Source organism: Mustela lutreola, chromosome 11, assembly GCF_030435805.1.
Source record: "Mustela lutreola isolate mMusLut2 chromosome 11, mMusLut2.pri, whole genome shotgun sequence".
In the NCBI taxonomy this organism is placed as follows: Eukaryota; Metazoa; Chordata; class Mammalia; order Carnivora; family Mustelidae; genus Mustela; species Mustela lutreola.
In genome coordinates, this window is record NC_081300.1 from 56,529,334 (window position 1) to 57,593,110 (window position 1,063,777).

Sequence of the window (1,063,777 nt, forward strand, 5' to 3'; positions counted from 1 at the left end):
CCCTAGTTGAGCCTCCAGATGAGAACACAGCCCAGCGGACAACCTGGCCTGCACCCTTGTGAGACCTAAGCAGAGGAGGACCCAGTTAGGCTGAGCATGGATTCCTGACCCAAGGAAACTGAACTAACAAATGGGTGTTGTTTAAAGCTTGACAGTTTGTGGTAATCTGTTAGCAGCGATACATGACAAATGTAGTCCCATTTCTTTTCTGAACACATCTCCTCCTACTGTCCTTATCATCCACTCTGCTTGAGCTACATGGGCCTCCTTGTTGTGTCTGAGATGAGCCAGGCACATGCCCATCAGAAGGCCTTTGCATTTGCTGTGTCCCTCAGCTTGAGATGTTCTTTCCGAGGATATACGCATGGCTTTTTGCCCTCACTTACTTCTTGTTTTCACATAAAAAGCATCTTCTCAGTAGGCCTTCTCTAGCCAGCTTATCTAAAAATTCATGGTTTTCCCTCGTTTTATAACCTCCTTCTCTGCCTTTTTTTTTCTCCCTGGAATTTATCATCCTATAACTTACAACATATTTTAATTATCTATCCTACTTACTGTCTTTTCTCTCTCACTAGAATGATAGCTCCGTGAAGAATGGGATTTGTGTGGATTTGCTCTATTTACTTATTTATAAAAAATATTCTATTTATTTATTTGACAGACAGAGATAACAAGTAGACAGAGAGGCAAGCAGAGAGAGAGGAAGGGAAGCAGGCTCCCCACTGAGCAGAGAGCCCTATTCGAGGCTCGATCCCAGGATCCTGAGATCATGACCTGAGTCTAAGGCAGAGGCTTAAGCCACTGAGCCACCCAGGTGCCCCAGATTTGCTCTATTTATTCAGGAGCAAATCCAGTCTGCCTGCCACACTGAATCACTCTGCAGCAGGTACACATTGAGAACATATCCTGGGTTTAGCCAGGATGAGGGGTCAGAGGGGCAGGAGGGCTGTGTGTTTTCTGGGGAATGGTTACACCATGAGATCAAGTCTAGGAGAGAAGTGGGGACCTTCAGGAAGTGGTGTGTGATTTGAGGTCTCATTAAAATCCGGGAACTCCTGGCCTGGGCTTACTAGATATTCAAGAAACTTGGAAGTGATATTTGGAGAGGAAATCTTTGAAATTGAGATGCCAGGAATGTGTACCATCTGGGGTGTGGCTTTCTGAGTGGGTGGCTGAGATGAAATGGGATAAGATTAGTGGTTGCAAAAGATTGAGAAACTGAGAGACCAGAGTGTTGGATGGACCACTGATTAAATTCTGAGGTCTCCAAGAATGGTGGTAGGGTGGCAAGTGGAGTGACTCAAGTATTCAAGTCACTGAAGAAGAGAGGAACATACCAGAGACACGGCAATTCACAGCTGTGATCTAGGATAGTTATTAGAGGGGAAAAATCACCTTCACCTGAAAGCTGAGGAAAACAGGAGTCCTGTGGTGGTGGCCAGGTTTTTGTTAGATGGGAATTACAGAGCTATCACCCTCGAGCCAAGTCTGGACGGCCCTGGATTTTGTAAATAAAGTTTTATTGGAACACTTTGTTTCCGTATTTTCTATGGCTGCTTTTGCACTCTAATGGCAAAGTTAAGTAGCTGCAACAGAGACTATTTGGCCCCCAAGCCTAAAATAGCTACTATGTGGTTCAACACAGGAAATGTTTAAGGACCTGAGTTAGAGCAAGAAGGGGAGTAGAATGTTAGGGCAAGAGGTTGAATACACCGGGACTTTGTGGGTGATGGACTATGAATTTTGAAGGGAACTTTTGGAATGATTTGGTAGGAGAGAAAAGGACGAAAAATGAGGGCACCCAAGGGCAACCTGGCCAACGATGGTGAGCGTGAGGCTTGGACTTCTAATGGTGACTAAGGCAGCCAGGGAGGGGAGAGGCATGATGAGCTGGACCCTTAGGTCACACCCGGCTGGGGGAGCTCCTTATGCAAGGAGGTGCTACAGCACCTACAAGAGCCTACAGCAACTGAAGACCTTGGAAATCTGACTTGTCCTTGACCAGTGCACGAGAACATGCAGCAGTGAACATCTCTGGGGTCTGGGCTGGCTTGCATCTGTTCTGGAGTAAACTTGCAGAGGACAGGGACTGCCTAAATCCTGAATGTGTTCCTGGAATACAGAGGAAGGGGCAGAAGGAGGGAGAGAGGGGGAGCAAGGCAGACAGACAAACCAAGAACCCATGTAAATAAAAGTTAAAATGACAACTCTGGGTTACGTATAGAAGTTCTAGAAATTCATAAACCAAATAAAATGTTAGCAAGCTTTTCATATTAAAAAGTCTCATTATGACCTTAGACAAAGTGAGAAATCTTATGACCATCAGGGCTCAGGCCTCTTCCAGGACCTAAAAATCCATGGCGCGGTGACAGTTAAATACATTCGGTATCTTATTCTCCTTTAATGCATTCTCCTTCTAATCAACTACCTGTACCCTAAACGGTGATGAGGGCACTCCTTTAAAATTTACCCAGACTCTTAACAGTGTCAAAACTCTTGCAAGATAAGTGAGTAACACATGGCCACAGGCTAGCCCTAGCAGAGCCACTCTCCTGCTGTTAACTACAACTTCTACCTGTCTCAGCCACAGGCAACCTTTCCCGCCCACCATCAGGATAATGAAGGGGAAGGCATCACTTCTGCTGTCTCAGCCCCACGGTGCTAAAAAGATCCACACTCTGCTGCTTCCAGTCCTCTTCTCCAGCTTCCCAGGAGGATACACAGTTTTGTTACACCCCCAGAGAAACTTAACCCAAATTCCCAGTAGGTAAGCATCAATTCTAGAACACTCCACCCGTTAATGACTGCATTTTAATACATTGCCTTTTCAAAGGAGTAGAAGAGCCCCCTCCCTTCCCTTGTCATCTGGGAGCTGCCTGCTGGATTCGCCTCCTATTAAATATATCTCAGCTCTGCTGTCTTTAGCAATGGTCTCTCCCATATAAACTTGCTCAGAGCAAATGGCCACTCCAACAGGAAAAATAAAAAACAAGATTCTGAAGAGATTTGAGAGCCATTTTCAGCAGAGTTGATCTGGTTTCGTCATAGATTTTCTGCAGGGAAGAAACATAATTTGAGGCTGGAGAGTGAAGTCACTCCGAGAGCCAGAAGTTCTGAGAGCCAAAAATGACATCTGAAAATTGTATTTATAAATGTACCCAGAGGCTATCAAATGATGGGCACCCATAGGAACAGTGCCCTAGGCGTCTGCCTGTGCCTCAGGCTGCTTGTGTTGATTGGCCAAAAATAGCAACAGCAAGTTTTCACCTAGGCTTCGACCCTCATTCCCCCCAGCTACAAATGTAAACTCCCAGCCTAAGGATCAAAGTCATTCCCTTACAGAGAACGTCTTCCATCCCCTTGATGGGCAAGTCTGAATTTTGTAGCAGGTGTGCAGTCTGTTCTCTCCGGAGCCAATGAGTTTCTGTTATCATTCTTAGAGCTGTTGTCTCACGTGTTATATTTATTTTTCTTCCTGTCTGTGTGCTTTCTCTATCTTTCCTGCCCATTTCTACGTGTTCCTCTGGGCTTTGGAAAGCGGGGGGAGGAGGAATTCATTTTAATATGAAAGCTCGTGGGAAGACCTGGCAGAGTGGGCAATTTTCTAGGGAAAGGAAACAGGATGATCTAAGGAAAGGAAACAGGATAATCTAAGTCACTTGGTATGTTCCAAGTCCGAGGAGCAGTTTATTGTGGCTAAACAAAGGATACATCCAACCTTGGGTCAGACTGTGAACCTTTATCCTAGAGGCAGTGGGCAGCCATGGAAGATTCCTTACCATTGACATAATTAGGTTGATGGTGTAGAATCATCTTTGTATTACAGAGGTCTGTAATAGTTATCTATGGTCGTGTAACAACTCATTCCAAAATTTAGACTTCATATAATAAAGATTTATTATCTTATCATTTCTGTGGGTGAGGAATCCAGCGTGACTTACCTGAATGTCTCTCTTCAAAGTCTGTCCCAAGGCTGCAGTCCAGGTGTCAGTCCATAGTGAGGAAAGGAAGGAAATGGCGGTCTTCTGGGGACTCAACTAGGGGAGGATCCAATTCCAAAGTAACTCAAGTGGTTCTGGGCTCAGGACTCATTTCTTCATTGGCTATTGCTTGGAGGTCAAACTTGGTTCCTTGACACTTCTATCTGGGTTTTTTTCTGTGGGATGCCTACGTTCTGCTGGCTTCTCCATGGAGCAGCTCATCATCTGGCAACTGGCTCCATCAGCATGAACAACTGAGAGAGCAGATAAAGCCTTTTTATCAACTAATCTCAGAAGGGACGTCGTATTATGTTCTGTTCGTTAGTAGGGAGTCATTAGGTCCAGCCCCTCCGCAAAGGGAAGAGATTATACAGGACATGACTACCAAGAAGTAGAAATCACTAGAACTCATCAAAAATAGGAGGGGATCGAGAGACAATATAATCTAGAATCCAAGGAAGAAGAGGATTTCAAAGAGTGACAAGTCATAGCATGGAGGTGTCAGTGCCCTCCCGCCAAAAGTCGCCATGTAGTTGAACTAGTTGGGTGTATTACTTGTTGTAGGAGGGAAGGCACGCATCATGGGAACCATGGTAAAATGGTAAAATGGTGTTAGAAGATAAGACGGGAACTGGGCTTTAAATGACTGACTGGGGAGAGTGTAAGGAAGCAGGGGCTCAGGCTCACTGTGAACTGGATTCTGTCGGAGAGCAGGGATGGTTCTGTGATTGGCTATCTCAGTAAATCTTATCTACAGGGCAGGAGAGCTAGAAGGAGGACAAAGTTGTAAATGGTCAAGAAGAAGCAGTCACTTGTTTGGGCTGAGAGAGAGGGTGTTTCATAGTTTGTGGTGGCACAGCGACCTTGCTATTATCTGTTTTTAAAACAAAATTATGAAGTGGCCTTGTTTTGGCTCATTTTACCATGGTCTAAGGGTAGCCTTGTCTGAGGTTACTGTTCTGGGAGGCTGTTTATGTCTTATAGGAGAATAACATGACTCAGCCACGAGTGACCAGTCAGCTTCAGAAAGTCAGGGGAAGACAAGTAGAGGATAAGAACATGGTTCAGGAACCAGACTACCCGGATGTAAGTCTAGACTTCACCCTGTGACTTGGGCCCATTGACAAACCTCCTTGTACTTTTGTTTTGCCACCTTAGAATAGAAACTATAATAGTATCGTTCTCATTGGCTGGTTATGAAGATTGAGGAGCTAATGTGTAAAGTATGTGTAAAGTATTTAGAACAAAACTAGCACGTGAGAACTATGTGTATGAGGATTATCGCCTAGGATCCCTTGAAGGGACGATTTTGTTAAGAGTAGTTGAAGGCAGAAGCCAGACTAAGATGACCAGAGATAAATGGCAATTGATGAAGTAAAGTCAGCCTGTGCTGAACCACCCCTCAAGAGGGATAGTGACCGAAGATCTGGAAATCATGCAGAAAGAGGAAGGGAATTGGTTTATCCAAGATCGGTGCCTCTTGAAGACTGTTAGAAATGAAAAGTCTCACTCCCTCCAGGGGATTCTTTTTTTTCCATAGTTTTGTTGAAGTGTAACTGACATACAGTAAATAACACCTGTTTAAAATACGCAATTTGGTTAGTTTTGACATACGCATGCACCATAAAACCATCACCACGGTTAATAATGAACATCTTAATAACCCTTTGGTAATCCCTCCCCTCTGCCCCCACCCATATTGTCCCCAGGTGGTTCTGAGGCTGATGTGTGAGAACCACAGGGGATGTGAAACAAATTCTGTCACTAGAAGGACCTAGAGCCATGACTCACAAAACAGTAATAAAGATGAGATCCTAACAGTGAAGAAAGGAAGGAAATGGGAGATAAGTGAGAAGATCAGCATCTAGAAAAGGCTGGGGAGGCCTGCTGGCCCCAGTGCTGAGAACGGGATGTTTGCTGAGCAGCACTTTCACAAGGCCGCTGATGCAGGGAGCAGTGAGGACATTCAAGGAACTTTCCAAAGGCTACCACTCATGCACTTTTGCTCAGTAAGTGCTTCAAGTCCAGCTCTCTGATCATGGCACACCCCTGCACAAAACCCATGTGGGGTGCCTGGGTGGCTCAGTACATTAATCCCCACCTCTTGGGTCCAGCGGGGGTCATAATCTCAGGATTGTGAGACTAAGCCCCTCATTGGGCTCCACGAGAGATGTGAAGACTGTTTTCTTAGATGCTCTCTTTCTCTCTCTCTAAAACAAACAAACAAACAAACAAATAAAAAAACAAAACACACACACACATCCTAAAACAAACAAACAAACAAAAAACCATTCAATAGATTCCCTTTTCTACAAGGTGCAGTAAAAACAAACAGACAAATGAACAAACAGCAACAAAACCTCAGCCTGACTTTCAAGACTTGATACAGCGGCTGCCTGCCTTCCAACACCATCTTTCCCTCTTTCTGCTCCAGTCTGCTCAGATCTTGTCCCGTGGGTTTGCTTCCTGTTCTGCACTATGTTTCCTCCTTTGCTGCCTTCAGAGAGTGGGTCCCCCTCCTCTGAGTGTCCACCACCCCACCGTTTAAACACCACTTGGGCCTGAAGCTCTCTCTGTCAGCACGCCTGGGATGACTCTCTCTTTGCTCTAAATCTTTAGAAGATGTGCGTGTTGAAAGTGGCAAATCCCTAAAGGCAAGGATTGTGTGCACCTGCCGTTATACCCCAACTCCCAGAACTCTGCCTCGGACATACTTCCTGAATGTTTGCTGACGAATGAATGGATGAACCAATGAATTTGTCCGAAACTATTTGTCTTTCATTTATATGACGGGGGCAGTCCCTCAGCGTTTTTCAACCTTAGCACTTTTGACATTTTAAGTCAGATAATTCCCTGTGGTGGGGGCTGTCCTGGAAGTTGTTGGACGTTTTAGCAGCTTCTCTGGTCTCTACCCATCCGATGCCAGTAGTGCCGCCTTCCCAGCGGGAGGACCAGAAATGTTTTCAGACATCGCCCCCTGCGGCTGGAGGGGGAAAGAGGGCATAACCCCGGTTGAGACCCTTGAACATTCACTTTCCAGGTTTTCCTGTAAAATATTTATCACAAAAAGGATAGTGGCAATGATCTAATTCAGGCCAAGGATAGAAGGAAAGTGTTTAACATTTGGAACCCTTCCTAAGTCCCAGGAAACCTCCTAAACTTTTCTAAGTGACTTTCTCCCCATTTGCCCTCTACCTCCTCCTTCCCCACTACCTGGTGCTTTTTGGTTTGTTTTTTGTTTTTTTTAAGATTTTTGTTTATTTGACACAGAGAGAGAGATCACAAGTAGGCAGACAGGCAGACAGAGAGAAAGGGGGAAGCAGGCTCCCTGCTGAGCAGAGAGCCCAATGTGGGGCTCCATCCCAGGACCCCAGAATCATGACCTGAGCCGAAGGCAGTGACTTTCACCCACTGAGCCACCCAGGCACCTCAACCCACTACCTGGTGTTTTATTTGCATAGATAGCCCATCAATTCCCGCTAACAGCAAAGGAAAACAGAACCAGAGTAGTGAAGTTTTAAGAACAGAAAGTCTTCAAGTAAGTTGGTATTTTGAAATAGGGTGCCCCTTAGTTTCCCCAAACTGAGCTGTGCAGGTACGTCTCACTTTATCTCCTCCTAATGCCTACTGGGTATGATCTATAACCATCTGTTCTCAGGAACCGAAGACAGTAAATCACTTCCCCACATTTGTTATGAGATAAAACGTTTCCCATCTCGACTTCATGTGGACAAGTTCTGAAAGTGACAAAGTCAGAAAACACTGATTCATGCTCCGTCTCTCGGAGCTAATCTAGATCTTTCTAGTCTTAAGTATTTCCCACTCCGTCTCATAGATCCGGTCTTAGTTTTAATACAGTCATTTTCTTCCTTATTATAATGGGATATATGGTGTTCATTTTGCAAGTCTAATTCAATGAACTATTTGCTCAATGGGGTATTAACATGGAGGAACAGTCTGTTACCCTGAGTCTCTGTCTGATTGCTCCGAGTCTGTGCATCCCTCCCACCAGGACCACCCGCTGTCCCCACTGTTTTGCTCTCCCCAGCTGCAGGCAGGTTGCTTCCTTTCTCCTTAGCAGCCTCTTCTTCTTCCCACTTCTCCCTTTTCTTCTTTATTCTCAATCTACTTCACGCTGACATTCTCCTTTGATCCTTTCATGCTTTATAGACCCTTTGTCTCTGCTCTCAGACTCAGCTTCTGCCTGCGTTATGTGCTTCAATTTCAAATCACCAGGAACATAAGCTGCCTATCACTGTTTTCCTCCTTTAGTCACAAAAGTGAGGAAAAAAGAAAAAGGAGCTCATCTTTCTGCCTGAGCGAAGCCTTATTCATGCGGTGAGTCGGTGGGTCTGTTGCTCAACACCAGCTGGAGCGAACCCTGGACACGATCATCTTAATGAGGGAACTTCTGATGCAAATGAAAAGCATATGCTTGCGGGAAAATAGCCTGGAAAAATATGGTAAGATACCCATCAGGAGGAAAATCAAACATAATAATGATATTCTCATTCTGTTGATATCATAACAATACTCAGCTGTCCACAGAATACTAGAATTTGTCCTTGATGCGATGACTCTGGAGTTTCGTATTAGTTTTGAGTGTGTCTCGCACAAATGGGAAATATCTTTGATTGTGGTCATTAGCGAGCAGTGAGAGATTCAGCGAGCTGAAGTCAGAACAGCTCTTCAGCAGGATGACCCCTAGAAGTCGGCCCCTTTGTGAAGGCTTCTGCCATGCTGGGCAGGTCACTGTGTCCATATCCATCTGTTTGTTTCTGTGATTGCTATGAGGAATATCCAGAGCTATAGAAGGTGTAAACTATCCAAAATGGTGAAATGAACATAACCAAAAATGCGAGTATATGTATAGTAGCAGCTTAACAAGAGTTACAGACTGGTTTGGAGAGCAACGATCCACTCTTCATTTCTGGAGAAGCCTTACACTCTCTCCCACTGGCCCTGTTTTCCTTTGAACTCTTTTTTTTTTTTTTTTTTAAGATTTTTATTTATTTATTTGACAAGCAGAGATCACAAGTACACAGAGAAGCAGGCAGGGTGGGGGAAGCAGGCTCACTGCTGAGCAGAGCCCAATGTGGGGCTTGATCCCAGGACCCTGAGATCATGACCTGAACCCAAGGCAGAGGCTTAACCTACTGAGTCACCCAGGCGTCCCATCCTTTGGACTCTTTTATCGACTTGTCACTGTCCCCAATTACATATGCAGCCTGCAGATCTTAGAAGGAAAGATATTTCGGGTTCTTACTTCCAACTATAAAAAATGTCTTTTTGAAACAAAAAAACACTTATTTATCTCTTCTAATCCCAAGGAAAGTTCAGAGGCTGACAGACAAGCAAGCTTAGAAAGGCAAATGTGCTTTGCCTAAGAGGGAAAGGTGTTGGCAACTTTTGCAAATACAGAAATGTGGAGGCAACGTATCAGAGAACCGGAAGTATAACGTGGAGAATTTATCACTTCCCCCCAAGTAGATCTTCACAACATGGCCTTGGTATGTCATTTGATAGGAATTCCCTGAATAGCAAGTATATCCACTTTCATATTATAGTCCAAAATTTATTTTCCAAAACCAAATAAAATAATCTTTAATATCCATGCCATTGCCTTTCAATAAAAATGAAGATATTTTTTCTTATGCATTTATTAATCAGAACATTTAAAAACTTGGCTGACGGGTGCCTGGGTGGCTCAGTGGGTTAAGCTGCTGCTTTCAGCTCAGGTCATGATCTCAGGGTCCTGGGATCGAGTCCCACATCGGGCTCTCTGCTCAGCAGGGAGCCTGCTTCCCTCTCTCTCTCTCTCTGCCTGCCTCTCCATCTACTTGTGATTTCTCTCTGTCAAATAAATAAATAAAATCTTTAAAAAAAAATAAAAATAAAAATAAATAAAAACTTGGCTTATTTTTTAATTGTAATTTTATTACATAATATAAAAGGAGTATCAGTAAAAATATCTCATTTTTATTATGACACTGACATTTCTCTTCATGAAGAGCAGCAAGATAATGCCAATACTATTTTAGCCTTTCTCCCTTATGAACTCGATGAATTCATAAAGATAAATGTCATAAACAGAGATTAGCAATCATGCAGTATATATTACAAAAGATTGTATTTTAGAAAATATTGTAAAATTTCAGACGATTTTTTTTGTTTTTAATTTTAGCTTTCAGCTGATGGAATATTTTTTCTCTTCTCTCATGAGTTTTCTTCTTCTTTTTTATTCTCTGAATCTCACTTGTTTTCTGAGTCTATATCTCTTCCAACTGTACATAAATCTATTTTCTATGTTTTTCCCCATTCTCAATTATAATGGACCCTTGAATTGTAACCCTGAATAAGATTCAACAGTCCATACTCTCAAGAAGTCTTCATGATATTCTGAAGTAAAAACATGGCAAATAATCAAATCTGGAAGTGAGAAAAGGAATACTCAAAACAGTCCTGTTTGAGCTCTTGTAGACTTCGATGTGTTTGGTAGGAGTCCAAAGAAACCCTCAAAACAGAACACCACTAATTCAGAGCTCTGACTTGATCGTGTAATAAAGGGACCCCACATTTATGCAGAAAGTAGGAGGACTAGAGCATGACCTGCATGACCAAGACTTGAAACCACTAAGCCAGAGTGCAGGAAAATTGTATCAGCAGCTTGAATATACCAAAATATAAATTTTATTTATTTATTTTTAAGATTTTATTTATTTATTTGACCGAGAGAGAGAGAGATAGCAAGAGAGGGAACACAAGCAGGAGGAGTGAGAGAGGGAGAAGCAGGCTTCCCGCTGAGCAGGGAGCCCGATGCAGGGCTCAATCCCAGAACCGTAGTATCATGATCTGAGTCAAAGGCAGATGTTTAACGACAGAGCCACTCAGATGCCCCACAAAGTATAAACTTCAGATGTTGATGGGAATGAAGGAGTATTGTGGAAGAAATCTGATAGTAGTAGGATGAGCGAAAGGTGCTTATGAAATGTTATTATGATTCACTAAGATTCTTGAGAATTTGCCATTATGAATAAATATCCAACCAGCTTGCTTTTCATAGGACCCCAGGGCAACATTGAGTCATTATTTATTTAGAAATACCCCCAGGAGCTGGGTAAAATATAAAGGCTTAGGGCTAGTGAAGGTTCTGGACGACAGGAAAAAAAAAGATGGCATTAAATGATCTCTCCTCATCATCTGTTAAAGTGTTCTTGATTCTACCTGGTATAAAGAAGGAAGCTGAACCCTAATTATATCACAAGAAAATAGGGTATGATCAAAGAAGTCTTTCTAAGGCAGTTAGTAATTATGAAACCCTCAAATAAGAGTTGGGTAGAGGAGGCTTCCAAGATCCTTTCCATCTTTTGTGAGGAAACAGGGGTAAAGGGAAGGATAACTATCATTTATTAAATTCTTACCATGAAAAGACAACTATTAAAACCTCTGCAAATGGTCCTAAGGGCAAAGAGCAAATAAAGAAAGCATTGATTCAAGAAAATCTATGAAGTTTTGCTGAGAAAGATGAAAGTCTGTGGTATTTGAGCCAAGACAGTTCCCCCTTCCTGTCCCTGCTGCAGCCAAGAGGGCAGGCCTCTGTCTCCCCATGGATCCCTGTAAGAGGGCTTTCTTCCCAAGAGGACAGACACAGTATTACACGTGCACGTGCACACACAGACACACACACACTGTCTGCTGCACTGAGGCTAAGCCCTAGGCAAGTGTGATTGAGAGGTGTGGACTCCCATCCTCTGAAGAGCTTTGACTCATGAGATGGAGGCTCTACCTTGGGCATAGCTCGTGGAGCATTCTGGAGCCCTGGGAGCTCTTGCCTCCCCTGTGGTTCCATGAGAGGAGAAACAAGCCAAGAGAAGCGCAGGCTGCTGCCTCTCCACACAACTCTCCCGCCACCTAACACTCAGCTATTGGAGCAGCAGAATCAGAGAGAAGGTTGCCATTATCCCCACTTCAAGTGCCAGACTCCTGTTTTAGAGATTTTTGCATAGGGGAAAAAGAGGCTCTAAAACCCCAGCTCTTAGTCTCTTCCTAAATATATCGATTTCATTTGCAACACAGATGGATATATTTAAACCTAACATGATCTCAAGAACAATGGAGGTTGTGATGAAAGGCAATTGAAAAGAGATTCATGCACTGGGACATTGTGAAAGCACTACAGAGGTAAACCATCAATAATTACTAGAGTTTAACAACTGAGTGTGATCAGAGAAATAGGGAAATAAGGCCTTATCAATGTCACTGCCATTCCAGCATCATTTTATAAATTAAGATGTATATGGTAAACCCTAGTGCAACTACCAAAACAAGTCAAGAAATAGAGTGACAAATTAAAGTGCTGCACTACAAAATATTGATTTATTATAAAAGGAAGCAGCAGAAGAGGGCTAGAGGAAGAAAAATACATAAGGCATAAATATCAAAAAGAAAAATGGCAGACATCAATCCAATTATATCAACAATAATGTTAAATGTGACTGGCTTAAAGAATTCAATCAAAAGGCAGAAATTGTCAGACTCAATTTTAAAAAGTAATATCAAACTACAGGCTATCTGTAAGACATACACATTAGACTTCAAGATACAAATAGATTGAAGTGAAGGGATAGAAAAAGATATATCATGTGAACAGCAATCGTAAGAAAGATGGGTCACTATACTGAATGCAAACAAAATTTGCTTTAAAATAAAAATATGTTGCTAGAGATAAACATGGACATTTTATAATGATATATATGAATTGACAAGATATATAAATTGCATGCATACAGGCACCTAAAACAGAAACTCAAAATACATGAACCAATAAGTGACATAACTAAAAGAAGAAACAGATAATTCAACAATAGCTGGAGGCTTTAATATCTCACTTTCAATGACAGATAGGAAATTAGGCACAAGATCAACAAGGAAATAGAAGGCCTGAACAACTATAAACTAACTAGACCTAATAGACTTCTATAGAAAATCCCACCCAATAACAGCACATTCTTCTCAAGTGGAGCATGAGACATTCTCCAGGATAAACTATATGCTAGTCCATAAAAAAGACATTGTAACCTTTTGGGAAAGAAGATTCAATAGTCCACAGTCTCAGGTAGTCTTCATAATATTCTGAAGAAAAATAAGGCAAATTAAAGGGCAAATAATACATAGTATGTAAACATAATAAAATACAAAGTATGCTCTCCAACCACAGTGAAATGGCGTTAGAAAGTAATAGCAGGAGGGACGCCCGGGTGGCTCAGTGGGTTAAAGCCTCTGTCTTCAGCTCAGGTCATGATCCCAGTATCCTGGGATCAAGCCCTGCATCAGGCTCTCTGTTCAGCCGGGAGCCTGCTTCCTCCTCTCTCTCTGCCTGCCTCTCTGCCTCCTTGTGATTTCTGTCTGTCAAATAAATAAATAAATCTTTAAAAAATAATAATAGCAGGAAAATATTTAGGAAACTTACAAATATTTGGAAATTAAACAACACATTTCTAAATAACAAGGGGCTCAAAGAAGAAATCACAAGGAAAATCAGAAAACACTTTGAGATTAATGTAAATGAAACTGATGGAATGCAGCTATAGCACAACTTAGAGGGAACTCTGTAGTTGCAAATACATATTGTAAGAAAGAAAAAAGATTTCAAATCAGTAACTTTATCCTTACAGCTTAAGACACAGGGGGAAAAAAAGCAAACAAATCATAAAGCAAACAGGAAATAATAGAGATTAAAATAGAAATCAACAAAATGGAGGATAGAAAAATAACAGGGAAAATCAATAAAAGCAAAAAGCTGGTTCTTTGAAAAGATTAAAAAAGTTAACATACCTTTAAGTAGATTAACCTAGAAAACAAAAAGGAAGCAGTCAAATTATTAGAATCAGAAATAAAAGAGAGGACATTATTATTGATCTTACAGAATTGTTTTAATGGCTCATAAAGTAATAATATGGACAATTTTACAGCAACAAATTAGACAAATTAAGTAGATTGGCAAATTCTTTGAAAGATAAAAAATAACTAAAACTGACTATAAAAAATACACTATCTGAATAAACTATAACAAGTAAAGGGATTGAACTGATAATTCAAAAACTATCCACAAAGAAAAGCTCACACCTAGCAGCAGCCTCACTGCTGAATTCTACCAAACACTTCAAGAATTAATACCAATTTCACACAAATTCTTCCAAAAAATGGAAGAAAAGGGAATACATCTCAATTCATTTTATGAGGCCAGTATTACCTTGATACCAAAACCAAACTAAGCAAACACAGGAAAACAAAAGACCAATATCTCTTATGAATATGGATGCAAAAATCATCAACAAAATACTAGCAAAATGAATACAGTAGCATATAGGAAGAAGAATTATACACCATGACTAATTGGGATTTAAACCAAGGATGTGAGATTGGTTCAACATCTGAAAATCAATTAACATGATACATCATATCAATAGAATTTTTTAAAATCACATAATTATCTCAATAATTGCCAAAAACATTTGACAAAAATTCATCAACATTTCATAATAAAAACACTTGATAAACTAGGAATAGAAGGGAACTTTCTCAACACGATAAAGACCACATATGAAAAACCCACAGATAACATCGTACTTAATGGTAAATTAAGTATGGTAAATGGTAAAGAGACTGGATATTTTCTCTGCTATCAGGAACAAATGTCTGCTCTTATCTCTTCTATTCAACATTGTTCTTGAAGTTCTCACAGGGGCAGTTGGGCAAGAGAAAGAAAAAAAGGCATCTAGATCAGAAAGGAAGATGTACACTATCTTTATTTGCAGTTGACATAATCTTGTATACAAAAATATCCTAAGGCATACACTAAAACAAAACAACCCAGTGAACTACTTCTATAAGGTTTAGGATTCAAGATCAATGTACAAACATCAGTTGTATTTCTATACACTTGAACAATCTGAAATGAAATGTGGAAAACAATTCCAATTATAACAGCATTATAAAAATTAGAATATTTAGAATAAATTTAACAGAAGAGGAATGAAAGTTATACTCCAAAAACTATAAAATGTTGTTTAAAGAAATGAAAGATGTAAATACTTAGAAAATATCCTGTATTCATGACTTGGAAGACAGTATTGTTCAGATGGCAATACTCCTCAAACTGATCTATAGATTCGATGCAAATTAAATCAGAATCCCAGCTGCCTTCTTAGTAGAAATTGACAAGCCGATTTTAAAATTGATATGGAATTGCAAGGAACCTAGAATAGCAAAAACTATCTTGAAAAAAGAAAAACAAAGTAGACTCACACTTCCCAGTTCAAAATGTTACTACAAGGTAACATTAATCAAGCTGGTGTAGAACTAATACAACAGTAGACATAGAGATTAATGGAGTAAAAATGAGAATCTAGAAATAAACCCATACATCTATTGTCAACCAATTTTTAAGAAGGGTGCTAAGATCAACCAGTGGAGCTAAAAACTGTCTTTTTAACCAATGGCCCTGGGGAAACTGGGTACTCACATGGAAAAGAATGAAATTGGACCTTTACATCACACCATATACAAGAATTAATTCAAAATGGATCAAAGGCCTAAATGTAAGGTCTAGAAAACTCTAACAAGAAAACATAGGGACAAATCTTAATGACTTTGGATTTGGTAGGTGATTCTTAGATATGATTCAAAAGCGTGAGTAACAAAAGAGAAAATAAATCAATTGGAGGGCTTCATCAAATGTAAAAGTTTTGTGCTTCAAAGACTATTATCAAGAAAGTGAAAATAAAGCCACAGAATGGAAGAAAATATTACAAACTATATATCTGATAAAGGACTTACATCTAGAATATATAAAGAATCCTTATAGTTTAATAACAAAAAAGACAAATAACCAAATTTAAAAATGGGTGACATATCTATCTGAACAGACATTTCTTCAAGGAAGAATGACCAAATAGCACATAGAAAGATATTTGATATCATAATCATCAGGGAAATGCAAATCAAGTGTACGTGCAATGAGAAATAATTCACCTTGAACCCACTGAGATGACTGGAATCAAAAGTCATATAATGAGTAGTTACAAGGATGTGAAGAAACTGGAGCTGTAGGAGAGGAAGCTCTAGGTTCTTTTGGCTGGCTTATTAATTAAATCAACATAGAACAGATTAAGAGGAGGAAAACAAATTTAATTTCATAAGTATGGAAGCCTCACAGAGATAGGAGAGGTTCTCAGACAGTCAGGCAATTAAGGTTTACAGGCCATCCTGAGCTAAGGAGAAGAGGAAAGAAGACCGGAGCTTCAAAAGGAAGGAAGACAATTCACAGGAAGATGGAAAGAGTGAATGTTTTGGTGAGCAAATGTTTGATATGTGGTGCAGAGACAATGGAACACAGAAAAGAATTTGAACAAACAGGCCCTATGGAGCTCCCTCCAGCTTTCATACCTAGCCTGTACTCTTTGCAGCTATCTCTGGTGGTAACTCTCCTCCTGAACCAAGCCCTCTATCTAAATTTTCTTAAGCAGTTAAAGGGGAGGTTAAACATTCTTCCTGAGCTTTTTGGGCCTTGGTTGTCTTCTGCTCAAAATAATCCATATGCCGAAGTGCCACATTCTGGGAGACTTGTTCCAAAACCCCTTAAGAACCTTTGTACATTGGGGCACCTGGGTGGCTCAGTGGGTTAAGCCTCTGCCTTCAACTCAGGTCATGATCTCAGGGTCCTGGGATGGAGCCCTGCATCTGTCTCTCTGCTCAGCAGGGAGCCTGCTTCCTCCTCTCTCCCTGCCTGCCTCTCTGCCTACTTGTGATTTCTCTCTCTTTTTGTGTCAAATAAATAAATAAGTTCTTTTAAAAAAAAGAACCTTTGTACATTGCCCATGAGCGTATGAAATGGTGCAACCTTTTTTTGAAAAGAGTTAGGCAGTTTTTTTTTTTTTCAACCATTAAATGTAGAGTTAGCATACAACCTAGCAATCCCTCTCCTCAGATGTATCTATTCAAGAGAAATGGAAACGTAGGTCTGCATAAAGTTTTTACACAGTTGCTTATAGTAGTGTTCCTTGTGGTAGCTAAGAGGTGAAACAACCCAACGTTTGAATGGATATGTGGAGCATGGCTAATTGAAATGTGGTATATCCATACAATGAAATCCTCTTTGGCCTGGAAAAAGATTAGGGTACTGATACATGCTGTAACTTAGATGAATTTGATTAAATTATGTTAAGTGAAAGAACACACAGTCACAAAAAGACCACATATCATGATTCCATTCATAAAAAATGTCCAGAGCAGGAAAATCTGTAGGTACAGGAAGGAGATTAGGGATTTTTTAGGACTGGGGGATTAAGGGTAAGAGAATAAAGAGTTGATAAGAAAAGCGCCAGGATTTTCTTTCTCAGGTGCTGAAAATGTTCTAAAATGGACATGTTAATGGTTGCCTGTATCTGTGAATACATGAAAAGCACTGACTTATATGCTTTAATGAGAGAATTGTATGCATTGTGAATTATATCCCCATAAAGCTGTTAAAAAAAGAAAACTACCACAAGCCTAACAGAGCACTAGCCATTTCTACATACCAATGTCTCATTTTTAGGTTCCCTTTTTTAAGGTGAGGAAACTGAGGCTTCAAATGTTTAAGTAGCTATGTCAAGGTTACCCTGTGAGGAAGTGGAAAAGACAACTAGAGCAGGAAATCTGATTCCCAGTTCACTGTTGGAATTGAGAGTTACTGGATTTGATTATGCAGCAAACTGACTGCTTTTCCACGTATGATACCATTTAACTCTTGAGACACCTGCTGTAAATATCACTTTCCTCACTTTAGAAGTAAGGACACTGTTATGCTCAGAAACTGTAAGCTGGCAAGATTTCAAGGTCATTCTTTTTACTGAAGGTGGGATTCCTATTCCACCTCATCAGAGCGAAAGGTCACCTGCCTCCACAAAGGTCAGCAGAAAGTTTCTAAGATCTAAGGATACCGACCCTCCGAGCATAATGCTTATATTAAATAAAAACTTTTAACTACCTGCAAAAGAAAGAATAGACCCAAGCCTAGAAAAAAATACATCTTCAGGTGAAACAATGTCATCAGCAATTATTAATGAGTTGTGGTCTCAGCTTGGTAGGCCATAGAAATGCAGAGACCAACCCCCTAAAAGCCAATTTTCAAATTACTAATTTGATTCTACTAGTCATGTGTTTTAAGCCTGCTTTCTGTCACCACTTATTTATTTAGCTGAATGACATATCGGCTTCAAAAGTCCACTAATGGTGAAATAACCTTTTTCAGAAGGGGAATTGTACAAAATGCATCAGTGCTTTTAAAGAAAACAAAATGCTTAATAAGAAGATTTGCCTTCAGAGATTTTTGAAATTCAGGCCTACAGAGGCAATGCACATCTGCTGGCAGGACCTACCAGGTCAGCTCCCTTGCAGCTTTCTAGAGTTTTCCAAAGAAGGGCTGGAAGAACAAGAAGCAGAGCCCAAGGCTGGGAGAATAAGGGGGTGATGGGCAGCAGGAAGCCATTTCTGAGATAGGAGGATAGGGGGATAGGCTGGGCGGGAGGGGGGGGCGTGGGGGGGTGGGGTGGAGCTTGCTCAGCTGCTTATGCTCCCTCCCTCCTCCCCAGCCTGAGAAAGGAACAAAGAGCCAGACAGAAACTCATCCTCCAAGAAGAGAACAGAATCAGCATTGAAGAGCAGAGAAGCTGCAAATTCCACTTGGTTTTTCTTAAAGTAGGTTTTGGGCAAGAGTTCTTATTCTCCCAGGGTAATGTTCCAGGTATAAAAGCATCGGTTTCTGTTTAAAGATAAAATAGCCTCTGTTTCTACACAAGTGTGTGGGAACTATATTTAAGGGCCACCAGTCAGAAAAAATCTTTTTGTGACACCATAGGTGGCCTGCAAGAGTGGATTTCAAGGGAGCAGCTTTCCTTGTATGCAAAATATATATTTTTTACATCATTGCCTCAGCAAAGCCCCTATTCTTTTTAAGATTCTTGGAATGCCAAATGCAATAGGATCTTCTGAGATGAGGGGAGAAAAATCTCAGGAGAGCTGATTAAGTACCTGTGCAAGGGTTGTTGAGACTTAGGGTCCTTGGGCAATTTTCCAGGGAAGTCAGTCCTCCAACTGCTGCTTGTCAGATCTCCAACCTTAGACTGTTAGTGCATTCTAACTTAGGCAGGTGTAAAAAATCTTTAAGACCCCAAAAGCTTTCAGAAAAAAATGTACAGTCAGTTAAAGTTAGCCAAAACCCAAACACCTAGGTTATCTGTTCTTAGCATGTTGGTAACAGAAGGAATCAGAGGTTTTGTTTTGTTTTGTTTTGTTTTTTGTTTTTTTTTAATATGAAGATTTTATTTATTTATTTGACAGAGAGATCCAAGTAGGCAGAGAGGCAGGCAGAGAGAGAGGAAAGCAGGCTCCCCACTGAGCAGAGAGCCCGATGCGGGGCTCGATCCCAGGAAGCCGAGATCACAACCTGAGCCAAAGGCAGAGGCTTAACCCACTGAGCCACCCAGGCACCCCTTGTTTTTGTTTTTAAACAAAGAGACATTGCTTCTTGCAGTGCAAATGCCTGCTTCATTAGAGCCCATATAAAGTACCCTACCCCAGCATGTCTTTTGTTGACTTCAGCTTTAGCCGCAATTTTGAATAACTTTGAGAGAGAAGATGTGCGAAAGAGTGTTTCAGGAGTCCGTTACTCTTGGTGGGAAAGGAAGGCCTGCAAATAGAGAAGAAGAGTCCGCTCAGCCCCTTCCCTCCCTCTCCCAGCTCTGTCTCCGTTTTCTGCAAATGCTTTACCATAGCTTATCTAGACAGCGATTGACACAGGCCACTGATTCACTTTGGGTTAAAAAAGTGATCTCTGGAGGATAACAATCTCTTTAGTCTGCGACTGTAGAATTGTTACTCTCTCTTTCTGCAATACCAAAAAAAAAAAAAAAATCAACTTAGAAACAAACATGTATATAAAAGTTGTTAGCAATAAACTTCTAAGGCCGTCAGGTTTTTTTAATAGTATGAAATGGATGAATATGACTTGATGATAACATGATATAATTTGCAGCTAATTGCCATTGCCCTCCAAACATATCCTAGTTTTGACTCTGATTTCCTTTTTTTGGTTGGACAGTACTTATTGTGAAAGTGAGATCAGATTACTAGGTTTCCTCTCCACATTTCCTGACATTCTTTGGCCTTACGGACCTGTGGAGGGATTCCGTCAGATTAAGGCTCTTGGCCTCTCCCACATTCTCCTCCATGGGAAGTCTTGTCACACCTCCCTGGGCAGCTTGAAGGAAGAATGCTCAGTCCAGACCCTTCTGCACACCTTTCAGGGACTGCCTGTCCACAGAGCAAGCTAACCTGCAGCCTCATTTCCTAGGTGGCCTTGTGGCGGAAGCCAAGTGCATGGGAGGAAAGTGTGCTTGGCAGGTGGTTGAGTGAGCTTAATACTGGAGTTATTGAGAGTTAAGAAGCCTATTGTAGGCACACATCTAAATTTCATCCTCCGATTGAGGCTTTATTTGTGATAATACTGATTGTTTAAAATCCTCCTTCTGCCGTAGTCAAATCCATAGAGACAAAATGTAGAATGGAGATTGCTAAGGCTTATGCCCATGGGAGAATATGAAGTTATTGTCTAATGGATGTGTGGTCTCAGGTTTGCAGAATGAAAATGGATTCTAAAGATGGATGATTGTGACAGCTACAACAAAATGAATGCACTTAAGTATGGCCGGTGAACTGTACACTTAACAATGGTTAATATGGTAAATTTTCTGTTGTTTTGTATTGTGCTATGTATTTTATGTGATATTACATATTTGAACACAATAAAAAAATAGAAAATATAATTTCCTCCTAGTTCCTTTGCCTATGTTCCCCGGGGCTGGACAGCTTCTGTTGATCATACATTGAAATGTAAGTTTCAGTGACTTAAAGGAGCCAGAAGCTATAAATGTTACAAAGGAGAATTCATCACATGGTCTTTTATTTTATGAGGGGGCTTCTCTCCACTTTCTCACCCACTCTCCCTGCTCAGGCAAGCTCTCACTCACCTTTAGAAGCAGCCTGCCTAGGGGAGGCTGCTGTAGAAAGAAGTCTGCAGATGCCTGCAGGAGAGGTTTGGGGTTTTCCAGATTTTCCTTGAACTGGGTGGGTTACTTAAATTCTGAAATGAAGTATCAGGAAGCCAACTTTGTTGGCCCTTATGTTACATTCTTCAATCTAGCTTTTTCCTAATTTGTTCATCCACCAAATATTCATTGACTACTTATGTGTTCCAAGCATTCTTCTGAGAACTTGGGACAGAGTAATGAGCTGCTATTTTTATCTCTATCTGTGCAATTCCTGGATCTTCATTGGGGAAGGAAAACCAAATTGCAGAAGGAAAGGAAAACGTGTTATGTAGTGAACCCCTTAAGCCTCTACAATTAGCTTCTTTTAATGTATAATTTACTAATATTTGTTTATTCACTATATATTGAGTTCCTATTATAATCCAGTCACTAAGATGAACAACAGTCTTTGTGAAGCTCCAAGTCTGACAAAAAAAAAAAAAAAAAAGAAACACCGGCGAGTACATTCAATACATTATAATTGATAGATTTTGTGGTATGAACAGAAGCAGGACTGCAATTAACATATTCTTATTTTAATTAGCTCAGTATGGAATACATATCAAATTCTCAGTATACCCTTAACTGAAAGCAGTAATCCCCACCACTTCCTTTTTAAAATTCTGGCAAACACCAGAAATATGGAAATTTAGAAAGGAAGGCTGAAGGGTAACAATGACAACAAAAAACTCAAAAAGCTTAATCTAAAATTAGGACAGAGTCAGATATTATCATGCTTGGAGGTTAGCACTAACAGGAATCAACATAAAATGGATAAGATTAGCCATCTGCAGGAATCATGGCAGGAAATAAGCCACCTAAGAGATGATTCACAAACATATTGCTAGCTATTCGAGGGTGCTTTCTATATCTCACTAGGGGTCTAGCATGCTCTCCCAAAAGGGAAGTTATCAATTTAAAATGTAACTAGTAGAAGATTAGTAGTAATTTAAGAAATTGCAAACTGTCATAAGGAAATGACAGAGGTTTTGGATGACAGATAAAAAGTATAGAAAATGAGTGGTATATTTGTCACAATCTCCAGAGAAGGAAAGTTGCTGATTCTAAAAACTATTAGGGTATATCTTAGAAATATTCCTAGGACCAAGAAGAGCAATCCGTCCTGTTTGATAGTTGGATAGCTCTTAATTACAGCTAAGTCTGTTCTTTATTCTATGTTCACTCATCAACCTGCTGATCCAGCTGATGGCCAAGCATCAAGTCCCATCCGAGTGGTCCAGTAGTCATGCATAAATGGGCGTTAATGGTCATCCTCTTAGACATAATTCCCAAGGTAAATTAATGAATGGATGTGCTCATTGTCAAACCATTTAGTGAGTCAGATTAAGGGGCTCGATCCTCTAGAATCTGTTCATCTTAGATCGCTAGTAAAATTGATGTACATTCTACATGTGTGGCTCTTATTCAGATTCAGTTATTTCAAGCAACAGAGCATAAACAACTAGTTTGTCTGCCTGTTTGTCATTCTTTTCCTAGTCCTTTCAACTTCATTCATTTTCTACCCATTCAGGCCCCGGATATTAAAAGCTTTCTTCGAATTCTCTTATCTACATCATAGTCTAACACTAATCACAGCCAATTAATTTTCCTTCTTATTCTTCCTTCTAAAGTCTAGGCCTTGAGGACATCATAATTATGTGGTGACAAAGTATTTCCAAGTACGAATTGAGGTGATGACCTCCACCTAAGTCACTCATTTGCTCCCTAAGAGGCCCCCCTCCAGATGAGAGTTAGGAGATATCCATTGCCGCTATGGACGGACTGTAGAACCAGAAAAGGTAGAAAGTCTTGATTCTTGAGTTTAAAACCCTGGAGGTGATACGGAAAGATCCAGATCCATAAGTGTGACCTTCCTACCTAGACTAATAAAAGAATAAAAGAATCTTCAAGCTGAAAAAGAGGGCAACAATGGAAGAAGCTGCCAGAGAAAAAGAAATAAATATGTGTGTGAGATATGTGTCCTGCCTTCTGTCCCTTCATGATAAGGCCTAAGAGAAGACATCACTGATCTTCTTATTTAAGTTTGGGGACCCATAAATAGAAAGTTGTTCTGATGGAATAGGATTGGAAGATAGCAAACTGTATAACTGGGAGACAAACTCCCCTCCCCCTCCTTTCATGCTGCCATCATCGCAAAGAACCCGCAAGGTGGCTCACATTCGAATACTAGCTAAAGATAATCTACCTAGTGTCACAGGCTGGAGTGGTGTGGATGGCAACTGAAATTGCCACAGCCCCCCAGTTCTGGAGACTGGGGTCACTGGTAAGAGGGACCTGCAAATATCCTCACCGTCAGAATAAGGGAACTTCTCATAAGGAGGATTCTGTGTGGACAGTCTCTTCTCCCAATGACTGTCCCACACCCACATAAAGGACAAGAGGAATGACCTCCTGGCTTCACCGTGGTGTGGAGAAAGTAAAATGAGTATCTCCCATGTCTACCTTTGCACTGCTTTCACCATGTCCTAAAATAAAGGAGTTAAAAACCCTGGAAAAAAAAAAAAAAACACATACACACACACACAGAATAGACATTATTCTGCCTAGAAATGACTGGAGTAAATTTTCTCCAGCAAGTAAAATGGAGGCTTAGCTCCAGAATTAAAATGAATTATAGAAAATGAAGACAGTTATGGGTCTTGTTTGTGTTGTTGCACACTTGACTAGGACCTTTAGAATTTGTACCTGCTACTTTCATATTACTAAAATATCTTTTTAATAAGCTCCCTGCATCCATCTTACACACCACTGTCAAATTAATCTTCCTAAATGCCTACTTTAACAGTACATGTGATGGCTTCCTGTTGCTTTCAGGATGAAGTCCAAGCTCTTCATCCCTGAGGCATTGTGAAAGGTCCCACACCATCTGCTCCCCAACTACTTTTGAACATTTTGCCTCCTGCTGTTTTCAATAGGGATCCTCTGTTTCCAGAAAGCCATCCCTCTAACTTCCAGCCCCGATGCTTTGTTCATCATCTTCTCTTACCACCTTTACCACTTCTGAAGTGTTCTTCCTGCTTCTTTCTTTTATAGATATCTCAACTTATCTCATCATTTGCTTAAAAAATTGTTTTTAAAGTCCATCCTTGCAGTCTTCTCAGCACACCTATCCATTTGCATTCTACTATGTCAGTGATGAGTTGTCAGGGGAAACGAGAGAAAGGGCAGATTATCTCAAGGTGAGGAAGGTTTCCTAGAAAGGGTGCACAAAGTTGGGCCATAAAGGCAGGTAAGATTTAGATATACAGAGAAGGCAAAGATAGGGGAAAAGGAGTCTACAAAGAAGAGATAAAATTATAAGCAAGGAAATTATCCATACATTTGGAGATTATTGAAAGGTTGAGGCAAGCACAAGCTGAATTTTATTTTCTTAACTTCTAAAATATTTCCAGTCTATTCTACTTACTATTGTATGTAACTTATTATCTCTGTCTATACCATGTCATCTCTCTATAGCTACAATATTCTATAAGTCATCTATCAACCTACATACTGGAATAGTTCATGTACATGACTTGTCTCCAAGTAGAAGAACACTTCCTGGCATGGGTGGGATGTCTTAAAAATCACAGGTAGTCCCTCTGACTGTGACATTTATAAAGTCACCTTTACTAATGACAATATGTGAAAAGTTAAGGAGACTTAGATTCTGGATCTGTGCACTGACCTCTCTGTAGTATTAATTGCCATTTATTTCCATTTAGAATTTCTAAGAAATGAAATAGTTAATGTGACAGATGTACAGATGCCTGGTTAACAATGATGATTACACAATCTGATATAATAAAGCAACTAGAGAGAAGATAGTAGACATGGAAGAGAGAATAAGATGATCCAACATAAGAATAACTGGTTTTCTAGACACAGAGAACTACAAACAAAACAAAATAAGATGGTGCAAACATATAGAGAAAAGTTTTTTTTTTTTTTTGTTTTTTTTTTTCTAAATGGATTATACAATGGAGCCTCTGATACACAATACCACTGCTGAAGGAGTCAGTTCTTCCAGGAGGAATGTTGAGCTCCTAACATTACAAATTGAAGAACTGAAACTTTTTTTTCCCACAGAAAAACATAAATACTGTTAAATTATTTAAGGAGTCATTCAAGTAACTTTTGAGTTGAATGGGCTTTTGTGGGCTGATTTAGGTGCCAAGTCAATGTTTTTAGAATTGTTTCTATGTGGAAATGTGTTCTGAGTGTCAAAGCCCTAATTTAGAAATAAACTTATAGAACATAAATCACTTTTTCATTTGGAAGCTATCTATATTTCTTTTGTAATGGCTTCAAAGACTAGCAGAAAATTATACTCAGGACAGGTGTCTAGTAAATACCTGTTGGAAAAAGAATGAATGTATGCAGGTGCTTAATTCTGAATTCACTGGGTGAGAATAGTAATAGTTTGTGTGCTGGATGGGGAATGTTCACATTCTTCAAGTGATAATTATGAGAAATCACAAGTACCTGCCACACACTAAAAATTATAATAAATCTTATTTATTATATGAGGGCAGAGATAGTGGTTCCAGCATGTAATTGTCTCCTCTTGGAAGCCACAGATGGGACAAAACTGTGACGTGGATCCACAGAGTGAAAGGAAAGATTCAAAGGACTTTGGAAGTAAAATGGCTCTCAGAATCCACAACTCTTTTAGAAAAGTTTATAACAATTTCCACTCTTAAGCCATATTTGATTCATTTATTCATTCATTTGTATTCATTTATGTATGTTTTTTCATTTATTTATTCAGCCAATGTATTAGTTTTCTACCACTGCAGTAACCAACACTTCAAATTTAGCAGTTTAATACAACACAAATGTATTATCTTACAATTACTTAGGTTAGAAGTACAGATGAAAATCGAAGTATCCCCTGGCTGGGATCTCATGTAGAGACTCAGAAAAGAATCACTTGTAAACCCACTCAGGCAGATTTCAGTTCCTTAGGTTCTCATTTTCTTCCTTGTTGCCAGCTGGAAACTTCCCTTAGTTCCTAGATGTCCCTCTCTCATTCTTGGATGTGGGCTTCTACATATAAGGGCCAATAGCAAGGCACTAATCCTTCTCATACTTGGAATCTCTCCAACTTCCTGTTACCAGGATAATTTGGGACAGGGCCTACTCCCATCTTAAAGTTCACAATCTTCCTTATTTCACTCAATCTCCTTGCCATGAAATGTAACACATTCACATCTAGGGATTTAGGTGTGAACATCTTTAGGGGGCCATTCTGCTTACTACAACAAACAATAGTTATTGTTGTTATGGGCCTTTTTTATTTATAATGAATTTTATCTCAATAAATGGGGGAGGAGGGCTGATCGATAATCTTGTTAACCTTCCAGGAAGTGGTCTCTTAGTCTCTTAGTCACATGCTTCATGAACAACCTCACAGTTTAGCCTTTAAAAAATTCCTTTTCAACCCTTAACTATGTTAGTGGTTTTCCACTGGCTATTTAAAAAATTATCAGTGTTTTTTTTAACTTAAAGAATCATGAACAGCACAGAAATTGCACACAAGTATATAACACAGATACAACTTGTGTAACTAATGTATTGCTAAATCTTCTACCATGTAGGGAAGTAGGGATTCTCATACATCTTTGTTGAGGTAAATTCCTAGGGTTTGATCTGGCAACATACAGAAAAGCCCCAAAATATGCATATTTTTTAGCATGTAAATTGCCATTCTAGGAATGTCTTTTAAAGAAATAACAATGAAAATGGATACAGCTTTTACTATAAAGATGTTCAAGAGAACATAATATGATAGCAAATAATTAATACAATCTAAATATAGAACAACTAGAAACTGGCAGTAAATTATACTTCCTCTATACAATGAAATAATGTTTTATGATAGAACTAGACAAGTTTGGAGACTTGACCTCATAGGAGACCTGTGTCTCCAAATCAGTCAAACCTCAGGAAAGCTAGATAGGGTCCAGATTTTTCCTTGCCCAATAAATACAGGACAGAAAAGACATCTGCATGTTGAATCTGGACCAAGTTCTAGTATCAACCAGGGAGTATAATTTTCCCCATCCCTGGTGTGACTTAGCTGTGGTGAAAGACTTCAAACCACAAGAGGTTTCCAAAACTCCAGAACAACACAGGCAACCTGCCCAAGGTTCTTGAGGTAGATCCAGACCTGGAAAGACTGTGTGGTCATGATTCTTACATGGACCAATAGGAGAAGCTGGCAGGTAGGAATGTAAATCCATGTAAGCTCCCTGGAAAATTTAGATGCAACTCGATGGCAGGGAAAAATCATAAATTGACTACAGCTAGTTTCTGCTACCAGTAGACTTAGAAATAAAAATTAAGATGAATTATGGAAAATCAAATTACATTTCTTGCATATCTGAGATATACACACAACATACAGATAAAGACTGGAAGTCCAATACTCTGTAACAGTGATGGTAGCTGTCACTCGAGGTGTTCCATCATGCATGATCTTGACTTTATTGCTTGAAATTATAATTTCCATTTGTTAAGATAATGGAGTATGTACAAATCTCAAGTGTGGAAGAAATAATATAATTCTTTATTTTCTCTTACAGTCTAATATAAGCACCAGCCCTATCTAGCAGTAACTCTTCCTCAATTACTCTGGAGCACTGCCCATGTTTAATTAAGCTTCTGGGCCTTAGGCCATATTAAGGTGTGTGGGTGTGTGTGTATGTTTAGAACCCCCCCCCATCATCATGTAGTTATCTATCTGTCCACTCTCATTCCCACTGTGTCATCCATTGTCACTCATCCTACAGTTCCTTTGACTTATAGTTCTTCCTAGGATTTCTTTATAATCCTTTTATTTTGTAAGGACAGTAATGACGTCCCCTATTTCATTACTGATTTTAGTAGTTTAAGTCTTCCAAGTTTTTCTTTCTATCTTTCTTTCTTTTGCCAGTCTTGATGAAGGTTTTCAATTCTGTTGATCTTTTCAAAAAACAAACTTTTGATTTGTTTATTTTCATGATTATTCTTCTACCTTCTATTTCATTCATTTCTATGCAAACCTTTATTATTTTCTTTCTTGTACTTGTTTTGGGTGTGTTTTTCTTCTTCTTTTTCTGGTTTCTTAAGGTGGAAGCTTAGGTCATTGATTTGAAATCTTTCTTTTGTTTTCTTTTTTAATTTTTTAAGTATGTATTTATTTAAGTAATCTCTACACTCAACGTGGGCTCAAACTTGTGACCCCAAGATCAAGAGTCATATACTTCACCTACTAAGTCATCCAGGAGCCCCTCTTTTGTTTTTAAATATAGGCATTTACAGCTATAAATTTCCTTTTAGGCATTGTTTTAACTGTATGCCATAACTTAAAAAAAATCAAGCCGGTTTTAATACTAAGTCAATTTCAATAAAATACAGAAACTTGCTTCAATATATCTATATTCCTTTTCCTCTCCTTTGTGCTATAATTGGCATATAAATTATGTCTTAATGCATTATGAGTCCATCATTATAGATTTATAAATGTTGTTTATGCAGTCCTTTTTTTAATCAGATAGAAGCAAAGAGTTACAAAAATACACTAATTTTATATTTTATATTTACCTATGCAATCACATTTACTGATGCTCTTTGTTTCTTCATGTGGATTCAAGTAACTGTCAAGTGCCTTTTCACATCAGCCTGAATGACTTCCTTTATTATTTCTGGCAGGGTAGGAATTCATCTGTTAGGAACAAATTTTCAGTTCTTGTTTGCCTTAGGATGTCTTATTTTTTCCTTCATTTTTGAAGTGTAGCGTTGCTGGATATAAGACTACATTGACAGTCTTTTTCTATTAGCACATGAATACATTTTCCAACTGCTTTCTGGTTTCTATAGTTTCTGATGAGAAGGCAGCTGTTAATCTCATTGAGGATCCTTTGGACATCATGATTTATTATTACCTTGCTCTTTTCAAGGTTCCTTTGTTTTTGTCTTTCAACAATTTGACCATGTGACTATGTTTGGATCTCCTTGATTTGATCAAGTCTGAATTTGTTGAGCTTTATTGATGCGAAGCTTAGCTTTTTAATTTTTTTAAATCAAATTTTAGAAGTTTTCAGCCATTATTTCTTCAAATATTCTTTCTACCGCTTCACTCTCTTCTCTTTCTGAGATTCTTATTTTGCACTTTGAGTGCAAAGTACTCATTTCTTGCTATATCATAGGTCTCTGAAGCTCTATTCATCTTTCTTCATTCTTTTTCCTTTCTATTCCCCAGACTGTACAATCTCAATAGAAATATCCTCAGGTTTACTGATTCTTTCTTCTTTCTGCTCAAAATTTTTGTAGAAACCCTCTAATGACTTTCTAATGTTATCTGTTGTGTTTTTAAACTCCAAAGTTTCTATTTGGCTCTCTTGATAATTTCTTTTATTGATATTCTCTATGTATTGAGATATGGTTTTTGTTGTTGGTTTATTTTGTTTTGGTGTTTTGTGTGTGTGTGTTCTTTTAGATGTTGTTTCTTTAGTTCTTTGAACATACTTACTTTAGCTGATTTAATGTCTTTGTCTAGTAAGGCCAACATCTAGGCTGTCTCAGGGGCAGACCTGCTGACTGCTTGGTTTCCTGTGTATGACCACACCTTTCTATTTCTTTGCCTGCTTTTTATATATATATTTTTTAAATATAAAATATATATAATATATAAATATATAAGAACATATGTTATTTATTATAATGCATATCATATATTAAACACATGTATGTTTATATAAACATACATATGTTTACACATATATTTATATTATATAAATATGTAAATAAGTATAAATATATAATGTATAATATATAAATGTATACACATACATCAACATATATAATATATATTATATTAAACATGTGTATTTATATATTATATTTTATATTTATATATATAAAACAAGTGAAGAAATAGGAAGGTGTGGTCATACACAGGAAAATATGCATATATACATATATATATTTTTTAACAAATACACACACACACACATATATATGTATATATATATATATATTTTTTTTTTTTAAACCTGGACATTTTATGTAATATAATGTGGTAACTCTGGAAATAAACTACTTCCCTACACCCACCAGAATTTATTGCTGTTACAGAGTATTTGTTGTTGTTCTCACCATTGCTGTTTTTGCTGTTTGTTTGTTTAATGACTTCCCTTGACTAATTCTTTCTTCCCTGTGGAGTGCAGCCACTGAAATTTGCTCAGTGAGGTTAGTGCTCAGGTGATGCTGGTCAGAAACTTGGGAAAGTTGGCTTAAACCTATGTTTGGTTTGAACAGACACATTTCCACCCATTCACGAGAAGCTCTGTGTGTGTGTATAGGGATCACTTTCACCACTCAGACAGTTTAAAAGTCTGCTTTACCCTTCTTCTGTTTGTGCAGGCCTCCAGGCCATAAGTTAGAAACTGCCGTTCTCTGAGATCTTTCCTGGACATACACCCTGTCCTGTCCATGTGTGTGTGGTCTTCAACATGCCAAAGGTATGGTTCAAAGCTCCTTGGACATCCCTTTCCCCAGATCTTCCCTTTAACTCTTTTTTTGACCACCTCTTGTATGGTCCAGTTGTGAAGCATCACAGCCTCAAGTAGAGGTGATATTAAACAATTACTAATGTTTATTTTTGAAAATTGCTTTTGGGGTTCTGTGTAAGATCATATGATGACAGCACCCTATGAATGGAGCTCTTCCAGGAGGCAGAGGGACAAGTCAAACAGTGACAAAGCTGTGGGCGTGGGACATCATGAGGGGCTTCAAACCCAGTCTGACTCCTCTGGGGTGTATAGGGCAACTAATTTTCAAGGTCCTACAGAGTTGGAGAAATGGAAAAACAAAACAGTTCAGTTTTTATATTTATAGTCTATTTATTCACTGTCTCTCTCTCTCTCTCTCTCATACACACACACACACATACACACATTGTTTATATACCCAATATTGACAGGAGAAAAACACCAAGATATACAGTGATTTAAGTGTCTCTAACCATTTGTTAAGGCCTGCCTCAATTGCCCTGTTTTGGTTTTCTCATCAGCTCTGTCTTCCCTCCACTAATTTAAATTCTCCTTCCTTTTGTTCAGTAGTGTTTGGTCATGACCCTGTTGTATTACTTTTCATCCTGGATTACTCTTACTTGTATGTGTCTTCCTCATATTTACACATATTGTAGGACCAAAAAAGAAAGGATCAAATGGACACAATCACCTCCAAAAAGTAATAACATTTAGTAATAAGGTAAGAGGAAACCCCCTTGATTTTATTTTTTTTTAAGATAATTTTTTAAAGTTTCAAAAAGATACGGTCCTGTCTCTATGAAGAAACCATATGGTAAAAAAGACCACTCAGTAGTAGAGAGTTGGTTATAACCACTCCGGGAAATGAGGCCCAAATGTAGCTATGCCTGCTATGTAAAAAATTATTCAGAGCCATTTGGACAAGAAAAGATAAGGAGAGAAGGTAAAGAAGCATGGACAGAGAAAAACTTGAAGTATGAGTAAATAGATCTAAGAGGTGGTAGATTTATGGTCCCTCCTGTTACCTGTGCCTGGAATGGGCCTTGACAATGTACTTCCTAAAGGACACATTTTTCTATAGCCAAGGGCACCCACATGGGTTCTAGACTCAGCTCCTGCAAAGAAACCAAGGCCAGTCTAGGGCCAGTCTTATATAATTCTGAACCTATTTCAGTAACAAAGAATAGAACCTAAAAATACAAAAGATGACTTAATATGGAAGTGTGTCTTTTATAGACATGGTAGATGTGGAATCCAAGTTTAGTCTCTTTTGATATTTAAACTGAATAGAAGTTTCTCTTTGGAACCATGCCACACTTGGAGGTTTTTCTCCATGCTGTGTTGAACTTCTATTTCACATTAGAGGTCTACTGGTTTGCAGCCCTGATCAAGTAGAAAGGAATAGATTCTGAATTAGGGAATAAAGATTATAAGAACAATGTAAAAACATAGCCATAGTGGGTTAAAAATTCCATGCCATTCTCTTCAAACCTAAGTCTTTTAGTTTTGATTAAAAAGATCACAGAGAATGAATTACTTAGATCCCTTCCAAAGGGGCTTGCTAGCTTAGAGGCCACACTGATAAAACCAGGAAGATTAACTACTCTCCATTTCTGATATGTAGCCCAGACTCCCTTTGGGTGAATGATGGAGTCTGGCTTTGGTAACAGAGATCGCTGATTAAATTTTTCAGGTGGGAACAAGTAAGAAGAAGCAAGAATATAGTACATGATGTATCTAATTGTGATCTTTCTTTATGCATGTAACTCTATGAAAATAATGGCATAAATATGTATATTCATTTATACTAATTTCTGGGTATAAAAATAGGATAAACATGGGAAAACATTAAAAAATGTTCACATGAAGGCAGAATGAATTTTATAATCATCAAACTTTGCTCAATACATTTAATATAAATTTATTTTACTCATGATGGCTAAATGGAAAATAAACACTGCAGTCAGTCTGAGTTTCTATCTATGCCCAGAACCTTTTCATTTCTGCTCACCCATTACACATTAGATGGAATGTGTTCACTGGAAACGGGCTTAATGATGGGAATTGCTTTGTTAAATCTTGAGTTCCTGTATATTACAATCATTCACAGTGCTTTACACACTTTTTATCCTAAGGTAGTTTTGCCCTTCCTTTTTCCTTTGAATCATATTTTTATTATCCAACCTTAGAGATAAAAATACTTATAAATATTCTACCCTCTCATACTCAGGTTTACTTTTGAATTCCAGATACTTTGGGCTATAGTTGGAATGTCCCTATGTCCATGGTATTAATTCTTCACCATTCAAAGAGCTCTTTCTTCTCAGTCTCATTTGGGCTCTTAGCAGTAAAGTCAGACTCTTAGAAGAACCAAATGAAAATGTAAATCAGTATTCTTTTAATTAACATCATTCTTGCTTCTCATTGATGTAAGCCTTCCATCTGGAAACTGGAAGACAATAGTTTTTGGTGAGGACCGGAACTGAGTTAAAAGGATGGCTTATTGGCCAAACAATGAAAAAATCAGATGACTGGGAAAATGGGTATAAATTTCTAAAGTAGTGTCTGCCCATCCCACCCCCAAATAAATGCAAATAGTTGGGAAGTAGGGGACAATTGAGTTCACTATATGAATATAAACTTCAGTATAGTGTTTTCTGTTATTGGATATATTTCTAGCTTTAACTTATAAAACTAACACTGTGATGCACATTTATGGTTGTTTCTTTTAAAAGTCCTTTCTTTTTAAAAAATATTAACAAACTTACAGGCATACCTCAGGGATACTGATGGATCAGTTCTGAGCCAGAACAAAAAATAAATATTGCAATAAAGAGAGTCAAATGCATAGTTTGGTTTCCAGCACATATAAAAGTTATGCTCACACTGAGTTGGAATCTATTATGTGTACAATAGTATTATGTCTAAAAAACAATGCATATTTCTTAATTTAAAAGTACTTTATTGCTGGGAGCACCTGGGTGGCTCAGTCAGTCAAGGTCTGCCTTTGGCTTAGCTCACCATCCCCCATGGTCCTGGGATTAAGCCCCACATCAGGCTCCCTTCTCAGAGGGGAGCCTACTTCTCCCACCCCTCCTTGCTGCTCCCCCTGGTTGTGCTCTCTCTCTCTGACAAATAAATAAAAAATTGAAAAATACATACTTTATTGCTAAAAATGCAAACCCCATCATCTGAGCTTTCAAGGAGTCATAGATAATAATCACAGATCACTATAAGAGATGTAATAATGATGACAAAGCTTGAAATATTGTGAGAATTTCCAAAATGTAACACAAACACAAAGTGAGCAAATGCTGTGGAAAAAAATGACGCAAGCAGATTTGCTTACACAAGCCTTCAATTTGTAAATACCACAGTATCTGCAAAGCACAATAAGGCAAAGCACAATAAAATGAGGTACGCCAATCTTTCACATTGTGAATATGTTTGTTAAATATGAAAATTTGGGGCACTATGCTTGGGAAAAAAGAAAAAATTAAAAATTGCTCAAGACAATTGTCATATGGTTTCTCTTATTTGTGGAACATAAGGAATAGCATGGAGGACATTAGGAGAAGGAAGGGAAAATGAAGGGGGTGGAGTCGAAGCTGGAGATGAACCATGAGAGACTATGGACTCTGGGAAACAAACTGAGGGTTTTAGAGGGGAGGTGGTGTGAGGGATGGATGAGCCTGGTGGTGGGTATTAAGGAGGGCACATTTCCCATGGAGCACTGGGTGTTATATGTAAACAATGAATCGTGGAACACTGCATCAAAAACTAATGACGTACTGTATGGTGACTAACATAACACAATAAGAAAAGGAAAAAAATAAAAATTGCTCATAATCTCACCATTTATAAAACTTGGGGCTCTGGCATACTTATTTCCAGAATGCTTGGTATTCTCAGTTGAAACTTTATAACACTCAACAGGATGTAAATTATAAATATAAGGTGGATAAAATATCTCATTAAATAGTAAGCTTCCATTATTTGAACTTTAGGAAACATTTAAATTATATCTATAAAAGTCATCTCTTGGTTTTTCACCTCTATGTCTCCCTAACTCCCTCAAGCCCAGTAAAATTAGTCATTTTAGATGTGGTTTATATTTGGAATGACAACTACTCTGAATATAAACAGCTATTCATTAGATAACAATGGCTGGCAATCAAAGGTTTAGGAGGGCCTTGCAACCGATTTCTAAAATTTCCTGGGCAAATATGGTGTCATGTGTCCAACCTGGCCACAGTTTCCCCACATGGCCTGAGGGAACTCAGAGCTCACTAGGGGAGCACACATGGTATTGCTCACTAGGGGAGACAGGGGCTTGCAGGCATAGGAACTCAGAGGCTAATCTACACCCTAGAGAGAACCTCTCCTCCATAGGGATCAAACAATGCCAGCTTTCCTCCCCCCTCCAGCAAAATTACACAAAGGGAAATTATGCCCAACTTACCCACAAGAGTTTTTGAGAGTAAATAATGAAAAGGCTAAGGGAAAATTAATAGATTCAATTAATTTAAACCTTCAAAATGAAATCTGACTGTTTCAAAAGAAAGGCAAATGAGCCATTTCAAGTTCAGGAGGCTGTGATACTCCATCCCAACAAAGAAATGTTGTTAGCATTGGAAACAGTTGGGGCATAAATAAGCAGGCATAGCTCTGCATGGTTCAGCACTGAAACTGATCCTTCAAATTTTACAAAGTTTCAAAAACATGGAAATATGGTAAAATGTCTAAATGTGCACTTGACATCAGGCTCTCCTGTGAGTCAATGCACTAAGCTAATGGAAACTAGAGGTAGATCATTTAAAGCTTAAATGAGTCATTGGGAGAGTTTTAGCTTGGGTAGGGAAGGACAAATTATAGGAATAATGACCCACACTGTGCTTGTTGGGTTACAGATTTATCATGGAACCCTATTAGCATCTTACTTTATGCTGTGCCCCCTGTTAGCTGCTTTCACACATATTTTTTACATAATCCTCAAAATAAATCCTGTAAAATTATGTATTCTCATTTTATATATAAAGAAACTGGTGTTAGGAAAGTATAAGTCATTTAGCCAAGGTCATAGAGCTAATAAGAGGCCAAGCCATCTTTGAATGGTCTTCATAGACCTGTCGGTTTTCATCTAAGAAAAGGTGTGGAACGTATTATAGACTTCACATCACAAACTCTGGCACAAGCTTTTACGCTAGCAAACATCGTTATAAACGTTTTTAGACATAACTGGAGGGGATATTAGAAAGTAAACAAATCTATTATCATGGTACAGTTTTATTTGGAGTGATTTATGGCATCTTAATGTACATCTCTTCCAAAACAAGATACGTTGGAGCTGGAAAAGGTCCAGTGATGGGCAGTAAAAACAAATCTGCTCTTAGGAAGGGATGTCTGTTCAATTCAGCGTATCTCTCATCACATGCCGCTTAACAACATCATCACAACAACAAAGCAAATTCAAGTGCACTAATGTTATAATAGTCGTGAATCTAAATTAATAATTTGCACTTCCCTCTGTCTTCTCCTTTCGAACATAAAATGGGTATCTGCTGTTTTTGTGGTGTCCTCTCCCCAACCATTGTCTATTTGCAGATACGCTTTTCCTTCCAGCAATGCCCCTCTCCAGCACTCGGAGTCGATTCATCTCCCATAAGGTGTTGCCCAGGCTCCAGGAAGAAGAGGAGCGACCCAGGCAGACTCGTCCGCTTTCAGTGATTGGTTCAGAGTTTGTCATGTGACTCAGGATGGCCAAATCAGAGCGGACTCGTTGGATTAGATTCCCAGGCTGTTGTAACCAGGTCTCTCAAACCTGGTAAAAACGACAGAAAACGCGCTCGCTCTCAGTTCTTCTGAACTCCGCTTCATGAGGCCAAAATCAAGGTGTCAGCAGGGCCATGCTCCTTTGGGAGGCTCTAGGGGAGAAACTGCTCCTTGCCTCTCCTGGCTTCTGATGTCTGCCAGTGTTCCTGGACTTCTGGCGGCATCAACCCCATGCTCCCTCTGTCATCACCTCACTTTTCCTTTCGTGTGTGTGTGTGTGTGTGTGTGTGTGTGTGTGTGTGTAGGGGGTCTCCCTCTACATTCTTATAAGGATACTTAGGATGGCTTTTAAGGTCCACCTGAAAAATCCAGGATAATGACCGCATATCAAGATTTGTAACACAATCATATCTGCAAAGACTCTTTTTTGTTTTTGGTGGTGGTGGATGTTGTTGTTGTTATAAAATAGTATTTCCCGGTTTGGGGAATTGGGCCCTTAAATCTTTAGATGGCCATTATTCAGCCTGCTAGACCTGGGCAGAATTAATGAGACAAAACATTATCGTTTGTATTCTGGACTTGGGCTTTGAGTATGTGGCCTGCAGACATCTTGCCGTCAAGGGAATCCCTGCCTGAGAATGACCCGCAGGAGAAAGCAGAGCCGAACACAGAGAGAGGGAGGGCCTAATGACATCCTTTCAGGATTCTCTCAGGCCCTAAGCTAGGCCAGCTTCTGGACTACAAGTTATTTAAACCTATAAATTCCTTTTTTCCTTGAGCCAGATTTTTCTCTTCTTTGCCAAGAGAGGAACTAGCATAAATTACATCTCACTATTAGAGTATATCTTCTGGAAAAGTACCTCACATTAGGGCCATTTCATAATCATAAGGGCTTGAAAATTTTCCTATTTAAACCCAATATTTGGGAATATACGTGTGTGCCTTTTACAAACACTGACTCAGAGTGGAAGATAGGATCCAGGTGTTCCTTATCCCTGTTGGGCTTTTTTTTTTTTTGCTTTTTCCATTGTCCAGAAACACTTCTTATTCTCTCCTTTCACGCTGTTTTTCTTTCCGCATCACCTGACTCCCACTCTATTTCTTTTCCTTTCTCACTTCAAAGGTTTCCTAATTGAAATGTGCCGAAGCAATTGAAATGTGGTACCTCGGTGAATTACTGTCAGACACCGTAACCTTTGGACCAGCTAGAATCTTGTCGTGAGAGGAGACAGCGTATGTTGGTGAAAGTTTTGAAAAAAAAAAAAAAAAAAAAGAATCGCAAGCAATTTCACCTTGGTCAAGTTCTATATGAAGAGAAAATAATTTTTTAAAAGTTAAGTTGGCAAATAGGCCAGTAGCTATTGACAATTAAACTTATCTCTTTTGTATTTATTCTTTCCATTGACAATTAACACTTTGGTTATCAAATTTTCTGAGCATATAAAGTAAAATATAATTTGCAGATAGAGAGATTTGGGATAATGTGAAACAGTGTAGCTTTCAAGATTTCATTTTTAGAAGGTGGCTTTTAAAAAGGCTCTCACAAGGGCGCCTGGGTGGCTCAGTGGATTAAGTCTCTGCCTTCCGCTCAGGTCATGATCTCAGGGTCCTGGGATAGATCCCCTATCAGGCTCTCTGCTCAGCAGGGAGCCTGCTTCCCCCTCTTTCTCTGCCTGCTTCTCTGCCTACTTGTGATCTCTCTCTCTGTTAAATAAATAAATAAAATCTTTTTAAAAAAAAGTGTCTCATAGTGTTTCTATTAACAAGATTGGAGGGCTGAGCAGGTAGACATTTGACAGGTGTGTGACCAGGTGAAAATTAGATTAATGGACTAATAATCAATGTTCATCCAGACGAAGGTCCTTAGGAGATTTGACAAAAGTTCTCTTTCATTTGATGTGTTTATTAATAACTTCAATCAAACCAGAATGGTGTGTTTATTAAATGCAAGTATAACATGAGCGGGGAGAGACAAAGATTATACACTGAGTGACAGAATCCAAAATGAAACTGACAAATTAGATCTCGAACTAAATCTAATGAAACCAATATGAAGTGGCCTCTCTGTTTTAGATTAATATTCAGCTTTACAAATCGAAGATGAGTGTACGATGGATTTACAGCCCTTTGTTAAGGAAAAACAAACAACCAAACAAAAAACCCCACAAACAAGTTTTGGTTAACTTCTTGATTAACATAACCCCAAAATTTGAAAAAAATGTTACCAAAACAGTTAACTGAATCATGTTTCTTTGGTAGATCAAGAGTCCATACCTGAGGGAATGACAATGGCTGTCGCCATCTGCATAGCAGTCACTGTGGGTGCAGTGACAGCCATGGAACTGTTTGGTCCAAAAAACAGCGACTGGTGATGAATGGCACAAAACCATGCCATCTGGGGTAGTACTGAAAGAACAGGGACGCTTAGTGAGAAAAATGATAATTCCTAAATCTTAAAATGTGCTTTCAAAACTTTTAACCATATAGAGTTCTCGGTCCCATTCTCAGAAATCTGGATTCCGTAGCTAGGCAGGAGGCTACACAGATCTTTTCGCAAACCTCCCCAGGTGATGATCAGACCCATTCATTCTTAAAATTCAGATTGTATGACTTCTACAGCATCTTCCAGCTTATCGTACGTTCCTAAGAATTTTTGCTTCCTGAACCGTACATGTATCTGAAAACATTCCTTAAAATGGATCCCGCCTCTGATAGACACAATGTGTTTGCTGGTTGCTGAGTTAAATTCCAGGGGACAGTCCCTGCTTCTCACACCCTGCCCAGCCCCCAACCTCCCCTCCCTTCCAGAGCTTGAGCAAATACCACACCCAGCCTGCAGCCTCCCAGAGGGAAAATACAGGGTAGGGCCTGAGAATCTGTCATTTCTGCAAAGCTTCAGTGATACACAGAAAGATACATTCAGTGAGACCTTTCATTTGCTAAAGAATATTGTCTTTTATAAATGGCTAAGTCTTGTTTCAGGGACTGCTTAGGTACAAATAAAGGCTAAAAGGTTAACCAACACCACTTGGTTAATCAGTTACAATTCTACCCCTCCAGAGGTAGCAGGGGTCCAGTGACCCTCCACACATCTGCCTGTGTCATGGGAGGGTCTGGGGATCAGACCCATCATTTGCGTCCCCTTAATCAGTCCTCAGGAGTTCATGTGTGTCAACCCCATTACTGCTAATGTGAGTTCTGTGCACTCAGCTAGGGAAGAGATCCTTGATAATTGTGGGACTCTGGGTTTGAAAAGCAAAGTCACATTTAATGTTTCAGACTTTTGTGAAGCCTTCCTGGCAGCCTTATTAATTTGCTCTTATTTTGGTAATCACTGTTCTCTCGTCTGAGTGGTTATTTTTAAAATGGGAAAGGAACCTAAATTAGTATTTTACATTTTAAGACATACATTTGCATCCGTCATAAACTTTAATTTATACTTTGGCCAAATAATTTTAACAGTTGCTATAAAATCAGTTATTTAATAATAGTTTTTACTACCATATTGAATGCAGCAGGAGACAAGCTTAATAGCCTCGTGTCCACAACAAATTTCCAGCTATTATTCGTACGTCCCACATGCCTTTCACAACTCCATGGACTAGTCAAGTTCCCACTGATTGCATTATTTGAATCTTGCTAAAAACTAGTTTGCCATGTGCACACAGTAGTTTTTTAGTGAATACATCTGTTTTTTCCAACCTCAATTTCTTTTGCTTTCTCAGATTTACATCATTATAAAAACTACTGTTATTTTCAATAGAATAATTTTCCATAATCATATATGTGCCCCTTAATAGAACATCTGCAATTCAATTCTAAAGCACAAAAAGGAAGATGTGTGTAAATGACATTTAACATTTATATTTGTATTAGCAAACATAAGAGGAGATTTCAAGGGTGTTAAAAAAACACATTTTAGACACATGCCAAGACAGTTAAGTAAGAAAATTTAAATCGGGCAATTTGAGGGAAAATAAAAGTAAAATAAAAAAGTATAAAAGTAGAACACTAACTTGATCTGTTTTTGGCAGCTTGCTTTTTTTTTTTTTTTAAGATTTTATTTATTTATTTGATAGAGAGATCATAAGTAGGCAGGCAGAGAGAGAGGGAAGCTGGCTCCCCGCTGGGCAGAGAACCCAATGCGGGGCTCGATGCTGGGCTTGATCCCTGGACCCTGGGATCCTGACCTGAGCTGAAGGCAGAGGCTTAACCCACTGAGCCACCCAGGTGCCCCGGCAGATTGCTTTTTAAATTTATGTTCATTTGCTGAAAAGCATGGGTACAGATTTAATTGACTTATCCAAGTTTGAGATAACTTTGTCTGAATTTAAGTAACTCTAAAATTACTAAATCCAATTAAGTGAAAATATCAACTTAACTAATTCATCTTCGTATCTTCGAGAATGCATAAAACCCAGCGCAGTGCTTGACATGTGGAAATGGAGTACAATATGTAAGTGAATAAATTTAAGAACTTGTCAAAAAATTATGAAGACTTTTTGAACTTGATTGTTGGTTAGCTGACATTAATTCTTTTTCTTTTTTCAGGGATACATGACCTTTCATCGTTTATTAATTCAATAGGTATTCATTGAACAATCATTATAGGTCTTTGGGATACATCAGAGATTTACTGTTTTTCCTAGAATATTTAATTAATTAATTAATTAATAGTGAAGTATAGTTGACACACAGAGCCACACTAGCTTCAAGTAGACAACACAGTGGCCTAAAACTCCACGTGTCATGCCATGCCCACAAGGGTCACCCCCATTCCCCACCAGTTTACTATATTCCCTGTGCTGCTCTTTTCATCTCCAGGACTTATTTATTTGATTACTGGAAGTTTGTACCTCCTAATCTCCTTTACCTATTTTACCCATTCTCCCATCCCCCTTCCCTCTGACAATCACAATTTCATTCTCTTTATTTATGAGATGGCCTCCATTTGTTTTTTAGATTCCATATATAAGTGAAATCATGTGGTATGTGTCCTCTGTCTGACTTATTTCACTAAGCGTAATATCCTCTAGGCTCATCATGTTGTTGCAAATGGCAAAAATTTCATTCTTTTTTATGGCCGAGTAATATTCCATTGGATATCTATGTATGCGTATATGTCACATCTTCTTTATCCACTCATCTGTCAGAGGACACTTGTGTTGCTTTCACATCTTTGCTGTTGTAAATAATGATGCAGTAAACATAGGGGTGCATATCTCTTTAAATTAGTGTTTTCATTTTCTTTGGGAAAATACCAGTAATGGAATTATATGATATTCCTGTATTTAATTTTTTGAGGAACTTCCATGCTGTTTTCTATAGCAGCTGTACCAAACTTTATTCTCACCAACAGTGCATGAGCATTCCTTTTTCTCCACATCCTCTCCAACACTTGTTATTTCTTGTTTTTTCAATTCTAGCTATTCTAACAGGTATAAGGTGATATCTCATTATGGTTTTGATTTGCATTTCCCTGATGACTAGTGATGTTGAGCATCTTTTCATGTGTCTGTTGACCATCTGTATGTCTTCTTTGGAAAAAATGTCTATTCAAGCCCTCTACCCATTTTTAATCAGACTAGTTGTAGTTTTTTGTTGTTTAGTTGGATGTTTTGGATATTTTGGATATTAATCCCTTATCAGATACATCATTTGCAAATATCTTTTCCCATTCAGTAGGTTGCCTTTTTATTTTGTTTATGGTTTCTTCTGCTGTGCTTTTTTTTTATTTTGGTGTGGTCTTATGAGTTTAGTTTTGCTTTGTTTCCCTTGCCTAAAGAGATATACTGGAAACATGTTGCTAAGGGCAATGTCAAGTAGGTATTAATTCTTGACAAATAAAATTATTTGCAGTCTTTGAAAATTTGCAATGCCTCAAAATAGTGTGTGGAAACAAATGAAGACCAACCAAAGAAAACAAAGGGTATTTACTAAGATCTTGCTACAGCAAGAGTGTCAGGTGCCATCACCTGCGTTTGCCTAAGACTCAAGGCAGGTAAAGGAACAGGAAAGCTTTAGGGTGGAAAATAAAGATGGCCTCAGGTTTGCTCTGCTTGGACCATCATGGCATGGGGCAGCTGGAAGTGGATTAACTAGAAAAGAGACATCCTTAGTGATTGAGTAAGGGTAAGAATTTGGCTTTCATTCGTTGGTCCTAGTTGGAAGTAGGGACAAAAATTAGAGTAGTTGTCAGTTATTAATCAAGTACTGGCCATTTGGGGTCAATTGTTACAAGTGGTAATGGTCTGATTTTCTACAAGTTTGACTTATATATAGCGGGTTGGCTCTCTGGGCTGGGTACTGTAGGCAATGGGTTGGTTTCCTGGAATTGTTGCTGCAGATTGTGGGTCAGAGTTTTGTTTTTAGTCTTTGGTCTAGCTGTTACCTATTTGTAAATTCAGTGTCTCAAATGCTCAGAAATGAGGTAAATTGTATAATCCAAGGAGCAAAGAACAAATTAGGGTTGAGAAACTATAATGTTGTCCCCTGTAACAAAAATGTAGCTTGGCAATTAAGTTGACCTTTTGAGAAATTTATTTTATTATATTTAATTTATATCTATTACAGTTATAGAGGCACAGAATCTGTCATGATGAACCCATTATGACAACACACACACATATATTCACACACACACACACACACACACACACACACTTCCTGTTCTTAGGGGCAATCTCTTTTGACTCTTGATAATTTCTTTTGATATATAAGTTCATATATCCAAATATCATGTTTATGTACTGCTAATTTAAGACTTTGCTATTGGTTGCCCACCTTGGAGCATAAAGATTCAGCTCTCTCTCCTTATCACCCCTCACTACAATCACCCCCTTGCTCCTTTACAGTAGAACAGCCACACTTCTGTGCTCCCATCCTCTGAATACACTTACATCCTCATTTTGGTCAGGTAAGTACTTGTTAACATTATAACAACCAAATGCCATTCACAGCTGAGACATGTTGTATCCTATGATCATATTTCTTCTTGTTCCTAAGTTTTTGTAATTAATAATAGACTTGCTTCTTGCTGGCTTAATTTTCCAACTATCTAATTTCTATCACCAATGTATTCCAAACTCTACCTACAAATATAGAACCTCCTCTCAGTATGTTTAGACATTTTAAAGTAGTAAGTTCATCTCCTGGAGATTATCTCTTGTGGACCTGCTGACTCAGTCCAGTCTTCCTCGGTCTTTGGCACAGCGGTCACCCTGACTTCTCCCTACACTATAATTCTGAAAATTCTGTCTTTCCTGTGTTGAATACCTTGTATCTCAAGTTCTATGCCTATTTATTTATTTATTTATTTATTTATGGGGTGGGCAGATGAGCAGAGAGAATCTTAAGCAGGCTCCACCCCCAGCATGAAGCCCCACATGCAGCTTGTTGTGGGGCTAGATCTCACAACCCTGAGATCATGACTTGTGTAGAAAATCAAGAGTCTGACGCTTAAAAGGACTGAGCCATCCACGCACCCCATTTTATGCCCTTTTACATCCTGGTTCGCTGTCAGTAGCTTTCTTGGAAGGAGTTAATTGTTCTGAAACTGCATATTTGAACATATTTTAATTTCACCCTCACACTTTATTGTACGATGGCTGAGAATACAATTCCAGAAGGGAAATAATTGCCCTTCAGAATTTTGAAGGCTTTGTTCTATTGTTTTCCAGCCTTCTGAGTGCTACTGAGAAGTTGATGTCATTCCCTTTCACAATCGTTTCCTGAAGCCATTTTTTTCCTTTCTGGAAGCTTGTGGAATCTTTTCTTTGTCTCACTGTTCTGAAATTGCACAATCATGTGCCTTGGGCTGGGTCTATTTCCCTCAGTTATGCTGGGCACTCAAAGGGCTCTTTCAATCTGGAGAGCCATGCCCTTCATTTCTAGGAAATTTTCTTGGTTTATTTCCCAATTATTTCTTTCCCACTGTTTTCTCTTGTCTTTCCCTTTGGAACTTCATTTTCTGGATGATAAATATTTTGGGCCTAATTTGATTTTCTCATTCTTTTCTTTCCTATATTTCATCTCCCTGTCTTTTTGTTGTTTTTCAATAGGAATTAAATTCATTCTACTTTAGTAAGTAAATTAATTAACTTTATGTTCCATACTTCCAACTGAATTTTTAATTTCTGCTATTATATTTTTAATTTCTAGATATTCATTTTTGTCTTCTGAACAGTCCTTTTCTATAACATCCTGTTCTTATCTTAAAGAGGTTCTATTTCATTGCACAAAGGATGTTATTAATTTTTTTTTAACTTTTCATATCTCTAACCAATAACTGTTTTTTTTTTTCTTCTGTTTATTACTTATATGATGTTTCATATTAGATGTTTTCCTCAGCTTTCTGGTTGTCTGCTCATATCTAAAACTGGGGCATTGAAGTCCTACCTGATGCTTCTGGGAAGGGGTTCTTAACACTGGTACATGTGCTGTGGTTCCTGGGATGCCCTCCACTGGCCCCTGCTCCATAACAGGGCCTTGCTAATCAGGTTGTCACTGGACAAAAGTGTTTGAGACTTAATTTACTACATGGCTTTACCCAACCTCGGTGACTTGTAAAACTGACAGTGAAATAAGCCATTTAAATCCTGCAAAAAAAAAAAAAAAAAAAAAAGAAAGAAAGAAAAGAAAGAAAGAAAAGTGGGGCATTATTTTATTGTTGTAACTATACCTCAGTAGATCTCTAGACAGACAAAAGAAAAAAGGGGGGTTTATGAAGCTGACAGGAAGTTCTAAGAATGTGGGTGAACCTTGTCATATTTATTTAGCTACTTGTATGGTTTCAGTGCAGGAACCTCAATGGCAGAATCTATGTCTTTTCTCTTGGTCTAGTCAGAGTCCTCAAAGAAGAATCTTGCCATCTTTTATCTGGAGAGTAAAATCCTGGTTGTGAATGTTCTGGAAGCTGAGTGGGAAAAAGGGCTTTCAACATTCATTCCTTATACTATCACTTAAACTCCTTCTTCAACATGGTAATTCCCACCCTAAGTTGAACCTGATGTCCGGAAGCAGTACAGACACTGTTTGTCATGACTTGGCCATGGCATTAACCTCTAGCCTTTAGCCAGAGCAGATCAGAGGCAGTCAGCTAGCCATGTGAAGAAAGGATGACTTGATTAGGGGGCTGTTAATTACATTTAAACAAACTTAACCAATCCTTCTGTTTGTAGCCACGTAGACCACACTTCCTGAAACTTTTGGGTCTTTAGCGGTATAGATCAGGGAGCTTCTCACGTTTCTCAAATGCCAGTTAGGATTAGTTTTCCCTTGTCTTGCTGGATAAGTTGCCAGTCTTCTTCCTGCTTTTCCATTTTCAAAATTTAGTTGCTGTTGCATTATCTCTCATTTACTGTCTTTGTGGCTTCATTCCTTTTTTTTTTTGTTTCTTTATTATCAATATCGTTTTTGGGGGCTTTCAGGAAGAGGCAAAAATAAAAGTGTGGGTTTGATATAACATCTTTAACCCAAAGCACTGATTAGTCTGTTGGCCTTTCTGCTCTCAGTATCTTTTCCTGTAAAAAGGAAATGAGATATAAGCTCATGATGCTATTTATAAGACACAATAATTTTCTTTCTTTTTTCACATAGGTGGAGGGGGGAGATACAATAAAACTCATCTGTAGATCACTTTACAGTATATAAAGTGTTTCACATAAATTTCATTTCATCCTCCTGATACTTTCATAAGTCAATTTGGACAGATATTGTTGGTTCTTTTACCTGAATGGAAACCTAGGATAGTGGGGGGTGGGGGGCGGGACATGCACAGAGGTCCCCCTGGCAGCAAGGGGTGGAAATAGGCCCACAGCTTCTGTGTGCCATGTGGCCTCATGGAGTTATTTGAATGAACAAAGGACAAGGAGACAAAAGAGCACTAGAGTTGATTCTGGAAACAGAAAATGTCTACACAATTTGACAAAAATGAGGGTATTTGACAGGAATAGAAGATCCTGGCTTCTGTCAATCCAACAGTTAAAAACAATTCCAAGTAAATCTATGGTTAGAGAAACAAAATGAAACCTAGAAATTTAACTGAGATTTTAAGACATCAAATTAGATTTCCTGGTAAGGATGCAGATGACATAAGCCATTATTTAAGCACAAAGCCTTATTTTGTAAGGTTAAATACTGATTTTCTTATCTTAGTTGTCCTCTGGGAATCTTATTACCTTCGTGACCATTCCTCTCTATTAAAGGAGCAGTGAAACCTGATGTGAACAGACAGTATCTACTATGATCGCTCTTTTCTGCTGAAGAAAAAATACAGGTAACTTTGGGACATATCATCCTTTGTTTCTTTCTAAATCTGTCATTTTTTTTTTAATCTTCAGCACCAAATTCAATCAATTAACAAAGACCTAGGGAGTACCCAAAAGAAGATGAAAAAAAGGAAAAACACAATTCCTGCCCTGAAGGAGTCATCATCTTTTGAGGAAATGAAACATCACATCGTAGCTATACTGTAAGTGAGCCCGAGCTCTCAAACCCCATGAAAATACAAGATAAGCACATCCTGTCAAAATTTGTCATTCAAAACCATTCATTCATTCATTCATTCATCAAAATTGAGGTACATTGCTGTGTGCCCACTGAATGATTGTGGCTGACTCACTTAGATTAGCGCCATGGTAAATGTGAGATTTTTATGAGAGGTATGCCATCTTCTCAGACTATTCTCTGAAATTGGGCCATTGACCCCAGCATTCTTGGGGACCTCTGTCTTGATGTCTGACCCCTTCTCTTTACTTTCAGGTCCTTTTTAATTCTAGCGTTTCGCTGTGGCAGGAAGGGATGGCTCTCCACCTCCTGTTCTTTTTGACATGAATTTCCACAGTATATCCTCCTCTTTCCTGAAGTGATACCATTCTGTCCTCTTAGTAGGGGTCATAGTACTGTAGCAAGGAGAAAGCCCTGCTTGTTGGCAATATAAAAAATATCATCCATTTAACCTTGCTGATTGAATGAAGCATTTTGAAGGAAATAAACAAAGTGCTCCATAAAAGGATAAGAGGAGAGGCCTGTATTTACTGGGGTGGTTAGAGATTGCTTTCCATAGGAAAGGCATTAACGGCAACCTGAAGGCTAAGATAAAACCAACCGTGTAAAAAGTATGGTTCCTAGCAGAAAGAACCATAAAATAATTCCAAAGGAATAATATAAGTCATGTCCTTGAAGTTGGTAACTAGGACAGACATGTAGGTAGGATATGAGCTGGGTCTTTTGGGTGGAATTAGAGGTCAGTCTTCTTTCTTTTTTTCTGCCTTTCCTCTTTCTTTCTGCCTGGAATGCAGAGGGCAACACTTATGTTTTGCAAGGCTGAGAATGAACAGTATGATGGCAGGAACCGGGGTCCTCAGTGACACAGTGGTACAGCTGTCCTACCCGAGTTCCCTACCCTTACGTGAGAAACTAGATTATGGTGACTTATTTTATTAACATTTTCTTAGCAGTTGATTTAAATTCATAGTTAATCCTCTTAAGAACTTAAAAGAGTGAGCACCATTGTTACTCCATTTTGAGATGAGCAAACTGAGCCAGAGAAAGTTGAATAATTTACCCAAGGTACTCAGTGAGTGCAGAAGTTGAAATTTGAACTTGGGCAGTGTGCTACTCATTCCTTTAGCCTCATACCTTCAGCCATTATTCTATATGACAGTGTTGGTTGGGTTTTCTATTATCCACCAATGGCTGTAATCTTAACTTTACATCCTTTAAGAGTAGGTAACACTTAGATTGAAGCTTCTGGATCATCATATAAACAAAGATTGGTGCAGGGTGTGGCCAAAAAATGGCAAGTTAGACAATCTGATGAGGAATTTATGGTCAGAAAAAAAAGACAAGGATGCAGATGGAAATGTGGCAGAGTGGTCAGGAAAAGGAACTCCTGAAATTAGAATATTTGCCCATAAATTGCATCTCTTCCAGTTAGTAGCTTGGTAACCATTGCCTAATTTTATTCTTATCTTTATAAGATCTAAGTCACTCTACTTTAGTCCTCAGTTACCCCATCTCTAAAATAGGCATGATGAACATATCTGTCTTTCAGAGCTTTAATGCCCTAGGAGAAGGCTTTGTTCATAGTAAGCCTTCAGTAAATGTTAGCCCCTCAAATCATACTGAAATAAGTCTGAATGTTTTCCTCTAAGGCTTGTCTCAACTTGACAGTAATGACTGTCTAGAAATCTTCAATTCAAAATGCAACATTTGGAAATTTTAAAATATCTAAGATGAAGAGAAAAGTAAAGATGATCTTTTCTTTGATGTTAGCAGTGAAATGTTTTTTTTTTTTTTCATATTCTACGGGAAACTCAGCCTTATTACAGATCACAGGACCTAGGACTCCATTGTTGCAATAATTTAATCTGAGGTAGGACTGTCACTGTTGGCATAACATTTCTTAATAGTATTAGTCAAGCAGAGCTTTAAGGAACATACCTATTGACTTCAAAGGATTTGTTGTAAAGAAAGTGAAATAAAAAGGAAATAAGGATCCATGGGAACAGGATAGAGTCATGATTTCCACCTCAAGTTTTGGAAAATCTCACTAACCTCCAGACTGTGTTCTGAGAAAAACAGTTATCTTATACAAAGGCACAAGAACTAATATAAAGCATTAGTTCAAAGCCTCTGGGGAGATGAGAGGGACAGGAAGACAGTCACTCTCTCCTTTAATGAATCTCCATGTGGAAAGTAGCTGCTGCGTGGTGGGCTGAAGCCTGTGTCTTTGAACTGACCATGGTTCAGGCGGCAAAGTGTCATTTCACACTCTCCTCTCCAAGGGAGCTAGCGGACCTGTGATGCTTCCCAGCTCCAAAAAGAGATCGCGGAAAACGTTTTCTTCTAGGACTTCTCGGTGAATTAAACAGAAGAAGTAGAGTGACTGGATAGTGATTGCTGGAGGACTCTGATGAAATTCTCCTAAATCGGGTTGTTTCTTTGTCTTTTTCCATATCCAGGGAACCAGCCTGAAAACAACCCTTGCTTTGCATGTGGGAGGGTGCTTACGGAGACTAATGCTGACCCGGGCTGCTGGTGATGTAGAGAGAGCCCAGCTTCCAGACAGGAAAGAGCCTACCGCTGGCTCTCCTATCCAGGAGCGGGGTGGGGGGTGGAAAGTGGCAGGGAGCAGGGCTGACAAACTATTCTGGTCAGAAGGGTGTTTCTGTTTCGGTGTGGGCAGTTTCCCCTCCTGCAGGATGCAGCAATGGAAGGAAAGGGCACCGCCTGACCTGTTTCCCCAAAGGGCCCCTCAGTATAGTGTCCTGCAGACACAGAGCAGGGAAGTCATCTTAAGAGGTATCACTCCCTGTGCAGTGTACAAAAAACCCCACGGAGGCGACAGACATCAGACCGTTCCAGAGATTCTCCAGCAGGTCACTTCCTATTTCTACTATTCTGGGGACTCCAATTTGGACATCGCTGGAAAAATGACATCTTCTAGTATATTGAGATCACCGGATAAGATCCATCTTGCTATGGACCTCATGACTAAGTGGGGAATTTTTTCGAGAAAATCAACCTACTTACCTATTTTATCTAAAATAGTGGAAAGGTAAAAGAAGTTCCAAACAGAAACAGATTTAAAAAAAAAAAATGACCTATTTGCAAATTGTGACCTTTCAGCCCCACATGGTAAATGGCCTAGAAGAGCTACATAATAAAAGTTCATTAAGTTCATTCATGGAGGGGCTTGTTTGTAAAAAACATTCATGCATGGGGACATCCATTCTCTTACAATGCAATGGGGTAGACAAGACAGAGCTACTCTTCTCATTTTGCAGAGGAGCAAACCGGAAGAGCCTACCACAATAAACCATGTAGTTTTATTGCATATAATCTGCTGTGGGATCTGGCAGCTGATATAGTCATAGTTATGCCCCCAAAGAAGAGCCTGGTGAGAAGGGACAGGAATATCTGTTGAAGGTCTTCCCATCTAACTGGGATCTGGGCCCAGTTAGATATTTCTATCCCATGCCTCCCTACAGAACCCCAGCATAGAACCCTGCGCATCTAGACTCTCTTTAGTATTTGATTTTGAAATCAGTGGTTAATAATAAGAACTTACATGTCACTAATAAGGCAGCAGGAACTGTATTAAATGCTTTCCATTATTATCTCATTTAATTCTCATAACTCTGTGAAATGGTCACAATTATTACCTTCATTTTACTGATAAGGAAGCTGAGACACAGGAAGGTTAAATGACTTGCTCAATGTCACACAGACTAATAGTGTGAGGTTTAAGGTTTTTAAAAAGAATATGCAAATGCATTGCCCTAGTATCAACATTTCAGGAGATTAATTTATATTCCCAGGGTATAGTGGGCAAAGCAAAGAACTAAAACCTATTACTTCTCCCCTTTTAATTAGGCCATGAGAAGGAATTCCTGGGGCATCTAAAAATTTATCCTAGTGATTTAAGCCTTTATACAAAAGTGGCTTTGAAGTGTGCTTGGATGAGCTTTGCCTTTTGTCAGTGACAGGTTCTGACCTTAGGTAGGATATAAACACTTACAGAAAAGAGCACTTGCCCCTATTCATTCTTCTTCTGCTCAGGTGAGAACAGGGCTTCACTGGTGAAAGTTTGAAAAACCGGGTTCCTTCTGACCTCTGTGGAAAACTAATGATGTGTTCCTCATTTTCCTCTCATTCTCTGGTTTCAGGTATGGTAGTCTCCCCCAACCCTTTACCTTCCAGGAATGGGAATACCTTTCAAGGCCCCCATGCATGGCTGAAACCACAGATGGTACTGAATCCTATGTGTACTATGTTTTTTTCTATATATACATACCTTTCTTAAAAATGTAATTTATAAATTGGGCCCAGGAAGAGATTAACAATAATAGCGTAGAACAATTACAACAATATCTTTTATAGAAGTTACGTGAATGTGGTCTCTCCCTCTCTGTGTCTCAAAATATCTTATTGTATTGTGCTCACCCTCCTTGTGATGTTGGGAGACCAGAAAGTGCTATGTGATGAAATACACATTCCAAAGTAACTGAGCCTGTGAAGTGCTGGAAGAAAAGTTGCTCCCCTCATGACCAGGTAGGGTAGACTACAATGGTGAGTGTGTGTGTGTAGGGCAGGGCACTGAATATCATTGTGTGCAGTTTCTCCCCACTGCCCCCTGACTCAACGCTCCCAGGCAGTAAAGACAAATGAGAGCAGGGGAGCAGAGATCCTGATGTGATGTTCGCTTAAAGCCTTGCTTAACCAGAGATCAGTGCCATCAATAATCCGGTTTGTTCAGTGTCTGCCAGTTCAGACAGAGCTTTCTCATGTGATACCATTTCCACTAGCCAGGAAATAGAAATTAACTAATTTAAATCACACCATTGGGACTCCATCAAGTTGGCCTCCGAAGTCTGAGCTATCTTTCTCGGTCTTTGGCTCGCTCTCCTTCCCCTTCTTTCCCTCTGTTCATCCTTCCTCCCTCCCTTCTTTCATCCATGCATCCACTCTCTTTCCTTCTTTTCATTCTTCCCTTTTCTCTAGGACAAGCTACCCTTCATCAATGAAAGAGAATACAGTACATGATTGTGGAAACCTATACAAGCTTGCTTATTTACATTTCTTATCTCAAAATACACTTTCAGAATATAAATACACTTCTAAAAAAAATGGGAATTAATCATTGCAAAAGGCCTAGAAATGAGAATGTGGGTAGCAGAAACAAGGACAATCTTTTCTTTTCCCTTTCTGCTGGGTCATGATGGCTCCAATTAAGTGACCTTGGAAATATTTAAATGATTCTGCCTATGCTTTTTGGTGGGCGTGATACTTTGTATGGATTAGGAACTTTGTGCATGAGGTTAACCTTCAAATTCAACATAACATTTCAGATAGGTAGGGATGGGTTATGGTCAGATCAGTTTTCTTCTTCTTCTTCTTTTTTTTTTTTTAATTTACATTTTGACTCTAGTGCAGTTTGGACAAGTTTCATGAACAGAGTAATTGCTACCAAAGACATCATCATTGCATAAGGACAGTTGGCACTTCTGCCTACAGACCCAGCAAAGTGGGCTCCCACCCTGGGTGTGTACCTCCCAGGACCCTGGGCATCACAACCTATACAAATGAATTTATTAAGGGACACAAGGTCACCTCTGTCACTAGGGCTCTGGTGCTCAGTGATGAGAGAGCTTAAAACATGACCCTAAATATCCGATCTCAAAACCAATTCTGTTCAGGCCCCAGAGAAACTTCACAAATTTTGTCTCATGGCCTTGAAACAGCACTGTGGTTTTCCCTGTACCCTGGCAAAGCAGATGGACACTCCTAAGCATGTGGGTGATTTGGTGGCAGAGACATTTAGTTAAAAGAAAAGTCAAATTAATTAAAAATCAAGTTCTTCCTTTCAGATAGCAAGAATATTAAACAGTCTTAAATAATGAGAAGTTTTTCCTTTTTTCCCAGTAGTGCCAACAATCAATTTTCTTGCTTCTCTTTGTGTTCTAATTCATGATTCTAAAAAGAGTCACGCATTAGTATAGTGTTTGCATGTAGTGGAATATGGTGATTGAAGAGTATGTTGTAAAATTAAATAATATTATTCTTCAAATATAACATGTGAAACATGATACTGATTGCATCAACCCAGGGTCGATGTTGAGTGCTAGAATTGCTAATAGGTTTCCACTTTAGTAAAAAATTAATAAGGTATAATTGAATTTTCAAAAGTTAAGTAAAAACTTAAAGCTTTTTATGAATAGTTTTTATTTATTTCAGTGTTGGTTTTCAAAACCATAATCTGTAGTTTACATTTATATTTTAATAAATTGGAACCATTTGGGAGAAAATAACTTCCAACAATTACAGGGTGGTAATTTTACTTTTCTGATTAAAAAATTTTAATTGAAATTTTTGATGAAAATATATATTCAGATTTTGTGTAATCTAAATCCAGTAATCTTTTAGCATTGCCATCGAATAAAACTTTCTGTCATAATGGAAATGTTCCATATCGGTGCCATTGAATACAGCAACCACGAGTCATATGTAGGCTCCTGAGCACCTGTTTGTACCACTGAGGAATAAAACTGAAACGTGACTGGATTCTCCATACATAATAGCATAGTGTCAGATCATTGCTGACAGTAGAACACAAATCATGGGACAATCTTGATTCTAGCAACATATTAGAGATTTTACTAAAATAAAGGGCAAAATCAATTTTATAAAATAAATATATAATAATGTATGAATCATCTAGGCTTTGATTACTTCTCCATATAGCCAAACTATCAATAGAAGACCTAGATGTGCACAACGATATATTCAGATGTCTGATAATTTTGCTGACTTTTGTCATATAAAAACCATACATTTTTCTTATCTTTCAATATTGTTAAATTTGTCAGAGTAGGAAAATACAACACATACATAATAATATGCTAACTTGATTAATAACTTTGAGATATTGACATATGATGTGTCTCCATTTGTATACTATTGCCCCAAGCCCACCAATATTAGGGGCTGCTTTGAAAGCCCTGTGACCAGCCATTCTGTAAATGTCACTGCTGTTGGAGAGCCATGAGTATCCTGTGGTTTGACTAAAATAAAAAATCTTTTCTGCTGAAAAACGAAGTGATAGCAAATGTCCCACTGGGAGGATTCCTACAGCGTCCCTTCCTTAGGGAAAGTCTAATCCATTCATTTTCAATAGGAGCCTTCTATTTGGGCTCAGAGTTGCTTTGGCCAGTTACCTATCCATAAGAGGGAGTAAATAAACAGTTATCAAGAAATGGAAAGGTAAGGAACCCTTGGTAAAACCTGCCACTGCTTGCAATGTGGATTGCAGGGTAGAGGGGAGAGGCTTAACATTGTAACGTTTAGAAAACAGAGATAAGGCATTGACCCTCCAGCTAAGCTTTAAGTAACTGGAAGAAGGGACAGGGTATCTCCAGGTTACCAGGGTAGCAGTAGTTGGAATCTCTGCAGGGCTTTCTCTCCTCGGTGCAGAGAAAAGCTACAAGTGTAGCTGCCTCCCAAACCGCCACCAAGCCACCTTACACATTCCTTGGCTGTGAGCAATCCACTTTAAGGCTGTTGCACACTTTCTTCCTGAGGCTCCCCAGGGGGGTGAGTCCCAGTTGCCTGGGGGGGGGGCTGCTCATTGATACACATATATTGGCTTATTTTATTTCCCCCCCTTTGTCTCACTTCCCAATTCCTCTTGTACTGCTTCCTGGGATATTTCCCTTATAGATATCACTTGCACATATATCCTCACCTCCAGATCTGTTTCTGGGGGAGCCCAGCCCAAGACAACCTCAGCAAGCCGGGTAGTGCCTGGTATGGCCTTAATAGATATTTGCTGAACGACTTAATGTAGTTTGCAAAGGAAATCCTACACTAATATTAACTTCACCCAATGTAAAAAAGTTACTCAGAAGAAAAGCAACTAGATTGACTTTTACCTCCTTATCCGGATGCTCCATGCATCTGCTAGCATAAAAGTTCCATTGGCCTTCAACAAAGGCAAAGTTAGGTTCCATCACAGTGCGCACATGCCTTTAATAAATGCAAAGCCCAGGATGCAGATTGGACCATCTCACTTGCTGATCCTTTGAGGTATGCGGCTCCCTTCCTTCTTCCATAGGTCAACTGTTCATTTTGGGCTTAAAGATAAGGCTCAACAAGTACATATTTGTGAGACGTAGTAGGAGGATGTAAAATCATTAGGAAATAAATGATTAATATGGAGCCTTCTAAAGAGCACTTCTCCTAAGGATCCAGTAAGTGGAATTCCTGAAGGGGAGTTTGGGGTTGGGACACCAAATGCAAAAGTCCTCTAGCCCCTAAATTTGCCCTTAGAGGTTCTTGTCAGTTGGTTCCGGGGTTCTTTGGAAGCCACGTGGAGGTCAGCGTGGGATCAATGTACTTTGCGGGCCTTTAGAAGCCCTCAGTGGAAGCAGTGCAGGAGAGCTCTGGAGTACACCTACATCGTGGGTTTGCCTTTTGGCCCGTGGCTTTGCCCGTGCTGGAACACTGTGTTATTTTCGTTAGTTACTTCTGTTTCCAATTCCACCTCTTCCCAAGCCCCTCTATGGCGTTTACTTAGCTAGGAGTGGCGTCTCCAGCTGTTTGGGGCTGGCTCAGTGTGCTTACTCTCAGGGAGATAGAAGAATCACTTTTTTTTTTTCTTTTTGTAATTTGATAAAGCGAATCTCCTTACTGAAGCACCAGAAGCTTTTAAATTAATAAAATAGTCATCCCAAGCACAAAATGGTAAATTAAATATTTCAAGACGTGGTTTGATTCATTACCCACGCCTCCTCCGCCTCCTCCGCCTCCTCCTCTCCGGTTCCCTAACACTTGGCACCTCGGACAAAAATCACCGCTTAAGTCCAAAGCCTCGTTTCGGCGTGATCACCGCCTTCGGGGCATTGCCCGCGGCTCGCTCCGGCCCACGCGGGACAGCCTGGCGACTGCGGGGCCCCCCGGGGACGGGCGCGTCTGTGCCTAGGGACCAGCCGGGCAGGCTGCAGGGTCGCGGCGCTCGCGGGCGCCCGCTCCGTCCCCGGCGCCTGCCAACTTCGCTGCGTCCGCGGCCCCTCGGAGCCTCCCCGATCTGCCCGCTCGCCTTCTCCGCGGCGGCCGGGGAGTGCTGGCCCTGCGACGCGGGGGCGCAACCGGCCCTGCTCGGCGACAGCGCGGTCCTGCGCCGGGGACCGAGCTGCTTGGCCGCGCCCCCGGGGCCCGCAGGCCGCGAGTCCCGCCCGCCGCTCGCACAAACTCCTAGCGGCTCGTGACCCGGGACAAACTTCTGGCTGAGGCGCAGCCCTCACACCGTCACCCTCCCGGAAGCCAGGCACGGAGCAGGAGACGCGGCTGGGAAAGGGAGGGAGGGAGAGAGAGGGTGGATACGGTGTCGCTGCTCCTCTCCGCGAGGGTGACGCCGCACGGGCGGCGGCGGTGGCGGCTGCCCCCAGTCGAGCTCCCTCCCCGAGGCGGCCGCGGCCAGCGAACGCCGGGGCGCGGGCCGGCGGGGCTGGGCGCTCACGCCCTCTAGCGGGCCGCGGCGGCGCCGGGCGGCCGTGACGTGGGCGCTCCCTTCTGCCGGCCTGCGGGGCACCGCCAGTCAGTCGGGGAGCAAGAGCCCCGCGCAGAGCCGGCGCGGGCTCGGCCATCGGCGCACCGCCGCCCCCGGGGCTGGGCTCGCGGCTGGCGGCGGAGAGGCTGCGGGCAGGACGCGCGCGCCCACCGCCACGGCCACGGCCACGGCCGGCGCCGGCGGCTCGGGTCCCGAGCAGGGGAAGGAGAGCGGCGGCGGGTGCAGGCGCCGGAACGGAGGGCGGATTTTGGCTCCGCGGGCGCGCCCTCCGCTCCCTCTCACAGCCGCGCCAGACGCCGAGTGGGGCAGGCGGCAGGGAAGGAGGACCCAGGACCCTCTCCCCGGGCCCCTGGAGCTGCCGGAGTTCGGACTTCTGCAACTGTTGACACTTTGGGTCTCCGGTTCTGTTTTTGGCTGTTTACCTTTCTCTTCTGGCTGCCTGGAAACCCAAGCTCCCGTCCGCCTTCTGCCCTCGCGCGCCCACCCAGCGCTGCCAGGGAGCGGCCCGGCGCGCACTCGGCACCATGAGGAGTCTTGGGACGTGCTTGGCGACTTTGGCCGGACTTTTGCTAACTGCGGCAGGGGAGACGTTTTCAGGTAGGTGGGACCGTTTGTGCCGCCGCCGGGGACGCGAGAGCCGGAGCGAGGGCCCGGGACGCCGGCAGCTCCCGGGCCTGGAGAGCCCGAGGCGGGCAGCGGTCCGGGGCGGTGGGGCGGCGGGCCCCGCGCAGCTGCTGTCCGTTAGCCGGCGCTGGGCGAGGGGCCGGCGGGGAGGGCGGGCACCGGCGACTTGGGCGGCCTGAGCGGGCGAGCCGCGAGCACTAGATCCGAAGCCGGGACTGTAGTCTCGCCCCCGCCCCTCCGCGGCCTGGGCTCGTGCTTGGGGAGGACCGCTGCCACTCCGAGTCCCCGGCCGGCTCCTAGAGGAACAGCAGAAAACTTTGCTTGAAGTTCGGCGCCGCAGCCCCGGGCCGCCGAGCGTGGGCGCTGCGCGATCCTTATGACCCGGAGCAGCCGCCAGGCCGGGTCGCGGGTGCCCGGGTGCGCCCGCGGCGATCGTCTAGACTCGGCAGCAGCTCCAGTGGTGGCGTTCGCCCGGCGCCCTGCCCTTCCTGCCGCCGCCCCCAGGCCCTCGGGGCCGGTGACCCCGGCTTTTTCAGATAGTCGCGCCACAGCTCGGAAGAGCCTAGGCGGGCGTTCCTCGTCGGTCCCAGCGGGAGGACCCGGCAGCCTGGGAGGGAGCGTCCAGGCTCCCAGGCCCCGGGCCAAAGCGGCCTTGCACTCTCCGGGCCCCACCTACCCGCCCTCGGTCCCCCGCGGAGTGCAGCGGTCAGTGGCAACTTGTTAACCCAGCCTCGCCGTCCCGGGTCCCAGGTGGGAAGGAGAGGGACTGTGCGTGCTAGTGTGAGCATGTGTATGTGTGTGGGTGCGCGCGCGTGTGTCTGCTAGCGGGCGCGGGGGCGTGCGGAGCCTGGAGGAGCCCCTCGCCGAGAGGACCTGTAAACCCCAGGGGTGGTGGTCTGGCGTGGGGCCCAGTGCCGCACCGTGTTACAGGGGTTACCTCTAGATTGTCAACGTGGATGTACGGCGGAGGCGTGCACATTTGTACAATTTCTTACATATATTAGTTTCATTAAGGTCCACGTATAACGGTGGTCCTGGGCTGCTTGTTTTAGTATGGAAAAGCCCACACTATTTGGCCATAAACTTGGGTTGCAAAATAGGTTTCTGTGCTTATTAGGGAGGATTGAGTAAGTTGGGCCTTTTAAATATTTATTTATTTATTTAGACGAAGGGGCTTTTCACTGTCAAATGCATATTCAAAACATTGGAGACATTTGGCTGTCTGGTGTTTGGAAACCTACATTTTTACTTTCTTCGAGTCCTCTATACACAGAGCCACAGATGCCTGTGTCCTGCGTGTTGCTGAGCTGCAGGACTCTTGACCACAGTTGGCCGCAAAGATGAAAATGATATTGGGGTTGGCAGTTTGCTCTGTACTGTGAAATGCAAACCGTCAACTTCAATAAAGAAGTACCTTTTCCCTAAGTTTAATATTTCCTTAACTGTCTGGTAATGGCATGTGCTCCAGAGGATTTAAAACAGGTACACTGCTGTCCGATATAAAATTGATGCAGATTTTGGCCTTCATTCTTTCTTAGGAGCAGATTATGTAGTCAACTCACCAGTTTTAGAGACTTGTAACTCATTAGTGTTCGAAGCCAAGTTCGGGCCTTGGTGATGGTTTTCTCTTTATTAACATTCATAACCCCCTGCCTGGGATTTGTTTAAAGTTAAGCCTATCAAGTGGGGTTTGGATGGATTTTTAAGTTGTGTGCAAGGGGATGGAAACAAATATTTATGTAGCTTATTTAAAGCACCAGTTCTTTGTCATTAAAAAGGATTTCAGCATTAGGTAGTACTGACCTGTGTCCTTGGGGACGCTGATGTAAACTGTCAAACCCAAAGAGACTTTTACTAAAATTTAGCCATATTCTTTTCTTTTGGAGGAAATATATCATCCTATTTGTTTGTTATTATTCCATTAACTGGGGTGTGCTTTCCGAGTTATCCTGGTATGTTAGTGGGCAAAGGCGGAATGAAGCACGGTATCTGAGAGATTGTGTTGAAATGTTGAAATTGTAAATATTTGAAGTTGACAAATTTTGTTTGTGCAACAGTCAGATATGTTGATGGGCATTATGTTTTTTTTCTCTCCACTTTACATTTTAGATAGTATAGGTGTGGGGCTCCTACTGCTTTGGAAAAGTCAGTTTCTTTGTGTATGCTGGGAAAGTTTTGATTTCTTATTTCTTAGAAGTTTGACACATTTCTTTTTAGGATTCTTCTGGAAATGGAAATAATTGGCTACTTTTCACCTGACACACCTGATGTGATAATCAGTTTAGGGATAGAGGAGATGGATTGTAAGCCCCTTGAAGGCAAAGTCAGTATTTTTTTTTTTTCCCCCTTCTTGGTTCCCCGCAGAACACTTAGCATAGAGTCTTAGATCTAATAGGCAAGCACAGTTGGTTGAATAAAATGCTGATGTGAATGCCGATTATTTGCCAACATTCACATTGTACCTGAATTAAACTGACACGGAAGGGAGGGGGAGAGGGATGATTGTAGGAAGTTAGACTTGGCTGGCATTTCCCCGACTTTGAAATGAACATTTTTCACAAGGGGTTCTCCTTAGGCCACCCAAAGGCCTAAATTATGAGATTTTATGTGATCGGTGCTTTTTTTTGTGTGTGTGCGACTGTGATTTATATACACGGGACTTTCCTCTTCCCCTTATGCAGTGCTCTCAATCTCCTGTCCTCTTTGGGAAGGGTTTGGGATTTATATTGTTATTAATTAATCATTTCTGGAGATGGACTATAGGGAGTTTGGATTTCAGAGATCAGAAATAGAGTGCTAAACTTACTGGAAGAAAGAAAGAATTCAGTTTGTGGTTTACTTGGACTTTATTTATTATAAACATTTCATTTTAAAAATGGTTCTCTGTCTTTGCAATTTCTAATTTGTTAATATTCTGGGAATTTTTAAAGCCAGTATTCTTATTGGAGGCTCACTTTCTGCCTTCTAGGCTTTTAATGGTCATTAAAATTAACTTTTGTTAAAAAGGAATGGAGGCGGACTCAAGGAAGTTAAATCATTTTACTTTTGTTTGAATTTCTCTTGTTCATGGTGAGAAGCCAAATAGCTGGCAAGTCATTCCTTTTTGACCCAATTTCTTAAAAGCCGAGTTGTAATATATATTATAGGACAAAGTGCTTAGTTTTACATTGTAATAGATGTGTTTTCTCTTAAGCAAACTTTGATTTGCAGAGATAGAAATACAAACAGGTTTGGCCCTTTGTTTCTTCCACAGTATTTGGAATAAATAAAATCTTAACATAACCTTGTGAATTTGGGACTCTTCTGGAAAAAAATTTATTTAAAAAATACGTTAAAGATATTTGTGGAAAGCAGGCAATATTGGAATAAAGTTTATAGTTTAGCTAGCAGTACTGTACTAGTATTTAATTTCTAAATTTTGGAAATTCTATGAGGGTTATGTCATATGTAAATGTTAGGGGAAGGTGGGTAAAGCTTGAAATCTATATATTTTTTGTAACTTTTCTGTTATGTCTAGGTTACTTAAAAATACAAAATATTAAAGTACCCTTTACAAAAAGTGGGAATAGATTTATTTAGCAGTATGATTTTTCTTTTCCAAGTAAGTATAGTCATGAAATTTTACATTTTTATGGTGCTTTAACTAGATTGATAATTCATATGATGAAAATGCTTCAAATTTAAATCAGTGAGCATGAAAGAAATATGCCAAGAAATTACTATAACATTTTTAGTGTTATGTGTATGTAGGGAAGTTTTTATTGCTTGAGCATAAGAAATTGTTCTGATCTGGAAAGTTACAGGTTTTAGTCTCTCATGTTTCCAAAGGGTTATTATGCAGCTTTTTGGAAGTGAAGTTACTTACATATCATGACATACGGGTAAGTGTGTATATAACTTGAGTAATTCTAAGAGAACTTTCCTTTAATAAGTAATCTGATCTATGCCTTCAGATTAAATAAACCATGTATGAAAGAAGCATAGCCTTAAGTTTTGGACAAATTGGTTTTAGAATTTAAGTTTTCTGTGTTGATTATATAGAAGTTGATGGCTTTATTTGATTTTTCCATGATAGTTCTGTAGCAACTATAGTACATTGTAGAAACTGACAAGTTTTATGTGTCTCTTTGGTAGAGGGACTGTTTTGAATTCCTTTCAGTTTTTGTTTCAGGATTTATTAAGTTTTCTAGAATGAGCATGTATCAATTAAATATCATAAGACAGTTTTCAGCTAGGGGTCAGGCATGTTAATAAGTAGTTACGTATTGTTTTGTTTTCTTTTTTTTTTTTTTTTTTGGCAGTATAACATTTTTCTTAAGGGTGGTGGCGACCACACAATGCTCTTCAGTTTCATTCTGAGATTCTTCTCTTCAAAAACCAACTTTCCCATAAACTTTCTTAAGTTTTATATCTCAGTTATTATTTTTATGACTGTAACACATTAAAAAGTCTGTTTTGTAAGTGAGAAAAGGCTTAATGACTAATGTGTTTCAGACTCACTAGTGAAACACTTAAAAAGATGCAAAATCATATAAACCTTCCATCCTAAGAGGATGCAGCTTCTCGGGTTCCTAAAATCCTGCTAAAATCCTGCTGTGGTTGCCAGTTTCGTCATCAGGAAGCCCGAGCTTACTCTGTAGCTCTGAAAAACTCAGCAGAGAAAAATAAGGAGGGCTGGGGTTGGGTGGGAAGCAGGAAAGCTTTAGTCACCAACCTTGGGAATCTCTAGTACCCCCATCATGGTATGGAAGTGTGTGAGATGAATCAAAGAAAAAAGGCATGAGAAGAAAAGGGTTTTATGCTCAGGCATCAGTGATGTGAGTTCGGAGGTCCTAGCAGATGAGGGTCGCTGCACTTACACTCTCTTTGCTCTTAAGGATGGAACTATGGAAGGGAAAGGGGAGATAACGAGAAGAGACACATGTACACGTAGTTGGTGCTGACATCTCGCTCCTTAGTGGCTTTAGGTGGCTTTGGGGAGGGCCTGGGGTTATTGAGCCCCTATTGATGGCAAGCTGTGTTCACACCTGTGCTTCTTAAAATTTAGCATGCCCAAGGATCCCCTGGAGTGGCCGTTCCTGGTGTTGATTTCTGGGGAGGAGCCCTGGTGATTCTGGAGTGGAAAGTTTACGGAGGGTCTCACAGCATCCCCAGGGAACCTTGGTTTGTGGCCAGGTTTGAGAAATGAGGATCTAAAAAACCAGTTCTGAAAGTGTCTTTGGACCAGCGGCATGAGCATCACTTGCCCCTGCCTCCCACCTACTGAATCTCAAACTGGAGGAAGGGAGAGGGGGAACGGACCGCTGTCTGTGGGTGCTGTCTGTCTCAAGGGCATTCTGATGCTCACAGGAGCTATTTTTCCGAAAGAACTGGGATCTTCATCAGGTGTGATCAGCCTCCCTTAATAAGAGTTGAAAGAGAACCAGGGGTAAAAATAGACTTTACATTTGTGCACTTATTAGTCTCCTGATGAACACAGCCAAAATTATGAAGAGGCTGCTATGACTGTGTTACAGCTCAGCCTGTTAGGTGAAACCGCCAGTGTGACATTTCAAATAATAGTCTTATCTGGGGAAGATATTGGATCCAGCCAGTTGTAAAACTTAAATAGAAAAAGTTTCCTATAATTTTACTTACCACAACATAAAGTTTTAATTAAATTTTGCAGTAATGATTAGCATTTGGAAATTTCTCTGGGTGGATATTGTGTCTAGAAGATACTTGTTTTGTTGTAATAAGTGCATAGCCCAGTGTGCCTACAAAATAGTGCCTTTAGTTCAAGTAAACACTTATAGAATACTGTTTGTAAAGCCCTTTTATAGGGGAGCATTGGGGTGGTAGTGGGCAAAGTTAAGAATGATACAGTTACAATACTCTGTGTATTGATTAAAAGTTTCAAAATCCACTGCCATAGAAACAAAGACTTTGTTAGGAGAGAAGTGGAAATTAATGTACAAGAAATTTGAAATTTTATTGTGGAAATGTGAAACTGTGCCTTTGGAAATGAACTCAACTTCCCGATGGAAAATAAAAGGTTTTCTTTATACCTCGCTTAGGCGTACTGCTGATGCATATCCTAAAATAGAGCCTTGTATTTCTGTTATTCACAAAAGACAGCCATTGCCATCTCTGTCATGTCACACCCCAGGTAAATAAAAGCAATCATGAGGTTATTGAACAGATTGATCTGGGAAAAATTGTCATCACACTTTCAGAGAATCAAGTCATAGAGTAATTCCCACAGAGGCAGGCTGGCCTGCTTCCTGCTGCCATCCGAAGCTGATCACTAGGGGTAGCTGCACCCTTAAACCCACCTGCCTAAGCCAGGAGAGGCACAGCCTTACCTGCCGAAGGCTTCCAGCGCTCATTTCTTTAGAGCAGAAGGAAGGCATACTGTTCAGTGCACCTTCAGTCACTTCCCCATGCCTCTGACTCTTCTCTGTAAAGTTAAACTCTTGAGTGGAAGTGGTAGTTCCCCTAGTCATCATTGTAGGTGGTTGTAGTTCAGCACTGACCCAAAAGCAACTTTATATCTACCCATGATAATCTTTCTCGTTTCCTTCTTCTTTTTTGCTGTGTCTGTTGCTGCCGTTCTATATATAGCAGTGGAGCTAGAAGTAGTATATATCTGCCAAGTAAGTAAGAGTTCATGTTGACCTCTGGGCCCTTCCCGATCAGGCCTTTTGGCAAGAGGCCAGAGAAGGCAGTGGGATGAAGAGCCACAGGCAGGTGTGTGACGTCGGTAGGAAGCGGCTGGTGTACTGTGCTTACCTCTGCAAGAGATTCCTCTTGTGGCGTTGTCAATTTCGGGATACTGTTCAGGAGGAAGTCATTACAATTAGCAGTGGAAATCTGATGCCGTTAATTTTCCTGCTTAAAACACAGAAGATGAACACGTCATTAAAAACTTTGCATCTGAAACCCCGGTGCTCAAAGCAAGGGGAGGGAGGGAGACCTGATGGTAGGCAGTGTCACTCCGTTTATATCTGGGGTTGATGGGGAAGGCTGGGACATGGAATGCCAGAACAGTGGCTGCAGCATGGGAGGGAGAGGATGGGTAAGAGCAGACTTGTCAGGCACTTGTCAAAACAGATGTGTTTTTGGAATCTTCCTTGGAGGAAAAGGCCACCGTTTAACAGATTGATTTATTTCAGAATACAACAGCCTAAGCAGAAGCGAAGCATTTACTTTTTATGGGCTGCAAAGCATAAAAGCTTGTAGAGCATGGGTTTGTTTTCAGATGGGTGAATATTCATTTTGATCTCGTTCCTATTCAATATGCAGAACGCAGATTTATTGCATACAAGGAGAAGAATGTGTTTTAGTTTGCATTACCCCGGAAGTCAGGGGCCCCACTGCCTCTCCCGGCTTCCTGCTGTGCAATCCAGGGCAGGTTCACAGGTAGACTTCTGGCAGCAGGAGGCAGGGAATTGGATCACACCCTGTTTGCAGTCTGTGTTTGATGGTCCTGTTTGATCTCTCTTCTCAGTTGCAGTATTTTGAGCAACTGTAAATCATATCCCAACCACATGCTTGAAATGACTCATTGTATATTCTCTAGATATAAAAGTATAAAGTGGCCTAAAACAGTCCATTTGCAATAAATACCTGATGGGGCATCTGGGTAGCTTAAGCACCAAACACTTGATTTCGGCTCAGGTCATAATCTCAGGGTTGGGAGATCAAGCCCCACTTTGGGCTCTGTTCTAGGTGCAGAACCTGCTTAATGCAGAGAAAGAGAAGCCCTCCTGCCTGTTGGTGGGAATGCCAGCTGGTGCAGCTACTCTGGAAAACAGTATAGAGGTTCCTCACAATGTTAAAAATAGAGCCAGCTATCGCACTACTAGGCATTTATTCAAAGGAGACAAACATAGTGATTTGAAGGGTCACATGCACCCCAATGCTAAAGATGAGGTTATATATATATAAAATGGAATATTACTCAACCATCAAAAGAATGGAATCTCGCCATTTGTCATGATATTGATGGGACTAGAGGGTATTATGCTCTGTGAAATAAGTCAGAGAAAGACAAATACCACATGATCTTACTCATATTTGGAATTTGAGAAACAAAGCTGATGAACATAGAGGAAGGGAAAGAAAAAATAAGATAAAAACAGAGAAAGAGACAAGCCATAAGAGACTCTTCACTATAAGGGATAAACGGGGTTGTGGGAGGGGAAGGAATTGGTGGGATGGATAGGGGTAACTGGGTGATGGGAAGTAAGGAGGGCTTGGGATGTGATGAGCACCGGGTGTTATATGCAACTGATGAAATTCTACCTCTGAAACTAATAACACACTGCATGTTAGCTAACTTGAATTTAAATAATACTAATAAAAAGAATTGAAACTGTTTTGACATTGAAATAAATGACTTCATAAAGGAGAGAGAGAAAAAGATTCTCTCCCTCTCTTCTTCCCTCACCCTCCTCCCTTTCTAAAAAAAGAAAATAAATAAATACTGATGATATATAAAATAAAAATCAAATTACTGAGCAATGTATAGCGTGTCTTAATTACTTAATAATATATTTGTTGAATGAATACAGAAGTCAAGTTCCCTTAGGGAGGAAAAATATCAAAGTACTTCTGCTTACTGCTTTTTTCTTTTTTTTCTATCTATCAAGTTTGACTTCTTAAAGCATTTAGAATAATGTTAATAATAGGCCCAGGCTGGAGTTTTTGTGCTTGGTACCCTTTGCAATTTATAGGCATGTAGATATTCAGCTGCTAAATTTCAAGGAAAAGGCATTACTTTTTGTTACTTAAACATATAAAAGTAAGCCTGTGATTTTGTCATGTGTAATAGAAACATACTAATCAGTTAACGTTATAAAGCAAAATTTTGCTAAAAATGGAATTTATTATGTGGTAGGTTTATCATGACTCTAGGGGGATTTGCTTTTAGTCACTGGTAAAGTAAGAGAACTATGGCATCACCAGTAAGAAGGTTCCATAACAAAGAGTAATATATATTATCCCTGCTGGGTTAATTTCTGATTCAGAATGAAATTAGTTATCCCTACACAGAGCTCATGCTCTCCCATGAACATCTGGCTCATCTTCAGTTCCTTTTTCATTCAGTGTGGTACATGGTCACGTGACGATTCTTCATGAAAAGCGGTCACTCTAACAACAGCCTCATAAACTGTGTTCTCTGCTTCTTTGACTCTCAAAATCTAGACCACTGAACAGGGTGTGGAATCTCCCCAGTTATCCATGGGCGTTGTGTCCTGTGCGTAAGTGATGGGGCTTCTTGTCTGATATCTTTTATCAGTTAACTGTTCATCCCATTGGCTTCTTAGGGAGCCCCTCCCTCTTCTTTCAGGGCTGCTAGGTGGGCTGGGAGCCACTGTGCAGGCTTATCCAGAATCCTGTGTTGCTGACCCTTGGAAGGTTTGGTGGCAGTGGGTGTTGCCCAGTCACAGAAGGAATTGGACAGCTGGAGGATGTTAAGGCTCTGACGTCAACTCCAGGTTCCCTGGGGTTTCGAAAGAAGAGCAGAGCCCCCCCCCCCCCAGGGGGCAGATCAAGCGCTGCTGATTTTGCAACAAAGCTTCTGAATAGCCTCTTGGCCTTGGGTATGTTACTTACTTTTTCTGAGTTTTGTTTTCTAGTAAAGTACCTTGTAAGATTATTGTAAAGGCTAACCGATGCCCTGATGTTAGGAGACCTCTTGGGGTGACAGGGTTGTGTCTGTTCAGCATGAAGAAGAGAGGGGATTGGCCAGTCCTGCAGCCAGTGTGAACCCACTGTTGTTGTAAGTCAGGAAGAGTTGATATTGACAGTTTCATATGGTTCAAGCTAATAGACCCCCTTTCTGGGTCCAGGACATTGATACCTGTGGTGTCTGGAAGCTGTAGGAGGGACATTTGTGCTGATGTGGTTGTACACATATATATGTTATAGATACATGGCCAATATTATGCTTTAAAAGAGAAAAAATAATTGAAAATAACAAAATGATCCCCTAAGAATTGATACCATGCAAAGCCTGTAGTAGTCAGTAGCATGGAAGGTGGTGTGTTCATACGTGCCTTAAAGTCAGTCTTGTGAGCCTCTAGTCCTCACAGTCTTGGTCCCACAGACATGCCAAGTCAGAATCTCTGGGAGGGGCCACTGAATCCACTGAAGCTGGTCAGGAAACATCCAGATAATCATGATGTTTGTAAACTTTGAAAGACTTTTCGTTAAAAAAAGTCGCCGTGGCTCTGAGACCATGCCCTTTGGAGAACTTATCACATCTTCTCTGATTAGTGTTAAGAAAGCATCCAAAGATCAGCATGTGTATTTTTAGACCAAATTATTAACTGACCAAAGAGTATTTCTTTTATGAAGCAGAGGCTTTCTAGTGTCAGAAGACAGTGAATTATGAAACAAGGCATTTTATTGCAACTTTGCTGTTCTGTACCCATCTTTTAACTTGGTGACCTCTAGTAAATTTGCTATTTGTCTGGAATTTTTAGGACATAATAAAAGAATAAAGACATTTCAGGGTAATCAGAACACGATGACTTTAGATCTTCAAATTTGCAGCTCTGAGCTGCATTTGGGGATGACTCACTCATAGAAGAAGATGAGACAAGATGGCATGGGGAGTGATATTTCCCAGTACGTATTCCTTTATCTCCTGTTCATCGAAACATGGAAACTGTAGAATAATTGATCTTCGGGGCCCCATAAGGGGCCCAGAAGCTTGGCATTTTGATTGTAGTAGTTCCTAAAAGAGTCACAAACCTCAAAATGGGCATATCCGTCTGTTAAGGCACTTGAAATTTCCACCAGCTCATCATTTTGACCAAGGAAGAAAGGTGCTTGTTGAAATGTCATGTCTGGGAGAGGTGGCTCATTAAGTCATCTTAATATGACATCCTCAACTAGCTGTCACCTTGATAAGTTGACATATCCTTAGATGTCAGATTTCTTACTCGTAAAAATGAAGACATTGGATTCAGGGATCTACAAGGTCTCTCCAATCGCTTGAAGAGTATGAGGCTTGTCATCTTAGTTCATATTAATTTGTGAGGTAGCGTGGTGTTGAGAGGGTGAGACCTGGATCAATGGGTTATTTTTTGATGGGGGAGGATGGGAGAAATGTCTAGAACATTGGGTCCAATCCAAGAGAGTGCATGACAGAGCATGAAGTTGCTTGTTAAAAGGAAGTTGAAGGGGGAGGACTGAGCAATTTTAAGATGCTTCCCACATTTGCCGTAGGCTGCCTCTGCACAAACGAAGCCCTTTTCCTCCATACCTGAGAATGTATCTGCCATTCGCAGGGGCCGCCAACGGCTATGTGGCAACTAGTTTGAAGGCTGTGATTTTCTACCTCAATTGTGGCCACAGAGCTAGGCCTTATTTCAGGGGATTGGAATCGATAGTTATAAGTAATAGCCATGCACTGAGCACTAATTATGTGTGAGGTACCATGCTGAGAGGATATGATATTTTCAAACCCATGGCCGCACAGTAGCTGATAAAATTTGACTATGAAAATTGACGGAAGCTTTGGGAGGAGAGTCTGGCTCCATTTCTAACAAAGCCAGGTCATCTGAGCGAGGGAGATGGGCACCATGTGTCTTCCCTCCCCATACACACAGGTGCAGAGCTACTTTTTCCTGATTTATGCTTTGATTTGATGCCATCCGTCTGTATTGAGGTGTGCTCAATGCAGAAGCATTTCAGATGGAGTGCTGTGTCTGTTAGAAGGACGTTGAGTGGTGTTTCAGTACATGATCTAGAATCTTTATAATGGTCGCCTGGGGAGATTTCCTTCTGGATCTTAAGTTCCAGGAACTGTGGACTAGTTTTTTCCATTGGAAATAATGAATTATATAACCCATCAAGTTTTCTTCTTCATGTTGGCTGTTAGAAAGCCAGATTCAAAAGCGTGTTCTGTCATAGTGAGAGCTTTTTTGAATGGAAAACCTCAGTCAAGGCTGGCCTTCATCAGAGTCTTTGTTGGCTCTGGGAACAGAGAAGGTGGTGGGAGGCACAGCTGGTCCCAGGGGCTCAACATGGCCATTGGGATTTGGAATCTTCTTCTCTAAGCATCTTTCCTCTTTATGTGGTATCTTTAAGGGGTCATAGGCTGAAGCCTCCAGCTCCAAGCCCAGTGGGAAGAGAGATCCTGTGCCCCAAAGGGACACACCCCTTCTGCTAGTGAGCTCGCTTGGACAGGTCATATCACCTGCTTCCCCTTTAACCTTCTGCTCTGCATGACCCGCCCATGAGACCAGGCATGTGGCCTGCTTATATGGACCATATGGAACAAGAGTGAGGAAATGGAGCTTTCACCATGAAAGAAACAGGTTCTGTGACCAGTTGAAGAGAGTGGTGTGACAGAAAAGAAATGAGTTCCGATCTTAACATCTGAGTCAGTGTTCCAAGTGCAACTTGTGTGTGTGTGCTTTTCTTTTACTTCCCCGTGACACCACAGAACACAAAGGTCACTAAAAGTGAAGAACACAGGAGTGGGAAGATGGTATGGAGGTTATGATAGGCTACTTTAATACTTCGCCAGCTTGTTTTTTTTTAAACATTGGGATATTGTCATTAAGTAAAATTTTACGTAGGTGAAAAAGCATAAAAAAAAATCTTTGGATTAAACAAGATTTCATGTGGGAAGATTAAACAAGATTTTATCTGGGAATATTAAATCTCCAAGTTTGAAAACAAGGGGTGATGGTTAGCTTTTGCTGTATAACAAAGCTCCCCAAAACTTGGTGGCTTAAAACTGTTTTCCATTTTTCTGTTTTAGGAAAAAGAAGGGGGGATGTGTCTGCTGATCTAAACTGGGATTGGCGTACTTTATGTGTATGTTTTTACTTAGCTGATCTTGGATGGGCTCTTGATATTTTGGGGTTGGTTGGCTCTAGGCTACTGTAGGAGAGCCTTGGTTGGGACAGCTGCTCTCTCCTCTGTGTACTCATTTCTTCTCCAGCAGGCAGTGTTTCCAAAGACTGCGGAGGGTGCTAAGGGAAGGGTTATGCTTGGGAAGGGCACCTTGTCACTTTCACCTTGTTCTTTTGGTCAAAGCCAGTCCACAGGGCCACCCTAGAACAAGGGTAGGGAAATAGACCTCACCCCTTGGTGGGGTTAAGACCACAGTATAAATAGTATGGATACAAGGACAGATGGAGAATTAGACCTGACATAGGGTCTGCCAGGCCCCAAGTGCCTGTGTTTTGAGATGCCTCTGCTTTGGAGAACATAGTTGGGAAATCATTGGCACCATGAGAAAAGGAAATTTAAGACCGAAAGCCCTGTATTCAAGGGTCCACCCTGATGTTGTCATCTGAAAGGGAGGCTGTTTAACCTCAATGAGCTCAGTTCCTGATCTGTAATTAGGGGCATTCAGTGGCACTCTGATTCATAAGGTTTGCCTCAGATCAAATATGATATGATGTATTAAAAGAAACTTTTACACAATGTTGTACTTCTGGGTGTATTCTGAAGGTGATTGTAACCTGATTAAGCCTGGGCTCTCATCCTGGCTGTGTCATTATCAGTCGTGAAAGTCACATTGCCACAGGGAGCCAGTTTCCTGATCTGTGAAGAGGGGATGATGTCTGCCTCCTTGGTCATCCTACGGAGAACATAGTTCCTGGGCTGTAGGAGCTACTGTCATTGTTCTTAGAGCCCCATGACAGCAGATAACCTTGAGTCATTGCCTTGTGTGTTTCCTTTCTGTCTGGACACCCCAGAAGGTGTGGTTTTCCCAGCCCCGGGTTTTCTTCCATTTGTAATCTAGCTCGTAAACTTGCTGCTGTTTCCTCTGGCTTCCCAAAGGCAGGGGCAAAGGAAATATAAACTACCTACCTATGGGTCCTTTATGTGGGATTTGCTACCAAAGCAATCCTCTAAGGTAAAAAATGGTAGCACTGTCAATTTATGGTTTATGGGACTGAGGCCCCAAGACATTTTTTTTTTTTAAGATTTTATTTACTTATTTGAGAGAGAGCGTGAGAGGGGAGAAGGTCAGAGGGAGAAGCAGACTTCCCGTGAAGCTGGGAGCCCCATGTGGCTCTCGATCCCAGGACTCCAGGATCATGACCTGAACCGAAGGCAGTTGCTTAACCAACTGCGCTACCCAGCTGCTCCTCCCTGCCACAAGACATTTTAAAGTGTTGTACAAAGAGTAGGTAGAGCACTTGGTGGACCCCGAAGTGCTCCATTCCTCCAGTGCCTTTTAAGGCCAAAGCCTGGGCTCTTCTTCCCACCTTTGGGGCTCAAAGTACATGCCATTGTTTCCAAGTGTGCTTAATTGATTTGGTACAATTTCTCATTTTGAAGGTAAAAACAATAGTAAAGTTGGTTTAGCCCGCAGTGCTATTTAGCTATTGCCGTTTTACAGCTCTCTGAAATAGTAAATTAGAAAGAAAAGTACTTAGCTTCTAAGGAACTTGAATGAAATTATTTGATTAGAGACATGATCCATATCTTTTCACCAGCAGAGGAGGGCAGAATGTTATCTTCTCTGGGGTTTCAGATCCTCTGAATTATGTTTTTATAATTTCTTGTGTTTAAAATCTGGTATTTGGTTGTGGGGAGAAGTGTAAAATCCTTTGTAAATCTCTTACCCGTATGTGTTGGTGGTCTCTGGGGCAAAGTGCCACTAAGGTCAGCAACACTTTATTTTTAGACCTTTCCATTCTGGTGGAGGTGGGCTGGCCTTTGGAGATGATGTTAACTACCTCTGTAGAACAAATTGCGTTTTCTTTGGGGGTTGGACAAAGACAAAGGAAGCAAGTAAATCCATATCTGAAGGATATAAAGCAATCTAGTGAGTTGAGTCTTATCTTATTTCACCATGGGAAAGAACTGTTTGGTTTATAATAGTTTACAATAATGATGTGCTTTGCTTTAATCAGTTTTTTTTTTTTTTTTTTACAACATTGTTAGGGACAATTATACCAAAATAAAGTAGAATAAGTAAATATTAACAGAATATTAGCATCTTTCACAGTATTTTAAAAAAAATATGGAATTAGTTTTTTTTTTTTTTTTTTGCCAGTATCATTTAAGATCATTGTCAACAGATACATATTTATTTTATTTTACTCTTCGTTTGAGAAGATCTTTGAGCAGCTGGAGATAAAATAAGGTGATTCGTTCATTGTTAAGGATGAGGGAGAGCCCTGGAATGGACTTTGGGGCTCTAATGTTTGCTTCTGCTCTCCTGTGGCCTGTGATTTGGGCCAGGTCTCTTCATTGGTGAAGAGTCAGGTGGCAGAAGAATACAATGGATATTAAAATAACTACTTAAAGGGCCTAAAAAGATTGCAAGGACCAGATGAAAAAATTAAAAGAAAAAAACCCTGCTTTCTCTTCCATGAAGTCCCGGCCAGAGGGAGCTGCCTTTTCCAAGGCACACCCTCCACTGGCTTGGCTTCTCAGAGCTCCAGCTGGAGTTGGGAAGTTCTGCAGAAAGGACCTGTATTCTCCCTCCTGCAGGGCCTGCTTTTAGTGAAAATGAAAATGCTACCCGCACCAGGTGAATTCTTCTCTGTCTCTTTATACACAGGAAATTGCTATCAAGTTGGCATTCTTTTTCCCCCCCTCTTGGGATGCTTTCTGATATGCATAGTGTTTCTTCCGTGCTGGACCCAAGGTTATTCTTTCATGCTTCAGTTCTAGAGATTAAAATCGTGCACAGAGGTGAGACATCCTCAATAATTGGAGGAATAGTCAAGAGGTGTTTGCAGGGCATATTTGTTTCCAAAGCATAAATAATATATAAATCATTGCCGAGGTCTGAGGGTGAAATGAGGAATCCCCCAGCTGAGGCGAAGGGCTGCGGCTTCTGTGGCAGAGGACTTGCAGGCGAACTCTGTGGTGAGGCCTTGGGGGGCAGGGTGTGCTGGGTACTGAAGAGATGAGGGTTGGCTCACAGGGAGCACACACAGATAAGCGGATGGCGGGTCTGGCAAGGGAGCTTGCCGCTGAGTTTGCAGGAAGGCAGATCTTCCAGGGAGGGCGCTCCACTTGTTGGCTCACAGGATGTGGGGTTGCAGCTTGCCAGTGGAAACAAGGCACTGATGAGGTCTGCAGGCACTCGTCAGGTTACTGCTCAAAGGGAAGGGAGAGGAGAGACCTTACAAAGGATTTTGAGGTTTTTTTTTTTTTCCCTCTTGAAATGGGATAATGCCTAACCAAGTGAGTTTTTTTTTAATTGAAATATAATAGAAGTACAATATTTCATTAGTTTCAGGTATATAGTGTGTAGTGTACTGCTACTGCTACTGTATTCAAGGATAAGTTTGTATAGGATGGGAATTTGGCAGAAGTTGGAAAAGTGTGGGGTGTTAGAGAAGGTTCAGGAATCAAAAATGTGGCTTCTCTTTTGTTCCCATCCCTGATATCATGGTCCTAGGCTTTCTCTTCTTCTTCTTTCCTTTGTTCCCATCCTCCATCTTCATCTCCTATAGTAGTTGGGTTTTAAAAGACAGTGGTGAATTAAATAGGTGTCCCTATCCCACTGGACTGTCAACATTCTTACTGTATTGGAACTATCAGAGACAGGTCCTTGGCATCCCGTTTCTCCTCTGAAGGGTAGGAGATCGGTGGATAGAACAGCCACTATTGATAGAAATAGAAATGGTAAGTGGAAGTGTAACCACTACCATGTCTGTGTCAGGCACTGGTTGGTGCTTTATGTACTTTGTTTCTAATCAGCACAGAAGTACTTAGGAGTAGAAGTATTATAATAGAACAAAGGGACAAGTAAAGCTTATTGAATATTTAAAATCTATGTAATTTTTAAATATGTATTACCTGATTTAATATCGATAACCACCTAAGTTACCCTAACCACTTTACAAGCCAGGAAATAAGCTCAGACAAGCTGTGTGGGCAAAGCTAAGGTTTTAACGTGACCAGCCTGAACCTGAAGCCACTAAGCCACTCCACCTGCCAGTTCTTTGTATCAGACACAGATGCACTCTACACACACCAATGAGCTTGACATGCTTTTGTTTCAAGACCCAGGATAGGTGCCTGGATACCCCACCTGTGAAGGGCATTGGGCCCCTGCATAACACGATGAATGAACAGAGGAGGATGCCAGCTCTTGGGACACTTAGGCTGGTCTTTTTATTTTGGAGGACGTCTCAAATCAGAGTCAACAGATGGGTTTACTCAATCTGGAGACTATGTTTTAACATAACCAACAAAACTGTGAGAGTCTGGTACAAAATAAGGAATAGATACTACTTCATGCGATCTTGCTCTAGAGAAATGGTTTTCTGGAGCGAGCGGCCAATGCTAGTTCGTTCTAAGATCTTTCAGCCATGGACAGATAGTCTTCTAATCTTCTGACTTAGCTTGTGTATCCAGTCAAATAATTTTTAAAAATTGGACACTTCCTTGAGCATTGATAAGTTCACATCTGAAATGTTGTATCATAAATATATACAATTTGGAAGGAGGGAGTTTATGCTCTACAGTGAATATTGACATTTTAGGATAAAACTTGCAAGACTCTCTTAAAGGCATCCTTCAGAAACAACATCCAATACCAAAGAGATTTGATTCTCTCCATTGTCCATTTAAAAATACATGAACAAGCTTATATTTAATTGAGAGAAATTTTACATGCTTAATTTTTCTTCTTGAACTGCTGTTTACATTTTATTTCCCCATAGAATCTTATCCTATTACAACATGTTTAAGCTTGAGAGTCTTTCAGTGATTACTTACCAAACTTCTCTGCAACAAAATTGTATATAAATTGAGATTTTAATTCTATCTTTAACTTTATGGGACTGTAAAGCAGTAAGTGCTAAATTTTATCTAGTTGAATTATCACTCAAATTATTTGTATACAATGGAATCATGATTAAAATTTATGGGACTTGTATTTCAGATATCAGATGGGCTTTAAAAAAATTAGTTCATGTATCTGCCAATAGACCTTAGGATGTTACTTATTGCTCAGTAGGGTTAAATCCAAATTCTATTTCCATTTTTCATTTTTACAAATCTGTGTTGAGAAATTTGTTCATATAAAATAGGTAGACGGGACTAGAGAATTTTTGTCATACCAGTGCCACTTTGAATTCTTTTCAAGTTACATGCCAAGATTTATATTGAGTTCTAGCATTAGAAATTATTTGTAATGACCAGTCTGATAGTTTTATTCTTGGAAATGCTCAAAGCCCAAAATTGGAAACTGACCAGTCTTAGCCTTTGCTGTCCAGTCATGCACCTTCTCAATTGCTGGGAGGTAATCCAAGCAGATCACGTAAACCAAGATTCTTCAATGCCTGTTAAGTTAATTATACCTGTTACTTTTAACTTGAAGGCACCTTGTTTAACCCAGAAATACAGAAATATCCAGAAATTGTTGTGAAAACAAAAATATTGATTTTAATATACTTCAGCCAATGCATGTTTTAAATATATATCTACATACATTTATATACTTTGCATACATCTATGTGTGTGTGTATAAATAGATAAATATACATCTATAAACATTTTTGTCAAACCTTAGAAATGAAGATTTAGGCTAATCACTGAATGAAAAAAATTATTGTATGATTTGCTAAGCATAGCAGTCTTCATCAAACCTGTCAGTCTCATCAGCTTTACTTTCTATGAGAAAACGTCTAAGTTAGTTTTTAATTTCAAATAAGTGTTAATTTGCATTTTGAGGAAATAATTTAAAAAATAATGAAAAGAAATGATATACCAGATTATTAAAAGCTGGTTAGTCAAGTTTAAGATGATGCAGATGTAATGGAATTATTTATATTTTATATTAAGTATAAGTTTTATAAATCATGGCAAATTTATTCTGTTTCTCATTAATTTATAGGAATGTCATATAATGGGCACCTAAAATTCTGAGGTACTATAAACTGAGGGTTATAATGAAAAAGCAGCTGTTTCTCTGGTAAATATGTAAAAGTATATATTGAATTCTGGTGTTTGACTTCTGGGAATAGTTAAACGGGAATCATGGACATACTTTCAGAAATAATTATATCAGTTTCTAAAGATTGCAGAATCCAACTTTTCCTGTGTCTGTAACAAAAGAGAAGCATATGCCACTCAAAAGAAACTGGCAGCAGCAGATTGACAGAGCACATTTTTATTAACATGAGGGAGAAAATATTAAATATTTTACAAGATGAGGGCTGACTTTCATTGGACAAATTACTTCATAAATGAATGATTGATAAAGTGGATTTTAATGCTATCACTGTAAAAGGCACACTGAATCTAAACTAAATCTCAAGTATTTTTATTTGTGAATTTTTCCTGTATAATTTGAAAGTTTTGGAAGGCACTGCAATTCTGTTCGAAAGAATCAATGTCAGGAACATACACACTTCCAACTGTTTGAAGGTTCTTTTATTCCCAGCTGATGTCATGTTGTTGAGTGTGAATCTATATGCTAAAAAAGAATTATTACATTTAGGTACGTTTAAAGGTAATGTTTTTGCATTTAATATTTACCGATGTCACCCTTTTGATAATTTCACTAATTCTTCAGCTGTGAAAGGAGTTCTTTACGGTCAAGGGAAGGAAGATGTGTGGTTGTTAACTCGTGTAATACATCTGATTTTATAACATTCCGCAAGGACTAAAAGATTCTATCTCTAGTACATTGTTTTACCCTTAAATGAAATACGGATATGACAGGGAAAGACACGAAACCCCACAGTAAGTGTCTGGTGTATGATTAATCATTAAAGAATGCTTCCTTGAGAGCAGTAGCTCACATTGTGTCTTTGATGCCATGGTTGTTTTTACACAAGAGAGGCGCACCATCGTTTTGTAGGGTGTGAGGTCTCTTGAGAAAGGGCAGACGGGAAAGGCAAAGCTCTCTGAAGCTAGGATGGAACTCAGTGCCCTTTCCTCCGTAGGTGCTGTGCATCCTTTAATTTTCCTGTGGCTGCAGAGGTCTCCTACTTTGTGGCTCTGTTGGGACTTCTACACCAACCAGGGAATTGATGGGGCAGGTCCCTATGGCTAGGGGTCTGTAGCCTTTTTCTTTCCAGATAGGGACCTCATTTAAAAAAAAAAAAATTAATTATTTTAGAGCAGTTTCAGGTTCCCAGCAAAATCATTAAGAGGAAGGTACCAGAGATTTCCCGTGTGTCCCAGCCCCCACACAGGCATAGTCTCCCTCATTATCAACATCCCCCACCATTTGGAACACTTGTCACAATCGATGAACCTGTCCTGACACGTCGTTGTCCACTCAAAATCCAGAGTGTACATTAGAGTTCCCTCTTAGTGTTGTACATTCTGCGGGTTTGGACAAACGTACGGTGACATCTGTCCACCATTATAGTGTCATGTGGAGTGTTTTCACGGCCAGAAAAAAGTCCTCTCTGCTCGGCCCCCAACATGAAAAGGCAGAAACCAAGCCAGTGACCTCTGGTGTATAACTCAATTCTGGTCATGGCTTTGTCTGTGACTTTGACAGATATTTTGTGCCTGTCTGCCTCAACTACCCCTTCTGAAATCGAAAGAGATCATGATGACTGAAAAATAACTGAGATGTTAGGACTTCGATTTTTGAATCATTAATGATCATTTGGAAACCAAATAATGGAATATACCCATTTGACCTGAAAGAATCTTGCAAAAGAAAAAAAAAAATCATTTCCCATTCTGTAACTAAATCTTCCAGAGAATTGGCCCTTTCCAGTTGAATACTCACCTTGTCTTCAGGAAGCGGACAACAAGAAGCACAGAGAGCAGCAGAGATGTTTCAAAAGGCTGGTGTGTCTCTGAGGCACTTTATAATCTGAGGTTTCCCCGTCCACTCAGTGTGGTCTTTCTCATGGTTCCTTAAATGGGAAGAGGGTGGCAATGATCTTATTCCATGGATCTTGAAGCACAGTTTCAGTGGTCGTTCAGGCCTCTGAGAAAGCCAGAGCTCAGGTTGCCTGTGAGCTCTAAAGCCAGGCAGCCAATATTTTTCAGTGCACTACTTAGGAAAATGATGAAGCAAGTTATCCCTTTATTAATATTCAGTCAAAATTCTCCTTTAAATTTCTTTCAGACCACACAACCCCAGCATCTTGTAAGCATTTTAGCAATTTTCATATATAAGGACATTTATAATGTGATTTGAGTGGAAATGTACAAGATGGTGAGATGGTAGGTTATCTGTGGTCGACCCATTGGCCTGGCATGGTTTCCAGAGTGAGGGATCCTCTGACGTAGAGTGTGCACACCTAGAGTGTGGAAAGATGGTGCATTGGGAATCAAAAAAGGATGGGGCTTGGGGCGCCTGGGTGGCTTAGTTGGTTAAGCGTCTGCCTTCATCTTGGGTCATGATCCCAGGGTCCTGGGATTGAGCCCCGCATCAGGATCCCCACTCTGCAGAGAGCCTGCCTCGCCTTCTCCCTCTGCCTGCTGCTCTGCCTATTTGTGCTCTTTCTCTCTCAAATAAATAAATAAATAAAAATCTTAAAAGGACAAGGCTTTATTAAAATATGATAAATCTATTCTAAGGGAAAAAATGTGGACATGGACAGAAAATCCCCTGCGAGCATATTCACAAAGGCATTTTCTACAGTAGTGAAAAATGGGAAACACTTGAATATCCAACGATAGGGAGTGGGTTAAGTCACAGTATTTTCAGGTAAATAGAATGCTATCCAGCCACCAGGAATCATGACAAAGAATATTTAAGGATGTCAGGTGATCACGATATTGTACTATGGGACCAAAACAGGTGATGATGAAATCATGTGTATAGGAGAATGACATTTTTAGTTAATGATTTTAAAATTTTATTAAAAAACTCACAGAAATATATAAAATACACGCCAAAATATTAATAGTAATTATTTTTGAATAGTGGATTTATTGTTATTTTTGCTTTAGCATTTCTGCATTTGCCAGATTTCCTTCTATGTGTTCACATATCCATCAGATGATGAAAGTGACTTGAAATACTTATTATGTAAGAGTCGAATCCATGAGTATTTAACTGAATAAAAAACTGTGACAATTTTGTGAGTATGAACTGACACAGTGCTGATCACCCCCACTTCTAGAAACCAGACAGGAGAAGAGGCAAATTCTCAGATGGCACGATTTATGTCTATTTTTCTTGGCCCTGAAAGGTATGAAGCACAAAACATGGAAATGTAGATGTGAAAACACATGCACCACAGTGTGATTTTTTTAAAAAAACAGATTGTACCCTTAGCCAATTGTCTTCTAATCCTCATTTGGCTGGCTTTTCCTCTGGAATTGTTTCTTTGCTAGAGTGTTAATGGATTGGTTAATTTGTGAGCAACACTCCTAATTGTATTAAATCTCTACAACCTTATTAAGCATTTGTGCAGAATTAGATCAGAGAGCTTAGGGAAGCAGCGTGCCAGTGGTTGGAGGGAGAAAGGGGGAGAGGGATGGCAGAAGGAAGCGAGCAAGTGTGTCTCTGCTCTAATTGAGCACCCCCCTAAAAAATAAGACAACACATATTGAAAACCCCACAGCTAAACGTTCAGAAGTATTCAAAAGCATATAAAACAGCTTTCTGGCTGTATGTTTCAGCATCAATAATGACACACACACACACAGAGACAGACAGACAGACACAGAGAAGAAGAGCCAACTTGTTTTTATTTAGATCTGTTAGGATTTACTTCATTTGGAGGAAAAGAAATGAGCAGAAATTAACAAGGATCTCAGGTGAGCTAGATTTTAATTCTGGTGGCCTGTGTTTATATTTACACACCAAGCTACAGGTACTTGTGCTTAGGGAAACAATGTCAGAAAATATAATTGGATCACGTCTATTTTGCAACCTAAAGCTAACAGACTGAAATATACAGATTTTTAAAAGCCATGCCTGGCAGCTGCTTTCTTCTGCAAGGAGTGGGGACTGGGAGAGTGGAAGAGAAGGCATTGACATTGACCTCTGGGAGCTCTGTGCATCCTAGTGCTTATACATATCTACCGGTGTGTTCCATTCCCCCAAAAGTTGACATTTTCTTACTCAACTTTTATTGCAACCATAATGGAACTGAAAGTAAAGAATTTCAGCAGCCTGTGGTTTGATTTAAAGTTACTGATTCCTTATATTGTGTGTTTTAGCACCTTCAAAGTAAGAAATACTACTGATCCACCATTAAGGATAAAAAACCACTCAAGCCTCGAAGCAGTCAGAATCTTTACTTTCTTAATAGTTCCACTCCACCTCGCTAAGAATGTTTTATCTTGTGTTCATTGTTGTTTTAGATCGTACGGTTCCATGGGTTTTTAGTGTCACCTGGAAAATAGAAACATAAAAGCTATGATTAGTTTCTGAAGTTTTATGTAATCCTGTTGGTGCAAGCAGCATGGGCTTGAAGGGTAAGTCAGGTAGAACAATAAGGAAAGAGATGAATAGGTGATATTGCCTTCTCTACTCTCGGGGAAGCGCCACCTTGTTATCCATCCCACATGCCACATCAGGAAGTCTATAGAGATGTCCCAAGAGTGTCAACCAATGCTTTCCCCTCTTCCAGGTAGACCTGCTGTTTCTGCTGCCTCGAAGGCTGTATGGTAGGGGGGCCTGCCCCTTATTGCCACAGGTATAGACCAGTCTAGTGGCCTGGCTTCTCTCCATCTCCAGCTACGGTGTCCCACTTGTTCTGGATGTTTCCTGTTTCCGGGCTGCCCACCTGAGGTGGGGTGCCCCACACCCAGTTCCTGGGTCACAGTGGCTTGCCCTGGATCATCCACATTGGTGGCTGTTCTTTGTTTAGTGGCCTTTGGTCTGGGGCTGTTGGCGAATTGGCCTGACCTTTATAAGGCAACAGGGTCCCGGAATGGGGGCATTTATAGACAGGAGTACGTGTCAGAAAGAAAGGGTTTAATTCATAAGTATGAAGATGGTATGATGTTTGTGTGTGTGAATGTGTGCATGGGGGCATGCCAGGAAAAGGGAATTGAATTGAGAAGATAAAATTGTCCTTGGCTTTGGAGCCTTCCATTCAGGCTTAAGAGAGCGCTCTGAGGTGGTTTTCCATATTTGTGAGGGGTTGGTGGAGGGAGGAATATGGCTTCCATTATAACCTGGGCTTGAACATTTTCTAGACAGATGTGGCAAGTTCCTTCTGTTTCTTTCAGATTTTCTCGTCTCCTTGTAATGATGTAAACACATTTCACATAATTTTTCAGTCAGTTGACTATATAGGGTGCTTCCTGGAATAAAATCTGTGGCAAAGAAAGTGCAAACTGACTGCCTAGTTAATAATTGCTGGTGTGGAGTGTTCTGTTACTTTGCTTTTTTCCCCCTTAATTGGTTGAGTATTAATAAACTCATGGTTTGTTTCAAGGGCACAGCTAGTTTTTAATGGTCTTACAGAAATTTCAGGAAGAAAGCTAAAGAATTAACATAATAAATAATTATTGCTTCCAGAGTTTTTTGTTGTTAAGATAATAAAATGTTAAAAAGCAAGCCACTTGAGCAGAAAGTAATTGCCCTGACAAGCACCACACAGGCAGCATTCACAATGAAGCAGCCCTTCCCTCAATGTCAGCCAGATTTGCGTCCCACGTAAACGTTTCCTCACATTATGGAAATTTACTTTTCCTATCAACAGCGGAGAATGAAACTCCAGGCTTCTAATTAATCTTGGCTGACGTTTGATTTCATACCCAAGTTAAAGGCAAGGGGCGGTGGGTCTCCCCCACCCCCACCACCGTGTACATGACCACAGGCAAATCTCTCCATTAATGTCACATTGCATCTGTGTGTCTCATTGTCGCTGCCACATGTCAGTCATTAATGCATTAGCAATCACTTAAGTCCACTTTCTGCCCACTCGTTCCCTGCTGGAGGAAACAGCATTGCAGGAATTTTACTCTGCAAGCCTTTAACCTTGAACCTCTGTACTAATGACATAAAGAGCTTACTCAGATATAGGGCTTTATGCATTGTAAGTTGCTTGAGTCTCTTCTACCAGTGGTGACTTTTAACCGCTTGGTGAGGAAGGCCATAATGCAAGTCGCAGATCTTGGACACCAAGATTCAGAAAGCCTGTGTCGCTTATCTGGGGATAGGTGGTCAGTGGCTGGTGGTACTGGGATCTGAACCCAGAACTTCTTCAGTCAGGCTTACTCATTTTTTTCCTTGTTCAGTTGCTCCTTGAGGGTAGAATTAGGTCTTAACTTTGTCTCCCTGTAACATCTCTCCTACCTCTTCCTCAGTTTACTTCCTGGGGATGTTAGGGAAGCAACAGATACGTTAGATTGGGAAAAGAAAAAAAAAATCAAATGTATAGAAGAAATCATAAAATCAGTTAAATTTATTTGAGGCGAGGCACAAAAGGATAAGAGAAGTAGCAACGGAAGAATGAAACTGTACACCATTAGATGCTGGTATTAAGCTGCAGAGCAATCCCAGGGAGAGGGAAATAGTATTCCTCTTCTCTGCAACTTGGTTTCCACCAAAGGTTCTCGGTCAGCAGGCTGAGTGACGTCATGGGAGATGTTCTGCTCAGGAACAGCTTTGGTGTCATTGTAGCAGCAAAATGTATGTACGCTTTCCTTTTCGCAACTTGACCTCCAAATTGCAGGCATACCTTGAAAACAACTCAGGGAAGACAACTAACTCTATGGGAGCAAAGATGATGTTAGAGCGGATTTGATTCAAGGACCGAAATCAGCGTACATACCTCGCATAGTGAAAAAATGGCTTGTTTCTCCAACTGTCGTCCTTGAAGCCCATTTTGCCGCCCTGAATTTGGCAGTCAAGGGCACAGCAGTACTGTTGCGGTGCCTTGGAGTTCTAGGGTCTTTCCACTGTCTGAATGGCTTCTCCAAGGACGTCAGCCAGGCTGGATGTGTGGGTAGGAGCCAGGGTTCTCTTTAGGCACAGACAGAACTTGGTTGTGATCCCAGAGCACCCCATGGATGATGGTGGCAGAGATCGGTTTTGCCTGGAGGTGTTTGGAGCAGGTGGTACCTCGGCAGTCACCATGGCTGTTAGGAAAACCTCAGGAAGATGCCCACCAACTATCGAAATCGAAGCAATATCAGTGTCTTCCTGATGTGCCTCAGAGGAGGAAGTGGCTGCCAAGGGTCCCTTTAGGAGTGAAACAGATTGACCTGAGTATGGAATAGATTTTTTATTGGCTACTTAAGTGTTGGGGAATGTCTATCAAGCAGTGATTTCTGTTGTGGTCTAGTTAATGTCCATCTGTTTTTGTGGGAGGGGGGACAGTAATTAAGGGAAGGAACATCAGCTCATGATAGAGTCATCTTAGGAGAAGGCAGCCTTGCAACACCCCCCCTTCCTCGGGGGGATGTCAAATACATTTTATACATTCTCAGGTGTTTAAGTTAGTGGAAGAAAGTGGTGGGAGAGAGACTTCAATAACAATGTTGCTCCATCCGGGGTTTTAATATGTTTGCTGTCAGGAACAGATGGAGATCTTCCCCTGGGTTACGTAATGACTACTTCTGGCCCTGTATTTAGGTTTTTGTCCTGTTGTTTGTTTGTTTTAAGATTTTATTTATTTATTTGACAGAGAGAGATCACAAGTAGGCAGAGAGGCAGGCAGAGAGAGAGGAGGAAGCAGGCTCCCCGCTGAGCAGAGAGCCCGATGCGGGACTCGATCCCAGGACCCTGAGATCATGACCTGAGCCGAAGGCAGCGGCTTAACCCACTGAGCCACCCAGGCGCCCCGAATCTGGGATTCTTAATGCCTGTGCCCCATCTGGCCTGGAACAAGAGAGGAGTGTGCTTCTTTGATGAAACTAATCTAACTCCTGAGAAAACTTGAGACCTAATTATCCTTAGGTTTTTTTTTTTTTTTTTTTTTTTTTTTTTTTTTTTTTTTTTTTAAAGATTTTATTTATTTATTTGACAGAGAGAAATCACAAGTACACTGAGAGGCAGGCAGAGAGAGAGAGAAGGAAGCAGGCTCCCTGCTGAGCAGAGAGCCCGATGCGGGACTCGATCCCAGGACCCTGAGATCATGACCTGAGCCGAAGGCAGCGGCTTAACCCACTGAGCCACCCAGGCGCCCTATCCTTAGGTTTTAATGAGCAATCTCTTAGTCTTTTCACACCCAGAACTCTGTTACTTTTACTTACCCATCTTTTTAGTCTGAGTGCTAATACTGGGCTAGGTGGTGGGGATCAAGGGGAGAGCAAACAGGCCTGGTCTTGTCCTCATGGGCTTGCACTTCAGTGGAGGGGGCGAACAAGTACAGGTCAAATGACATAGAAAGATGATTGCTACAGAGAAAGTCTCTTGGTAAACTGAGAACTTATATAATAGGGAAGGGTTGAGCTAATCAGGGAAGGCTTCCTTGAAGAAGTGATTTTTGGAGTGATCATTCTTGTTGCCATAATGAGGATGTATCAGAGAAAACATCACAGAAGAATTTTCCCCAGTTGTCTGTCTGATAGAGACTAGGAGAATAAATACTCCTGTGTTAAGATGTCAAAATCAATTTTTTACTTTTAAAGGATTAAAGATATTGAAATGGAGACCCAAAAGTGAACAAAGCAAATTAAGATGTAATAAATTAATTTTTGAGTTACTTTTTAAAAGTATTGTATTTTCTTTCTAGATTTCCAGTTATTGAATATTTTTTCACTAAATATTTAACCCCAAGTTGGGACTAAATGAATAAACTTCATACTTAAGGTGGGTGAACTTGTTTAAAAAAAAAAAGAAAGAAAGAAAGAAAAAGAAAAAACTGCTAAATGTTGCTCACTTAAAATCCCATTTGCCAGTTTTATTTATTTTTTTAAAGATTTTTTTTTTTGAATTTATTTATTTGATAGACAGAGATCACAAGTAGGCAGAGAGAGAATAGGGAAGCAGGCTCCCTGCTGAGCAGAGAGCCTGATGCAGGGCTCGATCCTGAGCCACCCAGGTGCCCCCATTTGCCAGTTTCAATAAATCACCCAAGTTCTCTTTAGTGGTAACCGCTAGATTGTGTTTTTTTTTTTTTTCTATCCATATGCTTTTTTGAAGGTGTTATATCCTCTCCCCAATTAAGTAGGAGGGTGCTCCTTAATCATTCCAGTGAAGATTTTTGCCATGCAGGTTGTTTACTTTATAATTAAATTAATTGTTTTTAATTAAACATGATCACTCTGTGGCTCTGATGCCTAGAATAGTGTGTGGTACCTCTAAGCTATTCATTTCTTCAAAAAATGAATAAGTATCATAAGTTAAAGCATTGTGTAGCTTACCTGTTACCTTAAAATGTCTTTAGTGGAAACTAAAGATGTAGATGTAGGTAACTTTTAAGTGAATATGGACATATATTTTGAATTCACATCTTCTAGTAATAGTCTAGTAGAAACATTTCTTTACAGTTAGCTTAGTTCTTTACTTTTTATATATTGTGTAGTTTCTTTTCCCTTAAACTCTTTTTTGTTAAAAATGTTTTTTTTTTTTTCATACAGCAAGTTTGGAAAACAGGAAAAATATAAAGAAGAAAAGAGTTTATAATGCTGCCCTTCATTATTACTATATTTCAATATATTTTCTGTTTGTGCAATTCATGTGTGTGTTTTAAAAAATTAAAGTCATATGTATATAATTCTTTTTCTTTAAATAAATTAGTCTTAAATTGTAGCCTTAACTTAACCTTAAAAGATCTTAAACTGTACTTTTCTATATCTTTAAAACGGAAGAATACATCTGATAGCATATTTCCTTGGCTGCATAATGCTACTGGCTATAGAAGAACATGCTTGTCATGCATCTTTTTGTGAGCTGGATATTGTTTCCAAGCGATGGCTGTTACACAAAATGCTGAATTGTGCTGTGATTAACAGTTTTCTATACACATCAACTTTTTGCAGATGCCTTATTATTTACATAGAATAATCACCATATATGTTTCCATGGATTTCTGACAAACTGCCCTCCAGAAAGGTTGAATCCATCCCTATTCACACCCCCAAAACACACCAGTAGTATTTCAGTCTTTGCTAAATTGTTTGATAAAAGACAGAGTTCCTTGGAAATGTATTGAAAAAAAATGAAAAAGGATTGGCCCTTTGTATTTATTGATTGACTTGTCCTTTGCTTTTTTTCTATGGGAGTCATCATCTTACTTATTGTTTTGTTAAAATTCTTTGTAGGAATATCATTTACCTTTCTCTACAAAGTAGAGTTAACCCTTGAACAGTACAGTTTTGAGCTATGCAGGGCTATTTACATGCGGAGTTTTTCAGTGAATACAGTTCAGTACTGTAAATGAATTTTCTATTCCTTATGATTTTCTTATTAACATTTTCTTTTCTCTAACCCATTTTCTTGTAAGAATATGGTAGAGAACACATATAACACACAATATCTGTTAATCGAATCTTTATGTTATCAGTAAGGCTTCTGGTCAAGTAGGCTATTAGTAGTAAAATTTTTGGGAAGTCAAAAGTTATACATGATTTTTGAATAGTGTGTGTGGGTGGTCAGTGTCAGTACCCCAACTCCTGTGTTATTAAAGGGCCAACTGCATCTTCCCCTATTTTTTTCATTTATCTCTTAATTCCCCCAATTTTTCTTAACATAGAGAAATTCAGCTGTGTGCATGTGCGGTTAAGCGGGGATGGAGAACTGCTTTGTGGTCAGCGGTATAGGCCTTGGGTCACTGATGGAGAGGTGCCAGGTGGGCTGGCAGAAAGCAGTCTTTTCCTTTCTTGGCCATTTGCTCTGTCTCAGATATGGATGTTAATAATTTCTTCATCTATCCTCTGAATGTTGCAATTGGAGGTAATTTTTGTCACAAATGGGCAGACTGTTGACTTACTCTAGTTTAGTAGTAGCCTTTTTCTTTTTTTTTTGGTGGGAAAAGGCAAGTAGAATGAAATTAGACACAGAGAACTAGCCACTGTCATAACCCAGAGGGCAGCTGAGGTTTCTTAGAAAGTTATTTTTTTGTGTTCAAGTTTCTGGGCTCCTCTCCTAATCTGTTCTCCGCTCGATGGCTGCACTGGTCAGGCAGGAAGTGGAGGACAGTCAGAGTGGGTATGTCCTGTGGACCAAGATGATGCACAATTCAAGTTTCTAGTATTAGCCTGTATTACAGATTTTCTGTAAAATGCTACTTTAGATGTATGTGAGCACTAGATTTTCTGCAGAGATTTCAGAGACCACACTATTTGAAAAAGAATGAACATTTACAAAGAATAAAAATGTGACAGTAGGGGAAAGATTCTTCCCTAAAACCATCAAGATATGGGCCGTTTCGGATTATGTGTCAGAACATTTGTAAAGAACACACATTAGTATTAGCGAACACTGAAATGTTCAAATCTGTAACAACATAGTGCATTTCCCAAAATGGGATGTTTTGCATTTTCAAAAATGGCCTTTCTAGAAAGCGCCCTTTTGAAATTAATGAGGAGTTTTAGATACAACATTAGATTCTTCAATAAAACAAAGGCTGGTATTTTAAGAAATTCTGCTTACATAAAACTAAAATAAAATGAAAACCTTTTGAAGTTAATCAGAATACATATTTTCTGGCATTTCTTGTATCTGAGCCCAGAATTACCCAGAAAAACCTTTGGTTTCTCAAGACTCAATATGTTTACTAACAACAGCTACGTAGTATCTTCTAGTAAACAGTGTGGTCCACAATTATGATCCTATGTTTAACGAACTGAAATCTCAGTTAAGTGCTTGTGGTTCTATTTGAACTTACACATATTCTCATAGGAATGTACATGAAGCATAGCTTGGAGGCTAAGATAAATTAATGTGGTACTTATTAAATTCTGTCTACTGAACATGAATACATGTGTTTATGGATCATCTACTATTGCTCAAGTTAGTGCTTAGTTCTCTGGGGTGAGGCAGGAGAAATTAGGTACTCAGAATTTTCTAGAATTAAGTAACATTATCTTTTAAGCAGATACAAAATAGTGCTAATCTTGTGTCCTTTTATAACAGGGCTGCCAAACTTTGTTGAGCTTTGTTGTGTTGATGGCATTGTTGATGTCAGCACTTTCTTGGGAGAAGTGTTTTTTGCTTATTCAACTTTTGCCTCATGTTAGGTTTTTTCTGCTAAACATTGCTGTTATCTTAGTGTTTGCTTTTTGTTGAATGGATCTTTGGCCTGAGAGTCCCAATTCTGAATCTTTTGTTTTTTGTTTTGTTTTAAAGCAACATAGAAGAGTAAGCAAGCAACTGTGTGTCTCTTGGTCCAGTAGCCTATTTACTATGATTTATACCCACTTACTTAGCAATAAAGTCTCATTCCTAAAGGATATAAACTTTGTATTCCTTGTAGGAACTCTTGAATTGTTGGAACTCTGTGAATGTTAAGGTGTTGTCAAGTTTCAGACCAAATAAAAATACCCTGTCTCATTATTTCGCCATTCCAAAACCCAGTGGCCTTCAGTGGCTTGAGTAGTTCAGTCAAATGTTGAGAATTTCTTGGCCACAGTGTATTTTGGAGGAGTTTAACTCAGTTATTGTTGAGGGAGGTCATTCTTCAGCCACTACTAAGCTTTATAAGTACATTTTTATTAAGAGCTGTTAAAGAAAAAGGAACTTTAATGTCTTGATTAGAAAATAAGATGTACTCATTATGCTTTGTTTTGAGATATGGCTAAAGTACATATTTTTAATTGCCACAGGGCAGTATTCAAACTTGAAATAAAAAATGGCTCTACTCTTAGATTGGATTTGTAATTAAGAGCTGAACTGCTATATTGAGAGCATAGATTGTACTAGGAGAATTCATGTAAGCCTACTTAGTCTCAAATGATTCTGCAATTTGTACAATTGCAAGTTTAATAAGTACTCTGTAGAAATTCCACTGTCTAGTCAGGGCCCTCCCATCTTTTGCCTGGACCATTGCTACAATGTTCCCATTTGCCACAGCTGAGTTTCTCCACCCCTAGGGTTCACAATGTCATCTGGTGGGGGGTGGGGTTGCTAAGGCACCAGGGAGGGCTGGGCCACGCTGAACAGTTTGGATTCAGGAGCTTGGAACGGGACCTAGGAAAATCTAGAATTTTAAAAAAAGCATCTCAGGTGCTCGTAAAGCCCCCCTCAGCGAAAGCAAAGGCCTTTTTGTGGTGCAAGGCTGATTTTGTCTCCTTTCCCATCACACTTGGTGCATGTCGTGGGGCACTCCGAAAGATGGCTGAGCTGGTCCCGAGGCGCGCTTGGCATTTACCTGCCAGCCTGTCCTCTCGCCCATGTTCTGGTGTGGGGTCCACCCCACCTCCCTCCTGGTGATCTCTTCATCTTCCAAAGTCTAATTTCATGTCACTACTTCTCTGTACTATACTTTTTGCCCATAGCACACCCTACTTTGGTGTGATGTCAGTTGTCCTCTTATCTGTGTTCACAGTATGCTTTAGCCAAGTCCCCTGTCCTCCTTCACAATTGTCACAGTGGCTAGAAGCAAGACTCTGGAGCTTGAGCACCTGGGTTTAAAACCCGGCTCTTCCATCTCGCTGTGTGATGAAGGGTAAGTTACTTAACCTCTCTGGCCCTCAGATTCCTCAAGTGCAAAGGGGGAGAATAGTGGCCACCTCACTGTCTGTGGCAAGGATGGAATGAAATAATAAATATGTAGGACTCAGGGCATGGACTGTTAAGTGAGAAGCCTGCAGCGAAGGTCAGACATTGTCTTCATGATTTCCTCTAATATTATCATTATCATCCTATAGAGGCTCCCCTGAGTCCAGACACCTGGAGGGCAGGAATCTTATCTTCCCTTCCATTTCCAGCAGCTAACACATCACTCCCTCTGACTACCCTGCAAATGTTGATGGCATTGAATTGAATTGACTTTGCTTGCAAATACACTTTCTGCCTTCTGATGTTGCCAGTTCTCAGCCTTTTGTGGCTACAGAACATTCATGACCCCTCGGATCCTCCCTGCAGGACAATTCCTTCCCTTGTTCCTAAAGCAGTGTTCATGCCAGGCCCTGCCCTGCCTCTGGGTCCTCACAAGCCACAGGGAGGAGCACCTTTGGCAGGGGGGGCTGGCTCAGCACACTGCGAGCACCCAGGATGCTCCTCCTGATCTCCTGACAGGTGCTGGCAGCTTCCACGAGCTGCACTTGACCCTCTGGGGCCTCCTGGTGCTGCCTAGGAGGAAACTGCTTCTTCATCTGCAATGAGTGCTTCTTGCCTGGGAACAAGCTCAGCCCAGAAACCAGAGCCTGCCTGCACATCTGGGAGCAGTAGCCATGGTCCCCAGGAGGAGAGTCCTTAAAGACTATGTTGGCATCGACAGAGCCTCCGCTCCTGAGTTACATGGTTCTGCCCTACAAGGGAACAGGTGTCACATCCCTACCTCTTAGAAGAGAATAAACTGGCTGAAGTGTCCAGATGCCCGTTTTCCAAAAATACACAGTTTCTAAATACTTTCCCAGGTCTCAGGACCACATTTCAATCAGCTTTTCCTCCCGCGGAGCATTTTCTGCAAGAGGTAGACTCCTAACTCTGGAAATTTCTCTTCCCCTTTTTATTTCTTGCTTGACAAAGCGCTGCCTTTTCTCGGGTGTGTTAGCTTCCTGAGACTGCTGTAACAAATTCCCACAGATCTGGTGATTTGAAGCAACAAAAACTTATTCTCTCAGTTCCGGAGGCCAGAGGTCTGAATTCAAGGTGGCTACCTGAATTCGGCAGGGTCACACTCCTTCCAGAAGTCCTGGGGGACAGGCCATTCCTCCCCTTTCCCTGGTGCTAGGGCCATCCCTGGCTTGCAGCCACATCACTCCACTCCCTACCTCCCCTTCACCTGGCCTTCTCCTCCTGTTTCTTTTCCTTGGCAAGTCTCTTTTAAGGACCCTTGTTACTGGATTTGGGGTCCACCCTGAATACTCCAGGATTATGTTCTTATCTCAGGATCCTTAATTGTATCTGAAAAGACCCCCCCCCCTTTTTTTTTTCAAGTAAGGTAGTATTTATGAGTTCCAGGCATTATGACTTGCTATCTTCAGGTGGCTGTTACTCAACCCACTGCATACAGGTAAACATTTACATGATCACATGTTGCTGCATTGTACCGATTTCATAAGCTATTTGTGCTGGTTAATTTTAAGGCAGTCTGGTTGCTGCCCAGAATTTTTCATATTTGAGGGAGAGAGAATAATGACAATTACAGAAACAGCCTAGTTTTTGAGCCCTTGCTGTGTGCTAAGTACCATGATATGTGCAGCTCACACCGCCCTCCCTGTTTTCCTGATGAGGTGACTGTTGCATGGGACATTTCAGGAACTTGCTAAGGTCTGCTTATCTCCTTGGTGGCCGAAGCAGCAGGGCACTCCTGGTGGCCACCTTCAGTGTCTGTGCTTGGAAAGACTGTCAGAGCTGCAGAGGGGTGGCTGCCAGTCAGGGTTAGGATCAGCACTAATATAGTGGTAAGACCAGGGGCATGTTACTTCATGTCTGTAAACTTGATTTTCAGTCTTGCTCAGGAAAAGGACTTTATTTTTTATTTATTTAAGATTTTATTTATCTATTTGACAGAAGAGCAAGCATAAGCAAGGGGAGCAGCAGAGGGAGAGGGAGAAGCAGGCAGGGAGCCTGATGCGGGCCTCGATCCCAGGACCCTGAAATCATGACCTGAGCTGAAGGTAGACACTTAACTGAGTGAGCCACACAGGCGCCTCTAGTAAAAGGATTTTTTAAAGAGGGTATTAGTAAGGAGGGAAAAACCGAAAGAAAGCCAATGAGAAGCTCTGGAGAAAGGCTTTGTTGGGTTAGATGTTTGGGTTATCTGGGAAATATCTACACAAAGCACTGTATAAACTGTTAAGCCCTGTATGAAAATGTTAACTGATATTGTTACTAAGTTAACCCCATATCTCCTTGTACTATGACTTTGATACCTTAAAATAAACTTGATGGAATAAAAAAAAATGCTTGTTAATGCTTCAGTGAGTTTAAATATGTCAATATTTGACATGAGAAGATGATAAGTCATGAAAATTTTAAATAATAATAAATAATAAATATTAAATAAATATATATTAAATAAATAAAAATATTTGGAATGATTTTTATAATCTTTGTTAAGAATTAGCCTTTAACTTTATGATTAAAGAAATAATTGGAGTTTTTTTGACTGTGGAATTTATTTTGTTGTGGTCCACTGCAAAACTCCAGAAATACGTTCTTGCACCTCCACCTGTAGGAGAGAATCTTTTTTTTTTTTTTAAGATTTAATTTATTTATTTAACAGAAAGAGAGCACGCACGCACGCGCACATGCACAAGCAGGGGGAGCAGCAGAGGGAGAGGGGGAGGAAGAAGCGGGCTCTCCCTTGAGCAGGAAGCACAATGCAGAACTCGATCCCAGGACCCTGGGATTTTAAACCAAGCCAAGGCACACACTCAGCCTGCTAAGCCACTCAGGCACCCCTAGGAGAATCATTTGCATCTTTCTGGACATGTCTGATTTGGATGTTAAACTAACCTTTGCCTCAGGTTCCTGCCTGTTAAAAGCCACCAGGCCTCAGCCTGTCTGGCATTGGCGTTTGCTCCTAACCTTGCTGGGGGTCTGGGAGATCAATGTGTATTTGGGCGCCGTCTGCAAGGAGAGTGTGGTGGGCAGGTCCCGAGCCGGGCAGAGCCTCCTGTCTCCCTCTCCCTCTGTGCTTGGTTGTAGGGTGGTCTGTTTGAGGCCTGCTCATTCTCTCTGTTCCTCCAGCCCTGTGTCTTTCTCCGGCCCGTTGGTAGCTTTGGCTTTAAAATGGACAAACCTCCTGCTCGTCTGGTTCAGAATTAGTGATTTTTATCCTTGAAGGGATCTTGCTGTGAAACACACAGTAGCCTGTTGAGTCTCTGCTAAGCCCGTGGGCTCACAATGGAGCATTGATCCCCGGGGCTGAGTGGCACTCGGACTCGCACAGCTCAGCGGGAGCTTTGTCAGAAAGCACTCCCCAGTGGGTGTTTGGATCGGACACGTTGGCTTTTGTTTATAGCTAAAGCAGGGGCTTGCTTCCCCTTCATCTCCATTCTCTATAATGCAGTGGTTAGCTGCCTTATAGACTTCGGATGCTGACGTCATCATTTATGAAATCATCACATTCCATCAGGGGTGTGAGTTCTTTCCTCCTCTAAGAAGTGATTTTTGGTTGATATATTGATCTGTGTCATTACTGTGCATTGACCCTGATCCATTTATTCTCTTTTTTGAGATTACTAAAATTGCTTCTCTCTTGGCGAGACCGAAAAATGATCCAGGTTGCAAATGAGTTGTTCCAATTCTTTTCGTGCCGAGCGAGTCTCCGTGCTAAATTTGGGACCTCAGGAGACAGATTTAGGATCCAGAGAGTTAAAAGTGAGACATGGTGGCTGCCTGGCCACAGGCCAGATGCTGGGAGGTAAGGCAGAAGGTTCCTGGAGGGGTTTGGATGCAGCCGCTGCTCTGTTAAACTGAAACGGAATAGGGCAGAACAAAACAAAACAACCTCATCTGATTCAAGTGGAATCTGTGCTAGAATCTAGAAAAACAAGATTCTCTGGTGTGGGAAATCCTGCCGAGTACCTGGCTTTAGTGGGTGACACCTGGAAATACTCATTCCAATTCAGATTAGTCTGAAGTAGGCTCCTTAGGGGCGACGGGGGTGGGGGGTAGGGGGGAGGATTTGCAGTGCTGTTTGTTTCAGGAACATGAAGTATTGATGTGATACCCTGGTGTAGGAATATTGAAGGAGTGTGTGCACTCAGGGGGAAGAAATAAAAGGACTTTAAACTTTTATTTTGACATCTCCGTTCTGTGAAATACATGGTGTAGAAGTAACGTAAATGAAGATAGAAGCGGGGGAAGGTTTGGTGCCAAAAAGACTCCAAGGTGTCCCATTCACCTGGTGCCCCGTGCATTTCCATGGGACTGTCAGAGCAAGCTCAGAGAGCAGGCCCGGTTTCCTGCAGCTGGAGTTGGAAGAATGCGATTTCTTCCAATGTAGTTTTGGTTGGAATGATAAAAATGGCCCTAATGTTCTCATACTTCGCAGTGGTATTACTCAATAATACACATTACACAGGAACGTTCAGTTTTCAGTTTTCAATTTACATTCTATTAAAGCTTTCCTAGGCCCTGAGGATAGAGTTTTGCCTTTTTTCTTTCGGGGCTGACACTTTGGTACAATTGGGAATACTGAGAAGAACTTCCAGTGCAACACATAGGAATTTTTAATATGATCAGCTAAGTCATTTTTACTCACTCGTCTATTAAGAGGTATTATATAGCCAAAAGGTTTGTGCTTCTGTGAAATTTCATTGAGAATGTCTCAAAAATTAGCTATATTCATCACCTTGTTTTATTTTTTAGAAATCAGCAAAAATGTCACCCATCCCACCCTCCCCAAGTACCTTTTTCTGGTAGTATGCTTCACAGCAAAAAGTTTTAGGAAAGAGAACATGTTCTCGTTCATAGCACATCAACATTCTTTTCTCCAGCAGAATTACAAGGGAGGCAAGGTGAAAATCAGCTTGTCTTTTCAAGACTTTGGATCAAGCCGAATCTTGGCGGTTATTTTAAGGATTGGTTCCCTGGTTACTTTGTGGCGTTGAACTGTGTGGACCACGTTGAGGCTGATGACGCCCATCTCATTCTGATGTTACCTCTTCCGACGGCTTCAGTTTTGCCTAGGTTGTGGTGTATGGGCATTCGTGTATCAACTTGGAGGTCTGTGGCAGTGATTTGGGGAGGAGTCTGCTGTGTTGCCAGCCCAGCCCACCCTCTCCAGCTCTCCAAAGACTACCTGGGCACAGAGAGATGATGTGGGGTTAGTCGGGGTGTTGGGGTGTCTGGTTCTCCTTCTAGGATAAGCCTATGAAGAACAGAATAGATAGAAAGAGGCTATGATTTGGAACCAGAGAAGTGTTTCTGGGGATGAGCAAGGAAGGCCTGGGAAATAAAGGAAGGCAGAAAGTGCTTCTAGAACTGCCCGCCTCCCCCCAGTCATTCCCTTCACCTGTCCTCTTGATGGAGCAAGGCAGAAGGGGGGAGGGGCCCTTAGCTCCTTCCATGTCTGCAGGGTGGCTTCCTTGCCACCTGCTACATACCCTCGCTACCTACCTACCCTTGTTGCTGCATAGCTACCTGCTCTCTCTCTAGACCAAAGACTGAGGATGTCATGGCCTGCTTTGGGTGTTTTGGAGAAGACCCTTCTGGCCCATGGCATTGAGGATAGAGAATTCAGTGCTTGCCATTCCTAGTTTCCTGCAGGTAGGTGATTTAGGGTGCTTTTTGAGTCCAGAAAGAAGAGGCACTCTCACCACAGCTGCTTCAGGATCCATCGTCCTCCTTCTCGGAAGGACACAGATCAGCCTCAGGCTCTGAGCTTGCTTTGGTGGCCACTAGATGTGGGGGAGGTATCGTGAATATTGCTCTTCATTCTACACCTCCCCCAGGTCACATGTGGAGATGAAGTGCTTCATGTCCTGGGGTCTGCTTCCAAAGCCAGGAGAGAGGGTAAACATTTTTCATTTTTTTCCCCCATGGCTGGTTTGAATTGTTGAGTTCATCCAAGGGTTATGCTTCTTCTGTATCCTGGATGCACACAGTACCTCCTACTACGTGTTAGCGGAACGTGCTGGTGTTTCACAGGACTGACTTGCAGAAATGAGCAAGGTAGCTCTACTTACCTGGCTTGTTTTTATTGGTTTAGAGCAAGAACTGGCTATTTGGGTTCTCCTGTCTTTATCATTCTAATTCCTAAGAAGCTCCCTTGTTAGTCTCAGATTCTGGATTCCCTCCAAAGCAGATTTTTTTCTGACCTTGGCCTTGGTGTATCTACATAACTCTCTTTCCCACCTTTGGATTGAAGCTGCTCTCCTGAAGGTCCCTTTACCTGCTAGCTTCTCTGGTGGTTCTCTGAATTCTACTTCCAATCTGTCACTGACCTCCCTTTCTGCTGCTTGCAGACCCTCAGTTGCCTAACCTTGGGGGTGCCTAACCTTGGGTGTTCCTAACTGCCATCTGGAATATTCCACTTGGACTGGACCACTGGCCTGTGGCAGGTGGAGGAGGAGCTGGGTGTGTGCCAGCCCTTGGTGTAATGTTGTACAGGTGCTACCTCATTAAATGTTCACACTAGCTCCTAAGGAGAGCTGCTGCCATTCCCACCATTGTAGTGAGGCAGAAACTGAGATTCAGAGCTGTAAGAAATGAGGATATCTTACACACATTTCCTACAGAAATTCTCACCGCAGCAGCTGATGCTTCCTTTGCTCATGGCACATGGAAGAGCCTAGAGATGAATTGTGGTGTGTTCTGGGGTGCTAGGCCGTCTCCTCGGGTGCCTTTCCCGCCTGACAGAGGTGGCCTGTCTTGGCATTTAGACCACAGCTTACACTCCCCCTCCAGATTGCTGGATCCCCAAATTATTGTGTGATGACAGGCAAATTACTTAACCTCTCTGTGCCTCACAGTTAGAGATACTGGGGGGGGGGGGCGGTGCACATAGGTGGCTCAGTTGGTTAAGCATCTGACTTTTGATTTTGGCTTTAGGTCCTGATCTCGGGATTGTGAGATGAACCCCGTGTCATGCTTTGTGCCAGGCACAAATATTCCTTCAACAGTGTCCCCCCTCCTGCCCTGGTAGAGGATAGGGCTGTGGGGCCTTCTCTAGGAGAGCCTCTAGGCTGCGAAGTTTCAAGTTGCTGACTGCCTGCTGAATGCTAAGATGTCACTTTCCTAAAATAAGAATCCTGGATGCCATAGGTAAGCTGCCCATTCCTCTCCCTGCAGTCCTCAGAGAGCTGGTCATCCTCTCTACATATAGCAAAGTCCTGTAGATGCCCTACAGTGCCCCCCTACCACCCACGCCAACCACAAACAGGATTTTCTACTGCCCACCGTGTCTGATATTTAATCCTGAACCACTTGAGTAGGGAGAGTGGGTGCAGCTCAGTCGTTGGCTTATCGCCCTTGTTAGCTTACCAGCTGCCCATGTCCTGGCCTTTTAGGGATCTTGGACCCTCTTGCTCTGCAGGATCTCTCTCCCACCTGTTCCAGTAATGAATGAAACCATCAAGCCTTCCATTCCCTAGAGAAGAGGATCCCAAGGCCAGAGCTCCTGAGAAAGGCATCACATCCACTGATATTTGCTTCAAAGGAATGAACATCCCCTTTGCTTCTGAGTAGGCTTTTTTAGAGATGGCCAGATAGAAGGACCATAACACTGAGACGAAATGGCAGTGAGCAGGCAGGCATGGTCTGGAGAATGGAAGAGTAGTTTTTCCTGATTCAAGTTCTATTTCAGGCTGGCGTGCTTCTGCACACTCCTGACATCACACCCATCTCCATACAGCTTGTTCAGGGTAAGAAAGGTTTCTACTAATTTTTTACATTCCATTTTAATGAAAAATTTCAGGGTTCTTGGTAAAAGAGACTCTTGTCGATCTGTGAGATTACATTAAGAAACCGCTCTATTGGTTATCTGATATTTTCCCCCATTGAAACTCCACACTGATCTGTGGAATTAATGTCTGTGATCTTCTGAGGTCTCTAAAAGGAAAATGGGAAGGAGCTGGCTCTTTTGTCATCCCTGATTAGGTGACTGAAGTTGGTGTGTGGTCTTTGGAGTTCCAATTTCCTTTGAATTTTCCATTTAATGGCCTAAGCCTTGGGAACAAAGCCCCAAATCTTCCCATGTAGGGCTGCTTCTAGTTTTTTTGGCCCATTCTTGAGCCATGAAGATTTGGAGATGAGTTGAGCTGCCTTTAGCTGTCTTGCAAGAGGTGAAAAACTGTAGTAGAATTGTATGCCCTGAAACAGCTTTGAGAACTTTGAGATGAACTCTCTTGGGAGACTGGGGTAGGGGTGTGGGAGCTGGGGGCAGTCTGATTAAAGAGTAGCCTCTCCCAGTTAGAACAGATGTAAGAAGCAAAGAGCAACTCCTGCAACATCTGGAAAACTCTGTAGTGCTTCCTAGACCCCATGTACCCCAGGAAGTCAGCAATGTGGGCGGATGTCAAGGTTAGCAGTCTGGGGTGTCCTTTGTCATTCCTGTTCTCTCCCCCAGGGTATGTTTATGCTATTATTAAATGATTACACATACTTGTTCGTTCCCTCTTAGTGTATATTTTCTGGCCAATGTCATTTAAAGCTAAAAATAATTCCGTAGTCCTTAGAGTTCTTGAGATTTTTCTGAACTGGTCTTTCTTCCGCGGTTTTGGTCTTCTGGAATTGTAGTGAATGTTGACCTCCCACTCTTTTTCCCCTTGTTCCGTAATGATGGGAGATTCTTGATGATGAATCAAATTCTCCACTCACTAGGAAGCCACAGCCTGTGCGGGGACCAGTGCACAGGTAGGTCCTGGGAGAAGCGTGGGCTTGGAGACAGGCCTCGGTGTTCTGCTCTGACTGCTGCTATTGGCTGCCTATTTACTTTGGGCTACTGTATCCGCTTGCACAGACTCAAATTCCTTCCCTTGGAAATGACATTGTGGGATAGCGGTGCAGTCCGAGAAACTGCCCCTCCCCTTCCAATAGCAGGGAAAGTCTTATCTTCAAATGGTTTTCTATGGAACCTCAGTTTAGAAAAGGTATATATGTGAAGCTGAGAGCCGTTCCGTTTCTCCTTCCCTCAGTTCCTAGTGTGGTTCCCCAGCTTCCCCTCCAGTTGAGGAAAAAAACCCCAAATCTTTGATCTTTTGGAATTAGAAGACCTCCTCCAAGCCCCCGGGGGATTTCTGGGATTTCTGATTATTTCCCAATTGTGGCTGTTAATCTTAAGTTAGGGAGAATATTTCCTCAGAAGTAAAAAGGTATGGGGCACCTGGGTGGCACTGTGGGTTAAGCCTCTACCTTCGGCTCAGGTCATGATCCCAGGATCCTCTGCTCAGCAGGGAGCCTGCTTCCTCCAATCTCTCTCTGCCTGCCTCTCTGCCTACTTGTGATCTCTATCAAATAAATAAATAAAATCTTTTTAAAAAAGTAAAAAGGTAGTTCCAGTGCATTTCTAATGGTTTAGGGGAAACTGGTCTTGCCAGACAGTGAGAATTTTACTAATGATGATGGCTAAACAAAGATACTTCCCATATTACTGGTGGGGGAATGATGACGACTTTATTTCCCTGAGGATGCCCCATATAAGTGACTCACACTTCTTTGTTAGTATTGGGGAGTGGGAGACATTTTAATGAAAGTGATAATTACAACATCAACAGGGACACCCGTCAGACAGACATAGGTGTATGTGAAAGACCCAGGATAAATTCTGGTGGGCAGTTGGAAAACTTGATAAGGTAAATGGTCATTTTAGGAAATGTATCACAAAGACTCCTCAATTGAAAAATTTCTTATACTAACCTTGAAATGCAGGCAAACTGATAAAAGCAATTTGTTTGACTGAAATTAGTAGGTTTTCTACAGTTGTCCTGAATGGAGTTCTCAAGTTTGTGTTCCTGTGATAATTCTCAGTTGGTGAAAAGTTGACATGATTTGTAAACTTTATCTTGATGCTTTAAAAGTGTATTTTATCAGTTGTGAAGTGTTTTCCTAGTTTTAAATCAGTATTTCTTAAACCAGGGTTCTCTAGCACCCTTTAGAAGTACATTTCTTTGGGTCTCTGATATCTTCAGAAGATTTTTGAACCTTATTGAAATTTGAGAAACACGGACTTTGAGGGACATCACAGATCGCATGGATTTCTCTCTTACCTATTTGGAATAACATCTTTCTTTCTTTCTTTGTCTCTTTTCTTCAGAAGGGAACGAATGTGCCTTGTGTGTGTGTGTGCGTGCGTGCATGTGTGCCAGAATGGCCTTCTGTATGCCACAGTTTACTTTTTGCTCTCTGTTCTGAAGAAATGTATATAGCTTTACAGTTGAAGAGCTGGTCACATTACAGGTCCCTCTTAGGACACACGATCCTTAGTGCTGCTTGGAAAATCTTCACTGACTCCCTTTTCACTGCATCAGATCATTTATGTCTGGGTTCCGGGCTTTGCATAGACTGATTTCATCTTTCTGGTCCATTGCACCTTCCACTCTGTCCCAGCTTCTCTTAACCATGCTTGTCAGGCCTGTCCCGCAAAATCACCTTGATTCTATCTGCCTTGGAATCTTGGGTCATATTAAACCCCTCATTTAAAGTGTCACTTCCGTCCATCCAAGTCCAACCATTCCTTGATGTTTGCACCAACTCGTGGCTCTGCGGTGAATGGGAGTGAGGCTAGGATGGAATTGTATGTTCACGCCAGGTCATGTCATGCAGAATCGGACATAGGAGGCAGAGACACTCCCGCCACCCTTCTGGTGCCCTCACTCATTTCCATTGTCCCTTTCCCTGTGACCTCAGGGGTGCTCTACTCTTTCTGTGTGGCATGGATAAGGCTGGGTCACCTCAACCAAGCCTGATGAAATAATATGCAACTAGTTAATTGGGGTAACAAAGTAGAATTTACTCAGCTTCAACTGCTAAGTTCCCCTTAAGTGTGTTTGCCTCTGCAGCTACATTCACCCCTCCCCCCGCTGCCAGGTCTCCCCTCAAAGAGAACAGGACCTAGAGAGCCACAGCCATTGCCTTCCCACCTGGCTAAGGAAGATAGCATACTCCCTGAGATGTTACCGTTTCGCTAGTGGTTGCCGCTATAATATTTCTCCTCCTTAGGGGAGCCGTCACCCCAAGTGCATAAGAAAATAGCTTTGCTTATGGCCTCAAATGAAATTTGGGGTTCTCAAACTTGGATCTATAATATAATCTAAATCTGTCTAGTGAATCTGTAGAGTGGATATCTATATAAAAATCTATAAATTAAACGATTAAATCTATACATGTTGGGTCTATAGGTAATCTCTAAGAAAAGCTTGTAATTTAAGGGTTAAACAGTTTAACCCTCAATTATAGATTGTCCTACTTAACTTTTGTTTCATTCAGTAGGCACTCAGTCAGTAAGGCTCATAGCTGCTGCTGACCTCACCTCCTTGTCTTTTTTCCAAGAAGCCAAAACTCCCCTGAGAGCTGGGACTGTATCGCCCATGCAGTTATTGATCAGGAAATAAATGCCTGGTTGCTTTCAGTGCAACAAAGAGGTGACCCGATTTGATTAATCTCCTGGGATAGCAGATTACTGTTGTCAGCCCCAGCAGGGCTAACCCATAATTTTTTCACTCAAACCAGGTAGATAAATTGTAGTGTTGCTTAGGTAGAAAAGGCCCCGTTGAGTGAAAATCAGAATTTTCCCTGGTAGCACTGATAGCTTTATTTGGACTGCTGGTTGGCTGTTGGAAAAAAGAGAAGGCAGCACACACCTGCTTTCGTGGGAGTCTGCTGGATCTGACTTGCCGAGGGGGGCGGGGAGCGTGGATGGAGCACAGCAAAGAACCTCCACCCTCCCTAGAGAAGCTAAGGGTAAGAAGCAGAACCAGACCACATGTGTCCAGTAGATCCAAATCAAACCTACTAATAGTGCAAACGATCGAAGGGTTAGCGTGGAAATTTACTTAAACCGCCAACTCAGCATAAAACAGCACAAACACGAGGCAAACAGGCGTTGCCATAGTAATAAAGTACACACAGGGTAATGAGCCTGTGGGATATGCAAGGCGAGAGTTGGAACACATCTGGAACGCCGGGTTCAGAAGCAGAAAAAGATGCTAGAAGTTTGATTCTGTGTGATCAAAGATCATTTCAAAGCTCAGGAACTGAAGGAATATTAAAGAACCCAGAATGTTCGTGCTGAGGTGATTAGGGCTTCTTGTAAGCTTAGAAGTGGGGAGCGGATGATAAGTGATCCTAAAAAGAGCAAAATAGCTTGTTGTTACTCTGAAGGGTTGTCTTTCTCTTTAGAGAAAATTGGATCACTTATAGGCAATTGAGGCAGTTAATAATCTGAATTTTATCAGACCCAGCCAGATCATCTGGATGAATTTTTCTTGCCTTTCCTGCCTCATGTGGAAGCCTCGTTCAGTGTACCTCCCATTTTTCATTTAGAAATTGTCATCTGCTGTTGACAAACAGATAATCAGCTTGACACGGGATCAATACTGCCTCAGTCGTGTTTATCCCATAACGTGGCTTCTGCACGCATTGGCTGAAAGGATGGTTCTTCACTCCAGGGAACACATAAATAAACTCATTCTAACGACTATTTTTAGAAGTTTATTCAAATTTTTAGGAGGGATGAGCAGTTTTTCACTGTTTCCTACTTCAAGCTGGGATGAGTTGAGGCTTTCACTCTGACCCTACATGTCTGCACACAGTATTATAATAAAATCCAACAAATGGCTTGTTTCTCCATTTTAAAATTTCAGGTTGATGTTCCAAGAGGTTAACATTGAGAATTTTAAGGAAGGTTATCTTCGGAATCCCTTGTTGCTTAACTCTGATAATTTTTCCATTTGGGGAACTGGTTTGATTTTGCTTAAAAAAAAAAAAAACCACCCTCCTCATTTAAATACACTTAATTATAATTTCATTGTAATGATAGAGATAAGGTGGGGAAAATCACCCATGCTCTTATCACTAAATAGGAGTGCAGTAATGGTGAGTTATTTCCATTCTGGTTTTTTTTTTTTTTTTTTTTCCTTTTTTTAGGAGCACAGTTTGTTTCCCATACTCTGTTCTTCCTTTTTATTTGTTGTTTGTGTGCCTATTCGACACTCAGGGAGAGGATGTCCAGTGCACAGAGGTGACCCTGCCCTACAAATTATCTGTGACTTTTCCCTTTACGAATAGAGAGGAGTGACTGGCTTGGTGTGGAGGGTCAGGAGCTGGTACGGGGGAGACAGGCCAGCCCTTCCTCCAATGTCCAATGGTGGGGGTGCCAACAATGTGGGACCACTGGGTACAGGTGGCCCTTCCCAAGGAATCGCCACCGCATGAAGGATGATTTGAAGGAAGGCATTTCGTGGGGCGGTGCTGTTCAGAAATTTGTTTGCATCAAATGATGTTGACTTGTAAACTTTTCACTGTAGGCTAAAACATTACCTGTGTATTGATATTTCCCATACGTGTTTTCTGTGAAAACCTTGGAGCTGCAAAACCTAATTGGCACAGCCAGGCCTCACCATCAAACCAAGCTGGCCGAATCCGACTCAACTCTCTTCAGAAAAGATCTGACCTTGTTTTTCTCGTCATAATACCTCTGTCAGCCTTTTCATGTTTGCATTCTGATTTTGAAATAAAAAGGAAGATGTGGGTGCCTGGGTGGCTCAGTTGGTTAAATGTCTTTGGCTCAGGTCATGATCCTAGGGTCCTGGGATCGAGTCCTGCATCAGGCTCCCTGCTGAGTGGGGAGTCTGCTCCTCCCTTTTCCCCCTGGATCTTGCCCCTGCTTGTGCTCTCTCTCTCATGTGTGCACATGTGCTCTCTCAAATAAATAAATAAAACCTTAAAGAAAGAAAAGGAAGGTGTTTCTGCCCTCTCCAGCTGTCTCTGAAGTTCTCTTTCCTTTGCACTCCAGTGACATCCCACAGAAGGCATAGGGGGCAGTGAGGAAACAGGCACCACTCACTGTGAGAGAAGGGCACACAAGAGTCTATATTGGGTAGGGGTTGGGATGCAGTGAGAGAAGGTGTGAATAGAATGGTGGGAAGGGGTTTGGGAAGGTGCAGACCATGGATAGATGTGAACTAGGAAGGGCGCACATGTAATAGATTCCCTTGTCTAGGTCAGAGTATTTTCCAGAAAGGCTTTGACTATTCCCCATACCTTAAGACAGGGGGACCTCCCTTTGAAGGATCTCTGATAAACTCTCCACATGCTGCTTATTTAAGGAGCAGGCAGTAGTTTGAGACGACCTGATCTTTTTAGAGACAGCCTTTATTCTTAATGCCTCCCCTCTTTATTTCAATGAGCGTTATAAAAATGCAATTCGTTGAAGACCCGCCATTAAATGTATCAGAAGAGTCTCGGTCGTTTTAAGAATTAGATTACTTCTCTCTGAACAGACATTTCTGCAAAGAAGACATCCAGATGGCCAACAGACACATGAAAAAGTGCTCCATATCACTCGGCATCAGGGAAATACAAATCAAAACCACAATGCGATATCACCTCACACCAGTCAGAATGGCTAAAATCAACAAGTCAGGAAATGACAGATGCTGGCGAGGATGCGGAGAAAGGGGAACCCTCCTACACTGTTGGTGGGAATGCAAGCTGGTGCAACCTCTCTGGAAAACAGCATGGAGGTTCCTCAAAATGTTGAAAATAGAACTGCCCTATGACCCAGCAATTGCACTATTGGGTATTTATCCTAAAGATACAAACGTAGTGATCCAAAGGGGCACGTGTACCCGAATGTTTATAGCAGCAATGTCCACAATAGCCAAACTATGGAAAGAACCTAGATGTCCATCAACAGATGAATGGATCAAGAAGATGTGGTATATATACACAATGGAATACTATGCAACCATCAAAAGAAATGAAATCTTGCCATTTGCGACAACATGGATGGAACTAGAGCGTATCATGCTTAGCAAAATAAGTCAAGCAGAGAAAGACAACTATCATATGATCTCCCTGATATGAGGAAGTGGTGATGCAACATGGGGGCTTAAGTGGGTACGAGAAGAATAAATGAAAGAAGATGGGATTGGGAGGGAGACAAACCATAAGTGACTCTTAATCTCACAAAACAAACTGAGGGTTGCTGGGGGGAGGGGTTTTGGGAGAAGGGGGTGGGATTATGGACATTGGGGAGGGTATGTTTTTTGGTGAGTGCTGTGAAATGTGTAAACCTGGTGATTCACAGACCTGTACCCCTGGGGATAAAAATATATGTTTATAAAAAATAAAAAATTATAAAAAAAAAAAGAATTAGATTACTTAAAGCACTGAGTAAAATCTACCACCACCATCAAAATTGAGAGGGGACATGAGAAGCCTCAGCGTTTTCAAGATAGGCATTTTATTTACTTTTTAAAAAAGATTTATTTGTTTATTGAAGAGAGAGCAAGAGCACATGCATATGAGTGGGGGTGGGGCGGGGTGCAGAGAGAGAAGCAGATTCCCCGCTGGGCATGGAGCCCCACATGGCTTCATCCCAGGAGCCTCAGATCATGACCTGAGTAGAAAGCAAGAGTCCAACACTTAACTGACTGAGCCACCCAGGTGCCTCTCAAGGCAGGCATTTTAAAGAGGGAATCTGATCTGTGTGGCTTGAGAAGGGAGGGGTTCCCTGGGGAAAGGTGATAAAGGGACAGGTCTATGCCCACCGGGGCAGGGCCTTTTCTTGTAGTGCATCCCATGAATGGAATGGGCTTGTTTCTCTTATATGTTATGTGGGGATATGGTAATAGGTTTTACAGGAGAAAAGAGTTGATTGTGGTTGTGAAAGATGTGTTTGATTCGGGGGCTAACCCGGTTTCTTTATAGAAGTCCTGGGCGCCCATGGTGCATCTGAGCCTCCAAGATGGCGTGATGGCTTACAGAATGTCCTCATCAGGCTCCCCACGCGGCCCTTGATGGGCTGGTGCCCCGTGAGACCCACTCTGGTATGTGCTGGCACGACGGAGTAACAGGTGCCTGCCACCAGCTGCCCGGCTGGGTGGCCCTAGTGTTGTGTGCATCGAGGCGGCGAGCCTTGGGGCCCTTTCTCAAAGTCAGATGTGTGCTTGGATGACACAGAGAGACAAAGGAAGAAAGACTTTATGTAACAGAATGAAGCTGAATTTTGGGCCAGGGCCCAAACTGTGTCAGTATTTACATCTTGCCATCTCAGTGAAATGAGCCTTGGCTGAAGCAGAGCCTCCTGTGTTTGACCCGAGGAGCCGTCTCTAACATCTGAGGGGATAGGGAAGAGCGCCAAAGGCCTCTTCTGCCACCTTGTCTAGAGCAGTGAGAGGATGAAGGAGCGATGCCTGTTCTCTCTTCCTTCGAGGAATCCTTCCCTGCCTTCCTATAAGGGACTTCATGACCCTCCCCTTGGATTCCTGTGCGGGGATGTGGCCTCTGTTCCAGGCACGCATACTAACGACCTCCTGCACATACTATGCATCCAAGGCCTGACCCAAGGTAATTGCCCCAATGCCTTGGGGATTATTTGCTGATGTCTTTTGGTTACTGAGACTGTAGCTGAGTTCAGCTGAAGAACCATCTTTGGTTCTGGCTCTTAGAAAGGCCCTGTGTTGCTCTGCAGAGCTTTAGGTCCCCTCCCCAGGTACCAGCCAGGGCAGCGGGTGGGTGGCATTGCTCTTCTGCCTGGGGCCCCCCTTTCCTCTTTATTCCTTTCCCTAGGGCTGGCCTCCTAGAGACACTCCGGAGCCAGCAGCCAGTTTGTGCTTGGAGGAAACATGGTTTCCTCCCGCTTTCCCTCCCGCCCGCCTTCCTAGGACAGCAGAGCTGCTGGTGGCTTCTGGGGAGATATTTACGGGAGGCCCAAGGAGACCCGCCCGTTCTCACCACTTACATGGCCAAGTTGTTCCCGGTGTCTCTTGTTGGTCTGGCCTGTTTTCCTGGCTGGTGCCCAAGACGCAGATTTCTTAGTGTTTCCACATGTGAGTGGCTGGGCTGTACTGGGTTGTTTGACTCTGTTCTCACCATCAGCACCTCCTTGATCAAAAGAAGTGGCAGAGAGGGAGGCTCTGTATTCACAAAAAGCAGAGGGGAACTTAAAATGATGTATTTAAGTAGATGATTTAGAAATAGTTCGCAGCTGAATGGGGCCTCTTTCCAGTACGAGACAAGGAGAACTCTACACTGCGTCATGTGTGGCTTGTTTGAAAAGCACCCGGCCATGTCGGTGGGTGTGTGGAGGTCGTGACTCCAAGCACAGATCTTCGAAGGGGTATGTTACAGTTTTAAGGGGAGTTTGGGAAAGGAAACGTGGTGAACTTGAAATGGTGGGACAAATCTTTTTATTTGTAGGTTGAAAAAATTAAAACCTTTTTCTACTTTCAAGTCCGTGCTCAAATGTCACCTCTTCCCTGAAGGCTCCCTGAATTCTTCCTAACTAGAATTAATATTGCCATGCTTGATGATTTCCCAGTGCCCAAAACATATGACCATTATATATGGCAGAACTTACCTCTTTTGTTTAAATGACTTTCTCCTCTGTTTATCTGCAAACTCTTCGAAGGCATAGCTTCCCCTTTTCCCTTCTTTTTCCCTGGAGGAAAATTATACACTCAACAAAGATTTATTGAATGGAATCAAAATATATCAGATAGTATTTCTTTTTCTGTTTTTAGGAAAAATGTAGTTTTCCTGAGTAAACTTAGAAGTGACTTGCTTAAATTAAAGATGATAAGCTTTAATTAAAAAAAAATGAATTTTAAAGAGGGTTTGCATCAAGCCTGAACACTGGGAACAGATATAAATATATATTTTTATTTCACTGTAAGCCTTTCTTGAGAAGACAATAATCGTTAACCACATGAGTTAGTGTGGTGGAATGTCTGGGAAGTGGGAGGTTCAGGAATGCTGCATCGTTGAATAAATTGTGAACATTTCTGGTTTCAATTTGGTTTACCTACTCTTGGTCTGCAAGATCTGGAACGCTGCCCTGGACTTTTGGTTCTGTGTGAATTGGCTCTGAGGAGGAGGAATGCTAGAAGTAGCTGCTGGAATTATGAGCTTCGGGGACTGGGATCTTGAGAAGTCAGAGGACTGGAATCCGTGTTCTGAGATGCTGCCTTGAATCTGACTTGTTGCTGCCAGCCTGGAAATATTCTTCCACTGCTAATGAAAATGTTTTATTTTTACTTGCAACTTGCTAATAATGTAGCCAAAAATTCTGAAACACAACAAAACCCTCCCCCCAAGAAACCCACAGAAGCTTTCTGGAAGTGATTACTTAATAGTGCACATTTCATAGACAGTTGAGTAAAACACTGCGATAAAGAAAATGTTGTCTTTCCTTCCCTGAGGAAAGAGAGGCAGGCTAACAAGCTTAAATATAGAAGGAGATTGCCGTCAAGTATGTTTTCATGCCTCTGTGTTTCCCTTCCTTCTTCTCATTACTGCCACTTCTCTTGTCCTGATTTACGACTGTTTTTTCTACTTGAATAATACATTTTGGAGATATCTTTCTCCCCTCACTTTCACTCTGATTTAACACATTTTAGAACTTCTGTTTAACGTATTAATAAAATGAGCGTTAGTAGGAGTTGTAAATCCAGAATATAACAGCTGGATTGAGAGAACAGATTGGCTGGGTATTGTACCTGGAGCACTGGTGTTGCTTTTGCTTTTGGTTATACTTCTCAGGGCCTCCTTCCTGAGAACAAGTCCTTTTTGCTGGCACTTCTCAAGTGCACTCTACCCACAGTCAGACCTTCACCCTTTCTCTTCTGCCAGGCAGAGGAGAGTCAACAGGATAGGACTGGCTAGCCGGGAGAAAGCATGTTTCCTAGCAGAAAGGTCCGTTCTCAGACACAAGGATAATATCACTTAAATAATGACCATCACAGTTCTTTAACTTCAAAAGCTCACTTACCTTCTCAGTTCAGTTTGGCCTAAGGTCCAAATTAGTTTGCCAAATTAAAATAGATTAAGGGGAGAATAGTCCCCAAATGTAGTAAATTAGTAGGAAAAAACAGATGTGGATTAAAAGTGTATCTTGAGTAATGAACTGGCCTTATCAATTAGAAAGTCTTTGCAGTTAGGATATGATTGGGAAAATCTCCGATTTTTCCTAGGGTGTTTCTGAAACTTCTGGTCAGGAATAATAAGCACTCCATATTTTCATTGCCCATAATAACAAAACTAGAAGGTGCTTTTCTGTAGTAAAATATTATCCTGTTAGAAGCAAATCCAATATAAAAGACTGTAAAAGGAAAAGAAAGTTATGATGTGTATTTGATTGTTGACCTACAGAACACCTGAAAGTAAAAACGACAAAAGCAGTTGTTCGAACCTTATTCGAAAATGCTCTTTTCAAAATGGTATATATGGACTTGTAAAGGATGTCCTCTAACTGTTCGTTGGCCAACAGGCTGTGTCCTAATGCAAGCCACCTTTAAAATACCAGTGAGGAATAGAGGATGTCTGTTTGGAGAAAATAGTGTCCCAGTGGCATAAGAGGTTCAAAGGCTCTGTAGGGAGCTTTGCATAGGAGAAGCTACGATTGAAACAGACAGTGGGTCATTCCTGTTTTTGAAGCCCAGATCCCAGGAGGTACCAACTGTTTTTTACCCCACAACAGAAGTAACATAGTAGCCTTTCCTCTAGGTCACTGACAAAAGAAATTGATTTTGTGGAGAGCAGTACCAAGTAGTAGAGAAGTAGTTGGAGAAGTAGTTAGAGGAGAGCTTGGTCAGTGGGTGTGTAAAGACTGGTTGTCCCCAAAAGTAGGAATACAGCTTGGGATATTCCTCACCGGTGGTTCACTTGATAATCTTGCCGCAGGGTTTTCCGCGAAGGAACTATTCTCTCGATGATTTTTTGCACATGTATGTTGGTGGGTCACGGTCGTGATGGGGGAAGGATTGTTGCTCTATGTACTGGTTTTCCAAATGATCCTTTACTGGAGTAGATGGTCTGCCTAACCCCGGTTGGGTATGAGAAGCTTTACAAGCTTATAAAGTACCCAGGGCTAAAACCAAAACAAAACCACCTGAAAGAAAAGAACCCTGCAAGTGGATACTCCATATCGACTATCTCTCAAAACCAAACGACAACGTTGTCAGTTCAACAACATCTCTCTCCATTCTTCTTTTCAGAGTTTCATGTAACCTTTGGTTTGCATTCAGATGAGATGTTTGTTGTTAGCTAAAACAAACCAGCCCCAAACTGTTATTTCAAGGCCCGTCCAAAAACAAAACAACCCAAAAAAACCCAAACCAAAAACTCGTGAAAAGCGTCACTGTGATTGCACATCACCCTTGTGACATTTAAGATGTATGTTACGCAAAATACAGTAGCTGGCTAACCAGCTCCATAGCCCTTGTTAAGCTTTTTCCATTCTGCAAGGCAATAGCTCTGCAATACAGAAGTGATTGCATTAAATCCTTGGCTGGCAATTTTGTGTGGGATTGGGTATTGAAATGCAGCAAAGCAAATAATGAAGGCATATGTTTACCTATAATTCTTTTTACCTTGGGAGAAGGATTAAATAGGAGCAGTTTGGTTGTTGTCAAATTCTTAATGGTTGCTTTCAAGCATGAAACAGTCCCTGGGCTCTCGGAGGATTTACTTAGCAGTTTGAATAGAGAGGTCTTTACTGCTAATGGAACTGAGATGGCAGGCTTAAGCAATGGGGTGCTTTATCGCGTCTTTAACCACTTGAGAAGACGTAACATCAAATAGCTGAAACCGTCCTGGTCTCCACTGGTGTTTAGGAAGTTGTGCAAAATTGGTGAATAAATAATTCAGGGCTGTATGAATGTCTGGATGCCAAAAGTGTTGAGAGTATCTAAAAGCTTGATTCACGGAAGGTTTCGTTCTGGGAGCAACTCTGGAGTGCCAACTTGAGCTTGGCCCCAGGGAACGTTTACAGACGATGACATTTTCTAAGAAAGAAGGAATTTTCACTTGGGATTGACTGAGCTTTGTAAAGCAACATTTCACGGGGGACTCCAATCCCGGAAAAGTGTTATTCATAAAAAAGGAATATTTTATTTTCAGTACAGATGGCTGGCAGTGACTGACTGTGTTTGTATGCGTGTGTGTGTGTGTGTTTAAAATACAAGAGAGTGGTGATGACTTGGAGTCTTGAGTAACTGTTTAAGCTCTGTACTATTTAATGATTCGCTTTCAAAAAGCACTTGTGCAAGAGATGGGGAGATGCAGTTACAGTTTTTCTAATGGTAGCTAGTTGAAGCCTCTGCTTCTCACTCTGGCCATTCTATTCTAGCCAGAGATCATGGTGGAGATGTTTCTGTTTCCCGAGTGTGTTCTTTATTGGGCAGGTGGAAAGCAGCTGTTGGGGACCTACTGGAAACGTGGGTGTTCACAAATATTCTGACTCTCCGTCTTGGCGTAAATGGCTCTTCTTTTTGTCCATTTGACCATATGTGTCTGTATGACCTTGGCTAATTCAGTGTCAAGTTCTGCACAGAAGCACTAGCAGCCAGTGTGCATGTCAGCTGACCTTGTGCCCCTATCATGGCAGCTTACCGTATTTTGGCTCCAGGGTGAGTACAACTTGGAAAGAGCCCCCAGCTGACCTGCAGTGGGTATGGAATATGCACAAGAAGGGACATATTCCCCGGTATTTTGTGACTACTGTATAACTCGGCCTACTCTGACTCACATAAACCGCAAGGTGCTGGATTCTTCCTGAACAAGAGGAGTGTGCTCAAGAGGCCCATTGGTATTTCATGACCTTAGGCTGAGTAAAGCAAGTCCTGTGCTGACATGGGGAGTGGTAAGTGAAGGACACATTGACTTTGGTTCCTGAACAAGAACAGCTTCATGGGGGGGTTGGCCTTTCTCTTCAGCTTCTTTTTCCCCAGTCCTAGTTCGCCTCCAACATTTTCTCCTCTTCCTTCTATCAGCTGGAGGAGAAGATTCCCCAGGGAACAATCATGGAACTGTGCCTGAGTTTTGTCAGTCTTTGTGAGGTACCGTCAGGTGGAAACTTCTGGGCACAATACAGCCAAGACAGGCCTGGATGACATGTCCCCTGAGCACCCCACTGTGTGTGGCAAGGCCCCAGATATATAGGGTGGTTACAGAGAGGCAAGCCTAAGATGGGTTCGCAGCCCTCCTGCCAGTGTGGGAGGTGGTTGGTGAGCTGGGGCAGGAGAGAGAGCATGCCCCCACCTCAGCTTTGAGTAGGAGGGGCATGTGCTAGGTCAGGCCCTGAGGGAAAGCTGGAGGATGAATTTAATCTGAGTGAATCAAGAGGTAAATTCCTAAGGAGGCCTGTTTTTTGTGTGTGTGTGTGTGTGTGTGTGTGTTGAGGGAGAGAGAAGGAACAAAAAAAAGGGGTTGTTGAAACAAGCCAAAGTTCGGCCACATTCTCCTCTGAACCCATAATCCCTCCAAGATATTTTTTCCAGGCATAAAAGGAAAAAGCATTTTCTAAAAATTTCCATTTCTGATTTTTCTGTGATTCTGGGCAGTCACTTGTATAAAATTTTTTATTATACCTTTTAAACTTTTTTAATTTTTTATTTTTTTATACCTTTTTTATTTTTAAATCCTCAGTATGCTAAGTTTGCTTATTTTAATGCTATTTGAATTTCTGGGAATTAATATTTTTCTGTTTTTCTTTTTGATGTAAAGTGATATCTTATTGGGATGTTACTTTACAAGTTAGTGCCTTTAAAATGGTTTTGCTTTTAGTGTAAATCTTTTTTTTTTTTTTTGAAAAATGTGTATTTATTTTGTCAAAAATCACTTTATATTTTTAACCCTTTTTCAGGCTGTAGGAATCTTGTATCGTCATTGTAGGAAAAATTAGAAAATTCCACAAAGTATCAAAAAGAAAACCAAATGTAATCTAATTACCCAAAGAAACACTATTAACAATTTGTTGTATTTTTTCCAGCTTTCCCTATGTGTGTATGTGTTTCTGTCTGTGTATCTGTCTGCATTGTACATGTCTACTCCTGTGCAAATAGTGAGTACCTTATAGATGCAGTCTTTATAGCTTACCTTTTTCAGAGATCAAGATCATTATTTCTCCATGCTGAGAAATCATTTCGGAAAATACGATTTTTAATACCTGCATATGGTTTTAATACTGTTCCACAACTTACATATTCTTACCTTGGGAGGTAGCAGAGGTTCTAGGATCATCAAGATGCACTTATTCTGGGGGCGCCTGGGTGGCTCAGCTGGTTGAGCGACTGCCTTCCCCTCAGGTCATGATCCCGGACTTCCAGGATCAAGTCCCGCATTGGGCTCCTGGCTCCTTGGGGAGTCTGCTTCTCCCTCTGACCTTCTCCTCTCTCATGCTCTCTCTCACTCATTCTCCCTCAAATAAATAAATAAAATCTTAAAAAAAAAAAAAAAAAAAAAAAAGATGCACTTATTCTGTCCCCATCAGTCACTGATGAAGTTGCAGGGAGGCCACTAATGTTAGTATGTGATGTTGGCAGTAACAGGCCTGGGTTTGAAACCCACATTCACAGTGTGTGGCTGAGGGACGCCCCCTGCCTCCCAGCTTCATTTTTCTTTCTTCCTTCTTCTCTCCTCCTCCCCTCCCTTCCCCTCTCCTTTCTTTTCTTTCCTTTTCTCTCCCTTCCCCTTCCCCTCCCTCCCCCTTTCCATTCCTCTCTTTCCTTCCCCTTCTCCTTTCTCTTTCCCTTCAGTTCCTTTCTGTAAAATAGAGCAAAGACTTCCTCCTGTGAGGACTGAAGGAGCTAACGTTGGTGAGATTGCCTAATGCAAAGGCTCCCCTGATTTTGCGTGTCTTCCACTGACTACATTCACCAGGCAAAAGAAAGACTGTGTATAGACCGACGAAGCTTAATTCTTATCGGGACTGTATTCTAGATTTGTTTTTTAAAATGGGTTATTTTCTGATACTGTCCAGTCAGGTGATACGACATAGGAAATGCTAGGCCTTCTGTGAGCAAGCACTCCTCTTTGGTAAATCTCTCTGTCCCTGCCCTCATTTAAAATTCTTGGATGTGGGCAAGGTCCCTATAGGCCTGATATACAGACTTAAGGCGGAGAGAAAATTTTCCATCTCACAGTCTTGTACAAGGGGACCTAAAAACTGCTATCAGAGTTTTTTTCAGTGAGATCAGCTGTCAGCCTATGGGTGGATAGCCATAAGAACCTGTTGGGTAGAATTTGCTCAGTGGAGGGGAGGCAACATGGAGACAACTTCTACTAGCATTACCCTCCCCCTGACCCGATACCTGTAAAGAAGCTGGTGGCTTCCTGAATATAAGAGCCTGCTCCTCCTGAAGCTGTAATGTGTACAACACCAAGGCTCTCGCTCAGGGTCTCAGCCTGACTTGGATTTCTCTAGCTTTCATACTGGGGTTATAGTTGTGAAGCTTTCACCATGCTCTTATACTCGATCTGATTACATCTCCCACTGGGGTTCATTACAGTTGGCTGCCCCTTACTCGGGCACCATAGGCCTCCTACCTCGATGCAAGTGGCTTAGTGTCCTCCCTGTCTACAGAGGGGATTCCTGTTCTTTTTTTTTTTTTTTTTTTTTTTTTAAATTTATTTGACAGACAGAGATCACAGGTAGGCAGGAGGCAGGCCGAGAGAGAAAGAGGAAGGGAAGCAGGCTCCCTGCCGAGCAGAGAGCCCAATGAGGGGCTCCATCCCAGGACCCTAGAATCATGACCTGAGCCGAAGGCAGAGGCTTTAACCCACTGAGCCACCCAGGCACCCTGGGAATTCCTGTTCTGTAGGAATTCTGGTCTTCTCCTATTCTGGAGGTTCCAAGATGATGCAAAATAGAACAGTGGAATTATGATTTCTTCCAGAAGCCCTTGTCTCCCTCCCATGTTATTTATACTCACCTCCTGACCCCACTGATTTGCATAGCCCGTCACTCTGTCTTCACTTGGGGCTGGGATGTTTTCTCTTTTCAGTTTTTGAACATCAAACATCAGGTCCTTTTGGGCCTCACATGTTGTCCTTTCCCTCATCAGGGTCACAGCTCCATCCCTGGAGGACCTGATTAAGTCAAGAAGCTGAGCGGGGAAGTAGTTTACATTTCACTAATGTGGGTTGTATGTCCTGTCCTGGACCATCCTGTCCTTGACCTCCTAAGCCTTGGAAGGGAGACTCTGTCTGCTCAGAGCACTGGCCAGACAGATTGCACACCCATCTGTTGGGTGATGGTCTTTGTCCTACTGGACTCTGGGCTTCAAGTTACCATGGAAGGGAACCTTCAGAATAGAGATGACCAAGGGACCTGTGGTGATGTCCAGTTCATTTCAGCAAGTACCGAGGAAGCACCTGCTCCCTGCCCAGCCCCATGCTAGATCCCAAGGTAATATGAAGGTGAGGCCTCTGGGGCACCGGGAAGGTGTTCCAGGGGCAACGGAGGCCAGGGCCTTGGGCCATGCTTACCTTAAATGTCATCTTAGATATTTCAGGTGGGAAGTTATTGTGGTAGGGAGCACCACCGAACTTAAACCCAGCTATTTTCCTCTGGAAGGACCAACAAGGAAACCAACAGTCGAGGCTGGTTAGGAAGCAGGTTGCTTGCAAACATGCTTGAACAGAGTTCCGTTTGTTCCTAATGAGAGGCCCTGTGGAAATGGAAATCCTAGTGTGGGTAGCTCTTTTGAAAACAAACAAAGAAAAAAAAAACAGCTTATTTTTTCTAAAAGATTTTGGAGAATTTTCAAATGGCCATGAGATAAATATACTTAGTATATATTTCCATAGTAAGAGAAGAAATACGTATGTCAGGGTCTGTGTTCTACGAGCCACTCTTGGATTTCTATATACTAGATTAGGTTTTTTTAAAGTGTCTGAGACATTCACCATTTTTCACTTTAATATTAAAATATTAAAAAAATTCAGAAACAAAAAAGGTTAAGTAGTTTAGTGATTTGACTTAATGTTAGTTTGACCGATTTGATACATTTCTGCTACTCCCTAGTATACTCTTGTTGCATGGTAGATATACAATCTTTGAAACGAGATTGGAAAAAGATAATATAGTTTTCTGAAAACTGCAAACAAGGTGCAAAAGCCTGATTCTAAATCACACATTTATTATTCTATTTAAACAAATGAAATACTTAAATCTCTGTATGGATAGGTCAAAATCATTAATTGACATTTTAAGGTCACTTAAGACTATACTTTGAAAGGAAAGCTAAATTAGAATTCCTTTCTGTCTTCTTCTTCTTCTTTTTTTAACCTATCTTCAAAATTAAATACTTTCTTATTTTAAATTCTGCTTTGGCCCATCACTGTTCTCAGCAAATAATGGAATGCCCGCTCTGGGACTGTGTATTCCAGATGAGTGACAATGGGGTGAGGCATATGGGAGCTAAAATCAGCGGGGCTTGATGATAGATTATATAACACGGGTGAGGGAAAGGGGAGAATTGAGGTTGGGGGGAGATGCCATTTACTCACCGAAGGGACACCGGAAGAGACCAGGGCTGTGGAAATGTTTTGGATGCATGGACGTTAAGGTGTGGAGATGGCCACCCTGAAATGGCTACTGGACGTGCAGAAGGGGAGGCCAGGCCTCTGAAGCCAGGGAGTGGATGAAATGTCTAGAGAGCAAGAAGAGTGTTAGAAGAAGATGGACCCATGAGACACCTGGTGGAGGAAGAGGGAACATAGGAAGCCCAGATAAGAGAGGGTGTTCCAAGATGGCGAGGCGGTCCACAGGAGGGAAGACAGGGCTTGAGAAGAATAGCATTGTGGTGCCCAGCCTGGAGCCGTCAGGGACTTCGTCAAGTGCCCAGTGTGTTCCAGAGGCTGCAGTTGGCTGCAGGGACGAGGGACCCACAGTGAGGGCAGATGACTCTTCTGAGTCATCTCAGAACCCCAGAGACGGGGTTACGAAGAGCACCAGAGAAATAGGACAGTTGCTCAAAGAAAATGGGGAAGGGAGTTTTGAAACATGAAAAAAAGAAAAAAAGGAACGGATTTGTGGCTTGTTTGCTGATTTATTTTACGATTGCGTGTGAGGAGAAAAGAAAAAAAAAATTGGAGTGAGGCTTTTAAAGTTTCATCTTTGTTATTTTAAAAACGTTTTCTATTGTGAACACTGGAGAAATCCTTGAGAGGATGATGGATTTCCATGGTCAGTCTCTTACACAAGTGAGCTCTTGTGAAGGGACTTGTTTGAGGGTGGAGGCTTTGTTTTTCTCTCCTTGAGATAAGATAAAAACATCATTCCTGCCACATTTTGCCTTATCTAGGAAGGGGAGGATGGTTCCAGATGAATGCTGCAGCACAGGATCCCCGAGCCTGTGGTTCTGTGCCAGGGGGCCTGAGGTCAGACCGCTTGACATGTGGTGTGAGGGTGGGAACCCACTTCCAGGACCTGATTTTCCTCTTTAATTGAGTATCACATTAAATTTCGGAGCCCCAGGGACCGCCATTCAGAACCTTTTCCCTCACAGTGATTTGCTTTTCTGGTCTACAAGTCCATGTCCCATTTCATTTAAAACAAATGTAAGTCTTTAATTAAGAAGGTTTTAAAGTCATGAGATTACAAAGTAATCTTGAATCCAATCCTCTGGAATTTTAACCAAATCACCCAATATCTTTAAGCTCAGAGTCCTTTCAGCTTTAAATTGAAACTGAATCCCGCTGAGAAAATATAAGGCAGGCTCATCAAAACCTGTGCTAATTTCCCTTCTTTGTTTTTAGCCTTCCTTTTTAAAAATAATCAATAAACTTGATTTTCTACAGCAATGATTCTCAACATTAGTAACTGTGATAAGATATATTTCTTTCCATTAACTTGGTTGTAATAGCACATTTGTATTCAGATGGACAGGGAGTTAACTAACACAAGGCTGACTTGTAAATTTCACGATACACACAGGGGGATACACTGGGGTCCTTCTGACGATTATCGAGCCCAGTTTGGGAGTTAGGTAATGGTATAGCAACATGGAGCTGTTTCTTGGATAGATGGGTGATTTCCCTGACACCTTTCCCTTCTCCCATCTAGACTTTCCCTGGTGATTTTTCTAGTGCCCCATATCCATCGAGGTGAGGGAGTAATCATAGCTATGGGTCTTAATGAATCCCCCCCCCCCAGTTTTATTAAGGTATAATTGAAAAACATTGTGTGTATTTAAAGCATACACATAGATATATTTGACATATATATATATATATATATATATATATATATATATAAATGATTACCATAGTCAAGCTAATTATAATATATCTATCACCTCACATAGTTACCACTTATTTTTTTGGGTGGTGAGAACATCTGAGATCTCAACAAATTTCAAGGGTACAATACAATATTATGACCTATAGTCATCACGCTGTGTGTTAGATGTCTGTAACTTACTCATCTTGCATAACTGAAATTTTGTATCCTTTGACCAGTACCTCTCCGTTTGTTCAACGTACCAACCCAACCCCCCAACTCCGGCTTCTGGCAACCACTGTTCTCCTCTCTGCCTCTGTGAATTTGACTTTTTTAGATTCCATGTATTGGTGAGATCATGCAGTCTTTTGTCTTTTCGTGCCTGGCTTATTTCACTTAGCATAATGTCCTCCAGGTTCTGGATGTTAATGCAATTTGATTGTCAATATATCCGGTACTGATTGTCCTCACTCCAGTTAAACAAAATCACAAGGGACATACATATAAAAATCCAAATGTCAAATGCTAATCTCTTAGTTTACAACGAGAATGTGATACAGTATTCTGTGAATGGCACATTGGACCCAGATCTAAAGGGAAGCCAAGTTAGAAGGTTGGTTGTATATGGAGTGGGAGCACTGATATCAATGGCCAGGTGCCATCCAGCTGTTCTGACTAGTGTATCCATTCCCACTGTAGTGACACAGCAATGGCAGGACCCAGACCGCAGTGTTTTCTGAATCAATGGCTCTTCCATTTTTCTAGCAGTGCTCTACTAGACCTCTTATATACCAAGGCACAAAGTGATAGCCTCATTTTATAGAAGAGCAAAGTGAAGCTCAGAGAAGTTGTGTGATTGTCTTAAAAGTTGCACTGATGGGGCCCCTGGGTGGCTCAGTGGGTTAAAGCCTTTACCTTTGCCTCAGGTCATGATCTCAGGTTCCTGGGATCAAACCCCGCATTGGGCTCTCTGCTCCTTGGAAAGCCTCCTCCCCTCCCCCGCACCGCCTGCCTCTCTGCCTATTTGTGATCTCTGTCAAATAAATAAATAAAATTTAAAAAATTAAATTAAATTTTTAAAAAAAGTTGCACTGATAATAATGGTCCTAATTACAGCTAGAGCTCATGTGTTATTCTAGTAGCTGTGTTTCCACTCACTGTGCTCTATACTGTTAACATTTGGGTGGCCCGTAGGTCTTCAGTGGCATAAATCATCTCTAAGAAACTTAAGTGTGTCAGCACTTGATGGCCTTTCCAGGAGAAGAGCATCTGGTTCACTTTGCTGAGGCGTTTCTAAGCCGCGGTGGCTACATCTGTTCTAATTAGGGACGTGCAAAATCTAGCCACCAACTGTGTCTGAAGTCTGGATAGGGTGAATACAGCAGATAACTGAACTAAGGCAAATTATTTGGATTTAAGGATGGTGTCAGAGAAGGGATGGTAGAGATGAAATGATGAAAGAGAGTTTTCATGGTCTCTCCCCAAAGCTATGTGCTGTTTCCTGTTGGAATTAGCATGACTGATGAGTACAGTGCTAGGAAAAGCTGTGAAAATATCTAAAAAATATCAACGATTGCCTTGGTGCCCTAAATAGTCTTATGTCAGCAATTAGCATTAACAGTCTTTCATTAATCCATCAGATTTCTGATGCCGCACGTCCTAAAGCAGGAGATAATAGAGAATCCGCAGGATTAGCCACCGAGGCATCGCACTCTCGTGTGTCATTACAGCAGTGGTGTTGAAACAGCCCTTGGAGACAGAAAAACGGTGGGGCAGTAATTCTCTGAAAGCAGCCGCTGTTCCTCTTCATTCAATTCAGAGTGCTAGATAACATGGCGCTGTACTGAGCAGGAGGCTCCGTCATGAACTCTTATCCTCTACGGAGGTAAGTGGGCTCTTTAGTTGTTGTCTTCATGAGACATTGTGGTAAAAACAAGATATTCCAAGTGCTTCCTGGAAGGAGGAATATTGGTGCTGAATTCAAAGGGGTTCCGGTGGTGCAACTATTGTTTGCTCCAACAGGCTGTCCGTCATTTATTCCACAAACGTGTTCTATTTCGGCAGCATTCTCCAAGTTCTTGTTCTTCCTCTGTTCCTCTTCGGTGGCTTGTATAGGAGAATCGCTCAGCAGATAGCCCCCATATTTTATGGTTTCTTTGAGTCCCCAGATGCCTTCCCCTCCTGTGTTCCTGGTATGCTGCTTTACCTTCTACCTGACTTTCCCTTTCTTGTCAACTCTCCAACCTTCCCTTTGCTCTGTTCAATTTCTGGTTTCGTCACTCATTTGTTCCTGCGTCGCAGCCTCTGTCAAAGCTGAGTAGAGTGTGTGGGTATTGGAGTTTGACAGATCTGACCTGCTCTCTGCCACACTCTGGAGCTCTTGATTCTCCCATCTCTCTTTCCACAGGGTTGTCCTGCTTCTTTCCGATCTCAGTAAATGACAACCCCTTTTGTCTGGTTCCCACGTGAAGTAACTTGGAATCATCTTTCCTTCCTTTGTTTCCCTCATACCTTCCTTAGGCCTGTCAGCAAACCTAGTTGACTCTACCTTCAGAATATTCCTAACCACATCCCCTGCCAGCAGGTGGGTCTTCTTGGTATGATTCTTCTCTTGGATTATTTTGTTAGCAAATGACCTTCCTCTTTTCTGTGTTGTCCCATGATGGTCTACTCAGATACTTTCAAAATATGAATCTGGTCATGAACCTTCAATGACTTACTGTTTCACTTGGCAAAATACAGAATCCTTGTCAAGGCCCCACAGTGCTATATGACCTTCTCCCAATACTCTTCTGATTTCGTTTCTACTCTTTAGCCCTTAGTCCCTTCTCTGTCACAGGTTCCTACTCTACCTTGCACACGTTCACACACTTCAACCTTGGAACCTGTTCTTGCGGTTCCTGCCTGGAATACACATTGTCCATGTCCCTTATGGCTTCCTCCAATTTCTTCTGGTCAAATTCCAACCCATATTAAGATACCAACCCTTAAAATCAGCATATTGTGTTTTTATTCACTTACAATTTTTTAGATGTTTGACTTCTATGAGAATGTCTGTGCCATAAGGAACAGGATTTTATCCCCATTTTGTTTGCTCCTACATCTGTCTCCATTGTCCCCCTTTCCCTTTCCCCCCTCTCCAGTTCGAGAAATGCAGACCCATAAAATAAAGTTCCAGCTCCTTACCATGGCCTTCAGACTTCTCCAGAGGGCCTGGTTCCCTACTGAATTCAGGCCATTACTGTTGCGAAATTCACAGGAATCCTCGCCATACCTAAGTGTTTACCTGCTCCTGGGTTTGCCTTGTTTGCCTTTGCTTTGATGGAGGGAAGTAGATACAGGAAAGCTCTCTCCTCATTCTTACTTGTGAAAGGCCCATCCCTTATCTTTAATGCCCAACTCTATTGTCAGCCACAGAAAAATGTCTTCTATTCCTCCTGCTAAAATTGTATCTTTCCCTCCTCTGAATTTTGATACCCCTTACATAGCGTCCATCACGTTGGGCCTTGCCTAAGCTGTTCATTATCCTTGAAAACTCCTTGATGAAGGATTTATTTTCATTTCTTTTTGGTTGTTGTCTTCTTATCACCTTATATGTTGTGTTTACCCAGCTTACTTACTGAAACAGCTCTAAGTTCATATTTCAAATGATCTCAATTAGTGTGGGAATTATATGAATTATTTACTTGAACAAGAAATAACATGCATATAATAAATTAGAATGTGTTATTCTCATATTAAATGCCTCTAAGATAATAAACAATGAATTATTAATGTACCACATAGGCGTATGTCTTATTCCATTTTTTATTTTTTTAAAAAAGTGTATATATAAAGCTAAATTGCTCTTAATAGGATCCTAATTGGGTGTTTTTAGGATTTCAGGGAAAATGAGTATTTTTACTTAAAGGAAAATCACTAATTAAAAAGAAAAAAAAGAACTTTTATATTTGCATTGAGTCCTTTACAATTTTGCTGTGTATTTGAAATGTATGCTCCAAGAATATTGAAGTGAATATTCCATACATGTTAGGGTTTTAAATATTTTTACAAATTATAGAAACAAATAAAATGGACTTTCTGTTTATTTTAAAAATCAACATTTTTAAAATATATGTTCCAATATTTAAAGTTATTCTGATTTTAATGGCGAAGACAATTTTATAGTTCTGGGCTCAAATCTCACTTTCTTCCTGTCTGTCCTCCCACCAGATTAAATAGTACTTCATGATTTAATACACTGATATTTTGTATAAAGTGCTTAGCACAGTACTCTATGCTTAATTCATAGTAAACACTCAATAAGTGTTGGCTTTTATTATTCATAAAGAATAAGGGGAACCCTCTTACACTGTTGGTGGGAATGCAAGTTGGTGTAGCCACTTTGGAGAACAGTGTGGAGATTCCTTAAGAAATTAAAAATAGAACTTCCCTATGATCCTGCAATTGCACTACTGGGTATTTATCCCAAAGATACAAATGTAGTGAAAAGAAGGGTCATCTATACCCCAATGTTTATAGCAGCAATGGCCACGGTCGCCAAAGTGTGGAAAGAACCAAGATGTCCTTCAATGGACAAATGGATAAGGAAGATGTGGTCCATATACACTATGGAGTATTATGTCTCCATCAGAAAGGACGAACACCCAACTTTTGTAGCAACATGGACAGGACTGGAAGAGATTATGCTGAGTGAAATAAGTCAAGCAGAGAGAGTCAATTATCATATGGTTTCACTTATTTGTGGAGCATAACAAATAACATGGAGGACATGGGGAGATGGAGAGGAGAAGGGAGTTGAGGGAAATTGGAAGGGGAGGTGAACCATGAGAGACTATGGACTCTGAAAAACAATCTGAGGGTTTTCAAGGGGCGGGGGTGGGAGGTTGGGGGGCCAGGTGGTGGGTATTAAGGAGGGCACGTATTGCATGGAGCACTGGGTGTGGTGCATAAACAATGAATTCTGTTACGCTGAAAAGGAATAAAAAAAAAAAAAAAGATGTGACCTTCCCTTTTTGGACTCCTTCTTGACTTGTCATTTATCATATATTGCCTTATGTCATACTTATTTTTATATGTCTTTTCTTGCTAACTGTATTTTAAGATTGTAGAGCATTTTGTATATTGTAAGGATTGATCAATTATTTATCCACTGAATAAATAATGAACTTGTGAACATTCTTTTAAAAATTTAAGTAGCTTTGATTATTTGATGTTCCATAACGCTGGGCCCAAACATGGCGGAAACGCTTGAGCACAGACAAGTTAATCCCTAAATGATCCCAGAAAAGCCACTGGAGACGGGAGGAGCCCCTGGGGACTAACCAGAAGTCACATTTGCCTGTCTACAGCTTCCTCGCTGAGGCAGTTCTACTAAATTAACAGGGGGATATATTACATTGTTCAGAGACCTCTAAGGCACCGTAAAACCCACAGAATGCCCACTTCAACTAAATTTGATAGAGTTACCCATTTGGTTAAGATTAGTTACTCCGTATATTTATGGTTAATGACTCATTTGGCTTCCATTTGTTAGAGGCACGTAGCAAAGGCAAAGCAGAGAATGTTGGAGAGCGCGCACAGCGGACAGCTTCTATTTTCTGACTGTGTAGTCACACAAGAAAGAGAGCCTTTCAGACGCTTTTGCCTGGGTGCCTCACGTTTAGAAGGAGAGCAATTGTTCTTGACGAGCTGGGACCTTGCTTATAACAGGTTCTTCTTTGTATGCCCTTGAACGTCTGCAGGACTCGGAATATAGTAGCCTTTCAAGGAGCACTCAGATGGCTGGGTGACAGACCGGAGACATGGGTAGTCCAGGTGGAGAAGGTAGCTCCCTTTTTGGAGGTGGTTCAATTTTTAGCCTCATTTGGTTCTCCCAATACTCTGTGTTTTGCTGGAAGGTTAAAATCATTTTCAGATCAATGAATGGAATTGATCATGACGTCATCATTCTGTGATACCATTTACTTTCAGGTACAACCAGTCTTCCCTGTCATGATTATATTCATTTTATTTATCCCCTCAACGATGCAAAAACACTGTGTATCTCAGAGTTGGAAGTCACTGTGCTGGGTAGTAGTGGGGCTGACATACAAATGAGAGGCGTGTATTTTCTCCAGGTGCTCACAGCCTCAGAAGAGACGAGAGGGGCTCATACCAGTGTCCAGGTGGGACCAGAGGTCTGCTACCTGCTGAGGGCCTTGGGAGGAAGGAGGCACTATGTGTAGGTGGAGATATCCGAAGGACTTCATAGAAGTTGCATCGTGAACAAAGCTTTGAAGGAAACTTTGGATGTAAAAAGGTGGACGAGGTGGGAGATGGATGGTAAAGGTGTTGCACTGAGAGACAGCAGCAGGCATAGTGCTTAGGAACCATGTGGTCATATCAGTGAAGTGATGGGAATTCAGGGTTTAATCTGGTTGTATGTACGGAAGCAAAATGATGTGCTTTGTCAAATTTAAGATAAATCTGGGCCCTGGCTGGCTCAGTCGGTAAAACATGTGACTCTTGATCTCAGGGTTTTGAGTTCGAGCCCCGTGTTGGGTGCAGAGATTACTTAAATAAAAATAAAAATAAAAATAAACCTTAAGATAAATTTGATTTCCCCCCTTTTATTCTCCTTTTGGTACAGGACCTATTTCAGAATCCAGTTTTGTTTAATTTTGTTTTATACTTTTACTATTTTATTTCTTAGAAGTGTTGGGATTCTCAGTAATCAAAATAAAAAAAGGAAGCATCATCTCATGTTGTGCTGCCCTTTAACATTATAGGGGACAGTGTCCCTGGGAGAGGTAAGGAAGGGGAAGTTTACTCCAGTGTGAGTACACACCACCTCACTGTCCCTGGCACTGAGGCCACTGTGTACATCTGCTCACCCATTCAACAACTTTTTTTTAGGCACCTGCTGCATGCCATGCTGTCCAGTGCTTGAATGCCCTGTGATATGTTTTATATTCTTTTTCTTTCTTCTACTCCATTAAAATTTCTTTGGGGAGTATAATAGGCTCTTAATAATCATCAAATAAGTGTATATTAGGAAATCGCAAATGGGAATTAGGGCATTAATGAGCAAAAGGGACTTGTTGAAAATGCCATTATGGTTTTGGACTTGGGAGTCAAATATCAAGCGCTGTGTTTCATAGAGCTTCGCTAGAAGGGAATATTTCCACTACACTTGAAACTTTTCTGTGCTTTGCATTAATGGGACACATGATTCCATAAGTGAACCAGATCGGTGTTCAAAAGGGTAATTTTGTATTTTGACCAACCTCACCATCAAGTGGGGTTTTGGTAGTAATTTAAGCATGAAGGACTTTTCCTTTTCCTTCTTCCTGTCCCTTTTCTTCTCTCTTTTTTCCCTTCCCTTCCCTTTTTTCTTTTTTCTCTTTTCTCATTTCTTTTCCTTTCGCTTTCCCTTTCCCCTTCCTTTTCCCCTTTCCCTTCCCTTCCCTCCTCCCTTCCTTCCTCACTCTCTCTCTCCCTTTACTAGGAGAACAGGTATTTACACTGCTTTACACATCTGCTAATGCTGAACGCCTTTATCCATTCAGCTCTGATTTGAAGATAAGCAAAAAACCAAGGCAGCAAACAGAAAACTAAATATTATTAGTTAAAACCTCACAGGACATGTGTTCTCTCTGTCCCACCTCAGACACCCCGTTAATCACATTTGCCGCAGAGACCCAGCAAAGCCAGGTTAGTGGAGCGAGATCTAAAGTAGAATGTCTCATGAAGAGCATTCTATCTATAAGTGGAAACTCTTGGAAGACAGAAGTTGCAAATTAATAATTGTGACTTCATGCAGTTTATATAGTTGTTTTGCTTTAAAATTTATGCTTAATATTTTGATCGAGGGCCCAAGATATCGGGAAAGGAGAAAGACAGCTTTTGAGTACAGTTACAGTTTCCAAGTCTGTTTTAAAGAGGACTATCAGTGTTCCTGCCTGCCCTGTGTTGTGTATAAACTTCTCAGTAGCTTATAATTTCCTCATCTTTGGTCCAGTGGTAGGGTTTGCAAGAATCTGCCTTTTGTGTCTATTCCAGTCTTTTTAATCATTTTAAGTTCACTTCTATTGGTTGAGAATGTTATGTAGACTGTCCTTGGAAGCAAAATCATAAAGTGGTACATTACAGTATTAAGTTATTTACATTAGAATTGTACTTTTCATCCATTTGTTATTTGAGTGTTATTAGGTTGATACTTAATTTTGGATTTAGTAACAGATATGCTTGTGTCTGCCAAGTATTAATTTTTTTCTCTTGATTCAGCAATAATTTGTATAGTCCAAAATGCATAGGTATTTCTCATAGTCTTTTAGAAAATGTTTTTCTTTAGATTTAATCACTTGGTACAAGACAGATTTCATTAATAACACTTATTAATTTAATTGAGTATTAAATTTTTCCATAGGCAATGATCATTATAAACTTCTCACAGCAGAAAACTTATCTTCTTAAGTAAACTTAATCAGATTTGTTTCTCTGAAAACTGTAGTATTTTACCTTGTAATACATTTTCTTGGTTTCCAGGCAATCTGTATGATCTAGGTATCTCATTTCCACTTTTAAAGCATTTTTTTTTTTTTCTGATCTACTTTCACTATTCTAAATGCTTCTAGTTCTTACATATGTTGAGCAAGCAAATATCGGCCTTATGTTGTGGAACATCAATCTCTTGCTGCTTCCATTGACTCATTTCCTGTGAACAAATAGAATGTCTTTATGTTAGTTTTCTTTCCTGGTTAGAATGTATCAATGCTTGCTAATTTAGGCCAAGAATGCAGCCAGCCACACCTTAAAGGGTGGATTAGGGCAACAGCCTTGTCACTGTGCTTTGTTTTACTTGTAACTATGTACAAGTTCCTAAGTCATTCACAGGAAATGAACAGTCTTTTCCAGGTATGAATAGTGGCGGTAGAGGTGGTCTGCAGTGAGAGGTGAATGATAGAACAGAATAATTGGCAGGGACAGATATTGCCCTAAGAAAGGAGAAGGATACTTAAAATGACTTTCCTCTATCTTAGAAGGTCAAGAGAAATGTTATATACTTTATTATATTGACAACTCGCATTTGGAATCTCTCTTATGCATTAGTACTGACAGGCAGTTTGAAAACCAGAAATTGCTGCTGAAAGCTTTTTTCCCACTGTCCAGTTAAAGGAATTAATTAATTACAAATATATACCATTCCAAAGTATGGGATGATTACATAATTTGAAACAAATAATTATATGAAAGGACTTCAGAGGTTATTTTATTGGGAGGAATTTTGGGACAGTGAGAAAAACTGAGGTTCAAGGAAGCTTAATTTCACTGATTTTTGCGTGTTAAAATGCTTTCAATCACAAGGACAGAATCCCCAGTTGAAACTAGTTTAAGCAAATTAAACAAAAAAAAAAAAAAAGAAAGAAAAAGAAAAAAGAAAAAAAAGAAAGGAAACAAGGTATTGATTTATGCAATTGCGAAGTCTAGGAGTAGGTTTGGAGCCTCAGCAGTGTACCTAGGACACTTGCCTCCAACTTGTGACATGGAATTTCTGTCCGGGTTCACTCCATTCTCTCCTGCAGTGATGAAAAAACATGACAAGCTAGTACACAACTGTGTACTTTCTTTGTGTCTCCTACACCAGGTTCCCGAGGCAATTATGCATTTTATTAAGAGTAATGATGGAGCTTATTCCAGATTAGCCGTCCCAGTAAAAAAGGAGCACAGTTTTCTCCTGTGTACTCTGATTGTATTTAAAATAGCAGGAAACCACTAGGTTTTCCTGCTTTGGCTCACGTGCAGCTCTCCCAGCCCGTTGCTGTGGTCAGGGGTCAGGTATCATAATTTTAGATCATGACCCTATTCCTGAGGATGTGATGGGGGAGGGACACATGGTGGCAGCTCCCGTAGAACCACAGGAAGGGGAGAAGCATGTCTCAGGAGAAGGAAGCAAATCACCTAGAATTGCTGGTGGAGTCTTGGCCTTTGGACTTCAAAGCTAGAGTCATTTCCATCAAAAGCTCAATACATTGTTGGATGGCTGGATGGATTAGAAGGACCCCTAAGTCTTCGTTGAGAAGATTGCATATTTAATTCTCCCTTTAGGGTGCCCAGAAATGTGGGTTCCAAAGCCTTGACTCAAAGCCAGTGAAAGCTTACAGCTACAGTCTTTTGGAGGTTAGGGTGTTTATAGAATAAATTCACTGTCAGTGATGTGATAAACATAGGCCAGAATAAAGCATGAATCTGCTAAAACAACTAGAGGGGTGTGTGTGTGTGTGTTTTAATGTGGTAGAAATAACTTCTGAGAGCATGTAAACTGTGATCAGTTCAATATGAAGTTTTCCTTTCACCTCTCTGTCCTTATCCCGTAGTAAACCTGACTATGGGCCTGTGTGGGGCTGCTGGGCCTGGCTCCTTCCTGCAATACCTCCTCACCTGTTCCGGCCAACACGTGGCGAGCCTTCCTTCTCCAGGGCCCTGTTGTCATCCTCTAGACCACTTTCTGTCCATTTCAGTAGATGCTCCCCGTTCCCTTGCCAGATTTTAAGTGCCTTGAGAGCAGGGATCATCTTGAGTTTTTCTGTTTTTCCAAGTACAATGCTGAGTATGAAGTAGGAGGGTTTTTTTTTTTTTTTTTTTTTAAGATTTTATTTATTTGACAGAGAGAGAAGGATCACAAGGAGGCAGAGAGAGAGTAAGGGAAGGAGGGTCCCTGCTGAGCAGAGAGCCTGATGCAGGGCTGGATCCCAGGACCCTGGGATTATGACCTGAGCCAAAAGTAGAGGCATTAACCCTCCGAGCCACCCAGGTACCCCGAAATAGGACGTTCTTGAATATTTCTTGCATATTTGCTTTGATATGCTGTTGGAAGCATCTTTTACATTCAAGGGCCTAGGCAAGGCTCACTTGTATTTAACTAGTTCTTCATTTCCTTAGTCGTATAAAAGTAACCTATGGAGAAGTATGAATTACAAGGGGAAAAGGTTGCCTGAAGTGTAACAGATGGATAAGTTTCATATCAGCGAGGAGATTTAATTTGTCTTTTTATATTAAGTACTAAAGAAGTATGTGCTTATTATGGGTATATGTTTAAGTTTTACATTTGATTTTTCCTAATTACTCTTGATGAGTTATTATAAACGTGATCATAAATATTCCATAATATCAGGACAGAAAGGAAGAGACATGAAAATGCTTAGTTAATTCAAAACTGCATCATATATCAAGATATGATTGCTGTCACATCAATAACAGACTGTTTCTCTCACTCAATAAGATGTACATATCTTCCAGATATTAATAACAGAAATGGATATACTGTAATCATACCCCCTATGTAGAGGGAAAGCATGAATCCTAAGAAGAGGGTAATTACCCAAAGCTGTATTTCCGTATTAGATGGATAACTGTAATCACTACTCTTTCTTACGGGATCTGATATGATACTGAGAACATAATGATTAATCAAAGGTAATTGTAAAATGGAAGACTTTTATTTATAGGCTGCAATTAGGATCTGAGAATAGGGCAGTAAAAAAATAGGTGAACATTTTACTGAATACTCAGTCTGGGTCCAGTACTGTGCTTTACCTACAGTCTCACTCCTCTCCCCTTCCGTCCATCGAGTGAGTACTAGTGCAGATAACACTCCACTTACAGATGAGGAAACTGAGCCTTTGATAGGTCAGTGAATGAGCTAAGGTGGTTGTAGGTCTGACTCCATGCCCTTGCGTATCAGGGGATGTGGGGGGCACCTGCTTGGAACCCTATTGGCTTAAGATGCACGTGGAAGGGCAGACATCTGACGTTCTCATGGCTGCCTCCATGGCAGGCAGTGCCTCAAATAACTTAGAGTCTAAAAGCAAGAAGCTCTATGAGACTTATTGACTTGTGGCTCTGTGAAGAGAAGAAAATTGAACATTTGTTTCTGAGAAAAATTGTACCCAAGTAGAGAGTGCCTTTAAATTGTATCAACTTTCGCAAAGTGTTTTAGGCAAGAAGAGTTACCAGTTTGTTTTTTTTTTTTTCCCTGAGAAATGCTCCACAGTGATCTACCCTGGGAGGAATGGAATATACATTAACCTCCTTCCAGAGAACTATTTGTTCTCTTTTAGAGACAAGAGCAGGTCTTAAAAGTTGGGCAGACTTCACATCTAATTATTCTACTGTTGTTACAATTCCCTATCCTAATCCTAAACCCCTTGGAGCTTTTATTACATTGGTTGGTGGCATTAGCCTGTCAACAGCTGGATGAGACAGAAGTTAGAAAATGGACTTTTCGAGGTCAGGAAGCTAGGCAACCAGAAGAACCAATTTGTCAACTTAAATCATCTTGGGAATGGAAAAAATTATTCCACGGTGTGGGAAGTAAAAGACAGCAGTGAGCTTCTGGTTTTTTTTTTTTTTTTTTTTTTTTTCTTTTTCCAGTTTGTACTTCTTCTTTCGTACGGCATCGTTTCTGGATAACAGAATGTTTAATTGTTCGTTTTGTTTGTGAGAAGCTTTGGTATGTGGTCATTTGACGGGTTTATGTGAACATTTATTGTGAAAACTGTGGGTTAATTTTATCCTCCTGGCTTAATTACCTCTGTCCTCCTCCACCTGACAATATTTGAAAGAAAAGGGGCTTGAGACTTCAGGAATAGCCTCCCATTCCGTATTTTATCGCTTAAAAACAAAACGAAACAAAACAAACCTTCCATCTTTGCATTGTTTATCTTCTGATTATGAGGTATTAATATGTTTTCCATATTTGGGTTCCTAGCATATGGGGAATGAACTTTACTTGCTGGTTTGATAAAACTTTTTTTTTTTTTTTAAGATTTTATTTACTCACTTGACAAAGATCACAAGCAGGCAGAGAGGCAGGCAGAGAGAGAGGAAGGGAAGCAGGCTGCCTGCTGAGCAGAGAGCCCAGTGCAGGGCTCGATCCGATCCCAGAACCCTGAGATCAAAACCTGGGTGGAAGGGAGAGGCTTAACCCATTGAGCCACTCAGGCACCCCATGGTTTGATAAAACTTATCTTTTGCAATATTTAGGAATATATTTAGTATAGTATTCTATAAAATGTAAATATACTCTTTTCTTAAAATAGATATTCTTTATGCGAGAGCAAAGACAGATTCCTTTATGAAACCATGAGACAGGGGTGTTCATGACTGAGAAAACATGTGTGCCTTCATGGTTTATTGGCTGGATTTTCCCTCTCAATTACTTGTGCTTTGTTTTTCCTTAGTAGAATACTTTGCAAAATGAAACTTTTATCGACATGGCATGAAATAAAAGCTGTGATTGGAAAACCTGTTTCTTAACAAGATTCAAACTATGATTCTTTATTTTTAGTGTGAATCCATGTTTTTCAGGTTATTTCAATGAACTGTGAAATCCAAATTACTGTTTCTTTAAATAGTAAAGCAAATATGCAATTTAAAATAATCAGGCTTTTTTTTTTTTTCCACAGCCCAAAGAAAAGTTTTATATTTTTACTCAGATTATCTCTTTCTTTCTTCCATTGCATTTATATATATATAAACACAGTTCATGAATGGATAATTTATGGACTAATTTCAAAATATCATTGCTATTAAAAATTTAATATTGATGAAATCAAGTTTAAAAAAGTTAAAAGGCAAGAAAACTTGTAATAATCCTAAATATGCAGCACATATTTAAACATAAATAGTTGTATAAGAATTTAACAGATTTCCTGTACACTAGTATAACTTATAATAAGAATATTTTTGTCTTAAATGTTGCATATTAAGTGAAATGTTATAAATAGAATATTTTATGACACTTTGGGGGTTTTTACTTTCTAAAGATGCTCTGAGATTAATTCTTTTACAAAGTAAAGTGTGACTTAAAAAATAAATATCCTGTTACTTGTGTTTATAAATTTTGATAGTTGTGTGTTAGATTATCCTTTCTTAGAGGGATGTACACTTGTATTTATTTTATTTTCAAATTGGAAAATCTTTATTTACTGTGGGAGCATTTAAAGTAACACAGTTGACCAACTAATACTCTCTCTTTCTTCAGTAAAACATCCTAACTAATGCCACCCCAGGCTATGCACAATAGCATTGTCTGCCTAGAAGAGTCACGTCCTCAACCCTGTTTACGCCAACTGTGTTTGCATTTAATTTGTTTGCAAAATGACCCTATCAAGAAAATTGGTGAAACTGAGTCAGGGATGGAGAGAGAGTTGTCCTACAAAAATTTAAATGAATTTCCTGGAAACACTAAAGGCACTGCTTTAGAAAAAGAAAAAAATAATATAATTGCACTAAGGCAAGCAAGTTAGCTGAAAAGAATTAGAATAAGACTGGAGGAAAGTCAAATCGGAAATGGGAGAAAAAAAAACGTACCTGATTGGCGTTGATGCAAGACAGGGGAATGGGAACTCTGATCAGTAGACCTACACTCAGAAAAGATGGGCCATATGTGAGATGAGAAAATTACACATTTCTATTATTCCAGTTCAAAATAGATAGTTTATTATTTTTAGATTCTCATTTGAAACTGCTTTCCAATTCACAGAAAGAATTGATCATTTCTTTGGGTTGAACAAAAGGCCTTCTATTCTAATGATTGTTATTAAATATTCAGTATATATTTGCTTCCTTTCAGTTAATATGTCTCCATAAAACTTTGGTCAACTTTATTTATTTATTTATTTATTTAGGTCAGCTCTTTTAAGCAGGTGTTTATCTCCTGTCCTATGAAAGTGGTTGAACACCCTGGGGATAAAAATATATGTTTATAAAAAATAAAAATTTAAAAAAAAAAAAAAAAAAAAAAAAAGAAAGTGGTTGAACAGAAAAAGAATTTGTTTCTCCCTAAAACTCTTCAAATAGTTTTGTATGATTCAACTTGGGAGTAGTTTTACAGAAGTACATTTTTAAGTGAAATCCAGCAAGTATTTAATTAAAATGAAAGTCCTTAATTTAATTATATAAAATCAATGTTAAATCATCAACCTCGTTGGCCACCATTTATTAGGGAGTGGTTCAGTACCCCGTGCACTTGCCTGCCTATGATTTAATCCTGCCTCAATTCTAATGGTGTGACCATGTCCAAAATTCAAGGAAAATCCTTAATGTTTAGAAATGAAGTTGACTCATGACCTATTTTATCAAAATGGTTAAGCTTTGGTTTTCTTTTGGTTGAGTCACAATTAATCATTAAAAATTCAAAGACATTTTGAGAAGGCTTATGAAGTAAAACTTAAAGCCGCATTACTGGTAGAATGCTAACACGTGTCCTGGTTATTGTAAAGCCTTAAAAACACAAATACTAATACCAACCATGTAGTCTCAAAGGCAGTAAATGTGTGAGCTTTCTTCTTTGCCCCTGTGGAATCCTGTTCATTTTGGCTGTCAAACCAATAATAATAATACAATATACCACATAGATAAAGACCAGCCTATAGTGCTGTTCTCTTCTGGATTTATAACACCTACGGAAATTAAAAGAAAAAGTCCATTTAGTAAGTGACATTGTAAGAGAATAAAAGCTGCCCAGATAAGCAGGAGGCTGGCAGTGTCTCTTTTATGAAATTTGCTAAGATTCAGAGTCTGGCCTTTGGTCTTTGAAGAAGCAGAAGCCAGGTTTTGTCAATTCATCAGGATTGAGTTGCTCCCAAACTAGAGTCATGTTTGTATTTTATTATTATAGTGTGAAAATCAGACCCACTTGAAAGAACTGGGCACCCACAGCCTTTAGCCAGGACAGCCTTTCTTTGTGGGCAAACTCTGTGGGGAACCCGTGAAATCACACTGGTCTTGATGGACCTGGAAGCAGGGAACGGAATGTACCAGAAGGCTTGGGTTTCTTCTGTAAACATACTCCCAGGTTTTAAGCTGGGGTGGTGTTAATAGGAATGGTGATGCATTCTTCTCCCTTCCCCGATCCTGCACCTACGGATAAGCTGTGTAGGCCCGAGTCCTCTCCTCATGGAGCTTGCTGTCTGTGTGCGAGGCATCTTGAGTACATCCAGGACTGTGAGAGCAGGGGAAGGGGGATTAAACCAAGTCTGTGGTCCTTGAGGGCCTGAGAGGGCTGACTCATGTAGAATGCGGGGCAAAGAGCACAGTAGGGAGAAACCCTGTTTACAGGCCATGAGATGCCCAGGGAGGGAGCTCCGAGGAAGGGGGAGGAGGCCAGCACTGAGAGTGACTTGGGTTGAGGAAAAGGGAGCCAGGAGGCTGCAGAGAGGCAGCCAGCGTCCACTGTCCACCTGGGCATCCCTGGGCCCAACCTTATTACCGCCTGGATACCCCCACTCTCTCCGTAGCTGTCCATCTTCCCAAGTGAGGGCTGCCACCTTCTTTCTGCTGTCACCTTTATTGGAGGGGATCCAAATTGGCGGTGTTGATGACCACAGTTGTTAGTGACATGGTCTTTTTTATTTATTTTTTTAAGATTTTATTTATTTGAGAGAGAGACACAGAGACAGAGCATGAGCAGGGGGTGGGATGGAGGGGAAGAGGGGGAGGGAGAGGCAGACTCCCCACTAAGCAAGAAGCCCAATGAGGCCTCAGTCCCAGGGTCCTGGGATTATGACCTGAGCTTAAGGCAGCTGCTTGACAGTTTGAGCCACCCAGGCGTCCCTACATGGTCTTTGATTTTTCACAGGAGAGCTTCCCTTGCATAGAACTTGACTGTGAGTTAGTGGGAGTCTGAAGCAGGAGGCAGGTCTCAGCATCTCTGTCAGGGTACTGACAAGTGTCTCCCTGTTCTGACAGGAGAGATGGCAATGTCGCTTCTTTACTCTTCAGCCTTCCTACAGGATCCTTGTTTTTTATTTCTTTTTTTTAAATTTAATTTTTTTTTTCATCATGATAAATACACTCTTTAATCCCTGTCCTTCTATTTCTCCCAAACCCCACACATCTCTCTTCTGGTACCTATGAGTTTGTTCTCCATGGTTAACAGTCTGCTTTCTGGTTTGCCTCCCCTCCACCTTTTTTTTTCTTTATGTTCATCCATTTTGTTTCTTAAATTCTACATCTGAGTAAAATCGTATGGTATGTGTCTTTCTCTGAGTTGTTTTACTTCGCATTATACTCTCTAGCTCCATCCATGTGGTTGCAAATGGGAAGATTTCATTATTTTTAATGGCTGAAAATGTTCCATTTTATATATATATATATATGAATAAATTTAAATATTAAATATTAAACAGACATTTAATATAATTTAATAATAATTTATATTAATAATTTAATATAAATATTAATGGAGTATATACCATTATACACACACATGCATGCACACACACATACACACCATATCTTGCTTATCCATTCATCACTTGATGGACACTTGGGCTGCTTCCACAATTTGGCTATTGTAAACAAGGCTGCAATATAGATAAGGATGCCTATCTTCCTTTGAATTAATGTTTTTTTTTTTTTTTTAATTTTTTTGGGTAGATACCCAGTAGTGTGATTACTGGATTGTAGGGTAGTTCCATCTTTAATTTCTTGAGGAAGCCTCTTAGAGCCTGTCTCTTAATAGATTGGAATCTGACAAGTGGTGATTAAGAACACACACTTCTTTGGGACACCTGGGTGGCTTAGTGGGTTAACGCCTCTGCCTTCGGCTCAGGTCATGATCTCAGGGTCCTGGGATTGAGCCCCACGTCGGGGTCTCTGCTCAGCAGGAACCTGCTTCCCCCTCCCTCTCTGCCTGCCTCTCTGCCTACTTGTGATCTCTCTCTCTGTCAAATAAATAAAATCTTAAAAACAACAACAACAACAACAACAAAAGAACACACAATTCTTTGACTTCAGAGATTGGTGGAGCTGGTCTTAGAGAATAGATTAGATGTTCTTAAACTTTAGAGTGTCCAGAATTACCAGGAAGACTTATTAAAACAGAAATTCCTGGGCCCATCCCCAAGGTTAGGGTGGGACTCAATAATGTTCATTTCTAACAAGTCCAGATGTGATGCTGGTAGTCGTGAACCACATTTACAGAACCATTGGTATATATAGCTATGGCAAAATGTTTTGTAAGCTAAGTTTCTATGATATTCTTGGAATACAAGGTGGATTTCAATCTCCTTAAATTAGCCCTATAATTTCTTTTATAAATAAAAGGATAAAAAATGTTTAAAACATACAATTTATTGTGTCTGAAGCCAGTAATTGTTTTGCTTGATGATTTATGTATTTATTTTAGAGAGAGAGAAAGTGAAAGACAGAGATGAGTGTGGGGTGGGGAGGGGCAGAGGGAGAGGGAGAGAGAATCCTAAGCAGACTCTGTGCGGTGTGGTGCCCAACATGGGGCTCGGAGCAGGGCTCAGATTGGGGACCATATGATCACAACCTGAGCCCAAACCTGATGCTTAACCAACTGCACAACCCAGGTGTATCTTGCTTGATGAAGTTTTTAATGAAAAAACTTCTTGATTGTGTATTCTGTCCCTCACTGAATGAGCATACACATTGCAAATTTTCCCAAACTGTCATTTATTGTGTTTTTTGGCAAGGAGACTTAAAACTTAATAGGAAAGCTTAGATACCTTAGTGTAAAAATATTGAATTCTTGGATTAAAGATCCTTAACAGTTTATCTGAAATGGGCAATGATATTTTTCTTTACCCTTGTCTGTGACCCATATGCTCTTATTACTAGAAAGAAGCTCTTTGTGTACTGTATCTCAGTGACATAGAGATCCATGATCCAGACCGGACTGAAACACCTTGCATCATCCTGTTTGTTCATTCAACACTTGAAGTGGAAAAAGTTGAAGGAACTTTATAAAAAGCACATGAATCTTTTCAGTAAATGGTGCTAGAACAATGGGACACCCACATGCCAAAAAATGAATCTAGGCACTTCCATTATACTTTTCATAATAACTAAGTCACAGTGGGTCATAGACCTAAATGTAAAATGCAAAAATATATGAAACTCCTAGAATATACCATAGGGGAAAATTTAGGTGACCTGAGATTTGGGAATACCTTTTTAGATAACAATAACAAAAAGCATGATCCATGAAGTGAAAAATTGATAAGTTGGTCTTTGTTAAAGTTAAATACTTACGTTCTGCAAAATAGCATTCTTAAGAGAATAGAAGACAAGCCATAGGCTAGGGGAAAATATTTGCAAAACATATATCTGATAAAGGACTAGTATCCACAGTATATGAAGAACTGTAAAAACTCAACCATAAGAAAACAGTGCAGTGAAAAAGTGGGAAAAGATCTGAATTGACACCATGCAAGATGCAAAGATGGAAAATAAGTATATGAAAAACTCCATGTGCAAAATAATTACATAATTAGGGAATTGCAAATTCAAACACCAGAGATACCACCACACACCTATCAGAATGACTCAGATACAAGATGCTGACAACGTCAAGGCTGTCAAGGTCAAGGTCGTAGAGCAGCAGGAACTCTCATCCACTGCTGGCAGGATTGTAAAATGGTACAACCACTATGGAAGACAGTCTAGCAGTTTTTTACCAAGCTAAAGAGTTATATCAAATGACTAACAGTTATACTGCAAGATATGAGTTGAAAACTTATGTCCATACCAAACTTGAACAACACAGTTCATGGCAACTTTATTCATGATTGCCTAAAATTGCAAGCAACCAAGATATTCTTCAATAGATGGATTACAAAAACCCATTATAATTGATACAATACTATTCAGCAATAAATGCACTTTACTTAAATGCATATTATTAATTGCATTAGAGACTGCTAATTAATTGCATCTAGAGACTGCTCTAGAATCTACATTCTATTTGATTCCAATTATTTGACATTCTGGAAAAAGCAAACTGATAGAGGCAGTAAAAAGGTCAATATTACCTTACATCCATTAAGACAAATACTATCCAAAAAAATAAAATAAAATAGAAAGTGTTGGTGAGGATGTGAAGAAACTGGAGCTCATGTGCACTGTTGGTATAAATATAAAATGGTGTGACTACTATGGTAAACAGTATGGTGGTTCCTCAAAAAGTTAAAAATAGAATTACCATATGATACAGCAATTCGACTTCTGGGTATATACCTAAAAGAGTTGATTTGGGTCTTGAAAAGGTATTTGTACACTATTATTCATAGCAGCATTGTTCATAATACCTAAAATGATAGAAGCAACCCAAGTGACCATTCACAGATGAATGGATAAATGAAAATGGTATATTCATTTAGTGGAATGTTATTCAGTTTTAAAGAAGGAAGGAAATTCTAACACATTGTGCAACATGGATAAACCTTGAAAACATTATACTAAGTGAAATAAGGCAGACATAAAAAGACAAATACTGTATAATTCCACTTATGAGAGACCTGGATTAGTCAGATTTATCGAGACAAAAAGCAGGTTAGCTCTTGCCAGGGGCTGAGGGGAAGAGGGAAGGAGTGGATGTTATTACTTAATGGGTGTAGAGTTTTAGTTTTGTAAGGTGAAACGAATTCAGATAGGTTGCACAAGAAGGTAAATGTACTTGACACTACTGAACTATCCACTTAAAATGGATATCCACTTATAGTTTCATATTATGCATATTTGATCATAATTTAAACAAAGAGAAAAAAAAGATCAGTGGTTGCTAGGGGTTGGGGATGGGGGTAGTAGGAACTAGTGGAAAAACAGGGGATTTTTAGGGCATAAAACTGCCCTAATGGTGGATGTGTGACATTGCACATTTGACAAAACCCACAGAACTGTATAACACAAAGTGAACTCTGATGTCAACTATGCACTTAGTTAATACTAATGTATCAGTATCAGTTCATCAGCTGTAACAGATGTGCCATACCAGTGTGAGATGTTAGTAAGGGGGAAAGTCAGGGTGGAGGAAGGGAGAGGAAACAGGCACTTTCTGTACTTTCTGCTCAATCTGTAATCAAACCTGCTCTAAAAAATAAAGTATATTAATCTATTAATTATTTATAATATAAATTAATCTATTAATTAAGATAATCACATAAGCTTAAAGAACAAAATATTATAATTGGGCTAGTTTTTGAAATAATGCACGTACTGGAAGTAATCTAAGTAAAACTAACTACCTGAGATCATTGAATCTTTTGTATTTAATATAGTATTAAATATACTTTCTCCATGTTTCCCTTTCCTGCCTGACCCGTCACCACATTATAGAATTCTGTGGAAAGAGAACAAAGTCCATGCTTGTGAGCAGAAGTGCTACAGAGAAATAGAGACTGATGAAAAGACACTAACACACATGAAGAACTTTTTGGAGGGGATTTGTTCTTTTCTGGGGCCATCTGGTGATCTGCCTGCTTTTTCACCGATGATGGGTGCTTTTCTCTTCCCTGTTCTCTGAGAGAACGAGGGAGAATTTTTGCTGTTTCCTTCTTCAGGGAGGGGATTTACTTGGGCAGGTGGTTTTCCCTTCTTTCCAACAGTAACACTTGTTTTCTGGAGGAAAGTCCTTGGCCTGTGGGAGCAACAACTTTATCTTGGGAAGCATCTTGTGGTCTTGCCCCAGCAGTGACTCTGCTGTAGAGCATGTGGACTGGGATAACACCATTGTCCTTCCATTTGCATTTGGAATCTTTCTGCCTCTTCCTGGACCCATGTGCTTAGTCGTGGGGTGACCCTTGTTGCCAAAAGTTGGATTTTTAACCTTTTTTTTTAACCACCCTTTTCTTTGTAAATTTTGTTCATTTTTGAAACAACTAAGTTTTATGGGTTATTTCTGCAGCTTTCAATTTCCACTCCCATGTTTAATATAAAGCGTGTAACGGGTTTTGTTGCTGTTGTTTTAAAACCAAGAGTTGACTAGGTATTTCATGTCTTAATTCATAAAATTAGGATTCTTAATCAAACGAAAGATGGAGAGAAGACAGTTGTGCCCTTGACCCTGTATAGTTTGATTAGAAGTCGCCCCAAATTGTCATTCTTCCCCTCTGATGGGAGCATTTCCCAAAGCGTCGGCGGAGTTTGAAGGCCAAGGTCCTCGTGTGCTGCTATTTCTGGATCTCCTATTGACAGCAGCCAGATTCCGGTGAAGCCCCTAACCTGACAGTTCAGGGCAGGCCTGTGATTGCTGTAGGCAGTCGGAGAAGGCAGGCCTCCCCCTCCTCCTGACTTAGGACATGCATTCCTCCTGAGGTCGCTTGTCCTTTCTGATGATGGATTGAGGGAGACAGGCAGCACATGGGCAGACAAACACCCTGCCCGGGCATGTGGTGCCATTTAACAGTTTCTTCCTGCTCTTGACATTTTCATTTCCCTCCTTCACCCCGCTCATCACTAACTGTTTGCATCTTCTTTTCTTTACACAGCAGTAATGCAGAATGACAGAACACACATACGAGCTCCACTACTCATTTCATAGGCTATATTCTAGTCAAATTACACAGTGGGTTCTTCACGAGCCGAGCCATGAAAGGGGCATTACGATTTTAATTGGATGCTGGCCTGGCGCAGGGCATCATTCAAGGACCGAAATGTTCATGAAGCCGTCCTGCTCAAAAGGCAGCCGAGAAACAAAAAGGCTTTCGTGATGTTTTTGCTCATGCCAGCTTGCTAAACCCAGCAAGCGTCTTTCCCAGGAGAGAACAATGAGGATTTTTAGTGGTATTCCTTTGGGAAGAGGACTCTGGTGGCTGCTGTTGATTCTTGAATGTTCTTCTGGGCTGTGGGCCGACTCAAATGTAGCGACCCCGAATTTGCCTCTTTATCGCCAGAACAATTCCTAGGAGGCTTGAGTGTCTACTTAAAACTTTTAAGACCTTCTAAAAAAAGGTAGCTTTCCTTCATGAATGTATCTGCCTAAAAAGTACATAAGCTTAGTGCAGAGGATCGTAGAAATGCTCAGTGATGTATGCAGACATTTTTCGGGGATTTCTGCTTCAGACTTGGATGGACTCAATGGACCTCTCTGCTTCTGTTTCCAACACCAGTTGTCTTAGAATTGCACACTTACTCTGTTTTGAGAGCTTGCTTTCTCCATCTTGTAAAGACTTTACAAATGGAGGATGGGAGGTGGGACCTGAAGTCTGAGGTGACTAACAGAGAAGGTACATGACATAGTGTCTTATCCATTATAGGTCCTCAGTTCTTTATTTGGTTGACTTAGTGAATAGCTGAGGGTATGATAATGTGCTCTTTGTCTCAGCTGAAGTTTTCCTGGTAAAGAGATGGAAGAGTGAATTTTCCCAGAGGCTGTATCTTCTTTCTCTTTTGGCTCCCTGGCTTTGGTTTCCAGCATGCTTTTGTGTTGATACCCTCTCTGGATTCATCTGTTTCCCTTCTCATTCTCTGTGCTTCAGTCACCCTGATGACATGTCTAGTCTTTAATACTCTAATCCTGTTTCTCCCTCAGGGCCTTTACACCTCCTGTCTTTCTGCTAGGAACTTTGCCTCTAGTTCTTCAGAGGGGCAGGGTTTCTATATGCAAATCTCCATTCAAATGACAGTTGGTTGCTAATAGGATCTTATTTGGGGACCTTATTTACAAGTATACATACACACACTCCATATTCCCCTCCTTTTTTTTCCCCCCCTACAGGCACTTTTCCATCTTGCGCAGTAAATATTTTCTTTATTTTGTTTGTCTCTTAGTAGAATGTGAGTCTATGAATTCAGGAATCTCTTTGCGTTTCCACTTCTCTGAGCTCACTTCTGAATTCTCAGTGTCTAGAACCATGCCTGGCACTTAGGAAATTAATATTTATTGACTAAGTGGATATGTGGTGGCCATCTCTGACCACCCTATCTATAGCGTCCTCTCCTTACCTTACATTTTCTACCTACAATATGAAGTTGTCTTGTTCCTTGATTTATTTCCTTTACCATCTTCTCCCTCCCTTTCTCTAAGTGAAGAGAAAGTTCGAAGTGGGGAAGATCCTTGCTTACCTTACTTAGCTGACATTCCAGAACCTACAGTAGTACTTGGCAGATAGTAGATGCTCACTAAATAACAGTTGGGGCATTGATTGGCTCTTCTTCCTGCTCTTCATCTTCCTTGTACAGTGCTGTCATACTCGTTCTTCACAGGGCAGCCTCACTGAATAATCTCTCTTTCACATTTGTGATGCATGTATTTTCTTTGGCCTTGGGGTACTCTGTGGACAATGGGAACTCAGGTGTGGCCAGGTTAGAAGAGAAGCCTGGCACCAAAGAATATGACTGGGTCTTTGCAGACTGGCTTATTCTCATGGAGAAGCCTTAGATTATCCCAGAAAGTCAATGATTTTGTTTCTTTTGTCTCATTTTAAAGTGGTCTGTCAGTTTTCCTCATTTGGGTGGGGTCTTCAGAGACTGTAACTTGAGGAGTTCTTCTCCAGCCAGCCTTCTCGAGGGTGCCGGTGGACCCTGGAAGGTGCTGCACTTGCTCACAAGAAGTCAGACTATAAAGTACCCATAGAAGGGAGGCTTTTCAGGAGTAGCTCAGGAACCTTTGTAGAGATGGCCAGGGAGAGGCAGAACTCTTAAAGATTTATTTATTTATTTGGGTGGTGGGGAGAGAATGTGAATGGGAGGGGCAGAACAAGAGGGAGGGAGAATCTCAAGCAGATTCCCTGCTGAGCACAAAGCCCAGTGCAAGCTCAGTGTCACAACCCTGAGATCACAACCTGAGCCAAAACCAAGAATTGGCATCCCCTAAATCCTTAAGCACAACATTAGATCATCCCCAAATACCTGGAGACCTAAATTCACCAGGTACACACTCAAGAAGAGCCTGGGCTCTCTCTTCCCCTCAAGGGGAGCCCTCTGGCTTTCCTGACACCACCACAGGGTCACTTCCTACTGGACCCAAGTCAGCTTAGTGGTGGGTTGAGTCACTGGGGCAACAGGAGAAATCTGTACAGGAGAATGGGATGGTCTTTGCACAGGGCAGAGGAGGAGGCAAAGGGAAAGATGTCTTCAAGAAACCGTGGATGCATATGCAGCAGAATTTAAATTTTTTAAAAAGCTGTTTTTCTTTTCACGAGAAATGAAAAGATGCAGGACCGATGTGGCCTTTGGAAGCTCTCATTACAGATGTGTTTCAGTTTCTGAATTCCTCCAAGAGAAAAGAAGACCCGAGATTGGCAGTTGGTTCTGTCTCTTGCATCAGCTGCATCTGTGGGCCATTCATGACGCTCGTGTGGGATTCTTGCCAGTGAGTTTGCTGCTCTAAAGATCTTGGCCCGGACTGAGTTCTCAGTAGGGAAAGGTTGGGAAGAGTCCTTGGAAAGGCAGCGACAACGGATGTGCCAAGAAGAGAGAAATCGATCTCTTGCCAACATCCACACTAGTAAATGGAAACATAATCTATACTTGGTTTGAAGAATGTGATTCACCCACCCATTCATAAGAATGAAGTCACGTGTAGAAGTGATCTGGTGGTCCAGAAAGATCCAGTAATCCTGTGGAAAGGTGAGGCTATTCCTGCTATAGACACATAGCATCTGCTGCCTGGAAAACCTCTTACACTGCCATCATCGGGTACTCCCAGTAGACTCCTGCTGTATACCTTCTTTGTTCTCGTTGGGTAAATGCTGAGCGATATCTTAGGATGAGGGACAATGTGGTATGGAAAGGACTTGAGTCACGATCATTACTGTCATTGGATGGTCTTATTTTTAAGTGACAACATATGCCAGGTATGTTCACATATATACTCTTTGCCAGGTGTGTTCACATATATACTCTTAATAAAAGATTAATGATAAAAACCATGTCTCATTTATGCTTTCACCATCTTTAATGACCGGGAATACTCCTTCGCATTTCATAGATGTTTTGTCCATGTTTGAAAAATAAATGCATGCTGCTGTCTGCTCCTCCCTGCACAACAGTGTGTGGTCCAGGGCCTTGACATTGTATTCTGAGGGGTGAGCCAACAGTCAGCATGGGGCAAGGCGGTCCAGTCTGCATGGTGCTAACTTGGTGCCCTCTGCACAGAGCCAGCAGGTCACTAATGGCTGCGAGGAAAGACCATAGCCTGCCCCAGCACCCTGCCCATCCGCAGGCACATACCCCACATTTTCCAACTATCTTCCCTTCAGTATTTAAGCTAGTAAAAATTTTCTGTACTGGTCACCTGCTTATTTGTAACCCCATCTGAAGATAGAGTTTCATCAGAATGGGACTTCAGTTCATTGAGCAAGTATTTATTGGGTCACTGCTATGTGTGGGGCACTGTTCTAGGTACTGGGGATACAGCTGTGATGAAAACCCCCTCAACATCATGCCTTCACAGTGTGTGTGTGTCTGTGTGTGTGTGCGCGCGTGTGCACACACGCGTGGCAGAGCAGGAGTCAGGAGGCAGACAGCCAGGGAAGTGTTCTCCCTATCTTTTGCTGCACAACTGGCTGCCCTTAGACTCAGTGACTAAAAAGCATAGCAACCATTTCTCTTGCTCAGGAATCAGCAGTTTGGGTGGGGATGCTTGGGGGAGGCTCATCTTGGCTTCAGAGGACATCTGCTGGGGCACTTCTTGCCAAGGCCGCAGGAGGCCCATGGGCAGTGGAAACCAGAGTCCCTTTTTGGAAGGGCAGTGAAAAAAGGCTATTCAAATACTAAAATACAGAACATTTTTTCCCCTTATTTTTGGGGACTCTTTCTGAACATGCCATGGTGTTTTTAATTTGCTTTGTAATGATGAGTTCCCTTGGACTTGGGGATACGTACTGAATGGGGCAAACCCCCTCATCCGCACCCAGGGGCCCTGCCTTGCCACTCAGCACATGCCGCCCACCAGCTTCCAGCTTCATGTCCCAGCCAGGGCTGGGGGGATGTCAAGGCAGGCTTTTTCTCTTCCCTTGGGTCCACCACCCCAACTTCTAGCACACTGGTGGTCCTCAAGGGAGTAGAGCCTCCGTGAAGCACCTGTTCAGTATCTGAAATGGGGGGAGAGGAGGGCCTGCCCACATCAATTCACTTGCCTTACGAACCGTGACTGCTGGCTCAGGGTGGGGATGGCTCTTGCCACGCTGTACCTTGAAACATCCCAGGCTGTCCTCCCTGTGTTTACTACACCCAGGATCCTGCCTGGAGCAGAGGAGGCAGCAGTCATTGAGGGAGCATTGAGGGAGGGTGAGCAGGGGGGCCACTGGCTAGGGAAGCAGATAGCTGAGAATCTGCCCCACAGATGAAGGACCATAAGGAAGTGAAGCCTCCGAATCCCCAACTCATGCTTCATTGTCCCATCAGGCTTCACATGCAGAAAACACATTTGAGAGGAAGATTGTTAGGAAGTTCAGGGCTGGCCACAGAGCATCACATCCCATGTGTGAGCCCTTGTGAGTCCAGGTTCCCATCTGACGGCCCTGGAGTCATGTCCACAGCCAAATGCTGGAGGAAGCGCTTTCAGGTGTCCCACTCTAGTGGTAGACAAGTTGGTGCTGGCTCTCAGCTGCACTGGGTTGATTTTCCTCCAGATAAGCCTCTTCATGTGGCTTGGCCTTCCTTGCAGCACGGTGGCTGGATTCCAAGAACAAGTGTCCCAAGAGAGTCAGCCGGAAGCTACATTGCATTTTATGGTCTCGTTTTGGAAATCACATAGAGCCACTGTCACCACACTGGGTGAGTGGAGGCGATCGCAGAGGCCCACCCAGGTTCAAGGGGAGAGCATACACTCTCCCATGTCTTGAGAGGGGATGACAAGGTTCTAGAGGAACATGTGGGTCTGGATGTACTGTCAGAGCTCTATTTTTAGAAGCCGATCTGCCACAGTGAGATGGGATTTGAGATGGGGAGAAGTGCTGTGGGGGAAAAAAATAGTAAGGCAGAGAAAGGCAGAAAAGGAGCATTGACAGGGGTAGGTGGTTTGTACCATTAAATAGTGTGGTCAGGTAATGTCACCCTGACCTTTGAAGAAAGTTCGAGATGGGGCCATGGAGCTATCTGGGGAAAGAAAGTTCTAGGCAGAAGAGAGAGCCTGTCTGGAGAGAATTATGAAAGCATTAGGCAGAATCAAAGTGAAGGTGGAGGAGAGTAGCAGGAGGGGCATTCAGAAAGGAATAGGGACAAATCATTTCAAGTCTTGTAGGACACTGTAAGGTTTTTCCTGGCACATGGGAAGCCATTGAAGATTTTTGAGCCATGGTGTCATATGGTCTATTTTTTAAAAGAATAACTCTGGCTGTTTATAGAGTAGATTGTACAGGGGCAAAGGTGGAAGCCGAGTGACCTGTTAGGAAGCTATTGAAATATTCAATGTAAGAATTGACAGTTGCTTGGAACAGCTGCTAACGATGGAGGTTAATAAGGAGTGATCAGTCTTTGGATATATTTTTAAGGGTAGAACCAGTAGAATTTGGTAACAGATTGGATTTCAGTTAGGCATAGACAAGGTCAAGAGTGACCCCTTTGTCTTTGGCCCGAGCAGGTGGATTGATGGTGTTGCCATTAACCTAGGTGTGGAAGACTGTGGGAGGAACAGGTTTGGGAGATGGGGTGTGATGGGGAAAATCAAGAGTTTGGCTTGGGCATTTTCAATTTGAGATGTCAAACAGGTATTTAGTGGAGTCACTGAGCATGCAGTTAGGCCTGTAGGCTGGTGCCTGTGGGAGAAGTCTAGGTTAGAGATAAAAACAAGACTTCATAGTTCCATCAAGAAGGCAGGAAGAGAGTCAATGTATTTCCTGGGAGGAGCCCCCTCATTCATGTAGCTACTTTGACATTGAAGGTGAGTATTCTTTTTACCTTTAGACTGATAAGTAAGTGCTGTTATCACATTTCCTCATCCTGTATGTTTGGATAGAAAAGACTTTCATTCAGCCAACTGGTTTTCTTATTTTATTTTATTTTCAGTGTTCCAAAATTCATTGTTTATGCATCACACCCAGTGCTCCATGCAATATGTGCCCTCCTTAATACCCACCACCAGGCTCACCCAAACCCCCACCCCCTTCCCCTCCAAAACCCTCAGTTTGTTTGGTGTTCCCATGTGTGTATGTATATGCATTAAATTCTAGGAATCTCAACCAATGAACTTTCCTTTGAGATACTGGACATTTATGGTTTTTTATCGCTTATCCAGGTTTTTAAGATGTTCAGATTTTCATGCAAGTAGGCGTTTGTTTGCATTTTTTTTTTTTTTTTACTAACTTTCATATTTGATCAGACATACTATGTAGAACTCAGCTCCAGCCTTAATAATGTTTCAAAGATGGGAGACCAAATTATCCCTCCTGCTGTCTTCCAGCAATCTGCTTCTTTTTGAAGGTATTATAATTTAAAAGAAGATTTAAATTAGGATCTTCGAAGCCTTTCCTTGGTTGTATGTGCTTAGCCTACCTATGCTTGAATCAGGGTTTTACAGAGCGGATGTATTTAACTTTTGTTAATATTTTGTGAACATATGTACCAAATATTCTATTAGATTTAAGCAATGAGATTGGTTGTTTTATGGAAACAGGGTGTGACAGACCATAAGACATTTCAAACATATATCATTAAAATACATTTCATTAAAATGTCTTGAAACCTTAAAAGGCAAAACTATTAATGAAGGTTTTGGTTAAAAAAAACCACACATTTATTTCTGGATTCAGCATTCCCTTTCTCTCTTTTCCACCCTTTGCCCTTTAGTCCTCTATCTTCCCTTTCTTCCCCCTGATTTCTCTTTTCTCTTCCCTTTCTTGACCTGTTCCCTTCCCTTCCCAGAACAAAGAGCTGGGTTGTTGTTTGCAAGGGGAAAATTGTAAAGTAGATGGAAAGGAAAGCCCAGGTTAGGCCAATACTCCTGCTCCTGTCTGTATCATGCCTGCCTTCCCTGTCCCTACTGAGCAGGGGTGAGTTACCAGGGTGTTTTTGCTGGGACTGACGTCAGGGTGGCCTTGGGCTTTGGCCGGTAATTCTATTTTAGCTTAATTAAGGGAAAAGCTCCAGCGCCCACATAATCTTCACAGCACTTTGTCCCAGCCTGCACTCTTCCAGATATCTCGGGGTTATGGGCTTTAGATGAGACCCCTGGTGAATAAGCCTAAGCCTTCTTGTTTTTATTTATCCTTCTCAACCAATTTTTCCCCCACTCTTCCAATATAAACAGTCTGCATAGAGGCTTCCTAAAGGCAGGTAAGCCCTATTGCATTTGGGGATTCGAAGGCGACTGTAGACTTTTTGAGGGACTGCGTGTTGGGCGAGGTAGGTGAGAAGGTACTCAGAGCAAGTCAAAAGCCAGGGACTAATTATTTTATTTTAGGCGTGGCCTGAGAGGCTGCTAGGGAAGGAGAGCCTGCGGTGCCCGGCCACAGTTCAGGTGCACACTAATTGTTTTGCATCGAAGCTCATTTTTAGTAAATAATACCAGGGGCCAACTCTATTAATATGCTCAGCCGAGAGGGACTGAGAAGCAGTTACTTCACTGATAATGATGCTGAGCAGTTTCAGGTGTTAGAATTTCATTAAGACTAGGTGTTGTCTCTCACCATACCATTTACATTTTGTGTCGAGTATTTCAAATTAATCATGAGCATAATTAATAGTTGTCATAATTAGATTACCATTTTGTGATGATCCGCAATGTAACAGAAGATGAAGAAGAAAAATGAGCAGGACAACTTGGCGTTCAAGACTTATCTAAACAGGTCATCTCTGAGGATTAATGCACTGAGGCTTCATTCCACGGTGGCTGGTTCTAACAGCTAACAATGGAGACCGTTTTGATGGGAAGTGGAGCTCTCGGGGGGCCACCAAGGCTAGAACATTTCAGGAGGACATTATTGTAATGCTGGCTCTCGTGGAAGTATAGGTTACTTTTGATAACCGCAGAGAAACCAGGAAGGAAATCTATGGTTTTTATATTCCTAAAAAGCTTCATTGAGTTAAGGACTAGTATGCATAATCTAACAAAAAAAAAAGTCTTGTATTTTAGAACTTTAATGAATTCTTGAACATATTTCATACAGAAGATTTTTAAAAAGCTTTTTGAATAGCTCTTATTAACCTAAAGAGACACTTAGTTAACTATCCATAGCCTAAAAGGAGAAGGACATTTGCATGGAAGTCACTTTTAAGCCATGCTTTACCCTAGAATGATTTCAAATGATTGTATAATGAGGGCAAAAAATTACAGGGCTACATATAAACTGCATGCTACTTAATAAATTATTCATGTTAGCCCAAAGGTATAATTATTCAGTGAAATGAGAACTAAGAAAATTAGTTCTGTATTAATGTTTATTTATACAGATAATTTTTTTTTCCTTTACGTGGTCACATTTTCTTGCTAGAGGTAATCTAAAGGCAATCCACATAAAATGTTAAATCAGGTTGAAATTCCCAGGGTCAACTGAGTTCCTCTGTTTCTATTTCTGTTGATAGAATTTGTTTGCTTCTAGAGAAAAAATTTCTTTCAAAAAAAAAAAAAAAAGTCCAACTCTCTTTAAAGCACTCCTTTTTGGGAGCACCTGGTTGGCTCAGTGGGTTAAAGTTTCTGCCTTCGGCTCAGGTCATGATCTCAGGGTCCTAGATTTGAGCCCCACATTGGGCTCTCTGCTCAGCAGGGAGTCTGCCTCCTCCCCTCTCTCTGCCTGCCTCTCAGCCTACTTGTGATCTCTGTCTGTCAAATAAAAAAAATAAAATTAAAAAAAAAAATCTTAAAAAAAAAAAGGAAAGGAGCGGGGGTGCCTGAGCATCTGACTTTTGGTTTCGGCCCAGATCATGTCTTGGGATGTGAGATCGAGCCCCATGTGGGGTTCTGTGCCCATTTCAGAGTCTGCTTGAAATTCTCTCTCCCTCTGCCCTTCTCTGCTCCCGTTCTCATGCTCTCTCTCAAATGAATAAATAAAATGTTAAAAAAAAAAAATAGAAGGACAGGAATAGCAAGGAATTTCACCAAAAGCATGCCTGCAGACAAGCCCACCTGCTCCTGAGTGAAGGGTCAGAACAATACTATTTTGAGTCCTGGCCAAGATGGCTTTCTCTCATGTCTCCCACTTTATCACCCATAGCCTCTCTTCCCACAGCCCAGATCATAAACCATGATTTTTTGTCTTAATTCTTACTTAGCTTCCAGTTGCACCAGTATTTAACACATTTTTGTTGCATTGTCTTCTGCTTCTACCCTTGACTCCTATAGTATCCAGAACAGCAGATAGAAAGATTAGTTCTGAGAACACTGGGAACAAATCATTCTTCTGCTTAAACCCTTTCAGCAGATTGTCATCTCAGAATGAAAACTGAAGTCTTCTCCATGGCCTCTGAAGCCTGCTGAGTGTGGCCCTGTTACCTCTGTTCCCTGTCACTCAGCCTCCCCTCTCCCAGCTGACTGCTGCCCTACTGTCCTTCTTTCTACACGTGCACCATGTCAGCCCTGCTCCCCACATAGCTGCCTCCAGCCCCCTCCTCACATGCCTGCTCTGCTCACTTATGCTGAGAGGTCTTTGTATAAAACCCACTTTCTCAACTACTCCATATAACTATAATACCCTCAGCCCTAGGCTTTCATTGCCTTTGCCTGCACTGTGTCTTTTCTGCTTATTATTCACTACCTTCTAGAACTCTACATAATTCACCTATTATATTCTTTGTTTATTATGTGCCTACTTGCTTGAACAGATGATCACCATCTCTTTTGTTCAATGGTATGTGCTGAATGCCTTAGAACAAAGCCTGGCACATAGTAGGAGCTCAGTAAGTATTTGTTAAATGTGTGAATGTATGTATATCATGAAACTCTTCCATGAACATGGTCCATCTGCTGCCCCCGGGGTGTATTATAGAGCACCCAATTACCATGTTGTGAATGCTCCGCAGCCAACAGGACTTTCCAGCTGTAGAAATATACCGAAGCCAGGGCAGGAAGGTATGAAGCAATGAAAACAGTGGGGAGCTCGAGTGGGCTCAGAGGTAGAAGTTAGCACAGTGACATGACCCATTTCCGTACCCCTTGGTGGTAACCAGTCCCATAGGGAGAAGGCCTCTGTTTGGTGGCAGTGACCTATAATGAGAACTACTTGTGTAGTTTGGGTGTTGCATGGATGGCCTGATTTGTACCGATGTCCCCCTTGCGTTCAACCTGAGAGAATTTTATGAACTCCCCCAGGGCTCTGCCGTTTACATATGTGTTTGGATCCCAGCATTTCTAGAGCAGTGGGGATAGCTTACCTGATCTGTGAAGTCTATGCTTGTTTCCGGGACACTGGGTTACTGTTTGCTTGGAAACTTTCGTAGCAGGAAGCAGTGAAGCGAAGGACATTTTTGGAAGAGTTAAATGTCAGAGATGAGGCTAAAGGCAAGGAGCTGAATCTTTTGTTTCAGTAACCTTTCTGTTCAGTAACATTTCTGATGGGCGGCTGTAGGATTCCCTCTCCCTCAACAGGCACAGGAGAGTTAGGGAGACAATGCATGTTATTTTATAGTTTCATTTAATCTAGTGAAGGGTTTGAATTGCCTTATAGACTATTTCAACAGTAGTGAACAAAGCCACACTGTTTATGAAATACAGTGTGAACCATAATTATAATGTAACATTTTCTTGGAACCACATTTAGGAAACTAAAAAGTTTAATGTATTTTAATTATATATTTTGTATATTTTATTTAACCCGAATATCCAGAATATTATCATTTGAACCTGTCATCAATAAAAAGTTGATTAATGAGATATTTTACTTTTTTAAACTAAGCTTTCAAAATTTAATGTGTATTTTATTCTTTCATCTCAACTTGAACTAGACATCTTTCAATACTCAATAGCCATATATGACTGGGGTTATTATATTGGACAGTGCAGCTAGAAAGAGTTTAGGATAAGATAAAAACACTGTGTATAGATTCTCCCTTACTCTCCCACTTTCTCTCTTAAAAAAGTTTGCTTTGATGTAAAGTATATTTTCAGTCTGTAAATTATGTTGCAGCATGCTTGATATTATGAAGTCAGACTGTGGAACACAAAGAAAATGTATATTGCTCTATAGCCGATCATGAACATAGTTAATAGCAATTGTATTTCACCTTAACTGGTGAGTGAAGTAGCAAAGATATATCGACTAGAAGCAGAGGAAGTAACTGGAGTCTATAAAAACATTGATGCGGCAGTCTGATACGTGTTTCTGATTTGGTGCCTGAGACTTTGTAGCGGTCTGGCCAAAGAATGTGCTCATTTGTATATTGTAATAGCATTATCATTTCAAAACTGAGATGAAGTTTTATATGGAGTAGTTATATCTTGGACCTCTTCCAAGGAATCTTAGCTGTTAAAGACCCCAAATGAATTCTGAAGATTGTATTCTAAGGATGCTTTCTGGTATGACAGGCAACTTGGCTGACTATGAAAGATGAGTGGAAGTTGTAACACATGCTGAGAATCCTACAGCATTGTCTTGATAAAGACAAAGAAGAAGGTAGGTCTTCTATCAGGAATAAGTACATTACATATTTGCTCTCCATCTTCTGAGCAAAAACAGAAGTGATGGCCTTTAGATTTAAAACGACAAAAAAATTGTTGCGTAAAGATGTTAAAATGAAATAGAAAATTTTTAATGTTGGGAAGAATCCCCGGGTCTTAGCTCTCTTTTTTATCGGGTCTTCTAGTTCATTCCCTCTCTAATCCCTTTGTGCACCCCCCACCCCCATGTACTGTTTGCTCCTCCCCACCTAAAGATTTGGAGAGACAGATAATTATATACACACCAGCTAAATGTCTGGTAAAATCCCTGGGCAAACCCGAGTTGACTTGTGTGGAACTGAATTTAAAAACACTTGATGGAATATTGCTCCAGTCTTTGAACACTTGTCAGGTCGTATTTCCTGCTTTGCCTCCATTAGCAGGAGATGTGCTTTGGTCCTGAGAGATGCTTTTCCCAGACACCTCCTACCCCTAACCCGCTGCTTCCTTCTGATTGCATAACTTGCTTCCAAGGGCTCATTGTCTGTCAGCTCTTCATTTTGTCATGCTTAATTAGAAAAAATATATGTAATAGCCTATCTGTATTTTTTATACCTAGACAACTGTCTTTTTATGAAGTATATGTTTACATTATGAAATAGATGTTTCATTTTTGTATGAATGGAATAGATAGTAATACAGAATACATAATAATTATTATTTCTAAGATATTCTACCAAAAGAAAGTAATGAATTGAGAGAAAATCAGTGATCATGTCTAAGTCAGTGTTACATAGCTGGCCATTATACTTGATCATGGTTTTACATTTAGGGTTGTGCTAGCTGAGTGGAAGAGAAAACTGGGTTTTTTAAAGCCCATAAAATTGCTTTAGTTTAATTCTGTCTTGGTTTAAAAAATAAATAAATTAAAAACTTACAACGTACATGGCAATGATCTTAGAATTTTATACTGGCCCATACACCAAAGTACACAAGTGGTGGAGATGTTTAAAGCTTTATTTGTACCTGGCAGGGTGAAGAAACGAAGGTGGCCATCTGTAATCATCACTGTTAACTTTTAGATGTAATTTCTCAGGGAAGAACCTACCCTTCTTAAAGCACTCAGCCTGAATTTATTCAGGATTAAGTTTAAATGAAAGTTAATCCCTGACATTGGTAAGGATTATAATTTTCCAGGCATGTCTTTCAAGAACCCATTTTTTAAAATGATGTACATGCTTAACAAGTGTTGGAATCCATGGTCACTGAAGTGGGGAGCCTTTTCTCATCAAGTTTGTTAATAAGTAGAAAGCAATATATATATTTAAGACTTGTGCGTAACGTAATAGTAAAATACAGTGAAAATAATTTGTCTTTTAGAAATAAGTTCAGTCTTTGGAAATATTCAAAATAGAAAATTGAAGGCTAAGTAATTTTTCCATAATTTAATCAACTTAGTAAGACTTTTGGGATAGTATTTGGTTGGCTTTACCAAAAAAATGTATCGGCTTTAGTTTGAAATGTTTAAAAATTAAACAAAAACTTAGTTAAAGATGGTGGAGAAAAAGCTTTTTATTCCATTTTCTGCCTGAAGCTCCCAAAAGGAACAAAGAGAATAAAAATCAAAGAAGAAAATGCTGTCTTCTGTTAAGAAGCCATAACCTCAGGTCACAAACTGTAAGGAGTATCTGCTAAATATAGTAAAATTTGGACCAAAGATGAGAAGATGCTATGAGCTTACACAATCCCAAAATTTAGGGCAGGATGCAGATTTCTCAAGTAGTCAGCCCTGTAGAAATAAATGGCATCACTAAGGTGATAAAATAGGAGATGTGGGACTCTTTCTGTAGCAGCTCTGTTGAACCGATAGAGAAGAATCCTTGGGTACAGTTGGGCAGGTTGTGCACTAAACAACCCTAGGGACTCCATTATCATCGAAGACTAGGTGAATGGAGTCCCCTGGACTGAGTGCCCAACGAGAGTGCTTATGTTGGCCACCATGGTGACCATGTGCCATCTTAATGTGTAGTATCTTAAATATGGGGGACTGCTCAAAGTAAAGTTAGGAGAGGGGTCAGATAGTGGTGGTCATGAGATCACCACACAAACAGGCTGTGACATGAGGAGCTTCCCTCTAAGGACTCTGTGCTTAAGCTGAGAGAGTCACACTGAAAAGCCAAGTATGAAGTACTCCCAGGGTACAAAGACTTAGTTAGCAGTAGTGAAGAGAATACTGGAATTTTCTTTCTGTATTTGAAGCTTGCGGCTCTCCTCTCTTACCATTTGGCATGTGGCTGGTTGTCTCCATCCCAGCATGGATACCATGCCTTGGGAGAGAGAGAGCAAACTCATAGAAGAAAGGACCACAGATGAAAGGTGCCTGTATCAGAAGGCAAAATATCTCGCAAACAGAAATTCCGACTCCTAGTTCTTCATGGACTCCAAGGAAGAAGAATAACTGGGTTTTCTACAAAATAAGCAAACAAACAGTTTAAAGAAACGATAACATTTAATGAAAAGAAAGAAGAAAGAAACTGAGCTGATCCATTCTGGTGAAGAAATGAGAGAGAAAAATAAAACCATATTAAAGATGAAAGTCACATTAGAAGCCACAAAAAATAATAAGCACAAGTGAAAACAAAGGATATACCAGTCAGACTCGAGAGCCTCCTACCAAAAAAAAAAAAAAAAAAAAAAAAAAAAGGTAAAAAAGCTGCAGATGACGCATTGAAGGAGGAAGGATTATCTGTCACATAGTTGCTTATTTTTTGAAAGTAAGAGTAAGATATGGGAAAAAATATTCAGAGGCATAATAGGAGATGATGTTACTGGTAAAGATTATATGTGGAAGTCGTCGGAAGGGCACACTGTTTACTAGGGAAGAGAAAACTAGGAAACATGAGTAAGAAGCAATGTACTGCTGAGCGGTCAAGGACGCTCAGGGAAGCAGGACTAGGGCATAGGGTCGTAGGGCCTCTCACGGCTGTGGGAGCACAGGAGGGCAGAGGCTGGCATAAGCTGAGTAGAGGAATGAGTTGAGGTGAGGAGGTGGAGAAGAACATAGACAAATCTTGTAAGAAATTTCATCATGAAGGGAAAGAAGCCTTGTGGATATACCTACAAAGGGACTTGGGATTGAGAAAGGGCGTGTTTTTAAGATGGGAGAGACTTGCAAATATTTAAAACATTCTTAGAAGACAGAGGAAAGTGGTTCTCAGCTTTGTCTGAACACTGGTGGCACCTGGAATCTTTAAAAAAAAAATACTTTTTTGTTGTTGTTGTTAGTTTAAACATGATGTTGAGGGCGCCTGGGTGGCTCAATGGGTTAAGCCTCTGCCTCTGGCTCAGGTCATGATCTCAGGGTCCTGGGATCGAGTCCCGCATCAGGCTCTCTGCTCAACAGGGAGTCTGCTTCCCACCCCCCCACCCCTCCCCCCACCTGGCTCTCTGCCTACTTGTGATCTCTGTCAAATAAATAAATAAAATCTTAAAAAAAAATTAAAAAAACAAAAAACAAACAAACAAAAGCCCCGTGATGTTGATGTTGGGTCCTACCCACAGAGGTTCCCCTGTGATTGGTATTGGGCATGACAGGTGCTGGGATTTTTAAAAGCTGCCCCAGGTGATTCTAAGGAGTAGCTGAATTTGAAAACCGTTTTTAAGAAAGTTGAAACAGAAAAAAACAAAACAAAACCAAAACACACAAAAAACCAGAAAGTTGAAATGGAGTCCCAAGAAGATGGGAGGTATGTTGATCCTAAGCTTGGTGGATAATCCCCAAAGAATAGGATTTCCACTTCCATTGTGGAAGTGGTGGGAGGCAGATGGGAGCTAAAGGGATTTCCACTCTGGCTTCAGTTTTCTCTGTGAAGGGGCAGAAGGTGGGGAAATGTGCTGGGAGGAAGATGGGAAGGTATGGAGCAGAGGAGCAAATGCGTAGCCGTTTTATGGAGAATGAGAATGAGAGAGAGGAACCCAAAGGCTGGGCAAGCAGAGTTGATAGGCTGAATGAAGTTCAAGGTCATAGTTTCTGTACGGGCAGATCTTTCTCTCTCTTAGGTATAGATAAGGCACAACACAGATGAGGGAGAGGTAAGTTTTCCAGCAAAGAGAAGAGAAGTTAGTTACTGTGAGGCTCTCTAATTTTGTACTGGTGGAAGTAAATAAATATAAAAACAACACATTAGATTAAATTCTGTCAAAATCTCCTTTGGTTGGCTTTCATTCTGTCTCTGTGAATAGCATAGAAATGAAGCCACATACGATCCTTTTTGCTCCATTAAATGGAAGGAAATGACTTTTCATTCTAGAAGTTCAAAAACACAAGTGGGAAGTGCTCAAAGCCCTAACTCTTTCCCCCTGAGTGACGTTCACATTTTAGAACTAGCATGTGGTTTGCAGTCAAGGGTGCATTGGCACCATGGTGATAAGTGTTGAAACAGTGTGCACACTAAGGCTGCATCTAGAAATACACTTTGAGTCAACTTGGCAGAAGGCATAAACTAAATCTGTTTCAATAAAACAATCCTGCTTTGTAAATACCACACATAGAAAGTTATTCTTCTTGTTAGGTTCTGCTGGCGGGGTCCTGGGAGTAGAGAGCTTTGTTTTAGCTTCAGGCCTCCATTCTTGCAGTGTTCTAAAACACGATTTCAGTTGTGCAGATAGTTTGCATTTTAAATCGTCTCCCATAACTTGCCAGAAGCTGTCCTTGATGCTGGGGACATTGTGACATTTTAAAGGAAGACTGAAAAGGCCTGGATGTGTAAGCGCCGTCATCCACAGGGTACCCTGACAGAAGGCCAGGGCCAATGTTCAGGAAGAGCCCATGCAGAGCCTGTAGGGGAGGAGGAAAACAAACACGTGCGTGAAAATTAAATCCAGCACAGTCGAAAACATCCCTGGAAGTTTACTGATGTCACAACTTCTTTTCATTCCAGTGGTGAGGACAGAATGAACATTGACTGCTTGGATATGTTTTCAGAACAACTTCCTGATGCTCTTATCACTTGGTGAAGAATATGGATATTGTTTACCCCACGGCTGACCCTTCTCCACACACCGACTTTTGCAGATAACCAACATGACACAGAACTCGGCGGCTGATGGAAAAGACATTTTGTTTACTCTTACATTCACTACATTTTTTTAATTGTAAAATTAAATGTGGCATTCTGCTAGGCATCAAGGGATGAAGACATAATTCAGACATGGCTCTTGTTCCTGGGGAAGTGTAGTCGAAGTTTCTAGAAGCCCAGGGAGGCAAAGACATTTTCTTTGGCTTACTTTTTCATTCTTGACTGTTAGAAAACAGAAATCATTTATTGTTGTGATTGTTGGAAAAATTCTTTTGTTTCCTGACTATCTTCTTTAGTGACAGGTTAGTAGATAGATAACTTCTTATTCACCTCGGAGCCCTGACGTTAAGAAAAGTTGGGTGCCCGCTCATCAGTTCCATCTGTGGGGGTGTAGTCTTCCCTGTGTCCAGTGTTTTGGTGAACTTGAACTTCATATCTCATCCTTGTGCTTTGGCCTGATTTATACTGTATCTGGTTTGCAAAGGTCAGCTGTAAATGGTTGATATGTAGCTGAAATCAGCATTACTGACTTTTATATCTAAGGTATCATCCTCTCATCCCTCACAAAAATTTTACGTCTCAAAATAGTTGGTTGATGTCCCATCTGGGCAAGTTTTCTATTAGCTGGAGAGTGATTCTAACTCAGTGTTTGTATGAAGAATTAGAATGTTAAGAGCCGCCCCCCCCGCAAAAAATCTAAAGATTTACTATACAATTCTTACTGACAAGTGTTTTATTGATGTGAATGTGGCTGATTATTTAAGAACTAGAACAATAACAGCAAGATGATTTTTGTTAGCTCCTGAGAATATGAAAATATTTTTTAAAAAGTACTTTCTTAGCTCTTTGATGGGCACTTATGAGTCTTTGAACTGATACTATTTTTTATTTTGTGTTTTGCATATTTTGACTCTGAATTCACTGATAAGCTGTTCTAGCGACAGTTGTAGAAATTATTCGGGAATTTATTTTGGAATTTAAGGAGTAACATTTTCTCTTTACTTAAAAAGCTGACACTTTGTAGAAAGACGACATTTAATACCCTACTTATCCCAAATACCGTCCCCTTTTCCAAAGGTTTTTCTCTTTCCAATTTGATAAACCAGTTGTGTAAAAACTGCCTGTTTATAGAATTGCCCCGAGGCAGCCAATGACTACATATTTCTTACAGTTTGTGAAATCCCACCAGATTCTTCCCCAAAGACAAGCTTTTGGAATTGTTTGGAAGTTAATAAGTACATTGTGTAAGGGACCGACTTTACTTTTCCAGCAATAACATTGGATGCTTGCAACCCAAAGTGACAAGTGGTTACTGGCTTAACAGCTGTGTGTTTTAGCAGATAGAGCAAAACAGTAAGTTTTAATATCTACATGTAGGGATAGAATCCACCAGAACGTACCACTCTTATCTTGAGCAAGAGAACCAGATGGACCACAGTTGAAAGGGAGTTGACGAGTGGCACCTTCCTTAGAAGGCCTTTCTCTCTCTGGTTGATTAATATTTCACTGCCCCCCCTTAAACACTCATTCCATTAAGACAGAGGCGGCTCTGTTTCTGATCACCATGTGGCAGAGTTCCTGGCACAGGCTACTTGGCTCAGGTCTTGGAGTAAAATCCAAAGTCCTCCCCTGGGTGAGCAGACCCCCTGCCCACCTCACGCTCATTCTGGAGGACCATGCCCTTTTTTCGGAGCCTTTTGCTGCCATTTCTCCTGCCTGAAATGCTCTGTTCCCCTTCCCTTAGATTTCTGCTCCAATGCTACCTTTTTGGCAGACAGCCTCTCCTTTGCTCCCCTGCCTGCCACTTGCTTGTGGAGAAGTCAATAAACTGATATCTCCTAAAAAAAAATAATAATAATAATGCTACCTTTTCAGAGAGGACAGCCCCACCTTCCATATAAAATCAAACAGTTCCCACTCCCTTCAGCCCACATTCTCTTGCCCTAACCTGACTCATTTTTCTCTGGGGGTTGTCCTTTAATGAGTTACACATCTATTTATTTACTCTTTGTTCACCCCAAGCAGTGTGACCTCCAAAAGACAGAGTCTGCTTGTACTTGGTTTCCCTTGAAGGAGTGAATGAAGGAAGCGAGGTGTTCAGTGTTTGGGGGATGAACAAGTGACTGCAGAGAGGTGATTCCTGTGGCATCCAAGTGAGGAAGCCCTCCAAACATGGTCCCTTAGGAAGTAGGTGGTGATTATACTAGATGAAGGCAGACATCCTAAAAAGGGGATATCTTGTGGCAAAGGGGTGGTTAGCCCATCATGGCTCAATGGTCACAGGTAGGGTGACTATAAGTCTCTTTTTTCTTAGGATAGTCTTGACATACACCTATTTTTCCAGCTTAATATTCACTAGCAGCCTTTTTTACCCTTACAAGTTTCCCTGGTTGGATTATAAGATACTCAGATGCTCCTGAGTTACCCTGGTTCCACTATGATATATTTTTTAATTTTTTATTTTTTTATAAACATATATTTTTATCCCCAGGGGTACAGGTCTGTGAATCCACTATGATTTTTTGACTCTATGATGGTGTAAAAGCGATTCACATTCAGTAAAAATTATACTTCGAATTTGGAATTTTGATATTTTCCCAGGCTAGAAGTATGTAGTAAAATATTTTCATGATGTAGGGCTGTGGCAGGGAGCCTCAGCTCCTAGTCAGCCATGCTGTCATGAGGACAAACAATGGATATTCCTACAACTCTTCTGTACACATACATCCATCGTGTCCCTCCCTTTAAGTAGAGCATTCAGTCAATTACATGAGATATTCAACTCCTCATTATAAGATAGATTTTGCGTCTGATGATTTCACCCGACCACAGGTTAATGTGGGTCTTCTGAGCCCATTTCAGGTAGGTGAGGCTGACCTATGATGTTTAGTAGGTTAGGTATATTACATGCACTTTTTAAAAAATTTAAATTCAATTAGCCAATGTAGGGTACATCATTAGTTTTGATATAATGTTCAGTGATGTGCTCATGTGATGAGCAGTGGTTGTGTGTCTTACAGGCACTTTTGACTGATGCTATTTTCATCTTAAGATGGGTTTATTGCGATGTTAGTACATCATAGGTCAAGGAGGATCTGTATGGTCATCCTACATAAGAGATTTGATTGTACCGAGGGATGCTGTTCTATGGATGGATGAGAACTCAAAGTGGGAAGCAGTCAGAGAAGCAACTTTGGGGACACAAGTATATTTCATCCTTGACTGAACAGGGCCTCAGGGGAGTGAGGTCTTTCTTTAAGGAACTACTGAGGATGTGCCGTTCGGACCAGCAAGCACTGTCCCGTCGTCTGTCAGGTCCTACAGAAGTAGACTCAGCAGTGACTCAAGAACAATAGTGATTTTAGTTGATGCTAGCTGTCCACATGGTCAATGCAAACCAACCTCTCTCCCCTGCAACTGCCACACACCCCCTCCATCCTGCAAGCCCCCACTCTGGCCAGCTTCAGTTTTGGGGGTTTGGGGCAATTTGGTGGTAGTAACCTGCTGATGGGAAGCTTGTACCATTACATTTAGAAATGAACAGGGTATGACTAGGAGTACATCCTGAATGTGGGGAATGGTTGGTATAAGGCAGCTGTTTATGAAGAAGATCACATGGGCTATACTTGTATAGGTAGCAGGTTATATTTAGCTAAAATATTATGTTTACGTATGTTCACATATGTAGTAAATGTAGTTTATCAATCTAAAGTGTATCCTATACTTTTCAGTTCTCATTTTTATTACAAAATCATTTAGGCTTGCTATTATAAGAGTTAAATCTTCTTTCTTTTTGGAACCCAGTTTTTTTGAGGTTTTCAGTGCAAACACTTTGGCTTACATCTTTCTGCATGTTTTCTATGCTTAGGCATAGGTATATAAATATGTAAAACATACAGATAAAGAACACCTCTCTGTTTTATTTTACAGATATGGCATAATGTCATACCCAACACTTACCAAAGTCTTTTTCACTTAGCATTTCAAAACATCTTGGCTAGTTAATACATATCGATCTCCTCCATTCTTTTTAATTGCAGCTTAATATTCTATGTATGGACAGAGCATCGATTTAGTCATATCCATGTGATGTGCTTTCAAGCTATTTAATTTTGTACTATTACAAATACTTTTTAAACAAAAGATACTTGCCTATATCTACCCTTAAATGCTGATGCTTTTGGGGCGCCTGGGTGGCTCAGTGGGTTAAGCCGCTGCCTTCGGCTCAGGTCATGATCTCAGGGTCCTGGGATCGAGTCCCGCATCGGGCTCTCTGCTCAGCAGGGAGCCTGCTTCCTTCTCTCTCTCTCTCTGCCTGCCTCTCAGTGTACTTGTAATTTCTCTCTGTCAAATAAATAAATAAAATCTTTAAAAAAATTAAAAAAAAAAATGCTGATGCTTTTATTTCTGTGGAATAGACTCCTGAGAGGAGGATTGCTGAGTCAAGAGGGTATGTGCATGTTCAGTTTAACTGCCATCACTAGAGACTTTCCCCAAAGGATGTATAATCTATCCTCCTTGTAGCAATAGGGGGCATTCCTGTTTCCTCACACTTTTGCCAGCACTGGATGCTTAAATCTTTTTATTTTTTCTAATCCTTCAGGTAAACAATGAAATTATCTTTATTTTTGCCCTTCATTTTTGAGCTTATATTTTATCACATGGTCAAGTATTTTATTGTAGTCTGTAACTGCAAGATATTTAGCACTTACAAAAATTGCTGATAATCATTAAATAAAATTTAGACAACTAGGAAGATACACTGTTCAAATTTTTAAAACATCGAATATATCTTCCTATGCCATATTAGGTGACTTATTTAACATACAAGGACTTTTTTTTTATTTACCTATTTCCACATTTGATTCTAAGTATGGCTGATAAGGAACTTTCAGATCAGAGTTTATAATTTGTATTTTTTTTTATTTTTTCTGAGGTCTATTTATAAAATTTTAGCATCCAAAGTTTTATAGTGAATTATGTCCATCTCTAATAGACTTTGTGAGCCTAAAATATATGGAAGGGTCAAAGAACATAACAGAAACTTCACAAAAGAAGATACACAGATGGCAAATAAGCATATGAAAAGAGGTTCAACATCATATGTCATCAGGAAAGTGAAAATGAAAACAACAATGAGATACCACTATATATGTATTAGAATGGTCAAAATCCAGAACAAAACACTAACAGCACCAAATGCTGGTGAAGATGTGGGTAATAACAGGAACTCTCCTTTATTGCTGATGGGAAAGCAAAACAGTATTTTGGAAGATGATTTGGCAGTTTCTTATAAAACTAAACATATTCTTATCATACCACCGAGCAGTCACAGTCCTTATTAAAGCTTAGGTCCACAGAAAAACCTGTAGTTGGATGTTTATAGCAGCTTTATTCATAATTGCCAAAACGTAGAAGTAACCAAGATGATCTTCAGTAAGTGAATGGGTGAATAAACTGTTGTACATCCAGAAAATGGAGTATTATTCAGCACTGAAAAGAAAAGAATGATCAAGCCAAGAAGATGTGGAGGAAACTTAAATGCATATTACTGAAAGAAGCCAACCTGAAAGAAACCAGTACTATATCGTGTCAACTATATGCCATTCTGCTTAAGGCAAAACTGTGGAGACTGTAAGGGGATCATAGTGGTTTCCAGTGTTGAGTGGTGGAGGGAGAGATGAGTAGGCAGAGCACAGAAGATTTTTGGGTCCATGAAGCTATTCTTTATGATATTACAATGATGGATACATGTTATTATACTTCGCCCAAACCCATAGAATTTATAACACCAAGGGTGAATTGTAATGTCAGTTATGGACTTTGGGTGATTGGGATGTGTCATTGTCAGTTCATCCTAGGGAAAATGTGTACCACTCTGGCAGGGGATGTTGATAATGGGAAAGTGATGTATAATAGTGGAGGTCAGGAAATATATGGGAAGTTTCTGTACCTTGCCCTCTAATTTGGTATAAGCCTAAAATTGCCCCCCCAAATAAAATCTTTTAGGGTGTCTTGGTGGCTCAGTCTTAAGGTTAAGCATCCGACTTTTGTTTTTAGCTCAGGTCATGATCTCAGGGTCTTAAGATCAAGCCCCGAGTTGGGCTCTGTACTGAGGTGGAGCCTGGTTTAGATTCTCCCTCTCCCTTTGCCTGCCCCCCACTCCTATGCTCTTTCTCTCTCTCTAAATAAATATTAAAAAGTTTAAAAATATAAAAAAGTAAAATATTTTATAAAGTAATATGGGAGGCTGTGACCTATTAATTTGTCATGTAATTTTAAGTTAGTAGTTAACCTTGGTCATAGGCTTTTTTAACCCATTATTGAAGTTTAGTGGAAGTTATGAATTCTAGATATTTCAAGTACAAAGGAATCAAATGTTATGGAGAGGGGCAAGTGAATGAGTGGTGGTTCACTTTGGCCATGTGTGATTCTGTGCCATGCTGCAATGGCATTTCTATCCCTTAAACCAAAGGCAACTGCATGAATAGCAGCTTGCTTACAGCAGCGTGCTATATTCAAGGTGGCAGGTTTCTGTCTCCAAGGGCCTTGGTGTATTGTGAGAACTTCATTGATTGACACTTGAATTGTTGCAGCACAACATAAAAATATATTGTTGTCTGGTAGTGATGAAGGGAATTGTGTTATGGCACCTCATGCTTGTGAGGGATGACATTTTCGAGGAGATGTATGGAAAATATTCCCACCTGTTTGAACTGTTGTATACTTCCTCTGTCCAATTGCACATAGACAAGGGACTAATATATTGGGAAATGCTCCTGTACTGTTTTACCAGGGAAACAAGGCATTTTTTTTTTTTTTTTACTTGTACAGAGAAAACTGAAGAAGTACCTATCGTTTTACAACTTAACAATGTAAGTATGCCTCAAAAATAATGAAATATATCCTTCTTGTTGGCCCTTACAACTTGCCCTAGCTGTGACCTCACCTAACTGTGTGCCATGCACATTGCCACTCTTCCTTCCTATACTGTCTCAGAATAGCCACTCTTGATTCAATGTCTGCCCTGGATGGCAGGTTCAACATTTGGCTCAATCCCTAGAGAACCTGCCCAGCCCCTAGGAAGTAACCATTTTCCCTATTCTCTAATGGCTGCAGACATACTTGAATCTTGGAATCCAACATGGAATGGTTGATGGAGTCAAGGGGAAATGTGTGTGAAGTGAATGCTCAGAAGAAGGAGGATGCTGCACTTTAGAAACCTTGAACTTCCTTAAGGTTAATACGCAAGGAAAGCAGTAATTTTTCTTGAGGGGCTTTTCCCCCCTTTTGAAATATAGTTATTTTGTGAATCTCAGACTTGGCTGAATAATGATGGATAAATTTAATGAGTCCTTCTCATCAATACTACTATGTATTATTTCATTTAATCCTCAGATAGCTATGAGAAGGTATTCCTATTATCCTTTTGGTTGAGATTGAGAATCAGTGGTGTTTAAAGTATCTTACTAGGAGGGCAGTCCACGATGGCATCACTGTGAGACTCTGAACTCACCTTACCTCCTGGACACAGAATCTGCTCCAACATATACAGCAGTTCCTTCCTAAAAAGAAACAAGGACTAATTGAACAGCTTTTGCACAACAGAGAGACCAAATACAGAAGGCTAGGAGAGATGGAGAAATGATAATGATGGGTACCCCACTCCTGACACTGCAACCTTGGTAGGGAGGGTTATCACTGAAGGGCTCAGTGAAGATTTGACTACCCTGGGGCATAGAGAAGAACCAGTGGTACAAAGGGAAACTAGAATATAAATGAAGGAAATCTGTTAACTAACCCCACAGTGTTTCCCAGACGAGAGGGTAACTGTTGGCACTCTCTCTAATGTCAAAGGCTGTGGTGAGTCCCACTTTTTATGCTCTCCTCCACCTTGGGAGATGGGAGAAGGATCCAGGTATTCTAGCTGTCCTTGTAGGGCTATCCCAGTGTACCCAAGGCCTTTGGCCTGCATTTGCTCCAGTTCCAGCTACCCCAAGGCAGCCTTGGATGGCAGATTCTGGGACTCCACACTCCATGACTTGCATCCAATACAGCTCCAGTTGGACCTGAAACCACCAGTCACATTCAGTCTACACAGGCAATGCTCTTACATAAGGCTACACTTTTGAGACCTGGAGAGGTAACTGTCCTTGCTCATTTGCAGAAACCAACACAGAAAGTCAAACAAAATGAGGAGACAGGGAAGTATATTCCAAATGAAAGAACAAGATAAAACCCCAGGAAAAAAGCCCCTAATGAAATGGAGATGAGGAATTTACCTGATGAAAGAGTTCAAAGCAATGGTTATAGAGAAGCTAACCAAACTTGGGAGAAAAATGGAAAAACATAGTGAGAACTTAAATGAAGAGTTAGAAAATATAAGACAGAGCCAATAAGAGAAGAATACGATAACTGAAATAAAAAATACACTAGAAGGAATCAACAGTAGATTAGATGATAGCAAAGAATGGATCAGCAACTTGGAAGACAGAATAATAGAAGTCACCCAGTCTGAACTGTAAAAATAAAAAAAAAAAAAGAAAGAACTTAAAAAATGAGGATAGTTTAAGTGACCTCTAAAACAACATCAAGTGTATTAACATTCTCATGAATGAGATCCCAGAAAGAGAAGAGAGAAAGGGGACAGAAAACTTCCCTAAGTTGGGGAAAAATCACAGAGAATTCCAAACAAGATAAACCCAAAGAAATCCATACCAAGACATATTAGAATTAAAATAATAAGTTAAAGAGAAAAAACCTTAAATGAAGCAAGAGAAAAGAGTCATATATGTGGGAAACATCATAAGATTATCAGCTGATTTTCAGCAGAAACTTAGCAGGCCAGAAGACAGTGGCAGGATGCTTAAATTACTGAGAGGGAAAAACATACAACCAAGAATACTCCACCCAGCAAGATTATCATTCAGATTTGAAGGGGAGATAAATAGTTAAGACAAGCAGAAACTAAAGAAATTCCTCACCACTAGATTAGCCTTACAAAAAATTGCTACATTGTCATCTTTATGCAGAAAGCCAAAGGCCATAACTAGGAATAAGAAAGCATATGAAAGAAAAAAATCTCACTGTTAAAGGCAAATATATAGTATGGCAGGGGTTAGCCACTTAAAAGGCTAGTATGAAGGTTAAAAGACAAAAATAGTGAAATCAAATATAACTTAACTAAAAGTTGGTTAGGGATTTACATGATAAAAGATGTAATATATGACATCAAAAACAAAATGTGGAAGGGGGTTAAAAATGTAATGCTTTTAGAATACATTTGAACTTAAGCAGCCATCAGCTTAGAATAGACTTCTCTCTCTCTCTCCCCCCCACCCCATATATAAATATAGGTTGATATATAGGAGCTTTATGGTAACCACAAGCCAAGATTCTACAATAGATACACAACCACTTTATACCATAAACAGATAAAAAATGGATAGAGACTTGAATGTAAAACCTAAAACCATAAAACTAGCAGAGAACTTAGGTAATGAGCTCTTTATCATCAGGGTTGTTTTTGTTGTTGTTGTTGTTGTTGTTGTTTCAGAGCTAGAGAGAGAGCATTAGTAGGGTGAGGAGGGGGAGAGGAAGAGAATCTTAAGCAGGCACCATGCCTAGTGTGGAGCCCAGTGCTTGATCTTACGACCCTGAGATCATGACCTGAACTGAAATCAAGAATTGGGCACTTAACCGACTAAGCTACCCAGGTGTCCCTATTTTTTTTTTTTAACCCCCTTTGGACTGGTCTCCTCAGACATGGGCAACAAAAGCTAAAATAAACAAGTGAAATTATTTCAAACTAAAAAGCTTTTGCACAGTGAAGGAAACTACCAACAAAACAAAAAAGGCAACCTACTGAATAAGAGATCTTTTTAAGGGTTAATACCTAAAATATATCAAGAACCTACACTACTTAATATTTTAAAAAAAAAAAAGCCTAAATAACCCAATTAAAGCATGGGCACAGGACTCAGGTTTTTCCAAAGAAGACATACAGATGGTGTTGGAGGGGTGGAGTTTGGCATAATAGGTGGAAGGGACTGAGTGGTATAAACTTCGAGTTATAAAATAAATAAATCATAAGTATGTAGTACAGGATAGGGAATATAGTCAATAACCTGTAATAATTTTGTATAGTGACAGATGGCAACCAGACTTATCATGGGGACCATTTCGTAAGGTCTAAAAATATCAAATCACTATGATGTACACCTAAAACTAATAGGATATTGTCTATCAATTATACTTTGATTAAAATAATAAAGTAGCTTGCCAAGGTTAATTATAGCTAGAAAGTAGATGGTCTGTCTGCCTAAAAAGTCCACATTTTATAGGACTTTGCTCTTCATGAGCAAATTTGTAATTACTGCTTAATGGGCAAGTAGAGCCTTTTGGCATATACCATCAAGTTTCCTCCTTTTAATTTTGTTTTCAGCATCAGATTGATGCATACTTTTCTGTTCAGTACTCTTCCAACCTACTGTGTTTGGAAATTAAAATAGTGTTACGTTTCTAAAAAGAATCCTTATGCACATCCAAGAAGAACTCCCAAATGCATTATTGGTTTACCTACTAAATATTGCTAATTTGTGCTGCCTTCCAGATGACCCACAACCACTCCACTAGCCACGTTACCTGCTTGATTATTGGTTACTTTGCTCTTAATAACAACTCTGAAGTTTTTATATTCACTTAACAGTAATTTTACATTTTTATTTATGTGCTAAAAATGTGATCCTCTCATACCTAAGACTATAGATGAGTATATTGTGGTTTAATTGGGAATATGTAGGGATGGGGGTCCCTGGGAAAGAAGACCCCAGAAGCCTCGTCTAGTTGTTTGTCATGCAGTGGTAATGGCTATTGAGGAGAGTGTGTAAATATAATAGAACAAAACATTCATCAGAACTGATAATTATAATCGTGCCTGATGCCTAGTAAGTGCTATTTAAGTGCTTTGTGACTGTTAATTTATTTCACCTTTACCATCTTACGGGTGGTGCTGTGACCTCCATTTTCCAGAAGAGGAAGCATTTGAAATTATATATCATTCTCAAGACCACTCGACTAGGAAGGGCTGGGATTCTAGTGTAGTCGGTCAGATTCTTGAGTTCCAGTTCATAACATACAGGCTAGATTTTAGCCTTATCCTGGTTCACATGTATTTAAATATTTTGGCTGGAGAGTATCTCAGATAGAGCTATCTCAGGGGAATATCTAAGAATGTGCATGAAACATCTTGATAGAGGAAGTAGCAATAAATACATACTAACAAGCAATTTTATTTACAGTTTTTTGGCTGTGGGGTCAATGTTATCCATATTATAAGTTTTCTTTAAAAACAAAAATGAAGAAGAAAAGCCTATAACATCTTAAATTTTACTCATTTCTGTTCCCTGACTTTATTAGGCTATATCTGATTTATTCCAGCTTTCTCAGGATATGGGACAGTTGTTACAGGATTGGTGCAGTGTCTTCTTGGCTTGCATTTGAAAGTTGAAAGTATTTAAAAAGCTCTATTTGTTAGGTGCCAAAAAACCCAAAATTGAAAAAGACCCATTGTGGTATAATTGTAAGGTTGATGAAATTTATGACCTCTTCAAGTTACTTTTAAAATGCAGTTTAAAAATGACACATGATTTACTTATAAGAAATCACGAGTGGTTTTTTTTTTCCCCCCCAGAAATAATTTCCTGCAGAGGCTTGGGGATAATCGTTTAGGAGTTTTTTTTTTTAATTGGCTCTGGGAAGTCATCCTTTCCTTCAGTTAAGGGATGGAGAGTGTGAGTTTCATTGGCCAGAGCGCCCTGGGCCTGAAGCCTATACTTCGGGTTTCTTTAGTGTCCTTATGGTTTAGTGTCCTGCAGTAATTTTTGGGTAAATGTAATTTGGGATAAATTTAACAGTGAAAACCCAGTTTGGAGAACCCTTTTTTCTTGTTTGCTCTCACGTGCTAGTGGGTAACTTTGAGCTTCACTATATCCTACTATCTATGGGGGCTTAGTTTTTTTTTTTTTTTTCTGTGAAATGAGGATGTGCTGTCTCCTGCTAGGACTTATTTGCACATCAAATGAAGAATGCTTATAACATCCAGGCCCTGAGATGTCACTCATGCATTATGGTTGTCCTGTCCCTTCCTTCTGCTAGTGGATCTCAATGGGCATGGGTGGTTGGCAAAGGAACTCGGAGAATAAGTGCCCACAGACACTTTCTTTTCTGTGGGAAGACACCTAGAAGCTCTGGTATGAGAAGTAAATTTAGCTGACCAAGAGTTTCTTTCAGGATATATATTTATATTTATATTTATTTATTTTAAGAGAGTGAGCGAGCACATGAGTGGGGGAGGGATGGAGGGAGAAGGAGAAGTCATGCAGACTCTCAGACTCCCTGCAGAGTGTGGAGCCTGATGCAGGGCTGAATCTCACAATTCTGGTATCATGCCCTCAGCCGAAGTCAAGGTTGGAAACTCAACCAACAGAGCCTCTCAGGTTCCCATAAACCAGCCCTCCCCTTTTTTCTGAGATAGAGAGAGAGAGAGCAGGGGCAGGCGAGAGGGCTAGAGGGAGCCAGAGAGGGAGAATCTTAGCCCCACGGGGCTCCATCTCATGACCCTGGGATCATGACCTGAGATCAAAGTCAAGAGTCAGACACCTAAATGACTCAGCCCACAGGTGCCCCAAGAGCTTCCTTATCAAGGGACATACTTCCTTTCCATTGTTGGTTGACACATTGCCACAGATGTAGCAGATTAAGACAACATGGACTGAGTAGCTCCCAGTTCTGTGAATCAGAAGACTGGGCTGGCTTTGTATGCTCAGGGGGTACCACAAGGCCAAGATCAAGGTGTCCCCTGGCTGAGTGCTTATCTGGACGCTCTGGGGAAGAATCCACATCCATGTCTATTGCCAGTGGCTCTGGTCTGAGGACCAGACCTTTTCTTGCTGGTGTTCATCAGGAGGTGGTTCTCAGCTTGTCTAGAACTATTTACATCCTTTTCATGACCCCTCCATATTCAGGGCCAGCAAGGGTTCATGTAGTCCCATCTTTCTGGCTTCTCTACCAGCCTGAGACAGTGCCCCACTTCTGAGAACTTAAAAGATTTGATCAGCCCTGAAGGTTAGAATGTCTCCCTCTTAAGGTCTGCCATCTAATAGCATGGCTTAATCATGTTATTGTAGTCATAGTATGCACATGATGATAGGCATAATGAAGAAATCACAGCAATGATATGCCATCCTGTACATCAGTTCTAGAAGGTGTGGTCTCTAGGGGTGGGTGTGGGTACATTTTTAGAAATCCACCCACCATAAAGATATCTCAGAATGGCTCTAAGCACTCCGAGCTCTGACTGAACTCTGCTGTAATAGACACAAACCTGTGTGGCCCAGGAAACATCTTATTTTCAGTTGGGATGGCTAATTTCATTTGAATTTAAAAGGTTGGGGGCAGAATTTTCAGCTCAAGTATTATCATTATATCTTGAAGCCTCAAAGGGTGTGAGAGATTCCTAAGATGACAGCGAACATATTAAAAGAGGAGAGAGTATTGTTCTTCGCAAACTGTTTCTATCCAGACTTCTAATGTCTTATACGTGAGACAGAGATGTATTATAGGTCAGTTCCTTGCTCATTTTATTGTGGGAATGAGTCTGTGCTACTGGGTCACCTGCAGTTTCTACAAATTTAATTGAGATTATAGGTCATAAGTTAGAAAGTCCATTATATAAATGGGCGAATGTAACATTACCATGTTGATCCAGTTACCACATCTTAGGGTGACACAGCAACAGCCAAACTCTTTAGAAGCAGGTCTCCTAAGGCTATTGATTTTTTTGAGTTTACCTCCTAAGGCCTCCTCAGGGCCACCAGGCAAGGTCAGGCAATAATTTGTCTCTTAGAGGAACATCTGATGGCTAAAACCGAGTCAGTGTCCATTACTTTTTTATCCTAGAGATAATCTCACAAAAGGGCACCTGTATCAGTTAGAATTCTTTGGTTGCAAGCAGTAAAATTGGACCACAGTTAACTTAAAGCAGAAAGGGAATTTATCAGAAGAGTATCAGGAAGCTCACAGAATCCAGTAGCAGGCCAGAAAACTGGACTCAGGATAGTGACTGTCAGGAGTGATCCAGGGGAGTTTGAGGGAGCAAGATTGATTACCCAACTATTGTCTTTTCCGGGCGTGCTGCAGGCAACAGAATGGTATCCTTTTTTTTCTGTAGGCACCACACAATCAAGACTGAAAGCCCTGAAGATGGAGGGCTACACAACTTGAAGGAACACAGGGTGTGGTTACCAGGCAGGAAGGGAGTAGATGCTGGGGAAGACACTAAGACAAAAAGCCGACCCTCTCTCTGAAATCTTTTTGCTTAAAATGCCTTCTCAAAAACTCATCTAAAAAAAAATGTATTGTGTGGTGATTAAAAATAAACACTTCTGCCTTAAACAAGATAGTCTTTTATTGCTACACAATTGCTGTCTTAAATCATAGAAACCCAAAAGCCCCCCAAAGCTAATGTTAAATTAGAATATTTCAGGCGTATATTCCCTTATTTGCATAATATCAATGAAATCCTTTGACTAGGTGGATAAGAAGGGGCCTTTTAGCATATGACAAGGAAAACCTGTGGCAAAAAAAAAAAAAAAAGAAAAAGAAAGAAAGAAAGAAAAAATGTCTGCAAGCAAATAACACAGGAGCAAAAAGCATTGTTTGTTGTCCTGGAGTCATGTTAACTGATTATTTATTTGTAAAATGAATACAAACTACAAAAATAATCCCCATTCTATTAGTTGCCTGATAATAGCTTTTAAAATGAACATTTGTGTCTAACATAAAAAACCCTCTGTATCTGACAATTCATGGGTAAGTGATCATTTTGTAATAGCATTGTATCAAAAGCTGCTTTTCTTTATAAACCCTTATATTTGATCCCTCCAACCAACCAACAAGCTACATGCTTCCCAGGGAATTAATTTAAGATTGAAGATAAAAAAAGAGGCCAAAGTTAATGACATCAAAGAGAAAGCTCCTGAAAGAAGTAATAGTTTCAAAAAGATTTTGACTCTTTTTTAAAACAAATATAAGTTGCTGTTGAAGGAATTGGTATAAAAATAAGGCTGTTGCTTCTGATTTATTTGAAATGGTTTTGTTTTAGTTTGTAACCTCAGCTGATCTCATGTTTTAAAGTAAAATTTTAATGTGTGCCTTGGGAGTGCACAAAACTGACCAATTTCACTATTAGATTGCAAAAACTGTTTTAAATATTGATAATGTAATTTTGACAAGAGCAAATCATTACTTTTGATAACATGGAATTTTTTATATTTGAAGGATGAGATTTCTAAATAGATAAATAGGCAAAAGGGGGTTCATTGTGAGTTAGAGAAAATCTGAGATTTAACTGTACTCTATCAAGGAGATACAATAATGGCATAAAACCACCAATGGAAAAAGAAAACCACTTTTTGTAAATGTTCTCCATTTTCAATGAAAACCTTTCCATGTAATGACTTATACCTATAGTGTAATTGAAGCAACACATTATTTACACATTTAATCTTATTTTGATTTACTCTAATTTATCTGATATCAGCAGCCTGTTAGATGATAATTTAAAAATCCGCTGCTACCGTAATTGCTTTAGGAAACCTTCCTAATGATAATTTTATTCCCTAGAATAATTTAACTTTCCATTTAAAATGCACATCTAAGCACGATAAAGTATGTATTGGCAACAGAAGATGTTTATGTTCATGTAGAATGATAATTTCCTTAATGGACAGCAAGCAATACTGTGCTTCATATTTTATGGTAATGGAGATGGACTGAAATTACATTTGACTACATATACCTTCTATGTTTGTATGGAGCGTGAACAAGGTGAGGCGCCTGGGTGGCTCAGTCAGTTAAGTGTCTGCCTTCGGCTCAGGTCCTGGGATGGAGCCCTGCATCAGGCTCCCTGCTTAGGGGGGAGCCAGCTTCTCCTTCTCCTTCTGCCCCTCCCCCTGGCTTGTGGTCTCTCTCTCTCTCAAATAAATAAATAAAATCTTTAAAAAAAAAAAAAGACAAACAAAAAAACCAAGGAGGTATGAGTTTAAAACATTAAAAATAAATTCCCCAGAAGTGTGTTTGTGGGAGCAAACTAGGGTTATAATATCATGTTTTGTGAGCCCTCACATACACTCCAGTCAAACCTCCTTCCTCAGCGCAATAGCTCTTTTGAAGATGGCAGGATTGGTTCTTTCTCAGAAGCCATGATGCCATGTTTCCAGATCTGTGTCCCACACCTGAAAGACATCACCCTCTCCTGTCCTGCTCCAGCAGGGAGCTTTATTCCATGGGGAGGAAATGCTAGAGAAATCTTTGAATGCACCCTCGCTAAAAGAATGGATATGGCATGATGGAGAATCTCCAAAGGGAGGATGTCTAGAAATACAGAGATAGTCCTTCCAGAAAAGCTTTGGAAATGCTGTTCTCCTGAGCTTCTGATGCTGCAGAGTATCTTCCGTCAATCATTAAAGGACTGAAGCTTCTAGCTCAATTCCTGTAAGTGCTGAGTATAGGGTATAAGTGTTAGGGAAAAAGAAGTCCCAGATGATGGCATTCAGGAGAATCCCAAGGTTCGTGTGTGATGAGGTGTAAGAGTTGCAGAGGAAGGTGGAAGGGACTTTATGTCTAAGGTACCCACTGAAGCAGGTGCCTCGAGAAGTCAGGAATTCCTGAGAGCCATCCAGGCACCCCCAAGCCATAAGGATTTGCTGTCGGGTGATCACAGTTGCCCTTTATGCATGTTCTCCTGCACTTTTGAGGGAGCACCAGGGCAGGCAACAGTCATTAGAGGGTGTAGCTCACAAGAACTTTGACTTTCATAGATGAATTCAGCTGGTGCCAAACCAGAGCCCTCCAGGAATTAAAATGCCAGATCTCTCATTCCTAAAGCCTTTGAGCCTCCTTTTGGAGCCCCCTGTTGATGGACCCCAACCAGAAGCAGAGCCCATGTAGATTGGCTTCCGGGGGCACGGGAGAAGGTTGGAGAAGGTGGGAGTGGATTTGGTAGCTAGTGGAGAATATTGAGCCCAGACTTTATTGGAAAGTGGGAAGTGCACAGATTTACATACCATTCTGTGTTATGATGAATAGTTTAAGGCATGATGAATTATACATGAAGTTTACAGATAATATTTAGCTTATAAAACCTTAATCTTCTGTCTCATTTTTCTGCGCATGGCTAGGTAATCGGAGGGATTCATCACCCAGTGTTTTTCCTGACACTCCAAAGCACTTTTGGAGGTGTGAGGATACTGAACACCCCAGAATCAAGACAGAGCGCTAGAAGTCCATCGGCATGCTCTTCTGTAGGAAGAGAAGTGGTTACTTACCGAACCGTGGAGACACAGAACCATGATAACTTTTCATCATCCCTTTTTGGCATTATAATTTTAAGATATACAGTTGCTAGAAGCTGTGCCATAGGAGGCCTTAAAATGAAAAGGAATCTTGAAAATAAACTAGGACCTTAACATGGAGCTTTGAATGGAGAACTGGGGACATTGAGATGGAGAAAGAGTGTGGTTAATGGGCCTGTCTACTTCATATATTGTTCATATACAGAGTTTTTGTAGCCTCCGGTATTCAGAGCACACTGCTAACTCAGAATTTTTGTCTATTACTCAGTAGAGTATTGTGGATTACTTCAAATTTCAGAGATGCTGCAGAGAACAATATTTATTTTGAGAAACAAGATGTGAAATATGCACAGCACAAGGGAAAAATATTTTAAGAAAATTACTTAACTATTATTAAAAAAAACTCAGGACATGGTAGAATGGTATTAAAGTTCTAAAAGAACATTTTCTTTATTTGTAATAACTCCTGAATAATAAAATTTTATATGTGTCTTTTAAGTGTGCAATAATAAAAATATCACCCTTAGAATATGTTACAAAGGTAAGGAAGCTAGTGAGAAATCACATAGGAAAGTGTTGTATTTTGTGTGGAATGAACCCAACAAATACTGATATCAAGCAGGGATGATAAATACAGTTATTATTTTAGGAATAAAGAAGACTGTTGGAGCAGAATAAACCCCTATATGTCACCTTTATCCTAAAAAGAAAATGTTGTAAAATACACTTTTAATTTAACTCACATATAATTTGTGTGCTAAATCTGACATTGGAGCTAAGTAGAAAAATTTTATTTTTTTATTATTATTATTTTTTCATTTTAAAGCAGAAAGTATATACTGTTTAACCTCTTAAATTTTAGTAATCAGAAGATGAAGTTATTGTTGCATTGCATTAATTTTTGTTAACTGTGGGTAAAGGTTAGTGGAGTGTGTCTAGCATCTGAGATTTCTTGTTCCTCTTCCTTTGCTGAAAAGGGATATAACTATATTAAAGTACATGAACTTGTGCCATACATTTGGATAAGTTGGTAAATAATTGTTTAAAAACCTGCATGCGTGTGTGCGTGTGTGTGTGTGTGTTACCAAGGTGAGACAAGTAATGGGTTCCTTGGAGGATTTTTTTTTTTACTTCCATCATAAGTCAAAGCAAGTGCAGTAACAGTAGTGATAGTAATTGTACTTTCACTACTTTCTTTACAAATCCACTTGTATCAGAATTTTTTTGATAACTCTAAACACATAGACATTGAAGGGTCATGTATTACCTTGATCTCTTTTTACTTCCCTCGGGAAGTCCATGAATGGAGATCGCATATTAAATGCAGTAAGGGTCATGATCATCTAATTCATATAGTACAGATGGTGAATGGGGGGAAGTTTCTGGAGAAAAATATAAAACAGTGAAACTCTTTTAAATTTTTCATGCTGGTTTTTTTTTTTTTAAATATAACTGACATGCACTATCCTGTTAGTTTTCAGGTATACATCAGAGTGATTTGATATTTTTATGCATTATGAAGTGATCCCCACAATAAGTCTAGTTACCATCTATCACCGTACAAAGTCATTATAATATTACTGACTATATTTCCCCATGCTGTACATTACATCCCTGTGACTTATTTATTTGGTGACTGAAAGTTTGTACTTCCTTATCCCCTTTACCTATTTTGCCCAGTACTAAGCTCCTACCCACTCTGGTAACCAACAGTTTGTGTCCTTTATCTATGAGTCCATTTCTATTTAGTTTAATTTGTTTTTGTTTTGTTTTTTAGATTGTGCATATAAGGGAAATCATAGCATACCTGTTTTTTTCTGACTTATTTCACTTAGCATAATATCCTAAGTCCATTCTAGAGGCCAAAGGGCAGTATTTCATTTTTTATGACTGAATAATATTCCACTGTATGTATATGTATAGACATACATATATCTCTTCAAACTGATGTTTTTATGTTCTTCAGATAAATACCCTGAGATCATGACCTGAGAGGAAGGCAGAGGCTTAACCCACTAAGCCACCCAGGTGCCCCTGTCTTTGTGGTTTTGATTAGCATTTCCCTGAGGACGAATGATGCTGAGCATCTTTTCAGGTGCCTGTAGGCCACCTGTATGTCTTTTTTGGAAAAATGTCTGTTTGAGTCTTCTGCTCATTTTTAAATCAAGTTGCTAGTTTCTTTGGTTATTTAGTTGTATAAGTTTTTCATATGCTTTGATATTAACCCCTTATCAGATGCATGATTTGCAGATATCTTCTTCCATTCATTAGATTGTCTTTTTGTCTCATTGATAGTTTCCATCACTGTACACAAGCTGGTGAGTTTGATGTAATCCCATTTGTTGCCCTTGCCAGAGAAAACTGGTCTAAAAATATTGCTAAGATTGATGTCAAAGAATTTACTGCTTGTGTTCTCTTCTAGTTTTATGGTTTCAGGTCTTATATTCAAACCTTTAACCATTTTGAATTTATATTTATATATATATCGTATACGATAGTGGTCCAGTTCTTTTGCATATAACTGTTGAGTTTTCCTGGCATCACCCCATCTTCCCATCGTATATTCTTACCTCTTTTGTCATAGATTAATTGGCCATATATATGTGGGTTCTCCATTCTCTTCTATTAAGCTATGAACAGAGAACCCAGAAATACTGGTATCTGGGTTCTGTGTTTTCTCTTCTATTGATCTATGTTTCTGTTTTTGTGTCATTGCCATACTGTTTTGATGATTCTAACTTTATAGTGTAAATTGAAATCAGGGAGCATGATACCTTTGCTTTGTTCTTCTTTTTCCAAGATTGCTTTGGTTATTTGGGGACTTTTGTGATCCCATACAAATCTTGGTATTCTTTGGTTTAGTTGTGAGAAATATACCATTGGTATTTGGATAGGGGATCCCATTAAATATATGGATTGCTTTGGGGAGTATGAACATTTTAACTGTATTAATTATTTCTCTCTATGAGCATGAACTATTTTTCCACTTATTTGTGTTGTCTTCAGCTTTCAGGAATATTATATAGTTTTCAGAGTACAGATCTTTCACTTCCTTTGTCAAATTTATTCCCAGGTATTTTGTTTCTTTTGATGCAATTATAAATGGGATTTTAAAAATTTCTCTATCTGATAGCTCATTATTAGTGTGTGGAAACACAACCAATTGCTCTATGTTAATGTTGTATCCTGTGACTTTACTGAATTTGTTTATTAGTTTTAATAGTTTTTTTGATAGAGTCTTTAGGATTTCCTATATGTAATAGCATAACGCCTGCGAATAGTGACATTTTATTTCTTCCTTTCCCATTTGGGTGTCTCTTACTATTTTCTTGGTTAACTGCTGTAGCTAGGTCTTACAGTACAATATTGAGTAAAAATGGTGAGAGTGTGTATCCTTGTCTTATTCCTGGTCTTAGAGCAAAAGCTTTCAGCATTTACCATGGAGCATGATGTTCACTGTCATGCTGTCATCTCCTTTAAGCATAAAACACTACTTGATAATTCTCAGATAGTGTGAACAAAACATAAAGATCATAGAAACCCTCCTAATGATAGGTAAGTAATTAATGTGGGGTAGATTTTCACCTAACTAGGTTTACTTGAGTCAGGCTTAAATGAGCCCATGTGTTATTAATTTAACCTCTATGTGTGTGTATGTCTCTGTATGTATGGTAAGCTTTTGGGAGAACTGATTATTGAGAAATAATAGATTTTAAAAAGAGACTGTCAAATTGAAAGAAAATTGATATAATTTTTAAAGGGAGAAAAGAGAAATTATTTCTCCCATTCATTCCACTGACGGACCTGGCATTACCGAATTTGGTGGGATTCGGAAAGTACTTCCATTTGGCCGTCTCTGCTATTGTTGATCAGACACTGACCAGTTTCCATTTTTTATTCTTACTGCAGTTTTATTTGAATAATTCATAAGCACAAGTTATAAAATGGTACAACCCTCAAATGACACAATCAAAGCTTTAAGTTAAGAATATGCTGAGGTATTTTGCAACCGAAACCACAAGTTAATAGTATCCCAAGATTTTTTTAAAAGTTTACTTGCTAATACATGAGTGTACCTTTAATGTTGAATTTTTATTCTATTTTTAGATTTAAAATACAAATTTTCAAAATTATAAATGCTATATACTTTAAGCTGATTTTAAGTCCTTGAAGTTAATTTTAAATCTGTTATACTTTGATATAAATTTAATAATCATATAATAACCGATATATTAACAATACAAGAGGCTTGATCTGAAACACCAAACTTTTAGTGTTTGAAACTGAAATTAGTTTCTCAGCCTAGTTCACATTCAACACTAACTAAACAGGTATTTCTTCAGTGCTTATAATCGGCAGGCCATTTTGGTAGGTACTGTGAGGAATAGTGCATTAGACTGATATTCTGTTCTTATGAAGCTTGCTTCCTGGCATGTGAGATGGATTATGTATTAAGCGTTTGTAATTTAAAGTAATAGATTCCAGAAAAGAGGTAAAGATGCATTCACTCAGGGTGCCTGGGTGGCTCAGTGGGTGAAGTGTCTGCCTTTGGCTCAGGTCATGATCCCAGGGTCCTGAGATGGAGCCCTGCTTTGAGATTGCTGCTCAGCTTCTCCCTGTCCTTCTGCCTGCCGTTCCTCTTGCTTATGCTGTCTCTCTGTCAAGTAGATAAAATCTTAAAAAAGAAAAAAGTTATGTTCACTCACTGAACACAGCTAATGAGAATTTATTAGGTATAAGCACTGTCTTAGACATAGAGTAATCACACAAGAGGCTCTGGGTATTGAGAAAATGGGAGAAAATGAGGAAGGGTCCCTGGAGACAAAGCTGGGTGACCCGAGGTCAACTCATCCCTTGGGGACTGTGTAAAGGTGTGGGTGTGGGAAAGGTGCCAAATTCCAGGGTGCATGGACTAGAGTAGCCAGCTCGGGGGCAAGATAGCAGGGGTGGGAGGCACACACAGGAAAAGGGAGTTGTTCGCTATGCTTGGGTATGGAATGCCTAACGAAGCCTGGAGAGGTATTCAGGAAGGTCGCTTTGGGTCATGTTTTGGATGAAAGCAGAAGGAAATGTTAATGTAAAGAATTTAGACTTTAAAGGCAATGAGGAGCCATTGGAAGCTTTTGAGCAGTGACTTGATCTGAGTACTGAAAACAGATTGGACCAAGGAATAGATGCGTTGAAGTTAAATACGAAGGAGCTGAATAGCACCTGTACCTGAGCTCTAGGCAGTGTGACCCTTGAGCATGAAAGATTGGACTCCTGGGGCTGGAAAGAGGTCTCCTGCTCTGCCACATTGAATGCCTGTGCCCACCGATGCTGCGCCATCCACATGCCCATGGCCCTTGGACCTGTAGGAGCAACTTTCTCCCACCCTGCCTATCCCTGTCTTTGAGGCAGCTTGCAGATTTTTTTCCCCACCCGAGAAAACAACTAGTCTCCGTATACATAGGAAATATTCTGCAAACACTTATAAACTCCAGATCCTCCCTATTCTGGTTCTCCTTCTGACTTCCTACACCCTTCTCCATTGACTTGATCTTAGATCTGAAAATGACTGGGAAGATCTCATCATTTTGTGCATTATTTCTCCGGGCAGGTCTTCCGAAGTTATTTGTATACCCCTTGGAACCTTGTGATTTCCTGGCTCATAAACACATCTCACCCAGCTGTGTGTGTACCTCATCCTGTGCTTTGGGACTACAAGCCACTGTGGGTTGTTTCCTTATAGCGGCAGGAGCAGAGGGGACAGCAGCCCTGTTGGGTACTATTCCTACATGAGGGAGTTCAGGGAGCAGGACACACGTGAACTTGAAATTTAACCATGGTTAAAGTTCCTGAAAACTTTACAGACAGATGTCAGAAATGAAGCAATCAGCTACACCTGCTGCCTGAATCTACTTTCCTTGTTGGTTGACATCCCTGGCTTTACTCTTATTTATTATACTCATTAAAGTTGTAATTAGTAGTAAGTACCTTTTAATTTTTTAAAAATAATTTTTCTTAGTTCATATCTGTGCTTTCTACTCAGTGTTTTTACTGAATAATGTACTTTCTTAACAAGGGCTTATTTACCTTGAAGGTGATGAATCATTATCCTTTATCACTGCACCACAAAGAGCCCAATTAAATAATTGTCAAATGGCTCTATTTACATTATCTTTCACATTTGGGTACCTGAGGTGTATATAGTGTAGGAAGAGATGATTGTACTGACATTCAGTTTGTCAGTCCTGTATCAGCAGAAATCAGAGAAGGAGCCATGTGCCACAGTGGGTATAATCAAGATCTTTTATTAATAGCTAGAGAAATTAATGTCATTCAGTAGCAAAGCCTGAACTGTGACAGATGAACTCTATGTGACAGAAGCTATTGGGGGCCGACGTCTTGGCTACTATTCCTATCTGGAAAAGCACCGGCAAGGAGACATTGTTTCACAGTGGCCTTCAGGTCACAGGTAGCTCCCAGTGTGCAGCAGAAGCCTGCATTTCTATAGTTTATTTGTTAGCTGTTTGGAATGGGTTTTGTAGAAAAATCGTGTTCGTGGCAAAAACCTACCATGGTTAGGTTCTGAGGGTAGCTCCAAAGCTCATATTTAATCACTGTGTTTTCTTCCATTGTTCTGCCTTCTATATCATTTATATTATTACATTTAGTGTCTCCTATATTATTTATATTATTACATTTAGTGTCTTATATTACACCTGCTTTTGTTGGGTGAAGCGTTCTCTATGAGCAGGGAAGGTTTGTCTCAGAAAGCCCTCAGGCCTATTCCGGATACACGATTCATGATTTTTTTTTTTTTTTAAGTGAATGAGAGTATGACATTTTGTTAGTTCTAGTTAACCACATATATAAATGTTTTCAAGAGACAAATCTGTTTGGAATTCCAAGTCTGGAAGTCACAATACTCCTGGAATAGGTAAATGGAATAGGTAAATTGAAGTATTTTAAAATTATGGCTGTTGACTTCATTAATTCTGACTGCCTTGATAACCTCTTCAGGAGAAGCCTAATATTTCTTCAGCTGCACGGTGATGGGAAATGAAGGGTTAGTACTGGGGTTTGGGACAGGCTTTCTTCAACTCTAATTCTTTTCTAATCCAATGGGAAATTAAATTATGATTATATGTTGAGTTCTTTGTTTTCTGGAATTTTAATGGAAAGGGAATAATGCTATTTATAATAGATTTCAAAAGCCTCATCCTATGACCCAGAAAGATATTTACCTTTTTTCACTTCGGGATGGAAATTTCTTAGATGCCAGATCTGAACTTAGTAGTTTGAAAAAGATAACTGTTGAGTATAAATGTTCTGATTGTACATTTTTGTATTTTTAAGATATTTACTTCAGCCAATTTCCATATAGGAGAAAATATGAAAATCAGAGTACTTTTATATTTATTTATTTATTTAGGGAAGATTTTGTTTATTCACTTAGAGAGAGAAAGAGAGAGCATGCAGGAGTGGGGGGAAGGCAGAAAGCGAGAGAGGGAGAGAGAGAATCCCTAGTAGACTCTGCACTGAGCAGGGGGCCTCACAGTGGACTCAGTGCCACAACCCTGAGATCATGACTTGAGCCAAAATCAAGAATCAGACGCTTAACCAACTGAGCCACCCATTTTCTCTTAGTGTGTTTGTTTTTTTGTTTGTTTGTTTTTGAAATATTGGAAGCAAAATTTTTAAAATTTTTGTAGTGAACATATGGGAACAATATTTTTTGAACAGTGCTTTAAATAAGAATTTGTATTGGGTTATGTGTTTATATTTTGAAATTTAAATCTCTGTTAGACTGGATCTCTTTCTAACTACAAGCCCCTTGAGAAGACACTGTGCCTTAGTTTTCTTTTTTTCCAAAGTGACTTTCACAGAGCTGGGCACATAGTAACTCTTGATGTTTATAGAATTAATGAATGATGAAGAAATGACTTAGGCATGTTAAAGTCCACATTACATATTATTTTGCCTTCTCTCTCTGGGAAACTGTACCTCATGTAGTTCCAACCTTATATCAGAATGATCAAGCCTAAGAAGTATTAAATAGCTTTAAAAAGTTACAGTGTAGATCTAGCAGAATGTTTTAATGGGAGCAGAAAATGTATTTCCATAACGGCATTACTAAGGACCACCAACATTTTCATTTTGAAACATTACATGTAAACAGTTGGGTAATTAGAAACTTCTAAATGATTGGGAAGCCAACGGCTATTATCCTTGGGTTTCATGGATGAGTGTCACTCGTAAAGTCCCATCTTTCTCTATTTGCGCTGGATAAAACCATATTAACTTTGGTTTTCTAATCATGCCAGGAGCCTGCTATCCCTGTGTCCACCAAAAGACATGGATTACCTGATGATTGGAGAGAAATGCCGTGATCCCCTAGAAATGACATTATTGTACAGTATACCTGCAGGAAAGATTTTGGTGGGTGGAGGCATATTTCTCCTTCCCCAATTAACTTTTCAGCAAGAAATCACGAAAGAACAGAGGAATAGGAAGAAGAAAGATTTCCTGGAATTAGTTTGCTTATATTTTGGAAGTAGTTTTTCTGGAGCATTGAGTTCACAGTAGTATCTTATCCAATACGCATTGCCCAGAAAGCATGTAAACACCGTAGGCACTCGCTCGGAAGATGACTGTGTTGGCAGGCGGACCTGGGCTACAGGCTAGCTTGCCTTGACATTGCTCCTTTTATTCTGATGGGAGGGAAACTAGTGACTTACAAGAATGTGTTTTTAGAAACATTTAAATAGCTCTTAAATGTTTTTTCAACACAATTGTTTCTACTTCCTACCCATCCTATGAAGCTAGGAGCTTTCTCTTCCACTTCGACATGTGCCTTAGCTGTTGGGAGTAACTTGTCCACAATCCCACACCATATGTGACAGAACTAGAATTGGTAGCAAGGCAGCCCGATCCCAAAGACTAACCTTCCTTTTATTTTGTAATGCTTTCCTATTCTAGAGACATTAAAAGGCTGATGAACAGAAAGAAACAGAAACACATGCTACATTGGTCTAGAATTTAACTTAATCCACTCCTTCTGCCAAAAAATTGTATTGACTCTCTATCATGTGTGATGCTATGTGGAAAATCTGAAGATCAATCCCCTATAGGCTCATGGTTCAAGGAGAGAGAAAGATATCATAGATGCCATCTAGAACACCAATAAAAAACTCTAATTCAAAGTGGAAAATAGGTGAGTCTTAAAGGTGTAAGGAGAGAGTAATTGCAACTAAGGAGAATCCAGGAAGTTTTGCTGAGGAGGTGGAATTTGCACTGGGTTCTGGAAGGCTAGGTGAGCTATTGCAGATTCAGACTAGGGCTGTGAGGGGTGGGAGGTGGGACATGAATAGTCAAGTATGAATAATAATAATAATAGTAATAATAAGTCAAGTATGAATAAGTATAGGGAAAGGAGAGATGGGACTGGTATTTTCAAAAACGTGAAGTATAATTTGAAGTGTAGTGAGTCATAGAGATTTGGTGATGCCAAGTCTCCGAAAGCTGTAGGACATCAAGTTCCTGTTCAGAGGCAGTGGAGTATCACAGAAAACCTTGGGACTGAGTTGTTTTAAGCATGGCTGTTCTCTGCTGTACCAGTCTAGCGATCATGAGTAGCACACGTGATCACAGAAGCCTAGTAATCTGCTTCTGGGGGGATCTGATCTTCTTCGGGCTTGTAATCACTCTTGTCCATTTCACTTTCCCTTTCTGTTGTCAGCTTCCCTTAAATTTGAGGACTCACCAGCCCCAGAACGTAGGAAGGGTGTGCATTCGAGACTTAATAAATTCCATGTGTCGCATGTTTCTGTAGTCGTTTTCCATTCTGTGAAATGTGGTGAGACATTACTGATGGTGGTTAATGACAGGTCTTCCTCATAAAAAAGAATGCTTTGGGAAACACTTTGATCTTGATCAGGTGTGGATTGTTAACAGCAGCAGGCAGGGGAAACTCCCTTCCACCGTGGTATTAAGTATAAAGGAAAGGAACAGGATATAAGCACATCTTCATGAAATGTTACACGAACATGTAAGTTTCAGAGGTCAGAATGTATATGTTTGAGAGAGTATTTTAAAAATTGAGGTCAAAAGACAGCTTAAAGAAAAAAAAGAAACAGACACAAAACTTTATTGAAGGCTTCCTGAGAGGGACCCTGGGCTGAGTTTTTCCTAAGCATCATCTCATTGAATTCTGACTCTAGCCCTGAGCTGGAAGGGTTATCATTAACCCCCAAGAAAAACGTAAGCTTCAAGAGTTTGGCCAACTTGGCCAGTGTGCTGGAAGTGCTAATGTGGCAGGGCAGGGGCTTAAACCCACGTCAGCCTTACTCCAGAGGCTGCTGTTTCCAGCTAATCTCCCCTATAGATGAGGTGTCAGCGCTCATCATGGCAGTGAGATCCCCCAGGTCCTTCAAGGTATTCTTGCTACAAAACGGTCACTTTTCAATGTCAGGTTTTGAGAATACTTTGTCCCTTTCAGTTGTTGGCCTTGTTAGCGTGAGTGCCGTGACGCATGTGGCATGGGTCCTGACAGGCTGCCATGCAGCTTTCTGCGCTGGGGCACAAGGCGCCTGTCAGTGGCCCTTAATGCATGGAGGGGACGGGCACGGGTTGATGGGCAGGTATGCTGCCTTGCCATCACCTCTGAGGGTTCTGAGTGCGTTCAGCCCTACAAGCTATGCAATAGGTTTACAGCAATTTACTGGATATTTCTGCGTATCATGATGCAATTTTAAGAGTTAAAAATGTCCCTGTCTAGGGACGCCTGGGTGGCTCAGTTGGTTAAGCAGCTGCCTTCGGCTCGGGTCATGATCCCAGCATCCTGGGATCGAGTCCCACATCGGGCTCCTTGCTCGGCAGGGAGCCTGCTTCTGCCTCTGCCTCTGCCTGCCATTCTGTCTGCCTGTGCTCGCTCTCTCTCCCTCTCTCTTTCTGATAAATAAATAAAATCTTAAAAAAAAAAAAAAAGTCCCTGTCTGTTTTTGACCTAGAGTTATTTTCTACTCAGCTGGCATTCCTTGCTTGGATTTCATCTACTTCACAGGGCTTTTCTATAGACTTAGCTGCCCCAGCTCTGACTGTCGGCTTCTGGAGAGTGGTGTTCACGGCTGTGCTGCTTTTATTAGTTAGTTCAGGCATCGTGGCTCACAATTTGGGGCCAGCATGCCATCCCGGTGCAGTTTTCTGATCATACCTTCAGTGAAGCTAATGGATTTTGACAGGAATATTGACATCGCTCTCATGACAGTTGGAGGATAAGTAGATAAAAATGTTGCTTAAACTCTTTAATGTAAAATTAGTTCTTTATAAAAGTTCCCGTCTCGGTGCCTCAGTGACACTGACAGCCTCATTAACACTTTTCAATATTCTAATGTCAGCCGTCATTTAGTATCGGCTTAATCATTTTAATGGTTAATGTTGGCTTTTCGGCATGATCATTTAAATATCCCCAAAGATTGGGTTTATTATTCCTCACCAAGTAGGTTCATTTTAAAGTCAAGAAAATCACATTACTTGTAACATCAGACATACCTTTCCAGGGACTTTTCTTTAAATCAAGTCATTATAACTTATTGTTCTGACACTGAGTTATAGATCTATTTTGACTTATTTTATTTCTTCATAGGATCACAAAAAGACTTTTTAATTTTTTTTGAAAATTAAGCCTTTAGAAAATGAAAATAATCTCAGGTTTTTTTTTTTTTTTTTCGATTCTAACAATACTCTCTTTAAATGTCGAACACATACATCTCAATTTAAATTTTCCTCGAAACAGGCTTTCAGAGTAGCTTTTCAGGTACAATAGCCTATTTTACCTGTACCACAGATCATCATTTAAATCGGGTTTATCACTTTCCTGGCATATTTTGAAATACTCATACAAAGGAATGCGTAAATGTTTCATAAGCTACAGACGTACAAATGTACTGTGTAAGAATCAATGAAAACTTCTAACGCCATGTGTGTTTTTTATATTGCCTGTTCACCCTGGTCACCCTATTGCTGGGTCTTTGTTTTTGCACATTTCTAGGCGGAGGCTGTTCATGGGGCTGTCTTTCCTGTGCGGGCTTTATATTTGCAGATGATCCATAGAAACACAAACAAGGAATTGTCACAGCAGTATTTCACTAACTACTAAAGCTGAATGATGGCAGGCGTAATTACTGAGACTAACATCTGGAGCGGTTTATTAAAGGGAAACCTGCCAAGATTGTTAGCATATACCATACAGCGTTATCCATATGTGCTGTTTCATCACTATTGAATGTCGGGGTGTGTTCAGATGAAGGGAACTGAATAAAATCCAGCAAAGGATCGCAACTAACATATTATCTTTCAAGCTGATTTCAGTTTATCTTGATGGAGCTGTTTGCCAGAGATTTTTAAGATCCTGAACATCACTCATCTGGAGAGATTTCTAAACATACAGGTGCCTGGTTACTTGGTTTTGCCAGAATTAAAATGTCCCTCTTCATTAAACTTCTGCTTCTTGTTTTAGAAATGTTCTCCAAATTAAAAAATGAACAAAACGTTATCATCTACAAATAAACAAAATGAGCGGATATCGAGCTATTTAGCAGATATCTACATATTTAGTCTTACTGGAAGCTTGGGACACACACTTAAGAAGGAGTTTAATAGGGATTATAGGGATTTTTTAGTCATGACACTGACTTGCTGTTGACTCTTGTCATTATTGGACAGCTCTGTAGTGGAACACAGGGTGTTAAGTCTGGTCCTTCTCAAACTATAAAAAGCTCAGTTCTTAGGAATACTGTAGTTTTAATAACTTGGCAACAGTTTATTGAAATAGTAATAGAGAGAGGCTACCCTGGTCAGGCATGGTAACGTTCTTGTTAGGCACTAGTAGAGGATACTATGCCCATCTTACATTCTGTACACGGGAACCGAGGGAGAAGACACAGATCTTCAAAAACTGTTTGTTGGGAGAAAAAAAATTATGCCCCAGAAAATGCTCTCCGTTTCCCCTCCATTCTAGTCACTGTCAGGTGCCAAAGACTGAGAAAAAAGCGAGTAAGAACATCGCCATCCTTTGGCTCCGTTGTAATCGGGGTGACCGGTTGTGTTAATAAGTAATATCTGCAAAGGGTTCACGAGTGGTACGTGGAGGTACGTGCACGTGCAGAGGGAACACTGTGGAAGAGAGGACTGGTTTCATGTGCTCATCGGACCAACTCAGTTTACCACAACATCTCATCACGTCCCCTTGAAAAGAACCACTGCAGAAGTGCTCCCACCACACACCCGCCGTCTGTCCTTCCCTCATCCTGTGCAGATACTCCCTTTATCAGTGCAGCGTCTGCCCTGAATACAAGGTCCTCTTCCCCTTCTTCACCTACTCCTGTCTCTCTTCTCTAGCACCCAAGGGCTTTTGCTTCAGGGAAGCCCCCTTCCTAGCTGGGCCTTTGAAGTCAGCTCTAACTGGTCTTTTGCTCTCAGTCTCCCTTTGCTCCACGCCATCTGCCATCTTGCTCTCATTCATGCAGTGTTCACGTCTCCCCTCCCATAAAAGCTAGACTTCTTGGGAAGACCCCCCTGGCCTTCTGCCATTCTTCCCACATTCTCACAGCAGGCTGTGACGTTCACTCTTCCCTGGCTTTCCCTCTGCCTTTTATTCCACCCAAAGGGCTCGCGTCCTCCCCCACTTTGTCTAGTGAATTCCTTGTCAGCCTTCAAAATGAAGGTCAAGCCTTCACATTTTTGTTTCTAAGGGATGAAGCTTCTTCCTTCAGAATCTAGTGCCCCTTCCATACCCCAGGGATGCACCTATCCCATCGCATTTCAACTTTTCTATCTCCTGCGTATTCTGTGAGCTCCTCGAGGGTAAGGATTTGTCTTATTCAGCTGTGCATTCCCAGGGGCTCACACACTGTAGGTGTACAACCCGTGTTTGTGGAGTAAATGCCTGACTGAGGTGCTAATTGAACTTGCCCTTGAAGGAGTAACATTTTTCAATGATGAGTACTGACTAATACGCATTCGCCATTAGACAACCTTCTGCAGACCTCTCACTTTTAAAACTGTGTTTTAGCAGAATAGATGTCCTGCAAGTATATTGAAAAGTAAGCTATGGATGAAGCCTGCAGAGGGAGTTGGTATGTTTGCCACTGTTGGGTTTCTGAGACATTATACATCTATGTCTTAAATGCCTGCCACTGAAAATAATCAGCTATACCGCAGTGTTGGTTTGAAACTTTTTACCCATTTCTTGGATATTTGGCTTATTTGATTTTCAGACATTCCTATTTTCCTAATTGCTATTTTGTAGCTTTGGAATGCACCAAACACCAGTGCCTTAGTGGCTCCTGTGTGCACGTGCACACACATATGTGCACACACATACACACCATACATATGTACGAAAGAATTTATAGTCAGTAAAAGCATCTATAAGCGTTATTATGTTTCTGAATTGCTAACTCTCTAGCAGTAGGAGGTTGCTAAGATCCTCTGATCCCACATGTCACTATGAAGACAGATGTACACCTTTGATAAATATACACAATATAACAGGCATAAGTTAGGGCTCACAGCCTGTGGTAATGGGGACATCTGCAGTTGTTATGGGCATTTTCCATACACAATACTGGACATCTTTTTCTGCATTTCTTTCTTTCAGCTGCTTTCTTTCCCCTTTCCCCTGTTCTTGCCTTTGCTCCTCTCTGCCAGTGGACCCCCTGCATATTGTTTATTGGTTCCTGGTGAGCTGATGGTTGAGAAGACTCTGGGTAAGCAGACAAGTCAGACCAGAAGTGATGCTGTGACACAATCTAACTTGCAGAAGGACTTTGGGAGGCTCCTTTATTGACCAACGATGGACTTATCGATCAATAGCTGTGGAATGTAGGAATGTGTCCAGAGCACTGACTCAGACCGTGTCTACCACTGACTTTTTGCTCTTAAATTAGGTTGGTGGAAGAGAGTTTGTTTGCATTGTTTGGATTACTAGTGAACTGAACAACAGCTATGCTCTTTATTGTTCATTTGTATTCCTTCTTTTTAATATTTTTTGCCCATTTTTCTGGGTGGATGCTTTGGTTTTAGTAACTTAAAGAGCATTAGGATTCCCAACAAAGAACTACTTACTTGGTGTATCCCTTGTAGCTGTAAGTAGTTAGTTCCATGAAATGGCTGGAGCAAGGTGTTGGCTCGGATGGTTGAGACTAAGACAGGGATTTTGGCTTTTCTGAACATCCTTCTTATTGATCCTTAGAAGTCAACTGTGGAGCTGAGGTAGAAAATGTCTCTATATTCTGTTTTTCCTGTTTCTTCTGAATATGAATGGTGTGAGTCCACCCTTATTCCTATATGACCCTGGAGGTGATGTTATATTTACATGGTGGGTTTTTTTTGTTGTTGTTTATTTGTTTTTGTTTTTGTTTTTTTCTGCAATAGCTTTCCAGAGATGTACCTTCTGGCTCAAATCACACATTGTCCTAATCCCAGGAATTTCCTGTTTTACCTAGTTCAGTGCAGTAAACATTTTCTCATTCATACAAAAGTGTTATCCAGCATCATGATAAAAGGAAGGTTATGTATAACATGAGTAAAATTTTCTTAGATGATTGTAACTTATTACATACAAAATTTTGCATTTTAACTATTTTATGGGAAGATTGCCTAAAATTTAATATCAGTATCCGACTACTAATACCTTAGTTCCATCATTATTTTCTGATGGATATATATACGTAGAAGTGGAATTAATGAGTCATGGAGTATGCATAAGCTTAGCTTCAGTAGACACAATGAAATAGTTTTTCAAGGTGACTGTCAATTTACAGTCCTTCAACAGTTTAAGAGTGTTTTGGTTTTTCCACATGCTCACCAACACTTGGTCTGTCATTTTCATTTTATATATTCTGTTGACTGTCTGGTACTGTAACATTATGGTAGTGGTTTGCAGTTTTTTGAGGAGTAGGGAACCATTTTATCTATTATTAACCATTTTAATATCTTTGTGTGAAGGGTCTATTCAAGTTTTCTGCCCATATTTCCTTTGGTTATCCTATCTTCTAAATACTCATTTATAGTAGTTTTTCTAAATTTTGGACTTAAGTGCTTTGTTGGATATAATTAATGAAAATATATTTTTCCACTTGTTCTGTTTCATTCTTACTCTCTTAATGATGTCTTTTGATAAATAGAAACTCTTGATTTTCATAGAGTCTAATTATGTATAGTTTCTTTAATAGCTAACATTTTCCGTGGCCCATTAAGAATTTTTTGCTTATATCAAGGTCACTAAGATATTTTTCTATTCTCCTGCAAATATGTTACTGTGTTTCACATTTATATTTGCAATCCTTATGGAATTGATTTTTGTGAATTGTGTGAGGTAAGGTCAGTCTTCTTTTCTTCCATATCCAATTGACCCAGCACTGTTTATTGAAAAGACAGTCCTTTCCCCCATTGCACTGAGGTGTCATTGTTGTGATAAATCAGTATATTTTCTGCCTTCATTGTGGAACTCACAGAATTTTGTTCACATTTACAAGTTTATTTCTGAAAATATAGATTAGGATGTGCCATTAGAGGATGAAGATGTGGAAGGTCCCTTATCTTTCTTTGCTAATATGAAAAAAATGGGTAAAAAATATTTTACAAAAATAAATATTTAACTGAGATTGAAGATAAGGAAAGAAAATCTGTAGTTGCCAAAAATGAAGTAAGGACTCTTGATGGTGAGAGGAATTGAATTCACATGGCTGATAAAGATAAGTGGACCAGATAAACCCTTTATGTGCTGGAGTTTTAATGCTTTGTAGAACCAAGTAAGTATATGAGCAAGAATTAGGCTTCCTGCAAACCCAACAGCCAGGACAGAGTGATTCAGTTGGTAAAATTCTGCCTGCTGGCTAAACAATGAAGCATGGAGGTTGAAGTCCCAGATGGTAGATGGAAACAAGACCAGTTATGGGGTGTTAGAGATCCTAGACTGTGCAATGGACGCATTTGGAACTGAATTCTTTTTCTAGTCACTCTGGGGAAGGCCTGGATTAAGAAACCATCATAAAATCTGACCAGGTACTCTTTTATCACATTAGGCTGAGGTAAAGGCAACCATAGAATCATTCCGAAGGAATGCTTCTTGGGAAGCTAGAAGAAGATAATGTATAGTAAAGATGGGAAAAATTTACAAAGCCCTTCAGGTAGAAAGAGAAAATATTAAGGGCATTCAAAGAGAATGGACAGATTATTGACCAAAAGAAAATAAAAAGAATGACCACAGACCTTTCATCAATAATAATAGATTACAGAAGATAATGGAATTTAAAGTACTAAGAGAAAATGTGTTAACCTAGAATTTTATACCCAACTAAATTATCACTCAAGCTTAAGGATGAAATTAATATATTTTTGACTTGAATAGAAATAAAAAGTAATTTTTAAGAGAAAACTATAAATAGGGAATGAATGCAAGTAAATAATGAACCTTACTATAATCCCAGAGATAAAAATTAAAATAGTAATTATTACATAGTCCATCAAATTGAAATAGAGGACAATCATGTTGACAAGGCTCTAGGGTCATATAACTGTCTCACATATAGCTGATAAGTTTATATTGCTTGCTGCATTTTTAGAGAATAAGACAGCAAAGGACTTAAAATTGTACAAGGTCTTTGAACCTGCAAGTTTACGTCAGGAATATATTCTAAGTTATTTATTTATTTATTTATTTATAAAGATTTTATATGTTCATTTGAGACAGAGAGAGAGAATGAGAACACAAGTGGGGAGGAGGGTCAGATGGAGAGGGAGAAGAAAAAGCCCCAGGACTCATGGAGACTGATGCTGTGCTTGATCCCAGGACCCTGACAATATGACCTGAGCTGAAGGCAGATGCTGAACCAACTGAGCCACCCAGGTGCCCCCTAAAGAAGTAATTTAAATTATATTTATTTAGGTATACAATTTTCATCCCAGTGGTTTTAAGAGCTCAATGTTCAAAATCAATATCCAACATGGGTTGATTATTAAATCTATAATTATAGAATAATACACAATTACTAGAAACAACATTTCAGGAATATATCAACTGATATAAAACATACATTAAATAAAAAACTATACTAAATGAAAAAATATAATATGTGAATAGTGTGATCTCTTTTTATAAATGCAAATAATTTGTACCTAAAATATTTGAAAATATCTCAGTATCTCAATATCTATATTTATTTCTTTATGTCTCAATGTTTTAATAGTGGTTGTACTTGGGCTATTCGTATTGTGTGATTTTAAAATAGTCTTCATTAGTCTCAGTTTTATTAGTTTTTCAAAAAGATAGAGTATGAGTTTTTAGAAAGAACAGAAAAAAGAAACTTTACATTGGAGGAAACAAAAAATATTGTGAACATTGTAATATAGTACTTAACATACACAGCTGCTTGAGGTACTGGTGACAGTCAGAATCCAGTCAACTGTGTCTGGTTCATAGTTTTTCTTGACTATAAGGATTAAGGTGAAGTTTTTTTCTGCATTTTAAATCCCAGTAAATAATTTTAACTTTTTAAATTAAGGTTTCTTTGAAAACTCAAAGGATAAAGGGACAATATATTGATTATTCAATATATAGAATATATAAATGTTATTTATCTTACTTGGTTTAATAGTTCTTTATCATTCCCTACTCCTGCAATTCTTTATATCTATATCTATATATAGTCTAGATATTATATATCTATATATCTATATCTCTATATCCTATATAGAGATATCCTAAATAGAGATATAGATATATAGATATATAATATCTATATATAATATCTAGACTATATATATAGTCTAGATATTCAAGGGACATTGTTGCTTTGGGCCCAGATAATCTGAGAATGACATATAGTGATCATCTATTATAGGCATGAGGAAGTGAGAGACGTGAAGAATGAAGCAATAATGAGGGTTTGTGTGTGCCAAATTTTTTTTTTTTTCATTGAGATTTAAAGAAAGCTTAAGAGAGGTGTCTGTTTCAAATAGAAGATAACTTTAAAAGGATTGGAAGCCAAGATGCTGATATGGAGGGAACAGACTGTCCCAGTGGAACACAATGCAAACTACACCCTTATTCTTGCCAAAAGAAAAGTTGTTTCCACCTATGTAAAAGAGATTATCCTGAAAATAGATACTGCACATATTGAAAGTTTTGAGAGTAGTGGGGATGAGTTATGATTTAAAACAGAAAAAAATTATAGGAAGCAACTATGAATTATTAGCCTACCAGCCTTGAAATTTTCCCTAGGAAATACTTTTTTGACGTTAGCCATGTAAAAAAATCTTTAAGATTTGGGAGTGGGGGCAGAAGGATTACAAAAAATTTATCTTTACAGCAGTATTTTTTAGATCATTGATATTTGGTGGCTTTTGGTGCCTGAATTCCTTTTGGAGATAATTGTGGAATTAGTTTTAAAAACCTTATTAGAGGCAAATAGAAAGCATTATTAATTACTTAAGGCACTATTATTTTAACTTTGTATTATACAATTTAAAATCATAAAGGAAAGAAAAAATATTTTATTAGTCACCTGCAGGCCCTTTTTAAATGACGGGGATCTTTTCCTCTGGGGCTTTAAGCAAAATATAAATTGACCTCCAGTGCTGACTACCTAAAAATATGCCGTGTAATTCTCTACAAGATGTGTCCCACATTCACTTGTTTGTGGTGGTTTAGAAAGGAAAACAGAAAAAGTAGAATTCACACTTGATTGGGAGCCCCAAAAGTAGTCTGGTTCTACCAATAACTGGATATATGGCTTAGAAAATCACTTAACCTCCTTGGGTTCACTTTTTTCTCTATTATGTGAAAGGGTTGAGTGTATTCGTAGGTGATCCTCAGAGTCCTTGCTACTATAGTATTCTGTTTGTGTGTTCAACACAATGATCCCCAAAGTTGATACCCTATATATTGACTTTTCCCAGCATTCTAGCAAGAATTACTTTAGAGCTAGAATATTGCAGAATATGCTATTTAAAAGTGTTTTCGATTATTTATACCCAACTGCTTTATTCAGGTTTTGAGTTGGCTTTCAGAAAGCATACAGAAAGGTTTTTAAAGAAAGTGAGTATCTGGACTGTAGAAATATAAATTAAACAGAGGTTTAAGAATATATATTTTTGGTAGTACATCTGACTTTTACAATATCATATTGAAAGCCTTAATTGTAACCAAATAATGTTTTCTGGTCTGTGTTTAACTATATGTAAAACTCAGTGGACAATTCATAAAGAGTATAATTGACAGCTAGTAAAACCCTTGCAAAAATGAATCAGCTTTTAACTCATATTAAATTATCCTTTTCTAAAAGACTGAAAACTATAATCAAGTTCTTTCTGTGTAATTTGCTATAGATTACTACTTTAAGAAAATAACATCCTTTGTTAAAAAAGGCTTTTCTATTATTGGCTTATGGTGTCCCCTACTCCCACTGAATTAAAGCTTTCAACCTGCTGTTAGATGCCCTGAGCTTTTCACCTGAACATTTTTACAATGAGAACATAATGAATGTTGAAACTGGTATAGATTATTTAAAATAAGCTTAGATTAGCTCTCTATTGCTGCTCTTGACCTCCAGAGAGAAAAAAAGAAACAAGTCTCTTAGTACAGAGGTGGAATTGTTATTAAGTGCTTTAAAGCTTAAATTGTAGGGATGAAGTGTGTAGCTTCCCACTGTTACTTTTTCTTTATTTCTTGGTTCCACTTGTTAGATGAGCAAGTATGAATACTCTGACAATTATGTGATCATTATATATTACAAAATTAGAAAACAATATAATCATTGATATGTTATATGGAAGAAGTAGGAACTAAAAATTGCTCATTTATGCATTTATCAAAAATAATATTAAACTTTATGGGTGAATATTCCACAGATAAGAGTGTTGAAAATGCAGCAAAGGTTTCTGCCTTCATAAAGATTTTGGGATTATGAGCAAGATTTTTATTATGATCCTCATTTTAAATGCTGAGGGCCTTTGAAAAAAATTCAGCACCCATTCTTGACTTTAAAAAAATACTCAAAAACAAACAAACAAACAAAAAACAGCCCACCACTCAATAAAATACAAATTGGTAAACCATTCTGTAACATTAGCTAAAATATTTAAATTGCAGAAATAAGGTCAGTGTCTTAATTAATGTTGAAATATGAGAATCATTCCAACTGGCCCCCAATAAGACAAGGATAACAACATCTTCATCTCTGTTTAACTTTATATTGGAGGGGTTAGTCAATGAAAGCAGACAGGAAAGATAATTAGAGGCATAAGAATTGGATGGCAGGGAGTGGGGACTATTTCTTTGGAGGTGATTCCTGGAAAGTCCCAAAAGGATCAATGAGGAAACTAACACAAACAATAATGAATTCAGTAAGGTACCAGAATATAATAATAGCTTACAACAGTCAAACATTAACTAGCCAGAAGATAAAATGGTAGAGAAAATCCTATTTATGACGGCAATGACAATAACAACAAGAAAATAAAATACTTGGAAGTAGAACTAAGTGTACATATGCAAAATCTATATGAGAAAATTCCAAACCATTCCTGGGTCATCATAACCTGTTCTTGGATTGGATAGGCTCAACATGATAAAGATGCCATTTATCTTTAGGTTAAGAAATTGAATGCAACCAGTAAAAGTGGTGGATTTTTACTCCAAGCTTGACAATTTAATTCTCATGTTCATATAGAAAATAAACATGCAAGAATATCTAGAAGAACCTGAAAGAAGAGTCAGGGGGAGTTTACATTTTCTGATATTCACAGAGCGTCAGTAATTAAAAAGTGTGATGCCAACAGATAAGTTGGCCACGGGGAGGAAAATCTAGAAGTAGACCCAAGGACATACAGAAATTCAGTAGGATAATAGGGGAATTCTCAAATCCATGGGAAAAAATAGACTTTAACAAAATAATAGTTTTTATTTATTTTGTTTTATTTTAAATAGTGGTAATATACACATAAAATTTACCATCTTAACCATTTTTATGTATGCAAGTCAGTAGTGTAAAGTACACTCACATTGTGCAACCAGTATCTAGAACTCTTTTCATCTTGCAAAGCTGAAACTCTGTACCCATTAAGCAACATCTCTTCATCCCCCTAACTCCAGCCCCTAGCAACCACCAGTTTTCTTTGTGTCTCTATGAATTTGACTACGCTATGTACCTTATGTTAGTGGAATCATTCAGTATTTGTCTTTTTGTGACTGGCTTACTTCACTTAGCACAATGGCCTCAGGGTTCATCCATGTGGTAGTATGTATCAGAATTTCCTGCCTTTTCGAGGCTGACTAGTATTCCATTGTATATATAGACCACATTTTGTTTATGTATCTATCTATGGACATATGGGTTGCTTCCACCCTTTGGCTATTGTGAATAATGTTGCAATGAACATGGGTGAAAAAAATTTCTTTGAGACCCTGAGTTCAATTTTGTGGGGGAGGAGGGTTATACATTTTACACTCACAACAATAGTGGATCAAAGTTGTGGTTTCTTTACCTTGTCACCAGTAGTTATTACTATTTTTTTTTCAGTAGTAGCCATCCTAATTGGCATGAAATGGTAGCTTATTGTGGTTTTCAGTTTTCTAATGATGAGAGATGTTGAACATCCTTTCCGGTCCTTATTGACCATTTGTATATTTTTTTTGAAGAAATGACTATCTAAGTCATTTCATTTATCCCTCTCTTCTTTTTTGTTATTGAGTTGTATATATTCTTCAAACATTCTGTATACTAACCTGTATGGATCCTTTCCCATTTGGTAGGTTGCTTTTTCATTCTGTTGCTTGTGCCTTGATGCACAGAAGTTTTAAATTTTGAAGTAGTCTAGTTTGTTTTTTTCTTTTGTTGCCTGTGGAAATCATTGCCAAATGCGATGTCATGAAACTTTTCTACAAGGTTTTCTTTTAGGATTTTTATAGTTTAATTCTTATGTTTAGGTCTTTGTTCTATTTTGAGTGAATTTTTGTAGATGGTGTAAGGTAAGTGTCCAACTTCATTCTCTTTTGCATGGGGAAATACAGTTTTCCCAATATTATTATTATTATTTAGATTTTATTTATTTATTTGACAGAGAAATAGGGCATAAGTAGGCATAAGTAGGCAGAACAGCAGACAGAGGGAGGAGAAGCAGGCTCCTCACTTTGGGAGTTTGATCCCAAGACCCTGGGATCATGATCTGAGCTGAAGGCAGCTGCTTAACCCACTGAGCCACCCAGGTGCCCCTTTCCCCAGTATTATTTGTTAAAAGGACTGTCCTTTCTCCATGAATGGTCTTGTCACCTTTTTCAAAAAATCAATTGATAACATATATGAAAGTTTATTTCTAGACTGTCTATTCTATTCCATTGTTCTATAGAACCTTATTTTCTGAGTTGTTTAGCTTTATAGAAAAAAATGTGAAAAAAGTACAGAAGGTGCCATGTATCTTCTTTGGCCCTAGTTTCCCCTATTTTTAACATTCTCATATTAGTGCAGTTGCAACATTTGTTGCAGTTGATGAGCCAATATTGATAGATTACTATTAAATTAAGTCCATAGGTTGCATTAAGATTCACTCTTTGGGTTGTATATTCTATAGGTTTTATAAGTTTTGACAAATGCATAATGACATATGTCCTTCGTAATAGTATCAAATAGAATAATACTGGGCCCTAAAAATCTCCTATACTGTACCTATTTATCCCTCTCTTCCCTACTTCCCCCTGGCAACCCCTCATTTTTGTCATCTCCATAGTTTTTCCTTTTATAGAAGGTCATATAGCTGGAATATCATATATAGCCTTTTCAGATTGGCTTATTTCATTTAGCAGTATGCTGTTCAAGTTCCTCCATGTCTTCTGGTGGTTTGAGCCTTTCTTTCTATTGGAAAAGATAGATTTTTAATATAGATTTAATATAGATTTTTTAATAAGTGGACAGCTGGATAATCATCTAGAAACTATAGGATTCATATTGCACACCATACAGAAGAATAAACTTCAAATGGGTCAGGGATCTAATTGTAGGAAAACTTTTTAAAAGGGAAAAAAAAAGAGGAAAATCAAGGGGAAAAAATGAAGCCAGACAAATACTAAAATAAAACATGAGTGAATGCATTTATAAACTGCATATAAGGAAAGCCTTTCTATGACTCAGAAGCCAGATGGAGTAAAAGAAAAGATTGATGAATTTGTAACAACATTAAAAAAATTAAAGAAAAAATTTGCATGACAAAAACCACTATAAGCAAAATCAAAAGAGAAATGACACACTGGGAAAAAATACTTGCAATACCAGAAATAAAGGAATAGGCTCATAATATTAAAGAAGTCTTAAAAATCAAAGAAAAGACCATAACTCAGGAGATAAATGGATAAAAGACCTGAACAGACAGCTCATGTAAATGGTTATGGAAATGGCTTAGGCCTATGTGAATATGTTTGAGTTCACTCAAAATAAGAGAAATGCAAATTAAAGCAGCACTTATACCGAGATACCATTTCTCATCCAATAGATTGGCAAAAATTAAAATCTTGAAAAATTTTATCAGGTGAGCTGAGGCAAAACAGGCCCTCACTTATACAGCTGGTGTGAGTACAAGATGGCACCCATCCGGTGGAGAGAGATTTGGTAAAGTCAAAGAGAATCACCTTCCTGGCTCTGTCCTTGTCCTTTCCTTCCTGTCCATGGATGTTTCAATGTAATATGGGATTTCCATCCCCAGAACCTTGGAAGTTTCCTCTGCCTACCAGCATGGTAGGCTGGAAATGTCTGCGAATTACTATTCTGTGGGCATAGCTGTCAGCCAGTGAGTCCTGCGCATGGATTGATGTGATTTCTCAGGTGAGATAATCTTGAAGCCTGTTCTTTGCACCATTTCCCAGAGTTTCCCTTCATGATTAAGCACCTGTCTTGTGTAGGGCACTAGGCGCAACAGAACGCCCTTTCTTGCCTGCATTTGTGTCCCTGTCAGGAGGTCTGCTTCTGAAGAACCCAGTGTAAGACTGTGTGACAGGCAGCTACCCTGGGACCCAGCAATCCCAGGCCCTAGAGTTTATCCTGAAAATGCATCTCCCTAAAGTGAAGCAACATACACTCAAGATTACTCACTGTGGCATTATTTGCATTAGCAAATTAAATGCCTGACCCTGGAAGTCCCGCTGAATGAACCATAGTATGTGTATGAAACGGATATTCTGGAGCTATTAGAAATAAAGCGGAAGGTCTCTCTGGACAGCTGGCATATAGAGGAGGGAAAAGTAAAAGGAAAAGCGTATGTGGATTATGCTACCTTCTATGCAAGAAGGACAGGAGAGTAAGAAAGTATACCTGTATTTTCTTACTTTAATAGAAAGAAATGCAGCTAGAATAAACCATAAACTATTAACCATGATTCCTTGGAGAGGTACGTGGAAAGATCAGGATGGGGTAGGATTTCTCTTAGTTCATCTTCTGCTGCTGGCCAAGATGGAAAAACAGGGACTGGATTTACCCTTCTACTGAATTCATCACCCCCATCAAAAAACAAAACAAAACAAAATAAAACCTAACAAATATAAGACAAAAATACAAACAAAAAGATAAAATGGAACAATGTTTCTTCAGACATGGACATGAGGCAAGGAAGGACAGTGATCCATGCGAGGGGCCAAACAAAGGAGTCAAGCCCTCTAATGGCCTCTGCTCACTTACGGGAACAACTTCTAGACCATATAGTACAGGGAAGGGAGCCTGACGATATCCCTGAGTGGAGGAGACAGAGATAGGAGTCTGCAGATGCCAAGATGGCTGTTGTTCATAGCACAGAGCACTAAATGGGGAGGAGCCATCCAGAGGGGGTACCTGGAAGATGATAGTTTGTGCCCCTCCACTGGGCAACAGCTCAGGGCATGCAAGTGAAGAAACTTGTCCAGTCTGGGAAAGGAAGGAGTGGTAGGAACAGTGCTTGTTTCCATCAACCAGACAGAGAAACCTTCTGGACTCAGACGTGGGGAATCATTAACCCCAGACTAAGCCCCAATTTAGACCCACCTACCAAGTCATTAATGCAAGACCTGAAAGTTTCATACTGTGTCCAAGGAACTTAACTGTGTCCTAGAACAAAGTACAGAAGGATTATAGGAATGCTTATGTAATTTTTGTTTTTGAATGATGTAATGTTCTAAATACTTAAATCTAAAGTTAAATTAAAAGGAGTGATAAACGTGAACCAGAAACATAAGATCAGAGAGTTGAGCTTGATGATGACATAAACACACACACATACACAAAGGAACATTTGAATTATTAAATTCAAATTATTATTAAATGTTGGGCTCCATACACTATAAATTCTCTAGAGGAAAAAACATCCAACTGCAAAGAGATCTTGAACCGCCCCCCTTCATTAGTATTGATGTAGGCATTCTGAATTAAATTTGTATATTGTTGGATAGAATGAATGAGTAAATGTACTGAGAACCAGAGTTCTCAATGTAGAATGGGGAGATAGAAATATGAAATGTGTAGATGCTGGTATTTTAGAACACTATTTTGAGGCTATATTGAATCAGTGCATATATAAAAATGGACAAATATTTTGGGTTGTCTCATGCAATGTCAGCAGAAGCTCCCTTACATATACTTCCAGGGACTGAAATTGTCCTATTTATTTCGGATAGTTCATAAATATTCTTATTGATTTTTATTGACTTTCTATTTATTTTCATGAAACTTATTGCAATTTTTCTTCTGTGTTCCTTAGTAATGACATCTTTTAAAAAATATATGGTATAAACTCCTGGAGTTTACAAAAAATGTGACCCTCCAGGGTCAGGTATTGGGCAGTGTACATAGCTGTTACTCAGTACATATCCATTGAATGGAAAGTAGTAATTCTTCTACTTTTTCATCCCATCATTATTGTATATACTACTGTGATGTTTATAACGTCTCGTTGGTTGTTGTTGTTAATCAACTATTATGTTAGGAGTTACAGATAAAGTGACAATCATGATGGTTTCTATTGTTGGAAGAATGTGGCTTTAACTACTTTTTGTACTTACAGTTTTAAAATTTAAAAAAATGGAAACAACATTGACCCAGTAGCACCCACCTTAAATTAGACCAAGCCTACAGGAAGTCTGGCCTTTTGCATGTGGTGACTTATTGTAAGAGGAAGATAGATTGGGCTGGTCCTCATCACACCTGTACCTTCTGGTGCATTACATTATCCTGCCATATGGTTTTCTATAAGGATGTTTATTTGATCTTGACTGTAAAGACTTTTCAGAATCTGGCTGTGAACTTTAAAAATTTTTTTAACTCCATATGGATACACAGGATTTATACAATTCCCCATGGTCAGAGCACATACACTGAGGTCAAATTAACAGTAAGACTGAAAGCACCTTATTGTTTAATGCAAAGACAGATTAGCAAAGATTAAGAAAGAGTATGAAATGTTTGTTGGCTGTTCCCGGTACATATGTATATTTGAAATAAACTTTCAAATTTGTATTTGAAATAAAATTTCAAATTTCAAACCATCATAGGGTGATGGGACTATGGCTCTTATTTTTAAACTACTATTGTCAGTAGTGTTATTGAAGAGTAAATGTTGAATTAAAATGTTCAGGTTCTTATTCATTACATACATGGTAGTGTTTTAGAGTTGCATTTCACTCTAAGTTTTTAACAGATCCAGATGATTTTTCTCAGTTGTAGGCATTCCATCCATGGGAGCTAGTTTGGAAGCTTATTCTGCTTCTCCCTGAACTTGCTGTCTTTAGCAGTGAGAGAACCCATTCTGATTATTAGCCACCTCTAAATGATGGACTGTTATACTTCATTCTGTCTCCAAGTTTAACTTTCTCATTCTTCTGAATATCGATGTTTAGTTCTGCTTTTTGAAATGATACAGTGTCATTTTCCTTAAAAAAAAAAAAACAAAACCTTTACTGCTGTATCATTCACACACCATACAATTTGCTGATTTAAAATATACAATTCAGTGGTTTTTGTGTAAACAAATTTGTAAAGCCATCACTACAATCTAATTTTAGAGCATTTTCATCACTCCTTAAAGAAATATTATACACGTTAGCAGTGAAACTCCATTTCCACCCATCAACCCCTGCTCTAGGCAAGTACTAATGTACTTGGTGTCTCTGCTGATTTGCTTATTCTGGGCCTTTTATATAAATGGAATCAAATAAGACAGGGTCTTTTGTGACTGGATTCTTTCACCTAGTATAATGTTTTCTAGTTTCATCCATATTGTGGTGTATATTAGCATTTTATTCTTTTTTTATGGCTTAATAATCCATTGTGTGGTTATACCACATTTTATGTATTAATTCGTCAGTCAGTAGACTTCTGGATTCTCATTTTTTGGCTATTCATGAATAATATTGCTATGAATATTGGTATATAAGATTTTGTATGTATGTATGTCTTCATTTCTCTTAGTTCCTTTATCTAGGAGTAGAATTTCTTGGTTGTATGGTGATTCCATGTTTATGTTTTAGAAAAGTGGCCAGGCTTTTCTAAAGAAATTGTACTACTCTCATTCCCAGTTGTAATATGGGAATCCATTTTCTCCACATATTCTCCAGTGCTTATTAATGTCCATCTTTCTGATTTTTGCCATCCCAGTGGGTGAGAAGTACTCACAAACATTTGAGTTGTATTTCCCTAATGACTGACTATGTTGAGTACCTTTTCATGTAACTTGTCGGCCATTTGTATATCTTCTTTTGAAAATTGTATCTTCAGGTCCTTTGCCCATTTTTACTTAGGTTATTTATTTCTTACTGAGTTGTAAGAGTTCTTTATATATTCTGGATATCAGTCTCTTCTTATTAGGCGATTTGAAAATACTTTCTCTCATTTTGTTGGCTGTTGAGAGTATCATTTTTTTTTTCCTAAACTTTTTAGCCCTCATAGCTCTTCAGATATTTAAAGATTACTAATATGTGACTTGCACAGTGCTGATCTCTAGAAGGTTTTTGGCAGAGGTTTATGAGTAAGTTAATTATATAGCTTCACTGGCCTTCTTCACCTACTAACCACACTAAATGTTCTTCATTCCTCAGTTGAGTGTCAAATCCTGCCATCTCTGACAAAGCATGGGGACAGCCATTCTCTGGAAGTTGGGTCATTGGCACTTGTTCCTTACTGAAGAGTGTGATGCTCCAAACTGGATTTCTGCTACGTCATCACTAGTGTGGGTGCATTGGAACCATGACTTCCTTCGAAATTTGACACCACTTTTGTTTTTTGTTTTTAAAGATTTTATTTATTCATTTGACAGACAGAGATCACACATAGGCAGAGAGGCAGGCAGAGAGGAAGGGAAGCAGGCTCCCCGCTGAGCAGAGAACCCAATGCGGGGCTCCATCCCAGGACCCTGGGATCATGACCCGAGCCGAGGGCAGAGGCTTTATCCCACCCAGCCTCCCAGGTGTCCCTTGACACCGCTTTTGTATTCATGTTTTCTATTTTCTACCTTTTAATGCAGCTCTTATTTTTTTTTTTTTTTTGCAAGTAAATGAGGTGTAATAGTTACCTTGAAATAACAGATCTATGCAATGCAAATCTATGTCTTTAAGTTTAAGAAGGATTAGTATATGAGTAAAGAAGACAGGGCATCAGCTTTGATTAAAGCTCATATGACAAGACCTGGGTTTTTCAGTTAGCCTGTTAGCTATAAACTATTTGTAGGATCAAGGTTTACTCTGGTTTCATTTTGTTTTGTTGTTGTTGGGGGTTTCTTGATGGTTTTATTCATTCATTCATTCACTTATTTATTTAAAATTCAAGTTAGTTAACATATAATGTATTATTATTTTCAGGAGTAGAATTTAGTGGTTAATCGGTTGCATATAACACCCAGTGCTTCTTCCATCAAGTGTCCTTAATGCCCATCACCCAGTTACCCATCCCCCCACCACTTCCCCTCCATCAGCCCTCAATTTGTTCCCGAGAGTCAAGAGTCTCTTATGGCTTACCTCTCTCTCTGTTTTATTTTATTTTTCCTTCTCTTCCCTGATGTTTGTCAGTTTTGTTTCTTAAATTCCACATATAGGTGAAATTATATGATATCTTGATGGTTTTATTTTTAATGGAGAGCTTAGTATCAGTAAGAGCTGTCAAAAGATGAAATGAGTGATTTGAAAAGTGCTGAGTTCCCTGTTATTAAGAATATGTAAGCAGAGACCAGGTGAACACTGGTCAGAGAGATGATAGAAGGGATTCTAGAATGGAAGGGACTATGGGCTGAGTAACTTTTAAGACCAGCTTCTTTCTCCTCTAATTGTATTACATGCCAAAGATATTTATGAGAAAACCCAATTCATTTTGAGTTTGTGTGAATTCTGAGATTATACTTCCAACTTATTTTTTCACTAGATACTTTTAACCTCAAAAGATTGCTTTTATTTTTTTTTCCTAAATTTTTTTTGGCTTGTAAGGAAAATATGCTGTCTTTAGTATTAATCCTTAATGAATTTACATGTATACTCAGATAAATTTTGCTTAGTTGGGTATTCTTACTTTTTTTGTCAAGTTTCACAGCTGTATTTAGTATAGTCTTTTGAGAGACAGCCAAGGAGCTGGTTTTTTTGTAGCAATCCAATAGCATGTCAAATTTGAATTTATGTTGGAAAGCTGTTTTGCAGACATAGAAGTCCAAATAAACAGCCAAATTACCATTTCTCCCCAATTTGGATGTGGGAAAGTGAGTATATGTTTGGCTTTTATTTCTAGAATAACTTGAGAATGGATAAATAGGTTTTCCTGCGTGCTGTTAAACATTTGCAATTTTGCAGCAAACCCAAATGTGAGAAATTTAACCCCAAAGAATTACGCTAAGTGGTTGAAACATATCTATTACTTAAGATCATCTACTGTGTGCCAAGTGTTTTACAAATGTTGTCTTTTACAAATGTACTCCCTGCAGTAGCACTGTAGCTGTTATAATCATTTCTACATTCTGGGCACTACAATCAAAGGCATCAGAGTTTAGGGTAATTTGGTCCATGTCACAGAATCAGGAAGCGTGAGTAACAAATTAGGGTTTAGAACCCTAATCTTGTCTCCAGTCACAGGTCTTTTGTTTTAAGACTTCTCTAAGTTCTTCCAGTTTCACTTCTTCGGTAACATAATATGAGACGATCCTTCACATTCACATATTTTGATATTTAAAAATACTACTTCTAAATCATATAACAGTATTTCAGTGGGTCTAGTTATCCTGTTGTGGTTGTTGTTGTTTTTTAAATGACTATTTAACATCTAAAATAGCATATCTCTCTTTTAGTTGATGGAAACAGGAACATTTATTTCTGCCCTGGACTGCTTCTGAATCCCACCTCAATTTAAATGTATATTTGTAGGTAAATAACCAAAGGATCATGAAGAAACTAGCTATTAGTTGCTTTTGGAAATCAGTGTTCCTTCAGCTTTCTGTGTGGGGTATTCTTGAATGAAATGTCTTAAACTCTGTTGTACCTCAGAGAAATGGAGAAACATATGGATTAACTTTATTCCCAGAGGACTTTGCAAGATGCCTGCATTGTACCTGGTTCTAAGAAGTAGATGATCATCCCAAAATGAATTACAGAATCAGGCTTGAGTCTGGGCCATGGGTGCAGTATTATCTGTTTCCCCATTTCCCCCTTATTCTTTAATTCTTTAATTTACTGTGCTATATGCAGAATTTCTATTGCACTTAAAAAGAGTATCTGGGGGCGCCTGGGTGGCTCAGTGGTTTAAGCCACTGCCTTCGGCTCAGGTCATGATCTCAGGGTACTGGGATCAGGTCCCGCATCGGGCTCTCTGCTCGGCAGAGAGCCTGCTTCCCTCTCTCTCTCTCTCTCTGCCTGCCTCTCCATCTACTTGTGATTTCTCTCTGTCAAATAAATAAATAAAATCTTAAAAAAAAAAAAAAGAAAGAGTGTCTGTTTTGTAGTAAGGCTGAAAGAAAAGCAAACAGTAAAAACACTCAAAAGAATATGGTCAAGGTGGAGTTCCTGCCAGAAGGAAGAAGTACCAAGCATTGAAGTAAAGCAATTAAAAATGATCTTGGGACTCTCAGTTTTACTTTCCTTGCTGTTTGTTCTAAAACTGTTTATTCTAAGTGTTTTTTTTTTTCTTTTCTTGTCCCAAAGCACACATTTGATTTTATTATTTAAATTATTATCCCAATTAGCTTCTTTGGTTTATGTGAGTTTTTTTTGTTTGTTTGTTTGTTTTAGATACCTCTAACTTTATAGGTATTTAAAAGCTTTAGAATCATGTAAATCATATAGAATCATGTAAAGCTAACCTAATTTTAAATCCCAGTCTCTTTTTTATCTTAGTGATAAAATAATGAATTAACATCAAGCTTTGGACCTTGAAGTTATCTCTTATGTACTTAATGAAAAATAGATTCTTGGGCACGGGGGCGGAGGTGCCGGCAGGAAGCTTAGTCGGTTAAATGCCTGGCTCTTGATTTCAGCTCAGGTGATGATCTCAGCGTCCTGAGATTGAGCCCAGTGTCAGGCTCCCACCCTTAATGTGCAGTGTGCTTGAGATTCTCTCCCTTTGCCTCTGCCCCTCCTCCCACTCGTGTGCATTCTCTCTCTCTCTCAAAATAAATAAAACCTTTAAAAAAATAAATATTCTAAACCTACTGTAATGCTTATATGAAATACCTTTCATGTGTCAGTACCTTTCAATTTTTGTGAAAAAAAATTTCTGCTTTGACCCTAATCTTTATTATGCCTGGAAACTCACTATAACATTGGGTTATAGTTGTGTGGATATGAGGGCCCCATTAACATAAATACTTGGCTCTTATATAATAAGATCTGTTTTGTAAGGACTGAGAAAGTGCACTCAATATTATGCTGAATCACATAACTTTAAAGAATATTTCCAGGTTATTGAGAATATGTCACCACGGGATGACTGATGATAGAAATTAACCATGTCATGTTCACTTTTCCTCTTTTGAGCATTTAGAACCTATTTATTTAGAAATTTTCTACATAAATTATTTTCTTTAGCTTTTTGAGTCTTTAAAACTGCCAGTCATTTCTATGTTAGTTCCTACCTTACCTCCCCACATTATAAATTCTTGTTTTTATGGCAGAGAAGTATGTGTCTTCCCTTAAACCAGATAAATTAGAGACATGAATGTGCTTCATACTTATAAACTAAGTAAACACCTGTATTGTAACTGGAAGTCTACATGATTATGTTTAGCAGTTTATATAGTTTAGATAGTTTAGCAGTTCTCTATCACTCTTCATTCAAATTTAGGCAGGTAATTAAAAGTCATTTATTTATCTGCTATTGTTGTATTACTCAGTGAATTTAAAGTACAAAATTTCTCTAGCAGTATCTCATAGTAAATTCTTTCTGTTAAGGCAAATGATTGTGGAGCTAGAAACATCCTCACCGCCGCCCCCCGCCCCCGATTGGGGGCGGGGCTAGGGTTGCTTGGAAAGCCTATTTTAGAAGTCCAAAATCCTGCAGATCTCTTGAGACCGTTTCACTCCACTGACATCTTGATTGCACTTCGCATCACACAAAAATACTGTGAGACTTTTTCTGTAAGGGTTCTGACCTTCCTCCTTTATCATAATCGTGGAGTGTCACATTGGTTTGATGGAGACAGATGCAGAACAGTCGTTGATTGGAAGCTTTTGATGAAGACAGGGAGTTCAAACACAGGCGCTGTGTGGAGATTCAGCTGTGAACATCACTCATCTATCATAATTGAACAAATGGAAAAGATCAAGACAGCCTGCCATCCATCATATCCATTTAACTGTACTCCAGAGTGGATTACATTGTATTTAACAACTTCTATTGTACAGGATTTGCACACTCTAAAAGGGACTAATGGTTCTTCATCATGCTTTTGCTGTCTATCAGTGTGAGATTTTGAAATGTGTTCCCCGGCACTCAATGTCTAGTAAATTCTTTTCAAAGTCTTCATGGCCCTCAACTTCCCCCAACATTCTGTTTTTCACAGAGTATCAATTTAGTAGAAATAGCAATGGGAACGCATTCTTAGGATATAAGGGTATAAAAATAATCACTTATTCTTAAATAGCTATGTTCTGAAATGAAATAAGCTTGGTTGGTATAGCAAGTATTAATTTGGAGTCCATAAAGAAACATTAAGAGGTATTATTTTAGGTCCACAGAGCCCTAGAATTTACAGAGCACCTAAAGATCTCTTCCAGTGCCTTTAGTCCAGAGTTAGGAAGACTGGGAGGTGAATGAATGTCTTAGGCTTTTCAAAATCATCTGCAGTAGTGCTGGGATAAAAATGCAGGTTTTCTGACTTCTTGGGATAGCCTTTCTTTTCATCCCCACCATATGTCTTCATTTATCAATTCTACATGGATTCTGTGAGCCTCAAGTCTTATCTGTATCTTGGGGGATTTAAGGGTGAGGGGAAGGATGTTCATGGTGAGAAGTAATGTGACTCTAAAAGCTTGATACCATCAATGTTGAGGTAAAGAGGAAATATGTGGGGACAAGAAAAGGAATGGAGAAAACTCCTCGTTCTTGCTTCTCTCCAGCATATTTGATAACACTTGTGATCTGATAAAAAAATCTATGAATTTTGCTTATAGAGTTGCTGTGTGTAGCCATCTTGGATAATGGCAGAGGCAAAGACCAAATACTTAAGTTTTCCTTCTAAAGAGCAAGAAAATCCAACCATTTTATATAACATCTCGATGGAAATTATTGGTGTAACGCATTACATTTTAGTTAGGATTAGATCCAACACAAGGTCATGGAAAACACAAAATAAGCATGTTGTAAACAAGTGAAATTTTATTATATTTTTTAAGTGAAAGGAATGCAGAATTAAGTAAACTGTGACTGGTATGGCAGCCTCCTTCTTTCTTGTTCCCTTTAGGAGCCTGATGTGGCAAGTCAGGGCTCAAGATGACTGCTTAAGCTCCAGCCATCACATCACATACTAATTTTAGCTAGCATGAAGTATAGGGAATGAAGAAGAGATGCAAGGAGTGGGGAAGGGCCAGTATGAGATAGTTTATAAGTTGATTTCTGGGAGTGGCCGCATAATACTTCCACTTACATTTTCATTGGCCAGAACTCTTATAAGAATACATCTTGCTATGAAGAACACTGGAGAATTTGGACCGATTTTGGAAAATCCTGCGTTGCAAAAAGTCCAGCTACATCAGGATTTTATTATTTCATTTTCTTTTGATACATTACAATATTTTTGAATTTGGAGGTGTAGTCTGCCAGTTTTTAGTGACTAAGTTTGCCACTGGTGCCCAGTGGTACCTTTAAAGGTTCTCCAATTCAACATTCTGTCTGTAAAGTCCATTTTGGGTGATAGTGCATTTTTTTTTTTCTTTCTTTCTTTCATGAGCTTAAAGAATGAAAAGAACCTTGTAAATGCTTTAGAACCTTCTACCAAAGGCCATTTTGGGGGAACCCCTGTATGTATTTTTCAGTTGTTTTTTATTGTATCTTACTTGAAGTGAATAATACAGTTCAATGAAAAGTCAGACCCTGGGAAGGATTTCTAGGTCCGTGTACTCCCACCGGTAACCTTCCATCACTAATAGACCTATATGCACATGAGATAAAGAGCTATCCATAATAGGAAGGGTCTCTTTGAAGCTTTGATTTGTTGGCTTCTTTTCTCCCCAAGTAGACCCTTGGTTCTTCTTTGTCTAGATTCATGCTCCCTTTTCCCAGTGCCTTTTCTGGCCTCCCCCATAGGTTTAACTTTGCTACATCCTTGAGAGAGGAGGTTTAGTGCAGCAGTAGGGGACATTGTTTCTTTAATCTGCCTAATCTTCAGAAGCTCTTGGGGAACATATTCACAGGATGTACTCTTGGGTCCCATATCTGAACCACTGAATCAGAATCTCTGGGTATAAAGCTTGTGGGTTAGTTTCAAAAGGTTTTCCAGGGCTCCTTAGGCAGCCAGCTTCCTGCTGTGTTTGGGGACCTTTGCACTACAATAAAGGCATCAGACATAAACCTCCCTCTCTCCCAGAAGAAAAATGGCATCCACACTAAATATTGATACCTATGAAAGGCTCCAGCCTTATGCCTCACACCTATACGCAAAGCCAAATGAAGCGAAGTCCAGCTAACGGGCTCAGAGGATAAATGATTGGTGTTAATATCAGGTGCCACGAACAAGGACTGAGTAGGTGTCCCATATCTGTATGGGTCACGGGTGGCATGGTTTGGGGACAGGGTTTGGAGAGGTGCTGATAGGAAAAGAGGAAACAAGGCAGTACATTGTTTCTGTTCAAAAATAAATGCAGAAATGCACCGTACTTACCCACTCCCTGTAATATTTCAGCTTTAAATTAAGTTTTGGGTTATCTATTAAATCTGGACTATGTTTACATAATTGTGATTTTATGTATACTTAAGAGTTTGATTTTATAGTTAAGTTTCTCGTTGTGTTCTACTAAGAATATCATGTAATTCTATGAACAGGTAAAATTGGGAAGGGGGGCAAGGGCACACAGACCTGGGTTCTGGTAGAGTTGATATTTGAAATTTATCAGAGTTGTAGTTTTTTCCTTAAGTGAAACAGACTACAGATTCGTTGTATATGTTCATTGGAAAAGGGGAGAAAATGGGATGGAATTCTACTACTGCTTAAAAAAAAGCCATCCTGGTACCAGGATTCTAAGGAGGTATTTTGATATTGCGCAAGTTCAGTTAAAAATAGTCTGTGATTATCCCACTGGCATACTGGGGGGAAAAAAAACCTTAATTCTCTGAAGACCGGTGGTTGCACACTCATTAGGACAAAGATTACCTGTCTTCCTCTGGGTATTTATTTTTGTTTCAGCTTGAGCTTCTGACTTGGCTTCCATGCCACTTTATAGCACAGACACCTAACGTTCCATGGCAGGAGCTAAAGCCCTGATGACTTCTCAGGCAAGGGACAAGTAACATTAGCAAGTGAAGTAGATCAGGTGTAAGAGGGGACACCACTGCTCAGCTCCAGGTGGGTATATGTGCTCAGTTTTTCCAGATCTTCTGAGTTTTCTTAAAAGTCCCAAATCTGGCCTTTGTCACTGAAATTTCCTGATCTCTCTGTGCTGTCGAGTAATTCAAATAAAATAAAATAAAGAGCATTGGGCATTCAGCACTTTGTGAGCAACATGAAACCTGACTGTGGCCTTGAGGTCAGCTGTTTGCTTTTTTTCTGTCTTATGGTAGAAGGTTTAATTTGATCCCACAGATTAGGTAAGACGCCAGACCACATATTCAACCAGGATGCAGCTGGCTCTTTTTTTTTTTTTTTCCCTATTTATTCATTAGAGAGGGAGAGAGAGAGTGCACAAGCAGGGGAGGGGCAGAGAGAGAGGGAGAAGCAGGCTTCCCACTGAGCAGGGAGCCCAATATAGGGTTTGATCCCAGGATCCTGGGATTATGACCCAAGCCAAAGACAGACCCTTAACCAAGTGAGCCATCCAGGATCTGCCCCTAGGAGGCAACTGGCTTCTGAAGTGTTACACTATCTGTGGATTTGTTGCTAAGTAGTTGCAACCTGGTGCTGGTGCTCCTGGGGAGCTTTATGTGTGATTGACACTGGGGTCCTGTACCAGCCCCTTGTCTTCCAACCTGTCCTAGATAGATTCTCTGCCCAGACTCCATCCAGTGTACCCTTTAGGCCACTGTAGACTCTGACCTTGATGGGGACTTGTCTTTCCCAGTGGGATGGTGATGAGACACACTTAAAAGTAGATATCTGGTGCCTCATAGGCCCTTTGCTTCCCAACCCTAGGTAATGGTTATTGGGTGCCCATTGGCATGCCCCAGTGTTGCCCTATGTGGTCAGTTGTGGGTGCTGTGGCTTCCCCAGTGACCTTGCCTATTAAGTATTTGTAGTTCTCAAACATGCTTTCCTAATATATTTTGCCTCTTATTTAGAATCATCTTTTTCCTTGGACACATAATTCTATTTTTCATTCCTCATAATTGTTGATGCTTTTCTCTTAATGGGTAGACCATTTTCCTTTTGCTCCCACACTCTTTAACCTTATGATGCAGTGGGGCATGCACACTTTTGCTTATAAGGCTTCCTTTACTTAGAATGTTTGTCTTGCTTCCACCACCTGTGCTGCCGTGGTCAGTTCTACTCTGATTTTCTACAATTGTACATAATGCCTTCTTCCTCAAATTTTTGAAGGAAGAGGGTCCATCTGAATGTCACCGAGAATTTACTGCTTCATATTTCCTGTCCTGTATTGACACTTAGGAAGAAAGTCTTCGGTGTCTCCTAAATTCTAAAGCTGCACTGGCCAATATGTTAGCTATAATCTTTGACTATTCAAATTTAAATGAATAAAAATTAAATAAAATTAAAAATTCACTTCCTCAGGGATATCAGGAACACTTCAAGTGCTCCCTGGCCGCATGTGGCTGGTGGATCCAGTATTGGACAGTTTTGGACATTTCTTTCACCAGAGAAGGTTCTAGAAATTCAGGACCACTCTCCAGTCTTTGAGGGCTTTCACTGGTTTCCTCCACCCCACCTTCAGCTCCAAGCATGCAGTATCCTGTCTGTGGCCACCCCCCTTCTTACTGGGATTGCAGAGGAAGCGGTGTGGGGTTGAGGCAAGAGCGTAGACTGGTGATTAAGTACCTGGCTTCATGAACTGGAGTGAGATGTGAACCTCTCTTAGCCTCCCGTCCTTCAACAGTAAATAGGAATAATCATAATACATAGAATGCATTGTGTTGTTTTGAATACAAGATGAGAGATTTAGTGAAAAGTTCTTTGCATAGCTGTGGCCATGGAGCAGGTGTTCAGTGAACTTTATTGCACACAGTAGGTGCTCAGTGGGCATTACCCCTGAGAGTGCATAGCTCTCCATTTTGGCTGCACTCACACTGCAGTGAGGAGCTAGGCAGCCCCGGGATGGCATCAGCTTTACTGAAAATGGGGAGAGCCTTTTCCACCTGCTGGCATACCTGCCTTACTCCAAAGCAAATGCTTGTCATGGCCACAGAGCTAGGTCTCCCAGACCAGAGCATTTTAAAACATGGACAGCAAGAAATTAATTTGGTTGTGTGCAATTTCCTTGGTGCTTCTTAATAAAACGTGATTTTTATCAGTCACTAATATTTTCAGTTAATGAAAACATAGAGGAGTGGCCCTGCGTTTCCCCTGTGACTTCTGTGAAGTGCTGAAGGTGGTCATTTTTGACAAAACTGTTATAACTCTTAATAAGTGGCTTGACCTTTAAGGCTGGGAAATGAAATCTTAAGGGGTTTTCATCTCAATAAGGTGCCTGTGCCTCTGATGAGATTGGTTTCATCTTTCAGGGCTCTATTTTGAAGAAACCATGAATTCCTTTAGTATAAACTAAGCCGTATCCCTGGCTTTGCCTGAACAGATGCAGGAGAAATCAGCCTTTCGGTCCTGTAATTACTTTCATCAGTTCTCAAAGGCAATAGTCAAATTACAGATGGGGTGGGGGGGGGGCGTTGTAGGGGGGTAGTTTTCCTGCAGGGAAGTTCTGTTTACTGGAATGGCTGTGCACCCATTTGTCAAGAGCTATTGTTATTCTGATTTGCCACCTTCTATTCCTCAGGGTTCTAGAAAAAATCATGACATCTTTCAGAGCCTGATTACTTAGGTCATTAACACATTATTCCCCACTGTCCTTTGCTAGAGTTTGAAGGAAGGCAAGATAGGGGTGTGTGGGAAGCCATGGAGAGATACCTTCAAATAGCTAAAACTAAAGGTGACCAAGTTGGAAGTTTCTGGAAAAAGGTGATATGTGACAGCACAGTGCGAATCCTACAGACAGTTTTCATCTTCCCATTTTTAAGGCACGATATTCTTTTAAGTTCCAGAATTTAAGTTGCAGTGAGTGAAAAATATGTTGGCCATTTCTAGCAACTTCAAAAAATAATCTAAGGGGCACCTGGGTGGCTCAGTGGGTTGGGCCTCTGCCTTCGGCTCGGGACATGATCTCAGGGTCCTGGGATCGAGCCCCACATCGGGCTCTCTGCTCCACGGGGGGCCTGCTTCCTCTCTCTCTCTCTCTGCCTACTTGTGATCTCTCTGTCAAATAAATAAATAAAATCTGTCTTTAAAAAAATTAAAAAAAATAATCTAACACAGTATTGTGGATAAATGGATGCAAAAATGGGCTTTTAATTCCTTTTTTTATATGGTGCATAGGGTCCTGGGATTTTCCACTGATCATGTGAAATAGCTGAGTGCCTGGATTTTTCCTATCCAGTAATGTGTCTTTCCACTCATCATTCCTTTGTAGCCGAGGCACAAGGGCACCTGGCTCGGGTTCCAAACACCAGGTTCAGCTACTTGATTCTGGCAAAATCCAAAGGCAGAGAAACCGTAGTGGTGGAACAAGAGAGGAATTTATTTCAGTGAGGCCAACACCTGAAAGATGTCTCAAAAACTATCTCCAAAGTGCTGAAAATACTTTCCAGGTTTACATAAGAAAAATGTGGGACAAAGGTGGGTGGGTATATGCAAGTGGGCAGTGAAGGTCAAATCAGTCATTGTCTTGGGGTCAGTTACATGGGGGTCTGTTGGCTCAGGGCAGTCCTTATTGCATGAGGGGTTAGTTTGGGTTCCCATCAGGGGATGTTTGTCTACAGGATCTTTTGCCTGAGTTAAGAGATGATCTAGAAAGAACTTAGTTAGAAAGTACAGACTGAGGTCCTAATGGAGGTAGTCAATGTCTTCTTTCACATCCATTCATCCAGCTGTCTGCTCATCATTTCTATTTAAGATATTATACTGAGGGGCGGGGGACACCTGGGTGGTTTAGTCGGTTAAGCATCTGCCTTTGGCTCAGGTCATGATCCCAGGGTCCTGGGATTGAGCCCCGCTTAGCATTGGGCTCCCTGCTCAATGGGGAGTCTGCTTTTCCCTCTCCCACTCCCCGTGCTTGTGCTCTCTCACTCTCTGTCAAATAAATAAATAAAATCTTTAAAAAAATATTATATTAGGAAATTATGTGGATTAAAAAGGTGTATATTTGAGAAACTGAGTTTGATATTTTTAAAGAACTACTTTGGAAAACAGACTCAAATACAGAGAACAAACAGATGGTTTCCCGAGAGGAGGGCTCAGGGGGATGGGTGAAATAGGGGATGGAGATTAAGAGTGCACTTACCATGATGAGCACTGAGTAATGTATAGAATTGTTGAATCATGATATTGCACATCTGAAACTAATATAACATTGTATGTTAATTATACTTGAATTAAAAAGCTATTAAAACAAAGAACTGCTTTGGTTTGAAAGAGACTCTGGGATTCTGAGTAGCAGATCAGAGTTCAGGCACTGAACAAGACTCTTGAGGCATACTTGAATTTTGTAAGATGAGAGAGTGTGAGACAGCCAGAGGTGAATTACATATGGAAAACCCAAATTTATAAAATTGTTAATGGTTTCTGCTGAAAGGAGGAATTGAACCTGGAAATTAGAAGTTAAGTTGCATAGATTTATGTATTTGCTATTTTATTTGCTTATTACCCAGGTTCCAGTCACAGTGCTGTAGGTACTTTTTCTGATATAATTCTGATAACAACACGGTTAAACCAGTGATCATATTCCCATTTGAATGATGAGAAAAGAGAGGCAAAAATGTCACTTAACGGAAACATTCAAATCTAGGTTGGAATGATCACAGTCTGGAACTTAATTCTCAAGTTGTTCAGAGTAGAAGGGAAAAGGGTCCAAATATCCAATTCAGTTTTACCACCTTTTGTCACTTAACTTTTCCTTGCCTAATTTTTAACACCTACAACAATGGGAATTGTAATACCTGTCTTATCAGACATAATGCACTATTGTGAGGATGTCATGAAATAATGCATGTAAAAAATTGTTAGGTGCAGTGCTTTGTGCTATGTAAATGAAAGTTAATGTTCTTTTTAAATAAACTTTTTAAAGTTTTATTTATTTATTTGAGAGAGAGAGCACGAGGAGGGGAAAGTCAGAGGGAGAAGCAGACTTCCCAATGAGTGGGGAGCCCGATGTGGGATTAGATCCTAGGACTCCAGGATCATGACCTGAGCCGAAGGCAGTCATTTAACAAACTGAGCCAACCCAGGCACCTGAAAATTAATATTCTTATACTTACCTCTATTGCATTTTTTAAAAGATTTATTTATTTATTTATTTGAGAGAGAGAGAGATTGAGAGAAAGAGAGTGTGTGTGTGCATGAGTGGTAGAGGGGCAGAGGGAGAGAGAAGAAAATCTCAAGCTGACTCCTCACTGAACCCAGAGCCCATTTAGGGCTCGATCCCACAACCCTGAGATCATGACCTGAACTGAAACTGAGAGTCCAACGCTTAACCTGCTGAGCCACCTAGTCAGCCCTCCACTGCATTTTTAAATAGAATCTTTGATAACAGTTTAAGAAATTCTTCTGTCTTAACTAATGTCAGTGACTTGTCAGTTTGTTCCTAAGTGTTTAATGTATGAGTACTGTGAGTAATGGAGTGGTAGAAATAGAGACAATTATGTGAAGCATTTAGAATAATATTATGTTCATAAAATAAAAAGAGAAAGGCTGGCTAAAACCCAGTATTTTAACTAACCAGACCAAAAGAACTGCCTCATGTTAGAGATAGACATAGGATTAATATGATAGATAGATATAGGATTAGGTGTGCAGCTGGCTAATATCAGTGAATTTTCCCTTAAATATTTTGAACATAAAATAAAAAGGGGAAATTTATATGTGGTATAAACTATTATATGCATCTTGCTTTATAAACTGGTTTATATAGAAACCTATGTTCTTTTAAATTGTAGATTAAGAATATCCATAGAAGCTATCAAAATTAATAATACTTTTGTTTACATAAAAGCAGGAATACATTATTCAGTAGCTCTTATTCCTGGCTTAGTGTGTTCTTATCTGAGAGGCTTCTGAGTATTCTGAAATAACTGTAAAATTCATCAAACAAATGGCAATGATTACCATGAAATCAGGCTTCTGACTTAGATTTTTCTGCAATTAGGAGGAAAGTATCATACTTGGATTTATGTTATTTAGATTGACTGGGGAAATCCTTTTTAAAGCCTAAACCAGACTATATATTTTCCAAGAATTATTCAGTAGGGATTCTTTAAAAGGTTTTGTGAAAAATAAGTAAAATCAGGTTTGAAAAATTGGACCACATTTCTCTGCAGATTTGGGGGCTCCAAAAGGCCACTGTGTGGAGGATACTAGATGCTGTTGCAAAAGAATAATTAGTGTATTTGTTTTCCTGTAGGTCATAAAGACATAGTAGCTACTCAGAATGAATCTTGAGTGCTAAGATTTTTGTCCTAGGCATTTAAAGGTGGCAGGAAACTGAATTTGCAGGTGAAAAAAAAAAATAAACGCCTCAATTAGTCTGTAAAGCGGCATGTCTTTATGATGAATAGAGGGGGAGTGAGGTGAAGTAATTATCAACTGTATTTTAGAAAGTCTTCAGTAAAAGTGAAATCCTGCAATCTGTTCTTTATTTTTTGACCTGTCCCACCAGTCCTTTTACACAGCTCTATTTCCCCACCCCCCATAGAACATAGCATCTATAGATTTGGTTTATTTGTGATGTTTATGTTTCTATTTTGTTTCATCTGTTTAGATACATCCCAAAGATCTAGAACAGTGCCTGGTATGTAGTATGCAATAAATATTTTTTGAATGAATAAATGAACCAATAGCCAGGATCTTTATCTTCATAGTCTTCAGTTTGTCTAAAAAATGAGAACTATATTGGACATCCCACCCCCATTTTCCCAGAGAAACTATGAGGATAACTGGCATCATAGATAAGATCTTCTTTTCAACTGAAATGTGATTGTATCTCAAAATGTTGTTTGTTTGAAGTTCGAATTTATTTTGCTATAGGGAAAAACAAAACCCAGTATATTTAGATTCTGAACTCCAGTAGAAAGACTATCAGAAGGGTGAGATTTTGAAGTCAGGTATTAAAGTCAGAATATGCCTGGAAACCCCACATGCCATTTTCTAAGTTTCTCTATCACTTAGGTTGTATTAAGGATCAAATCAGAGAAAGTACAGTAAGTAGTTTTTAAAAGACTCAGCTTTAAAGTTCTACTGAACTGGCTCAAATCCAGATTTAGTCTTTGATAGTTGATAATCCTGGGAAATTTATCAAAACTCTTTAAACATTCATCTTCTCTGTTATAAAATGTCAATAATGAGTAGTATGTCCTATCATTGTTTTAACAACAGGGATAAAAGTTTATCAGCCCCTAATAGGGGCCCTTTTGCTAGGAACAATTAGAGAACTGGACTAAGTATATGCAGCTATCTTTTTGGAGTTATCAAAGTTCTCTTAAAGAGTATGATCCAGGAGGCCCTGATCTGTGAGTCCTGCATTTGGCACCACTTTTGTCCTCAAGACAGTATCACAGCCTCTCAGCCTGTGCTTTGGTAGCTGACAAGAGATATTAAGGAGCATAGCTTTCAAGAGACTCACAGGGCTAGGGCTAGGGCAACTAGATAGAAACTTAGGGCCTGCTAAGAAGAAGATAAATACCCCAGGCTTTGGGACCTCAAAGGCTATACCCTAGGTATTTGGGTGAGTAGGAAGTAGATCAGTTCAAATCATCTCAATTTCTGATTAGATTAAGGTGGTCTGGAATTGTTACCACCTCAAATCTATCTGCCTGTCAGAAGCCTGTCAGAAATAACCACGCTTATGAAGAGATGGCAAATCTATGACCAAAAACCAAGAGAAAATACAGACAGTAGAAACAGATCTACAGGGCATCTCAAAATAGGAGTTGAGATGGTTGTGCTTTAAAATAACTATGATTTAATATGTTAGAAGAATGAAAAGACAAGCTTGAGAATTTTGACATCAGTTAATATGAAATACCAAAGTTGAAAAGTACAATAGGCTAAGATTAAAAACTGAATAGGTGATTAAACATAAGAAGGGAAAATAGTAAAAAGCCAGAATAAAATATCCAAGTTGAAGAAAAGAGAGACAAAAGAAAAAATACTAAGAGACATATGTACATGGTGGATACATACAACTTAAATGACAGCAGGGGCCCAGAAAAAACAGAGAGAGGATTTGAACAGAAGCAATGTCTGAAGAGATGATCCTGGAGAATCTCCAAAATTGGTAAAAGACAATTGGCAAAGATTTGGGAAAATTTTGAACCTCAACAAGGTAAACACAAGGGATTCTATATCTAGGGACATCAAGGTCACATTGCTGAAAATCAAAGACAAAGAGAAAATACTAGAAGCAGCCAGAGGAAGAAAGACCTATGATCTTCAAAGAAGCAACAGTGAGATTGTGAGTTGATTTCTCAACAGAAACTGTGGCATGCAGAAGATAGTGACTTGATATTTTTGAGGTTCTGAAATAATTCTGCCAGTTTAGAATTCTGCATTTAGTGTCGATAGCCTTTAAAAGTGAGGACATAATTCAGATATTTTCAGATGTATAAAATTTTATCAGCTCTCTAAATTCTTTAGAACCTTAAATAGACCCACAGAACAGTATTTTAAATCAGTAGAACCTGACCACTACATACAGTGATCTTTCTGTAAAACAATGTGCTTGGAGTTCCAGCTTGGGATATCTAGAACTCCTCTTCCCTCTGCCTTTTCACCTCATATAGCATTGACAGTAAGATGAGACTCCCTCTCCACATTTCTGTTGAATGGAGATGTATATATCAGAGTCTGTATATGCTTATTCAAGGGACAAAGAGAAGATAATGGAGACCTCTGTGACTTCAGGGTATCCTACGGGTATGAGCCCTCAATTGCAGTAGTCCCATGTGGTTAATTAATAGCCCTGAGTTGAACAGCCCAGCTCCACATGGTGGCTGAATGTGGAAGTACCATGCACAAGTACCCCGAGTGCATTTTTTATTTTTTTAATTCAAATTCTGTTAGCCTACGTATAGTATATCATTAGTTTCTGATGTAGAGTTCGATAATTTATCAATATTATATAACATTCAGTGCTCATCACATAGAGGAGGGATGTACCCTTATCTCCCCTCCCTCATCCTTCCTCATGGAATATGAATGTGCTAGACAGAGCCCCATCTTGACCGTGAGGATAAAGGTTACCCCTTCAGACTATGAAACCACAGGCAGGGAAGATACAGGGTCTATGGGGACCTCATGGAGCACAGCTGCCATAGCAGCCCCAGGCTATGTAGACAGACTTCATCTGTTTGGGAAAGAAATACTCTAGGGTCTTGTTTAACCCGCTACCACCTGATTTTCCTGCTGCTTTTGACTAATCGAATCCTAATTAATACAGGAGGCAAAAGCCAAGCATAGCTTCCCAACATCGTTAGTGTTGGTGATGGATTTAATATTTTGGCGCCCCTAATCCTTGCAGTCACCATTAAGATGAATGGCCTTCCAAACAAGAGGCAGAGTTCTTGTCTTAGGGACCCCCTAGTCTTCTATTCCTGTGATTGGGGAGGGTGCCATTAAAGAATCCCCTCCTCCCCATTGGAATTAACTTCCAACATTGACGAGATGTCCTGGAATTTTCTGTTCGGTAAAAACTTTAAAGCAATTTGCCCATGTTTCACTCCAGGATAATTTTAGAAGTCCTCAGTTGGTATTTCCTGATTACAACCTAAGTGGTCTAAGTTTGCTCAGGGTGAGACCGCTTGCATTTGAGGAGCAATTTCACTTACGTGTGACATGCTTTGAAGGTCTACTAGCTGCTGGTAAGTTTGCCTCTGGGGTTACCTGCCCAGATGGCCTTGTTAAGAACCAGGGAGCTCTGCTGAACAGGACTGGGATGTGGTCACGTGAGCTGCTGCTGGAAGGGGGTGTCCATAGGAGGGGGCAGAATAGTGCTCTCTCCCCTACCCCCATTACAGCAGCATTTGAGCTAGCAGAATTACCACCCACTGTTTTTGTTGGCAGCGCTATTGCAAGCTGTGTGTGTGAAAAACCACCATTTTTTTGTCAAGCTGTTTTGACAGGGATTTGGTCTTTAAATAGTAATTGCTCATTAATCGCACTTCTCTCTACAATCCACAACCTGCCTTGGTCTCCTTGTATACTTTGGAAGATCCAGAGATGTAAGCCAATAATACTTTTATTTTAATTGAGATTATGGGTGCGTTAAAGGAAATTCCTTGGGACCATGTGGGAAGTGCATGTCTTGCCGGCGGTAGGACTTGGAGCCTTATTTAAGTGTAATTACAGTCTGACCCCATTTGCTCCTAATAGCCTGAGCCGTAGTAATGGGCTGGCATATGGTGTGTGCTCACTGGTCACAGACAGGAAGATGGGGCTTGCTGGGACGAGGATTTACCTGAAGCCCGTGCTTTGTGGTTTATAAAGCACAGCTACATCTTCTCAGTCTCCTTGTTAAGGATATTAACAACAGCAGCAGCCAACCCCCTGCCCCCTGCAAAAACCTTTGCAGAAATCCCCGAGGTTAAACAGTTCTGTTTTTAAGTGAAGTTGTTTGCCTAGTGAGGCCAGATCTGTCTGTGCTTTGTCAAGCATTTAAAAATTTCATTTAAAGCGAATCGGATAAAAGCCTGTGTTTGCAGATGGCTTAAGAAGGCTGGTATCTAGTGTTATAATGTCAATTAGTGTCGGTTAACTGCTGCTTTTTTGACTTCTTAAGCAAGGTCCATATTCACTTTAGCTTTTAAGACCTGCTGTCCAACTTGATAAGGGTTTCCATATAAATCCCCCAATGCATAATCTCTTTCTAGGTTTTGCTAAGAAAATTGGAATTACAGGATAGTTTTGTGACTAAAGGATATTTTTCTCTGTTATTTTAATAACTGGTAAAGGAAATACCATGGGGATAAGTCCAATTCTGACAAGCTAAATTTAAATTTATAACTTTTGTTTGCTTTTCAATTCTGTTGTTTTATTTATTTTTTTAAGAGAATATTCAAAAGATTTCTAAACCTCTTAGTGAAACAAGCTTGTTACAGGTTTTTTTTTTTTTTTTTTTTTTTTTTTTTTTTTTTTTTTTAGCATATCATCTTTTATATTGCCCGATCTTCCTCCAAAATACTTGGTGGATTTAAGCCTTTCTCCTGATTTTGAGGCCAGTGTGCTCATTGGCAGTGTCTGGCCTCTCTTTTGCTCTGGTTCATACTGTGCAGTTGTGGATGGAGTAGTATTCCTTGCATCAGTCTCTGCTCAGGTGTCCAGAATGGCTCGTTACTGGCCATAATAGCAAATAAAACTTTTCTGTTTGACACATAGAACCCTCTCATACTCTTAACACCTGACATTCTTACCTCAACTATGCCACATCCCTGTCTTATCCTACCCACCTGTGGGTTTCTCCATATCGGAATAAAATGTGTGCCATTGGATGATCAGTTTATTTCAACCTGATTTCTTCATTTTTGGGAAAGTACATGTCCACCTAGAATTAGCTCCTTCACAGTCTCTGTTCCCAGTAACACTGAACTTCCATAGAACTGAGCATCCAAGGCCAGAAGTGATCAGGATGGAAGCAAGTCCCCTTGGGATAGGAACAAAGATGGTTTCTTCTTGGTTCCTAAGGCAGAGCAGAACTTGCCAGCCTGTGTGCCCCAGATTAGTTCCAGGTGTAACTTTCCTTCCAGCAGGACAGAGACTGGGCTTGTCCCACTCTACCCCAATGATATTTCTGTATGTGCTATGATGTGAGGAAGGCTGGGTGTCCAGCAGTCAAGGCCAATATCAGTTTGCCCCCAGCTAATCGTCCCAACCTGACCTAGTGACCCTATATATATGTGTCCTATGGTTTCTGTTTCTCTGGAGAGCTTTGGCTAATATGCTAGCTTTTGGGGCCTGTGTAACAATTGTTTTATGTATATATTTAAATTTATTTAATATGTTTATAGCTTATATGATTATGGAGGCATCCCATGATCTGACACTATAAGGTAGACACTCAGAAGAATTGGTGGTGTAGTCCTGAGAACCAGAAGGCTCATGGTGCAGGTCCCAGTCCAAGGGCAGGAGAATGCTGTTTCAGCTCATGCAGTCAATCAGAGAGGGCAAATTTCCCATTCCCCTACCTTTTTGTTCTCTTCAGACCCTCTATGGATTAGACGATACCCATCCACACCAGGAAAGGCCATCTGCTTTACTCAGTCTAATGATTCATATGCTAGACTCTTCTGGAAACACCCTCACAGATGTGCCCAGATACACTGTTTAGCCAAATATCTGGGGGCCCCATGATCTAGCCAAGCTGACACAAAATAAACCATCATGGCCAGTATGGCTGCCCCTGGAGGGGAGGACTGAGAGAGAGGAAGGTGGTATTCTCTCCTGTCTTTGAACTCATTTGTCTTGGATTATTCTTTGGCCAGAGCATCATCTCCTTGTTCTATTTTGTTTCTTCACGAGATCATGAATCTCTAAGACAGAGACCTTTAGAGAAAAGACCAGTCTTGTTCACTAGACAGTAGATTCTTGATATTAACCACTGAGCTCCATGAGGACAGATACTGCTTACATTGTGTTCACCACCATATCACAAGGCTTAGAACACAGCCCAGCCTGTACCTGGTGCCTGTGCATCTTTGTTGCATGAATGACTTTCCCATCTGCCATGTGACATTTGCACCTTTTTTGGGTTATTATTATTTTCCTCCCTCCTGGTCCCCCTCCAGCTCATACAAATATGTATTTATAATAAAATGAATTCAGTGTTTTTGGTTTCACCTCTTATTGAAAATCTCATCTTGGAAGGATTAGCCAAGTTTCCTGCCTAAGTTAATAAATGCAGCTGAATTCTGCTGAATGCATATTTGTGTTTTCTGGATCTTGTAAGTATTGTGATTTTGAATGCCACTTGGGCTCAGACATTCTGGGAAAGTACATATGATAAGCCACAGGTACTTTTTAAAAAAATATTTTCATGATTTCTACAAGAAGGAAACACGAATGTAATGGTTGATGTTAGTTAGGATTTATTAATGTTGGACACGAACATATAAGCGTGGAAACAGTATTCAGAGAAAATTCCCTACTCAGCTCAAATGTCTTTTGGTTTTTCAGTTGTGGCCACTTGGCAAAAAAATGTGTTTTCTAAGTTCATTAGTTACTTTGATGGATGCTGTTGGCTTAAAATCTATTTTGCTTCTATTTTTAAAAATAAATATTCTTAATTTTCTAATCACTATTTAAAGGAAAAAGTCATCTAGGGGCTTAATAATTGGGAAAGAGTGGATTCTATAAATGTTATGATGAACAAGACACGGAGAACAGTTTTACAAATCATTGGTTTTAGTAGACTAAGTTAGTTTGGAAAGGCATACCAGTATTTCTCTAGCCATATACATTTGATTGAAGCTGTTTAGGAAAAATAGTGATTTTGTAAAACATCTATTTTAGAGGTAACCAGTGATCTCTAAATCCAGTATTTATGAGGGGAGAAAATGAAATGGATAACTTCTGGAAGCAGACACGTCCTGATTTTCACTAGTTCCGGTTATTAACTTGCTTATATAATCTCAAGATACTTATCTCTGGAAGCTGTAGCTTTTTCATCAATTAAATGAGCACCATCCTTCCTGGTAGGGTTGCTGAGTTGTGCGTATTAAGTGTGATATGATAAGTAACCGCTACAAGCAGTTGATCAGTAAGGATTGGATTCTTTTCTCATTCCCTAGATGTGCTATAACCAGGCTTTAAATCAACAAAAATGGTTAGTCCATACATGACTGCAAGGGGGCCTTGCCATACTCCTACTACCTTTGAGAAGTTTCAAATGGTTAAATTTGCTTCTCTTTAAAATGCCATTCTTAGGCTTGCTCCTATCATTTGGTTTGGGCTCTATTTGCTAATGTTTTTGGTGGATTCATACCATGTTCTGTTGGCTTAATTTATAATTCTATTTTCTTTTTGGCTGTATGCATACTATTTCATTTCGGGACCCATTACACTGTTGGATTTTTGGCTTCACTCACCTTTCCCCCCGCCTTCTCCTCGTTGGCTCATGTCTTCGTATTTCATTTTGGCATCACTAACGTAACTGTTCACACGTGTGCTGTAATTCTGCCCAATACATCTTTAATGGGGCAGTATTCCTTTTTATTCCTTTTTATTTTTCAAAATGACAAGCTTATATTTCATGTATGGGAAAATGCTTTAGAACTCCTTGTTGAATATAGTTAACATTTTAGATGTTAACTGGGGCTGTCTAGGTGTGTTTTAGCTTCTATTTCTTCTTACCATTTTCTTCAGATGCCTCAGAGTTTCTTTCCCCAGTGAATGAATATTAATGATCTCATGTGCAGGGATCTGTTTTGCATCTTCCTTGGAGCCATATAGTCCCCCTGTACGATCGTCCTCTGTTCCCCCCACGGGCCTGTTTTATAAAGAAATTCATGGTGGGGGGCACCTGGGTGGCTCAGTGGGCGAAGCCTCTGTCTTTGGCTCAGTTCATGATCTCAGAGTCCTGGGATCGAGCCCCACATCGGGCTCTCTGCTCAGCAGGGAGCCTGCTTCCCCCTCTCTCTCTCTGCCTGCTGCTCTGTCTACTTGTGATTTCTCTCTCTCTCTCTCTCTCTCTCTGTAAAATAAATAAATAAAATCTTTTAAAAAAAGAAATGCATGGAATATGAACTGTCAGCTTTTAGGTGCTCAAATCTAACACAAATATGGACGTGTAGTCCAAGCAAATATTTGAGTGAAGGTATGTGTAAATAGTAAACAAAGAGACATGAGCGTCATTTACTATAGACTAGACTTCTGGCTTCCAAGACGTTACCTTCCTCCACTGTCTTCATTTTCTCTCACTATTGAGACATTAGGCTCCCTTCCACGTAACCTAGAATAATTGCTAGGCAGTTGTGCCGCTTGAAAATGAGTTCACAAGTCCTTTGATTGGACTGGCATGTTGTGCCAGTCATGGTAGCATCTTTATAGAAATGCTGCTTTATTTCTTCATGATCTGTTCCCTGGAGAGCTAAGCAGCAGGGCTACAAAGCCATGGTTGGGGGGGATCTCAGGACAAGTGGGCTGTAGGACCCACCTCCCTGTGAAGAGGCCAAAGGAAAGGGGTGTGGAGAGTCCTTCTGTCTTCTCCACCATAGCTGGAATGTTGTGGTTCAGAGACCACATGCAGCCAGCTAGACGGTTAAATGCAGGGACTGTGAGCTTTGAGGATATGACCAGTAGGGTTAGTGAGTGTAGATTCACTGTGTGGCTTTCTTCAGAGTACAGAGTGACACGGGAGACCAGGGTTCCTGGGCAAACTGTTCCTGTCTCTCTCTCCTCCCTAGGTCCCTGCAAGAGCACGGTAGTTCTCCGATCTACCATTAATTATTTACCCTTCTGATGAGTCGCTCTTCTATTTAGATGAAGCAGGCTATACGCTTTGTGATATTTGGATCCAAGAATATGATGATAATCATCAGGCAGATCAAATAGGTAGTGGTAGTAGAGGAGTGTGTCCCCTTATAGGAAGGGGCTGAGTGATCAGCGAAAACACAGCCAAGCCGAGACTGGCTTGAAAATAGGAAGACCAGCCAGCAGGAGCCGAGGTGGATCAGTAATGGTGGGAATGGAAGGCTGTGGTGAACAACAGAGGACTTTGCAAAGAAGAAAACAAGCCTATTTTTCATCTCACAGATCATTGGAGGAGTAAGATGTTGTAATCTGTTCAGTGGGCGTGGTTCTTTTTCACAGTGAGGAGGAGGACCGGAAATGAGGAGAGAAAGAAGGAAATGGCAACACACTCCTGTCGGGCATGGACAAGGATAGGCGGCCTGCTAGGTGAGGAAAAGAGCGTGTCTGGTCCACACGGAGGAGTAACTGGAATGCTTCGTAGCTGGTTGCATTTGGGTCCAGAGCAAAAATAGGATTTGAAGGCGGTGCAAGAATTGTGTGCATTGTGTATCACTTGGCTTTTACACTGATTCAAGATAAAATGAGATGAGAACAATCTGTCCTGTTTCTCTCTCTTCTTAAATGTTGTTGGCCCAGTATGTGACCAGACCTTTTAAATAGAAAGCTCTGCCTTCAGAAAATGAGAGGATATAATTAATTATGTTTGTGATCTTCCACATATTTTCCATTTTGTGGCCCCTTTCCAGTTGTCTGCAGCTCTCTGGGTGGAGGGCAAGAGTAAGAGTGTTCAGAACATGAAATTTGATGCCCGAGTAGCTGCTCTGAGCATGGCCTTTTCAACACAAACCTTGCCCTCCCGCTGGAGTTTCCCTTGGACAGCTTTGTTCCATTTTGGATTCTTTGTAAGGTCCATCTTCATTTCCTCTGTTCCCATCAGACCCCTCCGTATCCTTGTACTTTCTGACCTAACACCATTGTCTTCTCCCCGCTGGGTGGAACAGTAGATGCTGGTCCAGCTCTAATATTAATTTCCTCTCTGATACAGCACTTCTGAGCTGGAGCACATTAGCATTTTTTTTCAATTTCGAAGGGAGATTTGATCTCTCAGCACCCTCCCCAGTGTCTGAGTTTTCATGATGGTTCATTGTGGCTGCTTTATGTGGAAGGTCAGGTTTCCGATGTAAATGGAAAAGCAGACAAGTGGTTCATTCTCGGTGTCCCTGCATTTTGCCATAAACATGCCAGCCTCAGGGTAATGCTTCTCCAAGCACGCCTGCTTACCATGCTACCATTTGTAAAGGATCGATTGGTCCGACAGACTTGTTGGTAGTTGATTCTAGGAGTAAATTTTCTCTGGAGTCTACTTGAGGCAATAAATCTTACTTCTCTCTCTGCCTTCCCTTAATTAACTTGATATTGTTGCCATCAGATCTTTATTTAATAAGTATGTAAAGGATCTTCGGTGATATTAAGGTATCAATGCTGTTTGGGACAAAAATTCAAGGATGATATCTGAAGTGTCCATTTTAGTAAAGATGCAGTTTACTTAAGCAGGACACATGGAAGGAACATCCATGGATAGTCATTTTCCTGTGATTGTGTAGAGCAATTATACCATAAGGGAAGCGAGTGTCTTAGGGGTTGGGAAGCCAAGCGTCAGCTGAGATCCATTTCTGTTCATTACCCACTTCTTCGCTGTAAGCAAGTGAGATCAGTGTTCTGGCCTCCTCCCTTGTCTGCAAGATGGGATATCTATTTCACCCTCCTTTGTCACCAGGCTGCTGTGGGTAACCATAAGGAATCATGGACATGGCAGTGTAGCAACCCCATTCCTGCCCATGGCGGACACTGCTAGGCACCATCCTGCTCTGGTCTGCCTTTGCAGCCTGATTCCCCAGCCCTCCTTTCTATTATTCGTGCTGAAGTGAGCCCTGATGCCATGCCTTCTCACCATGCCTGTTTCTCCCCCCATGAGCTTCCCCCGGGTATTTCTACTCCCTGGAATCTCTCTGTCTCGGCTCCTCAACACTTGACCCATCTTCCCAGCCACACCTGAAATGCCTTCTCCCATATGAATTCTCCCTTGTTCCTCCTAATCTGAAATAGCCTCTTAGTAATCTCGGGTACCACATGTTCTTCTCCTCATGGGACTGAACTAGAGTTGGTCACAGATGTGGCCTGGTTCGCTAAGTTTACGGAAGTGGAGGATTGGCATCTGTTTTGGCATCTGTTGCCACACTGAGCGGTGTCCCTTGTATGGGTGCAGACTTACCACATGGTGACTGGAGTGCCTTTGATAAAGCAGGCAACCCTCCCCTGTCCCCAGCCTCATTATTCCTATTGTATAGCATTTTGGAGGATCTCCAGTCTTTTCGGCGTTGCCCTCGAAGGAGTGGCAGGATTCGTGTTCCCGTGTAGCTGTGTAAGACAGATATCCTTCAGGCCAGGCACTGCTTCCACAGTTAGCCTGGGGTGCTCACCATGTACTTGGGGGGAGACAATCATACGCCATCCATAGTGAGAAGAGGGGCGATCTCATTCATGGGAGACTTGGGAGCTGATAGCTAAGGAAGAGAGAGAGGAAACGAATACATCTTGCGGCCTTGGGTCTTAATGATGAGTGAACAGCACTTTGCTGGAGGTTGGGCAGGAAGTGGATGGTGAAGGGAAGAAAGACTCCAGGAGCCTGTTGTGCTTGGAAGCGGGGGTGGTTGGGCGTGGACTGGGCAGAGCAGGTGAGGATGCTGAGGGAGATGCCCTCAGGTCAGGTGGAGAAGACAGGGGCTGGGCTGCTCAGGAGGGGTGAGTGGGAGCCACGGGAGCATCTGTTTCCAAGACAATTGCTACCATGAGAGGAAAGGAAAATGGCCGGAGCAGAGGATCTTACCTGCTTTCAGCCAGCAACACTACCCGGAAGTGAACTAAAACTCAGAGCCCCAACCTTGCCCTCAGCAATTCTGATTCCATAGATCTAGGGCGGGGCTTAGGACCTGGGTTTGAAGAAATTAGCCGGTGATTCTGATACAGGTGGTCAGTGATCTGCCCTTTGAGTCAATGCGGAACTGTTCTCAAGAACTTCATCAACTCAAGGAATTGCAAAATTTGCCCGTATACACACTTGTTGCCGGAGGCAGATCATGGATAGCTTTGTTCGGATTCTCAAAAGGATCTATAAGCTCCCCAAAAGTTTCAGGATCTCTGAGCTGGGAGGAAAGCTTATACAGAATGAGAACAATGCCACGGCAGGAATACTGGAGATCAGTAACCTTTAAAAAATGTTTTGTGATACAGGGAAAGTTGGTATTTTCAGCAGCCCTCCTGTAAACACATGAGGGAAAGGAAGGCTTGCCACCCGGTTTGTAAATTGGGATTTAAATTTGGATTAATATCTCAGTATCTGAAGAAAATACAGTGTTGGTTGATCCAGAGATTTAATAGTTTATCTGTAATGGGTTTTTTTTTTTTTTTTTTGAAAAAAAATTTTTTTTTCTGACCTAATTAAATCTTCTGGTTTCCCTTGGGTTTTATTTTTTAATTTTGAAGTTTGCAGTATATAAAGTTCAGTATAATGAAGGTTTTTATTGAAAATTATTAGTAATGGGGCCATATTTTGGTCTCCTGTGGCTAAAGTCATGTCTACATTCCCATGATAAACATCTTTCTGAAATTGATGGAGCATCTGAGAAAGAACTGATATTGATGCAACTTGGTTTTTACTCCCAACCCAAGAACTTTTGTTTCAGTCAGGTGTACAGCTGGAAAGTGCCTGGGTGTGCCTGTGTGGCTCACTTGGTTAGGCATGACCTGATTTCAGCTCGGGTCATGATCCCAGGATCCTGGGATAGAGTCCCGAATTGGGCTCCCTGCTCCACGCAGAACCTGCTTCTCTCTCTCCCTCTGCCTGCAGTTCCCCCCTGCTTGTGCTCTCTCTCTCTCTCAAATAAATAAATAAACTCTTTAAAAAAAAAAAGGGGAACTGGTGTCTGCTCCCTCATTTTTTCTTAAACCAATGGTAAAATGGACATATGATTTGACCTGGCAAAATCACTGCTGCAAAAGGGACACAGTAAGTCTGGCAGGGGTCTCTGATCAGAGATGTGCTCCCCAGTGAAGGCTAAAGCCGGGCAATTCGCCCAGTAACCCTCCTTATTCTTAGCAGTGGGGCTTGTGTCCCAGTGTCCACATCTGATCATTGGCTTAAATATTAGAAAAATAAAGTTTGCCTGTGTAGTTTCCTCTAGGCAAATTTCTGTCCCCATGAAGGGCTACTATTTCTTATGTTTAGTCAGTATTGTATTGATCCACAAGGGTTTATTTTCAATTCATGGGGTACCTAGCACTAGGTGAGATGTTGTTGAAGGTCAGTGTCCAATATGACCAAGGCCCAACGATAAGCTTACTGAAAGAGTATCCCATAAGAAAGAGAGATCCAGGCCATGTTTAATCAGATGTAAAATTATGCACTCAGATGTTTAAAAACAATTATCTAGGGACACTTTGATGAATTAATTATAGTGACCACGGTTTATGACAAACCATCCATATTAAAAAAAATACTGGTAATAATAATAGTAAAATAATAATAATAATAATAATAAATTTAAAATCTTCTAGAAAAGTAGAGATCTCTATTCTCTTGTCTTTCTATTATAATTATCCCAATGAGTAGCTTATGAAGCAAATAGAACTCATCCCAGATATATTTTGAAGTCACTGAGTTTGATCTGATCTTTTTTGTGGAGCTGTTCCCCATCAACTTCTCCTCTATTTAAATGCCCTTAAATGGGCTCTATCAAGATAAGAACTATATAACATCTTGTTATTTGTATGTGTGGATTATTTGCATGGCCCTGAATATGCTTTAAATACATATTTTTACCGGAGTGGATGTGGTTGCAGGACTGGTCATATGCATCCGTTTTCATAGTGTTTGTTTGAGTTTTAGATTTTGAGCCTCTCTCTTGCAGTGAAAAACATAAACTGATTCAGATGCTTTTAGACATGAGTGAGCAGCAGCTGAGGGCCAGGACAGGTTGAGAAGAGTCCTACTGATCTTCTATGAGATATTCCTGAATCCTTTTGGCAAATAAGATGTGAATCATTTTGGGGTTGAATGGGATGGCCACGATCACCCCAAATCAGTTCCAGCCCACACGGATTTGACTTCAGTCCTGTGAAATCGTGCTCTCCACTCTCTGAGGCAGGAACCTGGCCAGCCACCCCATGGATGTTCCTATCTTTTTACCTGTTCACCACCTCTGCCTTCTCTTCTCTCTTTACAGTTGAGCTCTGCTATTCTTTCTGCTTGTATTATTTAACATTATTTTTCTTAGTTTTTATATTAGAATCAGACCCTTCCAAACCATATACCTGGAGACACACCAACAGATTTTCTCCTCTGTCATGTTCTGGATAAAGAAGTATTGCATTTATGAGAAGAGAGAGAAAAATCATAGACTGTATACTTTAAGAATGGAAATCTTACCTGAGAGATCATCTAGATCTGAAGTTGTCAAATATTGTTAAGTGTTAACTTTTTAGGGTACACTTCTTTTATTGTCTGTGGAACAGTAATATTTAAATGACTGTTGAATGTATGAGTTGAAGCAGGGTTTTAGGAGGGCCTGACGTAGGCTCGCCTTTACAGTCTAAGGGAGTCTAAGTCTAAGGGAGCCCAGGGGTTCTGAGCATCACACTGAAAGAACAGTGGTCTAGTTTATGCTATTTAAAAAAAAAAAAAATTTAAAGATTTTTTTTTTATTTATGACAGATGTAGAGCACAAGTAGGCAGAACAGCAGGCAGAGGGAGAAGCAGGCTCCCTGCTGAGCAGGGACTCGATCCCAGGACCCTGCGATCATGACTGCACCAAAGGCAGACACTTAACCGACTGAGCCACCCAGGTATCCCTATGCTATTTAATGTAGATCAGACACTGAGAAGCAGAAAGGAAAGGAAGCCAACAGTTACCTATTTACTAGACAGAAGGTAAGAGGGGGTAGGGAAGTGGATACGTTGGTAGGCAGGCAAACAGACAAAATAAATGTGTCTGTAAACACAGACATAGGGTGCCTGGGTGGCTCAGCAGGGAGCCTGCTTCTTCCTCTCCCTGTGCCCCTCCCCCTGCTTGTACTCTCTCTCTCTGTCAAATAAGTAAAATCTTTTAAAAAAATAAACACACACATATATACACAAAGTTTAATTCTTACATTATTCTAGAAGGTAGGTGGTTTTACAGATGAATATGTCAGGTGAGCTTGTAAATGGATAGGGTTGAGACTTACCTCGGGTCTTTTTGGTGGTTTATCTACATTCTGGTCGCTGTATCTCCACATGGCCAGTCTGTTGCCTTTCCCAAAGCCACATGGAGGCAGGAGCAGGACTAGGACCCAGAAATTCTGCTTCCTCAACCAGGGTTGTTCCCTTAGACTACTCCTTCTCTTTAGCCAGTGGCAAAATAATCCCTACTAAAAAGGAAAATAGAATACTGAGTAAATGCTCATTTTATAAAAAGTAGGATGCTTCAGTTGTGTTGACCTTGAGAAGGGTTAATATTCTTAGTTCCCCATATTTTAGCAACTAATTGTTCATGTACAATGACTGGAAGGAAAGCTGATTCACAGCCATTTTTACATTATGTAAGTATTGTTCTTTGCTTAGAGAACACAGCTTCCTTGTTTAAAAAATTACACAATGAACTGTTTTACTTCAAAGTTTATTTTCTTTATGGCCCCCAAATGGAAGTTCGATATTGATTACTTACTCACTACTTTTCCATTTCATGAAGGTGAAAGATATGTATCATGTAACCATTAGTATTCTTTTTATGTTTGAAACATAAAATCAAAACAACCAGAGTTCCAGTGTGATACACAGAAAATCCGTACGCGTTTTGTTGACTTATGCTGAGGTTTGCCAAATAACAGCCTTATTATGCAGATTCTTAGAATAACAGGCCATGGATATTTTAGATTCTCACATCTAGTTGCTGACTCTCTGGTTTTCTTTTTTTCTGTACCATTTAGGGACAGGAGGCCTTCAGGATGAATTTTGGATCTTTCTTTTGGCTCCTACAGCAGTTTTCATTATTTCCCCCTTTTAAACAACTTCCCGCCCCCCCCCCACCTCCCCCCACCCAGGTTGTCTTCCCTGAGGACAAGGGTTTCTTTTTTATTCTCCACATATTTTTTTGAACCCCCTCTCACTTCCTCCCCTCCTGTGCCTGGCATTTGGATCTACCACTGAGAGAAACTGGGCAGACAGAGAAGAGGGGAAGAGGGAGAGAAAGAGATGTTATGAATCAGATAAAAAAGCCAAGAAAGAACTCTAGAATCAGGATTTCTCCCTCTTCTAGTATAGTCAGAGTACTGAATGAGTAGAATCTATTAGTATTTTTTCCCTCATTTTTTCCCTTCTAATAAAGATAGAACAGTAAGTAGTTTTTGCATTTACCTTTGTTATAGAAACCTTCACAAAACTCCATTAAATCCAGGAGGTATTTAATGAGTAACTGGCACCTCTGTAGGACTGAGGATACAGAGGGGAAGAGAACATTGGCCAGACCACGGAGCTCAGGATATAATGGAGAAAACAAATGTGCCTACGATCATTTTGCTGAATGGGGTGATAAGGATACCTAGAAGAACTATATATTTTAGGGACGCCTGGGTGGCTCAGTTGGTTAAGCAGCTGCCTTCAGCTCAGGTCATGATCCCAGCGTCCTGGGATCGAGTCCCACATCGGGCTCCTTGCTCAGCAGGGAGCCTGCTTCTCCCTCTGCCTCTGCCTGCCATTCTGTCTGCCTGTGCTTGCTCGCTCTCCCTCTGATAAATAAATAAAATCTTTAAAAAAAAAAAAAGAACTATATATTTTACAGTGATAGTACATAGGAAGGAGGGATTGATTTTATCTGTGCAGAGGAATTAGGAATGGGTATCCAGGAGATGTAGCATCTGAGCTGGCATTCGAAGAGTGAGCAGACTCAGGGGTGGGTGGTGGCACGTGTGTGCAAACATGCAGCATGTGGGCAACACCGTCCTTGGAGTGAATCTACAGATAGTCAGGAACTACTGGAGCGTACTCTTACAGGGAAATGGTGGCAAGAAATCAAGATAAAGAAGTTGACAAGGTTCATATGTCACATGATGACATTTGAATATTATCCCATGGGCAGTGGGCGGTCCACGAATAGTTGTAAGTAGGGATAGACCATTTCTAGTTAAGTGTTTTATAAAAGGTCAGCTTGCTGGTGGTGTGCAGGATATAGTGGACAGGACAGAGTCTAAATGTGATGGGTCAAAGTCAGTGGGGACATGAGCTGAAATTCAAGTTGTGTTATGGTGGGAGTAGTGGGAATGGCAGGGAAAACATCTGAGAAGGTGTTTGAGGGGTAAGGTGTTATGCAGAGAGGTGGTTGACCCAAAGATTTTTGGCTTGAGCCTCTGGTTTGTGGTGCCATCAGCCACCATAGGCAGTAACCACAAAGAGGTGTCTGTCAGTTTAATTTCATATTTCGGGTAGCATACACCTAACATAGGTATGGCTTTCTTTGATGCTCATGGTCTTCTAACAGTGAGTATGTTTTTACATACCCCACCAAGTTCAACCCGTACCATTTCCCTAGGAAATAGGTAGTAGATTGTACAAAAGAGTCCTATCTTCTGTAGGATATAAATACTCAGGGATTTGCCTAAGGTCAGAATTGCCCTCCACCTGCCAAATCCTTTCAGATACTTCCGAGTTGAAGACCCGTGTACTGTTTCTGAGTAAGCCCAACACAGCCACTTCCCAACTGTTGGCTCTGGAATAGATGATGTTTCCTCATTTGAGTACCATATTGGTAGGAGACTTTGGACTCATGTTGTATACAAAAATTGCTCATCTTTGGACACGAGAATTATACCAAACCCATTGTGTTGTGTACTCTAAGTAAGGCACAAGGGATAAAGGAAGATAACTGATGGGTGAGGTGCGGATCTGCCCCATGTCCTGGTTCTCACTTCCAGCTCATTCGGCCATATAAGCGTTGGGCTCTTGAACTAAATGGAAGATTTCTGTATTATAACCACCACCCTCCCCATTTTCATCATTGAAATCATGTACATTTATCACTCCTGTGATGTGAGCCTTGCAACTCCCCTTTTCCTACAGAGAGCAAGACACACGGTCTGTGACTTGCCCTGAGATAGAATAGGTAGTTGACAGATCCAGGACTTCATGTATCCTGGGTCTCAGATTCCAATTAAACAGAGTCAGTCTTACAAGTTAACAATTTTTGTTGTAGAATCATTACTCGTAATGATAGGAAATTGGAACAAATGCTTTACCAAGAGGATATAGGAAATTATATTTACTTTTCCTTATAATTTGATTCTACCCAATGAGTGTGATGTGTAGAAAAAAATGTTTATTGAGGGAAATATATTTAGTGGAGTTTAGGTTAATAAGTACCCAGTGGAAAAAAAAAATAATCAGCCACTGGTTTGAAGCTAAAAAGCATGGCTCAGCTGTCCTGCCTGTTGGTGAATTCAGGAGTTTATGTTATCAGCTTTCCCAGATAATGATTTTGTGCTAATAAAATCACGGAGAGATGGATTTGTAAATCACGCTAAACTGGCAGGAGCACTACGGGGCATAAAATGAAATTCTGTTTTTTTATTAATTTCCTGGGTTTCTCTGACCAACAACGAGGATCATTTTCTACTTAGGATACCTACTCTTGTTGAGCAGTTCTGCTTAGGGGAAAAAATGGCAGATGGGGGGTTTCTTAGTATGAAATTAGAGCACAGAATTCAACACTTTGATCAAGCAGGTTATTCTTTTGCCCTTAGTCACCTGAGAGATATTTATGACTAAGAGGAGTTATTTAGAGCCGTGATTTCCAAAAGGCTATCTCTGCACCCCCTTTGAGGTGTATAGTACACTCCCTTGGTGCATGGAAAAAAATATTTGAACTTCAATTTATATTTACTTTATAGTTTGCACTTGAAAAGGTCAGCTGTCTGTGTCTATAATAATCTGCATTATATAGTTTATAAATAAGTAAACATAGGATGGTTGTGCCTTTTTCAAAAGCTGATCATACCTTCTTAAAAATGTTTGAAGCCACTGATCTGGAGCACTTTTCTAAAATTGGGTCAATGATTAGATTATTCTGGGAAATTTTTTTTTTTTAAGGCACCGATTCCCAGGGCTGCTTTCAGAAGGGTCTGGTTAAATAGGTCGGTCTTGGACAGCGGTTATCATAACTTAGTAGGCATGAGAGTCTCCTGGAGGTCTGGCTTGTTTAAACACAAGACCCACCCCCGAGTTTCTCATATAGGAGCTTGGGGGTGGGGCCCAAGAATTTGCATGTCCAGCAAGATTCCCAGGTGATGCTTGCTGGTCCAAGAATCCACTCTGAGAACCACTGCTCCATGGTGGAAGCCAGGACACAGGCAGCTCCGAAGATGAAGTGATAAATGCTTATCTAGATGCGACCATCTTCCCCTCTAGACAGTTCTAGGAGATAGTCTATCATTTTGTTTTCCTTATTTATTCCTGTTGCTATGATCGAGGCAGACAACTGTTATTCACACTGTCATTTTCAATATTGGTGTGGACAGTAAGAGGACCAGTGTTAGATTCAGGAAGACTCAAATTTACAGAGAGTTTGTATGAGTGGCTTAATGAATCCTTTAGCAATTCTATAAGGTATTTATTTGTCAGTGGAAAACTGGGGCATGTCCGTAATGATTTGGATGCATCTGTATTTGCAAATAGAAATGACACTGTTACCCATTAGAAAAAAAAAGATCTTAAGGTCAATAAAAATGCATGGCTGTTTGTTGTAATCAGGCCTTTAAAAAAATTAGGAATCAGTAGATCGATATAAAATGAAATATGCAGGGCCGCCTGGGTGGGCTCAGTGGCTTAAGCCTCAGCCTTCAGCTCAGGTCATGATCCCAGGGTCCTGGGATCAAACCCCACATCTGGGTTCTCTGCTCCGCTGGGAGCCTGCTTCCCCCTTTCTCTCTGCCTGCTTCTCTACCTACTTGAGATCTCTCTTTCTCTCTGTCAAATAAATAAATAAAATCTTTAAAAAGAACGAAATATGCAGTAAGTATAATAAGCCATAGAAACTTTAAGAACAATACCACTCATTTCCTTTGGCTTATATAAAATATATCCATCGGCAAATAGCACGTTTTACAATAGAGCATAGCATTAGCCTTTTAAATGCCTGTGCAATGTGTAAAAACCGCTTGCTAGATTAAATTATGTAGAAGAGCATTTCTATAATGCTTAGTGTCTGATTCACTCACCATCACCGGGGCACTGGAAGTTTAAGAGGCTTTATATACTTGCATTGTTTGGCAGGCAATTAAACGTAGATGTCACTGGGATTGATTTATAAGAAGAAAGCAGTGGCTTTGCTATGTTGGTGTAGGTTTTCTTTAATGCTTAAAACAATTGTTTATATTATAGTTCACTTTCTGCTTATAGTTTGAAATGTATTAATTTATCGCCATTTATCTGACAGTTTTAATTTGAAATAAGTGGAAAAGACCTGAGGTTACACTCATTTTAGGACAATAGAACATTAATTTTTTTGGGGGGGGGGTACTTGAGCATTCGTTTTTGATTTGCCCTCTCTGTAAAGAGACCTATTTAATACTTTATGCATTTAGTAAAGGCTGCCTTAAATGGGGTCATTCTGTATTTAGAACAAATGAGAAAAATGTTCCAGAAATCTCCTCAAGGAGTATTCCTGTCTTTTCACAAAATAACTTTAAATGGACTGTAATTATAACAAGAAGAACTTCATTGCTACAGTGTATGTCAATTTAACCTGTTAAAGGCAGGTTAAAATGTATACATATACAAAATGTATATGTATCTTATAAGTCAGTTTATGAAATTAACATTTGATTGTCCGCCACTGGCTTCTTAGAAACAGCACTTTGAAGAGTTTATTTGCAAAGAGATCAGGCAACAGTCATTATATAAATATTACACATTGTTGTTTACTTTATAGAGGCACATTCAGGGTAAAAATATGCAGACTGGAAAGAGAATGAATTTTTCACTCAGACCTTGGGTGAACTTCTAGCTCTACCTTTAACTCTCTGTGGCTTTGGGCAAGATATTTGACCATTCCACACTCCCATTTGTAAAAACTGGGGTGTGCTGATGAATTTCTAGTCAGAAGACAGAAATCACACAGTAACTGGAACAGGGAGAGTTTCATTTAAAGAATAATTAGGGCGCCTGGGCGCCTTAGTAGGCAACTGCCTTGGGCTCATGATCCGCGAGTCCTAAGATTGAGTCCCGCATCGGGCTCCCAGCTCCACGGGGAGTCTGCTTCTCCCTCTGACCTTCTCTCCTCTCATGCTCTCTCTCACTCTGTCTCTGAAACAAATAAATAAAATCTTTATAAAGAATAATGAACTCTAACAGTGGATTGGAATATAGGAGATTGGCTAGCACAGAGTAAAGAGAGCTCTAAGAACAAAGGAATAGCAAACATGAGAAGCCGGCACTGCTCCAGAGAAGAAAGGGTCCATGGAGGAGATCCATCTAGAGCTGAGATCCAGGGCTCAGTGGATGGCAGGCAAGTCACTGTGGGACCACGCGATGCAACTCCGAGGAAATGCGTCTTCTAGTGTAGCAGGGGAAGCTGTTCATGGGAGGCATGTCTCTGACAGGCACTCCGCTACAAAATTGCTCAGGGGGTCCTGGTGTAAGCCACTCTCTCTGGGGTGCTGCCCACCGCCAGGCACCTGTCAAGCTGGGCACTGGGAAGCTCCTGCATTGTGGGTCTGGAGAAACCCTGTGCGTTTAGGAGCCTTCCAGGGAGCCCTTCGAGACTACCCCTCCCTCCCACAGTGCTTCTCCAGAACCCTCTACTGTTAAAGCTTACTGTCTTGCCCTCTGGGACAGGAAACATAGTTAGAGGACTTGGATACAGTTTTGCAGAGCAAGCAAGGAAAAGTGAATTTAGAGCTAAGAGGTAATGCATTGAGAGCTGGCATAAAGGATATGAGTGCTTGCCTTTAGGGTTTTTAAGATCAAATAATACATGTAAACATATGCGTGGTTTTGTTATGTAACAGTTTCTTTGAACTGAGAGGAAAGCCTCATACTGGTTGTGAAGAGTAAGTGAAATAATGCCTGTATGTTGCCTTCAGCAGAATCTGGCCAGCACACGGCAGATGTCCACAGAGAGGTAGCTGTTAATACCAGAGAACTTTCTAGATCACAGGTTGTCCTCTGCTTGCCCTAATAAGGCTCTCATATATTAGTGTTGATTAGTAACTTCAAGACATAAACAATCCCAGGTAATGGTTCTCATTCCCAAACCTTAAAGACCTCAGGTAGCAACATTTGAAGGGTCCTGAAGTCAGTTTAGTGGGTAGGACTTTCCAAAACCAAATAGAACAGAGATCAACAATATCAGTGTATCTCAGAAGAGATAAATTTGGTTTATAAAATATACATGTATATGTGCTGGGTCAACATGTATGACCCTCATGGGTCACAATGTATAGAATTGTTAAATCATTATATTGTGCACCTGAAACTAATATAATACTTAATGTTAATTATACTTCAATAATAAAATGATAAAAGTAAATAAAATAAAAAAATATATATGTAAATATATATATAATATATATTTAATGTAATTATATGTAAATATATATATAATATATAATATATATTATATATATATTTACATATATTTTTTTATTTTATTTACTTTTATCATTTTATTATTATATATATATATTTACACTGACCTCACCCTTGCAGTTTGTTTTCCTTTGTCTGCTCTCCAGGCCTGATGCTTCATTATGACATAGAATAATCATATGAAAGATCCTGTAAGGTTTCCTTGGGGAAAAAGTATACCATTCTCTCCTTTATAGCTTCTATCTTAATGATACAATAACTATTCTTGGATCTACTGAATAATTCTCTGCTATGCCAGAGAAAGGAGAAAGATAAATTCTCTTCAGTGTGCGGATGACAATATTTTATTTTCATCAGTCAAGAATAACCTTTATAGACAACTAGCCTTGCTATCTAATTATTGCCCCCCCCAAAAAAGTGTTCAACTTTTCTAAAGCAAAAGCCATAATTTGTGGAGACCTAATTAACATTTAACCTGCTTAGTTTTCAACCATAATAGAAAATGAACACGTTCACTGATTTTGTCACATTCGTAGCTTATTCATGTTGGAATACACAAGGACAGGGCTGTGTGTTTTGTGGGGCTATATTGAGATTTCTTTCATTGTTCAAGTGGATATTACATTAAACTTTTTTTATTAAAGATTTTTATTTGAGAGAGAGAGAAGGAGTGCACAAGTGGGGGGAGGGAGAGGGAGAAGCAGATGAGTAGGGAGCCTGATGCAGGGCTTGATCCCAGGACCTCAGGATCGTGACCTGAGCTGGAGGCAGATGCTTAACTGACTGAGCCATCCAGGCACCTCCACATTATACTTCTTTTTAAAAATTCCAGCCAAAATTATTGTAGCCAAATTCTGCATAGAATCTTGGGGAATTCATTACCCATTTTTCTAAAAAGCACTTATTGAGTGCCTACAATATACCAGTTCTAGAGAGTACCAAGATGACTAAGATAGAGTTATAAACCAAAGTTACTTTTCAGCAGAATTCCTACCCTAGCTATAGGCTTTCATGCACCTGTTTTTTTTTTTTTTTTTAAACTCTGCAATTTTTGTGAGAAAAAAAAAATCAGGCCTGATGCCATTTCATCTGATTTCTTTTTAAAGATTTATTTATTTATTTTAGAAAGAGGGAGGGGGAGAATGAGAGGGAGGGGCGGGGGAGAAGGAGAAAGAATCTCCAACAGCCATTTCATCTGCTTTCTTAAGTACATGGCTCTATACATGAGTCATAGCAGAGACTAGTTGCAATTTTCAGTTGGGAAGTAAGTACATAAACTCATGGTAACCCATTAAGACTTTGTCAAGAGAAAGAATAATCATAAAGATCATTTTAAAGGATATTATAACTTTAATCCTAGAATGCACTGAACTCCCAAAAAAATCATGTTTACTGAATGAAAGTCTGGGGACATGGTCTCCTAACATATTACTAAATCTACCCTAAGACCCATTTTATTCTGGTAGATGCTTTTGAGAAGTCGTCATTAATTTACGTTGTTTGCTTCTTACCAGGGAGGACAGTTCTATCTGGATTTCTGATGAGGTGTGCTCAAGTTTCCTTTGAGTTTTCGGCTTCGGAGATACCATCACAGAGTGTTAAGAATGTGGGCTCTCGAGACGAGATGCCCGAGTTCAAATCTCTGTTTCACGATCTTTCAGCTTTGAGACCTGTGTGAGCTGTATAACCAACTTCCTGTGGCTCAGTTTCTGTATATGTGGATGATCATAGTCTCTACCTTAGAGGTTGGGAATGAGGATTAAAGGAGCCTTCAGCCATCAAGCCCTTGTCACACTCAGCCCCCATAATTAGTTTTGGTACTAACATCATAGTCTTAATAGATACTGCGAACTGTGTAATCAATGAGATCTTTCTTTTTGCCCTAGCTACCCCAGAGGTCAAAGTGAACTTTGTGGCTAACTGCCAGCAAATGAGGCTAGTGACATTTTTTTTCATTACCTGGCAGTGGTGGTGGAGTCCTAGGCCTATTGCTGGTGTAATCTTCTATTCCTTTTTTCCTTTGTTTACTTTCCCAGCTTTTGAACGTTTATTTTCCTTTGCTTCTGTTAATTTAGTGTTTATGTCATGGTGTTGCACTGCCTGTCTGGGAGCAAGCCATGCTGTCATCAGTCTTGTATAGACATCATCACTCTTGTCTGTTGCTACCTAAATATTTGACATCCATGGACACACTTCCTTTTGCACGATTCCTCACTCTTCACCTAGCACATTTGTGTGGGGTATTCAAATTCACTACGGAAAAGTCTTCCCCAATGTATGATGAAGGCACAAGCACATGTGTGTTAGTGTGTAAGTGTATGTGGGGGGGGGGGCGGCAGCGAGGGGAAGAAGGAGGGAGAGAAGGAAAGTGGATGGTGAAGACCGCCCATCCCACCTAGCTTGTGTCTCCTCTCCTCCCTCTTGTGCATGACTCTTGATTTAATACTGATTCCCCTCCACCGAAGAGACATCATTTAATTTGATGTGATGGAGGAATATAGTCCAGCCATAAGCTGTGAGGCAGCAGTCCAAGTAAGACAACTCGGGAGAAACCTTGGCCAAGTGTATTGCTGACCACATTGCCGTATGTTCCTGTACAAAAGCTGTGTTATTTTGAAAATCAAGGAGGTTTATTTTTGGAAATGCTTTATTTTACTGCATTTTAGGGGACTAGGCTTCCTTGTCACTTTCTTCATTGACCCCACAACATTTACTTAAGAAACCTCCCAGCCCTCTGTTCTTTGCTCCTGCATGGCTCCGTAGAGGAACACTCTGGTGTCCCAGCGTCAGTGCTCACGACTCTTCACCTTCTTGTGACACGCATTTTTAAATTTTCCAGTTATGTACCCCAGCTATTCACAATGAAATGAACCCATGAGGGTAATTATTGTAAGAAGGATTTCAGAACTAATAATAACTGATACTGGTTGAACATGGCTAACACACTGTGATACACTAACTTTACATTTGCTATCTAATTGAATTGTCAGAAATACTACATGAGGAATGGTTTATCTCCATTTTATAGCTGGAGAAACCGGGACTCAGAGAACCAAAGCAATCTGTCTACAGTCACAAAACTAGCTGTGGAAGACTAGGGATGTGCCAAATGTTGGACCCTGTCCACTTTACCACTGCACAAAGCTGCCTTGAAAACCAAAGTTAAATCATTCTCCCTTTAATTGGTTATTTTAATTCAGATGTAAACATGATAATTTCATCTCATTTTAGCTCAATAAACCAACTTTGCTATTTTTAGGGTCTCACGTCTGTTGGATGAAGGCCAGTGGTGGCTCGGAAAATTGGTGCACAGGGGAGTATATCTTTCAGCAATAGGAAATTCATAGTCTATCCCATTTTCCAGTGGTTTGATAATCCTACATGGACCCAGAAAGAACCGTGTCATTCATTTTATGTGTCCTTTCAAGTGATAAAAACAGCTTTATGTAATGGGAGATTATATCTTTGCACCAGCATTGTGTTAGTCTTTGGGGCTTACTGTCAGCCATGCCTGCTTTTGCCTTGATGTTTGGTCATATCTTCAGTGCCAGTGGTTGTTTTGTAAATCAGATCTTTAACCAGCATTGAGTTGTTCTGTGGTTGCCTATACTGATTTTTCACTGTTTAAGATTGCTCTGCAAGACTTTCATCAAAGTGCTATCTAGGTTTCCAGTGTGGAGGGGGGCAATTTTCTCTCAAAATTCATGGTGGTTTCTTTCTGTCTGAATATTATTAGTGCTACTGCTGTTTGAGCCCATTCCTCCTGTACTGACACTATCTTCTATGTCAGAATTAGGGTTTGCAAGCAAGGGGAAATAGTTCCCATTGATGTTTGCACAGTCTTCTAACATTCCTCACCCCAAATTGGAAAGTTGTTAGTCTTATGTGCTCTTAAACAAATCCACTTTGTTTCTGAACTTGTTGAAGCTGAGTAGGAGGGAAGTATAAATTACCAGTTGTTGTCAAGGTGAAATATTGAGTTAGTGCTATATCTTTGTAATGAGTTTCTGCTCTCAGTGGAATGTTTAATTGACCAGTTCTGTTAAAGTGTCAGAGAAGATGGTGTCCAGGGTCACTAATTTCACCATCACGCCTGGAGCTAACAACTGAGACAGAGCTAGGAAGCTGGGAGAAACCTTCTAAACTGGTCTGAGGTCCCTTGACTCTGCTCTGTTTAAATTTTTTTTTTTATCAACGATTCGGAGGCAGACGGAGAATATGTGCTCATCAAATTGGCAGATAACCTAAGTCTAGGTAGGGTGACTAACACCCAAATGATAAAATCCGGATTCCAGAAGTTCTCAACAGGCTAGAGTAATGCATGGAAAACAATGAAATGGGGTTTAGTAAGGATCCATGTATAGCCCTGTGTTCATTTGTTCACAGGGCAGAGCTAAGATAAATGCATATACATTTGAAGAAGCAGAGTTTGGGCCTTTTTAAAGGGGGAATTGTCTACAAGGCAGGGATGCGTTCCTGAATTTTCAGAATGCCTTATCTGTTCAGAGCTGTCTAGCTGTCTCAAAGATTGTAGATTTTATGTAAGCATTGGGATGGAAGCTGGCCCAGGTGACCTCTAACACTTCTCTCTACCTCTGAGTTTGTACAATTGCTATTTTATTTTTTTTCTTGCTGCCTGGGCATACAGTATAGACATGGTGCAATAATACTCTTATTTTTGGATTTTCTTGACCAGAACCCTTAATTGTCATCATTGGAAAGTAATTATAATTAATAGCTTTAATTAACATAAGTAATAACATTATATAATGCACATCAGAATTTTAATAATAATATGATCAATATAATCACTCCCTTTCACAATGTGAAACTGGTAGAAAGATTTAATACTGTAATAACTCAAAGTAATAAGAGATATTTAAGAGGATGTGGGTAGGACTTAAAATTGTCAATGTGCCCCAGGATGCTGAAATAGCTGAATTGTTTTGTAAAACTGCATCTTCTTTTATTCTTTGTTTCTTTAAGTAGCTTCATTTCTAGCACCAGAATTAAGCAGATATTTGCATGGTTAGCTTTGAATTTATTCTTGCCTTTAAAGATTGTGTGGGCTATACACAAATTTATAATCTCTCAGTATCAAGACTCAAATCTTCAAAGTATTAAAGTGAAAGTTGATTTTATCTTAGATTAAGAATAATTCTTAGAAAAATATTTTGCAAGCTGTATTCATGGTCTCTACTGCATTTTTCTCCCTGACATTGTGCCAGTGTTACGGTGAAAGCGTTTCTCCTTTAATTTTTTTGGACACATTATTGTGTTTTTCTATTGAAAACATGCTGAATACCTAGGGTAATCCCCTTAGAGTTTTGAACACAAGATCAGTTATTCCAAATTCCTGCAAATCTGGAAAATATGAATTATAAATTTGCTTAGGTCTACTTTCATTTGGATTATACACACATTGGATTCTTTGGAGGAACAGTGTAGCATAACAGTATGGCAAGGCCTGGTTAAGACTCAGCTTGGTTAGCACTTAGCATTTAGGGTACAGTAGGGTCAAGATCCATGGTACCTGGACACAAAAGTCAAATCAAATTCAACGTGGTATCAAGTAGGTTTATAGTTACCTGCAATCATCATAGCTTCTTCCAGAGGTCTGCTCTTTGTTTACATTACTTTTCATTCTTTCACATCTTAGGTGGTTGCCTTTTTGATGAGCCATATAGCACCTGTGGATATAGTCAGGCTGAAGACGATGACTTCAACTGGGAGCAGGTGAACACCTTGACCAAACCAACTTCTGATCCATGGATGCCATCAGGTTTGCATGTAGTTTTAAATTTTCTTTCTAAAATCAAAGCTTCACTATAGAGTCTGAATCACAGTAAATATTTATTGGGCATTGGCTGAATGAATGAGGGTGTTGGTCTTTGAGTGTGATAGCCCAAGGTGATTAACTAGTGGGAATAGCACAATTAAGGGACTGGTTACAAAGTACAAAGAGTTCACCTTTGTATGTCTTCCTTTAAAGTCTTCCTTTATCTTTGGGCACACCTGAGCTAGATTAATAGGCATTTCCCAGTTGATCCTTTCCCAAGCAGCAGATATGGGAAATAGATGGATGTCTCTTCTGGCAAATGTGTCTAGTAGGTGGAACTCTATCTGGGGAATCCAGGTAACAAAGCCTCCATCACAAATGGGAGACCTTGGAGAGTAGCTTTAACCTTGTCAGCCTCCAGGATCCACTTGGCATGCATGTAGATACTTCTTTTTCTGTAGAAGTCCTTAATAAATTCTCTGATGAGTGAAAGATGTTCATTCCATTGAACACCAGCAAAAATTCTACTTATTTTGAAGGAAGAATGGGAAGGTGGTGACAATTGAGCATTAATCACATTGGAACTTGGTCAGGTCATTTTAATGGACACCCTTTGCAGGTGGTGGTGGCATTGTTAGAAATAAGGGAATAGCGGTGCCTGGGGGGCTTAGTCAGTTAAGCGTCTGCCTTCGGCTCAGGTCATGATCCCAGGGCCCTGGGATCCAGCCCCATGTCCCCTTGTCTAGGCTTTCTACTCAGCAGGGAGTCTGCTTCTTTCTCTCTCCGTCTGCCCCATCCCCAGGCTCATGTTCTCTCTCTCTCTCTCTCAAATAAATAAATAAATATATATATATATATTTTTTAAAAAAGAAAAGAACTTTAAAAAAAGGAGAAATAAGGAAATATCATCTTAAAAGCTTTGCATATAGTATTCTATGGTATCGATTTTAAAACAGACTTTCCAATATGTATCCATGAGTTGCTTTAAGTACTATTTAGTTACAAGGGTTTTCTCCTCCTCCTCCCTTGGCATTAACATACATTAGAGGATTTATTTATTTCAAAAACAAATTCTAAAGCTGGCCATCTTGGGCTAAAACAGAAACCGGTTTCATGAATCGCTCAGGGTAAATGGGTAACAAAATCAGATACAACCAGTGCCTCCTGGGGGCTGATTTCTTTACACCTTTATTTACAATATGGTTGGATTTGTTCTCACATGTATATTTGAATATGTTCTCTCATGTGTGGGATGGTTCTGTGATGCCTTAATCCAAGGGTTGGCGTCCTATGTCCTATAGGCCAAATCCAGCCTGCTGCCAGTTTTGCGGGTGGCTCAAAAGCTAAGAATGGTTTTTACATTTTTAAATGGTTGAAAGAAAAATCTAAAGAATAATAATATTTTGTGACACGTGAAATTCAAATTTCAGCGTCCATAAACAAAGTTTTACTGGTATGGAGTCTTGTGTATTTGTTAAATATCGTCTATGATTGGTTTCAAGCCACACTGTAGGGCTCACTAAGCCTAGATATTTACTGTCTGTCTGGTTCTTTATGGAAATTTTTGCTGACCCCTGTCTTAGACCATTTTGCCATCAGCCTGTGATCGTTGCCTTGAACTCAGTTTACATAGTTATTGCTTCTGGAATCATTATTATTAATACCCAAGTACTATTTCATATTTTCTTTTATTTTCAGATGATATATTTTCCAAATTTTAGACCATTAAAATCAGTAAGAAAAAACCATGATGATTAGGGACTTCCTCTTTCTCATAAATTTGCTTTCTATGAAAAAGCTTTGTGATTTTTCTTTATTGTTTAATACCATCATCCTTCTGGGACTTTGGTGATTCTAATAAACAAATAACCCATCAATAGGATTTTTAAAATTATGAAAGTGAAAGACTGAAATTTTTACTCTAAATTTGCTCTAATTAAAATTTTACTTTTTCTGGATTTTTTTTTTTAATCAGTGCTTGAGTGTGTGTACAGTTTGTTTCTCTGTATCTTCATGTATAAGGTTATTTTTAGTCACATCTAAAAAATTTAAATACAGTCTGGAGCTTTATATAAGCTGACTTGATAACTACTCTAAGGCTGTGAGATTGGCTCTAGAAATACATATTTAGGGCAAATAAAGACCAAATGCCGTTTAAATTTTTGTATTTGAAGTTGACGTTTATGTTCCAGATTATTGCAGCTAGCTTGAAACTGTGCTCCACATGGTTTCTCTTTATTGGTGTGTGGTTCATTTCCTATCAATTAATCTCCATTAACAATGGGAAATTTTCTTGAGCTTTAGCATAAGGATTGCTACTTTGAGCACAAGCACTCTTGATTAAGTAATCACTTAATAACCTGGTCCATTTTGTTAGCACTGTTGTATTCTCTCACTTTCTGTACTGTAGTACGTGGTGGAATTATCAGAGTAGATTAAGAAGTATTGAATAAGAAGTGTTTTATCATGTAAAAGCACCTGCACGGTTCGACAACTGTTTTTATATTTTTATATTTCATTAAAGGATTTTGTTTGTACCTTCACGCTCGAGTTCTATAAAATGGGTATTTAACAAGTTCCATGTCTGATGGGTAAGAAAATGCAAATTTATCTTATGCAAAAAAAAAAAAAAAAACCCAATAAACAATAAATAAATAAATAAATAAACAAAACTTTTTGTAAACCTCTTCATAATAGTAAAAATGTAAAGATAACTTATAACCATAGCTATCATTTGATAACTCATAACATTAATGTATGTTTACACCTGATGTGGTCCCCTTAAGACATCATAACCTCCAGCAGAAGCCAAATTTAGTGAATTTGGTTCCCAGTGCTAGGAAAACTTAACAGGAAGTGTAGTGTGTAACCAGGGAAAGCTCATGGAGCCTTCCACACTTAGTTTATATGTTGCAAACTGGGAACTGTGATGTTTCTGATCTTCACAGAGACACCATGACTAAGGACTGAGCCATTTCCGTGGGTTCCCCTATGAAAGGCAGGGAGAAGGAGGGAGGTAGGGGAGTGGAGAGGCAATATGTGCTTTGAGCGGGATGGCCCAGAGAATAGAAAAAATGACCGCATCTATTTATGTAGGGTCAGTTTCACATTTGGGAAAGAGGATGGGTTAACAGACAAAGGAATTGAGAGTTTCCTCTGTGGGTGCGTTCCTCAGGCGTATTTCCCTCTTGCTAGGGAAACCTTCCCTATTTATTCCCACTTCAGGGCTTATGCAAAATTTAGTGAGTGAGGAAGAGAAGAAGACTATGGGGTTGAAAAGGAATTTTTTTCCTCCTTAAATTTCAGTGTGTATCTAGTGAGTAGTATTTTTGGCACGGAATATTCAGACAGTTGTCTAATTATCTCATTCATTCTTTGAATCTGTCAACATTCAACAAATATTTACTTAACACCTGCAATGCGCTAGTCATTGTTATTCATCACATTGGGATTCATCACTGAGTGAGCTGAGTAAGGACCCCTCCCCGAAGCACCTTTCATCCTCAGTCTGGTAACATGGTTCTTGGATTGCCAAAAGATTCTAACCTGTAAAATCACATATTCCCTGATGTATTAATGACTTTCTGGAATTGAATTCTTAAAAAGTTATGCAAAATTTGGTCCATCAGACTCAGCTTGCTATAGCATCAAATTAAGCTTTCTTGGATGCTTTATCCCTTCAAAAAAGTAAAAACAAGAGCAAAACAAAGTCTATATTGCAGGCAAGTGGCAACCGAGTCCCCTCTGATCATTTTCCTTTCTCAAAGGAATCCCAAACATGTAAATGACTCTGAGCAGTTAACATCATTTGCTTCTTTGCTGTGTGTCTTTGATCTTCATGAGGACCCTGGAAGACTGGGAGGCATTGTCTCTCTTTTGTGTCTTAGGAGACTCAATTTCAGAGAAGTGAAACCTGCTCCAGACTTACAGGTTAGAGAGCCAGCTTCCAGTTTTGCTCTTCTGACTACTGAGGAGTCATCTTCCCATGAGCACAGGGACCTAGCGAGGAGATGGTCTTCATCCCAGGGGGTCGCTTTCTGGATCTTCTGAAAATGAACACGAAGGCCTCTCCATTGTGGGGGCTGCGGGTTCCACCCAGGTCAGATGCTGGCTCTGTCACTTTGTAGTTATTGATCTTGAACAGTTTCTTAAGCTGTTGGTTTCCCAGCCTCCTCATCAGTGAACTCTTTTTGTGTGCTGGAGCTGCACTAGTAAGATCTGTCCCCTTGCCGATTATAGCCTGCGGGGTAGGCAGGCAGGAGCTCATAGGCAGAGACATACATTGTGATGGTGGGATGTGCTGAGGGCTGTACAGAAAAGCTACATCAGGATAAGGGCATAGCAGGTGATGGAAGCAGGAGACAGGACCAGCCTCTCTGCAGAGGTGATCTGGGAGCAGAGATGGGGATTCTACTGAGGACAAGGAGAGCATGGAGGTTGAGTCATGTAGGCAGAGTGAAGAGCAGGAACCAGGCCCGGAGACAGAGGTAAGCTCTGCTGGATGGAGTGAGATGGTCAGTCTTAGGTGATCCTAAAGGCTGTGCAAATGTGTTTAGAACCTACCTCAATAAGATTGTTGACCAGGTGAGACAAGATAATCGACTTTGGGAACTTGGCCTCATGTTCCTTCTTTTATTATTATTAAGAAATTTTTCAGGAGCAATTTGGTATGACTTCATCTCTTAGCTTAATTTGGACTCTGAGTAAAGTTCATGCCAAGTTCTTAGTGTCTCTTCTAAATGATACCGAATACCGAAGCAGAAGATATAGACCTTCATATAATTTTTGGAATGATTAAAAAAGAAAGCTGAAAGAAGTCCATTAAAGTACTGACAATATTTATTTCCGTATGGGAGGATTGGGGGTAATTGCTTTATCATTTCTATGTCACACATTTTCTTTAGGGTCAAGTATAACTTTCTAATCAAAATAACAATTTTTTTAGGGGATGGTCATTAAGTTGGCATCTTTTGGATCAATTCTGAATGTTTTTAGTCATCGAACTCAGAAAATACAAACAGCTTCATTGTCCCTGGGAACCTCATTCAAGGGTCCCATTGAGAAATTGCTGCCCGTCATCCAGATGTAAGACAGTCGTTGATGGTCTATCCTTCATTTATCTCACTCTGGTTGGCTTGGTGAGGCTTGGGTTGGGTTTCCAGTTAAACAGTGCATGATGAGACACAGTGAAAGAGATTGGACTGGAGTTGTATTCTCTATTATAAAAGATAAATTCTCTGTTATAAATAACATTTAGAAAAATAACTTTAGAATAGCATTCAAAAAGCCCATTTCAGATCAGTGATCTCTGGAGAGTTCTTAATTAAACAGGATGGGGCTTTGGGTCGCCTCACGTTAACATGGGTATAAACAACATAAAATTTCCCATTTTAACGGTTTTTAAGGGTTCAGTCGTACTAAGTACATTCACATGGTTGTGCAGCCATCTCCACCATCCGTCTCTCGGATTTTTTTTTTTTGTCTTTCCAATCTGCAACTCGGCACCCATGAGACACGATCCTCTTCCCTGCCCTCCATTCCCTCCTCCTCCCACACCCTGGTAACCACCGTTCTACTTCCTGTCTCTCACTTTGACGACTTTGGGCCCCTCATAGAAGTGGAATCACATAGTAGTTGTCCTTGTGTGTCTGGCGTACATCACTTGACATAATGTTTTAAATGATGCGGTTTTCATATGTAAAGACTTTCAGGGTCAGGGTAGTCTTGTTTTTTGTTTTGTTTTACTTTTAGAAAAGTGTCTTGAGGGGCGCCTGGGTGGCTCAGTAGGTTAAAGCCTCTGCCTTCGGCTCGGGTCATGATCCCAGGGTCCTGGGATCGAGCCCCACGTCGGGCTCTCTGCTCGGCGGGGAGCTTGCTTCCTCCTCTCTCTCTGTCTGCCTCTCTGCCTACTTGTGATCTCTGTCTGTCAAAATAAATAACTAAAATATTTAAAAAAAAAAAAAAAGAAAAGAAAAGTGTCTTGATTTTTAATAAATAATTGTTTCAAGAGGTCCAGGGGCCATTGTAATATATATAATAGTTTATTTCAGTCATTTATGTTCAGTGTTCAACAACTGTTCTCCTTTAAATTTGTTCTAAATTCTCATCTTGGCTGATTGGAAACCATAACAAAAAGTAAGAACGGGGTCTAGCTATTTTTAAATATTTCTAAAAAAGATACAAATGAGCCTGTATATATAAATACATGTTTTTAAAATAGGTTCATTCCTTGCCTGATTTCCTGTAAAATTGTATGACATCATAAGAGTTATGTGAAGCCGAGGAATGAAATAAACAAACCAATCATGAGAGAGGTTGTAAATCTCTCGGAATCTGAGCAGAGGAAGGGATCTGAGAAGGGTTCAGAGTAGGCTGTGGGGCTGTGATGTTAACCAGCCTGAGAAAATCACAGGGAGGAGCTGGTTAGCTCTCACATATGCTGTGCTCCCTGTGCAAGGCCCCCTGACGCTGGGCATGGTCAGAGTGTTGGAAAAGAGGAGCTCACCTTGGCACAGGAGTCAAAAGAAAGGCCTGTGGACTTTGATAGGAAACTCAGTGTGGGTCTTTGGAATGCAGATTTCTCATCTGCCTGCAGGGGTGGCGGACTGGGGTGGACTGATTGGGAAACATCAGACAGAGAGCCTGAGACCCGAAGGAGACAAGCCAGCAGGGCCTGGAGATGCCATTAGTAGCTTTGCTTTATGGAGGGCAGGATCTTTGGGTCAAAAGGGTTTTGAGTAGGCTACTAATAAACTGGCTTATGTGGCCTGTGGTAGGTTAAGTTGCCCTTGCACAGCACAGAGAGGGCCTTGGAAATTCTTTTTTTTTAATCTATTTATTTATTTGACAAAGAGAAAGAGATCACAAGTAGGCAGAGAGGCAGGCAGAGAGAGAGAAGGAAGCAGGCTCCCCGCCAAGCAGAGAGCCCGATGCGGAGCTTGATCCCAGGACCCTGAGATCATGACCTGCTCTGAAGGCAGAGGCTTTAACCCACTGAGCCACCCAGGCGCCCCAGGGCCTTGGAAATTCTTTGTGGCCCCAGGGCTCTGGGTCACCCCATCTCCTGCTGCCCATGTCCTCACAGATGCAGGCTCCCAGTTACGGGCTTCTGAGACTTTCCACGGCCCCTGGAGTCCAAGAGATGTATATATATATATATATATATATATATATATATATATATATATATATATATTCTTATTATTCTTTTTACCTGAAGACCAGGAAGAGATGGAAGTCCTCTTTGGGAGTTCCAGCTGTGTGTGAGGCCCTGGGGAGGTTTGTTCTGGGCACTGAGCATAGAGCCACAAACTGTGCTCCATCTTCCAGGAGATGTAGAAGTCAGGATGGCCGGTCCTCTGGGTGGGGAAAGGGGGCAGGCTGCTGCCCAGAGACTGGTGGGTAGGTGAGGGCGAGCAGCGGGCCTCCTGGAGGAAGGGTCATGACAGGGGCCATGAGAGCATGATGCGTGAGGCCAGAGCAGGTGGGCATGCTTGGCTGAACGAACAGCCTGTCCAAAGGCCGTGAGTGGAGGCTAGGGAGCAAATGCACCCACAGTGCAGCTCAGGAAGTTGCAAAGACATCATAGCCCGGAGGAAGAAAGACTCTTAGAGGCTGTCCTGAGCTGGTGAGAATGCAAAGCATGGGGGTCATTTGTTGATTTCTGGCAAAGGAGGTCAAAAGACATTATTTGACTGTGGGTGCAAAGAGGAAAATTCAAAATTTCTCATTAGACGATATCAGGAAAAGATGGCATGAGGAAATTTGGTTAGTAAAAAAGGTACCACAAAGTGTAAGACTGTAGGAGAAGTGTCCTTGTTCTCGGGAGATCAATGCTGAAGTGTGTAGGGGTGTCTGGGTATCAGTGTAGAAAAAATGTATGCATGTGTACATGTGTCTATTAGGAGAGAATGCCAACGTGGTAAGATGTTAACAATCATTAAATCTGGGTCAGGTGTCTATAAGTATTTATTGCACTGCTTTTTCAACCGTTCTGTAGTTTTGAAACCAGGCATAATGTGCAGTATGCATGGGGACGAAGGAAAGGCCACCGGAATGCGGTATACCAACTTGGGGCAATGCCAAAGCAACGATTGTACACAGCTGCATTTTAGGCCAAATGCTATCCTGTCACATCGCATTGAAAATATTTATATTTATATTTTGAAAATCAAAGTTGACCTGTGTCTTCCCTTTCTGAGCATATCAGGACGATTCCCTGTCTTTACTGGAGAGGGTTCGTGGAGCCTTGCGGTGGCTGAGAGTGACTAACTCCAGGGATGTCATTTCAGGACTCTCTAAAATAGGACACATGCTTTACACCGTGGTCTTATGCCTCTGTGAGCGTACCCAGTATAAAGGTTGTTATCCTATTGGTAGATATTTCGGTGGCTAACTGAAACTTTGTAAGAAGATGCAGAAGAAATTATTGAATTTTATTTTTGGATACATGTCTGCATTCATTTGTATCCTGTCCATTATATGGGTATGAATATAGAAAAAAAAATCATACAGCATTTCTTGGCAAACCCCATCAACTATTGTGCAGATCATTATTTTATATAAGTGGCCTTTAATGCAGAGTTGGCTGATACTTGATTCTAGGAGATTGTGATCAATTATTTCTTAAAGTGATATTTAAAAGCTTAATGGTTGAAAGAGAAATAAATATGGCTATTTAATTCATTGTCAGCTGGACAATCATGATGCTTCTCTCTGGTGGGTGGACAGATTGAGACAACTGATGATGTAGCAGAAAGAGGTGGAATCGGCTCTGTAGGATAGCATGTGATCGTAGCTGCATTCTTAGAGAGGGTGTCCTTGGAAATGTGTTTCTCACGTGGCCTGTCCTTACTTGCAACTACGTTGTCTGATATGGGGTTGTTTCTTAATTTTACCTTTCCCAGTTCCTTTTAGGGAACTTGAAAGAGACATCTTTTCTATTGACTCTGTTACCCATAGAACACGTACAAAATATTGAAATCCTTGGCTTCTGACTTGGAGACGGAGACTGGGTTTGATTCAGTGCATTTTAAAGCAGATCGACATCAGTGAGGCTTCTCGTCAACATCCTGGGAAATTATGCAATATCTCTTATAGTCATTCCTTTTCATGCTGTTTTCTTTTTCCATCTCCGTGGACTGCGATACTCATCCCACTAAACACACATCTTGTGAAAATGGTGTCACCTCCCCCATTGTACTTGATAAACACAACATGCCTTAATTCCTCCTGATGGTCCTGGCTCACTGTGAAGTGACAGGCTGCAATTTGCCAGCAGGTCAACGACCCAGCTGATGACAAGTGACCTTTCTCACACTGCAATCAATGCTTGTTATTTGGGAAACAAAATGATACAGTTTGTATTTTTCAGCAGATGGGTCATTGGGTCAGCCCACCATTGACATGTGAATTTGTTACTTGGGCTGGCTGAGTCAGTTCAGACAGGAATGTGAATTTATTTGCATTGATCGGGGTCTTGCTCTTCAGAGAAGGTGTTGGACATTTGTTAGTGGCACAGATTATAAATAATTGGTTTTACATGTCAGTCAGACAAAGACTTTTAGAAAGCCTGTTTTACACAATAGTACTATATGCTAGTTTAGGCGCGTATACGGTATGTTTTGTTCAGAGTTGATGTTTCTCAATTACTTTGGAAGAAAATCTTAAACTTGTGAATTCGTATCTGTCCTACTTAAATACTTCTTCTCCACGTGTTTCCTGAAATGTGTTTCCCGAAGCCCCATGAGTACATGGCCATGTGGCTGAGCTATTCAGGAAAAGATGCTGGGAAGACATGAGCTGCCTGAAGAGCTAGGAGTTAGTACTGTTGTTGAATAACTGCTTTCAGCTTTCACCTTCTAGAAACATGGGAGGATTGTGTCTTTCTGTCCCCTTTGATTTCAGTGTGGCTACACCTGATTTGGCTGGTGAAATGTGAGTAGAAGTGACATGTGTCACTTTCAGGCAGAGCTTCTACAACCAATTTGAGATTCCCCATGTTCTCTTCCCTTTTCCTGTCTTGTGGAGCATTGGGATGCTTTTAGCCTGGGTGCCTGAGGGAGGAAATGGAGCAATGACTCCCCCCACCCCCCACCAGCTCCACCCCACAACACACTCAGCTCAGCGGACTGCAGGTATCACATGCCTGAGGGAGACAGAAACTTCCTGGTGTTATGCCACAGAGATTTTGCGGTTGTGTGTTGAGTGGTTCTCAAACTCTTTGGTCTGAGGGCCCCTTTACACTCTGAAAAAAATATTTTCTGAAACATTTGAAGAGCTTTTGTTCATGTGGGTAGTATTTGTTTATATTTTCTGGATTAGAAATTAAAACGGAGAAATTTTGAAAACAGTGCATGAGCACACATTCCATTAGCCTCCAGAGCAGTGAGGTACATCTGTGACTAAATGAGAATGAAATGGGAATAATAAAGTCAAATAATGTCATGTTACTCTCATGAAAACTGTCTTGACCTTGTGGATTCCCTGAGAGGTCTTAGGGAATACAGGGTCCCTGGAAGACACTCTGAGAGCCACTGATTTAGACTATCTTAAGTGAAATGCCTTCCTTGGCAATTTCGTATTAAAGGCTCAGACAGTTTTCAAGGGGAAGTAAAGGAGGGAAAAAGGTTCTGGAAATTTTGTCAAAAGGGTATCTCTTGAGTGTCATACTCACTTTTTCTTTTTGAATAAAGACAATATGAATACTTCATTCCTATTGTGAAAAGGTATTTATGAATATAAATATACATTTAAATCAGTATATGAATACATAAAATAGTTGTTATTTTTACATTATTAAATAAAAATATAAAAATATATAAATATAAAAATAAGTATTTTATTTAAAATAAAACAAAACCCCGAATTACCTTGTACAAAAATCATACAATGAAAATCATGAATTTTACAAATTCTGCGAAAGCCAATTATGAAATATCATGCTCTAAAAAACTTTGAAAGTAGGATTAACCTTCCTATATTTGAAATTGTTTGGGTAGAGGCTTTCTGGACAGCATAGGGTTGGATAAAGTGAATTATTTGAACTTATTCCTACGTAGGAAGGTTGTATAATTTCATTGGTAGCTCTACTTCTGAGATTTTTAACTGCGTAACTGTCATATATACTGTCAAGAAAAAATAATTTCACCTCCTTTTCTTATGAAATGTGCAGTGACAAAGTGATATAAAGATGGCTGACCATTATTCAGGGAGACTTGGAAATTGTGCTCGATCAAAGCTGCATAGGAACCAATAACAAATCCTGTGGGTGAACCTATCAGTCGCGTATCTCCCCAATACCAACAGCCACATTATGTAAGATGACACATTCATTTCCAAAGACAGGAGTTCAAACAGCATTTGCTTATATTTAAAAGGCATGACAGATAAACGTTTTCTGAGTTGAATGTTGACACAGCCAGAGTTATCAGGGGAATCTGGTGATCTTTAGAGATTTTTCCAGCTCTTATAGATAGTTAATACTTTTATATTATAGATAGTTAATATTATAGATAGTTCTTATAGATAGTTAATACTTAAGCTTATTAATATTATAGATAGTTTATTATATTATTTATTATATTATATTAATATTATAGATAGCTTATTATATTATAGATAGTTAATACTTAAGCTTGAGGAAGAAGATAGAAGCAGATGACCTTTCTAGCTCTTTCTAGGACTAGCACCTTTTCTGTTTCAGTAAATACTTGTGAAGCACCTGCTGGGGGCAGCCACTGTTCTTGTATCCTGGAAGATAAAGACCGTCACGGATGACCCAAGTGCAAGGAGGCGATGCTTTACTTGACAGACCAAGTATTAAAATAGAATAAAGCGCTGGCTGGAAGTAAAGAAAATTAAATGTATGAAGTGGCAAAGACTCACTGAGGATGAATTTCATCTGTTAATTGCCTACCTATGATGGTGGCTTTTCAAGCCTGTGACTCCCCTGCGAGTGTCCCTGTTATTGGAGATGCCTGCAGATTGGGAAGACTTCAACAAGGATCCCTAGGAAGATTTGGTAGATTTGATCAAGAGCCGACAGTGGCCATCTGCCCACTTGGAGCAGGTGTCCACAGCTGCCCCCAGCAGGCTGAAGATACAGCCTTCTTCCCCCAGTAGAATTGTATGAAGGGAGGGGCTGCCTTCACTGAGAGAATGTCTTTATAAAATGCCTTTATTTGGGTCATACATTGCTTTCCCTGACACCGAAGAGAGTAAAGCCATGTTGTTTCATTTCAGCTTTTAAGTAACAATAGTGTTTAGTCATGCTTTCTTACCCCTGCAACGGGGTAGTATTTTCTTTGCTTATTTAACTTCTGTTTGATAAGATTCTCAGTAAGCCTTCAAGCCAAGTCACGCTTTCTAATTTGGGTAATTCCTTAAGTCCCCCAGCAGATGGAGACGTGTAATTCTTTGCTCTTTTATTGGATGGGCTGCTTCTTGCCCCAGTTGACATTGCTACAATTCTCTGGTTAAGATGTGGGGTCAGGTTTTGCAAATGAGCTAATGAATGCGCCCTCTGCACTTCTCTTCCTCCTCTCCTTTGGCCGGGTTAACAGTTCTTATTTATTCTTAAATTTCATAAGGTCTTTATCATTAGTGACCTTCCCCAGTGAATAAGAACAATATTTTCTTTAATGACATGTTCACAGCAAAGCAAAGAACAGAGAGCCCCTGGAGCTCCAGGGGAGCAAATTTAAATCCTCTGGGCCTCTTTCATGCCCTAGTCTGCCCGTATTTTGATGCAGAATAAAACCCCAGCGGTCAGATCTTTTTCAGCCAGCAGGGTAAACTTTGGTCCCAGATTTTCTGAGGTCCATGTAGGGAGCAGAGAGAGAGGCTATCCTCATTTGCCTCTGTCCACACCCACTCATCCGAAGAGAGGAATTTGGAAACTGGTGGTTTCAAGGGATCTTCTGATTCAAGTTAATAATTCCTTTCTTTATTAACTTATACCCTTCCGTTCAGGTAGGTCAAAGAAGAGACTTCATTTTTGACAAATTCAGCAAAACCTTTCAAAAATAGTAATTATTGGAAAGCCATTTGGAGTCGCCATTTGTTGCATTTCCAGACTTTCTTACTATTTCTACAGATAATGGGTAAATTAGTGGCTTTCAAATTCTAAGTTCAGTACTTTCTAAGTTGATGATCTTGCCTCCAAGATACTAATAGAACAGAAAGATAACATCCTGAGGTAATTCATGGGAGTGGCTGCTCACCCCTAAGAATTAGCAATGAAAATTGATTCACAAGAAATAAACACAGAAAACAACTCACCAAACAGACAATAATAGTAATAATAAACCCAAATGTGATCAAAAAAGCATTGTTCTTAAAGGAGTTAGTAATTTATCATATTTTTGTATTATTAGGCTTTTTCTGTAATTTGAAGATGCAATTTATAAATAGGTTATTTTCCAAGCTAAGTAATTAATTACATTCATGGGAGACATTTTCACTTACTTTGTAAGTCTTGGTAAGAGCAAATGAAATTATTCCACAAATGTCTATTGACTTATTGAATGAGTTCTGAGAAAAGGATACGTCCAAATTGAATAGGTCTTGTGATCTGGATCTTTACTGTAATATTAAAGCGCTTTCTAAAGAAATTGAAGCTCTTTGTATTTTTGGCTAAGAATTAATAGCATACCAAAAAAAAAAAAAAGTACTATATACTGGAACAAGTAAATCCCCAAATTTCAGTACTATTTTCCATTCATATAGTAGTCTAGACTGGTTCCAGGTTGGAGGTTTTTGGGTTGGGAATGCCCTTCCACACACATGCGTGTTACAAAGGACTGTGCCACCTTTAGGATGTGTTCTCCAAGATTGCCCTCAAGTGGACATCTAGGTAGCAAAGGAGAAGGTGGAGGATCCATGTGGGACATTTCTATGGACCAGATTCAGAAGTAGAGAGAGCAAAGTCATGTGGTCCTGAAACCTGCAGGGACACCTGGGGGTATAGCTTAGTTGAATGCCCAGGAGGAATAAGAAAAGAGCCTTTAGTGACTAGCTTTCAGCCTCTGCCATTCTTGGCCTTAAGTGGATTTTATTTAAGAAAAGGCCAGAGTCCTGGTAGATTATTATGAGAGAAAATTGCTCGAAATTGAATATAATGATGATTTTTTATTTAAAATGAATGCCATCTTTAAAAAACCCAATTAATTGACCAAAATAAGCTTTTGAGAATTATCTTCAATTTTGTAGTATTTTCGTATAAAAGCCAGTGAAACCGTAACTCGTAGATCTTGCAAACCTAAAGACTTTCCTAAACTTTATGGTATTAAACCATACCCTAATATTTCTATAAAACAGATATTCTTTTACCTTACCTTAACTCTGAGATAATTTTCCAGATATAGCAAAGATATATGAGCATATATTGCTACTTAATTCAGTGAAGTAAATATCATTGAATAAATGTCAGCTTTTCCAGGGAAATCACTGCATATAACCTCTCTGGATAATATATTTATCAAAAAATCAATACTAAGAGTAAACAGATTTTTAATACATCTTAAGGAGCTTCCTAATAAACCAGAATGCCAACCCATAATTTAAAGCTATTGATACCAATAAGTATTTACAGATGACATCATCATAATTTTTATAGATTATTCTCCATGGTGGTCTGATGCAATATATTAAATTCAGTGTTAACCTTGGGCCTGGCAGAAGTGGTTTATTGTCGAGGTATGTAAAGGCTACTCTGGCTTCTCTTTCTAGGTGGGAAAACTACAGTGCCGAGGACAGGCCACTTCCGTTCTCTTCCATTCTGTTTTGTTCTGTTCGGTGCTGTGTGGTTTTGCTGCTCTCCTGTCTGCCATCCCTCTGGCATCTGTGCTCCTCTTTCTGGGGCTCATACCTCTCATCATAGGAGACAAGATTTCTCAAACTTTTGGTGCCCACTGATTGTATGACTGACACATAATACATTTTTTTAAAATAAAAAAGGCCAATCATAAATTTTAAAATAAATTTTGAAAAGTCCTACTTTAAATTGAAAAAAACAAACATGGTTTTTTATCCACCCCACCCCCCCCGCCCCGCAAAAAAGAACTTTCTTAACATTATTTTCAAGCTGTCTGCATTGCCGGATGCTGAGAATTCACCCTGCAGACTCTGCAAAGTCATGTTAAAGAATGTCCACAATAGAAGGATGGAAGTCTGGAATTTTGACTTGGTAATAATAAAGCGATTCCATGCCACCATTTGGCTGTATTCAGTTTTAGAAAAGGTTTTGTTCTACTGAAATGTGGGGGGCTTGGGTTTTAATTCTGTTCTGTAATATGCCCAGTAGGAAAACCACTGTTGGCTTACTCAGAGAGAGCTCTCTGACGTTAGCACCTCAGCTATATGACCTGGTTTAAGGAAATCACAGCTCATGTCATAATGTTGTTGTAAGAATTAAATGAGAGAGGCTATGTGTAGAGCTTAGGACAGTGTGTAGTGCAGAGTCCAATTACTCATTTTCTTCTTTCATGGAGGATGCTTTTGGCTCATATCTCAAGATCAGATAGATTCTCTCTTATGTTTTCTTCTAAAAGTTTTAGGTTTACTTTCCTCCTAAATTACATTCAGGTTCAGTATCTGTACAAGTTAATTGTTGCATATGGTGTAAGGTAAGGGTCTAAGCTTATTATTATTATTAGCATATATATATATATATATGTATATATATACATATATATATATATATATATGCAAAAGTCTAAGTCCCATTTGTTGAAAAGACCATCTGTTACACATCAAATTGTGTCCCCCTTATCCCATATCCATGTTTTGAAGACCTAACCCCCAAATGTAACTGTATTGGAGATTAGGTCTTTAAAGAGGTTATTATATTAAAATGAGGCATTAAGGTAAGCTTTAATCCAGTATGACTCGTGTTCTTTCTTTCTTTTTTTTTTTTTTTTAACTTTATTTATTGATTTGAGAGAGAGAGTGAAAACAAGCCAGGGTGGAAGGAGAAGGAGAAGCAGACTCCCCACTGAGCAGGGAGCCTGACCCAGAGCTAGATCCCAGGACCCTGAGATCATGACCTGAGCTGAAGGCAGACACTTAGCTGACTAAACCACCCAGGTGCCCCATGACTGGTGCTCTTGAAGAAGAGAAAAGGACCAGTGGTATGAACACACACAGGAAAGGCCATGTGAAGACACAATGAGAAGAGACCATTTGCAAGCCAGGGAGAGAGAACTCAGAAAAAAGCAACCCTACTGCAGACTACCACACCCCAGAATGATGAGAAAATGCACTTCTGTTGTGATATTTTTTATGGGAGCTCTAGCAAACTAATATACCATTTCTCCATTGAATGATCTTGGTCCCTGTGTGGGTTTATTTTTATCTGCCAGTTATAGAGTGACAAGTTATTTAAAAAACTGAATGTGTTGCTGAAAGACCCAACTTGAGTCGACCACATGAAGTCATAGACTATCTTTCTTGACATTGTCTGTCGCCATCCAAGACATTTCACTGCAGCAATCCGTTCTCTTTCTCCAGTGCATAGTGTGCTGGAAATTTGGCTAAAATATGGTCATTTCCCAATTCTCTCTTTTTTCAATAGTGAATCAAGATCAGGAGTTGAGTCCACCTGAGCATGTGTCAATGGCATTAGGGTGGAGGGACAGTAGGTACAGGAGGGCCATATGTGGCCCAAGCCTCACATGTAAACTGTCAACTTTATTTTCAAAGAAGGATGAACTTTAGGGCACAGAGACACATGAACGAAGTTGAGAATAGAATGTGTTCATCATACGGCCAAATCTATGTCTCACTGGTGGATCACACTGCTTTTGATGAGCTGGAAATTAGTATTTTTGATTTATTATATGGTGAGTTAAGTACCTCGCATTATAACATTTTTAGTGTTTAAAGTGTTTGTTCGTGGGGGCCTGGGAGGCTCGGTGGGTTAAAGCCTCTGCCTTTGGCTCAGGTCATGATCCCAGGGTCCTGGGATGGAGCCCCACATCAGGCTCTCTGCCCAGCAGGGAGCCTGCTTCCTCCTCCCTCTCTGCCTGCCTCTCTGCCTACTTGTGATCCCTGTCTGTCAAATAAATAAATAAAAAATCTTAAAAAAAAAAGTGTATGTTAAATATTTAAAATGTATATAACACCATTTAAAATTGTATATTGGCATCTCTACATTTTTTAATGTGACAGGGATTTTAAAAATAACATCGGCATGAGACTCATTGACCCTTAGTTGCTTCTTGCCAGCTGCTGCCCATGAATAAATCAGGGTGTGGGGTGGTAGCCAGGTGCAGCTCCAAGCTCTTCTGGTGGAAGCCCTGGCTAGAGCTCCAGGAGGACGATCTCAGCACACTTTTCCAAGTCTATATCATGCCTCACAAAACAAGCCTCAAATACATTAAGCCAAATGCCCTACTCCTGTCCAGACACCTAGAGATGGAGGCAGCTCTCTCCCATCTAGCCCCACGTGTTCTAAGAGCTCATGCACAGACCACATTCTGTGGTTCTCTCGTAGGGAGATACTGGGGAGAGCAATTGCCATTTTCTGTTGTATGACTTTGATCTTCTGTTGCGATTGGGTTTTGTGATTAGATTGGTGGCCAGCAGTGTCATTTGATGCAGGAATTCTGCCAGGAGACTCTTCTGTTTTCTCTCTGCACATAATATGGTTCATCAACCTTGCAGCTGGCTTCGGAAGGGTCTCAGTGTGTGATTTGTACATGTATTGTTTCACCTTTGAGGTCAGTTTTGAATTGTGACCGTGGAATCGAGGGCCTTCCCTTCCTTTATGACAGCATTCTTTAGGTTTCTAGAGGAAACTAACACACTTGTTTTGGAAAATCCCTATTGGATTACCTGGAGTTTCCACTTTGAAAATGTTTCCAACTTTTTGTCGAGCCACCGTTTGTGAAAGTTTTGTGACAGTCCACTTCTTGAGAACTGGGGCAAGTGCATTTGCACACAGGACCAGTCAAATCTTTGAGTCCGTCATCATTTTCCTCCCTCTGCCTTTGATCCGTTTTAGCAAAGTGTATGATACCATCACTCCTTTAGGCGCCCCTGTGCTTTTAACACATACTAACTTGCTTTGTATATTGCATTGTGGGTTTTTTAAAAACCAAGAGATCATTATTTTGAACTGTAAAGTTTGTGATTATTTTTGTTGTTACTTTTTTTATTTTAATACACCACTTTTGAAACCTGGATTCGTTGCAAATTGGAGCTAAGGCACCACAGAATAGTAACAAAGATGAGAGACTTAACAGATGTGATTAGCAGAAAGATGATGATGTAAGTGCATATCAACGATTGTGAACTGTGGACCTCGCTGAACTTGGCAGAAATGAGCCGGCTTAGTGCTTGTGGGTGGCAGGTGCATGTGATCGTCATTCAAGTCGCAGACAGACTGTGGGTCAGATTATAGGTCACTTTGAGTTGGGAAGGAAGAGAAATGTACACACGCATAACCTTTTAGATTTAGCAAAAAGGCTCCCATGCCGGTATGTACTTTGACCACATGGCTTAGACAGGGCAGGTGGGAGGCTGACTAATTTAGGAAAAGGAAAAGTCAGAGCTCACTTCACTTACCCCGGGGAGGTCTCAGCAGGAACAGTGGTGTCATGGACCAAATGGAGTGAGCCTGATACACTAGACCATTCCTAGGAGAGGGTGGGGTCAGACCAAAGGCCATCACCTCTCATGGGGCTAGGGGGTGTAGCTGTTCCTTCCTCAGAGCCCAGGCATCTCTGGAGGCTGTTGTTAACCTCCTGTCATATCAAAGTACCAAATCTAGGCCTGTACTGGTATCACTAACCTACAGTCACAGTTTTCCCTCTGGTGACCCTCTTAAGGGGTCTTTGTTACTGGGGAAAGTCACCTCCAAAGGCAACGTTCTTGTGATCCTTCCCCCCACCGCGTGCACTTGTAATGGTGAATGTATAACTTTTAGGAGCCAGACAGTTATTAATATCCTAACAGGATGGCTGGGAACAACATCATCATTCTTTATTATTATTTCAAATCTGTGAAATGTATGTAAGTAAACTGCTTCAGCCCCCTTTCCTTTACAATTGCCCCCTTCGGTGGACGACCTGAAGGAGATCACCAGGTGGAGTTAAATACTTTCTGAGGCCAAATGTCAAGGAGAGAATTGCCACCATTCATCTCTGTCCTTTTTCTGCTGAGTCACTAGGTTTCTGGGTTCTCTAAAAAGAAATGGAAATGGCTTCTATGTGGCGCATGTGTCCCAGGTGGGCTTTAACATCAGTGCAGTTGGCCTTTTCCCTCTTTGCCCTCTTCGCTTTCCTGAACTATTTGCAGGTACCTGGACTTACTTGTCTCCAACACCTTTGCTGCAAAAGACATCCTCTTACGAAGACTCTCCCTCCTGCAAAGATTTTCCTTCCTGCAAAGACTCTCCCTCCTATAAAGACTCCCCCTCCAGCAAAGACTCCCCCTCCTTCCTGATGTCCCTCGGATGTTTGCTGTCTATGCTTTGTGCTCCTGCTGCTTCCCCCTAAGATTTCTGTAATTCAACCCTTCTCTGTTGCTTGTCATGGTCTCTCCCTAAGACCCAGGCTGTGCCCCCACTCAGAGCAGTCTCATCTTTGGCCTTTAGGTTTGTTTGTTTAACATGCTGTGGTCCTCTGTAATTGAAGATGACAGCATCGAGAAGAATTAATTATGCAGATCGTGAGCACCCTGGCTTAACAGCTACTTAGATGCCTGTGAACTGCTGTAGCTTTTTAAGCTATTGTCCGGTGGCTTGGAAAGTACTTAACTGAGCATAACCCTCACATTCCCTGGTCTCCCCCTCTAAGAGAACACCGCCAAGGAGAGTATGTGTGATCTCAAGAGCAGAAGAATCCCTGGGAGCTGAGTCCCGAGACACCTGCCTTTTTCCTGGCGAGGGCCTGGTGCCTTCTGCAATCCAGTAGGTTCCTTAGCAACCGTCTGGGAAGGGGCTAATCCCAAATTCAGGGTCTACTGCTGTTGTTGCTATAGGTGCTGCTGCCACTGACCACTCCCTGAGGCTGAGGAATCCTAGGACTGCCTCTGGGGTTTGATTTTGGCACTGATGTTTGCCTTGCCTTCAGAAGTCCTGTGCTCCTTTCACTGAAGCAGAGGATGGCTCACGCCCATGCAGTTGAAAATTCAAATTAGACTCATCTTATTATCTGTTGGTTACAGATAATGGTGATGCAACAATGGGGGTATGTTTTAACACCTCTGAACTGCACACTTAAAAATGGTTAAGATGGTGACATTTCATGTGTGTATAATTTATCATGATTAATAATGTTAATTATTCTTAAAAATCACCTCAAAGTCTTTTCTAGGCTTTCAGTGGTTAGTGATGAATTAGAACCCAGAAACCGATTTATTAATCATCTCAGTAGGCTAAAATATGCTTCTCCAAACCCAGGCAATCAATATGCATAGAAGTTAATTTTTCTACCAATTGCTCATAATAATTTTGATATTTTGTGTTAGTAAGAATTGATGAAATAATGTAATATTTCATAAATATTCTTCATTGTTCTTTTATCATCAGTAGGCTTCTGGCTTCTAGTTATAAATATTTAGACTCTATTTTCCTTTATAATCAGACCTCTAATTTTAGTTGCCTACTAGACAGATACTCCAGACTCAATATGTTCAATATTGCATTTATGTTCATGGCTTAATTTTACCAGTCTCTGGTAAATTTACTGAAAACACCTCCTGCTCAAGAAAACAAAGTGTTAAAAATGAATATTTCAAGTACCCATTTTGGGGTTTGATTTATAAAATTAGAGGAATGTAAGTACACCATAGAGCATTTGGCAGTATTTTGTCTTAGGTGGGTATTTTTATCTTGCTTGTGTTTAAATTCTAGTATTATATTTTTAATTGTGATAAAATGAATTCACACTGTTGTGCAACCATCACAACTCTGTAGTTCCAGAACATTGTCATCACCCCAAATGGAAACACTGTAAATTAAGATGTCATTTTCCATCTTCCCCCAACATCCCCCACCAACCTCCAGCCCCTAGAAACTGCTAATTTCCTTTCTGTTGCTAAGGATTTGCTTTTTCCAGATATTTCACACAAATGGATAATATTACTTTTGAAACAGAATCTAAATCAGTCATCAGACAGGCCTGTTTCCTATCTTTTGTGCGTACATGGTTCTGATTTTTTAAAAAATCTTAATGTCTAGCAACCTTGGGTTGACTATACTCTGTATGAAGGATTCCTCTATTAGAAGACCCTAGAGCCATTGAAAGAGGCTATAGATGTATGTTTATTGACATTTAAAACTGAATATAATATTAATAACTAAGGGAAAATTTAGATTACAAAATTATATGGTCTGATTGCATTCTGTAAAATTACAGGACAAAAGACAGTGACTAGAAAGATATAACCAGGATATTGACAATGACAGCTAAGATAGATAGACTGAAATTTCTTTATGGCCTTTCTGTAGGTCCCTTATTTTCTGATTTGTGTGAATATTTACTTAAATGAGAAATAACGGCTTATCTGTTGCCTCAAGCAGCACTAAAATGATTAGTATAAGACTTCATGGTATTTTAAAAATCTAACTAAAGTATATCAATATTCTTTTAATTAATTATATTAGCAAAAATTCATTGCCCATACAATTTTGAAAATGAAAATATTACAAGTACATTAGTATTGAACGTTCCAGTCTGTCTTCATGGAATGCAGTTGTGGCAAAATCAGTTTGAATTTTTAAAATGTTTTTATGGTAACTCTATAGATTAGCTCAACTCATGTAATTTCCAGAAAAGGGCAGACAACTCAACCAAGCAGTAAAATGAAGGAATTAGACTAGGTATTTCAAAGCCCTTTCATCCTCCAGTGATGTGGTATAGTGATTTTAATGCTCATATTACCTGTTCTTGTGGATGTAAAAAAAGAACATCTAAATATGTGTCTCATACTATGGTCATAAACCTGGAAAATGATAGGGTTAAAAGAAGGACTATCCTACAGACCTATTAAAAGATCCCTTTATGTTATTGTGATGGAGAATGCAACATCTTTTCAGAGATGTATTTAAGATTTAAAAAAATCTGTTTTAGTTTAGACTGTTTATGTCTATTATTTGCTTTAAGCTTTGTAAGTCTTCCCAGAGCCTCTACACATCCTAGTATAGAAGAAATTCTAACCATGCCTGTCTTAGGCTCATTTAAATTGCTATGTTCTAATGTGAATCATTTTCATTATATTGCATATGGCAGTCATGATAATAAGATCAGATATATTTCAAACTTTCCATACCTTTATATTCTGTGCCTCTGGTTTGCCTTTCTAAAGACATGAACTTTAGGGACGCCTGGGTGGCTCGGTCTGTTAAATGTCTGCCTTCGGCTCAGGTCATGATCCCAGGGTCCTCGGATTGAGCCCTGCATTGGGCTCCCTGCTCAGTAGGGTGCCTGCTTCTTCCTCTACCTACTTCTTCCCTGCTGTGCTCTCTCTCTCTCTCTCTCTGTTAAATAAAAAAATAAAATCTTTAAAAAAATAATTAAGCAAGATGGGATTGGGAGGGAGAGAAACCATAAGTGACTCTTAATCTCACAAAACAAACTGAGGGTTGCCGAGGGGAGGGGGTTTGGGAGAAGGGGTTGGGATTATGGACATTGGGGAGGGCATGTGATTTGGTGAGTGCTGTGAAGTGTGTAAACCTGGTGATTCACAGACCTGTACCCCTGGGGATAAAAATATATGTTTATATAAAATAAAAAAATTATAAAAATAAATAAATAAATAAATAAATTAAAAAAAAAATAATTAAGAAAAAATAAAGACCTGAACTTCAGACAGTTTTTGATCAAGTGCTTCCTAGGATACACAATGACTCATCATTGTTGTTTTATGTGTATTCTAATTACTTCAAAAAGGAAATTTGAGGAAAAGTATGTAGAATTCAGGGTGGCCGAGTGTAGGATCTTCATGTTTATGTGATTCATTGAAGCTTTGGTCTTTGTAAAGCGTTTTTATTGGAATCTATAACACACATACAGTAAAGTGAGTAAAATAAGAACATACAGTTAAATAGTTTTTTTTTTTTAATTTTTTATTTTTTATAAACATATATTTTTTATAAACATATATTTTTATCCCCAGGTCTGTGAATCAAAAGAAATCTTGCCAGTTAAATAGTTTTGATGTTGACATCTGATTAACCATCACCCAGGTCAAGAAGCAGATATTGTGCATATCAGAGAAGCTCCTACCCCACCACAATGTTTTCTTCTTGCAGATGTATGTTTTACACTCATAGCTTTATTATTCTTGTCAAAATAATTTTTACACTTATTCACATACCACACCCAATTTTAATTTTTCCCAAAAGGCTTTTGAACGTGGTCAAATTGAATCATATTCTCTGTATTTGCTTGCATCTTAATTCTTTTTCTCAGTATTATTCAAGATACAAGATTGTTGCATGTAATTGCATTAATCCATTTACATAACTTAATGTATGACTATACCTCATTTTGTTAATCTGTTTCACCCTTGCAGGAACTTGGGGTTATTCCTGTTTTCTGGATGACATAGAACAATATTGCTGTGAATGTTCTTGCATATGTGTCATATATAACATAATCACATAGGGGTTGGAATTAAGCATGTGGGATGTGTGACTTCTACTTTATTTTCACTACCAACAAACTTTTTCTGGCATGGTTGTACGAATGCCCATTCCCAGTAACAACATATGAGAATTAATCTTGTGCCACATCTTTCTCATGGTGGATATTGTCAATTTAAATTGTCAACTTAAAAACCAAGATGATAGGGGCACCTGGGTGATTCAGTCAGGTGAGCGGCTGCCTTTAGCTCTGGCCATGATCTCAGAGTCCTGGGATCGAGCCCAGTATCCGGCTCCCTGCTCACTAGGAAGTCTGCTTCTTCCTCTGCCTGCTGCTCCCCATGCTTGTGCTCTCTCCCTCTCTCTCGCTCATTGTATCTCAAATAAATAAATAAAAATCATTTAAAAAACCCAAGATGAGAGGTATGTGATTGAGTCCTATTGCAGTTGACATTTGTATTTCCCTTATTACCAAGGAAGTTCACAATTTTATACTGTGGACTCTTGGAGTTCCTCTTTTGTGAAGCTCTTTACTCACCAGTTTATATTAGTTTCTTAAATAACCTTTTAAAAAAATATTTATTTATTTATTTATTTTTTAGAGAGAGAGAGAGTGGGGATGGGGGTCAGACCAGGAGGGAGAGAGAATCTCAGACAGACTCCACATTACGCTCAGAGTCTCATGTGGGGCTCGATCCCAAGACTGGGATCATGACTTGAGCTGAAACCAAGAGTTGGACATGTAACTGAATTCACCACCTAGGTCCCCCAGTTTCTTAAATATTCTTTATAAGTCCTTTGTTGTTAGCCGTCTTCTCTCATTCTATGACTTTTTATTCTCTTCATGGTATTCTTTAATGAATAGAACCCATACTTTAGTCAAAAGTTAATTTTTTTTGTTTATGAGAACAAAGACATTTTGTGTACTATTTAAGAAATCCTTCTGTATACCAAGGTCTACAAGATATTCTTCTATATTATCTTTAAAAACATTTATGTATTTTCCTATTTTGTTGTTTCATCTACATAGACTTTATTTGTCTGCCTGATTTGAAGGAAGGGTCGAATTCTGTTTGTTTCTTCCTTCCTCCCTCTTTCCTTTCTTGCCTGCTATCGTTCTCGCTAAATCCTGCAAGGACGACAAGAACCCTGGTATCGTTTTAATGCTTCATTCCTCGTTTATTTAATGCTTCATCCCCTTTATTTCGTCAACTTCCTTAGCTTATATGCAGCAGGGTGACCAATAAGGGGCCAAGCAATGGGGAGAGCCAATGAGAGTCTTGTTACTAAGCTGATTAAATTTGAAACAGCCAATGACTATGTCCTCCTTTAGGCTGGCTTCACCAGAAAGTTCGTTGTTTACTTGCAGCGTATTTTGCTGGCAGTGAGCCAAGCGCCATCTTGTAATGGCAGGGACTTTCCCGGCCGGAGGCGGTCCCGGACAGCCTGCCTGCTGATTTCCAATATGGAACCTCAGTTTCTCTGACACCATTACTTAAAAGACCATTCTTTCTTCTCTGTCCTACAGTGCTACTACCTTTTCATAAACTAACTAAGGACATAACTTTGTACCCATGTGTAATTATGTATCAGGCTCTCCGTTCTGTTCCATTAGTCCTCTTGTCTATCCCTGCACAGAGAACTACAGTCTTGACTATTGTGATTGTGTGCTATGTTTTCATATCTGCTAAAGCAGGTCCTACATTGTATTTTTTCAAGTATTTTAAGACTATTTTAGATACTGTTGGCATTTCCATTCATATTTTACAACCAGCTTGTCAAGTTCTAAAAAATATACCTGTTGAGATTTTGATTGGAGGTGGGTTAAATCTATAGATGAATTTGGGAGAGATTTATTATCTCAAATAAATCATTTCCTTTAGTCAGTAAATATGATGTCATGTCTTCACTTATTTAGATCTTCTGTTTTTACTCAGCAAAGTTTTATAATATACCTTGGAGAGACCTTGAAAGCTTTGGTTACATTTGTTCTTGGTCCTTAGTATTTTTTAATGCTGTTATAAATGTTATATTCAAAACATTATATTACTTGTTAAATGTTGTTGGCACACAGAAATATATTCCTCTTCCATATGTTTGTTGACCTCGTATTCACCTACTTTGTTAAATTCACTTCTTAGTTGTAGAAGTGTTTCTGTAGATTCTTTTGGACTTTCTGTATACATAGCATCCTTATCTTGTTCCTGCTTTTAAAAAGGAAGGATTGCAATGCATCCTTACTAATCGATGATTAAATCAGTGTTGTTCACTGAGACTCCCCTAGTACTAGTCCTCATTTGTGATTGGGAACATTCCATGGAAGTGTCTGTGAATGTGAGATGGTACTGCCTTGCCACAGATCTTTTAAAGAGTATGGGATATTTGGACTTATGGATCTTACAAGTAAGAGTCTAACTTGATCCCAGTTGATAAGTTTGTCCCAGTTATCCCAAGTCCTTATAATCAATTGTGTATCTTCTTCCTATGATGAGAAACTATTTAAATCTGTTCCTGCTCCCAAATTGCTAGCAGTTACATTCTATAAGCAGGTGAAGCGCCAAATCATAGACTACATCTATCATGCATTGCCTGATAGAACTTTCTATGATTTCTATGTTTTAGATCTGTCACTTGCCACATGTGGCTACTGAGCTCTTGAAATATGGCTATATAACTGGAGAACTGCATTTTTTTTCATTAATTAAAATTTAAATTTAGATAGCCAGATGTGGTTAATGGTTACCCTATGGGAGTGTGCAGTAGAGAACCTATATTTAGAAATAGTCTGTTCCTTTCCTTCTCTTAAGTATGGCAGTCTTTGGCCAGAAAAACTTTTTATTTTTTCCACTGATCTCAGTGAGGATTGCTTTTACCTTTTCTGGCTTTAGGCAGCTTGTTATCCTCATTTGCTGGCCTTGTTTCCTGAAGACCTTTTTGTGGGCAACCTGTCTTAGCCACTCATTTCTGTTTCTCTCTTTGCTTACCTGGGAGCTTGCTGCTTCTCCTGGTATCACTTGGAAAAAGGATTAAGTGTGCTGTCTCTGTCCATGGGGACACTGGATTAGGGAATTGTATTATTCACCCAGTAAAACATTTCAGATCTTTCAAAGGGTATGGGAGCCATGGAGATGAGCTCATGTCACTGGGTGATTTGTTGGAACTACAAAGGTTGGGCATAGCATTGGCCAATGAAGATTATCACTGAGATGATAAGGATGAAGGGGGAGACTTGGTGTAAGAGAACACCCATATACTCTTCAGCATCAGAAATATAGTTTGTTATTTCTGCCTAGTTTTCTGATTTTTGTATGTAACAGTCCATTGTTATTAACACAAGTGTGTGGTATTTAATTTGTATTGCAATTTGAAAAGGCTTGTAGACTTATCTGAGCACTTGGTCACCACTGACCTCACTTTTGAACCCAATCTCCCAATAAATTGAATTCTGCCTATAATAAGAGAGCTGGTATAGTTGACTTCTAGGGAGTACCGGTCTTCATTAATTCATTCATAGATAACATCATTTGCTCAAATAATTATTGAAAAACTACTATATATCAGGCACTCTGCTAGGTAGCATATATTCAAGAGTAAACAAGCACTCAAGGAGTCCCCCATTTATTGAGGGGTCTAGATAAGTATGTAGGTAATTTCATTTATATAATGGCAGTTAGAATTACTGAAAACCAATGCTTAGAATACCAGGTGTTATGGCAGCACAAAAGGGTGCCTGATATTGGGTGTTCATACAGTGCTTCAGAACAGAAGTGATGCTTAATTTGAGACTGGAAGGTTGGTAAGGATTTATAGTGAGAGGGTGGCAGAAGGAAAACTGTTTTAGACAGAAAAGTTAGTTTCCTGTTGTTGCTATAACAAGTTTTTGTTTTGTTTTGTTTTGTTTTTTGTAGAGTTAAATTTTGTAGATGAAAATAAGAAAAATTATCTTACAGTTCTGGAGGGAAGAAGTCCCAAAATGAATCTCACTGGGATAAAATCATGGTGTCAGTAGGGCTGCATTCCTTCCAGAGGTTCTAGAAGAGAATCCATTTCCTCACTTTTTCTAACTTCTCAAGGCTACCTGCTTTTATTGGCTTGTGGTTCCTTCCTCCATCTTCAAAGTTAGCAGTCTGGCATCTTTACATTTCTAACTCGGAGCTCCCATCTGCCTCTGCCCCTTGTACGGACTCTTGTGATTACCCTGGGCCCAACTGGTAATCCAGGATAATCTCCCTATGTCAAGGTCAGTTTATTAGCAACCTTAATTCCTTCGGCAACCTCAATTCCGTTTTTCCTTGTAGTTTAACATATTCCCACAGTTGGGGGATGCAGGGTTTAGGAGTTCAGGGGATTAGGACAGGGACATTATTGGAGGTGAGGTGAAGGTGTTACTCTGTCTACTACAGCAGAGAAAAGAGCATAGCATACTAGAAGAGCTGAAAGAAATTGGGAATGACAAAAAGCTTACCTTCATGAGGGAGCAAATAACAAGAGAAAGGACTGGAGAAGGAGGTCATGGAAACATGATTGAGTTTCATGTTAAGGAAAATGAGGAATCTTTAAAGAATGAAATAATCAGATTTGAGTGCCTGAAAACTCTCTGTCCATGCTTGGAGCCTCTTAACTCATAACAAATGCCTATTTCATGGACTATAGATTGGAAGTAATTAATTTAGAATTAGCAGAACTTAATCTGAAATAGGTAATAGTAAGAAAAATATGTTTATTGACAGAACACTAAAAACACAATTTTGAAAGGACTATGAGGACAGACTCTTCAAAATACTGATCAACATTTGGGTTAGGACTCTTCCATCTAGTGAATATTCAACATAGATGGACCTAATCCACACGGGAGGATTACAGAGTTATGTAAGTGAAATTTCTAAGGATATTCTTTTAGGCCTAGCTTGGTCCAGGAGCTCAAATAATGCCCTCCCTGCTCCCCTCTGTATTGGTTTCATCATCCATCAGAGTAGGCCCTTCCCTTGCAGAGACAAGAAATCTAATGAGAACTCGAGGCTGTAACACCATAGGATCAGTCACCGCAGCACTAAGGGTTGGCCAGTAGCTCAAGTGGAAGTCCTAGAATTGAGTCTCATTGAACCACTTGGAGTTCTGCACCCATTTATGAACTAATTACTGTGGCTAGGAAGGTATGAAATAGGAACTGGGGGCAACTGGGTGGCTCAGTGGGTTGAGCCGCTGCCTTCGGCTCAGGTCATGATCTCAGGGTCCTGGGATCGAGTCCCGCATCGGGCTCTCTGCTCGGCAGGGAGCCTGCTTCCCTCTCTCTCTCTGCCTGCCTCTCCATCTACTTGTGATTTCTCTCTGTCAAATAAATAAATAAATAAATCTTTAAAAAAAAAAAAAAAAAAAAAGAAATAGGAACTGGGCAGACCAGACTAATAGTTACCTATTTTGATATTTAGGCAATGATATGTAGAAAGTTCGCTTCTGAAAGTAACAGTATGTTTTGAGAGTTGCATGGAGCTTTACAACCAAATTTCAATTAAAATTGCTCAGATGGGTGCCTTTTCTAAATGTCTTTGTCACATGTTACCATCAGGATGGATCTGAAGTCTATTATATTATTGCTGGTGTCTGATTGCTCTCTACAGATGGACCTATATTTGAAATCTTAAGATGTAAGTGTCTGTGTTCAGCAAAATTATAATTTAAAATCAGCGCAAAGGCTTTTGTTCATTGACATCATTTGCTTGACTTTGAAAATGGAAATATTTAATTAAACTTCATACAAAAATAAAATAAAATCTTGCTTTTATTTTAGATCACTTTCTTCCCTTAAGCAACTGTCTCTGTCAGTCTCTGTCAGTAGATTTAATCTCACTTCCAATAAATCCTTTTCTGTCACATTATCTTCATTTAAATAGAGATGTGCTTTAGGATAATTCCCATGTTCTTTATACATTGAGCATGTAATGACATCCTGCTCCTAGCATTTCTGTCGTTTGTGCTTTAACATTTGTAAATGGGCCATCTTTACTTTTTTTAAGGGTACAATTTTATACTGAGCAAATGGAAAATATATTAGAGCATGGTTATTTCTCTGATTGGTTTTATTTATGTTAAAAGTGACAGAAACACTTGAAATCTCTCTCCATCTTTATTATCTTCTGTTCTCAGGCACTGCCATTCCCAACTCAGCCTTCACCAACATTTCTCTGAAGATGACTTGCAGAAACACATCTCCAAATCTGACACCTTTCTCCACTTCCATGTTTCCATCTTTGTTTTTAACATTTATCTGTGGATAACACTTTTTTTGTAAGCTTGACATCTTTAAAACTGAACTCCTTATCTCTGATTTCTCTGTCAAACTCATTCCCCATGTTCATACAACCACCAACGTTCACCATTTTTTCCCTTCAGTTACTGTTCATTTCTTTCTGGAATGAATGCAACTGACCCATTCAGTTTCGCATAAGATCTCTGAGCCATCTCAGCATTCTGTCTCTGTCTCTTTCCCTTTAATCTTGGTAAGACTAAAATAAAAACTTTCTTTAAAACTGTTAAAGTTCAAAGAGTTTTAAGAATTGAAACACTCTGGGATGCCTGAGTGGCTCAGTTGGTTAAGTGTCTGCCTTCGGCTCAGGTCATGATCCCAGGGTCCTGGGATTGAGTCGCACTTCAGGCTCCCTACTCAGCAGGGAGTCTGCTTCTTCTCTACCTCTGCCTGCAGCTCCTCTGCTTGTGTTTTCTCTCTCTCTCTCTCTCTCACAAATAAATAAATAAATAAAATCTTAAAAAAAAAAAAAAGGAATTGAAACACTCCTTTTGGCAGCAGGTTTAGAGGCAATTTTTCTTACCTTCCTAACCCTTGGGGATTGCATTATATATTTGATACTTATTCATTCTATATGCAACCATCTTATTTCTTGGAGGGAAGAAAGCATGGTTTATGCTTTATGGTGTAAAATATATAAGGAACCAAGTATTGATCTTTATAAAAGGTTGATGCTCAGTAAATTTCGTATAAAGATTATGGGAGAGAGTTTTGCCTTTGGTGAGAAACTTCTTCAAGATGGCAGAACCAGTTGATGTGAGTAGCCCTATCCACTCCTAAATCAATGGAAGGTCAGAAAAACCTATCAAATTTTTAATATTTAGAAGATTTTAAAAATACATACACAAGGTCAGACTTGAAAAACGGGTATCTTAGGTACCAGGAATGAGAGGGGGGCCACAACATTGAACCACAATAGGGACCAACTTGGGCAGATGTGTGCTTTAGGGTCTAGAGTTTTCACTGGAGATTGCAGATCTCATGCCTAATGGCACACTGGAAATGGATTTAGACTTGACTGGGAAAGACGCACAGGGAAAACCCTTAGCTCAATCCACGTGGGAATTTGGAACTGCACACCCCCCCCCCCAGCTTGTCCTTTCATGTTTGGTAAACAAAACTGTCACGCTATGGAAGCCCCAAACTCAGGAACTAACATGAAATTTGGTCTGCAAATCAGTGAGCCTATGGGACCTCATCAGGGATATATATACAACCCAAGAATCTCATGCAACTTCCATGGGGAAAACAGATTCTGAATTATGAGCTCATAGATGAATGTTATGAATGCCTCTGAAAATCCCCTTTCATGAGTTATAATCAGCAGGTGCAACATATGAGATCAAACTAATCGGTTATAGGTAATAGAAACTAAAGGAACACCCTGCAAGGCAAGGCAAGGTACAATGAAAGTATTAAAAAGAAATCACAGACTACTTTGGGGAAGAATAATCTAGAATAAAAATAGAGCCATTCAGTTTTTTGAAAATTCAATATATTGGTTCAAGAATGGACCAAACACAGCAAGGAGAGGATTAGGATGTTGGAGATGGTTCTGAGGCCACATCCCTGTTGATTTGTGAAAGCTGGGCTGTGCCCAGACACTATGCTGCTTAGTAGAAAGATGGCACTGCTCAGGGTTGCTCATTATTCTCTCATTTGCCCCTTTTCCAGTGGACATGGGACATTTGATAGGCACAGGTAAGAACTCCGTGCTTAATTGCTTTTTCTGCTCCTTTTCCTTTAAGTTTAGGTGACCGCGTTTTTGTCACCTGTGTAGGAAAGGATGGCAGTGGTTCCTTGTTCATGAGGAAGAGGGCTACCATGTTGATAAGAAGATATGGTTCCTAAACTTATTCCAGTGATCGAGGGGAGAGAATTTTTTTTTTCTCCTTTACCCCAATTTCAGCGTTCTTTGCCAGGTGTTTATTGTCCTTACAACCTTTCCCCTGACCCCCACTGGAGAGCCACAAATGGTATTTAACACATCTTGGGTACCCTGGCAGTGCTCCTTTTGAGAGTCTTGCTTTGGGATGCATGCCCATCACAAGATAAGCAATTTTCTTTCTCTATTCCCAGCTTTTTCTCCTTTGATAAACCTGGGTCTGCTTCCAAGGATTCATGTTTTTTTCCACAGATTCCAATTTTCAGAGATGAAATTGGTGATGTCACTATTTTTCTTGTGCTGCTGACATAGCGTAGATTTAAAAAAAAATATGCTGAAATATCTCCTTTAGGAAAAATTACTTCCTTTTATCCTGAGTATGGAATGTTGGCAGCAGAAATGGGAAACAGAAAAATTAAACTTTTTTAAAAAAGATTTTATTTATTTATTTGTCAGAGAGAGAGAGAGCGCACAAGCAGGGAGAACAGCAGGCAGAGGCAGAAGCAAGCTGCTCCCCAAGGAGCAGGGAGCCTGATGCAGGACTCCATTCCAGGACACTGGGATCATGACCTGAGCCCAAGGTAGATGCTTAACCGACTGAGCCACCTAGGCATCCCAGAAAAATTAAACTTTTTATAAGTTATCTCAACTAAAGTTTATTGAAATACATATTAGGCAGTCCTATGACACTTTCGTTGTCCCCCTTAATTAAACACAACAACTATACCACCTGATAACTATTGGTTTTTATAAAGCTTGTTGGCTTACTTACCCACATCCATTCATCTCTCTCTATTATATTTATTGAACCGCAAGGAATTTTGGATGTCTAATTAAATTATTGCTCACACATCAAAAAGGCATCTGGGGGAAATAAAAAGGTGTCTGTGCCTGCAATGTGGTTGTTTACATTTCGTCTTTTTCAATGTCATCTTATTTTTGTCGTTTCTAGCACCCAAGATGCTTCTTATATAAACAAGTGCAATGCTATGTTGAGAAATGAAAAATAAACACAGTGTCATCTGCTAGGACTGCTCATTGATTTTTGGTGGTTTCTAAGTTTGAGGAAATAGATGTGTATGAATATATGTAATTTTTCACTTTATTTTTATATTTGATTCATTGTGGGTAGAGGCTATGCAGTGTTACTACTTACTGCCTGGGTATAGGTTTTGCCTCACATAATTACTCTGGAGGTACAGACAGAGCCTTTCACTGATTGATTTTTCATGTGTGTCAGATTCTTTTCTGGTTTTTAAAGATTTTATTTATTTATTTCAGATTGGGGCAATAGGAACAAAGCCGGGGGCTGGGGGGACAGGGAAAGGGAGAGACAGGATCTCCACTGAGCAGAGAGCCAGATGTGGGGCTCAATCCCAGGAAGCTGAAGGCAGACACTTAACCCACTGAGCCACCCAGGCATCCTTTTGTAGTCAGATTCTTAACATTATTTTCTAAGTTTAAAGATAAAGTAGTAAATCTTTGCAGCGACCCCAGGAAAAGACATGTTTCCCTGTGTGCCACTGTCCTGATGCATGTTCATAGCATTCTGTTGTCTGTCTCTCTGTCTGTCTGTCTGTCTGTCACAAGGGTTGGGAGGAGCTTCTGCAAGTGGACTGAAGGCATTACCCAAAGCACATCTGGCCATATATCTTTTTTTCTCTCTGTTCCATCAAATCCGTGAACTAGAAACAAAACTGACAGGGTGGAATTTAATTTTCCCTCTTTATAGCTTCTCACAGTCTTTTGAAGAAATAGAGATGTGTGGTCAAGTGGCTTGAAAGCTGTCGGCCGAAGGCAGAGAGGGGCACAGAGGGCGGGTGTGCTGGCCTTGGAGGCCTGTCCCCAACCACGGAGAGGCAATTCAGTGCCACTTGGGGAAACAGATCTCGTTCCTGGAAGACTCTACACAGTGTTCCTGGACAAAGTCTGTGTCTTACTTCATTGAATTGGATGAAGCTAACCACATGTAGCAAGCATATGCAGGAAACTGCATCTTTTAAGGAAACTCTACCTTTATGAAGTTTACAGCAAAGAGCTATGCTAATTGTTAATTCTTCCCTGGATTCAGGTAGAATGTGAGCCTGAATTGGTGACATACCTTAGACTTCCTTCCTGCTGTGCTCAATCTTACTGTTTGTAGAAGGACTGAGGTTGAACTGTTGAAATTGCACGGGCAGTACTGAAAAAGATCAGCTACTCTAAAAGAAAGTTTTTGGATGCACAATGAAGCTCAAAATATGAGAGATGAATAATTTTTTGAATAAATATATTTTATTAGGTCTTTCAGTAACTAACTGAAATAACTGTCTCCTGAATTTCCTGTAAAATGTAAATATCTAATATTCTGCAAATTAAAAATGAATAAACCGAGTATAAAGATATTCACCTTGAATTGGTAGTATTTTCCTGATTGGAAGAACTGGAAACAATACCATTATATAATTATAACTATATAACCTCATATAACTTCATATAATTAAAATTGTTATTATGGCCAATTACAGAGTCCCTGCTCTAAGTCTGATGTGGTACTAAGTTTTCCTAGGCATTTATTCTTAGTAGCCATTACCCACGTTGGACAGTTACGGACCCTGGACTCCAGGACACCCGAGCACGAGTGTCAGCCCACAGAGCTGGCAAATGATCTGTGGACCCCTATGAAGCCCACAGCAAGTTCACCCTTCCTCTTCCCTTCCCACTTCTTGTGGTGGACAGCTGCTGGCCCTGATCTACTCACACTTGCTCTTGGCCTTAATGTCACCCCTCCTTGGCCAGGGCAGGGTGCACAGAGAGAGGTAACTCTGTGTCTGCTTCTCCCCTGCCCTTGCTGTGGTCACTGCTCCCTCATTGTTCCTCTGCCCGATCTTCGTGGAGTCCACGGATCTCTGGCTCAGGTCCCAGCAGCACGCCTTCTTCAGTTCCCTGTCACACACACTAACCAGCTCGCCGGTGACTAAGCGCTATGGATAACCTGAGCTCATGTTCATTTTACAGTGAAGATAAGTCTTACCAGAGTCCTTCATGTGATTTTTGTCCTTTCCTTAGAGTTTAGGATGAGAGGGGAGGGTGGCAGACCAGGGAGGGGAGAATGAAGGTCAGAACAGAAGCAGGAAGCACCCCTAGAAGACCAGCAACCCATTTCCTACAGAAGTCTCAAGGTTGCGTGCTTCCTTCAGAAGTGGACCTGCGATGGTACCCTTGGGAGTGAGTCGACCAAGAAAGTTTTTGGATGCAGGACATGGTGACTTTGGAATAAGAGGAGGCAGGTGGAAGTGAGGGGATACAAAAGGCCACTGGAGAACCAGCTGGAATCAGAAATACCCTGTTCTTGGGAATCTACAGGAGCCAAAGTTCCCACCGTCTCCCTGCCTCCTTTCTTCCCCCTCCCACTTTTCCTGGGCTCTAGTCCCTGTCCCTCTGGGCCTCGAGCACTGTCTGTTGGCAAGTTAAAGCGGAGGTAAGAATGGGTCCCCACAACGCAAGACCAAGTATACCTCCCTTGGTGCCATGGTCATCTAAGAATTAGGTTCAGTAGTACGCTTGTTACAGCACCAGCCGTGGGACGCAGAGTGGGCTTCGGTGGCTCCTTATGAACAACCCAGAGATGCAAATCACTTGAAGTACACAGTTTCCGTAAGAACATGTATTATGATTTTTAGGTAGCCTGTTTACAAGTGAATTTTTTGAGCAAAGCTTTTTTGTAAGCAATGGACTCTGTGCATTTGCATTTGACTCATGAAACATAAGAGGTGCAGTGAGAATAGTATGAGCTATGTGCCTTATTAGCCTGAAGGACACCTACTGTGTGTATGTGTGCACACATGCACATGTGCAAGAGAGAGAGAGACTCTGGGAGGGAGGCAGAGACTGTGATTCAAACAGACATTTGGAAGCTACTGTCTCTGGAGTTTGATGGAGGGTATTAAATTTGCAGACTGATTTTAGCAAAATTGCCAACATACCTTAATAAAATGCACTGTACTTGTCAAGCCTATCTTATATACCCTTCAACTGGAGCATGTATTTTCCTTAGCGGTTTTTTCTTATTTGAAATATGTAGATTTCTACCAAAGCGTGCTCCATTTTTTTTTAATCTCTTGCATATTTTCTGTGATTTTGAATGAAGATATTAATTCAGGTTCATTTTAAATTAATAAAATCAACATTTATCCATGGTTTACAGTTTTTGTGAACAATAGAATGCTTGCTTTCTCGTCTATCTTCTGGGCAGTGATTTTCTTTTAATCAATATTGGGCTAATTGCCACGAGTCATGCTGTAGCATAAGAAACTAACGTGCCTCAGGAAACAATCCTATGGGGGAGAAAACATAGGCAAACAACGCTGAGGTTTCCTGGAACAATTTCTGCAAGAAGCAGAGGAGAGGCGAGCAGGAGTGGATAAAGTGTCCACAGCCTGTGATAGCAAGGCCTGAACTGTCCCCCCGCCCCCCACCAGAGCCACCCACTTTCCAAGCATGGTGAATGTTCTCTGGCATCCTGTCCTTCTGCAGAAGGAGGGAGTTTCCCCGGTTGCACATCCCCAGTGAGGGACTTGGCTTTGGCTTTGCACAGCATGCTGGGAAGACACAAAATCATGGTGTCTGCACCATGGCTTCAACCAAGTTGGAGCTGCAGCGTGTGAGTGTGGCACCAAAGGGAGGGACACAGGGTCTGGCTTCTCTGTGGCCATGTTGGATCAGCCAGATAGGCATCTTGGAACTTCATGTGGGAAGTACTCTGGGTCAGTTACAATCTGTATCCTGAACACTTGAAAGGGTTTATAGAACCAGGGTGAATTTGTACAGCTGAGTATCCTCTGTGTATGAGAGACCCCAGATAGCTCAGTATTGGAGATTGCTTTTAGTAAAATTAATTTGTAGCGTATGCCGGGGCACCTGGGTGGCTCAGTGGGTTAAGCATCTGCCTTCAGCTTAGTCATGATCTCAGGATCCTGGGATGGAGCCTTGCGTCAAGCTCTCCGCTCAGCAAAGAGCCTGTGTCTCCCTTGCCCTCTGTCCCTCCCCCTGCTTGTGCTCTTGTGAGCGCATTTTTTCTCAAATAAATAAATTCTTTAAAAAAAATTGTAGCTTATGCCTTTGGGCTGAATGTGAACCCTGGTTCTGAAACCTTTTGTGTGATAGTTCACATCCGTCGTGGCTCTTTTCCACTGATTCCTGATCAAGAAACAGTAAATTAAATCCAGTTTCAAATAAATGTATTTTCATTAGCAAACCTATCTCTGGGATGTCATTATTAGATAAATGAGATATTATTGAGTTACTGTCACTTATTCCTCAGCTCCTCTGTGGCCAGCATTCACTTTCCTTAAGGCTTGCTTTTCCCCTTATTTTAGTTTTTCAAGTGACTTTTAACCTTTTTTTTTTTTTTTTAATTATTATTATGTCAATAAGGCTATAGGTTCTTTTGGGTCCATTTTGTGCTATTATTGCTCTTCCTTTTATCTCTCCCCTTCCATAAGCAGGAGCATTGCTTATAAGCTGCTTTTCTAGTTCCCGTCCAGGTACCGAGAGAGGACCCCGTTGACATATGTGGGATCGAAGGAGAAGAATGCTCTTTCGCAGTGGGAAGTGAGCCTTTTAGATCTTTAGCTCCGTGGGCTTAGTGCAGGAGGGGTGTGATGTGCCCCAGGAATCTCCTGCAGCTATTTCTAAAAAGGCAGGCTCTTTCTCTTACCCTGGGGGATGGAATATGATGGATTGTCATGGCACTGTATGAAAATAAAAGTCTACAAAGTTGTATGAAAGAGTTGTGCCATCAGTCCAGAATTTGATATGTCCAGCTACCAGCATTACTGCTGAATGTTAAAAACCAAGCCTTGGAAAGAATTTTTTTTCCTCTCTCTCTCTCTCTTTTAAAGTGGTACTTGTTGAAAGTACATTTGCTTATGAAGGAAGATTTGGGTCTAGATGGTCTGGCTCTTCGAAGAGGGAGTATTAAGTACCACTACATGGCATGTGAATGCGGTGTGAAATGATAAGGAGTGGCAGGAGCACAGTGGGGTGTGTGGTAAAACTTGTCAGTCCGAGGAGGGATTAAAGCAGAGAGAAAGACATTTCTAAACCTCATTGTAGCTTATGTGTGCTGTTCATATAGAATGCAGCTAACAGTGCATTAGCCCCCCTCTTACGAGATGCTGTGCTGATGAATTAACCCCTGTGACTTCTATATGATTGCAGATTATGTTCATTTTGGTGAAGTTTCCCTCTAAGAGGGCCTCAAACACAATTTCCCATGAAGATATACAGTTGCCAAGACTACATGCCTGTAGTTCTGCATGAGAAAAAAAGTAGGAGAGAGTAAGGGCTGGTGGGGAGTGTGCAGAAGAGAGAGAAAAGGAGAGAGGAAACGAGAAGGAATGTGAGCTAAGGATACAGCAGATGCACATTATTAGTGTGTTAGTGATCTCAAAGAGGAATTCTGCAGCAGAAATGTTACTGAGATTGACAAAGGGGACAAGATTGGGTTCAGTAGTCAGTAAGACTGTTTCTCAAAGACTGAATCAGTTGTTCATTTTTGAACTTCCATATTGTAGTTCAAATACAACATTTTTGGTGGACATGTATGAAATATTCACATGTCTAAGACAGAGGACCTGGCTCCCAGGAGCTTTTTATAGATGTGACCCGTTGTTCTCTTCATCCTGCTTGTAATTTCATGAGCTATCTTGATGGAGGAAATGTGCCTTCAACTCTGCATGTTTTTCTTCTACTATTTCTTCGGTCTTTTCAGTTACTTTCTCTATTTTCCTCTTTCAAAATTCATACTAGATGTGTGTTAAAACTTTTTGCTTGTCTTAACTTTTCTTTCATATTTTAAATCTCTCTCTCTCTCTCTCTCTCTCTCTCTGTCTCTTTTTTTTTTTTTTTTTGGTGGGATGGGTATGCCTTGCAGAATAATTCTTTATCCTGTCTTCCAGGTTACTAATTAATTCTTTAGCTGTATCCTTTTTCTTGTTTAGACCAAATATGGTGTTTTTCATTTCAAAAATCACTTTTTTGACATTTTCAAGATCATTTTTTTTTTATTAACATGGCAGTGTGTTTCCATAGAGACTCCTTTTAAAATTTCCTGTTTGTTCTGATACCTGTTTGCTAAAGTATTACTTCTACTATGTGTTGTATTTACTACCTCTCTTTCTTGGTGTTCATTTTCTCCAAATGTTTAACAATCTGTGGTTATATGGGCATCTCCAGACTTGAGGTTTGCTATTACCATGAGGTTATATTTGTTTTCAGTTAAGAGACTGTGAGTGATAGGTACTGAGAGGGGTGTTTGGTGGCTGTTGTGGGGATTCCTGGTTTTTTTTCAGGGTATTGATAGCCTTCTAGGGCAATCTGTACACATGTACTGTGCCAGGTGGATTTTACCTTTTTGTATGCACCCAGTAAAGTAAGTGCCATGTTAAAATTATGGTATTATGGGAATTCAACAAAGGAACAAGTTACGTCAAGCTGAGAGGAATAAATAATGCTCTTTGGGGGATTCTGATATGGACCTTGAACAACAGATGATGAGGGAGTGCAGTTTAAATTCAACCGAATGGACAAAAGGATAGGCAGTGTGAGAGACGTGTTTCGGGAACCCTGCATCATCCAGTTTACTAAAGAGGGATAAAACTAATAAATAGCAAATGAAATCATTGGTAACATTTGTCAAGTACAGAAAAACTTTTTCACTCCATACTGTCATTTGTCAAGTACAGAAAAACTTTTTCACTCCATACTGCTATCCATCTGCTCACGCCAGAAATCAGGAGTGGTCTTTCCTTTTTTCTTCTCTTTCATTCAGGAAGTTGAAAGTTACAGTACTTTCTTTCTCCTAAATATCCCTCAAATTTGTCTACTTCTCTCTGTTCCCATTTCTACCATCTTTTTCTTAGTCACTGATGAAATACCACCAAATTTATGCTTTTGTTCCATGAAGACAGAAAAATTGATTGTTGAGCAAAGTGATAAATTTGTTTTGGGGCATGTTTCTGTCTTGTTAATAGTAAGCTTTTCTCATAGTGATGTCCAGTGTGTAATTAGAATTTCAGGAAAAGATCAGAGTGAATCAGTAGATTTGGAAGAGATTATAGTTGAAAGTACAGGAATAGACTTAATGCTTAGAAGGAAGATCAATAAAGAGAGGTAAATGAAGTTTTAGCACAAAACCAGTGAAAATCCCTAAATGTACGGGAGCATCTATATTGTGTATTGTGCTACACTGTTAAAAGGATATCAAAGTATGCTGTGTACTCTCCCTTTGAAGAGATAATTGGAGATTATCCAGATATTTTTATGTTATTAATTAAAAACTTAACTCCTCTATGATCACAAAAAATATTTTGAGCCCTTTTTATATTTAATTAAATTAATTAAAATAAAAAATATTTTATATTTATTGAAGTTTATTTATTTTTAGCCCAAAATATGTGCTCTCTTGGCAAATGTTCTATGCACATTTGGTAAGAATGTATAGTTTTCTCTTTGGATGTAATGTCCTATAGATGTCAGTTAGTACAAGTTGATTAATAATGCTTTTCAGGGATGCCTGGGTGCCTCAGTTGGTTAAGCAGCTGCCTTCGGCTCAGGTCATGATCCCAGCGTCCTGGGATCGAGTCCCACATCGGGCTCCTTGCTCGGCAGGGAGCCTGCTTCTCCCTCTGCCTCTGCCTGCCATTCTGTCTGCCTGTGCTTGCTCTCCCCTCCCCCTCTGATAAATAAATAAAATCTTTAAAAAAAATAATGCTTTTCAAATTTACTTATCATGACTGATTTTTGTATACTTATTCTATTAGTTACTAAGCAAGAGATCATGAAATCCCTTATTATAATTGTGGATTTGTTTATTTCTCCTTATAGTTCCATCACTTTTTTCTTTATGTATATGGAAGCTCTATTATGGTATACACAAATGGTGAGGTTTATTATATTGTCTTGAAGAGCTGATAATTTTATAGTTATGAAATTATTTCCTTTATCCCTGGTAATATTCCATATCTTGAAATCTATCTTGTAGCTATTCCAGCTTTCTTTTGATTGGTATTAGGTATACATTTTTTTCTGCCATTTTACTTTTAACCTACCTCTATCTTAGTATGTGATATGCATTTCCTGTAGGCACCATGCACTTGGGACTTGCCTTTTTTTTTTTTTTTTAAATCTAATGTGGTACCTTGTCTTTTAATTGGCATATTTAGACCACTTATATTTATTATAATTATTGATTTTACTAGGCTTAAATCTATCATCTTTGTTGTTTGTTTTATCCCATCTCTTTTTTGTTGACTTTTCTCTCTTATTCTGCCTTCTTTTGTATTATGTTCTGTGATTCTTTTTTATCTTCTTTGATGGCTTATCCACTATAACTCTAATAGTATTCATATGGTATAAGAATTTAACTTTTCACAGGCTACCTTCAGGTAATAATAAATCTTAAGGACAGTATAAGAAATTTTGGTAATGAACTTCCATTCCTCAGCCTTCAGTCTTTATAGTGTCATCATCATACATTTCCCTTTTACATCTTTCATAAACCCCATGGTACTTTGTTTTACCTTCATATAGTCTCTTAAAAGAGATTTAAATAATAGGAAAAAAATCTTATATACTTATCCATGTAGTCACTATTTCCTGTTGTTTGTCATTCCTTTGTATATATCCATATTCCCATCCGGTATCTTTTTTTTTTTCCCCTTGAGTACTGCATTCACTTATTACAGTGTGTATTTGTGAATTCTTTCAGCTTTTGTATGTCTGAAAAAGTCTTTATTTTTCCTTCATTATTTTTGAAAAATATTTTTTGGATGTAGAATTCTAGTTTGATATTTTTACTCTCAATACTTTTCTCTTGCACCATGTTTGATGAGAAATCAGATTTCATCTTTACCTTTGGTCTTCTAATCTAAGTATTTGTCCTTTTTCTCTTCTGGCTTTTTTTAAGATTTTTTTTGTTTGTTTATTGCTATTTTGATGCAATTTGTTTATGATTTATCTTGGCATAATTTATTTATTTATTTTTTCCAGATTTCTTGGGCTTGAGGTTCATGAGCTTTTTGGATCTATATCTTTATCATCAAATTTGTTTTCAAGTTGTCATTAAATTTGAGAAATTCTGCTGTAATTCCTTAAAATGATTTTTCTCTCTGCTCCTTTTTCTTTCCCTGGGAATAGCAATTATATATTTATTATGATTTTGGTGTTCTATTGCGATGTTTTCAAGTTCACTTATCTTTTATTCTGAAATATCTAATTTGTAGTTATTACAACCAGTGTACTTTTCATCTCATACATTGTTAGTTTCATCTCTAGAATTTCTACTTTATTTTAACATCTTCCATGTCTCTATTTAACTTTTGAACACATGGGATTATAATAAGTATTTTAATGTCCTTGTCTACTAGCTCCAATATCTCTCTAAGTTTTGAGTTCATATCAATTGAATTGATTGATCTGTCTCCTCATTATGGGTCCTGCTTTCCTGTTCTTTGGATGCTTGATAACTTTTGATTGAATGCCACACACTGTGAACTTTACATTGTTAGATACCAAATATATTTGTATTCTATAAATATTGTTCAGCTTTGTTCTGGTATACATTGTGTTATTTGGAAAAAATATGATTCTTTTTCATCTTGCTTTTAAGACTCATTAGGTGGAACTGGCATGGTGTACCATCTAGGGTTACTTATCTTCCCTTACAAAAGGCAAAACCCTCTTGGGTCTGCACAATATTCTGTGAATTAAGAGATTTTTCAGAATGATTGGTGGGACTATGAACTAAAAGAATTGTGCAGAAGGATTAGAGGTGAAAATGTCCACACTGGCCATCCTTTTCCCAGGCTTGGGTTGTTTCCTTATGTGCTTATGTTGAAAGGTACTCAGCTGAAATACTCAAAGAGAATGCTCTGTGGATCTCCAGAGCTCACTCTCTTTCTTTCTGTGCAGCTCTCTTTTCTCTGCTACTCTGTTCTGCAAACTCTAGCTACTGTGACCTCTCTGAACTCTCTCTCTGCTTAGTCACTTCAGCCTAGGGAATCTTCTGGGTCCTGCCTGAATTCTTCCTATTTGCCTGCAACCTGGAGACTCTCTCAAGGGAGTAAGTTAGGATAGTTACAGGCTTCACCTCATTTGCTTCCCATCTTTCAAACATCGTTGTTCTTCATTCACTGGAATCCTGTGTCTTGTAAACCTTGTTTTGTATATTCTGTATACATTTTATTTGTTTCATACAAGATGGTTAATTTGAACCCCATTACTTTATCTTTGTGGCAAGCAGAGTTTCCCTTTGTAGTGCTTTTCAGATTTTGAACGTGGAACCCTTTCCCAGAGTCTCTAATTGGACTAGCATTGCCTTTGGAAAATGCCCCTGTAGTTAGTAGAGAAGATTGTGTCCTGTTAAGTCAGCAGTATTTCTCTGAAGTGGTAATCCTTAGAAGCTGTAGTCTCAGTGTTGGCATGGCATGTAGAGTTGAGATCTCCTAGCCTAGATGTCTTCAAACTAGAAGAATTGTTTTTAAACAATAATGTTCTCCCCTCATATACTCCCACACTTATAATTTGACATGCGAAGTTTTTCATCCTAAGTTGCAATATGGGATGTAATTCCCAATAAATTACAAAATTGATATTCAGAAAGAAAATGTTATAATTATTCTTTTAAGTATATGACTTGGAATCTAAATACCATAGTAATTTGAAGTCCATTACTTTCATTTTAAATCATGAACAAGTTTTCTTTTAACACTGAAAAAGTTTACATTCTTTCTTGTTGGCATCATATTTTTATTTCACTTTCCCTGCTGAATTTAAATATCTGTTTGCTTCTGAAACACATTTATGGATCACCCTATTTTGTTTATCTCCATCTAAAATAAGCATAAATTAATACTTTAAAAAATTTTCTCATGATAATAAAATTCGATGTTTTAAAATCAAATGCTTTCAGATTTGGTTGTTATAATGATCTGTAGCACACAATTGAGCCAAACGACATTAATATATAAAGGACTATTAAATAGAATTTCAACATAATGACTGAAATTTTATTTGAAATGCATCTCTTTGGGAAGAGAGGGTCTTTTATTTTTTCTAGTTAGTCTTTTTTACCTGGGTGATAATTATTTATTGATAGAATAAGACTGGATCAATAGGTCATTTTGATAATCTAATGTAAATTTTACATTAAAAGCATGCAGTGGCAACTCCTAAAATATTTATGTATCACATGAAATTAAATAAATATAAGCCAGTTTATATAAATATAAACTGATATAAATATAATGATATACTAATGTATGTAAATTATTTGAAGTTTTGTTAATTTCAGAGACAATGGTAATTTTTGCATGGGGGTGGATATATACCAGCATTAGATACCATTTTGAGCTACTTTTGCACTGCTTCTCCTGTATTGAAGTAATTGACAGTTTGGCCATTCTATGAGCCCAAACTTGCACAATGGATAAAATATACAATATGATTTTTTATTATAACAAAAATATGCCTAGCTTTGTGGAGGGTTTTAAATGATTCAATTTACAATATTATTTCTCTGCTGTTTTTCATCTGTACTTTGTGAAATAATACATACCTATGTAGGGATGCACTTTGGCTGTTCTGTTGTCCTGTAACAGTATGATGGATAGAACCATCTCTGGTAGGATAATTGGGGTCACACTGTAAAATTGGACTTGTCTTTGCACCGTGTGATTCTCAGAAGTCATGAAATTCGGGCACAGGTCCAGGGCAGTGTGTCATGCGCTTCTCTGAGCAGCGTTAATCTCCCCGCTGGTCTTCACTTGGAATGAGTTGCAGGGAAGTCAGTAGGGACTGAGGCTACTGACCTCTCTATCTGAGTACTAAAGGATGAAAAACGCTTTGCACTGGAGAGGAATGTTCTGCTGCACAGATAGCACAGGCGGAAGATGGAGTCTGTCCTTAGCCCCACACTTGCAGGTCAAAATGGCCTAGGGATTTGATATGTTAATCCCACCTGCCCCCAGGATGAAATTAGTTTGCTTTTCTCTTGGCCAAAACCCTCTTCAGAGGAAGTCTTTAACTAACATTGTCTGGGAAAGATGTAACTTGATTTCTGGAGAATAGGATTCTGTACAGTAGTACTGTTTCACCTAAACTAACTTGGTCTGCATCTACTTTTTTTTTTTTTTTCTTTTTAAGAAACTTAGATAAAAAAAGAGAGATTTAGGGTGAAAAGTAGTTCAGAGACTGAAGAAAACCCTATCCATTTCCTTGGTCAATTTGGGTATTACTGCTTCTCAGTGAGAGCTTTAAAGTTTATCTAACCACATTCACTTTCTTTACTTCATTCTGTCTTCTGAGAGCAATTTTGGCTCCCTTCTGCGGTAAAATTCATCCCTCCTTTCTTTATAGCTCCTCTTCCCAAGCACTGACTAACATTTTAGGACCTAGGACATTTAGTTGAACTTCAACATGTCTTGTCTTCACCCTCTGGACTCTGGGTTTTATTTATCTTTGTATCTACCATAGAACTTGGTACATGGAGGATTCTGGAGATAATAAAGAAAGAGGTCCTAAGCGTATCTGAAATCTTGCTTGTCCTTTGTAGCTGTGACATCTTGGGGGCAGTTACCTACTTCTCAGAGTAGGTTTCTGTACCTCAAGGTAGAAAAAAATAATAAATGCTGCACACAGAATTGTGGTCAAAGTTAAATGTCTAGGAAGTACTTGTGCCTGTGCCCGTGACTGGTTAGCATTAACTGCTATCCTGACTGCTAGGGATGGCGGGAATGCAGAAGTGCGCATGTGCATGGTGCTGGCTTCTGTGTCTGAATATGCAGAGAGGGAGTGAGCTGCAGCTGTGGGGAGTTCATGTTCCAGTCGAGTGACACATGGGAACTCATGGTGGGAGCACAGGGGGCAGCAGGGTTTTATTAGGAACCCAGGAAAACACAGGAGCAGAAGGTTTATTTCTTTTTTAGGTTAGGGTCGAAAAAGTTTCTTGGGAGAGATGAGGCCTGGGCAGTGATCTGAGAAAAGAATATGAAAGTTTTCTAGATGGTTAGCGTGGCCGAGTAGAGATTATAAGCTTGAGGAATTTCAAGTTGTTTAACACTTTTAGGGTATGACATTGAAAAGGGGAGCAGGGAAGGAAGTGGGAAGCAAGCCCTTCCACAAAAGGCAGCCAGGTGCCATGAAAGGGTTTTCTGGAGTGTGGTGAGTCATGGTCAGATATTAATTTGTGAAAAATTAATACCAGATGAGTCCCAAGTTCTGTTGGTGAAACACATTGCTGATTTATCCTTGCCACTGCACCTTCTCCTAGCATGAGACACTACCAGATCCTCCTGGAGAAGAAACAGGTGGGTCTCCTTTGGTAGGTCTATGTGCCCTACCACCCCCCCCCCCCAAGTTAGGTGCATGCACCCGGATGAGCTTCCAGCTGTGCTGCATAAGCCCTAGCTGGAGCAAGGCCAGCTCAGGGGAAAATCAATACTGTATCTAGATTCTCCCTACTGCAGTTCACTCCTGTCAGTTGGTGTAACCAGCTAAACCAAAAGTACTTATCTTAGAATGCAGTATTCATATTTGGAGAGTAACCCCCAATCTACTCACTCTATACAGTTAAACCTGCTGCTTTCATTATGGTGTGATTCTTGGGGGGGCGGGGGGGAGAATACTTAGAATCTGTCTGCAGCAGATGCTGATATTGAATGTAGAGGAAATGATGGTGAGAGAGCCCCCAGGTCTCCCGCTAGAAACTTTGAGGTGTCCCCGCAGGTCTGAGAATTCTTCCCCTGGGGAGCTCCACTGCCTCTGTGCAGACATGTTCCCCCGGAAGCTGCCGTCTTCTGCTGCCTGGCTGCCAATCCTCTGGGAGCAGCTACTTCTGCCAGTGACTCCTGCTGTGAGTCCACTGTGGCCTGTGGGGAAGGATGCTTTCAAATGTTGGTCAGGTCCTTCTTACTGATTGTTGGGGGCAGACCAATGCCATTTGTGGTGTGACTTGGCCATAGGTTCAGATTAAGTGGAAGGACATGGAGCTTGGGAGTCATGCAGCAGGTCAGGACCTACTTGTGGGGTCTTCCACTGGCTCCAGCCTGCCTCTGTGACAAGGGCCAGCTTCCTTCCCACAACTGGGAGCCACCCACAAATTAGCCTCTTCCAGTCCAGACTGAGGGCACTGTTGACTCTTCTGTAATTCTGGCCCAAATCCTACCTCCATGTTTCCTGCTAGGGCTGATCTCAGTAAAAGTGGCGGACAGAGGACCCATCCAGTAGGGATCCCTGGGACCTTGGTGTGGTTCTGTGACCCTAGCAGGGCAATTTCATAATAACCCAGCCATGAACACACTACCCACAGTGTGGATTCTTTGGAGTTCACCATCACCTATGAGGAGCACAAATAGCCTAACTATAAGTTGAGCTATTCTTTTTTACTTTTAACACTGTGTCACCTAGAATTTAGAAAAATGCTTTGTGACTCATAAAGAAGGCCTTGTTATCCCATGGGTTAATGTGTGAAAGCAGCCTATGTTAAAGTATCTCTTCGCTTATTTATGGGACAAGTGGATGGAGGTAAGATAGAGTATCAACATTGCATAGATGTATCTGCTTGACGTGTTAGACCACTTGTATTTCCTTCCTTCATCAAGTAATTTGTTTCACTTCTATTTATTGGCAACCCCCTGCCAATGATCTGTACTTTGGAACTGTATTTTCTCTGTGAATTATTGTTTTTTTCTCCCTAACCAGTTTCATTGTAGGCAATATATATGAAGATCTATTGAAGCAAACTCAGAAAATAAAAAAATAAAAAGTTAAAAAATAAAAGTAGTGTGGCTTCAGAGTGCTTGTCCTGGGCTATTATGTGGAAATATTCTCTCATTGAGATTGGTGAGTCATTATTATGATTTCTTGTGACCAAAAAAGACAAAATTTGTAATAGAATTGTAAGTTTGTGTTCAACTTGACAGTTTCTGGTCTGAATGGTACTTTATAAACTAGTACTTGAGAATTATATCTATAATTTAGCTAGTAGATAGGTTAGCCAAAGAATGTAGCCTATGACATAAAGGTCTGCACACTTACATATTTCTGGGTGGGGTTTAAGAAGCTGAAGCTGTTGATTTGATGTGGTCTGTGGATGAGATAGAAATACCACTTCCATCTTATTCTTTATTGTCTTTTTTTTTTGGAATGAGCAAAGTCTTCATGGACTATTTTCGCATTTGTCACTACTCTTACATTGAAGTCTCTCAAGGCCACTGGGGATCTCAAACTGTCAATTCCAACTGCCTTTTGGACTGAAGAAGGATATATGTAAAATGGCCAAATGCAACTTAATCTTAATTTTCAGGTCCCACCTGCTGAAATGCTCAGCCTCCTGGGGCTTCCATGACATTGTATGTTTATGTCTTGGCATACCAGTCAGTGTCCTCAGGCTCCTTTTCCCTCACCAGTACTAGGCACATAGAAGTTTCTAGAGCTCATATGCTAGGTTGTTTTCACATCACCCCTCACACTTTCTCCCCTGCAGCTCTTTGCCGGGGTCCAGACTTGACTTCCCAGGGACAGTTGTGTGTTTGCGAGTCTCCAGGCTGTCCCTGCAGTGCAGCACATTTAGCTTCATTCCTGGCATCTAGTGGCTGCATCTCAATGTGCAACACTCTTGGCAATCAGAAATTTTTGTAGACATTATAAAAATGTGTCTGCCGGATGATAAATGTACCCCTGGTTGAGGACTACTGTCCGCATGTCCCTCACATTTATAGTGCCCATTCTATTTTCGATGCCTTGTTCAGGCCTTGATATTTTGGTGGGAACACCTAAAGGTCCCCTTGCACAGAACTGCTCTTGCCTCCTCTCCTCACAAAGCACAGAGAAAGTTTACGTGCTAGTGTTTACCCCCATGAAGGCGGTATAGAAATTTAATGAGTACAGACTAAGAAAATGGAAGACTCTCAAGTGGGAGCAGAAGAAGTGTAATGATTTCACACACTTTCACCTCCATGGACAGAAAGGTGCTTTCAGCTATGGGCTGAATGTTTTTGACCCTCCACCCCATCCCCAAAATCACATGTTGACACCATAATCCATGATATGATGGTATTTGGAGATGGAGTTTGGGAGGCAGTTACGTTTAGATGAGGTTATGAAGGTGGAGCCCCCATGATGGGACTGGTGCATCTACAAGGAGATGAGTGAGCAGAAATCTCCCCCAGTCCCACTGGCTGTGTGAGGACATAGCAGGAAGGTATTTCTCTGCAAACCAGGAAGAAGGCCTGATCAGGAGCTAAATTGGCCTGTGCTTTGATCTTGGACTTCCCAGCCTTCAGAACTGTGAGAAAGAAATGCTCGTTGTTTAAGCCACCCAGTCTATGGTATTTGTGTCACAGCAGCCTGAGCTAAGACAGATGTCCAGGGACCCTGGGCCCTGTCTCCCAGTCAGACCTGTTAGCTAATTAGTCTCTGTTGGCTTCTCACACTGATCTACCCCAGAGTCTCAGCAGTAAATGCCCTTGAGCCCTCCCTCCCTGGCATCCTCTGTCCCTACTCCTGGCCACTTCCACGTCACCTCTCGGACAAATCCCTGTCTTCATGCAGGCATCATGATGGTTCCCCATTCTGCTTCCCCAAGGCAAGGTCATAGCTGTTCTCCTGTGAGCATGACCTAGACCCTGCAGTGGGTGGGCCTTACTTTCCTGTGCAACATTTAAGTGGGTAACATCAGTTTTTGGAATAAACTCTTCAGAGGAAGTATGATTTCTCAGTGTTCTGCAAGGCAATGTGAATCTGGATTGTTCCTCACCAGTCATGGTGGAACCACGAACAACCGTGGTGGTCTGATGGACCTTAACAACCAGTCCAACAACAGCTGGAAGCTGTTGTAGTTTTGTGGTGGTGATTATTTTGTTTTGATTTTTGCCCAGTCATGTTCTTTTCCTTTCAGAGAAGAGATTCTTTTGTTTTTTGTTTGTTGGGGTTTTTTTTTTGTGTGTTTTTTTTTTTTATTCACTTTATTGCTCATTTTTGTGCTGCATCACGTTCAGGGTTTTCTTCCCATTTCTTTTTCTCTGCTTTGTTTTCAGTAACTGATAAGACTAGTTCTGTCAACTAGGTTCATTTTTAAATTCAGTTGTGCATTTCATTTTCCTAATTCCTAAGGTTAACAGCTTTGCCTTGCCATTTATAATAGAACAAATCACAAACTCAGATGTGTCTCTCCCTCTTAGAGGATATAGTAAAAGGAGAAAGACCTCATTGACCCAGAATGCTTTCCCCAAAATGACTTAGAGCATGCTAGGCACCTGCTGTCAGGTTGAAAGACGCTGGCCTAGGAGCATTGGAGGAGGGCTCTGCTCCTCAAGATGGGCTGGCCACTTGCTGGGGCTCTTGAGTTCAAGGGATCACTAGTGTTAACTCCAAACTTGGGTTTTTCTTCATGGAATTGTGCCAGATGCTTCAATGTGGCCAGATGGCTATTTTAAAGATCCAGAGATATTGATCTTCTATTGCTTCCATTGATAATAAGGCTTAGTGTCATTTCACATGTGGTGGTTAGCCGTGCTGCTGGGACCAGGGTCCCTGCCCAATAATTAAAGGAGGAAATTGGCTAGGAGGGGGTGGCGAAGAGGCGGATACTGAACTAAATGGCATTCCTAAGTTAGTTACATTTTGTCTTGGAGAGAATAGAGACAGATTGCTAAAGCCCTGGTTCCCAAACTGTGTGCCAAGGCACCGCAGAGCATTACAACAAATTTATGGGGATATCGTTTACATTGTGGAGAGAAACAAAGCAATATCAGCTGGAAAGCATGCAAAGAAGGCAGCTCTGTTGGCCCAAGGATACCATGAAAACAATCACTGAAATACTGAGAGAGCCACAAACCGAGAGATCTTGGGAACTTCTGCTCTAAGGGGACAGTGGAGGTCCTTCAGAGCCACATGTTGTGAGGGATGGCAGGGCGGCAGCAAAGGAGAGAGGAGAAAATGCAGATTTGGAAGTTGAGTGATTGGGTCAACATGACTTTAATTTAAAAGGCTTCCGTTTGGCTGGTAACCAACGATAGATACAGTGCTCTGGACTGGAGACTCTTTATGCTTTCTCTGCTGTGTGAGACCTGACACTTCTGTCCCTGCTGGTCACCACTACCGCGAGCACTTCACCTCTTTATTCTTAGCCTAGTATTTGCTCACTCCCTAAATATTTATTGGCTTATCCCCTCCATGGGGAGATAACAGTAAGCAGAACAGATGGGAATCCTGGATGTCTTTGAAGCTTACATTTTTCTGGAATCCTATCTAATAGGATGTTATTAGGGATCACCACAAGCCAGGCATTGTTCTGAAAGATTTGCATTTATTAACTCATTTAATCCTCACAAAATGTGTTTCATAAATGTAATCATCATTGCCATTTATATGTGTCTGGCATAAGGGTGACTCTCAGACCACTTTGCTGATCCTACTCATTGGGCAAACACAACAGCAGCTTCGAGAACCAGAAGGAAACGTGTTCCATCCATCTGTTTACATGGATCACTGTGAGATGTTCTGACTGGGGGGATGAGCCTGCCTGGTCTTAACCTCACAGGAGACCATACACTTTGCATTGTCTAAAACACATTCTGAATAGGTCCTCATCTCCATGTGTGATGCTTCTGTTGCAGACTTAATGGAACCTGCATTAGCAGAATGTTAAGCCTCTATGGGGGGCATGTCCCTTGTGAATGTGTCATGGGGAGACTTGCTCCCCACACAGCATGAGGGGGAGGTCTGTGTAAAACCGGCAGTCCCATCCAAGTGTCCCTTCCAATCATAATGAAGAGCAGCCAACTTGGGGGTTGTCCTCTGGTGATGTCAAGTGCCATGACTTCAGAGACATCAACATGACCTACTACAGTGGTTTCTTTCTTTTTTTCCTTCTTTCTTTTCTTTTCTTTTTTTTTTTTTTTTTAAGATCTCTGTTTATTCAACAGAGAGAGATCATAAGTAGACAAGAGAGGTAAGCAAAGAGAGAGAGGTGGGAGGCACGCTCCCTGCTGTGCAGAGAGCCCAACACAGGGCTCAATTCCAGGACCCTGAGATCATGACCTGAGCCAAAGGCAGAGGCTTAACCCCGTGAGCCACCCAGAGCCCCTACAGTGTTTTCTTTCTATATGTTGCTGGGCTCTGCTGTTTCCTCAAAAAGCAAAAGTCTGCAGAAACTGAGAAAGTAAGGATATTGGATGGTTATTGGTTACATCAAATGAAATTTCCATGAAATAAAAAAAGCTCATACTGTTACTATCTTTCCCATAATGAAAATAATACTTGCTCACCAGAAAAAGTACAGAAAGTCATATAATAAAATAAATGTAACTCCAATCATATCATCCAAAGAAAACAGCTCTTTACTTTTTGGCCTATTTTCCTTTGCTCTTTTTCTTAGCAATGACAGGGTTCCCTTCCTTTACTAAAAATCTACCATTCACCAGTTGTATGTGGGGCATCATGGTGGCACTTTGGTGCAAAGTGGCATAGAAATATGTTTCCATTAATATGGGTATAAAGAGAAGGGAAATTATTATCTCCCTAATCTTCAAAACTTCCTCTCAATCATACACCCCCCTTGATTCTGTCTCCCCCCCCCTTTTTTCTCACAGCCATGAACTTGATGTCATTAAAGATAGATGTAGCTTATAGCTCTTCTCAATTTTTTTTTTAAATTCACCTAATAGCAGAGGCTAAAGAAAATATGTCCTATCTTTACCCCTTTTCTATAATACTTCCCAGAGCTGTGCTCCAGTTTCCAAATCTCTCTCCTCTAGAGCAAATTATCTGAGCTTAAGGACTATGGCTTACCCTTCTTTTTAACCTTGGAAAGAGGTAAGTGTTCAATAACTGTATGCATCTCCTTTTCATTAGAGCCTTGCTCTAAGGTTTCATTGATCTTAGCTGGGCACAGCCACTGAGCACCAAGCACCTAGACTTTCACAACAGAAACCAGAGAGGAATTAAGCCCTACAAGGAGCCTTCAGGGAATCTGCATGCCCCCTTACCGGGACCCATCTCTGCGGTTGTACACGTGCCCACGGCAGTGCAGGCATATCCATAATGTCCTGAGTTGATCAGAAAACATGGTTTCCTCCTATTGTGGACACTGATCATGGGTCAGTTACCTGCCAACAAACAGTAGACATAATCTGCTCAGGGCACTTCATCAAGTGTCAGAGTTATAGAGAGAAGCCGAATAGATTCCATGACCACAGGCCGTTTGTAATCCAGAGCAATGTGACAGTGGCTGACATGTCCTAGCATTGTGTGTGTGTAAGTACGCACAAGTGTCTGTCACACTTAAACGTGATCCCACTTCAGGCTTATTAAAATCATATGGATGCAAGGGTCTAGAATTTCAAAGCTTCTCTCTTGGTTTTGTTGGGCAACAAGGTTTAGGGACTGCTCAAATAGAATTCTTACACTAAGAAAATTTTGTGAGGGGAAATTGAAACCTGAAAGCAAGAAGACTGGAAAGCCCTTCAAGCAGGCCCTTTTCTGATACCTGCTCATATGGGCAGGGTCTGGCCTACACCCCTCGTCTAGCTGGAAAGGTGCCTCATTCCTGAGTTCTGTTGAGCTGGATTGAGGGTGATTAACGGTACCATCCCATACATATGGTGGGAAGGATTCTTTGTTTCTCTAGACTGAAGTAGGAAGTAACCAAGACTGTGATCATGAAAGGATTGTTCCAGTGCAATGGAGAAAGAGTATTTTGGAAGCCATGTAGGAAAACTGGAAATGGAACCAGCTGGTCCTACAGTTGGCCCTAATAACTGTGTTCCTTGTATTTCGTGTTCTTGACAAGATAAAGGAAGCAATAGGCATGAAAATATTTGTAAAAGAATAATTACATAAGTGAATGATGTAATTCTCTATATATTACCAAAACAAATCACTTTTCTTCTCCTTTTTTGGTCTGGCCTCCAATAAATTCCAGCATTTCACATTTAACACTGCCTTATCCCACAATACCAAAGACATGCACCGACTGTCAAGACCAAATCGTATTTTGAATCCAAAATAAAATAACTTTTCTATTATCTACCATTTGGATTATCCGTACCTTTTTTTTTATTATAAATAATGAAACCCTGAATATAGGTGATAATAATAATAATGATATCTTTGCAAGTCTGTGCACGGTTCAAAGCACTTCTGTGTTGAGAGGAACAAACAAAATAATATATATATAAATGTTAGACAGCTTTGTGCATAATATTTTCAGGACACCTGAAAACCCGAGTACATAATAATTATATATTTGCCTGCCTTAGAATTCAAGATGACACTCTCTTCACATTCAAGATAACAATAGTTGCATATTTTATTTCCAAGCAAATGCTCGTACATTCTACCTTAGCTAATCAAGGTATTTGTATTCCAGAGATAGGTGGCCAAAACTAGATTCCCAGGGTAAAGTGGCATTTTTATATCAGTGCCATGCAGATAAGTGGACTATCAGTTGAAAAATTGCATGCGTGAGTAGCCAAAACACGTGTCTGTGTTATGTTATTGAAATTTTAAAAATGTTGGCTGTGAGATCACTTGTAAAGATATGTCAGTGTGACACATAAATCTTAAGACGCTTATAAAGCACCTGCAAGAGTAGTTGTAAGACCCTTAAATACATGGAGTTGTGGGTCTCATGAAGTAGAATTCTTTCAGCAGGCCATGGAGACGAAGGCTAAAGACTTCCATGCGATACTTCACAATTTTTTTTTTAAATTTTTAGTGGAAACTAGACTGTTCCTTCTCTGGAGAGAACTAACTAGCCAGTGTCTTATGCCCCTTGGGAATTTGTGTTTTTCTTCTTTCTGTTTATTTACTTATTTATCTCTTCACTTTTGTCTTCGTTTTGGTATCGAACATTTTAATACCAGAGTATTGATCCTCATTAATTTTTTTGTCCAGGGATAATTAAATAGTCATTTAGCAAATCCGGTCTGTACTTTATTTTTTATTTTTATTTTTTTAAAATATTTAATTTATTTATTTGATAGAGAGAGAGATCACAAGTAGGCAGAGAGGCGGGGGTGGGGAAGCAGGCTGCCTGCTGAGCGGAGAGCCCCATAAGGGGTTCGATCCCAGGACCCTGAGATCATGAACCAAGCTGAAAGCAGAGGCTTAACCCACTGAGCCACCCAGGCACCCCCTGGTCTGTACTTCAGAGAGTGAATGATCCGGTTCAACTGGACCTAGTGGCATGCCTCCCTTCTTTCAACTGTCATGAGCTAAATGCTGTAACATAGTTTGATATGCTTTCTGGATCAGGAAAATGTAGTAATATCCCAGAATGTCTCAAATACTGTGTTTTGCGTCCCCTTATCCATTCCCCTTCTTTTCAGTAACTGAACCCACATTTCCTTGGGCTCTACCTGTCTTATTGCCAACCCTGTGCTTCCAGTGAGGCCCTGCTCAGCTGCAGGAGTGGGACATGACATACAGGGCCAGGCAAAGCCTCCGTTTCCCCCAGCCATAAAGTTTGTTTGGGAGGTAGGATACCGCAAGTCAATGTAATCCCATCTCTCGGGTCTCCACTGTGTGTTTAGAAACTGAGCTCATTCGGTTAGACTGAATCATGAGACTTAGGTCATAGTTGTTAGAAAACGGGCTGTTTACCATGGGCCTTGAGTAGGGAGGATATAGGCCTGTTGTGGTTGACAATTATTCTCGCTGAGACAAGGACGGAGCTGAGGGACAGGGATTTCAGCCAGAGGCATTGTTTGACGTGTTTGAGTCCTTTTCGCCTAGCACCTGGGAGCATTTTTACTCCTCGATCTGTTAGTTCTGTGAATCTGAGTATTTCCCTTCTGGATTACCCTAGTTTGATTTGGGTTTTCTGTCACCCCTGAATAGAACAGACACTGTCGGGTGCCTAGGTGGCTCAGTGGGTTAAAGTCTCTGCCTTCAGCTGAGGTCATGGTCTCAGGGTCCTGGAATCCAGCCCCACATCAGGCTCTCTGCTCAGCAGGGAGCCTACTTCCCCCGCCACCCCCTGCCCCCCGCCGCCTGTCTCTCTGCCTACTTGTGATCTTGTCAAATAGATAAATAAAATCTTAAAAAAAAAAAAAAAAAAAAAAAAAAGAACAGACTCTGCATTTTATTTATGGAGCCAGGTGTGGCATATGACCCGGCTCTTTCCTCTCACTTCTTGAACACTTCAACTGCGGTGCTAGGATTTGTAAGGGACTGACTTGGATGTTCCAGAATAGCATTTAGGAAAACTTGTGTCATAAAGTGGGGGAGAATGTAAATTTCCTAAAACTCTAGAAAATCACACTCTTTAATCTTACGGCACTTAGTTTGAGGAAAATATATATCCCTTTTACTTTCAACAAGGGCTGGATTTCAGCCGTCAGCCATTGATTATCTGTACTGGGAAGTGGAGCTGTGGTCTGAAATATTGCCCAAGGTTGTTTATATTTTACGTTGTAATCAAACCTTTGGGGAACAGCTCTGCCTTCTTTTTCATGCCGGTCTTATGCCAACACAAAAAGTATATTTATTTTCTGATCACTCCAATTAACATTCCAGGCAGGATTACTGACTGACAGAGGAAGGCTTCCTGAGTTTTAAATTTTGTTCTGGATAATTTACAAGGGAAAAAACGTACATGTGATTAGTTAAGAATTAAGTTAAGATTGCATTTTAGAGGACATGTGTACATAAAGTCACCTTTGAAGGTATCGTATCTTAAAGCTTTGGGAAAAGACATCTCTGGGGTCTGTGAGAATTAACTTCATATGTCTATCTCCAAAAGTTGACAAGGAAAGTGATCCACATTTTTCACTGTTCTGGCAGGGTCTAGGCTGGAAAAGCCATTGGCAATGTGTCCATTCTTTTCAGGCATGATTCAGCTTCCCAACTTCAGAGCTTGCTGTAGCAAGAAATTGACAAATGGTCAGAAATGTGCCTTCCGTGATGTGCCTCGGTGATGTTTTGTTTTGCTCAAACGATAGATTGGCTTTTTGTAGAATAAAAGCCATTAGAAACATATGGTACAACAGTTGGCTGCAGAATTTGTTTGTTTTGTTGTAACTCCAGAAGCTGCTACTGTTTGGCTTTGACGTGCCCTTGAAAATCCAAGATGCTTTGGTCAATGTGTTTGTTGCATTAAACTTCCTATAAATTTTATTGGAACTTTTGTTGCATAAGACAGGCTTCACTTCTTCTTCTTCTTCTTCTTTTTTTTTTAATTTCAAGTTGATCTGAGATGAAAGGACAAGATGCAATTTGTAAAGTACAAGGAAAGTAATTGGAGAAGCTACATGCAGAAATCAAGCTGGTTATTTTATAGTCACGTGGCATTATTTTAAATTTCGTGAGTGGAAAAGCAGATCATATGGAAGGGATTTCTATCAATGCTGAAGCTCACACTGAATAGTAAGTGATCATAATATAACCAAAATTGTGTCATTCAGAAAGACGTAAGTGTTATTCCAGAGCCTCACTGCTGCTTGAAGCTTCTTTATAAAAACTGAATCGTCGTATTTCTAACTTTAGGTCAGGCAGATTAGGACACTTTGGGCTCACATCATTGCTTAATGAAAGGCATGGTCAGCGTTTGCTTATTCAGAGAGCAATTTGCAGATTATCCGGCAACAGAGTTGCTTAAATTACTCTGACATGAATATAATCCTGAAAAGGAAGTGACTTAACACTGTTGATGGTGTGAGGGTCCTTTGTTGGGCAATTTGAGAATCAAGTGCCAGATGGAACCATGGATTCGGAAAGTTTATAAAATGAGGCCCTTGGCTCAGGAGTGGGATTTGGGGAAAGGAGTAGAAAAAAATAAAACCATTTAATTTATACTTTGAAATTCTTGCCCTATGGGCTTAGAAAGATGACATTTGTACCATGTTGTTGTTTTTTCTCTTTCTTTTTTTAATACCCTAGATCAGTTTAAACTCTTTCTGATGTTACTGGAGTGTATATTATTTAATCTTTCTAGAACCTGAGACAGAAGTCACTGTAATAAGCGTTTAACGCGTTAAGTGCCGATATTTTGAATTCACCTTTATTTTAAGGCACTTTTTCCCCTGAAATGAATGATGTATTCTCCTGATGATCAAAATGGAGTTACGATAAACATAAATTGGCTTTTCTTGCTGACTCATAATTCAGAGGGTGAGTTGCTGTGATGAACATGAATGTAAGTCTTGTTCCCCAAGCAGGTGAGGGCACCCAGAGCTAAAGAGGATGATGTCCTAGACATATCTGCTCCCTTGGAAACATCTAGCAGGTCCCTTTCCTGTGTCACATAAAGGTGGGGTGAAGCATGAGACCAACTGATCCTCTGGTTTACAAGATTAATTTGTAAGTAAAAACCAAGAGACACAAGGCTGCTCTTTATAAGTAGTGAGAACAATGGGTATAAGCCAAGGCTGTCCAGGACATGATAGTGGTTATCCCAGTAATAATTAGCACACATGGAGCATTTGCTCTCTGTCCACCATTGTGCTAAGCACCTGTGGGCATGATCTCCCTTCAGCCCAATGAGAGCCCAATCAGGTAGGTACTGTTTTTCAACCCTGTGATGGTTAATGTCCCATCAGTTTGGCTAGGTCATGGTACACAGTTGTTTGGTCATACCCTGGTCTAGATGTTGTTGTGAAGGTAATTGTAGATGTGGTTAACATTTAAATCAGTGAATTTTGACCAAAACAGATAACCTTTCATAATATGGGTGGGCCTCCTTGAATCAATGGAAAGCTTTAAAAGATGAGTTCCTTTTTTTTTCTTTTAATAAAGATTTCATTTATATGGTTGAGAGAGGGAGAGAGTGAGAGAAAGCAAAAAGGGGAGAAGGCTAGAGGGAGAAGCAGACTCCCTGTGGATCTGTGAGCCTGATGCGGTACTCGATCCCAGGACTCCAGGATCATGACCTGAGCTGAAGGCAGTTGCTTAACCAACGGAGCCACCAAGGTGCCCAAAACTGAGCTCCTAAAGAAGGAATTTACTTTAAGACTGCTACCTAGAAACCCTGCCTGAGTGTCCAGCCTGCTGCCCTGTGGGATTTGGACTTGCCAGTTTTCACAATTGCATGAGACAATTCCTTAAAATGTCTCTGTCTCTGATACATTCTATTATATAACCAATATGTACTATTGGTTTTGCTTCTCTGGAGAACTCTGACTCATGCAATCCTGATTTTACAGATGAAACCAAGGCACAGGGAGGTTAATTAACTTATCTAAAGGCAAGTCACACAACTCATAAATGGAAAAGAGGAAATCTGAATCTGGATTTTTGGACTCCAGGGCTCAAGCTCTTTACCATTAAGCTCTGTTTCCTCTTAAAAACATAAACGAGACAACAACAGAAACCCTCATGTGATTTTTGTCTCAACTGACCTTACCTCTTTCTGGGACTCTTCATTGTTCCTGACATTTTTCTGCTGTTACAGAGCATCAGTCAAAGCCTTTGTGATAGTTGTGTGTTGATACTGAGTTGTGTTGGTATGACACTGATAGTTGTGTGTTGACACAGTTGTGTGGTATGATACTGAGCCACTGGTACTTGTGGTCCAAAGTAGGCATCCTTCAATTGCCCTCCTACAAAGTTGTCTCAGGGCATATGAAGGAATATCTCTGTGAATTTTTGGCATTTATGGTAAGTGTTTCAGCAGCAGACCTACTCCAAACCTATCAATGAATTATCGTGATCATTATTAATTAATGCTAATTCAGACATAATGCAATAGGCGGATATTTTTCACAACTACTAGAAGGGGTAACTCATTGAAATTAATATTGTGTTAGGCATAAGAAACATCAAAACTTCTACTTTTATATTACATGGAGAGGTAAATTTTTATGATGAATTTACAATCAAGGGTCGTATCTTGAGTCACAGGGATATGCGTGACTCAAACAGCAATTATTATTATCTCTCAGAGTTTCTGTGTATCCTGAATTCAGACAGACCACAGTGGAAATGGCTTATCTCTGTTCCTCGATGTCTGAGGCTTCACTTGGAGGTCTCAAAGGCTAGGGCCTAGGATCCTCTGAAGGTTTGTTCCCTCATACGTCTAGGAGTTGATGGCTGTCAGCTGGGAACCTTGCCTAGGCTGCTGTTTATAGTCCCCAGGTATGGCCTCCTCACGTGGCCTGGGATTCCTCACAATATGGTGACCAGGTTGGAAAGGGAAACATCTTAGAGGTAAGGTGAGGACTGTGTGGCACTCTAAGAACCAGCCTCAGACGTCCTGCAGCATCACTTCCCCCACAGCCGCCAAGGCCCTCATAGTTCAAGTGGACGGAACACAGACCCCACCTTTCAGTGGAAGTGTGTCAGCATCACCTTTTAGGAAGAGTGTGTGAAGAGGATGTATATTGATGTGGCCATTGTTGGAAAATACAATCTTCCCAGCATCCTCCAACCACAGCAGTTCATATTATGTCCCTTGTGTGTACAAAATATACTCAGCCTCCTGCCGCAAGGACTGACGTCTCCTTTCAGAAAAGCATAGTCTCAGAGTCCAAGATCTCACCATCTAAATCAGGTTCAGGTACAGAAGGGCCACCTCTGCTGAGGTTTTGTATCTTCAGTTTGAAGACCTGTGAACTAAAAACACAAGTTATCTGCGCCACCCACCACATACAGCAGTGGGACAGCCATTGGTGAACAGGGCCTTTTGTTCAGAAAGGCCTGAAAGGAGAAGCACACAGGAGTCCCTGATTCACAGAAATTCTGAAACACTGCCTGGCCTGCAGGGCAGAAACTTGATTAAGATTCTATCCTGCTGTCTAGAAACGGTTGCCCATGACTTTTGGCTTCTGTCCGAGTCATTCTTCCTCTTTTGTAAGAAGTGGCTTTTTTTTTTTTTTTTAAAGTATTTCTTCCAGCCTTATATCTGCTTGTACTGATTTGAGCATTCAGTGGTCTCTTCTCATTAGAACTGTCTCTGTCCAGTTTAGTCTGAGCTGTCAATGTTTCTATTGGCCCAGTCTTTAAAACAACAACAACAACAACAACACAAACAAAAAACAACCTGGTGGATTTCCCCTGAATCTAATTGAAACTCACTCCTTTAGACAAAAACTACAGTCATTGAAATAAGCCCTGTAACTTTGATGAGGAATGTCACCCTCAAGATACTCAGAGCTAGCACTGTGTGATGGACAGAATCTGTGAGGCGTGCTCCTGGAGAGCTTCAGCCTCTTGCCTAATGCCACAGTTCTCTGAGGCACCGGCTTATGTCTTTCAGATGTTTTATTAAAGGACAAGCGAACCCTTGGCTTCATTACTGAAGGTTGTTTGCTGGGTGGAATTCATTATCATCCATCCTAGAAGAACATTACACTAGGAAAGTCTGAAGTTGTGAAATTGCTTTTTCTTGAAGCAACAATTAGAATGTGGCCCATCGTGTTCAAAATTGTGTTATGCGGACTTGCACAGTGCACATCTCAGATGAATGTGCAACACTTTTGAGACCTTCATGAAAACACGAAAAATGTCCAGACCTGGGTGCTTTACCTAAGTTAGGCTATATGTTCTGTCACATTTTTTATGAAATGATGAACTTTTGCTTGTATTCTCACTCATGTGTAAAGCATTTCATCTTCTCACGACCCACACAGGTCCTGCGGGAATTTCTTCTGATCAAAGCTTTCTCTTTGGGAGAAATTTCCAGTACACTGTAACCTAAATATCTATGGGATAAACGAAATAGCCTGATTAGCAACATTTTTCTATTGCTATTGATTTCTTTTTTACAGGTACAGGCAAAACTCGCTTTTACTTTAAGTCCGATAGTACCTTTTTTATGTTTGTCCTTCATCCTTCAATCGTGGAAATTTCGAAACAAAAATTTCTTTTCCTTCTTCTGGAAATCCTGTGATGTTCCCAGGGTCCATAGACATGGCCCAGTGTTGCAAATGGGTTTCCTCAGATTTAGATCAGCATTCAGGATGTTCCTTAACATCCCTTTTTGGGATCAGAGTCTGGGGAAGGGAAAGACGAAGCAGCTTTACTTCTCCTTCTGCCCAGTCCTGGCCTCAGCCAACCCCGTCTGTAACACCTGAAGTACCATGGCCTTTGGGAGTGGTCCTGCATTGGAGGTGAGGTGGCTGAGGGTCCATATCCCTGTGTCGACCAGTCACCGGATATGAGTTACCTGGGGCAAGGTAACTCTCTTCATCCCAGGCAAAATTAGAGGCCAACAGCTAATGGCCAGCAGTGTTCCGTATTCAGTCCAAGGTGAGGAGGGATCTGGGCAGCATCTCAGGTTCTGTTACACACACCTGAAAGGGAACGAGGTCAGAGGGAAGGCCAGATGAGTTCTTTGTGTTTGGTACTGGTAGATCTCTCATAAGAGAGAACACGTGGTCTATCGTGTTGAGTTTTTTGGTTTTGATACTGAATTGTTCCATTCTATGTGTGCCTTCATCCTTTATCCTGGGACTCTGGGACTCCCCCGTGCATCCACACCATACTAGTGACTTGTGCATAACACGATTAACATGCGTACAGGGTTGCCGTTATTGTCTTGCATGTCCTTGTCCCACAGTGGATTGAAAGGCGTGCACCGTATTTTATTAATCTTGTCTCATCTGCCCAGCCAGGTGCCCAGCACATGAAGGCTGTCAGAAGACATTGTTTTACTTCCCTTCTTCTGTTTGAAACTCCACTCAGCCATTCTGAGTAGTTGTTGTGTGCTCCTCGTTCTAACCGCTGATCTTACTGGGGCTTCTGGGCCTGTTGTTGATGTTGGTTCCTCTTCTGAATACTTGTCTTTTTCCTTATTTCAACTCTATTTTAGCTGATTTCTGATACTCCTTGAATTAGCCGGCCCTCTCTACCCGCTTCAGAGTATCACTTTATTTTTAAGGACAGAAGCACCAAGCAGGTCTAAATTAGGAGTCCCTGAAGGTCCCTTAGAATTTAATTTGTCATTAGTTATCTAATAGTTGCTTCTTGACTGACAGAGTTCTATTTAATATTGTATGTAGAAGGGTGTTTTCTTCTATTTGCTTGATGGCCGTTTCTAAGTCTCAGATCTATTTTAATCAAAAAGGGGAATTTATTGGCTTGTATAGTTGGGAGTGGGGGTGAAAGAGAATGGCATCAGGCACAGCTGAATCCAGGGGCTCAAACAACATCAGCCAGGCTCTCTCTCCTTTTCTATAGCTCACTTCAATTCCCCCTATGCTGTGGCTTTATTCTTAGGCAGACTTTCTCCCTATGGTATGAGAGATGACTAATGATGACCTCAAACTTATCTCTCTACAACTCAAGATCAGAAAGGAAAACGGGCCACCTTTCTTCCTCCCAGAATTCATATTACACATTTTACACATTTCCTGGAGAGGATCCCACACCCAAATCCAAACAATGCCCTCAACAGTACTAGGATATGGAGAATTCTTATTTGCCAGCCTGAGGCATCTGGTCACTTTGATTGACAGGCTGACACAGGCTATGTGCATTTGGAGAGTCTCCCCCATAGAAGGCATTCTGGGCAAGCACAAGTGTCATCTGTCACCCCAAAAGGGAGAGTAGCTACTCACACATAGAGAGCTATTTCAAGAGAGATATGGACAAAGCAAAAACAGACAAGCATTTCAGATCACAAGGTCCCTTACTTAATGAGTCAGAATTTCAAATACATTACTTTTCAAAGTAGGTAGCCATAGGTCTGCCTCAGGTACATTGTCATATTCATCTCTTTTTATAGGAGTTGGTCTCTTTCCATCGCTTCCCCACTTGGGGCGGTACCCAGCCTATACAAAGCACTGCGTAGTCATCTGCTGGGCAAACTGGAACCAATGTCAAGTTTTTATTTGCATCCCTACTTAAATACGTAGACTTTTTCGGAGTCTGGCCAGGCAGCTCTCAGAGATTTTGTCTTTCTAGAGTCAATTGAAACAGTAAGAAAAATGCTTGATTTAGTTTAATCATCTAGGTCGTCATGCTGCTGATAAACATGATTCACGCAGTGAAAGGCAGGCCACCATATTTCACATGGAGAGAAAAAAAAAAGATGTGGTTTACTGTTATCTAATGTGTTTGCTTTCATTCAGTTCTGAATTATAAGGAGTTGCTGAAAAATAAAATTTGCCGTGGAGCGCTCCTACTTTACACAGTATGGATAAACCCACTGCTTCTAAAACGAAGTATTTCCATTTTCTTTTAAAACCGTGATAATTCATTGCATGAAGTAGCACATTAACTTCTGGAAGTTAAATAGCTTTTATTGTAAATGTGTCAAATTTCCTTATAAATAAACTCCCAAGTATGTTTCAGCCTCAATTCTGCTTTAGGAATTTGAAAGTTCTTTTCCTCCCCAGTGTCACAGGGGAGCATATGGCCGATTTGGCTGCTTCTTTGGTGGCATCTGCCTCATTAATATATATACATACACTTTTTGTAGAATGTATTGCATCCAGAATGAGTCTGACTTTCCTTCTTCGTGGGAAATAGATTTTCTTCCAGTGGCCGACTGTGATGTTTTGCTCATTTCACTTTGGGTGGAATCCATATGTCTATGATTGCAGGCAGAAAGTTTTGTAGATTTCAGCGGGGATCCAGAATGTTTCAGGCTGTCAGGAAAGTGTTCCTCTCACAGAAGTCTGGTGTGTGTTTTAATGACATTCTCCCTGTGCCTCCCTCAGGCACCCCATGCTCACTGCCTGCCCTTGCCATCTTTATTAAGCAAAGAGAATGAATCCTAGATTTGCCTGTTTTAGAGTTTTAGTCATGAAAATTACATTGAAATATTCAGATCTGGTAAAACTCTAAAAATGTCAAACTCTAGCTCTAATCCTTGAGTAGGAAAGGAGGGAAGATGCTGACTGATGTATTCCTTGGCGGGGGCACTGTTAACAACAAAAGGTGGTTTTTGAGCTTTTCGTCTGGGTCTCAGTTTAAATGAAATGAATGAAATTGGTCTGTCTGTTAGTATGTTCCTCTGTGGCTATGAAATGGAGACATTTTGGAAACACTTTAAAATAGTGAAGTGTCTGTATAAACTGGGAAGGAATAATTTAAAAGAAGAGACTGGCCATGTTGCAGAAGTTGAGTGAGATGTGTCTTTACTCCACAAAGTATGGGAACAAAAGGGAGTCATGGAAAATAACAAACTCAAGAGAGAAACTTCCAGTATAAAGCAAGGAACTGTCTTTACGAATGCTTGGTATGAAAGATGCTACTTACATTAATATTTGTTTTAATAATAATAATCCTGAGTTTGCTAATGTCTGTTGAGTTTTTACTACCTATGGTGGAAAGTACGTTCCTAAATACTTTCAGGTGTTTTATATATATCCTCACAGTTCTCTGTGTTATAGGTAGTACAATTATCCCCATTTGATAAATAGTGAAAGTGGATGAAGAGTTTCAGTCACTTATCTGGGTGTAACAGTTGAGGTTGGCACCCAGGCACTCTGCAGATGTGGGCAGTTCACGTCCCCTTGCATTATCGGGAATAAGAACGTGCATTATAGATGCATATTTACAACAGTTTGTCCCAAGGTTTATTTTTAAATATATGCAGTTTGGGAGAAAATGAAATGAGAACGTGAGATTCTGGGCTTTTGTTCTTGAGCTTTTAAATGACAGAGTAGGAATTCCATTTCCAGTGGTGGCAATCAGCTTCTTGGGACCTGTTCTTCATCTAGAAGAGCTAGGGAATCTGAAAGGGGCAAAGGATATCCATTTGAAAATGTTGAGATTTGTAAGACAACAAGAATTTCTGGGGTTCATACTCCAGCGAAGTTGCCCCAGAAAGGTGAGCGTAGTATTTGGTGCAACTTTCCTCATTCAGGCATTTGCAGAATTAAATGTGTCCTCTGGGGCCTGAGAAGTGGACTGGAGCCGGTGGAAAACTCAGAGGCTTGGAAGTCATGTCATGCTAAGGAGAAGGAGGCTGGAAAAAAGCTCAGCTTTCAGTTGGGGCCCCAACTGGCTTCACTGAGAGAATAGGGGTGAGCCTGGAGGAGGCCAGTTCTCACAGTGACCACAGCTCTGGAATGAAATAATCTGTTCCCAGCCCACCTAAAAAAAAGTAAATGCTCTCTGGGGGAAGGTAACATCAATGGGGCCCTCCAATTTTCTCTATAATCTGTCATTTAGAGTGTCATTCAATTAAAAATAACCAGGCACCCTAAAACGCAAGAGTTAACTGAAATTCAATAGGATAAGAATCATAAAGGTAAAAACCACTAGGCAATCCAGATATTAGAGTTATTTAATTTTAACATGACATCAAATAAAGGACTTTAAAATAACAGTGATTGAGTTATTGAGGGAACTGAATGACAATATGGAAGAATTTCAAGAGAACTGATTTTAAATTAAGAATCCTCAAATGGAAATGCAAGACTGAAAATTTATAATAATGTAAGTTGAAACCCAATGGGCTAGGGGTGCCTGGGTGGTTCAGTCAGTTAAGTGTCCAACTCTTGATATTGACTCAGGTCATGATTTCAGGGTCATGAGATCAGGCCTGTGTCTGGTTCCACTCTGGGTGTGGAGCCTGCTTGGGATTGTCTTCCTCCCTGTCCATCTGCCCCTTCCTCACCCACTCATGCATGCAAGTGTGTTCTCTCTCTTTCTCTCTCTGTCAAAAAATAAAAATAAAAACAGGGCACCTGAGTGCCTCAGTCGGTGAAGCATCTGCCTTCAGCTCCAGTCATGATCCCAGGGTCCTGTGATCGAATACCATATCAGGCTCCCTGCTTAGTGCGGCGTCTGCTTCTCCCTCTCCTTCACCCTCTGTTCCCTCCTCTGCTTGTGCTCTCTTTCTCTCTTGTTCCCTCTCTCTTAAAAATAAATTTAAAAAACAAAGACAAAAACAAAAACAGATCCTGTGGGTTGGTTTAACAGAAGATTGTTCATAGCTAAAATAATCAATTAACCAAAATTTGGACAGAAAAACAAAAACAAAAACAAAAAACAAAAACAAAAATGTTTAGCCTGGAGTCAGAGAGACAGAAAGGATGGGAAACATAAGACACAGTACCTAGAAGGTCTAGTATATATCATGGGCATCCCAGAAAGAAAGACGACAGGCAAAGGGGCAGAAATAATATTTAAGTAGGTAACAACAGTAGTTTTTCCAAGATTTACAAACAACATGAAGCCACAAATGTAGTTACAATCTAGCATGACAAATACTAAGAAAATTTAAGCCCACGTAGTTAAACTGCTAAAAACCAAAGACAGGAAAAAGCCTTAAAATCAGCCAGAGAAGTAAGACAAGTTACATTCAGAGGAGCAATAGTAAGACTGAACCTGCTTCCCAGCAGAAATGTTATGAGCTTAAAGTCGGCAGAATGGCACCTGTAAGGTACTGAGAGAAAATATTTACCAATGTGGAATTCTATTTCTAAGGAAAATGAAAAGAAGTTATCTTTATACAAAAAAATAAAATAAAATGTTGAGGAAATGAATTACCAGCATAACTGCACTAAAAGATTGCTAAAGATTGCTCTCTCTGTCTCTCTCTCTAAGATAAATAAAATCTTTTTAAAAATCTGAATAAAAACTGGCCATGAAAAGCAAAAATAATTGTACCTTTTGGGGCCTCCCCTAGAGATTTAAAGTGCATGGAAGCTATAGCACATAAGTCAGGAAAAAATAAAATTTAATTAAAAGTGTTTTAAACTTCCTCAGTTTTCAGGAAGTGGCATAAGTACTACCTGATATTGAGCTTCAGTAATTCGGGGAGCCACATTGTAATCTCTGGGGTAATCATGAAAAGAATAGAGACGAAAATGCATAGACAACAAGCTACCAGCCCAGACATTCAAATAATAAAACCATTAACTGCAGAAAGGGCTGGTAGAGGGGAGAAAAAGGAACAAAACACAGGTGACTCACTAGAAAGTTCAAGCCCAAATATAGTTAAAATTATTCTATATATGCACAAAGAAGATCTCTGCCAAGGCAAAGATGCCAGCTTGAGTAAAAAAGATGGGGGGGGGAGCATGAAATAAAGCCTATTTGCTGCTTACAAACATCATATTTTAAATATAAAGATATAGAAAAGGTAAAAATAAATGTTGCATCCCTACACCAAAGAAAAGCTGATATACAGAATTGAAATCAGAAAAAAAGTTGACTTAAGTCAAGAGACATTAGTAGCAATAGGAAACTTTCCATTGATAAAAGATTCAATGCAACAGAAAATAGAACCCTTCTAAATGTTATCTACCTAATAGCCTAACTTCAAACTTTATGAAAGTGTATTACTTAATATTCTGGCAGCTTCACTGTAAAGAAGAGGATTGCCCAAAGCGGAGCAGATAGCTGGCTAGGCATTGGGAAAATACTGATACCGGCTCCATCTTTATGAAGCTTTAAGCCCATGTCATTCATTTCCTCATCCTTTTCAAAGGAGATGGATGTTTTCTGTCACCTCTGCTGTGTAGTTGGGGAAATGGAACAGGGCTTCATTGTGTAGTTGGGGAAATGGAACAGGGTGAGAGAGAACAGACTCAGTCTGCTTCTCCCAGGGGTTGAATGTGGTGCTCTGTGTGCCACACCTGGGAGCTCCAGGTCAAGTCCAGAATTGGTAGGAAGGCTGTTTGCTTTTATACATCAGTAGAAATCTTACTGGAGGTATATTGGCTCCATAAGTACCTAGATAAAATTAAAGAATCCGAGAAGAGTGAGAAGCCCACCTTCCCTACGCTTTGCTATTGCACCCAGTGCTTCAAAAACGTCAATATAAAGAAAATCGCAGTGGCTTTTTGAGTCTCTTTTTCATTTTGTACCCCACATGCTGGTTACTCATTGCTTAAAGAAAACATCCTCATTGACGAGAAATGATGGAGACATGGATGTGTCTTTGGAAGAGAAATATAGAATTTGGAAAAAAAGTATTCTTGAAAGAGCTTAAAATAATATTCTTTACCAAGCTGATTCTCATTAGAACTGCCGTTGTCCACCAAGATAAACAGCTTCAATCAGGGAGCGGTTTTTCCTAATCAGGTTTACAGCTTTGAACTTCAATGAAAACTGATTTTCTAAATTGTTAGTCAGTGGGATTACTTTTTCAGTCTGGTTGTCTTTTCATTCAAAGAAGCCTAGCTAATGAGAGCAGGTGTTGGAGAGAAAATGAGCCATAAAATTATCTTTCCCTATCTGTTGGACCTAGACTGCTGAATTGGCTATTTGTTATGATGCATTTCAGGATTTCCCCCTGAAGTTCCACAAAATAGAAAATTTAAGCAATATTAGTTTGTATATACCATAAGAGAATGAAAAAAAAAATAATGCTTTTAGCTAAAGGAAATGATAGATGTAGTTGCTTTGAAAGAACTGGTTGTCTACCATTTTCCAGTAAATGTCATTCTTTTTTTTTTTTTTTTTTTAACCACAAGACCTCTGATTTTTATTGCCAAAATATAAGAGAAATAAGAGCATATTAGGGAAAGGATTCTGTGAACTTCAGTTCTGGTCTCTTACTTCTTTTCATCCTCTCTCAGCTAAAGCAGAAATAATGAGGATCTAGTATGTTACTCCTTTACAGTTCTGCAAAGGTTCTTCTTAACTTTTGTAGGAATCAAGTGAATTTGTTATGTAAAATCTTGACAGGTCTCATCCCAAAAAATTCAGTGTGGAAAATGTAATGGGAGCTCATTTTATTTTACTTGAAACTCCATCGCAGAATGAAAATTTGTAATATAAGATACTGGCAACTACCTGGAAAATTCAAGTACCTGAGCAGAACTATCCTTTGGCGTGCTTCCTAAGCTTAAAATACTACTTTACAGTTGAATCTAATATCTAGGAGTGCATATATGAGCTTGTTAGCATTTGGTCATGTCCGAGACATGGAATTAAAGGTTTGAGGGCATGGAGACTTTTAACTGATATGTCGTTTTTAAGAGGGGATTTTAAATAACCTAGAAATTTTTTGTAGAAACATTATAGAAAGAGTGTGAAAGAGGAGTGTCATTTCCTCTTGCTCCATCCAGAAGACCAGATTTTGATCTTTAGTTGACAGATTTGTTTCCCAGGAAATAATTTTCCATAGTTACCCATTTGACATACATACCCCTGGAGGGGACATAGTAATAGCCCCTGTCTTCAGGTATGAGCATACTCACCAACCTCCCAGACAGATACGCACTTTATATGGAAAAGTTACCAGGGAGAATTTACAGCTTTATCTGCTATAAGGATATTCTTGAGTATGTATATTTTAAGAGACTCATGCTACAAATATCCATTTACTTCCCTCTGTCTCCTCAGTGGAGAGCGAATTACTAGCCTCTATGCACATAGCCTCTTAAATGATTAGAATGCTGTGCTCAGCATCTTCACGTCCAGTTCAGCTGTACTGCCTTTTCTCTCCTGAAATTTCTATCTCATTGCAATTAAAATATAAGCCTAAGGAGTGATGTCATCAAGATGGCAAATAGCTCAGGCCTGACTTCAGTCTCCCTCATAAGAAGAATAAGAGCTACTCAAGGACCAGATGCCACTGAAACCTGAATGCTGGAAAGGGGGGGGAGGTGTGAGGGAGAGGCTCTAAGCACCTTGCACCTCAGAGACCAAGACAGGCTGCATTAGATGGGCAAGAGAAGTAGCTCCATGTCCATCACATTGCCTTTCCCTAGGACACCGAGCACCAGGCAGAGTGGTCACCCCCCAACCCCCATGACCGAGCCTGTGGCTTCTCTGGTGAGAAAGAAAACTCAGGGGGGACCAGCGGCCCCCTACCAGCATTGTGGATCACTTTATAGATCCGCCTGTTTTGATTTGGCCCCACAGAAATTGAAGGGGAATCTGTGGGGCTCAGCTGCTGGAATCTGACTGGGACAGAAAGCGGGGAGGGCCTTGCCACCATGAGCAGCACACGGTCATGGTAAACCAAGTTCACACCCCCAGTGCCCAAGTAGTAGTTCTAACCAACAGCTCTCTGTTCACCTGCAGAACCAAGTCAGGGGTGCATTCTGATCAGGGAACTTCCTGGGGTGCAGAGCTGCTGTATTTGGATACCAAATGTTGAGTTTTGCCAGCCCTAGAGTTTAGTCGCCCATACACATGCAAAGAGTGGAATCACAGCTCCACGCACACACTGTGAAGGGGCTTGTGACGACTTCTGGACAGCGCATGGCCTCATAGTGCAGGAGAAGAGAGGGCAACAGAGGTGATCTTCAGAGAAAAGCCAGTCCTGGGTGTGGAGTTTACCCTACTCCCCACAGGCAAAGGGATTAAATCATAGCCAAGGCTTAGGGGCTCCAGTGCCTCCCAACAGGAGACCCTGTTTGGGAAACTCAGCGTAGTAGTTTGGAGCAGACCCTCCCTTTCTGGCCCAGGTAGAGGGGCTGAGACATAGCACCACCTGCTGGGGGGCCCAGCCCCAGCCAGCCGAAAGGGCTGGTGAAAACCAAGCAGCCCAAAGGCATCTTGGGCAGAGAGAAGCTTAGGGCAGAGCTGATGGCTTGCGGAACAAAGCCATGGCCCTGTTTGGTCAGGGGACTTGGGGCGGTGTTCTTCTTGACTTAATCAAATGCAAAGAGCTTTAGATTTGCTTCTCCTGCTGCACTTGGTCAGAGAATCTAATTTCTATACCTGCTCGTCGCTAAATACAGCCTTTAACCAGTTTGACCAGGAAGCCTAAGCAGAGCACAGAGGAAATTTTGTAGCCCATTCAAGACCCGGTAGCGTACAGTGGCACTTGAACAGACCACAGGGCCTGTGGCTTCCCCCATCCACAGAGCAAAATGAGTGGCCTCCCCTGGACAAGAAATTCTGTGTACACTCAAGTCTGATTCACGCCCCCAGGGAGCTATACAGGCTCTGGGTCCTGGCATGCTGCTCTGCCATGAAGGGAAGCTCTTTCCTAGCTCCATTTATTACTAAATAGAACACCCAGTCCCAGTAAGCCTGTCCAGAGAATCCAAGCAACTCTGGAGCCCATTCTCCAGCCTCACTTGGGAAGGAAACCAAGCCAGCAGTCCTGTCCCAACTCTTCTCCCAGGGTCAGCCAGCAGTGTCCCTCGGTACCTGTCCTCAGAATTCCAAAAGTTGCCTCACCCAAAACTAGACCATCAAATAGCAGGTCCCCTTCCCCTTCCCAAGGACTTTATCAGCAGACACACCCAGAAACCCAGGCTGGGCTGTCTGATGAAAAGCTGTCTTCACCAGAGCAAACCTGTAAAGTCTGGAGGATGAGTCTGATGACTCAAATGCACAGGCGCCAATGTGAGGAATTACAGAACACAATAAACTAGGTAAATGCGATATTACTAAAGGAAACTAATAAAGCTCTAATAACTGACACTAAAGAAATGGAGATGTATGAGTTGTCAGACAAAGAATTCAAAATAATCCCTGAAGGAAGTTGAGTGAACTACAAGAAAACATTAACAGAAAAGAAATGGAATTATGAAAACAATGCATGAAGAAAACAAGCAGTTTGATCAGCACATAGCAGCCATCAAAAACAGACAGGGGTGACTGGGTGTCTTGGCAGGTTAAGTCTGTGGCTCTTGGTTTTCAGCTCGGGTCATGATGTCAGGGTTGCGAGAACAAGCCCAGAGCTGGTCTCTGAGCTCAGTGCTCAGCAGGGAGTCTGCCTGAGATTCTCTGTCTTCTCCCTCTGCCCCTCCCACTCGTGCTCTCTCTCTCTCTCAAATAAATAAATAAATGCTTAAAAAAATAAAAACAAACAAAAATCCTGCAGTTTAAAAGAAGCAATAACTGAACTGGAGGATTCAATAGAGATTTTCAGAAGTAGACCCGACCGTCACTACTATGGTGACTGTAGGAGGACTGGACATTTGAAATGACAGATAAGAGAAATAAAAAAAAAAGAAAAAAAAGACTGAAGAAAGCCTCTAGGAATTACAGGACACAATGAAAATAAATAAATTTACATTATTGGAATTCCAGAGGGAAACAAAATCACAAACTTGAAACGGTATATTCACTCCCATGTTTGCAGCAGCATCATCTACAATAGCCAAGATATGGAAGTGACCTAGTATCTATCAGTGGGTGAGTAGATAAAGAGATTTTGGTATATATTGTCCACAATGGAATATTACTCAGCAAAAAAGAAAACAGGGAAGTTCTATCATTTGCAATAACATGGATAGAGCTTGAAGGCATTATGCTAAGTGAAATATATCAGATGAAGATGAATGCTGTATGACCTCATTTCTAGTGGAATCTGAAAAAAAGCAACAACACAAAAAACAAACTCCTAGAAAAACACCTGAGGCAGAGGGTGGGGGAAGGGGAAATGGAGGAAGGTAATCAAAAGATACAAACTTCTGGTAATGAAGTTTGAAGTAATGAATTACTTCTGGTAATATTAAGGATGAAATATACAACATGATAACTGTAACTAGCACTGCTGTGTGATATATAAGAAAGCTGGTAAGGGAGTAGGTATTAAAAGTAGGAAAAAAAAGAAGAGTTCAGCTGTACTGATCAGCGTCCCAGACATTATGTGATGTGCATGGCAAACAGTGACTAATGAGACATGGTGTCATATGGCATTGTCGGCCCGGGACTGGGGTTTTGTGGCTTACAAAATGCTGCTCCATCCACATCTCTACCTAGCATGCTTCTGTCTTATGGGATTGCTCTCCACCCACAAACCTTCCCTCTATTCCTTTTGTCCCTCCCACGCTTGGGGAGTAGGATGCACCTAAGGATGGAACGTGACCACAGTACAATTTAGGCACAAAGACGCAGAAACTGACTTGCCTTTGGATCCCGTCTCCACCCCTTTGGTGGCTGAATAATTTTGAGCGACGTACCTCTTCTCACTAAGTCTTACTGTACCATTTGTGAAATGGAAATAATACCAAACTCACCTTGAAGCATCTTATGACTATGTGAGATTTTTGTCTGTAAATGAGAATGGATCAGCTTCTTAGTAACCAAGCTCCCAAAAGACTTGTGTGAATTTAAATTCCAATTTATTATTTTGCAATTGAGAAGAAAAAAAAAAAAAGAACAAAACCCACTAACCATCCATCAGAGAGGACACTAGTTTCCTCTGGCTAACACCTGGAGAGACATTTGGGTAATTTAGCAAACACAGAATCAGAGTAAGAGAGTTAATGGCATAATTCAGATGTTTAATGTTGCCTGGGAATGTGGCCTCAAGTGTTGTCCTCACAGTGAGTAGGTTGCCATCAAACAAACACAGACTTGGGAATCCCATGTACCTGATTATGGGTGTCCATGGCCTTGGTATGACCCAGAGTAAGTTACTCATCATTTCTCGGCTTCTGCCAAATAAGATATAATACTGGTCATTGGCTCAGTTTAATCATTAAGTCATTGATGGTGTATAAAGCACCACCATTGAATGTGTATAAAGCACCAGCAGTGCTGGACATCCTTATCCCCCTTCCGAATACTGAGTCACAGTGGATAAGTGATCAACGGAGTTAATAGAATCTGATATTCTGGATTCCCTTTTATTCCCTACAGGAATGCAGAAGTTTCCTGGTACCTGTTCTCTTCTTATTTTTTGTATGTTTATGTGATGCTGGCCTTGAAAACCATAATTATTTGTTCTGATAGCAAAGGTTTAAAAACACTGTCATGTTCTATACATGCACTCTCAGAGACATGGGATACAATTGCAGAAAGTGGAAATTAAAAAATATTTTAAGGGATGCCCAATTAAAAATAAAAGTCCTTTATTTATGTGTTTAAATTGGAGCAAGTTGGTGCCTTTTCAGGGGACTGGGGCAATATCTGTATTCTGTGTCTTTATGCAGAGGTAAGACTCAGCTCTAATACATCTGATTCTAAATAACTTGCAGATAGGAGCGTCATCTCCAAGCCGACTGCCCTTGCCTTTGCTCCTAAAGCCACTTTCTGGAGAACCTGTGGGTCTAAATGCCTTCTTAGTTCCTCATCTCTTTCTTTCCCTCTTATCTTCCACGCTCAGATGCCTTCTCTTTTGGGAAACTCTTCTTGACTCCAGCAGAGAGAATGAGTCACTGGCTTCTCTCTGCTCTGGGAGACCCATGGAAGGAGTGTGTAGGGAGTAGGCGCGCGTGGCAGGCAGGCTGACAGATGGTAGCACTTAACAGGTAGACTGGGCCCCATTTGAAGGGTCCTTTGTGCCCTGGTAAAGACGCTGGGCTTTACCTCACAAGCAGCTGGGAAAACAGGTTTTTAAACCACAAAATAAAAGTTAACCAGATTAAATATTTAAACATGGTGTTAAAATAAGCAGCCCAGGTGTCATTGGCACTGTGATCTAATAACTGTGCTAATAGGTAGCCTTGCTGTACAGCTGGGACAGCGGCTTCGGGGAATCCGCATGTAGGAAAATCCTCATATGCCAGGGTTGAAAATCATGGGCAAGAATTATTGCAACAAATGCATAATCAGTTTGCTGAGAGAGGAATGAGACTTTATGTCTGTTTACGTTTTGCTGTGGGGTCTCTCTGGCTGGAAAGGTGGGCCATTGGCAGGAAAGCTCAGTCTCCTCCATTTGGTCTCCAAGCAGGTGTCTTTATTGCCTTACCCTCTCCGGGGAGTTCATCCTCATTTTAGGACTCCATCACATGACCTTTCCAACAGTAGGCCTGCTGTTTGGCTCCTGGTAGCTGCTTGCACAGTCCACTATTTTGTGTCAATATAGCACTAAAACAATGCCCTTGAATGCCCTTGACATTGGAGGTGTGGGCAGGAGTCCTGCTAAGATTACATCATACCATTCATTCTTTAAAGCTATAGACATAAATAGGCAAGCATTCCATGGGACCCTCACAAAAATGAAGCAAAGAGAAGGGTCTTACTTATTTCAGTCTTTTTTTGTTTTAACTGCTACTCATAGCGAAGGAAAGAGTGACTCTTCCAGTTGAATCTTTCTTACTTCTCAGGTTATAGGACTTCTATGTGGATCTTCATACCCCAAATATTAAATCAAAGCCCATTAGGCTTACATTCCTCTTAGCGCTTATTAAGGATTTGATGTGGACTTCACTTTCCTTATCAAATATGGTAAATAAAGGTGAGATACAGAGAAGGTCATGGTTTGAAAGAGTCCAGATTATGTCACCAATGCTGGTTTAAATGGAGCACTTAGAAACTGCAAAAATAAGTTCTGGTCGCAACCTATTTTTATTATTGTGACGGGAGTTACCAATATAACATGATTTAACTTATTTTAAGAAAAGTGTTAATATATGTAAAGTGCTTAGCACAATGCCTGGAAATGTTTGGGTGAGAAATCTTAATGTAATGATAAGAAGTGCAGTTACCATAATGGGGGATCCCATGATCCTGGTAGGCTAGCTCCATGCATTCTACACACCAGAAAATGAATGTGACATTGTTGGCTAAGCACTTGTGAGGTCCTAGATGGTGTGTTGAGATGCTGAGATCACCTGTGAACAGGTCCTCTGAGAGCTGACAGGCCACTGGACAATCTTCTATCGTCATTGAAGATTGAAGACAGCAACAATGGATGATTTCACTTGCTTGTTGCTCTAATCATGTGACTGCTTTAAAATACTGCATCCTTGGATTACAGAAGGGAGTCCTTGAGGCATGTAATTAATTGCTGAAACCCCCTCCCAAGTGCAGGAAATGTGAAATCCAAGCATATAGATGAGATTTGAACAGTTTCACCTAACTCACAGCCGTAATGACAAAAATCAAGGAAGAACACTTCCACGGAGGCTCTAAGTGTTGGGTCACATGTAAGCCTCCTGCAGCATGCATTCTGAGTGTTTCCTGTGTGCGTGTTTAATAAAAAACGAGGAGGAAGCCAGATATTTAGTATCTACATGAGATCTACACATATGTACAGACACGTGGCATATACTTAATGTGCATGCTGTGTTGGACCCAGTTTCTGCAGCTTCCAGGCCCCTCCTGGCCATAGTTTTGTGCTCCACCTTCCTGACAGCCCTCCAGGGAGATTGTCTGATGTCTGCTGCATTCTCTAGACACAAAGGACAGGTTCCACCTGATGCTTCATGGTGGCAGCCATGGGGTCACGGTGTCCCCGCTGGACCAGCAAGGCCCACTGTCACACACATCCCCCCACTCACAGGATGTCACCTGTGATCAAGAACCAGCATTTTCACCTCACACACCTGGGCTTGCCTGTGCCTCTAAGGGTCAGTGCTCCCTGTGACCCTGACTGATGTTCCCACATCCCCGACCTTCACCAGGGCTGCGGCTTCTGCAGTGGGACTCAGCCACTGAGGGAGCTGGGAACCAATCAGAAACATGGGGGGCGTGGTTAATGCTAGTGAGGCCGGCTTTGATCCCTGGAGGAGAGGAGAGCTGAAGAATGAGTACTTCCCTCATGATAGACTGTCTGCAGATGCTGGGCGTTTTTTTCAGCTACTTGACCTGCGAGGCATGTGCCAACTGTCAGGACTATCACCCACCGGCCTCCTTCTCTTTCTCCCTCTCCTATCACATCCCCACACTCCTGCCTTCCTCACTATCTTTCCATCCAAGCCAGCAAGCCTTCTGAGGCCCTGTGTTTGGGGCCCCTAGTCTGAAGTAGAGGTGGAAGACGAGTGGATTTGGGGATCATTTTTTAAAAAAACTTAGAGAATTTTCTCTTTGTTGAACTGTTTTTCTACTAGCTTTCTTCCTTTTTTCTTCTCTTAATTTTGGAGGGATAAGACAAATGCCGGTGAACAGATGGGTTAGTGTGGAATCCGTCTCCTTCAGCCTGAGATCCCAGGGAAAGACCCAGTACCCAGGGCTTGGGAAACCCCACCGCTAAAATCGCAGAACACTTAGCTTTTCCACATGAGAATCCCCTGGTCAGCTCTTTTACCACTGTTTAGGCTTCTCCCTGTTGTCCTTCTGGAATACTCACATGTAGCAGAAACAAGGTTTACCCACCATGCAGGGAAATTACCAGAGATGTATATTATAGGGGAAAAATTTTATTTGACCTGTAAGGATCTGTGATTTGCACCAAATTTGCCCCTGAAATTGTGATGTCCTTGAGCACAGTAGAGCCCACTCCTAAATGTATCTCAACTTGTCAGCCATCTCCTGCCCTCTGGTTCCTGCCCCTGCTATTTCTAAGGAAATATGCTGACCAGTGCTCCCATTTGTCTCGCATTTGAATCCTTATTCTTAGGATTCTCTGGGAAGGGCAAATACATCCTTTAAAAAGACCTCCTCTGGGGGCGCCTGGGTGGCTCAGTGGAATAAAGCCTCTTCCTTCAGCTCAGGTCATGATCCCAGCGTCCTGGGATCTAGCCCTGCATCGGGCTCTCTGCTCAGCGGGGAGCCTGCGCCCTCCTTTCTCTCTGCCTGCCTCTCTGCCTGCCTGTGATCTCTGTCTGTCAAATAAATAAAATCTTAAAAAAAAAGAAAAGCCCTCCTCTGAGAAAGAAACCATTTCTGGTCTGACCTACTCCATCCTTCTTACTTACTTCCTCCTTTGTGCTTCCTCTGAACACCCGACATTCACACTGTCTTCCCAGGATGCCTTAAATATGTCTACATTCTCTCATAGTTTCCTGAGGCCCAGGTTCTCGTCCCTGTCCACTGGCTCCTCGCTCAGTGACCAGAGCATTAGTAAATGCATTCTGAGTGACTGAATATCTCATGCCTTGGTCTCTCAGCCTTTCCTGCAAGGTATTTTTTTTTTTTCAATTGGAAATTGGAAGTTTAGTCAATCTCCTAACGAAATTTATGCTTTGTGCTTTTAAATTTCTAAGTAAACAGAATAATGATTAAAATGAAACACACTCAGTATTTATAGTAATGTGAAAACTAAGTGAGGCTAACAATTTTTCACTGAGGATTTTCCTGTCTTTAAATTTGAATGCAACCGGCTTACTGCAGCAGGGCCTCACAAGTGACAGCATAATATTTTAAAATATTTACACTTGCACCTAATGAGCATTTTCTACCACTTATTTTGGAAAAATTGAAATGAGCTTAAAACTACAAAATATACACAAAGCAAGTCTAAAAATCATCACACTTTGAAGGCTTCCATTTAAGTCACGTGTGGAGATGGCAGTTCATTCTTCTTCTAAGGATGTGGTCTGTTTCAGGAGGTCAGGACACAACTGGGTATACAGACCTGGATGCTCTGATGGACAGAGAATCTGCACAGAAAGGCCTTTTCTTGCAATCCAACACACCATGAGCATGGAGACGATTTGGTCTTGGGGTGTGTGTGTGTGTGTGTGTGTGTGTGATTATGTCTGTGTATCTGTGTCTGCTGTGTTAGTGAAAAAGAACCCTCATCTATCCAGGAAGCTGAAATCCTGGTGCAGACAGCAAGACTTTTTTCCTACCAGGAAAAAATAAATAAAAACTCAAAGTAGACAAGAAATTGTAGGCCCTATGTTTGGTTGAATATTGGGTAGAAAACCTCTCTTCCAGATTTATATCATATTTGGATACCTGAAATTCTGTGTGTGTGTTTTTTAATTTTTTTTTCAATTTATTTATTTTCAGAAAAACAGTATTCATTATTTTTTCACCACACCCAGTGCTCCATGCAATCCGTGCCCTCTATAATACCCACCACCTGGTACCCCAACCTCCCACCCCCCCGCCCCTTCAAACCTCTCAGATTTTTTTTCAGAGTCCATAGTCTCACCTCCCCTTCCAATTTCCCCCAACTCCCTTCTCCTCTCTAACACCCCTTGTCCTCCATGATATTTGTTATGCTCCACAAATAAGTGAAACCATATGATAATTGACTCTCTCTGCTTGACTTATTTCACTCAGCATAATCTCTTCCAGTCCCGTCCATGTTGCTACAAAAGTTGGGTATTCATCCTTTCTGATGGAGGCATAATACTCCATAGTGTATATGGACCACATCTTCCTTATCCATTTGTCCGTTGAAGGGCATCTTGGTTCTTTCCGTAGTTTGGTGACCATGGCCATTGCTGCTATAAACATTGGAGTACAGATGGCCCTTCTTTTGGATCGGAAGAATAAACATTGTTAAAATGTCTATACTGCCTAGAGCAATATATACTTTTAATGCCATTCCAATCAAAATTCCACCAGTATTCTTCAAAGAGCTGGAGCAAATAATCCTAAAATTTGTATGGAATCAGAAGAGACCCCGAATCGCTAAGGAAATGTTGAAAAACAAAAATAAAGCTGGGGGCATCACGTTACCTGATTTCAAGCTTTATTACAAAGCTGTGATCACCAAGACAGCATGGTACTGGCATAAAAACAGACATATAGACCAGTGGAACAGAGTAGAGAGCCCAGATATGGACCCTCAACTCTATGGTCAATTAATCTTAGACAAAACAGGAAAAAATATACAGTGGAAAAAAGACAGTCTCTTCAATAAATGGTGCTGGGAAAACTGGACAGCTATACGTAGAAGAATGAAACTTGACCATTCTTTTACACCGTACACAAAGATAAACTCAAAATGGATAAAAGATCTCAACGTGAGACAGGAATCCATCAGAATCCTAGAGGAGAACATAGGCATTAATCTCTTCGATATCAGCCACAGCAACTTCTTTCAAGATATGTCTCCAAAGGCAAAGGAAACAAAAGCGAAAATAAACTTTTGGGACTTCATCAAAATCAAAAGCTTCTGCATAGCAAAGGAAACAATCAAAAAAACAAAGAGGCAACCCACGGAATGGGAGAAGATATTTGCAAATGACAGTACAGACAAAAGGTTGATATCCAGGATCGATAATGAACTCCTCAAACTCAACACACACAAAACAGGCAAACATATCAAAAAATGGGCAGAAGATATGAACAGACACTTCTCCAATCAAGACATACAAATGGCTATCAGACACATGAAAAAATGGTTTTTTTTTTAAAGCATCTTTAAAGTGCAAATGGTCTTAAGGGAAGGGGAATCATAGAAGGATCAGAACATTTAGAACATGAGTTTGTAATTGCTTCTTTTTTTTTTTTAATTTTTTAATTTTTTATAAACATATATTTTTATCCCCAGGGGTACAGGTCTGTGAATCACCAGGTTTACACACTTCACAGCACTCACCAAAGCACATACCCTTCCCAATGTCCATAATCCCACCCTCTTCTCCCAAACCCCCTCCCCCCAGCAACCCTCAGTTTGTTTTGTGAGATTAAGAGTCACTTATGGTTTGTCTCCCTCCCAATCCCATCTTGTTTCATTGATTCTTCTCCTACCCACTTAAGCCCCCATGTTGCATCACCACTTCCTCATATCAGGGAGATCATATGATAGTTGTCTTTATGCTGTGGCCACCCTGAGCAGCCTCATGAACCGTACAGGCTCCTCAGAATGGTGGTTCTGGATACATAAGATAGAATCCATACAATTACAGTGGAACCCTTTAAATGGAAATGAAGGAATCAGATCCTTAAAAAATTTTGATATACTAAAAATGCCTTTATATAATCATTGTGCTAATAATGAAGACATCTGTTAACTCTGGTAATTTTAAAGTAATTAAGATCACCCGGTCATGTGATAGGAGAATCTCCATACCCATCTGATGATAAAAGTCACAGTACTGAGAATATGATTATGGTATAACACCTACATGTATTTGAAAGAAATGCCACATTCAGTCGGAAGGTATTAAATATTAAAATGTAATTTTATTCTCATGCAATTTTGTGGATCCTTGGAATTTTATCCATAGACTCCTCTCAGGTAATTCTCTGGTTTTGTTGAAAAAATTATTTTTTTGAAGATTTTATTTATTTATTTACTTATTTATAGAGAGAGAACTTGTGGGAGTCAGGGGGAGGGGCAGAGGGAGAGAGAGATACAGAGAATCCCGAGCAGACTCTCTGCTGAGCAGGGAGCCGTAAGTGTGCCTCCAACCCATGACCCTGAGCTCATGACCTGAGCTGAAATAAAGTCTGATGCTTAACTGATTGAGCTACCGAGGCACCTCTAGTTAAAGAAGTTCTTAAGTAAATGAATGGAGAGATGCAGACATGGAGGGTGGAGACGTAAAGTGGGATGAGGAAGGTAGATGAACTGTGCTCATCAACAGGCCAAGTGCAGTTCCTCAGCAAAGGTGACTAAGTCCCTGAATAATCTCACCTTCATTTCTGTTCAAGAGGAAACCATCCCTCTTTCATTGATATAGAATCATGTGATTCCCAGGGTACAGCCTGCCTGGGTAAGTTACCTGGAGATGGGAGACAGACCCTACGACCTTTGAGTAGATTAGGTTGTCAGAAGTCACTGTAGAAACTTTGGCCAGAAAAAAGGTAACATATTCATACCTGTTCATTTCTGTGGAAGCGTGGGTGTGGGTGGGGAGAGGAACATTTCTATAGAAACTCTGTAAAGCTTCCCATGGTCATACTTAGCTTTCTGCCATTAGGTTTGGATGGAAAAAAAATTGGCAGTAGCATAAGTCATCAGAATCTCACCACCCTTTCACTTAAATGCCTGTTCTTTTTTTAAGTATAAAGTATATACCTTTAAAGTACAAACTGCCTTTGATGGTTTCACGTGGGTAGATAAATGATGAGGATTTACGTGTTTTAGATTTTAAGCTTTCTCAGGAAGGAAATGATCTGTTCTTCTTAGAGTAGCCAGTATATGGCAGTTATTAAACCAAAGGTGTTTTTGGAAGTGCCGATTTCTCTGAGCATATTCTAATGCAAATATGCATTGTGTGCTTTCAGTGGTTTAAGTGCAGCCAACATTCTGGTGATCCTGCTAACCCTTGGTAACATTTCATGGTTATGGATCTGGGATCTCTTTTAGTTCAAATCTCACAGATGCCTGATAGAATCAGTGAGTGGCCTGGACGGCATCTGTTGGGCTGTCCAGGCTTCCTGTTTTGATATCCTTACTCTCTAGAATTTAATTTCTCCAGTTGCTGATAAATAACTTGACTCTCATTATTTCCCTGCCTACCAGCAAATATAAAGTCAGGTAGATAATTTTAAATATTACGCCAAATGAGTGCTTTTTTTAATGTATTTTTTTATTTGAATGTATTATAAAACCATTTATTATTTTTCCCCCTGAATGATTTTTAAGTATTCTCTGCCTTTAGTTCAGTCGTCTCCTCTGGGTGTGGAAGTCATTCTGCCTAATGAAAAGGTTTAAAGATGCTCTCTAAAAATGCTCTCCAAAAGAATGGCCTCGCTGGCAGTTAACTCTCATGGGGGTAAAATACCTTTCAAGCCCCTCCCAGTGATGTTTAATTTTAAAGCGTCTGACCTGTTTGTGTGCCCAGGTGGGAGTTCAACTCCCCGGAAGACCACTTAAGCCAGCAATGCAGCTCTTGAAAGAAGTTTTATGAAAGCAAAGCACCAAGCTGTAAAGAACAAAGAATTTTAATGTGAGTCACTCTTACTTCTGCAAGAGCTCTGTTGCTTTCCCAGGAAGACACACTGTGATTCCTAAAACAGCTGTGCAAAGGCTGCTCCTCATGGGGTCCGATCATATCTTGCTTTCAGTCGTTCCATGTTGGTCCAGCCTTTGCACAGTTTGCACAGTGAGTGAAGTGAATAGAAATATCTTTCCATCTTTCCAGATAAGGAGGATCATTATTTATATTTTGTGGTGTTTTTGCATTTCCCACTGAGGGTCTGGTTTAGTTCTTAAATGGCACCGACAGTAATGTTGAAGTTGCGTTAGCCGCTCTTTCCTGCGTGGCTTCTCTACCGCTTAGTGCTTGGAGTGGATGTCTGGCATACACTTACAACTTTGTATTCTGATGATTTGATTATGATGTTGTCTACCCCTTTAGACTTGAAGCTTCTGAAGGGCCGTGGGCATGTCTTCCTCGTGCTTATTATCAGTGCCTGTTACCTGTAGGGGCCTCACAAATATTTGCTGAAATGAACAAATGCAGAGCCCCTCCACCATATTCTTTCCACCAGTGGTCTGGCTGACTACACATGCCGTGAGACTCGGTTTGGAGATCCCTTCCTTTAAGAAGCAGTCACTAGCACCCACCTCCCTGAGCTCACGTTACTACCCTTTTCTCTCTGCCCTGAATGATTATTAGAATAGCTCTATCACCGCTTATACAATTTCAGTATAATTACTGGCTTACCCTGCTAGAATTAAGAATGGGGCTTGGGATGCCTCAGAGGCTCAGTTGGTTGAAAGCATCATACTCTTGATTTTGGCTCAGGTCATGATCTCAGGGTAATGAGATCTAGCCCTACGCAGGGCTCTGTGCTCTGTGGGGAGTCTGTTTGGGATTCTGTCCCTCTACCTCTGCCCCTCCTGTCTGTCTGTCTGTCTGTCTCTCTCATCTCAAAATAAATAAATTTTTAAAAACGGGACACCTGGGTGGCTCAGTTGGTTAAGTGGCTGCCTTCGGCTCAGGTCATGATCCCAGTGTCCTGGGATCGAGTGCCACATCGGGCTCCTTGCTCAGCAGGGAGCCTGCTTCTCCTTCTGCCTCTGCCTGCCACTCTGTCTGCCTGTGCTCACTCTCTCTCTGACAAATAAATAAATAAAATCTTCAAAAAAAATTTTTTTTAAAAATAAAAAAATTTTAAAAAAAGAATAAGGGGGCGCCTGGGTGGCTCAGTGGGTTAAAGCCTCTGTCTTCAGCTCAGGTCATGATCCCAGTGTCCTGGGATGGAGCCCTGCATAGGGCTCTTTGCTCAGCAGGGAGCCTGCTTCCTTTCCTCTTTCTCTGCCTGCCTCTCTGCCTACTTGTGATCTCTGTCTGACAAATAAATAAATAAAATATTAAAAAAAGAAAAGAATAAGGCTTGAATCTTACTTAACTATGAATCAGTGAAGCCTGCGACAGTGCCTGGCATACAATTGTTACTCAATACATATATATTGATTTAGGAGGTGAAAGAAGATACGTTTATAATTATAGACTGGGTAGACCTTGAACACTTTTTTCAGAAATTCAGAATAGAATTGACATACTTGGAAAATCCCTAAATCTTGATCTTTCTTCCCAGTGTGTTAATTATATAAATGATAAAAAAATTAAAGACAAAATATTCCTAACCAGTAAGATACATAGATTGATTTCAAAATACACCCATTGCATTTTTTGTTTCTAATGCATTCTGGAAGTTAATTCAACAGCTAACAGAGTGCCTTCCATATGCCAAGTAATATGTAAGATTAGGGATAAAGTAGTACAGAATGCACTACTTGTTTTCTGTCAGGTAGAATTCAGTTGTCAGCGTAAGATGGAATCACTCCTCTTCTACATGATTTGGGCTAAGAATCATTTTAGACGCCCTCAGCTTTCTATTCTCTTAATACCCATTCACAAATAAAATCCTTTGGTTGTAACTTGAAGTATCCTTTTATCCTTCCCCACTTCTCCAATATCACTGCCCTGTGTTGGTCTATTGTCATCGGTCTGCTGTTTCTAATATTTCACCAATGTGTTAACAGAAAAAAATTATAGTATTGTGCACTTACATTTATTTCGCTTTGTAAGTCTACTCAGCGTTTATGTCTACATGGTCTGTTTCTCCATCTGGATTAAGAGAAATACCTTTTGTGAGTTATCTACAAAGTTGTTCATGGGTTAAATGCAAGAGACACTGATCATGAATAAAAATGCCTAAGGTAATCCATATCTCAAATTCTTTGACATTTCTTCCCCTTTAGTTAGCAGCAGCCATGAGTGTGTTATTTGTATAGTGACAAATGCTGGAAATGATTCTCCTGGTGACTCTTGACAAAACATGTGAATGGGGGACTCTTTGTTGAGGAGGAAGATGGAATGTTCTTAGCATCAAATACCTTTACGAATCATCCTGAATATTTCTGATCTCCAGGCTCTTTCAGCAGACAATGTTTGTCTTCTCTAGGGTTGTGTAAACTAAGGGAATTGGACATCTGTGTTTTGAATGATTTGACCTTAAACCTCATTTTTAAGTAAAACCACGTGAATGTTATTAGAACATTTTGTTGCATTAGGAAGCAACCAGAGTAAACAGTATCCTCTGGGCTTCTGAGGAGATCCAGGGATCGATCTGTTTATACTCTATTACATGTTTTATTTAAAATTCATGTTTTCTAGTGAACCTTGGTAGTTTTCAAAGAAATAGATCTTATTACTATATCTTTATTTTGCATTTGTAACTAATTCTTTTGTTTACTTGAGAAAAAAATAATAGAACTAATTTTGGCTCCATACTGTCATCTTAAGCAGGGTGGGTTTTAATTTCTGTTTTTAAGGAAGAAATAGCTCATGTGATTTGAGAGTCAACTCATTTTATTTTTTAGGAGTTGTAATTCAAAGCTGATCACCCTGATAAGTTTTTGTGTATTTTGTTGTGGTTCCTCTATTTTTAATTTTCTCCAGAGAGCATAGCATACACCACAAATATTTGGTTATCTGACTCTGCAGCATGCTACAAAATCTTGATTACATGTTGGTTTAAAATATCAGCCCTAGAATCAGATGGACTGGATTAAAGTCCTGGTTTTCTGTGTGACCTTGGGAAGGATTTTTAGCCCTTCTGAATATAAAGTAATAATACTCTCCTCAATGCGTTCGTTATTCAGGGGATCAGATAAACAAATGGGTATGAAGTACTTTGCACAGTGAGCAGCACATAGCAGGCAAGCTATAAAGATTCAGTGGCAACAGTGATAATGTGAAGAGGAAGTCATAGCCATAACCATACTAAGAACTGATCAGGCCGCGAGGCAGCTTCCTCTGGGCTCAAACCCACTGTTCCCTTAGCCGGTCTGCTGTTAGTTGAAGTAACAGAACCACTTTGTGTAAACCACTGACCATTATCATTAATAAATAAAAAATTACTATTTTCATGTTTGGAGCATTTGTTTAGTACTTATATCCAATGAATCAAAACATAGGAAAATTAAAAATATATCTCTCTTTTGGCCAGCAGATTGGGCCAGCAGAACCCTATTCTATAGAAGTAACAATCTCAGTGTGTTCATATGGGTGGCTGTTTTATTAGATGATGCTTTGTAGTAGTGGTTATTAAAAACACGGAGCTGGGTCCGTATGTTCATTTTGGCTTAAAGAGTTGTCCATGTTAAATTAATGATTAAAGGACAAAACAGAGAAATATGTTATTATTTTTTTGGAAAAATATAGGAATTATTTTATTATTTTTTGGAAAATTATTTTTAATTATTTTTATTATTTTTGAAAAAATATGAAGCATTATTATTATTTTGATAAATATATTTTTATTTTTGAAAGATATATGAATTATTATTTTGATGAATATATTTTTATTTTTTAAAAAATATGAATTAGTGGGGTTATGGACATTGAGGGGGGTGTGTGCTTTGGTGAGTGCTGTGGGGTTTGTGGACCTGGCGATTCATGGACCTGTACCCCTGGGGATAAAAATATATGTTTATAAAAAATAAAAAATTAAAAAAATGTGAATTATTATTATTTTGATAAATACATTTTTATTTTTTGAAAAATATAGGTTGTTATTATTTTTACTATTTTTGGATTATTTTTTCAAAAATATAGGGAAAAGCTAAGGGGAAAAAAAAGCACTTTCCTTAGATGTGTAAATGTTCATTTGTGTGTATAAAATAAAGTTTTGAAGGAAAAACACTGTTACCTAAGTGGTATAAGTGTGTGGCCTTTTAAGATACTGTTAGCTTTTTATAAAGTTCTTCGATTGTTTAAAACTTAAATTATTAAAATGTTTCTAGTACACAGGATGGAAACATATCTCTGTGCACGGCTCACCTAGATTCAGCCAGATACGGTTAGCTTTGTTAGCTAACCAGGTATTGTTAGCTACATAACACACTGTCCCCAAACTTTGTATCTTTGTTTTTAGAGAGGGAGAGGGAGAGGAAGAGAGAGAATCTTAAGTAGGCTCTGCACTCAGCATGGAGCGGAGGCAGGGTTCAGTCTCACACCCCTTAGATCACGAACTGAGTTGAAATCGAGAGTCTGATGCTTTACAGACCGAGCCACCAATGTGCCCCCAAACTTGGTATCTTAAAATAATACCCACAGCTGACAGTTCTGTGTGTTAGTCATTGGAGCTGGGTTCAGCTGAGGGGTTCTGTTGCTCTGGGGGCTGTGTGTGGCTCTTCTTGGCTGAGCTCCTTCACGCATGAGCAATAAGCTATAAGGTTGACTGGGCTGGGTGGGAAAGTGTAGCTCTGCCTCACAGGGTCCCCTTCCTCCAGCAGGCTAGCTGGGACTTATTCACCTGAAAGTGAGCAACTTTTCCTTTTCCCTTGGAGCCTGAAATTTCTCATAACTGGACTCTACTTCTTTATACACACATGTATGTGTGTATGTGTAATATATATATATAGATATATAGATAGATAGATAGATTTGTATATATAATAAAATACACACTGTATATACTATATGTGGTATATAGGTATTGACTCAAGAGGATATAATGTTCTTCCTAAAATTATCTAAAAATAAAATAAAATAAAATCTAAATTAAATACAGCTTCAAAACTGAGAGGCCACGTGGTATCATATTTGCCTGAGGCCGTATCTCACATCTGCCACTTAACTAGCTGCAAGACCTTGAACAAGTTACTTAACCTCTGCCTCTGTACACCTCAGCTTTCTTGTCTTCTGTAAGATTTAAAAGGGTTACTGCAGGTACAGCACTTAGAAGAATGCCGGTGCATATTAAATATTACACATATGTTTGCTGTTGTTACTCCTCATATGAATAGCTGATATATTTACCTATGTAACTATTTGAAACTTTTTAATAGTATTATAAGTGCAATTAATAGCTTTCACAATTCCCATTAACTATTGTAGCATTTTATTTTGTTGAGATTTTATTTATTTATTTTCATATAAAGAGAGAGAGAGAGCACACACGAGCAGGGGAAGGGCAGATGCAGAGGTAGAGAGAGAGAATCTCAAGCAGAGTCTGTGCTGAGCATGGAGCCAGTCATGGGGTTTGATCTCACGACCCTGAGATCATGACCTGAGCCCAAATTAGGAGTCGGAGGGTTAACCAACAGAGCCACCCAGGTGCTCTGCATTTTACTCTTGTAATTAAAAAATGTACATTTGTATTTCAGTGGATTTGGTAAAACCTTAACATATTTTTAATGTTTAGATAGTTCACCCTGAGTAATATCCAGAATGATTATGTATATTTGAAAATTAATGTTCAGATATCGAAAATAAATCCAAGTGGCAGACTTGGTTTATATCACTGACCTCATTACATTGAATAGATATGGATGGGGGCAGGCTATGTAATCATGTGATCACTGATACACGTAACGACCTTGAAGTAGTCACCCAGCTATTTCATCTGGCTAGGCCAAGGCCAAGGCCAAATACACTTAGCCAAACTTCGGCACATGCGTACTGTGTAGGTTCCAGGCACCTTGCTAAGAAGGATTCTATGTGAATTATCTCATTTAATCACTGAACAGCCTCTTTGAGATGGGAATAGTTTTATCTTTACATCCTAGGTTAGGAAACTGAGGCATAGTGGAGTTTGCTAACTTGCTCAGTGGCATCCAGTACATGGCTGAGTCACTATCCAAACACAGGCTGTGTGACTGCAGAGCTCAGCTTCCCACGAAGCTCAGGGGGCCCCTGTGTCCTATCCTGCACCAGGATGAGGACTTGATCCTCACTAGTCCCCCTGGTCTCCAGAAGGTGTTCTTTTTTCCCCACTGTCTATGAGTCAGCTCAAGTGTAAGCTGCTTTTCATAAGGTCACATAATGCTAAGTTAAGATCTGTAGGTTTCTCTCCCAACCTGCCCTAAAAGGGCAAAGAGTCTGACTGTCTTTATGTTCTTTACTACTGGAATTCTATATCCAGTGATAGGGCTTCCTATCTGAACATGGGCGGGATCTTCACCAGAACCTCACACACATGTAGTCGGGAAAGTTTTACATATCTAAGAAGCTTCCATTTAAAATTGTAACCGACATTTGCTTTAATTTAAATTTCATGACTTAGTGGTGAAGATGAATATTTTTCCCAGACGTCTCTTCACTAATTGTATTTTTGCTGATGCAAATTGTCTCTTCATATTATTTGTTATTTATTTATTGGTATCTTGATGTTGTTGCTGCTTAATTAATCCAACAGATTCCTTGAATTCCAGACTGTTTTGATCACTTTTAAATTTGATATTATATCATTGAACTGATCATATAACTGATTCAATGTGGAGGCCAGTATAATTTCCCCTCCTGACTCACCTTGTCGAGTTTCGATAACTCCTTCCTTCTGTCCTCTGATCAAGGGTCCCTGCTTGGCTCTGGCTTTCTGTCCCCAGCCCAAGATGAAACATCTTAAGCAAAATCTTCGGCCCCTTCTCCAGGATTATGGGGAGCTCTCAATCATGGTTGTTAACAGAACCCTTAGAGTGTTTTGGGAAATATTTTTTATGACAAAGAATGATTTAGCTGAACTCCTCTTGAGCACCACCAGCAGGCTTCTGGTAAACTGAAAATGTCAAAGTTGATGCATTTTTTAAACAGTTAAGTTTGATTTACATTTTATATAGAAGCTTAACTGTATAATTTCTTCTTAAAGCAAGACATGGTTTAGCCTGTTAACAGATACACATGTGAAAAAAAATCATCTCTAAATCAACAGTAATTGTGGCAGATGCTTATATTGTGACGGTTTGTGTTGTTCTGAGATTTAGAACAAAAACGAACTCATTTTTAAGATGTCAATCAATGAAAAACCTGACGTATGGGAAATTAAGCAGTCTCTTAAGAAAGTTCTGAACAGGGCGCCTGGGTGGCACAGTGGGTTAAGCCGCTGCCTTCGGCTCAGGTCATGATCTCAGGGTCCTGGGATCGAGTCCCGCATCGGGCTCTCTGCTCAGCAGGGAGCCTGCTTCCCTTCCTCTCTCTCTGCCTGCCTCTCTGCCTACTTGTAATCTCTGTCTGTCAAATAAAATAAATAAAATCTTTAAAAAAAAATATTTAAAAAAAAAGAAAGTTCTGAACAGTATACCTGTCACTTCCCCATTGTACATGTGGCTTATTTCCCAAGATACAGTCATTAGCATTAGCAGATAGTTAAAAGGGTTTGTTTGCTTTACTCTATTTGTTTTTTACTTAGAAATTATAAAGCACACACATAGTATTTTCCAGCTAAGTCAGGCAAGCAGTTTGGATGACATAATGCAATGGGAGTTAGTACTCAGTAAAGCTTTACTTTCCTTATGAAAGGAGAGCACAGTACTTCTCTGAATGGAACCCCCAGAGTACCCTCCATTTGCTCTGAGTCTCTTCATGCCTTCTTTTTAAAAAATGTTTTATTTAAAGTCAAGTTAGTTAATATATAGTGTATTCTTTTTTATTTTTATTTTTTTACTTTTAAAGATTATGCTTATTTGACACAGAGAGAGAGAGAGAGAGTGAGAGAGGGAACACAAGCAGGGGGCGTGGGAGCAGGCTTGCCTCTGAGTAGGGAGCCCGATGTGGGGGCTCGATCCTAGGACCCTGGGATCATATCCTGAGGTGAAGGCAGACACTTAACAACTGAGCCGCCCAGGCGCCCCTATGTAGTGTATTATTAATTTCAGTGGTAGAATTTAGTGATTCATAATTGCATACAACAGCCAGTGCTCCTTCCATCATGTGCCGTCCCTAATGTCCATCACGCAGTTACCCCATCCACCCCCATGTCCCCTCCAGCAACCCTGTTTGTTTCCAATGATTAAGAGTCTCTTAGGATTTGTCTCCCTCTCTGTTTTTATCTTATTTTCTTTTTCCTCCCTGTCTCAAAACTCTTTTTTAAAAGAGTTACTGGTTGACAGTTTTATATATTTTTTAAGACTTTATTTATTTATTTGACAGAGACAGAGAGATCACAAGGAGGCAGGTAGAGAGAGAGAGGGGGGAAGCAGGCTCCCTGCTGAGCAGAGAGCCTGATGTGGGGCTATATCCCAGGACCCTGAGATCGTGACCTGAGCCAAAGGCAGAGCCTTAACCCACTGAGCCACCCATGCACCACGCCCCCTCCTTTTTAAAATATTTTATTTATTTGACAGAGAGAGAGCAAGAGAAGGAACAGAAGCAGGGGGAGTGGGAGAAGGAGAAGCAGGTTTTCCACCAAGCAGGGACCCCCATGCGGGGCTTGATCCCAGGACCCTGGGATCATGACCTGAGCTGAAGGCAGATGCTTAGCAACTGAGCCAGTTAACAGTTATAAATCCACAAATTTTACAAGCCCTTGAGATTGTGGTTTATGTAAATGTTGGTCAACTTAATGGATCAGATTTGTTAATTCTGTGCATTTTTTTTTTCTGTGCTGAAATATCTAAAATATGATTATAGCTGTGAGATTTCTTGCTGGAGGAATTGGTTCAGGTTTTACTGTTCACAGTTCTCAAAATGCCCAGTATATAATGGTCACTCAGATATATCCCACCGGGGCTAAAATTGACCAGGTAAGGAGAGTGAATTTATTTTGGGCAGCTCAGTATCTTTATGAACAATAAATAATAAAAATACCCACTCAGTTATGCCATGAATTACTAAGCTGACAACTGCATATGTTTTGGGTCTTCAGTACAGGTATCTTGAAGCAAGTGTTTTACGCACATTTTCATATATGCTATGCTCATGATGCTTACTATTTAGGTGGATGCTAGGCTTTAGCTATGCTTATTATTAATTTTATAGCACCTATTGCTGTGGCATTCCCTTGGGGAGAACAGAGTGCTGGGTACTAGCTGGTCGGACTTATAAGAAGTTCTCGTCCACATCCCTTCCTCTCCCAAGGAAAGTGCCACCTGGACTGGGGAAGCGAGGAAGTGGTGTAGTTACACAGTTTTGCTGGGGCTTTACTGTGATATGGTGTTACTTCTTTACCGTCTTAATGTATGTTCACCAGTATATTAGGACCATGGCCAAAATTAGTGTACCTGACAAGTAATATTGGAGAATCCAAGAGAAAGACAAGAGAGAGGGCAAAACAGAGAGGTGGATATGATATTTGGGTAAAAAGAATTTTTCTTTTAATTAAGGTTGTACTCGCTAGTGGTTGCAAAATAAGTATTTCATGTTTGTACATTTTTAAGAGGGGCATAGAAGACCCAGGAGATGAAAAAGGGTGCATGTCATCTGGTCTGCAGAATATGGATGTGGCTACAGATGTGGTTCCATTGGGCTGAAATGGGTGCTAATAAGTGTTTTTAAAGTGATGGTGGCAGCTCCCCACAGAGGCTTTGTTCCCTTGGAGCTTTGCTCCCTAAGTTCATTTATTTCTCCACAGGCTTTCAACTTCCTCATTTCTCATCAGAAAAGACATTTTTTAGAACCATTGTTGGTATTGGCCGAGGGAGCAGGAGGAGGGATGTAATCTGGTATTTTGGTATTTGAAGGATAAGATCAAATTTAAAATTACAAATTAAAAATACAAAGCTCTTTTATGAAGACGGCAGAGCACAGTGTAGATATTATTTGTTTGGGTTATTTGGACAGGAGTTGCGATATGATTTTAAGCATCCATGGGCTGTGGAACCAGTTGTCAGTTGTGTCCAGCATTCATTTTCGTCTGTATGTCACAAAATGAAACAGCAGAATAGGAAACGTGAGTATACATACACTTGATAAGAAAAAATAGGGGCACATATTTCTTCGTGGAAGTTCTGGAAGTTCTGTGTGTGTGTGTGTGTGTGTGTGTGTGTGTAATGCACGTGTTCACACAGAACATCACACTTGCATACTGGGGTGCATATACGATGTTTTGGTAGTATGATGGGTCCACATGTTTGGAAAATGTTGGTTTTAGAGCATTGCCTTCATTAGAGCCTGAATGTGAAAAATTCATATTCCCTTTAGCTCCGTCAGATGTTGTCGGTGGACCCTTTGATGAGCTGCTTTCTGTGTTTCTGTGGGTCTTTATTGTTGGGAGGACTTAATGAGATGGGATAGATGCAGCCCTTGACTGGGTGGCACATGACTTCCCTACATTCTCCTTAAAAATAGCTAAGATGTGTTCTTGGAGCCCTCTTCCTCTCCTCCTTGCCTCCAAGCTGGTTCTGTTCTGAATTCAGCCTCGCTGCTATCTTTCCATTCTCCAAGATTGTGTTTGCTTCTTCCCTCTCCATTCACTTTCCATTCTTCTTTTGTGTCTTCTTTTTTTTTTTTATTAATATAATTTTTTATTTTTTATAAACATATATTTTTATCCCCAGGGGTACAGGTCTGTGAATCACCAGGTTTACACACTTCACAGCACTCACCAAAACACATACCCTCCCCAATGTCCATAATACCACCCCCTTCTCGCAAACCCCCTCCCCCCAACAACCCTCAGTTTGTTTTGTGAGATTAAGAGTCACTTATGGTTTGTCTCCCTCCCAATCCCATCTTCTTTCATTTATTCTTCTCGTACCCACTTAAGCCCCCATGTTGCATCACCACTTCCTCATATCAGGGAGATCATATGATAGTTGTCTTTCTCCGCTTGACTTATTTCGCTAAGCATGATACGCTCTAGTTCCATCCATGTTGTCGCAAATGGCAAGATTTCATTTCTTTTGATGGCTGCATAGTATTCCATTGTGTATATATACCACATCTTCTTGATCCATTCATCTGTTGATGGACATCTAGGTTCTTTCCATAGTTTGGCTATTGTGGACATTGCTGCTATAAACATTCGAGTACACGTGCCCCTTTGGATCACTACGTTTGTATCTTTAGGGTAAATGCCCAATAGTGCAATTGCTGGGTCATAGGGCAGTTCTATTTTCAACATTTTGAGGAACCTCCATGCTGTTTTCCAGAGAGGTTGCACCAGCTTGCATTCCCACCAACAGTGTAGGAGGGTTCCCCTTTCTCCGCATCCTCGCCAGCATCTGTCATTTCCTGACTTGTTGATTTTAGCCATTCTGACTGGTGTGAGGTGATATCGCATTGTGGTTTTGATTTGTATTTCCCTGATGCCGAGTGATATGGAGCACTTTTTCATGTGTCTGTTGGCCATCTGGATGTCTTCTTTGCAGAAATGTCTGCTCATGTCCTCTGCCCATTTCTTGATTGGATTATTTGTTCTTTGGGTGTTGAGTTTGCTAAGTTCTTTATAGATTCTGGACACTAGTCCTTTATCTGATATGTCGTTTGCAAATATCTTCTCCCATTCTGTCAGTTGTCTTTTGATTTTGTGAACTGTTTCCTTTGCTGTGCAAAAGCTTTTGATCTTGATGAAATCCCAATAGTTCATTTTTGCCCTTGCTTCCCTTGCCTTTGGCGTTGTTCCTAGGAAGATGTTGCTGTGGCTGAGGTCAAAGAGGTTGCTGCCTGTGTTCTCCTCAAGGATTTTGATGGATTCCTTTCGCACATTGAGGTCCTTCATCCATTTTGAGTCTATTTTTGTGTGTGGTGTAAGGAAATGGTCCAATTTCATTTGTCTGCATGTGGCTGTCCAATTTTCCCAGCACCATTTATTGAAGAGGCTGTCTTTTTTCCATTGGACATTCTTTCCTGCTTTGTCAAAGATTAGTTGACCATAGAGTTGAGAGTCTATTTCTGGGCTCTCTATTCTGTTCCATTGATCTATGGGTCTGTTTTTGTGCCAGTACTATGCTGTCTTGATGATGACAGCTTTGTAATAGAGCTTGAAGTCCGGGATTGTGATGCCACCAACGTTGGCTTTCTTTTTCAATATCCCTTTAGCTATTCGAGGTCTTTTCTGGTTCCATATAAATTTTAGAATTATTTGTTCCATTTCTTTGAAAAAGATGGATGGTACTTTGATAGGAATTGCATTAAATGTGTAGATTGCTTTAGGTAGCATAGACATTTTCACAATATTTATTCTTCCAATCCAGGAGCATGGAACATTTTTCCATTTCTTTGTGTCTTCCTCAATTTCTTTCATGAGTACTTTATAGTTTTCTGAGTATAGATTCTGTGCCTCTTTGGTTAGGTTTATTCCTAGGTATCTTATGGTTTTGGGTGCAATTGTAAATGGGATTGACTCCTTAATTTCCCTTTCTTCTGTCTTGCTGTTGGTGTAGAGAAGTGCAACTGATTTCTGTGCATTGATTTTATATCCTGACACTTTACTGAATTCCTGTATAAGTTCTAGCAGTTTTGGAGTGGAGTCTTTTGGGTTTTCCACATATAGTATCATATCATCTGCGAAGAGTGATAATTTGACTTCTTCTTTGCTGATTTGGATGCCTTTAATTTCCTTTTGTTGTCTGATTGCTGAGGCTAGGACCTCTAGTACTATGTTGAATAGCAGTGGTGATAATGGACATCCCTGCCGTGTTCCTGACCTTAGCAGAAAAGCTTTCAGTTTTTCTCCATTGAGAATGATATTTGCGGTGGGTTTTTCATAGATGGCTTTGATGATATTGAGGTATGTGCCCTCTATCCCTACACTTTGAAGAGTTTTGATCAGGAAGGGATGCTGTACTTTCTCAAATGCTTTTTCAGCATCTATTGAGAGTATCATATGGTTCTTGTTCTTACTTTTATTGATGTGTTGTATCACATTGACTGATTTGCGGATGTTGAACCAACCTTGCAGCCCTGGAATAAATCCCACTTGGCCGTGGTGAATAATCTTTTTAATGTACTGTTGAATCCTATTGGCTAGTATTTTGTTGAGTATTTTCGCATCTGTGTTCATCAAGGATATTGGTCTATAGCTCTCTTTTTTGGTGGGATCCTTGTCTGGTTTGGGGATCAAGGTGATGCTGGCCTCATAAAATGAGTTTGGAAGTTTTCCTTCCATTTCTATTTTTTGGAACAGTTTTAGGAGAATAGGAATTAGTTCTTCTTTAAATGTTTGGTAGAATTCCCCCGGGAAGCCGTCTGGCCCTGGACTTTTGTTTGTTTGGAGATTTTTAATGACTGTTTCAATCTCCTTACTGGTTATGGGTCTGTTCAGGCTTTCTATTTATTCCTGGTTCAGTTGTGGTAGTTTATATGTTTCTAGGAATGCATCCATTCCTTCCAGATTGTCAAATTTATTGGCGTAGAGTTGCTCATAGTATGTTCTTATAATAGTTTGTATTTCTTTGGTGTTAGTTGTGATCTCTCCTCTTTCATTCATGATTTTATTTATTTGGGTCCTTTCTCTTTTCTTTTTGATAAGTCTGGCCAGGGGTTTATCAATTTTATTAATTCTTTCAAAGAACCAGCTCCTACTTTCGTTGATTTGTTCTATTGTTTTTTTGGTTTCTATTTCATTGATTTCTGCTCTGATCTTTATGATTTCTCTTCTCTTGCTAGGCTTAGGGTTTCTTTCTTGTTCTTTCTCCAGCTCCTTTAGGTGTAGGGTTAGATTGTGTACCTGAGACCTTTCTTGTTTCTTTTTTTTTTTTTTTTTTTAATTTTTTATTTTTTATAAACATATATTTTTTATATACATATATTTTTATCCCCAGGTCTGTGAATCACCAGGTTTACACACTTCACAGCACTCACCAAATCACATACCCTCCCCAATGTCCATAATCCCACCCCCTTCTCCCCAACCCCCTCCCCCCGGCAACCCTCAGTTTGTTTTGTGAGATTAAGAGTCACTTATGGTTTGTCTCCCTCCCAATCCCATCTTGTTTCATTTATTCTTCTACCCACTTAAGCCTCCATGTTGCATCACCACTTCCTCATATCAGGGAGATCATATGATAGTTGTCTTTCTCTGCTTGACTTATTTCGCTAAGCATGATACGCTCTAGTTCCATCCATGTTGTTGCAAATGGCAAGATTTCATTTCTTTTGATGGCTGCATAGTATTCCATTGTGTATATATACCACATCTTCTTGATCCATTCATCTGTTGATGGACATCTAGGTTCTTTCCATAGTTTGGCTATTGTGGACATTGCTGCTATAAACATTCGGGTGCATGTGTCCCTTTGGATCACTACATTTGTATCTTTAGGGTAAATACCCAATAGTGCAATTGCTGGGTCATAGGGCAGTTCTATTTTCAACATTTTGAGGAACCTCCATGCTGTTTTCCAGAGTGGCTGCACCAGCTTGCATTCCCACCAACAGTGTAGGAGGGTTCCCCTTTCTCCGCATCCTCGCCAGCATCTGTCATTTCCTGACTTGTTGATTTTAGCCATTCTGACTGGTGTGAGGTGATATCTCATTGTGGTTTTGATTTGTATTTCCCTGATGCCGAGTGATATGGAGCACTTTTTCATGTGTCTGTTCGCCATCTGGATGTCTTCTTTGCAGAAATGTCTGTTCATGTCTTCTGCCCATTTCTTGATTGGATTATTTGTTCTTTGGGTGTTGAGTTTGCTAAGTTCTTTATAGATTCTGGACACTAGTCCTTTATCTGATATGTCGTTCGCAAATATCTTCTCCCATTCTGTCAGTTGTCTTTTGATTTTGTGAACTGTTTCCTTTGCTGTGCAAAAGCTTTTGATCTTGATGAAATCCCAGTAGTTCATTTTTTCCCTTGCTTCCCTTGCCTTTTGCGTTGTTCCTAGGAAGATGTTGCTGCGGCAGAGGTCGAAGAGGTTGCTGCCCGTGTTCTCCTCAAGGATTTTGATGGATTCCTTTCGTACATTGAGGTCCTTCATCCATTTTGAGTCTATTTTTGTGTGTGGTGTAAGGAAATGGTCCAATTTCATTTTTCTGCATGTGGCTGTCCAATTTTCCCAGCACCATTTATTGAAAAGGCTGTCTTTTTTCCATTGGACATTCTTTCCTGCTTTGTCGAAGATTAGTTGACCATAGAGTTGAGGGTCTATTTCTGGGCTCTCTATTCTGTTCCATTGATCTATGTGTCTGTTTTTGTGCCAGTACCATGCTGTCTTGATGATGACAGCTTTGTAATAGAGCTTGAAGTCCGGAATTGTGATGCCACCAACGTTGGCTTTCTTTTTCAATATCCCTTTGGCTATTCAAGGTCTTTTCTGGTTCCATATAAATTTTAGAATTATTTGTTCCATTTCTTTGAAAAAGATGGATGGTACTTTGATAGGAATTGCATTAAATGTGTAGATTGCTTTAGGTAGCATAGACATTTTCACAATATTTATTCTTCCAATCCAGGAGCATGGAACATTTTTCCATTTCTTTGTGTCTTCCTCAATTTCTTTCATGAGTACTTTATAGTTTTCTGAGTATAGATTCTGTGTCTCTTTGGTTAGGTTTATTCCTAGGTATCTTATGGTTTTGGATGCAATTGTAAATGGGATTGACTCCTTAATATCTCTTTCTTCTGTCTTGCTGTTGGTGTAGAGAAATGCAACTGATTTCTGTGCATTGATTTTATATCCTGACACTTTACTGAATTCCTGTATAAGTTCTAGCAGTTTTGGAGTGGAGTCTTTTGGGTTTTCCACATATAGTATCATATCATCTGCGAAGAGTGATAATTTGACTTCTTCTTTGCCGATTTGGATGCCTTTAATTTCCTTTTGTTGTCTGATTGCTGAGGCTAGGACCTCTAGTACGATGTTGAATAGCAGTGGTGATAATGGACATCCCTGCCGTGTTCCTGACCTTAGCGGAAAAACTTTCAGTTTTTCTCCATTGAGAATGATATTTGCGGTGGGTTTTTCATAGATGGCTTTGATGATATTGAGGTATGTGCCCTCTATCCCTACACTTTGAAGAGTTTTGATCAGGAAGGGATGTTGTACTTTGTCAAATGCTTTTTCAGCATCTATTGAGAGTATCATATGGTTCTTGTTCTTACTTTTATTGATGTGTTGTATCACATTGACTGATTTGCGGATGTTGAACCAACCTTGCAGCCCTGGAATAAATCCCACTTGGTCGTGGTGAATAATCTTTTTAATGTACTGTTGAATCCGATTGGCTAGTATTTTGTTGAGTATTTTCGCATCTGTGTTCATCAAGGATATCGGTCTATAGCTCTCTTTTTTGGTGGGATCCTTGTCTGGTTTTGGGATCAAGGTGATGCTGGCCTCATAAAATGAGTTTGGAAGTTTTCCTTCCATTTCTATTTTTTGGAACAGTTTCAGGAGAATAGGAATTAGTTCTTCTTTAAATGTTTGGTAGAATTCCCCCGGGAAGCCGTCTGGCCCTGGGCTTTTGTTTGTTTGGAGATTTTTAATGACTGTTTCAATCTCCTTACTGGTTATGGGTCTGTTCAGGCTTTCTATTTCTTCATGGTTCAGTTGTGGTAGTTTATATGTTTCTAGGAATGCATCCATTTCTTCCAGATTGTCAAATTTGTTGGAGTAGAGTTGCTCATAGTATGTTCTTATAATAGTTTGTATTTCCTTGGTGTTAGTTGTGATCTCTCCTCTTTCATTCATGATTTTATTTATTTGGGTCCTTTCTCTTTTCTTTTTGATAAGTCGGGCCAGGGGTTTATCAATTTTATTAATTCTTTCAAAGAACCAGCTCCTAGTTTCGTTGATTTGTTCTATTGTTTTTTTGGTTTCTATTTCATTGATTTCTGCTCTGATCTTTATGATTTCTCTTCTCCTGCTGGGCTTAGGGTTTCTTTCTTGTTCTTTCTCCAGCTCCTTTAGGTGTAGGGTTAGGTTGTGAACCTGAGACCTTTCTTGTTTCTTGAGAAAGGCTTGTACCGCTATATATTTTCCTCTCAGGACTGCCTTTGTTGTGTCCCACAGATTTTGAACCGTTGTATTTTCATTATCATTTGTTTCCATGATTTTTTTCAATTCTTCTTTAATTTCCCGGTTGACCCATTCATTCTTTAGAAGGATACTGTTTAGTCTCCATGTATTTGGGTTCTTTCCAAACTTCCTTTTGTGGTTGAGTTCTAGCTTTAGAGCATTGTGGTCTGAAAATATGCAGGGAATGATCCCAATCTTTTGATACCGGTTGAGTCCTGATTTAGGACCGAGGATGCGATCTATTCTGGAGAATGTTCCATGTGCACTAGAGAAGAATGTGTATTCTGTTGCTTTGGGATGAAATATTCTGAATATATCTGTGATGTCCATCTGGTCCAGTGTGTCATTTAAGGCCTTTATTTCCTTGCTGATCTTTTGCTTGGATGACCTGTCCATTTCAGTGAGGGGAATGTTAAAGTCCCCTACTATTATTGTATTGTTGTTTATGTGTTTCTTTGATTTTGTTATTAATTGGTTTATATAGTTGGCTGCTCCCACGTTGGGGGCATAGATATTTAAAATTGTTAAATCTTCTTGTTGGACAGACCCTTTGAGTATGATATAGTGTCCTTCCTCATCTCTTATTACAGTCTTTGGCTTAAAATCTAATTGATCTGATATAAGGATTGCCACTCCTGCTTTCTTCTGATGTCCATTAGCATGGTAAATTCTTTTCCACCCCCTCACTTTAAATCTGGAGGTGTCTTCGGGCTTAAAATGTGTTTCTTGGAGGCAACATATAGATGGGTTTTGTTTTTTTATCCATTCTGATACCCTGTGTCTTTTGACAGGGGCATTTAGCCCATTAACATTCAGGGTAACTATTGAGAGATATGAATTTAGTGCCATTGTATTGCCTGTAAGGTGACTGTTACTGTATATGGTCTCTGTTCCTTTCTGATCTACCACTTGTAGGCTCTCTCTTTGCTTAGAGGACCCCTTTCAAGATTTCCTGTAGAGCTGGTTTGGTATTTGCAAATTCTTTCAGTTGTTGTTTGTCCTGGAAGCTTTTAATCTCTCCTTCTATTTTCAATGATAGCCTAGCTGGATATAGTATTCTTGGCTGCATGTTTTTCTCGTTTAGTGCTCTGAAAATATCATGCCAGCTCTTTCTGGCCTGCCAGGTCTCTGTGGATAAGTCAGCTGCCAATCTAATATTTTTACCATTGTATGTTACAGACTTCTTTTCCCGGGCTGCTTTCAGGATTTTCTCTTTGTCATTGAGACTTGTAAATTTTACTATTATGTGACGGGGTGTGGGCCTATTCTTATTTATTTTGAGGGGCATTCTCTGAACCTCCTGAATTTTGATGCTCGTTCCCTTTGCCATATTGGGGAAATTCTCCCCAATAATTCTCTCCAGTATACCTTCTGCTCCCCTCTCTCTTTCTTCTTCTTCTGGAATCCCAATTATTCTAATGTTGTTTCGTCTTATGGTGTCACTTATCTCTCGAATTCTCCCCTCGTGGTCCAGTAGCTGTTTGTCCCTCTTTTGCTCAGCTTCTTTATTCTCTGTCATTTGGTCTTCTATATCACTAATTCTTTCTTCTGCCTCATTTATCCTAGCAGTGAGAGCCTCCATTTTTGATTGCACCTCATTAATAGCTTTTTTGATTTCAACTTGGTTAGATTTTAGTTCTTTTATTTCTCCAGAAAGGGCTTTTATATCTCTCGAGAGGGTTTCTCTAATATCTTCCATGCCTTTTTCGAGCCCGGCTAGAACCTTGAGAATTGTCATTCTGAACTCTAGATCTGACATATTACCGATGTCTGTATTGATTAGGTCCCTAGCCTTCGGTACTGCCTCTTGTTCTTTTTTTTGTGGTGAATTTTTACGTCTTGTCATTTTGTCCAGAGAAGAGTAAATGAAGGGGCAAGTAAAATACTAAAAGGGTGGCAACAACCCCAGGAAAATATGCTTTAGCCAAATTAGAAGAGATCCAAAATCGTGAGTGGGGAGAAAGGGGATAAAAAGAGGTTCAAAAAGGAAGAAAGAAAAAAGAAAAAAAAAAAAAAAAAAAAAAGAAAAGAATTTTTTTTAAAAAAGAAAACACCTAAGAAAAATGTAAAAAAATATATATATATATTAGATAAACTAGTAAAAAATCGTTAAAAAATAAAAAGGTAACAGTTAAAAAAAAAAAAAATTTTACCCGAAGGCGAGAAAAAAAAAAAAAATGAAAAAGAAAAAATTAAATTAACTGCAAGACTAAAAAAAATCACAGGAAAAAAGCCATGAGTTCCGTGCTTGGCTTTCTCCTCCTCTGGAATTCTGCTGCTCTCCTTGGTATTGATACCGCACTCCTTGGTAGGTGAACTTGGTCTCGGCTGGATTTCTTGTTGATCTTCTGGGGGAGGGGCCTGTTGTAGTGATTCTCAAGTGTCTTTGCCCCAGGCGGAATTACACCGCCCTTACCCGGGGCCGGGGTGAGTAATCCGCTCGGGTTTGCTTTCAGGAGCTTTTGTTCCCTGAGCGCTTTCCGTAGAGTTCCAGAGGACGGGAATACAAATGGCGGCCTCCTGGTCTCCGGCCCGGAGGAGCCGAGAGCCCAGAGCCCCACTCCTCAGTGCGCCCTCAGAGAACAGCGCCCAGTTACTCCCGTCTGCCTGACCTCCGGCCGCGCTCCGAGCTCACCGAGCCTGCGACCGGTTCAAGGTAACACGGAGCTGCGAGCTTACTGTCGGCTCTGTCTCTGTAGCCGGCTTTCCCGTTCCAATACCCGCAAGCTCTGCGACACTCAGACACCCCCGATCCTTCTGTGACCCTGCGGGACCTGAGGCCACGCTGACCCCGCATGGGCTTCGCCCCGGTTTAGCCTCTGGAGCGATGTCCCTCAGCGGAACAGACTTTTAAAAGTCCTGATTTTGTGCGCGGTTGCTCCGCCGCTTGCCGGGAGCCGGCCCCTCCCCCCGGGGTCTATCTTCCCGTCGCTTTGGATTCACTTCTCCGCCAGTCCTACCTTTCAGAAAGTGGTTGTTTTTCTGTTTCCAGAATTGCTGTTCTTCTTCTCTTCGATCTGCCGATGGATTTTCAGGTGTTTGCAATCTTTAGATAAGCTATCTAGCTGATCTCCGGCTAGCTGAAGCAGTCTCAGCTTGCTACTTCTCCGCCATCTTGACTCCTCCCCCTTTCTTGTTTCTTGAGAAAGGCTTGTACCGCTATATATTTTCCTCTCAGGACTGCCTTTGTTGTGTCCCACAGATTTTGAACCGTTGTATTTTCATTATCATTTGTTTCCCTGATTTTTTTCAATTCTTCTTTAATTTCCCGGTTGACCCATTCATTCTTTAGAAGGATACTGTTTAGTCTCCATGTATTTTGGTTCTTTTCAAATTTCCTTTTGTGGTTGAGTTCTAGCTTTAGAGCATTGTGGTCTGAAAATATGCAGGGAATGATCCCAATCTTTTGATACCGGTTGAGTCCTGATTTAGGACCCAGGATGTGATCTATTCTGGAGAATGTTCCATGTGCACTAGAGAAGAATGTGTATTCTGTTGCTTTGGGATGAAATGTTCTGAATATATCTGTAATGTCCATCTGGTCCAGTGTGTCGTTTAAGGCCTTTATTTCCTTGCTGATCTTTTGCTTGGATGATCTGTCCATTTCAGTGAGGGGAGTGTTAAAGTCCCCTACTATTATTGTATTATTGTTGATGTGTTTCTTTGATTTTGTTATTAATTGGTTTATATAGTTGGCTGCTCCCACGTTGGGGGCATAGATATTTAAAATTGTTAAATCTTCTTGTTGGACAGACCCTTTGAGTATGATATAGTGTCCTTCCTCATCTCTTATTATAGTCTTTGGCTTAAAATCTAATTGATCTGATATAAGGATTGCCACTCCTGCTTTCTTCTGATGTCCATTAGCATGGTAAATTCTTTTCCACCCCCTCACTTTAAATCTGGAGGTGTCTTCGGGCTTAAAATGAGTTTCTTGGAGGCAACATATAGATGGGTTTTGTTTTTTTATCCATTCTGATACCCTGTGTCTTTTGACAGGGGCATTTAGCCCATTAACATTCAGGGTAACTATTGAGAGATATGAATTTAGTGCCATTGTTTTGCCTGTAAGGTGACTGTTACTGTATATGGTCTCTGTTCCTTTCTGATCTACCACTTGTAGGCTCTCTCTTTGCTTAGAGGACCCCTTTCAAGATTTCCTGTAGAGCTGGTTTGGTGTTTGCAAATTATTTCAGTTGTTGTTTGTCCTGAAAGCTTTTAATCTCTCCTTCTATTTTCAATGATAGCCTAGCTGGATATAGTATTCTGGGCTGCATGTTTTTCTCATTTAGTGCTCTGAAAATATCATGCCAGCTCTTTCTGGCCTGCCAGGTCTCTGTGGATAAGTCAGCTGCCAATCTAATATTTTTACCATTGTATGTTACAGACTTCTTTTCCCGGGCTGCTTTCAGGATTTTCTCTTTGTCACTGAGACTTGTAAATTTTACTATTAGGTGACGGGCTGTGGGTCTATTCTTATTGATTTTGAGGGGTGTTCTCTGAACCTCCTGAATTTTGATGCTCGTTCCCTTTGCCATATTGGGGAAATTCTCCCCAATAATTCTCTCTAGTATACCTTCTGCTCCCCTCTCTCTTTCTTCTTCTTCTGGAATCCCAATTATTCTAATGTTGTTTCGTCTTATGGTGTCACTTATCTCTCGAATTCTCCCCTCGTGGTCCAGTAGCTGTTTGTCCCTCTTTTGCTCAGCTTCTTTATTCTCTGTCATTTGGTCTTCTATATCACTAATTCTTTCTTCTGCCTCATTTATCCTAGCAGTGAGAGCCTCCATTTTTGATTGTACCTCATTAATAGCTTTTTTGATTTCAACTTGGTTAGATTTTAGTTCTTTTATTTCTCCAGAAAGGGCTTTTATATCTCTCGAGAGGGTTTCTCTAATATCTTCCATGCCTTTTTCGAGCCCGGCTAGAACCTTGAGAATTGTCATTCTGAAGTCTAGATCTGACATATTACCAATGTCTGTATTGATTAGGTCCCTAGCCTTCGGTACTGCCTCTTGTTCTTTTTTTTGTGTTGAATTTTTCCGTCTTGTCATTTTGTCCAGAGAAGAGTATATGAGGGGGCAAGTAAAATACTAAAAGGGTGGCAACAACCCCAGGAAAATATGCTTTAACCAAATTAGAAGAGATCCCAAATCGTGAGGGGGGAGAAAGGGGATAAAAAGAGGTTCAAAAGGGGAGAAAGAAAAGAAAGAAAGAAAAAAAAAAAAGAAAAAAGAAAGAAAAAAAAAAGAAAAGAATTTTTTTAAAAAAAGAAAACACCTAAGAAAAATATAAAAAAGAAAAAATATATGTATTAGATAAACTAGTAAAAAATCGTTAAAAAAGAAAAAGGTAACAGTTAAAAAAAAAATTTACCCGAAGGCGAGAAAAAAAAAAATGAAAAAGAAAAAAATTAAATTAACCGCAAGACTAAAAAAAATCACAGGGCAAAATCCATGAGTTCCGTGCTTTGCTTTCTCCTCCTCTAGAATTCTGCTGCTCTCCTTGGTATTGAAACCGCACTCTTTGGTAGGTGAACTTGGTCTCGGCTGGATTTCTTATTGATCTTCTGGGGGAGGGGCCTGTTGTAGTGATTCTCAAGTGTCTTTGCCCCAGGCAGAATTGCACCGCCCTTACACGGGGCCGGGGTGAGTAATCCGCTCGGGTTTGCTTTCAGGAGCTTTTGTTCCCTGAGCGCTTTCCGTAGAGTTCCGGAGGTCGGGAATACAAATGGCGGCCTCCTGGTCTCCGGCCCGGAGGAGCCGAGAGCCCAGGGCCGCACTCCTCAGTGCGGGCTCAGAGAACCGCGCCCAGTTACTCCCGTCTGCCTGACCTCCGGCCGCGCTCCGAGCTCACCGAGCCTGCGACCGGTTCAAGGTAACACCGAGCTGCGAGCTTACTGTCGGCTCTGTCTCTGTAGCCGGCTTTCCCGTTCCAATACCCGCAAGCTCTGCGACACTCAGACACCCCCGATCCTTCTGTGACCCTGCGGGACCTGAGGCCACGCTGACCCCGCGTGGGCTTTGCCCCGGGTAGCCTCTGGAGCGATGTCCCTCAGCGGAACAGACTTTTAAAAGTCCTGATTTTGTGCGCTGTTGCTCCACCGCTTGCCGGGAGCCAGCCCCTCCCCCCGGGGTCTATCTTCCCTTCGCTTTGGATTCACTTCTCCGCTGGTCCTACCTTTCAGAAAGTGGTTGTTTTCTGTTTCCAGAATTGCTGTTCTTCTTCTCTTCGATCTGCCGATGGATTTTCAGGTGTTTGCAATCTTTAGATAAGCTATCTAGCTGATCTCCGGCTAGCTGAAGTAGTCTCGGCCTGCTACTTCTCCGCCATCTTGACTCCTCCCTTTTGTGTCTTCTTTAACCAATTTCTTTCACAGCTAAAAGGATCAGCTTGATAGCCTTCATCCTTGGGTTAAGAAACTAGAGAGTTTCTTTTCCTTCCTTTCTTTCAATTTGTCCATCTCTGTCTTTTTCTCCCATGTTAAGAAAAAAAATTACATACACTTGGGTACTTGGGAACCCAGTTTGCTCTACTATTCGAACTTTAAGCCTGTGCTACTTGGTGGCATCTGCACATCAGAGCTGGTCAGCATACTGTTCCTGCCCATGACCACTATAAAAATTGAGAGCAAGTCTTCAGAAATTTTATAGAAATTTGACAAGAGTGTTTTTACACTTATTTAATCTACTAACAAATATGGGCTTGTGTTTTGCATGCCTTGTTATTGATTCTTTTTTGGAAATCCATGTTTATTGCATTTTACATACATTTGATCTGAGATGCATCAGATATTTTTAGAAAAATGGTCGTTCCTCGCAGGTGGTTCGAGAAGCACTTCTCTAGATAGCTGAATTGTTACAACTGGTATATATAGTAGGTCAGAAGAAAAACAGAATGGCCCTGTAAACTAGAGGCAGGATTTATACCAGCAAAAATGGAACTTGTAAACTTTCTATTTAGCTTTTGGGTTTTAAATCTACAAATTAGAAGACATGTCACAGAGAAGAAAAAGAAAATGAAGACAAAACAGCCAAAAGAAGAGAAAGGCCAATGATCTGTGTACTTTTACTAAAATTAAGAGGCTTAAGAAGTGAATTTTAGAGTGACATTAATATTTGTGGGGGTGAGAAATTTTCCCTTCTCGCCTTTGTCAAGAGGAAATATTTTCTCCTGTGATTCAAGGCGGGCTTTTTTTGTTTGTTTTTTTTTTTTTGTTTTTTGTTTTTTGGCTTATCTAAGAATTAAATTGACATGAGACAAATTAACAGGAGAAAATAAAACTTAGTTACAGATGTACACAGGGCATTCCATAAGAATATGAAACCTACAAGGAGTCAGGCAATTGGGGCTTATACACCATTCAGAGCTAAGAAAAGGAGGTGGTTATCAGAGACTTCACAGGGAAGAAAAACAATTCACAGGAAGATGAGAAAGAGTAAGTGTTTGACAAACAAGTGTTTGCTGGGTTAGGCAGAAACAATGGGACATAGAGAAGATTGTTAACAGACTTTTCTAAGTTCCTCCCTATCCACCACACCTAATTCATATTATTTTCTATGGTGATGGCTCACTTTTTGGAGCAGCTCCTCTATCTAAATTCTTTTATTGAGTTAGGGGGAGGGTCAGAGTTTCTTCCTGAGCCTTCCATTTCTTCAAAATAATCCATATGTCAAAGAGATACACTTTGGGGTGGCAAATTTTGCTCCTTTACACCTTCTATGTTCTTTGGCTGGTCTAGTAATTAAATTAATATCAATTAATATAACAAGAAATTAATATAAAACAGATTAAAAGGAGGAAACAAACAGAAGTTTAATATCTTGTATATTTCCTGTATATATGGGAGAGACCCTAGAAAAGGAACTTCCTGAAATGGCTGAAGCCCTCAGCTTGAATACCATCTTCAGCTAAAGACCAAGGATGCTGGAAGTGGTGAATCAGGAAAGGAAAAGCAGTCAACAAGGATAAGGTTGTTTGTAAATTTGACAAGAGTTTCTAGAAATGTGGCTATCCCCACAGGAAGGAGACACTGTTACAAATGGAGTTTGCCCTAATAAGTGTCTCTTAGGCAAGGGTGACTTTTACTCAGTTTTGAGAACTTCACCTGTGTGTGCTGTTAAGAGTAACTAACTACTACTAGGTGTTTATCCAAAGGATACAAACATAGTGATTCAAAGGGGCACCTGTACCCCAATGTTTATAGCAGCAATGTTCACAATAGCCAAACTATGGAAAGAGCCCAGATATTAATTGGCAGATGAATGGATAAAGAAGATGTGGAATGTATATGCAATGGAATATTACTCAACCATCAAAAAGGATGAAATCCTGCTATTTGCAATGACATCGATGGAACTAAAGGGTATTAGGCTAAGTGAAATAAGTCAATCAGAGAAAGAAAATTATTATAGGATCACACTCATATGTGGAATTTAAGAAACAAAACAGAGGAACATAGGGGAAAGGGAAGGAAAAATAAAATAGGATGAAAACAGGGAGGCAAACTGTAAGATGAAAACAGGGAGGCAAACTGAGAGTTGCTGGAAGGGAGGAAGGGAGGCAGATGGGGTAATTGGGTGATGGACATTAGGAGAGCATTTGGTGAAATGCGCACTGGGTGTTTTATGCAACTGATGAATCACTAAATTCTACCCCTGAAACTAGTCATACATTATGTGACTAGTTAACTAAATTGAATTGAATAAAGAATTTTTAAAAACAGAGAAAGAAAAAAAAAGAATAACCAGCTTAAAATAATCCCCATGCCAAAGAGACACAATTGGGGTGGAAGATCTGCTCCCTTGCAAGTTCATAAAATGCTGCTTCTCCACCAGCCAAAGTATTTAATAACACGCATCATTCTCTCTTCCTGCTGGATGATGGAAAACGCTCCCTTTTTTGTTGTTGGGCTCACAAAGTTTCTGAAATTATGAAGAGAATTTATGCAATTTCCTTAGCTTTTAAAAATCTAGAGCCTCTACCACACCAATGCAAATTTTAATGATGGGGTAGAAGGGAATAACTAATTATATCTAGCTATTGCTGCTGTCATAAACAATGATGGAAGATAGTCCAATCAAAAGCATTTGCCAGTGGATATGATTAAGCTAAATTTAATTCACCCAAAGATTCAAGAATGTGAATATTGCATGTTCTCATAGCGAAGTTTTCGTTTTCAGAGAAACCAAAATAATTATTCTTAAAGACCTTCAAAGTGTGCTTTTTAAAAAAACTTCCCCTTTTGAAGCCAGCTCTGTTACATGGAGTTCTTTTCATTTGCCTGCAATGTTATATTCTCTACTTCTACACTTGTGACTTAAGGGTGTTTTGTTATTTGAACACAGAATTTCTATGCTAATTTGAATTCTGATTTCTTTTATTTATTTGCCCAGTTGGAGTGTTTTTTGTTGGGGGAAAAAAAATTGAGGTAAGGAAGTACCTACTGAGGGAGACCCAATTAGCCTTTGAAAATGTATTTCCTCACAGTCAAAACATTGAAGCAGGAGGTGAAAATTAAACATTCAGCCATATAGGAATATTTTTTAAAAAACAGACTTAATAGTCTAAAATTGAATATAAATGCCTTGGATACTTTAAATATTGGCGAGTTGACTTTACTTTCATAGCCGTTAGGTGATAAATTCAAACAATTAAAAGGCATCTCTTCCCTCCCACCTGCCATTTTTGTATGCCCAACTGGGAATTTACCCCCAGGATTCTGTTTTTGCCAGACTGCTAAGCATTAAGTGTTCACTCTTTCACATGTAAAGTTACCATAAGACAATATTGTAGAACCATCAGGAAATACTTGTGTTGGCTGAAATGTCATCTTCTCTACTTTGAAGCTGTGAGATAAGTCCTCGTGACCACATGTAGAAATAAAGATCCTTTTCCCAGAGCTTTAATGTAGAAGCAAGATCAACTATGTTGAAGGTTTTGTAACCCTTTAATACTAATGTTCCTCTCTTAATAAAGTAGAGGAAACATAAAAATTACCACTTAGATGAAATAGGATAGGACCAGGAAGGCTGTGATGTGGAGAGGCAGAAATAATATCAAGTGAAATGCTAACAAATTGCAGATAATTTAAAGAAGCCACACATTTGGATGAGGTGTGAGGAAAACAAAGTCGTGGTAATGCTGGTCAACAATTTTTGAACTTGTGCAAGCATTGTCCTAAGTATCCTTATACATTAATTATTAATTATGGGGGCTACATAAAAATACCAACTGAGGGGGAAAAAAAAGGATTTCTCAGGTGACCATATCCCAGAGAAGGGGTTTGGAAAAGAGAGACTTTTCTTCCAGAATCTTCCGTGTTGACCATAGTGTTGCTCAGGTGCCATTTCTTCTGTTGAAAGGTAGAAGAACTTTGCTTGTGACTAGTCAAAGCAGAATTGCTTCCTCAGGCCAGAACAGGTGAAGAAGATGGTGGGGATAGAGCAGGCATGTCCTCCAATACCACATCTATGTTCTTGGAAGATCTCTGACTCTTTTCACAGAATCACACACTGAAAATGATAGAGTTTGTGAGAGAAATGAGGTTGGGGCTGGTCACTCAGAAGCTATGCAGCTCTGTAGCTGGAGAACCAACATGAACAGTAACAACCCTCCAAAAACTCCTGGTCGCATCAACTCCCATCTGGCTTTCAGAATCCCAGTAACTCCATCCTTCACTCTGTATCCTCAGGCTCTGGTTTTTGTCTTTCTACTGTAGTCAGTCCCTTCTAATAGAGATCACTTTCTGCCAACTTTCACTTTCTGCCAACTTAAAAATAGGGTCCAGGTTTTGTCTTCTTCATCAGTCAACGTTCTTTCCTTTTCAACTCAGGAGGGGAGCAGAAGCTCCAAGGTTTTTTCCTCTGTTCTTGCAGTTTCCCGGACAACTTTACAGAGTGGAGAGGATGGCTTTTGAAACCACTAAATTTCTTGTCACTTCTTCCCCTGAGTGGAGGCATTGTGCAAGAAAGGATCTTTGTTTAAAGGTCATCATGAGGCCCTTTATTGAGATCACTCAAAAACTTTAATTTCCTGCCAAAAGTCCCACATGAACCCAAGGGACTTCCGTGTTAGATGGATGTCATGCCCCTGTTGCTAATCCCATTTGAGCTCATCTGCATCACCAAAGCATACCTGGTAACAAAAGAAACCATGTTTTCTGGCTTAAAAAGGTTAAAAGGAGAAAGAAGTATAAAATTACGATCATTTGAGTATTTATAACTTACAATACCTGCATTTCACCTCGACCTCAAGTTAAAAATGTCTGTATACTTTAGACATCGCAGACCGCCGACAGAGCATTTTGTGCTGGAATGGAGTATAATGGAGGATCGGTTGCACAGCTAGGAGAATAGTGTTTTAGGGATTCCTGGTGATTCCCTGAACAGTAATGGTAGGAAGCTATCCAGTTTATACCAACATGTGGAAAGAGACTTGTCTGTTTCAGCTTCACCCAGGCATCCAAACTAGATGTCACGGGATACAGGAGATACATGCTTCTGCAATCCTTTACATATGGTTGTGTTTACTACCCGCAGCTGCCTGAGTTTCACTGATGGAAACATTGCAAGAAGTACTTTCCTTGTACTAAAGGTTTTGGTGATTCAACGTTGACCTCAAGGCCATGTCCTGGTCAGCCCTATCAGTAGGAAAATACATTGTAACTAGGTTGCAGATAACAGAGCCCCACATGATCAAATACGGAATAGATCTGCTTATATTTACCCAGAAAAGTATGATTTTTAACTCATATCATAAACACGAACAGTCAGCTTTAGGTTTGTGAGGGGACTGGTCTACCTGCCTATTTTGAAGTTTTTTTTTTTTTTTTTTTTACATTTTATAGAATCTGGCTCACCCGAATCATTTCAATGATATGCTCTTGCCACTTGTTTCCTCTCTGTGCCCCCAACTCATTCTTAAATCACATTTGTAGTTCTTCCTTATTACTGGAATATATGTTCCATAGATAACCCTTCCTTTGTGGCTTGGCTTTCATATTTCCAGGTGCATAACATTCATCTTTTGAAAAATTGCTCTATTTTCAAAGAGCGACTGTAATTTCCCTTCACTGTCGCGAAGGGGTTTGTTTTCTTCGTACACGCTCAAACAGCACATGAAGAAACATGGGGTTATTGGAGTGTAACAGGGTGAGTGATGGCCTGGAAGCTTAGGGGCTCAAAGTTTTGGTTTGGCCACTAACTCATCCTAAAACCTGGGTAAACAGCTTCCTGATCTCTCTTTGACTCAATTCCGGTTTATCTTTAATGCCATTACTACTAGCTCCCCTTACACAGGGCACTGTAGAGCTAACAGCCATCAATAAACATTGTCTGGTATTGATTCCAGAACAGTAGACTATTAGTTTATAAAATATATACCTACATTTATGGTTTGTTTATTTTGTCCTCATAATAATTCTCTGAGAAAGGCTCTCTTCTGTTTTTGCTGTTTGGGAAATCACAGCTTGTAGACAAGAAAAGAAATCTGAGAAACAGACTGAGGGTTTTGGAGGGGAGGAGCGTGGAGTGTTGGGTGAGCCTGGTGGTGGGTATTAAGGAGGGCACATATTACATAGAGCACTGGGTGTGGTGCGTAAACAATGAATCTTGGAACACTGAAAAAATAAAATAAAATAAAAATCCACTTCTTCTAGTAGTGTATGTATGTTTTTGGTATTCGTTGAGTGTGTACTAAAATAAATATACACAAAAACATACATACACACACACACATCCTTGAAAATTATGGTTCATAATAATGGAAATTCTAAAAAGAATACTCAGCTGAGGAATAGTCTCCTCTCCCAATAGAAAACATGAGTCCAGCCATATGTGAGTAGTATTTCTTTTTTCATCTTTATGCTCCAAATTTAGGAGTTCTTTCCCCTCAGAGTTTCAATACATTTTTCCTCTCTGCCAGAAAGGCTTTATGATGTTCTGTTTTCCCTTTTATCTTAGAACATTTTGCTTTTATCTTTCTTTATGTTTACATAAAAACTTTACATTTACATAAAGAAAGATAAAAGCAAATATATGATATATAAAACTCATATAATTATTTTAATTGACATTTCTGTTGATCTAAGACATGATCTTAAACATGGGGACATGATCTTAGACAAGTGACACAGTTGATGTCACGGTATCTGGAAAGCTTGAATCCACATGGAAACTCTTCAGCAGTCGTGGGTGGGCTGGTGGTTTGGATGTAAAGATACACATTGCTCATAGAGATTTCTGAGCACAACCATCCTCTGACTGGCACAACAATGGCATCAGTACACTCAGTCATTACCAGTCTTGAAAACACCTCCACTATCAAGAAGTCAGCTGTTATGGCAATGGGGCTGGTGGCAATGAAATACAAGAAAGTTCTATTATATTGGCAACAGGGAGCATCATAGGGCCAGTAAAGTCTTTTTAGATTCCACAAATCAGGCCAATCTGTTCTCTCTCTCTCTAAGTTACATGAGAATATTAACGTGCTCAACTGCTGAATAATGGAACCCTCACAGAATAGTGTTGTCCCATAGCACCTTTTGAGATGATAGGAAGGTTCCACATCTGTGCTTTCCCAGTGTGGTAGCCATCAACCGCAGGAACCCATTCAGCACTGGAAGTGTGGCCAGTGTGGCTGAGGACCCAAGCTTTTCATATCATGGGTTTTTACTTAATTTCAATGTAAATAGCCACACATGGCTAGTGACTACCAGGTGATCAGTGCAGGTCAGCAAATTATGCATATTTTTGTTACTTAGGAGACTGAATGCAGTAAGTTCAAGGGACCTTTCCATTCACTGATATTGATAATTCTTTAAGGTGAAAAGGTGTGAAAGAGACGTGGCTCTCAAAACCCAAGTAAGATCCATAGCATTGCAGTGTCAACCCACCATGTAAATGATGACTGCTTTGAGCGATGATCAGGAAGTAGTATTTCAGGTTGAAACTCTCCATTGATTTTCTTTCCACAGGCTCTTTCATGCTGGTGAACACATCTGGGAGACCTGAGGGGCAGAGAGCCCACCTCCTCTTACCTCAGCTGAAAGAAAATGACACCCACTGCATTGATTTTCACTATTTTGTATCCAGCAAGAGTAATGCTGCTCCTGGGTTACTCAATGTCTACGTGAAGGTCAATAATGGGCCTTTGGGGAATCCTATCTGGAACATATCTGGAGACCCTACCCGCACGTGGAACAGGGCAGAACTGGCCATTAGTACATTCTGGCCTAATTTTTATCAGGTACGCTCTTTGTTCTCATTTCCTGTTTTGATGCATCTTCTAACTTCTGAAAACACAGTTTTTATATTCGTATAATCAGAGAATGTGTAAGAAGTGTAGGTGTTTTTTAAATACCCATGTTAGGGAAGCATGGGCTATTTGCTAAGGAGTGTGTTAAGTCTTTATAGGTTACCTTAAGAAATGAGTAAAGAACACCTTTCAAACTTGTTTATGGATATACTGTTTTAAGAAAATAAGAGGGGGGAAAACCCCAAAAATGTTGTTTTAAGTAACCTACAACAGGGCAGGAAATGCTATCTAGAAGCACGATGTTAAGTAAGGCATATTTGACCCACAGAGACATAGCACTTGAATCTCAAAGAGGAGAATCCTTCGTCATGAGTTGCTCTCAGGAGTAAATGAGTCATTAGGAAGTGAGCCTCATGGACCAGCTAGTGAGGTGCAGGGTCCTGTTCCCATCCCTGTAAGCTATGGGAAGAAAAGAACATGCATAGACCTAAGTCCTTGTCATGGAGGGGCGGCTGTCCCATTCCTTGGGATGTTCTGTTAAGAGCCATGTCACCCAGTTGGAGTTCTCATTGAAAGTAATGAAAGGATGGAGACCAGGAGCACTTAAGAAGTGGTACCGAAGGAACCCTGATTTCATGTCCCTTCTGGCAGAGAGTGATTTGTATCACAAGTGCGTCCTGACTTAGGACCAAAGGTGGGAAAATAGTGACAATGGTAGTTTGTGCTTTTTTCCCTTTTGTTGACAGCACCTTTAAAATATAACTTGAATTTGAGAATACTCAATTGATCTCAAGCTAAAAGGATTCATTAAGAGGATCGAGATATTTTGCTTTTCTCTTTCTTAATTCCTTTGGCTCGCTCAGGAGCCAGCTGGAACATGGATCCAAGACCATCTCTCATATTTAATTGAGGTGCTTGGCTAGACTCAGGGAAGGGGAAAACTTAGCCTCCTCAAGGGTTGCTTGTCTTCCTAATGGCAGGAACAACACCCAGGCATCCATTCTGTGGGTTTGATGTTTGTTAGGGAAGATGCATCTATCCCAGTTCCTCTATCCCTGGATTTGATAATGGGAATAAATGGGTTGTCACTGTTGTGCCTGATTTGTCTCTGTACCCTTATACCTGCAGCAGTTTCTAGAATTAAAGGATTTGAGAAATCTCATGTGTCTTGAATAGTACATATACAAATTGTTAAATTAAGTGGTATACACATAAATTGTTAAAATTTCTTAAAAGTACACTTGTTTTAAAAGTGTTAAAAATTTAGATAGGTCTAAATTAGTGATCTACTCTTAGCAATTCATCCCAAGGAAATAAGGAAGAATGTTTGCAAATAATTAACTATAAGGATTTTCATGGCAGTTTATTTATAATAATGAAAAATCAGAAACAGTATTATTTCCAACATTAGAGGGTTAGTTAATTTATGTTACCTCAGTATGAAAATGTATTTTGCAACAATTAAGAATAATGTCCTGGAAGACCATTTAATGATCTACTTTAAGCATTAAGTGGAAAAACTGGTATAAAATAATAAATTCCACAATTTAAATTTTATATATTATATTTTTAAATATTCAAATTATACTTATATGACAAAATATATATATAATAACATATGTATGTGTGTGTGTATATATATATAATAAAATGAAGGCTAAAGTATATGCTGAAATAAACATTAAAAAGTGGTATCTCCCTAGCTAATTGGGTAACAGATGATTTGAACTTTTTTTCTTTATACTATTGGTCGGTCATATTCTAAGTTTTCTCCAATATATATGTACTATTTTTATACATAAAATTCAAAAGAGTAAAAAAAGAAAAAAATGTTTTTCTTGCACAGGGAATATATCCTATTTATCAAATAACCTTTTTTACAACTATATTAGCAATCAGTGCTGTAATTTAAAAAAAATATGGCCCCAACAAAATTTTTTCTTCCATAGTACTAAAATGGAAGGAGAGGAAGTGGATTTGGTTAAGCTAGACTTTTATGTGATAAACTAAGCTAAGGGGCTAAGTGTTTTTAGAAACTTCTTTTGGAGGAGACCTTCCCAGAGTAGAGAAGAAGTAGATCTGTGATGTTCCCACTGCCCTTCTGGTACCTTCACTAAGGTTCTGCCTTAGCCTCCAGGCATCTGCAGGATTGAGGCAAGGGACAAAATTCTAGGCAAGATCAGAAGGTAGGTCTGCTCAACTGTGCTTTTCATATCAACTGTGATTTTCCTCTCTTTCAAGTTAACACTGCCCAGCCAGCATCTCTAGGTGTGAACTCTCTTGGGCCCGTTACAGCCTCCAGAGTCTAATGCATTGGTTTAGTTTTGACATTGACCACAATCCAGATCTTAAGTTGTGTTTTTGCCTTTGTCTAAGCTCAGGTTATGACAGAAAGACCAAGGACTGGGTGCTTCATGATAGACATTCTTTTTTCATGGTTGCAGAGCCTGTGAGTCCTGTAGGATTCTCACAGATTCAGTTCTTAATGAAGGCCCTCACCCTGCCTTGTAGATGGCCACCTTCTTGTCTTCTCAGAGGGGGCTCAGTGGCCTTTCCTCTACGTGTGCATTTGGAGAAAAAGAGCTCCTATCTTCCTTCTTATTTTTAGGCTGCTAATTTTGGGGGCTCCACCTTCATGATCTCATCTAAACTGAATTGCCTCCCTAAAGCTCTATCTCCAAATATCCTCACATTGTGAGGATATTTCCAACATATGGAAATGGGGAGGGACATATCATTCATCCATAACATATAGAACTTTATTTTTAAAAGACGCTTTTCACATTTTATTAAGTAGCTTTGATATAATGAGTTAGGATTGATGAATTAACTGTTTTAAAGATATTTCATGTTATAATATTATTTGGAATTGGGTAACATCATAGTATAGTAGAACATATGGTTTGGGTTAAACAGAACTGATTAAAGTATCAGCCTTGTCTACTTATAAGTTTGGGCAACTGACTTAAACTTATGGAAACTCAGTAATTATGGGACTAAATATAAAAGCTGTACGGGGTTTAAAGAGGAATGGAGAAAAGCACATTTAGAATGTTCTAGCCATTCTACAAATAGTAGTAGTTTATTGAGATTAAGATTAGGGTAGATAGAAGAAGGGAAATAGCTAATATCTGAGTGCTTTCTCCCTAAGTCACTCCTTAAATGTGATCAGTGGAAAGGCAGAAGGACCTCAGTGAAAAGGGGTTACAGAAATGAATCCTTCCATGAAACTAGGTGAAATAAAGTGAACCAGATTTCTTTCCCCCCAGAACCCCAGAACTTGCTGTCATACAAAAATGCAAGGTTAGGGGCACCTGGGTGGCTCAGAGGGTTAAGCCTCTGTCTTCGGCTCAGGTCATGAACTCAGGGTCCTGGGATCAAGCCCCACATCAGGCTCTCTGCTCGGCAGGGAGCCTGCTTCCCTTCCTCTCTCTCTGCCTGCCTCTCTGCCTACTTGTGATCTCTCTCTCTGTCCAATAAATAAATAAAATCTTTAAAAAAAAAATGCAAGGTTAGGGGTGCCTGGGTGGCTCAGTGGATTAAGCCTCTGTCTTTAGCTCAGGTCATGATCTCAGGGTCCTGGGATCGAGCCCCACATCAGGCTCTCTGCTCAGTGGGGAGCCTGCTTCCCCCTCTCCCTCTGCCTGCCTCTCTTGTTAGGATCTCCCTCTCAATCTGTGTCAAATAAATAAACAGATCTTTTTAAAAAATCCTTAAAAAAACAAACAAACAAAACGAGGTGAGGTTTTCTGAGTGTGTCAGGTATCAGCGTGCTCTGGACTCTTTACCATGGGAAGCAGGTGCTCAAAATACCTCCCATCTTGGGGATAGACGCACTGGGTTCCTTTCCTTTGTCCTGTCTTTAACTCTTTTTTGGTTGGGGATGCCCCTTGGGTTTTGGCTACTACCCATTTGGTATTTCTCAACTTGGTTAGGGTCTGAGTTTTGCAGTTGTTGTATTTGGAGAGGTTTTCTCTAAAAGTAGACACAACTGTATCAAGCACTTTTGCTCAATAGTAAGTCTCCTTGAGCATCTCTCCTTTTCTAAGTCTTTCCCCTAAAGTTATCTTAACTTGGCATTTAGAGTATCAAAATATTTCTTAGCAAAGTGTTCTCACCATAGCAGTCCTTCTGTGGAGCTTGTCCTATTTTTAGGAGAATAGTATTCTACAAGTACAAATCACAATGGTAACCTGCATGGAATGCACCTAATTGTAGGTTAATTGCTGTTCGTTAAAATATAAATTGTCAAGTATTTGGTGATTAACACATGTTTAATTTCTTAATTACCGTTTGTCCTAATTGCTGCTACTTAGAACCTGCTCCTCTGTTGGGCAGCAGCAGTGAGCAGCGCTGGCTGCTTGCTCTCATAAGGGCACCAGGGCTAAGGGACCACTTCCTTTGATTTAGACCTTGACTTTCTGCCATGTTACCAATAGTATTTTCCTCTCCCAAACACCTTCTTGCTTTATTGTGCTAATGAAAAGAGAGAGAGAGAGAGAAGGATTCCACTTTGATTCTGTATCTTTCACTTCTCTTTATTCTTTCCCATCCCTCAAATTTCTGGAGGCTATCTCTCTATTTCTCAGGGTATCTAACCCTGCCTGTACGCAGAGATACCTGGGGAATCACCTACTCATGCCTTCTCCCTGCTTTTGGAATATAGTAGTAATGAATCCAGTCAGAGGCAAGGGAAGCAGTGATCTTTAAGGTAAGTGGTTGCTTTGACAAGAAAAAAAAAATGCATCGATGGCCTTGAAGTCCCTTCCCCGTGCCTCTTAAGAAAGGGGTTGGGCTGGGAGCAAGTGGGAGGTGGTAAGAGGGAATGTGAAGACCGAGTCAGAATGATGACAGTCTTACTATTTCTCTAGAGTCTCCCAATTCAAACAAATTCTTAGAGGTACAGAAGGGTCCTGGGACCCTAAGACCTGTTCTGAGTTCTCTGTGTAGTGAGGATGTAAAGGATCTTGGACTTTGCCAGAAGTTAAACCTTGATCTACCTGTTACCAGTCTGACATCTTTCCTGGTAGATGAGCAGCTGAGGGAGTAGGAATGACTGGGTCATTCCATCTTTTACATTAAACTCCAGGCTTTATTCCCTATCCAGCGACCTTTGATTCTTTGCTGTATTTGCCTTCAGCCCACTTAATTTGCTAGAAAGTCATGGAAGGCTACTCTGAAAACATCAGTTCTATCTGCATTTGTTGCATGTATCACAGACCAATCTGTCAAAGCAACTAACTCAGAAACAAATAGATGATCCCTGAGCACTGCTGTGGCCAACTTCTCTATCCCAGGAAATCCTGAGGGGCTTGAACAAATCCAGAGCATAGTCCCCTGGCTGGGCTTGCCAATATTGTTGCCCAACACACTTGGATGGACTCCTCACAAGAGAAGCCAATAACTCCAGAGAAAGTTCGGAAAAGAGAAAGGGAGTAATATATGTTGGGTGCCAGCAGTCTGGGGAGGTGGTAAGCTCAAACCTTAACAATTGGTCGGTCTGCCCACAAGATGGACACCTAGAGTTTCACTGGGAGAGAATCTAGGCTACGTGCAAGAGAGCGGGCAGAGAGCACTTGATGATGGATGGGGTCAGTATGTGTTCAGTGGGTGATCGTGGGCAGGGAAGGGGACATGTGGGATGTGGTCTTCTGGGCATTTTGCTGCTATCAAGGCATTTTGGTCTGGTGGTTGGAATGTTCCAATTTTGCAATATTATTGCAAAATGTTTTCATCGGTGCCTCAAGAATGTTTGATCACAAGAACAGGCGGATAGACCAAAAGAAGTGGATACTGGGGAAGTTGGTGAAGTAGGGGGGAATCCCAAGCCCCCCTCATCCCATGGGTAAACCTAGAGAAAACCTAAATTAGTGTAAATAACAAGAAAATGACTTGAAGACTGAAAGAATGGGCTCTCCATAGCTAACTGTGGAGAAGAGGCTACAGTTCTCCAAACTGGCTCCTACAAACACACATGTAGAGACCTTGCTAACACCACATGCCCCGGCTTTGTGTTCTCCTTTGGACATGTCCCTTCTAACCTGCCCTCTGTAGGAGACAATTCCTCAGCAGTGCCAGAGGCATGACTGTATACAAGCAGCCCTGGCAGGGGCCAACACCACTCCAGAGTGACTCCTGACTGTGGGAGAGGGGGATATAACAACACACAACAGTTCACCTATGGCCCCAGCAGCAGGCTGAGGGCAGACATGTGGTTGGCAGACAGGCTCCGCCCACCATCAGGGGACAGTGCAGGGAAAGCACCCTACCACTTGGTGTGACCATAGCTCTGACAAACATCTGTTCTGACCCAACTCAAGCCCCAGGCAGCTCCAAACTGGGGCCTTAACAAGCATAGGGATCAAACCCTGCCCACCACAGGAAGAGGGAGCTACTACAGGTGACTGGACTGAAGGCAAATGCAGCTCAGCCACAATAACATGGCTCACAAGCAGGAGACATCCATGAAGAGCCAGGTTTTGGTCCACAGGGGACATTGCACCACAGAGCAGTACAAGGCCTCTTGTGCATAGGGCCACTATTTTCAAGAGCATGAGATGTAGCTGACTTTCTTAAAACATAGAAACACAGAGTTAGACAAAATAAAGAGTTAGAGGACTATCTCCCAGATAAAAGAACAGGACAAAATCATGGCAAGAGAGTGAAACGAAATAGAGATAAGCAATGTGCCTGTTAGAGAATTTAATGGCCTTGAGAAAAGAGTGGAGGACCTCAGTGAGACCCTCAACAAGGAGATAGAAAATATAAAAAAGAGCCAATCACAGGTGAAGAACTCAATAACTGAAATTAAAAATACACTAGAGGGAATAAAAGCAGATTCAAAGAATTAGAAGAACAAGTCAGTGAGCTAGAATACAAGAGGAATGGAAAGCAATCAAGCTGAATAGGAGAAAGAAAAAAGAATAAAAAATGAGAATAGGGATTCCATGCTCATGGATTGGAAGAATTAATATTGTTAAAAATGCTGATATCACCCAAAGCAATCTACAGATTTAATGTAGTCCCTATCAGAATACCAACAGCATTTTTCACAGAACTAAAACAAACAGCCCTAAAATTTGTATGGAACCACAAAAGACCCTGGACAGCCAAAGCAATCTTGAAAAAGAAAGCAAAGCTGGAGGCATTACAATTCCAGATTTTAAGTTATGCTACAAAGCTGTAGTAATCAAAACAATATGGTACTGGCACAAAAATAGACACATAGACCAATGGAAATGAACAGAAAGCCCAGAAAGAAACCTATGCTTATATGGTCAGTTAATCTTTGAAAGGAAGAATATGCAAGAGAAGAAGAGAAGCAGGCTCTTCAACAAATAGTGTTCAAAAAACTGGATAGCTACATGCAAGAGAATGAAGCTGGTCCACTTTCCTACACCATACACAAAAATAAACTCAAAATGGATTAAGGACATGAACGTGAAAGCTGAAATTATAAAAGTCCTAGAAGAGAGCATAGGTAATCATTTCTCTGACATTGGCCTTAATAACATTTTTGTAGATATGTTTCCTGAGGCAAAGGAAACAAAAGCAAAAATAAACTGTTGGGACTACATCAAAATAAAAAGCTTTTGTACAGTAAAGGAAACAATAATAATAATAATAATAAAAACAAAAGACAACCTACTGAATGGGAGAAGGTATTTGCCAAGGATATTAATAGTAAGAGGTTAATATCCAAAGTATATAAAGAAATTATACAACTCAACACCAAAAAGTCAAATAACCCAATTGAAAAATGAGAAGAGGACATTAAGAGATATTTGTCCAAAGAAGACATCCAGATGGCCAACAGACACATGGAAAGATGCTCAACATCACTAGTCATCAGAGAAATGCAAATCAAACTCACAATGAGGTATCACCTTACACCTGTCAGAATGGTTGAAATAAAAAACACAAGAAACAAGTGTTGGTGAGAATGTGGAGAAAAAGAAACCTTCGGGACACCTGAGTGGCTCAGTGGGTTAAAGCCTCTGCCTCTGGTCATGGCCCCAGGGTCCTGGGATCAAGCCCTGCACCTGGGCCCCCTGCTCAGCAGGGAGCCTGCTTCCTCCTCTCTCTGACTACCTCTCTGTCTACTTGTGATCTCTATCTGTCAAATAAATAAATAACAAAATCTTAAAAAAAAAAAAAAAAGAAAGAAACCTTCAGGTACTGTTGGTGGGAATGCAAATTAGTGCAGCCCCTGTGGAAAACAGTGGCTCCTCAAATGATTAAAAATAGAATTACCATATGATCCAGTAATTCCATTACTACATATTTACCCAAAGAAAAAAAAAACAAAAAAACTAATTCGTAAAATATGTACCCCTGTGTTTTTGCAACATTATATACAAAAGCCAAGATATGAAATCAACCCAAGTGCCCATTGATTGATGAATGGATAAAGATGTAATAGATATACACTATGGAGTATTATACAGCTTTAAAAAAGAATGGCATCTTGCCATTTGCAACAACATGGATGAAAGAGGATATATCACTAAGTGAAATAAACCAGTCAGAGAAAAACAAATACCATAGGACTTCACTCATATGTGGAATTTGAATTCATTTAATTCAAACGAAGAAAGGAAAACAAGAGGCAAAGCAAAAAGCAGACTCTTCACTATAGAGAACAAACTGGGGTTGCCAAAGGAGAGGTGGGTGGGGGATGGGTGAAGTAGGTAAAGAGGATTAAGAGGCACACTTAACATGAGTAATATATGAAACTAATGGAGCAAAGTATGTTAATTAAATCAGAATAAAAAATATATAAATTTAAAAAATAAATTAGAACAGTGGGTTTCAGAGCATGAATTAAGAGGTCCATTTCTGGGTTGGACTGTTGGAGCTCTAATTGAGAAAGAGTGCTTGCTGACCATGCTCCACTGCCAATGTTTCCTTCCATTTTTATGGGAATATGGCAGCCATTCTCAATCCAGCTTCTTCTTGCTGGACAGGGAAGATGGAGGTCTTTTTCAAAGTGGAAGGAAAGTAACTGTTGCTGTATGAATTAATTCTGACTCATTAAAGCATGTGAATTGAAAGAATATAGCTTACGTACATACCACAAGGTGAGCCTGAATCCCAAATAGAACCCTGCTCCTGAGAGTAGAACAGCCAAGCCCATTTTGATTATTGCTTTGAAGACAGACTTTATATCTGTCATTATCCATGAAAACAAGTGTTCAAATCAATCTCTGACCCCTTCCCCTATTCTATCCAAGAAAGGGGTGTGCTGGCCCATGGTTATTATAACCATGTACCTTGCCACCTAGTTTTCTTTTCTTATTTTTTTATTTTTTTGTTTAAGATTTTATTTACTTATTTGAGATAAAGTAAGAGCAAGTGAGAGGGCATGAGTGGGGAAAAAAGGGGCAGAGGGAGGGGGAGAAGCAGGCTCCCCACTAAGCAGGGAGCCCAACATGGGACTCGATCCCAGGACCCTGGGATCACCACCTGAGCTGAAGGCAGACGCCCAACCAACTGAGCCACCCAGGCACCCAGTCACCTAGTTTTCTTGATGCTTGCTTCTACCTCTGATGAAGCCTTAATATGGACCCAGCAAGAAGAATGAATAATGACACAAATTCCCCATTGCTCGGTTTGAGTATACGCTAGAGCCATACGGTTATCCACGATGACTTTAGCAGGGGAATTGAATGATTTATGATCATTAGCCACACTGGTTAGAACTCAGGGTAAGTTGCGAAGCATGTGTTCATATGCAGCAACAACCCCCACCCCACCCCGACCCCTGCCATGGCAACTATGTATAACCACAGAAATATGCATTCCCATCAGGGATATTCCCTGGGAGGCCATATTCTAGTCTGGTAAATACCTTCAGGGAGCTGGCCCAGTGCTCCCTGGGAGGAGTGTGGAGGGAGAAGGCAGTCACTCAAGTGACCAGAGATACTGTTTCAGGATAGAATTTGTAGCACAGTCCATGCCCAGGGGACACCATCTAATTTTCAAATAAAGACAAACCCAGCCAAGAGTACAAAGACAAAAGGGAGAATCGGTCTACCGAATGGGCAGCCCGTTCCATCCAGTCTCTGCCCAGGTTCTCTGCCCAGCTGAACCTGGCTGTGAATATTGCCCATAGCTGGAAAAGAAATAGATTGTTGCTTACACATAGGGAGTTTGTCCTTTTTGGCTTCATGTGGTATCTGATTGGGGGAATATATGCCTTTTTTGTGTGTGTTCTGGAAATTACCTCCTTTCATATCATAAGGAGAGGGACTGTAACACACAGGGGTGCCTTCTGATCATCTTGGGAAAATCTAGTGATTCTAACCCTATACATTATTGTCTGGGCCTTGAGGATTGGACTTCTGTTCCCCTTGGGAACTCCTGAGGGATCATAAGCTGTGTGTACCAAAGGGTTTCCATGGTCCAATACCAACTGGGTTTTTGGGTGACATTTCCAACACTTGACAACGCATGTAGTTGAGGGCAAATCCTGAGTTACACAAACTAGTGTTACCTTTCCAACCTAGGGAGAAATACAGTGCACAGGATAAACATAGTGGTTATGTGTTCTCTTTTCTAAAGAGGCATTTTAAGTCCTAATTAGAGTGACTTTCCCAGTAGGAGAGTTTGGTGGTCTCTTCTATCTCCTCCTTTTCTACTAATGGGCACTATTTAACTCATGTATCCACATGTTCACTTTGCCTAATTTCAGGGAGGAAGTGGTGGCTTGTAGGACATCATAAGGTCCAACCCATTTGTCAGTTAATTTTTGGTCAAGTGTGTGTCCTTTCCAAGTTTTTAAAAAGAGCTTGTCCCCAGATTGAAATGGGTGCAATGGTCCTTCCAGCAAGGAGGCCATTCTAGAGGAAGCAAATGAAGAATGATGGTTATTATTTTGGTTCAAGTGTTGTATGGATTGTTTAATTTTTGTTTCTCCCTCTATGTGGGTGGGGGCCAGGAGTGATCTTCCATATGGAGTTCCCTAGGAGCTCCCTCTGAGCCCATGCTGAGGTGCCACCCTTATGTGGAGAAGGGCGAGCAGCAGTTCCCTTTCTCATGTTAAATGAGTTTCTTGACTCAGCTTTGTGATGGTCTTTTTCAAAATATGGTTCATTTTCTCCATTTTTCTTGTCGACTCTGGGCTGTGGGAAACCGAGCAGCTCGTTTCACACACTTTTCCTCCCTCAAATTGAATATCTTAGAAGCAAGGTCTAAAAATTGAGAGTTCATGGCTGCTGCTCTCTTGATCTTCTAGAACCTCTTGCCTATATCAAGGGCACTTGGTCCAAGGAAGTCACATTAACCATTCTCAGATTTTCAAGAGTCTCAGGATCATCATTGGTATATTTTTGATAGACTTGATAAATCCTCTCCAGAAACTCGGAGGGATCATCATTTAATTTTTGTTGAATTTCCTTGACTTTAGTAAGCCTTTTTTTTGCTTCAGCACCCCTCACTTTAGTCCCATTAACTTAACACCTTCAGGAGTGGTTCACCATTCCGTCAGCAACAGTTGGATCCCAACCAGGTTTGGCCACCAGGACTGCCCCTGCCAGTAAGGGGATATTACCTGTTTTTTATTTTTTTATTTTTTTGCTTTTTTTTTTTTTTAATCATACATGTGCCAAGCCTCCTCATGGGCTTCATCATTCACTTACTAGGAGTTGCTAATTGGCTCTAAGGAGCCTGCTTCACAGAGTCTGGCTAGCTGCCTAAGGAGGCTTGTCCGTGGCAAGAATAGTAGTGAACCATTCAGACATTTTCTGAGGATCCTCTCTATAAAGTGTGGTTTGATTTTTTTCCAATTTAAAAGGTCTGACTTAGAGAAAGGTGTCTGTGTCCAATAGTTTCTGGCAGGCTGTCTCTGGGGATTCACCCCTGCAGGATAATGCTACAAAGGAACTGCCCCATTCCAAATTGGGGTGCCTCCTGACCACATTTGGTGTCCCAGAAGGTCTTGAAAGGGGAGACCATTCCTGCCTCCCAGGGAAGAGCAAGGAAGAAGAGAAACTGAGGTAGATGGGGCTCTGTGATTATCCACATTTGGGGCCAGTAGAATTCCCAGGATAGGGAATTTGAAGATTGTAACAATCGGAGTTTCTCATTTTTTCCTTGTTTGACCTGCTGTTCTCACACACATTCACCCCGGCTTTCTCTCAGTAGGCCCACTATCCTCACCCGCTTTAACCTCTGTCTTTGCATCATGAGCTTAGAGCCTTTATGGGCTGAATATCTATTACTTAACAGTTTAAAAATCTGAACGTAGGGAATTTCATTTCATTTACCAGATCTTTGACAAAGTAATTCTAATTGGAGGATAGGATGGTAATTTAGAGACCCATATATTTTTTTCTCATTCTAGTATATATGTAGGCCATGCAGTGTTGCAGTAAAAAAAAATCATCCTCCTTGTCATTGGCTCATAAGTGGATAGTGCTGCCAGAGTATACCCCAAAGGACTGTCAGAGAGGACAGAATAGGGTTTCCCACCCCAGAAAGGGAAGAAAGGAATGAATAGGAAATGAAAGAAACGAAACCAAACAGAGTCCTTTTTCAAATTCCCACCAAGGGAAGCTGAATTCCTCGGTGAGACAAAGTTGGGGACTATGAATTGTACAATCACGATTTCACACTGCTGGGTACCAAGTGTTGGACCGTTTAGCCCTAGGGTAGAAATCAGAGCATTTTGGTCAGCACTGGTCTAACTTCAGAAACCCTAAGTCATTGCTTCCCAAATCCATTTCTCTTTTCAAATCATGCAAGGAGTGAAAGTTGGGTCAGCAAAGGCAGGATACAGATCTTCCCTCACAGGTGGTCTTGGTACAACCACTGGGATTTCCCTTGGCTGCCTGCCCCTTAGAGGCAATCCAGCCATAGTGGGAGGTTGAGGTGCCACTGGTCAGGATTCTGCAAGGGTGATAACCCACCCAAGCAGCATGACCTTCTGGCTGGCTCACCAAAAACTGTCATCCATCCACTTGTCACAGCCACTAATTCGGGAAAGAATGAGTGAGACCTGGGAGCTGTCCTGGGCAACCGCTCTACATCCCGCACATGGAGATGCCCCAGAAACTGGATAGATGGGAAGCACAGTTCCAAGCTGCGTCTGCCTCTACTGTTCCTGACCAAACTCAGATAAACTTGCCACATGGGAAGCAGATAACATAGGACAGGAGAATTTGGAACCCCCCTGGGTGCTGGCAGCTGGTGGTGATCGCAGGCTCAAGCTTTAGCAATCCACCTCTCCCCAGCAAGATGGACATGTTGAACTTACAGGGGTGGATACATCATACCTTGCTCATAAGAGTGTGACGACTGTGTGTTTAGTAGCCCCTACGCTTCCTACCTCTTAATGTGACGTCTTCTCTGTAATTAGCTGTGGAGAGTCTGTCCTGCCAGTCTTTCGTTGTTTTCTGGGTTATTTACATTGATTGGGTGTTGCTGAGTTGTATCCATGGGACAAGGTGAGCTTAGGGTCCTCCTACTCTGCTGCCTTTACGGGAAGCCCCTGTCCTCTGCATTCTTTGCTAAAAGAAGAGGAACAATATGTTTTAAGAAATCCATGGGAACACATTTGGCTCTCATGTTACTATGGACCTAGAACTGCATATGGGAAGTGAATCGATTCACGTGATGGTTTTTTACATTCAAAGGTACTATTTTTATTTATTGTTAAGATCTTACCACATCTCTAAGTTTCCTTCTCAGCTTGTAGTTAGTATTTGATGATCAAGGATAAGGACTTGTTCTGAATTAACATCTCATACTTCTCTGTGGTCTGTTGCTTCTTGCTTATCTGCACTTTTTTTAATAACTTTTCTATTTTTTCCCTCAATTTCTTCCATATCCTATTTTATAGAATGAATATTTGAGCTATTGTTAGAAAAGAGAAGAATACTCGTTCTTTTTAAAACATGAAAGAAAAAAAAAAAAACAAGAAAGAAAAGTGAGGACAGTCATGTTTTTTGGTTGAAAAGTAGATGAAGTCCTGAAAGAATGAGCGAAATGAATAGGGGAGACCAAGCACCAGCAACTCACTCCAAGGGGAATCTTGCAGTCCTTTGAATACCTTTAACTTGGGAAAGTGGCCTTTTTCTTGAGTCGGTTAATATGTCCACATAAACAAATAATTCAACACTTTCTTGCTGATTTTTTAAAAATATTTTATTGATTCATTGGACAGACAGAGATAACAAGTAGGCAAAGAAGCAGGCAGAGAGAGGAGGAAGCAGGCTCCCCGCTGATCAGAGAGCCCGATGTGGGGCTCAATCCCAGGGTCATGGCCTGAGCCGAAGGCAGAGGCTTTAACCCACTGAGCCACCCAGGTGCCCCACTTTCTTGCTGATTTCTTAAAGTTATGTAGGTTGTGGTTCAGCTTTCGCTCTTATCATTAGAGAAAGTTTTCTTTTACTATACAGGTTTCTGTGAATGGTTATGAGCCACCTTTGCTTTTTTTTTTTTTTTTTTTTTTTTTTCATGAAAACCAGAAAGGGTCTCCCAGATTTGATGAGGGAGAACAGACGTATTTAATCCCCTTTGTCCTAGGGAATTGACAGATGACTTCCACCAACACATTTTCCGTGGTGAGTATTTGTGTTGGTAAGCAAACCCCTTTTCTTTGCTCACACATAGCAAGGAAAAGTGGCGGCATGGAAATCTAATTTTGCCCTTCAATGGAGCAGGGAGGATCAGGGATGCTGTCGTGTTAAACTGCTTTCATCTCCTGTTTGGCAGACATCTGAAGGATAGCCTGATGTCAAGCCCCTCCCAGGCCAACCTCCAAGATGGCTTTTCACGAGCGCTAGTTAGTGGTTTAACTGCCTGTTTCCTACCTGAGAGCAAATGGCTATCCCTGTAGGCTCCAGAGACTCTGGGTTCCAACATCTTGTCTCCTGAGATTTATTTGTTGAAATATTGAATGGATATTGATTCTCTTTATTCTACATTTCTTTACATCCCATGACTGCAGATGTTATATGGGAGCCCTCAGTAAAAATGAGTATTGTGTCCTTCCTGTGCCCGAGTACCTTGATAGAAATGGGGACTCAGTGTGAACCCAAGCACACTCGTGCCGCTGATTTTCATTCATGGTTGTTATGTTCGGTGAAGTCACAGTTAGTGACTTACTTAATTTAGTGACACACAGTGAGTGAGTTTGTGAATACTGAACTGTTGCTTCCATGGGAGGAAGTAAGGGATTAGTCCTGCGAGCCTCCGGTCTCTACATTTTCATCAACTGATCGACACATGAAACCTTGTTCTATGAGTCTTTCTGTTAAAGACTCCTTACTTGATGTCCATCATTGATTTTTTTTCATATTAGACTCAGCCAACAGTACTTATGAGACTTATGCCTCAGTGAAATTTTGCTAACACATGTGTTTACTCCATAAGACACATCACAGCCTTCTTGCGCTTCAGAACGCTAGACAACACCTCAGCACTGCAGTTGGGCACCATTTTAAATGGTAGAATCACCAATAAAAGGCACAAAAATAGGAAAAATGCGTTACTAAAAACACTGGGATAAGGACACTTGTTTATGGAATGAGAGCCGATTCAAAAGACAGAGCATTGGCTTGACCTCAGCTGGGATGTGTTGGTTGAGCAGTTCAGATTTTTGTCCCTCTGTGCATGTCTGCAAATGACTGTGAAAGCTTTTCAAGTATTGATTTGGGGGTTTCAAATAAATTAGTGAGTGGGCAAATCTACAAATACAGAATCCGCAAATAATGACAATTAATTATATTTTCTGTCAGGCCAAGTCCAAAAAAAAAAAAGAAAGAAAGAAAGAATAAATACTGGGTTGTGGCAAAATTCTTCCAGAATAAGCAGCTAGGATGGCTTTGTGATTTTTGTCATACTGATCAACCACTTTTGCTTTCAACTTTTTCAAATAATCACAGTTCAGTTTGACTTAGAGGGCAAAGATATTTTTCCAAAATTGTGTGTATCTCAGTAAATACAAACAAAGACATTTCCCTGAACTCTATCTTGTGCCAATAGAACATCATGTAGAATCTTCATGGAGGGTTGGGTTCGAATATTAAAGTGTTATACATTCTTGGTAGTTCCATTTCTTTGCAGAAGATTTGACTATTAAATGAGTTGGGTTTTGTTTTTAATTTGATTTAATTTTTTATACAGTGTTTTAAGGTCTAGCAAGTAATTATTTTCTATGGTTTTGTTTTAGGATATTGCAATCATGCGTTAAAAAAAATAGTAAGGATACTATGAACTTCAGTGGGTATTGGGAATGGTACCCATGTGATGCACTTGAAGCAAGTCAAGCCATGGGAGGGCTTCTCCATGCCATTGCTAGAGTATGAGGCTCCCAAGTGGACTGTAGGACATGTTGTATTTGGCAGTGACAAACTATTGCTCTTGATACATGCTCTCTGGTTATCCAGAGTAATGGCAGTTGGAGAGTCATGCAGGAAAGTTTTTTCTTAACTCTGGAACCCGTGTAGTCATAAATATTTCAGTCTTTGTAGGACAGATGATCGTTCTGACATCTATTGAGCTCTGCTGTTTTGGTGCAAAGCTGCCCTGGATGACACACAGTTGAATGAACATGACTGTGTTACAATAAAACTTTATTTGTAGATATTGAAATTTCAATTTCACAGAATTCTCATGTATTGCTAAATACTATTCTTTTGACTTTGTCCCACTGTTGAAAACTGTAAAAACCATCCGTACTTTGTGGATAACAGAAAAACAGAGGTTGGGGCAGATTTGGCCTGTTGACTGTAGTTTGCTGACCCTTGTCTTAAAATTTATGTTGTTAAAACTATGTCATACAACTGTTCCTTGCATCTACATTTCTAGGTCAAGTACATGATTACTACATTCCTTACTTAAATCTGGAAGTAAAAATTATAGAACATATGTGTATATGTATAATATATGAATTAAAAAAAAATATATATATATATTTGTGTGTGAATGCATGGTTATGTATTATATATATCTGTGATGTGTATAGATAGGTATGTATGTATATATGTCTAGATCAGACATATGTAAATGTGTGTCTATGTGTATATATATATATGTGAGTGTGTGTGTATATTCTTCATATATGTAGTCTCTCATGTCTACTAGTTAAAGCAGTTCAGTAAAGAGTCCAGATATACAAGTAAATGAGACCTAGAATTACACCCTGACTCTGTAATCTACCACTTGTGTGATCTCAGAAAATTTACGTAATTCTTTTCTGAGTCAGCCTCCTCATTCCTAAAAGGGAATTTACTTACTTACCTCATATGGTTGACTGGGGAAACTTACATAATATATACAAAAGATACATGAGACATAGACGGGTGCAATATATAAGTGGTTTTTAAATTTTTGAATTTTCCTAAAAGAAAAGACGTGTGTTTCTTAAAGAGACCCAAATGTCACTTCCACAATAGACTTACAACATAAACTATTCTATTTGATAAAAGTGAGCATGGGCCCATCTGAAAATCAGCTTCTTTCACCTTTCTTTTTCTTTTCTGGTGGTGCCATTGGTGTTCTCGTGTTATTGCTTCTTTCCTCTGATCTCAATCTTTCTAGCTCTCGATGCTGGCGTTTTCAGACATCCCAGGGACTCCCGCTGGGTTCTGCATACACTTGCTACACTTCACTAGAATAATACCTGTACTTTCAATAGACTATTTCCTTATTTGACAAAGACAGACAAAACTATTCTTGCTTTTGAAAGCTTTCTTGGTAAGGGCACTGGCTAGAAAAAAAGTACGAAGTGGAAAACTTGCCAGATAAGAAGAATTCAAGACAAGGAAACCTTTTGTGGGAGTGTAAAATCTGCTTTTAAGACACCTATTTAAAATAGGCTTCATGTCCTCAGCTACATGTCTTAACCCTGGTGTTTGTTAGAAGCAACAGAGTGAATCTCTTACTGTTCAGATGTTCAAATCAACTTAGCAGTCCATCTGAGATTGTTCAATATCACCTAAATTCAGGTATTTTCATTTAATCGTATTTATTTCAAAATAGCAAACTTTTCAGTACAAATCAGACCTACTTTATAATTATGATATGTGTTGAAACATTTATATATTAAATTATAAACTTGATGAAGCAGCTAATAAAACTTATACTCATAAGCACTTTAGCTGAAATTACATAAAAAAGAGATGGAAATGGTCTTTTTAAAAAATTTTTTATTTTTTTAAATTTATTTTTAAAATTTCTTTTCAGTATACCAGAATTCATTGTTTATGTACCACACCCAGTGCTCCATGCAATATGTGCCCTCCTTAATACCCACCACCAGGCTCACCCAACCTCCCACCCCTGACCCCTTCAAAACCTTTTGAAAAACTTGCTTCAGTTTTTGGAAAGAAGCATTGATGCTATCACTTCCCAACTTGTAACACATAATCCACCTTTTTAGGTATAATACTAAGTCATGTAAGCATTTTATTGGTATGTTGTATGTCCGTGTATACATGTATGTGCAGTGTGTGGACAGACCCACATAAGCTTACCTATGAAGATTATGTTGTCCTTGTTGTCTCTACAGTTAGAGACAATAAGTTAAGTCAGTGCTGGAATCTGCCAAGATTTTGAAGTTTACTTTCCAAAATTTCTTTAAAAAAAAAAAGATTTTATTTATTTATCTGACAGACAGAGATCACAAGTAGGCTGAGAGGCAGGCAGAGAGAGAGAGGAGGAAGCAGGCTCTCCACTGTGCATAGAGCCGGATGCGGGGCTCGATCCCAGGACCCTGGGATCATGACCTGAGCCAGCAGAGGCTTTAATCCACTGAGCCACCCCAGTGCCCCAACTTTCCAAAATTGCTAATGAACTGAATGGAGCAGTCCAGTGTTTCCTGGGTATATTTGCAATCAAATGCTTCTTTGTAGCCCAGTTGGAAGACTGAGGGGAGCAGATAAAGTTTCAGAAATAAACCTGTGTTTGATTCTTTTGTTGTGACCTCACTGGCAAGTCGTCTTGCTGGGAATCTGGAGTGCATGGGCCTGCTGCTGTGTCTCTCTGCACTGTTGTCTGGCTGAGACACCTGTAAGTCCTTTTAGGGGCAGCCGTGAGTTTAATGAGCAGGCTGAGAATTGGGTTGCAGTTTGTGTTGGCTGTGTCGGAGTTGTCCTGGTTGGCTGGGCGAGGAGGTGACAGTCCTATGGTGGAGAAAGGTTACAGTCCTATGAGCCCTTTATTGTTCCCACCTGTTATTTGGCCATTGTCTTGTTCTGTTCATTCATTGTGTTCCTAACTGCATTCCTTATAAAATTGTCTAATATTTGTTTAGCTCCCTCTCATAGCTTAGAGCAAATATCCTATAAATAGTTGGGTACTAAGACTCAGAATCTTTGAGTGTGAAACTTTGAGGGTCATAAGTTCTGTGAATGTGATAGATTAAAAAAAACAGGTTCAGAGGCTTTAGAGTGACTTATGGAGGTCTCACCTGTCTTCCCCGCCCTTCTTTCTCTCCCCTTCTTTCATAGGCCCAGGGTCCTATATTGGTTTAAATGAAATATTGTGCTTTAAATTTACACATGGCAACTTCAAAAATAGATCCACATGAACGTTTTTATATGTACGTTATATTCTAGAGTTAGCATATCTCTTCAAAAATACGGATTATTCCATTTTTATAAGAAACTTCAGCCGTTGTAGTTGATAACGTAAAAATATAGTTTATTGTGAGAAGGACAGTTTTGCATCTGGTCTGTTCATGATGCTTATCACAGTGCCTGGAAGAAAGAGGGCACCCTGTGGAGACTTGAATGAATGCGTAAGAGGGAGGGAAGAAAGGTGATGGGAAGTCAGCTGGGAGGAAGGAAGGAGGATGAACATGCTTGGTTTGGGCTTTCAAAATACCCTATTCATGACCAGGGCAACGGAGTTCTTGGGTAGGTAGTGGACATGGACATTGGTCTATAGAAAGACCATTATGACCAGAGTAGCTGCCTGGGTCCTGTCCTGCCTGCTGTTGCTGTCTCCGGCCAGGCAGGATATGACTGGTACCCAGGGCCCCACCTTTGGGGGTGTCTGGAGGGCTTTTTCCCCTACTTGCTCTTGGGTCTCATCTGCTTTTTGGTCTCTCAGCTGTCCTCTTCTAGACTTCAGTAGAGAGATAAATAATATCTCATGGTATATCTCATGGTATATAATAATATCGCATGGTAATATTATGCTTGCTTCTCTGTGTCATCAGTGGAAAAAAATAACATATATACATACACACACACATATATATACATACATTTTACACACACACACACACATACTTATGAATAGAACATAGTATTGTTTTTGTTTTTACTGTTTTTTGTTTTGGTTTGGTTTTTCATTTCTGTTCTATGTTGGTTCTCTCTTCTCCCCTGTGTGTTTTGTGTTTCAGTGTGGTGGAATTGTGGCACGGGGTCATCTAGTCTAGCAGGTGTTTCTGGGATGACTTCTTATCCAGGGACCCCCCTGAGATTTTCCATTTTGGGCTCTGCTGATTGCTTTCTCCATTTTTACATCCACTGCACACACATAAATAATGCAGTCCTAGGGCTGAAGGGTTTGTTCAGGCAATGCGAGGTAGTGAAACCATCCAGAAAGACTGGGTTTTTAACAATTATTTTGTATTTGAATCTCTTTGTTCTTAAAATATTAAGCCTTGAAGAATTTTTGCACAAAGTGATAAATAAGATAATGGGGTGATATCTGTCTAGTGTATGTACCATGTTATGCACTTAATAAACCATAATTTATAGTTACTTTTTTAAGTTGAAATTTTTGTAGCAGTAAGAAATAATACATGGTACATACTACCCAGTACATAGTACCAAGTTTCCTCTAATGGTAATAGTTTGCAAACCAAAAGTATAATATCACAACCAAGATACTGACATGGTTGAAGTCTACAGAGCTATTTCAGATTTTCTGTTTTACTTTTACTTGTTCACACGTGTGTGTTTATCTAGTTCTATACATTTTTTAAAAGATTATTTATTTATTTATTTATTTGTCAGAGAGAAAGAGAGATAGAGAGCACAAGCAGGGGGAGCAGCAGGCAGAGTGTGAAGCAGGCTCCCTGCCAGGCAGGGAGCCTGATGCAGGACTCAATCCCAGGACCCCGGGACCATGACCCAAGCCTAAGGCAGATGCTTAACCGAATGAGCCACGCAGATGCCCCCAGTTCTATACATTTTTTTTTGCTTTTTTTTTTTTTTTTTACTGTAGTAAAATACAAATAACATAAAATATATCATCTGAGTCGAGTTTGTTCAAGTATACAGTTCCATGATATGAAATACCACTGGTGACTGGTATGAAATTCTTACTATTGTGCAACCTCACCAGCATCCATGTTCAGGACTCTTTTCATCTTGGGCAACTGAAACTATAATCGCTAAAACAGTAACTTCCCATTCCCCCTCTCCTCAGCCCCTGGCTACTATCATTCTACTTTCTGTCTCTCTGGATTTGATTGTTCCAGGAAACTCGTAGTGGGGGGTCATACAGTATTTGCCCTTCTGTGGCAGACTTATTTCACCCATCGTAATGTCCTCCGGGTTTCTCCACGTCATAGCGTGTGTTGGAATTTCCTTCCTTTTTTAAAACTGAGTAATATTCCATTGTACGTATTTACCCCACTTTGCTTATCCATTCATCCAAGTGTCCATTGGTGTCCACACCAAGTGACTTCTGTGTTTTAGCTATTGCAAATAAATCTGCTATGAGCTACACCGTTTTATTACCTGAGTAGGTTTGTGTATCCACCACTACAGTGAAAACCTTAAAGGTTCCAATGTCACAAGGATTATTCACTAGTGTTGTCCTGTAACCACCTTCCCGAGCCTTCTTCCTCTCCATCCCTAAGCCCTGGCAGCCACTAATCTGCCCTCCCTTCAAAAATGTTGGCTTTACACAATCCTACATAAATCCCATAGTATGTAATCTCTGTGATCAGCCTCTGTGAATCCTATAGTATGTAATCTCTGTGATTGGCCTTTTCACTCCATATAATACTCTAGAGATCATCCTATCATCAGTAGTTACTGCCTTGGTAATGTTGAGTGACATTCCATGCTATGGAACCACCACAGTCTTTTTTATCACTTACCATGGAATGCCATCTGAGCTGTTTCCATGTTTTGGCTACCAAGAGTAAAGCTTCTCATTGGTGTATAGGGTTTTTTTTTTAATTTTTATTTATTTATTATTTTTAAAAATTAATTTATTTATTTTCAGCATAACAGTATTCATTATTTTTGCACCACACCCAGTGCTCCATGCAATCCGTGCCCTCTCTAATACCCACCACCTGGTAACCCAACCTCCCACCCCCCACCACCACTTCAAACCCCTCAGATTGTTTTTCAGAGTCCATAGTCTCTCATGATTCACCTCCTCTTCCAATTTCCCCCAACTCCCTTCTCCTCTCTATCTCCCCATGTCCTCCATGCTATTTGTTATGCTCCACAAATAAGTGAAACCATATGATAATTGACTCTCTCTGCTTGACTTATTTCACTCAGTATCATCTCTTCCAGTCCCGTCTATGTTGCTACAAAAGTTGGGTATTCATTCTTTCTGATGGAGGCATAATACTCCATAGTGTATGTGGACCACATTTTCCTTATCCATTCATCCGTTGAAGGGCATCTTGGTTCTTTCCACAGTGTATAGGTTTTTATAGGCATACAACATTTCATTTGTCCGAGAGTGCGGTTGCTGTGTTGTTTTAAGACTTAGCAAGTTTATGTCACATGAGCCACTGTCTCCTTGGTGATGCAGGTATACATAAATGGAGATTAAAATAATGTCATGTGGGCCTTTTTAATAATAGCCCAATAAGAGACAACTTTAGACAATCATGTTGAGAACACTGATAACTTCTAACTGCTTCTATTTTTCTCCTTTGACCTCAATTTCTCTGAAGTGGCTTTATGATCTCAAAAACATCATTCACTTTGAGAACTTCAGAACACGTTGCCCTTCTTTTCCTGCCTTACTTTTCCCGTGATTGGGCACTTGTTAAAAACCTCTTGATTTTACCACCGTAAAGAGATTTTTACATCATTCTCCTCTTAATTCATATCATTGCCATTGGAGTTTCAGCAGCCATAGCATCTTTATATTACTGTTATTGTGTCTTCCTTAGAATCTCTGTCCTACGAGAGGAGCCTCTGTAGCCTGGTCACGGCTGATGTTTATAGCTAGAGGTCCCAGTACTCCTCCTCTTCATGGCCATGGCCACATTCACCTCAGGGTCTTTGCACATGCCGAGGAAGTCTTACTCTCTTTCCTCATTCATAATCAGCTGTTAGGAGAAATGCAAACTCCTCACTGTTGGTCCTTTTGGTATATGTTATTCTAGTAGCTTTTACTTTTCTTTCATAGCCCTTACTTAGTTTGTTCATTTTAGTTGTATAAAACCCAAGGCCACATGGTTCAGTATGTCATAGAATCCCCTCAAAGGAGCTGACCAGAAAATTTATTGTCTTAAAGCTATTTAAATCTCCATATCATCTCTGGTAAGTGACTTTAAGCCTCTGTCTTCCAAATATCAGGTCTGGTATCACACCTCCTTATAAGGTGAATCTTAAGCTAGGATACTGTCTGACCTACCCCTTCCCATTAACCTCTCTGAAAACTGGATTGGGATCTTTTCTATCTTTGTCATTGTAGAACCAGGAGCATTGACTGGCAGATATTAGGCACTCTTGTTGGAAACATGAATGAATGAATGAACAGACTATACATCTTATATGTAGGACACACTGGGTAAAACTGACAAAGTGAGTGAATGATGGAAATCTTTCTTCATTTTCCAGGTGATTTTTGAAGTGATAACTTCTGGACATCAAGGCTACCTCGCTATTGATGAAGTGAAGGTGTTAGGACATCCATGCAGTAAGTTGCCTCAACTCTTACACAGTTGGGTCCACCACTGGGGAGATATCTATGTTACAGATTAAGAAAATACACTGAAACCTGGGGAGAAGTTATCCTGCTGGAAGAGTGCCCCAGCAATTCTTTAGGTATTGCTTTGTTAGCCCAGAAGTCCAAAAACATCTATTTTGTGTGTCATTCATTGTATGTAACTGAGCGTCTCTAAAATGAAGATTAGGAATGGGAACTAATGGCCTGCTTTCGTATAATCAAACAGTCTTGCAATGATCTGTGGATTTCCCTTTTAAACAAAAGCACAGGTTAAACCTTGAGAATTTATGCATTTTGCTCCTAAATTCAGTGTATTACTGGCATACTTTCAAAGAATAGGACCCCAAACAGGACTGGGATGCGTCAAATACAAGATATGTACCTGAACCACTTAGGGACCCCAGAAATGGCCCGATCTTCATCTTTTAAAAATTAATACCTCAATAATTCCAATGGGTGATAAACATTCACTTTTCTTTTGGCTGTTCATTATGAATAGCTCTTAACAGGCTGTCCTATTTGTATCTGAACCATTGCCATTAAATCAAAATAAAATATTGCATGTAAGCCTGTCCCATTTCTCCCCTGCATCTCCTGGAGCTGCCACTGGGGAGCTTCAAGCGGAAAACTTTGTACAGAAAGTGGATTGGTGGCAAATAGAATCATGGGGAACACTGGTGATCTAGGCTCTAATAATGGGTGGGAACCAAAAGGGAGACTCTAGCCAGAACCACGGTGACTGCTATGCCAGAGGAGCCATCCATGGGGGGAGGGGTGCTGAAACCTGCTCTCTAGCCACCTGACCTTTGCCGTCTGCCAGAACTTTTGTCACCACCCCTGTACGTGTGCCTCCTCAGCCTTAGGCTCAAGACCCCGAGTGGGATTATCAGGGTTGCCAAGCTGGATCATGTGCTCCTTCCCTTGCTAGCAATCAGGGTCATCTAGGAAAGTGCACGGTGGCTTTTTCGCCTTCTCTTCTGGGAGCCAGGCCAAGACTTTTACCAAAAAAATACAAAGGGGCATTTCCTAACCCCAGAATAGTGCTTTGAGAGCTGAGCCACCAAAATGCTGTAAATGTCTGTGTAGGCATGTGTGTGCATGCGTGTGTGCATGTGTATAACTGTGCTTTTTCCCCTTAATCACTGTGTGGCTCATAAAAAGAAAGTATGGTTTGCCTTTTATAAATTCTAATGATTAGTATCCAGCTGTACAAATTACTCTGTTTTTTTTTTTTTTTTCCTCCGCTTAGCATTATGTTTTTGAGGTCAATCCATGATATTCTATCATAAGAATATACTATATTTTTCTATTCTTCCACGAATATTTTTCTCCCAGTTGTGCTTTAGGACAAACATGGCTGCAGTGGACAGCCCGATGTGCATGCCGTGGGGTGCAGTGTACAAGAATCTCAGCAGGGTGTATTCTTAGAAGCAGGATGGCTGGGATGTAGGGTAGAAACACTTTTAGTTTTACAAGATGCTGCCAAATTGCTATGAAAAGTGTCTGAACCAGTTTATATTCCCACCAGTGGTGCATGGGAGCTTTATTTTCCCTATATCCTTGCCCAAAATTGATATTGTCAGACTTTAAATCTTTGGCCGGGTGAGAGATGACAGCTGCTTTATTTTTAGGGTTCCTGGGATTAAAGAGAGACTGGCTGGTTCTTACGTTCCCGATTTCCACTGATGGTCCCTACCCCAGTTCCTGAGAAAGCAGTTATACCTACAATGGTATTAAAGATACAAACATTTGCAGGACTGTCTCTGCTTTTATTGCCTGGATTGAAGGGATCATGAGCTCATTCCATGTTGTAGTTACGGAGAGCCCTTTGTGGTCATTATCTGAGGAAGGTATCATGGCACAGTCCTCTGATCTCATCCAGAGGGATTTGGCCCTCTCGGGGATCCTTATCTGGTGCTCAGAGCTCGCCACAACACCCGAGTTCAACACTGCAATCGTCTTTTTCCTAACTGAGGCATGTGTTACTTCTGTAACACACTGTGAGAATTTATCCCTCTTTTTTTTTTTTTTTTTTTTTTTGAAAAGGCAGGAAAACGAACTATGCTGTACCTAATTGGAACAGCAGGGCAAATTTAGGAAGCAGAATATAATTACCTGAGCTGGAACTTGGCCAAATTCTCAGAGTAATAGGCTTGGGCTTGGAAAAATGCCGGGGATCTTCTAATGTGCTTAAGTGATCCCTCCTTGGATTCACCTCTTACCAAGAGGTTAAAGAGAATAGAGGAAATTGCATGCCTACTATGTGCTGAGTGCTCCCCGTTACTCAGAGCATCCTTCACCCCAAGGTGGATGTTTCTCCTGCCCTGTTGCAGAGGAATGGATGAGGCCACATTGGCAGGGGTCCGTCTTGTTCTCCAGCCTGGGTTTGTTCTCCGTCTGGCCATCTGCCAACAAAAGAACTCCGGATGTGTGGGTCCTCCCATTCCACAGGATCTGAGTCGTTGTCTTCAGAAAGATGCAGACTTAATTTAATGCTTGTCCTTCTGTCTGAGCCTCTCGAAATGTGTGTTCTGCAGTTGTGTTCATTCCTTCCCAACTCAGCTGCTTGTAGCCGTAGAAATGGTGTTTATGGTCTCTCCTTTGGAGAATACTGGTGCTAATACCTAATTGGCTTTGCAAACCGCTGTTAAGAGACACAGAATTGCAAAACAGGCTCTGTACCAGGGTGATGTATGATATACCAGCACTTTGAACTGTAAGCTTTAAATGGTTTTGATGATGGCCCTTCTGTAGTTATTTTTTCCCTGAATCTCTAAGTTTATGGGGAAAAGATGCAAATAAAGATTTTAAAGAAGGCAATAGTTTGGTCTTAAAATGTAAAGCTTTGCAGGTAATATTTTAGGGGATTTCCCAGAAAGATTTCTAAATAATAATCAATTATTTTGAAATCGTGATGGTCATTAGATTTAAATCATAAGGGAGCATTAGTGTTTCAGAGCTAAAACTGTGCTTTCCGAAAAGATGCAAAACTGGTGAACTTTATTTACTTCACTCTAAAGGCTCCTGTTTGGATTCATAGATGTTTATGAGTAGGCATTTCAACATTTTTTTAAAAGTACTTGTTCTGTTAAGAGTATACAGTTGCTCATAAAATTGATTTTAATGTAGTGACAATAAAATGCAGGATCAGCATGAAATGTGGATATTGGCTGTGCAGAATCAGCAGCTCGATGGCTTAAGTTCACTTCTAATGAACACAGATAATTTTTGTATTTGGTATGCGCACTAAAAATATATCTTGAATTTTGTTCAATAATGCTAGTATAGTAAGAGAACCTGAAGAAGCATTTTTATCAGCTTCATAATGTTGTCTCCTATTTTTAAGTAGGTTATAAGCTATGCATATATGGGTATTTCTGCTATTATCTTGTAAGGCTGGCATATATTTTTATATCTTATAAACCATGCAGCGTTTTAACAGGTTTATTGATATATAATTCACATATCATACAGCTTACCCACCCACCTAAAGTGAACAATTCAGTGTTTTTAGTATAGTCACAGAGTTCTGTAACCATCACCGCAAGCCACTTTAGAATATTTTCATCACCCCAGAAAGAAACCCTGCCCCCACTGTTAGGTCAATTCTCCATTCCCTTGGCCTCTGTCGTAGGCAATTACTAGTCTACTTTCTGTCTCTATAGATTGGCTTGCTTTCTCATAGTGCATTTAAGTGGAATCCATGGTCTTTTCTGTTTTCTTTCCCTGAGCACAGCATCTCATGGTTCATCCGTGTTCTAGAGGGTTTCAGTACTTCATTCTTTCTCAAAGCTTGAGAAACAGTCCATGGTTTGGTATGCCGCATGTTCTTTACATGTTCATCAACTGATGGATGTTTGGGTCGTTTCTAATTTGAGGCTATTGGGAATGACACTGTGATGAACGTTTCTATTACGGGCTTTTGTGTAGACATTTGTTTTCAATTCTTTTGGATACGTACTTAGGAGGAGGATTGGTGGGTTGCAGAACAACTCTGTGTTTAGCATTTGAGGTAAGAGTGACATTGTTTATTAAATTGGTTTCACCATTTTACATTCTCAGGGGCAGTGGACTCTTGCTAATATTTGTCATTTGTCTTTTTTTTTTTTTCCTACCTCAGTGACTTCAGAGTGGCACTTCTTTGTGATTTTGATTCCCTAATGGTAAATTATGTTAAGCATCTTTTTGTCTGTTTATTGGCCACTTATATACCTTTTGAAAGAAATGACTTTAGATTTTTCCCCATTTCTTTCTTTTTTTTTTTTAAGATTTTATTTATTTATTTGACAGGCAGAGATCACAAGTAGGCAGAGAGGCAGGCAGAGAGAGAGAGGAGGAAGCAGGCTCCCCACTGAGCAGAGAGCCCGACGTGGGGCTCGATCCCAGGACCCTGGGATCATGACATACCTCACTGTAAAAATTTCAGGCATCAGCACATTTGTTTTAATATACATATATTATGAAATGATTACCACAGTAGGTTCAGCTAGCAACTGTCTTTTCATTATAGATATAATAAAAAGAAAGAAAAGGAAAACACATGTTCTCCTTGTGATGAGAACCCATAGGATTTAGGATTTACTCTCTTAACAACTTTGGTATATATTACACAGCGAGGATAGCTATAGTCATCATGTTTGTATGTTACATTCCTAGTATTTATTTGTAACTTGAAGATTGTTCCTTTTGACCACCTTCCTCCCCCTCCTCTCCTTGTAACCTTTCCCTTCTAGTGACTACAAGTCTGATCGCATGAGTTTGTTTTCCTGTTTGATTCATTTTAGTTTCCATATATAAATGAAATCATACAGTATTTGTCTTTCTCTGTCTGATTTATTTCATTTGGTAATGCCCTTGAGGCCATTGTTGTCACAAATGATAGAATTTCCTTGTTTTTTTAATGACTGAATAATATTCCATTGTATGTAACATACTTCTTTATCCAACTTCTTTTTCCACTCATCAACTGATAGAAATTTAAGTTGTTTCCATGTCTTGGCTCTTGTAAATAATGCTGCTATGAACATGGGGGTGCGGATATCTGTTCCAGTTAGTGTTTTTAGTATGTTTGGTTAAATTGATAGAAGCAAAATTGCTGGGTCATATGGTAGTTCTATTTTTAATGTTTTTGAGGATCCTCCATACTGTTTTCCATAATGGCTACACCAATTTACATTCTCATCAGCAACACATAAGGGTTACCTTTTCTCCACATCTATACTGGTATTTGTTACTTCTTACGCTTTTGATGATGGTCATTATAACAGGTAGGAGGCAATATCTTTTTGTGGTTTTAATTTGCATTTCTCTAAGGACTAGTGATATTGAGCATCTTTTGTTTTCCTGTACCTATGGATCTTTTATGTATCTATTTTGGAGAAATGTCTATTCAGGTCCTTTGTCCATTTTTTAATTAGGTTATTTCTTTTTTTTTTTTTTTTTGCTATTAAGTTGTATGAGCTTTTTGTATATTTTGGATATAAATCCTCATCATATATATGGTTTACAAATATTTTTCCCATTCTCTAATGTTGTCATTTCACTTTGTTGATAGCTTATTTTGCTGTGCAAAAGTTTTTAGTTTGATGTAGTGCCACTTGTTTATTTTTTATTCTTCCCTTGTGCTTTAGGTGTCAAATCCAAAAGGCTATTACTAAGACCCATGCCAAGGAGCTGTATTCCTTAGTTTCCTTTTGGGAGTTTTATGGTTTTATGTCTCATATTTAAGGCTTTAATCCATTTCAAGCTAATTTCTGTGTATGGGGTAAGATATGGGTCAAATTTCATTCTTACATATGGGAATATCCACTTATCCCAGTTCCATTATTGAGAAGACTGTCTTCTTTTGAGTTGAGTATTCTTGACTTCCATTTTAAAAATTAGTTGACTCTGTGTGCGGGGGTATATTTCTGGGCTCTCTGTTCTGTTCCATTCATCTGTTTGTCCATTTTTATGCCAGTACCATGCCATTTTGATGACTATAGATTTATACTGTAGCTTGAAATCAGGAAGTGTGATGTCTCCTGCTTTGCTTTTCTTTCTCAGGATTTTTCTGGATATTCAGGGTCTTCCTGAGGTTCCATATAAGTTTTAGGAGTGTCTTTTCTACTTTTGTTTAAAAAAAAAAGTGCTTTTGGAATCTCAGTAAGAATTGCATTGAATCTATAGATGGCTTTTGGTAGTATTACATTTTAAAAATATTAATTCTTGAGGTGCCTGGTCAGTTAAGCATCTGCCTTCAGCTGAGGTTATGATCCCAGGGTCCCAGGATTGAGCTTCTCCCTATTCCTCTGACCCTCCCCCTGCTCATGCTCTCACTCACTCTCTCACTCAAATGAATAAATAGAAAGTCTTCAAAAAATAATAAAATATTAAAAATATTCGTTCAAACCATGAAAGTGGACTACCTTGCCATTTATTTGTATCTTCTTTTTCTTCTTCTTCTTCTTCTTATTATTATTATTATTATGTAATGTTAGTCACCATACAGTACACCATTGGTTTTTGATGTAGTGTTCCATGATTCATTGTTTGCATACAACACTGAGTGCTCCATGTGATGGATGCCCTCTTTAATATCCATCACCCATCACCCAACCCCCTTCCCTCTAAAACACCTGTTTGTTTCCTGGTGTCCATAGTCTCTCATGGTTTGTCTCCCTCTCCAATTTCCCCCTCTTCATTTTTACCTTCCTTCTCCTAATGTCCTCTGTGCTATTTTTTATGTTCCACAAATAAGTGAAACCATATGATAATTGACTTTCTCTGTTTGACCTATTTCACTCAGCATAACCTCCTCCAGTCTCGTCCATGTTGAGGCAAAAAGTTGGTATTCATACTTTCTGATGGCTATGTAATATTCCACTGTTTATATGGACCACATCTTCCTATATGTTTGTCTTTGTGTCCTCTAAAATCTTTTTTCATCAATATCTTGCAGTTTTCAGTGTAGAGATCTTTCATCTCCTTAGCTAAATTTGATCCCAAGTATTGTATTGTTTTGAAGCTGTTGTAAATGAGATTGATTGCTTTCACTCTTTTTCAGAAAATTCATTGTCTGTGTATAAAAACACTACTCAATTTTATATGTTAATTTTGTATTCTGAGACTTTACTGAACTCATTGATGTAACACATTAATGGTTGAGTCTTTAGTTTTTTTTTCTATATAAAGTTATGTTATCTGTAAGTAGAGATAGTTTTCTTTCTTTCTAATTCTGATAATTTTTATTTCTTTTTCTTGTGTGATTGCCCTAGCTAAGACTTCTTAAACTATGTTGAATAGGAGTGCTGAAAATGGCAATCATGTCTTGTTCTAATCTTAGAAAAAAAGCTTTCAGTATTTCACCATTCAGTGTGCTATTATTTGTGGGCTTCTCTATGTGACCTTTATTGTGCTGAGATATGGATCTTCTATGTGTAATTTTTTCAGAATAGGTATCCTGAATGGATAATGAATTCTGTCCAATGCCTTTTCTGTATCTATTGAGATGCTCATATGTGTCTTAATGTGATATATTCATATTGATTGATTTGCCTATGTTAAACCATCCTTGCCTCCCAGGAATAAATTCCACTTGATCAAGCTGTATGATCCTCTTAATGTGCTGCTGAAGTGGTTTGTTAATATTTTATTGAGAATATATATCATTTTGTATAATAATATAAATATAAATAAATAGATATAAATTTAAATAAATTTATATAAATAAATATATAATACTTAATTGAGAAATTTTGCATTCTTGAGGGATGTTTGTAATTGTTTTGTTTTATTTCATTTTGTTTTGTTTTTAGTTTTCTAATTTTAGTATAGGATAATGCTGGACTCAAAGAATGAGTTTGGGACAATTTCTTCCTCTTTAATTTTGTAGAAGTCTGAGAAGGATCAGTGTTAATTCTTCTTTAAATGTTTGCTAAAATTCAGTGGTGAAGCCATCTAGTGTTGGGTTTTTCTTTGTTGAGAGACTTTTGGTTACTGATTCATCTCCTTACTCATAATTGGCCTATTCAGATTTTCTATTTCTATCTAAATTAGTCTTGGTAAGCTGTATGTTTCCACGAATTTTTCCATTTCTTCTAGTTTTTTTTTGTTTTTTTTTTTTTTTTGCCTAAAGTTGTTCTTAGCAGCCTCCTTTGACCCTTTGAATTTCTGTGCTATCAGTTGTAATGTCTCCTATTCTCTCTTTTTAATTTGGTTAGTCTACCTGTGGATTTGTCAGTTTTGTTAATCTTTTGAAAGAACCAACTCTGGGGTGCCTGGGTGGCTCAGTGGGTTAAAGCCTCTGCCTTCGGCTCAGGTCATGATCTCAGGGTCCTGGGATTGAGCCCCATATCGGGCTCTCTGCTTAGCAAGGAGGCTGCTTCCCCCTCTTTCTCTGCCTACTTATGATCTCTCTCTGTCAAATAAATAAATAAAACCTTTAAAAAAAAAAAAAAAGAAAAAGAAAGAAAGAACCAGCTCTTAGTTTAGCTAATCTTTTCTAACGTTTTCTGTTCTTTGTTTTTTTTTTTTTTTTTCTACTCTAATCTTTGTCGTTTCCTTTCTTCCGCTAACTTTGGGCTCAATTTGTTTTTCTTTTCTACTTCTTTAAGATGTAGAATTAGGTTGTATATTTAGGATCTTTTTTGCTTCTTCAGTAGACATATAGTGTTATGAAGTCCTCTCTTAGAACTGTTTTTGCCGCATCCTACAAGTTCTTTTTGTGTTTTGTGTTTCCATTTTTGTTTATCTGAAGGAATATTTTCTTCTCTTTAATGCATTCTTTGATTCTTTTTTTTTTTTTTAGGAGAGAATAGTTTAATTTTCATGTATTCATGAATTTTCCAGTTTTCTCTTATTGATTTCCAGTTTCACACTGTGGTAGTCAGAAAAGATTCTTGGTACTATTTCAATCTTCTTAAATTTGCTAAGACTTGTTTTGTGGCCTAACATATGGTCCATCCTAGAAAATATTCCACGTGTGCTTAAGAAGAATGTATTACTCAGCTGTTGTTGGATAGAATTTTTTTTATGTTTGTTAGGTCCATTTGGTCTATACTGTTGTTCAGGTCTGCTGTTTCCATAATGGATCTCCCTCCATATGCTCTGTCCATTTTTGAGAGTGGGATATTAAAATCCCCAACTGTTGTGTTACTGTTTATTTATCCTTTTATTTCTAGAAATTTTTGCTTTTGTATGTTGGTGCTTCACCATTGTGTGCATATATATTCTTGTTACATCAGTTGTTATATCTCCTTGTTGTATTAGGCCCCTCTGTCATTACATAATGACTTTTTCTCTTTGTATCATTTTTAAGGTCTATTTTGTCTAAGTATAGACATGAACTTTTCTTTCTTTCTTTCTTTCTTCTTTTTTTTTTTTTTTTTTTGGCTTATCATTTGCTTGAAATGTCTTTTTCCAATCCCTTCACTCTCATCCTATGTGTGTCTTTAAGGCGAAAGTGCTTCTCTTGTAGGCAGCACATTGTTGGATCTTGGTTTTGCTTTTTATCCATTCAGACATTCTGTGTCTTTTAATCCATTTCTATTTAAGGTAACTATTGACAGGAAAGGACTCACTGTTTCCATTTTGTTTATTTCTTTCTAGTTGCTTTGTAGATCTGTTTTTCCTTGTTTCTGATTCTGGTGACTTTTTTTTGTGTTTTGATGTTTTCGGTTTCAATATGCTTTGACTTCTTTGTCTTTTTCTTTCATGAAATTACCACAACATTTTTCTATATAATTCCCATAAAGCTTACATGAAGTAAACTTATAGTGCCTGATTTTAAACTGATAACGACTTAACTTTGATAGCATTTGGAAGCTTTGAACTTTTACTTCTCTTCCTCACACTTTAGGTTATTACCAAATAGGTTCTTTTGCTGTAATTTATGTGTTTTTTATATTGTGTAACTAACAACAGGTCATTCTATTTATAGTTATTTTTACTATGTTCTTTTTAAAATAACTTTTAGAGTTGTAAATGAATTAGGCACCACTATTACCATATTGCAAATTCTAACTATGACTATAAATTTATGATTACCAACGAGTAATCATAAAATTTTTTTGTTTTTATGTTATTAATTAACATTGCTTTACTTCCATTCAAAGAACTCCCTTTGGCATTTTTTTTTTTTATTGAGGTATACTTAATGTATAATACTGTATTAGTTTCAAGTGTGTGACATGTGATTTGATAATTCTGTGCATTATGCAGTGCTCACAATAAGCATAGTTACCATCTGTAGCCATAAAAATAATTAAGATACTATTGACTATGTTCTATATGCTGTATTTTATATCCCTTTGGCTTGTTTATTTTATAACTGGAAGTTTGTACCTCTTAATCTATTTCTACCCATCCTTCCACTCCCCTTTGGCAACCACCAGTTTGTCTTTTGTATTTATAAGTCTTATTTTATTTGTTTGTGTTTTGATTTCACATATATGTGAAATCACATGATATTTGTCTTTTTTGTTTTGCTTGTCTTATTTGACTTAGTATAATACTCTGTATATTTATGCATGTTGTCACAGATGGCAATATTTCATTTTTATGGCTGAGTAGTAGTCCATTATGGATATATGTATATATATGTGTGTGTGTGTGTGTGTGTGTGTGTGTGTGTGTGTATAACATTTTCTTTATCCATTCACATATCAATGGACATTTAGGTTGCTTCCCTATCTTGGCTATTGTAAATAATGGGGCAGTAAACATAGGGGTCCCAATATCTTTTCAAATGTATGTAATTGTTTTCTTTAGGTAAATACCCAGCAGTGAAACTACTACATTATATGGTATTTCAAGTTTTAATTTTTGCGGAAACTCCATACCACTTCCCATAGTGGCTCCACCATTCCCAACAATAGTGCACAGAAGTTCCCTTTCCTCCACATCCATGCCAACCCCTGTTGTTTCTTGTCTTGTTGATACTAGTCATTATGATGGTTGTGAGATGGTTTCTCACATCATGGTTTTGGTTCATGTTTTCCTCATGATCATTGATATTGAACATCTTTTTGTGTGTTTGTCATCCATCTATGTGTCATCTGTGGAAAAAATGTCTATTCATCTTCTCTGCCTATTTTTAATCAGATTATTAGTTTTTGTTTTTGTCTTTGGTTTTGTTTTTTTTTTTTTTTTTTTTGGTGTTGAGTTGTAGGAGTTCCTTACATGTTTTGAATATTAACCCCTTATTGGATATATCATTTTCAGGTATCTTCTTTTATTTAGTAGGTTACTTTTTGAAAAAGACTGAAAAAAAAAAAACCCCACATGCCATTTATTGCATAAAGTCAATATAAAATCCAATATTATGGTGTTTTACTATTTTGGAGTGTGAAATAAGGAGGTTTTTTTTAAACAGTAAAGAAATTCAGACTTTATAATATAGCATCCTAGGTTCAAATTATTCTTATTTTATACAACAAAATTATTTTTCACTCATTGATTCATTTGCATACCCAAATATTGTTTGCCTACTTCTCAATTTAGATTTTTTAATGAAGACATTAAGTAGTGTGATTAAAATAGGGATAATAGTGGCAAAAAATTAGAACTGTTTTCTGAATTACGTTCTGTTGAGTAATGATGAGTGATCACATGCTTTGACTAAGAAGCACATAGGACTCAGAACTGACATTTCATTTATTTATTTATTTATTTTTAATATTTTTTAAATTTATTTGACAGAGAGAGAGATCACAAGTAGGCAGAGAGGCAGGCAGAAAGAGAGGGGGAAGCAGGCTCCCCTCTGAGCAGAGAGCCTGATATGGGACTTGATCCCAAGACCCTGGGATCATGACCTGAGCTGAAGGCAGAGGGCTAACTTACTGAGCCACCCAGGTGCCCCTGACATTTCATTTTAAACACATAAGAACCTGACTTAGGTTTTTCTCCTCTAAAATATCAATCATTCTTCTTCAAGATATGAGTGATTTATGAAAGTTATTTATATGTAGTACCTAACTTATTTTTCTCTGATAAGAATGTTGAATCTGTTTTGCCACTTGAAAAATTATTTCATTAAGACCCATTTTTAACTTTTAAGCAAAACAAAAATAGTTTGGTCCTGTAACCTGTTAAGAGCAAAGCTTCCTGCTCCTATCACAAGCATTACTAGGCCTCTTTGGCCCTATAAACACATTCATATAATGAGGATAATAATAATGATGCTTCCCTCAGTGGGATAAATGTAGGGATTAAATGAGTTAATGTACATCAAGAACTTAGAACAGTGCTTGGCACATTCTAAGAGCTCAATAAATGTGAGCTGTTTTATTATTTAGGCACTCCATCCTGATGGGCCCACTAGACTAAGCCGCGGATGAAGTAGCTAAAATGATAGATTATTTATGTGGGGTGATTTAACAATGTCCATCTGAAAATTTAAAAAGGAAAATGTTTGCAGAATGTACTGTGCCTCAGTGTGGGCAGGGCCAGGCTGTTCTTTCGGCAGAAGTTGGGTTTCCTTGTTTGTGAAGACATGCTACACAAATAAGAGAGTTGGCTGCTTGTCCTAGCAGTTTGGGAATGCCTCCAGTCCCTTTCAGTCTCTGCCATTGCATTAAAATGCAAATGAAAACAAAAAAGGGTCAGGACCCGGTCTTCCTTTGTCCCTCTTCAGTCTGCACTTTGATCTCACAAATTACCGGTCTTCGATTTCGTTGTTGGCGTTTACGTGCAGGCTTTGAAGGATCAATAATAGGAAACATCTGCAAAAAGATCTGCATCTTGATCAGTAGTTTCTGGCTTTGGGATCAAAGGTTGATTTGAGATCAATTAATACCTACAGACCTCTATTCTTTTAACAACTATTTTCTTAATAAGAAGCAACAGAATATGGCAGAGATGAGAACATAGGAGAATTGTAATAAAAATCCTGTTTGATATTCATGGGAGATATTTAGTTTTTAGAACTCCTGCAGACTTGAGAAGAAAGCTGGCATAGCATTTTGAAAGGGTATCTAGGAGACGAATGGGTCTATAAATTTGGAGAGAGAGAAAGAGAGAGAATTTTTCTTTTTGAATATGGGATGGATTGAAATTTTCTGCTGTAACTGTACTATACCTGGTGTTACAATTAAGACAGTTTGGCAAGGATCAGAGCATACAGCTCAGCATGGGATCAAAACTTTTCTGGCTAGAGATTCTTATTTCTTGGGATCTTTTCCAGTTTCCAGTGGTAGATTAGTTATTTTAAATAGTAATGAACATTTTTGAGGGTACCAGACACACAGAATACCTTTCTGGCATCATCTTGTGTAATCTTTTTCCCAACCCTATGTAATAGGTAACTTTATTAAAAAAAAAAAAAAAAAAAGCAAACCCTGTTTTACAGATTAAATATATATGTCACACACACGTATCTCCACTAAAGCTTGGATTGAAGAACTTTTGCTTCTGTTCAGAAGTCATCAGGAGCTGAAATATTGATGCTTGAATGCTTGAACACACATGGCAGAAATCCAAATCTTAAAATAGTGTCAGCCTTCCAGTTGGAAAACCGTTCTAGAATTCACATCAGTGGACATGGAGAATCCAGGCATCTTAAAACTTTGGAAAGATTATATAGGCCTTTAACGTTGGTTGAAAAAACACAAATGGCAATATTAGAAATTTTGACTTCCACGTTCTTGGAAGAAACTGATATGGAAAAGAGAATTCCACAGTCCCTTTGTTGTGTTGAGCCTCGTGGAAGAGTTACTGTCTTCCATTTAGGTCAATTAATTATCTTTCATCTGAAAAGGGTAAGTTGCTTATAACAATACTTGTGCTTAATAGGTTCATATGTGTTCATCTGGTTTCCACTTAGGCTGTGGCTTTTATTATCTTAGCCAGGTTATTTTTTTCTGGCAGTCTTTTTCTCAACTAAGCAATGCTGTTTCCCAAACCAAAGACAGACCATCCCAGGGAAGGGCTCTCCCAAAATACAATTTGAACAGAGGTATAAATTCCTTAGACCTTTAACCTTACGGTATGAGTAATATGCACCGGCAGTCTTTCAGAAAGCTGTATTAAAGATCAAAACAATTCTAAAGGAAAAGTAATAACTTTCATCCTGTCCAATAGATCTTTAAGAATAGGGGCAAAAAAGACAGACTTTCGCATAATTATATCTTTGGCCTCCAAATTAAAAATGTAAGTCATATCCTAACAACTCCCCCCCCCCCCCCCCGGAGGCAGTAAGTATTAGCAGATTGTCTTGATCAATGAGTTTTTTTCTGTGTCTTTCTTTTTGGTTCAGTTAGCCATTGCTTGAAACAGAGCCCTTAGGAAAGCAGCCTCCCTGCGGTGGACTTCCCAGTGAATGAACAACCCAGTGGCAGAACTAGTGACAATTCTGATAGTCACATTATTTATTATTATTAAGTTAGCTGATAGAGAAGAGTACATGTATTTCATGAGTTTCTCAAGACAGGCTACAGAAATTAATACTTGGTATTTTTGAGGGTGTAATGAAAAGAGCTCTCTTACCCTGCTAGTAGAGATGGAAATTGTTACATGCTTTAAGCAAAGTAGTCTGGCAATTTCTGTCAAAAGTCTTTTAAAAATGCATTTCTTTTGTCTTATTAAATTCAGTTTCTGAAAATTTATCCTAAGGAAAAAGCAGAAAGTCTATACGATGATTTAATTATGGAATCTTTTATCTTAGCATTATATATCAGAACTCCAAATGTTCAAGAGGAGAGGGTGGTCCAGGAAACTTTTGTATGTCTTTATCATGGATATCAGGACTTCTCAATCTCGACCCTACTGACATTTTGGGTCAGTTGATTCTTTTTGGTGAGGACTGTCTTGTGCACTGCGGGTTGTTTAACACCATCCATGGTGTCTCTTCACTAGATACTAGTAGGCCTCCTACCTTCTCCACCCCTGTTGTGACAACCAAAATGTTTCCAGATATCGTGAGATGTTACCTGCGGGGGGGTGGGGGGGGCGGCCATTGCCCTAGTTGAGAACCACTGATATATCAGGCAGATTTTCAAATAGTTTTAGATAAATATTTAAGATGGGAAAATGCTGACAATATTTTTAAAAATTTTTTAAGTGCATGGTTACCACAAAAAGGGAGAAAGATACCAATAGACCATGTTAGAGGGTGTTCAGTTTTCTTAATGGCAAGGGGTTGTTCTGATAGTGCAAGGCAAAGCCAGAAGCTCCCACCAGAGAATTCAGAGCAGCCCATGAATAATAGAAGCCTATAATATGCTCCCATGAGAAAGGATTCTACCAGGTGCAAAAGCTTCCCTTTTTGGTTTCAACTGAATTTCTTTTTTCCTTCATTCCACCACCTCCCCATTCTTACTCCATTTTCAGCTGTTCTTATTTGTCTTTTCATCTGTCTCCTTGTCTACTACAATAAGTAATCTCTGCGAGCATTCCTGGATGAATCAAACTTCAGTTTCCCAGCCTTCCTCACCTTGTCCAGGCTTTAGGTCAACATGCTATTTGTCTGAACAAGTTACAGTTTTTGTTCAATTTTTTTTTAGACTGTGTATAGGGGCACCTGGGTGGCTCAGTGGGTTAAAGCCTCTGCCTTTGGCTCCTCAGGATAGGGTCCTGGGATCGAGCCCTGCATCACACTCTCTGCTCGGCAGGGAGCCTGCTTCCCCCTCTCTCTCTGCCTGCCTCTCTGTCTACTTGTGATCTCTGTCAAATAAATAAAGAAAATCTTTAAAAAAATAAAGCTGTATAAAATTATATCATATTTCAAAAATTATTTCTTAGAGATAAATTTTTGTATGATTAAAAATTGAATAGTTCCCTATTTTTAATGTCTATTATTAAAAATATTTTGTAAAAGTTATTTAAATCACAAACCCTAGGAAAAAGAATTAAATTGATTTCCAATCAATTGGACATTTTTAAATATATTAACCATATTAATAGGAAGAATATGTAAATGAAGTTGGTCTGGGTAAGCTGTTTTCAGATGCTGTTCAGATCTGGGGGGAAATGAGTTATCTTATTTCTCGGGCAGCTTGGAAACATGCTATATTATTTTTAAAAAAGAAAAAGAGGACTCTATGGATATCCCCATCTTTGCTCTTCCAAAATAAGTCTCTGCCATGCTAGATAAGGAATGAAATTAAAAATTTCAAGATTTGAAATTTATTTTCTATAAATTATTTTAGCCCATGGGAAGCTTACTCTTGATGTTCAAACTAAATGTATTTTGGCTTTCCCCTTGTGCCACTCAGAAAGTGTAGAAACCTTTGAAGGGCTGAAAATCTCTAGTGATTTTATGAGGAAAGGAAATGTTACCATAGGAAAGAGAATCTTTCTTGCATTTTGGCATCTATGGGAGGAGAGGTACAGACACTAAGCTGTGTTGTCCCCACACACTCTGATTAGAACTTCTGATTGAGAAATTTAAGAGAACTCACTTGTAGTGTATGAAAGAAGATTTTGAGAAAGTCCTTGGGGGCCTTGGGGAATGGGGGGGAGACAAAGGAGGGAGGAAAAGGAGTCATAGGTGGGCTGCAGGACAAGAAGCCAAGTCTTAAGACATAGATGAGTAGCACATGGAGATTTTGCAATGGGTTTTTAGGGGAAACTTTTTTGATTTTTAATTTTTGATAGCTTAACTATGTACAGAAATACCAGGAGTGATGCTCAAAATCCTCCCCAAACTTTTAGGACAGGCCCAGAACTGACCCTGGGCTTACCCCCAGTGGGCTGAAATGGCAGAGTAGCACCTCAGGTGTAATATCCCTGTACCGGAAGTGATCATAAAAGATGGCTACACACTCAACCCTGTCTTAGGGATCCAGCTTACTATGGTGGCCTTCAGTGAGAGGTAATCAGAGAGAGGAAGCATGAGATGGACAGGAGAGGGCAGCAGTAGTGAGATGTCCTGCCAATTGAACGAAGAGGATACTCAGTCTTTAACAACCCACAGGAGTATGGAAGTGGAGGTGATGCTTACTGTAATATAGGTGGGAGCCAGCTTGGGAGATTTTCTCAAAGGATCTACTGAGGTTCTAAATGATCCTTTGCAAAGTCACGCAGACAAGAAAGGAAGCAGACATAGTCCTGTACTGGTGGAGCACGTGGGCATCAAGGACTTGGAAAGGCACATGCCAGCTGACTGGCAGGTTCTCAAGGGAGGAGCAGGACCAAAGAGGGTGAAGAGAGAGGCCAAAATCAAAACCTGACAGAAGAGCTTCCAGGCCAAGAGGCCCCTTCTAAACAAAGAAGCCTGGGATTCTCAGCCAGCTTTGGAGAGCATACTCATTTTACATGTGACTCAAACCAGAAGCCTTCTTACAGTTTACCCATGGATACAAGAGGTGTCTCCAAAGAGGGAGCAGATGAGGCAGCCTCCATACCCAAAACACCTGTGGAGAAAGGAAGGAAGGACTCCATTACCACAGGTGGACCACTACCACGGCAGTGGGGGAAGAGGTGCCAACGGCCCTTTGAGCCACTGAGAGCAGCACCAGCCCATAGCATTCTAGTCGCAAAAGGCACCTCTCTGCCCAGCCAGATGTGGACTCTGTGTCTACGCATGGCTCCCTCGCCAGCCTGCTCCTACCATGTTCTGGCAGTCTCTGTTGGAAAACTCTTCTTCACCCTTAGGGAAACATGCCTCTCTATAGTTCCTGCATACTGAGTTCACTTCACAAAATCTGAAGTCAGTTATCAATCTCCGTGGCCCCTGCCTTTTCCCCTGGGACCTGGTTTTCCTTCACTGGCCTGAATGGTTTTTGTTTTGTTTTGTTTTTTGTTTTTTACTGTGCTTCTTAGGACAATAGTTCCCTGTAGTTTCTATCAGCCTCTGAAGGCACCTGGATTATAAGCTTTCCTCCTGGTGTGACCCCAGCAGTGGCTCGGGCTCTAGCCCACAGCTCACCAGCAGGGATTATAGTGGCTGCGGTTTTCTGTGGTCTGGATGCCCTCTGCCTGGGGTGTGGCATGAAGTCAGGTCTGGCTCTAGAAGGGCTTGTCTGCCCTGATCGGGGCACACAGGTGACTGGAGCGGCTCCAGGGTTCCTGATGGTGGAGGACTCTCTTTGTGGCCAACGGGAGTGTTGTGTGGTGACAAGGTAACAGATTCCTTGTCCCTAAGAATCTCACGTTGCACCTACCAGGTGCGCCCACACTCTGGAAAGGGAAGTGAGCTGAGTCCTAATTCCGAGACAAATCTACTTTGGGGAGGAGAACAAGGAAGAACGAACAAAGGAAAAAAGCTTCAGGAAAATGACTTCAAAAGTAGAACTTTGAAAGTTTTTGTGGGGAAGTTTTGGAAACAGATCAGTGTGGTAGAAAACATTTCCCCTTTGGACACAGGAGGAGGAGGAAAGAAGGCTGTTGGGCTGGCTAGGGGCTTGCTGGTAATCTGAGGAGAGTGGTTTCTGTAGATGGGCAGAGGCTGTGTGGCTGGGGGACCCCTTGAAAGGGGACCCCCAGTGCCTCAGGAAGATTGACAGGAAATGTACCTAGCAGCTCCCTAAGGAGCTAGCAGTGCAAGGGAGTGTGTGTGTGTATGTGTCTGTCTGTATGTGTGTGTGGCCTGTAGAGCACAGACCGCTCTGATCAGCTCCCTCTGAATTCCTGTGAAGTAGCTAAAATCTACTGCTGTACAAACACACAGATGAACAGAGAACTTACCTTCCATCATCTTTTTTCCTTTCATGAATGCTCTGTGCATAGTATAGTTTGATGTCCATGTGGCTAGGGGTAATGTGCTTAGAATTATTTTAAAAGGGAAAAAGTCGAAAAAGTTTCCAATTGATGACAGGTGTGCTATAATGGATGTAGTGTGTGGATTTGAAAAAGAATATTCCATTTGCTTTTATTTCCTTTTTTTTTTTAACGTCTTCATTTTATTTTATTTTTTTTTTCTGTGTTCCAAGGTTCATTGTTTATGCACCACACCCAGTATTCCATGCAGTTCGTGCCCTCCTTAGTACCCACCACCAGGCTCACCCATCCCCCCACTCCCTCCCCTCCAAAACCTTCATCTTGTTTCTCAGAGTCCACAGTCTCTCATGGTTCGTCATCCCCTTTGAGCAAGGAAACAGCTTTTTTGCTTCTAATGTAGTCCTGTCGATTCAGTCAAATCTCAAATTCTTAATGATTTCTTTTAATATTGGGAACCCCTAATATAGGTAAATCTAGAATAGTAATCGTTAGGACTTTTTGTGTAGCAAAAGTTTGTTCATTTGTGTCAAAGGTGAGGTTAGGAGAGTAGAATTCTACAGAAGTTGCAGTTGTGAGTAAACGGTTTTAAAGAATATAAAATCAGTTCAATTGAGTAATACTAATTCAAAGAATATAAAATCAGTTCAATTGAGTAATACAAATTCAATTTAAATAATATGAATTCATCGATTAATTTTAAATAACATGCTTTTGTTATTTTTAATGTATTATTAATTTCAAATAATTATTATTATTAATTTCAAATAATATGAACTCAACTCAGTGTGCCTGGTTTTAGAAGTGTTCACACTCTGGTTCTGACACTTACTAGGCAAGAACCTACAAGTTCCCCAACTTGCAAAGTGGAAAACAATACCTACTCACAGAGCATTTGTGAATGCGAAGATGGAAAAGTGCTCAAAACATGTCACCTTTTGCCATTTTCTAAAAGCAAAACATCTTTCAGCTTTTTTGGGAACAGAGACTAGAAGAGAAATTTGATTTAGGGACTTTTTACAGAGGTTTTTAAAAACCACAACATCATGTTATTCTTGGCCAAAGATAAATTAGTAAAAAATAGGTCATAGAGCTTTAAATTAATATGTTAGTATTAGCAACAATGACCCATAGTTATACTACTTTTGTAGAAGTTATTTAGGACATTTGGCTTGCTAAACATCATGAATACATTTTTTGAATTACTAGTGGCCTCCAAGTTACTAATGGGCTTTTACTGTGTGTTACTGATATTAAAATACATTTCTCTTTGTTTTTGGTAGTAACCCACTTCCATTCCTAATTGTGTTCTGCACAGGTTAATATTAGTGCTGGTTTATCACGTTTGGGTACTCAGTAGTGGGGTACCATTCTTTGAAGGTGCCTAGACATGGCCTAAAGACACACTGATGGTGAGGACAAGCTGGCAAAGCATGAGAAATTTATTCGAGTTATTGTCCAGAAGATTTATCCATCCCTTCAGAAAGTACCAGCATCCTGTTCCTTCCTTTTCTACTCCCTAACCACCTTCCTCCCAGCACCTTGCTTTTACCCTGTCATTGCTGTGATAAGAGACTTTCCCCAATAATGGAGCCTATCATAAAATTTAACTCCTGACCTGTCATTCCAGTTCCTTCACACACCTGTGTTGTCTGTTGCGGAAATTTGGTCTGTGCTTCTCCGATCAAATAGAATTATCCTTTAGTCAGAGGGTTGTCCCCCATGGACAATGTCCGTTATGAGACTTAATGTTGTTTAGCATTTAGAATCATTCTTTCTTCTTAAATTAGGAGTAAGAATCAGCAGAAACTGCCACGCTATGGCAGTCCCAACATAATTCCCCAGAGTCTGTCTATAAGGATAGTATTTTTTGTAGTTGGATAAAATTACATAAGTAATGCTGCATACCAATTAGTTGTATTAAAATATATATTACGCACAGCTTTGTACTTGGCTTAGAAAGTTTCCTTGACAACATCATTTAACTTCTTACTGTTCTTTTCATGTTGCTCGTATAAATATCTAATATGTTTTTGTTCAAAACATCAATTAGGGTTCAGTGTAATCTTTATTAATACAGATCTGTTATTACAAGAAGACTGCTGAGCTATGATAATTTGCACAGCAGGAACAATAAAATATCTTCTTTCTTCTTGGGTCTATCCCAGAATGCTTGGCTTTTCTGATCTTTCACAGAGTACACCAAAGCCTTCCATGATCCCTTTTACAATCAGGATGAGATCTTGAAAGCATTCTTATAATCAAAAGCCACATTTCCTTTAAAGGTAAACAAAACGGAAGGGTCCCAAATTGCAGATAGATTCAAACAAGACAAATGTAGGTGACAGAGCTCCAATTTAATCTTTCACTCTCTTTCTTCATGTAGCCAGAACTCCCCACTTCCTGCGGATTCAGAATGTGGAAGTCAACGCAGGCCAGTTTGCCACCTTCCAGTGCAGTGCCATCGGCCGGACTGTGGCGGGTGACAGGCTGTGGTTGCAGGTACAGTAACTCACCATCACCGACCTATTCAGGGAGGGTCGAGAGGCAGAAGGGCACGACCCCTGGGGAGGGGTCCAGGGAACCGGGTCAGGATTGGGTTGTTGATGGACGACTGAAGATGTGACTTGTCTCTGTTCCTTCCTTCTTTATTGATAAGTTGTGAGATTCCTAAAGGTTCTAAATAATGTCTACTGTTCTTCACAGACCTTTTGTTTTTCCCTTTAAATTTCTGTTTTTTCCATTGCTTCTGCTGAGCCGTGTTGCTTTGAAGATATGGTTGTCAAAATACTTTTAGAGCAGGATTAGAAATTAACAACACATCTTTTGACTATTTAAGTGGACATTTTTAGTGTAATCATAATTTGTGTGTCTTCTTTTTTTTAATTTAATGTGTGTGTGTGTGTGTTCCAAAATTCATTGTTTATGCACCACGCCCAGTGCTCCATGCAATATGTGCGCTCCTTAATACCTACCAGCAGGCTCACCCAACCCCCCATCCCCCTCCCCTCCAGAACCCTCAGTTTGTTTCTCAGAGTCCATGATCTTTCAAATTCCATATGTATTTTGCATGGAAAATAGTGTCATGGACATAGCCATGGTTGCCAGAATTCTGAAAGAATGAGTGGGATTCAGACCTCTCCTCTCCACCTGGAAGGCCTCCCGCTGCTGTAGGCTCTGTGTCTCACCTCCCCTTCCCATGGCATTCTCCGATTTCATTCTTGTTTCTTCCTTTTATGTATTGATCTGCAGGACACTCGTTCTTTACTGAGACTAGTGTTGATTTCCACCTATCCCTCTTTCCTTGTAGGTCTTGTTTTAGTTTGGTTAATCCTACATTTAGGTTAGTTTGCTACTGAGCCGCTCCATCCATGACTTTACACCTTTGTGTTTCTGTTCCATTCCCCCATGACTTGAGCTTCCCGCACGCTGACCTGTCCTCTGCCTCTCACCTCTCCACTTCTTATCGTCCCTCCTCTTCTGCACTGTCATGAGGACTGTGACGTGTCACAGTTGCGTGACACTCTAAAACTGTGAAATTTCTCTTGCCTTTTCATCATCACAACTGAAATAAAAGGCTGTTTTTATTCCTCGACTTCTGGGGCACACGGAAGATGGCCTAATGTGCTGTCCCAAGATTAGGCAACAATATGTTGACAGCTGGGGAGTACATTCTGAAGGAGGGTTCTTAAAATATTCTTGGACCCACTTGCACAATTCCTCACCCTTCTACCTTGACGTCAGTGTTTTCTCATCTCTTGGTGTTCCTGTGAGAAGAAGATCCACTGGCCAGGAAGGAGGAAGGTATGCAGAGGACCGAGACCACAGGCACCAAATTCATCTGAACTCTTCCTCATTCTCCAAAAGTTTTACACTCGCTACTGTAAGAGATTTTGCAGCCCGTGGCTATTGTGCTCCATCCTGATCCTCAGTGTTTGATTTTGTTTTCTCTTTTCTTCCTTTTTTTTTTTTTTTTTTTCTCTTTTGTATCCCACTTCCCAGTTGTTTTAGGATCTTGATATGAGAGACCGAAAATTATTTTCTTCGTTAGTGGTTGTTTGGTATTTAACTTGATCAAGATGGGCTGTGTATGGTAATTGATGAGACAGGCATTTTTTATGCTTATTTTCCACAATGCATTAGCTACCTTTTAAAAATGACACTTTCCTGTCATTTTTGATTTATCTCCAGAATCTTAGATTTTCATGGAAAATAGTTTTGGGCTTCTGATATTTGTGTTAATGTTACTTCAGAAACACAGTATAAAGTCTAAACTCTTGCCTTAGCCGAGTCTTAGATACTTCCAAGAATTTATAGGCAAATTAGGGTTACAATTTGGTCTTTTTGTTTTTACAAATATCCTGGGCTTGGGATGCTCCTGGTTCAATTTAGCATCGCCTTGGGTATTGGGGATCTTTAACTATTTCCTGCTACAAAGGAGAAGACTATGTTTTAAAGAGAATCTGTATCTGAAGCTAATGATTTACTTACTATATGTTAGCTAATTGAATTTAAATTAAAAAATATAAAACAATAAAAAAATAAAGAGAATCTGCCTTGTCATAGAGAGAAAGCTAGCTGCTCTTTTGAAAAACAGGTCTAAATGCAAAGTCTGAGCCTTCACTCCACTAGGATCACTTGGTGAGGGGGGATTAAAAAATGCCTGGTCTACACCAGGATTCTGATTTAATGGGTCTGTGTCAGGTCCCCGCATTCAGGGCTTCCCAGGGGATTCCAGGGTGTGCTCAAGGTTGACAGTTATTGGGCTCAAGCAGAGCCAAATGCATGTCCCAAGTCAGGAAAGAAAAAGGCAAAACCCAAGGTACAAAGGTAGCTGTATTCACTAGCCTTGATGGGACTATCTCATTGAATTTCCCATGCCCCTGAACTCTCTTGCTTTTGTTCTATTACATTTGATCATTAGTGTTGAAAAAATTGTTTTTACAGTCCATCCATTAATGCCTTTCTTGTCTATTACCCAACCTTGTCTTGCCTTTCTTGGCATCGATGACTACCTATTACCCTGCAGTTGTCCTCGTGGTCATACTCTGAAGGGGATGATCGAAACAGAGGTGTTGTGACTGAAATTCTAAGTGAAACTCCGTCCTGGACCTGGCGTGCTCTGTGTGAATCTCTATGATGTTAGAATAATTTTACTGTTAAATGATTTATTTCCTCTGGTTGGATAAGCATACTGTGGGGAAATGTTTATTTTATTAATAGCTAATGAAATAAGACTAGTGTCCTTCACTTGCAAGAATGGTTTCTATTAAACTGTGTTTGTGCAAAGTGACTTCCAGTTGAGTGAGGATTTGTGGCAGGTGATGGTTTCATAGAGCCCTCCGAGCCTCTCACCCTTGCCCTGGCCTTTGCCTGAGGTCATCTTTTAGAAGTTGTGGGGAAAAACAAACTTGGAATCATGGTGCAGGATCTTTCGAGTGTAGAGGTATAAATATGGGCATTTCATCACTCCTTTAATGCTATCACAGTTTCAAAAATGCTTATCTCCTGCCTACAGAGTCACTTGCATCTCAAAGTAATTCTGAGATCCAGGCAGAAAAATGAATAGGAAAAATGTTTTTAGACTTTTCTTCTCAGTACTAAGTCAAGATTTAGGAATTAATAATGCATTTTTATTTAGGGAAACATTGATGCTTTGGAGTATCATCGTTTATAATAATATGTGTTACTTGTATGACCATATTTTGAGTTATGCTGTAGGCATTTGCTCAGTTTCATGGGTATATCCCATGGTCGTACTCTTCCTTTATAGATGAATTTGAGGTGCAGGATTGCTCAGGGTCACAGAGGTAAATGGCATAGCAGAGAATCATACACCCATATTTCCTTTACTTACCTATTGCTTGATTCCACTATCCTAAAACATCTTCCCATATTCCAAATCTAGATGAATAAGTAATATGTATTTACCACTCTGTTGGAAGAATTTGGATGTGACTGACATTGCATGATTAACCTCAAGGAGCCATCATAACCAAAAAAAAAAAAAAAAAAAAAGTCCATATGTACCATATGTATTACATGCCCATACTGACCCACCTCTACAAAATGGCCAGCAGTTCAGTTGTTTAAAATATAGATTAAATATGATCGCTGTCAGAGCCTTTCACAAAAACATAGCACATATAAATTTGATGATGACACTAATGAAGAAATGTTTATGATTAGCAGATGTGTCCCATCTGCTTACATTTTCCCCGTCTCATCTGTGGGCTACAGGTTATTGTCAACATAGAATTGGTTTTTCTAGAATACGAAACAACAGAGTAAAACACAGTTCACGAGCATCCATTAGTACAGCAGCAAAGGACTTAAAACACCTTCCAGACAATGTACAGTAGGAAGACTGTGTCTACAAAATGGTTTTCTCTTTGTAGCATGAGAGTGGCATGCAGTGTGTTTGTTGAGATACTTGGCTCTGTGCTATCAGATACATGGTCTCAGCAGGGACTGTCGCTGTGGGATACACTCAAATGAAATGTATGTCTAAAATCATTCAGGTACACAAAACACGACAGTATTGCCTGTTATTATCAACTTTCTGATCACTATGGAGTCTGCATTTTTAAAATATCTTAGAGTATGTAATAAGATAGAGAAGAGAAAATAGAATTTTAGGTATCCTTTTCATACTGATGGGCAATTTCTGAGTTAGATGTATTTTTTTTTAATATTCTTTTTAAAAAAAATTTTATTTCTTTTCAATGTAAGAGTATTCATTGTTTTTGCACCACACCCAGTGCTCCATGCAATCTGTGCCCTCTCTAATACCCACCAGCTGGTTCCCCCAACCTCCCACCCTCCGCCCCTTCAAAACCCTCAGATTGTTTTTCAGAATCCATAGTCTCTCATGAGTTAGATGTATTTTTACACAGTCCTAAATGCCCCTTAAGCCATGTATGGCCATATTAATATTACTGTTGTACTTTCTGAAGCATTTTAAATTTTATTTTCCTACATACACTTGTTTCCCCTAAGAATTAATATTTATACCAGTTTTAACTTTTCAATAAATAAAGATGGTCACCAAAGCTAGTATTGATAGTCATAAATCTGAAGATGGCTTGTGCACATTGTTTGCTAGGAAACATGGGCCACCTTGCCCTCTTCCCCTGCATCTGTGTAGTTTGGACATTTTTGTAACTTCTGCTGTTTAATTCATTTTTGATCATTGTGGAGGCTCCTCCAAATTCCTTCGTCTTTTTATTCGGTGTCTTCATTGCTTTGGACTGCTATAACAAACCACCACGGGCTGCGTGGCTTAAACAATTTATAGAGACTGAAGTCCAAGGTCAGGGTACCATCATGGTGAAGTTTTCAGTGAGGACTCTGGCTCCCTGTTTTATGGACAGCCTTCTTACTGCATCCCCGCATGCAGAGAGAGAGAGCTCTGGGCGAGGCATCCTTATAAGGATGCCAATTCCATCAAGAGGGATTCAGTCTGATGACCTCCTCTAAGCCTAATTACCTCCCGAAGGCCCACCTCGGTACCGTCACACTGGAGATTAGGTTCGATCATACGAATTTGGGAGAGACCCAAGCATTCAGTCTACAGCATTTGGCTACCATCTTAAACTCAGAAGTGGGCGGGAAATGAAAGTGGTTCAGCCTCCAGGACAAATGGCAGAAATCAGAGGGGCAGTAGGGATGCCTTTTGAAAAATAGATGAATGGCAGCTTTGACCAAGCCAGGAACTGGCATGAGCAAGTGGGGTGAATAGGAGTTGGCCAAGGAAACCTGGAAGACAGTGATTTTCTCTCCACAGATCTTGAGACCCCTATCATTCTTCAATAGCTTATTTTCTAGAATCACAGAATTATGTAATATCTGAATATGGAATAGTCTTAAAATCAAATTTTATTCATGAGAAAGTGAAAGCCCAGAAAAGGTAGGAAACTGTAACACAATCATATATTATGTATTTAATTATGATATGTATTAAATACAGTTTAGTTTGCTAGTGAAAGTCAATGATAAATATGTATTTACAAATAAGTAAATTTTGCCATGTGGACATATTTCTTCATCAATTACTTGTCTTTTAATCAAATATGCTCAGATTTACTGTGAAAATAGCTGTGTTAATTTTGGAGCCATCATAGTATAATATCATTGAGTTTTACTTTTTTAGCAAATAGGGCTTAGTGCTCATTAGAAGTAAGGCACCAGAATAACATTTTTAAATGATTTCATAACATGCATCTGTTCATAGAAATAGAAAAAAAAATCAGATGGTGTTACTATGAAGTACTCTATTAAAAATACTGTTGCAATGTAGCAGCTAGAATAGTACCTATAACATAACAAATACTCAGTAAATGCCTGCTCCTGGCACTTCCCTTACTGCCTGCCTGAACAAATCATGTGTCTCCTCCAGGTGAGTCTCAAAGGCTGGCACAAGAAACAGACACAGAATCTGTCTTTCTGGGATGCTGGTTTTATGGCTATGGTTCATCTCCAAGGGATGGTTTTGATGAGAGAAGGGATACATAGAACCTAATGATGTCTCTTTTGCTATTTCAGAGTATTCAACAAATATCACACAGAGTTAGAATAGTTCTGGAAGCAAATGTGGTTAGTATGTCATCTCTTTTAAACCTTCATTTCGTATACCTTTCCCCTAGGTATTTTTCCCCCCTCTGTTGTAAAATTTTGCTTTCTATTTCACCCCGTAGAAAAAAATTCTTGCCACAGGACTTCAAAGAAAGGTAATAGAAATGCACCTCTCAAGGACAATATGTTTGAATCCTCACTATGACAGCAGACCTGTGTCATAGTAATTGATAGATGAACCCACCTCACTTTTTTTTTTCTTTTTTTGGTATGGAATGTAATGCAGTATGAGCTCTTGAATTGGATAGACTGATTTTCTAAGAATAATGTTCACTTAGGATTAAAACTTTTGTAGTTGTTGGCCTAGAGATTTTCTTTTTTTCTTTTGAGAGTTTGATATGTAATTCCACCTAACTGGGTCTGAGTTACCCAATTGTGAAAACAGTATTTCTCACCAGTATAATACATTTCTCATATTTCTTTTTTGAGTTAGATTTTTAGTCCTTTGTGGGTCTTTTTTGAGAGAGAAAAAGGAAAATCTTCAGATTTTTATAACTTAAAATGGTTCTCATAAATAGGTAGTCTGGCCTGCTATAGAATTTGATTTATGAATGAATAAATTATAAATTATATTGCAGTATTTATATTACTGACTTCAACAGATGTGTTTGAAATAAAAAAAAAATTACAACTCCATTTACTGAGCACTGCTGTGTGCTAGATACTTTGCTAGGTTGTGTCTGGGCATTTTTTTCTCTGAACTGATCCACAGGAACACTCTCTTTTATGCCCACAGGAGAAGAAACAAGCTTAGGAAGTTTCACTAATTTTTCCAGGAACACATTGCCAGTAACAAGACTGAAGATTTGAGCCATGCCATGTAACTCCAGAATGTATATCCTTAACTATAATGCCTCTTGCATAGTACAAAGACCCAGACATTTCCTTGTGGATTCATAAACACCATGTAGTAATTTACATGATAGCTTTTATCAGAATTTAAAATTAAAATTCTATTCATGTGTGTGGATGTTGCCTTGGCTTTTTTGTTAGGGAATGTATGTTTGGTCAACCTTTCTTGGTGGCTTTTAGTTTCCTTTATAGATTATGAGGGGAAAAAGCAGAACTGTATATCAGTCCAATTTTGCTATTATGTATAAAAGCCATAAAATGATTTGAAAAGAAGTAAAATTATGGTTCCCTTGGCAAGTTTAACTTGGGTATTTTATACCATATATATTAAAGCATAAATTTAACATCACTTACCATCATAGAAAATACCAGGAATGCACAAATAGGACTGTCTTCAGTTGCTATAGGAACCATTTGCTCCTTAAAACTTTGAGTGGTTGAAATTACATCCATTATTGTTTTAGTCAGTTGAATATCCATATATATATATATATATATATAATGCAATATGCACATTCAGACTGAAACCACCAAAAGCCTTCAAAGCATATACTGTATGTTTTAATTTAGTGTGAGTTTGGATTAGCTTAATTTAAAGGTAAAGATGCAGTATAACTTACCATGCGAGATTCCAGGAGGCATTAATAAATAAATTTTATTTTGTGATATGACATAACTCCATCCAAAAAGACATAAATCTCTGGTGCTTCAAGAAGGATGCCCCAGAAAAAGTTGGAGCAGCAGTTGGAGAGCTCTGTCCTCAGCAGCAATCTAAAGGTCTCCGGGCCAGAATGGGAAATGGTACTTGAAACCATGGGTCAAGATGGTTCAGTTCTGAGGGCAGAAGAGAAAGGCATCAACTTGTCCTCTTAAGGGGTGCTTACTTTGAGGCCAAGAGCCATAAATCCTGTGAAAGCAATTTTTTCTTTTTCTTTCTTTCTTTCTTTTTTTTTTTTTTTTTTTGCAGCTTTTCTCAAATTCATCAAGTGGTTCATTTGTTTTTCTTGGCTCTGAGAATCCATAGCTGTGTCACAAGAAGAGAAGGCAGAGGTGGCCGTGCTCTGGAATTTCTGTGATTGAGGGCTGAGAATACGAACCCTCTGTTTTTCTATCTCCTTTTACTGAGCCAGGCCTAGGACTGAGGGTCCTGGAGGGTTTGGACACTATTAGGATCTCTAGTTTTTTGTTTTGTTTTTGCTTTTGTTTTCCTCTTCTGTCTTTTTTTTTTTTTTTTTTTTTTTTTTTGGAAGGAGAGGAAAAATAGAAATGTCTTATGTGGGCAGTTTATGTACAGGCCTCTGGTGGCCTTGGAAGTCCTAGAAGGTTTTCAGTTTCATCATCAGGCATCATGTACAGAGAAAGGAAAGAGAGCCGTTTACCTAAGTCCTTCCTTGAGATGGAAAGAAAATTTGGCAATTTCTGATGGGTTTTTATTTTAAAAATGTCTTTTGGACTGTAGAACTGTGACTCAGCAGGAGGCAAGACCTGAAGATTTTGGGTTGGTTCACAGCGGCCGCCAGGCAGTTCCTACAGAGGATGGACTTTGAAGTCGTAAAGCAGTTTGTTATTCTCGTCTGCATACCTCCTTACTTCTAGAACTCCCATCCTTTGTTCCCTTCATGCAAAAGAAAGGGCATTGGCTCTTGTCCAAGTGTAATAAAATTGTTTGTCTCTGTTAGAAGTGATGTCCTCTAAGCACAAAGGACAAGGACAAGTGACTAACGGAGTTTCTGTTTATTTTTAAGATTTGGAAGCCCCTTATTACTTTCACTCAAGAAATGTATATTATATATTTTCCATGTGCTAAGTATATGAGTTAGGCAAATGTTGCCAGAGATCCAGGCCGCAAGCTCCGGGATATGTCTTCCCTGGCTCAAAGTACACTTTCTTTTCTACTGGTGCTGGTACCTTTACCATAGAAATGAGAAAGTTTGATGCTTGCCCAGGAAGTGAATGACACCTAGACAAAATAGTTCTACAACACTGGAGTATTTGCAAGCCAGTAGCAAAATCAGTGGGGCGAAATAACCACAGTTAAAATAGTTGTTCCATAATACAGAAAAATGAGCCATTTCTTTCTTCACATCTTCCTTGAAGAAAGTTTCTTTTCACCTTTATTACAGAAATTGTAAATATACACAGAGTTAGAGAGAAATTGGAAAAAGTTTAATATACTCAGCATTCCACTTCAACACCTAACACTATGTGGCCAATTGCTGCCTCTCTGTTTCCACCTGCTCCCCCTCTGATTATTTTTGAAGCAATCCCAGTCATCATATCATTTAACTTGTTAATGTTTTTCTAAAACAGGGGCTGGCAAACACTTTCTGTAAAGAGCCAGATAGTAAATTTTGCAGGCCAGATGGGCTTTGTGGCAACTGCACAGCTCTGCAGACAACACACACGTGTAGGATAGTGGCTGTTTTCAGTGCAGCCTTGCATATGGACACCGACCTTTGAATTTCATATGAGTCTCATTGTCACAAAATAGTATTCCTGCTTTGTTTGTTTTTGTTTGTTTGTTTGTTTTTGTTAGTTTGTTTGTTTAAATTTTTTATTTTTTATAAACATATATTTTTATCCCCAGGGGTACAGGTCTGTGAATCACCAGGTTTACACACTTCACAGCACTCACCAAAGCACATACCCTCCCCAATGTCCATAATCCCACCCCCTTCTCCCAAGCCCCCTCCCCCCAGCAACCCTCAGTTTGTTTTATGAGATTAAGAGTCACTTATGGTTTGTCTCCCTCCCAATCCCATCTTGTTTCATTGATTCTTCTACTCACTTAAGCCCCCATGTTGCATCACTACTTTCTCATATCAGGGAGATCATATGATAGTTGTCTTTCTCTGCTTGACTTATTTCGCTAAGCATGATACGCTCTAGTTCCATCCATGTTGTCACAAATGGCAAGATTTCATTTCTTTTTTTTTTTTTTTAAAGATTTTATTTATTTATTTGACAGAGAGAAATCACAAGTAGATGGAGAGGCAGGCAGAGAGAGAGAGGGAAGCAAGCTCTCTGCTGAGCAGAGAGCCCGATGCAGGACTCGATCCCAGGACTCTGAGATCATGACCTGAGACGAAGGCAGCGGCTTAACCCACTGAGCCACCCAGGCGCCCCAAGATTTCATTTCTTTTGATGGCTGCATAGTATTCCATTGTGTATATATACCACATCTTCTTGATCCATTCATCTGTTGATGGACATCTAGGTTCTTTCCATAGTTTGGCTATTGTGGACATTGCTGCTATAAACATTCGGGTGCATGTGTCCCTTTGGATCACTACATTTGTATCTTTAGGGTAAATACCCAGTAGTAAAATTGCTGGGTCATAGGGCAGTTCTAGTTTCAACATTTTGAGGAACCTCCATGCCGTTTTCCAGAGTGGCTGCACCAGCTTGCACTCCCACCAACAGTGTAGGAGGGTTCCCCTTTCTCCGCATCCTCGCCAGCATCTGTCATTTCCTAACTTGTTGATATTAGCCATTCTGACTGGTGTGAAGTGATATCTCATTGTGGTTTTGATTTGTATTTCCCTGATGCCGAGTGATATGGAGCACTTTTTCATGTGTCTGTTGGCCATCTGGATGTCTTCTTTGCAGAAATGTCTGTTCATGTCCTCTGCCCATTTCTTGATTGGATTATTTGTTCTTTGGGTGTTGGGTTTGCTAAGTTCTTTATAGATTCTGGACACTAGTCCTTAATCTGATATGTCATTTGCAAATATCTTCTCCAATTCTGTCAGTTGTCATTTGATTATGTTAACTGTTTCCTTTGATGTGCAAAAGCTTTTGATCTTGAAGAAATCCCAATAGTTCATTTTTGCCCTTGCTTCTCTTGCCTTTGGCGATGTTCCTAGGAAGATGTTGCTGCCGCTGAGGTCGAAGAGGTTGCTGCCCGTGTTCTCCTCAAGGATTTTGATGGATTCCTTTCACACATTGAGGTCCTTCATCCATTTTGAGTCTATTTTCGTGTGTGGTGTAAGGAAATGGTCCAATTTCATTTTTCTGCATGTGGCTGTCCAATTTTCCCAGCACCATTTATTGAAGAGGCTGTCTTTTTTCCATTGGACATTCTTTCCTGCTTTGTCGAAGATTAGTTGACCATAGAGTTGAGGGTCTATTTCTGGGCTCTCTCTTCTGTTCCATTGATCTATGTGTCTGTTTTTGTGCCAGTACCATGCTGTCTTGATGATGACAGCTTTGTAATAGAGCTTGAAGTCCGGAACTGTGATGCCACCAACTTTGGCTTTCTTTTTCAATATCCCTTTGGCTATTCAAGGTCTTTTCTGGTTCCATATAAATTTTAGAATTATTTGTTCCATTTCTTTGAAAAAGATGGATGGTACTTTGATAAGTATTGCATTAAATGTGTAGATTGCTTTAGGTAGCATAGACATTTTCACAATATTTATTCTTCCAATCCAGGAGCATGGAACATTTTCCCATTTCTTTGTGTCTTCCTCAATTTCTTTCATGAGTACTTTATAGTTTTCTGAGTATAGATTCTGTGCCTCTTTGGTTAGGTTTATTCCTAGGTATCTTATGGTTTTGGGTGCAATTGTAAATGGGATTGACTCCTTAATTTCTCTTTCTTCTGCCTTGTTGTTGGTGTAGAGAAATGCAACTGATTTCTGTGCATTGATTTTATATCCTGACACTTTACTGAATTCCTGTACAAGTTCTAGCAGTTTTGGAGTGGAGTCTTTTGGGTTTTCCACATATAGTATCATATCATCTGTGAAGAGTGATAATTTGACTTCTTCTTTGCCGATTTGGATGCCTTTAATTTCCTTTTGTTGTCTGATTGCTGAGGCTAGGACCTCTAGTACTATGTTGAATAGCAGTGGTGATAATGGACATCCCTGCCGTGTTCCTGACCTTAGCAGAAAAGCTTTCAGTTTTTCTCCATTGAGAATGATATTTGCGGTGGGTTTTTCATAGATGGCTTTGATGATATTGAGGTATGTGCCCTCTATCCCTACACTTTGAAGAGTTTTGATCAGGAAGGGATGCTGTACTTTCTCAAATGCTTTTTCAGCATCTATTGAGAGTATCATATGGTTCTTATTCTTTCTTTTATTGATGTGTTGTATCACATTGACTGATTTGCAGATGTTGAACCAACCTTGCAGCCCTGGAATAAATTCCACTTGGTCATGGTGAATAATCGTTTTAATGTACTGTTGAATCCTATTGGCTAGTATTTTGGTGAGAATTTTCGCATCTGTGTTCATCAAGGATATTGGTCTATAGCTCTCTTTTTTGATGGGATCCTTGTCTGGTTTTGGAATCAAGGTGATGCTGGCCTCATAAAATGAGTTTGGAAGTTTTCCTTCCATTTCTATTTTTTGGAACAGTTTCATGAGAATAGGAATTAGTTCTTCTTTAAATGTTTGGTAGAATTCCCCTGGGAAGCCGTCTGGCCCTGGGCTTTTGTTTGTTTGGAGATTTTTAATGACTGTTCAATCTCCTTACTAGTTATGGGTCTGTTCAGGCTTTCTATTTCTTCCTGGTTCAGTTGTGGTAGTTTATATGTTTCTAGGAATGCATCCATTTCTTCCAGATTGTCAAATTTATTGGCGTAGAGTTGCTCGTAGTATGTTCTTATAATAGTTTGTATTTCTTTGGTGTTAGTTGTGATCTCTCCTCTTTCATTCATGATTTTATTTATTTGGGTCCTTTCTCTTTTCTTTTTGATAAGTCGGGCCTGGGGTTTTTCAATTTTATTAATTCTTTCAAAGAACCAGCTCCTAGTTTTGTTGATTTGTTCTATTATTTTTTGGTTTCTATTTCATTGATTTCTGCTCTGATCTTTATGATTTCTCTTCTCCTGCTGGCTTAGGGTTTCTTTCTTGTTCTTTCTCCAGCTCCTTTAGGTGTAGGGTTAGGTTGTGTACCTGGGACCTTTCTTGGTTCTTGAGAAAGGCTTGTACCGCTATATATTTTCCTCTCAGGACTGCCTTTGTTGTGTCCCACAGATTTTGAACCGTTGTATTTTCATTATCATTTGTTTCCCTGATTTTTTTCAATTCTTCTTTAATTTCCCGGTTGACCCATTCATTCTTTAGAAGGATGCTGTTTAGTCTCCATGTATTTGGGTTCTTTCCAAACTTCCTTTTGTGGTTGAGTTCTAGCTTTAGAACATTGTGGTCTGAAAATATGCAGGGAATGATCCCAATCTTTTGATACCGGTTGAGTCCTGATTTAGGACTGAGGATGTGATCTATTCTGGAGAATGTTCCATGTGCACTAGAGAAGAATGTGTATTCTGTTGCTTTGGGATGAAATGTTCTGAATATATCTGTGATGTCCATCTGGTCCAGTGTGTCGTTTAAGGCCTTTATTTCCTTGCTGATCTTTTGCTTGGATGATCTGTCCATTTCAGTGAGGGTAGTGTTAAAGTCCCCTACTATTATTGTATTATTGTTGATGTGTTTCTTTGATTTTGTTATTAATTGGTTTATATAGTTGGCTGCTCCCACGTTGGGGGCATAGATATTTAAAATTGTTAAATCTTCTTGTTGGACAGACCCTTTGAGTATGATATAGTGTCCTTCCTCATCTCTTATTATATAGTCTTTGGCTTAAAATCTAATTGATCTGATATAAGGATTGCCACTCCTGCTTTCTTCTGATGTCCATTAGCATGGTAAATTCTTTTCCACCCCCTCACTTTAAATCTGGAGGTGTCTTCGGGCTTAAAATGGGTTTCTTGGAGGCAACATATAGATGGGTTTTGTTTTGTTTTTTTATCCATTCTTATACCCTGTGTCTTTTTATTGGGGCATTTAGCCCATTCACATTCAGGGTAACTATCGAGAGAGATGAATTTAGTGACATTGTATTTCCTGTAAGGTGACTGTTACTGTATATGGTCTCTGTTCCTTCCTGATCTACCACTTGTAGGCTCTCTCTTTGCTTAGAGGACCCCTTTCAATATTTCCTGTAGAGCTGGTTTGGTGTTTGCAAATTCCTTCAGTTTTTGTTTGTCCTGGAAGCTTTTAATCTCTCCTTCTATTTTCAATGATAGCCTAGCTGGATATAGTATTCTGGGCTGCATGTTTTTCTCGTTTAGTGCTCTGAAAATATCATGCCAGCTCTTTCTGGCCTGCCAGGTCTCTGTGGATAAGTCAGCTGCCAATCTAATATTTTTACCATTGTATGTTACAGACTTCTTTTCCAGGGCTGCTTTCAGGATTTTCTCTTTGTCATTGAGACTTGTAAGTTTTACTATTAGGTGACGGGGTGTGGGCCTATTCTTACTGATTTTGAGGGGCGTTCTCTGAACCTCCTGAATTTTGATGCTCGTTCCCTTTGCCATATTGGGGAAATTCTCCCCAATAATTTTCTCCAGTATACCTTCTGCTCCCCTCTCTCTTACTTCTTCTTCTGGAATCCCAATTATTCTAATGTTGTTTCGTCTTATAGTGTCACTTATCTCTCGAATTCTCCCCTCGTGGTTCAGTAGCTGTTTGTCCCTCTTTTGCTCAGCTTCTTTATTCTCTGTCATTTGGTCTTCTATATCACTAATTCTTTCTTCTGCCTCATTTATCCTAGCAGTGAGAGCCTCCATTTTTGATTGAACCTCATTAATAGCTTTTTTGATTTCAACTTGGTTAGATTTTAGTTCTTTTATTTCTCCAGAAAGGGCTTTTATAGTCTCCTGAGAGGGTTTCTCTAATATCTTCCATGCCTTTTTCGAGCCCGGCTAGAACCTTGAGAATTGTCATTCTGAACTCTAGATCTGACATATTACCAGTGTCTGTATTGATTAGGTCCCTAGCCTTCGGTACTGCCTCTTGTTCTTTTTTTTGTGGTGAATTTTTCCGTCTTGTCATTTTGTCCAGATAAGAGTATATGAAGGAGCAAGTAAAATACTAAAAGGGTGGCAACAACCCCAGGAAAATATGCTTTAACCAAATCAGAAGAGATCCCAATCGTGAGAGGGGAGAAAGGGGATAAAAAGAGGTTCAAAAAGGAAGAAAAAAAAAAGAAAAGAATTTAAAAAAAGAAAACGAATAAAGAAAAATATAAAAAAGAAAAAATATATATATTAGATAAAATAGTTAAAAAACATTAAAAAAGAAAAGGGTAAAAGTTAAAAAATAAATTTTACCAGAAGGCAAGAAAAAAAAAAGAAAAAGAAAAAAATTAAATTAACTGCAAGACTAAAAAAAATCACAGGGAGAAAGCCATGAGTTCCGTGCTTTGCCTTCTCCTCCTCTGGAATTCTGCTGCTCTCCTTGGTATTGAAACCGCACTCCTTGGTAGGTGAACTTGGTCTTGGCTAGATTTCTTGTTGATCTTCTGGGGGAGGGGCCTGGTGTAGTGATTCTCAAGTGTCTTTGCCCCAGGCGGAATTGCACCCCCCTTACCAGGGGCCGGGCTGAGTAATCCGCTCAGGTTTGCTTTCAGGAGCTTTTGTTCCCTGAGCGCTTTCCGTAGAGTTCCGGAGGACGGGAATACAAATGGCGGCCTCCTGGTCTCCAGCCCGGAGGAGCCAAGAGCCTGGGGCCCCACTCCTCAATGCGCACTCAGAGAACAGCGCCCAGTTACTCCCGTCTGCCTGACGTCTGGCCGCGCTGCGAGCTCACCAAGCCTGCGACCGGTTCAAGATAACACCGAGCTGTGAGCTTATTGTCGGCTCTGTCTCTGTAGCCGGCTTTCCCGTTCCAATACCCACAAGCTCTGTGACACTCAGACACCCCCGATCCTTCTGTGACCCTGCGGGACCTGAGGCCTCTGGAGCAATGTCCCTCAGTGGAACAGACTTTTAAAATTCCTGATTTTGTGCTCCATTGCTCCGCCGCTTGCCGGGAGCCGGCCCCTCCCCGTGGGGTCTATCTTCCTGTTGCTTTGGATTCACATCTCCGCCAGTCCTACCTTTCAGAAAGTGGTTGTTTTTCTGTTTCCAGAATTGCTGTTCTTCTTCTCTTTGATCTGCCGATGGATTTTCAGGTGTTTGCAATCTTTAGATAAGCTATCTAGCTGATCTCCTGCTAGCTGAAGTAGTCTCAGCCTGCTACTTCTCCACCATCTTGACTCCTCCCTGTTTTTTTTTTTTAAATGATTAAAAACATACAAACAATTCTCAGCTTTTGAGCTATACAAAACAGGTGACTGGCTGGATGGAGCCTCAGACCCCTGCTCTGAAAGATAAGAGCCCTTTAAATAATAATAAACACTATGTGTGATCTGGAAAAATAATCAGTGTTCAGATTTCTTTGACTGTCTTATAATCTTATTTCTCTTAGCCATTTATTTGCATTGTTATAACAGTTAAGTTGACATTTTGCAAGTGAACAGTGAGTGTCTTAAGTTCATCCCCCCCCTTTCTGGGAGGTTGGTGGTTGTTGCTGAAACTGTGTTTATCCTATACAGTTTCCCATATTTTCAATTTTGCTTGTTGCCATTTAATGGCAGAGTCATTTAATGTGTTCTTCTGACTACTATGTTTCTTGCAATTATTTCCTTTTTTGTGAAGCTGTCAGCCACAGGTGACCCCTCCTACATTCATTGATTTGTTAAGGATTGTAGAATGGCTCCGTGATAACCAGTTCTTCTTGATTTAGTAGCTAGAATAGTCCCAGCAAGAAAAGCTCTCCCATATCAAATATGAGTTACCTTAATACGGAAATAATAAAGGGAGGATGGTAGAAATGCTTGATACTTTGTCTTTTTCAGCACGTTTTTTAAAAGTAAAGAGGTAGTTCACTGGCATCACCTAAAAGTGACCAAGGGGTTATTAGTATTATTATTATTGTCCCCAGCACCATGGTCTTTGTCATCACCACATTGTCGTCATTGTCATTGTCATCACTGTTATTGTCATCAACTTGTGGATTTAAATACATTTGATGTGTTTTGACCCATCACACTTATTATCTTTATCTCAGCTCAAATAAATGGAACTTACTCAGGTGGGTGACCCCTGTCCTAGGCCATGCCAGGTGGCTTTCTTACTTTCTGGTGTGACAATATATTCCAGGCTTATGTTTTACATTTTCTACCTCAGTGACCTAGAGTCAGCCATTTTTACAGGGAGCGCTGGTTCTTGTTTAGTGGGAACTGATCTATGGAAATTACAGTCTGAGCATAAGAGGTACTCATTACTATGCTCTTTTGTTCCTGGATCTTCCCATTGGGCAGAGCTGGGATATATACCTATACACACAGTTAAAAACATGTCTTGAGATCATATTGACAATTTTTTTTAAAAAAAGATTTTATTTATTTATTTGAGAGAGAGAGCACACGAGCACAAGCATGGGGAATGGCAGGTGGAGGGAGTGGGAGAAGCAGGCTCCTTGCCCAGTGGGGGAAGCCCAATATGGGACTTGATTATAGTACTCTAGGATCATGACCTGAACTGAAGGCAGTGGCTTAATGAATTGAGCCACCTAGATGCCCCATATTGACAATTCCAATTGAAATTCAGAACCACTAGGCTTTTAGCCTCCTTTATCATGCATCTTTAGCTTTGTTCAGCTATGTTTTTCATAGTTTCATAGTTTGTGTACTTTAAGGTATATTGATTGGGAAAAAGTGATGTTCTTAGCCAGGCATGTTGAGGACTAGCCCCATCTTTTAGATTGTGAACGATTATGTGGGCACTGCCATCATCCTCATATTAGAGAGTCGTTATTACAGTTTTGAAGGAAACAGGGTCAATTCCTTGCCTTGCAAAACCCAAACCTTTAAACTAACGGGAAATGTCAGTCAGGCCTCTGAGATTCCTGTGGCTGAGTTAATCTAGTCAACAGTGGGATATTTGATTTTAGGACTATGGAACTTCTAATTTCATGGTTTCTAACAACTGCATTTATTGTGTATATCCTGTATTATTTGGATGAATGTCTCTGTAAAATGAAACAAAACTTGGTTAAGTAACCTCATTCAAATAGTACACCTATATAAAGAAATGGACTATGCCTAAATATCAGCATGAGATTCTAAATTTCCAGAATTAATTTTTTACTTGAAAATACTTGTAAGACTATTACACATTCAAAGAATATGCAGTTTTGGATATCTTCAGGTTACTTTGGCTATCTGTATATTTTTTAGCCAATTTAAATATACTTGTCAGTGTGTACTCATAGTATATGATAATATAAGTAAGAACTTCTAGTCCTATGCTTCCAAATTGGTAAATATTTGGGTTGGCTTCATTATGGCCTAGAAATCAAAAGTCAATAGTATCTTGGTTATTAAAATTTTATATATATATATATAAAGTTTTGTATATATATTAACATAATATAATATAATATATATAAGATAAATGTGATATATATTAATAAAACATAATATAATATATATATTATATATATAATGTATATATGTCTCCAGAAGGTAGAAATGTTGAGGTAGTCTATTATTATTGGATTTAGATTATATAAAATATTTTCAATACGTTTATTCCAGATCTTGCTGATAATTGTTGTGATCCTAGTGGTAAGAATTTCAGTCAATTTGGGGGCTCATGGGTGGCTTGGTTGTTAAGCATCTGCCTTCGGTTCAGGTCATAATCCCAGGGTCCTGGAATTGAGTCCCACATTGGGCTCCTGGAACGCGAAGCCTGCTTCCCCTCTCCCACTCCCCCTGCTTGTGTTCCATCTCTCACTGTGTCCCTCTCTGTCAAATAAATATAATCTTTAAAATTAAAAAAAGAAAAAAAGGATTTCAGTCAGTTTCATCCAAATGAGTGCATTTACAAGTGCGTTTACAGAAACTATTTTCCCTATTGAATAAATGAAGGTACAGTTCATCCCCAGCCATCTGGCTCAGGAAAGGTGACTGGCCAGTATCTCCTTCAGGCTTGTGCACTCAGAGCAACTTCAAAATGCCCCGGATTGACTAATTTGATCCAAGTGCTGCTAACATCCCAGACCTCAATTTCTCTCAATCATTGCTCTGATTATGGCAAAACTATTTCCAAAAGACTTAATATGTATCTTTTTGATGGTAAATTACTGCTCATTTAGAAGTTCTACAGTCAGTCCCTTGCATAAAGAAGATTATAAGTCTAATTTAAATGACTATCAGTACCTTTTTTCCTAGCATGCTCAAACCGAAATACATGCATGTTTAAAGACACTCTTGCTTTTGTATGAAGCCATATTTAACCCACTAAGATTATTTCCTCTCAGACAAGGCCATTATGGTTGTTTTATTAAGTTAACAAAAGATGGCAATTTCTTTAACAACCCTGGACATTCAGGTGCCAGGTTGTTCCTCAGGTATAGGTCTTTGTTCCTGACCAGCATGTCCTGGGCTGTCTTTTACCGTGAACTCTGATAATCTAAAGAACGATCTGGATGCCTGTCCTTGGCGATGCCACATTGTCCTGCTGTAAGGGTTTTGAGAACATGGAGCACCAGTCCTTGGCAGGGCTGCCTCTCCCTAAATGTGAGAATTAATAGAAAACTGTCCAACAGATTCACTGTCTCTATGCAGTGTACATTTTCATTGCTTTGTTTTGCCAGAAGAGCAGAAAGTATCCCATAGGCTCTGAGATGATCAGGAATACCAAAGGTTCTGAACATATTGTCCTATCTGTCACCACTGTCATGGGGAGAGACACACAAGGAAAGGAGTCATGTACCTTTTCATGCCTCCCCGAATCAGAGACTTCTATTCCCCATTCTTCCCTGTTTAATTCTGACGTGAGGAAGCCTAGCTGTGGACCAAAAGACATCTTAAAAATCAGCTTGTTCAGTCACCCATTCAATGGCTAAATCCCTTTAACAGTGCTACCAACCTTTCCTTGGATGTCCCAGGCATGGTTTTTGTGCTAGAGATATATCAATTAAGAACCTGGCAAAGATCCCTGCCTCTGGGAGACTTATATTCTGGTAGGGGGTGAAGAGAATGACCCCTATCTCTGTGGGACTTATATTCTGGTAAGGGGTGAAGATAATGACCCTAATAAGTAAGCAATATCCTATGTTAGCAAGTGTTCAGTAGCATTAATAGGAGTAGCTAGGCAGGACACAGGGCATCAGCAGGGCCATGCAGGAGAGGTTTCAGTTTTAAATCTGGGGACTGGGTAGGCCTCCTTGAGTATACATGGGTGATGGAGATAAGTCAGGGAGGGCCTCCAGGAGGAGGAAGATAGACATCTGGAGGGTAGCCTGTCTGGGTGGGAAAGTGACAGCTCAGAGCCCAGTGTGGCTAGAGCCCAGGCATCCTGCAGACTTATGGGGTCATGGAAGTGTGGGGGTGGGCAGAACTGGTTGTGTACATTCTTAGAGGTCACTCTTGTTCGCAAGTCTAAACATGGAAGTTCTCCACATCTAATGTAGCAGCAAAACCTGCCCACTTCTGTAGGGCAACACTTCACCTGAAACTTTATGGCCTGTTTTTCCTCCTTAGAGTCATAGTCCTTAGAATCATAGTCACATGTTTTAATGCAGAAATATCAATGTCCTTGGTAATGGGGTGCTGATCCAGACTTCCCTGGGATATCACATAATATACCATATAGAAACCCTTTTAAAATCAAAAATAAATCTGAATTCTGAACCACATTTTACCCAAAGAGTTTCAGATAAGGGATAGAGCCCCATGGCCATGACATTCAAATGCTGTTCCTATTTTACATGTCTGGTCTTTTAATTTTGGAAGATAATTGTCCTTTCTTCTCCCTCTCGAGTCATCTATTTCCAGGTGTTTATCAGGTTTTACCTGTAATGATGAATGCTGCACAGTCACATGAGGTCCTCTTCATGTTCCACTGAACAAGCCTATTTCTCATATGCTCCTCGGAAAACAGGGGCCCCCAGAAAAGAAGGCTCTCTTCTGGGGGCCACCACCTCCCCAGATACTCTATTTCTATTAATATAACTTAAAACTGAATAAGGCTTGAAAAAAATCCACTTCACAAAACTTCTTATACCCTTAAGTGATGAAGGTGCTTCTAAGGTCGCCTGTGATCCACTGGTAAAGTCCAGGGAGTACGGGATTGATTTACATTTATTTTGACTCATATTTATTTCATTAATTTAAATTCATTATTAGGCTTTGCAGGTATCTTTTCTTTTATCCCATTTCACACATTCATGCGCTGGTTAGTTGTCACCTGTACATACGACACACACAACTACGACTCTCAGCGACATTAATAGTCATGTTGGAGGAGTCAAGGACATAAGGTTTGCCAAGGCTTCAGAAACCTGCTTCAGCATCCGTGCTGACAAGCAGCCATAGACTCTGGTCGTTCATAGGCTTCTAGTCCACCCAGCCTTCCTGGCACGTGTCCTATATTGCTCTCTTCTTGTCCATGGAGATATCACAGGTGATGCCGCCTGGTGTCTTGCCAACAGCTGGAAACACTCCATCCTCCTCCTTTCTAGCAACCCAAGAAGTCAGATTTGACACAAACCAGGTGAGGGGTGAGCACTCTCTCCTCCTCCCCATACCCCCCATTATCTGAGGACATCATCCCATGTGTCCTCCATCAACCCTATTGTGGATTCCTTGTTCATGAGTGTTATCAGTCACTGAGCTAACGCAGAACCTAAAGTCACTATTGGACCTGACAGGTTTTTTTCAGCCTCAGGAAACAAAGAGACTATTATTAAAGTATCAGTGTCAGAACTTAGAAGGAAATGAATCAATATCGTCCAAGAAGTGGCTCTGTTCTCCCTGTGAGTTAGGACTTCGTCTCAAGTTCAGGCTTTTGGTCTGCTCTCATCTCTGTGTCTCTTCCTGCTGCAGTCCTTGCCATCTTTGAGCCCTTCCTCTGCCATCATCCCTCTCCCTTCTGTCGCCTCACCCAACTTCACTCCTTTTTGACTTTCTGTGTTTGCGCTACAGCAATTCTCCCTTATTCATGGGTCCAGTCCTCTATGTTCTCCAGTCTTTAGGCAACTGTTCTACATGCATTTACAAGGTGGGATTTTTCTGCCTATATAAAATTACTGGTCATACCACAAACTTAAATGATATGCATGAACCTTAGTGATTTATCTTCTAGATAGTTAAATAATGCCATGCATCCCGAATTCTAAATATACATTTTAGTAGTGCTGCATGTTCTTCTGTTCAATTATCTTAAGCATGCTTAATCTTATTTAGTTTGGTTTATCTATTCCATTTTTAGAAATAGCCCCTTATGGCTATTGAAGATGTGAATTTCAAGGAATAGTCTTGTCTTGTGGGAGGAGGTCAGTGTAGACTGCGTCTCAGAATATTACAGGGAATTTATCCTTCTTGAAAATATTAAAGATGGGGGGTGGGATGGCTCAGTGGGTTAAAGCCTCTGCCTTCGGCTCGGGTCATGATCCCAGGGTCCTGGGATCTAGCCCTGCATCGGGCTCTCTGCTCAGCAAGAACCCTGCTTCCTCCTCTCTCTGACTGCCTCTCTGCCTACTTGTGATCTCTGTCTGTCAAATAAATAAAATCTTAAAAAAAAGAAAGAAAGTACTAAAGATGGGTTTCATTTTAATTTTAAAATTCTGTCTAGCAGGAGAGTAACTGAATTTGTACTGTGGAAGCCATGCAGTATCACAAAAATAAATATTTTTTTTTTCTGAAGATTTGCCCTTTTACCTAAGATAAGCTGAGGGTCCCTCCCCCCACACACTTTATACTGTTTTGGAAATATTGTAAGAAAAGATCAGTGATTCAGGTCAATTCTCTGTCCTATTTGATCCATTTGTAATATCTGAAAGGAGTTGGAAAATAACTTCATTTTAGGAGCTATCTGAACTCTTGTTAAAAAACAATTCTTATAAATAGATAATTAACTCTCTTTCAAGCCTTTTATGTTGTTTATCAAAAAGAAACCTTAAAATTTTTCATTCCTTTTAAACCAACCATTTTAGGAATAAGGATTGTCCTAACATCATTTATAACAGTGATACATGTAAATAATTTTAATATATAGTGATAAAGAAATATATAGATAAATAATGGCTATAGCTATAAAATGGGAAACATTAAAAAGCATGTTTTTGAAACCATTTAATGGCATAAACATGTCCATGGATATCATAGATAAAACACACACACAACCACAATTTCAAATTTTATTTAAATGAAATAATGCATCAGAAAAATATAAACTAAAATACCTTAAAATATTTACACTATTTATCTTTAAGTGATTGGATTATGTCTAGTTTTTAAATGTCTATTTTTTTTATATTTAAAAAAAGTTTCTACAGTAAACATTAGATTTTAAAAATCCATTTCTCTTTTTTAATTTTTATTTATTTTTTAAATTTCTTTTCAGTGTTCCAGAATTCATTGTTTATGCACTTCTCTTTTTATAGTCCTTAAGAATATATTTTGTGTGGGTTTGTTCTGAGCTGGATGTACCTGGTGGCTTGTGGACACCTGTGACACTCGGCCACTTGGATTGTAGGTTGACTCCTCCTTAGCAGGTTGAATTAAGCTCTCCTCCCTTGCTTCCCTCTTCTGCCCCTGCTTGGACTTATCAGGTCAGCTTCATATCCCTCCTTCCATTCTCCATTCAGCTCACCAAGTACATTTTACCTATTTTTTTGCAATCATTTTTAACCTGCACTCCAGATTATTTTAGCGCAGTCTTTGAATAAAGGTGCAAAGGCTAGTTATGCTGTTGATCTGTAGTAGGTAGGGATGACTTAGCATGCATAATGTGAAGTTTACCAATTTGACTATGTCCAAAAGCACAATTTAATGGTCAAGAACATTCACAGTGTTAGGTAACCACTACCACTATTAATTTCCAAAACTTTTCTGTCACCTGAAACAAAACCTATTAAAAAATAACTCCCATTCCCTCTCCTCCCACTCTTAGTAACCTTCATTCTACTTTCTGTCTTGATGAATTTGATCATTCTAGATACCACATAGAAGTAGAATCATACCATAGTTGTCCATAGTGACTGGTTTATTTCACCTAACATAATGTGGTCAAGGTTTATCCATGTCATGACATGCATCTGAACTTCTGTCCTTTTTAAAGCTAAATGATATCCCATTGCCTGTATAGGACATCTTTCATTTAACCATTCATCCATCAATGGACACTTAGGTTGTTGTCTACTTTTGGCTCTTACAAATAATGCTGCTGTGAACATTGGTGTATAAGTGTTTGTTTGAGTACCTGTTCTCAATTCTTTTGGGTTATATCCAGGAGTAGAATCCCTGAGTGATATGATAATTTTGTTTAACTTTTTAAGGTCTTGCCAGACTGTTTTCCACAGTGACTGCATCATTTTATAATGCCACCAGCAATGCACAGGGTTCCCATTTCTCCATGTCCTCAATAACTTGTTATTTTTAATTTTTAATTTTTTTTGGATGATAGCTATCCTGCTGAATGTAAAGTGGTATTTCATTGTGGTTTTGATATGTATTTCCCAGTTGACCAAAGATGTTGAGCATCTTTTCATATACTTATCAGCCATCTGTATATCTTCTTTGGGGGAAATGTCTTTTTAATTTCTTTGCCCATTAAAAAAAAATTGAGTCTAGTTGACACATGTTACATTAGTTCCAGGTGTACAGCATAGTGATTTAACTACTCTATACTTTATGCTGTGCTCACCACAAGTATACCTACCATCTGTGGCCCTACAACACTATCCCAGTATCAATGACTATATTCCCTATGGTGTGACTTTTATTCCCATGATTTACTCAATCCATAACTGGAAGGCTATATCTCCCACTCCCCTTCACCCATTTTGTCCCCTCCCTTTCTACTTCTCTCGGACAGCCATCAGTTTTTTCTCTGTATTTACAGGTCTGATTCTGCCATTGTTCATTTAGTCATTGTTTTGTTTTTTAGATTTCATATATGAATGAAATCGTATGGTATTTGTCTTTCTCTGTCTAACTTACTTCACTTAGCATACGTCCTCCAAGTCCAGCCATGTTGTCGCAAATCCTTGGATTGTTTGTTTCTTGTTTTTGTTGTTGGTTGAAGGACTTCTTTATATATTCAAAATCTTAATCCCAATCATGCACATGATTTGTGAATATTTTCTCCCACTCTCTATTGTTTTAATATCCTTTGATGTACAAAGTTTTTAATTTTGATAATTTTTTTTCTATTGTTGCCTGTGATTTTGGTATTTAGAAATCAGTTCTGAATCTAACATCATGAAGATTTTACCCTATATTTTTCCTCTAAGATACTTACAGTTTTAGATCTTAATTTAAGATATTTGTTGTATTTTGAGTTCATTTTTATATGCAGCAAAAGATAAGGGTCCAACTTTATTCTTTTGCCTGGATGTCCAGTTTTTCCAACATCAGTTGCTGAAAAGACTGTCATTTCCCCATTGAGAGGTCTGGGAACCCTTGTCGAAAATCCACTGACCTCATATGTTTGTTTCTGGGCGCTCTATTCCATTGGCATGTGTCTGTCCTTATGCTAGTGTCATGCTGTCCTTTTGATTACTACAGCTTTGAGGCAAGTGTTGAAGTTGAGAAGTATGTCTTTCAACTTTGTTCTTTTGTTTTGTCTACAGTGATGACCTGTGCATACAACTTTTGCTAGCCCTTAAGACCTAAACCTATCTCAAAGATTTGCTTATAGCTCTGACAAATCAGGATGCAGGACTACTGTATATCTTTGAAAAACAATAGGCTTTTTCATTATCCTGATGGTCTCTGTATTAGTGTCCTATTGCTTGTTTAACAAATTACCAGAGACATAATGGCTTTATTACTTTGTAGTTCTAGAGGCCAGAGGTCCTCAATAAGGTGACCGCAAGCCTGGTTCCTCCTGGAAAGTGTAGAGGAGAATCGGTTCCTTACCTTTGTGGCTTGTTAGAGACCTTATTCATTTCTTGGCTCATGATCCCTTCCTTCATTTTCAAACCACATCACTCCAGCCTTTGTTTCTGTGGTCACATTTCCTTCTTCTGCATTTGACCCTCCTACCTTCTTCCTCCCTTGTAATTACATTGGGCCCATCTGGATAATTTAGTATTCAAGGATACTGGGATAATTGTTTCATCTCCTCATCTTCATTCTTATTTTAATCACATCTGCAAACTTCCTTTTGCTATGCACAGGGAGCATATTCTCAAGTTCTAAGAACTAGGCAGGAGACATCTTTGGGGACTATTATTTTGCCTGCCCCAATCATGATGATTGGGCAGTGTTGCTGATTGAGGACATGCAAAATCTCTCAAATAATTTTCCATATTGGTTCCCCTTGTAGATAAAGATTAATTATCCAGTTTTAGGACCTAGAGTATATATATATATATATATATATATATATATATACACACATATATATATATATATATATATATTAATTTAGCAACTTTATATTTCTGTGCTCTACCTATGAAATATTTTTTCCACTGGGGCTGTGATTTTTAGAGTCAGCAAATATTTATTGAGTTTTATTTCTGGTGCACCCATGTACACCAAATGAATAAGATCTATTTCTTTACTTTGAAGGTACCCTAGTCTAGAAAAGGGAGAATATGACTACAGTATAACACACTTTTTGTCTATTTTATTTCCTGAACATCTTCAGAATCCTTATTTTTAGAACCTTTATCTTCCTCTCTCTCATCCTTCTTTTTGTCATTTGTTGATTTCTTAAAAAGAAAAAAATTACCAATCTCCCTTGACCTCAGTTGGAATCCCACATTTTTTCCTTCAGTCTGTTACTGTACCCATAGATATGTTCATGTCACCCCTTTACCTAAAATCCTTCCATTACTGGCATCAGGATAAACTATAATACTCAATATGTCATATCCCTTAGTGTAGTCCTATTGTACTTGTCTTTCTAGCCTCATCACCGGCCATTCTAGACATGCTTTGTTCTAGTTGCATGGAATAGGTTGTACTTCCTACATTGTTCATGCTCTCTTGGCTCTGGACTTTTGCAAAGCTTTTCTCACTCACTGGGTTCCATTTCTCCTCCTTCTCTGCCCAAGAAACTCCCGTGCATTCTCCAGCCTGGCCTCAAGTAGTGCTTTCTAGAAGGCTGACCCAAACCTCGCATCCCTCTCCAGTGTGGTCCTCTTTTTCTGGGTTTGCTGGGTTATGCAATTTATTGCTCTATACTATATAACCATTGCCTTACCTGGCTGTTTTTCTCACCAGGTTGTAAATTCAGTGAGGTAAGGGATCTTTTAATTCCATTCTCCCTGTATATGATACAGTGATACAGTGCCTTCCTCCTAAGGGATTTTTACTAAGTGTTGGTGAAATGAGTGCTTGGATGCATGTATCTTGGAATGATTTAATGCAAAATGACCTGCAGATTTGAGTAAGATCGATGAGCAGGTATGGACTTAAGCTAAAATGATTATTAGTTAGCACTTGGTTTCTCTTTCCTATATACTATTTCTCTTGAAGAAACTGAATCTAATTTTCAGTACGTGGGATTCAAAAAGCAAGCCCCAGTCCTGAGAATTGATGGACTAGGGTATAATTGTTAGTTTGAAGCTGTTTAATTTAAAGAATAGATCTCTGGCATGGAGACAACAGCTAGGAAGTAATCCTACTCTCAGTGTATGTATAAATCCAAAACAGAGGTTTTTTTAAACTTGAGTGCCATCAACCCAGTCTTGAATAGTTGTGAGTAATCAATAAATGCGTATTTCCAAATCCTTTGGAAGAAGCTTTCTTTTGAAATAGGCGTATTCTGGCAGAAAAATATTACAGGATTACTATAGAAGTATATTCTTACAAGATTCATGCCACAAGTGAGTAAATAAATAAGTAGATAGCCTTTTTTTGGTTGCCGCAATTTATAAAACAAATACAAATATGAAATATGCCTTTCTTTAGGGCTTAACTTTTTTTTTCTCCGAACTTGGAGATTAGATTTGTTTTGCTTTGTTTTTAGTTCGGAAAAAGACAAATTGCGTTTTATAGACTTAGTAGATGTGAGGTTACTCCTAGTGGTAGAACTGGATTGTTTATTTGCGAGGAAGGTTGGGAGACTGAACGCATGGACTATAGAGAGGAGTGCCGTCCCCCGTAGCGTTAATCAGCGATGCCAGATTGATTCCATTTTGTTTCGCTTTCCTAACTCCTTGGTGTGCTCTTGTCAGAGCAAATTTGGGGGATTTAGTAAAAACTGGGACAGATGTGTAAGACACATAAGATATCTATGGGACCCCACGCTCTGATTTGTAACTTCTTCAGCTATTAACCAAGCCGCTGTGGCAGAAAGCACTGCAGGGGATGTTGGTGGAACTCTTCTTCCCCACTCCTGATGTTTCCTTCCCTGCGGCAGGAACTGTACCAGTGCAGCACTCTGCTGCCTTTTCTCTGCCCACGCAGGAGCTGCCTGGGAAGGAAGCTGTGAGCATACACAGCCTAGCTCCTTCTTTGGGAGCTAACCCCCTATAGGAGCCCTGTTCTTCCATCCTGTGAGTTTTACAGCAGCACCCAACATGTGGGAGGCCTTAGTGCTTTTCTAAGGTGGCCTGTGGCTGGGTGGGTGAGTCTGTTTAATTCTGTGCTTCAGTCTTAGCAAGCCCATTGTCACTGCATCTCAGCCATGTCCTCTACTACCAGATTGACAGGTCATAAAAGCAGTACCTTGACTGCCTGTCCACCTTTCTCCTTGACCTTGTCACTCACTTGGTCCACAGTTGGGGTGGGGATGTGTGGTGCGACTCAGTAAACCAGTGTCTGTGTTTGTATGTTTAAATTCTCACACCTGCCCTGCAGGTGAGCTGTATCACACTTCTTATTGCCAATAAGAGAAGGGAGGCTCTAGGAAGGTAAATCACTTTGAAGTTGGCTTTGGCACCCTGGTCGGTCTGACTCCAAATCCATGTCCATTAGGGCACACCGCCAAAGAAAAAAATCACAGATGAAAGCTTTTAGAAGACATTGTGTAATATAAATAACTGAGTAATATAGATGAGTTTTATTATGTGTAGCTTAGCATTTTCATACTCCTACATAAAAACACTTTCACGGAGCCTGCAAGTCACTAAATACACAGGTGCTTCCTTCCCTCCCTGGTTCCACTGGCTGCCTTCATTTCATCCAAAGCGTTCAGTTCTCTCTAACTATCTCGGGCTTCCTGCCCGGTTTCCTCTGGCTAGATAGAATACTCCTCTCCCACCCTCTCCCTTTGCCTGGTTAGCTCCTTGTTGGCCTTCAGATCTCAGCTCACTTCCTCAAACTGGCCTCCCACAGCCGCCATATCTGAAGATGGTGATTTCTGCCAGCCATCTGATGGGTCCCTTTACCACCCTGGCCATCATTTGTCATTCTGTATTCATTTCCAGCCTAAACTTCCCACGAACCAAAGTGCTGTGGGCACCATAACCGCACTTCTGTCATTCTGCACTGTGAGCCTAGTGTCTTAACACAGTTCGTAGCACCTGGTTGGCACCCAAAATGGATTCTGAGTGAACAAGTGGATGGAAATCTTGGCATCAGGCATTAGTTCTGAGGTCTGTGTCCACTGTTTTTTATTCAGTGCTTGCAAATGACGTATTAAAGGTAACCTTTATCCTGGGAATTGTAATTAAGGACTGAAATCTATAGCCTTCTTATGAGACCCTAAATTATAAGAAGCATAATGGATATCTGAGGCTACATAACTCAAGACGGGCTTCATTGTTGAGGATGGTGTAAGATGAAGGTACCACAGGGAGGGAAACTGCTTTCTGTAGGATGTGGGAGAAACTTCTTTTTTTTTTTTTTTTAAAGATTTATTTATTTATTTATTTGGCAGACAGAGATCACAAGTAGGCAGAGAGGCAGGCAGAGAGAGAGAGGGAAGCAGGCTCCCTGCTGAGCAGAGAGCCCGATGTGGGGCTCAATCCCAGGACCCTAGGATCATGACCCGAGCTGAAGGCAGAGGCTTTAACCCACTGAGCCACCTAGGCACCCCGGGAGAAACTTCTCTTGTAGCATTTTACCATCAGGTACTATTAAACATCTCCTTGTTTTTTGTATCCTGAAACACATCATAAAGCTTAGAATAGTCCATCAAACCTGTTCAGTTCAGGAATATGTTAATACCTACTTATTTTTTTAATGTTATTCTTAATATTTATTTTTTCATAGATTATAAAAAGGTCGGCAGTAGGGTAGCATGTGAATTAATTTTATTTCCTAGCCAAGCATCAAAACATAAAGTATAAAGTGGTATGAAAATACCAAATGGTAATCGTTTGGGAGTCAAATAAAGAATTTTTCCATATGCATTTTTCTACTCCTGGTGAGCTCACTTCACATAATTAATATCTTGAAGGGGCCAAGTCAAGATGGTTCTGCACATTAATTTTGCATTCCTCAATCTTGAAAGTGTTGATCGTGGCAGGATTTCACTTTCCCGACCAGCTGTTTCCCTAGAACTAGTGCCCCTGGGTAATAAACAGTGGAACCCAGATCCACATGCAAAGAACATGGATACTGTGCCATCAAGCGTCTCACTGGTTCAATATGATGACTGATATTGTCTCTTTTTGTCTCCCCTACCCCCGTTTCTGCAGGGCATTGATGGGCGCGATGCTCCCCTCAAGGAAATAAAGGTGACCAGTTCCCGGCGATTCATAGCTTCTTTTAATGTCGTGAACACAACAAAACGAGATGCTGGGAAGTACCGCTGCATGATTCGCACCGAAGGAGGGGTTGGAATATCAAACTATGCAGAATTGGTAGTTAAAGGTATTTAATGTATTTTTATACCCTTAAATAGTCCATTAAAATAGACATGTCAGATGGCCGTGAGTTCACTTTTTGTTTAAAACGCAAACTTATCCTTGTCTATTTCCGAACCGTAGCTTGGTGGTGACAGGCTATCTTGATGGATTGCATTTTAAGTACAAATTTTGCACGTGAGCGATATTTCTGAAAAATGTATTTTATTTATGTTGGTTTATTTGCAAGCAAAAGCCCTGAATGTGCTCTTGGCAAGTTCTTCTGCCAACTCTGTACACAGCGATTACAACCTATAAATTCTTTTAAGGAATGTTTTTTTTTTTTTTTTTTTTTTACTGATAGAAAATCACTTAAAATGCAAATATTCACCAGCCAGGGTGTTTATGATAGCAGGGTGGTTAATAAAATGAAGCAATGCCAGTATAAAAATGCTCAGTCATATCACACAAGCCATATTGATAATACTGAGTTAACATTCGTAATGTTGCAGTTAGGTTCCATTACTATATTTTGCATGACTGAAAAATTGAGTCATTATATTCAGGGAGGTGGTGTGTGAGGGAAAAAAAATAAAAAGAGGATAAATAAGTTTCCATTGCTGGTCTAATGGCTTTTTTTTTTTTTTTTTTTTTGGTGGGCTAAGGAGCTTATGATATTAAACTACTAGTGCAATTCTCAGTCCCAGACAGAATGATTTGAACTTCTGGATGCACTGTGAGGCATTTTTAGATAATTTGTGGTAGGCCATTGCTGTTTTGTCCTAGGAGAACAGAATGATGCCCATTTTTGAATTTTTTTCCCATTGCATTTGTTAAATATGAAACATAACGCTGATCTCTTTTGGATCAGTTCTTCCTTGTATCAGCAAATTTCTCTGTGTAAGCTGTTTTAACGACTGTGGGGTTCAAACCCCAGAACTAGCTATGTGGGCATGGGCCAGGGGCTTGCCTCCTCTGTGCTTTCCTCAAGTATACAATAAACATTAATAATGTCACCTTCCCTGTGGGGTGATCAAGAAGGTCAAGTGCAAAACGCAGATGAATGGCACTTAGAACAGTATGCATAGTTAGCCGCCGGCACATGTCAGGGCCATGATGGGGGTGGGCGAGGTGATCCTTAGCCCCTGCTTCTGGGCATCAGTGAACTTCATTTACGAATGCTTGTCACTGCCCTCTTTCTGAATTTTATTTTATTTTATTTTTTTTAAAGATTTTATTTACTTATTTGACAGACAGAGATCACAAGTAGGCAGAGAGGCAGGCAGAGAGAGAGGAGGAAGCTGAGCTCCCTGCTGAGCAGAGAGCCCGGTGTGGGACTCGATCCCAGGACCCTGAGATCATGACCCAAGCCGAAGGCAGCGGCTTAACCCACTGAGCCACCCAGGCGCCCCCTCTTTCCGAATTTTAAAACCTAAATGCCTGCCCAGCTTTTCTTCCCTCCCTGCACCACACCCATATTAAATGCAAGTCTCTGGGAACACAGCCTCTCTTATAAAATCTATAGGTGACTTTGGCATATGCTTCTGTTGTGAAATCCCTGCTGCCAATATTGGTCACACCTGGCTTAGGAGAGAAATGATCATTGGTGAGCCTTCCCCCAAGCAGGAAGGACTGACATTGTGCATATTGAAATATCTATCCCGCTAATATATTTTGTCACAGCAAATTCTTAGGAATTTTAGTTTGTGGTGAAACTTTAGCAGGTCTGGCTAAGACTTGAGTTTACGTTTAATAGCCATAAGAAAACTAATTGTTCACAGTAACGCCTATCCTTGTCTGCAGAAGGCTCTCTGAAAGACGAGGAGTCACCGTGTAGAATACAGACACTAGGGATGCCTGGGTGGCTCAGTCAGTTAAGCATCTGCCTTGGGATCAAGTGATGATCCCAGCGTCCTGGGATTGAGTCCTGCATTGGGGCTCCCTGCTTCGCGGGGAGCCTGTTTCTCCCTTTGCCGGATGCTTCTCCTGCTTATGCTCTTTGTCTCTATCTCTCTGACAAATAAATAAATAAAATCCTTTAAAGAAAAGAAAGAAAGAAAGAAAAGCAGACAGCATTTACCAACAAATCCAGTAGAGCAGCAGCCTCAGTGTTCGTTCCATGGCTGAGTTCTTTATTATCATTATTAGTACTTAATGTTCCTCCCGGCTCAGTTCTCTGTGATTGTGTTCCATTTTCTGACTGATAGTCGCTCCAGCATTTCACTGTGACCAGCACTGTTCTTGAAACTTCGTGCTTCATTATCAGTATAATGTAACTCTCGTAACCTTGCTCAGAATGGCCTCTGTGCAAAAGTTCATTTGTTGGATGGCATAAGTCAATCATAAATTGCTAGTCTCCCAGAACAAACGTGAGCACAAAGAATGAATGGGTTGTAATTCACATTTATACAACCCATTTTCCTGTGTTAGGATGGCATAGTGGTAGCTTGGCTCCTTGTGATAAAAATAAAAATGTCCCGGCACCTCTTTTCATTGCTGCACATGACCAAAGTCAGGGACAGCTGGCTTGCAGTTGTGGCTCAAATCTGAAATTTGACTTTTCCTCCACTTATAATTTTATGGCCATATTTTTCATATGTTTTATATTTTTAAGAGAGATAACATGCTGAATCGTACTAGCATGTTATGCTTCATAAAGTATTACCTTGACATAAAGATACATAATTACCTAATACATAAGGTAGACATTACCTTACACAGAAAGATAATTACTTTAAAATATGCGGTGACACTTTTGAGGCCACTTGTATAGAATTGAACTCTTTTTTGTATGCATGTAATATGTGGAGTGTTGATCTTCTAAAAAATGGGAAAACCAGAGTCTAGAGAGCTTGTAATTTTCTTAAGGTCACATCCTGATTTGGTACCAGGCCCCCAAAAGGAAACCCACGTCATTAAGTAACTGTCACTCCTCTCTTATTTATGTCTACCACGCTTTTGCTAATCAGGGACATAAAAAAATATTTCATACAATCTCCACAATTTGCGTCTATATGCATGTCTATCAGTATCATTTAATTATGTGAGCTGTGTATTAGGCATTTGCATATGTTTATCATTAGATACATGTTTATGTATCTGTATGTGTATAAATTCTTTCATTGCTGGCTTGGTTTAAAATTACAGTTGAGGGGCGCCTGGGTGGCTCAGTGGGTTAAGCCTCTGCCTTTGGCTCAGGTCATGGTCCCAGGGTCCTGGGATCGAGCCCTGCATCAGGCTCTCTGCTCAGCAGGGAGTCCGCTTCCCCTCTTCTCTCTCTGCCTGCCTCTCTGCCTACTTGTGATCTGTCTGTCAAATAAATAAATAAAATTAATTTTAAAAAATAAAAATAAAATAAAATTACAGTTGAGCCTTGAACAGCATAACAGCTGGAGGCACCAACCCCTGTGTAACTGAAAATCCACACATAGCTTTTAGCTCCACAGAAACTTAGCTAATAACCTGTTGCTGACCAGAACCCTTACCGATAACATAAGCAGTCTATTAACACGAATTTTGTATATGTATCATATACTGTATTCTTACAGTAACCTAGAGAAAAGAAAATGTTATTAATAAAATCATGAAGGAGAGAAAATATGCATGTATAAGTGGGCTCATGCAGTTCGAACCGTGTTGTTCAAGGGTCAACTGTACTTTAATTGTGAACTTGCACTTTCTTTAGAATCATATATTTTAAATTGCTTTCTGTCATTTAGTATAGGTGGACTTCCTTCCTTCTCCTCTTCCTTCCTTCACTTTGGGAATTATTCAAAATTTAAATATTGACTTATTCTCATACGGACTCTTCCAAGAACCTAAAAGTCCCTTGGAAAGTCTAGTCCAATTATTCCAGCTTCCAGTGGAACCTTTCATTTGATTTCACATATTTGATACTTTTCTTCATGGGGAATTAATAGAGAAAATATTCTCAGGTCAAGCAAGCATTAAAATCATGTCTATGTTAGGATACTAGCAACAGTATCCTAAATGAATTGGTGTGCTCACTAACCTTTGTGGCCTTGCCCCTGAGTTGAATTTTGAATGGCAGTTCAGCAACCCTTGCTAGCATTTGCAACTTCAAAGTAATTAACTGCTCTTTCAGCCTGGCTCCATAACTGCCTTAGGATATACTATAAAAGGCCCATTTCATGTCTCGGTTCAAGGAATCGCCTAATGATATAAATTGATGTTAAATCATGATGAGTTGAGTAAGAACTGTTTAAAGAAATGAAGAGCCAGCACAAAGTTGTGGTTTATGAACAATAGAAGCAATATATTAGTAAGTCTCCGTGAATTCTGTAGTCTTGCAACTACAGTTCGGCCTTCAGTGTCTATGTTGACACAGTCTGATGAGGTTTCCCAGCTATTTTTGAAAGTCAGTAAGATTCATCACACCTCGATTACAGAAAAAGAACAAAAACACCTCCACCCAACAAAGACAACTGTTGTTATTGGCATCTTAGTCTAGGGATCCACCAGGTATCATCCCAAGGGCCAAGGTCAGTTGGTCCTAGCTGCGATGAGATCCCTATCAGCAGGAAGCAGGACCTGAGCAGTTGGCTGTGTCCACTGTGGGGCTGACAGAATTTACAATATGCAAGCCAGCCTATGCCTGCAATGGAACATAGCAGGCTTTATTTTTTGTACATTCAGATGTGCTAACCGAGGAGTTGAAACACACACACACACACACACTCACCCAAAAAGACACAAACCACTTGTGGAAACATGCTTGAAAAAAATCAGAGAGGGAGGCAAACCATAAGAAATGCTGAGCTCTAGGAAACAACCTGAGAGTTGCTGGAGGGGAAGGTGGGGGGGATGGGCATTAAGGAGGACGCTTGATGGGATGAGCAGCTGATGAATCACTAAACTCTACCTCTGAAACTAAAAAAAAAAAAAAAAATCACCAGATCTTACTTACATTTTTTTTTTTTTTTCCTCAGATGGAGATTCATGAAGGTAGAAATAAACTGTTTTTTACAGTTTTCTCCCTTCCCGGTATCATGTACCTTGACACTGGGCATATAAGATGCCTTCACTTGGTACCTGGCAAAGCCATTCAACCAACACCTCACTGATAGATTGGGAATACTATTTAAAACAGGATTGTCTATTTCTCCCTCCTCAGACAATGATGCAGAAAAAGAGTCCATCTCAGGTTTTAAACAATGAAAGAGACTTTGCTGGGTTTGAAGAGTATTTGCTATTGATTGCTTGGAATTTTACCAAGCTGGGCCTGGCTTGCACATTCCTTTAGAGCTTTTCTTCCTCCTCTCTGCTTTCCTAGGACTCATCACTGAAGGCTCCTTGAACAGAAGCAGTGGTAGGCTTTCTTATCCAAATGTCTTACTTCTGCGGCTGAATGAGTCCACTGTGGTGGGGGATTTGGGGGGCAAGAAGTCATCCTGGAAATGCATTTAGGATGAGAGAAACTTTAAACTCAGCCGTGTTTTAAAATTGATGAAATCTGTGGAATAATAAATATAAGGAAACTGAATTTAATGAGATAGGTAACTAGCACCTTTGATGATTTCAAAGACCTTCTCAATAAGGAACTTGGCAATAGAGTGCCTCATGGAGCTTAAGTACTACCACTGAGAAAGCTTTAGCAAGTTACTTTTAGTGAGAGGGAAGATCCTCTGAGCCTGAGAAAAAGGAGTTGTGTCCTAAAACAAACTGGGGGTATCCCTACTTGAGCAAGCTTTGGTTTTAAAGATGGGTTTTTTTTTTCACAAATCTGAACATGGGGGAAGACTTCACCAGTGTGCTTTTTCTTAATAACCTAAACAAAACCATTCTCATCACTTCATTTCTGATATATTCACGGCTTCTTTATTTTAATAATTGATGTACATTCACCTGGTTTAAAACTGAAGGGCAGCGTGTCTGAAAGCTCTCTGATTTACCTTCCAGAGCCCCCCGTTCCCATCGCTCCACCTCAGCTTGCCTCCGTGGGAGCAACCTACCTTTGGATTCAACTCAACGCCAACTCCATCAACGGGGATGGGCCCATTGTCGCCCGAGAGGTGGAGTACTGCACCGCGAGTGGGAGCTGGAACGACCGGCAGCCGGTGGATTCCACGAGTTACAAAATCGGGCACCTCGACCCAGATACAGAGTACGAGATCAGTGTGCTGCTCACCAGGCCAGGGGAGGGCGGCACTGGGTCTCCTGGGCCAGCTCTCAGAACCAGGACAAAGTGTGCCGGTGAGTAAGGGACACGTGGGACCAGTTGCTACTGTCTTTCTGGGTGTTGACTTGCAGCATTGTGTTTCTCAGGGGATTAATAAGCTTCCCCAGCTCCGTCAGCATCCTCTGTGGAAACGAATAATTCCCTTCACTTCCGAGCGGTAGCCTGACAGCCTGTGGACGTGGGGACCTCAAAGCTTGGTATCTACGGGCAACCTCCACTTCTTTTTACCCTATTTTTTATTTATACTTTCCTGTGAGTGTCATCTAGTTTGTGTAGGAATTCTCCCTACATTTGACAGAAACTGTCTCCTTCAGTGATGTCGGCGCATATGTCAGATCCTCTCATTCTGGTCCCCTTGTTTTATGTTCACCGTTAATGTGCTTTTAGCCTGGAGGGGCATTGGAATAACAGAGTCTAACTCAGAGATAGCTTTAAAGCTGTGTTTTTATTGATGGATATTTAATGGAGGGGCTGCTTGCCAATGACATGGGGCCCATTTGTAAACTCAGCCAGGGTGATTTGTGGGCTGTTTGCAGTCTTCAAGTTGAGATTATAAAGTTCTAATTGACTATGCTGAACCCGGTCCACAGCTTAAATAAAGTAGGGTTGATGTAGCACCTTACAAAAATCAAAACCTGAATAAAGCTTCCATGAGAGGTGTTAGTGCTGTTTCTGTGTGGCTACTTTCTGCTAGGGAAGTAGAGAGAAATGATATATTGGGACGTTCCAATGTTCTTTCCTCGGTGACCTGAAGGATCTCTGTATTGAATGGTGGACTGAGGTGAGGCGATTCAGTAAATTTTTATGGAATTAATTGATTCTTCAGATAGCGTTATGTAAGTAGACCCAACCATATGTGTCATTTATTTTTTTTAAGTTTTGAAAGTTCTCAGAGGACAGTCTGCCCCTCACCAGGAGGAGAAATGATGATAATAGGTTGTATACTGCTTCTGCAAGTTCAACATTCGTGGGCAAATTCTGTGCTTGTGTTGTTGTTGTTGTTGTTGATTTCATTAGAAGAGGGAGCAGCTCCCTTCTGGGGGTTCATGATGGTCCGGTCCTAGCCAACCCTGTGTCTCCTTCCCGGATCCGCCCACCAGGTGTGGGATTTCTAGAATAAACTGCAGCTCTGGACGGGCTCTTCACAAAGCCTGGGCTGGCAGGTCCAAGGAGAAAGGAGTTTGAAAGTGCTTTCTCTTCCTCAGGTTTCCAAATGATGTCATCTTCCCTGTCTCTTTAGTTGAATAAAACTGCCCTTTTTTGGTGAAATAATTTCTTATATGATCCTATCATCTGTTACAGGGCAAACAGTAGCAATGTATAACACCAGATATATCATTTCGCAGTAGAGGCCTCTCTTTCGAACCTGTTATTGATTTGGTAACTGCCTTGTGAAGGCTCCCAGGCAGTTGCTGACACCCCCTTATTATGAGTGGGACATGGGAGCCCACGAGACCTTCTGTCCTCCAAGCATTCTCCATGAGCAGTACATTTAGTGCTATTTCACTTCAGTGTGATTTTAAGGAATCCTATTTTGGGTACAGCAATATATAGTCTCCCTTGCTGTCCAAAAAAGGGTTAGAATTCCATTGTCTAGACTGGAGAGAGGATGCCATCTGTTTCATTCTCATCACTAACAACCCCGCCTACTTAATGTTTCCAGTCCTGTTCTCCCTTACAGATTTTGTCTTGTCTCTTGGTTTTCTGCCTGTGTATTTCAGCTACTGACACAACTGTTACATACATTTCCCCTGAATAGAATGCTTGGATTTTTTTATTGCTGCTTGATGTGTACGTACATATACAACTTTCAAAGAGACAACATACCTTTTATCCTAGACTGTGAGAACTTTTAGAGAAATTAAAACCAATTCTGAATTGACATTTGCATACCAACACTATGCCTTCAAAAGTGTTCAACCTCATGTAAGCAAGGGAGCCTAATGACAAAGCGTGGTTTTTTCAGTGTTTGCAACCCGAGGTTGATACGATTCCTGGAGTGTCACGTGCCGACCTTGAACATTGTTGAAACAGCTATAGTTGGGCAAGTCAGTCTTAGAAAGTAGGAGTGTGTTAGGTCGGAAAGTCAGAGCTAGAAATAAAGGGGGGAAGACATCAGAGGTGGGTGAGGAACGTGAAGTCAAATTTCTCTTTACTGTATGAAAAAAAAATAGTTTCACCCTTCCTTGACCTGAGGCTCTTTAGAAAATGTGAAGATAAGACTGATGAGCACAGCCAGTGAGCAGTAGAACATGGTAGATGGCAGGACTGAGGTATAAAGGACACCAGTGCTGCAGACTAGAGACTAAAAAATGCAAGATGGCCCCCACTGTAACTTGGATGGTTTGTGAGCATTTGGGGCTCATAGAGAGCAGCAGGTCATGGAGGTTATAAGCTGGGAGGGCCTCTAAGCATTCTGAAAAGTAGTTGGAAATTGTCCTTGGCCAAGCTTGATCAGTGGATGAGTCTAATAGGGTGATAGGTAGTAGGAATAATTGCACATTCATCCTATGGTTTAAAACCCAACAGTACTACTATGGAACTAGAGTAATAAAATTTAGCAGCAACATATATAAAAAAAGGTGGAGAATTTGGCTTAAATGCATATGAATCTACCATATGATCAATATCCCTCTGTACTGTTATTTTCTTAGCACTCTCCCCCCCCCCCCAAAGCCTACTATAATCTTAGGTTGCATTAAGAAAGCCAAACACCCATGATGGACAAGGTGATAGTCTTATTGTACCAGGGCTAATCAGCCTCCCTAAAATTACCACACTGATTTCTGCTCCCTGTATTTTATTAAAAGAGCACAATGCTCTAGGGATAGCGTCTAGGTTAGGAAAGGTTCTGGAACCTTGCTCCACCAATGAGGAATGATGGAAAGAATTTAGAAAGGTGATGGGGAAGAAGAGAGGGTCTGTACAAATTTGACAAGAGCTGAATCATGAGTAGCGAGTTTCCAGTGGCTGACCCATTCAAGTAGAACCTGACATTGTAGAAGGTGATTTCTATATTCAGAAGAGGATTGAACTGGGTGACCCTGCAGATGTTTTCGACACAAAGATTCTCTGATTCATGTGTTGTTCTCTTTCTAAAGAGATGATCCATTGTATGTTATTACCCTGAAAGTCTCTGACTTTCACTTTTATTTTATCCTGGTCTGGAAACCCCATTCCCATGCTTCTGCGGCTCAGCTGGGCAGACCAGTGGAGGGAGGTCTATGATGACATTTACAAAAGTCTGAGCAAAAAGGAGGGAGCTAGTGAGTTTTTAATAGTGCTAACTAGATTAAATTTGAAGAAATGACTCTTATTTTGAGATACTGTGCCTGGTTTTTGTGTTAAATTATCCCTTTTATGAAACAATGAAGCTAAAGGGTATTAGAGCCAAGATTTGGGGCTCTGGGACCTTGCTGCCAGAGATTGAGTTCTGGTTCTGCTCAGAGCTATACGTGGCACCATGGGAACACTGATGACATTCCCTTGGCTTCCACTGCCTTATCTATAGAACAGGGCTGATGATCAAAATATAGACCTCCTGTTGTGGCCATGAAACTTTAAGGAGCGTGTGTGTGTATGGCACCTACAACAGAACCTGACATAAAACAAATAGTCAATAAAAGTTAACTGCCATTTAAAAAAAAATCTTTTAACATTTTCAGTCAAAATAATTGGATGTTAGCAACCTGATTTCATTGCCCTAGATGTATTACAAATATTATTTATCTGGTAAATTGAAAATCCAAGGACCAGTTTTATAGCATGGGCTCACAGAATTCTGTGCAGCGGAACACTGCATTCATGACACACGCCATTCTCTCATTTCTTCTATTAAATCTGTTTCTTTTGGACAAGCTCTCCGTTTCCATTTCTGTGCTATACCAGTGAGACCTGTCCTATTGTGTTTTGGTGACACCCATGAAAATGTATTTTGCCTCTTGCATTAAAATGGCAAGATCAGTATTTATTGTCCTTCTCTGAGCAACAGAATTGATTTTCGTGTGTGGCTAGTAGACGCAATCTCATTACCTGGTCAGGTCTCTTTCAAGAATTATATGGTAGTCCACTTCCAGAGCTCTTGCTTCTTGTGTTTCTGAAAATTATTTTCAAATATATGCACAGGCGCTCCTCACGTAACCTTGATCAAATCACTTAGCTTCTCTGGTTCCTTCTCCTTCTCTTTAAATAAGGGCAGTGACACTGGCCTTGACTGTCAGAGGTGTTTGTGAAGATGAGGTTAGATCTTATCTGTAAAGGGATTTTACAAGTGATAAAATGTTCTTCCTATATGGGGTAATTTTAAAAAAATGATTATAGTAAGGAGCTAGTTTCAAGATTGATACACATACCCAGGTATTTTTCCAATTTTGCAGTTTAGCTATAGTCTGGTAACCTCAGAGAGTTGAAATTACTTCAGTATCCACTTCAGCAAAATATAGTTTAGTTTGTATTTTCTATTATATCTTACATTCCTATAATTATGTGCAGCTCTGTATCACAAGCCAGTAAGTGGTAGCTACTTAAAAAAGAGAAATGGGAGATGCTGTTAGATTAATTTTCACAGTAGACTTTTTATGTGTTTTATTTTGGGATATTGCTTTTTATGTATCCTAGTTATTGTTTAACTGTGTCTAAGTGACTTGCTAACAACCGGCCCCAGGAGTTAAAAGGATGGTGATAAATGAATGACCTAACAATTAAGATTGGCGAGAGTGAAAAGAAAATAAAGCTCAACTGAAATGTGTTCTTTAGAATTAATATTACTAAAAATCTGGAAAAGAAAAAAAAAAAGCTTGTACCTTTAAAAAAAATTTACTCGTGAGATAGTTATCAAACACCTGTATTTCCAAGGCACTGCTCCTGCCTCTGAGGGGAGAGCAACAGGATAAGATCTGCCATTAGAGTTGATCTATTGAGGGATGAAGTGTGCAGTCAAAAAAAAAAATATATATATATATATATACACACACACATACATACATACATACACACATTATATACATATACATACATGCATATGGTATGTTAAATGCTGTACAGAAAGAGAAAGAGACAGAATGGAGAGAAGCAGGAGATTTTTTATTAGGTTATCTGTTATTTTTAATTGTGGCAAAATCATATAACCTAAAATTTACCATCTTAATCATTTCTAAGTGTACAGTTCAATAACGTTGATTATATTCAATCTCTAGAACTAAATTATTTTGCAAAACTGAAACTCTCTAGCCGTACAAATCCCCCAACTCCCCTTTCACAGGCCCTGCCAGTTACCATTCTACTTTCTGTCTCTATGAATTTAACTACTCGAGGTGCCTCTTACAAATGGCACGATGTAAAATCTGTCCTTACGTTACTGGCTCATTCCATGAGCATTACGTCCTTAAGGTTCATTCATATTATAGTATGTGTGGTTGTACCATTTTAATTACTCTGATAATTGTATTGTGTATACTTCGTTTATGTGATTCTTTGTAAACTATTTTGAGAATTTAAGCACCAACTTGGGCTTTCAATGAAATTAATACTGCTCAGTGTATTAAAAAAATGCTTCATCTTTATGACTCACGGAAGTCTTGCCGACTAAAGCAGGTAGTACTGCTGTGCTTTCGGAGGGTCAAGTACAAATAACTACCAGGAAGTACTGTGTCAGAATGTTACAGCTGTCCCGCCAACCACTGAATAGAAAGTGATACAAGAAATTACAGTGCTCTTTATAATGTCCCATTCTCTTCATAAAGTGGGTATATTTTTATACTCATTTGCATAGAGGTGTAAATTTGTTCTATAGGAACCTCATTTGAACCTTTTACGTAATTGTGATAGAATCTTTGAATATATGTTACATTAAAATTTATTTTTGTTCTACCCTGTTGTTTCGATCACATGCAGATACTGCTGTCTTATCTGTAGTGCCTTCAGTGACATGAGACGTGGGACATACTTCTCATCTGCTTTGAGTCCCGGTACCTTCTAATGCTCTGTGGTCTGGGAAGGATTGAGTTTGTGTCTAATGCAGTATGGTGTGTTTTCATGTATCTCCTCTCCTTTGTAATGGCAGTCGAACTGTTGAATGAGAACAAATATATTTGCGTCTCTCTGCTCTCTTGTGTCCTGGCCATGGGTGTGGATGAAACACCTGCATACTTGAGCAGAGCCTCAGCAGCCCTGACCATGGGAATGTTCTGTTCACTTCAGGGCTAGAGTATCAGGTTCTCTTTCATCACACCCTGAGGGTGTCTTGAGCGTGCTTTCTACAGTTGCTTCCTCTGTCCTACCTGCTCTGGTCTCAGTCTCACGAGATTCAGGTTAACATTGCTTTGAAAATGTTAATTCTCCTGTTTGCTAAACATGACACTGGAGAGACTCGTTTTACATACATGTGGATGAGGTTCATGCATGGGCAAAGAGGCACCATAGCATCTCAGCGAGAGGGCCCCCCGTGAAGCCCACCCTGTCTATCCGTGCATTCCATGGCAGGCCAGCCTCACTGTCTGTCTATTAGTCTTGGTTCTTCCTGTGGGAGAAGAAGAATCGTTTTGGTTGGAAGGGGGCTGATCTGAAATTAAACCTTGCCAAAACTGGATTTGTTTTCTTCCCAAATCAAGGATAGCCCAATTGTCTTTTCCATACAAAACTGCCACTGGTGTTACAATATATATCTGGACTTACACGGCTGACCCGGGGGACTCGGGGGCAGATGGGAGCCTCTCTAAGAGCTAACCATGGCATGTTATTTACAGGTAGTACAGCCAGAGATCTCACTGAATAGAACATAATTTATTTTTAATTTAAGTTTATTTACCAGGAAAATTAAAGTGTTCTAATTCTACTTCTAAAACAGCTCTGCCAAAGGGCATTGTGTTTTTAATGCATTTCCATCACATTAAACCATTAAGAACCTTTTTTAATTATAAACATTAAAAGGACATAAAAAGTGTCTTCCCTATTAGATGCTAGATATAAATACATTATACTGAGTAGCATCCTTGCATTTGGGTAGAGGACAGGAATATTGTAGCAATGCAGCACCTTTTTTTTTTTTTTTTTTTGGTTACATTGCATTCAGCACCTTCCTTGCCTAACTTTATGCAGCAGAGCCTTTGTGATACCCACTCCTCCAGTCCAGCTGCCTTTAAACACTGAGTCGGCTCTCTTTCTCTCTCTATGTGAACCCCAGGACATGGCATGTGAGGGGGCAGTGTAGGATAGAACTACTCAAGCCGTTGTGTGGGAGAGGTTCGGAAGGGCCTCCAAAGAGACCAGATGGAGGTTTTTGCTTTTAGAGTTCTCCAGTGACACTTGAAGTCTTCACATAGTTCTCTGAAAGGTATCAGGCAGGCCTCTGCACTGTGAAGAATGAGCCCGCTAACAGTACATGTAGGCGTGATTTGGAAAACTTTGTAGGCAGCTTCCTGTGTAGCTTCCAATAAACTGAGGAGATGGAGAAATGAAGAGAAGGCTCTAGGGATTATCAGTCAGTGGCCTTTGGCCTCTCCCAGCTGTGTCTAATGGGCCATTTAACACTGAAAAAGAAAACCACAAAACCATTACAGGTACATTTTGTACATCTGTCAGTTAGGGGCCTGACCACATTCCTTGTTGTAGTGCTCTGATCTGTCAGCCTCTGTCAGAGGGGTTTGCTATCATGGAGAAACATCAGCCTTAGCCGAATCAGCCTCTAATTGAGCACGAGCTACAGTATGTTGAGTGATGTCCTAAAGCCGCCAGAATGCTTGAGAGCACCTCTGCTTCCCATGTAGATATCTTCTAGAAAAGGAAGACGTATATTAAATCTTCTTTGGACAATTTTTTAAAGAGGTCCTGGGTCATATATTTGGCACAAAGAGGAAGTATTGATAATGAAATTATTAATTTTTAGTAGAGCAAATGCCTTGTTAGTTCCTTATCAAATTATGATGCTGTCAAGCTGTGTTTTACAGTCTCTCTGTAAGCATTTAGAATCTACCAGCGTTCCCAGTCGTGTTCAATAGGTACTGAATGCTTGAGTTTTTTGACAGGACTCAGAGCATGATTGACCATTCTAAATCATAAAGGTTTGTGGTTTTGTTACTGCCTTTGTAAATATTTTGAATCAATCCAAGGAAGAGAAAACCCATTGGTTAACTTCTTTCACTTTCAAGGCTGACTGACTTGGTGTGAGTCCTGGTTCTGACCTAGTAGCTAAAAATAGCTCAACAAATTACTTACCCATTCTGGACCTAAGCTTCCAGATAATTCTGGTCCATTTTCCACTGATGCCATCTTCACAGCACTGCCAGAAGTAAATGCACTAATGCATGAAAAATGGCTAGGGGGGTACATTGGTCACCTAGTACACCCTGAGTTCAAAGTAGGCAGTTTAAAAAATTAATAAACTTGTCACCACTGAGGATACAGAATACTATGGCAAACCTTCCATACATCTGTTAAGCTGAGTAGATTGGGTTTTGTTTGATATACACATCAAGTTTCAGTTTGCTTTAAGTAAAACAAACAAAAAAGCATATGTATATCCTCAAGCTAATGTCAAAAAATGATTGTGTGCTCACCGAAACCTGGGGGGTCATTGCATTTTTTACTCTTTCAGGTGTTGTCAGGATAGAGCACCATGTATGACCCAGAGTCACTGAAGGGTGACACAGAAAAAAGGATAAGAGTGAATGCCTTATTCACATGTGCTACATTGTTTTTCTGTGAGAGTGGATGTGTTGTGATTATTGTTGACTTGAGGAATGCTTTTGACACTTTGACCCTTTGAAGAGCAGTGCCCCAGAACACCCAAAGTTTGTCCAGAACACACAAAGCTTGACAACCACAGTTTGAGTAGCATAGCGAGGCAGCCTAAGACTGAGTGTTTTGCAGGGGACGTCTTTCCTTTTTACCCACAGACCTCAGGAAAGTTGAGGACCCTTTTTTTTTTCCTTTTTTTTTTTAAATTTTTATTTTTTTATAAACATATATTTTTATCCCCAGGGGTACAGGTCTGTGAATCACCAGGTTTACACACTTCACAGCACTCACCAAAGCATATACCCTCCCCAATGTCCATAATCCCACCCCCTTCTCCCAACCTCCCTCCCCCCAGCAATCAAGCAGAGAAAGAGGAAGTGGTGATGCAACATGGGGGCTTAAGTGGGTAGAAGAAGAATCAATGAAACAAGATGGAATTGGGAGGGAGACAAACCATAAGTGACTCAATCTCAAAAAACAAATTGAGGACCCTTTTTGAATGAGATTAGAGATGAGGCTCTTTAAAAAAAAAAAAAAAAGATTTATTTATTTGTGAGAGAGAGAGAGCACACTGAGAGAGGGAGAGGGAGAAGCAGGCTCCCTGCTGAGTGGGGATTCCCTATATGGGGCTTGATCCCAGAACCCTGGGTTTATGACCTGAGCCAAAGGCAGAGGCTTACCTGACTGAGCCACCCACATGGACCTAGAGATGAGGGTTCTTCTGGAGCTCTGGATCTGAGGAACTCAAACGCACAGGTCAAATCTTCCACTGTGAAGACTGCTTCTAGAAGGGCTTGCCTGTATTCTGGGCCCCTTACTGAAGAACAGAAACACCTAGTCTCAGGAGGGCCTTTGTCTCCAGAACATACTAGGAAAAGTTCACTTAGTCTTAACGTACCAGTATGCCATCTGTTTGTGCCTGGAACTTCAGACGCAGCACTGTCATGAGATGGGAAATAGACGCATTTTATCTTTGACCGCAGACATCTGTGTGCTTCTACTTCTTCTTCCCTAAGCAAGCCCAGGTTCCGCCTCCTCTTCTCAAACCAGCTGTCAGCATATGTGTCCCTGTTCATGCGGACAGATGACTCTTCTGAGCACATTCTGTGGCATTTGGCCTCTAATGGGAAATTGCTTCCTCCATTCCATAAGGATAAAGCTGCTTGTGGGGTTAAAAACTAAGTTAATAAGAAGTAAGATAAATGAGAACTAAGACCTGCATAGTAATAACAAGAGATTATGAAACATTGATGATATGTCAAGATTTTAGTTTATGAGCGTTAACCACACTTCTTTGTTTGGGTAATATCTTTTATAAATTAATTTTAAGAATATAAAGAACTTGTAATTACATTACCTATTAGAATAAATTGCAAGTGAATAGAAAGCTTTAAAAATGAATAATGCATATAAACGAAATTAAAACTACAAATACAAGAAATTTTATTAAGAAATATGGTTACACCTATTATTAAAATAAGAATGATAATAGAACTGTTTGATATCAAAATTGCTGATCTTCCAACCATGTTATTACACTTGTAGAAGGAGTAACACAAGTAATATAGCTATTCTGGTAGAATATTTCTGTTGACCAAGTCCTAGCACTTCCTCCATATAGAACTAGGCAAGTGACAGTAGACACACATTTATAGTTGGCACTGAAAACACTTGCTAGCTTAAATTATCAGTATAAAAGCTACAAATAGCATATAGATATATAATATATATATACTAATATATATTTCTGTCAAGTATTATATGTTACTATTTCACAATTCTTGAAATAGGCTATATTGTTTTAAGTTTATCTATGAATTCATCATGAATAACATTTTATTAATGTTTATATCTTGTTACTTATCCATTTTAACTACTGAAGTAATAGGTAGCATATAAGAAGGCAAATGATACAGAAGTAAATAGGTTCCCCCATCTTTCTTTCAGTTTCTCTCCTGGGAATAATAAGTATATTCTTTGCACATCTCTTTCTATGTCCATTTAGACATATAAATATCCATATATGTCCCAGATCTGTTCTTTACTGCTAATTCTAACCAAATGAGACCATACTGTCATGGTATTCTGCAACTTCATTTCACGTCTGTCAGTATTCAGTGAACATCTCTCTAGTTGCTAGAGTCTAGTACAATATAGAGAGACTTAACTCATTCTGAGTAGGAGCTATTTATTATTCCGGAGTATGGACAGCCTAAATCACTCAGCTCTCCTCATTTTGATGGATAGGGAGGTGGTTGATGTTTTCTGTTAAAATGAATATTTCAATAAATATCTGTAAATATATCTCCTTATATTAAAATAGTTTTATTTCTGGAGGCTGCAGTTTTAAGGTAGAGTTGGTGGGCTGAAAATAAACGCATTTAAGCTTTTAGTAGATGTTGTCAGATTATTTTCCAGAAGTTTCCAGCATCAGCAGGGTGTGACAGTGATGGTTTCTGAACGTGCTTTTGAGCATTGAACGTTAATGATCTTCTAAATTTTGTTATCAGTTTATTGGTTTAGAAATAATATGTCACTATTTTAACTTGCATTTCACAGTTTTTCATGTTTTCATTGACTTTTTATAATTTTTCATCATCAGATTATCTATTTCTATCCTTGGGATGCATTTCCAATATTTTCCTTTTCATTTTGTAGGATTGTTTTAGTTGTAGTAGGGTTGCAAACCATTTGCCTATCACATGTTTTCCAAATATTTTCCCTCATTGTACTATTTGCCTTTTGACTTTATTCATGGTATATTTTGTTAAAGAGAAATGTTTAAATTTATAAAGTTAAATCTATCTATCATATCCTTTTGGGCTATCCATATACATTAATATAGGATAAAAAATGTCATTAGAATTTAAATCGATCCAAATAAAAATTAATTTATTATCAGGAAACGGCCAGAAATGAAGTAATATCTGTTAAACTCTTTATTTTTCCTCGTGGCTTCTCACTTTCCAGTCTTGTTTTAGAAGGTATTTTTCCACATTTGTCTTTGAACAATATTTCAGAATGAGTTTATTTTTGCACTTAGATCTTCAGTCTGTGAAATTCTGGTCAAAAGTCTTGCAGGGAAGTGCCGCCTGGCTGGTTCAGCCGAGCCTGCAACACTTGATCTCAGGGTTGTGAGTTTGAGCCCCATGTTGGATGTAGGCATTACTTTTAAAAAAATAAAATCTTTAAAAAATAAAGGTCTTGCAGGGAAGAATACAGGGCTGCGGAGCCTTCTGGGAAGGGTTCCTTTGCTCTTTAATGATGTACAGAGAAAGATGATCTTTCCTCACCTTTGCTCTGGGAGGCTCTATGAGGTGGGGTGCATATCCAGTGACCACAGGGAAACCAACTAAAAGGACAGCAGGTATGAAAGCTGAGTGGGCATAACCGAATTACAGGACCCCCTACCCCTTATTCTGGTTTGCTTCATCTATTCATTCATGTATTCATCTATCTGACAGATATTTATTAAGAGTCTTTTATTTGATAGGTACTCTCCTAGACTTTGGGAATACAGTGGAGAGTAAAACAAGTCAGTACCTTGCCCATGCACATGACTTTCCAATTTATAACATCTTCCATTGGTTTTCAGTGCATGCCTGTTTAAGTGAAGCAAAGCTTGCAGAAATTACCCAAAGAGTGTAGGGTAAACATACACGTTAGGACAGACTTGACAAATAAATTGTTTTCATCAGGGTGTTTTGGGCTACAAATAACGTAAAGCCAGCTCATTCAGATTAATAAGGACATGCATTTATTTCCTTGTAGTAACAGTAAGTCCATAGATAAGTCACACTTAACAGTGTGTTGATTTAATTGCTCAGTAGTATTACCAGGGGCATGAGTTCTTTCCAAATCTCCCTTGCACTGGTTTCAACCCTGTGCTGCTCTTCTTCAGGGTCGTCATGTGGCCTTTGGAAGCAACGAGGAAAACATTGCTTTGTTCAGATCTTCCAGAAAGGAAAAGAGAAACATTTCCTCACACCCAGAATATCACTGCTTTCTTTCGGTCTATTAGGCCCATTAAGGACCAATAATAAGAGCCAGGATATTTTTATGAACTAATTGGCTTAGTTTCCTTACTCTCTAACTTTAATGTAGTTCAGTGGTGTTAGTGTGTGTCAGAATCACCTGGAAGCTTCGTTACAAGAGAGATTGCTGGGTCCCATTCCAGAGTTGATGATTCAGTAGGTTTGGGGTCAAGCTCAGGAATTTATATTTCTAACAAATTCCCAAATGGTGCCAATGTTGCTGGTTGGGAATTACTGATTTGGAGTAATGCAGGTGTACCCTTGTGCCGCACACTTATTAGAATGGCCAAAATCCAGAACACTGACACAAGCACCTGCTGGTATGGATGTGGGGCAAGAGGAACTCTCAGTCGTGGCCAGTGCAAATGCCGAACCATCCAGCCACCGTGCCAGGCAGCTTGGCAATTTCTTACAGAAGGAAATCCACCCCATCATGTAGTTCAGCAATAGAGCTTCTTTGTATTTACCCCGAATAGTCCAAAACCTATATCCACACAAAGACTTGCACATGATGTTCACAGCAGCTTAATTCATAGATTTTGCCAAAACTTGGAGCCACCAAGATGTTCTTCAGTAGGACACTAAATAAGCTGTGGTTCATCTAGACAATGGAATATTATTCAGTGCTAAAGAGAAATGAGCTATTAAGCTATGAAAAGACATTGAGGCAATTTAAATGCTTATCACTAAGTGAAAGATGTCGATTTAAAAAGACTACATATGTGGGGTGCCTGGGTGGCTCAGTAGGTTAAGCCTCTGCTTTCATTCAGCTCAGGTCATGATCTCAGGGTCCTGGGATCAAGCCCTGCATCGGGCTCTCTGCTCAGCAGGGAGCCTGCCTCCCCCACTCTCTCTGCCTGCCTATCTGCCTACTTGAGATCGCTCTCTCTGTGAAATAAATAAATAAAATATTTAAAAAAAACCCCTACATATGTAGAATTCCACCTGGAATTCCAACTGGAAGAGGCAAAAGGAAGCAAACAGTGAAAAGATCAGTGGTTGCTAGAGGTTAGAGGGGAGGGAGGGATGAACCGGCAGAATGCAGAGGATTTTTAGGGCAGTGAAGATACCCTGCATTATGCTGTAAGGTAACTTTTCAAAATCCCTAAAATGTACCACACAGAGCATGAGCCCTAATGAACTATGGACTCCAGCAGAGAATGATGAATCAATGCAGGTTCATCAGTGTGAGGGTCATGTGTGTGGAGGCAGGTGTAAATGGGAAAACTGTACTTTGTGCTCAGTTTTGTTGTGAACCTACTCTAATAAAAAAAGGAAAAATGTGTATCCTTGGGTCTAGAGATGGGATGTGCTATCCCTGAGCCACAAGGGAGGGAAAACAAAATCTGAACGAAAGCAGGGATTTGGGGAGCTACTAGAAAGGACAGATGAGAATGAATGCTATTTAAGAATATATAGGGTGTGTTATACAAGTTGATGAATTGAATGCAGTATTTGTAGTTAAATTACTATTGAGAAATTAGGCAAGGCTTATTTCTGATTTTGACTAAATGTTAAGTACTAGCTATAAGTCTGAATCATCTGATAGATAATATCAGATTAGAAATATCTGCAGAGAATGTTGCTTTTAATTAAAAAAAAATCCTTGAGTTTAGTAGGGATACTAGAAAAATTTACTATAGGGATTAACTGGAAATCTATTCTTTATAGTCATCATGGATCTAAACTTGAGTTCAGTTATAATGAGAGAAATTTATATCACCTGGCTTGTTGAGAGTATGTTGGGATGCAGCTCTCCATGGGTCCCTCTTGCTTCTGCATACCTTGCCAGCAGAGGCACCAGTGGCCTTTGTTCTGGGCTGTTTCAAGGCTGTTTGGACAGGGAACAGCTTTGGACAACACAGTACCTCTTTCTGGAGCCGAGAACAAGCTACCTTACTGCTCAGTATAATAGAGATAATCTCTCTCTCTCTCTCTGGAGCAAAAGGAATACTGGTTTCCTTACACCCATAAGAAAAGACTTGGATTCCCTACACCCATGGTTCTTCATATGTACCACAGACCTACTATGTGTGAAGCGTGATTGGACCCGTAGGACTCTGGAAGCGGAAGCGGTGTGGTGGGGGGCCCACAGGAGCAGGAAGTTCATGCTACTTGCTGTGTCATTCATAATAAAGTCATTTGTTTCTGACTTAGAAATCTTAATTCTCCTGTCAAGATCCATGACATTGGGGCAGGTTACTGTTCATCTGAAAGGTGGGTAAAATGTCAGCCCCTTCACAGCTAAGACACACACCCTGACAGAACATACTTAGAAGAAGAAAGATTGAGTTCTTAGTAACTTCATTTGACGCCTACATTTTGGTGACTGGGAAGTTGAGATGTGGAAAGCAGAAGCAACTTGCACACGTGCACAGCAAGTCTGCACAAGTGCACAGCCAGTCTCATCGCACAAGGGTACAACATGTCTTTGCACAAGTGAAGTGATCTCTTTGCACAAGTGCATAGCAGTCTGCACAGTGCACAGTGAATCTGTTTACACAAGTGCACAGAAAATTTATTTAGAGAAGTGCCCAGGAAGCCTGTTTGCACAAGTGCAGTAAGTCTCCTTGCACACGTACACAGTAAGTTTCTTTGCCCATGTGCACAGTGATTCTGTTTACAACTGCCCAGTAAGCCTGTTTGCACAGTGCAGCGAATCTGTTTATACAGGTGCACAGCAAGCCTGTTTGCACTTGTGCATAGTTTGCACATGTGCACGGTGAGTCTATTTAGCACAAGTGCACAATGAGGCTGTTTGCACAAGTATACAGCAAGCCTATTTGCACACATGTACAGTGAGTCTGTTTGCACAAGTGCACAGCAAATCTATTTACAGAAGTCCTCGGGAAGCCTATTTGCACAAGTACAGTGAGTCTACTTGCACATGTACACAGCAAGTCTCCTTGCCCATGTGCACAATGATTCTGTTTACAAAAGTGCCCAGTGAGCCTGTTTGCACATTTTCAGTGAGTCTATTTAACACAAGTGCATAGCGAGGCTGTTTGCACACGTGCACAGCGAGCCTGTTGCTGCAGAAGCAGCTCTCAGAGGCCCTGCTTGCCACTCCAGGAGCACTTTCCTTTTTGCTTCACCAAAGAACCCAGCTCTGTGAGTCAAGCCTATAGTCCTGGTTCGGAGTTGATTTAAGGATGTGATGGGACAATAAAAATCTCTCATTTCAAGATAGAATCAGATGAAATTGACATAAATGGCGTGGGGTGGCTAGTTGCATATAGCATATAAATATAAACTGACAGAGTTATTCGACACTAAGAGATACCTGAGGGAATAAAAGATAATTATCTGCCAGGGTCATTTAGGCTGTAACTCTGCTAAGAACTACAATGTAAGATTAAGTGACCTTCTCTATTACTTCTCAATTTGTGTGTTTGCTTGTTGCTGCAGGTCTGAGGCCAGGTGTCAATTTATTTTAATTTATAAAGTGGAACTCTGACCATTGGTTATTAAACATAATTTCTAGCCAAAAGGAGATATAGACTTAGTAAGGTGATCACATTCAATGTTTCATCCTCAATTAAGCTCTCAGATTGGCCAATTTGTCCTGCTCATTTATTAGGGGTACATCGGTAATACTTTTTTTGGTATGTTTTGAAATACCAACACATATCCTTTTTTGGTTTAAAAAGAATTTCTTTATAACACCAGGAAATCATAACTCTTGTTCTGTATTTTATCAATATTATACCTGACCCTTAGAGCATACTGATCAAATCTCAGCTGTAATTTTTTAAAAAGTTTCTATTATAATAGTAAGGTTAAGATATTAACCATCATGAAGGGTCTGTAAGCAGGGGACAGCGTAATCTTTCCTATAAATTCCAGCACTGTTTCATAATTTTTTTTTTTAAACAAAGACACTTTCAGAATTGGCTGTAGCACCTTTTAGAAAGCAATGCTTCACCATGGAAGCCGACAGAACATGGCTTTAGGCTCTACACCTGGGTTTTCACTGAGCCGTAGGCCCATGGCAAAGAAAATTGAGTGTTACCGGGGTGACCTATCTGTAAGCTGGGTCTTTAATTTCATTGTGACTATCGAAGCTCTCACTGTAGCCAAGGTGAAAACAGCAGTGAGGGCAGAGGAATGATTTCTTTAGATGATCTAGCTCAAGCCATCAGAGGAAATCACTGACCCTCTGTCATAGTTTGCTTTCCTGACCACTTCTGTCTACCCTGCCTACATATATGAAACATCCACACATTCTCCTCTAGTGTTGAAGCCTGAAGTTTCTAAGAATGACTTTAAGAAAAATCAACAATATAGAGTATTCTGTATATAAAATAATTGGAGATTTAGAAGCAGAAATACCAGCACTTAACACTAGGTAATTCTTTCTGGTAAGATCATCAGTTGGGCACTTCGCAAGTATTTTAATAATCGGTTTAGACATGTATACCTAAGTTATTCTCTTGGAAAGATGATGAATCTAGGTGTTTCATTTGAGACAGAGAGTTAGCATGTTACATAATGTACTTATTAGTTCAAATGAAAAACATTTAAAGTAAACCTTCTTCTCCCAAAGAGGGCATAGAGCCCTTACTACATTTGCATTATTTATCTTTTTCCAGCACTTTATGCTCAGAAAGTGATATCGTTTTGAATATTTAATAGCTGAAATAAAATATAAAGTAAAAATGAGAATGGGGAAACATAGTCTCCTGCATCTTGGTGTTGTAGTTCATGCCCCCTTGTCACCGAGATGTCTGTTGGCAAAGCACAGACAGGAGAGGCCGGGCTGGGGTCTTGCAGGGGGTGGGGGGTGGGGTGGCATTTTAGTTGAAGCAGCTTTGGACCCATTTCCTCTTCCTGACTGAGAAGGATGGCAGGGCAGAGAACCAGCTCATCCACACTTGGCTTCTGTCACGCCCAGGGTGCGTGTGTGCATCTCCCCAGCCCTGTCCTCAACCCAGCCCAGAAGAACTCGGAGCCTACTGGCCCTGCTGCTGCCTCCAGGTGTCCCAGACACCCTGCTTGCCCTCCCTGAGCATCTGCACCTCTTCATCCCTAAAATGCAACCGAGCATCTCCGCTCTTGCCCGACAGGCTTCTCCCCCGCAACACCCTCCCGTAATATTTTTACTGCCCATGTCTCTCGGCTCAATAAATCATTCCACAAACTGCCCACTCACTCTGGCCAGGAAAGTAGGACTAACCCCTTGACTCTTTCCACTACTTTCTCCTGCATGCAATCCATCACCCAATCCTGCCCGTTCTTCTTTCCCAAGCCTGTGGGCGTGGAGCGTGGAGGAGCACTGTCTGCAATGGCCCCACACTGACCGCCACCCGTTAGCCCGGCTCTCTGCGCATCCTTCCAGCTCAGCATCCCAGATCCTGTTTGTTCCCCTCCAGCGTTTCACTGTCTGGTGGTAAGAGCTTTATTAAACCTGCAAGTGTCATGGTACCAGGTCTGCACAAAAAGATGGCAAAATGCAGACCCCTCACAGGAGGGGTCTGTCCCCTTGAGGGCTTTGTTCTCTGTCCCCGTTCTCATAGCCTGACATGCTGGGTGTTGGTGCTGTGTGTCGGGTCTCCGTCCACCAGAATGTAAGCGTGGGTAGGACAGGGCTTTATAAAAAGATGATAACATCTTGCTTGCCGTGCTTGGGACAAGGAAGGCACGTGAGGAGCGGGAATGGACGGATGGACGGATGGACGGATGGATGGCTCTGGCTTCCCTGGTCCTCCGCTCTTCGCACTTGCTCCTTTGCTGTCTCAGTGTCAGACGGATTGTACCTCTTCGCTTCCCTCCCTTCAGGCTGCTCCTGCCTGCCTGAGAAACACGGGGAACGCGGAGTTCCCACGTGTCTGCCCCTTGTGTCCCTTCCTCGGGGGTGGGGGTGGGGGGGTTCCCCAAACTCTTTCTGGCCAAAGGAACCGTGTGTTCCCCTGTAGCCGTCTTGTCAACATCTGATCTCTCTGCTACCCCCCGGAAGCCTCCAGATGTCAGGAGTAATATCTGTCTAGTTCACTATTGTAAACACAGCACCCATCCGGGGAAGGGATCTCCCCAGATATTTAGTGACGAAATCCGCATCATTTAGCGTCTGGATTCTCACCTAATGAGCAGGGAAGCGGAGGTGTTCTCCTCACGGGAACCACTGACATCAGTCACGGTGCGGGGCAGTTGGTCCCATTCCACACGCCTCCATCCTTTACTCCCCCGACCTGGTCTCCCAGCCTCTCTGATGCCCGGGCTGCCCCCTGAGGAATGGCTCTCATATTCCCATACATACACCTAAGTGAGTATAAGTCTATAGACATTTCTCTGGCACTTGTGGGAACCAGAGAGCTTTAGCAAAGCCGGAGAGAGTTTTCGTATTTAAGACCCAAACACACCTGACCGGACCCTCCCCGACAGCTTACATTGTACTCACGGTGGACCTTTCCCACTTTGCTGAGCACGTCATTCTCTGTCATCTCTCCACATCTTCTCACATGTTGTTTCCTTCCTCAGAAATGCCTCTCTTCTCTGCTTGTCAAACACTTAGCACATCCTTCGTATAAACCATGAGGCTTTATCAAATCCAGCACCTAGACCCGTGCCCTGCCCCTGTGCTGCCTAAGACTTTGAAAGTATCTCTGTTTGCTTGAGTCTCCTCTACTTCAGACATATTTCCTGTCCCTGGCCCCAACCTTAGTTTATAGGGTGAAGAAGACAAAAACACAGGCTTATGTCTGTCTGTCCTGTGTGCATCAGTGCCCGGCACACACACGGTGCTTAGCTCTAAGTTCTGTCTAGGTCAGGCTGCTTTCTCCTTTTAATGCATTTTTTTCCTGTCTTCTTTGCCACCAGCCTTTTTGGAGAAAATAATCTGTGGAAGGTCATTATCAAGTTATCTCGGCACGTATTTAATGTGTGTTTAGCTGCTTTACTGTCACATAAAAACGTGTGGTAGTAAAATAAAGTAATAAAGCTGTCAATAAAAGCTCTACTTCCACTCAATATTTAATGCTAAAGAGCCAGAGACATTTGAGATATCCACCCATAATAGTAAATCGGCATTATCAGGGTTGGTAGGTGATCAATTTGCCTTGAAATACTGTTATCTTGATGAGTAAAAATGTAAATTGTTAGAATACAGTGTGGCCTAGAAAGTGGCATGTTTCAGCATTCCTTATGGACTAGTCTCCAAAGAAAGCCAAGTAAGAAGTCGCCTCATGCTGTGAGGCCGCCTAGTAATTTTAAACAAAGACCAGCAATCACAGTCATGAAGAATTGAGAAAAATGCCTGTACTGATACTGAGTGTATTGTAATTTATAAGGCACTGTTACTCCCATTTTCTTACCTAATCCCCAAAATGATTGTGAGGTAGCTAACAGTATCCTTATTTTCCGAATCAGGAAACTGAGGTTGCAAGAGGTTATGAAATATTCAGAGGTCACACAAAACTAAGAGACAGTTCCCGATGTGTCTGGTCCAGATCAGGTTCTTTCTGTTACAGCACAGCTCCTTCACTGCTAGGGAACTAAAACTTTTGAATTGATATGAACTTAGAAACTATTGAGAATATCTCCCATCGTGATCGCTCTCCCAAGAGTAACATCACTGAGTGTCCGGGTTAGGAGGACCCTGGAATCACTGTAGTCCTAACCACCATCTGAGAGAGAGGAATTGGAATGCAGCCGGAAGGTCTTTCAGAGTCTGGGATACATTTCTAAAAACGTCAAACCCATTGTCCCTGACAGCATGAAACTTTCAGAATTCACGGGAAAGTAAACCTTTATTTCAAAATTATTCTTTGAAGTTGGGAGATAAAAGGAGAGCTGTCTGAGGCCCAGTGCTCAAATAAAGGAGCTAAAAACATTTTAAAAAATTCTAGAGAATTTGAAATGAATGTGATAACAGATCCCCTAAAGTTCAAGTCCTCAGTACTGTGTAACAGGGCTTAAAGCAGCTTAGCTCAGTCTAACACACACAGAATCAAAGCCTTTTGTAGGGTTTTTGAAATGTGTTTTCATTTTCTCTCGAATGAGAAAAGCAGATTCCTTACTTTTTTGTACCTGATTGCCTAGGAATATTTTCTGTTTGGTGGTTCTGATCCATTCTTAGTGCAACAGAGAAACACAGTAACACCAAGTCTGTGATTGCCAGCCATCAGCTGGGCAGCGTTTCCCAGTGTCTCTGTGTGCCAGGAAGAGCCGGCCTTGTTTCAGTGAAGATCGCAAGCTCCAACCCACTGGCGGGAGCTGTGGGCACACATCCCAGCTGTGGCCCATCCCCAGCCACGGCCCCAGCTGGAAGGAGCCGTGATCCTTTAGCATCCAATAGCAAGGCAAGGGCTGGAGTTAGCTCCACATCAGTATGCAAAGGAGGTCAGGTGTGGAGTGGGATGGTCCAAATTGAGTGACCATTTTTTAAACTTGGAAAATATCTTTGTACACAGTAATTGATAGTGGTGTTCTGAGTAGGTGTTTGGGGCTGAACCGCCTTCCCCCAAAATGCATACGTTGAAGTCCTAACTTCCAGTCTTCAGACTGTGACTGTATTTGGAGGTGGGGATTTTAAAGAAGTAATGAAGTTAAAATGAGGTCATTGGGTCATGTCCTAATCCAGCATGACTTGTGTTCTTGTAAGAAGAGGCCATTAGGACACAGACAGGCAGAGTGCAGGAGGCGGCCATCTACAAGCCAGGGAGAGAGCCTTCAGAAGAATCCAACCCTACTGGCATCTTGATCTTAGCCTTTCCAGCCTCGAGGACTATGAGAAAATTAATTTCTGTTGTTCAGGCCATGCAGGCTATGGTCCTTTGCTAAGGTAGCCCTAGCGAACTCATATGATTGGTAGCCCCATCATGGAGACATCAGTTAAATAGAGCTTTCAAAGTCTAACTGCACCCCCAAATTTATCTTTATGTGTCTACTCCCCCACTCCCTGCAGTGTGCCTCTGGAGAAACAGGTGTAGAAATTGATGTAAGGCCTTGTTAGGTTGTGTTTAAATAGGAGTTTATAAGGCTTATTCTTACATTGTAATTAGAAGAAGGTTGACTCAGTTGTGATGATGTGAGTCAGTTGAAGCTGTCTAAGCCACTAGTAAAGAAACATGGGGAGAAATATTTACTATGTCTAATTGTTCTTAAATTATTCATAGCATAAGCTGTCACTTCACAATACTTAGTACATAATAGACGTGAAAATCAGTGATGGGGAAGAACAGTCCTGAGTATTTCTTGGCAATGTTCTCGTCATTCAACCAAGTAACCGCTCGCGATGAACAGAGGGCAGGCCTACAACCAGCAGCGGTCAGTGATCCTCGGGGCATAGAGGACAGGGAGTCGGGACCCCCAGTCTCCAAGACACAGCGAAGGCTGATGCTGACAAGGACCTGGGTGATGTTTCGATTTCCATTTTAATTGGTTTAGAAAAACTGATGAAAAACAAATGTACCTAATGCTCTCATGAATGTCATGCTAATTTTTAAAACATATCATTAAAGATGAAAAACAGTGTTTTGTTATGATTCATTTGTTTCTGTTCACAATGCTTTATTATCTTTGAAATTTTAAGTAAAAAAGCCCTTTTCCTTGTCTTTGATGTCCTCGAAAGCAAACATGTATTTGAAAATAAAATTATTTAGGGATCCTTCCAATAGTTTGAAATTTTTAGTGAAATAAATGTAACCCTTTTATATGTTTGTAGTTGGAATAGAAAGAAAAGAACCTTTCTAGATCTGGTTAAAAGAAAAGTCATAGGAGTCCCTAGTGAGGGCTTTTAATTTTTTTTTTCATTGTGGTAAAATATGCATAACATGTACCATTTTTCCCATCCACAAGTGGGTAACTCGGTGGCATTAAATACTTTCACCATGTTGCCTTTCACTACTGTCTATACTCCTGACACTGCTGTCATCCCCCAAACATTTGCATCATCCCCAGTGAAAAGACTCATTCAACCTAACTTCCACTTCTTTCTTCACTCCTAGGCTCTGGTAACCTCCTTCTATTTCTGTCTCTTCAAATGTGCCTACTCAGTCCTTCATATAAGGAAGGACTTCATATAAGCCCTTCATAAGGGCCACCATACGGTATTTGTTCTGCTGTGTCTGACTCATTTCAGCATAGTGTTTGAAAGGTTCATCCGTGTTGTGCCATATATCAGAATCTCATTCATTTAGTGGCCAGATAATACTCCGTTGTATGGATAGAACCCATTTTGTGTATCTGTTCCCCTCTCAATAGGCATTTGGGTTCTTTCTGGTGCTGCAGTGAACTCTCATGTACAAGAATCTGTTTGGATTTGAAGGGATTTCAATGCACGTCGGATTTAGGTTCCGTGACGTTTTAGGTTGAGTTCAGTGAAAGCCCAGGGAAGACCAACTGTGGAGTTAATAACTATCACTAACACCAAATGTTAGAGAAAACGGTACCTTCTCTTAGATATTTACCTATACCTTGCCTGTTGCATCAGTGTATATTCAAATAAAATTTATTAGATTGAAATAAGGTGAAATGATGTATGTGGTTGTGTGTGTGCAAAGCATGGACCGTGTTTGCTTCTCAAAATGTTTCATTGCTGCAGTTTAACCGAGATGATCGTCAAACATAGGAGGATCGCCTGCACATAGCCCTCAGCAGTCACCTAGACAGGAGTGCCTTCCCCCTGCACAGTGCCTTTTAATAAGTTGCCTTTTTCCTCTCAAGAATATGCTGTGTGTTCATGTCACCCCTTTTCTGTGTGTATAAATGATGGTGAGTCCTTGGGGGCAGGGGTCCAGGTGGATTGTAGGAAACTTGTCTCGGTGTGACGCGTTTCGCAGATGACAGGGTGTTTTTAATGGTTTCTTACATGAATGATTGTTGTAGCTAATAAAGGCCTTTTAGAAATGATTCAGATTAAGCTCCTGGTTTGCTTGAAGCTTACTGACCCAGTATAATTGAGTGTAATTTGGTGGAATCAGTGAATTTAGGTTCTTCCAGTTAGTATCACTGTATTAAAATTGAGAATGAAAAAACCATGAATGACATTCCTAATTTGCTTTCCTACTTGTGCCCTGACATCAGAGGAAATATTATGAAAGAATTGGGGATGTTGAAAAAAAAAAATTCTCTTTGAAAACCCTTCACACCCCACCCTCTTTTAAAGACCAAGTGTGTTGGCCACCATTCTTTAACTGAGGAATAGTGCAAAACAGAGGGTGTAGACTTTATTCCAGGGACACAGCACTTTTAAAAGCTTGAAGATTGGGGGGAACTTTGGCAGTAATGTTAATGGAGTTACGATTGTTTGGGACTGGACAAAGGCTCGTGATTGGGGAGGGCAGAAAAGAAGAGAAGAAGGACAGAAGGAAGAATGGAAGGAAGGGAGTGAGAGGATAAAAATGAATTTAAGACAGTGTTCAGAACTGACTATTAAAGGAAGACAACTATTTGTTTGTAAGGAGGTAGCACCTAATAGAAGCCATGGTCTTAATTTCATCAACATCCTTGCAGCAACGACTTTTCCTTAAAGAAGGAAGCCAGCTGCACGAAGCAGATTTATATTTTTGGGTAGCAACCCATTCCAGCAACTTCATGTAGAACGTCTTTTGTTGGGCTCTGTTTTAAGCTAATGAGGTGTTAGCTGCCTAACTCAAGAGAGCTTGTTTCCATTAGTAACTGTGTGACACTAAGGTTTTTGCCGATGGTCCCTGTGGTTCCTGAATCCCAGAAAAACACGAGCAGTGAATACTGAAAAGGCTTAGGTGTAGGAAGTCCATAATTTATGGACATGATGTAAGAAACAACCCATCATAAGAAATATCCATGATGTTTCAGATTCTCAAGATGAACAGACTCTTGAGAAGTGTAATGTTTGGCTAACTGTTTGGGCATCCTATGGTTCAGTCTAGTTGACACAGAAAATTAGCCATCACAATCATCAATGCCAGAAACATACATTTAATTTGCAAATAGCTGAAAATTGTACTGCTTTTAAGGCAAAAGTCTGTATGAGTTAAACTGTTAGAAAACACATGTATTAAAGTGACATGTGTTTGTTATTAATCAAATCCATTTGTTTATGCTGCACTCTTTGATTTGTTATGATCTTACTATATGCATCAATAAAAAATAATCTGTTTGGATTTTTACAAATATATTTGAATAATGGGATTCTTACTTCTTATGAAAGCCTCAAGTCGATTCACATTTTTATGCAAAAATAATTATCGATATGGGACAGAGCCTTAGTTAAGCAAAGAAATAACTGCCCTCTATAATTCAGCTGGAAATAGGACCCTGATATATAAATATTCATGTTTATGGACATTAATCTAAGGATCTTTGACCTCCTTTCAGACTAAGGATATTTTTTTAAAGATTTATTTATTTATTTTAGAGAAGTGGGGTGATGGCAGGGGTGGTTGTAGAGGGAGAGAGGAAATCCCAAGCCCAAGCAGATTCTCCAGTGAGCATAGAGCCCGACAAGGGGCTTAATCTCATGACCCTGAGATCATTACCCGAGCCAAAATCACAAGTCAGACGCTTAGCCAACTGAACCACCCAGGTGCCCCTAGACCAAGTTTGATAGACACAGAGGTGTGCCTTACAAAGGCCGCCTCATCCAATGGGAACCATACATCATGGAGCCACAGGAAGAGAGAAAACAATTCATCCTGAATGGCAATCTCTGCTAAATGTTCCTGTAGGGGAAGTCAACAAGTAGTCAGCTTTTACAACAGCCAACAGCTTCTCCGAAGACTTAACTCACCTTCTTCAGTGGCAGCAGGCTCTTGAACAAACTACTCGAGTTGGAACACAGCCAGCGGCTTCAAGGCATGTGAAGAATGGTGGGTGGGATAGATTGGTGAACACCGTGGTGGCCACTGAGGAGAGAAATGACCGTTCCAAGATCTTGAGGGAGACGCGGCCTTTTAAAGCATGCTGCAGTGTCTGATCCGGGGTGGAAGAGTGAGCCATGGAAGCTTGAGGCGGCAGAGTGGGGTGCCTGGTTCAGCACGTGTCTGAACTCATCAGCCCTGCAGCTGCCTCCTTCCCTCACTTTCTGTGACAGTGCTGGTGAAGGAACAAACCATGAAGACTCTTGCCGAGTAGGGCTGGCACTTCTCACTCCTGTGTCTTCTATTAGGGCACAAAATCGTAGGCCCCTCAGAAATTCCACAGTGGAGCTCTTGTTCTTCTTGAGGGTACAGGTGGCTTTGCTGCCAAATACTGCTCCTTCCTCAGCTTTGAATGGCCCAAACCATGGTGACAGTGAGGTGTGTGTGTCTGTACATGTCTGGCCTGAAAGGTTTTCTGGAAGTTCTACTGGAAATTAACAATATCACCTTTGAGACTAGACTCAGGCAATCCGTGCTGATGGACATCTGGAGGAAAGGTGCTGTTTTGGATCTGCCTCTCTGCCAGTCTTCATGCAGACTTTTGTGACTTTGGAGGGCTCTCCTGAGATACATATCCCAAAATTAGAAGTAACTATGGAATGATTCCAAGATTCATGTGGGCAAGCGTGCATTGCCCATGGGCCACACACTCCTGTCTCTGCGCTGATCTTTCCTCGGGGAAGAGCCAGGCCGGGTCGCTGCTGATGTCCCCTCTGTCCTGAACCCCAGCAGCCAGTTGGCCTGATGAGGTTGCCAATGTCAGGTGACTGTCAGGTTTATGGAAAACCGGTAGGCAGAAGGCTTTTAAGACAGGCCTTACTGAACAAATCGTATCTACTACAGGTAACACATACATTTCTGTCTCTAGCTCGGAGTTCACTGTCAGTGCCTGCTATGAATTATAACTGATGTTTTCCTTTCCTCAAGCAGGGCTGCCTCGGCTAAGGTCATTAAGGTTCAGAATTTAAAAAGAGTTATTGTTAAATGTTGAAAACGGCTCTTGATTATTTTGGCCATCCATGGACCACATGGGATGGATAATAGGAAAATTAAAGGCCATCCACCCACTCACCTTCAAGCTGCATTTAGATTTATGAAGCCCTACCCCAAGGCAGAAAAACTGCACACATGGAATGGGCAACGAATAATAGACGTTTAGGGGCCTGAATGCCGGGTGTACATATATGCATATAGTCTCTGTCTTCCTTTTTCTTATGTGAGCTTGGTTTCTAAAAATCTCATTAATGCTGAAAATCAAGCCCTGAGAAGGGAAAGACTCTCCTACCCTCAGGAGATAGATGATAGATAGATAGATAGATAGATAGATAGATAGACAGAGAGACAGACTGATAGGTTCAGGTAGCAGACCAAGCACTTCCTTACCAGAAATGACTTGACCTAAACATATCCTGACTACTTAGCACCCACTAACAACTGCTATTGTGTAGGTGGGCATCTGAGCCAGTGGCAGAAATGACACAACCTTAGGTCATCAGATCCTGACATGGGATGAAAAATCCTCATAAGAAAGAGAAGTATGGCCGGGAGGAACTGGGTGTGTTGTTTCTCCGTTCTTGTGAGCACCAGCCCTATATATTCTACCATGATGGGTTCTCCAAGTATGGTCCCCAGACCAGCCATATATATCAACATTATCTGAGAACTTACTAGAAATGCAAATTCTCAGACCCCCAGCCCAGAGACTCAGAGACTCTGGGTGATGGGCCCACCAGTCTTGGGCTAACAAGTTCTTATGGTGATTCTGAGGTATTCTAAAGTTTGGGAACCAGTAAATAATTACTTCTCAACATAGGTGAGGTAAAGCGAATTTCACTTCATCATCCCATGATCTCAATCCTCCGGCTGCCATGAGGGGTCAAAAATGTTCATGCATCTCTACTCACCAACATGACCAGCAAGTCAAGGGACTCAAAGGTTTGAGGATTATTTTTTTTTAAGATTTTATTTATTTATTTCAGAGAGAGAATGAGCAGGGGGAGGGGGCAGAGGCAGAGGGAGAAGTGGGCTCCTCACTGAGTAAAGAGCCCAATACAGGACTCAATCCCAAGACTCTGAGATCATGACCTGAGCCCAAGGCAGACACTTAACCAACTGAGCCACCTAGGCGTCCCTGGGGAGTATGTTTTTAATTCCAAATTTTTCTCTTCTATTAAAAACTGAAGTATGAAGTAACATCCTCTAAAAATTCTCTACTGGGGGGTGCCTGGGTGGCTCAGTGGGTTAAAGCCTCTGCCTTCAGCTCAGGTCATGATCCCAGGGTCCTGGGATTGAGCCCCACTTTGGGCTCTTTGCTCAGTGGGGAGCCTGCCCACCCAGTGCCTGCCTCTTAGCCTACTTGTGATCTCTGTCTGTCAAATAAATAAATAAAATCTTTTAAAAATAATAAAAATTTAAAAATAAGAAAATATTTTCTACTGTGATCAAAAAGTAAAATGGAATATATAGAATAATCTCGTGCTTGCTCTGGGGTGTTTATTATCCAGAGTGCTTCTTACTTTGCTGTGGCTGAGAAAGAGAGCTGGCAAAGTGGGCATCTCATTTCTAGACCCCAGAACCAGTGTTCTCCAGATGACAGAGAGAGACACCCTCCTCCACCAGAGCACCTGGTTCCTACACTTGCAGGTCTCCTCTGAACCTCTCACATCTGCTCAGTGAAGGACAGACCAGACCGTTCCCTCCTGCCATCTTGAAGATTACAGCGACAGAGCAAGAAGTAAACCTCAGCCTAATAGTCCTAGCTGTGGCGCAACACACTAAACTAAATCCCTGGGAGTTAATTAGTTATGAACATTAAAGATTTTAAGAGAGTGTGTATTTCTTTGCATCCATGTAAGTACACCCTAGTCCAACAGCTTCATGTAATCTACAGCTAAGGGCCTGTGACCTACAAGGTGGCCCCCCCTAATTCTGTGCTCCTTGGGCTGCCTCTTGGCCTTCTGCCTGGGACCATTCTGTTTAAGGAAGCTTATGTAAAAAAAAGAAGAGAAATATTCACTTTCCTTTTCTTCCCCAGGGGAGCACCAAGTTCAGTCACTTGCTTCCTGCCAGAAGCTCCAGGAGTATAATAATAGTTCTGGCAAATGGGAGCTGAGTGAATTCTTCCAGACTTGAAAGCATTTAACTGAAACTTTTCTGATGGCCAGGCATTGCCTGTATAGAAGGTACATACCTCTGGGGGGGAAATGGTCATTCTTTCTTCTGGGACTGACCTGTAAACCTCCGTGAGCCTGAGCCCCCCATGTGGGCCTCAGAACAAAGGCCGGGGCGGGGTGGGGGGGTGTCTCAGCTGCGCTTTGAATTAGTCTAATCCAAATCACTTTCTCTGATTTGAGAGTGAATCAAAGATTGTTTTGAAGGCTAAAAGTGATTTGGGCTTTAAATTTAGAGTGAGGGTTGAGAGGTTGTATGTTATATAAAGCCCTTGTTTTAAAATAATGAAGAAACATCAAATCACTGTAATTCTGTAGTTTGCGGATTTTTCCCTGTTTTTAATGTAAATTTTGTGTGTGTGTGTGTGTGTGTGTGTGTGTGTGTGTGTGTGTGTGTGTGTCTGCCATGTGAGTGGTGTCTATCTTGTAGAGAACTGGATAGAAAAATTGCTCTGGCAATTCATATTGATAACATGTGGCACTAGTTAGCATATTTTGACTGGCTGTTTGCCTGCTTATCTAGTGGACTTAAAAAAAAGAAAAAAAGAAAAGAAAATGTAAAAGCTGCTCTCACAGCCTTGGAACTAGGTAATACGAAGATGGGGAGGGTGTGGGCCTGAGTCCGTACCCTTTGCAGCCCCCATAGTTCAGTTCCGAAGATGGCTGACGTCTAACGTGACGGAAGAAAGTCCGATTGAGGAAAAGCCTGTAGCACTGGGGCAAGAAGAGATGCTTTAACAATGGATTGCCATACATTTCAGAAGAAACCATGAGGACAGCTCTTGGATTGTGGCAGAAGTCAGAATAAATCCAGAATCATATGAAGAAACTCAACCCCCACCCTACTTTTAGAGGACACTTGAATTTGTTTTAATTTCCGTAAGCTTTTTGTATCCGTTGATAAGTCTTTTCCCTTCAACGTTTCTCCTTCACCCTTGCTTTTCAATGAGGAAGATTTTTTTGGGTGCATTTAAGTAGGGACTGGATTTGCATTTCGGTAGACTCCAGCTGTCTGGTTATGTAAATGATAAGCACGCACTATATTGTATTTTCCAAAATCATGTTTGCCGCTTGTATAGCTGAATGTTAAATTTATTTTAGAGCTTTTTGAAAGAATGGTCCATTGGGCACGGTTGGTGGCTTGCGTGACAATACACCTAAAGGCAGGGTAACAAAGCTTTGGAACAGGTAGATCTCAGTCAAGGGATCCCCTTCCATAATCATGTCAACTGTGCTACGAACTAACAAAATCTCTCAGGAAGGGCCACTAATGTACTAGCTACGTAACTGAAATAGCTTCAGGTACTGCATATTGTCTTTATCCTGTTAGAGCAAACAGGCTCACTTTTGACAAAGTCCTATCTCTTCGAGGTTTTTCTTCTCTCGCTCTAGCCTTCTGATGCCCAGATAGTGCTTCACTTCAGTGCACAGTTGTCTGCATTCAAAATGTTTTTCCATCAGTAATTCCATCGAACTCCCAGATTATGGCCATGGTTGACATAGTTCCCATTGTATAGATGGATAAACTGTGGTTCGGTCACGTGAAGACTGTGATCCCCAGTAAGTGGGATCACAGGTATGCCTCCAAGACTCCAGCTGCCACCTCCAGTGAAATTTCTCGTTGAAGAAGACTGCCTTTTTGTCACATCAAGTGTAGCCTCTCCTAATTTAGAAGCCTAGGTACCTCCTGGGGTGCCTGCTTTCTTGTACCTCCTGATTGCAGTTACCAATAGTTGTATTATCATTACTATATTATTATTGTGTAGCTGAAATTCATTTATACTTAAGCACTGCCTCAACCTGCCTTTCGTATCATAAGCCTTTTCCTTTTGAATTATGGAATAAATGGCTTTTCTTTCCTTTCTAAGTGATTTCAGGAGCTCTAGGACAAACCCGTCTCAGAGATGGGGCTAGCCTTCTGAGCATCCCCCTGCAGGATCTGTGGAGCTCTGCCTGTAAGCAGGAACTGAGTTTATTTGGTTTTAAGGCAACTTAGGGGTGCGAGATATAAGGATTATGATCCCTTAGTCTTATGATGGTTGCATATGGTCCCTGAAGGCCCAAGTGTGGCTTTGTCGGAAGGATGACCTTGAGACCTGGCGAACCAGCTCCTGCCAATTGGCAGAGATTGTGTGTGTTTTGACTATCAATTAGAACAATCTATTTTTACATGGCTAAGAGCTACCACTCCATGAATTACTGCTAGCTCATGTCCTCTGTCTCAAGTAAACATGTATAAATATTTGGAAGAGATCTCAGAGAAATCTCAACATCCTTGTAAAACTTTATTTTAAGAGTAATAGTTGTGCATAGCCATGATCAGTTTTGTGTGTGAGTTGCCACAGTCCTATCGGCCTAATGGATGTTTAGCAGAAAACATTTGCATATTACATGATGAGGCCCCCCCCCATCTGTCCTTCCTATTCTTTTTTTTTTTTTAAGATTTTATTTATTTGGCAGAGATCACAAGTAGGCATAGAGGCAGGCAGAGAGAGAGAGAGGAAGGGAAGCAGGCTCCCCGCTGAGCAGAGAGCCCGATGCGGGGCTCAATCCCAGGACCCTGAGATCATGACCCGAGCCAAAGGCAGAGGCTTTAACCCACTGAGCCACACAGGCACCCCTGACCTTCCTATTCTTGATGAATCACAAATATATTAGAAAGTCCTTGCATCAGGAGCGCCTGGGTGGCTCAGTGGGTTAAGCCGCTGCCTTCGGCTCAAGTCATGATCTCAGGGTCCTGGGATGGAGTCCCGCATCGGGCTCTCTGCTCGGCAGGGAGCCTGCTTCCCTCTCTCTCTCTCTCTGCCTGCCTCTCCATCTACTTGTGATTTCTCTCTGTCAAATAAATAAATAAAATCTTAAAAAAAAAAAAAAAAAAAAGAAAGTCCTTGCATCAAAATCATTGTTGTAAGTCTAGATCAAAAGGGCATGGGGTGAAGGCAAGTTCTCCTCCTACTTATTGATTGGCTTTTCTGAGAGTCGAAGCTGCTATGTTTTGGGTCCTGTTTTCAAAAGATGAGGGTGAAATCTAGCAGGACCTGGTATTCCTAAAGCCATGGTGTTCCCAGAGTCCAGATTTTATGATGGCTGTGGAGCTCTGGGTCCCCTTCGTGGAAGTACGAGGCCTCCTGAGTCACTGAAACACCAGCCCAGCTCTCATCTTCTTTGCCAACCACACTACTCACACAGGTCCTCAAGAGATGGACCAAAAGTGGCCCAAGGGTATAAGGGTCTTTTGTATCTGTTTTTGTATCTTAGCATGGATTTGAATATGGATATTCTCTGAGAAATTTTCTGACTCTAGTCAGGACTCTCTGCACTCTTACTTCAGGAAACTCATCCCTGTTAGATAACCTACATTATTTTGTTCTCAAAAGGTTTTATGGGTTTAATTTCCATGTCACTTCTCTGTAGGGTATTGTCAATTTTACCCAAATGGAAACACTGCATCCTAACCCCTCCTTCTGGAAATTAAACAGTATCACCAGATGGCTATTTATTAAATTCTCTGAGAACCAAGAAACTGCACAAAAATTTATTTGTCCCTCTACCCTCTACACCATTACTCTTGACCACATCCAACCTGCCAATTTCAAATTTCAGGGGTGGGACCTAGAAATCTGCATTTTTACAACTGGAAGCAGTTCTTATGATCAGGCAAGCTTTGGACCATTGTACTAATTTTGTGAGCAGATATTTGTTACATAAACACCACCTTTAATTTTTCCAACTAGCTTATGCTGAGAAGCCCTTGATGCTGAATCCTGTCTGTAATTTTGGAACATTCTTGAATGAGTCAGGTAAATAGGCAGTGTCTTTTTCAGGTGAAATCAAGACATAGCAGAGTCAAATGACTTGCCTGTGGGTGCTTTGCAAAGCCATCAGGTGAGACTAGATCCCAAAGAGGGCTTCTCAACCAGTTCTCATGCTGACCTAACAAATAAGGAAAAACTGGAATTAGTCAAATATATGAGATACCGCGATTGAGGTCCATTGTTGTGGAGAATGAAGAAAGCTAGCAGTATAGAATAGTAGAGTGGGACCCACTGTTTCAATGTCAATGTGAAATCTGCCATGGACCACCAGGAATCTTCATTCTAAACCCTGAAATTTAACACTGTGTGCAAAACTACATCTTAAATTATTTCATACGTTGTGTTAATTTCTAGTGATAGATTCTTGTCTAATGGTTAAAGATGCTAGAAGAGGAATCAATCCTGATTCTTTTTATTAATTTGAATTCCTCTCCATCATTGCCTTCTGATGCCTGTGCTGCCAAGTGCCTTCCCTCTTGTGCGACTGTCCTCACTTCTAAGAGACACATCCTTGCCTCTTCTTTAAGGTCCATGTAATATCCACAGAAATGTTTCTGTGGAAATTATCCCCAAGCTACGTATGAGGGATTAGCAGGTGGCTTTGTTTGGAGAACAGAAAATCCACGGCAGTGGCATCGTGTGAGAGACATTGCCTGCTTAATCACATAGCGATGTTGCTGCCCTGCTCCCAGGCAACCTCAGGTCCCCCTCCTCCTCTTCACCCTGAAATTGCAGAGTACGCGTGCAGTGGGAGGTCAGCAGTTCAGCGCTACGCTATACAGAATACATTTCTGAGAAATCAATAAACAACAGCTGACAGGACTAACTATGGAAAAATTACAGGCTGACGAAGAAGGTTGGTGAAAGGTTACATCTTTCAGCTTTAAATCTTCAGAGAAAGGCCCCCCTTTTTGTTTTATAGTTTTAAATAAAATGTCTATCCTTAACTGTTTTGGGGAATAGATAATTAAAGAATAAGAGAAGAAAGTGTTGCCTATTCTAGCGCTTGAATGCTCTGGCTCCAAACTTAAATAACAAGTCATGTTATTTCTTTGTATTTGGGGGTGATTGGAGGTTTAATAATGTGGTTGGTTGACAGAGGAAAAAAAAAAAGCGGATTGTTCTCTTTGACTTAACGTTGCTTTGGACGTGCATGTTGCTTTCTTCTTTCCTCTGAAGTTTTGGAGGCTTGCTAAAACCAAAGCATTGTTGCTGGACGCTCCTGCTCCTTCGTGCGCGACTCCATGGAAACCAGCAAGTGCTTAGAGATCCACCCTGACGTCACTCCCTCCCTCTGCCTTAGTTTTTGTGCATAAATCATTCATCAGGCACTGGGAATACAAAAAGGTGCAAGAGCTAAATCCTGCCCACTCAGAGTTTAGACTCTGGGGGAAAAGCGAAGGGTAAAAATTAAATGCTTAAGAAGAATGTAAGGAGGCTTAAACCCAGTTAGGGGTGAATTGCATGGGACTGCCTACAGGTGTGCATTCCAGCCCTGTAGAGGAGACGCTCAGGTAGTGGTGGTCACAAGACAAGGCTTCCTAGAGGGTTGGGAAAGTAGGCTGAGCTTTGAAAGCCAGGCAGCTGTTGGAGAGGTATCAGCGAGATAAATGGAGTGGGGGAAGCAAGGACCTTTTAAAACAAGGCGGGTTTACAGTAGCCTTCCTCCATGTAGAAATGGATCTTGTGTGCTGAGTGGGATTTCATGGAGAAGTATGGTTAAAAGATGAGGCATCGGTTGAGTCCTGATTTAGGACCGAGGATGTGATCTATTCTGGAGAATGTTCCATGTGCACTAGAGAAGAATGTGTATTCTGTTGCTTTGGGATGAAATATTCTGAATATATCTGTGATGTCCATCTGGTCCAGTGTGTCGTTTAAGGCCTTTATTTCCTTGCTGATCTTTTGCTTGGATGACCTGTCCATTTCAGTGAGGGGAGTGTTAAAGTCCCCTACTATTATTGTATTATTGTTGATGTGTTTCTTTGATTTTGTTATTAATTGGTTTATATAGTTGGCTGCTCCCACATTGGGGGCATAGATATTTAAAATTGTTAAATCTTCTTGTTGGACAGACCCTTTGAGTATGATATAGTGTCATTATAGATTGGGATCATTCCCTGCATATTTTCAGACCACAATGCTCTAAAGCTAGAACTCAACCACAAAAGGAAGTTTGGAAAGAACCCAAATACATGGAGACTAAACAGTATCCTTCTAAAGAATGAATGGGTCAACCGGGAAATTAAAGAAGAATTGAAAAAAATCATGGAAACAAATGATAATGAAAATACAACGATTCAAAATCTGTGGGACACAACAAAGGCAGTCCTGAGAGGAAAATATATAGCGGTACAAGCCTTTCTCAAGAAACAAGAAAGGTCTCAGGTACACAACCTAACCCTACACCTAAAGGAGCTGGAGAAAGAACAAGAAAGAAACCCTAAGCCCAGCAGGAGAAGAGAAATCATAAAGATCAGAGCAGAAATCAATGAAATAGAAACCAAAAAAACAATAGAACAAATCAACGAAACTAGGAGCTGGTTCTTTGAAAGAATTAATAAAATTGATAAACCCCCGGCCCGACTTATCAAAAAGAAAAGAGAAAGGACCCAAATAAATAAAATCATGAATGAAAGAGGAGAGATCACAACTAACACCAAAGAAATACAAACTATTATAAGAACATACTATGAGCAACTCTACGGCAATAAATTTGACAATCTGGAAGAAATGGATGCATTCCTAGAAACATATAAACTACCACAACTGAACCAGGAAGAAATAGAAAGCCTGAACAGACCCATAACCAGTAAGGAGATTGAAACAGTCATTAAAAATCTCCAAACAAACAAAAGCCCAGGGCCAGACGGCTTCCCGGGGGAATTCTACCAAACATTTAAAGAAGAACTAATTCCTATTCTCCTGAAACTGTTCCAAAAAATAGAAATGGAAGGAAAACTTCCAAACTCATTTTATGAGGCCAGCATCACTTTGATCCCAAAACCAGACAAGGATCTCACCAAAAAAGAGAGCTATAGACCGATATCCTTGATGAACACAGATGCGAAAATACTCAACAAAATACTAGCCAATAGGATTCAACAGTACATTAAAAAGATTATTCACCACGACCAAGTGGGATTTATTCCAGGGCTGCAAGGTTGGTTCAACATCCGCAAATCAGTCAATGTGATACAACACATCAATAAAAGAAAGAACAAGAACCATATGATACTCTCAATAGATGCTGAAAAAGCATTTGACAAAGTACAACATCCCTTCCTGATCAAAACTCTTCAAAGTGTAGGGATAGAGGGCACATACCTCAATATCATCAAAGCCATCTATGAAAAACCCACCGCAAATATCATTCTCAATGGAGAAAAACTGAAAGCTTTTCCGCTAAGGTCAGGAACACGGCAGGGATGTCCATTATCACCACTGCTATTCAACATCGTACTAGAGGTCCTAGCCTCAGCAATCAGACAACAAAAGGAAATTAAAGGCATCCAAATCGGCAAAGAAGAAGTCAAATTATCACTCTTCGCAGATGATATGATACTATATGTGGAAAACCCAAAAGACTCCACTCCAAAACTGCTAGAACTTATACAGGAATTCAGTAAAGTGTCAGGATATAAAATCAATGCACAGAAATCAGTTGCATTTCTCTACACCAACAGCAAGACAGAAGAAAGAGATATCAAGGAGTCAATCCCATTTACAATTGCATCCAAAACCATAAGATACCTAGGAATAAACCTAACCAAAGAGACACAGAATCTATACTCAGAAAACTATAAAGTACTCATGAAAGAAATTGAGGAAGACACAAAGAAATGGAAAAATGTTCCATGCTCCTGGATTGGAAGAATAAATATTGTGAAAATGTCTATGCTACCTAAAGCAATCTACACATTTAATGCAATTCCTATCAAAATACCATCCATCTTTTTCAAAGAAATGGAACAAATAATTCTAAAATTTATATGGAACCAGAAAAGACCTCGAATAGCCAAAGGGATATTGAAAAAGAAAGCCAACGTTGGTGGCATCACAATTCCGGACTTCAAGCTCTATTACAAAGCTGTCATCATCAAGACAGCATGGTACTGGCACAAAAACAGACACATAGATCAATGGAGCAGAATAGAGAGCCCAGAAACAGACCCTCAAATCTATGGTCAACTAATCTTCGACAAAGCAGGAAAGAATGTCCAATGGAAAAAAGACAGCCTTTTCAATAAATGGTGCTGGGAAAATTGGACAGCCACATGCAGAAAAATGAAATTGGACCATTTCCTTACACCACACACAAAAATAGACTCAAAATGGATGAAGGACCTCAATGTACGAAAGGAATCCATCAAAATCCTTGAGGAGAACACGGGCAGCAACCTCTTCGACCTCTGCCGCAGCAACATCTTCCTAGGAACAACGCAAAAGGCAAGGGAAGCAAGGGAAAAAATGAACTACTGGGATTTCATCAAGATCAAAAGCTTTTGCACAGCAAAGGAAACAGTTAACAAAATCAAAAGACAACTGACAGAATGGGAGAAGATATTTGCAAACGACATATCAGATAAAGGACTAGTGTCCAGAATCTATAAAGAACTTAGCAAACTCAACACCCAAAGAACAAATAATCCAATCAAGAAATGGGCAGAAGACATGAACAGACATTTCTGCAAAGAAGACATCCAGATGGCCAACAGACACATGAAAAAGTGCTCCATATCACTCGGCATCAGGGAAATACAAATCAAAACCACAATGAGATATCACCTCACACCAGTCAGAATGGCTAAAATCAACAAGTCAGGAAATGACAGATGCTGGCGAGGATGCGGAGAAAGGGGAACCCTCCTACACTGTTGGTGGGAATGCAAGCTGGTGCAGCCACTCTGGAAAACAGCATGGAGGTTCCTCAAAATGTTGAAAATAGAACTGCCCTATGACCCAGCAATTGCACTATTGGGTATTTACCCTAAAGATACAAATGTAGTGATCCAAAGGGACACATGCACCCGAATGTTTATAGCAGCAATGTCCACAATAGCCAAACTATGGAAAGAACCTAGATGTCCATCAACAGATGAATGGATCAAGAAGATGTGGTATATATACACAATGGAGTACTATGCAGCCATCAAAAGAAATGAAATCTTGCCATTTGCAACAACATGGATGGAACTAGAGCGTATCATGCTTAGCGAAATAAGTCAAGCAGAGAAAGACAACTATCATATGATCTCCCTGATATGAGGAAGTGGTGATGCAACATGGAGGCTTAAGTGGGTAGAAGAAGAATAAATGAAACAAGATGGGATTGGGAGGGAGACAAACCATAAGTGACTCTTAATCTCACAAAACAAACTGAGGGTTGCCGGGGGGAGGGGGTTTGGGAGAAGGGGGTGGGATTATGGACATTGGGGAGGGTATGTGATTTAGTGAGTGCTGTGAAGTGTGTAAACCTGGTGATTCACAGACCTGTACCCCTGGGGATAAAAATATATGTTTATAAAAAATAAAAAATTAAATCTGCAAAAAAAAAAAAAAAAAAAAAAAAAAGATGAGGCATCATCAGACAGTAAACAAAGCAGTTGTATTTCCTCAGCTTCTATAACTTTTATTATTATTATTATTATTATTATTATTTTCTCCTCTTCCTCCTCCTTCATCTTCCTCTTCCTCCTTTACTTCCGGAACTCCTCCTCCTTCTTCCTTCTTCCTTCTTCTTTCTTTCTTCTTTCTTCTTCCTTTTTCTCAGAGCCTGAGAGGATAACTTACCTACTCCAGTTAGAATCCTGGTTTTCTGCCAGCCAGCTGAGAAATCAAATAAATCCCCATTGCTTTCAGCCCCACTTTTCTTCCATGGGAAGTGTGTCCATTGAACTAAATGACATCACTGTGCTTTCCACTTTGAAACAGAGCGCTTCACTCTGCTGTAATGAATGGGGGAAACTGGGACTGGGGACAATGGAATGAAACCATGTTGCCAATTTCTTTTCCTGAGTTCTATCTTTTCCCTTTAACTCTAATGTCTATCTGGATATCAATTCCCTTTACACTCCTATTGATAGTAAAACACTAAATTATTTGGGAGTGAAAAATTTCAAGTACAGGTGCACAGATTCGAGTTTGCTGGGCATTTCTTATACATAAGTATCTATTCCATCCTGAAATACATAAAGTAAGAGAGACTGTCTGTTTTGTGAAATGTTTGATGACAGATGTGATGCCTGTAGCTGCGTATAATGCAGAGATGAGGCCGTTCTTGGCTAGATGACTTTGAACAGTCACTTCATTGTTCATGAGATGATTTCTCTTGTCTTCCTTTTTCTTGATGCTGTCACCGAATTTGTTTTCCCAAAATTTCTTTGGTCAAGTCAGATCCCTGCTCAAAAGCCTTCAGTGACTTTTGTCTCACAGGTTAAGTACAAAGTATCTGGCTTTCTTATCTGGATTCGCCTTCTTTTCAGTGTTACCTCTTACTGTTTTCCTTTACGAAAATTCTTTTCCTTCAGGCCTGATTAGCTCACAGACCTCAAATAAATCCTGATTATCATACCATTCTGGCTTCATTGGCAGCAGGCTCTCAGCCTAGCCAGATTTTCTCCATCCCAGAAGACTCAGCTCAAGAAAGAGGATTCACCATGTTGAAAAGAGGAGTGGAGAAGAAAATATCAAGATGTCTGTATTGTGATTCTCCCTAGGATATGTCACCGCATATAGACAGGGCATTCGGACACAGAGGGTCCAAATAGTTACTGACTCATTGAAGATGGAGAGAGGTTGGGATTGGGAAGGGGAAGATCTATACTGAAGATGTTGGATGTAACATACTTTGAGGCTGAAGACGTTTCCACAACCAAAAGTCAAAAAAAGAAGTGATGGGGAGGGCGCCTGGGTGGCTCAGTCCATGAAGTGTCTGCCTTCAGCTCAGGTCATAATCCCAGGGTCCTGGGATTGAGTTCCGCATCAGGCTCTCTGCTCAGCTGGGAGCCTGCTTCTCCCTCTGCGTCTGCTCTTCCTCCCTGCTCGTGCCCTCTTCTCTCAGTGACTTTCAAATAAAATAATTAAATAAAAAAAGAGAGAGATACAGGGAGGGGTTTGGGATTCTTTGAGCCAGGTTAATCTTTAATGTGACTCTTAGAGATACAGAGATTATAGACTGTAGGAGATGAAGGGCAGGAGAAAACTGTGATCTGCAGGTGAAACTCCATTGGAAAACTGTTTGATGCCATGGAAGTGATTTGGCAATAGTATCTTGAATGTGAGAAAAGTGGTGTTAAAAAAAAAAAAAGAAGAAGAAGTCCAGAAGAGGCCCTATAGAGCCTGACCCAGGATCCTTTTTCATAATCCAGGGTATTTAGAACAAGGAAAGTATTGCAATTTAGGAAAATCCAGATTGAAATAAAGGGAGTATCTGCCTCCAATGAAACTTCTTTTTTTTTTTTTTTTCCAGAAAGGACTGGAACATTGGGGAAAATCAGGGAATATTGCAGTTTGCAGAGTAGTTCGGGGCTTCACTGGGTTGAAATTATAGGAGGAAAGATGGGAAAGAACAGTTCATGTCCAGTTCAAGCTGGACAGGAGATAGGAGACAGATGTTGGCAGTGGAAGACCACAGCTGAAATACTGATCATCGAAACCTCTGGACCTGCGCCTGCTTGCTGGCAGGGTGAAGGGAAGCAGACAAGTCTTCCCATAGGGGAGAGACCAGCTGGGACATTTTCTGATGATCACTTCTTCATAACCAACCATCTGCAGCCTTTAGTCCCAGTAAAAAACTCTTGCATTGTTTCACTTCATGCCAATAAGGTTTTTTTTTTTAACCCATTTTTAGACTCATTTAAAGATTCAATAATTTCCAGTTAGTTGTACTTCTAATTCTTTGGTCTGAGTCACTCTTTGCCCAAAGCAAACTATGGTAATCTGGAGGGACTTCTGCAGAAATATGAAGCTTGTTTCGACAATTCCCTTCTACGGTCCTTCCACCTCAACTTTCAAATGCAAAGGCATGCTTTAGCCATTAGTAAATAATTGCTCAAGAAAATTATCACAGTTGATGTGCGGGGTTTGTAGTGGCCAATGGACTCAACAGGAACACCAAGAACAAAGCTTAAAGTGCCACGTTTGTAAGACAACTAACAATGACTTAATGTTAACTGTTGGTTTTTGCAGACCTACCCCCTTCACCATTAAAAGAAGAAATATACATTTGTTAGTACTCATCTTAAAATCATTTCTAGTAAAATGACCAAATTAAAGGTATAGAAATAAGTATAAAATGAAACATTTTCCTGTATATGTTTTTCTTCCTCATATTTCGCCTTCACTCTCTTAGAGAAGGAAATCAGGTCTGTTGCTGTGGTTTCTTTTCTGTGTTTCTGATTACTCTCTAGTGGATCAGTCTATGGGCTCACAGTAGCCCCGAATGAAGAGATATGACTGTGAGGTAACGTTGATCTGTGAGACTTGCGGCACTGTAGCAAATTCTCATCTCTTTCAAAATGGTAATTACACCTCTGGTAGTTTATTGTTTTAGACACAGAGTTTTCTTTATTGATTCCATACAACTCTGGGTAATAGTACATCTGTTTTAATATCAAACTTAAGGGTTATTATAGAAATCTTTTTGTTTATTTCCTAAAACTCTAAAGGATAGCCATTTCTGTGATAAACTGACGACTTGTGGGGAATTTCTTGAGAATGGTTACTTTGCTTCTACCAAGATGTCCTCTGGCATTCCATAGCCTTCCAATGATATCATCTGTGTTCTTTGCATGAGCACCACTGTCCTATTTGGAAATGCTTTCTGTGAACAAAGGGAATCACAGTTTATTGAGTATTGTATCTCTCAGATACAAAGTAAGTTTTTGTTTTGCTGAGAGTATGGATGAGAGGGAAATGCACAAAAGAGCTAGATCACTCAAGGGTGAATGGTGGAAGCCTCTAGCTGCTCCTTGGGGGCAGGGAGGATGAGGGAATAGGAGCAGAAGCAAAAGTCCATTCACCAGCCATAACCCTTCCCTGCAGGGCATATGGTGGAATGGGAAGGAAGCCACACTAGCTAGCCTTACTGTGTGGGTAAATGCTTATTTTGGTGTAAACACTATTCTCAGTGCATTCATGTTTAGAAGGACTGGTTCAGTTTTGAACAGCATGAAAACTTTCAGGAAACAGTATGAAAATAGTATTAAATAAGAGTTTTTTGTTTTCTTTTGTTTTGTTTTTTTAGCAACCAGCATTCCTGGTTGTTAGTCTTTGTGGTTTAGAAAACACCCTGCCCCTGAGACCCCTCCATTTGTTAGCCTCCCTGATGGAGGAATGCCATTCATTCCAGGGTGAGGGGGACTAATTCAATGGGCACATGTTCCTTTGGGAAAGAAAATCCATTTGGGCTTCTAAAAGTTTTTCTACAGTTTCAAAATTATCAAACTATAAGAGCTATACCACTTCACTTATAGAGATTATGCTTTTTAACATTCAAAGCGTAGGTCTTTTGAGAAAGAAGTACAGATATATTTTAGGCACAGAGTTCTTTTACATCCATTAGTGAAAATTATGTTTAAACACGCCACCTTGAAAATCAAGATTTTGTCATAAACAACAAATTGGAGTTAAAATAATTAAAAAAAAATGTTTCAGTGTCAGTTCTAGTATTCCTCTTCCTTAACACAGGCACTGTAAGAAGGATGAGATTTTGTTTTGGTGTAGAGTATTTAATTAGATTTTGAGGCAATTTGCTAACTTTTTACCTGGCTGTTAGAATATAAGAAATTAATAAGGGGCCAGGTTTTTTGTTTGTTTGTTTGTTTTGGAAAGAAAAATTACCTCTTACCAGATATCTGTATTATCAAACTTTTAAAAATATCATGTAATAATGAATACATTTTTTTTAATTGAGAAAGCCCATTTTAAGCTGACTATTCACTTATTTTGATAATTAAGCTATCTTTTGACTGGAAATTTTATTTTCAACATTTTGCAATTACAAAGATTTATTATTTTGTTTTGGAAAAGTGACATTCTCCCAAATGAGTGAATTATTAAACATATTTTCTGTCTACATTTTTTTCAATGGTTTTCTCGAAGAAAGCAAACATTTGTATACACACACTTAAGGAAGAAAGAGCAAGTGTTACAACATAATTAGAACTGTTAGGATAATTGCCTTTTATGGACACATTATGCTTCAGTTGTTTACTGCTAAATGAAATGTAAAAGTGTAAATTAGAACAAAGAATAATGCACAGAATATATCTAACTACAAAGGAAATTGTGTCTTGTTTGAAAATTTGTAGATAGGTATAAATTAAGAATATACATGCATACATATGTATATTGTGAGATGTATATGTATGTGTGTGTATATATATTCTTAATTTACACATAGATATGCACTTATATACATACACCAAATACACTGAAATCGTCAAGTGTCAAAACTTTGTGGTAGAAAACAAATGGAATTTATCCTATTCAATAACAAAAAAACCAACTGAGTATTTTTGCAAGATCTGATGGGCATTATCGGATGGCTCATGCATCAGGCAGCATCCCAGGACTCCAGCAGATAGGAAGGGGGTAACAGAGGGAAGGTTTTCATTAACGGATGGCTCATGCATCAGGCAGCATCCCAGGACTCCAGCAGATAGGAAGGGGGTAACAGAAAGGGAAGGTTTTCAAAGGCAGAGAGGGAGGAGAAACAGAGAAATTACTAGCTAAGAACGCATTGTTTTGGGCAAGGTCACCCTTCTGAGGGGAATGAACAGGGTCTGTCCGCAGATGAGCTCTTAGTGTAGACCAGGAAACCATGTTGGTGTGTTAAAGGTTGCATTTCAGGGAGAAATCGAAGCTGCAGCCAGGCCAGGTCTTAAGTCTTGGGGGGAGTTAGCCTACGTGACTCCATTATGGGCTCACCGTCTCCTCCTAACAGCTCTCCCATTTTGACCAGACTCTCTACTGGGAAGTGTAATCAAAACAGAAAGCATCCGCCCCTCTCTCAGCTACTGCTCCGCAGTACCTGCAGCTTTTTTGTGAAATTTTGTTGATCCTTTGTATGGTATTCCGCAGGTCATGACTTTTTTTGCTTTAATCTCTGTGAGCTTCACAAACCACAACTTCGGGTTCACAATCTCAAAGTCAGTCATTCTCTTTGTTCCTTTTCCAACGATCTACTCTTCAGAGGGAGATCATTTGCTCGGCAGGTTTGCATGCCTGGTGGCTTGAGAGAATGCAGTGCGCTTGGAGACTATGGCCGTTATGATAAGCAGGATAATTCCTCTTGTTTGGAGCACACTTCAGAGCCATGGTCCCTAGGACCCAGGCCAATCAAAATGGAACAAGTCAAAGAAAGACCCCTCCGAAGGAGTCTCCTTGTTAAGCCAAGTGGCTTGCTCTATGATCTTTAGTAACTGAGTTCTGCACTTCTCCAGGAGTGTGAATCTAGGTACAGCAGGTGTTGGCTTCAGCACAGACCCCTCCTTGCTCAGCTAAAAGATAATCAAGGGCTGGCCTGTTATCAAGGACAAGGACAAAGATCTCTGATGGGCAGCTTATTGCAGTATCTTAAGGTATGGCCCAACCAAAAGTAGCAAATCCTGAGGCATGAATGCTTCTGTAAATTCAGGGAAGCCAACCAATGAGATGTCTTATTTTGCCTGGGCAATGTTACGGGCACAGTTAGGTCACCTAGGCATTGTCCAGCTATGTGACAGCTCCCTAGACATATAGAGGTGCCAGGAGGGTGGTAACCATCCCAATGACAAGCCCATCGAGGCACTGACTGCTTCCTGCAAAGGTGACCCTGTGAGTGAATTCACTCCCCAAAATTCTTTCATTTGCCCATTCAAGCCAGGGGCTGGTTAGGTTTTCTCTGAGACAGAAATTCAAAGTTGTTCTAAATTCCAAAGGTCACCCACATTGGGAGGCACCTGTAATCTGTGGATAATGGTGTTATATTTATAGGCCAGTACCAGAGTAAAGGAAAGAAAAGAAGAAGAAAGGCTTTCATGTTCAGCTATGAAATGTTGATCTGGTGTCCCGGGAAGAAACGATCTATCTTGATGTCAACTACTTCCCTCCCTAGTCAATTTGATTTGGAGCTTTCTAGCATTTGTATAAGACCAGATGTCAGATGGAGCCCCTTTTAGCTGTGAGATGTATGTCCAAGGTTCAAGTCCTTAAAGTTTGGCTGTCATATGGATAGAGAGGATGACTTGCAATAGTCCCTTTCAAAGAGACTTAAGAGTAGCCTTTGCTCTTACTGATTCCAAATCAGAAGATTGGAAGAAAATTAGAAATGTTAGTTTAGAGAGTTGGAGCTCTGAAGTTAAGAATTCAGGACCAGCCCAGTTTACAGGTATGTAACAAAAATTTAAAGACACTCAATAGAATCAGAATCTAGTACAGGTTCAAGCTCAGTTTTTCTCTCTACAGTCATCCCCACTTTTTTTTTTTTTTTAAACTAAAGATAGTCACAGTAAAACGAATTCATTTGTATTAAACATGACTGGTTATTTACAAAAGTGCAGCAAGAATAGTGATTGACCATATAAACTCTTTACAAGACTGCCTTGCTGGAACCTTATAAGCAAGTAACTAGGCCAGTTTTTCTAAGAAGTTCCTTAAAGCCATGTGATCATATCTGAGTCTATGTACATCTCTCTCAGACATGGCAATCCAGCAAAAACCTTGGTACTAGAACTGGTATTTCCAACTGTGTCTGTTACAAGGAGAACAGATTCTCACTAAACTTAGGCAAATAGCTAACTGTGTTGCCATGAGAAGAATACTCAGGAGTTTCCAGTTTCCGAAGGGATCAGGTAGGGAGAAAAAGTAAATGTTTCATCTTTGTTGACAAAGGTGTATTTTACCAAATTGCTGTAAGTTATAGATTGCTTAAGAGAAAAAGCCTCCTTACATCTGGAAAAGCAAACATCAGAAAACCAGCAGGGGTTCAAACAAGAAGTCATAAAAATTATAATTGTCCTCCTCAGTTTATTTAGTCCTGTGTTATTGTTGTGCCGCCTGAGTTTGCTTTTTCTACTAGCACCGGAAATTCTCACCCAGTTCTGTTTTATGATCTTAAGGTTGTCAGAAACCTGTATTTGTCAAAAGGCCTGTCCAAGAATCTCTTTGAAGATGTATTTTTTGCAGAGACACTTGTAAATGCATCCAAGTAAAAGATGGGAGACTTTAAAATGTCGATCTTTAAAGATCTGATTCATTATCATAGAATTGACAAGGAAATTTGGTTATTTTCATAACAAACAACATTTTAGGAAAATAACTGGAATCTTGACCGATTTAACATTATACCAAGACATACCAGATTCCAGGCATTTCATGTAAATATCTGGAGTACTTACAGCACACCATTAGACAACATAAAGAAGGCTTAGATTACTTGTTCACAGTGCTTCTCATGTAATTTAACAGATCTAACAAGCTTAATTAGTTTCACATCTCCCTTTTTATAAAGAGAGAGAACAAATCCTTTGAGATATTGCAGGAACCCTTCAGGATATTTCGAAGTTATTTCAAGGTCAAAACGACTTCATTTAGAAGTTGATTTTTAGGCAGTTTGTCAAAAATATCAAAAGGTTTGGACTCTTGGTTAAGTTGGATCACAGTTCATGGTGAAATAATGTTGAGTTCTTAATGCTTTAACCAACATGACAATTAAAGACTTTGCGGGCAAATACAGAAAACTAGTTGTAAAAAACTTTATCTAACCTTAGTATTGAAAAGACTTGAGGGTTGTTTTTTGTTGCTGTTGTTGTTGTTTTAAGTAAGCAAAGACCTAATAAAAACAAAGCATGGAATCTTTGTTTTTTCTAGGCAGATAACATTAAAGGTAAAACAAAACAAAAAAAGAAACTTTCTTACAATTGCCTATTATGAGCAGACCAATAATCTAATAAAACTTTTTTTTTTTTTTTAAGATTTTATGTATTTATTTGACAGAGAGAAATCACAAGTAGATGGAGAGGCAGGCAGAGAGACAGAGGGAAGCAGGCTCCCTGCAGAGCAGAGAGCCCGATGTGGGACTCCATCCCAGGACCCTGAGATCATGACCTGAGCCGAAGGCAGCGGCTTAACCCACTGAGGCACCCAGGCGCCCCAAAACTTTGTACTTTTTAAAAAAGATTTTATTTACTCATTTGAGAGAGAATGAGAGAGGAAGGACAAACAGGAGGAACAGCAGAAGAAGAGTGAGAAGCTGGCTCAACAGGGAGCCTCATGTGGGGTTTGATCCCAGGACCCTGGCTGGAATCGTGACCTGAGCCCAAGGCAGGCAGACACTTAACAGACTGAGCCACCCAGGGTCCCCAAAATCAAATCAAATTCTAATTTTGCACCAGTGTTCTTTAAATAGTAAAACTCATTTTTAAATAAAGTGGTTTTAATATTAGCCAGCTTGACCACATGTCAGAATTCCTTCTCAAATATTCCTTTTAAACAAACCTTCTACAAGTTTTTCTTTTACATCCAGATTATCTCCTGTGTTTTCCCTCAAAATAACCAGCCTCATCTCAGGACAAAATTATTTCTTTTCCCTAAATGAAAATGCATTTCCATTCCTCACACCTTCTACAAAAAGCACACATCATCTTTTCTTACATATGGAGATGTTTTCCTTAATATTTCCAGTAGCTTTAATCACATATATTAATTAGAATTCTTAACCCTTAGGAACTAAACAGTTTCGAACTGCCTTTTACAGTAGCATTGTGTGAATGGACAGACTTACAAATACCTTTTATAATTTCTACAAAGGTGCTTTTTCATAGAAAATTTCAGTGTGGCATAAAACATGCTTACTAACAGATTCAAATTTCTTTAGTTACTCTGTAAAAGAAAGCTAAAAATGGATGAATCCATGTTCAAAAATTAATATTTTAGTATTTTATCTTATTTGCAAGTTCAGTGACTCTAACTCATCACTTAGCAAAACTTTAAGGTTTCAGATTACCAAAAAGATTTGGGAAAACTATTTTAAAAGTTTACCTAAAAAGTTTTTATCCTACTTACATCTATTCAGTTTATTCGTTCTTTTTTTTTTCCAATTTTTTATATTTATTTTTTCTCAACAATTATGTTTAGATTACCCACAAAAGCGTCACAAGATGAAATCAGCCATTGTCTCAAGTTACTATTTTGTTAAACTTTTGTGACAGAGATAACATGAACTTATTTGATTAGTAAACCCAGGTGGGAGAAAAACTGTAAAGACATACCTATTTTAATTAAACTTTACAGGCCTAACCTAGCTTTAATACTGAATATCTTCCCAGATCACATTAATCTGTATAGCATTTGGGTTAGTTTCTGTTATATTTCTGAAATTGGGAAGTATTTTAATACACTGTGTTTATTTTTAAGCCAATTGAATAGAGTTTTTATAAATTAATATTAGCAATACCATTCAAAGGTTAAAAAAAAGCCACATGTATGCAACATACATATACAGACACACATAAACATATAAACACAGACCTTATGGTTTTAAAATTTTTAACTGTAAGATGGGTATGATAATGCAAAAATTATTCATTTATAAAGGAACAGTTGGATCCAAACTGTTTTTCTGGCAAATAAGTTTACCTGCTCAATGGCTAAAGTATTTTCTACTCATGTTTGTGGAGAAGAGACCTGATTTTTCATTTGTGTAAACTTCAAATGAATTTTCACCCTAATGTTCCATTTCTCTTTTTAATTATTATTATGTTCAGTTAGTCAGCATATAGTACATCATTAGCTGTTGTTCTATTTCTGATAAAAATTACTATACCCTGGATAACTGAGCTAAAAAAAAAAAAAGAAAGAAAGAAAGAAAGAAAGAAAAGAAAAGAAGAAGAAAGAAAGAAAAGAAAAAAAAATTACCTCCCTGAAGCTTGTACTTTTACTATTTCATCTCATGGGGAAAAATGCTATTTTCCCCCAAGAATGATTTTGGTTTTTTAAGGCCAATAATGAATAAGGTATTTGAGATAAATAGGTGAGTTCTGGGGATCGGTAAAATGAACAGGTGAACTTTGAATTACTTCTAGAACTGCATCTCTAGCTTTGCCAAGATTTGTAAGATCAGGGCAGTGGCTTTTGATTTCTTCAAGGAATTAGATTATAGCCTGGATGTCAAAGAACGGACATATCCACATATATTGGAATGTTTTGTGTTTTGTTTTGTTTTTTTCTCCCTCCTCTGGGTACATTTAGCTTAGAGAAGAAGGATTTTAGTTGGCCTGTGGCTTCCACCAGTTTTTCAGGATTCCAGCAGCAGGTTCTGAGTGGGGTTTAAAGTGGAGAGTGTGCCTCTGATACTTACTGGAATTTGGCAACATTTGTTTGTTTGTTTTGTTTTGTTTTAAATTTTAGTTTTCCCTTGGCTGTTGAAAGGCTAAAATAGCGGTTTACCAGATGGTGCCTTAGCGTGTCATCAAATCTGAGAGGGGCTTCTATGAGGTACCCCCTTGAAGGTAGACTTGGGGGTGTCTGGAGGCCATTCCCTTGGCAGACCTCTGTGTACCCCCACATGAAGACAGTTCAGGCAGAGGATAACTGGGATGAGTCCTCCGACAAAGAAGGTCAGAGGGAAGTAGAAGGAACAACCTCAGTCTTACAGTCTCTTGTTTAAGTTCCTCTTGTCTTTGTTGTATCATTAGCCTTTTATAATAAAGCTTTCAGTGAAACTCTTTTGGAATTTTGAAACCTTTTGGGAATAGGTTTCTGTATACCAATTCTGTTTGTTTCATTTGGGAACCCTAACTCTTAAGCACACTATTTTTTTTCCTTACCAAATATTTATCCAATTTTTTTTCAGTGTTCCAAGATTAATTGTTTATGTACCATACCCAGTGCTCCATGCAATATGTGCCCTCCTTAATACCCACCACCAGCCTCACCCATCCCCCACCCCCCCAAAACCCTTAGTTTGTTTCTCATAATCCATAGTCTCTCATGCTTCATCTCCCCCTCCCAATTTCCCCCAATTCACTTTTCCTTTCCTTCTCCTAATGTCCCCCTCCATGTTATTCCTTATGCTCCCAAAGTAAGTGAAACCATATGTTAATTGACTTTCTCTGCTCCACTTATTTTACTCAGCATAATCTCCTCCAGTCCCAGCCATGTTGATACAAAATTTGGGTATTCCTCCTCTCTGATGGCTGAGTAATATTCCATTGTATGTATGGACCATATCTTCTTTATCCATTTGTCTGTTGAAGGGTATCTTGGCTGTTTCCACAGGTTGGCGATTGTGGCCATTGCTGGTATGAACACCGGCGAACATATGGCCCTTCTTTTCACTACATCTGTATCTTTAGAGTAAATACCCAGCAGTGAAATTTCATGGTCATAGGATAGCTCTATTTTTAATTTTTTGAGAAATCTCCACACTGTTTTCCAAAGTGGCTGCACCAACTTGCATTCTTACCAACAGTGTAAGAGGATTCCCCTTTCTCCACATCCTCTCCAATATTTGTTGTTTCCTGTCTTATTAATCTTTGCCATTCTATCTGGTGTAAGGTGGTATCTAAGTGTGGTTTTGATTTGAATTTCCCTGATGGCTAATGATGATGAATGTTTTTTCATGTCTGTTAGCCATTTGTGTGTTGTCATTTGAGAAGTGTCAGTTCATGTCTTCTGCCCATTTTCTGGTTTTCTGGGTATTGAGTTCGAGGAGTTCTTTATATATCTTGGATATAAGCCCTTTGTCTGTAGTGTCATTTACGAATATCTTCTCCCATTCTGTGGGTTGCCAAGCCAGGCTTTCAGGATACTATATGATTTTGCCAATTTTTATAGATATTTACAGCTTCCCAAACTATATTTCTTAGATATAAAATCAGCAGGTGTGCCAGAGCTGGTATCTTGACTCTAGAAATTTTTGATTGATTGATTGATCACTTATATGTCTTTGGGTTTCTTTTTTTTTTTTAAGATTTTATTTATTTATTTCAAAGAGGGAGAGAGAGTGTGAATGGTAAGAGGGACAGAGAGAAAGCATACTCTTTGCTGAGCACTGAGACCAATGTGAGACTTGATCCCAGAACTCTGGGATCATGACCTGAACCAAAGGCAGTTGCTTAACTGACTGAGTCATCCACGTGCCCCAAGTCTTTTGGTTTCTCACAGCCACATTAATACCTAAGAGGGATGTGCTATGGGATTGTGTTTGTGTAGTGTTTCATGTTGTACTTCCTTATATAGAAATTTTCTTAAGGTTGGCAGGTGAATTAATATCAGTCTAACCCATTCCGTGACCAATTTATCCTAACACAGGAGTCTTTTGGTTAGTTGGTAAGTACTCCAACAGCTCTTAGACACTCAACCCATGCCCATCAATTTTTGTGGCTTTTGGCCTCTGAGATCCCCATTAGCAATTAATCTACACCCATGTGCACAAAAATAGCAACCAACAGTAATGGAGGAAACAAAGCTGTGGATACCAACGGTAACCAAATAACGAAGAACTGGGGAAAGGATTAAACCAGCTGAGAATGGGGACCACGGACTTATCTCAAACAAATGAGGAACTCCTAGCATGGAATATGAGGACAGAACCAAGGTCTGGGGTTTAGGACTTACTACAGAATGGCCAACAGTAGGCGCTGTACTCACCACAAGCCATTCCCATGGAACTGTTGAAAGGGTTGAGCCAGTAACCTCAACAAATAGGGACTGCAGACTTGGGGCTCCACATGGATGGGGAACTGCACACTGCCACTAACAATACCCTCATGGCTCTTGGAACAGATTCAGGACTGAAGATTTCCACCCAAAAACCTGGGAATTGCAGACTGAAAAGCCAATTATATCAGGAACTCACCACAAAGAAAGTAGAGCCTGGAACCTAGAGGTAACTTAGTCTGGCACTAGGAACTGGGGAGAGAGATGGTGAACTCAGAGTGTTCATGGGGTACCACACCTGTGTGTCTCATTGTCCTCAAAGCCATTGGAGGCCTCCTTTGGTCCCATCACTGTCACCAAATCTATTAAATAACAAAAATACAGCAGAGTATATTTTAAAGCTCTGATTTCTCTAGCAAATAGAAAGGAGCTCCAAAGGGCTACAGAAAGAGATGGGTTTTTAAAAACAGAGAAGGAATGGAAACAGGAAATTATTAGGAAATGATGCCTTGTTTTAGGCAAGGCCACACTCCCAAGGGAAACAGAACAGGTCTATCGGTGGATAACCTCTTAGTGCTGACAAGTAAACTCTAGGTTATCATGTTAAAGGTCCCATTTCAGCAGAAGCAAAAGCTGCAGTTAGATTAGATATCAAATCTTGGTGGGGTTAAGCATAAGTGACTCCATTTTGGGTCCACTGTCTCCTTTTTCACAGTCCTTTGCAATGGCCCATTCTTTCGGTTGCTTTCCAATAGTTCTTTGCTGTGAATCCAGAAGAGTTTGTCAATTACAGAATTTATTTTTCACATTCCAGGTGTTACCTGGTGCCTCAGAGAAAAGGGCTTTGCTCATATCAGCCCCTCACTTTAGATCTCTGGGAATGTTGTTTACATTCATCAGCAGAACTCATTCTTAACAAGCTCACCGAATTTCAGAAATTATCCTTTTCAATGAATCCACGCTCATGTATGTAGTTTGGTGAGACCACCACTGACTCAGCCAAAGTAAGAAAGGGCATGACACTCCTACATGAGGACAGGGGCTATGGACCATTCAGCACCGACTCCCAATTTCTAACCTAACACGAGGACCTTGTCCAAAGAACAGGTATAAGAAATGAAAAATTGTTGCTCATAGTATTTTTATGATTTATTATATTTTATTTTAAACATGACAGAATAAACATGCTTTTCAAACCCCTGGGTTTTCGTTTTGTTTTGTTATTATATTAAATGACATCCTCTCATTTAAAACTATTCATACTCAATTCAAAATGTGAAATATTGCTTCAAATTCAACAAAGAAAAATGTCCCAAATGCTTTGAATAAGTCATTAGTACTTGATTCTCTGACAATCTGATCACTGTAATTGACAACCTAGCTTACTTCGATAGAGTTTAAGTCCTCCCTACCTTATCCACAGGGAATATGTTCCAAGTCCCCCAGTGGCTCACTGAAACCACAGATATTACTGAGCCCAATGTATGCTGTTTTTTCCCCCCTACACATACATACCTCTGATTAAGTTTAATTTATAAATTAAGCAGAGTAAGAAATTAGTAATGATAATAAGATCAATTGTTATAACAATATACTGTAATAAATGTTATATGAGCAGGGTCTGTAAATAACTCAGTGTATTGTACTCACCCTTGTTATAATGATGATGTGAAATGATAAAATGCCTATGTGATGAGATAAAGTGAGGTGAGTGGCATAAGCATGTTACGATATGTCCAAAGGAAGATCATCTACTTCTGGACCATTGTTGACTATGGGTAAATGAAAACACAAACAGCAAAACCATGGATAAACAGAGGAATGACTATACTTGTCTTAGTATGATAGTTCTAAAATTGAGTTAGAGAAAATTCCTTCCATGTAATCTGTGACAAAAATGTTTAAATACTAATGTGGAAGAGAAGGAAATGATATTTATATGGATGGTCCAAAACTATGAAAGAAGATTATTACTAATTATTTTCAAGATAAGTGTAGATGTGAGCATTCATCATTTTAAAGCCTTTTAAATTAGAATTATAATAGAAAATGCCACTCCTCTCCACCCCCCCCAAAAAAACCCCCACAATATTTTCAGTGCCTAGAGATAGGGAAAAATTTGAATTTGCCATAATTAACCTTGCAGTGAATACTAAAGTTAGTTGTAAAAGCTGCCAAAGTAGATAAGTATAATCAATTAACAAAACATAGTGCCTAAAATGTCTTTTAAGAAGTATAGCCTATTAACTAGAATCCCTTTTCTTGTGCATAAACACTGAAATGAGATATTGAAGCAAACTTGAGAAAGCCCTGAAATGCTATTACTAGAAGAGGAAATCATCAGTGGAGGGGCGAGTGTGTGGATAGGGAAAGAAGAGAGAAATAGAATTCTGTAAACTGATTGAAGAAAACACATGCTTGTAGGGGCCTGGGTGGCTCAGTGGGTTAAACATCTGCCTTCTGCTCAAGTCATGATCCCAGGGATCGAGCCCTGCATCTGGCTCCCTCCTCAGTGGGAAATCTGTTTCTCGCTTTTGCTTTGCCCCTGTCTCCTGATCATGTTCTCTCTCTCTCTCTCTTTCAAATAAAAAAATGAAATCTCAGGAATCCATCAGAATCATAGAGGAGAATATAGGCAGTAACCTCTTTAATATCAGCCACAGCAATTTCTTTCAAGATATGTCTCCAAAGGCAAAGGAAACAAAGGTGAAATGAACTTTTGGGACTTCATCAAGATCAAAAGCTTCTGCACAGCAAAGGAAACAGTCAGCAAAACAAAGAGGCAACCCACAGAATGGGAGAAGATATCTGCAAATGAGAGTACAGACAAAAGGTTGATATCCAGGATCTATAAAGAACTTGTCAAACTCAACACACACAAAACAGATAATCATGTCAAAAAATGGGCAGAAGACATGAACAGACACTTCTCCAATGAAGACATACAAATGGCTATCAGATACATGAAAATATGTTCATCATCACCAGCAATCAGGGAGATTCAAATTAAAACCACATTGAGATACCACCTTACCCAGTTAGAATGGCCAAAATTAGCAAGACAGGAAACAATGTGTGTTGGAGAGGATGTGGAGAAAGGGGAACCCTCTTACACTGTTGGTGGGAATGCAAGTTGATGCAGCCACTTTGGAAAACAGTGTGGAGATTCCTTAAGAAATTAAAAATAGAGCTTCCCTATGACTCTGCCATTGTACTACTGAGTATTTACCCCAAAGATACAGATGTAGTGAAAAGAAGGGCCATCTGTACCCCAATGTTTATAGCAGCAATGGCCACGGTCACCAAACTGTGGAAAGAACCAAGATGCCTTTCAACAGACAAATGGATAAGGAAGATGTGGTCCATATCGACTATGGAGTATTATGCTTCCATCAGAAAGGATGAATACCCAACTTTTGTATCAACATGGAAGGGACTGGAAGAGATTATGCGGAGTGAAACAAGTCAAGCAGAGAGAGTCAATTATCATATGGTTTCACTTATTTGTGGAGCATAACAAATAACATGGACGACATAGGTGATAGAAAGGAGAAGGGAGTAGAAGGAAATTGGAAGGAGAGATGAACCATGAGAGACCATGGACTCTGAAAAACAATCTGAGAGTTTTGAAGGGACAGGGGATGGGAGGTTGGGGGAGCCAGGTGGTGGGTATTATGGAGGGCACATAATGCATGAAGCACTGGGTGTGGTGCATAAACAATGAATTCCGTTACACTGAAAAGAAATAAAAATTAATTAAGTAAGTAAGTACAAAATTCAAAAAAAAAAAAAAAGAAGGAAAACACATGATTGGGTTTTTGCTCTTGAGTGTAACACTTAAACTAAGGTGTTTGAAAAACACCTTAATTTTCCTCACTGAATTAAAAAAAAAACTTAAGAAAAATATTAGAGCATTATTATCCTCCTCTATAAGCAGATTTTTTCTAGTGCATCCAAAAGGTAATAGTTTCTGAATTTGGTGGATCCAGGACAAAACAGAAACTAAGTGTGTGATTACAGAAGCTAGAGGACAAGAGGAGAGTTGAGAACAGCATATAATTAATGTAGCCTCTGATACCATTTAATCACTGGAAATGCACAAATGCACATTCATTTTTAAAACAACATTTCTGTCCATATAAATAATCTGAAAACAATCATACATTTTAAACAGAGTGCAAGTGAAGGTTTTAGGTAATGATTCTCTTTTCTTTCTTCTGTCTGTGTTGCTGGCCAGTATTCATGCATGGGTAGATATGGTTAACTTCTCTGCTACTCATGGGTACATGATCACAACAGTAGCCACAGTTTGGATATTCATTATAGGAACAGATACATTCATCTATAATGAATTTTTTCCTACTCCATTCATCTATAAATTAGATACCAGTTGGATAGTTGCATTCCCTGCTGGTTTCTGAAAGGATTCTCTTTAAGCATGTTTGTAGTTGAAGTGGATCAAATATGTTATTATACAGTCCATGTATTTATTATTTCAAGTGTTTTACACACTACACAACATTTTAGCCTCTAAAAAATATACACACACACAAGCGTGAGATTTTCTACTTATCTAACAAAGCATAGTTTTCAAAGCATATTTTCAATCTGGGGTCAGGAAAACAGCTTCCCAGAAACAAGTATCATTGGCCCCTTTTACAGTGAGGTAGCTGAGGTGAACGGTATGGCTTGTACAAGGCCATTGGAGCTCAGACTAGACCCAAGAATCCTATAACTCAAGAGGTCACCGTACATATTTGCCCAATATTCATGGCTAACATATTTGAGAAACAAAGAGGGAAATGGGCTAGGGGAGGTACAGAGATAAATTCTGTGCCTGGCCCTTCCTCTCAAGGAGTGCGTAGCCTTAGGAAGAATCTCATATAAATGATTCTGTAGTGAATGGGAATTGCTTGTTTAATAGAGAAACTATTAAAGTGCGATAGAACTCAAGAGAATCCAGTGTTCTAGCCCATGGTGGGCCAGCAGCGGTGGACCCAAGACGGGAGAAAGAGTGTCTCTCTGCCAAGCCTTAAAGGTTAGCCAAGACTGTGCTCCTAAGGGGCACCTGGGTGGCTCAGTGGGTTAATCCTCTGCCTTCAGCTCAGGTCGTGATCTCAGGGTCCTGGGATCGAGCCCCACTTTGGGCTCTCTGCTCAGTGGGGAGCCTGCTTCCCCCCTCTCTCTGCCAGCCTCTCTGCCTACTTGTGATCTCTCTCTGTCAAATAAATAAATTTTTAAAAAATTGTGCTCCTGATAAATAAGAAAAGTAGATGCATGTTCTGGCCTGAAGAAGAAGAAACAACATTCAGGGACACACAGAGGGGTTAATGTACTTGTTATGTTCATTCTCAAGTATCAAGCAAGGTGAACCCATGTTGTGAAATGGTTGTGTCAGATTGAGAGCTTCCAGCCTGACCTTGATGTGTGTGGGTTTCTTAAATAATTATTTTTACCAAGGAACCACATAAAAGATAGCTTTTTTGATCAAAATCCAACTGAAATAGGAGCCCGATGATCAATAATAATATTAGGGGTTATTGGGAAATCCATAGGCAGTTTCTTAAATGTCAGTTTTGTACTTACCGTGCGTTTGTAAAAAGAGGAAGTGGTCTCTTGAACCTGGTTCGAGCAGAGACGCAAGTTGTTTCCTGGTCACTGGCTAGACTTCCCTCAGTGTCACAGAGCAGTGGACTGATCCTCGAGGCAGACGCAGACATCTGCTCCTGACGAACAGGAAAGGAGACATTCGTCAGCATAACTGTGTTCTTTGTCAGAATTCTTTAAGGAAAGGAAAAATAATTAGCTACAATATCAGGGGATCGACTCCTTAAAGAAAGAAAACATATTTGAGTGTCAATTGATGGATAAATTCATTTTCCTTTCTCATGTAAAACTGTTGTGACAGGTTAAAAGTAATTTATGTAATTATAGAAGGAAATTGGATTTTCTTTCATCTTCTGTGTATGAATGTGTGGTCATAAGATTGAAGATATACTGAATATTATGCTGGAAACTGAATGATGATTCAGAATGGCGTAGTTGACATTTGGTTTCATTAAAGATTAATAGTAGCTTGGCCTTGTGTGCTTTACCGTATCACAAAAAGCAAGATTTAGTGGCGAGGACTCTGGATTATGTATTAGGTGGCAAGACTTCCAGTCCAAACTGCCACTCACACACTGGCATTCCTGCTCACGAGTGCTCATTTTAATTTTCTCGTTCATAATAACAATGGTAATAACATCCAAAAGTAGTGTACCCGGATAAATGGTAAAGATTAATAAGGTAATGTCCACGACAGGCTTCAGACTCCACCGAAAAAGACCGAATAAATATACAGCAGAAGAGCGTTTCAGAGAGCATCTCATCAGTTCTCTCCATTCTTTGGAGGAGAAGCACGTTTGAACTTGACTGCACAGTGTAAATTCCCTTCATAGAAATGGGTTATTGAGAAAGAAGTGCAGTGGAGGCAACGTGGTTTGACTTTGGAGTGACCGTGTGACTCATTCTTTGCGTGAATTTGGACAAGTGACTTAATTTGACGGCGCCTGTTTTATCCTAGAGAACTGGAGATAACATGCCTAACTTAGACTTACAAGAATTAAATGAGATGTTAATCTATTACAATATTGAGTAGCATTCACAATCTGAAAACAACCTCGATTTCTCTTTAGTATCGGTCCCTGTGGAAAAACACATAAACAGCATTATTATCCTAGAGAGACAACACAATGATGAGGTAGACCATAGCAAGGTTTTGTTGGCCTTGTAATTTGGTCCTTGTTTCTGTGATCTCACCATCTCACTGGACCTTATTCAATCTTTTTCAACGATGCAGCAGTGGAAAAGAAAACCCATTTCATCCCCAGTGTTCTTTCTCCTTTGTTGACTGCCATGGAGTTAAACAAGGTGGATTAGAGATTGTGTTTTACTTTTGGAAGACCGACTCGAAGTTTATTATGTATCTAAACATTGAGCTGTTGAGATTGTTCTGGTGAGTTGAATCCTTGTGACTTAGAGTAACTGAAGATAAGATCCTCCTGAGAAACTTGATTACTATTTAATAAGGGGACATTATTACTTTTTTCTAATAATCTCGGGTAACAAGAATTAATGCTCTAAAAAAATCTTACCAAGGAGAAGCCTTAACGATGAGTTGTAGTATATATGAATCATTTATAATTAACTGTTGACACTAATCCTCATTAACTTTTTTTATTGAAGTGTTTCTGGCAGAAAATGGCTGAAGTATCTGAGTTCATTACTCTCTACTTAACAAAACCACATCCTACTTATCTCTTTTTTGTGCCAGTGCCAAAGTCATCCCAGTCCTCTGTCCAAGTAGCTATTCTTTTTGAATCACACTAGTGGGATTCTCATTGCTTTTGGGTTCACATGTCTTTGTGGCTTGAGGAAGGGGAGGGAGCCAAGGCACAGTCTAATGCCTGTGATTAAAAAGAATTTTTCTGGTCCTGTGAATATTCAGAGTTTGGAGGGGGGGAACTCTTAAGACTTAAGCAATGCACCAGATTATGGGCTTTTTAAAATGACATTTGAGCAAGGTGAAAATACTTCTGAAAATATGGATAGATCCCATGAGAATTTTAAAAAGCATTTTAGCACGTGGGGCATTCTCCCTGCTACATAGGATTGCGGGTTTATCACTTCTTGATCTCTTACTACTTACTTAAGTGCATTTACGGCCCAATTATGGTATATTTATATCGTGCTGCACACTGCTCTTCCAGGGTTCTTTCTTCCACTTCTGTTGGACAGTCTTGTTCATTGGTGGTTTGAAAAGAACAAGATGACAATCGTCCAACGCAGTAAACATCCATTTTGCATCCTGTTTCAATGCGGCAGATGAGGACAGAATCTGAATGTGCTCAGCAAAGTATTATTTGGAATGATTCTTTATAGGACTATGATTTTTTTAAAGCTTCTGGCACTTGTGATCACCGAAGCTTCCTGGGCACAGTTCCAGTGACATTCTCTGAGCCTTTTGTTTCCATTGCGGTAATGGGCCTTGGTTGTAACTAAGTAAACTCTGATAATAAATGTGTGGGTATCCTGGCCAGAAACACCTGTCAGGAAGGCTTAGAGAAAAATTGTCATGAGGCTGGCAGTCTCCTAAGTAGCAACACCTCGTGACAACCCTGCTCCATGCCGTGTAGGAAAATGGCACTGGGCAATAAGAAATCGTTCCTTTCGGTTCCTGGTGACAGGCAAGCATTTCTGACCTGGGCCTTGGTTGATGTTGGTAAGTCTTTACACAGACTTACAGGAGCTGTGCTACCCTAGTTAAGTCGCTTTGGTTCCAAGTAACAGAAAATAAGCAGTAAGTGCTGAAGCAGAAGAGAGACCTAGACAGTGAGAATACAGACATGCCCGCAGAGAGGACTGATCTGGGCCCTGTAACCTGTGTGGAAGGGAAACCCATACTCTCCCTCTGTCTTGCATCTCTGCTTTTTTGCTTCATTTTTCTTCTCTCTGAGGGCCATCGTCTCTTTTCATATAGATCTTGTAGAATATTAAGAGGCTCCCCACAGCTCTCAAATTGTACCCCCAGGGATGTTTTTTTTTTTTTCATTTCATTTCATTTTATTTCTTTTCAGTGTTCCAAAATTCATTGTTTATGCACCACACCCAGTGCTCCATGCAATACTTGCCCTCCATAATACCCACCAGGCTCACCCAATGCTCTACCCTCCTCCCCTCCAAAACCCTCAGTTTGTTTCTCAGAGTCTACAGTCTCTCAGGGACCCTTTAAATAAGTGAAATCTGGAACCTCCTTCTCTGGTAGAGACAGCCTATTAGAAAGGCTAATAATTGTAGCTGTCCAATTCTCCCAGTACCACTTATGGAAGAGACTGTCTCTTTTCCATTGGATATTTTTTTTTCCTGATTTGTCAAAGATTAGTGGAGCATAGAGTCGAGGGTCCATTTCTGGGCTCTCTATTCCATTCCATTGGTCTGTGTGTCTGTTTTTGTGCCTGTACCATGCTATCTTGGTGATCACAGCTTTGTAATATAGCTTGAAGTCAGGCAACATGATGCCGCCAGCTTTGTTTTTCTTTTTCATCATTCACTTGGCAATTCAGGGGCTTTTCTGGTTCCATACAAACAAACTGAGGGTTTCAGACGGGAGATGGGTATTAAGGAGGGCACGTGTTGTGATGAGCATTGGGTGTGATGTGTAACTGATGAATCATTAACCATACATCAAAAACTAATGATGGGCTACACAGTGGCCAACTGAACATAATCAAAGAAAAAAGAAAGACTAATTGTGAACTTGGCCAAACCCCCTAAAGCCATCCTTGTATGATGATATGCTGCTCTTGACATTTCTCATTCTCCTGCCCAACTTTACTATGCCTCAGCAAGAGCAAAGTACTGCGAGCTCTACAGGGCAGGTGCTGCAAAGAAAGCAAGGAATCTTGGGTAGCATTTTCTAATACTGTTGGTCCTGATTTTTGCTGTTGGTCCTGATTTTTGCTCATTACTCTCCACACATCGTCCCTAGCATTTTACAGCTCATGGCATGTCTTTTAGGAATCTGAATCTTGAAGGGACTTCTCAAGACCATTTTCTTACCTCAGCCATCTGTAGAGTCCTCCCAACATTACTAAAGCACACATATGTCTGGGAAGTTTGCACCTTATAAGTTAGTAACATGCAGGTGGCTCCACGTTTCCCCCCTCTTGATCTGGAGTCTGTTGCTCTGGAGCTTCTTCACAAGGCACACAGTTCCCATGCAGAGCAATATAAAATCCATCCTATCCCTCAGCCATATGCATGACCTCTGAATTCCTTAATTTGTAGGAAGTCACTCTACTGTTCACCTAAAGATACAGAAGCTAAAATTTGCTGGGCATTGTATCAGTGCTGTGGCTATGAGATGTCTGGAAAACATTTAAATAGAAACTGGACAAGTTTCTGAGGGAATTGGAGAGGGCAGAAGGCAAGTGGAAACTTCCTAATGAAGTTCCATCCCCAGGGAGATGGGATCTCATCAGTCTGAGGTAGCACTATCCTCTCAGTCAGAGCTACCCAACATTTTACAAAGTCTCCAACACAGGAATGAGAAGTCAGAATCTGGAAGGCTAACGCAGGTAATTGGGTCTGTTCCATGTAGATAATGAGAAGAACAAGGGTCAAGGGGTTCCGAGTAGCAATGGGAGTCATTGATGGGATGAGCAGACCATCCCAGCTAGAAGAGAAGGAAGGAAAAGTAAGGAAGGAAAGGGGTGAATAGCCTCAGAGCAGTGGATAAATTGAAGAAAATGAAGATTCTATCATGTTTGAATTTGGAAGGTACATTAATTCCAGGTGATAAAAACCTACTTATATGTTCTTAGGAATGCAGACTACTGAAATCACATACTAACATGAAGATCTGTAGTGTCTTCTGATTGATTTTAAAACAGACCATACTTAACCAAATTACCTATATTTAACTAAAGATAATAATAGGTATAGTTTTTATTTTAAGTACAGTTGGCACATGGGAGTTTGCGTTCACAATTTGACATGAAGGAGTTTATTCTGAGAGCCATTGAATTTGTTTTTATAGTTCACAGCAGTAAATTGGTATATAAATGAACAGGTTTTGAGAATCCCATTTTTTTCCCCTCAGAATTAAATTAAACGATATGAAGGGAGTCTTAGAAAATTAAATGAAAAACTTAAGTGGGTATGACATCAGCAAGATGGGGACATGGTCATTTCTGATTTCAGGCCCCCTCACAAGCAGAGCAACTGTCAACTATTCATAGATAGGACATCATTTTGAAAATTGTAGAACCTAGGTGTGAAGCTGAAGCAACCCCCAGACCACAGAGAGTGAGAAGGACCATAGTGAGGAAAGGCTATAGTCCGACCAAATGCACCTCCCCCAGGCCAGCACAGACCCACACCAAGAGGGCCTCCCTGGGCATATGGTTTCTGCAGTGGGAAAGAGAGAACCAAGATGGACATCCAGATTTCACTGGATTTTCACTCAGGCAGGATTTTCCTGGAATTTCACTTAGGCAGGATCTCGGCCAGTGAGCCCACACAATCATAGTGTGCATAACCTGTGGCCAATGACCCCAACTGACTGCAGAGCACAATCTCCAGCCCTACCCATATACGGGGGACTTTTTTTAGACTTTATTTATTTATTTGACAGAGAGATAGAGATAACAAGTAGGCAGAGAGACAGGCAGAGAGGTGTGGGTTGGGTGGGGGGCAAGTAGGCTCCCTGCTGAGCAGAGAGCCTGATGCAAGGCTCTATCCCAGGACTTCGGGATCATGACCTGAGCCGAAGGCAGAGGCTTTAACACACTGAGCCACCCAGTGCCCCATTTTTTTTTTTTTAAGATTTTATTTATTTATTTGACAGACAGAGAGAGAGAGAGAAAGAGGAAGAGAAAGATCAATCACTAGCAGGCAGGCAGAGGGAGAAAGGGAAGCAGGCTCCCCGCTGAGCAGAAAGGCGATATGGGGCTGGATCCTAAACCCCTGAGATCATGACCTGAGCCAAAAGCAAAGGCTTAACCCACTGAGTCACCCAGGTGCTCCTCTAAAGGCCCCTCTTAAAGAGAGAGCACAGCTAGTCACCTCACCCAACAACAGAGCATAACCAGTGGCCTACCCAATCACAAAGTCTGGCCCACAGCGCCACCCAACTTTCAGCAAGCCTGCGGCCCTGCCTTATTACAGACCACAGTCTGAGTCCCCATCTGACCTCAAAAGCTGACTTGCAGTCCTACCTGAACACAGATTCTAGCCAGTGACACCATTGGGTTGGGAAACAGCCTGAGGCTCCATCTGACCACCAGCAATGGTGAAGTACAGCCCATAGCCCTGCCCATCATGGAATCCATCCAGAGGCACCGTCCTACCAGGAAACACGGTGTGGCAACCTACTCAACCAGAAGTGATTGCCAAGTCCAGCTAGCAGCACCCCTTGACCATGGAGTAAAGCCAGCAGCCCCCCTCCCTGCCGCCAAGGAGGGAGCCAACTCAACAGCCCCATTTGAATGTGGAGCAGAGCCAACAGGCCCACCCAACCACTGACCCTTGCCAGTGACACCCTTATCCCACAACCTCAGAGCATGGGCTTGAGTGGCTTCATCCTACTAAACGCATCAATCGCAAGCCTTCCTGCTTATAGTCAATACCAGTGGGTCCCTCGGGAAGCCCAAGCTGAGCTGACCGGAGAAGGCCTTTCTTTGCTGACGTGAACCTGTGAAGTCTAGAAGAGAATCCCAAGTCTGCATATTTTTAAGGTAAAATTTGGGGTCCAGAGAAGGACCATATTTACAACAAGTTTTTTATGACAGTATCCTCAAACCTCTCTATTCTTTTTTCTGTTGTGGGCGGTACTTTTGTCTGAATGTTTGAAAAGAACTGACGGAAGTGACCTCACATTTTGAAGATGAGAAGAATTGATTGACTCTTCTGAAAACACGGGGAGATCTCTGGATCTCCTCTAGCCTCTCCTGGGGACATAAAGGTTGTGGCTGAAGGGGTGGGAGGACCACCTACCTCTTGAAACTCTTGAAAAGCTGCCTGATTTGGAACAAGAGGTGTCTTCTTTTGAGTTAATCATTGCCATTTCCTTCACTCCAAAGAAGGTATTCGTTGATTCATGCCACAATACTCCTGCATATGTATCTGCTATGATTTTGTATCATACAGCATGAAATATTTTATAGTTGCATAAACAGAAGAAATTAATTGTTCCAACAGCTGGCCCCAGATTTAGGGAGGGAACTTTGTTTGGGAAAACACCTTGGTAAACTTCTTGGCAGGATATAGAACCCAAGGCCGTGGTTTTCAGGCACCAAGGAAATGATAGCTTTTCCATTTCAAGTAAAAACAGGGGTTTGAAGATGGGAGGAGGGAGAGGACATAGGACTGAGCTTCAAGGTAAAAAAGAACCAAAAGATATCTTCTTAGTGTTTAGTTCTCGACTACATGGGTGTGTCATAAAATCCTTCCTGTTTACTCCCCGAGAACTTCAACAAGCCTGTAACACACGAAAATGCCCGTGGAAGATTCGCAGCAAAGAGCAGAGGGGGAAAAGTGCTAGTTAGTGAATGGCCCTCAGCACTAGTGCCCTTGGAAGCATCGCAAGATACATCAACAGAAGGAATGCACCAAGAGCCAAAAGGAAGAGAAAATATATTCCTACCTACTCAAATATCTTCAGAGAAATTGCTAGGAGCAGACACAGGGCCACCTTGGACTAGAGTACAGGGTTGAAGACAATTTCTTTGGTGTTGCAGAAGCAAGGTATTTCAGCACACCTCTGAATCACAAGTTTTTAAGATATTGTTGCCTCCTTGAATGGTAGAGATAGCTGAGAATGGAACAGCCATAGGGCAGGGAGATTTAGAGGAGGGAAAGCAGATGGTATCAAATGTCAACTTTTTCCATTTGCTTGGGTATATTCAAGTCTTTGAGTCTTTTCCTGATACTTGATGTGTATTATAACTCCAAATCATATGGTATATAGGAATTAAAATCAAACTTGTGAAAATTGTGTAGTGAAATAAGAATATACTAAGGACAAAAACTTAGGATGGAAAATCACACACAGTGTTAAGCATCTCAAGAAAAGTAAAGTGAGCAATAATAATAGTTACATTTATTGAATTTCATGCTAACTTATTACTATATGGAATATTATTTAACTAGTATTTTAGTTATATTTGCTAATTTTGGCATACTGAAAATAGATCAAAGCATGTCATTTAAAAATATGACTTATGTGGTCTTCACTAAGTGTCTTGTATTATGAGCTTTTGGGGCTGGTGATATATTCATAAATAAACTATTTCCCCTGTCAAAGAATCTTTTTCAAATATAGATACCAAATATCCAAAATTATTGATATTTAATAGTGCACAAATTGGTACTAATTTATAGTCTTCTGTATTATGTATATGAAATAGGAAGCCTTTGCCTGAGTTTGATAATACTCATTTCTTCATCAAAAAACAAAATTCTCGGGGTGCCTGGGTGGCTCAGCCAGTCAGGTGTCTGCATTGGGCTCATTTCGTGATCCCAGGGTTCTGGGATCGAGTCCCACATCGGGCTCCCTACTTGTAGGGTTGCCTGCTTCTCCCTCTGCCTCCTGCTCTACCTACTTGTGTCTCTATCTCTCTGTCAAATAAATAAAATAAAATAAAATAAAATAAAATAATTTTTCTTCTAACAAAACACTATAAAGTATTGTTAAAGTTGATCAAGTCTTGATCTATCCATTTAAGGGGTCTTTCAGAATTTAGTAACATATAATTCAATCTGTTTTTTGTCTTAATATAAATAAGTTACATAGACAAATATTTTGTGTTCTTGGTTACATTCAATTTTTACCTAGAAATGGCTTGATAATTATATTCTAGAATGAGAAAATCATCCCTTAAAAAATGGGGGTCCTAGCACTTTGGCATATTAGGGTTATTAGGATTTTTACATTCCTCTAGAATATATTTTGCATGGAAATGTGTACATTTGTGAGGTAATAACCTTTGTGAGTCATTTTCAATCTTCTATTTGTTCTGATACTGTACATTTCTGCTAATATATTCCATAGCCAAATATGAATGTATATAAAAATATGTGTTTGTTAGTCAGACATTAAAGAGACTTCCCACAAAGCAAAATATAAATAAAGAAAGAAATACATACATAAATAAATAAATGTAAAAACAAAAATCAAGACAACATAAAAGTGGAAGGAGCTTGGGCTGCCTGGCTGGTTCAGTCAGTGAAGCCTGCAACTCTTGATCTCAGGGTTGTAAGTTCAAGCCCCATGTTAGGTATAGAAATTACTTAAAAATAAAATCTTTAAAAAATAATAATAATAAAATAAAATCTTTTTTTAAAAAAAGCTGGAAGGAGCTTAACCTATTAAAGTTTGATTTTAAAAGAGGAACATAATTTCTGAGTTAGTAGGAAAAGCTGACAAGTGGGACTGAGTAGAAAATGATAGGTTTTACTGGAGGGCAGTCGACTAGATGCAGAGACATGTCTTATGTCTGAAAAAATTATAAATAAAAATTAAAATTTATCTTAGTGTTTCTTTCCATCTGCCCACCACTTGCTCTGTCTCCAGCCCCATCCACTCCCCTCTCTTCCTCCCCCAACCCCCATTCTTTCCTCTTCATTAACTGGTATCTTGTACCACTGCCCACTGGTGTTTTTTTTTTTTTTTAAAGATTTTATTTATTTATTTGACAGAGAGAGATCACAAGCAGATGGAGAGGCAGGCAGAGAGGGAGATAGAGGGAAGCAGGCTTCCCACTGAGCAGAGAGCCCAATGCTGGACTCAATCCCAGGATCCTGAGATCATGACCTGAGCTGAAGGCAGCGGCTTAATCCACTGAGCCACCCAGGCGCCCCTGGTGGGTTGTTTTTATGGTGCTTGAAAACCCATTCACTCTGTTTTTAAACACTCTCCAATCTGATTATCCATTCTTTTTTTTTTATTTTTTATTTTTTATAAACATATATTTTTTATATACATATATTTTTATCCCCAGGTCTGTGAATCACCAGGTTTACACACTTCACAGCACTCACCAAATCACATACCTCTAAAGAATGTATTTATTTATTTGAGAGAGAGAGGCCTGTGAGAGCAAGTGAGCAAGCATGAGTGGGGGCAGGGGGCAAAGGGAGAGGGAGGGGCAGACTCGCCAGCAAACTGAGCCCGACTCGGAGCTCAATCCCAAACCCTGGGATCATGATCTGAGCTCAAGGCTGTTGCTTAACCCACTAAGCCATCGGTGGCCCTGATTATCCATTCTGATTATCATTCTTAGATGTAGATATCCCTAATCCAATAACCTCATCTTTTTGTTTTGTTTTTTAGAGTGGACCAAATAATATAATGCATAATATTTGGCACTTAGTACCACTATAGGAAACCATATTAATTAATAATAGATACAGCATGCGCATTTGTATATTTATAGGTAGTGCCTTCAACGTGTTTTTAATTTAGGGGCGTGATCAGCTCTCCAATTAAAACCACATATATGTTACATATAAGTAGGGCTAACTGTTCCCTTACTTAACAAATTATTTATTAATTAAACTAGTATTTGTAAAGTACCTACTATATCAGACACTAGAGTTAGTCATTGTAATAGTCTAGGTAAAAGACTAGACTATTTAGACTAGTCTAAAAGACTAGACTATTCTCTTTTACCATCTCTAGGTAAAAGATGGTAGATTTGTCTGTGATGTTGGAAGTGGACATGCTGAAACACTGATGAATTCAAATGATATATAAGAAATAAAATGCAGGGGCGCCTGGGTGGCTCAGTAGGTTAAGCCGCTGCCTTCGGCTCGGGTCATGATCTCAGGGTCCTGGGATCGAGTCCCGCATCGGGCTCTGCTTAGCAGGGAGCCTGCTTCCTTCTCTCTCTCTGCCTGCCTCTCAGTGTACTTGTAATTTCTCTTTGTCAAATAAATAAATAAAATCTTTAAAAAAAAAAAGAAATAAAATGCAGAATTTGATGAGGAATTGTATACAAGGGGAAGGGGGGGAAGAAGTGAGGAATCAAATTTGACTTCTGTATTTCTAGCATTTCAACTACTTCTATATTTCAGCCGGTTGAATGGCAATAGTTTTGACCAAGAAGATACAATGGAAGGAGACAAAGTGTGCAAAGAAGGTTGTGAATTCAGTCTTGAAAATGAGCACCCTTCATTATTATGCCTTTTAATAATTTGGCAGTAACATCTCAAATGAGGAAACATTTCAATTCATACCCTTTGATTTTTAGTTATAGAACACTGTAATCCACCTAAACCCTCCAGAAAATGAAAGTACATGTTCTTTATTCTCTTTTTCTCTAAAGCCCTGGGCTGGGCTTCATTATAGTGGATTATGCATATGTCTCCCAAATGGAATTTGAGGCAACTTCCTGTCTGGTTTCATTAATATGGTTTCCCTCACTTCAAGTCCACCTTGACCTCCTGGACATTTTTGTCAGGCTTGGAGTGTCCTTCCCAGCTTTGTTTGCTTGGCCACCGTCTGTCTCCTGTATTCCCAGCTCCCACGTCACCTTCTTTGGGACGTCTTCCTTGCACTGACCCCCTACCATTGTTCCCTCATTTCCCAACTGAGAGCTGATTCTTCCTTCCCTGCGTTCTTTTATTCCTCGAATATACTTCTTTCATTGTCCTGATGGTTGTTCTGTAATTCTTATGGTTTTATATTTCACTCTTCACCACTGAATGTGAGCTCCTTGAAAGTAGGGATTATGTCTTACTCAATTTTGTGTCTCCAGCATCAATATGGTACCTGACACACACTAAACCCTCAGTAACTATTTCTTGAATTGAACATTCTCCTCTTGATGTGTTCCTGATGTCCAAGGGAGGAAGTTCAAGCTCGAGTGCAGCCCTGGTTGATCTGATCTTCCCTGTGATTGAAGCAGCACATCCACCTGGTCTTAGCCCTTGGTCCCAACACACTAATCTCACATCAGGCTTCAGCTAATGATGTTGTCCTTGCCTCGAATCCATTCTTTCTTTTGGATGAACAGTTCAGACCATCTCTTCCTTTAAGTAAGAGCGTAGATACCGCCGTCTTTGTAAGCTATACTTCATAGTACAGTTTGTAAAGCTGTATGAGGTCTGCCTTCTAGTACAGTGTGGACATCGTGTACCATCTTCATTCATGTGTTCTGTGTATATTAGATTGACACCCGGCTCAAAATAATGAACATTTTCAGCATTAGGAGTCGTACCTTATGTTTTTTTTTTTTTTTTTTTTTTTTTTTTTTTTTTGTATTCCTAGCAGCACTGAACACTGTTGGGTCTAATGGTGGGGTCATCAGCAATTATTGGTATAGGTAGAATAGAAAAGTAATTTGTGGGCCTAGAACCTGATCCACTGACCTCCCAAAGCCAACTTCTAAGTAACTTCTAGTAACAAGTCTTCCCTTCCCATGTTGGTTTGAAGTGAGAGTTTATTCAAAACCGCATGGATAGATTTCTGTTTATGTGTGTGTTCTTTGTGTTTCTGTAGTGCACGTTTCTGTAGTGGTAGGTTAGTATGCTGACCCCTGGGGTTCTTCTAAAGGTCATCTGTTTATTTTAATGTAATAAATTTGGAAATATTGGGTTCTTTTAATTCCATTATTGAAAGCCTTCTCTCTGTGTCTCCTCTTTGTAGAACCCAGAGGGAATTCCTAAGTGAGGTGTCCCTTCTCTGAAAATATGAAAAATAGTTTCAAATTTAACGAATAATTTGAGGACAAGATGAAGGGATTCAGATGAAATTCTGAATATACTAACTAGCACATAGTAGTCCCTCAATATATGATTGTTGAATGACGAATGAGTTCATTAACTCTTGGTTAGTATATGTTTTATATACAATGTGATAAATTCTGTGTCACATTTTGCCAAAAACAGACTCTCTTCTCCAAACTTTAGAAGTAGTTACCTGCAAACCTGCAAACCACCCAGTCTTTCCTTCCTAAGGTGCAACATTGATCCTCACATTTTCTTTTGATTTGGGGATTCCTTTTTTTTTTTTTTTTTTTGAAAGAGTTTCTGCTTCGTATTGCATTTTTGTTCTTTCCTTGGAAAACACATGGCCATTTCATAGGATCTTTGAGGAACTTAATCAAACAATTGCTTAGCACTTACTTCTGTCTTTCCAATTTTGTCCTAAGTTGCAAGCTGTAGAGGCTGCTCAGTAGTAAACATTTTAGTTAGCACATGCTGATCACACTCTTAAATCTTCCCCCACTTGGAAATAACTGATAGAACCTACTGGAAATTAAGGCTGTAAATTTCAGGTAGGGATTTCAGTGTTGCCGCAATCAATACTTTGCAGATAGTGCTAACAGTTTCTTTCTATGAAATATGTTGGCTAGTGGGTAGAAAATCAATGCCTGGGAATGAAAAACAGGTGTCAAGTTTGATAGGAACATCATGTATTTGATGTTGGAGGCCAGAGGGCCCTGTCAACAAACACAGCAGTAATTCTGTCAGATACAATATGCGTGGAATTAATGAAAATGCCAGAAACAAAGCAGTCTGGACAGCAAGCCAGTCCTGCAGAAAGTCAGGGCAAAAACCCAGTCTCCTCTTGAATCTGAAGCAAATGCATTCCAGAAAGACAACGGAGGAGAGTTCTAAGGGAGCCACATTTGCGATCTCTGATACAAAGAGAAAAGGTGGGCAGAGGAGGGAGAGGTGGCCTTGCCATCAAAGGGACGGCAACAAGTGTCTGGCGGATGTGTGGAGATGCGGAGAGTGATGTCACCCAGGGCTGTGGTCGAATTTGGGAGTCGTAGTCAGGAGTCTTTTCTAGGCTAGTCAAGCTTGGGTTCATTCTGGAGGTGGTGAAGGATGACAAAGGCCTGATTTAGCCAAGAGGGTAGAAGGAGCAAGAAAGAAATGACTGGGGATCCATTTATTACATGCACTACACAATACCAGATACAGTAGCCATTGATATCTTAGAGTTAAAAAGAAATCACAGTTATTTAATATTAGGGAATTGTTTACCAGTTTGATAAACTAAGGGGAAAATGAAATATAATATTTAAAAAAGAGTAAAATTATCTATTACTTTTTTTCATAGCATTTTCTTACTGGAAAACGTAGGAAAAGCCCTTGAAAATTATGAGAACTCTTTGAGAGGGTACATGGTTACAAAGTAGAATATAAAAATCACTAACTCGGGAGCCACGGTGCCTAAATCCAAATTCTAGCTCTGATGCTTATCTGTCAGTTATAGAATGCTGGGCAAGTTGCTTAATGTTTGTGCCTCAGTTTCCCCATCTGTGAATAAATGGTTTTATGTAAAGCCTTAGAATGGTGCCTGCTACAGCTAGTGCAATATGAATGCTCATTGTTATTGTTGTTTTCATGCTACTCCCAGCTTGCCTGTAATCTTAGAACAAAATGTAATTAAGAAGATGCCATTTACAACCTCCTTAAACATATACAATGCCTAGGAAAAAAAACCTAACAAATAGTAAATAAGTAGAGGAAATATTCATATTTTAAAGCTTCCTGTTCTCCTAAAAGTAACTTTTAAATTTAATATAATTTCAGCTAAAATCCCAGTAACTTTTAGGGACTTGCTAAGTATTTTTAAAGTTTATCTGGAGGATTAGAGACATGTGAAGCTAATCCAAAAAATTTTGAAACAGAGCATTCCCAAGAGGGTGATTTGACCCACACATATTATAACACGTTATGTTGTTATTGTAATAAAAATATTTATATTTCAGTAGGATAGAAATTAGAAAGTATGAGCATATTCAATTTAAAAAAATAGCATTTCAAGTCTAAATAAATTCCTTATACTTTACTCATTTTCCTGGCTCTCAGAATGTACTTATGAGGGAAAATCTTTTGTGCCTCAGATAATGGCTTCTTTAGATGTTTGAGAATTTCTTCTTTTCAGATACAATTTTAATGTTTTATTACTGAGGCAGTTTCCTGTCATTTTTTTCTATTGTTGATCCAACATCTCAAGTGTGAGAAGCCTCTATTTAGTCAACGGATACTATTAAAAAAATACCCATTTTGCTTGATTTACCAAATTTCTCATTTTAAGAAATGAATTAAGTGTATATGTGTATAAAGCAGTCTGAATTCTCCATTCCTCTAAGCACAGATCTTCCTTGACTTACATGGGGCTCATGTCCACATAAACATGTTGTAAGTTGAAAATACCATAAATTGAAAGTGCATTGAACATGCTTAACCTACCACAGGTCACAGCATAGCCCTTGCCTAAGCTTAAACTAGCCAACAGCCGGACAGAGTCATCTGACAAAAGCCTATTTTACAATCCACTGTTGACTAGCTCCTGTAATTGATTGAATCCTGTGCTGAAAGTGACGAACAGAATGGTTTTAAGTCTAGCAGTTGTTAACCCTGGTGATCTCGTGTGCTGGTGATCTCATGACTCACTGGGAGCTGCCGCCACTACCCAGCATCGCAGGAGAGTATCTGCTGCGTATCAATCTCTGGGAAAAAATGAAGATTGCAGATTGAAGGTACAGGTTCTCCCAAATGTGTATTGTTTTCGCACATGGTCAGGTTGAAAAATCCTAAGTCAAGGCATTGTAAGTCAGGGATGGTCAGTATACATCCTCTAATATAATAGCATCACAGGTCTTTCTAAGTTCTGATTCACTGATTACATTTTTCTCGGTCCAGTTCAGATTTGTAAAACTTTCAGGTGAATTACATTCTCATCAGTTAATTCTCCAGTGCTTTTTTAAAAATTTAATTAAATTTTATTTTTTCAGTGTTCCAAGATTCATTGTTTATGCACCATACCCAATGCTCCATGCAATACGTGCCTTCCTTAATACCCAGCACCAGACTCACCCAACACCCCACCCCCTCCCCTCCAAAACCCTCAGTTTGTTTCTCAGAGTCCACAGTCTCTCATGGTGTGTCTCCTCCTCCAATTTCCCCCCACTCACTTCTCTCCATCTCCCAATGTCCTCTATGTTATTCCTTATGCTCCATATGTGAAACCATATGATAATTGACTCCTTTGCTTGGCTTACTTCACTCAGCATAATCTCTTCCAGTCCCATCCATCTTGATATAAAAGTTGGTTATTCATCCTTTCTGATGGAGGCATAATACTCCATTGTATATATGGACCATATCTTCTTTACCCATTCATCTGTTGAAGGGCATCTTTGTTCTTTCCACAGTTTGGCGACTGTGGCCATTGCTGCTATGAACATTGGAGTAGAGATGGCCCTTCTTTTCCTTACATCTGTATCTTTGAGGTAAATACCCAGTAAACCGAGTGTGATTTGGGTAGCAGAGCACTTCCGATCTGAACAAGAAGAGGTCTGGAATAATGACTGGACCTGGCGGAAAGACCCACATTGCCCAAGAATATCTGCAACAGTCCTGAGGTAGAGCTGGCTTTGTTGTATGTTAGCCCCAGGTCACCGATGTTTACTGTTAATACTTTTGGGTTTTCCTTTCCCCACTTATGTGTCGCCATTGAAAGAACACTTACTCTGTATTGAAAAAACTTAGGGGGTGCCTGTGTGGCTCAGTAGGTTAAGCCTCTGCCTTCAGCCCAGGTCATGATCCCAGGATCCTGGGATCGAGCCCCACATCGGGCTCTCTCCTTGGAAGGGAGCCTGCTTCTCCCTCTCTCTCTGCCTGCCTCTCTGCCTACTTGTAATCTCTGTCAAATAAATAAATAAAATCTTTAAAAAAAAAAAAAAAGAAAAAACTTAGGTATGACTGAGGTCACAGACTTTGAGCTCCTTGTGTTCTTCAGACTTCTAGACCCTTATAACTCACGATGTATGCTCAAAGGCTATTCATTGAATGACTGAAGAGTTCCCCGCAAATGCCACTGGTGAATCTTCAGATAGAAAGAGAGGTGTGGCTACCTCTGCCTTCCACCTGACTCTAATGAGGTCTCTGTAACTTAGAATGAGGTTTGTTGTCACGTTAATCAAATTTTTATTGGTTTTAGGAGGAGGGAAACAGCTGCAGGGATTGATGAAAGAAGAAAGCCCACACAGTTTTAAAAATATATACTAGCTTTCTGGGGTTGTTTTTTGTTTTTTGTTTTTTTCCTCCCTCTGCAGTTAGCTGCTTGAATTTTTAGCAGATGGTCATATTTCTAATCATAATATTTTCACAGTATTAATAATATTTCCAGTACCTACGTAGTCAGCCTCTTGATTTTTATCAGGCAAGTCCTCCTCCTTCCCCCCTTTTAATTCGGTGAAACTGGAAAGTGATTAAAGTTATACACATAGCCAGAATTAGGATATTTGTTAGAGTTGGTTCTAAGAACATAATCCATGTTAAAACATGTCCTTGTAACACCTTGAAAAGGTCTTAATATTAATAAAAAACTGGAACTATTTTTTTAGTTTATTTTGTACTGCAGTTAAGTTAGAGAAAACCTGATGCATTTTATGATTTTGTGCAACTCAGAAGTAATTACCAAATTCATAATTCTGTAAGTAGCATATTTTTAATACCTACATTATTAGAACATACTGGATTTATTGTCTAGAAGCCAACCTTTGAAGTTAATAAAATGCAGTTGTCAGTGTTGCAAATACCCATTAAATCTTCTATATTATTTTGTATGCATATAAACCATCCATGAGGAAATAAAGCCTCATAAGAAGTTCTGGGAACTTTTACAGATTACTATATTTCTCTCCTCACCAATTTGATACTTGTTCAATTCTGCTCTCTTATTTAAATTAAAGGAGGTTTGATTTCAATGTTATTTTCTAAAATATCATACTTGATACATGGTTAGATTAATATTTATTCTTTCCTGGGATAGATTTTTCAGAGGTAGTATGCAGTTTAGAAAAGGCTAGAAAAGGTCTTGACACTTTGAGATTATTGAGAGGACTTTCCTATAGTCGTAGATACCCATACTCTGGTACAAAAACAAACAAAAACCCCCCAAAACTGAAGGCCCCCATTAAGGAAGAAAAATTTCTTGGGTATATTCCCAATTGGATATATTACAAGCTGACAGAATAAGTTAAGATCAATATTTAAATCTTCCTCATTTAGAGCTTTCCCGAAGAGGTAATATTTTTTATGAGATGACAAAGAATGAAAGCTTTAATGCTGATTTCCCCGTGAGCTGAGGGTTGGGTGCATACAGTGCGGGCACTTGCACCCTCCCTTGACCCCTCCTTTCCCATGTATCTTGTCCCCAGGCTCTGACATGTCTCCCATCTCACCAGCTCAGTGCAACTTTTTCTTGTCCTTAGAATCCTGCTGAATGGGGATGTGGTATCTTTGCTACCCACTGCAGTCATTTCTTTCGGATGTAGCCTCCTGGGTGACCCTCCCAAGCTTCTGGATTGCAGCAATAATTCTGGGAAAGTGCATATTAGCTCATGAAAATTGGGGAGGTGGTGGCTGGCATATGTTCTCTGAATTTGTACCTTGTATTTTGATGTGTAGCAGCCAGGCCTAAGTCTGACTCTCGTTTTCTTTTTTTGTTTGTTTTCTTTTTTTTAAGATTTTATTTATTTATTTGACAGAGAGAGATCACAAGTAGGCAGAGAGGCAGGCAATAATATTCACTCAAATAGTGTCTGCATTCAGAATTATTGTTGTAGGGGTGCCTGGGTGGCTCAGTGGGTAAAAGCCTCTGCCTTCAATTCAGATCATGATCTCAGGGTCCTGGGAGTGAGCCCTGCATTGGGCTCTCTGCTCAGCGGGGAGCCTGCTTCCTCCTCTGTGTCTGTCTGCCTGCCTCTCTGCCTACTTGTGATTTCTGTCAAATAAGTAAATAAAATCTTAAAAAAAAAAAAAGAATTATTGTTGTATTTGGGTGATTCCCCACATGGAGAGCCTGCTACTTCTTTCACCTTCTGTCTTGTGAATGGGTACAACTGAGTATAAGGTTGCACTTGGGTCAGCAGTCTGTGTGCTATCATTAAAATTCAACCAAGAGCTGACTTGTCAACCAAGAGCTGACTTGGGAGTTGATAGGATAAGATATACTTCAAGGTCACTGGTAGTGGTGGGATTTTAAAGAAAAGAACCCCAGGGTTTTGTTTGTTTTTTTTTTTTCTTTCTAAGTTTTTATTTAAATTCTAGTTAGTTAACATGTAGTGTCATGTTAGTTTCAGGGGTACAATATAGGGATTCACCACTCATATTCATCACCTAGTGCTCATCACAAGTGCCCTCTATAATCCCCTTCACCTATTTAGCCCAACCTCACCCCCCAGCCCGAAAAGAACCACATGTTTTTTAAGAAAAGTGATATGGGTTTTTATATGGAAAAATAGAAAAAAAAAGACCAAGATTCAATCAAAAAGTAAAAGTGACTTTCTTCTCATGCATTACCTTTTAATCTTGAGTTTTTCCATTTTCACATCTGTGCTCTGTTCTGCCTTGTTGCCAGATGTTTAAAACAGTTAACCATAATTGCATGGTGAGAGAGCTATTTTTGTTCATTCTGGGCCTGAATGCAATGAGCAGTTCAAAGTTTATTTCACCAGTTGATCTGGAGAATATTGTTCATTTATCAGTTCCTGCATTTGAGAGTTCATTTGCCATCACTGATTTCATTCTACGTTCCTTGGCTCAGGTTGATTATATACATCAGAATGTATCCATTTACAAAAAAAAAAAAAAAAAATAACTCTGCTATGTAGCCATGCAGCATTAATTGATAACATTTCTTGAGCACAGATTTATAGGGCCATGCAGTCTTTTCACTCCGGTTCAGGAAAGTCTTGCCTTAAATTCTTGTTTTAGCTAACATTCCTGGGGATAATGACTTTGAATTAATGCAGTTTGTTAGCAGATGTAGATTGCAGTGATAGCAAGAATGTCCTGCCACATCTTCTTCAGACTGATGTATGAAATAGCATATCCCATTTACTTTTGTACAACATTACAAACAACATCTGTGCTTCTGCTTTCCTGGCAAGGATGGAGCAGCTAAAATCCGAGAAGATTTATACCATGGTTTATCATCTTACTAGGTGATTTTCATGGCAACCTTAAAGCTTAAACCAGGAGCTTAAAGTATTGCTAGGGGTGAGGGTCATGGATTAGCTTAAATAATGCCTTGAAAATTAGTTTGCTCTTTTAGCCATTTGGTACAATAATAGACACATATGACCCTTGATGGGGTTTTAAATTTAATTAGGGGTGTCGAAAGGTATGACCTTAAGTTAGTTATTCTGCATTAAAATGCCTTTGGTGTAACCAAATAAAAAATCGCCAAGCACATTTGTCATATCAGTACAGTGTGGTTACACCTTCTGCCTTCTAAAATGTGGAAGTGGAGGGGGCTTCTGGGTGGCTCAGTCAGTTAGGTGACAGGCTCTTGGTTTCATCTCAGGTCATGATCTCTTGGGTCATGAGATCTGGGCCCCACATCAGGCTCCATGCTCAGTAGGGAGTCTGCTTGAAAACTCTCTCCTCTGCCCCATCCCCCTCACCCCCCAAATAAATAAAAAATCTTTACAAATAAAATTAAATAAAATATGGAAGTTTAAGTTCTGTATTATGTTTATGCATCACTTAAACCCAGGACCTCTTATGAAGACCCCATCATCACACCACAGTTCAGTTCAGTTGTGGTTGGGATGCTGAACCCCTGCAACTCTTTGTCTCGAGTCAGAGTCATTGTCAGTCTACCCACTTTTTTTTGACTTAGATATGTACCATGTACCTGGGGTATAATTGGGGCAAATTGTCTCTGACATAAGGGTGAAGTGAAAAGTATATGTCTGTAGTCTTTTATCTTTCATTTAGCAACTAGACAAATGTTTCCGTCATGCAAAGGCAAGAAAATCACAAGGACCCATACTTGTCTCTCTTTAGAATTCTCTAGAATTAGCTTGTCATGAAATGTAAAACTAATGTGCAGTTGTAAAAACTACTGCCAGCTTTTTGCTCACTATTGCCTGATGGCTAAGTAGATTTGGAAATGAAAGGGGTTATTATAAAGTGATTACTGAATAGCTAGGTATGTCATTTTAAACAAGCAGCTAAAATCTCTCTGTTAGACATTCAGGCTGTATGTAGTCTTGTTTTGTATCATTCATATTTAAGACATGATTTTGATTGTGGAGGAGTAATCAAGCACTAGGGGTAATTTAAGAAAAAAAAATACTGGGTGATATTTCCTTTCATTCCTTATTAAAATACATTAGAATTTAAATGAGGCATTCTCTAAAATGTGTAACTATTAAGTATGTACCAAATATAAAAATTCAAACACCAGTTGGCTCTAGTTCGAGTTGAAAATTCTTCGCTTGACTGAAAACTTACCTTCTTTTAAAACTCAAGTAAAACCTATTGTAAACTAATACGTTGAAAATAACATGTCTCAAAGAATGAATGGTTTAAAAAAATTTGACTCTTAATATCGCATTACTGTTAGTTTCTTAGGGGAGGGCAAATGCCGTGAGGAATCTTAAAAGGAAAACCTAAAAGCAAAACATGATATTCAGCTAATGAGGTCTTTTCCTTTATTTCTCTCATCCTTGTGAATGCTTTTCCTTGGAACCACCACCTGTGTCAGTGGCTTGAAGAGCCACATAACCTCCTGTCCTTTAGCCTTGACCCTGAGCTTCAGGTTTACCAAAAGTGCCATGCTGGGTGTCCTTCTATGGATATGACACAGGCAACAAACTGTCAGATACAATGAGACCCAAGCCTTTTTCCCGTTCTCATGGTCTTGACAAGACTGGCTTCACTTTGAGTCGTTTTTTCATTGGTCTGTTTCCTATCTCTTGTTCCACACTTCTTTCCCACCTCTGACCATCTAAAGGACTGCATTTCATGGTTTGTGTTTTAAAGAGGTTTCTTGGGTTTCCATGCTCCTGGTACAGGCCGAGTTTACCGTGGCCAAAAGAGTCCCCTTGTGGGAGCTCCAGCCTTTCACCCTCCCCTCTCCAGTCCATCTTCTGTTGCCCATAGGCTGGTCACCCGCATCTGCTTCCCAGGCTTATCAGAGCTCCCCACCCCATAGCTGGACCCCTAATCCTTCACTGTCTCCGGGACCTTTACTGACCTCATGCAGGGGAGATTAGAACAAGACATGCAGTTCATCACCTTGTTGCTTTGCTTTGGCCGCATTATCAATTTGTTCTACCCTAGTGATAACTGAGCAGATCAGATCTCAGCTCATACTTCATGTCAAGCAACTAGATGCCTGTCTTATGGCAGTACCTAGCCTTCTCTTGCATTAATATGCCTCATATTGCCCCCTGGATCCCATTCTCTGCCTAGGACTTTGCTAGTCAGTGGTAGAATTTCCTAATGTTAATGACACCTCTGTTTCCTAATGACACCTCTGTTTTAGTGTGCTAAACATAGTATGTGATCACCTGATATTATGTCTTTACTTACCGGCTGTCTGCTCTACCTGGATTATCTCTTCTACTATTTGGTCCCATGCTAATGCCTTTATAACATATGCTTGCTGTTCTGTTCTACACTAGAAATAAGCTTTATATATAGTATGTTGATTTTCTTCTTTTCTTTCTTTTTTAGATGGATATTTAGTTTTTTGAGTTTGGGGTGTTTTGTTTTTTGGTTTTGGGTTTTGTTTTGTTTTGTTTTTTTGGTTTGGGGATTTTCTTTTTTAGTTCTTTTTTAAATCATCCATATTTGGGGAATGGGAAATGCCTATTCTCTATTCCTGATGCTTCCATAGAAGTAAAAGGACTTGGTCCTCAGCTCTTGCTTCTCATTCCCTCTATCAAAGACAAAGCCAAGCACTTGTTAGAGTGGCAAAGACAGGTTTTAATCAGAAATGTTCTACTGCAATAGGAAAAATAATCCAGCATGAAATGACTCAACTTGGATTTGCTCTAAGATAACTGGAGAATGGAAACGGTTGAGCAAGGGCTTAGTCGAGTCAGGGAAGCAAAAATTTACACAAATCTAGAAGGGGTTCTTGGTCCAAGAGACAACCCATCTGATTGGCTAACTGGCACTTACCCAAGTTGGGCTGCTCCCCTCCCCAGGGGATGGGATACAGGGGCCCTATCTTTAGGTGTCACTGGAACAAACCCTCAGTTCTTTGGGAAGCTTCAAGTTTTCTCAGGCAGGCACTTTAAGGTGGTTTGGATCACCTAGGGACGAAGCCTTGAGTAGTTAGAAAACTCTTAGTGTTTGTTCAAGTCTTCACAGGAGAAGGTTGAGACCTAGGGGAGGAAGGGCTCAGAGGAGCCTGGCTTGTGTTTGGTCACAGAGAGAATCTTTGTTACTCTTACTCCTTCCCATGAGTAGTGACTCAGAATGATGACTTCTGAAAAGAAAAAAAAACCTTGGTGGCTCTGTTGGTTAAGCATCCAACTCTTGATTTCAGCTCAGGTCATGATCTCAGGGTCATGAGATTGAGGCTTGGGTGGGGCATAACACTGGACATGGAGCTGCTTAAGATTCTCTCTCGCCTTCTGTCCCTCTCCCACCTGGATTGCATGCACATATGCTCTCTCTCTCTCTCTAAAAAGAGCAAGTAATGATATTTGATCAACTCCCTCTGGATGTGGTTCCTCAGGACACAATTGTTCTTTTCTACAACCAGCAATAAATTGATTTCCCCTAAGTTGGGGTGAAGAGTGTTTTTTTTTTTCTCCCAGTGAATGAAGGGGGTGTGTGAATTTAATTTACAAAACAGACTCTTAAATGCAGAGAACAAACTGCTGGCTGCTGGAGGGCAGGTGGGTGGGGGGAATGCGTGAAATAGATAAAGGACATCAAGAGTACATTTATCTTAATGAGCACTGAAAACTGCATGGAATTATTGAATCATAATGCACACCTGAAACTAATAAAACACTATGTTAATTATACTTCAATTAAAAAAAGAATGGATTCACTGCACAACTACAGTAATCAAGTCAGTGTGGTATTGGCATAAGGATAGACATATAGATCAATGTGATAGAATTGAAAATTTAGAAATAACCCTTATTACATCTGTGGTCAGCTTATTTTCAACAAGAGTGCAAAGACCATTCAATGTGGAAAGAATAATCTTTTCAAAATATGGTCCAGGGATGATTAGACATCCACTTGCAAGAGAATAAAGTCAGACACCTTCCTAACATTTACAAAGCTTACCTCAAAATGAACCATATACTTAAACATAAAATCCAAAATTATGAAACTTTTTGAAGAAAACATAGGTATAAATCTTTGTGACCTCCATGTGAATTAGGCAATGGTTTCTTAGAAATGACACTAAAAGCAATTAATGAAATTAAAAAAAAAAATACTGAAATGTTTGTTCTTCAAAGGGCACCATCAAGAAAATGAAAGACAGGAGCACCTGGGTGGCTCAGTGGGTTAAAGCCTCTGCCTGGGATCGAGCCCCGCATCGGGCTCTCTGCACAGCAGGGAGCCTGCTTCCTCCTCTCTCTCTGCCTGCCTCTCTGCCTACTTAGGATCTCTGTTTAAAAAAAAAAAAAAAAAAAGAAAGAAAATTAAAGACAACGTGCAAAAATGGGGAAATTTTTTGTAAATAATATGGATGATAAAGGACTGGCACGTAAAATATATAAAGAACTCCCATAACTCAGTAAGAAAAAGAACCCAGTACCCATGGTACTGGTACAAAAAACACACACAGAGACTATGGGAACAGAGTAGAGAGCCCAGATACAGACCTGCAACTCTGTGGTCAAATAATCTTCAACAAAGCAGGAAAAAATATGCAGTGGAAAAAAGACAGTCTCTTCATTTACTCTCTAAAGGGTAAATTTGTGACATGAATAAGAGCTCAAAAAAGATATTTTAAAAAGAGTTAAATAAGGGCATCTGGATGGCTCAGTTGGTTAAATGTCTGCCTTTGGCTTGGGTCCTGATCTCAGGGTCCCGGGATTGAGCACGTTTTTGGGCTCACTGCTCAGTGGGGAGTCTTCTTACTCTCTCTCTCTCTGTCTCTCAATCTCTCAAACAAACAAACAAATAAATAAATAAATAAATAAAATCTTAAAAGAGTTAAATGAGGAAAAAAAAGAATGGCTATAGTAGAATCTTATATAGGCCACAGACATAAGACTTTTTCTTCAGTAACCTTTATCAGTAATAACCTAACAGTATGATCTTCTTATGTCTAATATCAGTAGGTCTCTCTCTCTCAGTTGAGAACCTGAAAGAGGAGACAGACTGTTGTGAACTGACTTCCTAAAACCTCAATCTCAACATACTTAGGCATAGCTGAGAACACTACTTATCTTGCATCTTGTCTCTATCTTGAATCTGCATCTTGTATCCAGACTCTTGTATTTATTTTTCTTCATTGGTTCTCAGCATGGAGGAATTGTTTCTCACCCTCTCCTCCTGAGCATTCTCCATTCTGTGCACTACTGTATTAGTTTCAGATGTACAATACAGTGATTCAACAATTTTATACATTTACTTAATGCTTATTACAACTATGGTCCTTAATTCCTATCATCTATTTCACCCATCCCCCCACCCACCTCCCCTCTGGTAACCATCTATTTGTTCTCTGTAGTGTATTCTTTGGTTTCTTTTTTCTTTGTTCCTTACTTTGTTTCTTAAATTCTACACATGAGTGAAATCATATGATATTTGTATTTCTCAGTGTGACTTATTTCACTTAGCATTATATACTCTAGGTCAATCCATGTGGTTGCAAATGGCAAGATTTCATTCTTTCCAATATCTGATTGCTGTTCTATTGAGAATCATGAGTATTTTAAACTAAACTAAACACTAGATAGCAAATTAATGATCTGCCTTATTAAGATTATAGTTTGGAAGCTATTTCGAGGCAATATTCAAGGAAGCATTCTTTCAGTAATTTTTTTAAAAAATTTTCTGTGGCAAATAAACAATTAAAAATGAAAAATGCATATCATTGAATTGCAATTTATTTTTAAAGATTGAGTGATGAATTATCTGTTATAATAATGCTTATTTGTGATGTTTCCTTGTTATTTTATTAAAGAAATGATTCTTGGAAAATATAGCAAGTTTTAAAAAAAAAAGAAGAAGAAAGAAAAATTAGCACCAAACAACTTAAGAATAAAAGTGCGCTGGGGCACCTGGGTGGCTCAGTGGGTTAAAGCCTCTGCCTTAGGCTCAGGTCGTGATCCCAGGGTTCTGGGATTGAGCCCCGCATCGGACTCTCTGCTCAGCAGGAAGCCTGCTTCCCTTCCTCTCTCTCTGCCTGCCTCTCTGCCTACCTGTGATCTCTGTCTGTCAAATAAATAAATAAAATCTTAAAAAAAAAAAAAAGAATAAAAGTGGGCTGTATTATACTGGGTGGTTTCTGAGTCACCTGGAGGATCCACTTTACCCTGATTCCTAACCCCTCCACCCTCCCCAAAAATCACTTCCTGTCTGGATGGAGGGATGTAGGAGGAGTGCGATGAAAGGGCAAAGGACAAGGTGTTCTTGGAGGGGCTCTCTGACCCAACCCCTCCTCGTGTTTGTGGGCTGTAGAGATGAGTGTCTCTAGGACATTTTTTTTTTTTTCAATTGAGAGCTATGAATTTGGGAGTCAAAGTTCATTTAAAGGAGAAGTTTGGGGTAGTCATACATAAATAAATGTAACAAACTACTATTGAAGGGATATGGAGCAGATGACAGACCTACAAGAATGTTGGACTCAATCACTTTGAATCAGTTCCTCTTCCATAAATAAAATGGATTGATTTCCTGGCTTCCAAGGAAACAACAAAAAAATCCACATTGCCTTTCCATTTTTTTTCTTTTTTTAAGTTTTTATTTAAATTCCAGTCAGTTAACACATAGTATAGTATTAGTTCCAGGTGCGCAATACAGTGCATTTCCATACATTTCCATACGTCACCTGGTGCTCACCACAAGTGCCCTCCTGAATCCCCATCCCATTTCATCCATCCCGTCCACCTACCCCCCCTCTGGTGACCATCAGTTTGTTCCTTCTAGTGAAGAGTCTGTTTCTTGGTTTGCCTCTTTATTTTTTTTCCCTCTGCTCATTTGTTTTGTGCTTTCATATGATCAAAATCATATGGCATTTGTCTTTCTCTGACCAATTTATTTTGCTTCACGTAGTAGTTCTAGGGTCATCCATGTGGTTGCAAATGGTAAGATTTCATTCTTTTTTTGACTGAATAGTACTCCATTGTGTATGTGTATCTTTTTTTTTTTCTTTTTTAAGGTTTTCATTTAAATTCTAGATAGTTAACATATAACCACTGTGGAAAACGGTATGGAGTTTTCTCAAAAAGTTAAAAATAAAACTACCCTACAATCCAGCAATTTCACTACTGGGTAGTGAAAATTTCCATTGGTTCTCTCTTTCAAATAAATAAGTCTTGAAAGAAAAAAAAAAAGGGACTGGTTCATTTTTGCCATGGTAATCCCTCTACCTTCCCTGCTATTATCATCCCAGGTAAGATGCGAACAACCTGCTATCCTTCCAGAACTTTCTGTTTCTACCTTCTCATTCTCCAGGCATCCCTAGAGGATTAGCAGGAAGGAAATTTGGGTTTTTCAATACAGACTTATCAATCATATGTGACCTTAAAAATTGAGGAAAGCTTTTTTTTTTTTTTTTTTTCCAAGCAAGCTGTTGATGAAGACTAAGAAGAATCATAAGACAGTAATGAATCTAGCATAGTTGTATGTGGCCTTTTGAGGAACTGTTTTCCCAGACTCATAAACAACCTCAAACAGAAGACTATACAGTCACAAAAAAATTGTAAATACCAGAATAGGAGGCTATGAACAGGTAAAAATGTTTTAAATAACGTTTTTCTGCTTAATCTTAACTAGAGAAAATAGTTCCTATAGGTAGAACTAAAATTATATATGAGTGGCTTTTTTCCAACATTAGTCACTTTACTTCTGTAACCAAGAGTGAATGGTCTGGGTATTCTTATGTTCTGAGTAGAATAATAGATCCTAAGCTCCTGGGGCTTGTTGTGGGTATCACAGATTAATAAGGGCCAGAAGAGGTCAAAACCCACTCCAAACCAATTTTTGACAGTTCTGTAAAACTCTATGGAAATCATTCTGCCTCCTCCTGTTTTGTGTAGTTTGAAATAAATACCAACGACGTCTTTTTTTTTTTTTTAAGATTTTTATTTATTTATTTGACAGAAATCACAAGTAGGCAGAGAGGCAGGCAGAGAGAGAGAGGAGGGGAAGCAGGCTCCCTGGTGAGCAGAGAGCCCAATGCGGGACTCGATCCCAGGACCCTGGGATCATGACCTGAGCCGAAGGCAGAGGATTTAACCCACTGAGCCACCCAGGTGCCCCAATACCAAGGAAGTCTTGTACTGCAGACTCATTTTTATTTCATACAACAGTTTTCTTGTAAAATTAATCTATAGGATTAATTGCCATTTGTTCATTCCAGTGCATCAAAACAGTTGAAGATTCTCATTTTGCTGTAGAGTGACAGTGTTCCTCCTACAGAGATGAACTTTACACTTTTGGAAATGTCACCAAGGAGGTCAGGCCAAAACAGACAGTGCTAGGGATTACTGGAAGCCACGTTGATAGTGTGACTTCTTTAAAGCAATACAATAAAACAGAGATGCAAGTCAAAGCACAGACTTTGGAAGGGCTTTTTGTAAAACATTGGTAAATCCTGGAGAAGAGGAGCCATTCCCTGAATTGACTTATGAAAACGAAGTGACTGACTGGATGTTTGTCATTTATTATTCTGTTTTAGTATCCTTTTATCAAATGTGTTGGTAACAAATCTAGGCATCCTTTAGGAGAAAGCATTCTTATTAGATCTGAAAGCAATAGTCAACACACCTGATTGTTACAGAGCACAATAGAGCAGAAGCAGAATCAACATATGAACAGCAGGATTTTGACCCTATGGGTCTATGAAAGTCTGTGAGTTTTTATTTTGACTAAGAAAAAAATAGTCACAAAAGAGACTGATTTTCAACTAAGTTTGAAAGCAACCAAGTTGGGAGGCCTACTCTTTACCACTTACTACTGCATGTATATGGACCAGTGAGAACAGAGAGATTAATTTTGGAGGGAGAATTGTATTTGGGGTACAGCAGACAGATTCCCCTGACTGGCACAGCAAGTGGGAATGATTGATTATGTCATCTATTTGATAGTTGTAACTAACTAATGGAAACTTTTTTTTTTTTTTTTTTTTTGCTCATATGATAAGGGGAAATCAATTAGACATCCTTGGATTGATTCAGATGAACCATCACATATCAAAGATATTCTGGCAATGGCATGAGGGACAGATAAGATTAAGGAGGAGTAACCAAAATGGATACCTTCAAGAAAACACAATAGTAGTATGTTACACATATGTATGAATATTGAAGTCTGGTCAAGGAGTCAATGGTATGAGTTGGATGAAAAAAATATCCATATACCTCTGTCAACATGCATACCCCACAGCATATTTATTTTAGCAGACCTGGTTTTTCTAAGTTTTGAGATTCTTCACCACAAAGTGTCTTCTCTAAGAATCTTTACTATAAGTGTGTGTATATATGTATATATCTCAGGTAGGAAACATATCTCTTTGATCACATAACTTGAACACATTGAACACCACACAAACATACACACATATATGTACACAAACAAAGCCATGGCGTATAGTTGTTCAATTCAGCAGTATGTAAGCACACAGTGCCAACTCATCGCATAAGCCTCATAGATGGGTGTATTTTCCATGGACACTTTTCAGCAGAGGACAAAAAGTTTGTTGAGGAAGAGGCACTCTTTCTAATTTACACAAAGTTACCACATGGGCTAGGCATGGCCTTGGACAGTTACCTTCCCAGGGGCTCTTCCCTACATGGATGTCCTGAGTTTTGTTTTGAACCTCTCTGTAAGTATCTAAGAATGAGAGAGTGAAGTCCAGAAGCTTGGACAAGGGCAATGAATGCAAAAACTTGTGCCATAAGTATCAGCATGAAGTGAGGACAGGAGAGACACAGTGGGCAGGCCCCAAAGGTCTGGTTTCAGGGATGAGGACATTGCAGCTAGAAAGCCTATGATACTTTGTGGGAAGAGGGCTCTGTAATGCTTTTCAAGTCTTACTTCCCTCGAATCTGGTTATAGAAACCATAGTCTTTTACCTGTGAGAACCCTAGATTGACTGTTCTCCAGAAAGAAAATTTCAGGGAGCCAACAATGTTTCTGGAATATTCATGCCTTCCCTACAGTAATCTTTTTTTTTTTTTTAATTTTTACTTTTTATAAACATATATTTCTATCCCCAGGGGTACAGGTCTGTGAATCTTTTTTAAAGTTATTATGAAAGATTATATGCAACCTACATAAATTGTGTAGCGTAAGAAGGGTGGGCTCCTCAGCTTAAAAGCAGACCATGCCTAGAAACTTTGTGTTTAATCTAACTGCATGCTGCTTCCCATTTTGTCCCTCTGCCACCAAGTCAGAGGGAACTGGTGTCCTGAGTTTTTGTGTAAAGTTTCCTTTGCTCTTGTCTTACTTGGTTGTGTTATCACATTTGTATGTATGCATTCTTATACAATTCCCTTTTGCTGGTTTTTCAGTTTTGGGTTTTGGGTTTTGTTTTGTTTTGTTTTGTTTTTAGGACTTACTTATCTATTAGAGAGAGAGTGAGAGAGAAGGTTGGGGGGCAGGCAGAGACAGAAAGGAAAAGTGAGTCTCCAGCAGACTCCGAGCTGAACATGGAACCCAACGCAGGGCTCGGTCTCACAACCCTGAGACCATGACCTGAGTCAAAATCAAGAGTTGGATGCCTCACTGACCAAGCCACCCAGGTGCCCTTTGTTTTTCAGTTTTATAAAATTGTATCCCCGTAGTCTTCTGTAACTTGAGTTTTTCACTCAATTCTGCATTTCTAAGATTCATTTTTTTGCATTATTCATTTTCATTACAGTATGATTTTCCACTGTATGAGTATATATCTGTTGTCTGGTCAGTAGATGTTTGGGCTGTTTCCACACTTTTCTTTCATATTCTTTTGTCAACAAAGCTGCTAAAAACATTTCTTAGGTATTACCTGGTGCCCACAGGGAACAACGTCTCTAAGGATGTGTCTTTCAAAGGCTTTTGCTGCAGAATGGCTGTGTTTTACATTGTATCACAGTTACAGACTCCTATAAATTTGGAAAAGAGTGGGTATGTAGATCTACAGCAAAAATTGCACCATATAGTCCTCATCTTTGGACCAAAAATGTGTTCTCTTGTTTATCTTCCTGTTCTCTTCCTTTAGAAAAAATGCTGGTCTGAGTTTAAGACCTAGGGACCCAACCTTCACTCTAAAAAATAATCCTCTTAAGAGTTTCTCAAGCTTTAATGTGCAAAGGCAGGTTCCACTTGATGGGAGAAGTGGGGCTGGAGCATTTGCAGCTCTAACAGGTGGTGGCGCTGTTGCTGGTGTGAGAACCATACTCTGAAAGGCAGGGATCTAGACCTCTTCCCCAAACTTCTCTGGGGATAAGACTACCCTGGGTAGCTTCTTCAAGATGCAGATTTTGCAGCTTCATTACAAGATCACCAAATTAGCATCTCTGGGGAAAGTCCTAGGAAGCGTGATATTTTAAAAATGTTCCAGATTGTTCTTAGCAGAGAAGTGTAGAAGTTCCATTCTAGGATGCAAACCTAGAAAGAGAATTGCTAGGTTATAGAGTATTTGAATGTCTACCTTACAAGATGATGCTAAGTGTTCATTCATGGTAGCTATACCAGCTCATGCCCTCATTAGTGGGGTGTGTATATGACACCTGCCCTTGACCTACATCCTGCCGATTGTTAGTATGACCAGACTTTTCCATTTCTGCTATCTGGGTGGTATAAAACGGAGCCTTGCTACAACCTTACTTATTTGGCATTTCTCAGGTTAATATGAAGCTTGAGCATATTTTTTTGTTTATGGTCTGTTTTTTTCCTCTTCTGTGAAACTCATGTTTTTAGTTTTCACTTGTTTCTCTTTCAAGTTGTCACCTTTTTCCTGTGATCCATGGGCATTCTGTGTGTGTTATATCTCTCCTTTGTTAAATAGTTGCCAAGATCTTCTGCCTGGTGGCATGCCTTTTTTACTTTTCTGTGAAATGCCTATTTATATCTTTTGTCCTAAGTGTATTTCATTGGTTTTCTTTTTTTCTTTTTTTTTTTTTTTTTACCAAGAATAAACTTATGTCTTAGCTTTTGTAATGGTACAGTTTAATTAACATACATTCTTGATTTTAACATAATATAAGTTACCAAGGTTTTCATTGACACATGATACTTTTTTTTTCTCTTTCACTTTTTTTTTTCTTTTTTTCCAATGTGGATACACAAGTTCCCCAGGACTAATTGTCTTTACTCCAGCAGTCAGAATAAGAATTTCCAGCTCTATCATATATTAGCAGTCTAGGCAACTCCATGCCTGTTCTTTCAACAATATCACTGTTTCATCCTGGTAGCTTGTAAATAACTCTTGATATCTGATTGAACATGTTTCTCTACTCCATTCTTGGTCAGGGGTGTTATGGCTATATTTGGGGGCATTGGCTCTGTATTTATTTTAGAATCAACTCATCAAGTTTCTCAAAACTAATTAGATTTTGATTGAACTTGCATTGATTCCAGTGATTATTTTAGGGAGGACAAGTAGCTTTACAATACTGAGTCTTACTATTCATGACCAGGATTTAGATCTGCAGTTCTTTTGATTCTCATCAATGATTTTCAGTACATTTTTAAATTTTATTATTGTTCATTTGTAAGATTTGTTCCTGAGTCACCTATATATCTTGGTCTTGTTATAAGTCTTACCTTTTTTTAAAATTGGTATTCCAGTTTGTTATTGATGTATTTCTTTTCTTTTTTTTTTTAAAATTTTATTTATTTATTTGACCACAAGTTGGCAAAGAGGCAGGGAGAGGGAGAGAGGAGGAAGCAGGCTCCCCGCTGAGCAGAGAGCCTGATGTGGGGCTTGATCTCATGACTCTGAGATCATGACCTGAGCTGAAGGATGAGGCTTTAACCCACTGAGCCAACCAGTCCTCCCAGTTTGTTACAAAGGATTCTATACAAAGGATTTTAACAGTAATTTATATTTAGCCACTTTGCTAAATACTTGCTGCTTCTTAGAATTTGTAGAGCCTGTGCAGGTGTCAACATGTATGTTGTGTATAATTAGATTTTTGTTTTTTCCTTTTTAAATTTTAGATATTTTATTTCCTACCATACAGTCTAGAACCAGCTAGACTCCTAGCTACTAGGAAAGTAGCTTGCATCCTTGTGCTGCTCCATAATGTGTTTTCATTCAGAACAATGTTTGCTAATTAGGTGTGTGAGATTTCATGTTCTCTATTTGCCAAAAGTGTTTCCTCTTATGAATGGACATTTTAACAAATACACTTTCTGTATTTATTAAAACTATCATATGGTTTTTCTTCTTTAATTTGTTAATGTGGTGAATTACATTTATAGACTTTTTATGTTAAACCATCCTAATTAATCTAACTTGGTCATGCAGTATTGTCAGTTTTATATAGATATATGTGTGTGTATATATATATATATATGCATGTATATATATATGCATGTATGTGTGTATGTGTATATATATATGGATTATATATATATATATGGATTTGATTATTTTGTTCACAATTGATTCATTGATGCATGAATGAGATATGTTGCTCACACATGTTATCCTTGTTTGGTTTTATATTAAGCTATCAATTACTTTACGTATTCTAAAGCTGTCTATCTTATTGGGTGCATAAGAATTTATAATTGTTGTATCTTCTTATCTTTTTGATGAACTGAAACTATTATTACTATGTAATAATTCTGTGTGTCCCTTAATGCAACTATTCTGTTTCATATGTTTAATATTTTCTAATAACCTTTTTTATATGCTTTTACTTTCAAATTGCCATGTACATATGACTTACATTTATTTCTTATAACAACATATAGCAAAACACTGATTTCACATTGAGTGTAATTCTCTGGATCTTTTAATTGAGAAGGTTCCATTTACATTTATTGTGATTTGTAATATATTTGGACATGTTTCTACCAACAAGTAGAATTACTTATATTCGTATTTGACTTGGTTTTTTTCCCCTCTGTATTAGATTTTTAAGAATTACTATTCCTTACTGTTGCAAAATATCACTCTACTGCTATTTGTATAGTGGTTACCATAGAAAATACGCCATGCAGACTTTAAAAAGTCTATACTTAATATCTTAAATCTCTTTCCAATGATGTAAGGGTCTTGAACTATTCTGACTCTGAGCACTGTCTTCCCTACTTATATTATTCTTTATTGTCAGTAGTTAAATTCCATGCTATTTTCTAAAACCTCTCAAATTAGACATTATTACTATTTTATGTATACAGACTTAGATTATTTTTTGCTCATCTCATATCTCTTAGCATGTCAGATCTTCCTTCGAACATCAGTTTTATTTCTTTCTGACGTTTATCCCTTAATGTAGATTATTGGTAGTAAACTCACTTGGTTTTGATTCTTTGAAATCAACTTTATTTTACATTTTGTTTCACTAGTATGAAATTTTAAGTTGACATGTTTTCTCTGAGCACTTTTGATGTTTTGTTCCCATTTTCTGCTTTCCATGGATAATGTTGAGAAAACTTCTGTCAATCTAATTGCTATGACTTTATAAGTGATATGTCTTTTCTCTCCTGATATTTGTAAGATTTCTCTTTGATTTGGTTATCTATATTTAACTACACTATCTAATTGTGGACTTAATTTCATTTACCTTCTTTTTGTATATGTTATATGTTCTTTATATTTTATCTGATATCTTTTGTTGGCTCTGGAAATTTCTCAGACATTCTATCTTCGGATAGCTTGCCTCTTCTCTATTCTCTCTGTTCTCCTCCTGGAATACCCACTAGAAACAAATTAGACCTTCAAATTCCATTCTGCCTCTCTCTTTTCTATTTTTCTACCACTTTCCAGTTTCCAGTTCTCTGCATTGCATTCTAGTTAATTTCCTCTGATCTATCTTCTAGTTCATCAATTTTCTCTTAAGCTGTGTCTAATCTTGTTGTTTTATCCATCCTTTGAGGTTTTGTGATATTTTAATTTGTTATTCATAAAAATAATACTTAGTTGCTTTTAAAATCCAACTGGCTATTCTTCATGATGGCATGCTCATTTTGGTAATTACAGTTTTAAATTTGAAAGTGTGACTCAAAATTTATATTCTTCATCTGACAATCTTGGGGGTCTAAATCTCTTGTTTCCTATTTCTGCTGATTCTTACTGGTGAATATGTATGTTTCTTGTTTTTGTGTGTGTGTCTGTGTGATCTCTGCTAATGCGCTTGTATTTAGCTGTCTTAATCTCTGAAAACAGGAGATCTAATTTAAGGATGATTTTGTTTAGAAATTTGTGTTTGTGTCTCTTGGGATCCAAGAGATTTCACTGTTGACTATCACTATTGACTATGGATGTTTTATCTACTTCCAAGGACCTGAGATTAACCTAGAACTAGATGTTTAGCTTCCCTGTGCTGCTCTGGGCCCAAGGATTAGTCTTTAGATTGCAAAGCTGAGGTCTGCAATCCTATCATTTTATTTTATTTTAAGTAAGGAACATGATGTAAGGTACCATTGGAGATACATCATGGTCTATGCAATAAAAAATATATATGTACATATACATATTTGTGTGTGTGTATGTAAGTATATAATATAAAATGTAATATACATTAAAATATACATAAATATAGAAGGTATATTTATGTCTTAAGCTGGATCTAGTTCTGTTGAAATAGGAGAGTACTTTATGAAGGGCCATTTGATGTAATCAGAAAACAATGCTAATTTTAGGAATGTATTCCTAAAATGTATTATCCATCAATTTATCAATTTATCTAATTCTCTATTTGATGAATTTGAATTTTTTAGTTTTACACATACACATAATATGATATAGGGAATGGTAATTGGGAGAGATTCCTTATATAAACACTTGTCAAACACTATAGCCGAAGAAAAATTGTTCTGTATATAATAAATTTCCATTTCAAAGTTTATGTCAAATAAATGATACAGTTCATGAAATGGTCTTAGATTAGACTTTGCTTATTTACATTTTATTGGAACCAGTACCAATAATTCAAGATCACTCCTCAGGAGCAGGTTTTAGATTTACAGTCTTGAAATAGAATCTCACTGGGGGAAAGGATCATCTGAATGTTGCTTTCCTTTTGGAGAGCAATTTGACATTATCTAGTACACTTGAAGACATACAGACTCTACAGGCCAACAGTCCCACATTTTATGTTCACCCAAGGAAAGTTGTCTAAGGGATATATAAACAGCGATGCTCCTTGTACACTGGTTGAAATAGAGAAAAAGTAGATTCAACCTATCTGTCCCTCAATGAAGGAAAGTATAAGTAAGCTATGGTTCATTTGCTTAATGGAATTCTGTGCACCCATTAAAATGATAACTAGATTTATATTTTTCAATTTGACTGGCATTGAATGAATTCTCAAGTTGCAAAGAATGGTAGCATTTATGTAAATTTATAAGCATCACAGATATATGTAATAAAAATATAAAAACATGTCTGGGAATGAAATATAATAACCTTGGAATTGCTTATAGGAAAGTGGAAAGAATTAATAATCAGTAATATTTTATTTCTTTATAAAAACTGGTCTGAAGCAAAACACAAAATGTTAACATTTGATATTAGTAGGGACACAGGTGATTGCTTTATTTGGTACTTTTCAATGTGTTTCAAAGGTTTTATTACTTAAAATTTCAAAGGCCTTAAAAGAATTTCAAAGACCTTAAATTAAAACCACAAAAAGAACATTTTATGTTTACCAGAATAACATCTTTCAACCATTGTGTGACTCTTAGCCTTATTTTGTGCAGTTAACCAATTCAAGCAGAATAAAATATGACAGATGCCATTGCCATTGAATACTTTGTCAATGCCTACATTATTTTACTTCAGAAGTTGTCAACAGTAAAATATTCACTGCTTCTTTTTTTCCACTCACCTTTCAGAAAATTTTACTTAAGAACATTAAGCTAATGGGCGCCTGGGTGGCTCAGTGGGTTAAAGCCTCTGCCTTCGGCTCAGGTCATGGTCCCAGGGTCCTGGGATTGAGCCCCACATTGGGCTCTCTGCTCAGCAGGGGGCCTGCTTTCCCCTCTCTCTCTCTGCCTGCCTCTCTGCCTGCTTGTGATCTCTCTGTCAGGTAGATGGATGAAATCTTTTAAAAAAATAATAAAAATAAAAATAAAAAATAAAATTAAAAAATTGCTTAAAAAATATTATCCAGAGGGTGCTTGGCTGGCAGAGTTGGTTAAGCATCCAACACTTTGGCTCAGGTCATGATCTTAATGTCATGAGATCAAACCCAACATTGGTCTCCATGCTCAGTCTGCTTGAGATTCTCTCCCTCTATCCCTCCCATTCATGTTCTCTCTCTCTCTCAAATAAATAAATAAATAAATAAAGCTTACAAAATTATATTATTCTGAAACACTTGAAGAAATTATCCTAAAAACACGCACATTAGATTAACCAAAGACCTGAGATATATATCTCTCTATATAAATACATATATAGATTGTATATATTATACATATAATATATATGTATATTTTATAGTATATATATATATACTATATACTTTATTATTTTTTTTTTGTAAAAACCAAACAAAGCATTTGTCCCCTCTACTTTTTCAGTTCACATGACACCGCAAGAGAATTCTCCTTCCCAGGCTATGAGTGGTTTACTCCTATTGCACTTTATACAACTTTAGCCTCCTTCCTGGAGGGTCTGTGTTCTTACTTTCGTATGTATCCTAGTCATTTTATTATGTAAGAATCGTTTACATTTTCCCTAAAATGTGAATAGCAGCTCTAGCTTTGTTCTGTGATGAAAAATAAAACAATCAATATAAGTGGATAGTCCATTTTCCAGCACCATGGGATAGTAGGTAACATACTTTTATCAGTTAGGCCAAGTTCAAACCTATACTTGGAAGATACAAAGGACATTATGAAGAGTATGTACATCCTAAACCAAGAAAGAAAGCAGAATGTTTGATTTTGTGTGAGGCTTGACGTTGCTATACTCCCATTCAAATTTATTAAATAGGCCTGTCTTCTCATCTCTTTAATTAGTATTATTTCTGAAATTTATTTTTTTTTATTTAGGAAGAAACTATCCTTTTTTATAGGATTGTGTGAAATAGTTAAGAAAACTAGACTGCTTTCAAGTACATTTCTTGATTTTAATTATGATACAATCCAAAACAATTCATACAATACCTGTGAAAAAAATATTACAAATATTACAAATTCATGTAATTCTTATGGCAACTTTTAATTTATTCAATTTACATCCCAGATATATACATGCCTGTAGGGTAGCATAAATTAAATTTTACAAATTTTATAAATTAAATTTTAAGCCTCACTGACAAAGGGAACTTTTTAAACTCTGGATAACATTGTCTAGTCCAAAAATTATAGCTGTGTCACTTGAAAACAGTGCCACGTGCCTGGAATCCTTGCTGCTTAGTATTGAATGCTTGGGTAAGCCAACATAATATTAATTAATCAGGTATTGCTCTGATTTAACTGATGAGTAGAGAAAGCTGTTGTGATTTTATTTGTCTCCTTTTGTGTGACTGATGAGGCAGAAATAGGGTAGCTAAAGGTGCCAAAGGGGGCCCACCAGGCCATTCTGGTTGTGATTCCTTTTATTGTAATAGACCTCTGGATAGTTTGTGAAGAGGGGGGAAAGAGAAACCTGTTAGCAGGAGCATTGGTTGTGATCTGTGTTTTTGATGATCAATGGCAGGGTCCTAAAATTACACCCAGATATCTCTCACAGGTTCTGAAATTGAGTTTCTGAAAAAGCACCATAGTAGTAATAGAAGTAAAGAGCCGAGTTCCAAAGAAATGAGCTGTGAATTGAACCTGCGATGGAAATTGATCCTACCAGTCAGTTTCTGCCCTTATTCATGGGAAAACAGGATTGAGTGTAGAAGAAGCCAGGATCACTGATTAAATAGGATGCAGAAGTGCCAGAGGCTAGAACGGGGCTTGCTGGTCCCTCAGGTCAGGACTGCGACTGTCAGACTTCTCTGCAGGAAACCTGGCTGCGACTGGCAGAAAGGGAACAGAATGAAAAATGCTGCCACCAGCCCGGCAAGCGGTTAAGAACTCCCTGACGAAGCTGCAGGCGAGACAAGCCATGGCATTCCTCAGGGAGGCTGTTCTAGTCTCTTATCATGAGCCCATAGGCCCAGACCTGGCCGACTGGCCTCATGATTCATGCCAGTGGGGCCTGTCACGAGACCCATTCCAGTGAGGGCCGAGGGGATGAGTGTGAAGACAAACAGCCTTGGAAGCGACTCATGTCCTCAGTAGCATCTCTAGGATTCTGAGAAGAAAGAAGCAGATATCCGACAACGAGTGGTCCTGTGAATATAATTAATTGCCCTGTTAGCTAACCCTAAGAGATTTATTTTGTGTGCATCTAATGGTAGTAATACATTCCAAATTTTGTTGACAGTGCTCGCATTCTGCTCCTAGAAATGCAGTATGAGTTGTAATTAGCCGACTGAAATTACACATTTCTGGTTATGAAGTTGCCATTTATTGCTTCCAGTGTGATATATTTCTACAACAGTAGAACAGCCCTTCAAAGTCTGCAATGATCATCAGTAGAACTCACCAGAGTAAATGTCCCTATGGAATGCCTCATTCACACTTAGTGGTACGCTAATAGAAATGGTTCCAGCATAATCATTGAAGATAAAGGTACTACAGAACACTAACTTAAGATGTAACCATTATAAACCATTTCTGGATCAGAGCTCAATTTGAAGAATAGCAGAAGAGAAGGAAAAAAAGACAATGAAATCAGGCCATTTGCTTGGGATGAGTTGGAAGGATTTTCAGTTTCCCTGAGTCATTGGACTTTGCCTACCAACACTACCCTCAAAACAGCGTGTTATCACAGGTACTGGTTAATGCATAGCATCCAGTTATGCTATCAGACCTCATTTTCCCATCATGCTTACCTAACTCTTCCCTTCTGGCCCAAGAGAAATGACAGGTCTCCCTCTAAGGTGGACTGAATTGCCTGCGTCGTGGTATTGATTCAGCTTCTGCCTTAAGCTTTCAACCAGTGGAAGAAGTCATAGAATGATTGGGATAGAATGATGGTCAATGTGGCGTTCATCCCTGGCCCCTGTTGATAAGATTTGATCCTGCCATTTTGGTATGGCCATTTAGGAGACACAACAGCACTACACCCTAGTAAAGGCCCACGAAGAACATAAGTACAGATATTCTATTTGTAACAACTCTGTAAGATAGTTTTGTTTTGGTTAGCCAGAATCTTGAAGATGCAAGTCAGTGAGCACAAACCTCTTTTTGTGTAAGCTTTAGACTTCATACAGCCGCTATCTCTAGTCTGCTAGTTTCCACTCTTGACAGTAGGGACTCTGGAAACTTGGTAACAGATATGGTTGTTTTGTGCTATCCTTAACTATTTTACTTGGCAAATTTATGTAAAGTTTAAGACAATTTTACCATAATGAAATTTTTAGATATATTAACAGAGAGGAAACTAGCATGAATGTCAAGAAAACTTGAGCAGTAAACAGATAGAACTCCTGGGTTTTTAATTGTGGAATTTCTTTCATGTCTGTATTTCCTTGACTAAAAAGTGCTGAATTGATGCAGGCTTATTTGTGCAATAGAAAGTAGGTTTCTATGGAAATTAAGGTAGAACAGCATTGTTTAAACTAATATCTGAAATATTTAGTCATTTTATTAGTAAGTAAGATTAATGGAAACCTTGGGAAAATGCATTAGAACACTTCTAATGGATACCTGTGATTAATAAGGAAGCCGGCAAAGAGATGCATGTTAATCTGCTTATGTATAAGGGATCTGGAGCTTATTAAAAGTTTTTGTAAACATTCAACTAATGAAGCATTATATAAAATTAGACATTTCCTTTGCATTGTACAAAGTCACTAGACTTGAAAAAAACTTTCAAGTTATTTCTAAATAGCTTATTTATGATATTTCCCCTAACACTAGTAATTTAAATATAAAAAATTGATTCAGTAGTAAGGAACATTCCAGGGTAATTCCACTCAAGATTCCCTGGGGGAGCCTTTGTCTTACTCGTCCTTGGTTCCTAGAGTTATTACAGGACGGAGTAGCATGAATGATCATTATTAACCTCATTTTATGGTTTGAGTAGATATCTGGCAGATAAATCCCATCTTGCATTTAAAAAACCAAAGCATTATTTCAGTTGAAATGTTTTCATTTGTTGGAGGTCACAGGAAAGGGAGTAGTTCTAGGTTCTCCCTACATCTTAAGAGCAAACCAGGAATTTATGCACAGATGGAAATCAAGAAATGAACTTCAGTAACAGTCCAGATAAATTTCCAGTAGCCACAAAGTATAGGGAGGGATGTCTGCCAAAGCTGAACTGGGAACATGGCGTAGATCCCTCTTCTATGGCATGAGAAAGAGAAGAGTCTTCACAACACCTGTGTTCCAAGATTAAAGACATGCAATCTTTACTATATTTTACATTCTTTGGTCATGTTTTAGAAGTTTGGGGTATATTGAGTATTCCAATTTCTTTTTATCTGATTTTCTTTTACTTTGGTAAAAGAAAGTAGTGCAGTAGTGAGTTAAAGCAGCATCTCTCATTGTCAGACAGGTATGAATTCATAGCCACAATCAAGCCTGGAGCCAAGTTCTTGAACCAGACTTGGTTGCAATTTTTTTATCTATGTATTGGGAAGAATAGTAGTTGGTTCTTAGGATTGTTTTGAGGAATAAATACTACATATAAAGCAAGTTACACATAATAAATGCACATACAGTAAATGGTAGCTATTATTTCTCAAGTTTTCATGCTGACTTTCCCTTACCAATTATAGATCTCTTTGCATTCATGTGTGATGACCACAATTAAGGAAAGCAAAAAATCAGACTATATGGAATAAGGGTATTTATGGATATCCCAAAACAGAACATTTAAGACCAGATTCTCCCCAAACCCATAAAAGGTAAACTTCTTAGAAAAGTGTGTAGCACATAATAAGTGCTCAGTATATGTTATGTATTTAATATTACTGTATTTTCATCATCATTTCATAAAGATATTTAGGAAGCCTGTGTATATATTCTTTCTTTTAAACCACTTAAAATGCTTATGTTCCCTGCATGCCATTTACGTTTCTAGGCTTGAAACTCTGTCTCTGGAGCTTGGGCTCAAGAATAATACTAAGACATTGTCAGGGATAGGAAAGAGCAGTAATTGCATGAAATTCTGTACAAATCAAAAGTCACGAAAGGCCTGGAGTCCTGCTCAGAAGTTTATGTTCTCTAATCATTATATTGTTTCATGCTGAATTCTCAATATTTTCTCTTATGTTTTCCAATTACATAATTATAAATTAATTTTAAAAGATAACATATATTTATCAATGAGCGTTAAGATTGGTTTCATGTATCAGAGCCTCAGAGGAAAAGAGCCTTAAATAAAAGCACTGTATTTCTCTCTAATGAAAGTTTTGGAAGTAGACAGTTCCAGGATATTACAGTAATTCAGCAGTTATCAGGAACTCTGGATCCTTCCTCATCATTACTTTGAATGGTTAATGTTTAAGTGCTTCCTGGTCCATCATGGTGGCATGAGCAAAAAACATCATATCTTCAATCTACCTAATGGGTAGGAAGATGGGAAAAAAAGATGGTGAGCCTTTCTTCTTATAGATACCTCCCAGAAACTTGTTCTTTATCTCATCTTGTATGCCATTCACCACAATGTAGGCATATGGCCATATCTCACTGCAGAAGACACTAAAAATTCTAGTCTTAATTCTGGGTGGTGCTATGCCCAGCTAAGCTTTAGGGATTTCATTAATCATGGAAGAAGAGAAGACCAGATACTGGGAATAAGGAGGACTCTCTGACATTTGGGCTTCACCGGAACTCTTATAATTCGTTTCTCTTATGTTTTCTTGTTCTCCTTTTCTTTTCTATATTAGATCCCATGCGTGGCCCAAGAAAACTGGAAGTGGTAGAAGTCAAATCTCGACAAATCACTATCCGCTGGGAGCCATTTGGATATAATGTCACTCGCTGCCATAGTTATAATCTCACAGTGCACTACTGTTACCAAGTCGGAGGACAGGAGCAAGTGCGAGAAGAAGTAAGCTGGGACACAGATAATTCACACCCTCAACACACAATCACTAACCTTTCACCGTATACCAATGTCAGTGTGAAACTCATCCTCATGAATCCTGAGGGACGGAAGGAAAGTCAAGAACTCATAGTACAGACGGATGAAGATTGTGAGTACTTTTCAATGATATGTTTGTATGAAATACACATGCCTTCAGAAAAGCAGCTTTTATTTCTTTTAAATTGAGGTCTCTAAAAGGAAAATGAAGGAACTAGTTACTCGGTTGAATAATATAAATGTGCTTCTGGGAACATAAGCATGGCTTTGAAAAGGTAACGGAAGAAAGATGTAGAGGTTTAATTCCTTATGAGTCATATAGTTACCTTTCTATATATAATTATGCTATATTGCTGTAAATAGTTCTTCATTCAAGTTTTATAATCATGTTGGACTTAAGAGTTGCTGCTGGGGTATTATTTATATGAAATGCTTATTTAAATATATTGAAATGGTATTCTGAAACATACTTCATTGTTCATATAAAAATTCAGCTGAAAATAGAGGCTGCCCTTGCTTTTCAGCACAGTGCTGAGAAATTACCTCATTAGGTTGGTGGCCGTGTAATAGATCATACTTTCCCATAGGAACAATATTGTAATTGGATATTACCTCAATAAACAAGGATTTAACAAATCGACAATGCATGTCACCAGCAACTCATCAAAAAAAGCAAATACACAATTGCCATAAACCTCTGAAATAATTTAAAATAGTAAAATTATACATTAAATCTCATAACAAGGATATATGAGTTTTACATTGATTGTACAGGGGACTCCCATGTACAATAACATTTAGATTTGGCACATAAAGTGCGGCGGTAGTGTACCATATATTTGACCTACAATTTATTTGCCAGGCATCAGAGGAAGTGACTAAGAACTTGAGAAACCCATCAAATGAATGTACTTACTTATTCCTGGGAAAAAGAGATGTTACACGTTTTTTTTTTTTTTTTTTTTTTTTTTTTATGCAGCTGATTATGCCATGATCCTTAATTATTGAATATAACATACATTAAATGTTTACAACAATACTCTATTGTACCATTTAAAGAAATAATGAAATATTTTTGAGTGTTATTACCTATATAACACCCAGCATATTGCTGTGGAAGGAAAATGTGGGAACAGCCAGGATAAATGAGGAGCTGACCTTACAAATTCCTCTTCTCTTTTCTATAGCCCCACAACCTACCTGTGCTGGTTGTTCTCAAATAGTTGTCTTACTGCCATTATTTTTGTAAGGAATATGAGTTTGCTACAGGTCACCCCATCAGGCTGAGGCTAGAAGCCCTGTCTCTGTTTCTTTCAGTTCTTCCTTATCTCTCTGAAAAGTGAAAAGAAAGTACCAACGTTGTCAGTGGGTCACCTCTGACTCTTCCCTACCCTCTTACCCCCGCATTTCTGTGCTTACTTTGGTCCTAACTCCTGCTATTTCTACTCCTAAAATATTAGAGTGTGCTTTTCTCTCCTTTTCCACTACTATATGCAGATCCTCATTGTTTCATGCTGAAATTTCTAGCCTTCCTTGGTGGTTCCAGTTTTACCCCATTCTAATGTTGCCTACACACCCACAAAAACTAATTTTTAAAATACAGTTGCATGTCTGTGGTGTTGGTTGTTGTTTCTTCTCCTTCATTTATGATTTTATTTACTCGAGTCCTCTCTCTTCGATGTCAGCAGCATTTTTCTAGGTAAGTCTCCTCTAGCAAGGGAAATAAAAGCATAATTAAACTTTTGGGAATACATCAAAATAAAAAGCTTCTGCTCAACAAAAGAAACAGTCAAAAAACCCAAAAAGTCAACCTACTGAATGGAAGGAGGTATTTATAAATGATATATCTGATAAAGGGTTAATATTCAAAATATATAAATAACTTATGCAACTTAAAGAATTTATACAACTCAGTACCAAGAAAACAAGTAATCCAACTAAATGGACAGAAAACCTGAAAGACATTTTTCCAAAGAAGATATACAGGTGGCCAACAGACACATGAAAAGATGCTCAACATCACTAATCATCAGAGAAATGCAAATTAAAACTAAGAATGGCTAAAATAAAAAACACAAGAAATTACAAGTGTTGGCAAGGGTATAGAGAAAAAGGAACCCTCATGCACTGTTGGTGGGAATGTAAATTGGTGCAGTCCCTGTGAAAAATAGTATGGAGGTTCCTAGAAAAACTTAAAAATAGAAATACCATATGATCCAGTAATTTCACGACTGGGTATTTGCCCCCCCAAAAATGAAAACACTATTCAAAGACATGCACCCCTATTTTTATTGCAGCATTATTTATAATAAGATGTGGAAGCAACTCAAGTTTCCACATATAGATGGATGATATATGGGATATTATTCAGTTGTAAAATAGAATGAAAGCTTGCCACATGGCATGGATGGACATAAGGGACATAGAGGGTGAAACAAGTTAGAGAAAAACAAACATCAAATGATATCATCTATATGTAGAATTTAAAAAAATCAAATGAACAAAGGAAAAAAGGGGAAAACCATAAAACAGTCTCTTAAATAAAGAGAACAAACTGATGGTCCCCAGAGGGGAGGTGGGTGGGGGGGATGGGTGAAACAAATAAATGGGATTAAAAGTACACTTACCCTGATGAGCACTGAGAAATGTATATAGAATTGTTGAATCATTGCATTGTTCCCCTAAAACTAATATAACGCTCTCAGTTAGTTATACTTGAATTTAAACAAAATTTAACAATAAAATAAAATACATTTGCATCGTGTCACTCTCTCCACGGAGCTCTCAAGGACTTAATATAAATCTTGACTTTCAAGGTTTTCTCTATTCCTGACTCCTTCTCTAGAACTAATGGCTTTTCCTCCAGTGCAACTCATTCTGCAAAGATGTCACCCAGACATCAGTGACAATCAAGCCATAGCTCACGCTTCTTCCATTCCAGGCTCTTCCTCAAGGTCTGCTCTCCTGGGCCTCCTGCCCTCCACCTGGCTGCCTCTCACTTCCATCTCCTTTGCTGCCCTCCAAAGGGCTCATCAGCCTTTAGGTTTTTCAAAGAGCTGCCTCCAATGCTTATAGCCTGTAGCATTCTCATCCTTCTGACCTCCTTTGCACCTGATAAGAATTTTTAAATCTCTGGGCTTTAATTTCCTCACTTGAGAAGTGAAAATAGTAACAGTTCTCAACCATATTAGAGTTAGAGGCAATTTACATAGAGAATTCTTTGTAGGTGACAGGGGTGGGAGGGACACTTTAATAAGTGGTCATTATTATTGCTATAATGATTCAAAGCAATTCCTTATGACCTTTCCTTGATCTCTCTCTCTCTGTTACATACAATCTTTTGTCTCTTACCTATAAACTAAAGAGAAAATCCTTCTATTCCTCTGTAACATTAGGCATCATACTGAGTAGGTATCAAAACACTCAAAAGTATTCTGTTAGTCCTTAGATAAAACAATAAAGTTTGTTGATAATCGTCTCATTCATGTTTAAATCAACAGTAATGTTTTAATCAACAACAGGGGAAGATATAGTCATTTCTAGAGATGAGCAGATATGTCTTATTCATGAACCCACATGGATGGATCCCCTTACCCCTTTTGGGTTTCAGATTGAGAAAGGACATGAGCTAGGAGTTCTGTTAAGTTCTGTCAAAACTTGAGATCAGAATAACTTATCTTTTTGTTTGTTTAAATTGTCTTGTTATTCCCAGAAGTTGGGGCATGCATAATTTCCAAATAAAAACCCATTATTTTCATTGCACACTGTCATCCAGTTAATTAGAAAACCTTTTATTTCAAATTATATTTCCTAACAACAACAACAAAGACTTCAAAAAGAGAAAGAGAAAGAAAGACAAAAATAGAATAATTGTCAATACCGAGTTTGAAGAGAAAAGAATGATGAGGTCACTTTATGTATCTACTATTATAAAAGGCTACAATTCATTGAACCTTGTGAGTTTTACAGTGGTATACTATTTCTATTGAATATTATTTACCTCATGAAAAAATGTGTGGAAAAAAATTGTCTTTTTACTAATGTTAAAGGTATCACAAGAGAGAATATTTGTATGTTATTTAGAGTTTGGATAGTAAAGATGAACTTAGTCCAACTTCTTCATTTTAAACATGAGGAACCTGAGACCCAAGAGGTTCAGTGAATTGCCCAAACTAAATAGTTTAGTTACTGAGAAGTCTTAAATGAGAACCCATGCCTGCAATCCTGAATCAGTATTTTTTTTTCTGCCAAGCTATACTGAGCTCTATTTAAAATAACTATAAAATCCTACATCTACCTCTGTATCCCCTCATCTAAAAAAATGTGGACTACCTGTGAGTGTCCTTTTACAATTGTAGGCACTCTTTCCAATCTGTGGAGCTCTTACCCACCCTTAAAGGACCATACATAGCCTCCCATAATCTAAAACTTCTTCAACCCCCTTTTATAACTTTATTGAGATGTATTTACCCATTCATGAGTTGATGAACGTTTGGGTTGTTTATACTTTGGGGCTATTATGAAAATGTTATTAATATTCATGTATAATTTTATATTTGTGTAGAATTTTTTGAGTAGTATATGTTTTTAGTTCTCTTAGGTATGTACCTAGGAGTGAAATTCACAATCTGCATCTATTTGAAGAGCTGCTAGACTATTTTCAAAGGAGATCCCTTGAAATCCTCCTTTGAAAATGTAGGATTTTTATATTCCCTCCATCAGTGTATGCAGATTTCAATTTTTCCACATCTCACCAATACTTATTTTTCTGCCTTCGGACTATGGCCATTTCAGTGGTGCGAAGGGCTATCTTGTTGTGATTTTGATTGGCATTTTCCTGCTAGGTGGTGATGTTGAGCATCTTTCCATGTGTTTATAGGCCATTGGTATATCTTTTTTGGAGAACTGTTTATACAGACCCTTTGCCTGTTTTTAATTGGATCATTTGTTTTCTTATTGGTTTTTAGTAATTTATGTATTTAAGATATAAGCCTCTTGTGAGATACATGATTTGTTAAACTTTTCTCCCATTCTGTGTTGTCTTTTCACTTTCTTGATAGTGCCCTTTGAAGCACAAAGCTTTTCATTTTGATGACGTACAGTTTATCTGTATATTTTTTTTGTTGCTTTTGCTCTTGGTGTCCTGTCCAAGAAACTATTGCCTAATCCCAGGTCATGAATATTCACATCTATGTTTTATACTAAGAATTTTGTAGTTTTAGCTCTTACATTGAGCTCTTAATCAATTTTGATACAATCTTTGTATATGGTGTGAGGTAAGAATCCAACTTCATTTTTTTTAATTTTTTTTTAAAGATTTTATTTATTAATTTGACAGAGAGAAATCACAAGTAGACGGAGAGGCAGCCAGAGAGAGAGAGAGAGAGAGAGGGAAGCAGGCTCCCCGCCGAGCACAGAGCCCGATGCGGGACTCAATCCCAGGACCCTGAGATCATGACCTGAGCCGAAGGCAGCGGCTTAACCCACTGAGCCACCCAGGTGCCCCCCAACTTCATTTTTTCACATATGAATATCCAGTTGTCCCAGCACCATTTGTATTATCTTCCCTTTAAATTTTCCTGGGCCCTTAATGAAAATCAATTGACTGCAAATGTAGGTTGTACTCTCAGTTCTGCTCCACTAATTTGTATGTTTATCTTTATGTCAGTACCACACAGTCTTGATACTGTAGCTTTGCAGAAAGTTTTGAGAAGTGTGAGTCCTCTCTTACTACTTTATGGTTACCCATAGAGTCACCAAAAAATTTGATCATGTACCTTCAAATATATGTATAAGTATGACAGATATACTAGTTTTTAAATAGAATAGACACACTAATATACTAAATTTTGTACGATATGATGCAATGCAAAAACTGAATTTAAATGAAAATGAGATAAACAATATTTTAAAAATAATATTAAGTGTTATTTTATAGAAGATTGGCAGGTAAATTTCCACCTTTCCTTATGTCAATTATATTTATCTGAAAACTAGTCAAAAGGTGTTGCATATTTCAGGTTTTAAAACCGGCACAAAAATTCCCAAAGTCTTTTGTATCGTTAATTAATAAAATTTGTTTAAATATTTATTATTACATATTATCTCATCTCTATCACATCTTTTTAGAATATCTATTTTGTGTGCATTTTTAACAGATATATTAAATGTCAGTACAATAGTTCGTATCCATTTTCCTTTCACATAATTTTGTCACTTGATATTGTAACTGTAAAATATATGAAAATATAAAATTATAAAATTCATCTATGATAATGTATATAGCTGTCATTTATACTCATTTTTTGTGTTATATTGTGTGACTATAACAATTTATTAAACCACTCAGTTTGTCCCCAAATTATTATTTTTGTTTAAAAAATTCTATGTCGTTGCACCTGGGTGGCTCAGTGGGTTAAGCCTCTGCCTTCAGCTCAGGTCATGATCTCAGAGTCCTGGGATCGAGCCCCACATCAGGATCTCTGCTCAGCAGAGAACCTGCTTCCCGATCTCCCTCTCTGCGAGCCTCTCTGCCTACTTATGATCCCTGTCTGTCAAATAAATAAAATATTAAAAAAAAAAAAAGCTATGTTGACATCTTACTATATGTCTCTTGGTACATACATGCAAGAATATTACTAGGAAATCTACCTGGAGGTAGGATTATTGGGGCATATGATACATGCCTCTTTAACTTTACTAAATACTACCAAATTATTTTTCAAAGTGGCTGTACCCATTTCTGCTCTCATGAGCAACGTGTGGGAATCTTATTGCTCTATATCTTTATTTCTGAAGAATGTAAAAGTTCATTTAAAAGGTGATTACTGAGCTTCATCTAGTTGATTCAGACTTTAAAAAAAAAATGTGATGAGACTATTTTCTTCATAAGGACAGTGTGGCCAAAATGGTTTTAAAAGAAAACTAAGTGTATCTATGGACTATTAAATCTTATATCTCAGTTGAGAGTGAAAAACCTAATATGTCTAGGAAAATCTAATTTGGGGGAGTCTTTCAAACATTTATTGATTTTTCACCCCCTTCTAGTGCCAGGAGCTGTTCCTACTGAATCCATCCAAGGAAGTACTTTTGAAGAGAAGATATTTCTTCAATGGCGAGAACCAATTCAAACATATGGTGTCATCACTTTATACGAGGTAGTATATACATTCATTAGTAATTTAATTTTTCATTATAATGTCTATGATAGCTAAACTGTCTAGTATTTAAAAATGCATAATGGCATCATGTCTTTTAAGAAGTTTAACGCCTTTGATAGCTACAATGCTTCTTGCATAGAAGCAAAAAAACAAAAAACAAAAACAAAAAACAAAAAAAAAACTGGTTTTTCAGTTATGTGTCATTTCAGGAAATATGCTTATAATGATTTGGATGTTTCTAGACTATATGTTATTATATGTAAAGACACAACACGGTATTTAAAAAAATCACCCATATTAAAAGCAGTAAGTATTTTGAAGTGTACATTGATTAGGAGGCAACCACATAGTCTTATTCTTGCTAGCTATAAAATATTTTACTCCTGAATTATAGAAGAACACTGATTATCCAATTAGCAAAGTCAATAGACATTTCTCAGGGGTAACAATAGAATAATGTCTTTTGGTTTCTTGGTATTAGCAAAACATCCTTTAGACTTCCTTGACATAGTTTTGTCTACTGAGGCATATCAAATGATTGAATGATAGAGAGCAGAGAAGAATTTGATGAATTGTTCCAGGAAAAAAATAACAGCAGTAACAGGGAGTGACAGTCATCATCACGTCTGTATGAGCATCATTTCACTGTGCCTATTGTCATAGAAACAAGCAGGTGCATTTTTTTTAAGCAAGCATTTATTTGAATGCAAATTTAACAAAATTATATGTTGTTAGGTCTCTAAAAATCACGGCAATTCCTCTTATGGAACCTCTGCTTGAATACCTTTCAGAACTACTGACAAAAGACTGAGTAGATTAGCTGTCAGACAGTAATCGCTGGTAAACCCCCTCCCTGACCCAACTAGCCTTACATTTATGTTTCCTTACACCTTTAGAAAATTGGTATTGAGATGCAAAAAATAATGTTTTTAATTGAAAGATAAACAACATAAGAGAAAAGAAAAAGTTGATTTTCATGTTAAGTTATTGACGCTGTTCCTTGGGCAGCTTCATTGTAAATGAATTCAGTGTTATAAAAATCTGTGGCTCAGCTTTGAAAGAACTAAGTGTTACCATCAAACAAGTTCATATTTTTTTCTCAGTGATCAGATTTTTAATTGATATTGTTGGGCCCAAGACCATTTTCTGGGCTCAGTTTTGGAGATTCCTACCTAAGAATAACAGATATTTTCCTAGAAAAGATAACAACCTTTGAACCAGTGTTAAGTGTCAAGAAATAAGTCCATCTGTCCTAAAAGCCACATGTAGATATCTAGACAGACAGAAAATGATAGCCAGATTCATTCTTCTTGATGCCACTGAACATACTTCTTTGTGTAGCAAGTAACTTTAGCACAGAAACAATAGGAATAATAATTCAAAAGAGGAATCCGTTAATCTCTCTGAATTCAGCAGCCAGGTCTCCCAGTTGAACACTGACCTAAATGCTGTTATAATTGGGGATACCTGAATGTGCCTTAAATCAGTGTTTTAAAAATCAGATCTAGGTAAGTGGAGCAGGTTGGTTTACTTTTCTAGGTACCAAAGGGAAAATGTCAAATGTGTGCATCAGGCTTCAGTAATGAAATACAAGTTTTCTCGCCACCAAATCTTTCTCTCTCTTAAACCCCTTTCTGTTCACGAAATAGGTCTTAGATAGGGTCTCAGGAAGGAGCTCTTCTTCAGCTCAGATGCACTGTATGCCATGCCCAGCGTGAGCGATAGTCAGTGATAGGCCCAGCTTCCTCCTAGAGCCAAAGACTGATGTAGAGCCAGACTTGGTCCCCTCCGGAGAACCATCGTCTCTGGCTACGGACGTCATGCTAAGGAAATAGAGAACAGTTGTCCCCTCAAAAAAGGCAGGAACCTTAGGGACAGTGTATTCTGTCATAGAAGCACATTTGACTATAGGTAAAAACTGGAAAGTGAGGTAAATTATCATAGTTGAAGAAAAACTTAGTAACAAATGATACAGGTGTTTCATTAAAATAGGAAGCACAGTTGGCTCATTTTTGCAGAAGAGAAGAGAAAACAGGTTGAATACTGTAGATGTTGTACACGAATATGCTATGGGTTCAGATTATTTTCAGGTTCTCTTTATCTATTAGGCAAATATACCACACCATCAATGACTGGGAAATGTTCACATCATCGTTTTCTGCCAGGAGTCATGGCAGTTGGCAACATTAAAGCATTCTTCTGGTCCTAGTCTTTGCCTCTCCTTCTCATTTCCCTGACAACCATTTTCAGCCTTCATGAACGAGCCTTTCCTTTCTGTTTTCCCCACCTTTGTTCTGAATCTAGCTCTTTTGGTCCTTTACCTCTTGATCAGTCCTTTAAAAAAAAAAAATTATTAACATATAATGTATTATCTGCTTCAGGGGTACAGGTCTGTGAATCATCAGTCTTACACAGTTCATAGCACTCACCATAGCACATACCCTCTCCCTGACCCCCCAGCAACCCTCAGTTTGTTTTGTAAGATTAAGAGTCTCATGGTTTGTCTCCGTCCCTGGTCCCATCTTGTTTCATTTTTTGATTAGCCCTATATTTTTATCAGAGTCATCTGCCTAAAACCTAGACTGATAAATACAGCTTTCCTCGACAGTGATCAAAATTTTAATTTTTTTAAATTAGAAATGTAATATTGCTCTCTGAAAGAATATTTTAAGTACAAAAGTATTCAACATAATATCATTGCTTCCCAATTTCACTTTTCAGAGTTAACAACTGGGTATATGACCTTCCAAAATTTTACAAGGTAGAAGTTATAGGGCAAGCAATCTCTATTTATGAATAGAGATCGATAAAATTTAATAAATGCTAGCAAACCCAGCATTTTTTACAAGAATACTACACCATATAAGAAACTACCTCACATCATTAAAAAAAAAAAAAAATACCAAAAGGACTGACATTCTAAACACAAAAGTTAAACTACCAGAACACTATAAGAAAAATAAAGAAGATATTTCTGTAATGTATCTTACTAAGCTTGACATAAGACCTGGAAGTTATATTTTAAAAGATTGACAGATTTACCTTCATAAGAATTTAAACTTCTGAACAACAAAAGATAGCACTAGTAAAGGTCTAAATACAGACAGAAGACTTGAGGAAATTATTTTCCTTATTTATAACAGTGGATGGGCTGTTGGGCACATTAAACTGACTTGATACAAATTGCTAAGAAATGGACAAAGCATTCCATTAGAAAAACTGGACAAAGAATAAGAGGAGGCAGCTCATAGGAAAAAGATCCAAGTAACATTTAAGTGAAAAGATACCTATCCTGGGTGCCTGGGTGGCTCAGTGGGTTAAGCCGCTGCCTTTGGCTCAGGTCGTGATCTCAGGGTCCTAGGACCGAGTCCCGCATCTGGCTCTCTGCTCAGCGGGGAGCCTGCTTCCCCGCCGCCTGGCCCCCGGCTGTCTCTCTGCCTACTTATGATGTCTCTCTGTTGAATAAATAAATAAAATCTTAAAAAAAAAAAAAAGATACCTATCCTACCTTACTAATGATTCAGAAAGGAAATAAAGCAAGTGCTACAAAAAGTTTAGGTCTGTATAATATGTGTTAAACAGTGATGTGGGCAAATGCACGTGTGCATAGACTGTTGATGGAAACATACATGTTGTATCTCTTACATAGGCAAATTGGATATCAAGCATTGCATAGAAGTTTATCAGCCAGTAATACTCTCCAATACAAAGGGGTATATACATATGTCCAAATATTTTCATTGTACCTCACTAACTCTATATGGCTCTTGATTGCCTAGTAAGTAAACTCCAGATTCCTGGCCATGTTCCCATCGACAAGCTTTGGGAACAAAAGGGGAAAATATATATGTACATATATATTTTATATATATATTTTATATATATGTACATATATTTATATATGTCTTATATATGTACATATATATTTTAATATATGTACATATATGTTTTCCCTATATATATGATATACATAAATATTTTAAAAATAAATATAATATATAATACATTTACTATATTATATATAATGTAAATATTAGATATATATTTAATGTAAGATATATATAATGTAAATATTATATGTATATATATAAAAGAGAGAAAGAGGAAAACCAAGAAAGAGACTCTTAACTATAAAGAGCAAATTGATGGTTACCAGAAGGGAGTTGGGTAGGGGATGGGTTAAATAGCTGATGGGAATTAAGGAGGGCACTTGTCATCATGAGCACTGGGTGATGTATGGAAGTGTTGAATCACTCTATTGTACACCTGAAACTCATATTAAACTGTATGTTCACTAACTGGAATTTAAATTTATATGGAGGGAGGGAGAGAGTGTAAAAGGTACGGGGAGAAGACAGAAGTATAAAAGGTACTGTCCCTTCTCTTCTAGAAGTAACAGTACTGACAACAACTAATGATAGAATGAAATAAGTACCAAAGGCAAACCACTTTAATGTGTGAGGAGCATAAAATGCAGTGTTTTGGGCACATAGCAAAGTAGAATATTCTGGATTTGTCAACAGATGGGGACATTCAGTAGTTAAAGACACCTGAAGGTCCTGGGCCTGGATAACTGGGCTCAACTAAGCACTACTGACTGAGATAGGGAAGAGTGTAGAAAGGAGTAGAATTTAAGGGCCATGTCAAGAAGTTTCATTTCAGTATTCAAGGCCTGCCATGATCTAATTCCGACTCATTCATTACTGCATCTCCCAATATTTTTCTCCTGGAACTTAGAGCTACATATATGGAATATTCTTTTCTCTGAAAACCTTCTAAACTATCACACCACCTGTTTTGGCTTATTTCCTTCTTTCCTCCTGATGCTCTCCTTTCCTGTCTCTTCTGCCTCTCTTTCAGCTTTTTATCTAAATATTATTTAAATACATTCTCTGAAGTATCCTAGGTTCTTCCTCCCCAGAAATCAGATTTCATTATTCCTTCCTCTGATTCTTTGGCTCTTTGTTAAAGGACTGTATTTAACACTAGCTGAAATTCCAATCAACTCACACTCCCTAAAAGATTTTTAATCCCTTTCTGGCCAAAGATTGCATGTTATTCTATTTTGGTTCTTTATGAATCTTTTGGTTCAGAACTTGAAACTATAAGTAGAGGAAGTGAAGGTAATTTGAGAAAATTTCAGGCATCTATGTATGAACCAGAAATCATCCAATATAAGCAACAGTTGATCCCCATCTCACCTAAGTGTAATCCCCACCTATGTTGTTTGTATGTCAGTTTGCTTTTGACTTGGGACATCCCTAAAACTACATATGCCCAATGTGGAACATCAGCATTTTTGGGTTTGTTTGTTTGGTTTTTTTTTTTTTTTCAAGATTTTATTTATTTGGGAGAGAGAGAAAGAGATCCCAAGTGAGGGGGAGAGAAGGGGAAGAGGGAAAGGAAGAAGCAGACTCCACATTGAGCAGGAAGCCCGATGCGGGACTAGATCCCAGGACTCTGGGATCATGACCTGAGCTGAAGGCAGACACTTAAGGACTGAGCCATCCAGGCACCCCGTCAGTGTTCTTCACACAGACTGCATCAAAACTGCCTTGGCCCTCAGCCAGCGATCCAGTGCAAGCATGGAAGCAGTCCCAAACTTTCCTTGTGGGAGTTTCCTGCTGCTTTACTATAGTCTGGCACTTCATAGGCTCTTAATGAGCAAATGAAAAAATAAATGCCAAAAGGACCTGGTACATTTGGGTCTGAGCATGGAGGCATTTCTCTGTGTCCTTTAGAACAACTGCTCAGATAATATGCAGATCCCACAGACCATGGATTCTAGAATGGATTGCTCCTGTTCCTGTGGAGCGCGTTTTTTTATTCCTGGTATTCTGGAATGGTTTTGAAAGGGGTCAGTGGGCTCTGGGTGGCTTTGAGAGGGATCGATGACCTTTCTGACGTATTGTGTCTGTACATATACAACATACTTGGTTGTTAGGGATTTGTTCAAAGAGAGGGAGATGAGGGGCACCTGCGTGGCTCAGTCAGCTGAGCATCCCACTCTTGGTTTGACTCAGGTCATGATCTCAGGGTTGTGAGATCGAGCCCCACATCGGGCTTCGTGCTCAGCATGGAGTCTGCTTGAGATTCTCTCCCTCCCTCTCCTTCTACCCCTTCCCCCGCCACTCACTCTCACACACACACTCTCTATCAAATAAATAAAAGAAATCTTTTAAAAATAGTGAGGGAGAGGGTCCATAATTGTTATGAGTGCGTGCATTAGTGTGTATGTACATTTTTAGGGGTCGGGGAAAGAGGATCTATTAATCTTAGCAAATTCTCAAAGGGCTGTGAGCAAAAGTCCTGTGACGGAGCCCCCGTTCAGCTTATCCTGCATGACCATGGCGATAGGTGAATACCAAGCTATGCGCCCCGTGGAGCAACAGGTCCCTTGCTCCAGCATTTGCTTTCTGCTCTATGGTCAGAGCGGTTGCCCTGATGGCCTACTTGCCCTAGTAAGAGCACGTGTGAGCGCATGTGCACACCTCTTCTCCCTGGGAGCTTTTTGAGGAAAATGTATACTCATTGCAAAATATGTACAGATTGCTATGGGGTCAGAAAGAAGAGTAAGACATCAGTACCTCCTCAGAAAGGAAGATGCATTTAGGTGAATAGTTCCACTTCCTTTGGCATATTTAAGCCATGATTTCAGACCACGCGAGAGCGTTCACAGCACACCATGATGTCCACCATGATGTCTCGCCAGGTGAGCTGCACGAACACAGCCACAACACCAGGCATTCAGCTGAGCCAGTGATGGTTAGGCCTCGTCCTAGAAGCTTTGCAGAGAAGGAAATGGGAACTCTGGCTTCAGACATGGCAGGTGGACACACTGTTCCAGTCTTGCCTCAACTCTCAGCATCTTTGAAAGCATTTCCTTCTTCAGACACTTTTTTCCTTTCCTTTCCTTTCCTTTTTTTTTTCCTTCCTTTTGATTTCCATGACAGCTCTCTCGGTTGGCTTTTCTGGTTCATTTGTTGGTTTCTCCTCCTCCACCACTGATTATATTAAATGTCAGTGTTCTCTCTCAAATCCTTTCCCCAGCGACCTCACCCATTTCCTAAACCATAACATTGCAATGTTGATCACCTGCACATCTCTATTTCTGGGCCAGACCTCTCCAATCCCAGCCTGATACCGTGCACACTATGTCCACAAGCCAGCAGTTCGTTTCCCCTCTTCCATTCCATCTCTTTCAACAAGCGGGGCTTTCTTTTGCTTAAGCCCCAAATATGGAAACTATCCTGCATTCCTCCAACACCCCTCCCCACGGCTTCAGTTGATCACTGACTTCTGTCCATTTTGACTCTCAAATATGCCAATTCTTTTCATTTACTGCCTTCTTGGCCATGCTCACCTTATTCCCAACCATGGCACTGTCAGAGGTGCTGAAGGTTCCCCCGTGGTCTCTGTGGTGGTTCCTGGTGGCCTCCCTTCCTCCCCTAACTGCCTCCATCCAACAAACAACTTCTCCCCCTGGCAGCTAATGTGGTCTTTTCATAAGGGAAATTAGATCCTTTGGTGTTCATGCTTTAAGATGTTCCAAGGCTCCCCATTGGATGCATCCATGCTTCTTATCTTAGGGTACAGAGCACTGCGTGGTATGGCCCATGCCCACTTGGATCCTGGTCAAAGGACCACACTCACCTCGCTTGCTGGGTCACAGTCACACAGGCCTTCTTTCTGTCCACTAACTGTGTGCAGAAAACTCCTGCTTCACAGCCTCGGTTCTTGCTGTTTTTTCCCAAACTCTTGGCATGGTAGGCTCTCTCACAAAATTCTCCTCAGATTTTTTTTAAAGATTTTATTTATTTATTGGAGAGAATGAGACAGAGATAATGAGAGAGAGTAGGAACAGAGAGGAGAGGGGGAAGTAGACTCCCCGCTAAGCGGGCGCCTGATGCAGGACTCGATCCCAGGACTCCAGGATCATGACGTGAGCCAAAGGCAGTCGTTTAACCAGTGGAGCCACCCAAGTGCCCCCCAGTCTCCTCATATTAACTGTCCGCCCCTCAGTGGCCCCTTCCACAGTCATTTCCAGTGGCTGACCATGTAGTCCTCTCTCCCTACAATATTCTTTGTCTTAGCACTGTGTTTATTTCATCTACTTAATTTTAGTATTTTCAAATTCTTAATTTATTTCCTGCATCTCTCCCAGCTCCACCCACTGTAGTCCAGATGCCGAGCTACCTGCGGGCAGGGCCTGTGTCCACCCACTGACCACAGTGCTTGTGGTGTCAGTGTCCACCCCATCGATATTCCAGTGGAATGACTGACTCTGAGCAGGGAGAGAAGGCAGGTCATAGATGGTTCAATCACCTTCCAAGCAGGTGAATGATGATGAGCCAAAGAATGTCAGAAAAGCCCAGTGTTTGTGGTACAGAAAATCCTATCCCCTGACCAGAGCAGAAGGTGATGTAATGGCCTTGTGTCAAGTATTCAGAGATATGTTGCAGGTCTTAAACCCCAAGATAGGGAGTTCGGATTTTGTCTCCCATACAAGTGTGTCCCATTAAAGATTTTAGTAAGGCAGTGAGATGAACAGGGAGCTGTACCTAGCCCTGGTGGGCTGTACTCCCCATTTATGAAGACTGTATCATAGGTGTTGAATTGTGTCTCTACTTCGCCATCAGCCTGTTACCTCTTCCAGGACAGGTCTCATGTCTCCCCCACCATGTGAGATCCCAGCTCAGAGAACCGAGCTTGGGTCACCAGAGGCAGGCAATGAATGTGTTTAGAATGGGTGAATGAATGAATGAATAAATAAACTTTGGGGAGCAAAAATGCCATCACAGCTTAGACCTACCCTCTCTGAATGACCCTTTTCTCTAGAAGTGTCAGTATGAGGACTAAGTAGACAGTGAAGCACACAGTGGTGCCGATGCTGAAGTTCCTCCCAGAGCAGCAGGTGGGAGACGCTGTCTTGTTTCTTGACTCAGAGTAACCTTGTGAGGGAAATAGGCTGGAGGGTTAACAGCAGATATGCCGCCTAACCCTGAGAGTGGTGTGTACTGTAGTGATTAATATATACAGCAAACATTTTCTTGCCAAAGCTTAGATGATTCAATCTAAATAATCTCGCAGAGAGGTCCCCCTAATTATAATGACATGGTATAAATATAAGAATAAAGAATGTCAATTATCACTCCGTATAATAACAGTGTTAGTGTTCATGCACATAAATTATAAGTAAGTTTACCTATTTAAAAGCAAGAAAAGTGCTCGGTTCTGCAATTTAAAACTTTTGATATGGCACATTTAAAAATTATGTCATTACAACCAGTAGAAGTTCGTAATCACCACTAAAATGCGCGTTCGTGAATAGTTGATGAACTACTTACAGTAAAATTCTTTAAAAAATCATTTGAAAGGGCAAATTTAAAGATACCTATGATATATTTATTTTCACACATTCCAGACACATCCAATGTGCTTTAAACACCTGTTAAGTGGCAAACATATAAGAACCTTCTAGTGCAACATAGGAATGTTGCCCTAGAAGGTTCTCTAGAATGGCAGCTCCTACTCCCGCACGGTGATTTACATATAAATTTTAGTAAATGAAAATTAAATAAAATGCTCAGGGCCTCAGTCTCACGAGCCACATTGCAAGGGGTCTGTCACCACTTGTGGCTGGTGGCTACTATGAGAGTGCAGAGTAGAACATTTCTATCATGACAAGAAGTCCAGTCAGATAGCGTGGCTCTGAAGAAAAAGTAGTAAATACCACTGTTCATGAGCACCACTGTCATACCATCAGGAGCTCCTGATGTGTGTCTGGGATTTATTGTGAGACCAGATATCTTGGCCCACCCTGATGAAAACATTTAAAAGCACCCTTGTTCCCAGGAGACAATACTCCTATTCAGTGCAGAATCAAGCTGGCCCCTGGATGAGAGATGAGGCCTTACCCTTGTATGGTCCTTATCTGTTTAAACTAGTTGTACATTTGTGATGTTGTTTTAAGCCAACTGTAATGTAGTTTTTCCAAAGTGACATTTTGAAAGCAAACAACTTCAAGGTATTAGCTTAAACCTGAACTCATCCTTTATGTTCTAATCTACTGGCTTTCAGTTCCTCTGTCTATAAAAGTAATAACTCAAAGCAGTTTTGGCTGAGTTCCTGAGCCCCTTCACTGGATCCAGGATTTGAAGCATCTAAGTGAGTAGAGGAGCTTATCATGAAGCATCTGACAGTGCATACATCACAGGGGTTTATTGGATAAAGATGTGATCCCGGTGCACCTGCTCCAGACATGTTATCGCTTTCTTATTCTCCTGCAGATCACCTACAAAGCAGTCAGTTCCTTTGACCCCGAAATAGATTTATCCAATCAAAGTGGAAGAGTTTCAAAACTGGGGAATGAAACCCATTTTCTGTTCTTTGGACTGTATCCGGGGACCACGTACTCCTTCACCATCCGAGCCAGCACAGCTAAGGGGTTTGGACCTCCAGCCACAAATCAGTTCACCACCAAAATATCAGGTATTATACCTTTGTGACTTATGTCTTTCATCAGCGGTGGCGGTTTTTGTACCTTTTCATCCCCATTGTCAAGGATACAAAGCTCACCCCGACTGACCCATTGTATTCAGATGAGCACTTGGGCAAATCAGACTCATGGGATGGAATAAAATACTGCAAGTACTTATAATTTGGAAGCTTAAGATCCTTCTGCATTGGCAAGTAGCCACGTTGTGTCATTTTGCACTAGAGGACCTGAACATAGAGTGAGGGTTCTGGTCTGCGTGCTCCTGTCCCCTTCACAGTACAAGTTACCAGAGCAGCACCATTGGAAAGATCTCTATGGTGAGCCATGACTGATTTTGTGCTCGGGGGAAAGACCACATTATATGGAGTCTGCTTCCAGAAGGATCAGCCTTCATAGGGACCTTTACCGTTCATAGTTGCACATCCTCCGCAATGACAGAGGGGTGGTCCCAGACACTTATATCCCCCAGCTTTTTGCTGGTAGAGACTCAGTTATGCCATCCAACCAAAGACATAATTTGAGAAGTAGTTCTGGGCATGTGCAACTGTGCAGAAAATGTGTTTGTGCTTCAGACTAGAGGAAATGGAGTTGCCATCTGCTGTGGGATATATAATAGCAATGAACACAATTCCATGGACATTTCCTTTTTCCATTTAACCCCCTTTGGGTATGAGTGGTGAAGTGTTTGAGTTTTGACCTTGCCTGTTTTGGCTAGGGGAAGATGAGCAAGAAGCTGGTGAGGGGAATAACTCTAGCTAAGTAATGTTTAGCTTTATTTTTTTTTTTTATCTATTGTCTATTTTTTATCTTTATCTATTGTCCCTCATTTCTAGTTTTTGGGAAGTTTTGCTTAGAATCAGAGGCAGGCTTACAACAAGAGTACTATAGGGGTGTGTGGGTGGCTCATTGGGTTATGTGTTTGCTTTCAGCTCAACTCATGATCCTGAGGTCCTGGGATCAAGCCTCATATCAGGGCAGGGGTTTTCTACTCAGTGGGGAGTCACTTCTCCCTCTCCCTCTGCCCTTCTCTCTGCTTGTGTGTTCTCTCTCTCATATAAATAAAATCTAAAAAAAAAAGTACTATAAGCACTCAATTAGGTTTTGAGGGAGGGAGGTTTGGAATTTTGTTTTTAAGGGGAAACTTGAGGGGAAATTTTTCATCATATAAGATTTTGTTTATGAACACAAACTCAACTTGAAGTTCAACATACACTTGATATTTCATAACAAACATTGGGTAATAACAATATGGAGAGTTGGAAGAAGAGGAAGATGCCCTTGTGAGGTTAGGAAAATGCCATTTAGTCCTACATCTCTGGAGACCACTAGACTTGGAATCAGAAAATCTGGCTTCTAGTCGTAATTTCTATGCACGCCCTCTCTGATCTTGATCAAGTGCACTGATAACCTAGATGTAATTAAGGTGATAGAATCTGGTGCTTTAACTTATGATGGAGACTGAAGAGGAAATGTGTGCCAGTATGTGTATCTCTAAGCCTTCTTTGTTTTGGTAGTTTCCCCCTATGGAAACTATATTTCAAAGAGTATTATCTTAAAGATGTTCTTTTAGAAAAAAAGAATTCATTTTTATCATTTCTTGTTATACAAAAATTCTATTTGATATGACTCTGACCGCTGTTAACCTCCCAAGTTCCTATAGTTCTATCCAAAAACAAAGACAGTTGACATTTTTGTTAGCCTGCACAGACTCATCAAGAATAACTATTTGATTTTTATAGTTCAAAGAAAATTACAGTTTATGGGCCCCAATTTTCTACTTTCATGGACCTCAGAGAAAGAACTATTCTCTATACAAAATGTAATTCTGTGTTATGAATCGGAGTTAATTTTTAATAGAATTGGAGTTAATTTTTAATGCTGAGAAAATCCAATAAATGGAAATGAGATATAACCCATGCCTTTTACATAAAAGCTTTTTATATGTAAGAGATTTAAAAAACTATATTTGTAAAAAAAAAATAATCACTAGTGTTCTCATCAGTCACCTACTCCTGTGGTTCTTAAAAAGACCATGTGCCCCCCACATCACAGCTTTGATCCATCTATTCCATGGCAATGACAAAGTTATTGAAGAACTCTATCATTATCTTCACATGAGAAGACTAAACAATCTAGAAAACAAAGAATGCCAGAAAATAGACTTGGAAATAGGATTCTCTTGAAGTGGGGGAAAAGAATGAACATTGGTAGAATTGTATTGACCTGACACCCTTTATTTTCTCTTTCAATTCCCATAATAACCCTAGAGGGTAATTTCTCCTATTTTGAAAGAAGGGTAAACTGAAGACCCAGAGATAATTCGTGAGCCTAAGCTCTTACACTGATTAAAACAAAACAACAGAAAGTCAAACCAAGCCTTCCTTACTCCAATTCCCGTACCTTTTCCACCTTCCTGCTCTCCCTGACAGCCCATTCGTGGTCACTAATTTCAACGAGCCTCTCTGGCTTCTACAGTCTTCTTCAGATTTCTAGATGGATCTGTGGCATACACAGAGTTTTCCACCTTGACTTTGATGGGAGAGCTATAATATTCAGTTTTATGATCCTAGTGATTATTTCTTAAATATGCATTTAAAGCTATTTCTAAAGAAGAGCATACCTACCGAGAAGTATACACATTGTAAGTGCCCAACTTGATGTATGTTCTCAAGCTAACCTACACCCATTCATCAAGAATGCAAATCAAGAGAGAGACTATTAGTACCACCTCACAAGCCCCCTCATACTCTCTCCCAACTTGAACTCAGGATCAAAGAAGTTGACATATACTGGTTTTAGCAGCAGTTCCTAATATTCTGTATAAGGTATATACACAGAGGCCGTCCATGGTAGGTTCATAACTATAGTTGAAGTGCACTGTGTTCTTAATGTTCTTTCCAAACAGAACTAGAAGGAAAACCGAAAAGATCGATCAGAAATAACGAATCTCCCATCACACATTTTTCCCCCCAGCGCCCTCTATGCCGGCTTATGAGCTCGAGACCCCTTTGAATCAAACGGACAACACGGTGACAGTCATGCTGAAACCAGCACAGAGCCGAGGCGCGCCTGTCAGGTACTGAGTAGAGGAGGGGCGGGCTGGCTCCAGAGACACAGACCCTAACATCACACTAATGAATTTCTTGACCCTGTTTTCTAGGGATTTGCTACAAACATCAGTCAGCATGTAAACCCATTTCTTTATTAGCTCTAATTAAAAGAAATGACTCAGGAAAGGGGACGTGCTTTGATATGGGGTGATCAAGTATTGTGTACAGAGTTTGATTCTGATGCAAGAGGGTTGTTCTTTGAAGATAAGGAACAAAAGCCTTAGTCTTTTGAGAGGTGGCTTTGAGTCTAACAAGTAAGTGCTTGCTGCAATTTTGTTACCCAAGGGCCAATGACATGTTTATCTTGAGCTCTCATCTTTCAATGGACCTTTGGGTTTTTTTGCCTGTTTGTTTGTATACCTGGGGTTTTAAGTCAGTTAACTTCTGGGAAATTGGCTGATTTCTCCATTGAATATGTGGTGTAACTTTTTTTTTTTTTTTTTTAAAGAAACAGATGATTGGAAAGAGCATTGTGAAGTCTTTATTTGAACATATTTAAGTTTATTACCAACATGTAGGCCCTATTTCTCATTCTGCAGTGATTTATATAGCTAAGAAATTACAAAGTGTAACTTTTACAGTGAATGAATAAAATAAATTTATTCTTCCTAGGAAGGAGCAAAGGAATGCCTGAATAACTCTTGAGTATGAACTTGTCATAAGCTCATTAATCTATATAAATGAAATCTCTACTTGTTTCAGAGCGATTTAGATATTCTGTACCATCAGAATAGATTCCCTTCAAAATAACCTATTATTTCGAATAGCGTACTCTGAGGAAACGTTTACATTCCCATTTAGGCCTCTGTAGGGTTTGTTTCAGTACTCCTGGTATAGAATTTTACTCCATTAACCTTTTGAAACCTGGCTCTACTTGATCATGTTTTCACTACAGTATCATAGGCAATCAGTTGGACTTCTTTCTACATGATAAGATATGTACAAGTTTCATTTCACAGAGTTAGCAATAAAAAAAAAGAGCAGAATTCTTTGATAGGCAAGTCCAATGAGGGTGGGATCACAGAAATTTTTATTTGAAAAATGTAAAAAATTTTAGGAGACAATTTCTAGTTCGCTCTGTTGACTTGACATAGTAGGAAAAGATTTTCATGTCAGGGATTGAGGACTGCCCTCCAATAGTGCGGTCCGCGAGAACACTACGAAATGTGTGAAAGCCCTACTCCAAATTTAAGATATTATTACTACTAGAAAAACGTAGCCGCTGACACTACCTAGGCCCTTTGTGCTGACTTCTGTACAGTGCCAAGGGGTTGCCCTAATCCGAATGACCCAAGACACATGCTCATTAGACAGCTGGCCAAGATCCGAGTGTATCCGTGGCCATGGGTCAGACTTTTTTCACTCCAGAAAGTTGAAGTCTTATTAGATGAAAACTGATGCTCTGACCATGGCCTTGGGAGCATCATTTTCTTGTGACCCGTTTAAGAATCGCCTAGACTCAGCAACATGGGCTGTTAGGACAGGAGTCCGTGTTCTCCTACAGAAGCATTAGGATAAAATGAAAGCGTATAGGCCACTCACTTTCAAGGCCTCCAAATGGAAGGGATCTGAAATCCTAACCTTCCCAACTCACATAAACTCCTTTTCATCTTCTGTTCTTACTACCTCTTTCCTTCAAACACTTTCAATCAGATTTTCGCCCATATAATTCGTTCTCTGTATAAGACTTTCCAAGTCTGAGTTTTCAAATGATAGTCCTTTGGGTCATCTATATCATCCCCCTTCCCAATTCTCCTTTCCTTACTTTTTTTAAAGTGCCTCTTACATCCACACTACCATTCATATTTTCTAAACATGCCTTTGTTTAAACAAGGCATTATCTTTTTGTTTTCTTTTATACCTTTCTAGTTGTTTTTGGATACTGGAGACTTATCAGTTGGTTAATTGTAGATATCCTCAGGCTTTTTATTCTTATAAAAGGATACCTTCAAGTGCTTGTCAGAGTGTCCAAAATACATGGCTTCACCATGTTTCACATCATTTCTTGAAGGCCAGTCTCTAACTCTGCTAATATTTCAGTTTCTGTTAACACACCCTCCTTCACAACTGTCATGATACCCTATTTCCAAGCTAACCATAGCTCCACTTTGATTAAACATTGTCTTGTCAGGGAACCTGGGTGGCTCAGTGGGTTAAAGCCTCTGCCTTCGGCTTGGGTCATGATCCCAGGGTCCTGGGATCCAGCCCCACACCGGGCTCTCTGCTCTGCAGGGAGCCTGCTTCTTCCTCTCTCTCTGCCTGCCTCTCTGCCTACTTGTGATCTCTGTCTGTCAAATAAATAAATAAAATCTTTAAAAACAACAACAACAACAAACATCGTCTTGTTATTGGCCAAACATTCCTTGAATTTACCAGGGTTGCTTTTCATCGTCTCTATGATTCCTTCTTCCACAATATTAGCATCTTGAAATTCGTAAACGTACCATCTATGTTCATCATCTAAATCCATGCTAGAATCAAGATCAGTTCTTATGGGAAACTATTCAGTAAGTGTTACAGGCAAACCCACTACACATACCACCTTATCTGGAAGGATACTTATCTTAAATGTGTAAATTTTATTAGCACAAAATTGAGAATGGAAATTATCATGACCCCACCTGTCAAAAAGTTGTGTGTTTTTGTTGTTGTTGGGGTTTGGGTTTTTTTGTTTTGGTTTGGTTTGGTTTGGTTTTTTTTGTGTTTTTTTGCAAGAAAGTGAATGTTCTTTACAAGGGATTTGGTATTACAGTACAACATAATGGGACTGATTATCTATTGAGTAGATGCAAGACCAATATAGCTAGAAAGACTAGTTTGGAAAAAAATGTCCGTAATACTTTGAAGCTAAATGAGGTATATGAAAATTTTCAATTTCATTTAATGTTTAGAGAAATAAGAACTCTGATTAGGGAATCATGGGGACCTAAAATATAAAGCCATAATGTAGATTAAAACATTTGAACACATCTGGAAATTTGCAAAATGCTCATGTAATCAAACTGCAATACAAGAAGGCTTTTCCCAAATGATAAGATAAAGACTAGAAGAAGGAGGGAAATGGAACTGAACATCTGTTTGCTTTCCTGGATTTCGCCCAGTATGATATGCTCAAAAATACTGTCATTGTGTGATTTCCAAAGGCAATTCTTTCAATTGATTTGATTTTTCTTTAATCCATAATCATTGGTGTTAAAAATTCAGTCCCACTTCATTTATGCACTTCACCAAGGAAGGTGGTTTTGCATTGATTCCACTACAGACCCTCAGCTTGCTTAATGCAGATTCTTAAAATTGCACTAAACTCTCAATGTAAACGATTGCTGTCTTTTTATTGATCAGCACATCAGCACTGTCACATAAAATTATTTAAATCCTGAGATGGCCAAGAAGAACACAAATTCCGTCATTCTAGCCAGTCAGCCAGCACCTAGGACAGAATTTTAATGTCTGTTCATGGATTCAATTTTTTTCTTTAATAAGACAGGGGAAAGCTTAATTTTCTTTTACTCATTTAGAATCTCCTCATTCCTCTTTCTTCTCTCCACTGTTCATTACACGCAGACAGTCCAACAGAGAAAATCCTTGTAATTTACCAGTAAAATACCAGCTCTAAATAAAGAATAAGTAGTTTTACACAAGCTATGTGCTTTTCTTGCACGAACAAAAATTCTCTCCATGATTTTACTCTTTTGCTGTATGTACTGTGTGCCAGTGTCCCTCAATGATGTTTTATACCTTCTCATGGTCTACAGCACGAGACCTCAGCACGTCGGTGCGCCTTAGATGATGGTGTTTTCAAATGACTCTCATTTTTGTTCTTTAGGCATTGTTGACTCAATTTATTCATAAATGTTTTGGAGCTATATGTCTTCTTAATTAAAACTCAGGGCTTGAATATGCTAATTAAACATTCTGATATTCATTTCAGTGAAACGTTAGAAAATTACCATTTTAAGGACTCATTCTTTGATTCATTCATTCAGGAGAAACTACCGAGTGGGGAAAACATCTATTTAGAGGTCTGTCCATAGGGATGGGAGGTGGGCAACAATCAGAGCAACCAGAACAGTAAAGCAGATGCCTTAATGTGAGAATACGCTTTGAATGGACGGCAGCCCCCTTGTTCTTCTAACAAGGGTAGTCCTAATTGTTTTGATGCTGTGCTTTTACTGCCATTGGTAACTTCTTATACTGTGGTTATCTTTGCAATGAACACTTCCTCAACAGTTATATTTAAAAAACAATTTGCAGTGCAGTGCCTGGGTGGCTCAGTTGTTAAGCGTCTGCGTTTGGCTCAGGTCATGATCCCAGGGCCCTGGGATCAAGCCCCGCATGGGGCTCCCTGCTCAACAGGATGCCTGCTTCTCTCTCTCCCACTCCCCCTGCCTCTGTTCCTTTTCTTTCTGTCTCTCTCTGTGTCAAATAAATAAATAAAATCTGAAAAAAACAAAACAAAACAATTTGCGGATAGTTTTGGTTGCAGGGATCAGGGCCACAATCTTAAAGCAAATTGGAACTTCACTACATTATGAATGGGGAAGAGATGAGGTCATAAGGAAGGGATGAAAGAAATAGTTTGCCTTATTTTTTTAAAGCACATGTTGGGTGAGCCTGGTGGTGGGTATTATGGAGGGCGTGTATGACATAGAGCCCTGAGTGTGGTGCATAAACAATGAATGCTGGAACACTGAAAAGAAATAAAATAAAATAAAATGAAAAAAATATTTCAAATGAGACAGGGAATATTTTCTGTTAGTAAAAGGCAGGCATAAATGTTTTTATTCATCCAAAACACTTTTGATTTAAAAAAAAAAAAAAAAGATGTGTACCATATAAAAACTTCAGTTTCATGCATAAATCAAGAATTTATTTATTTTTATATAATATATTCGGCTTTTTATAACAAGATTTCACCTTGAACTCATTGCCGCGGTAGACTTGACAAATGTGTGCTGTTTTCATTTACTCTTCTCTGTCACTTTTCCCTTTATGCTGGTTTGCCCTATTAGATAGCCAGCAAAACGTGTATGGATCTTAAAGCCTCATTGTTCACTTCTAGTATTTCTGCATTTACCCAAACTACTCATCAAATATTCTTTTGTAACAAATCAGATAGAAAATTAAACATGCATTAAAGGATGCTATTTTTTTCTCATCACTGAGCTCTTTGCCCTTTGAAAACTCTATGCTGTGTTCTTAGACTAAGGTGAAGGACAGGTTTTCATTCTGTTGTGGATAAATAGTCAGTAAAGCAATTATATTTATCTTAAGAAAATTTATTAAACTTCCTAAAAATGTCTGATTTGGTCCTGGAGCAATACGGAAGACCAGATTTGTTCTTTTTTCGTGGCCATCAGCTTGCACTCACGTTCCCAGCTGGTTGTCACACACAAGTTTTTATTAAAGGGATTTAGCAGGAGAATGTCAGGGAGTCTGTGAAAACTGACACCTCAGATGGGACAGTGAAACAGATCTTTTGACAGGAGAAGCAAAGAAAGAGATCATTATAATTAATGAGTGATAGGAGACAATTGTATGTTTGGTTTTAAGAAGTTTCCTGCAGAAATTACACTTGTTAGCATATAATTAATTATGGTTTAGGAAGTTTCATATTAGGAAGTATGGACCAGATATTAATTTTTGAAAAGTTCTTTTAAGGCAGCAGCAATCCATTTGCCTAACATCAGTAAGTCCAAGGAAAGACATTTTCACTCTGTGCATACCACCAGCTTGGTCATACTGTTCTCTTCTGCTTCATGCAAGGAGCCTGAAAGCAAATCAACATTATGAGGTTCTTGTCAGGATTAAAAGAGGTAGTTTTTTGTTTTGTTTTTTTTTTAAAACACTCCAAACTGTACTTCACACCTACTAACTGCTGTTTAAGTGTTTTTCCTTACAGCAGCCCTTTCAAACTGAGTCAGTAGGTGATTTGTGTTGTTTCTTTTCATAGAACTAACTCTGGTCCTCTCGCTTTTCCTTTGTCTCATTTTTTTTAAAAATCTGATAACACAAAGAAAGTCTTACTTTTACACGAAAAATAAAGGATTTAATAATTGTCTCTATCAATAAAATCCATAAATAATAGAATTCCAATAAATTCTGTTATCTCTACTATATTTTGAAATTGGATTGCATCTGGCTACCTATTTACTTCTGCATTTGCAAGTTTTTGAGAATTGATATTATAAATAGGTAATGAACCTTTCTTTGCCCCAATTCTGTATGTAGTATAGCTCTTTAAAAAGTTGGATGTTTCCCTGCTGGCGTCTGAACCCTTAGCTATTATGGTTATTTTTACTGAATAAACTTAACCATAGAACAAAAGGAAACTGATCTTCTGTTTACAACCATTCTGAAAGTAAAATCCATAATCTGACACCAGATTATGGGCAGTTGGTGATACACGGAACTTGGCTCAGTGAAGTCTAATGTCCTCTTCACCACTGAAGAATCTGATTCTTCTTCCCATTTCTTAAAAAATATCTGTATGCATACTTGTGATTCAAGTACCATCTTATGGTCATTTAATCATTATGATTATCTTAGAATTTATTCCCTAGATTCTAAAAATTATTTTTTTCATCAAAACAGTTTTGTCCAAAAATTCTATCTTGGGCCAGAGGAACCAGTTAAATCATGATTTGCAAATGTTTTTTATTACTTTTTCCCCATAAGTTTATGCCTTTATTTTATTTTCTTGTTGCAATGACAATATTATTCTGAGAAAGGGAAAACTATCGTGTTTTCCTTCCCCACAATGCAGAGTTTATCTTAAGACCCAAAGATCCTGTAATATAAATTTAAAGTAATATAATTTTAAATTAGCTATTTTAAGTAAATGTATAATTTCCGTATCTAAACAGGGCTTTTCTGTAAATTACGTAGAAACTGCAGAATCAATAATCAAGAACATTTTACCCTGAGTCCCAAGATAGCATCAGATGTCATGCATGGCCTTTTAGGCAGGTAGAATCACTCTTTCCTCCTTTGGCATATTCTAAGGAAGAAAGAATAATAGTCAAATAACCACTTTGTTCCATGGGTCACATAAATTGTGGACTTATCTTTTAAAATGAGACCCAGGATATAGAGAAGGGACATACTCGGAAGTTAAATAAACCCGGTTTCTAATCCCAGCTCTCTCAATGATGAGCTATGTGACTGTTACCCATTTCTTCACATCTCTAAGCCTCATCTTTGCAGAGCAAGGTAATATCACCTTATCTCAGGGAGCTATAAGGATTACAGTTATTAAGTACTCACTAGGTTTGGGGCACTGAGCTGAGTACTGGGAACACAGAAGAACCTGTTATAGGCTCTCTTTGGGGGTTCCCAATCTGGATGGGAGGGACCAGCGGGTCATCTGGTCCCCTACTGCATGGATGAGGACTGGTACAGAAAGGCCAGGGGGAGGGGTTGTACATGGGAAGGTCAGGTAAGACTTCAGAGAAGCGGCTCCGAAGCCAAGGAGCTGAATCTTGCAGATGGATATTGTCCAAGAAACATATGTCCTGGGGAGGTATTTGCAGAGGAGATTAAGTGTGTGTGGCAGGGAATAAATAATGAGTGAGACAGATGAGTTCCAAAAGGGCAGGAAGGACTGAGCAAGTCAGCCTGACCTGGGGATGAGAAGAGTATTAGAATTAGAGTGAGCAGAACAGGCCGGGGGTGGGGGTGGGGGAGGTGGAGACGGGCAGGGAGCCACAAGAGAGATCAGGCTAGATTGGGCAGCCTCATGCTTCATGCCAAGGAGTAGAGATGTAGCCTTTCGGCAGTGAGTAATCACTCAAGAGCTTTAGGCAAGGAAAAAAATGTAAGGAAGATCAGACCTGCAGTGAGGGAGGGGTTAGGCAGGGACCGGGCCCAGGACAGCTTCAGAGGAAGTGTGGCTGGTGGGTGTGCTGAGCCCCTCCCACTGTTCCTTTTCGCTGGTCCCTGTTTGGACATCACTAACCTTTAGGCATGAAGGGAAGGGATCGTCTAAGGGCCACATGCTAGTTTTTATTAGAGACAGGATTTAAAGGAATCAAAACCATTTAGTCCTTTTTAGAGGGATAAACATCTTGACTAACCACAGCAACTAGTAATAGTAACTGTTTAGAGTATTGTTAAGTAGACACTAGGACACTAGAAACTGAAAGCCCATCTTAGCAATGACTCTCTATCGAGGTATTTATTGGAAGTTACTAATTGTACACGTATTTTTAAATCTCCATTTTTCTAAGCAGTAGAAACATGGCATTATCAGACCCTCCTTGCTGAGAAGCTTCTGGATCTTTGTCTTTCTGCTCCTTTCTACTTCCTTTTACTGCGTCACCCTAATCCCTTTGCCCTGAACCTGCACTAGCTGCTTTTGTGATGATTATAATTTGTACTAGGTTGTGTCTGCAAGGCCTGTTGAAGGGACACAGTGGTGTCTTTGCCTACTAACATCCAGAGTGCAAAGCCGCCTCTGAGCACCACTGAACAGCCTGATTAGTGGATGGTTGGAGCCAGTTCCTGGCTAGGGCCAGGGAAGACCCAACTGTTTGATCATACACTGTCTTGTTTCTGCTATGCCGGAAGGAACCCATGCTTCTCTCGGAAAAACTAGGTACCTGAGATTGGAACTACAGGTTACATGAAAGCCTTCAAATTCGGTAGAAGACATGAAAGCCTTCATGTACAGTAGAAGCCAAAAGTTATGCATGACCATCTCTCTAGAGAGGAGAGCAGGTAGTGCTGCCCATTCCCCGACCAACACTGACCAGCTGCCCTGAAACCATCCATCAGGGTGATGGAAGTAGACATGCAGGTTGATCTCATTTTCCACTGATGGTAGAGAAAGTTACATGCTGCTGTCCCCCCAAATATTTGGGCTATCTGTCTATGTTAACAGTGGATTAATTTATAAGTAGTTTTACTTGTAAGACTTGTATAACTTACTTGTCACCCAGAGCCCCAGAAAGTTGCAAATGCCTTAAGCTGAACACTACATCACCTTTGTTATGAATCTTGAAGCCACTATGCCCTTCGCTCTCAGGAGCTACTAGGTCTTCCCGACACAGGTGTTGATTCCAGGAGATTTAAGGGATGAATTTCTAGAGGTATTCTGAGCTAAAACTGCAAGCCTTTGGGATTGAAGATCTTGGAAATTTTGACAAAGACTAATTCATTTGCCTATAGATGCCTCACTTTTACTTTTTTAAAGGGCTAAAATCACATATATATGGGAGAAAAGATCCCAAGTTCTAAGAGGCTGATGGAGGCACGTGTGGGGCAGAGAAGGCAAGCCAGCCCAAGTGCGTTGCTTAAAGTCGCAGACTTTCAGAGCTGAGGTGTAGCCCCGAGAGGATCTGACCACTTTCTGGTTGTGACAGCACTTTTGTTTGTTGTGGGGACACAGCCAGATCATGAGTGGGGTCTTCCATCATTTTCTTCAGCGGAACATTTCGCCCCCAACACATATGAGTACATTCAAGGTGATTGTTGATGGCGAGAACACTAAAACCAACAAAAATTCTGACATGCCTTCTGTTTCATCAAAAATGATTTTGTTAAGTATATAGTCGCTTGATGGTCATTTGTATTTGGCTTTCAGCTACTTAATTGACGCTTGATGGTCATTTGTATTTGGCTTTCAGCTACTTAATTAATACTCATTTTGTCAGCCTGTTTGGTAACAGAGCCATCAGGAGCGCTGGGAGTTTTCCTATTATCAGCACATCACTTTTGTATAGTGTCCCAGTTGTTCTTCACTGCTTTGACCCAAAAGTGTTTTCCTGACCAATGTCGGTGCAAATGTTTTCTGCTCATTGAGAAGCCATAAGAGCTCTCTGCAGTTGTTCGCGTCTAATTAAAATTCTTGCCCTTTGTCGCATTGCAAAGTGTTAGAGGAAACTTCACAGTTGACATTGTGCTATCATTCGGTCTTTCCTCATTCGTTTACCAAATACCTACTGAGCACTCTTATGTTCAAGTCACTGTGCTAAGATGGTGTCAAGCTGGAGAGAAAAGTCCAGAATACTCCAAGAGCATCTGACAGAGGACAAAATCTCACCCCGGGGAGCAGGGTACATTGTTTAGGCTGAAACCCAAAAGAGAAGTAGAAAGTAGCCAGAGAGAGGCTGAATGCAGGTTTAGGTCTGCCCAAGGAATGAACAACCTGGAGAAAAGCCTGGAAGAAGAGAAAGTGCAGCGATGTAAACAGGGGTTATCTTAGTAAATATAATTAAAAGCACACACATAGTAAATGAGGTTTGACCAGCACTCGGGAATATTAATTAGATTTATGCATTTAATGCTGAAAGGGAGCATTTTTCCTAGGCTAATCATTATGTAAAATGCATGTAAATGTAACAGGAACTGCAGAAGGATCACAAAATGATCTTCATAACTTAGTTCCTGAATATCATTCAGTACCTCAAACCTAATTAAGTGTGCAATAAATGTTTATTGAATTGAACCTCATCTTTTTCTTGTGAGCAAAATTATCACTGAAACTTCTATAGATAAGAAACCAAAGGACTGAAATCTCTTTTTAAGTAGTTGGACGTATCGAAACAAGAAGGATTTTAAATTCGTATTTTCATTCTTAAATAAACGTTAAATACCATGTCCCATCCATATGGGACAGAAGCATGAAAGACTACCCGACCTTTACCCTTGAATCAATTTGTCATTTTTTTTTTTAATTAGAAGAAAAATTCAGAAAAGCTACTTCAAATAAGCCATTACTCCAAATTCAGATTCCTTCAGGAAGGTCCCTGTAATTGTGCACGTCTGTCCTGACTCCTACGGAAGCTATCACGCTTCTCCCTTCTCAAGATCACTGACCCCCACCCTCCGACCTTTTTTCCTTCATTTCCATCCTCCCATCATTGTCTTAATTCATACTTTTGCCTTTCTTGGCTCTCCAGTCCCCAGTGCACAATGTGGCTGCCAGGATCTTTCGCTCTCCTGGTTCATAGTCCGTCAGGGTTTCACCACTGCCCTCAGCATATATCCAGACTTTGTTTAATGTGGGTGGGGTCTATATTCAGTCACTTCCTGGATCACCCTCCCCTTCAGGCCATCCTAAAAAGGTGTAAATATACGCTCAGCGCTGAGAATATGCCAGGTTGTGGTTGATGTGTTTTTAGGATGGAACCTTCTTTCTTCTTCCCTCCTCTGCTCACCCACAATCCCCACCACACGCAAATGATGGGACTGTAGGATTTTTAAGGGGCAGAGATATGATTGCATTTGCACATTAGATCAATCACCTGGGCAGGGCCAGAGAGGAAGGAAAATTGACCCACGAGGGTCAATTCCTGGCAAAAAACTAACAGGTCATCCAAGTGGGTGCTTCAGTGCCATTGCCCCCACCAAATACGGGGGCTCTCCAGGGGGAGGAGGCTTGAAGCTGCTTCCATGGTACACTCTGAGTTTTCTCCAAATGACTGAAGTTTTACATAGAGCGTGTGGAATCTGATGTCGCTAATGTAAATCATTCTAGGACTTCATCTAATTAAAAGAACACTCGCTGTGGACCAGAATCCTTGGGTTTGTGACCTTGGGCTATCCTGTGAACTTTGGGGCCTTCTTTAGTTCTAAAACTGGAAACCAGCAAATGCTCCACCTCTTCCACAGTCTCGTCAGGAAGATTAATTCCGGCGGAAGTAAACTTTTGTCTTTGTAAACTGTTGTGCTCAAAAAGGGTAAAACTATGATATCCAGATCTGCTTAACAAAGCATGTTGGCTAGATTGCTATTTAGCTTGGATTCCTTTCTTCCCTGCTTTTGATAATAAACTTCAGATTTCTAATCATCAGCGTTCTTTAACATTTGTGCCCATATACTGTGACTGTCACTTAAATAGGATCTGTGTTCTAGGGGTGCATGAGTGGCTCAGTCAGTTAAGCCTCCCAACTCCTGGTTTCAACTCAGGTTATGGTCTCAGGGTTGCAGACAGAGCCCTGCATTGGGCTCCATGCTCAGGGAGGACGGAGTCCACTTGAGATTCCCTCTCTCCTTCTCCCTTTGCCCCTCCCCCATCACACTCTCTCTCTCAACAAATAAATAAAATCTTAAGAAACTATAAAATATATAGTAGGCTCTATGTCCTGAAGATAACCCATATTTTGATATCAATTTTATGGAAGTTGTAAGAACTGCGTGTGTGGTGTTAATACTGTACATTTATTCCATAAAATCATCAAAGTTTCAGAGGAACTTGTGTTCCATCAACCACTATGGGGTGGAGTAGATACAAATAACAGCTCTTTCCTGGAAAGGAAGGCATAAAGGTATTCAGAATCATAAACAATGCAGCTAACGACTGCAGGGAGTTAGATGGTGCACGTTCGCACTCTAACCTTGGGCAAATCCTGTAACTTTTCTGAGTTCCATTCCCCTCATCAATCAGATATGAGTAATAATCTACCTTAGAGGACAGCTGAGAGAATTAATAACAGTCAGCAAAGCACTCAGGATCTTATCTAACACAGATGTTATCTGCTCAACATAGGAAAGCTTTTCTTATTTATTATTGATGCTATTCTGGCCTGTAATGATGGCAGTAACATTAACTAAATAATGTGGTGGCCCCTTTTCTTCTGCCCATGTCTTGGGAAATTTTCTAGGTCCTACTATAATATTCCTGAACTTCAGTTAGGATCTGAGCAGTCTGTCATGCAGGAATAATAAGGATGATAATAAAAATGAATAACCCTTGTGACTTGGACTGAGTAGCTGTCGTGCGCCGAGCCAACACTCAGTCCTTTATGAAATGGTTTCTAACCCATCAAGAGCAGACATCCTCGTCAGATGCCAGCATCCTCATGCACAGGGTGCTGAGGTCCTGGGAGGTGAACAGCAGTGCTCTTCCTGCACAGCCCCACATGACAAGTGAAGTCATGTGCATGTCAGGCCTGTGCTCCCCCCCCCAGGAGTGTCCTCTCTGCTCCTCAGCCCGCAGACCTCCTCCCTGCAGACCTTCCTGGGAGAGAACCAGCCTGGTTATGCCTTCCTTGGCAGACATGGACCACTTGGCAAATTAATATCCTCTCTTCATTGTCTCTTCTGGTATGAAGAAAACATGTTAATTATACCTTTGATTTTAGATTGTGATGATTGGAATCCGTGGGGTCTATCCCTGTTACTTCTTTAAAGTTAGGAGGGTTTTTTCCCTTGGTTCCTTCATTATTATTTTGAAACCAACCTTTCCCCCACCCCCCCTTTTTTTTTTGGTGAAGCCCAACTCCCATTACAGTTTACTCATTGTTTAAGAGTATAGTTTTGAGTACTTGAAGGACTTGGATTAAACAAAGTTGTTTCAGTATATTGGATTGTTTTAATCAAATTAATCAGTCTCTTTTTGTTGTTGATATCTATGTTCTTTTTCATTTCCCTGTTCTTAATAGTCTCCAGAGAATGAAGAAAAAAAGACACCAGTTCTTTTGAAATGCTTATTAGTGGCTTTTTAATTGCTCCTTCTTATTTCTTGAAGAAATGTGAACTACAGGAGCATCATAAATTTGGGGGCTAAATTGTTCTTTTGTCAGTGCTTAAATCTTTGAAAGGTTCTATCTGGTGCTAAAATTCTTTAAGGGAAAGAGCGCTAAATATCTGACTTCCAACCTATTTTTTTTTTCCTTTTTTCATTGGAATACACATAATCACAAAGACCAAAATGTCATTCCATGATAAAACTTCAGTCTTTATATTACTATATTAGGCTTGAGGGTTTTTATTATTATTATTATTATTATGATGATGATGTCTGAATTGCAACAGTGTGTGTTAACAAAGGGTGCTAAATCTCTTATTACCACCACCGCCCTTCCCCCACCCGATTTTAGGTGAATTTTATTGTATTAAAAAATAATACTCTGGATTCCTTTACTGCCAGGAAACAAAGATCATTTTTATTAATGTTGCTTCTAGGATGACAATGTCAGTCATCTCTTTGAAAATTCATTTTGGAAACTAAGTTTGTTCTTCAAGAACCCTTGAAAAGAAGCTTTAAAAATGGCAGGGGAAGATAATAATAATAGAGTAGATGTATTTGAGCATTTATACAATGAAACTTAATTTAACTTTCCCTCAAACTCCATTTCAAACTTGCTTTTGTGCATGAAAATATAGTGCATAGCTTTCCTTCTCCTATTTTTCAAATTTTCTCCTCTTCAACATAATCTCCTCTGAAGGATTCTATGTATTAGATCAGAGCTCCGGTCTTATTACCAAGGCCTCGGTGGCAGGTGCACCAGTGAGCAGAGGCCCGGTGCTCAGAGGGACGGCAGCTAGGCCTTCTGTAGAGCAGAGAAGCTGCCTGTGGATGGGGACAGCCGGAAATGGCTTTCAAGGCCAAACTCAACAACCATGCCCAATCCCAAAAACACAACAGAACACAGCTGTAGGGGCACCTGTGTGGTTCAGTTGGTTAAGTGTCTGCCTTCAACTCAGGTCATGATCTCACGGTCCTGGGATCAGGTCCCACATCCGGTGCCCTGCTCCGCAGAGAGCCTGCTTCTCCCTTTCCTTCTGCTGCTCCCCCTGCTTGTGAGCACTCTCTCTCTTTGTCAAATAAATTAATAAAATCTAAAAACAAAAAACAAAAAAACACAGTTGTAGTATTTTGATTTGGCCTTAATTGTTACCATGGATATCAGTCAAAATACTAAACTCTAAGATGGATCTCGTAACCTGAGGACTGATCACACAAGGCAGAAAGCATAGTTGCAAATTTACAGGACAGGGATTTGGAGAGAGGTGGAATGGAACAGAGACCAGGACTGCATGTTTGTAGTCTTCTTTCTCCACCAGCCCCCAGAGAGCAGAGGCAGTTCAGCTCTTGATCTTCACCCCAGACCTCACAGGTGGTCATAGGGGTCAAGACAAGGAGCCCTGCTGGGCGTGCCCTCTAAGGCCTTTTTTCGGGAACTTGGGCATGACCTGGGTAGGTAACCAGTCTAAGGCACAGCCCATTCCCTTCAGCCTGCTATACTATTGATACAGGGACCTTACAGGGTCTCAGAAGCTGTCACAAGCAGTCATTAGTAAGTCTGAGGTTAGAGCTTGTTGGAACTTCGGTGCGGTTCTATTAGCACTAGTGGTGGGACAGAATGGGGACTATATAAGGAATCTAAAAACATTAGCTTTTTTGTTTGTTGTCATGCCTTTATTCTTAATTTGGGGAGAGAGCTGGTGGCCCTATGCAGGACAGCAGTCTTCAGGTGTTACTGGTGGGAATGTTTGGGCCCTAGGTCCAGTCTGGATATTCTCAATGAAGAGAAGCTGTGAGAGGTTGGCATAAACATTGTCACCCCTGCCCTGCATTTCATTACCCTCAGTACAAACCCAGATCAGCTCCCTGTCACAGCATTTCTTTGAGTGACCTATATCTAATACCCTTGGGCTGGTCTTCTCAAGGACAGCGACAGTCTGTGCCTAATTCCTCCTCCTCTTCTTCCCCAGTGCCTGGCACAGTGCTTGAAACATGACGAATATTGTAAAAAGGAAGGATGGAAGACACATGAATAAAATAATTATCTTCTCACATATTAATGTAGAGACTTGCCTGATCTTGTGCCAGGAATTATAAAAATTAGATCTTGAAGGGACCTTACTGGTCAGTCAATGATTTAGTGGCAAAGCTGGACCCAGTTGCCTATGGTATGGTGACTCCCCGTTCAGTGTTCTCTCGATGGCACCCATCTTTGGTTCATCTGCCTGTTTGTTGTTGTTGTTGTTGTTTTTCTTTGTTTTCTTCCTTTGTAATTTTTTCAATTTGAATTCAATTAGCCAACATACAGTACATCATTACTTTCTGATGTAGTGTTCATTGATTCATTCGTTGCGCATAACACCCAGTGCTCATCACATCATGTACCCTCCTTAATGCCCATCACCCAGTTACCACAACGCCCTACGCACGTCCCTTTCCACAACCTGTTTGTTTCCTGGAGTCAGGGAGTTTCTCATGGTTTGTCTCCCTCTCTGATTTCTTCCCATTCAGTTTTCCCTCCCTTCCCCTCATTGAGTGAAACCATATGAGAATTGTCTTTCTCTGCCTTTTTGGATGGTGGCATTTTTTTTCCAGCTCACCTAGCCTACAGTATTATTATTATTACATTATGTTTCCTTTTACAGACCAAAAGATTCTGAATTGAATATAATACAAACATGCAATAATGAAAACATTTAGTGTGGCTTTGATGATATTTGATTTCTATTTTTATTCAAATCACTAGTGCTATTTAAGAAAACATACTTTAATAATAGTAACTGACCTTGAATTAAAATTTTTACAATCATGTTTGTTATGAAATTGTGATGATTAAATTATGATTAGCTTAAATGAAATAAAATCTGCAATGGAAAATGCCTTCATTTGTTAAAACGGGGAGAAATCATTCTTTAAAGAGGTTCCATCTAAGACTAATTTACTTGAAATTTGGTGCCTGTTGTGAAGATTAATAACAGGTGGCCTTTTACAGAGCTTCTCAGCCTGAGTCTAATGTTTTAGTTGTTCCTTTATTATCATAAACTTCCATAACTAAAGGATTTTTTTTTCTTCCTGCCCTTTGTTCACAATATGGAACTGTAACTGACTTCATATTTCTCACCCAACCTTACAGCTGTAATTAATATTTTATCAGATATTATCACTAACTAGCAGAGCAGCAGGGTTATCAGACCACACACTCAGGCATACTTACACATGCACACATATATGCGTGCATACACACGTGAGCACGCACACACACACACAGAACACTAGTAACTTACGGATGCTAGGCAAGCTCCTTGGGATGAGTTACGGCTGAGAGAACATAAAATATATTTGTGGTGTCCCACAAATATTCCAAAGCAATTTATGACCAATCTTATCTGGAACAGAGCAGGACAAAGAGAAATTAAAGTTGCTAACATAAAATATTCAACCCCCTAGATCTATTTATGCTGCACAGTGTGTTTTCTACCCAGTGCCCATTCCCTGTGCAAAATTAGTTAGTTATTAGTCGTCATTTAGTGACTTAATGAGCAGGACTGTCAGGTCGGCAACTCTTGGGGCTAGTGTTACATGAAGGACTTGGAAGAATCCTAGTCATGATGATAAACATATTGAACATACTGAACTGACCTTTTATCCCCTTAATTTTTAACTGGTGAGAATATTTTTAAAGCTTAGTTTAATTGTACGAGGTTGTTTGAATTATTTAAGGTGTCATTCCAGTAAATGCTGGCAGATTTAGGAAAAGGGAAGGACCAAATCAAGAACAGGAAGAAAATAAACTGTGTTGTTGCATGACAATAAACTTTAACTACACATTTATTTTACTTGCTTTGCATCTAATTTATACTTTGATTTTCTATTGCCCCCTCCCACCCAAAAATCGGCTTCAGGAAGACAGAAATACCAGTCTTTTTTTTCCATACATACAGAATGGATGGTTTTACCAAAAATTGCAAATCAAGCTAAAAGGCACTCTTAGGTGCCATGAAATGAACAATATTCTAAGTCCTTGAAACTATCGGAAGTGCGGACTTTAAAGGATTAGCAAAAACAACAATGAAATGGATCGTTAACTTCTCTCCCTCTCTAGCCTCCTCCTCACCCCCTGTTCTGCTATCCGGGTGGTTAAACTTCCAATATTTTATGCTGATAAGAAATAGAATATGTGGATAAGAAAAATGGACTTGCAACTAAGGATTTAATCTTGAAATGAATTAAGACCAAAATTTTAAAGTCAATTTCAACTCTGCAGCAGGCTTCCCCTCAATATCTTCAAAGTTAGAAAAAGACCAAAAACATCTCATCACATTTGAACTTTCAGGTTTCACAGAGTACATGAAAGATGTTCCGATGTTCTTTTCTAGGTTATACTTCATGTGCTAGTCTATATAAATGCAGATTTCTTATTCTCCTTGTAAAAGCCTTAGAGTTTTGTTGTAGGAAAGCCTCGCATAAATTAAACTTTAAATTAAATTTTATTCCATAAGAAAGTTATGATATAGTGATGGCACGTTTTTGGCAGATTCATCTTCACTATGGATTGTGCCTTCCTACTGCAAATGCTGTAGGAAGATTTTATGTTACTTTAAATTCCGGAATAGTGGTGGAATCAGGAAAGGGATGGTGTAACTTTAATAAACAAAGGGAGCATGAGTAATACATTAAAAGGATAATAGAATTTTAATTCAGCTCACTAAGCTAGAAACTTCTGCTTGGTTTTCCATCCTTGAGAACTTGCTCTTTTTAATCAATTTTTTGGAAAAACCATTCAGGGAGGAAGATTTTCAAAGCTACTTTTTGAGATTGCAATTGCGGTTGGACAGATTTTATGAAATTCACTAGTGAAATGATGTTATTTGCACCAATGAAAAACATATCAGTCAGAGAGTTCTGTTGAGATGCCATTGACCTACGTGCCAATAATGCGTTAATTTCCATCAGGAAGACAGCAACGTGTGGCAATTGGGCAGCAGATAGGATTTAGCTATTTTTCATTAGCACTTGGACGTTGATAAAGGGGAATGGAAAAGAGCTGCTTGACCTTTCAGTGCTTAAATTATTAAAGAGCAAATAGATTTGAGGTCTGGATGCTTGCAAATCTAATTTCTCTTGTGGAGCAAGGATGAAAAGACATTTGGGGTCTGAAATTGCTCTAGTCAACTTAGTTCTTCCTTTAATATATCTGAAGATGAGTAGATGGTAGCCATTTAAAAAGTAATATATCTGGAGTAGAGCGAAGTGTATTACATACCAACTGGCTAAAATGGGGGCATATTAAGTGATCATTTAATTCTCAAGTTTTCGTCTAATCCTTAAAAAACTCCTACTTGGAAAAATTAATTTCTTTCACCCATATTCACATAATGGTATTTAAATCACAAAACAAAACATTCTTTCATTAGGAAATGTCAAATATTGTAGCGTTCAAGTTAAAGTAGGACAGTGCCTGCTACGTAGTAGGTGTTTGAAAACATTTCTTGAGTTAATAAACGAGTAAATATACATGCAACATAGCATATATAGTAACAAAGTTGGGGAAAAGATGAATGGGAAGTAAGAAATGAAGGTGTGAGAAGGGGGTAGAAAGACAGAGAGGCAGCTTTTGAACCTCTCAGAGCTTGTTATTTATCGTGTGTTGTCTTTCATAAACTTACAATCTAACCAGCATCCTCTCATCATGAAACTTGTTTCTTGATAATTTCTTCTTCTCTTTGCTCTTGGGTATTCAAGAAATTAATACAAAATAAACTTAGTATTAGAATTTAGTAAAACAGGGCATGTTTGTGATTACCAGTATATTTCTGCCTTACCACTACATAGAATGTATATAGAATAGAAATTACTTGTGGATTATATTATGCTTTTAAAAAATGTGCCTCGTGGCCCACTTCATTCTAAGTGTGCTGGGATAGAGATGACTAAATAGACCTCTTCCTCCAGAAACTTGTGAGGTTTTTTAAAATATTGGTAAGTAGACAGAAATGATTAGTAGTCTCTACAAGAAATATATTTTTGTGAGTATGGAGCAAAGCAAGAGTACATCAACACGGGGGAACAGGTCATAAGCCCCTGAGAGAAGGTTCATGAGAGGGTCTCAATCTTTTTGTGACATAGAGTCATCTGCTGAGAGTGGCAAAGGATTTCTTTGTGTGGGGGAGAACAGCATTTCAATAACAAACTTGGGACCAGGCCAGGGTGAAGGAATAGAGAACAAAGTGTTTGTGTAGGGGAATTCAGGATGGTGGCACTTGGACAGTCTGGAAGTGGTTGCGCTAGTCTTTCATGTAGAGGAGTTGAAAGTGAAAAGTGAGTGATTACTGTCCTCGGTGTCATTGGTCACAGAGTTGCTGGTTGGAATCAAGAGCTGGAGAGGACACCAGCCGGGTGCCGGCCTCACTGCAGATCCAGGAGTGTCCTCCCTGGAAATTATTAATGACTCAGAGGGAAATGGGAGAATGAATTGAGGTCAAAGGTGACATTACCATCTATAGCTCTGTTGATGTGATAAAATGAGAATATTTATACAATACTCAAAATCAGTTGATTCTGGAAGTAGGTGGGGACCAGTTTGTGTGTTGGTTGTGTCTCCGTAAGCAGGAGAAGATGCACATGAGTCAGATGGTTCACACCAGCCCCTTAACCAGGGCTTTTACTGGTGACACTAAGCGGTGCTTTCTTTGATGGTCATGAGACCATATCTACTACTTCATCACCTGTGAGCCCCAGATGGAATGGGCATTTCACCTCTGAATCCCAGTATTCACACCAATAAAATAGGAAAATAGGATGACCTGTTCAAGTACCCAGCCTAGCACTTCCTGTCTGAAATAATTTCTGCAAATTTTTTTCTGCACATGTATCTTCACATTTCCACTTTGTGTAGTAAATGAGTTTTCCAGAGTTGTTTTTAAAGTGAGATTTTGAGGGGCCCTGGGTAGCTCAGCTAAGCATCTGACTCTTAGTTTTAGCTCAAGTCATGATCTCAGGGTCGTGAGATAAAGCCTTATGTCCAGCTGTATGTTCACATAGGAGTCTGTTAGAAGATTCTGTTCCTCTCCCCCTTCCCCCACTCATGCTTACTCTCTCTCTCCAATAAATAAATATTTAGAAAAAGTGAAATTTTGAAAATCATGTCATATAGCAAATAACTTAGAAAAACTGACTGTTAAGAAGGAAGCCAGTATTAAACATTATCTTAATGGAGAATCCCTTTGCAAAGCAATTAATTATTGCTTTGATTTATCCTATTTTTTAAAAATAGTTTTTGTATGCTGGACAAAATTCTGAATAAAAACACAAAATGCACCTTAGAGATCCATCTAATTCTCATATTTCATTGGAAAAAAAATAATAAAACCCAAAGGAATTAATTTAAAACCCCAGTTGTGGGACAGCTGCATAACTCAGTCAATTAAGCATCTAAATCTTAGTTTTGGCTCAGGTCATGATCTTGTGGTCAGGTACTGAGCCCTGCGTTGGGCTCTCTGCTCTGCGGGAAGTCTGCTTGAGATTCTCTCTCTCTCTATCGCTCTCTCTTTCAAATAAATAAATAAATAAATAAATAAATAAAATCTAAAACACCAGTTATTAGCAGAATTAGGATTGGAGCGTAGATCAATGCATATGCCACTCAGCCCCCAACCCCACAAAAAGCATTTCAAGAGAACACTCACTTTCTCTCAGTGCTGTTTTTATTTAGTGGTGTACTAGCTTAAACTTCTTCATGAATCAGCTGTTGTCTGTGTTGTGCCGTCTTTTTTTTTTTTAAGGATTTTTATTTATTTGGGAGAAATTGAGACAGAGAAAGAGAGTATGAGCAATGGGAGGGGCAGAGGGAGAAGCAGGCTCCCAGCGGAGCAAGGAACCCACTGCAGGATTTGATCCCAGGACCCTGGGATTATTACCTATGCTGAAGGTAGTGGCCACTTAACCGATTGAGCCATCCAGATGCCCCACGTTGTGTTATTTTTTACTTTGACTTTGACCCCTCACTCTTGTTATTCTATGACCTGACATTCTATTTAATATTTGCTACATATCCAACTATTCCAAAACTCAGCAGTTGAAAATAACATTTCCATTTTGCCACAATTTTGTGGGCCAGCAAAGACTTGTCTGCACAGTTCCCGCTTGGGATGTTGGCGCTGCCATCATCTGACACTCAGCCACGTGGCCTTCCATGATGGTCCACACATGGCTATCAGTGATGCCAGTTGTTGGCTGGAAGTTCTTTGGGACTACAGAGCAGAATGCCTGCATATGATCTCTCCAGTGTGGCAGGTTCAGGGTGATTGGACCGTATACTTGGTGGCTGGGTTTTTCTTCCAGAAAGCTGGCTTCCCTGGGAAACCAGGTTGAAGATGTATAGCCTTCTCTGACAAAAGCCTTGAGAGCTACCCATTGTCCCACTGTTACATTCTGTTGGTTGTACATGGTCATTAAGGTTGACCAACCCTATTCTTGATGGGATAAGTGTCAGATTTTGCAGCCATATTTTAAAATCAACACATCTAACCATATATGTAGGAAGTCAAGGAAAAGGGAGGTAGAAATTAAAGTCCACTTTACTTCCATATGTATTCCTTGTCTTCTGTAGAGGGTGATTCTTCCTAAACATATCTAGTCGTGTTAGATTCATCATGCAGTGAGAATTCTACCAGATTCAGTAGAGTATCTTACATAACCAATAGAAAGTCTCTGATGTTAGAAGGTTAGGAACAATTTCTGGGTTTTATTTAAAAGTTTATATCACACTCAGAATTTGCTTTATCATTGTACTGTAATCCTACTGTGCTACCTGTCTCCTGATCTATCATTCTGATGTTCTACAACAGTTGATGTTTATTTGAACAGAATTACAAACTGAGCCTCAGCTGCTGCATTGCATTCCTGTAATGGAATGCGTTAAGTAGCTTGTACTCCCGGAAATAGGTGATTTCCCTGAGGGCACTTTTGGAGTCCCCAAGGGCAAGACCCAAAAAGGAACCTCTCCAGGTCCTCCCCAGGCAGGTGGGGGTGTTAGGCACCTCTCTTCTCCTCTTCCTGGGCCTTATTGAGGACCCGTATGAGCAACTCTAGGATTGCAGCCTTGTTCCAGGGAGTCCCAGTGCTTTTCTGATACAGTGAGAACAAGCTGCATTTCCTGGCCAGAATCAGTCTATTTTTTTTTTTTTTAATAGATTAACATTTTTTTTTAGACTTTAACTTTTTATTTTTATAAATATATATTTTTATCCCCAGGGGTACAGGTCTGTGAATCACCAGGTTTACACACTTCACAGCACTCACCAAATCACATACCCTCCCCAATGTCCATAATCCCACCCCCTTCTCCCAAACCCCCTCCCCCCAGCAACCCTCAGTTTGTTTTGTGAGATTAAGAGTCACTTATGGTTTGTCTCCCTACCAATCCCATCTTGTTTCATTTATTCTTCTTCTACCCACTTAAGCCTCCATGTTGTATCACCACTTCCTCATATCAGGGAGATCATATGATAGTTGTCTTTCTCTGCTTGACTTATTTCGCTAAGCATGATACGCTCTAGTTCCATCCATGTTGTTGCAAATGGCAAGATTTCATTTCTTTTGATGGCTGCATAGTATTCCATTGTGTATATATACCACATCTTCTTGATCCATTCATCTGTTGATGGACATCTAGGTTCTTTCCATAGTTTGGCTATTGTGGACATTGCTGCTATAAACATTCGGGTGCATGTGCCCCTTTGGATCACTACATTTGTATCTTTAGGGTAAATACCCAGTAGTGCAATTGCTGGGTCATAGGGCAGTTCTATTTTCAACATTTTGAGGAACCTCCATGCTGTTTTCCAGAGTGGCTGCACCAGCTTGCATTCCCACCAAAAGTGTAGGAGGGTTCCCCTTTCTCCGCATCCTCGCCAGCATCGTCATTTCCTGACTTGTTGATTTTAGCCATTCTGACTGGTGTGAGGTGATATCGCATTGTGGTTTTGATTTGTATTTCCCTGATGCCGAGTGATATGGAGCACTTTTTCATGTGTCTGTTCGCCATCTGGATGTCTTCTTTGTATAAAGTACTCATGAAAGAAATTGAGGAAGACACAAAGAAATGGAAAAATGTTCCATGCTCCTGGATTGGAAGAATAAATATTGTGAAAATGTCTATGCTACCTAAAGCAATCTACACATTTAATGCAATTCCTATCAAAGTACCATCCATCTTTTTCAAAGAAATGGAACAAATAATGCTAAAATTTATATGGAACCAGAAAAGACCTTGAATAGCCAAAGGGATATTGAAAAAGAAAGCCAACGTTGGTGGCATCAGAATTCCGGACTTCAGGCTCTATTACAAAGCTGTCATCATCAAGACAGCATGGTACTGGCAAAAAAACAGACACATAGATCAATGGAACAGAATAGAGAGCCCAGAAATAGACCCTCAAATCTATGGTCAAATAATCTTCGACAAAGCAGGAAAGAATGTCCAATGGAAAAAAGACAGCCTTTTCAATAAATGGTGCTGGGAAAATTGGACAGCCACATGCAGAAAAATGAAATTGGACCATTCCCTTACACCACACACAAAAATAGACTCAAAATGGATGAAGGACCTCAATGTACGAAAGGAATCCATCAAAATCCTTGAGGAGAACACGGGCAGCAACCTCTTCGACCTCTGCCGCAGCAACATCTTCCTAGGAACAACGCAAAAGGCAAGGGAAGCAAGGGAAAAAATGAACTACTGGGATTTCATCAAGATCAAAAGCTTTTGCACAGGAAAGGAAACAGTTAACAAAATCAAAAGACAACTGACAGAATGGGAGAAGATATTTGCAAACGACATATCAGATAAAGGACTAGTGTCCAGAATCTATAAAGAACTTAGCAAACTCAACACCCAAAGAGCAAATAATCCAATCAAGAAATGGGCAGAGGACATGAACAGACATTTCTGCACAGAATCAGTCTATTTTGATTGAGTTCTTGAAAGCTGCTGTCAAATGTTAGCTTTGCTTAATATCAGAAAGTTGTTTTGTTTTTGTTTTTCCCCTACCAAAACTGCACAAATGTTCATCATTCTGATAAAATACAAATCTTAGGGACACCTGGGTGGCTCAGTGGGTTAAGCCTCTGCCTTCAGCCTCAGGTCATGATCTCAGGGTCCTGGGATCAAGCCCCGCATGGGGCTCTCTGCTCAGCTGGAAGCCTTCTTCCCCCTCCCCCTCCACCTACCTCTCTGCCTGCTTGTTATCTCCCTGTCAAATAAATAAATAAAATCTTTTAAGAAAAATACATATCTTAATAGACACATCCATCCTTCAAGGCTTATCCCATTCTCCTATGGCTCCTTTGAAATTCAGACATTGAAAGGGGGCAGGGAGGAAGGAGGGGTAGGTGCTGGGACACCTGTCCTTGCAGGCCTCTTTGGAACATGCTTACCCCCATCTTATCTTTATATATAGTTCAAGTAGCCCAGTTCATGATCTGCTCTTAGAAACTGCTTGTAACTCCAAGGCTAGTCTCTTCTCTGTTCTCTTTATGTCATCTCTCTCCATTGATCTGATATGGTGAGGGACAAAATGTAAGAAAATATGGGAAGTTAAACCTTACTCAAACATGAATCTTTACATATTGTGTTTTTGACTTGTTAAAACTTCACATGCACTCATATAGACATCATTGAAGAAAATAATACATTGCCTTTTTAAAAAACTGAAAATATAGTTAATATAACTTCACTTATTAGGTAAGTTGAGTTCATTTTCTATAAATTCATCTTCAGTTACATGTGAGAAAAGCATTATTTTAGTGCCCTGCTCACTTAAATAGCAGAGATTGTTACGTGATTTTTTTTTTTTAATTTTTGTGAGCTTTGTTTCTATCAATATATTACATTACTGGGTGAGAGTGAGAGAGTTCTATGGGAGACTATTAAGCCCCTTCCCTCTCTTGCATTGAGCAAGTGTTAAGTGAGTATTCATTATGTACTAAGCACTTATCATTGACTATATCCAGTGTATTCTTTATTTTGGATATCCTGTGGGCCCCACACAATTAAAGGCAAAGGACATCAGCTTGATTATCATAAAATATCACTGATAATACTTTTTTCCCCCTAGTGTCTATCAAGTGGTTGTTGAGGAAGAACGTCCTCGAAGAACTAAAAAGACAACAGAAATCTTGAAGTGCTACCCCGTGCCAATTCACTTCCAGAATGCGTCCATACTGAACTCCCAGTACTACTTTGCTGCAGAATTCCCAGCGAACAGTATCCAAGCTGCTCAGCCTTTTACTATTGGTGATAATAAGACATACAACGGCTACTGGAACACTCCCCTTCTCCCCCATAAAAGCTACAGAATTTATTTCCAAGCTGCTAGTAGAGCCAACGGGGTAAGTTTTATAGATGGCTATTTCCTTAGGCTATTTAGAGTTATTAATGTGAACATGGATTAAAGAAGAGAGTAGTCAGAAATAAAGGCATGCTTTTGTGTGTTTTTACTTAGGGCAAATGTGGGTTTTCTTTCTCTTTCTAAATTTATTTTCACCTAGAGAAATTTATGGAAAGAAATGAATATATTTGTATTTGTTTTTGGTAGGAAGATTATGTTGTCAACATGATGGTTTTTATTTTCAGTTTTTACTTGTTACCAAAAGTTGGCTAACAATTCTGCTTAGCTTACTATTTTACAGGAAAATAGTATAGTTGCAACACATACATTCAGCTCATTTAAAATTTTGTGAGATATACAACATCTGTCTTTTCAGCATATTCTGTCCCATTTCTTTAGTTTCACAAGAGTTTATGCTTCCTGTAGCTGTGACTAAATTAGGTATCCTTTTTTCTTGCTAAGAGAAAACAGCTTTAGAAAGATAAGATGAAAACAAAATAAAAACTCTGGAGTCATTTCTGAATTTTTTCCCTTTCCTGTTCAGGCCAACCAGAACTATGGTAAGATACTAAAGTCTCCTTAGAAAGAAGTGTGAGTTTTCCAGCATGGGTCTAAGTATCAGCATATACTTGACTTTTGCCAGTGCAAAGGGGAGAAATCTAGGACCCTGAGTTCTCTGCCAGTAGCATCTGCCCAGAGAGCAAGCAAGGATCTGGAGAAGCTGGGACCGCTAGGCAGGACATCTTGGGGGTAGCTCCTTATTCAACACCCGCCCCAGAAATGCCCACAGTCTTCAGCTATGGAACTGCAAAATGAATCTGAGTGGGGTTCCAGAAGTAATCATTCTGTGATTAACACCACACTAGGGAAAAATGAGATCTTCTTTATCGGCATTTGAATAGAATGACAGATAGTCCTATTTGTTTTAAATAAAACATGAATAGTGATTTTTTTTTCCTCCCTCTTTATTTGACACAGGAAACCAAAATAGACTGTGTCCGAGTGGCCACAAAAGGTAGGTTGAAACTGTGGGATGCTCTCCCAGTTTATGTCCTTTAAAAATTTAGATGGTATTTCAAAACTTCTTAGAATGTTAACTCCACTTAAAGAAGTGTATGTATGTGTGGGTAGGGGTATTAGAGTCTAAGCAGTTAACAGGGACTCACTATTTCATGTAGATTCTTTCTAAATTAAGGAATCATATGATTGTGTTCCAAGCAGTTTTCAGTGGTTAGCTTTCTCAGAATTCTTTTAAAATAAAAGTAATGTTTATGTGATATAAGTACAGGTTTTTTAAACCAGAGGAGTACTGTGGCTGATGAATCTTCACTTGCAAAGTAGTAGAATATTGTCTGCTATTTTTAAGCAAAGACCTAGTGATAACAGCTCTCCCAAGTGGAGGGCATGGGCTTTTTTCACTGAAGGTTTTCACTGACAACAGGTCTCTTGAACCCAGGAACTAGGTGGTGTTAATGGAACTTCTGTTTCCCAGGCCCAGTTAAAATTCTGAGAAAATGTGATCAAGGACCAAATGTAGAAGTGGCTGGGGTGAACCACCATGGGCTTACTACAGACAGCCTCCTGAAAAAAAGAGTAGAGTTGTGTGTGGGCACGAGCTGTGATGTCATGTTCTCAGCCTTGCAGTGTGGTTTTAGCCAGCATTTAGGAAGCACTTCAGAAAATGCTTTGAAAAATATAAAGTCCTGCATTAAAATGAGGCATTATAAATTAACACTTGTGGTTGAAAACACCCTTTCAGACCATCCCAATGACCCTGAACACAATGAATTCTGTGTGATTTAGAAATTCAGAAATGACTGCTTAAAGGCATTGTTGGGTCTGTAGTATTAGAAGTTATTGGGCTGTAGGCAAGTCACTTGACTTCTGTTGGATGAAACTATCTTGTTTTTTGTTGTTTCCCTCTCAGGGAGTGTAGTTTCCTATGTCATAACATCCATCTGCATTTTCAAGTTTCTCATTGAATTCTTATTTCTTAAAGATATATGACCTTTTAATCAGTTAGCTCAACAAATATTTCTTAGTTTCATTATAATGGGCTAAACACTGTGTCAGGTACTCACATTACTTGTATTTTGTTGGTCCTCATGGGCTCATAGTTGTGTTTCCAACAATCTATGCATATTGATTTTGAAACCCTCAGTTTTTTATATCATATTGTACCTGGCTAAGTGCCTTTATTTTTAGGAATAAATTAATAATGAATGAAATTACAGATATCAGTTGTGTTTTATAAACTGTAATATGTGCTTAGCTATTAGTTATTACAGTTTTATGAAGCCCTCAAATGAGGTATCGATGTCCTGAGACCTCCAGACCACTGCCCATGCTCTAATTGCTGGATTGAATTCTTCCCCGTGGGGTCTGAAAGAGTAAATCTAGTTCCAGTGCCTAATTTATAATGCCTTACATTTAACATAATAGCTGAAAGATTTGAAAGCACGGTCATACATGTGTTATCTATTTCTTCAACATTACTGTGAGAAAAGAGGCAGGTATTGCTATTTTTATATTTTAAATGAAGAAAATGCATATTTTTAGAGACGACTTGCCTGACCAAGGTCACTCAGCTGATCTGTGGGTCAAGGCTTAATTCCAAACTTTTGGACTCCGACTCGCAGTGTTTCACTATGTTTCATGGCTCTTCATCCAGCAGAACCTCTAATAAATCTGATTATAGTACTACATTGTAGAAGTGTCTGCTCTCCCCTTTATTAAAATCAAGACCCTGACCAGTTTCCTTTGAAAACAGTGAAGTATCTACCATCGTGTTCAGCTACAAAGCTAAACAATTATATAAGTAACACCCCTGTAGATACGGAAATCTGACGTTGGCCATTTTCACAATAGATTGACTTTGATGGTGAATTGGATCATTTTCTTCCATTGGCTAGATTTAATCAATATTCTCTTTTTTGTTTTTCAATTCACCCAAGGATGATTAGACAATCAGTTGACCTGATTGACTAAATATTCCCCACTCATATTTTCTGAGTCATTGCAAACATTGATCTAGCAACAAACTCTCTCCACATTAACTCTTTTGGGGAAAGAGGGGAACAGATGTTAATAGTCATTATGTAACAATGTCATGTCTATTCACGAAAGTGTAAGGCAGGAGGACACCTCGGGAGAATATCTCCTTGTTAGGAAACTGCACTATCCCATACTATTTTATTTTATTATAATCTACAGCACAGATTCAGTGAACTCTCTTTACAGCACAGTCTAATGTCTACCCTCCACCCCCATCCCCTCCCCCACCACAGTCAGATCATTTTTCTTTATTCATGTTAAAGATTCCTTCAGCAGTGCAGGAAACCTTCCATCTTGACTACTTAGTCAAAATAGAGAAATAGTTCTAATAACTCTACTTGTCCCTTGCAGTAAAGATGCTGGAAATTTTAAAAAGTTGAAAATTTCTGTGTTTTGCCACATATGGCCAACAGTGTGGTGGATTAATTGAATTTCCAGGCACTAAACCACTTTCCTAAGCAGCATTTTGAATTTACAAAGATGTCGATGTTCTCATGAGAGAACTGTTGACAAGTATCTTTATAGAGAAAGTATGGAGGTGGATTTGTTTTCACAGGAAGCTAGTTTGTAATTTCAAGTATGGGTATGTCTCTTGAAGATATATTTCATACTATTTATACATTTAATGTTGTGATTATTTTAATCACATTCCACAGGCATATTTTGACACTAATCATCTCAAATATAAAGCCTCATAAAAATTAGACATAGGAAAAACCCTAAGGTGTGTTCTTACCTATATCCATATATGTGGGGGATTGCGATATTTTCTTGTACCCTTTGATTTAACATCCAGATTCCTCATAGGTGTATGTGACTCTATTTTTTTGTTGTTGGCTATAGGCAAACTCATCATAGAACATTCTGTCTCAAGTTAAAAGATAAAGACACCATACAATAATAGAATATACCTGATGTTTGGATGTTACCCTCAATCTGTATGGTGAAGTTAGTAGACGAGCTTTTAGCTAGACTTCGATTCTCTTAGTTTTATTTTGATTTTTAATCACATTCACATTTTTATAGTGGGATTCTTTTCAAGACCGCTTTGGTCCAACTGTACCTTAGCAGTTAGTGTATGTATTTTCTTTGACTTTTGCATACCTTATGACTACCTTGTGGTAGGGTTAAAATTCTTTATGCTAGTTCTGGAAGATTTTATTGATTATCGATTCTAAACCGACAGGATACACTTAAAAATAAAAATCTGTCTTGTAGGTAAATTGGACTTCTCATATTAAATGAGGTATATCCATTCTAATTGATAAAATAATCAATTTAAACTGTATACTTTGCATCAATCTTCCATAAAATAATATTTTCCCTAACATGATACCAGCTGTCTTTCTCTGTGACAGTATAGCCATTTGGGGCTTTCTTGGTATATGTTTATTTTAAAATGTATGTGGGCACCTACTAAATGTTAGGCATAGTATAATCTGTGAGAGTTCCTAATATGTAAATGTGCCACTTTTAGGTTTTTAAGGATTTGGGGTTCATAAAAGTTTTGGGGTTTTTTGTTTGTCTCTTTGTTTTTAGTGTATGGGGACTAGAATCATATGTGTGTACTTCTTTTCCTTTCTTTGCTATTACTTGGCTAACAACAGTATAACTAGGACTTGAAAAAAAAAACCAAAAAACTCATGAGAACACATGCTAAATTCCTTCCAAAAGCATTATAGGAGTCAGACTATAAGTCTAAAAGAAAAAGAAAACAAACCATTACTCTAGTGTCATATTTCAAGGTGAATTTTTTGTGCAAAAAATGCTTTATTGTATTTAAACTCAGTATTTTATTTAACTTATGTTTGTACTGCAATGTGCACATGCTTTGCTGGAAGACCTTCAGAAAACTTTGAAGGATTTCCATTGTCCTGATACAATTTCTACATAGATTCAGAAATTTGAATATTTCTTTTTTTAATCACTAGGCTCTTTGAGAAGAAGTTTCTCTAGACTGTTTTCCTGTTCACTGTTTTGTTCAATGAAATACCATCGTTTCTAGGCCACACTGCTACAGAATGAAAACACACCGATAAAAGAGCTGAAAAGAATGTCTGTTGACATGCAAAGCTAATTAAGAATCCTTTTATCTATTCATATTCAATACAGAAGAAAACAAATTATGTAGTAAGACCACTCATCTGTGCTAATCTGCTATCATTTAGTTATGGATTTAGAAATAGAAATATAGATATGATCTACATTTGTCTTTCAGCATTTTGTAGAGAAAATATTTTCTTTGATTGATCTGAAGTCGTCTTCCCAATGTATGTCATGAGTACATCCAGGCCCCCTGAGAAGTTACTAAGGAAAAGAAAACCTTTTAAAATTTGTCCAACCTTATGTTTCCCAAATTATTTGATCCAAACTCATTTTTCAAGGAGCATGAAAGTCATGCCAAAGAGTCTGGTAAATATTGGTTCCTCACATTCCAGAAGATTCCACCACACAGGACTGAAATTATACTTTGGATGTCTGGTCCACTTTTGCGCTTCCATTCATACCTTTGGACCTAAAGGAGATCCTAAATTTATCAGCAACTATTAGAGACTATCTTCAAAGCAGAGGGTTGGGATTTCTGACTTTACCTTATCAAATTTAGCAGCATTCTGTTTTATCATACATTTTTATTGATATTTTAAGACAGGGGGCAGCAAATTTTTAGGCAAAGGGCAGATGGTTAAATATGTTAACCTCGTGAGCCATATGGTCTCTGTCACAACTACTCAGCTCTCTCGTTGCTATGTTAGAGCAGCTGAGGGTGATATGTAAGCAATTAAGGCTGACTATGTTCCAATAAGACTTTATTTGCAAAAGGAGGCCATGGGCCAGCTGACTCCTCTTTTAAGGTAATTTGTAACAGAATCTAGTTTTTTTTTTTCTTTCTGGTAACTAAAAATAATAGTCCCAAATACTTTAGAAGGCAGAACATGGAGATCATATAGAAATCCTTCTTGACACCTATAATGATACCTTTTCTATGGGGGTTTTGAGCCTCCAGTTGCAATTTGCCCTTCCTTTAGTTGTGAATACATACATGGCTGCCCCACGTAGCCATTTTCAAGTAACTTTTTATTCATATTGTTCTTTTCCAGTATTGGGTAGATGCTCTGTTTTTGATAAGACACTATAATTGTTCTTGAAAGCAGAATAGGTCACATTTTCCTGAATGTAATAGAAAACCTCACAGGAATGTTGGTTGAACAACAACAGTCAATGACCAAGCAAATGTTACATGTATAAACTTGGTACAACTTTGTGTAACCGGTATTAGGGATCCCATTTTACTGTTTGCAATTGATTGTATCAGTATGCAAAATTGCATACTATGCCCTATCAAGAAAATTATCTCTGTAGTACCTCAGGAGTCCTCCCATCTCCTGACCCAACCAGAAGTTTATTCATCTCACTTAGCAAGACGAGAAAGTTTTCATTAACAATGTGTGAAAGACAATTATCCCACTTTTGAACCCAGTCGCTACAGTTGTTAGTTATAAGGAGCAGCACCGTCTGAATGGTGCAGAGGGATGTTTCAAAATATTATGCAGCAGCAGTTTTGGGTTTAATTGTGTGCAGATGGTAGATGATCTATTTTCCTTACTCACTGCCACATTTCTAATAGCACCCAGGCTGTTCCATGTAAATTAGTAATCTTTCATGTAAGCCTGTCCTTAATTTTCCAATATTTTTTCTTTGCATCGTTTTCCAGCTGTATCATGTTAGAACTGACGTTTTAATTTTCTATTTTTTCCCCCAATATCTGTGTGTCATAAATGTTAACCATTTAAACACAACTGCTGAGCTGTGCAGGCAAACCCAAGAACCTCAACTGGTCTGCTTCAAGACTCTTAATCATGTCTTGGGTCACATGTGGTCCCTGACAACGACAGCAAGGCGATTACTCATTTTCCTTTCTTGAACCGATGCTTTGAGATGCATTTTTTTATTCAGTCCCTTCATGTGACAAAATCAGTTTCCTAAATGGAAATGTTCTCCGTGAAATTTAGTTATCAGAGAAATTTTTCTACCTAAAAAATATTTTTAGGAAAAGAAGATAATGTGCTCCACAAAGGTGATTTTAGCAAGAAGAGAAAATATTGTGACTTCAGCAGCAGAATTTTAAGCAACCTGATAAATTTTAAAAGCCTAAAGTCGGGATCGTCAGAATTAGCAACGAATCATTCAGACACTATGCTCAATAGCAGTCGGAAACACTCTTCAGTCTAGAGCCTTATTTAGGACTTGTGTTTTGTTTTTATTTTTTTATTTTTTCCCCCTTCGGTTAATCTACCCCAAATCTCAGCCAAAGCTTGCAATTGGGTCATAGTTAGAACTCAAACTGCCTGACGAAAGCCTGTTTAAGGGAAAAGAATTCCAAAAATTCAACACTTTGCTATGTTCTTTTTTTTTTCTTTTTTCTTTTCTTCTCTTTTTGTTGTTGTTGGAACAAAGTTGAGACGATGTGATATACTGATCGAGATTCTCCTTGCTAGCCTAGCTTCAGTCTGGCTTTTTCTTCCCTCATGCATGCTGACCTGGGAATCTTCCTTTGCCATAGCTGCGATAATCGTGACTCAGCTTACAACACCTTACATTCGCATCGCCCCTGCCGCAGGCGACGACCAACTGACAGGTCAGACGTTCAAGTATAGATGAGTCATCTTGCCCATTTCCTGCTCATTTTTCTCAGCTTTGTTTCCCCTCTACATTTCCTCCTTTGCTTAAGGCTTGTTTACAATGTTTCAGACTCTTGGTACAGACCTGTGCCCGCATTAAATTAAGTGATGTGCTTGGCCTCTTCTGTGTGCGCATTTATACCCACGCATTAAGCACAACGCCACTGCATGTTTCCATTGTGTGTTTGTCTGTTGGTTTGTTCCTTTTGAGCCTAATGTTAAACAGAATGAAATTTGCTGGACTTGCGGTAGCAATGCCATCCAACAGGGTTTCAGTCAAAATATAGAGAGACGGATGCCCCGTTATGCAAATTAACCTAAAAAGCCTTTGCAGGATGAGGGTGAGCGAGGTTTATTTTCCACCTTGTAGGGTCTAGTTTGCACGCACATTTAGCAACACACAGTCTTGAATTGGAGCCACCCAAAGCTGTTTGGGGTGACACCGTTCAAACAGCTTTTCATGTACTTACAACTGCAGCAGAGCTGACTGCATTCCTTCTAGAACCAAAGTGTTTATATAAAGCAGTGACACATCTGCAAGTCAAATGCATTGAATAATTTAGGGAAGTTTTTAAAAAATTGAATGGCTTTGAGTCATGGAGTTGAACTGCGTGCTTCTCTGTAAAAGGAAAAGCACACAGAAAGAGAACTTAGCTAAGAGAAATTAGCTTCTCCATCCATACTATCTCTAAAGGTGTATGGACATCTGCAGAAACACCTAAGGAAAGAGCCCAGTCAATTACTCCAGATCGAAGGTGAGTGGCCAGAGAACACCAGAAAACAAATTTTTGTCCAGCAGTAAAAGCAAGCCATGGTCAAGATGTCTGATAGAATTACATGGGCAGGGTTCAAATTCTGGTCCCAGGGACATCATCGATGTTGTAGTTTGTGGCAGGTTGTAGAACATTCTGCCACTTTCCATAGAATTCCACTCCAGCAATTGTTTTAAGTGTATGCAACAAGGGAATATTCTCTAACGTTTAAAGACGGGGGGAAAGCATAGCTTAACTCATGGTAAGAATTCATAAATGTTTAAGTTGTTCTGCGAGCTTATTATTTTGGAAAATAAAAGCTACTGAGACTCTGGAAATGTACAGACTGAGTTTCGTAAGGCGAAGAAATGTAGGCTAATTCTACTTCTTCCTCCCCTGGAATTCTCTACACATTTCCAGTCCTCTGTTTTAGGGCCTGAAAGCTATAAAATTATTATTAACTGTTCTGCTTCTGTTGCTTCCAAGTTTCTTTTCAAGCACATTTCTTTTACTGATTCAAGTCCTACTTGTTACAGACTCTTTCTTACCCTGAATTTCTGAAGTGCTCTTCCCAAACAATAGAAGTGCTTAAGGGGTAGTGTCTCTCTTAACATAAGCTTTCCACTCTAAAACCTTCCTACGTAAGGACTGCACATGGCCCGTGGTCAGGTTAGGTGTCCATCGTGGAAGTAACCTGAGATCCTTGAGCAAGTCTGATCCCCAGCTGGCACCAATGTTGTCAGTTAACCATTAAAAATGGGTTGGCCCCACTATCCTTTAATAAATGCTGTGCTGTTCTCAAGCTTTGCCTGAATCTACTACTTCCATATTAAGCATGCTGTTTACTAGACATAAAGTAAGTGAGACTTCTGAAACATAGATTTCTCTCTAAAACTTGCATAATTAAGAAGATACCTCATAAACCAGCCTCCTTCCCAAAGCTTTCCAATCCAGCGTATCTTGTTACTTGGGAACTAGTCTGTGAAGGACACATATATTGCTGTACTGTATGGCTGCCATTCATTTAAAGGCTGCAGGAGATCTCCATCATTTATTTTGGTTTATTAGATATTAAAATGATGGAGTGTTAGAATAAGCCTCAAAAACCAGTAAAAAAAAAAAAAACCTACTTCTGATCTTTTTCTTTTTTTCAGTATTTACCGCTGGTTTTAATGATGGTTAATCTAACCCAGATAAAATCAAAATCAAGTAATATTTCTTTTGCCTTTTCCATTTGCATCAGCCATCAACTTTGATAGCAGTAACACTGTCTTTTTTAATAGATTTATTCATGAGTCATACTGCAAGCTTGAGGCTTAATGTGTTCAATCACTGATCTGACATTTATTGAGCACCTTCTGTGTGCCAGGAATAGATCTACTGACTTTTATAAAGAGCTTTACTCTGGATGGTTATGCAGGCTCTGGCATCAGGCATTTTGCATTAGTCACATCAAAACCCATGTACACACATGCTCTTCGGAGTGAAAACTTACCGTCATGCTCGTCATTTAGCAGTTAGTAAAAGACAACAGTTTTGTAACTAATGGGCGAAAAGGACATGGATTTCCAAGCCTTTCTCATCATGCGGAGCAGCTTAGGAAATGGTCTCTGGGACAATTGTGAACACTGCACATCTGTGACCCATTTAACAGTTGTGATTTTGTTTATTCAATCAATATCGTCCCTTCCAGAAGCCAACAGGAGACACATGAGGGATAGATATGTTCTGAAGTGCCCTCTGCGGTATTTTTGTTCATTCTGTTGTATCTGTGCTGACATCATACTTCTACAAGGGCTGCTCAAGGCTGTACTTATACTAGGAAGCTTTAGGGAGATAGTTCTCTGCAACATAGTTCCTTCGTCCCAGAACATGACACGTGAAGCTTGAGTTTTCCCTGGCATGGGTGGGCCCTCACTCACTTGCCTAACAAAGAACACAAGCGCCCTGGTGACCTGATGTCGGCACCAGGACTGTGCCAGACACAGCAGAATTCTCCTAGATTTAACTGATCTGATTCATTGAGCAAAGGCAGATCAGTCCGCAGACCACTAGTACATTGGATGAGCAGGCCTGTCACTGCGCTGAGGAGTGTCTTTAAATTTGTCGTACTCAATCAACAGTGAGAATACATCATTATGCAACATACACACATATACTGACACATTAGTTTAACTGAAGCAAAGACCTTAGAAACCATACTGCTAAGGCTACTCACTGAGTAAGATGCACTCTGATGTGTTCTATTCTGTTCCATCTTATTCTGTTTCTTAAAAAATTCTAGTCACTACCTACTAAGCTGATTTCATTTCCCACTCTTGGGTTGTAACCCACAGCTTTAAAAAATGCTTTACTCAACCACTGGATTTAGGAGATTATAAAAGGAAACAGAATATGTAACTGGAATAAAGGTACTATCTACCTCAAAACCACTCTAAAGAGTGCACACAGAGAAAGTTCTAGAAACTGGAAATACTTCTGGTTTCCACTTTGTTTCCTTTATTATGTGATTAATTGTCTGCAATATAGTACTGCTTTAGGAAGAAAATTAAAAGCTGTACACACTAGAAATTTCTCTTCAAGATCTTTTAGTTAATTTTACAAATATCTGTAGGCTGTTTATTTTATATGAAGATATTTCTGTTTATGATTTAATAACCCAGCCAACTCTGAAATGCTGTAGAGAATGTTTTCCTTAAACAAATTTTTTATCATCCATTTTGGTTCACCCATACATCTAATATGATAAAATCGGTATCTTAGAATATTTATAAACAAAGTGGCTTCTGGGACTCAAGTACAGATCAGATATAGCAGAGCATGTAGAATTACTCGCTAGATATAATTAGTACTGGAGGAAAAAAAGAGAGAGCGAGAACTGGCCAACAATTATTCCCACACCGTTTTAAGTTTTGAAAAATATACATGTAGCATATGTCGGTATTGTCAAAGGTAAACACAGCTGGACATTAAAGCTGTAAAAACAGATTTTATTCAGCAACTAGCGACTGTAGGGGATAGAGGTGGGCTCCATTTTATTCAGTAACTAGCGACTGTAGGGGATAGAGGTGTGCAGATGGGACCGGTGTTTTAAAAGGAGAACGAGGGGGTAGGCAGGATGCAAACAAGGGCTCAGTGGAGTCAGGGCAGTGAAAAATTACAGCCATCAGGAAGGGTTTCTTGGTACATGAGATCCCCACCTGGTTTGCTTACTGGCGTTTATCCACGTTGGGTTGCTGCCCTCCCCTAGGAGCTAGGAAACGGGCCCTGTCTTCAGGTGTCACTGGAACAAACCCTCAGTTCATTGGGCAGCCTCGAGTTTCCTCAGGCAGACATTTTAAGGGGGATCAGATCATCTAAGGATACAGCCTTGAATGGTTAGAAACCATCAGTGTTCAAGTCTTGACAGGCCAAGTTTGAGGACTAGGGGAGGTAGAGTTCAGAGGAGCTGGCTGGAATTTGGTCACAGAATTTTGCCAATGTGTAGGCAAAGTGATCATGAGATAAATTCCAAAGAATTTCATTTTCTCCTTAATGTAGCTCTTAAAACAAATAGAGTTTTGTTTTATTTATTTATTTATTTATTTATTTATTTAGGAGCATGTACACGTGGGGGTAGGGGCAGAGGGAGAAGGGGAGAATCTCAAGCAGACTCCTCTCAGAGGCAAGCCTGACACAGGGCTTCATCCAATGACCCTGAGTTCATGATCTGACCCAAAGTCACAAGTTGGATGTCACTGACACCTCAATGGAGTTTCTTTTCTTTTTAATGTAAAGTCTAAACCATGGAAGTCCCTGAATTCCATCCCACTGAAGAAGTCAAGCCTCTGAATGTACGAGAACCTTCTTTGTTCTGGGCTCTGTGCTGGAGACTTGCACAGGCCTTCTTTCACTGAGAGAACACTATCAGTCTTCTCAGCTGAGAAAAGGAAACACAAAGGGATTAAACACCTCCACGGGCCCCAAAGGACTGCAATGCAGTCAAGTCAGGGAGAGAAATCAGATTCCAGGCCTTGTGACTTGAGCCCTGGGCTCTTCTAACCTCAGCGTCTGTTTGAACTTCTCCCTCTTAGCCCTCCGTGCCCTCCACGCTCCCCTCCGTCCCTTCCTGGGCCCCTCAGGCCTCACTTACTTCCCACCTGGCCCGGACGCCCCACACAGCCCTTTTGGAGGGGGAGGGGTTATGACACCTGGATGCTCTGGGCCCTTTGCCCCCTTGCCTTCACCACCTATCATCCTGGATCCCAGCCTGAGAAATCCCATCACCTGCTTACCTGGCTCCTATCTTCACACTCCCAAGTGTTGCTTGACAAATGACAGAACAGGCAGTGTAATTCTACTTGAGGTTGGTGCTTTTCCCCTCACCTTGATGTCTCCTGCTGATCAGTGAATGTCCCCTGCATACAGTTATAGAACACTGCCCTCTGCTCCCACCCAGCTCTTCCCTCAGCCCCGAGCCCGAGACAGCCAGCTCAGACCTCCCCTTCCATTGCTGTGCCCTCTGTCTTAGGCAGGCTGCCCTCTGCCAGCCATGGCACGTTCGGCCTTCCTCACAGCCCAGCGGGTCCTAGCTGTTGGGTCACAGAAGCCACCATAATTGAGGTTCACCAGCAGCAGCCCAAGGAGATTTCTCAGACCTTCACTGATAAGTGGAATCTGTAGCAAAGATCAAATTTAAGTATACCCTGAAGCCCTAACACCATCTTTCCAGAACATGTGTTTCTCCTGCCATCTTTACAAAGAATAAAGGAGAGTGCTAGATCCTATTTGTCTCAACTCATGGATTTTGAGCCCTAGGCAAGGGCTGACACTAGGCAGGAAGCCGAAATTAGGATCTAAATTTGGTGGTGACTGTAGGGGGAGGTACATGGGGAAAGGTAAGGACCTCAAATCCTTTGTTCCATAGATGTTCATTAGTCAGATGCCAGAGACCGTCCGCAGTGGAAACCCTATACATTGTCTAATCCAGTCATTCTCAAACAGTGCTTTGTGGGTTTCCATGGGATTCCTCTCACACAGGCTTCTGGGCTGGGCACCAGCTCACGTTAGAAGAGTTATGGGTAGCATGGCAGTGGGAACATGGGCTTGAGGACTAAATCAGTCAGGTTCAAATCCCAGCTGTGTCACCTACCAGCAGAGTGATCTTGGGCAAGTTACTTCAGATCTCTGTGGCTCAGTTTGCTCATCAGTGAAATGGGAGTTTCAGTTTTACTCACAGTAAAGTTGTGAGGATTAAATGGAGCAAGGGAAGTACTTAGCAAGCCCTCAATAAATGTGACCTATTAGTGTTTTTCTGCCTTAACACACTCTTCAATTATGGGAACAACACAAACCCTTTTATTCCTTCATTGATTCAGCAAGCACATGTTTCCTGAGTGTCTGCTACATACGGTAGACACTGTGCTCAGCTCTTAGGATATGCCAGTGAACAAAGCTTATAAAAACTCAGGTATACTGAACAGTTGTATCCTACATCTGTACTGACCTCATCCCCAGCACCTATAATAGAGGTCTTTCTCTCTACATAAAAATATATAAATATAGGAGTACCTGGGTGGCTCAGTGAGTTAAAGCCTCTACTTTCGGCTCAGGTCATGATCCTAGGGTCCTGGGATCAGGCCCCACATCGGACTCTCTGCTCCATGGGGAGCCTGCTTCCTCCTCTCTCTCTTTGCCTGCCTCTCTGCCTACTTGTGATCTCTGTCTGTCAAATAAATAAATAAAATCTTTATATATATATATATATATATATATACATATATATATATGTGTATATATATATATATATATATATATTTATATGAGTGCCTGGGTAGCTCAGTCGGTTAAGCAACTGCCTTGGGCTCAGGTCATGATCTGGGTTCCTGGGATCGAGTCCCACATTGGGCTTTCTGCTCAGCAGGGAGCCTACTTCTCCTTCTTCCACTCTCCCTGCTTGTGCTCTCTCTCTGACAAATAAATAAAATCTTCAAAAATCTATAGATATAAAAATATATCCAGACGTTTTCACTATCATTTATATACTTAGCTCTGCCACTTGCATTTTACATTCAATAACCGATGATTTCTCCTTCAAACCAATACATATCAATCTTAAGACATTCGTTTACCAAGTTGAAGATTGTTCTTCTGTAGGGCCATGTGATGATCTTTTCACTCAGTCCCTTGTTCAGGGACATTCATATTTTCACCATTTTTTTTTTCCTGCTAACAACAATAATCACCACCACAAACTGGAATAAATAACTGAAATATACAAAATAAAATTAATAGCTGGATAAATAAAATAACTGGAATAAAACAAAATAAAATAAAATAACTGGAAAAAATAAAGTAAAATAAATAACTGGATAAATAAAATAAAAAATTGGATAAAATAAAAAACTGGAATAAAGAACCTTGTATGTGTTCTTTCCATTATAACATTTATTTCTCAATGATTCCCAAATTGGTGTCAAAGGCCAAGTTCATTTTTTATGTACAATCCTTTCCTTCCACATTGTAGCAATTCATCCCCAAGTACCTGCTAAGCACCCCTTCTCCCAGCTCCACGTGCTTTGATGCTTACCACTTCATGCTTCCAATATGGTGCGTGAAGATGGGATTCTCCTGACCTTTCCCAAAGACAGGCATCCTGGCCTATGGTCATTGGCCATTTGCATTTCTTCTCTGTTCGTTCATACTTATTCCCATCAGTCACTCTTGTTTTGACTCCACAGTGTCTTTTGGCTTAAAGAAGTTTGCATTTTCAAATAATCAATATGTTCCCATGTTCCTTTATTTCTCCAAGGTTATTGTTTTGCCTGAGAAGTTGTTCACATCTCTGTGATTATTCAGCCAGTCCCCTGAATTTTAGCTCTCGAATTCATCTGGAAATGACCACTGATATGGTGTGGTGTATTGCCAAGGGAGAGGTCTAGATTTTTCCAGAGAGACAGCAGTTAGACTGGCTCTCCTGATTAAATAAACAGTGATTTTCTTACAGAACTGAAACGCCATATTGTCATGTGTTAAGATACATGTATAGATTTTGTCATGGTCCTCTTTGGGTCTTCCTACATATTTATCATAATTTTTTATTATGATGGCTTTTATGATATTTTATTACTTGATAAAACTAGAATTCTCCCCATACTCTTTGTCAAAAATCCCTCCCCACTGATGCCTCCTTGTTAACTATATCAGTCCTTATGATGGCCTACAGCCTTAGGTGTTAACACACCTGTTGTTAACACTGATTCCACATCCGTTGCCCTGACCTCCCTGTTGTTCTCATTCCATCACTCCTCTTCTGTCATGCTTCCCCCTTCCACCTTTGCTCCCACTTTCCCCTTGCTTAGGAATATTCTCCCCCAGACATCAACTTGACTAACCCTCCTTCCTCTAGTACTTCTTGCTCAAGTCTACCTTCTCAACAAGGTCGGCCATGAATACTCACCCTTCTTCCTACTGCAGCCTTCCATGAGATCTCTCCCCATCCTCTCCTCACAATTTGTCCCCTTAGGCTGCTACTTTCTTCCTTTTTATAACTTTCCTCACCTTATGTGCTTACTTCTATTTGCTCCCGTCTTTCCCCTCTCATAGAATACAAGCCCTTGAGGACAGGAATCTTCATGTGCTATTTTGTGACATATCGTAGGCCCTGAGAAGTTGGTCAAGTTCACACTGGGCAGTCAGGTTCAAAAAATGCCACTGAGGTTCTCACTGGGATCTTAACAAATCTAAATATTATCCTGACTGTAGAAATATGGTAAATCTCTCCATCAATTCAAATCTTATTATAAGACTTGTAATACAAATTTGGAGTTTTCTGCATTACCTGGCCTTGTAGTTCTCCCTCTAAAAATGTATTCTAAGTTCAATGGCATCTCACCTTCTTGTGGCCATCACACCAGTCTGGACCACTACCCACACATTTTAAATACTCTCACGGATCCCTGTTGACTCATTTGCCACATGGCAGCTGGACTGACTTTTGGAAATTGAAGTCTCATTCTATCACTCCTCTTCTTAATGCCCTTGTATAGCTTCCTACAGCACTTGCATAAATTCTAAACATCATGTTGTAGCAAAGTAGGGGGCGCATGGTCTGGCTCCTCTCACACCTGGCCCTTGCCTTCCAACACTTCCCACACTCAGTGCTGATCTTCTTTCTCATCAAAGAATCAAGCTGGATCCCACACCAGCAGTTTGCACTTCCTTTTCCCTCAGACTGAAACTCTAACCCTAATCTTCATATTTCTAGCTCCTTCTCAAAGTTCAGAATTCAGTGTGGAGGTTCTTCCCTCAGAGAAGCCTCCCTAGACCACCATACTGAAACACAATGCCTTGTTGGCCCCAGGCCATTGCCCTGCCCATTACTCTGCTTCTTTGTGCAGTTGCCAATTACTGTCTCCTCCCAGAAGGAGGGGGAGGCAGGGCTCTGTCTCTCTGTCTTATTCCCAGTATAGCGCATGGGCACCTAGCAGGTGTTCTACATTATTTACTGAACAGTTGATGACCTTTCTTGTTAAATTTAGTCCCAGATATTTTATAGCTTTCCCATATTGTTAGTAAAGTTTGAATAAATTTTGATGAGAACTAGAAACTTTTGAATCTTTTTATTTTGCTTACTTTGGACTGATTTTATGTTAGTCACAAAATTCATCTCTTCTTTAAAAAAATATAAATATAAACGTGTGTGTGTGTGTGTGTGTGTGTATTTGATTCAGTAGACCTTTGCACTGCAAATAAAACAGATCCATAGTTTTCAACCTATTTTTAAAAAGTACAACTTTAATCAGCCATTTATTTTAGCAAGAAAGATTTAATTTTAATTTAATTGTCTTAGAGAGTGGCCTACCCACTCACACCAACATTGTCTGTTTCCTCCCACTTCCTAGACTGCATCTGACCACTTCTCTACCTCCACCTGTCAGACCCAGCCAATGGATCTTTGGTACTCTTTAGCAACAATAAGCTGGGACAGGCTTAAGTGCAGATAGGCTGCATTTGCCCTTCTATAAACCAAGGGTTCTCTATTTGTAAATGAAGTGGTAACTAAAATTGTATTTTAACCATACTGAGGAGCTCAGAGGACTGAATACAGCTTGAAGATGGTGTGATTGTTTCCTGAATTTGAGCTTAGTCAGTGGCAGGAACAACAAGTGCAAAAGTTCAGTGGTGAAAAGTAGCATGACGAAGAATGAAATATTACCAAAAAAAAAAAAAAAAAAAAAAAAAAAGTCCCTCGTGGCTGGAGAGCAGAGAACATCCTGCAAAAAGGATGTGTTATTAGTGGTCAACTTGTACATACAGACAGAGGCCAACTGGGACCTCAGAAGTTACATAAAGGACTTTCATGTTGATCCTACAAGCAATGGGCAGCCATTGAGGTATTTTCAGGGGTGGACAGGTTCAAGTTTGCACTGTACACTTCAGCCACACTAGAAACATTGGAGGGCAGATGAAATAGGCTAAAGATTGGAAGAAAACTCTAAGAAATGGAAGATTGTCCAGCAGCCTAGGAAAAAAAGAACAGAGGGAACGAGTATGAACAGAAGAGGTAAATGCCAGCAAACAGATTGAGTGTCAGCTCCAGCCCTGGGGTCTTGATAATCTGCAATCAGCATGGAAGAGCACATGGTAGGGAATTTAAGCGACAAGTTCAAACATATAGAAGGAATGCTCTAAGTACATTTGAGATGGAATGGTTTCATTCAACCTCTTGCGTGAGTTACCCACTTCATTTATTTTGAGAGCTATTTACCAGGGTATTCATATGAATCAAAATTGACAAAGAACATAAAGGATAATAAAACTCAGCAATATTATTTGAATATATGGTCACTCAGATAAAATCTCACCACTGTTCGCTGCAGACACTTACATTTTGTCCTTTTAAGAGTTCAGTCATTAGACTCATAAAATGTTGTGTTGAAGACTGTTAATTTTGTCGACTAGGAAATATATGTAGAAATATTTTTATCTACTACTACAGGGGCTCTATTTCTTTTATCTTGATACTTTCTACAACCCGCCACTCAGTGCTTGGTACTTGAAAGACACTCAGAGACCAGCTATAAATTTCTGGTGGAATGAATTCATGTGTAAAAGTTAAAATTCCCTTAAAGGCATGAACCAATTTCCACACCCCAGTTTTGTTTTTTTTTTTTAAGAAAAATAATATCTGTACCACAGAGGAGCCCCCAGCTATGGCTGCCATCAGGAGAAATGGGACTCGGGGAGACAAGGGCTGGGCCAAGTGTCACACAGCCATCCCATGGTTAGGTTTTGTTAGCAAGTGGGACATGCAGTTCCAGTCTGATAGAACTAAGTTATAACTTTGCCATCGCTGAAATACTTAGCTTTAGGGAGATAGGCTCTGCCCAGCTCCCAACATGTCCACTGTCCATACTGTAGGAGAGAAGTGTCACTCATTCATCCTTTATGTGAAGAGCTTCTTGTCCCCTTGAGAAGCTTGATGTGTAATTAGCTCTGTGTTAAGAGATGCAGAGAATTCAAAATCCAAAAAGTGCAATGTTCCTCTCAGGGATACCAAGGATCTTTGTTAAAACCAACATCAACAAACAAACAAAAAACCCAACATAAACTGTTGCCTAATTATTCCACACACACAAAAAAATTTACTAGTATCTTGAACCATGTGTAATAATGGTAAATGTTTAATGAGATAAGTTGACATATATTCAGCTGTGCTCCAAAAAATAGTACCTGTATGATAGATTCTATCTCAGTATCAGGAGCTTTGATTTAATCTTGAGAGAGAATTTTGGGTAAAAATAAAGGGAAGATAATGCCCCCTTTAGGCTTCCTTATAAATAAAAATAGCCAAACTCTTCATTTAAGCTGATAATCCATTTATTGGAAACAGTGGCTGAATTAAAGCTACCATTTTCCAATTAATCAGGTAGCCTCATTTTTCAGGTACATTATCATATCAATATGGGTGACTAGCACTTCACAAGCCCCCTTATCTTAGGCACTCTCTTTTCAAATAGTGAAGGGGGAGATGTATATACTACACATCAGTGCTGTATATACTTTGGCCATGGAGGCCAATATGGAAGGTTAGTGAGGGGAGAATTTGGTTGGAATTTCAGCATCTCTTATAAAGGTTGCTTGAGGATTCTAAAAATTTCCTTTTCCGCCGCAAAGAATGTAAAGTGAGAGGAAATTTTTATTCTTTCTGCAACACCAGCTGAATGCATTTTAATGGGCTGTAGTGTCACTGGTGATTTATTACCCCTTTTTGTTCTTTTATGTGTTATATTTGTCATTTTGCTATGGCAGTTTCATCTATAAAACAGTATAGTTACAAGAAAATGGTGAGGGATACAGGACTGCCATGGGAGATTCTGTTGCTTTTTCCTTGTCATTTTGGGGAAGGAAATACTGAGTCAAATGTCAAGCATTTAGTTTCAGAAATAATATATTTTAAAAGATGTATATTGCACCAAAATAGTATTGTTTTCCATTTTTGCTACATAAACTTAAGAATTTCTGTGTAACGATTTTCAATATAAGAGAACAACTTCATTTTTCAATATCCTTTTGTGTTTTCCCTTCTATCAGCAGGGTGATAAAGGAAAATAAAACAATGTATTTAACTGTCTTTTATTTGCTTATGGCATAGAGCATTCTGTCTTGAAAAGAGCAAATTGAAATTTTATATTTTAGGAAACTTACCTTTTAATTTCAATATGAATCTAGGGCATTGTACAAGTCCAACACAGATGCTGCAATAAAGTTTTGAGCTCAAAATAAACCAAGTCTTTGCTAAGAGATTCAATATGTTGTGAAAAAGCAAGTGCATACAGTTTGAAAAATAATTCAAGATTTTTGCATGAAAGATTTCTTATTGATGAGTTGAATTTCCTTGCCTTTTTACTAAGGAAAGATACTTAAATTTTATAGTGAAATTAAATTAATTCATCCTTGATATGAGTAAACATGGAAAAGTCCTGGATATTTTAAAAATATTTATCAAAATTGAGTGACACTGTCTATTTCTCTAGGTCTTTCTCTTCAACCTAGTGTCCAGCACGGAACCAGACACATAGTAGATGTTCAAAAGCATCTACTTGTTGATAGATACCAATCCTGATATTCTGATTTTCATTTTTTGCTTTAGACAAATGTCACTACAATTTAGAATATAAGGCATCAAGATTAATTCTGACAGTTTTAGGTGTAAGGCATCTGTGAAATTCATTCAGAATTTGTAGGCAAAGGGCCATGTTCTGCTGTCGTGCAATGTAACTTTTTGGTTGGCTTTGAACTAATCTCTTTTATAAATAAGTATCTTTAGAATACTGTAAAATACTTATCATTTGTGAGAGGGGGTTTTTATAACATCTGTAGATGTGATCCAATATACATACTCAGGATGGAAAGGAGTCAGAAATTCCTTCATGATCTTGACACAGCACGATAGAGAAGAAGTAGCAGATCAAGAAAACTGAGGGTAGATCTAGAATGAATAAATGTCCTTTTCAAAGAAAGAATTCTTATTCTAAAGGCTTTGTTGAACTTTTAAAAGAATCAGGGGACAATCAGGATGGGCCAGTAAAAGGAGAAAAGCACAGTCCTTCCAACGGGGACAGATTTCATTTGCCATCTTGACAATATTGGTCAATGCCAAGACGTGTTCATCAGTGACTCCAGTGGGCTAAGAGGAAGGCCTAAAGTCTTTAAAAAAAAGGGCTTCTAAAATTCTAGAAGGTTAAAATTTCCCAACCACACACCCCAACACACAAACACACATACATCCACACAACTTTTAGAAATGTCATAGTTGCCAAGGTGAGAGGATTTTGGGTGATATCCAATTAGTTCTCAAACCATGGCATTTCTAGCTTGGCCACCATTCATTCTTTTTCTTTTCTTTTACTTTTTTTCTGAACAGAAAACACATTTACTTTTTATTTGTAAATAATGTCAAACTTTAAGTTGCAAAAATAAAAATATCCCAGAGAATACTGGTATAGCCTTTATCCCATTCATCTGTTGGAAACGTTTTACCCTATTTGTTCTGTCATTTGCTCTCTCCCCACACCTGTGTGCCCACACACATATGGTTTTTTTCTGAAGAATTCGAGAACAACTTACCCATGTCATGACCCTTCACCCCTAAATATTTGAGTGCATACTTGCTAAGGATAGGGATATTCTATTATATAATCATACTAGAGTTATCAACGTAATGGATTTACTCTAACTCATTATTTTCTTATTCCAGTTTGCCAAACCTAAAATGCTTTTTGCGACATTTCCCTCCTCCACTACAGGATGTAGTCTAGGATCAGTTTTTTTATTTGGTTTTATATCTGGTCAGGGTTCTCACTGTGGGAAGGCTGTGCTAGGGGCCAGGGGAAGAGAGGTTGCTCTTTTTGGTGGAACTGTAGTGTTTTTCTTGCCACTCTCCCATCTCATATGCTTGTCAAATGGGAATCCATGATTTCATGGAGGTACAGGACCAAGGGGCTATCACTTTCCTTGCTGATAAATCAGTCAAAACAGTATTTTTATTAAAAATTAGTATGTCCTTGAGTAAAATGCAACATCTGCATGCTTTATTTGAAAAGAAGAAATTTCCTGCCAGTAGTAGATCACTTAGGATACACCTTGGGTGCTCATTGTCTCATCTGCCCTTATGGGTATAAGCGATGGGAAAGTATAAGAATCACGGTCCCTTTGACCAGCTCATGAGTAACAATGAGTTGAGGGCCCTCAGGTTTAGACTTCAGGACATTTTTAAAACCACATGGTTTCCCAGGGCAGTTTTGAAACATATCTGACAGGAATCTTGGCCTAATGAATCTCTGCACCAGATTTTAGCAGGGTGGTTCACGTTAAGAACTCCGGATCCCAGTGCGTATAATTTAGAAAATATTCACTTTAATTTTTGTTTGTTTGCTTGTTTGTTGCATTTACTTTAGATAAAATGTAGTGAGTCCAAAGTCCAGGCTTTGGGGGAGGGGGAGCGAATCTCTTAAACTCTAAATCTCAGTTTCCCTATCTCTAAAACAGAGAGGTTACTTTTCTTAGCCTCATGGTAGGCCTTGGGAGAAGGAATACAATGACAGATACAAAGGACCTGCACCAAGCAGGCTCAGGGTAAAGAGGAGGAATTGGCAGTTGCTGGTAACTTCCTTTATGCACCGCTGTTGTTATTCCAATAGAAGATTGTTTTCGGGCCCTCTGGTCTTTCAAGAGAACTAGGTAATTAATCGGGGCCACTGCCACTCCCAAATTTGAGAGCTGCAGCCCCTCTGAGAGGCTCCAAATTGAACTTTCTGGGAAATGAATGGATTTCTTGACACTATGGAGGGTGTTATTTACATGGACACCATGTGCACGCTCTGGTCTCCAGGAGCACCAGAGCGTGAGAGGAACGTTATTATTCCATCACATGTCAAGACCTGTAATGAGTCCCCCACAGATGATATTTTCCATTTGCCTGTCTTTGGGATATAAACTGCATCAGCATGGCCCAGGCTATTGTCGTGCTCCTGGCAATGATGGTGATGATGATAATGATGAAAAAGTTACTGCATTTTCAAAGACAACTGCTTTATTTGAAGCAGTAATAGCCCAAAGCAGTGTATAACCTACTCTGCTCTTCCCTGTAGCCCTGCACCACAGAATAAATGCCAGGCTCCCTTTATTGTCCTGGCCATTTGGGGTTCCTTTGTTCCTCACTGTCCTTGGTTTAAATGTGGACACCTCTCTTTGATCCGTTCTCCAGGGGGCACTAGACGACTCACTTTAATAGAACTCCATTAAGAAAGCTTATAGATTATCGCATTGAATAACGTTTTTAGACATTAAATATGAAGTTGGAAAAATACAGAGTGGTTCTGAAGTTTTCTTTCACATGCTGTTTTCATTTAGGAGAGTAAATAACTATCTCAGAAACAATCTTTGCAAGTAAGCCTGGCACCTGACCTGGAGTTAACAAATGGCATCTGTTCAGAACATCTATCCATATCTTTGATGAGTTTTCCATTTACTCTAGTAAATATTCAAGCAATACATCAATTTAGCGATGTAATTGATGTTTAGTTTAATTTACTTATTGGTATTGCTAATGATGCAATTATTAATTGTGCTTTATTATTAATTATAATGGTTTACTCAATTGGAGCTCTTGGTCAGAGCTCATACCAACATATCAGCTTTTGCCTGAGATTTTACTGGTCTTTGCAATGGTTTAATTTTACTTATTATAACAAGATTATATATGACTTCAGAGTAAACATGATGGGAAATAAAGCTATCTTTAATATTACCAATTTGATGGGTTCTCCTTATATGTCTTTGAATAATTTCCATAGACACAGGTGCATATTTATGTACATGTATGCAAGCACAGACACACATGTGGAGACCTCATCAAGAGTGGGCTACCTGTGTCTTTTAGTCAGTGCAGAGGCTTAATAGAGAGAATTTTCAGATTTCTACCTTGTTTCTTCTATGAGTAGTGAGGAAATTAAAAAATACTTCTAAAGTAGGGTCATAGAAATCATATAACCATTTTATTAAACCAAGTTATGGTTTGAAATATGTTGACATTATCTTATTACAAGTTTCCTTCTCTCTCCCTCTCTCTCTTTTTTTTTTTTCTTTCTAAAAAGCCCAGACCATTGTCATTGTTCTCGAGCAAAAATTTTGGCTAGTTTAAAGACTTCTAAAACAAATTCCATATATGATGGTGAAAAATGGTCGATAGCTACTTAATCATTGCAAGTATTGAGTTCATAACACTTTATTCTTGACAGATACTCATTTCCTGTCTCTCTGATATGTACCCAGTTAACTTCCTTGTCATTGATGGATATATATTTCACTTCTTTGGTGTTGAACATATAACATTTTGCCACTAATATTTATTTTCATGCTCTTTCTTTCTATTAATCTCATTTCATCATTGATGAAAGTTTGGTCAGTGAATTTACTGGTAAGGACTTTGATCTGTCATCAGCATACTGAAAAAACACTTCTTCTGTATACTGGCTGTCTCTTGGTGTGCTCAGTGGAACTGATGTTCAGACATGTTCCTTCAGTCTCGGTATATTTTCTGGATGCCCATGGAAGGTCATCTGATAGTAGCTGCAGGTGCCTGTTTCCATCATAATCCCCTCACTATATCCTGGGGAGCAATGGAGGAAAGACCACAACACTGGGCCTCTTGTCTTTACTTACTTCCACTTCCCCTTGTTTCTCTTGTTTCTTTTCTTTTATATCCTTTGTGCTCTCTAAGAACTTCAACATAAATGGGAGAAGAATAGGCAAGTTATGAAAAGAGTACAATTCAGAATGTGATTAATCATGAGAGATCTGTGATGCAGTATAGCTGTTCTCATATGAACTGCAGATAAATAATAAGATACTAGGCTAGGTCAGAGGAGCACCAAAAAAGTCAAAACAGCTTTTTTTTTTTTTCTTTAAAGATTTTATTTATTTATTTGACAGAGAGAAATCACAAGTAGGCAGAGAGGCAGGCAGAGAGAGAGAGAGAGGAGGAAGCAGGCTCCCTGCTGAGCAGAGAGCCCGATGTGGGACTCGATCCCAGGACCCTGAGATCATGACCTGAGCCAAAGGCAGCGGCTCAACCACTGAGCCACCCAGGCGCCCCATCAAAACAGCTTTGTCTCAAGGAACTCATGGTAGCATGTGATACAAAGAATTTACTAAAATGACTGAACTAGAAGTTGAAAGTAAGTTCTATGCAAGAGGGGTTAAGCAAGGTTCTATAGTCATTCAGCAGGACAGAAAATACTTCCTACAAAGCAATCAAGAGCTATATTTGGGCTAGGTGACCTTTGAAAGATGGGCGTGATTAGAACCAATGGAAAGTGAGTAGGGAAATGGAAAAGAGTGGCAGGAGTCCTGAGAAGGGAAATATTGGATGTATGGGGAAAACTGAACATGTCCATTGGGTTGGAACGTAGATAAAGGAAAGTATTTTTAAAAAGGACATACAGTTAGGGGAAGGGGTTGGAGCCAGCCCATGGAAGTCCTCGATTACCTTTTGAAAGAAGTGTTAGGAAACTCTTGGGTTCTATGTTGTGTTTTTAAATGAAAGAGTGACCCGATTAGAGTAATTCTTTAGGAAGACCAGTATGGCTGCAGTATGTGAAGGAGACTGGATGGGATGTCTACGTGGAAGTCAAATACAAAAGTCCAGAAGGAAAATAAGCCAGGTGCGTGGCAAAGGGAATGGAGAAGAGATGAAGAAAGTATAGCAATTTTTTACCTTTCAAGAATGGTAGGGTGGTGAGAACTGACCTGTCTAATGTCAAGTAACTCTTCTTCAACCCAAGGATAGAGAGTAAACCGCCTTTGAAATATATTTCATTCTCATGTGCTGAGGGTCAAAACGCCTTGTATATACAACCAAAACTCATTTACTTGCTCTAACTTTTGTTGAGTACATGCTACATTCTAGGCAATAAGAATACAGAGAGGAAAAGATACAACTTTTCTCTGTAGAAACTTGAGCTCCCGTTCTTGTTCAAAAATTTTCCTCATACCAATACAGATCACATATGGTCATGATTCTCTTTATAGATACCTCCTATGTGTTTTAAGAGATTCATTCAGTAAAGACTTACCAAATGACCACTGTGTTAAAAGCATTGTGTTAATCACTAGAAGTCAACTGTGGATAAGAAATACTCCTTACTTCTGAAAAGCTCCTGTGGAAGACTATATCAGGGTACCTGCTGGTCTGCTCCTTGGTTAGATAAATGATCTGAATCCCTTGTCTCTTTTTACATTGTCCTTCTTTTCTTCCCTGTTGGCCATTTGTGTTTCTTTTCTTTGATTCCTTTACCTGTTTCTACCTTGACCAGGATATTGTGCTCTGCAAGTCATTCCTCTGGTTCATTTCTAAGTAACATGAGCTGTATTACCAGGCCTTTCTTTTCTAAACTTAGGCACGGAAAGTCCTATGTCCTCATATATTTATCCTATTCTTTCAGGATTTTAAATTTCTCTATTGCATTCTTCTGTACTACTGTTGTTTGCTTGTTATCCTTCTTCTCTTAGGCTCTTCTCTTTATACCTGACCAAGATGATTTTTAACTTGAGTCTTGTCATTCAGAGAGTTAGCAGTAGTCGCCCAAGTTTGCTGTGTCAGTCAGGAAGGTTCCAACGCAGTGAAACGGGAGTGAGCTTCACAGACATGCCTGGACCCAGCGTGTAGCTCCTTCCCTTTGCTTCTCACTGTCAGGACAAGCTGCTTATCCTGATTGTTTCTGCTGCCTTAGTTTCTTCATTTGTAAAATGGTGTTGATTACCCCTCGTGGTGAAATAGTAAATAAAGTTATATAAGATAACTAGCACATAAAGTAGGACTTCCAAAAGGTCAGCCTTCTTCCTTCCTATGGAATATATAGTAGTAGCAACTGGGCACTCAGGTGGCATTCCTTAAATTCCTTTGCAATTAGGGATCTCTTCCAATCTCTACTAACTGGAGACTCATAAAACTAGGGCTTGATTCCATGAGGTTTTGCCTCTTAATTTTGTAAAAGAATCATTTAGAACAGTACACTGAAAGAAATTTGCTAACTGATAAAGATACCAATGTATCAGAAGGTGTTTTAAAATTAACAGTCCAATTAAATATTTTTCTTATTCTGCCATTGTCTGTGAAAACCTTCCTTCACAGATATTTAGGACCAATGAGGTTCTCAAGTGGGAGTTTTTCTTCATGCTGTGTAGGGAATAACCTAGGGTGTTACTTAGACCTTTGATCTTGAGTCCCTGGAAAACCTAGTCATCTTTATGTTTCATAAGTTCTCTCCAAATGTTCTTAAACTCTCTATGAATGGAGAACCTCTGTTTAGAAAATATTGAATAGAATGACAAAATGAATATAAGTCTTGTTTATTAAAGAACCCCATTGTTTAAGGAAAAGCTGTATGTTTACTGAGTGAGTATGGGGGGATTTCATGACCCCATCCCCTCCTTGATCCCAGGAAACATTTCTGAGGATTACCTTTTAGCCATGTGAACAACATATCATATTTCTGCCTTCAGTTTGCTAGACTCCGTACATTGTTTGAATCTCAAAAATACTGATTCTTTTTTTTTTAAAGATTTTATTTTTATTTATTTGAAACAGAGAGAGAGAGATCACAAGTATGCAGAGAGGCAGAGGCAGGCATAGAGGAGAAAGCAGGCTCCCCGCTGAGCAGAGAGCCCAATGCGGGCCTCCATCCCAGGACCCTGAGATCATGATCTGAGCCAAAGGCAGAGGCTTAACCCACTGAGCCACCCAGGCACCCAAAAATACTGATTCTTTTAGTAAGCATGTAGACTCTATTAGGTATACTCACTTCTAGATAAAATAGGGAATGGACAATTTTAGGCAGCCACAAAAGCTACAGGGGGCTTTGACAAACATATACACAAAGAACTACTTCTTTGTGCAAGAAGCTGTAGTGATTCTTTCTCCCAGAGGAATTATTTCTAAGAGCTAAACATAAGCTAGCTAGACCGTGACCCATGACACAAAGTCTGAAAACAAATTAGAGGGACAGCAGATTTTTATTTTAATGCCCCTAAACTTTAGTTTCAGACAAAACTCACTCTTAACAGGAGTATCCTCCAAAAACATCCACTGGCATTCCCTTCATGGATTATTCACTTTGTATGAAAAGTGAACACAGCTGATACCTTCTTATTGACAAGTTGTTTCCTCATTTTATGACTTGACCATGATTTGAGAAATGCAAATGGAAAAAATAAAGCTATTTCATCAGAACAGTAACAGCACTAATAATTCTCTTGAAACTTTTAGTGCCCAGATAGTAAGTGATAAGGCTTTGATAGATCATCTTCCCCACAGGATGTTGGCCACATCAATAAATGAAAGCAGTAACTGTCATGAAATTAGAACAAAAATAAAAAAGTAGATTAATTTTTTAGAGACAGTATATATCAAACAATCTAGTATCTCAGTTTTATATGAGAAATTATATTTCTGATTATTACTTGTAAGCCGTACGCGTTCTGCATGCCCTACGGTGGAAATTAGGGACAAAGGAAGAGTTATAAATTCAAAAGCATAATCAGGTTACAAATAATACATAAAGTGTGAGTGTAGATGATTCCAGAGTAGTTGATTGACTTTGCATTCCCAGGAAGAAAAACAATGGTATGTAATTTAAATGAAAAATCTTGTAGATGTTTCGCGATTATGTATAACGTTAAAGGGACAGCTGAGAAAACTAAAAACAGACTGCAAGGAATTCTAATTTTCTGTACAAGACATGAATGAGCTGTCTCATGGTCCTATTTAAAACCAGGGTGTTGCTATTTTTAAGAAAAAGAAAAGAAATATACCTCTGCAAAAGGTAAAACAAAACAAAAGAACCTATGAAAATTAATTAAAATAGGTTTTGTGTCCAAATGGCCATAAAAAGACTAGCGCAAAGTGGCTGAGGCTTCCTCAGTTGACGCTTGAAAATACCTTTCAGAATCGGAGTGCTGGGGAATGAGCTTGAGGAAACTGTCATCTTACAAACGTCCACAGCCGCCATTTTACTTTCTGCTTTTAATTTTCCTCAGGTCTCATCTTGTAAGGTGTCTCGGCCTCCTCAGTTTCTCTTGTCCGTGGTTCCCCTGGTTGCTGTCCCCAGCGTTTTTCTCTCCTTGACCCCCAAATACTGAGAGTGGTATTTCGGTGTTTGGTTTGCCACTGGAACCTTTCGCGTGTAGTGGGAATGAAGCATTTTGTTGGTTGGATTCACTTCAAAGGTCAAACCCAATCACACATTTTCCCCGGCAGGAGACCAACCTTGTATGTCCATCAGTGGCAGCAGCATCCAGCCAGCACTGGGCATCTGAGACCCAAGCACACCTCTGTGCAGCTGGTGAGGTGCCTTCTGTAAGCCCCTTGTCCTTGCCTTTCAGTTCCACTCACCCCTTTAGATCAGACATTGAGCTCCCAGACCAGGTGAGGTAGTCGCCTTCCCAATGGTCCCCAAATGCCTGCCCTCACCACCCCCTCTACACTCCATGAGCTTGTGTAATACTACCCACGTACTCCTCTCAAGGCACAGCTCCATTATTTCCTGCTGTTCCTCCCTTCTTATATTCAGTACAGGCTGTCTTAGCTGGTAAGCAAAGCCAGGAAGCGAACCATAAAGCCTCAGTTTCCCATACCGCTCCTCCTCTACTCCCAAACCTTCACCTGGACTTCAGCCCAGCTACACGAGAATCTAATCACAGAGATGTCTTTGTGCTCTCTGCCTCTCTGTCTTCGCTTATGAGGCATCCTTCTATTGGAATCTTCCCCTTCCTTCAAGCCCATTCATATTCCACCCTTTGGAGAGGAGCCTTTCCAAACCTCCCTGTTCACTGTCCCCACAGTGGGTTCTAGGGCTCACCCATGCACTTCATGTGGCTTCTGGTGTCAGGCCCTGAAGGCTGAGGCTCCAGTCTTACTCATCTCAAATTCCCCTACAGATACAGTTACAGCACTTTGAGCATAAAAGGTACTCGGTAAGGGGTTGTGACTGAAGACTTATGAAAACTAATATTAGCATTAGCCCATGATTAGGATTGCCCAAGCAAGTGTCCCTTCTGGAAATGCTTCCACCATCAATTCCTGACCACTTTTCACACCCCTCCCCACCTCTGGGATATAACTCTGAGTAGTGTCATCCTCTGCCTTTTTCTCCTCCTCTCCCTCTTCTTCATCCTAGTTATGAGGAGTGAGGAGGGGGCCCTAGAGCTCTGTGCTCCTGCATAAACCCACAGACCCTACCCCAACCTACACATCTCCCCTTCACAATCCGGATTCATTGCAATCACATCAGGATTCATTGCATTATGCCTTGCCCAACAAGCCCAGGTATCTAGCTCTCCCTCTCCCCCTCAACCTTCACCCCTATACCACTCAGTGCATCCCTATCCGTCTGGCTCTGGCCTTCCCCACCAGAATAGAACTTCCATGAGGACAGAGGTTTTGTTAGACCCATTTGTTCACTGTTGTATTCCTGAAATAGTGCATGGCACCATTGGGGTACTCAATAAAATCTTGTAGAATAAATCAAGAATATTGCTCATTTTCTCCAACAGTTAGGGACAGCCTAGTACTGGTCACCATTATGCAGATGGTCTGGGCAGCCAGGCTGTCCCTGGGCTATGCCTAATGTTCACTTTTCCTGTCAGGAAGGCTTCCTGTTTTCTCAAGGTGATGCCGTTGTGGTGTTGGGGCCACTGCCACCGCGGTCAGTAGCCCCAGGCAGCCGTGATGACTTTCATGACCTTCTGAGCTTGCGTCCTTGGGTCTTCTGGAAAAATTTCTGCAGCCAGTTCAGTAGTCAAAATTGGGCCCAAACCTCAAATCAGTGACTGAGCACATCATGTTCTCGGCCTGGCGTGTGCTGTTATTTAGTTTAACATCAGACACTAGGCCAAGACTCACTATTTCCTGCTAAGCTGGAAACCCACTGAATACAGCATTGGATAAAATCATTCCCTTTTTTTTGAGGGTTTTCATGTGGGATGTTGTATCTGTGACCTTACTTAAAGCAAGTTCACTGGAATACCGCTCTTTTTAATTTTCTTGGTCGTTGAACAAAACAATCACCCAAAGCCATCACTAAGAGTTAGTAGAAGGAGGGGGCGCCTGGGTGGCTCAGTGGATTAAGCCGCTGCCTTCAGCTCGGGTCATGATCTCAGAGTCCTGGGATCGAGTCCCGCATCGGGCTCTCTGCTCAGCAGAGAGCCTGCTTCCCTCTCTCTCTCTCTGCCTGCCTCTCCATCTACTTGTGATTTCTCTCTGTCAAATAAATAAATAAAAACTTAAAAAAAAAAAAAAAAACTCTTAAAAAAAAAAAAAGAGTTAGTAGAGGGGGCATCTGTGAAGATTATGCTCTACAGTTTCAGCAGAATGTCTCCCTCCATCTATGAAATGTTTAGCTTATTCATTATTTTAACAAATATGTTCAAGCCTAGATAATACCCCCTATTAAATGCATGCATTTGAATATATTCCCTTTAAAAGGACCTACATGTACAGTAAACTCTAAACAGAATGTGCAGCAGAAGAGGGGGAAAAAATGCCTTTCCACAAAGAATTGGAAATTATACCAAAAAAAAAAAAAAGGAATAAAAGTTCATACCATTAGAAACCTGGCAAGAAAATAACAAGACAGAGGGGAAAATACGAAAACAACTCTTTAGCCAAGCAGTTTGTAAATTATACTATTAAATTCATAGATTTGCTGGCAGGTGGGGGGGACAAGCTATCAGTTATAGCCACATTCTTTTTTTTTTTTTTTTTAAGATTTTATTTATTTATTTGACAGGCAGAGATCACAAGTAGGCAGAGAGGCAGGCAGAGAGAGAGAGGAGGAAGCAGGCTCCCCACTGAGCAGAGAGCCCGATGCGGGGCTCGATCCCAGGACCCTGAGATCATGACCTGAGCCGAAGGCAGAGGCTTTAACCCACTGAGCCACCCAGGTGCCCCTATAGCCACATTCTGTCACAAATTATTATCTGTCCCAGGCTGACAGACAGCTCGCAACTGCATGTTTCCAAAAAAAAAAAAAAAAAGTGGAGAAAAGAGCATCCGGTGGAAGGGGGTCATAAAGATGTCAATTTCCGGAAAGGCTGGAGGGGCAGGTCAGGCAGACAACGGCAGGAATGGTAGGTACCGGGAGTGAACTTGGAATTAGTGACACACACCTCCGTGAGATTATCTCAGTGAGGTGATTTACTTATTCCATCCCAGCCTGTATTTGCTGTTGTTGCTTCCCGGATCAGCCCTAAACCCGGACATTCCAATCAACCCCCTCGTCCTGGGGCTGTCACCATGATCTGGTGGCGGTGCCCTGCAGCAGGCAAAAGGAGGGTCACTCACCACCAGCCCCGGCCAACCCTCCTCTCCTTTTCTGAGCTGCTCTCCCATTCTGCATGATTGCCACCATAATCACATTGCAGCTGTGTCCTGCAGAGATAGAACATTTCATTTTCTTGACCTGCAATGTGAAATGAGTTAAAAGTAAGTGCTAAAGAATGATAATACTGAGCTTATGCTAGCTGAATAACAATGGACTTTCCTGCTTCCCAAGGGAATGAAAGGCTCGAAGGGGGTCTCTTTTCCTGTCTCAAAGATGGGTAGAGTATTCCTCCAGTTCTCATAGGATATAGGCAAAATGTGGGCTAAAGTGAAACATAACCAGTTGTTTTTTAACAGAAGCAAACGTGACCGTTAACAAGACAAACTTCCCTTACTGAGGGTTTATGACGTACTCTGTGTGTGTGTGTGTGTGTGTGCGTGTGTGTGTTAATGTATTTCAGTCTCTTAGGCTAAGAGAAGTCTTTCTGTATTTCTTTCCCATGTGTTGTATTAATGACATAATTTAGTTACAAAGAAATTCAGTGAATCGGTTATTTACAAAATATATTTGGGCCATTTGAAATCTACTAACTGGTGAGATCAGTGGGACCGCCCCCAGTATGCCAACATTTGGAAGAATAAAGCCAATTTCATTTTATTTTATTTTTTTAAGTTACAAAAGAGGGACGCCTGGGTGGTTCAGTTAAGCAGCTGCCTTTGCCCAGGTTATGGTCCCAGGGTCCTGAGATGGAGCCCTGCATGGGGCTCCCTGCTCTGCGGGAAGCCTGCTTCCCCCTCTCCAACTACCCCTGCTTGTGTTCCTCTCTCGCTGTTTCTCTGTCAAATAAATAAATAAAATCTTTAAAGTTAGAAAAGAAATCAAAATTGGAAAACATAGCCCCCTTTTTCACTTTTGTGCATTTAAAATTTTTATTTTAAATGCTTTTTTAATTTTCATCTTTTTGTAGCACACATTTTATCTTTATATCTTTCTTAGCAATTTATTTAATGTATCAGTATCCTACAAATCCATCATATAAAATCTTAACACTGAACACTCAGTTCCAGTGGCATATTAGAGGGGTATACATAAGATGTAATTACACTAAAAAATAATAAACATTAACAGTCTCAATGTTTATCTGGATAATTAGTGTGAGGGATATTCATTTAAATAAAGTAGCAGGACTTCCCCCTAAAGTCATCAGAAATAAAAACTACCTAAAACAGTTTACACAAAAGGATTTGTATTCAGTAAGGTGTGATTTTTACATCATGATGACACTCATTATAATTGTCTCTTTGATTGGAATGCACATGTGGATGGAAAGTCACCTTTTTTTTTCCTTTTACACCATGAAATTTAGTTCATGTATAGATATACATGTGTGTACATAAAGGGGATTGTGTGTGTATTATATAATACATGTATATATGAGGTTTGCATTAAATATAAATACTACTACATGTGGATTACATAATGTATATATATAGCTAGGGGTTGAATTGTATCCCCCAAAAAAGATGCATGGAAATCCTAACCCCCCCAGTACCTCACAACGTTATCTTTTATTTTGTCTTTTGTTTTTTTATTTTTGACATTTTCTTTTTTATTCTTAATTTAATTTAATTTTTTCTTTCAGTGTTCCAAGATTCATTGTTTGTGCACCACACCCAGTGCTGCATGCAATACATGCCCTCCTTAATACCCACCACTGGGCTCACCCAACTCCCTTCCCTCTCCCCTCCAAAACCCTCAGTTTGTCTTTCAGAGTCCACAGTCTCTCTTGGTTCGTCTCCCCCTCCAATTTCCCCCAACTCACTTCTCCTCTCCATCACCCCATGTTCTCCATGTTATTCCTTGTGCTCCACAAGTAAGTGAAACCATATGATAATTGACTCTCTCTGCTTGACTTGTTTCATTCAGCATAATCTCTTCCAGTCCCATCTATGTTGATGCAAAAGTTGGGTATTCGTCCTTTCTGATGGAGGCGTAATACTCCATAGTATATATGGGCACCTTTTGCCTTGTGTGTCTCCCCAGTCTTAACCAGCTTTATCAGGAAAATGGCCACAGATGGGTTCAAGAGGCAGCCTTTCATATAAAATCTTAACATGAATAGCTTTTGAAAGAAATGTAGTTTATATGTTTCCGATGGAAACAGATGGAAAGTGAGAGCTTGACACAGTTTCCCTGTGATGATTCATCTGAGGACAGTCTCAGTCTAGAATGCACCAGATATAAGGATGGCTAACTTTTTTAAGAATCAGGTGACGCACGAATGGAAAACCCAACGAGAGAGTAGAAAGGGTCGGTCTCAATATTCAATTTTAATTAATTTTTTTACCAAGAAAATTCTAGGGCAAATTTGGACATAAAATTCCTACATTAGAATGGTCTGTCCCGGCACCCTAGGGAGGGTGATGGCACAATGCCTCGGGTGCTCAGCATCATCACGTTCTGGTTAAAAAGGGCAGAAGCCCTTAAAAAATAATGGATTCTGCTTAGTGAATTGAACGTTACATTCCTAATATATTTTTTTTTGTCCTGAACTCATTTAGCAAAGGAAATGGATATTTCATCAGACATAGATTTGACATTCCATCACATTATACCATAAACAGGACAAACGGTGTTTTGGAAATGGGAAAGCAGGCACACAAGACAGTAGCCACTGGAAGGCTCTGGTTATCTCATTTAAACAGATATTAAATATGGGTGCCAGTAGTGTGATCATCAGCTGCCTCCCACTTTGTGAATAAATTGCTTAGAAGGAGTCTTTTGCCTACCAGATGTGACCTAGATTCAGATTTCCAAAGGCAGGGGGAAAATCTCTATTGTGTTAAAAAACAATTGCTGGTAAAATGCATGGTAAATGAGCTTATCTCACTTTTCCAGGTGTTTGGGCTAATATGTTATGGAATTACTGCTTCACTTATGAAAAATAATTGAGGAAAATGTTTCAGCAAATCAAATTTGGATAAAGGCTTAGGATAGCTATTGTGTTGTTAGCAAGTTTTTAAACGGCAGAAAGAGCAAGGAGCCAATAAAGATAATAAAATACAAAAAAACTGTTTGAGAAGAGTCTCTTAGAAAAGGGTCAGGCGTGGGTGTGCTACCCAACTTATGTTATGGTTTTGTAAAATATTGAAGAACAATATGAACAATTACCTTCCTTTCAGTGCATATGAAAGCTGTGGGAAAAAAATCAAAAGCTTGTCTGTCTGCTGGCTCTGATAAGTCTTCTTACTCTGTTAAATGCAGCAAAATGTTTAAAAATGTAACATCTTTATTCTCTTACCCATCGTCTGTCCTTTTTCATTTCCTTCCACCTTTAGGAGCCGTCACCCCGAAGCCAGTCCCAGAACCCGAGAAGGAAACAGACCATACTGTCAAAATTGCTGGAGTCATTGCTGGCATCTTGCTGTTTGTTATTATATTCCTCGGAGTTGTGTTGGTGATGAAAAAAAGGTGAGCTCCTAGCTATTGCCAGAAATGCGGTTCTGTCCCATTGTTTGCCAAGTTGCTTCATGCATGTGAAAATATTCAGTTATTGAATTGGTTTTGAAGACACACCTGTGACCCTAATTGTTCCTATTTCTCATCTAAGCTTCAAAGTTATGGGACAAAATTCAGAGTAATGATTGTGGTGTTGTATGACAATGCCAAGCATATCATGCCAAGTTAATATAAGGCGATGTGTTTTCCCACACATTGGTGCATAAAGTTCTGCAGACTCTTTAAAGACATTTACTAATCATGAAATTTTTAGTGCTGATTACAGATGTATTAACACATTTGCTGTTCTCAAGGACACGAGAAACCAGAGTTTTCCTTCTCATTATGATGAAGATCACGGTGATGACCGAGTTTATTGAGCCCGTGTTATGGGCAGGCAGGCACCATGCTAGGGGTTTAATCTGCACGACACCAGGAGAAGGAGACTCTCGAAAAACAGCCTAACAGGAGCACAGCCCATGGTATGACTCAGGACAAGAATAAAGCACATTGGATGTTGTCGGATTGCTCTGTTTAGTTGAAGGGTGGTCTGGGAGAGGAGAAAACCCAATATGGCTGTAATAAGCAATCTTCACCTCCCACCCTTGGAAAAATATACAGTGCTTTCGTGTTGTAGAAATGAGTAAGAAATTACTATATAAGTGTTCAACTTATATAAAAATTATCAACATAAAAATATAGATAATGATATCTTAATAGCTTAATTTTTCCCAAACATTAGTAATACTCAGACTTTAATCCTTTTCTCTGTAGTTTAAAAACAATTTTAGGATAGGAGTAAGGTCATGGCTGGTAGGAGGTGAGGATGGAGAGGTCAACAAAGCAAAGTCTTGAAGGTCTGGTCTTGTCTGTCATCTAAGGAGGCTGGACTTGGTCCTGAGATCCACTGGTGGCCTTTAAAAAGCAGGTAGTAATGGGATGTCATTCTAATCTTAGAAAGATTGCTCTTATGTTAGGATTGAACACAGTGAGGAGGGAAAAGAACTCAAATCAAGAGGAGCAGTTGCATGAAGCGCGACAGCTTTAGAAATATTAGGAAATAAGTTTTAGTGGCCATTTGGAGGAAGAAGCAACAACATAAAAAGAACCTAGTTCCTGGCTGGGACAATTTAGAGGTGATATTACCAATCAGAAAATGTGGAATATGGAAAGTAGAACATATGTGGGGACTGAAGATTGGAGAGGTAGGTGGTGTACTTTTTTAGTTCACCGTTCCCGTGAAGTTCAGTGGAAACTTCCACCAGGGAGTAGATGTGCTGCAATGGACTTAGAATAACACTTCCCACCGTCTGGTCATCAGCCTTTGCCAAGCTGACACCCTGGGTTTGGATGAGGTCACTCAGTCCCTGTAGAATGAGAAGGAAGTCAAGGATGAAGAGAAAAGCTCGGGTAACGCAGTGTCTAGGGGGTGAGTTCATATCCACATGTATACACATATGTATGTATCTCTTCTTGCTTTGTCCTTCATCTGATGTTTAGCCCTTGCTCTGTCCCAGCCGCACATGGTAGTAGTGGGCCCCCATCGTTTAAGCGCTTTCTTCCCACCTGCTCTACCACTTCAGTTCCTTTCTTTTTTCCACCGATCATTTAATTTCTCTCCTTATTTTTCTTTACATTTTTTTTTTCTTCTGATGAGATCTTTTAAGATCCACTCTTTCAGTGGGGCTCCTAGGTGGCTCAGTCAGTCAAGTGTCTGCCTTCAGCTCAGATCATGATCCCGGGGTGCTGGGATCGAGTCCCATGTCGGGCTTCCTGCTCAGTGGGGAGTCTGCTTTTCCCTCTCCCTCTCCCCCTCCCTACCCCTGATCTCTCTCTCTGTCAAATAAATAAAATCTTAAAAAAAAAAAAAAAAATCTACTCTCTTAGCAACTGTTATATGTGCAACCCAGGGCTGTTAACTGTGGTCACCACCCTGTGCATTTGATCCCATGACCTATTAGTCGTGTACTAGAAGTCATTTCATTTTTATTCTTTTTTCTTTTCATTTTACTTTTCTGCAACTTTCTTTTCTTTATCCTTCTTTTATTCTTCTCTAGCTATTTGTCTCTTTAGTTCTTGCCTCCTCCAAGTCTCTCTCTCTCTCTCTCTCTTTTTTTTTTTGGTGGTTGTTTCTTCTTACTTCTCCATCACCTCTTAGGCATTTTTTTCCTGAATGCCCTGCCTTGCTCCCCACCCCAGTGTTTATTCAGATAGCTTATCTTTGCTGCCAGTGGTTGATCCCATTCTTTTTTTAATACTATTCAGTATAAATCTGAAGCAACACTAGGCCTTTCCATGCCTGGAAATACAAACTAAACATTTTGAAGAGATTTATTTTTAGTTGAGGGAATAGGTTGGATTCTTGTGTCTTCTGGCAAACTCTCTATGAGGAATAGCCTGAGACTACTAATCCAGTTGCCCTTGTGACCTTAGCTAAATGTCATTTCATCCTCCAAGGATCTATTTCTGCTGGATTAATTCATTATTCTACCTAGGTCTCTCAGGTAGTCATGGAGGTTATGTTATAAATTATGCATTCGAAGAGCTTGCCTACAGTAACATATGGTCTTGATACACCATTAGACTAAATACCAATAACTCATATCAAATTTACATGATTATTTGCTAAGTTCTAATCTGAAAAGGGTTGTTTTCACAGCACGTACCACTTTTGTTTGTGCTTTTTCTGAAATACAGACCGTGCTCTCTGGAAAGAAAATTTGCCAATATATCATGCCTATAAATACAAAACTTCTAAAATTTAGACCTGAATAGTCATGTGGTACAAATTTTCATATTGAATAGGAATTCTTAAGAAAATTCTAGTTGTTTGGGGTTTTCTCTAAAATTTTAGCCCAATTTTAAAAGCTACATTTTTAAATCGTTAAAAACCTATTCATGATATTAATCATGAATAAGTTGTTCGTGTATCACTGATATGTAATAAGCCACACGGTTTGGTTAGAAGAACACTGAATTGGTTTTTTTAATGAGGCCTAATTGCTGTATAACTACATTAATTTCAGGCATACAACATCGTGATTCAATATTTGTATTGAATCACCATAATGAATTTCGTTACACCCCTCATGACCTTCTGACCCCCCCCACCCCCACTTTGCTCAGCTCCCACCACCCCCAGGAGAACACTGACTTTAGATTTGGCATTCCTAGACCTGTATTTTAACTACGTTGGTGGTTCTGAACTTCTCTGGGCCTTAGTGTCCTCATTTGTAAATTGAGAAAATTATACTGGGTGATCTCTGTCCCTCCCACTTCCAAAATACCAGGTTTTCTCTATGCCACAGCCTCTGATGACACCGTATGTGTGCTATTCTCGAAGTACAGTGGGCGGCTCATTGCTGTATTCTGTTATTCAAACAAAGCCTGTAGCTCTTTCAAAGGCTGTCTCGGTGCGGTCGGCTCACGTCGGAAAGTGTGACTCGGTGACCCACTTTTAGCCCTGTTTCCCCCCGTGAGACAGGAGGCCCTCAGCGAAAAGGAGAGAGCTGGGAGGAAAAGGAAAACAGGGAGGGAGGGAGAGGGAAGGCGAGGAACGGCCCCAGGTGTGGGCTTCACGATGTCATTAGTCCTTTTCGCTGGTTAAAGCCTGATGCTACCTGGGCTCTGGCGCCGTTCCTGCACTAGCTGGTTAGCTCCCAGTGCTTCTGCCCTCGGCGCTTGGCATCAGCCAACGCGGCTGTGTGTCGTTGGTCATAAAGACAGACTGGGCCCAGGAGACAGGGTGGTGGAATGTGCCCATCGATATTTCTGGAAATACGATGGGAAGTCTGTCCTGCCCAGGGAAAGTCACTGGTTACCGTCCGTGTGTGTCAGCATCCCGGCCAGGTGGGCCTGAGCTCCTGAGATTCGGGACGACGGGGGGTGGGGGGAGTGGGGGGAACAGCCAATTTAATTGGGAGGCATCGCTAATTATTAGCTTAGCTGAGATCACATTGCTTTCTGAAGGACTGGCCTTCTATAAAAAGTAGTTGCTGAAGGTAGGCCTCTGGGAGAATGGGTAAAAGCTGTTCAGCTCAGGCTAACTCATGGAATTCTTTGACATTGAGGCAATAATGACTAAAAACGGAGATAACCATCAGTTTTATTTGGCTATGTTTTATAAACCTATCACAGATGAATGACTGGTTGTTATTTTGTTGATGAATATTAAACCATTTGAGCCTTGTTTGGACTAATATAATATGAAACCATCTTTTCCTTAAAAACTGTTAAAAAAACCTTTACATTTATTTTTACTTTACCTGCTAAGGAAAGCAACTTCTTATTATTTTCTCTTTCACAAAAATATGTGTTCTTTTGAGGGTGCAGTGTTTTGATGCAACAAATGTTAAGAAAGGGTATAAGATGGATATGAAATTAAAGTTTCGTAGAGTCATAGGATGATATACAATTAACTCTTGCACAATGTGGGGGTGAATGGCACGGACCCCCCTCACACATCCAAGTATGAGGGCTCTCCCAAACTCAACTTCTGATAGCCTACTGTCAATTAATAACATAGTCAATTAACACATATTTTTTATGTTGTATGTTTTATATTTATATTCTTATAATATAAGAATATAATATAATATAATATAATATAATATAAGAATATATGTTTTATATTTATATTCTTATAATAGAGTAGGCTATAGAAGAGAGTGCTATTAAGAAAATCATAAGAAAAATACATTTACGCTACTCTACTGTATCGTGGGAAAAAATAGTGTGTAAGTGAACCCACACAATTCAAACCCATGCTGTTCAAGGGTCATTTGTATTCTCAAAATAAATATAAAATAAGTTTGAGCAAGAGATACTTAGTGTTTATCATTTTTCATCCATGTATAATTAAATATATTTGTGAAAATGAAAATACCTGCATTTTCAACATTTTTCATAGGGAATAATTTATCTCAATAACATGTTTGACAGGATTTAGTATACAAGCACCATCAATTTTACCCTGATTAATTATATTTACTATTGTTTCTAAAATTGCTATAGATCTTTTAGAAATTTGAGGACATTTGTATTAATTAGAGTAATATTCCTGTTTCAGCTACTGTGGTAAATAGAAATTAGGGAAGTTGTAGCTCAATGAAAATAATTAAAGAGATATGCATTCTTGGCCAAAATAGCAAATGTTAGCTTTTCAACTACATGAACACCTGTTTTAGGTAAACGTGACTATTTTAATCCTGAAGCACAATACCTCTACCTTCTTTCCAGAACATATTTTAACAAGTGAACATTTTGCAAATCTAGCACCTGTCATTAAATATTTAGAACCTATTCTATTATATTTAAACAATACTGGTACCGAGAGAAAAATCTCAATAAAAGTAGGAAGTATTTCTGAAGATATCATGAAACAAAAAGATAAGAGAGAAAATTTGATGAAAGCCCAATTTTCAAAGAGATGCCTATAGTATGTGGCTGGAGGCAACTTGACATTATCTATAGTTCTTCTGCTATACCTGTTGACATATGCGATAGGAAATTTTTTTCCACTATAGCTCAGTGCAAGCTGTATGTGGAAAATGTCTTAAGTCTGGAAGCTCTATTGAGAGTTTTGTTTCAAAAGCACATTTTCTGGAACCACACTGAGAGAGTCTTACATAGACATTGCTTTATGATTATTATTTAGAGTATGTGCAGCCAGATAAAGAAGCAGATGCTGAGATTTTTCCGTTCTGAAACGTGCTTTGGCATGCAAGGAACGGGATAGCTGGGTACATAAAGAAGTATGGATATGTCACCCTAACCTATCAATCAGCTAATATCCTTCAGTTTTCTAGATGGAAACTGGATGGGTTTGTGGTCCAGAGGTAAGTTAAACAAGCGGAGGCTCCTCTAACCCAGACTTCATGTGATTATCCTAAGAGCTCTGATCCTAGGAGCTACTTCTGGACTCAATCTAATGGTTTGACTCTTATGTTCTATTAAGGGTTCTTTGGGAGCTGCTTATACAGAAGATTTTATTTTAAACAGAAAGGTGGGGAATATAGGCATCAAGTTTTTTTATTTTATTTCTATTTTATAAGAGGAAAGTATCAGAAAATGGTAAAGGACAATCGTACAGACCGGGTCTGGATCCCTGCTCCCAGCTGGTAGCAGAATGAGTGGGGAGAAGTTACCTACCCTGTCTGAACTCCGTCCGCAGCGGGAAGTGTGGCAGTGATGCTATTGGGTCTTTCGTAGGGCACCACGAAGATTAAGGCAGATAACAGGTACACACAGCTGGTGCTTGACAAATAATAGCACAGGGGCCCAGAAGTTTGGGAAGTTGTTCAAGATGACAGAGGTAGTACGGGGGGGGGGACTTAGTGAAAGTGGGTGTGTGCGATTGTTACCCACGCTGCTCCACTGCCTGCGGCCACAGCACTCAACTCAGAGATATCTCCGGCTCTGTTAAAACTGAGGTGCCTTCTTCGTGCAATTGCTGGGACCGGCACCGTCATCAGCTTGTGGTGGTTTACCATTGCTGTGAGTTTGCAAATGCCTGAAACTCTGCCACCATGGTTTAATCTCCCTTTTGAGCCATCACAGGAAGAGAGCTAAACTAAAGCTTTCTCCACTTCCATCTTTACAGAAGTGTTTTGTAAATCCTTTCAAGGATGTGTATTTCATGTCATTTTTTTCAGCCGTTAAGTTTCCTTCGGATAATTCACTATAGGAAGGATGCTGCATCCTTGTCTGGTTGGGTGACTGAGAGAACTTTGTTGCGTTTGATGGTGAGCTGTGAACCCAGGGAGGGTTTTACATAAGACTTTCCTCCTCGGAGACAAACCCTAGAGTCTGGGAGTGGCATGCAGGTACCAGTAGTCCCAAGGGACAGCTGCCCGAGTGCATGCTCCGTGGCTTACAAGGTGCGTGATCATGGGCAAGCTGCTTGGCTTTGTGTCCCTCGGTCTCCCAGGGTATATATATATACCAAGGCCGTAAGAATAGTAGTTACTCGTAAGAATGTTAGAAGAAGAAAACGAGTTCTTACCATCAGAGTGCTAGCCCCAATAACTATTAACTGTATTAGCAATATACATAACCTGCGACGTTAGAATATGAGCGGTGGCTGATTCTAGGTTCAGTGCCAGTGCATGAATGCTTCAGAGCTCTTGTTTCCATACTCAAGAGACAAGCAAGGACAAGGCCTTGTTTCTCCTTTAGAGGGAGTCCACCTCTCCTTTGCCCAAAGAGAACATGGGTCTTTAATCATGAAGGTAGCAAGGAACACAGCTACCAGGATAAAGCTCACTGTCCCTGTAGCTGGAAGCCAGGCCTTGGTGCAGATTCTGTAGCTGATGGCACGGGGGAAACCACTCTTGGGCCAGGCTCAACCAGGAGTGTGTTTTCTGCTCAGGCCCCTGCACAGTCAAGAGGAGGGCTGGAATATGGCTTACAGAGAACCAAGCCGAAGTCCTGGGGCCTCAGTACTGCTGTTCTTGGGATTCCTGCCTAAGCCCCAATTCTTCTGAGTGGTCATAGTCTTGGCATTCAACACAAAGACTTTGTGTTTCTGAATCTGGGAGACCCAGACCCAATAAGGGGCCGAGTGGTCTGCCTCTGGGGTCAGACCCAAAGGTCAGCATCACTCTCCTGTGCCTGCTGAATAGTGTCATGGGTCTGTTTGGACTCCCTGCCTTAGAGCCTGCTCAGCCAACTCCCTCAATTCCCAGAGGTCACAGTCAGCATCCAGGGCCATCTGGAGTGTGGACCCTCTTGCCTTGTCACCAGGCACCAGCCGGAATCTGCACACATTGAGCAGGGTGCTTACCACCCATTGCAAGGGACACTTGTTCTGCTGGTTGGTAATTTTGATGCCTGTAACTTTCCCACACAGCTCATTTTGGTCTGAACCCACTAGCATAGCTTCTTTTTTTTTTTTAAGATTTTATTTATTTATTTGACAGGCAGAGATCACAAGTAGGCAGAGAGGCAGACAGAAGGAGAGAGGAGAAAGCAGGCTCCCCGCAGAGCAGAGAGCCCAATGCGGGGCTCCATCCCAGGACCCCGGGACCATGACCTGAGCCGAAGGCAGAGGCTTTAACCCACTGAGCCACCCAGGCGCCCCCACTAGCATAGTTTCTTAAAAACTTGTTCTTCTGGTCTCTCTTACCTCTGAAGCTCAAGTCTGATGGTACCTAGAAGGAGGTTAAGAAGGGTTGCACCTTTACCACTAGTACTGACTATTCTCCACAGAGGATGTCCCCAGATGATGTGCGTGGACACTCCTCAGTTCAGTCCCACCCAGGCTGTCCAGGTTCTGTAGTGGGTGTTTGTCGCTGTTTCTACTGACATGACTTCACTTTCTGGTTTGTAGGGTGGGAAGTTCCCAGAGTGTGAAAACTGAGGATGACTTTAAACCCGTCATCTTGTTTAGGAGTTCAGACTTAATGGGATCACTTCTTCAAGTCTTTCCTGCTTTGTTTTGTATCGATGAGTGAGACAATAATGGAAAATACATAGAGTATAGGAGAAATATACATACATACATACAAATATATATTTTCCAAGCACACTATTGTCTAAACCTGACTTCTTTGGTCAAGATTCCTAATCCCTGTTCTTCTAACACAAATCTAAATTTGTTGATAAATTCTTTTTAATAAGGAAGGGAGTTATATCTGGAATTTTTGACTTAGGTTCATTTGTAGAAAATTATATAAAGTTAATTTTTCAAATATTTTCTTTATTTATTTGACAGAAATCACAAGTAGGCAGAGAGGCAGGCAGAGAGAGAGAAGGAAGCAGTCTCCCCACGGAGCAGAGAGCCTGATGCAGGGCTCGATACCAGGACCCTGGGATCATGACCTGAGCTGAAGGCAGAAGCTTTAACCCACTGAGCCACCCGGGCACCCCTATAAAGTTAATTTTTAAAGAGCCTTAATAAACATTACTGAGGTAATGAGGAGAAGAATACTTCTCTCTCTCTCTCTCTGGCTGCCCTCAGCATTACAGATACAACACTGCATGAAACAGTGTATCAAGGTGAACAAGAGAAGGTGTGGTACTGCCCAGTGCCCTCACAGTGTGTCTTTTAAAGTGCCCCAGGGCATCCCCAGGCCCTCTGGAGGTCGGTTTTTGTTGCTGTCATCTCATTTGTACTGTTTCCCCATCAGCATGGCTGTGGGAGAACTGAAGTGAAGCTCTTTTTATGGGTTGTACTACAACAAGCAAAACTTGACTTACTTATTAAGTTCAACATATTTCTATTTGTTTGTGAACACAGCACAAAACAGAAAATTGGCAGCAGATGTAGCCCCGGTTGTGATATCTAAGAATGGCCCGGATGCTCGCTCGGGCGCACGCACTTCCTGAAAGTTAATTCTGGTCCCCAGGCACCCACCCGAAAGCCAGAAATCCATCCCGTTGGGTGCTGGGATTTGGTGCTTTCCTTACATTACAGAACTCACATACTCTCTCCTTGCAAGCAGGCTGTTGAGCTACCCGGGCCCCATCTGTCTTTTCCATTAGAGTATAACATATTAAGGACTGTGGGGTGTGTGTGTGTGTGTGTGTGTTTCTAATGGTCTCTGACACCCCACTCTCCTGCCCTGCAAGGTGCTCTGTGGTAGTAAGGGTCTGGTGTATTTCACAATTACAGACAAAAATTCTTCTTTAATGCAAGCCCTTCAGGGCAACACTGGACTTTGAGTTGCCTTGGTTTCTTATTTATTTGAGAGATGTCAATTTTATAATAGCATAAGATATTTTTTAAGTTTTCCGTAGTGTGGACATTCTGGTGGACAGTTTCCCCTATTTTGAATAGTTTGAATAACAATTACTTACATTGTTAATTTGATATGTTAAAATAGTTTAAGTGATTAGGGATATATTTAAATTCAGATACAGCCTCATTGAAATAAAATAGTTCATAACTATCATTTACTTTAATTGTTATTTATTTTTAAATCACCTCTGAAACACTTTTTTATAAGGCGAGTGCTCCTTTAGATAGTTTTCAGAACCAAGACCAATTTAGGCAAAAATTATTATTCAAAAAATGAATAAACAGCTTCATGATGAATTTCTTTGATACTACGAGCATGGGTCCTAAATAAATTAAAATATCCGTTTGTTAGTCTTCCTTTCAGTGGGTTTACAATGGAAATGTTTAGACTCCTTTCTTGGGTATCTCTGCCAAGGCTCTTTGAAATTCATACGGGTTTTCTCATTTCCAGTCCTTTGGCTGCTAACAGCTCTCCCACTGCATCCTTGTATGGAATTGTGCCTTTGGGTGTGTGTTTGATAGGAGTGTATGACAAACTTTGGTTTGCTGTCCTTATGTCAGAAGGAAAACATTAACAGAGACAAAATCAGGAAAGAGCCCTTTACTGAACAGATTTGTGTAAGTATGTACTAAGGGTATAGAAGGGTATAAGAAAGACCATCTCAAAATGGTTTTTCTTTTTTCCCTGACTCACTTAAAAACCTGGGTGGTGGGTTTGGAGTCAACACTCAGTCACCGAAGAAATTTACCACCCCTCAAAGAGAATAGGTCCGTTATGAGTGCCTGGTTCATAGGTATGGCCTTAACCTTTACTAAACGGGAAGGGAGGGAAATCTCAGAAATAGATTAAGATTTTGAAAATGAAGTACTGACATTCCTAACTCAGTGGCTGTCATCTGGGAGCAGTATTGCCCCCTTAGGGGACACTTGGAAATTCACGAGGGTGTCTTTGCTGAAAATGGCTTAATTGAAGTTGCATCTGTGGGTTTGTGTAGTTTTATAGATAGGATACCTGAGATGTTTCTTGTATAAATTGTCAAGCCAGGGTTGACTCAGAGTTCTGCTGTTAAAGGTCACAGTAGGTACAGTTTAAAGGTCACAAGATGAGCCAGGTGAGTAAAGGGGAGGCCCTTGGTGAAGTGTGTGGGTCTCAAGAAGGCACCTGTTGTCAGCTTGGATCGGGTATCGTACAGTGACACAGATCTTTCTGCCCTTTCCATCCCCAAGGAAGCAAGAAATCTTAATTTCTTTCATTAAATCTTCTCTTTTTTATTACTGACAACTGATCAATTTCTAAATTTAAATTTAGACCAAATAAAATGGATATCTACTCACTAATTCATGATTCCTAATTCTATTTTAAGATTAACCAAGCAGAAGATATTGACAGGACCACATTTTAAAATTCTTTATCACCTGTTTCTGGCTACAGGTATTGTCTTATCCCAGAAAAGGACAATAGACTGCTTGCCCATGCTTCCTCCCTGCCCACATTCTCATTAGTCCCTATGATGCTCTCAAATAGTGAATCCGGTCCTCAAAGTATTTTGTGAGTAGGTGGTTCCTGTTTGGAAACATAATAACTAAAGCTTCCCTGGAGCTTGTTGGTGATGTTGCCAGGTGGTGTGGATTAAGTTTGTCTCTGGTTTACAACTGGAGTCTGTCCCTGCTTTCTGCCCTTAGAAATACTGTTGACCACTGTCTGTCTCTCCAGTCCAGGTTTGAGATCTCTGGACTCTAGATGAGCCTCAGGAAGTAACAGCTTTTAGAGTGTTTTCACTGATAAGATTTCACCTAAATCATCTTTCTGTTCTTTTCAAACAATTTCCGCATTGGAAGAGAGAGTACAAGGCTGCTCCCAGCAATGCTTATCTTTGTGGATGGGTTCTTGGGAAGGAAGACGGCCCACACCAACAAGGCCTTCCTTCCTAAGGTGACTTCCTGATAGAATGTGCCTTGAATGCTTGGGTTCTCCTGCTGCTTAGTCCAGCACGGACAACACAGCCAGGAAACGGGGAGCTTGTGTGAGAACAGGCTCTGTGGCGCTCTGACACCATACATGGCTATTGATTTCCTTATGCTGAGTCTGAGAAGGAGTAATACTTACCAATCTGATATAATCAGAGAATAAAAAGATAGTGTATCTCCCCTGTTTCTCCTTTCCCCCTGCCCCAACACACACACACACACACACACACACACACACACACTTTTATAACCCCTATTTAAGAAAGAGAATCCAAATTTAAACAAGTTCTGATGCCCTGTAGCTTTGGACCTGCCCCCTTGTCTGGTGCAGAGCATGGTGACCCCGCTTGGTCTTGACGTCAGGCTCCAGTTATGAAAAGGTTCTGTTGCTTTTGTCTGCAGTGAGTTCCAGAGCCTTAGCGGCACATCTCACAGACCTGCCCCTTTCCCCAGCCCAGCCACCCCCACCCAGCCAGCATCTAGCACCTTCACAGAAGCCCACAGAAGCCTACAAGCCACATTGCAGTCATGCCACAGCTCGCTCCCGAGGGCCGGGCCAACCCACTTTCACTCCTCGGCAGGAAATTGCTCAGGTGCCTGAGCTCCACTGGCTTCACTTCAAGAACAATTTAATTTTCTATGTCCTAATTGCTGGTGTCTGAACGTAAATGACCCTCAGTTTGGATCTCCGAACAGCTTCTAACTCTTGTCTCTGAACTTCTCCCTAAATTCTAAAACTGATTTAAAAAACAAAACAAAACAAAACAAAAAAAACACCTGGACCTTCAGCAAGTCTAGCTTATTGAGTGTCCCCTCAAGTAGGAACATACTTGTCAGTATTGCAGTGGTGATGTCCAGGCTCTGTCACTCCATGGTCTGCCTGAAGTGTCCCTCTGCTGTCCACAGCTGATACCAGATTGTTGGTGATTAGTCCCGAGGGAAACCTGCCAAGCATAGAGGCCCTGATAATGTTTTAACAAAGGAATACAACATAAATAAATGGTTCTTATTCTATGTGCCTTTTTTTATTTTGTTGATCGACACTGATAACAACAGGGACAACAAAATGTAACTAAGGTTATAAGTTGCTAACTGAAATGATGAATCATTATGTGAAGGGAGAAACCAGCTATAGGAAGAATGTGGTTGATTCACGAATATCATTAACAAGTTCATTTTCAAAGGTCACAATTACAGATCTGATTATGTGCTAGTGTGACACTCTTTATTGATATTAAGGAAGGTCCTTTTGCTAACACAGAGAGTTAAAGGACGTTACCAACAATTATTTTAATATCATGTGTTCTATGACTTACAAAATTTTGAATTCTCAAAATATCTTTTAATAACTATCCTGACCAGAGCATTAGCTTTAGCATTTTCAGTTTAAATTGAGGGCACTTGACAATCATTTCTGTTTCAGAAGTTACACTGCTAATTTTAGTGATAATATGTGAAGAAGTACAATTAAACTGGAGAGCTGAGCAAGTAACAAATCAAGTTAAACTAAGGTAAATGAAATAGCCATAATGATGATCCACAGATTAAGAGAGAAACTTACTAGAATATAGAAAAACAAACTAGATTTTTGATTCTAAAATGTTGTTTATTAAGAGGACTTGAGCCCACAGGGAAGGAAGTCTCTTCCTGAGTTAATTCTGCGATTTGGCAAACACAGTCTGCTAAATTTATTTCTCTAGCAATATGCAGTCCCTTTTTGAGGTGTGCGAAATGGAAAATGTACTAAAGTGGGACCCAGAAATGCAACCCTACTGTTTTCACTTATAAAAATATCTTCCTGGGTATATACCCAGAAGCAGACTCAAACGGATGTACACCTGTATTCACAGTAGCATCATGCACAATAACCAAATAGGTGGAAACAACCCAAGTGTCCACCAATGATTAACATATAAACAAAAGAGATACATCCCTGCAGCGGCATGTTATTCAGCCTTAAAAAGTGATGAGAGTCTGACACGGGCTACAACATGGATGACCCTTGAGGCCATTTTGCTAAATGAAATAGGCCAGTCACAGAAGGAGAAGTGCTGGAAGACTCCATCTCTGTGAGGCATCCAGAATGATCAGACGCATAGAGACAGAAAGTGTGGTTGGTTGCCGGGGGCTGAGAGGAGGAAGGATAAGGAGTCATTGTTTCATGGGTGCAGAGTTTCAGTTTGGGAAGATGAAAAAGTTCTGGAGGCAGATGGGCTGTTGGTTCCCCAATGATAGGAGTGCACACGTGATACTGCTGAACAGTACACGTTAAAACAGTTAAGTTAGAAAATGTGTTTTATATAAATGAAACATCTATCATGTTTTATCCTTATAGAATTTTTCACTAAATAAGAAAATATGACTTTATATTTGACTTTATGGTTATTTCAATTCAATAAATGTAACATATAGCATAAAAAAAAGAAAATGTGTTTTATGGGTTCTCCCACAATAAACAGTGTTTTACTACTGTTAGACAGAAGGATGTCGAGGCAGCTCCTGAACTCAGCACTGCCCTCACCATTTTTTAAAATATTTTTAATTAAAAAAATTTTTTTTTAATTTTCATTTTTTAAATTTCTTTTCAGTGTTCCAGAATTCATTGTTTATGCACCACACCCAGTGCTCCATGCAATACCTGCCCTCCATAATAATAAAGATTTTATTTATTTGACAGAAAGAGACAGCGAGAGAGGGAGTGGGAGAGGGAGAAGCAGGCTTCTGGCCCAGCAGGAAGCCTGACGCCGGGGCTCGATCCCAGGACCCTGGGACCTTGACCTGAGCTGAAGGCAGACCCTTAATGACTGAGCCACCCAAGGGCCCTTTTTTGGGGGGGGAGATTTTATTTATTTATTTGGCAGAGAGATCCCTCATCATTCTACTCAACGCTCAGTCTCAGAGTGCCAGCCCAGCGCAGCTAAGAGTGTTGTACATGGGGCTTGCAGGCCTGGGCTGTCCAGGATGCTTTCTTTGCGCAGCTCACAGTGAGAGAATGTGGATGCTGTCGATGCATGTTTCCCTGACACTGGAAGGGCCATATTCAAAATGTGCAGCCAGAAGTATCCCGACATTTTTACTGACTGTGGTGGCAGTGAGGAAACCATCCAGTGCCTCTGAAAAGTAGCTCCTGAAATGTTCCCAGAGTACCCCTGGGGCAAGGCAGGATGGCCATCAACCTGGAACCAGCAGGAACACATGGACCTGGGTCGCTGGTGACACAACTGAGCAATTTTATTGTGAGGGAAGAAAACAGTATATCCCCCTGCACTGTCTTTAGACACCACAGAGTGAGACGCAGGTGGTGCCAGGCCAGTGGCTTACACGAACGTCAGATGTTTTATTTTCTTTACTAGTAATGGTGACTGTGGCAGAGAACATCTACAAACAGAATGGGAATGTGTCCAGCATTCTAGAAGCTAACAGTGCTTCCAATCAGATCCACATTGCTCCCCACACGCAGGCCTCAGGATTTGTGTAATTTTAGTTTTATTTAAAAAAATAAAACAAATTCAGTATATGCTGCTTAAAATTTACTGCTAGGGTTCCTCTTGGTTGAATGAAGCTTCAATTAGTGGATCCTGAATTATTCTCTGGTTTGACTGTTTCTAAGCAGCTTTTCTAAATGGCTCAGAGTTGACTGGAGACTCTCTGAGGGCAGGAACTATGGCTTAATTATCTGCCATTACTTACCTGGACTACATAACTGTTTTCAGGTCACTGAGTAAATGAGTAAACCTTTGGTCATACCGTGTGTGAGCCCCCCAGTGCTCTTCCTACCTCATGGCCCATCCCCGAGCTTTTTAAAGGGGCTCGGCCAACCCCACACTTTTGCTTCCTGTCCTTACTGAGGGAAGGGGCAAGGCCTATTCTTGCTTCCTACTCTCTTCTTCTGGCAAAACTCCTTTCCCTGAACTCCTTTTAGTGACTGGAATCACCACGATGAAGACAGCGTCCTATCCATGCTCAACTGTCTTATTTGAGGCTCTATACTTTTGTGTCTATGAGTCTATGATGTGTGGCATCTGTAAGAAAACTCGTACAGAGTCTCTCTTCCCTAGAAGCAAGTTTGTTAACCAAAAGAAGTGATAGTGACCCCAAAAAGGATAAAAATAATTTACCTTCAAATATGTAAATTGTTATGAACACATCCATGAGTGAACATGAGTCGATTCTTCTAAATAATATGTAATAATAATGGTAACAGCAATGGTAACGATTATTAGTCAATAAATGTCAAGCCTTTGCCTCATACTGGGTACCACTCTGAGTTACTGATGAGCATTGGTCCAGTTATACCTGTAATAGCTCTATGACATAGGGACCGTGACCATATTTTTACAGTTCAGGAAGCTGACACTGAGGAAAGTAAGCTGTTTAAGGTAGCAGGGTGAGTAAGCAACAGAACCGGAGGGGAGCCAGGCCACCTGTCTCCAGAGCTGCCTTTCCGAACCGTTATGGCTCTTTAGTCGAGATGCAATAGAAGTGGAAAAAGACGGACCCAGTACCTACCCCCTGAACTGGAAAGAAGCCACAAGAAAATCTTGTGACCTCCCTTGTACGAGTATTATATTTCTCACTTCACACATTTTGTGAAAGAAGAAAATCATACCCCATATGGAAGAGGAGGCCCATAGAGCCAGACCTTGGCTCTGCTCAAGGAAAGGTCAGGAAGCAGAGAGGGGACTCAGCACCCCGGGCTTCTTTAGAAGCCTTTGAAGCAACAGGCATCCCAGCAGGCTTGAAATACACAGCAAATGACGGGCTGTCTTCATGTGTAACTGATTTCCAAGCCCCGCGGTACACGCATCATGAAAATCCAAGGTGATGTGGCAGCCTCTCTCATCCAAATACAGTAACTGCTTGGTGTGGAGATCCTGATGGCTCCCACCTCTTCTAGCCTTTGTGTCATGAAGCCTGTGACTCCAGCAAACAAGTCCTATTTCTGCTGTGTGTACACTGCACTATGCAAGAGAGTCAGGCTTGCCACTTCTCAGCAAGACCCTAATCAGCGAAGCTCGGCTTTAAGACTCAGAAGTCCACAATTAATCCCGTTTCCAGCCCACAGAAAAGACTGGAACTCATAACCACTTGTGTAGTTATCCCCTGTTACATGCCAGCATGCTAGGTTCTGAGAGCTGTCCAGCTGCGGACAGAAGATACTTCAGCTCTGTGTTTCAGGAGAAGGAAGACTCCCTTGGTTGCATTGCAAGAGGCCCCTGGGGTGAGAAATTCAGTGTCCTGGTGGAGAAGATCGCAGGCAGCCTGAGGTTTGAGCTGTAGCAAGCCAGATACGGGGGTTCCACACAAGCTTGCAGACCCTTCCTTCACAAACACGCAAGGCTGCATGTGTGTGGTTTTCCTACGTGGAAAGTTGCATAAAATGAACGTGATACCGCAGCTCTTCTTTTTTTCTTCTTCTCTTTGTTAACATCGTATGGCATCTGACACTGAGATAAAGATACTTTCCAATGATATATGGAAATGGGATGTTAAGTCTTGGAAGTGATTGATGCCTTGCCATTTTGGCTGGCACTGGGGCTCTAAACTGATTTTCCTTCCGGCTCCGTGCCCTTCCTTGCTTATTCCCAGTTGTAAATCCTCCCATCCATACTCTCTTCTGCTGAGCAGGACACGGTCTTGGGTTCCCAGCTCTGGACAGCACTGCATATGTTTCTAGCACTCAGTTAAAAATATTTACTGGCATCTCTAGCTTTGTTTTTTCGTTTATTTCAACATTATATTATAGTATTTATCTTAGTCTGAAAGATATTTCCTGAGAGTTATTAAGTATTTTTAAAGGAATTTGATGAGGACATAATTTCATCTTTGACCACGTCTAAATCTCAATTGTATGCCAAACTCTTTGGTTTTCACATTAAACCTGGCAGACCCAGACTGCTTTGTGGCCAAGACCAAGTAATAGGAAACTATGGTAAGATCTTTGTGACATCTTTCGTAATTCTTATGAAATGTACTTTGAAGTATCATCATAACTATTTTAAATTAAACATCAAAAATAAATGGGTAGACTACATTTAGTGTGTGTGGTACTCTTAGTTTTCAATTATTTTTCCCTCTCTCTCTCTCTCTTGCAAATTTGCTAAATTTGGTAATTTGCAGACTGCTTCTTCATCATTAGTGAGAAAAATAAGTTAGCTCCTTATTCATTTTTCTTAAAATAACTATTTTCTGAAGTTCCCTTTATAAGTAGAATCAACACTCAATTATTTGTGTTAATGGAGGAGGGAAAAGATCCAGATAAAACAATGGATAATCACAAATTGTTTATATAAGGGGAAAGTGCTGAATTTCATAGATCGAAGCTGATTTATGGACCACTTACTTAGTAACACAAATCTACATAATGACAGATACTGCAGCGTTGGAATTCCCTGCAGTAGCGCCTTCCCGCGGGGCACCCAGCATCACCATAGTACAGATCCCCTGTCACTGCAGGTAGCTTCCAGACAGGGACATTTGCTTACCCATAATCCAGATTCGCTGCAATATCACACATGTAAGTTCTGCCTAGACTCCGGGGAAGAAGTTAAATAAAATATATTGCATTCCTGTTTGACTTTGGAATTAAATTTCTCTATAAATATCGTATCAACCCCATTAGAGATAGTTTCCTTTAAGAAATATTCTAAGTCTATGGAAGGAAAATGAAGACTAAAAAGGATAAATGTCATTGACATATCACAGTGAGAAACACGAGAGACAAGAGTCCCATTTTCCCCTACCATTTTATGTTCATTATTTTCTCTCCCTTTCCCAGAAAAATTAATTTAGAAAGTGCTACTGCAGTCTTTGACAGACACACGTTAGCAGTGGCTGCCCCTAAAGTCACATCTGCAAAAATACCATGGCGAAGACGGCAATTATCACTTTTCAAATTAATAGGACAAAAACTTTTTGTTCGTTGAAGGGGTGAAGGAAAGGAGTGGTGCATCGTGGATTTATTTAAAACTATTTCCTTCACTGCTGAGTGCATTCTGTGAACACTTCATAAAGCATATCTCCATGCAACTTTCCCAAAGAGCAGAAATTTAGACATAGAAGCAACATTGGCAACAACAGAGGAAAAAAATCTTAACTGTCTAATCTATATTGTGAGATTCCATATAATTTGTAGGATTGGTCAGAATTTCACCCAGGGCAGGAATCTAGTATAGTACATAACACGTACTTTTGTTCACCCTCGAGAAATGGTATGGATTGGTTGTGAATGAGTTTTTTGGGTTTTGTTTTGTTTTGTTTTGTTTTTCCCTGCAGAGCTTATATATTCACATGGGCTGAATGGATACTAATTCTCTGAGGTGCAATTTTTTTTTTAATGTTGGCTCCATTTTTTGTTTTCTGTAAGTGCTCATTCCTGAAACAACAGTGTAAGTAATTAGGAAACATGATTTAGTATGCAAGTATGCACTGTATATTGCTATCATTTGGAATGCATTTAATGCACAAGATTGTCCAAACTAAATGATGCCTAGAATTTCAAGAGCTGCAAGGAGCCTTGGAGTTCATCTCTTTCTCGCCTTTCATTTTATAGATGAAAACACAGAAGCTCATAGAAGTTAAACGCTTTGGTGGGGGAAGGAGACATCCACAGCTGCGAATCCCAATTTGCAATTTCTGCACAGATTGCTTTACTGTGACTTTTCTGGGGACTGCTTAACTGAATGATGTCAGCTATGCTAATTTCATGGCATGTCACTGACAATGCAGGGGCCACACGATTAATTTGAAAACGTCTGTATTTTTCTAGTGCAGCTAGGTGAGCTCCGCTAAGCAAGAAGTCTTAATCTGTGACAGGCCCCAGATGCCTGGAGAAAGCGCTTAGCCCGGAAGAGGCCAAGCCGTGATTGATTGTTCTGCCAACTGCACAATTACAGTCAGTTACAGTGTCGGCTCCCTCAAACCAGCACACAGTAAATTGGTGCAGGAGCTGAACATTCCTGGTTCTTAAAGCCTCATTGTACCGTTTTCCTCTGTGCAACAAACATGTAACATCAAACCCAACCAAAAAAGCCGCCTTCAAAATTACAGTATTGGCAGGTGGGGGGGGGGGGAGTGTTGGCTAAAGCTAGTTTGTTTGGGGGCCTTAAAAGTCATAGACAGAGGTTTGCTTACTTTTGCAGTCATTATCACAAATAGAAGTTCAGACTCGTGGCCCAGGGTAGGAGGAGAAACTCATTAAAGCAGAAATTTCCAGAAAGATCCCTGACGAATCAATCTCTGGGCCAGTCCAGGCACTTGAATTGTGTGTGGTTCTGACGTTCTTATTGTAACTGGGATAGAAGGCCCCCGTCCCTCCTGGTAGCCATCAAAGGTGTCCACGCTTCTCGACTTTTCAAGTGGCAACAACATTTGAAGCTGGTGTGGACTGACCACTGATTGTCAAAACCAGTCCAGAATGAAACTGTTCATCCAGACTGACTTCTAAGTCACATAACTAGCGGATGCCCTGCAGCAAAAATAAATTAGCTCTGAATTTTCTGTAGCGTGGAATCTTAGATGGGGCCATTGTGTGAATGCTCCTCAGTCATTTAGCTCGAGGCAAAGAAAGAACTGGAAGATCCTGGGGCTACAGGGGCCAAAACATTCACATTCCCAAGAAAAGAGTCTACTTGGAATTCCTGGATAATTGAGGCAAAACAAAAACTGTTCATTCTAGACCTAAATAACCTTTGCTTGTAAAGGTAAAAAAGTTGTTTTTTTTTTTTTTTAAGTTGCAGTGTTTGCTGTCTGAGGGAGGCTTATGAAGGCTTGCTGAATCTAGAATGTGCCGAGAGTCCACGGCTATAAATGTCTCCACAGCAAATGGGCTGTGTGGCGTGCCATGACCGTAGCCTGCTAGGTAATTTATGTTGCTTAGGGACTGTACTTTTCTAATAGATTGAACTGTTAGTTTTCAGGAGGATTTAATGAAATATTGAACCAGATGCCACCGGTCTGCCATGGATGTGGGACTGTGAGAAATGAGGAAAAGTTGCTTGGTAAACAGCTCGGATCTCTGTGAGGGGGAAACACGTTGGGGCCTCCGTGAAAGCGAGTCACAGGCAGGAGGAAATGTGGCAGGCTTCGTATAAATGTGTCTGCGTCTGTGTCCTGTGCTCATTTAGAATAATAGGAGGTTGTGTCTAGCCCAGGGCCCTTTTGATTTTCCAGGAAAACTGTCTGAGTCTGGAAGGTAGGGACTAGGGGCTGAGGTTTTTCTGGGTCATTACTGTTGGCCAGTGTTAATCCTCTGACTAGCCCTGTAATTCCACTGGATAGGCTTTTGCTGTCTTCCTGTTTTCAACAATATTATCAGATAATTGGCATCAGGGTTGAACTAGCTGTGTTTTGCAAAGAAAACAGTCCCCTCAGAATGACATTCTTACATGTCATTTTGAGGGCCTGACAATTAGCCTCCTTAACACTTTAGAAGTCTTACCCCCTTTTTTTTTATTACCAAATGTCAGGACAAAAGGTTGTTTCTCAAACTAAAAAAAAAAAAATCTTCAACTTGTGAATTCAAATTTTGATTTTTCTCATTAGGAAAGACAAGTATTGTTGGTAGGTCCCCCAATGATAGGTCTGTGATCAAAGGAGCAAGACCGATACAAAGCGAAGGTCAAGCAAAGCTTTATTTCACGCCAACATCAAGAATCAAATCGACCGGTCGGGGCCGCTTCTTACAGAGAAGGTGACCCCTCCCAGCCTCACAGACTAACTTTTATAGGGCAAAGGCCATGTGGTTGGGCCTGGCTACACACAGGGGGCCAATGAGATTGCAACACACAGAGAAAGCTGCACAGTCATGCTAGGTCACACAGGTGGCCAACTGAATTACAGTTCACCCCATAGTAGCTATTTGAACTAGCCTATCACCTTGGTCAGAATTGGCACCCAAAAGGCTCTCAAAAGGCGGGGCCCACACTCCTTGGTAGCTAGGGAGACAGTATGTGTGCCCCACTGATTGGATGTCTCCACCTGGCCTGACTCATCCCTGCATCCGGGCTCTGTTATCTCCACCTGACCTGACCCGCCCTTGTATTTGGGCTCTGTTATCAGGGACTGGTCGACCATAGTTTACTGGTTTCCCGGACTTGCTTTTAAGTAAGTTCCCCTGGCGTGGGGGTGGGGAAGGGGGCAGGGTCAGTTTAAGTTTTACTGCATAAACAGCAAAATCACTGTTTAACCGGATGGAATCACTCTGGCTAAATAGGCCCTTACATTGTTAAAGAGATTTTTTTTCCCCAATTTTCTCTATAAGCAATTACTTCAACTTCCAGCACTTTCTTGAGCATCATTCTGTTTATTTTGCTTAAGAATTAAAAAGTTGGTATTTTAAAAGGTATCTCTAGTTGTCCTTTTTTTTTTTTAATTCTTTTTCTAGGGAAAAAAATATCAGTTTCAGGTGTACAATGTGGTGATGTGGCCTTTATGAACCTTAGAAATAAATGCTTGTCTTGATAAGTGTCCTTACCCTCTGCCATTGTACGGAGTCATTTAAATACTCTTGACTCTTTTCCTTGTGCTGTGCTTTTCATCCCCATAACTTTTATGTACTTTATAACTTAAAGATTGTACCTCTTGATCCCCTTTGCTACTAGGACAGCCTTCTGGTTGTCCTGTTTTGCAGAGCCTTCTTATTTCTACATGGCCCATCCTGACCAGGGTCTAAGAGCACTCGGCTGGGGGCCACCTGTGATGAGAAGTGTCCTAGCATAGTTCTGTGTTAAATGTGCAGATTTACTTTCAAGTTAAAACAGTCTGTGGGCTTAAAGATGAATAGTCAAGTCCATAAGGATTCCTGTCCCTGGGGACATTCTTTGTTGAAATAACTGAATGTCCAGTGTAACCTGGATTAACTTTTAAAAGGGTGAAGTTGAAAGTCATCAGCTTCCTCTAAAGACTTTTGGGTAGGAGTGGATGACATCACTGGAGATCTTGTTCATGTCGCTCTGTCTGGTCCCAGGCCAGCCCTTAGTAGCTGATCCCAGCAAAAATGCTGAAAGCTAAAGGAGAGATGGTATCTCTTCTTATCAAGTTAAAGCCACAGTGACTGTACGTAATTATTCGTACCCATTTTATAGGACAGCAGTTTTCTTGCCTATCATTGAAGGGAATCCTAGTGGATGCAAAATGTTCAGCTGCTTCTGAAAATGATTAAGCTCATCCTGGTTTGAAAGAACAGGCATTGAACTATGTCAGTGGGCCTGGATTTTAGCCCCAGGAGGACCACTAAGTCATCCATGACCTCTGGATCTGGAGAGGTGTGGAGAGGACCTCTTTGGGCCTCTCTGTTTGATCCAGTCAAGAACTGCAGTGCTTCTGGTTCCTTAGCACTACTGATGCCTGATTCTAACATTACCAGATCTGATTTTTACAACAAAGAAATAGATTCAATGAACGAAAACATGGGTAGCTCCTATGTGAACTCTAGTCCCATTGTTCGATTTGTTCATTTCCGTGACTCTCACTCCAGTCTGCCGGGTCTGTAGCCTCGAATGAATAGGGAAACTTGTTTCCTGTTTTACAAAGTCCACCTTTTGGCTACAAATAAAGTCTGGGACTTATTAATTGTACTCCCCTATGAAACTGCTCTTGCCTTTAGCTATTCCTTTCAGAGAAGTAAGGATTTACTGTCATTCCAGCATCATGCACATCACATCATTGGCCTAAGGGAAAACAGGATTTAATAAATAAAAATTGATAAATACATTTTCAGATATTTTCCTTGCTGCCACTCAGATGTATCTGATGGATAAGGATAACCTATGGGAGCAGAAGGGAAATTTCAAGGGAACTTCGTTCCATGGCTCTGATTTTGCTGGTACTGTGTGACCATCCCTCAGCAAGCACCTTTGGTATGGCAACAGCTAGTCTTGAATGGGGCCCAGATGGGCTCGCCTGACCCTGTCATTAATTGCCCCAAAGCTTGATGATACATACAACAAAGCCCTGTGTATATGTATGTACACATGTGTACATATACACACAAGCACACTAATTTTTTCTCAATTTATGATATATTTCTTTCATCATTCTTAGTAAGGGACTGTGCTCGGTTCAGGGTTTATGAGCAGTAGAATGACACACTGATTCATTCAAGGAATATGTGAGTATGTGTTTCTTCAAGGCACTAAGCAGGGGTCGTAGCAACAACACATATCAGACTAACCCAAGAACTACAAGAGCATTATCGTTTAGTAGGAAACAGAAGCCATGCCTATAATCTCAGTATTAGGTTGAAAATGATAGAACACCATAGAAGATGTGTATAAAGTCTCTGCAAATTCAAAAGGAGAACTTCCTTTCAGGTGGAGGAATTATGAAGACTTTAAGGAGGAAGTGGCAGTTAGGTTGAAATTATCAAACATAAAAAATGTTAAGTCTGTGTTGGAGTAAATATCATTATTAATAATTATCATTTTCACAGTGTTTCATAGCACTTGCTGTAACATGTGGGCAGAGTGATTGAAACAGGTCATCGGGGGACGTTTACAAACAAGCAAAATGAGTGCGTTTGGGAAAGTGGGCTTAAAGATCAAAGCAAAGACAGGCGGGTTTGGGATTTCACAACATAAGAATGGGTAACACAATTAATTTGATGAAAATATTTATCCACCTAACAGTAGAAGTGTAATTCCAACAGAGCATCGAAAACTCTTCAGTGCAGAAATAGTAAGGCACTAAGAGGAGGGGAAAAATACCCAGGGAGAAAGTGCAATTTCTGTCCCTTTTTAAAATTTAAAAAAAAACAAAAACAAAAACACAAATTGCTCCATGAATAAGAATAAGCATACTCTCTCATTAAAAATAGGTTTGTCTTATGATTGCCTGTTACTGTTTGAATCATAACTTCCAACTGCTGCTTTCATTCAAAAGAAGCCATTAAACTCGCATACTTCTTGAATGTGCCCAGTGTGTGAAAGCTTTAATTAAATCTACAAGGAGAGCCTTAAAAGAACAAGAATCAAATTAATTGCAACATGGGCCATGCATTTGTTTCTCTGACAGTCCCCGTGCTTTGGAGAGAACGCAATCTGGGTGCCTTTATCTGAATTAGTAAACTCAATATCACTTTCCATTAGCATTGGCCACTCGGCGCCATGCATCTTCTCCCTGACACTGTTTACATGTTCGTGCCCACACAAATAGAGTTTGTTCCGACTGGTTTGCTATAGGATTCCAAAGCAGTAAATCCAGGAGGTGGAATAAGTGGTCTTCTGCTTTCTGCATCACTGGCTTCTGTGAGCTCCTCTCTAGACCGAGCTTCATAATTAGACTGCAGAGTAATTAAGGAAAATTCAGCACATACAAATAGGGCAAAAGGATTTGCTGCTAATTATGGTTGTTATACCATCGTCAAGAAAAATTAATTTGTAATATTATTCTCTGGCTTTTCAGTGACCTAAAATCTAAAGTAAGGAAGTGATGCTTTGTGCTCAAGAAAGAGTTTACAACTGGAGTTGATAAGTATTTGTCTCATGAGACAATTAGATATAAAAGCATATATAGAAATTTTGGGCATTTCCCCCCCCCCCAAAAAAAAAGACTCCAGAATTCCTATAAAAACATCAATGTGTAATTACTTTGTCTTTATTTTTGAGCTGGCTTTGGAAGATACTGTTTTGTACTGTGCCAATATTACAGTGTAATCCCAGTAGCAGCCTGTAACTACCCGCCTTCCTGTACCAACAGGCGACATTTGCATTTGGGAGTTTAATTAGACAGTGTGTAATTTTCTTATTTTAAGGCCTTCACCTATTAATACCTTAGGCCAGATGTTTATAGCCGATGAACTGTGACTGCTTATATTCAGCTCCTGTGAAGGAAATAGCCATAAGCAATGGGCCAGGTTTAGAATGCTGTGTCAAACAGGTATCACAAGGTAATTTTTTGATTGCGCAGAGTTTAGAAGTAGAGTCGCAGGGATTTCCACTTGGAAATGTTGCATATTTTAGCGTGGATTGTTTCACAGGCAGAGAAATACATTTTCTCACTGAAAATGTAAAGCAGATTTATTTGTGAGCTGTCTGCCCTTGCCATTTCATGTTTTCTTCCTTGCTTCTCATTTCTGGGATGCCAAAGCCTAAAAAAAGACAAGCATGTGTTATTCCTATGACTGAGAAGGTGGTCAGGAGGTGGGGGGAGCATTTTTAAGAGTTCGGACCTTTGCATGTTAATTAAGAGAGGCAATATTCACAAAGTATGAAAATTAAGGATTTTTAGTCCACCCAGGGTCAAACTGGGAAATTTAAAAATTTATGAGCTTATATTGTTAATAGTTTCCTAAGGGCAAATTCATCCTGTATTTTGAGCGATTAATGAATTGCTTGTTGTATGCAGCATAATAGAGAGAAAGAGTACAGTTAGACATAATCTAGAAGTTCTTTTTGGAAACAAGCTAACAAGGGAGGCTGTGTAGTCTCTATCCACTGCAACTTCTAAAAATAGGTTGGATAACCATCGATCTTGAGAGATTTCAGAGTGATGTGCCTGGAGGCAGGAAGTTAGATCTGAGACTTCTTAAGACCCTTCCATTGTGTAATTCCCATAATTATTCACGCACATATAAATACAGACAATATGGTTTTCTTTATTGCAGTTGTCACTGTGTGAAAAAAAAAAATCTCAAATTCAGCACTCCCATTATAGAATGTTGCTGTCAATTACTAAGCTTAACCCCAATAATAATAAAGGGACGCAAAGTGCACATCATCACCAACAGGATGGTAATTTGTGATGTCTTTTGAACTTCCAAATGACTGTTGCATGAAGGGCTGAGAGAAAGGTCACACGAAGATCAGCTTCAGACATACCCTGTTGTTACTCAAGAAGGATTTTGCTCTGATTAGCAAAATACCAACGGCCAGTCGGGAAAAAAAGATCAAGGCCAGTAACCTTCTGAAAGGGGAGTCAACTCAGTAATAAGCAGTGGCTGTAGCCATCTCTCAGCACTGCGGACCCATGCAGAACTGATTCATAATACCCTGCATCATGGCTTGAAAGCCTCGTGAGGGCTTCAGTTCAGATTACTTGTGGCTCATATTGATCTTTTCTTTCAGATTTTTCATCTTTTCTTTCTACCCTTTCTTCTTTCTGCCCTTTCTCTGTAGGTACACTGATTTCTTCATTTTTTTTTTTTGCTCCTTTTTATATTTTTTCTGTCAGCTCCATATTCTTAGGGCATGTGTTTTCTTTTTACTCATTCAAATACAAATAGCCTTTAGGAACAAGCAAAATTATTTTAAGTTGGGGTTATTGTTGTTGTTGTTGTTGTTACCTTTTTTTAAAAGCATGAAAAGCTTTCTTAAACATTGTATACTTTCTCAGCCCATCATCCACTCAACAAAATAAGCAGTTTCTTTAGCATTTTGTCACAGAGTTTTCCATGCCTCTTGACTTATTTATTCAGTCAACAAACTGAGAGCCCATTACCCGCCCAGATACTGTTCTAGACATTGAGAGTATAGCAGTGAGCAAAATAAACAGAAATCTTGACTTCTCTGGAGACTCCAAAATTACCTCAGAAATTTTACAGTAATAAGTGATAATCAGGGAGGGAAGTGGGAGAGTCCAGAGTGCTTTTGCCTTTCTCCGTGTGTACCTCAATCTTCTTCATTCCGGTTGTTGTTGGTTAAGTGACCACAGTCTCCTGAGACCAGCCCATAGGAGATGCGGCAGTGACCAGAGGCAAAGGTGCCTCAGAGCTTCTGCAGGGCTGGGAAGGAACACAGACTCAGGCATGGACGGGGAAGCGTGAGGAGCAGGCATCCTCTAGCAGAGCTGCGCCCCCCACCCCTGAGCAAGAAGGCAGAGATCCTGTGCATGGGGACATAGGAGCAGTGTGACCCGGAGCTGAGCTGTGTCTCACCAGAAGACGTGGGGGCTTCGCGGAGGACTTGAGTAGGTGCCCATCCCAAGTGCACCAAAGCCTGGACTGAAGTGCTGAAAGGCTGTGAGGCCAACCCAGACTGAGCGGAGAAAGCAAACGACTTCATGTAAGAAAGGTGACTGCCTTGGGCAGCTGCGATTCTGCCTGAGTGCGTTATTTTCTGCTACTCATGCATCTCAGAAAAGTAAAACTGCATTAGGAAACATCTCCATCGGCCACTTCCCATGACCTTCGGTGGATCAGACAAACCCAGGGCCCCTGAGGAAAGGTGAACCTGACTCAGGTGCTCCCCACATTACTAGTTCAGGCCACACTTTCCTTCATCGGTGCTGGCAATGTTGCAAAGATAGCTCCTGTTGCTGGGCATCCTAAAAGTAGTTAAACCTGTTAATATGTCTTAAAAGAGAAAAAACTATAAATCAAAGGGAACTTCTTCACTTAAAATGTTTTGGTTCCATTTTAGAATGAAAATGAGCAGCATGAGTTCAGGGTCTTTACTTATATTGGGTGTCTGGCTCACCTTACGAGCTGCCTTTGATATTTTCAGTTCTTATTCTAATTTAATTATGTTTCCTGGGCCGTGATCACATCATGAAAGGAAGTCCCTTAGACTCGCTCACTGTAGAACAGAATTGAACAGGGATGTGGATGTATTTACAGTTGCTGAGTATATTAAAGAATCACATTTATGTGATTTATTTTCAAGAAGTTTTCGTCTTCAAGGTAGGGCTAAAGCTCTGAGATACTATTTTAGCTAAACTATAGTGTATTTTTAATTATTTTAAAGTTAAAGTGGCCTGTTATAGTGGCATCAGTTATAGTGCCCTTTTCTCTTGAACTGCCTTTTTGCTAAATTTATATCCAAATGAGAATCACTAAGGGAACTTTTGAATACACAGATATCTAGCCCCTGTCTTTGTTACCCCAAATAGGGAATAAGCAGAGATCTTTATTTTTTAAAAAGCACCAGAGGTGATCCTGTTTGGAAACTGCTGTACTCTACTCGAAAGCACATGCTAGAGGCATAAAATAACGGATTACAGGATAACACTGATAGCTTTCTCATCTTTGGAAAGCGAAGCCATGTCTACTATAAAATATTCAATCATAGAAGAAAAACACCATGAAAATGGGGAAATAAGCTAATATCTTCTCCCCCGCCCAAGTTCAATGATCATTCCCATGATCATCTTTTCATATATTACCGTGTGTGCAACTGTGTATATGTGTCTGTGTATATGTATTATCTGTCCAATGTAGCTCATTTTTTTCACATAGTATGTCACAAACACCTTGCCACACCAAGAGTTGGTTGTATTTAACAATTTCATTGTCATCAATGACCACTCTCATATGTGGCCCTCAGAGATGCTCTCCATGGACAGCTGTCGCCCGCATTTCCACATCAGAGACACCTGTCCACCTACATGGGAATATTCTAGGGTCTTTTAGAATTCCCAGGAAGGTCCTTCATTCATTCAGCATTTTTGGTGGCTTCAACGATAACAGCAGAATAAGCGGTGATAGAGGCAGTGATAGCAAACACTCCTATTCAATTACATGCTGGGCACCATTCTAAACCCTTTATGTAATTAACTGTATTTTAATTTTACAACTCTATTTTAATTCCATTTTGTAGCTGGAGAAACTTAGGTAAAAGGAGCTTAAATGACTTTCCAAAGTCACACCATTGAATGGTGGCCCTAGCATGTCAGCTGAAGTCAGCCAACTCCAGAGTATCTGGTTAGCACCATATTACACTCAACAGGCCAGGCACAGAGCAAGGTGAAATATAGCAAAAGCCTAAGGCGGCCTCATGCTATAGTTGAGAAGACAGGTACTAATAAAATCGTCACAAAATGGACGTGCAAATGCTCTGTGACTGGTGTACCAGAAGGTGAGGTACAGGGTATTCTATCCACAGCTCCGTAACAGGGGCAGTGACTTAGCCTGGTCTGAGAAGGCTTCCCGTGGGAAGAGACTCCAGTAAGATCTCCAAGTTAAAAGGAGTTAATGAGATGAAGTCGAAGACAGAGCATGCTAAGCATGGAAACCTCTACCAAAGGCCCTGTGTCAAAAGGGAACATGGCAAGTCTGAGGAACTGGGAAGAGGCCAGGACGAGAGAGGTTTCTCCAGGAGAGAGGCAGAGCCTGCCAGGCCAGAAGGCTGAGGAAGCCAAGTGGACCCAGACAGCAGGATGCCTTCTAGGTTGGGCGGGGAGGGGTTGGTGGAGGAGGAAGAGTTTTCATCTCATCTGAAGAGGAAGAGAAACCGCTACTGTGTTTTAAGCCAAAGCATCATGCGAACAGATCTGCGTTTTCAAAGCTCTCTCTGGTGACGGTGTGGGGAGCCCACTGGAACGGGGCCAGGCTGGCTTCGAAAGACCTGTAGGGAAGCAGTTGCAAGAGAAAACAGAAGCCTACACCATTTGGCAATGAGGAGAGGGAGAAGAGTAGACAGATTTAAGAGGTGAAATTAACAGGCCTTGGATAGATGGCAGCTTGGGCAAGGAGTTGGTGGAAGGAATGGCTGTGCTGTGAACCCAGCTGGCCAAGATATGACCATGAACGCCAGGCGTGGTATCTGTGCCCACCTGCCAAGCATGTGGACTTCAGGTTGCTTGTCACAAGAATCAGACACGTTTCTTTATGAACTGCTTTACCCTTGAAGAACAGCTCTCCTGTGGCCATTGAATAATACATCATGCTTTATTCTATTTGCCTTTTGGAGGTTTGTATGCACATGGCAATTTCAGATGCTTATATTTAATATCCTATTTTTTCTGTTTCTTTCCAGTCATTCTTGAAAGCATACAAGCTTTCCATCCCATGAGCTAAAAATATATTTAATTCCATAAACAGAAGAAACTGTGTCTGAAAATGTAGGTTTCTGAATCCAAAAAAATAGATTAAACTGGCTACCATTAATTATTTCTCAGATATTGATGGAGAGGTAGAAAGGAAATGTTCAGCACAGGGTCTCATTTTTAAAAGGTAAAACAAAACAAAACACGTTCAGAAGGCACGCAGTTACAGCAGAAAGCTAGCCACAGTGGTGCATAAAATTTGAATACTGTGTAGTCAGAGGATGGTTCCTCCTGCGTTTTATACAAAGGATGCACACAGCTGGGATTTTTACAGTCCTTCATTATAACGGCAGCCAACATTTTTCTGCACACTATAACACTGAACCAACTCATAATTTTGAAGCAAACTCTGTAGGAGATATTTAAGTGAATAATGCTTTCCCATAATGAAAAGAGGGCCTAATGCTTCCTGTGTATAAGTCAGTGCATTACCATAATGTTAAAGAAAATGCCCATCTTCAGGATCTGTCAGGTCATCATGGTTGGCCTATATATTATTTATTGTATGCATCGAGCCCTTGAAAGACAACGACTGAAAAATGCTCAATCTGTTGAAATTTGGTAAATGCAAACGACTTAACAGTAAAGACCATTAAGCCAATGGTCTTCATTGTGAAATTTCTCTTCATTTCACTATAGCCAGTCTAAAGAACAAAAGGTGATTTTCTCAGACTGAAGGGGTGTGCATCAGAAATATCTGGGGAACTTTTTCTTTTAAAACAGAGATTCAAACTGCACTCCAGACCTGCTAAGAATCTCCAGGGATGATGAACAAACATGCATAAAAATGCATAACATTAAAAAAGTTAATGCCACTCCCCGTTAAAAGCCACTGGATTGATAAGACAAGAGTAGTGGCCACATCAACGAATTTTTCAGAAAATGCCTTTCTGAAGATCCGTAGGTATAAATTATTTTGGCTTTATTCATTGAAAGATCTCAGAATGGAAAGGGAAATGAAGAAAGCATCCCCTATTTTTTAAAGAGATCAGCTCACATCAGGCGCCCTTGCTGGTCTTTCTAAGTGGTCCAGGCAGGGACATAGTGACCCTGTTCTGCAATACAGAAGTGTCGACAGGATCGCGTCCATGTAGTCCTCCTTGGGAAAGCTAAAGTGTTTCTGCTGCTAAGCCCGACAATTTTCTTACTGGTCCCCATACTCAGTCCCAACCCTGTAAGACTGGGTTTACCTTATCTCGTTCTGAAATGATAGCACAGGGACAGTCCCTACCATGCTTTTCTGAATTTGTGTTCTAGATGTCTTTGGATTTCAAGAAGACAAAGGCAATAGAGTGTCTAAGAAGCAATAGCTAAATGTTACCTGAGTCTCTCATATTTTAGTGCACCGTTTGAAAATAATACATCCATGTTCTGCTTGTATGTAGTAATTCTATATAAAAGGCAGTTAATTTACAGATAAATTAGACTTCCAATATATAGATATCAACAGTCATATGCATAATGATTACTTTATTGAGAGCAGATAGATGTACTTCCAGAGAATATAGGTAGAAAAATGTGAAAAAACTACGAAGTTATGGCAGATTTTTTTTCCTACAACTAAACTGAATTTCCTCTTAGTGAAAAAAAAAAATTGTGTGCAGGGGAAGAATGTCCCATGGAATAGGTCTTACCTTAACTTCCACAGGCTGGCATAGAAAAGACTAATTAATGTCTTATTAGGTGGACACCTATTGAAAACATGATTAGGAAAGCAGGTGGGCCTCTGGAGAGGTCTGCACTTGCCACGGAAGAACTTTCCAGGGAGGCTTGGGGCTCAGTGCAAGCAGCTGCTGTCACTCTGCCAGCCAGCCATGGTGGGTACCCTGAGTTCACCTGCAGCCCTGACTTTGGTAGGGTGTTCTTCGTGTAGGCTGTGTCACTTGGCACTGAACCAGGCTGGCTGGAGGTTGAGTTTAAGATAGAGGTTGGTAGAACACAGGAGAATGTCTGAATGCAGCTCTAGTATTTTTGCCTTAAGTGTCTTTCCTACAAGCCTTTTGGCCACCAGCATTTTTACCCTATAACTAATTGGCCGTCAATCATCTTGATGTTCATTACATCACATACCCTCCCCAATGTCTGTCACTCAGTGATGCTATCCCTCCATCTCCTTCCCCTCCAGCAACCCTCAGTTTGTTTCCTATGATTAAGAGTCTCTTATGGTTTGTCTCCTTTTCTGGTTTCATTTTGTTTCATTTTTTCCTCTTTTCCCCTATGATCCTCTGCCCTGTTTCTTAAATTCCACATATCAGTGAGATCATGTGGTAATTATCTTTCTCTCACTGACTTATTTTGCTTAGCATAATACCCTCTAATTCCATCCATGTCATTGCAAATGGCAAGATTTCATTTTTAATGGCTGGTACTATTTCATTGTATATGTATGTATATGTATCTGTGTATTATATATACACCATACATATATACACCATGCACACACACACAACACACACACACACACATATGTATATATGTATATACCACACCTTCTTTATCCATTCATCTGTTGATGGATATCTGTGGTCTTTCCATAGTTTGACTATTGTGGACATTGTCGCTATAAACATTGGCATGCAGGTGCCTCTTCGGATCACTACATTTGTACCTTTAGGGTAAATAGTGCAATTGTTGGGTCATAGGGTAGCTCTATTTTCAACTTTTGAGGAACCTCCATGCTGTTCTCCAGAGTGGCAGCACCAGCTTGCATTCCCACCAACAGTGTAGCAGGGTTCCCCTTTTTCTGCATACTTGCCAACATTTGTGGTTTCCTGACTTGTTAATTTTAGCCATTTTGACTGGTGTGAAGTGGTATCTCATTGTGGTTTTGATTTGGATTTCCCTGATGCTGAGTGATGGTGAGCACTTTTTCATGTGTCTGTTGGCCATTTGGATGTCTTCTTTGGAGAAGTGTCTGTTCATGTCTTCTGCCCATTTCTTGGTTGGATTTTTTTTTTTTTTGAGTATTGAATTTGATAAGTTCTTTATAGATTTTGGATACTAGCCCTTTATCTGATATGTCATTTGCAAATATCTTCTCCCACTCTGTCAGTTGTCTTTTGATTTTGTCAACTGTTTCCTTTGCTGTACAAAAGCTTTTTGTCTTGATGAAGTCCCAAGAGGTTCACTTTTCCCTTTGGATACAAAGCAAGAAATTGTTGTAGCTGAGCTCACAGAGGTTGCTGCCTATGTTGTCCTCAGAGATTTTGATGGATTCCTGTTCCACATTTAGGTCTTTCATCCATTTTGAGTCTACTTTTGAGTCTATTTTTGAGTCATGTATGATGTAAGGAAATGGTCCAATTTCATTGTTCTGTATGTGGCTGTCCAATTTTCCCAACACCATTATGAAGAGACTGTCTTTTTTCCATTAGATATTCTTTCCTGTTTTATCAAAGATCAGTTGACCACAAAGTTGAGGATCTATTTCTATGTTCTATTCTGTTCCATTGATCTCTGTGTCTGTTATTGTGCCAGTACATACTGCACATACCAATACAGCACATATTACAGCTTCGTAATAGAGCTTGAAGTCTGGAATTGTGATGCCACCAGTTTTTGTTTTCTTTCATTCTTAGTACTATATAGTTCATTTAGGGTTTTTTTGCTGGTTGATACATCTCTTCATTCAGCATTGCACTTCTTTTCTAACTAGAATTTCTTCCTTCCTTAAAAGAGACATCTGTTTCCATATACTAGGGTATGTTATTTGTGACTGAGCATGTATTGCACTGCAAAAGCCTTCTACACTGTCCTTTGTTCTTGGCATATTATCACATGTCCCTTGATAGACCTTCCAAAGGTCTGTGGGAAACATGGGTTCAGAAGTGGGTGCCACTGTATAGACCATTACGACAGCTGTTTCTATAGTAGAAAAATGGAAGTACTACAACAAGAGTGAAATGAAACCAAACTATCAACCAGTTGATAAAACCAACAAACTGGAAAGCCAAACTGTCAACCAGTTATTTTTTTATCTTTATGGCAAAATTGCCTTAAGCTCAGTTAGTTAGGTATTGCATGGAGCACTGGGTGTGATGCATAAATAATGAATCGTGGAACACGGAAAAAATAAAATTAAGTTTAAATAATTAAAAATAAAATTTAAGGGGTGCCTGGGTGACTCAGTGGGTTAAAGCCTCTGCCTTTGGCTCAGGTCATAATCCGTGGGTCCTGGGATCGAGCCCCAAATCGGGCTCTCTGCTCAGCGGGGAGCCTGCTTCCTCTTCTTTCTCTGCCTGCCTCTCTGCCTACTTGTGATCTCTGTCTGTCAAATAAATAAATAAAATCTTTAAATAAATAAATAAATAAAATTTTAAAACATTAGCTATGCAACAACAATGCTTGTAGAAAAGATACTCCTAGTGTATCTGAATGGCCCATCTTGTTGAAAAGCTGTGAGAAACTATGGTACACATACTGCAGCTATCAAAACAATGGAAAACCACGTCTCTGAACAGAAGGACCATGGGATGATTTCCAGAGAAGGAGGCAACTAGAAGAAAATCTCATCTTTATAGAAGGATGCCAACCAACAATTAAGTAAGGGATGGTAGGGTTGGAAAGCCACCATTTTGAAAAGGTCAGTGACATATAAGGCTCAAGTGATTGTATATGGAGTGATACCTTCTGAGTAAGAAAGAAAGGGGAGTTAGTAAATATATGTGTATGTTTGTCTCTTAGCACAACACAGGCACATTTTTTTTTTTTTTTTTACAGAGAGAACCTGAGAAGGTTAAGCCTGAAACACCTGATAATGGTTACCTGTGTGGATAGGTAAATGGCAGTAGGGTAGAAAGTAAAAGAGATAATGACCAAGAGACTTTTTGGAATATAATTTTTATACAGTTTTGATTTTTGAAGCATGTAAATGTTTTGCATATTCCAAAAAAAAATTAATTAAAAATATGGAGCAAGCTAGCCCTGAGACTGAATGCAGTTGGAAACATATGATCTAAGTATGTATCAAATTACTAATTTTACCACTCAGAGGAAAAAATGAATTCAAATAAGTTTGAACACAACCCTGACTATATATTCTTAGTAGTATATAGTCAAAGGATGAAGAGATCTAAAATAAAATCTTATACTTTTTTAGCAGATTTATTTTTCATAGTAATACTGGTATTGTTGCTCTAAAAATTTCTATATGCAGTAGGATAAGGCAAAGAAGGCAATATATGAATATAATTAAGATAAAAATTTTCACTGCAAGAGAAAAGACAAGTACTTAAGAAGAAAAGAAAATCTCTATAATGTTAAATTTGAGTTGGAAATATTACTATGATGTCATATTAGTATGATATCATAATTTAAATATATATAATATGTAATACATATAACAACATATCCTAAGTTCTCTTCACTCAAATGAACTAGACACAACGAAATTCCAGTTGCAATGGGCATCCACAGCACCAAGATCTTGATTTCTAATTGCTGTCCCCCAATAAAAAAAGTAAGGTTTCTTGGAGAAATTACTACTTCCAGGTCTAGGTCAGGGAAAAATCATCAATGTTATGCCAGATAGCACGATTGTATTCAACAAGCAATGGGATGATTTTAAAAGGATCCTGGAGCCAGCTTGAAAGAACTGCCACAGACCAAATTTGGGAAAGTTTGAACATCCAAAAAATGACGGCAGTAATTGGTTATAACACTTTGAATGTTTTATACATCATGCATCTTTGCTAAACTTTAAAAAACTGAAATAATTACAAAGGAATAAAGAGAAGGGGACAAGAGAAGTCTCTCTTTACAGACAAATACCACTGAGTAAATGTAGAAATGAGAGGAAAAGATCCCCTTCTGCAAAACCTAATACGGGAATTGATGAAGATGAGAACCATCAGTGCTTGTTAAAGACACTGGGGGAGAGGGAGTCTCGGAGTCAGAATGCTCACACAATCTTAAATTATCACCCTGACGATAATCTTATCATGAGGGAAAACTGAGGCTCTGCAGTGGAAAGATCTGGTGGTCATTTCCTCCCTCATCAAAATTAGCAAACATCACCATTTGTGCCTCCTAATGTGATGCAATTAGAAGGGTTCAGATTCACCCGGTGTAACCTTATGACATAAATGTTTATCCTGGAAACAGAAATATTTCTTTAGAAGGCAAGACATTCTGCACTATAGCTCGCCTAGACTCTTCAAAAACTCAGTGTTGTTTAAGAAAGAAAAAAAAAAAAAAGAGGCAGGTGGACTGTTCTAGATTAAAGGAGGCTAAAGAGGCATAACCAAAAGCAGTGTTTGAACCTGGATGCAGGGTTTTCCTAAAAAGGCATTTGGGGAACAATTGGGGATATGGAATGGATATAGACTGCTTGTTAAATGACATTATGGAATCATTATTTTTCTTGGTTGTGGTCATAGGCTACATAGCCTATTGGCTATGTAGGAGACGCATGTGGCTACATAGGAGACGCATGCTTGGGTGGTACTCAGGGATTGAAATAATATCCCAAACTATCAAATGCTTCTGGAGAAAAACACATGTAAGATGTAGATATGTACAGATACTGAAAGAGAGCGAGAGAAAGCAAATGTTTATAAACGCTGGATCTGGGTGAAGAACAGTTAGAGTCTGTTGTACTGTTCTTTTGCCTTTGCTGTGGTCTTGAGAATTTTCAAGATAAAAAGTTGTGGGAGAAGAAAGCCATTGAGTCATACAGTGATACAGCTGCATTTTCTCTTCTAAATGCTTATAAATTGATTTCAAGTTCTTTTTATTCTTCTTTCCAGCTTTATGTTTTCCAGTATAAAAGTGAAGTCACCAAAATGTGTGTACCTCCCAAACCCCTTTAAAAAATATGACCAGATGACACGAAAACTTTCCTTTCCCCCCAGGTGTTATGGGCAGACAAAATGAACATAAGCAGCCCCTCTCCCTGCCCCCACCCTGCGGCCCGTTGCCAGCCTCCCTCCCCAGGGCGTCTCCTTGAGAGGACTTAGGGTGCTTTTTTTTTTTTAAATTAAATTAATTTATTTATTTTCAGAAAAACAGTATTCATTATTTTTTCACCACACCCAGTGCTCCATGCACTCCGTGCCCTCTATAATACCCACCACCTTAGGGTGCTTTTATCATGGGGGTCTAGCAGGTGGGGAGCAGAGAACAGAGAGCAGCAGTGGACAGCTAGCAGCTTCAGCTTTAATTAAAGGTGCCGAATGGTGGGAAGGGGCTCAGGGCTTCTGGGGTTAGAAACCAGGGCTGCACACCGAGGTGTAGAGGGAGGGTCCTGCGCTGGCTCTTCCAAACTCAGTGGCTGTAGGGGTGAGGCCCTTAGCCTGTGGCCCACTCTCTGTATCTTGGCCTGTCTTATGAGAGTGCTGTGGGTGTTTTAAACTGTTGCAGACATACCGGGTCTTAACTTTTGAATTCTCATGGGCGCCGTCCCAAGAAGGTACCAGATCATAGCGATCTGGTACAACTGGTTTGTACTGACGTTGAATGTCTTCTCTTCAGGACAAGAGTGTTATGTCACACTGTTACAAAAAGACTCTTAAAAAAGTCCTCATCGTTACAAAAGGCCATTTGTGAAACCAAGCAACAACTTTTAGGTCCAGACCTTCTACTTTCCACCCTTATTTTACATGTCTAAACACCACAGTTGAAAATATGTTTAGAATACCTGATTCAACCTTAAAATGTCTGTGCCTGGTCTTTCGTTCCTTGTCCCCATCACCTGCTCTGACCCTTTCTCTGCTTTCAAGGCTGCATGCAACCTTGAACGTCATAACCTATGGTGACAAGTGTGAGAAACCTGGGGTGTTAGCCAACAGTGTTTGACATTAGCAGAAGTATGAGAAAATTGTTCAGAACAAAGAGATATCATGCAGAAAGTAAGAAAAATTTAAATAGTAAGTTTCTGTCTCCAGAAAGTTCTGCCTGTGGAAGCTTTTTCATAAAGGAAGCCTGCACCCAGGACCCTGTATGAGCAACATACAAATCATTCCTGTACCGGTAGGAACTTGCCAGCTGGTGTGGGGTTGCACTGGGTGTTCCTTCATGAGGCTGTGTTTATTGTCATGAAGGCAGTAGTGGCATGATTTATGGCGTAGGCTTCTGGAACCAACGTGAGCAGGAAATGGTACAGCCGCAGCCACGGCCGCCTTCGTTCGACATACCCCATCTGTTCTAAGTCAATGTAGAAGTCTCCTTCTCAAAGACATTTTTGTGGGGTTATTTTCTTTTCCTTGCTTCTGAAATACTGGGTTGTTCAGTGCAGTCCTCTCTGAGAATGCCATGTTCCCAGGATGAAATCGTGTTAGACAAGCCGAGACTTGGGTTGTGTTTCCCTGTGTCCTCAGATCTGAGCTGTGTGAGCCCTTGTTAACACAGGGAGGATGGGACATATAAATCCTTCCTCTTGGGAGGCAGACATCTCCTGGGAAAGCCACCTGTCGGGCACCTGAGATCCTAATCGGCCTAGGACCGGACCCCACCAATGAACATGTTCCGTCTTGACTCTGACATTTCTGCACAGAAACCTGTCAGGAGCTACGATTCCGTTATCCGCACTTGGCCACGGGCCCTGGAACGTAGCCAGGGTGGAAAGGAGTCAAAATTCTCAACTCTTAGAAATCCCTCTTTTCTTTTTTCTTTCTTTTTTTTTTTTTTTTTTTTTTTTTTGGTGTGTTTGGGGAAACCCAAAAAGCAGAGGCCCTTCAGATGGACTCCAGTAGCAAATTCTGGTCTCTGGCCTCAATTGTGTTTTGCTTCGTGGCTCCCTCGCCTGTGAAATCAGTGTCAAGTCAGTAAGGGGTGACTGTCTTTACCGAAGCGCAGCGCTATTCTGACGTGAGGGGCTTTACCAGCCCCACACCGGCTCTCCATTTTGAAGAGACAGAGGGGCAGTAGAGAAAAAATATAAAATCAGGCTTGACATTGTATGAGGAAAAGTGAAAAGGGCATATTGGAATCTTTACCTAAGCTTGAGTAATTTCGAGTTACTCGCTCATGTTCCTTTCCAGTGAGACACTCTGACTCACTGTGGCAGACTCTGAGGAAGGCCTTCAAGATCTAGAATTACAGAGCCTCTGCTTGCATTGAGTTAGCTGTTGTCCAGAGTATGATGAGCCTACTTGGGTTGGCACTGGTGCTCAGGGAGGCTTGTGGGAGTATCTTGCACCAACATCTCTTCCATGTGAGCCCTGCCCACAGGGTGTGGGCAAGCCTGCCTTCAGATACTGTGTCAGTCAAAGGTCTTTACCACAAACATAGCAAAAGCTGTCAGGTTCTGTCTCTTTTTTTGGATAAAGCTCTCTCCCTCTGTTCTTGAGAGTTCTGGTGGTACTGAGGCAGTGAAATGAGCAGTGTTTATCCCCCAAGAGAAGAGTGCTCTGTCGATACAGGAAATGTCAGTCCCACAGGTGGGTGACCCCCCGGGACACTGGTTCCCTGATAACTCAGGAAGTGTCCTGTTTGCACATGTCTGCCTAGAATATTCAGCTATCTAGGATGAATGTCCAGTATAGGGGTTGACAGGAAAATTCTCACAGTAGTTGGCTTTCAAATTATTTTTCATATTTGACAGAAACTATGTTCTAAAAGACATTTAGATTATGTCAAAAAGCGGTTTGGAGAAACTTCTGTCAGTTGGAGGGACTCCAGCTGTGATATTTCTAAATGGTGTGCAATGTTGCCGTGTTCTCCTACTGTTCCTGACCTCTCCTATTGTGATTTTTGGTAGAAGCCACTGTCCTAAACCATGGCGTCACTCAGAGAACACTGAGGGATGGCTGTGGGCACTGAGAAATTTGGAATTACATGAGGTGTGTACTGGAATGAAAAGATCCCTCACTATATCTATGTCACATTTTGGACAGAAATCTGACCTGAGTGTATGGAAACAGGCAAACAGAAGGGCCATTAATAACTCTAAATTTTTATTACCTTCAAGAGGTTGATTATGTTAGTTGTATGTTAGCTAGAAAGTCAAATAAATACCCAGTCAAGCACTTTGAGGTAAGGACAATATTGGATTCTGGTTTGCTTTGAGAGGTTAGAATACTTCGTGCCCGTAGTAAGTGCTCAACACTATTTATTAACTATTTGAGTGAATAGCAAGGCCCTAGATAATGTTGCATTCAAGGTCTTCCTCATCTCCTGGGAAAGAAAGCTTAGGCCAATGTTCCATCTAACAAGGCAGATCCTTCAAGGTTCTTACATATTATTTTAGGTAATAGTGTTCCTATTTACCCAGGGTATATTTTCATGGGAAATCTGTGGGCACGGGCACTGTGTCACTAGGCTAAACATCTGTGGGGTATCATCGGCAATCACTCATCTGACTGTTCCATGTAACTTACAATGTGGTCGCCAACCCTTAAATTGTTGGGAGGACCCATCTACAATGAAAGGATAGGAAAACTAAACAAACACCTGTTACTTTTGAGTACTTTGTGGAATTTCATGAGCCCCTTCTTTGGCACTTCAGTTTCTGTTCCTAGGACAAGGTTAAGAGAAACAGAATTAGGAAGTTGCTTAGGAGTAAGCTTTTCTGTTTATTGGGAGTTGGTACCGAACATTCATAAATTTATAATCTGCATTATGTTCCAGCAATATGTTAATGCTGAGTTCATAAGATTAATCAGGCCACATGCTGTCCTGTGGTTTCACTAATATCGTTCTGAGTTACATCAGCATTTTCTCTTCCACACCACACACAAAAAGCCTTACAGAGCAGTATGTAAGCAGTCCTAACCGGCAAATGTTCAGACATAATTAAAGATGAAGTTTAGCTTCTCTGTTATGGTTGGTGAACAAGATAATGCTCTTTAACTCTACGAGAGGAAAATAGAGCCAAGCCATTTGGCTGCCAAACACATTCTCATTGAAACTTCATGTAGGACTTCACCAGTTGCTGGAAGCTCCTTCCAGGAATTCCAGCCTCTAGGAGATCACTAAGGAGTCTGGTAGGATGAGAACCTCCCAAGACTAATGGGTGGAAACAGGTCATCCCTACTCTCTGCCCACATCCTCCTATGTGTGCACTCTGCTTCTGGAATTTTTAGTATCTAGATAGCCACTGGCAGATCCCTTCCTTTGGCTAGATGGCAAACTAGGGAAATCCATGCGCTCATTCCACAAAGGTAAAATTTTGCTCCTGTTGGTCAGAAATTGGATAATTTTAAACTGAAGTTGTGTCTTCTTCAATTAAAGACATGCCCCCTATTTACAGCAAAATAAACCAGCTGCAATAATCAATCATTCAACAGATGTTTCCTGAGCACCTGCTTGGACTTGGAAGCCTGCTTAGTGCTGGTTCAACACTGGTGAGAGTCTACACAGGTCGTAGCCTGAGGGGTTGAGGGGTTATGTCTTCTGAATAGTGAAACAAAGTGCTTTGTGCCTTGGCCTTGTGGCTGTCACAATTTCCACAGCCTGCTGCTTCATCATCTCTGTTGAATATGGCACTGCCTGCCCATTTAGATGGGCTGAATCCTGGACAGCCTTTGAAAAGGCCAGATTCCAGAATCAATTATGAATGAAGCTTTAAGCTGACATATTTACCTAGTCTGGCTGGACTGACTAGTTCAAATTTACTAATAATTATTGGGTTGTGTAGGGATGATAAGCAAGAGGATCTGAGGCACCTGGGCCAGAACCTATGTGAAGGAACAGGGTGCTATCCCTCCCCACACCCCCCCAGACATCAGGCAGCATCTGAAAGAGAGGTCAAGTCACACCAGCCCCAGCTCCAACCACCTCACCTTCTCCCTTCCCCAGCTGCACACTCTCTTGATTATTTTCTATATAATAATAATAATAATAATCCTGCTTTTCCACAGAGTAGTCACATTTTTAAAAATTATATAAGCCTGTTTTACAATAAATATTTTGAAGTCATATTTGAAAGAGGAGGTGCCTCACTATGCTATATGATATAATTTATCATATCTTCTTTATTCTGGTTCTAATTTGAGCCCAGAGGACTGAATAATGCACATTCATTAAGCATCTCTACTTTTTTGATGCTTATATGCAGGAATTGGTCTATAAACAAACACATGCACGCACACACACACCCCCCAAAAAACACGGGCTTGTGTATATCTAGAATAGTTCTGCCCTTTAAGAAGCTTATATTTGGTTTCGGTCAAATCTATAATGCCTTCTTCACGTTTGCATTTCTTCTCCTCTTATTGTCTCGGAAATGATAAGAAATTGGCAGATTTCTCACTGAACTCCAAACGTTCAGCATGCTGCTGGTAATTTATGGAACCTGTCTGCCCTATCAGTTCCTTGTCTTATACCAGCCTTTTATTTCTTCCGAGATCAAGACTATCATCCTATTATTTTAAGCATTTTTCTCCTTGACGCTGTCTCAGCTGTGCTGTTCTTCCCCTTCTCCTAGGCAATCTCCTTATCTTAATAAAATATAATTAAAGCTGCACGTAACGCCAGTAGGCCTTCCCTTCTACTCAAAAAGCTTCCGCGTCTCGCTCACCACTCCTCCCCCTTCCTGTGCTCTAGTCCCCGCAGGATTCCTCTGCCTGCGCGAGGGACCCGCTCACCTCTGACAGCACGCAGCTGTGATTACTTTCCCATTCATCACCCCTAAAAATGAGTTTTCACTTTAATTTGCAAACATAAAATATATGTATTTGTTGACAGTGAATTAAACTGAATGTGGATGGCTGTAATTACTGCCGGTTCAGATTATCTGGGAGAAATGCAGGGATAGCACGGTCCTCAGACTTTTGAGGGTAACCTGATGCCAGTGATATTGTACGTATTAACATTCATGAGTCCCTCTGCTCTTTAAGATGGAACTCAGAGATGTGTGGTCCAAACTACTATGGAGTGAATTCCTCAAATATATGTCCTATTTGAGAAAAACACGGGCTCCGGGAAGTTTTTATAAAATAATTGATTGTATTCTTCATACCGGTCAGTGTGAGGTAAGGAAAAAATTCAAGGGACTCTTTTAAAGAAGCATGACCAGTAAATGCAGTGCATGACTCTTGATTGATTCTTAAGCAAACAGCAACAATAAAGGATACTATTGGGATGACTTGGAAGATTCAAATATGCATATAAGATCATCTTTTTGCATCATTGTTAGATCTTTTAAGAGTCATAACAGTGTAGTTATGTAAAATGCCTCGTTCTTTGGTGATATGTGCTCAGATATCAGGCTACATCGTCATAACATCTTCAGCCAGCTGGTCCAATGGTTCAGCATGAGAAGTGTAGATATGGATGTCCGCGTGCATACATATGCTCATACCTACGCTCTTACACAGAAAGTCTTGTCCTTATTTCTTCTAAATGAGGGAAAGATAGGTTTCTAAGTTAACTTTCCTGCTGATAAATCCAAGATTTTTCTTAAACGTAATGAGGCAAACTAAAGGGGATGGGCGTTGGGGGAGGCCAGCCCACCTGGTGTGAGTGGAAGGTCCCTCCGACCGGCTTTCTCGGCGTCCTCCACGTGTCCTCCTTCCACGTGTGGAGAATTAAACCCAACCACCAGCTAACTGCAAGAGGTTCCTCGCCACTATTTCTTGACCAAATGAACCCAAGAAATCTAAATCACTTGACGCTGGATACCCTAAAATCGGGTGACCAATTTTACCATGTCACTCCCTCCCTTGCTTTAAGCAGAATGGGATGGGGGAAGGGTGAACCACGTGATTGTACACCCCTTAATTTCTAGGAGTTTTGAAAGGGCAACCCCTCCAAACATGATGCTTTTTATCCTGTCATCCCTTCTCCTAATTTGAGATGGAGTTTATCCTCTTCTTTACAGGTGTGTTGAATTGTGTGTGAGAAGGTCAATTGGCTCTTAACATTTTGAAATAAAATAGGCTTGTTTTCTTTGTAAATTCCCCTAATTGTTTAATGAAATAGTTCCGAGGGAATTTTTTAGTTGATATATAAATAGAAAAATGAGTTTTGAAAACATAATGCCATCTTAGAAAATAGCCCCCAAAAAGGGGGGGGGGGAGAAAAGAAAAATGAGGCCTACGTCTTGAAGTCAGTTACAGTTTGGGGGCAGAAGTGGGGGAAATGGCCCACAGTCTGGTGAGGCCTCCGTGGGGGCAGCACTAATGCGCCAGGGAGAGGTTGGTGTGGCAGGAGGGCCGTTTCACCAGTACTTTGCTTCACTTAAGACTTGTCCCAAGCTTCCTTCATACAGTGAAGTGAGAGCTCTTCTTCAGAAGTAATCCTTATGTGGTAACTTTAAAAAAAAAAAAAATACTTCCCATCAAAAAACCAGAAAAATTTTTTGAGAATTTATGTCCTCTTGTGTTCTCTCTAGTGTATCCAGTTCTGTGATTCTCCTGGGTCAGAGGGTGGAAAGAATTTGGGTCATCAGCATGTGCCGCATTCTGTGTGTTTCGTAAGCATTTGCGAACATAAAGTGATATTTTCTACTGTGTATGTTGCAGTTAAATGTTTCTATTTTTTTAATGGAGTTGCTCTTACATTGTTATCAGCCAAAATATTGTGTGCCTAAATGATTTCAGTTCATCTAATTTGCTCAACAATTAGACAACTATTCTAGCCTTGGGAGCAAAATATGTTCATCATAAAAAAATTAAGAATGCGATCTAAAGTTCAAAGCTAAAATATTAAACTACTTAGTGGAAAGCTTTAAGAGCTGTGCACTTAATATGTAAAGAAACAGTCATTTCTCGCTGCTATAAATTCCATTCTTGTCCATAAAAGGAAAATATATCAAGTTTAAGTATTTGATACTGAAAACAAATTCCATGAGGTCACCTTCTAGGTTCTCTAAACATCCTTATTTTTCCTGCGTGCATGAATGGCCTTAGGTTATGTTTATATTTCAGTTTTAGAAGTGTTTACCAAACATGCATATGGTTTCCATTACCAGGAATAAACCACCCTAAGTTCTTTGGATTTGCTTTCTTTATTCTTTATTATATATTTAATTAGTTATGTACTTTATAACTTTCAATATTTTGGTATTTTGGCATACAGCAATATGTTATATTGCTGTGATCCATATATAGTTATATTTGGAATGATATGTTATGCCTGAGTTATAAAAATAATTTGACACATCTACTATGTTCGTTCAGTGGATATCGTGTCTGCCAAAAATATTACCATTTACACATTGCTAGCTTTCATACATAATTACTTACTTGTTCATCTCAGGACATCATGTCAGCTTGTGCTGGGTAATATAAAATAATCTCATCTCGATGCATAACGAACTTCTATTATCTAAGAGTTGTTTATATTTGATGACATTTTCCTTCAAAAAAATATATTTCTATAAGAGAAAAATTGCAACATCTTTTAAATCAGCGCGCTTTTTTGGGGGGCACTATAGTATGTTTGAGTGCCTCATGATTAAGGTCACTATTGTTTCATGACAACGTGCTTCATCTGTGCAGTGTGATAAATGATTTCTTACCTCGTGGCTCTCAGAAGACATCCTATTTATTCTAAGGTAACCAATTAAATAAGACATGATGAGGTGTGGATGACAATTGCTTTGGAGGTCAGACATAAGTGAGGTCACTGTGGACGGAAAGGTTAGAGGCATCAGGGAACTGAGCCTTGAAGTATGGGAAAGATTTGGGCAGAGAGCAAATGCACAGAGAGATGAATGGAGAGAGCAGTGAGGCAATGAGGACTCCTATCCAAGCTGAGCACTTTGCAAACAAAGAATGGCTGATACTCTTACCACAATCCATTCACGTCCACGAGTGATGTACTAATACTTTAAGAGAAAAATGAGCAAGGGGTAGAATAGTAAATTTATAGAAAGGAAGTGCAAATAATCAATATATGTAGTAAAAGCTGTTCAACTTCATTAATAAACAATGAAATGCAAGTTTAGAAAGTTACATCCTCTTTATTTTTCATATCGGATTGACAACTTTTAAAATCCAGTAGGATAGAGTGCAGAGGGCACCCTTGTGCATTTTCTGGTGAGAGTAGAAATTGGCACAAAAAGTCTTTTAAAGTTGTTTATAGCTGGCATCACTACTTTTTTTTTTTTAAGATTTTATTTATTTATTTGACAGAGAGAGAGAGATTACAAGTAGGCAGAGAGGCAGGCAGAGAGAGAGCGAGAAGCAGGCTCCCTGCTGAGCAGAGAGCCCGATGTAGGGCTCGATCCCAGGACGGGATCATGACCCGAGCCAAAGGCAGAGGCTTTAACCCACTGAACCACCCAGGTGCCGTGGCATCACTACTATTTTAAGTAGATGTGACAACCCAATGCCGTTTGGAATTTTCTTTAAGGAAAATTTTAGATTTATAGGTAAATTTCATTTATCACATTTATCATTCATAAAGCTCATCATTGGATTACATATGACAGTGAAGAATTTGGGAGCTACCTAAACTTCTAATAATGACACACATAAATGAATGCCATTTTATTAGTAGTGTTGAGTCCTTAAAACATTGCCTTCAGAAAAATTTTTGTGACATGTTAAAGTTATAGAAATAAGTGGAACAGTAAAATCCAAAATTTACTTAAAATAAATGTATGCTAAAAAAGACTGGATTAAAAGATCCCAAAGCATTAGCAATTGTTATTCTGAGTGGTAAAATTATGAATGGTTTATGTTTTTTTATGAATGGTTTATATTTAACCTTCTATTTCCTAGATTCTGTTTAATGAAAATTATTTTTTAAAAAAACATATTAAACTTTCATCTATTTTAGCAATTTATTGAAACAGGACAAATGAGATAGTTAGGGTAAAGTAGCAAAGAGGAGATTTTATAAATCAATAAATGCCTGTGTTATCCCTGGACCAGCTAATGAAATGAAGTTACTGAATAAAAAATGTGTGTGTGTGTGTGTGTGTGTGTGTGTGTTGATGTGTCATAAGGCTAAGAACAGTGTTCAGATAGAGCCTGTGCTGAGAAAGGTCTGTGTCTTGTCCACAGTCTAGGGACCAAAAAGGCACTGAGAGAGGAGTTTAGACACCCAGGCCAAACATGTTAGTAGGGGTTGGGATAGCATAGGAATCAATGTACATAATTAGCAAGAACCAGCATTGTTTAAAATATCTAAAACATTTCAGAGAAAGAGCTATAATGGCACTCATCTTGTTTAGTATGGGTAGGAATTATTCTAAGAAACTTCCTGTCCTGTATTTACATACAAATAATCTTTGAATGACTTTGTAAATCCCAATAACTAAATACCCTTCTCAGATTCATTTCTGGTCTCTGCACATTTGGCCTGAGCTGCCAGTATGTCAACATGTCACCATCACATCTCAACAGTATGACATCAGTGACTGGTGAAGTGATTCAGGCCTCTAGTTCAGACTCATTGGTTGTTTTTAAATAGTCACCATCAAATATCAGCAAAATCCAAGTGAAATCTCTTTGGGGGCTCTTTTGGTTGAAATTCTACCAATTACTTGAAATATACCTGTATATTTATTTTACAGGAGGAAAAAATGACCCTAATTAGGGATTACTGTGAGCATCACCAACTGTATAAACACGGTGTTCAAACAAATAAAAACTAAAGGAAAACCATAACTTTAGGATGAAGCTTTTCGTTTTTGCTCTAACAAATGCTTAAAAATAATAAAACGATAATAAATAACGGAACAAATTCTAATATTTATTCCATTATTTGGTTTGCTAGCTTTCACAACAAGTAAGAAAATCCATAATAAAGAATATAACTTCTTTAAAAATGCTTAGCAATTTGAAAGATATGCATCTGATCAACAAGTATTCAGTAATTAGATATTATGTCTAAACCTGAAGCATTATCCGTGGGAGGAAAAACAGAAAATTCCAAGTTCAGAGGAAATAAGGAAGGAGTTAGAACCTAAAGGAGCAACAAATTCTGGACACTGTCAACAACCACAATCACAGACCAAGGTGAGTTCAAACTCATGCCTGTCCTAACCTCACGTGTGTCCATGTGTACAGCTACTTCATTCAATATACAACACATTTGCCGTGCATGTGAGTCATCCTAATCCTGCAATAAACACACTCACATTGGCAAGTGCATATGTAGATGCTAAATATGTGTTCTTTATTCATTTAACAAATACCAAATGAGCAGCTATAATGAGCTAGGCAGTATTCTAAGCTCTGCAGAACAAAATTAACCAAATTCCTTTTCTTGTAGAGCTTGCTTTCTGATGAGAGAAGCTAGACCATAAAGAAAATAAGGAACTTATCTGTATTCTCAAGGAACATAAAGCTGGGAAGAAATATAGGGAGCAGAGGGGAGGGGAGAGAAGTTGGAATAGGTTAAACAAGTAAATAGTGGCCAAACATGTGGCCAAAGAAGGTCTCCATTTGAGTACATGTTTAAAGGGAGGGACAAAGTGAGCCCCGAAGGTGTCAGGGGAAAGAGACTTCCAGCAGAGGGAATAGCTGGGAGACCAGTGAGTTTGCAACCAAAGGATCAAGAAAAAGCATTTTGGGGGACAAGATCTTGAGCTGATGCACAAGATAATGGAATCATGCAAGGCAGAGTTGTTGTTTTAAAGACCTTAACTTTTATTAATTTTGAAAAATGGAGTGATACCCAATTTTTATTTTAAAACAAAAACATTTTCTATACTTGTCTTCAATTTCTTAAAAAAAAAATGTGGAAACTATGTTAAGAATAGACCATGATAGTATGAACATTTTAATAACATTTATTCTTCTAGTCCATGAACATGGAATGTCTTTCCATTTATTTATATCTACTTAAGTTTCTTTCATCACAGTTCTGTAGTTCTCAGTATACAAGTATTTCACCTCCTTTATTAATTTACTCCTAAGTATTTTATTACTGCCCATAGCTCAGAATGTGACCTTACTTGAAAATCTGATCTTTATGTAGGCAGTTAAATCAAAAGGAGGTCATTAGGATAGGCCCTTTTCTTATGAAAAGGGGAAATTTGGGAACAGGCACATAGAGTGGGAAGATGGTGTGGAGAGACACAAGGAGAAGGTTAAGGGAGAATAGAAGCACAGACAGGAGTGGTACTGCAGTTCAGTGCAGGGTCGTGATGTAATGGAGGAGCTGGGGGGTTCATGAGGATGCCATAGTGGGATGTGACCTGGGCCAGAAGAGAAGTGAAGACATGAAAGGATATGAAGGCCTTGAGGAATGAAGGAGTAGAGAATTTTTTAAAGACAGAAGAAACTGTCATCTCAAACAAATCATAGTCTAGTGAAGAAAAGAGTCCTAAAAACAAACCAATTAGCACTATGAAAGAGAACCATGGAAGACACAATTGGAATGTTCCCAGCAGAGGAAAGGTCACCTCTGCCAAGGGGAGGGGGACCAGGAACAACTTCAGAAAGGAAGTCATAAAGAATGAATGGAAATGTGACAGACGGGAAGGTACAAGGAAAGAACATCATATGCAAATGTGAACCCCAGGGATGACAGTGAATGTGTGGACTGCACGTAATGCATTTATTAACACACCTAGAAACTACCTTCTTCACTCTCCAGGATTATAAATAATAACTACTGTATTTCCCAATTACAAGTTTAATGCTTCCTGTCACTCCCCAGTATGTATGTGTATGTATGTGTGTGTGTATAATTTGTTGTATGTAACTTCTACATAAAAGCCTATTGTATAAATTTTGAATATATATATATGTATATATATATATATATAAGATTTTTAACTTGCATATACATCTAATAAATACAGAGGAAAAGTACATTGTTTCTCTTTCCCCTTTTGCCCACCAACCATCATCATTCTGACTTCATTTCTCTGACCTGAATGTTCTTCCTACCCACATTTAGGGTAATCTGTCATCTTCTGGCCTTCAGTCCACTCTGTCTGCCAATATTCCAGGAGACCAACTTGGAAATACAAAACCCAAACTCTACTATGTTTAATTTGGCTTCCAAGTGTTGAGGGCGGTGGGGGTATAAGACACTCCTGTCCCCTTCAAGGTCTTTCTAGCCAGACAAAGAATCAAATTGACATGAGACAGATTACCAAGTGTTGCAGGGGGCCAAGAATGTCTTGTCCCCTTCAAGGTCTTTCTAGCCAGACTAAGAATCAAATTGACATGAGGCAGATTAATAGGAGAATATAAAATTTAATTTCCTATGTTTGGGGAGTTCATGCAGACATGGGAAATTGCAAAGACGGGCAAAATGAGATATATATGTCATTCTGAGCTAAGGAGAAAGTGGGAAGGGGTCTGCGCCGAAAGAGAAAGAATGGAATTCATAGGAAAATGAAGGAGTTAAATGTCTGGTAAACAAATGTTTGCTGGACCTCTCAGAAACCATGGGACATTGACTTTGATCAAACAGGCCTTGCTCCGTTCCTCTCTCTCTATCATACCTGGTCCGTATCATAAGGTGGTTATCTATGGTGATAGCTCTCTTCCTGAAGCAAGTTCTCATTCTAAATTCTTTTTAGGCAGTTGAAGGGGAAGTAAAGAGCTTTTCCTGAATCTGCTGGGGTTTGATTGCTGTCTAACACAAAATAATATTCATGCCAAAGTGGCCCATCTTTGGGCATCCTGCATTTGCCCCCTACATGAGCAAATAACACCAAAAAGTGCTAGGAACAATATAATGGGCTCTCTAACCTCTTGGCTGTGAATCATGAACATGCTGATGCAGGTTTCAAATTTGTTGTTTTGGTTTGTTTCATCACAAAGATAACAGAAGTCACCTATGCTAAGTATATTCTGTAAGGATAGTTCTTACACATCAATGTTTTCTTAAATGCTTAAGCAGTGGGGTCGCGACTTAACATGGTAAGGTCTCAGCAGAGTAAAACTCAACAGGCTGCAGAAAGTCATCATAACATGAGCAAGTCCTCTGGCATCTATAGCGTTCTGATTACAGAGTTCTGAAAGCTCACACTTAAGATGGTAAAGGGTGCTGTACCCATTCAGCGCTGCTCCTGGCTAATTATCAACCTTAAGGGATCCCACCTATCAAAAACCCTATGGACAAGAGAAGGCTTTTTGGAAAGGGGGGGTTCAACACAGCTTGTGGCACAGAAGCATGTTTGGGTCTGGGGATACAAAGAGAAAAGCTGCTCTGTGGGAACACATTCTCCAAATGTGCCATGCTTGCACAATTGTTTATAGGAATCTGTTGATCAGGTGATAAATAGATTAGAGAAACTCAGAAGAGAGAGCTGTAAGAATGTCATTCATTCTTTACTCAACGAACGCTTGTTGGATGCCTACGTTGTCCTAGGGGCTGGGACCGCAGTAGTGAACAAGCTAGAGAAACTTACATTCTAGTGATGACAACGTACCAGAAATGAGTATATGAAAGAAATACGTAGTATGCAGAAAACTGAAGGGAGATGAACAGGATAAGAAATGATTGATGATGACTCTTGGCCTCCTACAAGCCTTACCATCAATGCGGCGGTGGTCTACATGAAATATCCAGAGTGATCAGATTGACCTCCATCTAGCCTTCGTTGAGCACACATTCTGTGGCACGCCTTTGACAGGCATTTTCATAAAATGGATTCCTTGTCAGCATTCTTTTGATACTTCGCCAATGATAGGTTAGCAACAAGCGTCCTGGGATTCCAATGTTTGTCCCACAAGTTTATACTACTTTTGACCGGGTTAAACTTGGAAATGGAGATTAGTCATTCCACACTCTAAATCCAAGCCCAGAAAAATGTGGGAATGGGAAGAATTTGCCAAGTCACAGGGATTCTCCCACATCTGAAATACCAGTTCTGCCTCCCCCATTGAGGGTTTGGGGTGATGGCAGTTGGTCCATCAGGAGCCAGGATCCTATGAGCACAGCCCTTCATGAAAGGCACACAGAAGCTCTTAGTAATGCAGAAAGTGGGTCTTCCTGCAGTCACCGGATAAAATTATAACCCCTAGAGTCCTATAAGAAAGGGTCTGCTTCTGTTTGGTGGTGCATTTAAAAAGACACAGATACAGTGTTAATCAGCAATAACATTAGGTAGCAGTTCCTGAACCACAGCTTGGAAAGTTTTAGTGGTGGTTGTTTCCAATTTCCTTTATTAAACTATGGTTAAAAGATTTGTGTATTACTCATGATGGCAAAGAAAGGACAAGCCTAAATCATAATTTTGTATTTTTTATCACTGTGTTTTCTTTTTCAGTTGATCCTTTCTGCAGTGACTCTGTATCTTTGAACTTTTAGTAAGTCCAGACTTCAATGGAGTTTTCAATGGTCAGTTTGTATTTTGCCCATGAAATTCAGAACATCTTTGTCAATGATTTAAACAGGTATTTCTGTAGGATCAGAGTTGATGTTCTTTGACTAGCACCATTTGACCACTTCATTAACACCAGCAAATAGAATGAAATTTGAAAGTTATGCTCTTTTAAAAGATTACCTTTGTGGTTAAAGAACACGATTGGGAACCAGGGGGAAGAGGTGACCTATGACATCCTTCAAAGAGTTATATCTCCATTCTGTAACACAGTAAAGATTGAGGCACCACATGAACAGGCCATCAATTACAAAAACATTTTTAACTAGCAATAACCAATTTTATGCAATACTTGTCATTTACCATCTCTTGCTTGACAGGAACTCTTCAAGATCTGCCATTCTCCAACTTTGAGGATGATACTTGTAAAAGCATTTTCCCTAATTCCAGGGAATATGCATATTAAGTGCCATTGTCCCACATGTCAGGCATTATTGACAATTGTTCAAAACCTTCTGATTTTAAGACTCAGTTATTCTCTCCTTATTCTAATTCTCTCCTCTAGCGCTACCTCCCACTTCTTACCTGGTTCCCTGAGATGCAAAGTAACATGGCTGCTTTGAATGAAAAAAGGCTTGGAAGATGGGGTGCCTGGGTGGCTCAGTGGGTTAAAGCCTCTGCCTTCTGCTCAGGTCATGATCCCAGGGTCCTGGGATCGAGCCGGTCCTGGGATCGAGCCCCGCATTGGGTTCTCTGCTCAGCAGGGAGCCTGCTTCCTCCTCTCTCTCTCTCTGCCTGCCTCTCCTCCTACTTGTGATCTCTGTCTGTCAAACAAACAAACAAACAAATAAATAAATAAAATCTTAAAAAAAAAAAAAAAAAGAATGAAAAAGAAAAAAAGGCTTGGAAGAACCTTTAGTAGCCTTCTGTAGCCTACAAAATACTTACCGTGACCTCCCCGGCTCTCCTAATACCAGTGGCTAGCCTCTGCTAAAGCACATGCCAAAAGTGCCCCCCTCACAGAGAGAATACACTTCTGTGCTTTTTTCCTCATTTTCCTCTGTGTTGATTGGTTTTATCCTAAAAACCTCTGTTACTTTGGATTTATATTCCTGTCCCCAAATCTCATTTTTTTTTAAACGTATCCTTGATAGGATTGTCTGGCCACTGTATCTGAAATTCTCCCAATGACCCAAGGTATTAGGAAGTAGAAATTTAGGTGAATTCAAATTTCACTTAAAGAGAATTTGTGTTTGAAAGAAGATCATGGTATCCTATTTTAATTAATTTCAATAAATTCACAGGAGGTTATTTCTAGAACCACAGTCATATCTACACATTAACAATAACAATTCAGATAGGTCAACCTCCTCAATATACTGTAAGGGGTAAAAACAAAACACATTCCTTTCTTTCTGATGCTCTTCCTCTGATTCAGAGCAACCATGTTGACAATCTGCCTGTTTTAGTTTGTTTTCACTCATTTCTCATGGTTTTGAAGACAGATGGTTTTGTTTTGTGTTGTGTTGCTTCCTGAAAGGCCAGATCTTTCATTTGGTTACTCTCTTCCAAAATTTTGTTTTTAAAATACAAAGTATGGTTTGATTTAATTTTTCACCCAACTGGTTTACAAACTGTCTGTGAGTCATATGGTGGCACATTATTTCCACAGGCTTGCCTGAGCACTTTGAAAGAAACTACAGGCCCTTTGTAGAAATGGCTGCTCTTTTTTTTTTTTTCCCCACAAAGAGCTGGCAAAGTTTTTCATTTTGAATATGCTATTGATACTCATCAGGAGTTATCAAATAAGTCTTTCAATACAGCTAAGATGGGTTGCTTGGGAGAATAACTGACTTCTCTCTGGAAAATGGATCCAGAGGGCCCTTGCATACCCCCCCACCCCCATCCCCACCCCAGGAGATTGGAAATGAATGTGCTTCGCCCTAGAGCCCTGTTGTTTATGGAAACAGCGTTGTGTGGAGTGTTTGGCTCTCAGGCCATTTGGAAACCTTCCTCCTTGGCAATATACGTATCTCTTTCGTTTCAGACTTTGGCAAGGTTAATAATATTTACACATACTTTTCTCCATGTTGTGAGATGTTAGCATAAGTTGGGATATGCCGCCTTGTCATTTTCTAAAGTGAATCAGTTTATCTTTGGTTTAGCCTGAAATTGCACCAGAGAGTACGCTCCCTCCCGGGATCTGAATGTAAAATAACTGAAGCAGATTGAAGTTGGCAGTGACTAATGAAGTCTCACGCGCAAGTCGGCAAGCCAATCGGTTTCTGCGGATTGGGGAGGAAGAGCGGGGTGGGGGGGTAGCCCGAGCCTCTTTGAGATCAAGGCATTTCTTCCTTTCCCTCTGAGCCCAGCTATGGTGGGGGAGGGGGACTTGAATATTCCTCCTACATCCTTTCTAAAGACATCAAATTCATAGTATACAAATTTGTTACATTACTGATAATTCCCAGCTAGCTTCCTTGTTTAATGAGCCATTTTAGCTGCCTGAAGGTATTCCACATACAGTAATTTTAATCAGTCACATAAAATTTATGAAGCTGAGATTCCGGTGAAAATTAGCATGAATTAGAATTCTGAGTGTTTCTCTGAGAACTCCTTCAGTGGTCTGGCCACCTTGTCCCACCTTTGATGTTCTGGAAAGAGCTCTGTGTCTGGAACGGACATCATCGTGACCACCTTGTTCATTTGAAGTCTCATAGGCACAAGCGTGGCTTTGTTGTTTGGTCTTATATGTGGTCAGTATCCACCTATGTTTCCATCGATATCTTAAACATACACCTTGACTTTAGAAACTATCAGCACAATTTCTCTGTTTCGCTCTTGAAATGTCTTATTTTTGCAGCTCTTTTCTCAAAGCTGTAAAACGGTTTTAGGAATCCATAGTATCACATCGCATTGGCTAGATTACACATACGCAATTTGCTCGGTGCATTTGGAAATATGTTTTGAAAAAGAAATTGGTGCGCTCTCTCCCTTCGGTTCATCTCTCACAGCCCTTGCCCACACGGAGAGCAGCAAGATTTGTGTTTTCCAGCTCATTAAACTGACAGCAGAAATTAGTTTGTGGTATTAAAAACTAAAAAGTTAAATTACAGCTACACGTGTCCTTTATGCAATGGGGCGTGTGGAAGATGTTTGATTTTAATGTTTGCTATAATGGAGAATTTAAATTACAATGTTTGTCAAATCTCTAATCTTTGTTACAGAGTGGAATATTAATTACGCTTTTAACTATGAGAGGTAAATAAAATGAGCATCCACTGCACGCCCAGGGGTAAATTGCAGATTACCGACAACGTGACATAATGCACTAAATGTCAGTTTTGTCAAACAAATTTAGAGGAACAGTTAAACTATTAGCTTCCTGTTGTTCCAGGGCTTTTCTTGCAGCAAGCGACTGTTTTGAGCAGCAGGGACACTGTGCCTTATGGAAGACTAAGGGAGTTAAATTGAATAAGCAAGATGAATGAGGAGACAGCAGCACAGACGCACTCAATTAGTTCATAACTGTCTATTAAACTTCTCTAGGTGGTTTCGAATAAACAGCAGATTAACTGCTCTACTTTTATGGGGGACTTGGGGAGCCGTGGCAAAGGGGCAGTGTGGTGCTCAGCGGAAAGAAAAATGTTCGGATTCTCATTTTCCTCTGTCTTCCACGTTTCACCATTTGGGATGGGAAGCATTGGGAATGGCTGCCAGAGCCTTCTGGGGGTTTAAAGGAAAAGCGTTGGAGAAAAGAACGGGAGCGGTACACTCTCCGGTTCTGCTCTTGGCTGTTCTCACGCAGAACAGTGACATCATGGTCTCCAAAGAATATGCAGAATTCAGACCACTCTGAACCTGTCCTTGGAAAGAGAGGAATTCAGGAAGAGAAAGACTCCACAAATTATCCAAGTCAGGATGTCCTTCAGGGTGCTGAGAGAGTGGAAGGGGTGCCCAGCACTGGGGCTCCTTGCCTCCTCGGGGCAATATGGACACTCGCAGGATGCTTGAACTCAGCCTTGCTTCCAGGGAAGGCATTATTTCTCATTTCAGTTTTTAGACACCCCCGGTCTTCTGATGCTCAGCTTGTATGGCTTTGCAGAAGCATTCTGTGGTACGATTGTTACATGGCTCCGGAGAAGGACCGCAGAACTTAATATGAAATGATTAAAGAAACAGTGTGGATTAAAGAGGAAGAGGGAGGGAAAAAACGAGACCGAGAAAATGTGGGAAGTGTGAGTAATGAGTTGAGAAACTTGAAAGTGTTTCCGTTTCTGAACTTATGTCCTTCAGATATGCAGACCGACTTGCTTTGGGGAGGAGGGGGGATGCCGACGTTACATAATGCAAGCCATTTATCAGAATCCTTTTATACAGCATGGGGCAGTCATAAAATACTCCTGCTTTTCATTATGCACACACCCAGACATACACACGCTCACACACACACACACACACACACACACAAAGGGATCCATTTTTCATTTTCTCTTTTGAAAAAGCGAAGAAATTTACACTCAATGCTCCCATTGACCAGGTTGGGGCATTTCCCATGGAGACCTGCTCCATTAGAAGTCAAGAGAGAATTAGGGGGAAAAAATGTGATAGATGGGTTTGTTTAATCCACATCATTTTTTTGAGTTAGGAAAGCTATAGTTTTTCCTGAGTAAGACTCATTTGGGGAACAGAGCCAAGACTTAGTCTAGCTCTTGGGTATCTATTTTGACATGTATGACCATAATTACTGGTTCACTTCATAATAGGGGTGTTTTTGTTCCCTTTTGATCATTCCTGAGTTACCTATCCAAAGATCATTAATGTTTTTAATACCCAATTTTCCTTTGGACTAAATGAAAGCACTTATGGGCTGATAGATGTTATTAAACACTGCCTCACCTTTATAGTCATTAATGAGAACTATCAGAGTGAGAGCAGTTTACTCAACAAATACTGCACCAAACCCTTAGGATAGCAGATCCCAATGAACGAAGTAAGAATAATCACATGAAGTGATGATAGTCAAGTGATTACCCTTGGAGAATTGAGGCATTTGGCTCACCTTGACCTTGAATTCTTTTTCTTCTATTTTTTTTTTTTTCCTCCCATTAGCCACTACTGATTCGAGAGGGTATTTATTCTACAAACTATTGTCAGGAGAATTTATCACAGCAGAGTAGGATAGGAATAGAAGGAAGGAAGGCATTGTCTGGATAATAATCCAGAGTGCATTTCGTCATTTTCCCATGTGCCTTGATACCTTCTGGAGGCTGTATTGTAATGCGTTTTGTTGGTTGCTGCCTTGGCTTTGTTCACATGCCCTTCTATCTATCCTAAGAGCTGCGAGTTTCTCCAAACCAAGGGTTCTCCTCTTCATCCCTTGTCCCAAGCTGCTAGCACCTTTCTAGGCTCACAGAGGATGCTTACAAAATGCTGGATGAATGAACGTTGGGAAAGAGTGAAAGACATCTTTTGTGGATACCCAGATATCTATGAAAAAAGAGCAGTATTACATAAACAGCATTCAGCTGTTAGAAAAGGGTTCAGTCTGATTTTCCCCTCCTATTTATCAAGTCCTGAGCAGATATTAGGAAGGGTGTTTTATAGGTATTCCTATTTTAGCCTCTTGGTCTCCCTGCAAAGTAGCTGGTACACTCTCCCCTTTATATATGGGGAAGCCAAGACGAAGTTTCTGTGTCTTTCACATGGGAAGCCAGAACAGGCCAAGTAGTGCAGGAGGAGGGGGGGCTATCCCCTGGTGACTGCTCTTTGCTCGGTGAAGTAAGCATTCATCTGATAGGAAAGGGAGGGCTAACGGAGTTATGAGGAGATGAGAGAAAATGGAAAATTCATTTTCCTAAAATGTAATCCCTATTATATCATTTTCTGTCCAGCTTTACTCTTCTTGTCTAAGCATTATGTCCCAACTTCTCAGCTTCACCCTCGAAGCCTTCCATAGAGTGACAACAAGGGCTTCACCCTAGGCAGCCCATACCTTATGTGTTCTCCTAAAAGTTGGTTGACTTATAATAAATAAGTTCTGAAATATATAGCCATATCATATCAATTGTAAGCATTAACTGTTGTATCTTGTCGGAATGAAATGTTAACAGGGCTTCAGATCAGTGGCCCAGAGCTGCTGGTTGGAAATCCAATCAAGCTTTTCAATGGATAGTTTAGCAAGAGGTTTCAACCTTATTAATATGGGCTTCATATATTCCAGATATTTTTCACATAATTTTTTTTAGTTCTAAGCATCATTGGCAGAATAACTTGCTGAGGATTCTCCTTGACTCCGTGAGGAGATACTTCACAGAAGAACATGGTCTTGCACGGCCATCAAGCAATTTCACATGATTGAAAACGAAATCTACATGTGATGGACCCACCTTTGCTGTTTCCCCCCTCCCCGGGAGTCTTAACTTCAAACTGTTCAAAACAGCACCTCTTACAATTGGGACTCATGTCAAATGTCATGTATGTTGGCTGTCATGTCATGCCATTCAATACAGAGGAGAAAAAACAGTTGTTTTAGAAATTAAAGAAGGTCACACATCTCTTCTCTGTAGGTCTAGTATGTGAGAGACACTTTCAAATACCTTCTATACAATGTCGGTTCCCCTTCAACTCTTTGACGTGAAAGAAGAGCTCCATAGCATGACGCAGGCAGGCCATTATGTTCGAATTAGTTGGGGTGCAGAGTTGGTAGAGTTTTTCTCTCTGCTTCAGAAATCAAAAGAAAATGCGGTACCTGCTGGGTATATATCCCATGAAAGTTGCCAGCACTGTTCACCAGACAGCTCCCAGATAAGCAGATGGCTTCTTTAATGATTAAACCCAATTTTTGCTAAAATGCTAATTAGCTAGAGAAAGATAATTTGAAAGTCTGTTATACATTGCAGGAAATGTCTTTCATGTCTGTGTTATTTGCTGCTAAGAATCACACAGCTATCACCTGAGCAGGCTCAGTTTCTCTCTTTTTATTTAAATCGTGTGACTGTTCGATCTTAAGAAAAGGGGAAAGACAGCCAATGAGGAAAGGGAGAAGCCCCTTTCAGGATGAAATACTCGATTAAAAGGAAAGCTCTTTTTTTGTTTTCAAAAATCAGGCTTATTGTTACTTTTTGAACTCTGCATTTGGAACAGTGTCCTCCCTGACTTCATGTGACATGTGCATCTCAATTCATAGTTCTGTGAATTTCAATCAAAACATGGAAAAACCACATTGCCTGCATGAAAATTAACTCTGATTATGAGCTTGTCAAGCTAGAGGCCTTGATCAGAATGTGTTAGAAACAATGAATTAAAATTTTGAAGACCTGGACTTTGTTCTGGTCACCTAAGTTTTCCTATATGATTCCTTATTCAGAACATAGATTAATAGGTTATACCCTCTCTTGTTTGTTGAGTAAACCATTCATCCTATAGAATTTCCCACATTGTGAACTTGGCTGATGTATTCTTGTAGGGTCATTTAATATGTTCTTTTATTATCTGCACTTCCTATGAACTGGGGTAAGAACTAGAGGTTTCATTAGATTCAGGTTTCTTGTTTTGGTAAGAATTGTTCATATGTGATCCTTTATACTCCCTAATACATTGCATCAGGAAATACGTAATACTCGGATTGATTAGGGGGTGGGTGGCAGTTTTGCCAACCTGGTGCATCCATTATGAAGTTCCACATCAGCCTGTCACTTAATGGTTTTTTAAGCTACTGATGATGATTGCCTAGATTTATTATTTTATTAGCAGTTTCAAAATGGTGACATCCTAATTCTATCATTCTGCCTGTATTTATTAAGTGCCATTCTCTACTTATCTGTTTGGTTACCCTGAAATATAGTTCATATAGGAACTCAAGATAAATGTTTGATTTCTTCCTATTATTTTACAATTTCAGAATTAATTGATGCCATAAACAACTTTATACATTGGCCAACAGTATCTCTATGTTCTCAGGGATTTTAACATGTTTGATATTTTTTAATGTTTTACAGTGATTCAAGTTTGGATGTTCAAAGTATCTGATCTTTGGCCAACTGGAGCCCCTTCTGGTTGTCTCTTGTGGGGTTTGGTTTTTTCTTTTTGAGATCACCCCAGAAATCTTTGAGAGTTTCCCTGTTTCCTGGCATGACTAGATATTCTCAATGCATTTTGTGCACTGTCTTCACCATGACTGGAATCAAGCCATTTCTTCCAGAAACCCTGGCTTCTTTGAGTGGGAAATGGCACTTAGAGACCATAATCAGGCTGCAAAGGGTGATCACTGAATCAAGACAGGATTGCTTCTAGACCCACATCAACTACCCTCACCACAATCTTTAACCCTGTTGTCAGCTATCTTTCTGCCATATCTGACAAGTCAACATCTAAGTCATCCCCTTTGTCTTTGTTACTAGGAAGAAAAAGGTCATTGGCATATAAAATATAGGAGAATATTTTTATGACCTCAGAAAAATACCTCAAAACTATAATAGACATAATTGATACATTTGAATATATCATAATTATAAACTCCTATAAACAAAACAACACCATAAATAAAATTTTAAAATAAGCTATAGATTTGAAAAACAATTTTAATATTTATATATCCAAGTACTTACTAGTAACCTAAATATAAAAAAGTTTCTGGACATTAGCATGCCAGGTGGCTCAGTTGGTTAAGCATCAGACTTTTGATATTGACTCAGGTCATGAACCCAAGGTCATGGAATCAAGCCCCGCGTCACTCTCCACACTCAGCAGAGAGTCTGCTGGAGATTCTCTCTCTCCCTCACTCTCCTTCTGCCCATCCCCCCTGTGCTCGCTCTCTCTCTCTCTCTCTCTCTCACAAATAAATAAATAAATATTTTTTTAAAAATCTGGACATCAGAAGAAAAGGCAACTTAGATAGAAAAATTGATATAAAATATACATTGGCAATTTATAGAGTAACAATGTACATACAGCTAAGTAACATTTGAAAGATAACCAGCCTCATATACAATCAGGTATATGTAAAACTGCACAGTGTGAGATGCCACTTTTTACCCATCAGATAAGCAAACATTTTTGTAACTGATATCAAGGGTTGGTGAGTATGTGGGAAAACACAGTTTGTTTCCCATTATCCCTTTGTTTCCCATTATCCCCCCTACACACACAAACACACATACACACACACACACACACAGAGCACATGAAGGCCAAATTATTTGCTTTTCTTATTTCTATTAACAACTAAGAACTTTGTACTACTAGTGACCAAAATACTAAAATAAATCTATTTTGCTTTGCCTTTGCCTTTATTTTGCTTTTCTCTTTAAAGGAGAAACTTACAAATTCGGAATCAGATGTAAAAATATTTTAAGTGTGATTTTTATATTTTTTCATGGAGGAAGGAGTATTTTTGACAATAAAAAGACCATGATACAGGATAAGTTAATGAGAAACTGTATACCTGGGCTGAGAAGAATGATTGGTGAATACATGTTTTAGAAGAGCCAAATAGTCAAATGACCACAGAAATGCCTGTAATACTAAATATTTAATAATTTAATAATATTTATAATAAATTCTGGACACTGATTAAATGCAGTTGTATCATTCTCCTATTGCTGCTCTAACAAATCACCACAAGCTTAGTGGCAAGTTATTATCTCTCACTTTTCTAAGTTGGAAGCCTGGTACATCTCCCTGACCTCAAATCAAGGTGTTAGCCTGGCTGCATTCTCTTCTGGATATTCTAAAGGAGAATCTTTTTCCTTGCCTTTTTCAACTTCTAGAGACCACTCAATTTGGCTTGTGACCCCTGTCTTCAAAACCAGCAAGGGTAGGTTGAGTCCTTCTCACACCACATCTCTTTGACCTACTCTTCTGCTACTTAAGATGTCCTCTGATTCCTTCAGCCCACCTGGATCATTTAGGATAACTCCCTTCTTTTACAATTAGCTAATTAGCAACCTCAATTTCATCTCCAACCTTCATTCTTTTTTTGCCATGTAGTATAACACATATTCATAGGTCCCGAGATTAGGAGGTGGACATCTTCAAGGGGTCCTTCTCCCTAGTGCATGACCTCTGGGTCCATGCACAGGGGACATCCCCTTCTCGGCTAAAGCTAGTGCTTCTGGAATAATCTATTTTAGTTGCTCTGTCCCATGATGGTTGCTAGAACACCTTAAGAAATAGGTTGTATTTTCTCCTCAATAAATTAACCAGCAGCTATATTTTAAACTTTGTAATAGAATGATTTTGTTCAAAAATGTCATCCTATGTGTTTATGAGCTTCTTGGACACTTAGTTCTGCATAGCCAAGGGGTCACCTGGACTTGATGATGATATCACCACTTAAATTAAAACATGAAGTTTTCTTTTTGATCAGTCTCCACTTCCCCTTTGTGCAGATACCAGAGGCTTGCTGTTTTTATTAGACATTCCAGTTTTTAAGTGAGCTTAAGAAACATCATCAAGAAGAAACTGGAGGTACCATTCCCATATGACGTGCATTAAAAATTCCTCTCTTTCTCACTTGTATTTATAGCCTGATGGAGGATCAACACTACACCAATTTAGTCTTGCTACAAAGTGACATTTTTGAAACCATTAAATTTCAAGATAATGTGCACGCATGGAATTCAGCAACATAAGCTGGCCCTTAGTGGGGACCCGCCACCACTAATGTCACTTTATTCTCATTTTCCTCTATTGTGGATTGTACCCATTTCATATTTCCTATGCCATGGCTGGTTCCAGTCCCTCTGGATCCATACTGCCCTGATATGAGGAATAAGACTAAACCAAATATTACTAAGGATGACAGATACTGTGTCTATTATTTTAACTGCCGACTTTTTTTTAGAGTTTAAAAGTCTTGAGCTGGTTTGAGATTACCTTAGGTGCTCCGGGGAGCTGGGAGTTACTCCCAAGAGGAAGTTGGATTTGTTGGGAGGGCACCATCTGCAGGTGGATTTTGTTGGAGAGTGTGTGTGTGTGTGTATGTGTTGGTCCTTGTGGCAGCATCGTTCAGAGCAATTCAGCTTAAAACACAAGTCCAGTGATTACAAAACGGGAGCTCTCATTGTCCAGGCACACAAGCCAAATATGGAACGATGTGGGGTTAGTAGGGCCTGAGGGCCTCACAAAGAATTTCTCTTTGGTGGGAAAGAAAACTGAGGGAAGTGGGGAAGGTGCCTGATCAGATAGGTAAAAATGAGGGGGGTTGATAATACATATAGTGCATTTTAGGATGGACCCAAAGGCTTTTCTTCCAAGGCTGTTAAAAGAATAATGTTAAATTCAAATTATTTTTTTCAAGTTCTGGGGCTTTTTTTATTCCTTTTCACTGCTTAGACAAAAGTAAAACATCGACCTCCATGAGCTGGCTGTGTGTTGAAATGTAATTCATGTACTTTCAACATATTTTTAGAAGGGAGTCCATCTTTTCCAAATATTTCACTTTCTAAGTCTGGGAGAAAGACCAGCTTTTTATTCAGTTTGTGTGATAGAACTCTGTTCTTTGAACCTCCTCAACATAAAATACACATGGTTTATGCTTGTGTGTGCATACTCATACACACATACACACGTGTGTGTGTGTGTGTGTGAGAGAGAGAGAGAGATCGATCGATCCTGACAGCTACTTATCTAAGAGATAGACATCGCTTTTCTTTTCTCTAGCTGGCGTGCATTTCTTTGCGGATACACCCTCCTGTCAGAGAGACATTCCTGGGCGTCTTTACCACTAGGTCACCTGAAATAAAGCTGTAGCATAAAGTGATGTGTTAGTACAATTCATCCTCACTTCTCAGTCGCAGGGTAGGAAGATGTTAGACAAGGGTTCCTTTAGCCACATCAGCCGGTCATTTTATCTCATTACACAGTCAAGAGGTAAATTCTGAAAGAGACCCAGCAAAGAGCAAAATCTTGACTTGTCTTAACATGAAACTTTATTCTTTGTGATCAACACATGCCATATTTACTCGTCAATGTTTACTGTCAATAGAAACCAGAAGGTGGCTGGATAGGCAATGAGTGTGCTTTATAGTACTGTGTCTATAAGAGACAGATTGAGTGCACTTCTTTGATGATGATACAGTTAGCGGTGATATTAGAAGAACCCTCTTACCTCAGTGAACCACTATAAAGTCCCAGCTGGTAAAGTAAATAGACTTTATTTTCAGCATCCAGATTCAAACAATGGATAGATTTTGGTCAGTGATGCCAACAACACTCTCATGGAGATGATTTTATCTCAACAAAGGAAAACAATGCCACATGTCTGGAGTTTCCCTAGCTTTGTGACCTTGGGCAACATAATCCCACCATGCCTCAGTTTCCCCCTCCCTAAGATAGGAATAATAATAGTAATTTCCTCACTGGGAAGTTGTAAGAACTAAGAGAGTTAATGAACATAAAGTTCATGGCTTATCTGAAGTTCTGCGTAAGTTTTTATAATTATTATCCTCATTGTTTTGGTTTGTAGTGCTAGTTCTTTCAAATTGAAATAATTAAATGTCAGACCACTGTTGTTTTTTCCCTTAAAATTTTACCTTTAAAAACAACATTATCTAGTAATTCTCACAGATCCATCTTTGGGGAGACAGCCCCATATTTGCTTAGGCTTATTCAGCTGGATCTTAGCAATTTGGTATAATGTATGCATTCTTTGACTTGGCCAATATCTATTTCATCCCTACTGTGAGAAAAATTAAATACTTCTTTTCGGTTCCAGCCTCCGCCCCAGTCCTTAATTAAGTCAAAGCACACACTTAATTGCAGAAGCCAGGACCCAAAAGCCATTTACCTCTTCATTCTTATGTCTATATGCAATTTGAAAATCCTCAAGTTTTGCCATCCCAGTAGACTTTTAAATGACAAATAGCTTAAAAAATGAAGACACCTTTTCTATAGCTGACAGCTTATCTTCAGGTGAGTGCCACTAAGTCATTTCTCATCCATGATCTTTGTTGATATAACCCAACACAGCAGGGTCTCTAATAGGAATGGGAGAGGTGGCAGCCATGTTTTTTGGTGAAGCCATACTTTTTGGTAAGTCTCAATAAACAGAGTGACTGGGGTGCATATTGACATTGAGTCTTGGATTCCCTCTCCTTGAATTTGCTGGGTATCGGTGACAACATGCCTTTCCATCCTGATCCTCTCACAGTTTTCAGTCAGTTTAGTTTCAGAGTGGAGATGAGAGGAAGTGTTACTTCTGCTTCCTTTGCAACCGTGCGGCACTTGGGTGCTGACTGGCAGGCATTCTGAAGGACACATAGCTCAAGAGTTCATTCTTCACCATACTTCCTTTACTGGTCCCGATTTATACTGCTATACTGAATAACTTGCCAAATAGGTTTCTCCCATTTCTTTCACCCCATCGCATTTTTCCCCTTATTTTTGTGCTAGGAAATATAAGAGAAATAAGGGAATATAATGAGCATGAAGAATCATTCTTTTACTTTGAATCTATCTCACATTTCTCTCCTTCCCCACCATTATTCAAGTTTGGAAATTTGGGGCTGTAACATTTTTTTTTCTCCCTCTAATTTTATCCCAGGCATTATTGTAATTTTTTTAATTTTTAGAATAGTTTTAGGTTCACAGCAAAATTGAGCCGTCAGTGCAGTGTTCCCATATGCCCTCTGCCACATGTATGCACCACCTCCTCCACTCTCAAGACCTGACACTAAAGTGGTACACTTGTGACAACTGGGAAACCTACATTGTTGTGTCATTATTACTCCAAGTTCATAGCTTACATTAGGGCTCAGTCTTGGCAGTGTCATGCTGTAGTTTTTAAAAACTGTGTAATGACATGTATCCACTCGAACAGTATCATAAGGAATGGTTTCACTGACCTCAAAATGCTTCATGCCCTGCTTAGACATGGCTCTTTCCCCACCAACCCCTGACAAACACTGATCTTTTTATTGACTCCGCAGCTTTGCCTTGTCCAGAATGGCAAATAGTTGGAATGAGACAATATGTGACTTTTCCACATTGACTTCTTTCACTTAGCAACATGCATTTGTTTCCTCTGTGTCTTTTCATAGCTTTAGAGCTCATTTCTTTTTTTTTTTTTTTAAGATTTTATTTATTTATTTGACAGAGACAGCAAAAGAGGGAATACAAACAGGGGGAATGGGAGAGGGAGAAGCAGGCTTCCTGCTGAGCAGGGAGCCCAGCTCAGGGCTTGATTCCAGGACCCTGGGATCATGACCTGAGCCAAAGGCAGACGCTTAACAAGTGAGCCACCCAGGCGCCCCTGATAGCTCATTTCTTTTTAGTGATGAATAACATTCCATTGTCTGGATATGCCACAGTATATATTTATCCATTCACCTACTGAAAGTCATTTTGATTGCTGTCACGTGTGTGCATTTATGAATACAGCTGCTGTAAACACCTGTGTGCAGACTTTTGTGTGGATATAAGTTTTCAGATCTTTTGGGTAAATACCAAGAAGTGTGATTGCTGGATCATATGCTAAGAGCATGTTTAGTTTTGTTTGAAACTGCCAAAGTAACTTCCAAAGTGGCTGTACCAATTTACATTCCCACCAGCAATGTATGAGAGTTCCTGTTGCTCTACTTCCTCGTCACCATCTGGTGTTGTCGGTTTTGTGGATTCTGGCCATTCGAATAGGTTCATAATAGTATCTTGTTATTTTAATTGGCAGCTCCCTGATGACATAGAATGTGGAGCATCTTTTCATATACTTATATGTCATCTGTAAGGATCCTTTGGTGCGGTGGCCGTTAGGTCTCTTGCTGACTTTTTAATTAGGTTGTTTTCTTATTGTGGACTTTTAAGAATTCTCTGTATTTAGATCCTTATTTCTTTCTAGTATTTGCATTCAATGCCAGAAATTCCCCTCTAATCGCTGCTTTTGCTGCCTTCAATAAATTTTGATAAGTTGTGTTTTCATTTTCATGTAGTTTAAAATATTTTTTCTAATTTCTCCTGAGATTTCTTCTTTGACCAATGTGTTAAGAAGAGTGTCCTTTAAATTCTATGCATTGTGGAATTGTCCAGCTGTCGTCTCATACTCATTCTTAATTTAGTTCCACTGTGGTCTGAGAGCATACATTGCATGATTTCTATTCTTTTGAATTTATTAAGGTGTGTTTTATGACCCAGAACATGTTCTATCTTTGTGAATGTTCTCTGTGAACTTGAGAAGAATGTGTATTCTAATACTCTCAACTGAAGTATTCAATAGCTGTCAGTTATATCAAGTTGATTGATGATGCTATTGAGTTCAACTATGTCCTTACTGATTTTCTGCCTTGTGGATCTGTCCATTTCTGATAGAGGGGTGGTGAAGTCTCCAACTATGATAGCAGATTCATCTGTTTCTCTTTGCAGTCTGTCAGTTTTTGTCTCACATGAGTTGATGCTCTATTGTTAGGCACATTAAGGATTAGGTCTTCTTGTATAAGTGACCCCTTTATCATTATGTAATGCCCTTCTTTACTTCCCATAACCTTCCTTGCTCTGACATTCCGCTGTCTGAAATTGATGTAATTCCTGCTTTCTGTTTGATTAATATTAATATTGTATGTTTTTCTCCATCCCTTTACTTTTCATTTATTCTTATCTTCATTTTTAAAGTGGATTTCTTATATACAGCATATTATTTGGGTCTTGTGTTGTGATCCACTCTGACAACTTCTGTCTTTTAATGGGTGTTAAGACCATTAATACATAAAGTGATTATCGATATTGTTGAATTACTTTCTACCAGATTTGTTAATGTTTTCTATTCATTGCCCTTCTTTGTTCCTGTTTTTGTTTTTCAATCTTTTTCTGCTTTAGTAGTTTGAACTGAGCATTTTATATTTTTCTATTTTCTTTCTTAGTTTTTTAAACTCTTTTTAGTGTTACCCTAGAGTTAGCAATATACATTTAAAACTAATCCAACTCCACTTTCACATGACATTATACTGCATCACAGATAGTGTAAGTACTTTATAATAATAAAGGATTCCTCATTCCTCCCTCCTATCCTTTGTATCATTGGTGTCACTCATTTTACTTATACATAAACTATTATCAGCTATATTGTTGCTATTATTAAAGTGAACAAGCTGTTATTACTGATCAATTAAAAATAAGAAAAATAGAAGTTTTTATTTTACTTTTCTTTATTTCTTCTCCATCGTTTTCCTTTTTTTATGTTGATCTGAGTTTCTGATCTTCATAATTTTCCCTCTTACTGAAGAACTCCATTTAAAAATTCTTGCAAGGCAGACTACTGACAATAAATTCCCTCAGTTTTATCTGAGAAAACCTTTGTTTTTCCTTCATTTTTAAAAGATAATTTCACAGGGTACAGATTTCTAGGTTATTTTTTTCTCTCTCTCTCAACATTTCAAATATATCACTCCACTATCTTCTTCCTTACCTGGTTTCTGAGGAGAAGTCAAATATAATTTTTATTTTTGCTCTTCAGAGTCCAGAGTGCTCACCATTACACCATGGAACCGCCGGGTATTTTTGCTCTTCTATAAATAAGGTGTTCCCCCTCTGCCACCCCACAGCTTCTTTCAAGTTTTTTTTCTCTATCTTTGACTTTTTTCAGATTGAATGTGATATGCCTTGGTGTATATTTGTTGGCGTTTATTCTTCCTGGTATACTCTAAGCTGCTCAGATCTGTTTTGGTGTCTGACATAATTTGGGAAAAATTCTCCATCACTACTGCCTCAAACATTGATTCTATCCCCTTCTTCTTGTTCTAGTTTCTCGCTATTTGTATATTACAACTCTGTAGTTCCACAGTTTGGGGGTATTCTCTATTTTCTCAGTCTTTTTTTCCTTTGCTGTTTAGTTTTAGAAGTTTCTATGGTTATATTTTTCAGCTCAGAGATTCTTTCCTCAGCCGTGTTCACTCTCCTAATGAGCCCATCAGATGCATTCTTCATTTTTGTTAACAGCTTTTTTGATCTCTAGCATTTCTTTTGATTTTTTTTTTTCACTTAGAATCCCTATCTTTGCTTATGTTATCCATTGGTTCTGGCATGTTGTCTACTTTTTCCTTTAGAGCCCTTGTTACATTAATCATAGTCATTTTAAATTCCCAGTCGGATAATTCCAATTCCTGCCATCTAAATCTTATTCCAATGCTTGCTCTCTCTCTTCTGGTTTTTTTTGTTTTGTTTTGTTTTTTTGGTTTTTTTTTGCCTGTTAATATGCCTTGTAATTTTTGATTGACATCCAGACTTGGTGTACTGAATAAAAAGAATTGCTATGAATAGGTTTTTTGGTAATGTGATAGTAGGTATTAGAGAAGGAAAGGCATTCTATAGATCTATGATTAGGTCTTAGTCTTTTAGTGAATTTGTGCCCCTGGGCTATGACCTTCACCAGTGCTTCTCAGTAACCTGCCACTAACTGGGTCAGGATGGCTGTAGGAAGCTAGTCTTTCCCTAGATCCCTTACACTTTGGTAAAACCCCAACCAGTTAGGCTCTAGTAATACTTCCTCTTGAGGGCCAGCCCATTCAAGAAGCACAGAAATGCTTTGCTCTGGTGTATTTCAGAATGGCTTCTTTCCACCTCCTTATGTTGAAAACTGGAGGGTTTTGCTTTGTTTTGTTTTGTTTTCTCCCATATTTACTTTGAAGACTTGGTAGGGTTCTTGGGGATAAAACTCACAAAAGTGTGGGGATCCTTTAAGACTCTTTTCTAGAGTTTTTAAGTCTCAGACTTGTCCACCAAAGCCTCATCAATTACAGATTAGGCTTTCCTAGTCTGGTGCTGATTCCCCCAGAGCTTTCTGCTCATGGGCTTCTGCTCTCGTGGGTCATGATTTTTTGTATTCACCTGTTTGTCTCCGTGTTTTTGGCAGCAGCAGTTTGTCCTATGTCCTCAATGACCTCAATTATCTGACAAAGCTAAGGAGTGTTGCCAAATTTCAGTTTGTTCAGCTTTTCACTTGTTAGAACAGAGTGATGACTTCCAAGCTCTTCACATGTTGCATTTTTTAAATTTTATTTTTATTATATTATGTCACCATAAGCACATTATTAGTTTTTGATGTAGTGTTCCATGATTCATTGTTTACATATAATACCAAGTGCTCCATGCAATACATGCCCTCCTTAATACCCGTCACTGGGCCAACCCATCCTCCCCATCCCCCTAACCTCTGAAACCCTCAGTTTGTTTCCTGGAGTCCATAGTTTCTCATGGTTTATCTCTCCCTCTTATTTCCCCTTCATCTTTTCCTTCCTTCTGACAATGTCCTCCATGCTATACCTTGTGTTCCACATATAAGTAAAACTATATGATAATTGTCTTTCTGTGCTTGACTTATTTCACTCAGCATGATTCCCTCCAGTTCCATCCGTGCTGATGCAAATGGTGGGTATTCATCCTTTCTGATGGCAGAGTAATATTCCATTGTATATATGGACCACATCTTCTTTATCCATTCATCTGTGGAAGGGCATCTAGGCTCCTTCCATAATTTGGCTATTGTGGCCATTGCATCTATGAATATTGGGGTACATGTGCCTCTTCTTTTCACTACATCTGTATCTTTGGGGTAAATACCCAGTAGTGCAATTGCTGAGTCATAGGGTAGCTCTATTTTTTAAACTTTTTGAGGAATCTCCAAGCTGTTTTCTGAAGTGGCTATACCAACTTGCATTCCCACCAACAGTGTAACATCCTCTCCAACATTTGTTGTTTCCTGCCTTGTCAATTTTTGTCATTCTAATTGGTATAAAGTAGTATCTCAGTGTGGTTTTTATTTGAATTTCCCTGATGGCTTATAATGTTGAACATTTTTTCATGTGTCTGTTAGCCATTCATATGTCTTCTTTGGAGAAGTGTCCGTTTATGTTTTCTGCTCATTTTCTGACTTGGTTATGTGTTTTTTGGGTGTTGAGTTTGAGAAGTTATTTATAGATCTTAGATACCAGACCTTTATGTATGGTGTCATTTGCGAGTATCTTCTCCCATTCCATGGGTTGCCTCTTTGTTTTGTTGACTGCTTCCTTTGCAGTGCAGAAGCTTTTTATCTTGATGAAGTCCCCAAAGTTTATTTTTCACTTTTGTTTCCCTTGCCTTTGGAGATGTGTCTTGAAAGAAATCTCTATGGTCAACTAATCTTTGACAAAGCAGGAAAAAATATCCAATGTTAAAAAGACAGTCTCTTCAATAAATGGAGCTGGGAAAACTGGACAGATATATACAAAAGAATGAAACTCAACCATTCTCTTGCACCATACCCAAAGATAAACCCTAAATGGATGAAAGACCTCAATGTGAAACAGAAATCCATCAAAATCCTAGAGAACATAGGCAGTAACCTCTTCGATATCGGCTACATGTTGCATAGTAAACAGAAGTCTACTCTTTAATTTTTATGATCCATTTTTAGATATTGTTAGGAATTTATTATTATCATTATCATCATCACTATTATTAAGGTTCTTTGAGACTCACGCAGTCCAGATTTGGAGATTTGAGATTGAAATACTTTAGGCAGCAATTTGTTAAAAATCAAAATGGAAAATAAATTTTCTTGCATCTTTAGATAAGATTGGAAAGAGAATTCCCTTCACTTTAGGGGTTTCCCTGAACAACACTTCATTTCATTATGTTTGCCAAGTTTTTCTGACAGTTTTTAAAATTTTCATTTAAAAAAATACAGATTTGAAACACAAAGCTTAGAAGGGAAATAGAAAAAAGAAAAAGTAAAAACTTCCATTTATCCCCAGTTATTCCCGCCTCAGTTCTAAATCCAGTGTTCTTCATCCTCTGTAATTATGGACTATGGCATTTAGCGGTATATGAAAACCCCAAGCAATGACTCCAAACCTCCTAACTAAGCCAGCTACTTTTGATAAGTAGGTTGTAGAAAAACTCTCCTTAATAACACTGTGGTATGATCATGATTAATTCAATTAACAAGCATATTGAATACCATCTCTTTGTATAATTGGCTAGGTGCTAGTAAATTACTCTTCCTTTTTCAAAGCATAATATTTAGTTACAGGAAGTCAGAGTATTCATACAAACTGGAGGTAATTATAAGTAACTTATAAGGAAACGTAATGTATTGAAACTTTACTAGACATAACACATTGTTCTAGAATGAGTGTCTTTGGGATCAAGAGATCTGGAGTGCCCTCTTAGCTCTAACATTCGGACAAGTCACCTTACTTCTCTGAGGCCCATTTCCCTCATCTGCAGATGGAATTAAGAAGGGCTCTTACAAGATTACTAGGATTAAATGAGATAACACTTGTAGAGTACTGTCACTCACTATCTGTTGGGCACTATAAGTTAATTCCCATTCCCTTCCATTCCAATGCAATTAAGTATATAAGTGCTGTCATATTAATAGAGAGGAGAAGTACCACAAACATGCTGTTTGGGGACCACACTATTTTAATTTTTTGAATTTGAGTTATTTGACAACCCTTAAAAGAGTCCACATAAAACCCGGATTTCTATTTTGTCATGAAATTTACGATGTCTGGGACCTCCATGAGGGATCCATCTGCTGGAGTTTGAGGACATTGCCAGGTTTTGAAGAAGTTTCATGAAGAGAGTATGTTCTTGATATAAGCTTAGCGCTGTGGATCTCTACCAGGACCTCTGACTTGAGCAGGCTCTCATGGGTCCTTAATGGGCTTCTTCTGTGCTTAAAGATGATCAGCAATGAAGTGTGTAGCTTGACATCACTGAAATTAGTTCACAAAGATAGAGGATCAGAAAGGAGATAGAGCTTTTCCAGTACAAGCTTAGCTTTTATGGGTGCACACCCCCCCCCATCCACCAGCACCCACCACCACCAACACCAGGAGCACATTTGCTGGCATCTCTAACCTGTGAGGATTAGATTAGAACACAAGCAAGAAAAGACGAAGAGGGAAGTCTGGTGAACTTGACGATGCCCTTCTTCATGGGCAGAACAAGAGAGAATATGGAGATAGACATCTGCATAAATCAGTCCAAAGCAAATTGAAGAAATTCCAGCAGAAAGGGGACTTTTTGCCTGAATTATGAAGCTAATTATCTCGGTCCTCCACTTCAGTGTTCCTGGGGAGACCTGGCTTACGGATGCTTTTCCAACGAGCTGGCACATTCAGAAGTAGAGAGAAAATGTGTTATTGTAACTGCAGCTGTGGAGCCTGAGCCTGGTTGCTGCCTCTGTCCAGAACACCTGTGGGGAACATCCAAGCTCAGACCAGCATGGCTTGCTAGGTGAAAAAAGGGAGCTTTCGAGAAAACCATCATGGTCTTCATGCTGGCAAGAGAAGAATGTTAGCTCCCAAAGAAGCCACTCTGGGTTGCTTTTTAAAAATCTTTACAACTTTAGCACTGTCAGAGAAGTTATAGATGATTTTCATCTTTCTGTTTAAAATGTATCTTTTTTAACAACTTTTAGTAATAAAAAGGGCAACTTATTAATGAAACCCTACTGCCTTCAAAGTATGAAATTAAAAGATTATTATAACTACAGGCAAGAAAGCATTTGGATTATGTGGCATTTGGAAATGACAATAAAGATTATCCATATGGTCTAATGTTGTCAATGTCTTACATTGCATTAGCAATCACCTAATATGGCGTGATTTTGATTATGTGGCTCATTTTAAATTCTGCTGTGTCCTAGGTCAATCAGAGTCAAGATGATTTACTAGAAGAGCTGCCATCTTCTTTTGTAAATGCTGTCAGTGCTTGGGCAGAATTTAGAATATTTTGGGACATTATATCTTTGGTATTATGGTGCAATAGTCTTAAACCTTCTCACTTTATACCTTTTCCTTACACATCTCTCATTTTATTCTTGGTTTTCCTGGGTACATAAAACAACCTCCGGTAGTAAAAGCTGAAAAATTTTGTCTTATCTGCTTATTTGTATGTCAGGTCTCTTATATTTTTATGGCTTTGTCCAGGTATTTGTAACTTGTGATTATGAGTTTTGGTTGGTCAGGGAGCAGGCCTCAGAGGCCAGCGTTAAACTGTCTCCAAAAGAATTGGTAATCTCTCTAACTCCCTTGGCCTTTTTGCATTCTCTTCCATGGAGGGAGGGGACATGGGGACTTACCTCTCTGCTAAACTCTCCCACGGAAGCCAGCCATTATTTTCTGCTCTGACCAGCCTAGGTGAGAAACTAATCTGGGGTCATGTGGAATTAAGCCCCATCACAGCTCCTGAGAAGTAGGAATATGCCCTCCTGTGCACCTGAGGTCTGAGCCCCTCTTGTCCTGGGCAGGCTGAACGTCACGGCCAGCAACCTTTCTGCACATCCTCCAATGATACTACTTTCTTCGCTTCTTGCCTGCTTTTGTGTCTTACTTCAACAATATGCCTCGTAGATTCACCCTTGGATTCTTTCAGTTTTGTTTGGCAGATATTTCCCAGGGCATCTACTCTTTGCCACGGAATGTAAAAAATAATTTAGAAAAAATTTAGTAACTCCAGAAGCTTATCAATAACTAGATTACGATCGCATTATACTTTTAATTTAACTTGTAGTAGGAGAAGCAGAAAGTAATATTTTAGGCTGTGTGTTCCTGATATCACTGTGGGTTTTTGAGAATGGACAGTGGATGCTCTTCATCTTTGTGTCTCTGCAGCTGGCAAAGAACCTGACATCGAGAAGGCTCATAAATAGACGTTAGGGATGAATACGAGTAATTCAACAGAAAATAGTCCCGATCATTACGCAGGACACATGTCAAGGCCCCATTTTCCATTCTCATGCTTATCTATATAATGAACTCTTTGTCCTAAGGAAACTGGCCAAGAAGCGGAAGGAGACGATGAGCAGCACGCGGCAGGAGATGACCGTGATGGTGAACTCAATGGACAAGAGCTATGCCGAGCAAGGCACCAACTGCGACGAGGCATTCTCGTTCATGGACACACACAATTTGAATGGGAGATGTAAGTGCATGCATGGCTTAGCTTCAAATACGTTGCTCTGGTTTTCCAGGATACTGGATAGTACTGGGGCATTGAAAAACAAAAACTCCCTGAAGAATTCTTACGCCCTATTGGTTTCTCCATCCCTTTCAGCAATTCTGAAAACTTCTGTGGGTGCCATGGCTTGCTTGGGAGAGGAGGATATGGCAGAGATGATAGGGCCAGACCAGGGAGCGCAGGAAGCCACAAGTAAGTTTCTATGGAGCCTTAGCATTGACATGAAGGCTTTTCTCTTCTTGAAGAGGAAGGCACCTGCTTCTCATCATCCTTTTTTGTGGTTGAGATCCCGTTTGTGAGCTAGCCAGGTGTGGAATTACACAGGGAAGCCTGTTCTGAAACAGCTCACTAAATGGCAGTAACAAGTTAATTGTTTATTTGTTTAGCTGACAGGTTCTGCCTTTATTATAGGGGTATTAGTGGCAATTAATAAGTTAAACTGTATTTCCACTTCACAAATCTTACATCTCACACCAGGTGGGTAAACCAAACTTCAGCTCATGCCTTCTCAGACTGCCACCTGTGATTCAGGTACAAGGCATTATTTTAGAATGCTAACAATTTGATTGAGTATGTAAAGAACAAAACAAGCAATTGTGGTGTCCCTGGTGATCTTCTCAGAGACCAGAAGTAAATCCCACATGGATGCCTGATTCTGTGGTTCAACGCCATGCTGGGTTCAAAGACAGAGGTTCCTTTACTGTGTGAAATCCATACCCACAGACGCCCACTGCCACCAGCCACATAATTAGCATGTTGGACCGCAGAAGGATGGAACAAATGTGCGGCTATCACCAACACTAATAAAAATGCAGAAAGTCTGGAATGATGACTGAGACGCACAGAAATTGGGTCTTAGGGACTGGGGGAGAGGACTGACACCAGTGTAGACAATGTGTGGAATGTCTGGACCATCCACTTGGCCTGTTCTTTTGCTGCAAGCTCCCAGGCACCCCATCTACCAGCCCTCTCTCTGGTCACTGCGTGGTCAGTGTCTGTCTCTCCCACGCTTTGTCCTTATGCATTCAGCGGGGCTCCCCAGAGCTTCCCCAAAGACTGTTTTCTATTTATGGTGGCTACGGTTGCCTGCCTCTTCCTACTTAGAGACACTACATTCATTCATCTATATGCACACCTGGCCCAGTGGAGCAGGAGTTTAGTAGACACCTCTGTCGGCTCTTACCCCAGTGGAGAGGGTAGCTCTCTTCATTCTGGGTCATTGCTCTTTGCCCTTTGGTATCATCATAGATATAACATATTTAATGGCCAAAATAAAGCAACTTATGATACACTGTTGTGGACTGGGGAGAGAAGAGTCCTGCCTATCACCAAAGGGCTAGAATCTTGGTAGTAGTGGTTAGTTCTTCAATGTCATTATAAAGGGGCCACTCAGATAGGAGTTCTCACTTTCTAGGATAATCCATTAATGTACCAAATGTCCTATTTCATGGTGAAATTCCTCACGCATACATTTACTAGGAACTGTCTGCCCAGAGTAGAAACCTACATGATGAGTTTCTAGGCTTTTGAAGTCTAAACAACAGGGGATATTTGCCTCTGGACAGGAAATTTAATTTGGCGGTTACTTCTTACAAAGTGAGTGTCTGTGGAAACCCATAAATGCTCAGGCAGAGAGGTTGCTGCAGAAACCAGCATCAGCTTCCATGGCTCATCTGCCACAAGCCATTATTTTATGCCTCCCGTCAATAAAGATGATGGAGGAAACACAGCAGTAGGCGTTCCATTTTCCTCCCACTCAGTAAGCAATGGCGAGGTGCCATCCAATCCCCAACCATCAGCGTGACCCTGACAGTGACTTTATCATGGTTACTCTCTTAGTACCCTCAAAATAAGAGATGAGCTACTGGGGGAGGAAACGTGCAGGAGAGGGGCTCTTTAGACCCCAAAGGCTTCCAGCCCCGAACCTATTACAAGTCTGGGTCTGTCTGAGGTCTTTTAGAGTTGGGAGGTGAGCAGCTTTTAGAAATGAGACTGTGAGAAAAATGAAATTGAATAATTTAAAAATAAGCACAAGCATATTTATGAGAATGGGGAATAATCTGTCTACCAAAGCAAATGAGAGTTGTACCATCTTCTTTTAATATGGTATACAAAGGGAGAAAATAAATATGTATAGTGGGAATGGGTTTCATTTTTATACTAAATACAGAAGTATTAAAATATATTTTAAAGGGTGAAAAACATAGCTCTTTTGTATCTGCTTTAAGCACTTTTGCTGATGACATAAAAATGTCTGCAGGTAACAGACGTTATTCTCACTGACCCTGACACATCTTATAAGTACTCAGGTTTCTTGTTCTTATTTTCACCAGTTATCCTCTTTTTTCCTGGAAGTTTACTATCCACATGCATTATAAATATGATAACTCTCTATTTTAGAGAAATATCTTATAAATGACGGGCAGCTTGCATTCTGGTTCTTGGCCTGCCATTTCTTAATTTTACATTTTAAAAATATAAACAGATAAACACTGTCATAGAGGAACTTCTCTAGGAGAGCTAAAATATATTAACATGTCAGCAGAATAAAGATAACATACACTATCCACAGGGATTTGGTTCTTCTTTCCATAATAAAATGATGTAATTGGGTATTAGTGTCTTGTTTCAGAACTTTAGCATCAAATAAATCATATAACTACACCAGAAAGTTAAGATTTAGACTTACATTTAACCAACTTGAACACTTGAACACATTCAAACCATTTATCCTTATACTTTAATGAAATGAAAGTGATTTTACAACACTAATCAATTAAGATATTGAAGACAGTTCACAAACTACTTTTAAAAAAGGAAGGACCCACTTTCAGAGAAATCAGATTAATTGGATGGGATTGACTTTCCCTCCCAATTACAGGGAGGAAGAGAAGGTCTAATAGTTAAATCCTGAGTCTTTCAGAGGACTATTTCAAAGAAAAATAAGCATTTTTTAAAAGACTGAAAAGACTAATAGAACAATATGTAGGCATTCAGCTTTCACCTTAAATACAGTGCATGAGAGACATCACCTTTATTTTTGTAGATCGGGTCAGAACATTGTAGAATGTTCTCAGAATGCCCAAGATAGGAGGAAAGAGAGAAGTTAGCAAAGTGTGAAAACACTGACATTCAGAAAATTCTCCAAAAACCATGTGTAGACATCTCCTCATACCCTTAGTTATTATTAGGGGGAAAAAAAAAACTGGCCTGATACTAGAATTCTACCAGCAAAGGCTAGAAGTCAAAAGAGAAGACTAATGAATTTCTCAATTCAAAATGGCAGCAGGGGTGATGGGGATTCTTCTTCATTTGTAGAGTAAGAAAATCTTTTCAGTGGTAAAAGGGTGTTTGTCCTCTAAAGTACAAGTGATTGCCTGGAAACAGTGGGGAATGAGCGTATTTACCACATAGACTTCAGTAGTGTCTGGCGTTTTTCAGTCCAGTCTGTACCAGCACAGTGTCCTTCTGAGTGACCTCGGAGGGCTGTATTTCCGGTACTGCCTCCCTGCCCCTACTGACCAGTCCTTCTCTCATTTACAGCTGTGTCTTCACCCTCGTCCTTTACAATGAAAACGAATACACTGAGCACATCGGTGCCCAATTCTTACTACCCAGGTAACAGATTTTTCCATTGTCCCATCCACTCATAACCCCTTAGCGATCAGAACCAATCCACGCTCTCACGTTGTGTCCATGATGCTTGAGGAGCTTAATACGTTTGATGTGTTGTAACCCGATGCTTTCTATGGCTTTCTGCGGGGGAAATGGGGGGCCTTTCATCAATCATTTACTGTTCTTTCTCTTTTTACTTTCTCTGCATTGACCTGCTTATGATGTATGACAGACCCATTTGTGCCAACTGCAATTTTAGGTGAGAACATTTCCCTTTATCACAGTTTATTGCAGGAGTAATTTAGAAAGTCAGTAGCCACGCTTTAGGAGCCTGGATTTCTGCTCTGTATGGTGCAGGGATTGTAAACAGGACAGGTGGGTGGCGGGTGGCTCGGAGGGAGGGCACAGATAATAAAAAAGACTCTCCAACCGTCTCCATTGATAAGAAGGGTTTGCCTCATGCATGTTGGAAACGACACCAAAAGATTCAAATGAATAAGCCTGGCTCTAGTATTTTCCCTTTCCATGTTCAGAATTTAAAGTCAGATTTGATCCCAAGGGAAAACACAGTATGTCATCACTCCGCTGTGTACTTCCAAGTGCTGAATTCTGTAATGTGACAATCATAAAAATAAAAATCACTTCTTATTATTTGCACTTGCCATTAAGCACTAAAATCTTCAATTTCAAAAATAGCATTTTTCTAAATTATGCCCAATGTTATGCAGAAAAAATGATCACAGCCGAGTTTGGGCCCCCTGCCCCTTCTTGGAGCCATTCAAGGCACCCCCAGCTTTCCAAAGTGTCTGTCACACAGTGGAATTTCAAAGGAGCTGATGTGTTCTCAGCAGCAAAGTGACAAGATGGCACTTTATAATCACATGGTTTATTATGTGTCAGATGTCACTAGAAATGAAATAAAATGTTAACCCAGTGGGGCAGAATGCATTGAAAATATAAAATGTTCCCTGCGGGGAGCCGAAAAACATCCCATTTGCCCAATGTAAGAAGGTTCTGGAGAAATGGCATTACCTGATTCCGATAACCAAATAAGCATGAGCTGCTGTTGCATTTGAGATGCATCAATAACCCAAGTGTATCACGGCTGTGTTCTCTTTCTACTACTAACCTTACCGAGAAGGAGCACGACACAATCCACTTCAAGGCGTATACCAATTCATAGTAGCAAAAGTTCCATCCCCAGCTCTTTGACTTCTGCTTCCTAATCCTCTTTACAAGGGTTGATATCTTTGCAACATAATTTTTCCCCCTGTGCTTCTCTTTTCTCTAAGTTGTTACAATTTCTGTAACTAGGGTGATATGTTTTTCTTGTGGTGTTTTCTGGACTTGAGCAAGGTCATTGCCCGAGTTTCATGCAAACTTGGACAGAAGTGTCAAAATGGTCATGAACCCAAATTTTTGAATTGGCATCATTCTGACGGCTAACAAACATAGCTCACTAAAGCCCTCCTTCCACCCTTGAATACCAGCTATATGGGGAAAAGGCTGCATTTTTCCTAAGTAAGGGGCACAGGCTAATTTTAGGCACCCGAACAAAGTAATCTACATGCAGATGACATTTGCAGAATGTGATAGGCGGGGATTTGTGATTTCTTCGTATGCCACGGCATTCATTCTGCAGCTCCTTTAGTAGATGTTCTGACCTTGGGGGAGCCGGAGTGGGGAGGGCGAAGACGTGCACTGTCAGAGGGAAGAAAATGTTCCGATTGCACAGCAGGATTAAGATAAGCTTATTAAACAAATATCATTTGTTAAAGTCATTGCTTTGTTATTATGAACACTAAGGACATCTTTGAAACTTGGTTAGGCTTCTTTGCCAAAAGGGAATCATTTGAACAGATGATTCAAGTAGCAAAAGTGATGCACATTCGTGAAAAGGAAGTCGGCCAGATTGACAAATAACTGTTATCACGTCTGGCTTATATATGTACCAGCGCTGCAAAAGGCAGTGTTTGGGAACCATTCTTCCCATGGTGTTTGGTGCAGTGAATCTATATATTGCATAGTAAGGATGAATGAGATGATCCCGGGACACCTTGGGAAGACGATAAGCTGGACAGACATCAATGCTGGAGCCAAGAGGGTTTTGCTGTGACCTGAAATAGTGTATTATCTCCACCCTTTATGCTCATGTGCTAGGGTGCCCAGCCTCATGTAAAGAGCTGTAGTATGCCTTTACGTCATTTTCTTCCAAAAAAACAAATAAATAAAAGAGAGCAAGAGAGAGAGAGGGAAAGAGATTGATAGGTAGGTAGGTAGATGTTGATGGACAGATTTTGATAGATAGATGTAGATAGGTAGACAGATATTGACAGATAAGTAGATAGAACTCCCCCACACACACCTCAAAAATGGGACACCCATTTCAGTTCTAGATTTGTCAGCTGGTTCATTGAGAACTGAAGATAGCCTCTTAAAGAATATAGGTAGAATTAATTCACAGTTCTTCAAAAACTGTCAGAACTGTTAGTGAGAAGCTTTGTTTCTGATTTCCTCCAAGGCATAATTTTTAATTGAAAACATTGTTGGTAATTTTTAAGCCAATATAAGAAATCAATGTGAAAAGCCATATTTTATCAGGAATCATTCTTTTTAAGTCAGAGCAAACTGATTACCCAGTAATTTCGGTGGCATCAAGAATTTCTCATTGTGTGGGTGACCCAGTTTCATGCCACAGGTGGCACGAGAAGCCTTCTATTCCCTCTCCGATGTCTGTGTACTTGATAATAGCCCTCATTTCTGGGATGGCCTCGGTCATGTTTAACGGGTCCTGCACGCTAGTAATGAGGCCAAGCTCATCATAATACAGCGGGCGCGATCAGTACAGTGGTGACAGTGTTGGCCACCCCGGGAATTAAACCTTCCAAGAATGCCTTGCCCTAGGACCAGAGCCCTACCCAGCTATGGTGTCTCCACCAGAAAGGCCCAGATGATTCATTTAGGGGAAATTTAGAAGGTCAGTCCACTATGGAGGGCATTTAATTACGTTCATCCCAAAAGGTACAAAATGGAGAGAATGAGAGAGGCACAGGGGGGAAACTAATTAATGTTCCATTTATTTTCGTATCAAGAACAGAACTTCCTGCTGGAGTAGCTGACAGCTCCAGGGAGTCAGTCCTTCAGCAGGGGTCCCATACCCCACTTTAGGGGCTTGGCAGTTGCCAGCAAGCAGATCGGACGCAAAAAACATCCCGGTTTCTTTGTGACTGTTCTAATAGAATGGGAGCGTCTGAGTGGCTAATCAAAGCAAATCCAAATGAAAACGAAAATCATAAAATCAGTGTACCACTCCTTTTTATTTTGTCTTTGTGTCTTTAGCCACCTTGTGGTGATCCAGGTGCCATTTCAGCGACAGCGACATAGCTACACACTTGTGTACCACCTTCCATACCATGCATCCCCAGGGGCTTTGCGACGCAGATAGAACTGAGGTTGGAAAACCAGGCCCACAGCCGAGTGCCCCTGAATGAAATTTCTCCTGGAGCTGTTTAAAAAAAAAAAATCAAATTAAATAATAATAATAATAATACCCATAGCTGAATTCCCTATTCACAAACATTCTGGGAATTTTTTTTAAATGAACTTGTCCCTTTGTATATATGTTTTAATTCTCTATACCCAAAATCAATTTTGATTTAACATTCTCTTTTTAAGTGAAGTTCGAATTATAGTTTATGAGACACAGCCTCAATCACAGAATGGCTAAAGGGATTCAGCATTATCATGAGCTAACCTGTAGCACGTAGCTAACCTGTAGCCTTAATCTAATAGCCCTTTCCTGCATCAGACATCTTTTAATAGCTACAGTTTCTGCAGTTCGTTAATCTAATGTACTAGGAGTCTTCCATTAACATACAGCCTTTTTAGGCTTATTTGATCAAATTTTGGCATTAGTTTTATAGTACATCTTGGTTGACGTGTTCAAGAAATTTAAATGAAAAAATGTGTCAAATACAAAGACTTATTTAGTCATTAGTTAATTCACGGGGGATGAAAAGTAATTATGATACTATTCTAACCTCCTTTTTGGTTTTGAGGACTTCAATAAAACGCCCCTATCCTAAGGTGATGGGAGGATTGAGGCTCTGACCTCTGATCACCTGCAGATAGAAAACTTAACCATAAAAGTAAAGCGCAGAATAAAAACTACCTGTAATTATTCACACAGTACTATTGCTTATGCCCTGTTTCCTTTTTCTCCTCCTCTTTTCTCCTGATATGTACCTTCTTAAAAGTGCCAATAAATGGTAAGTTCCCCCATTCACCCACGGAAAAGGTGTGGAGGGAGTGGGAGTGTGTGTCTTATCTGTAGATTCTGACAAAGCCAGCTGGTTCTGCTGTGTGCCGGCCTGCATGTTAGCTCTTGTAGAACATTCTGTGTGTCATGCGCTGGTCCACAACCTTCTGTCAAGCTTTCTGACACTGCAGCATGCGAGTGACTCATCATCCGCTTTCTATTTCTGCTCTCTTTGGATTTCATGTGTCAAGTCCACATTTTCATTGCTAGCTTTCCAAGCCAACCCATTTTGTACACTTTTACTTTGCTCACAGAACATCTGTACAGAGTTTATTTACATCATCATACAAACTAGTTAACGAATCTTTGGAAGAGGACAAGGCTGGTTTTGCACCAGGCCTTGGTGAAGTTTCAGACGGAAACTTCTATAAACTTGAGTGCTCAAAGGCTAAATAAAGGGTTCCTACCAACTAGCTTTGTGAAATCAATATATCGTTTGGACTGCTTTGTAAAAACAAAGATTTCTGCCGCATTCCTATCAGTATTGCCGAGCCCATGTAAATTTCTAAACATCTAACTTTTCTTTCTCACTGAGCCACCGTGGGGATGGTTGGAGCCATAGGTGGAGGGGATGTCAGCAGCAGCTTTTGAGCGTCCTCAGGGATCCCGCATGTAGCCCACTGGTCCTCCCTCACTCCCGTCGTGGCCTTCTTTTCCTAGACGAAAGCCACACGATGGCCAGCGACACCAGCAGCTTGGTGCAGTCACACACTTACAAGAAGCGAGAGCCGGCCGACGTGCCCTACCAGACCGGGCAGCTGCACCCCGCCATCCGGGTGGCGGACCTGCTTCAGCACATCACGCAGATGAAGTGTGCCGAGGGCTACGGCTTCAAGGAGGAATACGAGGTGAGATGAGCTCTTTGCTGGGCACCATGCCCAGGACCGTGCTCCCAACTCCTGCAGCCAGTCGGCAGGATCCCCGGGGTGGATCGGGGCAAGGCGGGGTTGGGGGCTGCCAGAAAGGGACCTGTTTTCACCTATCCAGCAGTGAGACACTGTACCAGGAAGGAAACCTATGTGAAATGGAAAAAGGAGGACCACTTTCCCATTTCCCTTTGTCCTCATAAATATGCAACAGAACAGAGGCTGAGCTGGTTCTTTCCCTGTTCATGATTACGCTTCTTGGCTTTTTCTATAATTATGATGTTAAAGCCTAACAATGTTGCGGTAGTTATCCAGGAAGAAACTGTCCACTTAAAGCAATTACAGACCAACCAGTGATGTCATGTGGTGGAGATTAGGCCCCAGGAAAGGGGCTGGCTAGTGTCATGGCTGTGACAGCCGCTGTCCTGCCAGCCCAGAGCGTGTGGATTGTAGAGGGATCTATTGCGGGGGACTTCCAGGGACATTTCTAGGCACCGCAATGTTCTCTTAACCTTCCCTAAAATGTAGGGCGCACTTTGCCACCTCAGTCATTAGCTAATTCTGTTGGAAAGCCATTCAAGAACTGGAGAGAATTAGTTGACATGAAGAAATCGGATTCAAAGAAGCATCCCATCCCTTGAGTATGTGTGTGTATGGCTGAGGCCAGTGAGGGTGAGGAAGATAGCGGGGTAAACTTTACCTTATTAAATAAGATTAGTTCACATGCATTGGTGGAGAAAAAAGTAGCAGCCTGCAAACAGTGCAAACAAGATTATATAGATAGGGAGCTCTGGACATTTTAGAATGTGTCTGTGATAGCATGTCTCTGTAATCAGCTCACAGTCGGGAAATGTTTGGTCTGGAATTAAGAGTATTTTAAAAATCAGTTCCTACCATCTCTGTATCCTACGAGTTTCAAATTCTGCTTCTTTCTCTCTCGGGGACACTCAGGATCCTTCATTTCATGCCCCAGATGTGGTGTTGTCTTGGATTTAGCCCCACTTCTGAGCTGAATCGCCGGAGATTTCTTTAGAGCCATCAGAGCTGCACCATGCGGCTTTTAAGACTGGGTCTTTAGGCCAATGCAGAGAAACGGACAGACACACACTCTGCTGACATGAGCATTCTCCTTGTTGCCAGTGACCTCAGCTCACAAGGCCACTGCGCCAAGGAAACTGGGCCTCGAGGGTCAGATTTCAGTCCAGGCAATATTTTCCAATAAAGTTTTGCATTTTAGAGACCCCGAAGTTCTTAGAGCTACCTTTAGCAATTTAGCTTGTAATTCCATGAAACTGACTGCCTTTGCATATTTCCTCATGCACTTTTAAAGGGTAGCTTAGGAATTAATAGGATTAAGAGTAAGACTTCCAAAAGCATTAATATCTTATGAAAGACAAAATTAGGTTAGTGAAAAAATATAAGCCTAATGAATAGAGATGATGTCTTAGTTCTATCCAATATTCTGAATGCAGATATTGCTCAAATGTTTATTAAAGATGTTAATGTCAAAGAGATTAGTTAGAGGTTCAAATAACGATTCATAAGATCACCTAAGTCCCATTTTTCACGGACTACATAAAAATACCTCAAGACTTCCAATAACACACTATAGATGATGCATATTTGAAAGCATACAAAAATTCACTTTCCAGTCATATCTCCTGAAGAAATATGATTTATAAGTGCAAACTAGAATAGGGTATACTCATTTGAAGCAGTTTATAATTGAAGATTTATTAAGGGTTGTTACACTGAAATAAAATGTATTAATTACATTTCAAGAAACTCTTTCTCATTTTAGCTATTCAGTGGATCAGAGAGGACTGTAATATATATACGGGTCTCAAATCATCACTTTGCACACCTGAAACTGACACAATGTTACATGTCAGTTATATCTCAAGAAACTGGGGGGCAGGGGGAAATACTTTTAAGCACCAAAACCATTATCAGTTTATTGGTTTTTTATTTTTTAAAGATGGAAAGAAGAAGAAAGGGGAAAAAGTTAAAAAGAACATGTGCTAGAGAGAAAAGCAGGAATAAACAGGGAAGTGTTAGAGGGAGAATTATGAAATGGAAGATTCTGTAGGGGGCAGTCCTTGCGCTCCACATACACCTCTGTGAACCATGTGGCTGAGTGTGCATCCTTTCATTTTTTTTTTTTTTTAAAGATTTTGCTTATTTACTTGACTTAGAGAGAGATCACAAGGAGGCAGAGAGGCAGGCTGAGGTGGGAGGGGGAAGCAGGCTCCCCGTTGGAGCAGAGAGTCCAGATGCAAGGCTCAATCCCAGGGCCCTGAGATCATGACCTGAGCCAAAGGCAGAGGCTTAACCTACTGAGCCATCCAGACGCCCCGCATCCACAGAGGAAGTCAGGCATACCCTGTCTGCCTGGTGCAACATACATCTCGCTGTCGTTTGGGACACAGGCTCTGGGGCCAGACACTGTACTCCAGCTCAGCTCTGCATCTTTTTAGCCGTGTGACCTTGGGTAAGCTGTGTACCCTCTCTGGGCCTCGGGTTCCTCCTCCATAAAATAGAATACCTATAATGTCAACCTCATAAGCTTACTGGGGGATTACCTCATGTAGCAGCCTAAGTGTTAGGATCGAATCTGGCATTTAGTTCAAGTGTTAAGCAGTAAAAAAGAAAAATACTAACTCATAATAAGAGCCAAGAGAAAAGTTCACACCGTGTTCTTTGTGGGGAAATTGTGTCATTTTGTGGTTTCAGTCCATCTCTGTCATTTCTTGTGTTCAGCACTCTGAGGATAGAGTGAGCCAGTCACATTATGGCTTAGTACATTTTGGCTTCGTCTAAAACACTCATTGGTTTCCTTACCATGTATCGTGTATCATCCAAAGTTCCCATTTAAAAAGTCACTTAAATGAGTAGGTAGGTTTGATTCTGTGGACAAAGGGTTTGAGAAAATAAGTATTTCAAAGTAGATCCTGTCACCTTTTGTTGCTAAAAGAATATTTTCATATCTAAATTAAGAAAGTCCTAGAGAATGGTATGACTATAGATGACCAAATACTGTTTTGGTTTTTTTTTTTTTTAAAGTTTCTAGGGTGTCTTTGGCAACAAAAGATGGAGGAGAGGCAGTTAATTTAACAAGTTGCCGCACTTGTTAACTGGCCAGTGTGTACTAAGTGGGTGCCGTGAATCTGACACTGCCGGGTGCTGGGGAGATGGAGAACTTCCTGTCTCACCCTCCCCCGCCAGAAGCTCATGCCATACGGGGACTACAGCATGTCTGTCAGCTTGAATCCCACAAGAGAGATTCACAGCAGTCCTTTCAAGGCCACTGAGGGCACGTCGTCTAGTCTGGGGCATCAGACTGAGCTTGGATGACTCCTGAAAATAGTGAGCGGGAGTTGGCCAGGAAGTGGAAAAGGACAGATTCCAGGCAGAGAATGGGGTGTGCTCCAAAATGGCAGTAGTGCTATGTGCCTGAATCCTAGGAAGGGCTGGGGGTCACAGGTAGTCAGGCTTTGATCAAAAAGCATCCCACCAAGAAGCTTGACCGTCACCCTGGAAGCTGTGGGAACAGAAGAAGGACTCAGGTAACATTAAGTCTCTCCTGTATTTGGACGGAGACTCATTCTTGCACTATTTGGCTCAACCTAGTTTTTAAACATTATTTGTACGAGGCACACAGAAAATTGCTTGAAAGATAATAATCAGCATCCAGAAAAGTAAAGGGGAGAGGGAAACTAGTCACTGTAAAGTGTAATATCAATTACATTGTTCCATTCCCATTCACTGTTTCAGACGCACTGAAACAGTGAATGATGTTATATCTCCAGGGATAAAATGTCAAGAAAGTCTTCAGCTGCTGTTGTGACTCACCAGTGTCAATCAGTTGGTCTTTCTGGTTTTCTTCAATCCATGCTTATTGGGGGAAAACAGCCATCTAGTTTGTAAACTAATTTTGAAATAGTGACTTTCTCTCTGTTGATACTGTTTCAAACCGTCTGTCTTTATTGTTTCCAAGACAGAAATGTCTGGAAATTCTCCCAAGCGCTGGAAGGACTCATTACCGTTCCAGTAGCCGACAGAAGTGTGTCCAAACCAAAGGGAAAACATGTGGTGGGGACGAGACGGAGCAGCACTGAGTGCAAATTTTATATTTGATTTTGTTCTAACAAGACCGTCATATGGCATACCTCACCGGGGAAATGCAGTAATTTGATTCAAAAGAAACTCAGACATGAATCACAATAAAAAAGTAAACATGCTGAATTGAACAGAAAATGGCAGGTTGTCATCGGAGAGTGGATCAGGGATCTCAGGAGAAAGACAGAGCAGAAAGAACAAGTTTGTTTACTTTGCTGCAGAGAGGAGCGTGTCCTTTCTCCTAGCAAGCAATCTGTGCTAACCCCTTGGGGAACATCTGTGCCTTTACCAAAAATGGGAGAAAAAAGATAGCATGAACAGGGAACACAAGGTAGGACTGTGCCTTCCTGCCCACTCCCCATCCCTCCCTCCCCACAGACTTGGGCCTTTGTGCTCTGGAGTCACAGTGACTCTGCTGCTCCTCCCTGAACTGACAGGCCCCATCCTAGACACGGGTGACCTGTCCTCTCACTTGTCGCTGCCCCCGGGGGCCTCAGTGTGGACCCTGTGGGGTTGGAGAGTGAATCTCTTCCCCTCTGGGATCCCCAGAAGACCTTCTTTCATTCTCTATTTTATGACTGATTTGAAGTCCCTCTGCGGATCCAAGCAAAAAGACATTAACCTTACACAGGACCACAGTTGCTTAATTCTAAAAGAGCGCATTTTGCTATCACTGTAAAATTAAGAGAAAAGAAGGGACCACACTTTAAAACTACTCCCAGGTAGGGCATCCTGAAAAACACAGATGACCCTCATTAGCTAATAATCAATATTGCTCTGGGCCACAAAAATTTATTTTCCAATTACTGAACTAAAACTTGTAAAACTAAGTAACACTTTGCAGCCTGCTCTTGAGAAGAAGAAAAAAAAAGTGTATACATATATATCTAAATATATTTAGGGAAGTATTATACTTATCCCACTTACTTTTCTCCTGTATATTTCTCAAGGGTACAAGCACTGGTGATTAATTTTATAATTGAACATGGAGACTGTTTTTCAGCTCAATTTAAACTGGGAAATTGAAGTTGTTATGCCAAAATCTTCAGGCTTAAGTACAGCCTATGCGTTTTTCTGAAACCTGAGTTGTCTTTAAACGTGTCTATCTGCTGGTAGCCCCTTATAAGTCTTTGAAAAAAATAGATGCATTAGATATTTTCCCCTCTCATCTTTCCCCCTCTTTTCTGAGTAAAATAGCTGATTTTGTTTCATGGAGTCCAGTTATTTAATATTTGGCTCTTTTTTCATGTTTGACCAAAGTTGTACCAAGGAAGAAGGAATTATTATTAAAACATCTGAAGTGCCCTTCAAAGTCTGTTTTTTGCTTGCTTGCCTCCCACCTCAGGGAAGCCAGCGAAACGTTAAAGAAAGCCGCCTCCTCTCTGTGGCCTTTGCAAGTATGATTCCACATTCAGGTTCAGATGCTGTTAGACAGGACAGGCCAGGGAAGACAAATGTGGATCCTTAGAGGGGACAGCCGCAGGGCCTGGGAGGACCGCCCTACCCCAGGGCTGTCTGCCCCTCCCCAGCTGGAGGTTAGCTGACAGAGGGAGAACTGTGTGTCCTTCTCTCTCGAAAAGTTTTCAGAGCCCTCCCTGCGCCCTGTGCAGGCAGCCTCTTTGTTAGGTACCGAAAGCTGGGAGCAGCCAGCGGAATACAAGGTACTTTGTGTTACTAAGTTGATAGAACCATTGCCTGACCTCGGCTGGTTCCATGCTTGCGCCTATAATCAGGGGTGGGGGCACCCCCTTCCTGCTCACCTCCAGCCCACACACACTTTCAGATATGCGTTTCAGTTGCCATTTCATACTCTGAGGCCCCAGCTGAGTCAATCAATCGCCACAATCAGTGCAGGTTATTTTCTGTTCCACAGGATACAAAACAAACAAAGCCAAACCACTGAAAGCTTAAGGATGTGGCATTAGAGGGAGAATTGGCAGGCACTGTAAATGCGTTAAGAATCACAACAGCTGTGCCTCCAGTGGCTGGAGCAGCCAAGTGAGTTTTGACACATTTTTTTTTTTTTTTTTAATTATTATGGTGATGCTGAGCTGGTCCATGAGAAGATGAGAAAAACACCTATCCGAAATTTTGAAGTTGCTCAGGCTATTTGGGGCAAATCGAGTGCAAGTGTTTATAGATACTTTCTTATTGGATAAAAGTTTCTGCATGCTTTTAAATAATGCAGTAGAAAGGGTTGATTTTACTATGAGTAGTTTGTTGTTTTTTACACTGCGAATATGAAAGTGTCTTTTTTATTTTATTCTGTGTTCCCCGTAGTCGTGCTTGCTGTCAGGACCTCCCCTGTGTTAGCTGGTTTTTTACTTAGTTGCTTCTTGCCTGTGCCCCTGATGATATCACATATGAGCTCAAGCTTCAGAAAATTTGGTTAAAAGTTGTTGTTTACTACGAGACTATGGCTTCCTTCTGATGAGAGTTGATGGCCGTAGACATTTACCAGCTTGTTTCAGGCACTCTGGTCAACTGTGTGGTTTGCATTTGGAAGCTGGTTGTTAGAATGTTCTACCCTGGGAGAAGTTGAGTACTTTTCCCACTTGTTAACATGCTTTTAGTGTCAGATGACATTAATCACAGAACGCGGCCCAGAAGGGACTGCAGATGTGCCTGTGTCCTCGCTCTTGCTGACCTCATGTGCATTTGGGATCAGTTGGATGGTATCACCACCCACTAATTTGGCCTGGTGAGCCTCAGCATGGCTGTCATTGCCCCCTCCCCTGTCCTCACCGCCACATCAGCTGCCTACAGGTCCCGAATGCTCACCTTCCCCACCATTTCCAATCCCATCCCTTTCTCTCCAACCCCACTGCCTGGTCCTCGCAGTCTTGCTGGGGCCATGATGAGAGTACCCTAACTTACCTTTCCATCGCCTCATGTCCTCTCTGTGTTATCACGTGGTGCTCAAAACTCTGCTGTGGATGCCTTCCAAGACTGGGAAACTCCTTAGCACAGTCTCCTCAGACCTCCAGGATATGATCTTAGACTGTTCTTCAGGCTTGCTTTTGTGGCCACTTTCCACCACATGTCTTATGGTCCTCTCTCTGCTCCAAGCACCTTCATGACTCTAGGTACTGCTTCATGTTGTGGCCTCTGCCTAGATGGACTTCAGCTCCCTCTTCGTGGACCTGATTCCATAAGACCCAACTCAGACATTGCCTCCTCCCGGAGCTCTCCTGGTTCTCGAAATCAGAAACAGCCTGCGCCCCCCTGCACTGTCCATTGTGAGTAACCTGGTAGGCAACATACGTACAGATAATACAGCAGGCAGTATCTTAACTGATAATGTGGTTGGCTATTTATTAACTGACTTACTCAATAGATATTTGACAAACACTGCTAAATAGAAGTTACTTTGTATTTGCTTAATGGATTTCTGGGTATTTAAACACACACATCCCTAGACGGGAAGACGAAATTAAAGATGGATAGAGCTATGACAAAATACACACAGTGCCATAAATTATCATATAGGATCAAGTGAGTTAGCAAGAACCAACCAGGAATAAAATAGTGTTGACCAAGTTGAACCTTACCAATAACCAATTGTTTAAAACTGGTCCTAATGGACGTGGGTCTAGCTGATCATTCTACTCACTGAATGCCAACCATGTGTTTAAAAATTTTTAGGATAAATATTTGTAACCCATGCTAGTTTTAAATTTCTTATTTAATTTCAGTAGAAAGAATATAGAATTATTTAGGCGAGACTTTAACATGACTATTCCAAGAGAGAAACTATGTATCACCATATACAGTTTAAAAGCTCATCAAAGTAATTTGTGTTATCATGGACATATTTCAGCAGGGAGCAAAGCTTGGAGGAGTAGACTTTTCATAAAGTCTTCATTGGCTCTTGGAGTTTTTTGGTTTTTTTTTAAGATTTTATTTATTTATTTGACAGAGAGAGATCACAAGTAGGCAGAGAGGCCAGCAGAGAGAGGAAGGGAAGCAGGCTCCCCGCTGAGCAGAGAGCCCGATGCGGGGCTCGATCCCAGGACCCTGAGATCATGACCTGAGCCGAAGACAGAGGCTTAACCCACTGAGTCACCCAGGCACCCCTGGCTCTTGGAGTTTTGATCATGATATCTAACATCTCATGTTCAGCCCTGTACAGAGACGTGCACACGCACAAACACATGCACACATACAAACACACACAGGCACGCACAAGGATCTTTCTAAACAGAAAGCTAGTACATCATTATCATACCCATTTACAGACAAGGAGGAAATGATGCCAAATTTAAGAAACTTTCCCAAGGCCATCCCACCATCGAGTGGAAGGATTTATCCCGTTTCTGTGGACTCCAAACCCCATGTTCTATCCATTGTGCCAATCACTTTCTCACACAACACCACAGAACTACAAACCTATGGAAATTAACCTTGTGGTTTATTGATTTGACTTGCGATTTCATGGCAAGAGTATTATTTTTCCTCTCTGTGGTTTTGTTTGCTTTGAAGCGTTCTGTCCTCTGGCAGAAGACCCATCCAGCCCTGGGGTCCCGCTGACAGTGCCAACTCTGCCTTCCCGCATCTCGGCAGCAGCAGATGCTGCCCATTAATCTCGCTCAGTGTCCCAGCTCTGAGAGCGAGGTCATTCCAGCATTACCCCTCTCCTTCTCTTGTTTTTCATTGAGATGTACCAGAGACTCCATATCTTTGGATATCAGCACGCCTGGCTCGTTGAAACCCCGGAACCCCACCAGGACCAGTGATAAGTTAAAATCAAGCTATAGCTCTGGAGAGTGGGGGTTCCATATGCTGCTTCCCTGGGTCATTACTGCCAACCAATCTAGTAGAGGGAGAAAATGAATGTGTAAACTTGAGTTGTGTGTGAAAGCCTACAGTGTTCTGAAAGACCCTTTCTGGAAGATGCTGAATCTCTTTTCAGTGAGATGATACAATGCAAGGATGACAGTGCTGGTAACCGGCTTTCTGTCGTCTAGGCAGAACCAGGATAACACCTTGAAGCTTTGACTTAATGATACAAAAACATAACTAGTTGAAAAGTCAAATCATTTTTTCCCAAGAACAGTGCTATATGGTAGAAATGGCAAGTAGATTGGCAATTAGAAGATGTGGGTCCCAAGCCTTTGACCTCATGTCATGAAGGGGCTGCTGAGACCCTAGGGCTGGACCCTCTAGCAAACCACTTACCTTCCTTGAAGGAACTCAATCAGTTGTGGGAACCAGGTGTTCGCCTTATGTCTCTCACATCAGTAGTGCCGCCACTCAGGGATGCCAGACTTCCAGATTGGTTGACAAATGTCCATGGCTGGGATTTTTCCAGCAGGTGACATTGACTGGCTGCCTCAGAGCCACAGCCCAGCAGTCACTGTGTAGAGTGCCCCCACTCAGCATCCACGGGCAGCTCTCTGGCTCTCCCTTGCCAATTGTGACTTTATTCAGCATTTCTGAAGGAGGTAGTTTCCATCCTAGTATAACCTTTCTAGCTTTTCCTCCCCTCTCTTCCTCCGACTCAACCCCCTCCCACTCTGACTTCTAACCCCCACCCCATTTCCAAAACACTGAGAACTCTGAATGGAGAGGATATAGTAAGAATGTTAGTACATTTCTGTATCAAGCCCTTGCCATGTTTGGAAATGTGTTTATGATCATAATTCCAATAAATCTTTGATCCTCACTGCCCCAGTTTTTAAGGAGCATGAATAATAAGGAACTATTTGGATTAAATGTTTTTTTTTTAAAGATTTTATTTATTTATTTGACAGAGAGAGATCACAAGTAGGCAGAGAGGCAGGCAGAGAGAGAGAGAGAGGAGGAAGCAGGCTCCCTGCTGAGCAGAGAGCCCGATGCGGGACTTGATCCCAGGACCCTGAGATCATGACCTGAGCCGAAGGCAGCAGCTTAACCCACTGAGCCACCCAGGCGCCCAGAATTAAATGTTTTTAATTACTTAGTTCATTTCACATCATATTGTATCAATTCACATGATCATCCCATGCATTATTCAGACCAAAATAATGTTGAAACAGAGCCCATAATTTTTTTGACCTGCCATGCCACTAAAAAGAAAGATGTGCCAACTTTTCTAATTTCTTCTTTTGCATCTTTTGGAATAAAAGTAGTTTTACCTCCATGTTGGAATTTGCCTGTATTACTCAGTATCTTGTGCATTTAAAAACTTTCTCACTCCTTTTATCTTTTATTGTTTCCCTTTAGGGATACCTTTTCTCGTTTACTTTTGGGAAGTCATAGGAGAGATACTGAACAGTTATAATGTCTTCAGGGTTAATTATAAATAGCGTATGTTTTTACATGTATTGCATTTATGTGCTTTAGGTAATTATGCATTTGAGTTCTTTGCCAGTTTTATGGCCAAACTATTTCACTTGGCTGATCACTACATGTATTTTAAGCCTATTCCTTGAAACATGAAAAGAATGTACTATAAATCCAATTAACATAATTTATCTGCCTAAAGAGAATGCTTGCTTTTATTTTTTCTCTCTTTTAATGACAAAAAATAGTTGTAGGATACAGAGTAACTAAATATGTTTTTAAAGCTTTCCAAATCCCAATTTTATTGTTGTTCTCCTTTAAAAGCAAAATGGGGGCACCTGGGTGGCTCAACTGATTGAGCATCCAACTCTTCATTTGGGCTCAGGTCGTGATTTCAGGATCCTGGGATCAAGCCCCACATGGGGCTCTGTGCTCAGTGGGAAGTCTACTTAAGGATTCTCTCTCTTACTCTTCCTCTGCCCCTCCCCCACTTTCTCTCTCTCTCTCTCTCTCTCAAATAAATAAATCTTAAATAAACAAATAAAAGCAATGCATAGTTTTTTATGGAAATTTTAAGAAAACTATAAAGAAGAAAGGACAAGACAAGGTGCCTGGGTGACTCAGTCATTAAGTGACTGCCTTCAGCTCAGGTCATAATCCCAGGGTCCTGGAATCAAGTTCCGTGTTGGGCTCCCTGCTCAGCGGGAAGTCTGCTTCTCCCTCTCCCTCTTGCTCTGCCTACTTGTGCTCTCTCTCTCTCTGTGTCAAATAAATAAATATTTTTTTTAAAAAAAGAAAGGAAAGTCACCCACAAACCCACTATCAATTTTCAGTATATTTCAGTACATCCAATGTTTTAATGCATTAAAAGCATTATATATTTTTTCATACAATGTTTTCCCACTTCGTATTGTAGCACAAATGTTTCCTATGGCTTTGTCTTGAACACTGCCATGAATAATTCTTTGGATTTATCTCCATTGTTCTCTCTAGATAGATTTCAAGAGATGGATTCACTGGTTCAAAGAGTATAAGGTCCTTAAGTTTCTTCAGGTAAATTGACAACTTGCTTTCCAAAAAAGTTGTACCAGTTCACACTCACCACGAGCAGCCTGCAGAATGCTTATTACAACCCACCAGCACTACAGTGAGCAGTAGTCAGTTTTTATTTTTAATCCTTGCCAGTTTGATGGGTGAAAAAAGACTATCTTATTGTTCCATTTAAAACTAGATATGTCTTCCTATGTTTACTGGCCATGTGAAAATTTCTTTAGTGAATTGTTCGTATCATGTGCCTCTTTTTTTCACTAGGGTGTTAAGGTCTCTTATTGACTTGTATGCACTCTATGTATGACTTTGTCTGCCTTGTTCTTCTTTAGAAATGTGTTGGCAGTTGTTAGGCTTTGTGCTTCCATAATCCTTACCTTGTCTGTTGAAAATGTGGACATTTTATACAATCAACTTCATGAAAACCTGTAATTTCGTTTGGAATTGCATGGGATCCATTTACCAATATTAAGAGAACTGACCTCTTGGCAATATTAGGTTTTCTTATTTGTTAATATGGATTATGTTTCCATTTATTGGGATCTTCCTTTATAATTTTTAGTGAAGTTTCAAAAAGCGCTCCATAAAGTCTTGTACATCTTTTAGCTGTATATACTTATTTTGTTATGGCCATAGCATCTTTTAACGTTATATTTTCTTGGGGGGCCTGGGTGGTGCATCTGGCCCACCACCCAACTCTTGATTTTGCCTCAGGTCATGATCTCAAGTTGTGATCTCAGGGTCATGAGACTGAGCCCAAGTCAGGCTTCACGCTTGGCTTGCAGTCTGCTCAATGCTGTCTTTCCTTCTACCTCTACCCATCCCTGCTTGTTCTCTCTCTCTCTCTCTCTAAAATAAGTAAAAATAAATCTTAAAAAAATAAAGTGAGGGGCGCCTGGGTGGCCCAGTGGGTTAAGCCGCTGCCTTCGGCTCAGGTCATGATCTCGGGGTCCTGAGATCGAGCCCCACATCGGGATCTCTGCTCAGCATGGAGCCTCCTTCCTCCTGTCTCTGCCTGCTCTCTCTGCCTACTTGTGATCTCTATCTGTCAAATAAATAAATAAAATATTTTTTAAGAAAAATAAAGTGAGACATCTGGATGGCTCAGTCAGCTAAGTGTCTGCCTTCAGTTCAGGTCATGATCTCAGTGTCCTGGGATCAAGCCCCAAACCAGGCTCCCTGCTTCTCCCTCTCTCTCTCCTTCTGCCCCTCCCCTGACTTGTTCTTTCTCTCACTTTCTCTCAAATAAATAAAATCTTTTAAAAATAGTTATATTTTCTTTTTATTGCAAAAATATAGAAGATACACTTGAATACATAGAGGTGTGTGTATGTATATATACGTGGGTGTGTGTATATGTTTATATGTACACACACACAAGCTGTTGCCTTTTGTATATTGCTCCTATGTCCAGAAACTTTTTCAGCTATCTTTATTTCAGTGATTTGTCTGTAGATTATTCTAGAGTTTTCTGTGGAGAAATCATGTCTACCCTCTTTAATGTCCATGTGTTTCTTTTTTTTTTTTTAAAGATTTTATTTATTTATTTGACAGAGAGAGATCACAAGTAGGCAGAGAGGCAGGCAGAGAGAGGAGGAAGCAGGCTCCCTGCTGAGCAGAGAGCCCGATGCAGGACTCGATCCCAGGACCCCGAGATCATGATCTGAGCCGAAGGCAGTGGCTTAACCCACTGAGCCACCCAGGTGCCCCATGTGTTTCTTTTTAATCCTTATACATCTAATCTGTTTCTTCTTGTTTATGAAACTCACTAGAACATTCAGTCTAACATTGAATAAAACTTAGGTTAGTAAACATCCTTGTCTTGGCCCTGATTTTAAGAGAAAATTCTTTTAATGATTAATAATTAGTTGGGATAAAGTTGAGGATAGTCCCTTCCATCCCTGGCTTATTGATACTATTTACCATGGATAGATATTGAATTTGATAGAATGCTCTTTCAACATCTATTGTTATGTAAAATAGTTTCTTGATTTCGTTAATATATTAGCATCATGAGTTCATTAATATATTTAATCTTCTAATACTGAACCAACATTTTATTCCTGGAATAAAGCTAACTTGGTCATGATACATACTAAACATTGCTGAATACTATTCACCAATGATTTTTGCATCTGTGTTCACAAGTGGGACTCGTCCCTTAATTATCCTTCTATTTCCCTTTTTTATATTTTAGAATAAAAAGTATATGTACTTTTTTAAATGAATGGGCTAGCACTCTGTTTTGTTTTGTTTTTTTTTGTAAGATTTCAAATTATCTTTGGTAGTAGCCTGTGGAACTGACTAAATCTGGCAGTTTCCTCATGGGAAAATTTTTAATTACTAAATTCTCAATAGTTATAGCTAATATTTTCAGAGGAATTTGTGCATTTTTTCTAACTTTGTTATGTAGAGGCATACGTGTGTTAATATTTTATTATCTGTCTAATTTGTCTGCACTCATGTTCCTTTTTTTTTTTCATTATTAATGTTGTTTATTTGCACCTTCTGTCTTTCTTGTTTCTTGAATATTCTTGCCAAAAGTTTGTTAGTTTTATTATTCACCTTTTCAGAGAAATAACTTTTGGCTCTGTTGATCTTGAATATTGCATTTTTAAAGACTCCTTCTCTTCCCACTCTTTATTATTTTCCTTCTACTTTCTCTGTTTCTTTTCTTTTCTTTTTTTTTTTTTTTTTGATTCCTAAATGGGATGCTAAAAACATTAATTTTTTTTTCTAGTGTAAGCAATTATTTTAAGGCTCTTTATTTTTTCTCTAAGAGCTGAGTACTATTATCATTGACTTTTGAGTGTTTAATTTTGTAATTTTCATCACCCTTTTTTCTTTGACTCATAAGTTATTTAGAGCATGTGAGTGTGTGTTTTATTTATCAATGCATAGGAAATTTTTTTGTTGCCTTATTCCTAACTTAATTGCACTATGAGCAGAGAAAATTCATCGACATTTGTGGACACCATTTAGAGCTTTACACATGGTCAACTTTCTCAACAATTTTGTGTATTTTAACAACAGTATTGAGTGCAGTGTTCTCTATAGTCTTTGGGTCAAGTTTTTTAAAAATTTTGTTGTTCACGATTTGTGTATACTTTTTTTTTTTAAGATTTTATTTATTTATTTATTTATTTATTTGACAGAAAGAGGTCACAAGTAGGCAGAGAGGCAGGCAGAGAGGGAGGGGAAACAGGCTCCCCACTGAGCAGAGACCCCGCTGCCGGACTCGATCCCAGGAACCTGAGATCATGACCCAAGCCGAAGGCAGCCCAGTTTGTGTATACTTAACTAGCTTTTTCTCTATTTCATCCAACAGTTACTGAAAGAGATGTGTTAAAAGAGGTCATATATTTTGTTTAGAAGAGGTCATATATTTTGCAGCTGGGTTATCAGGAAAAAACAAGTGTAGGATTGTCATCTCTTCCAAGTGAATTGAACATTACATCATTAGTCTGTAATGCTATTGTCTTCCATAATACTTTTGTCTTATAGTTTATTTTGCCTAATTTAAATATAATTATGCCAGTTTCCTTCTAATTAGTATTTTCCTGTGTATATTTTCAACCTCTCTATTTTAGTTGTCACTCTTATAGATTACATATAGCTGAATTTTATTCCTTCAATTAAATCTTAAACTTTTACCTTTAAACTCTAGTAATTTGCCACTTAGTAAAGCTCTAATTTGTGAATACTGGTATATATGTGAATTAATTCATTGCTATCACCTTATTTTGTGAGTTATGTTTGTTCCACTTTTTCTTCTTCCCTCCGTCACCCCTTTTCTGCCTATTTTTAATTAATTGTATTTTTATGTATCATTTCATTTTTCCCTCTACTAATTTGAAAATTGTATGCTCTCTTTGGTTTCATCAGTCACTATCAAAATTTTAGCGTGCATATTTAAGTTTTAAAATCTAGGATTAATTTAATTGCTTAACCTTATCCTCATAGATCTCTTTCTTCCCCTCTAAATATCTCATGACAAGGAAATTCCTGACAACCAGGATTGCCTGGGATTTGTAGCATCTACAAGGTAGTGTTTTTTAAATTTTCTCATTCACGCATTGGCATGAATTTCTCATTCACGCCTTGGCCCTAGGATTAAAAGGTAAATAAATCTTGGTTTCTGTTCTTAAGACAATCCCTTTTTGTTTTCTTCTCTGTGAGTACCTAGGAACTTACCCAAGGCTGTAGAACTTTCTTATATCCTAAAATCATGTTTTCAACCTGGTCGTCACGTAGTTCCAATAGTTGTAGGGTTGCAACATGGCACGTAACCATGTCGGCCATGCCTCCCTTGCAACCTGGGCCCCTCCTGTCCTTTGCTGTTAGTTACTGATGACAGTTGTCACACTTGGCTACCATCATCCATTTCTTCCTTCCATTATTGGAGATGCTTTCTGCCAGAGCCAGCCACTGCATTCCTCTCATCTGAGAGCAGACCCCTGATCTCTTTTCCCTCTGGTTTTGCTCCTTGCCTTTCCACATAGGACATACATGTGAAATGGAGGGAACACCCTAATTTTTCCTTTATCACATGGATCTCTCCAATCTCGACCATTTGTGTGAGCGCCTTGCCAGCTCAGTTTTCCTCTCTGGTTGCAAGGCTTTTGAAAAATGGGATTATATGTTCCACTTCATGTGCTCAGTCCCCTCTTCTCTTATGCCTCCCGAGGCTCATCATTCTTCTTCCTCTTTCTGCACCCTGCCCCACAGCCTGGACTGCAGCCAGGCCCACACTCTCCTGATGCAGCTCCCATTCCTGCACCTCTTTCTTCCGCTGCTCAGGTCCTTGTCTAAAAGCTCTCATCTTCTAATAAGGTCATTCCAGTGGAAACACCTCCCCCACTGTCAGAGGTTGGGGGGGGGAGGGAATCAGGAGCTACAGTAGTCACAGCTGGTGTATGTGGGTCTGTCATTCATTGTGTTTGTGGTTCAAGGCTGCCCGTATTTAAAAATGATGCAACTTGTGCTGTAAGTCTGATGAATAGAAAGGAGGAGAAAATAGAACTGGATATGTGATTTTAAATGAATGGAGAAGTGCTTTGCTGAAGAGCCCTGTATGGCTTGCTTATTTTTCTCTGCCCTTCTGAAATTCCTCTGGAGGTTCTGTTCGTGTGCGGTCCCCATAATGCCTCATTTCAGGACCCAGTGCTTACATGGTGGGACAGCTAACCTGCTCCCAGTGTAGCTGTGACAATTGTTACTGGGCTAGGAGCACCAGTGTTCCTGGTAGTGGAGCTGGCTGTCATTGCTCACTGTCAGGCAGCTCCCTTTGCTGGGGAGTAAATCTTTCATGGAGTCGTTAGTGGTTTATGCCTTGTATCTGGTCTTGATGTCCAATTTCCTTGTCCATATTTTTGTTTATACCTTGGCACGGGTCTCATTAATATTATTGACCTCTTAACCATTTTAAAGAGCATGGGGGAGGGGTTGCAGAGCCTGGGATCTGATCTATTTTGCACCAAATAAAAATTTTAAATTTATGTGTTTGAGTTCTAGCCACAATTACCTCATTGGTCAGATAAATTTAGGGCATTTTTTTTTAATGCCAATATTTGACATCAGTGTTCCCATAAAATAAATAAATGATTCTCCATAATTGATTTTCCAGTGCTTAACCCATGTGATTCTTTCCAGTAGTTTTCCCTCCAAAATTGTTCAAGCAGTGACCGTCATGATTCTTGGGAACTGGCAATTATGTCAAAACAATTTAATCAATGCCTGAGCTGTGCTGGCGTTGCTCTTGGAAGACCATCCTTCAGTATGACATTCCTTTAAGCGTTTGTTAAATAATTAGAACTATAAACACTTTTCCCACAAGGACCCTCAGAAGTACCGTTAGACATTTGGAGCCTGGGGGACAGAGTCTGTGGGCCACTATAGGCACCAGAACACCCCGTTAAGAAAAGTTAGAAAACTTAGAGTCAGGGTAGATAATAGTCTAGAAGTTCTCTGTCCTCAGGAGACATTCCTGCAAGAGCTTGCATACATAATTAATAGAGGAAGAACTCACTGGGCTTCTGATTGACATCAGCTGCCATCCTAGCATCACATGTTGAAGGCTTACTAGCCGAGTCTCCCCTTAATTGATGGGACACATGTGATTATTCTTCAGCCCACCGTGGTCGTGGAAAGCATCTTTCTTCTGCAGGCTGCAACTGGCAAAAGCTGTAAGAAAGTGACTGCATAAAAAATGAGCAGTAGATTTTAAAATGGTGATTAAATGGATAATAAAAATCAAAGCATCCCTTTTCAGATACGTCCAGTTGATTTATGAGGAGGTTAGTAATAAGACCATAATGGATCCAGGAGTCTCTCATGCGTTCAAACCTTTGCAGGAAAGCAAATGTGAAAGCAGGTAGGTAGAGTAGCAGCTGTGATGTTTAGGCAAGACACAGAAGGGGGCAGCCTGCCTTCAGATCTCAAGCCATCTCAAGCAGCATCCTCCGGCCCTGCCTTGCATGAGGACACACTCTGCTCTGGTTGTCCCATCGGGCACATCTCTCAAACCCTCCAACTGCTTATTTAGCAAAGGGGGATTAATGTCTTCCTCATAGGTCCACCGTGAGAACGGTGTTTTGTGTACACACTTCTGTGTATGCATGAATAGATTTTTTTTACCATGTTGCAGACTGGGTTCCCCCATTCCTGGGTCACTGCCGGAGCCACCTGGTCACCATCTCTAACTGAATCGGCTATTACACCACCACCAGGTTTCACCAGGTGTTGAATAATATTTCACCCACTGAAATAGTATGCCTTCCCTTGTGCTTAGCTCCAACTTGCGACGTGCTTAGGACCATCGCTTGTGAAGCATTGGGTGGTTACGACCTCCCCTCAGTGAGATTTGTTTGTCCCACTTCTCCTTATAGGCTTTTGTTCTGTAGTGAAAATCCTTCACTCAGGTGTGATCATCTCCTCCCTTTCCCTCACTGCCACAGCTGTCTTCGAAGCTGGCATCGGTCGCTTGCCTCTGCTTAGTGCCCATCTCCGTCTCCCCTCTCTCTATCCATGTTCTTCTGGTTGGTTCTATGAGGACCAGCTGGACCATCTCTGTGAGGCCTACCCCCCCAGCCACCCATCAAGTCCTCATGGATCTCTTCTTTCTCAAAACATTTTCCCCAAGTGTGGATCTGGGCTGTATAACTGTGCCTCTGTTTTCTGCTCTGTCCCATTTGCTGTTTCATGAATGTTACCACTGAGCTGTATCTCCCCAAGGACAAGGCCTTCTCTTCTTTGGTGTATCTCTGCGGTGTCCAGCACTCTGCTTAGCCCCTAGTAGGCACCGTGGTTGAACATTTAGTACAAGGAACCCTTTACAGGATTGTCTTATATGCCAACGCAGGCCCATGGTGCTGAAGTTTAACAACCGAATCATTATAATTTCATGGTTTTAAAAATTCTTAGAACCAGGTAATGGTGGGCATCTTCATGGTGACAAAACTAATCAATACTTTTATCATAACAGTCACTCAACATGACTTGGGAGTCAGCCATGGGCCAGGCCCTGGTCCCAGCATTTCCTTACTTAGAGCTCCCCACACTTTCCTCACTACAGACATGGGGAATCCAAGGCCTAGTGAGTTCCATCTCGTACCTGTGTCACAGAACTCATGAGAGGTGTGGAATTTGAACCCAGGACAGCAGACCCTAGGGGGCCGGTCACCTTCTGGCTACAGCAAAGAAGTAAAGTCTTCTTCACCATCTCCCCCATATTCTGGGCCTATAAAACCTGAAGGGGTGGAGAAAATGAGACAACTGGAAAAGGAATTCTGTGTACACCAGATCTCCAGAGTGCTTGGCGACCTTCTTTCAATTGCAAATGGTAGGTTAGTCATGATTTCCTAAAATATAAACAAGTAGCAGAAATGTTGGAAATTAAGTTTATTAACTGCACAACGATAGAGTATTGATGTAAGAACTTTTATCTTGCAAACTGGTCTTCCTTTATTTGTCTGTATATATACTTTCCCTTTATTTGAAAGTGTTGAAAATCAGACTTGAGTGTAGACTTGCTCTGGTCAACACTGAAAGGCTAAAGAGAGGGAGGTGGGCTTGTCCTTTGGCGCTGGCCACCCATGGGTCCCTGACCACCCAAAACACTATAATGCTTTATTCCAATAAGGGCAGTATTGTGATCAAGTAAAAGAACAGTGGAAAGGAAACTGAAATTATTTGTCAATGTTCAGTATGTAGAAATAAACATATTTCAAAAGTCAAACTTCCAATGACACAAACTTTCAGAGTCTAATTAAAATCCTCAAGTGGAAACACAAAACCTTAATTGATCGAGATTTGTAAAAGTTTGTTGTTTTGTGTATCTGTGTGCACTTGTGTTTTTGTGTGTTTAAAGTTCTCTTGGCATGGTGAACTGGAAAGTATGCCGGTGATTATCACAAGTGTGTGGCTAGAAGAGCTACAGCTTTTTAAATATTTTCTGTTTATAGCACAGTAATTGCTTTGAAAGTATTCAGATAACAGTGGTTCAAATGGAAAAGCCAGTATACCTTGTGTGCTTATAACTTCACGTGAATAGGAAGAAAAGTAGGATATGAAAAGAAAAAAAAAAAACTATGGAAAAACGTGAAGATGTCTGCAGGTGGGATATTGGTCTCTCGATATAGGACGTCTCATTTTTGTCATTCCGACTAGGTTGGATGCACTATTTCCTCAGGTCTTTTTTTGGCCAGCCTTCTACAGCTCCACACTCCCTGTGCAATTTGAGAAACCACCAAAATCAGTGGCCCATGGATCTAATGAAAAAGAAGGGCCTAGAGTCTTCGGAAAGATAATATTTATGTAGCAGCACCCACAGCTTCCTAAAAATGTTTATTTGGGGAGCCATGCAAAACCAAACCCACTCACTGTCTCCTGGGCTGAACTTTTGCCATATTTTACAGCAGCTAATTTCACGTGACTGTACAGGCCTAACGAAGGACGTTGGAAGATAAGAAGAAAAGAGCTGAAATGTACATCTTTGGGTGTCCTTGCAGATCTGATAAACTGCTCTGCTTCCCCCAGCTTATGCAAAACAGAAAGCGAAGAGGCCTATTGCCGAAAACTAAATTATACATAAAGTCATTAAACCTCAGCCTTCACTTCTGACTGAGGGATTGCTGCAGTCATCAGTGAGAGCTGAGGCAAAATGAAAAAATAAATAAATGAAAAACCTGATCACATTATCCATTTCAGTGGAAATGTAATGGCTTGTAAGTTCATTTGAAGTTCTTGGGTATGTGAAAGAAGCTGCTGAAAATAAGGAAGGGCCCGTGGTGTCCTGGGGCACTCTGAGTACATCCCGTGAACATGACAGAAGAAGGACGTTAGGACAAGGCTCGCCATCCGTGCTGCTGCTCAGATCTGCCTATCCTTAGCAGACCCCAGCTCTCCCATCTGTGGAGGTATTCGCTCTTTTTCTTTGGTTCTCTGCCCAGAGATGTATTTGTGTGGATGACATATACTGTTGCCTCATCTTTCAAAGGGTTTTTGCAATTGCCTTCTTTGCAAACACAAACTCTTTAAGAAGGTTGTGCAATCGCCTTTTTCAAGGATCCTAGATCCTGGAAAATGTTCCCATTTGTCAAGGATGATCTAAATGGGAGCATTTTGCAAGGACAGCCGTGCAGTAATGACCTCTCTTGGGTCATCTTCCACCAGGAGGAATATGAAATGGAAAAGTCGGCACGTGCAAGACTTCGTAGCTTGAGGCTGGACATGGCCGGTGGAGCTGGAGAAGGCAGGAAGACCCTTTTCTGACCCTTAATTAACTGGTGGGAACCTGTAGATCGCTGCTGGCTCTCCGGCATCTCCATATAGTTCTTAATTAATTCTAGCTGCCGGAGTTGCCACTGTATATCATGACAAAATAAGCCCTACCTGAGGAGCGAGTTAATAGCCATGGCAAGCCAACAGCCACTCTGCCTTTCACTTGACGCTGTTTGTGATAGCTGTGGCAGTGGGCTGTGTCTGCCTCTGTGAGTAGGCCTGTTTTAATCAGCATGGCCCAGATTGCAGCATGGAGAAAGGAGGTCTCCCTACTTGCCTGAACTGTGGCTTGACTCAGAAGTCAGTCATAACAACCCTCCTTCTCCCCCCCCCAAAAAAAATATTAAGACCACGAATGTTTGCTATGGAAAAGATGTGCAGAGAAGCAGAAATTGCATGGGCCTCTCCAGCACTGAATGTCAGCCTGCAGAGGGAGAGCCGTGTTCGCCGTTTCCTGCACACAGGGGACTTCTCTTCCCGAAACATCCCACTTGCTTTACTCGCACCTGGTGGGCCCCAGCATAAATACTGGCATTCCCAGGTAGTGCCCCACTGCACAGGGCACCGGGGGCAGGACAGAGACTCAGAAAGAGAATATCCCTGTTTCAGATTCGTACAGTAGCGTTCTGGCTTGTACATCAGAGTCACTTCAGTTTAATCTCTATGTGTCCGTATCTGGAAGCAGTTCGTGTCTAAGTGTGCTAAGTGTGCTAGAACGCTGGGGCGAACAAGGACCCCCGGCTAGAACCTCATTGTGTCCCCCAGAATCGGAACATGGAAAGACCCTGACAACAGCTTAGTTATTGTGCCTTTACCTTGGACCTATGTTCATGTTGCTTTCCTTTCTCCCTGCTTACCTGAGCTTCTTAACTTCTCCTGTTCCTTTCTCAGCCTTTGCTGTCATTCACTCATACAACCTTGGGCTCTGGCACATCCTGGCAGATCCACAAAGCTTGCCTTCATCCTCCTGTCTGCCCCTGGAACTGCTCTGTCCTCCTCGCATGCAGCAGGGATTACCTTGGTGGCAGCCAAATCAGGGAGCATGGGCCCTCCCAGAAGGTCAGCGTGGCCACTAGCCACTTGTGCCATTGGGTACTCTCAGCATGGCTGGGGTGACTAGGAATGGGCAGCAGGGCTGGAACCCCTTTGGGGGAGTTTAGGGAGCTTTCCTGGGCCATAAGTGCAGTCACTAATGTATCAAAGAACATCGATAGGATTAGAGATAATAATATGTACGAGATGTTATGGGTAAAGCACCTGTAATCATATTTGGGACACAGCACATATGCTGCATTTGTTATCTTGTGCTATTATCAATGTCATTTAGTCTCTTCTTACTATTTTCTGTTGCTCTTATTAATACTAGTGAGTTGATAGTTTTTGTGATTTCACTAGGAGAATTATTTTTTTTTAAGATTTTATTTATTTATTTGACAGACAGAGATCACAAGTAGGCAGAGAGGCAGAGAGAGAGACAGAGGAGGAAGCAGGCTCCCTGCTGAGCAGAGAGCCCGACTCGAGACTCCATCCCAGGACCCTGAGATCATGACCTGAGCCGAAGGCAGAGGCTTTAACCCACTGAGCCACCCAGGTGCCCCCACTAGGAGAATTCTTATGTAATCAAAATCCTTTGAGCAAAAGTTTTTTCCTTATAACTCTTCTTGGCAAAAATTCAGATTCCCTTTCAGGAATTTTCTTTGCTGAAACAACAGTCTCTGAATATTGTGTGAAAGTTCATTGTGTCTTATGACAGAGCTACTAACGGGGGTCCACCAAGGGCTTTAGGTCTTTGTTGTTTGCATTTCAAAACTGACCCTCAAATTTACTTTCAACTCTCTTGCCTTCTCTAAAATATTGGAAGGCAGTCCTTCTAATGGCATGAAACATCTTATTTCCAGTTCAATCCCAAACCTTATAGGCCTAAATAAAAAAATTGAACCCTGTGCCCCCCAAGGTTTTAATCTAATATGTGGCTTCTTGAATTAAGGCCAACTCTTCATTTTTTTAAGGCATCAGCAGATTCCAAATACAACTTTTGGCTGCTTCCTTTTAGCATCTGACCTTGATTCACTTAAACTAATTGTTGTCCTTTCAGCAGATTGTGATTCTTAAAAGCAACAACAACAAAAACTCTACTAAAGAACGTTAGAGGGATTTTCAGAATTCTGAGTACAGTGCCCTCCGTGTGAACTGTGCCTCTTCAGGGTTACTCTTCCAATCAGAATGGTAATTTGTTTAAAACTAGGCATGAGCGTGTAATTTTTTTTTTAACTTTTTTTTTAGGAACCTGGCCTCAAAAATATTTAATCAAATTTAGGATGTAGGAATCTTCCAGTTTGTCACTGTCACCTGCTGATTCTTTAATACCTATGGAACTGCTTCTACGTGGCAGGTAGATGCTCATTGTGGAGGATGTATAGAGGCTCTGTCCCCTCCCCCGCTCCCGGGGACTCATGGTCAAGTTAGAGACCACCACCCATGCTCCCGTGCCCTGGGCATTTCTGTGAAACTTCTCCGAGTTATATACATTATACTGATAACATGACAGCTGTGTGGCACTTTTTAGGTACAGCCCCCTTACATGTTCTTTTAACTGAAATCCATTGGTTTTAATATTAAAAAACCATCCCATTAAGTAATTTAAATTGTTACAATTCAGTAACTAACCTATAGTCACATAAGGAGTCAGTCAGAGCTGGAATTTCAACCACAGTCTTCTAGTCCAAGATCCCATGTTCTCTCCTCTTCTGTACCCTGTCTTGTGAGCCAAGATTGATGGTGAGTTTAGAGTCCTCCCCAAGCATGAGATGGTATAAGGTGACTTTCTAGGAGGTCCACTGAACTACAGGGTGGGAAAGTTATTCACTACCTGTCCAGTTAGTTCTTTAGCCCTGATTCATCAGTGAGCTTTGATTTGGGGCTACAGCATCTTCTGCCTCTCTCTCACCCAACAAAGACTCAGAAGACACCCACGGGGTAGGGCGTGGCTGAAATTAACACCACTTGTTTTGTTTTCACTCCACTTCTTCTATCATCTTTACCTGCAGCAAGTGTCTTGGCTTTCCATGTATTGTAATGATAAGAAAGTTCATTTCCAAATAAATGTGTTTAAATATATAAGTTAAATTTAAATCCTTAAATAAATTAGAGGAAAGAGGTAAGGGGCCAGGGAAATAGTGACACTGGTACACAGTGATACAGATTGTGGCTCTTTCCTTCCGCAGCACCACTTGCCTTCCAGATTCTTGTTTCATCTTCCCCTTCACCCACTTGAAACTTCCCAATCCCAGAGCATCTTAATGAGACGCTAACAGTTAGTAGGAAGTACATTCTGGTGAACAAAGCGTTCCACCTGAGGTCTGTGGTAAGATGATTTTAACCAATAATGTTCATTCTGTTTTGAGAGTTGAAGTAGCTCTCTGAAGATTCCCCATGGAGGCTGTGAGTGTCTCTGTCTCTTGGGGCAGGGAATGAGGGGTGTGGTTAGCAACTTGTAGAAATTTCTACCATGCCATTATTTCTATTCTGTGCCTGGTACAGGCTCATTGTTTTGACTTTGTTTGGAATCTCCTTCTCATGCCCATAGACTAGGGCTGGAAGCCAAAACTTGCCTCACGAGTAGTCTTTGGACCTCTTAAGTGATAGTGTCCCCAGTCTTCAATAAGATGATGTTTGGTAAAACATTGGTCAATAAAGAAAAATATCTAGGACTCTAATTTCATAATGGGTTATAATTTTCAATAAAATATTTTTTTAAGAGTAGAAATTGAACTTTTGACAGCGTAAATTGAAATGCAATTATTCTTCACTGAACTATTTGAAAAGGCATTTCTAACCTCGATTTCCAAATTTCTAAGGTAATTCTCCCTTTTAAATTTTTTTATCTTTAATCGCCATGACTTAGGTACTGAAGGAAGAGCCTGGGAATTGTGCTGATAGATTTTATAAATTAATAGATGTCAAAAAGAGAACCACAAACCTCTCATTAAAATTTCCTTTACTGCTACGCTTATTCATTTCCAAGCCTGTCATGTCTAAAAATGTATCCTTAGATTTTTCAGTCACATTTGATGGAGTCAATGTGCTGTGATTTCTGAGGTGAGGACATTTTTAAACTCCCAGCTCTCCAAGAAACACCCTGGAAAGGATGTGTGACTTTTCAAGAGAGGGGCAAGAACAAAACAACAGTCGCCCCATTTGTATGTACTTTATAGAATCAGCGGAGGGAAAATATAGACCTACTAGAGGGGAAAAAAATGGAAAGGATTATTGTCAGTGTAACAGTCACAAAAATGGCAGCAAAGTCACTTAGGAATTTATTGCCATCAAAGCCTGAAGCTTTACAATTAGAACCTGAGCAGTAGTCACTAGCACCTGGATCGAGCCCTTCCTGTGGAATAGGTGTGTTGCACGTGTGGAGTCTCTCAGTTGTCATGTTGTCAGTAGGGAGTCCGGGCTGGGTATTCAAATAGGAGAGTGCCATGTGCCCAAGTGTGTTTTTAAAAAACTCACTCTGGAAGAAGTGAATTAGCTGGTGGGTAGTAAAGGGCGCAGACAGGAACCTACTGCTACCATAATGCAGGCAAAAATAAGTGGAAGTCAGCTTTTCTGTCCCAGAAAGAAAGGAGAAGCTAGATTTGTACAGAAGGATCTATTTGTTCTCCAGATGTTTTAAAGATTCCTTTTTCCTAGAAGGGACTCTTGTTCATCTCAGAAGATCTGGACACCTTTATCCCAGGTTACCTGACAAATCACTCTTTCAAGGCAGGTGCAGAGGTAGAGGAAATTACAATTCTGGAGAAGTATTAACATCTCAAACCCTGGCAAGATCTGCATCAGAGAGGAAATGAAAATTGCTCTCTCTGAACCGTGGGTGGCAATCCTGGAGGAAGGACCCAAAGCCAGAGTGATTTAGAGAAACCACAAAGCAATTGAATCAGATGCTTTCACCTGCTTTAAAATAAGGCAGTCGTCTCATTGGGGCTATCTGTGGCAGGGCACTCACTGGCATCGCTATTTTGATACCCTGTCCAATGACTATGGCCTCCCTGAACTTGCCAGGGTAATGTAATGAGGACAGGGCCAGGTCCCGGTTCCAGAATTTTTGCATAATTGATTGATTTCATGATTTCCCCCATGATCAAGAGGTAGGCAGTGCCTACCTCAAAGAAGTAAACTTTGACCAAGTTTTATCTATTTTTATCTATTTATCTATTTTTCTTTCCCTTCCCCTATGTTCCTCTGTTCTGTTTGTTAAATTCCACATATAAGGGAAATCATATGGTATTTGTCTTTTTCTGACTTATTTCACTTAGCATAACTCCAGTTCCTTCTGTGTGGTTGCAAACGGCAAGACTTCATTCTTTGTGGTGGCTCAGTAATATTCCATTGTTCATTCATACCCTATCTTGTTTATCCATTCATCTGTCGATGGACATCAGGACTCTTTCCATTATTTGGCTATTGTTGGACATTGCTACTATAAACATTGTGGTACGTGTACCCCTCCAAATCGGTACTTTTGTATCCTTTGGATAAGTACCTAGTAGTGCAATGGCTTGGTCGCAGGGTCGTTCTGTTTTTAACTTTTTGAGGAATCTCCATACTACTTTCCAGAATGGATGTGCCCGTTTGCATTCTCACCAACGGTACAAAAGAGCTCCCCTTTCTCCCCATCCTCATTAACATCTGTTTTCTGAGTTGTTCATTTTAGCCATTCCGACAGTTGTGGGGTGGTATCTCATTGTGGTTTTGATTTGTATTTCCCTGATGATGAGTGACATTGAGCATATTTTCATGTGTCTCTTCACTAAAATAGCCCCCACTTTTGAAACCACGTGACCTTGCATCAGTGTCTGTAATTCCATGGGATATTGGTCCCAACCATGGTGTGTTCAGCACCGGTCAGTGCTGCCCAGTTAGCATTTTTGCCCCTTTCCCTCTGTCACTCAACTGAAGAGTATTTGTCTTTCTGGCCACTGGATCAGCGGTTTTTCAGAGTTTTTTTCTGCTTCGGTACACTTGAGGGATGTCACATCATTAGCATGAGCTTACGACTGCAGTGATTCTGAAGGTGGAAAGAGAGGGGACTTTGAAATTGGGCACATTTAAAGAAAAGCAGTAGATTGAAGGTCCCTCTGGAGCGCACATAGCTTCCCATCCCTGGGAACTCACTGTGCAGATGGTACAAAGCTGTGTGTAATCAAATAGGCTTACTCCACAAAAAGTGGAAACTAGAAATGCTTGATGACTTATGACCCACGGCCAAGGTGACTTCAGAATGCTGTGTGCACAGTGCAGTACAGTGGGCACAAAGTCACGTGTTCTCAGCCAGCTTTGTGGCCCAGAAGGAGCAGCACAGAGTTCAAAGCCAGGTGGTGTGGGGTCCAGGGCCTAGTTTCTCCTCACTGACTACCTGATCTCAGGCAAGCCACATCATACCTTTGATCCTCAATTCCCTCATCTGTGCAATAGGAATAAAGAGACTTACCTGAGAGATCTTCAAAAACCCCATAAGCCTATATTTTTCAACAGGAAATATATGACATTGCTGTGAAAAGTCACTCATTCAGAGGCATATTCAACAGACTATAAAACATGCTCTAAAGCTCAGCCAAATGTTGGGGGTGGGTGGAGGCTGTTTCTGGGCATGAAAAGATCATATAATATTTTCAGGCTGCAAATCTCAATTTCATTATCAAAAGAGGGAGCGATATTAGGTACAGAAATACAATATGATTATTGCTTAGCTCATCACATGCCTGGATCATCTTGCAAAATAGAAAAGTTCTGCAAATTGGGGATGGACTAAGTTTCAGTAAAACGCAGCCATTTGAAGTACTGAAATCGATTAGCAGCCTTCTTTAAAAATACAGAACAATGTTCACATTTAGATTTCAGCTGATTTAGGCATCACACAGATTGTGTGTCTTTGCTCCGCCCCCACGTCTTTTGCCCTTAAAGCATCACTCGCTCCCTCTGGCTGCCTCTGCCCAGGACACTGGCTAACGACAGTGACCGTAGACTGCACTGGGGCAGATTTTGGGGCCACCTTCCCATTGGCACACCACCCTATGGCCCATCCGGCAGTTTTAGGTGTCTTCAGCTGCCTTAGTGCGATAGCAGTAAATAGTTTATATGGCCCCAATAAAATGCAGCCCCTGAAGGAACCAGAAGAAGAAGAATGTGCAGAAAGCAAAGTTCAGAGACTTTGCATGCCCCAGCAAGTTCATCTCCCATCTTCCAGGGTGATGGCTTTAGTCATTTTATGTGCCCAGTTTTATTCATAGGAGAAAGGGAGGAAAAATTCCATTTCAGAAGCTTCTAAAAAAAACTTGACCCTGCACTGCCTAGAAATATACTGTACATTATGTGCCGTCTTGACCTGCATCCCTTCCTTCCTGGAAGCTTTTCTGTTGAATATGATTTTTTTTTTTTTTTTGCTCCTTTTTTAATATCTAGGAGCTGCGGCATTTGTAACAGACTGCGTCATTTTGGAGTAACGTTCTCTTGAGGTGGGCAACTGAGATGTATAATTATATCCCGTGGAAAATGATAGTGGTGTGTGGGCTGGGGGAGGAGGTTATTGGATCACAAAAACATGTTTCCCATTCAGAAAAAAATGACTGTATGCAAGATGTTCAATTTCCTTCTGCTCTGTGCCCATGGAGAGCCCAGCGTCTTAAAGTGGAGAAGTCATTGGTATTCACTGGAGCTTGCCTGGCTTCATTTTTATTGTTTCTGAGACTTATTACTCTTTCTGAGTGGTTCCCCAGATTTGCTGCCTTTTCTCGGTATATATGAGCTAAGGTAGTCAGAGGAAACACTTTAATTACATTTTAAGTGGAGTCAAAGCATAAGTATATTTATGAAAATTCTAACAGAAGGTGCAGTGAGACCATTAACTTAAATCCCCAAAATACATAAAATGTGTTTTCATAATAAAAAGTCCATCGTTGGCATGTTAAATTGGATCTGCATATTAAAAATCAACGCTAAACACTAAATATTGCCTTAATGTCCATATTGTATCTTAAATTCCTCTCATGAAAAGTGTCCTGGGAGTGTGGGCTGTCATCGTCGGTCTCCCAAGCTTGTCGTTATGTGGCTGCCCCAAGGATACAAAATCACTGGTTGCTACGGGATGATTGTAGCCGTTCTTCCCTTACCCATCACACTGGCTCTCTCTCGGACCTCTTTTGCGAAAGCACGCCTGTGCTTTGGCTGAATTTGACTTTAGTGAACCTGCTCCTAACCATCAAGCAAAAACTACGAGATAAGAGATGAAGGAGTTGGTGGTTGTACTTCCACCTGAATACAAGGGTTTGTCTTAGACACAGGGACATGTAAGGGGCAGTAAGCAGAGAACCCTTGCCCTCCCCGGACAGATGCCAGATATTGACATGTGCTTAGGAATCCTCTGGTTCCTTCAAGAATGGAGCTCTTTTTTTTTTTTTAAACGTGTGCTGTATTATTAGTTTCAGAGGTAGAGTTGAGAGATCGATCGATTACATATAACACTGTTCATTACAACAGTGTTCATTACATCACGTGTTCATTACATCGAGTGTCCTCCTTAATGCCCGTCAATCAGCTACCTCCTCCCCACTCCCCTCAGTCTGTTTCTTGGGGTTAAAAATCTCTTTTGGTTTTTCTCCCTCTCTGATTTCGTCTCATTTTATTTTTCCCTCCCTTCCCCCATGGTCCTCTCTTCTGTTTCTTAAATTCCACATATCCGTGAAATCATGTCATAATTGTCTTTCTCTGATTGACTTATTTCACTTAACATGATAACCTCTAATTCCATCTACATCATTGCAAATGGTTAAGATTTCAGGTTTTTTGATGGCTGCATAGTATCCCATTGTATATACATATATATACACCACATCTTCTTTATCCATTCATCTGTCATTAGACATCTGGGTTCTTTCCAGAGTGTGGCTGTTGAGGACATTGTTGCTATAAACGTTGGGGTGCAGGTGCCCCTTCAGATCACTATGTTTGTAAGGGAGTGGAGTTCAATTTACTCAACACCAGGAAAATTCAAAACCTTGTTGACTTTACTTTCAACAAATCTGATAGGAACAGCCCTTCTCTAGATACCACATAAAATATGTGGCGATAACTCATGGTCCCAAAAATATTGGTTCATATTAGAATTCTTCTCAAAACATCAGGCAATTTATGTAATTTTAAATGGACACATAAAACTTTTGACTGTCTTAAAGATTTAAAAAAAAAAAAAAAGATAGCTAAAGAATCTTACCCAAAGAAAAATACACAGAAGAAAGTCACATAAAATGTATATTGATTTGCTTAATTTATTAAACAGTATTTAAATACCTATATGAGTTGATGGATGGTAACTAAGCTTGCAGCAGGAATCATTTCACATGATATGTAACTCAAGCCATTTTGCTGTATTCCTTAAACTTATATAGGGCTGTATATCAAGTATATCTCAGAAAAAGTGGAAAAAGAAAAAATATTTAAAAGCCAAACGGTATGTGAAATAGGACATAATAGAAAGATTTCATAACGAAATTACTTAATTTTAGTGAGATGTGTTTCACTGGAGGGTTTATCGGGAACTAACTGTCCATCTCATGGTCTGCCAAAAGAGAGAGAGAGGTGGTCATAAGGCTCACCTAAGGTCAAAAAGGCTCAGTCTAAGGGAACCTGGGTGGCTCAGTGGGTTAAGCATCTGCCTTCAGCTCAGGTCATGATCTCAGGTCCTGGAATCAAGTCCCGCTGTCAGGCTCTGGGCTCAACGGGAGGCCTGCTTCTCCCTCTCCCTGTGCCCCTGCTCATTCTTGCTCTCTTGCTCCTCACTCTGTCAAATATATAAATGAAACCTAAAAAAAAAAAAAAAAAAAAAAAAAGCTCAGTCTCTTGGGAGAATGGGGAGTAGAGGTAGTAAGTATGTCTGCTGCGTCGGAGTCACATGTCTATGCCAGGCCTCCTTGTGGGCCAGATAGGAAGCAGTATTCTATAGCCTCAATGAGGTGTATTCCTGCCTTGATGATGATTCTTATTTAGAATTCCTAAACCTGGAAAACAGGGGCTCACAGTGTGGAACACCTCTGCATCATGTCATAGTCTCTTGGAATGCCCAATGGCTCTAGAGCTGTAGATAAAGTTTCATTTTCTAACTAGAAATGTAAACAGGCAATGTATGGTTACAAAAAGCTATAATATTTAAAACTGGGTCCATGTTAGAAAATAAAAAATAATACTTATCACCATAACAAAAGGAAACAAAAGCCAAGTTAGTCAGTCCAGAGAGCCCTTGTTTCCTATCTCTGTGCTCCCCATAGGTTTATTACTTATTTTCCAAGCCAAAGATAAGGACATGTGGTTCTAATAATTGCAAATGTATTCATGGGGAGATTAGCTATATAATTGCATCCAGACCTGTTCCAGAAAATGCAGGACCCTCTCACAATGTCCATAGGGAGTCAGGGTACCATGGATGGCAATAGTCATTTCATCTTTTTCTTGGAGCAGCTCTTTTTGTTGTGTTTTATTTTGCTTTTAAGAAAAAAATAACATTTTGCCGCTTCAACGTAACTCACGTAATTCCTGGATGGGGAATTGCGAAGACTTGTAGCAAGAATGCCCTCCCACTTCTGTTCTGCTGCTGCTGCTTCCCTGCCATGATCCCATTATCCTATGAGATAAGAAAATTTCCTGTTTCGTAAAAGTAATCAACAGTTAATTGAAGTTTACTTGACATCTCTCTTGTATTCTCTTGTTGCAAACCTTCATTTAGAGAGAAAGAGATGTGATCGATGTGGAAAGCAGTTGCTGCCCATGTGTATTTAAGTAGATGTAACACTGTTTCCCCCTTGGAAGTCTTTGACAGGGGAGAATACAGAAAGAGAAGTGGATTAAGAGTCAGAAAAACATGGAGGTCTGACCCAGGCCTGTGTGTTACGAGTTGGTGGTGTTCCTTCTGCAGCTGGTGTCCCTCAGCGTTTAGAGCAGGGAGGCATCCCTCCATGCCTGACCACTCTTGGGAGCTGTAGTTGAGACAGTGGCCTTGTTCATTCTGCAAGCACTTAGTAAGTGCACCGAAATAAGGGCTTCGAGTTGGAGAGCACTTGGCCTCACCTTATAAACACATGCTCTGACGGATTGCATGGAGCACTGGGTGTGGTGCAAAAATGATGAATGCTGTTATGCTGAAAATAAAAAATAATTAAAAAATAAATAAATAAAGGTATGAAACCAGTGAAGCTGGCCATCACCTTCAAAAAAAAAAAAAAAAATGCTCTGAGCTACGTGCCCTGCTCCAATGGAAAGGGAACGGTAATCATTGCACTGTTGGCTTCTTTCTGTTTCCTGGTCACCAGTTACATAAGAACAATGAGATTAAAGTAACTATTTATAAAAGCAAGGGCTGTCATGGGGCACCTAAAGGAGTTCAGTAGGTTGAGTGTCTGGCTCTTGGTTTCGAATCAGGTCATGATCTGAGGGTCCTGAGATCGAGCCCTGGGTCAGCCTCTGCGCTCAGCGCAGTCTGCTGGAGCCCCCACTTTCTCTCTCTTTCTCTCGCTAAAAATAAATCAATAAATCTTAAAAAATGAATAAACATTTTAAATAAACAAATACAAACAAGTTAAAATAAGAATATAGTATCGGAAGGCCTGAAGTTTCCCAGATGGTAAAGAAACAGCTGTGGTGTGCGTGTGGTCCTCAGAGGAGAGCATCTTCTTGTTGGGGAGGAGGGGATTTGTGTGGCTTTGCCTCAGGTGACCTGGGATCATTATCTTTGTTAGACAAGTGCCTCTCTCCCAGTCCACTGTTGATACCCACCCTCTCTCACACACGCACACACACAGAGACACACACTTACACACACACGCCCTGTGATAGTGTTCATTGGCGGCCATGGATTCTCCTGGAAAATGTCAAGGCCCCTCACAGAGGCCACTCCCTTCTTCATCTTTCTACAAAAAAAAAACCAAAACCCAAGAACTTTCAGATGGGTGGGAAAGGCAGAGGGAATTGAAATTGACAATTACATCACAACACCCTCAAAGGAGAATTAAATTGTTATGAGGGCAGTCAGATAATAGTTATTACTCAACTGTAAAATGATTGTCGTTCATAGAGTAACAGAGACACTATTCAGAAAAAGAGTATGACTCTAAAAGCCCCCGAAGCTATTTTTAGATGCATATTTCATAGCAGAATAGAAGTTCCATGTCTGAATAAATCCTTTATCATATGACGGTCTTGTTCTTGAGGGAATTAACGAGTGATTTTTTACTGCTGGTATTTCTATTGACTTAATTGATTAATAACCTGAAAGTGGTTTTTTTCCTCATATCTATCCTGCATTGTGCAGTATTTACCCTTCAATTAGCTACATATGGTGTGACCCTATTCATAGAGCTACATAGTACATCTGATCCTGGTCTGCTGCCATGTTTTCTCAAAATGATAAATATAATGTAAAAACTATTATGGTAATAAGGTGTTGAGGATGACCATGACTAAGATACCTTAAATTAAGACAGGCAATTTAAAACTGTAACACTTATGTACACAGTGTTATTTTTTTCTCTCTTGCCTGTCATGAAAGTGGGGGGGGGGGGGGTGCTCTTCCTGCTTTGTTGCATGGAGGGACCAGTCCCAGGGGCGCAGACCTGGGACAGGGCTCTCTTCCAGCCATTCTGTGATGGGCACTGAGCCAAATGGTCATAGCAGGACCAATACGCATCAGGTCATGGAAAAGGTGTGGACTTCACAAACTGTACATAGGCAGATTTTCCAGGTATTTGAGCCCCTCACACACTTAAGCTGTACAAGTAAAACTTTATCTTGAGACCACCACCAAACACTACAATCGCTCAATCACTTAATAAAGAATTATTGGATTCCTACCATGAGGCACAGGCTCTGCCCAGACAACAGTGACAACCACGCAGTCCCTGTAAAGTCTCAGGGAGTTTCCAGACTGGTGACAGAGACACTAGAATAAGCTGAGCACCGTGCATGGCATGGTCGGGTCCTGTGCAGTAGGCCAGTGGTGAGGCTCTCTCGTGGGGTCTGAGAGCAGGTGTGTCCTACCCACTGCCGCAGTACTCATGCCGCTTAACTAATGAGCCCCCGCTGGAGCCATGGAAAGAGATAATAAATAGGTTCTGTTGAACCACAGACTAATCACTGAATATTGGTAATGGTTGGAAATGGCCAAGATGGCCAAACAATGTAAGAGAGACAGGAATTAGGGGCTTTAGTTGGAAAGAACTTGAAAAGCCATCCTGGGCATGTTTGAGTGTGTGAGTTCCTGACACCATGTCCTCTGGCCCTACAGTAGCTCAGAGCGGTGCCCTCTCCGTCAGCTCTGCCTACTTCCTCCTCCCATCTTCTCTCCCACTTGGTACCAAGAAGTATAAGAGTAGCCGTGGCAAAGACAAGAAGTCAGTTTGACTAACTGCTTCTTGCCTCCATCCTTCTTCCCCTCACCTTTTATAGACTTGGCTACGCAAGGATAAAAGGGACTGTGAGCCAAAGTGGAAATAAAAGTCCCAGCTTTTTTTTCACCTGTCAACTGATACCAAAGGACATTTTCATTATAACTTGAACAGAAAAAACATATATCTGACTAATAACATGAAGATTAAAGATCCTGGGCATAATAATGTCAAATCCTTAAATAAATGGACATATAAGCTCCATTAAAAATGAAGAGAAAACCCTGGCAGAATTTATTACAGGATTTTAGCCTTGAAGGCATGAAGTCATAGCTTCCCTACCTTCTCAGTTTCAACCAAAAAAATCACCTTCTTTCGGTTAGCAATTAGGTAGAAAAATGATATCTTTGTATCTCTTGAGAGTATTGAAAAATGGCAATATAATTAAGAAATTGAGAGGAATGTTAATTTTTTCTGTATTAAATTAAAAGCGGATAGAGTGAGCACCACCATTTTAATGGACTATATGATAAATTACAGGTTCACTCTCCAGCCCCCCTCTATGTTTATAACGTATTAGGTGAAGGAAAACAAGGTACTTAATCCTTCCTCTCCTTCCTTCTTGACCCTTGCCGTACATTTCTTAAAAACATCCTCCATCCTTAAGATCCTGTGTTTACTGCACCAAATTGTAATTCTTTGTGTCACTTTTCTCTTTCTTCCAGAGCTTCTTTGAAGGGCAGTCTGCACCATGGGACTCCGCGAAGAAAGATGAAAACAGAATGAAGAACAGATATGGGAATATCATCGCATGTAAGTGTTGACAGTGTAATTGTGCTGTGGTATAACTTTCTTTTCTGCATCTGCTAAGATTGACCACCAGCCTCACGCAGCGAGAATTTACAGTGCAATTACCGCCTTCATCCTTCTGGAAAAGCTGGTGTTATGCTCGTATTAAAGAAAGGGAAAACTACCTAAGTACCCCCACTACATCCATGTGTCTTGCTGTGGGGCTAGTTTTACTTTCAGATTTAGGGTTTGGGTAACATAGGTAATGCTAAAATGCTGAGAAAGAAAATGCCTTTTAGGAGTAAACATAATAGTCCTAATGTTTCCCAGCTGCTACATGGGAATGAATGGAAATAATGATGTGCCACACGCCTTAATGCGAGGGGCTCAGAGTTCTCAACGAGCATTAACTCATTAATCCTCCAGACACTTGGGTTACGTAGGTCAGTAATAGCCCCATTTTAAGGACAGGAAACCGAAACTCAGAAGTTAAATGATAGTCCCTGTATCACAACGCTCATTAGCAAAAGAGGGAGGATTATATCTTAGAAATTCCCAGTTCCTGTGAAGCTGAATTTTACCAATCCGTAATGCCTTAGATGGTTTTTAAATCGAGCCCAACCTCATTAATGTTCCATAACGATGCTGAGACACCTGGTAGATTGATGACCCTCCTTCTCCCGGGGCCAGAGCCATCCATCCCCTGCGTTAAACTGCTCCAAGTCACACGGGACTGCCCCCAAGGTTCTGACAGGTACCAACAGAATACTATTTCTGAAGATACATAAATTCAAACAAAAAAAACAAACAAACAAACAATGTGGGAATAGAGTGGGAGAGCTTGGAGTTCCTCTTGTCTTACTGCGATTTGAGAAAGCAAATGGGAAACTTTTGGGTAGTATGGATTGTGAACGTGCAGTGAACTTCTATTTGTCTGAGTTAACATTTCTTGGAAGGACAGGAGAGACCGCTATATCGGAGTTTCTGTGATTGTAGAGGTGTTCGCTCCCTATGTCATCCGAAACAGTAGCCACACGTACCCCGTGAGCACTTAAAATGAGGCTGGTACCACTGAGAAGCTGAGATTTAAAATGTTTTTCACTTAATTACTTTGAATTTTAATAGTACATGAGACGAGTGGGTGCCACTGTTGGACGGTGCAAATGGACAGTATGTTTGATTGTCAACAAGGAGGGAGTGGGGTTTGCATGTCATAGGAGCGAACCATCCTGACTGCGCATGGGCTTGCCCTGTTCTCCCTCTGGCAGCTCCTAAATCCCAAACATGGTGTTGCAGGTGACAAGTGCTAGCTTCATGTTTTGTCTGTTCATTGACTTAGCGGTTCAAGTGGTCGTGTCAGGGTCCTTGTTAGTCAAAATATGCTTCCCTAAGATCTAAGGCTTTATTGCCCCTCAGTGGATTCCGTCAACACTGTGGAGCACCAGACACGGGGCCCACGGTGAGGATCCCACGGTGACAGGGACGCATGTGCCCCACCAGCAGGACAAGGCAGGGTGGGCAGGTAACAGCACTGTGACGCCAATCCCATGAGGTGACAAAGCCCCGGGCTGGAATTGTGGGTGCAGGACCACTGGGCTCAGGGAAGGGGAACCTGATTTCTCGCCGGAGGATGGTCCTGGGAGGAATTGGTTGACCAATAGAGATCTCTCCCAAGTTTCTTCATGTCTCTGGGAGCTGCTAAAGCTTTGCATTGTTAGAAGGATCCGGATTTCTCATCATGGCTTCCAGGGCTCTCTCCAGGAGTTCACTCAGCACTGCAGCAAGCTCCAAGGGGATCTGCAAGGTAAACTGGGCAGTTCCAGCATGCCCTGGGCCTCCCTCCATACCAGGTGGAAAGGGCTATTGGGGAGCCTTTGTCCTATAGTCCCCCTACCATCCCAGATGTGGGCCTCTTTGGGCACTCACAGAAGCCAGTGTCGATGAAGGCAATTATCAGTGTGCTCAGAGCTGCAGCGTCCTTTGCTCAGTAGAACTCTCAGCCTGCTCCTTCCTGAAGCCAAGTTCATTACCTGCGCTTGGTGGGCACTTGAGGAATATTTCTGAAAGAAGAATGAAAAAAAATAATAAAAGCTTGCATTTGTTGAGCACTTCCTCTATGCTAGATGCTACTGTAAGCACTTGGCACGTGTTAACTCACTCTCTCCCATGAAATAGGTTACCTGGTTGTTTCTGTCGCACAGGGGAGGCAGGTAAGGCATAGAGAAACGTTACAGGGTCCATAAAGGTGGAGGCAGGATTCCAACCCACAAACTGCTTTCATAACTGCTGTGCCATGCACAGTTGGACTGTTGGTCCCTGCCGGCTTGCTATGGTGCCTGAATTTGCTTTTCTCCCTTAGCATCATGGTCTGCGGAGGCAGGTGTAGGTGACAAGAAGCAGCTGGTAGAGACTTTGGCCCTACCCCCCTTCCTCTGACCCCTGCAGACCCCTGTAGAGAAATTCTCGAGCTGCCACTGCTCAGGGTCTCCTGCAGAAGCTCTTTGTTCACGACTTTTGTCGTCTATTGTCTGAGAAGGATGGGGGGGGCAGGGTCTCCTGTAGGGATTAGTTGTTAACCTATTATCATTAAATCTCCCCTAGCTCAAAATGGATAAACAAGATGTCAGAGGACATTTAAAAATGATCTGGGTGTGAGAAAGGCAGTAGGCGACAAGACTGCCTACATCCTGCCTGGTCTGGCCTAGGGGAACGCTGGCTGCAGGGCACTGGCCAGCACGTTGGAACATAGGGTGAGATGGGAAACCGAACAAGAGATCAGCGTGGTCCAAAACACCTCCCAGCATGATCGAAATACAAATTTATACTGTTGTGGGGTTTTTTTGTGAAGACACTGAAGCTGCAAATTCTATGCAAATATCAAATATTTTAATTCTATTAAGTGCTATTCTCATCTTCAGGTTGAGGCATGGAGAAACAAAATGACCAGCCTGAGTTCACACGAGGAGGTGTCGTCCTTTTGTGATGTAAAACATATTTTTTTCTAGTTTAATTATTTGGGAAAGTTTATTTTAATACACCCATGTAGAGGTATGGCCCCTCCTGGAACATGAGAACAGCCTACACTGAAGGCCTCAAGAAGCCCCACCCACCTTGTTTCTACCTTGACCTACTAGATATTGGGTGTGTCTCTGTTTTCCATAGAAACATTGAATGTCATTCTTCTACCTGATTTCTCCTCATGGCTGAACTGAGAGTGTGTGCTCAAATAGACCAAATAATTGATCCCTTCATTCAGCAAGTACTTCCTGACCACATACTATTTGCCAGACACCATGCTAGGCACTTTTACCGAAGGATGATTAAACATAGTCGGACACTGCCCACCCAGCCATTAGCATCTAGGGCAGGGCTTGGCAGATCTTTCTGAAAAAGGCCAGATAATAAATCCTTTAGGCTTCACCGGCTGGCCAGTCTCAGTTCAAAACATAGAGTGCCGGGCTTGACTCCTGGTTTAGAGACAAACAGATCCCGCTGGGACAACTGTTCATTTCTGCTACCCACAGCTCACTTCTACCATCATCACCATCATCTCCAGCCCTCAGGAACCTTCACTTAGGAAAAACGGTTTTAAACCCCCCTCTGTAGGCCCCAAATGTTCCATGACCTCACAATCTAGGGGCCGGAGCAGACCCAAGACATGCATGAACTGATAGGAGAAGGGTACACGGGTGAGGGGTGGACTGATGAGGAAAGGCCTTTTAGGCAAAAGAGAAGAACACAGGATTTGGAGCTAGAAGACGCAGTTGGGGTCTTGGCCCCACCGTACACTAACCAAGTAACCTTGGCTAAGTCACAAACCTTCTCAGTGTCAAGTTTCCTGAGTTTCACCTAGTATGGAAACAGAACTAAATGCCACATAAGAACATTGATTGTTGTTAGCTGGAAAAAAATCACATCTTCTCATTTATCTTGAGTTGCTCTTTACTCTTCAGCTTGCGGATTCCGAGGTTATTTAAAAATTTTTAAAGATATCAACATCTGGAAGCCTCAAGTTCCAAATGATGAGCGGGGAGGCAGTAGCAGGCACCATCTTGCTCCCTAATTGTTACCATGACTCTACACAACAAGACAGGCCCTGACAGACAGGGTCTCTGGGCTCCATTTCTGGGTGGTTTGCCTGGCTGTACCCAGGCTGATTTCCTACCTCTCACCTGCCTTCCATCCTGTTCCCTCCCTGTCGTTCAGTGTTTCTTCGTCTGGTTGCATTGTTTGTTCTTATGCTTTTCTAAAGACCACATTGAAAAGACACTTCTGTGCCCCGGCTGCACCAGCATCCAGGCTCCCATTCTTCCTTCTCAGTTGCTGTGGCGTTTGGAACCCAGTCTCTGTGCTCACATGTTATCTTCTGCTTTTTTCCTTGTATTTTTTTATGTATCAGAATTATTCTGTTCTACTTTGTATTGAAGTCTAGCTGACACCCAAAGTTACCTTACTTTCAGGGAGATCATGTAGCGGGTGGACAAGTCTGTTCATTCTGCTGTGCTCACAGGATGATTTCATGTACTAGATACATACGAAATAATCACTGAAATCTACACTCCTGGAATAGTTCTAGTATTTAATATAGGATCATTAGCTATAGTCATCATACTGTACATGAGCTCTCTAGACTGATTTATCCCACAGAATGGCAACTTTGTATCTTTTGGTCAACATCTCCCCAGGTGCCCCACCTACTCCTGGAATCACCCTTAGACTCTGCTTCTCTAGGTCCCACTGTTTTAGGCTCCCTATATAAGTGAAATCATGCAGGTTTTTTTCTTCCTGTGTCTAGCTTATTTCATTTAGCATGATGCCTTCAAGTTTCCTCCACATTGTGGCAAATTACAATCTTTTCATCTAGTTTCCTGTTGTTTTCGGAAATCCCTCTAGAACTGTGATTGTTCATGTAATTCTTTACAAGGCTCTATGCTGGCATATCACTTAGGCCTCCTCCAGACAATTATTAATGCTTTTTAAGTAGGGTATCCAAATCCTTGGACACCACCGGAATCTACAGCTGGTAGGGTAAGTTTGATACTACCCATGGGTTGCAAAAATACCACAGCTGTTGCCTTGAATCCCAGAACCGCCCTGGGCCTGCTCTCACCCAGCCTCAGTCAGGCTCGCAGTCCTAAGGAGTGGAGCCAAGTCGGGGTAATTCTGATGAATCATTTCATTCGGGCGCTGCTTCATTAGAGACTCTCTATGTGTCTTTACTTCCAACAGTGAAGATAACTCTTCAGTATTGTTAGAGTGGCGGACGGATTTGAGATAAAAAGAATAAAAATGCTTATCCAAATCCCGCTTGTGTATGCACCCACGTCAGTTTATAGGCATGGGTAGGTGTATAACCATCTCCCTCCACCCTAAAAAATGATGTGGTTGTCAAAGAGTTGGTTATTGTGCCTGCGAAGCCTACTTCCTAGCACTTAGGCCTCAGGAATGACCACCAGGGAGAAGAAAGAATTGGGGGGTTTAGTCAACGTATCTTAGAAATCCTCCTTAGAGCTCTTTCAGAGAACATAGGAAGTGCTGGTAATGATCACATTCATTGTTTTGCAATATCGTTTGCATATAAAATGGTTTTAATGGGGCTTAAAAACTGTTTATTGGCTTTTGCTCTTAAGTAAGTTAAACTTTTCCCTTATTTACATTATAAATTTGCTGAGCTAGTCCTTTGCAGAAAAAAAAAAAAAAAAAAACCACCCCTCTTCACCACACCACAAAAACAGAACTCCTGCTTTTCTCGATGTTTCCTAATTATAATTAATTTTGAGCTTAAGATACACACCAAAACTCCTGGCTAATGGAACCCCTTGAAGCCTAGGGTCCTCTTTTCTGGAGGCTGGCAGTTGAAGATAAGGAGCTAGAAATCTGCAGGTTCTTTCCAAGCTCCCTCCCCCGCTTTCTATGGTCCATTCAAGGAAGACATATTGGTCTGCCATGTGCCAGGCTCTGTGTCAAGCTAGAGGAATTCTTTCAACAGATAATATTGAGTGCCTGTTACATGCCAGGCACTATGCTAGGTGTCAGAGACAGAGCAGGGAACAGAACAAAATTCCTTGCCTAGATAGCACTTGACATTCTTTGGGGGTAACAGAAAAAGTCACCAAGTAAACTGTGTAATATGTCTTATTAGAAAGTGAGGCGTGTAACAGGGAAAATGGAGCTGGGAAAGGAGACGCATGGGGCAGAGGTGCCAGTTTTTAAACTGTGGTCAAGAAAGGCCTCCCTGAGAGGATCAGATGCAAGCCAAGGCCTGTCCCAGGGGAGGAAGGGAGCCAGGTACAGGCAGAGGCTCTCAGGGGGCAGACCTGCCCCAGCGCGGTGCCCGGGGCAGTGAGGAGGCCAGTGTCACTGGAGCAGGGGGAGGGCGAACAAGGGGAGTGAAAATGTGAAGAACTGGAGGGACCGTGGTGGCCCAAAGTGGACACAGCCCCTGATGTTTTCCAAGGAAGGGGCAAGGGAGGAGAGACTTAAATGACTCTCCAAAGGAATGAAATGCTGTGAAATGGAAGATCCCTGAGTAAAGGGGTAGAGCAAACGGTGTTGTAGACAGGGAGTGCCTCATGTGAACACATCCTTCACATCAGAGAAGCCCTGGAGTCTGAGGAACTACAAGAAGGCCAGGTAGCCAGAGCTGGGAAGGGCAAGGGCAGGTAGGCCAGCAGCGGGTGGGGAGTATCTAAGTGAAAGCCAGAACTCCAGGGCCTTCCAGGGAAGATTAAGGATGTCAGTGTTCATTAAGAAAACAAAGGGAAACCTCATCAAAGGGTTTTTGAGGAGGTGGGAGGGGGTTGTTCATCAGATAAGCATTTGGAAAATTTAATCTGACTGCAAAATGAAAAATGAATTGGAAGGGGACACTAAGAGATTCTTTCAGTTGCCCAAGTGAAAAGCAAGGATAATGTGGACTGGAAATAAAAGGAGTAGATGGATTCAAGAGAAATAAATGATCAGATGGATTGGATGTAGAGCAAGGAAGACAGAGGAGTCAGTGATGCTTCTGTTTCCAACTCACAGGAGGATGGTCAGAGGGAGGAGTGGTGCGCAGTCAGGGACGGATGGATAGACCGGTGGAAGAACTGGACATTTACTCCAACGGGTAACACTGAAAGGGAACCAGATTTGGCGGGAAGCTCAGGGATAGATGTGTTGGCAGTACCAGGGAAAGCTTATAAATTGAATCTGGGGACACACCCAGATACCTGTGAAACCTTCAAATGAAATGTCCAGTAAGCAGTTATACTGACTGCTTCGAAACCCAAAGAGGAGGGATCTGGGCCCAAATAGAAAAGAGTGAATCTTGGGGCACAGAATGGCAGTTAAAACCATTGGCAGGATAAGATTATGTGTGGAGGAAGCATGGAGGGCATCAAGCGCCTACGACCCAGCGTGGAGGGGCTTCAGTAATAGGGAATTGCCAGGCAATACTGCCTAATGTGTTCAAAGGAGCATTATCTCATGGAGAAGTGAGGGTGTCCGTAGTGCAATAAAGACTGATGTAACAACATGAGAATTGTTCATGAAATTAGCAAATGGTGCTTTGAATGGCGTAGGTGGGGGGTGGGAGGGAGGAGACAATGGGTGAGGACATGATGGGAAAACAGACACCTTTACGAAGGGGAAGAGAAGAGGGTCCCTTCTGAGCTTTGGTTTTCATCCTCATGTTACCCATGCCCACCTACTCCTTTTTCCTAGCTAATAATGAGGTATCTAAGAGGAGAGTGAAACCTTTGACCCAATCTCTCCCATCTGATTCTTTGAACCAGTGTCCCAGTCTTGATATTCGTGCTGAAAACTACTCTTCCAGGGTTTTGTTGCATAGCACTATGCTTTTCTCTCCCATTGGAGCCCCTCCAACAGTGTCACTTCTCAGGAATCTACTACCCTCATGATCTGGCGTAGGAATAAAGACAGTTGAAGAGAGGATGGTAGGAACAAGGGGTTAGTTGGTTAGGTACAGTTTGGCAGGGAGAGCTCTTGGTGTTAAAAGTCAGATGGATGAGAATAAGGGAGAAACAAATCAACACAACGTGTTTAGGAAGGAAAAAAAAAATCTGGAAGAATTAGACAAAGTAAGAGTCAGGGGTCCTGCCAGGACACTGAAGATTAAAGAGTAAGTCTCCCTATTCAAGGGTCTAGGTATAAGCAATAAACACAGCAAGCCTGAGTAACACATAAAACCAACAGAGAGAGCAAAAGTGAACATGAAGCCACCTACCACTGAACTCAAAGGTTCCTTATTTGCTTGGTGCTCAGAACTAGCATGACCTGAGCATCCAGGTGGGCACAAGCAGGGACACCAGGCCAGCATATAGGTCACACAGGGGTAGATGGCTGAGCACCTCCCATTCATTCCCTTGTCTCTTCTGCGTCTTGTACCTCGAGACCAGTGCAGCAATAGTCCTTGGCAAGTGTGTAACCACAGAGAAGCAAAGCCATTATTTGCAGAAATCAATTATAATTAAAATTAATTTTGATTCTCCTCTCAGAGGGCAAATGTTACTTAGATCATTGTGGTTCCAATTTACCTTAAATATGTCATCAATATTTAGCAGAATGAGAGTGGGTTGGAGATGAAATATTATCAATGACACACTCCACTTCCACCGCCTAGTTATATCTAATCACATACAAGTGAATTGCAAGGCTATTAACCATATCCATCATGTTTAAAATGGAAATGTTAAAATATTTGAAGCTACTTAGAGGTGTTTTAAATATAATGTTATGTGACAAAAAGGGCATAATTAAACCTTTTTAGAGACTTAGAGTTAAGCATAGAGACCTGCTTTAAATATCTCGTTACCCAACCTCTAGTGTATGCAAGCACACATCCATAAATGCATGCTTACACATCCATAAATACACACATGCACACACACAAATACCCACATACACACATACATACACACATACATATACATAAATACATACACACTTGCATACATAAGTATACATACATGGGGGAAAATACCAGCAGATTAGAACTTTTCAGTAGTAAGCAATTGTTTCTTATGCTTTATACCACATCTTTATGTGCCTGTTTCTTACCCCAAAGTACTGTTTTGCCCTATTTCTTATTGTAAAGGCTTTTTTTTAAAGGAATGAGAAGCATAGCAACAAGGGTTTTATGTAGATTTTCTCAAAACGTCAGAGTTCATTACCCTTTTTGATGGGCTAACATTGAGTTGTGATTATAATATAAACATTTGTTGGATTTTGATCATATTCCAGTCATCCATGGCTAAATGGGTATCTTCCCCCCCAATTTTATAAAAGCAATTCATACACATTATAGAAAAATTATGCAGTAATGAAAAGTTGGGGGAAATTGCTCGGAACCTCACCAACAATGTTTGATCCCTACTAATATTTTTTTTCTGTTTCTTTGATCTTTTTTCTGTTCTTTGCCTTAAAGTTGTTGCCTTTATTTTTTAAAGTAAAAATAGGTTTATTGTTTTATTTCTGATTATAAAGACAGTATAAACTGTGTAGACTATTAATACACAAAATCATACGGATGAAAATAAATATGACTCTAAATTTTCCCACCCAGCAGAATTCCCACCCTTATCCGAGTATACATTTCTACACACATATACAATTATTTCATATAGATAGACTCTTAAAAGACATGCTGCTTTCTAACCTCCTCTACTTCACAATATGTCACAGAGATCTTCCCAGGCAAAGAAATTAAGTAAAATTAAATAAAAGCATAGAAATGCTTTTTGATGATCATATCATATTCCATTGTTTTATAAGACTGTTGGTTCTCAACCCTCTTCGAGCTTCCTGGGTGTCCTCTGAAACCAGCTCCCAGACACAGAGGAAAGGGAGAGAACAAAGAAAGAGGCAGGGCACTCCAGGATGGTAGTTGGGAATTTTAATAAGTAAAGGGATTTTATATACAGAGCTTGTCTTGGGCAGCAGCAAGATGAGAGGATCCCTGCATCTGCCCGCCAAATCTTAGAAGTTTATGAAGAGATCTTAGCTAGCTTCAGTCACCTATATTGTGCAAGTGTTCTCAACACGGTATCACTATCTCAAGACTATGCCTTGGAGTAGCTTCTGGGAGAAGGAAGAGCAAGCAGAACCACATTCCAAGGATAATGGGGAGATGGGTGAGGAACTTCAAGTACCCAGTCCAACTCATGGGTCAACCACTGGTCACAGCTTTTCGATGACCTTCCCCAACAGAGACCACTGTTGATCAGTTCCCTGTTGATATTCTTGAATGGTTTGAACTAGATAGGGACAGAATAAATTGTATTTAGAAAAGTAGCTGTCAGCATGGATTTACAAAATTCAAGATCCATTTATGTTAAAACCTCTCAACAAAGTGGGTATAGAGGGAATGTACTACAACTTAATAAGGGTCACGTATGACAAAGCCACAGCTAACATAATGGGGGAAAGCCCATTCAATGGTGAAAAACAGAAAACTTTTCCTCTAAAATCAGGTACAAGACAAGGCTGCTCAACCACTCTTGCCACTTTTATTCAATAAAGTATTAGCAGTTTTAGCTATAGAAATTAGGCAAGAAAAAGAAATAAAAGGCCAATTTGTCCAATTTGGACAAATTGGAAAGGAAAAAGTAGAATGGTCACTATTTGTGAAAAACATGATTTTTATATATAGAAAACCATCAAGATTACACACACACACAATTAGAACTAATAAGTGAATTCACTAACTTTCAGGGTACAAAATCAATATACAAAAATATTTTGCATTTTTATATACTAATAACAAACTATCAGAAAGAGAAATTAAGAAAATAATCACATTTACAATTTCATCAAAAATATTAAAATATCTAGGAATAAATGTAACCAAGAAGGTAAAAGACCTATACTCTGAAAACAATAAGACACTGATGAAAGAAACTGAAGAAGACCCAAATACATGGAAAGATATTCTGTCTTCATGGATTGGAGGAATTAATATTGTTAAAATATCTGTACTACCCAAAGCAATCTACAAGTTCATTGCAATTCCTATCAAAATCCCAATGGCATTTCTTTACAGAAAAAGAACAAAATATTCTAAAATTTGTATGGGACTACAAAAGACCTTGAATAATGAAAGCAATCTTGAGACAGAAAAACAAAGCTAGAGGCAGCACACTCCCTGATTTCAAAGTACATTACAAAGCTATAGTAATCAAAACCGTATGAAATTGGCATAAAAACAGATATAGATCAATGAAACAGAATGGGATCCCAGAAATAAGCCCACACCTATATGGTCAATTAATTTACAATAAAAGAGGCAAGAAAATACAATGGGAAAATTTATTTCTTCAATAAATGGTGTTGAGAAACAGGGAAACCACATGGGGAAAAAAAAAAGAAACCAGGCTACTATATTACTCTAGATATAAAAATTAGCTCAAAATGAATTAAAGACTTGAATGCAAGACAGAACCCATAAAACTAGAAGAAACCCAGGTGGTAAGCTCCTTGACATTGGTCTTGGTGATGGTTTTTTGGATCTGACTCCAAAAGTAAAGGCAACAAAAGCAAATATAGATAAATGGTACTATATCAAAATAAAAATCTTCTGCACAGCAAGGGAAACCATCAACAAGATGAAAAGGCAACATATTGAATGGGAGAAAATATTTGCAAATCATATATCCAATAAGGGATTAATATCCACAACATATAAATAACTCATATAACCCAGGGGAAAAAATCCAATTTAAAAATAGGCAGCAGATCTGAATAAACGTTTTTTCTAAAGAAGACATACAGATGGCCAACAAGCCCATGAAAAATGTTCAACATCAGTAGTCATCAGGGAAATGCAAATCAAAAGCACAGGAAGCTATCACCGCGTACCTGTGAAAATGGTTGTTATCAAAATGACAAGAAGTAGCAAGTATTGGCAAGCATATGGCAAAAAGGAAGACTTCGTGTCCTATTGGTAGGAATGTGACTTGGTGCAGCCGCTATGGAAACAGTATGGGACCTCCTCAAAAAATTACAAACAGAACTACCAGCAACCCCACTACTAGGTGTTATCTAATTTGGAAAGATATATGCACTCCTGTATTCACAGCCACATCATTACAATGGCCAAGGTATGGAAACAACCTAAGTGGTTTAATGAATGAATATGGATGAATAAATAAAGAAGATACACACACACACACACAAATATAGATAGAGACATATTAGATAGACAGACACATATATAAATAGATGTAAATATACCTCTATCTATCTATATATATAATGGTTATGAATACATACACATACATTCAGATATATAGATATAATGGAATACTATTCAGCCATAAAAGAATGAAATCTTGCCATTTGCAACAACATGAGTGGAACTAAACATATTATGCTAAGTGAAATAAGTCTTTCAGAGACAGATACTGTATAATTTCACTTATATCTAGAATCTAAAAAAAAAAAAAAAAGAGCAAAACAAAACAAAAATAGACCTATAAATATAGAGAACAAACAGTTGGTCACCAGAAGGGAGGAGGAGGTGGGGGGGAGGACCAAATAGGTGAAGGGGATTAGGAGGTACAGTCTTCGAGTTATAAAAGAAATAAGACATGGGGATAAAAAGTACAGCATTGGGAATATAGCCAGTAATACTATATCAACTTTGCATGATAACAGATGGTGAGTAGATTTACTGTGCTGAGCGTTTTGTAATGCAGATAAATATTGAATCACTATGTTGTACACCTGAAACTAATACAACATTGTGGTGGCTAGAGGGAGGGGGGTTGAGGGAGAGGTGAAATGGGTGAAGGGGGTCAAGTGACACAAAATTCCAACTGAAAGATAAGTAAAGCATGGGGATGTAATGTCAGCGTGGTGACTATGCAATTGACAATATTATAGTAATACTTGAAAATTGCCAAGAGAGTAAACCCTGAAGTTTTCATCACAATAAGTAAAAAAATGTCTAACTTTGTCTAGTGACTTATTGCAGTGATCATTTTACAATATATACAGATATCATATATTATGATATACACCTGAGACTAATGTAATGTTGTATGTCAATTATGCCTTGATTTAAAAAGAAAATATTTAAATAAAAAGACAAGTTCCTGAATAGATGCCAGGGGATTAAGAGGTAGGAGCTATTTGGGCATATTCATCCTGTTTCCTCATCAAAAGTAGCTCAAGCTCATCTTTCTAAAAGGTTGGCTGCTTAGAGTGTACAGGTTTTCCTCTCCTCCGCTGACTGCCAAACAAGCACCCTGGGCTTTTTGTAGTTTGAATTGCTAAGCAACAAGGATGTCACTTTTATTCCCATAAGAGGGGTAATTCCTTTTTAATGGAAACTATAGTCCTATACTAGTCCTATACTCCATGCAGTTGACATGTTCATCTCACTTGGTCCCAACGATCCTGGGAAGGTAGCCCATCATCAACCTCTTTGTACATGAAGCTCAGAGAGATTCAGAGTTGGTCTAAGTTCACAACTGGGGGGAATTGTAGAGAGCCAGGATTTGAATCAGAGTCTCTGGGACACCAGAGCCAAACGCTGCACTATATCAACATGATATGGTTTGGGAATAATGGGGGGAAAAAACACCCATACTGGAGGAGAAATGGGTTTGGTAATTGATAAGTCTAAAGCTCGGGTCTTTTCAACCTTCCTGGGCTGTATCTCCTGGAGATAGCAAATCTATAAAGTCTCAACCCCTTGGCTTTCATGAACAGCTGACCTGTTGTTAGCCACAAATCCCATTGGCTTTCTCATACTTTTATACCTGAACAGCTGAGTTCTCCAAACTTCTTCCTCCTTTCAACCCAAACGATAGACCCTAGTACTGAGCAAGGCCCTACCCCCGCTAATCAGCCTCCAAAACAAAGTGGAAGGATAGGGGCTCAGCCAGTGGGCAACGGCAGTTCTGTGGATCCCTTGCCTGAGCATCTCCCATATTTGCCATATGCCGGAAATGTCCTCTGGGCATTTCGTCATTGTCACTGGATAGTATTTCACCTCAAGTGTGCCCCAGGAGAAGGATCTGAGCTTTCCTAAAAGAATGCCTGATGTATGAGAGTCCTCTTAATTGGCTTCTGATTCAAGGTGAATGAGATTTTAAGAAAAGATGGCAGTGAGCCTCCATGTACCGACTTATGTGCTGCCCAGCCATCTATATTTATTGTTTCCATAACCAACGGAGAGCTTGATTTAAAAGAGGATGCCCAAGAATCCCAGTTTCCGTCACCGAGGCATTTTCAGAGGAGCAGCAGGAGTTTAGGGAAGACTCTTCTGGCCGGAGGGACAGATCCTCTTACTTCTTTTGCCCTTCCTCCCTCTGACTCAATATGAGTGATGGTGAGACTAGGCTTTTTATTTCATTGCTGTTGAGGAAAGACGGTGCTCTCACGGGTACGCCGGAAGGCAGAGGACTCCCTGGATACATGCGGGCCTGGGACAGCCAAGAGGGCAGTCACGTAATGACCAGCCTTTTCTCGCTGGGCAAAATTCATGTCCTTTTGTTCTCCACAGCTAACTCCTGCCTCCGAGAGATTCAGCCCATTCTCCCCGTTAAACTCTCTGTCTCCCTGCCTTAAGATACACTGACTTACCAACACTCACACATTTTATCACTGAAAGAAAACAATGCCTCCTCAACCTCATTGCAGTAATTCTTAAGCCATCTCCTGAGTACACATCAATAATGTATGACAGTTGTCCTCTAGTGGCAAGCTTTAGAGTCACTGTCACCACTGCCTTGCCGTCATCAGGGCAAGGGGAGTCACAGGGGAACTCCTGAGGGTGCTAAGACAGCGAGTCCATGACATGCCCGTTCCCAGCTTTGAAGGTGCTGTTTCTCAGGACACCCAGGCTTAGAGGGAAACTTGAAGGGGTATTCTACAAGGGAGGAGTGGAGAAAGTGGATTCTCACTTTGTAAAAACGTTGTGGTAAAATGAACATAATATGAAACTTACCACATTAACCATGTGTGAGTGTCCAGTTCAGTGGCAAGGTCACTCCCATTGTCATGAACCCATCACCCTCTCCCAGAACTTTCTCATCTTCCCCAGGTCTGTATTTACTCCACGCTGGCTCACTATTTCCCACCTCCCCTCAGCCCCTGGCAACCACATTCTTCTTTGTGTCTCTGTGAAATGACTACTCTTAGTGTCTTATGGAAGTGGAATTATGCAATGTTTGCCCCAGACTGGGTTTATTTCGCATAACACAATGCACTCAAGAGGGACCCTTTTATTTTTAAAGAATGAAATATAGTTACAGAGCAGGGCATAAAGCCTCCAAATGCAGGCTAACAGATTTGTTGTCAAGCAAACACAGATAAAACCACTAAGCAAGTCCACAACAGGACCTTCCAGCACCCCCGAAAGCCCCAGCAAACCTCGCCTGACCACAGCTTGCCCCTTCTTCCGTTGAGACAGTGACAGTCGAGACAGGGCTCTCGTTAGTGGGGTGAGTGGTTAAGGGGGTTGCACGCACCTGCTGTGTGTTGGGGGATCACTGCAGGCAGTGCTGTGTAGAGAGGCCGTGGGGCTGGGCACAGTGGCCTGGCTGAAACGGGGATGTTCCCAATGGACACTATGTGGTCTCTGACCCCAAGAAGTTATAACCTAGTAAAATCAGCCTTAGAATAAGGAGAAGATACTACCAGGCATATAAAGAGAACCAAAAGCAGTCTCTGTCTGCTTAGAGAATATGCTCAGCATATGTCTTCTGGGTTTCCCCATCAGGAGGAGGGTAAGGCAATTAAATGTGGAGAAATAGCAGCCAAGTTAAAAAAAAAAAAAAAAAAAAGATTGAGAGAGGGAGAGAGGTAACCAACTGAACAGTAGGAGATGATGGGGAAACTCTATTTCAAAGGCTCTGTTTATGGGAGATGAGAGTGCAGTCTTATCAGAGATTGAAGTCCCTTTGCAGAACATTCCAGAACAATTTGAGAAGCCCAAGCATGGTAAATCATAGGGAATGGGAGGCGTTCATCCTCAGGTTCTAAGAGAAATAAAGTGTGAGAGAAGGGGGATTCTGACAAGGAGGTACAATAGATCTCCTGACAAGGAGAGCTCTGCTTCTAAAGATTGGGAGCTTCTAAGGTGATGCCTGCCTTTAAAAAAAAAAAAAAAAAAAAAAAAAAAAAAAAAAAAAAACTGCCCAGGGAAAGTCAAGGAGTATAGGAAGGCAGACCTAATCTCCCTTCAGAGGAGCTGACTAAAAGCCTGATGTGTGCAGAATGGCCATGATTCAGGTCTATTTGGAACATCTTTCATTCGGGAGGCTCAAATGGCTTTGCTGCCGAAATTGCTTACCGCCCAGCTCTGCAGTAACTGTCTGTGTGCCCCAGCTCTCCTAACAAATGCAAAAGCCAGAACAATCCACACATCCCCAGCTCCCCAGTGACTCACCTCCCCCGGCCCCAGCAAAAACAAGCACCGGGGGGTTGGGGTGGGGCGGGGCTCTGGTTTTAAGCAAGATGTACTCTGAGAAACTAAATCTTAGGGTAGGTCACCTCAAGGAAAACTTCCAACCGCACATGGGGTCTGTTCCTGGCTTGCTCTCGTGTGGACCTCAGCTGTACAGATGAGAAGCGAGAACAGTCCGCGTGTCCATGACGCATCACGTGACAGTGGCAACAGCTGGTATTTATCCATCACTTATTGTGTCCGAGGCTCTCTTCTAATATTTTTTTGGTTTGGGTTTTTTTTTAAGATTTTATTTACTTATTTATTTGACAGAGACAGCAAGAGAGGGAATACAAGCAGGGGGAACAGCAGAGGGAGAGGGAAAAGCAGGCTTCCTGCTGAGCAGGGAGCCCAGTGTGAGGTTTGATACCAGGACCTGAGATCATGACCTGAGCAGAAAGCAGACTCTTAACAACTGAGCCATCCAGGCGCCTCTTCTTTTTTATTTTATTTTAATATTCCCAATAATCCCTTGAGGTGGTCACTAGGCTACAGATAAGAAAAGTGGTCATCCAGACTACAGATAAGAAAACTCAAGCACAGATAGGTGTAGTAACGTCCCCCAGACTCCAGGTGAGGGATTCTAAACCACACACCTGACTCTGAAACTCACACATAGGATATAGAGATCTGCTTAGGGAACCGAGGGAAGGTCCCAGTTAGGTGTGTGTCTGCACCTTCCAGAAGGCTGGGCCATGGTTAAAAACTATCATTTGCTGGGGCACCTGGGTGGCTCAGTGGGTTAAAGCCTCTGCCTTTGGCTCAGATCATGGTCTCAGGGTCCTGGGATCAAGCCCCACATCGGGCTCTCTGCTCGGCAGGGAGCCTGCTTCCTTCTCTCTCTCCACCTGCCTTTCTGCCTACTTGTGATCTCCGTCTGTCAAATAAGTAAATAAAATATTAAAAAAAAACAAAAACTATCATTTGCCAAGGCGGACGTCAAAGGCAGCCATCAAAATTTCAGGGTTTGTATGTGATTTAGTGAAGTCGCTACACATTCAATCTGAGAAATAAGACTGTTGTGATTCCCAAGACTCAGTGAGGAAGTTTCAGACCTCTGCCAATGCCTCACGCCTGTCAGTGATAAAAGAATAAGTTAATGAGAATTGCTGTAAAAGGCAAATAATTATAAATCCTTCCTAATTTTCAGAGAAGAATAAGAAGTGTGGAAGGTGTGTAGTATTTAATTCTTTGTTTATCTTTAAAGCAGCATGGATGTGACTGATCTCCATGTCGTGGGCTTACATTCTGGGGCTCTGAACAGCCTAACAGATTGCTTTCAATCACTTTTCTTTTTGCTTTGCAGATGATCATTCGCGGGTGAGGCTGCAGACCATAGAAGGAGATACCAACTCAGACTACATCAATGGAAATTATATCGATGTATGTATTTTGAAACTGTCCGTAAGCCCAACCGTTCTGACACATTCCACATCGTGTGTCTGCTGTGACATGGGTGGGCACACATTGCTCCAACTCCAGAGCAAACACATAGCTGTCGCCCCACACCCTGCAGAACTTTTGGGGGAAGACATGGCCAGTCCTGGTCTCCAATGGGCCTATGGGCTGGTGAGCTCCCTTCCTCCCCTTCCATGCCCCCTTGCTGTCCTGCACTCTTATGGACCAAGAAAACATTATTTCTGAGGTTTTGTTTTTGGTGGTTTTTTTTTTGTCAACAACTTAGATTATTTGACACTTAAAAAAAAAACCTGTTTACATATTAATAGGATAAAACTCTCTATATCTTAATTCGATGATTTGCAATCTCACATCATTACTGTACTTTTAAGTTGCCTTCAAAGTAGTCTGCAGCTGTTAACCAGGACATGTAAGGCACACAAGACACGTCATTAAATATGTAGGCTGTTTAATTATTGAAGACGGCTTCTTTGTTCATTCTGCATCATGTTAACTTAATGTCTTACATTAGAATAAATTCCTGAGGAGACAGCATGTTTTCAGTTGAAAGAATGAATGAAATCAAAAGTCGCCTGAAAATGAAGGGAAGTCATTGTTACCTTCAAGCCCAGGCTCACATTAAACAGGCTTCAGCTCTCTTGCAGTTCCCCAGGCAGTGTGCTTGGCTGTCACATTGTCTTCTAGCCCATCAGTACTTCCATGGGCAGGGAAATAAATAATAGATATAATAAATATATCTACCTATATCTATAATAAATACATCTATCTATCCATATATGTATATAAATATATCTATCCATATATATATGTTCATATATATATGCATAGATAGATATACATATATATAGAACCTATACATATATATAGGCTCTTATCCATATATATATATATGCATATATATATATGGATGGATTCTTATCCATACATATATGACTTCTTTTATTATCTTGGTTTTCTTGGTTGAGTATAAATCGGAAGCTACTGAGTAAAGTCCTAGCATCACAATCTAGCATCAAACCAGAAGAAATGTTATTTTTACTATGACTTGGAAAGGTTTGAGACTTTGGCTATGGATCTGAGGGAGGGCCTTGCGGGATGACTGTTTGAAGACGAATTCCCATCCCATTCCTCAAATGAACCCCTAAACTTCATAATGGCCCAAAACGTACCCAACCCAAGTTGGATTTTTTTTTTCCATTAAAGCAAAATTTCTTCCTTAAGTACATTGTACTTATTTCTTTACCCAGCAGACATTTAGTGAGTACTTATGGGATAACTCACAGGTGTCCGAGATCTGTTACCTTCTCCCCAAGGCCTCACAGTTTAGAAGCTAAAGTAAGAAATATCTTCTCTGTAATACTCTTTCCCTTGGGAAATTCCATGGGAATCCTGTTCCATCCCCAGTCCCAGCTGCTAGAGCCCCTGCAGAGTCCTTAAGCACAGGGAAAGTATCCTACTCGTCTCTGTACCCCCTGCACTGGGCCCAGATCTGCAATACCGTAAGCACTTCGTTAAGTGTTTGATGAATCAAGGCCTGAAGGAGTAAATGAAATCTGATTAGGCTTTGTGGTAGAAGTGATTTTAACTAAACTTTCAAGAATGGGCGGGTAAAGATACAGAGGAGGAAAGACATAAAAGTAATGAAAATACCAGATTAATTAGTTTTTATTTTAATGGAGAAGAGAGTCAATATTCAGGGCCCGTTTATTCACTTAGTCAACAGGAGTTTATTGAGCAGCCTATTATATTATATGTCAGTTACTGGTGTAGATATTGGAGTCGCAACTGCAAGCGATGCAGATCAAAAACAAAAGCCGACCTCCAACCCAGGGGAGCTGGTGCTTTAATTGGAGGAAACAGCAACAAATGAATGAAACCAGTTAATGCTCTATGGTATATGAGGTGGTAATAGGACAATGGAGAAAATGGAAGCCGTAACGGAAGACACAGAGAAGCGGTTTGGAGGTGGATTGTAATTTTTGGGTAGAGTGGCTGGAGTCAGCTCTACTGAGAAGGTAATAATGGAATGGAAAAGTTATGCCATGTAGGTATTCAGGGAAAGAGCATTCCAGATTCAAAAAAAAAAAAAAAAAAAAAAAAAAGCAAAGCCCATGAAAAGGCTTTGCTGTGGAACATGGCTGGCAAATTAGAAGTGAAACAAGCAGGCGAGGGTTGGTGGAGTAGAGTCGAGTCGAGGGGGTAGAGTCCCAGGTGAACAGGTTAAAAGGGTTGTAGGGACAGATAAGGTAAAAGTCATACAGATGTGGGCTTTTACTGTCGCATAGGCAGTCACCGGGGCAGAGGGGTGATATGATGCCAGAGTGGAGAGGGGAACACATTGTAGGTGGGTGTGAATAGAAGCATGAACACCTCCCATAGAAGCATGAAGACCTCCCAGGGGCTACAGGAGCAGTGAGAGAGCTGGGGGGGGGGGGGTGCCTGGAATTATGGTGGCACTGGAAGATGAGAAATGGTAGGATCCTGGATCCATATTCAACCCAGAGCCCTGGATTTGCTGACAGTTTATTTGGGGGTGTAGGAGCAAGAGAGGGGCCAGGGTGCCTTTGAGATGGCATTGCTATTATCTGGGAAGAAGACTGTGGACAGAGCAGATTCAGGTGGGAGGTAGGGGGGAAATAAGGAATTCACTTTTAGGTGTGTTAATCCTTAAATATATGTTATACATATAGGTGAAAGAGCTAAGTAGGAGATTATCCCACATAGGAATTTGGGGGGTAGGGGGGCAGGGAAGGCCAGGCTGGAAGTGAGGATGCAGAATTCATCAGCATACAATGGCACTGAAGGCCATGGGACCAGATGAGATCACCAAGGGAGTCCATGTAGATGAGGAAAGAGTCCAAGAACTGGGCCCTCCAACATCAACGTCAAGGCAAAGAGGAGGAATGGGCAAGTGAATGAGGGAGACAAGCCAGGGAGGGAGGGAGGAAGAAAAACGGGAGAGCATCATATCCCAGAAGGCAAAGAAGAAAGTATTTCAAGGGGATTAATCATGTCACATAGATGGTGGCAGGTCACAGAGATGAGAACAGAGAAATGACCATTGCATTTAGCAGCGCAAGTCATTCGTGGACTGTGTGGATTATTTCTGTTTTGTAAACAAGTTCCTCCTATCTCCTAGCCTTGCTAGGACTGATTCATGGAACCGTACATCAGACAGGGTCTTGCTTTGTGGCATCTACCATCTGGCAAGGAATGAGTGATCATTTAATAATCCTATTTAATATCTGTCAAAATTCTTTGAGACCTACAGCGGGTCAGTTGTATAAAGAATGGGTTTGCCTTTGCTGTTCATTATCGATGACTTTTCTTTAAGAGAAAAAGCATCCAACAGACATGCATTTTTCTGAGAAATCTGTATTTCCTCTCCAAGTTTCTCCTGTCTCCCATCTGGCTTTGGGCACAGCATATTGAGTAATCTCGGGGGACAGAAATGGAAAGTATTAAGATCCACGGTGATACTCCGTTACCTGTGTGTCATTTTCTCTAAATTGGTTTTCTCTTTCCCGGATATTGATCCTCCAGTGTTCTTTGTTCCCTTCTTTCTTTGGTCCCAATTTTCATCTTTTCCCCTTCTCACGGGGTCACGATAAAAGGAAGGGGCCTTGCAGAATTTCTGCCTCGTCAAATTTCTGGCTCTTGTTACAGCAGCATGGCATACCATTAGCAGTGTTTAAGAATGATGTTCAGTATCACTATTGATATAGCTGCCTATACCGGCAGGACAGAAAATGCGTTAAAACCCTTGGCATCTTGCCAATAACATCCCGAACACAAATGAAATCCTATTGCACATTCCCAGCCTGTTTGCAATCTAATAAGAGTCGTGGTCATGTTATTTCAGAGAATCCATAAGTTGTTAGTGTTTATTGCTCACCCATCATCTCATAGCCAGTGTATGATTAAGTTACTCCCACCCCCGGTGTAAGCAACAGAACTGTGATGTGTGATGCACCTTTGCTTTTTATGTGGAACTCCGTGGTACTGCGTCTGGTCATTGAACTTCCAGCCGACACCATTGTTGGTCCTTGTCTGTGCATTCATTGTGGCAGACTTACTGTGTGACTTCTGCACTGCATATCGATTTTAAGTTGGTCAAATATTCTTTCTCATTTATTTTTAGGGTTATCATCGACCCAATCATTATATTGCTACCCAAGGTAAGTCTCTTACAGCTTTGATACCTTTCTTTGGTTGTTTGCCCACTCTGTATCATTTTGACCCTGTGCCACACCTCCTCCCCAGCAGAATGATATCCTACACTGCTGTGGCCCCATTTATTACAGTACTTATCATCAATACACCACCCATCAGAAGATCTGGTAACCCAGTCATTTAGCTAGAACGTCATGTGATTATTAGAAGAAGTGTATTCATCAACTGATTATTGAATTAAATCTGTCTACCTTGGGAATTAATCTGACATCTTCATAAATAGGTATATAGAAATTCATTAAATAAATATGTGCTGAGCATTATCTATACCAAGACCCATGCTGGTTGCCTCCAGGGGGGCAGGCTGAAGCCATCAGGCACGCCCTTGCACATTGGTTGTGATTTGGTGAGGAAGGTACGGGTGACCTGTACATTATTACAAGCAGCACCAGTTAGAAATCTGTGTGAGAAGTTCAGAGAAAATGTTAGAGAAACTTGGAGAAGATAGAAGTTGCTTTCAGATAGGATGATCCAAAAACTGCTTCGTGGCAGAGGTCGGCTGGGGAAGACAACATCTGAATAGCAGAGACATGAGCAAAGATCGAAAGCCAGCAATTAGTGCTGCTGGGTGGAAAGCAGTTGTCAGATCGTTTGGGGTAAAGGAACAAGAAACCTGGAGTAACGTGCTGGAGAAGCTCATGGTAACAGCTTTTGTATCGTCCTCCTGGGACACTGACTGTGAGGTGTGTCATCTATGGAGAATGAGGATCATGGAAGTCTGGGGTGTTGGGAAAGAGGCATCGTAAGGGATGTGTTAGTGTGTCTGTTAGATGAGCCAAAGAAATGCTGAGAAGCAGGGACAATCCAGTTAGGGTTGAGAGCATGCATTCTCTTCATTTTATTATTTTACCATTGTTTTTAGTAATTGTGTTATATCCCAGAAACACGAGCAGGGAAATTGAAAGGATATGACTTGCCAATGGTTAGGGATTGGCAGGGGTTGCCTAAAAGAACATCAAGGAGCAAGAGAATAAAGGATGCCAAGAAAATCATGGCTGGAAAGTCTAGGCTTAAAGGCGGGAGGGTTGGAAGTGTTTGTTGGGCCACAAGAGGAGAGAAGTAGCTAAAGGACGAAGGTCAGGTTCAGTTAATGAGTCATAGATTGTAACCGGCAAACAGAATGTGTCAACACTTAGAGAAGCACTAACCAGCAGAACTTTCTATAATGGCGGAAATCTTCCTTTTCTGCGCCAGTCAATACAGTAGCCACCAGGAGATACTCTGAAAGTATCTACTATGAATGAAGAACTGAATTTTAGATTTTAGTATTGATTTAAATTACTTTATTTGGCTCTTCCCTACTGGTAGTTTCATACAGCAGAGCTCTGGGGTAGAAACCTCCTAGTGTGACTGAAATGGAGCCACCGAGGGGCCTAATCCTAATCCTGACAGCCTCAGACAGAACCCGGGTGGCACCATGCATAGAGTCCACAGTCTCATGTCACCGTTTGTGATTCACACCTGGGTTTTGATGACCTACTTGACCTCCAGTATGTTTCCTCCCCCAAAATGAAGGCAGTAGTGACTCCTTCCAGGATCACTTGGCTGGTCAAAGAAAGGTCACATGGAGCGTGCCCAGCTGACACGAAGCAGACCCTTATAGGAGTTGCTAAGGCCTTCAGGGAGCAAGTGCCTGGTGCAAACTCTTACCTGATAGGACAGAATGAGGATGTGTATCCAGGGCCTCTGAATCCAGCCTTGGTTGCCTTCTCCTATATGCTGCTGCTTCCCAGCTGAATCCACCAATGTTTTCAAAGGAATCCTTTGTTAGTCCCTTAAAATCCTGCTAATGGATTCCAGAATATTTAAAGTAAGGGTCATAACAGATCTCATTTAATAAATCTGATGATAATCTGGAATTAGCAGTTTTTATACATGTGTGTGAAAATTTGATCATAAAATACACAAAATATTGATTTCTTGCTTATTAGCCCATTGTTTCACATATAGCATGAACCTAAAGTTAAATCTTATTTGAATTTTCAGAGTTGAGGACCTCTAGATTACTGTGACTAAACAGCCAGCATCGTAGAGATAGAAACCCCAGAGTCCTCTGTGCAGCCCCTCACCTGGCATTCCTTTGTTCATCCCCTCTGCCACTCTCCCCCCTGGGGATATCACGCTTCGAAGAAAACTGCCATTAGAGAAGTCACTTTCTGGTGCCTTCAGAATTCGTCTGAGTCATACTTAATTGCTCAGTAGCCCTCTTTAGAAACGTTCAACATATCAAGTGTTAATGAGTAAATACATTTGTTGGCAGCTAAGAAATGGCAAATGTAATCACTTTGTGGTAGACCACCCATGTGCCCTTAATGGAGAAGGATGTTCCATAACGCCCCGTTTGCCAGAACGTGGCACCTTTCCCGGCACAGGGGTGGTCCACAGCTTGCACTTGGAAAACCAGCAGTACTTATATCACTGATGGTGGTGCAGGGAGAGGGACAGAAATGAGAAAAAAAAAATTTTTAAGACTTTTTTTTTTTTTTTTAAGAAAAGAGAGTGCCAGCAGGGAGAGGGGCAGAGGACAGAGGGAAAGGGGAGAAGCAGGCTCCCTGCTGAGTGTGGAGTCCGATGTGGGGCTTGATCCTACGACCTGAGATCACGACCTGAGCCAAAATCAAGAGTCAGATGCTCAAACAACGAAGCCACCCGGCGCCCCAGAAATGAGCATGTATTTTAAGTCTAGCATTCAATCAAGACAGTACACATCATGTTAAGAGTGATGTATTCAGACCACAAGGTCTGGGTTAAAACGTTAGAATCTCTCTTCTAGTTTATTACACAAATGCAACAAAACTGTTAGCCTCAGACTGCCAGAGGATTTCTGATCCTCTGCAGAGATTGGCACGGAGAGGTAGAAGATGACCATGGAGCTCCTTCGTAAAAAAAACAAAAACCACAAACGTCTGATTCTAAGAATCCAAGAAAATGGGCGATAAAGCAGATGCAATTTTAAAATCTCTCCTTGCTCTTTATCTTTTCTAGTGTGCACTGATATAATTCTTTAAAACCTATTCATAGCAGGAACCCACAAAACTACATGAACAGTCCAGTTTACTGATAATCAGATCTATTCCCAAGAGTTTAAAATATGTAGATTTTCACCAACTCCCTTCAATCTAGAAGACATGTCCTCAATTTATCTCTTCAATCTCTTCCTCCCCAACCTCAACTTTATTGACATTTGTACCAGTAACTGACTTTGACCTTTGATGATAACGGTCATGTTTCTCCAAATTGAAGGGACCACAATGAAGCCAGATCTGTAGCTTTTTTAGTATGTTCTTCCTGCCTGCCCCTCCGCTCCATTTTACTGTTTTCTGTCTGCAGCTAATATGTCAGTGACCCAGTATGCATCTCATCACACCTGTCTGACCAGCCGTTAATACAATTGTAACTTTCAGGATTTATGATTTGGCACACCAGGAATCAGAGGAGGGGAAGTCACGTCTGTTAATGCATGTCTGTACTCAGAGTACGGATTTCAAAAGCAGGGCTCACGGTGAGGGGCAGATGAGTATGCAGGTGGGTAGGATTGCCCAGAACCGATCATATTTCACCATCAAAAGATACCCCGTGGAGACCCCAGTGTGGGCCACAAGCTGGAGGAAAGGGCACACATTTAGAATCGCTCCTCCAAAATGATTCTGGAGAACACCTGCCAACCATGTGGTATGCAAATGAGGGGGGCTGGAGAAGTGTTCTTTTTATGATTGTTTGGATTTATTTTTAAGACTGACTTCAAGAGTCCTGCTTTAGAAACCTTAGGAAAGATGCTGTCAGCTAGTTGAGGAAGGAAACTCTGTCAGTCTGTGAGGGACACGGCCTTTCCAGCACCCAGCCCCTCTTCCTCATGACCCCGCTCATGTGTGGGCTAGAGGGGCACAGGAATATCGGTGGATCCCGCCGGAGGAATTTGCCTGTCACTCCCTCAGTGGGGGCCATCATGAAACCCGGAGGTCACAGTCTTGTGGTGGGGCCCCAGCACTTGACTGCCATTTCTGGGAGCCAGAGGAGGGGTAAAGAGCATCCGTGGGGTGAGTGGGGAAGGCAGGTCTTCAGCCAACCTTGAGGGAGGGTTCCTGTGTCAGAGGACAGAGGACGGGATGAACAGGAGGACTCCGCAGGTCAGGCAGGAGCACAGAGCCCTGGCAGAGGGCACAAGGGAGACCTGACTACAGATAGGAAGGGTCTTCACCTCCCTTCATGGTGTCTTGAGTCCTCTTAGGCACTGATCGAAATGGATCTTCTCTCAGGAAAAATTCATACATACACACAATTTTATATAGACATTCAGACATTCACAGACACTAAAATCTAGCCTGAAAAATATCTACATCCCAGATTTTAAAAAAAAAAAAAAAAAAAAAAAAAAAAAAGCTCTGAGTTGGAGGGGTAGGAAAAACTGGCAGGTTAAGTGAGGACATTGGTTTAAAGGTTGTGAATGGAGAACATTCTTTAACTAAAGGAGGAAGGGCAGAGACAGGAGAGGAAGGATGTTTCTGAGCCATGTGGTGGTGAAAACAGTGCTTTAAGAAGATTAGTTAGGGGGCATCTAGATGGTGTGCTTGGTTAAGGGTCCAACTCTTGATTTCGCCTCAGGTCATTATCTCGGGGTCATGAGATCAAGACCGCATTGGGCTCTGCTCTGGGTGTGGAGCCTGTTCGGGAATCTCTCTCTCTCCTCCTGACCCTACCCCACCTCCTGAGCTCTCTTTCTTTCTCTCTCTAAAAAAAAAAAAAAAAAAAGTAAAAGGATTAGTTTGTATGGAATTATCCCTCAGAGAAAACTGGAAATAGAGGTAACAGAATAACCACACACACAAAAAAAAATCTGGAGTACAAACTAATAATTCAGACAACGATAGTGACAGCGAGGCAGGTGTAGCTTTTATTTCACTCAATAACCTAAGTTGCATACAACTGAAATATATTTTCTAATATTAAATATAGTGTCAAAATAGTTGATTTTCAAGTATGTTCCTTCTCATGTAATAAAAAGTGATAAATACATTTTCTTTCTATATTCGTAGTTTTGCTTGATAAAATACACTTCTTTTTGAAAGTCAGAATTTTTATTTGTCCATTGATTCAATAAATATGAAGTGCCTATTAAGCGCTAGACTTTCTGGTATAACTAATTTTCTGTCCTCTGATGAATTTGGGTATTACTCGTCCCATTACATAAATAGAGGAAAGAAGAAGCCCTTGGGGAGCAGTAGGGGTAGAAAACAGAACTAACGTGAAGTTGAGGGCCGGCAGTGCACCCACAATATTTCCAGACACTTTTCCTCCTTTCCCTGTCGAGTGCTGCCTGATAATCTTGTGATTCTCACCCTGGATTAGAGGCTCAAAGCTTACGGTCTTTCTCCCGCGCTGAAGCTCTCTCCTCAAAATCTAATCCCTTCCTTCCAAGTTAATGATCTTTCTCAAAAAAAAAAAAAAAAAAAAAAAATTCTATGATACAGTCATTTCTGGAAATACCTCTTAATTAAAATTGTCTCAGATGTCCTGAAATGTAACACTAATATTCCAGAGTTTCCCTTTTCCCCAGCGGGCCTCTGGGCACCCTGTTTGGAGAGTCGCTAGTCCAGGGAACGAACACGGATGGTGACAGGAAGAGACTCTATGTGGCAGCAAAATGAAGGCTGAGGTCAGAATTCCAGGGGCGTAGCCAGGCCTGTCAAATTAGCACAGTCCCCCCCAAAAATAAACAATGAAAGGGTATCAAGCCACCTATCCTCAAGAAGAGTAAAATGCATGGGTCTTAACAATCTGAAGCTAGCACATCTTTTGTTCGCAGAAACTCTGATGCTCAGTGTCATGTTTCCGGATGCCAGTCACACTGGGACTGATAGAGAAAACCAGTTACCAGATAGCTGTTTACCATTAGAAATATCACTGTCTGTCAGGCAGAACCGCCCTTCGCCTGGCAAGGACATTCTGCATTGCAGGCCAGTGAAAGAGGAAGATGCCAAAAAAAAAAAAAAAAAAAAAGAAAGAAAGAAACAAAGAGGAAGATGCCTGGGCAGAATGTTGCTTCCTGTCCTCGTATCCGAGGAAGGGCCACAGAGATCATGTATTAATTCAACAGGTACATACCCACTGCCTGGGGGAGAGCTGGCATGAAGCAGATGCCTGGTGAGAATACAAAAATGAGCGCGTGAGGGAAGGAATGAATAAATGAATGAATTGGGAGTCACTGTGTGCCAGACCCCTGTTAGGCAGTAGGACATTCCAACCAGGCAAAAAGGCTATCTCCTGTTGACAGCATCTACTCACCTGGTGGATTTGGAGATCTTGATCTCCAATGTCTGTGACTCCGTCTATTCTCAGGTCCAGGCGATCAGCTCCTATTCTTATGAACACTTTCTCTTCCGACAATCCAGGCACTGTTTTTGGAGATAATCTCTGTCCTGACCCTACCTTTGCCTATCCCCCTCCCATATACACTGGCTAGAATCAGTTTTATTTGTCCATGATTATTATTTATTGATAACTTGAAAAAGAGAAAAAAGAAGAGAAGCCTGGAAATAAATGTCCTCTAGCGACCTTGAGCCAGGAACAGACTTTGAACATGAAAATAACAAAAATGTGGGGAGTGACGATTTCTAGCAGAAACACTTCCCAGTCGTCCACGACAGCACTGCGATTGAAACTTTTCTATCGTGGCTTCCTTCTGTTCGCTGTTGGTCTGGTCTTCTTCTCCATGTCTTCCACATACTCCATGTGGTAGCACTATTTTTCTTAAAGATTGTTCAGAAAGATAAATGTGGTTTATATTTTCCTAGCTCCAAATTCTCCCCGCTAGCCCCTGAAGCAGTGAGTAATGGTGCTTAGAATAGGTAAACTTAACCCTCCTCAGCCAGTCACACTTGGAACAAAGACTTGTCAGTGTCGATGCAAGTTCTACACATTCACGAAGAAGCTTCTGTCTCCTGCATTCTGGCCTCCAGATGGAGATAAAACCTTGAAATTATTTCTCAGTAGAATTGAAAGAGAAAAGTTTTAATCAAGAGCTAAGTCTTCAGTAAACAACTTTTGTTTGTATTCCTCTAACTACCAGTGTGTACAAGTTCACTGGCTGCCATTGTTCCTCCCAGCTAAGTGGCCGCCATATTTCCAATGGTTGTCAACTGGAAGTGTCATCTTTGAGGTTAATTTAAAAGTATTGTCTAGGGGCGCCTTGGTGGCTCAGTGGGTTAAGCCTCTGCCTTCGGCTCAGGTCATGATCTCAGGGTCCTGGGATCGAGTCCCGCATTGGGCTCTCTGCTCAGCAGGGAGCCTGCTTCCTCCTCTCTCTCTCTCTCTCTCTCTCTCTCTCTGCCTGCCTCTCTGCCTACTTGTGATCTCTCTCTGTCAAATAAATAAATAAAATCTTTTTTAAAAAATAAATAAATAAATAAAAGTATTGTCTAGTAAAGTGGAGTAGTCTCTAATTTTCAAACTTAAATAAGGAGGCTTTGATATCCAGCAAACAGTCACCTTTTGTGAGGTCTACCTTCCGTATGCCCGGGCCAAACTCTCCATGGTGGACCCACTACATGTTACTATTCCTGCACAGTCTTCCAAAGAAAAAAAAGAGTTGTTTATTCTTCTTTATTCAAAGAAGAATAAACAATTGCAACTAACAGCTTTCCCATAAACTGCCTTTGAAACCATAATTTCTCTTCACCAGATTAATTTCAACAGAGACTGGCCAATTAGCCAAAAGGTCAGATCACAAACATTTCTCACCCTATGCTCTTAATAAACCTGCTCATTAGTAGTGAGAACATTTAAAGACAGGTTGCAAATTAAAAGATAAAACCAAAAATAGATTGCAGTAGGTGGCATCCACCCATATTGTTATAGATGCCACGATGGAAACATGTCCCTTGAGTAACAGAACTTAAACCAACACAGAATAATTGGAAGCCAGACAATGCTGCTGTCATGCATGCTTTTTGAATCTATAAGAATAATTTACCAGTGTTCTTCATTTGAAGTAGAACATTCTAGAATCTTTTTAAGCTGGTAGAAACTCTTAAAGTCTTGAAGTCCAGCTCCCCTGTTTTGCCATTGAGACAGTTGGATCTTAAAGCACAAATTGCTTCAAGTGACTTTCATCCCTATAAGTTCAAGTGAGGTGTAGATACAAAAGTATTTGCAAACTGTACCGATTATCATTCATGAATATTTTCAGAGATGGCATGCAGTGTTAACTTCGGAGAAACCGAATGTGTTTCCAGTCTCCCGAGAGGCCTTCTGTCCAATCACGGTCACGTCTTTCTTCTAGGTTTAGCCCTTTGGAAGGATAGAGCTGTAGCTGAGGACCCAGGGCCGCAGGCTCCCCCGGTGCTGGTTTCTGGGGCCTGCAGCATCACAGGCCCTTTCAAAGCAAAGACACTGCTCTCAGGCCCAACACCCAAAATGGAACAAATATTTCTGTGAACGTACCAAGTGTCTGGCTCAGACAGGGTTGGAAATACAGCGCTGACCTTAGGAACTACATAGTGCTGGTGTATGTATAAGCAGCCAGCACTAAGTTGTGGTTTTGCCATAAGACCAGGTCTGGAAACTACTGTAGGCTATTTCTCTCCCTGTACTCCACAGTAGGTGGAAAAATGAGACCCAGTGCAGAACTGCTGCTATTTTCCTGACTCTGGTGATCAGATTCCTTGATCACACACCGACACAGTTTTGAACAAGTTCACAGCAGACAGTTTGGGACCTTTCTGGCCATTGCAAGTTACTTTTGTGCCTTGCCTTCTCACTCAAGAGGATGCTTCTGGAAATTTTCTCTCGCAGTGCCCCATGCTGCCATTGAAAATTTGAGATTGCCTACACTGCGTGATACCTAGGGAATCAACTTATTTGTATTTTATTCATTTATTAGATTTATTCTCTTTTTTCTTAAATAAAAGCAGATCCCACTTGTATACTGAGAAAGGCTTAATTAAAGAATACAGAGACTAATGAAAGCTTTTATTTCTCCGGCAGTGGCCCCTGAAGCATGTGAATATAGTTTTTTCCCTTTGCTTTATTTCTCCTTGACAGAAGGCAGCCAGGTCCTTTGGGTCACCAAACCCCTCCATTCTGAAAGCCACCATTCTTCTTTTTTTCTCCTTGATTGCCTTCTCTTCTGGTCCCCTCTTTACAGCATGAACAAGTACTCAAGATGAGTTTATGAGGGTTCTCTTTGGAGACAGGCCTGATGAATGCTCGGTGACTCAGCCAGCAAGAGGCTCTTGTGGTGTGAACATCTGTCATGTGGCTCCCTTCTGAGGCTCCAAACACTTTTTCGTGCGCCTCTTTCCAGCTCTTCAAGCAATATTGCCATACAACCCCTCCCAGGGATCAAGGACCAAAGGTCTCTGCAGAGGGGAGCAAATTATTGCCACACGCTGCCTATCAACCCTTTCATTCTTTTCTGTATAAGGGTTTCTCTTTGGAGGCCTGATCTTTACCCCTGTCCCTCAAATCTGATTTGTCTGCCTTTATCCTTCCGCTCTCCACATCAGGAAAAATAGCAGCCTTTGCCTTCCCATTCACAGTGGTACCACTGCACACTGAAAATGTTTACGTAACTGCCAGGGAGGCCTGATTCTAGAGGAGAGTGGAATATAGGCCACAAAGAGCAAAATCCAAACAATGGTTCATTTAGGTAGATGGGGTTTCGAGAAATGCTTTGAAACATTTCAGTTCTAAGTACAAGTCATGCTAAGGATCACCCCGTTGTTGGTTTTATTCACAGGGCCACGATCAAATCTTTGAAACTGGGGTCCACAAATTCCTCCCACATACAAACATTATTTTTATGTCAGTAACTAAGATGAGACTTTCTTCCCCTCCAAGGGGCAATAGAGAAGAGAAGCCAACAAGAGTGGATTCCAGAGTTAGACTGTTAGTGCTCAGATACCAGATCTGCTAGCAACTGCTCAATACTTATTAGCTGCAATTCTTATCATTATCATCATGTGAATTCCAAAAGACACATTTTCAGTGACACATAGGCCATTCGGACTTTAATGCTGGTATAGTGTATACCCATAAAGTTTTTATAAAAATTAATAATTCTTCACCGGTTCATGCTTCCTTCCAGAGGGATATATCAAAGGGAACCACTTACTTTTTCACCAGTGTCCTGCATCCTCCTCAAAGTGCAAAGATTATCATCATTTTTTTTAAGATTTTTATTTATTTATTTGATAGAGAGAGATCACAAGTAGGCAGAAGGCAGGCAGAGAGAGAGAGGGGGAAGCAGGCTCCCCACTGAGCAGAGAGCCTGATGTGGGACTCGATCCGAGGACCCTGAGATCATGACCTGAGCTGAAGGCAGAGGCTTAAACCACTGAGCCACCCAGGCGCCCCAAGATTATCATCATTTTGAAACAAAGGACAGGGGTGCCTGGGTGGCTCAGTAGGTTAAGCCTCTGCCTTCAACTCAGGTCATGATCTCAGGGTCCTGGGATCAAGCCCCACATCAGGCTCTCTGCTCAGCAGGGAGTCTGCTTCCCCCCCTCTCTCTGCCTGCCTCTCTGCCTACTTGTACTCTCTCTGTCAGATAAATAAATAAAATCTTTTTAAAAAATTATAAAAAGAAAAAAAATGAAGGACAGACATTGGTTGGAAAGACAATAAACTATATCATAAGCTTGGAGAAACGTATTTTCCCTCTGCTTTTGAAGTCTTGTAGAAATTGAGCAGCTCTGATAGCAGCAAAGCACACCAGTCTTGGTGTTCTGAAGGCTTCCCTGAAGCACACATAGAGTCACAGATCACATGAAAGGGAAACCGCTAATTCCAAAGGCCAGACACGTTTTTTTGCAACAGGGTTTGTCCAAACCAATTTCTGAGATAAGAATACACAAGGATAGTTTAGAGAGGAGCTTTGGAAGGCTAAGAAATAACAAATGGGGCTGAGAAATGATCTTGTGGAAAAGAGAATAATAATGACAGACGAGCAGTGGGGGGAATAAAAGGAAAGATATGCACTCTTGGGCTCCTTCTTCAACCTGTCTGTGTTGGGTAGGGAGGTGCTAGTTAGGCAGGCCCCGTCTTCTGCTTGGCTAGAGGTTGACCAGGTGCCTACAAGTGGTCAGTTACAATCTGCATCAAAGAGATTGTAGACAGTGTGGAGCTGAACCAAAAGGAATTCCTGCAGACCACTTCTGAGATCCATCTCACACAGCAGAGTCCCAGGAAATGCACATGTCTCTCAAGCATTGCGAGTCAGTTGAGGAAGAGGACCTCAGGGTCAATAGTTCATCTGTGCATAAAGAGTTTAGAGTAAAAAGAACAATAGTTCTTTTTAAAATCATATAACAGTATCATGGTTGTGTTCTTTAAAAAATATGGAGATACCCAGTGAGATACTTACATGCAGGCAAGAAAATGTAGACACTTCCCTGGTGAGTAATCGCGCCTATGGTTTTGAGTGAAGGTGACACCTACCCTGACCCACACCCAAAGCCTCACGCTCACACAGGGGAAAGCAAACAGGATATTAAAGTTTTTCACCAATAATTTATTAACAAGTTTCCAAAACAAATTTCCTGGCAACACAATCAGATGACCTTATTCTACTTCGTATGACATATAGAAAGCTTTTTCCTAAGTTTTCTTAACAGAACATTTATATCACTTCCAAAAACTTTTTAGTTTTGAGTTTGGTGCCAACATTTTCATAGATAAAAATATGTTGGTGTTCTTCTTTTTAACAAAACCCACAATTGTAATTTAGGCCATCGTACGTCATATGTGGTATGGAAGCCATCATAGTTATTTTTTGAATGACTTTATTTTTTAATCTTTATTTGGGATTTTATCACTACACTAATGTATCTAAATGGTTAAAGGTATGTATGTGTTTGTGTGTCAGAAATCATTTATTTAAAGACTCCTAAGGGTGATCTTACAGATTTTTATTTTTAAGTGCTTTATTTTAGTTAATTTTAACACATGGAGCTTTTGTTTAAGGAAAAAGAAAACTTCTAAAAATATTATGACAAACTTTGTTCTCAAAGCCACTATTTTCATTTATTTCCTTGTTTAAAGGTCTTAAAATTCCTGGTAGGGGAAAGGAAGAATATACTCAGAATACTTGACTCATTTTGTTTCCAGTTTACTTTTTTATTTTTTTTCCAGTTTACTTTTTTAAAAAATGGGCTTCTTCATCTATTTTTGCTGTCACTTGAGACATAGTTAAGAATGGTGTGTGGAAAGGCAGGAAGTTTATCCTAACAAAGATGAACTAGGGAAAACCACAGTAAAAACGGTGAGGGTATATAAAAATTCACAACAGAAAAGAAGGAATTACAATAATGACTAATCGAGGTAGAATGAACTCACATTGGAACTAAAGTACTAAACAATATGAATGTGAAAAATGGGAAGGGAGAAACTAGAATTTTAAAATACCAAGTGCCTTATATTTCTTAGGCAGAAAATGGGTATTGATTAAATGTGTCTTGATTAAGACATAGCCATAGTATATTATTCTTTAGAGGTTTTTTTAAAATATAGGTTTTTTTAAAATATAGGTTTTTTTAAAAATATTTTATAACTATTTTAATCGAATAAATGAATAAGACAAAAGGCACGTTATTAACCAAAACAGAGACAATGTCTGAAGGGTTATGACTTAATCCACAGACAGAGGCTTCCTGGGCTTTTTGAGAATCTGCATGCAGCCTGTCTATTAGTGTTTGGTTTGTACCAATTTTCTCTTAATTAAATCTGACATGACCTTTTGGTGTCCAATCAGGATTGCATATGTTCTAGTAATGTACCTGGAAACCAACATTCCATGTAACTGATCATCTAGGGAGAGCCACAGATATTTGCACAGTCGATGTTGGCACACTCTCTCATTTCGGTCTGAAAGGACAATTTTAGGGAAGGGTATAAGTCAAGTGTAAACATCAACATGTGGATTATGTGTTTGAGGGGAAATGTTACTAATGGGAATGGCAGGAAGTGTGTGCTTGGTTTTCAGTTATAAGAAGAACGCACACCTGTGAGCCAATTTAGAACAGACGGGGTAATTGGCAAGTAGCTGCTCCCATGAGTGGGCCAGGCAAAGGGAAAAGACTCACAGTGGGAAAGCCTACTCCAGAGTAAGAAAGGGTTTATCTTTGTGTGCGAACCACTGAAATTATTAGCTGAAAACACTATTTAATGTCCTTATTTAAGTCATCACTTTTGACACTACTTCTTAAAAGGTCTATTTTATTATAGCTCCAACGCCTATTTTCTCTTTTATTGTCACTAAATGAAAATTCCAGTAGACTGGTGAACATTCCGAACCCTGTAATTCTGGACAAGGGAGGGTGCTTCACGTAAGATCTATCCTTAGAAACCCTATTTTAACATGCTACTAGTTATATTTCTGAATTTAAGTTAAATATTCTCATGTTTTCCCCATCATAGAACAATCCTCAGCATTTGCTCCTAATTCCTTAGCTGATTTATATTGTTTCTTTTAAATGGTAATTTCTGGGAGGTGAGGGGACGGATATTCTTAGCAATTCAGGAAAATGAGCAAATCACATCTCGTGCACCCAGCCTTCTCAACTTCGGTTTCCACTTTCTGCAGCTGATACCAAAAATTATTCATAAAAACTCCATGCTTTAACATAAGTAGCCTCAGGGAAGAGCAAATGCACCTATCAAATAAGTGTTGTTAAGGTTTATTAATGCAGAAGCCGAGTGTTTTCTGTGTCACCATTATCTCTTTTGTGACACACGAGGCAGATTCAGTCTGTGAAACGTGGTGGCATATTTTACCTTTTACATTTCACTACTGCACAAATGAAAAGCTACTAAATGTAAAATTATAGACGTGTTATGGAACAATCATATTGAGAAATCACATAAAGTTTTGTAATAAAAACTGACTCAGAAACCACTGAAGGGACATCTAACGCTCTGAATGTTGAATGACTGACTTCATGATACTTATTCTAGATTATTGCCAGCAGTAACAATAACAATAATGGATCAAAAATTTAGGACCCTTTTATTTATGAGCAAGAGCTTTAAAATAAATGCATAAATCCTAGGCTCATCTTTTTCCGTATCTGAATTCCACCTTCAATGGTCTTCAGTGCTAATGGAGTGAACTGGATGCTGAAGGACTTGACCAAGCCCAAACCAGGCCAGTGCCCAGGGCAAGGACTCCTGCAGCTACTTTGCCCCCGCCCCTTCCGTCTGTACTTTTCACCGTTCAGTGTGTACCACACACCGAGTACAGCCCCTCTTCCCACATCTGGGGCCAGTCCGTCTCAGTTGGAGGACTGACGTTCACTAACAAGCCTCACCCTCAACCAGTCTGCAGAGGTCATTCTGAAATCTAGAAAGTGCAGCTGGATTGCCCTGGGTTGTCATCCCAGTTTCAAGGGCATTTATTCTCCCAAACCTGTTTCTCATCTTAAAATGGAAATTTACACACTTGAGGTGGTGAACAGATGAGACAGTCGACAGAAATCACACCTAGCCCGAGGGGCTCATCCCTGTGCCTCATTTAATTGTTCACCCTCTTTGTCATCCCCCTTCCCAGGTCCCCCTTCCAGCCCAGGGCCTCGCTGGGCTCCTGTGCACTAGGTTACAGCAAGAGTCCGGCTCAGTTTCATCTAAAACCCCCTCCAAGGGTAGCCTCAGTTTCCCCCGTCTGATTCAAATGTGAGCCTCGTCTCTGCACTGGGTGACCTTGAGTGTACCAGCTGGTCAAGGCTACCCGGAGGGCTGTCACCCTGCCCACCACTGCTCTGACCTTCGCACCCCCATCTTCCGTGTGCTGCTTCACCTGGAGCCACGCTGCCACTACCTCGGGATCCCAGCCATTGCCACGCTGCCTGGACATTTCCACTGCTGGTCTCTGCCAGCCACCTGCATGCCCAGGGAACCATCCTTGGAATATTTGAGCATTTTTTAATATGTCTAGAGAAAATATTCAAAAATTTCCCCTCTATTAATTGATATAGAGTCTCATCACTTTATTTACCCTTTTTTAATCTTCATATTCAGCAAATTCCTGTTTCTTGGAGTTTTGGGTCAATAAATAAAACAGGTCCCTCCACTACAGACACGCGTCCATCCGAATCCCACAGGAGAGCTCTACGACTCCCTCTGCACTCAGCCTTTGGGTAGCTGGACTCCGCTTTCCAGCCCACTGCGCCCACTTATGAAAAGGAGATAGATAATATTAAATATTTGCCAAGATAAAATGAGGATTTATATAATTAGAATAAATATTTTATGATATGTGATAAATATATTTTCACTAATTGATGGATTACAGCATATCTAACCTGAAAGGAAACACGTAAAACTTTGAGCTCTGGGTTTCATCCAGAAAAATTTGGTGGACCAGCAAAACGTTCCACTTTCATTTGAAAGAATAGGCAGGGATACCTGGGTGGGTCAGTCAGTAAAGCGTCTGACTCTCGATTTCAGCTGCAGTCATGGTCTCAGGGTTGTAAGATCGAGCCCCATGTCGGGCTTAGTGCTCAGCGTGGAGCCTGCTTAAGATTCTCTCTCTCCCTCTCCCCCTGTACCCCCCCCAAAAAAGAGTAAAACTTTCTAGCCTCCACTGCTTTAAGTGTTCTGATTCAGAGCATCCTAACATGAACCAAAATACCCCAGTCTCTAATATGATCAAGTACAGGATTGAATGGCATTATTTAAGAAATAAAATTTTCCCATTATTTAAAATAGATGTACCCCATTTCTAACATCAGATTTTTCATAACAGAGCTTTGTTTCAGATAAGGAAAGCACAAAGCCATGTGTTTTCAGTCAATTGCTTTGCTTCAGATTTGTAGGTTGTATACTTGAGCAGGGCCCCATTATAGTATTTGAGATGGTTGAAGGTTTGGTTAAGTGTGAGAAAGACTGCTGTGCATGGTGGCTCCTTCTCAGGGAGATCAGTTTGGTAGCATCCACGTAGAATTAAATATCTAGAAATTAATCCTTTTAAAAATTAATCCTGTGCCCCATGGGGAATCTCCATGTGTCTCCAGAGTCATACATAGCTCAGTTTGAAGTTCAAGCATCTTAGGACACTTACTTTACTACCCTTTAAGTGAGAGTGTGATATATTCCTTATATAAGGTGAAAGCCTCTTGAAAGTAGGGACGTGTTTCTGTCACTCACCTTGGCATCCCTTCCACACCTTGACGAGCATCTGACACAGAGCAAGCCGAATGCTCACCTTAGATGCGGAATTCACACTCAGATCCCCACCAGGGCCCAGCAAGGGGGTATGAACGAGGGAAGCAAGCTAGGTGTAGAACCACTGGGCACAGAGAAACTGTGACCTGAATGGGTAGATCCACACTCATGGACCACCAAGGAATAGGTTCATTAAAAACACACCATCGTCACCGCTGATGGTAAATAAAGAAACAGAGAGCCATGGCTCCGGTCTTGGAGCACCTGCCTGACGAGGTCATCTTCACTGGGCCAAGCTGAGATAGCAGGACTTGCAGGCTGGGACGGACATCTGCTTAGGAAGAGGCTGATAGCAGCTGGAGGAGGGCTTCTACTCTGGAAGTGCTCCGGAGTCGGGGCAGCTCAGGACGCAGGAGAGGTTGGGTGGTGGAGAAAGAGGGCTGGAGCTGGCCATGCTTGTCAAGCAGTTGGATTTCATTGGCCCCATGGGAGGTTTCAAGGCAGGAGTCAACCTGATTTAAAAAAAAAAGAAAGAAGGAAGGAAGGAAGGAAAGAAAGAGAGAGAGAGAGAGAGAAAGAAAGAAAGAAAGAAAGAAAGAAAGAAAGAAAGAAAGAAAGAAAGAAAAGAACAGAACAAAACACACATGTTTAAGGAGGTAGTCTCAGGTAGTTGACATGGGTTTTCTTCTGTTATCTTCTTGCCAGGTTAAGATGACTGGGCGCACATGTGCGCATACACACACACACACTCCTGTCAATTAGAACCCTTCTGAGTTGCTTTTGACATTGGCATGGAGGCAGCGTCACATGGTGGGGTAGACCTCAAAGGTCAGCTCTACAATCCACTAGCCGTGTGCCTTCTGATGATGTGCCAGACTTCCTCAGCCTCCCGTCCTCTCAGTAAAATGTGGGAGAACCATAGTGCTCATTATATAGGATTGAAATCTTTTAGCTGAATAAGATAAGATATATAACATACTTCATATGGGACCTGGGCAATATAGACAGTCCCTCAAAGAAGTCAGACGTTTTTCTATTTACAATGGATAGCGATTGAAAGATAGTGTACTACCTTTCTTCCCTTCAAAAAACTAATATGCCACTGGGAGCTTAAGGACCTTGACCTCTCGGTGGCTCTAGTTAACACAGAAATGTATAGAAATGAGAATGTGAAAAGAAGAGATACAAGTCTTTTATCAAGATTTGAAATGATGATTTTAAATATCTCTCACTTCCCATGAACTAGAGAACTCATCAGAATGGCTTTCACTTATGCTTTTCATTGCCTTTTCTTTTTTTTTTTTCCCATTGCACTCTGGTCCTCCCTGACCTTTCCTGTTGTCGCTGTTCCTTCCAGGCTTCGTGGTGGTCAGAATGGTCCCTGCATACATTTTCTTCTCAGCAGAGGTCCGTGTAAGCCAACTATTGTGAGAGAAATGGAATGTATTATTGTTCTGATACTGAAATTTCAAGACCTTACATTTTAAATACTTTAGTCTCGCAAGGGGATGACTGCTGAGAATAACCTTCTTGCCTATTGCAGGAACATCTGTAAGGCACAGCCAAAGCAGCCTCTAGCTCCCACCCAGCCACAAACTGCAGAAATCAGACAGCAGGGCTGTGGGGCACCGCGGCTTTGGGTCATTATGGCTGTGGGTCACTGTGGCTGTGGGTCACTGCCGTTGGTCCCTGGAACAAGGGAGGTTTTTCAGAGTCCATTGTCTGCTATTATAGATTCCTTGTCTCAGGAGTTGTTTGTCCAGCCTGGAGCCATCCCCAGTGACCTGTTACTGTCCTCACACCAGCTTTTGGGAGACTGACATCAGAGGCAGAGGAACACTGAACTCCCCAAATCTCAGCCCTATGAGGGCGTGGGTGCCAGGGGTAATGGCCTTGCATCCCAGGCATGTGTCTATAGGCTTCGAGTGGCCAGGGTCTCTCAGATCCCACCAGGAACTGCCAAAATCAAAAGGAGTGGCTATTGGGATCCACAAAGGCTACCCTGCCCTGGCCTCTGGCACGCTTGTTTGATTTTGTAAGTCCTAGGTCTCTGAGTCCTAATGTATTCGTGTCTCAGGAAATAATTTGAAATATGTTATTCAGTATTATTTGACTAGTTTCAAAGAGAAAAGAAAAACAGGATTGACCAATGTTGGCCCTAAAAACCTTAAATTGGGGTGCCTTCCTTTTTCTTTTTCAAACAAAATTTGAATAAGCATTGTTGAAAATATCTTGCATCATTAGCCCAGAAGACAAGACTCTCTAGAGCCTGCCCCTGGGCAGTTTTTTCGGTGAACTGCTACTGCGACCAGGTCAGGGAGAAAGTCACACGGTGTGTCAGCAAGGGCTACTTTCAAATATGGAGGCACAGTACCCCGCGCAGGGGGCGGTGGGGGGCGGGTGGGAAGGGCAGAAGAGACGAGGAAGACCACAGCAAATCCGCACCAGGGGAGGTGGGGACTCAGGACCCTCGCCTTGGATGGTGGTTTTTTTTCTTTTTTTTTCCCTCCTGGGTTCAGCTTAGAATAATCTTTGCATTCAAATTCATTTTCAGATCTTAACCCAAGCTGTTTTAGTTCTTCTGGATAACTGTCCTAATTTTAGCATTGAAAAGAACAATGACCCAATTCATTTTTCTATCCCAGTCTTTTCCTTTTTTGTCTAACTTTTCTGTTTTAATTGTTTTTTTAGTCTATTCCAATCTTCTTTTTTTTTTTTTTTTTACGTCGGCAGACAAGAAAATTATCAAGACTGCCATTTATATCATCAACCATATGAGCCCCTGATGCTTATAAATGCCCTTTGTTTTCAAGATAACCCATATGTAGTTAGGTAAACATTAAAAACTACAGCAAAAACAGCCCTGTCATCTTAACTGCTTCAGCTCCTCGGCCAGCCGGTGTAGCCGTGCTCCTCGCCATTCGATGCATGAAGTTCCTTCTAAGTCAGAGAGAAATGGGATTCCTGGATTCAAATTGCTGGTATATAAAGTTAGACTAGTCAGTAGATTCAAAACAAACAAATCTTGGGTTTTCTGCGTTGCATCTGCATATGAGACCTCCTGAGAGGATGGAAGGTGGAGCCAGATGTCCCGGTGCTGTGGGTGTGGGGTTCTGATGTGCAGACACACCCAGACCTCACCTCTCCAGCCCAATTAAAGCAGTCTTTTGGGTTAGGATCTCATAATTTTTATTTTATTTTATTTAAATTCAATTAAGTAACATTAGTGTATTATTAGTTTCAGAGGTACAGGCCTGTGATTCATCAATCTCATATCATACCCAGAGCTCATTACATCACGTGCCCTCCTTAATGTCTGTCACCCAGTTACCCCATCCCGCCACCCACCTCCCCTCCGGCAACCCTCAGCTTGTTTCCTAGAGTTAAGAGTCTCTTACGGTTTGTCCCCCTCTCTGATTTAATCTTATTTTATCTTTCCCTCCCTTCTCCTATGATCCTCTGTTTTGTTTCTTAAATTCCACATACAAGTGAAATCAGATGGTGTTTGTCTTTCTCTGACTTACTTATTTCACTTAGCATATGCAAGCTTGTACAGCCACTCTGGAAAAGAGTTAAAAATATTGATAGAGTCCAGCAATTGCACTACTAGGTATTTACCCAAAGGATACAAACATAGTGATTCAGGGGCTTCTGGGTGGCTCAGTCAGTTAAGTGGCTGCCTTTGACTCAGGTCATGATCTCAGGGTCCTGGGATCAACCCCCCTCTCTCTGCCTGTTGCTCTGCCTACTTGTGTTCTCTCTATCTTTCTGTCAAATAAATGGATAATAAACTCTTTAAAAAAAAATAGTGATTCAAAGGGGCACCTGCACCTCAACGTTTATAGCAGCAATGCCCACAATAGCCAAACTATGGAAAGAGCCCAGATATCCATTGACAGATGAGTGGCTAAAGAAGATGTGGTGCACATACACAATGGAATATTACTCAGCCATCAAAAAGAATGCTATCTTGCCATTTGCAGCAATGTGGGTGGAACAAGGGGATCTCAGAACTTTTTAGAAAGCTACACAATAATTGTAATATGCAACCAGAGTTGAGAACCGTGGCCCTCGGTAGAGAACAGTTACTGGAGGCCAGGGTGGCATTCTGGTTACCTAGGGAAATAAGCTGAGCTGAGATACAAAGCCTCGAGTCCAGGAAACAGAGGAGTAACTCACTTAATGGTTGGAAGCAGTTCCGTCATAGCGCTCTGAGGCCTGCATGACGGTCACTGTCATTCTGAAGAGACCCTTGCAAAAGATGTCCTCCCTTCAATGAATTGGCAAGTAGTAAAACCAACGTGCTTTCCAGCTTCTACTGATAATCTCCAAAACATCCATTGAGGAGGGGATTTATACAAATATGATATATTAATATTATTTAATACTTAGACATATTTTAATAATAAATAATACAGTTTATAAGTAGGCATACAGACTAATTCATTTATTCATTGAGCTCCTGCCATGTCCCAGGTAGTCTATAAGGTGCCACAGAAAGCGTAGTAAACTGTAACATCTGTGTTTCCCTCTAGGGAAAACTGAAATGAAGTAAACACAAGGGAGTCTAAAACTCAGAAAGTATAAGTGAGCTGCTGGTGGGAACTTGCCTGGAGCCTGGAATGTCTCTGGGGTGACTCCTGTCAGGCCCTGAAGGGAGAAGTATCTTCTCTTCCTCAGGCACACGCCTTCCATGATCCTGGAGTATCTAATTCATCTCCTATAGCCATTGTCATCAGAACTGTTTCTGGAACTTTCAGAGTAGGTGGCACAGGTCTGTGGATCTAGTGAAGGAAGGGGAAAGTGTCTGGGCCACCCCTTTGTTTGGGGGTTATGCTGGGAAGACTATCTGTTTACACAAAGATAGACTCGGGGCATTTTTTTTTCTTGTGAATAAATGACAGGCTGTTCAGTACACAGTGAATGTTCCTATCTACAAGCTAGAAAGGTAGTGATGGAGAAGATCCAATGTTTACCTGTCCCCTGTGTAACCTTCAATTGAAATCATTGAGATCTTCAGCCCATACATCAGGAGAATGGCATGAACATGCCAAGGGACATGGGCTGAAATGGCAGACCCAGCTTCATGAGAGGTGGTGTGCAGGGTCCTGTAAAGGGACGAGCTGCAGAGAGATCAGGAGGTGGAGTCTGTTTTCTTGGGAAAGGTGAGAGTGGGGTCAGAGCAGCAAGGAGAAACAATAGAAGCTTCCATTGTGGACAGAAGGGAAGGAGGTTCTGATGGTAAAGCAGGAAAAGAAGAATTACACAAGAACCAGCTGATAATTGGTCAAGAGGAACGGAAGGTGACTGAAGGGGGACCCTGGGTGTGCCACCGTTGCTCAGTGTCCAAACCTTAGCTGAGGAGGGACCTCTCATAAATACCTTTAAACACACCTTGTGTTTGTTCTAATGTTCCACTGTTTACAAAACGCCTGAGTATGCGTTAACTCCGGGGATCCTCAGATAACCCTGAGAAACGTTATTGAGATCAGTATGTAGATAAAGAAAGATGGTGACACTGAAGCTCACAGTGGCTGCCTTGTCCAAAATCACACAGAGGCAGAGGCACATCTCAAACCCAAATATCGGAGCTTCAAATCCAGTCATCTGCAATGCCAAGATCCTACAGTACGATTGGTCCCGGCATGTGCCTGAACAGTCGTGTGATTCCATACATACCATGGGACTCTCGTACCTTTGAAGTTATATTCCTCTCATTTCCTTGCATTTCTGCTTGTCTTTTTTTTTTTTTTAATTTTACTTACTTATTTGAGAGAGAATGAGTGAGAGAGCCCGTGAGAGAGGAGAAGGCCAGAGGGAGAAGCAGACTCCCCAAGGGGCTGGGAGCCCGATGCGGGACTCGATCCTGGAAGTCCGGGATCATGACCTGAGCCGAAGGCAGTCACCTAACCAACTGAGCCACCCAGGTGCCCCGTTTCTGCTTGTCTTATAAAGACTTCTACTGTGACTTACACTCTCAAATATGCACGAGCATAAGGTAGAGATTAGTATTTTTACAAATCTGGATTCAAAGAAATTTTGTATTCCAAATTTCTGTACCTAGTACCTATAGAAGTAGCATTTTGTGATGCCTCTCTGCCCTTTTTCTTCCCAGTCCATAAGAACGGCTTTTGAATGCTCAATCCCAAGAGCTGAGCCCAAGCTGCTGATCATGTTCAGGGACAGGAAGTACAGCTACTTAAAAGTCTAACTTCTCTCTCACTTTTGGAAGTTAGGTGGAAAAAAAAGTGGGGGGGAGGTTAATCTGACAGATAGCACAGAAAAAGAAAAATATTAGAAACAAGAAAAGGCCATTTTTCCTATAGAGGCTCATTTCATTCTATCTACCATTTCCCTGGGATATCTGCCAGTTGTTAGCAGGAAGAGTAATGCTATCCATTTTTTAAAATTTCACTCTTGAGTATTATGGAGATAAATAGCTAAATGATGGAGAAATAACTTTCTTTCACAGCAGTAGTTTAAGAGGGGTAGAAAGAGGAAAGAGCTCGAATGCAGATATGTTTGACGACATGAGAAAATTCAACCATGAATGAAAAATTCAGTATTTCTATAGGTGCTGTTTCAGAAAGAGTCCCTATTTGCATCCACACTAGAAAGGAGAACCACGTCCACCCGTAAAAGTGAGGGGACTGCCAGTTGGGTATGCATCAGTTTATTTGTAAGCCCCAGAAATTTTCCAGTTACAAACTTGCAAAATTAAAAAAAAAAAAAAAAAAAAAAAAAAGCCCATGTTCTGTTTTGCTGCAGGCCCAATGCAAGAGACCATCTATGACTTCTGGAGGATGGTGTGGCATGAAAACACCGCAAGCATCATCATGGTCACCAACCTCGTGGAAGTGGGAAGGGTGAGTCGGCTCTCCACCTACATGGCTGTGTGTTCCTTGCTCGGTTGGTAACACGAAGTAAGGCAAATAGGGTCTTTCGAAGTATCATGTGTGCTCCAGAAATCATGAACTACTGCACCACCTCTTCTCGCTTGCTGCACTCACTTATAAATTATCAGTAAACATAGACCGAATTGCTTTCATTAGTTGCGATAGCAACAGACAGAAAAGGCACTCAAGATTTAAAAGCAGTTGTTATCTGGCTATATTGAGCACACAAAAACACCTCTGAGCACGAACACTTGTTGTTGGGTGTCAAAACTCAATGGGCGTTGCACTGCATGTGACTGCGTTCCCTAACTCAGGAAAATTGACTCCAGAAACCATGTTGCAGCACTGGGTGTTGTCGTTACTGGGCATTCCCGCATCTCCCCTGGCTTCCTTTTTCCTTTCCTGGTTCTCTGTTTCTTAACCTGTAAAACAGAGATCACCCTCTGCTCCTAAAGTCTTGTGTCACTTTATCTGGAGGGACTGGTCATGAGAGCTAGTTTTGTTTAACTAGGAAATCCTTACGTAGTTATGACCTTGGAAGTGTTAGGATTATTTCCAAAGTGGAATTCAAAAATGATAAAATACACAGGGTGCAGTGGCTTGATTTTATAGTAGGGTTCATGGCTCTGCTCCACTCAAGAAACCATTATTCTTAGAGAAGGTTGACCTTGTGAGATCGGCCCTCAGCAGCAAGGGCAGTCTGGAGATTAGCCTAGAAGTGAAATGGGGGCGGACACCATCCAGGGGTTCTTTCTTATGATTCTCAGTCAGCCTTAAAAAATGAGGAAATCCTGCCATTTACAACAACGTGGATGAATCTGAGGACGTCATGCTAAGTGAAGTGAGCCAGTCACAGATGATTCTACTTACATGAATTTTCCAAAATAGTCAGATTTGTAGAAGCAGAGAATACCGTTGTGGTTGCCAAGGACTTGGAGGAGGGAGAAATGGGGAGTCGATGTTGAGTGGGTACAAAGTTTCAGTTACACTAGATGAATAAGTTCTGGAGCTCTGCTGGTGGAAAATAGTTAACAATATGGTGTTGTGCACTTAATTTGTTAGGAGGGTACATCTCATGTTAAGTGCTCTTACAAAAAAATGAAACAACAAAGGGACACAGGAAACTTGGGGGAGGGGTTGGATATGTCTATTACGTTGATTATAGTGGTGCCATCAGGACATCCGCATGTGTCCAGACTCACCAGGTATACACATGAAACCCTGTATGTTGTAATTGTTTATCAATTATACGTCAATAAAGTGGTTTCCAGAAAAGGATTTTCAGAAGTATCTAGAGGTGCAACTCAAGAAGAGAGACTTTAAGAAATGGGAGATACTTACAATTTTAGCAAAAATAACAAACTAAATAATCTGAAAACCCCTCCTATGAACATCTAGAAATTCTAGATAAAATATAAATATGTGTTTTAATATATTTGTATGTACTATATGTGTAAATCACATGTAACTATAAATATGTTAAAAATGTTTAGCTTAGCTGTCAAAAAAGGAGAATACTAGAAACCAAAAGAATGAGGACCAGACAGAGAGTGGACACGCCTGCTGCTCCCTAGAAGCTGGGCAGGTGGGGAGGGTCAGTCCTGGAGGCAGGGGGGCGGTTCTTGGATCTTGGGTTTTACAGCCCGCTGAGAAAGGAGATAGGCCTGTGCAGGATTAGGAATTTGAAATGAGACTGCCACAGAAAACCTAAGCCTGTAAAAGATAGACTCTCAGAGAAAGGACTGTCTGGGGAGGTGGAGGGAGGTAGAAAGGGGAAAGCCAGCCGGGCACCAGGCCTGGGAAGTGAAAAGGAGGCAGATCAGTCTTCACTGAGGATTTGGGTGAAAAAGCACTTCCACCAACCCTTGGGTCAAAGTAAAATGCCCTGATATAAATCAGAACATAGTTCGAACCATGAATAAAGAAGGATCAGAGATTAAATTTTTGGATGCAAATCAAATAGTACCTAAAACGATATATATGTTTTTAAATGTTGTTAGAAAAGGAGAAAGACTGAGCATCTAACTCAAGATATGTGAAGAACAGAATACAACTAAAGAAAACAGGAAATAATGAATAGAAGAGCAGATAATTGTCAAATAAATAGTAAAGAAACAATAATAAAAAATCAACAGAATCACAAAGGCTTTGTGAAGAGATTCATGAAATAGACATCTGACAATCTGAAGTAAAAAATAGAAAGCCAAAATCTTTCAATATTTAGAAGAGGGTACAGATTCTTTTATCATAATAGATAATATGAAAAACTTAACAGTAAGTTGGAAAATTGACACAAATTAGGTAAGTTTCTTAACAAATATGATTTTCTAAGACTTACTCAAACAGAAACAGAAATTCTGAATAGATGTTAATTAAAAAATGAATTATGGTTGAAAACTGGCCCATGGAAAAGCACCAGTCCCAGACATATGTACAGATGTATTCTACTAAATATTCAAGGAATGGAGCCTCCAGATCTTATTAAAAAAAAAATTATTTGAGGAGAAGAGAAGCAAGACTGCTCCCCCACTTTATTTTGGGAAACTGGTGTAACCTTGACATCAAAACCAGACAAGGACATAGGACAATAGAAAATTATGGGTCCCATAAACTGGGCAGAGAGAAATAGACCAGCAGGTCAAAAGAGCCCAGATGTTGACTATGGCCATTCATGGAGAAAAGCATGAGCTTCGCAATCAGTTGAGTTGGGACATTTGGTTATTCGGGCAGACAAAAAAGAAAAAATCATTAAAAATCCAAAAACGAATGCCAAGTAAAGACTGAAATACAGCTTTAAATTAAGCTTTTAAACTATAAATTAAGCTTTAAAACTTTTAGAAGAAAATATGAAGGAAAATACTTCTGACCTTTTAAAAAAAAGTGTTTCAAAGATACCAAATATTTAATATGCTAAGAAAAGAATGGGGACATTTGACCTTATTAAAATGGAAAACTTTCTGTATGATTAAAGATATAAAGTCCTAAGACAATGGGGTAGATACCAGGAAACCAATACATGAAGTATAAAAACTTACAAAGCAATATTTTATGTCCTGAAAGTACAAAAATCTGTTTCTCCTCTTTCAGTTCCCTCTGCTGGGAGCCAGAGCAGGGGAGCTGGCTTAGGGACTGGGTGGCAGGTGCTCACCAGATACCTGTCCGAGAAGGAGCCACCCAACCTCTCTGCCACCCACCTTTCACCTGTGCTGTGGGTATGTCGTGGCACCTGCTTCATAGGGTGCTTGTGAACATTAAGTGAATTTCTATGCATCAGGTGGTTAGAGAAGTTCCCAGCCCATTTCGAGAACTTATAAATACAGGTATTAGTGTCACCTTTATCTTTCCACCAACAAACCTAAAACCTATAGTGATGTCTATAATTACCTTTTCTACCCCATTCTTTTGCTATGAAAGCAGTAATGACTCCTGAAAAAAAAAATGTTCAACGTCACCGAAATTTTTGGTCTCTGCCTTCTGGGCACTCAGTAGCTGCCCAGTGAAATGAAGATTTCTTCCAACTTAGCGTCAGCAAATAGCCTATGCAAGGGTAACGTGAAAGAGCTAAACTGAAATTGTCTCTGTTTTTAATGTACATGGGTTTCTTTCCCTAAAATGCATGTGTGTTGGATTCTCAATCCTTCATTCATTTCACAATTACCTACTGACTGCCCGTGTGTGATAAGGAGAGAGATTTCTGGAGACTACTGGCACAGTGCCTTATTTCCGCAGTGACCATGCTCCTTAAAAGTTATTCACCACCTCGAATTGTACACATTTGAATTTGCATTTTGAATTGTCTGGCTTTGGGAAGATACAAAATAAAGGCCACGCAGTGGTGGTCTGTTCCTTCCACCAGGACCCACCCCATCCAGGGTGGTCAGTGTTGGTTCTTGTAATGGAAACTATTCCTTTGAACAAGTAACCATGGAAATCCCAGCTAAAAGTAGGCAGCTGAAGGGGGGAGGGTGACTAGGTTTCAGGTTTAGTCACAAATGAAAGCCCATAGGCTTAAAGAAACTCAGTAAGTTTAGGTCTGGTAAGCTTATTTAAAAAAAAGAAAGAAAGAAAGAAAAAGATCCTTCCGAATCCTTGCCAGGTTTGGGGATGTGGTCAGCTCTGAAGAATGCTCACCTCGTTAGCATCAGCAACATGGATGGGTCTGCCTTCAATTAGTAATGAATTTATGGCATCTGTCCTTGAAATGCCTGGTGTGATTTGGGGGTTTTGACAAGAGGTCACATTCCCTCCGGGAAAATGCACTACCCTTTTTCCACGCCACTTCCCATTGTTAATGCCACACACTTGTTTAGAGATTACCTCCCCGTTTTCCATGCTTAAAAACAGCAACAACAAACCGCGGAAGAAATCAAGATGACATGGTTTTTAAGGGCAACCACTACCTCCTTAACATGTTTACTGCACATGGTGTGTCCTTCATGAATTAGACATGAGCTAGGTGGATGCCTGTTTGTTTACCCAGACTTGCTGCTGATTCATTAAGTCAGAGCTGGGAACCCGCTTTCCCCTGATTTCTGCCCTGAAGCGCTCTGCATTAGGCGGCTGTAATTGCCGGCCGGAGCCGCTGGGAAGCCTCTCTGTCGCAGCACCTGGTGCCTAAGACACAAGCGCTGCACTTCCCTCCAGCGGGGTCCCCAGTACATCTGCCAGGACCTGTCATTATCTAAGACTTCCTTGTCACCACCGTGCATCCCCTTTCAGCCCATGTGTTCCAGGAAGGGACCCTTGTCAGTTTCCCTGGCACCTGCCAACGGCTGCACACCTGGCATTTAAATTGCTCCGGAATGTGTTGTGATTGTTTTCCCTCTTTAATGAACCCACCTGAGGGACATCGAGCTTTTTATCCAGTCGCCTGTTTCCCAGGCATTCCCATTTACACCGTTTGTGTGGAGATTCAGAAACTCTGTTGTGTTGTTGTACTAATCCATCTGCCAAAAATCTTATAACCAAATCTGCAGGACTCCCAGAGGAGATTTTTGTGCTGGTAATTTAAGCTAATGATTTCTAAACATATTTAGTCAGTTTTATGAAGACCTCATTAGAATGTGACTGTTTATTAAAAATCCAAATGAGGTCTCATAGTCATATAGGAGAATTATTTTTGAGCTGCTCTGAAGAGTTCTGATAACAGGTGATAAAGTGGTTTGGAGAAAAGAGAAGCCAAAACCAGAGACATTAACTTCAGTCAATGGAGAGGATGCATGCAACTACCAGAATGGATGCTTTAAAGATTATTATCAACGCAAAGAGGTTGACTTGGGATTCCTTTCATATTTGTTACTAAAAGAGTAACAAAGAAAGAAGCTTAAGATGAACACTAAATGTCAGAATTAACTCTCGAATTCACATGCAAGGAAGGTATATTAAGATTCCAAGTGCCCCTGTCACATACAACAAAGGACATCTGCTTCTCTCCAGAAGCCACCAGATCCAGGATCAATGGAAGAAGCAAGAGAGACACAAGATTGCCCCTTTATAAAATGTGGAAATAATGCTTGATAGGAGGAATAACCTAGGTAATGCCTAACAGTGCAAAATACCAACAATATTTGTACAGAATCTCTTGAATTCTTCTAAGACATTAAACTCATACTTGACAGGGAAGAGACAAATTCTTTTTATAGACATTACGAAAGTTTCTCTGTCTTGAACTTTCATCATTGCCTTTTATAGATCCTTTTTAATGAACTGGATATTTAAGATTGATGTTTTGTGAACTGTGTAATTATAGCATTAGCCTTTGATTAATTTATACTAATTCAACAAGCATTTCTCACCATTTTGATACCAGCAGCCATTTCAGTGATCCTATTAATGAAGCTGATTCAAGCCATACCTCCCTCCATAATGTTAACACAAAACTAGGGGGAAAAAGAGCGAAGTCGGCACTCTATGATGATTCCCACCGAGGCACCGCCACACTTCACAGCACCTGCCACCAGCATGTCACCCCAGAAGCGAGGCAGTTATTGGTACTGAGCTCTCAGCAATAGGAGAGGGACCCTCGATGGACCCTTCCGTGCCAGGCAGCTCTTCCAGGAAGAATAACTCCCCAGCTGCCCGACTGAACCTTTGAGGGTTTCTCTGCCCGAAGGTTTTCTCAGCTCCCCTCTTTAAAATGTTAGAAAACTAACCAAAGAGCCCAATTTGTTTTATTCACAAATTAACCCAAAAGTAAGCTTTCTACTCCCTTTCCAGCATGACGTCTCCAAAATGTAATGATATACTTACTGTATCCATGGCACAAAGAAATACAAAGATGTTTATGATGCACTTGTCCTCAAGGAACATGGAAATGGTAATAGAGAACCATTTAAGCACTGAGCTAGAATACATATGAGTCACAAGGATGATAGCACCCATGCAGGGCTAATTCTGCCTGAGGAAGCATAGGAGACATCAAGGAGAACACAGTGAGGAGCTGGGTCTGTCTGGGAAAAACGGAGCCATAACCAATGTAGGAAAAACCCAGAGAAAGGGAGCAATGGCAAGATGAGAAAGAGTGAGGGGTCTGAGACAGCTGTGAGAGCTACTGGGGATGGGCAGCAAACTGAGGCTGGAAGGCTAGCTGTGGGCTCCTGAGGACATGGCAAAGGTAGATGCAGGGAGTGGTGGTCTGTTTGTTGTAGTGGAAGGCATCAAGCTGGTAAATCACATGTTCTAATTACTGTTGTTGCAAGGCAGTTCTAGCAGCCACTACAGAAAGGGTTAGAAAGGTGACAGAAGCCCTGGAGTCAGAGTAAGACTCTCAGGGAAAGATGACTTGGACTTGAGTTGTGGCAAAGGTGTTGGGAATTTATGGGAGACACACAATTTGGGTGTTCTCTGGGATGCTAATAAGGGAAAAGAACTGAAATATGAACAAGGTTTCTACCATTATGACTTGGATCGATGTGAAGATTATTAATAAGAAGAGTAACCCTTCTCTCTACCCCTCTCCTCCAAAAAAAAAAAAAAAAAAAAGAAAAAGAAAAAGGAAAGCCAGATTAAGAAGCAATCAACATGATTCATTCTGGGCATGCTGAGTTTGAGATGCTGAATGAACAATGTGGGTTTTTCCAGAAAGCTCTGGAGGGATACATGAGCTGAAGACATAGAGACTAACTATGAAATGTATGAATCTGAACTGAGCATCTACTATGTGCTAGGCTTTGGCCTAGACTGAGAATAGCAAGAAGAAAAGATATGACATGATCTAAGGGATAGAAAGACAGGCAGACAAAAAAGTTACAATACGAAGTGATAACCACTATGACAGAAACATGGCATTTGTGGGGGAAAAAAAAAAAAAAACAGAGAGAAAGAAGAGAAGAAGTGAAGACAGAGCACCAGAGATTATCTATTTAGGGGCAGACAGGAAAGAGGAGCTCAGAATGGAGACTGAAAGTGGTATACAAGAGAAATAAGTCACCTCACTATGAGATCCCAGAATCCTGAGTAAGAGATGATAAAGTTTCAATAAGGAGAAGGTGAGCAGTATTGACAAAAACTGCAAAGAGGTCTGGTACCTCAGGGGCAAGGTAGGTAAAAAGCAGAATGTATTGAGCACCTACTCTGTGCCAAGCATTCTACTAAATGATGAGCAAACCTTATGTCTTTTAGTTATCATGGTCACCCTCTAAGATACATACAAAGATTTCTGTTTTCAAAGTTAGCAACGTACGGCTCAGTGAGGTTAAATAATTTGGCCAAGGGCACAGAGCTGGAATGTCTAAAATGTTTTGTTCCAAAGCCCGTGTTCTCTCCAGAGTTCCACAGGTCACCCCACCACCACCATCTTTGGTACATACCAGGTTTCGGTAGTGTGACAACCACAAATGCAGTGACCATGAAACTGTGACTCTGTGGGTGGTGAGGCCACTAGAGTAGCTTGTTCTTGGAGATGCAAATCAAAGGAAAGAGACAGAGCAGCACCTAGAGCTGAGCAAAGCTCAGGGTATGATCACAGTTGGGGGTAGGGCACGGGTGTGTGGGGCTGAGTGTGGGGGTGGTGGTGATGGTTGGGTAGACGTGAGCATAGTCTAAAGGAGATTTAAAGAGGGAGTCTAAAGAGTCTAAAGAGAAGATGCAATTGGGAGCAAAGATTAAAGGTGCAAGAAAAGAAAGGGGCAAGGGGACAGGAAGGTCCCAGACAAGGTGGGAGGCATTCTTTCAGGGAACAAGCTAGGGCTGTACCCTCCATCAGTGTGTCTAGGCACAAAAGGCTGCAGCTACGAAGATTTTTAAATTAAGCATGTCCACAGGAATGGGGAAGCAAGCAAGGTGACTCAAGTCTATGACAGAGGTTTCAGAATGCTGTGGTGGTTCCTACAAGGCCCCTCATCAAGCTGGGAGCTAAAGTTGGAGGGGTTTCTCTGCAGATGCTTCCCAGAGGATGTGGTGGATGGGGCCGAGAATGGAGGAGCAGCTGAGATTCAATCAGCAAAGAAGTCGGAAGGAACCACAGGCCCCCTAAGGGAAACTGCAGAAATGTGTTCAAAATGAACACGGAGTGAACGAATGCTTTATCGAGGAGAGGATATGTACACTGAAGGACTGGGTGACAGAGCGACACGGAGAAGGGGACACAGAGGAGATGCTGCAGAAGGAGCGGATGTAATCTAAAGGCAGAAAAACAGCCACCGGATGTAACAAGGAAAAGGTCTTTGGTGACCTTCTGCCTGAGTAGTTTCCGAGGGATGACCCATCAGGGTCCTTTGATGGCGTGTGACAGAAATCAATTCAGGCTAATTGAAGCCAAAGGGAAATCTCCTGCAACAAGATTCGGAGCTCAGCATGTTGATGAGAAGAAGGCAGCTTGCAAACGGGGAAAGGCAGTGTCCAGAGGGTCAGTGAGCGGAGGGATGTCGAGGTTCTGGTGCGGAGAGAACATGTGCTCACAACTTCCGGGCCATTTTCACTGTGCTCGGGGTTCCAGTAATGGGGGCAGGGCATCTAACTCCTCTAGGTTGGTACATAGGCTCATCCCTTGTTGTCCAGGACCCCGAAATGACAAGCCACCCCATGGGAAAAAAGGAGCTCCCCGAGAGGAAGTCAAGTATACATTAGGGAGGTCGAGTGACCACATAACATGTGTTCGCAAGAGACGGGGAGGGCTGAAGGCCGTCTGCAGGGTCAAGGCCAGAGTAGAAAATGGGACATACAAACTGAGTTTAAATTAAACTTGGCAGAAGCTTAGCTGATAAGGGAAGAGGAGGAAACATGGCAGCTGACAGAGGGGCATTAACAGTCAAAGGATGTTTTTTTATAGGTGGAAGACCTTTGAAAATTTTATGTCGAAAAAAGAATCAGGAAAGAGAAATTGAACATTAGCAAGTGGACAGCCAAGGGAGACTTTCCCCCGAGGGGCAGGAGGAAGGGGCTGCAGAGTGCTGGTCTTCAGTTCAGCCTTAGGAGGGGTGACATTTTGTCCTCTGAGCCAGGAGAACAGAGACAGATGATGACGCATTTAAATAAATGGAACCAGACATTAAACAATCACCTTGGAATCACACCCTCTCCTGATAACTTTCGTTTTCCCCGTGATGGTACAAACAAGGCCGCGGGCTGAAAGACTTGAGGAGGTTGGGGAAATAGGTATTTTAGGGAGGCCCAAGAACACAGGGGAAAGGGGTTGGCCTGAGGTCGGAACTGGCATGCTCCTGCCTCGGGAAGAAGGGAAGACTAGGGAAGGGAATAAGCATGATGCGGCTGGCGACAAGAAGGGCCAGGCCGCACGGGGATCCCGGGCCAGCCGGGAGCCAGAGTCCTCACAGAACTGACACACGTGAACATTAAGGGCATGGGGACGTTTCTCGCGGACTAAACCAACCGGGTCTCACTGCCCGGCCTTAGTTTACGCATCCTCAAAATGAAGGGACGTGGGCCCAATGAGCTCTAAAATTCCGTGTTTGTATGAAGAATATTTGTATGTTTATTGTTTATGTTCTGGCGCCGAGATCTGTTTGAAAAACAGATGCATCTACAGCTGAGCTCTGTTTTAATGCCCGTGGCCTTGGGACCTGCCTGGCACTCACTGTGTCCGCTCTGAACACCCACAGCGGGAGGAAAGTACGGAGTCTGGATTTTTCAAAAGGGAAGGATTCAGGGAAAAAGACTAGAGCGTCGCCTCCTCAGGAGAGAGCTGTCTGCTCCTATTTCTTCTGCACTATGATACACGAATTTTGTAGATCTAGAGAGGAATATTGCAGTGTGATTAAGTACCGAGGGGACAGATTCTGTTGGTGTTCTATCTATATTTCATTTATACAGACCGTAGAAGATGCTCAGTCTATAATTCATAAATTTTCTTTTCAAAATGATCTAATCGGGCTACAGCCAATTATTATTTTTGAGAGAGGGTATTCTTTGCAAAAAGTCTCAGAATTGCCTATCACAATCCCCTGGTTTATCAAGGGACACAATCGAGCAATCTTATTTCTGATCAGTGGTACCACCTCTGTCCCCTGTGTGCAGCAGGAAAGGGGCTTGGTGTGGGGGCGGGGGGAGTGACCCCTCCAGAGAACTCTTGCAAGCATTTAATAAAGATATCTTCACACACCCCACTATGGCCTGTGCAGCTGCAAGAGTCACTTTTACATCCGGAAGACTGTCTCCTGGTGCGTAGAAATAATTATTTTGCTCCCCCCAAGTCCGTTAGAGAAGCAGCGTGTTACTTAATGTCCATCAATCCAGTCTGGGTAGCAAATCTATGTAATTGAAAGGTAAACTGGTATAAAGGACCTGGGGAAACGGGCACGATTGTCAAACCAGCTCATTCCACTAGGAAACACTTCATTGACTACTAAATTGGGGGACGATGTTGAAAAACGTGAGATGAAAGGAAAACAAATACTATCAGAACGAAGCGAGGAGAAAACCACAGAACTTTGTTCTCCAGTCTTACTGAAGGCTTAGATTACGAAGCACTGCCTTTTAAGGCTTAAAGTCATGAGGTTTCTTATGTAAAATTTGATACCTACAAAGCTGACCCTAATTTCTGGAAAATTTATTCTGGATAGTGTTCCTATAAATTTGTGTTTGTGTGAGAGAGTGTGTGTGTATGTGTGTGTGTGTGTCCATACCTGCATTTTTTGAAAGAAGAGCTACTCCCTTCCCTCACATTTGCTGACATGGGTAACTAGACTAGACTCCTCTTTCACAATTTTAACAAGAAGGTTCTTCCAGATATACTCACCACACACACACACACACACACACACACTCCCTTGCTCACACATCCTTCCCTCAGTTTCAGAAATGCTCTCTGCCTTGTTGGGAACAGCCAACTCTCTTTGTTCCAAGCCCAGACCCTTGTGTCTTTCTTCTGGATTCTGTATGCATTGTCACCGTGAATTAATGAACTTCCCATGGGGAGGACAGAATCAGTCTTCTATCTGCCTCACACACCTGTTTCCCTGCCGTTGTCTGCACAGAAACCTTAACCCCTCAGAGTCTTTGTTCGTCTCTCCTGTGCTTCCTCTGTTGCACGTGCAACTCCTTACCGTGCGGGTATCGGGTGACCTCTTCACCTGCTAGAGGGGAGGGCCAGGAAGATAGAAGAGAGGATCCCTGCCTTGGAGACATTAACAATCCAGTATTAGAGGCATGACACACAGTGTATGCCAGAAGGGGCAAAACACCCTTGGGTACCATTTTGCTCTCCCCCCTGCAAGAAGACAGGCCCCTTTGAGCAAAGACCAGTTTATCTCCCTGTGAATCCCGAAGGGCTGGACACATAGAAGTGTTAAAAATTAGTAAGTGTTTTTTGAAGAAGAAGAAGAGGGAATATATAAGCTAGTGCAGAATAACTTATTTGATACAAGGGCAATCTCTGTTTGCTGCCCCCCTTCCCTTGCTGTCTTCCGTGTTGGGAGAATAGGCTGAAATCCAGAGTCACCCATTTTTGTACAAGGTCATTGTGGGTATGAATAGGGTTCACTGCAGTTCTGGTGGCTATGACAGAAATAAATCTACATTTAGCCTACCTAATTAACCCTTTTGTATTCATTCTCAGCAGTTCAGCCTAGCCCATTATGTCCCTTTAAAAAAAAAACCAAACTAATTTTTTTTTTTTTTTTTTTTTTTTACCTAATGGACGATGAGTTGTCAGGTCAGCTTTGGGTCCAATTCTTCACCTGCTAGGAGTCATCTGACACTTTCCTATCAGCTATCTCTGATCCTCCCATCATGCCGGGTATTGTGGATCAAAGCAGATTTGCAGGTCTGAATAGCACGTTTCTCTGGGCACACGCCGTCCTGGCTCCCTGGGTAACTACGAGCGCCACGCGGGTCAGCTCTGTGGCATGCTCCGGCAGACCCCATGGAGATGATGGTCTGGGCATGCTGGTATTCCGGGTCACCGCCTCGAGCCCTGTCACTTGCTGTGTTGCCACAACCCACTGGCCCTGGAAAATCTCACACTCGTCTGTTTCTGGTCTTCCTGAAGAGTGCCTCCTTTCCTGGCCTGGCCTTGGACCCTCTCTCATCTCACCCTGTTCCCATGAACTTGATTGCCCATTATCTAGGTGGTCACCTGCCTTCGTGTATATAGGGGGTGGGGTTGGCCTGCGTGAGCAGCAGATGTCCAGGGCACCAGGGACCAGGGCTTCCTAGCCTGAGAGTTTTCTAGCACAGCCCCAGTCATGTGGGTACCTGTGTGGGCAGGAGACAGTTTCTTGGCAGGATAATTGGACACAATTTTGGATGATCTCAAGGCTGCAGTAGCCCTCCACCTTTGTTCTGCTCACATGAGCCCCTGAAAATTGCTTTTTTTTCCCCCCACTTTGCACACTGCAGTTATATCCTATTCTTTGGTAATTTTTTTTGAAGCCCACAGTAAATGATGTCCCATCTTGAATGCAAATTTTTCCCCCTTCTTTGCTTTGTGGATCTGCTAACTTCATCTTCTGAGGCCTTGCTTTTCCTTGCCCTAAAGACTTGGGGATATCTGGCTGAAGAAATATGCAAGCAAATGCGGGGCACCTTCCGGAGAAGAGGGTCAAATCATGCAGTGAGGGGTTTGCTGACTGTACTCAGCTTCTCTCTTTTGGGGTTTACCTCTCTTCACTTCAGACTGTCTCCTTTGAGATAGAAATGGAAACCTGACCCCTTACAACTCTCAGTGGACAGAGAATTTTTATTCTAGAAAAGCAGGGTACATTCATCATCTCACCAAAGATAGATTCCTTTATGGATTCTTGTCATAGCGTAGAGAAGCCAAAATCAGGAGTGGGTCTGTGGGAGTTTCCATCCATTCAACTGGTTGAATCACATATTGCCCCTACTCAGGGTCACTTCTATGACTCTCAGTCAGGCATTAGGTCGGTCACCTATCCCTGTGCCTAAATTCTTCAAATTCTCTTGCTCTGTTTAGCAATTCCTTTGATAACCTAAGGAGGAGGACAGAGGAAGAGTCCAGTGAAGCCAGTGACTCATGTACATTCTTTTTTGGTGCTTCCTTAACCCCTGGAATCATTGACCTGCCCAAAGAGATTCATTGGAACAGGACTATCTCACAGGAATTTAGCCTAGATCTGTGTTTCTGAAATTAAAGCTGATTGTCTTCCCAATCCTGGCATCGACCATAGAGTGTGAGCTGTTGTAATCAATAGAGCACGAGGTGAGCTACACTTCTGAACCACAGGGGTGCTAGCCCAATGGTAAAGGGGCACAGTGACAACTACCACTGAGGGCTAGTGGCAATTTCTCATATGCCAGCCAATGTGGTGGGTCTTTAGGCCCTCAGCGTGGCTCTGCAGGGTAAGCATTATGCTATCCTCACCTTCCAGCCAAGAAACTGAAGACTTCAGACATTACAAAACTGGTCCAAGGTTATGCAACTAGCAACGGTCAGCTCACAGTTAGAATTCTAGAACCATACTCTTGATCTCTGTGCTCTATGGCTTCCCAAAACACCTCATTCTAGAGTCATGTATTCAGGATAATTCTCAAACTTGGGATAATCTGAACAGTCATATGACCTACTCTCCTCATCTGCCGTTAAGGAAACTGAGAAGCAGAATCTTTCTGTGACTTTCACAAGGTCATATGGCTGGATCATCATTCAGGTAGAATTAGCCCCATGCTCTCCTATATGCCAACCAGGCTCTTTCCATTACACCATGCCATGTCATCACCAAATGTGATTGTCTACAGAGGTTACCTTTTTTATGGGTGGTCCTTAAAAATAAATTTTGTGACTCTGCCTAGAAAAATTGTGTGTGTGTGTGTGTGTGTGTGTGTGTGTGTGTGTGTGTTTGTGTTGGGTAGTCATGTTTTCAAGAACATTTCTGGTCTATAAATAAGCCAGAGAGGTCATATCCTGGCAGCCTAAAAGAGGCAGGAGGCCAAGTCCCTGAGCTCACCTCTAGGAACTAAGGTATATCCGTTATGGTAATCACCCCATCTGGCTTCTGCAGGCAGTTGGCTACTACTGTCTACTCTGCCACAGATGACAGAGATGCCTGACTCATGAACCTGGGCAGTCACCTGCCCTTAGATCCCCCAAGCCCAGCTGACTCATGTCTGCAACCCCACATCCAGCTTGCCTCTGTCCTTAGCCGCCCATCCCAGCAGGGCAGCTGGCTCGGCCTCAGAGAGCCCCAGGATGGTTCCAGGGATGGCAGGCTCTCTCACAAAGGGACTAGTCCTGCAGAAATTCACTTCCTGCATTCTCCGCCTTTTCTCCAACACCCACCTATTCCCAACACCATTTCTGCTGTTTTACATAGCACCGAGGTTCAGCCAAGACAGTGTCTGAAGGAGATGGAGCATTTGAAACAGGGACTGTTCCTACTGCGGTTCCCCCCACCCCTGCCACCCCAACAGAGGCTCAGGACCACGCAGGCTTTCTAGAGAAGCCCCTGCCAACTTTCTCCATTTAGAATGCCTTCCCTGCCCCAGCCATCCACGGAAACTGCACTTCGTCTTTCTGATCTCATCTGTAATGTGGACTCCCTTGCACAGCTTTGAATCTCTTCCTTTAGAAGTCATATTCTTTCCTCTGACTTCCAATAGCCGTTTCCATTTTGTTAATTTTAGCAAACATTTACTTGTGCCAAGTATATTCTATCTAAGAGCTTTAGGAACAAGAATCTAGTGAATCTTCACAAAACGTTGTTATTATCCCCATTGTACAGATGGGAAAACGGAACCACAGAGAGCTTAGATAACATGTGCAAGGTCACACGGCTGAGAAATGAGGCCAGGCTTTGAACCCAAACCATGTGGCTCCGGGTAACGTGCTCCCGACTACTAACCTTGCCTTTCATTCTGCCCTGAGTTTGATTTGTTGTTTACATGCCTGTCTCTTCACGAGCTTTAGAACCATAGCTCATTCCCCTCTGTACTCCAGCAATGGCTGTCGTGATGGGTTCCCAGCTGTCTGAATGACTGGCAGGACCGCCTTGATACCGCTCCCCTCAGCCCAGACATGGGCATGGCCACACTGAAGTCACAACGTGGAACCCTTCAGTTTCCCAGTCTGCTTCTTCATCTCTCCCAGCTTTGGATTGTGTGTTTATAAAGAAGAGATAATACTGTGACCCCCCACAAAATGAGTGTGAGTTGGCATGCAATCCCAGACCCTGTCTAGGACTTGGGATGATTGTAACCTCCATGTGGTCTAGTCAGAACAGTCTCAGGACTTGGGTAAAGTCAACAGATTTAAAACTTTACAAACCTGAAAACTCCTGCATACATCTAAATTGTGACCCCAGTGAGAGGAAATACAGATCCTTTTTCTCAAAGATCTGTCAGATTTCACTCCAAGAAATGTCTCTTTGGGAGATATATAAATACAAATACAGAGATAGACTTAGGAAAAATACAGATACAGATATAATGTTATCATTGCTTAAAAGATTCCCGAAACTCATCTTTCAGAAGGATCTTTAGACTATGAGACACACTTCCTATTGTCCTCCGTGTTGGAAAATCTCCCTCCTGTGGCAGAAGGACTTACCTTTGGGGAATGGCTACAAGGCAAAGCCAAACCGACTGAATAAGGTGGGAATGAGCCATCTGAATATATGTGTTCCTTGGAAGAGCTGATGCTTTCAGATAGAGTTGGGGAGGACTCTTTTCATCCATATGAACTAGAGAGGAAAGTAACAAGACAGATTCTTCAGTAGGTCTGTAAGATGACCCTCACAATGCCACAAGGGCCATACTAGTCCACCCATTTCTTTGCAGTTGATGAAAGAAATGCTGTGGATATGGGTGTGACCTTGTGCGTTATTACAAGAATTATATGTAACATTCATTAATGGGCATGGTTGGAAAACCAGATAGAAACCCAGGAGCTTTGAGGGAGCGGGGGTGTTCAACCAAAGCTTACAGTAAATCCCCCCTTTTACAGAAAGGGGGATTTACTCAGGCTATGGAATTCTTTTCCCAAATTCAGACTATCCAGACTTCCAGAAGTTCAGGATTTAGTGCCAGTTTCAAAATTATCTTCAAAAATGCTGCTCAAAGGAGGCCCCAGGGCCAAAGGAAGCAGGTCTGGAACTAAGAACTAGGAAACCTCTTAAAAGTCAGGTACTTTAGACAAAGCCTTGATGTACATCATGTCGGGTAATCTTTCCAAACTCCCTATGAAATCAGTGCTGTCATCCCATATTATGTAGAAGTAAACTGAGGCTCAGAGAGCGTAAGTCACTGGCTGCAACACCACAAAATAGCAGGAGAAAAGCAAATGCTTGTCGGTATGATTCCAAGCAATCTGTATTTGGGGGATATTTAAATGAATGAATGATTTTATTGTGAGAGCACTGTAAAAAATTTTTTTTGATTATAATAAATCTGCTCCCTTGGAAACTTGGCTGGCAACTGCTCTTGGCTGGGGATCTTTTTGGTAACTGCTTCTAGCAGTGTTCTAGCTCTTGCTATCCCAGATCTCTATCAAAGCTGTACTTGGCTGACCCTGCACGCAGCTATTAATAGGACTGTGGTCACTATCTCTTTGGATGATGGCTCTTGCTGAAAAACCTCTTGACAAATCAAAACTCTTAACAGTGACTTTTTCTTTTCTACCCATTTACAATTGTGTTTATTGGATCACACTATGGTGCCCCTAGTTCAACGAGCTAACATTGAGTTCCTTAAGCTTTCTTAATTATGAGTTTCTTAGCAAAGTGAGTCTTAGGACCCATATACAGTCCCCATAAATAGACCTTCCCGGTCTGCCCCAGGCTCCTTCCTGCCAGCTGCTAGAGTTGGTGATACAGAAAACCCCAGGAGAAACACAGCAGGTCACGATCCTGGATAAAAATGAGCAATGATTTCAGAGTGTGCTTTTGTTCTTCCCGCTCACCCCCAGTACCCATCATACCCTCTCTCGCTCCTAAAAAGGCAGGGTGGCTAAAATCATTTGCAAAGCTTCCCACTTGGGCCCGGATCCCGAAGCCAGACCTGGCAAAACTGAAGAATGTATAATCCACCTCGAGTTCCCTCCTCCCAGAGAGCCTTGGACCTGGGACCTGCGCTTGGGTCTGCAGCCTCTCCCTCACACTCATCCAGCTCATTACCTGGAGCAAGTCACTTGCCCTCCCTAGGCCTGCCTTTCTTCCGCTTCTTCAATTTAGGACGCAAGAAATGGAAGGAATGAAGAGGCTAGGACTGAGGCCGGCCGTGGCCCACGCCGGCTCTTTATCTCCAGCCAATCGCTTGCCCTCTCTGAGCCTCTATGTGCAGCCACAGTTGGAAGAACACAGTGATTCCAAGTGCCGAAACTCAGACACGAAAGCCTTCTGTGCAGCAGTTGCAATGATCTTGAAAATGAGTGTCAACCAGCTGTCTCTGGGATTCCTCCCAGCTCTGTTGAAGAGGGGTCTCTTCTCTGCACACCATTTCCTAAATTCTGGTGAGAGTTCATCACACCCTCCAGTGGAAGAACGGATGGCTCCCATGTCCTCGCCGTCCCCAGAAAGTGGTTTGCAGGAAAGAAGAGTAAAGGGGTCACTGGAGTTTCTGTTTGTTTTCTTTTCCCTTCGGAAACCATGCACACCTGTCAAAGCTTTTCCTTCTTCCTTCTCCGGAGAACCCCCTTCACCTCTCCAGGCCCTTTGTGGACTTCTTGCCCTTGAACAACTCTGTGGTCACCTGTAGTCCAGATCACACACAGTCATTACTTAATCATAAAAAGAAAAGAAGGAATATCCATATTTTTTTAATGAAACATCACTGGAGCAAATGCTGCCATTGCAGGTTATCACTTACTACAGCGGTCCACATCCCTCTGTAGTCACCCGCATGAGAGGGCCAGGCTGTGCAGTCGGCTTGCGTTGTGCGAATCCTTACAACTCAGAGTGTGGGCCACAGGCCAGCGGCATCACCTGGGAGCTTGTCTGAAATGCAAATTCCAGGGCCCCACACGGAATCAGAAACTGGGGTGCAGCCCTGCTTGTTTTAACAAGCCCTCCAGGGGATTCTGATGCCTGCTGAAGTTTGAGAACCTGCTTGAGAGATGCCAGGATGCCCTGATGGTGATGGTAATGCGCTGTCAGCCTCAGGTGCATAAAACTCCCAGGGGTCTTCTGCCTTCATTGCACTTGGGATCAACTGCCTGGTTAAAAATGACCAAACTCGAACAATTTTTTTTTTTTTTTAGGCAGCTAAAAATCCTGAAATTACTGTTTTCTCTACTGTTTCATGTTTGTGAATTTTAAAGCCAACAAAGCCCCCCCCCCCCCGCCGCCAACTTGAAGGCAGGGATTTCCTCGTGCACCCCTGTAGCTCTCCCCGGGGGGGCACAGGCAGCCACACCCCGTGGCTGGGGTCCAATCGATAACCCACTGGAACCAGCGCCGCCGCTGGGGCACCCAGGTAATTAGATGACCTCTGATCAGAGCCTTGCTTTCTGGGGTGGAAACTGTTGTGGTAGATAATTGGGATGCATGGGAGGCACGGCCTGTCCTAGAAGCTGTGCGGGTAGCACCAGGCTGCAGAAGGCAGCCAAGCCTGGCCAGCAATCAGAGGAAAGAAGCATCTGGTTCTGGGTTCCCGGGCTCCAACAGGTGCCCCCAAACCATCTGTCTTAACATCTCTGTATGCAGACCCTAGAGGCCAGGAGGTGACTCAGGCCCCAGGTTCCCCAGGCACAGAAAGTCTGCCTCTAGAAAAGTATACATTCTTCTTACTTTTTTTTTTTTTTAGAGCAAAATAATAACTTGACACCAGTCCAAGCAGTTAAAAAGAAACTAAAAGGAACCCAATTTAGAAAGGTTTTTAGTGGGCTAAAAACAGATGTGGCGAGCCATTTTAGGATATTCCGGGAGATGAGATGGAGAGGGCGGGCTTCGAAATGGCTCATCGGCCTCTTCTGGGCCTGCCCAGCCAGGTGCCTCTGCATAGAAGAAGGCTCTGCCGGTAAACACGTTCTGGAAGGAAGCAGCCCCGAAGCTTCATTTCTGCTAATCACTGCTCTGCTCCCGTGATGCTCTGGGCTCCCCCCTGGAGCCAGCATCTCTCCTCCTTATTCATGTGCTTCTCTTGAAGGTTGGAGGGTGTGGCACAGGCACCACAGGGGTGTGGCTGCAGTTAGAGGCCCTAGGCGACACCCCCTTGAGCTGCCCCCCCCCACCCCCTCACCAGGGACCCCGCCTCCACCACTTTCTGCCGTCCAGCACCTGGGGGCGCCTGGCTGCATCTGGCTGGTGGAGCTGCGGGGCGCACAGGGGAACTGGGGGAAGGGCAGAGCCGGCCACTGAGGGCCCATCAGGGTCACGGCGCCTGTGGAACCCTAGCTCTCCCAAGCGAATAGGAAGAACCATCCCGAAGAGAAATGCTAAGCCATCGATACATTGCAGGGGCTTCTGGTGTCCCTGACTCCAAGGCACCAAAGCCCCTCACACCCATATTTGTTGCAAATTTGGGATGGGGCGGGTAAGGAGTCTTAAATAGAAAGTGACCGTGCTATATGTCCTACATTGATTGCATTCTAACAAGTTATCTTTATTAGATACGATGTGCCCCGTATGGAACAGGATGCAGGTGCCAGCATGTGTTTTGTACTCTTGTAATTTTCTGAGAAATACATAGGTTTTTGAATTGTATATTCATTCCATTGAAAACTGCTTAATTTTAGACATGCACATACATACTCCCTTTGTACCCATCCACTAGCATCTGCTTGCATAACTGGAATCACTAAAAGGTAAAGGCAAGTCTCCAAAATTAGAAGGGACTCCAGTATGTGCCATGTAAGCATCTTTGTTAATTAGCATTGTAAAAGTAATTAGGCATTCTATAAGTGAAATTAGGGGCACTATCAAGTTAGACATCATCACAAATATGCATGATCTGTCCAGACTCACATTATGTCTAGGAAGGGAACCAGAGAAATTATCCTTCTTATTATGAAGTATTTCAAATGCAGCAAAGGTAGCCATAATGTAAATCTTTGAAATATTATATATAAGCCATAATACTTATAAATATTTATACTTTATAAAGTCACAGATAATGTTCCCATGAGGAAAAAAAAAGACTCCCAAAGAAGACTAAAAATTTAATGAGGACAGGAACTATCTTTGTCTTATGCTCCATTGTGTTCCCAGCCCCTAACGTGTCTGGCTTACATCTTGCCGAGTAAAGCTAATAAGGCTTCCGTAGAACTGCACTGAATCAGCTGCCAAAACATTTCTTGAGGAAGCAGCTAAGATAATGACCAGCCACGTACCACCCTGGAAACATCAGTGTACCAAGGGGTTTGGCATTCTGGAAAAGGTCATCTCAGCCCATACTTCTTTTTGTAAATGCTCCCAGTCTGGGATTGCCCTTCCTATGCCGACCCTATGATTTTCTCCATGAGATCAATTCTGTATGGATCTGTTGCATGTGTAGTGTGTACAGGACACACTGGTAGATGTTGCAGAGATAAGCAATACAACCCTTTTCGTGTGTGGACAGGTAAGAAGAAGGATCCAACAGGTGTAAGAAGCGGGTCCTACTTACGGAACAGGCATGTGTTATCAGAGAATCAAGGAGAGAGAGAGAGGGAGGGAGAGCTCATCTATGGAGGAGAGACTTTGAAGGGATGTGGTCTTTGAGATGTATTTTGAAGAATGGATAAAATCTTCAGCTGGGGAGGTACAAGTGGGAGGAGAACAGTCCAAGCAGAAGGAATGGCATGAGTAGAGTTTGGATGTGGGCAAACCACTTGTCTTTAAACATAAAATATATGTGGAGAAGAAGGATAGTAGTAAAAGATAGAGCAAAAGTGTTAGTTGTGGCCAAATAAATATATGCTGAGCCAAATTTAATTTCTATTTAATTTCACAGGTAGTAGCTGGAAGTAGAAGCTTGTTAAGCAGGGCAAGTGAATGCCACCGGGATTACACTTGGGAAGGGTTCTTCTGGGTTAGTTCGGGGACAGTGCCCACACAGGAAATACCAGAGCCTGAACTGAGATTGTGACAGAGGGAATAAAAAGTTGGAAAACATATTGGAGAGATCGTTGAAAAATACTCCTAGACTTGGCAATTGGTTTCGGAGAAGGAATCGTCAATTTCTGTGCCTGTGTAACTGCAGAAATCATGGTGTCATTGACGTAGGGAGTCGGACGAGGCCAGGTGATGGGGGATCAAGGATTCTCTTTCAGTTGTGTTCTTTGGGGGTACTGGAAGGATCTCCACAGGAAATGCCCACAGAACAAAGCAGAAATTGAATTCAGCACTTGGAGAACCAGGGCCAGAGCAGAGATACAGAAGTCATCCATCTACAGAGGAACAGCAACGGGAGTGGATAGAACTGTCAGGAATGCAGGACTGAAGAGCAGAGGCTGAGGACAGAGCCCCAGGGACCACCACCTTGGCCTGGCCGGACCTCCTCCTGCTCTACCCCCCTTCAGGGAAGGTCTGGAAGAGCTATAGGAGCGGAAAAAAAAAAAAAAAAAAAAAAAAGCAATTTTCCAGGAGGGGTCAAGTCTGACAGATTTCTTCACCTGAAAAATCTTTCAATGAGAGGCTCTGGTAATATGGAAAGACTGCTCATATTTTCCCAAGTTTTGTATATAGAATTTACTCAGATTAAAGTGAATGTGTAATTTTAACTCAGGAAAACCACATAGTGACTTCCTTCTTCAGAAAAGAATCTCTAATCTGGACTGTCGGCTCTGATTTCCTGCTCACGCCTCCTCGAAAATGTTCAGGCAACTTCTAACCTAGGAGGATTTTAAATTCAGAGAAGCTATAATGTTGTGAACTACCTTTTATTGTTTATTTTTCCAGGCCCTTCCCTGAATAAACAGGAAATGAATGGTCAGAGTTAACTGGGATATTTGCTGTAGAAATACAGCTTGTTAACTTTAGACGATTTTCTTAGGCTTTACTATTCTCAGAACTCAAATTTTGTTTTCTTCTGGGGTGAGAAAAGAAACACAAGTGATCTAAAAATTAACCTCCTTCTTTCTTTTTTTTTTTTTTTAAGATTTTATTTATTTATTTGACAGACAGAGATCACAAGTAGGCAGAGAGGCAGGCAGAGAGAGAGGAGGAAGCAGGCTCCCTGTGAGCAGAGAACTTGATGCGGGGCTCGATTCCAGGACCCTGGGATCATGACCTGAGCCGGAGGCAGAGGCTTTAACCCACTGAGCCACCCAGGCGCCCCTAACCTCCTTCTTAAATGTGCAGTTTAACTTTTGCTTTTGTGTGCAAAAATTTTCTCCTGTAAATCTCATTGTGACCCATCATTTGGGGAGCTCCCAAAGAGAAAACAAAACAATGAAACACCCTAAACCCTTCATTTCCTTTCTGTTTTCCAAAGGTCAAATGCTGCAAATACTGGCCCGATGACACAGAGATATACAAAGACATTAAAGTCACCCTCATAGAAACAGAACTACTGGCAGAATACGTGATAAGAACATTCGCTGTCGAAAAGGTAAGTTTCGCACGACTTTGAAATGCTACAGTCCAATGTTGGTGAGACGAGCCTCATTAACTTCCCTGGGATAATTTCTGTGGGGTCGCACCTGGATGCAGGTAGGCTCTAACTAGTGATGCCTCCGCCTTGCATCTTACCTCCGGTTCTATAATAGCTCCGCTCCATCTTTGAAGCGAGTCATGCCCATTTCATAGGAATCTCTGTGTGGCTACTAAATCAAAAGAAAAGGCCGATCTGTCTCTCTCCCTTTTCTGTTGAACCTGGTTGACATTGTTCGGCCCATCTCTCTTCCTTTGTTCAAAGTTTGATAAATGTCCTTCATGTCCTATGTCCGTATGGGTTTCTCAGTGGTGAGTTCGTATCAGTGCTGAGACACAGGTCCTAACCCCTCCTGGAATCCCTCTTCCCCCTTGAGGCTTTTCAGGCCTGTTGGAATTTGCAGGGGGCTGGGACTTACCTGGAAACCGAAGTAGACACGGGACGCGCTTGCATGAACCAGTCCTTTCATTCATCCTCACTCTCATACTGGTTTTAGCCTATGTACCTGCTGGTGTTGGGTCGTGAATGCTGTGCTGTGGCTCGACTCTGCCTCATCCCATGTGCATGGATGGGGCCTCTTCTCTGGGAAGCACTGTAGGGCATAACAGGGAATTTCCTTATTCCCCCTCTTTCTGCTGACATAGGGAGGGGCCGGAGGTGAAGCAAACTGCAGTCCATCCAGAGAAGTGGCACAGGTAGGCCGTGGGGAGAAACACGCTGCCTTCCCATCCTCACCTTGCCTTGGATGAAGGGGATACACAGTTTTGTGTCGGAGGTCCACAGACTTTTCCACCAAGAGCTGATTCCCCATAGCGGAGTCCTGCACCAGACATAACAATTTTGTGGCAAATGGGTTCTGCGAAAGCTTGCACTCAGTCAGTAACAGCAGGTCACCTCGGAGGACCCGGGCTGGCAGTGCACTGCTGGGCAGTTGGCTCTTGGCCTTCCTCTCTCATTTTCCTCGCATCCAAATGCACCTTTTGGACTAACAAGCCGAGTTTTGGAAAATCAAGGAGATGGCAGCCACTGCTTTTTGGCTAATTTACCCTGATGTTTTGAACTACCTATCTGGTTTTCAATTCCATATTTGTCATAGAATCACAAGGCTGAAAAGACTTTAGTTTATTTTAATCTGTTTCTCATACTATTTAGCATTTTTTTTTTCTGTTAGCCTGTCTTTTTTAATAAGTAGGCAAGAGGCTTGGAGACTTCAAAGAATGTGGAGTTCTGGTTGACTCAATTCTTCAAGTTCTGAACCTCACACTTTGATGTCTTTTTTTTTTTTTCTTCTTAGGCAGGATTGGAGAAAAACATGTGGAGGATTTTTGTATAGCTCTTGGCAAGAGCACTCATGAATAAGTGCATTAAAACAGATAGTGATAAAAGACCCTCAATATTTTTTTTTTTTAGGAAAAAAAAATCATCCAAAGCCATCACTTAAACATGGAGTTCTTTGAACAATAGTCAGCTCTCTAATAAGCTGAAAACGCATCTCCGTTGCTAAAGGAAGGGTTTATTTGTTTCTTTGCTTTTTTTTTAACCTCTTATTGTACTCTCCTACATTCCCAGCTGCACAGAAATGTTTCTGAAATACTCAGTTATTTTAGTCGTCAGACAACCAGCAAAGAGCCGGTGGAGGGAAGGGAAGAATGAGGAGCTTATTAAGGATTTGGGGGAAATCAAAATGACATGTTAGTGATTTTCTAACTGGGCAATTGGAATCTTCAAGGACCACAAATCATTAGCACTTCCGTGGATCACTTCTGGTAGGTTTTAAACTTTCTCATTCGAGGAGAAAGGGAAAAACACAGAACAGTCAAGTATATACTTTGAGAGGCCTGCCCTTCTGGTTCTGTTTGGAGAGGATGTCCCTCCAAAGGGACCCAAGGTAAAAAATGGATTTGGTCTCGTCTCTGCGAAACACGCAGACATGTTGCAATTTGAAACTGCTGAGCTCTCCTTTGGCATGGGACTGTCTTCTTTTCTTTCTCCCCCAAACGTTGACTCAAAGCTAGATAGATTTTAAATAACAAAGTTGCCATCATGTCTGGAAGAAGACAGAGCTCCATGGGAAGTCTCCATGGGTGTAGGCTGCCCCGTGAATCGATCCCTGACTATCCTGGCAGAAAGGAAGCTGACAATAGCTACCAAAATCTCTTTTCCCAGGAGGTGCCAGAGAAGAGGCAGTGGGAATGTGGGCCTGCCTTTCAAAGGCAGAACATGTAGTTGATGATTGATTCATTCCACAGATGTTGGATGTTGGAGCTAAGTGCTGTCATGCCTTGGTTTCTTCCTTCCGATTGTATTTCCATGGAAAATGAAGGAAATATCACCTGCTTATGTGGCACTAATACCTGCTCTAGTGAAAAGGAAATTAAAAATATAATTGATATCAAGTTGGGATATTTGGACTGTAATCAGTGATCGCATCAATGATTTTTTTTCCCCAAAATATATTACAGAACAGTAAAAGGAGAAACTGCCGCATTGATGAGCAGGAAGAAAAGTTGGCTCAGAAGCCATTGCCTTTGCTAATCTTGTCAATAGTGAATATTTTAGAGGGTGCAGGCTTATTTTAGGAACATGTTTTCTGCATGCCAGAAACTGACATTTACCTTGCTCAGAAAATGAGTCTTAAGAGAGATCAGTGGGGGGCCATCTCCTGATGGCTGGAGTTCCGGATTTGGAGGATGCTGGAGATAAAATCTAGCACAGCTAGGAAGTGAAGATCTCAAAAAATAAACAAATGCCCTTTGGTCCTCTTGGGAATAAATAAATATTTATGACAGGCTTTCCCGCTTCATGGAACCACCCCTGCCCCAGTCATAGGTAAAGGTCAAGGGAGCTCTCTAGGGGGTTGGAGGGTGATACAGGCTCAACCATTTGTCTTCTGGTGGAGACTTTGGGCCTGGCCAAAGTGTTACCATGGTTTAAGTAATAAGAGATGTGGACTCCTAACCACTGAGTAAAATTTCTCTGGAGTCACAGAGCATAGTTAGTAGACAACAGTGTGGATTACCATTTCTGAATCCCTGATGGCTTAATTCCTTAATACTTAAACTGCATTAAAGATTAGCATGATTTTCAAAAAGAAATTAAGCTTCAGAATTTATGGGTTATTAAACTAAGACATAGTAACACCTTGATAGCACACAAGTCTTATCTTAAAATCTGTAATTATTTGCAGGGCGCCTGGGTGGCTCAGATGGTTAAGTGTCTGCCTTTGGCTCAGGTCATGATCCCAGGGTTCTGGGATCAAGCTCCTGCATCAGGCTCTCTACTCAGTGGGGAGCCTGCTTCTCCTGCCAACCCTCCTTCAGCTTGCCTCTCTCTCTTGGTCAAATAAATAAATAAAATCTTTAAAACACACACACACACACGACTAATTATTGCATCTTTTAGTCTTTCTCAACACATTAAATATTCTGAATTTCTTTTAAAAAAATCTGCATTTCTTCTTTGCTTAACTAAGTATATGTGAACAATGGCCAATAGCGAATGTGACAGGGTTCGTGGGTATTTAATATTAAGATAGAATAAAACCAGACTCAGGACCCAACACAGAGATGGTATTCAGTAAGCGGTCACTAAATAAGAGAAAGAAAAAAGCCAAATTTGATCCCAGGTTTACAAATCCCTCCTTGATTTTGGAAGTAATGTTTTCTCTAAAACAGATTTCTGTTTTACAACACAGACTTAATACATAGGTTCACAGAAAAAAACTGGTGGATATAAATCAACTTTATTCTTTTCAAAACGAAAGTAAATTTAAAAAAAAAAAAAAAAAAAAGCCCTTCAAGTATTTTTCCTTCTGTCTTCCATTCAGTTCAGGAGGGAGGCAGCCCTTCCTCTTCAACTTGCTGATCTAACAGAATTCCAGGGAAATCACTCTTGATTTCCATGGTAGACATTTGCTGCCCTGACTCTTTGCCACAAGCCCACCATTTTGGCAACTTGAAGACAGGAAACACTATCTCATAGCTCTGTGTCCGCAGCATCTAGAGTCATGTTTGCAGCATTGCCTTCACTCCGGTGGTTGGTGATTGGCTGAATGGAGTTAATGTTTATCCATATTAGAAAGAGAAGCCCAACAAACTTGAGGCACAAATGAAAATTCCTTCTCTGGCCTCTCTAGTTGGAAAGCGGTCCTCATTCATTCTTCCAGGGACATTCTCTGTGCACGCACAGCGTGTGCTCTGCTCGAGTGCCTGGTGTGAGAAGGTACCAGAATACAGAAGAGCTCAACCAGGTTCCTCCTGCATTTCAGAGGCTGGTCTCGAACCTACAAATACCCTTGAATTCCTTCAGGTCCCTCTTCTGTGCCTCTCTATCTCTGTGGACTTGCACTTCACACCACAGGCTCTAAGTGACATACAAACTGTTAGAGCCTACATTGTAGGAAGGAATTTCGAGGAATCGGAGATGCACTCGTTTGCTACAGTTGCACCTGTAAATTAGCATTTTCCCTCAAACGTTCCCCCCACCTTGCACCCCCATTACCAGCTTCCCACCTGGAATAAGGCTTCCCAAGTGTATGTTAAATCTAAGAACAACCTTCTCCCAGCAAAGCCAAGCTTCCTAGCCTTAGGCTTACTGACTGTTTCAGTGTACTTGACCTTCTCATAGTTGCTCATCATTTATTTTGCTTTGTTCTCTTCCTTGCCCTGCTCACCGATCGATGGCAGAGAGGTGTTCATGAAATCCGGGAGATCAGACAGTTTCACTTCACTGGTTGGCCGGATCACGGGGTCCCCTATCATGCCACAGGGCTGCTGGGGTTCGTCCGGCAGGTCAAATCCAAGAGCCCGCCCAACGCAGGCCCGCTGGTGGTGCACTGCAGGTAAGTGGAGCACCCAGAGCCTCTCAAAGGGAGCTCTGTAGGACACGGAGGGTACGGGGCTCTTTTGGAGCGATGACAGTATTTTGGAACGCAATAGAGGTGATGGTTGCACCACATTGTGAAGGTGCTGAATGGCACTGAACGACACGCTTCAGAATGGTTCATGTTATGGGATCGGACTCTCACCATAGCAAGGATGTAAAAGAAGCAGAAGCACAGGGGTCCTTTTTCCTCAGCTGACAGAGCCCTCTTTTCACCCAGTGCCGGCGCAGGGAGGACCGGCTGTTTCATCGTGATTGATATCATGTTGGACATGGCGGAAAGGGAAGGCGTGGTTGACATCTACAACTGCGTGCGGGAGCTGCGGTCTCGGAGGGTGAACATGGTGCAGACAGAGGTAGTCCTGCTCCCCGCCCAGCCTCGGGCTTGGTCCCCCGCGCCCCCCACGCCCCACCTCCCAGAGCCACATGGGGAAGAAACACTGACAATTCTCTCTTCAAAACTCCCCAGAAGAAAAAGTGATAAACGTGGCAATCTCTCTCTCCTTCTTCCTCCCTCCCCCACTTCTTTCTCTTCTCCTTTCATAAACAAAAAAAGGCCAGGAGTCTCCCAGGTCACAGAATCTGCAGCCAGGAACCTAAATTTACCCATGCTTTTGTACCAAGGGCCCCTGTAGAGTCTCTATGTTAAGCTTTCAGGGATTTGGTGCTATTTTCTTTTCTTTTCTTTTCTTTTTTTAAGTTTAAACTAGCTAGTAACTTACCAGAGCAAGACGACTCCTAAGAATAGCGAGGTGTTTGCCAAGTGGCTTAAGGCTAATCTTGGTTCTTGTACACTTGTAATCTTGTACACTTGGTTCTTTTCCTACTGTCCCTACAAATTCTGCCCAGTGGCTTGGCATCATGGGAATTTGCTCATTTTGTAGAAATAGCCCGTACTGACTAGTACTTCTATAGATCAGAATTCAAAGTGTTTCAGGAATTTAAGTGTTTGAGAAAAAAATAAAATTACATCCTGCCCCCCCAAAATTCATATTTTTACTTAATATTTGCTTGTTTTAAGTAGGCATTATATCCACCACCTAGGAAAAATGATTCATAAAACAGAATGAAGGGATGCCTGTGTGGCTTAATCCATTAAGCAGCTACTTTCAGCTCAGGTTATGACCTCAGGGTCCTGGGATCAAGCCCCCCTGGGGTCAGGTTCTCTGCTCAGTGGGGACTCTGCTTCTCCCTCTCCCTCTGCCCGTCCCCCCCACTCATGCTCCCACACATGTGCGCTCTCTCAAATAAATAAATAAAATCTTTTTTTTAAAAAAAAGAAAGCAGATTGCAGACTAAAGAATCTTTCCCATTTAGATTTTGCATTAAAGTTTACAAAAGCCACTGGTTTCAAGTTTATAAAAACCAAATTCCATTTTCAAATAACTTAAATAAAAATAGCAGGAACTCTAAACACTTCCATCATCTTTTCTTTAGAGTAGGGATTCTTTGCTTTAAAGATGATAATGATAGTAATGTATTTTTTAATGTATTTTACAACCGATCAAATGTTGCCACATCCCCTTTCCTGCTTGCTCTGTTTCTAAGGACTAGACTCCTTTTGAGAATTAAGAGTCCTCATAATTTATATAAATTAAAGTAAAAAGTAATTAGACTCCTTTTGCATCCCATATAATTAAAGATCAATAATAAATATGGTAAAACTTTATTGATTAATTGTAAAAGTCTGCGCCAGTTCAGGAGAGGGCCCTTTTGTTTTTGTAAGCCGTGGACTAGCACCCACAGGCAAGAGCTCTTCCCTGGACCCATAAGGACTGTGGTAACTGTCACATTGATGCTTCAAAAGAAGTAGTTTTAAGTGCTTGGAACTATTTATTTTCATAGTGATGTCAAGTTTCCCTGGACGTTCTTTGCACTGTTGATTTGGTTAGCAAATACCTCTTTGCAGGAGAGACAGGAGATTCTGCTCCTCTCCTCACCTGAGTCCCAAACTCGTGGGCGCAGAATGACAGAGGTATAAGCCACAGCTACTGTAGCATGACAGAGCTTGCCCTGGGATTTGTCAGCATCCGCGTGGCTTTCATCAGTCTGTTTCATGCTTCTGCGCTGAGCCCGGGTGTCCCTTCCTCCTGTTGCGCTCTGCGTGTAACCAGTTAGGATACCTGCCAGCTCGCGCTGCACGCGTAACCAGTTAGGGTACATGCCAGCCATCCCACGTGGGCTTCAGCGGGATCCCCCCCTCACCACGGTCAAGTCCTCCTACGTGGTTTCACTGTGGCGGGAGTGGATTGTCCCTGACGGACCACTATCCCGTTCTCATGTCTTTACAAGGGGCTGTCTGCCCTTCCCTAGTTCTCGCAACCCACCTGGTTTCTCTGTTACTAACTCATGCCCTCTGCTTCTCCAGGAACAGTATGTGTTTATCCATGATGCCATCCTGGAAGCCTGTCTTTGTGGAGACACCTCGGTCCCTGCTTCCCAAGTTCGGTCTCTGTATTATGACATGAACAAACTGGATCCGCAGACTAACTCCAGCCAGATTAAAGAGGAGTTCCGGGTAAGTGGTGCGAAAGGGAGAGGCAGCTGGCTGAGACTTTGCTCCTTCAGAAGTCTCTCGAAGTCAGCCCTGGAACCCCTGAGTCCATACAGAGCTTATCAGCCTCGGCATTACTGACATTTTGGGCCGGCTGCTTCTTGGCTGTGGGTATGATCCTGTAGGATGTTTAATGGCACCCTGGCTTCTACTCACTGGGTGCTGGGAGACCTCCACCACACCAGTAGCGACAACCAAAACTCTGTGCGGACATGGTTAGGGGGCCCTGGGAGCAAAGGGACCTGGTTGAGAGCCACTGGTCTAGCAGAGCCATAAACCCCTTTGCAGGCAGCTGGACAGTGCAACGTGGGTGCAGCCAGACCCAGCAAGGGGCACTCACCCTATTCGGTGGGTGGTCTAAGTGTACCTGGCTCTAAGTTACACCCTATCCAACCTCTTCCTCCCAAGCACCCAGACAGAATTGCAGCCCTCCTCAGACCGGATGACATGTGATCCAATCCTCCAGATCCCTGAGGGCCCTTCCTCTCCTCCAGGGGAGAGGAAAGGGCACTGCATGGGGGGGGCGCTGAGTGTGTGGGGGCGGGGGACAGGGAGCCCCCTTCAGGCGGCGGCTGAGGACACTCAGATCTGCCCAAGTGCGAAGGTGAGACGGTGACCCCTATGGTCGCATGCTGTTGCACAGACCCTGAACATGGTGACGCCCACGCTGCGCGTGGAAGACTGCAGCATTGCGCTGCTGCCACGGAACCACGAGAAGAACCGCTGCATGGACATCCTGCCCCCAGACCGCTGCCTGCCCTTCCTCATCACTATCGATGGGGAGAGTAGCAACTACATCAACGCCGCGCTCATGGACGTAAGCCCGGGGGCCCTGCCCCCAACCTTGCCCCGAAGGAAATAGGGAGCCCTTCCTCTTCCCTCCCCTGTTTGTTGGTTTTCTTTTTTCTTTTTTTCAAAGATTTTATTTATTTATTTGACAGACAGAGATCATAAGTAGGCAGAGAGCCAGGCAGAGAGAGAGGGGGAAGCAGGCTCCCTGCTGAGCAGAGAGCCCAAATGTGGGGCTCCATCCCAGGACCCTGGGATCATGCATGACTCCAGCTGAAGGCAGAGGCTTTAACCCACTGAGCCACCCAGGCTCCCCTTGTTGGTTTTCTTAAGCACAAACCATCTTCCACGCAAAGCGCGTACCAGATGCCACGGACGTTTCTGCGTCAGGGCGGATGAAGGCCACCAGTCGGGAGGTATTGATAAATGAAACATGTCCCAGGGACTCTCTGAGCACTTAAATTTTTAACCCGCGGGCCGGAGAGCGAGAGACAGCTATTAAGTCCCTAAGGCAGTGAAGTGGGATAATATGGTTCGCAGCATTATTTTCATTCCCTGTCCTCCTAATTTAGGCAGTAATTAACACGGGGGGGAAAAATGGTCTGTCAGGACAGATAGCACACAACTCATTACTTCCTGTCAGTCTGTTTACTTCTAACTGAATGAACATTTGCTGTTCGATTGATGGGAAAAGTAAATGGATATTTTCAGGGCTAATACAGAAACTCAAATTCTGTTGGTGTGGTATCAGTAAAAAGGTACTTAAATTTACTTGAAGCTCTCCAGAGATGTAAAAAGCTTGTATATCCTTCTGTGGCCGGAATGAGTAACACTGTCACCCCTATAAATGACCCTCAAACAAATTTTAGGAAAGACAGAAGTATTTTCATCGTACCTACTTTGTAAAATTACATTTTCTCGGGACACCTGGGTGGCTCAGTGGGTTAAAGTCTCTGCCTTCGGCTCAGGTCATGATCTCGGGGTCCTGGGATCAAGCCCCATATCGGGCTCTCTGCTCAGCAGGGAGCCTGCTTCCTCTCTCTCTCTCTCTCTCTCTCTGCCTACTTGTGATCTCTGTCTATCAAATAAATAAATAAAATCTTTTTAAAGAAATTACGTTTTCTCCATTAAAATGCTTACTCACAGGGCTGATATTGCCTTTCTAGCAGATACATCAAAAAGTTTCTAAGGGCTACTTATTAAGTTTTTCTGGTGTCAAAGTGAGAATACTTTATCATTACTATTCTGCAGATCATACTTTATCATTACTATTCCGCAGATCAGTCTATATTTAGTCTGTTTGGGTGTGGACAGGGGTGCTGTGATTCATCTGTTGTTAAATGTGCCCAGAATTCTGTGTAACAAATTTCCACATGCACAAGATAACCAAAGCTTCCTCCCCTTCTGTGTTCCTGGGTAATATCTGGACCTTTCTTGTTTGTGTTTGCAGAGTTATAAACAGCCTTCAGCTTTCATAGTGACGCAGCATCCTTTGCCAAACACAGTGAAAGACTTCTGGAGACTGGTCCTGGATTATCACTGCACGTCTGTGGTCATGCTCAATGATGTGGACCCTGCTCAGGTGAGACTCCTGCCCACGGTCAGCTCTGGGTTTGTTCTGTTTGCACATCGAGACACGCAGGTCCCCGTGCCGGGTCCTGAACGCCAGGTGACAGGTGGGAGGCAGAGCTGAAAATGCAAATGTGAAAATCAGATGGAATTAGGGATGGGAGCAAAAGTAATCTGAAACCAAAATGACAGATTGAGATCATAGATGGTGTAAGTGACAAGCAGGACAGGTTCAGAAATTGGCTGCTCCCAAAGGTTGGAAATACAGACTAGAGGGAGATACAGGGTAATGGGTGGAGTTAGAGCTGTGGGATGAGGCACCAAACAGAGCCCGCAAACCAGGGAGCTCTGAAGAAAGTGCAGCAGCACCGAGTGCAGCCCCTCCCCCATCCAGGAGAAGCCGCGTCCTTCTGGGGAATGGCTCACTGGAGCCTGCAGGTGGAGAAGGTCATGCTGGGGGTGACACTGGAGACCAGCAAGTGATTTTAAGGGACAACAATTACTTTTGTCAACTCTTTGGTAAAGATAGCATAAAGGAATAAAACCGGGACTTGAACACAAAAGCGCAGGATGATCAATGGGGCTTTCCCCTAGCTGCTGTCCTTATACATAAAGAGAAAGAATAGGGCTGTGATGGCTCGATACTAGTGATGGGGTTAGAAACATTCCCCTAAAGGGACTTGTCGGCAGGCATTGGCACAGTGGCCCTATAGGTGAATTTATTGCATTCGGGGACGGGTACACTGGTCTTGTACTTAACTGCCATGACAGAGGGCATTGTGGGAAAGATAGGCTTCTCGTGTTTTAAGAATAAACTTGTTCTGAAACTGAATTAATTCTCTATCTGTATAGAGACAAGTTTAAAAAAGAAAAAAAGGCGGGGGGTGTGGGGGTCTGAAGTGTTTCAACATCCAGCCTGGACAAGGTTTTTCCTTCCTAAAATCCATTTTATTGTCATCAGTGTGCCATAAATTCCGTGGGCATTCACTTCAGTTCTATCATGTTTTTAATTATGTTTGAGGCCCTACATGATATTGTTAAGGCTCTAGCCTGAAATCTAGTGAATGAAATAATAATGATAATCCTTGTCCTCATCTAGTCCTTTTTGCTTAAGAAGCTTAAATATTTTAGAAGTCTTCCACACTGATCCCCTCCGAAAGAGATTGTAGCCATTTTTAAAGACAAGCAGACACCACAGTTCAGGGAACTTCAAAGGCCCAACTCAAAATAGCACTAGGGATCCTGATTTTCTAACTCACAATGCCATGGGTTAAATTTCACTAATTCAAGAGTCTTCAGCCAAAGACCATTAAAGGACAAGTGACTGTTCCCTCTTCAGAATCATTTCCTTTCCCCAAATGTGAATCCTGGAACGTAATGACACACTGCCTTTTTCATATCAGTGCATCAGACATTAGTGATTTCCACATGTTCTTTTTTTTTTAATTTTTTAAATTAACATATAATGTATTATTAGCCCCAGGGGCACAGGTCTGTGAATCGCCAGATTTACACACTTCACAGCACTCACCATAGCACATACCCTCCCCAATGTCCATAACCCCACCACCCTCTCCCTCACCTACCCCACCCCCAGCAACTCTCAGTTTGTTTTGTGAGATTAAGAGCCTCTTATGTTTTGTCTCCCTCCTGATCTCATCTTGTTTCATTTTCCACATGTTCTTTTTGAACGATGGTATTGGAATTCTAAAGCCGCATTCTAAACGCGAACTGTCTGGATTCAAACCAAACCTTGGCCGACCCTGGTCGGAGAGACAAAGAGTCCAGTTCCAGTCGGCAGACAGAGCTGATTTTCAGAGTGAGAGAAAGAGGCTCCTGGGACACAGTCATTTAGAGAACACTAAACTGAGCATTTGAACTTGACGTCTCTGCAGTTGTACAAGAATAGCACTCAACTATTTTAAGTATTTATAGGTCCGGTTCATGGACGTGTTATGCACCATTTAAGCCATTTTCTACATGGTTTACTTGGGCTGAGTGCAGAATGTCGTGTGCCAAGAATCACGTGCTGCCCTGGGCCATTCGTATTTCTCTGGTGCAAGTGACGAGCTTTAATCAGGGCTTGAACTGAGAGAACAAGCAGGAAGCACAGCTAGCTCATTCTGGAGAAAAATGGGCAGAATGGTTCAAATGTGCATGGTAGGACTTTTATTACCATCTCAACTTCCCGTCATAACACCTGTTAATTTTAACAGCGGGCACGCTTGGGTGTGAAGAGAAAATAAACATCAGCATGCTGTTATTTGACAAGGCAGTCTTAGAACTTGTCCCCAGGAAGTGCTGGTGTGGAAGGGAAATTTTTATGGAAGCATTATTTTAAAATAAATAAATGTAATTTTTAAAAATTCTATAGACTTAGCTATTCTGGCCTCCTTCTTGATCATAAAGTTCAACTTCTTTGTTATAGAGATTGCTGTTTCAGTGACCTACTGTTAGCTGAAAACTATCTTGCAATCTTGGGTATAAATCAACCTTTGTAACCTTTAGCAACAAAGTTTTAAATACTTCGGAAAATAAAGTCATCCAAAAAAGGAAATTCAACGAGCAATTCTCTTTCCATGGTACATCATTCTGCTTAAACTGAGATAGATTTTTCATCTGCTCTTGTCCCAATAGAACCCAGTTATAAGATAATGAGGTAATTCCCTCTTGGCTCCCCACAAGCCATTTGTCCCTTGGGTAAATCAGAAAGATAAAAATTAAACTCTGCTCCTGAATACCAAGTCCCAAAAGAAGTTTAATTTCAGACTTTAAAGGCCTATTAGTATCTCAGGGCTTCAGAAAAAGGAAACGTCCTGGGGGTTCTTCCCACCTATTTGCAAGTTGAGTGTTTCTGTGCGTTGGTAACAAACAAAGGCCACCTCTTTCAAAAGCCACCCTTCCCAGCATCCCTCCTTCTCCTAAGTTGGACATCATGTTCACACAAAGTTCTGGTGACCCAGTCTCACCAGTGGGGGATTTGGACCAGATCATGAAAGTGCAAACTAACACGGTTATCAGTGTCTTGTCAGTGAATGGCCCAATTCCCAAAAGTGATTACAGATTACAAGGCAAGCCCGCATGAGGGAGGTTGGAGACCTGGGTGTCAGTAGGAACGTGCGCCATCTCAGCTGTCTTGGCTCCTGTGATAGGATCCAGTGGTATCTCCCCACGGCCAGGTAAAGGCATGCAGAAGAGACCTTACAATGGGCAGTCTTGAACAGCATCCCCATGGCCTCCTTGGAAAACAGGATGGCTCAGGACTTAAAGATGCTATCTGAGAAAATGAAGAAAAAAAGTAATAGAGGGACAGGTGAAGCTGAGGAATCAGCCAACAAGGAAGCCCTGAAGCCTACTTGCTAGGAGAAAGAGAGAGAGAAAAGAAAGTGAAGCCAATAGAGGAAGTATTGAGGCCTACTGAATGTCAATAGTGACCACATCCAAACTGTTAGGAGTCAGTTTATTCCTATAATTAACCTCACGTTTCTGTGTTTTGAATTCAGTTGTGTCCGCAGTACTGGCCAGAGAATGGAGTTCACAGACATGGCCCCATCCAAGTGGAATTTGTTTCTGCTGACTTAGAAGAAGACATCATCAGCAGGATATTCCGTATTTATAATGCAGCCAGAGTAAGACTCACAGCTAACCTCACTTATGTTCTGCTTTCATTATTTTCTCATTCGCTGAACAGCTAGGGTGCCCACTCTGTGTCAGTCACCGGTTAGGATTTTGGAATACATTCTAGGTATTTGTGAACAAAACAAAGCTCCCCGACCTTATGGAGCTTACATTCTTATGGGAGAAAACAGACAATAAGTAACAGATATAATCGATATTATAATAGACATAGTATGTTAGAAGCAGTAAATGCTATAGTGAAAAAAGTGGGGAAATAGAAAGCACTAAGGCCATGAAAAGGAGGGAGAAGAAGTCCCTGTCTTAACTAGATGTCCATATGAGCAAAGACCCAACTGAAGTGAGGGAGCAGCCACATGGCTGTCTGTGGAGATAGCTTTGCAAGCAGAAGCAAGGTCCGTGCAAAGGCCCTGAGGTAGGGCCTCCTCTGGTAAGGTCCACAAACAATGACAAGGCTGATGTGGATAGAGCACAGTAAGCGAAGATGAGAGTAGCTAATAGAGTTGTCCTCCTAGAGGGAAAGTGGCCAAGGGTGGGGGTTCTAGGGGACAGAGACCATGTAGGATGTCCAGGCCACTGCCAGGACTGGGGCTTTTGCTGTAAAGGAAATGAGAAGCCAGTACAGGGTTGAGTAGAGAAGAATCACATGATTAAAAAGGAGGACTCTACCTTCCAGGTAGAACAGATCAGTCAGGAGGCCCTTCTAATAATCCAAATGAGAAGTGACCACAGGAGGATGAAGTGGTAGCAGGTGGAGGTACATGAGGCAGAGAGATGCTGATATATTCTGGCAGAGCCAGCAGGGTTTAAGAATAGGCTGGATCCCAGGCAGTAGGGGGTGGGTCTCAAGATTTAGGTCTTGAGAAATGGACCAATGGAATTGATGTTACCCGAGTTGGGGAAGGCTGCGGGTATGAGGGGACTGTTTGGGGTTCACGACATGCATTGGAGAGAAGGCCAGGAAATGGGCTGAGTTTGAGGGGGACTGTTAGATACCTGAGTGGACATGTCAAGTAGGCATGTGAGGATCTGTGAGGGGGGAGTTCCGAAGAGGCCCACCCTGGAGATGCAAACTGATGACTTCCTGGAGTCTTGAAAGCTGTGAGACTGAGTGAGCAGATCAGGTCAGAGAGAGAGAAGACAAGGGGCCCGAGGACGGAGCGTAGGCTTCCATCATCAAGAGGTCAGGGAGAAAGGGAGCCCAAGACAGCAGAGAGGGGAGAAGGAACAGCTGGGGAAGAAAGTGTCAGAGAACGAGAGAGATCACTCACATCAAAGGTGCCGAAGGCTACTGGAGATGTGATCTAAGTGACTTAGCCGCAGCCAGATTAAAACTGTTGCCATTTTTCTAACACTTTCTTTGAATACTCTAATTCTACTTAACTATAAGTAAAGATTCATTGACTACTAACCTCTTTCTCAGCAAGATTCACACCAATACACAAAACCATGGTATGCTCACAGCAAACGCCGTGTAACCTCTATTACCCTGAGCTCACACGTGCTTCCAGATTATAGTTTATTCCTTACCCTTAAATTACCTGCAATTAAGGGAAACCCATTTTGCCCCTTACAGCGTGGTCAGTGCTCACGTTGTGTGTTGTCATTTGGCTTTTGCAAAGCTGTAAGCGTTCTCTTCACTTTTATTTGTCTGGCCTATCATGTAAAACCCCTGGTTTGTTTGTTTGTTTGTTTTAATAACAGCTCCAGATTAAAACTTGTAGCTCTTCAGGCCAGTGGAAGCTTGTTTCGGTATTTATAGGCAGGCCTGTCCTTTAGTAATGGCCTGCTTTGCTGAGAAGTCCAAGCAGGTAGGATCAGCCTGCTAGAATTCCACCAGTAAACAATGCCTGTTTTCTCTCCACTCCTTGATTGCTGCCTGATTCCCTCCAGCCCCAAGATGGATATCGGGTGGTGCAGCAATTCCAGTTCCTGGGCTGGCCCATGTACAGGGACACGCCGGTGTCCAAGCGCTCCTTCTTGAAGCTCATTCGCCAAGTGGACAAGTGGCAGGAGGAATACAACGGCGGTGAAGGCCGCACAGTCGTGCATTGCTTGTAAGTGCTAAGGGGAGCTCTGCACCTCAGAAGGGCCAGACTGGTGTTCTGCTGTCCCCCCAGGTTTACTGCCCTTTGTCTCTCTGTGAATGGAAAAGGAATCAGTAGGTTCTTATTAAGGATTCGGTTTGCTTTGCAGAAAACAAGATACGCACTTTTTGCATTCAGGTGGAAGAGCACTGCTATAAAAATAAGCCTTGACCTTGGGATTGTCCTTCCCCCCCACCAAAAAAAAAAATAATAATAATACCTGAGTGCGTTCATTGGGCTCCTACTAGCTCCTGAGAGCCCAGGGTTACGTTTAGGGGAATTTCCTGAGCTGGTTGTTAAACTGTCAATAACTTGAAATCATCCACAGTGGAAGTTTTACATCACCTACATCAGCAAATGCTGCAAATCCGGGCCCCCTTCCAGTCTGGCAAAGCCGGTGAGAGCATCTTGACCACACTAGTTGCTGATTCTGTAAGAAATTATGTTAGAAGTTTCAAAGGAACTATCTTTCACAGGAACTATCTTTTAAGAGAATGTGTTTGTTTATGTCTTGGTTTTCGCCTGGGCATGTCCATATATAGGAAGATTTGGTGAGAACCAGTATTTCTAAAGTGCGGTTTATAGAAGCCAGAATCTAGAAGGCACTCAAATGGGAAAATCTATGCTCCAGAGCGATGATTTCCAATTGTGGCTGCACACTGAGGGTCATTTGGGGAGATTTTTTAAAACCACAACAACAAAAAACCAAACAGTGTGCCCAGGCCACACCCAAAGCAATTAAATCAAAATCCCTGAGGATGGGCTCCAGACATCCGTGTTTTTTTCAAACTCCTAGATTATCTCAATGTGCGGCCAAGGTTGAGAACCCCTGAATACAGACAGCCAGACTTTTCAGAGTACTTTCACCTGCATTTTCTCACTGGTGATGATATGTAGCTAATCAGCCAGCTGGGATTGGCTTAATGGAGCAAGCAATTAGAAAGTCATGGCAGTTAGGGAAGATATTTAGAGAATTTGTGGAAACTTCGAGTATAAGCTTATGTCTCTTTTCAGTGGAGTGTCATTAGCACACAGTGAGCTCTCTCCTAAATTGATGGGAAAATAAGATTTAACTCTGGGCAGAACAACCCTAGTTAGAATGGTAAGCTTGCCGAGGGACCTCAATTTCTCCCCTTGGTGCCTGTCGCTCACACTGTGCCACCCCCCCCCCCGGGGGGCCCAGGAGGGTCTGTGATATCCTAGAACTCTGCCCTGCTTCCCAGGAGTCAAAAGGTGGCAGTGTCTTGACCTACAGATAGTGATATTCTCTTGAAAAGAGTCTTATGAACCCATTCACACTTAGCCTCAACCAGAGGCCCCAGTCCTTTGTCCTCCCCGCTGACTGCCTGTCCCTTCCTTCTCATAGACCCAGTTCACTAAAGACCTCTCTGCCAAGAAAATGCCAAAGAAGATTAACAGTGCACATCCCCATTTTTATTTTTCTAAGTGTAGATATAACTTCTGATCAGAATACAGCCAGGGGGGTCACCAGTGTGAACTGATATAGTCCCAGCAAGGGAAGTTGACATTTTATTTATGGTCTATATTTTATCTGTTAGGTGTTTTGAGAACAAAACAAAACTAGAAACAGTCTGCAGATACCCTTTTTTTTCTGTCTGGAGTCTGCCAGCATCTGGAACTAGGAATGTGATGTATGCATGGTACCCCTTCGATTAGTATCTTTCTTTCTTTCTTTCTTTTTAAAGATTTATTTATTTATTTATTTGACAGAGAGAGATCACAAGTAGGCAGAGAGGCAGGCAGAGAGAGAGAGGAAGGGAAGCAGGCTCCCTGCTGAGGAGAAAGCACAACTCAGGGCTCCATCCCAGGACCCTGAGATCATGACCTGAGCCTAAGGCAGCGGCTTAACCCACTGAGCCACCCAGGTGCTTCTGATTAGTATCTTTCTAACAAGGGCTAGTGCTGTAAGCTAAAGGACTGGGTCACCGTGGAGGAAGTTGAGGCACCAGGACAGGCCTGAGGGGAAGAAACAGAGACCCCTTAAATCACTGCACTTCATAGACAACCAACCACCAACTACAGTTTCTCAAGACCCAGCTGTGATCCCAGAACTAAGTCATTACAATGCCATTCCACGTGATGTCTACAGTGGGCTATTCTCTGTAGTGCACGGTGGTGGGCATCCATTGTTTCTGCCTTCTTGCCAGCCCAACACCCCACCCCTCTTCTGCTAGGAGAAACTTGACTTTTCCTTGGGAAACATTTTCTCCAATTCTGAAGTCCCTGTGTTTCCCGTGGGGCTGCCTCTTGCTCTCTTGGCGTCAGGATGGGTGTGAGACCCATGCCTGGTAAAAGCGTTTATCATTTAGATTTACAAATCTAAATGGAAGGTATTTTAGTTGTGAGAAACAAAGTTAGGTTGAATTCGTATCCTCCAATATAGGCCAGGAAAGAATGCATCAAACCACGAAAGCTCTCTGCTGTTCATTTCTGAGGGAAGAATGTTATATTCAGCATAGCATAGCGCCACCTAATGGTTGTGGGCAGAGCAGTTCCTGCCTGAGACTAAATGGAATGGTTCCTTGAGCCACATGTACACTCACTGCGAGCAAATAGGGTTTTTTTTCTTTATACATCTTCCAGCTCATAAAGCCAGAAGAAATGGATAGAAGTAAGAGATCACCATTTTGCAGCCCTTGTTGAAGATAATGGACATAGACAGTGGTCATCAGCAGCTGCTGAAAGCATCAGGTGAAAATTTGGTGGGGGGAGAGCAGTGTGGTATCAGTGCGAAGACAGAAAGTAGGCTAATGGAGTGGAAGAGAAAATCCAGGGATGGAACCACACCTCAGGGTCACCTGATTTACAACAAAGACCCATAGCAACACACCTCCTGCAGGGCCAGGCGGCAGGAAAAGACAGCCCGGGTACCTGGTCTCTCTCCTCATGCTGCATGCAGAAATCCTTTCCAGATGGATCATGGGCCCAAATGTGAAAAGCAAAACAATGAAGCTTCCAAGAGAAAATCTTCATGACCATGAGGTAACCAAAGATGATGTCACCCAAGACAGAACACTGGCCACAAAAGAAAATATTGAAAAATTGGATTTCATTAAAGTTAAGCACTTCTGTTCATCCAAAGACACCAAGGAGAGTGCAAAAGCAAGACGGAGAATGGGCAAAGAGTTTTGTGATATGTGCCTCTGACAAGGGACTCATGGCCAGAATGCCTACCCACCGCAAGCCAATAAGAAAAGATCGACCCAATTGTTTGAGCAATAGACTTGAAAGAACTTCAATTTTTAAACAAGATGCACATAGCCCATAAATACAGAAAAGGTGCTCAGCATTATTCATTTTTAGGATATTATACACTGAAACCAGGATCACATGCCCCCTGCACACTCACTAGAATGGGTGAAATTTAAAAGCCAAAAAACAATAACAACAACAAAAAAATGAAAATACCAAGTGTTGGTGAGGCTGCAGAGTAACCAAAACTGCCATACCCTGCTGGCAGGAAGTAAATATGGTGCTGCCATTTTGGATCTGTTTGACAGCCATGCTGAGTGCTAAATATACAGGTATTCTCTGAGCTCTTCCCACCCCAGGTACATGACTACAGAAGTGAATCATCTATGCACCAGGAGACATTTTTATAGTGGGTTTACTCATAATACTGAAAACGAGAAAGCCCAAATACTCCTCAGCTGGTAGATAAGTAAGTTATACAGTAGTATATCCATTCTATGGGATTATTCTGAGAAATGTAAAAGAACAAGCCACGGATACAACGGGAGTGATTCTCACACAGATAATAGTAAGTGGAATAAGCCAGAGGCAAAAGAATATGTACTGGATGGTTCCATTTATACAAAATTCAAAAACACACCAAAAAAATTTATAAAGCCAAAAATGAGAAAAGGGATCATCTTTGAGTTATCGATGGTATTGACGAGGAAGAAGTCTGAGGGAGGTCTGGGGGGCTAATCACGGTCTGCGTCTTAATCTCGGTAGGGGTTATGTGGCATATGCATTTGGAAATTAACTGAGCTTTATATTTACCATTTGTGGACTTAATTTTGGCTCTGTTATACTTTATTTAAAAAACTGATTTGGGACTTAATAATGAACTGATCAAGCCGGCATTCTAGCACAATAATCAATCTCAAAATCACCAAACAAGAACAAATTGATATTTTGTGCCCGCTTCCTAGTGAAAGTTATTTGTAAGGTGTCCTTGTCTTAAAATACATGTAATACTTATGAAGCCGCAGAGCGAACTCCCAATATATCTAGGAAATGAGGATGAGAGAGAAACATGTTCAATGATTCACAGAAATGCAGTGAATGAGAGCAACCCAGTACATGGAGCTGTCTCCAGTGTCACCAGGAAAGAGGACCCCATTTCCTCAACAACTAGATCGCCGAGAAAAAGAGAGCAAAGAAGAACCTATAGATTAAAATAAACTTGTAAGGCATGTCAATCAATTGCAATGTGTGCACTTTGCATAGATGTGGATTTGAAAAAAGCAACTGTAAAGAAATGTCAGAAACAATCTGGGAAATTGGAACGGTAACTAGAAATCCGATTATATTGATAAGGTAATATTTATTTTAGATGTAATAATTATATTGTGTTTGGTTTTTTGTTTGTTTGTTTGTTTGTTTGTTTGTTTTAAGTCCCTAGCTCCTTGAGAAATGGTTGATCACAGAACTGGTGCAGGGAAGATACAAGATGAGTCTGGAACACCTTGTAGTTCCAGAAAGTATGGAAGTACTCAGAAAAGAATGGAGGTCTGAGGGCGCTCCCAATGGCCAAAGCCAGAACAATTCCAGCAACAAAATAAATATTGATACTATTGGATTTTAGCTCATCGAACAAAATTACCATGTATAAGTCTAAACTGACATAAATAAATAGTAAGATAAAAGAAGTAAGCAACTAAATTAGTCAATTAGCAGAGAAGAAACAGCTCTCTCTTACAATAGGATGTTGAGGGAGAGAGGGAGGTAGAAAATCAATCGGTCAAACAGCACAGTGATCGTTGTTGCGACAGAATTCAGATTCCGTTTAGAATTCAGACAGATTCTGTTGAGACCGAATCCACTTATAGATCCTAAAACTGGTAGGTGAAACTTTGAGGAGAGAAGATATTTGCAGAATTCCAAAGTGTCTCTCCCAAGATAATAACTACAAAGAGAAGATAACTACACAGTGAAAAAAAAATCTGCAAGGCGCCATCTTAAAAAGTGATGAAGGTCAACATCACCAGCAGTAAGATGATTTAGCATCCTGAACTGCTGGAGGGACGGACAGTCCTTCTGTGGTTTTCTTGGTTATGCCAAGATGCATAACCTCATTCCCAATCGTGAGAAAGCATGAGAAAAACCCAAATGAAGGGACATTCTGCAATTTGTATTTTGTAATGACTTCTCGAATTGTGGATGGGACCATGGCTACTTTCCACATCTCCATTCTGTATTTTGTATTCTACAAAATAACTGAGCAGTACTCTTCAGAGGTGTCAAGGTCAGGAAGAATAAGGAAAGCCTGAGGACCTGTCACAGACAAAGGAGACTAAGAAGCTAAAACAAATCAGTGCAAAGCAGGGTCTGCAATTGGATCCTACACCAGAAAAAGGACATTGGTGACATTTGGCTGGTGACATTTGACTAAGGCCTGTAGTTTAGTTAAAAGAATTGCACCAGGGTTAATTTCCTGGTTCCCAGCACTTTCTATGACTGTGAGGTGTTCACATGAGGGAAGGTACGCCATGGAGCTCGCCATGCTTGTGTTTGCCGTGATTCCGTACATCTAAAATGAGTTCAAAATGGAAAGTTTCATTCAGAAAGAGCCCTTATGTTTTAGAGATAATTAATGAAACACTAATGGATTTTTTTTTAAGATTTTATTTATCTGTTTGACAGAGATCACAAGTAGGCAGAGAGGCAGGCAGAGAGAGTGGAAGGGAAGCAGGCTCCCTGCTGAGCAGAGAGCCCAATGCTGGACTCGATTCCAGGACCCTGGGATCAAGACCTGAGCCGAAGGCAGAGGCTCAACCCACTGAGCCACCCAGGCGCCCCGATTTTTTTTAAGGCCAAGTCTATCTTGGAATGTAACCAGCACTCATTGCCGGTTTTGGTAGCAGATACTAGATAAGCTCTTTGTTCACCGGAAGTTTTCTGCAGTAGGCCCATTGAATAAAAACCAAGAGGATGCTGTATCAGATTATATAAGCCAGAGCATAGACAAAGCTAAGAGAGCAGAACAGACCAGTCAGGCCCAGCGGGAAAGCTCATTAACACCATTTGTTTTCATTGAAAGAATCAGCCCCGGGGGGAGCGTTTCCTTGGCCTCGAGGCCCTCTCTGTGACCTGTTGTCCACGGCTCGGGTGGTAGGTCAGGAGGCAGCATGAGGACAAGTACGACCATCTGATTTCTCTTCCCACAGGAACGGGGGAGGCCGCAGTGGGACATTCTGCGCCATCAGCATTGTCTGTGAGATGCTCCGGCACCAGAGGACGGTGGACGTCTTCCACGCTGTGAAGACACTGAGGAACAACAAGCCCAACATGGTGGACCTCCTGGTAGGCCCCCCACCCTGTCCTGCAGCACGGGGGGGGCATTTTCCCGCCTAGCTGGCATAGATGGCAGGGCCATTGATTCACGGGGCGGCGGGGGGGGGGATTGACACTTCCTTTTCAGGAACATAATAGAATCGCTTTCCTTGTGAGAGCTTTTTCTCCCTCTTCCTCTCTCACTTGGCTTTTCACAGGGAGACTTCATCTCCACACACTGGCAAGGTGGAAAGAGTTGAAACTCACAAGTGAACATCCTTATTCATTTCCGTTCCTGGCAGTGCCTTCCGTGTGGCTAAGCACTTAGTCTTCGCGGGGAAGGAATAATCACAGCACACGAAATGCCAGATTTTCAAATTATAGATTTTATAAATAGCTTAATCACCTAATATTTATCAAAGCTGTGAATTTGAGTTTGACATCCAGAATATTGCGTTTAGTTCTGGTGGCCATATCTGAGATGAAGACGGAGGAGCCGAGAAACAAAGAACTACGTGCAGTGATTTTCTTAGAGTATTTCTGGAAATGTCTTTCTTGTGTGCAGCTATTAAAATGCCAACCACTGTGACTTTCGAATAGAATAGCTTAAAGAAGGAAGCTTTTCAGATCAGGTGTTTGTACTTCTCTGCCAGTGGAAGAAGGATCTGAAGGAGACGGTGGGATGGATCCTAAGGTCGGGAGAGTGGCCTGGGGTGGAGAGGGAGGAAGACATGACTGGTGCCCACGCCACGCCTGGAAAGCCTGCGTGCCCCAGCCCATGGCCCTGCAGCGGGGGGCCTCAAATTTAAAATATAAGACAAGGGACTAAAGAGAGAGTGGAGATTTGAGCTAAAGCTGAGGAAGGGGCTGTGGTCCCAGTCATCCCAGCCGTACCCCACACTGGGTAATGTAGTCGCCGATGCTGACCCACTCCTTGGACACGTTCTCTTCCACACACGTCACTTTCCCAGGGCATCTGCCCCCCCCCCCAGGTACTTCTGTGCTGCCTGGTGGGCTGTTCTGTTTTGCAGAAGTACTGCGCTGCCCATGGACTTAGGGAAAGTGTTACCTGTGTGGCTAGGTACCAACTCCCAAAACCATCAGCAGTTAGCACCCTGGCTTCTGTGAGAAAGAACCGTGCTCCCCAGACTCCTCCCTCCCCTAGGGGAGGCCCAGGAAAACCCAAATTCTCATCTCAGCTCTGCTACTAATTCAAGTCAAGTGACCTCAGACAAATGAACTTGGCAATGGAAGTCTTCTCGGGCCAACCACTTAGCTTTCCTGAGTCTGAGTCATGTAAGCCAGGGATAACGTTGGCTTATTGAGCTGATCCTGCGAGACAATAGATGTGAAAGTGTTCTGGAAAATGTGAAGGAGAGAAAGTGGTTCTTGAGAGTGCGGGTGTCCGCAAAGCATCCTGCAGCTGGCAGGTGTAGACGATCTGATTGGGTGAGGAACAGGAGGAGGCAACAAGCAGCTGACATTTACATGGTGCTTAATATGTCCCAGGCCACACGCTCAGTGCCTTTTATGGAGGCACAGATTTCCTGTGGATGAGCTGAAAGGCTGGCTGGCGTGTCCCAAGTGTGGGCTTCAGTAGTCCTGCCCCTCCGGAGGCAGAGAACTGTCTCACCCCCTGCGACCACCCATGAATTTTGAAGACTTGTACCACCAGGGAATACTCCCATCTTCTGGGCTGGGGGCAGGTGAGATAGGGCAGCTGAGCTGTCAGAAGCGGCCTGAGTTTAAAACAGATAAGAAGTTGGGCAAAAGATGGAAGCAAATGCCTAAATTAAAATGCTCTGACTTCATTGCCATTTAACTCCTGGGACTCAGGGACAGATGTGTAGCTTCCAAACTTTGGTACTTGGGCAAAGCTGACCTTGATGAAAAATATATATATATCGTTTCTCTCTCAGTGGAGCCTCGATTAAGCAGGTCATTAGTAATAGACCCTTCCAGGCCTTTCCGCTAATGGCTCTGGCTGCAGCTTTCAACACTCACGAATTTTTATGCACAGAAACAATGTGGCTTTTTCCAAATCAGTGGTGCAAGCTAAAGGACGGAGGTGATTCTTTGTGAAGTGAATGGACATGGAGGTGCTTAGACAAGGAAGGAGTCCACTCTTCTATGATAATTTAGGCATTTTTGTGACAAGGTGTTATTCTAATAGACCAAAAGGACCTTTGTTTTATTTTTATTTTTTTTAAAGATTTTATTAATTTATCAGAGAGAGAGAGCGAGCACAGGCAGACAGAATGGCAGGCAGAGGCAGAGGGAGAAGCAGGCTCCCCGCCAAGCAAGGAGCCCGATGTGGGACTCGATCCCAGGACGCTGGGATCATGACCCGAGCCGAAGGCAGCTGCCTAACCAACTGAGCCACCCAGGCGTCCCCAAAAAGGACTTTTGGATGCCCAAATTTCTGAGGGTCAGTACCAGTTTAAGGATAAGCTCAGTGTTGAAAAATTAAAAAAAAAAAAAAAAGTTTTCAATTTCCTGGAAGAATGTCTGATAAATTTGTTACAATGCCTGTTAGCGAAATACGAGGTAAAATCTGGTGACTGAAGGGGGGAAAAAAATGTCACAAGGCTCTTTTCAGCAGGCTTGAAGCTTCCAGAACTAAAACAAGGACCCATGTTAATTGTCTGTTTTTGCTTACAAGTGCAATTTCTATTAGTTTAAGCAGTCACATATATGTATGTTGGTTGAGGGAACTAATTAATTCAGGTCAGGGTGATAAAACCCAATACGACTTCATTGGGCATAAAAGACTATCTGAGACCGGAGTCTCTCCCGAGCACAGAAGCTGAAAAGCTCAGAGTACTGAGCCTTCTGAGCTGCGTCTCAGAATGTGAAATGTGTTCCAGAAAGTCCTGGAAAGCACTTCTGTGCTGACCAGCTGGGGAGGCAGAGGGAATGGGGTGCAGGGGGTACAGGCCTGTGTCCCACCAACTATGCTCCATCAGAGGGGGCTCCCTCCTACCCCCTACCTGCCTGGTTAGAGTCAGATGGAGGCCCCATTGCCTGAGCTTTGAAATGGGCTGCTTCAACATCTCCTTTCTCACTTTTGTCCGCACTGGGCTTTGGAAGTTTCCAGAGCTCTGTTTTATTTATTTATTTTTTTCCCCAGGGCTCTGTTTTAACAGAGAAACAGCCTTTGGGGGAACAGATCTTTCCCCAAGAAACATATTATCTCCCTGGGAGGTGGGAGAATTCCAACCCCCATGATGAGATTCGACATGCATGCACACTTTATGGTGGTTACCAAGATCAAGATACTTAACACAGCCGTCACCCCATTTGGGTAACCTACTTGGCCCATGTGTGTCTGTGGTGAGAATGCTTAAGATCTATTCTCAGCCTCTTTCAAGTGTACAGCACTCTATCACTCACTCTAGTCACCGTGCTATACGTTGATCCCCAGAACCTCTTACAGATGAAAATTTGTACCCTTGACCAACACCACCTCAATGTCCCACCCCTGGCTCCTGGTGACCACCATTTAATTTGTTTCTACAAATTAGCATTTTTTAAAATTTTTTTTATTTTTTTGTAATGAAAGCCTTACAGAATCCTGAGCCCAGGGCCCACCCTAGAAATCATTACTGGGCTGATCTGGAGCCTGGCCACGACAGCCGGATGTTAAAAGCACCCCAGGTGATTGTAATGTGTGGTGGGGTTAAGAACCTCAGGGCCCCATCTGGAGCTGGGAGTCTGAAATCATCTCCCAACATATTTGGCCTTCTTTTTTTTTTTTTACTGATTGTTGTTTAAATTAAAAGCTTGGGCCATATTGTTATATATTAGAAATTTTGAGAAATACAGCTTTAATTTTGTTTAAATTTCCTTAGTAGAAACTACATATTATTTGTATGTCCACAGTGCCTAGGATGATACGCAGTATATTTTGATGACCCTAACAATATGGACTAACCAATTACAAGATTTAAAAGGATGAACATTTGAGAATTCTTCTGTGGTTCTATATTTCTCTGATGTAGACAACTGAACAAAATGTGCTTTCTAGGCATCTAGGCATTAGAATCCCCTGAGGTGCTGTCACAAACACTGAGGCCCCGGCCGTGCCCTAGACCAAGTATGGCAGACAGAGCCCAAGACCAGTGGGTTCAATGGGCTGTGGGTGAGAACGTGGCTGAGCAGGGTGAACAGGCCATCCCTTTCCTCATCCGAACCCACCTCCCCACCTCTAACCCTCCATCCTTCCTACTCAGACCCAGCCCTCTGCCAGTGTCTTCCCATATCTGTAACTGGGAGCTGGCTACCCACACGCAGCCCCTGCTTGCCCCTTCAGTATGCTGAGATAATACTCAGTGCAAGGTGCTCCCTTCAAACTGGCACGGAGCATGGGGCCTGCGCTTCTCCCTCTCCTGGGGATAACACAATGACTCCACTAACCCATGGGTATGAGCTGCCCCTCCAGAAGTCATCATGAACTTGAAACATACAGGCTATTTGAAAGGAGGTGGGGCAGGAGCTGGGGGGGCAGGGGGGGTATGTACACGTGTGGGCGACTACCCCGAATGCGCCCGATCTCGTCTATACCTGTGTGGGTTGGGGGGTGTGTGCATGTAGGGGTGGGGGGGGTTCATGTGTACATGTGTAAGAGTGGATGTTTGGGGGGGTGTGGGTGTGTATGCACGAATAGGGGTGGGGGTGGGCATGTGTATGTGAGTGCATGTGTGCAAGCTCACGTGTAGGGGTGGATAAGGGAGTAGGCATGGGTATGGGTGTGTGCGAGTTTTGGCGCATAGGCCATAGACCCCAGATGGGGAGTCAGAGAGACCCAGTGTTGCCCATCTCTGGAGACCCTTGAGGACATTCCTGGTCCTTTGGGCCTGGCCTTGCCACCCCTGGAGAAGCAGCCACTCTCGAGTGACCCCGCGGTTAGCCTTCCTGCACTCTGAAGGAAGGAATCTCCATGAAAGCTCTGTGCCCTCCTCTGCCCCCAGACTCTGCCATCCTCCAGTAAGGGCCTGGCTATCCCCTCAGCACCAGTGGCGCTCCTGACTGTGAGGAGAGCCCCATAGAGAGCTGCCACGTGACAGCACACCTGGACTGTTGCCCGTCCTGAGCGGCCTCTTGCTGCTCTGGGAACATGGGGAAGCTGAGGCTCCACATGGGGGAGTCTCATTAGGGAACCAGGCACAAAGTGTGCGTGAGCCTCGGAGGGAAGAACGTCCTCCCTCCATTTTTAAAGTCAGAGATGAAAGTCATGACCCATTCTGTCTGTCGTCAGAGACGCACTGCTGTCTCCTCAAGGGGTCTCCTTGGCTGGACAGCCTGGGAACTTCGAAGCAGACAGCACCCCCCTCCCCATGATGATTGGCACCCTGGGGGCCACGTGACCCTCCGGGCAGGGGCATCAGTCAAAAGGCTTTTTCCACACTGCGGGACCCGTCAGCACATGATCCAGGTGAAATTGTGAAAGTTGTTTTAGGCTCACAAAGCAAGTGTGTCAGGGAGAGCAGAACCGCCCTGGGTGAGCCATGCGGACTGCTCTCTGAGTCCCGAGCAGGTGTTGGAAGTGTCCAGAGGGACTGCAGGGCCCCGAGTTCCTCAGCCACAAGGCAGCTTGGGCGGACACGGGCACACCTTGAGCCCTTCAGGAGCTTCCCAGAGCCACTTGCAGGCCTCGTGGTGTCGTGATGTCCTCACTGAGTGAACGGGGATGGGGGGAAGCCTTTAATACAGAACCTCGCTTGTAGGTGTCTCTTCAGAGTTCACTTTCTCCTTCTTCAAGATTAACAGGAAGTGAGGCTGCAGTGAGGGGGGGGTCGGGAGCTTGGGAGGGGGAGCAGCCGGCCACCCTGGTTCCAGTCCTGCCCAAAGATAAGCCCTCCTCATGTCACTTTTTCATGCCCAGAGCCAACTAATGTTGCCCAAGTCAGGAGAACTTGGGACCGAGGCAGATATGTTCTTTTTTTTTCCCCCCCCAAAGCACAGGGATAGCTCGTGTGGCTTAATTACACCACCGAAAAGCAAGCGAGCTAAGAGAGGAAAATGCAGAAGACAGGCCTGAACCTGGTGATCAAGGGTAACAGTTTGCAGTGCAGGAGGATTTCAGGCATTTCCTGAGGTGCTCGGGGGAGGGTACACAAAAATTGATGGTCTTCCTTCTCACTCCCTTTATTTTTCTGATTCAGAAACCGGTCATCACAGAATCTATTGGGATTGACAGTTTGCTCAGGAAGGGATAAGATGATGGTGAATTCATTTCCAAAATTATAATCATGCCGGGGACAAGGCAGCTTCAGTGATTTTCAACACAGTAGCCCCTTGGCAGCAAGGCCCAAAATCCTTTTGTGGCTGTGGCCCGAGGCCAGCAGCTATGTGACGCTCTAACTGTGCATGATCTTCTGTTAAAAGGATGGTTCATAGTAGGCTCTGAAATTGCGCAATCAGGTATATGCAAACCTGTGTCTGTGCAGTAAGTAATTGGATCTCTCAGATTTCCATGAAAAACATTAATTGTCTCTGTGAAGGATTCAGAACAGGGTTAACCCCTTCATAGCCAATATGTCAGCCCGTCGATCTGACCACATGGTCTTTTGAAATTTTGACATGACAATGGTTTTATTTAAGTATTTTGAAAATAAAAGTATCAGGTACTGAAATACAAATCAGAAGGCTTGGTGTAGACATATGTTCAGATGTCTTGGTGTAGACATATGTACACCTAGGAGTGGAACTGCTGGGTCATCGGTAACTAACTCTTCTGTTTAACCTGTTGAGGCCCTGCCCGAGGACCTTCCGAAGTGGCTGCACCTTTCGCATTCCCACCAAGTTCTCCTTGTCCTCACCAACACTTGTTATTATCTGTCTTTTTTTATCTTAGCCCTCCTGGTGGGTGCTACTGCTACTGACATTTTAATCTAGTATGTTGAGATGGTCTGTTGGCTTCCCATATTCCCATCTAGATGGTAAACTCCTGAAGGACTAAAGCTGCATCTTAAACTCCCCAGTCTCTGGCCTTCCGTGTTTATTGGGTTGAATCAAATGCTGCTAAACCCTTATTTTGTCGTCATTTACATATACAGTTGACGTTTGACACCCCCAGCTGTACGTCAGGTTCCACACTAAAGACTGGTGTATCACACACAAAGGGATAAAGTATGGCTCTTGTCTTCAAATACATAGGTTGGACTAGTGGGACATATAGAGAAGAAAATGTAGGTGAAGACCAGAAAACTGCAATGACCAGTTAATTAAGAGGCACGTATCCCCAAAAATGGAAATTTAGTTTTAATTAATTTGGCAAACCCAAAATTAAGAGCTCCATTTCCTTGGTTGAGGCCGTTGTGTTGGGTATTGAGACACCTTGTGAAAGCGTATCTCTTACGGAGATGGGAAGAGAGCCTTCCAGATGCTGAGCGCCTCTGTCCCAGCTGCTGGGCTGTTGCCAGGTGGCAAGAAAAGCATCCTCAACTGCTCTGTCCCTCTCTTGGCTCAGAGACTCCTCCCGGTGAGCATGCAGTGGCAGGCCACACCAACAGGGGCAGAATGCTGTCTCCTAACAGCCAAGACCCCAGCTGGGCCAGGACCTCATGTAGGCCATGGTCAAGGTCCATGATCAGAGAAAGCTGTGCTCAAGAAAAATTCCTTTACTGTCTGATTAACAACTGTAGGTGGCTCCCAGAGGACATCCAACACTTCCCCTCTGGGCCTTTCCTTATCCAGTTCCTCCACCTGGAATGCCTGTTCTATCCCCCATTAGGTTAGGGGTCAAGTTAACCTTCTACTTCCTCGAAGGTCCTCCTAGGAAGTTCTGCTCTCTTCCCCACTGCACCCATGTCAGGGGACCATTCCGAGGCCCTGTTCAGCTCCGTGCCATGTGTTATAATTGGGTACTGGTCTCAGCCTCCTCACTGGACCACAGACTTCTCAAAGTCAGGGACCAGGTTAAGGTGTTTGGTATTTAAGAGGTGCTTGATAAATTCTCATAAAGTGGAAGACATCCTGCTGACTGAAAATCAAGCATGTAGTTGGGCCATAAATGACACATTTATTTGTGGGGGTCCTTATCTGAGCAGGTCGCAAAGTTTTTTCCCCCAGACTTCATTTTTTCCCCTACCTCTTGATTTCCCCATATTTTGTTTCAGGATGTTGATGTACAGGTAAACGTATACATGTGGACAAACCTATATATGGGTTCCAGTTTTCCAGAACTTTCCAAGAATTCTAGTGAAGGTAGATGTCAAAATACCCTTCATCAGGCCTTGCAGGAAAGGTCTGCAGACAGCGGTTAGGTCTGTGGTTCACAACCGGGACTTGCGTTGCTGATTCAAATCCTTCTCAGTTTGATTTCTTCTGATTAGAATCCTAATCTGGCATAATGGCTTGAATGGCGCCAGTCTTTGGCTGTCACAGAGCTGACATCTTTGCCCTTCTGCTTTCCAGGATCAGTACAAGTTCTGCTACGAGGTGGCTCTGGAATACTTGAATTCTGGCTGATAGCCTGAAGAGCTCTGCACACCAACCCTTCTGTCCCACAAAGCCAAGACCTTCTGTGGTATTTGTGTCAATGAGATGAAGACTTCTCAATATGCTTATTTTGCTTTGCATAATTGGCTCTTTTTAAGAGCCCAAGAAAGCGTTTCTAAAACTGCTTTGCACTGCCCAATTCCCAGCAATGCTGCTGCCTGACGGAAAAACACACACACAGCAGAGTCGTCCAATCCTGTCCTCCTAGGCGTCGGCTTGTTAGAGCAGCGTAGACATCTGGTAAACTGAAGAGCACAATTATATTCTTATGAAGGAATTTGTACCTTTGGGGTATTATTTTGTGGCCCGTGAACCTTTGTTATTGTTACGGCTGAGTGTACATTTTTGTTTTGTGGAGAATGCTATCTAGCATTATGATAATATATTATTTTAGTTAATATTTGTATTTTAACATGTTGCATAATATAAGCTTATGTACCTTTCCAAGACTAACAGATAAACATATAATGAACAAAGATATGTTGTATGAGTTGTTGTTTCTATCAGATTTGTATTGTTTCCAAGGGAAAAGCTTGGGAAGAAGTCAGTTCAAAAAAATGCAAAGCTCGATGATCAGATTCACAGATCCAAAGCTTTTCCCTTTGTTTATATTGTAAATATTTTTGATTTCATCAAATTATTTATTCATTAAAAGAAATTTTTGTGAAGCACAGTGAGTGACAATCGTTTTTATGAAGCGCAGGAAATGATTGATTGTACAACATGACCTTGTGTGAACTCTTTCTCAATAAATATAGACCCATGATCAGTCTTGCTGTATTCCTGGTGTCCCAGCGCCCCGGTGATGGGGGCAGCTCCGGTCACCGCAGGCCCCTGGCAGACAGTTGGGGTCTGCTGGCCTGGAGAAGATAGGGTTGGGATTTTTGAGAGAGAACATCTGTCAGTGAGAAATCCTGGCCCATACTGGGAGCCTCTTTGGGTCTGAGGAAACCCAAGCCCCAGAGCCGCCCGCCCCCTAACCTGGTGGGTATACTGTTTCAGAGTGCACTGAGCCGATGCCAGGGCCCGGCTTCCTGACCAGAACAGCCTCTTCATTTCTCTGTTTCACCTCAGTCAGCGAGGGTGACCTCTGTCCTCTCCAGGCCTCATTCAAACCTGAAACTTGCTGAGAGAACACTTTCTAAAGGGTTAGAGGATCACAGTGCATTGAAGCAGGACGCAAAGCAGAACAAAACAGTCCCTGCCAGAGAGAACGATCACACAGGGCGGCCTGCTCCCCTCTCCTCGAGGGCCCTGCCTGACCTCTGAAGGAGGAGGCTAGGCCGTGCACTTACAGTATCAGTTCAAGCTGAGCTGCAGGCCATGTTAAATGATTGCAGCAGGCGATGAGGATGAATTTTCACCAAACACCCAGGTCAATGTCAGAAACTCTGCAGGGCGCCTACCCCAGAGGCAGCAGGTCCTTGGAGCCATCTTACAGCCGGAGAAACTCGGTCTGGAAGACATTAAATAACTTGTCCAAAGTCACCCCAGCTGGTCGGTGGCAGGGGCCTCCAGGGCCCGGGGGAGGCAGAAGGACAGCACAGACCCCCTTGTTATAACACACAGTGAAAGGAAATGCCAGACCTGCTGAGACGGGGAGATGGGACCCATTGCCTGCTCCAGAAAAAGGGGAGGCTCGAGGGTGGTCATTCCTGTAGCTCTAGGGACCTTGGTGAGTAAGGACAACAAGAACAGAGGGGAATGGGGTTGACGCCTGTGTCTTAGGCCCACCCCACTTTGGGGCGCTGTGAGTACAGGCTGCATACTACCTGACTGGAGGGATTTCCTGGCACCCCTGAAGGGGAGGGACTGCCGTACACACAGGGAGAGCAGGCCAGCGCCGAGCTGGGGGTCCAGACAAAATGCCTCACTGCTGGGCTCCTCCGGCACCTTGTCCTCTCACCAGCCCCACACAACTTTCTTTGATAAACAACTAAAATGTGAAAAACTGCTCTTTGAGTACTCTTCAAAATGGCTTCCCCAGGACACAGGACTAGGGGTGAACACGTACAGAAAGCTGTACCCAGTGTGTGCCAGCCGGCCTGTGGGAAGAGGGAAAGATGGCGCCCTCCGTTCTCCTATGAAGTCATGGCTTGGATCCTCATCCCCTTAGCCGGGCTGAAAAGCCACCTGAGTGTGGCGCAGAAGTGGCCAGAGATTGATGAGTCTGACAGTTCAACCCACCTCCTAGTTATCAAGCCCCATCTCGTATGGAAGCCAATAGTTCTCTCTAGACTTTTGAATCTCTTGGATTTTACCTTTCTTTCACTTGGTTTCACCTCTTAGCAGAAATAATGATAGAAGAAAAGGGACGCTTTGTGGTTTTTTCTGATTTCCCGTGAGGCTTTGCAGCATGGCTGAGCTTCTCCTTTCTTTCAGGACACAGTAAGTCTCTGCCCCTTTTCCCAAAAAGACGCTAATCCTTGGGCTCAGCATCCCTTCTGTTTCCTTTCTCAGTATTCTGGGTTCTCCTCCATGGCAGCGTCCTCAGCCCCCCAGACACACCGATACCTGTGATGGCAGGAAAATCAGGGAATCCTGCCCCCTGGCTTCCTGACAAGGTCCTGCTCAGGGACGACTTGCTAACAGCACCCCTTGTGTGAGCTATGGTGGCTTTGCGATATGTCCGCTTGGCGTCACTGAACTTATTTCCCAGATTTCCGTTCTCTCTTTTCTTCCAATTAGCTGAGCCCCCGGAGGTCATTCTGTACCAGATGCAGAAGGCAGAAATGAAGCAGCAGCTGCTATAGTTTTTACATTCAGAAGGTGGTACAGCTGCAGCCACACCTGCTGCCACATGCCCACAACTGGCAGATAAGTGACATTGCCAATGAGCGGCCCGCCAGTGCTCTCCTTCCAGTCCTTCTGGCTTCTGCCTGTGCTCTGGATCCAAACTCAGACCCATATCTTTACATTTTGTGAAAATGGCCCAGGTCTTTGAACCAAAATCAGCATTAGTTGTCTACTGCTGAGAAACAAATTGTTCCAAAATGAAATGCTAAAGATTACCAATAAGTACTTAGGATCTCGTGCAGTTTCTTTGGGTCAGAAATTCAGGAGTAGCCTGGCTGTGTGGTTTGGGCTCTAAGGTCACTCACGAAGTCACTGTCCCAATCAATGTTGGGTCAGGGCTGCAATCTTCTGAGATCCTGAAGGGGGAAGAGCCCCGCGTCCAAGATGGCTCACTCACATATCCAGCAAGCTGGTGCTGGTTGTGGACCAGAGGCCTCAGTTCCTCTCCATGTGGGCCTCTGCCACCTACCCAAGCTGTGTAAGTGTCCCTGAAACATGGTAGCCAGCCCTTCCCAGTGATCCAAGATGGAACAAGGTGGAAGCCAACCATTCTTTTATGACATAGCTTTGGAAGTCATTCTCTGCCATTTCCACAATATCCTATTTGTGGAAAACTATCCTAATTGGTTACGGAAGTCAGTCCCATTTGGTATGAAAGCAGATACACAAGGACACAAATCCCAGGATGTGAGAATCGTTGGAGGCCATCTGAGAGGTTAGCCACCGCCTGCCAGCCTGACCTCCCTCAGCAGCTGTCACCTCTACTCATGCCGGCTGGTTAGCTGGAACGTAGAAAAGCTTATCCCTGGGATGCCTAGCCTGTCAATCAACATCACTCCTCTCCAATGCTGTCCTCTCCATGCTGCTATGCATTTTTTTTTCTACCAGCTTCTACTGCAGACATTACCTCTAGTCATTTTTGCTGTGCTCTAGGGAACATCTATTCAAGTGTAAATAAACTTCTCCCATAGCCTGGATTAATAAGGTTCTCTTTCCCCCACTCCCAAGGAAATGGCCTTATCTGAAACTCTCCCAAGCAGAAGTAAATCATTCTTCCACATTCCGAATACTTCCTCAGTTTCATCCATTGCCCTTCATACTCCACTCAAGCCAAATGGTAGCCACACCCTGTAGCTTGTCACCTTGAAAGGCCTCCCCTCTGAAATCTTAAATAAACATGCCAAATTCTGAGCCTAACCTCTTCAGCTGCTAGGTACTCTTTGCTTTATTCCTGTGGTCCTTGCTCTTTGAATTTGGAAGCTGTCTAGTTCATTCTCTGATTATAACCTGTCTCCTTCTTACCTCCTTCCCCAGTACAACTTAAGCCTCAAGATGTATTGCTTCATCCAATCTAACCAACATCCTCAATACTTTTGACTCCTTAGAGTTCCAATTCATCTATCCTACAAAAGGTCAGTTTTAGAGAAACTCATCCAGAACTTCTAATCCCCAACAAGCTAGAGAAACAAGGATCAGATTTATCTCCTGACCAACTAAGAAACTGGGGGAGAACATATTTTTTAAAATCCCCCCCCCTTTTTTTTTAAATAAATCACAAGTGTTGGAAGAGGAGCAGAGGTAGAGGGAGAGAGAAAGAGCAAATCTTCAGCAGGCTGCACACTTGGCGCAGAGCCTGACGCAGGGCTCAATCTCACAACCCTGAGATCATGACCTGAGCTGAAATCAAGAGTCAGATGCTTAACCACCTGAGCCACCCAGGTGCCACTAAAAAAATGTTTTTCAAAATATCAAGAAGTAAAGGACACAAAACAAATTAAGTGGACTTCAGAACTGTGACAGTTCATAGCCTGGAGATATTTTCCAGACAAAGTGTGCAGGACATGGGAGGCCAGGTGTAGCCCAGTAGTTTCCCTTTGAAACAAGAGTTCTCTTATTTGAGCTGAGAGTTCCAAAAAATCAAAATGACTAATTTCAGGGCAGGGCAGCAGAGATGAGAGAGCTGTATAAAGAAAGAGTTCTGAACATCTGCAGCATTCCCCCATCAAGTCTTCCATTAAGTACTGACCCATATAAACAATTAAGAAAATTATCTGAGGCCAAAGAAAGAACCACCCAAAAACATTAGAGGGAACAACAGAGTTCACACAGAGCCTGATTAGCTTCTGTTCCCACTGGATAGAGAATCCAGAAAGACTTTGGCTCAATGAATGGAGCAAAATCATCTCTAGACTAAACAAAGCTGTAGTCCAGCCTAGCAAAGCGATAACTGAAAGGATCAAACTGTCCAAGTAACTTAACTGCATTGGAGAACCAAGCTCAAGAACATTTATTAGAATACAAAAATATCCATCATCTGAGTAAGTAGAATTAACAGTGTCTGGCAAACAATCCAAATTACCAGGAACACAAAGAATCAGGAAAATATGACGTATTAAAAAGAAGAAAAGTAAAGAAATCAGTCAAACTGACCCAAAAATAACATGGATGGTAGAATCAGTAGACTAGTACATTAAAGCAATTATTTTGTAACATTATTTCAGATTATCAAGGAAGTAGAGAAAAGACTTAACATATCTAAGCAAAAACACGAAAGATGTAAGAATGACACAAACAACTTCAAGAGATGAAAACTACAAAGCCTGAGATAAAAATATATTAGTGGGATTAATAACAGATTAGAAAGTATAAGAAGAAGTTAGTGAACTTGAAGATACTGACAGAAACCATCCAAAAAAAAAAAAAAAAAAAAAATACAGAGAGAAAAGATTGAGCTTCCCTAGAGTGGAAGAAAGGGGGATAGAAAAAATATTTGAAGAACTAGGGCCAAAATTTTCAAAACCTGATGGAAATTATAAATGCACAGATCCAAGAAGCTCAATAAACCTCAAGCACCAGAAACATAAAGAAAACTACACCAACATACATCATAATCCAATTGCTAAAAACCAATGACAAAGAGAAAATCTGAAAATCAGCCAGAGAAAAAATACATTGCATACAGAGAAGGCACAAATTTCAGAAGACTTCTTCTTGGACACAACAAAAGCCAGGAAATAGTAAAGCAACCATTTAAAGTACTGAATGGATTAAAAACTGGCAACCTAGAATTCTATACCCAGTAAGACTATTTACCAAAACAAAGGTAAAATAAAGTCTTTTTTTGACCTATGAAAACTAAAAACAATTCATCAGGAGACTCATGAATACAAGAAATGAATCAAAGATCTCAGGTGAAAATTTGCATCTGTGCAAAGAAATAAAGAACGCTGGAAAGAGTAACAAATGGCTAAATGCCAAAGGCCTTTTTTGTTCTTATTTAAATACCTTAAAGGAAATCAACAATTTAAATTTTTTATTATTAAAAATAATTAAAACTGTAAGATGTGGCTTATAACACATGGTAGAGAAAGAAGCTATGACAACAATTGCATAAAGGCAGAGGGGAGAAATGGAGGTATATTCCTAAAGATAAACAGTGATAAGGAAGTTAAAGATGCTATAGTAAAGATACTATAAGCCCTGAAGCAACACTAACATCAAGCAACAAGAGTTATGGCCACTAAACCAACGAAGGAGATAAAAACTGAATCGTAAAAAAAGACTCAATTAATCCGAAAGAAAGCAGAATAAGAAAAAAAAAAAAAAATAGAACAAAGAACAGATGGGACAAATAGAAAACAAAGAGCAAGATGGTAGATTTAAACTAGAATATATCAATAATCCCATTAAAATGTAAATGGGCTACATGCCCCAATTAAAAATCAAAGATTGTCACAGATTGGATAAGAAAGCAAGACCCAACTATATGCTGCCTACAAGAAACCCACTTTGAACATAAACAAATAAAGAAACCTATCCATCTGCTTTCTGTAATACACCCAAGCTCCTAAAGCCTATAAGAAGAAAATCACACCAATGGGAGTATTATTGATGCTGTAAATTCTTGGGATCTGTCTTTTCCTTCTGAGTCTCCACGGCAAATAGTTCAAGACTTTCTGCACTCAGGGGGCAACAATGGCTCTAGAACCTAATTCAAAGGAAAAATAAATGGTCCACGCTCACAGCTATACATGTATTAATCTCCATGTCCACTCTCACTTCCTTTTTACCAAACTCAAGAGAAAGAGTCCTTCAAGAGACGGGTTCTGAAGGCAGGAGCCACGGCTGTTGCCTGGGGCTCAGGACTGTATGAGGGATGGGCGGGTGGGTTTCCTTCCTCTCTGTTCCAGGAGCTGCTGCTCACGGCCTCCCTGTCTGACAGACACCATGCTCCCCTGGGTGCTTGACCAGGAAATGTGAGCGTGTCAGACTACCTCCTAAGTATCTCTCCAATCCATCCTCTTCCCCACCCCCACCCAAACCAATACAACACTCTCCCAGGCACCACTCGTCTGCCCTCCGCAGTGGCCTGCAAACTCCTCTCTCATGTTTGATCACCGCCCTCCCAAACCACTCTCCAGGCTTCATCTGGAAGATCTTCTAGAAAGCCAGAGTGATCTCTTCATACCTCCTAGGTCTGCTTAACTCTTCCTTGCCCACCCACCGCATTGTATTCAAGGCAAAGCCCTGGCTCTTCAATCTGCCTCATGGGACCTGGCCACCTGGTCCCCCACAGCCTCTCTGTTCCCCTGGGCCACCATCCTCTTTCACATCCCCCCACATTTCACATCGCATGCACTGTTCCCGAAGCCTCGAAAGCCACTCGACCCTGTGACTCCTCTCCTGGGCCCGCCCTTCAGCTTCAGCTTTAAGTGTTCCTCCCTTCTTGGAGGAGAATGACTCAGGCTACGAGCTCAGGAGATGCAAGAAGCTTCACCCTATTTTTCAAATCAACTTATATGTGACTCCAGCCCCCATCATGCCAGACTAGAAGGAAATTAGATCTCAATCTTTCTTGAGGCTTTTATGCTACTCACTCCCCAATATTTTGCAAAATCCCCAGTGTTATGTAGTTGGGAGCCCCCCCACCCCATCCCCGCAAAGCACTCATGATAGCCAGGAAGACCCCATCCAACCCATGTGATCATCAGGCCATGTCAACCTGTCTGAACCAGGGCTGGGCAGCCAGGCATCAAGGGTCCCATCTCTGAGAGCATCACACAGCCAGCCCCCTCTGGGGTCTTGCCACTGCCTTGGGTTTTAAGAATCCACAGCTCCCTCTCTCCACCCCGTCCTGAGACATCCTTTCCTTCAGTGTCGGTTCTCCCAGTCTCTCTGCACCATGCCCCTACCTCACTCCCAGGACACCCTAACCACTGCTTCAGTGGGAGGGTCTCACAGACAACTTCTACTCTTCTCCAACCCACAGCAGATCTCCCATGGCCAGGAGTGGAGCACCTCAGTCCCCACCTTCATGAGGAAAGGGAAGTGAGAACTATAGTTCTCACTATATAACTCTACAACTATACAACTATAAAACTAAGTGAGAAGGGAACCCCAACCTAAACCTTGGTGAAAGGTTTTACAAAAAGGTATCCCGCTTCATTGCAGAAAGCCTTCCCTAGCCCTGTAGACTAGATTCTCCATCTCTGAGGACCTTACCTTCTCCTTCATAACCTCGGTGCACCCTTTCTCCCCATTTGATGCCTGTGTCACCCTCCACCACTTAATGTCTGGTGTCCTGTCACCAGACAGGAGCTCCAGGGGCAGAGAGCCTGACACAGGGCCACCACATCGTGTTGATTGAGACTGGCAGAATCAGCAAAGAAGCAAGATCTGTCCTTTGGATTGCACAGACAAGTCCTGCACACTTGGAGATGCTGCCCTGGGTCTTGACCAACTCTGAAACATCAAACCCCCCCACCCCAAAATATTTGCTCTTACTTGAGAAACTGCTAGAACGTCCCGCTCAGGGGCACTACAAGGAAAAGAACTGGTATTGATCTTGGTCCTGACAGAAGGGGGAGAAAAGAAAGCAGAAAGAAGTGTGCGTGTTCTGAAGGAATAGAAGTTAAAACGCAGGCAATTAGCAGACAATGTGTCGTTTTCACGCAGCTTCTCTTCCAGCTAATGGCATTTAAATGACGGTGGTGATTCAGCACGTCTCAGCCCCGCATGACGTGCTCTGCCAGGAAATCTGAAGCACGCGGGGACATCTGCACAGGCTGTTGTGTTCCTCATTCCGAACAACAGCCCTAGCTTTGTCCCCCACTCTTGTGCTGAGAGGGAGCTGAGGCGGTTTTGCAAATCCGTCCACAGATCCTCTGAGAGCCTCCCCACAACAGGCGGTGCCTGTTTTTTCAGTGTGTGTGATTTCCTAGATTAGGTCTTAAAAGGCACAGTCGGGGTCCTCACCCCCTCATGGACCACCCTTCTGGAGCGGGTGGGCAGCCAGATGGCCCCAGGAAAGGCCCCCAACCAACAGCCAGTGAGGAACTGAGTCCTCAGTCAACAATCTCTAGACTCAGTGGGAAGAGGATTTTTCAGCCCCAGGTAAGCCTCAAATGACGGCACCCCCACCTACACCTCAGGAGAGACACTGTGGAAACACCCACCCAAGCTGCCCCCAGATTCCTGGCCCTTGGAGACTGTTTAAGATAACAAACATTTGTTCTTTTTAGCTTGGGCTTTGAAGGATAATTCAGTATCTCTGCCTTGGGTTGCAATTCCAGTACCTAATAGGAGTTTCCAGAAAGAAGTGTGTCTAGTCTAAAAATGTAAAGGTGTAGGTCAATGCTCTTTATTATCCTTAGGTTCTAGAACCTTCTACCTGGGCATTATATTCCAAAGTATAGCACACAGACCACAGATGGTTCATGAGATGACTGTAGCTGGTGCAAAGATGAACATTTATTTTTATAACATTTCTGAATTTATTATACTATGTATTAAAAAATACTCGTTTTCCATTTCCAGTGCTGATGGATTTCTTAGTGTCTAAGGGGCATTTGTGCATGGAGAGGAATTTTCACTACTAATTGAAACTCAGGCGATGTCCCAGCTATTAATCCTAGGAATTTATTAGACAATTAGCATTCTTTTAGATATTAAACAACCAACATTGCCCTAAATATTTACGATTACTTACCACTAATAAATAAAAAAATTGTAAGTTTAGCAAAGTAAATGTTCCCGATCAATAAAAAACCTAGATTACAAACCTAACCCGCCACTTTTAGACATTTAATTAAAATCTTGCAACTAACATATTAATTCCCTTCAGTATTCTGAGACTCTTTAAATGCAAAATGGTCACCCCAGAAATGCAAAACTACAAAACAGATTAATGCCCTTACACCAGAAGAGGTTCCAATGATACTGGTACCATGGCTTTAATTTGTTCCCTTTACCCTCGTGCATTCCCAGCAACACGTGCTTTACATTGTTCTAGGATTTCAATAGCTCTGTCAGCCCCATAAACTGATCTTTTACATATTTCTAAGATTCTAGAAATTTACCAGACTCCAGAGTAAGAGAATATTACTTCGACGCTACTGGGAGATGGCACATGTTCTATCATGGGACACCTCACTTCCAGTCTTCCTTAACAATGTTGACTCTGAGACCCGAAGTCTTTTCAGTAATGAACTGGTCTCTCGGTTTTGTATGTGACATCTACTTAAGGTCCAATAATTAAGATTTGTTGGTCTGGTCTATCTCCATAATTAGAAGCTCAGGGACATATGTCTTATTAACATCTCATTATAATTAGTGGCATTTTACAAAGTTTGGTTGAAAAAATAAGGGGAGTAAGTCAGGGGCTTGCTTTTTCTTCTTTTGCTTTTTTCTTCTCTTGCTTTTTTCTTCTTTTAAGGGCATTTGTCTAATGTGTTATCTGGGAACCCAGATGGATATTCTTTAGCTGATTACGTGTGGGATCACAAATGCTGGCCCATGGTTGCTTCACTTTCCATTTGCTCTTGTTCATGGCACAGTTCCTTTGTACACTGGGATTATTTTAGCTAACTAAAATAGAAGTTTCAAGTCACTCGTTATTGGTTACTCTGTTATCTCAGCTAGCTTTGGATACCGAGTCTTTTTGTCGGCTATTGAGTTGGACCACTTTCCATTATTCAAATAACAATGCTGGGGTCTTTTCCATTAAACCCACCCTTTCTTGAAATAACTCCATTTTTTTTTTACCTTATATTACCTATCCTGATGTTTTTGTTTTTGTTTTTTAAAGATTTCAGTTATTTATTTGACAGACAGAGATCACAAGCAAGCAGAGAGGCAGGCAGAGAGAGAGAGGGAGAAGCAGGCTCCCTGCTGAGCAGAGAGCCCGATGTAGGGCTCGATCCCAGGACCCTGGGATCACAACCCGAGCCAAAGGGAGAGGCTTAACCCATTAAGCCACCTAGGCACCCCAATCCTGAAGTTTTTTATTGTTGCTCCAATAACTCAACCCTTAATTTAGTCTTTTTCTTTTAATTAGACAAGTGTTAGAAACCAAAATCTGGGCCCCACAAGTGTGTATGAGTTGCCCCTATTGGAATAAATGCTATTTCCTATTGATGTTGTTGGAACACTTTTTTCCCAAAATAACTGTCAATGACATTTCTTTGAGGTCCATGTGTTCACAGTGATGTTCCACATTTAGTGCTTTGTCATATTATCTGATCTGTCTAATAACATGATTCCGTCAATCACCAAGACTATGTCTCCAGGATGGATGTACTACAAGGTTCTATGGCTTCCTTTTAAAATCTGTTTAACATTAAAAAGTGAGGCAACGAAAAAAAATACATTATAAATAACATCACTGGGACGTGACATAGACCCTGAGTGTGAATAGAGAATGAGAGGACCTCTGAGCTTGCCCACTGGTCTGTCCCCATGGGAGCCCAGCCCCTCCCCCACCCCAGCCCCAGCACAGTGGATTAGATTCCTGCTCCTGCCTCAGAGTAGCACTACAGACTGGGTGACTTCAAACAACAGAATTGTCTTGTCTTAGTTCTGGAAGCTAGACGTATGAAATCAGGGTGTTGGCAGGACCATGTTCCCTCTGAAACCTGTAAGGAAGGATTCCTCCTCGCCTCCCTGGCTTGTAATTATAACAGTCTAATCTCTCTCTCTGTCACCACCTTGCCATCTTCTCCAGAGTGTTTGTGTCTCTCTCTTCTTATAAGGACACGGCTCAGATTAAGGGTTACCTTGCTCCAATAGGACTTCATCCTAACTAAGTACATCTAAAAGGGCCCTGTTTCCAAATAAGGTCACATTCACAGGTCCTAAGGGTTTTGACTTCATCATATCTTTTGGGGTGAACAAAGGTCAACCCATAACAACAGGTGTAGCAGGAAGCAGAGCCCAGCTGTGGCCTGAGGAACATTCTAGCCTGGTCTTTCACTCCAGGTGATCAAGAGCAGGGGCTTCGAGTCAGAGGTTGGAGGCAGTGAGGTCCCAAAGGCAGAAGGCAGATGGACCCATGGGGGCCTGGGGCTCACAGAACAGACCTCAAACTCCCTCCTTCTGGTCAAGAGTGTAGACCCTCAGCCAGAAGGGTTGGTCAGAATTACAGATGGTAAGGGAGAGGCAGTGCGGAAGAAGGGAGAATGATCTTACCGATAAAGTTTCTTAAGCTAAAAATGGAAGAGACTGGACTGATTCGAGGGTTTTCCAGTTTCGTTCCGGGGAGTTGCCTCAGGCCCCATGCAGAAGGGTGAACACCGTGTCCCACAGCAGCTGTGCTCTTGCTCCTTTCACTAGTTCTACAACTAGTGAACTATAGATATTATTTGTCTCTTCTTTTTGCTGATGAAATACATATAACGTAAACTTTCCCATTTTAACCATTTGTAAGTGTACAGGTTAGTGGCGTTCAGGACACTCACACTATTGTGCAACCGTCACTCCCATGGGGGAGGGGGGTTGGGATGCGTGAGGGAGGTCAAAAAGAACAAATTTCCCTGACAAATAAGTCATGGGGATGTACAGTATGGCACGGTGACAATAGTCAACAATACTATATTGTACATTTGAAATTTGCTAGGAGAGTAGACCTTAGAAGTTCTCATAGTAAGAAAAAATTCATAGCTTTTGCGGTGATGGATGTTAACTTATAGTGGTGATCATTTTGCAATATATACAACATCACTATGTTGTACACCTGCAACTAATACAATGTTGTATTTCAACTATATTGCAATAAAAAAAAAACTTATCTGAATTTACAGAAGTTTCTTAAAAAAACCCAACCAAACAAAAAATGCGTAAAAGGATAAATTTTCTCATGTTCAGTTTTACAGAATAATATAAAACAAAACAAAAACTTGTCCTCCTTCCTTTCCAGGTGATGTAAATGCCTCAGAGTAAAGAAGTCTTTCGGCCTGTGGAACCTGCTGGGCTCACTTCCTGCCTCTTGTACACCTTGAACCACCCCTGTTGACCTCTCTGTCTGCACTAACCCCAACCCCATCACATTCCCAGTCTTTGCCTCTGCAGGGGCTCTAGGGTTCTGTGGCCTTGAATTTCCTCCCCTAATTTCCTTCCTCCTCCTAAAATCCCATAGATTTTAGGTTTGCCTTTGTAGGATTTCAAATGGAAATCAGAGTGTTTATTTTTTTTTCTTAGCCGCATGAAGCAACAAATACAAGTGACTGGTAGGAACAAGGATGGGACATTTGTTTGTGGAAACCTCTAGACCATTGTGACCAGTTCTGGATCGTTCCAGCTCACCCCAACCCACAGAATCCCTGGGGCCCCCTCACGTTGTCTCTCAGTAGGAACTCATCCTTCAGGAAACATCCATCAGCCATGTGAATGTCAGCCCCAAGCAGACTGGATAGCAGCTCTTAGGACAGATCCTCCCCATCTGCGGGGACGTCTCTTCCTGGGATGGCTGTCTCTGACCGTGCCTTGAACCTCCAGCTCTTGCCACTGGGCTAGTGCTGAGCCCAAATCCGCTAACATAAGACACAGCCTAACAGAGCCATTTCAATATGATTGGATAATCATGTGCTAGTGGGTTGGGGGGCACTTAACCTTTTGACTCCTTTACCTTTTCCTATAAGAGAAACCAGACAGCTGCCTCAATCCTTTTTTTTAAAGATTTCATTTATATATTTGAGAGAGACAGAACGCACATAGCACGTGCGCAAGAGCAGAGGGAGAGGGAGAAGCAGACTCCCCACTGAGCAGGGAGCCCAATACAGAGCTCCATCACAGGAGCCTGGGATCATGACCTGAGCTGAAGGCAGAGGCTTAACTGACGGAGCCCACCTCCATCCTATTGAGTTAAAAGAATCTGATGCACCATGTAGGTCATGAGTCATCCTAGAAACCCAATGTCATTGGATGTTTGTTGAGTGAACAAGACAGCATTCCACTCTACTTTCTCTTCTCCTAAGAGAGCAGAGACTATTCCAAAACGCTCGTGCCCCGTGTCAGGTGAAAAAGAAACTAAACTTGCCACGGCCCCCCCCAGGGGGAAGCCTGGCCGACCACTTGCTGGCCACCATCCCCTCTTCTTTGTGAAGGCAGGGTCTTCCCTCTTCTTCCTGCAAGGACGTGGCACAAAACAAAATGAAATAAGAAGACGTGGTCAACATTAAAAGAGCCCCATGAATGAAAGGCACAGCTGATATGAGTATAGGCATAAGCCTCCATCCAAAGATTTTCACCCAGAGAAAGGGAAAGTCGAGGTACATAAAATGGTCATTAATGGAACTAACAATGATGGGCAGGCCTGGGAAGAGATGGCTCTTCACCACGGCATCTGGACAGCAATGCCGGCGTGGACTCTGGGCTCTTCCAACTGTTTCCATGAACGAGATGGGCCCCGCAGGCCTGGAGCTCGGCGAGCAGCCGGCTGCCCGTAAACAGAGATAACACCACAACCAGGCCTCAGATGCACTGCCTGGCATCGGCAGACGCTTTCTCTTGGTTCATTAAAGCAACATTAAGATGCCCCTTTATCCCTCTATATTCATATAAATAATAGGATGAAAATGTAATTACCATAGCAACTTAATTAAGAACAGCTATGGAAGTTGCCCCTTGCTCCTGGTGTACGAAAAACTGGATCTGGAGCCCTGGGTCTGCACCAGCTCTGTGGGCAGACAGCACCTTCATTCCCCGAAAGTGGCCCCAGGAAGCTGGTTTTATCAACTGCATTTTGCAGGCACAGAAACTGACCCTGTGGCTTCCCTGAGGTTGCACCAGCACCAAAAGGCATTGGCAAGACTAGAACTCGGGCCAGCTGCACCCACGTGTCCCCTGGGCCCTCCCTGGCCGGCCTGGGCTCTCAAGCCTGCTTCCTGGGTTCAAGTCATGGCCACTTGTCTCTCTGGCTGTTGGATCTTGGGCAGTTAAATCTCTCTGTCTTAATTTCCACATCCGGACAACTCAATCAGGCACTTCTTGGCAACAGGCACAGTTTGCAAAGATCCGTGGGTTCTTTGCTTCCTTTCCTTTACCCCTTTATTGAAAATGAACCGCTGTCTTGCCACCAGTCTGGCCTTGGCAGTCTTACCCCAGAGCATTTCCACAGAGGCGTCTCTTTTCACTTGCTCCCACGGGGGACACAGTGGATTTGCAGCTAATTCACAGGATGAAGAAAAAGGCAGCCCAGATCAGGGATCCCGTGAGCACATGACGAATACCAGGGAAAGAGAGCTTTCCCCATAGCCTCAGTCAAACAGCAACCTTGGAAAGCGGACCAGGTTGCAAAAGCTGCCTGGGAGCCCTGGAACTCGGGGCCTGGAGGACCCATGCCCAGTAATGCTGTCACCGAAGCGCCCCGAGCCGGAGTCAGGTCAGAGTCTGCTCTGGGCTTCTTCTGGCCAGCTCAGACCATGGTGTGCCTGCTAGGCAGACGGGTGCCCACATGCTCCCGAGTCTGACTTTTCCGGAGTCCCCTGGCCACCTGGAAGGAGCAGAGAAACCGGCAGATGCTGCCCCTGACACTCAGCTTTGCCGTCTTAGATGAGAGCGCAGCAGCAAGAGAGGCCCGCCTTGGACTTGAAAGGCTGAATTGGCAGCTGCACCGCCTGCCCCTGTCAGGCCCGGGTTTCCTGCTGCACCCACCTTGCCCAACACTCACTCCTCGTTCCTCCCTGACCTTGGTCCTGCCAGGAATGCTGGGACAGAAGCCTCCTCCAGTGGGGAGGCGGAGGGTGACACCTCCCCTTACTGGTCCCTCCAGGCTGAGCCAATGCACCAGAAGGCGCTCCTGCTCCCTAGGAGGAAGCCCAGGGATGCCAGGTTGGGACCACTACCCATCAGGGACAGCTGGGCTTCCCTGGGGGTCTGCTGCAGCCTGGAAAGAAGGTATGACTCAGGGGCTGTGTGACGGCTTCTGCATCCTTCCAAGGCCGTCAGATTCTAGAGAAGACTTAACAGCTCCTCACGGGTTAGCACTGCGGAGAAGCTAGTGCTGCCTTCCCCCCCGCTGAAAAGAGGGTTTCCTGGAGCTGGAAACCTATTGAATCTGGGTTTTTGCACCCCATGCACTGGCTGTCCCTCCCTGACCAGAGACATAACGCTGGGGTCTGGCTCACCCGCTGCTTTAATGAGGGTAGGCAGGATGGGCATCTGCCCACCCAAGTCTCCCTGTCTTCCTGGCGCTATCTCAGCATCTCCATCTATTTGATAAAATACCAATTTATTGGCTATTACCCTCATTTTAAATTATATATATCCATTTAAACATAACTCACCTTCTCTTTCCAATCCCATTAGCTTATAAAAGCATTAGCAAATTGTCACACATTTAAATGACCGTGTAATAGGTATTGGTTTTAATTGTCAGTACTTAAGTGGCCATTATAACAAAGTGTTGTGCTTCATAAGTCAGGTAAACCCCTCACTCTCCAAGGAAAAATGCTTAATACGTGGCTGCTGAAAACCTTAGTACCCAATTTGTAACCTACTGGTAACCCATACATAGGGTGATGGCATTTTGACATTGACTGCAGGAGTTTTTAAATTTCTTTTTATTTATTTTTTATTGTGGTAGAATATACAGAATGTAAAATGTATCATTTTAAGCATTTTAAGTTCATTTCAGTGATACTAAGTCCATTCATATTACATGCAACCATCACCATTATCCACATTTGGAATTTTCTCATCCCAAATCGAAACTCTGCACCCATTAAACGGTGACTCCCCTGTCTCCCCCCGACTCAGCCCCTGGAAGCCACCACTCTACTTCCCAACTCTGTGGATATGAGTTACTCTAGGTAACTCATATAAGTGGGGTCATACAGAATTTGTCCTTTGCGAGTGGCTTACTCCACTTAGCAAATGTCTCCAAGGTTCAGCTATGTTGTAGCCTGTCACAGTCTCCTTTTGAAGGCTGAATGCCATCCTCTTGTATGTACAGACCTATGTTTTTTGTTTATCCATTCATCTGTTGATGGACATTGGGTTGTTTCCACCTTTTAGCCATTGTAAATAATGCTGGTATTGGCCTCAGGGGTCTTAGTTTTATGCTCTAGTCCTGTGTTTTCCTTTTCCCTCCTCACCCATGTGTGGTTTATACCCCCTGGGACTGAACACTGGACTCTGTCATGGCCCCTCAGTAAACTGTGTTAAACTGCCGAAGCAACATGATTTCTAACACCAGTGTCAGAGATAAGATACCAAAGGTAAATGAGCCTTCCTCTCTACAAAATTGTTCTTCACTGTTGGGGGCGGGGGGGTGGGTAGTAGTCACCAACCCATTTGAAAATCTAAAAAAAAAAAAAAATTTTAAGATTTTATTTATTTATTTGACAGAGAGAGAAAAAGAGCAGGAGAGGGAGAAGCAGACTCCCGGCAGAGGAGGGAGCCTGATGCAGGCTCCATCCCAGGACCCTGAGATCATGACCTGAGCCAAAGGCAGATGCTTAACCAACTGAACCACCCAGGCACCCAGAAAATCTAAAAAGTTTTGAACTCTCTCCCATTCAGAAAATAACACACACACTCCCACAAACATTACATTTTTCATGTCTATGGACACCCGGAAGCTCCACCTTAGACTATAAGTTTATTTCTGCTATAATTAATTTCTTCCCCCAAAAGTTATAAATCAAAGACGTATATGGTTGAAATGCTGATTAAAGCAAATAATCGCTTCTGGCTTGACAATTCCAGAAAGCTGAATGTCTGTATTTGGAACTTCTGTAACACAGAATACCGCAGCAGAAAGATGACCTTGGGGATTTACAAAGTGTCTCCAAAGGACCTGGGAGGTTAGAAGCAGAGCACGTGGCTCCCACCCCAGACACAGAGATCCGTGACGGCAGGCGCGGAGAAGGGAACACGTGTGTGAGAGGCAAGCTTGCCCCTCACACATTCCAACTGGAGTCTTCCCCCATGCCTGCCTCTCCCCCTTCTGATCATTGGCAGCTTTGGCCACAGGGCCCCATGTTGGCCCCTCGCTTAAGCACAAGCATTTTCCCACTTTCCCAGGGAATTAGTCAAGCAGTCAGAGACCCTAGTTTCCAATATAACTGCCCCCCGATGTTCCATGCCCCAGAAGGGGCTGCAGCAGGCATGAAACACAGCTCTACCTGAGAGCAGAGCCAGTTGACGAAATAAGTTAGTCGGAGAAAGACAACTATCATATGATCTCCCTGATATGAGGAAGTGGAGATACAACATGGGGGTTTAGGGGGTAGGAAAAGAATAAATGAAACAAGATGGGATCAGGAGGGAGACAAACCATAAGCGACGCTTAATCTTACAAAAGAAACTGAGGGTGGCCAGGGGTAGGGGGTTAGGGAGAGGGTGGTGGGGTTATGGACACTGGGGAGGGTATGTGAGTGCTGTGAAGTGTGTAAAGCTGGCAATTCACAGACCTGTACCCCTGAGACTAATAATACATTATATGTCTATAAAAAAATCTAAAAATTATTAAAAAAAAAAAAAAAAAGAGCAGAGCTAGTTGAATGGACCAAGGTTGCAGGAACTGCCTAACTTGGGCTGCAAGAGTGCTGAGATCAGCCAGTCTCTGATCTGGGGGGATCTGGGGTTCCCTACAAATTTGCCATCTCTGAGCAAGAAATACAAAGTCCTACTGAATTTAACACAGAGCCTATGCCAATGCCAAGGTGTGCTGGGGGATTTGTGCCCTGGTATCCGGGCATCTTCATAGGCAGTGATTTGCACATGAGAAATGGGTCCTCGGAGGTGCACACCTGGGGGCAGAGCCAGGTGTGTGTGTGTGTGTGTGTGTGTGTGTGTGTGTGTTGGGGGGGGGGGTGAAGTAGAAAGAGGACCACACAGATGTCTTGTGTCTGGTCCCCCACAGAGGGCAGGGCTCCAAAACAAAACTTAAGACCTCTTGTCTTAGAACCTTTGTGGCACCCTTCCACATGCTCCACAGAGCAAGGGACAGGGACAATCCACCTTTTCCCTTGGCCAGGGAATCTTGGGGGGCCACAGCGGTGTACAGCTTTCAAGGTTTTGTGCTGTGGTAGAAAGTGGCCACAGTATTGAGGCAGGGTTGAAGCCAGCTCTTGGAGACCCACACGGGCAGCAGGGACAGCCCTAATATGGGGTCACTCTCTCTCTTTCCCAGAAACCTTAGACCCTCATGATCAAATGACATGGGACCCCGATGGTGATTCCACTGTGGAGGCTGGACCCACCAACAGCCCTTCCTACTCTCGTCCCCACTGAGTGCTCTCCCGCCTTCGGTAATGCCTGCTTACACGACTGTCATACCGAGTCGGTTCTAAGATGCACATTATAGGATTCAGAGAGGGACGTTTCTCACAACACTGTCAGGCGAATGACAGGCATGACAACCTCCATCCTGTGGTCGTCACTTTGAGTAATTGGCGTTATGGGTACTACACCCAGTGAGTTTAATTGCCATTTAAAAGTATTCTCAAAAATATTATACTATGATTCGGCCTTGAAATGTGAAAATACCGTGGATGTGATGAGCACGGGTACAGAGCAGTGGGGTGTGAATTTGATGTTAGCGAAGCAAATATTTCACATTGCAATTTCATGTTTTCTTGCAAGGCAACAGCCAAGTGACTTAACAAAGGAAGGCGCTCTCAGAGGGTGATACGTGAGAAGGAACTGCCTAGCCCCATTAGGAATGCCGCCGAAGGCCAGGAAATCAACAAACCCTGGGAAGATCTTTACAGGAAGTGTTACTCTCTCCTACTGTGATGGCCCAGTCACCATGGGAGACACAGGCCTGTGCCCTGAACCCAAAGTGGATCCCATGTAGTTGGAGGTTGATGCTGAACGGGGAGAAGTTTTAGAAATACCCTAACCGATGTATTTCACTTATCTAATCTTATAGACACACAAGATTAAAGTGCATGTGTATGAAGTCCAAATAAGCTCTTTGAATAAATATAAAGAAAAATTTGCTGTGCTAAAAAGAGTATGTTAAAGGTATTGACAGTTCTTATTATTCAGTGACCCACAAAATTGGTGCATCTTAGAATCAATGGTTTCCACAGTGAGATACCACCTCACACCAGTCAGAATGGCTAAAATCAACGCATCAGGAAACCACAGATGCTGGCGAGGATTCGGAGAAAGCGGAGCCCTCCTACACTGTTGGTGGGAATGCAAGCTGGTGCAGCCACTCTGGAAAACGGGATGGAGGTTCCTGAAAATGTTGAAAACAGAACTACCCTACTACCCAGCCATGCACCTAACCATTGCCTCTAACACGAGAGACAATAAGACACGGCGACTGAATGCACAAACTGGGGAGTCACAGACGTGGATTCAATCCAAGCGCTTCCCTGACAAGCCAGTAATCTTGTACATGGTACTTCACTTTGCCTGGCAGCCTACGTGTCTTCATCTGTAAGAGAAGAAAACCAATGACCACACCATGGTGCTGAGAGGACGGGCACGTCGTAGACCCCTTTTCACCACAGTTGCCTCCTCGCATCTTTTGTGAATGTGGCAACCATGGCGCTGGGCGTGACTGACCACGTCAGGACTTTATGCCTTGATCCCAATCATGTGACCTAGGTTGGTCCATTCAGAGTGAAGCTCAGGACTTGGGTGGTTTGGAGAAGAGAAATTTTCTTTTGTCTAGATCGTCTAGATTCTATGAGTTCTGTAATCCCTTGGTTACCAAGGTAGCTGGCCTGAAGAGGGGGCTGACCATGGAAGAGGCATGGGGAAGAGCCCAGCTCACCCACCTCTGACCCTTGCTGAGATGACTTTGGTTGTATGAGGCATAAAGTTCCATTTATTCAAACAAATTCCAAGTGTGTTTTCTGTCACTTTCCACCAAAAACATTCTGGTTCAGTCTGGAAAGCACCTAAAAAGTACGTAATAAATATACTTAAATAGAAGTACTTAATACATGGACTCTATGGTTATCAACTGAGAGTTTAAAATAGATTCTGTGAATGGAGGTGAGTCTCCCCCACTGCTTCCCTCTCCCTTTTCCTCACTCGTACCTTTTTTGGAGCAACATGGCTGTTCCTCCAAGCAAAGCTTCTGTTCTGTAGCCACAGGTGAGCTTGTGTGCCTGCTCTGGGATTCTACCGCAAATCATGGTGGCGCGGCTCACAGCCTCCGCTCTGCCAACCAGAACACAGGAAGGCAGTGACTCAGGGCACATCTTTTTCTTCTGAGACTAGGGTGAGGAAAGAAAGGCTGCCAGAGGGGTCTAGACCCCATACGCGCCCCCCCCTCAAGATGCACTTGTGTTCCTCCTCTTCCAGGAAGCCCTCCAGCCTGCTCTGGCCATCACCTCTGACTCCTCTCAACTCAGAATCCTTGCCATCCGGCAGGTATTTCCACACCTGCATGTGTGTTGCTGGCACGTCACTCGTGTTGCTGCTCTGGTATCCACAGGTATGTGCTTTGTGGGGACTCCTTAAAGCTGGGGACATACTGACCTCATTTTTAATTTCCTGCAGAGCATATAGGATACTTAGCGCATAACCAGCACCCCATGTCTTTTGGATAATTGATTGTGAGCCTCATTAAATGAACCTCTTTCTTACTCTCCACATTGGATATATAGATGTATTAGATAAACAACATCTGTATCTATACATCTATTTATATGACTATATATATTTCCAGGAGTAGTATAAAGCATTGGCTACAAACCTCATCTCTCCCCTAAACTGAGTGCAGGAAATGGAATCTTTCTGTCCTCCACAAAGCCCCCACTGTACCAAGGCTCCCCACACACTCTAAACTGGGCACCTCAAGCCCTCGCTGGGCAATCGGAAGCCTGGGCCTTCATGTTGCAGTACAGGAAGGTGTTAAGTCTTCCTGAGGAAGCGTAGTTCCCAGAGCAGCTTCCCAAGCCATCCTCCTCTGGCCTGGGGTCTGCCCCCCTTGGAAAGAGAGAAGAGCCCAGAAGCTTCCTCTTTCACACTCCACTGGGCCCTCACACTCCCTGCAAGGAGGCTGAGCCAAGCTCTAGAGGCCAAGGGCTCTGCACCCCTCACCAGACCAGGTCTTCAGAGCTCTGCTACATTCTCACAGTGGCAGTGCATGCTTTCTGGCCCAGCCTACCGTCCTGAGAGTGACATACGGGTGGCTCCATCCTCCGTCATAAAATTGCCTGCCTCAATAGGCTAATGACAGCAGCACACTCCATGTCACCCAGTTGTCACCACACCCCCGATGTGATTTGCAATAATGCAGTTTCTCGAGCTGGGCAGGGGCTCTGGTTGGCGTGGGCAGGAGCCCAGCTCACTTAGCAACCTGAAGGACAGGTTGCCAGGATCAACTCCTCCATCCACAGGCACGGAACACGCTCATAGCATCATCATTGTACCTGGGGCTCTGCTACAATCCCTACTTTCCTGGTGGTCAATGGCATTTAAACCTACTGATACCACATAGCATACTTCATCCACCCAGAGGGAGACTCCTCCTGCCCAGAACTCGAAAGCCAATTTGCAAATACAGAGTGATGGATTTTGTCAGTAAATTTATATCAGAACGAGGCAACCATTTTCCTGCACAAATTAATGCTTCTTAGCAGATGTTTAATTTTTGAATGTCCTGTTTTGAATATATATTACCTGATAATGTATATACACGGCAAGTATTTTTTTATTTCTACTCATTAAATCTCAATCAAACCAGTAAACGTCCCAAACTCCAGAGGCACAGAAATTCTGCTTCCCTTCTCATCAAGTAGCAGCAGTTTATGGGGGTGTGGAACAAATGAACTGCTAATACAATTTAAGAATCACAGCCATCACAAACCCGAAGCGGCCACGTCCTGAAGCATGGAGCACCACGGTAGCTGGGGGCACGGGGACAGCGCTGGGTGTGAATTCTAGCCTTGCCACTTCCTGAGTGACCAGAAATGGTGACATCCTCTCCGGGCCTCCATTTCTCCCTCTGCAGAATGGGGATAATCCTCACGCAGCGTATAGGGTCAAGGAACGAATACGAGTATTTAGAACTCTGCCTGGCATCACATATTTGCCCTTAGTATTATATTTTAAATGACACCAAAGGAAGGAGGAAGCGAGGAAAATACTTCTGCAGGTACAGGCCTGGGTGGCGGGAACGCCAGCACCTGTTTCCAGCCTTCTGCTCCCTTAGTGTGACCCCTGGGAAAGCAGAGCCTCAGTTTCCCCATGTGCAGGTTTGGACACACGTCCTCACGTGGCTCTCCCGGGTGCGGAGCCCACAAGCAGCTACGAGGGCTCTCTGGAATGCCTACTGCGGACTGGGAGTGAGAAGTCCCCTCAGCCTTGGGGGGCCTGATGGCGTGGGTCCCCAGGGCGTCTGTCAGCAGGCAGCATGTGAGCGCTGTTCTCAATCCTCCTTCCCCGGGACCCCTTCCCATCTCTCGGTTCTGTATCTCCTCTCCTGTCCTCTCATTCCATTAGTGCTGCACGTGCATTTCTGTTTCTTTCTTCTTCTTTTTTTTTTAATCATGCTTTTCGTTTCTTGTTGCTGTTTCTGACATACACGTGTAGTGCTGCTGTTCTTCGCTGACTTTTCTCTTGCTTTTCTGATGACCTTCCCGGGACCGCTCCCTCCCAGTTCTCTACAGTCTGGCTTTGGCGCTCAGGGGGGCGGCTGGGGTAGCAGGAAAGTGCAGACTGTTGGGCTAGGAAGACCTCAGAGCCCCTGCTGGGCCACGAGACAGGTCAGACACCATGTGGTCCACCCCCTCTCCCACATGCATAGGTTGGGAGGACAAGCCACCCCCAAACCCCGCTCCACTCCAGCCCCGGGATCCCTCCACCCAGCATGGAGATGGACTGGGCCAGACTGGGGGATGGGCTGAGAGGCCCTTTCAAGCAGACCTTTGAGTCTCTACCATATGCCAGGCATGGTGTAAGCTTCCCAGATCCAAGATGGCCTGGAGTGCTAGGATCTCACCCAGGTAGCAGGGACAATGGCTAATACCCAGAGGGGGGCCTGCTGTGTGCTGTGTGTCTGAGTTCTTTATTGTACTAACTATGGACTCCTCACAAACTATATTACATGGGTCCTGTTAGTATCTTCACTTTATACGGAAATGGAGGAAATGGAGCCTAGAAAGGCTAAGTGATGTGCAAGGAGCCTAACACGGAACCCGATCCCAGGACCCTGGGATCATGACCTGAGCCAAAGGCAGATGCTCAACCGACTGAGCCACCTAGGCACCCCCTGAATTTTTAATATATTTTAAAGATAAGTATTTATGTAGACAGAGAACCCATTAAAAAAATATCTCTTCCCAGGACCCTCCCACCCAAGGGGTGGTATTCCTGGGACCTGCTCTGTGCCGGGGAAAGACTGCTGCTGGCCTGACCTCTGTTCTTGCCTCTGGTGGCCACCACCCCATGTCCCCTCCCCTGACATGCATGTGATTCTCATTCACTGTCAGTGAGAGCAACTGCAGGGTTACTGTCCACCTTAGGAGGGTGTCGAGGTCTCCCCCACGGTTCCCTCCATGCTTTCTCAGGATTGGAACTTAAAGCTTGTGTATAATCAGGGTGCCCACCACCATAGGGGCTGCCAGTTCCCCATTTGCACCCACCCTTGTTCTCTAAGGCAAGGGTCTTTTGACCTGTTACCCGGAAGCTGATTCTGCATCTTGTGCCTCAAGAGTTCCCCTGCAGCCCTGTGCACTAGGGCATACATCTCGTCTCTGAGCCTCCTGACCAAACTTCTCAGAGCGTCCCTTTCCTCCCAAGGGTGGGGCAAACTGCTTTTGGGGCAAGACCTGGTCGATGCCCAGTGCCTTTGCACGTGCTCCTTCATGTGGTCCCCCCCAGAACCTGGGCTTTGACCATGAGAACTTTTTCCAAGTAGGGCAGCCATGATGTGGCAGCCACAGAAGCTGACGCGGGCATACCGCCAGCCCCAGTGCAGTGTCTAATCGTGGAGGAGGTACCCAAGAAGTGTTTGGAAGTCGTGAGAGAATCCAGATTTCTTGAGATGTGAAGCTTATACAATTCGGGGAGTCCAAAGACTTGAAGAAAAAGAATGAAACTTACAGATGTAAAGAAGATGGGGCTTTGGAAGGACCCCAGGCAAGCAAGAAACCCCGAGGCTTCCACTTCAATAGTTTCACAGTAAATCCGCCATGGAGTCAATAAATAATGGATAGATGAATGAATAAATGAAGTGCAAAGACGTATACTTGCAGGGCTAATAGGACCTAAAGAAGTATTGAGCCCCAGCTCCTTTGTCTGTAGTTGTAGAAACTGAAACCCAGAGGAGTAACTTTCCCAAGAACACACAGCTAGTCAGGCTCATCGAAGTAAACCGAGGCCACCCTCTGTCATCATGTCTGTGGCCTGGTGTTGTTCAACCCGGATCTATAGTCTTTACTCTGCCACTAACTGTCCTTGCCTTAGGAATCATGGGTCCTCATCTGGCAATAGGACATACCTCTCCAAATTAGGACTACCAAGTTGTACAACGTTAAGACACCATTCCCAGGGAGGTCTTTGTGAAGGGACTTCCTGGAGATATGGGGTACCTAGGCTGTGTGGCTCTACACAGCAGCCCTGATCCTGTTACTGATTTTGACCTCCTCTTTAGGTCCTGGCTCCTGGAAGGGAAGAAGAAGGGAAAACCCCTCTGCCTTCCCATACCTCATTCTTCTTGACTGCTGGAAATTCCAGTAACTGTTGTACCAGTGATCAATCTATTCTGTCTGAGTTCCAAACTCAAAATTCATCGTCTGCTCTGAAAACAGGAGGTGGGCCCTGCAGATATATTTCTGAGGGTGGTTGGTGCAATGTTACCTTTTGTCTATAGAGGACGCTAGAGGGCCGGGGAGTATGGAAGATGTTTTCTCTCCCCATTCCACGTGCCTGTCTTACCAGATTGCTGCAAACGCAGGACAGACCTCTGCCCATCCAAAGGCCAGCAGGGACCACTGTCCTCAGCATGTTGGGGTGCAGCCTTGCAGCGAGTTCTGAGAGGCAGCCCCTCCTTGGGGACAGTTGCCCTGGTTTCTCAGAGGACAGAGTCCCACCCAGTTCTACTGGGGCAGCACCTCCGTCCCATCTCTGCTCCCCCTAGGCCGCAGCCATGACCTCCACCTCCAGCAAGGTCTGCGGCTCAGCCCTGGAGATGCTCTTTCTCAGCCCTTAGGGTGTGGCTGCTTCTGTGTCTGTGATTTTTGGTGTCCTCTTAACTTCTTACCTTCCAGTTTCCCACTATGCCAATCTCCTGTAATCTTTAATGATTCTTTCCATTAAGCTTTCAAATCTCTATTTCTTTCCTATCTTCTGGTTGGATCCTGACTGCCTGTTTTTATGGGAGTTGCTGAGTTCTGAAGCCAAAGACCTTTGGCGCCTGGCCTTCCAATGTCAGCTCTGGAGAGCGGCGGAACTTCACCAGACCAGCTGAACGGCTTGGACCAAATCCTGCCTGGGTGTTTGTGCTGCTCCAGACTAACATGACACAATGTGGCAGTCAGGACAACAGTCTGCACGCCAAGGCCCAGTGAGCATCGTACAGACTGACCACATTACACCTACATGACATGTGTTTCTCTCATCCAAATAGGAAAAGGGATTCCCTGAAAATGCATTTGCAGATGGGCTTTGTACTACCACGTTCAGGGATTAAACTCAACAGGAAGTCTGTCGTGAGGCTTCAATCTCTCTGCAACATATGTTTGGCACAGGCAGTGGGCAGCTCAAAGCCAGGAATGGGCCAGGAATATCAGAGCTGGACGTCACACTGGAGATTCACAGTCGGCCCCTCCGGGTCTGTGGTCAGAATCTTGGCATGGGCCACAAAGATGTTTACCTGTTTGCTCACGAAGGATGAACAAGGAAGAACTTCTAAATGGGGGGGAGGACGAGGAGAGGGCCTACCTTCTGGCTGGGCTCAGAGACAGACCTGGGGACCTTCTAGGATGAAGAGAGCAGGGGCCTGACACTTCACCCAGATGTCAACATCACAGATCAAGGTCAAGGAAGTCAGGGCACCTAGAGGGCTCAGTGGTTAAGCATCTGCCTTTGGCTCAGGTCATGATCCCAGGGTCCTGGATTTGAACCCCACATTGGGCTCCCTGCTCACCAGGAAGCCTGATTCTCCCTCTCCCACTCCCCCTGCCTGTATTCCCTCTCTCTCACTCTCTCTCTCACTCTGTATCAAATAAAGAAATAAAATCTTTTTTTTAAAAAAAGCCAAGGAAGTCTTAGATTTTTACTTTCACCCCTCACCCACCCATTTTACAGATGAAGAAACTGAGGCCTAAAAGTCTGAAGCAGCTGTGAAATCCAAATGCAGTGCCCCAGGACAGACATGAGGGGGGTGGGCAGCATTGCTCAGAATGGTTGTGTAACAGGTGCATTTCCCCCATCCTAGGAGGGTTCTTCCCATTGACCTACCTGCAAAATAAATAAAAATCAAAACATAGTTTTAAAAAATTATTAAATATAATAATCACATCTTAGCTGGCCCCTTTACAACAGTTATAGAGCTATTTGTGGAGAAATGGCTGCTTGGGATTTCTCTGGCTTATTTTCCAAAATGGTGGCCCTAGCCCAGGAGCATTCCTATCCCAGGCCCACTCAGGCCGCTCTTCAAGAAGCCACCCCTTCGATGTCTCCAGAGTCCCCTGCGGGCTGGGAAGTGTGAGGAGCAGTGAGAAGGCGAGGAGGGAGTGGGGGAAAGTCCAGATTCTGAATTTTAAAATACCTGTTATGTTTAAAAGTGATTAATCCAAACAAATTTACTGAGCTTTGCATTGCTTCTTGGGAAACAGATGTAGACAATGCCCTATATTTTCACCTCTCTTGTGCAGGAAGTTCAGAAAGAAATAGAAGAATCTAAAGAAATGCTGGAAGCGCGCCTGGGTGGCTCAGTGGGTTAAGCCTCTGCCTTTGGCTCAGGTCATGATCTCAGGGTCCTGGGATCGAGCCCCGCATTGGCCTCTCTGCTCAGCAGGGAGCCTGCTTCCTCCTCTCTGCCTGCCTCTCTGCCTACTTGTGATCTCTCTCTCTCTCTCTCTGTCAAATAAAGAATTAAAATCTTTTTTAAAATTTAACAAAAAATAAAGAAATGCTGAATGAACTATGGAGCCGAAGGGGAGGTGGTCTGGGAGCAGCAACAAGTGGGTGCCTGGGGCTCTGACCATCACTAGGGATATTGAAAGTGTGTGCCCAGTTGCCTAAAAACATCAATCTTGTCAACGACAACTATAATCAATTAGGTTTCTTTTTCCCTTTCAGGAAAGCCTACGTTTATGCATCTGTTACCCTGACCTCGGGCCACATATTATTATATATTAGCATGAGGAAAACTAAGTGTGGAACTGAGCACAGAACAGAGAAGGATACACTGGACATTTTCACCCCTCCAACCGTAAGGTCAGGGAAACTGAGAGACGGAAGTCTGGATGGGAACATCTTCCTGGGGAGGTGAGAGGGGTGGCCGGGCCACCAGCACCATCCTCCCTCCCACACCCCACCCTGGGTGTCAGAGAAGCTGTCAATATTGCATGGGGCTCACTACAGCACAGGGGCAGCCCCTCCCCCCAATTTGTCTTCATCTGCAAAGCAAAGGGACTAATCATGATTCACAGTCTGAGATCTCTGGTCCTTCCGAAATCACCCCATGCTCAGGATTTTTCAGTCACATTAAAACATTTTGCATTCAGGAGCAGTAAGCCAGAGCAGCATTCCACATATGTCAAGGCCACGTGGCGGCTCCATGGGGCTCAAAGGCTTTCTTTGCCTGGTACTTTGGTAGATTTTGTATAGTTCCAGAATCATCTCTTTAAAACAAAAAAACAAACAAAACAAAACAAAAACACAGTCTTGACACAACTTCAGTTGCAAGAACAAAGAACTCTCTTATACTTAAGGCAGATTCTCCAAATGTTAACATTGAACTACCTTGTCCTCATCACCTTACCTCTCCGTTTCTGTCTCTGGCTCTGGCTCTGGCGCTGGCTCTCCCTCTCTCCTCTTCACACAGAGGAAACAACCTGCTACATGGTACAAAGCCCTGTGTGACACAGTGAGGAACGCAGCCCCCAGCCTGCTACCCCAGGAAAACAGAAGCCCGTCAACAACCATGTTCATGAACTTGGAAGTGAATCCTTTGCCAACAGAATGTTCTGTCTGGCCAACGGAATGTATCCTCATCAGAAGAGGGAGCTCTCTGGGGTCTCTATCATAAGGGCACCTAACCTATTCCTGAGAGCTCCACTCATGACCTAATCACCCCCTAGAGGCCCCACCTCCTGAGACCATCACCTTGGTGGGGGGTGGAGGTGGGGGGTAGTTTTCAACATCTGAATTTTGGACCATAGCATACACTTGAACTTTGCCAGTCTAAGGGTGAGAAATAGTATATTTCAAATCATTTTCATTTGTCCTCCTGTTAGTAAGCATTATGTTAAACTCTTTCATGTATTTAAGGAACATTATTATATATTTTTGTGATTGTTCATGTCTTTGCGCATTTTTTCTATCGGGTGTATGCATAATATCAGTCCCTCACCTGTGACATATGCTGCAAATATTTTCTCCCAGATTTTTATTTTCTCTTGATATGTAGAAGTTCTTTTTATTTTTTACATAGTTGAACTTAACCAATCTTTTCTTTTAGTTCATTCACCTTTTGAGCAATAGACAGACAGCTTTTCCCTTTACCCAGGTTATAGGTTATGGAGAAATCCGTCCACGTCTTCCTCTGGGTATTGTGTGATTTCACTGTTGACATTTGGACCCCTGACCCCATCTCTTTTTCTGGATGGTATGAAATATGGATCTCATTTTTATTTTTACATTTTTCCAAATGTTAACCAGTTGTCCCAACTCCATTTACCAGTAAGTCTATCTTTGTCCCCATGTTTAAGATGCCGCCTTTCTCATAAACTAGATTTTTCACATGTAGTTGAGTCTGTTTCTGGTTTATTTCACAGGTTCTTTTGCCTACTCAGGTATCAGTATAACCATTTTCATTACAAAGGCTTTATAGAATGTTTTAATGTCTGATAAGGCTAGTTCTCTTCATATCTTTTCTTTAATATTCTTGCTATCCCTGCATGTTTATTTTTTCATATAAGATTTAGGATCAACTTGGCTTTGTTTTACACATTTGTTGGTATTTTACCAGGATTGTGTTAAATTAATAGGCTAAATAGAACCGATGTATTTCAATTGCTGAGTTGTCTCAGCCCCGAAAAAGGGATATCTTAATATTTGTTCTGGAGCCGGAAGTCTGGGTCTGATCTCAACTCTCTCATATTATCTTATGTTAAAACAACCACATTATGTTGAAGGTGTGATGTTTCTTTTTCTGTGTGATGTTCTTTCTTTGTTCTCTCAGTTTTTAATTTTCTTTTGGTATTTAGGAAGGTTTAACATTTATTCCAGGGGCGCCTGGGTGGCTCAGTGGGTTAAAGCCTCTGCCTTCAGCTCGGGTCATGATCTCAGGGTCCTGGGATCGAGCCCCACATCGGGATCTCTGCTCAGCGGAGAGCCTGCTTCCCCCCCTCTCCTCTACCTGCTTCTCTGCCTGCTTGTGATCTCTGTCAAGTAAATAAATAAATAAATCTTTAAAAAAGAATTTTTTTATTCCAGTAGTTGCCTGGAGTACACTACACCTTTTTAACTGCCACTAGTCTCTATGTCTTTTACTTTATTTTGTCCCCTCCTAATGTTCTATTCGATAATCAATGAGATTATTCTGCTTCCTTCTTTCCTGCTCCCTTCTCATCTACTTTTGGTTAGTTATTTCTCTTTTTGTCAGGATATATAACACATAACCTATAACCTATATCATATAAAATTCTACTCTCCAGCCCTCATTCTGACTTCCCGGAGTCATGAACCTACAATTATATGGATTACGTGCTCACTGTAAGTCCTCTTGTTCAAGTTTTCCCCTTCAGTTCTGTTTTTGCAAGGCAGGGAAAGGGGGAGTGGTCTTTGATTTGGAACTTTGGAGGTCAGAATCCTTAAAGCACCTGCAAATGGAAGAAATGGAGGCGGGCCTGGATGGTGTTGGACAGGAGCAGATGAAGGAAGTGGAGTGAGGACTGTTAGCTGCAGCTGCGGACAGCAAGGGACCTGGCAGGAAATGTCACCAGCGACCCCACCCCTCTGCAAAGCCACCACCAGAGACACTGCATAAGCAACAACACACGAAACTGAACTGAAATTAAAGACAAACTCTAACCTCCCCAACTTGCAAACAAGGAAAAGCTCGACAAAGATTCCAGTTTCAAGGGACGTGAACATCCTGAGATCATTTTTGTCGGTTCAGCCCTGATTTCAGAGTCCGGCAGGGGCAAGCTGCAGCTGTGGACATCCCGAGCAAGTCTTATGAGAAGCAAACCGCCAGGCCTCTCTCTTCCCAAGATGCCACATGAGAAAGACCTCTCCATACACACCCGCAACCCTGCCTCTTGAATTCTATCTGGCTTCTCTCCTTTGCACCTCCTGGAATATTCACCTCTCATTTCTTTCTTTTTTTTTTTTTAAAGATTTTATTTACTTATTTGACAGAGAGAAATCACAAGTACACTGAGAGGCAGGCAGAGAGAGAGAGAAGGAAGCAGGCTCCCTGCTGAGCAGAGAGCCCGATGCGGGACTCGATCCCAGGACCCTGAGATCATGACCTGAGCCGAAGGCAGCGGCTTTACCCACTGAGCCACCCAGGCGCCCCTCACCTCTCATTTCACATTTGGTGCTTGGAGTCCCAGGCGCTACACGCTCAGACACGGGAAGACTGCCCGGTGGCTTGGGGGGAGGCCAATTCTTGGCGAGTGTTATGGGTCACTTGGACATCCTTCTGGGCTGTTCCTTAGGCTCCCTTCCCTTCTGCAAAGGCACAACCCTCTCCAATGAGTCTTGCAGCTTTTGCATGACCATTTTCCAGTGCTGCCCCAGGGCCCGCAGGGGTGTTGGTGCTGAATTTCCAGGGCAGTCCGCGCAGATGCAGTCTCAGAGGTCTGGCTGGTGCTCAGAAGCACCCGAGGTTGAAGAAGGCTCATCAGGATTCTGTGATGTTCTGTCGCATTTGTCACGCTCAACGGGCAATCTCCTAGCAGGAGGCAGGGAACGTGACCACTTACTGGATCCAAACAGAGACTAGACTCCCAGGTTAGTGTAAAAGGACTTAACTCCAGAGCGCAGAGATGTAGAGGGCAAGGTTGGGGAGGTGCAAAGAACCAGCGCGTGCTCGGGGTGAAGAAGGGGACGCTCTCCCGTATCTCTACATGGTCACTACCCTTGGGTTCTTGGCTAGATGAAGCCCATCTGCTCCTGGGTTCCTCAAGAAGGTCTCACAGATAGAGGATCCCCTACCTCCTTCTTTGTTTAAAACATTTTACATGTCCTTTCATACTTGAAGAATAACTTGGCTTGATAAAAATCTTTCATTCATATTTTCCATGACTTTTTTTTTAATACCGCTTAATTGTTGTCTTACTTGTTTGTCATTTTTGGGAACTCTAATGTGTGTCTTAATCTCCTGCTGGTGTAAATTTGTGATCTTTTTCTTGGAAACCTTGATTTTCGTTTTCTAATTTTGAAATTTGAATAATGTCTCTAGGAGATTGTCTCAGAGTGGACTGATCTTGGTCCTTTATATGGGGTCTTCTGTGGGTCCTTTCAATGTGTAGATTCAAGGTTCTCTTTATTCTTGGAAACTTTTCTTGCATTATCCTTTTAAATGCTAGTTTTGTTTTTCTTCTTCACGGTCTCCAATTCCGTATGTTGTTTTTTGTCTGCCTTTCTTGTCCTCCAGTTGCTTTCTCTAAGAGCTTTTTTACCTTTTTCTTTATATCATTATCATTCCCCCAGCTACTTCCCCACCTTTCTTCAGTGCTCCTTATTAAATTTTCATTTGAGCCTATTCTCCCTGGCATACCTTACAACTTCTATTTCATTTCTGAGATCATCTCGTCTTTTTCTTTTCTTCCCTGAGATCAATCACCTCTCTTTTCATTTCTTCCTATTTTTGTCTGTTTCTGGGTTTTGCATTTGAATTTCTGCTTCAAGGTGGGAATTTGTATTCTAAAATCCTTGTTTGATAACATTTAAGTCAGTTTCAAGTACTTTGTTACAGTTATCTTTTGCTTTGTGATCTTTTGGGGAAAAGTAGTTTTTTATCAGCCGAGGGGTTCTTTTGCATAATCTGTTTTCCCAGTTCACTTGACAGAGTGACTTACAAGACTCCTCATTTGTTGCTGTGAGATGGTCTGGTCTCTTGAATGGCTTTTTTTTGGAAAGGGACATAGGGGAGGGATTGTGTGAACTTTTTTTTTCTTTCTTCTTGTACTTTTCTCCCTCTGCCTTCTTTTGTTCATATCACCCATTCTCCAAAGGGAACATCTCCCTTGCTTTATAGCTTGCCCACCCCACCCCAAGTGATGCCTTTTGAAGACTTCCCTCGTTGGTCATGCTCACTCACTGGGCATTCTTGTGATTCAAGAGGACTCTTTTTAGGAGTTTAGGTCAATCTTAGTCCTACTACTGGGTTCCCTCTTCCATTCTGTTTTTCCCAGAATGCCCTTACCTCCCACCATCTTGAGGTGGAAAGATGAAAAATAGCTTGCCGAAGTTTGGCATTTACTCTTCTGCTCACAAGTTCCTGCATTCTCTGTCCTCCTGTTCTGCTGAGAGCTGGGTTTCATTGCTCTTCTGACTGCTGTTGGTTGACTTTTGGAGGCTGTTGGGATATTCAGATTTATGTAGCTGCTATTACTTCAACTACCTAGAATCCTTGATATATTTTTCATTAACATAAAAAGGAAAAAATTCACTTCATTTTTTTTAAATTTAAAAATCTGTCAGCAAAATGAGATGCGTTGATTTTCAACTTTTTGGAGGCTCTGGGGCATCTAATATAACTGTGCAATTTGGTAAGCAAAATCTTTCAAAATGTGATATCTTTGTATGGAGTAAGGGGACCCCTCTTGCACTGTTGGTGGGAAGACACACTGCTGCAGCCACTCTGGAAAACAGTATGGAGGTTCCTCAAGAAGTTAAATATAGAGCTACCCTATGACATAGCAATTGCACTACTAGGTATTTACTCAAAGGATACAAAAATCATTCAGAGTGTTACATGAACCCCAATGTTTATGGCAGCATTATTTATAATGGCCAAATTATGGGAACAATCCAAACCATGGAAACAAGTGTCCATTGATTGATGAATGGATAAAGAAGATGTGATACACACACACACACACACACACACACACACACAGAGAGACAGAGACAGAGACAGACACACGGAATATTACTCAGCCATAAAAAAGAATGAAATCTTGGCATTTGCAACAACATGGATGGAACCAGAGGGCATTGCGCTAAATGAAGTAAATCAGAGAAAGACAAATACCATATGATTTCACTCATATGTGGCATTTAAGAAGCAAAACAAATGGCCAAAGGGGAAAGAAAAGAGAGAGAGAAAAAAAACAAAGAAACAGATTCTAGAGAACACACGGATGGGTACCAGAGGGGAGATGGGTGGGGAATGGGTGAAATAGGTGGGGGGGGGGGGTTAAGGAGCACACCTGTGACGAGCACCAGTTGTTGTATAGAATTGTTGAATCACACTACACTGTACACTATATTACATTATATGTTAACTAACTGAAATTTAAATTAAAACTTTAAAATAAACAAGTAAATAAACAAATAAGCTGAATTGATTTTTTTTTTTTTTTAAATATGGTATCCTTGGAGGGAGCAACGGTAAAATGCTCCCCTGGTGGTATTGTTGTCAGGAACTTCTGGGGTGACATTTCCTGGCTCTGAAATGCCACCGTTCTGATCGCACTGTAGTGAAACTGTTGGAAGCTGTCACAGGCACCGAGCAGGAGAATAAGTATGGTCCCTCAGAAGACCTCCCAACTCCAGCGTGGAGCCCCCCACCCCAGTCTCTCCTAATTACAGCCCGCTCTGGGGGTCTGGCTGGGGTGTGCCTGCTCACACAGGTGCCAAATTATAATTCATCCACCTCCTGGCATTTGTCTCAATCAAAGGAAAAAAAAAGGAAAAAAAAAAAAAAGGCTGCCTCTGTGTCTAAGTGCAGCAAACAAATATGAGACTTCCTCATCACTTTCTCTCCTCACCACTAACCGTGCTTTCTACCAGCCAGACAGATGGACAGAAATACACGCACAGAGACACACAGACACTGAGCTCCAACTCTGCAGCCGGTGGGGGGGGTGGAGGGGTGGGGGGGATGGCGGGTGTAGCTCTCCCTTCAGCCCCCTTAAGGGCAGTGGAGATATGGGATCTGACAGTCCTTCATCAGAGGAAGTGGCTGGCAGCTGTCCGTGCTGCTTCTGCCCCGCAAGGCTGAGCTCCTGCTCGCGGAGCTGCACAAAGGCCAGGCTCTCAGGGCCACTCCGGGCTTCTACAAGCCAGCCTCCCCTCCAGGGGCCAGCATCACTATCTTTATGAGGGAACATTGGTCCTCACAGAGTCATCGTGTGCTGATGAAAGGAGCCTGAGGTGGACTATTAAGGTCTGTAAACACTTCATGAGGGGCAGAGCATGGGGGTGGCTCATGAGAGCCGCAGCCTGACCCCCCCTTTGTCCCTCTCTGTGGACCTGACCTCATGCTGCACCCCTTTTCTCATTTCCTACAAGCAGCTGCAAAGGGCAGGGTTCCCAAAGCACGGGGAAAAGAAAAGAAAATTACAATATGGAAGATCCTTTTTCTCTTTTCTGCCATTTTTCTGCAGTTCCAAAGATTTCTTTTGTACAAAAAAAAAAAAAAAAGTCTTCCATCTGCCAAGATTTTTACTTATCACATATGAAAGGGTATCGTCTTCTACGCATTTTGAAATGCCTTAAAAATGGGTATCAAAGAGTCCGAGGCCCATTAATCTAAATTGCTGTAACACTTAGAGAAGAATAAAAGGCACTTTCTAAAATCTGCAAATGAGTGTAACCTATGAAATTACAGATTAAATGCTGGGAGAAGAAAGAAGCTTTAAGTTGTCGGTTTGGAGCAAGCATCTTTAAAGGGAAAGAGAAATATTACTTCAATATTTTAAAATCATGTTTTGAAATAGAAGGGAAAAAGAAAGATATGTACTTAGGCACAATGGAAAGAGACAGGGAAAAAAAAAATCTGAGTCCAGCTCAGATTGGTCACCATTAAATTTCATTCAATAAAATTTCCCAAGGAGGGATCAGCTCCGTAGACAGGCTATTTTTACCACCTTTGCAGAAAAGACTTATACCTCAATCTGAACTAGCAAGTCATTTCTTCCCCCTGGAAAAAGATACAGTTCTCAAAGTTTAGACCTGAATTCTCAACAGATACAGTTGGTAGGAAAGAGGTCATCTTACTTTCCGGGCTCTCCCATTTAAATTTATTATCTGGTACTCTGATAGTAAAAATAGAATGAAGGGCCTATAATATTTGATAGTCTTGATTTCTCAGCCCCAGCCAGGATGAGAAAGTCATAATAATGTAATAACACCTTAAATTTACACCCTGCATATCTCTATAGAACTAATGGAGCTTTACCAGGCAATTTTTAAATCTAATTAATCCCATCATCATCCCTGGCAGGTAAGCCCTTTAGAGAATGGGGGTCTGCAGGGCCCTCTCCTCACCAGGTGAGGAAGTATCATGGAGGAATAAGACCAAGGCTTCTTGCATGCCTACTATGTGCCAGGCTCTGCACTCAGCCCTTTGCATTTTGTCTGTCATTTAATCCTTGTGTCACCACTATGGGGTTGACATTTGGGGATCAATGATAAAGACTCCCACAGTTCTCCACACCCCCATAGAGAAGCAGAGTTTAGTTCCCCACCCCCTGAATCTGGCTGGCCATGTTACCTTGTTGAACAGAATGTTGGTGAATGGGATGTAAGCAGAGGCTTCCAACGGGTGCAGGCTCTGAGGCTTCTTAGAACATTATTACCATGTAAATGGACCCTGGCCAGTCTGAGAAACGTATGGCCCAGTCACCTGTGTCACACATGAACTCCACACATGCGTGAGGCCCCCCAGGACCAACCAGCAACAGCCAACTTGTCAGCTGACCTCATGCACATGTACAAACCCAACTGAGATTAGCCAACTCAGCCTAAACCAGAAGAAACCATCTGCCTGAATCAATGTTTTTTCACCCATGACATTATGAAACAATAAATAATAGATACAGCATCCCTATCCCCATTTTACAAGAGAGAACACTAGGGCTCAGAAAGATTTCATAATTTGCCCACAGTCTTCGAGTTCAGGACGGACTGGTTACAATGCACATAACAGAATCCATACCATGAGAAGAAAAGTTGAGCACACGCCATGTGCTAAGCTTGAAAATGAAAATATTTAAGTATTATGACTGTCCTTGAAGATTCAGAAAATGGTTGAAAAGAAGACAAAGTAGGCCTCTCTTTGGGTTGATTCAGCAGGGACAAGGAATGGAAATTTAAAAAAAAGAATCACAATTTAAGTCAAAAAGAGAAAGAACATGATAACATCCAGAGTGATTTACTCTAGAATATTTGACCACAAAAGAAAATCCTTTAGAGGCTCAATGACAAGCTCAGAGCAGCAATTTCCTCTTTGGGGCTGATGTTGGGTCTAGGGACAGGAAGGATCCCCTTCCCTACACCAGGGTTCCAGAGAGACACGACGCCTTGGACCTTCTCAGGATGTCTGCACGATCGAAAGTCATTGTGTGGAAAGCCCCTGAGACTTGAAATGAAATTTGGTCAAAATGAAAATGTACATCACGCCCAATGTGGTAGTTTGCCCAGAATGGCTTGGCCCCCAGTTCCTTTGGTCTTTCTGCAGGGGCAACTCTGATAGCATACAGGTGACATCTGGCCATATATTGAAAGAAAAGCTAGGCTGAGATCTTGGGGTCCTTGCCATTAGAGAAGAATCTTATAATGTCTGCCCCAACCCCTCTGGTTGTAGGCAGAAATGTAGCTCCTGCCATCAGAGGGGGCTATCCTGCCAGCCTTGATGCCCTACTTTCCTTCCGCTATACCCGCTCACCATGGGTTTCTGCAGATCAGAAGTCTCCAGACTTAACCGCTGTGGATGGATTTGGGCTCACCTCTGAGGAAGAAGGCAATAGTTAGCCCGACCTTCCCACCACGGTGCTCTGCTCTTCCTAAAAGGCCACACAATGCCTCTGTGTGGTAATTCATCAACGCTCCTCCGTGATGGTGGTTTCAGTGTGTCGGTGATCTACAGATATTTTATGTTTGCTTGTGTGACTATGTTCTAATGGAATTCTGTGTCATACAGTGTGACTTTTTGTTGAGGTAGAATTAAACAATGATTCAAAGGAATTATAATTATCAAGCATAAACCTGAGGATATATGAAACGTAAATAAAACACACCTCCTTGGTCTGTGTTAAGGATTTGGGGGGGGGGGGGAGAACAACATGACTACAAGGAAGATTCCTTTTGGCAAAAATAACTGTCGCTCAGAGTATTGTTTTCTCTCCACTGGATGCTGGTTTATGGAGGACTCCCACACCCACAGAAATCCTGTTGAGGTATGATTCAGCCACTCAGGGGGCTTGGAGTTCCCCTTTCATTCATTTGTTCAACTCTTTTTTCTTTGAAGCTTGCTTCCTTAAAGAAAGAAATTTGCTTTTGGCCAGAGGAATCAACCCGGTCACTTGAACTCCTGCTGATGAAGAGTTTGTCTTGTTCTGCTTCTGGATTCTGCCCGTCCATGGCCCTGAGTGTCTTCTGTAGACTTGGACTTGTGTTTCTGCTCATGGCCACTTGAGTGAACTGGTTATGTTTGGCATTAGGGAAGTCTGCAGGGAGCTTCCCACCCCCCACAAGCACACGCACACGCACCACACCCTTCTGACATGATCATCAACATATAAGCCAGATGTCATTTTGGGAAGAAGCTGGAACAAAGCACTCAAAGTGGCTCAGGGAAGGAGAGGGTTCTGGTCCCTAAGAAGCTGCTCTTCTCCACTTCTCAGGGCGGGGGTCTTACAGACCCCATCCGCTACCCCGGATGTATACAGAAGACCAATGAGGTTGCTGTTAAAAAGGTATTACTTTTGGTGATGGTTATAAACAGCATGGAGACTCACTTAGAAACTCGATTATGGAACAAAAGCATAGCCCTACCAGTTTTTCTACTGCTTTTGGCTACTCCACTCGTGGCAGTAAGATAGCCATCGCCCCTCTTAGATCCTTGTTGGGGTCTCAAGAGACATGCTTCTCACATCTAGGTATCATAGCAGTAGGGGTTAGAACACTGACTGTCATTTCTGTTTATTTCTCATGGTCTCCAATACCAGGAAGAAGCTGCTACTGGGTTCCTCCCCTAGGTGACTGTCACTTACACCTGGTGGCTCAGGACTTCTCCATTTTTCCCATTGTTCTTCCTGTTAGGGTCCGTAATCAAAGGAGCGAGACTGATACAAAGCGAAGGTCAAGCAAAGCTTTATTTCGCGCCAAGCATCGAGAATCAAACTGACCGGTCAGAGCCGTCTCTTGCAAAGAGGTGACCCCTCCTAGCCTCACAAACTAACTTTTATAGAGGTAGTTTAGCTGGGCTATACACAGGTGGCCAATGGGATTGCAATACACAGAGAAAACTGCATAGTCATGCTAAGTCTGCCACGCACAGAAAAAAACTGCTAGGTAACACATGGGTGGCCAATTGAATTTCAATTTACCCTAGTAGATATATGCGCGCTCCACTGATTGGATGTCTTCACCTGGCCTGACCCGCCCTTGTATCTAGGCTTTGCAAGTAAGTTCCTCTGGGAGGGGCAGGGTCAATCTAAGTTTACTGCAACAAAATGGCTCCCTCTGATTAAGTAGGCCTTTACACTTCCAAGACAGGTAGAGTCTCTTCACCAGTGGTTCTTCTCCCTAAGCCAGCACCCCCCACCCCATCCCCCTCATCCTCTTCTCTGGCTCAAAGTAGGACCTGCCCACTTCATGCTATGGTGTCTGGTCCAGCTCCAAGGCCGGGAGCAGCAGGTGGGAGGAGGAAGAGGGAGGAAGGCATTCAGAGACAGTGTCAGCAGGAAGATCCAGCTTTAGAAGGAAAAGGGCAAACAGATGATAAACGTGTGACAGGAAGTGAACATGAGTGTCTGTCTCAGTGACTCCCTCAGTCCAAAAGAAAGTGAGAGAAATCTATATGCACAAGACACAAAAGATGCCACCCTATATGTCCTTTGCTCAGTACTCAGTTCAAGGGTAAAAGATGTTGCAGCATAAAGATTAGAGGAAAGGTTTTCTAGAAAGAGACATTGGGAGCACCTGGATTGGTCAGTGGGCTAAGCCTCTGCCTTCAGCTCAGGTTCATGGTCTCAGGGTTCTGGGATTGAGCCCCACATTGGGCTCTCTGCTCAGCGAGGAGCCTGCTCCCTGCCACCTCTGCCTGCTGTTCTGCCTACTTGTGATCTCTCTCTTTCTGTCAAATAAATAAATAAAATATTAAACAAAAAAAAAAAGAAAAGAAAAGAAAGAAAGAGACATTGTGGGAGAGAGAGGAGATCCTTTCCTTTCTCAAATCTAGTGAGGAGCTTTCATGAAGAAGCCCCCAGAGAGCTTAACCTTGGGGCTGCCTTGTATGCTTGTGCGGGTTGACCCTGTACCAGGATACCTGGTCAATAGGTAAGTGAGGTTTAACATCAAAGCCAGTCCCCTCACCAAGCCTTGCATATCCTGCTACAGGAGCTGCCTCTCCCCAGAAGGAAATACTTCTTCTCAGTTGCCATTCCCACGCGCACGCCTACACGCGCGTGCACACACACACACACACACACACACACACACACTGTTATACTCACCTGGAACTAAAGATCTACAGGAAGAGGTGGGCTGGGAGCTACTTGTTCATAACCAGGCCAAAGTCAGGAGGTAAACCTGGCCTGTGGTCAGCTTGCACTGCCCAAGGACCTGCTCTGAAGGGTGGAGGCAGTCCTGGAAGAAAAGAATGGCTGTGGACCTGCTCTGAAGGGTGGAGGCAGTCCTGGAAGAAAAGAATGGCTGTGGACACTAGATGCCCAGAAATTGGGGGGAGGGGTGTGGAGCTGTCCAAGTATACACATTGGAAAAAAGTTAAATTGCCTTAGCATGTTTGGTTCCAACAAGTTCTGTTCTATGACAGTGACCTGCCAAAATGGAAAGCGTTTATCATCACATAAAGAAGCAGGAAAGTGGCACGATACATGAATTAGCAAATATCCCCAAAACAGTAGTATTCAAAGCTTGTGAGGTCAAGGTGAGATCTTTGCCGATATAGAAAAAAAAAAAATTTGTAATGACCCAAATGTCTAACATTAGTGTAAAACAGTTCCTTGCTGCTATTCGGGTTGAGTATTTATAGGCATTAGAATTATGTTTATAAAGTACTTTTAAGGGGCGCCTGAGTGGCTCAGTGGGTTAAAGCCTCTGCCTTTGGCTTGGATCACAATCCCAGGATCTGGGATCAAGCCCCATGTCAGGGGGGAGCCTGCTCCCCACCCCCACCCCCACCTGCCTCTCTGCCTACTTGTGATCTCTGTCAAATAAATAAATAAAATCTTTTTAAAAAATTAAAAAATTTTAAAAAGCACTTTTAAGGCCCAAAACAACATTAAGTAAAAAAAAAGAAAGAAAGAAAAAGGTGACGTTCTACCATAAATAGAACAAAAGACCATAAGAAAATACAGCAAAATGTGAATGTCCTCTCTGAGGGATGGAATTATTTGGAGGGGGGAGGCTTTCTTTCCTTAGTACCTTATATTTCCTATAATAGGCTTATATTCCTCTACATATTAAATAAAGAAGAAAACGCATCCAAGTGACAGCTTCCTAGCCTGGTGGCCGGTGGCCTGGTGGCTTTGTTGGCTGGATGGCAGTGCTGATAGGGGCGGTAGTGGGTGAAGCATGTGGCCAAGCCTGCAAGGGACCCTCTTGGACCCAGTTGTGCCCAGAGGGAAGCTTCATTCTGAGTAGTGTGGCTGCTGGCAGAAGCCCATCTAGGCTGACATGGGGTCAAGGCTGCAGGCAGGCCGACGGGGGAAAAAGCTACAGGTGGGCCAAGACACGTTAGATGAGAGCCACACCTCAGGTTTCAGCTGTGTCCCCACCTTAAATGCCCAGGATTGTCCCACTTACCTGAAACAGTCCTCTAGAGCAGATCACCAGGGGATCTTGTTGAAACACAGCCACTGATTCAGAATGTCTGGGGCAAAGCCTGAGAGGCTGCATTTCTATCAAGCTTCTAGATGACAGAGATGCTGCCCACACAAGGACCACCTCTGAGCGGCATGGCTCTTAAGGCTGTTTCTCAAACCTCAGCGCACCTGAACCCCCTTGGACAGTTTGTTAGACACACATAGGTAGGCCCGCACCCAGACCCTACAGCTCTCCGGTCTGGGCAGGGCCGGGTAACCTGAATTTCCAATGAGCTCCCGTGGATGCTGTGATCCACAGACCACACTTCAGGGAGAAACCTGCAATGCTCACTTCTCGGCACCTTCCTCCCCCAAAAGTGTTCAAGAACCAGGAGCAGCGGCAGCAGCACTTGGAAGTCTCCAGAATTGCAAATCACCAGACTTCCAGAACCAGAGTCTGCATTTGCACAAGACCCTGGGTGATTTGATGCCCGTAGAGTTTGGGACACTCTGATCTGAGGACAGTCCCAGAGCTGAGTGAGAGCCTTTTCCAAATGATCAGCTGGGTCCTGCGCCTCCCAGCCTTCCACTCTCTGGGTGAGCAAGGCACTCCTCTGGGACAATTGAGCCACTTCCTGTTCTCCCCATCATGGTCACACAGCTGATGAGCTGCCCACAAAAGAAAGCTTCTGCCCTCAGCTCATTCCCTTGAGTGGTGCTGACTGCACCCCTCAGGAAAAAAAAAAAATCTCAATCGCCTTGGAATCCTTAAATCAATCCCTTAAATTAGAACTCCTTGCCTAGTTAAGTGGAGGTGACCAGTGGAAAAGATTTTTCAGGTAGGGGAGACAGTCCATGAACGCAACAAGGAATTCTGAGAGCAGCTAGGAACTTAACCTATCAGTTGCTGGAAGGAATGAAAGATTGTCAAGATTCTTGGTTGTGGGTCTTCAGGACTGAGAGTTAAGGAAGCAGGTTTTGTGTTTACATAACTTCAAAACAATGCTGTATTTTAAAGGATTGTGTCATGTCACTGAAATGATTTCCCTTAGAAAATATCCTGGCCTTATTTCTTTTTAATGTACCCCAACTTTTGGGGGGAAATCCCCTTTCCCAAGAAGGTCAACTATTAGAAAAAAAATGTTTTATTAATAGGAGATATTTATTTGCTAAGGTACTTTCCTTAGCCTTGAGCAGAATAAAAAACACAGCCTTGCTTTTTCTCTTTGCTTGAATTTAAATGCAGTATATGCTGTCATATTTCCTACTAGTTGAAGGTGTTTTTCTAGGGGTTTTTTGTTTTATTTTTAATCTGACAGGACGATGGGGAGAAAGCTATTCACCAGTGGCTATTTGAAGTTTAGTGATTGCCTGGAAAGGAAAAAAAATAAAAACCAACCTCTAATGTTATTTTTGAGCAGTGAATATTTTTCACTCTGCTAAGAAATTACTGCAATTTGACACATGAAATCTAAGGGATAGATAAGTGTGATCTTGAAAAATTGTCTTTTGTAGGCTTGATGGTACAAAAAATAATCATGTCAATGCGAGAGGCATTTTCCCATGGTTTAGTGAGATTTCATCCAGTATAGCAGAAAACCATATACTACTTCTCTGCACTGTTACCACAGGAAAATGGGGCTAACTGCTAGAAATGATGGGGTGGGGGCACCTGTCCATCAGACAAGGCAAATGATGGTTGTCCCTTCTCAAAAGAAAATTATTTCAAATGACTTTAAATTTTAACATGAATTACACAGTCTGACATACTTAAAATTCTGCCTTTTTATATAAGGTATAGAATTACCTAATTAGTGTTCTTTTTCTGGTTTTATTTTGGAGAAGAATCCATGTGCCTGGTATGTAATAGTGAACCCATTTTAATAACTGTTTGTTTTTTTTTTTTTTTTTGTAAGCTCTTACTTAGCAAGAGGAAAACTAGGCACAAGTCGCTGAATGTAACTTCAGCCTTTGAGAACTCTCTTGTACAAATGACTTGTGTTCAGGGTCACCATATAAGCTGGCACTCTCAAAAGGGGACATAATAATGATTTTATATATATATATATATATATATATATATATATATATATATATATATATAATTTCTTTTCAGTGTAACAGAATTCATTGTTTTTGCACCACACCCAGTGCTCCATGCAATATGTGCCCTCCTTATTACCCACCACCGGGCTCACCCAACCTCCCACCCTCCACCCCCTCAAAACCCTCAGATTGTTTTTCAGAGTCCATAGTCTCTCATGGTTCACCTCCCCTTCCAATTTCCCTCAACTCCCTTCTCCTCTCCATCTCCCCATGTCCACCATGCTATTTGTTATGCTCCACAAATAAGTGAAACCATATGATCATTGACTCTCTCTGCTTGACTTATTTCACTCAGCATAATCTCTTCCAGTCCCGTCCATGTTGTTAAACAAAAGTTGGGTATTCATCCTTTCTGATGGAGGCATAATACTCCATAGTGTATGTGGACCACATCTTCCTTATCCATTTGTCTGTTGAAGGGCATCTTGGTTCTTTCCACAGTTTGGTGATCATGGCCATTGCTGCTATGGGGTACAGATGGGGGTACATTGGGGTACAGATGGCCCTTCTTTTCATTACATCTGTATCTTTGGGGTAAATACTCAGGAAAGCAATTGCAGGGTCATAGGGAAGTTGTATTTTTAATTTATTGAGGAATCTCCACACTGTTCTCCAAAGTGGCTGCACCAACTTGCATTCCCATCAACAGTGTAAGAGGGTTCCCCTTTCTCCACATCTTCTCTAATACACGTTGTTTCCTGTCTTGCTAATTTTGGCCATTCTAACTGGTGTAAGGTGGTATCTTAATGTGGTTTTAATTTGAATCTCCCTGATGGCTAGTGATGATGAACATTTTTTCATGTGTCTGATAGCCATTTGTATGTCTTCATTGGAGAAGTGTCTGTTCATATCTTCTGCCCATTTTTTGATATGATTGACTGTTTTGTGTGTGTTGAGTTTGAGAAATTCTTTATAGATCCTGGATATCAACCTTTTGTCTGTACTATCATTTGCAAATATCTTCTCCCATTCTGTGGGTTGCCTCTTTGTTTTGTTGACTGTTTCTTTTGCTGCGCAGAAGCTTTTGATCTTGATGAAGTCCCAAAAGTTCATTTTCGCCTTTGTTTCCTTTGCCTTTGGAAACATATCTTGAGAGAAGTTGTTGTGACTGATATGTTCTCCTCATAATAATGATTTTTGATCTTGCAGTGCTGGATCTCGGAGCAGAAGTCAAAGAAGTGGAGCGAGCTTTGAGGATCATCTCTAAGCTTCCTGGACATGCAGGGAAAGGACACAGTGTCCCCTTTAAGACTTTGAGACCCTTGATAGAGAGAGGTGTGTGTGAGTGTGGTGGGAAGGGCTATTTCTATCTAATTTATCTTCCCATTGCTAAGAAATTCTAGTTTAACTTCAGTGTTTTATCTGAGTATAGTTGACACAGAGTGTCACATTTGTGTCAGGTATACAACACAGTGATTCAACTTCTATACATTTGCTGGACTCACCACAAGTGTAACTACAGTCTGTCACCACACAACGCCATTACATCATTCACTAGATTCCCTATGCTGGGCCTTTTATTCCTGTGACTTATTCATTCCATGACTAGAAGCCGGTACCTTCCACTCCCCTTCACCCATCTTTGCCCATCCCTCCGCATGCCTCCCATCTGGCAACCATCAATTTTTTCTCTGTAGTTCTGGGTCTGATTGGCTTTTTGTTTGTTTCTTCATTTGTCTTCTTGTTTAGATTCCATATATGGCAACCTAAGGCGCCACTGATAAACAAATGGGTAAGAAAGATGTGATACACACACACACACACACACATACACACACTGGAATATTACATGGCCATAAGAAGGGCAAGTTCTTGCCATTTGTGACATCATGGATGGACTTAGAGGATATTAAGCTAAATGAAGGAAGTCAGACTGAGAAAGATAGATTTTTGTCTAGTTTTCCCATGTAGAGTCCGTTCTTGGGAAAGTCAGCTCCCTGCATTGCCAACTGGAACCTGGCTCTGTGAGAAAGGAAGAAATCACTGGGTATTTTCATGTGACACAGGCTTGAAAAGCAGACAGCTGGATCCTGCCTTGGCTCTTTGAACAGTGGTCTAAACTCTTAAGGCCCCCAAGCACCAGAACAAGGACATCTCACAAACTGATCATCTGTTCTTTGTTGTAATACCAACTCCACTCCTTTTGGAAATAATGTCTGAGAAAACCTGAAGCCTTTCCACTTCCTATTCCGATGTACTTAGCAAGTGTCCCTGTGCAACTGAAGAAACAGATTTCAGGAAGCTGCTGATGTGTGGGTAGAAACCCAGTCAGAGGCTGTGTGATGCCCCTGTGATGAGGGGGCAATAGGGAGTGGTTGGGTTTTATTTTCTGAGACAGAAAGAGGAATAAAAATGTTCCACTCAACTTCTGTAGCTTCAGACAGATGCATACATTAAGCAAACTGTTTTAGTGCATTTCATGTCTATATGGTGATCAGGGAAGAGGATGTAATGAGAGAAGCACAAAAAGGAAAGAAGTGAACACAGATGTGGAGAAAGGCAGACCTGGACAGTGAAAGAAGAAGACAGATACAGAGAAAAACGGGATTGCCAGAACGGACTGCTTAAAAAAACAAACAAAGATGGGTTTCATTTAGGCCTGACGTTGAAAGCACAGATGTGAGAGTCTTCTCTCTGCATTGCTGCAGGAAAGAAAGGATTCTACCCAGGTGTTTGCAGAGCTGGAACTACCAGTTCTCGCAGACCCTCTGGAACCTAGTCAGGGTGTGTGTCCGCCACAAGACAGTTGGTGCCAGAATGTATAGGGTGCTAAATTTTGAACCAGTTCTCACAAAGAAGTTGTTACTGGGGCGCCTGGGTGGCCCAGTTGGTTAAGCATCTGCCTTCGGCTCAGGTCATGATCTCAGGGTCCTGGGATCGAGCACCACGTCTGAGTCTCTGCTCAGCGGGGAGCCTGCTTCTCCCTCTGCTGCCCCCACCTTATTCCTCCCTCCCAGGCTCTCATATGAGCACTTTCTCTCTCAAATGAATAATAAAATCTTTAAAAAAAAAAAAGTTTTTACTGGTTGTGTGTTGATTAAAAAAAGCTTCGATACTGACATGGGGCTAGTACACAGATGTAAAGAAAATTGGGCAAAAGAAAGATCTTTCATCCTTTCAAGTGGCTCCTGAATTCATTTCCCAGAGGATCCAGAGCCTCCAGTTTCTATGAAAAGATGAAGAAACTGCACGTGCCCCAGCTTGCCTAGAACTCAAGTCAAGACATTACAGGCATGGATTCCCTCAAAAAGGAGTTTCAGTAGTTTGCCTAAGCAAAGCAGGCTCTTAGCTACTGTGGGGTCATTTCTAGAACCGAGATCTGTTGGGCATGGTCTTTCCTGGGTGCCTGGAAATTCCAGGGCTCCTGAATGTTCCCAGGGCTGACGTGCCTCCAGTCCTGCCTCCTGACCAGCTCACAGTGGCCAGTCTGCTCTTCCATGTTCAAACTGGAACCCTGGGTACGCTTTTGTTCCCATGATGCCTTTTCCCCTGTAAGCTCCAGAATGTTCTCATCAAGAGACGGTTTCTTCAGCTTAGACTTGAATTCCTTTTAAGTGGCAGCCAACCCAAGGGGGGAATTCTCTGAGAGCAGGCCCTGGGAGAGTGCTAGGTGTGAGGGCCCCCGGTCTCCCCTGCTTGCCTTTTGCCTACTTCCCTTCTCCATTGCGACTCTGCCCTTGGCCCCACTTTTCTCAAGAAGCAGGGACAGAGAGACTGTGTTTCTGAGCAGGGCCAGAGGCCATGCAAACTGGCCGGCCTCCTCTGTCAGTCCTCCTGACTGAGTTCCAGACTTTGAAGGCCTGCCTACTGTGTTAGAAAAAGGAACATTCAGAGACCCAGAGGGCTCATCAAAAGCAGTGACTGCAGGCTCAGCTGGCATAGGTCGGGCCAGGGAGAGGATGGAAGGAGGCATGAGCAGCCTGGGAGCCCTGAGGATGAACGAGGAAGAAGGAATAAGGGTCAGTCCACTGGGCAGGCAGCCCAGAAGGGCCTTCAGCAGCTTCCTGGGGAGACACAGCTGGAATTTGGAGGTGGAGGAACGCAGTCGCTCCTGTTCCTGCCTGACCCCTGCTGGCTGCTTGGGGATGTCATTTCTGTCCCTGTCTTTACCAGTAATCTGGAAAATGGGGATACTGATGCAGCCCCTTGGCCCACCCAGCCACACAGAGGGTCACACAGAGCTTTCAAAACACCAGGGGCAATGGTCAAAGTGCCAACCCGGATGTTTCTGCAGTGGTAATAGCTCTAAGAGACGAGCCAGCCTTGAAAAATGAAGTGTGCTGTTTCTTGACTGGCTTCGGGGATGTTCTGGGCACCGGTGGCAGAGACCCGAGGGTTGGGACGGATGGCAGGCAGGGGCAGCGTGCGGGAGCCCAGACGAACCGGACCCCTGACGAGTTGCAGCTGTTTATCCGCGTTTCTGTCCTGATTAGCATTCTAATACGCCTGTGTTAATGGTGGCCTAGAGGGTCAGATTAATCAAAGAGGAAAGCATTTCTCTTCCAAATGCAATTACAACCATTATTTATGTTATTGAAATTAATCAATCCCTATTGATGGCCCTTACTATTTTTACATCCCTTTGGGATACCTGGACAAACAACCTCCCATCCCTCCCGGGGGGGCTGGGAGGCGGGAATGTTCCCCTCACAATGCAATGGAAGAGGGAGGGTTGTGTGGTTATTAAATTTTTAACATGCAATTTCTGTGTAAAGTAACATGTGATTTATGTTCTTCTATTTTCTTGGCTAAGAGCTTAGGCATTTTTTAATAGACCTGTAGCCCAGACATCAGTCACCTACACGCGCGTGAGACTGGGGTGCGCCAGAGGACACTTGCTAATATGATGTGACCGTTCTGCTCGTTAGGGGGTATCGGGACTGGGGACAGAGTACGGTTTCCAATCCCCCCACAGAAGTCTCATCTCTGCATATGAATTGCAGAAGGACCCACATCGGTCTTTGCTGGTTTGAATGGGAAGCACTTTCTTCCTTCCCAGGACAGAAAATGGTCCGTTTAACAATGTAGCGAAATCATATCCACATTTTAAGCAAGACAACTCCGTGATGGGGGATTTCGAATACCTTCCAGTGGATAAGACTTCCTAGACATATACCTAACTTCTCAAAACCTTCTCTATTTTTTTGCTCTCAGCGCTAGACCAGGCAGTTGTTAGGAGTGGCATCATAAGGTAGAAAGAGCAGGAATTTGGGCATCAGAATGAGGAGCATTTGAAAGCAGGTGGGCCACTGTCTAGGCTACAGGGAACAGAGGACATCCAGGTTGGTTTTGGGGTAGGAGCCCACGGGGTGCTGAGGCAAGGCAACCAACTCATCCCCACAAGCCTGGGACTTTTTCAGTGTTACTACTGGCAAGCCCCTTGCTGAGGCCGCACTGTCAAGCAGGGAAAGCAGGGAGGGCTGGTCCCCCTCCACAAAGGGCGGACCAGGGAAGCCATTCCAGGAAGACCAGTGGAGGAACGTGCTGACTGTGTTCATTCCAAAGTCTTCCAGCGTAGGGACTCCCGGGGGTGGGATGGGGGGTTTGGGCGGAGCCGGTCCATGGCAGGTGGCGTAGGAGGTGGGGAACAAACCGGGGTGGGGGAGGCCAACACTCTCGGGGGTAGGGGAAGGGGAAAGGGGAGGGGCGGGGTCGTGTGATGGCACCTCCCTCTGGCCCTATGTGGAGGGTGCCTGGGGAAGGCCAGGCTGGTTCAGGTAAGTCAGGGCAATGACACCTTAAATGAAGGTCTGGAAGGTTCAGTGAGACAAAGAGGACTTTTGTTAGAATGCTTTGGGGATTCAAAAACAGAAGCTCGCTGGAACCAGCTTAAACCACATCTGAGATCGGATTGATTGGTTCGCTTGGGGGAAAGTGCGGCTGATGGGGGCTCCGGCTTCGCTCCACCTGTGGGGTCCGCCTGGTTTGCCTTCCTGCCGCCCTCGGCCTCACCAGTACCTAAGCAGCCGGGGTGCTCCAGCCAGCTCGGGCCTCTGCGGCTCTGCCCGCTCCCCAGGAGGAATGAACATCCCCCGGTGGCTCACTCTTGAGAGCAAGGACAATTCTCCTGTTCAGGGGCCCTAGAAAACTTCCCTTGGAGTCGTGTGCGGCCATTCCTGAACCAGCGCCTATGTCTGGGTTCCTCGCCTGCTCCTTGGACATCCAGGGAGCTTTCCCTGAAGCCCATGGCCTGCCGGCTGGAGGGGCACAAACCTGAAGAGAACTGGGCCCTCCAAGAAGGACAAACGGGCACCAACATGGCGACCCCCAGACAAAAAGAAGGAGTACAGGGGAAGACTGGAGGACACCGGCCATCAGATGGAAAGCCAGCCGGTGGAGTTCCAGCTACTCGATAATTCAGCTGGGCTTGGCCGCCCTGTGCCATGAGTCAGTTCTGGACTCATACATTGCCAGCCCTTCACCCGGGCCCTTTCCGAAGGCCTTCTGAGGTGAGATTTACACCCCAGAAGCCGTCTCTAGCAGGAAAGCCTTCCGGAGAGAAGACAGAAGGAACAGGAACCTAGACCAAGACCCGTGAGGAGGGGCGTCTCTCCTGCCGACCCTGTCACACATAGGGCGCTCAGACCCTACTCCTGCAACCCGCACACGGCCCAGCCTGAGGCCAGAAAGGCAGACGAGGGAGGACTGGGAATCCCCGCATATTTTACAAAAGCTCCAAGGCAAACTGCCTCTAATGCCCTGCACGGGGGCCCTTCAGGCTCTCCATGGTTCTCTTAGAGCCCCAAGGTGGGAAGCTCCTCTCAAGAAGAAGACAGGCTCTTGGTGGCACAGTGCAGGTCTCATCTAGATGTGTTCACTTAACCCCCTGCAGATGTCTCCAGACATCTCCCACCCAGCCCCCAGGCCCTAGATCCCAGAGGATCAAAGTCCATTTCCAGAAGCCTCCACTTGTGGTTCCACCACTCCTGTAAACCAGAGGTGAGGTTGAGTCTCTGCCACCAGTAGGAGGCGCCATGAGGCCAGCTGGGTCACACCCTCCCAGAAAACAATCCTCCCAGCCTGCGCCCGGAATCTTTGTGGATAAAGACCAAGCCTCAGCTCAGGACTTGTTCCACCCAGAAGGCTCTCTCTAGTCCCCACAATGGGACGAGGGCGGACGGTATACTGCCATCCCATTTCTCAGCATGGTGAAACTGTGTTCCAAGGTCTGTCTGCACTTCCCATCAGCCAGGAGGCTTCGAAGACTGGTGTCAGGCACAGCACCGTGGTTGGCATTTAGCAGGGTCTCACTCAATGTGTCAACTCAACGGCCCACAGAAATCAAATACTGTGCTCCTGAATAGTAAGCCTGTCATCTACTCCCTTGGTTCCCTGGCTTTCTTTCAGTTAAGAATATGAATGATCCCCTGAAAATGAGATCGACGGCAGGATCAATAGTAGCCTCGTGAAATAATTTATCCCTTATCCATCCACATATGCCCAGACACCATGGGCCTTTCAGCCTTAGCCTCAGGTCCCGTGTATTCACTGCACAGATAAAAGGATTTCTTGGCTCTCAGATCCTATTTGACTCCTAAAGCCCCTCCTAGGATTCCTAGCAGAGCAAAATGTGTTTTACAGCTTTTTTTTTTTTTTTTTTTTTTTTTTTTTTTTGCAACATGTCATGTTTTGCTGTGAAGCCAAGAGCTTCCCTGGGATTGTTGATGATCTAGGGCTGACACCCAGAAGCATTTCTCCGCTGTCCCTTCAGAAGACGGTAGCAAGACCCAAAACCTCTGTGCTGAGTAAATCCACTTCCCATCCTCGCATCAGCTCCGCACTAAAACTCGACAGTTCACGGAACCACATTGTCTAAAGCCTCGGAAATCTGGTGCATCTGCCATCACGATTGCAAGCAATTCTGCCCTGATTGCTACGACCTAGATGACCATGCTTTTTGCTGTACAGGGAGAAGGTAATGAGACGGAGAGCTTTCTCGGATCTGAACCTGCTGGCCCACTGCCTAATGCGCCATGCCGGGGACCTCTGGGAGCCCACCTCCCGGATTGCCGATGTGCCTGCTTGCAGCAGAACATGCTGATGTGTCTATCGATTGCAATAGGATGGAAGTGGACTGTAAAATAGAGCAGCAGGTGAACAGAACCCCTGCGGGGAAGCAACTAAACGGTTCCTCCCAGCATACTTGATATTAGCATTATCGCTGGAATAGCCTCTTCTCAATAACAGGGCAGTTATCTGCCCAGAGTGCACATTAGGAACGCGGGGCCACGGAACCGGGTGGGGAAAAGGATAGGCACTGGTCTGGCATGCAGCTTTCCATTCGCAGGCACCGGAGGCAAAGCTTTGAGCTTGGGAACCAGTGTCAGGGAGCACAGTTACAATTTACTCTCCAAAACGATTCACCTCGCAGCAGCTGGTTGCGTGGCCGTTAATGTCATTAGAGTGAGTCCAGATTGTGGGAGGAGCGGGTGACAAGTCCTTCAGCGAACTTTTCCTTTCTAGTTCAAAGGTGAGGGGATCCAACAGATGGGAGACAAGACCCTGGTGATTTGTCTCCCTGGGAGATCCAAACACTGACAAAAGGAAAGAAGGAATAGCAAAGGCTTGGACAGACAGCCTGAGGCGTCCCCAGAAAGGACGAGAAGCTTCTAGAAGAAAATGCCCACCTGGCTGTCCCTGAAAGAGGCAGGCAGGATACGGAGCCTGATAGTGGGCCACAATCATGATACATGACGGAATCACAGCTGTGTTTTCCTTGCTACCAGACTTGCCGTATCTTCGTATCCAGCCTAGTTCTCTGTTGGAATCAAGGCTAACAACAGTAAATCAAGCAAAGAGGAGGGGAAAAATGCTCTGCTTGCCCTGAATCTTTCCTCAAAAAAGAGTCACCCCAAAACCACTTTCTCCATCCTATTTGTTGAATTCCCATGATGCTCAGTGTGAATGCAAAGCTCAATCTTATCTATCTCACATCTCTGTCTGCTGGGTAATGAGCCAAATCAACTACCCCTGGGGGGGGGGGGGGGGCGGGAAACCACTGCGGCATCTGTGGCCAGGTTCTATCCTGAAGTTCCGCCGCTTTTACCTAGCAATACAGCCCACCGGGGGTGTGGGCTCCACTGACTTTCCCCCAAGGTTTTCCCCAGGAGACAAAGCCTTTGGCTTGCATGTGCTAGGCTCTGTGCTTTTGACCACCACTCTGGAAGTTGTACCAGAGCAAAGTGGGTCCAGCCTTGTCATCTGAGAAGAAGGAATGTGATATCCTGTGACAAGATACAGAAGACATCAACGCCACAATATGTCACCTGGGCTCTGCGGCAGACACCAAGGGATGACAGGGCTTAAGTCGACGTCGAGGTTCGCATCCCTTTCCCTGGGCTGTCTTCCCACCTGGGAGCAGAACACCTGCCATGATCTCTATGGAGACCAGCTGCAGACACTTGTGTTTTGTAACAGCAGCCACCTACCTTGACACCAAGCTCATTAGAACCAGCAGTTGGCAGAGGATCTGGGGAGCTCTGCTCTCCCCCCTCGCTTCCTGGTCCTCATTATACCAGCCTTCTAACGTGTTCCAGAACGCTGCTCTCCACCGCTGTGATGAGGGGTACCGTAGTCCTCTTTTACCCGTGGTGTTGCTTTCTATGTTGTGGTTCCTCACAACCAACCTCCGGCCAGGAGCAGAGGATCCTCCTGACAGATCGTTGGGAGGTCAGGAGTAGCCTAGCACAATGTCCCATGCCCATGTCATTCCCCTCCCTTCATCCCAGCATGTAGGCATTTTATCAACTCACAACACCACAGGAAGCAGGGTGAGTACAATACAATGTACTTACAATGTACTTACAATGTAAGATATTTTGAAAGAGAGACCACAGGGGCCCTTGGGTGGCTCCGTGGGTTGAAGTCTCTGCCTTTGGCTCAGGTCATGATCCCAGGGTCATGGGATCGAGCCCTGCATTGGGCTCTCTGCTCAGTGGGGAGCCTGCTTCCCTTTCTCTCTCTCTGTCTCTCTGCCTACTTGTGATCTCTGTCAAATAAATAAAATCTTTAAAGAAAAAAAAAGAAAAGAAAGAAAGACCACAATTCATGCAACTTTTATTATAATGTATGGCTGTAATTGTTCTGTTATTATTATCATTGTCAATGTTTTACTGCACCTAATTTATAAAGTAAACTTCATCACAGAAACATATGTCTAGGAAAAAACCTGGCATAAAGGGGATCTGTACACTCTGCACTTTCAGGCATCCACTGGGAGTCTTGAAGGTGCCCCACACACACACCGCAGATAAGGGGGGATGGCTGTATTTTGACTCTGATCTGGGGACTGACTGTTGTTCTGCTGGGTAGCTCCCAGGGAAGGACCTCTGAGTTCCAGAAGCCAGGCTGGACACAGGACTTGCCAACACTGGTCAGGTCACTTCAACCCCATCTCTCTTATGGTCGTTGTTCTCACAGCACACCGTGACCTGCCTCTAATCAGGACGGAGACAGGTTTTTCTGTGCACGATGCTTCTTGGCTGAAAAATTGAGCCCTGCACAAAACCTTAGTGTCTGGAAATGCACTGATCGAAATGAGTATACTTAGTTTGATGGGGGCCATAACCGGTTTTTGAGCCCATGCTTTCTGCTAGATGCTGAGCTGGGACTCAGTGGCTTGACTGTCTGAGTCCTGTTGAGGAACTTAGGATCAGACAGAGGCCTAAGCCATCGATGCTTGGAGGATGACACTAACAAGATGACGAGGAAAAGAACACACGGACGGCAAGGTGGCAGGTAATAAAGGCACGGAGCATGGAGTAAGGGCTTCTTAGTGGGTTTCCTCTGTTCCCCATGCTCAGTGGCTGTCTGCCACATAGCTGGCCGCAGGGTCCCCTCCGCGAGGCCCTGAAATCTATCACTCTAGCATAAGACAAAATCCTTTTACCAGAAATAAAATCCTGTTGGCCTTGGTTCTCAGGTGAACCTGCAGAAACAATAAATGTTTGTTGTATGAATTAGTGATTCATTAATTCTTCTCTCCTACATCCAGTGAGGAACTACTCCAAGTACTGGCCTCACCCTCACTGACCCCATGTTTACTTATGTAAAGGACAGCACGGGATGGGGGGCGGTTCGGGGAGAATGATGCTGGAGTCAGCTCTGAAAGCTTGGGAGAGCTGACAGTTAAATATGCATGAATTCTGTGAGCTGGTGGCGAAGGGTACCTTGAAACTGGCCAGAAAGAGCATATTGTGCATGGAAACCCGCAGAAGCTGGGCACCAGGGTTATCTGACTCTGTGGTGTATTTCTATGGACCAGTTTGCAGCACAACCCTGATTCAGCCACTTAGCTTCTCCGTGAATCTAGGTAATGATGCTGCCTCCACAGGTTTGCAGGGGGGGTGAAGTGAGAAAATGCATGTCAAGCATGTAGTCCTGTGGCCAGCACATTACTAAGGGAAACCCATTAGTCTCTGTGCATGAAGGGGCCCACCCTCTCCCACGTGATTTTCCAGCACCCTGTTCTCCCCAGATGGAAAAATACCACTATTCCAGTGGATCTGTGCCATCTCCCAGGAATGGCCAAGCTTGGGAAGTCTCCCATCTCCAAGGAGACCACGTGGGTACTTCCCATGACCAAGACTGGCAGCTGGAGAGTTCTCAGGAGCAGAACCGAAGGACCAAATGAGTCACTGCCTGCTTTGAAGTCTTAGGAAGCTCAGCGACCACTGATTCTCTGATTGATCAACTATAATGTGCCCTTTTATAAAAACTTGGGCTGGTCTCTGCTCAGCTGATGCCCTCTTACGACACACTGTGTCCATGCCCCTCTCTTCCCTTTGTCTCCCAGGGGTCAGCCGCTCTGATGCAGCTTTCCCAGCACAGAAACCCCCACTGTTCCGTCAGGTGCTGCTGGGTGACAAGATGGAGGAGCTCATTGTAAAAGTCTTGAAGGGGACATTCATGTTCCTAAGCAGAGTTATTGTGTCTGGTCTGCTTTGGGATACCAGGAAATTTTTAAAACAGGTTTTATTTACTGGGGCGACTGGGTGGTTCAATGGGTTATGTGACTGCCTTCGGCTCAGGTCATGATCCTGGAGTCCCAGGATGGAGTCCTGCATCAGGATCCCTGCTCAGCGGGGGGGTCTGCTTCTCCCTCTGACCCTCCCCCATCATGTGCGCACTCTCTCTCTCTCATTCTCTCTCTCCGTCTCAAATAAATAAAAGAATAATCTTTATAAATTAAAAAAGAAGATTTTATTTATTTATTTGAGAGAGAGACAGAGAGAGAAGGAGTATGAGTCGGGGGAGGGGCAGAAGCAGAGGCAGACTCCCCCGCAGAGCAGGGAGCCAGGCATGTGACTTGATCCAAGGACTCCAAGATCAGGACCTGAGTCCAAGGCAGACACTTACCTGACTGAGCCACCCAGGCATCCCAGGAAATTTTTTTATTCAGTGTTTTGTGTTAAAAATGACCTTTTTACTGATAAAAAAAAAAATCGCACAGTCCTCTATATAGAAAATTAAGAAACTGGCCTTCATTTTAGGATAAATGGTATTTGTACTTCAGGTTTGTTCAAATACGTCCAGATGGCTCTATTTCAGCGGGGGAATAAGTAGAAGAGAAAGAGGCCAGGGCCAGTTACTTGCTGGTCAGGGACCCTTCTAAGAAGGAGCAGGAATGAGCTGGTATATTTGGAGGCATGTATTTTGAAGATGAGGCTATATATTGAATTTTTTTCTAACACTCTGGGTAACAAAAATGGTATCAGGCCATTTAAACCTTTTAGACCCCCTTTTCTTCTTTGGTGAATTCTTCAGCAGATGTAGCCTTCCTCAGTGGGCAGCCCCCCACCCCCCGTTTCCAGAAAGTAATGAAAACCTGACCATCCTTTGTACTTAGGAATACATTTCCTTCCGAGTCATCAGAAGACTGGATTCATTAAGCTAATCAGAGACTGGAGGCAGTGATATTATATCTTCAAATATGCAAGTTAGTCAGCTAGAGTAACCTAGTTTTGATAATTTGCATCTTCAACCCCACTGTCATCATCTTGGAAAACCAGGTTGAGTCTTTTGAGGGCAAGAGCCATAGCAACAGGGGAGAAAAACTAAAGGCTCCAGGAAAGAATATATCTGGATTTATCAGAAGAGCCGATGAGTTTCGATTTGATTTGATGTGATGTTTCTCTAGATGGTTCCTCTGATGTGGTACTCAAGAATGTTGATGAATAAATGAATACATAGGTGAATAGTGAATGCCTCTATGGATTTACCCATGAGCCTAGATAGTAAGTTTACTGTTGATGAACACTGTTAATGATAGCCAAGCCCTGTGATGCCCCAGGGTCTTCTCATGGGACACACCTACTAATGGGGGATCCAATTCTGAGTCAAGGCACTTGGCTCTAGTCAACCACACCAACTCGCCTGGGGCTAATTGCAACCCCCAAGGCAAAGTAGAGTTTCTGTCTAAACTCCTCTCCCCCTTTCATTTTCTTGCAACCTTTTGCTGTTCACTGAAGCCCCTTTTCTCCATACACTCCCACCTGCCATCTTCCTTTCCTTAATGGCAAGGTTGGCACTGATGACCAAAGAAGGAAGCCAAGATAACCATCAATGTCCTCCTGATGCTAAGGAGTTAGAAACAGTGTGTTACGCTTTTACTGAGTATGGGTGATTGAAAAGGTGAGCCAACGGAGTTCAAGACTTGGTCACATGTAAGAAACCCTCAGAGGTGGTTACTGGTAGGAGTGAGGCATGTGGCTTCTTAAATCCTATGTGTCTAGGTGAGATAAGACAAGCCATCATTGAGGAAGGCTGGGGATGCCCTGTCTGTGTTCTGGCCTCATGCAGAAGGTAGTAGAACTTGATGTGTCAATATAACTGTCCTATTAAGCAAAGGGAAATGGGTCTAGTACATCTTCTGTTATGTCCATACTACACGCCTCAAATCTAACAGCCAGAGTATTTTGAAAGATAGTCTAGCAAAGCTAAGAGAGAAAACAATGTTGACTTTTTTATTGTTGTTAGACTGGGGAAGTTTTTAATCTGAAAAAATAATTCACAAAATGATGACTACATGAAGTAAAATAACTTCCACATTTGCTTCTGTCTGATCTATTTCATAACAGAGCCGTAGGTATGACTTCTTATCATTTGCTTCCATTTTGACTCAGTTTCCATTTATTTTTATCATGGTTTATTGTATTTTAGCCTTCCCCCAGCATCTTTGATAGCCTGTGGGAAAGAGAATGAAAAACCTATTTTAAAAAATTCAACAAGATGCCTAGTTTGAGGCCGATAGACCTGACTCAAGATCCCCTCCCTGTAACGCTCTATCCTTACGGAACACCTTTCAAAAAGAGGCTGAAAAAAATCTTTAAAAACACAACTTAGTTCTGTGGTATCTCTAAAACAAGCGTTATATTCCCTGACTAATAAGTGAGGAATTGGGATTTAAAGTAGTTAAATAACAAGACATATCTTCTTACTGACTCATGCTCAAACCTCCAATACCAAAAAGCCCAGGGTACAAGCTGTGCCATGCACACACACAGGTACACACACACACACACACACACATGCACACACATGCACACACACAGAGGCATGTGCCCCAATGTAGCATTGGGAAGAAGAAATGGAAGTTTTTGCTTTTCTTGACTGAACAAAGGTGTTACCCATTTTCCCAACATTCCCCTTATACAGCAGCTGTCTCCCTGTCTCTTCGTCTTCTTCCTCTTCCCTTCTCACTCGGATATGCAGCAAAGCCCTTCCCCCTCCCACCTTCCCCATAATGGCTTGATAAACAGACCCCCAGTCACAGAATTTAGATTACACCTCCACCAACAACAGGGCTTACTGAGTGCTAGCCACTAGGCAATCATGGGGCAAACAGTAACTCAGTTAAAATTACCATCTCATGGGGGGCCTGGGTGGCTCAGTGGGTTAAGCCTCTGCCTTTGGCTCAGGTCATGATCCCAGAGTGCTGGGATCGAGCCCCGCATCGGGCTCTCTCCTCGGCGGGGAGCCTGCTTCCTCCTCTCTCTCTCTGCCTGCCTCTCTGCCTACTTATGATCTCTCTGTCCAATAAATAAATAAATAAAAATCTTAAAAAAAAAAAAAAACTCTTTAAAAAAAAAAATTACCATCTCGTTTTATGGATACAGAAATGAAAACCAAGGTTACCCAACCACAAAGTTGCAGAGCCTTGGTTACCAATACTCCCATCTGGCCTTCAGAGCCTCTGAGTAGAGCCTGACCATTTGTGAGACCAAACATTTGTCCCTACCAGTACTAAGCTCCGTATTGGACAGTGGGGATTCAGAATCCCCTGGGAGCTCAAGGGAACCCCCCAACCTCTATGGGGGAGAGAAAGAGGAGGAAACACACAATATAACAGTTAAAGTGACATGCTAAACCCACACACCTGGCATCAGGGGAAAACATAAGAGAGCATCCAGCCCAGCCACGATGGAGCACGCTGGGAGCCTTCAGAGAGGAAATGATAGTAAACTGAGTCTTCAGACTCCCCGGAAGAGGCCGGGCTGGGCAGAGTCAACCACATGAGCAAAGCAGGGCAGGTGCAAACAGCTTGGTGTCTGGGTGTGCCAAGAGGGTCCTGTTTCCTGGGGTATGAAGGCTCTCCAGACAGTCACATGGAAGGTCATGTAACCTCTCAGGCCCCTTCCTACCTACGCTGGGTACACCGAAGCATTTCCTCCCTCACTGGCATTGATGGTGGGACCGCAGTAAAGGTAAGGGCTGAAGACCACAAGCTCAGTTGGGGACTTGGATTGAAGTGCCTGGGGGACATCTGGGCATGGTGGCCCAAAGCAGCAGACGGCGCTGTCCTGGTGCTCCAGAGAACTTTCTGGAAGGGAGAGCTGAGAGGGTCCCCGTTGGTGGTTTCAGGCCACAGAGTGGCTGCGCTCCAGGGAGGAAAGGGTGCAGGGTGGGAGAAGGAGGGGACACCACCTCTTAGGGGGCAGCAAGAGGGAAGGGGGGCTTCAAAAAGGTCAGAAATATCTCAAGCAGTTCTCAAAAGAAAAACCAGAGAAGGGACTAAACCGAGTTGACTCTTCTAAGCAAATCGACTTGGTCAACAGGGTCAAGAGCTTTAAACCCAATAGGTGATGTAAGGACTGGAATTAAATTATTTAATTGACCTAGGCAGGAAGGACAAGAGGAGATGACGACACTAAGACAATAAAATTTTGGAAGTAGGCAGGCAGGAAACTGAAGGGTCTGTGGCCATTTTACACAGGTGGTGATGGACCATCTTCTAAGAGGAAGCATCAACCACCATAACCTGACAATAAGTCTATCATTGGTGGGTTCCTTGTAAGCCTGGCACCGTGCCACTGTCTCTAATCCCGAGAACATCCTCCACTGGGCAGATATTACTGTCTTTTGACAGATGGGACAACGGAGGCTCCGAGCTTCCGCTGCCTGGTGGACGCGAGCAGCTGAGGCGGAGGGCTTGAAGAGCCCGGAGAAGAAAGTGCTGTTGTGGAGCTTGGGAGAGAGAGCTGACAGGGGACCCATCAAAGGACTGCTGAGCAGCCTTGAGTACCCAATGGAGACTGGAAACTCTACACTTGTAATGGACCGAATCCGCGGGAATGCGTGTGCTCAGCAGCCCCAGTTTAGAAGTGGAAACAGCAGAAGGTGGAACTGATCTAGGGCTGCAATTTTGCTGGGCAAGGCAAGCACTCAGGAAACAGACGTGGGGTCGAGATGCTCAGAGCAGTCCATCTCCATCCTGACGTCACCTGGGAATGAGATGGAGAGATTTTAAAAACACAAGAATGCCCTGTCTCTGAAGATTCTAGTTTAATTAGCCTAGGGGGCTTACAGAGCTCCCCAGGTGATTCCAATATGCAGTCGGCCCGAGAGCCCTCAAAGCAGGGCTTTTCAGGTGTGGCCCGGCAGGGCAGCATCAGGACAATCAGTATCACCTGGCTATTTCTCAGAAATGCATATTCATGGACTCCACCCCAGACCTGCTGAATCAGAACCTTTGGGGTTGGGGCCCAGCGTTCTGGGTTTCAAGTCTTCCTCTGGGACATTCTAAATGACCCTAAAGTTTGCCAACCATTGGCTTAGAGGACCTAGGAAGAAAGAATGGAGTTTAAGATCATTAGAAACGGAGCCACCTGGCAATGGTTAGAAAGGTCCCAGATGTGGGTAGCTGACATGGAATCAAGACTTGGGTCACTGGCGTTTAGGACATAGGGCGACTGGGGAGCTGGACAATCACTGGGGGATGACAGTGAGCTCACTCAGGTGAGTTAGGGTTTTTGATAGAGCGTATGTAGGAGCCTCAGGACACAAGAGGCATAGGCAAGAGAAAAGAACGTTAAAGGACAGATACTGTGAGCAGAGTTTTTTTGAATGGGGTGTGTAGATAATTCCTCAGAAATAGCCTGGGGAGCAGGGAAATGCTAACCCGGCCTCTGGCCCCAAGCTGGCAGAAGCTCTCATGTCACCCCCACTTGAAGAGATGACCACCCACCTGCCGCGTCTGGAAGGCCCCTGAGTTCATGCTTCATGTTCACCTACCTCTTCTGGACCAAATGAACATGTGTCAGACCTCATTATGGCCACTGAGGGAGAAGGTCGTTTTGCCAAGAACAGTCCACACAAACGCGACTCTTCTATTACCTCGCTCCGCACTTAGATTTCTCTGGAAAACACTATTTTCCATAGCGAAAATGTAGAGCTCTCTGAGCCCCCAGAAATTGCCTGTGCCCTTGAGACCTTGGCTTAAGTGCTTTGCAGCGGAATCGGGCCAGAAGAACAGTGTTCTTCTTGCTTATTTATATCAGAAATCGACTCATTTTGAAAAATTGCAGTGAGAAATGTCTTTTGGGGGATTTGTAGGACAAAGATTGTTCCAAGTGAGCTTTGTTCAAAGATTGTTTTAAGCACAGCTTATATTTTTTCCCCATTTAAACAATATTTTTAAGAAAAATATGGCGCCCGGATGAGTCGTGTACAAAAGCTGTACCCGATGGGCTTTTATAGAGCGTCGGGATCCTGTTGGACACATTCAAGTTCCTAGGAACAAATTAAGAAATCATAAAAGATTAAAAAAGAAAAAGGCACCACCTCTTTAGAACTGACCCAGGATGCAGAGCAGCGAGCATCCCTCTCCACAGCGCCCCGCAGAGGCCTGGCGAGTGCTTGCCTCCCGCCGAAGATTCCCTAATAGGGACCCGTGTTTCGGGCTTTAGCAAAACCTTTGCTGTAACTACAGCGCCATCTTGTGGTTCTGGGCGGGATCTGTTGCATGGCAGGGAGCGTTTCTCGATAAGGGCATAGCTGAGATGCAGCTGGGACAAATGCTTGTTTTTCATCAGTGAAATCCATTCTTTCACGTAACACCCCTTAAGCGCTTGTAGAACCCTTCTGAGTAGGGGAATGTGAATAATCTGGAAAGAGCAGGTATAGAGGAGGACAAGAACTTGAGCTCTGGGAGATCTGTCAAGCCTTGAGAGTAACAGGTTCATCTCTCCCCATCCCCACACAGAGAATTTCTGGTGAGGCCAGGAGAAAAAGCCGTGTACTCTTTTCTGTGTGACAAGGAAACAGTAACAATAAATAGGAGACATTTCAGAATTTTTCAACAATTCTCAAGGCCCGGAGCCTGGCTACCCTCGGGAAAAGAAATTTCAGTAGAACGTGTCAGATCTCTCTGTGTTTTAATGTTTCTGTCAAACAGTGTAGGTCAATGTCGTGCTTTGGAATGCAATATGTATAGGCCTCCCTCTTGCCTGGCATTATCTCACTTTCAGGGAGACATGCACAGCACTGTCTGCGAACACGATCTGTGCCCTTTGGGTTTGATGTATTCAGGTTTGAATGACAGCTGGGTTTGTTAATTATGACCACCACGGAGCCGGGGGAAAAGCTCATAAAAATCTTTAGCAAATCATCTAAAAAGAACAGTGTAGGGGCACCTGGGTGGCTCAGTGGGTTAAAGCCTCTGCCTTCGGCTCCAGTCATGATCCCAGAGTCCTGGGATCGAGCCCCACATGGGGCTCTCTGCTCAGCAGGGAGCCTGCTTCCCCCCCACCCCTGCTGCCTCTCTGCCTACTTGTGATCTCTGTCTGTCAAATAAATAAATAATATCTTTAAAAAAAACGGTATAGTAAGTTCTTTTTTTAATTTTTATTATTTATTTGAGAGAAAGAGAGAGAGAGAGCACGTGAGCAGGGAAGAGAGGGAGAAGCAGACTCCCCTCTGAGCACAGAATCCGATGCAGAGTTCAATCCTAGGATGCCAGAATCATGACCTGAGCTGAAGGCAGATGCTTGACTGAGGCACTCAGGCTCCCCTATAGTAACTTCTTGATCCACTTGGAATAAGCTTGAGACGTCTAGCAGAGAAAATGAAGAATAACTTGAGACCCACAATAACTCTGTAGATAGGAAGATATTATGATGATTGAATTTTTTATTAACTTTTCAAAATTCAATAGGTGTTTAGAAATGAAAGCTAAATATATTAGAAGGAACTGAGAATCTTGGGATATCTTTGAAGGAGTTGTATGTTACCTGATTCCAATGATAGAAACCTATTGGAACCTCAGGAGCTTTGCTAGGCAAGCATTTATTAACCCTTCCCACTAAAAAGCAGTATATGTTCATTATATAAACTTGAAAAAGAGCATTTAAAAAAGGAAAAGAAATTACTTATATTCCTTTTGCTGTTAATATTTCATTGTATTGCTTTCAGGTTCTTTTTGTCCTCTAACACATTTTTAAAGCAAGCACTGTGATAATAATACACTGTTTCATTTCCCCATTAACATTGTAACATAGTGTCTCGTTTACCAAATTCTTCATTAGCATCATTTTAATAACAGCTCAACACAGACACTAATGCACAGACATACATTTACATTGTTACTAAGAATATAAAAACCCCTACAAACTATGTAAATCAGAATTGTTTCTTATTCCTTGACATTATAAATAACACTGCAGCATCTTTGTGCAAAAGTCTGTACACATTGACTTTTCCACGCCCCTGGCATAGATGCATGATGTTGGAAAGGACTCAGGATCTCTCCACTTGCACCTAGAAAGTTCGGTGTCAGCAACTAAGTTCACACACACACACACACACACACACACACAAGCAAGCAGACATAGTTTCCAACTTTATTCCTGTCTTGCACCCCAGTTCTCTTTTCTGGTGTCCTGGTACTTCCCTGAGCTCCCCAAGCTCTGGCTGGGCTCCATTTCCCCCTCACCTGCTCTGTGCCAGGCTCTCAAGATCAGGAGAGGAACAAGGCAATATTTACTGCAAAGTTCTCTGGGCTTCTGGAGTAACTTCCCTTCTTTAATCTAGCTATCCATGTTCCGGCCATTTCCACTTGTGATTTGCAAGGTGTCAGGGAATCTCAGATTATATGGTTCTTACACAGATCCCCCAGTTACCCATTATGGCACCTGATTCATTTCTTTGGGTTAAAGTGTAAATGAATTTTCTTGTCACCTTTAAAATGCACATGCTTTTGAGAACGGTGATGCTTTAAACTCTTATGGATCATAATTCTCTTGATATGAACTAATTTATCAGGTCCTTTGCTCCTCCCTCCTTTCTTTTCTCCCTCCCCTCCAAGCAAAGTTTTATGTATACAAGCACTCTTTAAAAAAAGGTCAGTATTGTAACAAAAATGGAGAAGTCCCCTTCTCCAGCCTTCTCTGACTGCTTAGAAGGCAACCTCTTTTAGCTTTTTCTTTGTCCTTCTATATTTCTAAATAAATTGGGAGTACTGAGATTTCTTGATTTTTCTTTTCTTTTTTTTTTTTTTTAAGATTTTATTTATTTGACAGACAGAGATCACAAGTAGTCAGAGAGGCAGGCAGGGGGTGGGGGGTAAGCAGGCTCCCCACCGAGGCAAAGAGCCCGATGCGGGACTTGATCCCAGGACCCTGGGATCATGACCTGAGCCGAAGGCAGAGGCTCTAACCCACTGAACCAACCAGGTGCCCCTTGATTTTTCTTTTTCAATTTAGATAGGACTTATTGGTTTCTGTTATAGAAGATGAAGATACAACTCTTGTTTACCCCAACCCACAAAGACACATATACACATCAAGGCTTTCATTCTTATGATAATTGAATATAATGATTCAGATGTGTACACTGGCTAAATTTCTCTTTTGCAACTTATTTTGTTGTGATTTTTGTCTGAGTTTCCCTTGTTAATTTATCCTCAAATCCTCTATCATTTATATAATCTCCTCTCACTATGTTCAAATACATCAGGCCATCCTATCAATTTCATCCTTTATTGTAAGACCTCCCTCTTGAAGCACCCCTTGTCTTACTTTAAATTGGGTGCCCCCGTCACCTGCCTCTCTGTGCCTCTCCTGTCACAGACTGGCTGCCTGAGCCCCGTGGCTTCCTTCTTTGGGCTCACACCCTTATTTTGGTGAAGGATGTCTTCCAGTAGCTTTCTGGGAAAATTGAAACCTTGCACATCTTGAATCTCTCTCCCCCACCCTTATTCTTGATTAATCTGACTAGATAATAGAATTCAATGTTGAGATTTATTTTCCCTCCACATTTTAAAAGCATTATTCCACTGTTTTTCTAATATCCACGGTTGCTATTGGGAAGTCTCTTGCCATTCCGATTCCTATCCTTTTTCTATTACCTGTTTTTTTTTTTTTTTTTTAATTTGGAAAATTTAAGACTCAATTCTTTTTCCTAATTTCTGAAAGGTTATGCTCATGTGCCTTCAGATGGACCTTTGTTCCCTACAATGAGCTGAATATCCAATGAGCCCTTTCAAACTGGACACACTTATCTTTCAATTCTGATAAGTCTTGAAACACTTGTGTGATCATCCCCCCCTCCCGCCGCCATCCCGTTTTCGCTATCCTACGTTTCTGGAATACCTAGTATTTGCTTGCTGTATCTCCTAAAATGATTGTTCAATTTTCTCATCATTTTTTTCCTATATTGCTTCCTTTGTTGTTATTCTACATTCTAGAAGACTTATCATCATTTTATCACCCCAGATCCTCTGTTCAATTTTTCATTTCTTCTATCAGAGTTTTAATATCTCCTGCTTGGGGGGGGGGGTGGGGTGGACTCACTGTTCTTGCTTTGTGAAACTATAATTTTTTTTAAAATTTTACTCTGTTTTCTGTGTGGTCACGGTTTCCTCAGACTTCCTTATTCCTTTGTTTTCGTTTGCATCGTTCATGTTGAGGGGGTCTGGTGATCTTCAGCTGCCTTCTTTAGGGGCAAGACACTCAAAAAGTTCATCAGGAGCTCTGTGGGGGGAGGGGAGTTATTTTTTGACCACTGGGCTTCGCTGTACAATGCGTTGGGCTGGCCACGTCATTTGAGCCTCCCCACCCCCCTGTGGCCGGTATTGATGGGTCTTTTTTCTTGGTATGGTTAGGTTCTCCTCCGAGAGAACTGGGAAGTGTGAGTCCGGCTGTGAACACCCCTGGAGTCATGTAAGGGAAGGGAGCCTAGTTTTTTTTGTTTGTTTGTTTGTTTTTTAAATTTTTTTATTTTTTATAAACATATATTTTTATCCCCAGGGGTACAGGCCTGTGAATCGCCAGGTTTACACATTTCACAGCACTCACCAAAGCACATACCCTTCCCAATGTCCATAACCCCACACCCCTTCTTCCAACACCCCTCCCCTCAGCAACCCTCAGTTTGTTTTGTGAGATTAAGAGTTACTTATGGTTTGTCTCCCTCCCAATCCCATCTTATTTCATTGATTCTTCTCCTACCCACTTAAGCCCCCATGTTGCATCACCACTTCCTCATATCAGGGAGATCATATGATAGTTGTCTTTCTCTGCTTGACTTATTTCGCTAAGCATGATACGGGAGCCTAGTTTTTATTAATCAGTATGTATTCTTTCCTCTAACCTCCCTTTTCTCCATGCTGTAGCTCTGAGTTCAGCTATGCCTGGTGTCCAGAAGGCCAGACAGATATCGTCTGGTCCAGATTCACTGCAAGTCGAACTTCGCTCTTCTGCTGTGGCTAGGGAGAGGGAGTCCCTCAGCAGCATGAAGCCCGGAGGGTATGTGGGGCTTAGTGTTCCCTAAACAGATCTTCAGACAGCTCTGCTGTCCATTCCACCTGTACCTCTATTTTCCAAAGTCTCTGGTCCTTACAATTCCTGAGACTTTCCTCATTTTGTTTTTGCTTTGTTCCATTTTTTGAGTCAGACGCTGTCACACATCACCAGCTCCTGATGTCTGTCTCCTCGAGGCTGCCAAGTCCGTTAGCACTTTCCCTTCCATTCTCCCCGTCCTGAAGCTTTGTCACCTGCCTCCTGATGTACTTTTCCTTGTAGATCCCCCTGTGGGGAGAGGGGCAGGGGTTGTTGTCAGTTGGTTTTGTAGTCTCTACATAAAATGGGAGAGTCAGGTCCTTTTCATGACAAAGAGTCAGAGGTTTAATGGAAACAGGGGAGAAGAGGGTACAGCATTAGTTCTTGCCCGTGTAGGGCACAGGTGCAGTGTCAGAAATCAGGGAAGTCCTTGATGGCGAAGCCGCAGCCTGAACACCCCAGGATCCCTGAACCTGGCCGGAGGGAAAAGAGCAGTAAAGAAGGAAGATGAGAGTGTGTCCAAGAAAAACTGTTACTTTAAAAGTATGCTGTGGGCGGGGTGCCTGGGTGGCACAGTCCAGTTAAGCAGGCTGCTCTTTATTTCAGTTTAGGTCCTAATCTCATGGTGGTGAGATCAAGCCCCGTGTTGGGCTCCATGCTTAGCGGGGAGTCTGCTCGAGTCCTTCTCTCCCTCTCCCTCTGTCCCTCCTCTCGTGCTCTCTCTCTCTCTAATAAAAAAAACAAATCTCAAAAAAAAAAAAATTGCAATAAGCCATCCAGGACCACAGCCATATTAAGACATCAATTCACAATTGTTCTGGCTGCCAGGAAGCGTCTTGTGTGTAAAGAACAGTGAGCCCCAGCCCTACCTGGATCACAGGCTGACTGCAGACAGAGCTGGAGGGAACCTGCGTCATCTTTCATCCAGCCCTTTCAGAGGCTCAGGGTTCTGTCTAGGTTCTTGTAAGTAGCTGGTGACATGGTGGTGACTGAATCCTAAGCAGGCATGATGATCAACAGCGCCAGGCATGGGCGCCCGCAGCGGAGAAAGAAACACTGATTGTCCCAGTGTTCTCTGGCACCATATGGCTTCAGACACAGGAAAGCTAGCAAAGCCATGCACACCTGTCCCCCCGCCCCCGCCCTGCTGCAACCCTGCACCCCAGCAGCATCGATAGTCCGCCCACCAGCAACCCCCTCCGGGGCCCCCGTCTTCTTCACTCACCATCACCTTTGTGCTCTGAGCCTTCGAGATGTCATTGTTCTAAGTTGCCTTTTAACACGGTCACTTTGTGGCTTTTTGGCAAATGGGTTGGAATCAGGCAAGAATGAAAGGAAGCTTGTGTGGTGATGTGGGGAGATGGCAGTGGCTGGACAAGGTAGGGATGGATGGTGGCCAGAGAGAGAAATGGACAAACACAAGCTGCTTGCCCAGGAGACCCCACAGGACTGGCAGATGGATTAGTAATGAAAGTGAGGAAACCAGCAGGATTCTTAGTTTCCAGCTCAAGTCATTAGGAGAATCTTGGAGCCATTTACTGTCGTAGGAAAAGGTAGGGAGCAGGGAGCTCCTTTCGGAAGGGAAATCAGAGATTGTATAGACACGCTAATTTTGCAGTGTTTCAGACAAATGTAACTGGAATTTCTCTGAAAATGTCAAGCAGACATAATCCTGAATCCTTTCTGGTCTCAGATTCCTCCTCCGTGAAATGAAAAGAGTAAATAAAATCTTCTCCGTTGCCTCCCCAACTCCCAGGAAGCACCTTGTGTGTAAAGAACAGTGAGCCCCAGCCCTACACAGCCTTCCTTCCAACACGGCCGCGGCTGCGTAGGATGGGGCCTGTCCGGGGAAGTTGGCAGCTGGACCTGTCAGTCTCTCTCTCAGAGGAGAAGTCTAGGGGAAAGACATGCATTTGGAACACAGTGGTGTAAAAATGGTCCTTATTGTCCAGGGAACTTCTGTGATCCTCTGGAAAGAAGGTGTGGGAAGAAAAGAGAAGATGATTCGGTTATGCCTAAACCCTGAGGAACCACCCCCAACCCCCCTCCACCCACCCACCCCCACCTCTTAAGTGTTCAGGGAGATTGTTTGAGTTTTTTCAGCATTTCTGAAAGAAACTGGACTAAGCAATAGAGAAGCTTTTAAAACATAAACACCTCACCTTTTCTTTCTAGTTGCAAAGTAGCAACAAAGACCATAACTATTCCCTAGAAACATAAACACAACCATGACATTACCTTATTGGTGAAAATGGTGACCCAGTTAAATCTAGAGAATCCCCAAACCCCAAGGAAAAGGGTTTTTAAGGAAAGACTCTTTTCGTTAGAACCACTGGAAACTGAAGCTATGACTTAAAAAGGTTTGACAGGTGGTTCCATGGTGGAGTGTGTTAGTGAAGCATAAGGAAACAGATAATGATAGAAGACATAATCATTTCTGAAGGAGAGAATTATGGAAGGCTACTCGGGCCTAAATAATTTTTCAGGAAGCACCAAACGTAGGCTAATGGCAAGTTTGCCCACATGCAAGGAAAAGTGGAAAGCCTGACTAAAAAGGGTCAACCCAAACAGCAGTGAGCACGGGTCCAAATTAGGTAATTTGTACACGAAGCAACTTACTGTCATTTTTTAATGTAAAATCAGGCAACTTCCCCAGCATCTTTATTCTTTTCATCAAGATAAGTAAGTTTTCTGCCCCATTGAGTATCAGGCTAATTTCCAGCTCCTTTGTATATTAGAAGTAAATTTAGAAACTACAATAGGATTAAAAAGAAGACATGGTGCTTACTCACACACTTTCCTCTTAAACAATTTAATTTCCGCAACTGCCACCAAAAGTAAAATGAACAAGATCGTTTTAATTTTCAAATTACATGTTTCTGAAAAACAACCCTGTAGCTTCCAGCTCAGGAAAATCTTCTTATTATAAGTCTCAACTAACCATTTGTGGCTGTGAAAAATAAAACTTTAAAATGGAGATATATTTTTGGTCTGGACTCTACTAAGTGCTGCTACTATTCTTCTATTTAAAAATAACCTCAGCTGTGTTAAGTCCATCAGAATAATGCATAGTGTCTATCTCCAAAATGAGGATTTATAGCAGAAGCCAGTATGGAGTGTACTTTTAATGCAAATAATTGAGATGTCTTTTTAAAAAATTAATATCCAACTTCGGCAGCATGGCATTTTTCTAGCCTTGTTTTGGCTTGTTGCAAACTAGTATATCCTAAGTTTTATAAAAAATTACTAATATAATAGAAAATAATTTGGATAGCTTTATTATTTGTGGGAAAAGATGTACTACATGCTAATTATAAAAGAAAATGTGAACAATACAGAAAAGTACAAAAGGAAACACAGATCATTGCAACTGTATAACTAGAGATAGCCATGGTTAACATTTCTTGTCCATACTTCCAATCTTTTTCTCTGTGGGTGCTTGTGCCCTCCATGCCACATGCATACTCCTTCCCATACACACAAAATTGAGATCATATTGCCAATACTGTCTTGTAATCTTTTTTCCTTAACATATCATGAGCAACTTCCTTTAAGATTCAATGTTTTATGATAGCTCATGATTTCTAATGTCTACACAGTATTCCATCATATAGCTAGACCAACACTTACTCAACATTCCCAAATTACTGAACATTGGGGGTGTACTTTTCCAGTTCTAAGTAATGGTACAATGAGTCATCTGCATACGTAAATTATTTTTTGCATCTCTGATGACTTAGAATAAATTTCCAGAAGTAGAATGATTGTATTAGGGAACATGTTATATACATTATAAAAAATTTCTTATTAAAAGAATAATTTTAGGGCAGGTTTAGGATCACAGCAACTTGAGATGAAGGTACAGATTTCCCGTATTCCCCCCTGCCCCCTGCAAATGCACCACCTTCCCCATTATCAATATCCTGGCATCAGAGTGGAACATTTGTTACAAATGCTGAACCAACACTGACACATCATTATCACCAAAGTCCATGGCTTACATTAACATTTACTCTTGGTGTTGGACATTCAGTAAGTTTAGACAAATGTATAATGACATGTATCCACTTTTATGGATCACAAGAGTGGTTTTACTTCCCTAAAAATCTTCAGGTTATACACATGTTAAAGACAATTTAAATACTACCTAAGAGTGGACCAGTTCATGCTTTACCAATGAGTATGAGAGTTTCTGCATCCCTGAACCTTGCAGCATTAAGAATTATTATAAGAAAAAAAAAAAATCCTTGTCAAAGCGGTAGCTGAATGACGCTATCTAATTTTTACTTTGTAGTGAGTTCTAGCACACCATATAGTATTTGCTTATTTAAATTCTTTGTGAGTGCTGTGAAGTGTGTAAACCTGGTGATTCACAGACCTGGGGATAAAAATATATGTATATAAAAAATATATGTTTATAAAAAATAAAAATTTAAATTCTTTGTCTGTTCTTTGCCTATTTTTTTTTAAATTTTATTTATTTATTTGACAGGTAGAGATCACAAGTAGGCAGAGAGGCAGGGAGAGAGAGGGGGAAGCAGGCTCCCCGCTGAGCAGAGAGCCTGATGCGGGGCTCAGTCCTAGGACCCCAAGATCATGACTAGAGCCAAAGGTAGAGGCTTAACCCACTGAGCCACCCAGGTGCCCCTGTTCTTTGCCTATTTTAAAGCTGACTATATCTTTTTTATTGCTTTGAAGGAAATATTTATAGTATCTATTTTAATGTGTGTTTAGAGATGCTTTTTACTTTCTGTATTTAGTGATGATGTTTTATTTTCTTTTAACATGTAGAATTTTTAATTTGTATGTCATCAATCTGTGGAAAATAGGTTAGTTCTGATTATTTGAAACTAGAATTTCTAAGGTTTTAAAAAGGAAATACAGGGCGCCTGGGTGGCTCAGTGGGTTAAGCCGCTGACTTCGGCTCAGGTCATGATCCCAGGATTCTGGGATTAAGCCCCACATCGGGCTCTCTGCTCAGCAGGGAGCCTGCTTCCCTCTCTCTCTCTCTGCCTGCCTCTCCATCTACTTGTGATTTCTCTCTGTCAAATAAATAAATAAAATCTTTTAAAAAAATAAATAAATAAAAATAAAAATAAAAAGGAAATACAGATTGCAAATGCACATGAAAAAGGCATACCCTCAACAACAAAGGAAATTCAAACATAAAATAATAATGTGCCGCTTTTAATCTATCATATTAGCAAAGATTAAAAGTCTTGATAATATGACTTGTTGGTAGAAGGGTAGGAAAATAAGCTTTCTTAATCACTGTTGGTGGACGTGCAAATTCGGCAAGTTTTTGGAGTGCAGTTTGTCAATACCCATTCTATTTAAAATATGCGTACCCTTTGACCCAGCCTTTTTTTTTTTTTAGTCATTCAATCTACATTTATTCTGGAGGTTTATGGTATTGTTACTTGTAATTGAAGACAACAGAAAAATCCCTATTTTATTTATTTATTCAACAGACATTGATATAGTGCATGCCATGTGCTAAACACCATTCTAAGTACTTTACACGTATGAATTGATTAAATCCTCCTAACAACCCTGTATCAGTTAGGATACATAAGTTTCAGAAGCTTTAATTCCACTAATTTAAGAAAATAGGAAAGTTGGTTTCTTACATAATTGCAAGTCCAGAGGTGAGAAGCAAATCCACAGGTGAGAGGTGGTATGAGGAGCAACTCAAAAATGTCATCAAGAATCAGGGTCTTACAAAAAAAAAGAGAGAGAGAGAAAGGGAGAATCGGGGTCTTTCTTGGGTCAGCTGATTCTTCTCATGCTGGCAAGATGGCCACATGCTTCCTCCTGCCTACCCAAAAGAGAAAGAAAGGACACAGGGCAGAGAGTAGCCTCTCACCCCCAAGCATGGTCTCTAAGCCCTAACTCTCAATCTGATTGATGAGTGTAGGTTATATGTACATTCCTGGACTAATAACTGTCACCAGGATAAAGCCAGGTTCTAATGGGCTTAGACTAATCAGTATCCTCTTCCAGAGTAGTAAAGGAGATAAGTAACTGAAGAGATTTGGGATTATGTTAGGAGAGAAAGAGGGGGAAATTGATGTTAGGAAAGCAACCAATGGTGCCACTTTGAAATCTAAATATCAATAAAAGATAGATCAAACATTCATGGCATATCCATGGAGTGGAAACATATATATCAGTCAAGAAGAAAGAAATAGGGAAAGATGGCAGAATAAGAACTACCTGGAATCTCTTGCCCCATCTTTAGACAACAATTTTACTAGTAGAATCTGTCACAAGCAGAACAGCTTGCACACAATATGTGAGAACAAGAGTGGGCAAAAATGAATAAGATCTTTTAAATATCAGGGATTTGTGCTCTAACTGCTGATTGTTGCTTCTGTTCACAGAGATACAGACAAAGAAGTGGGTAGCCATTATTGTTATATTACTCCCTTCTGTTACAATGTCCTCTTCCTCCAGCTGAAGTGACCTCCAGGGTGTTTTAAAAGTCAGTGTCTTTCATTCCTCTTTATTCTTCTCTTTTTCTACTTTTGGGAACCAAACATTAAGGACTAAATCATGAAAAAATAGCTGCATGAATAGGAAAAAAGAAAATGACACATACATCCGTAGAAAAGCACAGAAAAGAACTGGGAGGATCTTACATTTACACCTCAGGCTGACCCTCCACAGAGAGATAGCCTACAATAATAAAACAAACAAACAAACAAAAAACACCAAAGAACAAATACAAAAAAAATAATTGTTTAAAAACCTGCAAACCCTGGGGTGCCTGGATGGCTCAAAGGGTTAGGCCTCTGCCTTTGGCTCAGGTCATGATCTCAGGATCCTGGGATCAAGCCTTGCATTGGGTCTCTGCTCAGGAGGGAGCCTGCTTTCTTTCTGCCTACTCTCTGCCTACTTGTGATCTCTCTTTGTCAAATAAATAAAATCTTAAAAAAAAAAAAAAAAAAAGCAAACCCTGAGGGAAGGAGAGAACTCAATTTCCAGAGTAACAGTATTATTAGATTCAAATGTCCATTTTTCAACAAAAAGTCATAAAGCATATGAAGAAACAGAAATGTATGGTGCATTCAAAGGAAAAAAATCAAGAGAAACTGCCCTTGAAAAAGGCCTAATGGCAGATATACTAGGCGAAGACTTTAAAAAAATTGTCATCAAGATGCTCAAAGAACTAAAGGAAGATGTAGAAAGAGTCCAGAAAAGGAAGAATGTACAAAATGGAAATATCAATTAAAAGATGGAAAACTTTGAAAAGAAACCAGAAAGACATTCTGGAGCTTAAAATACAACAGCTGAAATTAAAAATTCACTAGAGGGATTAAAAGACAAATGTAAGCAGGTAGAGAAGGATTCTTCAAACTTGAAAATAGGACAATGGAAATTATTAAGTTTGAGAAAGAGAAAGAAAAAAGATTCAAGAAAAGTGAACAGAGGAGACCCATGAGACATCATTAAGAGGATCAATGTACTCATCGTGGGCATCCAAAAAGGAGAGAGAAGGGAAAAATAAGAAAATTTGAAGAAATAATGCTGAAAACTTTCCAAATTTGATGAAAGATATGAGGATAAACATCCAAGAAGCTCAATGAACTTCAACTAAGATGAACTTAAAGAGACTTACACCAAGTCACATTAAAATAAAATATACAAAGGCCAAAGACAAAGAGATCACGAAAACAGCTAGAGAATCAAATCATTGCATGCAAGGGACCCTCAAGAAGATTATCAGCAGACTTCTTGAGCCTTTGGAAACCAGAGGACAGTGGGCTGATATATTCAAAGTGCCAAAAACAAAACAACTATCAACCTAGAATCCTACATCAGGCAAAACTGTCCTTAAAACTGAGGAAGAAATTAAGACATTCCCACATAAACAAAAGCTAAGGAAGTTCCTTACCAGTAGACCTGCCTTGCATGAAATGCCCAAATAATTTCTTCAAAGTGAGAGGAAAGGACACCAGAGAGTAACCCAAAACCAGAAAAAGAATTAAAGTTCTTAGGGATGCCTGGGTGGCTCACTCGGTTCACCTTCAGTTCAGATCATGATCTCAGGGTCCTGGGATGGAGCCCAAAGGGAAATTTTCTTCTCCCTCTCCTTCTCCGCCCCCCCAGCCCATGCTCCGTCTCTTTCTCTCTCTCTCTCAAATAAATAAATAAAATGTTTTCAGAATTTAAAAAAATTTAAAAAAGAATTAATGATATCAGTAAAGGTAAATACATGGGCAATTATAAAAGCAAGTATTGTTGCAACCATGATTTGTACCTGCACTTCTTGTTTTCTATATGATTTAAGAGATTAGCACATTTGAAGAAAAAATTATTCGTCTAAGACTAGTGTTATTGTAGCTTTACTTGGTAATTCTGAATCTTGTTTTCCCATAATATGTGTAATGCACTTAAAGGAATTACTAGTTCATGGTTTGGGACACACAATATATAAAGATATAATTTGTGACATTAACAACACAGGAATGGGAGTGGAAATATAAAGAAGCAGAGTTTTTATATATTAAGAAGTTAAGCTGCTATAAATTCAAATTAGATGTTATGACTTTAGGATGTTAAATATAATTCCCATGGTAACCACAAGGAAAATAGCTATAAAATATATACAAAAGGAAATGAGAATGGAATTTAAACATCTCATTATAAAAAATCAACTAAACACAAAGTAGATAGCAATGTAAGAAATGAAGGACAAAAAAAGGTATAAGGCATACAGAAAACAGAGAGCTAAATGAAAACACGAAATCCCCTCCTTATTAGTAATTACTTTAAATGTAATGGATTAAACTCTCCAATCAAAAGAGATAAGCAAAATTAATAAAAACACATGCTCCAACTATATGTTGTCAAGAGACCCATTTTAGATAATAAAGACACAAATAGATTAAAAGTAAAAGGGTGAAAAAAAGATATTCTGTGCAAATAGTAACAAAAAGATATTGGGGTAGTTATATCAATATCAGACAAAACAGGCTTTATATCAAAACATTTTTTTACAAGAAATAAAGAAGGATATTATATATTAATAAAAGTTTCAATACAGCAAGAAGATATAACAATTATAAATATATAAATATGTAATGATAGGCCATCAAAATATATGAAGAAAAACTGACAGAATTGAAGGAAGAAAAAGAAAGTTTTACAATAACAAATGGGGACTTTAATATCCCCATTCACAATAATAGAACAAGATGGAGGAAGGGGCCAAGAGCTGACAGTGTGGGTGGCCTCTAGAAGCAAAAAAAGGTGAGGAAGAGGATTCTTCCCTCGAACCTCTGGAAGAAACAGCCCTGCTGATGCCCTGATTTTAGCCCAGTGAGACCCATTTCAGACTTCTGACCTCAAAACTGTAATTTTTTAAACCATTAACTATGTGGAAATTTGTGACATCAGCAATAGAAAACTGATACAGGAAGGACATTTTCTTCCTGCTGAATTAATTTTCTTTTTTTAAAATTTTATTTCATTTAAATTCAATGAATTAACATAGAGTGTATTATTAGTTTCAGAGATAGAGTTCAGTGATTCATTAGTTGCATATAACACCCAGTGTTCATTACATCTCGTGCCCTCCTTAATGTCCATCATCCAGTTACCCCATTCCCCCACCTACCTCCCCTCCAGCAATGTTCAGTTTGTTTCCTAGAGTTAAGAGTCTCTTATGGTTTGTCTCTCTCTTTCTGATTTAATTTTCAATGGAAAATATAGTATGGTTTTACAAAGGAACTGGAGAAAATGTATGACTTCTCTCTGAATTCTTGCTATCAAATATACATAAAACATTTTTTTAAAGATTTTATTTATTTATTTGACAGAGAGAGATCACAGGTAGGCAGAGAGGCTGGCAGAGAGAGAGAGAGAGAGAGAGAGAAGCAGGCTCCCCGCTGAGCAGAGAGCCCGACTCAGGACTCGATCCCAGGACCCTGAGATCATGACCCGAGCCGAAGGCAGCGGCCTAATCCACTGAGCCACCCAGGCGCCCCACATAAAACATTTTTAAGAGTCACATAGAACAATGATTTAAGTGTCACTTTGTCTTACGTACAAGAATGGCTGTTGGAATAGAAGGGCTTTGGACTTAGCATCTGACTCTGACTTTAGCATCTCTCTATGATCTCTCTGTGTTCTTGGGTGGGTTACTTGTCCTCTTATTTATACAATGGTCTAATAATGCTTCCTCTACAAGATCAGTGAATTTATTCCTGTTCTATTCACAGCATTTGAGTTACATGACACATTTAACATCTACTAATAAGGTCTATTTATTGAGTGCCTGCTGTTTGTTGCAGGCAGTGAAGAGAATACAGAGCCATAAGGGACATTCAAACCACACCTGCCCTAACAACTTTAAAACTATAGTGGAAATATAAGAAGCATGTCCTACAGTGGAAGTTAGAATGTGATAAACACCACACAGTACAAGAAGAGACAAGAGGGGAGAGAGTTCTCAGCATAGCTGACTTTGAGGGTGGGTCAGAATTTCTCATTTCTTTTGTTCCAAAGGGAAATTAAATCCAGATCAAGGCTCCATTTGCCCAGACTAAAAGGAAATTTTACCCCAAACTTTATTCCTTTCCCAGCTTTTCCTATCTCAGTAAATGACATCCTACTCATACAATTGGTTAAAGCTAAACTCAAGCTATATTCCTTGATGCTTGTCTCTCCTCCCCCAACCATGTCATGTCTGTGATTAATAGGAAGTTTGATCCTCCAAAGCCAACCCAATCTGGCTGTATCCCCACCTGACCCATCACCTTCCCCTGCCTCAAGCACTTCACTGACTAGCCTCCCTGGATTCCCTCTTCTTCCACCCGTTCCCACAGAGCATCCAGAATGATCTTTTAAAAGAGCATCTCAGGACATGCCGTGTTCCTACTCAAACTTAAAGGCTTGCTCAGCAGAAGCCCCTCAAATGGTCCTGGGTGGCTTGTTTATTGTAAATGCCCATAGTGTTCAAGCAGCTTCTCATTTCTCCTCTGGGAAAATCCTGGAGGCTGAAGATTGAAACTCACAAAGAATGAGGACAAGTTTTGAATCACATGAATTATCCTGCCACATAATGCAGTAAAAACCACTGAATGCAGAAGGATGTAAAGTAATTGATTAGAATGCTTTCTAATACATAGAAAAACCTGAGACAAGGTAAAATAAACTATTATCAATGGTTGTGGGAGGAGGGAAAGGTTACCATGGATAATGCTGACTCTTTTTATTGATTTTGCTGGATTTCCTACATTACATGTAATGAGAGTATGTTGCTTTCCTATTGTTTTTGAAAGTTTTTTAAACTATATTTTTTTATAAAATGTTTTTTAAACCCAGAACTCCTCATCGGGTAACTTATCATCCGAAAATTAATCATGAATGTGCATGTAGCTGTCATTACAGAATCTTCACTAAATAATTTTTCATAATATTGAAAAAGTTAAAAACAACTTGAACGTCTAAAAATAAGAGATTATTTATAATGACAAAATACAGACAAGTCTCAAAATTTATGCTGTAGAACATATTATGGAAAAACATTCGCTATGTAGATACATTAAAAAGAAACATTACAAAACATAACATGATCCCATTTTTGTAAATAGATACACAGACTTAGGGGGAAAAATCACTTCAGGGTATAAAGGCAAAGGTAAGCCTTCATTACTGCTCGGTTTTAGGTATTACAGATCAACCTTATGTTTCTTCTTTGGGCTTACAACCTTTTATTTTTTTGTCCTTTTTTTTTTTTTTTTTTTTTTTTAAGAACATTCTTGGGGGTGCCTGGGTGGCTCAGTCTGTTAAGCATTTAACTCTTGATTTCAGCTCAGGTCATGATCTCGGCGCCGTGAGATCCAGCCCCACATGGGGCTCCATGCTCAGCACAGACCCTGCTGGACATCCTTTCCCTCTGCCCCTTCCCCCTGCTTTCTCGCTTTCTGTCTCTCAAATAAATAAAGAAATAAAATGTTTTTAAAAAACAACAACAAAAAAAGAACATTCTGTATTACTTTTCCAGTAAGGAAAAAGAGAGCAATAGAAGTTATACATGTATTTTTTTAAAAGATCCTCAGAATTGTCCACTGCAGTGTGGGAGAACTGATGTTCTGGTTGGGGGTCCTCCAGGTGCCCCGGCTGGAGCAGGAACAGTGAGAGGCAGGAGAGGGAACTACAGAGGATGGACCCAGGACCGGAGGGGGCTGATGGTTTCCTGGTACCTACTGACAGGTAGCTCTTGATGGTTAGTTAAAACTCTTAGAACTTCTTCCAGTTCATCTGTTTGGATGGCTTTGGGGCATTCGTTAAGTCTCACAAGTGTTTATTAAGCAGCTACTCTGTACCATGTGCTGCCTCTGGGTTTTGGGCTGCGGAGAAGTGGCCCCAGCCACTGACCTGATGAGCCAGTAGTGTTGACTGCCCTCCCAAGGCAAGCAGTGACGAAAACCTCGTACCAAAGCAGAAGGCCACATGGCAGTTTTCAAGACAGGGGCAAGAACTGATTTAGGATCGGGACACCTGGGCGGCTCAGTCAGTTAAGCATCTGCCTTGGGCTCAGGTCATGATCTCAGGGTCCTGGGATTAAGCCCTGCATTGGGCTCCCTGCTGAGCAGGGAGCCTGCTTCTCCCTCTGCCTGCCCCCCACCCCGCTTGTGTTCTCTCTCTCTCTCTCTCTCTCTCCCCGTCCCTCTCTCTGACAAATAAGTAAAATCTTTAAAAAATAAACAAAAAAGAATTGATTTAGGATCTCAGTATTTCCATCAACATCGTGGCGACATGAAACACGTGACTTTGGTCCTGTCTATGAGCAGTTGAGAGCGTAGGCCTTGCACACAGAGACCTGGGCTCGCTCCTACCCTCCTTCTCTCTGAGATTCAGACACATTGCTTCACCTCTGTGTGTTCTCAGTCTCAGCCTCCATAAAATGGAGCAACAATACCTACTTCAGAGATGTCTCAGTTTTGCCATTAGAGACAGCTTATGGGATGTGCTCGCCCCTTCATTATTCATCAATACAAGATGGCGGTGATGCCCAGAGAACCAGCTCTCACCATGGGTCAGTGACTGTGCAGAAGCTGGTCAGCTCTGGTTTCGAGCCCCGTAACCTCATCCAGACAGCAGGCAAGAAGGTCCATTTGGCCTCAGTCTTAGAGATCCGCTTGCATGTGGTCTTTCCTGGAGGGAGGGCAGGGAGTGCCAGACTTCTAGTCTCAACAAGGCAGCAGGGTCACCAGACTAGTGGGGGGACAGGGCAGGAAACACCACCCTTCCCCTGGCTTGGCTGAAGGCACTGCTGGCCTGTTTATATGCTGATGTCAGTCTGGAGTTCTCATTTTTCCCATGAGTTCCTGAGCCCTGGAGATAAGGGCCTGAGGTTGTCACCAGCACTTCCTGTCTGTGTGGATTCACTACGGGGACTTGCCTGGCTCAGAAGTGCTCCTGTGGCTGCCCCCCACCTTGACAGCCCCTCAGGACACCGGCCCTTCTGTGCCTCTTTGTGCCCTAGGCCGCTCACCTGATCACAACCTTAACTGTGTAATTGTGTTTGTGTGTGTGTGTGTGTGTGTATTTCACATATCATTACCCAGCATCCTCGTCCAAATCATGGGCTGTCAATACCACATTTTCTACCTTGTTTTCCTTTCTTGGTGACTTTCTTGAGCTGCATTTGGCTAGAGTTTCGATGTGTGGTGTCGTAGGAGGAACACAAGCTGCATTTGAACCCAGGCCTGGCTGTGTGACGCAAGCTGAGAAGGGAGTCATTTAACCCCCTCACCTCAGGACTCCCCTGCCAAGGAATGGAATGCTACCTGCCACAGGAGCTCCAAGAGGATTAAATGAGACATAGGGACACCCCGAGTGTGGTGCCTAGTGTACAGAGGGTGTGCAATAAATACTCTTTACTTCAGTTAGCTTTATATTCTAGAAGTTTCTACCTAATATTTTTACCTTGGGCTGTCATTCATCAGCCTATCAAGAAAGGGCCTATTTTCCTCATGAGAACTAGAGCAGTACTACAAGAGAAATGGAGGAAGCTGGGCTGAGGGAGTGCCTTCCCCTCTTCCTATCTCCTCCCTGTGGAGGGGGTGGGATGCCTCATACATGCCACACTGGGGAACTGCTGGCTTTGGGGGCACAGAGGGACATAGTCTGCTGAAGTATTCATGCCATCCCTGTTCTTCGCACTCACTGAGCTGAATAATCCCTTCTAGTTATGTGGACATCAACGCAGAGAAAGCAACTTCAGGGACCCCAACAGAACAATTAAAAAGATCTTAAGCAGCTGCTTGCCAACTGAAGAAATGTCTAGGAAACATTTGATTAGCATTTGCTAAAGTATGTTCCAAAGGACATTAGGCAGAGAGATGTAAATGAGAGCTCTGGAGCGAGGAAGGGGGTACCTGTGAAACACTGAGGACATTCTGGGGGAGGACAGGTGAATTAGGCTTCTTTGCCACATGCCTTCACAGAACTTTACCTTCTCTGGTGTCTTGTAAACCTTTGGATAGGAAAAACCTACAGTGCTTCCCAAAACCAGGTGAGTGTAGAACCCCCCTTCCCCCCCCTTTTTTTTAAAGATTTCATTTATTTATTGGGGGGGGGGAGAGCGAGCACAGGCAGACAGAATGGTAGGCAGAGGTAGAGGGAGAAGCAGGCTCCCTGCTGAGCAAGGAGCCTGATGTGGGACTCGATCCCAGGACGCTGGGATCATGACCTGAGCTGAAGGCAGCTGCTTAACCAACTGAGCCACCCAGGCATCCCCCCAACCTTTTTTTAAGAACTCCTATTAACACTATAGAGCTAGGATTGTTCTGTGAGATGTTTCTAGAAACACTGCTGGTTTTTTACAGCCTCATTAAGCATATTTTACATATCATATAATTCACTCACTTCAAGTGTACAATTCAATGATTTTCAGGAAATTTGCCAAGTTGTATAATCATCACCATAAATCAGTTTTAGAATGTTTCCATCAACCCCAACACCATCCTGGTACTCTTTGTTAATCCCTGTTCTTCAGCCCCTCCCCCACAGCCCAGGCAACCACTATTCTTCCACCTGGGTCTCTAATTTTGAGAATCATTACCTTTTTTGTTGTGGTGGTGGTAAAATGTACATAACAAAATTTGCCATTTTAAAGTGTATAATCCGGTGGCAGTACGTACATTCACAATGTTGTGTAACTATCATCACCATTCATCTCTAGAACTTTTCACCCTTCAAACGGAAACTCTGTATCCATCAAACACTAACTCCCCCTTTTCCGTCCTCCAGCCTGTGGGGACCACCAGTCTACATTCTGTCTCTATGAGTCTTACCGCTCCAGGTCCCTCATAGAAGTGAATTGTACAGTGTTTGTCCTTTTGTGTCTGGCTTATTCCCTCAGCATAACGTCTTGAAGGTTCATCCATGTGGTAGCGTGTGTCAGAATTTCCCATTTTTTAAATTTTTTTTAAATTTATTTTTCATTTATTTTCAGCATAACAGTATTCATTATTTTTGCACCACACCCCAGTGCTCCATGCAATTCATGCCCTCTGTAATACCCACCACCTGGCTCCCCCAACCTCCCACCCCCCACCCCTTCAAAACCCTCAGATTGTTTTTCAGAGTCCATAGTCTCTCATGGTTCACTTCCCCTTCCAATTTCCCACAACTCCCTTCTCCTCTCTAACTCCCCATGTCCTCCATGTTATTTGTTATGCTCCACAAATAAGTGAAACCATATGATAATTGACTCTTTCTGCTTGACTTATTTCACTCAGCATAATCTCTTCCAGTCCCATCCATGTTGTTAAACAAAAGTTGGGTATTCGTCCTTTCTGATGGAGGCATAATACTCCATAGTGTATATGGACCACATCTTCCTTATCCATTCATCCGTTGAAGGGCATCTAGGTTCTTTCCACAGGTTGGCGACCGTGGCCATTGCTGCTATAAACATTGGGGTACAGATGGCCCTTCTTTTCACGACATCTGTATCTTTGGGGTAAATACCCATTATCAGTGGCAGGGTCATAGGGAAGTTCTATTTTTAATTTCTTGAAGAATCTCCACACTGTTCTCCAAAGAGGCTGCACCAACTTGCATTCCCACCAACAGTGTAAGAGGGTTCCCCTTTCTTCAGATCCCCTCCAACACATGTTGTTTCCTGTGTTGCTAATTTTGGCCATTCTAACTGGTGTAAGGTGATATCTCAGTGTGGTTTTAATTTGAATCTCCCTGAGGGTTAGTGATGATGAACATTTTTTCACTAACAATGAAAATACAGAAAGGGAAATTAGAGAATTGATTCCATTTACTATAGCACCAAGAACCATAAGATACCTGGGAATAAACCTAACCAAAGAGGTAAAGGATCTGTATTCGAGGAACTACAGAACACTCATGAAAGAAATTGAAGAAGACACAAAAAGATGGAAAACCATTCCATGCTCTTGGATCAGAAGAATAAACATTGTTAAAATGTCTATACTGCCTAGAGCAATCTATACTTTTAATGCCATTCCAATCAAAATTCCACCGGTATTTTTCAAAGAGCTAGAGCAAATAAACCAAAAATTTGTATGGAATCAGAAGAGACCCCAAATCGCTAAGGAAATGTTGAAAAACAAAAATAAAACAGGGGGCATCACGCTACCTGATTTATTACAAAGCTGTGATCATCAAGACAGCATGGTACTGGCATAAAAACAGACACATAGACCAGTGGAACAAGTAGAGAGCCCAGATATGGACCCTCAACTCTATGAGCAAATAATCTTTGACAAAATGGGAAAAAATATACAGTGGAAAAAAGTCTCTTCAATAAATGGTGCTGGGAAAACTGGACAGCTATATGTAGAAGAATGAAACTCGACCATTCTCTTACACCGTACACAAAGATAAACTCAAAATGGATAAAAGACATCAATGTGAGACAGGAATCCATCAGAATCCTAGAGGAGAACATAGGCAGTAATTTCTTCGATATCAGCCACAGCAACTTCTTTCAAGATATGTCTCCAAAGGCAAAGGAAACAAAAGCAAAAATAAACTTTGGGGACTTCATCAAAATCAAAAGCTTCTGCACAGCAAAGGAAACAGTCAAGAAAACAAAGAGACAACCCACGGAATGGGAGAAGATATTTGCAAATGACAGTACAGACAAAAGGTTGATATCCAGGATCTATAAAGAACTCCTCAAACTCAACACACACAAAACAGACAATCATATCAAAAAATGGGCAGAAGAATGAACAGACACTTCTCCAATGAAGACATACAAATGGCTATCAGACACATGAAAAGAATTTCCTATTTTTTAAGACTGAATAGTATTCTATTGTGTGTATAGACCACATTTTGCTTATCCTTTTATCCACTGATGAACTTGGGATGTTTTCACTCCTCAGTCATTGTGAATAATGGCTGCTATAAATGTTGGCGTACATAGATGTGTTCGAGCTCCTGATTTCAAGTCTTTTGAGTATATACCTCAAAGTAGATCATGTGGTTATTCAATTTTTCACTTTTTGAGGACCCACTATACTGTTTTCCACATCAGATGCTTCATTTTACATTTCCATCAGCAACATACAAGTTTCCAATTTCTCCACATTCTCCTTAACGCTTGCTATTTTCTGTCTGGTTTTGGTTTTTCTTTCTTTCTTCCTTCTTCTTCTTCTTCTTCTTCTTCTTCTTCTTCTTCTTCTTCTTCTTCTTCTTCTTTTTGTCATTGTTGGCTTTGTTTTTTGTAATAGCCATCCTAATGGGTATGAAGTGATATCTCATTGTGGTTTTGGTTTGCATTTCCCTAAAGGTTAGTGATGTTGAGCATCTTTTCATGTGCTTGTTGCGCATCTATATGTCTTCTTTGTAGGGTTGTCTATTTGAGTCCTTTGCCCATTTTCAAATTGGATTGTTTAGGTTTGCTGTACACAGACAAGGGGCATACCTACTAGCAAAAACTTCCTATTTTAAGCGACAGAAAATTGGTTTAAAATAGTTTTGATAGGAAGGGGAATTCACCAGAAGAAATCCTTTCTGAGGAAAGACTTTAACTATATTTCATGTCTTAAAAAAATACTGATCTGAAGTGAACATGACAAAATGTTAACACATGTGTGCACCTAAGTGGTGAGTAAATGGACATCTCTTTTTCAAAAAGTACTTATTCATTCAAATGAACTTTCCCTCCTTTACTGGAAGAACTGCCTGATGAGTATCCATGTGGCTTCCTTAATATTTTTATGACACAACTCATGAAATTTTTAAATCAAGAAGTTAGGAAAGAATGTTTTTTAAAACACTTTTCCTTTCCAGGCAAATGAATAGAAGTGGTAGAAAGAGGAGGAGGAAGAGAAGGAGGGGGAAAGGAAAGAGGAGGAGGAAGGGGAAGAGAAGGAGGAGGGAAAAGAAAAGAAAGAACAAATGGAAGAATGAAAGATAAGAGAAAAGAAAAAGGGGGGAATTCGCTGCATGAAACCAAAATGTTATCAATTATAATGGTTTTAGCTAGATCCAGGGGTTATATATCTCAATTTCTTCCCTCCTTCACGCTCTCTCTCTCTCTCCATTGCCTCTATCAATTTCTTGGCTCTGCTTTTCAACTTCCTTTCACCATTGGCCTCTTTCCCTCCTATTGTATATAACTTCCTTGGGGAGGATAATGAGCAACCCTAGGATATATTGTCTTAGTGATGAAAATATTAAACCTCAGTGAATACAATGAAAGGGCCTCTTTGGATTGTGTGTCCATCTCTGAACCAATCACAGTAGCCAGGGATTCTGGATTGGCTAGCCTGGGGCATATGCCCAGACCTGAGGGTTGGGGTTTGGGGGTTTCAGGGCAGTAGTAGATGGAGGATTTCTGGGAGGAAGGACCCATGGCAATGAACCTACATAGTTACACTGGAGCACACCTGCCAGATATTGTGCAAGTATATTGGCCTCGTTTCTTTTTAGCAATCTCTGTCTCCCAATTTTTCTCATTTAGCAGGATTTTTGCAGATATGATCAGGAACATTATGGCTTTATAAAACTGGGAAGTATTCTTTGATCCAAGAAAGTTCCAAGTAGAAGAAACATGGAGAGGCTCTTTACAGGTAGGAGAAATGTACCCATAAACAATATATCTGAATGAGCACAGCACACTAGAGTGAGAAACTAAAGTGGAAAAGCTGAGTGTTGGTGACTAATCTTTCAGAAAGCAAGAAGACTGAGAGCAACAACAAATGTGGCTGTGAGAAAAACATCAGGATACTTTTGGTTGCAAGTAATGGAAAACTACTTTGGTCTAACTGGATTAGTCCTAGGAAGGCAATGTTCAATTCATGAAACTGAGAATCCAGGGATAAACTGGTTTCAGGCAGAGCTTTATCTAGGACTCAAACAATGTCTGCAAGAACCATCTCTCCACATCCACATCCACTAGCGGGACATCTTCTTGGGTTTTCAGTGAACCTCCAGTACATCTCCAGGCACTCCCTTATGGCACAAAAGCTCCAAGCCTCCCATCCTCATGCCATCAAGCCTGGGAATAGAATATATAGGTACTTGGATTCCCGGAAGTGGACTTGAGTTTCTCTATGAAAAGACAAGTGGAGATCATGGACCATTCCTGGATAAGTCACTGTTACCAAAGGAACCTCTTGGGCCCCTCCCTGATGCATCCTAGTCACTAGGAGATAGAAATATGCCAACTGACTCTTGGACCCAAAGGTGGGGTGTGTTCCACCCAAACTACATGGCTGAAAATGAAGGAAGGAATGGTTTTAAAATACCAAAACAAGACAAAATAACAAAAACTTGATATTCTTGTCAGGAGGGAGGGGAAGTGTTCTGGCAACAGACCGGTGTTCACTACAGGGACAATTAATTCAATTATTCAAGATGACAGTAGAAGATGCTATTCATGGTAGAGGTGGAAGATGAAAATGAATGACAAGGTCAGTGTTGAGTGACAAAATGCCACCTGGGGCTAACTGTGAGGTCAGACAAAGTTTCCAGTGCTTAAAAATGCTGTCTTGTGCTCACAGACACCTGCTAACTGGTTTGTGCCCCTTGAGGCTTGTTTAACACAGTCAGCTTTTCATGAGCAGCTACTGTGTCATGACTGTGGGGCCAGGTTCTGTCATCCTGCCCTCAGGAGCTCCCAGTTAAACCCTCATGCAGCCACAGATTCTCCAGCACAGTAGCCTCAAAGCTATACTCTTCAGACCACTGGTCTGGGTTCTGAAACAGATTCCCAGGCATTCTAAAGGGTGTCATTGACATGAGCTAAATGAAAGATGAGAAAACTCATGCATAATCCCAGAGAATGTGACTGCTGGGTTGAGGGGAGTCTTCCCAAAAGGGACAGGATTCCATCAGGCCCCCAAGGAATGGAATGTTCTGGGCAGAGGAGAGAGGGAAAGAAAGCATTCAAGAGGGAACTTCTAAGTGTGGGTCAGTGCAGGGCAAGTGTTGAGAAAGCCATGGGAGACAAGGCCACAGAGAGGACTGAGGCAGCATGACCAGAGGACAAAAGCCTAATGGAAGTGGGTGACGGGAACCTAATGGGATTTTGGACATCGGAAGGACACATGGTTGACGGCACGTGATTTTGGGGAACAGAAAGAGATTCAAAGGCACGTTGACCATTTGGTAGCAAAGGAGAGAGAGTTCTGAGACCTGAATGAGGGCAGACAATAAAGAATGGAGAAGAGAGGATTCTGAAGAGTAACCAAGGAGCTTAGAATTTAGCAGCTGAGAGACAGGGCAGTCTAAGAGTAAAACTAGCCAGCATATACTCACAAATGACTCCAACTGAACATTTTTTTCTACTGGTTTCTCTTCAGGGATGTTCCAAATGATTGCAGATCCTCTTCCATTAGAAACCAGAGCCAACATGGTCCACTCGGTCCAAATTGCTCAAGGCCACACACACAATCTCTAAGAGCCCTTCCTGCTTTAAGAACCTGGTTTTCGTCTCCACAGCAGGGTTACCCATGGTGCACAGGAAAAGAGAAAAACTTTTTCTCTTAAGTCCTTAATTGGCTTTTCGGGGGTCAAGGGAAGAGATTTCTAAGCTGTGAGGTCCTGATGAAGAAGCTTCCACTAGGTCTGCTCTCTCCCTGGGCAGCTGCGGCTGGTTCCGGGCATGCCAAGATGGCCCCGCTCTACCCTGGGCACCTTGCTAATTGGCGGATTAAGGTCCTTCAGAAGTAGCTGCAGAGATCCCCTTTCCAAAAATTGGTCCTCTCATTCTTCACTGACTTAAGTCATCTTGACTTAAGAAGAATTGGGCATTAGATGCCAAAAACATGTTCCTAACACATTCTTCCTAAAGAATATGATTTATTCAATTTTTTAAAAATTCAGTCTGCCTCATCATCTATTATTATATTTTTGTCATCATATATATTTAAACACATTTCTTTAGTGAATATAAAGTGCTTTTATTTTATTCCCTTAATAAATATTCATTTCAAGGTGACAGCCAGAAGGGCTTCAGGCAGGAAAAAAAATAGTTTATCCTTTGAGCAAATTTATTATTGGTGCGTTTTCTTATATACTGTCATAAAGGCCAGTCTCTTATCACACATTAATTTTATGACTTTATTTGTACCTCACATGAATGCCAAACTCCAATTCACTTTTCTATCTGCTCATGGACTGGATCATTTTATTCTCCTTTGCAGAAAAGAAATGTTATATTATATTAGGCATGAATTTATAGCAGGCTTAAAATTTAGCTTGCCAGAAGATCTCTTCCAGGAGGCAATGTTTGTTAAAAAAAACCAAAAAACAAAAAAACAACCACACACACACACACACACACACACGCACGCACACACACAAGAAAACAAAACAAAACAAAAAGTAATTCAGCTTTATGGCAGGACAAGAATATTAATATTCTCAATTGTTGAATTTCTAGCAGAAGCCTTGCTTTGATTTGTTAGGATTGTGATTACTGGCTGTATTCAGACTAACTGTGATACCATGTACCCCCTAAAATTCACTCCATCAAGTCTTGAAAGCTCATGTCCTTTTCCATGCTTGCTTTGCTACATCTTTTGAGTAAAGATGCCAACAGTGATACATGTAGTAGAGGGGAATCATCAGTAGCTCTGGGGTCCCAAAGAGACCTCAGGGTGATGAGTACACACTAGCTGTATACAGAGGCTTTGTATGCACCATTGATGACTGTAGAAACATCTCTCTGAGCACAGGCATGATCTCAAATTAAATTTCATTTCTTCCTCCTCCTATAATCTTGTTGAACAGATTAATCTCCCATTTGTTCTCCAGCTTCTGTGGCTTCCATCGTATGGACTGCAACAATTTGTAGTAAGAAGAATGAATCCTATTTATTATTAAAAATAGGCTGCTAGGGGCACCTGGGTGGCTCACCTGGGTTAACTCAGAGGGTTAAAGCCTCTGCCTTCGGCTCCAGTCATGATTCCAGGGTCCTGGGATCGAGCACCACATCGGGTTCTCTGCTCAGCAGGGAGCCTGCTTCCTCCTCTCTCTCTGCCTGCCTCTCTGCCTACTTGGGATCTCTGTCTGTCAAATAAATAAATAAAATCTTTAAAATAAAAATAGGCTGCTAGATGAATGATGGCAGATAAAACATATCATTGCATTCGAGCCAGTCTTTTAAATCTTGGGTTGGATGGCTGGCACGGTATGAGAGAGGGCCAAGGGGCACAAAGAAAACCTTAAAATCTCTAAAACTACCTTTGCAGGACAGACTTTGCTCTTGAGGGGTGTCAGCTGAACCTCCTCCCAGTAAAGGCAGACCTCCAACTCTGTTTCTCCTCTTTGGGCTGCTGACATCATCTGATTCTTGAAGAAAACAGGGGGGCAGCCTGCAAAGTCCTCCCCACCCCACCCCACACACACCCAGCATACCTATTCTCTCCTTATTCCCTCCTCATTCTCTCCAAAAACTCAAACATCCAATTTCTGCTGAGTTTTCAGAGTGTGAGGGCAAAGCCGACATATGAATGAACAGTATGAGCTAGTCAGCATCCAGGAGCTTAAGATGGTTTTGGTCAGGAAATAAAACGAAGTTAGAATATAAGAAGTGATGGGAAGAGTCAGAACTGAGCTGAGCCCTTCTGCAGGGGGACCTCAGGGATAGCTCCTATTTGAGAGAGTTGCTATTCCTCAAATAAAAGATGAGGCTGAAAGAGCAATGGAGAGGGGCCCCTGTCCGTGGCCAAAGTCAAGGCAGGCTGGGGAATGTATGGACTTCAGGCAAAGATTCTGTCTGGTGAGAGACCAGTCTCCAGTTAGGGTCTGACAGGGGATATAGCAACAAACTAGGACCGATCCAGGAAACAGGGCAGGCTGATGATGGGAAAGGAGCTGAAATCCTGGGTATCCCAGATTCACCAGACTAGAGCCATGCCTAGATCATGGTCACAAGCATGTCTGGGTCAGCATGCTTGGTCATATACATTATGGAGACTGCCACATCCTTCATCCAGAGTCTTCACTCTGGACCCAACAGATGGCTCTACAGTTTTTTCCAGAAGTCCAGGACTTACCTCTTCTGGGTACAGATAGTCTCTCTGAAATCCTGTGGTTCCTCAGCCCTTTCTCATTTCTAATCTGGAGTCTGAGCAGTAACTACCTTCTCTAGCAGCCTAAATGGCCATGCCTTTCAAGATGGTGCCCAAATACTGGTCATTAGTAGACAATGAGCCTCTGCTTATTTTAGATTTGAGAACTGTGTATTAGACACCAAAAACCTATTCCTAAGCTACACATGATCACAGGAAACCTTTAATTTGAGAGCACCCTGGAATTTTACTCATGCTGGTAAACACTTGGGTATTTATGGACTCCAGATTTGAAATGGTATTTTTATACCTTTTGGGGGAAAGTTGAACATAAACAATAACTTTGTTTTTGAAGCTTAAAATAATTTGGCTAATACTCTCAAATCCCTGATCTCATTTGATCTTAACAACTAGAAGTGAGAGAGGCCAAAATGTGATTATTCTCATTTAACAGACAAGAACAATGCCTTCATTAATGAAATGACTTTTTTCAAGTGAATTTGAGTATCTATATTGATACTCTGAGTTTTATTAAGGAAATTCTTGCTTCTCAACTTCTTGCCTTCTCTAGCAGTTTATAAATGACCATGTTGAGATGCTCCTAAAATCTTTGGCAGTGACCAGTTTTGATCTGGGGATAGCAATTGCACCAAAATTCATCTGTAGTATGTGAGCATATATAGGAATCCCTTTAAAAAGAATGGGCTTCAACTTTGATTTTCAGGAATCAATTGAATTTAATGAGATTCCCAACATTTTATTTTACAGTAAGTCCTCCTCCCCAGTTGAGGTGGGAATTACAGCTGCCCACTTGGTCTCACTGCATCTTTACATGCTCAGGAAGATGTCAGGGCATGGGTCACTCTGTCTTCTTCAGATGCACAACAAAGAGAGAATTATTGCCTCCGTCATCCATAAAGATGACACATACAGTGAAACTCCCTGCCAGGAATTCTAACATTTAAATTTCTTAATGGACACCTAAAGAATAAAGAGCGAGAGATGATGGACCAGCTGCTCCTTGCAGCACTCATATTCCTTCCCTTTATCACTTGCCCAAAGCCATTTTCCATCTAGAATTCTTGGGGCTTAAAGGGTCATGTCAGGATCCTCCTGAAACCATAGGCTTAGCGATACATTGTGATTTCCATCTTCAGAAAGCATTTAAGCAAGAGAAATCTCTGCTGCCGCATTCACACTCCAAGGAACTCTTCTGCACTCCTGTAGAAGATGCAGTAGAAAGAACATTTCGGTGCACGGTAAGAATGAAGTTTTCATCCTGTACCTGCACCTTCCTGCCTTAGCCTCAAGCAACTCATAGAACCATCTCTGCAGAATGTGTTGTACTGTCACCAGCCCACTCATGTCTTCTTTACCCTGTTCTGGGCCCACAGGCTGATCTGGCATCAACCAGTTTCTCTTGCTATCTGACTTCTGATTAGTGTCAACCAAGGTGGGGGCTGGGGGGAGTCATCATAGGTCAGAGACCAAAGAGAGGGGGAACAAAATATGTATTCCTGAACAACTTGCTGTGGTTGGCTGAGTTCTTTGACCCAAAGCTCTGGTTGGTCAACCCTCTCCCAGAGCTATGTGCTCTGAGTTCTGCTGACTGCTTCTCTTTGTCCCTTCAAATGGAAGGTAGCAGTTTCCAGATACTGATTTCCCCTTTTGCTGCCCATGCATTTAAAAACAGTCCCTTTGTGGAGTGCCTGGATGGCTCAGTTGGTTAAGCATCGGCCTTCAGCTCGGGTCATGATCCCAGGATCCTGGGATTGAGTCCTGCATCAGGATCTCTGTTCAGTGGGGAGTCTGCTTCTTCTTCAGCCTGCCATTCCCCCTGCTTGTTTTTTCTCTTTCTGACAAATAAATAAAAATCTTTTTTAGAAAAATAAAAAATAAATTAAATAAAAAGTCCCTTTTTTAAACTTCCCTCAAATTACTCATTTTGAGTGTGCCATCTGATTCTTCCAAGAGCTACCTGATCCTTGATTTTCCTATCTATAGAATGGAAGTGGTAACAGTTCCCCGATGGCCTCAAGAGGTAATGGAAGATCCACGAAGACTGTAGTTGGGAGAGTTGTATTAGCTGTATGAGCTCTAGCTTTGTAGCATAAGGGCATTATCATCATCCAACTGAGAACATTTGTTCTGTCTAGAAGTTGTACTCTGCAGCCCTGTGACCTTTAGAAAGGGTACTGTTCCCAGTACCTCCTATTTGCCTTTAAGTACTCGCTAAAAGAAGATATAGCAAAGGGGGAAATCACTAAATAATCCTATTGACAAGTTATTCAATTTTGACATCTCATGAAAGTTTCTTTTTTTTCCTTACGTTATGTTAGTCACCATACAGTACATCATTAGTTTTTGATGTAGTGTTCCATGATTCATTGTTTGTATGTAAAACCCAGTGCTCATTGCAATATGTACCCTCCTTAACACCTGTCACTGAGATAACCCACCCATGAAATTTTCTAATAGCTTTACAGTTCCCAATTATCTTCTACTTGTTGTAATAATATGAATCAAATATTAATTTACTTACCATTGCTTCTTTTCAAGTTGGCTTCATTCCTGAAGACCTCCTACTACATACCCCCACCACTGTGCTTCTCCAGGTAAATCTAGATTGCCCTCCTTTCCAGTTGGCTTTGCATGTCACTGATATTACAGCCATGGGAAGTGGGCCCCTTAAAACCAAGACAAAGTGACAAATATACAGTATGAAAAAAGGAAATTCCCACGGAAAATTAAAATGGACAGTGGTACTTCCAAAGAACAAAGAGGTCACAAGCAAGCCCCTTCCTCTTAAGTGTGGACAACTCCCAGCCACGCTCAGGACCAAGGAGGTAACAAGTTCATGGTCATGAAGATTTCACGGGCAAAAAAAGGCAGCATTTTATCTTGTGTTCCTATCAAGGCAACTTCCTTAGGAAAGACCAAGACTTTAACTCAGCATCTGATGTAGCTGTGACTTTGCAAAGTTCACTGCTTCTCCAGAGATTACACATAACCATATGAAGCCCTCTGCATCCTTCATTGCCAAGGAGCACTTCCTCATGCTGATAAAGATTGTCATTTCTGCTGAAAGTCAAGGTGAGCTATGTAAAGTTGAAGTCTTAAAATGCCAGGATGTCACCACCAAAGCTAAAGTCAAACTTCCCCTGTTTGCAGAAGGAGACTTCCTTGAACTGGCTCTTGATGTTGGAGTCCCAAAACTGCAGGACTTGTGAGAAGCCAGAACAGCCCGCTGCTGATTCATCCAGATCCTTCCACAGCCAGAGACCTCTGTATGGAACTGCAGATCTGAGACCTGAAAATGTCATCATAGAACATGGCCTTATAGCCAAAGACACAGTTTTCTCAGAAGACATATCCACAGATTTTTCAGAAGACATATGCTCAGACTCATCAAAAGATACATCTGCAATTTCCATTGAGTAGATGAGCCCAGCTGGTGGTTGAAGAATGCTTACTTCTGCATGAGAGGCTTCAGAAATGCACCCAGCCTAACTTTGCAGGGCATTGAAGAGATAATGGAGGCTGAATCCCTGACTGTTAGTAATCCTGTGATCGTTCTCTGTCTATTGCTACACACTCCAAAGCCCAAAAGTTAGTCTTAACATGGAAAATGTTACCTTTAGCCACACCTTCTCTCCAAGGAACAGCATCCACACATTGAGCCTAGCCTTGGACACCCACCTCGTGAATGGATGCTCTTGTTAGCCTCACTGGAGCGTTGCCTCCATCAGATTTTTCCAGGGCTGCTGAAGAACTTGGTCAAAACCAGAGGTGTTTAAAATTATTTATCATTTTCTTCACTGATGTACCTCTGCCAAAGGTTGTCATGATGCGATAGATGTTTGTACTTTCTTTGGTATGCTTGTAAAACAGAGATGTAATAATGTTTTCAACATACCATGGTACTCTCCTTTCACTTAAAGTTAAATTACACTTTTTTTTAAAAGACTTTATTTATTTGATAGAGAAGAGAGAGCATACAAGTAGGAGGAGGGGCAGAGAGAGGAAGAAGCAGACTCCCTGCTGAGCAAAGAGCCAGACTCAGGACTCAATCCCAGGACCCCGGGATCATAACCTGAGCCAAAGGCAGATTCCCAACTGACTGAGCTATCCAGATGCCCCTAAATTACACTTATTAAGCAGAAGAATGTATATGTTCTAGAATTCTGGGTCACCAGACACAGTTATTCATCTCATATATCCCCAGACTTGAAACCATACTTTTCCAGCTGCCATTGATCTAAGCAGTACATTTATTGAATTTATTCATGTATTGGATGAATGAAGGAATATATCCTTTGGTTTGCTAGAATGTATGTTAGTGATTTCTGTCTTCCTACCTGCTCCTGACTCTTCCTTTAGTGGGAAAGACCCCATCATCCACCAGCCTCACAGCAGAAACCCAAGCATCAGTCTCAACTATTTTACCCTCACCTCCTCCAATCAATCAATCACCATGTTCCACCAGTTCTTTCTATCCCTCTCACAACATTTGCCTTCTCTCAATCCCTGCTGACATTCTCCATGTCCACGGCACCATCTTTCCCTGCCTGGAAAGCTACAACAGCCTTCTAATGGACACTCCTTCCTCCAGTCCTGGCCCTTTCCAGTCCACTCTCCATGCTCACCAAGAGCTATCTGAAAAGCAAAATGGAAAGAAAGAAATTCTAATTATTCAAAACCCTCCAAAACCTCTCTATTTTCTTGGGATAAAGTCCAGATTCCTTAACAGAGTTTCTAGGGCTCCTTATGAGCCAACATCTAGCCTGTGACTTCTCCTCTCATCCCCAATATGTTTCTCTAACACTCTGCGCCAGCCAGAGAAAACTCTTTCTGCTGTCTCCAGCATTCCTTTGAATCTTAGGATATGATAGAGCCTTGGGTGCTCTCTCTCTCCCTCCCAGGGATAACTTCAGACATCAGCATACACATCACTTCCTTCAGAATGCCTTCTCTGAGCCTCCAGTCCAGCTCAGCTTCTCTCCTGCATGCCACAGAATCATCCTAGCATGGCAGTTAGCCACAGAGTTGTTGCAGCTAGACAAACTGGCCCCTCAACCCCCCTACAACCACACATTTCCTCCCTGTAAAATGTGGGTGATGTTAATGCTGGTCTCATTAAAGTTGTAAGAATCAAATGAGATTATCTATTGAGCCCTAAGAACACTGCCTACAATAGAAGTAGAGACTTGATAAATTCATGTTTGACAAGTGTGTCCCAGCTGCTTGAGCCACTTTGTCCTTTGGTCTGTGTTCCCAGGGATGAGGGGCTGGATTAGTTATTGGAGCTTCTTCTGTTGGACCTTTGGGGGCTCATCTCTTTGCTCACGCTGTACTATGACTATGAAGTGCTCTCTTCCCAATTGCATCAACCCCAACCCTGCTCATTTCTTACAGTCTTCCCCACCCACTTATACCTCTCCCATGACTATGCTGGCCTTTAGCAAGTGAACCTTCCGTTGTGAAGAACATTATTTGTCCATTAATGACAACAGTTACTTCTAATCACTGAGCCCCTGCTGTGTTCCCTGCCTTATAACGGATGATTGGCATTTGACATCAATTTCATCTTTCCAAACCCCCATAAAGGAGAAACTATGATCATCCCCTCTTCAGGTCAGGAAATGATGCTTAAGAAAGTTCTTGTAAATACTCTCTGACCCCTGTGCCCTCCTATCCAACCTGGTGATCTCACTGGTTATAATTGTGAGTTTACTCTTCTCCATTCCCCAGCAGAATGAAAGCACTATGGTATCAGAGAAGGACCAGCTTATTCACGGAAGTATCCTTGGAGAAATGGAATATGGCAACTGGCAAATGGGATGAGGCAGGACAAGCACAGGGTGGCCTAGACAAAGGGTAGGGAAGGCAGATGGGGAGAGCCAGTGTCTAGGAGCCTGAGTTGCCCTCCTCTATAGCATTATGGTCTGTAGCTTTGTAAAGAGGAGAAAATGCAGTTTACCAGTTCAGAGGAGGTTTAAGAACAGAGTCAGTCTCTGAGAGGGATTTGAGTGCAAGCTGCTTATTTGAAAGTTGATTCCAGGGGAGTGGGCATAGTGATGCAAGGAAGGAAAGGAAGCACACAGAAGCCAATAGAAGCAGCTGGGGCTCCGTCCCACTGGAGGCCACAGTAGGACAGTTTAGAACTAGGGTCAGCCAACCAAAGCTGAATCCAGCCCACTGACTGTTTTTGTAAGGCCCATCAGCTAAGAAAGGTCTTGATGTTCTTAAATGGTTGCTAGATCATGAAAAGATGAATAATGTTTGTGACATGTGCAAGATACTGAAATTCACATTTTTCTTGGTACACCGCCATCCCTTCTTACTTACAGAGTGTCTAGGGCTGCTTGTTACCCTATACCAGAGAGGAGTAGCTGCAACAAAGACCATATACCCCTCAAAGATGAAGTACTTATTACCGACTTTAAGGAAAAGTGCCAACCTGGTATAGGCCTTGCCTCAGCCCTATCCCACCCAAAGACAAGGAACTTCTCTTTGTCATCGATTGATGGCTGTTCCCACAGCTTTTAAACTCCCCAAAAGGTCTAGCCTCTCCCTTGGCCAGATAAGCTCTTGCAGCCAGGAAAAACTCTCAGGCAAACTCACAAGGACTTATAGTGAGAAACTGTTTGCATATTTGAAAACAGGGAGTGCCAAGAGGTTATGGGCAAGGCACAGACAGCTTCTGCTTCACAGGCAGCTTCTCCAAATGGAGCTGGAATCCTCAAAGCCCATACTGGGTGTCAACCATGGTGCTTGGGGCAGTCAGACTTATTTGAAGACTCAAGGAGGACCAAATATCCTAAGATAATTTGTCTGTAAAGAAAATATCTTAATAATGTCTAGAATTTCTCTAGAAAGGGAACAGTAGAACAGGTCCACTGTTTGGATAAGCATGTGCTTATACCTCAGGCTGGTAACAGGCAAGGTGGGGCGATGGCACAAGGAGTAGAGTCTTAGTGCCAAGTTGGTACAAGTTAGCAAGAGTATGAGAATCATAGGCTCTGGGGGGCCAAAATAGGGGGGCCATTCTTAGAATTGCCCTGACTTAAAATCCTATGGTCTGTGGCTTGGGGGGAAGGAAGAACGGGAGAACTCAGGATGTCCCAATCTGGAAAGAGGTCTAGTAACAAGGAACCCAAATGTGCACCTAAAGCTAGGAAGAGCGGTTGGTGATTTTAGATACACTTCAGTCTTCAGAGATAAATGGGAATATCTTCATTCATGGAGGTAAATTGGGGAGAGAACTAGGGAATTAAGATGCGCAGGATTAGTAAGCAAAGGAGCTGGGGCCAGAACCTGGACCTCTGAGTTCTTCTGTGCATGTCACCCTGTGTATATCTCCTCTACATCATTTGACTCCATGTAGTGTGTCTTAGGTGACACATGAATATTATATTTTGGGCTTGGGGAGTGGGGCAGAACTTTGGCCAATCAGAAAAAGACAAGTGGTCAAGACAAAAGAAAGGAGATAAAAAGGAAAATATTCTGTGCAGGGACAAGCCCTTCAGTGCTTTATAGCCAAGGCTATTAGAAAGGGCAAACTGTCCAGGGCAAATTGGATTGGATACCTCTCCTCTGAAGAAGGTATCAAGCAGGCCTCGAGTACAACATGGCCATGTCGGGGGTGATATGAAATATTTGACCTCTCTAAAACCTCCACTCCCTCTGATTCAGGGATCGTGAGTAGGGGTCTTCAGTAAGGTTGCTTAGGAGATCCACTCTTACTGGGGACTGAGTTGTGTCTCTCCATTCATCTCATATGAAAGTAGGGAAGCCCTAGCTACTAGTGTAACTGTATTTGGAGACAGGACCTTTATGGATGTAATTGTTAAACGAGATCATAAAGATGGGTCCCTGATCCAATAGGATTTGTGCCCTTATAGGAAGAGGAAGAGAGACCAGAGCTCTCCCCCAACATGCACACACCAAGGAAAGGCCACGTGAGGACATAGCAAGAACGAAGCCATCTGCAAACCAGGAAGAGAGTCCTCCCAAGAAACTGAATTAACGGGTAGCTTGACCTAAGATTTCCAAGCCTCCAGACCTGTGATAAGTAAATGCCTGTTATTTTCAACCAAACATACTAAAATAATTCTTCTCTATCTAATTTTGCTCAAAGGAGGCTCTCACACTGGAAGCTTGCATACATCAGTGACCCATGAGAGAGCAAATTTTGGCCACCTGGATGGTTCTCCGTGTGTTTGTGAGTGCTTTGGCAATCCTACTAGACTCTCATAAGTAATACAGAAGGCCCTCTTCTCTTAACTAAATGCCTCAGGTTGCCAAAGAGCCAGAGCATGTCCACAGTTGTCAGAAAACTCTGTCACTTGTTAGCTGATTGGTGATAAGAGCCTTGCGTAGACAACACAAAAGTATCAGATGCAATTGAGATTTGCAAGATGGTGCCATGAGTTATGTGCTGGCTGTCTAGGTCCCCAGTGCCTTTTATACTAGAGGACATAACTCTTTTCAGTCAATCATATCTGAATTTTCTAGCTTAATAGAACAAAAAGTTTAGAAAAAACATTTAGAAGTAACATTTGCTTTCTCTAGGTTAACACTTTTTAGATTATAAAAGTAAGGCATATTTAAAACTCCTGTTATAACAAAATATACACTAAAACAGAACAGAAAACAAGTTGACAAGTTGGATGAAATATTTACAACAGCTATGACAGACAAATATTAATACCGAGAATATGTTAAAAAAAAAAAAAAACTCTTTCTAGTCAGTCAGAAAAAAGACAATGTAGTAGGAAAAAAATCAACAAAGAAAAGAAAAAGAAAAATCAGAGAAAATGAAGTATGAATGGCCAATAAATATATGAAATAATGCTCACCTTCATTAAGAATCATGGAAATGAAAACTTTAAGAAATGAAATAATCATTCTCAACCATTGTAATAAGACATTTTTTGTTTTCTAGTGTTAATGGTTGATGAAGTTGTGGCGGGGGGGCGGGGTTGGGCAGGTAGAACCTTCTCATCATTGCTGGTGGTAATGAACATCTATGTGACATTATTGGAGGATAATTTGGAGGTTCTACAATTAAAATGAGCCTATCTTTATAGCCCAGACATTCTACCCTGAGGATTCACCCTAAAGAACCACTTCTGGTGACAGAGAATACAAGTCCCTATTTCCTTTCCTTCCCCTCTAACCTCTGTGCAGGATGGATAGTTCTTCAAGATTGTTGCCCTCAGAAAGAGGAAACCCTGAGTCAGATAAGCTGGAAAAGACAAACATCCAGGCGCTAAGAACTTTTACTTTTCTTTACTATTCCAAATGACATACACACGTTCATGTGTCTATCTGTCTGCAGCCTAGGAGCATGAGTACCTACATTTTAAGCCTATCTATATCTGCAAATTGACAGATGTGTCTATACCAGCCCCAACACAACCATTTCTAAATAAATAAATTCTAAATAAGCAGGTATACAAGCTACAAGCATAGCTTCAGAGAGATCAGGGATGGGGAGGCAGCAATTTTAACCCCCCACCAAAACCTTTCTTTCCCCAAGCACAAGCGTGTTTGGTATTACCACACGTGTGTGTGCACTTCCATCCTATCTGTGGCAGATGTGATTTTTGTCTGTATGACCCATTCAGAAGTGGAAGCAACCTTGGTCAGCTGCCATCTGGGTATTCTAGAGCCTTCTGTAAAGCCAATGCTGTAAGCGCTTTGGAGACTGCATGTCGGGTGTTAGCAGCTGTAGGTGTCAGAGTCCCACTTACACAAGAGGCTCACAGGCAGATGGAAGACAATTCGGCAGAGCAGACTCCACTTCCTGCTCCAGTAGCTAAACATCCCAACCACCCATAGTTCTCCTATCCAAGTACTAACCAGGCCCGACCCTGCTTAGCTTCCGAGATCAGACGAGATCGGGCGCCTTCAGGGTGGTATGGCCGTAGACCCAACCACCCATAGTTCTTATCCATTCTCTTTCTTGTGTTTCTTCTCTGGGAAGCTTGCCAAAGTGAGAATGAAGATGGAGATCTTGTCCATCACCACTCAGTGATGAGCAGAAGTTGAAACAAGTCTAGCTTTTTAGCTTCTTCCTTTTTCCGTGCACCTGGGAAGAGTTTCTGGTTTTGAATCCTAGGTTGGCACTCTCTTCAGACCTCTGACTGTCCCATTCTTCCTGGGCTTGTTGCCTCTTCTCACAGAAAAGTGTATGACAATCCTCTTTATTGGGAACTGGAAGGTGGCTTGGGTTTTGTTGTTTGGCCTCAGGAAGCAATAAGGTGAAGATGCAAGACGCCATCTTTTTAAACAAAGTCCCGTCAGGAGAGAAAATTGTATTTCTCAACATGAGCTACTGCTCCCTGCCTTTCCTCTCTTTCTTCAGCGCACCTCCGTCATTTTTTAGTGATTTCACAAAGCAAAACTCAGTAAGGCTACTAAAAAGAGTGGGGATGAGGAAACACCTATCCTTGCAAAAGTGTTTTGAAACATTAGAATGTTTTTAGTACATTTTTCAAATGTATTCACTTTTTGTTTTGACCTTTCAAAATAGCAATCCAGTGAAAATCCAGCTAAAATCCATCACCTTCGCATACCTTGCCAAGCCCTCTTCACCTCTCCCTCTGCATACTCGCCTCCCTCTTGCCAGACCATCAGAAATTTGAGTGTAGATGGTGATGCTTCAACCACAACACTTCTACCACCCCTAAAAAACAAGTGTCATTCAACTAAATAACGTAACACCACCTCCTCAGTGGTCCCAATGGAGTCCTTTGTACTCTTCTTCCTTTTAACTCAGAATGTAGTCAAGGTTCATATGCGTGCAATGGGTATTAGGACTTGTTATTCTCCCCTAATATAGAACAATCCCCTCACCTCCCTCTGTTCTTCATGATGGTGAGTTCTTTGAAGAATCCCTGTAAGGCATCCTACATTCTGTATTTGTCTCTTTCCTTGTGATAATGTTTAGGTCAAACATTCCTGGCAAGAACACTATTTGGTGAATTTATGAACTTCTTACTACTTCTCAAGATATTGTTGGTGTTTAAAGCCATAACCTCAAATCCAACTACACTCTGTTCTTCCACAATTCCCCCCCATTCCACTTCTTCCACAGTGAAAGATTCCCAAAACATGGATACTCTAATCTATAATTCACATCCAAGGAATTTTAGGTTTAAAATGCCAATACTGTTAAAAAAAAAAAATACCCATACAATATCAAGATTACAATTTTGTCTTTCTCTCTCTCTTTTTTTCATCCTTAAAATATATCTTCTATACTGTCAGTGTATTATTTTTGTTACTTTAGTTAATTATTCTTTTGTGTCTGTATAGGACATTATAGATAACATAAAGGAACTATATATAATTAATATATGTCCTTTTATTAAAATAAATATAAAAGTGTTAAGTAGTAGCATTTTCTAGTAAAAGAAATAAAAAAGAAAATGCAAGCATAACCAAGGAATTTCAATAGTGTCTTGGAAGGGAAGTGGTAACTGATCTGACAGAGGAGAGGAAACCACATCCTAAGGTTTGTGCCCAGGAGTCACAAGCAAGAAAGGAGCTGGCTCATCCCACCCCTCCCAGAACAGTCTAAGCACCTGGGGCAGAAGATCCAATGGAGTGTGGAGCTGAGGCATGGAGAAGAGAGGTGAGGATTAGAGAAGAGTCTTCATGCACAACAACTGCTCTCCCAGCTCCCTGTCTCACCCTGTTTGCAGAATGTCTGGTAGCCAGGCACTTACCCTGAGAAGGCTATCAGCAGACTCCCTGCTGCCCCCTAGAGAAAAGATCTGTGTGCTAGATATTCTCTTGGTCCTTTGATCTACTCTCTAGGCTTCTCTCTAATGCTTTGTGTTCCTGGCGGTAAACCATGACACACTGTGTCATGTGGGCTCTCTCTCCTGCTGGCTTCTGGGTAGGTTCTGCTGGGTTAAGGGTGCACTGGCATGAGCCTGGAAGACTGGAAGGTGAAGATGGCTGGAGTATTTATTCTCACCCTTCATGACATGCTAGAGTCTGGCATGACACATTCCCCCACCTACAGTAATGATTCCTGTTGAGAAACCCTTCTGCCACAGCTTTAAGCTTTACTAGATTCCAGAAACTTTTTTTTTTTTTTTTAGATATCAAACTTTTATTTTCAAACACAGATGTCCATTTATATGGAAAAAATATGTGATGGGACTCTAAATGATCATTATCTTCTTCTTTACACTTTTCCCCAGATTTTTTTTTAATTTTTTATTTTTTATAAACATATATTTTTATCCCCAGGGGTACAGATCTGTGAATCGCCAGGTTTACACAGTTCACAGCACTCACCAAAGCACATACCCTCCCCAATGTCCATAACCTCATCCCCCTTCTCCCAACCCCCCTCCCCCCAGCAACCCTCAGTTTGTTTTGTGAGATTAAGAGTCACTTATGGTTTGTCTCCCTCCCAATCCCATCTTGTTTCATTGATTCTTCTCCTACCCACTTAAGCCCCCATGTTGCATCTCCACTTCCTCATATCAGGAGAGATTCCAGAAACTTTTAATCTCCCTGGTCTCTTCAGGTCTCAAATGGTAATAGCTTCCCAATCGCTGAATGGTTCACCATCCATTGTTGGTTCCCTTAACTCCACTAATAGCTCCATTGTTAAACGTTCTCCCAGTCCCCTTTCTGACTGCCATTCTATTTACTGATGGGACTCTGACTGATACAACCTCCACAGACTAATTGTTGGTCCTCAGAAAAGAAATGTGCTACCCACTTAAAAGAAGCTTACCAGTCAACTTTCAATCCGCTTTTTTTTTTTAAGATTTTACTCATTTATTTGACAGAGACAGGCACAGAGAGAGAGGGAACACAAGCAGGGGGAGTGGGAGAGGGAGAAGCAGTCTTCCCACTGAGCAGGGAGCCCAGTGTGGGGCTCCGTCCCAGGATGCTGGGACCATGACCCAAGCCGAAGGCAGACACTTAATGACTGAGCCACCCAGGTGCCCTCCACCCTCATCTGCTTTTAAGTGACACACTCACTTAAAATTAAATCTGAATAGATGATCAAGGATCACAATACATACAAAGAAAGCAAATAAATGGAAAAAACAAACAAATAAATGGAAAAAAAAGAAAAGAACCAGGGGAAATAAATTTCCAAGCAAAATCTTTAACATATAAATTAAAATGTAAATAATATCCTCAGAAAGGTTCAAGATGATATTGAACCCATAAATTAAGAAATTTGATGACTCAGAAAACAAGAATGCAATCTTGCAATTTTAAAAATGTGAAGTGTGGTAGAATGTATTATTATCCACAAGATTCATTTCACCTCCTGAAGGAGGACTATGCTTTCCTACCCTATAAATGGCAGATTTAGTTATGTGCATGCTTTGGCCACTAAAACAGGGGCAGAAGTATTTGTCCAAGCAGAAGCTTAGGAGTCAGTCAATGTGTGGTTTGCATATGCTCCTTTTTTGGTTGTTTTTCCAGGTGTGAATTGTGCCATCAGCTTCTGTCTCAGTGGGACAATCTCCTGGGAAGTACATTAGACAAGAAAATGGAAAATTAGAAAATAAGAAAATTAGAGATTCATCCCCTAAAAGCCAAATATCCTAAAAATAGGTATTCTGAAATGAGAGAACAGGGGAAATTATTGAGACTAATCTACCCACGAAATTTTTAAAAAGTATATGAAATTGAAGGATATATAAGTCTCTAGAATTACTAGGCCTGTCAACAGCCAAATACCATAAATAACAACACTAAGGCATATCTTCAAGAAATTTCTCCTCACCAGAAAGAAACAATTCTAAATGTGTCCAAAGAAGAAAAAAAAAGTTACATTTTAAAAAATAAACAAAAATCAGAATAGTATCAGGCTTCTTAATAGTAACACCAGAATTAAGACGATAATGCAGGATTTTCCTTAAAATTCTGAAAGAAAAACATTTGCAAATTATAATTCTATACCCAGTGAAACTATCAATAGCATTTAAGAACAGGATAAAATCTTTTCAAACATGAAAAATCATATAATATTACTTTGTAAGCTGTGTTTGAAAGAAAACTCCTAGATAATACTCTCTATAAAATAAGAGGATAAGCCAAGAAAGATTAAGACATAGGACCCAGAAAACAGTGGATCCAACTTATGGTGGCAGTGAAGACAAGACACAGAATACTCTCTGTATATGCCTGGAAAGCAGCGGTCCCTGTTAAAATAAGACTGTGCAGAGATCCAAGGAAGCAATCATGATTGCTGCTAATTGCACACTAAATAATGTACTAGAGAAATATAATAATATGTTTCCATCAGCAACAGGATGGCAAAACAAAGGCCACATTCATCTTCCTTAGACATGTCTAGATCTTCCCTAGAGAAGGTAGCACAAATAAAAAAGGTTTACATTATTTGGCAACCACAAAATTCTAACTGGGGCGGGGGTGGTGGTGGTGCCTGGCTGGCTTAGTAAAGCATAAGACTCATAGTTTTGGGGTGATGAATTAAAGCCCTATGTTGGGGGTAAAGTTACTTTAAAAAATTCTAAGTTGTGGGTAAATATCTACAGGTGGCTGAATGTCTATGGTAATCTATTCAATTGCTATTAAAAATAATGAGGCAGATACATGTGTACTCACAAAGAATAATCTATAAGATGTATTATTAAATAATAAAATCAAGTCAGAGTAGTGTGCAATATGCTACCGTTTATGTGGGAAAAATGAATGTATTTACATATGTATACCCACACAAATGTTTATATATGCAAAAAATACTATATTTGAGTTAGACCTGTCAGGTTTAAAATGCAGGAGGCCCAGTTAAATTTTGATTTCAGGGGTCCCTGGGTAGCTCAATCAGTTGAAGTCCAGCTCTTGATTTCAGCTCAGGTAGTGATCTCAGTGTCATAGGAATGAGCCCCATGTCTGGCTCCATGCTTCACAGGGAGTCTGCTCGAGATTCTCTCCCTCTGCCCCCCTCTGTTCACTCTCTCTCTCTCTCTCCAAAATATAAATAAGTCTTTAAATCTTTTAAAAAATTATTTCAAATAATCAATACATAATTTGTTACAACTGTATGACATTTGAGACAAATAATCATTTATTGTTCAACTGAAATTCACATTTAACTGGGCAATCTGAATTTATATTCACTAAATATGGCAATCCTAATCGAAAGTGATGAGCTATATGCAGTTTAATCATCTATTGTCCGGTATTTAACCTGATAGGATGAGCACACATAGAAAAGGAAACCAACAGCCCATTTCAAACACACATATTCCTGCATTGACTCTAATTTTTACAGTGTCCTCTGGGTTGTGAGATGTAGCACCCATGTCCTAGGACACGAAGTGGAATTGCTAAAGACAGTCCTGCTGGTGAAGGCAACTCAAGACCAGGAAATCATGGGCACTTGCTCTAAAGGAGACTATATCTGTGCTCCAGGCACCAATATTGTTGGGGGCGATACCAGACCTCATGTGCAGTTCAGAGGCATCAGTATTTTTTCCCCTGGCCTGATTTCCAGAAGAGCCACACTGAGTAGCTGCCGTCATCCAGGTTCATCCAGCAACTCATTCTCCACCTCTCCCACCCCGAGGCACCATTGTTCATATATTCACATGCATTAATGTTTATCTATTGTTGGCAATTGGATCCAAACACATTAACGTATTTGCACTCCAAAGGTTTAAAAAATATTATACTCCTTTTGAAGCTAAGTATAATTATTTATTTTGTAAATTTTGTTTGGATTGATTCTAGTGGTGAGTGCTGACTGCTGAATGCATATGAGTGGCAGATTTCTCAGAAGACAAAGAAATCATTGAAGCTAGTTATTCTTCCTCTCCTTCAGGGTGAAAGCAATACTTTCCCCTTGGGCATAAGGGCAATGAATGCTCTCTCCATACCTTTTTCAAAATCTCAGCTTAAGCCAAGAAAATTCTTTCCCTGCCAGCAACTGGATTGCTGAAAGCCTGGCCTTCCAGTATCATTTCTAAGCACCCCCAAGAACATGGCAGCACCCTCCAAGAACATGACATTTCTAAGCATCCCCCAGAACAATGCTGATTCCTGCAGAGGAAGGTGGTCCCAGCTGAAGGGACCCACAAGACCATCTAACCCACCCACCCCTTGTAGTTGAGGATTCTAATGGGGATGCCAGGTGATTTGCCCACAGTCATGAGACTGGTTAGCAGCTCAGCAAAGACTGGACTGCCTGCTGCATTGAATCCAAACCCTGTGTACCTTCCCAGTTTCTTCTTTCTCTTCTTGGTCCACATGACTGACAGGCCCCCAGACCCTGGCTCACTTGCCTTTCCTCTTCCAGGCTTTAATAGAATGCCATACCACAAAGATCTGATGTCCTAAGTTGGCAATGAGGAGGCAGGTGTTGGTCTGCATGGAAGCACCTCCCCAGTGTGTATCTTGACCTGTTGGAAACAAGTTAGAAGATAACTAGGCAGATAACCCCACCATCCTCTTCCGCCTTCCTCCACCAGACTGCTCCAAATACAGTCTCCCCTTGCAGACCCTGGAGAGTCCTGCCATATTGGGAGGCTTCTGTGTCTCCCTGTGTTCATTATGAACACTATGAACCTTGTCCCACATGGGAAGACGCTGCAGGCTGTCACATTGTCCTCACCCTGCTCCACCTTTCTGGGTCTCCCTGTGTTCACTGTGAACACTGTGAACCTTGTCCCGCATGGGAAGGCACTGCTGGCTTGTCACATTGTCCTCACCCTGCTCCACCTTTCCCCCTCATTCTCATTGCCCTGGGCTTGAGCCTTCCAAATAAAGCATCTGTACTCTAACTCTTGACTGGACTCTGCTTTCCAGGGGCCCCTGGCTGAGATATCACTGGTACCCAGTCTCAGACTCTTCACTGCATCACAGTGGCAATATGGAGTGGGGCTGAGGACAGTACCATTCTGGTTGCACTCAATGCCAGAGACACCTCTCTTTCTCTCCCTTCATCCCTTGCTTCCTCTGTCCATTTCTCTCTGACCCAATTTCTCTCCTTCTCTACTTCTTTTCCTCTTCATCCCTCTCTCCCACCCTCCTTTCCTCTCTCCATCCCACTTTCTCTCTCCTTCTTCCCTCTCTCTTCCTCTTTCTCACCTCTGAAATTCAGTGGATCTCTTCTAGATCCTCCACTATCCTACTTACTCTCCCATTGACACATTCCTCACATCTGTCTCACCATTTCTGCCTGTCCCTGATGCTTCCTGTCCTTTCTCACCTTGACCACTGCAAGAGCACCTAATAAATCTCCAGGCTACAAGCACCGCCATTCTAACTCAGAGGAGAACAACCTCATTGCACCAGAAGTCCTTGCCAGCATGAAGGAGGCTAGTGAGCTAGCCTGGCCCATGGCCTCACTTCCTCAGCCTAATCCTTGGTTACCCTCCTGTCCTTTCCAACCTCCTAGCCTCTATACCCTGAGTTCCTGACTGTCTCTGAAATACCCTGCTTGTTCATCCATCACTCAGCAGATAATTCCTGAGCTCCATAAACCTAGGCCCTGTTTTTCAGTCTATAGGGTTTCCTATTGTTGAGAGTGAGCATGTAGAGAAGGAATATAGGCTACCATGAGAGGTCTGACCTCATCAGGGCTGGAAGAAGGAACCCATAAGATGGAAATAAAGAATAAGTGCAGTAGGCTAGGGCATTTTCCCACCTCAACACAGTCCACATTTTGGACAGGATAATTTCTGCAGTGGATTTGTCCTGTGCATCCCAGAGTGCACAGTGCTTAGTACCATCCCTGACCTCTGCCTGGGGGAGACAGGCCACAGGTTCCTTGCAGGGAGGAGCAAACAACACCCCTATCTGAGATCCACTGAACCAGCAAAAAGGGATGAGGTAGGAGGTAGGAGGATGGGGCCCAGAGAGCCCCCCGCCAGAAAAGGCAGCAGGCTTGTGATCATTTCCTGTCCTTTCCGTACTCACCCCCTGCCTAAACAGCCTTGGCATGCCTTTTCCACCTGGAAAACCCCTAGAGATCCTTAAAGATTTAAATGTTCCCTCTTTTTATTGGCTTTTCTGGACTTGCTTCTTTAACACTCATGATACTCCAGGTACCAAAGGGAGATACTCCAGGCTCTAGCAGAGAGTTGGTTTCTTGCCTCTTCCCTACCGACAGTCCTTGGTCTAAGGCCATACTGCTTAACCCAGTGATATCTCACTGTGGTTTTGATTTGTATTTCCCTGATCCTTAGTAATGTTGAGCACTTTCACATGAGTCTTTTGGTCATTTGGATGTCTTCTTTGCAGAAATGTCAATTCATGTCTTCTGCCCATTTCTTAATTGGATTGTTTGTTTTTTGAGTGTTCAGTTTGATAAATTCTTTACAGATTTTGGGTACTAGTCCTCTATCTGATATGTCATTTCAAAAGCCTTAACTTAATCACAACTGCAAAGACTTTCCAAATAAGGTAATCTGCAATTAACAGATTCTAGGGATCAGGACAAAGATATCTTGGGGCATTGGCAGGGGCTGGTATTTCCCATCATACTATAACAGCCTTAAGGTAAAGAGGGAGTGCTTCCCCCTCAGCCCCTGAGGTCATTGTGGATGTTGTCTCTGTTCCAGTACTTTCTGTGGTGCTATTAGGAGGGAGCATCAGGTCACCATATCCTCAGCACATAGGAAGCACTCCATAAAACGGGTTAACTGATAATACTAATGTGACCAGATAAATATAAAAGGAGTCCTTGAACCTTACACATCTCTAGATGCTTCAAGATATTCATAATGCAGATGTTTGTTTCTAACAAAATATTGAGTCAATTTTTCTAGTGGGAACAAATCATCTGTCTGAAATGATTCCCTTTAGAGAACACTATTACTTTGCCTGACACCATCATCATTGTTCATAATTCACAGCATGTAAGGCTTCATTTGCTGGCCCTTTGTATTTTTTTTCATGGTGTAAGGTAATCTGCCTCATGCTGCCTTCTCAGTTAACACGGCAAACGGTCCTAACCTCAGCATCAGTGGAGAACGGAGAGGCAAAAAAGGCCTTGTGACGTCTGATTCATAGGCCAGGGGGTGACACAGGACATGGAGTTAATACAAAGCTAGTGTGAGTGTTACAGATGAGGAGCATGACTTGTTCCAGTCCATGAAGACAGTATGAAGTGCTGGATCACAATTCTATCAAAGCAGAAAGCCATCAGGTTGGCATACCAGCCACTGGTTTGTGAAGGAATCTCCTAAGAGAGCACATCTGAGTTCCCGGTTTTTTGTTGACTTGCCTGCTTTTGTCTTCAGAACATGTGTGCACCCCACACTTCCTCTCTCCTTCTCTGTCATCTGATGACATCCAGGCACTGACATGGCTTTCATGAGATGGTGTCTGGCATCTGGCTAGTGAGCCGTGCTGATGTGGTTGTGTTCTCCTGTGCAAACTCCACCTGCTCTCTGCTCACTGCACATGCCCACCTGCTCTCTGTACCAGGAACACATACCCCTGATCTTGTTTTGTTCCCTTTGGATGTCATCATCTTGGCTCTAACATTCAGGTAATTGACAAGTATTTCCAGTGCCTTGTTTCTAACAGTATCTGACCAGGGTCTTTAGTTCCATTTTCAAGGAACATTGTTGGTGACCCACAAATATTCCACCGAAACAAACAGAAGTTCTGAAAGGGGTGATGGCCATTCTCTAGCTATCCTGTCTGTCTCCTTCTGCAGCAGAAAGATGCACAACTCACCTTCCCTTACACTAGGATATGGCCAAGGGCTCCATGAGATATAAGAGGAAGCATTGCATAGAAAGAAAAAAGAGCTCCCCATCCTCAATACTTTTGCTTGAGATATGAATACAATGGATGGAACTCCAACAGCCATCTCGTACAATGAGGTCGAGAACTGGATGGAGTCTGGTCCTTCATGGCTCAAAGTTGCCAAACCATCCCAGATAACTCTAGAGCAGAAATGGACTTTTAACTTTTTTAAGCCACTTTTTCACAGGGTAAGTGTTCTATGATATGTAGTGACGTCTTATCCTAATTAAGGGGACCCAGGTGAAAGGGAATTTCACCAGATACATATTTCCTATACAATATCACAGCGGCTCACAGATATTGCTGCTTGATTACACTGTGCTCTCCCTCATATGGGCTACAGTTGCCACTTACCTTACCCTCAAACTTGCCCTCCCATGAAGAAGCAGCCACTAGTATTTTTTTCTTAACATTAACATTTGGCAAGTGATTAAAATCCCTCAGAAGACCTATATCCTTGTGAAAGTTTTGCACTCCACAACACCTGGCTGGTGCATTCTGCCCTTGGACGGTGTCCTTGTGGCCGAGCTAAGCCTAGACTCAGGAGTCTGCATGGGGAGTAGGAAGGACATGCATTGAGGTCAGCTCAGGCAAACTTAGGGACAAGCTCAAGTTTAAAAAGACCAGGAAAGGGGCTCAGTGGGTTAAGCATCCAACTCTTGGCTTCGACTCAAGTCATCATCTTGGGATGGTGAGATCAGGCTCTTCACTCAGCAGAGTCTGCTTAGGATTCTTTCCCTCTCTCTTTGCCCCTCCCCCACCCTCCCCCATAAATAAGTAAAATCTTTTTTAAAAAATTAAAAAACAAAAAGGCCAGGGAAAGAGGAAATATCTATTAAATGAGTAAAAGCAGTGATGCAAGTGAACCCCTTTTCCTGTCTAATTTTCCAGGCTGTGCTATTTTAGGACCAGAACACAGACTCTACTGTATTATTGTTAAACAATGGATTAAGGTGAAAGAAATTTAGTCTGTTCGTAAGGTAATTGAAAGACTGATTTTTTTTTTCTGAATTTATTTATTCAGCTGTTAGTCATCATATACGTAACTTCTATATTTACAAAATAAGTCCAATGAAGTCAAAGTGGCCAACTTCTCTACTGAATAATCACAGAAATCACCTTCAGTCACAGGCATTTGCTTATGGAGTATGTCAATGTGTCATTCCAGGACAGTGGCTTTTGAAAATTCACACTTAATGCCTTTTATTAGAGAAAGAAATAAAAACTCTATTAGACTCTATTAGAGAAAGAAATAAAAAAGAGAAATGCCTCCTCTATTCTTGTTAATTAGGCTAATTTAATCTTCTGGTCAATTATCAAATTTGGTGGTTATTTTAATGAATGGAATTGAAGATGACCTAGCCATGTCAACCTAAGTAAAAGAGCAATATTGTGTTTCAAATGTAATGCATCAAAAAATTATGCATTTGATACTGGAATAAAGGTTTATTATCACAAAAATAATTAGCCATGCTTCGGTGGCTTTTGCAGGCAGCCAAAATGGCTTGAAGGTGCTGCTTATTTGCATGAATTCCTACACGGAATTACTATCCACTGCCCGTCATTCTTTGCTATGGGAGTACCCTGCTGTCTAATTTGTGGCTTTTCCTTCGAGATCAATTCTCTTCCTTTGCTCAGGGCAGGGTAATCCATCTCCAGGAAACTGCCAAGGTCAAAGGTGACAGAAACCCACACAAATCACCACACCCACCTGCTTTCCAACACTATACTATAATTTGCTGACCTAAATTAAGATGTCTTTTCAGAAGAAGAAGACCCATATTTTATATGTTTGGAAGAAACATCTATTTTTCTACTTTTTTTGTTTACTTCTTTAGCAGAATTCTGCATTGATATTTTTAACCTATTTCCAGAAACAATTCCATCTGCTTACAGATCATTATTTGAGCACAGAGTCTTTTTTTTTTTTAATATAGATTGCAACATGTATTTTTTTTTTTAGTTTCAAGTTTTTATTTAAATTCCAGTTAGTTAAAAAAAAAAAAAATTCCAGTTAGTTAACAGAGGACAATATTAGTTTTAGGGGCAGGATTTAACGACTCATCACTTACATACAGCACCCAGCGCTCATCACAAGTGCCTTCCTTAATGCCCATCACCCACTTAACCCATCCCCCCACCCAACTCCCCTCCAGCAACCCTAAGTTTGTTCTCTATAGTTAAGGTTTCTGTTTTATGGTTTGCCTCTCTCTCTTTTTTCCCCTATGTTTATCTGTTTTGTTTCTTACACTCCACACGAGTGAAATCATATGGTATTTGTCTCAACTGCTTATTTTGCTCAGCATAATAAACTCTAGCTCTATTCATGTCCCTGCAGATGGCAAGATTCCATCCTTTTTATGGCTAAATAATATTCCATTGTTCATATATACCACCTCTTCTTTATCCAATCATTAGTCAATAGTCATTTGGACTTTTTCCATAATTTGGCTTACAGACATTGCTGCTATAAGCATTGGGATGCATGTACCCCTTCAAGTCAGTACTTTTGTATCCTTTGGGTAAATACCTTGTAGTACAATTGCTAGATCATAGGGTAGCTCTATTTTCAACTTTTTGAGGAATCTCTACACTGTTTTCCAGGGCAGCTGCACCAGCTTGCATTCCCACCAACAGTGTAAGAGGCTTCCCCTTTCTCCACAATCTCACCAACATCTGTTATCTCCTGTGTTGTTAATTTTTGCCATTCTGACAGGTGTGAGGTGGTATTTCATTGTAGGTTTGAGATTTATATTTCCCTGATGAGTGATGTTGAGTATCTTTTCATGTGTCTGTTAACCATGTGGATGTCTTCTGTGGAGAAATGTCTATTCATGTCTTCAGCCCTTTTTTAAACTGGATTATTTGTCTTTCAGGTGTTAAGTTTGATAAGTTCTTTATAGATTTTGGATACTATCCCTTTAACTGTCATGTCATTAGCAAATATCTTTTCCCATTCTGAAGGATGCCTTCTAGTTTTGTCAATTGTTTCCTTTGCTGTGCTTTTTATCTTGATTGATAAAGTCCCAATAATTCATTTTTGCTTTTGTTTTCCCTGCCCTGGGAAACGAATTCAGTAAGAAGTTGCTATGGCCAAGGTCACAGAGGTTGCTACCTTTGTTCTTCTCTAGGATTTTGATGGCTTTCTGTGTCACATTTAGATCTTTCGTCCATTTTGAATTTATTTTGGTGTCTGGTAGAAGGAAGTGGTCTGGTTTTGTTCTTTGGCATGTGTCCCTCCAGCTTTTCCAACATCATTTGTTGAAAAGACTGTCTTTTTTCCACTGGAAAAGATTAGCTGACTGTATAGTTGTGGGTCCATTTCTGGTTTTTTATTCTGTTCCACTGACCTAGGCTCCTGTATTTTTGCCAGTACCACACTGTCTTGATGATTACAGCTTTGTACTAGAGCTTGAAGTCTAGATCCCACCAGCTTTGCTTTTCTCTTTCAAGATTGCTTTGGTTTTTTGGGGCCTTTTGTAGTTTCATACAAATTTTAGGATAGTTTGTTCCAGCTCTGTGGAAAATGCTGGTGATGTTTTGATAGGGATTGTATTAAATATACAGATTGCTTTGGATAATGCAGACATTTTAACATTATTTTAACAGTGTTTATTCTTCCAATCCATGAGAATGGAATGTCTTCCCATTTCTTTGTGTCAGCTGCAATTTCCTTCATAAGAGTTCTATAGCTTTCAGAGTACAAATCTTTTACCTGTTTGGTTAGTTTTATTCCTAGATAACTTGAGGGTTTGGGTGAAATTCCTTGATTTCAATTTCTGCTGCTTCATTATTGGTGTGTAGAAATGCAACAAATTTCTGTACATTGATTTTGCATCCTATGGCTTTGCTGAATTCATGTATCAGTTCTAACAATTTTTGGTGGAGACTTTTGGGTTTTCTACATAGAGTATCATGTTGTCTGCAAATAGTGAGAGTTTGGTTTCTTCCATGCTGATTTGGATGCCTTTTATTTTGTTGTTGTTGCTGTTGTTGTTTTTGTTGTTGTTGTTGTCTGATTGGTGAAGCTACGACTTCCAGCACTATGTTAAATAACAGTGGTGAGAGTGGACATCACTAAGGTCAGGAGACCATAAAGGAAAAACTCTCAGTTTTTTCCCATTGAGGATTATATTAGCTGTAAGCATTTCATATTTGTCCTTTATGATGTTGAGCTATGTTCCTTCTATCCCTACTTTGTTGAGGGTTTTTAATCAAGAATGAATGCTGTACTTTGTCAAATGCTTTTTCTGCATCTATTGAGAGGATCATATGGTTCTTGTGCTTTCTTTTATTAATGTGGTGTATCATGTTGACTGCTCTGCAAATATTGAACCACTCCTACAACCCAGGAATATATGCCACTTGATTGTGGTGAATGATTCTTTTAATATACTGTTGGATTCGATCTGCTAGCATTTTGTTGAGAATTTTTGTGTCCATGTTCATCAGGTTTTGAACCCCGAAGTCTTTAAAAAATCAATTAATATCTAAACAACATGGTTAGAAATATGATGAATACAGAGTGGTGTATGGAACTGTTGAATCACTATATTGTACACCTGAAACTAACATAACACTGTATGTTAATCTTCTGGAACTAAAATTAAAACTTAAAAAAAAACAATATCATTAGGAATGAAACTATAAATTATTAGTGTCAATTAAATTTTTCCCTGTTGTTGATTTCTTTTGAAGATAAACTTAGGATTTTAAAAGTTCTATAGAGGTTAAGTTTAATATAAAGGTAAATTTTTGAAGATATTTTTAGAAATATAATAAAAATGGAGTAGCAGCCCTTTGGGGATGTAGCTCATTTATACTCATTTTTGTCAAATTGGAAGTCTGGCTTTTAGTGGACAACACAGCGGCTTTAGCTAAGAAAACTGGGTTTCTGGTTCCCACATTCATTGGAATACATGCCAGTCCATCTCTAGTCTCATCACTTTCCCCAAACTGAACCAAACATCACATTATTTTTGTGGATAATGTCCCTCCCATGGGTCACACAGCCCTATTGTGGGCATCACCTAGATACTTGCAGAAATTGAAAACAGACCCACCAAATGTATTTTTATTCAATCTGGATTTAAAAGGGAGCTGATTGGAGAAGTCACAAGTTTGTTTTAAGTAGGAACTTTAAGCAGATTAAAAAGCTGTAGATATAAGTGATTCTGAGAAGACAAAACCCTACATTACCCATTGTCTCTTGTTTTGAAAGAGAGAAGGAGGTTAAGGATTCATGTGCAAGTTATCATAAAATATAAATGAAATCTATATGTATTCTGTATCTTGTCTTAACAAAGTTGAGTTTTTGTATATTTACCTAAAATAGCAAAGAGCATTCCTCTTTTATTGAAAGATCTGTTGAAGCAGTTGCAAGCAATATTGATGTAGGACCTCAAAACTAAGGGTATTTGTTATGGGAAGCTACACTTGTTGTAAGCTTTTTTTTTTTTTTTTTTTTTTTTTTTTTTGTTGTAAGCTTTTGATATAGAAGGGCACATTTGCTTACTTAAAGTCGAATATGTTTAGGACCTTAAAACTACCCTGCCAACAATGAGCTCACAGATCTTGTTATGATTAATACAATAAGAATCAATTATTAAGCAGATTGTCTTCAATCCCAGATATATCTAATGCATGCCATCCCTCCCCCAAAAAATAAAAACGAGGGGCGCCTGGGTGACTCAGTGGGTTAAAGCCTCTGCCTTCGGCTTGGGTCATGGTCTCAGGGTCCTGGAATGGAGCCCCACGTTGGGCTCTCTGCGCAGGGGGGAGACTACTTCCCTTCCTCTCTCTCTGCCTGCCTCTCTGCCTACTTGTGATCTCTGTCTGCCAAAAAAATAAATAAATTTTTAAAATTTAAAATAAATAAATAAATATAGGTAATAAATAAATATAGATGTCTACCTAAGGTAGGGGGAGGGAGTAAGATGTGCTGTCCTCAAAGCCAGTGCCCCAAGAAGGGTGAATATGTCTCTCTCCCAAGGCCAACTGGCTTGGGGTATCAGAGCTGAACAGAGTGAGAAAGCCCTTCTTGTGGGGGGCCCAGCCTAGTTTGGGGTGAGCAAGGCATCTGCACAGGGATGCAGCTGGGGGCAGGGGCAGCAAGGCAAGATTGAGCACAGCTTGGGAAACTAATCAAATCAGTAACTGCATTAAGGATCACGGCAGCCAGATTTCTTAGCATTGGACAAGTGGAAAGAGAGGAAAGCCAGCATGAACGTTGTTGCTTGATTTGAATTGGAGGTTTTCAGGACACAAAGATAGACACCAAAATAAACACAAATGTGAGTGTACATGTGAAACACACACATGCAGACATACATGACTTAGCCCTGTGCACTGACAGGGCTGGTTATACCAAATGCCCCCAAAACAATGAGCACATTGAGTGCTCACGTCTTCCTTTCTATAAACCATTTTCTACACTAAAAAGAACCAGGTCACCTTGGAGAAGTGGCTGATTCCAACAACTGAGTCAGGGAAAGTATGAGATGACCCTGAAGTCTTTTCTTGCACCAGCAAGTATAACAGTACTCAAAGAATGCGAGAAGCTATCAAACGGACACAGATGCCGGCTTGAAGGAGCTCCCACGGACCAGATCTGCTACATTTCTGAGCATACAAATAGATAATAATAGTGGCAGATGACAACCCATTGAACAGAAGCAGAATCCACAGGTCCGTGTTGATATAATTAAGAAAATAAGTAATTCGAAAGTTTCATGGGGAATAGGATATTTACACAGAATCAGTGAATTTTCCTCCAAAATACTTGCTATTTACTAAGGCAAAGACAGAGCGAGCTTACAGAGGGAAGCTGGCAAATGACATCTTAATGAGTGATCCAAGTAAACACCACCAGTAATGAGAGAAACTGAAATGTGCCATGTGAGAGGATAAGATGAGACCGTGACCTCAATTCTATGATCTTCTTGCCAGGATGCCTCATATGAGTCTAACCATGAGAGAACATCAGACCAGTGCAAACTGAAGGACATTCTATTAAATAATGAACCTGTGATCTTCAAGGTGATGAAAATCAAGGAAAGATTGAAACTATTTGAGACTGAAGGAAACTAAAGCGATAATGGTGTGCAATGTAAACCTTAGATGGAATCCTTTTGCATATAGGACATTATGAGGACAACTAGGGAAGTGTAAAGGGGTTTGAGGATTAGATGGTAACAATGTATCATAGCAATTAACCACATGGTGGTTCTCTAGGAGATACCCAGCAAATACATCTGGGGGAGATGGAACATCCTATGGGCAAATTATTCTCAAATGGTGTTAGAAAAAAATAGTTCTGTACTGTACTTACAACATTCCTCTAAACTTAAAAATATTTCAGACTTTTAAAAATATAGAAGAACTATATTGGGAAACATAGGACTCTGGCCCACTTTAGAACAATGGGAGAAATAAGCAGGTCAACGTTATCTATGATGGTCAAAAGATAATCTTTCCAGATGCATCAGTTGGCAGAGTTAAAAGGATGTCTCCTTTTGGGAAAGGGAATTGGGACAATTCGTATTTTGCCTAGTTTTGAATGGGGAGTTATAATAATAGCGGGTATCCTATTTTTCTTATGACATAAAATAATCCAAGGGGAAGTGAAACAATTACACAAAAGAAGTGAAACAAGATAAACAGTCAAGTTTATTGTCTTTTTCTGTCTTTTTATTGTCTTTTTACTGTATTTTTGTACCGTATTGTACCAAAAATATTATATTGTATTTTTTGTCTTTATTGTCAAGATAAAAAGTCAAGTTCTTTACAGTCCAGAAAGTTAAAAATTGGCTGCTTCTCGAAAGGGTAAAAGCCTCTAGAAAGGCACACGAAATGGAGTAGTTGTTAGTGGGCAGAATCGGTGAGAAGGACAATCTACTGCATTAGGAAAGGCAAAGTCCTCAGGATTGATGAGCAGAAACAGAAAGGGCCATTGCAGTACACTCAAGGAAGACGATGCAGGCCAGCCTGAGTCGGGGACTGGAGGAGGACGTGGTGCAAAGGGGTAGCAAAGGCAGGGAGCGTCACCTGGCAGAACTGTGGAGGGGTTTGCATGCTTGTGACTACAGAAGAGAGGTAAACCAGGAGAAGACACAATGGGAGTTGGACCCAATGAGACACAGTGAGTCAGTCTGAACTGAACCTGTCCTATCCCTAGTTGCCTGGCTACGGAACCTCTCATTATGTTAATGGGCTGAAAGGAGCAGAGCCACAGAAATGGAAGTAAACCATAATTACAGGCAGGCCCACGCACGGTCTGGTTGCTCCACCATTGGGGAATGAGGAATGTCTGGGAAGGAGCTCAGCGGTCATTTGTGTCTTAGGCCAGGGAAGAAGGGAGTGGGCTTTGACTCCCGGTTACTATGTACTTGAGAGAGCCACAAATTCTACTGGGGTGCTTCTTGCAAACTCTGATGAGCTAGCAATGGGATGTAAAGGCATATGCACCCTCTGATCTAATCCCCACCATCTCAAGGGAATCCCGGTCTGGGATAAGGACAAAGGGCCCACACACTCATGGGGCCAAGGTGAAGTCATCCCAGATTGAGAGCAATGCTTACCTTCTCCCCTCCGATCCATCACCTTGAGGGCTGGCCCAGCAGAGAAGGGAGTCACCCCAACCCCCTAAAAAGTGGAAGCAACTGCAAGTTATTTCACTTTTCTAATCATATCCTTTCCCTTTCAGCTATATGGAGAGCCCGGTACATGCATCCTCTATTCGTAGCTTTTATTTGACAGTGCAGAAATTTTCTGAACTCTGCGTTCTCAGATTACTGTTTTCAGGCAGGCATCCCAATTACTTCTAAAGGAGGTAGAACTTCCATTCTCCAGCAGGAAATTCTCTTCACCGTTTTTCCTAAATTAGAAAACTATTTACACCTCATTTGTGGTGTGGTAGAAGATTCCACAAAGCAAAGCAATTTTCTACTAAACATTATTTACCGTTTTTCTGTGCAATTTCTGACATGGTGGGATAAGCATGATTCAAATTTATTCAGAGATCACGTTTCCATGCTAAGAAAATTGAAAACATCTAAAAAAGATCTCTTGAATATTCCTCTCTTCTGTCAACATGTTCAATCTGGAATATCAACCATTCACACTTGTTTTTGTGTAACTGACAGATTCAAAGCACACTTGCTAATTGTGTGGTTTGCTTTTTCTATCTGTACCCAACCAGCATGGAGCGGTGAGGCTTCCCTACACCTTCACATTTAGTCTTTGTTAGATGCTGAGAGCATTCATGCACAGCCTTTCAAAAAATAGGGAGAAGATGGTTTTGAAAGCATTCAAAAACATATTCTTTACACACACATACACATACTACATGCTAGTAGAACTATTAAACAAATTCAGCAAAGTCACAGGATATGAAATTAACACCCCAAAACAAATTGTGTCTCTACACACAAACAATGACCAATCTGAAAAGGAAATTTAAAAAGCAAGTCCATTTAGAATTGCATCAAATAAGAATAAAATATCTAGGAATTAATTTAACCAGGTGAAAGACTTATACACTGAAAACCACACAACATCACTGAAAGAAATTTAAGAAGACAAATAAATAAATAAATGAAAATAAATAAATAAATAAATGGAAGGACACCCTGTGCTCACGGACTAGAAGACCTGGTACTGTTAACTTGGCCATACTACACAAAGTGACCTACAGATCCAACACAATTCTATCAAAATCCCAATGACGCCCCCCTTTGCAGGCACAGAAAATTTCATCCTGAAATTCATATGGAGTCTCAAGGGATCCCAAAGAGCCCAGATGATCTTAAAAAAGGAAGAACGAAGTTGAGGTCCCATGCTTCCTGACCTCAAAACTTACTATAAAATGGCAGCCATCAAACTGGTGTGGTACTAGAATAAAGACAGATACATAGGCCAATGGAAAGCCATAGAAAGTCCAGAAAGAAACCCTCACACAAAGGGTCAAATGATTTTTGACAAGGGTACCAAGACCATTTATTGGGGAAAAGATAGACTTCTCATCACCAGGGAATCTCATGTACTGTTGGTGGGAATGTTAACTGATGCAGCCATTACAGGAAACAGAATGGAGGTTCCTAAAGAAATTAAAAATAGAATTACCCTATGACCCAGCCATTGCACTTCTAGATGTTTGTCCAAAGGAAATGAAAAGAAAGATAATGAAAATTATCTCAAAAAGGTATCAGTACTCCAGTATTCACCGAAACATTTATTCATAATAACCCAAGTACGGAAACAACCTAAGGACAACCTAACGTCGACAGATGATATAGTACATATATGATCGAATACTATTCCACTTAAAAAGGAGGAAATTTTTATTTCTTTAAAAAAAATGGAGGGGGCACCTCGGTGGCTCACTGGGTAAAAAAAATGGAGGAATCCTGCCATTTGTGACAATGTGGTTGAACCTAGAAGGCATCGTGATGAACAAAATCAGTCAGAGAGCTTTCTCTCTCATTTCCAAATGCTATGTGGTTTCACTTATATGTGGACTCTCCAAAAAAGAAAAAAAAAGCCAAATTCTAGAAACAGAGTAGAATGATGGTTGCCAGGGTCTGGGAAACAGGGAGAAGGAGATAAAAGGCACAAACTTTCCATTGTAAAATGAGAAAGGGCTGAGGGTCTAATGCATAACATGGTGACTGTAGTTAACAACACTGTAACATAGAGTTAAAATTTGCCAAGAGCGTAGAACTTAAGTGTTCTCACCTAAAACAAAAAGAAGGAAATATGTGAGGTGATGAATATGCTTTTTAACTCAATGATGGGAATCTTAGTGTATACGTTTCCCAAATCATCACACTGTATACTTGAAATATCTTACAGCTTCATTTGTCAATTATACCTCAAAAAAGTTTTGAAGCATTTAAAGATTAAAAGGAAAGTAATTCTGCAACAGGCTACAACACGGGTGAACCTCAAAGCCATTGTGCTAAGAAAAATAAGGCAGTCATTAAAGGACAAATACTGTATGATTCCTCTTCTATGAGTGGTCACATTCATGGAGACAGAAAGTAGAATGCTGACTGCCAGGGGCTACAGGAGGAGGGAATGGGCAGTGGTTGTTTAATGGAGATAGAGTTTCAGTTTTGCAAAATGAAAGAGTTCTGGAGATGGGCAGTGGTCATGGATGCAAAAGAATGTGAATGTGCTTAATGCCACTGAGCTCTACCATTAAGTATAGTTGTAGTATTTGTAGTGTACATACATATACATATACTATAGTAAATAGTATATATACCAGAGTAAGTAGTTATAACTTTTATGTCATTTGTATTTCATCACAATAAATTTTGATGGGGAGGGGCACCTTGGTGGCTCAGTTGGTTAAACATCTGCCTTTGGCTCAGGTCATGATTCCAGGGTCCTGGGATGGAGTCCCCCATTGGGCTCCCTGGTCAGAGGGGAGCCTGCTTCTCCCTTCTCCCTCTGCCTACTTGTGCTCACTCTCTCTATCTCTAGTAAAGAAATAAAATCATTAATTAATTAATTAATTGATTGATTTTAAAGCAGCCCCTTGGAGGCTCAGTTGGTTAAGCCTCTACCTTCGGCTCAGGTCATGATCCCAGGGTCCTGAGATCAAGCCCCGCATTGTGCTCCTCCTTGCTCAATCAGGGGAGAGCCTAATTCTCCCTTTGCCTGGGGCTCCCCATCCCACTCCAGCTCGCATGGTCTCTCTCTTTGAAATAAATAATCTTTAAAAAAATTAAAATAAATTTCAAAAATATATATTCCTTCTAAACTAGAGCTTCTTAATATGATTTTATCTAAGGTCATGTTCATAAAAAAAGACAATAAACAATAACGCAACACAATATGCTGTTGTAACCCTCAGATGGCAGATACCAAAGCTGACCAACCGGTATTTCTACATTTTTGCATGTTAGAAGCTCAGAAAAGCAGATTTTGACTCAGTGAGATCATTAATATAACAACAATAAGTCAAGCTCAAATGCTAAAAGTACAAAGGGCAAGATGTACCAAAAACAAGGTAAATTAATGCAAATCACTTTTTAAGACTTAGAATTTTTTTTTTTTAAGATTTTTATTTATTTGACAGACAGACCACAAGTAGGCAGAGAGGCAGGCAGAGAGAGAGGAGGAGGAGGAGGCAGGCTCCCTGCTGAACAGAGAGCCCGATGTGAGGCTCTCATGACCTGAGCGGAAGGCAGAGGCTTTAACCCACTGAGCCACCCAGGCGCCCCAAGACTTAGAATTCTAAAAGTGCAAAGGCAGAAGGCCAGGAGCAGGGGGAAAACCCACTGCCAGGATGTTGCCAATGATTCCACAGAAGCTGGCCTGAGTCTTCAGGAGTAAGAGATGCCCAAGGAGACTTCTGGCCAGGAGCAGGTGTCTTTGGTGCCCTCCTTATAAGACCCGGAGCCACTTCCTCCATCAGACCAGGACACGAACTGAATAATCCTAAAGGAAACAGCCATGGCCACCATTTCTTGAACTCTGCTGTGTTAAGATCATGCTGGGCTCTCAGGTGTGTATCCAGCCCTCACTGCAGCCCAGCACCTCACAGTGTGGCTGGCACAGAGCAGTGGCTCAAAAAACAGTGGTTAGAGCTTTAAAAAGGGTACTATTCATACCACCAATTTATAGATACGACTCTGGGTCTCAGAGAGGTTAAGCTCCATGTCAATGTCATCTAGTAGTAGAACCACTGTTCTAGCTCCCAAACCCAGCTCCGTCTTCCTAAGGCTTCCCCAAATCTCCTTTTTCCCATACGACATTCGAGAGATTCTGTAAGGACGTAAATCCCATCGAGTGACTCTCCTGCTCTCAGTCGGCCCAAGTTCTCCATCCCACCCACAGTAAATCAAACGCAAAGTTCTGTCCCTGGCTCGGAGGCCCAGCACGTGATACACAGACACGGGGCTTCCACCCCAGGCGGGGCCCAAGACCAGCCCCATCCGTGCACACCCCCTTAAGCCCCGCCCACAGCGCCTCCTTGAGGCTGGCGCGCTTCACTTCCTGCCCGATGCTCCTCCTCCCCAAGTCTCTGGGGCTCCAGCCTGCACAAAGTCAGGATTTTGTTCGAATTTCACCTTCTCAGAGAGGCCTTTCCTACCCGCTTTATGTAAAGAGGCATCACAAACACTATCTTGTGTCATGCCCCCAAATCATGTTATATAATAACTTGTTTTTTGGGTATGACCCCCCTCCAGAATGGAGGCTCTAAGAGTTCAGATAACCCTCATATTTTGGTCCCTGAATCCCCAGAACCTAGTATTAGTAAATGTTTGCTGCATGAACGAATGAGTGAATGAATGAATGAATGAATGACAAGCCCACTCATTCCACTGTTTGATTTTGAGAACAGTAGTTGACTCCAACCCATGTCAACTTCCTATAGCTGCAAAGCCTGTGTAACTTGTCCTCTGAGCACAGAAAATCATGTCATATCACAGACTTACTGACTATGGGCTTCCCCAACCTGCCACCACACACATACATACCGTACCACACCATATACCATATACCACCTACCATATACAATACCATAAACCATATACCATCAACCATATACCATCTCATACCATATGCCATACCATAAACCATATATCATCCCATACCATATACCATACCATAAAGCATACTATAGACCATACCATATAACACATACCAAATATACCACCCAATATATCATATATCATACCATACCATGTGCCATATACCATATCATATCAAATACCATATACCATATAATATCACACATCATATACCATATCATACACCATAGGCCATGTACATCTCATCTTGTACACACAGCCCATAATTCCAGGGCTTTACAGTCTTGGGTAGGTGCTAGCTGACCAGCTAACTGAGCAATCCTAAGGAAAGAGGCTCTCACAGCTCTAGAACCCAGCAGATTTCCTCAAGGCAGAGGACAGGAGATAAAGGAAGTGGAAGTTCGAAGGATGTGGGTCTCTCTTCTTGTCACATCTCTTCTGAAGAGTCAGGATTACTCTAAAAGTAAAATACCTTCCTCATTCTCACTGTTGTTGCTTTTAGCCAAACATAAGAAAGGGTGTGTCACTAATCAGAACTCTCCAAATGGAATGGGCTACCAGGGAGAGCTGGGGATCTCTGCCCCAGGAAGCCATCAGCCATCAGCTGGGCCTGGTGGCTGCCAGGCAGGTTGGAGCAGTTGAACTCTAGGGACACTAATATTGATCAAATTCTCTAGTGTTTGCTCCATTTAATTGACTCTTCCTGCTGTTCTATGGGCTACTACCTGGTAAGCACACATAGGCACCAGGCATACATCACTATCTCAAAACAACCCTATAAAGTGCTGAGCCTTCTTGTTCTTCTTGCCTGTATCAGTTAGCTTTTGCTGCATAACAAAGCATTCCTACACTTAGTAGCTTAAAATGACCCCCATTTATTTGTTTGCAATTCTGAGGATTAACATTTTGAGGTAAGCTCAGCTGAGAGCTGTCTCTGCTCCAGGCAATGGCGACCGTGCATACAGATGCGTTTGCAAAATTGTGTTGTAAACTGGTTTTAATGTAAATGGGAAAAACTTGGGGCAATGTTTGCCACCCATCATGCCTCTTGTCTCAGCACAATGTCGCATCTACAGGAAACAAGAGTCCAGCTTCCAAAGAGAAAAGTGAAATTGCACAACACCCATTCTTACCCATCTCAAGACCTCAAGTCCCAAACTTCCAGGCAACTTCCAGAACCTTGTTTCAATCCTCCAGCCAGAAGGCCAGTGCATGCTTATGCTTCAGTTTACTGTGTCTCCGCCCCACCTCCCACCTTCCTCTGCCTTCCAGATCTTATTTCTCTTTCCTTCCCTGTTGAGAGTTGCCCCCCAACTCATGAGCCGAGTCAGCACCATAAATAATCATGGCAGAGAAGTGCAAACACAAAATCCCTGAGAGGAGTCAGGAAGAATGAATGACCGTACAGACGATTTGTCACATACACAGGAGGACACTAAGGCTAGCAAGACCGTCCTTTGAGAGGCAGCCTCTCAGGCTCAGAATCTTGCTGTGACCGACAGAGAACAGACCCACCTCTTAGAGCTTGGTGGCAAGTGGCCCCTACAGAGCCCCACTGCTCTTTCTCAGGCCTCTGGACATCATGCCTGGAGGCTACTGAAGGACTTCCTCTGTCCTCCTGGATTGTCATAACCAACTTAAAGTTCATTTACTGTGGGGTATCTCAGCTTCTGATACCCAAATGCTACAGGGACAGATTTTAAAAGACAGAAACTACTTCTAATAGGTGCTAATTACTGAAGCCTTGCTGTGCACCAGTCTCCATACGAGGGGTTTCTTGTTTGACATTTCAACTCATCTTCCCTTCCCAAAATCTTGCAGGGGAGGAAGTATTGCCTCCATTGAATCCTGGAGAGCAGTGGGGCTCAGGGAGTTCTCAGTCTCTAAGGGAGCAGGGTGCTCCTGGCTCATGGTCCATTCTCTGGTCAACATGGTACAGTCTGTTGACATGCTGGTCAACACCTGCGTGGGAGAACTTGTCAGAGAGCCTCGGGTTACCGGCGGGAAAAGCTAGATGGGATTACCAGGGGCGCTCCTGCTTCCCTGCAGAACAGAAATGCGGGAGTCCGGGAGCTGGGGCTGGATAGATTTTCGCTTTAATACAAAGCAGCATTTCTCACCATGTGGTTCTTCGATTGCTGACAGCCCCTGGCGATCTGCCAGTTACTTCGCGGGCAGGCAGCCTAGCAGTTTGGGATAACAAAACAGAAGAAAGATTGCTTTATCCACATTCGAATTTGGAATGTAAAATTAATTGTGACTTTCAAAGAAGTCCACCCTATTGTAAAAAAAAAAAAAAAGAAAATGACTTGGCTACAGGGACTGTAGGGTCAGGTCATCTCAACTACCAGCTTAGAGCTTATGTTTGCTAATGGAGTCTGATGTTATTTTGGTCATTTCTGCTCATTAAATGGGCACTTCTGTTCCTTCCCTTGTGTATCTTACACTTGCAATTCACAAACCTGGAGCAGTGGTTGAAAAGTGGTTCACCAGCTATAAAACTGGTATTGAAAATAAGAATGCTAATACAACTCAGAATTATGCTGCAAAAACACGTCTTGAACATGACTTCACTGAGAATATGAAATGCGCGTTTGTGTGTGCTGGAGCAGGAAAATCTCCAACTGGGATGATTTTCCTTTTAGGAGACCAACACTGGAAGGTGCTAATAGGTAGTATGCAGTCTGGTCTCAACTCTGCCAAAGAAAAGTATGAAACCCCTGAAGCCGTCATATCACTTTTAAGACTCTTTGATCCCTTTGGTAGAATTTAATGAGTTCTCCTGGAAAAATGCTCTACATAATGATTTCCAGTAAAAAAAAAAAAAAAAAAAAAAAAAAAAAAAAAAAAAAAAAAAAAAGGAGGGGGAGGGGGGTTTGTTGCAAAAAAGACTAAAAGAAAAACAATAAAACAAGTTGCATTCTCCATAGCAAAAACAGGTGGGAACGCCAGGATTCCTAGGGAGATTGGGGGAAATCGTGCTAAAGTTAATGACAAATGTTATGCCTGGAAGGAAGAAGAAAAGCCAGTTGCAAAACCCTTTGCAGAAAGGACACAGTAGGGTATGACATTGTGTCGATGGCATATAACACTGAAAAGCAATTGCTGTTCCTTATCCTTTCTGGAAGGGGCTGCACTTGACAGTTGGGCAAACCATGGGCAGAGAGTGAATCTGTGCTTGGCTCTGCAGACATGAGGCATTCGAGAGCCAGTTTTCAGCTAGCATTTTATTCTGTTTCTCACCGAACACTCATGCATCAAGAGCAGTATCTCTGTTGAGGTTAACAACGGTAATATGAGTCAAGACAGAGACTGGAAAAGATGCCTCAAGATCTCAGCTGGTGGAACAGTGTCAGGCTAGGCTCTGCAGGCAGTGAGCAGGGTGAGTCCAGCCCCAGGAGCAGTTAGGGTCAACAGTCAGTCCACCCCTTCCTCCTCCCCTTCCCCGCCCCAAAGGAATACACTCTAATCCCAGGCACTGCAACACACGCCGTCTCCCCTCCCCTCTGGACGTGGCTGCCCGTTGAAAAAAGGAATGAGGTTTTCAAAAATGTTTCTTCGTGAACTGGCAATCCCGGCAAGGCCAGTTCCGTGATTTCAAGCGATACAGCTGAGCGATATGAACAGAATCCTCCATATTCTGGACTTTCCACCTGAGAGATCACCGTAGTGTGATTTCTAACATGGAGGGTGGCAAAGAAGGCGCCTTAAGAGGAACATTTAGTATTTTTACATACTTGATCAATGTTGTTCTTCGATTGCAGCAGAAATAATTGAAGGGTGATGCCTGAGTGGATTTGAAAACCACATCCAACTACTGTGGCAGTATATGAAGAAATAGCTCCCAGACAGAGCCCACGGAATACTAGAAAAACGAATGCAAAGAAGACCCCACCCAAGGCTGATGACTTCGAAGATTTCAGGGCTGATGGAGGAAAGGACAGAACCAGTGGAAGAGGTGACCCAGAAGGCTGGGGGATAATTCCAGCAAATTCAGTCAGTATCATTTTCACCAGAAAATGTAGGCTAATGAGAGAGGAAGGAAAGCAGGGAGGGTGTTAGAACACTGAACCTTGCTTCCATGACTGACAGTTAATAGATTGTGTCTACGGCAAATAAATCCAGAAACTCTAAATAATAAATCAATCTCTCTCCCCGTTCTGTCTCCCTCTCTTGTACCTCTCCCTCCACTTCTCCCTCTCTCTCTGAGTATTTGTCACTTGGAGTAGTCATTCCATTAATGAAGAATAATATTAAAAAAAAAACCTATTTTGAGTTTTTGCTACAATTTGTTACATTCATTAAAAATAATAAAAGCAGCAGAAATGAGAAAGGAAACAAAGGGGATATGGAGAGCATGACCCACAGATAGAGCTTCCTGAGTCCTTGGGACTAATGTTGATCCTGAGGCCATTCATACAACAAATGTACCCACCCCCCTTTCAAAGGTGCCACTGGTTCGATTTTCTGTTTGTTTGCCCATTGATGTAAGACTGAAAACAGGCTCCTTTGAGGAAAGGTGTCTCTTTCCCTTTTGCCTCCTTCCTTCTCATTTGTTTGGCACACTTTTGTCAAAGCCTGGTGCTGGGGACCTACTCGGCCACTATGTGATCTGCAGGATCTCAAGCTTTGTTCGAGTTCTTTCTTCCTTTGTCTGGTGCCGCACTGGCTCTACCTGTGGCCTGGGTACACATGTCCTTACACCTTGTGTCCTTAAACATGCATAGGTCAGGAGGATCGCTGTCCAGCCAGCCATGTATCGGTAAAGCTCCTACCATCCATCTCCTCAGCACCACCTAGGAGGGCCTGACCAGGCATTCACGTACTATGAGGCTTCCTCACCCAAAGCATGAGACCATCTCAAAACAGAAGAACGTTGATAGATTTTATTTTGTTATTTTTTTTAACATAAAATGTATTATTAGTTTCTGGGGTACAGGTCTGTGAATCGTCAGTCTTATACAATTCACAGCACTCACCATAGCACATACCCTCCCAATGTCCTTCACCCAGCCACCCCATCCCTTCCACTGCCCCTCCCCTCCAGCAACCCTCATTTTGTTTCCTGAGATTAAGAGTCTCTTATGGTTTGTCTCCCTCCCTGGTTTCATTTTTTTCCCCTCCCTTCCCCCCTGCCCCCCGCCCTGCCTTTCAAATAACTTGTATCAGAGAGATCATAGTATAATTGTCTTTCTCTGATTGACTTGCTTCGCTTAACATAACACCCTCTAGTTCCATCCACGTCGTTGCAAATGGGAAAGTTTCTGTTCTTTGATGGTTGCATAGTATTCCATTGTGTATATATATATATATATATATATATATATATATATATATACCCCACATCTTCTTTATCCATTCATCTGTTGATGTACATCTTGGCTCTTGCCATAGTTTGGCTATTGCGGACATTTCTGCTATAAGCATTCAGGTACACGTGCCCCTTTAGATTACTGCATCTGTATCTTTAGGGTAAATGAACAGGTTGATTTAAATCAACCTGTACGAAACTCCTAACTTTTTTATTAGAATTACTCTTTTAATTTGCCATCAATTCTAAAAACAGAGATCTCAGCAATACATCCTGGCCTATATAAATATATCTAAAATATAAAGCCTTCAGGTCACGCTGTCAGTACGTTGCAGAATTGTTGTGGGTACCACCCAAGCTGGGGCCATGGTGATAGCAAAGGGTTGGGGAACAGGGTAGGCTGCAGCCAAAAGAGAGGGGCGTGGTTAGTGCCTTAATCCTGGTTCAGTGGGAGCTCATAACTGGTTTGCAGTAATTGTTACTTTCCCAGAGCATGGCTTCCTTTGGCCTGATTTCTTCTGGGCTTGGAGCCCACTGCCTTCTGGTAATCAAAGCTGTATTGGGGCCTTTTGATGTCAGAGTGTTTCAGCCTGTCCTGCTGTATCCTGTTTTGTGTTTTGATCTTTGATCCACTTAATTCCGATTTTAGTAGATTTCTATTTCAGAATCAGCATGCATATTGCCAGAATTTTCCTTCATTGGATTTCCAAAATGTTTCGGGTTGCCAAAACCCACTCACTACAGAAATGGTTGGAAGCTGGAGGTGTTTGTTCAAATTTGTAAGATGAGAATATATTTATTTTACTTCTAATATAGGAATAAAAACATTTAGGGATTTGGGTAAGCTTATATCTGTGCTTTAAAAATTAAAGGCCTTGGGAACACCTGTGTGGTTCAGTTGTTAAATGTCTGCCTTCAGCTCAGGTCATGATCCTGGGGTCCTGGGATCGAGCCCTGCAGAGGGGCTCCCTACTTAGTGGAGAGTCTGCTTCTCCCTCTGCCTCTGCCTATCCTCCTTCCACTCGTGTTATCTCTTGCTCACTCTGCTCTCCCTTTCAAACAAATAAATAAATAAAATCCTCAAAAGTTAAAGGCCTTGAAGTAGCTGGCAGGCAGAAAAGGATCAGCATGTGTGAAAGCTCAGAGGCAAGAGTGCAAGGAAGAAAGGCGAGGCTTGAGAAGTAGGTAGGGGCCCAGCACTGAAGGGCTTGGCCAAGGACAATAACCACGCAGCAATTTTGCAAGTCAGTATACAGGTAGAACAGCCCCAAGTGAGGCTGGGGGCAGACTCCTCAGAGTCACACTGTTAACAAGGAGGGTGTCCAGGAAAACCATATGCCTGGACCCAAAAGGTTAACTAAGAGCAAAATGGACAGTTATTCAAGTTGTGCACTACACAAAGACATCATGTTCAAGGTGTGAGCTGTTCACATGAGAAACATCTATTTTATTGTGGATTGTTTGTGTTTGTATTATATTTTGTACACTTCAAAGATGGGCAATTTGTGTAACTATTATGACAGTTTTCCAGGAGATGGCAGTAATGTGTCTTGTTTTAACAGAATCAGTATATGTGGACAAGTTTTGATAGCTAGAAGAAAAGTAGTTTATTCTAAGAGTGTAGGATGGAGATATATAGATATAGATATAGATATAGATATAGATATAGATATAGATGATTCTTCGTTAACTTCTAAAGAGGAAATTAGTCAATAATCAAAGCCTAATCATCTAGCCCATCAAAATAAATGTGTGCTTTCAAACTAGAAGCTTTTTTTTTTTTCAATCTGATATACTAATCTGGGAGGGTTTTTTAAAATTTTTTGTACCCCCTATTGGTACTAGTGCAGTGACTAAATTGTTGAGTTCTTGTTGCAATTTCGGTCATCTGCTGACTGGTTACTCTTCCAGAATAGTAGAACTGAGTTCCCAGTTAAAATCTATGATACTTCTGTTAGGATACAAATCTCTAAGGAAAGAAACTTTTTATCTACCATTAATAATGCACAAACGATCTACTTCAATATTGCAATTGTGTACTTTGCTGTTAGAAAAGTTTTTGTCGGGCACATGGGGGGCTCAGTGGGTTAAGCCGCTGCCTTCAGCTCAGGTCATGATCTCAGGGTCCTGGGATCGAGTCCCGCATGGGGCTCTCTGCTCAGCAAGGAGCCTGCTTCCTCCTCTCTCTCTGCCTGCCTCTCTGCCTACTTGTGATCTCTGTCTGTCAAATAAATAATAAATAAAATCTTAAAAAAAAAAGAAAAGTTTTTGTCAGTAAAAAAAATTAATGGCTGTTAAAATTGAGAGTCATGTTAAATGTGTGTTATTTTTTAAAGTTATAAGTTCTAAGATAAAATGCTAAAGTATTATGCTGTTTCCTTCTGAGATGGCAGGAAAAAAATTTCACAAAACAAAAATAAAAATGATAAAATTATCTTGATCATTAAGTAAATCTTTGATGAAAGTAAGTAAAGAATGTGAGAATAAAATAAACAACTCCATGGGGCACCTGGGTGGTTCAGGAGGTTAAGCATCTACCTCTGGCTCATGTCATGGTAGAGTCTTAGGATCAAGACCCATGGTGGGCTCTCTGCTCAGCAGGGAGCCAGCTTCTCCCTCTCCCTCTGCCTACTGTTCCCCTTGCTTGTGCTCTCTCTCTGTCTGTCAAATAAATAAATACAATATTTTTTTTTAAATAAAGCATCTCTAAAAAAAACTGTAACACAGCTATATCACTGTCAAGCAGGGTGTGGTCAAATACATTAATTTCATATCAACCATTACTGATGCATTTCAAGAAGAAATGCAAAAAGTTTTTTTTTAAGAGAATGCATTAAACCAAATATATTTTCCTCCCATCCAAGTGCATGGCCATATGATTCAAACATTACACACCAGGCCTTCTTGTTGAAGACTCTTGTTGGAAATTATACACATGAAGAGATTTTACCCTTCTAATATTAGTGAACCAAAAGATTAGAAACTTATTACATACAAATTCTTCCCCAGTGCAGAAAAGAAATCACCAGATCCTCATTACTTTATTGTATCTCGAAAACTCAGTATATTGTCTATTTTGGTAACTCTTTAGGGATGAGAACAGTCAACCAAAGAATGAGAATGATTGCAAAGGTGTTCAGCAATTGCCTCATGTTCTTGCTAAGTAAGAAATCAGTGAAATGCACATCTTCAACAATAATAAGTACTTAAAAATAAAAACTGACTTGGAAAAAAATGTGCCTGTCCATGTAACAGAATAGAAACTGTATCAAAATGGAAAAAAAAATATGGACACACTGAATGAATAATACACATGATACAGCTTTTCTGTAGGACAATGTTTCATGTTCAAAGGATGACCTAGGAACATTGATGAATGTGATCGAGGTAATTTTCTCCATTTGGCAAAAACCAAGACAAAATGTGAAAACATGATAAGAGAACATTTACACAGAATATAAGGATCAATGTAAAATATTACACATTATTTAGGGGATAAAACACAAAGCCCCACAAGTGGTGAACAAAATCATTTTGAATAAGGTAATAAAGGCAAAATAATACCCCATTGTTTTAGATGAAAGCCCAGATGGAGAACAGATAGATTTTTAACAGCAAATACTCTGTGTGCAAAGATTTTTGTGGGATTTTATGCAACAAATGACATGGTTGATAAGGATTTATGCATATTCTTAAAAGACTAATACCAAATTCGAATTTAGAGAGAAATATCTGACAGGCCACAGATACGCCTAGAAAATAGAACAGAAGGCGAGAGTAGAGTCACAAAAAAGAAATTACAGGGTATTCAATATTCTTTGTTTTGCACATTGTCAAATATGTCAGTGAATGTTACCGCAAAAACTTTTGACAATGCTGAATTTTTGTCAATATCTGAGAACTGTACAACTACTTTGCTGCTTCGGTGAATATTGGCTGTATTGAGAACACGTTTGCCAAGCAAAAATTTGAAACTATTAAATCTGTGACGAGAAGATGGGGATGCCATCAGGCCTCAGATTCACCCACTTAGAAATTGTTGAAAATAGGGATGCCTGGGTGGCTCAGTTGGTTAAGCAGCTGCCTTTGGCTCAGGTCATGATCCCAGCATCCTGGGATCGAGTCCCACATTGGGCTCCTTGCTCAGCAGGGAGCCTGCTTCTCCCTCTGTCTCTGCCTGCCGTTCTGTCTGCCTGTGCTTGCTCTCTTCCCTCTCTCTCTCTCTCTGATAAATAAATAAAATCTTTTAAAAAAATTGTTGAAAATACAAAGATACACATTCTAGAATGCAAGATTTTAAATAGCTGTTTTCAACTGTATTTACCCAGTACTCGTTTGAAATCATGGTTAAAGTAAAATTAGCATTATAAGCAAAATGATGGCGGTAAGAAAAACGTAATGTATTTATGCCCGTGAAAGGCATCAAAAGGATTAGGGAATTCTTTGAAGAAAAATGCAGTGATATTTACTTTTTCTAAATGTTCTTTAGGCGAAACACATTGCCTTTTTCTGACACTGAAATCAACTTTTCAAATGTAGAATATGCTAGAAAAAGGAAGAACTCTCGTTTTGACTACAGATTCTCTCATTTAGGACCCCACATGAAATTTCAAAGTTAAATTTTCTCTTTCCCATATAGCTACAACATCTTTATTTTTCCAAAGATTTTATTTATTGATTTGTTAGAAAGGGAGAGCACACGCAGAGGGAGCAACAGGCAGAGAGAGAAGCAGACTCCCTGCTAAGCAGGGAGCCTGCCATGGGACTCGATCCCAGGACCCTGGGATCATGACCTGAGCCAAAGGCAGACACTTCACCCACTGAGCCACCCAGGCGCCCCACAACAACACATCTTTTAAAAAGAGTTTTGTAAAATTGAATATATATGATAACCTTTACACTGTTTTGAAGACATACATAATTTGAACAATATAGCAGACGTAAACTCCTGTAACTATGCTAAGTTTGCGTTGAAATTGGCTGATACACATGGCAAGGGACGTTTAAATTAATAGGATGTCAAGATGAAGAATGAAAGAACTTGAATCATTTTCTAATACCTAATAGGATCCTGTTAAAGAACTGTCACCTATTTGCAGCAACTATTTACCAGCCACATTTCTGAGTGTTTCTGAAGCTCCTGACATAAATCTAACTTCACCGTTTTCAGCTGCCTGTGCAGAACATAGCTTCTCCAAATTAAGCTTTAAAAAAAAATCATCAAGGGGCGCCTGGGTGGCTCAGTGGGTTAGGCCTCTGCCTTCAGCTCAGATCATGATCCCAGGGTCCTGGGATCGAGCCCTGCCTCGGGCTCTCTGCTCAGCAGGGAGTCTGCTTCCTCCTCTCTCTCTCTCTCTGCCTGCCTCGCTGCCTACTCATGATATCTCACTCTGTCAAATAAATAAATAAAATCTTCTAAAAAATGACTCAAGATACACCACGTAGCTAGAAAAATCTAATGATCCTTTCTGGAAAATGGTATCCTAGAACAACTATGCTTTGGAATTCCACACTGAGATTTTCATATCCATGAAAATCCTCATTGTGGCCTAATGATTTGAGGTTTCTAATTATTGTTATTGACCATGTACCTTTTCTGTTTTTATGTCGCTTTATTTGATTTGTATGAAACGGAAATCATTGCTTATTGCATTTTTATGAGAAATATGTAAGATGCTGAGGTTTTACTGGAGAGAATGGTATCTCTTCCATGGGCAGGTGGGTTAGCCTAGCCTGGGCTCAGGAAGCTGCCTGGACATCGTGGATATCAGCCTTGTCTTTGATCTCGGAGTTGTACCCAGATTTTGTTTACCAGGGAGAGGCAGGGTAGGGCCTTGCCAGCCAGAAGGAGGTGTTTGATGCTTCTTGGAAGAATCACTCAGGCCAAAAGAATGACTGATCCATGGATTCCTGAGCCAGAGACCTCAGGAGACCCAAGGCTCGGCTCTGTGAAGAAGCCACCATAAACCCTTCCACAAACCCAAACACTGGAGAACAAAAGGAAGCAGGGGTGAGGAGGGCCACTGAAATTGGGCATATGGCAAAGAACAACTAAATTTTTCCAAAGCAGACTGGGCCAAACTAAATAAAGTTTTGGCTCCCTCCCCTAGGCTAAAAGACCAGATCAGTAAAAATCAAATAAACTGTATTTTTAAAAAATATATTTTATTTATTTATTTGACAGACAGAGATCACAAGTAGGCAGAAAGGTAGACAGAGAGAGAGGAGGAAGCAGGCTCCCTGCCAAGCAGACAGCCGATGCGAGGCTCGATTCCAGGACCCTGAGCTCACGACCCGAGCTAAAGGCGGAGGCTTTAACCCACTAGCCACCCAGGTGCCCCATAAACTGTATTTTATTGTAAGCCTCCAAATTGTGGTTTAAAGAACTGTGCCACCTCTCTATACTTCCTCAAAAAAGGGAAAATTCATTTCCTCTGAACATCTTAGGGAGATTGACCAGAGTCCACCCAAACACCATAATCGAAAGATCTGGTTAGTTCTGGTACGGTTCTTCTAGCACACAGCTCAAGGCCCTCATTATGGCTTTCCTCTATGTGGGGGCTGAAATGAGAAGCTATGGAAAGAGTAATGACAGATAATTTGATTAAAAAAAAAAATAGATAAAATCAGGCATCTGAGTGGCCCAGTCTGTTAAGCGACTGTTTCTGGCTCAGGTCATGATCACAGGGTCCTGGGATTGAGCCCCACGTCGGGCTCCATGCTCAGTAGGGAGCCGCCTTCTGCTTCTGCCTCTCTCTCTGTCTCTCATGAATGGATAAGTAAAGTTTTTTTTTAAAAAAATAGATAAAATCATTTGTTCTTATGCAGTTCTCCGTTCTGTTGACCATGAGAAACTGAGTCAGAGGTGTCATATTATGGTTCTTTCCTAACTTACTTTAAAAACATGTGTCTAAACACATCAGAGATAAGGGTGTGTGTGTGTGTGTGTGTGTGTGTGTGTGTACAGAGAGAGAGAGAGAGGCATTCTCTTCCTCCTGAAATCCCACTAAGATGATAAGAAAGGCTTAGGGTTTTTCTTTGTTGTTTTTTTTTTTTAAGTAATAATCCCTCAAGGATGAAAAACAGACAACAAAATTTGGTCGTGAGCATCAGATGGAAGAGTGATAGATTACTCGGGAAACCCAAGGAAATTGAATCTTAAGCCAGCAGCAAAGGAAGCTGAGAAGCAACATGATATAAAGCAAAGAAACCTGCAAAGGGACAATTGGTTATACGCTTAATTTAAAAAAAAAAAAATCCTAACCCCCTTCGTAATTCTATACTGTGGAAACTCCTCTCCCCCATCTGACAGAAAACAGATTATTCCCTCGGCAGGTAAAACGGAGGGTCTCTGGAACAGAATCAAGTGGCCAGAAAAAGAGACATATGTATATCAATTTATGACAGAGGAGGGCACAGCAGTAGTTCACTCTTGCCCGCCTGAAGGGTGTGTGGCTTTAATTCGCATTTCACCGATTAAGGGGGTTGAACTTCTTTTCATGAGATCATTGACATTTGCAACACCTCTTGGTAAGATATTTAAGTCTTTTGTCCATTTTTCTGACGGGTTGTCTGTCTTTTTCTTACTCATTTACAATAGGTCTTTAGACATTCCCAAAGTACAGAAATCCTTCATTTTTCCTATTGTCAGAGTATCAGTCTTTTTCTGTATACATAGAGTTCTTTGTGTTTTGCACAAGAAATCTTTCTGCTCCAAGATCATGAAGATTTTCTCCCACGTGAACTTGGAAAGCTGCATGTGGTTTTTGTCCTACCGTTTGAGTCCCTGATTTACCCGGAGTTTGTTTTGAGGGAGGGTGTGAGGTGGGGTCTAATTTCACTTCATGGCCATGTGGAAGTCCAACTCTCCTAGGTCTGGTGTTGGAAAACACCCTGTCCTATGATGCACCTGGGTCATTAATCAAAGGCTGAGATGCATGTTTCCAGGATCTGTTTTCTGTCTTCATTGTTTGTCTAACCATATACCAGTACTATGCTGTTTTAATTATTCTTATTTTATAATAATAAATTGGGCATTTGTGTAGATCTTGGCTAATTTTAATGAGCCCAGTTTTCTGGATACTTTGGATTCATCAAGTGTCTCTGACAACTCCATCATCTCTCTCTTCGGCCATATCAAGCCCTAGACCCTAACCCTTGCCCAGTTATTTGCGTGGCAAACTTCCTAAGCTAACATGGTCACTCAGGACCCTTGGCTGGTTGGTAGTAAATGATGGTAGCCGCCAAAAACGGTTGAGGTGGGTGAACATTGCTGCTAGAGTCCACTGAAACCATGTCTCAAAACAGACATATAAACACATATAAATTTTTTATTATTTAAACACTTCTAAGGATTTTATTTATTTAATTATTTACTTACTTATTTACTTATTTGTCAGAGAGAGAGCCCAAGCAGGGGGAGCGGCAGGCAGAGGGAAAAGCAGGCAAAGAGAGAAGCAGACTCTCTGCTGAGTAAGGAGCCTAACACGGGACCCGATTCCAGGACCCTAGGATCATGACCTGAATGGAAAGCAGACACTTAACTGACTGAGCCACGCAGGTGTCCCTAAACACCTATAAATACTGAATAAAGACTTATTTGTAAGAGGACACAAAGGGGTTTATGAAACCTCTTCTCTAAGCCCTATGAAATCCCAAGTCAATTTCCACCCTACCGGAGGAAAGGTCACTTAAGGCAGACACAACAACTTTTCAGCAGCAGCAATCTGTTACCCCGACAGCAGGTTTCAGGCAGCCGTATTTCCTGCTGACAGAAGGTTATGACACAGGACTGTGTATAGACTGAACTCTGGATCTCATCTCTAAGTGGATAGATCATAGGCCTCCCTGGTCCTTATACCCTGTCTGTGCAAGGATACAGTGTCTCTACTGTCTTTTAGTACAGCTGTATACCTTGAAGTCCAAATCTTGTTGCTGTCTGGCTCCCAGTCAACAAGCCGTTTGTCACTGCCCGGGACTCCATGCGTACCCATCCCTCTGATGACATCTCCACACCTGTGAGCAAAGAAGAGTGTCACTTGCACCGCTGCCCACTGGTGGGATTTCTTCACCACTTATCCTGAAGGTCACTCCCGAACAGACCTGCAGCAAAGTATCATAATAACCCATCTACCAGGGGCACCTGGGTGGCTCAGTCATTAAGGGTCTGCCTTCGGCTCGGGTCATGATTCCAGGGTCCTGGAATCCAGGCCCACATCAGGCCCTCAGCAGGAAGCCTGCTTCTCCCTCTCCCACTCCCCCTGCTTGTGTTCACTCTCACTCTGTCTCTGTCGAATAAATAAATAAAATCTTTAAAAAAGAAAAATCCTTCTATCAGCCAGACCTGAATTTTTTCTTCCTCTGCCAGCTAATGATGGAAACCCTTCTTCCCACCTCACCCCACCCCTGTTAAGTTACAGGTTTCAGTTGGGGATTATTGGGCATTATTGTTTGAGATGGTTAGCTTGAGATACTGGACCACCAGCTTACATAAGACTTGGGCCTTCTGAGCCTGCCAGGACTGATCTCGAATGTACATTACCTCCTAAGCTCATAACATGGTAGATCTGATCATACCAGTTCATGCTGGTCAGCTCTGGTCATCCAGGCACTTGGAACATCTGGTTAGCAAGCAAGTCAGTCTCCACTAGGAACCAGTAGCACACCAGGAATTGATTTGCAAATGGCCAGTGGTTCTCTGCTGCATAATGACATCATTTCAGACATAGAAGTACTTGGGATGCCTGGGTGACGCAGTCGGTTAAGCGTCTGCCTTAGACTCGGGTCATGATCCCAGGGTCCTGGGATGGAGCCCTGCATCAGGTTCCCTGCTCAGTGGGGAGCCTGCTTCTCCCTCCAGCTCCTGGCTGTACTCTCATTCTCTTTGTCAAGTCTTAAAAAAAAAAAAAAAAGAAGAAGAAGAAGTGGAAGAACTTACCATCCAGCCTCCTTACCTTCCACGGATCCCTCTAATAGCATCAGACCTGCCAGGAAAATGGCCTGGTGGATGGCTAGCCTGGACCTTCTGCAGAGCTCTGCCTGCTCTGAGCCCCACTTGAAACCAGTAGCCTTCTGAGTCATATAATAAATGGGTCACAATCATATTCCCAAGTGTGCTATGTGCTATGTCTCTAAAATCCAAAGAGTGTCACCAAGCACCTTGTCTTTTTAGTTTGGGGGTTTCTTTTTGGTTTTTTGGTTTGGGGGGGTTGTCCTGGTTGAGGATGCAAGGGGCAACCACTTCCCCTTTTCCTTAGAGGGGACTTCCCTACTTTCCTCAAACCATTAGATCCCTAAAATCTTTACCAAAGTGGTGGATTCTTGCATCTTGATGGCACGAATCTCTAACTGTCAGCTACACCTTATTTTACAAAGGTGTGAAGGGTTCTTCTGGCTTATACCCACTAGGAACAATTAGCACCATATCACCAACAAAGTGAACCAGCATGGTGGTTTGTGGAATGTCAAGATAATCAATGTCCCAACAACATTGGACAACAAAGAATGGGGGGGCTCAGGAAAGTACCAGTGAGCTTCCTTATGAAAGTCAACTGTTCTTCATTCTTCTTTGAGAAAAATACACTTGCCAGATCAATAACTGCATGCCAAGTGCCAAAAAAAGGGGTTAATCAGCTCCAATAAAGGTATTTGTTCATTTATTAGAGTCACTGCTTTCGGCTGCCATTTGTTTAATTTGAGGTAACCCACTTCCATCCTCCGTGACACCGCTGGATTGCGCAGGAAGCAAACAGGGGATGGAACAGGATATGCTGGAGCTCAGACCCCTACATCTTCTGCTCTTGGTGGTAGTGCTGATCGGGGCACTCTCTTCCAAGATGTGGCATTGCTTCTGGATTTCTACCTTGGCCAAGCCATGAAAGGAAGAAGCTCCTTTCACTCATTGGCCAAGGGTGCTCCCCTGGGGTTAGCACCTGAATGTTCCAGATGCTCATGGAGCGACCTGCTATAGGAAGTGAGGGGCTGTTGACATGAACCCGTCAAGATGCAAGACACTGTCAGGTCGCCCCTTCACAAAGCTGTTCAGAGCCCGTACCGTGCCGGTGGCTACAGGGTAGCTAGGACACCTTGTGGGATCAGGAGGATTTGAAGGGACTCCAGAGGCATTTGAGGCACTGAGTCCTTAGGGTAGTAGGCAGATACAGAAGGGACACCTCTTTCTACTGCATCGTGAGTTCTTTAAAGGCAGGAAGCCTTTTCTGGATCTCCCTTCATCAGCTAACATGGGATCATCAGGTCGACCTACTCAGTTGCACTTGTTTGTTGCATAAACTAATAAGCTGATTGGATGATGAAACAACATCAGATGGGAAGATCCAGGTCCGATTCACAGGTGTGGCAGCCCTTAAAGAAAAGATGCTGCTGTAAAGTCAGGCTTCCTTGAGCGTGCCTAGGCACAGAAGAAGGAGGTCATAGCCACAGTGGCATCTGTCATGACTCGGGCGAAAGAAGACGGGGCAGCCCCGGGACCCCTGGCTCCCAGAACTAAGAGTCTTTATAGGCCCCATATTACTGCTAGAGAAACCCATTGTCTTGCACTGTATGGCTTACATATGTAGTCCGAGCTAAGAAATTGAAGAAGTCATCAGGAGAAAAAGGCCAAGGTTAACCTACTTCCTCAAAGAAGCTCGTGACTTTCTGTGGTGAGGGGCCACGGGTGGCTGTGTGGGTGGGACTGCAGGGGACTTTCTGTGCGTCCTGCCCAGGCACCAGTAGGAAGGACCATTGGAAGAGGAGGGGGACCTCGGTTCCTCACCACCCGTGGGGAAAAAAATACAGGCTCAGTCACCAGCCAATGCTAAGACACCCACCTTCAGTTGGACTAAAGTTGGAATGGGTAGTTTACATAAAGAACAAAATAGAAAGAGAGAGACAGAGGGTAGGAAAGGAGAAGGAAGAGGAGGAGGAAGATGGAAAAGAGAGGAAGGGAAGGGGAGATTCTTTTCTTTTTTTAATTGGCATTTTTTTGTGGCAGAAAGCCACAGCTCCACCGTTAAGAAGACATTATTCCAGGGGTGTCTGGGTGTCTCAGTCATTAAGCGTCTGCCTTCAGCTCAGGTCATGATCCCAGGGTCCTGGGATCAAGCCCCACATCCAGCTTGCTCCCTGCTCAGCGGGAAGCTCGCTTCTCCCTCTCCCACTTCCCTTGCTTGTGTTCCCTCTCTGGCTGTGTCTCTCTCTGTCAAATAAATAAACAAAATCTTTAAAGAAAAAAAAAAGAGAGAGAGAAACATTGTTTCAAATAAAATGACTGCCCGTTCCAGTGAGAAGCTGTGATTTTGGACTTCGGGAATGTGATTAAAGGCAGTAAAATGTGTATTGTCCACCTAACAGAGTGGCCCAGCTCCGGACCTCCACGACAGCAGCCTGCGTGGGACAGCCTCGCTTGGTTGAGACCCTCCCTGAGAGCCAGCATCTCTTGGAGCGCAGCCCCAGCATACCATTAATACCATCGAACATACTCGGTTATTAAAATACTGCATCATTGACTTTAACCTTCAAATTTGAATGCCTCCAGGAAAAACAAGAAAAATCCAATTTTTTTTAACAGTATGATCATTAACGAGTAAACCCAGAAGAATATTGGAAACATACAAAAAACTATAGTCTCCGGGTGCCTGGCTGGCTTAGTCATTGGAGCATGTTCCTCTTGATCTCGGAGTTGTGAGTTCGAGCCCCATGTTGGGTATAGAGATTACTTAAAAGTAAAAAAAATCCTTTTTTTTTTTTTTTTTTTTTTCAAAAAATGGTCATCTTGATTGAGGTGCCAATCTTCCAAACTTTTAAAATTGTTTATGTACTTTCTCATTTACGGGCTTGAGGTGGACACAAAAGAATACATTATTCATGTATTCTAATGGCTCTATTATGTCTCCTAATTCTGAACAATTGCATGCAGAAACAAGCAATTTGGAAGCACCCTTTTTTCCAACTCTAAAAGGCTATATAAGTGAAAAGTATTATCATTTCCAGTGTTAACGCTGAAGCAGAGCTCCATGTAACCCCTCACATGTGTAACATTTAGGAACAGACGCAGGGACAACAATGAAATGGCTGCATTTTCAAACTTTCCAAACAAAAAACAGCTTTCAAGAATGAATCTCTTACTTACTTACTTACTTAATTCATTCACTCACTTACTCATTTATTCCTTTGTTCACTTAAAATTGAAATAAAGAAGAGGGGCATTTTTTCATGTATAAAAGAGTATACAAATGCAACTTTTGACTGAGAACCTGACACCAGGAAGATCAAAGGCCAAACTGAGCTTCCAAAAAAGGATGTTAACTTTTAAAGGAAGTCGTGAGGACCTGGGGGCTGACCTGCATCAAAGGCCAGAATGTGGAGAGACTGGGGGGATTCGTCCAGGGGACTTCTAGAGAATACTGTGGGTGGGCTTGAAGTCCCAGCCCCTGGGAGAGAAGTGGAGGACTCTTGGTCTCAACTCAGACTGCAGAGAGGGGCATGAAGGGGACCCCGTGGAGAGCAGGTTGGTGTTCCAGGCAGCGGTGGCTCCAGAAATGGGTCTCGGATTCCCACTTGGGAAGTGGAAAGAATGAGAGATGCCAATGGCTCAGGGGAGGGACGGCGGTTGTGTGGGAGGGCCGCAGCCCAAGATGCTATAGCAAATGGACATGAATGCTTCCCCCTATGAGAAAGCCATTGCTGGCCAGGTCTTGTCCAGGTGAGCCCCCCTGGAGGGGCAAGGAGGGGCAGGTTTAACTCCAGGCAAAACACAAACAATGGGCCAGGAGAAAATCATCATTCCCTAACTGCAAACAGGAGGTACCTGCTTGGGTGGGTGGCTGGAGGAAGGCCGCTGAGGCTTCCACACCAAGGCTCGGGAGACAGAATCTGCCAGCAGCAGAGAGCAAGAAGCCAGCTCACGGCAGTCTCAGCATAACACAGACCATTCCTTCTCGCCTCGCCATTGTCCCCAGGTAACCCCCAAACCTACAGGTGCTGGAAGTCATGGTTAGCAAATGGACGGGGTTTGGGAAAAAATAGAACCTTGGATGTTCCTCGGTGACAGGCCTCCCACCTGATAGTGAAGAGACACCTCAATCAAATTAACTTCGAGCTTGGAAAATGGCCAGAGACTGGAAATCCTCATTTCTGTATTGAGACAATTTGTATCACTTGAGAGTGACCTGAAAGCCATCAAGCGTCCTGAGTTTTCATCCCGGTATGGAGAAAAACTGGTCCCACTGAATGAATATAAAAGAACAGGGGCAGATCCACAACAAGCCCACCATGGCTTCTATCTCAGAGTGTGGATAGACAATGTGCTTCCTCAGTGGGGAAAAAAAAATGGTGTTCAAATATCCCAAAGGGATATGGTATGATTATAAATCTTCTCCCCTCTTTTGCCTGTTCGTGGAAGCAGACAGTTATAATTTTGTCTCCCCAGCTCACAGCCCACGTTAGCTCCACCACCGTCTGCCCTTTCTGGAACTGGCCTCCCCTGCCTGTGAACCTGATCGCATCAAGCTGTCTTGTTCTCTGACGATCTTGGCTGGTCCAAAGGTGGAGCTCGGACCCCAGCCAGGACTGCCAGAGGCCTTCCCTAGGAGTCTGACAAAAGAAAAAGAGATGGAGTTTATATTCTTTCTTTCCAGGGGCTGCAGATAACAGCGTTTTCCTCTTTTTACAACTGGGAAGCGGAGGAGGATCACGAGAGATAACCGATGGAGCTGACACCCCTGAGAGGCACAGATGAAAGGTGAGAGAAAGACCTGATGGGCCTGGAGTCTCCTGCTCCCCTTCAGTCCCGGGGCCCCCCGTGCATTTCTCTCTGTGCCATGCCCAGAGCCTAAAAATCAATTCCCTGTTTTTGCTAAAGCAAAATCTGAAACCTTGTACATTCATTGCTATCTTGACATTTTCTAATTTTCTGTTTTTGTGAAAAGGCGCGTAAGCTTGCTTAGCTCAAATTTCCCAGGGTCCCAGAACTATCTTGATTTAGATGTAGGGTCTCCATCTGCTCTCACAGGACACACAAGAACGCACACCAGACGTTTCGTTTCCACTCTGCCCCCATTTTAAAATAAAATAACAGTATTAAAGAGGGGAGGAAAATCACAAAAAGACAACTGAGGAGTGCATGAGTGTGTGTGTGTGTGTGTGTGTGTGTGTGTGCGCGCGCGCGCATTTTTGTGTGCGTGAGAGAGAGTGAGTGAGAGAGATTGAGAGAGAGACTCAGTCCTGCTCTTTCCCTGCTCATGATTAAAATCCTCATGGACTTCTTATATATTTTGGAAGAAGCTGCTGGAGCCATGTCCTCCCTTCATTACATGTCACTGCCCACTTTGAATGGCAGTTTAGAGGAAGAAGATACAAGATATTTGATCCACCCCAATGGACCATATTGTGCGGGTTTTGTCTGAGAGCTGGGTTTTGTCGAGAGTTCTACTTTCATCTCTAAGATTTGCTTGGGGTCAGTAGTTCAGTCCTTGGGACACCTGCCTCAGCCCAACCTCTGTACCTGAGGGTCACTCGGAGCAGACAATCTGCTGCGGACTGGAAGGACCAGGTTTCCATGCTGGCACACGTGACTCTCCTCTCCCAACAACCATAGTTCATGTTAGACCAGGATGGACATTTGACCCAAGGAGGTCAGTCGGGTTCTCCCTCCCAGAGACTGCAGATGATTTGAGGCTGGAGCTCAGAGCCATCATCTAGAATCAAGGCTGGCAAGACCATCTTTACCGGATCTGCACCACTTGCAAGAAAGCCATCTGTAGATGTAGATAAATGGGGCAATGGAGCTGAGAAGAGCTGAGAAGAGGACTCATCATCTGGTGACATCCGTATGTGAGTTTGCTAGGGCTGCCATAGCAAAGTCCCAGAGACTGGGGGGCTTAACCACACACACCCATATCTCACCATTCTGGAGCTGGAAGTCCTCAAGCAAGGTATTGGCAGGACTGGTTCCTCCTGAGACTTCTCTGGTGGCCTGTATGTAGGTGGCTTTCTCTTCCCTGTGTCCTCCCATGGTCTTACCTCTCTGTGTCTGGGTCCTAATCTCTTCTTATGAGGACAGTGGTCATATCAGGTTAGGACCTGCCCATATGACACTATTTTACTTTAATCACCTCTTGAAAGGCCTCCTCTCCAAACACAGTGACATTCTGAGATACTGGGGGTCAGGACTTCAACATATGAATTTGTGGGATCTGGAGAGGGACATGATTCAGCCCTTGATGCCCTGTGTCTCCCCTTCCAATATTCCTAAATATAGCTCAGCCTGGCACCTGGTTATATTTCCCATTGGGAGGAGGATATAAGAAAACAAACTCCAACTTTTGATTTGTGATGATCTGAGTAGATTCCTACATCAAATACTTCTTGATAAAGGCAATTACTCCTCTAAAGCCAAAATCGGGGGCACCTGGGTGGCTTAGTAGGTTGAGCATCCAACTCTTGTTTTTGGCTCAGGTCATGATCTCAGCGTCCGAGACTGAGGCCCGCAGCAGGTGGGGGGTTCCCTACTGCTCTCCTTTTCCCTCTGCCCTCCTCCCCCTCTCTCTCTGAAATAAATAAATAAATCTTTTTTAAAAAACAAAGCAAAAATTTCCCTGTGATTTTCCAGAATTGTGAGAACCAGAAATGTTACTACTGAGTTTCTGCATGAATTTTAAGCAAGAAACAATTTCTAGGTACCATCCAAGCTTTGAGCTGAACTCGGCTTCCTTAAAGCTGCTTCCTCTCCTTCCATTTGAAATCCATATTCAGCCTTCCGCATATTATGCCAAAACCAGAATGTGGCCATCACCTTTCCTATCATCACTAAGGCCATCTACATAGACATTTCGGAGCCACCCTGTGGTTCCCACTTTCTGAATTTTGTGATGTTACATGTACTGTTCTGAGTAGATACTTGACTTCCACACACACACAAAAATAAAATAATTCAGGGTAATTTTTTAATAGAGTAGTATGGAGGTTTGAGGGATTTCAGAGGCGAGCAAAGAAAATGACATGGCTAGAAAGGGACAGTAAGACACACAAGCTTCATCAGGCACCCCTTTGATGGGATCGCATGTGGGGGGTCCCTGAGGGCAGGAGACTGTCTAGAAGCTTCTGTACCAGGGACCCCAGGTCAACAGGGGAACACCCAGGCAATCAGAGAAGAGGTTCAGAGAAGGGCTTTCCATGAAAGTTGATGTCTCTGGACAGAAAGCCCTAGGATCAGATCACTTTGAAAAGTAGCTTGGGGTCTTCATAGCCCCAGTTTACCCGATTCATGGTTAGCAGAAATCAGGCATACTTTCTCAGGCTGTACAAAGCAGGCAGGCTCGAAATGGCTAAAAATCTGCTTATGGAGCCTATGTTTAAATCAACTGGATATACAAAAATTTACTTGGCCTTATCAAGATTTTGAGCTAAAGGGTCTCTGCCTGGTGTGAAGAAATAAACCACATAGGGGCGGATACACGAAGGCCACGTTCAGCTCATTTATATAGCAAGGAGGCAGGAGACACTGGGAAGAAGAAACAGAAGGTGGACCCATCACCTACATCTCATTCTTTCAAAAAGAAAAGACAAAGGGGCGCCTGCATAGCTCAGTGGGTTAAGCATCTGCCTTTGGCTCAGGTCATGATCCTGGAGTCCCCAGGTGAAGCCCCAGATCCAGCCCCATGTCGGGCTCCCTGCTCAGCGAGGAGTCTGCTTCTCCCTCTCCCTCTGCCCCTCTCCCTATTCCTGCATGCTCGCTCTCTCTCTCTCACACACAAATAAATAAGTAAAATCTTTTTTTTTAAAAAAAAAAAAAGAAAGAGGGCGCCTGGGTGGCTCAGTGGGTTAAGCCGCTGCCTTCGGCTCAGGTCATGATCTCAGAGTCCTGAGATCGAGTCCCACATCGGGCTCCCTGCTCAGCGGGGAGCCTGCTTCCCTCTCTCTCTCTCTCTGCCTGCCTCTCCATCTACTTGTGATTTCTCTCTGTCAAATAAATAATAAAATCTTTAAAAAAAAAAAAAAAAAAAAGAAAGAAAAAAAAAAAAAAAGAAAGAAAAGCCGTTAATCCATGAAAAACAACAGACCATTGCAGAATTTCTGATTATTAAAGGAATGATCCCAATTCAGTAAACTCCCTAGGTGGAGTGACCAGCATTAGACCACCAACTTGAATATCATCCCTATTCATTTCCGTTGAAGAAAGAAGCTCACATTTAAAACATCTAGACTGAAAGAAAGATGGTTGCCTTTGAAAGTACCTACTTTTTTTTAAGCATCATATGTAGACATGCATGTATAATTTTTTTTGACAACTCAAGAGTGCAAGATTTTGATGTAGACCATGTTATAGAAGTGACCACCAGGATGATTCGATTCCCCATCTTATCGACACCACCCGCACACACACATATTCTAAAGATCACTTTATTAATCAACATAAATTGCAATAATATGTTATATTATTAAGTGATAAAATGGAGACAAGCCTGTTCCTCCCCTTGAGCCATTTCATGCAGATAAAAGTATTCAGTTCAAATGAAGGACAGGATCTAAAAATTTCACCTGGAAATTTTCGTGCGGGAGAAATTAACTCACTGATAAAGTGTAATAAACTGAGCAGATGGCATGTCATTAAGAGAGATGTGGTTGACCTGCAGTAGTCCAGCAGGACGCAACTTGAAGAATCAAACCTCACCCTCACTATATGAGCACTCCTCATCTCCTACTGTTGCCTCTAATGGGCCGAATCCAGCTGGGAGCCAGAGTGGGAGAAGCCTGTCCTGGCAGCCAAGACAGGTCACCTCCTGGGCTCAGAACTGAGGGAGGATGTTGGAGAGTGGCCCTGGGAATGTCCAGCACCAAGACTGTGTCCTCTTGTCCAGGATTAGACCCTCAGGGCCTAGCACATAGCAGGCGATCGATTTAAGCATGCTGAATAAATGAGTTCATTAATTTGCTCTGATGGTGTGTCTCTTCTTCCAAAATTCCTGACCCCTCATTGGTCCCAGAGCATGTGGAAGCATTGGCATCTCTCTATCTTTGTCTAGGCTGTATTATCCAGCTCAGACTGTTTTTTGCTTTTCCTCACCTGACCAGTAGGGCTGTGTCAGCCAGAAACCTAGGATTGGCAGAGTGGAAGCCAGAGCAGAAGAAAGATGGGACAGTCATGCAGGCGGGGTCTTCTTACTAGGACCAGCTGGCTGGGGTTGGAGTCATAGACAGATGGGCTCCTAAGCATGGAAGGAGAGCAGCCAGTAAGCTGTTATCTGCTGACACTTACAGCAGAAACCATTGGATACCTACCCAACATCCATTCCCACCTGCTTCTTTGCCAGTCAAGTGCTGAGTTCACTCGAATGCCCAGACCTCACCCACTAAGTCATGAAGACTGACCATAGCCCCAGGATCAGAAGTAACCCTTGAAGACAGACCCATTACCTTGGCCAGCAACTGGCTTCAAAGCATCTGACCTCATTCTGGCCAATGAAAGATTTAGACAGTCTTCTCCAATTCTAAAAGTTCTTTCTAGAGGAAACACTGGATCTCGGCATGAAAAGGACGTGAGTTGGAAGAGGTCATGAGGGGACTTGTCTTCCAGCTGCATTTGCATAGCCCTTGATATAACACTGAGAAAATGTCCAATAAGCATTTGTCAAAACGGTAGAGAGGTGGTAGGCAATCAAGTATGGGGTGGGGCCAGACACCGATCCTCAACAAATTGCCTTGGCTGTGAACTTACCTCGACTTACTACCATCAGTCTCCTACCCTGGACCTACTGTGTCCGCCAGCACAGGCTTCCTGGTCTTGAGGGCACTGCTGTCATCTAGGGCCAGGCAGGGGTTCAGCCAGATTGCTTCCCATGATTCCAACGCGGTAAGTGGCTCTACCCAAGAACTGAGTCCAAAGAGCAGAGCATGGACTAGTGTTTTGGATGACAACAGTCCATCACGGAAAATCTTACGAAGGCAGAGAAAAGAACTTCAGTTCTGGCTAACACAAAGGGCAGACCAAGTTTGTACCTAGAGCATCAGGAAACCAAAGATACCCAAAAAGATGGCCAAGGAAGAGAATTTTAAGAAAGAATTTCATACTTTCTAAAAGAAACAAACAGGCATTGAAATAATGAATCATAACCAAAAAAATCAGAATTCCTTGGCCCTTTGTATAACAGGTAACCTTTGAACAACATAGGTTAAAACTGAACATACACACATATACATATTGCAGGTATAACATGGGTTTTTTCTGATACAGTTCAGTACTGTAAATACATCCTCTCTTCCTTATGATTTTCTTAATAACGTTTCCTTTTCATAGCTTATTTTATCATAAGAAAACAATAGGTAATACATATAACATTGCAAAGTATATGTTAATCAACTTCTTATGTTCTCAGTAAGTCTTCCAGTCAAGAGTGACCTAGCAGTAGTTAAGAGTGACTCCTGGGGGAGTCAAAAGGATTTTTGGTACCTGGATTTTCAACTGCCTGGGAAGGGCATCGGCACCCCTACCCCCACATTGTTCAAGGGTCAACTCTGGTTTGCTAGGGCTCCTGCAGCAAAAGACTACAAACTGGGTGGTTTAGAAAAATTGAAATATATTCTCTCCCAGTTCTGGAGATGAGAAGTGAGAAATCAGGCGGGGCCAAGCCCACTCTGAAACCTGAAGCGGGGGGAATCCTTCTCTGCATCTCCCAGCTTTTGGTGCCTTGCCAGCAATCTTTGCTCTTCCTTGGTTTGCAGCTTTAGCTCTTGGATCTCTGCTTCTGTCATCACGTGACATCCCCCCTCTTGTGTCTGTGCCTCTTCTCTTTTTGGTATGAAGACACCAGCCATGTGGGATCAGATCCCACCCTATGCCAGTATGACCTTATCTTAATTCAACTAATTACATCTGCAACAACCCTATTTTCAAATAAGGTTACATTCTGGGGTACTGGAAGTTGGGATTTCAACACAACATTTTGGAGCACACATTTCAACCCCTAACACCTTTCTTAAATTTATATTACATTTCTTCTGCTTTGTCTTTGGCAGTACATACAGGGAAGGCCCTGGTGGACGGCACAGACACACTCTTCAGAGCTTAGGGCTTCTGAAGTTCTCATCTGGCCTTGGACTTCACAGAGGTAAAAACATAATGATGGCTGAGAGACCCTGAGCTTCCTTGACATGCTTTTCTTCCCTATTCTTGCAAAAGCATTTGTCACCATCTACCAAACCCCTCTCTGAAGAAAGGGGCAGCAGCGCTCAGTTTCCCATTTCCTCAAGGGCTGACTCTATCAATTATTCCCACATTAAATTTTAAACCCTTTCTTGTCAACAAATTCTTTTTTTCAAAAGATTTTATTTATTTATTTGACAGAGATCACAAGTAGGCAGAGAGGCAGGCTCCCTGCCAAGCAGAAAGCCCGATGCGGGGCTCGATTCCAGGACCCTGAGATCATGACCTGAGCCAAAGGCAGAGGCTTAACCCACTGAGCCACCCAGGCGCCCCTCTTGTCAACAAATTCTTACACAGAATCCCCAAATATGAAACAGATGTTCTTTTTCAAGTGTAAGTATATTTTATACATTCGTATTTGAGACATTTATTCATCCTAATTGAGTAACGAGGAGGAAAAGATTATTTTGATTTTGGTTAATATATAAGTATGGAGTTGGGACTTACACAGCTGCAGATTTATCATAAGGAATGAAGCTGAAGCTTCAGGACCCTTTGTTTGCAGGAGGGGTCCCAGCATTGTGTTCTCATAACCATGTGTCTGTAAAGTTTAGAGGAAAATTAACTTTAGTGCAATTTGTTAAGGTTGCTGCCTCTGCCCAAGCCTTCTCTCCTATCAGGGCATTTGAGTGGCCTTGCCTATGGGAACATTGAACTGGGCATATATTTTAGTTTAGGTTTAATGGGATATACTGTGTTGCTCGCAGTTACTTATATGTACAATCAAATTACTGCTAATAATTCCAAGTAGGAATTATTCTGACCACTGTGCCAACCAACGTGGGTTGTGACACAATGATTCAGAAGTCATATTGCAATTAGAACATGTCCTACTAGCTGGCACCAAATATACATGGACACTGGAGAGGAAATGGCAGGTGTAGTCAGAAGGCACCCAAGGAGTGTCCTTCAAGTAATCAGAGCACAAAATTGTAAGTAGAAAATTTAGTCCTCATCAGTGCCCAAGCAAAGTGAAACTCTTTCCAGTAAAGGATGCACTTAGTAGTGAAGTGTAGATGGGGCACCTGGGTGGTCCAGTCGGTTAAGCGACCAATTCTTGATTTGGATTGAGGTCATGAGCTCTTGGTGGTGGGATCAAGCCCCACTCTGTGCTTAGTGGGGAGTCTGTTTGGGATTCTCTGTCCCTCTCCATCTGCTCCTCCCCTACCGTCCCCCAAAATAAATGGGTAAATCTCTTTTTTTAAGTAGTGAAGTATAAACCATTATAAACACATGATACATTTTGTTTTCTCTTTGAATGAAAATGCTGTTGATCAGAAGTCCTATGTTTGTAGGACAAAAATCTAGGGCAGAACTATGAACAGAGAATATGTCTGGATATGAAGTCACATGAGTTTTACGTGTTCCAACCATCAGTAACAAAAAGTTAAAAATTCAAATCCACCATGCTAGAGGAAAGACTGCATTTCAAGTCTCACTGTAAAAGATATTACAAAATCATTTAATATAATCAAATGCACGCAGCCAACACATGTAGTAAAAAAAATTACAGACATGATTTGGGCAATTCAATAATAAAAATACTAAGTTTTAAGATTTTGTTTAGAACACTTATCAGCTCTTTTAAATTTGTGAAGTATGGTTTATTTTATCATTTGGAAAAAATATTTACTTTTTATCTAATTTTTGTTGGGAGATAACTGTCCATGGGTCTCTTATGCTTCTACATATCTTATAAGCAAGGGCACTGACAACTTTTGTTCCCAACGATCTTTTCAGGATGTTTGTATAGCAAATGACCTTGGAAGAATGAAATCCTGGCTCCCTTCAAGACAGAGGGAAGATTTAACTGCTGACCAGTATAATAGAGACAATGACTCCCTCCTGGCCAACATTGGGGATGTTGGTTTGCAGCCCCTTTAAAGACTGGGGTTCCCAAGCCTGAGGCTCGTCACCTACCGTGCAAGCCCCACTCTGCGCACCATCCACTTGGACCCAGTCCCACAATAGCTGTGGCACTTGAGGACAAAGGAACTGGGGTGAATATGATGCTCATGTTGTCCACTGTGTTGGGAGTATTAAAGTGCTACGGTTAACAAGTAACAGGTGTCCTTCTCTTGGTGGGAATGTAAATGGGTGTGGCCACTGTGGAAAACAGTATGGAGGTTCCTCAAAACACTGAAAATGGCACTACAATCTGGTCTAGCAATTCCACTCTGGGACTTTACCCCAAAAAAGAAAAGCACTAGCCCAAAAAGATGTATATGCCCTATGTTCACTGAGGCATCGTTTACAATAGTCAAGACATGGAAACAAGCAAGGTGTACATCAATGGATGGATGGATGGATAAGAAATTTGTTACATACACACAATTCAGCCTTTGAAAAGAAGAAAATCCTGCCATTTGTAACAACAAGGATGGAGCTTGATGATGTCATACTACGTGAAATAAGTCATAGAAAGACAAATACTCTGTGATCTCATATTTATGTGGAACCTAAAAAAAGCGAAGTCAAAGATACAAAAAATAGATTGGTGGTTGCCAGAGGTGGGGAGGTACGCATAGGTGAAATGGGTGAACAGGGTCAAAGAGTAGAAACTTCCAGTTAGAAGATATATAAGTCATGGTGGTTATGTACAGCATGGAAACTATAGTTAACAGTACTGTGGTGTATATTTGAAAGTTGCTAGAAGAGTTAAAAAAAAGAAGAGGGGGGCACCTGGGTGGCTCAGTGGGTTAAAGCCTCTGCTTTCAGCTCTGGTCACGATCCCAGGGCCCTGTGATCAAGCCCCACCTTGGGCTCTATGCTCAGCGGGGATCCTGCTTCCTCTTCCTCTCTCTCTGCCTGCCTCTCTGCCTACTTGTGATCTCTGTCTGTCAAATAAATAAACAATTTATTTTAAAATTTTTTATTTAAAAAAAAAGTCTCATCAGACACAAAAAATTATAACTATGTGAGTTGATGGGTGTTAACTGACCTTGTTGTGTTGATCATTTTGCAACATATACAAATATCCAATAATTACATTTGACACTTTGGACTAAGACAATGTTATATGTCAGTTACATAGTAAAACTTCAGGGTTGGGGGTGGGGAGTGTGTCTTGGCAATAAGGAGACTGAGACTTGCTTGCCTCTCCATGTGTCCATGCCTCTGACCCAGGAGTCTTCTGTCTTCTCACCCATGGAACTGTGTTGAGCTAATTTGTTAGCTTGCAAGTTATGTAACATCTCAGACCCTGCTCTTAATTTCTCAAAAGTTTTGCATTTGTAATTTTGAAATGTCTTTAAGAGTGACCCCCAAAATGTCAAGCCCCGCAAAACCTGGATCTACTCTGAGTTTTTAGATGATGCTTTTTTATAGCAGTTTCCAGGTCCAATCAAATGTTACTTTGACTTCTAACTTGGGGAAATATATTGAATTTGGTATTCTTCTCTAGCTCCTCCCATCTGTTGCCTTCCCTTCCTAGCTGGTACACAGTCCAGTTCTGAATGGCAGGACCACAGATTTTGTGATCAGTTGTGATCAGTTGTCCACATCACAAGTAATTTGTTACTGATAAAGTACATTCTTTAGAAAAGATTAGGGTTTTCAAGCTTACCTCTCTAATGTCGTATTTGTAAGCATGCACTCCCAATATTTGCTAGGATTCCTTCAGCTCCATATATGGAAACCTACTTAGAAGACTTAAATAACAGGGGAATTTATTCTCTCACATGGTAAGATGTCCCTAGGCGGTGTGGGGGCATGCCGGGGCTGTCGCCATGATTAGTAAATTCAGGGCCTTCACAACCACATCTAAGTCCCAGGTTTTTTTCATCTGTCCACTCTACCATCTACAACCTGTGAGCTAGTTGTCCTCAAGACAGCAAGATGGCAGAAACTCCTATAAGCATTACACCTTTCACACAAAAGGTCAAAGGCAAAAGAGGTACTATCTCTTCCTGGGGCCTTTTTTGGTTTTGTTTTTTGTTTTGTTTTGGTTTTGGTTCTGCCCCCCACCTTGGGTCTCTTTTGAAGAGCTACAAAACCTTTTACCAGAAGCTCTGTCCTCCCAAAGATTTTCCTGCATTTCTCATTGACCAGATTTTGATCATATGCCCTTTTCTTAGCCACTTACTGGCAAGGAGAATAGAATCTGAGTAACTAACTGAGACAAAACAACATTCCCCCCACTGGTCCTGATGCTTGGGCAAGCTTTACCTGAAGCAGGTGACTTCACAGAGCAGTGTGAGTCTGGACAAAGCTCAAGAGTTTTTTTTAACAAAGATGAACGATGCAATCTGATTCCCACCCTCATGATAATGAATGCTTTTGGGTACAGACAGTACTCTCTTTGCAGGCTCGGATAAGCAGAAATTTCAGTTACCGCAGTTTAGTTAAATAACACCATTTCCCCAATGGCTCAAATTTCCGTTACCACAGTATATTAACTATGAGTAATTGCATAGAGCACAAACTTCACAGCTCACTCTTCAGCGCGCAGATCACTACAAAAATAGCAGGTGTGCATCATAATCAGTGACCAACATGTCTGTCAGGTACACACCAGAGAACAGGATGGACTCCCATCAAAGCTTGGTAGGGATGTCAAGACTGATGAGGTCATGCATTCACCAAGAGGCAAGTACTTGCTTCCTGACATTGCTAATCAGTAAGTGGGGTCACTGCTCTCCTTCCTACAGCAGAGGAGAGAAATCCACAGCTGAGAGTGGTTCCTTGATTGTAAATGATGGAGCTGTGTTTAAAATTACAGAGATCAATCATATTTTAAATATCGTAAGAACTAGCGAACAAAGGAAAAAACTATTATGACTGCTCTTGGCAAGCTAAGGACTCTCCTACAAATGAGAACTTCCCATTAATTTATGGGCAATGCAAGAGTTTTACAAATCCGGTCTGTAGAGTAATATCCACATGTACTACGCATTACCAAACCCAGTTCTAAATAAAGCTGAAATTCGGTGGGTTACGTGATCATTCTCAGCAAATGTGCCAGCTCCTATCATATTTAGAACCCTGTGTTCCGAGATGCTCAAATTCACACTGAGGAATTTGCTAAACAAATCCCTGGCAAGGAATCACAGCAGCGATTTTCTGTATCCTTAAGTCCTTTCAACTATAAGTGCCAGAACACCCTGCCCGAGTCTGTAATTCCTAAACTTGTGGAGTGTCAATCTTGGCCTTTCTTAGCACTGTTCGATGTTTAACTCACTCGCTCCCCCAAAGGAGCATGCCGTATATTTATATTAAAAGTGAAACGGAATAAAAACTGCTGAACTCTGAATAAGGCAGCAACCAGGGCTAAAAATAACGGATTTCGTGTGTTTCCTATGGAAAAGACATGGCATTTCTTCCTATGAAAGGCAGACAGGACCCGGCAAGACGAAGAAACCTGCTTCCCACGGGGAGAGGGTGGGGCCTTAGCTTGACTGGGTCTGCACGGGAGCCCGCAGTTGGCAGGGTGTAACCGAGAAGGCCTGGCTCGGGGACTTGCGAGCGTCCCAGCAACTCTTTTGAGTTTGCAACAGTGATTTGGGGGATGTTATCTTGAGAACGTAGCAGGTTTGGGGGAGAGATGGCTAATGAACTGCAGTCGTGCTTGGGGACTGTGTTTAGTGAAAGACGGGAAAGGAGGAGTGAAAAAGGAGAAGGGGGAAGGATGAAGAAGAAAGAGAAGTTACAAGAGCCGACCGAAAGAAAAGACAGGGAAGAAAGGGCATGGGAAACGGAGCAGCAGATTGCGGGAGAGCAAGGACTAGGAGGACGAAAAGTGAAGCCGGCCGGGGTGAACGAGCCGCGCTAGGCGAGCGGTCCTCCGGCCGATAGGGGACGCGCGAGCGCGGGGCCGCCCGCCCCGCGCAGGTCCCGCGGCCCCGCCCCGCCCCGCCCGCTCCGCGCCTGCGCTTCCTGCCCCTCCTCGTCCGGGATGCTGCTGCCGCTGCTGCGGAGTAGCTGCTTCCCTTCCTCCTCTCCCGGCGGCAGCGGCGGCGGCGGCGGCGGCGGCGGTGGTGGTGGTGGTGGTGTGGACGCGGGCGCGGGGAGCCCGCCGGCGGCGCAGCTGCAGCGCGGAGCCCACGGGCCGCCGGGGCCGCTCGAGCGGACGGACACCCAGCCCGGGGCCGACCCCCGGCGCGCGGCGGAGGCCGAGGGGGCGCCGGGGCCCGGGGCGCGGGGCCCGGGAGCGGGCGGCGGCGGGCGGCGGGCCGAGCGGGAGCCGTATGCGTGCATGGATCCGGGCGCCGCGCTGCAGAGGCGGGCCGGGGGCGGCGGCGGCCTGGGCGCGGGCTCCCCGGCGCTGTCGGGCGGTCAGGCTCGCCGGAGGAAGCAGCCCCCCAGGCCGGCCGACTTCAAGCTGCAGGTCATCATCATCGGCTCCCGCGGCGTGGGCAAGACCAGCCTGATGGAGCGCTTCACCGACGATACCTTCTGCGAGGCCTGCAAGTCCACCGTGGGTAAGGGCGCCGGGGCTGGGCCGGACCCCGGCTGGGCCCCTCCGTCGCCAGCGCTGCCCTTCCGCGGTGCCCAGCGCCCTACCGGCCGCGTTTTCTTTGCGTCTGTGAGCCTCTCCCCCTCCAGCTGGGTGGCCTTGTATTTGGTGGATGGGCCTCGGTGAAATTTAGGGGGAGGGGCGGCTCCAAATGGAAGTCCCTCGATCCTGTTCTAAAGCCAGACCGAGATTTTCGTGGTAGTCTCCACGCAGACTTGTCCTTGGGGCCTCCGGGCCGTGCATCCTCCCACGACGCAAACCCCTCACGCCCCTCCCACGGCCTGATCCCAGCTGGTTTTTGAACCAGTTTTCAGGGACAGGGTGAGAATCTCTCCACGGAAACTCTTGGCCCTTCCATTACTCACCCAAGAAAAAAGGTGCTGCGAGGTGGGAAGCAGGCGGGCAGCGTAGTGAAGTTGAAGCTCTGCGCCTGGCGAAATGGCCAAAGTGGGTCATCTATAGCGAATCCCGGTGCTTAGGCTCGCCTTGTGAGAATCAGGGCTTATTTGCTAATTTTGAACTCACTTTTCCAATGCGCCGACATAATGAAGTTTGAAATTCCCTGCGGAGGCTCTGTGGAGAATATTAAGACTAGAATTACACCAAGTTTCTCGTTTTAACTGTCAATGCGGGTCAGGGACTTCAGCTGTACTTGTCGGTGACCTCAAATAACCCTGGGACTTGCTGAAATGGGGAGGAGTCTTCCAAAATCACCTAAGTGGGTGAAGTGCAGCAGTGAAGTAAATACGTGAGGTAACTCCAGGTCAGAAAGTATTTCACCCGCAATGGAAACTGCAGAGGGGAAGTTGTTTAATGAAGTCAGATGTAGGAGACTTGGTATGGAAGTTCGTCAGGTTGGTATGGGTAATAGTTTTTTCCTATGGAAAACCCGTTAAAGCTGTCAAACCTAGGGCAACCACATAGATGAGCTAAGACTTAGAAAGAAAGGGCAGTCACCTTCAGTGATAGGCAGCAAAGGATCTCCCGCAAGGAGGTCCAAGAAACATTGTGTAATATTAAATTTGAAGTACAGAATTAAACATATCTTCCGTGTTCCTGTCCACATACGTGGCCTTGTAACCAGAGGTAGCCAAGGCAGTACAATTTGGGGAAGAATGGTTTTTAAATGTAACAGAACCGTACATTAGAACATTTTCAATGTCTAATTGGAAAATAAAACCCCCAAATTTCATACTGTCTTTTTTGTTTCTCCTTTGAGAAGTGTTTTCCTTGGTCCTTTTTTAGAATGGACTATTTGGGAAATGCTTGGGCTCTCCGTACCCTTTGTTTTTAAAATGATAACTCCTGGGACCGTGATAAAACTGAGTAGCATTATTGTACCTGTTTTAAATATCCAGTTGGACCATATAGAGGATAGGGAGTTACTGAACGATCAAATGAGGTTTACATTGTTATTTTAGTACCTGGTGTAAATAGAGGTAAAGGCAGTTTAGTAGAAGTAACAGTGTTTGATGACTGCATACTTCAAAATATATAAAAATAAGGGATAATATGACTGCACTGTGTGGTAAAGAGAAATCAGCCCAGGCACTGATAGGTGGGGATAAATGAGAGGTTGAAGGGGTGGGGTGTGGATAGGAGATGGGCGGAGATGTGCTTTAGAGTGGGAAAGAGAAGAGGTGAAGAAGAGTTTTCTGAGCAGGCTAAGCACTCAGTCGTGCAAAACCACCCCGCCCCCTTCACCGCCAACTGCAAGTACAGGCTTTCACTTGTACTTCTGACGGACCAGCCATAGATATCAGAGGTTCCCACAACCACCTCCTTAGGTCTGATTAATTTGCTGGAGCAGCTCACAGAACCCAGAGAAACCTTCTCCTTTGTAGATGACCAGGTAATTGTAAAAGGATGTGATGCAGGAAGTGTTGTGGTGGTCCCTGGGGATGACTTTCTCCCCATATACCATGTGTTTCCCAGCCCTCAAGCTCGGAACCTGCACTTTTGGGTTTTATGGAGACTTCATTACATAGGCATGGTTAAATCACTAACCATTCATGATTGGGCTCAGTCTCCATCCCCTTTACCCTCCTTGGAGCGGGGATCAAAAATTCAGGCCCTCTGGGGCGCCTGGGTGGCGCAGTGGGTTAAAACCTCTGCCTTCAGCTCAGGTCATAATCCCAGGGTCCTGGGATCGAGCCCCACATCGGGCTCTCTGCTCAGCAAGGAGCCTGCTTCCTCCTCTCTCTCTCTGCCTGCCTCTCTGCCTACTTGTGATCTGTCTGTCAAATAAATAAATAAAATCTTTAAAAAAAAAAAAAAATCAGATCATCTAATCACTTAGTTGGTTCTGCTGACCAGCCCCCATCTTTTCGTGACCTGGGGGGCATTCCACAAGTCACCTCATTAACATACCAAAAGACATCTTTATAATTTGCTCCCTAGAAAATTCCAAGGGTTCTAGGAGCTCTGACTGGAATGTGGACAAAGGCCAAATATATTTCCTAGTATAAATCACAGTCTCACGGCCACATTCTGGGAAAGACTCATTAATAGACTTTAGGAATAAGGCTTCAAGACCTTGACTGCCATGCTAAGGAGCATGGACCTTATCCCATAGCAACTGGAGCTGGAAAGGCCTCTGAATATAGCATTGGCATGGAGACAGTGAAACTTAATTTGGCAAGATTGCATAGGATATTTATTTGGGAATGATGAAGAAACAGGAGGCAAGGACACCAGGCAGTTTGGTTCTCTTTCCTCCTGGCAAACATAAATATATACATTTCACATATCTCCCACGCTGCTACCATTGTGGGGTTCCTTATGTGGTTGGGTTTTTGTCTTGCTCATTTTTGTTTCTTCCAAACATAGCCTATAGTTCTTGGCTCTCTAACTGTTGATTAATTGTGGGAAGTTCAGAGAAAGTTGATAACCTCTGGTCTAATTCAGAGTACGAAGATACTTCAAGAATGCCAGCTAGCCCCCCCCTTCAGTCTCTGCCTCTGAGATGTTTGTTCCTTCTTGCAATCAGATCATTTACGGAGCATCTACTGGGCGTGAGGTACTGTGCTACTGACTGGAGTTCCACTGCTAAAGGGGACGTGGTCTCCAGAAGTGGCTCAGAGCCTGTGGGGAACAGGATGACCCATGTTGGTAAGAGCGGTGATGGAGACGTGTGCAGAAGATTCGAGGAACGCAGTGCAAGCCCCTCTCATACGGGCAGCAGGAAGAGGGTTTGTTGTCTCCCTGCTGTAAAGATGAATTCATTCCCCAAGTTCCTTTAGAAGAATGCTATTTAAATGTAGTGTTGGGTGTGGTGAACTGTGGTCGCCTCACCTGAATGCCTCCCTGCTGAGCAATTTAGGTCATGGCCAGTCATCCTTCTGAGGCAGTTTTCCAAGAGTAGCAAGATTGGATCCACGTAGAGGAAGATTCTCTTCCTCAGTGAACTTTCCCTGTCCGGCTTGCAGACGTGTGCTGCTTGTGACAGCAGAGTGTGGAAGAGACCCCGGGCCCCACACCATGGCCGGGAAGTCTCTGAGCATGCGCCCACCCACCCACCCCGTGGGTCACTCAAGTGACGGCCTCATCTAGCTCAGAGAGGAGAGTGGCTCCAATAAGTGCCTGGTTACAGAGACTCAGATTCACTTGAACTTTGTGTAAAAGAATGTAGTGGAAATCCCAAGGGATTTGAGAGAAAGAACTTAATTTGTAAAATGAGTAAAATGTTGGTTTTTGTTTTTTGTTTTTGTTTGTATTGTTTATCAAATCCGAAGTTCATTTGGTTTAAAACACACACAAAATCCGCCAGGCCATGAAAGGCTAAAAAGACTATATTTACTTAAGATATTTAAGTAAAAACTTTTGAAAGACTATTTAGTAATTGACCTGTTTAATGGAAATTGCCTAGGTGGAGTATTATTTTCAAGTGGGATTTTGTATCCACAGAATTGAATTAGCCTGATATAACTAGCATAATTTGACAAGTCCTTTAAAAAGTACAAGGCAGGCGTGCCTGGCTGGCTCAGTTGGAAGACAGCTGTGTGACTCTTGCTCTCAGGGTCCTAAGTTTGAGCCCCACGTTGGGTGTATAGATTACTTAAATAAATAAACTTAAAAAAAAAAATACAGGAGCACTGTTTCGAAGTTTAGGAAGTGAAAACAAATTGGTTCTGTTGTAGAAATTTACAACTATCTGACATGCAAGAAAGCCCTTTAAAATTTTGTATTTCTTGGACTTTGTTTTATTTCTGAGTACTTGTTGGAAGCTAGCTATTAACTTTGTTTGAATTAAAATAGTTTTACCAGGTAGCATCCACCTTCACCCCTGCACCAGCAGCATTGCATTCTAGAAAAAAAACACTGGAGTAAGAATGAAGAGCCTGGGCTTTTGATTTAAGGCTCTGTCACTAACTAGCTTGTGACTTTGGATACGTACTTTCCTTGTCTCTGCATACAAAATATAACATTCTATTCGCAGTAGTTACTGTTTATTGAGCACTAACTATATCCCAGCAAAAGGGACACTGTCTGATCCTCACAGCCATCCTGGAATTTATTCCCATTTTATAGATGAGGAAGCAAAGTTTCAGAGAGGTAAGCACCTTACCCTCTGTGGCATAGCTGGTCAGGACCAGGACTATAAGTGAGTTCTTTCTGTTTGTTCCTTAGCTTACTCTAAGGTTTAAAGTTACTTTGCTCTGTGAAAATTCTGTGACTCACAATCAGACATCACAGAGTCCTTCAAGACTTAATGGAATCTGGTCCCCCTGCAGGCCTGGGAAGATGGCAAGATCGTTGACCTATGGTATCACTGAAATTAACTTTCTTTAACTATGCCGCTATCATCACCCATCACTTGCATTCTGGATTTTAAAATATGCCCTAAGAATTAGATTTCTTACCTAACTATTCAGACATTCAAACATCTTCAACGTTTTACATATTTATTAAAATTTTCCAAAATTTTATATGTACGAATAGAGGGAAAGTAGGAGTAAGGCAGTCTAGACCAGAATTCCAATTTTCTCGGGCGGTTAGGTATCCCCCCGGCAGTGGAAGCCTGGGGCTACCAGTTGTTCTATTTTGGCAACTAAAGACATTTTTGAAACTCTGCTGTTACCAACTTTTCAAAAAATAAAGGAATAAGAAAAAAAGGTAAAGTAGACAAAAAAATAATTAGGAGAGACATACTATCAGAATTAAAAGTTCTCTGACTTCAGTTGCAAGGACCTTAACACTTTGCGTTTTCCTCGCTGTGCAGCAGTGCAGTAGACACAACCCTACCCCCCCCACCCACCCCCACCCCCCGCCGCCACCCCGCCAACCGGGCTGGCCCCAGGAGTAAGTGCTCGTAGGTAATGGTGCTTCTGTCAGTCCAGAGTTAAGCCGAAGGTGCTCTGGGGACCCTGCTTCATGGGCAGGAAACTTGGTGGTACAGGTAGGGGAGAGTATTTTAGCAGGAAACAGGTGAACACTAAGCCCCTGCGGAAATGGCTTTCTGTGGTTCTGGCCTCGAGTGTTAGGGGACGCGCTGAGTGAAATGCAGCCCACGAGGGTCTGGTCAGCTTTACCTCATAGCAGTGAAAGCACCGTCAGGGGAAGCTGACTGCTTGTGCTTCATTCTGGAAACAGATCAGACTTTTTTGCCGGAAAACCCAGAATGAGCATCTACTACTGGATTGAAATTCTAAATCGTGTATTTTATTTTGCTCCTGTTTGCTCTTATGCAGTCTTCCACAGTCTTCCATGCCATGGCTGATCTGCCTAAGTGTTTTCACTTAAAAGAGAATTAGGGAGCATGGTCCAGAATTCCCACCCCAAGAGCCCAAGACTGAGAGCCTCTTCAGTGCTGTCTCACTGCCCTGCCAAAATGATGTAACACGATGACTCAGGGAGATGTGAGTGTGAAAGGAACAGATGCGGATGGTTAACGTTTCGTTTTTATACCAGCAGATGCATTGTCATTAGCTTGATTTATTTAATGAACTGGGTGCAAACGGAGAGCGTGTCCCTTCTTGTGGAATAGTTCGCTTTCAAAGAAAGTATGGAAATTTGGTTGCCTTCTGGTTGTTGAAGTTGAATAAAAATCTGTTTAAAGGCCTGACTTAAGTGCATTCAGCCTTTCTCTCGCTGTGCCACACGGAAGAAGAAAGGTTTCATTATGCATGCTAGAGATCGAGATTCTTGAAGATTGCTTCTCTCCCTCCAGCCACGTAGAATGGCCGGGAGCCATCTGCTAGCAGATCTTAGAACTGGCTTCAGAAGGCAGAGTAGGCTCCTCTGAGAACTGTTAAGTCCAAAGTATTCTCCAGCCTTGAGTGCCAGGTACATTGTTCTAATTAAGCATTTGTTGGAATGTGTAAAGTAAATGTAGCTTTGTGTAATGCAGTCAGTCAGTAGGTATTAGCAGAGAGGCTGTTTGTATTTATTTATGTGAGACAACGCTCCGCTAGCCATTTTGTAGGGCACAAAGCTAGTGCCTCCTTACCCGGCTTGTCCTTTTTAGAAGGGCAAGAGACAGAGTCGTGGCAGCAGCCACAATAAAACGTTGGGAAAGAGATAAAATGCTATGTTGCCGTACTTGAACAGAGGAAGAAATTGATTATTCTCCTTTTGTCCTTTGATTGTACAGCTTTGACATTTGAAAAACCAAAACTACAGATCTAAAAAATAGTGCCCTTGATTGAATGTGATTATGTTTTTCAGAAACTCCTTATCCGTTAAAACCAGAAAACACAGCACCAGCTCAACAGAACACTATATTCCATGGAAAACCTTCTCCTCCCTCTCCTCCCTACCCCACCCCCCCACCCAAAATCTGGCAGCCACCTCTGTTTGGTTTCTGGGGCTTACATAATAATGTCTTCTTAGTTTGCAAAACTGAACAATAGCCCACAACTCCACCTCAGGCAGGCCTGTGGTAGAAGTAGCTGATGAATAAAATTCTCATTTTCCCACCTTCCTTTAGGATTCAGGACCCCCTGAGACTGAGCCAGGCCCCAGGTGAAGGGGTGTGCCCAGGCCTTCTCTTGTCCTCAGAAGCCTGCACCAGAACCTCGGGCCTGGGTGACTGTTAACCAATCACACCTACCGTCTTTCACTTTGAATTTTCAACTTCTAAAGAAAACCTCTCCACCTTCTCCTTGGCCACTACTCCTTCTAGAGAGGCCCCTCCGCCCCCAGTCCCCTCAGTGTGATAAGTGGAAGGAGTGGGTCTGAGAGGTGGACGCAGGGTCCCGGGTGGGAGGCCCCTCTCTCACACGAGCAGTCGTGTGTCTTTAAGTGAGCGACTTAAGTTCCGTTTCCTCATTCTTGGAAAGAAATAAGGAGGACTTACATGCTTTTCTTATTCCTGGTACAGGAATAAATGGGAGTGTAATATCTTGGGTACCTGGCCTGAAAGAGACCATTATAAGGATCGGTTATATTCCCTTCTCCTAATTTATGCCATAGATGCAAAACCTCTGAAACACTCTACAAATGAATCTTTATCCTTTAGAGAGACATACTGAAATATATAGGTGAATGCGAAAATCAAAATGTAGGGGTATCTGGGTGGCTCAGTCGGTTGAGCATCTGATTCTTGATTTTGGCTCCCGTCATGATCTCAGGGTTTTGGGATCGAGCCCCGTGTGGGGCTCCATGCTTTGTATGGAGCCTGCTAAAGGTTCTCTCCTTCTCCCTCTGCCGCTGCCTGCTTCCTACACATGCTCTCTCTCTCTAAAATAAATAAACAGATCTTTAAGAAATAAATGTAAACACATGACCCAGGTGAAGTGCAAAATGCATTTGACAGTCTGCATTTTTATGGACCTAATCTGAGTAATAGTCAGAGTAAGTTAATGTTTTGTGCATATGACGAAAGTATTACTGGTCCACTGTTGATCTTCTGGGGCTTGGGGTTTTTTCCCCAGATTCTCCTCCCCTCCCTCTATATTCTGTTCCTCTTAAGACCAAAGGCGAGTTAACTTTGCCTTTTCAGAGGGGTCTGTCTGTAACCGGGAGTAGAGGAAGCCTTGCTGGTGCAGGAACTGTTGTCCAAGGCAGCCAGCAAGCCTCACTCTTCTTTTTAAAAATATTTTCCTAGCAATGCAAAACTAATATAATCTAAAGATACGTTTATACCTTCCAGCTGTCCCGTCTGTGAGGCTGCACAGTGAGGTGGGAGGAGTGTAGCTTGGAGCCATCCACCAGGTTCAGATCAGTGCCCTTTATACTTACCTGCTTGGCGACTGGGCTGCTGCTAGCCCCTCTGACATCAGTGTCTTCATCTGTAGAATGGGGACAATAATACCTGCCTCATAAAATTGTTAAGACGATATACTGCAGTGAATTAATGAACATAAAACCCTTAGAATAGTACCGAAGCGCAGTAAACAACATAGAAGAGTTCTTAATATTTGTATTAGGAAGGGAACAAACTCCCTCCTGTGAAGGTCTTTCCTACGTGTATATGCTTCGTGAAAATGCTTACCTGTTCTCACGGGCTCTGTGGGTGCACATACTTGCCTCCCTCCCTGCCTCTCCTTTGACATCGAACCCCTCAGATCATCCCTGACTCATGCACCTCGTGGTACCCCTTTGTTGGTCCAGTCAAGTGCACGGCTCCCTCTTTGCACTGCGTGTGTCAAGGACAGGGAGACAACTGGCTGGCGCCTCCAACTTGGAATGATAGGATAACTCTTAACTGATAGGATAGAGCCTTCATGTCCTTGGCCCAGTGAGCATTTCTAATGTCATACCATCATTTTTCCATTTTAATACTAGTACCTTCTGCTGGGTATTTTACAGTCGTAGCACTTGGTTTCTCTTGCGTTGGATCGTCATTGAATCCTTTTTTTCTTTACATGGTGCTTTCCTCTGGGGACTTAGGTTGTACTCTCCTCTGGTAGGTGGTATTTGGGCAGAAGACTGGCCCCACGTGCTGGCGACTTGTTTTCCAATGTTAAATTGACCTCTCTCTGTGTGACTTTGACTCCTTTCTTAATTTATTTTCCCACTCTCTACTCCATGAAGACGCTGGAAATCCTCTCCCTTAGTAGAAATATCATGTCCGAGATTGAAGGACACCTTATAAAATCTGTATCCCTGGAAGAAAAGCCACTGTGTAAACTTAAGACCGTTATTTTAAAGTGGCAGTAACATCATAACCACTGTTTGAATGGAGACAAATTTAATTTCAAAGTCTATGAAATATTTCAACCTCTTGAAAGTTAAGTAAAATAAACTCAGATCTTGGGGTTATGGGGGAGATGGGCAAAGAAGTAAAAGGGGAGAAGTCCATTCAGCTGTCATCATAGGTGGATCCTGGCGTTATTTTTGCTTTTATGTGTTTAGCTTTTTGCTGGAAAGGAATGTGAAGAAAGAGGCTTCTGTTTATTTTTGCCATTTTCATTTTTTGTAACTTCTTATAGCCTGGCAGAGAGAACTATGGTAATGTTTTAGAAATGTTTTGCCTGAAGGGGAACTTAGAAATCTTATCAGCAGTAAATATGCCAATTCTTTATGCTATTGCTAAGGTTTATGAAAGACAAATACAAAGGCCAAGTGCAAAGTTAAGCTTTGTTCTTTTACAGCTCAGTTAGGGTGGTTCTGGGTCATTTACAGAACATTTCACACCTTCCCTTTTTATGCATGCGTATGACATTCATTATAACAGGTTTTCATTGTGGGCAGTGTTATAAATTTGAATCTAGATCCTGCCACTCAGCTAGCATGTGAGATGACCTTAAAGCAAAGCACCTTGACCTCTCTCCACACTGGTGTCTCCCTCTGTTAAATGAGGATAATAATGCCCACTTCATTGGGGCGCCACAGGATCCCGTGTCAGCACAGAGGGTCTGACAGATGTCCACTATCATTGTTGCTGAAGAAAAGTAAGATCAAGAAGACATGGTGACTCAGATAGAACCATCTGTGCCCATTGATACAGGAATTATAGCTCTGTGAATTGTGTCCTTTCTGATGAAAATATTTTTACAAAGACTTTTATAGCATTAGTAAGCTTAAAGGTATCTCCTGTTGCTAGAATAATTCACTTATTGGACCACTTCCCATATAAGTGACTGAATCAACGATTACCATAATAATCCCCTGTGGTGAGGGCATGGAGGGAGAGAGTATGAGCTTATTAGGACTGCCCCGTCCTTTAAGGACTTACCATCAACAATTGGAATTGTAGGAGAAATGAAACACTCTTGTTTCTAGGTGACTTTATGTGTCACCAGACCCTCAGGACATCTGTCTTTCCTTCTTACTAAGGTGTTTTTTGTGAGTTTTATTGTATTGTTTTGTTTGTACTGATCAGTCCTGAATTTCCTTAAGCTTTCCAAGAAGAGTCAGCATTTCTCCTTATGTGTCCAATGTTTGGTAGAGAAGAAGGAGTGGCTTTCATCGATCAGATTTCATTGATCAGATTGATGGAGTTGCTGTTGTGTGTACCAGGTTGTATCCTAGACTGCAGGGAGTCAGAGACGACTGTATCCTTGGGGAGGCACAACACAACAAAGAAGGGATAGGACAGTTCAGGTCCAAGAACAGAGTGCACACTTGGGACTTGGGGGCAAGCAGAAGGGTTCAGATGGGGAATCACCTGGGACCAGAAAGGTTTCTGGACAGACAAGGAGGTGCTCTAAGAAGAGAGAACAGCAAAGAAAGGCACTTCTTTGCCAACTGCATGGGCTGGTAATTTAGGTCAGTATGACTGAGCCCTTTGAGGGCAGGGACTGTCCCCATCAATTGATGGTAGGGCTGATGGCTTTCCCTGGTCATCGGGCTACCTGTAGGAAACAGGGTTTTCAACAAGGGCCACAGATGGAGATGCCACTCTTTTTGCCCCTTGCCTGTTCCTAAACATCGGTCCTAGCAGCTCCTCGGGCCAGCTCTGTGCTGACCGTTCCTGAAATGAATCCGCTGAATATTTGAGGCTGTGGAAGACTTACTACCTTCTATGAAGGATTATTATAACTTCTCTGACATGCAAATCTTAAAATAGGCAACTCTGAGATTTTTTTTCTTCATGTAAGATGGTTTTAAGAAACATTTAGTTGTTAAAAGCCATAAGCTGGAGTAAGTTTCCAGTTGTTACAGGCTACTGAATGGTGGTTAAATGTGGTAAAGGATATGGCATTCGAGAGAGAGTGTGTTCTTTTAATGGGCTCTTTTCTTTTATGGGGTTTTAGATTTAGCCAAGGGCTATTTTTCTGGGTTTTTTTGTGAAGTTGTCATTAATCTCACTGAAACTAGACAGTCTTCAATTTGGCTCAGCAGATTCTTAATCCTGTTCACTGTCGATTCATATTCGTTTTGTTTTCCTATTAAATTAGTAATGTACTTACTGCCACATGGTGATAACATTACCGCTTATTTCCTGATTCTGAACACTGACAGCCTTAGCTTTTACCTTTATTCATTAGACTTTGTGGTTACAAAGGATTGTTCGTAAAAATTGCCTAAGTTTTTCAAGTAGGTTGAAAAAGAGTGTCTGACATATTCAGGCTGAGAGTGATTCTTGAGAGGAAACAGCCTAATCAAAACAAAAATTACTGGTGCTGGCTGTCTTGAGGGCTTCTTTCAACTGACCTGAAGCAGAGCTCACCAAAGAGGAATCATCTGCCAATTCTTTTAACAAAGTAGCAGCCTCTGTAACAAGTTTTACGGAAGTTACAGCCCCCTTAGCTGAAACTTAAAAAAACGAAACAAACCCAAAAACCCACAAGGTATCTGGAAACAAAATAAAATAAAATAGTGGTCATGACAAAAATATGAATTTGATTTGTAGTTTGCTATCACAGAGTAACACTATGAGGCCTTCACTGTAGCTGATAGCAGGAGTGGCTGTTTTGTCCTTAAGCTGTGTGTGTATGTGTGTGTGTGTGTGTGTGTGTGTATTTAAAATCAGAACGTAACTGTGTGTGTGTGTGTGTGTGTGTGTGTGTGTGTGTGTTTAAAATCAGAACGTAACAAATATCTCCAGGCTGTTTCTTGTGCCTTGCAGAAGAATATCACTTTAGTGACGTTCTTCCCTATGGTTGAGTCATTCAGGAACTCTGAGGATACTGGTAGTCCACAAACACGCTTCCTGTTTCAAGGCTGGTTTCGAGTGTCGTTTGAGTTTGAAGAGCAAATCGGTTCTAGAACTGAAAGTGAGATGGAACTAACCAGCTTTCACTCCGTGGCATTTGAAATGATGGCTGGTCTAAGAGATTCAGAATTAAAACATTTTCCCTAGCTCTGTTCTCTTGTGACAGTTTATATTCCTGCCATTTCTCTTCATTGTACAGACCGAGAGCTGCCCTCCCCAACCCCGGGTTGTAAACATGTCTTTCTGTATTGCAATGGTATCTGCAGTGTGTTACTAATTATAAAAGTCAGTCACATGTCTTTCGCTTCACCTCAAGAACATCATCTGACTTTGCAGTGCTGCAACAGATCCCTGAGATGGAGAGCCCAGGAGGGGGTCCTCACCCACTGGGTGGCTGCTGAGCCCTCACTGGCAGCGGCGGGCCCCTGCCCGTTAAGAGGCCTGGCAGCACAGCGACCCTGGATCTCAAGAAACAGGCAGGAAGTGGTTCCTGGAGGGAGTGTTTCTGACTCTCAGATTCCATTGGCATCCCTTTGGTTTGTTTTTGTTAGTTGAGAAAATGGTGTAAAAAAAACATTGTTTTGAAATCTACAAGTTTTCAGGGCGCCTGGGTGGCTCAGTGAGTTAAAGCCTCTGCCTTTGGCTCAGGTCATGATCCCAGGGTCCTGGGATCAAGCCCCACATTGGAGCTCTCTGCTCGGTAGGGAACCTGCTTCCCCCTCTATCTGCCTGCCTCTCCGCCTACTTGTGATCTCTGTTTGTCAAATAAATAAAAATCTTTTTTAAAAAATTAAAAATTAAAAAAAATAAATCTACAAGTTTTCTATAATTGAGACCTGTATCAGGTAACATATACAAATGAAAATTTGGTTTAAAAAGTTACCTGAAGCTATAAGAGCTTAATTAGAAAAGGACAGTGAGTGATACATGATGTTTTGTTCAGTGTTAAAATCTGAGGTCCTCACCTGTGAATAAAAATTAAAATTGGGTATGTTAGCCTGTATAAGTAAGTCTTTTAAAAATAATTCCTATTGTAGCTGTTGACAATGTAATAAAGAAGTCCTGTTTATATATTAACTAAATTTGTTGTGAATGCTACAGAATTTGGTAAGATAATTTCTAAATTCAGGCTGAGACTGTTTGAAATTAAGGTTGTTCCCTCCATTTCTTGTAAGAATTTCCCCCAGTGTATCATTCTTTTTAAACCATTCAATTGTTAATGTAATTACCAAATGCATTTTTTAGTGGCTTTTATGCTGAACTTGTAGTAGTGATAAATCATACTACGTTTAACAAATGCTACATAGGTAGTTCTTGGTAAAACATGGCGTAGGTTGATTGTTCAGTTGCCTGTGGAAGCGTAGACTCGGCGCCACACGCATTGGTGGACTTCTGTTTTCCTTTTAGGATTTAGTGACAGGTTTTTTGTTTTACTGATAACGATACAAAAGGTACAAATAGGATTCTTTTTTATGGAAAATTGATCTTTATCTTTTGCTTCACTGTCATTTGTTTTATTTGCAGGTGTTGACTTTAAAATCAAAACTGTAGAGCTAAGAGGAAAGAAAATCAGATTACAGATCTGGTAAGTGGGGGATCCACCCCCAGTAACTACCATGTGTGTTCACAGTCTGTACGCCTGTCTAATAAAATTAACTGTCCAAGCTGGCTTGCCTCTCCTACTTTTCCTCTCTTGCTCATCTTTAAATAAAATGAACAGTGAGAAAATTTAGAAAAGACTACTTATTTCATCCTTCATTTGCACCTGGGGAATGGTGAAAAAAGAATGTTACCTTAATAATAGCTAACTGGGGACTCAGTGCCTCTTTCCCAATCATTTGTATTCATAGCCAATTTGTCATCCCCAAGGTGATTGCCCCAATGATTGTCTTCACATTTTTTAAGTGATTTTGTTTGATAGTATGCAAAAAAAAAATTGCAGCCCGTTGTGGACCCAATCTGTGCGGTTTCAAAGCGGACCACCCATAGACGGTTCGGGGGCTGCCCGGGGTGGCGCCGTGTGAGCACCGCGGTGGGACACGCATGCTCCTGCTGGCCGCGTGGCTCATACCGCGTGACATGAGCCCCGCCTGTGCCAACTGGGAATGCATCCAGAGCCCCCAAGAGAAGCCCCTTCTCACAGTGTCACGGGTGAGCAGCTAAGGTCGCCGTAGGGGACCTGCGGGGCACTAGGAACTGGCTGTGGGCACCCAGCAGCCCACAGGCGGCCCTAGAAGCCCACCCGCGGGCCGCAGAGCCCCTCTGATGCTGGCTTTCAGCGTGGCGCCGCCGAGGGGCTCCGGGATGCCCTTGTGTTGGTCACATATGCTGCCGTGTACTCAGCCTACTAACTCCTCTGCAGGTCCACCTCAGCTCTGAATGTTTGTCCACCATGTGTGTGTTTGCTTTCATCTGCGTTCCTTGCTCCTCATCTGTGGCATCATCGGTCACCTAACGCTTGAATGTTAATGCCATGCCTTCATTCTCCGCCCGCGCCCCTGGGTGGGCACTGCTGCCCACCAGAGGGGTCTGAGGTAATGTCTTTGTTTGGTCTCCTGCCGCTGTGTGACCCACCATAAGGACTGTTTGGGTGTGGGAGTGTGGGGGTTTGGGGGTTTGGGCTTTGGTTTGGCTATGAAACATTAACACTCTTGCCTAAATACTTAATGACCAAACAAATGGGTATTTCTTACTTTAGTAGCCCTTTTTTTGGAAAATCTGCTGCCCAATTTTTAAGCTCTGGAAGGGACAACAAAGTATCTTCCCCATGAGCTGTTGTTTCTGATTGTAAGCTCTCTCAGGTAAAGACCACTCCGGTGGTTCATCTCTGCCTAGCACCTGTGGGTGAGATCCTATCTGAAGGGCATTACTGAACAGAGGGTGATGGAGCTAATATTAGGCCATCTGTGGAGCTTGTTTCATGAGTGACGGCAGTGTCTAGGTGATGACATCATGGCCTGGCTAAGCAGATGTACCTTAATTACTGAATTCATACTTCAGTTTTCATCTCAGGCAGTAGTAATCTGACCTATAAAAAGTATGTTCAAATGTCCTGTGGCTCCCTGGAATTCAGCCCACAAAGACTGTCTGTGCCCATGACATTGGCTCCTTCTGGAATCTCGGGACAGTGCCTCTGAATATCTCTAGGAGGGCCTCACCTGTGACTCCCACCTGTGGGGAAAAGCATGCTGGGACAGTTCTAGGAAAGGCACAGGACACTCCGAAAATCATTATTTCTCTGGGAAGTAAATGCATTCCCCGGCGTAACTGCTCTGCTTCTCCTTGACTCTACTGAAGAATACAACTGAGGAAAGAAATCGAGATTTAGTGACTGTATTGAAAAGTTGATTATGGGGCACCTGGGGCAACCTGAGTTGGTTAAGCGACTGCGTTCAGCTCAGGTCATGATCCTGGAGTCCTGGGATCGAGTCACACATCAGGCTCCCAGCTCCACAGGGAGTCTGCTTCTCCCTCTGACCTCCCTTCTCATGCTCTCTCACTCTGTCTCTCTCTCTTGCAAATAAATAAAATCAAAAGAAAAGAAAGAAGGAAAGGTTGATTACACGTTTTCCACCAGGAACATTCCAGTGATTCAGTGAAGGAGGAGGACATACGTTTTCCTAAAGGGGTTTTCAGCAGTGAATAACACATCCACAAAATGCCCGCCACTTGTCAATCACACAAAACTCAAAGCCAGATTGTTGTCATCTGAAGCATTTTGTGTAAAGGTTTAAACATTTCCTTCATTATTGTTAACGGAGTAGATAGAATGCAAGTGTGGGGGTTGAGGCTCACTGCTTAAAGGAACACAGGACTCATTTCAGAGAAGCCGCGCTCGCACCGTTGCTGTCATAGTCTGCTTTGTTGCAAGCCCGATGTCACCACTTTGCTGTCGCAGTTGATGACCCAGGAGGGGCCAGGAGGGCTCTTCAAAGAGCCTCAGTAGCCTTGCTCTGCTAAGAATAGCTGTGCTCTGATTTTCTAGGATGATAGTCCATGGACATTCCCAGTTGGTTTTCACAGAGATCTGATTAGAAGAAATGCATTTTTTTTTTCTTGATGTTTTCTGGATATAGCCGAGCTGAGGAAATACTAACCAGAGGTTCCTAAAAGTTTAAGATACCGAAAGCTCCAGATGGCATTGTCACACTTTTACGTGACATTTTATATCATTGCCATATTTTTCAGTCCCTTGATTATCTGTGGCCAGAAAAAAAGACTGTTTTCTCATCTCTGTGCTTAAAAGTGCTTTTTTGTGTAAGTGTAGCTAAAACAGTGTGTGTCAGCTAGAAGACTGCTTCATGAATTGACATTCAGATGCCATCCTGAAGATTAAACACCGGGAATTAACATGCATCATATAAGGGCCCCACCGACCTGTACAGCACGCCTCAGTCTTCCCTGTGGGGGACTTTGGTTTTAGCCAGCTTTCTTATGTCGACATCAAGGCTTGCTTTTCGTTCTCTGCTTGAAAGAAGTGAGGACATTTCGTGTGCAGAAATTGATTTCTGCCCTGCAAATTAATAATTACGTCTATAAGTGGATGTATTAAATACAAGTAAGAATCTCTAAGTTTTCAAAGCATTCTCTTATTACAAAACTGGGGAAATAGAATTGCAGGAGTTCTTCAGTTTGCACCAAAAAGCAGAGAGAGAAATAATCACCGCATATTCCAACAGCAGCAGATGACAATTTAGCTGACATTAGTACACTGCAAATCTCGAGAAATCCTCTATCACGACAGTGAAAACTCGGGTTTATGGAGATAAAGAGGAAATACTAGGATTCTGCATCTTCACAGAAAGACAGAAGTATGATCACTGCATTGGGGTCTTAGCAGCTAATTTTTGAGAAGTAGGAACTCGGGTGCTTGCGACTTCAGTGGTACTGGCGCATAGGAGATCTGTAATCAGTACTTGCTGAGCTGTGTCTGCATTTCATTTCCCTGCTCTTTGACCGTATGTGATAGCAGATAATTTAGTAGGGGAAATAAGTTAAGCAGAAGAGCTTCAGAGGAATAGAAGACAAAAATTTGCATGAAATGACCCACATATTTTGGAAATAGAGGACAGTCTCTCAAAGGAAGATGCTTTTCTACCTCAAGCATTCAGAGCTGGAAACAAGTGGACGGAATTTAAGGAATGACCTTAAATGGGAGTGGCAAATTGATTAACGGTTCCTCTTTGGGGTTTTTGTAAACTGTACTTACTGGCTCAGTTATTTGTGTTAGAATGATTGCCTCTGATTTTGCATTTTGAGGTTTGCCCTCTTCTCTGTGTCTGAATGAAAACCAACAAAGATCGCTAATTTCTTAATGTTTCTGAGATTCCTGACTGCCTCACCCAGGCGACAGGTGTTTTTAACTTTATGAGAAATGCCCTTTATTCTCCCTATCATTCAGCTGTTGGCTTTTTTATTATTTATTTTTTATTCTAGAAATCTGCTGTACAACTTCATGCCTATACATAACAATATTTTACACACAAATAAAGGAGTTAAAGGAGAGTAGGTTTCATGTCAGGTCATCTTACCACAATAAATAAAAGCATTTAAAATTAGGGGCACCTGGGTGGCTCACTTGGTTAAGCGGCTACCTTCAGCTCGGATTCAGGGTCCTGGGATCAAGTTCCGCACTGGATTCCTTGCTCAGTGAGGAACCTGCTTCTTCCTCTCCCCTGCCTGCTGTTCTGCCTACTTGGGCTCTCTCTCTGTGTCAAATAAAATTTTTTTTAAAAAAATGGTTAAATTAAAAAACCATTACTTCAGGGCACCTGGGTGGCTCAGTGGATTAAGCCTCTGCTTTCAGCTCCAGTTGTGATCTCAGGGTCCTAGAATTGATCCCAACATCGGGCTCTGCTCAGCAAGGAGCCTGCTTCCCCCTCTCTCTCTGCCTATCTCTCTGCTTATTTGTGATCTCTCTCTGTCAAATAAATAAATAAAATCTTTTAAGAACAACAACAACAAAAACCCATTACCTCTAATTTCACTGTTTTTGAGCCCCCAGTGTCTAGATTCTGATTCTTTGAATGTGTGCAGAAATTCATGTCAGTTGAGTTGCACTAAACAGCCAGATTAAAGTTGCTTAGAATAAAGGTTTATTCTATTAAATTGTTAAAGTACTATGCTAACCAAAAATTTTAAAGTAGAAAAAGGTATAGTTTTTTTGACTTTTTAAAGAAATGAGATACTGTTTCTTAACAGTATCCAAACAGCACAGCATATTTTTTTAAAGTATTAAAAATATTTGATCAGATCCTAATTTGATCAAACCATAACTTGTGATAGACTGGGAAACCATGCTCTCAAAGATTTAATTCCTTATTGATTCAAAAGTATTAATTATAGGGGGTGCCTGGGTGGCTCAGTCACTTAAGCATCCAACTCTTGATTTTAGCTCAGATCATGATCTCAGGGTTCTGGCATCGAGCCCAGCGTCGAGCTTCACACTGGACATGGAGCGTGCTTAAGATTCCCTGTTGCCCTCTCCCTCTGCCCCATCCCCTTCTAAATAAAAGTGTTGGTTTTTGTTTTTTTTTTTTTAAGATTTCATTTATTTATTCAATAGAGACACAACAAGAAAGGAAACACAAGCAGGGGGAGTAGGAGAGGGAGAAGCAGTCTTCCCTCTAAGCAGGGAGCCTGATTCAGGGCTTGATTCCAGGACCCTGGGATCATGACCAGAGCCGAAGGTAGACGCTTAATGACTGGGCCACCCAAGCACCCCTAAAATATGTATATTATACCCTTGTCTCCCTAGGATTCCAGAAATAATTTTAATCATTGATTCCTTGTGTAAATGAAATGGTACCTGAATCAGTTCCTTCTTACTAACCTTGAAGGTGCAGTGCCCATTAGTGTGGTCTTTTAAGGTTTTTTAGGAATCTTGAAGAATTCAGTCCCCATCCATCCTATTCAGTTTTCCAGGTTTGGGGCATTTTAAGTTATTTTGTCTTAAAGTGGCATCAGCTCCCCCATTTTGAACATGTAAACTTCATTCAGCACCTGCTTACTGACAGCCTGCTACGGGCCAGGCACCCTGCCAGACCCTGGTGGACAGAAACAGACCAGCCTTGGCCCTCTTGGACCTTCCGGTCAGAGGCAACTGGGGATTCTTATATCCTCTGGAACAAAGCAAATGGCTTTGCTTTATGTGAAAATGAATTTGCCAACAAGCTTTTTTGTGTCTTTGGCATAACAATGCCATCACTAATGTGAATTAATTTGGGGGCAAGACCAGTGTGAATAAAGCTGTAAATTACAACACAGTTGCCAAAGGGAAGGGTACGTTAGGGAAACAGTCCCACAAAGCGCAGCTCAAGGGAAGTAGTGTTTGATCAGATGCATCTGGGAAAAGCTGCGCGTTCTACCTCTCGGAAACCCACACACTGTCAATTTGGGAGACCTTGAATGGCCTTGCAGTGAAGAAGCCTATTTTCAGTGCCTTGGCCCCCAGTAGTGTTACTGCAGGACCCACCGGTCTCATATGCGCCCCCGGGAGTGTGCTGTGAGTTCAGGGTCTTTGGGAAGAGCTAAATTACATTATCTTTAGAGAAATTTGTCTCCAGATCAGAAGTCCTGCTCCGTTGAGCTCATTCATAAATACATGATGGTTTTCAGCAGTTTCTTGGCTTATTAGATGGAGAAAATAATGTCTCAGCCAGCTGCTATACACTGTTCATGAGTTTACATCATTCTTCATGTTGAAATGATCGACTTCAGCCTGGAGAATAAATACAACTTCTGGCTTTTAAAGTAGCAGTCAGACAATAATGAACTTTACCATATTTGAAAACCTATTCCCTGCCCCCTTTGACCCCTTTTTTATCTTAGAAGGATTAAGACAGTAACAAGACTGATTTTTTAGTACTTTTCCTTAGCGAGCAACTCTTGGTCATCTTCTCAACAAAGTCAGATATAACCATTGATGTTGGTTAAGCGAGAGTTGGGGGTGGGGGGATGGCACCTGGCTGGCTCCATTGGTAGAACATGTGACTCTTGATCTCAGGGTTGTGCGTTCAAGTCCCACGTGGAACACAGAGATGAGTTTATTAAAAAAAAAAAAAAAAAAAAAAAAAAAAGTTTGTATGGGGTTACACTTTCCATCATTTTACATTGTTTTCTTATTTTCAAAATCTTGGTTTGAGAGAAATTGGGACTGTCTTTGTCTGAATGTAACTAACTCAGAAAAACTACCTCTCACCCCCTACCCCCCACTAATACTGATGCTTATGGATGGACAGGACTAGAAGCAGCATGCAGGGGGTGGGGCATCCGTGTTGGAAGGTGGAGCTGCTCCCTCTGGTCACTGTGTGGGAGCTGACTTGCTGCTGTTTCATAGGGACACAGCAGGTCAGGAGAGATTCAACAGCATTACCTCAGCTTATTACAGAAGTGCCAAGGGGATCATACTAGTATATGATATCACGAAGAAGGAGACTTTTGATGATTTGCCAAAATGGATGAAGATGATTGATAAGGTAGGTGTTGCGTTTTCCTGTGAGAACCTGTATTAATCCCATAGACCGAAAAGCCATGGCCTCAAGCCTCAAGGCCCCGTGAGGTGCTCAGTTTGTGGATCTGCTGAGGTTGAAATATAACGCTCTGCCCCCTATTATACTTTTGCTTTTTGCCTTTTTGTGAACAAGTGCTCTTGTTTCTCGAGTACTCTCGAGTACTTCCCATGCTTGTGTCGCAGCAGCCTCACTAGATGGGCGCTGTTCTGTTCCCGTACTCCACACAGAGACGGAGACCAAGACCTTGAGTGACTCGGCCAAGGTCACACCATTCAGGGGCTTTATTTTATTTTATTTTTTTAACTTAGAAATGTAGCTTAACTTTTTTCCTGAATGTAAGATTAATGATACCTTGTCACGATAGAAAATTTGGAAAATCAAGCACAGAAGTAAATTAAAAAATGTATACTTTTGCTGTTCTGAAAAATCAAACTGAATCCATATTCCATGTGGTTTTAAAGCCTGCTTAGTTCACTGAATGTTCTGTCGTGCCAGCTTTCCTGTGTCTTTGAAATTTCTTCCAAAGTATGCATGATTTATTTGGGTGTTGTTGTTTTGTTTTTTTTTTAATGGCTGCATTCTTTTTATGTACCTTAACTTATTTCATTCTCCATCTATTTTGTTGGACTTTCTTCAGTTGATGGTCATTGTAAGTATAGGGCTTTGCCTGCGATGTAAATCATTTGCTTAGGATAGATCCTTAGAAATTACTGGTCAGAAGCTCAGAATACCTGTTACTGCATTACGCTCCAAAGCCCTGAGCCCCCTGTGGACTGTGTCAGACCCCGCCTGCGTCAGTCCTGCCAGGGACGGGGTGGGGGGCAGGATGGGGGGCGGGATGGGGGGTGGGGTGGGATGTGGGGTGTGGATGAACACAATGATAGCAATCAGCAGAGTGGTGTACGTTACCTGTCAGGATACGACAGTGCCCACCTTTGAAATGCAGCTTCTTCTAAAACTCCACAGTATGCTTCAGAAGATGCAGAACTTCTCTTAGTTGGAAATAAGTTGGACTGTGAAACTGACCGAGAAATCACCAGGCAGCAAGGTGAAAAGGTGAGAGGAATGGGGAGTAGAGGGGACGTCGCCGTCCACACTGCTGTGCCGTCTGCCATTGGGAGACTTTTTTAAGGAGTTTTTTTTTTAATGATGAAATAATTATACAATCACGTCCATCTCCTTTGTTTGGACGTAAAGGAGCAGGAAGTTTTAAAAATTGTTTCAAAATGGAGCGGGGGGAGAGCGGAGTGTCCACATCAGTATATGTGGCATTGTTCTCTAACCCACCATCTCCTACAGAGAAACGTTTTTTAAGCCGTAAAATTGCTTTCATGATTTGCCCTGGGGTATTGTATCCTTCCGTGGAGAACCAGTGATATTCCCATTGTAAATGTCAGGTACATCACCGCTCTGGAACTTGAATGTCCCCACGTCACCTCAGGGATTTTGTTCCACATCGTTCCTCACTCACCCTGGCGGGGTTTGCCCCATGTGCCTACTTACCCACCTCGGGGGTGTCGCACACGCGAACTCTGTTGGAACCTAGATGGGGCTCGGCAGACCTGGCCCATCCCTCCCTTCAAGCAGGAGCCCACGCTTTGGTTGCCCCGGTTACAGGCCCCCTGGCCACCTACTCCATTGTGTGGCACCCCCCCCCCCAAAAGAAATCATGACCCTGTGTTCTTAGTTCGCACAGCAGATCACCGGAATGCGGTTCTGTGAGGCAAGTGCCAAGGACAACTTCAATGTGGACGAGATATTTCTGAAGCTTGTTGATGACATTCTGAAAAAGGTAAAATAATGATACCAGGTAGCTATCTCGTGTGAGACCTGTTGTTCCCTTTACAATGTCTCGGTTGAGAATGTTTGACTTAGAAAGGGAGACAGGGAACTTACTCAGAGGTGAAGAACCAGGTGAGGTGGTTGCCTTGGCTGGAGGCCTCCAGTTGTGGCAGCCGCCATGTCCGTGGGGGGCCCCACCGAGTCCAGTGTTGGCATCCCGTAGGTGTGCTGAGCCCTGAAGATGGTTTGGTGAAGTGACTGGAGCAAGTATAACAGTGTGCCATGTTTATTTAACATTTCCTTTTGTTCTTTTCCCATTTTCCCACAAAAATTAAGACACAGGCAGTGGGGACCTCTTGGAGCGTGCAGGTGTCTCAGGAGGGAGCCCCTGGGTCCTACCTACCTCGCCCTCCATGCTGTGCTCCCGGCGTGGCCCAGTTCCCTTGCCTAGGCCTTTCTGTGACACTAAGCTGCAGGAAAATTGCTGGACAGCTTTGCTGAACAGTTTCTTCAAGCATCTGTAGGCTTAAATTCAGAGATTTTTTTATAAGAACTTAGTTTATGTTATTACTACATATAATCTGCTAATTCAAACAATTCAGTAGCTTCTAATAAAACGATTGTTTATATAATTGCTAAGAGAAGTTATTTCTCCCTTAGTGATGGTAATAACCCCTAAGAATGCAGAACCATTTTTTTCCCCTGAATTAATGCATTAAATTTCCATTATTACTATGTTCTGTGAAAATACATGTTGTTGAGAGAAATCCATCTGGTTTCCTTTCCTTGAACATAGAGTATGATTGAGACTGGCCAGTATTTGTGTGTGGCAGAGAACACCCTGAACCTGGTCCTCATTGTTTGGCTTCATACCTGAACATCTAATTAAATGATGATGATTATAAACCTTTAGTAGAAATACTTTGCTCATATAGAATCGTGTCATCTGCAGAACTTCCAGATACATTGCAGGGTTAAATGTATTTGTCTTTTTTCTTTATCCTTAAGATGCCTCTGGATATTTTAAGGAATGAGTTGTCCAATAGCATCCTCTCGTTACAACCAGAACCTGAGATCCCACCAGAACTGCCTCCACCGAGACCACATGTTCGATGCTGTTGATTTCCTACTTTGGAGACAAAGTGGAAATGATTCCTGGAAAGGGGAGAATGTTCTATTCTGCACTACAATCATTTTGACAATTTCTTTTCGCACTTTGTAATCCAAGTCACAGCTATACACTAACTTGTAAATATGCAAATATGCAATCCTGGGTAAGTTTGGGTTATAAATTACATATTTCCCTCCAAATTATTATATTTCATTCATTATCCCAGCATCTAGTGGACATACACTGGGAAACATAGTACTTCTAATATGAAGAATGGGAGAAATGAAAGGTATAATGTTTCTTGAAATAAATAATATAATTGTCCTCATTAATTATATTATGAGGACAGAAGATATTCTGATAAGAAGAAAGAAAGTGGTGCTTTGCTTACTGTTTTAAAGAAAATTTGTAAAACTAATGACTTTTTGGGAAAAAAATAAAGCTATCATAAGTGCTTTTTCTTTATCTACAAGACATTTACCCCAGCTGTAGCATCTCTGAAGTATGGGAGTATTTCTGCCACAAAGCAAAGCTCCATTCATAGCCGTCTTTGAAGGGTATTTATTAATGTTATGTTATGGTAGAGTACTACTAGTTAGAGAGTAGGGGTTTGACTTGGTCCTGAGGCCGCAGAATCTCTTATGGTTTCCTAATGGACATACCCTGTGCTTTTAAGAACTACAAAGATTCAATAAAGAAAGAAGTGTTTTTGAAACTATAGAAGATTTTAAAACAACGCTGCTGTGCTAAACAAATCCTGTTTAAAGGAATTTTAAAGAGATACATTTTACTATATCAAAGAACATACATGTATTTACCTAAACATTCTATACCTTTGTAATGATAAAACTTCTCCCCTTTATGGTGAAGCTTATTCCTATTAAGCCTAGACTGTGTTCTTTTTTTTTTTTTTTTTTTTTTGGTCTGATAATGAATTTGTGAACTCTATCTTTGGTATATCTTTTATTAAACTGCACTGTTTTGTTTAGTCAAAGTAAATAAGTAATTATGTATTTGAATAACTTGGCGTGTCTTGAGTGTTGTGATATGAAAAGCATTGTGGTCTTTCTACACTAATGAAGTGCAAATAAAATTTTGTATTTATGAATGACAGTTGAGTGGCCACATTCCTTTGTGTAATTACAAACTATACATCTGACAGTATTTTCCAAAACTTCACATCCTTTGAGCATTTTAGATGAGAAGAATACAGCATCCTCCACTATGGAAAACAGCCAGACTGCTTCTTAAAAGGTTAAACATAGAAGAACTATGACCCAGAAATTCCACCTCTAGGTACATACCAAAATAAAAATAGAAGGCAGGGACCCAAACTCAGACTTATAGAACAGTGTTCATAGCATTATTCACAATAGCCAGAAGGGGGAAACACACCACATGTCATCAACAGATCAGTGGGTAAACCTAAGTGATCTCTACATGGAACAGAATATTGTTCAACCTTAAAGGAAATTCTCACCCCACACCACAACATGGACGAACCTTGAGGACATTCTGCTCAGTGCAGTAAGCCAGGCACAGAATGACAAGATTCCAATGATATGAGGGACCTAGACGAGTCCAATTCATAGACAAAGTGGAATGGTGGTTGCCAAGGGCTGAGAGTAGGGGGGAATGAGGAGTTAGTGTTTAATAGGGACTTTTTTTTAAAGATTTTACTTATTTGACAGGTCACAAGTAGGCAGAGAAGCAGGCTCTCTGCAGAGAGCCCGACACGGGGCTCGATCCAGGACCCTGGGACCATGACCTGAACCAACAGCAGAGGAAATAGCGACAATCTTAAAGTTTGGGAAGATGAAAAAAGTTCTGGCAATGGTTGTTGGTGGTGGTTGTATGTGATGTGACTATGCTTAGTGCCATTCAAGTGTTGTATGCTTTACAACAGCTAAATACATATTTACTTATATATACTGTCCTCAAGAAAATGTTAACGTGACCTTTTCCAGGCCAACGATCAGTCATGGGTTCCGTGGATTAATTAGGTGTTACTGTCATACCTTCCCTCATGGCTCCGCTCTGATGCAGGGGTGGGACTGGGTTCACCAGACCCTCCTCTTCCTCTTAAGCCAGCTGATGGGAGAGACTTGAGGGACTTGGAAGGAGGAGGGATTTGCTTGTCACTTTCCTGTTCCCATCAGCACCTGCAGGAATAACCCATGCTGGGCTTCCAGCAACCAGTGCTCCCCGCTCCCCGCACAGCACGCAGGGCAGCACTGGGGCTGGGATAGGTAGGCGTCCTGCCTCCTGGGCCCTGGCCTGACCATCACAGCCCCTGCTGACCCCCTCCCCAGATGCCCGTCTGCCCAGTGGTTCCCGCCCCTGCTCAGCATCAGCACCTGCCAGGGTGGCAGCGCCCTCAGAAGCTCAGGCCAGGCCAGTAGGGGTCCTTTCTCTGAGCTCCAGAGTTTGGGCGACACCACCTCTTCCTTTTCACTCCCCCCCCCCCCCGAGCTGACAGCACTGGTGCTTCCTTCAGCTGTCATGGGATTACCTCGGGTTCCCTCTGTTGGGTTAGCATTTGAACAATGGTGTGGCTACTGTAGTTAGTCTTAACAATTTGTCTCCCTCTCTGATTTTGTCTTATTTTATTTTTCCCCTCCCTTCCCCTAGTTACTCTGTTTTATTTCTTAAATTCCACATTACATATGAGTGAAATCACAGGATAACTGTCTTTCTCTGACTGACTTATTTCACTTAGCATAATACCCTCTAGTTCCATCCATGCCGTTGCAAATGGTAAGAATTTTTGATGGCTGAGTAATATTCCGTGTGTGTGTGTGTGTGTGTGTATTACTACATCTTCATCCATTCATGGAGGGGAGGGGGTGGGAGGATGGGGTAGCAGGGTGATGTGCACTAAAAAGGGCCCTTGATGGAATAAGCACTGGGTGTTATTACAACTGATGACTCACTAAACTACCTCTGAAACTAATAATATACTATGTATTAATTGAATGAATTTAAATTTTAAAAAGCACCATTAAATTTTTTTTAAGTGTGAAAGAAAAAAATGATGTGGCTCTTTTCCTGTAGTGAATCCCTGTTTAAAAATGCATGGGGACGTCTGGGTGGCTCAGTCTAGTGTCTGCCTTCGGCTCAGGTCATGATATCAGGGTCCTGGGATCCAGTCCCACACTGGGCTCCTTGCCCATCAGGGAGCCTGCTTCTCTCTCTACCTGCTGCTCCCCCTGCTTGTGGGCTCTTTCTCCCCCACTTCCTCCCTCCCTCTCTCTCTCTGACAAATAACTAAATATCTTTTTTTAAAAAATAAATTTGGGGGGCACCTGGGTGGCTCAGTAGGTTAAAGTCTCTGCCTTCGGCTCAGGTCATGATCCCAGGGTCCTGGGGTTGAATCCCTCATCCGGCTCTCTGCTCAGCGGGGAGCCTGCTTCCTCCTCTCTCTCTGCCTGCCTCTCTGCCTACTTGTGATCTCTGTCAAATGAATAAATATATAAATAATCTTTATAAATAAATAAGTTTATTTATCTTTAAAATTAAAAAAAAAATAAAAATACCTGATTTCTGTTTTCCTGATCGCCAGAGGGCGCAGTATTGGGTGTGGCCTCAGGCAACAGGCTCAAAGATGCGTTTAAGAAAACGTTTGTTTGCCCTAGGCATTTGCGGCTACTTCAGTGATCTGTGGCCTTTATATGAACAACTAAATCTTCACTCTTGCATCTGTGCCTGTCCGCTATAGTATCAACAGAAGCACCCTTGTTCAGTGGGGTAGTTTGGGGGTTAAAGGTAGGACTTTGCAAGATGTCTCTGTGCGGTTCACAGCTCTTGGCTTTCCTGAGTGTTCAGTACGCTCTTCCAACTTTTTCGGCTCTCGTTTTCCAGTATGCTTTTAGGGTTTTTCTCTGATCAGTAGGACTTTAGACACTGTGATGAGGACTTCACGATGTCCTATCCTACAGTCCTCCACAGTTCTTTAGGGGCGGGTGATTCAATATCAACTTTGTGAGCAGTTTTCTTGACTCACGGCCCATCTTGCCCACAGCGATGGTCCATCATGTAAGAAGCGGAAACTCAACGTCCTCTTGGTTTTTAAAAAGGTCTCTCTCCTTTTGAAAAACAGCTGTAAACAACGCCATTATGTTTTTGCGGCTCATTGTCTTAGATGAGTGCCCATTTGATTCTCGGAAACTGAGATGAGTAGAGAGACCGGTGTAAAATTAATTTTTAGTTGTCTGCATAGGCAGAGAAGAACAAAGTCCGAGAAAGTACAAATAAGAACCACCTATCGCCCCAAGATCTATAGACGTTGTTAAGACCACAAAATCCTATCACTGGTCTGTGAAGTAGACAGTAAACGAGGTTGGATTCACCTGCTTCGCAGAGAGTCAGCAGTGAATGAATTACTTCGAATGCAGGCGGGGAAGGCCGTGGTGCTTCTGTGCGTGAAAACGCTCCTCACTTCTGCCTCCTCCGTCCTGGTGCTTATTTCAAGTTTGGCAAGTGGTTTTTTTTAATGGTTCAGATTTGAATATTAAAACGGAGGGTTGGTATTAGTGGATGCCACAATAAAACTTGAGCGTTTAGGCCAGGTTGTAAACAAAATACCTAACACTGGTTGTTGGTTTTGTTTGTTTGTTTTTTGTTGTTTGCTCGGTTTTTTTTTTTTTTTTTTTCAGGAGCAACTCTCAGGGGAGAGAGAAAGTACTTGTGTGGATCACCTTGATAGTATAACTGGGCCCACAGATTGCAGGTCAGCGTGGTCAGGACGTGGTTCACAGCCCGTTACTTGGTTGCAGTACTGTAGTTGGCCGAGTTGAAATGTGTTGGGTGGTGGCTGTATGCAGAACACTGTGCCTGGGTGCTCCAGGGGGTACGCCAGAGAAATCAGACAGTCCCCGCCCTTGAGTCCAAATACAAGAGACAGAGGGACACCGTTAAACAACGAAGAGACTCCCGGGGAAAGCAGAGGAGGGAGAAGCCAAGGCCAGGATGGGGGGAAGTGGGGAGGTGGGGAGGTGGGGGGACACTTTCCCCCTCACCCTCAAGAATGAGTTGACTCTGAGGGCACCTGGGTGGCTCAGTCGTTAAGCATCTGCCTTCAGCTCAGGTTGTGATCGCCGGGTCCTGGGATCGAGCCCCCCATCGCACTCCCTGCTTGACCAGAAGCCTGCTTCTCCCTCTCCCACTCCCCCTGCTTGTGTTCCCTCTCCTGCTATGTCTCTCTCAGTCAAATAAATAAATAAAATCTTTTAAAAAAAGAATGATTTGCTATGGACAGACTGTTGGCCAGATAGTGTATCCAAAGAGCCGGGGAAACCTCTGGAAAAAGACTATGTAGTAAAACATGCACTGTTAGCCATTCCAATAGCTTCCTAAACACTTGGCTGCTTCTTGTAAATGTTTGGTGAAGCCTGTTTTCATGATAGAACATAATTACTGGAAATACAGTGGAACTGTCTGCATGCATACAAAAAAAAAAAAGGAAAGCGTGTCTCATTCCAATACATTTGCAATGGTTACTGAAAAGAGTTCTGAAAAATCTGCCTCATATTTTTAGCAAGGGGAAGCTGATGCGTCTGATCTATTTGTAGATCAGCCAGCCCTGTTCCTACGGCTTAAATCAACCCTGTGACAAACCGAGAGGGTAAACAGCCCCAATTCATCTGCTATTGGTGAAAACAACTCACCGCACATGTCCAGTAGGAAGGAAAGTTCCTCACCGTGCACACCCAGCGAAAACAACAGGCGGTCCCAAAGCTGTGAGAGTTTCGTCACGGCCACTGACCCACTGCCGGGGGCTGGGTGTTTAGATCTCGGTGGACCACGCTTAACAACAGAATCCCTAGATTTTACTGGATTTCTTTCTTTAAAGAAATCACAGACCTTTCTGATGCTAGTCCAGATATGTTCAATAAATGCTTGTGATTAAATGCTTGTGTTACATTCCTTTATATTGGAGAAGAACGCGGGGTTGATAAGTCCAATCAGGGATGGCAGTCCTGAAGCGCTCCCAGGAAGACACTGGTCCCAGTATGTCTCAGCCTTCGGGCCTCCTCAGCTTTACCCTCTGGGTCAGCAAGTGAAGTCTAGGTTTGCCTTGGGCCCCTCAACCCATGAAAGGACCTCTGCCCTAATTTGTTGGAATGCCCTAAACTCGGAAAAGCAGTTGTTCAAAATTCAAAGCAGGAAGTTTTAATCTATGAAGCCTGTTAGTTTGGATTCCATCAAAGCGTAATCCATCATCCAACAAGTAGAAAGACCTGGTGACAGCTGGAGGGGGATGGCACCCGGCACCTGAAAGTCAGAAAGAAAAGGAGAGCAGAGACAACGGGACCAAGTTTGCATTTCCCTGCGTGGCTTCTGCCAGGTTGGGACAGAGGTGCCTCGCAGCCTCCTCCCACACAGAACCCCAAGGCCCAGGATGAATCCCATCCACCAGCAAGCATCCCTCTTTCCTGTGAGTTCCCGTTCTCGCTGCAGCTGGCTTGGCCCCTGGACCAAAATTAGCTCCGATCTCCCCTTTGGGCAGATGCTCCTCTGTCCCCAGCTGGAGCTCCCACATCTGTCAGGGTCCTAGGATCGAGCCCCACATCAGGTTCTCTGCTCAGCGGGGAGCCTACTTCCCTCTCTCTCTCTCTCTCTCTGCCTGCCTCTCTGCCTACTTGTGATGTCTGTCAAATAAATACATAAAATCTTTAAAAAACAATCTGAGGGTTTTGAAGGGGCAGGGGGTGGGAAGTCAGGGTACCAGGTGGTGGGTATTATAGAGGGCACGGATTGCATGGAGCACTGGGTGTGGTGCAAAAGCAATGAATACTGTTATGCTGAAAATAAATAAAAAATTAAATAAAAAAAAAAGAATACAGGCCCTTTAGTTTCAGAGCCACTGAGTTAACTGAGTCATATTGCTACGTAAGATGATAGCAGTTTACACCACTTTTAGTTGCAATGTTCCTTACTAACAGCTGAAAGTGTCCTCACTAACACCCCAGGGGTCGGTACTCAGCCCAGTTTCCAGTGTATGCAGTCACCCGTGCCGAAGGCTCCAACCATCACCTGGATACCGATGGCTTCCAAGTCTCTAGCCCAGACCCCTCATGTGCTGCAAATGCATAGATCAGGCTATCTCCTGACACTTCCACCCTGGTTGGCCACAGACACCTCAAACTCAACTGACATTCATTTGAAACCAATATCACCTATTCCTAAGCCAGCCCCTCTAACCTGTGCCGTATTCTGTATCTCAGTGAAAGAACCACTATCTACCCCATTTCCCAGGTCTGAAACTTGCAGTCAGCTCTAGACCTCTCCCTTTTCTATCCTCCGTTTCCAGTTGGTCTTCACGCCCTTTTGGACAGAGTCTTCTCTCTAGTCTGAATGATCTGAAGTCTCATGGTTCCTTGCTTGCATTCTTACAAGAGTCATTGGTTTGTATATACATCCTAATAATTATTCTTCTTGTCTTAAAAGAAAAAAAAAAAACCTCTCAAGTCGAATATGACTATTTATTAATTCCTTTTTAATTTATTAAATTCCGAACACATTCAGAAATCCCATCTTGTCTAGAATATTTTCCCCAAGTGGAGGGATTTTTCTCCCCAGCTCTATCCAAGATTCAGAGATAGCTCCTTCTATCATTTGCTGTATTATTTCATCTATTTGAGCCTCAAGGAGATTTGGAACTTGTCCAGATCTGCAGAGTTAGCAGGGGGTAGAGCTAAGACCAAGCCCCAAGTCTTTAGACTCCTTGCAGCCTTCTCTCACAGTCTTTGAAAAGATTTAGTAACACTTTGGGTTAAATATATAGTAACATGTTCCTTGTCTATTTGTATTAACCACTCAATGGGCAATTTACTTCCTGCCACATTTCACGGGGAAGATGGCCCAAAAAGCTTGGTTCTTAGAGTCATTATAGTTTTCTAAAAATCACCAATGTGATTCTAGAACAAACCCTGCCTTTAAATATCTTTTAAAAACAAGCAAATAGGGGCGCCTGGGTGATTCAGTGGGTTAAAGCCTCTGTCTTCAGCTTAGGTAATGATCTCAGGATCTTGGGACTGAGCCCCACATCAGGCTCTCTGTTCAGCGGGGAGCCTGCTTCCCCCCCATCTCTCTGCCTGCCTCTCTGCCTACTTGTGATATCCATCGGTCAAATAAATAAATAAAATCTTTTTTAAATAAATAAATAAACAAAAACAAGCAAATAGAAAACAACTATTAAGATGGTGAAATTTTTTCCAACCAAATAATAATCATATTAATATAAACAGCCTAAACCTACAAATTAAAAGATAGAGATTGTAGGGGCGCCTGGGTGGCTCAGTGGGTTAGGCCGCTGCCTTCGGCTCAGGTCATGATCTCAGGGTCCTGGGATCGAGTCCCGCATCGGGCTCTCTGCTCGGCAGGGAGCCTGCTTCCCTCTCTCTCTGCCTGCTTCTCCATCTACTTGTGATTTCTCTCTGTCAAATAAATAAATAAAATCTTTAAAAAAAAAAAGATAGAGATTGTCATATAAAAAAGCAAGACCTAACTAAATGCTGTCTACAACAAACACATTTTTTAAATATGATAAAGACAAGTAAAAAGTCAAAAGATTAAAAAGTTATGTCAAGAAAACACTAACCGAAAGAAGTTGGATTGGTTATATTAATATCAGAAAAAGTTGATTTCAGACTTAGAAACATCATCTGGAAAAAAAGAGGAGCATTATATAATGATAAAGGAATGAATTCACCTAGAAGGCAACAATCTTCAACCTGCATGCACCTAACAATAGAGTTTCAAAATACATAAGGCAAAAATTGGTAAAACTGAAAGGAGGAAAAAAAAAAAAAAACAGATCCACAATTGTGGTTACATTTCAATGATCAATAGGACAAGCAGACAAGAAAATCAGTGAGATTACCAAAGACCTGAACAACAGCTTGACCAAACTGAACTCCATCCAAGAACAGAACATATATTCTTTTCAAATGCATAGGAAACATTTACCAACATAGATCATAATCTGGGCCATAAAACAAACTTTAATAAATTCAAAAGAAAGGAAATCGGGGCACCTGGCTGACTCAGTTAGAAGAGAATGATCTTGAGATCACAAGTTTAAGCTCCATGTGGGGTGTAGAGGTTCAATTAACAAACAAAAAAACTTAAAAAAAATTTTTTTTTAAGATTTTATTTATTTATTTGACAGAAAGAGATGACAAGTAGGCAGAGAGGCAGGCAGAGAGAGAGAGGGAAGCAGGCTCCCCGCTGAGCAGAGAGCCCGATGTGGGACTTGATCCCAGGACCCTGAGATCATGACCTGAGCTGAAGGCAGCAGCTTAACCAACTGAGCCACCCAGGCACCCCCCCCCCAAAAAATTTTTTTTCAACGAGATTTTGTTTAAATAATCTCTATACCCAAAACGGGGCTTGAACGTACAACCCTAAGATCAAGAGTGGCATGCTCCACCAACTGAGCCAGCTAGGCACCCCAAACTTTAAACTTTTTTTAAAGAAGTAAATCATAGGGGCATCTGGGTGGCTCAGTGGGTTAAGCCTCTGCCTTTGGCTCAGGTCATGATCTCAGGGTCCTGGGACAGAGGCTCTCCATCAGGCTCTCCACTCATCAGTGGAGACTGCCCTCCGCCTGCCTCTCTGCCTATTTGTGATCTCCATCTGTCAAATAAATAAAATCTTTTTTTTAAAAAAGAAGTAAATCACATACAGTATGTTCTCTGATCATAACTGAATTAAACTAGAACAATAACAGAAAATATCTGTAAAATCTCTAAATCGTTGGAAAATAAACAATACACTTTTAAACAACCCATGTGTCAAAAAGAAATAAAAAATTAAATTTAAAAGCATTTTAAATTGGGGCACCTGGATGACTCAGTGAGTTAAGCCTCTGCCTTCGACTCGGGTCATGATCTCAGGGTCCTGGGATTGAGCCTCGCATTGGGCTCTCTGCTCAACGGAGAGCCTGCTTCCCCTTCTCTCTCTGCCTGTCTCTGCCTGCTTGTGTTCTCTCTCTCTCTGTCAAATAAATAAATAAAATCTTTTTTTAAAAATTAAAAAAACATTTTGAAATGAATGAAAATGCAAATACAACATATCAAAACTTGGGGAAGGTAGCTAAAGCAGTATACAGAAGAAAATTTAAAGCATGAAGGGCTTATATTAGAAAAGAAAGGAGGTCTTAGGTAACTGATCAAAGTTCTCACTTTAAGAAACTAGGTGTGGGGGGAAAAGCAAGTTAAACTCAATGCGAGAAGAGGAAACAAGTGATAAAGTTGAGGCATAAATCAGGCGTGCCTGGGTGGCTCGAAGTTAAACCCTCTGCCTTCAGCTCAGGTCGTGATCCCAGGATCCTGGGATGGAGCCCACATCGGGCTCTCTGCTCAGCGAGGAGCCTGCTTCCCCCACTCTCTCTGCCTGCCTCTCTGCCTGCTTGTCATCTCTGTCAAATAAAAAAAAAAAAAAATCTTAAAAAAAAAAAAAAGATGAGGCATAAATCAATGCAATCAAGAACATAAAAATAGGGACGCCTGGGTGGCTCAGTTGGTTGAGCAGCTGCCTTCGGCTCAGGTCATGATCCCAGCGTCCTGGGATCGAGTCCCACATCGGGCTCCATGCTCGGCAGGGAGCCTGCTTCTCCCTCTGCCTCTGCCTGCCATTCTGTCTGCCTGTGCTCGCTCTCTCCCCCTCTCTCTCTGATAAAAAAAAAAAAAAAAAAAAAACCATAAAAATAATAGGAAAAAATCAATAAACCCAAAACTGTATTCATACAACTCAACAACAACACAAAACAGACAACCCAACTTAAAAATGGACAAAAAATAGTCATTAGGGAAAAGCAACACAAAACCACAATGAGATACCGCTTCACACCCATGTAAATGACTGTTACGGAAAAACCAAAATAACAGATGTTGGCTAGGATATGGAGAAATATGTTTTATGCACTGCTAGTAGGAATGTAAAATGGTACAGCCTCTGTGGAAAAAGGTATGGGGATTCCTCAAAATACTAAATATGGAATTACCATATAATCCAACTTTGGGTTTATGACCCAAGAAGTGAAAGCAGGGACTGAAACAGATAATTTGTACATCCATGTTTATAGCAGTATTATTGAAAATAGTCAAAAGGTTGAAGTAACCCACCCAGCGCCCACTGTTGGATGAATGAATAAACAAAATGTGGTATGTGGTATATACATAAAATGAAATATTATTCAGCCTTAAAAAAGAGGGAGATTCTGACACATGTTACAACATAGAGGAAACTTGAAGACATTATGTTAAGTGAAATAAGCCAGTCACAAAGGACAAATACTGACATATAAATTATTCCATTCATATGGAGTCCCTAGAGTAGTCAAATTCATAGAGACAGAAAGTAGAATGAGAGTTACCAGGGTCTGGGGGAGGGGGAACAGGGAGTGAATGTTCAGCCGGTACAGAGTTTCAGTTGTGGAGGATGGAAAAGTTCTGGAATTGGATGGAGGTGACGGCTGCACAAGAGTGTGAATGTACTTGATGCCACTGAACTGTACATTTAATGACAGTTACTGTTAGGTCCGTTATTAAATGAAACGAGACTGAGACAAAGTGAAAGTTATTTAAAGCTTTATTTTATGTCAAGTATTAGAAGTCAGACTGATTTGCCAGGGGAATGAGACTGAAACAAAGTTGAAGTTATGCAAAGTTTTATTCTATGCCAAGCATTAGAAGTTAGACTGACCGGCCAGGGCTGCCTCCGAAGACAGCGACCCCTCCCAGCCTCACAGACTAACTTTTATAGAGCAAAAGCCTGGCCACACATAGGTGACCAATGAGATTGTAACATTGCATAGTCATGTTAGGCCACACACAGGTGGCCAACTGAATTATAGTTTACCCTTTAGTAGCTGTTTGAACTAACCTATTACTCTGGTCAGGACTGTCGCTCAAGTATGGCACCCAAAAGGCGGGGTTTACATTCTTTGGTGGCTCAGGAGACAGTATGTGTGTTTTACTGATTGGAAGTCTCCACCTGGCCTGACTTGTCCTTGTATTCTGGGCTCTATTATCAGGAACTGGCCGACCATATTTTACTGGTTTCCCAGACTTGCTTCTAAGTAAGTTTTTCGGGGGCGGGGGGTGCAGGGTTAGTTTGAGTTTTACTGCACAAACAACAAAATAGCTTTTTAACCAAGATGGAGTCACCCTGGCTAAATAGGTCCTTACAGTTATAATGGGAGGCGCTCAGGGGATTCAGTTGGCTAAGCATCTGACTCTTGATTTTGGCTCAGGTCGCAATCTCAAGGTCATGGGACTGATTCTCCCATGGGGTGCACGCTAAGCACAGAGTCTGCCTGGGATTCTCTCTCTGTCCCTCTGCCCTTCCCCACTCCAGCATGTTCTCTCTCTAAAATAAATAAATAAATCTTTTTAAAAATAGTTAAAATGGTAAATTTATGTTTTATATATTTTATCATAATAAAAATTTTAATGAAATGGGGGGGATAAATTATTTTTGAAAAGATCAACAAATTGATAAACCTCTAGCCAAAATGACCAAGAAATAGAAAAGACACGAGTTATCCGTACCTGTACTGCAAGAGGAGACGTCATTACAGACAGTAAAGATATTTAAAGAATAAAAATGAGGGCGCCTGGGTGGCTCAGTGGGTTAAGCCGCTGTCTTCGGCTCAGGTCATGATCTCAGGGTCCTGGGATCGAGCCCCGCATCGGGCTCTCTGCTTGGCGGGTGTCGGAGGCAGGCCCCTGGCCAGGGCGGCCTCTGCCATTAAAAGATGGCGCCTGGCTAGTTGCCAGGTGAGGATTGCCTGGTGAGACTAAGCGGAACGCCCAAAGAGGAAGTAAACAGCATTGGTTGCTAGCGAAGTTGTTCGTTTAGGTGCACAGCCTGATTCGCTCCCTCCTGTACCCTGCTCGCTGATTGGTCATGTAAGCGTATATAAGTGTGTAGACTTGCGGAAATAAAGAGAGAGAAGATGCATCGGAACCAGGGTTCTTGTCGTCCTTGAGGGGCGAGGGCAATAGGCGGGAAGCCTGCTTCCCCTCTCTCTGCCTGCCTCTCTGCCTACTTGTGATTTATCTCTCCTTGTCAAATAAAGAAATAAAATCTTAAAAAAAAAAAAAAAGAATGAAAATGAAACACGGTGAACTATTCTATGCCTATAAATGAAACAAGTTAAATTAGAAGGAATGAATTTCTTGAAAACACAAACTGCCAAATCTCATTCAAAAGAAATTCAAAACTCATTCAAGGGCGCCTGGGTGGCTCAGTGGGTAAAAGCCTCTGCCTTCAGCTCAGGTCATGATCTCAGGGTCTCAGGATCGAGCCCCGAATCGGGCTCTCTGCTCAGCAGGGAGCCTGCTTCCTCCTCCTCTCTCTCTCTGCCTGCATCTCTGCCTACTTGTGATCTCTCTTTGTCAAATAAATAAATAAAATCTTAAAAAAATTAAATTTAATTTAATTTAAAAACTCATTCAAAAGAAATTTATAGGTGACCTTGCTATAGCTCACCTATAAAAAACCAACATAGAATTTCATACTCAATGGTGAAATATTGATTGTGTTCTCTCTAAAATTAGGGACAAGCCAAGGATGTTTGTTCTGCAATTAGTATCATACTATATGTGCCAGCCTGAAATAAAGCAAGAAAAGGAATAAAAGGAAATAAATACAAATAAAATTATCTCTATTCACATATGGCATGATTGTCGACATAGAAATTCACAGAGAATTTATAATAAAGTTATTAAAACTAATAATAGACTTTAGCTAGGTCACAAGATACAAAGTCAATATACAAAAATCAACTATAGGCACCTGGGCAGCTCAGGGGGTTAAGCCTCTGCCTTCTGGGGCGCCTGGGTGGCTCAGTGGGTTAAAGCCTCTGCCTTCCACTCAGGTCATGATCTCAGGGTGCTGGGATTGAACCCCACATCAGGCTCTCTGCTTAGCTGGGAGACTTCTTCCCCTCTCTGTCTCTGTCTGCCTACTTGTGACCTCTCTATCAAATAAATAAATAAATTTTTTTAAAAAATCAACTGTATTTTTATTTACTGGCAATAAAGATTTTGAGATTGAATTTTATGATATTATTTAAATAGCACCCCTCCCCCAAAAAGCCATGAAATTCTTAGATACAAATCTAAAAACATATATGTGAGATCTGTATGCAAAAATTATAACTCTCAATCAAAGAAAAAATATCTAAATAAATGGAGAGATTACTGTTTTTATGGATTAGAAGTCTCAATCTTATAAAGATGTCCACTCTCCCTAGACATATCTATAGAGTTGATGCCAATCTAATAAAAATCCCTAAAGGAATTTTCGTAGAAATCAACAAGCTAATTCTAAACTATGTATTCTAAACATATGTAAAAACAAATGAACTGGAGTTGTCAAAGCAATTTAGAAGAAAAACGAAATTAGAAGGCTCACACTACTTGATTTTAAGACTTAACTATACAGTCATCAAGACATGGTGGAAAAAAACATATAGGTCAGTGGAACAGAATTAAGTCAAGAAATAGACCAACACATATATGATGAATTGATTTTCAACAAATGTAGAAAGAGGTAATTCAATGGAGAAAAGATAGGGGGTTTTCTCCCAATTAATAGTACTGGAACAATTAAATATCCCCATGCAAAAAATGAACCTCAATCTATTCCTTTCACCTTACACAAAAACTAACTCAAAAAGGATCACAGAGGGTGGGGTGGGGGGAAAGGATCACAGACCTAAATGTGACACTTGGAACTACAAATATTATAGAAGAAAACAGAAGAGGAAAAGTCACTTCCTTCTCCTTCTCCCCCATGACGGATCTGAAAATACCTTACCACAGCCTATATGAGAAGAGCCAGTCAAAGTATTTAGTTATTGTCCATAAATAGAATACAAAGAATGATGGTGTATGGTATCCATTCGGTCTAGTATTTTCATTAGGCTTTTTATTTTCCACCAGAAATGAAGGCAGCCCTTCCATCTGCTAGTGATTTAAAAACATATGGATTGCTCTTAATCAGCTCCACAAATTACCCACACTCAAAGCTGTTGAAATTGAGCACAAGCTTCAAATATCTGCTGCTGGACTCTATCAAAAATTCTGAGACTCAGAGTTCGAAAGTCAGACTCTCTCTTCCTTTCTTTTGTATTACTCCCCAGGTCGAGACAGCTCATAGGAGAGCTGGGTAAAGAATCTCATTGTCTTGGGTGCCAGTTGTTTGGGCAACTGCCTTCAGCTCAGGTCATGATCCTAGAGTCCTGGGATCAAATCCTACACCGGGCACCCTGTGCAGCAGGGAGTCTGCTTCTCTTGCTGACCTCTCTCCTCTCATGCTCTCTCTCTATATATATATAATAAATAAATAAGAAAAATATTTTTAAAGAAGGAAAGAAACTCATCGTCTTGACCCCTGCAATTGTCTTCACTGTGCTTGGAAGTCATGCCTTCAACTAACGTAGGAAACCTCTTGTGGAATCCATTATTACCTTTAGTGAAGGGATGTTGTTGAAGACATTCTAAAGCCTGAATTTCTTTTCCCCCCCACTATATCATAGTGTGTATATTAATTAAGTCACCTCAAACCCCTAGGGAAACTACTTGGACTATAAACAATGAAATATCTTAAGGGTCCTGGAATAAAAAACCTCTGAAGTGCTTTTGCAATAGTGCAAATTGCCCACGAGGGGGAGCCAGAGCACCAATGATAGAGCAAAAGAACACTCCCTGAAGGTTAAAACAACATTTACAAATAGCACCATTATTTCTAAATTGGAGTCTTAGTTATTTTAATGTTTTCTACCACATATAAAAGGCATCATTTGAATAGATGGTATAGCTTAGAAAAGGGAAGTTAAATTTTAAGATTATGCCCTACATTTTAGCTGTAGTTTGAGAAGACCTAATTCAATTTGAACTCAGGGGAATTTTCTTAAATCCAAAACTGAAGATTTTTATGCATAAAGAAGTGTCAGAAGTGGACAAAGTATAATGGTAGTTTTAAAGATAATTCTTTCCATAGAGTGTATTGTTTGGCTTTTATCTAGGTGTCACTCAAGGAAGACCAAAAAAAAAAAAAAAAAAAAAAAACCCAAACAAAGAAAAAAACCTATTTTATTCTCTAAACTGATTTGGCAATTTGCTTCGTAAATTGTGGCCCCGGACCAGATCGGGACTCCTGGCTGTGGGCATATGTGGCAGGAGCAGGTGAGGAAAAGGGAGGAGACACAGCCAGGGGGTGATGGTTAAGGAATTCAAGCAGCATGAAGGGGATAGCCAGAGGATTGGTTTCCAGAGGGTAGCACAGCCTCTGCTGATGGGAAAGAACTTTAGAGAGGACACCACAAGGTCAGGTACAGCGTGAGGAACAGGGGGACTGGAAATATACACACTCCTCTGAGAAGGAGAAAAAGAGAGGGAGAATCTGAGCGGATACTATCATGAATATTCTAAGAACCTTGGCAGCGGTACCTTGAAGAGTTATGATCTAGCTTATACCACCTGGGAATAAAGCACGATTTCTCTTGCTACACGATGGCTTTAGGTAATGATTAGGTTTAGGATGTAAGAAAAAGATACTAGGTTTCCCCTGGTTTCTCCTTGGTAATAGGGGTCAGGCAGAGAGAGTTCTGGGTGAGGCCGTTGTGAGGTTAAACAGGAGTTGAGCAGAGAAAGGTAGTTCTCCCTGGGCCTCTCAGAAGTTAGGGAGTCATCAGAAGGTGGCCACTAGTAGCTCCCAGGGGGATGATGGTCCTGGGAGACCAAAACACTTCTGCTCTGTTCTGGAAGACCAAACAACACTTCTCAGGGGCAGGCTCTCCCAGAGGCTTTTAGTTTTAGTTTGGCTCTGTTCTGACTTCATCATCCTTTTTTTTTTTTTAAGATTTATTTACTTATATAGAGAGGGAGTGAGGAGGGAAGGAGTGGAGAAAGAAAGAGAGCCTTCAGCAGACTCCCTGCTGAGCCAGGAGCCCCACGCAGGGCTGGATCTCATGGCCCTGAGAACAGGACCTGAGCTGAAACCAAGAGCTGGATGCTTAACGGACTGCACCACCCAGATGCCCCCGTCTCTGTGATCTTCACTTCAGGATAACGTACATAAATCACGAGTTGCATAGCTGGTAGACTCCTCTTGCAGTGAGCAAGAAAGGTTAATGGCAAGGCCTTCAAAGAACCCTCTTAAACACTATCCCAACTTCTCGCTCCAGACACTGGTTTGCTGGGTGTTGAACTTTCAGTTAATGAATTCTTCATAATTCAATCGCTCTTTCATGCTACTTCCTCTGCTCCACATTATGTGAGTGAGCTTTATCTATCTGTGTTGGTACAGCAAGTCATGGCGTGTCCATCCTCATCGTGTCCAGTAATCCACTGTAGGACTCAACTGTGATTAATCTACCCTGTGTAGATGGACATTTGGATAGCTTGCAGTTATGAAAAATAGGGCTGGGGACACCTGGGTGGCTCAGCCAATTAAGCATCTGCCTTCAGCTCAGGTCATGATCCCAGGGTCCTTGGGATCGAGTCCCACATTGGGCTTCTTGCTTGCCAGGAAGCCTGCTTCTCTCTCTGCTTGTGCACACGTGCTCTCTCTCTGACAAATAAATAGAGTCTTAAAAAAATAAAAATAGGGCTGATGTGAATATTCCTGTTTGTTGTTTTGGTGAACACAGGTATGCATTTCAGATGGGTGTACCTGGGAGTAGAATTACTGGGTCACAGGGTATGTATGTCCAGCTTTAACTGATACTGGCAAAAAATTTCCCCACAGTATTGCTACCAATTTACAGTGCGTGTGTTTATCAGCAGCTCTACAATTAAGCTGCTGGTATTTAATATTACTAAAATAATACCAATTTTATTATCTTATAATAAAATATTATAATTATTCAAATCATCAAATATAACTACTAATTATATTAATATAACTTCTCAGTAACTTGACATTGCCTATTTTTTTCATCTTCTCCATTCTGATGGGTATATAATGGTATTTAATTGTGGTTTTAATGTTTTCCTCTCCTCTTTTGTTCATTTTTCCTATTGCATTGTCTGCATTTTATGTATTGATTTGTAGAAGCTCTTTATATTTACTGGATACTCCCCTAAAATATTCTTACATTAATATGAATGCTGACTCATGACAACGGAGGACCCAAGGTCTCTGAGCAAACAGCCTCAGGGAGAAAATCCAAAATGGCGAGCCCTCACTTGGTAGCAGGAGGCTTCCCAGGATCATGGTTCAGAGAGCAGCAGATGCCCACACAACCTTGCTTGGATCAGCTCCACGAAACAAGGGCATAAGTCAACCTCAATCTAAAGGATAGGTGACTTTGTGTTTTACTGGACAACTTTTTTGTCCCGTCTTCCAAAGAAAGTCACCAAATGTTTGAGAGCAAGTTCTGGAATGAACCATTCCTTCCAACTGTGGTCCTCATGATGTGCTGGCAAAGCAAGGAAGTTTCATCTATGGCTAATGACCCCCTTTACTATGACCCCAGCCGGGCACTAACCAGGGTGGTCGCATTGTTTCCCTGTTTTGGAATCAGTAACACTTAGGTTCATTCAGATAAATTTATAAAGCAAAAACTAGCCACTGTCGCTCAAGAGTTGGGGCTTTTCAGGTTGGTCCATTGAGACAGTCAGGAAAGCCAGAGACTTTCTCTGTGGTGACCCTGACTGGGGTTTTAATCCCAGGTCTGCTACTCCTGGCAGGTGGCCCCTTGAGTCCTCTCTCTTCAACACTGAGACCCAATCATTCACCCCAACTTCCCCCCCATTTCAAATGGCTCACCATTTGGATCTCACCAGGTGCATAAGACTGGTCATTCGGAGAACAGATTTGACAGAAACCAGGAACACCTGCTGGTTGGACCTCACCTAAGAATAAAGTAAGCCTGCTCACAACCGTCCTGACTCTGGTGTTTTTTTGTGCCTAGCAGCAATTGTGAGGACTACTTGAAACTGCCACTTCAATTAAATCCATTTCACATTACAAGAAAGATCTGATTTCCTAGGAAGAAATATTTAAAAATTCAAGGCCGTGCACATTCTCCAGCCATCTGCCGGCCCTGATGGAAAAGTCTGGGTGTGCTCCTGGCTGAGGGCGGCTGCTGCTACCTCGCTACTCCATTTCTAGCACAAGCCGGGCTTTGTCATTGCCAAGGTCACTCCCAGCCCCTCCCTGTCACTCACCGCCCCAGGCTGCAGGCTGAGGGAAGCTGCCTCGGACAGTTTCATTGACTTTCTCCCTCGGTTCAAAAGATCCAGGTTGCTCCCTATTTTCTCTGCCTTTTGTCCTTGGGTAGATTTTAATCTCCACCGTGCCCGTGTTTTCTCACTCTGCTACGTCTCCCCTTTGAATGCCCAGCAGCTGGTCCCTTTCAGGCGTTCTGGGGCTTTTCTCTGCCGTTGCTGTAACTTTCTTCATCAACGTTTTATAATTTTTCCTATTAGGAAAAAACGCTGTTATGTCCTACCTATACTCGAAGCTCTTTCCAGAACAGCGCAGCCCAACGCGCCACCCTCCCCCTACCGCCGCGCAAGCCCTGCAGCTGCCTGGCCCACCTCCTTGCAGGACCCCACCCGCGTCTCCCGGGCAGGGGCGGGGGGAGGGGGGTCAAGTTGCCATGGTAACGAGCCACCTGCAGAGTCAGCTAGTTCCAGGCGTGCTTCGCTGGGGCCTGGGGCGCGGGCCGGGTCCACAGACCCTCCCTCCGCGCTACAAGTCCCAGCAGGATCCGGTCCGCTCTCTGCGCTCGCTTGTCTGGGCAGTTGCTCCTGCGATGAAGCTCCCGCCCAGTGAGGGGCCAGCGGCCGCTCTAGCTCTTTTCCTTACGGGGAAATCAGCCCCCATTCTGTCCTCCCAGGAGGTTTATCCAAAAGCCCGGACCGACTGCCTTAAGCTGAAAGAATGGTTTCCACCTGGTCTGCGTGTCCTCTGACGGAATTTGGCTGGGGGCAGGGAGAAGAGAAGAACTCCTAAGAAGCGGGAGGGGTAGGGGCACCTGGGTGGCTCATTGGGTTAAGGCTTTGCCCTTTAAAGCTCTGCCTTCTGCTCAGGTCATGATCTCAGGGCCTTGGGACCGAGCCCTGCATCCTGCTTCCCCCTTTCTCCCTGCCTACTTGTGATCTCTCTCTGTGTTAAATAAAGAAAATCTTCAGAAGAAGAAATGGGAGGGGTGAAATCCATGCAGATGTTCTCTCATGGGCAGTTTTTATCGTCTTTTCAGCATCTTGCTGCTCTCAAATGACACGAAGAGCTCCGTCTTCCCAGGGAAGGGTTCCCATGAGCCCCGTGGAATTTTCTCTCTCCAGTGCTTCTTTGCGGAGTAGCTGGAAAACGACAGGGAGGGCTCCACAATCCTTTAAAAACCACTTTGTAACAAAAGATGTCAATGTCACCAGGACAAGTCCCAGAGAGGGAGCTGGGGAGGGAGCAGCTGCCCCAGAGCTGGGCCTGCGTGGCCTCAGCTGCCGCCAGTCTGACCTGAAGATAAAAATCGCTATTGATCTGACGGTTGTCTGGGCACTTCTAGATCATGAAGCAAAAAAGACCTTCTTCTTTGCCTCCTGTGACTGAGCTGCTAATGGTGCTGATATTAATAGCCATGTTCAGACCCAGAGGCCCTTTCCTCACAGCCTGTAAATAAAAGCCGCTGCGGCTGGAGACAGGGTGGCTGGCGGTGACGCAGCTCGCCTGTCTGGGGACACTAAAAAGCCAGCTCAGCTCATAACATCCACTGACTGTCCCTCAGAAAGGACCCTCCTGAGTTTGAATGGATTTTGATTTTAGCTCTAAGTTTCCCACTTCCCTGACCATGGGTTTGGAAGACACCCTGAACTTCCTCCAGCCTCTGTCTCCAGCCATCGAGAAAACGAGATTATGAGGAGGACACAGCTTCTGTGTGGACTTCCGGGGACAGATGCTGGCTGGGCGTGTTCACATTTCCCACCATCTCCGGCACTGGGTGGCTCAGTCAGTTGAGCCACTGCCTTTGGCTCAGGTCATGTCCCAGGATCGAGTCCTGCCAGGGCTCCCTGCTCTGTGGGGGAATCTGCTTCTCCCTCTGACTCACCCCTCTCCTGGGCTTGCTCGCTCTCTCTCATTCTCTCTCTCTCTCAAATAAATAAGTAAAATCTTTAAAAACAAAACAAAACCAATTTTGCCCACTCAGCTCCACAGAGAACCTGGAAGCCAGGTCCAGCGGCAGGGAGGCTGGTACCATTCCTGCCAATCCAGAGCCCCCACAAAAAAAACCTCAGTGGCTCCCCCCCCACCCCGTCTCTGCTTCTGTCCCACCCTCCGGGGGCCCAGCAGCCTCTCCTCCCTGGGAAACTGAAGCAGGCCCTTGGCTTCCACGGATTTCTAAAGGGCTATTTGGAGGCTTGTCAAAGATTACTGTAAAGCATCCAAGGAGGCCTAAGGGTGATTTTGTGGGAACCAGACCCAGAGCCTCAAGCTCTCCCACCTGTGAGTGCTCCCAAGAGCTCCTCCTGACCCTCTGCAGGGTGCAGGCTACACCAGCCTGTGGAGGGAGCAGCCAGGGCAGATTCCCGGGCCTCCTTGGGCTCCCACTGTGTCAGATCCTCACGGCTTCCTGGAGCATTTTCGGGGCTATCCTGAGAACAGTGCACTCTAGAAAAATCTGGATGTGAAAGTAAATGAAATCAAGTTGGTTAATCAGGGTCATTACAAAATGTTGGTAATTACCTTGCTTTGCCAAATGAGTCACTGTCAGATTGCTTTATTTATTTATTTATTTATTTATTTATTTATTTATTGTAGACTCCTTTAAATAGAAAGCTCACTCTCTGAATTTTCAAGCATGCACTCTCAAAATAAATGGAACCAGTTTGCAGGAACACATTCATGCCTATATCAAGACATACCTGGGGCGCCTGGGTGTTTTTAAGCATCTGCCTTGGATTGAGTCGTGATCCTGGGGTCCTAAGATAGAGTCCCACTGCTTAGCGGGGAGCCTGCTTCTCCCTCTCCCTTTGCCTGCTGCTCCCCTTCTTGTGCTCTCTTTCTGTGTCAAATAAAATCTTTTTTATTTTTTTCCAAAGATTTTATTTATTTATGTGACAGACAGAGATCACAAGTAGGCAGAGAGGCAGGCAGAGAGAAAGGGAAGCAGGCTTCCTGCTGAGCAGAGAGCCTGATGTGGGACTCGATCACAGGACCCTGGGATCATGACCTGAGCCAAAGGCAGAGGCTTTAACCCACTGAGCCACCCACGCACCCCATAAAATCTTTAAAAAAAAAAAAATACTTGATTGGACCGCATTTATGTTTTCATTCACTCAGCGATTTATTCTTTTCTCCTGCTTTAGCTTCCGGCCACAGGGGAGAGGAGGAAACGCCGTGGGGTGCCAGGCTCTGCGTGGAGGTGGGGGCCAGGACAGGAATTGGGGATAGCCTTAAGGTTACCTTCTTGACTCCACCGGCTGGTGAAAACTGCTTGACATGGGGGTTGTAATTACTTTTTGTGCCTGTGTCCCCAACTAGGTGATGAAGGAAGGCAGGGGACATGTCAGTCTTTGTAAAATGAGTGTCTCAGCCAAAGCAAACATTCGATGAATGTATGCAGATAATAATATATCTGGCAAGAAAAGGAGAGAGGAAGGAGAAGGAAAGAATTCTCTGTAATTCTAAGGCAAGGAAAGAGAAGTCTTTACGCTCAGGCAAGCCTCGTTGTCCTATTGTAACTTGAGAGTTTAGCATTAATTGTTACACAGAAAGCAAATGTAACTCATTTGTGAAAACACAAAGTGCAGTTGTGCTTTTTTTTTTAACCTATGACTACAAATTGAATAATAAATTAGTGAACAATCAAACCTGCAATTGATGGTATCGGTGGAAAGAAGGATTAGGGAGGTAGACTGTGTTAAAATACAGTCCACAATTCCCAGTGATTGCTAGAGGTCAGCCTTTATGAATGAAAAGGGTTAGTTCATTGCTCAGGTTCATTTTTTTACTAATTTTTTACCTCCTTCCCATCCCTGTGAATTTACCCAGGAAAACAGCACCGCCTGTCACCTAGGAAACTGGCTCCCGCTGGCAGATAGAGATTGAAGGCAGCACCCTTTCACATTATAAATTTGCATTTGCAGCTGGGCTCTGGGTGAGCTTGCCCCGGGGACGGAAAGCTAATCCTTTGAGGGAGAATGAAGGTGCCGGGGCCGTACCACCCACCTGACATCCTGAGGACTGAGCCCTTGGGAGCCTGTTTAAGCTGTTAAACACAACCATTTCCTTAAGCAGGAGGCTGCAAAATGTTTTTGTTTGGAACAGGATTTAAAATAATAATAACTGAATTGTACCTCTGCAAGGCTGGGTGGTTGCTTTGCTCTGACCACCTTTCTTTTCACCAACTTCCCAAAGAGCCTGCAGGTGAGCATTGAACTTGAGACGGATTGAGAAGACAAAGGCCTTGGATTCCCAGTTTAGTCGTGTTAATTTAAAAGGGAGTGGGGGAGAGTGTGCCAGGACAAAAGGAATCCCAGGGCTCCTGTCAGCAGGCTAAATCTTCATTCTGTGGGTTTGGCGACTGCGGCTCCTTTCTCCGCCCCAGTGGTGTGCCAGTTGGCTCAGGGACTTATGTCGGGAGAGTCTGTGCTCCAGCTGTATGCAAAGCGCGGGGTCCCAGGGTAGGCACAGTAGAGCCCAGCAGCTGCACGCATTCTCTATCACTGGGCTCCCCCGCCTTCCTCCTGCTCCCCTTAGTGTACTAACACTTCACTGACATGGTAAGCTACTAGGTGCTATCCTAAGCACATCGCTTGTATGAAATGACTTAATTCCTACAACAGCCTTCAAGATGGGCACTTTCGTATTCTGATTAGATCTGGGGACCCACGGACACACAGATCTTGGGGTTTGTCCAGCCCCAGGGCCAGGGGTGGCTGGGCTAGGACATGATCTGGCTTCAAGACCCTCGACCCTCTGCCCCCCAAATCCCACACACTTGCAGCGGTGTGAGAGGTTCTGTCTGAGACGTGGACAGGAGTGCGAGGTTCAGGAGCCCACACTAAGGTCTGCCAGGCTAGCTGTTACCCAACACCCGTTCCCTCTCTGTCTCCTGGATGAAGGACTGCCACGCCCTCCCCATCTGTGGTTCCTTGGCTCCTTGTCCTGAATTGTCCCCTCCTGAGCACAGCCTGGTTTCAACACCAGGGGCCACACCCATGCCCAAGGCTCCCTAAGGGACAGTTGGAATCCTAGGAAGAAGCTGCTTCATACTTGTCCAAAGAGAGGCTATACATATGTATGTCTTATAACCAGGAAAGCAACTAACTAGTTAATGTTAGTTATATATATATATATAGCTCTATATATGTATGTCTTATACCCAAGAAAGCAACTAACTAGTTAATGATCTTAAACAGCACTTCTGTGAGCACCTGCCAGTGCCCAGATATGGGCTGGGAAGTGGGGAGTGAGTGAGGTTCTGTGGAGGCAGTGGAGGGTCCATGCCTCACAGGCCGGTCTTCCGAAAGCAGTGAGCAGACCAAGGAGGTACCAAGAGGCATGAGGAAAAGCCAAGGTCTTCATAGGAAAAGGACTGATGGCAAAGGAGGAGTTGCTGAGAGACCAGCTCTGGGGACAGGTGCTGGGATGCGCTTTGGAGCAGGAATAACCCAGAGGAGCTGGGCCAGCAAAGGACAGAGGCAAGGGGCAGGCGAATGGCCACGCAAGGACTCGAAAGCCTGGGAGACGGATCCGCCTTCCTTGTAGCCCCATTCGTTCACCGGAGAGTCAGAAAGACAACTGGGCTGGTGAAGGACCTACTGCGCAGCGCAGCGCGTGGTATGGATGAGATGAGATTATGCATAAACGTTGTGGACACAAAGCAGTGGATGAAAACAACGGTGCTTCCTAGAGGTCAAGACCTTATCTGTGTCAGCCTGCTATGCCCACTCATGTGCCAGCTCAGAGACAGGACCTTCCCCACACCCATCCAGCCATCAGGGGTCTCCTCTATCCCAGTTGCTGCTTGAACTGGAGCCACTATGAGGACAGTGAGTGTTCATCCACTGTTCCCATGGGCTGGGCATTGCTAAGGGGGTGGGGGTGGGGGGTAAATCAAATATGAGTGATTTGGAGAGTACAGTATTTGAATTTGTACTGAACTTACAAAATCATTCTCATATCTGTGATTGATCTTACACGGTCCCTTTTATACAAGGGTGTGTGTGTGTGTGTGTGTGTGTGTGTGTGTGGTTTTTTTCCTAATATTTGAATGTACTTGTAATATTACAACACAGCAAATGACTGGGGGAGAAAAGGGGAATAAACAAAAGGTAAGGATTTTGAAAGAGAGAACTAAAGATGGGAAGAGAAGCAAACATTTAGCAAATTAAGAGATCAGCGTTTTATTTTGTCTTTGCCGCAAAAGGCAGTCATTTGTTATTTTTTGTTACTTTTCTCAAGGATAATGAGCCCAAGTTGCCACACTGAAATCTAAGTACGGTAGTCCAAAATCTAAAACGTTTTTCATTTGGTAATAGAAACTCCAATTCTTTTTTTATTTTATTTTATTTATTTATTTGACAGAGAGAGATCACAAGTAGGCAGAGAGGCAGGCAGAGAGAGAGAGGAGGAAGCAGGCTCCCCGCCGAGCAGAGAGCCCGACTCGGCACTCGATCCCAGGACCCCGAGATCATGACCTGAGCCGAAGGCAGCGGCCCAACCCACTGAGCCACCCAGGAGCCCAGAAACTCCAATTCTTGATTAAGACGGAATATCCAGAAGGTTTGGGACCCCTTACCTCACACCAGGCACAAAAATGAACTTAAAATGGACCACAGACCTAAATCTAAGAACTGAAACTACAAAACTCTTAGAATACGACTTAGGAGTAAATCTTCATGACCTTTGGTAGTAATGGCTTCAGATATGGCAGCAAAAGCATAATCAACAGGCGCACCTGGGTGGCTCAGTTCATGATCCCAGGATCCTGGGACGGAGCTCTGCATCAGGCTCTCTGCTCCTGCTGAGAAGGAAGCCTGCTTCTCCCTCTCTCACTCCCCGTGCTTGTGTTCACTCTCTCACTGTCTCTCTCTCTCTCTCTGACAAATAAATAAATAAAATCTTAAAAAAAAAAAAAGAATATTATCAACCATAAAAGAAATATATGCAGCAACATGGATAAGCCTAGAAAACATTACATTAAGTGAAAGAAGCCAGCCCCCAAAGATCTACATACTGTGTCCTCCCATTCATATGAAATGTCCACATTAGGCAAATCCATAGAGACAGAAAGTAGATCCATAGTTGCCAGAGGCTGGGATTGAGGGTGGAGGATAGGGAATGACTGCTGGCTGTATGAGATTTCCCTGGGTGGTGATGAAAGTGTTCTAAACGTAAGGTTATGGTGATGGTTGCACAATTCTATGATACACTCAAAGACACTGAATTGTATACTTTACATGGACAAATTCTTCATATGTGAATTAGAGTTCAATAAAAAATATATATATATATATACCTCACATAAAGATACATATATATAAAGATATCTATATCTATATCTATATCTATATATAGATATATCTGGATGATTCTCAGGAAGCAGGAATGCCGGGGTCTCAGGACTATGTGGCATTTTTGCCATGTTTTTCTCCCGGAAATGTGGATATGAAGGAATAATGTTTCCATCTTGGAAACTGGAGGTGAGGAGGAGAGAGAGAGAGCCGGCGGCTTGGTGGAGGGTGCGGGGAGTCAGGCTGGGGCGCAAAGTGTGTGTGTGTGTGAGTTGGCATCATGGGCCCCACAGTCTGAAAGAGCTCGGGCAGCAGGGTGATGAAGAGATTGCCCACGAGGGAGAAGAAACGCAGCTTTCCCAAGGCAAGTGTGCACGCAGGGGACAGGCCCTGGTCTCTTTGAATCGAGGTGGGACTTCTTCAAAGTAGGAAGTTGGAACTTTTCTCTGCTGGAAATAAGGGGGGGGGGGGGTAGAGAACGACAAGGCTGGAATAAGAACTGGAAGATCTCGTGCGAACAGTTACTCCGCTCAAGTCAGCGCTGTGTGAGGGAGGCCTTGATCTGGAAGTCGGGGACGAAAGGGCTGCCGGCAGTTGTGAGTCTCCTCAGAAGGTCAGGCAGAATTTTCTGGGCATTTGTGCATAAATGCATTTTAGAGAGGGGAAGGACTTAGGTTTTATTCTCAAAGGAGTCCATGACCTCATAATTTAAAACAACGACCCTACAGAATAGCACATTTCAATGACATCTGTCCTTCCAAACCTAGGAATTCAAATCTCTCTCTCTCTCTTTTTTTTTTTTTTTTTTAAGATTTTATTTATTTGACAGAGAGAGAGAACCAGAGAGGGAGAAGGAGAAAGAGGCTCCCCACTGAGCAGGGAGCCCAATGCGGAGCTAGTTCCTAGGACCCTGGGATCATGACCTGAGCCTAAGGCAGAGGCTTAACCACTGAGCCACCCAGGCGCCCCTAAATATCTTTCTATTATTTTTTAAATTAAAAAATTTTTTTTCAGTGTTCCAAGATTCATTGTTTATGCATCCTACCCAGTGCTCCATGCAATACGTGCCCTCCTAAATACCCACCACCAGGCTCACCCAACCTTCCACCCGCCTCCCCTCCAAAACCCTCAGTTTGCTTCTGAGTCCACAGTCTCTCATGGTTTGTCTCCCCCTCCGATTTCCCCCAACTCCCTTCTCTCCATCTCCCAACTTCCTAACCCTAAACATCTTTTTAAAATGCGTCCTGGTTCTATTGGCCCTACAGAGAGGGAAAGAAGAGAGCAGTAAGTTCAAAGCCAACTTTTTTTTTTTTAAAGATTTTATTTATTTATTTGACAGACAGAGATCACAAGTAGGCAGAGAGGCAGGCAGAGAGAGAGAGAGAGAGAGAGAGAGAGAGAGAAGCAGGCTTCCTGCGGAGCAGAGAGCCCGATGCGGGGCTCGATCCCAGGACCCTGAGATCATGACCCGAGCCGAAGGCAGCAGCCCAAACCACTGAGCCACCCAGGTGCCCCAGTTCAAAGCCAACTTTAAGTGCTGTGTGTATGCTGTGCGGACCTGTGGGTGCTTATTGGAACTCAGGTTGCTTTTTAAAATTTAAGTAGCAAGAACAATGCCATGGGCCGGAGGGGCAGAAACACTCGTACCCTTTGGTGGGAGTATGATTCGGTTTGGCCGTTGCAGAACCAATTCTGCACAATCTCCTAAAATAACAGCCAGCAAAACTGCACGACACATGCGCAACAAAGAATGTTCCTAACAGTGTTGTTCTTAATAGTCCCAAACATAAACCATTGAAGTGACTGCAAATAGCAGAATAAATAAATAGATCGTGGATGTCCTAAAATGGAATTCTATGGAGCAAGGAAAGAGAATGAAATAGAGTTTCATAGAACGAGGTATTCTATGGAATACAGACTCATAAACTCATTTACATATATTTCATTAACATTAACTCGTAAACATTAACAAGAACAAAAGAAACAGGATACAAAAGGAAACACACCAAAGGGCTCCATGTCTGTAAAATTCGAAATAGGTCCACTGAACTCTGGCATTGGGAGTCTGGCGAGGGGCCAGCTGTGTGTAGCACGTGCTGGAGTGGCTTCTGGGCTGCTAGGATCCGTCTAGTTCCCGGATGGTCGTTGGGTGTATTCACTCCGTGATAATTCGTCAAGATGTCCACTTATGATTTGTGTGCTTTTATCTCTAAATACTATACTCTAAAAAAAAATATTTCTGCTTCTATATCTGCAAATACAACCGTAGGGCGTAACGTTTAGACGACAGAGGTCTTGCATGCACTGTATGGAAAGAATTGCAACAAACAGAAAATGCAGAAAGTTGGCAAAATAAATAAAAGAGGGATTTCAGGATGGAGTGATGAGCAGGCATGGATTTCCGAAAAACAGTGGGATGCAGGAGCATGGACACTTGTCACCCTTTCGTGGTCCTGGCCAAAAGGCAGGCAACCATTTCATGGATTTAGACAGCGTATTTTTCCAGGCACAGCACAGAGCCTGAGCTTCTTGTTGGAACCGTTCTCTTATCTTCCAAGTCCCGTGAGAGCTAAGCGTGGGGCTAAGTGAGGCAGAACACACAGGGCACCACTTCACAGCAGAAGAACCCTTGACCTTTCCAGAGAAAGAGCCTTTTTTGTCATTATCTTGAAATGTGAGCAAATCTCTGTAGAGAATTTTTGTTCTCTATTTTATTTTATTTTATTATTTATTTATTTATTTATTTATTTATTTGATAGAGATCACAAGTAGACAGAGAGGCAGGCAGAGAGAGAGGAGGAGACGGGCTCCCTGCTGAGCAGAGAGCCCGATGCGGGACTCGATCCCAGGACCCTGAGATTATGACCTGAGCCGAAGGCAGAGGCCTTAACCCACTGAGCCACCCAGGTGCCCCTTGTTCTCTATTTTAAATTTAAAAAGATTTTATTTACTTATTTGTAAGTCAGAGAGAGAGAAAGCACAGGCAGAGGGAGAAGCAGGCAGAACAAGCAGGTAGCCCGATGTAGAACTTGATCCAGGGACTCTGGGATCATGACTTGAGCTGAAGACAGGTGCTTAATAGACTGAGCCACCCAGGTGCCCCTACTTATGTATTCCTCAACTGACTTTTATTCTACACGTCTGTAATTCATGGTAGAAAAAGATGACCTGTCTCTCACTGTTGTCTCCCATTTCTGATCTAAAGAAATTTGTCGTGCTGTAAATATTCACTGGTTAATTAATTGTCCCACATTTGAGTGGTTCCAGTTTTAGTTCAGAGGTATTATTGATAAATTTCTCAACGTTAATAAGGTTGAGAAAGTAGGGTTGAATTTTTGCGCTTAGAAATGAAATATATGTGTGTTATCGGTTTCTCCAGCTGATGAAAAAAGAAGATGCGAAATATTTCCTTAAATCAGTAGCTGACTGAACTTCATTTGGTTAAGAAAATATTTAACTTATGAGAGTTTGTTTATCCTTTCGTTTGCCCAGTTGCCATTTTTCTGGTATAAAAGGGATGGGAAACTTACAAGAAGTATTTCAATTCTGGAGGCCAAAGCTATAGTTTTCCTTATCCCTTGAAAGTCTCACCCAGAGTTACATAGCCTTATGGGGCAAAATCAGTGGGGCTCAGTAGCTGATGCTTCTCCTTTTCTTTTCTTTCTTTCTTTTTTTTTTTTTTGTTAAAGATTTTATTTATTTATTCAACAGACAGAGATCACAAGCAGGAGGGGGTGGGGGGGGTGGTGTCAGGGAAGAGAAGCAGACTCCCTGCTGAGCAGAGAGCCCCATGCAGGGCTCATCCCAGGACCCTGAGATCATGATCTGAGCCTAGGGCAGAAGTTTAACCCACTGAGCCACCCAGGCACCCTGATGCTTCCCCTTTTCTTCAGGAATTTCTCAGTGTTTGGAAAAGAGGATTCCTTAATTTGGGGCTGAACTTGTATTTATAAATAAATGGGAGACAGCAAGACATAAAAAGTAAATTGCATAGGGATAAGGAAGCTTGTGAAGAAGTTTAGGGATGATTAAACCTCTCTTTCCTCTTTAAAATAATGTAGGGGGTGCCTGGGTGGCTCAGTGGGTTAAGCCTCTGCCTTCGGCTCAGGTCATGATCTCAGGGTCCTGGGATCAAGCCCCGCATGGGCTCTCTGCTCAGTAGGGAGCCTGCTTCCCCCTCTCTCTCTGCCTGCTGCTCTGCCTACTTGTGATCCCTCTCTCTCTGTCAAATAAGTAAAATCTTAAAAAAAAAAATTAAAAAAATAAAATAATTTAGGGAGCTCAATATGATATACAAAATCTGTCACATTTTTCTACAATGTAACAAAAGAATTTGTAAACTATTGCAAGATAGATTTACATATGAGATTTATTTCCCCGTTAAGAAGTCAAACTAGGGAGGTGCCTGGGTGGCTCAGATGGTAAGCGTCTGCCTTCAGCTCAGTTCATGGTCCCAGGGTGTTGGGATGGAGCCCTACATCTGGCTCCTAGATCAGCGGGAAGCCTGCTTCTCCTTCTCCTGCTCCCTCTGCTTGTACTCCCTCTCTCCGATCTCTCTCTGTCAAATAAATAAATAAAATCTCCAAAAAAAAAAAAAAAAAAGAAAGAAAGAAAAAAAAGAAGTGAAATTGGAGTCTCCTCCAATCTGTTCGTCCCCCCCTCCCCCAGAGCCAAGACCTAGAAGTTGAGACAAGGGGGATGGCGGGCAGGCAGTTAGGCAGACCTTGGGAAGGGAATGCTGCCTGCTTTTTATCTAGACCAGCAGTTCTCAAAGTGTGGCCCCCAAGACCCAGGGGCAGCCAGCCACAGTAGCACCTGAGATGGTGTTAGAAATGTAAGTTCTCTCCATTCCTGCAGAATCAGAAACTGTGGGATCAGGCTCCAGCTAACACTGTGCAAACAAACCCTCCGGACGATTCTGATACAAGTTGAGGCTTGAGAACCACGGCCCCACAGTTCCAGAGAAAAGATTATTTTCAAATTAAGAAGACCTCTTCAGAGGCCAGTACAAAGCAGGAAAACAAAACAAAACACAGAAGGGAAGAAGGCTGGATAAAAGCTTTGCTTCCTAAAATCAATGAGAAGATAAATGGAAGGAGGAGGTCACTGCCGTGCACAGAGCTTCGTTGGAACTACTGGATAAAGTATTATTTTCTAGAATTTGGTCACATGATTTGAAAAATCACAGTCAACCCAAAAGAGAAAGGGCTACGTTTTAATTAGAACTTCTCATTTTGCAGTTTCCTCTTCTGTGTTCTTTTAGGAATCACTGTGTGAATATAGAAAACTCTCTAATAAGCACAGTGAAATGTATTTTCAGTGTTTTCTTTCCTGCCAACATGAAAATGATTAAAAACAGTGCAATTCCCAAAGGAGATAATTTCTATATGTTCTTTGGTGTGTAGCTAGTCAGCTGGCTGATCTGACAAGCTAGAAAATGTGAGAAAGAAGAATTTTTTTTTAACCTTCAGGAAATGATAAATGCTAAACTGATGTATGGCTTACTGTACCACAGGTAGAAATGCAGGTACTTTGAAATTAAACCAGGGAGCTTCTTCCCACAGTGCCGTGGTGAATAGACCTGAGGCTAGAGGTGCACTGTGTAGACAGGAACATTGTGGGGTGCCATCTGTCCCCCTGGCCACTGTCTTGCTGCAGACCTCCCTCACCCCCAATAGTGAGGGCTTCCAGCACCGTGGTAGGACAAGAATGTCCAAAAGACCTTTTACTGTGGCCCTGGATTCTCATCTTGCCTTTTTGTGTAGGGTTGTGATGGGTCAAAACTCTACCAATAAAAGGACCATTTCTACTGACAGAAAGTCCTAGATACCTTGGTAAAATTTAAAAACAAACAGAAAAGGAAGGAGGGAGGAGAAGGGAGCAGAGGAAAGGTAAGAACTCCTTGAATTGAGCATGCCCAAACAAAGACTTGAATTAAATGTCACACCTTTATAAGCTCTTAATGCTAACATTAAGAGCCATTGTCTCTTTTGTAATTACAAAAGGTCCCCCCCCCAAAAAAAATTGGCACAAAATAATAGACATGCTATTAAGTCCACATATGCACTCAAGCACTTGGATTTATAGTTAAGCCCATGGTTTAGACCTTTGAGATCAAGGTACAATTTTACACAACGTTAAGAAAAAAAATAAGAGGGCCAAAATGGAGTCACGTGTGCTGACCCCCATGCCAGCAAAGCAAGACTTAGTACCTGTGCTAACTGTAGTTTTAGACTCTCCCCAGAGTGGACTTTAAACCAACACGCTGGGAACTACCTGATCCGCACTAGTGAGAGCACCTGCTGTAGAGCCCTGCTCTTACCCTAAAGGATGGGGATGTGGCCTGAAATAATCCTTCTGTTCCTGACTTCCTTGTCCCTGCTCCCCCTCCGGCCTATGAAGACGTCCATTTTGTCCAGCTGCTCAGATCTCTTCCCACTTGCTAGATGGGATGCTTCCCGGTCTATGAATCATGGAATAAAAAAAATTACAATCTGTGAGTGTACTCAGTTGAATTCTGCTTTTTTTTTTTTTTTAACAACATCCATAATTTTTCTGTCACCTTTTCCGCAAAAAGAAAATCTCTGACAAACGGTCACACTTTCCTGAAGTGTGAAGAAACAGAGGTGTGTGACGGCTCCCTGATGTCCTGAACTGGCAGACCTGAAGATTTTGCCTCTCCTGGGGAGCCTTCAGACTGAGATCGTGACTGAGCAACAAACTAATTGTGTAGCCAGCAAGGAAGTCGGATCAGGGGTTCAGAAGACCTTCCCACCTGTGCTCTCCTGCTAGACACAGTTAACCAGATTCCTCTACCTCATTCCCTGAATTCCTGATGAATTTTCTGGAAGAAGAATGAGGTGGAAAGGAAACTAGTCCTGACTGAGTGTCTAGCTCGGTGCTTTACATGCGTAGTGCCTTGTATGCAAAGCTGCGTGACAGGATGTATATGGTCTACTGAGCATGCGTCCATCATTGCCTCCCCACCTAGACTCCCCTTTCTTTTGGGGATGCTGGACTGGTCAATGGCCCCAAAGCTACTAAAGGTCCTGTGCCTCCCAACCCTGACTGGGTCAGGGCAGACCCCTAACTCAAGCTGGGTCAATCAGATTTTCTCTCCAGAGAGTTCTGGAACATGGGTACAAGAAAAAGAGTCAGTTAGCTGGGAGAACAGAACTACAACGTCCTAAGTGTTCACAGTCCAAGGGTTCACAGACTAAAGCCAGAGACAGGGAAAGCTACAAGTGAGTGAGCCAAGAGACAGCTTACAGACAGAAGGCCAGACAAGGAATTCTAGCTGTGCGGAAGGCAGGAACTCTGGTTTTCTTTTGCATGTGGTGTGACAGCATTTCCTTTCCTAGAGGCCTGAGGGAGTATCTACCGAGTAAAGAAATAAAACCACCTTCTATTTATGTTAAGCAAGTGCCTTGTATTACTGGTATAAAAGAACATATGTCCCAAACCCGGTCTGGGAGGGAATCTAATTCTGTATGATGTAATTCCCAAGTTTCTGGAAAGAAATTAGCATTCTTTTTTCTTTTTCTTTTTTTTTTTAAGATTTTATTTATTTGTTAGAGAGAGAGAGAGAGAGAGAGAGAGAGCGCAAGCACAGGCAGACAGAGTGGCAGGCTAGAGGCAGAGGGAGAAGCAGGCTCCCTGCCGAGCAAGGAGCCTGATGTGGGACTCGATCCCAGGACGCTGGGATCAGGACCTGAGCTGAAGGCAGCCACTTAACCAACTGAGCCACCTAGGCATCCCAGAAATTAGCATTCTTGATTAAAAAAACAAATTAAAACAATTTCATGATAAACTTTAATTTTTAAAATATTTTATTTATTTATTTGAGAGAGAGAGAGAGAGAAAGCACATGAGTGTGCACACACAGTGGGGGGCGGGACAGAGGGATAAGCACACTCTCCACTGACCACAGAGCATGATGCTGGGCTCGATCCCAGGACCCTGAAATCACAACCTGAGCCAAAACCAAGAGTCAGATGCCCAACCGACTGAGCCACCCAAATGCCCCATATGATAAACTTTCATGAAGACTGGTCTGGGAAACCTGTCACCTACCCACTCAGTCAAGTGAGACAGAGGTGATCTTTCATCAAATATCCTTTTCTTATTATATCTGGTCTAATCAACTAACTATGTAAGATTGCACTAAGTCTCATACTTAAATTGTCTGAAAAGTTTGCTTTAGCAAGAGCCATCAGTCATGCTCTGAGGCAGTCATCCTCAAAACTATGGTCTCACCAGGGAACTTGCTAGAAATGCAAATTCTCAGACCTACTAAATGGGAAACTCTGGAGGTGGGGTCCAGGTGGCACTATTACATGGGAAATTTGAGAACCACTGCCCTGGGGGCTCTGAAGCTTCTAATGGTGGTTGTTGGACACCTTTAAGAACCACCTTCTGGCTGGGTTATGTGGGAGTGAAGAGAACCTAACCACAAACCACCTTACCACATTCTTCTTGGTGCAAAGTGGCCTCATTCCAAAGAATCAACTATCCTAAAGATGGGGGCTTAAGAAAGTGACCCGGTGAAAAGCCCGCCTACTGTTTACTCTATAAACTGTGGGGCTGTGTTTAGGGAACATACCCAGTTCCTCTTCAGTTGGCCCCATGGGAAGCCCAAGCTGTTGGTGAGCCCTCGCTTCCCTGCTGAGGAGAAGGTTGATGAGTCGGCCCTGCCGAGTTCCCCTTACACAGAACATGCCCAAGCAAGTCAGCAAACCTCTGATTTGCCTGCAGTTATTAGCCACCAAGATCTCCCTCTGACACATTTAGCTTGGAGATAATGTCATGTTCCCAAACAGGAGAGCTTAAACTTGACAGATGGCGAGAGCTACTATCTTTCCTTAAAATGAGGAGCAGGGGGGCACCTGGGTGGCTCAGTGGGTTAAAGCCTCTGCCTTTGGCTCAGGTCATGAGGGTCCTGGAATCGAGCCCCATGCCGGGCTCTCTGCTCAGCAGGGAGCCTGCTTCCTCCTCTCTCTCCACCTGTCTCTCTGCCTACTTGTGATCTCTGTCTGTCAAATAAATAAATAAAATCTTTAAAAAAATAAAAAATAAAATGAGGAACAGGGAACCTTAATAATTGGGGGAACACAAATTTGGAAAAGACAAACATGGTCACCTCCTTTCCAGACTATTCCTCACCAGCCCTCTCCTACCTGCATCCAGAGCAAGCCGTTTATTCTTTCTTTCGTGCCCCATAGCGGCACCCATCTCCCCTAACACATCATCATACATCATCCTTGCTTATAAATCGGCTCCTGAACAAGACTCTTGGAGGGCCAAAGCAATGAATAGTCATTTTTGTGTTCTCTGTGTTTGGCAAAATTCTTGTGCTAAATGAATGAGCCTTAACTAGGGCTGACTCAGATGTTTGGGTGGGAAACGGAATCAACCAGCAGATTCTAAGACTCATTCAGTCAAACCTTCCTGACTATACAGATTTCTGCTGGATGCATACTTGTGCCCCCCCCCTCCAGACATAAACATTCATCCTAATGGTGAGTTCAGGTCCATGAACATTTCCTTTCAGTTTAAAAATGCTTCAACTGGCTCTCATAGCTAATTGCAACAGTCCATCCAAATAGAATTAGCTTCCAAAGCACTCTTAAAGGAAGGTGTGTGTAGGGTCATTTCTGTTCCCATCACTCAACCAAAGAAAAATCTTGAGAATTCAAACTGCATTTTTTTCCCCACCTTATCAGTGCCTTAGGGGCTGCTCAGAAGTGTACCTTTGTGTTCTCCCGGAACAAGGGTTTGCTAAGGAAAGGAGGAGTGTCAATAAGATTAGACACTGTTTTCTTAGCTGTGTGCCCTGGCTCCATTCAGGGACTCAGGGTGCCATTTACATATAAACAGTGTAATTGCAGTGATAGCAGGAGCTGGCACAAATTAGGCTGGTGCTTGATATGCTAATTACAATTCTCTAAAATCCAAGGAGGCTGTTTGGAAAGAGAATTTAGAATCGGAGAGAATTGAAACTGGTGAGGTTAAGTGACTTGCCAGAAGGTCACGTAGCTCATGAATTGGAACTTGTCTGTGTGTTTTGAATGTAGAAAAGGTTTGACATACAGTATCTCATTGAATCCTCACAGTTCTTGGGGGAGGGTTTTATCACTATTACTGTCTTGCTGTTGGTGGACAAAGGAAGCTACATGGAGAGTAAGGCATAGTTTGCCCAGATTCACTCAGCTAACAAGATCCCCTGTGGTCTTTTGAGATTTTGAGGTCAGTCTGGTCCCCAAGAAGGACATCGGCACGTCTTCTTTGCTTGCCAAGGGCAGAGCAAACTGGATGTTAAAGCAACAATGATCGTGGGCTGCCTAGTTCCCATTATTATTATTATTTTAAGACTTTTATTTGTTTATTTGAGAGAGAGAGCCAGAGAGAGGGCACAAGCAGGGAGAGCAGCAGAGGGAGAGGGGGCTCGATCCCAGGACCCTGGGATCATGACCTGAAGCCGATAGCAGATGCTTCACTGCTTAACCGACTGAGCCACCCCGGCGCCCCACCTAGTTCCCATTACTATTATACATGATTAAAGTCTGGTTTCTTAAATCAGAAAAAAAAAAAAAAACCTATAAATTTTCTGTAATTCAAATTGGCCTTCCGGGCACCTGGCCGCCTTAGTCAGTGAAGCATGCAACTCTTGATTTCAGGAGGGAGAGTTCAAGCCCTGCATTGGGCATTGAGCCTATTTAAAAAATAATAATAATAAAAGAAAATAAATTCGTCTTCTGTTTAGTACCCAACCAAATTCACTATTACGAAGATTTTTATATTTAATTCCATTTAAAGCTGTGTAAATAAGAACAAAGATTCTATTAACATTGTGAATCAGGAGAAAAAAAATGTATAAAATTTTCCTTTTCATTCTCCCCCTCATTTGAGATTAGTAGTGTATCTAGCAGCAAATGATGCAGTATCTTCTCTGTCTCTACTTTTATTTTTTTATTTTTATTTTTAAAAAGATTTTATGTATTTTATTTGGCAGAGAGAGAGAGAGGATGAGCGGGGGGAGGGGCAAGGAGAGAGGGAGAAGTAGGCTCCCTACTGAGCAGGGAGCCCCAGGCAGGGACTCCATCTCAGGACCCCAGGATCATGATCCAACCTGAAGGTAGATGCTTCACTGACTGAGTCACCCAGCACCCTCTCTGTCCTTACTTTTCAAAAACTAGAAAAGGAAACATTCATGTTTATGTATTTGGAGAGACGTACTTAACACTTTTGCACAGTAGAAGTAATGGGTGGGTAGATGAATGAATGAATTCATTTCTCCTTTATTTAAGAAATTTCTTAGTGATTGACAGGGCATGTCTCAGACTTACCCTGAAATGTGTACACAATCTGGTCCTGGTTGTTTGTGCAGGATAAATATGGAAGTGTTGCAATTCGTATGCCATAAGTCCAGCTTAGGCATTCCACTCCCATGCTGTGCCCTGAAGCAAGCCAACCTTGCAATGACAGGATATGGGAATCAGTCATCACCCAGAGAACCTCCGAGAGCTTGGACAGTGTGCAGGATAGAGCTCAGGGGCTAAGATAGGGGCACGGTGAAGGAGATAGGTGATGGCTGTGTGTTGCATATAGAAAATGCTCAAAGAAAACATACTCTCTGGATTGATTGGCTTAGAAGTCATTGGGCAAGCAGAGAGAGGAGAAAGATGAAACTTCTGGAGCCCAGAACCAACTTAAAGGATCAGGAAAAGTGGTACAGAGAAGCATCTTCTCTTCCCTCAAGCATCAGCCTTGTCCTCTAAAAGTGCCTTCCAGGTAGACTCCTGGCCATCTTTCTACCTCCTTCGATCAACCCTCGGACAGCACATAGTTCCAGGAAAACCTCAATGTCCTCCAAAGCAGACAAACAGAGGGATGGGATTGTGACAACTCTCTCCTTAGTTCTCAATGTGGAAACACTGCCGTGGGGGGACAAGGAACTGAAAACATCCAAATGTGGGGCAAGAGATGCTAAGACAATTCCACACACAAATGTGAAATCATCAGTTACACCATGCACCCTGATGACATGATTTTCTTCTTCTTCTTTTTTTAAATATTTATTTATTTATTGAGAGAGAAAGAGAGAGAAAGTGTGGGTGGAAGGGCAGAGGGAGAAGGAGAGAGACTCCTTCTGAGCCAGGAGCCTGACCCCAGGACCCAAGATCATGACCTGAATTGAAATAAAGAGTCAGATGCTCAACCAATGGGACCACCTAGGCGCCCACAGGATTTTCACATCTACAAAGGCTACTGCTATCATTAAGGGCTTTCCTAAGGCATTTTGTTAAATCAGCATTGGATCTGACCACATTATCTCTGCACTTGAATAAATGTCTGAGAAGGAGATGCTTACAGTTTTTGAAGGCACTGATCAAAGTCATGCTTCTTCATCTGATAGCAGGTAAGTGCCACCCAAGGGCAATCTTGGTGGGCTGGCCCTTGTCCATTGCAAATTTCACCATGGAGCACAAAGGGAAACAGGTCCAAACACAGCAGTGTTGTCAAATGGACACGGGAAAATCTCAAGTCATTTCCCTCATGCCTGTTTTCCCAAGTCTCAAAGAATCTAATTGCTTCTTCCTTGGCTCCTCTCAAATGACGCTCTCCTAGGGCCACACGTAAACTTCTGAATGGACCTAAAGACAGCTTGTTGTGGGGTGCCTGGGTGGCTCAGTGGGTTAAGCCGCTGCCTTCATCTCAGGTCATGATCCCAGCATTCTGGGATCGAGCCCCACATCAGGCCCTCTGCTCAGCAGGGAGCCTGCTTCCCTCTCTCTCACTCTTTGCCTACCTCTCTGCCTACTTGTGATCTCTCTCTATCAAATAAATAAATTTTTAAAAATCTTAAAAAAAAAAAAAAAGACAGCTGGTTGTTTCAGGGGCTCAAGGTCAGCCTTTCCCTAGGTCACAATACAGAGATCAGGGATTGTGCCTCTCCTCACTCAGTGGCCGTATTCACATTTTTAACTAAAAAAACTGCTTCCCCACCTTTTCAAATTTTAACTTACATAGAGTTTGAGCAGAACTCATTTTTCCTGTATGGACTCCATGCACTCCCAAGGATCTCTGATTCCTGCTAAATATAAAACTCTCTTTCCACCATCATCTCACTGATGAATGGAAATTCTAGAAATACTCCTGGCTTTCTGAACCCAGAGAGCAGACATCAGGCATTAAATTTCCCATGAAGAAGCAAGACATCCACGGTTATCATTTCTGCTTGATGATGGTTCGTTCTCTTCTTCCCGTTGCCTCTCTCACACATCTATCCTCTGTGCATCTCGCGAAGTCCCCTCCCTGTCACCCCTAGGCAAGGTCCCCTGCTGCTCTGCGGGATCCTGCCACCCCGGGGTCGCCCCACCTGTGGGGAAGGCAGGAGCAGATGCTGGAAGGTAGTGCAGGGTA

At 41.2% G+C, this 1,063,777-nt stretch overlaps 2 protein-coding genes and 2 long non-coding RNA genes across 11 annotated transcripts; 3 read left to right on the top strand and 1 right to left on the bottom strand.

Annotated features, from left to right (window-relative positions):
• The first annotated feature begins 56,525 nt into the window (after positions 1–56,525).
• Positions 56,526–843,955, top strand: PTPRM (protein tyrosine phosphatase receptor type M). 8 transcript variants are annotated; one of them, XM_059139383.1, is made up of 35 exons: positions 56,526–57,085; positions 246,083–246,205; positions 360,391–360,662; positions 384,452–384,530; positions 405,580–405,695; positions 436,127–436,301; positions 442,193–442,486; positions 542,254–542,562; positions 549,498–549,607; positions 559,900–560,101; positions 563,082–563,184; positions 588,806–589,079; positions 590,057–590,093; positions 596,694–596,768; positions 624,766–624,898; positions 700,259–700,410; positions 703,990–704,064; positions 704,294–704,320; positions 708,318–708,329; positions 709,040–709,227; positions 744,608–744,695; positions 762,431–762,507; positions 766,685–766,721; positions 789,700–789,797; positions 812,589–812,705; positions 813,392–813,442; positions 817,433–817,587; positions 817,849–817,984; positions 819,997–820,146; positions 820,826–820,999; positions 822,422–822,553; positions 826,044–826,169; positions 828,070–828,233; positions 834,680–834,815; positions 843,204–843,955. In XM_059139383.1, the coding sequence occupies exons 1-35, from the start codon at positions 57,013–57,015 to the stop codon at positions 843,255–843,257; spliced, it is 4,524 nt and encodes a 1,507-aa protein (XP_058995366.1). In that variant the 5' UTR covers positions 56,526–57,012; the 3' UTR covers positions 843,258–843,955. The 8 variants fall into 8 exon arrangements, with proteins under 8 accessions (XP_058995366.1, XP_058995359.1, XP_058995360.1 ...); XM_059139376.1 differs by lacking the exons at positions 704,294–704,320; positions 708,318–708,329 and adding an exon at positions 700,543–700,638; XM_059139377.1 differs by lacking the exons at positions 704,294–704,320; positions 708,318–708,329; positions 813,392–813,442 and adding an exon at positions 700,543–700,638.
• Positions 83,765–84,769, top strand: LOC131811165 (uncharacterized). The gene is made up of 2 exons (XR_009345835.1): positions 83,765–83,879; positions 84,118–84,769. It is a non-coding gene; the product is annotated as an uncharacterized LOC131811165 (long non-coding RNA).
• Positions 843,956–999,847: 155,892 nt separating the features above from the next.
• Positions 999,848–1,024,985, top strand: RAB12 (RAB12, member RAS oncogene family). The gene is made up of 6 exons (XM_059139251.1): positions 999,848–1,000,388; positions 1,013,991–1,014,051; positions 1,020,805–1,020,943; positions 1,021,946–1,022,035; positions 1,022,667–1,022,771; positions 1,023,770–1,024,985. Exons 1-6 carry the CDS (start codon positions 999,863–999,865, stop codon positions 1,023,881–1,023,883), a joined length of 1,035 nt encoding a protein of 344 aa, XP_058995234.1. The 5' UTR covers positions 999,848–999,862; the 3' UTR covers positions 1,023,884–1,024,985.
• On the bottom strand, positions 1,009,087–1,022,001 carry LOC131811109 (uncharacterized). The gene is made up of 3 exons (XR_009345814.1): positions 1,021,913–1,022,001; positions 1,015,625–1,015,770; positions 1,009,087–1,009,471 (listed from the first exon to the last, which is right to left on the bottom strand). It is a non-coding gene; the product is annotated as an uncharacterized LOC131811109 (long non-coding RNA).
• Positions 1,024,986–1,063,777: the final 38,792 nt, after the last annotated feature.

Bases quoted from the DNA above. Each gene is read 5' to 3' on its own strand.
- PTPRM (XM_059139376.1), top strand. From the start codon at position 57,013: ATGAGGAGTCTTGGGACGTGCTTGGCGACTTTGGCCGGACTTTTGCTA. The intron at 246,206-360,390 runs GTTTGCATGTAG...TTCTTTCCACAG, and splicing joins TGATCCATGGATGCCATCAG to GCTCTTTCATGCTGGTGAAC. The intron at 405,696-436,126 runs GTACAGTAACTC...CCGTTTCTGCAG, and splicing joins GTGACAGGCTGTGGTTGCAG to GGCATTGATGGGCGCGATGC.
- RAB12 (XM_059139251.1), top strand. From the start codon at position 999,863: ATGCTGCTGCCGCTGCTGCGGAGTAGCTGCTTCCCTTCCTCCTCTCCC. The intron at 1,022,036-1,022,666 runs GTGAGAGGAATG...CTGTGTTCTTAG, and splicing joins CCAGGCAGCAAGGTGAAAAG to TTCGCACAGCAGATCACCGG. The intron at 1,022,772-1,023,769 runs GTAAAATAATGA...TTTATCCTTAAG, and splicing joins TTGATGACATTCTGAAAAAG to ATGCCTCTGGATATTTTAAG.